General features: G+C 43.0%; 2 protein-coding genes, 2 long non-coding RNA genes and 1 pseudogene across 9 annotated transcripts; 2 read left to right on the top strand and 3 right to left on the bottom strand.

Moving 5' to 3' along the window:
* Positions 1-64004: 64004 nt before the first annotated feature.
* CTNNA2 (catenin alpha 2) lies at positions 64005-600836 on the top strand. Of its 4 annotated transcripts, none has more exons than XM_081876762.1 (19): positions 64005-64076; positions 120229-120335; positions 165068-165263; positions 187281-187447; positions 200193-200312; positions 202607-202873; positions 223899-224102; positions 443562-443642; positions 464103-464255; positions 506602-506694; positions 507046-507202; positions 513024-513224; positions 539042-539193; positions 547652-547765; positions 557136-557317; positions 560449-560554; positions 566815-566949; positions 580371-580514; positions 599596-600836. In XM_081876762.1, the coding sequence occupies exons 2-19, from the start codon at positions 120234-120236 to the stop codon at positions 599881-599883; spliced, it is 2862 nt and encodes a 953-aa protein (XP_081732888.1). In that variant the 5' UTR covers positions 64005-64076; positions 120229-120233; the 3' UTR covers positions 599884-600836. The 4 variants fall into 4 exon arrangements, with proteins under 4 accessions (XP_081732888.1, XP_081732886.1, XP_081732887.1 ...); XM_081876760.1 differs by lacking the exon at positions 64005-64076 and adding an exon at positions 64235-64500; XM_081876761.1 differs by lacking the exons at positions 64005-64076; positions 580371-580514 and adding an exon at positions 64237-64500.
* On the bottom strand, positions 141112-190002 carry LOC309350438. Of its 2 annotated transcripts, none has more exons than XR_014160371.1 (3): positions 189800-190002; positions 141693-141816; positions 141112-141233 (listed from the first exon to the last, which is right to left on the bottom strand). It is a non-coding gene; the product is annotated as an uncharacterized lncRNA (long non-coding RNA). The 2 variants fall into 2 exon arrangements; XR_014160372.1 differs by lacking the exon at positions 189800-190002 and adding an exon at positions 181008-181312.
* LOC309350279 (1-acylglycerol-3-phosphate O-acyltransferase ABHD5 pseudogene) lies at positions 166003-167333 on the top strand (annotated as a pseudogene). Its single transcript has one exon. The product of its transcript is annotated as a 1-acylglycerol-3-phosphate O-acyltransferase ABHD5 pseudogene (transcript).
* LRRTM1 (leucine rich repeat transmembrane neuronal 1) lies at positions 386577-389230 on the bottom strand. The gene has a single exon (XM_081876985.1). It carries the CDS (start codon positions 388517-388519, stop codon positions 386951-386953), a length of 1569 nt encoding a protein of 522 aa, XP_081733111.1. The 5' UTR covers positions 388520-389230; the 3' UTR covers positions 386577-386950.
* Positions 600837-754617: 153781 nt separating the features above from the next.
* On the bottom strand, positions 754618-760271 carry LOC309350502. The gene is made up of 3 exons (XR_014160443.1): positions 759960-760271; positions 756606-756755; positions 754618-754688 (listed from the first exon to the last, which is right to left on the bottom strand). It is a non-coding gene; the product is annotated as an uncharacterized lncRNA (long non-coding RNA).
* Between the last annotated feature and the right edge of the window lie 278211 nt (positions 760272-1038482).

Genomic DNA, 1038482 nt, shown 5'->3' with positions numbered 1-1038482 from the left:
GGCCCAAGATACTTTGCTGTTTGAGACCCAAGTAGGAGCATCTCCACCCCCATCGTTCTGCCCGGACACTGAGGTCCAGCTCCGAGGGCCTTCTGGTGGTTCCCTCCCTGCGAGAAGCCAAGTTACAGGGAATCAGGCAGAGGGCCTTCTTCATAGTGGCACCTGCCCTGTGGAACTCCCTCCCACCAGATAAATTATTATTATTATTATTATTATTATTATTATGAAGTAAGAAGGCAAAGTTTTCTGTCCCGCCTTGTATTTGACAGTTGCAGCATTGTTTTCATCCTGCTGCAATTCATTACCCACCGAAAAACTACATTAATCATCTCACTGTCTGCCATGGTGGCATTATGTAACTTATGTAATTTATGTAATCAGTAATGATGGTGGCAGTGGTAGCAGTTGTTGTTGTTGTTGTTGTTGTTGTTGTTGTTGTTGTTGCTATTTACTTGTACCCCTTCTATCTGACTGGATTGCCCCAGCAACTCTGAGCAGCTTCCAATACAATATAACAGAATACAGAGAAACATCAGACATTAAAAACTTCCCTAAACAGGGCTGTCTTCAGGTGTCTTCTAGAAGTCATTTAGTTGTTTATTTCCTTGACATCTGATGCGAGGGCGTTCCACAGGGCGGGCGCCACTACTGAGAAGGCCCTCTGCCTGGTTCCCTGTAACTTTACTTCTTGCAGTGAGGGAACAGCCAGAAGGCCCTTGGGGCTGGATCTCAGTGTCCGGGCTGAACAATGGGGGTGGAGACACTCCTTTGGGTATTCAGGGCTGAAGCCTTTTAGGGCATTAAAGGTCAGGACCAACATTTTGAATTATGCTCATAAATGTACTAAGTATGGAGTGGGGGGAGATATTTCAGCAGCCATGTATTTTGTGGGGGAGGGATGAAATTGAAAGGTTTTGTAATAACCCATGCTTGAAGGTTTTTTCCACATAGCAGTCATGAATTCCTGTTTAAATATATGTAAACAAGCACAACAAAGTTTGCACAAAAGATTGTGCACTAGCCAGTTGTATAATTTCATACATGTGTCCCCTAATTGCACATCCAAGCCAATACTCTTAGAGTATTAAGTCACTTGTTACATTGGAGTTCAGATGTTTGCTTTATGCTGGCTAGTACTACATTTTTTAAACCAAAATTACCAAAAGCCGGTGAAGGAAACCAGAACAAATACTTTCCCCCCAAAATGAAATACGTTAATTGCTGCTAAAAACTCATCAGCACTGGAAATGGGCTTCAGAACAACTGCCTCCAGATTCTCTGCTTCATACTTCAGAAACCCACCGATCACTGACATGGCATAGGGAATTTTCTTGTTCTTCTAAGTCCCTTTGTTGTGCTTGTTTCCATATTCATGACAATTCAAATAATTTGACATTGTGCGCTTCCAGATTAAATTGCTTTATTTCCGCCGAGACATTAAAAGCATGCCGTTTCCTTCACAATCATTTGTGTAGCGCTGGGAATCATTTTCCCTACGTGAGTGCATTGTGCCTGTACATTTCCTGTACCTGAAAGTTCGAAGTAACTGCCTAAAATTAATGCCGAATTGCTCAGCATCGCTCTCAATGGAGCGCTCGTCTCTGAAAGCATCCCGTCAAAATCCAAAACAGCACATGCTAAGAAAAGAGAGGCAGGGGCGAAAAAGCAGGAGCATGACATGAATGAGAAACCAGACTGAGATGCGTTCCTCACAACATGGGCCACTATAAACAAAATGTTTACTAAGAGAAAAGAAAGGCTTGCTGCACAATCCTCTTGAGCAGGGGTCAGCAAACTTTTTCAGCAGGGGGCCGGTCCACTGTCCCTCAGACCTTAATGGAGGCTGGACTATTTTTTGGGGGGGGGGGGAATGAACGAATTCCCATGCCCCACAAATAACCCAGAGATGCATTTTAAATAAAAGCACACATTCTACTCATGTAAAAACACCAGGCAGGCCCCACAAACAACCCAGAGGTGCATTTTAAATAAAAGGGCACATTCTACTCATGTAAAAACATGCTAATTCCCGGACCGTCCGTGGGCCAGATTGAGAAGGCGATTGGGCCGGATCCGGCCACCGGACCTTAGTTTGCCTACCCATGCTCTTGAGTCTTCTTGGTGCTAGGACTTATTGTTGTTGCCCAGGAGGGCTGCCTTTCTTAGAAACCAACTCCAGATAAACTCAGCTTTATTTTTATATATAAAAAAAGGTAAAGGACCCCTGATAGTTAAGTCCAGTCACAGACGACACTGAGGTTGCGGCGCTCATATCGCTTTACAGGCCAAGGGAGCTGGCATTTGTCCACAGACAGTTTTTTGGGGTCATGTGGCCAGCGTGACTAAGCCGCTTCTGGCGAAACCAGAGCAGCACACGGAAATGCCATTTACCTTCCCAACGGAGCGGTACCTATTTATCCACTTGCACTTTTTGGTGTGCTTTCGAACTGCTAGGTTGGCATGAGCAGGGACCGAGCAACAGGAGCTCACCCCGCTGTGGGGATTCAAACCGCTGACCTTCTGATTGGCAAGCCCAAGAGGCTCAGTCGTTTAGACCACTGCGCCACCCGCATCCCTTTATTTTTATATAGTAGACAGCAAATCTCCAAGTTCACACTGGCTTGCTCCTACCCATCACCTCTACAGGAAGTTTCTCTTTCAAGTACTTCCTCTTGACTCTGGGACTATCTATATGCACACTCAGATGGCCTCAGGGAGCCAGTGCCATGCCACAGCCGCACATGTTTAATGTGGGCAGCATTGCTGAGGATCTGCCCAGTTTCCAGCTTCCTGCTTGTCTGCCTGATAACTGGATTTCCTGATGCTTTACTCAGGGTGTTTTGCCTGCCACCAGAGCAATTTGCATGTCATACCAAGCAAAAGTTGCCAAATAGCTTTTCAAATATCAGGACCTTTTTGTTTGCAGTGAAAAAGGCAGAGAGAGGTAGGAAGGAGAAGAGAAAACAGAGACACAATGTAAACACACACACTTGGGCATTAAGATGTGTCCTGTTTTGCTAATAGGTTTAAACTGTGGGAGGCATTGGAAGACAGGAGTGCCTGGCGTGCTCTGGTCCATGGGGTCACGAAGAGTCGGACACGACTAAACGACTAAACAACAGCATAAGGTGGGTGCTTGATCTAAAAATGGTAAAGCCTATTCTTTAGCCCATTGGCCTTCAAGTCGTAGGTCACAAGCCACAAATGGGTCATAGAATCATAGAACTGTAGAGTTGGAAGAGACCTCAAGGGTTGTCGTCTAGTCCAACTCCCTGCAATGCAGGAATCTCAGCTGACAAATGGCCATCTAACCTCTGCTTAAAAACCTCCAAGGAAGGAGAGGGTCTTATGGGAGAATATTCCCTTTGGGCATTCAACAGAGGCTCACACCAAATTCTCAGTTTGCCAGACTTTATTCAGCAGTGCATTACAGTGCAGAGTCCAAAAGTGTCATGCAAGAGCATTTCATTAATACACACCCTATATAGGAAATTTAGGTCAGCTTAGCTGTTTATACTCTAGCCAATCACCTTCTGCCATCCCAGCATCTGACTATCTCTTCGTCCAACCAATGTCCTTGAAAATACTTCTGTGAGCCAAGTTTTTTTGCTGTATGTGAAGACCTCCTTGCACGTTATCCAGAGTTGTTTTTCACTTCTAACAGTCAGTGTTGGACACTTCCTAAACAGATTCTTACCAGTTTTGTGGTCAGTCCACACAGTCTTAGGTGACATGGGTTTTGCAGAATTTCTACCTCAGTCACAGTCTGATCTAAATTAGCTTGCAAGAGCAATGATATCACCAAACAAACATATAGTAAAATAAGGAGGAGGGGGTAGATCCACAAATTTACATTTGGGATAAAGGTGGGTATTGGATCTAATGGTGGTGGAAAACCTATGTTTTTGCCAACCCCAGAATAAGACAATCCCCTCTTCTTCAGCCAAGACTCTTCCAGCACAATCAGAAAACCTTCCTCTATCATCCATCAATCACAGACAACACAGACTCTATATCTGGCCACCAAGTCCTCCCCTACATAACCCCCCCCCCAGACAGCAATCAGCCATATGCATGTATAAGCTCCCCACCCCCAAAGCCAGCTACCCCACACAGCCTTGTATATGCCACTCAACCTACCACAACAGGTAATTTCACCATTTCCCATCTTGATCAGATCAGACCATTTATCAAGAGAATCCTCACATTCTTTGGGAAACGGATCACCACGTTGGGGCATTAATGGCTAGCTAACAAAAGGTTCATTTAAATTTTATTGCAGTACTCCATGTCCCCGGTCTGTGCTGCACACTGGTGCTATCCAGATGTTGTTCTCAGCAAGCTGAGAGATCCTTTTGATGAAACGTCCTCTCCAGGAATGCTCGGAATTGGCAGGAGCACAGCATAATCCAAAGGGCATGCCTTTTACATTGTCACAGTCCTTGTCTTGCTTTAAAAGCCTGGCTCTCTATGGATCCTGCCAGCGAGCAATCGTTAGATTCTGGAGAGAGAGAGCCAAATTGACCCTCCTGGAGCATCCAACAAATCATTTATTCATGTCAGATCGTCTTAAACCAGCGAAACCTGGAAGGTTGCCCACACACTCAACTCAACTCATAGACATATAAAAAGATAATGGATAAAATTTGACCTACATAAATAATCAATAAAACACTGTGAGCTTCACCATTTTGGCAGTGCATGGTGTGTGGATGTGGATGTACTGGGGGCGGGGGTGTAGCTCAGGTTTTTTTAATTCCCTAAATTCCTGGATGAAGCAGCAGCCTGGACTCTGACTCAAGCAAGGAGGGACAGGCCAGATTCATCAGCTTTATGAGACAAGAAGCATATTGCTGTGGGTTGGGCTGGGTCAGTCTAGATGATGCCCCGAGTCCCTTCCAATTCTCGGGGTCCTGGAGGCTTAGCGTCTAATAGAGGATTCTATTGCTGAAGTAGTCAGACAAGTTTCTTTGTAAGACACTGACCTTAGCTGGCCACTTAAGTGTCCTCTTCAGCATCCCTAAAGAATGAGCTAGGTTGCAAGAGCTAAAACTATGGGATGTTGTTGCCCTTTAGGACAATGTGTGGGCCTTTCCTCCACCCCACTCACCTAGCTGCTAGGTATGAGAAAAATAGCCAGAGTGGTGTATAGGAGCTGAGCTGGAAACAGGCTGGAAGCTGAAGACAAAGAGACATGCTTGCTCTGTGCTGTATCCAAAGTTGTCACTAATGGAGAAGCAAGATATTTGGGGGCCTTAATGCTGTAAGCACCTCCATCTCCTGTTCAGCTTGTGTATGTGTGTAAATAAGACCATATATCCTAAAGACAGCACAGTCTGATCTGACCTTCATTCCCAGGAACCCAAACTTGGGTAGGACTCAAACCAATGGATTCAAGTTACAAGATTCCAACTAAACATCAGGAAGAACCTTCCGACTTGACAATGAAATGAACTCTATTGGAAGATTGTGGACTCTCCTTCACTGGAGGTTTTTAAGCAGAGGTTGGATGGTCATCTCTCATGGATGTTTTAGTTGAGATACCTGCATTGCAAGAGGTTGGACAACATGGCCCTTGGGGTCCCTTCCAACTCTACAATTTTATGATTCTATGAAGAGCTGGAACCCATGAAGTGTCTCCTCAGTAGAAGTTCGGAGTGGTGTGTAGTGGCCTGGTGCCCCATCCTGTCTCTAGCTCAGAAGATCCACTCCATCTATCAGCATCAGGTCAACTCAGGAGCCAGCACCATAGCCATGTCTGATCCACAGTTGAACCAGGTCATTTTGAGTCTGCACCATCTGAGCCGAGAAATGTTGGAGGGTATGCATTTATACCCCACCTTATTCTCCAAGGAGCTCAAGGTGGTGTACATGGTTCACCTCTTTCTAATTTAATCCCCACAGAAACCCTGTGAGGTAGGCTAGGCTGAAAGTGACTGACCCAAGATCACCAAGTGGCTGAGTGGGGATTTGAACCCTCATCTCCCAGGTCCTAGTCTGGCACTCAGACCACTACACCACACTGATGCTCAAATAGCCAAACATCTGAAATAGCTCTGAGAAATCCAGAAGGAGAACACCAATTAGGATCAGGCACTGGAAGGAAAGAGGCCTGCACCTGGCATTTGCTCTATTTCCAGACAGAAATAACTCAGGAACTGACTGGTGTAAAAACATGCCCTCAGAGAACCGGGCACTCATCTCCCATCAGCACATTTTCATGACCCATTAATAGTCAATTTGTTGACTGCATGTTCTTTCCTAAGGCATGAAAAAACAAACAAACAAACTCACTTTATGCTTACTGAGTAGTTACCAAAAAGCCTTGGAGGGCATCTTGTGTCTAATTTTTCTTTTATGTCATCCTCATTATTTGCCCATTCAGTTTGTTCAATGGAATCACAGCATCATAGAACTGTAAAGTTGGAAGGGATGCTGAGAGCCGTCCAGTCCAATCCTAGCAATTTATCCCATTTGCTGCTTGTGCGCAAACACTTGGGATAGTTCCGACTTTGAATTGTGCATCTATTTGTCATTTGTCATAAAGGAAACTAGCATGACAAAAGACACAGGTCTCTTAGATCGAAGGGGAAACGTTAGCACCCAAAATGCTAAAATCTATTTTTGCTATAGGTCCCAAAGGGTTTCTAGGATTACAATGCCCCTCCACCTCCACTTATTCTGACCTTTAGAGGCTCCATACTTGTCAATGTATGCTTAATAGACTGTGCAGCAAAATATATTAGTTCCCAGGCAACAGAATTTAAAATCTTATTGCCCTTGCAAACCAAGACAGAATCCATCAGAAATGTACAGAGTTAATTGGCAAAGCCAAAACAGTTCAGAATTTTAAACCTTTAGTTTAAAAATAACTTATTGGATTAGTTCCACAACTGGTAAGCTCAGAGTTGGTGTTGTCTATGAGGACCAGATCTGCTGAATATTTATCTGTTTATTATATTTTAATGTACTCTTCCTCTGAAGAGCACAGGGAGGCATTCATTCCCTCTTTTTTAATCTCTGTAACAACCCGGAGAGGTGACTTAGGACAAGACAGAATGTGACTGTCTCAAGATCACTGTATTAGCTACAGAGCTGAGTAGAATTTTGAATGTCTGCAATATACATGTTAAAGAGCATCATACCACCTTAAACAGCCATGGCTTCTCCCTAAACAATCCTTTGAACTTTAGTTTGTTCAGGGTGCTGAGAATTGTTAGATTAGGTTAGGTTGCCATATGTTCGGGATTTCCTGGACTTTTTGGGGAATTGGCTGTCATCAACAGTGCTCAGGTGGAATGTATGGCAAGGAGCAAAACACTCTTTGTGTTCATTCTGGTGCTTTCTTTTTTAGCGTTGGGTGTCTGGTGGGGAATATGTACAGTTGGTAAATCTGCTTGACACCCACCCATCCACCTTTGCATAGTGGGTATGGCCTGTGAAGACTCTCAAGGGCCTGACAGAGGCATCTGAAGGCCACATTCAGAAAGTAGACTCGAGGCTTTCCACCCGAGCTAGAACATTCCATCACAGTGCCACAGATCAAAACTGCTCTGACTGAAAGGAGTACACCCTGGTTATATTATTTGCATTTGAGGAAATTAGGCATTCTCACGCCAAGGAAAGCAGGCAGTTCAGATTACGCTGTGTGTTTTGTGTGGAAACAATGGCTTTCTGCTGGAATTAATCAAAGGTTCCGTACATATGTTAGACGCTGCTGTTTTCCAAGCAGACAGAACAGCAAAGCAGAAAAATTACCAGCGTTAGCGACTAATTAATTGCATGTGCCAATGGTAATTATGAAAGGATAATGCTTGGTATCAATAGTATGTGAAATATTAGGAAGCATTCTCTATTGTGGGGATAGAAGATGAAAACAATATGCAGATTTTTTTTTCCACAACTGAAAATGGTTCCTTGAACACTGCTGAAAACACATTGCTTCTTCTTTTTTAAGTGAACGAAAAACTAAAAAGATACAAGTCGTATTGTGCCCATAGTAGCATCAGGGAAGGAGATGATGAAAGAGCATTACTGGATTTTGTCATCTCCTAGACTTAATACTTTATTTAGAGTATAATTTCCCACAAGGTCTTTGTATTTAGATATACTCTCCAAAATGTTGAGTCCCTAAACGGGGATGCTGTCTTCCAGTCCATGCTCCTGTGCAAGTCATTTGACCCATGCAAGATAATGGAGCCCAAAAGATGCACTGATTGGGGGGCCATGCTCTCATGGTGCCCCCAAAAATGCATGTGTCAATTGACAGGCCCTCTGCTGGTTTTACAAAGTGCTCTCATGCTCTTAATAATGTATGGGTTGCCCATACATTGCATGAATTCAATCTATAACACTCATCCGTGTCAAGCTGTGAAAACACTTAAATCTTCCTAGTTTATTCTTGGATGGAGGAGCCGCCAGTTCAACAAAAGCGTGGCAGATGTTAGTTGCAGCCGCCATAATATTCAGAACAATATTTCAAAACCTTTGGAGCCACGGGATTCAGCTTGAATTTTGCTTTGGACTAATTTCAGTGGTAGCTCTGGAAACAGCCGCTTAATGTGGGCATGTCTAGGCTTATTAATTCCACCAGCAAAGCCAAGGATGTAGCGAGAAGGCTTCTATTTAAAGCACTGGAGTAAACAGGCACATTTAGCAGCAGCCCAGGAAGCATTGTAATAAATTCGCATGGAAGCTCTTTGGGCTTCAAAGTAAACAACAGAAACATCTGCCAACTCCAGGGAGGGCAGCCGTCATCTAATCCGAAAGGACAGATTCCAGAAGAGGCGCCCAGCTAGTCTGTAGCAACAAAAAGGCAAAAGGAACTGTGGCACCAAAGAAACTTAAGAGCCGCTTCGCACATGCATAATCATTGCTCAGAATCACCCATTGTTGCTCATGGCTTGCCACCACTGAAAAATGTATGAGACAATGTCAGGTGCCATGAAAACTCTGCCTGTGGTGTTTGCCCCACGCTGTCCATTTCACACATACAAGTTGCCACACAATAAATAGGTAGGTGAGAACTCAGCCTAACTGGAAGAGGTTAATAACAAGGCCGGCTCTACCCTTAGGCAGTGCGAGAGAAGCACCTCAGGTTGCAGAACCTGAGGGCATTGGAGTGAACACAGCTGTGTGTACTATGCATTTTGCCCTGCACCCCCTAAATTAGACTACTGCCCTCAAGTGCAGGTGAGGATGCTGTCCCATTGCCAGTGCTGAAATGTGATTCATGTGCCAGTCCAATTGTGCTAAGAATGGGGAGAAGGCACCGTCTTTGTCTCAGGCAGCAAAATGTCTTGGGCTGGTGGTGAACAGGGGTTCTGGGTTTATAGACGAGAGCCTGCAGGATCTGGGGGATTAGGAGTAGGATTCATAAGAACGTAAAAAGAGCCTGCAGGACCAGGCTAATGGCTCAACTACTCCAGCATCTTGTTCTTACAGTGGTCAACTACCCAAAAGCAGGACCAGAGCACAGGAGCACTGTCATCTCTGTGGCTTCTAGCAACTGGTTTATGGAAGCGTTATTGCCTCTGAAATTCAGGAACTGCGGGGGCCCAGGATGCAGGCAAATATGCTCCCAATGAAGAATGCTAACTGGTAAAAGTGACCATTGGGAAGAATGGTCGACCCCACACATGCCCTCTTGGCAGCAGAGTCACCGCTGCCTCCCAGGAGAGAGAAGGCAAGGGTGGGGGTTCAAACCCTGGTCTCCCAGGTCATAGTCCAACACTCTAACCATTACATCACACTGGTTGTCCAGGGAGAACTGGATACAAGCCAACATTCATATTTCAACTTCTGCTTCCCGTTAGAAGACCACCTCAAGACACCTCTGTACATGAAGTCTTTTCTACCACTGCCTGTGTTGAGTTCTATCCTTAGTTCCTTGCAAATTTATCACTCTCCAAGATCGAGAGTGTTGGAATTAAAAGGGCAAATAAATTCGCAGCGCCCAATTAAACCACCATTTAATGATTCCAGAGCTGAAGCACACTTATATTCTGAGAAGTAGCTCTTCTGGAAAACAGAGGGAGAGTTGACAGCTGGGCCCATTATTAAACATTAGAGGTTTAACGGGCCAAAGGCCTGTGATTCCACACACAGTGCAAGTGGAGTTGAGGCAGAGAATAGGCCTGAGCTTGTTGAAAGATGCAAGTTCCACACAAGCATTTTCAATGTGTTTATGACAGAAATTCTATTTTAAAGGCATGAAGCAAAAAAGAGGTCACACCCTTATCTTCATGCATAAACTGGAGGTGTTGTAGGTGACTTCTAGCTGAATCACTTCAACCTTCAAATAGGCTTCTCAGTGGCTTCTCCCACACTTTGGAAATCCCGCCCTAGAGAAGTTAGGCTGGCTCCCTCCTTGATGCCCTTCTGCTGGTAGGTGAAGACTGTCTTATGCCAACAGGCATTTGGGAACTGACTAGGTTTTTTTTTAAAAAAAAGTAAAGGGCTTTAATCCTGCAGTACTGTGTTTATTATCTGTATTTTAATTGGTTTGTTTTATATATTGTTTTAATTATATTAATTACTTTTTCATGATGATCTTTTGTATGTTTTTAGCTTTTTGTATTTTAGCTACATTGTTTTAAGTTGTGTAGCCTAACTTGTGTCCCAGTCTGTGGAAAATGCAGGATATTATTATTATTATTATTATTATTATTATTATTATCAGCCAGCTTTCTGATCAATCATTGCTAACCTACCTCACAGGATTATTGTGAGGATAAGAAGTGGAGGGGGAGAAGCATGCATGCCACTTTGAGTTTACTGGAGGAAAGATGGGATTTAAATATAATGATCAATTAATTTAATTAATTGATTAATACCTGGTACTAAATATTGTGCGCTATCGGTACAGATTCTGTCAGCACAAGTATTTATAATTGCACAATGGAACTTCCTCCCTCCTTTCTCTGTGCTTGCCCCATGGCCACCACCAACCCACTCCAGAAAGTTGAGGGGAACCCCAGAACAAATTTAGGGGGTGCACAAATGGCGGGAAGTTCAATTGCACAAGAAGAAATGGTTGCACAGACAGAAAAAGTTAGTTGCTCTTTTCATTAAACTCTGTCCCCTAATTTTAGTCCTCAGCAGAACAAAGTTTTGTTGTCACCAAGGGCATAGCAAATCTGCATATTTCCCCATAAATCCACCGGGAGCAGCTCACTCACATTTGATGCAACAATAATAAATAGAACAAAATACCCAAAATAGTAATAATAACTTTGCAAAGGCTCCCTCATCTCCCACAGTGACAATCAAAGCCAAATCGAGAGGCATGATTTTGTCCAAAGAACCTCCAGAGTTCCTGCTGACTTTGCTCCTTGAAGATCCTCAAGTTGTTTATTTCACTTTCTTGCCTTTCATCCCTCCGCTGGTGTTGTTGCTGGGCTCTGCAAGGACTTCTCTGCGTTCCAAAAGAGCAGAGATTTGTTGTCTCATTTCTCCTGTCTCGAGTTCCCTGTTCCAGCTCTCATCCCAAGTGAGCCTTCAGCCACACTGAAAAACCTACAACGCTTACCAACAGTCCTGGCAGCTACAGTCTTCCTTACCTCCATGCCTTCTGCCACAATGGCATGCTGCTGAAACGCGATTTCTGAACAGCATTTGGAATGCTGCTTCTGAGTCTGAATCCCTATGTCTGATTCAAATCCTTCCCTGCACCTCATGTACGTCAGGGCTCATAACTACAGCTGCCTCCACAGGTTCCCCACACTGAGAAGTAGAAGAATCTTCCAGTTCTGGGACCGCAGTTTAAGGAGGATATATCGGTGCAAGCTCCCTGGGGCCTTGGGTGCCCAAGCACCCACACAATTCCCCATGAAGGGCCCAGGAACCCACAAATTATGGCGCCAGGGCTGGCACTCTTGAAGGAAGATATTGGCAAGCTGGAAGGTGTGCAGAGGAGGGTGATCAAAACTATCAAGCTTCTGGAAACCAAGCCTTAGGAGGAACTGTTGAGGGAGTTGAGTACAATTCTATGATTATTTGAGAGAAGTAACATTCAGTTGGCAGGGGATCTGACTATTATGGGCTAGTCAAGCTTGTACAGTGGTACCTCGGGTTAAGAACTTAATTCGTTCCGGAGGTCCGTTCTTAACCTGAAACTGGTCTTAACCTGAGGTACCACTTTAGCCAATGGGGCCTCCCGCTGCCGCCGCCACCTGATTTCTGTTCTCATCCTGAAGCAAAGTTCTTAACCCGAGGTACTATTTCTGGGTTAGTGGAGTCTGTAACCTGAAGCGTCTGTAACCTGAGGTACCACTGTATTCTAATCAGAGATGGGCAAATAAGTATTTCAAGCCAGTGTGTGCATCCCATTTCTTCATTAACCTGCGTTTAAAAAATGTATTTAAATAGTGTTTCCAAACACTTTCTCTCAAAGTACACATTCTAAACACACATTGATACGCGTTTCGACGACATTGTGGGGAAATTTGAAATCTGGTGGGTAGTTATTAATGTCCAATCCATATGTTACCCCACTAGGTGTGAAACGTGTCTGCCCATATTGGAATTAAAAAAGAAACCCAATGCCTCAGTCAACCTGAATTCCGAGGAGAGGGGAGTTATTTGGTTCAGCGGCAGCACTTTGTCCATTCGCCAGCTGAACTGCATGCCAGAGAGGGGGCTTACTGCCGACACATTGAGTCCTGCTCTGAATTTGTCAAGGGCCTATTTCTAACGAGTTGGTAGCAAAGCCTTGCAAATCCCAGGTGTCGTCATCAGTCTTTTCCAATCCTTCCTGTAGAGCCACAGGGCTCTGCTTTCAAAGGGATAACAGTATTCATGAGGCCATCTCCACTCATTCAAGCATAGCAGGGTCATATTTTCCAATCTTGCAGTAGCTGTAGGTTTCCTCTTGCCTCCAGTTTCACAGTGTCCCACGTGATTATTGAATTTACAGTAGCTGCATGGTGAGTAGCGATCCATTTCCTTGTTTACTTTGGGCTCAGCCGGCCAAAGCCATCTCCTCCATATTCTTCTGCATGGCGGAGGAAGGAATATAGCTAAACAATCCATTATAGCAAATCAATTCTTCTTTGCTTCTTGGGTGCATTTAATTGCCTTTGTAAACTAATTACATGTTATTTGAACAAAGATGGGCTGAAAAGGAGACTTAGAGCACTGTTGCCAAACACAGCTGGGATTCCACCACATTGATCAGAGCGTTAGATGAGAATCTGAACACCAGCTTGTCTAAATTGATACATGGCAGTTTATTTGACAACCTAGCACCCTCTAGATGCTTTGAACTACAACTCCCATCAGCTGGAACCAGTACAGCCATCAGTCACAAACCGTATGGCTGCTTTAGACTGCAACCCACATCAATCACAGTCACCACAGCTGTTTTGGATAAAAACTCACATCACTCATATAACAAAAACACTGGGGACTTCCAGACTGCCTGTATTTTGTGAGAGCACTGAGAGATTTGGGCTTGCACCATTAAAGTGGTTTAAAGTCCTCTGTCACCCTATTGCAATAAATCAGCTTTAAAAAAGAAATGGACTATTTGCAGATAAGAAAGTGATGGGGAAATGCATTGACCAATATGGAATGAACAGGTGATTAATGGGAAGATGTATTAAACACCTTACAAGCAAATCAGGATGACTGCAGGGTGGCTGCTGATTGTCATATAACCTCCCTGCAAACCAATCAGGACAAATGTTCAATCTCCACATAAGCTTTGTACAAGCAAATAATCAATGCAACGAATATGTGTGAAGAGGAGCCTCCTCTATTGCAAAGATATAAGAACATAGGAATCTACCTTTTAGTGAGTCAGACCATTGGTCCTTTTAGCTCAGTAATTTCTACACTGACTGGCAGCAGTCTCCTTGGACCTTCTGCGTGCAAAGCAGATGTTCTATCAAGACCAAAAATGTGATGGAAACCATGGTTGAAGACTGAGCAGTCAAGAAATGTCCATGTGTCATGAGGCATATTTTGGCTCTGTCTGAAACATCAAAAGACTGACTGATGTTGTTCATAGATCAAGACTGTTCTAATATGACAATTATTAGTCTAACTTTCTACATCACATCTTGCTTTCTCTGTATTTTTGAAGATACCCTTGTGAGGCAAGAAAAGGTGTGGTAGCTCTCTGTTAGGGACCTAACAGGGAAACAAGCAGCAGATTCTACCTGCTGTTTTTATCCCAATTAATTTCGCTACAGGACTGAGGAATCCGCTTCCAAACATACGACAATTGTATTTTAGGAACATATACTAGGAAGCCTCTCCAGTTTTAAAAGGACAGGTCAATCCAGGGGGCTTATGAAAAGCATAGTGCTTTGAGAAAGTTGACTACAGCTTCCAGTAAAGTGGAATACTTTGAAAGCTCTATCATTATTTCCATATGCTATTGTGGTTGCATGATGTTTGTTGACAATTATGTGCAATTTTTCAATTTTCTGAAAATGCATTTTTTAAGGATGCAGGGTTGCCAAGAAGAACTGGCATAAGGGGGAACAAATATAAAAGTGGATTTGGGAATAATAAATGGCCACAGCTAAATGGATAGCTGAAAATTTGCCAGCTGAAGCCTTGGCTCCTTGCAAGACCTATCAATGGGGCTGTAAAGACCAAGTGCTGAATGGCAAGGAAAGCTTTTGAACACATGAAACTGCTTCATATGTGATTCAGACCATCTATCCCAATATATCAACAATAGCTCTCTCTCCAGTTTTGGGTAGCCAGGGGGTCTTATTCAGCCCTTCTACTCCCAAACCTGTTTACACAGGGAGGTGATGATGGCTGCGTTCTAGCTCCACTGATACAGAGGCTGTTATTATATACTGCAAAGTTACTGACTCACACTTGTGTGCATGGAAGGGTTAACCTGAGCCCTGAGCAAAAGTTGCCAGTGGGTGAAGTATAGCTGGCTTCCAGCAGCCTTTGCTCTCCCCTCTTTCTGTCTCTGCCTGCTTCCTCAAGGAAGAAATAAATCAATCAGAATGGCTCCCACATAAATGCAATCTCTCTAAAGGGGTTTTTACAGCCTGCATCTTTGCTAATCCAAATACTGCATGATTCCTTTTGTAAGGAAACCAAGTTCTTTTTAAAAAAGTTTTTTGGAACCTTTTTCTTCTTCTTTTTACTGCCAACAGATGGAGACTTGCTTGCTGTAACTCCTGAAACACTGAGTAAAATCTTCAATTACTTACAAAGCTAAATGTCTGTGATTTATTCTAGCCTAGGTACTTTCATGGGGAACATCTATTTAAAAGTGGATGAGGGCAGATGTAATTCTAACCAAGTTTAATGTGCTTGGAGCAATCACCATTGTGCTCACTCTGCTATGAGAGAGTAAGGAATCTCTTCCAAACCTTTCATCTCCAACAAAGACAGCATACCTTTGAATACCTGGTGCTGGAAATCACAAGTGGGGAGAATGCTGTTGTCCTCAGGTCCTGTTTGGAGGTTCCCATAATGGGCATCTGGTTGGCCACTGTAAGAACAGGATGCTGGACTAGATAGGTCACTTGCGTGATCCAGCAGGCTCTTCCTGTGTTCTTAAGACACTTCGTTGAGAGCCCTCAACCCTGGAACTGACCCCACTACAGGTGGAAACCATTTTGCACAGGGGTTCTGTTCCTGGTCCCCATGCACATTGGCAGACATGCATAAGCCTGCCCTACCCTACTTCATCCCATTCCTCCCTCTTCTGGGTCCAAAAAGACCCACATATTGGCAGTCATGTGTCAATTGAATATGCCTAAAACCCTACCACCTGTGGTTCTACAAACACAATCACACACTATATTGTAGATCAGCCTTCCCCAACCTGTTGCCCTCCAGCACCCATTAACAGTCCATCATCCCATGAATGGCCAATGGTCAGGGATGTTGGGATCCAATAGCACTAGGGCATTGGGAAGACAGCCCTACTTTGCCACCCCATGTAACTCTATGTGTCATTGTAATAATGGAAAGGGCACTTGGTCTTTTTCCTCCCTCTTGTCCTTTGGAGAGTCCCCATTGGATTGAAGAAGGGCAAATGAGGGCACTAATTAAGGCAAGCCTGGAAGAAAAGAGAAGCATGAAATAGGTCATAGCTGGGTTCTGAGTGAGTAAGGACAAGGACACTTGCATTTGGCTCTTTTGTGGGAGTGGGAGTCAATTAATTTAAAGCAAGCCTCTTAATAGCAGCCCACCTTTTTATCTTGTTGACCAGCATTAGTGGCCTTGGACAGACAAAGGGAACTCTTCCCTCATGCAAAACCATCATTCTGTTGTGGTGAAGGCTAAGATGGCTTTAAAAAGACTCTGAGACAAAGAAAGCAGATCTGTTATTTCATGAGATTTTATGCTGTTCACCTCTGATATATTTTCTTTTGATTTAGCTGGATACATAGTCGTATAATAAATAAACATCCATGGCTATGAGTCAAGATGGCTATATGCAACCTCCTTGTTTAGAGGCAATATACCATGTTTTTTTGGGGGGGGGGCATAGACTGGAAAAGGGCCATTGTCTTCAAGCCTTTCTTCTACTTAGGATAGCTATCTCCAGGATCAGAGCCACCAGGTCTCTGAATACTAGTTGTGGAGAACTGTGAGTTGGAGAATATTGTTGTGTTCATGCCCTGCTTTTGAGCTTCCTGCAGTGGCAGACTTTGGTACTATGGCACTCTGAGCTAGACCAAAATTTTGCACACACCACCTCCAGCCTTCACACTGTGCCGGGCTTTGGGAAGAAGGCACAAGGGCTCCAGCAGGTCCTAGGACCCTCCCACTTCCTTCCGAAAGCAGGGCAAGCCCTAATTAGGATTTGGGGAGGAGGTGGGAGGACTCTAGGACCCTATCAGAGCTCTCACTTGTAGCTGGACAAATGCTTACTGGGTGCACTCTGTTAGGATATTTGATGTTCCATTCCACCCTAAGAGGAACAGATATGTGGATTGTTGTAAGTCACATGTCTGTTTACATTCCAGCACAGCCTCCTCGGAACTTCCATTTGTGTATAGCTTTTGCCTTATGCTTCTTTCTCTTCGACATGAAGAAGCAGACATGTTTTTCTTTGTCCTGATCTATGCTTAATAAACTGCTTGTAAATATGCTTTGGGACGCGGGTGGCGCTGTGGGTAAAACCTCAGTGCCTAGGACTTTCCGATCGCATGGTCAGCGGTTCGAATCCCCGCAGCGGGGTGAGCTCCCGTCGTTCGGTCCCAGCTCCTGCCCACCTAGCAGTTCGAAAGCACCCTTAAGTGCAAGTAGATAAATAGGGACCGCTTTATAGCGGGAAGGTAAACGGCGTTTCCGTGTGTGCTGCGCTGGTGCTGGCTCGCCAGAGCAGCTTTGTCACGCTGGCCACGTGACCCGGAAGTGTCTGCGGACAGCGCTGGCTCCCGGCCTCTAGAGTGAAATGAGCGCACAACCCTAGAGTCTGTCAAGACTGGCCCGTACGGGCAGGGGTACCTTTACCCTTTACCTTTTTAAATATGCTTTACATATGCCTCTGTCTGCCCTTCCGTCGTGAAGAGTTTGTTATCTCTGCTGGCTTGCATGCTCAGCTTCTGAAAGCCTTCTGAAGCTCTGAGTCGCATTTTTGATGCTGAGCCGAGGATTGGGGTTCGACCGGCTGCTGGCTGGTGGGCTGGACCAGCTGGGGGCCTGCCAATTGCCCCTGGTTGCCTTGCATGCATCACAACACACTCCACCTGGAGCCCAGTGTAGAGGAATTGGTCACACAGCCCTAAAACCATCTCTGCTTCCTGTAGGCATCTGCTGTAGTTGTCTACTGTTAAAAATAGAGTGTTGGACTAAACGGACCTTTGGTCTGATCCAGCAGGGCTCTCATTATGTTTGTAAGATCTGAAGTGGTTCCTCTGTGCCATGGTGGGGAAACACTAGACAAATAACTATCCTTGGCAGCCTCCTGGAACAACTTTTGCCTAGACTCCTGCTTAGAAAGCCATGCTGGTTTCGCAACTGGTACATGTACTGGTACATCTAGCCCAGAATTAACTCCTTTGTCAGGGGATCTCAGGCAAAAGAGGTCTTTCCCATCATCTGCTACCTGACTTATTTGGCTGGAGATGCTTGGGACTGAACTGCTTGTCTGATTGTCAAACTGTTCTTGTCTGTTGGTTTGGTTGTAAGTCACTGTGAGTTGCCCTAAGCAACGTAAAGTGACTGACAAATTGAATGAATAGAAATCTGGGTCTTTCTGCATGTAAGACAGCCACTGAGCTATAACCCTGGCCCAGTTAAACTAGCTTAAAGACAGTCTTGGACTTTGTTGGGTCCAAAGCAGGTGTCAACCTCCAGGTGTTGCTCCCATCATCCCTGGCTATTGGCTATGCTGATTGGAGTTGTAGTCCAGCAACAACTGGAATCTTGTTTAGCTTAGTTGGCAGAGCAGGAGACTCTTAATCTCAGGGTCATGGGTTTGAGCCCCACATTGGAGAAAATATTACTTCATTGCAGGGTGTTGGACTAGATGATCATTGTGGTCCCTTCCAACTCTAAGATGAATTTCAATGAGCCCAAGGTTCCCCAGATCTGTATTATGAATAAGGATGCAATTTCATATACAGTTATTGGACTGGGAGTAAGTCTGACTGAGCTCAGTAAGATTTACTTCTGAAGAGAGGCATGTAGCTCTGCACTGCACAGAACTACCATTGCTTTGTAAGTGCAGGTGAATGTTCAGAATGAAAAGAATGGCAGCACAATAATTAATTGGGCAAACGAGGCATTTGGCGCCAATTGGGTAGCTGCAGCTGAGTCTTCTGAAATGTTGGTTCGAAAAGTGTAATCGCATCATGAAAATCAGCTGCTCTGCATTCTGATCATCAGGCGCTGATGATATAATTGTGTTATAATGAAAAGTGTTCTGTTGATTATTCCACAGAGACCTTCTTTACAGATAATATTCAAATTTACTTTAATTTGGCATCATTTCAAAGAAAATGCAAATACAATGAGAACAGCTGGGCTGTGAGATTCAAAGCATATGAAGTGCATCCCTTATTTTCACCCGCTGTCTCTGCAAAGTCCTCTTTGAAAAGTTTCTTCACATAAATAATACTAACCCCAGTGTGTGCTAAATGCCAGCTTTTTATGCAATTTGGAATTTATGGCCAAAATATGAAGATGCAGCTTCATTCAGCCAGAATACAGAAATAGAATACTACTAAACATTCCAATTCTGCAGCAGAAGCTCCAATACAATATTCTTTCATGGAGTCACTCTTGGAAGGGAAACATCTTCATCTGATGTCTTAACCATCAAAGATAGGAAAACCATTCCACAGGGAGTGAGTTGCACCAATGGAGGCCACCACAAAGAAGGCACTGTCTCACATCCTCATATGGTTAGCCCTCAAGAGGGTCCACGAGGTTAGCCATTAGGCCACTGGGTTCAGCCTGGCTGAGAGCGGCACTCCATCAAGTAGCTGAATCCTAAGTCATTTAGGGTTTTGTTGCTCATCAGATATCATTGTAATCTATTAGGATGTTTCACAATTGTTAAAATTGGGGAGAATCAAGAGAACCCTTGTTGTCATTTTACATACTGGTGTCCATAGGCCTTTTGCTATTTAAGCAATCTATGGCCTTTAAAACTGCGTTTGTGGTGGTGGAGTCTATTGTTTTTGTTACTACGTTACGTATTTTTGTGTTTTATATTGTAAACTGCCCTTTTCTCCTTGGATGAAGGGCAGTATAGAAATTAAATAGATAAATTAATAAATATAAACAGTAGCCATTTGAGTCATTTCTGTTCAGATGGGATTGCAATGCAAGCAATCGTTGTCTGCGAAAGCTAGGAATCTGTTCTGGTGCTTTGTTTTCTTTACTCCATACAATGACAAGCCCAGTAGGGTTTGCTGAAAAACAGCAGTATGCACCCACATTTTAGGAAGTACATTTGGTGATTATGTTTTAACCATCAGCACATCATTTATTGCTCTTAACGGGGCACAGGTGAAGCCATCTGGAGGTCTTTACCCACCATGTAATCACACATTAGGAGCGACCACTTAGAGGGATAGCTATTTTCTCAAAGAAAATTGTCCGCACTTTGTATGCTGTGCATTACAGATTGACCCATTCCCCAGTTCTCTGCCCTCTGTGTCTGCACGGTTTATTTTTGTCCAGTGTATTTTAAGGTTCTCTCAGACCTTTCTCAAAGTCCTCTAAGGCTTACTTTCCCCTGATGCTCAAGTTCTCTACTGTTTCGTTCAATCTGTTATGGAAAGGGTGGTGAATGAACCATTTTCAGCCTGAGGGCCATGTTCCTCTCTGGGCAACCTTCCAAGGGCCACGTTCCAATGATGGGTGGCTAAAAAGAGGGAAAAATGGGCAGTGGACCTCATGCAAATTTTAACTTTGTACAGTAAGCTACTTCTGCAACTGCACAACGTGAATTCGGCAGTATGTGACAGAACTTCACCAAAATAATGGCAGCCTTGATTCACCCTTATTCCAGTATCATATTGGAATGGCCACAGTGGACACTCAGATACCTACGGGAAGTCCACAAACAGGGCATGAGTACAGCAGCCCTCTTCCTTCCTAGAGTTTTCAGCAACTGGTATTGATAAACATGCCACTTCTGACAGTGCCTAACCCAATACTGTAGCCACAATGGCCACATGAAAAGCTATCACCCTGTCTTTTTCCTGCATTTTAATTTCCCCCTTATTGGGTCTCATATTTGCAACTCTATCAGTATCAGTATTTTCATGGAGTGCTTATCCTATTCCCAATGGCGAAGGAGGCAAGTGGGCACTTACAATATATCTCTGCTGAACTCCCAGCATAGCCACATGCGGTTATGCACAAGTTCTGTTGCACCCATCTATTTGGCATTCATTACTTGGGAATCTCTCAGGGTACAGGTGGCGCTGTGGTCTAAACCACTGCCAATCAGAAGGTCAGTGGCTCGAATCCCTGTGATGGGGTGAGCTCCCGTTGTTCGGTCCCAGCTCCTGCCCACCTAGCAGTTCGAAAGCACGTCAAAGTGCAAGTAGATAAATAGGTACCGCTCCGGCAGGAAGGTAAATGGCGCTGCTCTGTTTCACCAGAAGCGGCTTAGTCATGCTGGCCACATGACCTGGAAGCTGTCTGCAGACAAACACCGGCTCCCTCGGCCTATACAGCGAGATGAGCACCAAATCCCCAGAGTCGTCCGTGACTGGACCTAACAGTCAGGGGGTACCTTTACCTTTATTTGGGAATCTAGGGTGGAAGATACAGAACCCAGTGACCTTGAATTGACCTTGCCCTGTAAGTCTAGATCCCACGACAGAGGAGAAGGTCCTCTCTGCCCAATGGAGGATTCCCCCCCCCCTTTTAAGTTCTGCAGGAACCCTGAAGCAGGACCAACTCAAGAGCAGGCAGACTTTGCATCCTAATGTGGACTCCCTGAAACAGCAGCCAAATTTCATCTCTCCCAATGCCCCTTATATTTCGCTTGCACAGGATCATGGCACATAACGTGCGTTAGCCCCAATGCTCCCTAAATCCACCCCCACCCCACCCCTGATTCACACACTCCAGCGCCAAGATGCCTTAGCTCATTCCACAGTCTGTTGAAGCTAATTGGAAAAGATGCTTCAACTCATCTATATTCAAAGGCACAGCAGGTGTCTGCCATTTGGCTGGCCCTCGCAATATTCTGTACCCTTCAGAAGATAGAGGCGTTTCGATTGCCTTAATTGAAAGCCAAACTGTGACATGAGTTTCTGCTTTTGAAGAAGTTGGACACAATCTGGATAACATGAGGCATGCCATGGATCTCATTGGATTGCCTTTTTTTTTTTTTTAAGGGTGGGGGCTTGAGGAACACACTTAACTTCTGACATGCTGATTGCAGGGAGGAAACGTCGAATCAAGGTTGCCCATCCATTGCTGTTCCTTTCTTTCCCAGATCCAGTCTGGGGTCTGTGAATGGAGCTGTAATGGTAGGTTGATGTAATGACAGAGAAAAGTTAGCGAGCGCTGGTTTGACAGCTCTGACTTGCCAGCTATTACGATTTCATAGAAAGTTGGCTTTTTCGCACTGGTGTAATGTGAGTAGGTCATTCTTCGATGACAACCGGGACCCAATTCTTCTCTGCAGAAACCAAGCAGATCCACAATTTTTGTGCTTTTATACTTCACAGGGTAGAGCAGGGGTGGGGAATGTGTGGCTCTCCAAATGTGGTTGGACTCCAATTCCTGGGCTGCCCAGAGTGGGGCGGGGGGGGGGTTAATGAGGATGCAAATTTCACTGCTGTTGGTAGCACTTTGGGAATGCTGTGGAAACAAGAGGGCATATTTTCTATCTGGGTTTCTGTGCATATATTAGAGAGGACAAGTTCTAGTATCACTGAGGTCAATAGCATATGTTGCACATATTAAGAAGGTAAAGGTTATGGCCTAGAGGACAGAAAAATTATTTCCACTTCATACTGCATGCATATTTCAAGTATTAAAATGAATGTCTTATTGGAAAGTTTGCAATGGGGGAAATCAAGGAAGTGGTTTATTAATTGTCACTTCTCCAGGCCACACTGTTCAGAGCCAACATCCTGTCCCTGCTGTATGGAGACGTAAAGAATTCATAGAAGCTGGACTTAAATTCCCAAAGGCAATAAGGAAGTTACTGCAAACACAGAAGACAAGGACAATCTCATTATAAGAACAATTAGTGTGAAATTACAAAAAGCTTTGTTCATCTCACTATAATTAAAGACCTTTCTGTGCTTCCAATTTAAGCACCTCCATTGAATTAGCTGCAAAAGTTCACTTTGGGCTAAGTTGCAAGGTTTCAGTCTTAGAAACCATTACAACCAGGAGGGTTTTTTTTCCCTTTCCCAATTTGACTTACGAGTGTGATTTGCTAATTAAAATTGACTGCATGTTTAAACGGAAGCGAGGTGGAAAGTTATTCTATTATATAAAATAATTGCTTCGTTATTTCTCTCCTTGTTTAAACTGCCAATTTGTACAGCCAGTTCTCAACAGTGATCATTCATAAGGGGTTGTAATTACATGGACATTATGCTGATATGTATAACGAAAGCTTCATAGAAGCTACACGTGTCATTTATTGGAAAAGGCATCTTTAAGCTTCTAAAAAGGCCGCAATTGGTTGTTCTGGGATCAGAATCCTTGCACTTGAGGATTGATTTGATTGGTATGCTAGATTCTCAAGGACTGAATCAGAGGCTGAAGTCTTGCAAACATGACTCAGCATTCACTTGTCAAGATCAGGGATAGCTGACTCATTTTCCTCCCCACCCAGGTTGTGATCAAGTAAACAACTGCAGGATTCCCTTCAGTAAATCAAGTCCATAGATATATGGGGCAGGTTAGATGTTTGGTGGTTGGCATGGCGTTGCCATGGAAGAAAGGTAATCTCTTTTTTGTATGCTGCCTGGATAAGTTAGAGCCAACTGGCGGAGTCGATCCCAAAGCAAATATTTTAAAATTACTCTGTTTGAATATCAATGTAAGTAACAATTACAAGAATGCAGTTGGCTTCCAGGGTCTCCTTTAAACATTCAGAAACAGCAATGCAAGGTACAGTTTTATCTGCACTATTTAAAGTTCAACACTTGAATCAATCTTCCCTTAAAGTCAAATTAGACACGTGTGAACACAATCAATGTGTACATAGAAAAAAAAGAATTGTCAGTCCAGCAATTACACTTTTCCACTCAAAAGTTCTTCCTGGTGATGGAAAAGACTCCTTTATTGCTGAAATGATATTCCCAGTAGTGATGTATGGAAGTGAGAGCTGGACCATAAAGAAGGCTGATCGCCAAAGAATGGTTGCTTTTGAATTATGGTGCTGGAGGAGACTCTCGAGAGTCCCATGGACTGCAAGAAGATCAAACCTATCCATTCTGAAGGAAATCAGCCCTGAGTGCTCACTGGAAGGACAGATTGTGAAGCTGAGGCTCCAAGACTTTGGCCACCTCATGAGAAGCGAAGACTCCCTGGAAAAGACCTGATGTTGGGAAAGATGGAGGGCACAAGGAGAAGGGGACGACAGAGGACGAGATGGTTGCACAGTGTTCTTGAAGCTACCAGCATGAGTTTGACCAAACTGTGGGAGGCAGCGGAAGACAGGAGTGTCTGGTGTGCTCTGGTCTATGGGGTCATGAAGAGTCGGACACGACTAAACAACTAAACAACAACAACAACAAATTGCTGAAATGATTATGCCATTACAGTTTAACTTGTTCAACTAGTGCTGAGTAGGGCTGGGTGATATGCCGGTGTTATGTACTGAGTCGAATAGGATCCAAAAGGCAGCAGTCTGATTGGTCCTAGAACAATAGGATTCAGAATGCAGCAGTCAGATTGGTCCTAGAACAATGCAGCAGTATGATTGGTTGGCAGGAACCACCCAATCATGCTCCAGATTGAAGTGAATCCACAACCTGATTGGCTTACAGTAGAATTCCGGAATTAGCCAATCATGTGCAGCCCATTGTGTAAATAATGTATATAAAGCAGATACCTTGAGGGGTCTTTCATTCATTCCTCCTCACCACTATGAGCTGAATAAAGAGCATGAAATCACTTTGCGACTCTGAGTATATTTCACCGTCCAAAACGGTTTCATAATTTTTGGCCTGGCAATATTTCACGAATATCTCTCTCTCTCTCTCTCTGTGTGTGTGTGTGTGTGTGTGTGTGTGTTGCATTAATCCTTTGGGCCAGCTATGAGTCTGTTTCCTAATATCAGTAAAAAATGGACACCATTATTTTGTTCCTTTCTTAAAATCTCTGCTGACACCTATCAGGACCTCAGATTGTACCAGGCTGCTATGATGGGGGTGGGGCTTATTGGGTTCTTTTTGTTTTTGTTTCAGTTATGTATTTTGTGGTTTTATATTCTGATTTTATCCTGCCCTGAGACCTGCGGATGGAGGGCGGTATACAAGTGTAATAAATAAAATGACCCAGTCGAAGTCCTTTAACTGGGAGGAAGATTCAGCTACTCTTACTGAGCTGAAGTTTCACTGTGGGAGTCTTTCTCTTTCCTGATGGCTTTTTTTTTTTCTAGGCCACAAACGTTTTGCTTTAACACAGCAGGCCTTGGGGGGATGAGAACATCGCAGCTAAGCTATTTTAAAAAAAGAAAGAAAGAGAAACAAAAGTGATAACCTAATAGCATTGCTGCACATTGATCAGCAGTAGCTGGTGGAGCTGAACCGTGATATCATAATCCTGTTATCCAAGCATAGTGTGTTGAGTTTTTGCTGTTGCAAGGCAAGGACATATACTGGAAAGCTATAATTACAACAACAATTCTTGTTCCTCTGTCTATTGAGTTTATAAGCGAATGCAGTTATGGGACTGGTGTGGGTAACTGGAAGTTTGCAGAATCCCCCATTATGTTTTGCTCGATAGATCTGTAACTGAAAGAATAAGTGCCCTCTTTTGCAAATGGACTGGATCCTTCAGCGGTGTGTAATATCGGAGGCGGAGATTTGCTCGGCAATTCACGGGACAAAAATAGAGCTGTTTATATGGTTATTCAAATGGGCCCTTTTCACTGACATGCATAGGGTCACTTTCTTACATTTATATCCCATCTTTCCTCCAAGGAGCTCAAGGACATAGAATAGAATAGAATTGTAGAGTTGGAAGGGACTACAAGAATCATCTAGTCCAACACCCCTCAATATTTCATTCACTGTGGGGTTCAAACCCATGACCCTGGGATTAAGAGTCTAACGCTCTGTTGACTGACCTATTCCTCTTAAGACATGTCATGTGCTCCAGGTGTTTCTCACCCACTTTCCATTGTATCACAACAGCTGTCTTGATGGACTTTCAGTGGCCCAAGGTCACCCAATGAGCTTCATGGCAGAGTGGGGATTTGAATCTTGGTCTCACAGATCCTCAACTGATACTTTAACCACTGTACCACGTTGCTTGAAGACATTCCAGGAGAACTTCATATTTCTATAACCTCTGCTGCAGTTTCTTTTAAATAAATAAAAAATAAATATTGAAATGAATGTTACAATGAATTTACAAATGGCTCATCTTTAATAAATCTCTCCAGTCCTCCATTATTACACCATCATCATAAATAGCCATAACTGTCTAAAGGTTGCACCAAGAGCATTTTTTGTAATAATTCATTCTGAGTCATGGGCCTATTTATGGAAACATGTAGCAACCCCAAGCTTTTTGTCAGCAAGGTTAACAGTAGCCTTCATTGTCCATTCTTCTTTTGGTCCCACAGGTAAGACCAGAACCATCCTTCCCCAACCTGGTGCCCTCCAAATACTTTGGACTATAATTCCCATTATCCCCAGCTAGCATGGTCAATGGTCAGACATGATGGGGCCAATAATTTTAAATGTCTGGAGGGAACCAGTTTACATTCCCCAGCAATTTTCAGATCTGTCTGTCAGACCATTTCCCCATCTAACTCACCGAGGGCCCATCTTCATTATATATGTAAATATATATATTTTGAATCCCCGTGCAGGGTGAGCTCCCGTTGCTCTATCCCAGCTCCTGCCAACCTAGCAGTTCGAAAGCACACCAGTGCAAGTAGATAAATAGGTACCGTTGCGGCTGGAAGGTAATGGCGTTTCCATGCACTCTGGTTCTGTCACAATGTTCCTTTACACCAGAAGCTGTTTAGTTATGCTGGCCACACGACCCAGAAAGCTGTCTGTGGACAAATGTCCTGAAAGTGAGGACTTCCGGGTTAGCGCGAACGGCTAATGGCGGATTCCCTCCGAGCTCCGGAGGGAATCGGCTCTACTGAAGATGGGTCTTGCCGTGCCGGCGACACGGGGACCCTCAGAAACCGCAGGCGCGGAAGCCTGCGGACTTGGTGACTCGGTGGGCACCTTAAGCGCCCTCCCCGACCCACGAAGAGCCTTTTTAAAGGCTACGGAGAGGGTACGGAGAGTGGCGTGGTGCTGAGAGTAGACCGCTACTTCAGTGGAGCGAAGCCGCAAGCCATGGCCGGAGAGCGCTGACTTTCTTCCCAAAATTTGGACTGGATAACAAAGGACCCGTGAGTAGTGGAATTTGGACTTTAAAAATTTTATCCTGTGAATTCGGCACGATCGGGGGATGTGTTAAAGGGAAGTCCGCACCCCCTCTACTTATAGACGATTTAAAGCAAGGAACGGAGAATTAAGGCGGAACGAATACTGTTTTGATGATTTAAAAGTTTTTCACAAATTTGATAGAAGAAGATTTTGTGCTGGAAAGAAAGGGAGGAACTTTGGAACTTTGTGTGTAATCCCCCCCAAAAACCTGGGAGTGTCCTATTTGGGTGCCGGAGGAAGAAATGAAAGGAGTTTGACAGCTGTCAAAGAAGCTGTCAAACGGGCGGACAAAGTAAAGAATTTTGTTATTTAACAACTCTTTGAATTAAAGGTGATACATTTGAACTGAGGCTATTGGAAACAAAGTATTGATAATAACAAAGTAACAGATTATTGGAAAAGGACTACTAAATAACTGAAAGCCCCCTAGGGGGAATTAGTGACATTACAATGGCTGCAGAGGGAAAATTACTGGCGGAGATAGAAAAAATGTTCTTTCTCGTGGGAATCCTGCAAGAGCAGAGTATGGCTCTGAGTAAAGTTTTTATTACCTTGAACTCTGAAACAAACAACTCTGCTGAATGCACAAAGGAGACGTATGACAAAAACTCTGCAGCTGAGCAGGAAGAGATGCCTTTGGAATTGACAGAGAAGAAAGAAGGAGTTCAGACACTACAAGTGGAAAATATCAACCAGGAATCTGCATTGTTAGAGTATGAGCAAGAAGACCTTTGGATTACAAACCTGCGAAAGATGAGAAAGAAGAAGAGGGAAGTCCCTGGAGTACTTGGAATATTAAAATTAAAAAGAATAAAGCAACATGATTGGGACTTTCCTCTTGAGTATGGAAAACTAGATGGTCCTTCGCAGCAAACACTTTTTAACATTCTGGATGAAAGAAAATATGATGTGACTCTGACTGAACTCCTTCGGGGTCTTAGGACCAACAAAGAGGATTACCAATATAGTTGGCAGAGAGGGACTGACAGAGAATCAGACGCCTCGGACGTGAGGAATCCGGGCTAAGAACTATTTTTTGTTTGTTTTTTGGACATTTGTCTGGGAAGGGACAGAAACCGGGGCAGGGGGGGGAGAGAGAATAGAATTATAAAATGTTATGATTTGTTTTACTTGGTCAATGTGACCTATAATTAATATAATAAAGGGTAAATTTGTGGAAGGGAAGTTAGATCGACCTTAAAAAAAAAAGAAATTAATGATTATAAGAGAATTGGATAAGTTGAATATAGATAAACAAAAAGAATTTAATTTTTAAAAGCAATATGAATATGTTTAAGAGGTTAGGTAAGAACTTGCTGAATTAATTATTGGAACTGGGATGTAAGAGGAGGGGGTGGGGGGAAGTCAAAGAAAGTGGGTAAAGAAAATTAGGGTATGTAATTGTATTTGTGTGTTTTTGTCTTTGTGTGTGTGTTTGTTGTTATAAAATGTAAAAACCCAATAAAAATTATTTTAAAAAAAACAAACAAAAAAAAACAAATGTCCTGAAAGTGAGATGAGCGCTGCAACCCCATAGTCACCATTGACTGGACATAACTGTCCAGGGGTCCTTTACCTTTTTTTTTTTTAAAAAAATAATTTTTATTGGGTTTTTACATTTTATAACAACAAACACACACACAAAGACAAAAACACACAAACACACAAATACAATTACATACCCTAATTTTCTTTACCCACTTTCATTGACTTCCCCCCACCCCCTCCTCTTACATCCCAGTTCCAAAATTAATTCAGCAAGTTCTTACCTAACCTCTTAAACATATTCATATTGTTTTTAAAAATTAAATTCTTTTTGTTTATCTATATTCAACTTATCCAATTCTCTTATAATCATTAATTTCTTTTTTTTTAAGGTCGATCTAACTTCCCCTCCACAAATTTTCCCTTTATTATATTAATTATAGGTCACATTGACCAAGTAAAACAAAACATAACATTTTATAGTTCTATTCTCTCTCCCCCCCCTGCCCCGGTTTCTGTCCCTTCCCAGACAAATGTCCAAAAAACAAACAAAAAATAGTTCTTAGCCCGGATTCCTCACGTCCGAGGCGTCTGATTCTCTGTCAGTCCCTCTCTGCCCCTTTACCTTTTTTTTTTTTTTTTTTTTAACCTTATATGTAAAGCTGCATCTTACCTCTTTAAACTGATACGGCTTCCCCCAAAAAACCCTGGGAACTGTAGTTTGGTACAAATCCTCAAAGTTGTTAGGAGACTCCTAATCCACTTACAGAACTCCCGTTTCCAGTGTGGTTTAACAATCAATCCATCTGCTTTGGGAACTGAGGGGTGTTCTGCTGCCTTCAGCAGGGAAAATCGTTGTATTTTTCATTTCATTTTTATTTATTACATTTATACAGTGGTACTTCGGGTTACATACGCTTCAGGTTACAGACGCTTCAGGTTACAGACTCCACTAAGCCAGAAATAGTACCTCGGGTTAAGAACTTTGCTTCAGGATGAGAACAGAAATCATGCTCTGGCGGTGCGGCGGCAGCAAGAGGCCTCATTAGCTAAAAGGGTGCTTCATATTAAGAACAGTTTCAGGTTAAGAACAGACCTCCGGAACAAATTAAGTACTTAACCCAAGGTACCACTGTATACCACCTTTATCTTCCAAAGATCTCAAGGTGGTGTGTATGGTTTTCCTCCTTCTCATTTAATACTTACAACAACCCTGTGAGGTAGGTTAGGCTAAGAGGTGGTTACACTCTGGTGAAACCAGAGGAAATCATATTATATATGCTGGTCCAGGGGGGAGGTTACCGTGGGGCGAGGTCCAGGACCTGAGTTGAGGGTCGGCAGACAGTCCTCCTCGGGCGAAGCGGGGTCCACAGCGGGAAGCCGGGCAAGGACAGGAACTCTGGGGGAACAGGACTGGATGCTGGCCGAAACAGCTCATCAACAACGTTGCTCCCGCAACCTGGCACCGGGCTGATTGGCCTTTATCTTCTCTGAGGCCAGGGGCAGTCCCGGCCCCAAGGAGATGTCAGCATCGCCCTTGAGCCAGTGTACCAACTGGACTCATGCACTACAGCCCCGACTGGGCTAGGCGAGCTGGGTAGCACTGCCAGAGACCTCCTTTCCCACAGGAACAGGCCACAGTGCTGTGGACTCACAGCTTGGAGCTGAGAGCACCGGATTCACTGTCTCAATAATACAGTCGTTGCGCAGCAGCGTTTTGCAGAGTCTTGCAGAGTATAAACCACTCGGAGTGCAGCTCTGTAGAATACCTTCCTTTTATTCTATTGCTACAGCTATAATACAAAACTATATACAGAGCTACAAATTCTAAGCATAAATCAATGCTATGCTCTGAGTGCCTGCAGCTGCTCTTAGCAGCAATCTTATCACTAAACACGATCTCTTGCACTCACTCTCCGATACACTGACTGACTCTCTCTCTCACACACAGATTCACTCACTTGACTAATTAAGTAGAGAGCAGTACATTGCTCCTCCTCTCTGTAGAGTCAGCAGAGACCTCAGGAGATTCTCAGGAGATTCTTGGGTATGGGAGGGGTGAAATCTCCTCATCCTCCCCCATTTCATCCGACCATTCAAGAATCTTTAACATAACTGCAATTTGCACACACACTCCAAAAGTTGTTCTCTGCTTACAACCTTCGTTAACATATCTGCAGGTATCTCTCTCCCCCTTTATCTAAGACACTTTATCACATCATTAAACAGTTACTTCAACCACTTTAAACACATGCTTGCTCCTTCAATCCTGATCCTTCAAATGTCAGGTAAGGAAATAAATGAAGCGTTTTGTGCTACTACTCTCAGCACACTTCATGCTAGGTTTAAAAATCCCACCAGAGTTGCATGTGACCGCAGCCTTTGCAAACTCTTCAGAAAACCTTTTCGGTGGTACACCCTTGGTGGTTCTCTCAGATCTGCGTGAAACTCTTTGATCCTCTTGTTCTGGTGCTTCCTCCTCTTTGGGAGAATGGGGAGCTAAAGTATATGAAGCTGCTAAGTCTGAATCAGCGTCAGACTCACCTGAGGCTTTTGGGCTCTGATAATCTGTGCCATCATCTGGAACTACATTGGCATCAGGATTATCACCAACTACAACAGAACTTGCCTCCCTCTTAACTTACTTTGCCCCTTTTGCACCATCATCACAAATGGGATGGCACTGAAAAATGCCAACTCTGTCCCATTGTGGGTTGTCGTCAATACTCCTGGTCAGCCTTATGGTTTTCGTGTCTGTGATCAGGACACGATAAGACCCTTTCTCATATCCTAGGAAAACACCATGTTCTCCACGCTTGCTCAGTTTGTCACCCTGTGAGGTGTGCACCCAAACCTCCGAACCAAAAATTTTAAAGTGCTTCACACATGGCTTCCTTCCGTGAAGCATCTCATATGGGGTGCAATTTACTGCGGACTGGTACCTCCTGTTATACACATAACAGAAAAATGAAAGAGCTTCAGCCCAAAAGGGATTGGGCAGCCCCGAATCATGTAACAGTCTTCTGATTCCTTGCTGCAGGGTCTGGTTCATTCTCTCACATAAACCATTCTGCCAGGGCGATCTGGGCGTGGCGGTCCTATGCTCAATGCCCTGTTCAGAAAGAAAAGCCTCAAACTCTTCTGAACAAAACTCTCCACCCCTGTCAGTGAAAAAACAATGTACATTCTCATTATGTACATTCCTGAGCCATTTACAAAACTGACGAAACTTAGTAAAGGCTTCAGACTTTTTCTGCAGCAAATAGACCCATGCATATTTAGAGTAGGAGTCTATCAAAACCACGAAAAACCTTGAATTGCCTCTAGAGAGCGCTAGAGGCCCCACTGAGTCTGCATGAATGACTTCATATGGTTTCTTGGCCTCTCTCCCAGACTCTGTACCTTTGGGAGCTTGCTTTGCCTTACTCTCAGCACAAGAAACACATTTCATGTGGTAGGGACATTCTTTCAGCTTCATACCCTGAACCATATCAGGCATTTTTGCCACAGCCTGGAAATTCAAATGACCATAAACACGGTGGTAATAATGAATACATTGGTCATGCAACTTCTCATTCTTATCAACAGACAAATTGCAACACTCTTTCTCAGTTGCTTCTGCAGTACCTGTACCTGTAACAAAAGGCAATTGGTACAAACCATTTACACATTTTGCATATAGAATGAGCTTGCCATCTTGACGAATTTCACAGCGAGATTTAGCAAACTCCACCTTAAAACCCTGATGATCAAGCTGGGAAACACTCAACAAATTGTCCTGAATATCAGGCGCATACAGGACATTCTTAATAGTTGCATTCAGGCTCTTTAAGAACACAGTTCCCTTAGCCTCACTCGTGAGAACTGTCCCATCTGCTTGATGAATTTCTTTCTCTTGCTTCTCAAGCTGAACAAAGAGATCCTTATCTTTGGCTACGTGGTTGGTACAGCCAGAGTCGATCACGAAGAAACTCCGCCCACGTTGATTGCAGCAGCGAGAGATCAAGGCCTTTGAAGTAGCAGGTGCTTGGGGATTTCGTCCTCCTCCCCCTCTGCCTCTGAAGTTTCCCTTTTTCTTTGAAGATTTCTTGCAGCACTGGAAACTCAAATGGCCTTGTGCTCCACATGAAAAGCACCTCTCCTGGCCTTAAGGCGAGCACTCCTCCTGGGAGAAACCAGTTCCCTTCGCCTCTCTGTCCTGAGCCTCTGCAGTTCAGGAGAGGCTGAAGGGTTACTGGGCCCAGGGGGAGACTCACCTGTAGGCACTGAGTCCTCAACCACCTCTGGAGCCAGAGTGGATTCACCTGGTTCCTGCTCCTGAGGGTCCGGCAAAGGTGCAGGCGCTTCAGAATCAAGGCCCTGCCCCAGTTCAGCCGGCCCTGGAGGCGGGGACTCCTGTGCAGGCTGGGATTCCTCCGGTTCAGCCTCTGAATCGGATTCCCAGGCCATCACATTATAACAGGGAAAGTCGCATCCAAAGCTCCACCTACTTTTGCCTCTGGGTCTGCCCGCCTCTGGCATCTTGTCATTGGTCCTCAAAAAGGAATGTGCTTCTTGGCTGAGAAAACATCCTCCAATTCCTTCTTCATTTCCTGCTTCTGGACTTTCCAGATGTACCTTGCTGACTAGGGTTATTTTTTTATAACAAACCATCTTTTCTATCCATAGAAACCCTGCATAGGAAGATACTGTGTGGTGTAGTGGTTAAGAGTGGTGGACTCGTAATCTGGTGAACTGCATTTGCTTCCGCGCTCCTCCACATGCAGCTGCAGGGTGACCTTCGGCTAGTCACACTTCTTTGAAGTCTCTCAGCCTCACTTACCTCACAGAGTGTTTGTTGTGGGGGAGGAAGGGAAAGGAGTATGTTAGCCGCTTTGAGACTCCTTAGGGTAGTGATAAAGCGGGATATCAGATCCAAACTCTTCTCTTCTTCTTCTACTGTCCTTTTGTGTTTGAGTTTCATATAGTGCTTTGCAACTAGGGAGACACCACATCTACCTGTTTCAAATTCACGGTACTGTGAAGAGCTCAACATCAAGCCTCCTCTCATATCTTTCCAAACCGACACAAATTGCTTGTGAGAGCCAAACTCAAAGCACTTACCATCAATCCTGGGTCATATCATTGTATCACTTGTACTTATCTTAGGGAAAGTGTCACCTTCAAACGCGGACAGATTGTGAAGACCAATTACATTAAACATCAGGATTGTCCACCAAGTCTGAGAATGTAATACATTTTATAGACTACAAATGTCCTGAACACCACATAGAGCAGGTTGGGAAGATGACAACAGACCAATGTAATCATTTTAGAAATCACACATCTACAATCACAATAAAGAAAGCTTGAGCCAATTGCAAGTCATTTTGATGTAGACGAACACAAAACGTGGAAATATTCCCAATAGCAAATAGATTCAATCCAGGGGTGTTAGAAGGAAATGAGTCTGTATCTGTATTGGATTTGAAATTGTTTGAAATTGGTTTTTTTACATATGAAAATATTTTAATTGTTTACATATGACAATAGTTTGTGTGTGAAGCTTTGTAACTGATTTATATTTCTGATGTTTTTGTTGTGATATCTCTTTGAGATGTTTTATGGGAAGTGATTCATAAATGGAAATAAATAAGAGAGAACTTTTGAATATCAAGAGTGAACATACCCTAATACCCCATGGACTCAATTTGGATTTAAACCCATAAACCTTTATCTATGCCTTTAAATCTTTGGAGAGCAGTTCCCACAAATCTGCCCACAACTTGGGTTTGTGGATGAAAAACTTTTCCCTTATTGAATTATCCATGGAACAGGAAAATCATATTAAATTGGAAAACAGGACAGGCTGGCCTTTGGATAAGACAAGATGCTATCCATGCATGCATGGTTTTCCTCAGATCCACATTAAATTGCCTTGTGTACAAGCTCTCAGTCTCTTTCCCAACCCATCGCCCTTCAAATGTTTTGAACTACAACTCCCATGATTTCTGACTGCTGACCACACTAGCTGGGGGTCAGTGGGAGTTGTGGTACAAAAACTCTGGAGGGCACAAGGTTGGGAGAGGCTGTGCTATAGCATCTTTCCTGTGTATTTGGGGTTCCTGAATCCTAAAGAAAGCTATAAAAGAAACTAGCAGTAGAATCTTCCTGGTGCTGTTCCCAAAAAATGACCTTGCAACTGTTCTCCATCAATTAATAAGAAAAAAAAATTGTATTTGAAAATTATCAAATAGAGGATTTAGGTGAAAGTTTCATGAGTGGTTTTGTTGCTGTTGCTGTTGCTGCTGCTGCTGCTGCTGTGCTTACTTTGATTTTGAGACAAAATTTAAAAATTCCTTCCAGTTGCACCTTAGAGACCAACTGAGTTTGTTATTGGTATGAGCTTTCATGTGCATGCACACTTCTTCAGATCCAGGTTCTTGCATTTTAGTCGGAAAGAAGATGTCAGTCTGTACCTGTGCAAGTTTCTTGGTGAGGTTGATGGACTTCCATTTCATGCAGGTCAATGTGGTGTAGTTCGTAGTTCTAGTTACAGGTAGGTAGCCGTGTTGGTCTGCCGTAGTCGAACCCAAATTAAAAAAATTCCTTCCAGTAGCACCTTAGAGACCAGCTAAGTTTGTTATTGAGGAATTTCATCAATTGAGGAATTCAGATTCTGCAAATCTCTCTGGTAGGCTGCACTGTGCATCTTTCTCAGGTGCTCATGCTTACAGGAAAGTTGTGAGAAAGCATGACAGGTGAGAAGGCTGCAGAACTCCAAGAGATCGTTATGCTATTCAATAGGGCACTCATTCCCACACATACCTCAGCCACCTTATAAGTAAGTTCAAGCTTTGCTGCAATGAAAATATAAAATCATTTCTCTACATTTTTTCACCTCTGGTGGACATGCCCAAGGATTAAGGCTTTCTGGGAAATGATATATAATGAAATGAAAAAGGTATTTAAATATACCTTCCTGAAGAAACCAGAGGCCTTCCTCCTGGGTATGGTAAGCCATGTGGTGTTAAAAAAGGACAGAACTTTCTTTATGTATGCTACTACAGCAGCAAGGATTCTTATCGCAAAGCATTGGAAGACACCCGATCTACCCACTCGGGAAGAATGGCAGATGAAGATGACAGAATACATGGGACTGGCAGAGATGACTGGCAGAATCCGAGACCAGGACAAAGAGACAGTGGAAGAAGATTGGAAGAAGTTTAAAGACTATCTTAATAAACATTACAAAATTAATGAAGGCTAAAAAGATATGGGTTTAAAAATTAGTGGTTTGCAGGGGCGTTGATTAAGAAAAAAGAATAGAATTAATAAAAACTATGGGAAATATGGGAATGGATTTGCTGATAAGATAAATGAGATTAGAATACAGAAGGGGGAGGTGTGAGGAGGTCGGTGAAATTAGGCTTAGAAAATAAGGTTTGAATTTATACTTGTTTTTGTTTTGTTTGTTGGTTGGTTTATGTTTTTATTGTCTTTTGTGTTTATATGTGTTTATTTAAAACTCTAATAAATATCATTTTTTTAAAAAAAGAAAATATAAAATCATTTCTCAAGCATCCTGAGACGTTGGTGGGATGGGGGGGGGAATCAGCTACTTTTGCAGGGGGCAACGATTAACTATAATAAAAATATAATAATCTATTATTTATACCCTGCCCATCTGACTAGAAATTGGAGAGAGCAGAATACAGCACAGGAAGGCAGGAAGCTGCCTTATACTGCCTCAGATTATAGGTCCATCTAGCTGAATATTGTCAACACTGGCAGGCAGCAGCTCTCCATCATTTCAGACTGGGAATCTTTCCCAGCCCCAGCAGGGATCGAACTTGGGACCTTCTGCATGCAAACCAGATGCTGTACTGCTAAGCTACAGCCCTTCCCCAATCTCCCATAGTAAACAAATAAGCAGAACATCCCACTGGCGGGGATTTTATTTGAAGCCAGTGAAGCTAAAATGCCATATTGAGAGCATTTGCTGATTGCTTAACTCAGACACCATCCACGCTCCTACCAGAATGGGAAAGAGCACTGAGCATAAACATTGGCCAAGAATAGCAGAGTGATAGAGATTACTTCCTCTTTAAAGGATTCATCTGTCTCTATTAGGCAGTTCCAACCACAGTTTAAGCCATTAGCAAGAATGCACCCGGCAAATGAGCTGAAGGTTTCAGTCCAAAACTCAAATAGGCTGCAGAAGCTGCAGGCAGAAATACACATCTCTTCCAGGACTCAGAGAAATGAGTGTTCTCTCCTAGTCAGTTCTATGCTGAGCAGACATAACAATATCAAGGATGTTCAGCTTTATTCGCAGCTGTGAAGTATGGCCAAGAGAGGTGGGGGCACCTTCTCCTCCTGCAAGAATGCTGTCCAGTGGCTTCAGTTTAACAGCCCCTAAATTTTCAGAGCAGAAGCTCCCCTGTCCTAAGTGTTGGTCCCATGAGTGGCTCCGCAAGAATCCAAACTAGTTGTGATGATAAATATAGAGCTCTTCATGGAGGAGAGGGCTTTTGATAGCTACTAGCCACAATGGCTCGACTCTGCTTCCATAGTTGGTCCTCCTTGTGGATTTCCCAAGGGCATCTGATCAGCCATGGTGAGAACAGGGTGATGAACTCGCAGGCTCTTCTTAAGTTCAGTTGTTCCTCCCTCACACTAGTTGCCTCACCTTGCCTCATGAGTGGGCCGGTCCTGGATGGGGTGGACCTCCTGGCCACACCTCCTGTGTCACATGAGTATCACCAGCCTTCTCCTCCTCCACACATTGAGGTTTGAAATTCTGCAGTGGGGAGCCAATTCTGGTCATAAAGGCTCCTAGCACAATGCTGGTCTGGAAACCAAGCCTTATGAGGAATGGTTGAAGGAGTTGAGTATGTTTAGCCTGGAAAAGACAAGGCTAAGAGGAGCTATGATAGCCACCTTAGAATATCTGAAGATGGAGCAAGCTTGTTTTCTCCTGCTCCAGAGGGTAGGACTCGAACCAATGGATTTAAGTTACAATAAAGGAGATTCCGGCTAAACATCAGGAAAAACTTTCTGACAGCAGGAGTTGTTAGACAGTGGAGCGGATTCCCTTTTAATAATAATAATAATAATAATTTATTATTTGTACCCCGCCCATCTGGCTGGGTTTCCCCAGCCACTCTGGGCGGCTTCCAACAGAGATAAAAAATACACTAAAATGTCACATATTAAAAACTTCCCTGAACTTCCCTTTGGAGGTTGTGGACTCTCCTTCTTTGGGGGTTTTTAACCAGAGGTAAGATGGCCCTCTGTCATGGATGCTATAGCATAAAAAAATGTGGGGTGGGGAGGATGAGCATATCCTTTTTTAAAATTTTGTTTATAATAGATTTTATTAAAGTTTTGAAAGTTACAGAAAGAAAAATAGAAAAAGTTAAACAAACAAAGCACAAAAACAAAACAAAAAAACACAAATCCAACCTTTACATAACTTTCTTTCCTTTGCTTATTTCCTTGACCTCCTCACACCTCCCTTTTTTGTATTCTAGTTCAATTAGATATTTCAGCAAATCCTTTCCATCTTTGTTATTATCCTAAAAATTTATCTTGATATACTATAATTTTACATTCTCCTCTTTCACTAATTACCAATCCATTTTTACTTAATCCTTTATAACATTTCTGCTAAAACCACATAGCTTCATTCCAACATCCTTCTAACATGTTAGGAGGATGAGCATATCCATAGACCCATAGAATCGTGGAGTTGGAAGGAACCATGAAAGTCACCTAGTCCTGAAATGCAGGAATCTTTTTCCCAATATGGGGCTCAAACCCACAACCCTGAGATTGAGTCACATGCCATATCACAATGCTTTTGGATCTCAGCCCACACTGGTATTTCTTTTTTTCTTTGCTTTTTCAATTTTAAGTAGGTTCCTGTTGCTATGTTCTTTGGTGCTTATGCAAAAAAACTGAGGGGGGGGGGAGGAATTGTCATTTTGCTTTAGGCCCTTTTCAGACCATTGTTTGATTGTTGCATAATTTTGTAGACACCAACTTTAAAGCAGTTAACTTTTGTTTTTTAAACATTGTTTTCCCCCATCATCACCGCCCACCAGGTAATTGCAGAACACATATTTTTATTTTATATGTGGCTTTTTTGTGTGGCTTTTTACATTTTCTCACTATGTACTCTCTCACTTTTGTGGTGTGGGGAAACACTGCTTCCAAGATCTATAAAACGAAGATCTGCTTGGAAGCAATGCTTCTTTTCTTGGACTTTTCAGCTTTGAACACCATAAACCTCAAGCCCTGCCGCTGCCACTACCAAATGGTAGTACGGGAATAAAAAATATAGCAGCATAGGAAGCCACCTTATATCTTCACCAGTGTCTTTGTCCTCCGAATGTTTCGGACCACAGTTCCCAGCATCCCCATGATGCTGGAGCTGCTGGGAGTTGTAGTCCGAGTTATCTGTGATTAACTAAGAGAGATCCTACACAACCTTACATTTTAGTATGATTATATCATTGCCATTGTGATGGGACATTTCTGTATCCAATGCTAAAAGATCTTCTGGATTAACTAAAGCAGACTACATAAGTTTTCATATTGCATTTGTCACCATTATCCTTTGACACATCTTAAGATAAATTTTGGATGCATAGCATACCTTGAGGCTAATTTCAGGGCTTTAAGTACTACTACTGTCTTATTCGCGAGCCAGTTCTCCTAGTCTGTGTCATTATCATTGCTGATGCTAGGGATCAAGTTTATCTCATTAAACTGATGTTCTTTCTTCTTTAGAGATAAGCCATTTTTAATGGTCATGTTATGTAATGCACAGCCAGGAAGGAAGGTCTTAGTTCATGCTCTTCAAAGACAGTCCAGCTGACATTATTGGATGTGTCTGATCTACACAACTCACTTAAAGCACATCCAATGCACATGACTTCCCCCAAAGAATCCTGGGAGCTGCAGTTTGTTATGGGCACTGTTATTTGTAGCTCTTAAAATCACCCGCAAGGAGGAGGTGAGGTAACTGCCAGTGTGATGTAACAATCAGAGCAGGGGCTCCCAAATTGTGGGCCACGAGCTTCATTCAGTTGCCCCATGGTGTGCCTGTCAAAATGAAATTAAAATTCTTACAGCACGTGACAATTGCTACAACGGGCGGAAAAAAATATTCAAGTGGTCTGCCAAGACCCTCAACAATTTTCAAGCGGTCCAGGGGGTGGTCAGCTTTTTGGAATGGCAAAAACACAAAACCAGGACTGGAGAGCTGCAGTTTCAAATTTCCATCTATCCATGAAGCTCACTAGATGACCCTGGGCCAGTCACCGTTTCTCAGCCTGGCCTACCTCACAGTAGGATAAAATGCAAGGATAAAATAGAGAAGGGGGCTGAACCATGGGCCCTGCCCTGAGCTCCCTTGTGGGAGGGCTGGATAGGAATGTCTTAGATGAATTAGATCAAAACAGATCCCGGGGAAAGATGCTTTAACTCATACTCCCATGACGCCTTCTTCAATCAAAATTGGACCTTAGGTCTGGGGAGAGGCAGAGGTACAATGGTTTTCCGCCTTTCTTCTCCAACAGGAGCAAAAATGGCTTTAGGTGGGAGGTTTTTGATCAGGGAAGTAAAATCTTCACTTGTATGCTCCCCACCCCTCCCCGAGCAGCCACTTTTAAGTCTTGTTTTAAAATGTCGGTCTGATCAAAGGGCTTTCACCATTGTGTATTCGCTTGGCCCTTCCTTCTGAACAAACATGCACAGATTCAGGCTGCGTATCACACTTTTAGGACACCAACTGTTCTTTCAATTATCATTCTGGTCACTCCTGGAATCTCATTATAATTTATAATGATTCAGATTTCAGAGGGTGTCTAGAGATAAAAGAGTGGAGAAATTAGACTTTTTCCCTTCATTTTGTTGTTTTTCAAAGGCTATCAGCGGCGGCTGAAGTCTCTTTTTTCTTCCTTTTTTATACGAATATATACAATGCTGGAATAAATTTCTAATATCCTGGGATGGGATGTTTAAGGGGTCGACTGTTCTCAATCTGGCTTCCCAGAGAATTGCTACTTGCAAACAAAACGAATGAAAATACACAGAAGTGTGGATGTGTTAGCAATTAGCATGCAAAATGCTTTCGACCCTGCTTTCAGTCATCTTAACAAGAAACCTGTGAGGTTAAACTCTGCTGGGGGATTGTGTGTGGAAGACTGAATTAGAGGGGATTCTCTCAAGGTCGTCAAGGCAGAGAGGGATTCCACAGAGGGAAGAAGTGAATCCAGACTGCCTAGCTGTCCTCTGAAGCCTGCATGCTCTTAGATTTTCTACAGTAGTAGCCAACATGGTGCCATCGAGATGTTGTGGACCACAACTCCCATCAGTGATGGTGGAAACTGTAGTCCACAACACCTGGACCACATCATACTGGCGACTGAATGGGCCCCTCTGGTTTATGAATATGTCTTTCCAAAGCCTTTGGGAAGCCTCACAGGGACAGGCCTAATAATGTCCAGAGTGTTCAGCGCCTCTGCGAACTTCGATGCAATAGTAATGAGTGTGATTTGTCCAGTACTTGTATTAACAGACCTTCCAACACAACGAGGAATAGGATAGAATACTTAGCTCCAGCTAAGTATTGGTAATGGTTTTCCTGGGTAAAAAGGTAAATGAATAATCCACTCGAAATTGCTCAGTTTTCTAACTGGTACCATTTCATTAGTAGTCAAAATTGGTGAATTTAGCAGCTGCCTATCAAAAGTGGTCATTTTGGACATGGAGGAGGCAAGATGCAGCGGGGTGCTGAGAACGAAAGGTGTGGGGTTTCTTTGCCTGTATTTAATGGGGGGGTGGAGGTGTCTTGCGTGTTGTTCAGGAATGTTCTGACACTTGTAGGGTATGGTATTAACCATTTGCTGTTCTGCCTCAGGCAGCAAAATACCTTGGGTGGTTTTGACTGCAAGGAGAGGCTGCATACAGGGGAAAGGCATAAATCAGATAGTAGGCTGGTTTTTCTTTGTATCTTTTTTAATCCCTCTCCTAAGCATAGACAACGATGAGAGATTGGGGTCGCTACTAATCCTGAGACTCAGCAGCTCAAGAAAATCCACCTATGGCCATATGAGTGGACAGGGAGGCAGCTGGCCCTATACCCAAAGACCATGGTCACTTTTTTTTTTTTTTTGCCTAAATCACATTCCTCACAATGCAGGATGATTACAACAATTTTGCAGGGTTCAAATACTCTCAGAGTGAAGGCAAATGCTCTGTCCATCCAATGAGGGGATAATATTATATTTCACCACACACACACACATGCACCTCTCTCCCATCTGGAGCCTGGAAGACGGAGATCTCTGGGGAAAGGCTGGGAAGGACTTGGCAGGCTAAATGGGGCCGAATGGGCTGCCACGATGATATCAGGTTTGCAGATGTACATGGGATGGAAGGAGGGCATATGATGCACTTCAGTCAAACGGCTGTCCTGCAGCATATTTCGCCATTTAATCTCCAGATCAGCATGTTGACAAGAACGACCTTGATAACAGTGCAATTCACCATCTGTCGGAGCTGGCACGTTGCTTGCTGCTGGGTACGGGCAAGGTGGCTTCAGAAGGGCTAAGCCAGCACAGAATTTGTAAAACAAGAGGTTGCGGGGAGGGGGGGGAGCAAGGCCTGACTGCCCTAGAAGTCCCTTAGCCCTAAAACTAAGGGATGGTCCCAGTTACTCAATGGAAAGGAAAAGTGTGTGCAGAGAATGGCTACCAATGGCTCCTAGCCATGATGATTTTGTTCTCCCTACACAGGCAGAGGGCACTAAATGCCTCTGAATACCAGTTGCTAGATGGGCCTTTGCCCGGATCCAGCAGAGCTCTTCTTATGTTCTTAACACACATGTTCCTTACAGGACTCGGTGCTGTTTCTGACTCCTGGACTAAACCAAGTAAGTAACTAAGTAAGTAAGTAAGGTAAAGGTACCCCTGACCATTAGGTGCAGTCGCAGACGACTCTGGGGTTGCGCGCTCATCTCGCTCTATAGGCCGAGGGAGCTGGCATTTGTCCGCAGACAGCTTTCTTTTTTTATATATAGAATATTTATTAAAGTTTTCAAAAATAATGCAATGTAGAACAAAAAGAAAAAACAACAAAAATACAAAAATAAAAACAACTAAAAACACATAGAATTTCCATTACTTATTTTCTTTTAACTTATTTTCCAGACCTCCTCATACCTCCCTTTCTTGTATTCCAATTCAAATTGTTAGTTCAGCAAATCCTCACCATTAGTTTTTACTTATTTCTAAACCTTTTTTTCATATTCTCTTAAGCATTACAGCTGGAAACCACTTAATTTCTGTCCAACATCATTCTAACATTCATTAATTTTATAATATTTCTGTAAGTAGTCTTTAAATTTCTTCCAGTCTTCTTCCGCCGACTCTTTTCCCTGGTCTCGGATTCTGCCAGTCATTTCTGCCAGTCCCATATAGTCCATCACCTTCATCTGCCATTCTTCCAGAGTGGGTAGATCTTGTGTCTTCCAGTATTTTGCAATAAGTATTCTTGCTGCTGTTGTGGCATACATAAAAAAGTTCTGTCCTTCTTTGGCACCAATTGGCCGACCATGCCCAGGAGAAAGGCCTCTGGTTTCTTCAGGAAGGTATATTTAAATACAGTTTTCATTTCATTATAGATCATTTCCCAGAAAGCCTTGATCCTTGGGCACGTCCACCAAAGGTGAAAGAATGTTCCTTCAGTCTCTTTACATTTCCAACATTTGTTATCAGGCAAATGATAAATTTTTGCAAGCTTGACTGGTGTCATGTACCACCTGTATATCATTTTCATAATATTCTTGTCCACAGACAGCTTTCGGGTCATGTGGCCAGCATGACCAAGCCACTTCTGGTGAACCTGAGCAGCGCACGGAAACACCGTTTACCTTTCTGCCGGAGCGGTACCTATTTATCTACTTGCACTTTGACGCGCTTTCGAACTGATAGGTTGGCAGGAGCTGGGACCAAGCAACAGGAGCTCACCCCGTCGTGGGGATTCGAACCGCCGACCTTCTGATCAGCAAGCCCTAGGCTCTGTGGTTTAGACCATAGTGCCCCCCACGTCTCTAGTAAGTAAATAGGATTAAACCTTGTCACAGTCTATCTTTTCAAATGCAATCGTATACCACGCCCATCTTGCTGGGTTTCCCCAGGCACTCTGGGCAGCTTCCAACCGAATATTAAAAACAATACATCATCAAACACTAAAAACTTCCCTAAAGAGGGCCATCTTCAGTTGTCTTTTAAAAGTAAAATAGTTGCTTATTGCCTTGACATCTGATGGGAGGGTATTCCACAGGGTAGGCGCCACCACCGAGAAGGCACTCTGCCTGGTTCCCTGTAGCTTTGCTTCTCACAGTGAGGAAACCGCCAGAAGGACCTCGGCGCTGGACCTCAGTGTCGAGACTGGACGATAGGGGTAGAGATGCTCCTTCACACATTATATTGGCTTGCTTAATATAGACATTACTAGGGGCTGCCATCCCTGTTCACTCTGGTTGCTAGTCCCACAATCCACTTCGCCAACTGCACTTCCCCACATTTGACCAACCCCCTTTCTGTCACATCTCACCTCACCTCTCATAATTCACCCAAACCCATTTTAAAGGAAGAGGAGGCACTTCACACAGTGGTGGAACAAACTGCTCCACCCCCATTAAAGAGCTCACCTGGGCAACCTGCTACCTGCATCCTTGCTCATTTGCTTGCCTGCTGCTTCTATGCTGGAGTTGGTGTGGCCACCTATTGGGAGCCATACAAATTGCAGAGCGACGACAGTCTTACATTTTTATGGATAGTACATAGGGGCCACTAGGGGGCCCACTAGGGGGCGCATAGGAAGATGGCTGACAATAACATCTCTCCAACCCACGGGAGGTATTTGGAGGCTATGTTGGGAGTAATTAGCCTCCCTAAACCCACTCAAGACAGTGAGTGGGGCCGTATGCCTGCTGTGCCCGATACCACCCCCGAATTTTTGAGGGGGAGGGGGGCATTAGGCACAAAACCCTCCCATGGGTCGGCACTCCTGGACGCCATCTCTGACCTGTGCCACTAGCTGCGAGAACTTCAAAAGAAACGATTTGGCATGAAGGAAACGCACATACTTCAGGAAATGAGGAGGAGTGAATACTGCAACAAAGAGGTCTCTGGAAAAACAAGATTTAATTTATGAGAAGATACGTCAAGATACGGTATGGCAAAGACTGATGGGGGAGGGGGGAAACGTTTTATTTTACTTATGTGATTAACCCCAAGAATCCCCTCCCTTCAAGAGTCAAAAGCCAGAAATGAGGTTTTAAGGACTTAAGCTGTGAATCTAAGGCTGTGTGGAGATAAACTTTCAAATCAAAGTATGTTTTTAGAAGACTGTGGAATGTATAAGAGCTTTGTTCTGATGCAGTTAAAAATGTCGCCGTCGCCATCTTGGGAAGCTCTGTCGGAGGAATAAGCCTGGGAGGACAGTGAATATCGTGGGAGAGACTCATCAAAGAGGCTTTAAGTACGACAGAGCTATGAATTTACGAGGGAAAAAGTGATCTTATCTCCGAAGGTGATGATTTATGGGAACCATCTGGATGGAGGTTCACGACGGGAAATCTACGCAGGAGCATTACCAGTGTATATCGGCTTAAGGAGACCATCAGGAGAGACCATAAAGGACAAAGAGAAAATATTTGATTAAGAAGTGATGTGGAAACAGCAAGATAAGACTGGAAAGAACTATGAATATGTGTTTGGACTGTTTGAACATCTATTTGGACTTATTTGGACTGATTTGGACATTAATGCAGAAGTAATGATTAGATCAGAATCCCTCCTCGGATCTGGAAGTATGGGACCCCCCAACAAAATTTAAAAATTCGGCACTGTAATTTGGAATTTATGTGATGTGGTTTGAGTCGATGTGATTGGCCGGTTTTTTTTTTTTTTTTTTTTTTTTAAGGAAGTTATGCGTATATAAGGGATGGAGAATCTGTGGCCCTCCAAGTCTGAATTCACACTATGGGTGACATTCAACTATGTTTTGCTCAAAGGAGACCTATTGAAATTAACAAACGTGACTAAGGTAAGACCATTAATTTCAAGGGGCCTACTCTGATGAAATACCACCCCGTGACTTTAAAACACCTCACCAGAATGCTGGGAACTGTTGCTTACACCTTTCAGATCTCTGATTTTCAGCACCATTAACAAACTAAAATTCCCAGGATTTGGGAGTGTGCTTTAAATGTTTGGTGTGTACACAGCCTAAAGGTCATGAGAATCCAATTCCAATAATCTTTGATTATTGGCTGTGCTGGCTGTGACTGATAGGTGTTGGAGGTCGACAGGTACTCCCTGTTCCTTGTGTGCACCTTTAAAATAGAAAATGTGGGGGCAAATGAAATGTTACAGGCAAATGTGTGTAATGAAGTTCCAGGGGCTATGGTTTAAAAATAAACTCAAATGAAAGCAGCCTCAGAAGACTGACTATTGCTAAAATGCTTCCCTACTGGCTCTTTTTCCACTTAAAAGCCCACCCAAGTGGATTCCTCCCTCTCCCCCCCCCCCCGACTTGAGGTTCCAGATGGATATATAGAAAGGGAAATGCTTGCAAGTCATTTGGGGGCTGTACTGTTTAGCTTTCAGCACGTTGTGGCTGAACAACTAACTGCACAGGCTTGCCATTATGCAGGCCGTGTCCTGTCAATTGCCTTTGTGACATTTCGAGTTAGCCTTGTTTGCTTTTCCTTGTACCAGTGGCTGCAAATACATTTATGTGAAGCATCCGAATTGCTTGAATGGCACAATGAGACATTTCGAGTCCTCAGGAATGCCAGTCAGAATGGTTAGCTCTGGGACCTCCTCACTCCTCTCTGGGGGCTAGTTCAAATGTAGATGATGTTCTCATGGCACTGGGTAGCACCTCACCATTCAGGCAGGGGAACTCTCGCTTGAATACACCCTGTTGAAAGCCCCACACACATGAAAAAGTAATACATCAGGGAGTTTCTGTAGTACAGACCTGTGTTCATATAACATGGTATTGGGCTTTGAAGACAAGATAAGTTGTCTATATCTATATCTGGCTGTTCCTACATAAGCAAATGCACAAATCATAGGAATATAGGAAACTGCCTTACAGGTGTTTTGTCCAACCTATCCAGTTTTGTGTGCTCTGATGGGGGCTGTGCACCAGACTGGATGCTGCCCATAGTTCTCCAATTTGGGCTCTGAAATCTCAGGGACCGGGATGCTCCTGACCTGTCAACCCTTGACGGCAATGAAATGTATTTCTGGCAATAGGCCAAGTGCTTTCCTCTTATCACTGAATGTCAGCTCTTACACATTAGCGGATAGAGTTTACAGGTTAAAAACATGATTCTAGGGTGGGACGGACCCCCCAGCACGTTTTATAAATCAAGGGCAGCAATCATGCACACCTTGCAATAAACTAAGTGTCATACAGTTATATGGCAGTTGTCTCCCAAAGTATCTCATTAAAGCACCTTGTATGTGACTTAACTTTGAGTCCTGTATTTACTGTTCCATGTCTTGTTTATCACCAGTATGATCTTTGGCGATATATTCAAAGGGCTGAAGTGGACGCTGTATCCAGGCAATTGAAGCAGCCTTTCTGTTGAGATGTCTGTGGAAAAAGGACTGACAGAGAACACCTGTGCCCTTTACGTGGCACATACTGCCCTTGAATAAGCAATAACTAAGTGGCAAAATTAATATTTTCCTCCTTTCGTTTGGCTGGCTGTTTGTTCTTTGGACTTGTATAATGCATTGTGCAAGGCGCCTCTGAACTCTGCCGCTGTCTCCCGGGACAGACGGATGCCAACAACAACAGCATGTGATGTTCTATTAAAGGGATGTCCAACCAGTAGATCATGATCTACTGGTAGATCCCCAGCTGATCCTGGTAGATCATGGGATCTTTATCATGTACAAAAAGTTACGGGGTGGTGGTGGGATGAATCCAAACTTCAGTGTCTAAAATCCCTGGTAGAGGACAAGGATCCTGAGACCACATTAAAGGTAAAGGGACCCCTGACCATTAGGTCCAGTCGTGACCGACTCTGGGTTTGCAGCGCTCATCTCGCTTTATTGGCCAAGGGAGCCGGCGTACACCTTCTGAGTCATGTGGCCAGCATGACTAAGAAGCTTCTGGCGAACCAGAGGAGCGCACGGAAACGCCGTTTACCTTCCCGCCAGAGGATTTCCCTTTTACCTATTTATCTACTTGCATTTTGACGTGCTTTTGAATTGCTAGGTTGGCAGGAGCTGGGATCGAGCAACGGGAGCTCACCCCATCGCGGGGATTCGAACCACCGACCTTCTGATCGGCAAGTCCTAGGCTCTGTGGTTTAGACCACAGAGCCACCCGCGTCCCCAAATTTCATGCGATTGCCATAAAACTTAGGGAACAAGCTGTGCTATCATAATGATTAAGGTTTTAAATGATAATTTTAGGTTATATGTTAGTGACTAAATTTTAATTTATATATTTTTAACTGTTGCTATATCTGTATTGCCCGTTATACCTATTTGCAAATTCAAATGTATCCCTATTGTGTTTTATGACTTCCTTGGTATTGTATGTGGGCTGGAACTGGTCTGTGACCGAAATAAAAAAATTCATTCATTCGTTACGGGGAAAAGGCTAAAAACCTCTGTGCAATCCTCCCCCCATAAAGCTCAACAACTCTGGGCAGTCCACCCACCCCACGCACGCTCCTCCTCCCTCCAATGACAATGGGTAGATCACTGCCAGTTTTTTTATACTGGGAATAGATCACAGTCTCTTGGGAGTTGGATATGCCTGTTCTATTATGTTCTAGTTATTTATTGTTTTGAGATGAATGAATGAATGATTTGGATGATTTGAATGAATGAATGAATGAATGATTTGAATGAAAAGCGGCATGGAAATGCAAGAAATCACTTGAGCTGCGGACAAGTTGGTAAAAATTAAACAGGAAAACAAACACTTGCATTTTAACACTGAAGAGGGGGGGGTGCAAAGAAGTCAGGACAACTACATTAAATTGGTCCAGAGATGATAGAACACTCCTTTAGGGGAGCAGCAAGCTTTGCAAGCACTCTTTTGGGGGGTGGCTGCGTGAATGAGAGGAAGACACAGGTTCTGTTTATTTGTAAATTACATACAGCAGACATACAGCTTACAAAGTTCATGGATGAGAATGTTTTGTGCTTACTATATTGGGCACTAGCCAATAGGTGCAAGTGTGACGCATTCCATATCACACACAATGCAGTGTATTAGACACAGTCGTGGTAAGAAAATTGTATTTTCCCAGTGGTGGGAAAAAATATTATGATTTTTCTGCAATGAAGGTGCTACCTTGGAGAAAGGAATCTGAGTTCCTCTCTAAAGATTCAGTAATCGCTGCACAACATGATTGCCTGGATAGACTCAGTGAGTCACTGCAGCCAAAGGTATGAATCCACCTGGAAATGATCACAGCTGTGAGACTAAAACCTATTCAATGAATATGTGAATGCTTAGCCAGTTACCTGAAATGGAAAATAATAATAATAATAATAAAAGGGCTCTCTCAGAAATAATAACAACAATTTTAAAAGGTAGTGTAAAAGAAATCAACTTGTAAACACTTTACTGCATAACTTTGCAAGCTGATATTTTGTTTTCTCCTTTGGATAGATTGCAACCAGATTTCTTCTGGGTGGAAAAAGGGTATTTCAGTTGCACATTATCAAAAAGCTGCTACGGATGATCTGTTTGTTTATTCACCATTCACCCTGATTTGCATGTACGTAGTGGTTAGCCTATGTCTTGTCTTTACTGAGCATTCAATCTCATTTGCATATGGGGCTGTTATATGACAATGTGCATTCATCTTCATTAGCTAGCAGGATGTTTACATGTCTTTCCTTTAATTGTTCATTCATCTTTTCAGTGTGCTTCCCCATCACTTTCCTAACTGCAAAAGGACCATTTAAAAAGAAGAAGAAGAAGTTGAATTCTTGTGCTAGGGTGCTTTAATCAACTTCAGCTGAGCAAACCCAAAATTTCAGTATGCACTTGAATCCCTATTGCAAAATAATGACAGTCTGGATGCACTCAAGATTCGTGCCACAGGATCCTAAGCATGTTTAATTAGAAGTATCAGTAAATGCCATGGGACTTGTGCTTATCCATGCAGCTGCTGCTATATGTGCTTACTCAGAAGCCAAACATGGTTGGTGGTTCGAGCCCACCCGGGGACGGCTGTGGGCAGGATTCCTGCAAACGAAAGTAAACTATTTCATATGAAACAAAACACGCCTCACTTGTTCCCTGAAATGTAAGACACAGAGGATGGTGGCAATCTCCACCCATTGCCACATGAGCTGATTACTCCCTGTTAACATCCAAGAGGCATCTGCAATCATTTCTTGAAAAGAATGGGCAATACTAGCACATTTTTATTGCTGCATTACAGGGAGTATTCCTGCATTGCAGGGGGTTGTACCGGATGATCCTTAGGTTCCCTTCCAACTCTGCAATTCTATGATTCTATATTTTAACTATGCTTAATGTGAAAATATTGTGTTGTTTTATGAACATTAGACAAGGCCTGCTATATCAAAGGACCATGCAGTCCAGCATCCTGTTCTTACAGTGGCCAAACATATAGCTATGGGAGGCCCATGGGCTGGACCAGAGTTCAACAATGGTCTCCTAAGTTGTGATTCCCAACAACTGGTATTTGGAGGCCGATGGTCAGTTGTAGTGGAAGCACAACTTATCCATATTGGCTATGGAAAAGGGTTATGGAGAGAAGACCAATTGAACTCAGTGGTGATTTATTTTCAAATAAATATTATTATTTATTGAATTTATATACTACATGTCAGGGGTTCAGGGAGAGAGGCGCAGATGAGGGAGGAGACAGAGAGCGAGGGGGAAGGATTCCAGGGGGACGAGGAAGAGGACGACAATGACCCAAGATTGTCCATGAGTCCGTCCAGTGAATCGGAGGACTCCCAAAAGGGAGCCCCTCTGGTCAAGCCAAGGGGAGCTAGAGGGGGAAGCAGTCAGGAGCAGGGGAACGAAGGGGGAACCCCCAGTGGGAGTTGGAGATCGGGACCGGCTGCTCCGCCGGAGCGGAGTGAAGGGGGTGGAGTGACCAGTGTGTCAGAAGGAACAGAACAGGAAGCAGAGAGGGGAAGGAGATCAGGGCAAGACGTCCTGCCGGAAGGGGCGGAAAGTAGTATCGAGAGCAGTGTAACTGTCGAAGGGAAGGTCAGGAGGAACGTACGCGCGCCAAGTTCAAAATGGGAGGCGCGCGGAAGTGAAGAGAGTCCTGGGGAGGAGCCTGGTCCCAAAGCGCGAAGGAGGGGGGAGGAGGCGCCAGAGGATTCAGCCTCTGGGGAGTCCCGGAGGGAGAGAACACAGGGGGGCAGAAAGACCCTGCGGAAAAGGAAAGAGAGGAAGAGGTGGACCAGTACAAGCCTCTTAAACTGGTGTAGAGGCGGGACTGACTCAGAGGGGACTTCAGCGGTCTAAGCGTAACAGACGTAGAGTCACGGGGCTCAGATGCGAAGCTAAGAATGTTCTTCAATAAAAGCTTTTGTACATAAGCCGGACTGGACTTTGGTCTCTTGTGAGCTGGGACCACGGGTGACTCTGACACTACACTATAGCCGGTGTTTCTTCCAAAAGCACCTGGATCTGGTCTGCGACCACTCGCTCCAGAACCTTGCTCAGGAAAGAGAGATTAGCAACTGGCTGGTAGTTAGTTAGGTTTTCCGAATCCAGGGGAGGTTTCTTAAGGAGTGGTTTTACCACTGTCTCCTTCAAACAGGCAGGGACCACCCCCTCTCGTAAAGAGGCATTAATCACCTCCCTGGCCCAGTCAGCTGTTCCCTCTGTTAGAATTCCTGCTCCATGATTGCAGTCATGGGATAGTTGTCCTTCACATGACAGTATATGTTTTGACTCCACACAGTGGGAAGTGACGGAGTCAGGATGTTTGTGTTACTGTGTTCCATGAAGTGGGACTATTGTCCTTTGTTTTTTCTCTTTGCTGTCTGATGCTAGGAGAGGGAGCCATATTGCAGTGCTCCGTGTGTGTTTATATGTAAATAAAGTAGATTAGCCAAAATGCTGAGTTGCTGAGGTCTGTCAAATCAAATTTTATTAAACGGTCACAGACCAGATTAACTCGTACAGCTAGTCAGCGAAACATAACAGCGGAAAAAACAAAGGACAATTTCAATACAGATTAGGCCATAACAACAATTTAAAATTAGACAGCATGAATACGTTTTTCCAACAATTTGGACCTGACCGTATTAAATGGTCATGTCGACAGAGAACCCAGTGGGGAATTCACATTTATATCCAACATGGGAGCCTCCACTGTCGATTACGTCCTAGTGTCATCTAACCTTTTGAGCAGAGCACGGGAATACAAAGTGGTGGAGAGGGTTGACAGCGACCATCTACCGCTCTGTTTAATACTGGACGTAAGAAAAGATTTATTTTGCTCTGATAAACTTGAAGCCCCATGTTTCGAAAACTCGCTAAGATACTCGCGTATTAAATGGTCCAGCAAATTGAGTGATGAAATATCAGAAAGACTTCACTCAGATACTTTTCTTGCTAGAAAGGAGAACCTCGTTAATTCCCCAACTCCTGAGGCTAGATTAGACATGTTCCGGGAACTGATTTCGTCCCTACAACCTTATCTGACCAACAAAAAATCGCCACGGCAATCTCTACACTCTAATAAATCCAAACCCTGGTTTGACCAAGAATGCATGGCTATGAAACGCCTCCTGCTGGATAAGTACAGGAACTATAGAGCAGCGAACCTACCTTCGCTTCCATTAGACTGGTTTGAGTTAAAACGCAGTTATAAAGCTTTGATTAACAAGAAAAAGCTCCAGGCACAAAGGGAGGAATGGCAGTGCCTAGTGGAGGCCTCCCGAAGGAAAGATTCTGCCATGTTTTGGAAAACAATTGCAAAAAGCTGGAGAGACTCCCCGATTGAAATCGAATACTCTATACCTGCTGGAGCATGGGAGGCCTTTTTCCTCTCATTATACTCATCAAATCAACTGGTCCCAGTTCTGCTTCCCGCTTCAAGTGAATTTGGCAAGGAATGGCCCCCTGTAACCACAGAAGAAATTACTGGCCTTATTCAATCTCTTAAATCAGGGAAAGCCCCGGGTGCTGACAATATCCCACCAGAAATTCTTAAGGCAAATGTTGATTGGTGGGCCCCTGTGCTAGCCGCCTTGTTCACTAGTATAAATCAAACAGCTATTATCCCCGAGGACTGGGGTTTAGCCATCATCATTCCAATATTCAAGAAAGGAAACAGATCTGAGCCAGCTAACTATAGACCAATCAGTCTACTAAGTATTATCAGCAAACTATACGCTGCTCATTTATGTGACAAATTAGTGGAGTGGAGTGGATGGAAAGAGAGCATATTCTATCAGAAGCTCAAGCTGGTTTTAGAGCAAAGCGTTCAACTATAGACCAGGCCCTTATCCTTCAACACCTGGCAGACAAATACTCTAGAAAAGGGGGTCTTTATATGCAGCTTTTGTGGATTTCAAATCGGCCTTTGATCTAATACCAAGGGATAGACTCTGGGAAAAGCTTGGCGCTACAAACATAGATAAACGCTTATTACGCCTTATCCATGGTCTATACGAAAACACCAGGGTGAGGGTAAGATGCGATCGGTCAGGCCATCTAACTAAAGAAATTCGAACGCACTATGGGGTTAAACAAGGATGTGTCCTCGCGCCAACGCTATTTAATTTTTATATCAACTCTCTAGCAGTAAATATGGTGAAAGAAAATGCCCACCCTCCCAAACTGGCAGGTATGCCCCTCCGGTGCTTCTGTATGCGGACGACGCAGTCCTACTCTCCTTTTCCCGCTGAGGTCTGTTACGCAACTGCGAAGACTCTGCGGATCCCTAAGTGTGCCGATGTCTGTTGGCATTGGTCGCTGTGATGTTCGGGCTGAAGAAAGCTTCTGAAGCTCCCAAACGATCGACCAGGAGGGAGAGAACATGCCAGTTGGGCATGTGTCTCTGCCAGGGTCCTACTCGAGTGTAGGACGAGCTCCTGACACCCTCCCTGCTGGTTTTTCTCAGCCAAGGGTCTAGAGCACAAGTGGTCGCCCTGACTGATCCAAGCACCTTGTCCACATCCTTGAGCCTTACCAACTGAAACTCATCCAACACAACAGGACTAGACTGTGTTCTGGACACCCCATGAGATTCATCTGCCTTAACAGCAGAGTCAAGGTCTTGGTGGATGCAAGCAATTTTATCATCAAAATTCTACCCACAGATTTGGGCTGTGCAGTTGTGATCTTAAACACGATCCCTTGAAATCCACACGGTATATGTTACAGTAAGACCAGGATTTCAAAAATGTTCACAATTGCCACCAAGTGTGTTTCTAAAAGCTGGATCTGCTATAGAGCAAGACTTTTGAATATATTCCAGGTTTCCAAACCGCATTCCTAATAGCAAACAAAGGGTGGATCTTTCATGTGCTGCTCACGTCTGAAAACTACAGGAAGGACCACACAGCAAAGGGGGAAGCTAAGAAAGAAAGAAAGAAAGAAAGAAAGAAAGAAAGAAAGAAAGAAAGAAAGAAAGAAAATATTCCTAGGACTCTGAAGGAAAAGCATTAATAAAAGGATGGTTTTTAATAAATTTAACAACAGAAGAGTTTTTACTTTGCAGGGTCCTTTGTAGAGAATTGATGATATGCACATGTGAGGCTCTATCCTATGCATGTTTACTTGGAAGCAAGACCCACTATGTTCAATGAGTCTTACGCTCAGGTGAGCATGAAGAGGACTCTAGTCCCGGCGGTTCTAAATCCAGCTTTAATAAAAAGGGAGATGCAGGGAGATGTTACCCCATCGTCTTTGAAATGTAAACGAGGGTAGAGGGCTCCACTGGGGTTTTTCCAAAATAAACTACATCTGCTGCTTCCCCTTCTAGCTATTGCATACACAAGCTAGGATAAGTCCTTGGCTGCTTTGAGTGACAGGTTGTTCCGAGCCAGATGAGGAGGAACAGAATGACTGAGGGCATGGCGAGTGACCAAGAGTGCCAGACCTCAGCTTGTTGATGACTTTGCATACAATGCCTACTTTAAACGACTTGAGATTTGATAGCCTTACTGCCACACACTGGGCTGCTAATACTAATACTTGTCAGTCTGAGGCCTTTAGACATCAGGAGTGGCAAATGGAATGAGAAAGGACTTGATTAGGTATCTGGCATCAAGGGCCTAGTACTCTGAGGAAGTAAACTTGCATCTGTGCGCTACTATTTCGGAATGCAGACAGGATCACAGGATTGAACACTCCTCCATACAAATATATTCCTAGCAAGTTCATAAAAATAGAAGGCACAGAGAGAAGCTAGCTTTATGTACGCAAGGATTATTATTATTTGCACAGAGCAGCGTTCAGCCATGAAAGCCAGCAGCACGCAACTGAGACTTTAGTTTTCCACCTCAGAAAGGGCAGGGACTTTCAAAGATAGGATGCACTGGCAGGGCCGGCCCACACATGAGGCAGGTGGTAGGGACAACCATCTGTTGGTTCCCTGATGGCATACAATTCTTCCTTTGCAGTCTTGCTTGAATTCAAGTCACAGCTGCAAAGGTCCCTGCTAAGACCAAGGTGGCAGGAATTGTCTCCATTCAGTAGTTCTTGAGTGAAGCCAATTCCGGCAGGCTTTGCACTCAGCGCTGATCTGGCCTATAGGAACAGAGGTTCCGCATCTGTGGTGTATACTTTGCAGGAAACGCTGACACTGCCCCAGTTCTGTGATGTGACTTGGCCCAAAATGAAAAGGAGCAGTGTGCTGCTTTCTCTTCTGCCTCCTCTTCAGTATCCAGTGGTATAAAGATGAAACAAGAAAGAACAAAGCGAAAGCAGAACAGGTCAGCCTGTACGCAAGAGAATGGACACAAATGTGACATTAAAAATTGCAGTGTTCGGAAATTAGTGGGAGAACATTTCACTTTCCCAGGACACACTGCTGCTGACCTCAGTCACCAGACTTCAAGAAAAATAAACTTCAAAAGGACTCTTCAATATGAAACTGAAGTAGAATTTATTAGCAAATGCAGTTCTGTAGAATAGAATTCAGGCTCAGGTGAGGTTGGGGGTTTCTGCCCCACTAGACAAACTATTCTGCTTATGGTGTTCCTTTAGTATAGAAAGCAGGAGCTTATTTCAACCCCAGACTGCAGTTGTGAAAGGTCATTTTGTTCTTAACTTGTATATATTTGGATCTTTATGGCCATTTCTACACGCAAACATGCTTGTTGCTGGCATCCATCTATCTCGAAAGACAGTGGATTGCGTCTCTGGATGAAATCAAACCACTGCGTTAACATCACCAAAGTGACCTCCCTGGGCAGTTTGTATGAAGGTCCTGGGCTGCCCATGTGACAAGATCCCCCTCTCAGCCACACTGATGTTCAAAGGAAAGCAGAGCAATACGATTTGCACCTGCTTGGCTGCAGGAGTTGCCGGAAAGAGGCGTACAAGTTGCCATCCAACTGCCTTAGGGACTTCTCTCTGGATTTGTGTAGGGTTTACTCCTGTGCCTTTCCTTCTTCTGAAGATACCCCACAAGGCAGTGGAGGTGTAGGATCCTAGATAAGCTACCTTCCCAGCCCCATCTGCCCCTCACTTCCCTCTACAGCACATGCAGAAACCGCCTTCTTGACCGTTGGACCCACTGTTAGTCCTGTCTGCCCAATCCGCCAGAGCCTGTCTTTGCATGCAGAGGAAGTTCTATCTCAGTGAGGGTTTGAGGCCCATCGGCTACCCTCACCCAGTTTAGATGGCCAGTTGTAGCTGTTCCCGAGATGTGGTCACTTTTGCATGCTGACAGCTTCTAGGAGCCGCAGGTGATAGCTGACTGCAGCATCAGGACCAAAGGTGGACCAACTACCCCAGAAGGAACATGATGTGTCTGCACCAGAGGTACTACTCCTCCCCTAACACCCCATACAACAAACATCCTTAAGCCACAATAAATGCGTTAGTCTTTAAAGGTGCCAAAAATTTAGTGATTCTAGCCACCGTGTGTAACTAGTTCACATTACATAACAGCACATAATATAACTATGGCTGTTTTCTTTTAATCACCGCATCATGCAAGCATGGAATTTGACATCAAATGCTCAATTCAGCATACTGAGCATCTCAGCTTTCGTCAACTTTTTATCTAAAAAACAACAAGTTTCTAGCCCACATAACTGCAAAGTTTGAAAGAGTGTAGGGCCATTTAGTTATGACACGTGCTGTTGATAATCTGAAAATATCAAAGTGCGGTTCAATGGGTAAAATTATACAGCAAATAATAATCATGAAACACTGAAGTACAGTACAGCATTATAGTTCTAATCTGTAAATGATTGATAAATGCATTCTTGTTGGAGAGAAAGTCTCCCACTGAGATCAGTGAAATTTGCTTTCAAGTAAACATGCTGAAGACCGCACTGCAAGATGAATTGCTATTTGTCAGGGCATGTAAGTGCATTACTAGTCTGCACAGAATCTCTTTATCACAGACAGAAGCAGAATTGTTCATGCAAATAAGCAAATATGTGCACATTCAACTTCTCTGCATAACCAGGATGTAGAAAATTGTGGTTTTAAGAACAAAATTCAGGATACCTTGAAAAAGATTTTCAATATTTTTATTCTATTCAGCATAACATAGCATTTGCAGTCCTGCGGCAACCCATTAATGACTACATAAAAAACTCTCTTTTGCATTCCATATAGCATCTAGACTAAAGTTACCAGATTTTTTTCAATGAATCCAGGGACACTTTTCAACTTCATTGGATTTTGTATGGGGACTGATGTGTAAATCTGGGGACTGTCCCCGGGAAACGGGGACGTCTGCTAACCTTAATCTAGACCACCAGCAGCTTTGTCATGAAATGTTGAGTCCCACCTTTTGGACTAAAGCAATTACGGATGCATATCTAACGCATGTGTGATCACGAAATCAAAAGGCTATTGTGAGATTTCGTGAAAATTAACATTTTTTGTATTGCAATTCTTTTGTGGCTCTAGCTAATGTCTAGGACGTCTTTCTGATGGCTGCAAAGCTTTACTGCATCCCAAAGTCAACTCAGGGATGTCACAGGAGCGCACATCCCTCTACACACCCAATGAATTCTCACCCACCTGGCAGTGCAAACTTGAGTGCCACAACTTGTGTTTTGCTCAACAAAGGCACAATTTGCTAATTTGTGGTCTAACAGCATTTCTGGAAATTTCCTGGAAGCCTTGTTTCAGCTTTATTGATGAGAGTTATTGATGAGACTGGGTTTCAAAATCTAGAAATACTTCCCTGTATTGAAGGGTGTTTTTTCCTCCCTAAATAACCAGACAAAATTAACATCACAGGCAGAATACTTTCTACAGAAAATGGTAATGTAATTGCCTCATCATGTTTTGTGAGAATTGGAAAAGACTGTCCTTTGGTTTCTCCAACCTGATAAATGTTGCCTTCTCAAGCTAAGAGGAACAAGCATTTTGCTTCAGTTTCACTTGAGGCAGTTAACAGTAATCAAAGAACATCAAGGCTTGTTTCTAACTAGCTGTTACCATAACATAGATAAACACAATTTTGTACCGCATATTCCTCCCCTCGCTTCATCTTCCAGAGCGCATGACTGCCTGGGAACCAGGGGGGGGGGGGAATACATTTTAAAAACTGCTTCTGGTATTCAGCTGTACAGATCATTAGACTGAAGCTTCTCAAATCCTGACATCATGCCTTCAGAAAGGGGGCGGGGGGAAGTAATCAGCCATAAATAACTAGGGAGAATGACACAGTGTAAAGGTATATAAGCATGACCCATAAAAGTCACCTGCGGCTGAAATTACAGTAAATGTTTCCAGGAAAGAAAAATACTGTACAGTACCATAATCTTCCTCTTCATAGCTTCATCTGCTGATTGTGATTCCTTTATTAACGCTGTGGGGTGAAAGGGGTGTTAGGGGAGGGGTAGTACCTCTGGTGGGGGACACACTGTGCACCTTCTGGGGTACTTTGTCCACCTGTCTCTCGAGACAGATGGATGCTAACAACACAAAGTCCTTGAGACATTATTATTATTATTATTATTATTATTAAAACTGAGATTTTCATTATGGTGATTTCTAATCCTATTTTACAGTAGCATGGTTGACTCATCCTCATTTCATTTTCTTGCCCACTTTTCACCATAAGGTCCCAAAGCAGGTTACAGTAATTTAAAATTACAATATTAAAATCTGTTTTGTTTTGTTTTGTAAAAAATTAGTCAAGGAAATGCCTTTGGAGTTACCCATCAGTGATGAGCAAGTAAGATGTATCTCCCATGGGCCTCTTATCTCACAGTCCACACATCTCCCTTCTTCAATAAATCATCCACAAACTTCCTGTGAATTTTATTAGCCGCCATCCCTTCCTGCTCTACACTAGAGTTAAATTTTTATTTTATTATTTGGCCTCCAATGATGCAACTCATGATCGGGGACTGGCTTTGCATTTTTATTTATTTAAGATTTATACACAACTCAATAAAAAAATAAAACCAAGCTGTTTATATATATAAAAAATACCAAAAATCAACAGACTTTAAAAACATGTATAAAATTATAAAAATCTTTATAAAATCAGCCTGAGTAGGCTTGCTATACAGTGGTACCTCGGGTTAAGTACTTAATTCATTCCGGAGGTCCGTTCTTAACCTGAAACTGTTCTTAAACTGAAGCATCACTTTAGCTAATGGGGCCTTTTGCTGCTCCCGCGCTGCCGGAGCACAATTTCTGTTCTCATCCTGAAGCAAAGTTCTTAACCCGAGGTATTATTTCTGGGTTATCCTGAAGTCTGTATCCTGAAGCGTATGTAACCCGAGGTACCACTGTACATTTATAGTTTTCCTCTCTTGATGAAAGTTAATAGTCGGACTATGACATTAGAATGCTAAAAGAAAGTTCAGAAAAAAGTCAATTTCATATATAATAATAAAAATAAATTTTTATTTATATCCCGCCCTCCCCAGCCAAAGCCGGGCTCAGGGCGGCTAACAACAATAAAGAACAACAATATGTTACTTATGTGTTAATATAGTTGATTGTGAAATTAGCAAGAATTGGATTATTTCAATTCATTATAGTAATACAATATGTATACACTGGTGCCTTGGTTGTTTAAGATAATCTGTTCAGGAGTCTGTTCGACTACCGGAACGGTTTGAGAATCAAGGCACAGCTTCCGATTGGCTGCAGGAGCTTCCTGCACTCAATCGGAAAACGCATCGGATGTTCAGCTTCCCATTCACAAACCGGAACACTCGCTTCCAGGCGTTCGGGAGCTGATCTGTTTGACAACAAAGGTGTTCGACTACCAAGGTACCACAGGTATTTAGTGATGGTACATTTTTGCAATGATGCGAATGATTGGTTGAAACTGAGGTGTATTTATTGATGAGCAGCGTATGGTGTTAAGCATTGGTGTATATTAACAACTTTTATTAAGCATTAGTAAACATTGGTGAGCATGCTTCTTTTTCTGTACTGATTTACCTTTGACCATTTAATTTTTTTAAAAAAATGACAACAAATTGTAGAGACTTTCCCCCATAGAGTAGGAGACTACAGACTGCAAGAGATGATGGATACAAAGAAAGGAACAGAGATGGTCAGAAATAAAGGCAAAGGACACAAGATAGGAAATGAAGCAAAAGAAGGAATGAAGGATGAAAAGGAAGGCATATATATATGTGTGTGTGTGTTTGTGTGTGTGTGTATATATACAGTATATATATATGTATGCATGTATATATTGTCAGGAGCCTGTTAGGTTAGATAAACATATATAACATAAACAATAACATCCAAATAGTCAGAAATTATGCCTTTGTTGTAGCTTTTGCTACACTAAATACCTTTTTTTGTCTTTACACTTTTAACATGTCATTTTATTTTCAGCTTATGCAGGTTTTGCATATATATATATATATGCTTTTACAGTTTGATTTTTATTTTAAAAATGGGCATTTTAAAATTTTCTATACAAACAGCTGGTGGCAGAGGAAAGCAGGATATAAATCCTATGAAGTAAATATACATAACTACAAGTAGGGGAAAGGATTGGATGCAGACAAATTTGTGGAAACTTGGTATTGTTCTATTGATTACACATCTAACAAAGGCAATAATTTTATGCCACTTCAAACGCATGTAAATCTTTGGAGTATCCACTTTGGATAAAAATGTGAAAGACTGTGCAGTATTGATGATGTATCTCTGAAAGATAACTTATTCTCTTGTATTGTTTCCACCCCTTCAAAGACGTAAGCATACAGTAACAGTTCTGCTATGTTCAGAGGTTTGCCTGCCCGTAAAAATAAGTATTTTCCTAAAACCAGCAGGCATAGGAAGAAGGGGACAAAGGGAACATACGGAAGGAGAATGTGCAGGGATATAGATTGGTAGGCCCTTGGCACAGATATGTAGGCTCCTAGCTTTTGCGCACATGCGCGCGCGCACACCTGCCTCTGCCGGAAGACAAAGTATACACCTGCCTAGGGCACCAGCAAAGGGTCAGCACCCCCTCCCCAAAATATGTTTTGAGAAAGAAAAGAATTTAACACTTTCCGTTTGATATTTAAAACAATAGTATTATTTAGTATGGTTTTTATTTTGAAATGCACATTGGGAGGGTGGGGTGCCCAACATAGTCTTTTCAGTGCTTGGGGTCTCTGGCCAGTCCCCCCACCCCGACCCTACTTGCCCTCCCTCATACCCCTAACCCTCCCCTCCCCGCTTAAACCTCTAACCCTTCCCCGCACTACTTGCCCTCCCTCATACCCTTAACCCTCCCCCAGCCACCTGCTCTCCCTCACACCCCTCCCCTTCGCATCTCTAACATTTTCCCTCCCCGCTTACACCCCTAACCCTCCCCATCCACTTGCTCTTCCTCACACTCCTCCCCCTCTAACCCTCCCACCCCCCTTAAAACCCTAACCCTCCCCCACCCACTTGCCCTCCCTCACACCCTCCCCCTCTGCCTTTACACCCCCCTCCCCCTCCAACCCTACCCCTTTACACCCCACCCTCCCCACCCACTTGCTCTCCTTCACACCCCTCCCCCTTTACACCCCACCCTCCCCACCCACTTGCTCTCCTTCACACCCCTCCCCCTTTACACCCCACCCTCCCCACCCACTTGCTCTCCTTCACACCCCTCCCCCTTTACACCCCACCCTCCCCACCCACTTGCTCTCCTTCACACCCCTCCCCCTTTACACCCCACCCTCCCCACCCACTTGCTCTCCTTCTCACCCCTCCCCCCTTTACACCCCACCCTCCCCACCCACTTGCTCTCCTTCACACCCCTCCCCCCTTCACACCCCACCCTCCCCACCCACTTGCTCTCCTTCACACCCCTCCCCCCTTCACACCCCACCCTCCCCACCCACTTGCTCTCCTTCACACCCCTCCCCCCTTCACACCCCACCCTCCCACCCACTTGCTCTCCTTCACACCCCTCCCCCCTTCACACCCCACCCTCCCCACCCACTTGCTCTCCTTCACACCCCTCCCCCCTTTACACCCCACCCTCCCCACCCACTTGCTCTCCTTCACACCCCTCCCCCCTTTACACCACTAACCCTCCCCCACCCACTTGCCCTCCCTCACACCCTCCCCCTCTGCCTTTACACCCCCCTCCCCCTCCCCCTGTAACCCTACCCCTTTACACCCCACCCTCCCCACCCACTTGCTCTCCTTCACACCCCTCCCCCTTTACACCCCACCCTCCCCACCCACTTGCTCTCCTTCACACCCCTCCCCCTTTACACCCCACCCTCCCCACCCACTTGCTCTCCTTCTCACCCCTCCCCCCTTTACACCCCACCCTCCCCACCCACTTGCTCTCCTTCACACCCCTCCCCCCTTTACACCCCACCCTCCCCACCCACTTGCTCTCCTTCACACCCCTCCCCCCTTCACACCCCACCCTCCCCACCCACTTGCTCTCCTTCACACCCCTCCCCCCTTCACACCCCACCCTCCCCACCCACTTGCTCTCCTTCACACCCCTCCCCCCTTCACACCCCACCCTCCCCACCCACTTGCTCTCCTTCACACCCCTCCCCCCTTCACACCCCACCCTCCCCACCCACTTGCTCTCCCTCACACCCCTCCCCCCTTCACACCCCACCCTCCCCACCCACTTGCTCTCCTTCACACCCCTCCCCCCTTCACACCCCACCCTCCCCACCCACTTGCTCTCCTTCACACCCCTCCCCCCTTCACACCCCACCCTCCCACCCACTTGCTCTCCTTCACACCCCTCCCCCCTTCACACCCCACCCTCCCCACCCACTTGCTCTCCTTCACACCCCTCCCCCCTTCACACCCCACCCTCCCCACCCACTTGCTCTCCTTCACACCCCTCCCCCCTTCACACCCCACCCTCCCCACCCACTTGCTCTCCTTCACACCCCTCCCCCCTTCACACCCCACCCTCCCCACCCACTTGCTCTCCTTCACACCCCTCCCCCTTCACACCCCACCCTCCCCACCCACTTGCTCTCCTTCACACCCCTCCCCCCTTCACACCCCACCCTCCCCACCCACTTGCTCTCCTTCACACCCCTCCCCCCTTTACACCCCACCCTCCCCACCCACTTGCTCTCCTTCACACCCCTCCCCCCTTTACACCACTAACCCTCCCCCACCCACTTGCCCTCCCTCACACCCTCCCCCTCTGCCTTTACACCCCCTCCCCCCTGTAACCCTACCCCTTTACACCCCACCCTCCCCACCCACTTGCTCTCCTTCACACCCCTCCCCCTTTACACCCCACCCTCCCCACCCACTTGCTCTCCCTCACACCCCTCCCCCTTTACACCCCACCCTCCCCACCCACTTGCTCTCCTTCACACACACCCCCTTTACACCATTAACCCTCCCCCCACTTGCTCTCCTTCACACCCCTCCCCCCTTTACACCACTAACCCTCCCCCACCCACTTGCTCTCCTTCACACCCCTCCCCCCTTCACACCCCACCCTCCCCACCCACTTGCTCTCCTTCACACCCCTCCCCCCTTCACACCCCACCCTCCCCACCCACTTGCTCTCCTTCACACCCCTCCCCCCTTCACACCCCACCCTCCCCACCCACTTGCTCTCCTTCACACCCCACCCTCCCCACCCACTTGCTCTCCCTCACACCCCTCCCCCTTTACACCCACTTGCCCTCCCTCACACCCTTATCCCTCTCTCTCTCTCTTCCCGAGGCCCCACAGGCCGGTCCTCCGCCTCACGCCCCCCCCCCCCGCGCGCTTTGTAACGGGCGGCGCGTGGCCGCCGCGAGCGCTTAGCAACGCCGTTGCCATCCCCACAGGCGGCGGCGGCGGCGGCACCTGCGCACTGGCCTCTGGCCGGGCCCCGCTCGCCCGTTCCCTCAGGTAACAAGCACGAACCCCGCCCCCCCCCAACGCTCGCGAGCCGGCAGTGCGAGTGCCCCCCCCCTGCACACGTCTCCTCAGCGGGCGCCACCTGCCGTTATTCCCCCGGCGGCGCAGGCGCGCTGGCGGAACCTTCGGCTGCTGCGCGTCGCCGGCCCTTCCCTCACCGCCGCCGGAGGAGGGAGGCGGAGGCGGGCCCGAGCGGGAGAGAAAGGCCGGGCGGAGGACGGGGAGGGAGGAGGAGGAGGAGGAGGGAGGCGGGGACCGCCTTGGCCGCCGCCGCCAGTCGCGCTCTCTGGCGTGCGTGAGGGGAGCCCGGGGAGCCCTCGCGAGGCAGCGCAGCCCGCTCGCTCGCTCGTTGGGCGCCACAAGCCCGGCGCGAGGAGGCGAACGAGGCGGCTCTCCCACCACGCACCGAGCGGAGGTGAGGCCGGGGCTCAGCAGCCTCCCCTGCATCCCTCCCTCCTCCTCTCCTGCTGCTGCTGCTGCCTTTCATCCTCCCGTCTGTCTCCTTTCATCCTCCCATCCCTCCTTCTCCCGTCTCTCTCTCTCTCTCTCTCTCCCTCTTTTCCTTCCCGCCCCCCCCACCTCGACTCCCTCCTTACCCCCCCCTCGCCTCCCATCTGCCACCTTTCACCCCCTCCCCATCCTTACCTTAGCATCCCTTCCTTCATCCCTTCCTGCATCCCTCCCTTCCTCCCTCCATCCTTCCTCCTTTGTGTTCACGCTCTTTCTCTCTTGCCAGCCTGGCTGTCACAGCGCTCACTTACCAAACCCAACCCCCCCCCACCTCCATCAAAATGCATGTCTATGTGCAGGATTTAAAATTCCTGCCTCTGAGAGAGGGAACCACATACATGCACATTGTGTGTGTGTGTATATGTGTGTGTGTGTGTGTGTGTTTATTCCCCCCCCCCTTCCACCGCCTTTTCCCCTCTTTCCTTCCTTTCCCTTTCTTCTTCTTCTTTCTCACATGCGTCTCTCTGTGTGCGCGCTTGGGAGAGAATCAGGCAGAGAATCCATCCCTCCTGCCCCCCTCCCCCTGTTCTGAATAAGTGGTCATTTTTCTGCAGTGTGTGTACTGTATATGTGTGGGTATAAAAGGAGAGGGGGGGAGAGGACCAGAGGAGCTTTTTTGGGTTTGTGTGTGTGTGTCTGAATTAGAGAGAGAGAGAAATATCTTCTTTCCTCCTATTCCTAGGGAAGGGATGCTTCCTTGTGCCCCTTTCATATTAGCCGGTCCTTTATACCACATTTTCTTTTCTCTGGGCATCGGTTTTATGGTTCAGTGTATGCGTTTAAACTCGTCACTGGGCGGCCTCTAAATTACAAAGTCTCCTCCTGCTTTTAATTGTCTCAGTAAGATGCCACTGGGAAAAAGGAAATAGAGAGAGTATAGTTGAAAAAGATAAGCCAGCGGTTTGCTGCCTTTAGGCCTCTTTAAGCTTCTGAGCAACTTCAGGCAACCTGCTTTGTATCTGAGCCTGAGAAGGTCTCTGGTCCCGCCAAGGCATTTGTTGAAAATGATGAAATGACATGAATTTATAACTTAGTATAGTTATTACGGTATAGAGTTATATATACCCAATTGGTTTGAGTATCTTCCTCTCCAATCAATCTAATAAACAGAGGTTTTGGGATGGGAAGTAATTGTGTTTACTTGTGAGCATTATGTTGGCAGAGTATTATCTGAACTGTGTTAGACTTTGCGTGTTGAGTTTGTGTTGACTTCTGTGTGAAATGACAGTGTTGAGGAGTGGGCAGAAAAAAGATGCTTGATTTTAAAACCTCTACAATTAGTAGGCAGCTGTTTCTCGGATGGTTCAGTGTACCTTTGACTTATCACAGCTGGAAAAGGGTGATGGCATTAAACTTGCAGTTCATATTTTAGCTGCTGGGTTATGTGTCTTCTAATATGTATCATGGGAGTGTTGCCATTTCGCCCTTCCCGTAGCAAATATATTGTCAGCAGTACTGTGACATTTTCAACTGTGTTGTTAGATAATATATTACACGTAAATTTTCATTTTGAGTTTGCCTATTGAATGAAGAAGTTTATTATGTACTTTGTCAACCTGAGCCTGTACTCTGGAACTTTGACATTTCCAAAATACTACAATCAGCATTGTGCGGGTTTGTGTGTAACTGCTGGCACATATTTCCTTAGAGATGTTATATTCTGTTAACTTGTCAAAATTATTGGCAGGGTTCTTAATTGTGTATTCTGAATAGGTCGTATTCATTACACTATTTTTTAAAACTGCTTTATAAAAATCATGTTTATTTCCTTAGTTGGAAGAGCATAAAATGGGCATTTCGTCATTGATAAAAACAAAATTCTATAAATAATATCATAATTAAAAACTAAATAAGTATATAATCATGGCTACTTGTCCAAGTGTTTAATTTAAAATGGTTTGTCTAATGTTGCAATTATATTTAAAATATATTTAAACAGAGCAAGTTTTATCTTTGTAAAACATGGTGAGCAACTGTTAGTGAAGGCATCTCAAGATGTACAAATTAAAACCCTAAATTAAAACTTAACTGACATGTTCAGTTTGGTAAGAACCTATTATGCATGTGAGTGGTTTTAGAATTGAGACTTTTTCATCTGTTGGTGGCCATGTGAATGAAATTTCAATGTTCTTTCAGGGCCAGAACTCTTAAGGCAGAGTTATGACTCTTATTTTGAGTGTCCTTGCAGAGGGGGAATATTGTTAAATGAGAAATATGACATCAGTAGTGTCACTGATGTGGTTGAGTCAAGTTTGTTACAAATCCCTGAAATATATATGCAATTTTGTGAGAAACTGTAGGACAAAGTGGATTGATGTCAATATACTCTGGATAGCTAAGTTGATAGAGCATGATGAGGCTCTTAATCTCAGGGTTGTGGGTTCAAGCCTCATGTTGGGCAAAAGAGTCCTGCATTGCAGGGGGTTGGACTAGATGACCCCCACGGTACCTTCCAACTCTACAAGCTTATGATTCTATGATCTTACAAGGTTGAAATAGGAAGACTATTAGCTGTACACATGCATGTCCTTAAACTAGTAAGGCAATATTGATGTATAGTGTATTCAAACATAATGTGGAACTTGTAATGTGAAACTCACTGTGGCAGTGTACAACCAATACATTGGTTTTCATTGCATTCACTTAAAAGATATGTCTCTGTGTTGGTGTGACTACTCTATAAAATACTATCTATAGCACTGCTATGCAGTAGGTCAGTTTAGAAAATATGTGATTAATGGGGTACAATGAGTTGCATCTGGGGCAGGGCTAGATTTGATGGGATCCTCAGTGGTAGCAGAACCCTCCCCTTATCTTGGTAGTGTCAGGTGGGTATAGCAGCAGGGGTTTTTTTGTTTGTTTTTTTAAAACTCATCTAGCTGGCCAGCACTGCTTCTGTTCCTGCCAATTAAATTCCCCCAAAAGGTTTCTGTACACCTGGTAGTGTGTCCTAGAGCGACACTGTCAGGGACCCAGCTGCATTGTGGGGAGATTAATATGACAGGTGATTGCCTCCAAGGAGTGCTGAACCTGGATAACTACAGCTGGTGTTCTGGGTGATGACTAGGTAGGCAGCTGTCCTTCTTGCGGATTTGGGCTGTTGACCACTGTACAGTGGCCTGATCTGTAGCCCAAGCCTGCCCCCAATGATGTTGAAATTCCCATAAGTCCCCTGTTTTGGTTAGAATGGCTGTGTTAATAGTGTAATCATACACATCTTTACTCGTATGTTCATCTCACCAAGATGTGTTGAGGATGTGGGATTTAATTTTCTAATCTTGATGGTGCCTTGATAATCACATTAAATGTACATTTCAGACACTTAGAATTCTGCTGGAGTTGATTAGCCAGAATCATAAGCACAGACACAGCTTCCTTTGTGCCCAAACAGAAACAAGCTGGGGATGAATTTTGTCCTGTTTTTGTTTCTCGCTTTGTAGAAGAATTGCATGTGTGTCCTGCTCCACTGCAAACAAGCTGTTATTTTCTCCACTGATTCAGAAGGGTTTGCTAGCTGGTTGTGCATCACCCATTTGAACTTGCTGTCTGCTACCATTAGCATGCTTTTTCAGCTGTTCCTAGGAAGTTTTCACAGTTTCAAATAGAAATATTTGAATCTTAATGTTAACTGTGTACATCTCCCAATGAAAGTGCCTTGTATATAATGTGAATATGAAGTTAGGTTAATCACTGCAACCCCAAATTAAATCCTTATTCCTCCCATTGGTTGTATGAAATGTTCAAGAGGTCCACATCTAGGCAAATTGTTGGAATGAGGTCCACTGGCTCTAGCTGGGGAATCCTTGAGCCAAAAAAAAAGAAAAGAAAAAGAAAAAAAGAAACGAAAGAAAGAGAAATTAATTAATTAATTAATTAATTAATTAATTAAAAGGAAAAATAGAGGAGAAAGAGCTAAAGAAAAATCTACTCCCTGTGAACCTTGTCTTGAAAGAGGTCTCCTCTTAGCAAGAAGACAAACTTGGCCAAGAAAATGGGCTAAAAGCAAAATGCAAAAAGCTTACACTCCATCTCCTCAAAACCCCATGCCAGTATACCTTGAGCATTTAGGAAAGATTCTGTTGGGCAAGGGCGGAGGGACAGTGCACAGAGTAAAGGAAGAGAAATAAGGCTTGAAAGCTAAGCAAGGTCAGGGGTAGGTAACTCTTCTTTGTATGTTTCTCAGTATAAAGACCTCTCTCATTTAAAATCTTTCCCCAAACTCTGATTACTTCTGTCTCTTGTTATACTCTTGAATAACTCATTAAAAACTACTCAATTAATTTATGACTTTCACCAAGATCCTGTGCCTTCTTTGTTTCTCTTCCCTCCCTTTCATCCTTTAATCTTTCAGCTTTCCTTATCAAAAGTAAGTTGCAAAGTCTGTCCAGGCCTGGACAAAAAAGCCTTCAAACCACCTGGTTTCTAACTGTCTCAAACTAATTGCTCCAAACAAAGGTTTTTATTTCTAAACTGCAATGAAAATGTTGGGTAAAATAAAAACAATATACTATAAAGGCAAACACCTGGGCAATTACCAGATGACAGGGGAAGATGTCTCTCACCACAATACTGAGTGCCCAGTTCATATCTTGATCCCCCTCTTCACCCCAGAGCTTATAATAGGAGATTCCCACCCCCTTGAATAGCTGCTTCCTAGATTAATCAAACAGACACAGATAATTCCTAAACTCTGATGAGGAAACATGTAAAATCAAAAGGTACCCAAATATAAAATTGAATAAAAGTAATATTTCATTCCCAATTAAACAAAAAAACTGTGTTGTTCCAGCATAAGCTCCAGTTGGTCACAGAGATAATTTTTCTCCCTTTTCTTGTTGTTAATTAGAACAGGGAATACCCAGAATGTCCTCGTCTAGGGGTCCCTTGGGTGCTGCGGTCAGAGAACTGTCAACCATCCAGACACCCATCTTCAAAGGATGATATAGGGCCCATTGCTGTGCTTGTCTCAAAGTTTGCATGGTAGGAAAAAATGATACAGTACATGCATTCAAGAATGATTCAACGGTATCTTTTCTGCTTCTCCAGGCTTCAGCTTAGGCATAATGATCATCACTGCTTTCTGAAACTAAACTTTAGCTCATACAATATGTGGATCTGATCCTTCCATTTAGTTCCCCAGAGCCCAGAAAATAACTTCAGAGAGGACATAACCAACAAAGGGATACCCTATTGGCTACCCAAATGGGTTCAAACACCCACTGTCCCTTACTAATGGCTGATGGGTTGAGAGAGAGCAACATCATAGAAGCATAGCTGTCAACTTTCAGATTTGAAAATAAGGGATCAGCGGCCTCGAAAATAAGGGATCAGCAGCCTCACCTGTCCCGGGGACAGTCTACAGGATATCTAACAATCCGGGATAGCAGCGGGAAACGGTGCTGGAATAAGGGAATTTCCCGTAAAAAAAGGGAAGGTTGACCGCTATGCATAGAAGTGGTGTTTCCAGCTACCCATTCCTTGCTCTTGAAAGCCTTGCAAGTGTTTGCAGGAGAGAGATTGTGAGCAACATTATGGGAGTTGTGTTTCTAGGACTAAGTTGAAACAGTGAAACACTCTTGTTACTTTTGCTGTTGGATGCTGCATGGTGTTTAAGTAAACTTGTTACATTTATAGTATTGAAATGTTGCTTTTTGTATATTATTATACTTGCTTTTGTTTTGCTATGTTATTATGAAATTGTTTCCATAGCGTTTGTTTGAAACGTATTCCTGTTTTCTTTGTTGTAAGCATGATTTTGTGTGTGGAAAAGTGGAATACAAATAAAATGAATGAAGGAATCCAGGAGCAGGTGCAAACCATGCTCTGGAGCTATAGTCCTAAATAGCTTCGGCTCTGTCTACCTGAAGGTTCTTTTCCACCCATCGTTCAGCCCGGACACTGAGCTCCTGCTCTGAGGGCCTTCTTGGCGGTTCCCTCATTGTGGGAAGTGAAGTTACAGGGAACCAGGCAGAGGACCTTCTGGGTAGTGGTGTCCACCCTGTGGAATGCCCTCCCGTCAGATGTCAAGGAAATAAACAACTACCTCACTTTTAGGCAGTCCTGTATTGGGAAGCTTTTAATTTCTGATGTATTGTGTGTTCTTTATATTCTTTTGGAAGCTGTCCAGAGTGGCTGGGGCAACCCAGTCAGATAGGTGGGGTACAAGTAATAAATTATTATTATTATCCACAACATCTGAAGTGTACCATATTGGCTACCTCTGATCTATAGTGTGTGTGTGTGTGTGTGTGTGTTTGTGTTTGTGTTTGTGTTTGTGTTTGTGTAATATTAGATATAGCTATTCTCTCTCCTTTTTAAAGGTGAAAAGATTTTGATGAATTATATACTGTGTCAAATCAGTGTGGTGTTGTGTTTAGAATGTGGGTCTAGACATTAGAGGGGTCAGCTCATTAAGCACTTATTTATTCTTTGGGCTACAATCTTGTATACACTTACCTGAGAGTGAGTTCCATTGAACTTAGTGGGGTTAAGACATGCAAAGGATTGCACTTATTAAGGACTAATTGAAGAGGGAAGGAGGATTTGCTGACTGAGCTCCACGTTGGCCACACCAGGCCAACTTGATTCCTAAAGTTTTCTGAACAGGCTCTTCCTTTTGACCTTACCTGTCCCTAAGGGCTTCTTAACTTGTAGAGAACAATTGGGCTTGTGATAATTAGTTACTGCTTGTAGCTGGAGGGAATTATTTAACCCAGTGATGTTCCATATTAAAGTACCACAAATTTGAGAATGGGTGGAGTTAGTAGTTTATTTAGGCTCCGTACACACTATACATTTAAAGCACATTTGAAGCACATTTTATCCCCTCAAAGAATTATGGATGCTGTAGTTTGTTAAAGGTTGCTGGGCATTGTAACTCTGTGAAGGTTAAACTACATTGCCCAGAATTCTTTGAGAGGGGAAAGTGCGCTTTGAATGAGTTTAAAAGCTATAAAGTGTACATAGCCTTAGATTCATTACCCTGCTCAGGCCTGCAGAACATTAAGAACCGCCGTCTCCCCATATGAACCGACCCAGACTCTGTGCTTGCCATCTGAGGCCCTTCTCTATGTCCCCTCCCTGAGCGGTTTGGAGGGTGATAGCATGAGAACAGGCCTTTTGTCATGGCTCCTCATCTGTGGAATGCTTTCCTCAGAGAGTCTTGTCTGGTACCATCACTACATGCCTTTAGGCACCAAGCAAAAACATTTATATTTACTCAGGCCTTTGGCCATTAAATAATCTATGGCTTGTTAAATGTGTTTTTTGGGGGGAACAGTTATTATTATTTTATCATTATGCTGTGTAGTATTAAGCTTTGTATTATTTTTTATTATTATACTGTGTTAATTATGTTCTTAATGTTGTACACCGCCCTGGGATCTTTGGATAAAGGGTGGTATATAAATCAAATAAATAAGAATAATAAGTGAAATAAAGGTTCTCTGCTGTAAACTAAAGTACATTTATGCTTTGTTATACCCACGTTTCCCTATTTTTTGTGAACATTAAAACCTGTGTTTAATAGTGTGTGTGTATATGTTATGGGGGTTGCATTCTCGCGTTTTGGTGCTCTAGAAACAGTCTGGGCTCATTTGCATTGTCTACTACGTTCAGTCAATTCCAGCCTGAATTTTTCCATACCCCAAGTATTCATGCAAGAATACAGGCTACCTCCAGCCTAATAATTCTCCTCAGTCCACCAAATCACAAAATGACATTGAAGTGTAATGGTGGTGGAAGCATGCCCAGGTATTCTCCTGACAGCTTAAATGCACAAAGCTTGTTCTTTGGTTGGCTGACAATCAGTCAGCTAGGCAAGAAATTGTTAAAGGATTACATGTCCCAAAGAAATTTTCCTCACTGAGATCTTCTAAGTACTTAATCTGTAGTTGAGGTGGAAGAAATCAATTGGGCAGCGATTTTTTTAAATTCCAGTTTTTCTAATCTTAAACTGTGAGTAATTAAGGATAGTGTTTGCAGTTTTTATTATAAGCTTTACTGTTGCTAAAGCCACATTGAAAGAGGAAAAGGTTGCCAGGTTCTATGTGGGCCAGAAAAACACTATTGTGGAAGAAGATTCATCTTACTACTTCCTTCAGTGTACAGAAGTTGCAAGGACATTGCCCTGTACTAAATCTCTAAACTCTAAAAGAGATTTGAGATACATTGGTGGCAAAATTTCCTTAGATTTTGTAACACATCTGTTTTCTGCTTTTTTTGTGTGGCTGGGATTGAAAACAGCAGTGGGTGAGGCCAGAGCCACTATCTTCCAGCTCTCTGTTTCACATCATTGTGACCATACTACTACTTTCTTGAGAAAGAAAACCAGAGGGAGGCATGATCTAGTGAGAGATCATCACATGCTCTCTCATATCACATTTCCTTGGCCATCCTGCTTGTTGTCTCTCTCCCTGTCACCCTGTTCTCTGCTAACTGTCCATCACTTTTCCCTTGTCTATCTCCGTTGTCTCATTTTGTTCAGCTTTTGGCTCCACAATTTCCATATTTTGCTGCCATTTCCTTTCCTGACAGAAGAATGAAGGGCAAGGGAAGCTTTAGGAGCGATTGATTTAAGGTACATGGGGTGCCTTGAAGAAGTAGCTCCTGACAAAGCACACTCCTGACAAAGCACACTTTGTCAGGAATGGCAAGGGATGGGAAAGCAGTGGCTCTTGAAAGGGAAGTGTGGTACTGCCATGGAGGAGAGACTGTGGGCTGTGGTGTACACAGCAGACTGCATTTGTCCATGAGGCCAACATTTCCTCCCTCCTGCTTTTGTTCTTAGTCTCCTTTTTCAGAACCTGTCAAATTGGTACATAGCCAGTTTTGGAGGCACAGAGTACCAAGTGCTAAGAATCACAAGTGGGGATAGTGCTGTTGCAGTCATGTTCTTCTTGTGGACCTTCCATAGGCATCTGGTACAATGTTGTACTAGGGGGCCTTTGGCCTGATTTAGGAGAGCTCTTGTATGCTAAAAATTGCAAGTCTGGTAATGTACATTTGAGGTGCTCTGCTCAAAATTCGTTTGAATGTGCTTTTTTTTAACCTCCTGCTGAGTTTTTTTTAGTTCTTTGACTTGAGCTTATAGACTTTTCCACAATAATTGTACAGTTTAACAAAACAGTAGTCTGAAAAACTGGTTCGTCTGAAATATTATGTATATAAAGATGGCTTGAGTGTGTAACTAAATACATCAATACTTGCTGATGTGCACAACAAATTAATGTGACTCTTAAAAATGGATGAAACTAACTGTTTCCACAACTGTGTTACTCTGGTTTCTGCAGGAAAAAAGGCATGCCTTTGGGTTGGGATGATTTGCCATACATTTTCAGTCCATGGGGCAGGAATCTTTTCTGGATTATCCAGTGTGTCTGTGAATTGATACAATGTTGTACATTGCTTCCAAGCATTGTACATGTTATTCTAACTTTGAAATTTAAGTTTTAACATTTCAGTTTCATAGGATTCCAAACTTAGTTGCCTAGCATTAAAATGTTAATAAGTATGGACAAGTATAATGAAGATGCTTTGAAGCCTGGCATTATGACATGGCCCCCAAATTGCTCCAGCATTCACATTTGTGTATGGGGAAGGGTATTTCCACCAGCTTCTATTGATTGTTATGAATCATCTTACCATTTCTATTTCTGTTTCTTATACCTATATAATCTGATTTATGTCTGCTGTTTTTGATAGGTTCTGTATGACTAGGAGGACTCTGACACAAATGTGGTATATCCAGAAATACTTTTATTATTTTATACTAATCAATACTCTACTCCAGAGAAAGATAATGTATTGGAAGAACTACTTTTCAGAACTGTATAGTGTTTTGAAAACCCAATATATTTGGTATGCAGTGATTAAAACATCTGCTGTTATGAAGATATGATAGCATTTTAAAAACAAAAATCAAATATAAGTGATATATTCCTTTTTTTTCTACTGACATTTTTTATTTAACCGTGAAGCAAAAATAACCCGTTGGTTATAGGAACAAAATGTCAGCACTGTTGCCAGTGCTATATTTCTTGTACAGTGCAAAGTGTGAGATATTTAAGTAAAACAGCAGTTAAATTTATCTTTTGAATATGCCGTAAATCTTTTCACAATCAGTTTCTTCAACACTTGTTTTACTGAATGTTGTTTGCCTCCTTTCTACACATAAGAGAGGCAGGTGGGTTTCCCCCCCACCCCCAGCTTATAGGTATCCTCCAATCCACTGCATTGCCTTTATTGCTGCTGTCCTCTTGTCCTTTCCTTACCAGGTGGTGGAACAGAAAGGGGTTCTTCCCCTGTCCCATATTTTGCATTTCAGGGGAGTGGCTTCCAGTCGACTGTAGCCATTTCTGCCACCATTTGACCAAAGTGGCTCTGGGCCCACCTAAAGCTATTCTTGACAAATATAATGCGCATGGCTGGAGTCAGGCCTGGTGGCAGTTGCACAGATCAGGCTGGTGAAGTGGACATAGAGCACTCTGCTTCACCAGCCCTGGCAGCTTCTGTACTGATTGTGGAGAAAGTGAAGCCACTTTTTGTAACCACTGAGGAAACCAATTGGGACAATGAAGCAGAGTGTTCTATTCCATGCTTTGCCCACGATTTAAAGCTCCATGTCTGAGCACCCCCTTTCACCCCCTCCAGAGTGTTCTCCGCGAAAACCCTCTCTTTAAATCTCAATTGGGGCATATATCAAACTGCGGAAAACCTGAATTTACATTTGCTCCAATTGAGCACTAAAAAGCGGATTTTTTGAGGGGGAAGCTTGGCGGGGAGGGAGAAAACCGCTTGAAGAACAAGCGTTAAAGTGCAAACCTGTGCATGGAAAGAGCAGGGCTAAAGGTTAAGTGTGGATAAGCCTTAACTTACATGGAATACCTGGTTACCAGTGGTGGCCAGGTGAGTGCTTAAAATGTAAGAGTGTAGTAGAGAATAATCACTACAGTGGAACCTATAGTTACGGACTTAATGCGTTCCGGAGGTCTGTCCGCTGGTCGAAACAGGATGCTAGAAGAGGCGTCTTGTGAGTGTGTGCATTCGGCAGTAGCGCGCTTCTGCATATGCGCATTCCGTGGCCGTCGTTCCTGTGCACATGCAGATTGCAGAAGCTGCTTCCGCGCATGTTTACTTCTGGGTTTGCTGTGGACGCAACTTGGAACATCTGTGAGACGAGGCGTACATAGGTCGAGGTTCCACTGTATTTCTTTTTCTTTCCAAATGCTGCATACATAGTGATGGAAATAATATTTTCCATATCAGAGTCCTGACATTTCGATTTTATAAGCTTGAGAATGGAAGCCAAATTAAAACTACTAGTGTAAATAGTTAAAACTTACCCTAATGTGGCAGTTTCTATCAATAGCACACTTTGGAAGTGAAACCTGAATTGTGTTGCCAGCTAAATATACTGGAGTTATTGCTATCATTCCTGGTTATGGTACTTTTGGATTGTGATGGTGATTGAAAAGGCTATCTTAGTTTTTTCTGCTTCTTATTCAACAGTGGAGAGTGCCTTTTGTAACATCTTGGTGAAGTTGCTGACTGTTTTCTTTCTGGGGAAAGCATGTATCACAGATTGTGGAAGTAGATTTTGTTCTGTGCAGATAGTTCCTCACTTTCAACTCAGTTCTATTCTGCGTGAGAATTTATTACTGTTAATAGCAAAAACACATTGTGTTTATATCTCATCTTTCCTTCAAGGAGTTCAAGGCAGTATTTCTGATTCTTTCCCACCCTTCTTTATTCTCATAACAATTCTCTGAAGTAGATTAGGCAGAGAGATAAGTGACTGAATGAAAATCACCCAGTAAACCTCATTCCTGGCGCTGTTTTCATGAGCTTCTATTTTCCATATTAATGCTGCATTCATTAATATTTGTTTGTGAGAAAAAAAGTATACTGTTCTTTTGTAAGTGAAGAAGATAACATCATGTAAGGGCATTAATAAATGTAAGGGAAGAACTTGCTGTTGCTGAAGAAAACATAAAAATAACAATTAAAGATAAATTAAGTTCCTAAGCCAACAGATATAAAATAGATGTAAAATTTTGTTTTCTTTTAAACACACAGGATAGCTATCAGTCAAATTGAAATCAGCATGGGGTAGACTTACTACTTGTCACAACAATATGCAAATCATTATAGAGCAGATGCATCATTATTGGTGGACATAAGTAGAAAGAATGTGAACATGTACTTTTAAGCCTTTTCACACACTGAACTAAATTGTGGGAGGGGTGTGAATCCTAGAAAACATAATTTAAATCTGTAGCATCTTACTGGCTGAAGGTGTTGATCCTCTCTGTGCACATAGAGCACTCATGAGCGAGCACATATTAATGTGCACACGGGCAAATATTAACATGGGAGAGGGCAGATTCCTATTAAACTTATGCCTGCAGCATGGCTAATAAGTGCTTATTAGCACTACTATATCTGGTGAAGGGAGGAGCTGCAGGGTAATATATTTGGATGATGGTATAGAAATTTAATAAATAATAATGATAATATAACCCATTTTGTAAAGATGCTCTTTAGTGCTTTATGAGGAAAGCCAAGCAGCTGTGGTGTGGAATTGCAGTTGCTTTGTAAGTATTGATTTTGGAGTGTGTAAAGTACTGAAGGCAGGTGTGGGGAATGTTCGGCCCTCCGCGTGTTGCTAGACTACAGCTCCTATCACCTCCGACCACTGACTATGCTGGCGTTGATATTTTTAAAGAAAAAAAGCACTGATTAGCATCATAGTTCATGTAGCCTCTATTGAGCAGTATTTTATGGACAGCAGATTTTAAAAGACACCTATTTTATTTTGTTAACACACGCCAACACGTTCTGTCAGGTTACACAAAGAAAGGGATATTATTATTGTGACAATGCACTTCACTCCCTCACCCAAGTTGTCCTGAAGGAGCATTGTAAAATATCAGTAGAAAGAGAAGAAAGATACCATCAAAATTGCCAGGAAACAAACAAACAAACAAACAAACAAACAAACAAACAAACAGGTGAACTTAAACTTGTGCTTGGACCAAAATGTATTCAAATACATTATTGTCAGCAAAATGTCTTCTTTCGGGGGCAATAGTCACATATTCTTCTGCTTCGAAAAGGTCCTTTTGGTGTTCTCATTCACACAGGATATTTATCATAATGCAGTTTCTCTTACCGTACATTCTCTAACAAACATCCAGAATAAACTAGAACTTTGGAAAAGTGAATTTGTGAACATAATAGCATGTAACAATTACTCTTGAGGAAGACATATTGTTGTCATGTTGGGTAGAGGAAATAAATGATCCTTCACCTTTTTGAGACTCACTTCTTTCTTTGTTTTTCTGTTTTGGGAAAATAAGCATCTAAAAACTTCCTATAAAGGGGCTGGGGGTGGCAGAAACTTTCTCTTGATTTTTTTGTGGTATCTGTTACTGGCGAGTATTAACTGCTTTCAATTTTAACCTGAGGATTGTCATTTGTCCAGTTTTAACTTTAATTTTAATTGATTTGAATTAATTTTGGGATGCATTTTAATCAATTGATTGCTTGTTTTTACGCATATTGTATTATTTATATGATGTTAGCTGCTCTGAGCCCAAATCTGGCTGGGTAGGGTGGGGTACAAATAAAAATTTATTATTATTATTAATCCATTGGGAGGGAATGTATATAGTTATTTTGATGATTTACCATGCAGCATATAAAGACCTATTCAGAAGTCTTACATTGTGGCATCAATGATTTTTAGTAAGCCTATGCTGACTTTTGGCTGCATTGCCTTGGACAGCTATGTAAATGCTCACCAGCATATGCAGAACACCATTGCAACTGCTGGGTTTTTTTGGCAACTGCCATAGGTTTTGGGCAACTACGGGCATGTTAGACCATGTAGGTGGCTTGTGGCAGTGAGGTTGGCTAGGTGTCCTCTTGATTCCTGCCCATTATGGTTGATAAAATTTAGTAGGAAGGGATTAACAGGATGAGTGGTCACTGCCTTGTTATGGGGGGTAGTTATTCCCAGTGCATTGAACGTGGAAGTGGTGCACCCCTGTATTATGAGGTTTTTGGAAAATACTGCCCGGTATCTAATATTCCCTTTTTGGGCAAGAGTGGAGGCTGGCTGGGTGCAGGTATGGCTGGAGGAAGCAATTTTTCTAGACCCAAATCATTCCGGAATCTTAGCACTGACACAGCTTTGCTTGCCCTGACTAATGGCCTGTATTTGGTGAGAGACATGGGAGGGCATGGTTCCCCTTGACCTCTCTGTGGCTGTTGACACCATTGACCAAGGTTTCTCAGAGTGCATTATATTACAGTGGTTCTGTTCCTAGCTGCAGGGATGTCACCGGAAAGTAGAACTAGGAGATTGTTGTTTGGCCCTGTGTCTTTTGAGTTGTAAGGTCCCGAAAAAGAGTCTCTTCTGTCTCTTATTCTATTTAATATATTTATGAAACCATTGGGAGCTGTCATTGGGCATTTGGAGCATAGTTCCACCAGTATGGTGATGAAATGCAGCTCTATCCATTTCATCTCAGTTGGGATGGGGAGAGATTGCACTTCCCCTGAAATCACAATCATAGTTTGACAGTATCCCTAGATTCTAATTTGTCACTGAAGTTTCATGTAGCATCTATGGCTGCAAGTTACATTGCCTATCTTAGGCTGATTTGCCAGGTGCGGTCATTCCTGGACTGGGGTAGCCTTGCCTCAGTTGTCCATGCTGTAGTAACTCCACCTTAGACTACTATAATGTGCTTTATGAGGGGCTGCCCTTGAAAACATTCTGAAGGCTGCAGCTACTGCAGAATGCAGCTGATAGATTGGTAGGATAGGGAGAACCTTGGAATAGTGGCATTTTACAGGAAAATTTCTGAACCCTTTCAACTGAAGGATCAGCTCTAAAAATAAAATAAAATGCTCCCCAAAAGCACATACACATAGTAGGTTACCAAGTTCAGGCAATGGAGTAGATTTGGGACAGCAGTGAGGAGACTTTTCAGGCACCATGTGACTGGTTCTCTAGATGCTTGAACTAAAGGTGTTAATTATCCTCAAGTTGCAAACATTTGGTCAAGCTCTAGTGCTGACTGAGCTACTTCTTACCCTCCAAGGATTTTATGGCGTTGATGTGAAAAGTGGGAACTTTTAAAAACCTTAGCAGTTTTTAATGTGTTAACTAAAGGTAAAGGTAAAGGTACCCCTGCCCGTACGGGCCAGTCATGACCGACTATATGGTTGCGCGCTCATCTCGCTCAAGAGGCCGGGAGCCGGCGCCGTCCGAAGACACTTCCGGGTCACGTGGCCAGTGTGACGAAGCTGCACTGGTGAGCCAGCACCAGTGCCACACACGGAAACGCCATTTACCTTCCCGCTATAAAGCGGTACCTATTTATCTACTTGCACTTAGGGGTGCTTTCGAACTGCTAGGTGGGCAGGAGCTGGGACCGAACGACGGGAGCTCACCCCGCCACGGGGATTCGAACCGCTGACCTTACGATCAGCAAGTCCTGGGCACTGAGGTTTTACCCACAGCGCCACTCGCACTGCTAATTTTACCTCCCCTCACACTCTAGCAATTCTAATAAAAGTACCATTGACTATTGTTGTGCATTTATCTATTATCCATTGCTGCTTTCCTATTCATGCTTTCATAGATGTTACCTGAACAGAGTGGACATTGAAACCTTTGAAAAGTTTACCCCACACTGGACCGTTTGTGAAACAAAGCTGAGAGCAGCTTAGTTTTGGAAGCAGCTTAGTTGCTTTAACAACGGGGGGGGGGGGAATAAAGTGAAGATGCCTTAGAAGTTGAATCTTGTACCAAATATCTGATTATACAAGGTGTGCAGGGCTGTTGATTCCATAGCTTTACTTAGGTTCAAAGTTCTTACATGTGTATATACTGTTACATGCCACCCCAATCTCTGAGCCGTGCAAGATTCCAGGGGTTCTGGTGTGCTTTACCCAGAGACCATGTTTCCATTTGGAAAATGAGGCACAGCAGAGCCTGTGGCGTCTTGATGATATATGGTTTTTTTACACATATATACAACCTAAGCCTGCAGTGGAGGGATTCCCAGCATTATAGTCCAAGAGGAACTTGCCTTTTTGATAGGTGCAGCTAGTAATGTGAGGTGAGAATATTCTCTGGAGAATATTGTTGAGATTGAGAATATTCTCGTGAAAATTCTTTGCTAGAAAATTCTCCGGAGAATATTCTCCACAAACTGTAAATTCTAATGTAAGAACCAGTTTTACAACCCACATTTAAAAAATCTAGTAAATAATAAGTCAAGCTGTGATATTGCCAGTGTAAGTAATGAATAATTTTTTTTTTTTTGATACAGTTACATTACTGGGCTTTGTGTCATTCACCATTGGCAGTTCTGAAATGTGAGCTACAGAAAACATATCTTATTATTTTTTTAGTTTTAAAAATGCTATTCATTTAATTTGATGAACATTTGAATTCGTATGTATTTCAACTACAGTGGCACCTCAGGGATGATGGGAATTGTAGGCCAAAAACATCTGGAGGGCTGAGTTTGCCTATGCCTGGTCTAAAGGCTCGCCCACCCTTTCCTTTACAGTGGTACCTCGGGTTAAGTACTTAATTCATTCCGGAGGTCCGTACTTAACCTGAAACTGTTCTTAACCTGAAGCACCACTTTAGCTAATGGGGCCTCCTGCTGCTGCCGTGCCGCTGGAGCCCGATTTCTGTTCTCATCCTGAAGCAAAGTCCTTAACCTGAAGCACTATTTCTGGGTTAGTGGAGTCTTTAAACTGAAGCGTATGTAACCTGAGGTACCACTATATATGTAATAGCCTCCCCCCACCTATTTTGGTGTGACCTTATTCTTAGCAGTTCTGTACCCTTGGCCATATAGTGAATGTGAAGCAAAGAATGTGAATTCGCTGCATTGCGCTATTGAATAAAAGTATCTGTACAGTTTTTGGTTGCCATCTGAACATGTTTACCCATGAATAAACATGTGTATTAACTAATTATATCATTTTCAATGCATTAAAATGAATACTCTATTTTAAATGAAAATTCTCTAATATTCTCATTAATCAAGAATATTCTCGAGAATATTCTCCAAAAGATTATTCTTGAGAATTTCACATCACTAGGTGCAGCTCTGGATCCTAACAGACAACAGCCACCATCTTCTCTCTCCAGCCTGCTACTTACTTCTACATTGTACCACTCCAAACTGATCTATTCAACATTCAGCCTAACTTAATTAGCTCTTAACACATGCCTGTTCTAGGAGATTAACATTGTCTAGCACACAGTTTGATATACATGGCTCTGGTTTAATACACATTGGGTCTGCATACCCAGTTTTAACACTCCAAGCACTGACTAACACCTTTTAGACCCAGGAATTTAGGGTGTCTGGCACCCACAAACTCATTCATTTATAGCTTTCAAACTTGGAAGTATAGTAGTGTATATCACATAGACAAGTAAGAAAGGAGAGTTTGGGTTTATTTCCAACCACAGTGATCAAGTAAAGAAAGTACATAAGCGTTATTATTTTGTTCTTTCTCTTTCAAACTCCTTTAACATAAACACCAAATAAATATGTGTTGAAAACATGTACAGCTTCTCTTTGGGGCTGATACTTGCAGGCCAAGTTTCTGCCCGAAGCAAATTTTTACAACTCTGCTTCAGACTTGAGTTTATAGCAGAATTGCTGACATATTATTACTGTGGCAGCCCTAATATTTCCCCATAGAGGTTGTGGGGGAGGGGGGCCTATTGTGAGTGGCCTGAGGTATAGAAATCATGATGAGACACTTTGGAGTTTCTAGAATATGATTCAAGCAGTGCAGAATATAATCTTTTTCAGGACAAGGAAATATTGCTATGCGGTGCATTTTAGGAGTGAATCATTGACACTACTGGGATCTGTGTTTGACCTGGGCAAAACGTGATTGGTGTCTAAATGATCATAGTCAATGTGATAACTAATCATTTGTACGATTTTTGACAGCTTAGTGTATGAGAAATGTAGTCTAAAAGGGTCTACAACTGTGGCTCCAAAGCTAGAGGAATCACCCTCTGCATTAGTCTTTGTGCTTTCTCTATATATGCATGAAGTTTCTAATCTTTATACTCACAGATCTTTCCTCACCAGTGACAGCTTAGCTTCTTATTGCTCTTACCACAGTCGTCTTCTTGCTGTCCTTTACTTCTCTCTTCTTTTCCTATTTTATATTCTGCTGTGTGACTCCTTTGCCAGGAATAGCCTTTTCATCAAGTCAACTTTCTCCCCTTTAATTACTCTAAAATCTGACAAAATTGACCTTAGTTACTATTGTTTCTTTCTCCTCTGCTGTCTGCTGCCACATAAACGTCCTCTACTATAAATTTAAGATCTTACAACTTTGATCAGTCTCTAATAGACTGTAAGACACCCACCTCCAACCCCAGAAAGAAGCATAATACAGAATCTAGCACACTGGGGAGAACTGTTATGTTGTGGCAGGTAGTTGCGAAATGTGCCTGTACAAATAATAATAATAAAAGAGATATACACAGGAAATAAGAACCAATCAGCTAGTATAAAATCCCAACAAAATATGACAATGGATTGCCTTTAAGAAAATAAGCCGTAAATAGACCCCCGTGTTGCAATATAGACATGCTGAACAAAATAACACAACACGATGGCCAATAACAATGGCACTAAACACTATTTATAGATGAACAAAAATGATCAGAAATTATAACTAAATCTTTAAATCTTTAAATCTTTAAATCTCTAAATCTTTTTCACCAGTTGTGGTAGAATAATTCAAAAGTTCAATATCGCCAGAACAGAGTTTCCGGATAACCAATCTGTTTCGTTCAATGCTTCATCAGCCAATCTTGATCAATTTTTCATCAGCCAGACTTGTAAGAATTAATATGAGAGGGATGCGGTTCAATTTCTTAACCAGCTGAAATTACAATATACATGCGATGAAACCTGCGTCTGTATAAAATAAAATGCATAATACAATATATACAACTAAAATACATAACCAATCTTACATGTAAGTAAATATATATAAACACTGTAGAAAATGTGCTCTGGATCAGTGCTCATATGATACTGTAGTCACTGATGCTGTTAACTGTTGCTATCAAAGGGTTAAAAGGTAGCAGAAACGCTCTAATCACTGAGCAGCTGGAGGTCATTAGGCTTCCAGGAACATGAGTTTGTATAAATAGTCAGTCTCCCATGTGTTTGTTCCCTTTTTCCCCTTCTCCCCTTTTGGGTGTGTTTGCTGATATGTGTGGTTCGTCGCCGGGGTTTTTTTGTTTTTGTAAATAAACCTTTCTTTGAGTTCCAAACCGCTTGCTCCAAGACTCCTCTTTGAAAAGAAATACTGCCTCTCCTGCCCTTCTTAAACTGCTGCGCGAAATGCTCTGCTGTAATGGGACTTGTGACGATGGAAGCGCACTGGACATTTACTTAGCATTAAACTAATTAAAGTTTAATGGGACAGGTTATGGATGTTTGTACGTCAAGAAGGAGCTAAGGAGTGCAGTTCAGAGTGATTTATGCAAGGACTGGAGCGAAGTCAGAAGCGGTTGCCGACAACGAAAGCCTTCAAAGCAGCTTGAGTCCTGCAACGTGCCTAGAAAAGTTTTAAACAGGCACTGAGCAGTTTGTACTCGCTGGAAGACGTCTTATTCCACAAGGAGCCACCTCAGCAGCTGGGAGACGGTCTACAGGTGTGTGAGTATCGTTCCTAAGCCCCAGGGAGGATGGCAGAGTCCCAGGAAAGTTTTTCTGTCCCGTTTACGCGACTCAATGGGAAAAATTGGCAAGATAAAAGGCAAAGAGAAAGAGGTTTGTCTTCAAAGGGGAGTTATGCTGTGCCTAAGAGTGTTGATGCTGAGTTTGAGCACACAGTAAATGCTTTTGCAGCTAGACACTGTTTTCGCTGTGGTTCCCCTTCCCATCTAATCAGGAATTGCACACGTGAACCTGGTCAAGACAGCACCAAGGCCGTTACCCCTAGTTACCAGACAAGGAGTTCCAGGGGACGTCGAAGAAGAGGAGGAGGTCGTGGCTACTCCCACAGCACACAGCAAATGGCTTCAGCAATGGCGTTGATGCAAGGGCGTGGCCAAGGCAGCAATCTACGCTGGTTGATCGACAGTGGTGCATCTCACCACCTGGTGGCGCCATCTAGTGTCCGTTTGCAGAATTGCAGACATTTGCAAACCCCTAAAGTTGTGACAATGGCAGATTCAACTAAACGTTCCTTAGAGACCGTAGGCACAGTGTTCTTGAATTGTTTGCAAACAGAAATTGATGCCTACGTGCTAAAGGGAATGAAGGGGTGTATTTTGTCTGTGTCAGAACTTGATAGAGTTGGTTTTAAAACTGTGTTTGAAAATGGGGTTTGCACTATTTCAAAGAATAACGTATCTCTTTTGCAGGTGGAATGCAGAAATGGGTTATATTATTTTGAGACAAGTCCAGATGAAGTTGAACAGGTTCATGCTGGTTGTGTGAACACGCCTACCCATAATTCTTGTGTTCATTTATGGCACCGCCGTCTGGGACATATTAATTTTCAGTATGTTAAAAGGCAACCTGAACTATCAGAAGGGTGCAAAATGAACAAATGTACTAAGTATTTGGATTGTACTGCATGCAAAAGGGCGAAGGTTCATAGATGCAGCTATCCCAGTTCAGATAGGAAATCTGACAAAGTATTCCAACTTGTGCATATGGACCTATGTGGCCCAATGCCTGTTGCTAGCATGGGAGGTTCGAGGTATGCACTGTGTCTCTCGGATGACAAAACAAAGGTTACATGGTTTTTTCCTCTCAAAACAAAAGCAGATACTGCAGAAACAGTTAAAAATTGGGTTCATGCAGTAGAACTTGAATTCGGTACTAAAGTACTTGCTTTTCAGACAGACAGAGGGTCAGAATTTACCGGGTCTGTGTTGCAGAATTTCTTTATGAAAAAGGGAATTAAGCATCGTCTGTCTACACCTTATTCCCCCCAAGAAGGAGGCATGGCCGAACGTAAAAACAGGGTTCTGCAAGAGTTGGCAAACTCTATGTTGTTTGATGCTAAACTCCCTCAAAGTTACTGGGCGGAAGCCTGGCAGGCAGCTACTCATATTCTGAACCGAGTATATAATTCTGTAATTGGCACTACCCCTTATTTTGCTTTATATGGGAAGAAGCCCAAAATTAATTACTTTCGGGTGTTTGGATGTCCAGCCTATGTACTTATCCCAAAAGCGTTAAGGAAAAAGGGAGGTCCAAGGGCTAGGAAACTCATCTTTTGTGGGTACGAACCACACGCCAAATCTTGGAGATTCGTGAACCCAAATGGGGATACTACAAGAGTGGTCCTCAGTAGGAGCGCTGAATTTTGTGAGCAATCCGGATGGACTCACTTACACGGTAACCCTGACATTTTGAGAGATGATTTAGGCATTCATGCTGAGAATGAAAGTCCAGAGAGTAGTGAGCCAGAAGGGGATGGTGCACATGGTTCAGATGCAGATTCTGACCAGGCACAAGGTTCTTCTCCTAAGGTAGAAAAGCCAGAATCTAGGAGTGTTCCAACATCGCCAGTCAGTAGGCCTAGCAGACAGCAAAAGCGAAGCAGGTCGCCTGCAACACCAAGCCCAAGGGAGGTATCTAAACGGAGGTCTTTATCCCTAGGGGCGCATCCAGACGTAAAGTCTGAGACAGATTCTGACAGCCAACGGTCAGAGGGGGCACAAGAGGAACAATTGCGCAGGTCAAACCGTGCCACAAAGGGCAAGCCGCCAGAGCGGTTTAAGGTGACAAGTGTATACGTAAATATGGCACAGTGTGAGCCAGATAGCTATATGGAAGTACAACAGCTTCCAAGCTCAGAAGCCGCAAAGTGGCAGGAAGCAATGGAAAAAGAGATGGCTTCAATGAAGTCTCTCGGTGTGTTTACAAGTACAGAGCTTCCGAAAGGGCAACAAGCTGTAGGTTGTCGATGGGTATATCGTTTAAAGCCCACAACTACTGAAGAGTTGCAGTATAAAGCCCGACTAGTTGCAAAAGGGTTTTCGCAGCGCAAAGGTGTTCACTATTCTCAAATCTATGCCCCTACTTCAAGATCGGAGTCACTAAGAATGCTTTTAGCCTCTTCAGCTAAGAAGGGAAATAAGCTGTTTCATTTTGATGTCAATGTGGCTTATTTAAACGCAGACTTACAGGAGGAAGTCTATATGACACCACCACCGGGTTTTGAAGGAGACAAGCCAAACCAGGTCTGGCGCCTACACAAATCCATTTATGGGTTGAAACAGTCCGCCCGTAATTGGAATTCCTGCTTAAATGATGCTCTAGAGAGCATGGGGTTCAGAAAGAGCGCAGCAGATGCGTGTCTTTATCTAAAAGGCTCGGGATGTGAACAAGAAGCAGTCTTGATATTTGTTGACGATTTATTATACAGTGGAAAGGATGATAAACTTGCACAACAATTTGCCACAAAGCTTGGAGAAAGGTTTCAGATAAAATCACTAGGCAATGTATCTGTTTATCTAGGAGTTAAAATTCAGCAAGATGAAAATGGGAACTATTGGCTCAGCCAAGAAGCTAAGATCCAGCAGTTGCTGGAAAGGTTTAAAATGGACAACTGTGCTGGTGTTAAAACCCCAATGGAGTTAAGTTACATAAAGGATGCTCAAGCCGAGCAACAGGCAGAGTTCTCTAATCCCGGGGTTTACCAGTCAGCGATAGGCAGTCTACTCCACATTGCACAGTGGACTCGGCCCGATATAACATATGCTGTCAACATGCTGTGTAGACAAGCTGAAAAACCATCAATGCATGCTTGGCAAGGAGTAAAAAGAGTTTTAAGGTATCTCCAAACTACCAAAAGGTTTCGCTTAAAACTATCAGCAGAGGGCAGCACACAACTTGAATGTTGGGCCGACAGTAGTTGGGCAGATGCTGGACCAGATAGAAAATCAGTGTCAGGAATGGCGATAAAATTTGGAAATGCACTAATTGGTTGGAGATCAAGAAAGCAATCACTTATAGCTTTAAGTTCAACTGAATCTGAGTTTAATGCATTATCAGATGTATGTAGAGAACTGGAATTTTATAAGCAACTGGTACAAGAATTGTTTGGAGAATGTTCCCTACCTATCAGAGTGTGGGAAGACAATCAACCTTGTATTAAACTAGCTAAATCAGGTCAATTCAAGGCACACACAAAACACTTGGATATCCGTTATCAAAATGTATGCCAAAGTGTAAAACAAGGTTTAATTGAACTAAAGTATTGTCCAAGCCAAGAAAATCTCGCAGACGGTTTTACGAAAGCTTTGAGTCCGCAATCTCATAAATGTTTCTGTTCAGGTTTAGATTTGAATTAAGGTTGGTACAGCTCAGTGTTACGAGCGAGAGGGGGTGTTGCTATCAAAGGGTTAAAAGGTAGCAGAAACGCTCTAATCACTGAGCAGCTGGAGGTCATTAGGCTTCCAGGAACATGAGTTTGTATAAATAGTCAGTCTCCCATGTGTTTGTTCCCTTTTTCCCCTTCTCCCCTTTTGGGTGTGTTTGCTGATATGTGTGGTTCGTCGCCGGGGTTTTTTTGTTTTTGTAAATAAACCTTTCTTTGAGTTCCAAACCGCTTGCTCCAAGACTCCTCTTTGAAAAGAAATACTGCCTCTCCTGCCCTTCTTAAACTGCTGCGCGAAATGCTCTGCTGTAATGGGACTTGTGACGATGGAAGCGCACTGGACATTTACTTAGCATTAAACTAATTAAAGTTTAATGGGACAAATTGTAAAGTACATAATATACTTAGCCACAGATGAAACTAATACGGTATACTGTAAGGGAAATTACCGTGACTGGTGAAGAAGATTTAGAGACTTTGGTTGTAATTTCTGATCATTTGTATTAGTCTATAAATAGTGTTTAGTGCCATTGTTATTGGCCATCGTGTTGTGTTATTTTGTTGAGCTTTAAGAAAATAAGAACATAAGAAGAGCCCTGCTGGATCAGACCAAAGGCCTATGTAGTCCAGCATTCTGTTCTCACACTGACCACCCAGATTCCTCTGGGACGCCTGCAAGCAAGACCAGAGTGCAACAGCCTCCCCACTTGTATGCAGAGGCATCATGCCTCTGACGCTGCACTGGAAGTACCAGTTTATGAGCCTTGCAGGCTTGGTTTGAGTGGTATCCCAGACAGTACTAAAGATCTGACTAGATAAACTTTGGGATCCTACCCATATTTGTATGAAAGTGAAGATGAGTGTTTAATGAAGCATATTTCCAGTTACAGATAGGTAGCCGTGTTGGTCTGCCATAGTCAAAACAAATTAAAAAAATTCCTTCCAGTAGCACCTTAAAGACCAACTAAGTTAGTTCTTGGTATGAGCTTTCGTGTGCATGCACACTTCTTCAGATACACTGAAACAGAAGTCACCAGACCCTTCTATATAGTGAGAAGGTGGGGAGGGGTATTACTCAGGAGGGTGGTGGGAATGGGTGATTGGCAGATAGCTGTGATGAGCCTGTTGACGACTCTTAACGACTGCAATAGGTCTTACAGGAAAAAGCAAGGGGTGAGAAGGTGAAAAATGGCTTTGTCATGTATAATGAGATAAGAATCCAATGTCTTTGTTCAGACCAGGTCTCTCCATGGTTTTAAGTTTGGTAATAAGTTGCAATTCAGCAGCTTCTCTTTCCAGTCTATTTCTGAAATAATGAAGCATATGCCATCTCTAGTATGATGTATGTTGCAAATTTGAATCAAATAATTGTCTATCCGGGAGCTATTTTTACACAGATAGGACACAGTTTTGTTTGGCATTTGCTTTCCAAACAAGCCCTGAAACCATTAAAATTGTTCTTTGTCTGATATAAAATGTGTGATTTGGTGTTGGCTTTGCATGTTCGTGTAGGGAGCATGTTCAGTCTACATAAACTCTGAATGTACCTAATGGGAAAGCTAACCTAGTCTTTTATTGCATAATTGAAAGAGTGATACAGTATTGAGGTTGTTTGCATTTAATGGCTGCCCTCAGGTAAACCATCAAAATCCTCACTATATAGTGATTTTTATTAAATATATTTACATCTAACATTTCCCACTCTGCCCCCTCAAGTCTTGATGACACATATTGTTAGGAGTCCATTTTAAAGCAGGAAGGGACTGTTTGGTTTTTCAGATCTAGGAGTATGTACATTTCTTTATAGTCTTTTTGTGCTCTCCTTTTATACATCAATGATTTCCTACTGGGCAAAAAGGTAAAGGACCCCTGGACGGTTAAGTCCAGTCAAAGGTGACTGTGGGGTTGTGGAGCTCATCTCGCTTTTAGGCCAAGGGAGCTTGCATTTGTCCACAGCAAACTTTCCAGATCATGTGGCCAGCATGACTAAACCGCTTCTGGCACAACGAAACACCATGATGGAAACCAGAATGCATAGAAATGCTGTTTACCTTCCTGCCGCAGTGGTACCTATTTATCTACTTGCACTTGCTTGATTTCAAACTGCTAGGTTGGCAGGAGCTGGGAGAGAGCAGGTATATACAGTACTTCGTATATACCAGCATCCAAACATCCTTTTTCTGTACCCAATACAAACTTGTAACATGTCCACTCCACATTATATAATTTACTCATTAGTATGGTGATTGATTACCTTGATAGAATCTTCTGTCTGAGCAAAGGAACCACCAGCAGGAGTGAAGAAATTCAAACAGGGTGTCATACTGTCTCTTATATTATACTCTAGTGCAGTGTTTCCCAATCTTGGGTCTTCAACTGTTTTCAGACTCCAATTCCTATCATCCCTGACCACTAGTCTTGCTAGTTAGTCCAGAAACAGCTGGAAGTACAAAGCTGGGAAACACTGCATAGTTTCTTAGTTTTAGAGATGGGCTTAGGTCAGCAACTCTTAGTTTTTTTGTTTGACTCCAGCAATTTTCACAAGTTCTCAGATCCTATATAGATGCATGACAATAAGATTGCATAAATCTCCTCAACTGTAATACAGTGGTACCTTGGTTCTCAAACTTAATCCGTTCTAGAAGTTCATTCCAAAACCAAAGTGTTCCAAAGCCAAGGTGCACTTTCCCATAGAAAGTAATGCAAAATGGATAAATCTGTGCCAGGCTTTTAAAAACAACCCCTAAAACAGCAAATTAACATGAATTTTACTATCTAACAAGAGCATTGATCCATAAAATGAAAGTAATAAACAATGTACTGCAATCACACAATCAAACAATCAGTAGCTGAACTGGGTTCCACACAATCACAAAAAAGAGCCACAAAAACGCAAATAAATAGCAAAAACAGACCAACCTCAGCATAACACTCAAAACGGAAGTGTGGCACTCAAATTGGAAGTGTAACACTCAAAATGGAGTACGTTCAGCTTCCGGAAAAGGTTCACAAAGCGGAACACTTACTTCCGGGTTTGTAGTGTTTCGGTTCCAAGTTGTTTGAGTACCAAGATGTTTGAGAACCAAGGTACCACTGCATATGAATAATTTTGTCCTCAGTTCCTCCCCTCGCCCATTGTAATGGATGTTTAGCTCAGATTTGAGAATCTGTTAATCTGAATAGTGCCATAGACACATTTGAGCCTCACAGTAGACAGCTATGCATGTGGCCTGAAAAAAAGATAATGGTTGGTAGTGGGTGACAGTGGAACTCTCTTAGTGCTAATGCCTGGCTTGCTGAGTATTAGCTGAGTTTGGTTTTTTGACAGTCTTTGAACAATGACTTACACTTACACTACACCATAGTCATGTCTTTTTACAGTAAAAAATTAACTAAAATGATCTACTCAACTTCACTGCCATAAAACATGAAGGCTTAACTGGTGACCCTAACTGCTGCTTGGTTATTCAGTGGCATGCCATTAGAGCCATATTACACCTATTTGGTCACTTACACTTACCAACAGTTCATTTCAGAGTCCAATTCAAGGTGCTGATGTTGGTTTGTTGCCCAAATACTTAATGGAGTGCCTCTCCGGGTTATGTGCCAACCTGGCTGTTAAGATCCTTGGAGGAAGCCAGTGGACAATTCCAAATTTCTTATCCAAGAAGAAAGTTAGAGTTAAATGCAACAAATAATAGAATTACCTGCTTGTCTACTGATGCAGACTATCACAGTTTGTTTCTTTGCTGCTTAAAAATACCACAGCAGCACTGCTAACTCCTCTTTATCAGGAAGGGCAAACGTTTTGGGGAGAAGTGTGCAGTTACAGTTGTTAGTTTGTTCCTGTTAATATTTCTCCAGTTAAATAGTTAAAATACAAAATATAATGAATACATTTTAAGTTTTACTTATTATTTGAATTTTTAAAATCTGCTCATTTGATTAAGCTCCTCTGGTTAAGCAAATCAGTGGTCAGTCCACTCTGTATATGTCTTTGTGTATTTTTTTCCTTTGTATTTACAGTGGTACCTCGGGTTAAGTACTTAATTCATTCCGGAGGTCCATTCTTAACCTGAAACTGTTCTTAACCTGAAGCACCACTTTAGCTAATGGGGCCTCCTGATGCTGCTGCGCCACCAGAGCACGATTTCTGTTCTCATCCTGAAGCAAAGTTCTTAACCTGAGGTACTATTTCTGGGTTAACAGAGTCTGTAACCTGAAGCGTATGTAACCTGAAGCATCTGTAACCCGAGGTACCACTGTAGTAGGTTTTTTTACCCACTGCCTTGTGGGACATCTTCAAGAGAAGAAAAGGCTAAGGAGTAAGCCCTACACAGATCTTTAGTGGAGTCCCTAAGGCAGTTGGATGGTGTCTTGCATGCCTCCTTCCAGCAACTCCTGCAGCCAAACTGGTGCCAAACATACTGCTCTGCTTTCATTTGGATCACATTAGCCCAGGACCTCCATACATACTGCCCAGGCTTGTGCCCTGGAGAGGTCACTTCAAAGATTCGGGGAGTTGTAATCCAAAACACTTAGATAATGGAGAAAAATTGCTCATCTCAATTGGTTTTAGTACTTCCCTGCTGCTTGTTGAGTTTATTGTTTCCCTGTTTGCAAATGTTGGAGACAGAAGCGATGGAAACCTTCACCTTCCCTATCCAGCCATTATAATAATAAGACATATGATGATTTGAACCTCCTGTGGTGTTTACGTCTGTTACAGTACTTGAAAAATGTGATGTTCTTTACATTTTGTTATGCACCCTCTCTTACATAAAATGTTTTGTGGGTAGGTGTTTGTTGCAAGTTGCACTTCTACACAGCGTTTTTTATGTCCAGGAAGCAAGCACTTTGTATATAATACTGTTGGTTTATTTATATAGCACCATCTTTACATGGCACTTTGTTAGTCCCTAGTGAAAGGGACCTGCAACCTTAAAAATAGGCACAAGGGAAGCGACAGAGGCAGTGGTAAAATATGCAATTACTTCAATTACATATACTTGTTACAGTAAGGCATTGAGACTAGAGAGTTGTTCCAAAGTATTCAGGGAACCAGTATGTGCAGGAAGTAAGGGGATGAGGTATCACATTGGTGTTCTGGGTGCAAAGATAAGAGGCAGCAAGGGTGGAATAATTTGAAGGAGTAGGAAGCTTTCAGCTACCATGAGGATGGTAGGGCTGTATGAGCAAAGATCTCTGGTGGGAATGTATCAGGATATAAAAGCAGAGATAGGGGAGGCAAGGCTTCGGGGTTTTAAAGGAGGTAATGTGATCAGAGTGATGAAATAAATTATCATGGCAGCAAAATCAGACAAACGCAAACATGATGAGGGCATGGATCAAAAAAAGGTGGGGTTACGAGGAAATGCTGTATTTTTCTTCTAATGTTAAAGAAGCAGCAATATGATTTTGTGATGGATTGAATATGAGGAAGAAATATGAGAGAGGAGTCAAAACAGAAATTGCTAGACAACAGTGTGAAGAGCAAGGTTGTCAATACATAAGCGTGAAAAAGGAGAAGAGGGCTTGGGAAGAACAGTAAGATTAGTGCTGTATCAAACTTCATCCCCTTCGGATGAATCTGTGTATGTAGTAAACTCACACAGGCATTTAAACCTCTGCACCCACCCCCCAACACCACACTGGTGATGGAATCATGCCATTCCTGGTTGACACTTTCCCAGTGGCAGCAGTGCTCCCGCTGAAACCTTGGATCAGTGGCTGTCAGGCAACTTAGGTCAGGAAAGCTTGGTGGACTGCATCAGGTTCTCTGCCTTAGGTGTTTCCTCTTGTATCCATTTTAGAGACAGATAAAGTCTATGAAAACTGTTTCAAGGTAAATTTAGTATGTAAGGTGCTACAAAAACCAAGGCTTTTCTTTTTAAATAAATAATAACAAGCTCCCACTGCTCTGCACTTGAATTTTACCAACAAATATAGCGTACTTTGCTAATTGACATTTCATGTTCAAGACCCAGATGAACATACATACATACATACACAAACAAATAAATAAATAAATAATGACCATTGGCTGGCTAATGCTTTAAATGATTTCATTCTGTTATACGTGACGTTTCCACCTAGCTTAGCTGCATACCAATTCCCACTCCAGTTCTGAGCAGTTTTAAAATCACGATTATGCTCTTTACTGTCCCCAGCTGGCTCTGCTCACAGCTGATGGGGATTCAAAAGACTCTTTCTTCTTCTACTTGCCAATGCAGAAGGTCTCTCCCATCACCCTTGTTGCCACCACCTTGCTTGTGCTTGTCAGAGTTAATAGAGCCTTCTATAAATAGGTAGCAAGCTTTGCAGATTGGCCATTTCTATTCATCTTAGAAATGTTAGTAGTTTATGAAAGGTGTTTTTAGAACTTTGGCTCATTTAAATAAATAGTAAGATCTTTAATTCCTCAGGCACTTAAAATGTAAGAGGCCTCAACAGATTTGTTTGTATTTGGGTGCTGAATTACTGTAAGGATTGTTGTTGTATAGCCTGCTTTCAATTAAGTTCATTGGCTTTTGCCTCCCATATCAATAGCGAAAAAATAGCAGATACATTCATGCACGCACACATACATACATAGATGTGTGTGCTTTAAATGGGAGGGGGTTTGAAGATTGAATGTAACAAGGTTTGTGATTGAAAAGTTGAATCAACTGTAAGAAAGGAGCAGAGAATATAGGCACAATAAACTTCTTGATATCTGTAATTTTGCCTATGATTCACTTCATTGACGATATTAGTTCATTGTTTTGTATCTGTTCTCTAGAACAAAGATATGACGGTGTACCACGTCTAAGGCACTCTTTTCCCTTCCCATTATTCTTAAGTGTTTCTCTCATGATTTTAACAGCTTAAAAAGATATAACAATTTCTCATCATGTCCTTGTGAAAGTCAGTTGTTGAACATCTGCTGACTGAATGGAACTTTTGTTGTAAATTTACTAACTTGAGATTTTTAGCCCACTCTCCCTTTGTGAGTAGCAATAATTTGTACTATAAGTTTCATTGTATATTAAAATTTGGCAAGTGGCATGACTGCTATCTACCACTCTCTTTTTGTTCAAGGATTAATCATATCTGTTGCAGTGCTGGCTGTTGAAATGGAAAGAAAGTTTGCCAGGTTCATCCTTGCCAAGTAGTATGCACATGTAGGCATTTGCGTATTGGCGGAAAGTTGTTTCTTCCTTGGTGTTAATCCTTTCCCAAAGTATGTGTTTGCTGAAAAAGTTAAGATAGAATTTCTACATGCCTTCAGATGCAGCTTGGTATGGATGAGACTTCACAGTACACAAGTATAGTTGATGAGCATAGTAGTCTGCCAACAGGTTATCCACACCATCAAAAAAAGAGTATTTGAGAATTTTAGGGGAGGGGAGGTGGGATACATTTAAGAAAACCTTATGTGGTGTTTTTCTGAACCAGTTGTAGGTATTATCATTTCTGCTTTATATTTGCATATGTAGTCGGAGATGGGAGTGACAAATGAGTGAGGGCGTGTCCTTACAATGTAAGCCACGTCTTGTTTTCTGTCTGTACTTTTTCTTAGTGACAACTTTGTCCATGAACATGCTACTTTATTACTCCATGATCTGTGGGTGCCATCATTCCAAGCATATTGGACAGACTATTATTTCTTGATACTGTACAACCTTTCAGATATAGGGAGGGTTGGGGGACGCAGCAGTACCTAAACATGACTTTGGACAAACTATACTGGAAATGCTAGAAACCAGCCAACAAAAGTAATACTTCTCTACCCAGTTCCTGTGCCAAAGCCCCACTGGGCAAGGCCTTGGAAGTGCTGGCTTGTTGACAAAGTTACCATGCTGCCAAATCAGTCTGGACTAATATAGAGTATAATGCTGGCACTGCAGTTGGCAATCTGGCACCGTTCCTAGATTTGAGAAGATATTGCCAACATTTAAAATCATCTTGGCCCCTTTATCATTGTCTCATTCAGTTTTGTTCATGCATCCTCATTGAGTTGCTTCCACCAAATCTGGCAATTTGTTGAAGCAGGCTGCAGTGCTGAAAATGTGATAAGAGTATATATCCCAGTCAATAATATTACTAAGTGGTTCCTTTGAGGTTTTAGAGTACAATGTGTTAGGACTACCAGACTTAATTCTACAGTAGAATAAGTCATTCACATAGTTTCTGGAGTTCTTGTGCTCACTTCTCTGTCAGGTAGGTTCAAGTTAACTTTTGGTAGTGCCAGAGAGACATACCGGTAATAGTATTCTGCAGCAAGAATTTTCCCTACTTCATGGATTCTGATTGTTTCGGACTTTAGCATTGTAACAGAATCTCATTATATATTTGCACATTTGCTTACCACATGTTCAGATGTATTTGGGTGGTACTTAGATTTCCCCCCTCTAAAGGTAAACGGTAAAGGGACCCCTGACCATTAGGTCCAGTCGCGGACGACTCTGGGGTTGCAGTGCTCATTTTGCTTTACTGGCCGAGGGAGCCAGCGTACAGCCTCCGGGTCATGTGGCCAGCATGACTAAGCTGCTTCTGGCAAACAAGAGCAGTGCACGGAAATGCCGTTTACCTTCCCGTTGGAGTGGTACCTATTTATCTACTTGCACTTTGACGTGCTTTCAGACTGCTAGGTTGGCAGGAGCTGGGACCGAACAACAGGAGCTCACCCTGTCACGGGGATTTGAACCGCTAACCTTCTGATCGGCAAGTCCTAGGCTCTGTGGTTTAACCCACAGCACCACCTGCGTTTCCCCTTTTCCCCCTCTATAACTCTGTAAATATAATTCATGTGCAAATTGCTAAAGTTAAATAATAGATAATATAGTAATTCCCATGTTGTAGGATTTTGTTTTTAACAGCTTTTTTATAAGTCTGAAAATTATATGTAATAAAATATAATTACATTTAATTTTTCATATTGTTTTCTATTCAGTAATATTTCTCAGCAATGCTGGGATTTATTACCTTCCTCCACCCCATAGATTAGTTTATTTTGGTTTCTCTGTGAATGTTTCAGTCCTCAATCACTCTGCTATTGTACTACCAGCTTTACTGTGAAACGTGGGCCACTTATAAACACCATCTCCAACTCCTTGAAAGATTCCATCAATGGTATCTCTGAAAAAAATCTGCACATCAATTGGGAAAACAGGTCAGTGTACTGGAAGAAGCGGGGGGGGGGGAGTGTCAAAGCAATGATTCTTCAACATCAACTTTGTTGTTCAGATGCCTGATTATCGTCTTCCAAAGCAACTACTCTATTCCAAACTTTAAAATGGAAAGCATAATGCTGGTGGTCAACAAAAGAGGTTTAAAGACTCTCTCAGGGCAAATATAAAAAAAATGTAGTATAAACACCAACAATTGGGAACACTGGCCTACGAGTGCTCCAAATGGAGAACAGCCTTTACCAAAGGTGTCATGGACTATGAAAAAGCACAAACTCAGGATGAAAAGGAGAAACACACTAAGATGAAGGGACGTTTGGCAAACCCCCATCAACTTCCTCCTGGAAACCTATGTCCCCACTGTGGAAGGGTGTGTGGATCCAGAATTGGCCTCCCTAGTCACTAACGGACACACCATTAAGATTGTTTTCATGGAAGACACTCTTACTCGGCTTCAAGTGATCACCAAAGAAGAAGAAGATTAGTGCATAGAAACTCAGTATGTGAGGACTGTTACAGTATCTGTCTTCCTGCACTAATCCTTATGAGGCTTTTTCTTTATTAATAACATGGATGGTTGTGAATCTGAAAAAGTCATAGAATATTATTAGAGTTATTAACATGTATTCGTATTTGACAACCACACCAAACATTTTTCTGCCTTGCATCAGGCAAACATAGGATCAAACTTCAAATTAAAGAAAGAAGCAAATTAATTCCTTGCTAATAACTTTTGCTTGACATGTGATCTGCTTATCTTGTGTTAAATCAGCCAGTTGTAATTAGATCACATTTCAGAGCAGCAGCATGAACTGGAACAGTGCATGTCAGCCTAATTACCAAGGAGTGAAACTTGTAGAACTGTATATGTATACCAGTGTATCTGTTTGAATTTGACTTGAAGTTATTCCTTCTCCATGGTGCATTTAGAACAACAAATCATTGAAGCGTACACCAAGGATTATTGTCTCATCTGCTGTTAGTTTATTTAGTAATTTGTAATGGAGATAATAGAAAAGAGCAAATGGATAATAGAAAAGAGCAGAATCAAATCCTTGAAGATTAGTTGTTGTTCAAAAAATAAGTGTATGTTTGTTGTTATAATTTGCCATTTTGTGTTTTTTGATATAAATATCAAATAAACAGTGGGCAAAATGCTCAGGCAACCCTTGTAAGGTCCAGGTCTGCTTCCTGCCATATAATAATGGTAGTAGTGCCTTGGAGGAAAAATTCCTGAATTGGTCTCCCCACCTAGATCCCTTGATGAGTACTGAGGTGTTCCAGATAGGGACTCCCCACTCCACAGTCACAACTGCATTTGAGTATGATGATACTACATACCCTTCAACCCTCAGATGAATATAAGGACATTTTTCTCACCCCCCCCCAAAAAAAACCCCTGACTCTCTTTGACTCCACAATTCCCCCGCCCCGTCAAGCATTTCCTATCATAAGAAGGGCATGTGCCACCACTACTACTTCAATGAGACACAGCACACATGCACTTCACCATCTTGCATAAATCCCTTAATGCCAGTTTTATTTCATTCCTTGGTAGATTTACAAAAAGAAAACCCACACCAATAATTAGGCGTGGACATATAAAGCATTTTGTTTAAAAATTGAGATTCCTTGCGGTCTACTCTGCTCCCTCATTCTTTCTGCCCAGGGTAGCCCTGTCCTCTGCCAGCCCCTCCAAGCCAGCACACCACATGGGTTGCAGCAGCAACCATAGAGAGGCCCTGGAATGCTCCCTTGTCGCCACTCAAGACAGGCACCGGCTCATCCTCCTTCCCAAGCTCGGCAGCAGTAGCACCGGCAAGGAAAATAGGGATATTTCAGGATCATATCAGAAGCCAGGATGGCTTTTGTAATTCCAGGACTATGCCTGGAAAACTGGGACATTTGGAGGGTATGGTACTAGCAGCTTCTATGAGAAACCAACTCTTGTCAAGTTTCAATTGATTTGGGCTTGCAGAATGCATATGAATTAAATCTGACTTCATAAAGAAAGAACTCTTCTCCCTACCCCTCTTCCATTCATATTTTATTTCCTTTAAGTTTTAGATTAAAAAAATGGAGTCAGAAATGCTTTGAAATACTTTCCTATGCAAAATGCCAGTCTTTTATGTTAATCTTTGAATGAAATCTTTTGTACTAAAGAAGAGGCGAAAAGTTATGGAAATCTTCAAAGCTGATGCACATAGAACCCAATAGGTAGAATAAGTTATAGTTCTCATTTGATATCATTGTTTGAATAAAACATCCTTTTGAGCATTATAATACTAAACATCCTTTAGTATTATAATTTCTCTTTTAATTGGAGTAATACCATTCTTGCAAATGTGTGAGAGGGACCTGACTGATATTTAACATAAATGTAACAAAAATCTAAGTAATTGCTTCAGAAGGAATATAGGTGATATACAGGTGATGAGTTTTTTTTATCTACTTTAGTGCCTAATAACACAATCACGTACATTCTACTCAGAAGTTGGTCCCACTAAATTCAATGAGACTTATTTACAGGTAACCTAGTATAGGATTGTAAAATTACTGATTTTGCTGGGAATGGGGCTTAAAGTTAAAAAAGTATAAAAGATACACCAATAATATTTAAACATTCAAGGATATAACCTGCTTTGTCTGTTCTGTGCCTATGTTCTTTAGACTTTAGAGTTTTCTGTCTGTATGAACATGTTTGTAGATGCTCTAGCTAGTCATTGAATAATCCTGATCACTTGGAATAATGTTTTAACCCCTATCCCCTTCTTCAGTATTATTGGTGGCCTGTTACCAATAGTAGTGGAAGTGTTCCTCACATACATTTCCACTGATATATAATTTTATGGTATTACTCCCAAAAAAGTGGTTTTATGAGCTATTAAACCTCGGAAATACACTTTCCCCAAAAGGTTTCCACAATTTTGGCCACTGGTATAAATGCACATTGCTATCTTTTAATATCCTCTTTTTATTACTTTTGTGTGCAGAATCCTAATGCTTGAGTTCTGAACTAAAAGATGCTGAGAACCTGTCTAATCCATTAAAGCACTTCAGAAGGTGCTTATGCTTGAGAAATTCCACTGGAGTCAAGACTAATCATGTGCAAAGAGATGTTTATGCCTTGCTGCTCCATCAGATGAAACTACCGTATTTAGCAGTTTGTTTCAGGAAAGAGACTTTGATTCCTGCTTCTTCACTTTTTATATTGTATATTTAATTCACCCATATTTATCCTCTGATTACCAATACTGTAAAGGCAGGTATTCACAAGCAATGAGTGGTGGGGTTGATGTTTCTCTCATAGAGCTATAGACAAAAGCAGTCATATTTTTGGCCTGCTAGTGGTAACACTCTTGATTTAGAACTCTCTTCTCAGTGAGGTATACTTAGCTGGTTCCCAGATTAGTTTCCTCAGACTAAGAAATACCTTCTTTAAAAAAGAGGTCTTCCATCACTCATTTGGGATGGTTTGTTTTAAAATCTTAATGTTGATATATAGCTCTCACATCATAGATCTGTGGGAGGAGAGTAAAGGAGGGGTATTTTAATTAGTATTTTATTAGTATTTTTTATTAATACTGTTTTTAGGATTTTTTTAAATGTATGAATGCTTTAAATTTTGTAAGACACTGTAGGTATCCTTTATGGACTGAGTGTCGCATGGCAAAAGCAAATAACAGAAAAGTCAATGGAGGTGGATCTACTAGGAGTTTGCAGATAGTGGGAGCAGTTCAGGAGATTTTGAAGCTGGGTTCCTAGAAAGTTTATCAGAGATTCAGTGATGGCAATCAGCTTTCCTGAAAGGGAGTTTGGCCAGTGTCCACTGTTGTTGATTTCCTCTACATTGCACAGCCTCAGGTGTGTTTTGGCTGCATTCTAGGCTGTTTTAATTTGCCTGCTGTAAACCCTTCACAAAGCCTAGCAGGATGGCCCAGTGCCCAGGACAAACTGTTTGCCTTAGAATGCATTTTAGGGGGCTTGGCAGCACAAAGGGAATTGTTTCTTTGGAAAATGGTTAGCCTTAGGGGAGTCCTTGGAAGACAAATCATTGCCAAAAATAGGAAGTGAGCATCTCTGAAAAGGAGATAGATTGGCTAACAATACAGCAGTGGGGGAAAACAGGTAAAACAGTCAAAAACAACTTTTTAAATCTAATGCATAGAAGCGTGAAATGTAATACAATTGGAATAAAATCCCTACCTCCCAGCTAGTCCCCCTCCCCATTTTTTTCTTACTAAGACAAGACTTAGTTGCTATGGTAGCCTATGGCAATTTTGCAGCTATAGAGAGGAATTGCGTGTGATTAGCCTAGCTACAGAAAATCCACATAATCCACAATATGGCTTCCTATATGAAAGAAAGCAACACAAGCTGTAAATTTATAGGTTTGCAAATTGAACTTGTTGACAGAATAAACTTTCCTTTTCTTTAATGCTTTATTGAAGTTAATGAAAAACAACGAACAGAAATTTATCCAGAAAGAAAACAGTAATAAATGTTACATCAAATCACAACAAATTATTACAACTATAACAACTTCCCCTCAATCCATCATGCATCTACCACATATTTTTTCTAACACACTATCCATTTTCCTTTATTAATTTCCATTAAAGACTTATTCTCCTATAAGCATCCACATCACATAAGTCATTCAAGGCCTGCCATTGACATCATGTTCCTTAAGGTATTTTTTGTACATGTCCCATTTTTTAATAAATGTCTGTACATTATGACCTCTTAGTTTCCCTGTCATTTTTGCCAGCTTGGCGTATTCTAACAGTTTGCCACTCCAGTTTAGTCAGGGGTTTTCCCCCATTCCAATTTGTGGTGATTAATATTCTTGCAGCTACCATGGCATACAAGAATATTCCCTTCACTTTTTTATGTACGTATATCTGTGCCTAGTATCCCCAGGAGGAAGGATTCCAGTTTTTTTTAATATAAAGGAGATCTTGAACATCCTTTTGAGCTCATTATAAATTAAACCCCAAAATTCCTTTATTCTCTTACAGGTCCACCACATATGTAGCACTGAACCTTCCACTTCCCCACATCTCCAACGTTTACTTGAATTGTTTTTATACATTTTAGATAATTTTAATGGTGTTAGGTACCAGCGGAATCACATCTTCATAAAATTTTCTTTCAAGGCATAACATGCGGTGAACTTCATATCTACCTTCCATTGCTTTTCACAAGCATCCATAGGGGGGATGTAACCAAAATCTTGAACTCATTTAACCATTACTGATTTTACCGTAACGGTTGTCATGCCCTTCCAGATCGAAGAGGTCTGTATTTTGTAATATACACCACTCCCTGATCTAGGATAGGCAGGCCGCCTCGTAGTAGAGTTTCAGATCTGGCAGGGGAAATCCCCCTCTTTCTTTGAGATCAATTAATAATTTATGCTTAATCCTAGGCTTTCCCCCCTGCCAGATATATTTTGTTGCCAATCTTTGAGGCAGTTGTCTGAAATAGGAAAAGTATTTATGGTAAAACATTCATTTTGATGGTGGATATCCCCCCCCCCAAAAAAAACATAGTTTTAATCTGCTCCAGATTTTTTTAATCTCCATCCAGGTTTTAAGGTAATTATCTTGAAATAGGTTGACATTTTTTACCGAGATCCATATTCCCAAATATTTTGCCTTTTTACAAATCATCAAGTTTGAAGCTCTTTCTGAATCAGCTCTCTCCTGTGCTGTTAGAATCTTAACCAGGAGCTTTGTTTTAGAACTGTTTAGTTTAAACCCCACCACCTGCCCAAAATCCTTAATTAGAATCATAGAATCATAGAGTTGGAAGAGACCACAAGGGCCATCAAGTCCAACCCCCTGCCAAGCAGGAAACACCATCAGAGCACTCCTGACATATGGTTGTCAAGCCTCTGCTTAAAGACCTCCAAAGAAGGAGACTCCACCACACTCCTTGGCAGCAAATTCCACTGTCGAACAGCTCTTACTGTCAGGAAGTTCTTCCTAATGTTTAGGTGGAATCTTTTTTCTTGTAGTTTGGAACCATTGTTTCTAATACCTTTAATAAACTTTTGGGTTCCCTGTCGTAATGATGAGATCATCGGCAAATGCCTTTAGTTTGAATGCTTTCTCTCCTAATGTTATTCATTTTATATTTTTGTCCTCTCTTATTCTCTCCCCCCCCCCCCCAGCACTTACATTACCAGAATGAATATTAGCAGGGATAGCGGTCACCCTCGCCTTGTCCCTTTTCTTATTACACAGTCTTCTGTAATGTTACCATTAATAATGATCTTAGCCCGTTGGCTGCCTCTTCAATGTTCCACTTGAGAATGTTAAGTTGGAATCTTGCATTCACCCTAGATATAGTGCATCCACTTCACATTCTCTTTCAGAATGGTAAACTTTATTTATTGATTTTAGCCATGCTCATAAATTCTTACACCTTTCATGAATTTAAGAACACTTAGGAGCTGGGGCATTACCTAAACCCTCCTTTTTCATAACTTGGTTACTTCCTTCTCCCTCTCTTGATATGTAAAATAGTTGAGTAGTTCTTGCACACTGGATTATACACACTTACTTTTGTGAGACCAGTTAGGCTTTGTCTAGTTATTTTATGTTTTAGTGCAGAGATTTATTGTGTGTTTCTGTGAGCTTTCCTTGTATCTGTAGAATGTTGTCAGAACTTTTGAGTGTCCACTCAAACGGGCTTGTGCAAGTATGGGTTTTCTGTTCGTTTGCATTAAATGTCTGGAAATAGATGAATATGAAATTGTCAATACTTCTTGGAATGACTTAATGAAAGGTATACAACATATAGATCTTTAAAAGAATGTTTTACATTCTTGGGTTGTGTAAATCCCTCTTGGTTTTAATTTGCTTTTTCCTATGAAACAAAACAGAAGATAAGTAATTTAGGGTTGCCATACGCCTGGAATTTCCCGGATATTGCTGGGATTCAGCCATTGTAAACAGTGTCCGGGTGGAAATCTGGATGTGTGGCAACCCATTTTGGTGAATTTCCTTTAAAAAAGCTCAACAACTCCGGATTTTCACTTCTCGAAATATGGCAACCCTAAGTAATTAAAACCATTTTCTGGTTTCTTTCTACTAAGACAAGTGTGTTTGTGTCTAGGATGGAATTGTTGCTCAGAAAGCTAAAATCAGGGATTAACTTAATCTTCGTTTTAACTACTCCTACATTTTGTGATCTAGTACTTAATCTTGTTTTAGTCATTTGGGACATTGAGCTAATGTTACAAAGGGGAATGTAGCTGTATCTTTAACCTGAGCAAAGATAAAATGCAATAGCAACATACAGGTCCTTTCAAAACAGCAGAGTCTGCTAACCAATGAGATTATTTAGAAAACCATGCATGACGGTGTTCTTAGAGTCATAACTTTCTGTTGGGTTCCAGGATTGTGTAAGCAACTGAAACTAACACATCTGATAGGTCCAGCTTTTCCTGTTCAAGTTGTGCAGTACTGGTAGCTGCCTCAGTCTCTTCAGTTGGGATAATCTCATGCCCTGCCTGTACAGTGTCTGATGAAGTATCTGCAGTATCTGTCTGGGGCTCAATATCTGTCTTCTGCTTTTTGAAGTAGTTGCAGATATCCATAGCTAGACAAATAAAACCAGCTTTGTTGATTTGCTCTCTCTCTCTAGCAACCTATATGGAAAACCTCCATGCCTTTCTGTCAACCTTCAAACCAATCAAAATGATAAGTTTCTGTTTCCTAAGAAAATGATTTTTGCTATGATTTCCTGAGAACCTTGCAAGCACTTTCAGTTTTTACTCTTCTGGGCTAGTTTTATTCCTGGCTAAAGCCTTTCCCTGCTCCTCAGAAAGCACGATCGGGTCCAGCTGCAGCTCCAAGTGCCTCATGTGATCACAAGAAGGCATAACTCATTTGCTTATATTATCATTGCTAAGGGTTTTCAAATCTTTCAACATTTGCAGAAGCATCATCATTAGAGTAGAACAAGCAGCATTCATCTGAACTGCCTACTGGCCCCCAGAAAATTTCAGTGTCTGGCAACCAGCCTCAACAAGAGTTGTCTCGGAGATCATTCTAAACCTCTTGTTGACTGGCTGGATGTGTGTGTATCCGTGTACATTAAAACAAATGCATTTAGGACTCCTGGGACATGGGGTAAGACTAGCTGATTATTTCTGTGATGGTCCACTGATTGTTTCACTTGGCATTTATTTTTTTGTGGTTTATGGATTGTATATTTGTGGGAGATTTTCTGTTGTCTAGTTGTTTTGCTCTTATGTTTGTGAGCAGTTCCCCTGCACGGGGCACCAAGCGGAAGGGATGCAAAATCAAGAAGCTATATAATCGAGAAGATTCATTTGGGGGTGCCAATATTTGGCCTTTGTCAGGGCGCCATATTACCAAAAATTACCAAAGTCTCCACCCCTGGCATAGGTGTAGATATTCAGAGTTCTTAATGTTTCTTTGCTTATTTTTCTTTGGTAGGGAAAAAAAAAACTATCTATCTATTAGTGCATAAACTTGTAATGTCTCTAATCTCAATTTTTGTGTGTCCTATAACTTCTGTTTGCCAGTGATATGTGTATTGCTGATCTGTTCATCTGCCTGTATTAATTTGGCTGTGAGTATAGGATTAGCCTCACTGTAGTGAAATCTGCTGCTGTTGTCCTGCAAATTCTGCCAACTGGACCCTCATCATACTAAACTTGTCCCGTATTTATTGCGGTCAGCACATTTTCCATAGCGCTTGAAGCCGAGAGCTTAGCAACTATTTGTTTACTTATTTCAAAGAACATTGTTACAGTCTAGACAGCATTACTGGAATGAAGTAATGCTGCCTTGATTATGCCATGTGAATGACAAGCAGAAAACAAAATATGAGGGCGGAAATTGAAAATTAGTTTCTGTGCATTTAGTGCAATTTACTTGCAGGAAAAAATGGCTAGCTTCTTATTAATACTCCTAATTAATACTCCTAAAAATAAATAATAAATTCCAGAAGAGTAGTTCGGTAGTGTGCAGTTGAGTGGACTGCTTCCTTGGAAACTAACATACTGTTCTGACTTTTGGCTGTAAAATCTCAGGCCATAGAGTATCAGTGGCCAACTTTTTTTTGGACAAGTGTGGCATAAGTAATTTTTTAAAAAAATATTAAGACTAATGTGTGCTGTGCTACACATGGCGCTCACACTGTATATGTGCTCTATGCTTTGGAGGGTTCTGCATTTTGTCTACTGAGTTAGGATTTAGGGAAAAGTGCAGTCCTGACTATATCATACCTGCATCTATGGGTCCTCGTGTTCCTGCTCCAGCAAACACCTACTGCCTGTAGCATCTGTGCCATGATGGTCCATGCCGAAGTATATTTCATCAGATACATACAGTGGGCCTGTGCATTTAATAATGTTGGCTGATTCTTCCTGCAAAAGCATGTGTCTAGGATTTAAATTAATCCTGGGCTTGGTGCCAGGACTTTCACAATGATGCAATAGTTGGGACATTTTTTCCTGTACTTCCATACTGTTTTGAGAGGACAGTCTGGGCATGTGCTGATTTGTTCCCACATAATGAATAATCATGGTTGGTTGTCACATATATGAGTTTAGGAGCAGGGTTTTCAGGTCAGTTTTCAAAATAATGCTTGGTGCCAAAGAATGCTTCTATGTTACGGAAAATAGTAGTATTGTCCTAGGCTTTTATGTTAGTTTTAGAACTTGCAAACCAGCACAGAATGGAAATCTACTATAAGCAAGTTAAAGAATGGATTAAAGAACATAATGTGAAGATACATGAACTACAGAGTATAGCTCTGCTTTAACTGTTGCTATGGAAATGATTGTTGCAGGTTTTTGGGATACGTGCAAGGAATTGGAGGCTGAGGAAAGGAAGGGAGGAGAAGAATTTCAAATGTATAGAAGGGAGTGAGGCCACTGTGCAATTTGGCTGATCCTTATTCAATTGGATTTGGAGCAGGGGGAGGCAGTGGGGGGAAGCTTGGGGTAATTAATGTGTCAATTTCTATAAGTGAAACCACTGCAGCAAACAATATTTCCTCCTTGGCACTTACATGGAAACTTATTTAGTGAAGGAGTACTTTTGTAGTATGGTTGCCAGTTAAGATATCCAGAAAATAACCAGGATGGGAACCTCAGGGTAGGGAACCTCAGGTCTGAGGATGAAATGTGGCTGTCTAGGCTTCTCTTTCTAACCATAATGATTGCCCTGAGAACTCTGGACCTTAATGCTGGGAACAAAAACAAGCAGCTTTTTTGAGGAGCGGGGGGTGGGTGCGGGATGTCAATTTAGTAAGCATTTAAATTCAGGTACTTTTATCTCCTCATTCTTTTCTACACATGTCTCCCTTGTAAGGCAGTTATCTTTGTAATATCACATTGGACATGGTAGTTCAATATTTACAGTAGTTTACAGATGTGAAAGTCAAGTGCAGTGATCAAGTGTCTTATCAGATGATACACAGGGAAATGACAAGATGGCAGGGAACTGAACAGAAACACGTAAGTTCTTGTAATAGGGCTAGACTGCCTTGACTGACAGAAGAAGGGAATATTTGCTTTGCTTTTGTTAATTTCATTGAACTTTAACAAAATGCAAAACTAGACTGCAGTATTGAATTGAAAAGGCTCAGATATGAAAATGAAACATTGAGATTGCCCCAGGCAAGAGAACCACACAGCAGACTGTATTCCAGCACTTCACAGAACTCTTAATTCATATATGGGTATGTTTACAAAACTCCACATACATAAGCTTGGCTGTCACAAAGGTAACTGGGAATGCAAAAGTTCAGATTCTCAGGGACTTTTGGGCTAGCAGACCTTCATCACCTTGGATGTGTTTTGGCACAATGTTGCATAGCCTGGGCTTGTAGCAGTGATTCTTGTAGCCTGAAATTATGAGTGCAGTAAATGTACAAGGACACCAAAATCAATCTGAAGTTCAGTTCCTATTAAAAAGAGGAAGAGTTGCTATGTTGACATTTCTGGCATCTACACTGGAGTAAATAATATGTGGGAATGATAAAACACTGTAATGCAAGGCTGATTTAGTTGTAAACAGAGTGTGAGACGTTTCAGCAATAGCAGCTCACTGTTGGTGTAAATTTGCTTTTTCAACTCTTTTGTGTAACTAAGGAGGGGAGACAACTTATTTAGAATATTTTTTGTTGGTGTAACAGGGTTTAAGTCTTAAGAATATATTGCTGTTTTCTCTCTGCATATTTCCAGTAAAACTCATCTGTTGCTCTGGTCAAGTTTTTTTGCGTTTTTAAAAATCTCTGGTTAGTTTTTTAGAAGAAAAGTTTTTGGCTTGCACTATAAGAAAGCTGCTTTTACTCTATCTCATAATGTCTTTGATGGTTCTGTTAACATGCATATGTCTCCTCCAGAAGTTTTAGAATTTGCAGAACATTGTTTGAAGCTTGTAGTCACAGTGGGAGTCTATATAGTCAAGCACTAATTAAATCTGGGAAACATTTGCCTAAGCAAGCTGACTTTATACCATTAACATTTTTGCTGTCATTCACAACTCTGAATCTGCCAGTTTTGACACGAAATGGTTGCTTTACAGTCTGACAGTCTAATCTTCTGAATTGGCTTCCAATAGTGCTCTGCACTAGCCTTGCAGGTGGTAGAGAGTTAAGAGAGCTGAACCAGATCAGTGACAGTTTTTAAAATGTTACGTCCAAGAGGCTTATGTAGAATAGGCAAGAAGCTACAACCAATAACATTTTCTGTTTTGGTTACTTTGCTTGCCATTTGGCAAGCCAGTTTGCTGAATATTTTGCCAAAAGGGCCAGAGGTCTTGGCAAAGTGCAAGTTCATCCTTATACTCTAGCCTCATAAAGGACGGCTGGACTCTGCTGCCCGGGAGGACTCTCCTGTATGTGAGTGTCTGAGGGCCCTGCTCCTTCCTGCCACTCACCATCTGGCCTGGGTCGGGGCCTGAAGCCTCATAAAGGACTGCTGGACTCTGCTGCCCGGGAGAACTCTCCTGTGTGAGTGTATGGGGTCCTGCTCCTTCCTGCCACTCACCATCTGGCTTGGGGCAGGGCCTGACGGGCCTCACTAGAACAGTTGCTGTTACTGCCGGAGGGGTGCAGAGTGCTTTTAAAATGTTTTAAAATTTTTATTTTGATTTTTTTGTATGTGGGGGGGGTGCGGTGGATGTTTATTGGGCCTGGGAATTTGTTTGATTTTATGTTTTTGTAATTTTTGTAATTTTTATTGTTTTTTGTTTATATTGTCTTATTTGTGTTTTTTTTTGTGTTTTTTTTTGTTTTGTTTCTTAAAGGGGTTATTTTGTTCTTAAGGAGAGGGGTCAGGGCTGCCGGGGAATGGGCCCCAGCCCACAAAATGGCTGGGATATGCTTCACAGGGGGGAATGCACTGGGACAACCGATCTCAGTGATCACGGGTAGGAGGAGGAGTTACGCTAAGACCAGACCATGTCATTACAGAGGAGGCAGGTTTAGTCGTTGTCTGAGGACTATCCCTGCCTCTGGGTCTGGTCCTGACCGGATGAATACTAGAATCAGCAAGGGATACCCACATGACCTGAAAGTGTTGCTGTGCAATGCCAGGTCAATGATTCATAAGACCACTGCCATCCATGACTTGATCATGGATGGAGGACTTGACCTGGCATGTGTAACAGAGACTTGGTTGGATGAAGCAGATGGGCCTGTCCTTGCCGCTGCTTGTCCACCAGGTTTCTCTTACGCACAGCAACCCAGGTCATGTGGGCGGGGAGGGGGGGTTGCAGTGATTTTTAGGAAGTCATTAGTTTGCACCAGGCGTCCTATTGGGAAGACCCAGTTTTCTGAGTGCATGTTCTGGAAGTTGGGCAATAGGGGCAGTACAGGATTCCTTTTCGTGTACCGACCTCCCCGCTGCACCAAGGATTCCCTGCCCGAGCTGCTTCAGGTCGTGGCGGATGTTCTCCTGGAGACACCTAGCTTGGTCATCCTAGGGGATTTTAACATCCATGCCGACACGACCTTACAAGGGGCCGCTCGGGACTTCGTGGAAAGCATGGCCTCCATGGGGCTGTCCCTGAATAAGTCTGGCCCAACCCATAGCCGCGGACATGCCTTGGACCTGGTGTTTACCTCTACGGATGTTGGTGATCTGACACTAAGTAAAAGCGAAACGAAAGAAGTGCCATGGTCAGATCACTTCCTGGTGCAACTGGACTTCTCTGCGACCCATCCCCTCTGCAGGGAGGTGGGACCGATTCGGATGGTCCACCCCCGCCACTTAATGGATCCGAATGGTTTCCAGAGAGTGGTTGGGGATGCTTTATCCCATGTTGATGGCCTTTCAGCCGATTCCCTGGTGGCCCGCTGGAATGTGGAGTTAACCAGGGCTATTGACTGTTTGGCTCCGAAGCGCCCTCTCCGATTGCATGAAGCCCGGAGAGCCCCGTGGTTTTCCACGGATCTGAGGGCAATGAAACAATCGTTGAGACGGCTAGAGCGCCGGTGGCGGATAACTCATTCTGAATCTGACCGGACACGGGTTAGAGCTCAACGTCGAGCCTACCAAGTGGCGATAGCGACGGCGAAGAAGACTTTCTTCACCACCTCTATTGCATCTGCAGAAAACAGCAGCAGGAGACTCTTTCAGGTGGTTCGCAATTTAGCGGAACCACCTGTAACATCGGGGCCCAGTACGGGCCACATGTTCTCCTGCAATGATTTTGCAAATTTTTTTGCAGATAAAATCGCTCAGATTCGGGAAGAAGTAGACTCCACCGTGGGAGCAGGGCCGGGGCGGGAGAGTGCTAGAGTCCTGTCTGGTCAAGTTGTGTGGGATCAATTTCAATCTGTTACCTCTGAGGATGTGGACAGGCTGCTTGGACGAGTGAAGCCAACCACCTGTCTCCTGGATCCTTGCCCATCCTGGCTTATAAAAGCTAGCCGGGAAGGACTGGGCAATGGGCTTCGTGGGGTGGTGAATGCTTCCCTCCGTGAGGGAGCCTTCCCAGACCCGCTGAAAGAGGCGGTTATTAAACCGCTTCTTAAAAAACCATCTTTAGATGCGGCCACGATGGCCAATTATCGCCCAGTCTCAAACCTCCCATTCTTGGGCAAGGTGATTGAGCGAGTGGTTGCTGAACAACTCCAGGCACGCCTGGAAGAAGCGGACCATTTGGATCCCTTCCAGTCGGGATTCAGGCCTCATCATGGGACTGAAACTGCCTTGGTCGCACTGGTTGATGATCTCCGGCGGGCTAGGGACAAAGGTGAGAGCTGTTTCCTAGTTCTGCTGGATCTCTCAGCGGCGTTTGATACCATCGACCATGACATCCTGCTGGACCGTCTTGAGGGGCTGGGAGCTGGGGGCACTGTCATACAGTGGTTCCGCTCCTTCCTCCTGGGCCGTGTTCAGAAAGTGGTGGTGGGGGATGAGTGTTCAGACCCCTGGCCGCTCACTTGTGGGGTGCCTCAGGGTTCTGTCCTCTCCCCCATGCTTTTCAACATCTACATGCAGCCGCTGGGAGGGATCATCAGGAGGTTTGGGCTGGGTGTTCATCAGTATGCAGATGATACCCAGCTCTACCTCTCTTTTAAATCGGAACCAGTGAAGGCGGTAAAGGTCCTGTGTGAGTGTCTGGAAGCGGTTGGAGGATGGATGGCGGCTAACAGATTGAGGTTGAATCCTGACAAGACAGAAGTACTGTTTTTGGGGGACAGGAGGCGGGCAGGTGTGGAGGATTCCCTGGTCCTGAATGGGGTAACTGTGCCCCTGAAGGACCAGGTGCGCAGCCTGGGAGTCATTTTGGACTCACAGCTGTCCATGGAGGCACAGGTCAAATCTGTATCCAGGGCAGCTGTTTACCAGCTCCATCTGGTACGTAGGCTGAGACCCTATCTGCCTGCGGACTGTCTCGCCAGAGTGGTACATGCTCAGGTTATCTCCCGCTTGGACTACTGCAATGCGCTCTACGTGGGGCTACCTTTGAAGGTGACCTGGAAACTACAACTAATCCAGAATGCGGCAGCTAGACTGGTGACTGGGAGCGGCCGCCGAGACCATATAACACCGGTCTTGAAAGACCTACATTGGCTCCCAGTACGTTTCCGAGCACAATTCAAAGTGTTGGTGCTGACCTTTAAAGCCCTAAATGGCCTCGGTCCAGTATATCTGAAGGAGCGTCTCCTCCCCCATCGTTCTGCCCGGACACTGAGGTCCAGCTCCGAGGGCCTTCTGGCGGTTCCCTCACTGCGAGAGGCCAAGTTGCAGGGAACCAGGCAGAGGGCCTTCTCGGTGGTGGCGCCCGCCCTGTGGAATGCCCTCCCATCGGATGTCAAGGCGATGGACAACTACCTGACATTCAGAAGACATCTGAAGGCAGCCCTGTTCAGGGAAGTTTTTAATATGTGACATTTTAGTGTATTTTTTTATCTCTGTTGGAAGCCGCCCAGAGTGGCTGGGGAAACCCAGCCAGATGGGCGGGGTACAAATAATAAATTATTATTATTATTATTATTACATTCTTTCCTAGCACTGGGACTGAGATAATTGACATGCTGTGGGATAGATGATATGGCACTGACTCTAATTCCCTGTCATTGCCAAACCTCTGAGCCTTAAAAAGTTGTGCTGGCCTAGGTCCCATTTAAGAAGGGCATGACCTTCAGCTTGTGGAGTTTGTTATCGCCTGGGTTGTAAATTGGTTTATAGATAATTATTGCACTGTGAAATTAAGTCCTCAATTTGCTCCATAAAACAAGAATTGCAGGAAAGTAGCAGTAAACTTCCTCATTCTCTCCTGCCAGTTCCTCCTACCAAGCTTAGTAGACCAACTGTGCAGTGACAGTGATTGTCTCCCCATGGCCACTTTAAAGACATTAAGTGAATGGCTCTAGGTTTTTTGGTTGGATGTTAACCATTAGCATGCAATGCCTGCTCCGCTCAGCAAGTGCTCTGGTTTCTAGCTGCAGCAATTTCAAAATGCTAGTGACACTCCGGTCTTCTCTGTCTCCCTACCCTCTCCAAAAACATGAACTGTGATTTATGGCCAAAGTTAGAGATAGGGAATTAAGTCCACACTTAATTTTGAAAGTGGGAATGTGGTGTGTATTCAACTAAGTTTTACTCAGAGTAGTCCCATTGAAAGTTATGAACATGACTAAGTTAGGTCCATTCATTTCAATGGGTCTGAGTGAAGCTGTTGAATACCACCCATTTTTATTTTTTTTTAGAAGCTCAGTGGCAAAGGAAAAGTATTATTAGAGTGAGACAGGTTTTTCCCTCTATCCTACCTGCCTGTGAGGCAAAAAAGAACAAACTTCAGTGCATCCACCTCCAGGCCACTCACAACTCGTAACAGCACAGGTTCGTTATTACTCTTGAGATATTTGGTTACCTTCGGATTTTACTTTTGCAGGCCTCTTGACAAGATCGATATGAAAAATCGACTGAAAACACTGGTTCTCTTGTAAACAGAGTTTGAAAGAGCGAGATCCTCAAAAATTTCACTGCTAACAGTATACAGTGGAGAGGTAGTGTCCTGTGTGGAGTAGCATGCCTAGGATAACATTCACCTAAGTGGAAGCGTTAACATGTATGTGCAATATAGAAAATCGGAAGCTACAACTGATGATAGGATTTGCTAAATTGTTAGAAATTCAGGCCAAATGCTGTGCATCTGTTTTCTAACCTGTGAATGTAGCTCCTCTGATAGACCTGAGTCCCATTTTGTTTTTTCATCTGTCACTGTTTCTCACTTCTCCCATATACTATTAAGCTGGTTGTCATTGCCTTCTAATAATAGAAAACACTCCTGGTGACCATTCACAGGGATCAGGTTTTGATCTTGGAATTTCTTTAAAAGGATTGGGGTTTTGTTTGTTTGTTTGTTTTTGGTTCAAGGGTGGTAGTGAGGGAGATATAAAAAACTCAACTATCATGGAAAAGTTGGGGAAGGTAGCTTTTAAACATGTTTTCACATTAAGCAGCCAGTCCATTAAGACATTTCTGCATCAGTTGAGTGCCCCCCATTGTGATTGGATCATATTTTCACTTCTACATTTCTTTCAGGGGATGAAGGACATTCATTAGTTTATCCCATTTTATTCTCACAAGAACCCTCTGAAATAAGTTAGACTGAGAGTGAGTGACTGGTCCAACATTACCTAATAAGCTAACTGATGAGGAAAAAATTGAATACAGTGGTACCTTGGGTTACAAGCACCTCAGGTTACAAACACTTCGGGTTACAGAAGTAGTACCCAGAAGTAGTACCTTGGGTTAAGAACTTTACTTCAGGATGAGAACAGAAATTGCATGGCGGTGGTGCGGCGGAAGCGGGAGGCCCCATTAGCTAAAGTGGTACCTCAGGTGAAGAATGGTTTCAGGTTAAGGATGGACCTCCGGAATGAATTAAGTACATAACCAGAGGTACCACTGTATAGGTTTTCTCAGTCTGACTCCACCATTCTGAACACTGGTTTAAAAGAAACAAGGCTGTTTCTGTTTAAGATATTTGTTTGCTGCTTTCTCATCAATAGCATGGCTGCCTATGCAGCGAAGTGTTCATTAAATCATGAGTACCTGTTTACTCATAAATTTTGTAAAATTCTAATTAATGTCAAGTTATCTTGTTCTTTGAGGAAATTAAAGGATTAATTGCAATCTAAATGGGAAGGTTAGCTGCAGTCAAAGGAGATTATTTTTTTCAATTTAGTAGTAATGACTGTCCAGAATTGTTTAGCGTGATCTAACAGAGGTGGGTAACACACCCCATGCATTCTTGATTTCATGTTTTGAACTCCAAAGTCCTCTGAGAGAATCAGATGAGGCATCGCTCCCTTTTCCTCTAGGGCTCATACTTGCCATTAGCTCTTCCCTTCGATAACAGTATTTCCCATCTTCAGGTAGGTAGCCGTGTTGGTCTACCACTGTCAAAATAAATTTAAAAAACCCAAACGTCAAGTAGCACCTTAGAGACCAACTAAGTTTGTTCTGGGTATAAGCTTTCATGTGCATGCACACTTCTTCAGATACCAGATACTTCTTCAGATGCGTCAGAGCATTTTATTTATTTAACCAACATGGTTTGCTCATTAGGTCATGTATGTCATTATAATTGTCTGTACCTGGAAATCTTGAGGGTTCAAGATCATTTGTGGGACGAGGGCAATTGCTGTAAAAGTAATGAATCTCTTCATGATTTTCTTCTCCCTGTATTCATCACATATATTATTCTGTTAATTCACAAAACTAAAAAATTATTACTTCATCCTGCAGCTGCTCAGTTAAATATTGTATTGGGATTATAAATTCTTTACAGTGACAGTGACTATATTAGCACTGGGATAGAGTCCAGCAGAGGAAGGTAAGGTGGATCTACACCATTTTCTGCATTTGAATGAAGATTAGATGCCTTTCTGAATGAGAGGCAGTGGCCAAATTCAAGTTAATGGGGCCTGATACTGTAATTACTGGAGGAAATTCAATCTTCTATTGGAATCCATTCTGCTAGCTATGCTTGAATTGCAGAGCCAATATTGCTGGTTGTGATATGCATTCCTTTTACTCTCAGGGATTATGGAGAGCGTATTTGGAGAAGTGTAATAGACCCCTTCTATATCAAATGGATTGCATGAAGAACTTCACAGGCGATTTCTTCAAAAGCATTTGAGTACTTTTCTGACACCACTAGGGAGAAAGCTCTAGGCATTTATTCAAAAGTGTTGTCCTCTGAATTGTGAAGTAGTTCAGTTGGTTGAACAGTATTATGAAAATGACTGAATGAAGAATAAGCTATTAGAAAATCAGGGATATAATATTCCCCCCCCCCTTTGTGGTAAGTAAATGCACAATTACAGTACTCAAGTTCCTTTTCCATCTCTTGCCAGATTTCCCAATATTGAGTCTCCCCCTATTTATTTATTTATCTATCTATTTTACATATCTTAATACATCAATTATACAGTCCAATATTGTGTGTGTGTGTGTGTGTTTGTGTGTGTGTATTTTGTTTGTTTTCTCTACAGGCAAAGGGCTTTGTTATATATTTTAGGACCCCTGATGCAGCTAGCTAACATGATTGTTGCAGTCTCTCATTAGTTTTTCCTACTGAAAACATATGACATACATGCATACATATGTAAGCAGTTTTCAGTGTGTTTTGGGCTGCCTAGCCCAAGCAAGATAGGTAAACATTGCTTCCTCCACCATGTTGTATGAATCCTTCTTGATAAAAGAGAAGAAATGCTGGATTTCCATTTTTTCAGGACAAATGTTTCCAGTCCATATGCTTAATCTGTAGTTTAGAGTTCCCCCTCTTTGTTCCGGGTAGTGGAATAAACACAACTACAAATCTTAACTATGACTGCACAGGCATTGATTTAATAATTTTTAGATTTAAGAATAGTTTGTAGTCCAAGCTGTAGAAGTAAAATGCTAGCAAAGTCAGTGTGAGTTATGTGTGACACATATGCCATTTGTAGACGTCATTCCTGCCCAGGGCTAGTGTACTGCAGCTTTGCACACTTGCCCTTTTTTTATTTTATTCCTAAACTGTGATTATGTTGCTAGGTTTTATCTCTTGTGCAATCTCAAATTATCTATTTTCTACATAACCTTTATGGTAACATCTGAAAAACACTATTGTTAAGTCCGTCTGTTTTCAGGTTGACCAAAACTGGTCCTTGGTTGCCAGTGATCCCGCCCCCCGCCCCCCGCCCCCGTGTATGTGTGTCATGTGTGTTTATTATTTAAAGCTAAAGTGTGGCAGTCACTTGTTTCTTGGCATGTGCCTGCACCAAAGTAAGTCTGCAGGTCAGTAATAATAATAATAATAATAATAATAATAATAATAATAATAATAATAATTTATTATTTATACCCCGCCCATCTGGCTGGGCCTCCCCAGCCACAGTGTTATTTCTGTTCTTCTATTAACATTACAGTGGTACCTTGGGTTACAGACGCTTCAGGTTACAGACGCTTCAGGTTACAGACTCCGCTAACCCAGAAATAGTACCTTGGGTTAAGAACTTTGCTTCAGGATGAGAACAGAAATCACATGGCGGCGGGGCGGCGGCAGCGGCGGCAGCGGGAGGCCCCATTAGCTAAAGTGATACCTCAGGTTAAGAACAGTTTCAGGTTAAGAACAGACCTCCAGAACGAATTAAATTCTTAACCCGAGGTACTACTGTATAGAAATCATTTGAAAGGTTATAAAACTTAAAAGGATGTAACAAAAGTATGTCAAAACCATGAAGTTTAGTGGTGCAAAACATCCATTGGAAATATCTGCCAGAGTTGCACCAATTTTTTTCTGTGGCTAAAAGACAGCTTGGGCCCCCTCTGTCATCTCTTGGGGGGTTGCACTGCTTGTCAGTGAATAATGAGAGGTGCTTACAAGCAATGTGTGTTTTCTTGATATGTTTCTTGATGCTTGCTGCCTTTCTTTTCTCTAAATTTCTACCTTCATTTCTGTTACCCCTGCTTGTCTCTTCAACAATCCCACAATCCTCCCCACATATTTTTGTTTCCTTTTTTCCCTATCTTTCTCTCTGCCCCCCAATCTCCTTCATATTTGTAACTAAGTTCTAGTTGTATCTGTTTCCATACATTACTGTGATATCCGTAATAGGATTCATTATTTGGTTGAATACAAATTGATTAACCTCTTTAGTTGTTTGTCTTTAGGTTAGACAGCACACCCCTAGGGTATGCAAAGTTGTTTTCTAATATTTATAATCCTTTATATGAGGTAGCTATGTAGCATTTTATAGTACTTAGAAAGGATTTTATGCTAGGTAAAAGACTGCAGAGAACTGGCAGAATTTTTTGGTCCTATCTATTATTATTATTTATGGGACGCAAGTGGCGCTATGGGTTAAACTACAGAGCTTGCTGACTGGAAGGTCGGCAGTTTGAATCCCCGCGACAGGGTGAGCTCCCATTGCTTGGTCCCTGCTCCTACCAACCTAGCAATTTGAAAACACGCAGTGCAAGTAGATAAATAGGTACCGCTCCAGTGGGAAGGTAAACAGCGTTTCCATGCGCTGCTCTGGTTCGCCAGAAGCAGCTTAGTCATACTGGCCACATGACCTGGAAGCTGTCTGCGGACAAACGCCGGCTCCCTCGGCCTATAGAGCGAGATGAGCGCCGCAACCCCAGAGTCATCCACGACTGGACCTAACAGTCAGGGGTCCCTCTAACTTTATTATTATTATTTATTAAATTTATATACCAACCTTCATCTGAGGATCACAAAGCGGTTTACAGGATATGTCTGTTCAGACATAAGACACCATGATTGTTGTTACAAAAATGAAGCTGCATAAGCCTTCGTCTTGCTCTCCTCCCCTCCCCTTCTGTGTATATGAGTAGAAGGTCAAAAGCAGCCAGCCTACAGCTCTGTTGGTAGAGCATGAGACTCTTAATCGCAGGCTCATGGGTTTGACCACCACACTGGGCAAAGGATTCCTGCACTGCAAGGAGTTGGACTAGATGACCCTTGTGGTCCCTTCCAGCCCTGAAATTCTATGATCTATTTTTGAACTAACTGCAGTTTCCCATTATGTCTTAATTCAGGGAACTGTGCTTGCTTTTAAAAGCGGATAGTTAGAAAACCTAAGTATCAAACCACGGCACTTGTGTAGACTTATTTTCATAATAACAAATCATGGATTATTGTTAAACATCTGAACAGGACCTTTTCTTTGGATGGGTTTATCTGAACCAGTGTGGTCTAGATGGGTCAAATTGTACAGTGGTGTCTCGCAAGACGAAAAGAATCCGTTCCGCGAGTCTCTTCGTCTAGCGGTTTTTTCGTCTTGCGAAGCAAGCCCATTGACGGCTTAGCGGATTAGCGCTATTAGCGGTTTAGCGGCTTTTAGCAGCTTTTAGCGGCTTATCGGCTTAGCGGATAAGCGGATAAGCGGCTTAGCGGCTTAGAAAAAGGGGGGGAAAGGGAAAAAACCCCGCAGGAACTCGCAAGACATTTTCATCTTGCGAAGCAAGCCCATAGGAAATTCGTTTTGCGAAGCACCTCCAAAACGGAAAACTCTTTTGTCTAGCGAGTTTTCCGTCTTGCGAGGCATTCATCTTGTGGGGCACCACTGTACTTAAGAGATGAATTTAATGGTAAAACTAAGCTACATACTTCTGGCTATGTCTATCATCCTCACTGATACAAATGGAAAAAGTGGCCTACATAAAAAGGCTTGCCAAGGGACTCTGGATATTAAATTATGAACTTTGTGGCCTAGATAGGAGACCAAGCCTGATGAAGTTGCCATAGATCTTCTATGCTGAATCTTCTTCATACACAGATAGAAACAGGCATATGCAATAGCATGATGCTTCTGGACTGGTTAAACTTTGTATAGGGACTTGACCTTCAGCTGGATGCATACTTCACTTAGCGCCAGATTTCTGTTTCTATTTGGACACCCTCTGGCCTCTAGGCTAGATTTGGATACAGCCACTCAAGACTCCAACAGAGTACAGTAATCAGAATGGCTGCAAAGATGACCCAAAGAAAGATAGTAGAATATATTGTAAACTGAAAGAGCAGTTGAAATTGCTAATTTTTTTATTCAACACATATTTACTATGCTACACATCAACTTCAAAAATGCTTCCATAAATGTAAATTTTTGATGTATTTTTTCACAAAAAGTTTGTTAATTATAGCTACGGAATGGAAAATGAGTTTGTATTCACTGGAACCAGCCCTAAGTCAACAATAATTTAAGTTGCTAACATTGTCATCAGACTTTTAGGAAACTAGGAGATAGCATCTTCTCAGTGTCTTACGGGATTTTTATTTTATTTTTAAATAAGAATCTTTGGCTAAAAAGACCCCAATGTAGAAATGTTGTCTTACTGATTCAAATCAGAAATAACTCTTATGGGGAATGTAAACCATCTCTGTTGTTGTTGTTCCTATACATAATTAGTAAATGTAACCCCTTTCTAGTTTGAGTCTTGATTTAAGTTCTTAGTGATATGCAACTATATACACAGGTTTAGAATCATAATTGACTGATTTATTATTTTCTTGCTCTAGGGAGCATGACTTCTGCAACTTCACCTATCATATTAAAATGGGATCCCAAAAGTTTGGAAATCAGGACCCTTACTGTGGAGAGACTGTTGGAGCCACTAGTTACACAGGTAAGCACAGCATTAGCTGCTATTCTGTTTGTTTAGTCATACTTTACATAATTTTCAGTATTTATAGTATGGCGGGAGCATTGTTAACTCATGAATGCAAGACAGAAAGACAAGGTAGGTTAAATATCTTTAGCTGAAATAGTTGTACAGTATTGCACATTTTTCAGGCTTCACCAACATTTTGATTCTGAGGGAGAGGGCGAGCAAAATTTCAAGTTGGATAGAATAATGTTCTGAATTATGATGGGCGGCCTTGAGTTGTCAGGTTTTCTTTGTCACAACTAATCATATACTACAATGTGGATAGTAATTTAGCATTAAGAAGATGAAGAAAACCTTCAGTACATGATATGAATGTTAATGATGGTTGCATGTCTAAATAGTTCAATATCATCCATAGTTGTTTGCTTGCTGCCATAGTTATCAGAAGTGTTCAGTTAACAAAAACCTTTTGTTTAAACATGTTGTGATAAGGCTTTTCCATGTTCATTCAAGTTACAAAATGGTGGGAGATTGCCTCTGTCAATGGCCACACTTTTAACAGACGTCTGCTGAAAACCTTTATATTCTGACAGGCTTATTCAGGCAATTAAAAATACATTTTTCTATAATAGTTAAACAATTTTTTTATTGAATGCTTTTATGTATAACTATTGCAATCTACTCTGATATTTTTTATGACTAGCGATATATATTTTTTTATAAAAAAATAGAATGAATTATAAATGAGTATTATATAGTAGCCTAACTTGTGGTTTAACTTTGCCAGTACTTAGGCACTAGCTTGCTGTCAGAAGCAGAGCAGTCCCAGATCTGTATGTTCACTGGAAGCTACCATTCCACATTACAAGTACCCACCTGGCAACCAGGGCAATCCCTGTGAAAGGATACAGTTTGGATGGCCCTTGAGAGACTGCTGCCTCTTGAGGACTTTGTCCCCTTGCCTCCACATCTGTGAAAACTTAAGCTGCAAGCTCTTTGAGGTTCAAGCCTATGTTTTGTGCATTGTTCGCATGTGAAGTCCCATGTATATTGTAGTTCTATATAAATAATAATATTGCTATTAATTTTCCTAGGTATTTTGTGGCTTACTAACATATGGATGCTGGTGGTGCTGTGGGTAAAACCTCAGTGTCTAGGGCTTGCCGATCGCATGGTCGGCAGTTCGAATCCCCGCGGCCGGGGTGAGCTCCTGTCTTCCGGTCCCAGCTCCTGCCCACCTAGCATTCGAAAGCACCCCTAAGTGCAAATAGATAAATAGGTACCGCTTTATAGCAGGAAGGTAACAGCGTTTCCGTGTGCTGCGCTGGTGCTGGCTCGCCAGAGCAGCTTCGTCTTGCTGGCCACGTGACCCGGAAGTGTCTTCGGACAGCGCTGGCGCACGACCCTAGAGTCGGACACGACTGGCCCATACGGGCAGGGGTACCTTTACCTTACTTAACATATGGCTACCAGATTTTTTTCAATGAATCTGGGGACACTTTTAAAAAAAAAGTTACATGCTTTATTATCCCTAATTACATCTATACTTCAGCTATTTTGCTGTCTTGAGAAGTCCGGAGAAGAGAGAAACCTGGGGGGTGGAGTTGGAAGCAGAGTTTGAGAATACGACTGTGGGATGTTCACAAAATCACAGATTTGGAAAGGACCTCTGAGGGGCATCTAGGCCAACCCCCTGCAATGGAGGTACCTCAACTCAAGCAGCCTCAACTTAAAAGAACGTAAGGCTTCCCTGCTCCAATTTGACTTCTGCAGTTCCTGGCCATCGGGGAAACACTCTCATTCACGCTCTCTCACGCTCAGCTGCTCAGCATTGCGTCAGCTCCACCGCCGCTCCAGTTGGCTGAAGGGATCAAAGTCATCTCACCCCTCTGCACCTTGCCCAGCAGAGAAACCACACCTCTTGCGCTCCTCCTGGGCAACTGCGAACCACCCACCCATGACTCTCGAGCCTCCCCTGATCTCCTGCCCCCTTACCCCTTCGTTTTGAGAGTTTCACAGCGTTCGAAAGAAGAGCTTTGCACATTGCCCAGCAGAGAAACTGTACCCCTTGAGACTCTCCTGGGCAACGGCCGCCCATCTGCAATCTCTCAAAACGAAGGGGGCAGGAAATCGGGGGAGGCTCAGGAGTCACAGGTGGGCGGTGCGCCATTGCCCAGGAGGGGCGCAGGGCACACGGTTTCTCTGCCGGGCAAGGTTCCCCACCCACCTCTGCCTCTGCCTGCCTTCCCACCCCAGCTGCATATTACTCCAGGAGAGCAGGGTGTCACGTTTCCCGGGGACATTTAATGAAATCCGGGGACATTCCAGGGACTGAATTTGTCTGGGGACAGATTTGCAAATCCGGAGACTGTCCCTGGGAAACGGGGACATTTGGTAACCCTATACTAACACTATTGCAGCAAAATATTAAGGAAAAAACTTTCCCTTTTTGATATCATTAGAATAAATGCCTGCTACCAATTTGTTTCACAGTTGCTTATACCAAAAATAATATGTCCCCACCCCCCTTCTTCACAGTCATTCTCTTGGCTGGGGAGGGTGGGGTATAAATAAAAATTATTATTATTATTATTATTATTATTATTAAACACTTTGATTAGTAGTTGTAGAAGCACTAGTGCTGCCTGTTGTGTAATTTTGAAATAAATGAGTGCTCTAGTAACTATTGCTCCTATGTGAAGAGACACTTATTTTTTATCTCTCATGCATTTGTGTTTTGTAGACCATTTTGTCATTTGTACAAGATAGATATGGAAATATAATCATAATCCAAATTATAGAAGCACAAAGTATTTGCTGCAGAAGAGACTAAGGCATGCCCAGAATATGAAAGGGTGAGAAATAAGGTCAAATGCAATTTTGTAGGATATAATACTTTAAATATTTATCTGTAGCAATTGATAAATACTGTGTGGACTCCATTCAGATATAATTGCAAGGAAACATTTCTGCAAATAATCATGAACCAGGGAATTATTAAAAAAAAAATAATGATAGTAATAGGAGCAATATCAATGAACATTAAAATATATGCTCTTCACCAGATAAAGATGAGAAATTGTAGCCAGTTTTCCTGAAATCTTGCACAGTACAGTGGTACCTTGGTTTAAGAACAGCTTAGTTTATGAACAACTTGGATTAAGAACGCTGCAAACCCAGAAGTAGGTGTTTTGGTTTGTGAACTTTGCCTTGGAAGCAGAACATGTTCCGCTTCCTGTTGAGTGTGTTTCATTGGTAAATTGAATCCCCCACTATGGGAAAGCATGCCTTGGTTTAAGAACGCTTTGGTTTAAAAACAGACTTATGGAACGGATTAAGTTCATAAACCAAGGTACCACTGTACAAATAAAAAAAACAAGATGCATAAAAAGGTTAGAAAACTACTTTCCAGTATGAAATAACTCTCTTTATTAATTTGATTTGATTTATATACTGCCCTTCATCACAAGATCTTAGGGCAGTTCACAAAATAAAATACAAAGTAAAAGCACAAATAAATTGTTAGAACACAAACAGCAAACCAATATCCCCCACAAACATATTTTAAAGTCTGTGGACTATTAATCAACCAAAGCCTGCCTGAAGAGGAATGTTTTCTCCTGGCACCTAAAGGTATATAATGAAGGAGCCAGGACTTCCGGGTTAGCGCGATCGGTTAATGGCGGATTCCCTCCGAGCTCCGGAGGGAATCGGCTCTGCTGAAGACGGGTCTTACCGCGCCGGCGACGCGGGGACCCTTAGAAACCACAGGCGCGGAAGCCTGCGGACTTGGTGACTCGGCGGGCACCTTTAAGCGCCTTCCCCGACCCACGAAGAGCCTTTTTAAAGGCTACGGAGAGGGTACGGAGAGCGGCGTGGTGCTGTGAGTAGACCGCTACTTCAGTGGAGCGAAGCCGCAAGCCATGGCCGGAGAACGCTGACTTTTCCCCCAAAATTTGGACTGGAAAACAAACAACCCGTGAGTAGAATGGAATTTGGACTTTAAAATTTTTACCTTTGAATTCGGCACGACCGGGGGATGTGCTAAAGGGAAGTCCGCACCCCCCTACCTACAAACGATCTAAAGCAAGGATTGGAGAACTAAGGTGGAGAGATTATTGTCTTTTTGGTGCTAGATAAAAGATATTTCCATGAATTTGACAGAAGAAGTCTTTGTGCTGGAGAGAAAGGGAGGAATTTTGGAAGTTTTTGTGTAACCCCTCCCCCCAAACCCGGGAGCGTCCTGTGTGTGTGCCGGAGGAAAAAGAATAAGGAGTTTGACAGCTGTCAAAGGAGCTGTCAAACGGGCGGTTAAAGTCAAGAACTTTGCTATTTAATAACTCTCTGAACTAAAGGTGTTACATTTGAATTGAGGTGGTTGGAAACAAAGTAGTAATAAACAACAAAGTAACGGATTGTTGGAAAAGGACTATTAAGCAATTGGAATCCCCCTAGGGGGAACTAGAGACATTACAATGGCTGCAGAGGGAAAATTACTGGCAGAGATAGAAAAAATGTTTTTTCTCGTGGGAATCTTGCAAGAGCAGAGTACGGCTATGAACAAAGAACTTATGACCTTGAATTCTAAAACAAACAACTCTGCTGAATGCATAAAGGATTCGACTGATAAAAAATCTGCAGCTGAACCAGAAGAGACATCTTTGGAATTGGAGGAGAGGAAAGAAGGAGTGGAGAAAGTACAGGTGGAAAATACCAACCAGAAGCCTATATCGTCAGAAAATAAAGAAGAAGATCTTTGGATTACAAATCTGCGAAAGATGAGAAAGATGAGGAAGGAAGTCCCTGGAGTACTTGGAATACTGGAATTTAAAGAATAAAGAAACATGATCGGGACTTCCTCTTTGAGTATGGGAGAGCAGCTGACCTTTTGCAGCAATTGCTTTTAAACATTTTGGATGGAAGAAAATTTGATGTGACTGTGACAGAACTCCTTCGAGACCTGAGGACCAACAAAAAGGATTACCAACAAAATCGGCAGAGAGAGACTGACAGAGAATTGAAGGCCTCGGATGTGAGGAATCCGGGCTAGGAACTGTTTTTGTGGACATTTGCTTGGGAAGGGATGGAAACCGGGATAGGGAGGGAGGGGAGAATAGAATTTCAAAATTTTATGATTTTTGTATTTGGCCATTGTGACCTATAATTAATATAATAAAGGGAGAAATTCGTGGAAGGGAAGTTAGGTCGACCTTAGAAAAAGGATTTAATGTTTATAAGAGAACTGGATAAATTAAATGTGGACAAGTAAAAAGAGCTAAGTTTTAAAAATAATAATAATATGTTTAAGATTATAGATAAGAACTTGCTGAACTAATTATCGGAATTGGGATGTATGAAGAGGGGGTGGGGGGAAGTCAGGGAAAGAGGGTAAAGAAAGTAAGGGTATGAAATTGTATATGTGTTGTCTTTGTCTTTTTGTGTGTGTGTGTCTTTATAAAATGTAAAAACCCAATAAAAATTTTATATAAAATATATATATAATGAAGGCGCCAGACAAACTTCCCTGGGGAGAATATTCCACAAATGGGGAGCCACTGCAGAAAAGACCCACTCTCCTGTTGCCGCCCTCTGGACGTCATGAGGAGGAGGCATGTGAAGAAAGTCCTCAGAGGATGAACGCATGAGTCTGGGTTAGTTTATATGGAGAGAGGTGATCCTTGAGCTATTTCGGTCCTGAGCCATTTAAAGATTTGTTGGTCAAAACCACACTTTGAATTGGGCCCGGAAGCTAATTGGCAGCCAGTGCAGTCAGGGCAGGGTGGATGTAAGATGCTCAAACCGTCTTGCCCCAGTGAGCAACTTGGCTGCAGAATTCTGACCAGCTGAAGCTTTTAAACCATCTTCAGAGGTAGCCTTGCATATAACGTATTACAATAATCCAGCCTAGAGGTTCCCAGAGCATAAACAACAAAAGTTAGGCTCCTTCTTCTTTTCTTCTTTGGTGATCACTCATAGCCAAGTAAGATTGTCTTCCATGAACAAGGTCTTAGTGGTGTCTTTGTGGGTAACTGTGGAGGCCAATTCTGGATCCACACACCCTTCCACAGTGGGGACATAGGTTTCTGGGTGGGAGTTGATCACGGTGAGGGTTTGCCAAATGTGCCTTCCTCTTAGAACGTTTCTCCCTTTTGTCCTGAGTTTGTGTGTCTTCAGTCCATGACACCTTTGGTAAAGGCTGTTCTCCAACTGGAAGCCTTGCAGGCCAGTGTTTACCAGTTGTCGGTGTTTACACTACATTTTTTAATATTTGCCTTAAGAGAGTCTTTAAACCTCTTTTGTTGACCACGCAATATGCTTTCCATTTTTAAGTTCGGAATAGAGTAGTTGCTTTGGAAGATGATGATCAGGCATTCGCACATGACCAGTCCAACAAAGTTGACGTTGAAGAATCATTGCTTTGACACTGGTGATCTTTGCTTCTTCTAGTACAGACATTAGTTCGCTTGTCTTCCCAAGTGATATGTAAAATTTTTCAGAGACACTGTTGATGGAATCTTTCGGGGCGTTGGAGATGGTGTTTATAAGTGGTCCACGTTTCGCAAGTAAAGTTGGTAGTACAGTGGCTTTGTAAACAAGCATTTTGGTTTCCCTGTGAATGTTCCTATCCTCAAACACTCTGTACTTCAGTTGGGAGAAAGCTTCACTTGCAGAGCTCAGGTGATGCTGGATTTCAGCATCAGTGTTGTCCCTTGTGGAAAGATGACTGCCCAGGTAGGAAAAGTGATCAACATTTTCCAGTGTTACACCATTAAATTGGATTTGTGGCTCTGCAGAGGGTTTGTTTTGTGCTTATTGGTACAGCACTTTGGTTTTTTGGATGTTGAGCTTTTTGTAAGCTTCTGCAAAGATATTTAGGATGGTTTGAAGGATATCCTCTGAGTGCTCAGACACTATGTCATCAGCATATTAAAGCTCTATGATGGAGGTTATGGTCACCTTACTCTTTGCTTTCAGCCTACTCAAGTTAAAGAGCTTTTCATCTGTTCGATATATGATTTCTCGGATATAGTTAGGAGACAGTTTGCTAAAATCCTTGCAAGGATTTTGCTGGCTGCAGCTAATAAAGAAATGCCTTGATAGTTGTTGCAATTTGTTCTATCACCTTTTTTAAAGAGATTGATAATTTACCTTTAGGGACGCAGGTGGTGCTGTGGTCTAAACCACTGAGCCTCTTGGGCTTTCCGATCAGAAGGTTGGCGGTTTGAATCCCCGTGACCGAGTGAGCTCCTGTTGCTTGGTCCTAGCTCCTGCCAACCAAGCAGTTTGAAAGCACGCCAAAAGTGCAAGTAGAAAAATAAGTATCGCTCTGGCAGGAAGGTAAATGGCGTTTCCATGCGCTGCTCTGGTTTCACCAGAAGCGGCTTAGTCATGCTGGCCACATGACCCGGAAAAACTGTCTGCGGACAAATGCCGGCACCCTTGGCCTGTAAAGCGAGATGAGCGCCGCAACCCCAGAGTCGTCTGCGACTGGACTTAACTGTGACCTTTACCTTTTAACGTCTGCTGGGATCTCATCTCCCAGATTTTTTTGATGAGCTTGTGAAGTTGTGTAAGTTCAATTCCGTCCACTTTGAAGACTTCGGCAGGTATCCCATTAGGTCCACTGGCTTTGTTGTTTTTCATTTGGTTAATAGCTGTACACAACTCTCCCAGATTTGGAGAGACTGCAAGCTCATCTCTAATTTGTTTTTGCGGAATTTATGAGAGAACCTCAGCAGCTATGAGGGAGTTGCGGTTACGAAGATGCTGGTAAAGTTAGGCTATCCTTGTCCAGATAGGGCATAGCTGGGCCACCAGCCGAAGCTGATGGAAGGCACTCCAAGCCACCAATGCCACCTGAGCCTCAAGTGACAGCAGCGGATCCAGGAGTATCCCCAAACTATGTACCTGCTCCTTCAAAGGGAGTGTAACCCTATACAGAGCAGGCAACCTCCCAGCCATCCGGTCTGAGGAACTGACCGTTAGCAGTGCCTCAGTCTTAGCTGAATTGAGCTTCAGTTTGTTGGCTCTTATCCAGTCCATTACCGAGGCAAGACATTGGTCCAGCACATCCATTGCCTCACTTGCAGATGTAAAGGAGAAATAAAGTTGCGTGTCATCAGCATATTGCTAACAGTATACTCCAAAACTCTGGATGACCCCACCCAGTGGTTTCATGTAGATTTTAAATAGCACAGGGGATAAAATAGAGCCCTGGAGAACTCTACATTGAAGGCTTCACAGGACTTAAAACCACTCCCCAAGCATCACCCTCTGGGAACTAAGTGCTCCCCCAAAAATACATTTTATGGAATTGAATTATCCTTCTTGATGGGACCAGTGCAGATTGCAGCTGTGGATTGGAATTCGAATGTCTTCTTGAAATGGAGGGGTTGTTATTTTGAACTTCAATTATTTAATTTCGTCTAATAGTTATGAATGTTTGCTCACTGACAGTGCCTTTCTGCAACTCTTGAATTAGATTTATATTCATCTTAAGAAAGCCATTAGGAAAGAATAACAAAATAGGATTGGTAAATGTTCATTAAGAAGATGGAAATGCAAAGTCTTTCTCTGCCCTTGGCAGGGTGGGGGATGAAAATTTCCAATCTAAATAAATACGGTTGGCAGCTCATTTTGCTTCCTTGCTGGCAGCAAGGTCAAGGACAGAAATAATCTTCCACCTCTCAATCATACCTCACCTGTACTGCCCAGATGTCATGATTCAGCTTGTTGCAATGGTTACTCATACAGGAAAATGGTTATGTAGAAAAATGTCCAAAATTGTCCAGTGATTAGGGTGCTTTTTAGCCCACAGATCAAGATGTTGGTGACAGGTTTATTGGAGTAAGTGGACCTTTTTTTTGGACAGAATCACTGTCTTCCTCAAGAATCAGGTCAGCTAGTTGGCAGTACTTCTAGAAGCGCAGTTGGCATATATGGATGAGAATCCTTTTTCCTAGCTTTGGCTGGAAAACTTCCTGCAATTCTCCTAGGAAATGCTGGACACTAGTCACTGTTTTCTGTGCTCTGTTCATTTCAGATTGGATCACTGTAGTGTTCTTTGCTGTGTTGCCACTGAAGAGCAGAGATTTCAAGGTGTTTTAGAATTTGGTTGCCCAGTTATTTACTGGTGCAGGTCACAGAGCCTGTATTTATACTTGCTTTAAAGGAGTTTCATTAACTCCCAGTCAGTTTCTAGGTGAAATTTATGGTATCATTTACCTTTTTTAAAAAATCTAAAGTGACTGGGGCACAATCTGACATTGTTTAAAATTTATGCAGAACTCTATAGAGTATGCAAAGCTTGTTGAATATTTATATTAGCTTGTTATATATTAGTTTGTTGAAATCTTAATGAATTTGCAAAGCAGGTCAGTATTATCACCCCTATATTGCAGATGGTGAGACAGTATGAGAGAAAGAGTGGTATTTTCTAAGGTTAACTGCTGAATTTATGATGGTGGACTGGTTAGTATGGCAGTCTCTGTGGTCCTTTCCTCATTGTAGAGTGTCTTTCTTGTGATGTTTAAACTCTGGAAGCTTTTGGGAAGACCTTAAAAGTGTTTCTGTTCCACTGAGCCTTTTGTCTGCTCTCTGAGTCTTTTATTATGATCCTGGCAACTGGTTTCAAATCTGGTTAGCTTTTGAAATTGTGTTTATTCATTTACTTCTTTGATTTAAATTTGATTTGTTGTGCAGTTTTGCATTGTATTTTACTTCGTGAGCTGCTTTGTGGCCAAAATATATAAAAGGGGTGTGTGTGTGTGTGTGTGTGTGTGTGTGTGTGTGTGTGTGTGTTTGTATGTGTGTGTATTCCACATCACTGTGTAGTGCTTTGATTAAATATTCTAGTTTTAGATTAAGGAAAATAACACTTAATCTATAGATGGGACAATTTGCGAGTGATTGTGAGTACAGGTGAAATTGTACAATTATTTTGTAAAGTTAATCCTCTAAAACCGACTTCCACTAGGCTTATAGTGGAAGTCAGTTAAAAATTATCTCAATAGCCTTGCAAATATATCTACAAAAGTTACTGGAATTTGTCTCAAACCATAACTTAGTGTTATGCTGATTACATTTCGGACACCTTTGTTTGTATTACTAAGTACATAATTTAGCCCTCATAAACTGTGTTTGGCATAGGCATTAAAGAGAACCTCAAGCATCATCTTCATTACCTTTCTTGGCATATGTTTTCATTATGCATAGAAGGCCAACTGACCAAAGAGCCAAACAGTCTGGCTTAGTCTTTTCTTGCCAGCTCCCTGGGAGAATTGACAAGATTCCCAGTTGCCCCTTCAGCAAGGCTCATATGTGCAGAGTTTTGAAAACCCCATAGGAATGAGGACTGGTGCCAAAGCACAGTGAACAGTTGTGGCATCGAAGAAGCCAAAATGCCCCCAGCTGAAAATCAGTGTAGTATAGTTTAGTGTATTGGGTTCAGTCTTGCAGATTTAAACATGCCTCTACCAAAGGCTCAGTGTTTGGGTTTCAGCTGAAACAGGATGACTTGCATATATTGCAATAAATAACTAATTTGTTGCTGATGTACATGTAATTAAGACTGGCACATTCTGTGAAAGTTGAAAATACGTGTGCAACAAAAGGAATTATGATGCTGGGCAAATCAAATTAGAAGCAGAAAAACCAGAGCAATTTTGGAAGTTGCTAGTCAGAATGCCTTTTGACAGCTAAGCTGGCAAGGAAAGAGTATCGTACTCCTTGGACCCTAATCAGAAATGACTTCTAGATTTGGAAGCTTTGGACAGTATGAGTTGCTAGCTTAGCGCCAAAGCCGGCTCTTTGGACAGCGCCCTGGTGCTGAATCATATAGGGCTCTAGCTGCAGGCCTTAGCAATTAAGAGGCTGAAGCAGCAGGAGGGCCATAAAACGAACACTGGAATCAGAAGTATATTTAAGTAGGTTTGGTGCAGAGAAGATATCAAGAGCACAGTAAGTTGAGCAAACACTTAAGGCTTTTCCTTCCACACCCAGTTATTTTTTAAATTAACCTATAGATTCCTATTAGAATCTTTAAATCTTATTGTTTTTAGCATAGTGTACATGAGTAGTTTTGTTTTGAATTTTTGCTGCCCTTTTGCAGATGAGCAGAAATCGGGAAGGAAGAACTCCAAGTTACTAAATGGTTTGGGAATGTAAAGAAGCAAGTAGATACTAAATTCACGCCCCGCCGCCCTACTCAAGATTTCTAAGATCATCTATCTCACTGGCTCTCTCACACTTAACCTTTGAAAGTATCAGTTACATAATAAGAAAGTGGCAGAGCTAGTGGTATCTGTCAACTCATTTTAATTTCTTACAGGTTCATGAAAATGCTGTCCATAATATGTTAATAACATGCAATTAAAATATGCAAATTTAGTGTGGCTCATGATCTACTTCCTACTTAGCCTTTGGTACTGAACAAATTGTCCATTCCTAATTTAGCACAGGAGTCTGCATCTTCACTTCTATGATTCACCAAGATTCATGGAGTAATAGGATTTGACCCTGAAAGGGAATTTAATTTGTATCATTCAGACCCTGACACCTTAATTATGCTTCTGAGCCAAGGGGAACAAGCAGTAAATGGAATGTAGGACAGATACAATATTTGGCAGGGCAATTCTATAATCAATATATAGGTTTGGTAGGAAGTGAGCTGGCTACATATTTGCCTCTTTCAGTGTTCAGGTCATGAATAGCATCACTTTTACAATAACTTTTGTGTATATTTGCCTGCACTTCTTTAAGTGAAACAATATATACACATTTTCCTCAACTAATTCTATAATATTCCAGTTGCAGAATATTCCACTACAGTGGTACCTCAGGTTACATACGCTTCAGGTTACTTACTCCGCTAACCCAGAAATAGTACTTCAGGTTAAGAACTTTGCTTCAGATTGAGAACAGAAATCGTGCTCCGGCGGTGTGGCAGCAGCAGGAGGCCCCATTAGGTAAGTGGTGCTTCAGGTTAAGAACAGTTTCAGGTTAAGTACGGACCTCCGGAACGAATTAAATACTTAACCCGAGGTACCACTGTATTCATGTTACAGTTAAGCATGTTAATTTTTACATTCTGTGATGGTGCCATACTGGAACAACAGTTCCTTAGTTATTCAGATGTGTTTTCACCTTAATAGTCTGAAATTTGATACTGGGTGATAGAGCTTGATTATACTGAGAAATAACAAAATTTGAAAATGTGTAGTCCAAACTGTGGGACCCTTGGATCTCTTATCCAACTGTAGCGGATCTTGGTACTACTGTAGAAGTGTTCTTGGGATCCCTGATACATGATGCTTGGTCAAATTGTGCTTGAAAATAAGGGCTATTTGAGTCTATAATATGCTTATGAGACCCTCCCTACAGGAGGTATCCTGCAGAAGGTAAAAGAAGCCTCACAAAAATATTAACCACCGAGCACACTTCTGAAACAGGGAAGTCACTTAGGTTATGTATAAATTTGGGGGACATTTGCATTCTTTCTCTTGGAACAATACAGTCACACACACCCAGTCACCAGAAATCATATAGGCAGTCTCTGATTACAGTTTCATAGGCAGGTCCCCCCTGCACCTTGAGAACCCAGCCTATGTATTATATTCTTACTTCATTTGCTGATGGATTATATTTGGTTTACACTTTTCCTCCAAGGTTGACAGATAGGCACAGTTGCTGCACAATTCTGTGATACTTACTTGGTGTTCGATGAGACTTACTCCCAGTCTCAGGTAAACTCAGGGTGAGTACCTGACAGATTGATGGATGCAAAGCACAGAAATGTGGGAGATCCTGGGATTGGTGTGTGTGTGTGAGTGTGAGTGGGAGAGAATCTGACCCCTGAAATCCTACCTGGAAAAGATCCAAGTACACAGAACAGGAGTCAAAGTGACCCCCCAAACTGTTGCCACCCCACCCCATCCCTCCCATGCAGTTCGGACTATCTCTCTACCTGGAGGGGGTGTGGGGAAGAGGCAGATAACAGCTCTCCTTTCCTTATTGATGTGTGTGTGTGTGTGTGTGTGTGTGTGTGTGTGTGTGTGTTGGATGAGGTGGGGATTTTTAAAATCTCCCCCTCACCAATCTAAAATCAGGAGCCCGAATTTCCTCTTGCTTGGCAGGGTTTTTTTTGCACTGCCAAGATCCACTACTCTGTTGCTCCTCCCCATCCCACCGATTCCCCTTCTCCAGGCCCCAGCCAGGCCCTTGATCTGCATGCACAGGAGAGAATGAGGATTTCCCCTAACTGAGCAGCAGCAGCATTGCCATGTCTCTGCCGATTTGGGGACTTTGGTGCGGCTATCATCTAGACCCCCTCCACTCCCTCCTTCCTGGCATTTTTTCTCAGTCTGGCAAGCACTTTCCTGGCTTTGGGGAAGGAGGTGTGAGAGCTCTGACAGGGTCCTAGAGTCCTCCCGCCTCCTTTCCAAAGCTGGGGAAGAACTAACAAGGCTTTGGGAAGGAGATGAGAGGGCTCTAGGACCCCATTAGAGTCCTCATGCCTCCTTCCCAATGCTGCCATCACTACTACCCAAGAGCTGCTTCCTGCTCCCTGCCTTGGGGCTTCCAAATGTGCCCCATGTGCCATGTGTTGGATCACCCTGGATTGGTCTGAGAGATTGAGACATGCCCAAAGTCAACCAGCTTAGAATAAATATGCAACTTGTGTTTCTCACATCAAAGCCCAATATACTAAAACCTGGTTGTGGTTTGCCTCTGTATCTGTCTTTTGTATGTTTCTGCTATGGATGTAGCCTGTATAAGTAGTTTTGTTTGACTCCAACATTGAAGCCTTGTATTCTGACACTGTCTTCTATTTTATTTTTTGTAAGAGGGATAATACAGCTCTCCCAAGCCTTCTAAATATATTACTCCCTAGAGGCAAACTAATAAGATAGTAGTACAAGGACCTGATAATGTAAACAGAAGTAACACATATTAAATAGTTATGCATTTCACACTACATAAAGAGTTCCTAGAATATCATTTAGAATATGGATTAGTTTGAAAGCTACACCAAGCAATAAATAACCATGTATTTTAATAGCAAATACGCTAATACATAAGTGCATGCACCTCCCACCAATTTGGATCCTTAAGTCCCCTTATTTGAAAAACTTCCATAGAAAAATTGGTACAGATTGTGGTTTCAAGATAAGGTCATATGAAGAAAGAAATCAGATAGCTGTTTAGTAAGTTTCTAGAAGTGTAAACTTAAAAAAAAAAATAGTCTCTTAAGCGACCAGTTGCAACAATGATTTGCTCTAGTCATCTCAATGCAATTATTTCATCAAAAGATTATTTGTATCTATGTCTGCTTTATTTCTCTCAACCCCCTACTCCCCTCGCCCCAACACAGCTTACAGAGTTTGAGGATAGCTTTATCATGCCTTCTTGGCTGGATGACTTTCCATATGACAAATTTCCCCTAGCTCACCTCCGATGGTTTCCAGGAGCAGAACACAAAGTGAGGATCATTAATAATTAATAGAAAGGTTTTAGCTGAGAAAAATAGAAAAAGGGTATGAAAGCTCTTCCTAAAAACAATATTTATCTCTAATGTAGAATCATAGAATTGTAGAGTTGGAAGGGACCCTGAAGGTCATTACTCCAAACTCCTGCAATGCAGGAATTGCAACTAGATCATACATGATAGATGACCATCCAGTCTCTGCTTAAAAACCTCCAATGGAGGACAATCCACTACCTTCCAAGGGAGTCTGTTCCATTGTCAAATAGCTCTTACCACCTGAAAATTCTTCCTAATGTTTAATCAGAATTGCTTTTCTGGTAACTTGAATCCATTGATTCAGGCCCTTTTTCAACAAGCCTTTTAAGCTGAGATATTTCCTTGTCTGCACCTGTATTGGAAATGTTTTTATGATAATTTTACTGTTTTAAAATTTGTTGTTTGCCACTGTGAATGGAATATAAATATAATAGATGGGTAGATGCTGTCTAGTATCTTAGGAAGAGATTACAAAACATCCTTAGCATGTTAGTTATTTGCTGAAATATTCCGTTTTATTTCTGTTCATTTGCTTAATGACATACATTGTTTAGCATTAGAGCTAGAAAAGCTACCCAGTCATCTCTGCTATTGAAGAGATAAGCCAATTATGAGCTCTTGCTTCCCAGCTTTATTGTATAAATATGCTTCTGTGTGGCCATTTGGAAGGAAATGCTGTTATTTTTCTACTCCAACATCTGAGAGCAGAGTTTCTCCCAATATTCTAAAATAATCTGAACTCCCTTTTATCTAATCAATGCTTCACACTTTAAGAACTTAAAGTGGATCTTAAGAATGTGAGGAGAGCCTGCTGGATCAGGCCAATGACCCATCTAATAATTCTAAAATAATAATCCAGTTTTCACAGTGGCCAACCAGATGCTTGTGGAAACCCACAAGCAGGATTGGAGCACAAAGGCACTCTCTGCTCCTGATATCAAACAGAAATTCTTATGGTCATTTTCTGTTTCAAGGGTTTCCTGGAGGCCATTATCATAGGGTCATGATGTTTGGTAGTTGCTTCTGCCAGCGCCATATATATGGGGTCGTAGACAGAGTCTGGGATTATTCTCTCCCTCTGAATTTCTGTATGTTCATGTGTTCTCATTCAGTTATAGTTAGCCAGTGAAGCTCTTAGAATTGCTCATAGGCACTTCTCTAGCATATTGATTGAGTTGATTATAACCACAAGGGATTTCATTCCTCCATAGTCACTGTCCTGTACAATTTGTTTGCCATTGGAATACTGGAAGGTGTTATGCTATGGTATGTTTGTGGCATTTTTTATTCCTTACTAGACTTCTTTAAGGACTTTTGTATCTGTTTCTGCATTTAAAACTCTGACTATACTTTGCCTTCTATTGCTATTTTAATCCGCTCATGTGGAATCATAATCAGTCAAGCATTCTGAACCATTGCTGAATATTGAGCTATTTCTAGAGGACATATATTCATCTATTGAAGTTTTCACAGCAAATTAAGCATATGTGTGCATTGCAGAACAGAGTGATTAAGCTTTAATTCATGGTTTGAAATGCTTTAATTAACGACACATTGCTACAAAAGTTTATACCGAGCGAAGTGCAAAATAGTAAAAGTTAAGGCATTTAAGACATGTATTTAATGTTTAAAAAAGTTAGACCTGAAACAAATACTGCTTTTGCAGTAAATTGCACACTTTGTAGATTTCATGACTTACACAATTTTGAATTCAAAGGAAATTTTCAGTGTTGAGCATTCCATCAGTAGTTGAATGATACATTGATCACTATTGATCAAATTTTGAACAACCATGGGCCCAGGATAGAACTCTGTGGCACCCCTGCTGTCACTTTTTACCATGATGATGAGGAACCTGCCAGGAAGCTAGAGTAGCAGCTCTACACCACCTGGCAATCCACTTCTGATAAGTAGCCTTTTTTCTTTCCTGGCTAGAATGGTGAATGGTGTTTTTTACATGGTGTTGTCAATCTGTGATGTTTATGTTTGGGTGTTAATATTTTCTCTTTGCCAAAATACATGCCAAACATAACAACATGATTTTTACAACATTCGTAATAAACAGATTTTATATATTTGTATACATTGCCTTCTTTACACCACATATAGCAGTCTATTAGTAACTGTAACAAGTAATTTAAGAACAGTTGTATGCATAGCAGCATTTGGGTGCAGTTTCTATATGAAACAGATATTCTTAGAGGCATGTGAAATACCAGTGAAAACATGGGCAGCCTACTCCTATTCTCATGTGCATTGAGCTATCAACCATGACTTCAAGATTTCTCTCCTGGTCAGTCACTGTCACTTCAGATCCCATTAATGTATATATGAAGTTTGGCTTTCTTGCCCCAATGTGCATCAGTTTACACTTGCTTACGCTGAGTAACATTTGCCATTTCAATACCCATTCATGCAGGGATGTTTTTGGAGCACAAATCCTTTTTGTTTTTATCACCCTGAATGCTTTGGTGCTATCAGCAAGTTTAGAGCCTCACTGGTTACTGCTAACTCCAGAAAAGTTATGGACTTGCTTAAAAACTTATGGACTTACTTAAAAATTATGAACAAGTTCAAAAGCACCAACCCAGAGGCGCCAGCTTGCAAGGGTAATGGGGGGGGGGCACCAGTGTTGCACATAATATCCTAACGTTGCATGCTTGATGTCAGGACGTTGAGAGGAGCTGGGGTGGAGCCAAACGCTGTGGTCGCATGGCTTCAGTGGCCAGCGACTCAACCCTCTCCGCCTCCTGGCACTGCCACTGGCGGGAGGCTGCTTCCGCCCTCCTTCCCCTCCAGAAAAAGAGGAGAAGGAGCTGCTTACTGTAGCTGTGCCACACTCCACTCTGCACTGCTCCATCCCCTCAACACTGGATATTGAGGGGGTTCAAAACAGCTCAGGCCTTCAGGAGCTGGTGCTCCTCCTATTCCCAGACTTGATGATCACACACACATATGTAACACGCAGTGGAGTTCCAAGAGTTAGCAAACACCTCATTGGTCAAAAATTGTGATTGGCGTGCAGAAGGCATTGCCACCACTATCTTTTTAAAGTTACACCACAGTTCTGAAATGGTGAAGCTTTGTTTGATTTGTGTATTACCTATTTTAACCAGGAGATGCTTTAAGTAGAAGAGCTTGCTCTTAGGCTTCTATTTGCAGATGTCTATCAAGATAGAGATGTCAAACACTTTGAACCTTTTTTCCTCGCTGTTTGAAATGTTAGTAAAAAATCTTTAAACAAAAACTAAAGATTGATTCCATTTTCTTAGTGCTTTTTTTGTCTTGCAAAAAGAATTGCAAAATGTCAATAGCTGTGTGAATCAAATTCTGAGGAAGCAAGTTCCCCCATATAACGGAAAAATCAATTACATTATAATGCCTGCAAAACTGGCAGTTCAGAAAGTACTATTATGGTTGAGGAAAGTGGGCTGCAGACCAGGTGTTCTCTTCACCTGTTTACTTTGGTTCTCTGCACAAATGCTGCTGCTGTTAGGGCTGAGGGGGATATTGTATTAGGCAGGATTGTGGGATCCAAAATTCAAGCTGAGGCTGAATGGCACATAAGTTTGGAAATAAATTCAGCTTAAAGTTATGGGCTCCAAATAAATGCGTTCAGAATTTTAGTATTAGGTTCTCAAATCAGAAATCATAGTTGAGACCAGGTTGGGACCATTGTTGATCTGTTGTCAAACATAATATATATGAGAAAATGGGCAGCATATAAATAATAAAAAATGTTATTATTATAAGGTAAGATATTTTGGTATCATCGGCTGGCTGAGTCATAGAATTATAGAATTGGAAGGGACTCCAAGGATCATCAAGTCCAAACCACTGCAATGCAGAAATCTCAACCAAAACATCCATGTCACATGGCCATCCAATCTCTGCCTAAAGTCCTTAAATGAAGGACAGTCAGCCACCTTCTGAGGGAATCTGTTCCACTGACAAACAGTTCTTACCATCAGAAAGTTCTTTCTGATGTTTAGTTGGAATGGCCTTTGTTGTAGCTTGAAGCCGTTGGTTTGGGTCCTACCCTCCGGAGCAGGAGAAAACAAGCTTACTCCATCTTCCATGGGACAGCCCTTTATATATCGGAAGATGGCTGTCATATCTCCTCTTAGTCTCCTCTTGTTTGTGCTAACTGCCTCAACCATTCCTCATAAGGCTTGGTTTCCAGGCCCTGCATCATCTTGGTCACTCCCCTCTACACACTTTCCAGCTTGTCAGTATCCTTCTTAAATTGTGGTGTGCAGTGGACATTATTCCAGGTTGGGTCTGACCAAGGCAGAATAGAGTGGTACTATTACTTCTCTTGATCTGGACACTATACTTCTGTTGATTCAGCCTAAAATAATTTGAGTCCCTTGGGCTTCAGCTACTGGGAGCTAGGGCATGCCGCAACTCCATACACAATGGACTACACATCCCTGAACACTGGTCTTGCTAGCTAGGGATAATGGGAATTGTAATTCAAAAACAGCTGGACACCTAAGTTTGAGAAACTCTGTGTTAGAGGATAATAGAGCTTATGAGGGTCCCTCATTGCTGCAATGGAGTAGTACTTGAGCAAGTTTCCATATTTTTACCTCAGGGAACTCAAGTTCAAGGCCAGGTTTGTAAGTGGGCAGACATCAACAAGTAAGCATATTAAGTTGGCACTCCAAATTGATTTTGTTTTTAGCCTGTAATATTGTCTTTTAAAAATAAATTTTGGCTACATTAGTCACAAATACTGGCAATAAAATGAATCTGTTAGCATTGCTGAGGCTGCTATTAGGAATAGGACTGTGCATTTTGGGTTTCTGGGTGTTACTGTATCTCATCAGTCATTTCCTATTCTATGCAGAAATCTTAAAACAATTCTCTTTTTTTGGCCTAGAGTTCCTAGACCATTGCCAGGCTTGGCTTAACACACTTAGAGAGATAGCAACAGCCTGCTGGACTGTCCAGCTTACCAGCTTATTTTCATCTGTCTCAATAAACCCTTTTCCTGACAGGGTTATTACTATAGTATTACTATGCCCACCAACCAGTGCCATCATGTTTTGTGCCCAGAAGACCCATTGTTGCTACTAGGAATCTTTTTTGCTTATTGCGTGCCATTTCCTTCCATATAGAGAAGCAAAAGTTTTGTTCTCCCACTCTTTTCCTCCCCCTGCCCTTGAATAGCTGGAATATGGGAAGAGAAAAAGCTTTGTTGCCTTACTGTCAACAAAGTGCTGCCTTGTACATGGAAAGGGCTACATAAGCAATGTCTGTTCTGTGGCGTTCCTATGTGGGAATCTGTAATGTATTTAAATAAAGGTAAAGGACCCCTGATAGTTAAGTCCAGTCACAGACGACTCTGGGGTTGCGGTGCTCATCTCACTTTACTGGCTGAGGGAGCCGACGTTTGTCCGCAGACAGTTTTTCCGGGTCATGTGGCCAGCGTGACTAAGCCGCTTCTGACGAAACCAGAGCAGTGCACAGAAACACCGTTTACCTTCCCACTGGAGTGGTACCTATTTATCTACTTGTGGTTTTTGGCGTGCTTTCGAACTGCTAGGTTGGCAGGAGCTGGTACTGAACAACGGGAGTTCACTCCATCGCGAGGATTTGAACTGCCAACCTTCTGATCGGCAAGCTCAAGGCTCAGTGGTTTACACCACAGCGCCACCCATGTCCCTCTGTAATGTATTAAGAGGTCCTTAATGAGTATTTTGGGGTTAGTCATTGCCTCTCTGCTTCATTTTCTTCTCTTTAAGCATGTTGAATCATGTGGAAAGCAGTGTTCATCATTTATATAACACTACTTAAAGCATTAGGGACGCGGATGGTGCTGTGGGTTAAACTACAGAGCCTAGGGCTTGCCGATCAGAAGGTCGGCGGTTCAAATCCCCGCGACCGGGTGAGCTCCCGTTGCTCGGTCCCTGCTCCTGCCAACCTAGCAGTTCGAAAGCACGTCAAAGTGCAAGTAGATAAATAGGTACCGCTCCGGTGGGAAGGTAAACGGCGTTTCTGTGCGCTGCTCTGGTTTTGTCAGAAGCGGCTTAGTCATGCTGGCCACATGACCCAGAAGCTGTACACCGGCTCCCTCAGCCTGTAAAGCAACCCCAGAGTCGTCCGCGACTGGACCTAATGGTCAGGGATCCCTTTACCTTTACTCAAAGCATTATCTCAGTAACAGTAGGTAGCCGAATGTTATTACCCCAATATTGCCATGTGGGGTGAGCTTAGGGAGAGGCTGTGCCTTATTTGGGAGATGAATGAATTAAGGATTCTATATGAGAATGTGTAGTAGTTTTATTAATTAACAATGATTAACAATAGTAAATGATTAAGTAAATTGTATATTACATCTTTTTCCTCTTCTGCAGCTGTACAATCATAGATAGGTCTGAAAATTCTGTCTGAAATGAAAATGAAATAACAGTGAGGCAAGAAGGAATAAAGCCAAAGACTCGAGGTTTTTTATTTTATGATTTCCTCTGGTATCTCTAAGGACTCTTTGAAATGAAGTAAACGAACTGTTCTGTGGATGGTAGATGTGAAAAAAGGAAAAGAAAAGAAGCATTACAAAAAGGAAATACATTTAAGTGCCAACTCATTTTAAGGAAGTTTTATTGCTTAAAGAATGCATTGAAATGCCTTTTAAATTAGGATATGTGTTCATTTGAACAGATGCTGTCTTTTTTATATATATTTTTAAAAACGAGCTTATTTGGTGGGTAAAAGAAAAATGCTCTCACTGTATGAGTAAATGTAAAGCCGAGATTACCCAAAAGTTTTATTTAAATCTGTTGCCAGATTTATTTTTTGTTTTTGCTGATGCACTCTTAACACTAAAACATTCAAGCTAAATGCCTTACATTATTCATTCAGTTACCTCAATGAATCTTGGGCAGCCTCAATAATGCAGACCAATACATGTAGCGAGGCTTTGGCAGTTTGACAACATCTCAGTGGATCTGAACAACCCAGCTGGTTTGCATCCTACAATACAGATTTTTTGAAAGGGTCTCAGATATAGTTGTTGTTGTTGTTTTTTATTAAATTTCTATACTGCCCTTCATACTAAGATCAATTTTTACAATAAAAAAATAAAAAAATACATATCATAATTAGGCACACATGTACAAGAGACATATTTAGTCAGAATCAGGTGTGTGTGTTACAAAACAGACACCCACACCTGCAACATACTGTTAGTCATGCAAATGTGTTATAAAATGCATTGGGCCACATTTTAGCTGCTGCTACATTGTGAAGGAACCTTTGATCTTGGGATTCTTATACAGTATGTGTGCAGCAAGAGTGCAGTGCTTCACGAGCCTTTCTCCAGATCTATGAAAGCTAGTTCTGCCATGAGTCAGAGAGGGCACTGAGTCTAGCAAGCCAGAAATACCCCAAGGGGCAGACTCCTCCATGAAATTGTTGTCAGTGGTGATACCGGATTAAGAATGAAATCAAGGAACCATCCAGAAGAGGAAATGTTATAGTAATGCATGACTTCAATTATCTTCACATAATCTGGCTACATATGGACATTTCTCTAGTAACTCATAGTATTTATCACATTTCCTTAAAGGCAGAACCCTGAAATTCACTTCAAATTTTGCTTTAGTGGAGATTTGGGTAGCAACTTTAGGTGAGATAGTGAGCCTGTCAACTACCACCTGTCAATTACTTTGCCAGCCTGCAAATACTGAAAATAAGGAGCTGTAGTTGATTAACTTTCTCAGTGTGCATTGAGTCAATCTCAACATATACCAGAGCATTTAACTGACAAAATAAATAGCATATGATGATTACTTTTAACATCTTGCTACCCTATCCAAATGGGCCAGTCGTTATTTGGAATGGCGAGGCTGCTTTTGATTAGGCATTTTCCTTGTATAGTCCAGCTTAAAACAAGGCCCATTTTTAAAACAAATAAATGGTAGCATATCCACATCTTATACTTTTTAATAAGACACAGGAATTGCTATGTGCTGCTAATTTCTTCAACATTTCTGGTCTTCTGAATATTGTAATAGGTTAAAAGGAAAGTGATAAGAAAACTTTTTTCCTGGGGCTTAATTAGAATAAAGGATGATAAATAAAATGAATTTATACTGTTATGACAAGTAACTCAATATAGCCTTTCCCCATCTCAATAGAGTTCTACTGCTTCTGACAACAGTGACTAGATATTTCAGAATGCGCAACTTGCACACTTTTATAATTGACCCTATGTCCCGTGCAGTGTTTTTGCCTTGTAACTTGTAGTATCTCTGCTAAATATCTTGTCATGCAGATACTGACTCTGTATTGTTCCATTTCTGTTATTCAAAACCCTTGCCAATTATTCTTACCATCTGTTCACTAATAGATTTTCAGTGATAGATTTTCTCAGCTCAATTAACATAGTACTAAATATATTCTGCTAGTTCCTTGATTATGTAATGAAATTGACTGATCAATATATTATACTTTTATTTGCATGTTTCAGTTCCCTAGGGATGTATTGGCTGGGGCTGTAGGGGGTGGTGGTTCAAAACATTTGGAAGGTACCAGGTTGGTGGAGACTGACCTGTATAATATCACCTCCATATCTATTTTGCTATTCCTATAACCTGTAGTATAGAAATGCTCCTAGTAATCAAATCAAATAACATAAATTGAACATTTTTCTTGATGCAATACGGAACCTTTTATTCTTGGGACTCCTTGTGTCTCTTGTTTATTTCAGCTATAGGTTTTTTGTTTCTGCATCTGTTTCTTATTATTCTTATTTGATTGATTTATATATCAGCCTTTATCCAAAGATCCCAGCTCTCTACTCTCTTTTCTTACAATGGTACTCTGCACTTACCTGTCTGCGTCTTATCGCAAATATTCAGATAACCAGCTTTATCATTTCTCCTTGTGAATGTAACATCCCATGCCAACCTTGGTTTGGTTTGGTTTTTCGGTGTTTGTCTCATGAAGTTCTGTTTCATTGTTTGTTTTACATGGAAAAAATTCAATAAAAATACTTTTTTAAAAGTCTTGGGTTTTATATATTTATTAATTAAAAGATTTCAACACCACTTTCCATTTACAGAAAGAAATGCCAAAGTGATTTACAGTAATAAAACAGAACAAATTAAACAAAAATAATTGGCTTTTGGAGTACATTCATTGTGGAATGAAGGAAGAGAATATTAAATAGTGGGAAAGGACATTAATTAAAAAGGAGGGATGTTGTAACATGTTTGTATTGTATGTTACATATGGGATGGTTGTGTTTTTCATGTGCCAATTCAGAACAACTTTTTGAAAGCTATGGATAATTCATTTTCTGAAATATCAACTGGTGGACATTGTCTTCTATAATAATAAGCAGCTGTTTTTTAATGAAACATTTTGTGTGTGCCTCTTCCCACTCCATATTCAACCCCAAACTGACATATTAATCAGCATAGACAATATGGACCTATCTTATATATTCTGCCTTCACGATACATCCACATCTTCTAAATTTGATTTGCAAAAGCTTGCATAACTATGCTTCTAGAATGAAATATTATCATTTTGTTTACTTGAAGGGCTGCGGAAATAATTACATGTGATAAACCTTTTTGATTGAAAGAAGCAACCAGTGAAGATTTGTTGATGCAGTGCAAATGTTACTTCTGGTTTTAGGAAAGTTAGCATATTAAATCCCTATGTGTAGAGAGCCTTGTTTTCCTCACCTGATGTTGATTTAAAGTCTGAATGGCTCTTTACCAATTTAGAATGATGCACAAGAGGATTTTGTGAATTGACTTTTTAGGCTGATCTGAATGCTGCCTTGAATTTTAGTTCTGCCTTTCCACTTGAGAATTAATTAAATCTCCTTATTGTTTTAACTGTGAAAATAAGTCTTCATTATTGGAACAAATCTCACAGTTAATAATATTTAAGCTTATATTTTAGGTGCAATACCCAAGTGCCCAGTAAATGTAAATTTTACTTTTGCTGTTTTACTGAGCTATGTTGACCTTTTGCTGTTCTTGCTTATTGAAAAAAGAGAGTCTCTAAACACTGTATCAGAAAGTTTCACATAGCAATGGCTCAAACTGAGTTGGAAAGTCAATCTTGCATTGTTATCCATTGAGTACAAACCATTTCCCTTATTCAGAATTGTTGGTTAGAGACAACAACAACAACAACAAGAACAACAATGTTATTTATGCCCCACCCTAACCTGGGGAGAAAACAGTAAAGACCTGATGAGGAGAGCACAGCAGAGGTTATATTTTCTGAGAATCCTCTGGAAAAATAATCTCTCAAAGGACCTGTTGATGGCATTTTACCATTGTACTGTTGAGAGTGTATTAACTTATGGTCTGTGTGTGTGGTTTGGGAGCTGCAGGGTCAGGGAAAAAACTGATGTTGTCCAGGGTTGTAAAGACTGCGGAGAGAATAATTGGGTGCACTCTTCCCACCTTGGATCAAATCTATGTTTCCAGGTGTCATAAGAAAGCTGCAGGATAGTGTGCACCCCAGAAATGATCTCTTTCAGCTTCTGCCTTCTGGAAGAAGGTACAGGGTTATAAAGACTGGGACTAGCCGCCTGAGAAACAGTTTCTATCCAAATGCGATTTTGGTTTTAAACACAGTGTAAGGTAGTCTCTATGGGAGTATATTGTATTTAATTATGGAGTATCAGCGTTTTTAGGAGGTTAACCAGTCTGGGATAGCTGGGATAGCAGGCTTGTTGGTTTTTGAATGTCTGGTGTAGATTTTTTCAATTTCGTTGTTCTGTATGGGACAATGACAATAAAGATTATCATATCGTATCGCACCCATCTGGCTGGGTTTCCCCAGCCTCTCTAGAATTTGGCCCTACTCCTTTCCCACTGGGTGCTCCACCACCCTCTCCCCTGCCACCCTAATCCCTCTGCTCTCCTCCCTTAGCTTAGTGTCCAGCAGCAGGAAGGGGCTGTTTTCCCCTTTTATTCACCTTTAGTTGGGTGTATGTGTTGTGTGGTGCCATCACTATCTGATTCTCAGCACTCTTGGAAGATGAGGATGGCAGGCCCAGATAGAATCTCAACACTGGGTTCTTTGCTATGCAGTGCTCCTACTTAAATAAATCTGAAAGGGAAAGAAAGAATGGGACCCCATCAACCCTAGTCACTCTCCTAGTCAACATCAAGTGGTGGAAATAGAAGGAGGGGGTCCTTTAGCACCATTTAGTCTTCCAAATGGGACGCGGGTGGCGCTGTGGGTAAAACCTCAGTGCCTAGGGCTTGCCGAACGTGTGGTTGGCGTTTCGAATCCCCGCGGCGGGGTGAGCTCCCGTCTTTCGGTCCCAGCTCCTGCCCACCTAGCAGTTCGAAAGCACCTCTAAGTGCAAGTAGATAGATAGGTATTGCTTTATAGCGGGAAGCTGCGCTGGTGCCAGCTTGCCAGAGCAGCTTCGTCACGCTGGCCACGTGACCCGGAAGTGTCTCCGGACAGCGCTGGCCCTCGGCCTCTTAAGTGAGATGGGCGCACAACCCTAGAGTCGGACACGACTGACCCGTATGGGCAGGGGTACCTTTACCTTTACCTTTACCTTTACCTTAGTCTTCCAAATGCATCTTGGAAAGGTGGTGTTCATGGCCAGGGCTTCATCAGGCACTTTGCTGTGCAGTCTGCCTGCCTAACTAAAGGTTAAAGGGGGGGAAGAAGGTGCAGAAAAACATGCACTGACTGGCGGGAGCCCTGGGATATAGCAGTTGCTAATGTTGTGCCTGTTTCTTCCTGTGCCGCCTGCAGTTTCTGCTTTTGTCAATCTGCTATTGCTTTCTGTTCCGCAGCTTCATCTTTTGTAGCTGGAGTCAGTTAGGGACCTGCCCTCTCAAGCCAGGTGGAAAAGGCATGCTAGGCAGGTCTCCAAGAACTCACAGCCAAGATTTAAATTTAAATGGCAAATTTGAGAAGGCTTAAGTATGTGGTGAACTGAGAATAGGAATTATTCTATAAGTAGGTCAGAGCTGGCAACAGAATCCAGAAGCAGAGCAGGGTCTCCTGAATTAGCACCCCCCCCCCAAAAAAAAAATGGACCTTTCTTTCCGATGAAGGTAGAAGAAATAACTTTAGAGATGTTAGTGTGAGGGAGGGAAGCTTCTTTTGAGAATCTAAAGTTATGTGCTAATCTGAGGGCTGCCTTTTAAAAAATGTCTTTTTTTCTTTTGATGGTAAGAGCCACTCTGTGTGGCTAGAAAGCCTTGCTGTCACCATGCATGCTCAAAATCTGCAAGCAAATGCCCTCGGGAGCAACAGTGCTGCCCTATCCTGGAAGGAAAGAGAGTAACCAATTAGAGATCAGATTACATTTAATCAAAAATTGCTATGCAGAAGCTGAAGCATTGTGAGTTCAGTATTACAATCCCCATATGGCAGCTGGGGCATAGGAAATAGTGGTTTTTCTATAGTAACCTAGCAGAGGACAAATTTGAGCCAGGAACTCTTTCATCAGGTAAATGTACCTGTTTTATCTTGGCTTTTGCCTGGCCATTAATACCAGTTCCTGGACTTCCTGGTTACTGTGATTTATATTTTAATTTTATTTTATTGTGATATTTTGCTGTGGTTTTATTTGTTTGTGAACTGTCTTGGTGTTTGAAATAGAAGGCAGTATATTAATTGTTCGTATAAAACAATAAATAAATAATAGCTCTACCAACTGTTGGCAGCCATTTTTAGGTCGCATCCAAACATTTGTGAAAATAGTGCAGCATTCTAAACTCCTGCAGAAGTCTAATGCTCCCCCCCCCCCGCTTCTCCCTGTGAATTTGATTGGTGAAAATGTAACAGGACAGGGATGAAAAGGTTACACGTGTTTCATTTCCCCCTTCTGAAATCGTACTTTACAAAAATGAAGTAGGTTTTATAAAGGTGATTAATTTGAGAAAGTTGACCAAATGTGAAAAAATAAACTGCATTTCTTCTCAGCTATAATTACTTACAATGAAATGTTGAACAGATAACTTAAAAAGGACAGTTAAGTATTCGGCTTTATTGATAATCTGTCTTCACAGAGAGCAAATGGCAAACAGGAAAAAAGAGACATTATGTTTAATTAGCTAAATTAAATACCTGTCCAATTATTTCTCGTTTGGCAGAAAACATATTGTAATATGATACACAAGACACTAAAATAAGACACTTTAAAAAGAACTGTAATGATCTGACGTAAAAGGGTATCATAATTTTATCTTTTTAAAGATATTTGAAACTAAACTTAAGGGTTAGTTTAGCATTGCTGTTAGACTTTGCACACTTTATCAGCTAAGAATGTGAACTTCAGATGCAAAATGATTCAGCTAATTTACACTATTGCTATCAAGCATCATAGGAAATCTGAATCAGTATGGAACAGTAGTCTGTTTCCAAAGGATGGGTTTTTAGCCACCAGAGTAAGAAGATGCACAGGTGCTGTCACAGCCATCCCACCTGGCGTGCCCTCCTCTGAGAAAGCAACAGAGGAGATGGAGATCCAACTGCAGAGGCAATGGGTGAACTTAGTGGGTGGGGAGGAGATTCTACCCAAGCGGGATGGAACTCTGTGACCATCAGCTGCTACATGGGGAAATTCAATACAGTGGTACCTCTGGTTACGAACTCAATGCATTCCGGAGGTCCGTTTTTAACCCGAAACCGTTTTTAACATGAGGCACGCTTTTGCTAATGGGGCCTCCTGCTGCTGCCACACCGCTGGCGCACGACTTCCACTCGCATCCCAGGGCAAAGTTCGCTACTAGGAGCATCTTCTTCCAGGTTAGCAGTGCTTGTTACCCGAATTGTTCGTAAGGAGGACGGTACATAACCTGAGGTTCCACTATACTGCAACCCAGTTTCCATGGAAAACACACTGGTGTGCCCGAACCAGGTAGGATTGAACTCTGTGGGTAAAGTCTGAGGGAGTTAAGAGGACACTTAATGACAAGTAAGGAGAGGGAAAGGCTACAGATAGACATCCATGTGGATAAACTGGTTTCAGAAGAGAAAGTAGACTATACATTGCTCTGGCCAGGAGCAGTGTAGTTAACTTCCTTGAGGAATTAGAGATGTGGAAAGACAGAAGAGGAGGCAGGGAAAAAGAACCAATGAACAACAGATGATTTCCTGTCCTAGATTGAAGGTCAGAAACTTTATCAGCTTCATTATTGGTGTTCAGTTCCTTTGTCCTATGGAGATAATGCAGTATTATTAAACAGGGTGGTTAGGGTCACTTTAATATTTAAAGTGTTGCTTTAAAATATTAGGCCATTGCATATGTAGTTAAATAACACTATGCTATCTAATTGGAGTACAATGAAGTAAAGACACAGCAACAAGGCCCCAAGTTGACAGCTTTACTGTCTAATAGGCTGATGTTGGAAACAAAGAGGCCCTTTGGGGCCAAGTGATAGAAAATGAGTGTGCTGCTTTCAGCTCTGGAAAATGTTGAGAATGTTTTGCATGTGAGCATTTGTACTGGGTAATAGATAGACTTCATTAATTTCATAGCCAGTATCCTGTACTCACATTAATTAAAAATGAAGTATCATTTGGAAAAACTGTAGCATGAACTGTATGGATTGTAGTGGTGGCATTCTGATTATGAGAAGCTTCTGTAGAAGCTTCATGCTGGGCCTACTGAAGGATTCTTGCCCCATCCAAACTTGTCTGTGCATTTGTGTGTATGAGAACATTGTGCATGTATCTATGGGCATGCAGTTCCTCCCTGCAACTCATCTGGATTTGACACTCCTGTTTTAAAAGCATATTGTTATAGATAAAGTAAAGGTAAAGGGACCCCTGACAGTTAAGTCCAGTCGCGGACGACTCTGGGGTTGCTGCGCTCATCTCGCTTTACTGGACGAGGGAGCCGGTGTTTATCCGCAGACAGCTTCTGGGTCATGTGGCCAGCATGACTAAGCCACTTCTGGCAAACCAGAGTAGCACACGGAAACACCGTTTACCTTTTCACCGGAGCGGTACCTATTTATCTACTTGCACTTTGACGTGCTTTTGAACTGCTAGGTTGGCAGGAGCTGTGACTGAGCAATGGGAGCTCACCCCGTAGTGGGAATTTGAACCGCCAGCCTACTGATCAGCAAGCCCAAGGCTCAGTGGTTAGACCACAGCGCCACCCGCATTCCTTATTATTTTATTATTTTTTAATGAATGCATTTGAAGAGGATTTGATCCTTTTCTGTAATACCTCATAGTTACAGCATTGTTATCAGGCAGATTTTTGTAAGCAAAAGCATTTGTGCCTTTTGCATGCACTTTTGTGGGTTATGACATTTAATTGCATGTAAAAGTGCACATAAATTTCATAACATTGTATAGAATCCATCACTTGGCCAAGACAACTTTGCTTCCTTTCCTATCAACTTCTTCCCCAGTGCTTCCTTTAATTTTAGTTTTATACTTGAGTTGAGAAGAAGTGCAAAGCTCACATATTTGATTGTTATCCAAGGGCCAGGGTGTCTGATCCTCAATAATTTTTAAGGAGCCACTTGAGTGAGCTCCCATGTCCTGATCCTTAGGACAGCCTCCTGATTTATTGCAACCCACTGAAGAAGAGCTTCTTCCAACTTCCTTCCACCATGGAATAAGCAATATTTACTCTGACAGGGAAGGTGTCCCATCCCCCGTCCCCCCGTGGCATAGAACTCCACAACTCACTGGTCTCTTCCCTGTGGTTATCCTCCTCCTTATCCCATCTCACCACTGGCAGAGCCTTAGTTTCACTCTCTATCCCATCTCTCTCCAGGGCACCTTCATCACCCTGCTAGTCCCTGGCATTTACTTTGAAATATATCTTTTGAGATAGTGTAATTGAAATGTCATTGAAATGTTAGTAGTATTTGTTGATTTATGAAAGTACAGTGGTACCTCGGGTTACAGACGCTTCAGGTTACAGACACTTCAGGTTACAGACTCCGCTAACCCAGAAATAGTACCTCGGGTTAAGAACTTTGCTTCAGGATGAGAACAGAAATCGTGTTCTGGCGGTGCGGCGGCAGCAGGAGGCCCCATTAGCTAAAGTGGTACCTCAGGTTAAGAATAGTTTCAGGTTAAGAACAGACCTCCAAAATGAATTAAGTTCTTAACCCGAGGTACCACTGTATGGATATGGGTAATGTTTATAGCTAAAATACTACTCAGTATAGTAGTGACAAAAAAATGGATTCAGCCAGAACAGCTCACACAGTTTCCTATAGGGAGCATGAGATAAAGAAGGGTGCTAGAAAAATGAGGCAAAGAAGCTAATTCAGAGTTCTGGTTTGTTTGCTTTGAAGGTGACCAGGTGCTTTTCAGTGACCAGGTGCAATTGGCCACTGATGCTGTCTGGGATGAAATATCATCCCAGGCCAATGGAGTTGCCTGTCTATCCTCCTGACAGCTACCAGACGGAATCAATGAAAAATCCAGTACTTGGAAAATAAACCATTTGAAGAATGGACTCAGAAGTCCTAAATACAACTTGCATGCTTTTCCATATTTTATCCCTGCCCCTCACCAAAATATGAGGGTTCTGAAAAGCTGTGCTTTGAGGGATGCTACTAGTAAAATCAGTCAGGCAACAAGATAGTGCATTCAAGTGGAATGCTAGCATTACATCTAAAAGGGATAAAGTCTTTGTACTAAAATGTCAAGGCTGCCTTTTATTCAGGTCATTGACTGTTTCCAGCAGCTCAATGATATATAAGAATTTTAAGAAGAGTGAGAAGAATACACAGTCATTTATGGTTTGTTGTAAATGGCACTATGTCTCTGTGTGGTGGTGGGGATATTTGTATCAATGCTGAGTAGTATTGCTGCATACTAAAACTATTGCAGAAATTGTATTTTTATGTAATAGCTGATTTCCTTTTAGTTATCTCTCTCTCTCTCTTACTTATAACTGTGGGCTGATTCATACAACCAGGTGTACTAGTTATAAGCTCCCTTTCCATTCCTGCAACTTATGGCAACGTAATGTGCATTGTGTCTCTGTGTGGGAGGAAGCATTTGCATAACTGCACCGGAGATTCAGAAATGAGTATGGAAGTTCCAGTTTTATGTTAAATTAGAAGCAAACTATAAAACAGTTTCTTTCATTTTTCAATGTTGAGTGTTCTTTCATTTTGTTTTTTGTTTTGCTTCAGTGCTCTTTTCAAAAATATTTTAGTCAGTTGACTGAATCCTGTGATTCTTCAATGTGTCATGAAATAATAACATTTGATGTACTAAAGGGTAACAATTTTGTTCCACTTGCTATTTTGTTATACAGTTCTGCTTTGCTTCCACTTGTTATTTTTAACAAAAACCAGGATATCTGTTTTTGTTGCTTAAAACTGTTTCAAAACACCCCCCCCCCCGCCCCATACCAATGGAAGCCCAATATACGGTAAGTTATCTTTCAGGGTTTTTGAAAACAGTTTGAAGAGAGGTCTGATAAAACTGACTTTCTGAATTGGCTTCTGTGGGATAGTGTGGTCACTGCTTAGAAAATGCCTTGGCTTATCTCAGTTATTTTTGATATGATATTATTTGCTATTGATTTTGGTCAGGATACAATCCTCTTATGTACAGGGTAGAATGAGAAGGACAATTTTCCCTTCTGGATGCATCTTCCCCACCCAACTGAATTTCCTACAGAGGTTCCCTGAAGGTCAGGGGTAGCTTTTCAGGTTGCATTAGGGAATGAATATGGAAAACCCTGGGTGCCTGCACTGTGTAGGCTTTTCAGGCTTGGCCTTTTGAAAGAAGAGGGATCATGCCATGAAAGAGCAAGTTGCTGAATGTCGGTTTATTATTGCATTTTATAATGTGAATTATAACCTTTGCAAACCATCTCTGTGTTTTAACTTGTATTTATAATAATTTATAATATAATATGTACCATCTTGTACATGTTCAGTGTGACCTTTTTGGAAATTCCTATTAATGAATATATTTACTACAAAACTATTTCACCATTTACTACAAAAGTCATGGTAATTTCTGGATTTCTCCATTGAACTATGCTCCCATGTATGTGTGGTGACAGCCATACATTGTTATCAAGTATATACAATAATATGGCTGCGATCCTGTACATACTTGTCATACATAGCAGGAAGTAAACCCAATTGCACACATGCATATTTCAGTGCCCAGAATCCCAAAGAGATACTTGAAGCCAGCCCAAGCCATCAGGTTATGACTTTTTTCTTTTGAAAAACAAATGCGTGCCATCTATGCATATTACATCTTGTTTCAGAAAATCCTATTAAGTTCAGAAAAAGTTTGACATGTGGCTTTATGTGTTGCTATCCCAGAAGTACCAATTTTAAAACTCTCTGGGACATAGTCCCATTTTTTGTCTTTTTTTAAATTTAGTCAAGGCTAATGCCTGTAGGTCAATGATTTCATATATGACATATTGAATTCTATAATTTTCCAACAGCAGAACATTGTAGCACATTGTTGAAGAAAATGTAATTAAAATAACTGTTTTCTTTAAAAGGTCAGATTCAAATGGCATGACCAGGCATTCAACATAGAAGCTAATATTGTAAAGTGCATATGCAGCAGAAGGCATGTGTGAGTGTGTGCGCATGCCTGTGTTTGTGTGTAGGTTTGACACATCTGTGCCAGAATAATAATAATAATAATAATAATAATAATAATAATAATAATAGTTTATTTATAACCCACCCATCTGGCTAGGTTTCCCCAGCTATTCTGGCTGGCTCCCAACAGAATTAAAAGCACAATAAAAGATCAAACATTAAAAACTTCCCTAAACAGGGCTGCCTTCAGATGTCTTCTAAAAGTCAGATAGTTGTTTATTTCTTTGACATCTGATGGGAAGGTGTTCCACAGGGTGGGCGCCACTACCGAGAAGGTCCTCTGTCTTGTTCCCTGTAACCTCACTTCTCGCAGGGAAGGAACTGCTAGAAGGCTCAGTGTCTGGGCTGAACGACGGGGGTGGCGATGCTCCTTCAGGTACACTGAGCCGAGGCTGTTTAGGGCTTTAAAGGTCAGCACCAACACTCTGAATTACGCTTAGAAACGTATTGGGAGCCAATGTAGGTCTTTCAGGACCGGTGTTATATGGTCATAGAAGTAATGTTGTTGCTGGAGAAGAATTCCTCACCCCAGATTGTGGATGTCTATAGGACTGAGCAATACCTGGTTTTCAATATCACGATATATCACCAACTAAACACCACAATATCTTGATATATCATGATATGTATCTGTGGCGGCCGAGGGCCTTGCTAGGGCCTTGCCATGGAAACAGAGGGTTTTGCTGGGTATCCCTGCAGCAGAGGAGGGCCTCACCACACCTATCCACAGTGGCAGAGGGCTTCCCGGGAATCCTTGCAGCGGCAGAGGTCTCGCTACACCTATCCATAGTGGCAGCAGGCCTTGTTGTGCCTCCCCACAGCTGCTGAGGGCCTCACAGTGCCTCCCTGCAGCTGTGGAGGGCCTCCCCAAGCATCCCCACAGAGGTGGAGGGCCCTGTCGCACCTTTCTGCAGTGGTGGATGGCCTTGCCATGCCTCCCCATGGCGGTGGAGGGCTTTAAAATGTAAGGAAGTAGTAGATTTAATAAAAACATTAAATAAACTTCCCTATAATATATTTAACATACAGTGGTACCTCAGGTTACATACGCTTCAGGTTACATATGCTTCAGGTTACAGACTCCGCTAACCAAGATATAGTGCTTCAGGTTAAGAACTTTGCTTCAGGATGAGAAAAGAAATCGTGCTCTGGCGGCGCGGCAGCAGCAGGAGGCCCCATTAGCTGAAGTGGTGCTTCAGGTTAAGTGCAGACCTCTGGAATGAATTAAGTAAACTACAAATTCCAAACTACAAGAAAGAAGATTCCACCTAAACATTAGGAAGAACTTCCTGACAGTAAGAGCTGTTTGACAGTGGAATTTGCTGCCAAGGAGTGTGGTGGAGTCTCCTTCTTTGGAGGTCTTTAAGCAGAGGCTTGACAACCATATGTCAGGAGTGCTCTGATGGTGTTTCCTGCTTGGCAGGGGGTTAGACTCGATGGCCCTTGTGGTCTCTTCCAACTCTATGATTCTATGATTCTAAGTACTTAACCCAAGGTACCACTGTATTTTCAGCTAATTTAAGTATAGTTCAGGTGATTTCCTAGTCAAATTGCATCTGCCTCCCCACTCAGAGGTCTAAGTGGAATCTGTGCATGCATAGGCCCCACTGAGTTCAACTAAACTTCTACTTTCCTGGGAGTAAGCCCCATTTAATTCAGTAGGGCTTGCTTGTGAGTAGACATGTATTTGCTTGCGCTGCTTACAGACAAACATCTTCTGCACCATTCTCACACAGTACCCAACCTCCCATTTCAGCAGAAGGCAGCCAGTTAAATCTTCTCCCCTCCATTTCCCCCTGACACAGAAGCCCCCTCCCAAAATCCCCCCATCCCACCAATTTATCCTTTTTTATCAAAGGGAGGGAGGGCAAGCAAACAAAGACTTAGTCTCCAATCAACAAACAACCAACCTTCCTTTTTAGTATGGAGGAAAGCTATTTAGGGGGATAACAAAAATAAAAACACTTCCTCTCTTTTTTTCACTGAGGGAAGAAAGAAAGAAAAGTGCTTTCCACTTCTTTGTTTACATTCCCTGTTTACTTTGCTGCTGGATCCTTGATTGTCTAGTCATGGGAGATCTCTCATGGATTGTTAGCAGGTTCTTCATAATTAGCTGAGCTCTGAGAGTTTTTGAGAGCAGGAAGTTCTACTGAAGGAGTTGGTTTGTGTGCTTCTGAGGGGTTAAAATTGGCTGCACCCTAGGGCTTCTACAGTGGAACCTCGAGTTATGGCGGGGATCCATTCCTGAAGCCCCCACAAGCTGAAAAAGATGCAACCCAAAGTGTCGCTTCTGAGCATGTGCAGACGCGATTTAGCACTTTCTGCAAGCTGAGGGTGACGTTAGCCGGAGGCAACATAACCTGAGACTCCACTGTGTTCTTATTTTTCAGTGAGGGGAATGACAACAAAGCAGGGACAGAGGTGACTGTCTTCTTGCTGAAGAAAGTAGCAATAAACATACCAGTAAAGCTGAAAGCCTTTTCATGTTTGTGTGAGGGCTTATCCTCATTTCTTATCAGTTAGGAGGGAGGAGGGAGAGAGCAAACAAAGCCTGCAAACTATCTGCAAACTATGTGTAAGGTACAGTGGCGTAGCGTGGGGGGTGCAGGGGGGGCCGGCCGCACCGGGCGCAACATCTGGGGTTAGGGCAAATCCACGGGTTAGGGGGCGCAAATCCACGGGTTAGGGGGCGCAAATTACTTGCCTTGCCCCGGGTGCTGACAACCCACGCTACGCCACTGGTAAGGTATCCATTCAGCTGAGCTATCCCCCCCCCCAAGCTGTCAAATCTCAACCTTTTGTTCATTGATATATTGCCTTGTTTAAGTACTTATCCACAATGTTACAGTGGTACCTCGGGTTACATATGCTTCAGGTTACAGACACTTCAGGTTACAGACTCCGCTAACCCAGAAATAGTACCTCGTACTTAATTCGGGTTAAGAACTTTGCTTCAGGATGAGAACAGAAATCGTGCTCCGACGGCGCGGCAGCAGCAGGAGGCCCCATTAGCTAAAGTGGTGCCTCAGGTTAAGAACGGACCTCTGGAATGAATTAAGTACTTAGGTACCACTGTATTTCAATACAATCCTACCTTGGTTCTCAAACAGAATCCCTTCCAAAAGTCCGTTGACTTCCAAAAACGTTCAAAAACCAAGGCACAACTTCTGATTGGCTGCAGGAGCTTCCTGCACTCAATCAGAAGTCATGAAAGCAGTGTTGGATGTTCGGATTCCAAAAAAAGTCTGCAAACTGGAACACTCACTTTTGGGTTTGCAGCGTTCGGAAGTCAAAACTTTAGAGTTACAGGGCGTTCGAAAACCAAGGTTTTCAATGGTTTGACGATTTATTGCACAGCCCTAGATGTCTAGTTGAGAAACATTCTTTCCAGTTAGCTATGGTGGTCTTATACTTGACTATATCTTTTAGTACTAATGTGGACTAGTAAAACGGAGGTTCCGGAGACTGCATGTAAAACTGAAATCAAGGAATAGCCAGAACAATCCTGTTCTGGTGTGACCAGTTCTACCTTTCCAGAGCTGGTGCACCAAGCAGACCTTGTCCTCCATGTAAAGCAGAGAGCTTTTAAGCCTAGCTTCCCAGGCCCTGGGAATGTCTCACATGGGCTCTTCAGCCCTTCATGAGATCTCACATAGCCCTGTAAGATCTTGAAAGACCTTCCCAGAACTCTGAAGGTAAGTATGTGAGAGCTTAAAAGCTAGGATGCATAAAGTGCACTTTATGCATCATATCTTTTAAGCTCTCTGCCTTGCATGTGTTTAATTTGTGCAATTGCGTGAGGCTGGCTGCCAAGCGCGCCAATTGCAAGGTGACTGTATACAAATGAATAAGGATTTTGCAGGGACAGTTACTTGGACTTGTAGCAAAGTCACAGATGCAAGAAATAAATTAGTTGAGGGCTCAGCAAGTAGCTGAGAGAATCAATCTCTTCCTTGAGAAAATTCTGAGCTGTATATAGAACTTCCAGGAAAGTAGTCTCTTCAGCAGAATGGATTTGAGCTGTTGACAGTTATTTGCACTAACCTGTCTCCACTCTCACTTTACGTACCCTTCCTGCCCTTTATGTCTCTCCAGACTCCCCCAGGTGCACTGGAATTGTACTTCAAACTGCAGGTCTTAGCACTTGAGCTGTGTCAATCTGAGGTTGCTTACACAGGTCTTTCAGTGTTGTGAATCTACAAAGCTACCCATATTTAAAATTACAGTGGTGCCTCAGGTTACATACGCTTCAGGTTACATACGCTTCAGGTTACAGACTCTGCTAACCCAGAAATAGTGCTTCAGGTTAAGAACTTTGCTTCAGGATGAGAACAGAAATCATGCTCCGGCGGCGCGGCAGCAGCAGGAGGCCTCACTAGCTAAATTGGTGCTTCAGGTTAAGAACAGTTTCAGTTGACACACTTTACTGTTAAGAGGCCCCATTAGCTAAAGTAGTGCTTCAGGTTAAGAACAGTTTCAGGTTAAGTACGGACCTCTGGAACGAATTAAGTACTTAACCCTAGGTACCACTGTAGTGCAGTTATGTCTCTGGCTGCTTCTCTTGTTAACATTAATATGTCTGTTCATCCAAGACTGGAACTTGTATCATTATCCATTCATCACATAGCTTTAAACATTATCCTTTGTTCAAGGTAATGTCATGAAATATATTATTCAAGACTAAAAAACAGCTGAAGATTTCCCTTTTCCTTCTTGAGACATATTTTTCACTGCCCAACAGGGTTTAGCAGCAGTTAAGGAAGGTCAGCCCTCCTCAAAAGTGGCTGATTAATTCCAGAGTACTTTCTAATTACTGCTTCTTTTGAACAACCATTGTCTTGTTAGCATGCTTATTGTCATGCTTAGAGGTCTTGGGAGAGAAGGAAGGAAGGAAGGAAGGAAGGAAGGAAGGAAGGAAGGAAGGAAGGAAATGACCATTATCCAACAAGCTAGGCATGTCTAAAGTTTTGCACAGTGTAAGTCAGTGTAAGTGTCCCTTTAACATTCAGAACTATCTATACGTTTCTTTTTTTAAAAAAGTGTCATATCTGTTTAAACTCAGATTCACAGCTCAGAGTGTGATATACTGGTGCCTTCAAGTGTTCCACTGAATTTCAGCATGCTGACTTTTTTGTTTAAAACAAGCTGGCCTAGATAATGATATTTTTTAATCCCCTTACAGAACTGCTTAAGCCTTGTTAGCTCGACATCTTTTAGCACTTTTCAGATTTGGAAAGCAGCCTGAATTAACAACATTTCTTTTTAGGTTTAAATTGAAAAGGAGGGGTGGACTTTGAGATGTTTTGCATGTTGAGATGTTTTGCATGTTTTGTACCAATGAACCCACATGCTACTGCAAGAGAGGGGTTTCCCTTTTGGACTGCTTGTGTATGATTTATGAGTCATTTGTGCTTGTGTATGATTTATGACATACTCTAGTAGTATGCTCACATAGTAAAATAAAATTAATTTTCTTTATTTTAAGTAAAGTACAAATTAATATGTGGTAAAATATGTTTATATGTTTCAACCTAAATACATTTTGGGGTGGAAAGAACTGTATGATGCAGCTTTATCTTCTCTTTTAAATCTATTTATTGAATATAAATTTTTAAAAAGCAACCACAAAACCCTCTCAAATGGATCTAGCGGCACAAGCAATGCATGTTTACCTGAAAGTAAGTCCCATTATAAGAAGTAGGGCTCACTGCTTAATAAGTGTGCCCAGTATTGCTCGAAATCATCATGTTCAGAATAAGAAATTGAGCGCTTTGCAGAAACAAAGTAACTTGCCCTTCAGAACTCTATTACAGAGTGGTATTCTGTATAGATGACTTCTGATAAATTATTTATTTAGGCTTAGAGTCTGGGAAAATGTTTACCCCTCTTAAGTTTGCTCCATTCTTGTTTAACATTTGGCAAATGTCAGTATGGCTGCTGTCAACACATATATATGAGAAGCTTGACAGTTAATGGGTGAAAACACATTTTCATAGGCCAGGATCCAAAGAAAGGTGATTTGTCATGCTGTATAGTATAAGGGGACACTTCATATAAAATGAAAGTCCAAGCTTCCATTAGGTACATGGAAAAGAAGTTGTCTGGTTCCATAGATCCATACCTTATTTAAGAAAACTTATTAGAGGATCTATCCAACATTAACTGTATCTTCAGAATCTCTTGAAAAATAGTCATAACCATAATTAAATACTCTCTCCAGCTCCTTTTGCATAACTACCACATCACATAACTACATTTCACTATCATCTGCTTAATATCAGCATCAGTTATTATTTGCTCTTGACCAAATCCAAAGTGGCAGATGGCAGACCACTATCTCATACCACTTTAGAAAATCAAATTTGCCAAACCTCCTTTGTGTTTAATTTTCACCCCATTTTATATTTAATATTTATATTTACTCTAATTCATCTTCCAAGAAGATGCAACAACTTTTTGATCATTGTATTCGTTCTGTCAGTATTAATTTATTCTAATACTTAGGGCCATGGTGGGTATGTTTTACTTTATGATTTATGTAGTGATAGAGATTCAGTAGATACCACATTCCAATATAATCAAATATTTTTGTCAAAAGAAAGAGTCTTATAAAGAAAGTTTAATATCAGTCAAAATTCATCTAGGTATATACTAAAACTGTGAAATATCACTAAATCAGCAGTAAGAGATGATGCACTGAGATTTTTATTCACTTTGTAGACCAGGAGATGGAGTGTTTCAACTTGTATTTAGCTTCTCTCAAACCATGATATGTGCAAAGAAAGAATGACTGGAGAAGGCAACTTGGGTATATGAATTCCCAGTTCAACACCACAGGACTCAGGCATGACTGCCTTATTAGAAGAGCTTCTGAGGATTAAGCAAAATCCAGCTGGATACTGTACACAAGGTTCCAATTAGCCCTCTCAAGCTTTATTTATTCATTCATTTTTTAAAGACACATCTATACCACCTTTCAGACTAAAATTCTTCTCCAGGTGGTTCACATAAAATATAACAATAAAATACAATAGACATTGAAAAAAATATCAACAAAGCAATGCCATATTATTTAAACTAGCAGTCTAATATCAAAAGTATACCATAATAGAATCACCATGATCAGACCACAAAGTCAGATCACTCGCAGCAATTAGTTTCTGTGAGTCAAATTAAAAGGTATCGTCTTACCCTTATTGATGATTTAGTGATTTTACTCTTTCCTAAATGGTCCATGGGACTGCTTTAATCCCATGACACTGGTTTTGAACTACTTGAATATGAGTTTGTTATACACAACTGAATGTTGCCAATATTGAATCTTGTATATCTATTCTAATGGGGAAAATATGGAGAAAGGAATTGTTTGGTAGTCCATAACTAGAATGATTTTTTATACTTCTACATATTTGGTAATTTCTTTTGCATTGCTTCCATTAATTCACCAACATTGAATCATGCTGCTCCAAGGTAGGAGGCAGCAGAAAGAGAGGATCTGAAGTTCCTTATGCTGTTCTGGGTCTAATGCAGACATTAGTGACATAGATAGGTAGCCGTGTTGGTCTGCCATAGTCAAAACAAAATAAAAAAATTCCTTCCAGTAGCACCTTAAAGACCAACTAAAGCTCATACCTAGAACTAACTTAGTTGGTCTTTAAGGTGCTATTGGAAGGAATTTTTTTATTTTATTTTTATTAGTGACATAGTTGCACTATCCATCAGTCTCATGTGGTATATATATTTCTCTGCTCCACTTCGTGTTGGCTTTGAATCAGTACATAATCTGATGCAGGTCACATGGTGTCTTCAAATACTGAGGCATGGTTGATGTTCAACATCATCTTTGGATTTGTGTAGAACTCATCACAGCCTTGGGTATATCTTCCAAACTAGCACATAAACAGTAAATCTAATTTACTTGCCTTGCCTTTAGTGTCTTAATTTTTTTTTTTGTCCAGAAGTTCACTATATGTAGAACACTCAAATTGCACTTATGATTTATAACACGGCGTAATAGAACTACAGTTTAGTGTCTTTGGAGATAATCTTTTTGCAGAATCTCAGTTGTCATTTCAGTAACTGATCCAAGCTTGCATGTGTCTGTCTGTATATATGTCATCTATACAGCTGAGTTGAATAAAACATTCCTGAAGCTGGAAATTACTCGGTTCATCTTTCTTTCCATGATCTTTTGCTCTCAGTATAGTATGGTAGGCTGTTTTCAGTTCATTGTGTGAAAGCTGCCAAAAAACCACTTTTCTTTGTTTCAGATGCTACTAGTTTGTGCTAAGCAAGCTGTCTATTGTAAAAAAAAAAAACAAAACAGCAAGCCATTTGTAACTTTCAATCACTGAGTATCTATTATTGGTGACATTATACCTTTAGCACTGTTTAGTGCCCATTCCCCTGCGTCCTTTAGCTCTAACTGTGTGTGGCATGTTGTCACTGTGGGAATAACATTTTAGCACTGTGCCAAATACCTACAAGATCGGCTGTAGTTTTATTTTGTATGGTAATAGAGGCAGCACATAAGCAATGAGAGTTTAGTACAGAAGCAAGGATTTGTAGAATTATTCCATAGGCTGTATTGAGGCATTGCACTTATAAGGGATAATACTTTATACTACAGGATTCTACTTCTTTCATTTAAAAATACACTTCTGTAAAATATCTATAAACAACTTTGCTGAACATACCTAATTTTCAGCGCACCTTCTCTCATCTGGTTACTTGTGATAATAAATAACCATATTGGGATATAAGGCAGGGAAGTTCGTTTGGTTTTCGACCACAAATTAATTTAATTGGTCTGTGTGATCCACGTAGGTTAGGAAAAAAATATGTGTGAACTAGTAACTTCTGTGAACTCACATTCAGGAGTGCAGATATATAGTCCAGGATCCATCCAAAATCCAGGGGCCAATGTAAACCCTCTGGAAGCGGCTGGAGGGAGAAGACATGTCCTTCATTCATTGGATCTCTGCAGCAACCGTCACCAGAGAGTTTATGGCCAAACTGCATGGTGCTCAAGAAGGACAGCTTTCCCATTACCTTAATGATAGGGCTAATGCTGTGCTTGGGACGCGGGTGGCGCTGTGGGTTAAACCACGGAGCCTAGGACTTGCCGATCAGAAGGTCGGCAGTTCAAATCCCCGCAACGGGGTGAGCTTCTGTGGCTCGGTCCCTGCTCCTGCCAACCTAGCAGTTCAAAAGCACATCAGAGTGCAAGTAGATAAATAGGTATCGCTCCAGCGGGAAGGTAAACGGTGTTTCCGTGCGCTGCTCTGGTTTGCCAGAAGCGGCTTAGTCCTGCTGGCCACATGACCCGGAAGCTGTAAGCCGGCTCCCTCGGCCAATAAAGCGAGATGAGCGCCTCAACCCCAGAGTCAGCCACGACTGGACCTAATAATGGTCAGGGGTCCTTTACCTTTAATGCTGTGCTTGCAATGGGGAACCTGGATGTCCTTTGAGTGGACAGGCTGGTCAGGGTTGCTTGCATGGCATGCCACATTGGGTTTAAAAGGGTAAGGGGCAGGTTGAGAAGTAGAGAAACTCAGTGTTTTGTGGTAGAAAAGCAATTCTAGACAGAAGGAGCTAGACAGTCAGAAGCAACTCTTACCCTTTTGTGTCTGAGGCTTTGGGGGAGCTCTATCGTACATTCTGCAAGTGTTGCTGGTGTCAGCAGCGAGTTGAATGCTGTGGCACAGCTTTAGCCAGTAGTCATTGGCATATTGTCTGGCAATCCACTGGGCATCACTCCTTGTCTTTCTCAGTGTAGCAAGTGTCTTTTCACAGGGCACACCCTTGTAGTTCACAAGAACCTTGTGCTTTGCAGTGATAACAGGCTTCATTTCCTTTATGCCAGATTCAAACCAGTCGGGGATCTGTTGCTCTCTTTTGCCAAAGCAGGACATGGCTGTGTTGTAGATTGTCTCTTTGATGTGGTTCCACCTTGCTCTGGCGCTATCTCTAGGGCAGTTCAGTAGAGCTTGTTCAGTGGAATCAGAGAAGCGTTCACAAAGCTCAGATATGACTGATAAAAGTAGTGTGGAAGTTTTCCTCACCTCAGGTCAAAATGCTCACACAAGGTTGGCTGCATTATTTCCAGATAAATGAGCTGTTTAAAACAGAGGTGAAGGAAAGAGGATACGTAGAAAAAGAATCAACATTCCAAAAAGAGATAATAAATAGTGATTACAAAAACCTTTCCAAAATGTATAAATTACTGCTGGAGTGGAATACGAAGGATGAGGAAGTGAAGTCAGTGATGGTACAATGGGCAAGGGATTTAAGGTATAACATTCAAATGGAAGATTGGGAAAAGCTGTGGAGAGTGAATATAAAGTTTACAGCCTGTACATTACTAAAAGAAAATGTAATGAAGATGCAATACAGGTGGTATATGACTCCTGTAAAATTAGCTAAGATGTATAAGATAGACAATAAGTGTTGGAAGTGTAAACTTATGGAGGGGACGTTTTATCATCAATGGTGGGAGTGCAAGAAAGTTAAAAGCTTCTGGGAGGATGTATATAATGAATTGAAAAAGATGCTAGGTTACACTTTTGTTAAAAAGCCAGAAGCTTTTCTACTATGTATTATGGGAAAGGACATCAGGAGAAAGGATTGTAAACTATTCCAGTACGCGGTTACAGCAGCCAGAATTGTGATAGCTCAGAGGTGGAAGCAGGAAGAAATGCCAACAGTTGCAGAGTGGAGAGCAAAATTGACAGAGTATGCTGAGTTGGATAAATTGACAGGGAAATTAAGATACCTAAAAGATCAAAAGTTTATTGAAGATTGGGGGAAATTTGTGGGTTATCTGGAGAATAAATGTTTTCTAAACACAACGCTAGTGGGTTTTAAAGAGGCACTGTAAAGAATTAACAAGTATTGTTCAAATCGAAATAATGTATAAAGGGAGATATGTATGGCAATATGTAAGGATGGAATGTGTTTCAAAGACTCAAATTCGAAGGAATGTCAACGTCGCTGAAGGAAGTCAAAAATGAATGGAAAGTTCTGTATTTCGGATATATTGTATTTAGAATGAAATTAATAAAAAATTTTAAAATGCAAAAAAAAAAAAAAAAAAAGAAGTTTTCCTCACCTCCTGATTTCAAATGCTCTGACAACATTGGTTCTCTGTTTGCTCTCAGGAAGAAGGGTAGATGAATAAAGTTGGTGACATCTCTAATCAAATTAGCATGAGTTTTAGACTATCACTCTGTATGTTGAGTGTCATTTTCAATTTTGATTTAAAAATAATAATAATAAATCACTAACTGTGCATGACCATTAGTGTGCATGTTGTCTTGGAATTATATGGACAAAGACTAAGCTGTCTAATATAGATAACAGAGAAAACAGAGAAGGAAAGAAGGAAGAGGTGAGAGTAGAATCCTGTTTTTTTATGTTTCCTGCTGTCCTTGAAGTCAGTACAATGGTATCCTTGAAGGTGGATTGTAGTTGGAGCTGTTTTGGTGTATTTATTAATATTATAATAAATGTGTTTAAGGTGCCACAAGACTTTGCTGCTTTAAAAAAAATAAATTATAAAATGTTGAGTCATGTATCTTATGTCTGCTGAGAACAATTGTAAAACAAATTAAAGCTGTGCTCATTAAACTTTTTTTTTTAAAAAAATTTCTTTAAAGGTGACAACCCTTGTAAATACAAGTAACAAAGGACCATCTGGTAAAAAGAAAGGTCGATCTAAGAAGGCTCATGTGCTGGCTGCTTCCGTTGAACAAGCTACTCAAAACTTTTTGGAAAAAGGAGAACAGATTGCAAAGGAGAGCCAGGACCTAAAAGATGAACTGGTGGCTGCTGTGGAGGATGTGCGGAAGCAAGGTATGTATCTCTCTCTCTCTCTCCATCTCTCTCCCTGTCTCCCACACCTCCCACCTCTTTGTTAACATCAGATTACAGATGTTTCCTTGATCATGACAATTTCATTAAAACTGCTTATATTGAATGCTGGGTTTATGTATTGTGGAGGTACCATTTAATTTTCACATATATGTGCAAGTACAATTTGATTCAAAATGGCTTTAAGATGGCACTACCTCTTCATGCAAGGTTGTACATTGAAAAATGAACAATTTGAAATGCTCTTGGTAAGAGTGCCTCTTGAAATCATTATTGCAGAAATGTGTTTCATGTGATTCCTCTTCAAAAATTCAACTTTATCATGGGGAAAACCAAAACACTCATTGTACAAGGTGAATTTTCCCCTTGAGTCCATCCTCACAGTTATTTCATGTGACTAATAAGCGAAACAATGCTTGTATGGTGTGATCAGACTTTTTAACTGTTTGGCTTAAATGCAGTTGAAGTACCACGTTTAATGGCAAAATTTGATTGCAAACTTTAAAATAATACAACTATTTTGCTGCATTTTTTGGGTAGACTCTTTGTAATAAAAACAAATTTTTAAAAGTGCCTAACATTGTGTAGGGTACAATGATATCTGTTATATTCTATATGCTGTTGGGTGGGTCCCATGATGGCTGGTGGGGGTGCTGCTGCCATGGTCGCCCTTTCACTCAGCTCCCAGCTGCTGCCCCCGGAATGGCTCCCAGATGCTGACACTGCCTCTGCACTGCCATGGCCAAGGATGAGAGTGAGAGCCTGGAGTCTCCCAGCAAAGGGTTAGGATGGCTCTCCAGTTGGCTGCTGCTTGGTGTCCTATATCACTGGTATGTCTTAAGGATGCTGAAGAGCAAATACTGAAATGTATCACAAGTACATACAGTAAACAATATGTCTTCCTATCCAATGAGAATAAAATATGGACACTAATGTTCTCTCACAGCCTCTTGCAGAAAACTCCACTTGTTCTTCTCCATGGGTTTGGAGGAGGTGTTGGACTTTGGGCACTGAACTGTGAAGATCATTGCGAAAACAGGACTGTGTATGCATTTGATCTCTTGGGATTTGGACGCAGTAGTAGGTCACACTTTGACACAGATGCAGAAGTAACAGAAAATCAATTTGTAGAAGAATGGAGGAGGGAAATGGGATTGGACAGAATGATTTTACTTGGACACAACCTGAGTGGATTCCTGGCAGCTGCTTACTCACAGTAAAACATCTTATGTTAGTGGAGCCACGGGGTTTCCTGGGGAGGCCCTCCTGTGCTGAACATGAGAGGCGCATTCCAATTTGGAGCAGTTTTGAGTCTATTTAATCCATTGTCTGGTCTCAGAATAGTGGTGCCCTTTGGACAGAGCCTTGTACAGTGCATTAGGCCTGACTTCAAGAGAAAGTACTCGTCCATGTTTGATGATGACATGGTCACTGAATATATCTACCACTGTAATGAGCAATAATCAAGTTTTGAAATGGCTTTCAAAAACGTGGCAGTTATATATGGATGGGCAAAAAGACCAGTGCTTCAGCAGATTGTCCATATGCACCAATGCATTCCTAGCACTGTGATTACGGAGCATGATCATACATAGATGACAATTCTGGGACCACCGTCCAGCCTCTGTGACCAAATTTGTATGTGAAAACAATAGCTATCCTTGGTGCAGGTTATTATGTGTATGCTAATCAACCTTCAACTAGACTTCAACCAGAAAATAAAAGAGACCTGAAGTTCTGTGGACTGACATGAGTTCTGTTCTTTGGACAAACCAGTCACAAATGCAATTCAAAGCAAGACTTTGCTGTATATGATAAAAAAAATTAAGGGAAACAGAAGTTTAACAAGCAAACACAAATTTGTTTGCACCACTTATTTCAAAATGTTTGCACACTTTCAACCTTGCTATGTCTTTTTCTGGAATTTTTCAGGGTTGGGGAGAGAAAACTTCGTACATTTTAGCTGGATGCTGTTCTTTATATATTTAGATAAGGTGTTTGTCTCTCTCTATACTATATTAAACACAACATTTAAAACTGGATTTTAAAATTTTGCTTTGGAGAATCTAGAGCTTTTAAAATTGTGCTCTACACACCTCAAGTTTCAACATTCTTAATAAAATACACTATACAGTATACTATATCTAGCTGTCTGTCTCTGTGTTAGTTGTTAAATATATTACATAGAATAGTCAAAGCGGCACCTTTTAGAGAACTACTTCTCCATTGTCATAAATATATGCAAATTATGCAGACCTGTTTTTCAGGCAGAATATAAAATTATTTTTATCAGACAACTAATTGTGTGGAATTTCAGTCTAAAGTGAGATGCACAAAGGTTTTTCATGAATCTTTTTCAATTTGTCAAAAGCACCTCCAGTGGAGATAGTGAAAGTGTGTGCCCATTAAGTTTGTGTGGGTTGTATAAGGAAATGTTTGTTCTTCATCTATAGCAATTTTGATTAGGTTGGTGGAATCGTTAATATTTGGGGGAGTAATTCCTTTGTTGTCAGTTTCTGGAGAGAGTTGTGAGAAAAGAGATAAATAATGGCAGCTTGGTACATAAGGTTGCTAGTGACTTTCCATGGGAAACATTTTGCATTCATTGACTTTGATTATGGGTATCTTGTCTGGTGGCAGCATCATTAACCACTTGTCAGTTTCCACTATTGCAAATCCCATTAACTAAAGATACTGTCTCCTAGGCTTGAGTTGGGAGGGGGATATGATGCTCTGGCAGCATGATACTCCTGCTAAAAACAGCACCTCCTTTCTTCCCTAGTATCATGTAATGCCCTTTATGGCGTGGCCATGTTTTCAGTCAACATTATGTAGCCTTTTGGTCACCACAACTTGGAAATGAAAGATGTGTAATAATTAAGAGGTTGGAGGAGCATCTAGCCAACAAGCAAAAGCTAGGAAACATACATAAATTTTGTAAACTTCTCCTTTCTAGTTGTCTTTTTCTATAAACAAAAAGTTTATATGTTTGCAAAATTTATGTATGATGGGAAAAGAGAACTCTCTCCCTCCCCATATTACTAGAACTGAATTTCAGCCAACAGAAAGTATATGCGGTAGCCAGCGAAGTAGTACCATGAGTGCAATGATTTCTGTTTGTGCAGTGGAACTTCCTTCTCCTCTCCCCATGCACCTCACATCCTCCTCACATCTGCTCTGGGTGGTTGGTGGGGGGGGACCACAAATTGCAGATCTGGGGCATGGGTGCAATAAGGAGAGAGCGGGGAAGTTGGGTTGCACAGCTTGAAATCATTGTGTTTATGGAACTACTTTGTTGGATTCCAACCTGTGTCTTCATAAAATGCATAATTCAATGAAATTTGCTACCAAAATGTGCTTGCCAGAGTGGCACCCATAGGTGCCATTGTGCTTGCTGCTACCTCTACGGCACCCAAATATCTCTTCCTGACTAGCCTGCTTTAAGTTGGTTCATTTGGACCAGTATAAAATCCTAAATAAGACGCCTTATTAAACTTGGCTGCATCATCATTAAGACCAGTGTTGATGTATCCATAACCATTCATCATATTTTATTGTGGGAAATATTCATAACCTGTTCTAAGTATTTGCCATAAGTTCCAATTGTTATTCAGGTTTGCCAGTTCTCGTTCTGTGAAATATTGTGCACTAAATGTCACTCTATGCAAATATTCTATTGTTAGTCCTCTCAGACTCTCTCTAAATCCATTAATTATCTTTCAGCTCTCAGAAAGTGGAGATTGTGAAAGGCATTACATTACCTGTTCCAGGATGATACAAAGCACTTGTGATAAATGAATAGACATTGTGTGGGATCTTAGAGGTGAGGGAGATATGTTCAATTTACCTTTCTCAAGAACACAGAACTGTTTTCCATTTGATAAACAGACTTTAAAAGCCAAAGCTGCCTTTTCTCAATTCATCATCTACTGCTTTAAATTAAAGTAATCAGTCTGTTTGAGTGCAAATTTTTGTGCTAACTAAATTCTGAAACATTTCCACAGTGATTTACTTCCTTGTGTGATTCACTGTAGTTCAAGGTACTTCTTGCCTTTTTGCTGAATTTCTTCATGGGCACATGCCATAAAAGGTAAAGGTAAAGGGACCCCTGACCATTAGGTCCAGTCATGACCGACTCTGGGGTTGCGGCGCTCATCTCGCTTTATTGGCTGAGGGAGCCAACGTACAGCTTCCGGGTCATGTAGCCAGCATGACTAAGTCACTTCTGGTGAACCAGAGCAGTGCACGGAAACGCCATTTACCTTCCCGCCGGAGCGGTACCTATTTATCTACTTGCACTTTGACGTGCTTTTGAACTGCTAGGTTGGTAGGAGAAGGGACCGAGCAATGGGACCTCACCCCGTCGCGGGGATTCGAACCGCCGACCTTCTGATCGGCAAGTCCTAGGCTCTGTGGTTTAACTCACGGTGCCACCCAGTAATTTCTAATCTAATGGGTGGAATATCTCCTTCCCAAGAACTGCATTCCTGTGGGGAGCAGGGCTTTTTCCAGCCAGAGCTCAGCTCCAGCACCTCCCAGGTGGATGCCATTGTCGTTCTAAGAGAACAAGGAAGAGGTTCATGATGAGTTCCAGCACCTTTTTCTAGAAAAATAGCACTGATGGGGGCAATGAGTTTTGGGGGCACATCAGTCTGCAACCCCTATGCGTCCTCACCCACATAAGAACATTCTCTAGTCTCATAGCTGTCCATGGAGCTGCAGGTTAATTCTGTGTCCAGGGCATCTGTCTACCAGCTCCATCTGGTATTCAGGCTGAGACCCTACCTGCCCGCATACTGTCTGGCCAGAGTGGTGCATGCTCTGGTTATCTCCTGCTTGGACTACTGCAATGTGCTCTACGTAGGGCTACCTTTGAAGGTGACCCGGAAACTACAACTAATCCAGAATACAGCAATGAGACTGGTGACTGGGAGTGGTCTCCAAGACCATATAATACCAGTCCTGAAAGACCTACATTGTCTCCCAGGACGTTTCCGAGCACAGTTCAAAGTGTTGGTGCTGACTTTTAAAGCCCAAAATGGCCTCGGCCCTGTATACCTGAAGGAGTGTCTCTACCCGCATCGTTCAGCCTGGACACTGAGGTCCAGCACCGAGGGCCTTCTGGCAGTTCCCACCTGAGAGAAGTGAGGTTACAGGCAACCAGGAAAAGGGCCTTCTCAGTAGTGGCACCCGCCCTGTGGAACGCCCTCCCATCAGATGTCAAGGAAATAAACAACTATCTGACTTTTAGAAGACATCTGAAGGCAGCCCTGTTTAGGGAAGTTTTAAATGTTTGATTCTATTTTTAATATTTTGGGGGGGAGCTGCCCAGAGTGGCTGGGGAAACCCAGCCAGATAGGCAGGGTATAAATAATAAATTGTTGTTGTTGTTGTTGTTATCTGTCTCCATTCATTTTCTTTCTCACTCACTGTCACTTTCATCCAGCCTAGGGTGGCTCTCACCTTCAGCCCTTCCCTTCCTCTCCAAATTGCAGGTGCAGGTGGCCTGAACTTGATCAGGACCCTGGTGTGGGGGCAGAGAAGCTTTGATTCTTTGCCTTAGTCAGGTGAACCATTTTCTGCCCAGTGCTGCACAAGTCCCATTGATCAGTTGATTGTTGGGACTTGCAAAGTCCTGTGAAGGAGGCTATGGGGCTTTCAAACACCCCTTTGGCCCATCAACATCTTTACCTGCTTCATGCCCGATGTCAGTTATAGGGCAGTTGGCTGTGGCTTGACCAAAATGACCTCATGGGCCAATGGGGAGGTCTGGTGGATCTAATTAGGCACACAGGCTGGTGATTCTAAACCTTGACCCACACAATTTACATGCTTAAATGCTAGAAATGAGATGTATTCCAAACATTGTCAAGTTTGTTAAGCTATTAAGTATTTATGATATACATTAGCACTTGATTATGTCTGAGTGCCTAAGTGTTAATGCTTATATAATTAACATTGGCTGGGTCTGTATCAGGCAGTGCTGAGGAGCTCGTACTAATGACTCACTGATTATGGGATGGTATTTATATTGAAATGTACTGTGTCAAGAATTCCTGGCCTTTAGAGAGGGGATGGTAAGATGTATGGACAACTTTGCCTCTAGTGCACTGGCGTTTTATATTTGTTCACATGAATTGTTTAAATCAGGGGTAGGAAAATGTTGATATACTCCAATTTCCATCTGTCCCAGCCAGTATAGGATGATGGGACTTGTAGTCCAACAACATCTGAAGGACACCAGCTGACCTACCCCTGGTTTAAGCCTTAGCCATTCATTGAATATCTCATTTATTTCACTAGCACTACTTTGGAGTTTTCTCTCTTTCTCATAAAAAAATTTTGGCACGTGGGAAGAAAATATTGAATAACAGGAAATTTGTTGTTTAATTATAATTGGAATTCTAATTAGACAGCACAGAGTGGAATAAGGATTGGGGCGAGCAATGTAAGATTTGTATACCCAAATCATGTGTTTTCCATATCATTTTCCTACTGGTATTAGTGGGATTTGCAGTGTACAATCCTAAACTAAGCATATTAATTCAAAAAGAAAATCATTCAGATTTAAATGGATTTTGTTCCGTATTAATTATGTATTTGATTGCTGCCTTAAACACAACTGTGCATTTGTCCTTTGGATTAAAATAGGGCTGGTAGATTTGTTTTTGTCTTTCTCTTTATACTGCCTTTTTCCCCTTCATCTAAAAAAACCCCTACATTGCTCTCCTCACAATGTTAACTTTACTTTGAGGAAGCAGAAGGGACATAACTCTATTAGTTTACACAGTATTATTCCCTTTATGCCTCTGGACCATCTTAGATTGCGTTAAAAGTGACATTGATTTATTGATTGTGGACTACATGTGCTGGGTTTTCCCACCAGAATAACTGACCTATGTGCTCTATCCAACCTTGTTCTCTAGGGACACTTTGCTTTCATTCATATTCTGCAAGGAAATACCATGGGTTGTTTCCGTCTCTTTCAAGTGAGAACATGTCGAACATTATCGCTTTATGATCCCATAAGTTCTTCCTCATTTTCAGATGTGCTTTCTTTCTAAAGCTTTCAAACATAGCACAAATAGAACAGACAGGACCCCCTGCCTGCCTTTAGGAGGTGATAACATTTTTATAGCTATTGCGCTAGGAAGCTATCAAATCTCCACACTATTAAAAAAAATGTTTTGTCATTGAGAGCAAATAATGAGCTTGGGCTGGAAAGTTTGTTTTTTAGTTTAATATAACATCTATGGATTTTCTTCTTGTCTAGTAGGGGTATTATCCTTTATCTTAGTTTTTCCACTGTGCTACAGAATTAGGTAGACAGTTTAAGGTATCTTCCCTGCCAACCTTTGTTTGGAAGCCACCTTCTTCCTCCCAGTTTCTTCAAGGAGTAATGGCATATGTAAAAATAATAATGAGTATAAAGTGTTCCGTTATCACTATTTTGGTAGCGTTCTATTCTTCAAGCATTTATGCATTATGCATCTCTTGATAAGAGAAGGTTATCCATTTTGCATTAACATAAACTGCCACAGAATTCTGATTTTTATCAGTAGCAAAATGTCAAATATTAAAATTTTACCAGAAATCAAGACTAGGTCAGTGCTTGTTACAGCTCATTGTGTTTTCTTTTAATCTAACACCCCCTGTTTTTTGCCTTGATAAACAAGAAAATGGATGTACCTTTCTTACAAGCTGACAGGTTTGCTTGTTTATTTTTTAAACAAATGATTATTTCTTTGTAGCGAGACTCCAAAACGTGGACCTTGTCTTTCTTGAAGTTTCCATCTCCTTTTGTCTCAACAACCCCATTTGTTTCTTTTCCTTTGAAAATTTTATTTCTTGAAGTACGCCATGCTTGCTGCTGCCACACTAATTATGCCACCTTCTGATTTATTTAGAAGTAGGCTCTACCTAGGGACGCGGGTGGCGCTGTGGTCTAAACCACAGAGCCTAGGGCTTGCCGATAAGAAGGTCAGCGGTTTGAATCCCCGCGACGGGGTGAGCGCCCGTTGTTTGGTCCCAGCTCCTGCCCACCTAGCAGTTCGAAAGCACATCAAGTGCAAGTAGATAAATAGGTACCACTCTGGCAGGAAGGTAAACGGCATTTCTGTGCACTGCTCTGGTTTGCCAGAAGCAGCTTAGTCATGCTGGCCACATGAACCGAAAGCTGTCTGTAGACAAATGCCGGTTCCCTTGGCCTATAGAGCAAGATGAGCGTGCAACCCCCGAGTCGTCTGCGACTGGACCTAACGGTCAGGGGTACCTTTACCTTTACCTTTAGGCTCTACCTACACATGCTACCTCCCAAACTGCAGATGCATGAAACTTTCAATCCCCCCCCCTACGAGGGTATCTGCACCTCACTGAACACTTGCTCCACACTGGGGACAATTTTGAGGTCTATCCAACTTTTGGCATTATTGTTCTCCTTTCAGAGCATGGGTTGGATATGATGCACAGTGAGCCCGCCACTTATGCAACAATTCGGTTCTAGGGATCCATGCACAAGGGCAAACTTGCTTAAGGCCAGGAACTCCGAAACTGCCCCCATCCCATGACTAGCCCCACCTGTCTGTAGCAGACTTTGCCCTCTGCTTCACTTACTGGACTCTGGGAAAGTCATGTGAGGGCCTTGGAGTACATCCTTTCCAAAGGCTGGTAAGCAAGGCAGAGGGCTCAAAAAGCTATTTCCATGGCGGGCAACTTGGTGGGGAGCTAAAAAGGGTAAATGGGACCTTAGAAAAAAGCTTTATTCAAAAGTAAAGGCAATGCCTTCCTTACCAGCCTCTGGGAAGGAGGTGTGAAAGCTTTGTGAGCTTCCCAGAGCTGGGTAAGTCAGGCAGAGGCCTTAAATAGCTCTTTCTGTGGCTCTTTCCATTGACCCACCAGGCCATATTGGGTGAATCTTAATTTGCAGTCACAGCTTAAAGTTTCAATCACCTGATGCCATATGACATCATGTCACATGACATCAGGTGACTGACAGGTAGACAACCCCATCGGCCTAACCAAGCGGCCTTCAGAGAGTTGGCCACTTCGGGTCTAGGTAGTTGTGCATTATGGGGTAGCGGCGGCTGCTGGCCTTGTGAAAAGTATGTAATTGAGATTTTGGCACATGACTACTGTTGCCCAATAGCCAAAGAAGTGCTGCACCGAGACAGGAACACAATCTGTTGTTCTGACCTAGGAAGTGATTACTGCTCCTCTGTAGAGGTTGCCAACAGGTGTTCTGGCAAATCTAGATAGCGAAACTGCATATTGAACTGCAGCCAGGATGAAAGAGCAATTGCTATTGTGCCTAGGATACAGTTGTGGCATATTATATTCCTCTACAAAATGGGATCTATAATCTGCCTTAAGTAGCAGTGTAAAAGCAATACTCTAAGCAGTATAATAAGAATCTGCCTTGTACAGGATGTTCAAGTGTGTGTACATTTTGCTATTGTGAAAAAGCTCCCATTATATTCATGTCACATTTAAGGTTAGCACATTTATGTATCTATTTCAATCTTAGTACATGAAGTCAATACACTTGATTCAACTTCATTACGCTGCAGTTCGTCTCTCTCTCTCTCTCTCTCTCTCTCTCTCCCCCCCCCCCCCAAATTTTGCTGACACCCTTACAGGATTGCATGCCATTAGTGCCTCAAGCTATTTTATTATAAGATTTGCCAATAAACAACCTATTTTTTAAATTGAATTTCCTTTCCAGACATTGGATTTTGGTGTGAGAATTGTTCTAATGCTGCTTCTTTATTTAATAAGAAAAAAATACAGTTTGTGGAAGGACTGGTAAAGATTGTATTGGAAGTGCATGCCTGACTAATGAAAGATAATAAAATGCCACACCTCATGCCTATATTCTTCTTAAAAAATAAATAAATAAAATAAATCAGATAAGTTTGTTTGTCTCAGGCCAAGCTTCCAGCATTTTTTTTTTATACTGTTACTGTTGACAATCTATGGAATATTGTACCACACCAGGGGTTTTATCATCCACACCAGGGGTTTTATCTGCAGTACTAAGATTCCTTTGAAGGGCATGTGGGGGAGGATGAGAACATCTGTTCAGATAACTGGTATTAGACTTTTGTCCCTCTTTTACCCTTTTGATTCAATAGGGTCAAAAGGTCTTCCTCTGCCAGTCTGTTCCTGAGAGGGCAGGGCTCCTCCTTCTCACGGAGAAGCACACAAGTTTGGCCCTGTCTGCAGACGCCAGGAGATAGATGGCAAAAGGCCTGCAGGAGACTTGGAGAACAGAAATTCATGCTAAATAATTCCATTTTGTCATACTTGGGAGATGGGAAGTCTTTACTTGAGTGGTTCCTCCCATTGTTCCCAGAGTGGAGTATAAATAATAAATGAAAAATCTTCTTCTTCTTCTTCTTCTTCTTCTTCTTCTTCTTCTTCTTCTTCTTCTTCTTCTTCTTCTGGCTGGCCCTTGTCAGGTGACGATATTCTTCTGTGCTGATGTGTTAATATTTCAGACACGGCCATGCACCGTGTCCATGATAAGGCGTGTCTTCTTGTACAATAACTTGTATGTAGCGATTTCAAATAACTTACATGTAGCAATGAATTATCTAATAGTGAGCCACTTGCCTGAAGTTGCCTGTTTTTTGCAATCATAAATAATCCTTCAAGGCTCACACTGTCAGAGGTTATGCAGCTGTCCCGAGTAAGGACTTTTTCTATATGGTGACAATTCCCCAGAGAGCCATCAAGTAATACGGGGGGTGACCATTTTGTGCAAAGGTTCCATTCCTGGCCCCCATCACACATCAGCAGAGCGCACATAAGCCCGTCCCACCCTGCCCCTCATTCTGTCCTCTTCCAGGTCCAAAAGGACCCACACAATGGTGGTCACACATCAGTTGGACATGTACAAAATGCCTGTACCCTAGTCTAGCCTTTCAGACAGCAGGGTCAATATGGTTCAATTTTTAGCCTGGGTTTTTAATAAGCAATAATTTGGATGGTTTTAACTGCTTTGAATGTTTTATTGTATTCATTCATTTGTAATGATACAGCTGTGTTTTAATGTTATTTTACCTGGCTCTTTTTTATTCTTGGAAACAGTAATTTTGGATTCAAAAGTTGCATACAGATCTCAATAATAATTGAAGATCCATTGCTAATGCTTTGTGAGTTGCATCCGTTATTGAAATGCTACTTCTAGGTAGGGCTTTTCCCTCCCAGAGGGTACTTAAGGGTGTGCAGTTCCAGCACCTCTTTTGTTGTTAAAAAGTGTGGGACTTACTTTAACAACTTCATGGTGAGTAACAGCACCTCTTTTTTGTTGTAAGCATTACATTTTTTAACTGTAACAACTTCATGATGAGTACCGGCACCTATTTTTCTAGAGAAAAAAGCACCGCTTCTAAGAATAGTGGGAGTTATGAAATGCAGAAAATGATTATACTTCTTGCTATACTTTGCCTCTTGTTGCTTAAAGTTTGCAAGTTTTCAGTCACAAGGGACCATTCATATGAAGAGGATTAAAGGTCATTGGAATGAATTTCTGGTTTACATAAACTTATTTACAGCTCGGAGGAACGCGTGTGGCGCTGTGGTCTAAACCACTGAGCCTAGGGCTTGCCGATCAGAAGGTCAGCGGTTCGAATCCCCATGATGGGGTGAGCACCCGTTGCTCGGTCCCAGCTCCTGCCAACCTAGCAGTTCGAAAGTGCCCCCCAAAGTGCAAGTAGATAAATAGGTACCGCTCTGGCAGGAAGGTAAACGGCGTTTCTGTGGAGCTGCTCTGGTTTCTCCAGAAGCGGCTTAGTCATGCTGGCCACATGACCCAGAAAAACTGTCTGTGGACAAACGTCGGTTCCCTTGGCCAGTAAAGCGAGATGAGCTCTGCAACCCCAGAGTCGTTCGTGACTGGACTTAACTGTCAGGGGTCCTTTACCTTTTTTTGTTCACAGCTCAGTCTGATGTGCTGAAGTTTAGAGCTACGGTCTGCTGGTATATGTATTTTAGAATTTATACTTTGTGTGAGCTGGAGAGGTGTGCCGACAGCTAGAATGTTTTAACTTGGAACTGGGACAGGATGGCTTTGAGTACTGACCCTCAGTTCTCATATAAACAGAATCTAAGTGAAATAATGTGTTTGTCCTAGGATGCAGTCTTTGAATAAATGTTGGTGTTTGTACATTTATTAAGTTTAAAACTCTTCCTGTCATCTGGACACTGTCTTCTAGCAATTGGTTGTGATCAGATGATAAACTGATTTATTATGATTTATTATGAGGAGGAAGAAGTGAGAAAACAAACAAAGCAGAAGATGGGATGATAAAGGAGACAGACCAAAAATATATATATAGTCATGATTTTTTTCTTGTAACTATGTCTGCTGTTTCAGGCTGAGGCTAATCCTGTTTATTTTGTTCAATATATGGTTTTTAAAATAAAATAAAGGGAGCAGTACATACCAGTATCATGTAAATTGTAACATAGCTAAATATAGGCATGGTACATAGGCATAATGAAGAATGGGATTAATGTAATGGCTAAGGCTTAACCGAACAAAATTGTGCTGTTAACGGCAAGGTGACATTTGTGAGGTGCTGTACATCAGGTTGATAGTTTTGTGGCCTGAAAGATCGTCAAGTTCTGCATTCTCCTCCAGCTTCCCCTGGGGAAGACTGTAGTTACGATAATTAAAATCTATACATTTAATGGCCTGTGCATTATGTGAAGCTGTGGGTGATTGGATCTAAAAATGTTTCACAGCCTTAGGAAAATCCAATATGCTATATAATCTTTAACTGACATTGATGTTGATTTTGTGGTCCTGACGCAACTCAGTCATTACTAGCTTTTTAATACATAATGGTACATCAGCCATTGTGAAAAGGAAAAGCAAAAAAAATTGATATGGCTCTAAAGTGTTGCCTGGGACAAATAGATGGAAGCTATTTAAAGTAAGTTAATGATGCAGCTTAGCATTTAGAAAGTTAGAGTGGGAGTGTGAATCATTGTCAGAAGAATTGCTAATCACTGTTATTTAAAGTAGTGGTGCACCTTGAGCTTCATTAAATATAAAGTGTTGGTAACGTTTGGAGCTATTATACCTGACAATCGTGGGTGGATGTCTTTTCTCTCTCCCCTGTCCCCAATCCTGCAGTCTTTTCTGTTGTAAGGCAGGAATATTGCCAGCATACGGGCATCCTTCAGTATAGGAAACAAATTATTGTGCTCCCTAAGGCTACCAGCATGAGTTTGACCAAACTGCGGGAGGCAGTGGAGGACAGGAGTGCCTAGCGTGCTCTGATCCATGGGGTCACGAAGAGTCGGACACGACTAAACGACTAAACAACAAAAAAGGCATCCTGGCAGCAAATATTTATGTCCTTAGCAGAAAGGCATGGGGTTGGGGGGGGGGGAGGGTGTGAACAAGTAAAGAGAACAGAAAAATACCACATTGGAACCCAGCTTGCATTGGACTCCATGGGAAAGCAAAGTGATGTAGAGAATAGAGAAGACTGTCCCTTTCCTGTTCAAACTGAGTGACTAACTTGGAGTACCTAGGATCCAGTTTGTGTTGCTTTAGACATGGTGAGAGGTAATTGTTTCTTGACCGGTCAGCCTGCACAGCTGGGAAGACATATGGTAAAATTGCCCTGCCTTCAGAATAGAGAATAAGGAGGCTCACATCACTCTTGGAGATGCGGGAAGAGAGAGAAAAAAATAAGGATGACTAAACTCGTCCAGTAGCTACTGCATACGGCTCATAATTAATCAAGCTCTCCTGTGTCCTTTAGGGGTTTTCTTGCATATCCCTGCAGATTTTTCATTGATTGGTTCTATAGCATAAAATATGGGATGCTGAGTGGTCTAAAGTTGCAGACTCAAGCCTAAGCCAACCCTTATGCCACCATGTGTTCCCCTTAAAATGCAAATGAGGTAGTGGGTTTTGCTCCCCGTCAGTCACTTAGAGTTCTGCTACTCAGAGTAGAATCATAGTTTTGTAGTAATCTCAGCTAAAGCATTCATGACAGATGGCCATCCAATCTCTACTTAAAAACCTTCAAGGAAGTAGAATCTACAACCTCCTAAGGAAGACCTTTCCACTGCCAAAGTTTCTCAGAAGAAGCTTTGCTGTTGCCAGTGATAAGCCCCACCCTGAGAAAGTGTTGAATTTTTTTTCCTTTTCCTGGATAAATCAAGTGAAATAGCCTTCTAGTTTCCCCCTACAAACAGGGTGGAGAATTTAAAGAGGCTATATACAGTATATCTAGCTCTAGAAAACACAGTTTTCCTAGCAGCTCACAAAATACTCATTAGTTTAGATTAATTTTTAAATCACTGTATACATGTCGGCTCTTGCGTGCTGTGGATTTTCCAGTAAAAAAATAGTTTTTGTTTTTCTAACCAGACCCTTCAACCTCTTCTGCAACATTAGATGTTTTCTAATGTCTCATACGACCAATGTGCCAAGAGATAATGTGGAAAGATGGCTGAGAACTGCAGATTTCTTTTTCAAAAATATATATCTCCTCCACTTGTGCTAAGCTTTGCCCTATTTTTTCTTAAGTAGGTTTATTTCTGTTTATTTCCAAAGGCAGAATTGCTGAGGTGTGGAGCTTGTACCATTTTATTGATGTTTTTCCCCTCTCTCACTAGATTTTCAAAATGCTCTAGGACTACTTGTTATGCATCCTGCCTCTATAATAAAGGCACATCACCTAGTTTATTTTAAAATCTACAAGAAAATCAGTTGACTCATTTCTCCCCTACTTGAATGTCATTCATTTTTTAAATTACATATGTGTTAAATTAAATTTTCTGTTGAGCTTGGCTGAGTGCTTTGCTTAAAACGAAGTGTTTGGCATGTGTCACAAATTACTTTTATTATGCACATACACCTCTGTGTTACAGGTTTAGTCTTCAAAATAAAATTAGAAAGAATGCAATTTATTGATTGATTGCTTTTCTAGCGCATTCATCATGATTCACACAATCCCAGAGTGTAGAACACTAAAGTCCATACATACATACATTCATACATAATTTGTACGCTGGCTTTACACAGTTAAAACCATGCTGAAGGCAGCTTTCAACATAAAAAAAATATTTAATTACAAACATAAAAAAGTTATAAACAATAAAAACATCAAAAAGTACACAACCAAATTGAAACAATTTTCACATAAACCATGATATCTAAAATAAAGCTACAAAAATATTAATATCAATAACAGCAACAACTCCCATCTAACAAGCCCCCCTTAAAAATACCCCCGTTTCTGCATCTGGAGTCAATGAGGGCCTGCCCTCCGAGGCAGGTGGAAAAGGCCTGCAAGGCAGGGAGCAGTTCTTCCAGGAGCCACAGCCAATATGGTCCCTGGCCTCTTCAGCATACAGAAAAACAACATTTCATTTAAATGCAACAAATATACTAATAGCTGAACAAGTGCCAGTTTTACTTATAAGCTAAACAAGCTATGGCTTAGGGTCCCACTCTCTTGGAAGCCCCCCAAAAAATTAAAGGGGAAGAAAACCTGGATGTACATTTCCAAAACATAAGATAAAAAACAAATAAAATAAAACCTACATACAGCAACAGTGTTTTGTGTTCTGTAGGTTCCTATGGTGTAAGTAATGGGCCCCACCTGCTATATAAAGTGCCCCATCAAACCTAAATCCGCCCTGAGCTCAACCACACCAGCCACTTTAGTAAGATGCTTGGCTAAATCGCCACATTTTTACCTGGCATCGAAACTTCATTAGAGTCGCAGCTGAGAAAGGAGGGCATTCCAGAGTTGTGGGGCCACATACTGTATCTCAGAGACCTGTGGCATCGTGAGAAGCACACCCCACTACGACCCCAAAATCCAGGCAGCTGTAAAGGGGAGCAGGTGATCTTTCAGATACCTGAGTCCCGAGCCATCGAGGGCTGTAGTCAAAACAAGCACTTTAAATCCAGCTTGGCAGCCTGGCAGCAGTCAGTGCTGAGCTTTCTGCACCAGTGTCATATGTTAGTGGTAAGCTGCCCATGCAAGCAGTCTTGCTGCAGCATTTCTGCACTAACTGCAGGCAAGATAATTTTGCAGGCCTGCTTAGATCTAGTTGAGGCCAAGACAGAAGCACTATCATTGGATCAAAGCAAAGCCAATCCAGGGCAGAGACTCTGGCCTCTTGCTTCTATTATTTTGACTTAGCTTCACATTTGTTTCTCAGCCTTCCTCTAATGAGCTTGGGCTGGCAATTACTGGCCCAAGGTCACCACCTGTTCTCCATGGCTGCATTTCGATTCCAGTATGCATCATACAATTTCTTGTTAATATTATTAATGGAGTGGGTGGTCCTAATTTGCCTCATCCTTAAAATGACAATAGCTTTCCTCTACTGCTGGCATTCACTATGCCAAAACTCCTGATTAAGTTATCAGACAATTCTGTGTAGAGCAAGTTAGTATCATGTTTATTTTCATTTTCTGTACAGCTATATTGAAACTATATTAAATCTCCCCAGGATTTTGACAAGAGAGCTTATATAATTTCTAATATATAGTTTTGTTAGGGTAGAAGGGGGTAAAGGTGAAGCATATCCAAGCAACATGTTTCTTGGAATAGGCTTGAGAGAGAGTAGCCCAACCTTTGCCATCCAGGTGCCGTCTAGAGGTTTTGAGCTACAACCACCAATAGCCCTAGCCAGCATGGGAGCTGGTGCAGTCTCACAAATGTACCATGCAATCCCACCCAGTACAGCCCTGGTTCCAAGAATGTAGAACATTTTGATTGTATTTGATTAAGTATTCTCAGCAACTCCTGGTTGTATAATTCAATTTTGGTGCTCATTATTTCACATAAATTTAAGTTGTTTCAGTCTGTAGAGATCTGCACCAATTTGACAGCTTCCAAAAGTATAAAATCAATCGTACATATTTAAATTATGATGTCAGCTCTTCAACAAGAATAAACTTCTGCAGTTCATAATTTGCTTTCAATCTTTACAGCTTCAAAGAATGTATTAGCGAGTGCAGTTCAGGAACTGGAGGCCCTGCCCTTTAGCTTTTTCTACTATAACATATTAACTACTGGAACTTTGGGCACTATTTATAATAGAGTGTATTCTGGCAAAGTTCCTGCTAAACAGGATCAACAGTAGGCACCAGAAAGAGCACCAAAAGGGCAAGAATCTTTGTTCATTTGTTCCAGTGATTGTAGACTTTTAGTTACACAAACAAGGAATTGGTGTTTGTGGCAGCCAAGCACTCCAAAAATAATAATAATAATAAATGATGGAAACCCTACGATCACCTCACCTTCTAGATATGATTCCCTTTATTTTCAAGTGTGGGTGCTGATGTATATGTAGCCAAAACATCACCATCAGTGCACAAGAGATGAGTTATCAGCTGCCCCAGACATGTTTTGTAGAAGTACCCCCCAAAATGGGAGGGGATCAAAGGAGGGACACCTTCCTGAAAAAAGAACTGAGCATGCACAGTGGCAAAGAAATGCGGACTGATTGATGAATGGGTGGGACAGAAAACTGGGTGGGAGATTGCATGGAACAGAATGCAGTATTCTGGAGGAGAGCATGGCTGGCTGCAACACTAAACAGGAGCCCTGCTACACTTCCTCATTTTGTTACAGGCCCTACCCGTCTATATTTTTCTCACCTTTTCTCACCTTTTGTCAGAGAAATGACTGTACAGTGGTACCTCGGGTTACATACGCTTCAGGTTACATACGCTTCAGGTTGCAGACTCCGCTAACCCAGAAATAGTACCTCGGGTTAAGAACTTTGCTTCAGGATGAGAACAGAAATCGTGCTCCAGCGGCACGGCAGCAGCAGGAGGCTCCATTAGCTACAGTGGTGCTTCAGGTTAAGAACAGTTTCAGGTTAAGAACGGACCTCCGGAACAAATTAAGTACTTAACCCGAGGTACCACTGTATTGTATTGTTTCATCCCTAGCTGCTTATTGTATTCACAATAGTATTTCAACCCTCTTCCTACGGGACCGCCTCTCCTGGTATGCCCCGCGGAGGACCTTAAGGTCCACAAATGACAACACTTTGGAGGTCCCAAGCCGCAAGGTGGTTAGATTGGTCTCAACTAGGGCCAGGGACTTTTCAGTACTGGCCCCGACTTGGTGGAACACTCCGTCACAAGAGACTAGGGCCCTGTGGGACTTGACATCTTTCCGCAGGGCCTGCAAGACAGAGCTGTTCCACCTAGCCTTTGGTTTGGTCTCAGTCTGACCCTTATGTTTCCCTCATGGTTTTGATCTGTGGCCTACTTTTTTAATGAGGCTGCATTTTAAATTGGTCCCCCCATTATGTTTTTATTGCAATTTTACTGGTGTTAGCTGCCCAGAACCTGACTCTGGCCGGGGAGGGCAGGGTATAAATAAAATTTATTATTATTATTATTCCTCTTCAAAACTGGCTGGCTGGGGGAACAAAATATGAAGTTTGTTAGATATAATTCTGATGCTGAGGAAGGTGAAAGCCTCTTCTTTGTGAGAGATTAGATGGCCACGTATCAGGGATGCTATCATAGTGGATTTCCTGAATTGGCAGGGGATGGACACTGTGATCCACATCCTGTTTGGAAAATGAGCACTGAAATTAAGACACAAGTTGGACATCAAAGGCAGCAGTCTTTTTTATATTAATATTTGTGTTTGTTTCATTTGTTCCTCTCTAGATGCAGTGTGCATTGTCAGTTCTGCCATGACATTGCCACATACTGTGTGTCACAATGTTGTCCAGTATTGTTTCACTAACTGCGAGACCATGTGGATCGGAGCGGGTGATCCTTGGTATATGGGAGGCTACAGTAATGGCGATGACAACTATAGCAGCCATGGACTGAGCAGCAGAAAATAATTGGCATGGGATAGTGACAAAAGTACCAGGGGAATTGTAGGTTCTTAAAAAAAAAAAAAGAACTGCCTCTGAGGGAAATGTCAGCATGTCTGTTTCAAGAAAGGTGTCAAAAGCCTGGGTAACTCTGCAGTTCTTCTGTGAGAAAATTCTTCAAATATCCCTAGTTTTTAGGCAAAAGAAAAATGATTTACTTATTTTTAGGACAGACCTAGCCTGGTCCATTTTCTCTTGTTTCTAGAGTTCTATCAGCTTTTCTTTAGAGACAAGGACAGATTGTGTGTGTGCTTCCACAATGACAGTAATTTTCTTTATTCAGAAAATTTCCCACTTCTTAACTGCAAATTAATGTTTATTAATATTTTATAATGTTTAATATTTAATCAAGAATTTTATTCCCTCCTACCCTGAAAGATATGTTGAGACAACACACATTTTTATCAAGCTGATTTGTACATATAGGTGCTGAAAATATAATGGATTCAGTTTATTTCATTTGAAGCGCAGTTTCAAGAATGAAGAGTGAGAAAAGTAACATATTGGTACCCTTATGTATTGATTCAAATTGTACTCAGGGCTACACAAAATATAGCAATAATTAAACTTAAAATTGAGTACCAAGGGAAAGAATCATTTATTGGATGTAGTTCTCAGTTTCAAATGCCTGTGTCTGTCCTAAGGGCTATTTGTACTGCTTTCTGTGTAATATTTTATTTAAATGCACTTTTAATGCCTGTATAAACTACCAAGATAAAATTGGATTGTAGAGAAAAGAATGCTGTTCTACTAAACCTCTGTGTGATGCAGAGAAATAAATTTACAATTTTACGAAAGACCACTTCCATCCCTAATGACACTCTTGGGTGTTAAGATGAGCAGAGTCTTGGTAGAAGTTCAGGATAGAGATCAGGAGAGGACATTATCTGTGATAGCCCCTAAGATGTAGAATTCCCTTGCCAAAGAGGTGTGCCTGTCACTTTCATTATATAATTTGTGTCCTATACTCTGGGTTTTGACACTTGAGAATTTTTTTTTTTTTTAAGGAACCAGACTATTCTTGTGACTGTAATTTGTTTTAAACTGTATTAGATACTGTATTTTTTGCATTTCTGTAACCCACCCTGAGACCCTGTGGTGAAGGGTGGGTATGAAATTGAAGTAGTAGTCGTAATAATAATGTCTGCTATTAGATTCTACTAATTAAGGGGTACATAGGGAAATGTTGGTTTTCCTGGGATTTGTGCTATTTGGTACTAATTTGCAAACTTACAGTATACAAATAATCTTCTCATTGGATCAACACTTTTGGTTCACAGTTTATGCAATAACAGAGCGAAATGTAACATAGTATCTACCAGATATTAATTCGAGATTTTGGCAAGAGTTCTTCTGAGCTCGGCTGAAAAGATGAACTTCAGAGACTCATTAAAAACTGTGTCAGAGAAGAGGCATACTTTACAAACCAGCTTGGGGGACACACAATTTCGACTGGAGAAACGAATTGAGGAGAAAGAAAATCATCCCTCCTTCACTGCTCTGGTTAGGTTCACCATCCCCTGTGGCTGATTTTTTTTAATTTTTTATTTTTTAAAGGCATTGAGAAACTGATCTTAACCCTCTATTTGGGCCCTAAAACAACACTTTGTAAGGAAAGAAAACAGTTGAAAGTTTCTGTGTCATCAGAGTCGGACTAACATCATGCGAAGAAGAAGGAACCTTGTTTGTCTTCTGAAGAAAAGCTCTTCTTCTGTTCAGTCCTAAGACTCCCTGCCCCCAACCCCCAGTTGCTTTGGAAAGGATGCGTCACCTACCTTTCTAGTGCAGCATCTGAAACCAGGGTGTTGGGCAGGCTTTAGAGTGGTGTGTAAATGTTTTAAGGTTGTGATTTAAGAATTACACATGCATTAATTCTGGGGTGCAACTGATAAAACTGGTTGCATGGCTCCCAGAGGCAGCGAAGGAACCAGCCTTCAAACTGAGACTAGGATAAGTGTATTCCAAAGTCTGCCAAGTGTTGCCATACTTTTCGCTGCCCTTGTGGCATCTCGTAGATGTTTACCAGTCCAAGAGCAAATAACAGTCACCCAATCCTGTCTGTCTTTATTTGCAAAGATTAAGCGGCTTTTATGACAGAGTGGCACAGCAGAACAAACCATTACCATCAGCAAAATGTAGGATTTTGTTTGAACTGCCTCCTTGCAAATAATTCAGAGTGCAGCCGCTGTGGCTAGTTCTTGAGAGCAGGGATGCTATTGTTATACTGGCGCTTTTTCACTATACACCTTTAGGCGCCAGGCAGAAACATTCCTTTTTAACTAGGCCTTTGCGTGACTTAATCAACAACCTACACCCTTTTTAAAATGCTGGCTCTTTGGGGTTTTTTTTAATTGGGTTGTTGTTTTTATTTTTATTTTATGTATTTGATATTTTATGTGAACTGCCCTGAGACCTTTGGGTATAGGGCGGCATATAAAACAAACAAACAAACAAACAAACAAACAAACAAACAAACAAACAAACTGTCAGGGAACTGCCATCGGAGCCAAAGGAGGAGAGAGGGCTCCAGAGGGATGCCGGAGAGGGTCCCAGTTGGGAGAGAGGCAGCCCATCCGCTGGGGAAGGAAATCAGCGTAGCACCAGTGGAGAAGGGGGGCAGATGGGGGAATCGGAGAAAATGCTCCTGGACTCCTCACTGGAGACCAGCGGGGAGAGCACGGGTCCTCCGCTGCCCACACCCTCCCTGCGCAGAAGACTTCCGCGCAGGGAGAGTAGGAGGCGACTGGGCGTCAAAGAACTTCTTTGCTGGAAGAAGTTCAAGAAACGCCCACTGACGGATTCTGCCAGCGACTGAGACAGCCACGAGTGCAAGGCTGTCCAGAGAGAAAGGGTTCAACCAGGTAACCAAGCCAAGAGTGGCGGCAACTTACGCACGAGCAACCCCCTTAGAACCATTACACAAACAAATAAAATAGAAATAATAAAACAACTTGAAATTATGATTAATTATTTAGTATTGGATACTATAGTGCTTCTGGGAGAATTTCATTTTTCGTTATTGTCTTGTACATTTTTCAAGAAGCAAGGAGTAAGAAGTGGCTTTTGCAATCAGATTTTAAAACATGCTTGTTTCTAATTGCCCTCCAGGTGAAACGATGAGAATTGCTTCGTCAGAGTTTGCCGATGATCCCTGTTCCTCTGTCAAGCGAGGCACCATGGTCCGGGCAGCACGGGCTCTGCTCTCAGCTGTCACTCGCCTGCTCATCCTGGCTGACATGGCAGATGTCATGAGGCTTTTGTCCCACTTGAAAATCGTAAGACTTCTTCAATATGTTATGCTCTTGTATGCGCTGTGTTGAGCAAGTGGTGGAAGGGATATATGGTATGCTACATACAAAGGAAGGACAACCAAGTTTATATGGGGCTCGTATTTTGTAGTTGCAAATATTTTGGGGAAGTATCAAATATCCCACCAGTATTACTTCCTAGGCATAACTCTGGCTTACTTCTGTTTGGTAGTGGGGGAAATTCTGGATGGCCACTGCTGGATCTATTACTTGGGGTTCGGCTTGGCAGCTGAGTACTGTATTTACTTGTTTGAATGCAGAAGTGCATCACAGATAGGAATTGGTAGTAAGAGTTGTGGGGAGTGGGAATTTAGATGTGAGCCCATAGGGATGTATTCAGATGCTCCATCAGACACACCTATTCAACATTGCTATGCATTCTCTGAAAAGCCATTGCTTTTTCACCATGCTTGGTTACAGTTTCAAACTGAGAATGGATTTTGTTATGCACATTTAATGCCTACGTAAAACAATAACGACAGCTATTTTTTTGCTTTGTTACACTGGCCATATCATGAATTAATACAGACATCCACACATATTATTGCATGACTAATCCATGTGTACTATGTGTAATGCATCACTGGGCTATGCAGGCTCTTTTCCAGTAGTGTGTTGTCATTGCCTTGTGGACATTATCACAATAAAAAAAAATGGCCTCATGTGCACAATAAATCTCAGACAAATTAATGTAGATTCACAATAGCTTTATGCTACCCCTAGAATTGAAGGCAGCATCCTTGAATACCAGTTGCTGAGGTTGATGAACAGGAGAGAGGACTGTCCTCACTTCTTGCTTTGTGGGCTGTTCAGAGGCAGGTTGTTGGCCCTGTGGAAAAACAAGATGCTGGACTAGACAGGGTTTTGCTCTGACCCAGCAGGACTCATCTTCATTTTCTTATTGGGACGTGAGGAAAGTGGTTTAGCTGTAACAGGTGCACACTGTGTGTGCTTCTTTGAGAGCTGCTTTTCAGACTGTCCTGTAACATAAGGAAGCTGTAGACTTACCACCCTCTTGTGGTAAAATTAAAGCATAGCAGTGTGCTTTTGCCTGTGAGCCGCAGTATGAAATTAATTACATCCAAATGTCAGAACTCTTTTGATTGGAGATGGAAACAGTGAGTGCTTAATGAATCATCAAAGATGGGGGGAAAATATGAAAACCGCAGAGGAATTGCAGAGCGGCAAATGATTTACTGTGGGTTTGTATTTGGTTTGCCACTGTCTGCCTTCCTGCCTACAGAGGCATGTAACAAAATGCTTTGTAATTGGAGCTAACCAGTGTAATGAATGATTTTCCCATTCCTCTCTTCATATCTGAGCATTGCTAATTGTGCTGCTGGTGGAAGATCTGTTGTGTAAACTGGACTGAGCAGAATGTTTAGAATCTTTTATTTTCTTGATCAGATCCCCCCCTTCTCTGCCCCCTTCCTTTTCCCCTTCAAATGGCAGTAGAATGTTGTTTCCGAGGCAATGATGCGTTGCAACCTTTAGCTTGGAATGAGAGCTAGGCAGACTCTTCTTGAATTCCCCAGAACTAGGGTTTGCAATGGAAAATGCCAAATCCCCTCCTGCAGGAAGGTGACAGTCCATGCTTTAATGAAGACGGTGCTTTTTTACTCAAAAATCAACCACATTACCCTATAAATATTTGCACAGCTAGCAATGCGTGTGTGACCATATTTTTCATTTCCTAATGAAGACTGGTCCAACTCACACAATCTCTCGACGCTGCAGACTTTCAAAGACACGGTTGTTTTTATAGCTTATCTACAGCCCTCATATTGCTAGACTTGATTGATTAATTTGTGGGCATCATGACACATTAATATTTGGGAACACTTACTGGGAGGGTAGGAAAGGAAAATATGTAATCACTTTTTTTTCCCCTTTCAAGAATCTTTGTAAATCATCATCATCCACTTAATTATATTTTGTTTACACTATTTAAAATTTGGATTACTTTAACTAACTTTTAAACATTAATTTGTTATTACAGCTGTTTCAAGTTAGTTTTGGATATTTCAGTAATAGTCATTTATTTAATACATTTATAATACCAACCTTTACATACTCATATATGTTGTATATGTACAATGGAGCTTCCACTCTCACTCCTGCCCCCTCCAGCTCCCACCCCCTAGAATTGGGGGACCTTCTACATTAGATTTGGTTGGTATGCAGGGCTAAGAGAGGAAACACAAGTTTCACTGCAGTAGTAGATCTAAGCTTATGGAAAACTGAAGACAGCCCAATATTAAGATACAACTTTTTATACAGATCACCCAGCTGAGACACTAACATAATTTTGGATCCTACCTTGACTAGATTCCTTCCACATCTTTTGTGCCGCAGGCCTCTGCCTTGCTGGAGTAAGAACTGTGAGAAGATGTGAACTACCATAAAGTAGACCAGGTTTAGACTTCACATCTCAAGAACCTCAAGCAAGTACAATCTGCTTCAACAACAAATAGCTACTTTCATTACTTTGCAATATTTATTCATATCTTCTAATATAGAAAGAGTTGTTCACCTCACCCCTTACCTGGTAGATCACTACACTCTGCAGGCGAGGGTCTCAAGCAGAGATCATCTTAATCAGGTGGTTCCTTCTGCAGAATATAGGAATTGGGCTCCAGTTTGGAATTCCCCCCAGTTAAATATTAGACAGGCACTGTTTCTATTCTCTTTTCTGCTGAAGACCTTCCTCTTCCAAAAAAGCCTTTTAAGCTGAGATCTTTTCAGTCTGCATCTACAATGGAATTATTTTTAAGTGGCTTAATTTTTTTTAATTGTTTTATCTCTTTTGTTTGCACCCTAGGCTCCTTTGGGAGGAAGGTAGGGATATAAATTTAAACTAATATAGCAGCTCTACTACAGCCTCTAGAGGTTCCATACTTAGTGAAAAGCAGCAAAATTGTGAGAAACTCTTTAAAGTTATTTATAATATAGAGTGGAAGGTTCTTTCACTTTCTTCACACTTGGATGTGCAATGCCCCCACTGACCATAGGGAGGTCCCATTATACAATTAAAATAAGTGAATGCATCTGTATATGAGAGAGAAAGATGTGTGAGTTAAGTTCAGTGTGCTGTGGCTTCTAGATATTAGATGTGCTGAGAACCTTTAGTCTCCTGACCCCACTAGAAGCCTTCTACCAATGTGTGTATATTACAGTGGTACCTCGGTTTTCAAACGTAATCCATTCTGGAAGACCATTCAAGTTCTGAAACCTTTGAAAACTGAAAACTCATTAGCTGACAGCTAGGCCTCAGGCTCTTGCACTCAGTAGAAGCTGCGTGGCATGTTCAACTTCCGAGGTGTGTTTGAAAACCGAAGCATTTACCGTACTTCCGGGTTTATGGCATTCACAAACCGAAACCTTCGAAAACGGAGGTACCACTGTAGTTCTAAGCTACTTTAAGAGTTCTCTTCAGCTCTGCTAATCCCACATCACATAATCTAGTAATAATAATCAAATTCTTTGAGCGAAACTTGGGATGGATAAAATTGGCTGGTGCACTTCAAGAACTTTCTGCATCAATATGACAGCCAGGTAGACATATCACCACCTTTAAGTTAGAGAACATCAACCGAGTACAGTAGAACTGTTCATTGTGCCAAAGGAGATGTTCATAAACTATTATACATAAAAAGGGGATAGCATGGGATAGTCATAGCTAACTTTAAAAGAATATTACATGCAAAAATATTAAAAAGTATGATATGAAGAGTTAAAACATATTCTGGGCAGGCATTTTTCCTCTTGTTTAGTTTCAGAATAAGTCTGCCTTCCTGAATAATTTGTCCTTCCAAAAGAGCCAGAATCATCTTGCCACCCATTCCACAATCTCTATTCCCACCCACCCTCCATCTCATCTCACTCTTGTGCTATTATCCAAGTTTTGGTGCTGAAGCAAGGCCACTTAGCTCCTGTTTTGCTTCCTATCAATCATGTCTCCTCCTGGCTTCCTGCAAAACCCTTAGGAAACGGATGGCCCAGTTTGAGGAGAAACGGCTTTAAAAAGCTTGTGATGCATTCCCCTGCAGGTGTTCCACGCTGCCATCTCCCACTGGAGCAGATGGGACCTAGGTAATTCTGTTCACCTTTGGAAATCAGGCTGCTCCAGAGAAATTTCTAATTAATTATGTAGAAGTGTCGCTTGGTAGCAAGCTGGCTGAGCTAACAAAAGACTTTGTCCCTAAAAATAAGTCACTTTTTTCCCTGGCACTCATGTCCGGAACAAGCCACTGTTTCAGACATTCTGATGAAATATTTACACCTACACAAATCAAGCAGTGTTACAGAAATGACACTTTGTCCCTTAAATATAGTTTGCTGACATGAACGTAAATTTGCAGTGTTTTGCTGCAAGCAGACTTTCTATTTGTACCTCTACATATATTTCCCTGAAAGTTTCAGAAGTCATGAGGCAGTTACTCTAAGGCAATTGCCTAATTCAACTGACATTTTCACAAATATGCAATAGAAACATCTAATGGCCTCATAACCTGTTGTTCTATGCTCTTTTTTCTCTTACAACAACCCACCCACCCCTGGCTGAAGACACTGACATTAATTGAAAAAGGAGGGAAGCTGGTCTGTAATAGAATTTGTCAGCAACTTCATTTGCATAAGAATGGAAGTGATAGTGGTCTTCTTTATCCCAGGATTGTAGCAGTTTTCCATGTCACAAAATTAGTATTTTTAGTGGTGGTGAAAAAGCAACTGGAACAAATTGCATGATGATGAGATTCTGGTTTTCACAGTAATTTTCTTAACTGTCATAGCAATCAGGAAGGTTTTGTACCTGCACTTCTTTTAACAGGAATGGAATGAGTTGATGCTATGATTGCTCAGTTATAAGCTGAATACTGTTTACCCGAATACTGAATATTATCTACAGGCACCTACTCAGTTATGCATGTTTTACTGTAGAGCTTACAGTAGTAGTGGCTTTCCTGTCTCCATCCAGGTAAAATCTCAAGTGGTGAAGCTGATAAATGGCACTTTGAGGTGCAGAAGCTGCCTGGCCTCTACTGAGAGTGCTGGATGAATAAACTCCCCCAGACTGTAATCCTGATACCCATTTAGAACAGGAGTGTAACATCCTCTAAAACAGGTTGACCTGCAGCTACCTATCTGGATGAACTACCGTAGCAAAGAGTACCACCTTATCTTGGTAGAATCTTTTGTTCTCCCTCTTCCAGTCCATTGCCATACCCAAATACTGGTTCAGGACAGCTACAGCCTCACCTCTATCTAATTAATCAGATTTTCACCATTTTTTCTTCATCTATGTGCCAATCATCTGTGCCTTGTTCTAATTCTTTCAGATCAGGCCAAAGGTCCATCCTGTTCTCACAATGGCCAACCAGATACCTCTTGCCAGAACTGGTAACTGGTATTGCGTGTCCATGAGTTAGGAGAGAAAAAGAAAGCTTTTCTTTATCCACTCTATCAACTCTATGCATATTTTTATACACTTCTATCATGTTGCCTTTACTCATCCTTTCTCTAAAGTAAAAAGCCCCATATGCTTTAACCTTTCATCATAGGGCTTTTGCTTGCCCTTTTCTGAACATTTTCTAGCTGTAGAAAACTGTACATAAGTGTTCCAAAAGTGGTCACACCATAAATTTGTATATTGACATTATGATATCAGCAGTTTTATTTTCAAGTTCTTTCCAGATGATCCTTAGCCTTTTACACAGCTGCCATGTCATGCTAGCTGTACTTCAGCAAAGATTATTCTTCTATATGCTTGTTTATTTTATCTTTAAAAATACTTCCCACCAGTTTTCAAGGGACAGACATTAAGCTATCTGGCCTGTAATTTCCAATATCTCCCTTTGATCTCTCTCTCTTTCTCCCTCTCCCTCATTACAATGGTTATTTTCCCATTGTCAGGTATTGAGGGTGATCTGAGGGACAAGTTGCATGTTTTTGTTAGAAGGTCAGCAATTTCACATTTGAGTTATCTGACAGCTCTTGGGTGGGTGCCATCTGGACCTTGTGATTTGCCAGTTTTTATTTTGTCCAGGAGGCCTCAGACTTCATCTCTTATCACCACTATCTACCTCATCTCCTCAGACTCCTTTCCAACAGAAGTTAGTTCAGCCACTGGCATCTGTCATATACCTTCGGCTGTGGAGACAGATACCAAGTACAGTGGTGCCTCGCAAGACGAAAAGAATCCGTTCCGCGATTCTCTTCGTCTAGCGGTTTTTTCGTCTTGCGAAGCAAGCCCATTGACAGCTTAGCGGATTAGTGCTATTAGCGGTCTAGCGGCTTTTAGCGATCAGCTGAGAAGCGGCTTATCAGCGGATCAGCTGTTAAGCGGCTTAGCGGCTTAGGAAAAGGACGAAAAAACCGAAAAAACCCCGCGGGAACTCGCAAGATTTTTTCGTCTTGCGAAGCAACCCCATAGAGAAATTCGTTTAGCGAAGCGCCTCCAAAACGGAAAACCCTTTCGCCTAGCGGGTTTTCCGTCTTGCGAGGCGTTCGTCTTGCGGGGCACCACTGTATTCATTCAGCATCTCTGCAGTCTCCTCACTCTCCTTCAGCATACTTCAACTCCCTTGTAATCCAACAGTCCAACAGTCTCCCTAGCCAGTCTTCTGCTATGAACGTATTTTGCTATTGCTGGTCATTATGGGATTATTATTTTTTTGCAATGTGCTCCTTTCTTTCTTTCTTTCTTTCTTTCTTTCTTTCTTTCTTTCTTTCTGCATCTCTCACTGTCTGATCATATTTGTTTGGTCAAAGTTTGGGTTCCTTTTTGTTTCCCTCATTTGAAAGACGCCTTCTTGCCTCTAACAGCTTCTTTTACTTGTCTTGTTAACCAAACTGGTGGTGTACACCAATATTTCTCAACATTTTTCCGACCATGGCTCCCTTCCGACCTTGTTTCCTTCCTGTGTCCCCCTCCCGTCATACTGGTAGAAAGGTAGCTATTTAAATGTTTTGTTTGTAACAGCAACCCCCCCCCCAACACTTCACAATTCTTTGATATTTGCTCGCTGTTCCAAAAAACACTGCTTTTTGCATCTTTCAGCTGCTACGACAGGAGTAATGCTACAGGACTAATGACCAGGAACACTAGCCAGTCTTGGCTTTTAGCATTGCTATTAGGAAGTCTCAGAAAAGAATGTTGCTTTTTTCTATCATAATTAAATAAGTCATGCCCGTAGTTCTGCTGATTAGATCATGTACTCAAAATTTCCTAGCAAAGCTACCGGTATTTGATGCTGGAATTCCTAGATCACACGCCCCCTTCCACTTTACCCTGTACAAAATTTGTAACTGCTTGAATTAATTAAAATACCTCTAGCTGCTTCGTTGCTGAGTGACCAACCCAGTAACTTCCTTCTAACTGAATCCATAAATATTAAAATTATTCAGTTGCTCAATATTAACCCCATTGGTTTTCCATTTGTAAACCGCTAGTCGTTTTTCAAATACTACAGTTTTCATTTTAGTGTAATTTAAAAAATTTTCCTTTAACAAAACTCTCACAAATATCCAAGTAGTCCCTTATTTGTATTATATAAATGAGGGCTACTGATGCAGAATAAGTCTGAAAGCTTAGAATCATCTCTGCTAGCTGGGAAATATTGATGGCCTTTGCAATCTTCTATATTGTTGACATAAAAAATTGAGAGAGCCCCAAAAGGCATCCCTGTGGGGAATATACTCTGAGAAACTCACTCTAAATGTCTGTTCTGTTCCTGTATAGAGTTTTCTTCAGGACTGATGCTTATCTATGTTGGTATTTAAAAGTTTAAACTAGAGCTGTTCTTTATTGACCTAGTCAAAGGCCAACGCTAAATCAATAAAAGCTACATATAGCTCTTGTCTTGTTCTTTCAACGTATTCCTAAATCAAATGATTTAAAACAAAGCATTGATTGATGGTACTTTTCCATGTACAGAAACCTTCTTGCTTTCTGCTATAATTTGTCCAATTTTCAAAATGAGGTGGTTGATTACCAATGATTATGTTCACATGGCATGGTAAGCCAGACTATGACTTACCTTGACCAATTTTAGGAGCAATCCCAGTCAAAAAATAAGTAGGCAGATTTTGAAATAGTTTTAACTTCCTTTTTAAAGGAATGACATAGCAATGCTAGATTCCAATCCCTTTGAGACTGTACTTGTGTTGTTAATAAATATAACTGGGTTGGATTTTGGTTCAAAGATTTCTGCAGGAATCATGACTTCTTGCTTTTTTGGGGGGCAGCGGCAGAGATAAAAGGGTTGGTATTGATCTAGTGAAATTTTCCTGTTATCGAACCTCTGGCACTGCCTTTTGTATAGAGGAAGCTGCAGACCTCCTGTTAGTCTCAGGCTGTCATCAGTGCCACCTGCTAAAGAAAATTCTGAGTTGAGAGACTGCTCAACAGCCCAGTTCGTTGGGGTACAAGTCCCCCACAGGTCCATGCGGTCAGTAAAAGAAGGAAATCCCAGCCAAGCAATTTGGAGCAAAACAGAAGTCAGTAGATCCTTTATTGTTGTGCAACAGGTTCAACAGCAGCGAGTGAACCCAGAGCATGGGGCAACATTGACTTTTAAAACTTCCCCACCATATCCCAGAATACAGTTCACACAGCATCATCAGTACGTCATTGTTATATTACTAGCATGTCACAAAAGGGGAGGGTTACACAAGATTACAATAGACAGATATGTCAGGGCAACACCCAAGTATAAGATTAGCATAGGCAAACATGTCTTAAGTACCTACCACCCAAAAGTACAATAGAACTTCCACAGGCAGTTTTTCTAGGTCATGTGGCCAGCATGACTAAGCCGCTTCTGTAGAAACCAGAGCAGCTCACAGAAACACCATTTACCTTCCCGCTGGAGCGGTACCTAAAGGTCGGCTCAAGAAGATGGGTGGCACCCACCCAGGTGAGCCCCGCTCGGTGCCGCAAACCCTGCCCACCTGTGGGGAAGGGGGTGGTGGTGGATATTATCTACTTGCACTTTTTGGCGTGCTTTCAAACTGCTAGGTTGGCAGGAGCTGGGACCAAGCAACGGGAGCTCACCCCGTCATTGCAGGAATTCAAACCGCTGACGACCTGGTCGGCAAGCCCAAGAGGCTCAATGGTTTAGACCACAGTGCCACCCGCATCCCTTCTTTCGGATGTAGCTAACTCTAAATATAGGAATAGTTTTTTATTATATAGATTTCATAATTTAATAAATAAATATTTTCATAATTCTATAGAAACTGGACTGGGGTACTGTTTGGGTTTTTTGTTGTGGGTCATTGCATATGCAATTTTATTATGATTTATGTGGAAATTGTTCAATTTGGTTGTGTATTTTTTTGAGGTTTTATTTCTTGTTTATGACTACTTTTGTTACTTTTGTAGGTTTTTTTCATGTTGTAAGCTGCCTTGATCATGGTTTGAACTACGGAAAGGCAACATACAAATATTAATTTCATTTCATTTATTAAATTTCTAGACGGTGCAGTAATCTAACCTAGAGGTTGCCAGAGCATAGACAATAGAGGTTAGGCTATCCCTGTTCGGATAGGGGCATAGCTGGGCCACTAGCCAAAGCTGATGAAAGGCAGTCTGTGCCACTGAGCCAACCTGAGCCTCAAGTGACAGCAAAGGATCCAGGAGTACCCTCAAGCTATGTGCCCACTCTTTCAAGAGCAGGCAGTCTCCCATCCATCTGGTCTAGGGAACTACTAAAAGTGCTTTAGTCTTATCTGGAATTAGTTTCAGTTTGTTGGCTCTCATCCAGTCCTTCACCAAAGCAAGACACTGGTCTACCACTTCCACTGCCATACCTGCATATGTAAAGGAGAAATAGAGCTGTGTGTCGTCAGCATATTGCTGACAATGCACTTCAAAACTCCGGATAACCCTACGCAGCAATTTCATGTAGATATTAAATAGCATAGGAGACTAAATTGAACCCTGAGATACCCTACACTAAAGGCTCCATGGGACCGAAGAATACTCCCTAAGCATCACTCTTTGGAAACAACCAAATAGGACTGGAACCACTGCAATCAGTGCCACCTACCCCTAACTTGGACAGCTTGTTATTCTGTCCTTTGACCTGAAGACACTAAATAAATCAGAAATTCTGAGAAACCTGCAGCAATCAGTCTTTCACATTGGCCTAATCTATTAGCATGCCTCTGCTGCTCATTTAAGGCACAAGATGGCAGGTAACAAGGCAGACAGTCCTTGGACCCTAGGACTTCTAGTGCCTTCTAGTGCTTTATATAAGGCAGTGCCTTAAATTTGGCTGTGCAGATCCTTAAAAACAAATCTCATTTTTCAGCACAGATCCATGACCCGGCTTCCACATTCTGCACCACAGTGTGAAAATATATTTTTATATAAGCACAAATCACACTCTCTCCTTGCACATAAATGAAAGCAAAATTCCCCAGTGAATCATCACTTCCTCCACTATTACAGATATTCATTTGGTGTTTATATGCCAGTTTGAGTTGAAAGTGGCTAAACCCTGTTAAAAAGGCTGTACCTGGATGTACTTTGTGACTTCTCAATTACATCTTCTACTACGATGCTTGCATTTTCACAAATGGCTTAATTCCAGGTTACCTAAATAATGTAGGTTACTAGCCAATAAGTTAGAAAATCTGATCTAATGCCATTTGTTTTCCTTAACACATTTTCCAGTTCTTCCCATGTCTCCCTCTTCCTACTATTATTATTTCAATTACGGTATATCCCATCCTTTGGCTCAAATGAACCCAGGGCAGGAAACACATGAATAACAATATCATTAAAAATATTCTGAAACCAAAAACATTATAAAAACAGTTAAGAAACACATTCTTTCAGCAAATGATTTCAGGATTGCCAGGAGCAGCCATCAAATGTAGTAGATGGTCTCTCCAATATATCCACCTTTCTCTATCCAAAACCTTGAGATTTTCTGCTTGATAGATAGATACTTCAATTGAGTAGACTCATGGAATCATAGAATCATAGAATTGGAAACAAGCAAAATATGGCTAAGGACTGATAGGAATTGGTTGGTTTCCCCAATCCTCTAACCATTGTGCTTTTTGAAAATTCTTGGAAGAAAGGTTTAAGCACCACAGGTCATATTCCAATATTCTTTTCTCCTGATGCTGCTTTTGTATGGCAGAGTATATTTTCTAAATCCCATCTCACCATTCTAGCTATTCTGGGGGTAATATTAACTTAACATAAATGATATTTTACAGAGGGAATTGAAAATTATTATCCTGACCTTATTTGCGTGTATATGTGCTCATGCTGTTACATGCCACTGTTTAGGCGTATAACCTCCCAAAGCAGTTTTCTAATTGTTTAAAACAAGGAAGCATTAATAAAAGTCATGGCAATACAACAGAAGAAGACAGAGGCAGAAAACTCCTTAAAAAGCCAGAATAACACACACACACACACACACACACACACACACACACACACCATTCTGAAAAGTTAGGGCAAGAAATAAAAATAAAGTTCTGCTGGCACAAAAAAGATATCAAATGAGACTTCCTGGGGAGTGAATTTCAAAGGCAGGGTATTCACATTCAGGGCTCTCACTTTTATTACTCATATCCCAAAGGTGACATGTTTGGTGTGGTCTTCCCTTTTTACCAATGGTACGTTATTCTGTGTATGGAACCTCAGACCAGTAATGCTATTTTACAGCCATTTTGTATCTATACATACGGTCCAAATAGGCACTTTGACCCTAGAATGGATATATATGGTGTTTTTCAGCTCTTAAAGGTGAAACGTTCACCTTTTGATTTGACCAAATTATCATTTGTAATCACTCTGTAGTCATCCATGGGCAGAACCATTTTTTCAAGCAGACTGAATACATATTTTGATATGCTTTTTCATAATCACCACAATGACTAACTTTTACATGAACCACCCTGAAGTAGTAATTTAATATGGCAATTTAGGGTTCTTTTTGAGGGGTTGGGGATTGGGGATTGGCAATGTGATGAAAACTTCAGAGTTGCTCTTTTCGTATAGCAATGAAGAACAACTATGGGTGTATGTTCTTTTCTGCTAATAGTTTTGCAACAGATTGAGTGGAAGCACACATGTTAAAAATGGAAGGTTCAAAATCATCCTGATGGCACTGCTGCCATTCTTTATTTTCAGCTGTTCTTTTGTTACTGCAAATGGGTGGATTATACAGCATATGGCATATCATAAATAGTTTCAGTACTGCATGTTTCCCCGTAGTCTGCTTTCCCAACTGTTTGAAGTGTACATGCGAAACACACAGAGATATCTGCTTCATACATTATGACAGACACCTGCAACCTGGTCCCTGGCTGTTGATTTGAAGTCCCACTCCCATCAGCCCCAGGTAGCATGACCAATAGCCCGGGATGAGAGGAGTTGTATTCCCAAAAGCCTAAAGGCTACCTGCTTGTGGATGTCTCTGTCATGGGTTACAAACAGGTGCATGCTAATGCATAAATCCAAAGAACCATGCAATATTTTTCACATGAAATCCACACTGTATCTATGTTTGCAGGTATTTAACCTTTAATCAAATTTTACGGGAAAATCTATTTGCTTCTTGTGATACAGGATATAGGCAGATACGTGCCAATTCTGTAATGTGTGAAACAGCTATTAGGCTGTAAATAATATCTGAAAATCAGCTGGCAGGAATTTAACCCTCTCACATATTTTTCTCCCTTATAGGTAGAAGAAGCATTAGAAGCTGTGAAGAATGCCACAAATGAGCAAGACCTTGCAAACCGTTTCAAAGAATTTGGGAAAGAGATGGTGAAGCTTAACTATGTAGCTGCTAGAAGACAACAGGTGGATATAATTAAAAACAGTAAATGAAGAAAACAAAACATTACTATTTCAACATAGTATGCAAAGATTCTAGATCTTTTATCAGTTTCAGAGACTGGGAAAGGGGGTGAGGCTCCAAAGAACCCTTGCATTCTGGGGTTCCTGATGTTATCCTTTCCCATTGCAGCCTCTTCAGCCCCCTGAAAAGCAACTCCAAAAATAACCATATATGCCACCTTGAGCTCCTGGGAGGAAAAGTGGGATATACATGCAACAGTAAATAGAATAAATCTTGTAGAACGGCATAGCATGAGGAGCTGTACTCATGGGAAACTTCCTTGTATCATATGAGCCTAATTCCAGATTCAGAAATCTCATTGCATTTCCAGTTAGGTCACTGGAGGGATGGTGGGGTCACCAATCCTAAGGCACCTTTGGGGAAGTGCTACTGGTGCATGCAAGAACTCCCCTGTTCAATCCTCAACATCTGCAGATAGGACTCAGGAGAGGCCCTTGCCTGAAACCCTGGAGTTCTACTGCCATTGTAGACAGTGCTGAGCTAAATGGGCCACAGGTCTGATTCAGTAGAAGGCAGCATCCTTATATGCCGTCACACACGAATCAAACACCCGTAAGTGGGGAGATGCCTGTACTACTTCTGAGCCTGGGAATTATGAACTTCAGTCGCAACTTTAGTTAAAAATCTTGCTGTGACTGTGGATATGCTTCTGTGCCTTCTCTCTTCACCTTCTATTTGGAATCATCTTTATCCTAATTTCTGAAACAGGTCAGGGTACCAGTGACCCCCTATAGATAACCAAACTACCTTGAGATGAGTCATAACTTCCTGTGCAGTAGTAATGAGGATTTTATTATGCTTTACATGCAGATGTGTGATAAACCCCTAATTGGTTATCTTGTTATACTGGTTTTCAGCTGAAAATTTTCAGCCGAAGCGGATTCACGCCAGACTGAATGAATCAGGCTGCTACCGGAGGGGGGGGGGGGAGTCCGTGTATTTTTTTAAATGCAATGCAGCACTTTGAATGTCCTCCTTTTAAGAACCCTAATCATGATGTGCTTCCTTTCCAAATGGGCCATGCAGTGCTTCAATGGGAACAGAGGGCTTGCACTTCTGAAAATTAGGCCAGAGGATTATATAAGTTTAACCCATATTTTCAAGGCTTGGGTACAGAAAATCTTTTTTTTTTTTTTTTTTTTTTGTACAAAAGGCACTATGTAGGAGGCAAGACAACTAAAGATACTTCCTTTTAATGAGAACTGTAATGCCTTGTGTGAGCCAAAACATTGTTAATCTTGGGGTGGTTTAAAAATATGACTCTTTGGCTCATTCTTCCCATTAATGAAGGCAAAAGAGAGAGTGGTTCAAAAGTAATAATATAATATGATTAATATGAACAATTCCCATTGTTCCTAAAGAGCCTCTGGGTATAAAAATAAGTAGCCTATCTAGTCAATTTTGCTTGTCATGTAGCCCAAGATTTTAGATGTGCATGCAATTAATTCTGAAGCCTTGCTTCAACCTCCACATCACTCGCCTTTTCGATTCCACCGAAAGTCTATTATATCTTTCATAGAGCACACACTTGGGACACATTTATCCAAATCAGAGCCCTGGATCATATGTTCAAAAGTCCCTAATGATGACCTGTTGGAGCTTGCAGGATAGGAATTTTGTGGAGGACCCCCCCCCCCGCTCTTTTGCTGCTGCCATCTGCATGATCAAGACTGTCCTTTGTTGAGTAGCTGCAATTGCGTGGACCTTGTCAGCAGTCCTGTTATGGAGGTGTTGGCTCATACAGTTGATGCAGCTACAGTTCCTGTTAGGATGTAAGACTGCCAGGAGCCCTTCATATGTCCATAGAAGATGGTTTTAGGGCCCTTGAAGAAAAGAAACGAGGTGTTATATTCTGGGTTCTGAATTAATTTGGTTCCCCCCTTGAAGATCCATAGATGTATTTTTTCCCTATGAAGGTGCTATTCCCCTTATCCATATCTCTTGACTATCAAGCAGCAGAGAGCCAGTTTGGGCAAACAGTCTGACTTGGACAACTGAGGTTCGTAACAGCTATTTACCCATTTTGCTGAGTGATCATGGGTAAATCAGTCTCTCAGCCAAGCACATCTCATGGGATAGTTCCAAAAATAAAATGAGAGCATCACCAATGTCTGCTCCCTGAGCTCCTTGGAGAAAGCAGAGGGTCCAAACCAGACTTTTAACATTTCCTCCTAGCCATTGGTTGGGGGGGGGGAATCCAATGCTTATATATGTTTGTCTGTATATTTTGCAACAGGAACTCAAGGATCCCCACTGTCGGGATGAAATGGCTGCTGCTCGTGGTGCCCTGAAGAAGAATGCCACCATGCTGTATACTGCTTCTCAAGCTTTCCTCCGTCACCCTGATGTAGCAGCAACCAGAGCTAACCGGGATTACGTCTTTAAGCAAGTCCAAGAAGCTATTGCTGGCATCTCAAATGCTGCTCAGGCCACCTCACCAACTGATGAAAACAAGGGGCACACTGGCATTGGGGAACTCGCTGCAGCGCTGAATGAGTTTGATGTAAGTGTGTGTGTCTCCCCCCCCCCCAGCTTGCATGAAAAGAAAGAGGGGGTGCTTACTTTCACATGATTGCAATGATTTCCGGGTGTCTAGGAATGAAGGCTAAATTTGGAATTAATACTATACAGTGAAAAACAGTATGTAGGGCTGGCCTCAAACATTCTGCGTCTTATGGCGCAGAATAACAAGATGTCTTCTCTTCTTTCCATATACCTAATCAACTGGACCAGTGGTTGAATCTTCCTTTAGTGCTGATGATGGCGCTGCATTTTATCACATCTAAGTGTAGCACATTAGCTGAGGAGGGGCAGAACGGACCACTTGGTATATACAGCTGTGTCCTCGAGTAACTTGCTGCCACTTCCTGCCTCCAGCATCTACCACCTGAGGCAGGTGCCTCACTCAGCCTAATATTAGGTCTGACCCTGATACAATGCACTAAACTATTGGGATCATGTTATCTAAAAGATCTCCTACAAGCCTACCTGGCACTAAGATTTTCCTTGTAGGCACACACCTTTACAATTAATTCAGTTGCTGTGCATGAGAGATACAGTTTTTCCTTTAGTAGTCCCCAGATTGTGGAACACCCTCCCTATGGAAGTGCAGACGGTTTTAAAAACGTATTTAGTTTGTCCTGCTTTTTTGTTAATTTAGGCCTTACTGTATGATTTTAATTTGTAGAGGTGTTTTAGTGTGTATTACTTTTTATATGCGAGGATTTATTTTCATTACAATTAAATTTGTAATTACGTAAATAAATCGTTAGCTTTTTGGTTTGGTTTGGTATTGCATTGCAATGAATTGTGTCTTTTACTTTTACTTACGTTGCCTCTTGTGGACTATTCTCCAAAAAGCAGCCTATAAATTAGTGTACTGTATAGCTAGATAAGTAGTATGAAACTCTTTCTGGCTTTTCCTGCCAGTGTATAATAATCCTTGACCAATTGAGGGTTCCATTGAGGGTTCCTGCAGCAAATGTGTGAGGAATTTACTTGGCATCAATGATGGCTTTACATAAAATAATTAGAAACCAGAGCAGGTAGAGACTGTAACACAATTCTATAGTCTTGTATGTTAAAATGCCTACAACGATGAGAGGAATTTCCCAAATTTATGCTACTTTAGTCTGATCATGTTCTGGAACTGGCAGAAAATCCCCTCCCTCCCCATTTCCCACATGGTAATATGCACTGCACATTTTAAGCTCACTAAAATCACCTGATGCTTGGCAGCTTCAAGCTAATGCTAGTCAATGCCATCCAGAAAGGACTGCACTGAACACCAACAGGGGACATTGTGTTGCATCATAATAAACACAATAACAAACAGGATGGAGGACACTATGCAGAGCTTCCAGCAGATACTCTACATTGCTGTACTTTACTTGCATCCTTTTAACTACAGGTAATTTTTTTACACTTTTTGATGGGCTTGAGAAATGTCATTTTATCTCTCTAGTATAATTTGTAAGTTGTTTAAAAAGGGGAAGTAATTGTGCATTATTAATATGACAGTATTCCCAATTTATGTATGAGTGACTTGCTTCGTTTGGACTTTTTTGTTCTTCAGGTACATGAGATATTCCGTGAGCTTACTATGTATGGCCTTCAAAAATAAGCTTTGTATTTCCCTTGAAACATAAACACCATCCTTTTATTGCTTCAGCTGCTGCCTACATTTCTAAAATTGCTCTTGGTTCTTGCATGTATGTGTTAAAGCTATCAAACAGACCCGTACAATGTGAACTTTGCATTACAAAGATTTCAGATGAAGGTCAAAATAAATCTTCTAGAATAAAGAAATGAGAACAACTTTCTCTTTAGATAAGACAGGGCTGGAACTTCTGATGACAGGGAAAATATTAGAAAGCAGCAGGCCATCCTGGAAAGTAGGCTTTTAAAGAACTGAATCGTCAATTACAGTTTACAAAATGAGGTCTGGCAAGTATTTTAACTTTGGTTGTTTGCATCTCAGAAGCCCCAAAACTCCTATCTGGATATATCTGCAGAGTAACTGTTGTTTTGTGTAGCAGCCAGAAATGTAATTTATTGGTCTGGAAGGATCATTTGTGCAGATTCCAAAACTTAGAAATCCATTATGTAAAATTTTTTATTTTCAATCTTTTTTAAAACTTATATACCTCTTTCTTTTTATCCTGCATTCAATATTTAACATATCACTACTTAAAGTGCACCTTAAAAGTTGAGATTAGATTATGGCAGTTACTGTACTTCATCTAGAGTAATGCATCTTCTGCTAGCTACTTTATTCTAGGACACCAAAATGTAGAAGATGCATTTAATGATTTGTGTATATAGGTACTATGGGAACAAGTTCCATGCTACCTAAAAAAAGAAACACTTTAATGAGATACAGTGGGTTTAGCAGCTAGCCAATTTATTTTTATTTCACATAATTTGCATACTGCTTCAGTGTAAACCTCTAAGCAGTTTACAGAAAATATAAAATATACCTTGCAATTGTCATAAGAAGTTTTTTTAAAAGGGCAAAGTTAAAAATCACTTTTAAAAAATCAGAATATAAATAAAACCAGCAGTTCTCTCAAGCCCTTAGAACAATCCAACTCCCCTTCCCTTAAAATTATGACTTTGATTGCACTTGAAAACAAAGTGAGTTTTGACACATGTGTGCTGTTTTGCACCTGTGCTTTTTAGTATTCCTCTGACTAGGTGGCTGGTTTTGGCACAAGCTCAAAAGCTGATTACTTTAAATCCCTTATTTGGTCTCAGTGGAACCGTCCTAATTACTGTAATTGATTGAGTAGTTTGTGAGTTAGACAAGAAGCAGAAAGCAAGGATCACACATTTCCACTTGCTCTCCCCAGCTGGGCCAGGGGGTGGTGAAATGGATGCATCCCATCATCCATGAAACGCTTTGTCAATCACTTGAGGTCAGGTCAAGGAAATTCAGAAGCACACTCTGCATGCTCCGTTATTCTTTTCTTCCTTGAAGCACAGTTGTTGTTGTTGTTGTTGTTGTTGTTGTTTAGTCATTTAGTCGTGTCCACCTCTTCGTGACCCCATGAACCAGAGCACGCCAGGCACTCCTGTCTTCCACTGCCTCCCTCAGTTTGGTCAGGCTCATGCTGGTAGCTTCGAGAACACTGTCCAACCATCTCTTCCTCTGTCGTCCCCTTCTCCTTGTGCCCTCCATCTTTTCCAACATCAAGGTCTTTTCCAGGGAGTCTTCTCATGAGGTGGCCAAAGTATTGGAGCCTCAGCTTCAGGATCTGTCCTACCAGTGAGCACTCAGGGCTGATTTCTTTCAGAATGGAGAAGTTTGATCTTCTTGCAGTCCATGGGACTCTCAAGAGTCTCCTCCAGCACCATAATTCAAAAGCATCAATTCTTCAGCGATCAGCCTTCTTTATGGTCCAGCTCTCACTTCCATACATCACTCCTGGGAAAACCATAGCTTTAACTATATGGGCCTTTAAGCACAGTGCCAACTTGCAAACACTGCTTTGGGCAGATATTGGTTTCACGCAGGAGCTCTGATCAGGAGGCCCTGAGTGGACCTGATTTGAGTGGGCCTTGCACTCAGCGCTTAACTTGAATTTAGTGTCAACCTGCAATCTGCTTTCAGCAGAGATGAGGTCCACTCAGGAGTTGCTGAGTCGAAGCAGTCCTAGCAGGGCTTGCATTTGGCACCAAATTTTAAAGGGAGCCAAATACAAGCTCTGCTTGCCAAGGAACAATTAGGAACATACTTTAAATATTCCAGTTCTCTTGCAGCTACACCTTTATCTGCTCCACACCTGATATCATAGGTGGCTTGGGGGAACTGTCTCCCAGGCCAAATTTTGAGGCAGGGGTGGGTTAAGCTGTGATCATCTAAAGGTTATTGTGACTACAAGTCCTATCATCCCTGACCATTGGCCAAGTTGTTCAGGGCTGATGGGAGACGAAGTTCAACAGCATACAAAGAGGCACAGGTTCTCCAACCCTACTGAAAGGCCAACAACTCTGATTGCCTTTTAGTCACTTCCAGGAGGGTTGGGTTATCATGTTTCCTCCCACTTCAGGGGTTACCAAGACCTGTTTGTTTTTAAATTGTGAACAGTCCATTTCCAGACAAGCTAGTCATATGTAAGAACCTCGGAAGGTTAAGGGAAACATTAAGAATTTGGTGCCTGAGTTTGCTTCCCTTCTCTCCTCTACCCTCACCCCATATTTCATTTTCTGCCATGTATTTTTAGATTGCAAGCCTGAGGGTAGGAACTGACTTGGTTTTTATTGATTCATAAGCCGCTGTGGGAGTTTTCCTGCTCAAGAGTAGGGTGTAAATGCCTTTAATGACTGAGTGAATAAAGTTGCAGTGCAAATTACAGAAGATAATAGAATATCCTGACTCTTGAAACTAGGAGAGTGAAGTATACCTAAAGGGTATGCACATTGATCATGTAAATGTGACCTTTACATAATGTAAATGTAACCTTTTTTTTTTGTTGTTGTTCTGTAGGAGAAGAAAAAAATCAAGTGGCATTTCAAGAATGCACATTCACAAAAACAAAGCCATGAATGCTTGAAACAAAGGAAGCTGATCATTTTTGATCAATTGATGGTGCCTCTCATAACAGGCAATGCAGGAAGCTTTCTGTTCACTAGTAAACCACATAACCTTCCTCTTCCTTAACCCCATAAAACTCTTCTTTTATATATATATTTGTAAACTTAATCCAGAATCCCGATTCTAACAGGAGACCAGCCAGATGCCTGCAGGAAATCAGCCAAGCTGCCTTTGGTCCTGGGTGGCGCTGTGGGTTAAACCACAGAGCCTAGGACTTGCCGATCAGAAGGTTGGCGGTTTGAATCCGCGCGAGGGGTGAGCTCCCGTTGCCCCGTCCCTGCTCCTGCCAACCTAGCAGTTCAAAAGCATGTCAAAATGCAGGTAGATAAATAGGTATACCGCTCTGGCAGAAAGGTAAATGGTGTTTCTGTGCGTTGCTCTGGTTCGCCAGAAACGGATTAGTTATGCTGGCCACATGATCCGGAAGCTGTATGCCAGCTCCCTCGGCCAATAAAGTAAGATGAGCACCGCAATCCCAGAGTCGTCCATGACTGGACCTAATGGTCAAGGGTCCCTTTACCTTTTCCCTGGCATTCAGAGATCAACTATCAACTACCTCTATAGCTGGAAGTTCCATTTATCCTAACTTACTTAGTTTGACAGGACGTAGAAAGGAGACTATTGCAATATGAACGCTTAGCATCATGATTAAAATAGGTCAGCTGGATGGCAACTCTGAGCATGGAGGTGTCACATGGACGGCTGGATATCAAATGACTTCTGGCATAACTGATAAACAGATCTTTTGTGTTTGCATTTTAAAATGCAAACTGAGGCATGAAAGTTAAAATAGTAAACACAGGGAAAAATCTAGTAAAGAAGCAACAACAACGGAAAATCATGGGCACCTCTTTGCTAATGTGATTCTAGAATTACTCAGTAACAGAGGAAGCAACAGAATAAAAGCAACTGTTTTCAACAATGCTGTGTTGACAGTGCCAATGGCAAAGAAATGGATACAGGAACAAAGAGCAGGCGTAAGCCTGGAGGCAAAGCTGTGGTGATGCAGAAAAAGAACCCTTTTTGTTGCGTCCTTTTGCAAAGCACACTCGTGCCATATACTTTGGATATGAAAAATGCTCCCTGTGTTGAAATTGATGCCCAAGTGCACTATAATTGCCACTATAATTACAGCAGCAGCAGCAGCAGCAGCAGCAGCAGCAGCAGCAGGAAAACTGTCAGTCAACCGTTCTTGGAAAATACAGCTGGAAACAGGAGAGAACTCCTCAATAATTTAGGCCTCTTTGTGACCTGTGCTCACATTGACTTTCCTCCTCTTTTTTTTTTTTTTAACCTTTTGTATCCCCCCACCCAATATCAGCCTGACTGAACTGCTGTGCTTCTGTTGTTAGATGGTGAAGATATAGATATTGATAAATACAGTCAATGAAGGGTCAGCAAAGTCAAAATGCTTAAGCATTTTGCTTCCAGCTCCTTTTATTGTCAAAATCCCCCCAGTCTTTTGCTAGGAGGGACTCACTTTCTCCATAGCACAGAGAGGGGAGGGGAGGGGAGATGCAGACAGAAAAGGGGTAAATAGCCTTTGCCCCTCTATTCCTCCAGTGAAATTCTCAACTTCTGTTTTCTTTAAAAATAAAACAAATCAAAAATCTGATAATAGCTACTATGTTTTAATTTATCGCTTGTGTGTGTGTAACACTGCATGCCCTGTCTCTTTCACCGATTTAGCAATGGGAATTTGCTACCTGTTATATTTTTGTTGTTGTGTGATAGAGACATCTAGTGGGCATTGCATGGAACATTCCCCCAAGTTAAAAGTAAAAATTCATGAAATGCTCCGTGCAGTAAGTTTATTGTGGTAATTGTACTTCACATTTGAAGACGAATGCTTTCATGTATAGTTCATGATATGGCTAAGCTTTGTCTAAGGAATCAGTCCCTTTCTGGCAAATGACTCAGGCCATTCACTCAATAGGCTTAGTTAACATTCTGGCTAACTCCTTTAAAGCAAGACAGTGATAACTGAATATAAACAATTCTTAGGATACAGAGGAATGGAAAGAGTTCACAGCCCTATTACTTTGGTAGAACTTTGAAACAGAGATAGGGGTGGGTGGTGTGTTATAATTATTATTTTCCTGGATTCATTTCCAGCCAGATCTTTCTCTGGAGGCGGAATAACCATTTTGGTTGCTTCTTTTTTTTTTTGCACTACAGTTCCCATCAGACCCAGCCTGTGTTGGCGGCAGTCAGGGCTGTTTGGAGTTGTAGTCCACAACTTCTGGAGGGCATCCAAATGGATACCCCCAATCTAGGGAACCTTGCCCAACCCGGATGTGTAAGTTGCCCCAGTTGCTGCTGTGGCATTGCTGGGACTCCCAAATGCTGCGACCTCTCCCACCCTCAGTTTTTGACACTTACAGCAGAAAGGGGAAGATGGCTGTAGAAACTCGATGGCAGGAGCAGAGAGGTCTTGGATACAGTTGCATTCCAGTAATCAATCTTGCCACATACCCAGCTTTTTAAACTGTGGAACCCACTCCCCCAGGAGGCAGTGATGGTCACTAACTTGTGTGGCTTTAAAAGAGGACTGGACAAATTCATGGAGGAAAAGGCTATCAATGTATCGGGATTACAGATGTCTCTCTTACATCAAGAACACAGCAAGCTGGCGGTTTAATTTTGCTTAGATTTATTAGTATTTACACAGTAGTTTCAGTCCGAGCTCACAGCTCAATCAACTGCCGAGGATGACGTTGAGCTCACTAAAGGGCGGGTCCTCCGCCAACAGGATATCCTCCATCGGCCGCCCCTCCTCCTGTTGGACTTACGCCAAGCATGGACCCTTCTACTTCGTCAAGTCCATGGGGACTCGGGGACAGTTTGCCAATCCCCCTCTGGAGCTGTCTCTAAAGGCTACATTTCCTCTGAACCTGCCTCTGTCTAACCTACACTATCTTGGGATTTACAGCCGGCACTTCAGGATAGGAGGCGTTTGCATCACTTTCAATATGGAAAGGAAAGAAGCCTCTGTTTTTCCCCAGCCTGCCACCCCTCCTCTTCGGATTCCTCGCAGTGGCTCTGGGAAGCGGCGTTTCTTTCTTTTTCTTTTTTTAAGAATATTTTTTTTATTAACCGACCGATCACATCAAATCAAACCAAATTACATAAATTCCAAATTACACAGCCAAATTTTAAATTTTTGTTGGGGGTACCCATATTTCAAGTTCCAAAGGGGATCCAATCAACTTCTTGCTTCTTACTGCTGTTTTAATGTCCGCAAATCTAACCTTATGATGTTCACAGTACTATCCAGTCCTTATTGTTTTTCCACATCTCTTGTTGTTATTTTCATATATTTTTCCTTTCTCTTTGTGACCTCTGATAGTCTCCACAAGCTGGTTAGAACAGTTTGTAATCCTGCGTGGATATATTTTTTTTTATCCAGTAGCCATATCCAGATGTTTTCCATATAACATCACTTCCATACATCAAAACAGTCATTAATCTTCACCAATCTGCCTCCTTTCTCAAAACCTCTGAGGAGATTCACTAGGAATGCAGTCTGAAAACAAGTCCGTTCTTCCTCCCGGCTATAAATCCTTTGGCAAGATGGCGACTCCAAATTAATTGCTGCGCCATTCCCAAAAGCTCTTATTGCTTCTTGATCTCCATAAAGCATACTTTTGGTTAAAGTTTATCTCCACACAGACCTTAATCATCCGGCTTGGGTCAGTTCAACCGACGGTTCTAATGAGGAGGGGTTCTTGTAAATCACATAGAAGGAAAGTAAAAAAGGTCCCCCCCCCCCATTCAGTCCTGTTGTCAACATACCCAGCCTTTGGTGTATCTTCACCGTAAAATATTCCTGTTTCTCCAACCCATCGTCTTCTTTCGCAGAGGTCACTTAAATTAGCACACTTCACTCCCCTTCTTCACTTGAAATATGTGCATTTGCTTCTTGTGCATTTGCTTCTTGTGCATATGTGCATTTGCTGCTCTTGTGTTTTTGGGTTGCTCAATCCCTTCCCCCCAGTTTCTGGGTTTTTGGGGTTTTTTTAATGGTCATTGATCTGAGATATATGGAAAGGGTACAGAGCCATCAGCGAGCCTTGTTTTTTCACTCTCTGACAGCTTCCTAATCTACACTAGCTTTTTGTGACAGCTGAATTAAAACCACAAATTGTTATTATTGGATCTCAGTGTTGCGACTCCAGTCATTACAGCGCCTTTCATTATCACAGAGAAATTGTCATCTTCAGAAATATTATGATCAGGAAAAGACTTCATCAAACAGTATATTACCTGCAGATCTGTCAGTGTTACAGCATGCAGCTACCCGAGATGGTATGTTGGGGGAAAATGGAACAAAACTATAGATATTTATACCAGCTTCAAGAACTACAATTGCCTATTACCAAACAAACAGTGTGTTGTCAGACTTGTCAATGTGAGGTGATTTAAAGGTCCATTTTTTCCTACATATTTAAGGAACACTGTCTATTTCAAAATTTAACATCTGCAAATCAATGCCAAAGACACTGCATTTAAGTAAAAATGATTTAATTTCATGTTTATATGTCTTTTTCTATTGCTCATTCACTTAGGCATTTTTTTGACTGACTGCATCCGCACATGGATGCAGCATTTCATGAAATCCTAAGTGCTGAGGCCAACTCAGCTTTTGGATCAATATTTTTTTCCCCTACAGGCCTTGCTTACTACATTCTGTCTGTGCACATTCTATAAAGAATATTGTAATCTCCTCTGCCTTGTTATTGTTGCTATTTCAATTTATTAGTCCCTTTCTAAGCAACTTAGAGAGCTTTAAAAACCTAAAGTAAACCTTAGAACAAGAAGAAGAAAATTACAATGAAAACCATACCCAAAATACCCAGAGATCAGACCCCGTAAAACAGCATAGGTTAAAACAAACAAACAACACCCTGCTGGCAGCAAAACATTTCAGTAAAGTTAACTACGGACCAAAGTTAATCAAGGCATGGCCTGTTGAATGCTTTTGGTAATTAAAGTAAAACTGGAAAGCCAAGGGAGCTGAAATTGCAAGGCTTTAGATACAGTTGTAATCAAAATTATTCAACACCCCATTGCAAGTCAGACTTATTATCTAAATTTATAGACTTTCAGCTATTTGCAATGAACAAATCAACAAAAACAATTGAAATAGCTCAGCACAACAATGCTTCAAGTGGTCTTCCCAAATTCAGCTGAATTGCAGCCTATGCAGGTTTTTCCAGTCTTATTATTATTCAACCCTCTAATAGAATAATAATAATAATAATAATAATAATAATAATAATAATAATAATAATAATTTATTTATACCCTTCCCATCTGGCTCAGTTTCCCCAGCCACCCTGGGCAGCTTCCAACAAAACACTAAAATACAATAACCTATTAAACATTAGAATCCTTCACAACAGCAGAAATACAACAGGTGTTGTCTCAAGCCCACCATATGCAACTAATCAAGGGCTTCTTTAGTTGCACCAGGTGTGCTTGAGCTGGAACACATGAAATACCTGAACTGGCTAGGGGTTTGCTGAATGTCAGATTTGGCTGCATGTTAGAAATACAGTGGACGCTCGAGTTGCGAACGTGATCCGTGCGGGATGCACATTTGCAACCCGCAGCGTTCGCAACCCGTGTCTGCACACGCACAGGTTGCGATTTGGTGCTTCTCCGCATGCACAAAGCACGGTTTAGCACTTATGCACATGCGTGACCGCCAAAACCCGGGGTTTTGGCGGTCCGCAACCTGAAAAAACGCAAGCTGAAGCAGCTGTAACCTGAGGTATGACTGTATGGCTAAATCAAGAGAATGATCCAAGAAGGTAAAAGAAGAGATTATCAGCCTTCACAAACAAGGAGCAGGATACAAGAAAATAGTGAAGGCACTGAGTGTTCCCAGAGACACCGTTGGAAGCATAGTTCACAAGTTCCAAGTGAAAGGAACAGCAGCTACACTACCTGGACAGGGCAGAAAAAGCCAGCTATCTGAGGCAGCAACCAGATGGGGAAAACCCTTGAGTGACTGCAAAGGAGCTGCAGCAAGACTTGGTGGCAGCAGGCACTGAGATTTCAGTGAAGACAGTAAAGCACACTAAACGCAGAAGGTTTCCATGCCAGAACTCCAAGACGTACACCACTACTGACTGACAAGCACAATAAAAGTTGGCGCCAGTATGCTCAAAATCATATAAAAAGCCGCAGAAGTTTTGGGATTCTGTTCCGTGGAGAGATGAAACCAAATGGGAGCTTTTCAACCCCATGGATCAGCGCTATGTCTGAAGGAAGCAGAATGCAGCATATGCTGAAAAGAACACTCTGCCTACAGTGAAGCATGGTGGTGGCTCAATGATGCTCTGGGGCTGCTTTGCATCCTCTGGCACTGGAAACTTGCAGCGTGTGGAAGGCAGGATGGATCCATTGAAGTATCGGGAAATCCTGGGAGGAAACGTCATGCCAAGGATACCTCTAATTCAACTAACGCTTGGTTGCAGAAGAAGGTTCTGCAGTGGTTACTCCAGTCACCTGACTTGAACCCAATAGAAAATCTCTAGTGGGAGGAATGGGCTCAGATTCCCAAGGAATGCTGCCAGAAGCTGCTGTCTGGCTATGCATCCTGTTTGCAGCAGGTCATAGCAGCAAAAGGCTGTTCTACTAAAGATGCCATTACTATTTGACATTCTTATGCTTCCACACAGACAGCATAACATGTGGAAGCTGCTTGTTTTGTGGATCAGTCTGAGAGTCACTACAGTGGTACCCTGGTTTTCAAACGCCTTGGTATGCAAACAGCTTGGAACCCAAACACTGCAAACCTGGAAGTCAGTGTTCTGGTTTGCAAACGTTTTTCGGAAGCCAAACATGCTCCGTTTTGAGTGTTACACTTCTGATTTGAGTGCCACGCTTCCATTTTGAGTATTACACCGAGGTCTGTCTGTTTATGCTATTTATTTTGCGTTTTCACAGCTCTTTCTTGTGTGTGTGACTGTGTGGATCCCAGTTCAGCTACTGATTGATTGTGTGACTGTAGTACATTGTTTATTGCTTTCATTTTATAGATCAACGGTCTCGTTAGATAGTAAAATTCATGTTAAATTGCTATTTAAGGGGTTGTTTTTAAAAGTCTGGAATGGCTTAATCCGTTTTGCATTACTTTCTATGGGAAAGCACGCTTTGGTTTTGGAACACTTTGGTTTTGGAACGGACTTCCGGAACAGATTAAGTTTGAGAACCAAGGTATCACTGTATTTTTATGTATTTATATTAAATACGTACACCACCCTTCATTTCAAGATCAGTTCATAAAAATACAAAGTAACACAAAATACATAAAAAAACCCCTCTTCCACAAATTGTGGATGCTGCATATTTAAGCAGGTTTCAGGCGACTCCTCTCCCTCCACATGTGTGTAATGTTTCCATACCCTATTTTACTTTTAGATGCATGTGTGCCCATCTGGAATCTGGAATGGGGTAGCAGCTCATGGCTGTGAGTTTCCATCAAGGGCCTCAGAGACAAATTGTGATGTGTTACTTTGCATGTTTTGTTGGCATCTGTTTGCCCTGGCGTCCAGTAAAGACAGTTTTGGAAAGACCCCCAAATTTTTATAATTGGTACCTGAATTAGGACTTTGAGCCACTTAAAAACTCAGCTCTTGTGGAATCTCATTGTTGAACCCTGAGGGGAAATGGAACACGCGTTTATCTTTGATCATGGAAATAAAATCATGTTGTTGTTTTGTTTTTTTAAAAAATAATTTATGGTTTCCAATTATATACATTTCAATAGTTTTATAATCATTCTAACATTTCAAAACTCGACTTCCTTCCTCCTCTTTCTGTGGTTCTTTAGTTTTTTGTTTTTGTTTTTACATTTCCTGCATATTATAACTTATCCATTTATCCATCTACTTTAGATATATGCTCCTATTAAACTGAAGGTTATTACAATAATCCTGCCAATGTCCTTATCTGCTTACAGTTTGTTTATAAATATTCAATACATAATTTCCATTGTTTTATAAAAAGTTTTTTATCTTGATTTCTTATTTCTGGTAAGTTTCGCCATTTCTGCATGTTCCATAACTTTTGTCTCTACAGTGGTACCTCGGGTTACATACGCTTCCGGTTACAGACTCCGCTAACCCAGAAATAGTACCTCGGGTTAAAAACTTTGCTTCAGGATGAGAACAGTAATAGTGCTCCGGCGGCGCAGCAGCAGTGGGAGGCCCCATTAGCTAACGTGATGCTTTAGGTTAAGAACAGTTTCAGGTTAAGAACGGACCTCCGGAACAAATTAAGTATTTAACCCGAAGGTACCACTGTATTCTTCTTTCATTGGAACTTCTTCTTTCCACTTTTGGACAAATAGCATTCTTGCCACTGTAGTTGAATGCATGAATAAATTTCTATAGGTAGTTTTACCCCTATGATTCCCAAAAGGAAAGCTTCTGGGTTTTCTACAAATGTTATTTTAAACATCTTTTTCAATTCATTGTATATCATTTCCGAGTAAGCTTTAACCTTACTATAAGACCACCACATATGATAAAAAATACATTCTTTCTCTTTTCATTTCCAACAATTGGCAATACATTTTTGCCAATTTACTCTGTGTTAGATACCATCTAGATAACATTTTCATATAGTTTTCTCTTAAACCTTACTTAGCATGCTGTAAATTTTATATCCATATTCCACAATCGTTCTCATGCTTCCATATCTGTCTTTTAACCAATCTATTGCCCAATGTATCATTGAAGATTTTACTTGCTCATCCTTTGTCTCCCATTCCAATAATATCCTATACATTTTAGACAGCACTTTAACATTACATTCCAACAGATCTCTCTCCAATTGTGATATTTGTTCCCCAAACCCTCATATCCTATCTTTCTTAAATACTTCATTCAAATGATGATATTGTATCCATGTTGTTAGCTTTCCTGATAAATCCTTAAATTCTTTTAATTTATACTCTCCTCCCTCATGTTTTAATAAATTTCTATAAGTTGTCCAACTTTTGATCATTTTTTTTTTCTTTACCACTATAGCTTCCAGTGGTGAGAGCCAAAGTGGTGTTTTGTCTCCAATAATTTTTTGTATTTATTCCATACTTTATGCAGGTTTTCCCCCCTAATTATGGGATTTGTTAATCCTTTATGTACTTTCACTTTTTCATGCCACAAATAGGCGTGCCAACCAAAAATATTATCATGACCTTCTAAATCTAAAATATGTGGATTATTCAATGTCATCCATCCTTCAGCCAACAAAGACAAGATACTTCATAATATAATTTCATATCCGGCAGGGAGAAACCTCTCTCTTTTGCATCTATCAATATTTGATATTTTATTATCAGTTTATTCCTTGCCACCAGATATATTTAGCAATATCTTTTTGCCATACATTGAAACAATCTGTCTTGCTGATAACCGAAATTGATTGAAACAAAAATACCATTCTTGGTAATACAGTCATACCTCGGGATAAATACGCTTCAGGTTGAGCGCTTTCGGGTTGCGCTCCGCAGTGACCCAGAAGTAACAAAGCGCGTTACTTCCGGGTTTCGCTGCTTGCACAATCGCAGATGGTCAAAATGTCACACGCATGCGCGGAAGCTGCAAAACGCAACCTGCACACGTGCAGACGTGCTGTCACGTCTTACGTTCTGTTCGGGATGTGAACGGGGCTACGGAACGGATCCTGTTCGCATCCCGAGGTACCAGTGTACATTCATTTTTATAGCTGACATTCTACCTAACAGTGAAAGTTTTATTCTGTTCCAAATTTGCAAATTTCTTTTAATGTTTTAAAATAATTATCTTTATACAGATTTGTATTATTTACTGTTAGCCATACACCTAGATCAGTGGTAGCGAACCTATGGCATGCATGCCAGAGGCAGCACTCAGAGCCGTCTCTGTGGGCACGCGTGCTGTCGCCCCAGCACTGAGTGAAATGGTGATCCCAGCCCCTGCGCTATCTTGAAATGGAGCTGTAGGAGGCTGCTGGAGGAGCGCTTGTGCCTGTGCACACTGCAAGTGTGTGTGTGTGTGGAGGGGGGCACTGTCTGGAAGACAAGTGGCCGTGGCCAAGCAGAAGCCTAACCTTCCCGCCCTCTTGGCAGCCTGACAAGGACGGGTAGTTGAGATTTTGCACCATGCGTAACGTGAGGGGGTGTGAGAGGGTGGCTCGGTATGTGTGCATGTGAGAGGGAGGAAGGGAGTGTGCGAGTCCATGTCTTCGAAGTGGAGAGTTTGTAAGTCCCTTTCTTAAAATGATTGTGTTGTTGCCGCTGCTGCGTGCCTGCCTGTCAGCCACTCTCTGTGTGTGTGCGTGGTGGAGTGTATGTGAGATCCAGGCCAGGCGGGCATTGGCACCCAAAAAAAGCTCAATAACTCAGGGCAATCCTCCCCACATTATCTTAATTAGTAGTCCCCACAAACAGGGAGTGTGTTATGCCCGGAAAAATATGGTAAATTGTGGTGTTGGCACTTTGCGATAAGTAAGTGGGTTTTGCATTGCAGTTTGGCACCCTGTCTCTAACGGTTCAGCACCACTGACCTAGATACTTGACCTTCCTTTGAATCTTTGTCCTGACACATCTTGTAATTTATTTTTGCTTTCATCATTCTTTTTTTTTTTTAACCAAGAGTTTGGTTTTGTTTTTATTAATCTTAAGACCTGGTACACTCCCCTCCCCCTTTTTATCTCTTGTAATACTTTCAGAATTGACTCTACAGTGGTACCTTGGTTTGCGAACAGGCTGGTTTGCATACGTTTTGGATTACGTACAAACACATCAAACCCGGAAGTACGTGTCCCGGTTTGTGAACTTTTTTTGGATGATAACCCATTTTTTCTTGGAATTACGAACAAATTATTTTTTGTTTTTTTGTTTTTTATAAATATTTATTAAAGTTTTTAAATATAAATGCACAAATAATAAACAATCTTACTTCTATCACAGACATAGTTTCATCACTTCTTTGGACTCCCTCACGTCTCCCGCTCCCATTTACATCGTTAAAGGTTTTTTCCAGACAAATTATCAACTTGTTTACAATCTCATGTCCACTCATTCAAATATTATCTAACACTTCTTCCAAAAAATTTTATATTTTCTTTAGTCTCACTTATCATCAAATTTCAAATCTAATTTAGTGGTGGCCAGTTTTTTATAATCTAGCATCCTTCTTAACATTCAACCAAATTACAATGTTTTTGTAGATACTTCTTGAATTTCTCCCAGTCTTCCTCCATCTTCTCTTCTCCCAGGTCACGGATTCTGCCAGTCATCTCGGCCAGTTGCATATAGTCCATCAGTTGCATCTGCCACTCTTCCAGTGTGGGTAGATCTTGAGTTTTCCAGTTTTTTGCGATAAGAATCCTTGCTGCCGTTGTTGCATACATAAAGAATGTTCGGTCCTTCTTTAACACCTTCTGGCCGACAATACCCAGAAGAAAGGCCTCTGGTTTCTTAGTGAAGGTATACTTAAATACCTTTTTCAGCTCATTATATATCATTTCCCAGAAGACCTTCACCTTAGGGCATGTCCACCAGAGGTGAAAGAATGTTCCTTCATTTTCTTTACATTTCCAACATTTATTATCAGACGAATGGTATATTTTGGCAAGTTTAACTGGGGTCATGTACCATCTATATATCATTTTCATTACATTTTCCTTCAGAGCATTACATGCGGTGAAGTTCAGCCCAGTGGTCCACAACCTTTCCCAGTCCTCAAACATAATATTATGCCCAATGTCCTGTGCCCATTTTATCATAGCCGATTTAACCATTTCGTCTTGTGTATTCCATTTTAACAGCAAGTTATACATTCTAGATAATACCTTAGTCTTTGGTTCTAACAATTCTGTTTCCAACTTCGATTTCTCCACCTGGAACCCTAACTTTTTATCATTTTTAAAAACTTCTTTAATCTGAGCATAATGTAACCAGTCTCGCACCTTATCCTTCATTTTCTCTAAACTCTGCAATTTCCAATTGTCTCCATCTTTTTCTAATATTTCCCAATATTTTGGCCATTTGGCCTCCATATTGGGTCTTTTTAGGGCCTTAGCCTCCAGAGGTGAGAGCCACCTTGGAGTTTTATTTTCCAGTAAGTCTTTGTATTTTGTCCAGACATTAAACACTGCTTTCCTGACAATATGGTTCTTAAAGGCCTTATTGATCTTAACTTTATCATACCATAAGTATGCATGCCAACCAAAAGCATTGTTAAAACCTTCCAAGTCCAACACGTCAGTGTCTTCGAGAAGTAGCCAGTCTTTTAGCCAGCAAAAAGCTGCGGCTTCATAGTACAACTTTAAGTCTGGCAGGGCAAAGCCCCCTCTTTCTTTCGCATCTGTTAATATCTTAAACTTAATTCTGGGCTTTTTGCCCTGCCAGACAAATCTGGATATATCTTTCTGCCACTTCCGGAAGCACTCCGTTTTGTCCACAATCTGTAATGTTTGAAACAAAAACAACATTTTTGGCAATACATTCATCTTGATAGCAGCAATTCGGCCTAACAAAGAAAGCTTCAATTTTGTCCAACTATCCAAGTCTCTCTTAATTTCAGACCAACATTTTTCATAATTATCCTTAAATAGACTCAGGTTTTTTGCTGTTATGTTTACCCCTAGGTATTTTACTTTTTTAACCATAGTTAGTTCTGTTTCTCTCTGAAACCTTTCCGACTCTATATCTGTCAAATTTTTTCCCAACACTTTAGTTTTCTGTTTATTTAATTTAAATCCTGCCACCCGACCAAAATCCTGTATCAGTTGTAATACTCTTTTCGTACTAAATTCTGGCTCCTGCAGAGTCAAAACTAGGTCATCTGCAAAAGCTTTCAGTTTGTATTGTTTCGCTCCGACCGAACAAATTATTTTTTGAGGCCCCATTGGCGAATGCGTGCCTTGGGTTACAACCTGTTTTGGTTTATGAACGGACCTCCGAAACAGATTATGGTTGTAAACCAAGGTACCACTGTATTGGTTCTTCTAGAGATATCACCATGTTGTCTGTGAATGCTTTTAGTTTATATTGTCTCTGTCTCACTCTCATACCTTTAATTTCTTGATTACATCTTATTATTTGTGCCAATACTTCTAAAACTAATATGAACAACAATGGACAATCTTGTCTTGTTCCTTAGATATTATTTACTATCAATTTGACCGACTTTTCAGTATATATTGCCCTGACTACTTTTATAAGTGTCTCCACTTTTACAAAAGTGTGTAAAATCATGTGTTGACCATCCCACTACAGACACATTTTCTATTACTTTGTCGTTGGCAGCTAGGAAGCTCAGAACAATTAATCATAATCTGAATTACGTTGTCAAGCTTTGATTTATGACTTCAATGATTTTGATTAATTACAAATGTAAATGAACTGGAACACTTTACATTAGTCATTCACTAACTGATTGTCAGTAGCTATGGGAAGTTTAAGGCTGCCATTTTTATAACTTTTGAGTTACCAAAAGTAAGACCTTCATTTATTTATTTATTTATGTTTGTATCCAAACTTATTTTTCCTGTTAAAAATGTAAGTATTGAAACAAGGCTTTTTTGTTTTTGTAAAGTGTTAGAAATGATTCTCACATGGGTCAAACTTGAATTCTGGAGTTTCATTTATAGGTCATTTTATCAGAATCAATTCAAATTGTCAAACAGGGAAATACTTTTTATTGAAGTGTGTGTGCGAGAGGGAAAGAAGGAGAAAGGGAGAGAGAGAACGAACGTGGTCAGCTCTAGTCAGAACTTCAGCTTAGCATGTCATGGAACAGAACTGCAAATAAAAAAACCATTTCCCCTCTACCCCTTTCATACTATATGATTTTGAACAACTGAATAGGGCTCATTGGGTGCAAAAAAATAAAAAATAAATCCATGTGCATTTTTATTCTTCTAATTGACTGGGAGTTCTGGACGTGCACTAATTTCCCTTTTACGTTGCTTTCCAAATTCTGTGTAGGCAGTGCCAAGGTGGGGAGGGACTCGTCCTTTGTTATCAGGGGAAGCCATTATGCAGTTTTATTAGTCTATCTCTTCGTAGCACAATAGTTAAATATTTATATTAATGTAGAGGATTTTGCCAGCCTGTTCTGTTTCATGGCTTTCTTGGTCTTCCTACTTGGTTTTATTTCCTTCTTTTTTTGAAGTGCCTTTAGCTTAATGTTTGTGCTCTGGCTGCAGAGAAGAAGGCAACTTTCTGCTTCCTCTTATGCCAGTTCTTTTGCAGCCTGTTTTATTGAGCAGCTGGCAGTGTGGGTAAAGTGCCGCAAGACAGGAGCACAAAATGACACTATTTTTTTTGCAGCTGCCATCTTGAACCATAAAGAGACTACTATGAGTTTGAAAACAACCCAAGGGTGACCTAAAGCCCCTTATCATTGGGATAAAGGATTCTTCAAAGGGGGGAAGGGATGTGCCACCTGTGGTCTTGCTGCCTGCACTGGAAATCAAATTGCAGGTGGCTGCAGAAAGCATTAGTGTGGAGATAAAATGTCCTTAACGTAGTAATACCAGAAAATCAAGGAAATTGTATCCACCAAAATAAATATAGCTTTGAATTGGTGTAAAATGGATCACTTTGTGGCTTTACACTCCAAAAATGGAAGAACAAGTGTGATTAGGAGCTCACCGCTCAGGGTATAATCTATTTGTAAGAACCATTCAATTCAGTAATCTGCTTTTGTGAGCATTTTTTTCCCCTGGCTCAAAATCGTTCAGGTTAATCCAATCTCTGCTTTGCTAGATGGTTTGAATGGAAATTTTCAATTCACCTCTTTCTCCTCCAGAATCTGAGTAATTGCTCCCTGCAGTTGCCTTACCTTTGTTTGCATGGGAGGTGCAAAGGTCATGGGGTTGGTACATTAGAGGAAATAAGGGTAGAAAGATCACGTGGGACAGTGACTGCTTCATGTTACTTTATAGGTAAGGAAAACAGTCTAAGGATATGAAGAGGGGTGGCATGAAATACTGGAGATGTGAATTGTTTTTACAGTGGGGTTTTGAGATGCAAGAACAGAGAAGGATAGAATTAGGAGGGAGAAAGGTTGTTTTCTGCTGCTCCAGAGAAGCGGACACGGAGCAATGGTTCCAAACTACAAGAAAAAAGATTCCACCTAAACATTAGGAAGAACTTTCTGACAGTAAGAGCTGTTCGACAGTGGAATTTGCTGCCAAGGAGTGTGGTGGGGTCTCCTTCTTTGGAGGTCTTTAAGCAGAGGCTTGACAACCATATGTCAGGAGTGCTCTGATGGTGTTTCCTGCTTGGCAGGGGGTTGGACTCGATGGCCCTTGTGGTCTCTTCCAACTCTATGATTCTATGATTCTATGATTCTATAGAGTTGGAAGGGACCCTAAGGGTCATCTTGTTCAACCCTCTGCAATGCAGGGAAGTCAACTAAAGAATCCATGACAGATGACCATCCAACTTCTGCTTGAAAACCTCCAATGAAGGTTGCAGTAATCAGGAGATTACCATAGCACGAAACTTTCTTTCTTTCTTTCTTTCTTTCTTTCTTTCTTTCTTTCTTTCTTTCTTTCTTTCTTTCTTTCTTTTTCTTGACACCGAACTGGGAGATCTGAGAGGAAAGGGTGGACATTTGCAATTTTGTGTAGACAAAAGTGATTTGGTGACAGATTGAATAAAGGGCAGAACATAAAAAGGACCTGAAGAACGAAGGCAAAGTTTCATATCTGATCAGTAGTGTGGGTGGGGATGTGAATGTAATGTGATCTGTTACTGTCACATAACTTAATAGTGGCATCATTTGCATGCAATATTGTCAGGAATCCTATGTCATAAACCTATTTTTGGTGCACAACTGCAGCCAGGCATCTCTACTGCTTTGCTCCCTGCTTCAATGAAGTGGCAACAAGTCAGGATTTAGTATTTAACCATGGCTTCCTCTTATGTGCAAACCCCAAAACGATGCCAAATGTGTTCCAAACAAACCACAATATGAAGGCAACTTTAAACTATGTCATTATATTGTGGCTTATTTTGAAGCAATTAACCATGGTTTCCTGATTGGCATGTAACGGGAAACAGTGCTTAAGGAATGAACCCTGCCTTGTTTTGGTGTTTCAGCAAAGAGGAACAAAGCAGCCGCACAGGGTCGGTATATATGTTTGACCTGCATATGCATATCCTGACTTACCAAATGCAGATGCAGCCAATGTTTGCTACATTTCAAAAAGGACGATTTACGGGAAAATACACTTCTAATCACTTGTTTTCCTTTGAAGGTTACATTTTTATGCTTTAAGCATTTGCAATGCTTTCCTTCACCAGATATATGTTGAACTTTAATTCTGAAATTTGAAACAATTATATACATCCTTTCAGGACCAGCTGTTTTGGCATGAGTTCCTCAATTAATTGCTGATGGTTTTTTTTTATTTTCAGAACAAGATCATTTTAGACCCCATGACGTTCAGTGAAGCCCGATTTCGACCATCTCTTGAAGAGAGGTTGGAGAGCATTATCAGCGGTGCAGCGCTCATGGCAGACTCCTCCTGTACTCGTGATGACCGCCGGGAGAGAATTGTAGCTGAGTGCAATGCTGTACGACAAGCCCTCCAGGACTTGCTTAGTGAATACATGAATAATGTAAGTGACATTCTGCTTTTTGATTTCTTGTTCCTCTCTGATTGTTAAATGGTTCCATAGACATGGTTAAAGGTGTATATGCTGTGCTAGATCCTAAGAGTCCTGACCACTCGCAACCAAGGCAGTCAGTTTAAGTAACGGAAAGAATTCCGCATTTTGAAGTCTTGCGAGACCATCCTTCGAGGAATGATGTAAAGGCACACAAGGTTCATCTGTGGTGGTTCTACCCTAAATAATGCTTGCATTACTGCAGTATTAGAGGTTACCTTCAACACACTTCCGCTGCGCTACTCTGCATGTGTGGTGGCACTTCGGTAAAACCACTTCTTATTGTGTGTAGTAGAGTTTTCCCCAGAGGCAGAGGACAAAAACAGGAGTCATACTCAAATTCACAGTCAAGAGCTTCTTTATTGCTTGAATGGTTGCACAAGCATTTCTGTTACTATTATATATAAACTATTTACATTCCTTCTTTATCTCTCCAGCACGGTATAATCTCAGTCCAGTCATTAACAATTCTGACAGCAAAACTCACAGTATCAGCAGCACACATTGTCTTACCTCCAACCTTGTTGTCAGTGTTTGTGCTGATAGTGTGTGTGTGTGTGTGTGTGTGTGTGCGCGCGTGTGTGTGTGCTTTCCTCGTGCAGAAATTGCAGCCTGCAACTTCCTCCCTTTATTTGCACCTCCAGTTGACGCCAATCAAGCCTAGGGTCCCACTCCTACACACTAAAGAAAATTCTGGAACCCTCTTTAAAGCTTTCAGGAACTTTTATCTGTTTCTTAAATAATGTTTTCCTAACATGCAAATCATAGGGACGCGGGTGGCGCTGTGGGTTAAACCACAGAGCCTAGGACTTGCCGATCAGAAGGTCGGTGGTTCGAATCCCCGCGACGGGGTGAGCTCCCGTAGCTCGGTCCCAGCTCCTGCCCACCTAGCAGTTCGAAAGCACGTCAAAGTGCAAGTAGATAAATAGGTACTGCTCCAGTGGGAAGGTAAACAGCATTTCCGTGTGCTGCTCTGGTTCGCCAGAAGCGGCTTAGTCATGCTGGCCACATGTATGCCGGCTCCCTCGGCCAATAAAGTGGGATGAGAGCCGCAACCCCAGAGTTGGTCACGACTGGACCTAATGGTCAGGGGCCCCTTTACCTTTACCTTTTAACATGCAAATCATGTATAAAGCTCTGAGAACTTCAGAATAAGAGTTGGTTAAGAGCTTAAGAAGGATTTTCTTTTTCTTTTTCTTTTAAATAGCCTATGTTTTGGCCTGTTATTAAATATCTTCTGTGGCTGAAAAGAAGACAATGCATTAGGTAATTATTCAGCAAACAAATTGAACTGCTTATATACAAATTGCATATGGACTTATGCATACTTACTCAAAATGGGGGGGGGGGAGCCTGCACCGATCTCTGTTAATTGTTTTACTTATCCACATTAACAGATGACTGAAATTACCATCTCAAAGCACCTGCTTATGTATGATGTATTATCTTTTAAACAGCCCCCAAGGAACACCTCTAGTCACAGCAGGCCAAAACATGTTCAGCTGTTTCTAAAGAATAAAACCCACATTTCATAAGCATCTTAAGTTATCTCCTTTGTTTTGGATGCTCACCGTCTTTTTGCATTTTTAAAAATAAGTTTAAGAACAAATTTACCATAGCAATACATTTGTTTTCTAACATTTTATCATCTCGTGAAAGGGGACTGGGTATATTCTCCTGACAACACACAATTCTGACAAAATATCTGCAAATGCTTTTGAACTTGCACTTTTTATATTTCTAAAAAGCTCAAATTCTGCCACAAAATGGGTAAATTCTGCTAGATATGTACTCAGCAGGAAAATGTGCAAGTCAGGTGGAGCCTTAAACAGTTACCTTATGTTTCTTACACACACACACACACACACACACACACACACACACACACACACACCAGTTCCATTTATTAGTTAGAAGCATAATTTCCTCCATTATTAACTGTTATGACAAATGTGGGAATGTGTGTGGGAGGAAGTGAAACTGTAAAGGAAGGATAGCTGTTTGCTAACAGTCTAATTGGAGCTATTAAATGAGTGTGACTTGCGTGAGTTCCCTGGAGGTGCAGAGTAATCTCTATCATTATGGCAAGTGCACTCAGTGAAATATTTGAAATCTATTAAATGCAGGGATTTGAATTTCCAGGCATATGAACCACAATCTTTCCTAGCAAAATATACAATACTTTATATTATTCAGGGAATGTTACACTTTGCAATATTGGGGGTAGTCTTTCCGTTAAATGGCACATCACAGCAAGATATTTCTGGATTTGAACCATTAATGGCTGTTTGGCAAATGATTTGCTCTACTATTTCTGTTTCTGAAATGTACAACATAAAAAACCACCACCAGTCACTTAGCATTTGGTATGTTGCAGAATAACTTCTTTGTTGTCAAGAGTTGTATATTTCTGAATAACAGAGCATTTTATACTTTAAGTAAATCATGGATAATACTATAGAATATCTTTTCAGAAGGCTGCATGGGCATCTATCAATGTTCCAAAGCCATTTTTTCTTGACAATTTCATGTACCGGTATTGTGCCATTGCATGTCCTAAACTGGGGTGTCGGTGTGGGTGAGAACCTATGCTTTTCAGTTGTGGACTGTGCTTATCAAAATGAATTGTTTAGTCCAGCAGTAATAAAGCGCACCACAAATTGAGCATTATCTATTCTTCACCCTACCTCCTTTGAGATGTAAAGGTTCAAGAAATATTGAGTTATTTATTGTATCCCTCTTAAGAAAATCCATAAATGTGCAGCATAAAAACAAAATCCCCATTGCTTTATTTTATGTGTAGCAAAGGCAACTTTGTTTTAATGCATCAGATCACTTTTACCATTCAGTCAAATGGCACTGACTTCAAAGAATCTCTCCTTCCCAGATAGAAATGGCTTGCTGTATGTTATCAGGTGACAGTTAAGATGTTTGAGTACAATTGACAATAAAAGGTGGATGCAGGTTTATCACGAGGTGAGAGCTATAAAGTGAGAGAGTTAAAGAACAGGTGATTATGATGATGTGAAATATACTGCTTTGGCATTGCTGAATATAAAGTCTTGTCTTATGGAATTACTGCTTTTTTGGTGGAAGCTCTAAAAGGTCTTTCCCTTAGATGGTTCATGGCTGATGGATGGTTGTATTCCCTTACTAGCAGTGCCTGGTGTTTTTTTTTTTTTTAATGTGAAAACTTCTTTGTGATAGCAGAAGCTTTGCTTTTATTTTCTGAAGCTGCGCTTGGAGAAATTCTTAAAGCTGATTCCCCCCCCCCCCCGTATATATCTACTTGTGCATGTTCTATAGCCATATTTAAACTGTGCCTTAAAGATGTAAAGTGATTTGGAGAGGGGCTGTGGGTTTTGCCCCACAGTTGTGATATTATCCACACTGAGTTGAACTAGCAACGATGAGCCACAAAGCAACTGACCCTTTGGTCTGTCATGAGAAGTTGTAGTTCGCACAGCTGGACCTTTTATTTGTGAAGACCAGTAAACCATGTCCAATAGTTAGAAATGCTCTGTAATATGTTGTTTCATGAGGCACAGAGGCTGGTGTGCTTGACTGTCAATATAATCATGTCAGTCTTTTTAATCAATATTTTGGATTGCTTTTTAAAAACCACTTAGAGGTCTTTTGTTCAGGTACGCGGCATATACATTTTATTAAATAAACAAATAAATGTTATGGTCAAGAACCTTTTGGTTCAGTTTTGCTACAAAGAATGTAGAACAGGCAACCATAGTGGTTGAATTAATATTTCTGCTCACCAGTGAAAACAGAATATTCTGTGGGATGAACAAAAAATGTGACCCAGTCAGCACTTGTGCTTGTGCTATATTTGTAGACTGAACATTTATAAAAACAGTGGGGCCAATCCTCCACCACTTTGCCATCACAGATACATTGTGATTCTTTGAATCACATAGGTTTCTAAAATGTGCTCAACACTGAAGGAGAATGAAAATATATATCAGGCATAGGCAAACTCAGCCCTCCAGATGTTTTGGGACTACAACTCCCATCATCCCTAGCTAACAGGACCAGTGGTCAGGGATGATGTGAGTTGTAGTTCCAAAACATCTGGAGGGCCAAGTTTGCCTATGCCTGATATATATCTTTCAGATTATATTCCAAGAATTGAAAGATAGTATTTGTACCCGTCTTTTTAAACCAAGGAGCCATTTTTAGGATTGCTAGCAGTGTAAAATCCTGCTATGCAGAAACACCTGTTATCTTCAACTCAGTGTCTAAATTAGCAACTGCTATCCTGTCATTCCCAGTACCTCCTGCTGGAAACTTTCTGAGATGATTCATGAGCGCTCTTCTCAGTTATACTGTCAGCTGACCAAACCTGCTAATCTGCCCAGTGAATTGCCAGAGAGAAAGAAGTTCTTAACAGAACTCCCAGAAGCAGTGGAATGGGGAGTCAGACCCTTAAGCGATGTTGAAATGGGGCTAAACAGATTTGGGATTATTTAAAGTCAGTTGGTTCAATCCAATCACATAGCACATCAATGGTTATTTATTTTCTTGGTTTAAACGAGTGGTTGGTTCAAGCATTAGCCTCAAGGAATCCTTGGGATAGGGTGACATCATTCTCAATGTGTTTTAAAAAGTGAACAAGATAGCTGGCAGCTGTTGTAAGCAGTTAGCATAATTACAAGCTGTACTTAGTGCAGTGAAAGGCTGTGGAGAATGATAACCAAACCAGAAAGACTGAAATTGAAAACCCAAAGAGATCCCTATACAGTGGAAAAGAAACAGCAGAAATGTCCCATATGGATTTTCTATGATAGGAAGCATCAGGGCAGGAGAGAAAGTTGGATTCAGACAAGGAAGAGTCCACTTCAACAAGATGCTCTATCCATCTGATTCTGTTTGAAAGATCTTATATTTCTAAGATAAAGAAATCATAAAGCATTGAGTGGTTTTGCTCCATGAAGTACAATAAATAGTTTTCATGGACCCCAAAATAAGAGTATGTCAAATAGGCTTGACGGTAAATGAAAGATGAAATATTTTATTGAACACTTAGAGGCAGCTGTTCTAGAAAGCAGAACGAAACTATAATGAAAAAGGTCGCAGGGAAATGAAAATCTATGAACTCACAAGATACTACCCAAGCCCATATTTAACATCTCTGGCTGAGCCTCATGCTTGAAAGGAAAGGAGAATAATTTTTGTACTCCTTCAAATGGTGACTTGGAACTGTACAAGGTTAATCTGGGAGATAGTGAGCAGTAAATTACATTCATGAGACAGCAAAATATCCATAGCCGTCTCCAACTCACTCATCAGTGATTGGTGCTAGCTGAGTCATCAGGATTGCCTAATTTAGTTATGGTAGCCTAGAAAGGGCTATATATCAATTGATCACAGTTTTGTATTTCTGACTTTTCAGGGAATACTGAGAAAATGCAAGCTATTAAATGTACATGCTAGCAATCTGAACATTATTAACTCAGCTAGTTTTGATAAGTCCAAGGAAGTTTTGTCCCTGAGTTTGGATCAGAGATGTGAATTGCAAGCACCATTTTCTTAACACAGTAGACTTTATTGCTTGGAAGAAAAGGATTTGGTGATAAAATCTCATCTTCATCTCAAATGTCAAAGCAACTGAATCCTTAGAAGAAGTGTGTCAAACTAAATTTTGTTTGAAGAGGTAATTGAAATTCTGAAATGGATTGTTTCAAAGCCATTGATCACACTTTCTAGTTTGTCCTCCCTGTTCATTGAGGGCATTCATATCCTGGCTGCAGAAAGAATTAACCTTGCCTCCTGATTGCTTGTGATCAAACTCATTTATATTTATTTAGCAAAAAATGTCTACTGCTTAATTGTAAATAAAACCTGTAAGTGATTAGCAAAGATTATAAAAAATATAAAATACACAATAAACTACATCAATAAAAATCAGAGTTAAAAACAAGTTTTGTAAAAAAAATCAAAATATTAGAAACTTCAAATACATATTAAAAGACAACTTTGCATGTCAGTTTAGGCTTGCCTGAACAGAAATTTGTTAGCACTAAAAGAATGCATAAAAAACCCCCTGCTTAATGTGAATGAGTAGGATGTTCTGGAGTATAGGAGTCACCATATTAAAAAATTGATTCCTTGTGGGTGCAGAACAAATGTTATAAAAAGTGAAAGTTGTAAAAGTGCCAGTTTCACAGATTGAAGTGGTCAAGTGGGCATATATAGGGCAAACCATCTTAAACTAGTCCCAAGCCTTTAAGGGCAATATATATACTATGTATACTAATGGTAACACCTTGAGCTTGGCCCAGTAACAAATCGGGCCAATACACATCAGAGTTGTTACATGCAGACAGGGTCTCAGTCCTATCAGCAATCACAGTGCAATATTCAGCACTAACTGCAGTTTCTGGACCAGGCACAAGGAGAGCCATACATAGAGTGCATGGCCGTCATTCAGTCTTGAAGTTATGACTGCACTACTGTGGTCAAGCTGCCCCTGTCCAGGAATGGAAACAGCTGCCGTTGTTCAGCCCCGACACTGAGGTCCAGCTCCGAGGGCCTTCTGGTGGTTCCCTCCCTGCAAGAAGTGAGGTTACAGGGAACCAGGCAGAGGGCCTTCTCAGTAGTGGCACCCACACTGTGGAATGGCCTATGTGAAAGAAATAAACAACTATCTGACTTTTAGAAGACATCTGAAGGCAGCCCTGTTCCGGGAAGTTTTTAATGTTTGATGTTTTATAGTGTTTTTAATATTCTGTTGGGAGCCTCCTAGAGTGGCTGGGGAAACCCAGCTAGATGGGCAGCGTATGTATGTATGTATGTATAAATAAATAAATAAATAAATAAATAAGTCATACCAGCTGGAGCTTCTAGAAGGCACTTCTAGCCACTGAAGCTACCTAGGCAGTCAGTGATAAAACTGGATCCAGAAGCAGCTCCAAACTAGATACCTGCTCCTTCAGGGGAGAAGTAAAACCACATGCAGGGCAGGTAACTGGCCAGCTTCTTGGACGCAGGAACTGCAGTACCTCCATCTTGCCAGAATTCAAATTCAGCATATCCTCCCTTATCCATCCCAGCACTGTGCCCAGGCCCCACACAGCCTCTCGTGATTTAGATGTTACAGAGAAATGTCATCTTTTGTAAACTGCTTTGAGGTTTCTCAATCAAGCAGTGTATAATTTTTATGAGATAAATAAAACAAATCCGTTTACTAAAAGCACCTTACCTCAAACCTCCTAATGACTACAGTGGTGCCCCGCAAGACGAATGCCTCGCAAGACGAAAAACCCGCTAGACGAAAGGGTTTTCCGTTTTTCGAGGCGCTTCGCAAGACGAATTTCCCTATGGGCTTGCTTCGCAAGACGAAAAAGTCTTGCGAGTCTTGCGAGTTTTTCCCCTCCCCCCCTTTTTCTAAGCCGCTAATAGCCGCTTAGCCGCTAAGCCACTAATAGCCGCTAAGCCGCTAATAGCTCTAATCCGCTAAGCCGCTAATAGGGATGCTTCACAAGATGAAAAAACCGCTAGACGAAGAGACTCGCGGAACGGATTATTTTCGTCTTGCGAGGCACCACTGTATTTGTCTGTTACTGAGGATGAGAAACTGCTATTGTTAGGGTTGCCATTGGTCCGGAATTTCCCGGACATACTGAGGATTCGGTCCTTGGGAACTGTGTCTGGGCAGAAATCCCTGAGATTTCAGGGTAAATCCGGATGTATGGCAACCCATATCGGAAGTGGTGATTTTGGCAATTTCTCGGGGGGAAATAGCTGTAAAACCTCATTTCTTTCCAATTTTTCAAAGAAAAGCTTACCTTCTGAAATATGGCAACCCTAGCTATTGTGGATAGTACACACACACACACACACACACACACACACACACACACACTACAAAAGTAGTTTTTCAAACACAAACTACAAAAGTAGTTCAAGACTTGTTTTGCTTCACTTTTCCTTGGTAATCAGATCTTGGCATTACAAGCCATTGCTCTGACTGCTCAAAAACTCGTACAGGCGGAAGCCTCCAAGCAATCTCCGGATTCCATTATTTAATGGGAATTGCTTGCACTCTGACTATCCTGCTCTTGGCATGTCTTCATTTTTCAGGTCCAGAATACTAGGTTGCAGTCGTCCAATAAGCACAAGTCAAAACAGAGTAGCAGTGTGGAACCCCTAGGATTGCCAATAAGGCATCTAAACAATTTGTTGCAATTTTTTGCTTCAATGGTCTCATTCCCTCTAGCATGCTGTTGAAATGCTCAACTAGATCTTCCATTCACAGAGGATAGACTGATGCTTTCTCTAAGTTAATATTCGAACAGGCAGCATATTTCTTTCAACAGAGAGACATTCTGTGCTTTGGTCGTGGTGCAGCAGCAGCAGCAGCAGCAGCAGCAGCAGCAACAACAACAACAACAACAACAACAACAACAACAACAACAACAACAGCCGTTCTTCCTAAAGGTGCCCATCTTGGGCTTCAGTTCTCAGCTTTTTGAGAACTGTGTATTTCCAGGACTGGAACTTTTCAAATCTCAGAATAATACACTTAAGCTAGACCAAGGTCCCAGCCTTCTTTAGCTGACCATAACTTCAGCAGCAGATAATTTACTGACCAATCACAATATTGTGTGGGGAAGGAGATTATTGAAGGATAAAAGTTTGATACAACATTGATCTTAGATTTAGGCAGTAACTGGACTAGATTAAAATAATAATAATGTAGGTAACAACATAAAATTCTTTGACTACCAGTTATCCTGAGTTACAATTTGTTCATGCATAATCTTACCCTGCTTCGTTGCCATTGTTTCTTCTGTATGTACATTTCAGCCCAGTACAAATACTGTGGGAAAGCCAATCAGCTTTTGTCCTTCCAAATCCCTCTCTACAGGCCAGTCAGTGAAACAGATTTATAAGCTGAAAACCATTGGCCATCACAAGACTGCGAGCGATTGATACATTTTTAAGTAGATGATCCTCAGCACAGGGGCGGAGGAAAGGGTGTGTGGTAGGTGTGGGCCACCCCGGGTGTCACCACTAAGGAGGGTGACTAAATGTTGGGCGGCACTCACTGTGGGGTCTGCAGTGCACCTGAGCTTGGGCATGTGCAGGGTCCACACTGCCCAAACAATCTGCCCGCTGCCTCCCCCCAGCTGTAGGGCAGCTGAATGGGAGGAGGCAAGCAGACTCCGGAGGCCCCACAGTGTGCCCACGCCCCTATGGGTGGCTCGCCTCACCCTTGCCCCACCCCTGGGCACACTGCCCCAGGCACCCGAGCGACTTCCTCTGCTGCTGCCTCAGCAGATTGTACCTTTTTGTGCGTGGTTACAAATGCTTTAAACCACAGTTTACAGGTATCTCCCCTCTAACCATACTGTGGGCATATTTTGGAATCTCATAGTAATACATGCTTTTCTCATTGCACCAACGGACAATGCCAAAAAGTAACCTGGAGGACCACAACCAGTTTTAACAAAATGGTAAAACGATTACAGCCACACAGTGTAAGGATGACATTGTTTTACAGCTCTTTCACTAGTTACTTTAAGGATGTTGGGAATTCGCCCATACTTAATCATACAAGGATTTCATATTTATTGGCTCAGCTATTACAAATTCACCCTGGATAACATTTTTTTTTGGGGGGGAAGGGGCTTGTATGTGGCTCAGGCTGTGATTTCTACAAGAAATTGTTACCTCTCCAGGGGCAGGCAGTCTACTTTTAATAATATAAGTCAGGTATAATTGGCATGTTTCCCCCCCCCCAGTGAATTCAAAGGAAAACCTTGCAAATGTAGTATCATAGAATCATAGAATCATAGAGTTGGAAGAGACCACAAGGGCCATCGAGTCCAACCCCCTGCCAAGCAGGAAACGCCATCAGAGTACTCCTGACATATGGTCGTCAAGCCTCTGCTTAAAGACCTCCAAAGAAGGAGACTCCACCACACTAGTAGAAACCACTTGCTTGAACTTCCTATAGTGGCTTATCCTAAGTCAAGTTTTCTTTTAAACAAAACCTAAGGGTAAATTTAACATTATAATAATTTATTAGAAATGATGTTCTTACTGTATTTTAAAAAATGAGTTTTTATGGTCTGTCTTTGTGAGCAGTCTTGAACTTGTATAAAGCTGAAATAGAAATATTACACTCTATAGAGTTGTTTTTGTTTTTGTGTCAGGCATAAAGTACCAATGCAAAGGAAATGCAGTTTTTCTGAGCTGCTGAGATAATCTCTGCATCCTGATGAAAAACAGATACTTAATATTGCAAAGTGTGTCTGTGTGTGCTCATGTAGAGACCCCTGAGAGTGCTTGTGCAAACTACATTATTGTCAGAGCTTGGGAAAGTGTGCTTTGAGTGTGCATCATATTGCAATAAAACAGCTGAAGCCAATACATAAAATGGCTATAGTACGCATCTTCTTATTGCAAATGCAGAACAGTAAGATAATTTGTGGCTTCCAGTTTCTGATACCTCCACTAGGTGCCACTGCAACCTGTACAGTATATAATATAATGCAGTTAGAATTCAATGCCCTCTATTCTCTGCAGGTAGCAAACACTGTGTAACATCCTGAACGTCTCATATGGCTTTCTGTTTTACTCTTGAGACCTTCTCTTTTCATTTTGGGGCCAGATTAACAACATTTGGATAGTGTACTCAATATTTAAATAATACTCTAGTTTGCCCCGTTTGGTTATGTGAGATGAATACAGTTGATTTTTTTGTACCACTCAGGATCTTACATTTCAGCTCTTGGGTACTTTAGATTATGGCTTGTCTGTCATACTGTGAAACTGACTTACCCTCCATGTTATGCATCCTGCTGGATGGGTCCTCTTATGAATTAGTAACTAGTTAAACAACAGGATGCATAATGGAAACATATATGCAGAGTTTTCATAATGTGGTGAGAAACAGACAATGGGATCCTCTATTTAAGGTCTGGTGCTAGTGTTATCCCTAAATTATCTGGATAGGTGACAGTGAGATACAAAGTTGGCTAAATAATTAATCAACATTAACAACATCAGAACTGACTATGACTAATTAGGGAGGAGACATTGGTGTCACTGTAGTTTGCTCCATGAAAATGTAAATGCCATGTTACAGATTATTGGGGGTTGGGGGTGGGAATGAAAATAAGACAAGGTCTTAGGGCATCTTCCATATAAGGGAACATCTACAGTGTTTGAGGCTTTTTAGTTCAGGAAAAAAGACACTGGACATGATAGAGGTAAAAAAAAAAAAAGGTTGGAAAAAAAAATCCAAGTGATATCTGCAGCAAAATGTAACAGTATATCCCCCTGCCCCTTGGAATACTGCTGTTCATTGTACCAGATGGTTATGCCCTCCAGGATACTCTGGGGTGAAATCAGGTAAATTCACTCCACATTCTTTAGCTCCTAAGAGACCCTGAACATACTGTGGTGCGAGATTCTTGAGGTTCTAGGAAATAAGGCACAGGGGAAACTGTTGTGTCTTTAGGATATATGGTTTCTTTGCACATACAGTGGTACCTTGGGTTACAGACGCTTCAGGTTACATATGCTTCAGGTTACAGACTCCGCTAACCCAGAAATAGTACCTCGGGTTAAGAACTTTGCTTCAGGATGAGAACAGAAATCGTGCTCCGACGGTGCAGCAGCAGCAGGAGACCCCATTAGCTAAAGTGGTGCTTCAGGTTAAGAACAGTTTCAGGTTAAGAACGGACCTCCGGAACGAATTAAGTACTTAACCCAAGGTACCACTGTATATATAACCTGAGCCTACAATGGAGGGGTTCACAGCATCAAATCCATAGCCACAGCCTTGGGTTCAAGCAGAGATCCTGCCTGGCTCTCTCTCTTTGCTTGCTGCATTGCTTCTGGCTCACATCCCTGCCCAAAACTCACAGCTCTCAACTCTGGCTTGCCATCTCCCACAGAGCGTCTTTCTTGGTTCTCCTTACGGTTCTCCAGGAGGCTAGCCTGGCTATTCCAAGAATTAGAAGCCTTGATTAGATTTTAACACTTGCTGGATCCAGGGATTAAAAGGGTCTCTGCATACAGTCTACTTCAACACCCTTCCCCACAAACTCATTACAACATGACTCCAGTCAGCATGGAGCAGAAGTCTTATGCTGCAGTTCAGGCCTCTTTTTGGGGTGTGGGGCAGAATTTAAACAGCACTAGGGAGCTGCTAGTTGAAACTCAAGTATACATATTGTGGTTGAAGGCACACAGTTCTGCAAAATGGAAAGTCCACCCCCTAATCTAAAGTTTATACTCTAGCTACTTACTTTCAGATATCAGCAGCTTGAGCACGCCCTTTCCTCTCATTATCTACCTTCCATTTTCTTCTCCTCTTTCAACTCACAAACTCACAAACAAACAAACAACTCACAAACAGTCTCTCAAACTGCTCTTGGACATTGACTTTATTAGTAAGACTCACACAAACTTCTGGTCCCCTTGTACATTTCCACTGGAAAGAACATCCTTTAGAATTCTTCCTAAATGTCTTGCCTTCTCTTTTGACTCTGCTCTTGGGAGAGCTTACTCCTTGCCACTTTTCAGACTTCAGTTCAGCAAAGTTCTTGAACATTAACTTAAAATTCAGTAGATGCTTGGCTTCTTTGCTGGTTTGGGGTCACTGTAAATCATCCTTGGCTTTCTGCTTTTGACTGCAGGCACTGTTTTAGAAGAGACCTGTAAAAGTAGAGTAAAATAAGATAGATGTGTCCCTGTTGATAATTTTTGGCTGTGTAATTTCTGTAAGAAGATGTTACTTATATATACACATACAATTATATTATCAACTTTGCAAAGTGAGCCTTTTTATGTTATAGTGTTAGGCTGAAGAAATGAAAGGATCAGTTATACTGAATGACTGAACAGATTTACCCCCCCCCCATGACTTAACCAGGGAAAGGGGGATCAATGAATGATTGTACTCTAGAGCTGTGTGGGGTTTGAGAATATGCCTTAGGAATTTGCTTTAACTCCTCTATTTTCTGGGTATAACAGGATCTAGGAGGGACCCTATTAAGCTGAAACCTATTTCTTGAGGAAATCTTCCTGGCTTAATTACATAACCCACAAATTTCCTGGAAAAATCAGGACATCTCATTTTCCCTTGTGAGAGCATGGCAGCCATGATCTCGCACAATTTCACATCAACATTTCACCCTGAAAAGTGCTTATTTGGGGCCATGATCTCATTTGGCAGCTCAAAACGCATGTTTTTGGGGCACCGTAAGAGCACAGCCCTGAAGAAAGTGCATATTTTGGGCTCCATGATCTTGCGCAGGAGCACTGATGGGAAGATGAGCATTCCAGTTATGGGACTCAACTTGTTGGAAGGTATGCAATCATCAACTCTGATTTCTTGGAAGTCCTACTGGGCCCCACAATGTGCAAAGGCTTCCACAACCTTCTCTTCCTGCTCAAAAACTTGGCTAAAATGTGCCAAGATCTAGCAGCCTTACACAACATGTTGCTTGCTTTTCTTCTTTTTTTTTTAAAATAATTTTTATTAATTTTCATAAAACCAAAAAACACACAAATAAACAACACATGACTTCCCCACGCCTCCCCTTCACTGCACCCCTGTTTCAGAAATTTTTAGCAATCCTTCATTCCTTTTCAATATTTCGTTTCCCTCAAAATTTTCTTAACTTAACTATTTACAGCTATAGTTCTTTATTTCTTGACCCTTAACATTTTATCAGTCCGAAATTTTGCAACAGTTCTTAAGATATAGTTTAAATTTTTTCCAGTCTTCTTCCACCGTCTCTCTCCTTTGATCACGGATTCTGCCGGTCATCTCTGCCAGTCCCATAAATTCAGTCACCTTCGTCTGCCATTCTTCCAGAGTAGGTAATTCTTGCATCTTCCAATACTTTGCCAGGAGAATTCTTGCTGCTGTGGTTGCGTACATAAAAAAGGTTTTATCTTTCTTTGGTACCAATTGGCCGACCATGCCCAAGAGAAAAGCCTCCGGTTTCTTTGCAAATGTCCACTTAAGGACTTTCTTAATTTCATTATAGATCATTTCCCAGTAGGCTTTAACCTTTGGGCAGGTCCACCAAAGATGATAGAAAGTTCCTTCGCATTCATTACATTTCCAGCATTTATTATTGGGCAAATGATATATCTTTGCAAGCTTGACTGGAGTCATGTACCACCTATAGATCATTTTCATTATGTTTTCTTTCAAGGCACTACATGCCGTAAATTTAAGGCCTGTGGTCCATAACTGCTCCCAGTCAGCAAACATAATATCATGACCAACATCTTGTGCCCACTTAATCATAGCTGATTTAACTGTTTCATCCTGTGTATTCCATTTCAGCAACAAGTTAAAGCTCCATGTTAAAGCTTGCAACAAGCTTGCTTTTCTTCATTCTAAAGTCCAGCTACATTTTCCATTTCTGGGTTGTCAGGTTTCCAAGGAAGTGCCTTGTACCCAAGCTTACCCTGAGATATCCTCTGATGGAAGGGAGTTGACAGTCCTGTGCTTTGCAGAAATATTTATTTCCCAATGGAAACTCAAGGCAGCTTGTTCCCTGTATGTTGTTTCTTTCCCTGGTGATGTCTGTGAATGAGCCTGAGGCATGTAAAGGCCAAACTAGAGCTTTAATAAATATCCTGACTCTCTGTCTCTCTTTCTCTCTGTGTTTTTAGAGTGGAAAGTCTGTGTGAAAGAACTTTGGGGGTGAGGGGCAGTTTATACATTTCAAGTATTTGACAAAGTCAGCCCTGATATTTCAGTTAGCAGCTAAGCACAGGCTAGGTGTTAATACCATCTGGTGGGGAATTTTACTCAGAGGGGTGGAGAGAATTCCTATGAAATTTGTGGATGCTGCAATTGTGAGAGGGATAAGCTAACATCCAAAGATAGGAATCAACTCAAAACAATTTTGATAGAATGGGAAACTGGGCAAGAATGAACAAAGCATGATATTAGGGTACATGAAGGAGACCCTAGTTTCTAATCACAAGAAATCATAGTGTCACTATTTTCTTCACTAATCTGCTGTTACCTGTAGCACTGTGTCTGGCTCTGACTGCCACACTTTAGGAAGGATATGGACTAAATGGAACATGTTCAGAGGAGGGCAACAAAGATGGTAAGAGAACTGTTAAACAAGCGCCACGAGGAAAAGTTGTAGGAACTGAATACATTTAGTCTAGGGAAGAGAAGACCCTGCTGCCCCAGAGGGCAGGGCAAGAATAAATGGGCTTAAGCGACAGGAGGGTAGATTTAGGTTGAGCATTGAGAGAAACGTCTTAACAAGCAGTTCAACAATGGAAGCAGATACTTAGAGGGCTTCAAGCTGAAGCTGGGTTGATTTCCTGTGTCAAGCAAGGGATTGCACTAAATGGCCTACAAGGCATCCTCCAACCCTATAGTTGCTTTGAGAGCACGGGCAGTAAAGGACTTGTCCTCTATCTCTTTGTTGCTTTTGACATGCAAAAGCTTAATATTCCTGAATTTCATTGCTTTGCGAATCTAGGCGCAGCAGGATTGTTAAGCTGCAGAGATTCTGGACAGGTCTGCACATTATAACAGCTGCAGTTAAACACCTTTTTCCCAAAACAGATGTTGACATTTGGATATCATACAGGCATGCCTGTGCACAAATATATTGCACAGGTTGGTGTTGCCAATGCATTGCAACGATGGTGAATTGCAGCATGAAGGGTTCCTTCCACCTCCCACCCCCCATCAGTCTTCACTATGGAATATAAACATTCCCTTATATACATACATTTTTGAATGTATAAGTTTTCTATCTTTTGGGTGGTCTTGAGTGTGTGATCCCTGCCCCATCTGCAATTGATGCCTTGCTTTTGTGAACCTATCACCTTTCTTACATGAATGTAAAGATGAAGTCATATATGTATGTTTGATATACATATGTCTTTGCTGTAATCAGTATTATAATTGTGAGTTGTTCGGTTTTTTTGCAGTGGTTGTAATGTGAGAGCTTTACAACCCTTATAGCAGATTGTAAAAACACTATATAAAGTGCTTTCTTGGCCAGCCAGAAGATGGCATACTTGCACACTCCAATACTTTTCTGCATAATTGAAAGATCTGTATTCTGCTGTGGTACAGCTATAATAAAAATGGAATTTAATAATAATAAACAAAATGCAGAGCTTATTTTTATGAGGTACAGGTTCTTTAACAAGGCACTGTATTCCGACGGTTTCTCCAGCATATAATAACGATGTAAATGGTCCTACAAAAGGTCAGAAGGAAGCCCCACTTCTGGTATTTTAACATAAAAGTATTAAAAGATTTGGGGACTTACTGGTGGTTGAGGCAGGGCATCTGTTGGCAGCAAGCTGCTTCTTTCGGAAGGTGATGGGTATATATGAGCAGGAGTTGAGGTAAAATGCTCATCACTGTGTACTGCATGCAGTTCTTAACCAATATATAAATTTTACAGGGGCAAAGCTTCCTGTTGCCTTTGTTTAGAGTATAAAAACAGAATCACTTTGTGAATGAACTCCAGTTCTGTATTACTTGCTCCCAGTTAACACCTATCGTCATCACATTCTGAATCCCAGTATATTAAATCCCACAGCTGGATATCCTAAAATTAGGGGTGCAGAGAGGATCGCATTTCATTTACTTTGAATGTGCTTTTACCATGTAGGTAAAAAAAGCAGACATCACAGGAGAGACACCTAGTTAGCTGACAATATAGGCACAACATGATTGCAGTGTGAAATGTGGTTCGTTATAATAGTTCCATGTAATCAGTAAATTATAAAATAAGTCGGCAAGCCAGTCATTAAGTGCTGACTTGAATATGGTGGTGTGCTTGGGCGTTTCATTTTTTTGTCCACAGAGTTTATTGACTAGCAATGCTTGTAAGCTAGTTTGTATTATTGCTGGGGAAAACGTCTCCCCCTATGAAATAGAACAGAAAAAGAAGATAAGAATAGCTGTCCTTAAGTATGTTACACCAATAGGTCTTGAGATGAAATCAGTCCCAGATAGGTTTTACCCAGATGTTACTGTATATTTTCTCACTTGAAAAGGCTAGCGCCTCGCACATTCATGCTGTAGCCTTTTCTAAACTTTCTAACCTGAGGCCGTTAATCAACGTCAGCATCATCCACAGAGACAGAGATCAAGGAACCAAGCCATGTACTATTAACGGTACATAACGTCATACGTATTATCTCATTCGCTGGCACGTTAGGTAATAAAGTGTTTCTGCTTAGAGCTTTCATTACAATCAAGCAGTTTATAAAAGTTGTGAAATAAATAAAAATATGCATTTCTTCCACTTTCATGCTATATTTGGTTCCTCCCTAAGATTACTTACCAGGGACAATGAGTGTCCCTTGCTGGAGATACATGACTGCATTGTAAGATGGCCTCACAAGGGAGTCATCGCAGTAGCCAATCTATTCAAAATCCAAGCACAGCTGAGATGTAGAGAGCTAAGGACTTTATCTTTTAATAGCATTAATTTTATTACAGTGGTACCTCGGGTTGCATACACTTCAGGTTACATACGCTTCAGGTTACAGACTCCGCTAACCCAGAAATAGTACCTCGGGTTAAGAACTTTGCTTCAGCATGAGAACAGTTTCAGGTTAAGAACGGACCTCCGGAACGAATTAAGTACTTAACCTGAGATACCACTGTATTGTTATTATTTTGGTACAATGATCAGGCAAATTATTCTGCAATGTGAAAACAAAGAGCCTTAGCTATATATTTCTTGGTCTTTTAAAATGGACACTGATTGGATATTTTAAACACAATCCAGAATGCCTTAGGGTACAGTGTGGAGTAATGCAGTTACTGCAAGGCTGTCAGATACACTGTCAAATAGTATTCTGAATCCAGGGATCAGATAAATTAGGTTTTAATTGGGTTTTAAGGCTAAGCGGAATAAGTAGATAAGGTGGAATTAGAGAGACATTAATGCAAAGAAACCCCTGGTTACTTTTAGTCTATTGTATTAAAGACCATGCCATATATCATTGATAGGAGATGTCATGCGAGGGCTGAGAGAGATTGGCATTGATAGGTAGAAACAAACAGTGGTTCTAATGTAATCATGTTACCTTGAACACTGGAAATCCCAGGAAATGGGCAAGCCCATGTTGGTTACTCTATAGTATTTCAAAACCAAAACCAAATTAAGTTTCACAATGCCGGTAGGGGACCATTTGAGCAGAGAATTAAGCTTTTCTTTTCTTTCTTGAAAGAAGGCAAAATAAATTACTGCTTACTCTGAGAGGATAGTAACATTAGCCTATTTATCTCACTTATTAACAAGCTTATGATTTTTTTTAACAGTGCCAAATGTAATTTTCATTGCAGACATGACCTTTTTCCTAATAACCTCATTTTGTCTTTCATTTAGCTTTTACGTAGACATGTTCAAATGACTGAAATTTAAATAAGGCTGTAAAACTCAAAGCACTGAATTAACTCCGTATTCCATTAGTCAAGTTAAAATATCTATCTGTTAAGAATTGCAACTAAGCAGTGCTTTACATGCAGAAGGGGTTGGTGCTGGCCAGCATTTGTATCTGTAAATCATCTCTTTAAATGGATTATTTGGCAAAATGTCTGTCTGGGTAGTAAACATTTGTTGTTTTCCACTTGGAAAAAAAGAAAGGGGGGGGGAATACATATATTCGGAAGAATCCAGTTAGCAAATGAGTGTTCATAGAGCACATGTACAGAAAGGTGCTGCATAGGATGCCTCTCTGCAACCTCCACACTCACATCACGGTACTAGAGCTGGCTGTATGTTTGGTGATCCACACTTAATAAGGGTTGTATGTACCCTTGTCTAGCAGATGGTCTGTGTCCTCAACTTTGATAGTACCCATCAGCTGTTGTGAAAGGGCTGAATCTACGCCCTTCACCCGACTGGTGATCAGTGCACCTGACTTGACTGCACCAAGTCAAGTGATATGCAGTATAATAAGGACACAGGCTGCTGCTTTAAAATTTGCCCATGTCTTGATATCATTAGTATCTGATGTGCTGGGAAAGCTGACGGGGCCAGGAACATAGGAAGCTGTGTTATGCTGAATCAGACCACTGGACCCTCTAGCTTGGTATCATCTACACCAGCTGGTAGCAACTCTTTAGTTGAGATTCCTGCATTGCAGTGGGTGGGACTAGATGACTCTTGGGGTCCCTTCCAACTCAACAATTCTATGATTCTCTCGGAAATGGGGCACTCCCAGTCCTAACTGGAGGTGCTAGGGATTCAGCCTGCGACTTTCTGCATGCCAAGCGAATGCTCTGCCACTGAGCTGTAGCCATCCACTGTTCATCTTGCCATTTTCATGGCTTAAACAAGAAGCGACTTCCATGTTCATTCATGCTGTGCTCAAAAGGAAGGGAACTTCCTGTTCCCTTAAGACAGTGGTTCTCAAAGGGTGTGGCAGGAGAGAATGGCAAGTGTGGTGGAAAGATTTAAGGAAGATCAAAGAAACATTTGAACATTCCAGCATAGCATAGCACCATTGTTTTATACTTTCTGGATGTCCCATGATCATCTTATGAAGTAGTTGTGTTAAAGGTAAAGGGACCCCTGACCATTAGGTCCAGTCGTGGCCGACTCTGGGGTTGCGGCGCTCATCTCGCTTTACTGGCCAAGGGAGCCAGCGTACAGCTTCCGGGTCATGTGGCCAACATGGCTAAGCCGCTTCTGGTGAACCAGAGCAGTGCACAGAAACACCGTTTACCTTCCCGCTGGAGCAGTACCTATTTATCTACTTGCACTTTGACGTGCTTTCGAACTGCTAGGTTGGCAGGAGCAGGGACCAAGCAATGGGAGCTCACCCCGTCACGGGGATTCGAACCGCCGACCTTCTGATCGGCAAGTCCTAGGCTCTGTGCTTTAACCCACAGCACCACCCGTTGTGTTACATGTTATAAATAAAGCACTGCTATGAGTTATTTCTTTTTGTTTTCCAATGTATTTCTTATCGAGAGAAAAAATCAGTGTGGCACAATAAAATTTTTATTCTGAAAATGAGGTCCAGAGAGAAAAGTTTGAGAACCACTGCTTTAGGAGTAGTGATGATGAGAACCACCAGCCTCAAACCTTGATTAAGCAACCAGTGAAGTATCATACAGTGGAGTTAGCCATTAACTGAACAAATAGGATCTGCAACAAAAGTTCACAATGTATAATCATATGCTCCTATTCAAGTATCAGAACTGGTCAGTCACATGTTGTCTGCTAGGATGCAATAAGCATGACTTCACCTTCTCCCCCAAAAGAAAGTTTTCCAGCTTATTTTTCTGACATTCAGTGTTCTGGGGTTCCTGAACAAGCTCAGTCCTCATTCTCCTGTTTTGAAGTGTTTCTGTTTTGATACTTTGGATTTTAAAGTAATAATCATGCAACACCCCCCCCCGATGAACCTCTATAGTTTCTCAGTGGCACTGTTTTGCCTCCATTTTTAATTTCTGTTTGCTATTACAGGAAGCAATGCATACCTGTAATGAAGAGACTGAGAATAATTAAGGATGGGGGAAAGTATTTATTGAGGAGAGTTCAGATTGCATGCAAAACGACCTTCAAAATACTGCTTTGATATTATGGCATAAAGAGGAATTAGTGTGTATGTGTGTGGAAAGTGTCATCTAATCCAGTTTTTCATTTTGTATCTCCAAGGCACCCCAAGCAGATGGTTGCTTGATCTCTTCTTGGAAATCTCTGAATCATGGAGACTCTGTAGCCTTCTTATGTATTCTGCGAGTAATGCTAAATAGCCTTGGCATAACTTGGATCAAATTCTGATCCAAGAAAATCTCAAGCGTGCTTCCCCTTCTTAAACCTTGAGTGTATACCATGGAATTGTTTGTACTTAATAATTTAAGAGATAAGGCTGCCATATTACTAGGGCTCAAGGTGAGTGGTTAAGCTGTGTTAAAGTTATGCAAGTGAAAATGCTAATTGTCCACTATTCTTAATATTCAGTCAGTAAAATCCATGACCCGCTATAGGTATGTGATAACAGTAGACTTTATCTGAGCGATCCACACACATCCATTGTAGAGGTAGCAGACAATAAAACTTGAAGGCTCATTAGCTTGGAATGACCCAGCTGTGTTTTATGCATAGGGGTCATTTCTTTACTAATGAGCCACTAAACCAGATGGCTAACCCCACAGTAGTCTAACTGCATTAGTTTGATTTAGCTCTTTAGGCAAATTACTTCGGGGAACAAAAGTACTCAGCCTTTGAAAGCCTTGTAGGTAGATGTGAGATGGCTGTTACCTTATTTATACAAACCATCCTCTCATTTGGGTAGAAATACATAGCATAATGATGATAGTACCTTGTAGCTATAATGGTCCATGGGCTGCCTGTGAGTTGCTTTTTGAATGATGCCATTCTACAGCTGGTTCCTGGGTGCTAAGATGGAAAGTTTATTTACACATTATGCTTATCACATGGCCTGTGTTACTGCTTCTTATGTCTCACATAGTGATTTGGTGGTGGTAATCGTAATGTGCTAATATTGGCCGACTAGGGCCCTTTCAGATTTGTATAGAATTGTGCGGAATATAGGATATTGGCTCTATCAAAGCTAGGCAAGAGAAATTTTGGTGTTTTTTTGAAGTTTTATTACCTCAGTATGCAGTGTGAATGAGTGATGCATACTTCCTCTTACTCAGTTGTTCAGACACGTTCCTTCAGGACACTGTTGCCTTGGCGGTTCAGATAACCATTTTCACCTTCTTGTGGTTGATTGGTTTGATTATGACTTTGCCACATCATTGTCATCAGGATCGGCCATTGCCATCATCAGATTTATGTGAATATTACACTCTGTTGGCCAGCAGGATTCATTATTATGCTTCTTATTCATACATGCACACGCACACACACACACACACACCCTTCCAGATGAGTTGTGTACAACTGGAAGGAGAGTAATATGTGTAGATATGCTTGTTTTTCACCAGTGTCTATTTAGGGTTCTTTTCTGAATACACTTGAAAAGATTGTGCATATTGGCCAGAGAATGTACTCTAATATGTACATGTTCCCCAAGTCCTCTTGAATATTATCTATATTGACTGGGAAATGTGCACAGTTCCTTCTTTGTAGACAGATATGTACACATCTATCATGAAGTATGGTGAATATCCACAATGGCTGGTTGTTAATGTACATTTATCTAGCATATGTATAGTGAAAAAGTTGGTATTTTACTGCTGCCTTAAATGGAATTGCACTATCCAGCCTTATGATGTGCTAAGCATTGGCATGTCTGTCTGTCTGTCTGCTATCTAGCTTAACAAATATCAAACTGGAAATAGATTTCTGTTTCTGAAAACCATATGGTACCAAGAACTAACTTAGTTGGTCTTTAAGGTGCTACTGGAAGGAATTTTTTTATTTTGTTTTGATTATGGCAGACCAACACGGCTACCTATCTGTAACTGGAACATATGGTACTCAGTAAAGGCAGATTATAATTTTGATCTAAAGAGGGTAAATTCAAGGCAGAGTTCTTCTCCTTTGATTTCCAGATCTGAACTGTTTTAAAAATTTCAGATTAATATTAGATATGATGGCAATGAAAATGTTCAAGGCCATTTCTGTTTATAAACAACACATATCTGATTTTATAGCTTGGCTTATCTAAGGAACAACAAATGCAGAATTTTGTTCAGCTTCACTGATTGCTTAACCAAGTGCTGCTTCTTATAGGATATTTTGTGTTCAGGTAGAGATATACACAAATAGTGCTGGTTATGAAGAGTGCCCTCACATATAAACTATTTTCCTACCAATTAAAATTCATTAAGTCTCCACTCCCCCAATGATTGATTAGTTCAAGATTTAGTTGATTGATTGGCTGGTTAAACAGATGAAAGCTTGCAGCTATGAATAATACATATTTATGGGGAGGCTAATACTTTGCTAAAGAAGAATCAAAATGTTTACTTACCAAACAAAAGATGTGTTCAAGCCACTGAATTTATTTTCCTGACAAATGGATTAATATTGCAGGAAGAGGAGTGAGGACTGCATCCATATGGTTAAATAGGTGCATTTCAAGAAGAATTGATTCATAAGTTGATACTCCTACCAGTTCTGTGGCAATAAAGCAATATGCTTTGCCCATAATAATAGGATTGACGATGAGTGAACCCTGCAGTTGATTGTTGATCATATGAATAGTTGTGTGATTCAGCATAGACAAGGAAAATTGCACAGTCTCTTTCCTCAAAAGAATTATGAATGGGTTTTGAAATGGAGCAGTGGTGGTGGTGGTGGTGGTGGTGGTGGTGGTGGTGTGTGTGTGGGTGTGTGTAATGCAGGGCTAGGTAATGTAGATAATGTTGGACTCTGGAAGTCATTAGCCCTATCCAACCTGGACCAGTAATCAAGAAGGGTGGATGTTTTAGTCCAGCAACTTCTGGAAGAGGGCACCACATCGGCTACCCCTGGTGTAAAGGATGTAATTTTGCTGTCTACTTCCTCTCACTTTTTTTAAAAAAAATATAACACCAAGCTGAGAAAGAAGTTCTAGTACCAGTATTGCACAATGGGGAAATGCATTGATTCCCACTAACGGGCCTCATCAACTGTATACAGTAGGTGCTCTAGGTGGTTGGTGTCACGGTCCGGTTCACGGGCGATCAAAGTCCTGGCTGGGGACGTCGGGACCGGGGGGCAAGATGGTGTGGTGGTAGCAGGAATGGGAGTCCAGAAGTCAGGAGTCAAGAAGCCAAGAGTCTGAGGGTCAGAGAGCCGGGAGTCAAGAAGCTAAGGGTCCGAGGATCAGGAAGCAAGGAGTCACAAAGTCAAGGGTCTGAGGATCAAGAAGCAAGGAGTCAAGGAGTCAAATGCAGCAAGGCAGGGAACGTGTTGCTGTGGCAAAAAGCAGAAGGGAAAATGCTGACCTTATACCCCTCCCGGCTCTTGCCACCAGGTGCTGTGAGTTACCAATCGGCCTCACCTGTGTGGCCGTGCCTTGCCTCTTCAGAATGAATTTAGGAAGGCCTGCAGAGTCCTATTGGTCACAGGGCCTGGCTCCTGCACACACACCTGACAGTTGGGGAAGCTGCATCCATGTGCTGTTGCCCTAGAATAGACAAGGCTACACTATCTGGGGACTGGAGGAGGAAATGCTGAGATGAGGGTGAGAGTGCCCATCTTTTTAGGTGAATCTGGAGTTTGAAGGAGGTGTACAGAGATCCAGATGGGATTTGAGGAAGAAACCAACACTCAGAAACAGAACACATACTTTGCATGCAAAAAGCCCTAGATTTAGTTCCCATGCCTATCCCATTAAAATAATACAGTTACAGGTGATTGAAAAAACTTCTGCCTGAGATGCTGAAGATCTGCTGCTAGGCAAGAGTAGATAATATTGGGCTTGTTGGGCAAATAATCTGAACTGCTCTATGGTAGCTTCCTGCATTCCTGAGAGATGAAGAGAATGGTCCAGATGAGAGTTGGATGGTGGCCTTCTATGAGTGAGAGATGTGGCTTCCATTCAAGGTAGGTCTGTGATTTGTGACTCACCTTGTTGCCTTCAAATCTGCTAACTCTCCATGCAATACACTTGGTATGTTTCAGAGTTTCCTTCCTGCTGGCTGGTATGATTGCACTTTTTGGAAATTTATATTTGTTGATTTAATAAACTGTTTCTGAAATTATTTTTGCGTTTTGTCAGGGAACTGCCATCGGAGAGACAGGTGGTGGACAGGCTCCAGGAGAATAGGAGAGAATCTGCAGCAGAAGAGGGAACCAGCAGGGGGAGTGCAGGAGTCACAGCGGAGGGGAGGCTCTGGGATGCTTCCAGTGAGAGTAGTGGAGAGGTAACGGGACCCCCGTTGGGAACGCCCACCCTTCGCCGGAAACTGTCACGCAGAGAGTCTCGAAAGCGCATGTCTGTCAAAGAGCTTTTATGTTGGCGTAAATTCCGTAGACGCCCACTGTCAGATTCTACCAGCGACTGACGGAGTCATGCTTTGGGGGCTCCGTTAGTGCATCGGTTTGGATGACCAGCCAAACCCCAGAGGGATCAAGCTTTTACGCACAAGCAGCTCACTATCCCATCACACGTTTCTTGATAAGCAGTTCTTCATTACTTGCTATACTGATATTGTCATGTTGGTTGAAATATTATTTCATGTTCACAATTTTAGATGGAATTGTTACTGTTGTTGAGATTATGAGGTGCAGCATAGCTGTTGAAAAAACAACGTGCTAATATCAAATCAAAATCCTGTGAGTCTCAGAATGGAGCATATTGAAGTGATGGGGATATATGAAACAAAATGCTCACACAATATTGTGATGCTCACAAAATATTGCTCACAAAATATAATGCTCACCAAATATTGAGGGCAGGAGCCCCAGATCTGTTTAATATAATCTCTCCATCCAAACAAATACGACTGTAATAGTTGTTTTTCTCCCTCAAAGTTCTAATGCTCTGCATCCACAATATATTTAAAATTAGGTGGGCCGAGTGCCTTAGCTCTTCCATTAGAAAATGGCCACAAGAACATATATCTTACCACAAGTATAGTGTTATAAATTCTTTTAAGAGACTATAATGTAATTGACTTCAAATGAAGAAGGGCAGAACTGCTGATGTTTGCATGTAATTTTTAATTTCCGGGTTTTTTTATTATTATGTGAGAGAAGCTAAAGTTGGGCTTTCTAGTGACCTGTGGAAAGAACTATTAACAATTCAAAACGGTTCCCAACTGTTCTTGCTTTGACGACGTCTCTATTTTTCTTTATGGGGTCATTTTCATTTCTCTGACTCCTTTCAAGACTTCATGACACTCAACTGACAAAGCCCACCTGGAACATAATGCATGAAGGCTCCAGTGAAGGTGTTGGCAGAAGCAAGATGACACTTGGATATTAAATGCAACCTTTCCCTGTCACTTTGTTCTATATTAGACTCATGAATGGCAGCACCAAGCAACATACCTTTTTTCATCTGCCACAAAAAGAGATATTGGTCAACTAAAGTGAGGAGAATCTCTAGAAATCTTTCTCCCATCTTTTGTTTTATGATACTTGGAGATTTATTGCATTCTGTTCCTTCATTTTCTTTTAATTTTCTTTAAGAGCATAGGAAGAGTCTGCTGGATCAGGCCAATGGTCTGTCTAGTTTAGCATCCTGTTCTCACAGCAGCCAATCAGTTGCCTGTAGAAGATAGGCAAATAGAACATGCTCCCCTCTTGTGGCTTCCAGCAATGGGTATTCCAGCTGTGAAGGTAGAGCCATTATGGCAAGTAGCCCTCTCCTCCATGAATTTGCCTAATCCTCTTTTAAAGCCATCAAGGCTGGCGACCATCAATGCCTCCAATGGGAATGAGTTGCATCATAGATTAATATGTTGCATGAATAAATGCTTTTATCTGTCCTGAATCTTCCAGCATTCAGCTTCATTGGATGTCTACAAGATCTAGTGTTACAAAGAGAGGAAGGAAAACTTCATGTTTCCTTTAGTTTCAGCCCTACGTTATTCATCTACAATTTCTTCATCTTTATCTTCACAGCATAGTTATAAAGATTTCTGAGAAAATATGCTTGCCTAATAAATGGCTAATGCTACTGCTACTACTACTAGTACTAGTACTACTACTAAGCTGCTTGAAGTCCAGCTTGCTTAATAGCTGATGCTAGTGAATACTATCCCCTGGTCTTAAAAGCAGCAAGTAACTTTGATGCTCTTTGTCACTTCTTACCTAGTTCTGCAAAACAGGAAGATACCTACCACCAATGCTATTTTATTTTATTGAGGTTCAGTTTTCAACATGAAAAGTGGACTTCTGAGATACAGAAATAAACCACCTTAGAAGTCTCTCACCGTTTGTGTGCTCTTGCTTGCAGTCCAGATATAATACTGCTTCAGTGTCGCTATCCTTTTCCACTGCATGGTCCCCGTCCAGTTGGGAATCACTTAGTTGACATTCTGATGCTACAAAGATAGATATAAGGGCAAACAAAGTCTTCCTATTATGCTTACTCTGAATGAGATCATGGAGAGGATATATGTCTCACAGTCTCTCAGCTGGTGTTACCATGTGTCCTTGTCCTCACATGCAGGTTGCATATGCACAGAACATTTGTTTTCAGGCCTTTAGCTCAGAGTCAGAGTGCATCATGGGGAGGGTATACTTAGTGGGGTTTTTTTAAAAAAAAATGTTTAGGGGTACTCTCATTTTCCTACTCATATTGAAATACTTCCCTTCAGTGAGGCCAAACTTAGATTCACAAAATGTTTAGGGGTATGCGTACCCCCCAGAAAAAAGCACTGCTTATACTAGTAGTATCAAAGGGAATTAACAACCACACAACAAAGTTTAGAATTAACTGGCAACTTTGGAGTTAACTCTAAGAGACTGTATTGACAGAAGGGATCTAGTGCCAATTACTGAGAGAAGAGGCAAGCAGGTGCCAGACTGGCATGTTTAAAGGTTAGACAGAGAAGTTAGGATGTGAATACACATTGTGCTTGAGTGACAGCTAGGATGTGAAAGAAAGACTCATCCCCAGGAATTGCACTGAATCAGAAGGTTGTCCTCATCACTTGGAGACCATGGATTACCTGGGCTCTTCCTTGCAAATTCTTAAGACAATAAAATACCCTGTATAACCTAGGACTATCTTCCATGAGAAAAGCAGTGATGGGATACTTAGACCTGTATTGTCTGGAACTACTTTTTCAGTGAAGGGAGATACAGTGGGCTCATTCAGACTTCCTTTTGTGCCGCATTTCTAGGCAGAGGTCTGTGTTCTATTGCTCTGTGTCCAAACACTTTTTTTTTTGTCCTGGAGCTTTCAGAAAACCCAAATTGCTGTTTGTTCCAGAGCAGCAGTAAAGAACAGGTTTTCCAGGGGGAAACTGTGTGTGTGTGGGGGGGGTGTTGCTTGGACACAGAGCTTTAAAGCATGGACCTGTGCCTAGAAAGTGTGGGGCAAAATGTAAGTGTGGATGAGTCCATAGTTGTGCATCTAGGCACTAGGTACACTATCATATATTTGAATAAAGTGATCCAATGCTGATGTCAAGGCAGTTTCAATGAGAAGCAATACAATTTCTCTTTCCTTCAATCAATTTTAACGACATATAGCACCCCCCTCCAAAAAACCCCACAAACCTTCCACAACTATTTGTCTAGCATCTGACTACCAAGAAAAAACTAGCAAATCAGCAAATTTCATTATATTCTGCTTAAAAATTAGAGTGGTTTGTTGTTGTTGTTGTTGCTGCTGCTGTTGATTTGCCCATTAGCAACAATTTTAGAAGTCACCCAAGACTTTTGAAAACAACCAAAATCGAACGCTGTTTCAGGCCTGAATCAAGGTGACTCACTATCTGAAGCAATGAAGTGGGTTCCAGTTTGAGTGTTACTGATCTTTTTTTGCACAGACCGCATAAGGATACAACAGAGAGTCTTTAAATCTTGTCGACAATCCTACCACACTGAAATCTCACTCTTTGGAGTGAAATTTTGCAATGGTACTCCTGGGAGCAGATGATAGGTGGAAGTCATAATGTTTTCATGAGCCAGTTTTGTAACATTTCATGTGGAGGCATAGTCATGGTGGTATCTATTCATAACATTTTTAGAAAAGTATTAATACCAATTAGGTGTATAATGAGTTCAGTCTACTGAACTTCCACTGTGTATAGGAAGCTGGCAGGAGCTGCTAATGGTGTAAGAGGACAACTTATCAAAAATAATAATGCCAGCTATAACTGTGCCTGCCCTGTGCAATTAATTCTTAGGGTGCAAGGTTGTGTTCTTTCTGTGGTTTGTTGTGAGATGTTTTTTTGAGCTTATCTCCTAAAGATTTTAGCTTGTTTGCACTGGGCTTTAACTTGATAGCAGTATCTGGGGGCTGATATGACTCATTTATCAGCCAAGCATGGAGAGATTCAGAGTGATACTTCTGTCATTTACTACTGTCAAAATGATCTATTTTCTTACATCCTAGGTACTGCAAAATAGCTCAAGTTTCACATATTGTGCAGGGCAAACTTGTAGGTAGAAATGCCATGAGGAAAACAAACACGGATGGCAGATGTGGTACACCTTAGGGCACAAAAAGGTGGGAAACTTCTTCTTCGCTCAAAACATTGGATTTGTGGATAAATAGTGAGGTAGAATGACAGGAGTTGTTTTAGTTTGTTGTTCTGAAGCATAGAGTAGGGAGGTGGAGGAGGATAAGAACATAAGATGAGCCTTCGGGATCAGGCCAGTGGTTCATCTTGTCCACTGTCTTGTCTCTCAGATACCTGTGGAAAACCTGCAAGCGGAACCTGTGCACAAAAGCACTCTCCCCTCCTGTGTTTTCCAGCAACTGCTGTTTAGAAGCATTACTGCCTCCGACTGACAGTCCCTACTTTACAGAGGCAGAAAATACACCAGGTGGGTCCCATGTTTGCCAGTAATCTGCCACGGACGGACCTAGTTTACCTTGATTTCAGCAAAGCATTTGACAAGGTCTTCCATGATATTCTTGTTGACTAGATTATAAAATAGGAACTGGACAGCACTGCTGTGGATCCACAGCTGCTTCAACAATTGTACCCAACAAATTCTTGTTAAGGGCCCTGGAGCTCTGTTAAACTAAGCTCAAGGGACTGTGTCAAACTGGAGAGAAGTCTTGAGCGGAGTGGCTCAGGGCCCTGTTCCAAGCTCTGTGCTCTTCAGCGTTTTTTATTAATCACTTAGATGCAGGCATACAGAGGATGCTTATCATATTTGCCGATGACACAAAGCTGGGATAGATAGCCAATGCTATAGAAAGTATCAAGGTTCCAAACAATGTTGACAGGCTGAAACACTGGGCTGAAACCAAAAGATGAAATTCAGTGGAAATATATGTAAAGGTCTGCATTGAAGTACAACAACAACAAAATCAAATCAAAGGGACAAGTAGATGGGGTAGACCTGGCTTGGCAGAAGTACATGTGAAAATGATCCTAGCATCCTAACAGTTCACAAGCTGAACATGACCCAGCAGTGTAATGCACTCACTAAACAAGATAATGCAACCTTAGACTGAATATGCAAAGTATCCAAATTACAGGAAGTTATAGTTCTACTAATGCTGCACTAGTCAGATCACATTTAGAGGAGGGTAATTGAAATGATTTAGTGTCTGAAAACCATATGTTATGAGGATTGGTGGAAAGAGCTGGAGAAGAGAAGAGGAAGGGGAGACATGGTAGTTAATACAGTTAACACAGAAGATGGAGCAGACTTGTTCTCTGTTGTTCCAGAAAACAGGAGAAGAATAGACTCATAGAATTGTAAAGTTGGACGGAATCCCAAGGGTTATCTAGTTCAACCCCCTGCAGTGTAATAATCTCAACTAAAGCATCTATGACAGATGGCCATCCAACCTATGCTTTAAAACCTCAAGTGAAGGAGAGTCCACCTCCTTCCAAGGAAACCCGTTCCACAGTCAAACAGGTCACACCATCAGAAAATTATTCTTGATGTTTAGTCAACTTCAGTTTACAAGAAAGGAGATTCCATTGGTTCGAGTCCTACCCTCCGAAACAGGAGAAAACAAGCTTGACCCATCTTCCATGTATCAGCCCTTTAGATATTTGAAGATGGCTAGCATATCTCCTCTCAGTCTCCTTCAACTGTTCCTCATAATACCTGGCTTACAGACCCTTGGTCATCTTGGTTGCTCTCCTCTGCACATGTTCAAGTTTGTCAACATCCTTCTTAATTTGTGGTGCCCAGAACTGACTAATAGGTGGAAATTGCAGGGAAGCAGATTTCACCTTAACAGTTGGAGGAGCTGTTCGGCAGTGGAACAGATTGCCTTGCACGGGGCGGGGGGGGGGTTCCTTCACTGGAGGTATTTGAGCAGATGCTGGAGTGGCATCTGTCAGGGATGCTGAAATTGCATCCTGCATTGTAGATCCTGCATTGACCAAGCAGTTGGATTAGATGCCATGGAAGGTTACTTCACTTTCTTTTGTCCAAAACTCCATGTGTAGCATGGTTGAACTCTCATGAGATCACATATTGGAACATGCTTGGCATATTGACTTGGTTATATAGCACTTGAAATTAATGAAATACAGGGAGGGAGGGAAAATAATTGCTGTGGGCATACCTTGGTTCATGTGTATCTAATATCATTTTGTACAATATACCATGATCATGTTACCTCTCTCCTTTTGTTGTGGTCATGACGTTCTGAGTGAGGGCTGCTGAAGGTCAAGCAACTTTAAATAGCTTTGTTAGGCTAATCCAGGCATAGGCTAACTCGGCCCTCTAGTGTTTTGGGACTACAACTACCATCATCCTTAGCTAACAGGACCAGTGGTCAGGGGTGATGGGAGTTGTAGTCCCAAAACATCTGGAGGGAAGAGTTTGCCTATGCCTGGGCTAATCAAACTGTTACATTATAGAATTCAAGATCTCCAGAATTTTTCATCAGAGTAGTTGTTAACCAAAGCAGTGTGGGGTTGGGGTGAAGCCATGGAGTCATCATCTGGCCACAGTCTTAAGGGAGGAGCAGCTAGCAGACATTCAGATTAGGGTATTTTAATTTTTATGCAGGATCGAGCCCTGCACCAAGATATTCTGGGAACAAGAAGTATAGAAAACAAAACAACACAAAAGGCTGTCATTCACATCTGATACCCAGATTGAGGCACACTTGAATAACAGACAGTTCCTCGTCTCTCTCTCTCTCTCTCTCTCTCTCTCTCTCTCTCTCACACACACACACACACACACACACACACACGGAGAGAGAGGGAGAGATGGACTATGGAGACCTACTCCTCTGTCTCTCTCTTTCTCACACAGATCACATATCTACTTGCCTCCTGTTTCTGTCGCTCTCTAACCCCAACCTGCCTGCTTGCCTCCCTCCCTCCCTCTCTCACATACACTTCCTACTCTTCAGTGGCAGATTTATGGTTTGTTGGACTTGCATGCAGCCAGGAATGGGGGGTTGGCTTTATTAATTCATGTAAATAAACATGAACAGCTTTTTTGTGTGTGACAGAACTAGATAGAACTGATGGCTGCTCTGCTCCCGCTCATTTGGGCTTTTCAAGTGGATGAAGAGGGAGGGGGCCGTCACTCTCAGGCTTCAGAAGAAGGTGTGCAAGGTAGGGAGGGCAGCTCAGAGGCCTTTTTGAAAATGCCCTTGGTGTTTTGCTTCTTGATTCCCACAGCGGTGATGAGGAAGCCTGTCACTGTAAATGAGACTGGGGTGGGGGGTAGGGATTCTGACTCTAGGCAGAGGGCTGACAACAGTCAGTGGCAGTGGTCGATTTATAGGTATGCAGTAACGGTGTGCTGAGGGACCCCCCTCAGTCACTTGTGGTCCTTCTTCTTTGCATATTGCATGTGCCTATAAATCTGTTGCTGCCTCTCTGTCACACACTCAAACAATGAATCTCTTCCTTCTCTCTCTCTCTCTCTCTCTCTCTCTCTCTCTCTGACATTAGGGATCTCTTTTGTGTGTGTCCACACAGAGAGAACACAGAGTGACACATCTTCCCAGGGCCATCTTTAGCATATGCAGTGCTGGGGTGCAAAGATTTTGGGGGAGGAGCGATCATGTGAAAATGAAAGACACCATCCAGGGGGCCGCTGGATACATTGATTCTGTAGCTCTTATGCAAAAGAGAACGGAAATGACCCATCGGCCACAATCATCCAGGGGTCGCAGTTAAGAGCTTAGGCGGCTTCAGCGGCGGGCACTCCCCAGAATTCGGCACCCTGGTACACCACACCCCGTGCACCCCTGGGTAAAGACGGCCCTGCCTTCTCCCAACAGGAAAGCTCCTTTACGGACAACAAACAGCCAAGAACAGAGCCCATTGTGGTTTATTCCTCCTTTAAGAATTAACAATGCCCCTTCAGAGGGCAGAGGATGTGGCTGGCATCAAACATCCCAGTTGCTTCTCGTCTTCATGCTCCTCTTTGGATGAAGCAAGCAAACAGGTGCCAGCAGCACATTGATCCTTCCTTCCACCCCTCACATTCAGGAAAACCCTTTCATGGGGAAAAGCAAGCAAGTTGCTCCCCCCCTCCCCCCAAAAAACCACCCTGCTCTCCCCACAGCTCATGTCTGTGTGTCCTGCTGGGGAGGAGGGCATCTGGTGAGTGCTGATGGACCTAGAGGTCATGGGCCCTCATCCAGACCCCTGCCAGGCTGCACTGCTGCTGCCAGCCATGTATTTTTACTATCCCTACTTCTTTCCTGTTTGCTGCTTTTGTTAATGCTGAGCTTTGAAATTTCGATCCACTTTCACCTTTTCTTCAGCTGTGCTGAAATGCCACCCACACCTCACACTTTCCTTTCTCATGATATTTAACTTTGTCTTCTGCCATCTGTGTTTTTGAATTGGCAGTTGCAGTGTAATATTTGGAATCAAACTGAGTTGAGAGCTATAAAATATTTTGTTTTGATTTAATCCTGTGCTTCAGAGCTAAGCTGGTTTTAGAGTATGCACCTTTTAATACCCATTAATGTTTACTAAAGCTGTAAAACATTTCCATCTGCATTTGCTAAGCAATGTGCTATATCTCTTTATCTGCAGAAAGACTACTTTTAGGGGTGGTGGAGATGCAAGGCTGGTTGCTTCTTAACCATGATTAGGTCATTGAGAGCAGCCCTCAGGGTTGTTTGTGCTATTTCCCCAGCACTGTCCTTCCATGTGCAAATTTCTAAGGTTGTCTCTTCTGCTGCCCTCAATCATCCATCAACATTATATCTCCACTGTCAGGTGCTGTTAGCCCTGTCTGGGGTTTTCCTCAACCAAGCACCTGAAAGCTTCTGCTCAGAGTAATCTGAATAATATTAAATATTACTTATAGAAAAACTCAACAATAACTCCTCCCTCCCCACCCATCCCAGGATGAAGCAGAACTTCAGCTGATGCAAAAAATGGCAGCTAGGGACGTGTCCTAGGCTCATAAGGGATGCAGGTGGCACTGTGGTCTAAAGCACTGAACCTCTTCGGCTTGCTGATCAGAAGGTCGGCAGTTCGAATCCCTGCAATGGGGTGAGCTCCTGTTGCTTTGTCCCGGCTTCTGCCAACTTAGCGATTCGAAAGCACGCCAGTGCAAGGAGATAAATAGGTATCCCTGTGGCAGGAAGGTAAATGGCATTTCCGTGCGCTCTGGTTTATGTCAGGGTGTCCTGTTGCCCCAGAAGCAGTTTAGTCATGCTGGCCACATGACCCAGAAAGCTGTCTGTGAACAAACGCTGGCTCCCTCTGCCTGAAGTGAGATGAGCACCACACCCCATAGTTGCCTTTGACTGGTCTTAACTGTCCAGGGGTCCTTTACCTTTTTTTAAAAAAAAAAAAAAACAACCCCCCCCCACACACTACAAAATGCAATCTCAGCAGGCCCATGGAAGGGAAATTGTAAAATACATCACAAGGGGCACAACAAGGAAGGGTATTGGAATTCTCTACTACCATCTTTGGTCTACAACTGTCCTCTAATATAAAAAGTAGGGGTAGCCTGTTTTGCATCTGACCATATCCCACAGAGGACAATGTCTCACAACCATTGTGTGTTGCCCTTTCTTTAGTACCGCAGCTGTGAACTATGTCAAGCAACACATCCATATATAAAGAAACCTTCAATGGAAGAAGACTGTTTTATCTACCTGTTTTACTTGGATCAACACCTCACCCTTTCCTTTGATTTTCGGACAATTTATCTCTTCTCAAAACCAAGCTCAAACCATGCTACCTTGCAGCCTTGACCCTTCCCTCTAGAGTTTGAACTGAACCAAGAGAGAGAGAGAGAGAGAGAGAGAAGAGGAACTGTCTGTTATTCAAGTGTGCCTCCATCTGGGTATCAGATGCTCATGGGAAGCCTAGAAGTGGTGCTGGTTAGGAGGAAAACTTGCTGCTTCCCTTCCACTCTCCTGTGTGGGAGGCAAGGAACAGTATCCTAAACCCATTTCAATGATCAGTTGGTAGAGAGACTAGCTGTATTGTAAGCAGGCCAGGTGATTAATGGTCCAGAGGCTTTCTAAGGATACCTTCCACCTATTTGAAAGCACCCTGCTGATGTTGTCAGCTTCTACCAGTCAAGAAGTATAGAAAATGAAATGTTCCATTTGGCATTCATAGACTTGTTTTCTTCTTTTAGAGAAACTTTCCATGACAGAGTTGGAGAATCTCAGCAGTAAACAAAATTTAGTAATTAATCTCTGAACTGAAGGAGAATTTCAGATCCATAAATCCAAACCGACCCGCCTTCCTTTTCAATGTGTTAAGTTCAATAGATAAGAAATAGGAAATGGATCATTCTGAATTATGGCTCACCTCCCCCACCTAATAATTTTCCCTTGTGAGATTACAGAAATATCAATATATCCAGGATAGTTTATTTTACATATTCATCTTTCTAAGATATTTGTCAGAGGAATGACATGTGAAAATCTCATAAATCTTTTGTGGTGTGTCATTCTTGCAATAAGCTGCTATGGTAATAGCTACTGCATCTACAGGTTCATAGTTGATATAATTCTTTGTTACAGTGCTGCTCATTGGCCTGATGGATGCTCAGTTGCAGGTGAGGACCTCTTTCAGAAGAAACATTTTCACTTGGGTCAACTGGACTTCTCCGCGACCCTTCCCCTCTGCAGGGAGGTGGGACCAATTTGGATGGTCCGCCCTGCCACTTAATGGATCCAAATGGTTTCCAGAGAGTGGTAGGGGATGCTTTATCCCATGTTGATGGCCTTTCAGCTGATTCCCTGGTGGCCCGCTGGAATGCGGAGTTAACCAGGGCTATCGACTGTCTGGCTCCGAAGCGCCCTCTCCGATTGCATGGAGCCCAGACAGCCCCGTGGTTTTCTTCGGAGCTGAGGGCAATGAAACAATCGCTGAGACGGCTAGAGCGTCGGTGGCAAAAAAACTCACTCTGAATCTGACTGGACACAGGTTAGAGCTCAAGGTCGAGCCTACCAAGTGGCGATAGCGACGGCGAAGAAGACTTTCTTCACCGCCTCTATTGCATCTGCAGAAAATAGTAGCAGGAGACTCTTTCAGGTGGTTCGTAATTTAACAGAACCACCTTTACCACCTTGCCTTGTAAAGACCCCAAGATCTCCTGCAACGATTTTGCAAAGTTTTTTGCAGATAAAATCACTCATATTCGGAAGGAGCTAGACACCACCGTGGGAGCAGGGCTGGGGCGGGAGAGTGCTGGAGCTCTGTCTGGACAAGTTGCATGGAATCAATTTCAATCCGTTACCCCCGAGGATGTGGACAGGCTGCTTGGACGCGTGAAACCAACCACCTGTCTCCTGGACCCTTGCCCATCCTGGCTAATAAAAGCAAGCCGGGAAGGGCTGGGCGATGGGCTCTGTGGGGTGGTGAATGCTTCCCTCTGTGAGGGAACATTCCCAGATCCGCTGAAAGAGGCAGTCATTAAACCGCTTCTTAAAAAACCATATTTAGACCCGGCCAGTATGGCCAACTATCGCCCAGTCTCAAATCTTCCATTCTTGGGCAAGGTGATTGAGCGCGTGGTTGCTGAACAACTCCAGGCACGCCTGGAGGATGAGGACCATTTGGATCCCTTCAAATCGGGATTCAGGCCTCATCATGGGACTGAAACTGCCTTGGTCGCGCTGGTTGATGATCTCCGGCGAGCTAGGGACAAAGGTGAGAGTTGTTTCCTGGTTCTGCTGGATCTCTCAGCGGCCTTTGATACAATCGACCATAACATCCTTCTGGACCGTCTAGAGGGGCTGGGAGCTGGGGGCACTGTTATACAGTGGTTTCGCTCCTTCCTCCTGGGCCGTGTTCAGAAAGTGGTGGTGGGGGATGAGTGTTCAGACCCCTGGGCCCTCACTTGTGAGGTGCCTCAGGGTTCCGTCCTCTCCCCCATGCTTTTTAACATCTATATGAAGCCACTGGGAGAGATCATCAGGGGGTTTGGACTGGGTGTCCATCAATATGCAGATGATACCCAGCTCTACCTCTCAAATCAGAACCAGTGAAGGCGGTGAAGGTCCTGTGTGAGTGCCTGGAGGCGGTTGGAGGATGGATGGCAGCTAATGGATTGAGGTTGAATCCTGACAAGATAAAAGTACTGTTTTTGGGGGACAGGGGGCAGGCTGGTGTGGAGGACTCCCTGGTCCTGAATAGGGTAACTGTGCCCTTGAAGGACCAGGTGCGCAGCCTGGGAGTCATTTTGGACTCACAGCTGTCCATGGAGGCGCAGGTCAATTCTGTATCCAGGGCAGCTGTCTACCAACTCCACCTGGTACGCAGGCTGAGACCCTACCTGCCCACAGACTGTCTCGCCAGAGCGGTGCATGCTCTAGTTATCTCCTGCTTGGACTACTGCAATGCGCTCTACGTGGGGCTACCTTTGAAGGTGACTCGGAAACTACAACTAATCCAGAATGTAGCAGCTAGACTGGTGACTGGGGGCAGCCGCCGAGACCACATAACACCGGTCTTGAAAGACCTACATTGGCTCCCAGTACGTTTCCGAGCACAATTCAAAGTGCTGGTGTTGACCTTTAAAGCCCTAAACGGCCTCGGCCCAGTATACCTGAAGGAGCGTCTCCACTGCCATCGTTCTGCCCGGACGCTGAGGTCCAGCACCGAGGGCCTTCTGGCGGTTCCCTCATTGTGAGAAGCAAAGCTACAGGGAACCAGGCAGAAGGCCTTCTCGGTAGTGGCACCTGCCCTGTGGAACGCCCTCCCATCAGATGTCAAAGAGATAAATAACTACCTGACATTCAGAAGACATCTTAAGGCAGCCCTGTTCAGGGAAGTTTTTAATCTGTGATATTTTAGTGTATTTTTGGTTTTTATGGAAGCCGCCCAGAGTGGCTGGGGAAACCCAGCCAGATGGGCGGGGTACAAATAATAAATTATTATTATTATTATTATAAGATCACCCTAAAGGCTCTGGCACTAGGTGTCCAGCTATCTATGCCTTAAGCACAACTTTATGTCACCATCTGCTGCATTCTAGCCCTTCATCTTCTAGGCTTTCTTCAGCCTGTGAGCTACCTTCTCAGGCACTGTTTCTGCCACTTTTCCTGACTTCTCTAGCCTTCTGTCTTCCCCTCTTCCTTAGGCTCTTCTCTGCCCAACTCCAGATTCATCTGAACTCCCAATAGGGCTTTGTCAGGTCTTTTATTCTCTGTTGGTCACAGCCAGTGACATGAACTGCTCACAGAAACAAAGACTAATAGAGTTTTTTAGATTGACTCTGTCAACAGCAATTGGATCAGACCTTTCTGATGCTCCTGATCATCAGTATACATACTAGGGACATTCACTTTCTGCACTGCTAAGTGTCAAAAGTGCTTCTCTCCTTTGGCATCTGTTGGCAGGCCCTCCATACACTGTAACCTTCACAGAGATATAAGGCCTTATCACATGCAGATTTGCCTCTTGTTTAAAGTGCAGGTATTTTAAGTATTGCAAGCAACCTAGTTATTTCATAGCATGATCATATATCTAAGCACTTTTCATTTTACTTTAAATAATACTAATTGGTTTCTTCACAGGCTTGTGCTGGTCAGGGATGTGGATTGATGGGTGCAAAGGCTGGTACCCAACTGTTAGTCAGAGCATCTGCCTGCAGGCCTATTCCCAGAAACACACCAAACATGGGGTCTGAAAGAAATGGCATTTTTTAAGAGAGAAAAACACAAGCTTGCCTACCGAAAATGAACATTTATGGGGAAAACAAAAGGGCAAACATGCCAGGGCTGTTTTATGAAATAGGGACACTTGATGGGTGTATTCGGTCGTAGGTAGAAGATTGCAAATGTACACTTGGGTTTCTCAGTCAATAAGGGGTAGCATATTGATTCAACTGTTTTTGCATGAAGGAGGTATGGGCTTAGCCTATCCCACATCCAATAACTCTGCAGCTGAAGCCATTAGCACACTCTCCTCTGCATTTCAGAGTGGAGGCTACTCCTGATAGCTAAGAATTTTGCCATTAGTTACTAGACTTTTCCAGCCTAGCACTGAGAAACAAAAAAAAGAAAAAAAAGAAAAAAAAGAATTAAGAGCACAAAATAGAACCAACCTGGCAACATAGATTATTTCAAGAAGACCAAACAGAACTCATGGAGTGATGGTTTTCTGAAACCATTTGTGATTGGCATTTAAAATGTGCATTCATTTTTTTCAGAATTGAACTCACATGGGGCAGTGTTTTTACAGTTATAGTAATAATGGCTCTGCAAATATTATTCTTGCCTTTTACTATAATAAAAATATGCCTATGTATCTAACATTCACTGTTGATGTGTTATAGGTGTCTGCTTTATTCTGCCTTGAGCATCGTTGTTATTGAATAACAACACTTTAATGAATTTCAGGACCTTGTTCTTGATTGACTGATGATTGTGGCTTTGTTTACAGAGCACCACAAATACTCTTGCCATCTTGGTTAAAGGGGATTGCCCCACCACTAACCTTCCATGAATTACAAAGAATGCAGAGTAGGGATCAAACTTTTTGTTCACTCTCTATTCATTGTGCTCAGCTGCCAGGTGTCACTAGCAAAAACTAACATAAAAGGTAAGCTGCTATGGTGTGAGTGGGTAGGGTTGCTCTAGTAAAATAATCAGTCTAAAATCTAGCATAATAGTATTGCCCAATATTTTTTCCAATATTGTGATGTGTGTGTGTGTGTGTGTGTGTGTAGAGAGAGAGAGAAAGAGAAAGAGAAAGAGAAAGAGAGAGAGAGTTTTGAGGTCATACTTCCTGTTGCTGATTAAGTTCCCAGTGACCAAGGCAAATATCCCATTGCTTGCAAATATTACATGCACAGAGTATGTGAGTGAGTAGGAGGGGACTCTGCTGCGCTTTGCACTGAGTTGTGAGAAAGGGTGCATTTTCTTTTGCAAAAGCCCCCCGCCCCATACCTCTCCATATATGTAGTGTTCTCAGGGTCACTACAAACAGGGACTGGTCAATGCTAAGCCAGCAATTGTGGACCCCTGATTAAAGCAAATGCAGATGCAGACTTTGGCTATGTACTTTTGACAGCTCTTATTATATTGGGATGTTTTACTTTAAATGAATGTCACGGTTAAATCTTCCTTGTTTCTTTTGTTCTATAAATGGCTTTGTCTTCAATCTCTATGGCACTGACAGGTATTGATGTACTTTGTCAAAGAAGAAATATCTACTGCAACTAGGACTAAAAATTCAATGATTTTCAGCAGACTTTCTGAAGATAATAAAGTAATTTGTCTTCACGTGGGGATTACAGTCAAACCTTGAAGATGGGGAGAAAAGAGAAAGAAAATAACTCCAAATTAAAGGGAACATCTCTGAAAAGACAGCTTTTATAGAAACTTGCATTAATTCTTCCCTTGAGTCCTTTCTAGCCATAATAATTCTTTAATAAGGTGGTCTTTAAATTAGGAATGTTTACATGTCTGCACGTGTATTGCTTTTGTGATATTGGGCTTGGTTTGTAAGGCAGTTACACCTTTTCAGGGTGTGAAGTGAAGGTGCACTCCACAGCTCTGTAGCCACTCCCCCAAGACACACATGTCATAGCAGCCGTTCAATGAAACTTGCAGTTACAGTATCCCCAGCCAATAGTGACAAGCCTATGGCTTCTGTCTTCTCCAGCAGCTTATAAAGCTCCATGGATTTGCAGTGGTGGTGCATTAAAATTCGCTGCACAGAAACTAAACTGTGAAGTTTTGCTGGAGTTCAGCTCCCTCCAGCGGATGCTGTGCAGCGGGGGGGGGGGGGGTGTGGGGAGAGGGGACACACCAGCACAGTGGGGCACTTTTGTGGACAGCTTCCTTTCTTGTTCCCATTGACAGCTTTCAGACAGAACACCTTAGCTGCAGTGTATAGTATCTTAACAAGAGATCGGTTTAACATTCATTCATTCTTTCTTTCTTTACTTATGCCGTGCTATGTTGTAGTTCAATTTCCCTCCTTTTAATCAGGCAATGAATTATTTAATGAATAATACAGATACAGTAAGGAAGAGGCATTAATGCATGTTCTGGGATTAATCTACAAAGCACCCCCCCCCTTTCTCTCTGTCTCTCTCAAACAAAAACACACAAACAATGCTGAGGATACAACAGGTTCCAATTTTGTGATCCCAGTTTATCTACGCTTTCTAGGGGCATTTCCTGACTCACTATTTTCAAGTGGGATTTAATCACATCCCGGTGAATTCAGGTTGCATAATTAAAGCTGATTTGGAAGGCTGGCAAAACAAACCTGTTCCCCAAAATGATTAGACTTTTTACAATAAGGAAAGTCAAAGCAAAATGCACTATAAATTCTGGGATAATATTTGTTTGACACAATGTTGTCCACAAACAAATCAGGATGAATACTCATTAAATAGCTGATGTTGTCTAATCTCTTGACAAACAAATCAAGCAAAATCTTCATTAAACAGGTTGTTTGGAAGCAACCTAGTGAACATGGGTGTGGCATGCAGAAACATACTTGAACTCAAAGTTATACATTGAAAATCATCAAGAGATTCATGTAAGCTATACTACCTGGGTATATTTTACGTGACCAACAGTATATAAGATAACAATATATGTTCTATTAAATATATACAAATCTGCAATATTCACAATATGAAGGGGATTATCTGTTAGGTGAGAGATATCTGAAGCAGAGGAGGAAAATGTAGTATTTATCTTGCTACCATTTTTCTTTTTAATCATGCCATTTTGATAGTTATGTCATATGATAGTTAAAGAAGCAAATGGGCCAAAGGTCTGGAGTCCCATTGGATGCCAAACAACCTGACTTAGCTGATTTACTATAATAGAGGTGTGCATAGTTTTGATACAGTAAGACTAGAAACATTTTAGAAATTCATGCAGTCCTTGAAAGTCATCTTCATTGTTCTGGTTGCTCAAGTCCCTGCTCTCTATGAAAGGAAAATCAAAATCCAACTCAAGTGAGTCTTCTTAACTATTTGTATTAGAAGACAACCTATATGGGTAGTGCAGTGGTAGCCAAAATTTTTGCTTCCCCAACTCCACATTCCCAGCCTGTTTGCACTCCTGTTGCAGTGACATCTACACTGGCTTGGTCATGTCCACAGACTGGAAGATAGTAACATCAAGAACTTGCAGATGACTGCAGTGTCTGCAGATAGACAGTCAGGTTGTGGTGGCTCTGTGGTCTAAACCACTGAGCCACTTGGGCTTGCTGATTGGAAGGACAGTGGTTCAAATCTGTACAACAAGGTGAGCTCTCTCCCAGCTCCTGCCAACCTAGCAGTTCAAAAGCATACCAGTGTGAGTAGATAAATAGGTACCGCTGTGACGGGAAGGTAAATGGCGTTTCTGTGCGCTCTGGCACTCATCACGGTGTCCCATTGTACCAGAAGTGGTTTAGTCATACTGATCACATGAACCAGAAAAGCTGTCTGTGGACAAACACTGGCTCCCTTGGCCTGAAGTGAGATGAGTGCTGTGCCCCATAGTCACCTTTGATTGGATTTAACTGTCCAGGGGTCCTGTACCTTTACCTTTTTACCATAGGATTGGCCAGAGAAAGAATGACCGCTTGGAGGAGCACATAGAGAAGCAACACCATAGTGCATCTGCAGTAGCAGAACTGGACCCTTCATTTGCTCCCACTGCAACAAAACATGTTTCTCTCACATTGATCTCCACAGCTACAGCAGATGTTACAACCTTCTTACAGTTTGACTTCATCCTCAAAGGCACACTCCTCCATTGTCTCCAGAGACTGACAAATGCCAACAAAAATGATAGCCTATGGGGTATTGATCCATTAGCCCAACAAAGGGTCAAAGGAATGGTGCTTCTCCTTCAGTTAGAAAAAGCCAGAGTTCAGGGATTGCAGTTAGATGTTATGCAAGGGAGCTAGTAAGCAGTGGGCTAGAGAATCAGAGAGCAACATTTGCAAGCAAATGGTTGGGGTCTGTTTAAGCCCAAGACTGCTGAGGCTATGGAAGAAGCCAGAGCCTCTTGGGGTGTGAAAGTTGTGTACCCCTCCATCATAGGCTTAGATTGTATATACTGTATGTGGAAATAGACCATATATCATAATGGCACCAAAGTCTTCACTGTGCTGCAACAGTATAAAACGAATAACAGTTAACTTCCTTCTGTGGTGTTGATAGTGGGGAGAAAATGTTCCCCTAAAACAGGATGATCTGAATAAGCTAACTAAAGTCTTTTGTTAATGCTGAATCTTAAGTGAAAGATTATTGTGCTTACAGTGGCAGAAAGAGTTCTTGCAGTTCTTTTGTCTGATTACATCATTTGCTACATTAAGTTCATTAGGAATATTAAGTAGAAAATAAAGGGCAAGGGAAATGAACCATTTTTTATTATTATTATAAATGAGTGATGGATATTGCTGAGACCATTTATTGAGTCAGGATGAATAGCTAATAAAACCACAACTTAGTTTCCTTGACAATCTATTAACATGTGGGGTGCTAAGTGTTTTCATTCAAGCACATGAATACATTTATGAAGAATCAGGCTGTAAGATAAATGCCAAAAGCATTTGGAACCCTAATATTTTTTATTTTATTTTATATGCTTCAGTTTTCTTGCAGTAAAAACTTTTGCAAAATATCCTGGTAGAACTGCCTTATTTGGTTCGAGGTGATGAACTGTATAAATAATTATTTCACATGTACCAGTTATTGTTTTGCAGTCATTTAAAATGTAGCCTCTTCCCATCTCAGAGAAAGTTTAGCCAGTACTTCAGGTCAGAATTACTACCCTCATCCTCTAGTGTCTGATGGAAGAAAGTTGGGATAGAACGTAAGAAAATTAATAAATCAGTTGGTATATAAACTAGCTAAAATGTTAAAAAAAAGCAAACCAGAGCTGCTAGCCATGATGAATGTGTTCTGTGAATACTAGTTGCTGAGATTCACAATGTGTGTCTAACCAGAGATATACCCTTCCCTTAACATCCCATACAACCTGTGTGTGCCGTTTATTAATATACAAAATGATTCACTATATTTTCTGTTTTCCTAACAATAGGATTATATTTTGCTGTCACCCATCCATGTTGTGTTATTGGATGAATAATATTGCCTCTGTAGTTTCATTCAACAGGCAGCAGACATGTTATATACATATTTTAGTCCTTTTTAAAGTATGGTTGCGGGGGGGGGGCGGAGAGGGAATTGAAATAATCTCAGCTGAGAATGAGTAGGAAGGCAATCTTAACACACTAGTAGCTATATATAGATTCAACTTTGTGTCTGCACTACCAATTACCTTCCTTTGTTTTGGTGTGATGATGCTTTGCATTGCTCAGAGCAAAATTGTGTCTACATATCTAATACTATGATTTGAAGTAATCCAAAGGTCATCTAGATCAGCACTTATAATCAACATGCCAGCTCTCCTTCATACCATCCCATTAAATTTTCAGCGCAGTATGTCAAATGCAGAACATGCAGAGCTTTGAGCAACTCACAATCTTCTTGATCTAGCCAGGAAAACATTGGTATTGGCATCAGTCAAATTGCTGATGAATGTGTATGTGGTTTTCAGTTTCTGTCTATCTACCTGTCTGTCTGTCTATCTATCACCATGGTTAGGGGAGATGCAAAATAGCAAGGGGGAAAGCAGAACCTTTGTGACATCAGCAATCATAGCACCAATCTCTATCCTCAATTCAGCCTGTATTCATTCATTTTTTTTAATGCATAAGCCACATTTCAAAATATAAAGGTTTCCAAATCAGTACACATGCTATTTAAAAAAAAAAAAAAAAAAACAACTTCACAATTAATGTTTAAAATAATAAAATGGGAAGAGCATTTCAGGCTAACTATTCCATCACATAGAGAGTGAGTGAGCGAGCGAGCGAGCGAGTAAGTAAAAAGAACTCAAATCCTGATTCAGAATCATTAGAAACAATGTATAGCAACAAAAACATTAGCCTGTATTCTCTAAAAGACCCGTGTTCTCAGGGCTCTCTTAAAAGGAAAGGAGGGGGAAGTAATTGTACCTCTAGACCAGGGATGTTAAACAGGTTGATCGCAATCTACTGGTCGATCCCTGCAAGGTTTTGGCTCCGCCCCCTCACCCTGCCTGTTGGAGAATGGAAGACGGAGTTTACAAACTGAGGCTGTTTTTTGGTGAGTTGCTGTTTCTCTTTGACTCTTTGAAATAAAATAATGTAAAAAACTGAAAAAAGCTCAACAACTTTGACATGAAGCCCAATATAATGGGGGTAGATCACTGCCAGTTTTTAATTCTGTAGATCGCAGTTTCTACCATCATTGAGAAAGTGTGGTCCTCTGTGCCCACCATCCTAGCTCACCCCACTGGTGGGCTTGTGAAGAGGAAGTGTGTAGCTGATTTCAGTGCACATACAGACTCATATGGGTGTGGGTGATCCTTTAAGCAATTTGGTTACAGTCTGTGCTAGCTAGAGCTTCCTGTCTTCAAATGCATCCTCATGCAAATAACATTAGTAGCCTGGAAACAACTAACTGTGGAAAGATCTTTGCTGCTTCTGTTGAGTCTGAACAGAGGATGAAGATTGCACATTCATTGCACATGTCACAAAGCTGCTTCATCCCAACTCCAGGCAAATCAAATGTGTGCTATTCCCCCATAATATTTCTTAGGGAGTGAGTGTTCAGGGGGAGAGGCCTTTTCTTGGGTGAAAATCTGCAGATAACGGTTTAGCATCTTTCCCTCCTCTTAGTAAAAGGAAGCAATTACTTTCAAGCATTTATCCCCCACCTGCATTTTCTTGATAATATTGCTGGGAAAATATATGTGAAGTGCTTTGAACACTTAATATGCTATATTAATGCTAAGTTGTTGCTAATTATCATCGCCCTGAGATGGTGAAATTTAGGAAGGTTGTTGCTGGCATCGGTCTATCTTGAGAGCCAATGGAGTACTTCTTCGGAGGTGAGGTCAAATTGGTGGAGAACCACAGTACCAGCTGTGGCTGCAGATAGTGGTAACTCGTTACAGCTGCCTCACACATTATTTTTGCTGCATTAGCAGGACTGAAGTGAGTGACCTCCCTGCGGTACAAGCCTGGGCAGTGTGTATGGAGGTCCTGGGCTGCCCAGATGATGACCCCTCTCTCAGCCTCACTAATGTGGTCCAAAGCAACACATTTGGCACCAGCTGGGTTGCAGGAGTTGCTGCAAGGAGGCACACAAGACACCATCCAACCACCTTAGGGACTCCACTCCGGATTTGTGTAGGGTTTACTGCTTAGCAATTTCTTCTCCAGAAGATATCCTGCAAGTCAGCAGAGGTTTAAGACCAGAGTTTTCCTTCTCCTAGATGGGATACTTCCCCAAGTTCATGAGTGCCATCTGCCCCTCATTTCCCACTACACCACATGCAGTAACCACCTTCTTGATTGTTGGACCCACTGTTGCTCTTGTCTGCTCAATCCGCCGAAGCCTGTCTTTGTATGCGGGGGAAGTCCCTAACTCACTGAAGGTAGGAGACCCTTTGCTACCCTCACCTGGTTTAGCCAGCCAGTCAAAGCCATTCCTGGGGTGTGGCGACTGTTTCATGCTGACAGCTTATAGGAGCCACAGGTGAGAGTTTAAGTGCAGGATGGGGAACCAAAGGTGGGCAAACTATGCCAGAAGGTGGACAAACTATGCCAGAAGAAACATGGAACATCCTCCACCAGATGTACTACCCCGTCCCTAACACCTTCCCTCTGGGAAGGTAGGCTCTAAGTGAATTGATAGCAAAAAGGAAAGAAGCCAAAGTTGTATTGGATCCCATTTGCTTCTTCCTCAAATGTAACTGAATTTCTGTAGGGGTTCAAGCACTTAATCATCCCGAAGCATCCTGGGGCATTTGTTCCTTATTCTTAAGAGAAAAGGAGGTGAGTGCTGAAATGAAACATCAGCTGTCGCATACCAGTGGCTTGGCATAGTTTAAGAAGTTAATGCAGCCCTGACAAGGAATTTGATTTTCTGCTGTTCCTTTCATTTCAAGGTGAAGAAACCTCTCTGAAAGGCAGTGTTATTTAATCTAAGCCTAAGGAATGATGCAGCAAACGAGGAAAACAGGCGGAAGGAGACACTATGTTTAGGGGGCAAGATCACTGGGATGACTAAATTAGAAATTGGCAGTTCACCCAGCTCAGACGAAGATATGTCAGGGTAACTTGCTTAACGTGGCTCAGATGGCTGAGCGGAAACTGGTATAAGCACCCCCAAATGGCTGTGGCAGGCGTGGGACCAGGTAGGGGTGACTAGCTGGACTTTAAGAGTCCCCTGAAAAGAGGATTTGCTTGTCAAACCACTATGGGAATTGTAGAGGGGCATTGGGGTCTCCCTAGAACTCTTGGCAAGCTTGACAAACTACAGGTCTCAGGATTGTTTTTAAAGGGGCAGCTGTGACTTGTTAAAAGTGATATGATATTGCTTTAAATGTACAATAAAGATGGAGCCTTGGAACCAGGTCACTTGAGTAAGATCCTTGTTCAGTTCAAGCAGAGTGCTTTATATGCTCCATGCTACTCCCACGAGTGTTTTTTTCTTTGTTTTCAACAATTGGATCATCAAAACAGACTTTTCCTTCCCCTTGCTCTCGGGCCTCTCCTCCTCTCTCCTGCTGCTTTATTGTTGATAGGGCCAAATGAAGTGCTTCACTGTGACCATTGAGTGAAAGCAAGGACTTCCATTCTGCAGCAGCTAACCATGGACAAGTTACATTGATTTCACTGGGAATTTACTTGTGCTTATCTGTCACATTGTCGCCAAAAGCTACAAATGAGTAGGTTCAAGCATGCTAAGAGCCAGATTTTAAATTATTTCCCATTAGGAGACAAGTCAGTGGTATTTTGTGGCAGCTTAATTGGCCTATTTAGAATAAACATCATCTGTTTCCTATTTCCCCTGAATGTTATACTCCTACTCTTGGACATTAAATGCTCATTGGATGGGCAATCAGAACAATTCCAGCATCAGATAGCCAAAATGAAGAGGTGCATTGCTTTCAAATGTACTCTTATACATTTTCCCCAAACATTCCTCAAAATTTTGGGGAGGGGGAATCTTGATTCATGCAATGTTCCTAAACAAACTACTCCCCTAATATCTTCATGTGGTTGTGCATTTCCCCAGGTAACATTAGCTGTTTTCATTCATTGCTTAGTGATTAATTTAACTTACTTCAGCAAAGAGTTTTGAGAGGGGATCATTCAAGTTGATTTAGAAGTGTTTGGATTGCAACCTAACTCTCTTGTTTCTAGTGTGAGACGTTGTAAGATTATGTCATGTCCTTTAACTATAAATTCCTCTATGGCCTGCTCCCAATGACTTCTTCTAAAAGACACTTACTTTCTTAGTGATCTTACATGTGTTGAGGGTTAGGTAATGAAGCCCCTGTAAGTATTTTTGATCTAGATTTATACACTGCCTTTGGGCAGAGCTTCCAGGATGGTTTACAGAAACAAGATAAAATCCATAAATATAAACAACTTGTTAAAAATGGAAAATGCACTTTAAAAGCAATTTTTACCACTTAGGCATTTTAGTTATTGTGGCTTGAAGGCTTTCATTTGGAAACCAAATAAAAATTAAGTCTTAACAGTGTAAATAAGATGTAATTCCTCATATTCAGTTTTGTTATACTCCCCACCTCTCCCAAATGGTGAAATGACATTATTGAAAGCTGTCAAGATAAAAAATATAATTAAACAAACAAAAATGCTAAGGCACTCTATTATCTTCTCTCCTCCTGTAGCATCACCTCATTTTTACTTGGCATATTTAATACATGTGCATGTGGAGGTGGGAGAGAGATTCCTACCCCCCTCCCTTAATTATATTTTAGGAACTGTGAACTTGTTTGCAGAAATAGCCACGGTAGAAGCTGAAATCACTGGGCTTATTGGGAGTGTTGACAGCTACTCACAAATTCTGAACCAGTTTATTTGAAAGTCACTCTGATTCTAGTGGAACTTATTTCTCAGCAAGTGCTAACCCACATTACCCTCCTATTTTGATGAAATTGTGTGAACCAGTCCCCTGTTCTAGTTCAATCTAGTCAAGTCCCGTTTGTTTGTTTGTTTGTTTGTTTTTCTTGTCTGGGGTGGGTACAGATGTTACACCATTATTTCTTTAAACATGTTTCAGAGATTGGAAAGGGGCTATAGGAATATGCTATTTCTTTTTCTCACACACAAACTCCTTGCCTCCTCCTCTCAGTGGCATTAATCATAGCTCAAGTCTTCAACAATCTGGCTAATGCTAACCAGCTAGATTTGAAAACATGCTTAAGTTCATGGTTAGCATTAACCACTGTTCAGGCCATCAAGGAAGGATGTGGGAAAGGACATGGCATGCAAGATAAATCTTCTAAAACAGGATATAGTTTGCAATGAATTGTTTATTGTATCCAGACAATTGGAAGATCAACTTACAAATGTTTTTCGTATTGGTTAAACATATTGGGTGATATCCAACTAACTCACACTCTAAATAGTCCCACTGAGATAAATGGACAAAAGTAACATAATCCCATTTATTTCAGTGGATCTAATCTGATTATGGCTGACACTGGATATCATCTATTGCTCATAACTCACTCAGATAATCATAGAAAGCTGCCATGTACACTGAGTTGAACCACTGTTGCATCTATCTCAACACTGACTGGCAAGTGGTCATCCAGGATTTCTAGCCCTATCAAGAGATTCTAGGAAATGAACTTGGGACCTATGCAAAGCAGAAGCTGAGCAACTATATCTCTTTGGTATATGTAATGACTACTTCAAGGTCCAACTAAGTGACATGCTAAATATGTGGCTCGCTGTATTTTGAATAATTGCTGACCATCAGTAGCGATAGAGCCAACCCACCACTTACCAACTCAAAAAGTAGACTGAAGAGTCTTTTCATGTACTATTTAGGACTGCAACCTCCATGATGTGTTTAGGAATTGGCAGAAGTCATAAAACATATAAGCTACATCTCAGAGCCTGCAGTCTATTTTACTTCATTGCTTTATGCTTTACACTATCAAATACTTTGTTTTTGAGCTCTTTAAGTTTTTCTTTGAAATATAGATAGAAGCACTTGTTCCAAAATTGCTATCCTGCACTCTATAATCAAGACCTTGTCTGTCATGCTTGCTCACTACAAAGTTTTATTAACCCTGGAGTGAATTTAGTGTTCAGCTCTGACTGTGAGCTACCTGACATGCTGTATATAACAGAAATGAAAACCACTTGATATATGGTTGGAGGGTAATAGACTTCTCTCACCCAGACTGATAAGTCATTACTAGCACTTGCATTCAATAAATCAGAATTTGTTCCTAGACTGCAGTCTTGGGTGGGTGTTGGAGGGAGAGTTCATCTTGTTCCTTTTAATACTTGTCAGTCTTGCATTATCATATGTGAGAGATGGGTCGTGGCGGGGAGAGATTAAGAATAACTGTGAACTTGGTAGCAAAGTGGGCAATGGAGCCAGAATATGTTGAATCTGTATTCTGGCCAGTCGAACTCTCACATTTCCTCATGCTTACATTCATCTATGGTGCATTCTTGTTTACATAGGGTGAAATGGCATTCTTTGAAACAAAGATGGCCCTGCAGATATGAAGTACAGCTCAGTAGCTCAGTGACTATTTGTCATGCTTTCTGGGACTGATGGGTGTTGGAGTCCAACAACATCTGTTGAGCCACAGTATAGCTATACCCACTTTAAAATTTAAAGAAATAAAATGAATTCATATTCTAGTGACCGTGGATGCTGAGAAGGAATGAAAATGTGATTAGAAGCACGCAACAGTGTCATAAACCAATGTACCTGTTATTGGTAGTAAGCTGTTGGAATTGGATTATCTGGCCCATTTGGTTCATACAGGATCCTGCTATGGCAGCAGACAGTATGACAAGGCAATATCTCTTTTGAGTTTTTCCAGCTCACAACTGGTGGGGTGAAGCTTGGATAGTAACTCAGGTACTTAAGGACTTAAGGCAGATCTGATACACATTTAAAGCACATGACACCCCCCCCAAATAATCCTGGGAACCCTAGTTTGTTAAGGGTGATAGAAATAGTAGCTATGTGAGGGGGAAACTCCACTTCCCAGGATTCCTTGGGGAAAGCCTTATTCTTTGAATGTGTGTTGCATATGCTTTAAATGTACAATACATATCTAATTTCTGTTAATTCCTGATCCTTGTGGAAGCAACCAGTGTCTGTTCTCCCTGGAAGTTTCCCCACATTCTTACTTTGGTCTCCTGCTATCACCCTTTACTTCCAGCTTACTGCTTGCTGTTACTATCTCCACCCCATTCCAGGGTGTTTTGTAATTCTTCCATCGTTAATCATCACAGAAATGCACTGCCACCGCATAAAACTATATCAGAGGGGTTTTTGGGTTTTTTTAGGGGGAGGACTGATTGAATAAGGTGTTTATAGCCCTATTTTGCCACAGGACCATGCAGTTATATATATATAACCAAAATAAGCATTACAGAGCCCTCAAATCTCACACAGCTCCGGCGGTGGGGGCAGGTGGAGTGTAAAGTTGCCTTGTCAGGCTTCTACAGCTTTATTATTCTAAGTCAGACAGGGACAATTGCTCCGTTATCTTCGCAGAATGGAGGAGAGCAAGGTCAACGCCAAATCTATACCCAGCTGGTACTTGGCCAATTGTTTCTGCAAAGTTTTGCTTGGATTGATTCTGCTGTTCATGATAAAATAGTGTTCCACCAATAGACAAGCAAGTAGCCAGAAAGAGAGAAAAGTTTTTAAATATTCACCTAGGTTAACTGCAGCACTAGACATATGATATGACAAGTTAATGCTGATTCTACAGACAGTGTTATCTATGGGCGACCTTTAGATGACAGTTAGCTACAGTTGAATGCAATTGACAAATCAGGGCGGATCAACTTAATTTGTTTTGAATACATTTCACTAATTGTTCTTTAAATTAGATTGTAAGAGAGTTCAGCTATAAGCACTTGGAAGAGCATATCAGAGAAGAAACTGAAAACTTGCTGTTGTAAGAGAAAAGACTTAATTTTAGGGCCATTTGTACATAAAGTTTCACCCTAACTGATAGTGTTTGAAACATATGGCTGTGCAAGCAGCAGCAATGAGGGCAAGCTTAGATATTTAAGTGGTTGTGATGTAGACAACCAGAATCCAGTCTACACTTTGAGATGTACTAGGTCTATAGGTTATAGAGTGTTTAACATTGCGTTAGAAATGCTTTTTAAAATAAGTATTTTGCATTTTTAAAAAAATGGTTGAAAATAGACAGAAAATATCACTGAATGTGGATTATGTGAAATTTCACCCAGTGCATCATTGTGTCTTACTTTGTTAGTTGATAACTAAACCAGTGCACTGACTTCCTATCGTCTTCTATATTTATCACACACAGTTCTTTTAAAGCTCCCAATGTCTTGCCCCGCCCTATCTTTCAGCTCTTATTTCTTAAAGCATCGGTTCTTGCTACCTTTCTTTCTTCAGTGCTACGTTCTCAGTCACCAAATAGTCCCTTGCACCCTTAAAATGTTTTCCCATTTCTCTTCCTTCCCCAGTTTGAAAACCCTAGTACTCCCTATTGTCCAAATGCAAAGCACAAACTTATAGGGTGCAGATCTGAGGTTTATGTTAGTTAATGAGGCATGTGCAGTAATGGTGCTAAAAGAAAGAATGATTGAATAACATTATCTGTTAAGCGGATAGGAACCAACCTGTCATTTAATGATGTATTGACTTCCACCCTTTCCTTTTCCAAAGGTAGCAAGGAAACTATAGCAATGAATTCAGTTGTTTAACCATTAAAAATACTTTTCATGCACATACACAAATCTGTATAAAGATATCGGCCTGGAGCAAAATAGAATAGGCTGCAATATGCTGAAATGAACATTGTGATAAAATCACCAGTATGTTTCAAAGAAGCAGAGAGCATCTGAGAGTAGCAATAGCAATGCAAGTGAAATGAAAAGACTCAAATAATAATCTATGTAAGAATCAACATTAAATATGCAGGTATTCATCATCACAGAAGCTGAAGTTACTGTTGTATTTTCATTGTTCTTATTGATAGGAAATCTTCCACTTATTTTGTTCAAAGTATGCAACTGCAGTTGGTCTAGGATGTAACAACCAGATTATTACTTAAAATTTGACTGTAAGGTCCATATAACACTGCTCAGAGAAGAGGTTGTGTTCACCTTTGGGTCAAGTTTAAAGTATTGATAGTCAATCTTCTACATCCCGAAAAAGTCTGGGTCTGGGATGCTCAAAGGATAACTTCATCCAAAATGTGCCCCTACTCCCCAACTGTGAATTAGTCACGGTTTCTGATCCTGCCTGCCTTAATGGAGGCAGCCCACACAACAGCGGGGGCTCATCAGTGAATGAAAAACAAGGATGACAGAGGGTAAATCATCCTTGCAAATTCCCCCCAGGGACGGAGGGAATGGGCTTCACCGCAGTTCGTCTCAGTACCTGGCCCTCACTCAATTCTTCGGCGATCAGCCTTCTTTATGGTGCAGCTCTCAGCTCTCACTTCCATACATATTGCCTGCATAGGCCTGGACAAACAGATATCTTTACCTACTGATGTGAATGCCTGCTGAAAACCTGTCTGTTCTGCCAGGCCTATGTAGGCAATTAAAGAGTACATCCTGCACAATATTCTATTGATGTCTGTTTTTATTTTTAACTTGTTTTTAACTTTTTTATTTTATTGTCTGATTCTATGTTTTTATATTGTTGTGAACTGCTGTGATATTTCCCCCCCCCCAATAAATATCTTCATAAAATAAATAAATAAATAAATAAATAAATAAATAAATAAAAGGATGGAATGTTGGTGTAAGGACATTCCACAGACCAGGGGCCACCACCGAGAAGGTCCTCTCAAGCAACACTGCTCCCAGACCACTGCATCCATGGCAACTGGTTTATTATAATAAACTAGCAACCTGCTTTATAGCAACGATCAGATGAAGAGTATTTCTTGCCACATGTATTTGTACCAGTGATGTATTGACGCAGCCCTATGGCTGTCATGGAGGTGTTGAAGTCCCAAGCAGGCATTCTGGGTGCTGCCTCGACATGTATGCTGAAGTCTCCCAACTCCACCTCTGAGGCAACCTCTGCCGCTCTAACAAGGGAGGCAGTGGGTGGCCCACTGGCAGCATTCTCACTCTGTCTCTCAAGCCCAAGGCTAAGAAGAAGCCATCAAGGCTGGTCCCAGAGTGGATCAGCCTCCTGGAGACAACAGCTTAAGACTTGCTGCTTTTAAAAAAACACCTTAGCTTCTGTACATTTGCTTCTGTACATTTGTCAAATCATTAAGAGGTTTGACAATACTCTCAGGGTACAAGTAGTTTTACACGTCTTACCTCATTTACCTTGACAACAAGCTTTCAAGTCACATTAGGATGAGGATACTAACTTTTCCTGTAAGATGACTATGTTACTGAGATAATTAATGGACCAGAAGATTATTCTGAAGGCTATTCAGCCCGACCATCTGCATCTAGGGAAGTTTTGCCATGGGGATTAGACTCACTCAAGTAACAGCCTTTAAGAAGTGGGGGCGAGGAAAGGTATCAGCTTGCCATATGATGTTACCAGTTCAGCTCTGTGCATTTTCCTGGCTCTTTTCAGGATCTCGCACAGAGGGATCCTGAATTCTTTCACAGGAAACAGATGTAGGATCTCTTGCCTGGATTTTCTGGGACCCAGGTTCATGAAAGCCATGTTGATTATTACTGAGCTAATAGACCTTTCCCATTTGCTTAGCAAAGTAATACCCTGGTACAAACTACTAATTGTGATTTTAAAATAAATGCTTTCACTGTGCATCGCGTCACTTGTTACAGCAGGGATAAAGCTGAAATGCTGCTGCAATTTGCGTGCCAAAAGAAAAGTCCACTTTTCTTTGTCTCTGCCTCTTTAGCTGATGAGTTTCTGCAGGCACTGCTTCCCCGGGGTGTGCACACCAGACAGCCACAGTTGAATGGCAGGACAAATCTAATCTAATCTAAGCAGAAGGCAAAAGCAATGTTGAAAGTAACTTCAAAGATGTGATTAAACATATTTATAACAATTAGTTTCAAAGGATCCACATTTTAGTAGTGTTTGAGGAACACAGCCTTTAATGAAGCAAAATAAATTACACGCCGGCTCCATTCAGCAAATGAGCACTTTTCTTTCTCTAACTACCATTTATCTTCAGCTCCATTCAGTGTAAAACATCTCAGCATTTCTTTAAATATAGGTATTCACTCCAAATTTACTTTTCATCTTCGCTTCCCACACAGCCACATAATGAAATTGATTATAACATTTCCATTAGATTATCCTACAGAAGAATAAAAAAAGAATTACTTATTCCTTAATTAGATTTTCATCAAGAAAAAGTGATGCAAGACGAGTGTTCCATATCTGAAGTGAGCTCTCGCTACTATTATATTTTTACTTTTTTTTAAAGGAACACACATTTGCCAGTGTTACACTGTTTAAAAAGGTCTAGATAGATACATGTTCTTAATTAAATTTCAATATTAAAAAAACCAACAAAAACCTTCGGACTGAAGTACCTGGTGGTATTCAGCTGCTGTTTCTCCACTGATGGAAGTACCCATCAACAGAACAGGAGAGCCTCTGTCTTCTCCAGCCCCAGAGAAGCAGGAAAAGACCTGTATTTGCCACAAAAACCAAGTTAATAATAATAATAATAATAATAATAATAATAATAATAATAATAATTTATTTATACCCCGCCCTCCTCAGCCAAGGCCAGGCTCAGAGCGGCTTACAAACAATAATAAAAACAAGACGAATGATTACAACTTAAAAACAAAAATAAAATACAACATTAAAATAATGTTGTACAAACAAGTTTGTACAAGTTGTAGAAACGTTCCAAGGACTTCCATTCTCCTTACATTTACCTCAAGGATGAACACTTGTTTAAATAAATAAATACAAATAGCTGACTGTTTCGATTAGTGTTTTCCTTTCCCTCTTAGGAGAGAAAGGAAAACACTAATCGAAACAGTCAGCTAATTGTATTTATTTATTTATGTATAATACTTATGTACTCCCGTTAACTCAAAGTTCTCAGGGTTGTTAACAATAAAATGCAACAAAATAGACATATATAATAACACCAGAACATAAACTCACACCGTATATCAAACCCTTTTAGCTGTACAACAGTGATGCCTCAGTGTTGGGTTCTGAAGGCATGGGTCAACAAGCACATTTTAATCTGGCATCCAAATATCATCAGAGAAGGCGTCAGGTGGATTTAAGTTGGTAGGGAATTTCAAAGCTGAGGTGCTGCAGCTGAGAAGGCCCACCTTCAAGACTCCAGTGTATGGAACAGGTGACACATAATACCCATTTCATATTGGTAAGAACTCCTTGCCTACTGAGATCAAGCAGGCACCTTCACTGTACTCTTTCTGGGTCCTGCCAAAAACATTCTTGTTTAGACAAGCCTACCCAGATACTTAAAAAGTTGAGGTAATTTTAGTGTTTTAATTTCTATGGGTTTTAAACGAAGGTGGCAACTTTTTATTGATTTTTGATGGATCCTGAATGAAGGTGACAGTTTCTCTTAAAAAATAACACAATTAACATCAGAAAATCAGCCTGCTTAAACCAACAGCCAAATCAAATTTGTGAATCAAACAAATGCTATTTTATAAAGGTAACAGGTGAGATTTGTCTTTCTAAGATGTCTCAGTAAAGTGACTTTTATTAGTGAAGCCCTGGATATTACTGGAATCAACTGACACTGGGTCTCTCCCCCATCTCCTCTTAGGGCTGCATTTATAATGTTCACAGTTCACAAGGCCAGTAGAAATCATGCAGCTATAGACATGTAGGCAATAAACAACTAAGGGAAGGCCAGAGAATTATGTCAAGGGAGATTTGATTCCACCTTCGGTGTGCCTGGGTAAGCTGAAACATTTGGAAACAAGCCGATAAGGGGAAGGTTAAAGGAATGATACTTCACTTTGCTGTTAATAAATGGATATTTTTATTAGTGAACATCTTTATGCATTAATAAACATCCCATGTGTGCTGACTTGGTTGATGTGAAGGGAGAAGGCAAATGATAAAATGAGATCTTGATAATGTGACCAAAATAAAAATAAAAATCAATCTATGGTTATACAAATTGCACTGTCCTTTTATTCCAGGCTTGCTACATGGGTTTAATCCCTTCTAATAACCAAATCAGATTGTTAAGTAGGAATTTGAAAGTTTAAAGCAGCCTTTACTGTTAAGTTGTGGGTGAACATATCAGACGACACAGCGATTATTCAAATAGCTCTTGTTTATTCACAGGCCAGAACAGCACTGAACTGAAGGGTTCAGTCAGCCTGCTTATATAGAGCTCCAGTACAACATAACTGTAACAATTTTCTAAAACTATCCAATCACTGAACGTCACTTTCGATCCCTTATTTGCATAGCTATCTACAGTATCCCCCTGCTGGCCCAGGGTGAGAACTTCAGTACATGACATTTACAATTTACTTAGCCTCTGAAGGGGGGGGGGAGAGATTTTAAAGTACTAATTAAGAAATAAAATACTCTGACCCCTTACTGATCCCTTACTGAGCAGTGGAGGGGGGAAGGAAGGGGGCTGGTTTGCAGAGCCCCACTGGCAGGAAAAGTGCCTCCCTCACCAAAGCAGCTGCCAGCAGGTAAGCGATGGTGACTGGCATGGAAGGCCTCTTCAAATGGGGGAAAGTGCCCCAGTAGGTGGGTGGGCAAGGGAGCATCAAACTGCTAACCCACCCACACACCCCAGTTTTGGGGGCAGGCCACGCCCTTCCCCCCTGACACTGTAAACAATATATAAATAGATTTTAAAATGAAATGAAATGAAAACACTGCAGCTGTGTTGTGGCCTATTAAAAAGAAACTGGTGCAGTTCAGGTTCATCAGTATACGTGTCAGTTTTGGTTTTATTTCAGACATTAATTGGTTTGAAGTAAACAATTTCCTCAACTTTATAGGGATGACCGAGTTGTTCTTCTCCTTGTCTCAAAAGGGGTCAAGGCTTTTGTGCAGGCATTAGAAGTGAATGTGCACTTTACAGGTGTTGAAAAAATCCTGCTGCCACAAACCACCTCCCCTGCAGTAAGATAACGGAATTTCCTTTGGGATGACAGGATGCAGAGCGCTCACAGGCCCCAGCCGAGCATCTTTCCTTTCTGGGATTATAAAGTTCAGTATCACTGGTAGGAAACTGACACTCTGCATGTCATTCCCACAAAAAAATGGAAAAGGCATTCCCCTATCGGGCTCATGTTTGCTTAGACTAGATCCACATTGATAAATGAAGGCAGAAGGGTTAGATTCATTAATGGAGGTTGCTTTGATTAAGCATTTTTACCTTGGAGGAGTAGTTCAAAATAATAATTTGAAGTTTTTTAAATAATAATAATAATAATAATCAGCCACATTCAGTGGCAAAGCTGCATGGTCCGGCACTGGGGGCAGATAGCAGGCAGGGGCGTGACTGGCGTGCACCCCAGGGGGCGTTACGTGCATCCTGAGGGTGTGGCACGTCACCCGCAGAGGCATGGCACGTCACCCACAGGGGCGTGGCACGCGTCCCAGGGACGGTGAGCCGCCTGTGGGGGTGTGGCTCCCGACGCGGTGCTGTGTGTGGCACGTGTTCCGGGGGGGCGTGATGGTACCCCCCCTCCTCGATGGTGCCGGGGTTGGTGTGCTCCCCCTTCCCCCCCTTCCTCTGCCAGTGGCCACATTCACTTAATTATTTGGAATATTCATCTTTAGAAACTTTAGAAAGTTTAGATTTGTGTTTTTCTTTCTCAGTGATGCTCATGTCACTTCTGAGAAAAACTGTATTTGGAGTTCAAGGTAAATGTAGGTAAAATTTGAGTCACTAAAACTGTGCCTCCAACTCTTTTCCTTTGGTTTCCTAGGGAAAAAAATCACTTCATCTCTCTACGGTTGGTGGCTCTTATTAGTCCCCAAATAAGTTCCTGCCTATTGAACCTCTTTCTTTGCAAAAAAAAAAAAAAAAAGGATCCCAGTTCTAGTGTTTAGATGCTCATTCCTGGTTTCAACTGACTCAGAAATGTTGTGTTCAATTTTGTTTCAGTTCCCTGGCTGTATCACTACAGTTTTGAATTTTGAGCTCCATATCAATTTGCTCAATATATATATATATATATATTTTATTCTCATTATTTAGAAAACTCTTAACTGTCCAAGGGGGTTAATGCCTGTCCTGATTAATTGGAAATCTGAAAAGCTGTGCCAATTAAAACTTTAATTGAATAATCAGTATAATTAAAGCTTGCTGCTCTATATTTTTCAAAACACTCCAGAATAGTACAATAGTAACTGGTTGATACTTTAACATAATAAATTTTGGACTTAATTAAAGTTTCGTTTGTGTGTCTTGTGTGATAAATCATACTGTGTGTCATTTTGAGTGTCTTTGGGGAACATAGCTAATAAATGTCATAAATGATAACTTGAAAAATTTCTGGTTGGAGTCACCTTGGTGCCCATGACTTTATGGAAAAAATACCACACAAACCTCATCACTAATGATATCTCTCACAATTCCCTTTTGCTGAAGCATCAATGACTGCCATATGTGGTCTGGGATGTTGCCAGGAGGGATGTTTACCAGAAAAAATAAAATGAATTTTCATAGAGGTTAAAAGGGGGTGGGGGAGGGAGGAAAGAAGGAAAGTTCCCCCCTTCAATGTAGTGTAGGGTAGTTCTCAGTTGTTTGATCCATCTTGTAGGTGAAGTGTATTTCAGAAGAAAAGAAAACTTCAAGTACCTTTGGTATAAGTCCCCTTATCAGCACTGCCTATGACTTATGGTCACGATGAGATTTAATCTAAATGGCTTGGGCCCAGGATACCGAAGGGACTGTCTTTTCCTATACCAGCTGCCCCAGTCCTTAAGATTTGTTGGGGGAGGCTTTCTCTGCATCCTGATGGCAGCACATGTGAGAGGGATTTTTCTGTGGCTGAGTTTAGACTGTGGACCCCCCACCCTGCATTTCCTAAACCTGCTTTCCCCTCCTCTCCTTACCATCTGTCATCTAGCTAAGAACATTTCTACTCCAGGCCTAGGAGCTTTAATGATGACCTATTCTTAAACTAGTTTGCCTATCAAAGCTGTTTCTTTTTTGCTCTATTACACTTTTATATTGTAGTATTAAACCTAAGCACAAATCTTAACCAATTACACAATCTGTCCCATTTCCCCATGCCCCCATTTCATTCCTCTCTGATTTTCTGTGTGCTGTAAGAGCAGAGACCTGTTGTCTTTTCCTTTGCGAAGCACCATGGAGAGAAAGGAGAAGATTTGTACTGTTGCAAGCTTCCCTGAGTGCTGTAAATATTGTAGAATGAATGGGATATGTGCTTTGTGAAATAAATTACCAAAAAGGATCCTACTGGTAGGTAGGTTTATTTTTTTCTGGGGTGGGGTAGGAGAAGTCTAGAATGAATGGTCTTTGAAACTTCGCTGTGTGAAACTCCACCTCACAAATTCAGTCATTATTTGTGGGCACAGAGGGTCAGGTGAACATTCAGAGAGACAATCATTCATTTCAGTAAAGGTGGTAGGCACAGGTGCTCAATGAGACGTACGCATATGCAATAGTTCGCCTACATTGAAATGGACAGAGAAGCCTGTTTTTGTAGGAGTTGTGCATGTTCAGAGAAGCCCATGAGAAGCTGAGGATCAGACCATTCCTCCCTTTCCCTTCCCTCCTTCCCTGCTACAGAATCTGTTTTTTTTATATATATATAATTTTTTATTAATTTTCCAATTTTTAACACTAAACAGCAACAACACACAAACATCAACAAATACAAACACACCCAAAAAAAAATATCATTTCTTAACCTCATTTTCATACGCCTCGTTTCTCGGACTTCCCCGTACCTCACCCTTTTTGCATCCTTATTTTGCAGTTTTTCAGCAACCCTTTTTGCCAATTAAATTTTAAATTTAAACTCATTGTCATTCTCAATTTCACCTTAAATCATCAAACAGTTTTAACTGCAATTCTGCATCTTCCTTCCCCTTGACATTTTATCACTCCTCTATTTTACAACAGTTCTTAAGATATACTTTAAACTTCTTCCAATCTTCCTGCACTGTCTCTTTCTCTTGGTCGCGGATTCTGCCGGTCATTTCTGCCAGTCCCATAAAGTCAATCACTTTCGTCTGCCATTCTTCCAGTGTGGGTAATTCTTGTGTCTTCCAATACTTTGCTAGAAGGATCCTTGCTGCTGTAGTGGCGTACATAAAGAACCTGCTACAGAATCTGGAATTTATGTGCTGCCACTCACTCATGGAGAATATCTTTAGCAAGTCACAGTTCATTTGCTTTGAATCCTAAGTTTCTGTAAGTTGCATCCTGCCTAGGGAAATATAATTTAAATGACTGTGTTACACTGCATAAGGCAGTATGCTGAGATGCTATAATAACATCCCTAATGATAAAAACATTGAAAAATGAATTTAGTAGTGATCATTCTGAGAAACAAAATGTATTATTTATCACTAGGAACTGCTGCATTTAAAAATGAGTTCTACGTTCACCTTTTTAAAAAGAAACCTTGGAGTCAATTTTTAAACAAGTTTCCTCATTAATTTTCAATTTGTAATGTACATTGTGAAGAGGCATTTTAAATCATCTAGGGATGGTTCATAATAGATTTATCTCTTGAGCCCTAATATTCCTTTCATTATGATAAAACGAATAGACAAAGAAGTAGGGGAAAACTATACACATAAATAAATAGTTAATTATAAGATTTTTAAGCTGCTGGCTTTAAACAGGAGTGAGTGGGAGAGAGAAAATGTATTGTAGTCAACACATAGGATGTGACGGGAAGTAACCCAAGATATATATATGTGACAATATGTTATATTTTCTGTTAAAGACATTTCAGTTTATTGAGTTGATTGTCTGTAAGGAAAGCACAATTAGTTGCAACTTGATATTCAGTTTAGGCTTATTAAAATGGAAAGCAATTGAAAGTAGGAAAATGAAGGAAATCAAAATCATTCATTAAATTGCTATACCACCCTTCATTCAAGGATCACAGGGTGGTTAACAATATAAAAATGAAATAAATAAAGAAATACATAGCATAGTAAATCAGAAAACAACACACACACACGGAGAGAGAGAGAGAGAGAGAGAGAGAGAGTGAGAGAGAGTTTAAAAGGCCATAGATTGTTAGCCAAAGGCCTAGTATATGAAATCCATTTTTCCTGGTTCCTAATGATATGTAATGAAGATGCCAGGCGAGCCTTCCTAGGGAGAGCATTCCACAAAGGGGAAGCCACCACAGAAAAGCCCCATTCTGGTGTTGCTCCCCTGCAGACTTATTGCAGAGGAGACACATGAAGAAGGGCCTCATATGATGATCTCAGGCTCTGGGTTGGTTCAATGGTCAAAGGCCTGGAAACGATGCCTTATGAAGAACAGCTAAGGGAGCTGGGCATGTTTAGCCTGGAGAAGAGGAGGTTAAGGGGTGATATGATAGCCATGTACAAATATATAAAAGGATGTCACATAGAGGAGGGAGAAAGGTTGTTTTCTGCTGCTCCAGAGAAGCGGACACGGAGCAATGGTTCCAAACTACAAGAAAAAAAGATTCCACCTAAACATTAGGAAGAACTTCCTGACAGTAAGAGCTGTTCGACAGTGGAATTTGCTGCCAAGGAGTGTGGTGGAGTCTCCTTCTTTGGAGGTCTTTAAGCAGAGGCTTGACAACCATATGTCAGGAGTGCTCTGATGGTGTTTCCTGCTTGGCAGGGGCTTGGACTCGATGGCCCTTGTGGTCTCTTCCAACTCTATGATTCTATGATTCTAAATGTAGAGAGGTGGTCCTGAGCCATTTAAGACTTTATAGGTCAAAAACCAGCACTTTGTATTGTGCCTGGAAACTAATTGGCAGCCAGTGCAGTCATGCCAGGATTGGCATTGTATTCTCAAACCGTCTTACCCCTGTGAGTAACCTGGCTGCTGAATTCTACAACAGGTGTAGTTTCTGAACCACCTTCAGAGGCAGCACTACATATAACACGTTGCAGTAATCTTACTTAGAGTTTACCAGAGCATAGACAACAGAGGGTAAGGCTATCCCTGTCCAGAAAGGGGTTCAGCTGGGCCACCAGCTGATGCTGATGGAAGGCACTCTGTGCTACCGAGACTGCCTGAGCCTCACACCACAGGATGGATCCAGCAGGAATCCCAATCTGCAGACCTGTTCCTTCAGAGGGAGAGTAACCCCATCAAGAGCAGGCAATCTCCCAGCCATCCAGTCTAGAGAACCACCCACTCAGGCTTATCTGGACTGTGTTTCAGTTTGTTGGCTCTCATCCAGTCCATTACTGAGGAAAGATGAAGGTCCAGAACATCCACTGCCTCATGTGCAGATGTAAAAGAACTGTGTATCATTAGCATATTGGTGACAACTTAGTCCAGAACTCTGGAGAACCTCACTCAGCAGTTCCATGTAGATGTTAAATAGCACAGATGATAAAATTGAGGCCTGAGGAACTTCACATTGAAGGCTCCACAGGGCTGAAGAGCACTCCCTAAGCACCACCCTCTTGATGCTGAGTTAGGGCATCCACCCCTAACTCAGACAGCCACTCCAGAAGGATACCAGGCTTGATGGTATCAAAAGCTACCCAGAAGAGAAATAACAAGCACAAATTTTCAGTCTTTCTCCTGTGCCCATTAATCATGGGAAATAATTCCCCTACTTGTAATTTTATGTACACCAAACTAATTTTACACTGTATGCACCAGATGGATCAATATCTAGTTGATAAGCTCTTCATTTGGGGTTTGCACGTTTCCCCTAATGCACAGATTCACACACTTGAGAACGCCAATCCACTTATTTTATTTATTTTATTTTTACTGAAGTGGGCTGTAAAAGCCATGCAGGAGCTACAGATCTGCAGTTGAAGTGTTTGACTAGCTGCGTGTAAGGTTAGTCTGAAGGAGGGGGAACCATATGCAAGAGTCCTGCTTGGTTAAGAGCCTGAATGAGAGGCAGAAAGGGGTGGAGTTTCCAGCTCTCTCTCTCTCTCTCTCTCTCTCTCTCTCACACACACACACACACACTCCCTGTCTGTGGTGCTTCATTGCTGAAAGTATCAGACATCATCTAAGCTCCAGTTTTATTCATGTGGGGAAGTGATTTTGTGCAGATATTGCAATTTTTAATTTTATTTTAAAAATTAAGAGAGGGAGGTATGGAGAAGGGTAAGGGCAGTTTCACTGTTTCTCTTCTAGCTGTTGATGCATAAATAGAAATGAAACGAAAGAGCAAAGCAACATGTAGGGCATCTCCACCCCCCTCGTTCATCCCAGACACTGAGATCCAGCGCCGAGGGCCTTCTGGCGGTTCCCTCATTGCGAGAAGTGAGGTTACAGGGAACCAGGCAGAGGGCCTTCTCAGTAGTGGCACCCACCCTGTGGAACGCCCTCCCATCAGATGTCAAGGAAATAAGCAGCTATCTTATTTTTAAAAAACATCTAAAGGCAGCCCTGTTTGGGGAAGTTTTTAATATTTAATGCTGTATTGTTTTTAACACTTGATAGGGAGCCGCCCAGAGTGGCTGAGGAAACTCAGCTCCTCATTTTCTCTCCCCATTACTGCTTTCTCATCAGCCCACAGAAGGTTGAAAACCAGCAGCTTGAAAATCTGACAAGCTGTGTTTAACAAATGCATTAAGTTGTCTTCCCCTCTTCTTCTCCCAACATTATCTCTTGATTGCTTAATCATTCTTGTTTTATATATCAAAAAAGCTAAAATGGCACTGAAGGAAGGAAATGCCACTGTGAAGATGAAGGTACAGCCACGGGAGGTGAAGTGAAGAAGCAAAATACCTTAATTTGGCTCAGCTTCCATAACCATCACCATGCTCATGGTGAAAGAGCTCAACCTCCACATCAACATCATGTAGGGTGAACGTGTGAGGCTCCCCCCACCCCAATAATTCTGTTGAGCGAATGCCTTGTAAAAAAGTGAGTGAACAAAGTGTGACAGTTTGAGACTAAACAACTGGTATGGAAGCAGACATCATTATTCAACTGCTCTTTAATAATGTCCCTGCTTAACCACTACAGCCAGTGTGGTGTAGTGGTTAAGAGCGGTAGTCTTGCAATCTGGGGAACCGGGTTTGCGTCTCCGCTCCTCCACATGCAGCTGCTGGGTGACCTTGGGCCAGTCACACTTCCTTGAAGTCTCTCAGCCCCACTCACCTCATAGAGTGTTTGTTGTGGGGGAGGAAGGGAAAGGAGAATGTTAGCCGCTTTGAGACTCCTTAAAGGGAGTGAAAGCGGGATACCAAATCCAAACTCCTCCTCTTCTTCTGCTTTTCACAGCGATCACCTACTATGATAATAAACTCATCTCTCTTTTTTCTTCCAGTTGTTGATTATTTTCTTCTTTCCCAAAATTGTGTATCTGTGAGTGGGAAAATAATCAACCCCAATCATACGGATTTTTGAACTGCTAGGCTAGATTTTATTGTGAAATAACTAAGACAGGTAGCACATGAAATCAGTGTCCTTGATTCATTAACATGTCCTTGGTTAAGTTATCACCAGCTCTGGAGCGCCCTGTTTTGCTTTTTCTAGCTTGTTCACCCAGCTTGAGTCTTCAGTTCCTTTGAATACAAATAGTGTAAAAATTTGGAATTCTTCAGCAACAATGGCCCATAATTGGTATGGGAACAATACTTTTGGCAGCAATCTGATGCCAATATATAGGCGTTTAAACCCACTGACTTTCTTAGGACTACATGTGCAGCATTTGGCATTGGTTTACAGTCTGAAATTGTTTGCCTAAAACAGCAGTCAGGGGTAGAGATTATCCAGTACAGCAATCCTTAATGACATATTCCATGGACCATAGGAACCAATGAATTTCCACATTCCACCATTTATGCTAAAGATGGTTAAAATGGCCACAATACTATATTTTAATGTGGTATCAAGAAATTAAACCCTCAAGCTCTACATAAAACATAATTCCTTAACTCCTGAATGTCGTGCCCATTAATGCTGAAGGTTTTATTTAATCATAGAGCAATAGCGAAATATGTGTGCCTGTAATTGCTCAGAGCAGAGGTTTCATGGAGGTTGTAACTATTTGTAATTCTGCAGCTGCGTCTTCCTGTAGCAAAGAGACAAAGTTTCTTCATGCTTTGAAATAGTTTGTATAATCTACTCCATTATTATCACTTCATTTATTTAATTGGCTGCTAAATATACTAATTAGGGTTGTGAGCGGTGCCTGGTGTGCAGTGCAGTAAAAGGGGGGGGGGACAGAGTTAGTATATTTGCTTCCTTAAACATTTGCAAATAATTAGCTATATAGTGTGTTGACTCTTATATCCTTTGTTCTAGTACTGAGTTCTGTTAATCCAACTGGTGCTTAGGATTTTGCTGACACCAAGTAGAATGTGTTTAGGTTTTGCTGAAGTGTCTTCACACTGTGGGTTGGTGGGAGGTTACAGCATATAAATCATTTTAGGAATACTCCGAATTGTGTAAAATTCCTTATCAAGCAAAATAAAGCATGATTATTGGTAAAAGAAACCCAGCAGCCATAAAAATCTCCTAATAAGGTGACATATTCAGATATGTTTATTCATAGCTTTCATGGTACCCTAAAAACAGACATTGCATTCAGGCAAGCAAGCATGCTACATTGTTGTTACAAGACTGTGTTTACTAATAATCCCGCGAACCTGCAGGATATCTTTAAACTAAATTATGATGGGGACAGAACCAATATTACAGATGACGGGAACACTGAGTCCTGGGGAAAATAGCTTAATTCATGCACAGGAAACTGAGGTGGTGCTTCAGAAACCTGTTAAAGGGCAGGAACCTACAAGAAGGAAGCAGCTAGAGGGAATAACCTGTGGATTCAACTTCCTCTATACTGATGCACAGACTATGGGAAACAAGCAAGATGAATTTTAGGTCTTAATAAAGGATGGCAAATACTACCTAATAAGCATTACTGAAATCTAGATGGTTGTTCCTATATTGACCAGCTGGCATAGTTTAGAGGCAGGAAATGCCTGATGGCCCTCTACCAAAGTGGATGCAATGAGGCCTGCTTCCTATTTCTCCCACTGAGCCAGCCTGATGAAATTCCTGCCCCCAGATGACAGTTGAGGGGAGAGAAGGCCTGATAGAGCTGGCCTGTCACAGCAAAGCCGATGATGGAGTGAGCTCTGTAGGTTATGTAAGGGTTTTGTGTGTGTGTGTGTGTGTGTGTGTGTGTGTGTGTTTAGCAGTTGTGCCATAACTTTCACTAGAATTAGTCACCACAGCACACTTGCCAACCCTTGGGTTCTCTGTTGTTGCTAGACTACAAACCCATGAACCCCAGCCATAATGGCCAATGGCCAGGGATATGGCTAGTTGCAGCCCAACAGATTCTGTGGATTCAGAGTTGAGGAAGGCTGTTATAGAGGTGGTCTGCCTCCTGACTGACCACCTTGGCAGTTTTCAAAACAGGCAGATCTGTAGAAAAAGTGCTGATTAGGTTCCTGGAAAAGGACACACACATTACTGTGTCTAAATCTTGCTATGGGAATTCAGTGAGTGTTTTCAGAGAGGGGTCCATAATTATATACCTTTTAAAAGGTATATAATTATATTTCTGCTTCTAATCACACATTTTGTTTAGGGCTTTTAAAAATAAATTAATCAGGAATTCTCCTTGAATGCCAAAAAGCTATCCCCCCCCCCAAAGGCTTAGTGCATAATTGGCTGCTTCTCATAAAAGTGGATGTCAAGGATCATAAACAAGAGGGCAGGACCATATTGCCTGGTGCCACAGGTAGGTTTGAATCCAATTGTGGAGCTGTCTTTCTTAATAACAGCTTGCCTTGTTATGGCCACCAGAGAATGTGCACAAGTAGTGACTTAGTACATTTCCTGTGGAAAACCATGAAATTTGTGACGAGAATGCAACACATAATTTCAGGTGTGAGTCAAAAGAAATTGAACTGCCTGGTGCAGTGGCAGCTAAGATGATGGGCTGCGGTCCGCTATTGGTTGGGAGGTGAATTAATTCTTGCCTGTCCTTCCTTTTCACTTCTGCATATTGTAGACAGTCCATATCGTTTCAGTGAAATTTATGCTACAAGCACACTTTTCTTTAAAATGATAAACATTTAAGAAAGCCACACAAAATCTTTGTGCACACCTTTATTGGGAGAATAATTCCTCCCAATTATTCTGGACTCTTGCAGTTATGCTTGGCTGTATTGCATAGAAAAGAATTTTAGTGGAAGCAGGGTACATTTAGAAAGACAGAGCAGTGTGTGGTGTGTTCCTTTTTTCTTCCCCTTCAACCCCAGAAAGGATGAAGTGCAAGTGGATAAGAAGACGTTTTAAGAGGTAGTGTATAGTAAGAGCTGGAAACCATATTCTGTCCCATGAAAATAAATATGCTACTCAGTTACTTTATGGAAATTAATACTAAGCTATGCATTTTTAACCCCCCTCCCATTCTGCATTGAGTGAACATCGTTTAGCTGTTTCTACAAAGCTAAAGTTATAGCTTTTAAAATCATGTTTAAAACATTGTGCTTAAATATACAGACCATTAAGATGAAGGCTGGATACATTTTAATTTATTTTGTGGGAGAAGGCACATGCTTAAAATATTTTCCCCCCCCCCTTTCTTTTCCTTTACAGAAATCACCTGCATGGTTTTCTAACAGCTTTATACAAACTATTGTTTATCTCTGTTCATCATTGGTAGGCAAGTCAACTTTTCCTTCGCCACAGCCCAGAAGTAATCTGTCCTTCCTTTCTGAAGGATTGCTCCAACTTGCTGGCACACAAATACCTCAATTTGCTCCACTTCTACTGTCCATCTAGTCACCCTGTTACCACCTAACAACCTTTTTTTTTGGGGGGGGGTGAAGACGGCTGCCATGGCCTGCTGTGCCATAGTCTTAATCTGTTGCTGCTCCCTTCCAGGGCCTCCTCTTCTTATTCACCCAAAATTTCCAATAGGTATCTATGTGAAAACTGCTTTGAGACCCCTCAGTAATTGCATATATTTATGCAGTCATGACTGGGGTGGCTGGCTGTTTGATACCAGTAATCAGTTGGGACAAACACAGTTAACAGGAGTGGGGAGGAGAGGCATGGTGACCCTTCTGGACACAGAGACCCAGAGCTGCTGTCCTCAGACTAGATGCTCCCACTCCTGAATAAGTCAGACCTCATCCTATTGAGGCATTAAGGACTTGTAGAGGGACTGCCTATGGTGCCAAGGGAGCATGTCACCCACCCTACAACAACCCTTCCTCCTTCCCCTAACCAAACCTCTGGCCCTGGGAGGGCCCTTTCCTCCTATTCCTTTTGTGTTGCCTCATGGCCAAACATCTTGCCTTCCTTCTTTTTTGAGTCACAGCTCTTCTGTTTAGCTTTCTGTCCAATTGTGAGACCGCTTCACACAATGTATCCACCGTGAATCCCACATTAGGGCCAAAATATGGGACCCCACAAGACTTTTTGGCTTCACTTAGTTTCTTTTTTTTTAATAATAATTTTTATTAACCGGCCAATCAAATCAAATCAAATCACATCACATCACATAAATTCCAAATTACAAAGCTGAATTTTAAATTTTGTTGAGGGGACCCATATTTCAAGATCCGAAGGGGGATTCTGATCATCTTCTTGCTACTGCGTTAATGTCCAAATCAGTCCAAACAAAGTTCATAATTCTATCCAGTCTTATCTTGCTGTTTCCACATCACCTCTTGTTCATATATTTTCTCTTTTTTCTTTATGATCTCTTCTGATAGTCTCCTTAAGCTGATAAACACCAATAATAAGGCTTCACTTAGTTTCACGATGACCATAAGTCATGGTCTTTGGGAGGCTACAGGAGGAAGAAGGGGTGATGTGCCCCTCAATAGCCACAATCACCCACCTTTCCCGATGGCGACCTCAATGGAAGGATGAGGGATATGTGATTAGGTCCATATTCTTTTACCCAGTACAGTAGACGCCATAAGATCTCTCTCCCCACCTGGCCGCTTCACCAAATAAAAGTTGCCAGTTGTGTTTTTATTTAGGAATTGCTATGAGGTTTTTCCCATCCTTTCAAGTTTTTGATGGCTTCTTCCTCTCACTTTCCACTGCCATGACATTCACCTAGAAAGCTCTTGATGTTTCACTCTTGCAAACATTTTTGAAGCTAACCAATTAAAAACTGACTTGGGAAAATAATTATGTGGGGTGGTTGGAGCTGAGAGATAAAATGGGATTTGAAACCCACATTAGCTAATGCTTATTTTGTTACTACTATCAGCTACTTTCTGAGTGTTGTGTTTGCAGCTTCAGCTCCTCTACTTGTCATCCTAATTAAACCCAGCAGCATAAATAAAAAAAGATGTAAAAATGCAATGTGAACACACATCCAGAACGTTTGTAACATTTCATTGCTGTAATTTAATTGTTACTGAGGGTGCCCTGCCTATAAACAAAGGGACCTTGATCTCCTTGAATATAGAAGTCTTCAACCATTAAAACTGTTGGAATCTCATGCATGTGCAGAGAAAGAAAAAGAGACAGACAGACAGAGATATATATTTTTAAACACATACAAGGTGTGTCAATGATACCTCCCATTATAGTGCTGAAAATAGAAATATGCTGCTTTTTTAAAAAAGATGCTTATGTCTAATTGACTGACCCATGCACTAAAAATTGTGTCAGAATCCAACTACTTGTACACTATAGGAAACTGAAATTAGTTGTTGTGGTCTAACAGATGATAAATGCAAGCAAATCTTCGAAACAAGATTTTATTATTTTTTTAAAAAAATCTCTGTCATTTAAAACATGGGATACACCTCTTAAAAGCACCCAGCAGCATTCATGCGTGAAACGAGGCAAGGCATAGATGAGATTGGGCTGTTCAAATCTCCCTTTGCACACTCGAAGCAGTATCTGATTGAGGGGAGGAGGGAGAATTTGCTGTAGACCTACCCCATTTGAGAGTCCGTTGCATTCTCTTTTGTGTGTGTTGGGAGAGCAGTTCTGTGGTAGTGATTTATCATTATTGGGAAAGAAAACAGTGCAGGCACTGGATGTGAGTGAGTTTTAATGCCACTACTTGCTTATGACAGAGGTGTTGAAAAGGAACCCATCACTTTGGCTGGGTGAACATTACCATTTATTCTGGCTCCGATGTGCTCCCACCAGTGTTGTTTGAAGAGGAGCGCACATAACATTAGCCACAATCCATATCTTTCTTGAGAAATGCTGCTGTTTGATGCATTTCCTCTTAAATACAACATTTCCTTGCTGTATTTGAAGAGTGTGTACATGCCCTTGGTCTCTTGCTTGGGTCTGTCAGACTTGCCATTTCCAGTTTCTGCATATTATTAACATTCATTTGTACTGTACTGGGTTTTGTGTATTTCTGAGAGGTGTGGGTGGTAATATCTCAGCGGCCTCTTGTGTGTTTGTGGTGGTTTTATGCGTGCTTCATCAATGAGAATTCAAAGGTATTGTATGATCACATTAGCTAGTTTCAAGTCACACCTTTTCTGCTTAACACAAAGCAAAGTGTCCTTGTGGGTCAAGCGAAAAAATCAGTCCCTTCTTTGGCCCCAGAACTCTTCAGCTTGTGGCTTTGGCTAAATGAACAACCAATGCAATATTTTATTGACACTTTCCTAGCTAGTTAGAGATAGGGATATGTCTCTCTCTTTCTTTCGTAAAACCTTATAATGCTGTGAAAGCGAGAGTGCAGTACCCTGATTTTCAAGTGCATTTTTAAGGATTAGGCAGGGATTCAACCAAAAACCCTCAGCTCTGTTTGCAAATGCCCCTGCTCAGATGGTTCCGAGAGGAACTGAGGGGCGACAGCCTGCTTTGAGCAGCCCTTTCAACTCATGATCACAACTCCTCCTCAGAGTGAGGGATTTTCCATTTCTTGGACAAGAGGCTGATAGGGAGGAAATGAAGGAGGGTGAGCAGCTCCACCCTCTCAACATTAAGATGAATGTCTGGAAAGATTCATTGATGCCCTGGGGCAAGAAAAAACACAAAGGAGTTACCAATATATGGTGAGGGAAGCCCTTCCCTTTTTTGAACACTAAGATCTTCATATTTTTTATTTTTTTTTAATTATAAAATTGTCCAGTAGCACCTTAGAGACCAACTAAGTTTGTTCTGGGTGTAAGCTTTTGTGTGCATGCACACTTCTTCAGAATGCACATGAAAGCTTATACCCAGAACAAACTTAGTTGGTCTCTAAGGTGCTATTGGACAATTTTATATTTTTAAAATTTATTTTGACTGTGTCAGACCAACACAGCAACCTACCTGAAACTAAGATCTTTGGTTAGCCAGCCATGTTTCTTGGTGTTAATATCCAGAGAAAGATTCCCTCCATGCCTACCCTGGACTTATATACACCAGTGTCCTGTGCTGCCAACATTTCTAGCAGCTATCAATTCTGAAACTAATGGAGTGACCAATGCCATCTGCCATATGGAACTACAGCATCCAAAGATTTCATTTTTGATGAAGAAAGCCGGTGATGAACTGCTGTGAAACATTTTAGAGTTAAGATGTTTAAATTTTCCCTTTTTACTATGAAGACTTCATGTTGGCAGGCTCTGTATAAATACTGTAAGTAAGCAAGTATCTCCAGAGTCTAAAAGCTGCCTAAGCTTGACATTGCACATCTAGTTTCTGCAGCTCCTGGCAAGGTGGTGAAATTCAACAGACACGCTTCTGGGCTTATCCACACCTCCCCACTGTTCTCTTTCCAGGCAAAGGTCTACACTTTAAAGCTCTGTGTCCAAGAAGTTTTTCCCCTGTACTGGAGCTTTTCCCACAAAACCCCGCTCTTTAGTGCTCAGTCGGAACAAATGTCAGTTCAGTTTTTCCGCAAATTGCTGTTTCCTCTCATTCAACTTTACAGAGCGGGTTTTCACAGGAAAAGGAAAGAACGGAGGAAAGGTAGGTGTAGATATGCCCCGTGCTGGCTTTCTACCAGATTTTTCCTCTGCTGGTACTTTCCTGTCCTCTTTACCTTGACTTTAGATGCTGTGGCCATGGCTATGGTGTTTAACATTATGAGGCTTTATTACTTTTCCATTTCCAAAAGTGAATTGTTTCATCAAATTAATCAGTGCCACTAATGAAGAGATGCAATACCAGTAAAATTGGGCAATTTCTAAATTGCAATTAACTTTCCCTGGTGACTGTCCATCTCAGAGATAAGTAACCTGTCACCCACAAACCTATATACGTAATTAAAGCACAGTTCGTTGATCCTGCTTCATTAGTAGTTTTCAGTGGTTTTATTTAATTAACCACGTCAGGAGTGCATGCTAATTGAGCCGTCACATTTTAAAATATTTAGAAGTATTCTAATAAAAAATAATTTGAAAATCCGATAGTTCCAAGGACCAGGCTCCGTTCTCCTACTACATCAGCCAGCCTCTTTCTCTGCCCAGTGCAGTCGAGCATAAGGTGACTCAAAGCCCTGATCTGCCTTCGCTCTTCTTCCCCTGCAGCCCTGATATTTCTCTAAGCCCTGCTCAGTTGTAACTGAATATAATGTCTGTTTGAGGGACAGAGCAGTGATTGCACTGAATGGAGGCTGGAGAGTTAGGGAAACAGCACTGAGAAGCAGGTGCCACTGGCAGAATTTGACAGTTCCATCAATTTGGTTCAGTACAGGTAAAACAGGTTACATGGAGAAAATCCAGCCTATGGTGCAGAGAACATTTTATTTAAATTTCAACTTGTACTTTCCTTATTCCAGAGGTGCTATGGAAATGTAAAAGGAGCTCCACCTCAGGGACCTTCTCTTTATTCTTTAAGCTACAACATGCAAAAACATATCAGGGAAATCTTCTAAAGGTTCACACCTTTATGACAGCTTTGAAACAGTTGCAACAATATTTCTTTACTCCTCGAGCACCAGCAAGCCAAACAGGATCTCTTATTGAACAATACAAATGGATTTAAAATCCTTCTACAAAGTGCATTTTGAAGCAACACTATTAACAATTAATATACTACATTTTAATATGCATCAATATAAAATTCCATATAAAATTCCATTGGTCTTTCACCAACAGCGGCTTCCAAAGCAGGATTGGATTTACTGGTCAGTGGGTGTGGGGAAGTCATATGCCTTAAAAAGTTGTGGGGAAGTAGCAAACTGGAACAGATTTCACGAGGCAGAATTACAGTACAGTCCATACCATGTATTAGCTAACTCCCAGGTAAGTGAGGTTCGGATCACATCCTTAGCCCCATTTCTGTTCAGTAGAAAGAATTCAATTCTAACCCCACGAAAGCCGAATCAGCAGAACATAATTTCCCAGGTGAAGGCTGGTTTTTTATGTGACAGACTGTGTAACACAACCCAATTTGCTATTTTTATGTGACAGAACAAACTGTGAAATATGTTGCTGTTTTATGGATTTGTACAACTTCAGTAGCGGCGTAGAAGGAATGTCAAACTTAAAATAAAAGCAGCAGTAATGGTCTTGCGTTCTGTAACACTCCCACCTTTTTCTTCTTGTTTTGCAGAGTAACAGAGCGCAGCATTCTTTAAAATAACTTGTAATGTATAGCATGGAGGAGAGTATCTGCCCTAGCTTCTCATAGCTAGTTATCTACTGCTTGTGGCATCATTTTCTTCCCACATACAACATCTGAGTATATTTTCTGTGCAAGCTTTTTTACTTAACACTTATCATGTATGCACCTCCCTTAAAACACCTATTAAAAATCAAGTTAAGTGGGCCTAATTCTTTCAGATAGTGGCATTATTTCTTTGCTTTGGGAGGGTTGTTAATGTGATGCAGAACCAGATTGTTGCATTCTACATAGCTTGTATCATAGCAACCTTGCACAGAAGCTACATGACAGGATCATGTTAAAAGATTTACAAGGAACTTTTCTTTTTTCATTATGAACCGGGGGGAACCATCCATCTTTTGACAGTTAGGCTTAAAGGAGAAGTGACTCTGCTTCTATTAATAATACACCTCATTATTTCCAGTAGACCCGGGGGAATTTGCCATTGGGAATGATCCTGATAGCATCTTTCCATGTCTTGAGAAGCAGCCTTCCTTTTCAGATGGGGTTCCTTCAATTTTGTAATGTCGCCTTTGCCGGTGTGGTGTAGTGGTTAGAGTGAGGTGGCTGAGGTTATATTGGGCATGTTGTGTTGGAGGAACCCAGAATTGTGGTTATGGGTGACTTCAACATCCACATTGAAGATGCTTTAGGTCCAGCTTGGGAGTTAATGGTCTCCATCGCAACCATGAGCCTGTCTCAAATAGTCAACAGTCCAACCCACAGACCAGGACATACCCTTCATTTACCCCTTGATCTAACAACTACCTTGGCTTGAATGGCAGTCTACCATTGCCATTTTAAAGATCTTTCACACTGTCCTCTCGCTCAGAAAGGTTACGGTTCCAGGAGCATTTCGGGGGCTGCAGTTCTGAGTGCAGCAGGACTTCCTTCTATGTAAATATTGCTAGAATTGGGCACTGTGGCTTATATTGCTTTTCTTTGCGGGTCTGCTACTAGAAGTATTTCTAACCTGCATGTAATATATCAACGCAATACTATGCCTCAAACCATTTCTAATGTATGTTTAGGCAGTACCGCTATGCTGTAGCTGTGAGGTACAATGCAAGCAGTAGGGAGGTAAGAGAATTATCTACCAGAAACACAGAGCTGAAGAGAGTTACTTTTAGCCTGCTGGAAGGTCCATGGGGGAATCCTGTCTAATGTACAAAAGGCAAGAATTCAATATGAAAAGTGAGGTGAGGAAAATGCAGCTGCAAATTGCTGTGGTAGCATTTGTCCTTTCCCTTTCCCTCTTTCCCCTGTTATCTTGCATATGGCAGCTGTGTAAAATATGCAAGGAGAGGTAATGTGTTATTGATTCAGTGCACACACACACACACACACACACACACACACATTAATGACATGCATCCTTTGCTATAAAGCAAGCAGTGGGAGAATTCACATGGAAGAAGCACCGTATTCTAACCTCCCCTCCAAAAATGCGCTTCAAATGTGGGTTTATTCGGTAAAGTCAAAATTAGTTAAGTGATCATGCATAAAAACAAAAATTTTGTGTTTTTGTTCAGCTCTTTCCTGTAAAGGGGTGGAGCAGCTTAGGAAAATTGTTTGCTCTATATTTATTGCAGAAGTTATGAACAGTAATGGAATCCTCAAAGGCCCCTGCCTTGCGAGGGAGACAACTAGCTGAAGCATCTCAAACAGATAACGCTCAGCTTTTCTTTTTTTTTGAAAACTTCAAAGAAAGAAGCTCCATAAACATCATGGGCAAAGGTTCCTGTTACCAAATTTTATGAAGAATTTGACTCACATTTGCACGCCTGTAGTTAAACACAGGGGTCCCTTTACCTTTACCTTAGTTAAACACATGAACTGTCACTATTTTGTAGGTGAGAATCAGACATGTACCAGAACTTCAGGTTTGTGGAATTAAAATGAATTAAAGCGCTCTGTAGCCCTAGTACAACAAATATGCTTCTTTCTTTCTTTCTTTCTTTCTTTCTTTCTTTCTTTCTTTTTTAAAAAGATGACTCTTTGTTGTTCCAATTAGCAGAGAAACTGCCTGGAAAATAGCTAGAAAAGTGTGGGATAAACTAATGATTCATGGGAGCTGTATAAATACCCTGCAAAAAAATCAGGATGAATGCTGGTTGTCACATAACCACCCCATAACAAAATCAGAATGAATGCTCAATAGCAATTGGATATAGTCTTTGTGACTTAACATGGACACTGGTACCAGAGCCTGTAATAAACCCAGATGCCAACTTTGATGCCACATACACCCAGACAACACCAGCAACATCAAACATACCATCTCAGGACTATTTAATTGCTCATATTCTAACATTGTGTTTGCTATCAAATGCCAACAGTGCCCTTCAGCTCTCTATATTGGACAAACAGGCCAAACCCTATGCCAAAGGATAAATGGACATAAATCTGACATCAGGAATCACAAGACAGAGAAACCAGTAGGAGAACACTTCAGTCTCCCAGGACATTCTATACAAGATCTCTATACAAGACCTATACAAGGTCATATTATAAAAGAATTTCAGAAATAGACTGGAAAGAGAAGTTGCTGAATTACAGTTTATTACCAAACTTTAACCCATGGAGAGACCTGGTCTGAATAGAGACATTCGATTCTTATCTCATTATACAGGATAAAGCTATTTTTGGCCATCTCATCCATTGCTTTTTCCTGTAAGACCAATTGCAGTCGTTAACAGGTCTACCACACCTATCAGCCAATCACCCATTCCCACCACCCTTCTGAGTAATACCCCTCCCCACCCTCTTACTATATATAAGGGTCTGATGACTTCTGTTTCAGTGTCTCTGAAGAAGTGTGCATGCACATGAAAGCTCATACCAAGAACAAACTTAGTTGGTCTCTAAGGTGCTACTGTACAATTTTTTTATTTATATATATATATTTCTACTGGAGGAGTTGGCTGGTGCTTTGCCACTGTGAGAACAGGTTGGAATAGTTGTGGCCTGTTGCAGAGTAGGTTTTGTCTCAGCATGTTGAAGGCGGGCATGGCTATAAACTTAAAACTGGATTTAGTAACAGTACAGGTAACTCACAACTCACACACTTGTTACTTCTACAGTTTCAACTTTACATCCTAATTGTGTCCAACAGTTAGTTTTCCATCTCAAGGCCAGAATGTTATGCTGGCAGTGCTATTAATTTTTTGTCAAACTCATCCAGAACTTCCACATTGATCAACGTGTTCAAGTGGCAACAATCATCCACATCCAGGTGTTCTTGTAATTGAATGAAATGCTAATGAACAAAATTAGTCTCCCGGCATACACATTTACTTGTAATATTTTCCCAAATGTAGGGTCCCCCCTCCACAATCCATGTGGTGATCACCTATAATAAGTCCTGCAGGATGAAAGGGAATACAATTGATATGCCATCAAATTGTTCCTGACAGAGAGATTTTAAAAGCTTTTAGAGTGGCTATAAAAAAGGAAGTTTTTTCTTCATAGAGTCCACTTAGGTCATCTATCTGCATTAAATATCAAACAGTTACACTGAGCAGATATGACATTTTAAATAAGAGTAAGTGCTGCTTAACTTTATAATTCCATGAACATCTTCTTGTTTCATCATTCTGAGCTATTTTTTTTTGAAAAAGAAGTTTGGTGATTGGTTTGATTTTCTTTTTTCCTTCTTTCACTTTTTTGTGAGTTGCCATATTGGCAAATCTGAGCCATCTCTTTTCACTTGATTCTTTTGATATAATATTTATCAAGGACAAAGACTCCTTCGTGCAAACTCAACCTTTAGTATTGCATGGATTTCAGTTTTAGGGATGGGTCAACCCAGTACTATTTTTCTAGAAAAAGTGGTGCAAGAACTCACTATGAACACCTCCCTTGGTCTCTTAGAATGACAATGGTGCCCACCAGAGAGTTGCCAGAACTAAGTTCTGGCCAAGTTCTAGCTGAAAAGAAGCCCTGGATCAACCAGTAAATAAATTGAGGAGACTTCAGATGGATCAAATGAACATCAACATCATTTCAAGAGAGGCTAGTGCTTGAATGGGATGCTTTAAAGGGGACTTAGTTGCCACCCATCCAGCTACAGGGTTCCGCCAGTCCCTGGTGGTGGTGAGGAGAGAAGAAGCTTACCTTGGGGGCCATGGAGGCTAGCAAGGAGAAGCAGCCCTGGTGGCTCATCCAAGCCCCATTTGTTGTGTTCCGAGCTAAAGGAGATGATTGGAGTTTCCTGATACTAAAGGAGATGATTGGAGTTTTTCCTTCCACCTGGGATTATGGGGGTTGAACTAGAACTCCATTCATAGCTGAAAATTCCTGTGGCTGGTGAAGATAGGTGTTGTATTCCAGATCCCATGTGGAATGTGACACCTGAAATATCAAAACATAGAAAGTACCTTCTCTTGGTTTAAAACAGCAACAACTCACTAAAGAACTGCAGATGTCCAAATGGCTTTTAACCATTAAAAGAAGAGCCATCGTGCTGATAGAGTTGCCACTTTCTACTCTGTATTCATCTCTCTTTTGGGAACTATATCATCATCATCATCATCATCATCATCATTATTTATTAACTTCTGCAAATCTCAGAGCAGTTCATAACATTTAAATGACAGCTGGAGGATGCACAAGCAAATTAAAGTGGGTGGCCTGCCAATTCAAGATGAGCTGTGCTGTCTGGTCTGATTCTGTTCCCATAAATCTAGCAGGAATGCACTGCTTTGATGTGGATGTGCTTACACATAAGTAGGTACCTACACTTCTCTTGAAAGACTCTTCTGCTCTGAAGATCTTCAATGGCAGAAACCACAGCAAACTTTTCTTGTCTTCCAAAGGATGGTGTCCCCAGGCAGTTGCTAATTGTTGGTATAATTCACACTGAACACTTTTCAAAATGCACAAGCTGCTTGAAGGCACACATGCCACATTTACATGATGGAGCAATTCAATTCAATCGTCCGGTCAAATGTCCCTGCGTAAACCAGCTAGCTGTAAGTCTGCAATGGTACACGCATATTTATGGAGAAGCAAGGAACACTATCGCAGCACAGTTTTTGCACCTGCTAACCTTAATAATTGTTTAATGGATAACATTGTTCAGATGGTCTTTATAATCCATCTGAGAAGCCATTCTGTGACCTCCCTCAGACAGAGTAAGGGGTGAAAGGTAGCCCATATACGTAAGACAACAACAGCAACTTAGAGGTAGGGCCACGTATGGCTGAGCACTATCCTGAGCCCTTTGGGATGGGTCGGCTATAAATATAATCAGAATGCATTTGCTTAGCTTACTGGGTAGATTTCCCAAACACGTTCAGATGTTTCCAGTAATGCTTCCTTTTGTTTTCTTAGCAACTGAGGTTGGACAGAGGAATTAGGGAGATATTCTCGAGCTTAAAGTTCTAATCAAGCAGAAAACCTCTTTATCCTCTACTCCTCTTTCCCCTTTTATCTTTGCAATCATTGAGAAAACACAGTCCTGAATAATAATTTATATTGATTTGTCTTATGTTTCTCTTTTCAACATTTCCCAGAAATTGAACATGATATTCCTTTGTGTACCAGAAGATGAAAAGATACTCTCTTTGCATTTATCCATTTAAAGGTTAACAGGCTAATCCATTAAACCATTGAAAATAACACCCTTGCGTGTATTATTTTACAAAATAAAATAAAATAAAATGAGACTCAAGGTATTGTGGGAAATGGCTCTTCCACTTCCTCCAACTAGAGAATAAGTTACAGAGACAAAAAAATAATAATCTTCTAATGAATAGAGTTTCTGTGGACATGTTTTAATACACTTAAACACTGCTGGGGTGAGATTAGTGAGTCTGTTGTCATCTTTTTCCTACCATTCAGAATCTAGTTGATCTAGTTGTATGAAGGAAAGTCATGTTTAAGTGCAAAACTAGTTTCAAAAGTTGCAAGGAAGAGGTCATTTCAGTGACCCGTTGCACTTAGAAAGGGGTATGTGTGTGAAAAATGATCATTGACCACTCAAAGCATGAGGTTTGTTCTCCTGTGCAATGCCTCAGCTGGAAATATTCCTTTAAGGGAAGAAAAGAAGTAGTGGTAAACATTTTGTTCTCTTTTGATTTGCCAGACACCCTGGTGATTCTCTCACTTTCTGCGAAACCACACATACTTTTCAGCTTCACCCAATGTAGCACTTATCAGAATGTTTCATTTTCTTCATCCAAGGTAATGCAAAGTATAAATGTGTGACTTGCATATGCTAAAATTCTTACAGGTCACCTGCCAGCCTTCCTTAATATCTTCCTGAAACCCAGGTACCTCTCTCATTTGGGTTATGCTGGGCCCTTTGATAAATATATCAAAACAAAGAGATGGACCTTTATTTCTTTCCTGCTGTGCTGAATGTCTTTTGAAGAAATCAGGATTCTCCACTACATTTAAAGAAGCCCACATATCTATAAAATAGTGTTCTTTGCTTTGTTCCCTTTGAGGAACATCGCTGGCACAGGTCTTGGGTGAAAGGGATTCACATAACCCTTGGTTCTTTGATGTGGCTTGGAGATGTTATAAAAACCCTAGTTTTTATTATTAAGTTTTAGTCTACAGTCTGTAAACATCACACATGGTCAGAATAGATTCTAACAACTGGGAACACAGCTTGAGCTATCAAGGCAAAAAAAGACACTTTCCCAAAACCACAAGAGCAGAATAATGTGTGATAAAGCAAACAATGGAACTCATTGGAAGAACGACAGACAGACTTGTTTCAGCTCTGTACCCCCAACCTGAAGAAGCCTGGGTTGCTCCTTAAACCATTTTCTTCCTTGTATCCAATTGCAATGGCAGCTACCAGCTGCAAAAATCTCTCACTTATCATTTTTATGATTTATTGAATTTGTTAGTTGCTTTAACTTGCCCAGAGCAACCCAAAGTGACCAACCAAACAGATGGATACCCCCCCATGAATACCTTAAACCAAGAGGGGAAATGTGTGTGTTGAGAGAGAGACACATCACTTTTCTAAGGCCACACATAGTTAAATGCCAAAGGCTTAGTTATCAAGGCATGTTTTTTCCTGACACCTTAAGATATATAATGATGGTGCAAGGCGAGCCACCACAGAAAAGGCCCTTTCTTAGTTTGGTACCCTCCAGACCTCTTGTAGAGGGTGGCACACAAAGAAGGGCCTCAGGTGATGACTACAGGGTCTGGGTTGGTTCCTATGGCTCTATGTCAGGGGTAGGCAACCTAAGGCCCGGGGGCCAGATGCGGCCCAATCGCCTTCTCAATCCAGCCCATGGACAGTCCGGGAATCAGCATGTTTTTACATGAGTAGAATGTGTCCTTTTATTTAAAATGCATCTCTGGGTTATTTGTGGGGCCTGCCTGGTGTTTTTTACATGAGTAGAATGTGTGCTTTTATTTAAAATGTATCTCTGGGTTATTTGTGGGGCATAGGAATTCGTTCATATTGTCTTCCCAAAATATAGTCTGGCCCCCCACATGGTCTGAGGGACAGTGGACTGGCCCACAGCTGAAAAAGATTGCTGACCCCTGCTCTATGTGGCCAGTTTATGCAACAGAAGAAAAGAGTTTATAGTGCCCATGCTATATGTTTGACTGGTCTCTAATCAGAGGAAAGCTGGCAGGAATTTGTATGATGAGTTAAGTGTGATGTGAGTGAATATTTAAAATTTAATCTTTCCCACACCCCCACTTGAACAACCCAGAATGTACTAAATGAATGAATGCTCGAGCAACTGTGTTGCTAATGAATGATCACAGGGAGTTGCTGCATGAGGATTGACTGCTTTCTGCACCGCTCCTTGCATAATACTTTATGTGAATGAGGCTAAACGACAGCCGTGGTTCAGCACCACCAGCAGCCACTGTGGTTCTTTTATGTGAGGCTAGGAAAGCTCAACTCAGGCTGTGGTCAGGTCTATTTTTGGATGAAATTTCCAGAGCAACTAGACAGCTCTGTTGAATTTAATTAGCAATCGCAGGATTTTAGATGTCAGCATGCTCCGCTATCTTTAAACTAAGTGCACGCTCTATCAGTCTCTCTCCTTGTTCATTATAAATGGGCCGCTCATCCTTTTAAAAAGCATACATGATCTTCCTCTTAATTTTTAAACAGTGAAAGATTGCAGGGGGCAGGGGAGAGACCCAGAGGGGACAACATTTTCTGTAAGTGACAAGCCTTTACCAAGCTTCTTGGCTCATCCTCTTTCTCCACTAAAACTGCAGTTTTCCTGATGCAGGCTGGCAGTTTCAGTGGGCTCTCTGCATCCTTTCTTAAGTATAGCCTGAGATTTGGGGATTGCAGAAGTGTGGAAGTGACTTGCATTCCTGATTCTCCGCTTCTCTTTAACATCAGAAGCAGGGCTCAACAGAGCTCACCAACAGGGAGATCCCTGAACTGCAGCAAACATCAATTTCACACATCTCCCTGCTTCTGCTTCTTTCCTTTCCTCCCCCTAGTAAGGTGGCTTGTGTATGTCCCTGAGAAAGGAGCCTTTCATGTATGCTGATGGTGTGTGAGGGAAGAGACTTTAAAGATCACAGTTTCCCAGGTTTTCTTAGGCAAGCTTCCAAGCTACCTGTCTGAGCCATTGGCTGTGTTCACATCATACATTTAAAGCACATCCACTACAATTCCCAGCAACCTTATCCCAGGGGATGCACTGCATTGGACTAGATGACCCTGGTTGTTCCTTCCAACTCTACAGTTCCATGATTCTAAATGTGTGATGTGTTGGCAGCCTAAGACTTAGTGACTGTTTTCTGGGAAATCCTTAAGCCAAGTTAGTTGAGTGAAGAAGAAGAAGAAGAGGAGGAGGAGGAGGAGTTTGGACTTGATATCCTGCCTTTCACTCCCCTCACAGAGTCTCAAAGTGGTTAACATTCTTCTTTCCTTTCCTCCCCCACAACAAACGCTCTGTGAGGTGAGTGAGGCTGAGAGACTTCAGAGAAGTGTGACTGGCCCAAGGTCACCCAGCAGCTGCATGTGGAGGAGCGGGGAAGCAAACCCGGTTCACCAGATTATGAGTCTACTGCTCTTAAGCACTACACCATGCTGGCTCTCTGTGAACACATGCAAACCAGCCGCCTTCTTTGTATTTGCAGTTCTTGAGGAGAAAACAAGCATCTTCTGTTCCACAGACAGCAAAGGGGATGGATGTCCATACATTATTAGCTTGTTAGGCTGAGATGTTCCCGAACCTTCTGTTCATCCGTAATGCCATTTCTTATGGCTCCCTTGAAATATTGGCTGGAAAGGAGGAACTGAACATCTCTCCATACTATCAATATTGTTTTAGAATTTTACGAGAACAAAAGTTGAACCAATTGAAGCAATTCGGATTCTAATTTTTAACTTTTTTAAAACAAACAACATAAGAGCAAACTGTGTCCTAGTGTAGGATCTGTAGTAGGCACTAATTTGGAGTGAAAGATAAAAAAAATAAAATTGAAGTGGAAAATCCACATCATGCCCACCCCACAACCCATACTTTTATGGAAAAAATGATTTGTGTTTTATCTCTGGAAGTAATTATATGCTGGAAATTCAGAACACTGCAGGGCAGAGGAGGGTTGGGCTCCTTACGGGGGGGGGGGGCGGATACCATGGGGAAATTTATCGCTAAATTTCTGCTCATTGCAAGGTTTTAAAAAGCTGTTACTGTTTGCATGTGTGTGAAATATGGAGGGGGATTGAGAGAGAGAAGATAATTGCTATGTTATTTGACTTGCTTTTAATGTTTATGGAATTCACTCAAATTACTTCAGCCAACATAACCAAATATCTGAATCACTTATCCACTTGGGAAAGTTTTTTCAAACAAACAAACAAACAAACAAACAAACAAACAAACAAACAGACAAACGTGTAAATTGCCAGACCTGAGAACTGTTTTCATGAGAACTACAACTGAATTGTAAATGCTATGAGGGATTAAATTTCTGCTAGATTGAACAATGAGTTGAAAGAGAAAGGGGTTTGTTTAAGTTACAGATAGGTAGCCGTGTTGGTCTGCCATAGTCAAAACAAAACAAATTCCTTCCAGTAGCACCTTAAAGACCAACTAAGTCAGTTCTTGGTATGAGCTTTCGTGTGCATGCACACTTCTTCAGACACACAGTGTATCTGAAGAAGTGTGCATGCACACGAAAGCTCATACCAAGAACTGACTTAGTTGGTCTTTAAGGTGCTACTGGAAGGAATTTGTTTTGTTTTGGGTTTGTTTAAGGTTAGTGTGAAAAAAGTATATGTGCTGGTGGGGAGAACTGATGTGATGTTTTCGGGGGGAAGATCAATTTCCCTAAATTGCTAACTAGCACTTATCACATTTAGTTTATTGGCATTTTTTAAAGCATATCATATTAGTGTTACATGCTTTTAATAAAAATCTGTTGTTTTTCCACCCCTTCTAATAGCCAAAAGTAGTTGAACTTAACTATTTGATTGGGGGGGGGGGTTCAATAAAGGGCACTTAAGTTTGATTTGCCTTATTCAAACAAATCCAAAGCATTAGCTGGACATTCAGTTTTTATTGGAATACTTAGAAATACTTTAAGAAGTGCCGACTCAGTAGCATATTGTCACCCACCACCCCTATCTCCAAGGAGTGTGAAATGCTTATGCAGGGTTTGTGTTTCCTTTGAAAATTAGGCACAGCAGAGATTGTTGTATCTTTAAGATATATGGTTTCATATACACATATATACAACATGAGCCTACAGTGGAAGGATTTCCAGCATTCACATCTCAATATGAACCCCGCCCCCCACTCTCTTAGGAGTGGTAAGCTTAGATCTACAAACAGAGGGACCAAACATGCTGCCTGTCTCTTTCTTACAACCTGCTCCAGCAAGTCCATATGGCTTCTGCCCCCCTTGTTCTTCTTCCCAGAAAACCTTTGCCAAACAGTACTTCCCCTTCCGCTTACATCATCGCCCACTGTAACCCTGGCAACCTCTCCCTCTGTGCCTGGCAGAGTCTGCTGACTTGTGGACGGATTCTAATGATGGGTTACTGATAGGTCATTCCTGCCTTTCTTTCTTAATGGCTTATCCTGAACCAGCTGTCAAGCTGGGCTGACTTGTTATCCTAAACTCAACCCAGCAGTGTTTGGCATAGTTTTAATCAAACCTTGATTCATCTTAACTTTTACTAATTCCAGGAATTGTCGGTGCACCCACAACTCTGGGGCCCAAACACATAACAACATTCTTCCCATTTAGATTTTAACAGCCTGATCATTAATATTAACTCACCGAATCCACTGAGCTGAATTTTGCTTATTTCCAGTAAGTGGGTTTGGGTTTGCAGGGCAAGGAGTGACTCTGATCTTCTGTTGCTCCCTCTTTCACTTGTGCATAATGACTTGCTAGCATAGCTTCCGGTTTTTGTTTTTGTTTTGTTTTTGGGCAAACCATGGTTTCCATGCGAATATTACAAACCAGTTTGGCAAGAGACTAGAAGTCATTTAGGAGAGGGAACACATGAGCCTGCGACTTCCTTCGCCCTGTTCACGTAGCATTAAATTATAATTTGGCAATACATGTGAATACAGCCTAAGCCTCATAAGAATGGGCCATGGCAAATATTTCACCCAAAGAAATATAACACAAACAACTCTGGGATAACAAGTAGTGACAATGTAACGTCCCAAATACAATGAAAAAAATCTAATACTGCTTTAAGGCTGCTGTTTAATACTTTAAAAATTAAGGTTAGCTTCTGCTATGTCTAAAAGCAGATGATTAATGGACTAGTTTATTTATTTTATTTTTGTTTGAAGTTAAGGTGACATAACTGTCAGCATGAGTAGACAAGCAAATGCTTGTCTCATGCAGTGATACATCATGTCAATCAATAGCATTATATTTAGCAGAGCTGCTGTTACTCTTTCTTCCCTTCAGCCAACATTTTGGTTGAAAGTTGAGAGCTTTAACTTTTTTTAAAACTAGACTATATCAGAAACCATTTTATGGTAAATTGGGCAACGTATTTCACAAGAACATGAGAAGGGTCCTGTTGGATCAGGCCAATGACCCATTTGGTCCAGCATCCTGTCCTCACAGGGACAACCATATCCCCACCGGAAGCCCACAAGAAGGACATTAGCACAACAGTACTTGATGCACTTGTGGTTTCCAGCAAGTCATACTGAGAGGCATATGTCAGTGGAGGGAGAACATAGTTGTTGTGGTTAGTCTTCATTGATAGCCATATTCTTTGTGAAGTTCTATAATTCTCCCTTAAAATTAACTGAGTTAGTGGCCTTTAATAATTCTTGTGGGAGTGATTTCTCATCTCTACCTCTTATAAGAATAGCCCCGCTATAGGTCAAAGACCTATCGGTTCCAGGATTGTGTTCTCATGGTGGCCAACCTATGGGAATCCCACAGGCAGGACCTGAGGGCAACAGCACTCCTTTTCTATTAATTTAGTCTCATGGTTTTTCATTTTCTCTTCTGTGAATCAAACAACAGTCCCTTGAGTTTGTACAGCTCATGGAAACTATGTGAGGTGCTGTGATGTGAGGTGTAGGCTTGCCTGCAAGCACTGAATTTTGCCCAGTTTGCCAGCTTTTACTCAGATTCCATTTTTCATCTAAATTTTAAGGAATATATAAAGCTAACAGAGGTAACAATGGGTGTATAAACAACCAAAAGTAACAAAAATGTTCTCATTCTTATTTCAAACTATGACATGAAAATGCTGACCCGCTAATGCTGTGCCCATGGATTATAACTCCTCTGAGATATCACTGATTCTTGCTAAGGGTGCTGTGCAGAGAAGCTCTCTAATATCCAGCAGATGTATGGCACTAGTATGTGCTTTGGTGTATGTAATAAAGTTCTCCTTAGAAGGACTCCAGTGATGTTTGCCTCGTACAAACTGTAGTTGGTGTCTCAGTTTTTCAACTGCTGCAGTATACCATAGATTCCTATACTAGTTATTCACATTTAAGCTTAGAAGAATTTCCCAAATTTTGTGCAATAGCCAGATGGGTTGCTGCAGCCATGATTAATGCCAGATCTTTTAAGCACTATACCAGTATTTTCCTTTTAAGCATTATGGGACGTTTGCATATATTCTGCTTCTTAATGTCCATCATTTCTGCTAATGCACCATCTCAAAAAGATGTTACCACTGGACAGTTCCACCAAAGGTGGAGATAAGATCCCTTTTGTTTACAGCCCCTCTGGCATTTCTGTCACTTACTACTTGCTGTGTGCACAAGTTTAATTGGTGTGTAGTACCATCTATCAACTATCTTAAAAGAATTTTATCTTGTGTGTGAAGAGATGGATTTATGCTGACATATAACATTCCATCGCATGTCACCTTGTTGACTTAAGTCTCATTTGTTTTCTTGTAGATTTTGTGATTAATAATATATACCTACAGAGGGACACACGTATTTCAAACCAGGTCTTTTAAGTTCCCCCTTTGCTTCCAACATTACCAAATCAAATATTGTAACAGGTGCCTAGCATGGCTTCTCAGCTAGCATGGATGATGATGATGATTTCAAAAGCTACTCTATAGAGTTTGTAGAACCAGATATGAGATAAATGTGAGAAATGAGCCCATTCCTGCCTTTCATGTTTTTAGGCAATGAAGGACATAACTACAACTGAAAATAAGAGTGGTAGCCATAGAGGCAAAAAGAGTCATATTCTTTCTTCTACTTGAAAATTGTTGATCTCTATACCACTACCCTATGAACCCCACCCCCACTTCCACCACCCAAATAAATCTCTGAGATACATTTTCTTTTACTGAGCAATTTACATGGATATCAAATTAATACGCTCTGGTAGGCAACATGTGAGTTTTTTGCAGCTTTAAGAAGTGATATTTCTCATGTAATTTCGTTGTTCCTCATCCCACCAATTCTCATCTGGAGGAAAAGCACTAGATGAGTCCCAGACCCATTACTCTGTTTGATTTGTTCAGCCAAGTACTCGTTCTATGCTTTCAGCTTGAAAATAAGGACCGAAGAACAAATTTCACACTTAAAATGAATGTATTAATGATGATGAAAGTGAAGAGCATGAGAGGTTCTTAGACTAACATGGGGAGGGGGGGAGTGTACTGAGATAATATAAAATGTAAATTGCTGAATATTGCAATTATCAGGGTCAAAGTAGCTATAGATTAGCATTTAAATAATATTCTGAATTAATGTTTACTTAGCATTTTGCTGACTTAAATAAGTGAGTGGGTGGCTCTTAATACTGGAAGGCATGGAACTTGCTGAAGAACAAGATATGCTCAGCTTCTAATGCTTTCCCACATTATCAGAAAGGCTGATAGCATCATGTTTCTCTCTCCTGAAAAGCTCCAGAAAATTCCTCTAATTTATAACTTAAATGTAGGGACTCTGAAAATAAAAGAAATATGATGCTGAAAAATTGTTCTTAGATTGTGATAGGACTGACCAAATAACAATTTATTATATTAACCTCCCTCTATAACAAACTGCTGTGCCTGTGTTCAAAATGTGGTTCACAAATCAACTTCCTTCTGCACATGTCCATATTTTATACAAGAAATTGATTGGGGGGAAAATGATTTTCTTTTTAAAATTAACTGATGCAAGATTACAGCTATGTGCTGTGTAAAAATCAAATGCCTCTCATTTATGCAATCAATACAGGCACTTGTGTCCCACCTTGATAGCTGGGAACCCTGCAGGCACCCTGTGGAGAGAGAGCAATGCAGAGCATTTGAAGTCCACCCATATTCCTTCTGGAGCCTCTGAGTCTCTGCCTCCCGAAAAAAGAAAAAAAAAAGATTAGTGAGGAAATGTAGAACATAATACATGGATATATGGAACATGGCAAGCACAGATGTGTTTAAATATTTTTAAGTGAATTTCGATATACCTCCCCTGCCCCTCAGAAAATAAGCAGGGAGTCAATGTCACCAGTGATTTAACACAGCTGAGTTTTTAACGTTTAGAATTGTTTAAAAAATTATGCCTCTTAGTTTTGCAGGTCTTTCTCAGTTGTCTGGAATTGTATTTGCTTTTCTAAACTTAGCATAATTGCAGCTGTTCTATGCCCCTCTCCTGTGTAAAACACAACTGCATATATGAACCTCATTTTTGCTCTAATCCAGTGACTCCCTCTCCCGCCCCAGACCACTTGAAAATTGTTGAGGGTCTTGACAGACCCCATAACGATCCCCCCACTTGCCTGTTTTAGCAACTGCAATGTGTTGTGATAGATGCTGAATGATTTTTAATTGCATTTTTATTGTCAAATAAAAAAATATCCAAATTGTTTTAAAGAAAACAAACAAAAATACAATTAAAGCACAATCTTATTGTGCTGTATCCTGTTCGTGGTGGCTGCTCTTGCTGTTCTTCATGGAAACACCTCAGATCACCTGACTGAAGTGCGTGGACCACTAGTGGCCCACAGACCACAGGTTGGGAACCCCTGCTTATTTCTCATCTACCAGATTTGAAGACCTACCACCATCACCCCAAGCAGCGTCACCACCCAGAAACATTTCCTGAAGAAAAATATTCAGCACAAATTGGCTGGGACTTGAGGGCTCAGTGCATGTGTAAAATCACTTGCTCTTTTCCATTTTTTACTCCATTGCTGCCCAGAGATAGTGGCAACAATTATCTTGGTGGCTGTATGCTGGTAGACATATACCCTACTCCCCTATCTGTGCAATGTTAGCAGGATGGGGTCAGGGATGTGTGCTTTTGGAAGGCAAGGGAGGATCCTGAGAAGATAGATCACACACATACACATTCCCAAAAAATTACTGGATGATGGCGAGCATTTTAGTTCTGCAATAGTTCCAATACCGGAAATGAGATAAAAGTACTCTGAGAGAGCAGCTGAAGAGAGGGTTCAACTTACTTGCCGATGGGCTTCTTAAGCTTTTAAATTTGACCTCCCCTGTCCCCTCACTGGGAAGCGAGCTGTTCCACCACCATGCCCTATTGGTAATGGTAGGATTAGGAAATGAGAGACTAAAACTGATCCATTCGAGTAATCTAGAATGATTTTTATTATTATTATTATTTGAAACTGTTGTGCTCCTTGGCTCCAGTACAGCTAAAATTAGCTTTTGGGAGTGATCACTGGGTTTGCACAACACAGGAAGAAAGATCCCAATGGCATACCCACAAAGGAAATGGCTTATTTTGTGCTGTCAAAAGGGTGCCATTAGAATGCTGAAATTAATAAGGCAACTTTGACTAGTTTATTATTTTTGTATTTTTGACACCGTGTTCCTAAAGCTCAAGGCAGCTGGGAATAGTCTCATATCCAAAAAAGTACTGCTAGAACAATCTCCTTGATTATCTTCTGGCCAGCAAATGTCTGCTTGAATGATGCTCAAACCTTGGTTTAGCTCAGTGTGGTAAGGCAGTAAAAAGAAAAGGACTGGGGAGGAGCAAGGTGGCTGCGAGCTTGAGCTTCTCTCCGGGAGTCAACATGTTCTTGTGGCGCCAGTAAGCGTGACCAGCAGCAACATCCTTCCAGATCAAAAGGAAGTTGGCAGACGTCTCTGCTAGAGACTAGCTGCAACGCTGCCCCCTTCCCACCATTCTCAAGAGGGGGGAAGTTGATAACATTCCTCTGCTTTCTTTGCCATAGCAACTTTGCCCTGACAATAACCCTTATCCAGTGCCAGATTTATGTATAAGCTATAGCTTAGGGCCCCACTCTCTTGGGGCCCCCAAAAAAAGTTAAAGGAGAAAAAAAACTAGGTGTACATTTCCAAAATAAAAGATAAAAAAACAAATAAAATAATACCTTCATACAGCAACAGTGTCTTGTGTTGTGTAGGCTCCTATGATGTTAGTGATGGACCACGCCTGCAGCCTGCTCCCTAAAATATCACTGGTTTGCTCATTTCTGTATATAGGGTGCCTACATTCTGCATGTGAAAATGGCTTTAGATACCTATTAGGTCCACAAATTACGATATATCAAATATTCAACACAAAAAAATAGCGACAATTTCTTGTTGACAAAGGACAGCTGGACATATAAAGAGCCCCATTACCTTCAGTAGCTTAGGGCCTCATCAAACCTAAATCCGGCCCTGCCCTTATCCACAGTGGGATATTTACCCAGGATATTATTCCGCAGAAAACCTGAATTGTCATTTGTTCTGATTCAGTGGGTTTTCATGGGGAAAGGACTGGGTCAAACAAACAAAGAAACAAACCATGGACATGACTCTTTAAAGCACAGACCACTGCCCAGAAAGCACAAGTTTTTCCCATGATTTCTAGCCACAAATTCCAGACATTTTTATTTCCAACCACCACCACTTTCCCTGAGAAAACCTACGGTTTACTGCTGAATTGGAACAAACCTTTTCTGTAGATTGACATTTGCACTACTGAGGCTACATTAGATCTCAGCCTAACCTTGTGTGTGAGAGAGAGATAGAAAGAAAGAGAGAGAGAGGAGAGGTAGATGGGTCTGCATGTGTGGGAGAGGAAGATAGTCACATGTAGGTAGTTAGATGTGCATGAGGGAGAGGAAGATAGTCACATGTAGGTAGTTAGATGTGCATGAGAGACAGAGGAGTGACAGGTAAGTAGATATCTAGGTAGGTCTGTGCTTCTTCTGACTAGATACCAACCTCATCAATGTGTAGGGGAGGTAATAAGGATCATAGATAACTTGGGATTGTATGGGGTTATGGGGGAGTTGCATTGCCAGACATACAGTTCTCTGGACATGTTGAAGCCTTGAAGGGGTTTATGTGTTAATTCAATCTGATAGTCTTCAAGGTTCAGCAGGTAATTTTTCTTCCTTGCCGAAACATCAGAATACCAAATGTCAAGGGGTGGGGGTTAAATTTCCTATGTTGTTTCAATTTGGGGATGTGCTTTTTCTGTGCATGTATCTCTTACGTTCTACACGGCAATTGTATGTAAGCCCTGATGAGTTCAATGGGACTCACTGCCAGGCAGGTGTGTTGAAGTTACCTTTAACTGATACTGGTGACAGCAGTTCAACTAGTGAAATAGTGAAGTTTGAGTTTTTCCTTTGACAATATAGCATCTCACTATTGGTAAAATTTGTTTTTGCTTAAATGGGTGGTGTCAAGAGGGGAGGGTTATGGTTTGAGGAGATAAGGAAGGGGCCCAGGGGCCCCTGTGGCCAGGATCCTGGCAATAATCCATAGTTTGGACTACCATGTTGTGCGAAGGAGGCCACCCTGAGTGGACTTCTTCTACTGGTTTCAGAGGAATGTATTCATGATGAACTTAAGCTGGATAGACGGACCCCATCACTATCAGTGCAGTGTGCCCAAAGCAGCCTTTGCAGGACATCCCCTGGGTATGTCTGAACCAAACTGAACCAAGCACATCGTCCATCTCCGTTTGGAACAGCAATTAATATATATTCCATTAAGAGCTTTCCGCTGGAGGCATTTTCTTGAACATCATTCAGGCAGACATTTGCTGGCCAGAAGATAATCAAGGGGATTGTTCTAGCAGTAGGGTCTGCAGATATGAGACTATTCTAAGCTGCCTTGAGCCTCCAGAGAAGGTTGCTGAATAAATGTAAAATAATAAACTAGTCAAAATTGCCTTATTAATTTCAGCATTCTAATGACACCCCTTTGACAGCACAAATAAGTCATTTCCTTTGTGGGCATGCTAGTGGGATCTTTCTGTTAGAGCTGGAGAAGGTGCTGCAGAGATGAGTTACTGAATTAGAATTCGACTGAACTGCAAGCTCCAAGATATTCCTTTTTATCTTTGGTAAACACACATTCTCAGGCACAACCTCATGAGTGTTTTCTTCCAGCCAGAGCTTTCTAAGGGCTACCCAAATAGTAAATGTGTTGATATAAATTAAAGTGGGTGTTATTCTCCTTCCTCCTGCTTCTCCCCACCCCCCTTTTACTGGTCTTTCTTTTGTAAGTCAAGCAATGTGACGTGATATGAGCCATTGCTCTACTTAGTCTCCCATGAGATTTGATATGCTAACTTCAGAAGAACTTTGATGCTGCAGGTGTCTTGGTCATGTGTGGGATTGAGAAAACTGAGGAGTCTCCCCTCCCCATTCTCCTGAACACCCCGGCTACATAATATACTTGTAAAGTGTTAGAATCGGCCCTGATTGTGAGTACTTTATTGCTTGTATAGCCTAAGGAAGAGAGAATAGCGTGGGCTTGGAGAGGACATTTTTATTTTCATTTTAAAAAAACTACCAACTTTTTGGCAGGTGTTCCCCTGATCCTAGTGCTCATATACTTGCAAGACTGTGTACGCTAGTCAACACTGTATACATAAATATTATATTACGAGAAAATCTACACTAAAATGCTGATGGATTTTCAAGAAGGGTTTTTTAAAAAAATGAAAATTACTGCAGAAATGTGAGGGCTCATCCACACTTCTTCTTGTTCTATGCCTAGAAAGCACGAGTCTAATCAGTTTTCCACTTGTCTTGTGCTTTCTGTGCATGGGTTCAAGTGGTTTTTCCTTTGTCCTGCCAATTTCCCTGGGAAAAGCTACTGTTCACCACTGAATCAGAAAGAAATGTCAATCCACAGAAGTCAGTGGTAAACAGCAGGTTTTCGCAGGGGAAAGCGGTGGACATGCCCTTAATCTATGATCAGAAAAATGTGAAACTGAGAGAAAACAGTATTTACTGATTTGTCTATCCCCACCTAAATTATACTATGTGCTGTTTGGGACGCCAAACTCCCTCGTCCTTTTCAGCCAGCACTTTCAAAATTCCACAGTTCAAATTGGTCTCAATTGCTAGACTACCACAAATTCAGACTTTTGTCTGATGTCAGGGGGGCACCAATTCATGTGGAGGTTCCCAAATGTGTTCAGCTGAATGTGCTTAGGATTTCAATGCAGACATTAACGGGCCCTACCTTTTGACCAATCTCAAAATACACACCCAAACATTTGGTTTCATAGGAGAATGGAGAGCAGGTAAAACTCCAATAAATGTTTAAAGGAAACAAAAAGTTTCAGGAATTTGTGTAGCGTGCCCATTCAGTTTCACGTATAGGTCCTCCTATCTCCTCTTACAAAATGATTCCAATCAGATGAGCTACCACTGGCTTTTCCTTTAATTATGAAGTCTTTATTCCTATCAAATAATTGGATTTTTATGATACAGATATGCAGTTCCTGTGACTTGCAGTGGTTTTTTGTGGGTTTTTTAAAAAGTTTTCCTCCATACAAGGAAACCGCAAAACAAAAGAAAGAGTGAAGGGGAGATCATTGAGATATTCAGTTTTCATTTTCCACTTTAAGAGAAAATGAAAGACTCATGGGTGTATTCATTAACCTGTGTCTCCCTCTGAGCAAAGCACTCCCACACTCTTGTGTCTGCTGCCAAAGGAACAATAAAGGCACTGGGTTGAATAAATGACAGCAAAACCAAATCAGTTTGCCATCCCAGACAAGTGTGAGTGACACTCTGCATACTATCAATCAGCATTTAAGCTGTCCAAGAAGGTTCAAGGGGGGAACTTGAGTTCCTTTTAAGGATTGCTTTCAGCAGTCATGCTGACACAGTCAGGGACAGTTGCCAGATCTTGGGGTGGGAGGCTTGAATGCCAAACAAATGGACTTTGTTTAATGAGTATCTGGGAGGTGTTCTTTGTGTGTGTGAACTTGACTCTCCACTTCTCAGATTGATGGGTTCAGGTTCTCTTTAGAAGCTGATGATGTGTCTTTTGCACTTTGATTTGAAGATGTTTGTCTGTAGGAGGCTGCCGGAAGCTTCTGTTTCCTTCCTCACTTAGCGGGTAGGGCATGCAGTTGGGCTGTGTGATGCCGTGGCTACTTCCATGAAATCCTGGCGTTTATTAATTGCAGTGCTGACTTTTTTGAATTGCTGCCCTGTTCTCCAGTTGCCTCACACCTCCCAGTTCTCAGGTATTTGAACACTTCCATGTGACTATGATGCAACACTACATTATCAATGGGGTGGTCCTTGTAACCCACCCTGGGACCTTTGGGTGAAAGGTGAGTAAATAATAATAATAATAATAATAATAATAATAATAATAATAATATGCTTCGAGAGACATAGCTGACTCACTGTCAAACGTATCTCATGGGGAGGCTCTTCCATGACAGGGGACGACACCAGAGCCTCCCACAATTGTTGGCATACTTCTTGGGGTGTCTGATATCAAAGAAGTAAGCTGCTGCCCTGAAATGCTACTACGTCATTTCCCTGAATCCAGATCTCAAGTTTTCATCCCACAATCTGCTAGGACCTTTCCTTAACTTGGCCTCCTATAGTTCCCAAATGCCTCCTATGGCGGGGAGGAGGGTTATTGGTTTTTGTTTGTTTGCTTGTTTTGTTCTTGCTTATGTTACATATTTTGTGTTTTTGTCTTGTACAGTGGTACCTCGGGTTAAGAACTTAATTCATTCTGGAGGTCCGTTCTTAACCTGAAACTGTTCTTAACCTGAGGTACCACTTTAGCTAATGGGGCCTCCCGCTGCCACCGCACCATCGCTGCGCAATTTCTGTTCTCATCCTGAAGTAAAGTTCTTCACCTGAGGTATTATTTCTGGGTTAGCGGAGTCTGTAACCTGAAGTGTCTGTAATCTGAAGCCTCTGTAACCTGAGGTACCACTGTATTTTATTCTGTGGGCCACCCTGAGGTCTATGCATGAAGGGCAGTATACAAATTTAATAAATAATAATATTAAAAATAATGTATCTTCTGGTCATCTGACCATCCTCCACAGAACTCATAACACATCCCAGTCTACTAAAGCATTTGCTAATTTATCTGGGAAAGGGCTGTATGTCAATGGTAGTGCATGTGTTTTGAATGCAGAAGGATCCATGTTCAATCCTCAGCATCTGGGCTGGGAGACACACTTGTCTGAAACCCTTTAGACTTGTGATCTGTTAGTGTAGACAATACAGCTCTGACTCAATACAAGGCAGCTTCCTTTGCTCCTAGTCCCAAATCATGCAGTCTTAATAAAGATTTTTTTGAAGTGTCTAGCAGGGGAAAGAAATCCAGTATAGGACTGAATGTGATGTATGTTTGCTTGATTCATTTTGATTTATTGACTTCTTTAATGGATAATTATAATCAAGCATTCCCCACTGAAAAGAGCAGCTGCTACCTTGACAAAAAAAATGAAAACAGAAAAACTCTGAGATGCAAACTTACAAGAAGCTACCAGGCAATTTGTGTTTTATTTTGGGGGTGACACTTTAGGAGAATGACTCTGCCCTCCTAATCTGGATGGGCAAGTCACTAGAAGCAAGAAGTACCCAAAGGCCATTAGAGAGGCTCTCTTGGATGCCGCAAGACAAAGGCTTAGCAAGCCTTATTAGCATCAAGCTACCTGGCTTCTCTCTAGATGTGGCTGCTTGGAAAGAGAGAGGCTGAAAGTAAATAGCATTGATTCCCCCTTGCATCTCTCTCTACCAACAAAACAAAAACCCATTCTGAGTGGACAGGCATGAATAAGTCACTTATTGTAGCCCTCTTCTGACTTGGTGTTCTGTAAAAAGGTGAGAACTTATTACTGTATTTTTTGCTCTATAGGACGCACCCGACCATAGGACACACCTTGTTTTAGAGGGGGAGAACAACAAGAAGAAAAAAATCTCCCCCTCTCTGCTCAGCGCCCCTTCAGCAAAGCTGCAGGAGAAACGGAGCCCCTTCCATTTCTCCTCCCGCTTTGCTGAAGGGGCGCTGCGCAGCTCTCCCTCTCTGCTGAAGCCAGGAGAGTCTTGCTCTCTTGGCTTCAGCAATAGGAACCCAAAGCCTCCGGAGCGCACCGGGACCTCCCGCTGCACTCCAGAGGCTTCAGGCGGTTATTCCTGAAGCCTTCGGAGCGCAGTGCGAGTTCCCGCTGCGCTCCGGAGGCTTCAGGTTTCTTTAGCTGAAGCCAGGAGAGTCTTGCTCTCCTGGCTTCAGCGATAGCAATGTGAAGCCTCCGGAGGGCAGTGAGAGCCCCCTCTGGAGGCTTTGCGTTGCTTTCACTGAAGCCTGGAGAGCGAGAGGGGTTGATGCGCACTGACCCCTCTCGCTCTCCAGGCTTCAGCGAAAGCAACGCAAAGCCTCCGGAGCGCAGAGGGAGCTCTCCCTCTGCACTTCGGATGCTTCACGTTGCTATCGCTGAAGCCAAGGAGCCTGCATTCGCTCCATAGGACGCACACACATTTCCCCTTAATTTTTGGAGGGGAAAAAGTGCGTCCTATAGAGCGAAAAATACGGTAGATTCTAGACTGCTCTGGTGAGTGTCCTCATCACACTTCAGCAGGGTGACTGTCTTGAGCAGGGAATCTTCTTACATATCTGGAGGTCCTTTGTGTGTTTTAGAGGGCTTTGTGCCTTTTTCTGTGGGTTTAAGGAAGCAGGGCCAACCCAGGGCAGTTTGCTGCATGAGGCTAGACACTCCCCTCCATTCCACATACAGAACTGGCTGGATTGGAGGCTGGCCTAGATTGGAAGTTACTTCAGCCTGGCAATGAGACAGTTTCTGCCACCGCACCTAAGGGGAGAACATGCTAGCTTACGGTGTGCAGAGAAAACTGTGTGGCACACAACAGCTTTGTCCTCCAATAGAAGGTCTGGGGAGCTCAGGAGGAATGGCAGGGGGCCTGATGATTCTCCTCCTCTCCAGAATCTACTGCCTGAAATGGTCACCTCACTATCCCTAATGGTAGAGCCATCCCTGCTAGAGTGGTGGCACAGGAGTCAGCTGGTGCGGAGGTTGTCATAAAGTGGTGTGTGCCTTTTATTTCAGGTTTGCCAATGCTGAGTTTGTGCCGAAGGCACCAAATTAATGAGGCAAACCAGAGTCAAATATAACAAACAAGCATAGGGCAACTTAATGCATGAAAGGTTAAGAGTGCTTCATTGCATTCCTAGACTCAGCTAGGTCACACCCCTCACTTGGAAGGAAGGAAGTTTAGTTTCCTTCTTTGTTCATTCTCTTTCACCATGTGAATTCACTGAGGTAGGAGATGCTGGAGCTTGTCTGCTACAAGCTCAGACTGTGTGCTTAGAGTTGTTTCTGTATTTTGTAAACCCAGTACTTTCTACCTGTTTTCGTCGTGCTGCTGCATGGAATAAACATGAACCTGACCTTTGGAGTTTGTAAGTAAAGCATTTAAAATTACTAATGGAGTGGTCTGTTCTTTGCAAGAGGGATAGAATTGGAGAGCAGCATAAGCAACTCAGGATGAGATATTTAAAAGGTGTAACAGCCTATATTCCTCACGCTTAATACACTTCATGTACTGCATGATTGTGTGTTTTAAAACTCTGCTGGAGGCTCTCTCTTGCTGGAGAGTGTGTTTAGCCCTGCACTTTGGGTCTAGGGATCCAGCCAATTCTTTTGTTAATTACCCCACATGGGTGATCTATATGTATTTCCCCCCACGATTAAATTGCCAGCCAAAGGTTTTCATTGTAACAATGACACTTCAGGAGTTGCATAAGGGGAAGGTCCAGTTTTCTTTCTGACAGATGAACTGACAGCATCATGCCCTCGTTTCTCCTCCATTTCGTCCCTGCAGTCACTCATTCCTCAGATGGACGTTTATGAGCTCTGGAATGATGAGTGCCCAAATGGCAGCTGCAAATGCCAGTATTTTACATCCCAGCCTTTGCATAGAACATCTGATGTGCTGCTGAAAAGCAGGATTTGGGCCTCAGATTTGATAGTGGCTTTGGGTTCTGCTGTTGTAAAGCTATGTTTAGGGAATTGTGTTTTGTAGGATGATAGTGATTTGGAAGAGATTGTGTTGTACACACACATACACAAACACACTTGCCTGTGAATTTTTAAATCATGAAATCTTTAAGAATTGTTGAAGTAACACATAATGGAAATAATCTATCTGGAAACACAGGGTGCAGGGCAAGGAGAGGAAAGGGAAATAGCCCTGTAATTTACTTACCCACACACATAAGCATACACTTAGATTTGTACCCTATAGTAATATTTGAAACTTGTGGGTCTCCCTATGTTGTGGAATTGTTGTTATGTGTCCTGGGATCTTAAGATGAAGGGCAGGTTGAATAATGATAATGATGCTGCTTCTGATAATAATAATAATAATAAACTCCATTTCCAGCACAATCAGTATGGATTTTAGTTCAATAAAACATGAGTGTTTTGTGGAGCTCCTGTTTGTTTCTGCGGGGCTTGTTAAAGCAAACTTCCCCGCAAGTTTTCTTTAAAAAGAACTTGTTATTGCTAAAGAGAAGAGAAGTTGGCCCATGCAGAAGGCCCCAAGTTTCAATTTCCAGCAAATCCAGAAAGGGCTGGGAGAGACTTCTGTGCAAGATGCTGCCAGTCAGTCTTTGCAAAGCTAAGCTAGATGGATCAATTCTCTGAATTGGTATAAGGCTTTTCCCTATGTTTCTGTTTTCCTAATTTTATCTGTGCCTCATATATCACAGCTCATTGCCTCCCATAGTGTTAATGTGCCCCAAGTTTGCCATTTGCTGCAGCTGCTTCACATTGTCCCACTGCAGAGCCAGCACAAAATATGATAACCATTTTTAAAATAATGAATTATTCCATACAGTTTAAGACCAAAGGAAACAGGGTTCCGAAGCTTGAAAAGTAACTGCTGTGGGATTTATTTATGTGCATGTAATATGTGTGCTTTTTTATCGAAAAATATATATATGGTTGTAATCATATCCCCATGCATCTCCTTGGGAAAAGGCTGGTTTTGTTTGTCATGAAAATATTGCCATCTTTTCAAGCAGATCTTTTAAAACTCAGATATAAATCTGTGCTTATAAAGCCTCCCCCATCCCTTAGCGAAGAACATTTTATGAGAATTTCCATTTGCATTGCTTCTACATACAAGTCACAAAATCATATCCTGTACACAAATAAACTATTTTGATAGATGAGAGAACGACAGACATTTTACATAGCCTCCCTTCTCATACACCATTAATAATTTTTATTTGTGATTCTGTGTGTATGTACCTTTTATTTAGAATGTCCATTAAAAAAAAATGTCAGTTGCTTTGAGACAGCCTAAATTATGGGGGGTTTATGGCACAAGTTGAAGGAACAGGTTCGTAGCTTTATGTTCCCTGTAAATGTCATTCAGCATTTATCAGTGCCATTTGGGCCATTAGTAGATCACATTTCAAAGTTTTGTTTTTAAAGCTCAATGGTGTTGCTTATGGTAATCCATTGCCAACTTGGGAATTTAATTCTAGTCAGGCTAACATATCTGAACACTTGTTTTCAGTCCCTTTATGATATCTGAACACTGGTTTTCTGTCCCTTTCTGATATAAAGAATCACCATTGACAAGGTTAACTGATCAGGTATGTGACCTGGTCTAAAGTAACTTGATCAGGACAGTCACAGTTTTCTTTAAAAATTATGAATGCATATTTTAAGGCTGGAGGCAAATGGTAGTTTATTTGTAAGTCATTTGTAGGCAGTTTGCAAGAGGGATTGCAGCTTTCATTTTATAGACACACTTTTGTTTCTGATTAGCAGGTTTTGTATCATTTCAAAAACATTCAAAACTTGTTTGATCAGGGGCAACAGTCCTCCTCTAGAGCTGGCCCTGTGATGAGGCAGAGTGAGTCAACTGCCTCAGGTGGCAGATACTAAGGGGCAGGGAGAGGACAGAGCTGTCTTGTGGTCTGCCCTGTAACCCCACCCCAATTAGCCTACTGTCCTCAACTGCTGTGGAAGATACTGTCCATTCATCAGGATTGCAGTAAGATTCAACTACCAATCAAATTGTCTTCTGTATGTGCCATTGGGGAGAGTGCCATCTTGTCTTTCGCTTCGGGCAGCAAAATGTGTTGTGCTGACCCTGTCTCCCTCCACCTGAAAACCACTCACACCATGTGTTATTATACCCTGGCAAATGAATCCTCAACACCTTCAGCTCTCTCAAGAACCATCGTCTGTCTTCATCCTAAGTGGAAACACGTAGCTGGGGTCAGCTTATGGAAATAAGGATAAGAGATGTGCTTGGCACCATAAAGACTTTGCTGTAGAGACTTTCAGAAAGTGCTGGCATGTCTTTCCTGGCTGCCCCTCCTCACCCCGCTCTCCATTTGACACTGTTTTGAGTTAAGAGATAACTGAGTCACTACTGTGGTCTGATCTTTTGGCCTGATCCAGCTGGGAGCACAAGTCCTTCTTGCTTCAGTTGCCTGTTTTGCATGAACATACTATCAATCTGGGCATGCTTTTATTGCAATTATTGGATAGATGAGCAAGAGACCAATGGATCATGGATATAATTGCAGCCAAATAGCTGTACTGCTTTGAATCCTAGCACATTTCCCCCCAAATCCCCACACTGAGTTTCTCTCTGTGCAAGGCAAAATGCTGTGTGTGAATTAGCCCTTTAATAGTAGGGGTGGGAGGTTGTATTTCTAATAGCTCAAAGGTGTGCTGATAACATCTCCCTCAGTCCATTATCTGATGAGTTTTAATTCATTTCCAAAGCAGCTACCTAACTGAAACATGCCTCCTGTATACCAGGAGCCAGAAATGTTTCTAGATCTAGTTTGATCACAGACTTGAATGAAGGGCTCTTGACCAGGTTTGCCTTGCAGGCTAACTCACTTTTGCTTTGCCACTCAGTGGGCTTCCCAGATGAAAGAGGAATTGACCTTGGGTTTCCATCTAACAATCTCGGGGTTGTAACCATCACACCACAGCATCTTTTGTAACCTACTATGGACATTTACATTGATAACAACAGAAATGCTGAGGCTCTACCTGTCTCCACACCTGATGTGATGTGATGTGAGGCATGAGGCAGGTGGGTGTTGGTTGAGAAAACAGCCTTTGCAAATCCTGGCGGGCCTAAATTGGCCTAAGCCTTTGAGGAAGAAGAATCTGGATTTTTCCAAGGTAGTGTGATGGATAGTGTAGCTGGACAAGGTGAGCCTGTGTTTTTCAATTTCTGCCCCACCAAGAAGTTGTCTGGATGACCCTGGGGAAGTTACAATCTCTCAACCTCAATTACCTCATAGGATTGTTTGGAGGATAAAATCAGACAACGCCTTGTCCAGTTCCCTGAGCTCCTTGAGAGACGTACGTTCACGGTCACTTGGACAGTTCATGAAGCACAACATTGGACATTGCGATCTGAGCTCCTGTATTCCAATTTTGCAGCCTTAAGAGGTACCTACTGGATGGATTGATGCAGAGCCTGAACATTAAATGTGTGCCTGCACTTGGGGTCAGAGAGAGTGCTTGAGCTGCTCTTGGTAAATTAGAGAAGCAATGAGAAGAAACCAACTGAAGCAGGAAAGAGGGGCTGGCTATATTATCAAGTCAGGAGAAAGGAGAGGTCATTTGAGCCGGACTGCAAGCACCTACTCATATATGATGCTGAATGTCAAGGGTTTTGTTTATTTAATACAGTTTTTCTCAAAAGAGCGGGCTGGGATTCACCAATGGGCCTTGGGCCACTTTTGGTTGGACCCCAGTACTGTCCTGTAATTTCTCACTTGCCTTCCTGTCTTCAAGCCAAGCCTTAGACTTTTGGTGGGACCAATGCCAACACCAGCAACTCTTTGCATGCTGAGTAAAGGTGGCCAGGAGACAGCAAAAATCAAGGTGGGGCTGGGGTGAGGGTGGAGAAGGGACAGTCTACCCCCTCTGAGGGGAAAATGGAAAGAGGAGGTATCGAGGGAAATTAGAAAGTGAAATAAAGGGTTTAAATATCTGTTAATATTAACTATAGCACTATATAAAAACAAATGTCACTGGAATGGAAAGGAAGCAGATGAGAACAGAAGGCTGTCACAGGAGGAAGAAGTAAAAAATGTAAAAGGACCAGGGAGGAGGGATGAAAGAATCTGGTAGTTTGGGGTGCGGTGAGGGTAAGATACAAGTCAAATGTGAAAGGAGATTGGGAGAAGAGATTACAGAAGATTGGTAAAATTACTTTGAGATACATGTGGACTTGAGCTCCTGGATCATCACCATCTGCCTAAAATGGGAAGGGTGAGTCACTATACCTCTAGAACAAATTCTTTGCTTGTGGAAATTTGAGCTATGGAACTCCTTGACACAAGGAAAATGTAGCAAAGAATTTAGGAATTTCTAAAGGTAGGTTAGATATCAGTAGAATTATGCCAAAATCCACCTCCCTCTGCCACCATTTTGCGACTGTGTGTGTGTGTGCTGTAATTATCAGTCATCTCTAGTGGACCCTGGAAATAAAACATTTGAGAAGCCACAATTAAACATAGAGGTAGTCAAGATAGTACTCTCCAGATGTTAGACTTCCAATGTCTCTCAGCCCCAGCCTGCATGGTGAATGGTCATAGATGCTGGGAGTTGTAGTCCAGAAAAAACCAGATAGCACCATTTTGACTTTAAATAAGTGCAAGAGGGTGGTTGTTATTTTGACACTGCATCACATAGGGGAAAGTGGCTTTCTTCCCTCCCGCCCCCCCCCACCTGTGCTTTCTGAAAAAAATAAAAAAAGCTTTCATTGTTGCCAACATTTCCCATTCAGAATGACATTTAGCAGCGTTAGGTAGGATCTGTAGATAGGGTGTCCAGTTATGCATTGTCAAAAAGGAGGAACCACATTACCAGGAAAGAGCACTTATCTGCATAACATTTGCACATGCTAAACTGTAGATGCCAAATTATTTAGATTATTATTATAATGTAAAATAGGCATGGAAACATCTCATAATTGTTCCATTTGGACAACATCATTGCAATGAAATTTAATTTTGGTCAAAATAAATATCTTAAAAAAAATAAAAACAAAGGTGGTTATTGAATGTTATTTCCTGGAGTCCAATGTAAAACGTTTTGCTTTGGGTCTTCTAATGGTATAACCTTTTTCCTGAGTTGTCTTACCTACAATTGAATGCAGGAAATTGGAGGGTGAAAAAAATCAATATTTTGGCCTTCTTAAATCTTGTGTGTATTAAAGGGTCTTTGCATGTACATATTTTGGGGTGGGTGGGTGTGGGGACACATGCAGGAAATTGAGTTTATTATTGTTTCCATCTTCTTTATTTTGTTAGTCGATAGTGCAGGCGCAGCCTCTTTGGAGAAAGTGAGGTTGGGGGTGGAAATACTTTTGCAAATAACCTCTGACATCTTTTGTACTAATGGAAGTAGGAAAGGCAGCATTACAAGCTCTGTCTTTCTGACCACCAGCCATTATACATTGTGGGTGTCTGCCTGTGACCAGAGCCTGAACATTAGAAATGGTGATAAATCTTTCCAGACTGCCATCAAAGCATCCCATTCTTAATATGATTAGGGCCTTGTTCTGACCCCTCATCCCACACAGGTTGTCGCCCACCCTTCCAGTTTGATCATATGAACTTGGCATTGGGTCTTTGTGGGTCTATCTCATTAGCGAGACAGCGTGACTCTGGATTCACTTATTGCTGCTTTCCCAGCCTTAGGGGGTTCTCGTTAAAGTGCTGCTGCCTCTGTTTAGGAATTGTAAGCAGCGCTTACAATGGATGGTGTTTGGTTCAGGATCAGAGGTCTACTGTGAAAACAATGTCTGCAAATGAACACCCATCTTTTCTTTTTTAAAAAAGAGAAGAAATAAAGTCAAAAAATTTTGTGTGTGTAGGTATAACCTTGAAATACATTATAGCACCATGCTATGTGTTGCATAGAGTTCAGAGGAACTGCATGAACCCTGCCAACTTTTAGGATATTGCAGACCCTTGGAAATGCATGCTTCCCCACTTCCCAGCCAGTGATGCCAAAAGTGGGAAAGCAAAGTCAATATAAGAAAAGACTTGCTGGGTCAGACCAATAGACCACCTAGTTTACCTCCCTGGCTCCAGTAGCTGCCACCCAGATGTTTCTGTATAAGACCACAAACAAGGCATGAAATCAACACTTACTCCCCATTGTTTGTCCCCCAGCAATTGCTTTTCAGAGGTACACTGCTTCTGAACATGGAGGCATTATTTAGCTTCATTGTATCTGTTAGGTGGGGTAGTGCCACGGATTGGCTGGACACATAGGAATGGTGGGAGGTATCAGCTGGGGAACCCCCAAGAGAAGAAGGCTCAGAGACAGGGGATTGCTGGGGGGATGACAATGAGTGGTAAGAGGGAGTAGACTGGGAGGAGGAGGTGTTGGAAGCTGGAGAAGTAACAGGGTTACATGAGCAGGAGGAGGCTGTGGCAGAGAGCAGTGCAGAATCAGAATCAGAGTCAGAAGCAGAGGCTGGAAAGGAGGGGGGCCAAGAGGCAGAGATGAGACAGGCTGGCGAAGAAGCCAGAGCGTCTCTTCCTCCTGCTGCGACCAGCTCTTCTTTCTCTTGGTCTCCCAAAATCTGGAGCGGAATGAAGAGGGTGAAGCAAAGACATACACTGCAATGGAGTCTCAGATTGCTTGGGAAGGATGCAGTGGAGGAGACTTGAGGAATTGTGGCTAGGCAGGGACCTTCAGTCCCCCTAACTGCCTGAAAGGGACAAGATCTACTGGGACGAGCGCTCACTAGGCCTGGCCTCCTGAGCAGACCTTGCTTCCTTGAATAAAGAGTTAACTTCACTGATACTGTGTGATTTATTGCTTACCTGCTCCTGACTTTTGCTCCTGACAGATGATTATTTTGATGCTGTCAGTCTTTTTCCCTCTTGATGGATACTTTTAGTATATATGTATTATTCTAATGAATTTTAATTGTGTACATCTTGAAGATGAGGTGTGGGGACCTTTTTTCAGCCTGAGGGCCACATTCCTTAATGGACAAACTTATGGGGGTCATATGTCAATGGTGGGAGGAGGCAGTGGGTGGAGCAACAAATCTCCACGTTACCCTTGTGTAGTAGGCTAGTTTCTACCCACACCCTCTCTAGCCTGCATCCATGGAAGCAAAATGTATCATCGGAGTTTAAGGACACATTTCAGCCAAGCAAGAAACACTCACAGAGGTGCAAAACAGGGCCAGAGAGAGCTGTGGCTTAGGGAGAGTCTCAAGGTCTGGAAAGAGAGCCCTAGGGGGCTGCATTTGGCTCCCAAGACTGAGGTTACCAGTGCTTTTTAAAGGTATGCATACGCAGAGGTATGCATACCCCTAAACATTTTGTGAATCTAAGTTTGGCCTCATTGAGGGACCAAATATGAGGGGCCAAATATGAGTAGGAAAATGAGAGTACCCCTAAACGTTTTTTAAAAAGAAAAAAAGCACTGGTGGTTACCTACTGTATGTCTGTTGAAGGTTGCTGTAAATCTCTTCAGGACTTTTTCTGTGTGAAACAATTTAGGAATTGAATTGGATTAAAGTTTTTTATTATTATCATTATCTAAATTTGGAATGCAATTCAGTTTATTCCATCTGAGAAAGAGTTTTTGTAGGGCTGGAAAGATGCAAAAAAAGAGGGCAGCTCAAACAAACAAGGGCAGTTCAAATACCCTCCCTGGAAGCAAAAGCTACGATGACTGGAAGTTATTGCTTTAGGGCCGGGGGAATACTGTGGGGGTAATGACAGAGGTTTGTAAAATGGTTGATTGTGTGGAGAAATTAGATAGTTTCTATGGGATTTTTTTTCTATATCTGGATCAAGGGAAATAAAATCCATTCAACAAGATGTCACTTATAATGGGGTGGAGAACCTTTAGCCCTTCAGATGTTGTTTGAGTCCCAGCAGCCATCATGGCCTACGGTCAGGGATGATGGGAGGTGGGGTCTAGCAATTTCTGGAGGACCAGAGGTTCTCCATCCATGACTTAAGGAGTCCATTTGAAAAGTTGCTTCTGCATGATATCTTCAATGTCCCCCCACTCCCCACACATATTTATTGGCTAAGGAAATAGAAAAATCTGCATAGGGTGGTCATGCTAAGTGTAAATTTAAAACACCAAACAAACAAATGCATGCAGTAAACTAAAAGCTTGTTGACGCGTGGTCCTCAAGGGGAGCTGAAAAGTCAGCTTGGCATAGCAGTGGGCAGAGTGTGTGGGCAGAAGAGGTTCCTCTTAGCTGGGTATGAATGAGCAAACCAGCATAGTTTCCCAGTGCAGCGTTGCTGTAATTTATTCCAGTGGTCAAGCCCTGAATGCCTCTTCTTCAGTCACCCTCTTTTGGACAGGCTGCATCAGATGGCTGAATCTCATCACAGCAGGATTGACGGCAAAGTTCAACGTTACTTAACCACCCTTTTCATTCCTCGGCCGTCTCCCTCTCAGGCTTCCCATAGAGATCCTTTTTCATACTGACAGTCTGCTTTCCAGGGACAGGAGAGACAGTGAATCCTTCTCTTCAGCCTGGCTGGCATCAGTTGCCATTTGCCTCCTCTCCTTCCACAGCTCTGTCATGAGGTGGTCCTGGATTTTCTGGTTCCCCTCCTCTTCTGCTGTCCCTCTGCTCTTTAGAATTGCCTGTATACTAAATTGCCCTTTTAGAAACCTGAATTGCCTGGAGTGCATTGGCAGAAATGCAACAGCTTGCTTGTTGAGCTGGGACATCCCACCAACGGCTTCAGCCACCTCTTCTGAAGGAGATGTGCTGACTGCCAATAGGGTACCAGATGAAGATCAAGGTATTGCTTTTAGAGTTTAGAGCCCTGAACAGCTTGGGGCCAGGTTAGCTAAGGTTACCTAATCAAGCCATCCCATACATTGCAATCAGCCAAGAGGAAAAAAACAAAACCCTCTTACCTGCAGGCAAGCAGCAATCACACCCAGAAAGGCAAACTCTCAGGCTGATGCAGGCAAAACAGACACACTCCTGCTGGCTGGGAGAGAAAATTGGGCAGGGGCCAGGATGATGCCAACCAGCCTCTCCCTGCTTTGTTCTCCTGTACACCTGTTCCCTTGTATACCCCCGGTGCACCTCAGTAGATTTCCTGCAGGAGAACTTTCTTTTCCCAGTGACCCCCCCACCAGTGTAACTTTTATATATTTATTGCATTTATATCCTGGTGGTACACTTCATTGTCTCACAAGACAGATGGATGCCAGCACTATCCCACATTTTCACCCCCAGGAGCTCAAGGTGGCATACATGGTTTTCCCCTTCTTCTTTAATCCCCACAACAACCCCGTGAGGTACGTTTGGCTGAGATGAAGCAAGTAGTGGCCCCAGGTCACACACAGTGAGCTTCAGGGGGATCAAAGCCTGGTCTCCCAAGTCCTGGTCTGACACTCTAGCCCGGCCTTTCTCAATCACGGGTTTACATACGTTGTTGGACTATGACTCCGATCATCCATCGCCAGCAGAAGCAGCAGTCAGGGATGAAGGGAATGGTAGTCCAACAACATCAGGGAACCCCAGGTTGAGAAAGGCTGCTTTGACCACTGCATGACACTGCCTCGAGCGCCAACCTACCTGACAAACATAGTAAATAAAATAAAGCATTTATTTTCACCAAGTTGCTTAACGTTTTCCACCCTGCACAACAACAACAATTTGAACATGGTGCATTTTTCTTTTCTAGCATTCTGTCAATGTAAGTATTTGAAAGGGTGTGCGTATATTTCTGTGACTGTAAACTGTAAAAACACTGATAAGCAAAAGTGGGAGTTCTTAAAGTAACTGGAGGGGAACGCAATGAAAAGTTGGCCAGGAGACTCTGAAAGGAAAGGCCTTTGCCACAATTCATGTAATAAGAAATAAATAAATGTAGCTGTAGGTGCCACCTAGTGGCTTCAAGTCTAAACTACAAGCCAGAGAGTCACTGAAGAAAACTGAAGGTTTCGGAGATCAACATCAGTTTCCCCTGCTGCCTGCCTGGTACTTTAACTGGGGCTGCAGAGTAATATTCAAGCCCATTTTCAATCCATCCCATTCTAGTTGTTTTGTTTGTAATAGGAATATCCTCGATATCCCATATCCTCGTTGATGAGGAGGGAACATGCAACCTCTGTTCTGCATAACGTCTTTTCTCTGCAAGCCCTCCTATTAACCTGTTTCAGAATATGTGAAACCTTGCTCAGTGGCACAGTTATCTAATGCTGAAGCACCGCTTGCATTGGGACTTGTTGGGGATAGGGGTGAAGATCAGAGTTTTCTCTTCACAGTTGGGACATGTAGCTGGTAAACTTGCTGTTTTCTAAAAGGCTAGGTAAGGCTGAAGGGAGGTCGAATTAGATAACACCACCACAGCTAATTAAGCGAATGAATGCTTGCAGAAGATGGGGTAGCACCAGTAAATATTCCACTTTAGGGACAGAAACACTCATATGGCTTTTGCTCTGGGCACACGCCTTGCAGAGACAATTAAGCAGTTTAATTTGAATGTGTAGGAAAAAGTATCCCCCAGAAGATGGCAGAATTTAATGTGCTTGCACCACTTCTTTGTAATCCCAAAGTCCAGCCCCACAGTCTCCTATCATGCAAGAGAACGCTGAGGAAATCATTAAGGTATCCTATAATGCAGAGAAACAAACGAGATAAAAAGATTGCTGAGTTGGTGTAACTTCCAAGTTGAAGCCTGAGGCCACACATTTGTTCCCTAGGGGAAGGAGATGAGGGCAGGTCTTTGAGAACCATCTCCTCCTATTCTGTTGTTACACCCGTAATGATCAAAGTTGAATTTAGATTATAGCATTAAGCACTGATGCCTTTTTCCTTCCTCCTTTTTCAAGTTCCATCACCGAGAGACATGAGGGTTTAGCCCGCTGTGAATATTTATAAGACTTGCTGCAATGGTTGAGTGTTTTGTCTTGTACAACCACATCTAAAAGCCTTGTTTTGAGAATAATACCCTCAGCAATAGTATTCAGGCAGGACACAGTCTGATGCCTGGAGTTAAAATAAAATTAAAGACCTTGTTACTCTATGAAAGACTTTCAAAAATTAATCTGCAACACCCCACACAGCACCAGGGGGCTTAAATACTTTATTGACCAAATGAGCATTTGCAGTCTCTGTTGCTGGAGTTAGGAGGACCCAGCAGCCATTTATATTCCCCCACACAATCTTCTCGCAGCCATAAATCTTTTGCCTGACTCTCTGAGCATTAAGAGTAGGCTGTCATGACTGACTTTACTTGTGTTCTCTACAAACCAAACCAGAGGTTTCAGTGTTTCGTGAAAAATCATACACAGTTGGAAATGTAATCTCTCCAGGTGCATGCATTGGATTCATTTTCTGTGCCCCATATTTAACAGCTTGTAAGATAAAATAAATGGGACGAGGGTGGCACTGTGATCTAAACCACTGAGCCTTGGGCTTGCCGATCAAAAGGTTGGCGGTTCGAATCTCGCGACAGGGTGAGCTCCCGTTGCTCGGTCCCAGCTCCTGCCAACCTAGCAGTTCAAAAGCACACCCAAAAGTGCAAGTAGATAAATAGGTACCGCTCTGGTGGGAAGGTAAACACGTTTCCATGCGCTGTTCTGGTGTTGGTGTTCTGTTGTGCCAGAAGCAGCTTAGTCATGCTGGCCACATGACCCAGAAAAACTGTCTGCGGACAAACGTCGGCTCCCTCAGCCTGTAAAGAGATGAGCGTCGCAACCCCAGAGTCGTCTGCGACTGAACTTAACTGTCAGGAGTCCTTTACCTTTTTTTAAAAAAGAGAAATTTAGGAATATTTTGCCTGGAACCAACAGTCATGAGATGATCTCTGGAGTTTGGCTATTTAATATCAGTCGTTGACTTTACTTCCGTCCTGTTCTGCTGCTTCTTTCTTGTTCCAGTAACATTATTTTTCTGTTTGAAGTACTGTATATTCTACAGGAATCCCACTAGATGGAGCTGGGCAGCAGATTTGTAATATAGAGTGGTGTGTGACGGTCAATGCAGTTGTTTAGTTGGAAAGGAGGGTGTCTGGGAAGAGAGGGGTGAGGATCATGTGAAGGCATACAAACCCCACTGCGGGAGATGTGTTTTAGACTTCTGCCGTAGAAGGAAGGAAAGAGAAAAGCTCAGATAAGGTGTAAAAAAACACATTGAAAGAACATGTCGGAAAGGGGGTTTACTTGTTAAAATACATAGCATTATAGAATGGTAGAGTTGGAAGGGAACCCAAGTGTAATCTAGTCCAACCCCCTGCAATTCAGGAAACTCATCAAAGCATCCATGGAAGATGGCCATCCAACCTTGGCTTGTGTGCACAATGTCTACATTTGGCCATGTTTACCAGAATGGGAATGATCTTGAGTGGTCCTCAAGTTCACGTGTCTCTTCTAACCCAGCTTCAAGGAGATCAAAAGTTTTCATGTCTATTTTGGATTAACCAATATTGAGTATTACATCTGAACCATAAACTATGGTTAATCTTAACTATGATTTGTTGGAGACAAGCCAGATTCGTAACCTGGGGTTGGAAGCTGATGTTTGAAACAAACCATGGTTAAAATTAACCACACTTTGTCAGATTTGGATGACATAAGGGACCATGGTTAGTTAAGAAGAACAAAAGCAAATGCTTCCAATACTTTTTGGTCATTTAGGGGCGAAGAGGCCATGGGAAGTATGTGAGAGGTGAAAGCTTGTACATGTTTATTTGTTTCCTAATAAATCATGACTTATTATGATACCTGAATGCAGGCATTGTGTCAATATGCTCGTGATTTGATGCCTATTAATGTTATTAATATATAAAGCCTTTATTTTGTTCTTTGTGCTTATGCAGAGACAACACGGTCCCTGCCAGCAGACTTGTGGTCCAATAGACAGAATACTATAGGCAGAGTTCAAAGGGGGGAAAGGAACAGGGAAAACAACAAAAAATGGGAAAAATCAAGGTGCCAATTCTTAGAGCATTATACATGGTTCCCACCAACCATGTTTAACTGAAAGTGGGGCAACTTAGATGGCCTGTGCTTTGCATGGAAATCTACTCATGAGGAGCTTCATCCCACATTTATCCATCCTTATAAATGCCCTCTCATGTGCTGAAAATGCTTGTGTGGTGGTGGGAAATTCAGCTACTGAACATGAATATTAGATTTTCAGGGGCTGTATTTAAAAGTTGCCATTTTGTGATGAATGAATGAGTGGAACTGAGTGGCCTTCAGAAGAAAGTCCTCCCTGCTAACACCACAGGGATGGATTCAACAACCCTGCTCTGCTAGCAGAAGCTAGTGCAAGGACTCCCACTAGTGAAATGGGGCTCCTCTCTCTCCTCTCCTGGCATCTCCCTGAAATCTACTATGGGGTGGTTGGGAGAATCCCCCAGAACAGCCCAGGGGGGCAGAGACGTGTTTCATTGGGCAGCAGAAATGCTTGCACTGGTGGAACAACCTCCTTTCTATAAAGCTGAATTCCTGCTAAAGTATGCCTTGCGGGGGGGGGGGGGGTTGGACTATATGACTCTAGGGGTCCCTTCCAACTCTACAATTCTATGATTCTATGCAGCTAACATTTACTTATCTTCTTGCTTGCTTGTTTATTTATTTAGTGGTTTATAGGCCACCCATCACTGTGACTGTTTCCAAGGAGATTCACAATATAGTAATTTGAAGTATATAATTCAAAAAGAAAACAGCATGTAAAGAGACACTCTCTCCTGACAAGTCTTATTATTTTATTATTTATTTATTTATACATACATACATACATACATACATACATACCCTGCCCATCTGACTGGGTTCCCCCAGCCACTCTGGGCGGCTTCCAACACAATATTAAAAATACAATAAAACATCAAACATTAAAATCTTCCCTAAACAGGGCTGGCTTCAGATGTCTTCTAAAAGTCAGGTAGTTGTTTGTTTCCTTGACATCTGATATGATGGCGTTCCACAGGGCGGGTGCCACTACCGAGAAGGCCCTCTGCCTGGTTCCCTGTAACCTCACTTCTCTCAGAGAGGGAACTGCCAGAAGGCCCTCGGAGCTGGACCTCAATGTCCGGGGTGAACGATGGGGGGGGGGAGACACTCCTTCAGGTATACTGGGCTGAGGCCGTTTAGGGCTTTAAAGGTCAAAACCAACACTTTGAATTGTGCTTGGAAACATACTGGGACAATGGAAAAGACTTTCTTTGCCTGACCACCAGAAGACATCAGACAAGTTGGGGCTGACAAGAATCATTGGGAAGACCTCTTCCAGTCAATAACATTGTCAGCTTGGAGGGGGAATTCCTTTTTTCTGTCCAAATCATGGTCACTTTTTGCACCCAAACATCTATATTCAATTAGAAGAAGTCAAATAAGACCTCATTTTTTCTACACAATTAGAACTGTCTGACTAATTATTTAGTTCAACTAAAAATAGGAATTACTTGAAGCTAAATGAATCACATCAATTGTAATTAGGTTCCATAGCAAAAACCAGACTCAAGTCAAGATTATTATTGAGCTGCTAATATGTCAGAAGAGGTAATGGGGCATAGACCAAATTAGGGGTGTATGTGTGTCAGGCAACACATCTGAGGCCCAGGCTCAGAATCCCTCTAGGATCTATGATGTTATAAAATAGATTTTTGGCCCCCACCAACAAGCTTTCTCCTCTTTCTCACATGTACCAAGGTGGAAGGAAGGTGAACTAAATATTTCATGTTTTTTAGTAGCCCTGACACTTGCTGCGTGTGCTTACAGAAATATTCAGTGCCTGAAGCATGAGCCACGATAGGAAATGGATGCCTTAGTGGGAAAGGATGTGTGTGTCTTGGGGATGTAACCCTTCAACGCAGAATTGACCGTGCTTGAAATGTGATTACTTTTTAACATCTTGCAGCCAGTATTCTCCAACTGAGACTCATTCTGAATCACATGTGGGTTGTGGTGTTTGGAAGGGATGTGGGTTGTGCTGTGGTCTAAACCACTGAGCCTCTTGAGATTACAGATCAGAAGGTGGGAAGTTCGAATCCCTGCAACGGGGTGAGCTCCTGTTGCTCTGTCCAAGCTCCTGCCAACCTAGTAGTTCAAAAGCAGGGCAGTACAGTGGTACCTCGGGACGCGAACGGGATCCGTTCCAGAGTCCCGTTCGCATCCCGAATGGAACATAAGACGTGACAGCTCGTCTGCGGGTCACGTTTTGCCACTTCTGCGCATGCACGTGACATCATTTTGACCGTCTGCGCATGCGTGAGCGGCGAAACCAGGAAGTAACGCGCTCCATTACTTCCAGGTCGCCATGGAGCGCGACCCGAAAGCGCTCTACCTGAAGCGTATTTATCCCGAGGTATGACTGTACAAGTAGATAAATAGGTACCATTGTGACAGGAAGGTAAACAGTGTTTCTGTGTGCTCTGGCTTCTATTACAGTGTTCCATTGCACCAGAAGTGGTTTAGTTATGCTGCCCACATGACCTGGAAATGCTGTCTGTCGGCAAACACCAGCTCCCTCGGTTTGAAGGTGAGATGAGCATCACAACCCCATAGTCGCCTTTGACTGGATGTAACCGTCCAGGGGTCCTTTACCTTTTTACCTTTTTGTGGTGTTTGCCATCAGTGGTCATAAAATGGGAGCTCCCAAGGTGAGCTTATGTAGGTTTACATTCAATAGCAGATGTTGTAGAAGCACACAAATTTCCCCTGTCATGAAAGCAGGTTTCCCAGTAATAAGCATGCCAGTTGCACAGTGGAGGGTGGTCATAGGCCTAGAGGGTTCTCTCTTGCATCAATGGTTTGCAGATCTGGAAGTGTGGGACAGACTGTTGACTTTGCCACACCTTCATATTCGCAAGGGGCAAAATGTGGTGGTGACAGTTTGGTATGAAGATCACAAGTGACCACCTGAACCTGATTATGTGGCTGCCTTTGTTAATGTGGAGCAGCTCCTTTACTGCCTGATCGTAAACAAATTCTCTTCCTAGTAAGGATGCTCTACCCTGCCAATTAGGATGCATAAATTCAATTGACTTTGTCAATAAGATTTAAGACGTCTGTCTGCAGCATTGCAGCATTGTTGCTCAAAAGAACTGGCCCGTCTGGACCCTCCTTCTCATTTTGTACCTAAAATATGCAAAACAAAAACAGCTCTCAGCAACTCCCTCTCCTTGCTCTTCTGCACTGTAGGAGCAGATGAGCAGCATCTAGCAGCAAAGGAAGTCGCCTGGAACTGCCTGACAAATAGAATATACAGCAGATGTATTGCAACTGTCCGCTTTTCCATCTGGGAAACCTGGACACATGACATTCTCCTCCAGACTCTGCACTGACCTAAAACAAACAGAAAATTAAAGGAGGAACAGAAAATATTTTCCACACTGCTGAACCTTGAAAAATACATTGAATACTTAACTTCCTGTTGTGAATGCATTACCTAAGGAAATAGGTTTTGGTTTGGGAGAATGCTTGGGGGGATTGGCCCTCCCCCCACATCCATTTTGTTAGATGTGCTGGGCAGGTTTTGCAAAATGATGCTTTGCTCTGAGTTAACTGCATTGCTGGCAACATTTAACTTCCTTCACTTAATTTATATTTGATAGGTATCACTGCAGACAATGGCTTGTCTCCAGCTAAGCTATACTTAAGAGTAGATCCATTGAAATTGATGGACCTAAGTCAGTTATAGACCTATGTCAGGGTCTACTCTGAGTAAGAGTAATTGTGTGTGTGTGTGTGTCCACATTACACACTAGCGGAGCTGAGTTGTTCTACTGCCTTAGTATTATTATTGTTATGAAAGTTATATCCTTCCTCCCAAAGAAGCCCAGGGTGGCAAACAGCAAACAATAAAAAAATTAAAACATCTAAAAGCAGGTCCAATACAAATGTGAACTGGGAAAGATCTGTACTTAAAAGGCTTGTTAGATGTGGAAGGCACTGAAAAGACCACAGATATAGTGCCCATCTAACAGTGAATGGAAGGAAATTCCAAAGAGTAGATGCCAAAACACTAAATGCCTGACTCTTCTATGGTGCAGAATGGAGCTCCTGTTAAGGTGGTACTTGGAGGAGTCTCACACTTTCAGACCTCATTGATTAACTAGGTATAAAAGAGGTGAGTATCTTGGTCCCAAGCTGTACAGGACCATACTCACCAAGACCAGCACCTGGAACTTGTCCTGGGAGCCAGTTGGCAGCCACTGCAATTATTTCAGCAGCAGCATAACATGGTGGTGATATCCTGCCCCAGGGAGCAGTTGAGTTGTCACATTTTGCACCAGTTCCAGTTTTTGGAGGAACTTCTCGGGCAGCCCCACGTGGAGGACTTGGTCTGAAATTACATGCATTCTCTAATGATGGGAAGGGGAAGGGCTCCCAGAATGTTTGGCTGGCTCAGATCACTTATGTTCTGCAGTACTAAGTAATTACTAGCATGGATTGAATTCACCTCAGGTGTAACTTACCACCCAACAGACGTTGGGCTGAGAGTCATCAGTTAATGATCTATTGAGTAAAGTTACTTCCATGGCTGGATCAGTCTGTAGAGCAGAGCTAGAGGACTTTTTCAGCCCAAGGGCGACATCGCCCTCTGAGTAATCTCCCAGGGGCCACATGCCAGTGGTGGGTGGGGCCAGAGGCAAAAGTGAGCAGAGCATGTAAATTTGACCCTTATACAGTAGGCTAATTTCTACACAAATTCACACACCCATTCAGACAAGCATGAGGCTTTATCAAAGTTCAAGGACACATTCCAGCCAAGCAAAAAACCCTTAGGGGGCGAAGCAGGACTAGTGAGGCATGTGGCCTAAAAAGAGTTCCCAGGGCCAGATAGAGAAGTATGGAGGGCCACATTTAAGCCCCATGCCTGTGGTTTCACACTCCTGCTATAGAAGGACTAAGGAGCACCACTTCTTTTCTTGCACTGATTATGCAACACGGTTGCGCAAATTCCTCTAGAGCCATTTTGGTGCCCTTCTTTCTGGCAACACCAAGGCACTTGCTTAGGGCACAGGTCAAATAGCCTGTTTTGCCTGACTCCTGCCCATTGCTCTCTGGAAGTAAAACAAGAAAACAAAGCTGCCATTGAGAACTCTGGGCCTTACATATGCATTGGGAAAAAGGAAAGAAAATAAAAATATGCATTTGGAGTATGACATTGTCTGAAGGAAAGGGCCCTGCAAGAAATGTGGCAGGCATGACTGGGGAAGAAGAGACAACCAGAATTATTCCCCACCCACTCCTTTGAAATTCTGCCCAAATGATTTACTAGAAATAAAAATGATGTGTTAAACCACAGAGCCCATCTTTGATTTCAAGCCCTGATGCACCAGTTCCCCAGTGGGAAATGATCCTGATGGTGGTGTGCACTTTTCCAGTCTATCCTGCCATGGCAAGATGGTTGTAAATACCCATAGCTGATGCTTATTGCCATTTGTGACTGGATTTCTAAGGTGTGTTTTAAATGTGCATTTGTATTATATCGATTGGGATACTGTCTGAAGGTCACTGGAGAGATAGAAACTGAGTTCACCATAGAGATTCAGAAGAGATTCTAGTTTTGTGAAAAGTGAAACCTTTCTATCCAGTCTCTTAACATTTGTCTTATATGAATTAGTAATGTAAGGCAGTGTTTTCCCATCCCCCTTCATTCTTTTAAAGGCATTTTTCCCCCAGTAAGAAAATTATGTATTGACTGAAGTTAATGGTATGTAGCTTGTGGACATTTCTCCCCTTGTGCCTCGTTGGACTTTAAACTCCTAACAGTTTATGAGAAGTTAAGGTCACACCATCAGTCTTTCAACAGGCATTTTCCCTTCTTTCTAGTGAGAGTTTCAGATTTGATATGAGATTACTGCACACCATCAGGCTTCAGTTATCTCTCATTTGTGAAATCCATGAGCTGAGACAAGTTGATCTGCCTTGGCTTTCTGTCTAAAGCTGTGTTTGTAGGGGCCAAGGCAGAGTCTGCTGAAACTAATCTAAGGCAGAAAATTCTGGACTGATGTTGATGCTTGTCACATAATAAGTTGTGTTATGCTGCTCTGAGAACAAGTGCAGTTAAAGTGCATGGACAGTGGGACCAGCCCAATACATTTTGGCAAACCACAAAATAGCACCTCCGTCCCTGCCAGGCAGTGGCGTCGCAAGGTCAGGTGGTACCCGGTGTGGAAAATTTCTTGTCCCCCCCCCCCCGCCACATTGAAATCTAGTTGGACTCCCAAGAGACTGTGATCTACTCACACTATAAAAAAGACTGGCTGTGATCTACCCATTGTCATTGCCAGGAGTTATACAGCTTTTTTAAGGGAAGGATTGACCAAAGTTGTTGAGCTTTTTGGGGGGTTACAGGATTTGGGTCTGGAGTTGAGGGAGCTTCTGCTCACGGTAGGTGGGAGTCATGGTCGGCCAGTGCACAGAATGTCACCCCCAGGTGATGACACCTGGGGCTGTCTGCCCCCACCTTGTACTGCACCTGCTGCCAGTGAATAAAGGGTGAGTGAAGACCTGCTTCAGGATCTGCTGCCCTGTGGATCCTGCCACCTAAGGTGGTCACCTTCCCTTGCCCCGTGGATGGGCCAGCCCTGATGGACAGGTGTTTGGATGTAAGAGACCTGACTTCAAGTTTTGTTTAGATACAATCATGGGAGACTCTCCTAGCTTCAGCTTCCTGTATTTAAAATGGGAACATCAGAAAAACCCCACATGTTGCTCCTGCCAGATAGCGACAGATAGTTAAATGAGACTGGCAAGGAGCACAGTGGCACATATTTCAAGATGAGGTATGAATGAGCTGTGGATCATTGTGAATTTCCTAGTACAAAGGTGGACCTTGGACCAGGGAAGAGGTAGTGTGGTCCTCCAGGCCTCTCTACCTGACCCTCAATATTCTTTCTATTGACTGGCTCTGCTCTGAGCTCTCCCCAAGCCTGAGCAGTGTGTCTGGAGGTCCTGAGCTGCCCAGGTGACAAGACACCCCCCTTGACCTTTCTGATGTGGTCCAAAGGAAAGCAGAGCGATAGATTTGGCAGCAGCTTGGCTGCAGGAGTTGTTGGAAGGAGGCATACAAGACACTATCCATCCAACCATCTTATGAATGGCACTCCATATTTGTTTAGTGCTTACTCCTTAGCGTTTTCATCTCCTGAAGTTTAAGTATGCTTAAATCATTCAGCGAGGCTACTCCCAGGTAGGGGTGAATGAATGTGTCTCAGTTTTTCAGCTTCCCAAATTCCCTCCCACATTTCCACATCAGTATTTCAGTGTAAATTTATCCCAATATACATGTATTTTTTTTATTTTTTTTTTTATTTTTTTTTGCAAAGCAATTTTCACTATTGTAATCCATTTCTGTATACAGTGGTACCTCGGTTTATGGACTTAATCCATTCCGGAAGTCCGTTCTTAAACCGAAGCTGTTCTTAAACCGAGGTGTGCTGTCCCTAATAAGACCTCCCACTGCCGGTGCCCTTCCACCGTTCGGCTTCCATTCTTAGACCAAGGTAAAGTTTGCTAACCGGAACACTACTTCCGGTTTTGCGGAGTTTGTATACTGAATAGTTTGTAAACAGGGCTGTTCTTAAACCGAGGTACCACTGTATTATTTCCATAATATATGCATTTATAGGCACATTTTACCAAAGTATATGCATTTTTGTATGTGTTGCAAGGGTAGTGATCTTACAGTTCACCCAGCCCTCTCTTTTCTTCTTAAAAAAATTGAGGCTGTTTTGAAATAATGGAGATTTGGTGGTAGAGTAAGGCTCAACTGGAACAGAATGGGCACGTAATATCTGGCCCACCCATTCATTTTCCCTGTTAGAAATAATCATTAACAGGTTTTCTACTTAATTTCTGGCTTCATAACTCTTTTTGAGAAAGCAATAATGTTTCCAGATTAATTATTCCCTAAATAATTGCTTAAAATTCCTTTTAAGCAATGGACCTCTGAGCCACCTAAAACTAGCTACCTCTCCTTATGTTAAATACTTACCTTTTTTCTAGTATATGTAGACATTTAATTATTATTTTTAATGCACATCCTTCATGTTGGTAGGTCCAGGGATTGTGTAAGCTTCACAAGGAGTCATCATGAGTTGAAGTCTGCTTGGAAGATTTTAGATTGATTGAATCAATTACCTTTTTGGCTGATGTGCAAGAAACACATTTAATGTGAAGTGTTTATTTCCAGAGATGAAAAGTCGGCTCCCTCCGCCCCAATGAATCGTGTGCCCTTTGAGTATTCCACTGAAAGGCTCTGGGGGTGTTTGAGTGTTCCATAAAAGAATTATGGAAGAGTCCTGTTTCCCTTTGCCTGCCTGTCTTGATCCCCAAGGGAAGGGGGAACCGTTCACTGAGGGCAGAGAGAGATTGTGGGAGCAGGTGACCAAAGTGTCTTCCTCATAGATGGGAGAAGCTAACCTGGCTTCTCCTTCCCTCCTAACAATTTATATAGATGCAGCCAGTATAGTGATGATGTTTGCATCTTTTTCTGCCAAGGAAGGTGAACTGCAACCTCCCATTATCCCAGTGCAAAACCCACCTGCTTAGGGCAGATTGCACCCATTTTAAACCAAGGATGGCAGATCATAGAATCATAGAATCATAGAATCATAGAGTTGGAAGAGACCACAAGGGCCATCGAGTCCAACCCCCTGCCAAGCAGGAAACACCATCAGAGCACTCCTGACATATGGTTGTCAAGCCTCTGCTTAAAGACCTCCAAAGAAGGAGACTCCACCACACTCCTTGGCAGCAAATTCCACTGTCGAACAGCTCTTACTGTCAGGAAGTTCTTCCTAATGTTTAGGTGGAATCTTTTTTCTTGTAGTTTGGAACCATTGCTCTGTGTCTGCTTCTCTGGAGCAGCAGAAAACAACCTTTCTCCCTCCTCTATGTGACATCCTTTTATATATTTGAACATGGCTATCATATCACCCCTTAACCTCCTCTTCTCCAGGCTAAACATGCCCAGCTCCCTTAGCCGTTCCTCATAAGGCATCGTTTCCAGGCCTTTGACCATTTTGGTTGCCCTCCTCTGGACACATTCCAGTTTGTCAGTATCCTTCTTGAACTGTGGTGCCCATAACTAGGCACAGTACTCCAGGTGAGGTCTGACCAGAGATGACTCATTTACTCTGAAAAACACACTTTCTCTCTTTTTTAATGAATTGAAAAGTTTTTGAGTAGCCTGGGAACACAGGCTAAGACAATACTAAGTCTTAGATTTACAAGTATAGAATTGTGATGCTTTATATTTGTATGTTTTCATAGAATTGTAGAGTTGGAATGGGTCCCAAGGGTAATCTAGTCCAACCCCTGCAATGCAGGTATCATGGCTAAAGAATCCCTGGCAGATTGCCATCTGACATCAGTTCAAAACCTCTGGTGAATAAACGGCTACCACCTTCTGATATAGCCTGATCATTTATTCAATAGTCCTTTAAAAGCCAAAAATATATGAACAACACAAATCTCAGAAACCCACAAAATGTATCCTGTGAATTGTCTCTTTCTTAAATGACTCATCACAGGCAAGATGTAGGGAAATGTTTCTTCAGCTTACAAAAAGTGGCCCACAGTAGGCAACATGAGCACATGAAATTGCCATGTCTTTTTAAAATCAAAGGAAGTAGTTTGTACCTCTCAAAGTAGGAAATACTTTTTCTGATGAAAGGTGTAGGTAACAGATGTGATGTTGATATTCAGAAACAGGTAATGAAATATTAGAAGGACAAACCCATATCCCTGCAGACTTGCTCAGTGCTGCTCAAGTCAGAGGAGCTTTCCTTTACATGAGATTAACATCCAAAAAGTTCTAAATGGACCCTCAGCTGTTTTTATAGGAGCACAGAATGACACAGATTTTAGTGGAGCTTCGTTTACTGCTGCTCTCCAAGGTTCTGACCTTCCATGCCTGATTTCATTTATACCTGTTTGGTGTTAATTCAGTGGCAGCACTGTCAATAGAGTTGCTGGATTTCTCCTCTTTAGGGTTTTGAAATTGCATTTTCATTCTCTGGAGCTGCCTTGCATTTTATAGATGTTCTAAATTTGATGACCATCAAGGGTTGTTAAACAATATTCAGTGGTTTTAAAAACCCCACAATAGTTCCCTTTGCTGATACTAGGTGTTTTCTAAAACTGTCTCAATAAATCTGATGAGCAAAAGCCATTTACACTTTTAAGATTCATGCCTTTCAGGCAACCATGCTAATGCATGTCCCTTGAGTCATGAGGAGAGAACACAAGGATGTCATAGAAGGCATCCTTCTGGATCCAGCCAAGCATTTATGTGGTCCAATATGCTGCTCACCCCTTTGATCACCAGACAGATGCTTGCGAGAAACGTGGAGCTATCTGGATCTGATTATCCCCAGTATGCCAGCGATGGGCAACCTCCAGATGCTGTTGGACTCCTACTTCCATCAGCTCCAGCCAGGATGATGGACAATGATGGGAGTTGTTGTGCAGCAACATCTGGTGGGGCAAAGGCTCCTTGTACCTGGCAAAAAATATGCAATATTTGGCACCTTCATTTTCTAATAGCCAAGTAAGGAAAGTCAAGTGCTCTGAAAAAGTGCATCTGATCCCTAATAAAATCCCAGTAATTATACACCCTGGGTTCACCTAGAGGGAGAAAGGTTGTTTTCTGCTGCTCCAGAGAAGCAGACACGGAGCAATGGATCCAAACTACAAGAAAGAAGATTCCACCTAAACATTAGGAAGAACTTCCTGACAGTAAGAGCTGTTCGACAGTGGAATTTGCTGCCAAGGAGTGTGGTGGAGTCTCCTTCTTTGGAGGCCTTTAAGCAGAGGCTTGACAACCATATGTCAGGAGTGCTCTGATGGTGTTTCCTGCTTGGCAGGGGGTTGGACTCGATGGCCCTTGTGGTCTCTTCCAACTCTATGATTCTATGATTCTATGATTCTATGGTGCATTCTTAGCTGGAGCTGTTATTTGCAACCTGCTTCTTTTAGAAGTTCACAGCCTCACAGGAAATAATCAAGAAGTCACAGGTTCAGATGTCCCACCCTCATGATTTTAAGATGTAATAAGAAAAACTTGTTTTTCACCAGGTGGTCTGTGCCAACCATCTACTTAACACCCCCCCCCCAATGTTATATTCAATGTACTGACTCCTGTCTTAATGGCTTAGTATTTTTTTCTCCTGTCCACATATTTTTATTTTATTTTATTGGGTGTGTACTTTTAAGGGGCAAAGGTTTGGGAATGCTTGTGTTTGTGTGTGTGCAGAGACAAATGTCTGTGTGTTACAGAGACAAATGGCTACAAAATTCAGAGGTGGGTTGTTGTTGTTTTCTTTAGTATATTAAGTAGGAGGTGTCTTGCTATTTCCCAAGTTCAGTTAGCTTTGGAAGGACATTATCCATCTGTTGATGGCAGAAGGAGATCCAGAAATTCAGCATCAGGCCGCCAGACTTATTGGGGGGAGGGGGGAAAGAGAGACACAGAGGCAGAAAGAAGTACCTTGGCTATGTTGTGTGAATAGGAATTTTGCATTTCATTACCTTGACCAAATAGTTCAAGGAGCAAGATAAGAATGAGTCCTTTGGGTGATGCTGAAAAGTTTCAGTTGGGTGGAAAAGAAGAGAAAGGAAATCCTCTAGAGCCAGGGAAGCCAGTACAATGGAGTTACTAACAAGGGCAGCATGGGAGAAAACTAACAATTATGGCAAGAAAGGTCACCCAGAGGAACAATGACTTGATTATACAGCTAATCAAAGAAATCAGAAAGACATTCCCTTTTTTCGGCAGCTTTATCTGCTATTGTTTCCTCCAAACCCCACTGAAGAATGCAGCCTTGAGAGGATGATAATTACATGAAGGTGTGAAAAGCCTCCCTCCCTTATCTTGGAATTTGTCTGTATTTGTCAGGTTAAAGGACAGTTCATTTTTTACATGTCCACACTTCACAAGAGATGAAAGCTGTGAATTCTAAGAGGTAATGAGTTGTTTCTAGTGATGTATAAAAGAGTGGAGGACTATTAAGGATCTTAAATGTAGCAAATCACATTTGCAACAAGATTATGTGGGCTCTTTAATGAAGCCTAAGAAAATGAGGTATTCATATTCCATTGAATAGGCAACAAATAGCTGAAGACCTTGAAAATTGCTACTTGTTGAGGTGGCCCACAATGACAAAATTTAAGGCCTTTCTTTCTTTAGTACCTACAACATGTTACACAATGAAAAGGGGCTATCAGTCTTGATTATGATCTAAAGCAACAGCGGTGGCTGGCACTCACTGATACTGGTAGGGTGGAAATCAGGGAGTTCAGGACTTCCGGGTTGGCGCCATCGCCGAATGGCGGACTCCCTCCGAGCTCCGGAGGGAGCCTGCTCGGCAGGGGCTGGGTTCTACTGCGCCGGCGATGCGGGGACCCTCAAAAACCATGGGCGCTGAAACCCATGGGCATGGTGACTCGGCGGGCACCGTTTGTGCCCCCCCCCGACCACGCGAAGGAGCCTTTTTAAAGGCTATGGAGCGGGTGACAGGGGGTGGTGATGCTGTGAGTCCTCCGCTTCCCCTGCCGAGTGAAGCCGCATGCCATTTGGCGGAGAGCGCTGACTTCTTCCATTGAAAATCTGGACTTAAAAGAATAACCCGTGAGTAATTGGAACTTGGATTAAAAAGGGGAACAAATTTTTTCTTAAATTCAGAGCGAGCGGGTGAGGTGCAAAAAGGAAGTCAGCCTCCCCCCTGTTGTAGAGGAGCTAAAGCAAAAGACCTGACAACTAAGATCGAGTGCAACCTTTCTTTGATAAAGTTATCAATTTCGCGATGGAAAATTATAAGCTGGGCTGGAGGAGAAAAGTGGAATGTGAATTAAAATACAACCCCCCCCCCCGCCGAAAAACCCCGGGAGCGATCCGGGAGAGCGCCGGGAGAGGAGAAATAGAGGTTTTGACAGCTGTCAAAGGAGCTGCCAGAACTGAAGAACAAAAAGAGAACTTTGTTACGAGGACTTTGCTGGTTACATTTGTTATAAATTGGATATAAACTGTTTAAAACAAGGAATAATAAGTTACTTTGACTGGTGGGTGTGATCGGGAAGGAAACTGAGTTATTATAATCCCTCTAGAGGAGCGGTGGGTCATTACAAGTATTGCTGGCATGGAATTTGAATCGGACTCTTTATCTCCTGGGAAACTGCAGAAATGGAACACTATTTTGTCTACAGAGGTCTACACACTAAAGGAGACAATAGATTTATCTATTGAAGAATGGAAGGGACTTGACGTAATGTTTTGTTCCTGAATAACAAAGCCTCTGTAGAGGAATTACAAGCTTTTTGGAATTAGAACATTTGTGCAGGAGAGCAGGGGGAAAAAAAAAAAAGAGGAGAAGAGAGAACAACAAGAACAACAAGAATAACAAGAACTGGACAAAGTTGGAAGATAGACCCCTTCCAAGATTGGACATTCGAAATCAAAGATGACCAAAAGATGGCAAAGACTATTAAAAAGACGGCAAAGCGGACTGGTGAAGGATTATGGCTTAGATGTGGGAGCTCCAGGACGACAGTAGACATTGACGGACATTGGGAACGCAACCAGGAAAGGGGGGAGGGAAATTTGGAATCCAAAGGGTGTTAAACTCCATTTTATTCTTTTTTCTATTTTTTTTATGTCAATCTGTATTGTATACTAAAGAGGGGAACTCGTGGAAGGGAACAGGTCGATTTTAGGGGATGGGAAAATATTTTTTTAAATTGGGTTAATGATAATAACTTTAAAACTTGGGGTAAGAATTTGCTGAATCTATTTGAAAGAATTGGAATACAAGAGGGGGAGGGGAGGGGAAGTCCTGGAAAGATGACATTGAAAATAAGGCCTTAAATTTGGATGTTTTTCTTTTCTGTTATATTTGAAAATTTTTAATAAATATTATTAAAAAAAGAAAAAAGAAATCAGGGAGTTCAACAGTAGGTGGAGCCAGAGCCAGTGACAGGCAGAGTCAACCATTTGTAGGTGTGCCCCCATCCTCCTCCCTGTTGAGTTATAGAATAGTAACACCTGAGACTAAGGAAGAGGAAACAGTCACCCAAGGGCTATGCCCTAGACTGGTTGTAATTAAGAAGATGGAGCAGTTGAGGGTAGACTGAGGTCAGTGGGACAAAGTCACATTTGCTGTAATGGGCCACGCTCCACAAATGGGCAGTCTTCAGCTCTAGTCCCATGCAGCCTGCTGGTTGCCTCATCCCATTGCTGCATTAGGAATTTGGTTCTAAAAGCACAGAAATGGAAGGAAGGAAGGAAGGAAGGGGAAATAAGTATGAAATATTAGTGTGTTGGACTTGAAGAAAATCTTCAAAATGCCGTATCTGAAGTACAATATGGACATCTTTCTCTGAAAGAAGCTCTGCGTGTTGCATGTCTGTGCTCAGAAATAGTTGGGATATTGCCATTCAGTCATATTTCTTTGGCATGGGCTTGACCAGTGTAAGAGTGCATCTGCACCATTCAAAGAAAAAGTTGGCCAACATCTTAATATATAGATAATATACTGGACTTATATCTGGAAGCTTGGAACAAGTTATTTTGGGTGGGGGGAGAGAGATGGAGACTATAATTTGCCTAGGATCATGCTGCGAGGGCAGACATAATTTGTATCATTTTTTGATAATTTATCTGCAGCAGGTGGTTCAGAGAGAAAGGTGGGGGTGGGGAGTGCCTCTTGAAGGTGCTATGTGGTGTTGTCACTGGAAATTAGTGTAATCCACCATAATGGCTTCATTACAAATCTGTTTGTGTGCTGTCAAGTGCTACAGGAGGTACACTTTAAATTATAGCTCATAACAGGTTGTGACTGCTCATAGGTAGCAGTAGATCTTTGGGCTAATGCAAACTGGTTAATCCAAACTGGCAGGATGAAACATAATTGAAATGAATCTAAATCTTTCTCTTGAGTGTACACTGTGACCACGAGGAGTATAAGTAAGTCTATGATTGTGCATGCTCATTAGAAAACTTCAAAATCCAGCATATTTATAGTTCAATAGTGGTCTTTTTAAATGGTTCTTTGTATATTAATTGGAAACTTTAATTGTGCATGTTATTTTATTTTGCACAAAGGGCCAGCAAAGTGGCCAACCAGATGCTTGCAGAGGTTTGCCAAGCAGATCCTGAAAGCCACAGCACTCTGCTCAACTGTGATTCCTAGCAATTGGTACTGCCTCTGACAATGGATATTAGCTAATAAGCTGATGATCTGGGCAACAGCTGAAACAACAGTTGAACAAGATTACTTGTGTGAGCAGTAGCAACCCTGTTTCGTACCACGACTTCAAGAAATATCAGACTTGTCTTTGCGTGTAGAGATGCTAGCCCACCTTGCAGACTCAGGCTGCTGTATGATCTCTGAAGGTTATGAATGCTGGTCTCATTGCAAGCCCCATAATTCTTCTGGCTGGCTGGAACTGGAGAGACACACAGGGATGGTGCTTAATACGCCTCTGAATCCAGTGCTGCACTGCTGGGAAGGACAAGCCCCACTTGAGATATAAATGCTGTGAACTCTCTCTCCATAAAACTCAGGTGTAAATATGTGTGAATAAAACATATTTCATAAAGACACTTGTCTCTGCTGTGCCTCATTCCAAAAGAACATCAGCCCTGGTTAAGTGCCAAGACCTCTGGAATCCTGCTACTGCCTGGCAAAGATTGGGGTGGCTTGTCGCATTATTTACTCTCTCTGGCATTATTAATGTCCATTACATGACTGTCAATGCCACAACAATAGCAGCAATACCTGCCTGTTGTTACAGCTGTGCCTTAAGCCTTGTGGAGTTTTTGATGCAAGGAGAGCATCATAATCCCATCATAGCAGATCATGCTCTTATTTTTCAGAGCAAGCTGTAGACCTGACCTCTCAAGTTACGATGCAGTCTAGATAATGGGAATGGGGGTGCTTTGTAGCTGACTTCGCTGGGAATCAGCATTTGCCAATTCTCTCTTGCTTCTTTCTCTTTGTGTGAGTGGATGTGCATGCCTGGTTGCCTCATTTGGGGGGAGGCATTTAAAATGAAACGTTTGAGGAATAACTCACAAAGCCATTGTTATGGGTTTATTGTCGTCTTTGAAGCTGAGCAAAACTACTGCAGAAGGTAGAAGCATGCAACTATTCTTTCGAGAATTTGTAAACATACCATTTTCATTAGTGTTCTGATAACTCTGCAGATGTGGAAATTAGGAGATAAAAATTAAATTAACTCAGATGATTGCTTTAAACCTTTGTCTGGCGTTTTGCAGGCTAGCAGATGTATGAATACCACCTCTTCATTTGTGTTCTATTAAGATTTAGAAAACCCTCTAAGCAACCCTTTTGTTTGAACAATGAAATTTAGAGGCTAATGGATGCTTATTGTTCCATGAAGATGGGCTAATTTCTTTTTTAATCAAAGGAATAAGACATAGCTAGCCACCATTACCACTCATTCACCTCCTTCAGTTATTTCACGCTGAATCTGGACTTACAAGCACACAAGAGATGAAGCTATCCATATTCATACCATTTCTATATCTGGGGGTGGATTTTCCTGTCTTGGGTATAGTTAGTATGTGGGTCATTTTAGGAATCTCCCCGTGACACAGATTTTGATTGAAGTCAGTTTGCATATCGGCTTTTTTGAAACTGCAGTATATCCGCTTTCCTGAGTCTGCAAATATGGAGCAACTTATAACACACAGGTGGACTGACATACAAACTGATGGGTGCAGGATTTCCTGTGTGCTACACATTCACACACTCCATGTATTAATAACGGTAGGCATGGAAGGCTGCTCAAATGTTGCATTTCCTCCCCAAATGCAATAATAGCATTAGCTCTCATGAGCCCCATCGGGATGGTCCAATCCTGAGGAGGAGAGTGGGAGGAGCTGGATAAGGGAGTTAGAGCTAGAGTACCTAGGCCCTAGCAAAATGGGGAAGGTGAAACCAAGGACCCAAGAAATGCCTGAACCAGAGGAGGGGGCCAATGATCAAGGGAGTCAGGAGCTGGATCCGAGGGAGGCTGTGAGCTGGTTTACAGAGAGGTACCCCACACTTGTGTTCTTAGAACAGGTGGAAGTCTAAGTGTAAAGGCCACAAAGAAAACAACACACAGGCAGCTGTTTAGCTTAGTAGTAAATTATGTGCCTCCCACAGAGCCTGTGTGATGTCATGGTTAAAGAGTTGTAATAGGGTCTTGGAGACCTGGGTTCAAATCCCCCTACTCAGCCATGATGATCCCTGGGTGACCTTGAGCCAGGGACTGTCTCTCATCCTAACCTACCTTACAGGGTTGCTGTGAGGATAAAATGGGGAGGAGGCATCTTGTACTACCTTGAGCTCCTTAGAGGAAGGGTGGAATATAAATGTAACAATAACTGTCGGCAAAAGCTGTAATCTCGTCCTCCTTTCCAACCACTACACTGTTGCTTTTGCCTTTTCCTATTCCCTTGCCCTCTTGCACTGGGCCTCATTGTTGCTGATTTTGTCCAAAATTCTACTACTATGCTGTTTGCCTGACTGAAGACAGATTTTGCTTCTTCTCAACCCCTTCACTGCACCCCCAAAGCTCCTCTTCTTGGCATGGCTTCCTTCCAAACCATGGCTGACTCACTCATCGGATAGTTTCTGTGAAATGTGTTCTCTAGCTCCTCCTTTCCTGCTTTGACTTCCAAGGTTGGCTGTAATATCCATCTCTCTCTCTCTCTCTGTCTCTATATATCCAACTCTCTCTCTCTCTCTCTCTCTCTCTCTCTCTCTCTCTCTCTCTGTATATAACGTGAGAAAAGGAAGGTCTTTTTTCTATCAAGATATCCATTAATGTTTCCGTATTGGCGTAATAAAGCGAATAAAGGAACTTCATTCCACTGCAGATCAAGATAGTTTCCTAAGAATTGTAAATTATACACTGCCTGGAGATATGCAGAGGCTATCTGTTGGCCTTTTAAGGCAGTCTAAATTCAAAGGACTGAAGTAATTCACATAGGGCTGGTTAATATTCCCGTGGCAGAACATCTGATAAACAGAGCAATATCACACAGAACCCATTCTCTCTCTTTTTTGTAATCTTAGGTGCAGTCATTTCTCCCTCCATAAGGTAGTGAGTTAATTAGCAAATCCAAACGTGTTCTCTGGTAGAAGCCATTCTTCTCCTTTCTTTCCTCTTCTTTTTGCAAGGAGAGCTGCAAAACTCACATGGCTATTCAGGCAAAAACCAGACAAAAAAGATTGCTGCCTGAGTCCTGTGAGCAAAGTTGGACTTAGTGGCTCTGGAGCTGGGGTGGGGAACCTCTGGCCTTCCAGGTGCTGCTGCGCTACAACTCCCACTATCCCTGACATGCTGGCTAGGATGGATGGGAGCCGGGGCCCAACAGCATCTGATGGGCCACAGCTTCCTCGTTGCTGAAAACACAGCACCTGATGCTCACAGATCATTTTACCTAGCAAGTAATTTGATCTGTTTATCAAATGTCTATCCTGCTCTTCCTTCAGAAATCCCATATGGTTGATACCTGCTTAGAAGTTGCTGCTCTAGTTGCCTTGGACCGTTTGCATAATAACTAGTGCATTTCACCCCACTCTGTGCATTAAAACTAGAATTGAGCTGAAATAGAAGATAAAGGCGAGAGAGATTCCTGCATTACAGGGGGTGGGACCAGATAACCCTTGGGATCCCTTCCAAATTTGCAATTCTATGATCCAGAGTGAAAGACAGGGAGAGAGAAAGAGAGAGGGGGTTTTTTTGAGGGGGGGGGGACTTATTCCTAATTCAAAAGTACCTCCAATCTGTCTGCAGACTTGGGCTGTGTACACACTGTCACTTGTTCTGTATTCAGTGTGCTCCCGCTGCTGGTTTGGGAAACATTATACACTCAACATTATCCCCAATCCTTTTCTCTCCAGTGGTCTCTTATGAAATACCATGTTTTGATGTGTTCCCCTCTAAACTAATGTGAATCTGAGTTGAGAAAAAGAACAACTTGTGTTTTATCCAGAACAGTTATACCTTGGATCTCAAATGCCTGGGCTCCCGAACAAATTGGCTCCCAAAGGATCAAAAATCGGAAGTGAGTGTTCCAGTTTTCGAACGATTTTCAGAAGCCGAACGTCCGCCGCAGCTTCCACAGCTTCCGATTGGCTGCATCCTGCAGCCAATCAGAAGCTGCGCCTTGCTTTTTGAATGGTTCCAGGAGTCGAATGGACTCCCGGAACACATTCTGTTTGAGAACCAAGGTATGACTGTAATGTGTACACAGCTCCAATCGGCTGCTGTTTCCACACCATTTCTATATCCAAATGGGCCATTGTCTTCCTAGGAACCATTAACCTAAATCTGACAATTTTACTGTTCCGGGGGGTGGGGGGATACAAATTTTAAATGGGACAGTTAACAGGCATTAATAAGCTACTGTAAACAGGGTTTCTTATGCGCAGGAATGGGGATAACTTTTCACTTTCATACTGAAAGTGTACAGCGAACATTCAGCGTAATGAAAACTGCTGCTAAAATGGAAAGAAGAAAAGTTTTACCACTATTAATATTTTTGCATCACAGAAACATGGTGAGGCCTTTGTCAGAAAAACAAAAGAAAGCATTACATTTTACACACAATTCCAGGGTAGAGGAAATTAAAAATAGCATTGCAAAGTTGGAAAGGAGCTGAATATTTAATGTAAGGTTTTATGAGAAATGCAAAGATCACATTTTGAATGTGACTCAGCAGAAAATGTCTTCTATCTATATTTTTAATCCCTCACATGAAAAACGCTGTAAGACTACTGCCTTTAAATCAGATGTGTTGATAGCACTGCCTGTTTTGTATCAGGGATAATTAATAAGAAGCTCTTCCAGATAAATATTTTTTCCTTGGTGTTACTCCCCCCTCCACCATCCCCGGTTAAATCAAGGAGAAATAATTACTGTGATCATTAAATTGACCAGGAATGAACTGTTAGGTTGAGAATGTAGGTACATCAGGGCACTAATAAGGGCAACAAGGAATCAGGAGAAGAGATAATGGGCATCCAGAGTGGCTGGGGAAACCCAGCCAGATGGGTGTGGTATAAATTGTTGTTGTTGTTGTTGTTGTTGTGCTGGAATAGGAGCTGCTGAAACAGTGACAGACAATTAAAACCCCATAGTTCCTGGCACTGTGAGTCGACCTGATCCAGAGCATTTATGGAACCATTTTGATGAATGAGGGCTAAGCCTAATGCCAGGCAATACTCAACAAGCCATCTGGTTTTGGGGATAAACTCTCAACAAAGAAAAAGAGTTGCATATTTAGGGAGGAGACTAAAAGTATGAAACAATTCTGACCAGTGATGTAGAGAAATAGCAAAAGAAGCTGAAAACCAAGACCAAATAAACCAAATGAAGACAACCTAAGAGATATATGACCCTTTCCCTCAAGTTTGCCTATTTCCTTTCTGTCAAATAAAGTATTTTTCTTTCTTCCCTGCACTGCCCATTACCCTTTTCCTGATTTTACCCTATCTCTATTTTTTATAATTGTATCCAAGTTTTATTATATATATATATATATATATATATATATATATATATATAATCCAAATATTTCCATGTAATTGTATCCAGGTAATTTTAAATTGTATCCAGGTATCCAGGTATTTTTCTTGTAATTGTGTCTTTACTACATGTAAATGTGAATTCCTAAGGTGACCCTTATGCAATTGGTACATATGGCAACTTTGCAATGGAAATGACCCCCTTGTATCCTTGTTTGTTTAACTTCTCAATGATTGTAACTACTTTCAGGAAAATAAGAATTGGAACCCATGTATTCTAATTGCATCACTGTATTATAACCATGAAAGTATAAATGTTATTTTTAGTCTCAACCTAATCACTTCCACTCAGCTCCCCTTCCTTCTTCTATAAAGTGCCAGACTACCAGATCCATTTCCTTTGACCCTGTGGAGAGGTATTCAGCTGTTAGATAAAATTCTCATCCCTATTATTATTCTAGAAAAACAACAACCCAATTACCATATCATACCTTTTGTCACCATTGCATAGGGAACTCAGCTGCAACCAAATAAAGGATCTTTGCTTTTAAAAAGCTGCTTGATTCTTTCTCTTCTTGGTTGGACATCACCTGTCTTTCCTACCGTAGAGGACCTCTTTGGGGCCCCAAACCAAATTCTCTGTGTTTTACATCTCCAACATAATAAATATTCTTAATACTGCTTGGTTTGTTGGTTTGCTTGATACCCCACTCTTCCTCTCAAAGGAACCCCAGGTGGCAAAAAGTGATAAACCAATAAAAAATTTTAAATGTTTGTTACATCTGAGAAGAAGCCAGGAGGGTTCTCTGTAATCCACTAGCTACAGTGGTACCTCTGGTTATGAACTGAATCTGTTCCGGAGGTCTGTTCATAACTGGAAACCATTCTTATCCTGAGGTACGCTTTCACTAATGGCGCCTCCTGTGCACAATTGCCACTTGCATCCCAGGGCAAAACTGGGAGCAGCTACTTCCAGGTTAGCGGAGCTTGTAATGCAAAGCATGTGTAACCAGAAACGTTTGTAACCAGAGGTACCACTGTATTCCCCCCCCCCCGCATTGAAACTGCTCAATATAATAGTTCTATAGCACCTCTTCATTGGCCATCTAATATGACTTACATGCCTGAAACATGTATGCTTCTCTTCAGCCTGAGCGTTGACACTTGTCCTGCTTTCCATTTGATGTCATTGCTCCATTTCAGGAAATTATGTGCTTCGCTTCAGTGACAAGATGGCCTCCTAGATAGACACGTATTCAGAGTAGATCTGGGAAACCTTCTCCATATGCTGTTGGACTACCTAGTTGTTGCTACCTTGTCATTTAGTCTCTTGTTTGCCCTTTGGCTGCTTCTGTCTTGCATTCTTACACTTTATCCGGACCTCACCGCTCTTCCTGCTTTGTCATCACTGACCCCTGCTCTGGCTGCAGCTTGGATTCCCAATTATTTGTTTGCACCTAGTTCTGTCTCCGCTGTGCTTTGCAATTTAGTTCTTGAGCTTGCCCTCTTTTTCTTCTTGTTTGCCCATTATACCATGACTCCACAAAGCAAAGTATATATCTCTTCTCTTATATCTGAACATGAGATATTTGAACCTATCGTGCTTGTTGATGCTTCTGGCAACTAGAAACCATATTTTGAATGTGGTCATTTCCCAGGGACTTTCAATGCAACCTTGCACTGCCCTTGTGTTGTGATAAAATTCTTTTGGCTTTGTATTAGTACTGTTATGGTGGTGGTGTCTTAATTAAGTTTGCTTCTTCCATGCATTGCTGTGCACTTATCTGTAATAATTTATTATCAATGAGAAAGTGCTGAAGAAATGAGAGATCGTCTCCTGTAATAACAACAAGCTTTTTGGAGAAGTTCAAATCCCTTGACAGATGTAGGCAAGGAATTATTTTCTTCAAAGTTTTAACTAAAATAGTGTCAGGCTTATTTTTACTACTTAAAGATACTGAAGGCAAAGGTTAGAGCAAAATGATTTATGAATGATCATTCAATAATCACATTTCATAGCTTATCTGTTTCTGTAAATGATATCAACCTGTTGTTAAGCACAACAGCACTGGATGTGTATTATAACAGGTGAGGCAAAATATGACTTTCCGTTCTTCTGTTCCAATCTACTTCCTCCTCCTCCTGTGATCACTCGTACTGAGTAAGATTGTCTTCCATGAACATGGTCTTAACAGTGAGTCCGTAAGTGACTGTGGAGGCCGATTCTGGATCCACACGTCATTCCACAGTGGGGACATAGGTTTCCTGGCGGGAGTTGATCATGATGAGGATTTGCCAAGCGTGCCTTCCTCTTAGCACATTTCTCCCTTTCATCCTGAGTTCAAGCGTCTTCAAAGCCCATGACACCTTTGGTAAAGGTTGTTCTCCAACTGGAGCGCTCACAGGCCAGTGTTTCCCAGTTGTCGGTGTTTATACTACTTTTTTTAAAAAAATGCCCTGAGAGAGAGTTTAAACCTCTTTTGTTGACCACTAGCATTACACTTTCCATTTTTAAGTTTGGAATACAGTTGTAAGAGGCCACAGGAAATAATGAAGCACTAGCCAATTGCTGCTTCACTAGGACACTGTCACAGCCTGCCTCCCTTCAATACACTAAATGGTTGTGTGAAATGGGTGCAATTAGGTTTCACAAGTTTAATCCTATAGTATAAAGGTCCATAGCTCAGTTTGCACCTTGCAATGGAGAGCTGGAAATGGTGCATTTGTCTCAAATGCCTGATACTCTAATATACTCTGGTATTGTTTTAATGTGTACATTGAAGTCTCTGGCACAGATTCTCCCAGTGCTGGCAACTAATGGGCCCTCTGACATTTGCCAAGTTGGAAAACAATCTCCATCTATCTGTTGCATTTTCACCATAGTGGGTTATGAAGCTTGTATTCATAGACTGTTAAATTGTCAACCAAAACTGATGTGATGCCCATGCATAATGCAAAGATATTTTCTTCATCGTGCTTTAGCTTAAGGGCTTGGATGTGCTTTCCATTTTTCTGATATTTATCCTAGGGCAATTTTTATGCACCCCACACCATCTTTTATGCCAGAAGCCAGGACTGCTGAGCTGCCAGGGCTGGACTTTGGTGGGGCATTTGCCAAGAGAGTGTCAGCAAGCAGTGTTGATGACCAGGGGGAAAAACAACAACCCTAAGCTTGGCTTATAACACTTTTTGTTGCTTCCAAGTCAAAAGGAGGCAATTGCTGATATGGGTGGGTGGTGGGTGGGTGCAGTCCTTCTGAAGCCTAGAAGTATATCACAGCTCAGGGAAGCCTTCAACACATAGGGAGAAGTTCCACATGGATCCATAGGTTTCCACTGTAGCCCTAGCAGTTCCTGTTGTATACAATGGATGTGTATGTTCAGTTTGCTTGGTTTCATTTTCAACAGCTACATTTTCCTTTGGCAGAGTCAGCCCTATAGTGTAGAAGTGGCTTAACACAAAAGATAGTGTGCTCTGTATTGGGCAGGTGCCAGCTATTAGGCCAAGACAGACTGTCTGCATGATGCCATCTTTAATCATGCTGTAAATGTCCTGACATTTGTTGTAAGGTGGCAGTGCCAAAGACACCTGTCTTGCCAGGAGGCTAAGGAAAATTAATCTGGAGGTAGACTGGAAGGAAATTCTTTTGAGCCACTGCAACTATTTGTTGTTTTTTTAAAATAATATTTATTAACATTTTAAAGACTACAAAAAAAGAGTACAAAAGAAAGAAAGAAATTAAACAAAACAATACAATTCAATACAAAAACAAAGACAACACCAACCCCAAACATTAAATTAACAAAACCAAACAAACACAATTTAAAACACATCTAATAAGTTCAGTGCTTTAACTTTCATTTACTTGTTTCAACGACTTCCTCACACCTCCCTTTTTGTATTCCACTTTAATTAACTGTTTCAGCAATTCCTTTCCATCTTCCTCTGTTTTCTGTCCTGTAATTTATCTTAACATATTCTAACCTTATTTTTCCCTTTAATATATAATTGTCTTAACTTATTTTAACCTTATTTTCCCTTTAATACTCTAATAATCTATTTGTACTTAATTCCTTATAACATTTCTACTAAAGCCATATAACTCCTTTCCAACATTTTTCTAACACTCATTAATTTTACAATATTTTTATAAATAGTCTTTAAACTTTTTCCAATCTTCTTCCACCGACTCTTCTCCCTGGTCCCGGATTCTGCCAGTCATATCCGCCAATTCGCTATAGTCCATCAACCTGGTAATCTTCTGTCCGATGCTCTTAACTCTTTTCCAAGTCCCTTCTGCGAGTCTTCTTCATATTTATACATGAGCTTTACTTTGTCTTCCACTGATCTTATTTTCATTTTCCTTCCTTTGAGGCTAAAGAGTAGATCTCGGGGAAACTCCCACCTAAAGATGATTTTATTCCTTCTCGACAGGGCAACCAAATCTCCGTAGTTAAATCTAAGATCCAAAAGGTATTTCAGGACGTCTTTCAAAATTTCCACTCTTGACTGTTGTTCTTCTAAGTTCTTCTGGTAGTTCCAACAGTCTCTTATTTTGTTCTTCTCTTTTTTCCCTCCTCTTCCAAGTCCGAAGGCCCTCACAGTTTTAATCTCTTCTTGACCCAAGTCCCGGTACCAAAAATCATCAAATTCCTGTGTGAGGAAATCTATCAAACTTTCCTTCTCCAGTTCAGGTAGGGCTCTGATCCTCGAAATCTGATTTTCTTTAAATTCAGTCATAGCAGGCATCAACTTATGGTCATCAAATTGCATCTGTAAGGCTGGGACTCTCTCTCTCTCTCCAATTGTGTTACTTTAGGTTCAACGGCAATAACTTTCTCCCTAGCCTTCTCCATAGTTTGCCATGTCAAAGTAGATTCCTGTGTCAGTTTCTGAATAGTTTCTGTATTGGTGTTCACTTTTTGTCCCAAATTGCCGATTTTGGTAATTACCACATCCACCTTTTTGTGAAGCTATTCCAATGAGTCACTTATCTTACATAATACATCCACTAAGGCCTCTTCTGTCAACATTCTTAACCGATTCAAGGTCCCCAGAATCTCACAGGTTTTTATCTTGCAGCTGGAAATTCCCCCAGCTCAACTCTTGTGACAGTTTCAAAGGCTTCCTCTAGAGGGAAACAGTTCCTCTAGAGGGAAACAGTTTCTATTTGTATTAGTCCTTTTAAACTCAATTCAAACAATAAAGTTAGTTTCAATTTTCTGTTACTTTTACTCCTTTTTAAACGCAGACGGAGACAGTGGAAACAATGTATTCCTTATTTAACTAACTGTCAGTGAACGTTCTAATCACGATCAATAAGCATTCCAGAACACGTCAGTCCTGTTGGCAGCCCGTTTCCAGGATCGGAGCGGTGGTATTTTAACTCTGTTTGCTCTCTCCTGCAGGTATACTCAGTCCAAAACTTTCCCCCCTCTTCTCCTGCCATCAAGGGGGGGTTAGTATTTTTTACTGATGGAAATTTAGTCCTTTACAATAGGCTTTCCAAGGCTTCTGCTTGCATCCTCATTGCTTCAATCTATTTACAAAAGGGGAAGGTGGACTTCCTGTTTTAGACCTCCCCGTTTCGAGACCAAATTAAGACGTTTAAAAATCCAATTCTCCGCTCTACTCACGGGTAGTTGCTTTAAGATCAAATTGTCCACAGGAAAAAATCAGCGCTCTCCGGCAACAGCTATGCAGCTTCGCTCCGTGGAAGAAGCAGTCAATTCGAAGCACTGCGCCGCTCACCCCACGTCGCTCCGGATCCCCGAAACCGGGTTTCCCCGCGAGTAGGGGAGGCGCAAAAGGTGCCAGCCGAATCCCACGTTCACAGGCTTCACCCACCTGTGATTTTTAGTGGGTCTCCGCCTTCGCCGTGCCGGCCAGACCCAGATTTCCACGAGGCAAATTCCTCCCGATCAGAGGAATTCAGCCATTGCCGGAGGCGCCAACCCAGAAGTCTGGCCACTGCAACTATTTGATTCATTTTTCCTTTCCTTTTTTTAACCTTGTATGAGAAACATGGGATGGAAAGTCCAAATAGCTTATGCAGTTATTGAATACATGATTAGGTTTCCTGTGCTTGTTGCAATGAAAATGCAGATGATAGATGAGCTTTCTTTAATTTTAATAGGATCCCAAAGGTATTCCTGGATGCACTCTGAAATATCAAACATATACAAATACTTAGTAACTCTTTACTGTGAATTTAGATGTCTACTGAGTTGCTAATAAGTTTTTAAGAGCTCTTGGAATATTGCACATATGAAAAGTGAATAGTGTTGAGATAGCATCAAGATGTAACAATATTTCCCCCCATTTTTAAGCAAACGAATTATTCACGTTTTCCAAATGTTATAGTCATAGACAGTTAAATTGTGACCAGGTGTAATTCAAACATTTTGTATATTAGTTTTTGGTCATGGTTTGAATGATTTCTTTAACATGACTACTCAGGCTAATCAAATTACACAACTAATGAGTTGTTGATTGGTCTTACTAATTTAGAAAGTCACTCATTCATGTCCACAAACATCTGGAGGCAGTCCACTTCCTCTTGATCCAGGTTGCAACTCAGCAGCATGGACCCGAAGAGAAGCAATTATATAGCTGACCCCAATGTCATCTTCCATGGTCATGGTTGATGTGAGAGAGACTTTTTTGGCCGTTGGCCCAGCACTCCACAACTCTAGACTGAACTGCTGCCCCAATCTAGATGAGCCAATGTGTTATCTTTGAAAGTGTACTAAGCTCCTCATGACCTACCATCAATGCTAATATTATCATTACTAATGATAAGAAACAAAATAATAAAAATAATGGCTATGAACCCTGTTCCAATATCCAACTTAGACCACAGCAGGAGTAGCTAGTGTGGTGCCTCTAATTTTCTTATTGGACTCCCAACTTGCACCATCCCTGACCATTGGTTGGTTTGGGATGGGGTCATTGTGAGTGGGAGTCCAACAGCATCTTGGGCACCATGTTAGCCACCTGGATCACAGCACAGAAGGCAAACATAGAAGTAAATGGGAGCACCCAACCAATGTGTTCTGTCAATGTAAGGATTCCCATTTCCCCTCTGAACACTCCTAAAGCTCTTCTATGAGTCTCCCCAGTCCCCCTCCCAAGTTGATTTATGGGGGAGGGTGCAGGGTGAGGAGGGAGGGAAAGTCCCGTTGCACAAATGGAAATCCTTGCACTGACATAATGTATTAGTTGGATACTTTCCAACATTTTTAAAGCATAGTTCAACTTCCCGCTCAGCCATGTATGCAATCTTGGGCTTCTTGGAGGGAGGGATATAAATGTCATGACTAATAACAGCAGCAAGAACAAACTCTAAAACCTTGTGGTGAAATATGACAAAATCAGTGCAAAGCCATCTTCTTTTAACAGAACTTGTTCTTGTCCTCACAACGCCAGCTTTGTCTCATGCCAAGGGTGGGATCAAATTCTCAATAGCAAAATTAGAGCTCTTCAAATAATAAAATCAAATACCCTCCGCTCCTCCCTTCTGATCCCAGATGATACATTTGGTTTCCTCTTACAGATACTGATTCTTCAAAGTATACACACCTTAATATATCTGGCCTAGAATCTCTTGCATGACTGCTTCAATCCTATTCGGTTGTTTGTATTTTCAATCGTTGTTGTGTCCTTCTAATGACTGATATAAGAGATTTAGGAATGGAGGAGAGTTCACCAGCAGTTCAAGATAGCTACTGCTCAGCAGGTTTTCTTAGAATGCAGGTATTTTGGAAATGAAGAATCAACCTGGCATTGACTGGAAGCACTCATGTCCTGTGTACAGACTTCCTATAGGCATTTGGTTGGCCACTGTGAAACCAACAAGCTGTACTGGATGGGTCATTGACCTGATCCGGGAGGCTGTTCTTATGTTCAAAGACTGCAGGATAGTGGGAACCAAATTGAAACTTCCCAGCAAATCCACAAATACACTTTGTAATACAAAATCATCATCAACAACAACATCATCATCTATTTTTAGTTCCATCACTACAGGGCTGAGGGACTTTTGGCCCATGATTCCAGTTAATGTATCGCAGGTACAAGAGAGGTTTGAGTGGGTAGGAGTTTAGGAAACGTTCTAAATCTGCCATGAAGATGTTGGCATACTGTGGGGCCATGCGGGTGCCCATTGCTGTGCCGCTGATCTGAAGGAACAGGTCATCACCAAATTTGAAGTTGTTGTGGGTAAGGACAAATTGGCAGTTTGGTAGCAAAGAGAAGCTGCTGAATTGCAACTTATTACCAAACTTAAAACCATGGAGAGACCTGGTCTGAACAAAGACATTGGATTCTTATCTCGTTATACATGACAAAGCCATTTTTCACCTTTTCACCCCTTGCTTTTTCCTGTAAGACCTATTGCAGTCGTTAAGAGTCGTCAACAGGCTCATCACAGCTATCTGCCTATCACCCATTCCCACCACCCTTCTGAGTAATACCCCTCCCCACCTTCTCACTATATAGAAGGGTCTGGTGACTTCTGTTTCAGTGTATCTGAAGAAGTGTGCATGCACACGAAAGCTCATACCAAGAACTAACTTAGTTGGTCTTTAAGGTGCTACTGGAAGGAATTTTTTTATTTTGTTTTGATTTTGGCCCATGAGTTGTTGCTGGTTCCAGCTCCTGTCTGCCCCAACTAGAAAGGCAAATGGTGAGGTTTGATGGGAGCTGGAGTCCTACAACATTTGGAGGGCCACTGGTTTCCCACCCCTGATTTAATAGATGTAGTTTTTGGTGGACAAATGGGTCAAAGGCAGGTAGCAATGTGCCTCTTTATTCAGAAGTGTGTAGCAGCTGTACACATCTGAAAGTTTAAACAAATATCTATGCATGTTTGAGGTCAGGGACAGATAACCTGTCAGTTTTGCGTTTGCTTTTGAATGCACAATACAGTGGTGCCTTGCAAGATGAAATTAATCCGTTCCGTGAGGCTCTTCGTATAGCGGTTTTTTCGTCTTGCGAAGCAAGCCCATTGACAGCTTAGCGGATTAGCGCTATTAGCGGCTTTTAGCGGATCAGCTGATAAGCGGCTTATCAGCGGATCAGCTGATAAGCGGCTTAGGGCTTAGGAAAAGGGGGGGAGGGGAAAAAACCCCGCAGGAACTCGCAAGAGATTTTCGTCTTGCGAAGCAAGCCCATAGGGAAATTCGTTTTGCGAAGCGCCTTCAAAACGGAAAACCCTTTCATCTAGCGGGTTTTCCGTCTTGCGAGGCGTTCGTCTTGCGGGGCACCACTGTATTGTTCATAGGTGGAAGTGGCACAGTGCATATTACCATCCCCAGCTCTGTGGGACAGGCTGTTTTCCACCTGCAATGGGATATCACATTGGGTTAAATATGAAAACTAATAATAATAGGTAAATGGTACCACCGTTTCCCCAAGCACATGGCATGGACCAGATGAGCTTGTGTGCACAGATCAGTTGTTCCAGGCATGGAATGGGAGTGTCTCAGGATCTCTTGCGTGTGCCATGGTGTATTTCTGCAAGTGGGAGAAGGTGCACATTTTAGATTTTGTTTCTATTAACATTGTGAAAGATCTTAGGAACGTATGGATCAAGAAGCTGCTGAGCTTTCTAATAGGTATTTATTCATGTGCAAGAAATATCTGCCTAGTGTAGGCTGTTTTGTAAGAGCTTTTTTCCCCCATCTGGCAATGCCAAGATGTTAAACGTTGTAGGTTTTAGGGGGAAGAACATCTTTCATTTTCATTCTTTGTATGACTAAAGTCATTCAATTATCATTCCATTTAATTAAAGAGCTTTTTTATGATTTTATTCTAGTGAAGGGAAAAATGATCAGCCATTAAAATTGTGATTAAATAGTGGGTTTTTTATTTTATTTTTTTTTTAAATGGGGTAGATTACAGGAAAGAACCTTGGGATAAAGTTAGCAGGGTGGGGCAAGGAGTCCTTCTGATAGTGTGGGAAATGTACTATCAGCAATAAAAATGGAATTGGCGTTATTTACTAATGAATGCAGGACGTGGGTGGTGCTGTGGGTTAAACCACAGAGCCTAGGACTTGCCAATCAGGAGGTCGGCGGTTCGAATCCCCACAACGGGGTGAGGTCCCATTGCTTGGTCCCTGCTCCTGGCAACCTAGCAGTTCGAAAGCACATCAAAGTGCAAGTAGATAAATAGGTACCGCTCCGGCGGGAAGGTAAACGGCGTTTCCGTGCGCTGCTCTGGTTCCCCAGAAGCAGCTTAGTCATGCTGGCCACATGACCCGGAAGCTATATGCCGGCTCCCTCAGCCAATAAAGTGAGATGAGCGCCACAACCCCAGAGTTGGTCATGACTGGACCTAATGGTCAGGGGTCCCTTTACCTTTACCTTTACTAATGAATGATTAACTTACCTGCCTCTTATTTTACTCCAGTAATTTTTTTCCACCTACTTATTTTACTCCTTTGAAATAAATCAGTTGATCATAATGGAATGGGGAAGGGGGGGAAGGAGAGGGCTGCATCACACAATCAGATGTGTGTGTGTGTCTGTGGAATAACAATTCAAAAGTGGTCAAGTTATTACACCTTTTCTCAAAACTTCAGTAAACCGCTTTTTGTTTTGCATCATTGAGTTCTTCCCTTTCAATTTGAATAATAAGCCACGTTTAAAAAAACTCAACAATGACATCTAAAATATATGTGGTTCTGAGATGACATCAGGACATCTGTAGGAGGTGATGACAAATTGGCCAATTTGGTATTTGCCTGAGTTGCACTAACAGTGCAATTCTAAGCTTACTCAGAAATAAGAACTCATGAGTTCAGCATGGGTCAGCAAACTAAGGGCCGCGGGCCAAATCAGGCCCAATTGCCTTTTAGATTCAGCCCGCGGATGGTCCGGGAATCCAGACAGCCGGCATAGCGCATGTGCGCCATGGTTTTTGTGACTTAGCCAAGCTTGGGGCTTAAAAGTGAGGTGGGCAGCTGCTTGAGACAAGCCCCTCCTCCATCCATAGCTCATGCATGCAGCATTTTTTTTCCCAGGGTGGGGGGTAGGGAAGAGGGAAAAGGAGCCACAGTTCAGATTTCCACCATGGAGCAGGGCAGTTGTGGCGGCAGGGGCTCGGAGGTGCCTCGGGAGCGATGCCCGCCGGTGTCTGTGGCGGTGATGCTCCCTGCCGGAGGAAGCAGTTCTGTGCTTTGCTGGGGAGGCCGCTCATTAGCTACACGGTGCGAGCCATGGAAAGGTAAATAGCCACTGCCTCATCTTCCCTCACTCAGGGAAAAGAATGTTTTTGCTTGAGCGGCGCCGGCCTGACTTAGCGTGGCCAACAGCTTTTCCCTTCACCACGCATGCACACATGCTCTCCAGGACTGACAAGAATGGCACACTTACCTCAGCCTCCCACTCCGCCTTACGAGAGAAATAATAACTGTCAATGCGTAAAATGCAAAGGAAGCAGCGTGGGTGTATGAGGGAACACCCCCCCCAAAAAAAATCATATTTGGGCAATGTTGGGGTTGATCCCAATAAGGGTTTTTGCCAAAAATGCAGGTCATAATCATGGCAACATATAGTCCAGCCCCCCACAAGGTCTGAGGGGCAGTGGACCAGCCACCTGCTGAAAAAGTTTGCTGACCTCTGGTTTAGTAGATCTTGCTTCCAGGTATCTGGGGCTGCAGTCTAGACCACTTGATACCAAGAAACACCAAATCAGTTTTTTTTTTCCACCCTTTCCCCCCCTCCATTACTTTTAATGTTATGGTCCATCCTGCTGCCTTCAATATCTGTATCCATTGACTGAGTCGTTATAGCTCATACATTTCCATTTGTGTGGAAAGGAACAGAAATTCATTTTTATTGCAAAGGAAGGGTTATTTTTTGTTTTGTTTTTGTGGGGTTTTTTTGGTTTTTTTATTTTTTTGCAATGCAGAGAGGAAAGTAAGATGTGCACAGCTTGTTGCAGTACTGGCCAAAATACTTGCAGTAACTGCTATTGCTCAGTCCAAGGGCTACTGGGAAACAGAGCATATTACAGTAGTGTATGTCTGGAGTGGAAGATAAGTACAATATAAATACATTTCTAGCCTGGGACAGGCACTGCAAATGGGCTTTAGGACTTTGGCACTTCCTTCTATGCTGGAGTGGTCTGCTGGCCACATTATGAGGTGGTGAAAATTCAGCTGTCTTGGATTTATTTGTGTGCTGTTTGTGATGCCAATTGGTTCTCTCAGGCTTGGGCTGTGACCTGGTGTACCGACACATGACATTTTCGATGGAGATCTTCACTCACCCCTTCATCCCTGGTAAGGGGGAGGCACAATTTTGTGTTTCACCTCAGGTGCCTAAATGTCTTGGTCTGGCCCTATGCTTTACATAATTGTTTCTACTTGATTTTTTGGGGGGGGTGGGGTGGGGGTTAGTCCAGAATGTGGCGCCTTGGCTGTGGTCCTGGGGCTTACTGCTTGGCATGCATTATATCAATTTTAAAAGAATTTCTAGTGATTTTCCAAGATAAATTCAAGGTGCTGTTAACTTTTCAAGTTCCTGTAATCTCTATTAATAGAATTGCAGTTTTATTCCCCTTATCCCATCTCACTCAGGATCAGAGGGGTTATTATGTGTGAACTTTATGCCACTTATTGGTGGATTAAATAATTTCCTTTCTGATTTTCCAAAATTTACTATGAGGCAGTTCTGATAGTAATACTGCAAGTAAGATCCTTCATGTAACATGTTGATTTTCCTGCTTTCTATAGATTCCTTCTTGGCCCTACCTTAATGTTGTGTGGGCGCGGGTGTTATTTATAGCTGTAATGTTTTATTTTTCTTCTTCCTTTCTTCCTTTTCTCTGCATTTTTCTTTTCTTCTGAGATCTGCCACTAGAGGGAGAGTAGTTACACATTTTGCAACAGCATAGTTTAGTGCCGGTCTTTCTTCATAGGGACGTTTTTCCTATATCCATAAAATAACACACCATATAATCAAATGAACAAACCCCAACTGTCTCATTCTGCTGCCATATCCCTCTTTTCTTAATAGGGTGACCCAAATAAATGCCTTTCATGGATGCAATTGGAAGGGCTATATTATTTACAGCATGGCTATCAATCCCTGTATGTCTTGTATTGCTTTGTATCTTCACTATTGTTGTCCATTGACTAGTGGTCATCAAAAGTCTTTGAGTAGTGGTTAGGGAGCCATAACTGTGTTGCATCCCTATCTAAAGTTGGTTGAAGTAGTGACAACACCATAATTTTATTGCTTGATGTAGTAACTCCTATGGTCATATTGAGATGCTTTTTCACTGTTTTACTAGTGGTCAGGACCATGTGTGCACCTAAGTGAAACTCCATCTAAAAATGATCAGTTGGATCAGATCAAGATTGCTCTTTCTTATTATTGTTTGATCTGTGCACATGTCACAGAAGTTTATGCTTCCCGTTTTAGAATTCTCCTAGTTAAAATGGGCTTTAGAAGAAGTGAGATGCAGGGCAGAGGGAACCCTTAAAGAATAAAGAACTGCAGTGGGGAAACCCGCTCATGTCATAAAAAAGGAATAAAAGTGCTTGAATCCATTCATGCTTGGACTCAATATTAAGGACACAGTCCGTAGCAGAAGTGTGCAGAATCGTGTCAACTGGCATTGTCATATGAGTTTGTTGCTAACATACCAGCTTGATCATCTTTCATCTTGGCTCTTGAGGGAAGCTGTTGAATTCAACCCTACTCATCATTGAAATGTCATTGCAGGGAGGAGGGATATTGTCTGTTCTCAAAGAAGTGATTATAAGGCCTTTACTGAAGAAAACATCTCTCTCCTCCCTTTATTGTGGAAATGGAAGACCAGTTTTGCACCTGCTATTCCTGGCCAAGGTAAACAAGTGGGGGCAGGAATACCCTCCAGGAGCTTATAGATGAAATCTGTTTTCTGGACTTGTTTTAGGCTGGCTTCAGGGTAGTCCTCAGGAGGGAACTGTTCACTCTGACAGAAAAATTGCATAGGGGAACACATTGTGGAGGTTTATCCATTTGATCATTGTAGATCTCTCAGTAGCTCTGGATATTACTGATCATTGTCAGTGGTAGTAGAGCTACTGTCCACTAAAATAAGGTTGTTATTGTTCTTTGCTACTTTCTGGAACTCCCTCTGTTGCATTGAACTGAGCCACCTATTGCACCAGTCTTTAAACAACCTTCCAATAGCTTTTAAAAATTTCTATTTGACTTTTACTATTTTGTGGGCGTTGTTTCAATTTAGGTTTTTCAATGAAGGCACTTTCACTGAATATTTTAATGTGTAGTATTTTTTAAAACAAACAAACAAACAAACAAACAAACATGTTAACGGTTTTATTCTAAGACACTTCAAGGGTTTAATGGCAGAAAACCATTAAACCATTTTTATATCTAAATATCTTTTAAAAGTCTTTTAAAATAGTTTATTTCGGCCCTATATCTGGGTCCCAGGACTGAAAAGACTGAAAATTGTAGATTGTCATTCTTGTACCTTTACTTAATTTATAATTAGTTCAGTGATTGAATTAAAACCAGTAAATAATTCAACTTATTGGACGGGATTCACCTAATTTGCCCCTTCAGCAGAAATCCTATGCAAGGACTTCTGCTTGTACAGTGGATCTTCCCTTTTCCCTCCCCGTGTGCCCTGCCCCCATAAAATTAGCTCTGTGGGGTTTGAGAGAATGCCCAGAACAGCACATGGAGGGAGGAAAGGGGTGATTGTTCCATCTGGCAAGCTGCAATGCTTGCACAGAGGGAACATTTGTAATAAGGTAATGTTGAATTCCACCCATTATGTGCTAAATGCACTGATAGATTCCTTAGCACTCTTATTTTGCCACCAGTTTGGACCTATCTTTATCACTTCTCAGAGATGTATCTTTGGCCTCTCTCTTCTGACTTGTTGGAGGTCAGGAAGAAGGTCCCACTTTAAAAGTCAGCTGTTCTGTCATTAAAATGCAGAATTGACTTTTCGGCCTTCCACACTTAACCTTATAGGCTGCCTTCTCACAGACATTTTGCCTCTCTGTCATCACCGCTCATCATTACTGTGACTCTTTCTACTGTTTCAAAAGCTCATTTTGAGGGATTCCTTCATGGGAACCCCAAATATATAGGTCCTTTATATATTCTCCTCATTCATCCACAGTCTCCAAAGCAGAACAATGCTGTCATGGGCACTGCAAACAAAACTGAAATAAAACAAAGGGAACAGTGACCATCTGATGCGTGGTGATGAAAGGACTGCTATCCTCATGCTGCTAAGGAGCACAGGGAGAGCAACTGAGGCAGCATCAGGATTGCTGAGGGGTGGGTGCACCAAGTCCCCCTGCTTCCCAGTGGTTCTGATTCAGCTGAGATATGTGCTGCTAACATGTGCTGCTAAGAGCATTGTGTTTTGAACATCAGGATTGCTGGGGAGTGGAGGCCAATGCAACCTAAATGTGTGCAAGTGTGTGCATGTATTAGTGTGTGCCCACATGCCAGTGGTCATGCCCATCACCATCATTGCATGCACTCAGCATGGGCATGTTGCCCATGAGCAACAACACACAACTGCATGCAACCTCTGGAGGCGAAAAGGTTGCTGATCCAACTTATAGTCTTAGGATACTTAATTGAGATGCTAGGGATAGTATAAAGTCATCAGGAGGTTCATACTATGAAGGCTTAGGTAGTTATTTACCCCCCTATTTTTGTGTTACTAGAATAGCATGATTCCTTTTACCTTTACAAACACATGGCATAAACATCCAAAATAAAAATAAAATAAACTATATTGATTAAGGTCTAGTTTTATGGGTTTCCCCCCTTTCTTCTGTTGTAGTGATGAAGTTTATTAGACGGCAGGATTGCTCCGTGGGAGAGTAGTTTATTTTTAAAAGAAGAAGAAAAGCTCTGCAGTTTCATCCATGTCGTTCAGAATTTCTATATTTCATCTGATAACTTGTTGACACTTAATATATCTCCCCGCACCGCTCTCCTGGATGACTGTGTCCCTGACAACACTAGGCGTTATGATTCTATATAAAAGAAAACTACCCACCCACATTCAGAACTTAATCGTCACGGTTAATTCTCTGGGAGAGAATTTAGCCGGCCTGTTGTAACAGGGAAACTCATAAAACGAAACCTGTGGCTTTCCAGATGTTGCTGCAGTGCCTCTCCCATCAGCACCGAGAGCCTTCTGGCGGTTCCTTCATTGCGAGAAGTGAGGTTACAGGGAACCAGACAGAGAGCCTTCTCGGTAGTGGCGCCCGCACTGTGGAACGCCCTCCCTTCAGATGTCAAGGAAATAAGCAGCTATCTTCTCTTTAAAAGACATCTGAAGGCAGCCCTGTTTAGGGAAGTTTTTAATATTTAATGCTGTATTGTTTTTAACACTTGATTGGAAGCCAGGAAACTCAGCCAGATGGGCGGGGTATACATAATAAATTATTATTATTATTATTATTATTATTATTATTATTATTATTATTATCTTTGACTATTGGCATGCTGGCTGGGGTTGATGGGAGTTGTTGGAGACTGACAACATCTGGAGGTCTACCCCTAGAGCAGACCCACAGGATGGTTAGGGTCCCTGCTGTAGTGTATTTATCCAAAATGCCTTGATAGAAGATGGAGTATCATCTTATACCAGGCTTCCTTATCACTCCCCACAGCTGCAAGAATGGAGCGATACTTCTGATCTGAATTACAGAAAGTCCAACATGATTTTGGCCTGTCCATTGTGAGGAGAAGAATGGTGTGCCTGCTATTAATGTGATCAAACTCATTATGGGAGCAGATGAAAGGCTGTGGAAAACAATGCAACTTGCTTCATGGAAATGGTGGCCAGGGTCAGGATGAGACATGACAAACATTTTAGAATTCAGATCCTGTTGGAAAAGGTTGAGACAGGAGGGCAGCATGTTGACACTTTACAGTAAGAGTGACCAATGTGGTGCCCTCCAGATGTTGTGGAACTCTAACTCACTTCTGGGTCAGAGATTATGAAAGTTGTAGTTCAGTAACATCTGGAGGGGGCACCACACTGACTGGCCCAGATTTACACATATTTGCAAAGATTTAAGAGTATTTTCCCTGTCCACAGGGAAAACAGGGGAAAATATTGGCCATAGCTCAGTGACTGAGTACATGATTTGAATGTCAAAGGTTCCAGCACCTCTGATCCTTGTATCTCCAGGTAGGGATGGAAAAGACCCACCTGAGATTCTGGAGAGCCCTGCAAGACAGTATAAGAGGCTGATTTCTATATAATGTCAGCTTCCTACATTTCTATTTTCCTCTGAACTGCATTTGGTTTACATGATAGAAAGACCTTTTTATTATTATTTTAAGAGGAGTTCAGCTACTTGTGGAGTCCGAGAGAATGTATTTCCCTGGAGGTTCTCAAGAAATAATTGGACAAGAGTTTTAGAATGTTCCAGGTGCAGGATATCCTGCTTCAGGGCAAGGGGTTGGTTGGGATTTTCCATTGGGTCCTTTTAAATCATACAGTTCTGTCTATACATAAATCTCTAGATATGTCTATGTTAGAAACTTAAAAGTACACCTTATTACCATCTCCACATACACATTCATTCACCAAGGAATCATACTTCTGTGAGGAAGTGTTCACAAAACTACCATTCCCAGTATCATTTTGGTTTATATTTATTGCCTATTTATGGCCAGTTTTCCTTCAAGCAAAGAACCATGTGCCGTGCAGAAAGAAAGATGAAAAAAATTATCTCTCTGCATGTGTGTGTTTACACACACATGCAGACACTCCTCATTCTTTGCTTATACAAATTAATGACAGATTGGGCTAAACATATACAAAGCATTAAAAGGGAAAGTGTTCATATAACCTGCAATGGGAGTTCATTGCGTGTGTGTGTGCCTTGCATAGTATGTGAGGTGTATTTTGAGAGGAATGTCGAAGCAAAACATCAGCAGGGATTGCAAAGGAAGCAGAAATAATTTTCAGAGGATTAGGAACATTACTCTTGTGTTTATGTGCATACACACACATCTCCAGACCATCTCTGAGTTTTACCTAAACTAAAATTGATGGTGAACATACTTGGAGGATCTTGCTCATACACCTGTGTTGATTGGACTCTAGAAGACATTCCCTTTTTATTTTTGCAATCCAATTCCTAATTGGCATTCTGGTTGAGACCTGCCAGTCAGCCAGAATTTACTCTTTTAAATGTTTACTTTAGTGATTGTGTTTGTATGCTTTGTATGTCATGGCATGAGTTAAATCCTTTATATACTTGCTTCTGTCACAGGAAGACACTGGATAAATGTTGGTGTTTATAATAACTCCCCGAAGATTCAATATAGGAACCTTGGATGGTAAAATAGTGAAGCTAATCAACATGATAATGCAAATGTTTAGCTAAGTGGAAGGTCCATATAGAAGCAGTATACATCTGAATACCAGGTGTTGGGGTTCAATAACTCACAGTAGCTATCACCACCATGCTCTGCAGGCAGGTCCCCCAAAGGCATTTAGCAGGTGGTCATTTGAAATGGAATACGTGATTAGGTGAGTCATCGGTCTGATCTATCAAAGCAGCCCTTATGGTATTTTTAAATAGGAATCAGATATTATTCAGGTTACTCCAGACAACCTGCTTATTGAACTTTCAAACTTAATTTGTTTGCACAAATCTTACACAGATTATGCCTGGTCTTTATTGAGCATAGAATGTTCAATCAGCCAAACGGCTGGTTATAGTGATTTATTTATTATTTATTTTTTGCCTGGCACCTAAAGATATGCAAGGAAGACACCAGGTGAGCCTTCCTTCATCCCTAGCGGAAACAGAACTTCATAATCTTGACCTGGAGATGTCAAGATAATCTACCAGAGATTTAGACTTGTAGCTGGTCTTTTGAGAAGTGGGCACACATTTGGAATAACAGCTAGTTTGCGCTTGTGGCTTCCATACATGTCAAGTGCCTGCCAAAATCCTCTGTAGTTAATTGGGTTATCACCACTTGTTAATGAGAGCACTGTTGGCAACATAACATTGTAGAATTTGAACTGGTGAAATCTCCCTTTTGGTTGTAACTGTTGATTTAAAGGCTGGAGTTAAAAAGGCTTCCGCCTTGTAGCTTAAGACTTTGCAAAGAGACAACTGAGGCAGAAAAGCCAAGGGAAATGGCATCCAAAGCTGTTATAACATTTACATGAAAGTGGAGCAAACATTCAGTATTCAGTGACCTCTTTAGCACAGGGGACTGAAACCCCCTTGGCAGTGGCCACAAATGTATGTTTGCTGTTGGAAAATTGCTTTGGGAAATGGTCTGGACTGGGGAAGCACATTTTCCATCAGGATAAACTTTCGTAGTAAGCTGAGTTTAGTCTTTAAAAAATAATAATCTCCAAGTGTAAAAACATTGTTATTAAATTCTTTTTAAAATGCTGCTTTCTTAGCAAGCCAGACTGTCAGTTAAAGTGCTGAAGCACAGACACAATCAGGTTTCCTCCAGAGAGGACAATTTAGCTCTGGTTCTGCACAAACACGAGCTGTTGATGTGAATCATAGAAATGACAGTGACTGAAATGATTTTTTTATGCACACACACACACACACATAGAACATTTCGTAGAGCATTTCTTGAGGCTCTGTGTTCTAATCTATGTTCCGGTGAGGTCTCAGCAGGCAGCCTTCTGTAAATAATTATCTCTTAACCTCAGGTAGCTGGTGGAGAAATGCATTTAAATTCCTGCTTGGCCATGAAACAAATTTTGTGATCTAAAGAGAATGCCCTTATTGATCAGACCAAAGATTGATGTCATAGAGAAGTGAGCAGCCTTTCTTGAGGCCAAGGGGGTGCTTTTTTATGCAGCTCTAGACTACTTTCCCCCATATCAGTAGTTGCCCCTTCCTTCTCTCTCTTTTCTCTTCTCTGTCTCTGTCCTCCTCTTCTCTCCATTCGTATTTCATTTAGCCTTCAATTGCTACCAGATTTTTGTTCTCCTTCCATCTTCTCCTTCTTAGATGACACAGGCAGGCAGCTTGCAAAGATGTCCCCTCATTTATTTCCAGCTTTCTCAATATGGACCTGATCCTCAGCCTAGGAAAAAGTCCATAGAGGTGAGGGAAGAAGTTGGGAACCGTGAAAGTTGGGTGTAGCCTGTCATGACTCCCTCAGTGTCTTCAGGCTCAGCTCTCGGGTGGCAGATTCTGAAGGAGGATCGGAAGGCTGGAATACAGAGAAGGTTTTCCTTCTATATGTTCCCATCAAGTTCTAGTGTGGAAGCATGACTTCTGTCTCCCTCCCTTCCTGATAGTAACAGAGAGTTGCCGGAATCTAGGAAGGGCTCTGATGGGATGGCCAAGCAGGTCCTGAGCAGTAGGGAAGCAGGTTTGACACTCTCTCCCAAAATCAGGTGCCACCTCCAGAGAAGGAAGGAGAAGTGTCCATGCAGACACAGTGCCCCTTTTTTTCAGGCCAGCCACTCATGCAGAAATAGAGATTCTCATTTGGAGAATCTGCACCTACCTTTACTTCAAAGCTTGATGGATGTGGGCCTGTTGCTGGAGAGACTTCTCTGCTCTTGTGCCATCTTGAATATCTTGTTCTCGGATCCCCAACTCATGAACCTTGGCTTCACCACTAGACTAGCCTCCCTTCCCCCTCCCAATCATTTGTGGGAGTTCTGGCACTGTAATAACTGCTGCTGAGGCTGACCTGTTATTCTGCCTTAATAGAGACTTTGCTCTTACTTGGACATAAGAGCAGCTACTGTCTTGTTTGGGGAAGCAAGTCAAGATACTATCCCACAGGCTATGGGTTGCCAAATGTTTTCCAACTGTAACATTTAGATAATTAAAATGTTCTAACTATAACTTTTAGATAATTGTAGCTATAACTCCTCTCATCACTGTATTTGGGAGGAACCACATTCCTTCTGACCAGTGTGACATGACTGTTTTATGTAGGAGAGATGATTAGACATCAATTCTACTTGAGTTTCATGGGTGATGCATCTTTTAAAAGTATTAAACCTTGGTCTCCCAGTTGCTACACAACTATTGGTTGATCAGTGTAAAAAAATGGGTAGACTGTTAGAAACACTAATTTGAAGATTGTGGAGAGGATGGGAAAACTATATAAATGGATAAAGCTCAACACCAATTTTCCCCATTGCCTCTTTTTAAAAAAATATGCCCAATCAAAGCTCTATATCTACTAAGAAGCTTCTTTCTTAGACTCCTTCCCCCCTCCACTGCCTCCCTTAGTAACCATTAGAGCAGAAGGAGCGCAGAATTGCTCCAATGAGGCTGAAGAGCTTAATTGGATAAGCCCTTTCTCTACCAGCTTAATACACACATGTATATTTCTTGTCAGGGACTTTATTGAGAAAACAATTTGAGGTCTTCTGTCATTAAACTCTGCAGTTACACAGCTTGCCTGTTTGCAGGAGGGGGATGAGAAAGAACAGAACAGCACGTCTTGAAAATGAGCACAGAAGGGCAAAATATGTAAACAAGGGGGACTGTGTGCTTACCCAGTAATGACATCAGTCAAGCATAATTTAATACTGTGCCATCTTCATTAAGAGGAGAAGGGGGAAGGTTAGATAACACACTCAGCTGGTTACCAACCTGTTGCACCTGACATTGTATTTTGCTACAGATCTTTGTAATGTTCCCCACTTTCATTGGGGAGAAGTTAGCATGGCTGGAGGGGTGGGACTTTGCACAACCCTGTATGCAACATATATGCTGGAAGAATGCAGACTCCGAGGCAGTCCCTTCTGCAATACATGAAATCTGTGGAAAAAATAATTGATTAGTTGATTGACTAAAACTCTTAGGACTCAGCTAGACTGGTAAAGAAAAAGGGATTTATATGTGTTGCATGTGCGATATAATGTTGTGCCACCAGATGGCGACGTGGAGTCTCATTTTTCTCTACCTGTTTTTTCTGTTTAAATTTACAATGCTTTAAACTGAAACACTTCTCTGATGGGTCTAGATCCAGCCTTAATTAGCCAAGAAGTGTGGCAGCAGTCCTGCATTTGACTGTATGCCAGCATTACTATCCCCATTCTGCAGACATAGGAGAGGTGCTGAGGCAGAGAGAGATGTTTATGATGGAGATGTAATTTGAATTAAAAACTCCCTGTGTCACAACTTACTGTCTTAACTGTGGCAGTGCTGATTTTTTTTTTTTTTTAGGAAAAGAAGGGAAGGTCTGGAGCAGTACAAAATATCATCGGGGGGGGCACTTTTTCACACACCCTTTTGAAGATTTTAATTAATTAATTAATTAATTAATTAATAGACAAATGTGCCACTTCTCTGTGCCTCACCTGATTCCCTTTTGTCTTGACCCGCACTGTATAGTCAGGGCTCACGTAATGAGATGATGTCACACCACCGTCCAGCCAGCCATGTATGTGCTGCGCTGTGAGGGCAAGCACTGCCATTGCCGCAGAACAGGAAGGGTAAGCGTGGAACCAGGTGCGAGTTTCCCCACTTCCAGTGCAGTTCCATTGCCACCTCCAGAGGGCAGCGTGGCGAGAGGGAAGCAGCACCGCTCAGTTCCCTGGGCAAGACAGTGGTGCCCTCCTTTTCCTCTACAGAATGGCAAATGCTTGGGCCCCTGTTTGGAAGTTCCCTGAAGCAGCACTGAAAGGGGGGGGGGGGGAGAGAAAGAGGGACCTTGTTGAAAGCTCCCAAAATAGAACTGTGAATTCAGTGGCCAATCTTGCTTCAGCCCAAGTTCCTGGAATACTCTGGCTCTCTTAAGACGTTAATTATGCTATTATAGTACTATTAATAGCACATTTCGGGGGGGGGGGGTCATTTTCCTACCCACCTTAGCTAATGACCATGCACACATCGTAAGGGGTGTAATCTACCCCATCTCAAGCTCTTATATTCCTTTTTGGTTTTGTAGAGAGGGAATTTAAGGACATAGCCCTTCTCATTAGGATCAGTGGTTCTTAAGGGCACTAGGGCGGGCTGGAGTTCTTTCTTTCTTTCTTTCTTTCTTTCTTTCTTTCTTTCTTTCTTTCTTTCTTTCGTCCTTCTGCATCGGATCACACTAAGCTAATTCATACCCTACCTCTCGTTTCTCTTTTTGATACTTCGCCTTTCATTATTTATCAAAAAGAAATTAAAGGGAGAGAAAAGAAAATCACATCTCCTCTTTCCTTTTCCCTCCCCTTGAAAATTGGAGTGTTATGGATGATCAATACTAGAGAACAAGAGCGGGGAGGTGGGGGAAGTGGCTTAACTGCGAGGAAAGGGAGCGTGTGTGTTCTTGAATACCAAAAATGGCATGATGTTCTTAATAAAGGAGAGGGGAAGAAATTGCATGCAGCTTGGAGATGCTCACCAGGTTTCACAACAAATGCATTCATTATAAAGCCAGACACAGTCCCATTTAAAAATAAAATAAAATCACAGTGTTCTTCTGCGTTCATGTGGGTTTCTCTCACCCACCCACCAAATTGCATCCCCCCCCCCTTTTGCCTTGCCAGAATATTGTATAGTTTAATTTACCCCTTTTCCAGGCTCTTTTTCTGACCACGAGGCATTGTCTCCTCTCCTTCCCACCACCAGGTGCCTATGCTGCAGCAAATGTACCTTTGGGCAGATTTTGATTTATTTTCTATTTTATTTTATTAGTATTATTTTTTATTAAAAAAAAAACAAAACAACCAAACCAGTCACTCCAAATACTTGTCTGGAATAAGGAGATGCCCCAGCTACACACTGGCTACACACAGGGGAATTATCTGAAATATTAACCTTTAGATTGCTGGCTTTCTCCAAAACACCAGCAAAAGAGAACTGACAAAATGAAGCAATGAATTAATGCAGGCTCAAGAAAAATGAGTGTGTATATATAGCTCTTTCGGGCTGGAGCCTTGGGTGTCTTCGCATGAGACTGGTATATGCATATGGTCAGGACGATAATGTGTAATAAGCAATCTTGTGGCTTGCTGACCAATCATCTGTGAGAGGGAAGTGAAAAAGAACCCCAATGGGTATGTGGCTGCCATTGCATTGGCTTAAGAAAGCTGGTCCTAAGCCATGGGTAGGCAAACTAAGGCCCGGGGGCCAGATCCAGCCCAATCGCCTTCTAAATCCAGCCCGCGGATGGTCCGGGAATCCGTGTGTTTTTACATGAGTAGAATGTGTGCTTTTATTTAAAATGAATCTCTGGGTTATTTGTGGGGCATAGGAATTCATTCATTCCCCCCCCCCAAGAAAATATATATAGTGTGGTCCCCCACAAGATCTGAGGGACAGTGGACTGGCCCCCTGCTGAAAAAGTTTGCTAACCCCTGTCCTAAGCAGTGGCGTGCCGTGAAATTTTCCATAGGGGAACAGTTAAGTCCAGAGACTCCAGCTTGTGAGGGCGATTTTTTTGGAGGAGGGGGGCAATCTGAACATTACGTGCCTCCCTCCCTAAGCCAAGCAGAAGCTTCCTGGACTTTGGGAAGGAGACGCCAGACCTCTGACAGGATGCTGGGGTTGGGGCAGGGTTTGGGGAGGTGGTGGGAGGGCTTTCGGACTACCTAATCCCCCTAGTCCACTGACCACACGCCACTGGTGCTTAGAGTGTGCCTGAGTCCAGGGCCTGATGATACAATGGGAGATCTGTTATTCTGCAGCCTGGGTTTCAATATATTTTGAGTGATTCCCTCCACCATCCATAGAAATAGCTGGTTTTCAACAACAACTAAATAATAAATAACAAGCCTGGTACTCTACAGAGAGAAGGGATAGAGGTTAGAGATAGGAAAAAAAAAATCCTATTATGGCTGGTAACAACAACAACAAGCCATGCCTGTCACAATAATTTCTTTAATGTGCTGATATTTTTATGGTTTCCATTTGCTCCTTGGTTCTTTTTTTTAAGCGTCCCTAATTTAGAGCCGTCATATTTTAGAAGTATTAGGAACACTCCTCTGTTATCTGTACCGAGCTCTCTAGAAACTCATTGTGGGGCGGGACCCTGCAGCTGGCTCAAACTAAGTGCACCATGGCTGGTTTTGCTGGCAAGAGCAGGGAGGGAATGTGCTCTGGGAAGTAAGTCTGCAGACACCTTGAGGAGGAAGAGAGTTTTGTCTCTTCCCCTCCTTGCAGGAAATGGGGGGGGGGCAGGCAACATAACCATTTTTTTTTATGCCAGAGTTTCCCCTTGGTGATCCCCTGATAATTGCTGCTTCGCGTGATGGTCTGGTAGTGGTGATATTCCACAGGAGAAACTCCAGTGACCACAGTTGCTGGAGTTCCGCGGAAGAAGCTGAGACAGTTTGATTGATTTATTTTTGTAGTGTTACATTAGCTGTGTACCTATGACTCTCCCTACTCCTTTTCTACTACACTTCCATACCTCCAAGAACAAACATACTCTGTAAAAGATAACAAAATACCATTTCAAAGCATCCCCATTCTCATTACATCCTAATGCCTTCTAATCTTTCTTGCAAAAGACATGTGCAATTTTTGTATTGTGTTGCCCTTTCATCTTTACTTACACTTTCTGCAAACCCTTTCTCCTCTGCCTCCTCTCCTCCCCCCCAAAACACCACACACCCCTGTCAAGAAGGTGTCAACCCATACTCTTCAGATTCAGCACCTCAGTGTTGTTTCCTATGTACCTCTATACTTTGGGGGGGGGGGACAGGAGAGAGAGAGAGAGAGAGAGAGAGAGAGAGAGAGAGAGAGAGACGTACTCATACTCACTCAGCTTCACTGATTTCTTTCTTCCTTTTCTCCCATTGAATACATTTCTGTCCCAGCTATGCACCCTCTAAGTCATGTTGCTCCCACTTCTGACAATCTAGGCATTTGATATAAGTGGGGCTTTGTTCAGCATCCCTTTCCTCTCAGGGGCAGGCAGGCAGTGAAGGAGCACGTTCTATGTGTCCCTCTCCGAAGCAACCTCTGTTTCCCTCTCTGAGCTGGCGGGATTGCTTGCCCTCCTTCCCTGAGCAGGATCTCACAACCTGGGGAATATATTTATAGGTTTCTGCCTTTCATCTGGCAATTGAGCTCCCCTCCTTCGTCCACAATGGGGAAGGCAGAGATTGCTGCACATACAATGCACAGCAGGCTTCCCACCGAGACCCCTGCAAGCACTCAGGTCAGTGGCTCACAGGTCCTCCACATTTTCTAGATGCAAAACATATATGGAAAGTGGCACCTTGGCACTGATTTTGCAAATTCTTCCCCTTTCATACTACAGAAGAGGGAGACCTGGAGGAAGATAAATCATTCCGAATGTGCATTCAAAACTCTGCACTGTCAGGGTGCCCAAAATCATGACTGTATGCGCTTGTGTAGGTGTGTATGTGTGTAGAAAAGACACATGCCAACAGGATTGATGCTTGTACCAGAAAACCTCCTGTGAGGCAGGGTTTAAATCTGGGGGGGGGGGGTGCCTGCTTGTCTGCCTGTCTCATCGCCAGTTTAATTGGTGAAAGCAAACAGATGCTTTTGATACGGTGGTCAGTTAGTTCAGTGTGGGAATTAGAAAGAGCTCCGGTCAGAGCTCTCTCTCCTGTTGCTGCTGTTACACATGCACTTTAAATGCAGTGGTGTTTAATCAGATCTCTGACAGCTGCCTGGAAAGGTGGGAATGACTGCAATCTGATTTGGATTGCAGGAAATCAATGTTTGTCCTTTGGGCCTGCAATTCTTAATTCATTTCTTGTGATAACTTTTCATTGTCTTGAAAGTAGCCCATGGAGTACTAGGGTGTGGAATGGTTGTTGTTGTTTTTTGGTGGGGGTTTGCTACTGGGTTACTTCTTCATTTGCCCCATGTGTTGGGATTTCCCATGTGTCCTGTTCTGCTTATTCTCCTTCTTTTACTTTACCCATTTCCCACCACTTTTGGTGAAACATCTAAAAGCAATTGACACTGCAATGGTTTTTTTATGCAAAATTTTGACAACAGCATGCACTTTGCCTTTCAGAACTAGATTGCTAATACATTATGGTATTGGCTCGTGCTGGTAAAGTAGCAGCAAAGGGAATGGACTTCCAAAGCATGACTCTGAACTCAAATAAAATCTTGCAGCACCTGGTTTAAAATTGCAACCATAGGAAGTGGCCAGACATCTTTGCTCATTTCTGCCCATTGGTGCTGCTAACTAGTTCTTCTCCCCTGCCTGTCTGCCAGCTTTTCTGTCTGCCCATCCTCTACACACCTGGAAACACAGCCAATCCCTGATCAAGTTCTTTCAGAGTCTCTAAGTGCCATCTTGCACACCCTGTAACCTTAAAGCAAAGTCATGCAATTCTAAACAACCATACACATCCATGAAAATTCATGCATATGTCTTGCCACCCCCAACAATCTATCCATGTAGCAACAGGAGTCAAGGAGAGCTGCCCATTATTGGCAAGGATTGTATTGCTATCACTTATATATAGCAGTTCCACTTGAGTATTTCTCGTCATACCTCTTTGAATAAAGCATCTAAATATATATTTACACAAAAAGGCACTGCTGATAGCTTTGTACAGATTTATGGAGTTTTTGAAAGCTACATTCTCCAGATATTCACCAAGCAAAGTGCCCGAAAAGGTTATCATGATTGAGAGGAATCTGCATGATTTCCTCTTAACTCAGCATTGCACAAAATATGTGTTGTTCTTAACTATGCCACCTTTGCTCCAGTAGGAGGCTGCCTCTAGCCATTCTGCAAATGCCAGAACCTTTAACTGAAGTCTACCAGAGTTTGGGACATGTACATTCAGTGTGGCATTGGGCTTTGCAGGGAAGAATGTGCCCTCTCCTAACTTAAAGCAGCCCTATTTATCGCTTGGGGCTCTGTAATTCAATTTAGGTTGTGCTTTATCAGTGGTTCAGGAGTTGGCCAGATAGAGTAAACATTGTCTATTTCTCAGCCAGGAGAAGGAACTGCTATGTTGGGAGGGGTTTGGGGGGTTGGGAGGGGGAGTCTAGCTGAACTCACACCTTGTATGCATTTTATGGACCTCTAGCCCCCCCTCCACCCCACACTTTTATTTATTTATTGCATTTTCAAGCAGGTGTTAGCTATCTCCTTCCTACATCTATTTGCTTCAAAGCAGTGACATTTTGAGATAATTAAATGTAAGATACCACTGTGGCATTTGCTTCTGTCTCTGCCACTCATGAAAAATAGGCAAAGCATGTGTTGTTTGTGGGGGTGGGGGGAACCCACTCATCCTTTCTTCGTTTCAACGATAAACTATCTGATTATGATGAGAGAAATATGCACTTGCCTGATTTTGCATTTTACAGAGGGGGAAATTCCACAGGTCTGGTGTGTAGGCCTGCATACTGTTCTGAAAGTGCACTTGGTAGGTTTGGTCATAGCCTAGGGGGTGGCAGGTTTTTAAAAAACATGAGGGAGGGGGCTAACATAATGCAGCCATTTTCTAAGAGGGGCACTGAAAGAAAACCAGCAAGTGGCTTTGATGGCAAGTTTTGCTGATTGTACTTAATGACATCCACTCAAGCAATGAGCCAGAGATGCAAAATGTGTGAGATCTCTCTCTCTCTCTCTCTCTCTCTCTCTCTCTCTCTCTCTCTCACACACACACACACACACACATACACACACACATACACACACACATTGACTAATGGGATGGGCTACCTCCCCCTGCCCCCACTTTTTCTTCTTCTATGGTCTCGCTGTTGCAACCAGAGGCATTTTCTAACCATTCTGTATGCAAAGATACCTTTGGTGTGTTATTCTGAGGATTTTACTCCTGAGCCACATGCACAGAGCTTTTGCCACTACAAATGAATCTCTCTCTCTCTCACACACACACACACCTTGCTCTGTGGAGCATGGATGGAATACTTCCCCTTACTTTTTTTGGGGGGGGGGGCTACCACATAAAACAGTTAATTTTGGGGGAGATAGTGGGAGACCTGATATAAGTCTTTGAGTCCTCAGAGGAAGAGGTCAAAATGGCAAGTTGGAGCAGGCTTTCTGTTGCTGTTTTGCCCAACCCTATCCCACCAATTGGAATATTGTGATGGGGTCCATTTTGATCCCCAATGAGAGAGACAGACAGGCAGAAAGACAGAGAAGGACAGAGAGGCTGCATTTTTTTTGTGTGAGGCTCTTAAAGCCACTTACAGGGAAGGTGTGTTTTTAAGCCCTCTGCAGTGTTGACAGAGTGACACAGCAGCTACTGGAACATCCACTTTTCCATTCAGACCAGCCCCTTGGAGACTATATATAGGTTTTACAGGTAGCATAATAAGGAGGAGAAAATAATTTTCAGTGCCCTGTATTCAAATTCACAAACCACATCATGGTACAACCAGCCACAAGTACCCAATAATTTTCGCACCATGAACCCATCAAATTAATTCAAATGTGTGTTTCTTTTTGGCTTACTTTAAACAGCTACATGGGCAAGAGAGATAAAATCCATGCTCCCTCCCTCACTCCTCTCTCTCTTTCTCTCTCTTTCTGCCCCCCCCCCATATATTTCCATATACACAATCCAGGTAATGTACACCAGTCTGTAAAAACTGTAAATGCTATTTTGCTTTTATTTTAAACATATTTTTGTTGTAGTTTTACAAAAAAAAAAATCAATAATTGGTACTTTTTTACACTCTGATTTTTTTTTCTGAATATTGACAGATCTGTAAAGAGAGCTGTTAATGTGAAATATCTTATTTCATTTTGAAAGTTGAATGTCTTGAAGGTTTTAAGCCACAATAAAGCTAAAATATCAAGTCTCTCTTTTTTTGGGACAGCTCCTCTTTTTATTTTTTTAAACAATTTCAGCAAAGAAGGGCATTGGTAAGCAAACGTCAACCCTCCAACTGTCCTTTAATTTGCCCACTGCTATTTGGTTGCACACACCGTGTTAAATCCCCCACTGGAAAAGAATTAAATCACACCTCACATTCCCTTGCTGGCTGCTGGTGGCAAGTACAGGATCCATACTCATTAATGATCACCAGAGCACCTTCAATATGGTTGGGTTTGTAATCAACGTAATACTCCTGGGCTGACATAGCAGCCATTTGATGCATGGTTTGTTTTTGTTTTTGCTTCCTGCGCTGTGTCACAAAACACTGTCTCAGTTGCCTAAGGCTGGCAGGGAAACACTTCCATGAAACGTACAACACCAAAACTACTATGAGGAACGAGAAGATGAGGGCCATGGTCCCTGTGACCACCTTGTGGATCTGAACAGCATTCTCGGTGTTCTCGTTGGGCATAGTTACCGTGATGGCATTTGTCGTTCTATCCCCTTCGATATCCTGCACATCGTAGTTCATTGTGGCAGGGCTGTAGCTGAATGTTTGGTCACTGTTGTTTGCTACAGCAGACAGGAGGTTAATGTCCATCGTTGGGTCCGTTGCATCTTCGCATAAGTGAAAAGCATATACTGCATCTAAGACATCCTCACCCTGTGTGTATTCAGGGGTGGCACAGAGGAGGTTGCTGTCGTAGCGGCCTTTGAAGTTGCTCAGCCAAGAGGCCAAGGCGCAGATGTTACGTCCACAATCCCAGACATTTGCAGAAAGGCTGATGCTCACGAGGGACTTCCAGGAGTTTAGGATCCTCGGGTGGATGTAGGTGAGCCGGTTGGAATCCAGCTGCAGGGACTGGAGTTGAGGTACACTTTCAAAAACATGAGGCTCCATGTATTCAATCTCGTTGCCCGAGAGGTCCAGTTTCTCTAATTTCCATGTCCAGTCCAAGGAATTCACCACGATAGTGACTTTATTCCTGCGTAAGCAGAGTGAGTGCAAGGAGATGAGCCTGGGGAAATGGGCCAAGTTCACTTTCACCAAGTCATTGTGCTCCAGGTGCAACTCGGTGAGTTTGAACAAGCCTGCAAAAGAGTTTCGAGCCAGGCTTTTCAACTGATTGTATCCTATGTCCAGAAACTTCAGGCTGCGGCAGTCTTGGAATATTCGGACAGGCACAAACTTGATGGCGTTGGACCGCATGTGCAACGTCGTCAGCTTCCGCAAGCCGTGAAACAGGTTCGGCTCCAGAGCCTGCAGGTTGTTGTAGGATAAATCCACACTGCGCAAGTTGGGCATGGGCCGGAAGGTGGTGTTGGGCAGTTGTGTGATTTTGTTGGAACTCAGGGTGAGCTCCTTAACTCGCCGCAGCTTTTCAAAGGCATTTTCCTCCACTGAGCAAATGTGATTGTGATCCAGATATAGCCACGTGAGTTGCATTAACCCTGTGAACTGTCCATCAGGCAGCTCGGAAAGGCTGTTGTACCGCAACGACAAGCCCATCACGCCCGACAGGTTGTGCGGCATCTCTGTGAGATTCAGGGACTCGCAGTAGAAGAGCCTCCCCTCGCACCGGCAGAGCTGCGGACACCCACTATTCACGGCTGGAAGCATTTTGAAAAAGAGACCCAGTGTGCACAGGATCAACCCTGGGGGCTTCCTCAGCAGCCAGTTTAAACAGACACCAATAAGAAGGAAATCCATTAGCGAGAATATCCCCAAATGCGCTTGAGAATGTCCATTGAATCTTTTGTCCGACAGTTCCCTTTACGAATTCTGCATCATATTGTATGTAAAACAGGGGGCGAGGGGGTGGGGGCGAGGCAAAAACAAGAGAACCATGGGGGCCAAAGATTTCACTTACGGGGCTTTTGCCCTGTTTTTAAAAAAGAACAAAACAAAACAGCATGCAAAAATCTGTACAGCATTAAAGTTCAGAGAGGCATTCAAAAGGTACAAGAGGTCTTGTCCATTTTAGCTGCCGCGGCATAGAAAAGAACAATTCTTTTAGAAAGAAAAAAAGAGAAAAAAAGATCTCTCTCTTCACGAAAGAATGAAATTAAAAAGTGCCTTACCCACCCTTTTCCAGAGAGTGACAACCTCCATTCAGCGGCTTCCTTTGTGTTTGGACTTAATTATATGCAAGGCTCCAAAAGAGCTCTCTGTTGCTACAAATTCTGTCTCTTTCAGCGTTCTGTGAGGCTGGCAGGCTCACAATGTCTCACTTTGCTCCGTCTCAAAGGGCGAGAGGCAAGTCCAGCTAGCTTCTCTCCCCTCCTCTCCACTCTCCTCCCTGATTTTTAAGCTGACTCCCAGGACCTTCAAGTTTCAGAAGTATGGGCATAAGGCTTGATCTTCCTTCCTTCCTTCCTTGCCTTTTCCCCCCCTCTCCCTTCTCTCCCCCTCTGTTCTTTTTTTTTTCTTTTCTTCCCTCCCTTCCTCTGCGGTTAATACTGTGACGTGGGGAGGGAGAGAGAGGAGGGGGAGGGCAAGGAGAAAAAAATGAAAGGGGGGAAAAAGAGAGAGAAACCCCTTCCAAAAAAAAAAAAACCCCAAAAAACAAAACCTCTTTACTTAACGGCTTCCCAGGATTTGACATTCCCTTTCATGTCCATCCTTGCAGACGCGGGCGGCGGCAAGCACCAAATTTTTTTGTTTTTGTTTTGTTTTTTATTGACTCCTCTGATGCAGCTTTACCATTCCTTCCCTGACCGGACCGGCGGCATAAAGATGGCTTTATTCCCCATTGCTGGTTCGCCTTGCTGGTTCGGAGATGCTTAAGATCAGAGAGCGAGAGCGGCAGCCCAGGATCCCTTCCTTCCAGCAGAAGCAGTATGTAGCTACAGCACGCAGAGGCACCGAGCGCTCACTGAGCGTCGCGAGCTCTCGGCGATTGTATGCCTGCGCCGCGCTTCGCAGCAGACAGGGGCGAATGGGAAAAGGGGTGGGCATTAAAAAAAAAAAAAAAGCCAACATTTTAGTGAACCAGTAAAGGGATATATGTTCTCTGATGAAATGGAAAATACTTTAAGCTCCGCTCGCCTTTGCTCAAACACACACACACGTATGCACACACGCGCGCGCGCGCAATCGACAGCTGCAGCGGCGAGGCATTTCTTAAGGAGGCGACCAAAACAGGGACCCCTTTCCCTCTCCCCACCAGCCGCTCCTCTTTGTTTAAAGGGTCCCAGCGCATACGAGTCAGGCGGGGGGGGAGGGGGGCTTTCAGGAGAGATGTATCCAAATTACGACATTTGGATGATATTTGGTTGCTCGAGATGAGGCACTGACTTTCCCCCCTTTTCCTTTTCTCGTTTTGTTCCTGCGGGCGAGAAACGTGCGTGGCGCACACCCCGTTCCTTTTTTGCCTTCTTCTTTCATTTTGACGCCTGTTTTGGAGCAACGTTTCTTTCTTTTTGCGAAAGGGGGGTGGGGTAGGGGTAGGAGGCTCATGCAACCATCACTGGGTTCATGTGGGAACGGAATACTATTCGGGCTTCGTACCCTACTGCATCTAGGTGTTTAGCATATGCTCTTGCTAATGACATCTTTGTGACAAAACAAAATTGCAGCGCTATACGCTACAGCATTCGGAAACGTGATGCGTGCGTTTTGGATGCAAGCATTTGGGAATCTAACTACCATGCAGTTTACTTCGTGTGTGTGTGTGTGTGTGTGTGTGTGTGTGTGTGTGTGAAGGGGGTAAAGCTGGAAGGATTAGACTCCCAGCCCTCAATGACTCTGCTGTTGTTTTGTTCGATAGACTAAGAATTGCCTGCCTGCTAATTTTCGACCTTCATTGGATTTGGAAAAGGCCATTGTTGACAGGCGTTTTCTGCATCCTTTAGTGACTTGGGGAACAAGTACTGCTCTGTTGCCAGGGAAATACTCGCCAATCTTTCCCCTATTTCCCCCTCTTTTCAACATACCCCAAAGTCTGCTGGTTGCCAGTACTTTCAGAGCAGGTGGTTCACGCCTCAATATTTTGATACTTGATTTCTCGATCCTGGCACAGTTGACGTGTTTATTGAGGTGTTGCATAAAATAGGCATGCCAGGTAATAAAAGGGGTGCTCGTTTGAAAGCTGCTCCGTTGAGGAGGGTTTTGAGATGGTGGGCTTCTTCTTGTCCTTTGGCTAATATTGACTGAAATCTTGATTTCTCCTGAATTTGCATTTGCTGTGATGCATCATTGAACAGAAAAGAAAGAAAGAAGATGAGTTAGAATTGCCATTTCGGGAAAATCCTCCCAAACATCACCTATGAAAAATAATGTTAAAAATGTAGAGAGAAGAAGCATTCAGGCACAGTGTATTCAAAGCTTGCCTTTATTATTTGCAAAGTTCGGTCTGCACTTTTCAACATTTCTCATTTATTTTAATATGCATACCTGGGCACTTAAGCAAATTCAAAGCCTGACTCCCAGGTGTATCTCTTTTTGGGGAGGTGAGGAAGACTCAGACTCCTCCTCCTGTTTCTTTATTCCCTGCTCAGGTGGACCATTGCTGCCGATCCTGCCCAGTGGAAGCAATGTATACAAAACCAGCATGGAAGTTGGTAGAGAGCAAGGCAGGCAGGCAGACAAAAGGATGTAAAATTGATTGCCAAAGGCTGCACAGATGCACTGGGTGGCAACTTTCTAAATCCTAGGAGTGAGTCATGGTAAACATGGAAGGTTGCTTAAGTCACAGTGGATGTGAAAGGCATTGGCAATGCATATCTTCAATGGGTCAAGTGGTCAACCTGAGTTCCTGCTCAAAGATTTTGACTGTCCTCTGCAAATGGAGACGCTGCAAATCTGTCAGAACTGGTGGTAGCAGTGTGTGGTGGTGATCAGTAATACTATTTCAAAAAGCTCTTTAGTGCATTTCAGTACCTGATTGCTTTAAAGATATGGAATGCTCAGATGAGCTGAAAAAGACACAGCCTCTCTAAGGCTAAAATCTTAGGAGTATAAAAAGATGCCTTATACTGAAGCACATGTGCTGCCCTAAACCACTGGAGTCCATGTGGTGGTAAACAGCAGAAAGATGTTAAAACATCTGATGGGAGGGTGTTCCACAGGGAGGGCGCCACTACCGAGAAGGCCCTCTGCCTGGTTCCCTGTAACTTTGCTTCTCACAGTGAGGGAACCACCAGAAGGCCCTCGGCACTGGACCTCAGTGTCCGGGCTGAACGATGGGGGTGGAGATGCTCCTTCAGGTATTCTGGGCCAGTGTTGCCCTTCAAAAATGTAACAGGGAAGGATGGGGGCAAAACTAGAATTAGTTGCCTCTGCCTGTCAGTGGCTCTGGCTCCCCTACTTTTGGCCTCCCTACCTTCCACCCTGCTAGTCCTAACATTCAACAGGCACCATTGCTTCCAAGGGAGCCAACAGTCTCAGGTTTCCATGTTAATATTTTTATTTTATTTTTTAATAGCAAATTTAACTAACAAGAAATAATAAGTGGAAGAGGAAAAACAACAACAATCTTTGTGTGTATTCTCTAAACCATGTTTATGCATCATTAAAATGCTGGAAATCTGCAATGCCTAGAGTGTTGGGTTCCCTAGAATCCTAGAGTTGGAAAGGACCCCAAGGAACATCTAGTCCAACCTCCTGCAGTGCATCACAACTAAAGCATCCATGACAAAGAGACCTGGTTTCCAAATTCCTGTTAAACCATGAATTCATGGGATATTTTTAACAGATCATTACTCCCTGGTCTTAGTTTCCTAACTGCACAAGAATACTCATGGGTGACCTGGATTTTTGCTTCCCTTGGGATGACTTGTGAACAAGAGAAGAACCATGCAAAGGACTCTTTGTAGAAGTGGTCTCTAAAAAGTATAATTCACTTGTGCTAGTTGTGGGACATAGAAGAAATCAGTCATTTAACAGACATGGAAGAAATGTATCTCGGGACCTGCACAGAACAGGATGTGCTGTAGAACAACCCCCTCCCGATTTTGGTGTTTTTTTTTGGGGGGGGGGAGAAGCAACCACTGGAAACTGTAACTAGGAACTGATGGAAGGGAGACGGGAGGCCATGTGTTAGATACAGTCATACCTTGGGTTACAGAAGCTTCAGGTTGCATTTTTTTGGGGGGGGTTATGGACCGCTGAAACCCGGAAGTACTGGAACGGGTTACTTCCAGGTTTCGGCAATCGTGCATGTGCAGAAGTGCTAAATCGTGCTTTGAGCATGCGCGGAAGTGCCAAATCACAACCCGTGCATGTGCAGACGTGCAGCTGTGGGTTGAGAACATGCATCCCGCACAGATCATATTCGCAACCCGAGCATCTAGACCTGCATCTTTTCTAGAAAAAGTTGCTGAGAACTAGAATAGAAAAAAGCAGTGGTATTTGAGAAGGCAGTAGAGGAAGAGTTTGCATCCCTTCCTTTTTTTTTATAAATATTTATTAAAGTTTTTAAATATCAATGCACAAATAATAAACAGTCTTACTTCTGTCACAAACATAATTTCATCACTTCTTTGGACTCCCTCACGTCTCCCGCTCCCATTTACATCGTTAAAAGTTTTTTCCAGACAAATTATCAACTTGTTTACAATCTCATGTCCACTCATTCAAATATAATCTAGCACTTCTTCCAAAAAAATTTATATTTTCTTTAGTCTCACTTATCATCAAATTTAAATCTAATTTAGTGGTGGCCAATTTTTTATAATCTAGCATCCTTCTTAACATTCAACCAAATTACAATGTTTTTGTAGATACATCTTGAATTTCTTCCAGTCTTCCTCCATCTTCTCTTCTCCCAGATCACGGATTCTGCCAGTCATCTCGGCCAATTGCATATAGTCCATCAGCTGCATCTGCCACTCTTCCAGTGTGGGTAGATCTTGAGTTTTCCATTTTTTTGCGATGAGTATCCTTGCTGCCGTTGTTGCATACATAAAGAATGTTCGGTCCTTCTTTAACACCTTCTGGCCGACAATACCCAGAAGGAAGGCCTCTGGTTTCTTAGTGAAGGTATATTTAAATACCTTTTTCAGCTCATTATATATCATTTCCCAGAAGACCTTCACCCTAGGGCATGTCCACCAGAGGTGAAAGAATGTTCCTTCATTTTCTTTACATTTCCAGCATTTATTATCAGACGAATGGTATATTTTGGCGAGTTTAACTGGGGTCATGTACCATCTATATATCATTTTCATTACATTTTCCTTCAGAGCATTACATGCGGTGAAGTTCAGCCCAGTGGTCCACAACCTTTCCCAGTCCTCAAACATAATGTTATGCCCAATGTCCTGTGCCCACTTTATCATAGCTGATTTAACCATTTCGTCTTGTGTATTCCATTCTAACAGCAAGTTATACATTCTAGATAGTACCTTAGTCTTTGGTTCTAACAATTCTGTTTCTAACTTCGATTTCTCCACCTGGAACCCTAACTTTTTGGAGTTTGCATCCCTTCCTTATTCTGCTTTGCTGGTTCTAGTTAAAAGCCTCCAGCACCCACTATTTTAGAAAGCAGCAGCATGTAACTTTGGGAGAAATTTTACAGAATTCTATGGATTTCTATCTAGACAGGCTGTTCTCTCCCCAGCATTCCAAGTAGTAACAAATCAGCAAACTTCTGTGTCATCTTTCCTCCAGAAACCATTCCTGGGCTGCAGTCCTTTGCATACCTGGTAGCAAGCCCGATGGGATTCAGTAGAGCTTAGTTCTTAACAAAGGGGGATGGGATCACACCACACTGCTACTTTATGGTAGCACTTACAGTAAACCGATTCTGCTACAAGTGGTTTGCAGCAGTTGCATCCTACCTCCTAGGTGTTGGACCCAGCTTGATGACAGAATCGAGACACTGGTGGTGTATAGCAAGTAAGACCAGTGAGATGACTTCATGACCTGAGCACACCTAGCCCAAGAGGACAAAGAGACTGTGGTTTAATTCTCTATTGAGAAAGCACACACTTGCAGGTGCACTGAACACACACACCGTTTTGGTGACTAAGTAGCTGGTATCTCCTCCCCAGGCTTCTGCCTGAGTTGGACTACTGGAGCAATAGTGGGACCATGCCTCCATCCAAACTTAAGTACCCTCGCCTGATGGGGCTTTCATAAACAACCTGTGATTTCTTCTACATGGAAGTTGCTGCTCTGCCTGCCTCTTGAAGCCCCTCCTGATCCTTGGAGACAGTGGGGAAGGGGGCGGAGGGGAGTCTTATCATCCTGTTCCTCTCCAGAACAGTCTCTTCCTCCATTCCTGCCATGTTCTGCACCTCCTTCTTCCATCACTGACTGCTTAGATTTCCCCCCTTCTATTAGCCCCTTCCCTTAGATTAGCTTCAGGGGGCCCTGACTCTGCCACACACTCCTCAGAGACCTGCCAGTCCCTGACATCTGACCCAGAAGCTTTTCAGGAGGATTCTGGGAGTTCCAGCTTATTACTGCGAGGAAGACGTTTGCTCCCTACAATACCTTCCTTTGCCCATCTGATTCCACACCTGATGTCCTATTGCAGTCTTGAGGATGGCACAAGTAATTGCACAACTCAGAGGAAGATGAAATCAATTAAATCCAATCCTATCTCATAGCAAGGTCCTTCAGTGACTAAACACACATTAATTCCATCAGTACCACACATTAATCCCATGTGGATAAATTTATTAAATTGCTATGTTATTGTTTGCCTTCCTGCAACATTGAACGGGGTGTGCCACACAGGAATTCTTTAGGCGAGGAATATTCACAGGTCACCCAAGTTGGCTAAACTTTTCTTGTGCAGAAAAAAGGCCATACCCTCCCTTAATTAGGAATTCTTATTAAACCAACCAATCAAAACATTACTTCCTCAGTCTCTCTTTGCTATATCAATACCAATATCAATATTTACCTATATCTATATGCAGTGAAACATGTTTCTGATCAAATTATTCTGGAAGTGTCCTCATTCTTTCCCTCACTTTAGGCTTTCATCAGTGCTAAAACACTAAACTCCCACATTCTTCCCAAAAAATTTAAATCTACCCAGTGGCAGATTTGTATAAATTAACAGATTTAAATGAGCTTTTATTAAAACCTAGCTGTTAGATGGTAAGCAGCACACATGTATTTAGAGGAAAGTGACTAAATATATGCAAAATTAGGCAGCAAAAGACCCATTTAAGTAAACTTGTGGGAAAGGAATAAGCCAAAAATATTCATAGCGGTAACACTGGTGTAACTGATATTTTTTTTTAAAAAAACACTATTCTCTGCATTATCTTATACTAATATATTGCTCCCTCCATCATATTTGTGATGTCCTGTTTTGCTGGCACAATGTTACCTTCACATTCATGTTCTCTAGCTTCAAGCCAACAATGGGAGGTACTTACAACATGGGACCCACTGTTGATTAGAAAAAGGTGTTTGCCTGTTTCCCCTCTTTGCAGTATGACCGGATGCAAAATAGGACAGGGCTTATCCAGTTCTAATGATCATGTAAAAGAGGAGAGTGTTGTTGTTTTTTCACAGGTGTGGCTTGTTCCGTGGGAGTTTTATCTGTGTGTTTGTTTTAGAACCAACTCAACAGTTTTTTAGCAGAAAGATGCATTGCTGCCGATGAAACTCAGACGTTCTATATTTATTTATTTTAACAAGATTTATGTACCAGAGTAAAAAAAAAAAAAAAAAAGCTAAGTGGTTTGCATAAAATGGTGTAAAAAATTCATTAAAAATAGCAATAAGGACACTTTAAAACAGCCACCCTAATAAAATGATCAAGATATAGATAAATATCAACAGAATTTAATAAATGTATATAATTAAGCTAGATGCTAAAGTCGAGATATATATGGTCAAAAACAATGCAAAAAAGGTGCCTGCCTAATATCAATCTCTTTAAAACTCCCCTCCTTTATTCTTAAGGGTACAATCATAGCTCAATGCTAGAACACTCATTTTCCATGGAGAAGGTATATCATTCAGACTGTGGTGTCTCCAAAGGGTATATCATATATTAAGGATGGGAGGGATCTGTGGCCCTCCTAGACATTGCTGAACCCCAAAGCACATCAGTTCCAGCCCAAGATTATGATATGATGGGAATTGTAGTTAAGCAGCATTTGGAGGGCCACAGGTTTCATACTCCTGCCACAGAGCAAGGCTGGGTAAGCCACCTGCCGAGGACCCAGGGACCATTGCTGGGCAAGGTATGCTACACTTGGCTTGACAGATCAATGCACTGATTCAATATGGCAGGTATTTCTTCTCCTTTTTCATTTAAAACCGTGTTTCAGCTACCCTTCAGTTAAATTTTCACGGCAATATAGAATACGGATGATAAAGGACTGGAATAAAAACAAGCTACAGAGAGCAGAGCAATGGTTAAAACAATCAGAATGAATCTTTACCAAAGCAGTAAATTCATAGTGATAGTTCAAACCGTGGGCAGTAAATAATGTATTTTCTAGACACTGGGGCGACATCAAGGATGCTGTTGGGTGAGCTTCCCTGGGGAGGACATTCCATAAATGGGGTGCAACAAACCAAAAAAGACCTTGCCTCCTCTCACCACCAGCTAACCAGGTGGTGGTGGAATATGGAGGAGAGCCTCAGTTGCTGAACACAGTAGACTTATGTGATATAAAAAGGCAGCTTTTAGACACCTTTGTCCCAAGCTGTGTAGTGCTTCATAGGCACTATTGAATTGTGCCCAGAAACATACCTGTAGCTGATTAAGAACTGATAAAATCTGTTACATGTAACCAACTACAGTTAGGAACCCTTGTTGACATGAAGTTGTAGAATCCCAACAAAGGCTGCCCTGGCAACCCATGTGCATTCCTTGTGTGAAAATTAAATAGAATGCATAGCCTGATCGCAGTTTTAAAAACATGTAGGCATATGGATAAAATGGGCCTGTGTGCAGTTGTTTCATGTGTTGGCTTACACACATTTAGCACATTGCTTCCTTCTGCAAAATACTTCCAAGGTGGAGTTCTGTAATGTGCAAAAAGGCCTTGAGATCACCCAAGAGTGCCTTCTTAGCAATATAAATCAGTTTGCCACATTTAAACAGCAAAGCACATGGAGATATGTTTGCTGGCGGTGTGCCAAAGCTCCAGCATCTTCGAGGAATGAAGGCGTGTGTATACATGCATATATCTAGGCAGCCTACCAGGCTTTAAGAAACTATAAAATATGTGCTATTTTTACACTGGTGGATGAAGTTATTTTCCTTTCCTGTATACTTAATATTTATATATTACTCATGTCTTTATCCACCCTCAGGCTTAGGGATGCAATATGATATAAAGATAAATTAATAATATGTCTCACCCTATTAGGGAAACAAAACTGTGTTTAGGCCAGGCAAACAAGCACCTATAACCTGTCACAATCCACAGATCGGTTGCCCTGTAGATGTTTCAATGATGTTGCATTAATCCGAGCGATTGCTCCAGAGTAAATGGATGATAGATTGTGTGGCACTTTGAGATGTTCTGTTTACTGTGGTGGGGAGTGGGGAGTGTGGGAATGTTGTGGATAGCAGGAGAGGATATATTGATTAAATATTATCCTTCTTCACTCATACTAGTGAGCTAGTAGCAGAGCACATTCCCTTGCACATTGCTGGAAGCAAGTTGATGGTTTGTTAGAATCATTTGAGTTGAGCAATCCAGTCTGGCTTGTCCAGATTGGATTGATCCTGGCAAATTTCCCCTTTAGTTCCCTCTTAAAAACAATAATGACATGACAGTCTTCTTTTAAAAGAAATGGTAAAGTTTATTTACATTCAGTTCACAGTATTGTCCTGAAGGCAACCTTTATCTTGTAGTTACAGGTACATGTGTAGAGAAGAGAAGTCTGAGCTAGGCCCCAGACTTTCTACCTTGTGGCTTCCATCCTCTGTAAGGATGAGCCATGTGCTGCTGGCTAAGAGCCAGCAGAAGGAAGATGGCAAAAGAGCAGGTGCAAGAGCCAAAGGGCCAAAAGAGCAAGAGAGGGAGATGGTTCCATGACTAGTGCCTTTATAGGGTCTGCTAGGGTCACGCCCTTCTACTTGGTCACACACAGGGGTAGGATGCGCCAGAGCAGGTATGACAGGAAGTCCTCCCCGTCTGGAGCTACATTCTCCTTTGTGTGTCCACTCTAGGAAACAGAAAATGTTGTATTTGACTGCTTCAGTGAATGATACATCGCACAGGGAGTGTATCCTTTAAGTGCTGCAGTGGTTGAATTCATTTAAGGAAGGGATGTGAAAACTTTGCCTGCCCTCCCAGGCCATATTCAGCCCATCTCTCTTAGGAGTCTCTCCTACCTGACCCATCTCCCTGAGTTCCATGGTGGCTGTAGGAGGGAGGGGAAATGCAGCAAATGACAGGCTGGTGCAACCTAGACTTGGGTGGGGCCTAGGAGGTCCCTGACCTCCCACCCCCTTGAAAAAGAAACAATGGACCCTTTAGCAGTACAACAGCACAAATACTTGGCATCTATAGTGTTGTGCCTTGGTTCAGAAGAGGTCTCTGTTGTCATCCTTTTCTCCTGGGAGAAAAGTTGTGTGGGCCCCACCTGCTCTGGTTCTCTTATTTGGAAGGTTATGAACTACACGTACACACAGCTTTGGAAAGAGCAACACCCATATGAAGAATGCCTGGCTTTGATTGGCTTAAAGTGGGTGGTCATAGGCTTGTCCTTCCCCCCGCTTATTTTTTGTGTGCTTTCGAGCCTTGCCCTGCTTTAGCTATTGAGAGAGAGAGAAAGGATAGGGAAGGGGTCATCACCACTCTTGCCCTACCCAAACCCTTTTCTATGTGAGATAGTTTCATATTTATTTATCAGACTAAATGTTTTCCCTCTCTGGAGATTGATCTGAAGATGAAAACAGGTCTGGCACTGCCTCCTTAAATAGAACCATTTTACCACCCCTTGAACAGTGGCACTGTCGCAACGGGGTGAGCTCCCGTTGCTCAGTCCCTGCTCCTGCCCATCTAGCAGTTCGAAAGCACGTCAAAGTGCAAGTAGATAAATAGGTACCGCTCCGGCGGGAAGGTAAATGGCATTTCCGTGCACTGCTCTGGTTCACCAGAAGCGGCTTAGTCATGCTGGCCACAAGACCCGGAAGCTGTCTGTGGACAAATACCAGCTCCCTCGGCCTATAGAATGAGATCAGCACGCAACCCCAGAGTCATCCGCGACTGGACCTAATGGTCAGGGATACCTTTACCTTGAGCAGATATGTGCCCCCATGTGAGGATGGAAGTGTTTCAATCTCACATGGCCTTAATGCTGGTCAGGCTGGGATGGTGATGGATCTAGTCCCCGCCCCTGTAAAAAACCAATCCATCATAACAGCATTGGACTAATCATCCTGAAAATGATTATGTTTGATGTTATCCTTATATTTGAATAATTGTTGTTCTGAAATCTGCCACAAACGGGGGGTACCCAGTGGCGGAGCTTCATGCCGGAGGGGGCCGGAGAGCAAGTGGGGGCGGGGCTGGTGTGCGTCCTGGGGTGGGGCAAGCTGCCCGCAGGGGTGGGGCGTGCGTCCTGGGGGCAAGGACAGTCACGATGGCACCCTGCCAGGATCGTGCTGTTGGGGGCAGGACGCTCCCTCCTCTTCCTCCGCCACTGGGGGTACCACTTAGTTATCTTCTTAAATGACCATGTTTTCCTTGCTCATCTTAATGATCAGCAACAGTCAAAAGTTTAGAGCTTACTCTTCAGGGTACAAGAGTGGGCTTTCTGATGCTTATATTTTTCTAAGCTTATATCCATCAGCAAGCTGTAAAAATGGAATTTGAGTAGTGATTTTAATTTCCCTTTGTGGCTGGCAGTGGGCAAACTCAAACTTTGATCTTTACTCTGTCGTCTTTAATTTCCAAGTGCAGTGAACCATGGTGCTTCTTATAAAGGGAACATTTAAAGAGAAAATCAGGGAGGGAAAGATGACTTCAAGAGTAGTAAGTTAAATGAGTTATTTCTCTGATATTTACATCCGGAGTGCTGCTGACATTTGGTACACGGACCCTGCTAAATGGGTTTTTAAAAAGAATTTCAGTTGAATAAGGAGCCAATAAGTTAGATCAATGTGGCATTTGACCTGCTTCTCCACCCTCACTAAAATGTCACTAATTTTCAGCCCAAGAAAACTTCAAGGTGCTGAGGTAAGTGTTGTTAATTTTCAAGCTGTTGCTTCATTAGCACATGGAATGTGTTATCATCTGTGAGGCTTGGATCTGCTTATTCAGATCACCCTATTTATTTTGACAATGTGCTAAATGCACATCCATTCACTGTAGATGCACTTGCTGTTATCACCAGTAGCTCCCCAGATAGCAGGTACAAGTGTGTAACTATAAAGTCTGTTAATGAGGTGACCTACATGCATATTTATTATTATTAGTAGTAGCAATTCTAGAATACTTAGATGCAATAGCTTCATGGGTCTTTTCGCAGGACTATTCACATGTATTGTCTCCCAAAACCCAGACCAAATGTGTACTATTATTATTTGGATTTCTTACCTGCCCTTCACCATTAGGTTCCACATGGGTTACAACAATTTAAAGAAAGAGTATTAAAATCAGGTAAAACAGATTACAATCATATTGCAATGGATTCTGCAATTTGAAATTTCAAAGCAAGCATATGATGTATGTAGTTTGAAATAAATGGATGAGGACAGCCTGGCCTCAGCTGTCCGTGCTTTGGACCTCCTGTATGGGCTATTGCAATGTGGGGCTTCCCTTGAAAGATGACCCAGAATCTGCAGCTAGTACTGTACATAATGCAGCTGCTAGGATTGTAAGTGGAGCAGTCCAATGGGACCATGTGTTGCTGGTCCTGAAAGTGCTGCACAGGCTGCCAGGGAGCTACTTGGTGCAAGTCAAGGTGGCTTGGGACCCAAGTACCTAAAAGTGCACCTTCCCTAAATCGGGCACCTCAGACCATACAGTAGGCATGTGAGGACAGGTTATGTGGCCATCGGCAGGGCTGCCTGACTGGCATAACAGGGCCTTTACAGTGATTGCTCCCCACTTGTGGAATGCCCTCTCTGGTGAGGTATATCTACATCCCTCATTATTGACTTTCAAGAGGAATTTCAAAACATTCCTGTTTACCCAGGCCTTTGATAGCTGAAAAACACTGTTCCAGAGATCCCTGAGATCCCTGGGGTTTTTTTGGAATTAACTGCTTTTAGGGTTGTTGTTGTTTTAATTTAAGTCTTAGTATCTGTTTGTTTGTTTGTTTATTCATTCATTCCCCACCTTTTCCTCTGATGGGACTCACCGTAGTTTAAAGATAACAACAAGAGCCTCAAAAACAGCAACAACAATAAATAAAAAACAATTTAACATTGATAAAATTATGATAGAGTGAGTGAATACTAAAACTATTAAAAGCATACAAATTATTACAATAAAAGCAGTATGGCACTGGCCTTTTCATTAAAAGCAGTCAGTTCCCCAAAGCCTGTCAAAGCAAGAAGGTTGTCACCTGCCAGCAGAAGGACAACAAAGAGGGAGCCAGCCTGTGCAGAAACCCCCTTCCACAGTAAAATCAGACAGGACAGGTTCTATAGCTAACCCCAAAGTATAGCTGTGGATCTGGAAGTTCATCTGCACTCTTATGAGATGGTCACAGTGTATGCCAAAATTACCAAAATGCCAAATGTGTCCAACACTCCATTGAGTTGGGTGGGTGGAATGCAGGGCCCTGTGAATTGACCCTGCTTTTGAGGCTTAACTCAATTTCAGGACATTGCATCATGCATTTCATAGTGTGCAAAGCAGGCAATATTAATGCCCCTTTTCTTTCCATCCAGTTCGGAGATGTAAACCGTTTCCTGTTTTGCTGCCTGCTTGGTGCCTGCTACTTAATGGCTCTGTGTAATGTTGTATTCAGAATTGAATTAAATACCTTTATGGTTTACTTGTTGCTGGAAAAGGTTATGCGTGTAAATAAATGAACCAGGCAGCACGGTATCTAGAAGGATGGTCACCAGATACTTCTGCATCAGCCTTCTCTAGCCTGGTGCCCTCCAGATGTTTTCGACTACAACTCCCATCCATTGTGGATCAGGGGAGTTATATTCCAACACATTGGGGGGGGGGCATCATGATGGGAAAGGCTATTCTATGTATGTCATAATGTTTTGAAATATTCAGAGGAATGGACCCTGGGACCCTCACAATCTAAAAACAAGAATTGTTCAAGCTATAGTTAGGCTAAACCTAAGCTGCTTTCTTTTCTTCTATTAAAACAGCCACCTCTTTGCAATACCGACACACCTGTTTATTTTTCTAGCTATGGCCTATTTAGCTGGCTATTTATTAATTTAGCTGTGGCCCATTTATTTATCTTTCCCTTCAATCATTCTGCAATAAAGGCAGAACTTGTAATTAGGAAGTAGAGCACACAGGGCCTAAACTGGATCCAAAACGGGGACTGCTTGCTTCAAAATCTTTCAGGGATAAATTCTTTTAAGGTCAACAATCCAGGAAAGAGATGGAATAGGCAGTGCCTCTGCAACATGAAAACTTACGTTTATCCAACAGGTTTTATTCTGCTGTTGCATATAACTCTGATGTAAGTGTCATGACAACCAAACTGAGCAACTTGAGAATAAGAAAATCATCAGGCTGCTTATGTCAACAGTCACTTTGAAACACAGCCCCAAATGTGCATCCAGACTTCCCTGTGAGATGGGTTCCTCTCCATGTGCACCAAGCCTGCATGGAGAACTCTCTGGTTCAACATGGATGGAGGGGGCCCCTCTCTAGAGGAAAGCAATGGATGCACTTGGAAACCCTATTTCCACAGCAGATTGCTGGCTCTGAGTGAATCACTTCAGAACAAAAAGACTTTGCATCACAAATATGTTCCACTTCACAATTTGTAGCATAAGATTAGTCCAACATGGGAAACAGAGAGAATGAAACAGTAATCTGCACTTGTCTTTTCATCCTGTCTCACTGCCCATCCCAGTCATTGAGGATCACTTCCTACTTTGTAAAATATTTTCCAGCCATTATCTTACCTGTTCTCACAATAACCATGTGAAAGTGACGCAGTTCAGTGTTACCTTCTTTCACAATTTTGGAATATAAGTTGGAAGGAGATAGCAACTTCTCCAAGGGATTTTATTTGGACTGACTCTCTCTCTCTCTCTCTCTCTCTCTCTCTCTCGCTCTCTCTCTCTCTCTCTCTCTCCTAGATGCCAGTGCATGACAAAAGATATCCAAACATGCAGTAGAATATGCTGTGCCTTCCTTTCTTTATTATGTTTCCCGCCCCCATTCCATCCCAGTATTCATGTTCATTTGAGATGCACTGATCAAAAACTTAGATGTAGTGAAAGTGTCAGGTAATAATTGATCCCCCCCCCCCCTCCTAGGCGTTTCTGGGCCGTGCTGGGGAGACTTGCTTTAGTCTCATCAGAATTGTATGCACCAGAAGAGTGCAGCTGTTGGTGTTTATAAAAAAACAAAAAGCAAAAGAAACCCCCAAGCTGTTAATTGCATTTCCTCACCTGTTACAAGGGGTGCTTCCATTTCATTCCCTGTGTTTTGCCCTCCCAGCAGATGTCAAATAGTTAAACAACTATATAATTTTTCATAGACATAGGCAGCCCAGTTTCAGGAAGCTTTTAATGTTTTTTTGCTGCTGCTGTTGTTGTTTCTGTATTTTTGTTGGAAGCCCCCCGGAGTGGCTGGGGCAACCCAATCAGATGGATAGGGTATAAGAAATTATTATTATTATTATTATTATTATTATTATTATTATTATTATTATTATTATGTTCCTTGAGCATCCATGCTGATTTGCCTGCATTCATTCTCATTTGTTTGCGAGGGAGGTTAGATGATGTTGTGCCCAAGCAAATGCTGTCCCACACTTTCCAGTGACTTTTCCCCATCCATCATATCAAACAGGCTGATCTTTTGGGAGAGTACAGAAGAGCTCCCAGCAGGCCCAGCCCACCCATGAGGTGAGGTGAGGTGATTGCCTCAGGCAGCAGGATTCACATGGTCAGCAGAAGCCAATGTACGGTAGATCTTCATTCCACCCCGTGTTCTACATCTGGATCTTTGCTCACTCCTTCATTTCTGGTGGCAAAGAGGGTGCCATTTTGTGGCTCCGCTCCGCTCCCAGTCAAGCATAAATGGGCAACCTGAATTTTCCCGTATGTGAATGAAGCTCACCTGAAAATGGTGAGTCTCGAAGCACTCAAGGACGGGGTGGAAAACATATTATAAACAGCAGTTCATGTTTGAGCAGAAATACATGTGCAGTTCTTTCCAGTGAAAAGCTTAGACAGGAAGGAAATTGACACTAAATACCCGTGTTTGTTCTATGCTTTGATATTCATTGGAATTTAGTACTATTCAATAAAACTTCCATATTCGTGTAGAAACAAATTTTACATCTAGTAGGGAACTTTCCTTATTTATATTGCACCTTTCTGGACGAACCAAATGGCTCAGTTCTGGCAGTCACAATCCTGCTTTTCAAATAGTGAACCTTAGGAACGTATTGCCTTCTACTGAGTCTGACATCTGGTCCATTCTAGGTCACTACTGTCTGCCACATTGCCTGGCAGTGGCGCTCCAAGGTTTCAGACAGCGGTCTCTTCCAGCCCTGCTGGATCATGCCAGGGGTTGAACCTGAAACCCTTTGCATGAAAAGCATGTGTTCCACCCCGGAACTTTATCATTTCCCCCTAGAACTATGGTCCTTCTGGTTCTTCTTTACAGCATTTGGCATAAGGAGGAGGAAAAGAAAACTCAAAATTTAATGGAGCTCAGTTATTTCCTGTGCCCCCAACCCCCTTCAATCAAAACAGCTTATAATAAAAGTATAAAATACACCAGACAGAGTAAAAGCAATTGGAAAAAGTCCATCCATCACAACCATAAAAACGGTGGCAGCCAAAACATCAAAAAGCAGTGCAGAAAAATCTTAGAAACTCCAACAACTGGCAGAATTAAAAGTGTAAGCAGCAAATCTCATATGTCAAATGTCAGCTGAAATATATACATACTTAAAAAGGCTTTGCTAGCCATCTGAAAGATGGGGGAAGTGAAATAGATAAGGTGTGCTCACGAGGAATTAAGGTCTACTGTTGCAAAAGATCCTGGACAAAGACGTGTAAGGGAAGGCTGATGTAACTTTCAAAGATTTCCCTGGGAAATTGTATTTCTCTCCAAAGGTTTGGTAGTCTTTGCAAATGCTCTAGGCATGCCGCCCACCGGCTTGCAGGATTTTAAGCTATTATGCCAGTTGTCATTCTTTGCACATTCCAGCAGATGGCAACTCCAGTCTTCTTGACATCAGATGACTACAGAAAGTAGAAATATTTCTCTCCCCCCACCCCCACCACTGCCTCAATCTTTCATCTATATACACAGATAAGGCATAGATAGACACATGACTCAGTTCTATTTTTACTGGAATCACCCAGTAGAATCTGATTTTAGACCAACCAGAGAGAAATGGCTTGCCACCTCAAAAGCAATAGAATTGCATGCATATATATATATATATATATATATATATATATATATATATATATATGAATGAATGATTTAGAGATTGTGTTAAAGGATTAGTGATTAGATGTTCTGTAAGTTGAAACAAGGTTGAAAACATGGCAAGGCCAAACTGTTCTTTACAACATGTGAGCCTTTTGCTTATGCTCTTGAAACCAATGGTGCATCGATGTTCAAGTCAGATTGTTCTGTGCACAAGAATTCCTTGATCAGACCTATGTAAAAAATCTGAAGAATGATTGACTTGCCTTCAGAGAGGAAGAAAATACGTCAACTGGATGTGTTTGGAATGAAAGGAATTCAATCATTTGAACTGAAACAATTACAGTGGTTTGGGTGATGTAGCTGCACATTTGAAATGATGTAAGCAAGCTCGAATTCTCTGTTCCTCTCCTCTTGAGACCACTGCTAAGCACTGCCTTTTTTGTTTTGTGCTTTATTTATTCCACCCTATTTTTCCTTCAGCTCTTGTCTTCTTAACCTTTCCACACAGAATCTGTGTCTGGTGGATACTTGCCTGCAGAACTTCTAGCAGCAAAGGTCAACATCTTCCCTTGAACAAACACCAGCCATAGGCTACAAATAGGTATCAAATATGCAAGTTCCTTGTCTGCTCATTGTAGAAACTAATGCTCTATATTAGGCAGACTGCCCCTGTCTCTATACAGACTATAGCCTATTTTTCAAAAGGTTTTCCTTTTTCTGGAAGGGCCTTAATTTGTAAACATCTCAGTGGTGAATAGGGGCTAGAGAGGAGCACGGATTTTTGTCACCGTGTGTGAAATATACTGCTAAGTTCTTGGGGATGCAGTATGCTCTTTTTTTATTCATTTGGTCCATTTGGCATCTGCCTAAGATAATTTCACACCACCAGCCCAATCATAGGGTGGGCTGAATAATAATGGTCACGATGGTGACTATATTAACAACACTTAACATTTATGCAGATATTTGAGTATTTTAAGTTCTTCACATAAGTCCTATCAGTGATCCCTGGGATAAGGCTGAGGCTGTGAGAATAGTGCCTCTCCTAAAGCCCACCTATTGTGTCCATTTCAAAGGTGAGAGCTGAACCTACCTGGGATTTCCTCCTTGACTTCTCAGTCTTTGACCTTCTACACTGGTCCTTGGATTGTCATTGAGGGATCCCAAAATTTGGATTGTCATTGAGGGATTGTCATTGGATTGTCATTGAGGGATCCCAAACTTGGATTGTCATTGAGGGATCCCAAAATTTGGACAAATTTAGAATAACCCTTGGACAAATTTGAAATTGTCATTGTCATTGAGGGATCCCAAAATTTGGACAAATTTAGAATAACCCTTGGACAAATTTGAAATAACTCCCTATCTCAGCGGTGGATTGGGGAAGGCCCTCCAAAATGGTGCTACCCCAGAGCAGTTGACATTAAAATATAATGCCTATCTTGGAGGTACTCCCTAGCTAACACACCAAAGGAGGAGGCAACCCCAACCACATGGTCATTACTTATGCTTGGCAGACTTAGATCTTTCATTTCAGGTAGCCATTGTGGTAAGGTTGCTTCTGAATATTTCAAATTTAGAAGCCCAGGCATGAGGAGGCGGCACATTACAGTCAGAAAGGGTCCATGTGGTTTAGGATGCATTGCAGCAAGTTACTACTTAGCCACTAAATGGTCACCCACAGGGTTTAGCATTTTCTTTTGTTCTGGAAATGGTCTCTGAATATGTCAGCACAGTGAGCTTGACTGAGTTATATGTAACAAATTAGTGAGCAAGGTAATTAAAACTTTTTGGATGTTAGCTTCATCTCTGGAAGGAATCCCCAAGAAACTGACTTTTCAGGTTATATACAGGTCCTGGGTCTATCGCTGCTAAGTGGTTTGTTTCTCATTATCGCATTTAGTGCTACAGCAACGACTGCACCAGAGTCTTCATTAAAACTTGCTTAAGGCTAGCATTTTCCCCCGGGTCAATAATGAGTTTAGAGGAATGGATGTTGAAGTGCCATCTCTTCTAGCTAGTGGAGTGAATTATGTCTCATTGGGGGCCCCAGGCCAGCATTTCAAATTTGCCACAAGGTGCTTCATCAAAAATTCTATTTCTGTGTTGAAAATACACCATGCATCTATTAGCAAATGCAGTGCACACAGGAAGGTTTTATGGGCGAGCGCTTAAGATCTTGATCTCTCCTCTTTTTTGGGGTGCAGTACGCACTAATGCATGGTGTTTCCGCACACACTTGTGCAGAATGCATTTCCGAATTAAGCCACCTGTATTGCTGAGGAGGCTGGCAGCTCTTTTATTTGAAAGGAAGAAAGTGCATTACAAACAGATTATTAGTCTGAGCATCCTCCTTTGGGTCATAAAAGAAACTATACATTAGGGAGGGATGAATCTATCTACTTCCAGAATATATATATTCTTTCTTTCAAAATATTTATTCCTAAAATACACATTAAGAAATGTACATTGAGAAGCATTTTTAGAGCCAGGCACTGTACTTGGCAAATGCAATAGCCAGTGAATGACCGTATTCAGATTCACATATTGATCTGAAAAGTATGAATCAGGTCATGAACTGAATCGGAATTTTTGAAGACTGAATTCATCAAGCATCCCTATGTCACAACATTCAGGAGTGGGCCAGGATTTGAATGCAGCATTTGGTGCAGAGTCCCATGAGAAGTAGGTGGATCATCTCAGAAACTGCTACTCACAACTCGTCCAGTGTGACTTGTTTGTGTTAGTATTTCATCAGACAAGCTGTTCCTAAAGGTGCTATATCATGTTGGTTAATTAGGGTTAAAAATATCAATCTCGTTTCTTTCCGTGGTTTTTGTAGAAGACCATGGACTTCTACAAAATGAGCCTATAGACAGAACCAGAATGAGCCTATAGACAGAAACTATCTGCATCATAGTCATCCTAATCTTAGTATAATCAATCCTTGGCTGCAGTCACTAGAAGTGGGAGAGTGTCCTATTGTGTCCATCAGCGTACAGAATGGACACAAGGATCCTAGGATTTATACTTTGTCCAGTCAATCCAGAACCAACAGACTGCTTACGAGTCTTTAGGGAGCCCTATTCTATGCCTGAGCAGGATTCTGAACAGTGGTGTGTGGCCAGTGGAGTAGGGAGACTAGGCTAGTCCCCTAAATATTCCCCTGGCGCCTCCTTCGCCAAACCAAGGAAGCTTCTGCCCAGCTTTGCGAGGGAGGTGTGATGCTCACGTGCATGACATCACATGCATGTCATATGCACGCCCCCCACCAATCGCTTATGCAAGCTGGCGCTTCTGACATCTACCACTAGTGCATGATTATTGCATCAAGTGATACGTTGCAGAGTATACCCATGCACAAAGACACAGAACACCACTCTGGAGAGCCCATAGATTAGATCCAATGCAAAAAAAAAAAAAAAAAAAAAGCAAGCATATATTTCAAGTCCTGTGCTGTCTTGGCTAGGTAGGGTATATACTGGTTTGTAAGGCTAGTGAACGGTGGCTCTGTAGTGGTTAAAAATATGGCTGGCAGAGATGGCAGCTTGCAAGGGCAATTGGTGGGTCAGCATTGTGCACATGATGTCACAATGTCAGGCGGAGCCAAAAGTGGCAGCCGTGTGATTTCAATAGCTGGTGGCTCCATCTCTCCCTCCTCCTGGCACTGCCACTGGTGGGTGGTTGTTTTATTATTATTATTATTATTATTATTATTATTATTATTATTATTAAAGTTTTCCTTTTTTATCTTTTTTGTTAAATAATTTTTATTGATTTTACAAATACAAAGTGTAACTAAACACAAACTAATGATAGCATATCTATATAAAAAGGTTATCTGAATCTCAGGACTTCCTCCCATCCCCTACTTTTGAGCATCTACAATTGCATATTCATCCATACTCCAGATTTTACATCAAACCATATTGTCCCATAATAATTTTTACACTTCAAGTGAATCAAAATCCTGCTCTTGTTTCCATCTGCTTACAGTGGTCCCCTAAGTACCGTAACTTATATCCCCCCCATTCTTTAATAAAGTTTTTGTGCTCATCTCAGCATAGTCCCATCAGCTTGGTTTGCCATTCTACTCTGGTAGAGACTTTATCTTCTTCCCAGTTCTGGGCTAGTAGCAGAATGTGGCCGTTGTTCCATACATGAAGAGTCTCTTCTGCTTCTGTCGGTGCCTGTAATTCCTAGTAAAAAAAGCTTCTGGTTTCTTAACAAAAGTTATTTTAAGCATTTTCTTCATTTCATTATATATCATCTCTCAGAAAGCTTTTATTATCTTGCAAGACCACCACATATGATAAAAGGTACCTTCTTTTTCTTTACATTTCCAGCAGGTACATCATTTTCCTGTTGTTTTCTTTCAATGTATAACTTGCCGTAAATTTCAAATCTGTTTTCTATAACCTTTCCCAATCTGCTATCTGAATATTATGTCCCAAATCCTATACCCCATATATATTAGTTTTCTAATATACCCCCAATGATGGCCAAATTATAAAAAATAACAATTATTTCTCAAATTATACATTTATCAAAATGCCAATCAACTTCTGATTAATACATTTTAGTTAAAGTGGCTTCCCGCATGATGGTTTGGGTGTTGTCGCTGGTGGTTGTTTCAACCCTTCTTCCCCTCCATGGCAGGAGGATGAAGAGAAGGAGACAGCCACTGGAACCACAATGTGCTCAGCCTCTGCACTTTTTGGAAATTGAGGACCCTGGCCCCCTCCCCCAAAATATTGGGGCCCCAAAAAAGGCTTGGCCCCCAGGAGCTAGCCCCCCTGATGGCTGACAAGCAGCCATTCCAGATTTCAGATCAGGAGCTGCCCTCAGGCATGCTAATATCCATCAGCACCCTAACTTTAATGTCACACCACCAAACTACCTTACAGGATAGTTGTAAAGACCATTAAAATACTGTGTATGTGTGAAATACTCACTAAAAAGATCTGTATGCATCACTTGTATTGAGCAAAATCAATAAAAGCTTCGCTAACAAATACGGTTGAGGCATTATGAATATATGGAGGAACCAGTTATTACCCCTCCCATACACACATACACACATACAATCAATACTTATTACATTGGGTTTGCATGCATTTTCTTGTCATTTCTCCCCAGCTCTTCAGATTTGGCAGTCTAATGGAGAAAAGCAATATAATAAAGTGGTTAATATACTTCAGACTTGTCAGTTGCCAAGACACAAACAGGAAGGTGGGGAGATGTGAGCTTGCGTCAATTGAGCAAAAGACAATAAAGCCCAGCCGCCATTTTCTCATGCAGTTTCTTCAGAACTGAGGATCTTGGCTGACTGTAGCAAATCAAGGGGGCTTAGGTCTGAAGAAACAGGCTTGGGGTTGAGACACCCTTCTCTGAGGTTGTGCAACAAAAGCAGCAAGCCCATGGGACACATTAGTCTCACAAAACCAGAAATCAATGGCAACATTGGTGGTGTCTTTTCCTCTTGTGAAAGTGCCTCTCCTTATTCCTGCACACAATCATTCCTATGAGGTTTTATTACTCAGAAAACATTAAAGACAATTCAGCAACTTTTTGAGGTACAGGCAGTGCTTTTCCCTAGGGAAAAAAAAGGTGCCGGTATTCACCATGAAGTTGTTACAGCAAGTGCCACACTTTTTAACAACTAAAAGAGGTGCTGGTACTATGTGCCCTTGTGTTCTTCATGAAAAAAACACTGGGTATAGGGGTGAGTCAGTTCATTGGTCCATCTAGCTCAGTATTGTTTACACTGACTGTCAGGCGTGCTCCTCATTCTCCTCGTTCAGAAGAGGCCTGCCAGGGAGCAATCCTGGGACCTTCTGTACTCAAAGAAAATATGTTAGGTGGGTATGGCTTGAGGAAACTGCTTCACAGGCCAAATTACACCAGACCCCTCAAGTGTCCCGAATTATTCAGGACATCCTGAAATGGCAGAAGATGTTCCTGCTTCTTCCAACCTGAATGTCCCAATTTTGCTCCCCAGAGCTGGTCACACCAGAGGGAGGGAGCAAAAGACGGGTGTTTTTTAGTTCAGCTGTGGTGCCAGTCCAGAAACAGGACCAAAAAATAGAAGAAAAACTTACCTTGATGTCCTCTTCTGGAAGTTTGTCTGTGGTGACAGACGCAAGTCCAGTCTGTGCCGCACCAGGAGGTCTCATGTGGCAGATATTCCTGACCACTGATGTAACTAACGTCTGTTCCCAAAGAGAGTCTGCTCCCTCAGACCAGTGTTCATAGAAGCCTCTGCACCTGAATCAGTCCTTTCTAGATCCTTGGCATCTCATGGTTGTGAGGGATTCAGTCTGGCCATTTCTCTGACCTTGACCCATCTCAGCCTGCCCCAACCTCTGGCTCTTTCGTCTCCTTCAGCTACTGGATCACTCTGCATGGAGTTATGTCTGTGGCTGCTCCTTCCTGTTCATGTGCATTTGGTCTTACGCAGCCTGTGAGGTATCAGTACTTTCAGCACTTAGATATGCCCTGAAATTCTTCATTCCCAAATATGGAATAGCAGAGTTATCCATATTTGCAGATACTGCCTTTGGTTTTCTACTGTGCTATACAAATTTAATAAATTTAATAAATAATAGCACAAATAAAATGATTAAGGTGGACAGAGATTTTTAGGCAAGGCTTTGTTTTAGAATGGATTAAAATGTTACTGGGAATTTGGGGGACTTAGAAGTGCTACGTAGTGGAATGACAAGATAAAACACCTCTTATAAAGCCTGCGGACTGAAAATGGCAGCTTGACGTCAACATAAACGGGGGTTAACTCTGGGTTGTGATGCACAAAATAATTGATCTTTGACATTTCCCTTCCCAAAGAGGTAAAACTGCTGTGGGGGAAAATGTACCCACCATAAATGAGCACATTTACCGCTCTTGAGTCAGCATTTTGCCAAAACTGCTGCATCATCCCTAATGTCTAATAAAGATGAGAGGCTCTGAATGGGTTAGGCCACTCCCCATCTTATGGTGGCACTTAAGGGAAGGAGGTTGGTTATTTAATGTGCAAAATGTGGACACCGGTTATTTAATATGCAGAAAATTACAAAGGTTAGCACTGCAGACTTGGCATGTCGCCTAATGATTTGAGAGAAGAGTGAGTGAGATTAAAAATTAGAAACTCTGGGCAAAACCCCCCACCTGATTCAGTGGCTGTTGGACAAGAGAAATGGAAAATAGTACAAAAAAAAATAATAATCCAACAACAACAAGCGAGGAAAGTAAAAGAATGAAATTGCAATTGTATTTAAATTAATACTTTCTATTCTGTTGCTGCCAGGAGGGGTTTAAAACCACTGTGATTCATGAGCTGCCTTTTCATGAGGAGAGACTGGATTCTAACTAGTGATAGACAACTGTCTCTTTCCATTCCTTGACAGTTTTACATATGTTCGTCAGTCCCATAAAACAAATTAATCTGTATTCTTAAAAAATAAAAACCTGCATGAAAATTTGTGTTAAATATGTATTTATGTATGTTGCACACTGCTTTGATGTTATTTTAACAATACCATTTGCTTCATATACACATAGACAGAAAGGCAGGAATGTATGAAAATGGTTTATTGTAGGACATGCATAGCTTAGCAATAAAAGTTTCTAGTTCTAGTCTAACAACCTATTCCACAGGAGAACAAAGCAATAATGCTCTCTTCCTCCTGTTCCCAGAGAATATTAAAGATGGCCTTTCATCCTGAGTATGAGAGATAAGTGTGGGAAAGAGGAAGGAGTTGTAAGCAGGATGCAACCTGAGAATATCAGTCTAACACCAACGAGATAGTGTCAGCTAAAGAGGTTAAAGAAACAGGACTAGTCAGAGAATTTGGAGGTCCCTAACTGTATTTGTCTTAACTCATACAAAAGCACTCTTCCACAAGTTGAGTTGCACCCAAACATCCAACACCAAAACCGCATCAGAACCATTGGGATTTCCGATTTGCACATTAGTCCAGGAGCCACAGATCAAGTCAGTTCATATCCAGATTAGCAAATACTGAACTCCTTAAGCACCCTAATTTCAACCAATTAGGTCTATCCAATTAGGTTCCTGCAGTGTATAGAAGCAAACAAATAAGTGTCTCAGAAATAAATATCGCTCTTTTGCTTATAAAATAAGATGATAAAAGCTGGGTTTTATTTGGTTATTGGTGGTGAAATTATGTTGAACCCACTTCCCACCATTGCATATTCATTGCGATTCCAGAACTCAAGAGAATTTAATAGAGAAAAGATCACTCTGTATCCCCAGGATAATGTTGCAATTATAGGGGTGGGGTAACGAACAGAAACTCTTTTATTTTCCCTTCCTATTATACACACACACACACACACACACACACACACACACACTCACACACACATACCTTTTCATCTGAAAGCAAAAATTAGCTGGAATAAGGACAGCATTTCTAGCAAAGGTTTCACTGCTCTGATCTGCATTGTAATTTCAGATTAAAACAAAATATGTTACCAGCATATAATATTGTTTTCCGCTACAACGCATTGCCAAGCTATATTATTGACTCAAAACAACCCTGTTTTTAAAGGCATGCCAAAAAACCTTAATATTAAGCTCTCCATCTTTCGTCAAACTAGTTATTAATCATTGTTTCATATTTCATCTTTCTCAAGCTGTGCTGGATTTCTTTGTGACTTATTTGAAACAAGGCCAGGCTTTAGACATTCCTGAATTACAGAGGAAAACTTGGATTGGGGCCCTGATATTGCATCATAATACTGTACTGAGTAACATGCAAGGGATAGACATCTTTTACAACTATATTCTCAATTTCTGTGTAGTATGTGAACAACACATTAGGCTCTAAATTATTTTCCTTCATCTAAACCGGGAAACTACAAGATGTTCAAAGAATGCATGCCTATTGCTATCTGTTGGTTTGCTTGTGTTGCCCGTGAGGCTATTCATTAATTGGCTGGACTGCTATGGTGTCACTGACTGTTCACATTCCAAGTGCTGAAAGGGAAGAAGTCAGACACAAGATACTGACAACTAGTGCTAGACTTAAGCTGGTCTGATCATTGCATTTATTTATTTTTATGCACAACTCCCTCTTGAGTTTCGTTGTGCTTATTCTCAGGGTAAGTGTGCACAGCTGACTGATTCCTGCGAGGGGCTGTCTTAGGCCTGTAGCCACATAGGATGGAGAATTGTGGAAAGCAGAGTAATCTCCTTCAATTTTAAATAGATTATTGCTATTGGTATTTTAGTTTTCCTGTTACAGAAGGTGAAACAGTCTAACTCTTGCAGAAAATGCTTAGAAGGTTTCCTGTCCATTATGTGTCATAACTTCCTTTCTATAATAGCTAGAGGCTTAAAGAGAGAGAGAGAGAGAGAGAGAGAGAGAGAGAGAGAGAGGAAAAGCTCAGAGTCTACCCTTTCTGGCAAGCATGGTCCTTGGTGCAATTATTCCAATTGCACCATCATAAATCTGGCCCTGATGGGGTGGGGTGGGAACCTGTTCCATGATCACCAGCTCTATCAGATTCTTTCCTTCTTCCTGTAGTACCAAGCTCTCTCTATGTGTGTGGTGTGCATTTAAATCACTGATACTGCACTGTTGGTGAATGCTTTGTTCATGGGCACCCCCACCTAGTGAACTACAACATTCCATTGTTGGCAGCTCCCCCTGAACAGTTTAAGTGTTTGTGGACATTATATGGCATTATAATTCACAAGAAAGGAGGGCTTTTTCACTGGCTAGGTTCAATCTAATCCTTCTAACCTCCTTTGGGGTAGGTTTGCGGGTTTGGCAGAAGGAGATAGGATCTGTCCATGTGATGCCCACCTGCTGGAAACTCCAGCTCACATGGCCCTTAAATGCAAAATGTATGATGATCTCCACCAACAGTTTCTAGACCATGCATGTATTCCAACATCGAAACCAGGGACGGAGGTCATGCGCTTCTTATTACCAGGAGCTCACCAAGACAGTAGCTAAGTTCCTCTATCTGTTTTTTGTGTCGCCGAAATATGCTACAGGATCCTGCCCTTGCTGGAAACCAACAGAGATGAGGTGGAGTTCTCGCCTCTTCTGCCCTTTGGCGGGCAACTGTGCCGTTGGGGTGGCAACGAGATCGCACTGGCCTATCTATTCTGAATGTATTCTGAATGTTCTTATGTGATGGCAATAAAGGTTACTTGACATTATATGGCATCAAAGACAGGAGAAAAACAGTCTCCGTCTCCCCCCCCAGTTTTTGTCCTCCCCCCCTTTTTTTCCTTTTGGTCTCATATGGTTAAATGAAAATAGTGTAATACAGGTGAAGGAAGAAGGGTCTAAACTTTTCTTTGTCAATGTTTTCCTTCCCCAGAAGTAAAATAAAATAACCACTTAAAAGTGCCTTATCGCAAAATAGATCCCATCCTTCGCAGTGGCATTGTTCTTTCTGTTTGACAAAACCCAGGACTATATAAAATGATAAATAGCTCTCTGTGGCAGTTTCTCCCTTTTGCATGTCATTGCAATTTGTTTCTGATGTCAAAAGTGTACATTTCTGAGAACAGAATGGTATTTGGCGAAGAGGACTTTGCTCTGGGAAGCATTTGTCACATTATCCTGCCCCGGGTCTCATCTTTCACTGGGGATGCCACCCTCGTCAGTCATTCTGCCGTCCATATTTTCAGAAATGGGGGGGAGTAAAGTCACAGATACCCACCTGCAATTTGCACTTCTTAACTAAATCACTGCATGAAAAGTGCTTACAATTCCCCTTGATTTACTGGGTTACCCTGAAAGTGACATTTTTATCCTTGAATATTTAAGCATGTGCCATAGCGGGAAGTCACAAGTAGCTCTGTTTTTCCTTGTCCCCCTCCCCCAAGAAAAAAAACTTTTCTATGCTAAACTTTTTAAAAGATAAGGAGAAACACCTAAAAGTTTGCTTCATACCTAGCCAACATGGAAAACGCTTGAAAACAGGCTTCATTGCTCACTAGTTCAGATGATTAACATTCATCTTGTAATTCTGAAAATTCCTCTCTTAGCCCTTCTCATCCACTTTTACTCTCGCTTATCTTCTTGATTTGGTAAAAATGACTATTAAGCACTATAATATTTGCTGTGTATTTAAGTATATAGCATACTGGGGAAAGGTTGTAGCTGGAGTACATGTTTTGCAAGAAGGAAGTTCAAACACTAGTCATTTAAAGGAACTCAAGTAGCAGGACTGTAGAAGTCTTGGGGTGAGGAACCTGTGACCCTATTGGATGTTGATGGACTACAACTCCCATCATTTCTCACTCACTATTGATCATGCTGGATGGGGCTGATGGGAATTCATTCATCTGTTTATTTGTAAGCCATCTTTGCACAATAAGATTGTGCCCAAAGGGGCTCACAAGAAATGAACAGCAATACCAGTTCAACAGTTGATATCCAATAGTACCTGTAATGGTTATAAGGGGTTGCTCGTGCGTAAGTTACCGCCACTCCTGGCTAGGTAGCCTGGTTAAACCTTTTCTGGCTGGACAGCCCTTCACTTTGTGGCTGTTCAGTCGCTAGCAGAATCCGTCAGTGGGCGTTTCTTGAACTTCTTCCAGCAAAGAAGTTCTTTGACGCCAAGTCTACGCCTACTTTCCCTGCGCGGAAGTCTTCTGCGCAGGGTGGGTGTGGGTAGCGGAGGACCCGTGCTCTCCCCGCTGGTCTCCAGTGAAGAGTCTTGGAGCCCCCTCGCCGATTCTCCCATCTGCCCTCCCCTATCCCTGGTGTTACGCTGATTTCCTTCCCCAGCCGATGAGCTCCCTCTCTCCCTGGTGGGCCCCTCTCCAGTATCGCTTGAGAGCCTTGCCTCCACCTCTGGCTCCGATGTCAGTTCCCTGACAGTACCCGTCTCCTAATGGCACATAATTGTGTTTGCTCAATGAGATTTCCCCTTTTCCCCACAAACATATTTCCCAAATCTGCCTCAGAGGGTTAGGGGACTAATCTCTTATCATAAACACCAGGCTCTTCCATACTGTCGTTTAATATGAATAGTAAGCTTCCTGTACCTCTGTCAATTCTTGCTTATTCTCCTCCAAATCACTACCTTACCATACTTCCCCTGCCTCAATCTGGATTTTCTCATACTAGGGGCACTAAAAAACAAAAGGTGCATGAGAAAATCTGCCTTCAGCAAGAGAAAAGTGATTTGGCAAAGAATTTAAGGCAGTACAGGAAGCTTGCTATTCACATTAAAGGGCAGTATAGATGTGCCCTGTATACCATTTTACAAGCCTGGAATTGAAGAGTAGAAGCTGGGGGTGGGGGGAGGCACACTTAGCTCAGATTTTAGTCCCCAGATTTAATCCAATGGTCTGATCTTTTATCATTAAAAATACCAAAAAATAATAATCAAACCTTTTCTAGTTGATTTGGAGGCCTAAACCCTCAACATATTGCCACGTTAAATGTGTCTCAGAGAAAATGTAGGGAAGACAGATCCTTTGCTTGTTAGCCTTTTTGTTGCCCCTCCCCACAAGGTAGAGAAGCATGACCTCAATTACCTCGAAGCTCTTTCAAGATCAAACCATAAAACCACTTTTCCCTTCATCTCTAGGATAGCAGATCAAACCATAAAGCCACTTTTCCCTTCATCTCTAGGATAGCAGCCGTGTGTTTATTTAGATGAATGCCAGCATTGCTTCATAGGTAGTTTGTTGTCAATTCTAAAGGCGCCTTTTGATTTCTTCTTCTTCTCTGCACCCCCTCCTGCAACTGAATAGACCAAGCAGAATCTTGCTTGGAGTTAGTTCTCATTTGTCATCTCAGCGGGGATTATCTGTTACCACTTTGATTTTTAATTTGAGAAAATAGCTCTCCTTTATCTCTTTGGAATGAGCATCCCATGTAACAACTTAGAAGACCTGCAGTTTGTGTTGGTCATTTACACAGATGAACAGGGCCATTAGCCTAAAACTGTGTGTGTTTCAAGTTGTGGCTTAGACTGGCACTGTATTAGCACATTTTCTAAAGCCTAATTTTGGATAAATATTTAAAATGTGGGCATCTAAATGGCTTCAGAACCTTTTTTATAAGGTTTTTACCTGCAGCTATATTATTTTAATCCTTGCTTTGTAGCACTTGTACTCTGCCCCGTAACATGAAGTCATCTGGGCAGTTTACAATACATAATGCACATCAAGTTATCCTCAGGAAACCTATGGGTTGTGGCCAACATGATGTGTACCAGTGGTAGTGCTCTGGAGAATAGATGTTCTTTTTGCAAATGATGAGAGGTTCCTGTGTCCGTTTGTAGTCAGCCTGTAGGATCAGGGTTTGATTTCCCAAAGCCATTCCACCTTCTGTCCTGTACACATTGTGGTAGCAGGTGCAAATGCCTGCTCCTTGCATTTCTCCATGAAGTGTCTTGCTCCTTTTTGAGCAGCTACATGACACAAGCAACACTGAAAGGGGCGGATGAGGTTTTTTAAGGGCCCCTGGTGAAATGAAGGAGGCCTGTTTGGTCATCAGGATAAATCAGCTGCACTGTTTTGCCGCAAGGCAAAGGAAAACAGAAGCCACGCAAATCAGTCAGTTCAGGACAGGACATTGTGCTGAGATATATATCTCGGCACATCCCTGCCAACTTTTGTTACTATAATTGAAAATCAAGGTAGAAACCAATACGCCTGCTAGTCTCGGTGGAGCAGGAGAGAGATGAATAGGCAAATGACAGTCAACCTAATGCTCTATGCTTGGAATAACAGTAATAATAACAGCCAAGTGGGCACCTGCCCCAAATGAATGCCTGGTGTGTATGTGTTACCTGAGCCACTGAGGGAGGTAGGTAGTAAATTTAGCAGCAAATATAGGAACCCCTTCTCTAATTTGAGTCTTACTTACTTAATTTTAATTTAATTATTTTGAAGATTTGAAGTGCAAGCTGTCTATGTCAGTGGAAGTCAGCCCGTTGGGTTAAATGGGGCATTGTCCCACTTGGCTTCCAAGTCCACCTGCCTTCTTAGTCCAGAGGGTGGCCCTGGCTGTCTGCTTCCTCTTGTTGGTCTCAGTGTTGCCCCTTGTAGACCTCAACAGGGAGGTGGGTGGAGACAAAACTAGAATTCATTGACTCTACTTCTAATTGGCTCTGGCTCCTCCTACTGGGGGGCTCCTTGCCTTCTACCCTACCATTGCCAAAGAGCAGCAGCCATCCCTGGTCTACATGCAGGCCAGTGGAGCATGCAGGTCCCAGGTTCACTTCGGATCATCTCCGTTTAGGGCTGATAACCTGATGGTTACTGGTAGTCGGGATAGACAGTGAGCCTCCTCCGCATGAATTTGCCTCATCCTCTTTTAAAGCCATCTAAATGGGAGGTCATCACCATATCTTGTAGTAGCAAATTCCACAGTGTAACTATATACTGTGTGAAACACTTTAAAAAACAACATTTATTTACCTCTCTTCATCTGAGGATCGCAGGGCCGTTAACAAAATAAAAATACAAAAATACATACCATAGTAACAAACAATAATTCCCCCACTCATGGTTTAAAAGGCCACAGATTGTTTAATTAGCCTGAGATAAGAGGAATGTTTTCTTCGAAGCCTAAAGATGTGTAACGAAGTTGCCAGGCGAGCCTCCCTGCGGACAGCATTTCACAAGCAGGAAGCCACTGCAGAAAAGGCCTGCTCTCATATAGCCTCTCACAGAGGATGCACACAAAGAAGGTTCTCAAGTGATGGGCCCAGCATCCAGATGGAGCTACAGAACTTGCTTCCACAGTAGCAGAGATGGCCACCTCATTGGATGGCTTTAAAAGAGGACTAGTCAAATTCATGGAAGAGAAGGCTCTCTGTGGCTACCAACCATGATGATTATGTTCTGCCTCCATGGTCAGAGACAGTATGCTGCTAACCCTCTCTCTATCTCTCCTTTCCCTCTCCCTTTCCCACTGAGCAGGGTGGTACAGGAGGAGTACATTTGTCCTACCAGAGCTCTCAAATGATTGCTTGCAGAGAGGGGTGTTGACACTAGCCCAGCAGGTGCCTAGGGGTGCAGGTTCCTTATCTGTGTTCTCTGTGTTGGATAACTTTATCTTTAAATAAAACTTTCATCAATATACCCAGGACAGATGTTAAGCTAACTGCCCTATAATTTCCTGGATCCCATTTTTTGAAAAATGTTGCTACATTGGCCACTTTCCAGAATTCAGGTATGGAGTCTGATCATATCAACTGACAAGTGGCATATTTTCCGTTAGAAGATTAGCAATTTCACATGTGAATTCTTTAAGAACTGTTGGGTGGATACCAGCTGAACCTGTTGAGTTATGTTTTTAAATTGTCAGTTGGGCCTTGAACTTCATATTTTGTCATCAGTTTTACCACAGTTCAGTCACAGGTGTCTGCCCTTCATCTTCAGCTATTAAGACGGACATTAAGAATTCAAAATGCAGGTTTCCCCCCGCTGCAATTGCCTTATCCAGCTTAAGCATACCTATGTGTCCTTGTCGCCCAACAGCCGGCTTCCTGCTTTTGATGTATGTTTTAGTAAATATTGGGCTTTAATTTGTGTTTAATGTTCTTTTTCTGCCAGCACAAGAGACTTCTTCTCATAGAATGGAACTTCTCCCTCCTCTCCCCTGCAGCCCCAACCCCACACACCTTCAAAATGAGAAGAAAATGTGGCAGGGTGCACCAGGCAGGGAGAATACAAAGGGGAATAATAAATGCAATGAGAAATATATTACTAAAAACCTTGTAATGTCGGTCTATAGTTCCAATATGCTCATGGAATCATAGAATTTTAGAGTTGGAAGGGACCACGAGGGTCATCTAGTCCAAACCCCTGCAATGCAGAAATGCAGAAATATTTTCCCCAATATAGGGCTCAAACTCATGACCCTGAGATTAAGAGTGCTATGGTTGTATCTACTGTTCCATGTGCAGAACTCTACCTGTACAATGGCACTTATCTGCATGGATTTTGAGGGGCATGGCTGTGTTCCTTTCATTCTTCTCAACTGGGTAATACTTCCATTTGTAAAAAGGATTAACCTTCATGCTCCCAATAACTCTCTTGACCCTGCTCACTGACCACCTGGCATCCTCTTGGACTTTAAGGGACCTCTCCTGTTCTAAGTTAAATATTCCAGCCAAGCTTATCTTATTGCGGTTTTGAATTACCCCACCAAGCATTCTGGAGACATCTGACTCCCCTTTTCAACTTCCTTTTTTACCAACTCAATTATGAGGAACTTCTTCAATTGAAGCCATATGGGACTGTGTTAGACTTCCTTGACAGCTGTCCACTTGTGTATAGTTTGAATTTGATTAGCACTGTGGTCACTGATCCCAATTGGTTCAACTACATTTAGTCCCCCACCAGTTCTTGGATGCCAGTTAAGATTAAGCCCAAGGCTGCCTCCCCTCTGGTCTATTCCAGGGCACAGTCGTTTAGGGTATCTAGAAATGTTACCCTCTGTGTCGTGAGAGCATTCCCTCTTCTGGTTCCCTCTTGATTTTATTCCCCATCTCAAGATCTCCCTGAACTTTTTTGCACATTCCCTGTTACCCAATACTAAATTATGACAATTCTATGGAGGAGTCTGTCCCTTTTAGGATTTCTAGCTTGTTGGAATTTTTGCCTTCCTTGGCATACAGAGAAGCATCACTCCCAGGGCTCTCATCCCTGCTCCAGGGGTAGCAGTATCCTGCTGGTTCTTGTCATTTTACTGGGTTTCCTTTATTCCAACTAAGTTCTGCCTTTGAGCCAAATGCCCCAACTCCCCCATCTTGGCTGGGAGGCTTCTAGCATTGGCATTTGCTCTCCAAATGTCTCCAGCCATGTGGATCTTTCCTTACTGTCCTCTGCTGTTGCTTTATTTTCCAGCTCCCCCCCCCCTGCAATGTGAAGCCTTCAAGGTGCCTTAGCCTGAAGGGAGGATTATGGGAACAGAAAGATTCCCCTTTAAAATGTGGCTGGTTTATTTCATGCTCCTTGTGCCAAGCGACAGCTAAGGAAATGCCAAAAAACCTCCTCCAAAATAAATATATGAGCTTTAATTAGTGCATAGATGAAAACAGTGTTCATTATTAGTGGCACTTGCTATATTCCCCCCCTCGGGTAATGCTTTTAATTAAGATTTTTGATGGAAAATGTCATGTCAGTTGGTTTCTCCAGCTGCAAGTATCCCAAATGGACCTTTTGCACTGGCTTTGCACTAATGCCCTGTAATTGTGTTTCACTTTCCCTAATTAAACTGACAAGCAAACTTGAATTGCTATCACTTAGAACATTGATCTGAAGAGGTGGCAGGAATATATGGCCGGGTATTCCTGGCCGGTGTGTCATATGCAAGATTTGTTGCGGAGGTGCCTGGAATGGTAAGGAACCAAGGATAATTCCTTCCCAGCTGTCACCCTTTGCGTTTCTCTTCCCAGGTCCACTTAATTTAGAATATATATTATGTGTTTCCGACTCTGTCAAGCTTCATGACGGGGTCCTAGAGGGAAATTCTTAAGACTCAAAGAGCAGAGCTAATGCTCAGCAGTGCTTCATTATTTACACTAATGAGAATCTCGTCATCTTCTTAGCCAGCCAGCCATTAATTCAGAGTGATAGGGGGAAGTTATGCTACATGATCAAATTAATCATGCCCTCCATCTTTCCCAACATCAGGGTCTTTTCCAGGGAGTCTTCTCTTCTCATGAGGTGGCCAAAGTCTTGGAGCCTCAGCTTCAAGATCTGTCCTTCCAGTGAGCACTCAGGGCTGATTTCCTTCAGAATGGATTGGTTTGATCTTCTTGCAGTCCATGGGACTCTCAAGAGTCTCCTCCAGCACCATAATTCAAAAGCATCAATTCTTCGGCGATCAGCCTTCTTTATGGTCCAGCTCATTTAACCATCTTAGGGACTCCACTTCAAATTTGTGTAGGGTTTACTCCTTAGCCTTTTCTTCTCCTGAATATGACCCTCAAGGCAGCAGATGTTTAGGATCAGAGATTTCCTTCTTCTAGATAAGCTTCCTTCCCAGGCATCTGCCCCTCACTTCCCTCTACAGCACATGCAGAAACCGCCTTCTTGACCGTTGGACGCACTATTGGTCTTGTCTGCTCAATCCACCAGAGCCTGTCTTTACATGGAGAGGAAATCCCTAACTCACTGAAGGTTTAAGACCCATTGGCTACCGTCACCTGGTTTAGCTGGGCAGTCAAAGCCATTTCCTGGGGTGTGGCCGCTCTTGCATACTGACAGCTTCTAGGAGCCACAGGTGAGAGCTGAGTGCAGGGTGGGGACCAAAGGTGGACAAACTACCTTAGAAAGAGCATAATGTGTCCTCTACCAGGGGTACTACCCCTCCTCATATACCCCATACACCCCAAAGGAGGCAAAAGCCTATGACACTCGGTATTCCCATTCAGTATTATGGCTACATACATTTTGTATATCAGGTGTGGGGCAGATAAAGATGTGGTTCAGCCAAAAGAAGGTTTTCTATGTCCTCTGTAAAGCCCCTCACAAAGCACTTTGCAAATACCAATGATCATCACTCCTTGCAAGTACTGTACAGAACTGTGCCTTTGCCTGCACAGTTTGCTTTCAAACCCTGTGGGCAAAAATGAATAACCTGACTTAGTTGTGACATCAGATGTGCAGCCTTATTCACTGACATCATTGACAGATGTGTAGCCTCATTCACTGCCAAACTTGGCCCTTAGGTGGGTGAGATAAGAATCTAGCCCACTGGTGTGATCTAGTTCCCCACCCCTGAATTGGGCCTTTAAAAACAAGCAAGGACATATCCAAGTGTCCACTGTAGTGTAAGGCCAACAGTGGAGATTATCAGTTCCAGTGGGAAGTTGCCTATGCCTACATGGCATATGGGGGGTGGATATCTTTTCATAGTCAGCAAGACCTGAAAACCTAGATCATCATGAAGGCTGGTGCAGAGAATGGTGTAAATGTTAAGTATAATTGTTCAATTGCATACTGAAATGGAGAATGCCTATATTGCTGGAAGGGTTTAAGATTGGAAAATTCAATTGAAGCATACTGAAGCTCTCTGAGCTCTAACAGGTTGCTGAATAACTGTTTATGTTCTCTGCTCTTACACGTGAGTGTTTAACCTTAGGTAATTAATTGCAAATCTCCAGTATGAGAGGGAGTTGCCTCTTGAGTCTTTTGTTCCCAGGCACAGTCAGAGAACGATGTGATAATGAACCCTCTCCAGGAGCTGCAGAGGTTTAGGCTGGATGCAGGCTAATGCAGGCTATGGGAGAAACAAAGCTTTGATTTTTGCTCTGATCATAATTATGTTATATATTTAAGAAGAAAAACCTATCCTTGGATAAACATATGCTTTATACAAGTATTTAGATGTTTTGTTGATTGTTTCTGTGCCTGTTTTGAATAAGTTCTGATTAGTAAAGCTTTTAATCATAATTGTGGGTCCGGACAATTTTTTATTCTTTTTTATTCTAAACGGGTTCAGTTTGTATGCATCCAATTGCTTCAAGCTGTGCAACATTAATCTCTGAAATAATAAATTTATGTCTCCCTTATCTATAAGAAATAGATAGCATGATGTGTTACATTAATATTCCACCTTATATGGGCATCCAGCTAGATCCATAAAGCTAACAGGACGGAGCCATGAATGGGAGATTTCCCACAAACTGTTATGCTTTGGAAGGATTATTATAGATAATTAAGTAGGTGGTTCTCCTACCTTGGAGCTATCTCTCTGCCAGAGAGTTAATATTCTCCCATCAATGTACTAGGAGCCCCCCTAACAAGTGACTACACTTGAAATCCTGTTATCTGAATGACAGTTACCTGGAACTCCTCATTATTCATATTCACAATCTTCCCCCTTGTGAGTATAACTCTATAAATAGTACTCACTTCTAATTATTAGATTGGATAGAGATGGCAGACATCTAACGTTGCAAATTAGTATAATGGACACTACATTGATAGAAGCTGATAAGGTTCTAGAGGAGGGCAGGCCTACGGTGCCTGTAGTGGATATCAAAATGCCAGTAGGCAAGATTTGGGACCCATTGCCATGTTTAATATGCCTTGAAGGAGTTGGGTTGGTTCCCAGGAATATTAAGGCAATGGTTATATGTACTTATTCCCCCATCCCCACCAGTATGTAAGCTATCTTACATACTGTCGGGGTAGCCAATGTGGTACCCTCCAAATGTTGTTATATTGCAGCTCTCACCATCCCTGACCATTGGCCATGCTGGCTGGGGTTGATGGAACAGCAACTGGGAAGGTACCACATTGGTTTGGACCAGGCACAGGGAAGGTTTTTCCCCAGCCCAAGGGCCACATTCCTTTGTGGCTAATGTTATGGAGGCTGCATGAGAAAGCAGGCTACATTCCAGCCGTGGAAAATCCAGAGTTTCTCTCAGACAAAAGCACCCAAGGTGGGCACAGGTTAATGAGGGGTATAGTTCAGGGAGAGGCTTGGGAATCATACAGAGAAGCCTATAGAGTAACATCTATTTCTGCCCTGCACAACGTTCCTCACTCATGCCCTGATCCTCTGTGGTTCATCCGTCCAGTACTTCTCTTGCTTTTTGCAGTACCATACCTAAAGAGGGATGCTGATGGCTTTTAGGAGTGATTAGTGAAAGGAGTAGGTTGGAGGACTATAAAATAACACTTTGAGGAGGTCCATAGTTTTCCTGTTGAGGACTAGAAGTGTATGGGATTCGAGGAGTAACTGTAAGAACAGTTGGAGGAAAGTGTGTTTTGGTATTGATGTCTTTGGTAATGATGATCCTCTGTGAAACTGAGGCTGCAGTAACAATGATAATCATTGATAATGATTTATAATCAATCAAATGAAAGGACTTTTCTTACTTTGCTTGTGATTTGATTGTTCCAATTTAGGCCAGTGCCCTTTCCTCCTCTGTTGCAGATTACTGAGTATACAGTATTAAGAACATGTGCTTCCTGTGCATTACCTTTGCACAAGCATCATTTGCGACTGGGAAGCAGAGCAAATGAAGTGAAAATGGAATCAATACAGATTGCAGTTTGCAGCTGGCAAACTGTGGGTCCTTAAATTATGAGTTTGTTGTGGGTGCTATGGTGGATGGTAATTAGAAGATTAGCTCTTTCAATGAAATGTTGGCTGCCATCTAAGCAAAGACATTTGCAGGCTTCCCTCTCAAAGGCTAGTTGCATGCATATATATATATATATAGAGAGAGAGAGAGAGAGAGAGAGAGAGACTTAAATGGACAGTTAACTAATTAAGAAAAGCATGTTTTTACCTGATCAAAAGGCTGTGCCTTTAAAAAGAAAAAGAAAAAAAGATGAAAGGAAAGGCAGGGAAACTGCTCAGATCACTAGTTTTCAGCTTCTTGTTGATGATCAGGCCTATGATGGAGGGGTTGACAACATCAACACCCCAAGGTGGCCTTGCTTCTCCCATAGCCTTGGATTCAAACAGACATCAAGCATGGCTCTCTAGCATTGCTCCCCACCTCTCCTAACCCCTCTACTCTAAACTCTGGATTTATCTGTTGAGGGAGGGGAGGAGTTTGGATTTGATATCCCGCTTTATCGCTACCCAAAGGAGACTCAAAGCGGCTAAAATTCTCCTTTTCCTTCCTCCCCCACAACAAACTGCTGCATGTGGAGGAGCGGAGACGCGAACCCGGTTCCCCAGATTACAAGTCTATTGCTCTTAACCACTACACTACACTGGGGGGCTCCACACAGTTGTGTAGCATCAAGCCCTTTGATCCTTTGTTTTCTGAATGGCCCTTCACCCAGGCCTGGCTTGATTAGCTTTTGGCACTTACTGGATCCAGGGATTAGAGAGGTCTGGCACCCACAAACTGATAACGCTTGAATAATATTAATTATGTTGCATATTTGATTTGGTTTTAGTGATTGTAGTTTATTGTTATTTGTTTTGAAACGGATCATATGGCTGCAAAGGCAGGATATGAATTATGCACACAAACAAATAAAATATACCTGCACTATGGCCCTTCTCCACTGCAACTCTCCAAGCACTTAAGGGGAGACCTTTCCTCCCCAAGATCCTAGTTGGTACACCAATATGATAACCTGAAACCTTGTGTAAGCCAAGCATATAGTTCTGCCACCCCATAGCATCTCCTGTGGAAAGACTGCTGAGAAGTTGCTGATCTATGGGGGTTCTTGTTAGTCTTCTGAATTTTTGCAAAGTCTGTGGAGTAACTGAAATAATCTGTCTGCCATTCCTAGCATCATATAGACAGCCCTTGCTTTTACAGCCCTCTAATTTTAATATATAGATGTGTTGGATGGTGGTGTTTCTTTTAGAAACATGACTTTATTTCAAGTTGTTGTTGTTGTTTAGTCATTTAGTCATGTCTGACTCTTCGTGACCCCCTGGACCAGAGCACGGCAGGCACTCCTGTCTTCCACTGCCTCCCACAGTTTGGTCAGACTCATGTTTGTAGCTTCGAATACCCTGTCCAACCATCTTCTTACAGTCCATGGGACTCTCAAGAGTCTCCTCCAGCACCATAATTCAAAAGCATCAATTCTTCAGTGATCAGCCTTCTTTATTTCAAATTTCAGTATGCAATTCCCCAACTCCCCCCCAACCAGCCACATTGATCACAATTCTTTTATTATGTGATAAAGTAACTCTGTTTTCCTACCAGTGTTGCTCGCATATTCGATCTGTTATTATTATTAGTCACTTTCCTCACAAGTGACCCAAAGCAACTTACAAGCAGTATAAACCCTACAACTATATACATCCAATATAAACATCGAACCCAGCTATACAACTGAAAATTTTAGGTCTTACAGATCCTGCCCCACTAAAGGAGAACTCAAGTACTTAAAGACATTGAAATGAAGCCCAGGTAAAAAGGAACATTTTTGTCTGGCATCTAAAACTAGGCAAAGATTGCGCCAGGTGAGTGTCCCTTGGGATAGCATTCCACAAGTAGGGAGCCACCACTGAAAAGGTCTGCTCTCATGTTGCCACCCTCCAGATCTCCCCTGAAATGTTGATTGCAGGGACTGGGTTGGTTCACATGGGGAGAGGCAGTCCTTGAGATATTGGGTTCCTGAGCCACACAAGGCTTTACAGGTCAAAACCATCACTTTGAATCGAGACCTTTCACAGGTTGATTTTGCCAACATCAGAATCCCCAACGTCCTAATTACACTACTTGTTCTTTAATTGTTTTGGAGTTTGCTTTCTCACTGTCTTTTTAAAATGGCCAAATAATATAGACTTCTCAGAGGAAAACTGCAAAGCCAAACTTTAAATTATCCTTAAGATGATGTGCAAATGGCCTAGGTAAGAGAACACCACCTTCATTAACATACCAGGTAGCTTCAACCCAGGATGCAGTGCAGGTGTGCTAATGCAGAAGAGACACCAGTGGGCATTCCCAGTTTCTTCATGTTGGACCCCTTCACAGAGAAGGAGATTGGTACCCAGCCACGTCTGCCACAAGCAAATAAATGTGTTTTTACCAGCCAAGTCTGTCAGGAGCAAATTTAAATGGTCCCCAGTAATAATTTGAAGCGTTTGTAGAAAATATGTGGTTTTTCTTTGGCACGCTTGTCCATAGAAGGGAGCAGAAAGCCCAACTAGAAAAATTTCCTTCTGCTATTGAAAGTTTTTTTTTCTTGTAGTCAGGAAGGAGTGGGAGGACAAGCTGTGTGCGATTGGGAAAACAGAAGTTTGAGGGTAGTTAGTTCTGATGCATTTGAAATAATTCTGAAAGCATTAGAAATCATTACCAAAATTGGGTTTGAGTCTTATCTTATTTCACCAGTATGGGAATACTTTCAGATGTCTCATCTATCCATCAGTACATGTGTGCCCATTTCCAAACTTGTCCCATTCTCTTGATGTCATCATTGGCTCCAAGATCATTTCTATTTATTTAAATCTCCCCCTCTCTATCTGTATTTCTCTTGCTCGTGTGTGTGTGTGTGTGTGTGTGTGTGTTCATCTGTGCTCTCATGTTAATTTTCAAGTGCACTGTAGGAGGATGAGTCTACTACCTCCTGATAAAATCTCCTCCTTGCACAAAAACATATGCCTGTGTTAAATTGGAGGCACCTGTTTTCTTTGGATGTAATAAAGTGGGTGTATTTTTTACTCATTTAGAATTGAAATAGTGCATCATTTCCTGAAGTAAAAGTGAAAATCACTGATAGATCTTTGGAATGTGGGTTATTCTAAGAGTTTTGCTGCAAATTTACATAGCCCTTTGGCTACAATCTAAAGTGTCATTGAGATTTCTCTTGTTTCCTCCCTCTCCCGCACCCCAAAACATGATGATTCATGGCATCTAAGCCACCTGTTTGAGCTGCACTGTGAATGCACTCTAGTGTATGAAATCAAAGGATATGTATATTTATTAAATCTAACTATTGTTGCCATCACAAGTTAATGAGTGGTAAAATATTACTTTAATTGATGGGATTTTCTTCATCCCCCCCCTTTCCTGTTTTGTTCTGCAAACATGACTGTACCTGACTATAGTATATTGACAGAGGATATGCTGTGAATGAGATGAGCCTATGTCCAGTCCCTATCCTCTCCAGATTGCAAGGCTGAGAAAGAGCTTCAGTTGAGATCTTGGAGAGTAATTAATACTTCAAGTATCTAATCCTGTAGTAGATTGACCAAACTCCATATGCTTCTATGTCACCCACCCAGTTGTTATTTGCATACATACTTTCCAGACAGCTCAAAAAGTATCAGAGAATGTGGACATGAATATCCCATATTTTGACCTGTGTCAAGCTCAGTGCTCTGTAGACCCAACTGACCTTGAATCAGTTGTTGTGTTGCATGGTGGTTCTTCTGCTTTTGGTTGGATGGTCAGCTCCAGAAGGTGGTGTTTGGAGGATAGAGGATACAGTGTTCAGCAGTGTGTTGTTGTCAGTATGATGATGACACACAGCTTTCAGATTCCTTTTCACCTTCTGCAAGTGAGGTGGTGGTTGTGCCCATCAGGCACCTGGTCACAATGATGGATGGGATTGATGGATGGGATAAGGGCTAGTATACTGAGGCTTAATCCAGACCAAACTGACATGCTGTTAATGTGTGGCTCTTCTGACCAGATGAATGGAGTGCAGTCTGCTCCAGATGGGTCCCTCTGAAAGGGCAGATCCCTAGTTTGGGGGTTCTCCTGGATCCATTGCTGTCACTTGAAGCAGGGATAGTGTCAATGGCATGGAGTGCCTTCTACCAACTTTAGGTGGTGCCTCAGTTACAACCCTATATGGACCGGGATAACCTGGCTGCAGTAACCTATATTCTGGTAATATTAGATTACTGCAATGCGTTTTATGTGAAGGCAGTTCAGATACTACCACTAGTGCAGAATGCAGCCACCTGAGTGTTGACAGTCGAGGAGACTCAATCATATAGCAAATATCTTGGCACTGCTGTACTGGCTGTACATTTCTGGGCCCAATTCAAAATGCTGATTTAAATAGTTAAACTGCTTTATGGCTCAGGTCCTCAATACCTACTGGGCACTCCTCCCAATATGAACCTGCCCAGACCTTTTTCTGGGTACCCCCTCTGAGGGAGGCTCATGATAAGGGAGGGAGCCATTTAAAGTTAATGTTTTCCCCAGTTAGATCTGCCTGGCTCTACCATTGATATCCATTTGGTGCTAGGCTAAATCTCTTTTCTCAAGCATTTGATGGATTGTGACAAATTGGCTGATGGCCTTTAGGATGAAATATCCTTTTTATTGATTTTGTTTGTTTTGTTTTCAGCCGGGTTTTCTTTATGGGCTATTGGAATGATGTCACTGAAATGTATTCTAGATTCAGATAGGTAGCCGTGCTGGTCTGATGCAGTCGAAATAAATTTAAAAATTGTCCAGTAGCTCCTTGGAGACCATTTTAAAAAATAAACTTATTTTGATTGAAATGTATTTTTATATATGTTATGCTGTCTTGGCTTTTAACCTTTCTGCAAGTTTCTTAGAAACTTCTTTGTAGTCAGCAACTGAAAAGTCAAATGAATCATCACCTTCTAGTTATGTTATATGTGTGTGGCTTGCTACTGAAAATAAGTGTGCTGGCATAGTTTTGTATCAGGGATGCTTTATAGCCACAGTTGAAGTGAGTCATCCCTTAGGAACGCTTCTCACAACCCAGTCAGCATGTGACATTCAGTGCTTTAGATCAGCCAAAGACCTGCTCCAGCCATGCATGTATGCCTCTTGATGTCACTGCATTTCATTTCATTATTTAGAATCATAGAATTATTGAGTTGGAAGGGACAATGAGGGTCATCTAGTCCAACCCCCTGCAGTGCAGGAATCTTTTGCCCAATGTGGGGCTTGAACTCACCACCCTGAGATTAAGAGCATCATGCTGTATCAACTGAGCAATTTTGACCATCTATACACTGCATAATTGCAATTACCTGTGTATGGTGTACAATAAACTTGATATAATGCAAATAAAGATCAGTTAAAGATAAAAAATCATAATTCAGTTATAATGCTAGTTGGGATAATAAAAAGGCTTCAGTAGCTGCTGGAAGTTGATCTGAGCTCAACTGGAAGGGAATTCCATAAAATTGAGTCCACATTACTGAATGCATGGCCCCTGGTAGATACAAGCCATGCATCTGTTGAAGACCACTGGCTGTGACTCCACAGAAGAACTAAGTGAATGAGCAAGGATATAAGGGATCAGGTGGTCCCTGAGGTATCCCAGGCCCAAGTTGTTAAGGGCCTCGTTAATTGATACAACAACCTAAACCTGATCCAGTAGCATATGAGAAGTCAGTATAAGTTTTTGAGCACTGGAATTATGTGCTGGTGATAGTGTGTCCCCATCAGCAGTCTAGCTGCAGAATTTTAGTTATATCTCAATGATCAGCAGTTGTTTGTGTGAATTGACTTCATTGAATGTTATTTCCGGAGAGACAGGGTAAGAAGGTGTGAAAGTATGACATGTGGAGCTCTATTTGTGATCACTCATTCTCTCTCTCTCTCTCTCACACACACACACATCATTACTGGATGCTGAAAGTGGATATGGATCGCATGAACCAGTCTTGACTTACAGTGAGTGTGTTAGCCCAGCAAAACCAATTACAGGTCTCTTAATTTGTGGACAAGGTTGTCCCATCGCATATTCTCTACCAAAAGACACATTCACCCCAAGAGCTCTCTCTGGTAATCCTTGTTGATGTGGCTGCCTGTTACCATATGGCTGCTAGAACACAGAGTGCCCATCCATCCTTGGGTCATTTGGGAGGGAGGGAGGAAGCAGATGGGGTAAGAGAAGTCAAAAGGAGGAGGAATGTGGTGGCACATGTAATTAATGGTCCTTCCTGGAGAAATAAAATCGCCATGTCTACCAAATGTTCCTGTGACTGGGTTTTACTTCCTCTTACTATTACATTCCTGCCTACCAGTTCTGAGATATTAAGGAGAATTTCTTTAAAAGAATAATGATGTTTTCTAGTAGGACAGAAATACTGGGAATCATTTGAGGGTCATCATCCCTGAATAGTAATGCATGCCTTAATAAAAGAGTGTGATAGTGAAGTTCTGAATGAGCTGTGAATAACGGTGTCATCTTCCTTGCTGATGATCTGACCATGGGTGGGAGGGAGTGAAGAGAGAAAGAGAGAGATGGAAGAAATGTACATTAAGGCACTATAGCTGTTAGATCGATAGATAATCTGTCTGGCTGTCTCTTCCTGGATAAATTACTGGGTAAATGGCACCGGGATGTTTTGGACATACAATGGATATGTTAGTAGGTGAGCTGCCGGAGTGGTTTTAGCTTTCACTTGTGTATCAGTTGCACAGACTCCATAAGGGAGCATTTCATTGTTGGAAAACAATGGCCCTTGTTTTCTAACTTTTTTTTTGCAGAACTATTTGAAAAGCAGGAATATGTCTGTGTTATGAATTGATGCATTGTGAAATGCCTTACATTTGCAGCTGGTGCTTCTTGTACAGGAAAAGGAGGGCCTTGTTTCTTTAAAACCCCTTAATTCTAAGGCTCCCTTTATCTTGCTTTCGTGTACTTTTCCTGCACAGCTTTTGTTGCCACCATTCTTTTAGCTAGCAAATGGTCTCTTGCAAAAGTTGCGTTTCTGAATGCAATTGTTGCAGATTCCAATAAAATCAGGACTGGATTCATGTCTGACTGATGCCCCGTGTGTGTGTGTGTGTGTGTGTGTGTGTGTGCGCGCGTGCCACACATACACAGAGAGAATGACTAGCATTTGTTCTCTAGTTTATGGAGCCAAATAATTTATGTGAGTTTCTTAGGTCAGTGTATGCTTTTGACTGCTGCTCTGGGGAGTGTAATACATGTGTGTTTGTAATGGCCTCTAGGAATTTCATTCCAAATTCACAGTTTTGATACATAGGAATTTCTCAGACATAGATGGGATTTGGTTGTTGGAAACAGTGTCCAGGTGGAAATTGTTAAATGTCTGGGAAAATCCGGACATACAGAAGTGTAGATTTTCGCTAATGACCTTAAAAATAGCTCAAAAGCTTTGCTCTCTTTGTTTTTAGATTTTGAAAAAAAAAAAGGTCAATAACTTTGGGCATAACTAAGAAACAACATCAACAACCTTGGCCAAAAAGGAAAAAGAAAAGAAGCTCAACAACTTCCCCCAAAAAGCTCAGGATTGTCATTTTTTGAAATATGGCAACCCTATGATAATGAAATGTTAAAGACACTAAGTATACTTTAATAAACACATATATTTCCAGCATACAACAGATGGCATACAAAAAAATGCTGCCAGCAGCTATGATCCATCACCTGTCCTTTTTTTTTCTTTCTTATAAACTATTTAAACTATATGTATTCTAGTTCTCTGGATGTCTTCCTTTTCGGATACCTGGATCATAGGTTCAAGTAGAGGGGTTTATTTCCCACACCAAACTGTCTCACACATTTAATTTCCCTACATATTAAGAAAGAGTACAACTGAGTGCCAGATTATACACTGGGGGCAAGTTGATCTATTAGTTATACAATATGGCTGCCCTTCTGTGATTCTGTGTGTCTGTGTGTGTGTGGATTGTACCCATTACCAGATGAAAGAGAACATCATGTTAGTGTTAAAAGACCTTTAATGATATGATGAACATATCATTACAATAAACATTGTACAATAAAAAAGCAAAAAAACCAAACCAGCTTATAATGCTGTTTGTTCACATTATATCAATACCCTTTGCATTATATCTTAAGGGAATATGGCTTTCCAATCTCTCAAGCCAACCTGTCATAACACCCTCATTTTTGGGTGTGGAGAAGATCCTGCTGAGAGTTTCTGGAATGTGCAGTTGTTTTGCTCTGGTTATCTCCCACTTGGACTAGTGTGCAATATGCTCTATGTGGGGCTACAACTAATCCAAAATGCTGCTGCCAGACTGGTGACTGGGAGTATCCACCAGGGCCATGTAACACCAGTTCTGAAAGATCTGCATTGGTTCCCAGTACATTTCTGAGTACAATTCAAAGTGTGGGTGCTGACTTTTCAAGACCTACATGGCTTCAGCCCTGTATACCTGAAGGAAAGTCTCCACCTACATTGTTCAGTCTGGACACTGAGACCCAGCTCCTAGGACCTTCTGGCAGTTCCCCCATTGAGAGAAGTGAGGTTACAGGGAACCTGGCAGAGGGTCTTTTTGGTAGTGGTGCCCACCCTGTGGAGCACCCTCCCATCAGATGTCAAGGAAATAAACAACTATCTGACTTTTAGAGGACAGGCATCCCCATATAGAGAAGTTTTAAATGGTTCATGTTTTACTGTGTTTGATATTTTAATTTGTTGTGAGCAGGGCTATTTTTCATGAAAAAAGGGTGCTGGAACTCTCCATCCTCTCCTCCTCCCTGCTGTGGGGCTCGCAATGGTGCCCACCTGAAAGGTGTGTTCCAGTGTGTTCCTGCTGAAAAAAAGCTCTGGTTGTGAAATATACTCAGAGTCGCAAAGTGATTTCATGCTCTTTATTCAGCTCATAGTGGTGAGGAGGAATGAATGAATGTCCCCTCAAAGTATCTGCTTTATATACATTATTTACACAATGGGATGCACATGATTGGCTAATTCCAGGATTCTACTGTAGGCCAATCAGGTTGTGGATTCACTTCTATCTGGAGCATGATTGGGTGGTTCCTGCTAACCAATCATACTGCTGCATTGTTCTAGGACCAATCAGACTGCTGCATTCTGAATCCTATTGTTCTAGGACCAATCAGACTGCTGCCTTTTGGAGCCTATTGTTCTAGGACCAATCAGACTGCTGCAGTTTGGATCCTATTCAACTCAGTACATAACACCCCTCCCCTCTAAGTTCCAGTCCTGCCCGGAAGGTCGCATTCATAGTCCTCAAGGTACGCCGGTGGCCTACGTGTGCGTTGCGGCCTGGGGTGTTCCCTGGTCCGGGGTTCAGGTTCTGGCTCGTGTTCCAAGGATGGGGCTGTTTGGTCTGGCGCAACCGGCTCGCTCAGTCGTGGTTCTGGTTCCGGTGTCCTTTCGGCCTCGCGGGTCCTCTCTGTATTTACTGATTCTGCCTCTCCTGCTTGCCCCTGCTGCTCTATGGGCCTCACTGCCCCACTGTTCCCTTGGGACTCCTCTGACCTGTCCTCCTCCTCCTGGTTTTCTCCCGGGAATCGTCGCCGTATCTGGTCGCAGTGGCGGCGCCAGCATTGCCCCCCATCTGTTAGCACCTCGTACGACACGGGGCCCGTGACCCTGGTGACTGTGGCAGGTACCCATGCAGGGCCTGCCCCAAAATTCTTTGCGTACACTGGGTCCTGGGCCTCGAAGGTCCGGGGGTTCCTGCCTTCCCCCACCACTACCTCATCCTGAGCTCTATCGGGGTGAAGGCGGTCCAATCTGATTGCAAGGCGCCGACCCATTAGTAGTTCAGCGGGGCTCCGGCCAGTCGTTGAGCTGGGGGTGCTGTGCTGTGCTAGAAGGAATGTGGCAAGGCGGTACTCCCAATCCCCTTGCGTCATGCGGCGAAGGGTGTCCTTGGTGGTCCGCACCATGCGTTCTGCTTGGCCATTGGTGGCAGGGTGGAATGGCGCCGAACGGATGTGGCGGATGGCGTTCTGCACTGTGAAGGTTTGAAATTCTCCTGATGTAAATGCAGTCCCGTTGTCTGAGACGAGAGTGTCAGGGAGCCCGTGGGTTGCAAACAGCCTGCGTAGTACCCGGATGGCTGCGGACGTAGAAGTGGACGGTACCAGTGCGACTTCCAGCCATTTGGTGTAGGAGTCCACCACTATGAAGAATGTTTTCCCCTGAAAGGGGCCAGCGAAGTCCACATGCAGGCGTGACCATGGTGCTCGGGCGGACTCCCAGGACTGGACTGGGGCCCTTGGGGGATCTGGGCGGGATTCCTGGCAGGCCTGGCAGTGTTTGACCCAGGCCTCTATCTCTCCGTCGATCCCCGGCCACCACACATAACTCCTGGCAAGGGCCTTCATTCTTACTACCCCTGGGTGTGTCTCGTGTAGGGCTGTGAGGACCCTTTTGCGGAGGGGCTGGGGAACAACGACCCTGCTTCCCCATAACAGGCACCCCTTGTGGGCTGACAGTTCATGTTTGCGGGTTGTGTAGCCGGCGAATTCTGGCCCGGGGCTGCGGCTGGGCCATCCCCTCCACACCCAGTCCAGGACCCGGGAGATGACCCTATCTTTCTTGGAATGGTGTGCAACTTCTTGTGCCTGAATGGGGCGGTCAGGAAGCAGCTCCAGGCTCATAACCTCTTGTGCAGGTGCTGGGTCGGGGCCTGTTTCCGGTAGTGGTAGCCTGCTGAGGGCGTCTGCATGGCCCATCGCCTTTCCAGGGCGGTGAATCAGTGCATACTGGTAGCTGGCAAGGAAAATTGACCACCTGAGGACGCGAGGAGACAGCACTTGGGGGGTCTGCTTTTCGGGGGCAAACAAGCCAAGCAACGGCTTGTGGTCAGTCACCACGGTGAAGGGCCGCCCGTACAAGAAATCATGGAATTTTTTTACTCCCTTCACGATTGCCAGACCCTCCTTGTCGATTTGCGAGTAGTTCCGCTCGGTTTCGTTGAGTGTCTGGGAAAAGTATGCTACCGGTACCTCTCTTCCATCCGGGAGTTGGTGTCCCAGGACAGCGCCGATGCCATAGGGCGAGGCGTCGCATGCTAGCACCACCGGCAGCCTCTCGTCGAAGTGTGCCAAGACCGAGTTTGAGACAAGCAAGTCCTTGACTGCCTGGAATGCGGCCTCCTGGCGCTGGCCCCACACCCAAGGGGCCCGCTTGTCCAGGAGTCTGTGTAGGGGCTCCGCTACCGCCGCCTTGTGGGGAAGGAAGGAATGGTAAAAGTTCAATAATCCCAAGAAGGCCTGAAGTTCAGTCTTGTTCTTGGGCGCTGGGGCATCACAAATGGCCCGTACCTTGTCCCCAGTTGGGTGAACCCCTTCTGCATCCACCATAAATCCCAGAAAGTCCACTTGAGGCACTCCTAGTAGACATTTTTCCCGCTTCACCTTGAGACCCGCCATCTGGAAACGGTGCAGAACAGTGCGGAGGCGGTCCTCAAACTCCTCTGGTGTGGGCCCGGCAATCAACACATCATCAAAGAAGGGGGTGACACCAGGAATCCCTTTAAGGAGAGAGTCCATTAGATTCTGGAATATGCCTGGTGCCACGCTGACCCCGAATTGCAGCCGCTTTACCCTGAACGCTCCTCTGTGCGTCACAATCGTCTGTGCCTCTGCTGTGGCCTCATCTACTGGCAGCTGTTGATATGCTTGGGCCAAGTCCAGCTTGCCAAAAATTTTCGACCCAGCCAGGGTGGCAAGGACATGGCTGACCACTGGCACTGGGTATGCATGGGCCATGAGGGCCTTGTTTATGGTACATTTGTAGTCTGCGCAGATGCGGACCGAACCATTAGGCTTGACGGGTGTGACGATTGGGGTTTCCCAGGGGGCATTAGGCACCGGCTCCAGCACTCCTTGCTCCACGAGTCGGTCCAATTCCTCGTCTATACGGGGTTTCAGGGCGAATGGGACCCGGCGGGCCTTGAGCCTGACTGGTCGTACTGCGGGGTCAAGCTGTAGAGCAATGGGGGGGCCCGTATACTGTCCCAATTTCCCATCGAAAACCCCCGGAAACTCCTTGCATATGGCGTCCACGTCCACTTGTAAGCTCATGTGGTTCACCCCGGTGATGGCTAGTCCCAGTGGTCCAAACCATGCCAACCCCAGTAAGCTAATGTAGGGGCCCTTGACCACAAGCAAGTCCAGTTGCCGCGTCCGCCCTCGGTATTGTACCCTGAAGGTCCCCACCCCCATTGTGGGGACCTTACGTTTCTGGAAGTCCCGGAGGGTGAATGGGGCCGGCCTGAGTTTGGGACCCCCAGTAGGACACAGTTTCCTTAAGGTCCTTGCCGAGATTATGGATAGAGTTGAACCCGTGTCAAGCTCCATGCGGCATGGGGCCCCCTCTATCTGTACCTCTACATAAATTTTCTCTACGTTGGGGTGGGGCAACTGGTATACCTGGAAGTCTGTGAGCTCCGTCGAGTTGCCTTGGTGCGTTGGGCCCCGGGACCTGGGGCTCTTGGATTGGTCATCTGATGCCTGGCTTCGGGTGGGCCGAGCCCGACACACCCGGGCGATGTGTCCCAATTTTCTGCACTGCCTGCACTCTGCGTTGCGGAAACGGCAGGTCCTCCTCTCGTGACTTTCTCCACAGCTTGCGCAGTTCCCTCCTTCTCGTCGAGGCAGCTGTGGTATGTGGGCTGCTTGAGTGCGCTGCTGTACTCGGTGCACCTCCTCCCTGTCGGATCCCGAGTCGTTGGTGAGGTCTTCGTGGTGGACCCTCGGTTGGGACGGCTGGCTCAGCCGTGCCTCTTGCGTCGACCTCTCAGCAGCTTCCGTTGCCAGGGCCTCCTCCAGAGCGACCTGGAACGTTAGGTTCTTCTTAGCGTAGAGGCGTCGTTGCAGCTTCTCATCCTTCAGGCCACCGACGAGGCGGTCACGAAGCATGTTCTCCAGCTCTGAGAAGTTGCAGAACCGGGCAGCTTGGCGGAGAGAGGTCACAAACCCAGTTATGGTTTCCCCAGGGGCTTGCCGCTTTGCGTAGAAGGCATTTCGACGAGCCACCACTGAGGGCTGTGGCGAAAAGTGCCCCTTCAGCTGTTCCATTATTGTTTTGTATGGAACAGTAGCGACGTCTTCAGGCGCAAGGAGAGCCCGGGCGATTTCAAATGTCTCCTCTCCGCAGACGCTGAAGAATATTGCCCTCTTCTTGGCGTCTTCTTCATCGGTGACCCCTTTGGCTTCTAGGAGGAAGGTGAAACGGGAGGCGTACGCTTCCCAGTCTCCAGATGCTGGGTTGAATGGCGAGAAGCTGCTGTCAGTTGCCATTCTGAGTTCCTTGTGTCCCGGAGCTGAAGCCTGGATACACGGTGCGAGGCAGCGGTGCGGCAGGTGGCGGTGCTGCGGTGCTGTGTGTGGCAGTCAGCTCAGCGGGATCCCACCTTCGTCGCCAGTGAAATATACTCAGAGTCGCAAAGTGATTTCATGCTCTTTATTCAGCTCATAGTGGTGAGGAGGAATGAATGAATGTCCCCTCAAAGTATCTGCTTTATATACATTATTTACACAATGGGCTGCACATGATTGGCTAATTCCAGGATTCTACTGTAGGCCAATCAGGTTGTGGATTCACTTCTATCTGGAGCATGATTGGGTGGTTCCTGCTAACCAATCATACTGCTGCATTGTTCTAGGACCAATCAGACTGCTGCATTCTGAATCCTATTGTTCTAGGACCAATCAGACTGCTGCCTTTTGGAGCCTATTGTTCTAGGACCAATCAGACTGCTGCAGTTTGGATCCTATTCAACTCAGTACATAACAGGTTGTGAGCCATCAAGAATGACTGGGGCAGCCCAAGCAGATGGGCAGAATAATGATGATGATGATGATGATGATGATGATGATAGATTGGATTATACTAGCAGTATATGTGAGCACATGGTAATTCTGAAAAGAGGGGAGGTGTTGTAGCTCAGTTTTCTACTGCGAATGCAGAAGTTACTCAGTTCAGTCCCTGGCATCTCCGGAAGAGGACTGGGGAAAGGCCCATGTCTGAAACCCTAAAAAGCCATTGATGCAACAATAGTCTTCATATATTCACATGCTCTTCTGTTGTCTGAAGTGTTGCACAATACCAGCTGCTATAGTGTATCCATTGTTTTATTTTCAAACACTTCTGCAAGTATATGTGTTGTTAACGAGGTCTGGGTGTTGGAGTTGTCTGCAACAGTTTGCTCAGATCTTCTGATGTCGCCTTGTGCTCATTGCACAAAGTCAGACTTTGTCTCTTGCAATTTCCAAGTGCTGCCAGCCACTCATGGCTGTTTCCTGCACTATTAGAAAATACAGGTAACTGATTTATTTTTTGTGGAGTTCATAGTAACCTCTGACTATTCTAGTTTTCAGAGAATAGAAGGCAGCACTAAGATTCAAACTGTGGTGTTCTTGGTTTTTGTTTTTTTTAAAAAAAGTGATAAGAGATTAACTAATCTTTAAAGAGACAACCTTCTTCTAAAAAGCAAGATAGTACATACCCTGAAGTCATTTAAAGCTTTCCCTCCCTTAGACCTTTAAAGCTATCCTCTTTGCTGTTTGTTTGTTTTTTGACCATGAACTATAAAATACAGTTTCCACCCTTCCAACTTCCTTAAAAAAACCAAAAAAACCAAACTTGAATTGGGGATCTTTTTGTGTTGATACTTCCTCCAAGGGGGGGAAATGTTTTAAGTGGAAGTTGCCTTTATCCTGCACCTAATGTCTGCCAATGTGAGCCTTGTTACCGTCGTAAGGAACATTTTCCTTCTGTCCTCAAGCTGTTTTGCTGCTTATTATCATGTTTTAACATCCCTGCTGCCTGGCAGGATGGAGATTAGAAGCTCTTAATATTCGTTTTATAGTGAGGAGTATTGCCAGATTTTTTTTTTCCTAGAGCAAAGGCTACAGTACAGGGATATAATGCATTAGCACAAAACTTCGGTGCGATCTACTGAGTCACCTTAATCTCCCCTCTTCATCCTTTTATGATTTGTTTTAAAGTAATCTGCTGCACTCAGCAGTTATCCCCTTAATATTGGAGTTGAAAAACTTAACATAGGAAATAACTCCCGATTGGCGATGAGACAGAAGCAAGCAGTATAAAGAGGGAGGGCACAATCCTACAGGCCAGGATGTTTTCCCGGGAAGCAAAATGGGGGCTATGCAAGGCACAGCAAGAAGACATCCAAGCAGACTTATCAGCCAGGTAGCTGGAGGTTGGATGGAGGGTGGGAAGGTCTGAGATCGGGTGATGTGCTATCTGCTGTAGGTGATATCAGAAAAATTTGATTAGGTCACCCATGTAGAGTGCAAGAGAGAGAGAGAGAGAAGAATGGAGGTGAAATGAAGGAGCTGAAAAGGGAAAGGGTGTTATATATGTACAAATGGTCTGATGTGTAGGAGAAGAACCAGCTGACAGTGGAGTCATGAGCATCTACAGAATGAAGGATCTGGCAAGAAAGTATGGCCAGAGTTTGATCAAATGTCAGGGAGGATGCATTGGAGACCTTTGGGTTTTGCAGTTGGAAGGTCACTCTTGATTTTATCAAGGGCTGTCTCAAAGGAGTGCAGGCAGCTAAGATAGGTGTTGGAATAAAGTCCCCCAACAGATCACACCTCTATAGTCCCAAACTTGTTTTGCTGCTAAATACATGGCATTTGTTCATATATCTGATACTAATGAGAACCACTCAAAAAGCGGAACACTCCCATTCCTGGACTGTGTTTCCTACGATCTAGGACACCACATTCATTCTGATGCATTTGTGTGCTCCTGGGTAGACAGATTTCCACTTCAGTGGAGGGCAGAGATGGCTCCTAGCTGTGATGGCAATGTTCTCCCACCAACCATCAAAGTAGTCTGAATACGTGTAGCTGGGAAATACAGTTGGGGAGAGTGCTGGTTCACTTGAATGCTGCCTGCAGACTTCCAATGGGCATCTTGTTGACCACTGTGGGAGCAGGAGGCTAGACTCGATGGATCTTTAGCCTGATCCAGGTGGGCTCCCACATGTGATTAAATATTTTTGTGTATAGTGGAGTGGCTGCAGCTGGAAGGGAGTGATGTTGTACATATTTTATGCAAGCTGAAGTTCCTAATGTATTTTTTTTTCATTGTGTTTTACCTAATTAATTTTTTAATTGTACTTTATCTTTTGAACAGACTGGAAGGAAGGAGAAAGGAGACCCACTTAACATAGCAATTGACAAGATGACCAAGAAAACAAGAGATCTACGAAGACAGGTACTTCTTGTTGACTGAGCTTTTTTATTATTTAATTTAAGGAAAGCTTCCATGCTGGATAGCCAGCTGCTGAGCCAATAATAGACCTAGAGAGATGCGTCCTATTTTGGCAAGCATCTTCTCGCATGTCTCAGTGTGGACTCTTTGCTTCTGAAACTGCAGGCTTCCAAAGTAGGCGCTAAGGAGTCTGGCAGAAGCATGGATTTACAAAGGTCTCTTGCTTATTATCTGATTCCCGTCCCCCATTTATTTTAATTTTAAAAATATTACTATTGTCCCCTTCGGCTTATCAATTTTTGATGCGGATCACAAAGCCACGCAAGCAACCAACAACAATAAAATAAAATAAGCAATGGTGATATGAAGCTGAAAAAGTCAAAATGCTGTTTAGAGCAGAGACATTGCGGTCATCCTTGGGTGAAATTACATTTCTCAGGGGCTAGCAGAGCCTTTTGCCTGGGTGCCAGAGAGGGAAAGAAGAGACCTCATTCCCTTCCTTATGGTGACTTAGCTCTGCCAGCCAGGTAAGCAAAGATTATGGAAAGTAAGGTTTGTTTGTTTTTAGAATGGAAAGGATTGGGTAGCAGGTGGATACCCACTGAGAGAGGCAGGGACTTGTGCTCATAGAGGTAAAGTTAGCTCAAATTTGCATTGATCCAAATTTCATTATTTCTTTCCTTTTTTTTAAAAAAAAAAAATAACAACTCTGTTCCAAAGCAGTCTGATATGAACCAGAGAAGGGAGGATCACCCACTTTTAACAGAGTAACAGCATCAGATTAGCTGTAATGTTAACAGATCTAAACTTTAGGGAGCCTAGAGCTAGGCTGGATATATTCTGAGCCATCCTCCCCCTCCCCCTATTAATTTTATTTTTAAAATGTATATCCTGTAACATTGCCATTTCAAAAGACAGCAGCTGAAGGCAGCAGCTGAAGTTGAACACAAGTGATAGGAACCAGCAGATCAGCCCATTACTTGAAAAACCCTCAGAAATAAAACACTTGGAAAATGAGACCCACTGACTCTAATTTGAATAAATTATAAAACAATGAACATGTTGGCTTCTTCTGCATAATTTATTCTACTTTGTTTGAAGAATTTGAACTGGGGGGGGGACTGGATTTTGCATAATTTGAGGCATTGCAACGATAACTGAAAGTGGCTTGACTTTTGTCTCCCATCTTAGTACTGATTTTTTTTTTTGCCGATGAAGCTGTGTGACTCAAAAGCTCACTTCTAACCTTTAGCAAACTGTCTCATCCAAATGGTGGAATCCCCCCCCCACTTGCTCTGTGTTTCTAAATATTATACAAATATTATTGGTTGGGTGCTAAAAGTGATTTGTCAACTAAGCACGATAAATGCACCATGGCCTTTTGCCTGCTCCTTTTAGTTCAGGAGGGGGAACCTTCAGGTTTAGGGGCCAAATATTGCCCCCCAGACTTTCTATTGGACCCTCAAGACTTTTCCCACAACATATACTCTCCCCAGATACCCCCCGCGCCCGCTTCTCAGGCCATATCCATCATTGGCCCTGGTTCAAACCTTCCTTGAGTGGTTTTGCCTGGCTAGAATGTGGCCTCAAATTCTAATAATGCCCTTTGCCTGCCCAGATAAAGGATAAAAAGGTGTGTGTCAATTTGTGTAGAAACTAGTTTACTATACAAAGGCCAAATTTGCATTTGTTGCTCTGACCCCTTTTCCCTCTGACCCCACCCATCACTGTCATGTGGCCCTTGGAAGATTTCCCAGAATGGAATGTGGCCCTCGCGGTGAAAAGGGGACTCATCTCTGCTTTAGCTAATACTACCCATTTTGCTCTTGTAGAGAGTTTCATAGCTGAGCCAACAGCAGGTATGAAATTATATTCCAATGACATAAATGCAGGGGAGCTAGTAGCAGTGTTGCTGCTAGGTGCTGTTTTTCAGTATTAAGGCACCCGGCTTGATTTGGCGGAGCTGCTTGCGGCCCAAATGTGTGATCTTGCTAGGAGATGTGATGGTGATTGGTTTGAGGTGCCGGATTAGCTCAAAAAGCTTCTGCATTCAAGATCCCTGGCAAAGTTTATCTGCAATTTGTCATGCAGCTATCTAATACTCTTTCCAGTTTGAGAGGAGTAAACACTGGGCTGTTCTCACTTAACATTCTTCCTTGGTTATGCTAAACATATACACCTCCACGCATTCCTTTCAAACATCACTCAACCAGAAAAGCAAGGAACAAAACCCGGCTGCGAACAAAGTGCTTAGGAGCGAGCAGTCATGTCAGAGGCAGCAGCACACAGCTCTGGCTGCCTCTCCTTCTGCTGCATGGAAAAGATGGGGAGTTTGAAGTCTGAACGGAAGTTGTGCCAACTGGCAGGGCTCTTTGCTCTTCTCCTGCAGAGAAGCTTGTCAGACAGAACAAAACAAGCCTCTTTCATTGCAGGCTAGGGCAGACAGACACATTCACAGCAGCAGGGTGATTCCCTCCTGCCGGTTATTTTGGGTTCTTTAATGTTTTATATCTTCTGGGGGAGAGGGGGAGTAGAGACAAAAGGAAATCACTAAGTTGATAATTTCTTAATGCTACAAGTTGTCCTACAACAGCAGAGAGCACATGGTTCCTCAGAGAGTCTACTTCTGCAGTGGCGTTGCATTGAGTGAGGAGGGCAGACTGAGGGAGACCGTAAGCCTGCCAAGGCCCAGCATTGTTTTGTATACATCTCACTGCCTTCTGATTGCCTGACTGTCACTACCCCAGCATCCCATGTGTTCCAACTTTCCCCTCCAGCCATTGCAACCTCACCCCGTTTTGGATGGTTTCTGAGCTGACTGGGCAACTGGTCCTCTTCTTCTCTAGCTTTTTAGGCTTTATTCCCATTTGTTGTCCTAGCTGGGCAAAGTACCTTCAGAGAGCCAGATCTCCAGCGTCATAAAGGACAATGAGGTCAGCTGCCCTTCATCTTGAGAAGGCACTTCTACCATCCTTGTGTTCTACCTCCACTTCTGTCACGTTGCAGCAATCACGAGTTGCTGCAGTCAAAGGCTGCTTAAGTAAGGGTGGATATGTTGTTTTCAGTCTGGGGGCCACATTCCCTTCTAAGCAACCTTCCGGGGTCCACATGCTGGTGGTGGGTTGGGCCAGAGGGGAAAGGAAACAAAGCAATAAATATGAATTTTGCTTTTGTACAGTAGACTAGCTTCTACTCACATATTCCATCCAGGCTAGCAAGAGTCATTATAAGAATCCAAGGGACCATTCCAGGCAATAAAATGTACTCAATGAAGGGTGTGGCCTCAGGATAGGGGGTCTGGGGGGTCCCAAAGGCCATATAGAGAGGCCTGGGGCCCACATACTGCCACCCCTGTATTGAAGCAAGCAGGGTCTCCTTTAAGGGTTACCTGAAGGACGTCGAACCCCCATTTTAGGTTGGCTGTTGAAGGAACATTCAAGTACCACTAGGAGCTCTCCATGATACTACTTTCCCACTCTGTTTATTGGAGACCTGACCCTGCTTTTTTAAAACACATGCATAGGAATAAGGGGGGATAATGGGCAATGGAGCTCACATATCTATTAAGCACAGTTTGCTGTGATGATCCTATCATTGTCAATTAACAGTGGATGGATTTTCCAACTAACAGTAATTCACATTCTATCCAGCGAGTGCTGCCTCTGTGCTCAGTCCCTGGAGTTAGCTCAATTGGTTAGAGCATAGTGCTGATAATGCCAAGGTTGCGGGTTCAGTCCCCATACAGGCTACCTGCAGAGTCCTGCATTGTAGGGGGTTAGATGACCATCAGGGTCTCTTCCAACTCTACAATTCTATGTTGCTGAGGTTTGGGGGGGGGGCAGGATCATGCAATCAACCAGGATTGACCAAGAACGCCCAGCAATCAATTGGTAGTTTGCGATAGACCTGTTGGACATCCCTGGTTTAGGAAATAGAAAAGGACTCATTCACAGCATTAAATTCAGTGTATGTTGTACTATAGAATTCACCATCCAATTTCTTTGGGAATTTAGCTATATAAGAACCACAAATTCATTATGCTATATGCTAGCAGTGGGGAACCTCTGGACCATGTGCCTAGGAAGAGTCCAGATGAGGGAGAGTCCAAACTGCACCAACCTGCCCACCTGTAATTTCAGGTGTAGGGCACATAAATATGTGGCTGGGATCAGCTGCAAGCAGACTCCAAAGGGTCCATGTCCATCAGCTGATCGGCATCGAAAGTGAACTCATTGGAAGAACCACTGTCAGTGCCAGTCACCTGAGTGGGGACCCCCTTTGAAGTCAAACAGGTCATTGGCACTGACAGTGGACTTTCTTCTCAGTGGCTATGAACTGAAGAGTGCTGAGATAAGTTCCCCTGAAGATGATGCAACACCTGATTTGTGCTGATGGCACAGGAACACAGTACAGGACAACTTGCACTGAGAGGAAGCCCCCTGTGGTTGACAGATGGAGGGCCCAATCCACTTGCCTGTGGGGTTGGGGGATGTAAGGTTCCAGCCAGATCCAGTTCCCTACCCCCTTCTATAAGCAAATGATCATCTGAGACTCTACCTACATCAAGCATTTAGAGCTAACATTTTGATACAATGGGAGGCATTGGGTGGCACCCCAGTCATTGTGCAGCTGCAAAATCATGCTTATTGGATTTATCTCTACATAACAAAGATTTGTTATTGGAGTCAACAAGGTCTCTGTCCTTGAAATCTGGTTTCATGGAAGCAGTAACAGCAAGCTATTTTTCCATCTGCCAATCTCCCCAGTGACCTTTAAGAAATTAATTATTTGTTATCCTGTTCCTCACAAAGAGATATTATTAAACAAGCAGCAAATTGCCATCAGAAAGATGGGATCTCTGTTCTGTTTAGCAGTTTCAGTGCTGAAGTCAAGGATCAGAAACACATACAGTAATGAGGACTTGGGGCTGTATTGTCAATATCTATTTTTTTCATCTGACAGTGTAAACACATATGGCAGCAAATGCCTCTTCTTCCTGGGTAGCATTGCCTGAAAAGAATAGGGATATTTGTTCATAATCCTTCAGAAAATACCCTCTGATAATTCTACCACAAAGTACTGTACCCAAAGATACTATGTTAACTTTTTCTAGAACCTGAGAGCACGGTGACAAAGGCAACCCTCTAGGCTTCTCTCAGTGGCCCCAGGTACTCTCCCAAGCCATGTCCCCTCTCCAGCAATACCTCTTCTCCTCTTATCATCCTTTGTTGAGTGATTTTGCCTGGCAGGAATGTGTCCTTGAGCACTGATACTGCCATTGGCTGGTCTGGGTGGAGGGCATGTGCATGTGTGCAAGCAATAAGTCAAAAGTAGTTTACTGTTCAAAGACAATTTTACAATGGTTGCATTTGCTCCTGTCCACCCCTGACCTGTGGCCTTCAGAAGGGAATGTGGCCATTGACCTTAACAGGGTTTCCCCTCCCCTGATCTATCGCCTGCTTCAAACATGAGACTTAAAATGCTCTACAGGGTAAGGTTGTAGCAGCTGTTGGTTCTTTCAGGTACTAACTAAAAGACTGCTACTTAGGCTATTTTCTGCACCAATGATGGAGCCGTTACAATGCTAGAAGGGTAGGAAGGACCTGCTACCTTCTTTCTCTCTGATGCTGCATTCATGAAGGATCTGTGTGGTGATGGAGAAGGAGCAGCAGTGTAGAAAGAGACTCTCCAGCTGACTTTGGCTCCTGCCAGATTCAACAATACTTCCATTCGGAGACACTTGTTGGACACCTATGCAATCTGGGCCCTTTGACGTACATTATGCAATCTGGGCCCTTTGACATGAGCCAACAGCTAAAAAAGCCAATGCAATTCTGGGCTGCATCAATAGGAGTATAGCATCTAGATCAAGGGAAGTAATAGTGCCACTGTATTCTGCTCTGGTCAGACCTCACCTGGAGTACTGTGTCCAGTTCTGGGCACCACAGTTCAAGAAGGACACTGACAAACTGGAACGTGTCCAGAGGAGGGCAACCAAAATGGTCAAAGGCCTGGAAACGATGCCTTATGAGGAACGGCTAAGGGAGCTGGGCATGTTTAGCCTGGAGAAGAGGAGGTTAAGGGGTGATATGATAGGCATGTTCAAATATATAAAAGGATGTCACATAGAGGAGGGAGAAAGGTTGTTTTCTGCTGCTCCAGAGAAGCGGACATGGAGCAATGGTTCCAAGCTACAAGAAAGAAGATTCCACCTAAACATTAGGAAGAACTTCCTGACAGTAAGAGCTGTTCGACAGTGGAATTTGCTGCCAAGGAGTGTGGTGGAGTCTCCTTCTTTGGAGGTCTTTAAGCAGAGGCTTGACAACCATATGTCAGGAGTGCTCTGATGGTGTTTCCTGCTTGGCAGGGGGTTGGACTCGATGGCCCTTGTGGTCTCTTCCAACTCTATGATTCTATGATTCTATGATTCTATTCTAATGCAAAACCTGATATCAAAGTATCTAGTGCAAAGGTGGGCTGTCTATTTAATTTTCCCTACTCCCACCTAAAAAATAATTTGAAATTGTAGAGTTGGAAGGGAACCCAAGGGTCATCTAGTCCAATCCCTTGCTCTGCAGGAATGTTTTCACCTGGGATATGCACTGTTCTTCAGATAATGATACAGCTTAATAAGAGAACATTCCACTGGCAGAAACTGCTCTTTGCCATTGCAGAATGTCTCTGCTTAAGAGAATACACCTTCCATGGAAAAAGGCAGTAGTGTGACTCTTTCCACATTCTGTGTACAATATGTCTGGCACTGGCGAGACAATGTTGTTAGTTTCTCCCCCTTCCCACTGTGCTGGCATCCTGGTTGAGTTCATTATTCAGTCTATTTCATTTCCTTGGTGTGTTTTTGTTAAGACCCTGACCCAATTTCAGCCTCATGAGAAGCATGCTTTGGGGTTGTGTACACATACACACACACTAAAAAAAAACAAAAAACTGAATTTTAAATTTAGATTGGGCTGAGCTTATTCCTAGGGATGATTTGTTTTGTGGATGGGGATGTTGTGTTATTGCAATATTGAGCTGCACTCATCTTGCACATGAACACATTAGCCATTGTGGCCATCTCTTCCTAAGGCTGCATGGCGTGCCAAGAGATGAGAGATCTGTTGTCCTCCAAGAAAATATGCTGCGTATGATTGGTCATGTAGCTTCATCTCAGTGTTCTCGCACTTTTGAGAGGGAAGCTGCATGGAATCAATATCCAGCGCAGCTTTGAGCCCCAAAGCACAGATGGAAATTGCACCAGTCTTTGCTCATCTCTGAAATCCCTCCATGCCAAGTCTTAAAAGTCCAAGAGGTAGGACTTGGTGAACATTTTCATGACTGCAGGAAGGGGCCCCTTTTAAAATACTTTCCAACAGTGTCCTGGAAATGATATTACAATGTTCATGTGAGGCAGAGAATGCATAGCAAAATATGGAATTAATTTAAAATATTCTAAAAACAAACACATACCCTCTCAGTTAATAGTTTCAAGGTTGCCAGGAGCAGCACCTTCCAAACATCAAATGTCTGGGAAAGTTTCAAAGCCCTCCTGAATATTTATAGTGAGGGAGATGGATGAAATTCACCAGGAAAAGATTTCCATACATGAGGAGCTGCCACCGAGAAGGCCCTGTTGCAGGTCTGTGATCTGGGCAGGGGCAGTTGTTTCAAACATGCCTCTTCCTTCTTTATTGAAGCAGCAGCAATGGGAGGAGCATATTCCACAAATCATTGCATCATAGATGTGTAGGTTAGCAGAGTCCCAATGTCTTCCCCTGAGTTTGTGGAAGTCCCACAGTTTCCCAGCACTGGTTGTGTTATATTTTGTAGCTGGGGAAATGTAACTACCCCTTCCTCTTCAGTTAGCTTATTTTAATGGATAGGCGGAATATAGTTTTGCAGTTGACATTAGTGCTATTTATTGGACATTATCTGTGACATGATGTAATGAGTAGTGATGAATTCATACAACGCTAAGTTTAGGGGCTGACTATATTTAAGGTTTAAACTTTACCTGGTCATTGCAGGAACTTTGATTTGTATATGTTTCTTTGGGGTTGTTGTTGTTGCTTAATTGTTGTTGCCACTGTGCTCCCCTCCTGTGCAAAGCCATTACTAGAGTGGGTGTTCAGCCCCCATTATTTTAAAATTAATATTGCAAACAACCATTTGGTTATTGCTGCACAACAAGTATGCCTACATAGATTACATTGGGGGGTAGGGGGTAGGGAAGTGGATATTTCACTACCAGATCCAGATGGAGCTTGAGACCATTATGTGCATAAAACAAACTATAAAACATGGCTGATTCTCGCTGTGTGGAGGGGCTCCAGATTTCAGCACCATGGAGAATGGTGGTTTGGTTAGTTCCTTGCTTTCCCTTCAAATTACTCATTCTGCTACCCCCCTCGCCCAACCGAATGTCTTTCCTGAGATGTTTATCACTGTGACATGGTGTGTGTGTGTGTGTGTGTGTGTGTGTGTGTGTGTGTGTTTTATGGCACTCTAAATCACTTCAGAGCAAATGGAGAGTGTGTTAATGTTGCTGAATTATTTTGCCAGGTCTGCCGTAATTTCCTTGCTACCTAATTATAGGGTTCAGATTCATTTACTCTACACATAATGTTTACTGAAGCCATATGTTCCCATGTTATGGAAGACTATATGCCACTTCCTTGAGCATTAACCATGGATGGCTTTCACAAAGGGTTGTTAGTTAGTTTGTTTGTCTACCACAGGTCGTGTCTCTTGTTCCTATGTACACCTTGAGACAGCACTCTGGGTCTCCCCATCAAATCAAGCTCCCAAATGCCTCTGCTCACAAGTTCTGCTCATGAGCTCCCAGAGGCTGGAATCAGCTGAATAGAACTGCTGCTGGCTGCTAACTCCTCCTGCAACCCACTTCTTTACTCAGCCATATATTTGTATGGAAGTAGTGCTGCTGTTGTGGCCCACTTTACATCAGGCCATGGCCCAGAAGCAAGTACCAACACACCAGTTGAAGATCATTGGCTTAGACCACTCAGAGCACTGTGGGATCCATTGCTAGAAGCAGCCAGATTCACTTTTGTGGAGGATGAGCTTGGCCGAGATGGAACCTTGTCTGGGTTGTTCTACCTCCTTGCTACTGCTAATCCTGCCCAGTCACTAACCCTCATCCTCTGGGCTTCTTCTGCCAGAAGGAGAAAGCAAGGCAAACAGAAGCCTCTGCTCCCTCTTCTTACCCTCTGCCGTCAGCAGCAACAAGGAGGAGGAGGAGGAGGAGCAAGGCCACGGGTCCCTGGGAGTCAGCAGTTTATCCTGACTAGGAAGCAGGCGTGTCAAATGCCCGACAATGCCATGCTGATGGCAGCAGGATGAAAGATCCATTGTTTGAAGTGAATGCTGATCCCCCACAATAAAATAAATGGGTAAATTTAGCGCTCCCTGAAACTGACACTTTCCCCTTCAAAAGCTGAAATTTCAGTTTAGCAAAGCCCAAGTCATTTGTTTGGAGATTCCAAGGGTCTCTTGCATGTGTGCCACTGCACGATTCTAGATTCAGGTAGGTAGCCGTGTTGGTCTGACACAGTCAAAATAAATAAATAAATTTAAAAAATTGTCCAGTAGCACTTTAGAGACCAACTAAGTTTGGCCTGGATATAAGCTTCCATGTGCATGCACACTTCTTCAGATACTACATGGGCATTCTACAGTAAATGGGTAGTGTCCACATGGGGATCTGGGGCCAAAATCATGCCTGCTAACGCTGTCCATTCCTAAGGTCCATCCGTACAGGAGCCTTTGTGAGTATCCCTAGCATGCAAGCTATATCCATGGACATCCACAGAAAAGTTTGGTAAAGGTTCACCCCTCCCACCAGATGATTATTTTTTTCTTCTGGTTCTCAAGAATTTTGTTTCCTTTTAATGAAACTTCCTGACATTGATAAAATGTACAAACACTATTTTTTCTCAATTTTGGGGCGGTGGGTGTGCAGAAATTAATTTGCCCCCTCTTTCAGTGTATTCTCCCCCCACCAGAAATATTCCAGTGGGTGTACCTCCTTGCCATTGTCACCACCGCTCATTCTTCTGGGTCTAATCTGCCTACAAGGGGAAAAGCGAGATGAGAAGGTTCTGTGGCTCCCTCATCTTTAGAACATTTGTTGTGGCTGCCAGTGTCTGTGTCCTGCAAAAACTGAGGGCACCAAGCCTATGCCTGTTGGGCTGCACATCCATAGGCAGGGCTTTAGAATGTGTAAAGGTTGGGTGGTATTGGGGACTAGGGTCAACAAATATGATGAGGATGATTTTATTATTTGTATGCCACCCATCTGATTTGGTTGCCTTAGCCACCCGACAAAGTATTTTAAACACAGTAGAACATCAGCCATTCAGGGCCTTCAGATGTCTTCTAAAAGTCAGATAGTTGTTTATTTCCTTGACATCTGATGGAAGGGCATTCCACATGGGGGGCACCACTCTTGAGAAGGCCCTCTACCTGGTTCCCTGTAACCTCACTTCTCACAGGGAGGGAACCACCAGAAGGCCCTCGGAGGAGGACCTCAGTGTCCGGGCTGAACGATGGGGGTGGAGACGCTCCTTCAGGTATACAGGACCGAGGCCATTTACGGCTTTCAAGGTCAGCACCAACACTTTGAACTGTGCTTAGAAACGTACCCTGTAACCTCACATCTCGCAAGGAGTGAACCACCAGAAGACCCTTGGAGGAGGACCTCAGTCCACCTCAACACACACAATTGTCCATTCTATCAGTATAGGGAAGGTTCAAGTGCTCTGCCACTGAAGCTATTTCCTCTCCCCAAAGACATCAGTCAGTTCTCATAATGAGAAACGTTCGTTCCCATAGAATAAAAAAGTGAGACAGTGAAAGTGGAAATTTCCCGTTTGTCTCCTAGGGGCTGGCAAGTGTTTTTTGGAACCTTTTGATGTATGGTGCTCCCTTAACCTTCCCAGCGCTTACCACAGTCAATACCTTGATTAACGCTAATGCTTAGCTTGGCTAACTGCAGGCGCTGGCTGCCATTTGGAGCAATTAGTAAATATTTAATAAATTCCCTTAGTTTCAATATCTTTTTATGGGGCTGCATCAGCCATAAAGCACACCCAGAGCTGTTTGGTGCTGGATCCCTGGCCGTGTTGCATCATTTTGTGGTGACAGTTATAGCAGTACTCAGCTTGTGGACTCTGCTGAACAGTGGTGGCCGGGGCAGGGGGTGGTTTCAAGAATGAAATCTGTGTGTGCCACTTAAACATGGAAAGTTCTGCAACCCCAGTTCTTTGTGACAATATGCCCAGCTACTCTCCTTAAAATAATTTGTTATAGATTAGTCATTTTTGAAGAAGCGTACATGTTTGGAAACCAGCTGCCTGTGTAGCAAGAGGAACAAGCACAAAAATGAAGTTTCGACCAAGAAGTCCTGCTTGTGTAGAAACCCTAAATCATTTCAGGTAGGATTCAGGCAGCTAGATTATCTGCCCACCCCTCCATTGTGAGTTAATTTGTCGGTCACAAAACCATGAAATTCCAAATTCTGAAACAATTGGAATTAGGTTATCTGAAGGAGTCTATCAGTAATGGACATTGCAACCAATGCTCCCGGCATTTAACCAGTGCTGGATTTACGTATAAGCTAAACAAGCTATAGCTTAGGGTCCCAAGTGGGGCCCGCCAAAAAATGTAAAGGGGGAAAATATGGGATGTACATTTTCAAAATATAATATAAAAAACAAATAAAATAAAACCTACATACAGCAACAGTGTTTTGTTTTGTATTGTGTAGGCTCCTATGATGTATATAATGGGCCCCACCTGCTAGCCTGCTCTCTAAAATATCACTGGTTTGCTCATTTCTATATCAATTACTTTGATAAAATACATATTTTGTTGTGCAAATGGCATTAGATACCTATTAGGTCCCTAAATTACCATATAGCATATATTCAACACAAGAAAAAACAGTGACAATTTGTTGTTGACAAAGGACAGCTGGACATATAAAGGGTCCCATTACCTTCAGTAGCTTAGGGCGTCATCAAACCTAAATCCGGCCCTGCATTTAACCTTAAAAGTAAAGGTAAAGGGACCCCTGACTGTTAAGTCCAGATGCAAACAACTCTGGGGTTGCGGCGCTCGTCTGGCTTTACTGGCCAATGGAGCTGGCGTTTGTCCGCAGAGAGCTTCCAGGTCATGTGGCCAGCATGACTAAGCCGCTTCTGGCGAAACTAGAGCAGTGCACGGAAACGCTGTTTGCCGTTTACCTTCCCGCTGGAGCGGTACCTATTTATCTACTTGCACTTTGACGTGCTTTCAAACTCCTAGGTTGGCAGGAGCGAGGGACTGAGCAACGGGAACTCACCCCATCACAGGGATTCGAACCACCTACCTTCTGATCAGCAAGCCCTAGGCTCAGTGGTTTAGACCACCGCGCCACCTGCATCCCTTGCATTTAACCTTAGGAACATAGAAAGCTGCCCTGACACTGACTCAGACTATTGGTCCATGTAGCTTGGTATTGCCTACGCTGACTGGCAGTGACTCTCCAGGGTTTCAGGCAGGAGACTTCACCAGCCCTAGCTGGAGATGCTAGGGATTGAAACTGGGACCTTCTGCATGCAAAGAGGCTGCCCTACCACTGAGCCTTAGCCCTTCCCGATGGATAATTGTGGGAACCCACCATTTCCTTGATGGTTAACTTCTAGCAGCCCAATATGTGCTTTGGCTCAAAGTCCCACTTCTTGCATACCCTCCAACATTTCTCCAATAAAAATAGGGACGTCCCATTGCACCATGATAATTTTACTATTTATACCCCACACATCTGACTGGGTTGCCCCAGCCACTCTGTGCTGCTTCCAACATATATAAAAGCATAATAAAACTTTAAACATTTAAAAAAACACTTCCCTATACCAGATTGCCTTCAGACGCCTTGGGGATCAGATAACTCCATACCCTCCAACATTTATCCAATGAAAATGGGGGCATCCTAAGTAAAAGTGGGACATTCTGGGATTAGACAGAAACCAGGATGGCTTCTCTAAATCAGGGACATCCCTGGAAAATAGGGACACTTGGAGGGTCTTGGTCAATGTTGGGGGTGGAGCCAGTGATCTATATGTCCTTTTTGTGCTGTGTTTCAATTAAAATCCACCTTTGCATTGATTAAATCGCAGCACAAAAGAAATCCTGGTGTAATAGTGTGACCGCACCAACGCCGGTGCTTTTTTATGAGTTTCAACCAATTTTAGGGAAGGTCTGTAACACAGTGGCAGAGCATTTGCATTCAGAAGGTCCCAGGTTCAAGTCCTGGCATCTCCAGGTAGGGCTAGGAATGCCCTCCCTGCAGTCACAACCAGTCAGTGAAAACATTATTGAGCTCGATTGTATATGCTGGCATAGTATATGATTGCTGGAAAATGCAGGAGGGGAAAGACCTATTATGCCTGGGTCCTGCTGGTGGGTTTCCCACAGATATCTAGTTGGCCACTTTGGGAACAGGATGTTCAATGTGATGAGTCAGTGGCATCTTGGACTGATTATAAGACAATGTATAAATCTATAAAATAAGATTTTACTGTAAGTCAAGAGGAAATTATTCCTATTAATTAAATTTCTTTAGCTATCCTTGAAATGCTTGTAAATGTCCCACTGAATCTGGGATCTTCCAAATTTGCCTATCAGTATTACCCACCTCATCCTGTCAGTAAGGACCCGGACTTGACTTACGGCATGTCCGTTTTGTGCCTCTTCATGATCCACAGCTTTCTTTTTTAGTTCCTCTGCAAAAAAAATTAAATAAATATTTGTGTTATTTTATGAGCACAATTCCCATATCTCCCCCGCACCTTCCAGCAATACAGCCTTTGACTTGAAGGTACGGTTTCTGTCTCCAGATGTGATTAAGTTGCAGTGGAAAAGCTTGCTTCTGTTTGTGCCAATCAATATTTGATTGCGCCCACACAATAGCCAACACAAGTCATAGGGTTGTCAGTGGGTTCTCGAGACACCGCACACTAAACGGGTAAACATTGAAAGCAAAGCTGTTTGCAGCAGTTGCAAAGAAAGGTTTTGCAGACTTTTGTTAGTGGTGATCTCTGCAGCCCTGGGCACTTGATGGAATATGACAATCAGTGAGAGCCATAAGCCTTCTATTATGTTATTAACTCTCTATAACAGAAATTGACAATTTAATTCCCTTCGTGACAGTAAGCAGCAAACAGGTAATTTGCATGTCATAGTAATAATAATAATAATAATAATAATAATAATAATAATAATAATAATAATAATTTATTTATACATACATACATACATACATACATACATACCCCACCCATCTGGCTGCATTTCCCCAGCCACTCTGGGTGGCTCCCAACAAAATTTTAAAAATGGAATCAAACATTAAAAACTTCCCTAAACAGGGCTGCCTTCAGATGTCTTCTAAAAGTCAGATAGTTGTTTATTTCCTTGACATCTGATGCGAGGGAGTTCCACAGGGCGGGCACCACCACCAAGAAGGCCCCATGCCTGGTTCCCTGAAACCTCAATTCTCACAGGGAGGGAACCACCAGAAGGCCCTCGGAGGAGGACCTCAGTGTCCGGGCTGAACGATGGGGGTGGAGATGATCCTTCAGCTATACAAGACTGAGGCCATTTAGGGCTTTCAAGGTCAGCACCAACACTTTGAATTGTGCTTAGAAATGTACTGTTTGTGTGTATTTGTGCAGGGTAAAATCATTATAGAACAATATAAAGTGGCATTCTGAAGGTCAGTTTAACTTCTGAATGCAGTTAGAAGTGGGGCTGGTAAGAACTGTTGCTCAGTGGCGGAGCACCTGATTTTCATAGCCTCAGGTTCAGTCTCTGGCATCTCCAGGTAGGGATGAGAGTTACCACACGTGCAGCTTTCTATGTTCTTGCAACTGGAAATCCTACTATATAAAATTCCCAGTGCACCTCATCTTGTGTATTGCGGCCAATGGGCAAAATCACTTTATAACAGGTTCGGTTGCACTGGGTGTGGAGCCTTAGGGGTGCTGCAGAGGGTGCCACAACTATGATTTAGAATGGAACATGAGAGGCAGTGGGTGCCAAACTTTGGTGTCACACAGGGCTCAGCTGAAATTTGAGGTCCTAAGGTCCGCCATGGAGCGAGCTAGATGGACCAATGGTCTGATTCAGTATAAGACAGCTTCCTGTATTTCTGATGACAAAGTAGCCCAGAATGGGGCAGAGGGAGAAAGAGAAGATTTCCCTGCCAGCTCCCCACTGCCTAAACAGGACAGAGAAACCTGCCCTCGTGATATACCATTAATTGCTTTAGGTTAAAAGTATGGATATGTTATGTTGTTGTACAATGTGATACAGTGTTTGGGGAAATCCTGAGCACCTTCCTAGTCACTTGGACACCTGGAAAAAAATACTAAAGTTGGTTGCTCAAGTTTATGTAATGCAGAGTGTTTCTGCCCATCCACCACCACAACTGCTGCAGGCAAACTCCAGCAAATGTTTTCCAGGGGGGAAGCTGAATAATGAATTGGAATACACCTGACTTGAATCAGTATTGCATGTCATTTGTACTTAATAGTAGACGTGGTAATAATATTTAGCATTTATATAAGGGATTTCAAGGGTTTTCTGTCATACATCAGCTGAGTAATCCTTTCAAAGCTCTTGCAAGGCAGGTCAATATTGATTATCCTCATATTACAAATGGTGGGGGGGAGAGGTGGGGCTCAGGCTGTGCAAATAGCTGCTTGCTTACACCCCCCTCAAAAGTCCACGGCTGCCGCACAATTTGATTATGTATTTTTCCGTGAGATTTCTTGCCTATACCATGAGGTCCCAGGGCAGGTTACAACAATACCATCAGGCGCTGATAGAATCAAGGGAAGGGGTTTGTAAAATTGTTAAAACAAGTAAGGACTTCCCAGGTCATACTCTTAGCCACTATGAACACAGCATGGTGTTTTGTATACAGCCCACTCCTTTATGGAGCTGGTGATAGCACCTGCTGGTCGTGGTTTCAGCAGGAGATGTGAGTGGACCATTACCACCAGATAGATGCCTTTGTGCTTCCTGGCAGATGACACTGGGGACACAATAGCAGAGGTGGTAAGGAGAGCTAGTGGTCTAGAGATGGACATTGTTCCTGTGTGGAGTTCTCTGTGGAACTCTGTATTTCCCCTCAAAACAACTGTGCTCCTCCAAACACATTCCCCATGCTCACTTGTTGGAGTGGACCTGTGGATGCTGATGCCAAAATGAATTAGTAAGCCTCCAAGGTGTCACAAGTCTCCTTGGCTTTTCTTTCTTTCTTTCTTTCTTTCTTTCTTTCTTTCTTTCTTTCTTTCTTTCTTTCTTTCTTCTTTCTCTGCCAGTGAAAAGCTTTGCTGGCCTCAAGGAAGAATTGCAAGAGGAACCTGGTCTTTGTTGCAATGCATGGGTGGGTGGGTGAATAAGATTAGCTTTCGAACAGTTATTTACATTGATGAATGGCCCTAATTGGATAGAATAGACTGGTTCTGCTGAGCTAATACCTTTGAATATCTTGTCTGGGGCAATTAATATTCCCTTGTCATGCATCCGTTCAAGCTATTAGAAGAACGCCTTATGTTCACACTCCTGTCACATTTAACAAATGATTTTGTCAAGACATTCCTTATAGGCTATTGTTGATAGATTGCTAAATCTTTGGTATCCCATTACATATGTAAAAGCTGTTAACTGTACCTTTCAACATGCATACAAGGGCACTTCAAAAGCTCAATTCACAAAGACATGACACTTGTTTGCATGAGAGTGCAAATCAAATTTTCTTCTGATAGAAATTGGGTTAATCTAGTGTAGAGAAGTGAAAAGAAGATGTGCTGATGTATATTTTTTGGTAAAGAAATTGTACAGAGTAGCCTCTCTCTTTCTCTTTAGAACAAAACCTATGGGTGATATGTGACTATGTTTTATTTAGAGTAGATCCATTAAAATTAATGGACTTCATTTAGTCATGTTCCAGAATTTCCATGGGTCTATTCTAAGTAGGCAAAGCTCAAGAACCCCTGGATGGTTAAGTACACTCAAAGGTAACAATGGGGTTGCGGTGCTCATTTCACTTTCAGGCCGAGGGAGCCGGTGTTTGCCCACAGACAGCTTTCCAGGTCATGTGGCCAGCATGGTGCAACGGGACACTGTGATGAGTGCCAGAGCACATGGAAACACTGTTTACCTTCCCACCACAGCAGTACCTATTTATCTACTTGTACTTTGTGCTTTCGAACTGCTAGATTGGCAGGAGCTGGGACAGAACAACAGGAGCTCATCCCATCATGCAGATTTGAACTGCCTACCTTCTGATCAGCAAGCCCAAGAGGCTCAGTGGTCTAGACCACAGCATCACCTGTTCACTTTATCTCTACTCTAAGTAAAACATAGTAGACTGAAGTTGAGTGATTCCAACTGCATGTTGGAAATGTGACCCAATGGTCATCCTAACTTGCGTATTATAGTGTCACCTGCATAATGAACCACAGTTTGTTTTTTGCTGCTGTGTCACACTGCTGACTCACATCAAGCTTGTGGTCTAGTAAGACTCCTAGATTCTTTTCACATTCCAGGTGTCCCTTGTTCCTGCCTAAGTGCAGAACTTTCCATTTGTCCCTATTGAAAATCATTTTGCTACTTTTGACCCAGTTCTTCAATCTACTTAGGTCATCACGAATCCTGATTCTTATCTTCTGTGGCATTGGCTACTCCTCCCAGTTTGGTGTCATCTGAAAATCTGACGAACACCAAATCTTCATCCAAATCATTTATAAAAATGTTGAACAACAGTGGGCCAAACTAAAAATGTTGACATCAAACTTCTTATCCAGCAAATCATCACTATCTGCCAAATGCCTGAGAATATAAGCGTTTTCTTGGTGTAGAAAAGATATTAATGATGGTGGCAGGTGGACCTCACTGAGGACAGTATTCCACAAATGGGGAGCCACAAATAAAAATGTCCCCCCCTTTGTTTCCATCCTCTAAACCTGCCTCAGAGAAGACAACCAGACAATTGCCTCAGATGAAGATCTAAGGGTCCAGCTAAGTTCATACCAAAAGAGGTGGTGTTTTATTCTGTTTTTGAATAAACACTTTTTATCACTTTGATGTGATAATGGTCCTTGATAGAGGATCAGATTAGTAAGTGTAGACTAGCATGTTGATTTCATTTGAAATCAAATTATTTTTAAAAAGAAACAATTAGCATTGAATTTAACATGTTGGTGTTTTTTTAATCATCTGGTTTTATTGATGGAACTTCTGAAGAGGGGAAAGGAAGTACTGTATTTGTAGCAAAAAAATCTGCATGTCTTTGAAAGCAAACTAAGAGGTTAAATGTGCGTGCATGCGTGCGCGCGCGCACACACACACACACTGCAGCCGCAATATCACTTAAAAATAACAGCACCATTTTCTCTTGTGTCACTCTAGAAACTACACATTAGTTATACTTTGTCCCATTTTTTGTAAGGTAAGGAAAGATGATTGAATCCTTGGGACTGCTATAGTTCGGTGATCATGTAACACTCATTGCTTAGTGCATTTCCTTAAGGTTTGGGGGTATAATTCTTATTAAACATGAAAAGCTGTGCACTCAAAGCCAACAGGCTTGGAGCCATGTAGCCTGAGGGTCTAACAAGAAATTCATCTCATTTAATCATATATCTCTTGGGTAGACTGGAGGTCAATTAAGGCAATTGCTCTGGTTTGTAATCCACCACAGAATGTTTTAGCTAGGCAAGGTACACAGATTGCATTGGCGATTCCTATGGGGTTAACCACAATATATACCTAGTGAGATTCAGCTGGGTAGAAATCTGGCTGATGTTGTTCTCATTTAAACCTTCTAGTCCTCAACACAGAAGGCCTCTCTGCCATTGACTGATCCTCCTCCCTTATTCCTCTTCTCATGCTTTCCACTTTGTGCAACCTAATCTGCTTCCTCCCAGCGTTTTCTTCTATTCTGACTCACATAGAATAGTTGAAGTAGAAGGTAACTCAATGGATCATCTACCTCCATTAGCTGACCTCCATCCCCTGTTATCCTTTCCTCTCACTGTATCTCACTGTGGTTCTTGGGACAGAGACACACATGCTTTCTATTAATTCTGTCTTGCTGCAAAGCAGAGCATACACTGATAGTTCTGTAAAACAAACATCCCCACAATCGTTTAGTTCAATGGCTTCCAAACTTTCTTCTTGAGAGTTTTGGTGGACCACTTAAACATTCCCCCCCCGCCCATTGTAACTATTGTAATGTTCTGTGCTAGATGCTTTGTGGTTTTTAATTTTACTTTTATTGCTTCTTCTATTTCTTATACACTGTGTGTTATTGCACTGGAATTCAAATTGTAATGCAACAAAATGCAATGTAAGAAATTAAAGAAGCAATAAAATACAATTAAAAATCGATATAGATGTTTCATGCAATGGGTGTTCCATCACCCATCTTCAACTACGAATCCACAGACTTGTTGTGGACCACCTGAGCAAACCTCAGACCACTGGTGGCCCACAGACCATGGATGGGGAACCCTTAATTTATTCAACTCACCTGTACAAACCCTGGGTCTCCTTATACAGTCATACCTTGGATCACGAACACCCTGGAACTTGGACGTTTTGGCCCCCTAACGCCGCAAACCCAGAAGTGATTGTTCCAGTTTGCAGATGTTCTTTTGGAACCTGCACATCCGACGGGGCTTCTGTGGCTTCTGATTGGCTACAGGAGCTTCCCGCAGCCAATCAGGAGCCGTGATTTGGTTTTCAAATGTTTTGGAAGTCGAACAGACTTCCGGAACAGATTCGTTTGACTTCCAAGGTACGACTGTACATGTCAAATAGGGTCTCTAATTAAGGGGATTCCAGCCCCCTTTCCAGCCCCCTCTCTACAAGCTGTGTGCAAGAGCTTGTGTTACATAATACCATCATAAGATTTCCTTTCTCAGACACCAAAATATCTTCAGTTGTATTTAAGGTCTGTAGCAGTGAGGATCGACCTTCCCTACAGGTTCTGTGTTAAGAATTTCCTTTATTTTATCTTGACATCTTATACATTACACTCTCTTGATAACTACCCTGAACATTTTCGGACTGAGTGCCCAAAACTGAATGAATTTAATGAATAAGGCTTCAAGGGGAATTTTTTTTCTTAGCTGAAAGAAATCTGTGACCTGCCCTGGCCAGTGCTATCTACTTAATCAGCAACTTGGATTTTTTATGTTGTTTTTTTTACATTCAAGTTGGTTCCATTTGTTCTTAATGCAAAAAATGAAGGGAAAGGCTAAAAACCCATTCTTACAATACCTTGGTAAGGGATGGAGAATGTATTTATAATGGCAAATGGCAGATCGATGTCGTCGGCACCATGTACGGATAAATGTTCAGCCGCTTACTGCTCTCTGCTTTCTTTTATCACAGCTCCGGAAAGCAGTGATGGATCATATATCTGATTCTTTCCTCGAGACCAACGTTCCATTACTGGTTCTCATCGAAGCAGCCAAGAGTGGTAATGAGAAGGAAGTGAAGGAATATGCTCAAGTGTTCCGCGAACACGCCAACAAGTTAGTAGAGGTAAGACGACAGTGCTCTAGCAACTTGCCTTGGCAGGAATGTGGCAAAACAGCAAAATGGTGTGTAAAAAAAGTGACTTGTGTAGCAAACATATATATAATACACTTACCCTGGAGCACTGCACTCAGTGGGACTTGCATCAAAATAGTCGCATACACATTGCAGCTGCAAACTTTTAGGGTTTATCCTGAGCTACTACATACTGTGAAGATAATGGGGTTGTCATCTATAGTGGCAATGCTTGCACCTAACAGTTAGGGTGTGATTTGTTTCAGTCATGGTTTGTTCAACAAACCACGTGCATCCCATAGATGAAGAAACAAGCCACAGTTCTTGCTTCATTTCCCTGTAAACAGCAAGACTGCTTTGACTGGACATAATGCCAAAACAGAGTTTAAATGCTATGGTTTGTAAGGCAACCACAAACCACAGCTTCACATCATGATTTGTTGCTAGAAAACAAGCCATATTTAGTCTACTGGATGTTCCAACAAGCCACACTTTGCTGAAACAAAACATGATTTAGCATTATATAGAAACCAGGACACAGTGTGTGTGTGTTTGATTTTTTTTTTTTTACTTCAGGAGAGATGTCTTAGGTTTTGCTTAGTTGAAATCTATTTACTTCCTCAGCTTAGCCCTATGGGGCCTTATATTTCACCACAAGCTTAAACTGCACCCAGTCGATTGAGGGCTAGCTCATATTTCCTGTGTCTTGTCAATAAATGCCTCCAATATCCACCAGTAGATTTCACTTAAATCTTTGCCAGCCAAGCAGTACAGCAGGGAGGCTGTCTGTACCAGGCACAGGGCCAAATAGATGTTCCAGTGCACTGTAGCTGACACAAATGGATTAGAAAGCACATTGGGTAATTATTAGATTGTCTCTCCAAAATAGTTAATGCAGTATTAAAAAGAGGATGCAGGGTGGCTTTCTAGTGAACGGTCCTTATATGGCTAAACTCAACATAAGATAATCAGAAATGCAGTTGTTTTCTTTTAGACTTAAAGGTTTCCATCGCTCCTGTAGAGGAGTTCACTGCCCTTTTGCTCCACCTAGTTAGCTAGGAGAGAGCTTAACCACAAACCCATGTTCAGGTGTCATGCTGAGACAAATCTTGGAATAGCTCAGGGTTTCTTCACACTTCCGCTGCTTCCCCCTCCCCCCCCCCCCCGGGGAAAACCGGTCTTCAGTGCTCAATTGGAGTAAACAGCAATTGGGGTTTTGCCTGGATTGCCATTTGTTCTGATCCATCACTAAAGAGTGGGTTTTTCCCATGGAAAGGAGCAGGGCGAGGGGGAAAGTGCTGTGAGTTGGACCCATCCTTTCTAGGCATGGCCAGTGTAGCAGGCTTTTTTCCCCAGGGAGTACTCAAGGGTACGCAGTCCTGGCACCGCTTTTGTTGTTGTTAAAAAGTCTGGCACTTACTGTAACAGCTTCATGGTGAATACTGGCATCTGTTTTTCTAGGAAAAAGGCACTGGACACAACACAAGTGGAAGTGTGGACAAACCCTCAGTCAAAAACCTTGGGAGGAGCAAAAAGACTGCCAGCTCCTTTCCAGGAGTCCCCATCTTTGCATGGTCCCAGTAAGCCATAATGTGGCTTGCCATGATTTGTCAATGAGGTTGCTGTGGCATGGGAAACCCTCTCAATGATATCTTCACTGGGGTTGTGTGGCCACTGCAGATAGCACCAATCTCACTGTCATATTTTCTGCCATGTTGGAGGAACACTGTAAACGTCAAGGGCTTGGGGGTGGGCCAGGGTTGAATACAAACCGACAGGGGGGAATGGACAGGTCCAGCTCCCACTCCCAAGGCTCTGGGTGGGTACTTTATGACTATGGAAACTATACATGGCTCTCAGTCATGTAGGCTTTTCTCTCCTGCTTTCTGAAAGTGGCAGCCAAGTGCTCCAAGTGGTCATCCACAAGAATGAGAAGGCTGATAGAGCCTGAGCCTATAGAGGAAACAAGTAATCAAACATAGGGAGCTTTTTTCCCCCTGTGAATGATCTTCACATAGCAGGGTGGAGATTTTTTCCCTTTCCTTTTTGCTTTCAAGCATCTAGCAAGGCTCAGAAAAAAGAAAAGCGAAGCTCTCCAGGATTATATGGTTGCTGGGCTACTGAATGGGTTGCTAGTTCCATGGGGAGTTCAGGACTGAGATGACTGGTTTGTGGCAGGAGAGACTTGCTCACTCTCTTCGATTAACAGCAATTGAAAGTATATTTGTTTCTCAAGAGCACAACTATAGTTCCGTTTTTGTTTTTATGTTCGCTATTGTTGCATGGAGTTACTGACCATCTGTTATTGACCTCCTTTCTCAGTTGAGTTGGCAGATCCTCAGTTGTATTGCGTTGCTTCTCATGCTACATTTATTTCAACTGAAATTAAAACATAAATGGGATCTCCCCAAAAATGTAGTTAAGACCCACCCTTTCTGTAGTCTCTATACTTTCTGATGCTATTAAGATAATGGAGGCCTGTGGTCCATCTTGACCGGAACTCCCTCAGGTAGAACTGTTGCTTCAGCAGCCCGTGGAAGCTTTATGAAGGGTGCCCAGCCACAACCTTCATATATTCCTCACCCCCCCTCAAAGAAGTGTCTGTTCTTTTAAAGGGCAATTGCCCTACTTCGTAACCACAGTCTCCTAAGATGTGGAGGCACAGAGGGCTCTTGCAGTTGGCAGCTTTTAAACTGATTGTTTTCCCCCAAAGGCAGGAAGGGGAAATAAAATGGCAGCCCCCGCAGTCAGTGTCCTCCTCCCCTGAAAGCAGCAGCCACTGTTTGCCACCTGCAAATGGGGGGGGGGTGGAGGTTGAACTGGGACAGCTGCTTTGGTTTGGCCCTAAAAGGTTCCAGGGTCTCGCTTACAAACCTGTATAGGAGGAAGCAGTTCCTAAGTGCTGCTATTACTCTTAAAATAATTACTTTGCCCTCCCCCCACTGCAAATTTGCCAGTCTCAGCAGAGCAAGGAAGTTCTTGCCTCCCTTTGGTCCCCGCCTGTTTGGGCTTGCTCTCCTTCAGAGCCTTGTTCCCAAAGACAGTCACTTTGCATTAATAAACTGCAAAGGAGGATGTTGTGAAGCCTAACTCTGTACCAATCACTTTTCCCTCTTACAGGTTTCTAGGGATGTCCAAAATAATCAGCTGTCTGCAAAGAGCACTTGTTGGTGGCAAAGCTGTATAAGCCTATATTTTATGGTGATTAAAATTTGATATAGTGCAGGCAAATCAATAGACTCGCAGGGCAGGATAGTCATTTGCAACAGATGGAACTAAAGAACAGCGCTTCTATTTCTGCTTTATAGTCTCTTTGTCTATTAGGCTCACAGGAGCTGTTCATTAATATCCCCTTGACCATACGGATGTCATTTGGGAAAAGATTTCTTTTGGTTTTGCAAAGTCAGGAAACGGCGTCTTCCCTTCGGTCTCTCCCTTGTGGAATTGTGGCATCTTGTTCTAGATGAGACTTTGTTCTATTTTCCCTGCTATGCCCTCACTGGATTCCCCAGCTTGCACTGAACCCCTTTCTCTGCATGTACTTACTGTAAGGTCCAACTATGTCACCCATTTTGCTGGGTGCATTGTGCTTCCCTTTTCTTTTTGATTGCGTTCCATAAACCAGGGGTGGGGAACCTCAAGCCCAGGGCCCAAATGTGCCCAGCTAAGACTCTTTCTCTGGCCCTTGAGACTCTCTCCCATGGCCTCACTCCTCACTGCTCCATTCCCTCCTAAACTGATTTTGTCCAGCCGGAACGTGTCTTTGAGCTTATATACTTTATCTTGTTTGCTTGGATGGAGAAGCCTGTGGGTGTGTAGAAACCTCAGATGTTTTTGTGGACGAAATGTAAAGAGACACATCTACTGCTTCCCTGCCCACCACTGCCATATGGCCCTCTGAAGGCTACACATGGAGAAATGTTGCCCTTGGGCTGAAAATGTTTCTCCACCCTTGCTGTTGTGTGAGAAGAGAAGGAATGAACAGGACTTGAGTGTCTCCTGTGGTATGAAAGAGAGTGAACCTCCTTTTGCAAACTGAGTGTCTGAGCAGGGCATCCAAGCAGCCATGTGTGTTGGGCTGGAACCACCCTCCCAACACTGCAGCTCACCTGGAGTGCACAGGGCAGTGGTGAGGTCAGGCAGGGGTGCTGAGGTGAGTGCCAGGTTGGGCGTGTCGCTCCCCCTGGTGATCCTGCATATCACAGACCTCATAGCACCAGCCAAGTGTTTGGAGAACACTCTCCACTACTGGAAGGGGCCAGACCTTAAAACTTACATATCACATAAAATCAGGTTGTGAATAGTTTCCTAGTGTTAGGCTTTTCAAAGCAATCTACATTGTTTTGTCATGATCCTTACAGCTGGTAGAATTGTACTTTTGAGTGGGGATTGCAGAGACTAAGTGATGGCTTGCCTATGGCCACCTAGAAGGTGCATGGCAAAGGTAGGATTCAGGTAGGTGATTCCTGGCTCAATGGTTATGCCACTGTGCCACATGCTGCAGGTGGCACTAGGCTCCTTATGAGCATTAAAAGCATCCCAGCACACCAAACCAGCAAAACCAAACTGCTATTTATTGTGCATCTGCTTCAAGAAGTAGTACAATTCACCCACATTTTAGTGGAACTTTATTTCTGAACTGGCATCATTGTGAGAATGGAATGCATCCATGGAATTTGTCTCCAAGTGTGGCAGGAGGTGCTTGATATGTCGGCTGCTTATCTATTTAAGCCTTTCTTATTCCCACCTCTCAATAAACACACACTGACTGCCAGACAGGTGGAATGACAGGAATGGGCACATATGTTGATCCTCCCATTCCCTAACCACCACCCCCAAATGAGCAAGGTAATAGTCTGATGTTCTTCTAAAATGGTTTGTGCTGTTTCGCCCCCACGTGCCTGAGGAGCAAGCATGGCTTGTGCCAGCCTTAGGTCTTGGCGTAAGACCCCAGGAGCTGGGGATTCTGGCAAGGAGACGATGCAATTGCAGATCCTGGCTGCAAAGCTCCCCCTGTGGCAAGCTGGCTTTGCAGAAATGGGTCGAACGGGCTGCAGATGGAACGAGGGGACAGCCCAGACAGCTGGTGTTTTGCCGGTTTCAATGCATCCCTTAACAACCTTTACTGGCAGAGTTTGTATTCAGCAAGGGAGTCCAGGGAGGTGACATGATCAGGACTAATTTGGGTGATAATAGCCCTATGAATTTTTTAAGCAGTGCCTTGGAAGCCATAGATTACCCACTGCCATTGTAACATCTCCCCGGGGGTTGGAGGAGGGTATGTGTGGCTTGATCAGGTGTAGTTATGGGCTTCAAAACTTGAATTCACCCTGCATGAAGCTGCCTTTTAGTAGCTGTCTAGGAAGTTTATACCAGTGGAGGCTGCAATAGACAACAAAAGCCAGCCTTATTAAGAGGATGCATATCTGAAACCCCATTCATAAGGAGGAACTGTATGTAAAGGAGGGCAGGCCTATGAGGGTGTTTTGGGAGGTGTGACCTTTCTCTCCCTCCCATGATGAGCAATGTCTGCCAAAATACCCCTCCCCCAATGCACCCATTGTGCCCAAGATCAGATGCTTAATATTTGTTCAGTACCCTGCACACCTAGTGGTACCACGTGATTTATTCCTTGAAAGCATTTTCACCCCACTTTTCAGCTTACAAAAAACCAGTAGTCAAAACAAAACAAATTCCTTCCAGTAGCACCTTAAAGACCAACTAAGTCAGTTCTTGGTATGAGCTTTCGTGTGCATGCACACTTCTTCAGATACACTGAAACAGAAGTTTCCAGACCCTTCTATATAGTGAGAAGGTGGGGAGGGGTATTACTCAGAAGGGTGGTGGGAATGGGTGATTGGCAGATAGCTGTGATGAGCCTGTTGACGACTCTTAACGACTGCAATAGGTCTTACAGGAAAAAGCAAGGGGTGAAAAGGTGAAAAATGGCTTTGTCATGTATAATGAGATAAGAATCCAAGGTCTTTGTTCAGACCAGGTTTCTCCATGGTTTTAAGTTTGGTGATAAGTTGTAATTCAGCAGCTTCTCTTTCCAGTCTATTTCTGAAATTCCTTTGTAGTAAAACAGCTACTTTGAGATCTTGTATAGAATGTCCTGGGAGATTGAAGTGTTCTCCTACTGGTTTCTCTGTCTTGTGATTCCTGATGTCCGATTTATGTCCGTTTATTCTTTGGCGTAAGGTCTGGCCTGTTTGTCCAATATAGAGAGCTGAAGGACACTGTTGGCATTTTATGGCATACACAATGTTAGACGATGAGCAATTAAATAGTCCCGAGATGGTATGTGTGATGTTGTTGGGGCCAGTAATGGTGTTGTCCGGGTGTATGTAGTACACCAAAAAACCAGTAGTAAAACAATCCCTGTCCTCAAGCTTACAGTCTAAAAAGACATGTGCAGCAAGGAAAAGGGATGGGTTTGGAGGAGGGGGAGAAGCAAGCACAAAAACCAGATCCCTAAAATTAACGGTTTAAGGCTCATGCAGGAGGGAGGTTCTGTATAAATGTTTCACTGTGAGACAACCCCCTGCACATATAGAAAACTATATGCACTTCTAACACTAGATCTTCCCCATGACATTGTAGTTTATATTAATCGGATGCAGGAAGCTTGGCAAGTTTAAAAACATCCCTCTGAAAGAGGATGCAGAGAAAGACTTTCATTCTCTTGTCTTCCTTTGTGGCTCATACATTCTTACATGCCAGTCCTAACTATTTTTATTTGAGATAAATGGGAATTATTTTTCTCTCTGTGTGTGCATCTGCGTGTTTTGGATTGTGGTCTGAGTTGTTTATCTGATGCAGTTGAACCTTATCCATCCTCTGCATCCTCCATCCTTGAAAATCCTGTGGCCCTACAGATGTTGTTGGATTTCAATGGGAGCATTTTGGAGAGCCGTGATCCCCCCATCCTTTGCTCTTAAGGACAGTGTTTTGGAAAGTTCCACAGTACAGTAATTTTATCTTCTCAGTATAGGTTAGGCTGATGGACTCATTTATCTGAAGCCATCCAATGAGATTTATAATTGAGCATTTGAACCCTGGTCTCCTTTCCAAAACACACACACACACTCCACAGCATCACTTCTAGTGCTGGCCTTTAGCCATGTAGTTATTTATTCAAAACCCTTCAGCTCTTTCCTTGCCTTTTCCCTGTTAGTCACTGAATTTTGTGTCCCGTTATATACTCACAATATTGTGTTAGCACAAACACCTCCCCTCCTCATTTGATAAGTCTCATGCTGCAAATAGCTGAAAGGGGGTGTGATATGTCTGAAGACAAGGAAAGTTGCTTCCTGCCCACTGGCCTCCTTTGGAAGAAAGCCAGATGTCCTTGTTTGTCTAACTAAAATGCCTGGCAAGTTCCAAAGGACATGGCAGAGATGGATGTTGGGATATGTGGGCAGGAGTGCGGGGAGAGGGGTGGGCAGAAAGACATTGAATCCAGAGAGGGTAGCCCTGCTAGCCCATTGATAATAAGGACATCAGAAGAGCCCTACTGGATCAGGTGAAGGGCCCCTCTGGTCCAGCATCCTGTTTTCACAGCAGTCAGCCAGATGCCTATGAAAAGCCCAAAAGCCTATTGTCATAACTCATGTTCAGTCTTATTGTGTTGGGTCCCCTGTACACCTCATAGAGAGGGCTGTGGTTAAGTGGTATGCAAATAGTTGAAAAAAATAAAACAAGCATTGAGTGCAACATTTGTGCTCATCAGCAACTGGGATTCAGAGATATATCACCTCCTATTGTGGAAGTAGAACAAAGACATTGTGGCTCATAGCCATTGATAACCTTATTCTCCATAAATCTGCATAGTCTTCCAAAGCGATCTGGATTGGTGGCCATCACTGCATCCTGTGGCAGTGAATAATAATAATAATAATAATAATAATAATAATAATAATAATAATAGCTATTGTTATTTGTTGAAGTACAACTGTGTTTTAAAAAATAAAAATAAATCATAGCTTGTTTCCTGTAGCAAAACCAAACAAGAGCCCTGTGGCACTTGATGTTAAGCATGAACTAGGCCTCCTTTGGATCAGGTGTGAGCTCCCTTCTGCACCAGAGATGCAGGTCAGTCATAAAAGAAACCATTACCTTTCTGGCCTAGGAAGTCAGGTGGCACCAAAGGGCCAGCATGGTGCCAGCAGCTGCTATAATGCTCTTTGTGATACTGCCTCCTCTCAGCCTGGTAATATATTTCAGAGAAAGTCCTCAACCTGAGCACTGGATAGCCATAAGAATTTTGTTAACCATGAAGCAACACAAGGCTCTTGGTTGTTCATGTGTGTGTGTGTGTGTGTGTAAGTGTAAGCAAGAGAGAGAAAGAGGGGGGGGGGGAGAGAGAGAGAATCTAACTGTGGTAGTTTGGTTTCTGTTCCTGGAACAGGTACCATTATCTGAAATTTGCTATGAGTGCTTAATTAGACATAACATGGACACATTTGAAGCATGGATTCACAAAGCATTTTTGCTTATTTTTATTGGAGGGAGGGTTTTTTGTTTTTAAGCTCTATCTGTCTATTTACAGATCTCAGTGTTCTGTTTGTCTACTTCTGAATGACCAAGGTTGCAACCATGTGCTCATTTGCTTGGGAATAAGCCCTGTAAAACACAATAGGGCTTCCATCTGAATCAACATGCATAGGTTTGGGCTATAAGAAATGGAAATCCAGCCATTGCCTTCCTGCCATTTTCAGCAAATAGTTATTTGTTTCTTAATAAAACTGCTTGCCCCTTGATTTGGAACATCCACTGCTTCTGATACTGTGTTCTGTGATCTTCTCTCAGTAAACTCACTTACTAATACCTGCCTAGGATTATCTCTAACCTTCTTTCTAAATGGCTAATCCCTTTTTGTACCAAAGTTTGGAATGGAGAAAAGAGGAACAAACATATTCCATTGGATTGAACAAATGGAGAGGGCTGGATTAAAGACTCCTGCCAGTGGAGACTTAGGGCTCTTTCACTTTTAGGTACATTAGCTTTGCAAACGGATGCACAGGCTCCTGTGCTGTCCAAGCTCATTTTGCTGTCTGTCCCTCTCCCCCCTCATTTTGCAGGACATTAACATGGTGTCGCTGCACTGTATTTTCATGCTGGAAGTTGGAAATGTGGGGCTATTCCTTCCATCAGTCCCAGTTCTGAATAGTCTGTGTTGGATTGGACACCCTGCAGAAATGCACATGTGTCACAAAAATAACACACACAACCCCATATCCCACTGTGCAATGGGCAGTCCTCTGGCTGCAGGGCTGTCTGGTCCAAGCCCAATGGAAAAATGGGAAGGGGGAACCAAGGGAATTTTAGCCCATCAATGGTGAGCACCTGGAGAGAAGATTGAGCCTGGTCACAGTCTTTCTCATTCTTCTATTTAAATTGCAACTGTTTGACTTTTTATGGCAAATCAACAACCTCTTTTGTCCTCTCTTCTTGGAGGCATTCCTAACTGGCTACCCCAACACTCATGGGCCACATTCACACCATTCATTTAAACCACTATGGTCTCTAAAATTCTCCTCTCCTTCCTCTTGCAGTCTGTTGGACTTCAGATGTGAGGTGGAAGCACAAACTTACTTGCTTTTACTTTTTACTTGCTATAATTTTGTGGCTTTGTGATTTAAAGAGGCTCGTGAGAACAAGTTTTGAGCCTCCACACTTCAGAATGAAGGATGATCCATGTTTTATTAGACTTTTCCAAATACACAATTAGTGCTCCTCCGATAGCTACATTGTATCCTGTCCAGGATACACTTAAATGTCTTGCTTGGTCATTTTTAAAGTTATCAATGGCAGCAGCAGCTGACATGTGGGGAAAGTTAAGGTTCCTATTGCTGCAAAAGACTGAGAAATGTGCTCTTGGGTTTATGCAGGGAGGCGGCAAAGACCTCTTGGCTTGAAAGATTGCCTTTTTCCAATCCACCTGGCTGCTCTCATCCATTATAGTGGTGCAAAATATATTTGCCTAGACTTTCTGATGGACAATTAAGTTAGTAAAAAGCAAAAAGGGAAAGTTAGCAAGAAACTCAGTGGTGCTTGAACTTGCAGTGTGAAGACCAACTGGACTGCGATGTTCAGTGAATATTGGGGTTATGGGAGAATCCAGAGCATAGGGAGAAACAAACAGAAGTCAACATAGCATGAAATGTCTGCTCAGGAGGTGGCTTCTACAGGTTCATTAAGGGTAGTATAGCAGATGCCAGATAAAGCCATCTTACTGGGAATATCTTTTTTAGTTCTTGTGGAGGAGCCCATGGAGCAAAGCAGAGTAGTTTTCACAGGACCATGGACAGCTCATAGTGACCAACCTGCTCTGGAAATGATGGAAGCAAATGAGGCCTTTGGAGCAGCTGCCTCCCGTCCCTCTCCTATGTTGCATCCTTCTCTGGCAATGTAGAGTCTCATAGAAAGTCCAACCATCTAGCTTGAATATGAGAACATCTCCTGCACTACGATCCTCTTTGCACTGGCAAGGTAGTGTAGGAGGCACTTTGTGGCTCAGGAAAAGGTATCCACGAAGGTCCTGGTGGTCCAGGTCATAGGAGCTGGTTCAGCGGGCATCCACCTTGCCAGCCTTAGGTTCAATGGGCCACTGATCACCAGCATCAGGCTCAGAGCCAGGAATTTAGCTGGCTTTTCAGCCAGTGTTGCTATAGTGTGTGGCTTGATCACTGCTGGAGCCTGGAGTCAGGACAGGAAAGCTCTCCTGCCGAAGCCCAAATGAAATGGAATGGAGTTGTTCAACTCCCGTTCATTTCAACCAGGCTTGAGTGGGAGAACTGCCTGATGTTTTTTACAGCCCTGTAATTATATTGTGTGTGTTTGGAGGGTCCCCATTTTGATTTTCAATTAGGCTTGGTCCACCTTTGGAAACCCTGGAGAATAGGCAGATGACAAGCGTCCCATTTCTTGGCACTGTAATGTACACGTCGAGTCCTGGATCTCAGAAAGCTCCTTTGTGACCATATCAGGCATTGTAGTATGGAGGAGGAGGAGAAGGAAGTCTCAGTTTCTCTGTGTGAATAATTACTATTTTCTCATGCTCAAACACCTTAAAGAAATGGTTGAATGGATTTTCTTCAAAGCCCCAGCAAGATTTCACCCACGGGCTCAGAAGCAAGCATGAGAAATTTTCAGCCTCAGGGCAACGGCTCGAGAAAGTTTATACGAGATGGAGAATAAGGGCTTAAGTATGAGTGTGCCATTTCAACCTTAAGAGCCGTGTCATGGTGGATCGGCTGCAGCGTGCTTAAGAAAAAATATGTGTTTTTTCTGATCCAGTGTTGACTTTAAAGACTTCTGAAGTTCAGAGGACTGCAGTGGTAGAAGAAATCCTGAAAGCAAGTGTGCCTTCACAGTAGTTTATTGTAGAATTATTATTATTTTTAAAAGAGATAATACAAGGAGAGATCATAGGAATCAAGTGATGCTTCTCAAAAGAAGCAAGCACTCTGCATCTCAGGTAAATTGTGTAGAGTTAGAAACATAGGGGTACTGCCTCATTCTGAATTGGACCCTTGTTCCATCTAGCTCAGTATTAGCTACACTGACTGGCAGGGACTCTCCAGGGTTTGCGGAGATGTTGGGAACTGAACTCTGATGCTCTACTGCTGAGCTATGGCCTTCTCAGTGTATCATATCAGCCCTCCCCCTTTATATATGCACCTGGTAGTGCAGAGCCCAAATGCTCTGTCATTTTTGTCTCGAAATTGTTGTGGGGGTGGTATCCCCTGGAAAATCTACTTTCCAGTGACTAGTTTCCCCCTCTCTCTGTTTCAGAGAACGTGTGTGTGTGTGTGTGTGTGTGTGTGTGTGTGTGTGTGTGTTTCCCTGCTCTGTGGGGTTTTGTGCTACTAACCTATCAGGCTTACCTATTTGATGATGTCACAAAGAACAAGTGAAAGCCCATTAGAGTATCAACAGTGCTGCCTGTGCTGGTCACATGGGTGATCTCAGAGAAGACTAAGAGGTTATATGATAGCAATCTTCAAATATCTATAAAGGGCTATCACGAAAGACAGCACAAGCTTGTTTTCTCCTATTCCAGAGAGCAGGGCCCAAATCAATGAATTCAAATTGCAATTCATTAGATTCTGACTAAACGTTAGGAAGAACTTTCTGGCACCAAGAGCTGTTTGACAGTGGAATAGACTCCCTCAGAAGGTGGTGGACTGGAGAGGTTGGGTGGCCAGCTGTCAAGGATGCTTTAGCTGTGATTCCTACATTGCAGGGAACTGGAAGGAACTATTGGCCCTTTCAGTGCCACAATTATATTATCATCGGCTTGACATCATCGGCTTGCCGATCAGAAGGTCGGCGGTTCAAATCCCTGTGATGGGATGAGCTCCCGTTGCTCGGTCCCAGCTCCTGCCAACCTTGCAGTTCGGAAGCACATCAAAACAGGACAAAAAAAAACAGGACAAAAAGGGTGGGTTGCCTTCCACGTTCTCTGTCAACCCTGCTCAATTTCCCAAGTCTGTTGACCCTTACAAACCTCTCACTTATTGCCCTGTGCTCTGGGACAGGTCTAACTCTGTCCCTTTTCACATCCAGTGCCTGAATCACCAACCCAATGTCTGCTAATGGTTGCCTTACTCATTTCATTTACTTCTCTGGTGGGTCCCAGGTTTTTATGCCTTTGGATCTGAGGCAAATATGCATCCACACTGTGCTGTCCATTGCAAGTGTCTACGCAGGCATACCCTGCTGGAACAGCCCACCCCACAACATTCCTCTTTCCACCCCGAGTTTTAGCTGCTTCTCTTTCAGCTTAGGAACACAGGAAGTTGCAGGATACTGGAGAGCACCATGTTGGCTGCCTCTAACCTGCACTGACTGGCAGCAGCTCTTCATTCTTTTAAGAAAGAAATGCTTCCCTGCCTTAACTGAAGATGCCGGGGGATTCAACCAGATCCCTTTTGCATGCAGAGCATGTGCTCTTCCGGCGTCTCCACAATACAGAATTTAATTTCTTGTTTCCTTCCTTAAATTTTTAATATCAATTGCTGCTTTGATTTAATACCCGGCTTCCTCCTTTTAACTACGAGTACTTTTTGTTCATAAATGGGAGGAAATACCAAGCACTGCTGCATTACTGTTTATGTGGTTTCTCCTTTTATGATTCAAAGCAGGCATTGCTGTTATTTCTGTTAAAAACAAGGCAGACCTGCCATGCATGCAGACACATTTCATCAGGTTGCACTTTCATCTAAAAGAGCCAGGTGCCCATTTCTCTCTGTAGCCAAGACAATAAGCTAGGCAGCCTCCCAGTTCAGAGTGTAGGCATTTTAAGCCCTGGGAAGGTGTATTTTGAGAAGAGGAGTTGCGGGACAAAAGAGGGAGCTTAGCCATTTCTGCTCTTTCCACATTCAGAATCTTCCAAGGTGCCCCCAACCACCCTCTGCACAGTTAGGGTTCCAGATTTATGTTTGTTGTTGTTTAGTCATTTAGTTGTGTCCAACTCTTCGTGACCCCATGGACCAGAGCACGCCAGACACTTCTGTCTTCCACTGTCTCCCGCAGTTTGGTCAGACTTATGTTTGTAGCTTCGAGAACATCGTCCAACCATCTCGTCCTCTGTCGTCCCCTTCTCCTTGGGCCCTCAATCTTTCCCAGCATCAGGGTCTTTTCCAGGGAGTCTTCTCTTCTCATGAGGTAGCCAAAGTATTGGAGCCTCAGCTTCACGATCGGTCCTTCCAGTGAGCACTCAGGATTCAAAAGCATCAATTCTTCAGCGATCAGCCTTCTTTATGGTCCAGCTCTCACTTCCATACATCATTACTGGGGAAACCATGGCTTTAACTATACGGACCTTTGTTGGCAAGGTGATGTCTCTGCTTTTTAAGATGCTGTCTAGGTTTGCCATCGCCTTTCTCCCAAGGAGCAGGCGTCTTTTAATTTCGTGACTGCTGTCACCATCTGCAGTGATCATGGAACCCAAGAAAGTAAAATCTCTCACTGCCTCCATTTCTTCCCCTTCTATTTGCCAGGAGTTGATGGGCCCAGTGGCCATGATCTTCGTTTTTTTGATGTTGAGCTTCAGACCATATTTTGCGCTCTCCTCTTCCACCCTCATTAAAAGGTTCTTTAATTCCTCCTCACTTTCTGCCATCAAGGTTGTGTAATCTGCATATCTGAGGTTGTTGATATTTCTTCCGGCAATCTTAATTCCGGTTTGGGATTCATCCAGCCCAGCCTTTCACATGATGAATTCTGCATATAAGTTAAATAAGCAGGGAGACAATATATAGTCTTGCCGTACTCCTTTCCCAATTTTGAACCAATCAGTTGTTCCAAATCCAGTTCTAACTGTAGCTTCTTGTCCCACATAGAGATTTCTCAGGAGACAGATGAGGTGATCAGGCACTCCCATTTCTTTAAGAACTTGCCATAGTTTGCTGTGGTCGACACAGTCAAAGGCTTTTGCATAGTCAATGAAGCAGAAGTAGATGTCTTTCTGGAACTCTCTAGCTTTCTCTATAATCCAGCACATGTTTGCAATTTGGTCTCTGGTTCCTCTGCCTCTTCTAAAGCCAGCTTGCACTTCTGGGAGTTCTCAGTCCATATACTGCTTGAGCCTTCCTTGTAGAATTTTAAGCATAACCTTGCTAGCGTGTGAAATGAATGCAATTGTGCGGTAGTTGGAGCATTCTTTGGCACTGCCCTTCTTTGGGATTGGGATGTAGACTGATCTTCTCCAATCCTCTGGCCACTGCTGAGTTTTCCAAACTTGCTGGCATATTGAGTGTAGCACCTTCACAGCATCATCTTTTAAAATTTTAAGTAGTTCAGCTGGAATACCATCACTTCCACTGGCCTTGTTATTTGCAGTGCTTTCTAAAGCCCATTTGACTTCACTCTCCAGGATGTCTGGCTCAAGGTCAGCAACCACACTACCTGGGGTGTACGAGCCATCCATATCTTTCTGGTATAATTCCTCTGTGTATTCTTGCCACCTCTTCTTGATGTCTTCTGCTTCTGTTAGGTCCTTACCACTTTTGTCTTTTATTATGGTAATCTTTGTACGAAATGTCCCTTTCATATCTCCAATTTTCTTGAACAGATCTCTGGTTCTTCCCATTCTGTTGTTTTCCTCTATTTCTTTGCATTGCTCGTTTAAGAAGGCACTCCACCTGGGATGTTACCAAGAAGCTCAGTTCATCTGGATCTCTGAACGTGGTCCGAAACATTGAGCTTGTTTTGGCTTCACTCTGAGGAAGAGTCTGATGCTAGCACAAGTAATTACAGGGAGCTCAAGCCAAATATAAATTAAGCTTAATCCCAGTATCATTTATTCAGAGGAAACCCCAGTGGCTCCTGCCAAAGATTTTCCCCAGAGTCACTGCTGAATGGGGCAATTTCTCCTACAATATGCAATCTATGCAGTGGAATCCCTTAAGTATAAGGCCTAAACAGTCACCAGAACCTAAGCCATGTTGAATGCAGGTATAGTCCCTTGTTTAGCACCAATCAAGTATAGCATAGTAGTTGAAAAACATATGCATTCCAGCGAGCATTTCCCCCAAGTAATCTGATTGCATACATTTACATTTCCTGGGATAGTGATTACCTCTTTTAAAATAAACAAAAAAAGATATATATATATTTAAAAAAATGATTTTCAACAAGTTAAACACACAACACAGAAATTTCTCCATTTCCACCCTGCTCCCTCCCAGAAGAGATGGTCAGTTTATTGAGTCCTGCCATAGTGTTGCTTGTGAACGCAGTGGGTGCCTTTGCTAGTTAGAAAATTTTGCAAAAGGGTACCATCTTTGAATAAAGTCATCCACATCACATGTGCTGTTCAAAACATGCACACTCTCTGTCATTTTGGTAGGCAGAAACAAACACTGAACACAGGATTTCATCACCAGATCATAACCCAAGATCAGCAGATCAGAGTAAGAATGTATATACACCTACCATCTCAGCCCTTCCCATGAGACAGTCGGTTTCAGTCTTCAAGTACAGAGCTTAACATTAGGAACAGCAGTCACTCTAAATCCAAAAGGAATCATTTTAGTAAGGAAGAATTAATTCTGTTTGCTATGCTTCAAGCAAGAACTCCCCAGTTCTTGGGGGTCAGGGAATGTGACATTTGCAATGTGTTCTGGGTGCTTTCCTGCTTGCCCTTTTCCTTCCAAATGCAATTAATAAGAGGCAAGTCCACACGTGTCCTATATTGTAATTATGACATTTTGTGTTATGTGCTAGTTGCATTGATTTGAAAACTCTTGGTCTGGGGAGTTATTTAGAATTGATGGGAATTGTTTAAGGGGGGGCGGGACAGAAATGAATGGGAAATCAGAAGCATTACCTTTCTTAACAATGGTGAAAAAGTATTGGTGTTTGAACTTGAACATTTCAGTATCACAGTCTTCAAGCAAGATAGAGCATTATGGTCTATTTTACATTGTTACTCCTTTGCTGAATAAATGCATGTGAGAGAGAGGGGGTTGACACAGGGCTTGGCATTATGTTGGAGAATTACATCATCATAAATGCATATTACCAAGTTTCTGTGTGGTATCTCAGCACTAAAAGGTATTTGTGTGTTATATCTTTACTTACCATCTTGATCGCTAGTGCAGGTGAAGCTGGCAATGGAACCTGAATTGCAGAATTGTGTCTTGAACATGCGCACCAAATTTATTTCCAGTGTTTCAAGGAAGAAGAAGGCAAAGTATCCCTCCATGTTCATCATTAGTATAATAGATGCTGCACTGCATGCCATCTGTCATGCATTTCATAAGAGCCAAGCGGTCTCCTTTAGCATTTCTGTCATGCTAGACTCTGTGGCTCCTTCTGCTAAGTATTACTAAGCAGTGCATCAGTGCTATATTTTATGATAGCAGCAACATGCAGAATTGGGGTGTGTGTGCTTTAATATGTCTGGAAATGCTCAAACTGTCATGGAGCTGATGATGATTGTGTGATAAATACACTTGTATCTAGCAGTGAGAGACTGACATAAAACTGGGGAAAGTGGCAGTGCAGCCGACAAGTGTCAGCTAAATGAGAGATAGGTAGACATTTTTGATAAAAAGGGCCCTCTGTTCAGATATTAGACAGTTTGTTGAATTCTGTTGGCAACAGCGAGACACTAATCTAAGCACGAAGGCAATATTCCCGCAAGTAAAGGATGAAGACGATGGGTGACAGTTAAAAGCAACCACGCTATCCCTGCCGCGCTGTCAAGATGCAGGACTTGTTATGAAGTAAATGAGCAGGAACTTGGCTTGAGGTTCAAAGGCTTGTAAGTTTCAGAAGAGGCCTCAGCTGCCATCAAGCCCAACCCAGTTCTCTGCATTACAGCAGGATTCCCACCTACACTTAAATTATTCATTATGAGCCTCTATCCCAAAATTCCCTGAAACTGTATGCTGTTCAGAAACACGTATATCAGTATAATGCATTTGTCAGCAGGATGGTGCAGTTTTATCAACAACCTAGGGAGATCAAGGAGGCAGGATGAGTAACTTTCTTTTTGGTTAAAATCAGCTGTCCACTTTGGTTAGTAGTTTCTGGAAGAGAAAACAAGAGTCTTCAATATTGGAGGCTAAAACTTGAATGTCACTTCTATAACTCACCAGAAGAGTAGGCTGAACAGCTGTCATGTTTTGGAAGGTTTCTGGACATTCTAACAGTGAAGGGGAAGCATTAGTCTTAGCGTTAAGAGCTTGTGCTGCTACTGCAGGAAAAATGGGCAGGTGATTTCAGCTGAGAGACTGAACAGAGTAAAATGGTTATTATTCGTTCTTTTAGAGAGTAAGTGTATACAGTCTTAAAATACTACAGCTCAGGACTGTCCAATTTATCAGTTATTAGCCAATCAAACTGATGGGCCACAGGTGTAAGAACAGGAAGTGCTTGTGCAGGAAAAATATAAAATTAATTGTCACAATATGTGCTGGATGGCTTTTACGATAAATGACACAAATTGACGGAGGACAGCTTAGTCAGTGATTACTAGCAGTTGTACTTCTGATTACAAAATTCAGGGGCAAATGGAAGACTTTGTTCCCATCATGCCTTGCTTATGAGCTTTCCAGGTTGCCCAGCTGGCCCCTGTTAGCAGGTTGAGCTAGATGGAATCTTGGTGTGTTCCGCTTTGAGTTAATGCTATTCTTATGAAAGAACATCCTTATACATTATATAAGGCAAGATATAGGGTTTCTCTGGGTTGCAATGGGGAGAGAGGCAAGGAGGTTAAGAGGCAGGGGGGCTTTTGGTCAGGAAGTTGGGAAAACCAAGCAAACATGGGGAAGGGGATGTCTGAATTGATCCTGTTGGTTGTAATTAATCAGCAGTAGATCTATGCAGAAACAAAATAGAACAGGTGTCCATCTAATTATGCACTTAGAGGTCAGCAATGCATAAAGTAATAGAATTTCCCGAGACACTCCTTGAGATAACCTGAAAACCTCATTGTTGAGATATGTTGAGATTTACTCAAAGCAAGAGGGCTATTCATGGGAGCTGTTTCTTTGGCTTCCTTTGTTTTGAATTTTGGATGTTGCTGAAAGACAAAGGGAATAGCAAAACATTTTAACAAAAGGGAGTCATCAACTGTTAAGAATCTCATGGGACTCCTGAAGAATGGGATGTGGGGTTGTTTTTTTTATCTGTCTAGAAAGCAAATGAGTTCCTTTTAACATGCAGAAGTAAGATTAAAAACGTCTCTGTTGGAAAAGAAATTATTTGCCACCTTTTTCATTCAGGCAAATCCACTCTTTTCACCCCTACTGCGTCCTAAGCCTGCATTTGTGATGTTGTGTTCTAGGCTTCTGAGGCTGAATTTAAAACGTCCCCTTACTTAGAGAGTTTGGTGTTGGTTATGATTTTCAGGGTGTTTCCTGAGCTAAGGAGAAACTTATGAGAAGATCTCTGCCCCTGTTCTTATTGTTTGCATGTGGTACAGGAGTGGTCTGTTGAAAAAGGTTAGCTGATCTTAGAAATTGCAGTAGGTGAAGGCCAGGTGAAGTTCATGGTGTAGGCCAGGAGTTGCAGTACCACGGAAAGCTCCAAGTGAGCCTCTTGCTCTGACAAAAGTTGAAAGCAAAACAAGACTTTTTAAAGGCTGTGTCTCCAGACTATCTCTCCCAGACTCTGCCTCCTTGTGGATAACTTAGCTTCTTAAAGGGACATCCCTCTGGCCTGAAGATGAGCACTTCTCCGGCTTTTCATAGCCTTTTCCCTGGTGTGTTCCTAGCACTGCTGGACTACTAAGGTATTGTAGATGGTATCTGAGGGAAAGATGCCTGTGAAGTACTTGAGTCTACAGCCCTTGGTGCTAGGGAGATTGTTCTGTGGACTCCCGTCTGTCAGCCAGGGAAATACGCTTTTCTCACAGTGCGTGAATGTCAGGTCACCTGGGAAAATAACATTTCCCAGAGCTCCTGGTGCCAGGAAGACTACAGGTGTAGGAGGAGGAGGACATGAGAAGAGACAGAAAGTCTCCTGCTTCCTGGGATGTGACCTGTGGACTAGATAGATTTAAGTCTATTTTGTATCTATGATTCTAGCATGTTATTTTTGTCTGTCAGCAGCTTCATTATTGCTAGTTATTAATATTTTTGACCTAAAGTACAAATCCCTCCATGGTAGAGATTTGAAACAGCATTGTTGCATCAACTTAGCCTCCCCCACCTCCCCTGGAGAGAAAAAATTAGACCGTTTAATTATATGACATCCTCCTTGTTAGGATGGGCTTGGGATGGGGCTCATTAAAGAACAAAATTGCTTGATAACAGCAGACGTGGTGCCCGTGCTTATTACAGAGAGATGATTATCTTAGTTAATTTGAAAATGGCCTCGGTGCCAGCAGGTGAACACGAAGGGAAGGGAAGCCTGTAGCCCTCTCAAATCTCTACAAATTGTTCTCGGCTTTGATAGAATAATTATGAGTTAGGCTGTGCCAAAGTGGGGCTTCAAAACTGAGCTGTCTGTGGGATAGCGTGTAAATGAATAAGTCCCTCGTATACGGAACTGAAGAACCAGAAAATTGTATTATGGATTTCAGTCTCCACTGTTCATATTTCCCCCCAACCATCCCTGCTCTGTGGTGATGGACGGTGCCACTTCTCTCTTCCTGTCCTCTACTGTTGGAGGCAGTTGCCAGGGATCAGAAGCTTGTGGGCTTCCCATGAGCATCTTGTTGGCCACTGTAAGTACAGGATGCTGAACTAAATGGGTCCTTGGCCCCATCCACAGGGATCTTCTTCTGCTCTTATTTTGATGTTCTCCCTTTTGCTGAAAAAGCACACAGCCTGGATGAGGGTCCGGATCTCAAATTCAGGTTCACGCCACATCTCTGTGCTGTGTCACCTTGCTGCCACTCCTTCCTCCTCCATTTACCTAGCCACAGAAGTCTTTTCTTGAGGAAAGTGGTAACAGGCTATGGAAGGCTGCCTCAGGACAGGAAATGGGCCTTTCCCCAGGGGCAGTTGACTTCTTGGGTTTTTTTTCCTGCCAGAGATCATGAGGCTTAGCTATCAGCACCATATTCCTGGCATAAAACACTTCATATGTAAATTGCTACCAATGTGAATGCCCCATGGTGCCTGCTGACTTGAATGAGATCTCACTGCTTGCTGGCCCCTCACCCAAGGAAAGACCTTCTAGGCTTTGGGAGGGACAGCTGGGATGGTGGTACAGTGGCAACAATTTGAAATGTTCTGGTGCATGTCAAATCAGTCACTTGAAAGAGCCCTTCAAGGCTTTTTGAGGGATCAACATACACATACTAAAAATACTGGTGATGGATTAATCAATTCATTGAAATGCAGTGATAGGATTCAAGCAACATAAGAGCATAAGAATAGCCTGCTGATCAGGCCCATCTAGTCCAGTATCCTGTTTACACACTGGCCATTGATAGTCATCTCTTCCATGAATTTGTCTAACCTTTTAGAGCCATCTGTACTAGGGAAGAGATAGTTATATATCACAAAACTCACAGAGACCTTGTATAAGGAAAAGCGAAGGGGAAATCCCAGTGGGTGGACCTTAAGCTCAAGCTCATCTACCCACATGTGGATGCTCCAGAATTTGCAGAGAGAGCACAAATCCATTCACATCAAGACCTAATATGGTGCTCCATCCGCTATCCACTTTGAGCATAGAATTCCCCTTGGAATAGAAGTAAATGGAGAATGCTGTCCCCTGAAGCCATTAGAGCTACAGAATGTTGGCTGAGAAATGTCCAGATAAAACCATTCCAAATTACAAGAAAATCAGCTTCAAAAAGTGCAGAACTTGAGTTCTGGGCTGCCACAATTGTGGCTGGCTTCTGTACCACCACCCCCCTCACTGTTTTTTCCCTTTTTTTCTTTTTTAAAGAATTCAGAATATGAGCATCTCTGAGCCTGCAGGTTCATTTGTAAATTATGCATGTTTGTAAGGATTTATACATTCATTTAGTTTAATTTATATTCCGCCCCATCCTCATGGCTCAAGATAGGTAATGATGCTGTTAAAAACCACATAAAATACACTAAGTTGAAAATTAAACACAGACTTGCTTGCTTAACCTCCATCACCAAATGCTGAACCAGCAGAGAAAAGTCTCACATACATGTTCACTTGGAGCAAAGCCTTAGCTTGCTCAGTTGGACTTATGTCTTGAAAAGAGGACGTTGGGTTGCAGTTCATGATTACTTCTGAAAGCTGCTCAGGTATAGTTCAGGTGAATCATCCAAAGGGGAAGGAAGTACTGCAGATAACAAACCTGCCTACCTGTGAACACGTAACCACTGTAGTTCATTCATTGGTAACCTCAGACTGGATTTCTGGAAGGCATTCAATGTGGGGCTCACCTTGAGTCTGGTCCAGAAACTTCCTTCTAGTTCAGAATGCTGTGGCTAGACTGGTGATGAGACCAGATTACCATGGACACATGACAGCAGTGTTAAAAGAGTTGCTCTGGCTTCCTATCTGCTACTGGGTCAGGGTCATGGTTCTTCTGTTAGTATACAAAGCCCTGGACACCTTAAGGACCCTCTTATCCTATACAGTCATACCTTGGGTTACAGACGCTTCAAGGTGCGTTTTTTGGGTTATGGACACGCCTAAACCCAGAAGTACCAGAACGGGTTACTTCCGGGTTTTGGCGGTCACGCATGCGCAGGATCCCCAAATCACAACCACTGCTGGTTGTGAACGTGCCTCCCGAACGGATCACGTTCGCAACCCGAGGATCCACTGTATGTCCCAATTGTATCTCAGAAATAAAACTAAGCATTGTACAAAACAGGTCATGAAAAATATGCTAAAGGCCTAGGTCAGGTGTAGAAAGCATGCCCCTGCCCCAAGGTTTGAACTATCCTTGCACCTGGTCCAGAAGTTCCAGCTGGTGCATAATGCTGCGGCCAGACTGTTGATGGGGATATTTGCCAGTGCATAACTTCACTGCTTAATATGGCTACCCATATACTACAGGGTCAGGTTCAAGGTTCTTGTATTCATTTACAGGGCTCTTCACAACATGGGACCAAGATACCTCAGGGACCACCTGATCCCATGCATCATGGCCCGATGATTGTGTTTTTTGGTGGAGTTGGCAGTCCTCCATAAAGCACAATATTACAAACAGTGTAGAACAACTTATTAGGCTAGCCCTTTTCTTGCTAAACCTCAGGCACAAGGCTGAGACTTTCTTGTTCAAGCAGGCTTTTAAAGGCAGTATTTGGTTTTATGATTATGATTATGTATTGCCCCATTTTCTGTGCTTTGTTCTTATATACACTACTGAGAAATGTGAATTGGCAAATAAATGCCATTAAATAATACAAATAAAAAGCCACTCTAGCCATCCCATTGCAATGGCTCTGCCCCTCACAGCATCATGTTTATTTGAAAGATGAGTGTTAGAGGGGACAAGATGGAAAACAAGAGTCTGAATATCCCAAAAGGCCAACAGACCCATTTTTGTTTTGTTTGCAGCTGATTGCACTGACTTGGGAATACTCCTCTGTGGGGCAAAACCCCGTCATCAGCCTAGTTCAGCCATGCCAGCTAATTGTCCTCCAAATGGCTTCCATTGGGAGGCTGGAGAGTGGTTTTAAAAAAAAAATCTAGAGAAGGAAAAAAAGAAAGGCAAACAAATGAGCTTCGCTTCTTGCACACAACAAAACTCCGGCATGTCGAACCCAGAAATAAAGCCAAACCTTCTCTTGTCACTGACTGCTTATTATTCAGGTATCATTCGAATGCAGTTTTCTCCCTGTTCAATATCACTTTATAAACCACGTTGCATGTGCATTGACCCTCGATAACTAAATAAATCCCGGTTGTAGCTAGACAAATAAGCAACAGTGCAAATATACGAGGAGGAGAGAGACCAGGAATTAAAATCAATCAATCGTTAAATCCATGCTCCTCAGAGGAAATGAGGAGGATGAAGGAAGAGTGGATACACAGCACATTTGTTGGGCAAAGGGCTTTAGTCTTTATCTTCTGAGTTGGTGTCCCCCACCCCCCAACCTTGCAGATGAGGAGCTGTACTTTGGAGGGGAGGAAGGGAGAAAGGAGAAGCAGAATTGTCCATCTCTGACCCATTTTCTTCACAGATTGGCTTGGTATACCTTATTACATTTCTTTTTTCCTGTTCTAGGGGTTCAGAACCAACTTCACTATGGAGGCTGCTGCAGTTAGGTGGCAAACCACATGTCTTGCATTTATAACCTCCCAGTTTCAGGCTCCAACAACTCCAGTTGGTAGGAATGGGGGGGGGGGACCCTGCATGAGATCCTGGAAGGCTGTTTGCTCGTCAGAATAAACCATTGTGGGTTAGCTGGAGTAATGAGCAGACTTGGATGAGGCATCTTCATATGGCAGACCCGCCCTGAGATACTGGCTCAAGATCTCAGTCTTTGGCCTAGGGAAGGGGTTACTTCCATACCTAAACAATGAGGACTTTACCAGCTCATGGATGAAAATTATGGTTAGAAAAGCCACTTCGATTGGTGTGCCACCTTCTCTCCTGTACCATCTGGGCTATGATACCAGCCTTGAATCTCTGAGACAAAGGCTCTGGGACATATCACATAGTGATCTCTAATCTCAATCTCATGTTATCTGTGGCCCATTAGCAGTAGGAATTCACTATGGGTTCGGGTTTTCAGACACCTGCATATCTTAGAAATTTGTCTGTACCAACATATCGGCGTCTTTTCACCAAAGCCAGATTAAATGTATTTCCACCAGAAGTGTTAAATGGCAGACTGAGAGGTAAAGGTAAAGGGACCCCTGACCATTAGGTCCAGTTGTGACCGACTCTGGGGTTGCGGCGCTCATCTTGCTTTATTGGCTGAGGGAGCCGGCGTATAGCTTCTGGGTCATGTGGCCAGCATGACTAAGCTGCTTCTGGCGAACCAGAGTAGCACACGGAAACACCTTCCTGTCAGAGCGGTACCTATTTATCTACTTGCACTTTGATGTGCTTTCGAACTGAGAGGTATCCCTTATCAAAATAGGATCTGTGTATGCTCTCAGGATGTCGACTGCATAAGACATATTTTATTGCATTGTGGACAATATGATCAAACTAGGGAACTGTTGATTAAACCACTATTGGCAAATTGGCCGGGTCAATCTGAAGCCTACTAGATCAAATATCTTCTGGACGACAAGTCCAATGATATCACAGTGGCCGTGGCAAAGTTTCCTTCAGTAGTCATACGAATCAAAGATCAGCATACCCATGACTAAACAAATAACACTTTGGTCTCCCTTCCCTGGGGGGTTGTCTGTATGAATCTGTATTTTATTCTGAATCCATGTTATGGGTCGTTGGACAGCAATAAAGATTATTATTATTATATGGCAGACCCAGCAGTGGAACTGTTGCTCCCATAACTGACAGCAGCAGCCTAAGACCAGATCTCATGCTCTGCTGTCTGTCAACAAAGCAGAACCTGCACAAAAATCAGAGTATTATTTACTAAGTAATTACTAAGTGTGATATATAACAACCACTGACTATGGAACAAATGTTTGTTTATTTGATCTTTTTTTCCTGTTGATTACATATGTTACATAATTTTTAAAAGCCAATAAAGCATTTTTTAAAAAATAAATCAGAGTAGGAAGGGATTTCTTCCCATCCCATCTCAGTCATGTTGTTTGCATCAATGTTCAAAGCTTCTTTTCATTCATTGGCTCTTTCTTCTTCTTCTAATGTTGTAACGCTCGCTGAGAACACTATAAATCGTTTTTTAAAAGATGGTCCTGGAGGATGCATATATACAGCATTAACGGCCTTCACAGTTCATTTTGTTTGCTGCATACAGTCACTAAGATATTTCAACTTGCTGGCCTTTTTAAAATAGTAAAACAAAATAAAAATACAGAGGGAGGTGTTGCTGTTACATATTTCCTCTTGTGCTGTTCTTAGCGCCGCCAAGATTTGAATTTTAAAATAACCCCTGGGAAATGGAGCTCCAAAGCAGCCTCAAAACTGGCACAAAAACTGGATTTTGAATGTTGCACACTCTTGGGGGGTATGAAAAAGTGCTTGGTGGGATGAAGCATGCCAAGTTCAGGGATGTACTCAACAACAAAACCAAAGACTTTGTTGGGAGAGCTCTGAAGTTTACTGGCTTTCCATACCTTGATCATGACTACCAACTAAAATATTTCCTCCAGAAGAGCTGTAGAGTAGTGTAAGTGTATTGGAGAGGGGCTGCTAAGATCTGATTACTCTGGGCTCCTAAAGGATACTTGGGATTCATTTGTTAGGCTACAGTTAATCTATCTGCTGGTAAACCTCAAGGTTGGATTATTGCAATGGGCTTTCTATGGAGCTCCCTTCGAAAATGGTTCGGAAATTTCGACCAGTGTAGAACGTAGCTGCTCAACTGTTCACAGATTCAAGGTGAACGGATCACATAACACCAATTCTGTGAAGGCAATACAGGCTTGCTGTTTGCTTCTGAACCCAATTCAAAGTGGTGGCTTTGAGCGTTAAAGATCTTTGTGGCTCAGAACCCCAGTAGCTGCTGGGATGCCTCTTCTAACATGAGCCAACCGAGACCCCTAGTTCTTCATCTAGGCCCTTCTCCAGGTTCCCCTCTGGGGTAGTCACTAAAAGGGAGAAAGCCTTTTCAGTTGTGACTCCACCATCTGGGGATATTTTTTCCTAAGTATGCTGTCAAAGCTTCCTGTGGATGTTATGTGAGTGGTTTGGAGAGCAGCATAGTCAGGGCCAGCCCGCCTATGAGGCAAGGTGAAGCGACTTCCTTTGGTGGCAGGATCCTCAGCGACAACAAATTCAGCCTCTAAAGAACACATCATGTGTAGATCTTCACTCTTCCCCCTTGTTGCTGTTGTAGATCCCCAGCTCACTTCTTCCCTGGTTTTTTGGGGGGAGCATTTTTTTATTTGTCTCAGGCACCAAAATGACTTGGGCCAGCCCTGGACACAATATTGCTTGACTTGCAGTGATAAATGTATGTGTGCATAAGAAGAGTCCTGTTGCTCCATTTATTCAATGGATTGAAGACCTGATTACGCTTGCCACCTGTGAGCCAATTGCTTATTGATGTAGACTGCATGAACAAGTATAATGAAATTTTGATATTAAGGGCTGTTCAATATTGGAACGGTCTCCTTTGGGAGGTTGTGGACTCTCCTTCATTGGAAGTTTTTAAGCAGAGGGTGGACAGCCATCTGTCATAGATGCTTTAGTTGAGATTCCTGCATTGCATGGGGTTGGACTAGATGACCCTTGGGGTCCCTTCCAGCTCCACAGTTCTATGATTCTGTGAAATTTGGAATTTGTTTAAACAAATACAGTAGGTTAAAAATTCTAATTGTTAGCTTAGCAATTGTTTCTATTGATATACTTTCCTTTTTTTTACTCGGTTTCCTCTTCACCTTTTAAAAAAAGCACTTTTATGTGTTGTATTTAAATTGAAAATGAAGAAATGAACAAATAAAAGAAGAGTCCTGTTGCATCAGGCCAAAGGCCCATCTAGTCCATCATCCTGCTCTCATTGTGGCCAAACAGATCCCCCAATGATGAGATAAAGAAGTATAGGGAGAGAACAAGAACTATAACAATATGATAACATAGTATTATATACAAACAGCAGAATGTGTCATTTGATGTAATAAACCAGAAATGGAAGCTGAGGGAAGTCAACAGGGAGGGGGGAAATTGGAAAATGAATGTTTCGTAATGATATTGGATATTTGTTACAAGAAAAGAAAATCAATAAAAAATATATTTTTAAAAAAAACAACAACAGATCCCCCTTCTGCCCTCCCGAGAAGAGGAGGACAGTATAGATTTACAACGGTGGCTTGCAGAGGGTCACAGCTCAGAGACAGAAGAGGCTCAAAGCTGGGAAATAATGGGGAAAGCAGAGCAGGAACAGCTGGCTGACATGTTATCACTAGAGAGCATCTAGAACCCAGCGAGCAATGAAAGTAGGAGAACAGAGAACCCAGAGACAATTGTCTCTAAGCAGACACCATAAGGGAGGTGGGGCTGTTGATGACTGAGAAAGTAAGGGGGGAGGAGATTACTCGGAGCAACGCCATTATCCTAGAGACAGCATGCAGTGTCTCTCTCTATGGATATTGAATAAAATACCTTGGTAAGAGCTTCTTGTTTTTACAATTACTAGTAGCCCGCTGTGAGGGAGGGGGATCAGATTCCTTGAAGCCTGACAGTACTAGAGGTAAAACCACATCATAATGGCTGGTAGCCATTGACAGCCCTTGATAGTGCGCATACACACACCCAAGCAACATGTATGCACACAAGTGTGCACACACCCAAAAAGCTATAAAAAGTTATGTTAGTTAGAAAGCAGGTTCTTAGTTAAATTTCTTTTGCTATTTAATGCCAAGGCTTTCCGAATACATCATTAGTTGTCACCGGAATAAATGCTTAGGTTTGTTTAACCATTCACATTTTAAGGTTCAAATTACAGCCCTTTCTTGTTTTCCTCAGCAGAAGGAAAATATCACCACTTAGTCTTAATCATTCAGTGTTATATTAACACAAGAACCATTGTGTCTAAAAATAAAGATATTAACATTTTGTTTAAATATATGTTGCTCTTAGATATCACACTGCATTTAACAATCTGCTTAGAGGAAAAGTCAAGATAAATTAGAAATGCAACTTGCAGAAATATATAGGTGGGAGAGGATTGTATGTGGCTTTTAACAGAGAGGGAACCAAGGAAGGCTGTGGATATCAATTACTTTGGTTTTTGAAAGTGAAAGTTGCATATTTATAGGTGCTGGCGAAGTGTCTGTAGCAACAAGATTCTAAACATTTTTGCAGTGAGGGACATTTCTGTTCAAAGTTCCATCCAGATAGCCACGGCCTTCTCCAGGATAAATCCATTGCATTCTTCCTTCCCTCGTTTTCCATCTCTATCTCACCAACAGACTGTCAGCATTTAATGACCACTGAACATGCTCAGTTAACATTGAGCTGGCTTTTTATTTTGCCGGTGGGCGGGGAGAGTTCCTCCTTAGTTTTCCCACCTGGATGACCCTGCCTTCTTTGCAACGTATTGTCCCTCCTGGCTTGCTATACTAGAAAGTCCTCTGAGGCAATGTGCCTTCAATTTCAGTTCAGTGTTGCAAGCAGCAATCTGCTGTATGGCCTTTTCTCTCTAGGCCTCTTGTTGTTAAAAGTTCTTGTTGACCGTGTGTCCTCTGTGTGCCCTCTTCTCTTTTATTTTGACTGGCAAGAAAGGTGGGAAACTTCTGAGTCACACAAATTGTTTCCTTTTGGATCACACACACACGAGAGAGAGAGAGGGGGGGGGGACAGTGCTATCAGAGGTCATAACCACCTACTTGGCTCCAGAACCTATTAGGTCAGATGCCTTCAAATATCAGAGGCTATGAAAAGCTCTCTTTTCAAGTAAACACACTCTGTACAGTGCATTTGTTCAGACAATTTGAGGGCAGGGTATATCCTCCTTATTCTAGCCACAAAGTTTCCGATACATTAATAAAGCACATTAAATCATTGCTAAGTCCCAATGCCTACTTTTCATAGACATAAGGCCTTTTCCCCCTTCCAGTCTGTTATTTTTCTCTTTCTCCTCTAGATCCAGAACCTTAGTGTTACCATTGTCTAAGGATTCAAGCGTTCTAATATGCTTAAATTTTGCCAGATGTGGCTCCAAGGTAACACCACCAGACTGAGAAATCTCTAAGACACCATTTCCCTGAAATTCATGCACTACTCACAAATGGGTACTAAAATGGAAACTTTGGTTCTGTGTTAAATGACTAAGTATGGTTTAGCCAGGACTCAATAATCTGGAATCTGCCATAGTCCTCCTTAAAACTGTGTTTGAGCAATCGCCTTGAGCATTGTGAAAGTCACCAAAAAGTCCCCCAAGAGATGCTTTTCTTGTGGGAAATGGCTACCCGAGAGCTTACACTCCACAAAGACTCTTGTGTATTGGGGTTGCCATTTTGGTTGCAATAAGAAAACCACCCACTTCCCCCATCACAGATAAAACGATGGCCTCCTTACCATGAAGAAAATTGCACATCAAAAGGGGATGAGAAAGTTTGAGTTTGCTGTGTCACTTTTCTTTGCAAGGAAGCAAATACAAGATACAGAGTAATGGAAAACAGGGAAAGGATATTTTTGAATTCCTCATTAAAATCGCAGCTGTTGTGTTAGGAATGCAAGAGCAAATAGTTATGTGTAAGCTTCAGTCCAAGGTGTTCCATCCCTGCTGGAATTAAAATTGAGGATTAGACTGAAGAGTTGGGCCTTCGTTCCCCAGCGGTTTGGCAAGAAAATGCAAGCCAGAGCCCGCTCTTGCACTCACAAACAGCAAACCTTCAGCTAGCCAAAACGGAATGGAAATCTTCCATCTGCTCTTGCCTGCTATAGAGGGCAGCAAGTGCCATTTTTTCAGATTTAAATAGAATGCAGCCGCAGTGTAGTTCTCATTTAATGTAATGAAGAAATGACCTGGTATCATTCCACAAATAGGAACTTAGTGAGCTGCCTTATACAGAGTCAGACAATTGATCCATTTAGCTTAGTATTGTCTCCACCAGGGGCAGAGAACATTTGGCCCTAGCAAGCATGGTCAATGACCAGGGATGATGGGAGCTGCAATTCAACAACATCTGGAGGACCACAGGTGCTACATACTTGGTCTACATTGAATGGCAGCAACTCTCCAGGGTTTCAGGCAGGGGACATTTCCAGCTGTTCCTGGGATAATAGGTATTGAACCATAGACCTTCTGCACTCAAGACAGATGCTAAACCACTGAGCTTTGGCACTTCAGAGATATTCTTCTCTGAAGGAGAAATGCTAGGTTGGGATTAGCTCTTGTAGTAAAATTATCAAGAGCATTCAGACATCAACAGCTAAATTCATGTTTTAGCAGATCATCTTTTTCTTTAATCTAGAGCCCCATTTGGAAACTTATGCATTTTTTAATAATAATAAAAAACCAATTAGTGTTTTCTTTCCTGTTTTGTGCTGCACAAGAGTGGGTTGCTGAAAATATTTCTTTTAAGTTATGCTTATTAGAAAGTCATTACGAAAATTGCGTTTAGTTGGCCTGAAATATTTTTAATTTTTTGTTTGCTTGTTTAAGCACTGCAAGAGAAGCCATCTAATCAGAGGGCTTTGAAATGGAGAGAAAGGCAGCACAATTATGCGCAAACGGTCTTATGTATTTACGAGCTAATAATGCTTCTTTGGAAAAGGTAATCTGCTTTCATGAGTTAAACTGCAAATCTCTGAGGACTGGGATAATATGTGAGGCCTAATCAGGGATATTATCCCCGTAGCAGTCCTTAATCAGATAGGCCATATGGTTTGGTTTACTGCTCAGCTGAAAATTTGTACAGTTCCGTTAGCTCTCTAATAAAGATTAAACTGTAGCCAAAACTCAGAAAAATGCAGACTTTAATTTAGACATCCCATAATTTAGAGATATGTATTCAGTGCATTCAGGGATTAATGTTGCAATAGCCAAAGTCTACAACAAATTGTTCTATCCCCCCCCCCCCCGTGTTGTAGATTTGTCTGTCTCCCCTCCCCTGCCTGCACCTTTAAAAAAATAAAAAAGCAACATTTTTTCATGGTGGTGGTGTTGCTGAAGTATTAGAGGAATAAATAAATAAAAACTCTTATTTCCAGCTTACATGGTGAGTCTTAACTCTAAGAAGAATCTTTAAGAGGGAAGCTGAATCTGTTGGCTGTGTGCTCCAGAATCTTCCTATACCACTATCAGATCTCAGCTGGATAGCTGGGATTCCCCCCCCCCCCCCGTTTCTGTATTCAATGATGCAGAACTTCTGAAGTTACAGCAATAATTCTGTTTGCATCACGCCATTTGGAAAAATAAACAAGCAAAGGTTGGTCTGAGCAACACTCACTTTGTCGTTCCTTATCCACAAGAGGGAAAACAAATAATCCTTCATTGGACCCTGGGGTATACCTTTCATCCTGTGGTTTGGAAGGTCAAATAGCAAACCCAAAGTAGCTCTTAGGCCTGGATCAGAAATGTGGAGCCATGTGTGTGCCGGTTGGTGGGGCTTGCATCGTGATGAAGACCGCATGGGCTATGTGGACCTTCACAAAGGCAGCCATTCTCATTTCTGCAATCTTGTTTGTTCAGTTGTTTAGTCGTGTCCAACTCTTTGTGACCCCATGGACCAGAGCACGCCAGGCACTCCTGTCTTCCACTGCCTCCCGCATTGGTCAAACTCATGCTGATAGCTTCGAGAACACTGTCCAACCATCTCGTCCTCTGTCGTCCCCTTCTCCTTGTGCCCTCAATCTTCCCCAACATCAGGGTCTTTTCCAGGGAGTCTTCTCTTCTCATGAGGTGGCCAAAGTATTGGAGCCTCAGCTTCAGGATCTGTCCTTCCAGTGAGCACTCAGGGCTGATTTCCTTAAGAATGGATAGGTTTGATCTTCTTGCAGTCCATGGGACTCTCAAGAGTCTCCTCCAGCACCATAATTCAAAAGCATCAATTCTTCGGCGATCAGCCTTCTTTATGGCAGCACCCAAAATGGCTCTGCAGCTGGGCTCCTCATTTTAAGTGCATTTATGGACCTCATGTAAGTTGCATCTATTCAAGTCAATGGTGTGTGTGTTCAATTCCCGGTTATGGTGGTGGTGCTTCTTCATCATCATCCCACCGGCAATCATGTAGGGCAGGGCTCACCAATGTTCTACTTTTGAGATGTGGTGGACTCCCATCATGTCTGACCATACTTGATGGGGCTTACTGGAACCAAAGCACTAATGTTGTCTTCCCCTCATGCAAAAGGGTCAATCAAGCCTGCCCAGTGACTCCGTAGCACTGGATCCAGTAACTCTGAATATCTTCCTGCAGTGTAGGGTGCATATCCTGTACACCAGGGATATAGAAACCTCAGACCTGGGGGCTAAATGCACCCCTCCAGATCTCTCTGTCTGGCCCTTGGGATTCCCCATAGGTCAGACACACCACTAGCCCTGTTCATCGCTAAAACAAGTGATTTTACCTGACCGTAGTATGCCCTTGAACCAGGGTCAACCCAGTATGCTTTGCTACCTGAGGCAAAATGGAAAATGATGACCGCTGCCACCGCCTGAGGCAACTGGAGATTGCCCAGGGAAGCCCTGGCATGCTGAAGGCAGTGGCAGACCATCCAACTGTCCCTATTTTTCAGGGACAGTCCTGGATTTACAAAAATCATTCCAGTTTTTTATTTGATCCCAGATTGTCCCACTTTCCCTTAGGATATCCCTATTTTCATTGGAGAAATGTTGGCAGGTATGGAGTTATGTGACTTCTAAGTCAAGTTGACAAGTAACTATACAACCTTTAATATATATATATATATATATATATAATTGTCCAGTGGCACCTTAGAGACCAAGTAAGTTTGTTCTGGGTATAAGTTTTTGTGTGCATTCTAAAGAAGTGTGCATGCACATGAAAGCTTATACCCAGAACAAACTTACTTGGTCTCTAAGGTGCCACTGGACAATTTTTTTATTTATTTTGACTGTGTCAAACCAACACGGCTACCTGCCCAAATATACAACCTTTAGAAGGCAGCCCATATAGGGAAGTTTTTAATGTCTAATGTTTTATTATGTTTTTATATATGTTGGAAGCCACCCATATTGGCTGTGGCAGCCCAGTCAGATGGGCTGGGTATAAATAATAATTAAATTATTATTATTATTATTATTATTATTATTATTATTATTATTATTATTAAATAAGGTGTCTCTATTTTCATCAAAGAAATGAGCAACAAGTGCAGGAGGCAGTGAGCAGGTCATTTCTCAGGGCCTAGATGTCCCCAGCTTGCCGCCTGAGGCGATTGCCTCACTCTGCCTCATAGGTGGGCCAACCCTGCCTTGAACTGTGATAGTATCTCTTGCTTGCCTGGAGGTATGTGAGTATGTAAATGTCTAGTAGTAGGACAGTCGGTAAAAATGCCGATATGTGCTTTATATTTAGGCATTCAATTACCTCCCTCTGTGCCTAGTGTGCATTCCTGTCTACTCACTGGGAAGCATGCAGACATATCTCAGGCCATGGACCCTCCAATCCAGTCCAAGAGAACCCACAGGTTGCCCTAGCCCCAGCACTCTATCTAGTATATCGCAGTGGCTGTAAATGGAAATAAACAGATTGATTAAATAATGCCAACCATGCAATGATTCAAATCATCTCCCATCCATTGAAAAGAACACCAACACAGAAGCTGTGTTATTAAAATCTTGCCTCTGTTTGGCACGGAGTTAATCTTTGCTTTGTCCTGTCACAGTGTGTGCTGCAGATAATTGGTCATGACTTCATAGGAAAGTTGAAGGCACATCAACATATCTGGGAAGATTTTGTGCCCATTCGCAAGCACTGTGTTCTTTGCGTGGGAGGTGGGTTTGCAGATTTGCCCCCTTCAACATCGGGGACAGTTAAACATCTCTTGTTCCTTGCTTATTTCTCATTGCACTGTTTGTTCAGTGCTTTCTTTCCAATATGGAAAATAAATAAACAGGTAGAACTGGTGGTGGAGTGGAGGTAAAAAACAAAACAAAACCAGCACCCCCCTTTACTCCACTCTCAGATTGAACATTGAAAAAGAACCCTCAATTTGGGGGAAGACAGGTAAAAGGAGATGGATGTGCCCATTTATCTCTGACCTTCGCAGAAGGAATTCTGTCAGATAGGCGTAATAAATTTTTCTTCTGCGAATGGAAGGAGCATAAATGTGCACCATCAGGAAGTAAAAAGTGTTTATCCATGTGCCTTAGAAAATAAATCAATCACCTTAATTTCTCCCTGTCGCTTCCAACACTATTTCCCCATCTGTCCCTGTTGGCAGGGGCAGGGTCTGTGTATAATGTTGGGGTGGCATTTGGCAGGGAAGAGAGGGGTGTTTCTTAGTCCACCCAAAACCCTTAATATGTTTGTAGGAGGAAAGATGCCACTGGAACTTTCTGGCCTTTGGCTCAGTTAAAAGCTTTGGGATCTCATAATGCACACCTCAAATAAGATCCAAAGATCATAAGGCTTGCAGGCTGGTGGGTAGTTAACACTCACCTTTCCACTGAGGATTCTGGGGGCAAGAGAGTCCTTTGCATTGGGATGGATTCCGCCACAACAGGGTTTTTTGCTCATACAGAGTCATCAAAGTTATTCCACCTACAGCACAATCCTATCCTATTAAATTCAACGAGACATTTTGCCAGATAAATGCGTACTTGTGCATGTAACCTGAATTTGATGGAGTGATCTTCTTCTTTGGTGATCACTCATAGCTGAGTAAGATTGTCTTTCATGAACACAGTCTTAACAGTGAGTCCGTAAGTGACTTTGGAGGCTAATTCTGGATCCACACGTCCTTCCACAGTTGGGACATAGGTTTCCAGGTGGGAGTTGATCACAGTGAGAGTTTGCCAAATGTGCCTTCCTCTTAGCTTGTTTCTCCTTTTCACCCTGAGTTCATGCTTCTTCTAAGTCCTCAACACCTTTGGTAAAGGCTGTTCTCCAAACACTCGCAGGCCAGTGTTTCCCAGTTATCAGCGCTTATACTACTATACTATATTTGTTTAGATTTGCCTTTAGAACACCTTTAAACCTCTTTTGTTGTCCCCTGGTATTTCAATGGAGTGATAAGTGATCCCTGACTCTCAAATGGTGCCTAGTGGCATCTATTTCAGACTGTTTCAGAAATAAAACAGGGCCATGTTCCATTTTGGGGGGAAATGGTTTGACTTATTTATGAGTCATTCCGAAATGAGCTATGGTTAACTCGTCCATCTGTTGCTTTCATATGAAATGGAATCTCCAATTATAGGTGCTACAGATCACCATGTGGAGAAGTGGAGCAGGATACAGTGGTACCTCGGGTTAAGTACTTAATTCGTTCTGGAGGTCCGTTCTTAACCTGAAACTGTTCTTAACCTGAAGCACCACTTTAGCTAATGGGCCCTCCCACTGCCGCCATGCCGTTGGAGCACAATTTCTGTTCTCATCCTGAAGGAAAGTTCTTAACCCGAGGTACTATTTCTGGGTTAGCAGAGTCTGTAACCTGAAGCATATGTAACCTGAAGCGTACGTAACCCGAGCTACCACTGTATTGAATTTCTAAAATGAGATAAGCAAATCCCAAACCTGCTGGAAATCTGTACCTAAGTGGCTATCAACTAGTTGTGTATTCAACTGCACTCATCTAGAATGAGGACAGCAGACACAGTGAATGGGTTGCACTATGGGACATGCTTTCCTATAATAGTAATGTTTAAGGGTGCATGCCCACCCTGAAGCAGTCCAAATGGAACACCAAGATTAGCAAAAGGAAGGGAGGGAGGAAGGAAGGAAGGAAGGAATAGCAAAGAGGGCAGATTCTCTCCAAACTCTTAAAAAGCACTATGCATGCATCACTTGTATAAATAACCCAGGTCTCTTGTCACATGAATCCACAGCAGACTGCACAAAGCCACTCTCTGCATTTGATCAGAGGAGGAAGCAGGAAGTACCAGAAAATATAAGGGAAATAGGGGAAGGGAAGAGATGGAGGGGATGGAGCACAGGCAGCTTAGAGGAGGAAGGAGGTGGGATGAAGACAGGATAAAACAGAGTAGGTGGTGAGGGGGCAGGGAAGGGGTGAACGAGAGCGATGAGGGCAGAACCAGATGCAGCTGGTAGGAGGAACTGATAAGTCAGAGCGAGGGAGGTGGGGTCGACAGAGACAGGGATGACAATAGACAAGGGGGAAGAGGTGAACCAGCACATGAGTGTGGGAGGGCTGTAAAGGAGCAGAGCGATAGAAAGCAGGAAATGTCAGGAGAAGCATGCAAGCAAAGAGGAAGAGAAAGCAGCAAAATGAGGAAAACAGCAGAGAAGTGGCATGGAAGATGGACCAGTATGGGGAAGGGGAGCAAGAGAGTAAAAGGCTTGTGTGACACACTCAGTCCTTTTACAATTCCACCAGAGGCAGATTTAAGTGAGAGTGAATGGTTCACCTGCACTGTACTGGGTGCAGAGCTGAGAGGGTGCCACAGGGGGCACCAAAATAAGGATTTAGAACAGAGTGTGGAAGGCAGGGTGTGTGTCAAATTTTTGCATCGCACAAGGGGCCACTGAAATTTAAAAGCCCAAAGTCCGCCTCTAATCACCACCCCACCCCTTTTGTTGTGGGCCCAACATTTTAAAAGTAGAATGAACCGGTCTCCCCAAACTCAATGCAGAATTACTTGCTGCCAAATTGAGAGGTAGGAGATGGTGTGTCCAGCTGTGCTCACCTGGAGAATCATCGAAGGCTAAACTTCTCCAAAATGCGGCAAGTCCCTGTTCTCACCAGACAGAGGACACCATTTACATGTTCAACACTCTTGCTCGCTGGGCTGAGCAAGAAGGAGAATTTATTCTGGATTGTTCCCTCCCAGTTTTGCCTTGCCCTCCACTCAAGATGAAACCCAAGATAAGCCTGGTTTAGCCTGCACCCTGCCTCCCCGATTCACTTTTTGCTTTTGATGAATTTGGCTTGAAAGTTCACAGTGCAAGAAACCAACTTACCTGCATAGTGCTAAATGGCTTATTTTTCTTTTATACCTGTTTGTGGAATTAACCATCATTGGTAGTAATAGTAATAGTAATAGTAATAGTAATAGTAATAGTAATATTACTATTAATAGTAATAGTAATAGTAATAGTAATAGTAATAGTAATAGTAATAGTAATGCCCTCCATGGACTTTGTTTTCCTAGCTGAGTCAGCTGTCCAGTTGCAGAGCTAATCTCTGTGACCTTCTAATAAAAAGGCCTTTCTTCTACTTCTGTTGAATCAGCCTTACAAAAAGCACACATTTAGCAGCTTGAGCCACTTAATGAATACTAATTTAGAAACCAATTTAGCCAGGTACTTTGGCATGCATATATATTTTATGGGCCACTTGTGTTGGCAAGAACCTGGTTCTCCTTAAATGTATGGATGCTCCCACAGTGACAAATGGACTTAGATCAGTTCCTGAAGGCCGAAGTAGATATGATGAAGATGCACACATGCTGTGTGGATGCGTGTAGAGTCTGGATCAATAGTGTGAGTGTGCGTTCAACTTCTAAAACAACGTACCCCATACAACACTATCCTCCATCCAGGCAAACATGGGGTATTATTACAGTTCATAGAATCATAGAATTGTAGATTTGGAAGGGAACCTGAGGTTCATCTATTCCAACCCACTGTATTACAGGAATCTCAGCTACATCATCCATGGCAGATCTAACCTTTGCTTAAGCATGGGGTTTTCCAGAGTTTTGGAGTACATTGACAGCCATATGCTAAGGACACACAGTTCTACCTCTCCTTTACATCTGCAGGCAAGGCAGTGGATGTGCAGGACTGATGTCTTGCCTCTGTAAAGGACTGGATGAGAGACAACAAAGTGAAACTTGGGTTACACTGCCTCTGAAGGAGCGAGTACATAGCTTGGGAGTACTTCTGGATCGGGACATGGGTGGCGCTGTGGTCTGAGCCTCTTGAGCTTGCTGATCGGAAGGTCAGAGGTTCAAATCCATGTGACGGGTTGAGCTCCTGCTGCTCTGTCCCAGCTCCTGCCAACCTAGCAGTTCGAAAGCACGCCAGTGCATGTAGATAAATAAGTACCTCTGTGGTGGGAAGGTAAATGGCATTTCTGTGCACTCTGGCTTCAGTCACGGTGTTCCGTTGCACCAGAAGTGGTTTATTCATGCTGGCCACATGACCCGGAAAGCTGTCTGTGGACAAACGCCGGCTCCCTCCTCCACAAATGTGAGATGAATGCCACACCCCATAGTCATCTTTGACTGGATTTAACTGTCCAGGGGTCCTTTACGTTACCTTTACCCTACCTTTACTTTTGGATCCTTTGCTTTCACTTGAGGCTCAGGTGGCCTCAGTGGCACACAGTGCCTTCCATCAGTTTCGGCTGGTGGCCCAGCTGCACCCCTGTCTGGACAAGGATAGCCTAACTTCTGCCACCTATGCTCTGGTAATCTCTAGGTTAGATTACTGCAATGTATTATACATAGGGCTGCCTCTGAAGATGGTTTGGAAACTTCAGCTAGTGCAGAATTCAGCAAAATGGGGCAAAATGGTTTGACCACAGCACAATGATCCTGGCCAGACTCCACTTGCTGCTGATTAGTTTCTATGCCCAACTCAAAGTGCTGGTTTTGAACTACAAAAGCTTAAATGGCTCAGGACCACCATACCTCAAGGACCACCTCTTTCCATATGAACCAGCCTAGACCCTGAGATCATCATCTAAGGCTCTTCTTTGTGTGCCTCCTCCATGAGAGATCTGGAAAGTAGTAACACAAGAATGTGCCTTTTCCGAGGTGACTACCCCTAAGTGCAGAACCTGACATTTGTCCCTATTGAAATCATTTCTCTTAGTTTGGAGCCAGTTCTCCAATCTGTTAAAGTAATCTTGAATCAAATTCTGTCTTTTGAGGCGTTAGCTAGCCCTCCCAGTTTGGTGTCATCTACTTTTTTGATGATGATGAGCATCCCCTCAATTCCTTCATCTGAGTTTCATCCGTTTCTTTTATTGCAAGCTCTTTCAAAGCATTGTGACACTCACTTGATAGAATGAAGTATATTTGTGGGACTCTCATTAAGAAGCGGTAAACACCCTCCAAGCAGGATTCTCCACCATTACACCCCATAATGATGACGTTGAAGAAGAAGAGTATGGATTTGATATCCTGCTTTATCACTACCCTAAGGAGTCTCAAAGCGGCTAACAATCTCCTTTCCCTTCCTCCCCCACAACAAACACTTTGTGAGGTGAGTGGGGCTGAGAAACTTCAGAGAAGTGTGACTAGCCCAAGGTCACCCAGCAGCTGCATGTGGAGGAGCGGGGAATCGAACCCGGTTCACCAGATTACAAGTCCACTGCTATTAACCATTACACCACACTGGCGTATCATGAGTGTGATAAACAGTTATCTGTGTGCCTTGCCTCACAGCCATCCTCCCCGCCGCCTGCATTTTAATATCTTAAAACAGCTTTACCCAACCTGGTGCCCTCCAGCTGTTTTGGACTATAGCTCCCAACAGGCTGGGGCCAACTGTAGCTGCAGTCGAAAACAACTAGAGAATACAAGGTTGGGGAAGGCTCTCTTGACTCAATCTGCAGCCTAGCTTGGTGAAAATTGATGAATTCTTGCTTCTAAAAAGCAGGACAGCACTTAAAGTCAGTCCTAAGCATTACTGTATTCAGCATGTGATTTCCCCCCCATACAAAGAAAGAGTCCAAGATGGCCCACTAGTGATGCATTGAAAAGGCTTCTCTTTTCTTAGCCTGCCACCAGCTTGATGGTTCTGTTGCCATTTCAAGGTACCCTATTATGGTGCCATTAAAGTGGCTTTCAGGTGATATTCAGTGGACTCGAGAACAGGTTAGATATATAGTGCTTTTGGAGCCTTAGGACAGTGCTTTCATCTTGATGATCATAAAAGGGGAAAGGAAGCTTGAAAGATGGCTTATTTTGTAATAGGAGAAGCACATGTCTCTGTCTCGCCCGCCCATCTGAACTTTAATGTTCCTTGCTAGTGTTTAAGGCCCCTAATCCTGCACTATGTCTTTTAAGTCGAAGGATCTGAATCCCTAGCCCTGCCTTTGCATCCTAATTACTGTTTGCTGTAGCTTTTGGGGGCTTTTTAATGAAGATTAGGGGTATCGTTTGATGTATGCAAAGCAGCAGCTGACGAGCAAACACAGCAAATCAGCTGGAGCCTGTCATCTTAACGGAGCATTTCTGACATGGGCGCTGCAGGGCTGTTAGTGAAAAGGCCAATTCATTTGTCTCCCTTTGAAATAAAAACAAGATCCCTCACGTTTCAATCAAGAGCTGGGCCGGGATGTGTCTGGAAGGCTTTTCTTGGTGCCTAGAATGGCTATTGCTTCCATAGGTCTTGACATGGCAATGCATGTAAGTTGCGTCCTTGATAACAGTGGAGTGAAATTGGGAGAGCTGGAGGGGGGGGGAGGGATGCTACTTGAACAGATGGATCCAGGCTTATATGGTGCTGTGCGTTGGAAACGGGAACAGATTAATGCCACGAGGGGAGACCAAAGGAATGGCAAAAGAGGAACAGAGGCATTTGAACTCATTCATGAATCATTTCCAACTGGTAGCTTTGCCTCTGGGCACAATAAATAATACCCAAGCAGAATATTTATTAAACACATTTTTGGGTTTTAATAGAGAATTAGAATTTGGAGTCGATAAGCTTTTCAGATACTCAAGCCAGATCTAGCTTCATTTTTCACATCTGCCACTCAACTTGCTTTGCTTATTTGTTTGATTAACATTAAAAAGTTTTCAGGCCAGGAGTTCCTCTTCTAAACTTCTTAAAGCTTAAGTGTTGTACATATTTTATTTTACTTTATTGTGTGTGTGGGGGGGTGCTATCTGGAGGGAGAGAAGTTCTTGCTTCTGTAGATGTTGACAGAGTGTTTCTTGAAAACCACAGCCTTAATAACAGTGGATAACAAAATCATGAAGGATAAGGCTGCCAGTGGCTACTAGCCATGATGGCTGTGCTCTACCTCATCGGTCAGAGACAATACCTTCTGAAAACCAGTTTCTAAGAACCTGCTGTTGTGATTGGGTGCTGCTTGCAAGTTTTCCACAGGTCTGCCACTGTGAGAACAGGATACTGGATTGAATGGACCATTGGCTTGATCCACATCATTTGCCATGATTCTGTGTGACACAGTTCTCTATCCAAAATTAGCATTAGAGATTAGCAACATGGGATTTATGGGATTTGAACCAGGGCCAGATAACATGTTTGCATTTATTGTTAATAAAAGCGTAGGAGAGGCAGAGGGAGTTCAGGCATGAAAAATTCTTCTGATAAATAGACAATCTCCTGAGAATTTTTTTCAGAGAGCTATTCACAAGCTACAGGTCAAGAGGCAGTCTATATAGCAGCTTCAGAGGTCTTAACATTGGAAATAGCCAGAGTTTAGTTTGCCGAAGAGGAAAGTGATTCGTGGATGTCTTTTCTTGACAGTACAAAAACACCAAGTAACCATTTCCAGTGCACCAGAACTTGCCATTCTTTTTCAGTGCAAAGCTCCCTGTGCTTAGGACAGGGATGGGGGAGAAAATTGATTCAGTTCACATTTAAAGTTGAATCTACCTAATTCACCCTTTTGGGAACAATATGTTAGTCGAAACACAGCCATCCTTCAAAATGCACACTTCTCCAACTTTTGCAGAGCAGTTCTCCAGCCACGCAATGTGTACGGAAATGTTCATGCTAGTGTAGAGTGGATTTTTAAAAAAAGAAAATAGCATGCAAAGATGAATTATATCAGGGGAACATGCTTTGCAAAAATGTCTCTAGGGGGATGAATTTGCACTTACGGAGGAAATTTCATGAGAACTTTTTTTAAAAAGTCAAAAGTGATACATAAATGTGGAGAACTAAAGATAAGGTTGAGAAAATGAGAAACCTGAAATTGACAGATTCAGCCGTTCCTACCTACCTAAGGGACCTCAAGGCATAGGGGATCTTTCTGGTTATATGTCCATTCAGCAGTTTGTCCTTTCAGCCAGGAACAAAGATAGATTTGGTAAGGTGAACTTTCTGCCCCCCTTTAGGCCTTACTTTCACTTTGGGAGGTTTCTGACCAAGATTGATGAAGGCTCACAAGAAGCTAATACCCTTAACATGCAATTTCTTTGTTCCTGGGCATTTTTCCGTACAAATAAAAAAGAGAGAGGGGAGAATTCTCCATATTGCCAGCAAACCCATTTTTTATTTTTATTTTTGCTGGCTTTTATTGCAGGTTGCCAATTTGGCCTGTTCAATTTCCAATAACGAAGAAGGTGTAAAATTAGTCCGCATGGCAGCAACCCAGATTGATAGTCTGTGTCCACAGGTAAGCCATATTTGTGCATGAGAAATATGTCTGTGCGTGTGTATACTTGGAAGCCTTCTGCAGTATTAAAGAGCATAAGGTGCTTGACATAGAAAAACACCCGGTACGAAGATTAGAGTCTTGTGCCTTCCATTATATTGTTGATTGCCTTGCCCAAATAGCGAAAAATGCATTTGTATACTGAGCCTCGCTTAATGAACGCAGCGATCAAAGCACACAGCTGGGCTTTTAATGTAGTCTTTAATCAAATTGTTCTTTTTTTTCCCCCTTGAGAAGGGTCTCTCTCTCTCTCTCTCTCTCTCTCTCTCTCTCTCTCTGTCATTGCTCACAAGAACCAATTTTGACTCATAGGTGATAAACGCAGCCCTGACATTGGCTGCCAGGCCCCAGAGCAAAGTGGCCCAGGACAACATGGATGTCTTCAAAGACCAGTGGGAGAAGCAAGTGCGGGTTCTCACCGAGGCCGTTGACGACATCACTTCTGTGGATGATTTCCTCTCCGTCTCAGGTAACACCATCCAAACAACATCCATTAAATGAACAGGTGGAATTGTTCCAGGATGAGTCTTCATAAGCCAAGCCAAGCTTTATCAAAGCATGAATCACTTCCCTTAGGGCATCTCTAAGTGATTTTTCAATACAATGAAACTATGAAAAACCTAAAAAGGAACAATTGCATATATAAGAACAATACAACACACACAAAGAGAAAGCGATTTGAAACAGCAGCATGTGTATAAAATCAATTCAAATCCAATACAGATACAGATACCAACATGGATATAAATCTCAACTTATAGGCTTGTTTAAAAAGGATTATATTCAACAGGGCAATAGAGACTGCATTTTCTTGATATATAATGGGAGGCAGTTCCAAAGGGCAGGTGCTGCCATCTAAGTATGTGAGCCAGCCCATCAAGAACGAGGCCATATTTTATAATGGTGATGCAAAGCATGAGCCATTAAAATGAAAATGGGCTTTCATAAGTATATAATATAAGAAAAGCCCTGATGGAATCCAGCCCAAGGCCCATCTGGTCTCATAGTGGCCGACAAGATGCCCGAATGAGAAGTGCACAAGCAGGATCTGGGTGCGAAATCACTTTCCCATCCTGTGGTTTCTAGTGACTGGTATTCAGAAGCGAGCTGCCTCTGACAGTGGAGGTAAAGCATAGCCATTGCAGCTAGTACACATGGATCCATTGATGGATCCTACACATGTCCAACCTAGTGCTTTTTATATGAAGAATTATTATTATTATTATTATTATTATTATTATTATTATTATTATTATTATCATAAGTTTTATACTCCACTTGATTGTCAAAAGCATCAAAGTGGTTTACAAAAAGATAAAACAAGAACCAGAAAAATGGTACTTTAAAATTCGCAAAAGCTAAAATACCAAAACAGATTAAGAGCACCTCAACTTTCTAAGCATCTGGGGTAGGCTTGTCTGAACAGGAATGGTTTTTAGCAGGTGGCAAAAGGAGTACAGTGAAAGTGCCTGCTTGATCTCAATAAGCAAGGAGTTCCAAAGTGTAGCCACCACCACACTAAACAATCAAGTTCTTACAGATGTGTTGTGGGTATTGTGCCAATTGTGCTGGTCGAAGTTGTCAAGTGGGCACATGTGGAGTAAGGCAGTTTTGTAGGTAAACTGATCCCAAGTTAAAACAAAACAAATTCCTTCCAGTAGCACCTTAAAGACCAACTAAGTCAGTTCTTGGTATGAGCTTTCGTGTGCATGCACACTTCTTCAGATACACTGAAACAGAAGTTTCCAGACCCTTCTATATAGTGAGAAGGTGGGGAGGGGTATTACTCAGAAGGGTGGTGGGAATGGGTGATTGGCAGATAGCTGTGATGAGCCTGTTGACGACTCTTAACGACTGCAATAGGTCTTACAGGAAAAAGCAAGGGGTGAAAAGGTGAAAAATGGCTTTGTCTTTTCACCCCTTGCTTTTTCCTGTAAGACCTATTGCAGTCGTTAAGAGTCGTCAACAGGCTCATCACAGCTATCTGCCAATCACCCATTCCCACCACCCTTCTGAGTAATACCCCTCCCCACCTTCTCACTATATAGAAGGGTCTGGAAACTTCTGTTTCAGTGTATCTGAAGAAGTGTGCATGCACACGAAAGCTCATACCAAGAACTGACTTAGTTGGTCTTTAAGGTGCTACTGGAAGGAATTTGTTTTGTTTTGACTATGGCAGACCAACACGGCTACCTATCTGTAACTGATCCCAAGTTGTTATGGACTTGATAAGCTAATAGTTACACCTTGAACCTGGCCTGGTAGCAAATCAGCAACCTGTGCCGATCTCTGAGTACAGGAGTTAGTTCCCATCATCCCTGACCACTGGTCCTGTTAGCTAGGTATGATGGGAGCTGTAGTCCCAAAACATCTGGAGGGCCAAGTTTGGGGGTGCCTGAGTTAGATGCTGACAAAGCCTCACTCCTGGCAGTAGTCATGCCACAGCATTCTGCACTAACTGCAGCTTCCATATCCAGAATGAGGGATGCCCCACGTAGAGCGCATTGTGGTAATCCAGCCTTGAAGTAACCAGCGCACAAACTGCAACACATAATATTACATGGGATAAGTACTTGTACCTACGGGACCGCCTCTCCTGGTATGCCCCACGGAGGACCTTAAGGTCCATAAATAGCAACACTCAAGAGGTCCCAGACCCTAAGAAAGTCAGATTAGCCTCAACCAGAGCCAGGGCCATTTCAACACCGGCTCCAGCCTGGTGGAACACTCTGTCTCATGAGACCAGGGCCCTGTGGGATCTGATTTCTTTCTGCAGGGCCTGTAAGACAGAGTTGTTCCGCCTGGCCTTTGGCTTGGAATCAGCCTGATCCCCTCCCCCTCTTTCCTTTTCCTTCCCTGGCTTTTCTGGCCCACATAGGATCAGTCTGGATAGCTGGCCTTGGTGAAGATTTGACGTTTTCTCCCCTCAGTTTTTGATCTGGGCTTCCACTGAAATGAGGCTGCATTTTAAGTTGTATTTCAATCCTGTTTTTAAGTTGTATTTTAATCGATTGTTTTTATACCTGACGTTAGCCACCCTGAGCCCGGTCTTGGCCGGGGAGGGTGGGGTATAAAGAATTTATTATTATTATTATTTAATTTTTTTTATTATTATTACCCTTTTTGCCATCCCTAATCTTTATTCAGACCAAGAGAGAGGGAGCCTGTCAGTGTTGCAATGAGCTCCAGCAGCCACATGTTCAAACCTCGCCTTAAACATTTCTAATTTTCCCCCATAACTCTTTTGGCTGTGCATTGCTATGGAAAGCACAAGAAGCACATTGAAAACTATCAGAATGGTTTGCAAAGGAAGTTGCCCAGCAACTAACACTGTAAGACAAATGGTAAATTCTGTGCACAAATGACAACTGTGGGCCAAGCAGGCATTTTGGAATTGCTTCAGTTGTTGGCACACACCTCCCAAAATCAGCAAGGTCAGGGACAGAGACTCACCTTCTCTGGGACCATCTGTTCTTCTTGAACCTTGTTTTTTACTCCAGTGGTTCCAAGCATATAGCTGCCATTTGGCAGTCTCAAGCACTCTTTGCTGATAGGAACTATGCCAGTTACTGCACTATCTAGCCAGTTCATCTCCTATGGAATTTTGGGTGCATTCTGCTAAAAAGAAAATGAGAAACTTCTAAGCTTACCAGTGGTTTATAGTGGAAGGGTACGATCTGCAAATAGTCAAGCACCTCAACTTCTGTGCCCTGTTTGGTTTCTTGCCTCTCTGTCCTTGTGGTTGCCTAAGTCAGAGGCTGTGGGGGCTGGAGGAGCTTCCATCAGCTGTTCAGCAAGGTTTGGTTTATAGAGGAAAGAGCTTTGTGGTTATGCAAAATGAACAATTGCCACTTCTTCCTCTGGGACATGTGCTGCAAGAAGATCAAAGGAAAGGAGGAAATGTCTTAGTAGGTTTTGTTCCTTGAAAATACGTAAAAAGTAGTCCATGTACTTTGCAACTGCGTGCCTGCAATCTCCAGGATGTAGATGCATTTTGTCAATTGAGGTTTCAAATAGCTGTAAAACAGGGCTTGCAGCAGCAGCAGAAGAAGAAGAGTTTGGATTTGATATCCCGCCTTTCACTCCCTTTAAGGAGTCTCAAAGCGGCTAACATTCTCCTTTCCCTTCCTCCCCCACAACAAACACTCTGTGGGGTGAGTGGGGCTGAGAGACTTCAAGGAAGTGTAACTGGCCCAAGGTCACCCAGCAGCTGCATGTGGAGGAGCGGAGACGCGAACCCAGTTCCCCAGATTACGAGTCTACTGCTCTTAACCACTACACCACACTGGCTCTCAGCATAGCTGTGCATCTACTTCATTTGCATTCTTCCACTAGAATTACAAAGTTTTGGTTTTTCTTGCCTTTTTCACAATTAGGCCAGATGCAGAGAAAGCATGGTGGAGAGCTCCCCACCCCCAGTTAGTTTTTTTTTTAATGTCTTTTTTTACAAAGTCTATGGGGGGGGGGGAACTTGAGTGGAGTTAAAAAGTGTGTGTGTGTGTGTGTGTGTGTGTGTGTGTGTGTGTGTGAACACATACATAACTTTGTTTCAATGGGAAATAGCTTTGTGTCTGCATCTTTATTTATATTTTTTTATTAAATTTATATACCGCCCTTTATCTGCAGATCTCAGGTCCGTAAAGATACAAGATAAAAACACCAAATGCATAAAAAGAACAAGAACAAGAACAAGAACAAAGCAATAACCCCCTCCTCCCCGCACCCCCTCCTGCAAACACATTTAAAAGAATATAGGGTGTTAGTCTGAGGGTTTGTGGTAGTCCACCCACAACTGGAATCTAGCCACCGACAGCTATTTGTTTGTTTTTATATACTGCCCTATACCTAGAGGTCTCAGGGTGGTTTACAGAAAAAAATCACAATATATAAAATCAAAATCAAAATCAAAATAAGAACCATAACCCAATAGCATCCTCCAAAACAGAACCACATTTTAAAAGCGTATAGGATGTCAATCAGGTCAACCAACGACCTGGTTAAAAAGGAATGTTTTTGCCTGGCACCTAAAGGTGTATAATGAAGGCGCCAGGCAAACTTCCCTGGGGAGCCATTGCAGATAAGGCCCTGTTCTTGTATTGCCAGCCTCCGGACCTCTCAAGGAGGAGACACACGAAGGAGGGCCTCAGAAGATGATCTCAGGGTCTGGGTAGGTTCCTATGCAAAGAGGTGGTCCTTGAGGTATTGCGGTCCTGAACAGTTTAAAGCTTTATAGGTCAAAACCAGCACTATCTACTGGGGTTATGCAGAACTCATATGTTGTCCTAGGTAAATAAATCTTAAGAGTGGGATAAAATGTGTCAAGTAAATAAGGCATGCTGTTGGCCAGCCTGCTTAGTTTCAACACTCAGCCGAAATGACTCCTACATGCATGACACTACCTTGACTCTCATTGTTCAGCCTGTCAATGAAAAAGGTGTGGAATGAATGAATGAATGAATGAATGAAAAATACCTCTCCCTCCTCTCTGAGGAAAGCTTCCTTTCCTCTATTGTCTTGGTTACTGCTGACATTTATATTGTATGCTCTTTGGGGGCAGGGATCTGGCAACATTATTATTGTTGCTGTTGTTAATATTCTTATTTCTATCCTACAAGTTTGCCATTCTTTGCCAACAATGGAAAGGGAAAAACACCCTGAAATTTTATGAAAGCTCAAATATCCAGTTGAGTATTCAAACTGAACAAGCTTATGCAAAATAAGTAAATTGAAATGCATAATTTCCCCTGAGAACAGGATTTGGTTTTCTTTAAGGAGGATTTGCAGGGGTTTTTTTTCTTCCTCCCATTTATCTCTCCTGGTATGAACAGTGCTGATTATAATAATGAAGTCTAGGCCAGTGCTTAGGGAGGGAGTCATGGTGACCAGCACTGCTAGTGTGACTCCTAGCAGATTTCCTTTACACTAGCTATGAACCAGTGGATTGAGGCATCTGCCTTGTGGAGAGATCCACATTTGTCTCATATGACAGAAGTCTGTCATATGTCATTCTTTTATTTTAATTTTGGCTCTGCTAGCCCAGCTCCGAGCTTCTTAGCGAAATATTGAGCTTTAGGCTACCTGGACTTTAACCTTGTTCACCCAAGGATTCACTGGGTGGCACTGGGCCCATCTCAGTCATCTCATTCCATCTCCACCTACCCTAGATGCTTCCACAAATTAGGATTTTGTTTGTGATCCATCTCTCAGCCTTGCTGCACAGACAGATCAAACCGTTCCTTGAAAGGAGCCACACAGCAAACCTTCTGTCTTGTGTATCTGTGTGCGTGCAGAAAACCACATTCTGGAGGACGTCAACAAATGTGTGATTGCACTGCAAGAGGGAGATGTTGACACCCTGGACAGGACCGCAGGGGCAATCCGAGGCCGTGCAGCCAGGGTCATCCATATCATTAACGCCGAGATGGAAAACTACGAAGCTGGGGTTTACACGGAGAAGGTGCTAGAAGCGACAAAGCTGCTTTCCGAAACAGGTGAGTGCGGACAGCAAATGGCTCTTTTCTTTTTCTTTCCATTTAAGGACAATCAACAATCGGTTCTGTGACTTGTGGCAAACCTTGCATAGTGCTGCTTCCGACCCAGTCAACGCCACTACATGTTGAAGCATGTTTGATAGGTCTGAACCATGGGCAATCGGGCCTGGTCCCAGTGTTCAACCAAGTTGGGCACTCGCCATGACCCCAGGGTCTCAGAAAGGCCCATTACCAGCCAAACCTGGCTGTGCAAAGTTTCCTCACCAGGCCCCAGATGGCCATTTGGACAGTGGGTAGGTGCTGCTGCTTTTGAAGGGGAGCCAAGCTCAGCACCCATCACCTTAATTTACCCAGAATGCAGTGCCTTAGGGGCCTTTAGATTTATGAAGTTTATAAAATCGTAGAGCTTATAGGCTAGGACAATACATTTTGGGTAAATTAAGCTGGTGAACAGTCACCGTTGATGGAACTCCATCTTAAATCATATTAAAAAGCTTCACCCCCCTGCCTCCTCACCTCAAAGATGTTTCTCTGGGGACCCTGTAGGGAGGACAGTGAGTGGTATTGCTGTCATTGCTGTGGCGGCAGCAGCAGAAAAAAAGAATTGTGTGGGGTAGGATTGTGTATTGTGGGCCCCAGCAGCATCAATAAGCCCCCAGAAGTCTGGTACTGATCCTGTGTGCTATGTTCTCCATGGGTTTGGTATCTTGTTATGGAAATGGTTTGGGAAAGGTTAATACCACCCTTATTGATGAAGCCATACCTTTCTTCCTTGAACACAGCCTGAAAGCACCCACTTCCTGTACAATTCATGTTTCTTTCAGAGCAGCACGTGTGAAGTCAATATTTAGTGGATTCTTAGTTGAGTTGTGAGTTGCTGCTCTCAGGAAACTAGAGTTTCATGCACCTCATACATTTAGAGCATATGTCCCTACTGGTGGAGGAAGAGGGGGTGGGGGAGCGCACCACCCCCGGCACTACGATCCTGGTGGGGTGCCATCGCGGCTGCCCCCCATGCTGGGCGCCACGCCCCCGCAGGCGGCGTGCCATGCCCCCAGGATGTGTGCCACACTCCTGCGGGTGGCACGGCACACCCCCAGGACGTGTGTCACGCCCTTGTGGAGCGGCGCACCACACCCCTGGGATGCACGCCAGCCATGCCCCCGCCTGCTCTCCGCCACTGTATGTCCCCCCCCCCAAAAAAAAATACCCAGGAAACTGTAGTTTATCTCCCACAGAGCAACAGTACCAAGTACCCTTAACAAACTCTGGCTCCCCTGGTTCTCTGAGGAAAGCTGTGTGTTTTATAAATATAGTTGAAAACCACTGCTGTAAGATATCCTGACTGCACCTCTTTAATTGGCTGGTGCAGCTATGGGGAGTAGAGAACTATCCAACAGAGTCCCTTTCCGGGGTTGTGGACTACAACTCCCAGCACTCCTGACCAGTGCCAGATTTATGTATAAGCTAAACAAGCTATATCTTAGGGCCCCACTCTCTCCCCCAAAAAATTAAAGGGGGAAAAAAACTAGGTGTACATTTCCAAAATATAAGATAAAAAACAAATAAAATAAAACCTACATACAGCAACAGCGTTTTGTGTTGTGTAGGCTTCTATGATGTAAGTAAGCCTGCTAGTCTGCTCCCTAAAATATCACAGGTTTGCTCATTTCTATATATAGGGTGCCTACATTCTGTATGGACTAGTTGTAACAATTACTTTGATAAAATACATATTTTGTTATGTGCAAATGGCTTTAGATACTTATTAGGTCCTTAAATTACCATATAGCATATATTCAACACAAAAAAGTGACAATTTGTTGTTGACAAAGAACAGTTGGACATATAAAGGGCCCCATTACCTTCAGTAGCTTAGGGCCTCATCAAAACTAAATCTGGCCCTGCCCCTGAACATTGACCATGCTGGCTGGTATTGATGGGAGTTGTAGTCCAATAGCATCAGGAGGGCTTCATATTGTCCAGCTGTATCAATATCTCTCTCATTCATGTCAGGGGAAGGAGGCAGTCCCATAAGCCCACAGAGGTGTGAGCATGGAATCTCCTTTTCCATTGCAGGGTGCATATGCACCAGGATGTTCATAAAGCTGTGGATTAGGGCCTTTTAATTGCCTGTTAATAGCCAGTTAGCCCAGACAATGAAACCACCTAGAGGTGTGGACTGGTTTAAATTTATTTATTTATTTATTTAAAAGAACCACACAAACTGATGAAATGTGCAGCAGGTGTGGGTCTAAAATTTGCCAATGCAAATCCATTTGGGGATCACCAGCTAAGTATTCTCTCCATTTCCATTAGACCCTTCATTAATAAAAGGTGAGTGTTTGCTTAAAAAAATAAAAAATCATTTTGTATTCTGGCATGCTCAGTGTTCAGTAAAAAAAAAAGACATCTATAATTGCTAAAATTTCAGGTCCAGCATTATGCAAAATTTTGCCTATTTGCTTTTCATAAAACTAATTCACAATGATAAAAACACAATAAACCAAATCTGCAGCAGACACATTAAATGGTTCCATGGCATATTTAATGTGCTCTTTAATAAAGCGTGAATTATAATAAAGTACTAACAGCCCTGTAGTAAATGTGTATTTGGCCAAGCCCCCCTTTCAGGGTTTTTATGCAAAAAGAAAAAGGAAAAAGTTTAAAAGATCTAATTGCTGTGCTGTGCTGACATAGAGTGCCTAATTGCAGATGCCTGGTTTTTCCCCCAAAAAGTGCACGCTGTATTACATTGTTCATTTGCAAGATGACACAAGAGGGCTCTTTCCAGTATAGTTTGAGAAGTTCTTTTCATACAATTGCATCAAGATCCCTTTGGCATGATAATTTTCCCTGCGTGCGGAAGCGAGTGTGCACAGAAAGAATCCTGATAGAGCCACATACATGGTTGTAATCAGTGATGTTCTCGTTGTTTTGTAGTGTAGGTGGGACGAGGGAAGAGGCCAAAGGAGTGGAAGCTTCCTAGAATTTTGGCCAAATCTGCATACTCTAGATTCTGGGAATGATTTTAGCAGTTCTCCTGTTTAAACTGGAATTTGGGAGCAGGGGAATGCAAAGCAGAGGAACCATAAAGAGGGGAATTATCTCATTCCCAGTACAGAGGGGAGCAAGTAGCACAGTGAATGTAGAAGGTCCCAGAGTCAATCCCTTGCATCTCCATGTAGGACAGGCCATTCTACAATGCTGGACACCTGCTGTCAGTCAGTGTAGCCAATACTGAGATTGATGGAGCAATGGGTTGACCCACTGGAAGGCAGATTCTTATGCTCCATACTAAATCAGTTGAAGTGAGTCTAAGTATATATTTATATTTGTATCTATATATCATCTATATCTGTATCATCTAAATCCATACCTATATCTATTCCAACACCTCCTGTATTGAGAAGTTTTAAACATTTGACTTTCGATGATGTTTTTATATTTTGTTGGGAGCTGCTCAGAGTGGCTGGGGAAACCCATCTAGGGTATAAATAATAAAATTATTATTATTATTATTATTATTATTATTATTATTATTATTATTATTATTATCCCCTGCTCTCCTTTCTCTCTTTGCAACACTACAGCTGTGTCTGAGCCTTTCGCAATTTGTAACCTCTCTATTTGTTCCATAATTACTTTCTTCTCTGGCCTAGCTCTCATGAACAGCATATTAGGAGGCAAAAATGGTTATAGGTGCACTCTGTTAGGTGGGAACTCCTATGCTGGATTTCATTGTTAATTGTCTTCCTGTGGAGGAGCACTCAACTGTGTGAATCCCCACTTGCAACCTGAAATGGTACAGTCTGGAAGCAAATTCACTTCCTCATCCGCTGTCCGTGAGGATGATCCCAGGTCTCTCTCACTGCACCACTGCCTCACAAGTACCCACTCCTTATTCACTCTGTGTGTTTCCTTTCCTTTATTTGTCAGCCTCCCCTCCTTGGTCTCTGTACTCCATTACTGAGCATTATGAGCAATTGACTATTCATTTGCTACAGTCTTCCATTATGGGACTCCTAAGAACATAGGAAAAGCCTGCTAATTCAGACCAATGACCCATCATGTCCCACATCCTTTTCTCACAGTGGCCAACCAGGTCCCTGAGGAGAACCTGTGGGCAAGATTCGAGCACAAGAGTACTCTCCCCTCCTGTAGTTTCCAGCAACTGGTATTCAGAAGCATTGCTGCCTCCAACCATGGAGGCAGTGCTTAGCCATAGTGGCTAGTAGCCAGCAAGAGCCTTCACAGCAGAGTGCATGGGGTTCCCAGGCAGTGCCCCATCCAGGCATTGACCGGATCCCAGAGCTCCTTAGTTTCAGCAAGGTTGGTACATCTGTCTCCATACCACATCCTTGAGACCACACCACTGAAGGACCCTGAGAGGTAAGACGGTCATCCACCATGGCTGATTGGAAGGCTGGCTGCAAGGGGCTGGAAAACCAGGAAGGTATATTACTCTGCCTAATGGTAGGGCCAGCTGTCTTCTCCACCCCATTTGCTCCTCGGCAAGCAAGCTATCCCTGTCAACTTCCCGGTCACGTAGTAAGACATGTCTGTAGTTAAATAACTCTGATATAACTCTAGCTTTCTATGAAGGTAATTTACCATAAATCAAATCACATTTCCGTAATTTGTGCATTCTTATCGCTAATATTCACTTTGCCACATATATATATTCATGGTAAACTAATGACTCTTGATGCTGGGAGAATGCAGATAAATAAGTTGTTGCTGTTGCACAAGGCCAGATTCGGCTCTAGATGCTTAAACATCCTATTGTATTTGACCCGCATGTGGGTGAGACCATTTTGTACTCCATTTGCTTCCCCACTTTTTCTTTAATTGAACATTTATTCATTTTCAAATGAGGAGCTTTGCAAGATCTAGAGGGGAACAAATTTGAATGATAATAGAAAAGGGGAAACTGGGCACAGCCCTCTCTCATAATTATTATTTACACTTTCGCAGATCTCTTCAAGGAAAGCATCTGGGTGCTGAGCTGGAAAAATCCGCACAGCCTTGCAAAGTGCTATTTTTCCCCAGCTGTTTTTCTGGGGTTAGGCTAGGGTGTATTTTTTTCTCCTTCTCATTTGTGGAGGCATCCATGCTAAGGATATATATGGAGGAAAATAAATTCCTACCGCAGGGCAGGATAGCCTGAGTTCAAAGAACTCCAGATTTAACTAAAACCCTGAAATGAGAGCTGGGTTACATGTTACCGGTACATTGATCACATCAAAAGCCGCCCCAAGTAAACAGGCTGTCATTTCACAAGAGGAGATTGACAGCCAGTAAACTGGGGCCAATGGTCCCCTTTCCCTGCCCAGTGTTTATCTCGGCTTATCCCAGGTCTCCTTTAGCAACTAATTTTCCCTGCTCCTCCCCTCCACCCCACCCCACCTAGGGACACTTAGCAGCTAAAGGAGAGATGAGATCACTGAAGATAACAGAATGGGCAAGAAGCCAAACAGTTCTGTGATCCCTGCCATCCTGGTATTGTCAGAATTTCCAGTAGCCTGAGTCTGGCTTACTCACCACCGTTATTTTATTATTTGTACCCGCCCATCTGACTGGGTTGCCTCAGCCCCTCTGGGGGGCTTCCAACATATACAAAAACAACTCCTGAACTGCCTCTCCTGATTCAAATGGAACAGAGAGGCAGACCTACCATATTTTTCGCCCTATAGGACACACTTTTCCCCCTCCAAAAATGAAGGGGAAATCTGTGTGCGTCCTATGGGGCCAATGCAGGCTTTCGCTGAAGCTTGGCCACAAGCTCGGGGGACAGCGGGGAGGCAGAGCGCCACCATCCTGCTGTTTCCCGAACTGGTTTGGATTCCCCGACCTGTTTTTTTTTGGGGGGGAATAAAGGGGGGAAATCCTTTATCCCCCCCCCCAAAAAAACCTAGATGCGTCCTATGGGCTGGTGCATCCTATGGGACGAAAAATACAGTAGGTGTCATCAGCATGCAGACCCTCGCGCCAAACCCTGATGACCTCTTCTCACAATTTCATATAGTTGTTGAAGAGCATAGGGAACAAGAATGATCCTGCAGCACACCACACATCAGTTCCCATAGTTTTGAGCAGAAGTCCCCCATTGCTACCTTCTGGAAACAACCTCGGAGGAAGAAGCAGAACCAGGGCATGGCAATGACTCTCATTCTTACCCTCAGTGCCACTCAGTGCCACGGTCAGTGATGCTGAATGCCACAGAGATGTCAAGGAGACTCAATGGAGCTGCAGTCCCTCCATCCCTTTCCTAACAAAAATAATCAACCAGGGCATCTAAGGATCTTAAACTGGATTGAAATAGCACCAGGAGAGTTCTTATCTGAATTCGCAAAGATTGATTTCCCTAGTCAAGAGAGACATATCAAGGAAAAGCCAGGGTTACTCAAGACGTTCCAGACAAGTGGAGAAACGGGAAGCATGATTGACTTATGCTCAAGATTGCACCAGCAGGGTAGGGCCACAGGAATATGCTCCTGGCAGCAGTGGTGATGTCAGTTACCAGGAGGAGCAAAGTTGGGGCTTCACAAGAACACTAGTAGTAGCAATGGATTGACTCTGCTAGTGCATCTCCACCCCCTCCAGCCTCCCCGCTGCCTTGTTCTTCTTGTAAATGACAATGACTTTGCAGCTGAGAGGCTATTGCTGTAGCTGCTGCTTACCAGGAAAGCCATTCCTGACTGTATCAGCCAAAATCTCAAAAAAGATTAAAATTTATCTATCACCAATTGTCAAAAGGCCACAGGGCAGTTAAAGTAACATAACTGCATAACATGAGATCAACTCAATGCAAACAAGCAATACGGTTATATAAAGCATAATACTTCCTTCTGAATAATAAGGGAGGGGGGAGCCAAAAGGGTGTCTCTCTTCTCGCCTCTCTGCTTGCTTGAAATGTCTGAAGCACCTCTGGGGTTCCCTTTATGGGGCAGGGGAGGGCCATGCTATAGCTCCTCCCCTCAAGACCTCACCCCCTCTGATGAAGAAAGAGAAAGTTGTGTGACTGCTAGGCAGAAAGGGGGTTGCATAGGAATGGAACTGTAAGATGAAAAGGATGCAAATGTGTAACTGAATACTATTTAGGAGGCTTTTTTGTTTTTAAGATTAGGAAAACATCACTAGATTGGGGAGATGTGTAGTCGGAGGAAGAAAGCAGAGGTAAATAGAATCAAGACAGTTAAAACATGCCTCTTGAAAAGTGCCTTTTCTTTTCATCTTCAAAATTTGTGGGTTCCCTCCCTCCCCATAATTTGTTTATATCCTTTCTGTGTTTAGTGGAATATTTGGGATTTCTCCCTCTCCGATCCCTGCCCAATAACATAATGGAAGCCACTGCATGTGTTCTTGGACTGTCTATAGCCTCAGCTGATCCATCCCTGTTCCCCAGTGTCTCTGGCATCAACATTAGTGACTGTTCACACGCTGCAGATAAAACTTCCTTAAAGTGCTCTTGTCTCATTACAGTCCCCCTTTAAAAAAATAATGCACGGCACTTGATTACCGCTTTATGCCAGCCATAAAACCGCAAAGATGCATAAACTCAAATATTTGTGCATTTCAGTGAGACTAAATTGCATCCTCTTAATGAGACAGAATAGAACTCTTAAGATATTCTGACATCTCTTGAATTTCCCCTCCTATAATTATACACAATGCCAGTTTTCTTTCAACCCCAGCTTAAATGATTAGAATTGCAGGCTACATGTTAGGTGGACCTGGCTTTGTGCTCTTAAATTTCCATTTATTCAGATGTATGCCACTCATATTAATAGTGAATGGTTCCGCCTGTCAATTTTTGTCATGGTCTGCTGGGCAATAAAGCAGCTAATTTGCTACTGTGTTCCCCCTTCCCCAAAAGTCAGCCACTTCTATTTAACATACAGCAACGTGTAGCATCACTGTTATAATTTCTATAGCTGTAAAACAGAGTTGATATATCTTGGACTTTACAAATCCTAAATGTGCTTCTCTAGCCAACATTCAGAGAGGCTCGTGAAACTAAGGCCCAATGTCTTTATGCTACTGCTGTAGCAGAAGAGGAAGGGAAAACTGGGGAAATTAGCCTCATAAGAGATAGCAATGAAGGTTGGGGTGAACCAGGCAACATCTTCAACTTCCTGTATAACTCACCTGAGAGGGAAAGTGCAAGGAATGATTCAAACCCCTTAAACTTTCCTTTCTTGTTGGGGCTGCCTGTGGGATGGAGTCTTAAGGATTCTGATCCAGTTGAGTCAGGCTACAAATATGATCAGGCTAATGGATAGCTGGGCTCCAAGATCTCAACTGATCGGATGTGACACAATCAAAAGGGATGGAAAGGTTGTCAAAAAATCATCTGTGCAAATCGTCAGTGCCCACCGCATCAGTTTTGCAACACATCGAACATACGCTGACAAGCAAGTGGAACATTTTTTGAGATGCAGCTGCAAAAAAAAAAAAAAAGCTAGTGCTGTTTTAGTCTTCATCAACAGAAGTCTAGTGTCCAGGTCAAGGAAAGTAATAGTCCCATTCTATTCTGCCTTGGTCAGACCACACCTGGAATACCGTGTCCATTTTGGGCCCCACAATTTAAGAAGGATGTTGACAAGCTGGAATGTGTGCAGAGGAGGGCAACCAAGATGATCAAGGGTCTGGAAACCAAGCCTGATGAGGAACGGTTGAGGGAAATGAAGAGAAGCTGCAGCAGGGAGATCACACAGGGCTCTGCAAGCTCTTGTGAGAGATCTCTGTAACACTTGTGTTCCCGCTTCTCCTCGCTTCTCCAGTATTGGCAGTGGCAGTAGACAGGCAAATTAGTGGGATCTGCCACCTTAGGATCCCAGCAGGATGCCACTGCCAGAGGCAAATGCCTCAGTTGGCCTAGTGTTAAGGCTGGCTCTGCTTATCTTTTTTTTTTTTTCATATGTGATTTATTAATTTGATGAATTCCAACCTAAAAAATCACCCAGCCTAGCAACTTCCTACGTCATTTAATGCCTCATTGTGGAAGACCATTGTGTTAGTGAATGTAGTTATTCAGTAGGCCCCTAGTGCAATCCAAAGACACACGTAGCTGAGAGACTTAATTCTGTGCAAGGTGGAATGACAATGGCAAAATCCCCATTCAAAATGGCGTTGATTATCTTAAGAGAGGGATAAATCAGCATGCATTCTGAAAGGTTAAATCATGCTTCTCTTAACAGCCAGAATTGTTGTAATGAAAGTGTGCTTTGCAAAGGAAGAAGAAAAAAATAACAGTACAGTGCCATACAAAGTAGGAATGTGTGGGCATAATTGAATATGTTTCAAAAGATTTTCCACATAGTCTGTCACGAGTTTATTTTTGGAAAACCTCTGATGAAAGGTAAAATATATAAATACAAAAACACCTTTGATGGATTAAGTCCTGGTTAAAGAGATAGGGAACCAAATATAAATCAAGCAGGAGAGGATTTATCCTGCAAGAGCCTAGAGATTGGTAATACGGCTAGCATTGTGTGCTGCAATTAATTAACAGGCACAGAGCAAAGAAGACGAATTCATCAAAAGACAATACATCCTGGGATACAATTAACAGAAATGGCTTTTAGAATGGCTGCAATACAAGGTCAAAGAGCAGTTACTAGCCTACCCTGTTTTAATAGCAGTGCTTTGTATCTGCTTTGTCTCATATGCCAGCTTCAGCCATATCCAGATAATCACCAGTTGGCCAATGTATTATTATTATTAATTTTTTATTGGTTTTACATATATTCGCATTACGTAACACCATATCCTCTTATTTTATCTCTTTGGCTCAACTGAGCCTAACGGCTTCCCTCCCTCCCATCTAATGGTTTACAAAATTAAACTTTGCATCTTTACATTTTGCTTCGTTTCCTTTCCTTGTTATATCATTACCTAAAATATTACATTACGCAACCCGAATAGGTAGCAATTTCACCTTACAAATCTTCAGATAACCCTGCTAATGAAGTTAATTGCTTACAGTTGTCTTTCAAATATAATATAAATTTGTTCCAGTCCTTTTGGAATGCTTGGTCTCGCTGGTTCTGGATTTTTCCCGTCAGTTTCGCCAGTTCTGCAAAGTCCAACAGCTTCATCTGCCACTCTTCTTCTGTTGGGAACCCCTGTTGTTTCAATCTTTGGGCTAACAAAATTCTTGCTGCTGTTGTTGCATATAAGAACAATTTTTTATCTTGTCTCGGTATCTCTCTACCCACTATCCCCAATAAAAAAAGCTTCTGGTTTTTTAACAAAAGTGTTTTAAAACATTTTCTTTAGCTCATTATATATCATTTCCCAGAAAGCTTTCCTCAGCATGGGTCCTTCGTTTCTTTGTTAACTGCATATTGTATGACATTTAACTCATCATTATCTATAATCTTTGTAGCATATGGCATTGCAGAAGTTAATCAAAGTGTGTCAAAGATTTTGTATGGGAACAGTGTTCTTTTAAATATAATATGTATATATCCCATTCTTTGTTAAACTTTTGGTTTGTCTGGTCCCTAATTTTTCCTGTCAATTGTACATGGTCAAATAATTTCACCTTGCCATTCCATTTTAGTTGGTATTTTATCTCCCTTCCACCATTTGGCTATCAGCATTCTCGAGGCAGTTGGCCAATGTAGACCATGCAGCGCTAACATTGAGACCAGTTGCTGCAATACACTTTATTTGGTCCTGCCTTTGAGCCTGGTCCTAAAGTGCCAGCTGTTTCAGGATGCAGGGGCTAGACTGCTGATGGGAGCAGACAGAAAACAGCATATGACAACATTGTCTTCACTGGCCGCCCATGCAGCATACCTTAGGGGCAGCCTGACTCCTTGTATCCCAGATTAAGCATCATGAGTTGTCTCATGTTTCCGAGGTCCAAATCCATTCAGTTATAAGTTGAGCATTTTTTGTCTCTGGCCCCATTCTGTGGAACCCTCTTCCAGCAGAAATTCAGTAGACATTCTCACTTTTGACTTTTAGGCATCTTTTGAAGACCCTTTTACTGTGGCAGGCCTTATCCACTGCTTATTTTTGATTAGCCATTCAAGTTTATCTGCATTTTTTGGACTATATAATAGGATTTTAAGATTGCTGTTATGCTGCAGCTGGCTTATCACTACGTAAGGAAACGCTGCATGCATTTACAACTCAAATTACAATATTTATTTATTTATAGTGATTTATCTATCAGAGTATTTAGAAAGCACCAGTTCGTATCATCTATCTATCTATCTATCATCTATCTATCTATCTATCATCTATCTATCTATCTATCTATCTATCTATCTATCTATCTATCTATCTATCATCTATCTATCTATCTATATCTGTTGTATAATAAAATCATTAAAACACCATAAAATCATAAAATACAAATGACCCACATCAAATCAAATTAATTCTCTAAAAAACCAAAGATGTTTTCAGCAGGCGGCATATCAGAATTTGTAGGTTCCTGTCTGATTTCAGTAGGAACAGTGTTCCATATTACTGGTGCCACCATGCTAAAAGCTTTGGTGCATTATTTTATTTATAAGAATATGTATAAATAATATAGTTAAAGAATGAATAGTTGTTCAGCTCAAAATAAAGCACATAAAACAGAGACGGGGGAGGGGGAGATATAATGAGGGAGAGGAAAAGGGCACAGGAAAGTTAGATCTCTCAGGCTCATTCCTGCAGGATCAGGCCAGATGTACATTTTGCAGAGTCAAGATTAAGAGTGAAGAGCCAGTGACAAAGTGCGAGCAGGAAAAAGACTCGCTTTTAAGGCTTATGCTCCAGTGTAAGAGCCGTCAGGTCTGACAAGCTGTATCTAGTGCAAGACGAAAACTTGGTCTGTGGCCAAAGTGCTTGCTCTGTCAGCCAGTGAGTCAAGGAAGAAGCATGGATACTGGCACAATACATGAACCACATCAGATCTGGAGGAGGGGACTGTCTTACAAGGTGTTTCTGTTGACAAATCACTCCGTTTCTGCCCTTGTCCCTATACAGTGCTACCTTGGTTCTCAAACAATTTGGGACCCAAACACTGCAAACCCAGATGTAAGTGTTCCAGGTTTGCGAACTCTTTTCGGAAGCTGAACGTGCTCCGTTTTGAGTGTTATGCTTCCGATTTGAGTGCCACACTTCCATTTTGAGTGTTACACTGAGGTCTGTCTGTTTTTGCTATTTATTTTGTATTTTTGTCTTTGCGACTCTCGTTTTTTGTTTTTGTGACTGTGTGGAAGAACCCAGATCAGCTACTGATTGATTGATTGATTGATTGATTGTGTGACTGCAGTACACTCTTTATAGCTTTCATTTTATGGATCAGTGGTCTTGTTAGATAGTAAAATTCATGTTAAATTGCTGTTTTAGGGTTTTTTAAAAAAAATCCATTTTGCATTACTTTCTGTGGGAAACTGCGCCTTGGTTTTGGAACGCTTTGGTTTTGGAATGGACTTCCGGAATGGATTAAGTTTGAGAACCAAGGTACCTCTGTACAGTATAACTCAGGGATGGGGAATGTCAGACTTCTGGGTCAAATGTGGCCTTCAGGCTTCTCCATTCAGCCTTGGCACTCTCCCCATACCATACCTCCTCCCTAGCTACACATCTTCCCAGGCCACACCCATTTCTGGCTCTGCTTTGCATCCTCTTTGAGTGCTTGTGCCTGGCTGGAATGTGTACTTGAACTTTGATAATGCTTCTCATTGGCCATAATGGAGGAAAACATATGCACGTGTTTGCAACTGGCAACAAAAATAACATTCAGGTTTGTTGCTCTGCCCCCATCTGTCTCTGGCCCTACTGACCATGGAGGGTTATCCAGAATGAAATGTGGCCTTTGTGGAACCTCAAAATTATTATTATTATTATTATTATTATTATTATTATTATTATTACCCCACTCATCTGGCTTGGTTTCCCTATCCCTGGTGCTACATTTTTACACCGTTTTGAAAACTCATGCAAATTATTATCAAAATGGGGAGCATCTTTTACATGGCATAATTGTTTTTTGTGAAGTGCACCCTCTTCCCTGTTTCAGCTCAGCCCTGATATGGTTGATAATTCCATAGCTAATAAAATATAAGCTGGGAACAAAAATTTGCTCTGAGATCCCTTATGAGCTTCATTGTGGATCAAGGATTTGAACCTGGACCTTGCAGTGTGAGGCTTAGCAGGAGTTTCCAGCATGGTTTGACTTTAGGATGCTTTCAGGACTTATTTTGAAGTGAGATTTGATATTTGCAAAGATTGCTTTTTGAAATAATCCTGCAGGCACATATCCTTGGAGGAAATATGAACTTGTAGGCTTGTATGTAAGATTTCTGGTGATATTCCCATGAGCCGGAGAGTGGAGGAGTAAGGATTATAAATGGAGTGGATGGGGAAGAGATTCTAAACAAGGAGAGGTGCAACAAACTGAGGCTATTTATTCTGGGAAAAGGCGAATAAGAAGAAAACCCGGGAGAGGGACACAGGGGCACAACATGTGTGAACATTTGCATATGCCTTTGTTATTGTTCAGATTCTCCCTGAAAACTCTGAAGGTCTAAACTGACTCTTCAAAACAAGGAGCAAACAAGGAATTTGTCTCCAGATGCTTCAGCGCTAAGTTTGAAAAGTGCACTGAAAGTTGATGACATTCACAACACATCTCTCAATCACTGCCTTTTAAGTGTCTGTGCAATTTATATACTACACACACAAACAAAATCTTTTTACAGAAGCATGCAAACACAGAGAAACAATTTGCCTTGCAGATCGGTGAGACTCCATTTTGAAGGCCAAGCTAGGAATGTAAAGCTCTTGGATGCCACACAGAAGTATATCAATTGCTAGTTTGCCAGTCTCCTACTAAGGCATTTCCACAGGAGTTCAAGCAGATGATTCAAAATATACCTGGTTTAGAGTATAATTCTATGTTTCTAGGCTAATCTGTGCCCCCGCCCAGATGATGATGGATTCCAGTGTCCATCAGTCCCAGCCAGCTGGACCAGTGCTCAAGGATGACAGGACTTGTATACAGTCCAACGAAATCTGGAGAGCACTAGGTTGAGCCTGGATAGCTCAGTCGGTTAGACCATGGTGCTGATAACACCAAGGTTGCAGGTTCGATCCCTGTATGGACCAGCTGCATATTCCTGCATTGCAGGCGGTTGGACTAGATGATCCTCAGGGTCCCTTCCAACTCTACAGTTCTATGATTCTATGATTCTATGATCCATCCCAGTTCTAGGCATTCTTAATCTAAACCCTGCATATTGTCAAACTAGTCAAAAGTGCACACTTGATTCTTCCTTTGCATCCCCGACTTGAATTCAAGTAAGGGATATTTTCCCTTTGCAAAGTGTGTTCTCCCTCATGGAGAGCACAGGTTGCAGGCGGGGCTGACAAGACACCTCACTGTTACTAGGCAAATGGTTTGGCCATCCTTTAAGCAGGGGCGGGCTGTTACTGGGGAAATCTAGATGTTGCCATTTGTTGATTGACAGCCCTATTTGTTAAATACAATGCTCGCAGTGAGGAACTTCCTCTTTTCGCTGTTTACTTTGGATCACCCGCCCTCCCTTCCCTAATTTTAGGCTGTTTGCTTGACCTTGCTATGCCTGTCATGGGGTCGTCTGCTTTGGGGCAGGGGCCTGCTAGGAATTTTGTCCATTTGGCTGATTAGTGTGTGCCACTTGGTTTTTGCCTACTGCGTAGCAAATCGTCACAACTTGTAAGGTTTGCGGTTAGGCATTGGTCTTGGAATTGGTTGGTGGAGGGGTATGGATTCGGCTGTGCCTGCCCCTCCAAAATGCTGGTGGTGGTGGAGGGGTATGGATTTGGCTGTGCCTGCCCCTCCAAAATCCTCCTCCTGCTGCTGCTTCAAGAGTTTTCTGTTAAAGGAACCCAGGGGCTCCCCATGCTTTTGTCCGAAACCCCCTGGCAAGGGGCTAGGGCCACACAAGCCCCTGGGAGTATTCTGGGGAGAGGTGAGGCATGGTTCCCAGTCCCGTCTCTCTCCCCAGGTGACTTACCCTTGCTGACTTCGCAGGGGGTGCGAATGTCAGAGCTGTCCCCGTGCGGGGGCAGTTAGTGCTACCAATGCCTAAGCAACCACTCACATTGCTGTGATTTGAATAAAGTTGTTGCCAAAATTATGCCAAAAACCTTAAACAAAAATTAAGTGTCAATTGTGTTTTTCTTTGGGGCGGGGGTGTCTTGGGGACCTCGACGCGCAACCCCAATGCAAAGGACAAAATGTTCCTTTGCAGCCATGGCTTGAATTCAATCTGAATTGCAAAGGAAGGATTCGGTGTGCATTTAAGAATGTTCTCCTAGCCCTTTCCTTTGAGGCTGGCTCACTTGATGTCAGGTGATTGACAGATGAGCAGCCCCAACCTCACTGCTCCTACACCCGTCCCCCCCTCCCCTCCATCTCCCGGTAAGCAGCAATGAGACAACCCACCAGAGATCAGATTAGCGCCACCGCCCCATCATGCCCCCTCTAGTGGCTGCTAACTATCCTCCATTAATTTCTATAATCCTCTTTCAAAGCCATCTAGGATAATGAACAACACCATATCCTACAGCAGTAAATTCTGCAATTCACAGTTAATTGCAGTTAATTATGCCTTGTGCGCCGAAGTGTTTTATTTTCTTTATCCTGAATCAATTGACGGTGAATGTTTCCAGGTGATCCTCAGTTAACTGACGAGAGAGGCAGAAAAATGAAACATAAACATAATATCTGGTCCAACGTACCTGTTGGAGGATTACAGAAACCACTGGAATTTCTGGCAAAGCACTGTTGCCCAAATCGAACCAGGACATATCTACCAAATTGCTAATGTGAAAACTGCTGAAATAGCTAACTCTCATGGGACTGTATTTATAGTGAAATTTGTTGAATCCCAGAAGGACTTGTATTTCAATTTCCAATTGGCAACCTTTGGAATATTTGTGATATATATGTGGATATTGAATACATACTAGATTAATTGCCAGTGCCAAATCATGTAATACTGTTATGGCACTACTGTTAAAAGCATGCTTTCTTTTAATTATGCCCATAACAATCAGGTTCAAAATGTTGGAAATTAGCCACACAAAGCCTTTTATATCAGATTTAAATGTAATAAAACTTGCATGAAATATTTAGAATCCTCTGGCATGGAATTTACCGTCCTCATAGAATGAGACTTTGCCAAACACTCCAAGCTAAATAAAATGTCGTGTTTAATTCTTCATTTTCCCCATTATAATTCAGAAACGAAGGCAAACCCCCCCCCCCCATAAAAGAACTCTGTGGTCTTGATAACCAGTTGGGTCATTTTCAGTTTCAAATAATTACATTTCCATGTGGGCAGTGTTGTGTTGCCAGAGATGAATTTTTTCCTCTTTGGAAAGTGCCAGTTGGAGCAGAAAAAAATTCATTCTGAATTAATACAAATAGCTCTGAAATCTGTTGTTGCTTGTGTGCTAGTTTCCCTTCAACATGATTTGTATTGTCTTGGATTTGGGTTTTTCCATTTACCTTTGGGCGTTTCTTTTGATCATATCTATATTATTGCCATTAATAAATATATTTATCAATTGCCTCATGCTGTAAGCAAGCCTCTGGATGATGTACAATGACATAAAAAGCAAAAGCAAACAATTTAAAAACACAGCAAAATACAAACTGTTCAGAATAAAACTAACCTGCCTTTGCAGAAAGGACAAGTAGAATGATTAACTCAATCATCACAGTCATATAAAATCCATGGTTGAATCCGACTAAGGCCTGCTACAGTCCATAGAATATTGCAATGGGTCTCCTTTGCGTAGAGCTTAAGCCAAATGCAACTCTAAAAACTCCACTGTGAAGGCTCAAACTCACCCAACTGGTGAAACAGACTAAAATTAGATGTTATTAAAATATCATTAAAGTGTTCTAAGAGGTGTTAAAAATCTTGGCAGAAAAAGGAGGTTTTTCTTTCAGCACCCAAAAAACACTGTGGTAGGCAAGCCTCTTTTTAGGGTCCTCATTCCACTGGCTAGTAGTTAAGAGGGGGTGTGATATAAATAGCAATATGATGGAGCACTTTCCTCGGGGTTGTAGCCCATAATAGTCCTACTCAGAGTGGACCCATTGCAAGGACTGACTGTTGCTGACTGTTGTTTGGTTTCAATGAGTCTTCTCTGCATTTAGTTGGCTACAGCCCCATATCTTTCATGGACACTTTTAATTTGTGGTGTAAAAAGTTCCAAATTATGTATATTGTCTCTTTTAAACATTGTGTACTTAAATGTCAGTTAGATCAATTTATGCATATATATATATATATATATATATATGGTGCCAAACAGAATAAATTGGCCACATCACTGTGATCACCTGTGAGCTCCTGTTGTTCGGTCCCAGCTCCTGCCCACCTAGCAGTTCAAAAGCACATCAGGTGCAAGCAGAGAAATAGGTACCACTCCGGTGAGAAGGTTAACTGCTCTGGTTCGCCAGAAGCAGCTTAGTCATGCTGGCCACATGACCCGGAAGTGTCTGTGGACAAACGCTGGCTCCCTCAGCCTATAGAGCGAGATGAGCACGCCTGAGACGTCCACGACTGGACCTAATGGTCAGGGGAACCTTTACCTTTTAAGGCTTGTAGGGTAGTGGCACTAGTGACTCAAGTCTCGGTCATTTTCCTATTTGTTTTTTTCTTTTCTTTAAATGAATTGGTAGAACACTCAGTGGCAAAGCACCCTTCTATATTATCATAAAATCAAATATACAATTTGTTCTGTGTTTTATGGCTTTAATGATTTCATTGTACATGACCGTTGCATGTTGATGAAACTGCCATTTGTAAATACTCAAATAAAGAAATGAAGGAGGGGAATATATTCAGATTAAACCCTTTTTGGAGGGGGCGGGCGGGTGTTTCAAATGCTGGTTTTCAGGCCCTGCATCGTTTCAAGTTGTTGCACTGCATAGAACGTAGAAGCATTTAAAGTGCACATTTTCCCATGCATATTTCCAGGGTGCCGGCAGAGCTCTCACGCTGCATCAAGTAAATAATCCCTTTAAAATATTCAGTGCTTTAGTCTCTTATTGCTGTGCCTTGGGCTGCAATTTCCTTGGTCTTCTGCATATGGCCGAACTAGAAGGCCATAAAGCACATGGGGCCATAAAACATGTGGAACTTGCCCCTCCCCAAACGGTTTCTGCTCTGCTCTTTGATTTCAATGAATCTTCAGTGCTTGGATCAAAGCTAATGTTAGACCAAAAGTGCCTGTTGTGGCTGGTTGCTGTATCTGGAGAACAGAAGGTTAATGGGGCCACGAGGGAAGAGAAATGATACGTGGTCCACGGTTACTATACATATTAAAATAAAACAAAAATGGAAGGGGGTATAACCCAGAATGTGAAGTTACAAGATAGTTAGTTGCCTTGCTGTTTAGTGGTTGTACGCCAGTCTGATACATGCATTGAAAAACAAAGTAGGCTAAGTCTAGAATGGCCCCACCCCACACTGAGAAAGGCAGTCCCCCACTTTTGGGGGTGTAAAAAATGTGGGTGGGTGAGTTCAGGACCATATGGTTGAAAACAGCACAACTCTCGCATTAACCTGGAACTCCGGTTACATGTATCCCTTGATGTGCTTTCTGCAAATCTCTTGCCAAAGTTTTGTGCCAGTGTGAAGTGAATTGGACGACGTTGGGTGTTGGGGTGACCCTTTGATCCCTGGTTTTGAGGGTGTATTGCCCAGTTTGTGGAGCACTGCAAAATGTGGGGTTTCCGCTGCAAAACTTTTGCCACAGTTTTGTGCCAGCTTGGATGGAACCAGACAGTGTTGGGTTTGGGGGTCATATCCATGACCCCCGTTTTGAGTGTAAATCGCTCCATTTGCAGGGGTTTTGCTACAAAAACGGTTGCAAAACTTTGGCAGTAGTTCCAAGGAGATCAGACAACGTTGGGTGTTAACTACGAACCCCGGGTTGAATGTTCAATTACTCTGTTTGTGGGGTGCTACAGAATGCGGGGGTTTTGCTACAAAATGATACAAAACTTTGGCACCAGTTTCAAGGGGATTCCAGATACTGTATTGGGGTTTGTAGTTAATAAAGCTTATAGACCCTATGGATTTAGGCTGTCGAGCAAAAGCATGTCATTTAAACTAGGCAGCTGCTGTCCACCCCTTCTGCCCCATTAACCAGTTTGGCCTCATCTCTCATCCCTCCATCTCTGTGTCACAGTGCTGGCCCCGTTCCCCCATGCTGCACTCAGCAAGCATTCCCCATTCTTCCTCCACCGCTTTAGTGCAGCAATTTAAAACCAACAAGAAAATTGGGAGGCATCTAAGGAAACAGGTGTGGATGCATAAGGAGCTTACAGATGAGCTGAGATTTAAGAAGGCCGTGTATAAGAGATGGAAGAAAGGGGAAATCGCAAAGGGGGAGTAGACACAAGCAGTCAACATTTTAGGGGGTTGGACTATATCAACATGGTCTGTGTGTGTGGTTTGGGAGTTGCACGGTCAAGGGAAAAACAATGCTCTCCAAGGTTGTAAAGACTGCAGAGAGAATAATTTGGTGCACTCTTCCCACTTTGGATTAAATCTATGCTTCCAGCTGCCATAAGAAAGCTGCAGAGATATAGTACAGGATAGTGCACACCCCGGAAATGATCTCTTTCAGCTTCAGCCTTCTGGAAGAAGGTAGAGGGTTATAAAGACTAGGATTAGCCGCCTGAGAAACAGTTTTTATCCAAATGTGATTTTGGTTTTAAATGCAGTGTAAGGAGTCTCTATGGGAGTATATTGTTGTCAGGGGCTCAGGAGCAGAGGCACAGGAGAGGGAGGAAATGGAGAGCGAGGGGGAGGAATCCGAGGGAAGCACAGGAGATGAAAGTGGTCCGAGGGATTCCATGAGCCTCTCCAGCGAATCGGAAGATTCACAGAAGGGAGCGCCGATGGCCAGGGCAAGGGTGGTGCCAAGGGGGAAACCCCAGAAGGAAGGGGCCAGCGGGGACTCCCAGAGCAGCAGTTGGAAATCAGGACCAGCTTCCCCACCAGAGTGCAGTGGGGGGGAGGAGTCCCAGGCATCGGGACCAGTGTTCTCACCACCAGCGAGAGGAGATGAGTCAGGATTGACCACGCCTCCATCGGAGAGCGGGGAAACGGTCAAGAGGAAAGTTACCGGCTGGGCGCGCGCACCAAGTTCAAATGTACAGGCGAGCGGCACAGCAGGCAGCCTGGATAGGGAGCCAGGTCCTAAAGCCCGCCGGAAGGAGGGGCAAGACTCAGGGGGGTCAGCGTCAGAAGAGTCCAGAAAGGAGGAAACCCCAGGGGGCAGAAGGACCCAGAGGAGGAAAGAACAACGGAAGAGGTGGAGTAAAGCTAGAGTCTTAAACTGGTGTCTAGGAGGCGGAGACTCAGATGGAGCTTCGCCGGTCTAGCTTCTAAGACGTAGAGTTGCACGCTGCGGTTTGGAAATGGAAACTAACCTTCAATAAAGACTTTTATACGTTATTACTGGCTAGCGTTGGTCCTCTGTGAGCTGGGACCTAGAGGCAGCTCTGACAATTGTATTTTAAAAATGGGCTATCAGAGTTTTTAGGGGGCTAACCAGGTTGGAATAGCTGGAATAGCAGGCGTGTTGGTTTTGTTTTTTTGTTTTTTAATATATTTTTATTAAGTTTTGCATAAATATATTTCGCAGACATACACAAGACAAAAATAAATAAAACAAACATAAAAAAGAAAAAAAAGAAAGAGAAAAACATACAATACATACAACATAAACAACACAACTTAACATTAATTTTACAACAACATTGATCGACTTCCCTTTATCTCGATTTCGGATAATGTTATCTTAGTTATCTATCTGCTGTATCTATTCCAAAATGAAATTTATAACGTAGTAAGCGTTATCTCATGCCTACTGTGATTTTTTTTTTTGATACATATATATTTCTGATTAACATTTTGATTTTCCCCTTGTCTCTATTTCCATGTATGTTCTAAATTTATCCCATTCATTACTAAATTTTGTACGTTTTTGATTTCTTATTTTCTGTGTCAATTTTGCCAATTCTAAATAGTCCAATAATTTAAATTGCCACTCCTTTAATGTTGGGATTTTTGGTGTTTTCCAGTACTGTGCTATGAGGGTTCTAGTGGCCGCTGTTGCATATTGAAGAAAGGTCCTATCTTCTTCTTTAATATCCTTGCCAATTATCCCCAGCAGGAAGGCTTCAGGCTTTTTGACGAACGTATATTTAAGAATTTTTTTTAATTCATTATAAATAGATTCCCAGAATTTCTTGAGAATCTCGCACGTCCACCACATGTGGAAGAATTCGCCCTCCTTGTTCTTACATTTCCAACACAATTTATCACCTGTTCTATAAATTTTATGCAATTTTATCGGCGTTATGTACCATCTGTACATCATCTTGTACATATTTTCCTTGAGTGTCGTGCATGCTGAATAATTCATATCTTTACACCATAAAGCCTTCCATTTATCAAACTCTATATTGTACCCTAGATCTACCGCCCACTTCACCATCACCTCCTTTACTTCCTCGTCCTTGGTGTCCCACTCAAGCAACTGGTTGTACATTTTTGATAGTAATTTTGTTTTACTTTCTATTATTTCAATCTGGAATCTGGATTTTTTCTCACTTATTCCAATCTTTTTATCTTCCGTCCACATTGAATTTATTTGATGATATTGAATCCAACCAGTCAACTTATTTTTTATTTCTTCATATGGTCTAATCCTCCACCCGGATTCTGTTTTAGTTAGTAGGTCCTCATATGTTCATCATTCCCCCTCAAGGTTTGATTTTTTAATTGTTAAAATATCAATTGGTGATAGCCACCAGGGTGTTTTCTGCTCCAGCAATTTTTTATTCCTTTCCCAGACTTCCAGTAGTGGCCCTCTGAAGATATGGTTAGAAAAGCCTTTATGGACCCTTCCCTTGTCTCGCCATAGATAGGCGTGCCAACCAAATCTTAAGTTAAACCCCTCTAGGTCTAACATCTCTTTATTTTTAATGACGATCCAATCTTTTACCCAACAAAGGCATGCGGCCTCATAATATAGCCTCAGATTTGGAACCGCAAGACCCCCCCTATCTCTTTGGTCTGTAAGCAATTTAAATTTGATTCTGGGTCTTTTTCCCCGCCAAATAAATTTGGAAAGTAATCTCTGCCATTCTTTAAATATTGCAATTCCCCTAATTATTGGAATGTTCTGGAATAAGAAGAGTAATTTGGATAATAAACTCATTTTAATCGCCGCCATTCTACCCATCCACGAGAGATGTAATCTGTTCCATGTATCCAAGTCCTTCATTATTTCTTTCCATGTTTTCTTATAATTATTTTCCATCAAATTTATATTTTTCATAGTTATCCAAATTCCAAGGTATTTTACTTTTTTAGCTATTTTAATTCCAGTTTGTCTTTCAAGCTCATTTTTGGTATCTTCTTTCATATTTGTAGTCATTATTTTTGTTTTTTCCCTGTTCAATTTAAATCCCGATAGTTTTCCAAATTCTTCCAGTAATTTTATAGCTTTGCCGATGCTCTCCTTTGGTTCTTCCAATGACAACATAAGGTCGTCTGCATATGTTTTCAATTTGTATTCTTGCACGCCGATTTTTATGCCACGGATCTCTGGGGTTTTCCTTATCTTATTTGTAATTGTCTCTAAAACCGTGATAAACAACAGCGGTGATAGAGGGCACCCCTGTCGAGTACCTTTTGCTATTTCAAACTGTTCTGTCAGGTTGTTATTTATTATTAATCTGGCTCTTTGTTGTGTGTATATTGCTCTAACTCCTTCTAGGAATGTGCCCTCTATCCCTGTTTTTTCCAGGCATTTTATTAGGAAACCCCAAGAAACATTATTGAAAGCCTTCTCGGCATCAACGAACAGTAAAGCGGCAGGAATTTCATTATGACATTCTAGATATTCAATAATGTCTATTGTGTGTCTGATGTTGTCTTTTATTTGTCTATTAGGAAGAAAGCCGGCCTGATCACTGTGAATAAGGTTAATTAAAAACTTTTTAAGTCTATGGGCCATTATGTCTGCAAAAATTTTATAATCATTATTCAGTAGAGAAATCGGTCTGTAATTCTTAATGTTAAGTTTATCTGAATCTGGTTTCGGGATCAGCGTGATGTAGGCTTCTTTCCAAGATGTTGGCATTTTTCCTCCTCTTAATATCTCATTCATAACATCACATAGTACTGGTGTTATATATTCCTCTAGGACCTTGTAATATAGGCGTGTTGGTTTTGAATGTCTTATGTAGTGGTTTTTTTTTTCAAGTTAGTTGTTCTGTATGGGACAATGGGACAATCACAATAAAGATTATCGTATCATATTGAATCGTATTGTATCGTATCGTAGATGACCCTTGGGGTTTCTTCCACCTCTACATTTCCTTGATTCTGTTAAAACTGTGCCAGTTGCAGGTAAGTACAGGAATTTGTAAAAGTGTGCCAGCCTCTCCCCGCCTCTCTTTTAGGTAGCCCCTTTCCAAAATAGCAGGTGTCGACACGCTGAGCACACAGACTAAGAAGGCAGCGCTGGGAAAGATGTGCCCACTGAGGCATTATAAAGTATGTCAGCAGAGAGAGGAAGGCTGGCAAAATTAATTTCATTTTGGATAGATTAAGTCCTGTAGCAGGCTTTACTCCAGTGAGTCATGTTCGGAGCATAACATTTAATGTAAGAGCTGCTCCTGCCAAACTGTGCACAAAGCAAGTGTCTTGAATCATGCAAAGAGCTCAGTAATGTGAAAGGAGGGGGTTCAAAGTTGCTGCCACTTCATTCTTCCAAACATAAAGGAACAGCACCCTGCCCCCCAAACAACCATATTGTCTTTTAAAGAATGCAAAGTGTGCTTTGGGGATATTTTTTCACTCCAAAAAACAATAATTGAATACACATTATCGTCACTTCTAAATATGTTTCACCATAACCTGATCATTAAGATAATGCGACTTTTGAAAAGCATTTATTAAAGAGCATATCAGGGCATATCAGCCTCTCAGCTGCCAGCTCGGCCTGTAAAGTCTTTATACCAGCATCATTCTCATCACGGTTTTCGGGATTTTTAAAATCCCCTTTTATTGTATCCTGCACAACTTAAGTTTCCGGGGGGAAGGGGAAGTGGGCAAAAGAAGTTGGATGAATTAAGAAACGGGAGAATGTAGAGGGAACCTGGGTGCATCTCAGAAAAAGAAGGGACGTGGTTCCGTGGTAGAGCATCTGTTTTGCATGCAGAAAGATTCAGGTTCAATCCCCAATGGATTCAGATTCAGGTTCAGTCCCCAATGGGAGAGGATCTGCCTGGAGCCCCAGAGAGTCTCTGCACAGTCAGTGTAGACAACACTGGACTGCACTGGTTCCCCCACACAGAGTATACTAATGCTGGACATCAGCCCTGTGTGCAAACAAGTTCCTGTCCTTACGATCCCCGTTTTCAAAGGATTGTTCATTGCTATTAGCATTTCTGTGCAAGTCAGCAGAGAAGTCTTCTAAGATTTGTGTGTGTGTGTTTTCCAGCTATGAAAAAGCCAGAGCAAGGGTATATATTGCTGAAATAAATATTGAATGTGACCATTATGCATATATTCATAAACTATGTATGCACGCCCCAACCATTAATATTGGGAACTGCTCACGGATAACCATTAGCATCTTTCATGCTCTACACACTGCTGGAAATAAGAAACTGGTGGGTCTTCCATGTGCTTCTCGTGCATCGTTGTAAGGAACAACCATCGTCCTTGTTCATGGCGAGCTACGCTGTGGTTTGTTAGTTAAAATGACAGTGGGCAGAAGGTTTCTTGGCTCATTTTTTTCACAAATTAAAACTACTGTGTTCTGTAAGTTCAAATTGTCATTTTACAGACATGATATGGAGTAGCCAAGATGACTATTGTTCAGTTCAATAAAAACAGCCTCTGGCCTGCCTACCTGCAGTTTTCGCTTGACATGGTTTGTGACGGTGTACAGTAAATTGCTTTTCTTTTTTTACATGGCATGGACGTTGACAAACAGAAAACTAGCAGAGGTAGCAATATTACTATTACTATTATCCACCACCACATTATGTACATTTTAATTTAACTTATTTAATTTTAGATAATAAAATTATGAACTACAGGCTGTACTGATCCAATCTAAACTAAAACAGCCACTCCCCACAACAGCCCTGTGTTTAGGCTGAGAGGCAGTAACTGACCCAAGGTCACCCAGGGAACTTCAGGACCGAGTAGAGATTTGAACCTTGGTCTGCCAGGTCCTAGTCTGACACTCTAACCACTACACTTCATTGTCTCCCTGAGTCAAGCCCTTCTACTTACTTGGCATCTCTATGTCATTTTAAGGTTCTCAAAACATTTTGCATACATTATGTCAACACCCATGACAACACCCTTGACAGGGATATCAGGATTAGCACCCCCATATTACAGATTGGAGTAGTGAGGCTGAGAGAACAGTCTCACTTGACATAGGAGTTGTAGCTGTTTGGGACCATTTTTTTTTTTCTCTGACTTGAAGCTATGCCATCATAAGTTTGCAAGTTCTTTGTCACGTAGACTCTGTGTTGGTAGAACAAGAGGTTGTTTCATTCCCCTCAGAGAACTGCACACCTCTCCCCTGTTGGTGTGAAACTCTTCGGCAAAGTTCCCTGTTTCCTGATTTCTGCGGCAGCCGCTAATTCCGGGCCTGCTGGAAAGTATTGAAGCCCAAGGGCAAGGAAGGGAGGGAGTGCGGAATACATGAAAGGCAGCCTGTGTTCTCACAGCTTTTCATTTGGTTTAATCTAGTTATGCCACGTTTTGCCGAACAAGTTGAAGTCGCCATTGAAGCCCTGAGTGCGAACGTCCCACAGCCGTTTGAAGAGAACGAGTTCATAGACGCCTCCCGCTTGGTTTATGATGGAGTTCGCGACATAAGGAAAGCTGTTCTGATGATAAGGGTACGTAAAGCGCCGGGGGAAATGAAGTGGCTTGGACCTAGAGGGGACGTATCATGGCAGGCGGAAGGGATATGAGAACAATTTGGCATTTGCATGGTGCTGTCATCCGCAAGGTTTGTTGGACGCCAGAATAAACGTGGAGCAGAGACGGCAGATTAAGTTTGTTTGTGAAATCTCTCTCACTAAGTAAAGAAAGAAAAAGATTTAATTCGTTTGATTCTTGCATTTGTGTTTCTTCTTCCATCACAGCTGTGTTTTGTCTTACAACAACCCTGTGAGGAAGATCAAGATGAGAGGGAATATCTTAAACCAGGCGCCTCATGACGAGATGCTCTCTTTTGTGGACTATTTGGCTCATCCAGTCTTCCCTTTGCACTGTGCTTTCCAGACCTAGGTCTTTACTTTAAAGCTCCATGTCCAAGAATTGGGGTATTTTTTGTCCCAGAGCTTTCCCTGGGAAAGCCCATGTTTTATCGCTGAATCGGAGCAAACAGTAATCCATGGTAAACCTAATTGCTATTTGCTCTGATTCAACGGTGAATGGCAGGTTTTCCCGGGGGAAACGACAGGACAAAAACAATAAGGCTTAGACACAGAGCTTTAAAGTCCAGGCCTGTGCTGGGTTATGGGAGCTGACAATAATAGATTATTACTCGGTGAATGTACAGTGGTGCCTCGCAAGACGAAATTAATCCGTTCCGCGAGTCTCTTCGTCTAGCGGTTTTTTTGTCTTGCGAAGCAAGCCCATTGACGGCTTAGCGGATTAGCGCTATTAGCGGCTTAGCGGCTTTTAGCGGCTTAGCGGCTTAGCGGATCAGCTGATAAGCGGCTTAGTGGCTTAGAAAAAGGGGGGGGAGGAAAAAAACCCCGCAGGAACTCGCAAGACATTTTCGTCTTGCGAAGCAAGCCCATAGGGAAATTCGTTTTGCGAAGCGCCTCCAAAACGGAAAACCCTTTCGTCTAGCGGGTTTTCCGTCATGCGAGGCGTTCGTCTTGCGGGGCACCACTGTAGCTGGACAGCTTTCTGGGTTCTTTCTAACCATACTGTCTTACAAATGATACTCACAGCCATGCAATTGTATTTTACCAGATTTGCTCAAACACATCAGGCCCATTCTAAATGTTGGTCGTGATTGGGACCCTCTTATTTACCCGTGGACAAAATTATACCAGAAAAGTAGATAAGAGGAGAGAGATTTAAGGGAGGCCTGGAAATGGTGAATCTACAGTTTAGCCATGATCAGATTTATTATTTATTTGCTTGTTTGCTTGATCATTTATATCCTGTCTTTCCCCCTGACTGGGACTCAAGGTGGCTTACACAAATTAAAACAACACAAATAAAATACAAAAAGCTAAAAGCATATCATAGAATCAGGGGGGGGGGAGCCAGTCTAGTCTAAATACTGATCAGCATTTGAAAGCCAAACATGTGCAACACCCCCCCCCCTTTTATGCACACCCCCTTCTTTGGCGTAGAAATTGCACATTTCAATATCTGGTTTTACTATAGTTCAATTGTGTAATGAAGATTAGAACCAATTGTGTCTGTCTGATGTACGTATGCAGCTCAGGGTATGAGATAGGTGTTCTTAATATCTAAATGAATAAATAAATTAACTTGCTGCTCCACTGAACCCCACAGGGATGGTTTTCAGCGCCTATTCAAGTAAGGAAACTGTCATTTCAACGTTGACTAGCCAGTTGATTTGATTTTATCAGGCATTCCTTTCCCCTCTCCTTAATAAATGATAAACAGCGTAATAAGTGAGGGAAGGGTTTTGCATGTGGCTTTCTAATGTTGGCCTTACCAGCTTGATAAAAATCCTGAACATTCCTTCGAAGCCAAAGCAAGTTGTGTCATCTTCTCTTAGAGCAGTAGTGAGGAACTGGGCCCAGTGGGTGGGATCCTTTTCCCTGCAGGTCACATTTGAAGGTGGGTAGGGTTGCTGTCAATCCCCTGATGTCACAATGTCAGGAGCCCCATTTTCACCCTTCCGGTGCTTTGAGACCCTGACTATGAGCTCAGAGCAGGGGGAGACAATCTGCTGCTCTCCAGACGTTGTCAGACTTAACAACTTCCATCATTCCTGACCACTGGCCAGGCTGCCTGGGGCTAATGGGAGTTACAGTCCAACAACCTCTGGATGGCCCTGTGTTGACTATCCCTCACAGGTGATATGGTTGTGTGTGCCTCTTATACTTCTAAATCCCATGGTCCAACGTTTCAGAGAATGGGGCATACACAATTTGGAGTCACTAAACTGGTGCTCAGATCTAATATGAAGATATAGAGACATAAAGATCTAGATTGGAAACAAGGGTGGGAGAAGACCAGCAGTGCCACTATTAGCCAAGAGGCCACTATTAGATCCAGTCGTGGCCGACTGGGGTTGCGGCGCTCATCTCGCTTTATTGGCCGAGGGAGCCGGCGTACAGCTTTCAGGTCATGTGACCAGCATGACTAAGCTGCTTCTGGCGAACCAGAGCAGCGCATGGAAACTCCGTTTACCTTCCCGCCGGAGCGGTACCTATTTATCTACTTGTACTTTGACGTGCTTTCAAACTGCTAGGTTAGCAGGAGCAGGGACCGAGCAACAGGAGCTCACCCCATCGCAGGGATTCGAACTGCTGACCTTCTGATCGGCAAGTCCTAGGCTCTGTGGTTTAACCCACAGTGCCACCCACGTCCCTTATATAGAGACATAGATATAGATAAAGACACAGGAATACATGAGGAAGATGAGGTGACCGCTTCGGGCAGCAGGCTCCACAAGGGCAGCAGATGAATGAATCGCATCGCCCGCTGCTGCTGCAGTGGCACCAACAGCTGTGGCTCACTCCTTGTGGCTCACCTCCTTGGCAGCCCCTGGCCGCCTGCTACTGGTACAGTGGCCTCTTGGCTAATAGTGGCACTGCTGGTCTTCTCCCACCCTTGTTTCCAATCTAGATCTTTATTCCCCCTTTGTTCCTGATGAAGATCTTCACTCGCCCCTTCTTCCCAGGTGGGGAGAGCACCATTTTGCAATTTGCCTCAAGTGCCAAAATGTCTTGGGCAGCTCTTTACATACATATAGATACTTAAATAGACTCAAATTCTTAGATAGGAACATAGATATATTCTGAGCTATTCGTTCAGGCACTGTAAGTCTCATGTTTCCCTCTCGTTGTGCCTCTTTAGACTTTTTCTGAAAACCTGCACATTGAAATGATTTGTAATCTCATCAGGCTGTCTGTCAGAGGCATTCATTGTCCCACAGTAATTGTTCAGGGTACACATCATGGAACAAAGAAAATTATCTGAGATATTTGTCTCATGGCACGTAGGAAATAAAGCCTCTTTTAAAAAAACTACATGAATGGTTCTCCCTCCCCACAACTTTAATAAATGGGGGGGGGGGGGAGAGAGCCTTGCCTCCGTTTTGCTACATTTCAGTGATCTGTGGAAGAGAATCGGAAGAGTAAAGAAATAATAATATTCTCTTACGGGGCTTGGGAATCCATTCCCTACTGAACATTGCAGGGCGGAATACTTCCAATGTCATACATTTAGTTGGTAGATTTCAGCTGTTGAATTTGAAATGGAAAGTAATAGGCTAACTGCAAGGCTTCTTCCATCACTCCATAGGCATCCTGGTACATATTCTTTTGTCACACTAACTTGTGGTGTTTCCCCTGGATGTTGTTATAATGAAACCCGCTGGAAAAAAAGCTCAAGACTACACACACACACACACACAGAGAGATAATTTTCTCCACTCCTTTGTCTCATTTTTCAATTGTCCGAAAGTCAAGCGATTGTGCTGGATGACTCTCCTGCTGTCCCCTGGCAATGCTTTTCTGTTCCTTAGATTTGATCACTGAAACTCAGGGAGCGCAATCCATTTGAACAGTGACATGGACTCCGAACGATGTGTGTGTCCTTTCTTGAGCAGAATCCTGCACCGTTTTTTTATAGCATGCAGTGAAGATAGCTGGAGACTTTTCACCTTAGTCCACTGGAGCAGGCTGCTTTCTACTGAGTCCGATCTCTGCTCCTTCCAGCTCAGTATTCTATGCACAGATTGGCAGCGGCTCCCTGGGGTTCCAGGAAGGGGTATCTCACAGCCTTACATGAAGGTGCTGGAGGTTGAACTTGAGAGCTTCTGCATGGAAGGCAGAGGCGCTACTACTGAGCTATGGCTCTTCTCTACTGCTTCCCACTCCAGTAAAGCCAGAATGGACGAATCATGTGGGAGAACCAAGAACATGCAGAAGGAGCTACTCTAGCATCAGCCTCACGTTGCTTTTTCGATATCACATGATGCTGCTCATGTAAATTGGTCTCTCCTAAATTCTTCCTTCATTCCTAATGAGACCACAACTGGTTCACTTATAGTTCCACTAGAGCACCATTAAAGATCACATTGTAGCATCAGATGCTGCAGCCCAAGGCTGCAGATGGGCTGCTGGCAGTAGTGCGAGTGACAACATGCCCACTTGATCCCTGCCCATCCCAGCTGAAAAAAATCTATTAGGAGATGACTGACTGGGTGGGTCCAGGAGGTGGTTAATGCCCCAATAGGGGATGGAGTTATGCTCACCACCATGTAAGAGGCGATGGTGTGATTCCTCTTGAAGAAGCCCTCCCTTGATCCAGAGGTTTTAGAAAACTCTTGTCCAGTCTCTCATATTCCATCCCAAGGTGATTAAGAGAATGGAGCGAGCGAGCTGCAGGTAAGCTTGGAGGAAGCAGACTATCGAAGTCCATTCTAGTCTAGTTACAGGACTGGATTTTGCACCAAAACAGTCTTGGCTGCCTTGATGGATGTCTTTTATTGGGAGAGAGACAGTGGGAGTCCGACCCTGTTGGTTCTCCTGGACCTCTCAATGTATGTCAACCATAGTCTCCTACTAGGAACTACTTATTGAGATGGGAGTTGGGGGTACAGTATTACAGTGGTTCTCTTCCTGTCTGCAGGAGCACTATCAGTAAGCAATGCTAGGATACAGGCGCTTGCCCCTTCATTTTTTTAGTTGTGGGGTCCCACAACTGTCCATTCTGTCTCCTAAACTATTCAACATTATATGGGACCATTGGGAGCTGTTGCTCAAGGATTTGGAGAACAGCACCATCACTATGCTAATGACAACCACTTCAGTATCTCCATTCCATCTCAATCAGAAGATGAGATGCAAGTGGAAGGAATTATGGGTTAGATGTGGGCGAAAAAACTGAGCTGAATCCTGATAAGACAGAGATGCTGTGGGTTAGTTCTCTGCGGGTCTAGGAATTAGGTGTACAACCTGTTCTTGGAGGGGTTACACTTCCCCTGAAGGAACAGGTTCGTCGTCTGGGAGTGCTCCTGGCTTCCAACTTGTCTCTGGAGTCTCAGGTGGCTTCTGCAGCCAGGAGTGAATTATGGCATTCATCTCAAAGCAGCACCAGGCCAGGCTTTCCCAGTCCAAATAGGCCTGAACCCAGGCAAGCAACAGTTTTGAAGAAAGCAACTCTTGTAGTAGCTTTCAGTAGGCAAATTGTGTTTTACTCATAGTCTGAACCAAGAACTTGTTGATGCCTGTGAAAAGGAAAGTAGGAAGTACAAAAAGATCAGCCAGATGTATAAAAAGATTAAGTCCTTAATAGGCCAGGGAAAGGCCTAATCCTTACAGTAGCTTCCATGTCAGACTTGCCTCCTAATATAAATATCACTGCTAATGACCAGATGCTCTGTTGCTAGTTAACATTCCACATCTCTCCATTATGAAATGCTCTCCATCTTAGTAAACTCTGCAGAAACGGTTGGTGCAAATTAAACACTCAAATCAACATGGTATTTCAGCGGAGGATCATTTTTTGATATTCAACCCCCCCCCCATAAATGAATCCACATAATGCCAATGAAAATGTGCCATAAGCAGAACATAGGAGTCTGTTAAGGCGTACTGTTCCAGGATTGCACCAGATGACTGTAGCAAGAGAGCCTATCCATATTCACACTGGCATTATCAGGGTGCAAAATAGAAAGTTTATCCCCTCCTGCAAAAAAAATAAATTACCCAATCACCCCAATATTTCTTGTTTCATTCCTGTTCGTGGTCCTTCTGAGTATCAGATTTGGCTACAAGACAAAAGGTAGCCCCATCAGAGTGAGGGCAACCCTTCCTTCCCTCACTCTGAATGGGATAACATTTTTTGTTGAAGTCATCACTGAGACAGGGTGTATATTAGGCCTATCCAGCAGATTTGGCTGAACCCCAAAGTGATTCAGGCAGATCTAGGCTCTGGCTGACTTGGGTGGAGACAGCCCTGGATAACCACAAGCCAGGTTGGGCCTCCCAGAGTCATCAGGTGGGAAAAAGGAGACTTAGCTATGCACAGTTGTCCCAAGCAGAGGAACACACACGCACACAGTAAAAGTGAGCAGGATCAAACCTTCTGCTCACCAGCCGGGTGCAATCCTGTGGGTTTCAGGAGTCTGCTTCACCAGCATGTTTCTCATGCTGAACATGTTGGGAAAGCAGACCCCATCAGGGCTGGATCCTTCTCTCACCAGCTGGTGGGCAGAAAATTCAATCTTGCTGGCTGTGGGGGTCCCTTAGTCCCTTAGTCACTAGACGACACAAGTTCATTCCATGAATTTCCAACAAGACAGAATCCTATGAATTTGTGACCTGGCAGAGGCCTGAGGGAGGGTGCCTGTCATTGTTAATTGTTGTTTGGTTGCAACAGGGGTGACAAACAGAGGCTTCTCTCCGGCTGTCCCTGTACTACAGGCAATCGATGTTGCTTGTACCTGCAGAAGACAACCATGGAAAAGTGCAGGAGCATTGCAGCAGTGTCAGGGTTTCACTATTTGTTTGAATCATGCAGGCCTTTGGTCTCCAGCAGTCACTGTTGGACCCCCTCAGGTACTGGGGCGCAGCCTGCCTCCATAGGGGGAGGGATCAATGAGTATGTTTCAGATAAGAGAGAATGACTCTCCTCTCCCCTTCTTGCTAGGATAAGGTTACCTTGACTGTTTTCTTCTTATGTGTGCAGAACTCCTGCTGATTTCATGTGGGAGTTAAAGGGAGAACGGCAAGAATAGCAGAGCACAGTCTTGCATTGGGGGAAAGGGGTGTTTGTCATCTCATGCACTTTGAAAACAGCATAAACCTATCTTAGCAATCGAGAGAGCTTCCTGGCTTTTATTTTTGGCCCCGATATCCTGCGGCTTGACATGCCTTGACACAGCATACACACACCCCATGCACCATGAAAAAAATGTCATTGCCTTATTCCATCTTGCTGGGGCCCTTTTTAAGGCAGAGGGCATCTGCAGCCCTGAAACCCTAAAAATGTTCTAGGATGTGTGGAGGAGGGAAAATTTGACAAGAACATCGACTTGACATCGTTCAACCTGGACACTGAGGTCCAGCTCCGAGGGCCTTCTGGCAGTTCCCTCACTGCAAGAAGTGAGGTTACAGGGAACCAGGCAGAGGGTCTTCTCGGTGGTGGCGCCCACCCTGTGAAATGCCCTCCCATCAGATGTCAAGGAAATAAACAACTACCTGACTTTTAGAAGACATCTGAAAGCAGCCCTGTTTAGGGAAGTTTTTAATGACTGGTGTTTTAATGTATTTTTAATCTTTTGTTGAAAGCTGCCTAGAGTGGCTGGTGAAACCCAGCCAGAAGGGCAAGGGAAGAATGAATAAATAAATAATCCAAGGAGGATTCCCATTTCCTTCACCTGAACTGACCTGGGGGTGTTGAACATCTTGTCTGCCACCTCCTGCTGCAAAGTCCCTTGCATCACCATAGAATAATAGAATTGCAGAGTTGGAAGGGACATCTAGTTCAACCTCTGCTTAAAAACCTCCAATGAAGTCCACAATCTCCCGGGGGAGTCTATTCCACTGTCGAACAGCTCTTGATCTGCCTAGTAAAATAAATGAACAAATTACACTTCAGAATGTGTCCAGTTTAAATTTCTCCTTTCTATTCAAGTTCCTAGCTCAAGGTGCCCCCCTAATCTCTTGAAAGATTTTTGCAATCAGTTTGGTGTGATAATATTATTGGGTCTTCCTTTACCAGAGACCAAAAACAATTATTTTGAAATATTATGTTCCGGGGAGGGGGGGCAATGGGACACAGGTCCAGTGGGTGTTAGTTTGCAAAATGTATGTTCACCCCGTTAAGAGAAAATCACAGCAAGGTGATGAGGAATGCCAGTTGTAAAAGAACAGGGTTGGAACAGCTTCATTTTCTTTCTTTCTTTCTTTCTTTCTTTCTTTCTTTCTTTCTTTCTTTCTTTCTTTGACAATTCAATTTGGGGTTCTGCCTTCCTTTGCAGACAAGTTAATTTAAAATGGGGGGGGCAGTGTTCTTTGGGCAGGTAGTTGATGAGATAGTGTTTTCGTTGGTTGGGGTTTGTTGGTATCCTTTGTAAGCCAGCCACCTCTTCTCGTCTCTTTCTTGCTCTATTTTTAAATCCAGACTCCCGAAGAGCTAGAGGATGATTCTGACTTTGAGCAGGAAGATTATGATGTTCGCAGCCGGACGAGTGTTCAGACTGAAGACGATCAGCTTATCGCCGGCCAGAGTGCAAGGGTGAGTGTAAAATCTGTGCAACACATTAACACAGCTTCAGATTCCTCAGGGAACATGTGCTCTCTCGCAAGCTGAAAAGTCTGAACGTGACTGCAGACAGCAGAGTATCAGTTTGGGTCCCCTAGCATCTGAAATTATTTATGACACAGGTGTTCAGTTGACTTGAGAAGTTTATTGGAAAAGAAAAGTTTCACAGAGATGCGATGCTTGCTTCCCCCATGATGAAGGTTTACACCAGGAACGAAGGAATCTCGCTTCCAGCACTGAATGAAGTGCAACTGTTCAGAGGGCCAAGATTTCCTATAGCCTTAGAGCAAGATTCTAGATCTCATGGAGCAAAAAGTCACAGAGCTGTCATATGTTTGCTCTCTATCGTGACCATCCTAGATTTGGGCTTCTTGGGCTATATTTGGCACATTTCAATGTTTTATTTGTTTTCAGGGGCAAATGGGGTGTGGTAGGGGGAGAGCTTTACAGTGATAGTGTGTCACTACTTCACATCCTTTATACTGCTGGAAGGTTGCAGTTGATCACAGGTTCCCATTGCATGTTGCATATATAAGATGAGAAGAAAAACCCTGCTACCCGGGTGAGTCAAAAGCTCCATCTAGTCCTGTTCTCATAGCAGCCAATCAGATGCCTGTAGGAAAGCCCACAAACAGGAAGAAAGCACAAAATCTCTCTCCCCAGTCATGATCCCCAGGGCATACTGCCTCCAACACTTGCAAACATGTCAGAGGCGGATGACTTTGGAAGGGGGGGATGCCAGAGGCTGGGCTGAGGGGGAGGGATGGTGGAGACCACCTCCCCATCCTGACCCTTCCAGGGAGGAGGAAGAGGAAGACAGGATAGATTTACAACAGTGGTTTGTGAGAGGTCACAGCTCAGAGGGGGAAAGTTGGGAAATTAGGGAGAGGAGGAGCAGGCAGAGTCAGAGCAGCAGCTGGCTGACACGTTGTCACTAGAAAGTATTCCAGACCCTCCATCTCCCAGAATCCGGCGGGCCTTGAAAGTAGGAGAGCAAAGAGCTCAAAGACAGAGGGCATGTCGCAGCATCCATAGAGGAGGTGATGGTGATGATGAATGAGGAAGTGGGAGAAACCGGTGTGTGGGTGGGTGTGGAGTTTCACTCAGGACAACACCATTATCCAAGAGGGTGGGTTCTATGGCTTCTCTCTGTAAAATCTGAAATGAAAAAGGCCTGTAAGAAACTTTTACTTGTCTTTATACTTTCCTGGGCAACCAACCAGGAGTCGCTGACAGCATCCTGACACATGTGCACATGTCCTACACAGTGAAGTATGTGTGGTTTTTCTTACCTAGAGGTAGAAGATCAACAGTTGAAATGAGATGCCCTGATTATTCTGCCCTTCACTGTGTTTCTTCGGAATGCGCTCCAGCTGTGAGCAGGCAGAAAATGAAAAAAAATTAAACCACTGAGGACACACAGTGTGTGCCACACTCCACGAAGTTGTCCATTAGTCATGGTTTCCAGTCTGTTAATTTGTCTTGGAGAACTGTTGCACGTTGCTGAGTCGTCTCTGCAAATCTAATTGCAGCGGAAGACGCTCGTTACTGAATCAGGGCAATTCTACCAGGGTAATTGTTTCATGATAAAGTGAAGATGCTGTCCCAGGTGACCTTAACTTATGCAAGGAGACTGCCGATTAAGTTGACAAGTGACCCCGGCAGACGGAGATGCTTGAAAAGTGAGGCTTGTTGAACCCTCGGGGTATTTCCACTCTTGGATTAATGGTTTACCTTTTGCTAAGTAGCCTGCAACAGCTGAGATAAGAAACTGTGTTATTCTAGGCCAGAATCCAGAGGCAGACACTATCCAGAAGTATGAAAATGCAGCTCTGTTGATGAGTTTTTCCATCGTTAGTTCTGCTTACTGCTTCCAGAAGAGAAAATTAGGAGAGATATAATATCAAGACGAAGGGTTAATGCCAGGCAAGATATTTGATTGTGTCTGTTGTGCTAATCCCCTTGCTTGCCAACCAAAAAACCACTTGCTGATTATTTGAATCGCTGAAGATTTCTTAAAAAGCAGAATCTGGCTCCACATTTTGATTTTTGGTTGGTCACTAAGGCTGCGCGCACACACACAGCATTTAAAGTATGCTTCTTCCACAAAGGATGCTGGGAGCTGCAACTGCCCTCCCACAGAGCTACAGTTCCCAGCACCCTTAACAACTTCAGCTCCCAGGATTCTTTGGGGGAAGACATGTGCTTTAAATGTGCTTCAAATGTGAAACCAATGTGTTCTAAAGGACTTCCCTCGATGCACCAAGCACCAGGACTTTCAGCTGAGCTGATGAGTCTAATCTCTGTGGATCAGGCTCTGGTCTGTATGGCCTTAGGCTAGCCTTTGCCAACCTAGGGCCTTCCAGATGTTTTGGACTACAGCTCCTATCAGTTGTCTTGGCTGGGGCTAATAGGAGTTGTAGTCCAAAACATCTGGAGCATTCCAGATCAGTGAAGACTGCCTTAAAGTAAAGGCAAAAGACCCCTGACAGTTAAGTCCAGTAGCGAATGAATCTGGGGTTGCAGTGCTCATCTCGCTTCACTGGCCGAGGGAGCCGATGTTTGTCCGCAGACAGTTTTTCCATGTCATGTGGCCAGTATGACTGAGCCGCTTCTGGCAAAACCAGAGCAGCGCACGGAAATGCCATTTATCTTCCCACCGGAGCGGTACCTATTTATCTGCTTGAACTTTGATGTGCTTTCGAACTGCTAGGTTGGCAGGAGCAGGGACCGAACAACAGGAGCTCACCCCGTTGAGGGGATTCGAACCGCTGCCCTTCCGATTGGCAAGCCCAAGGCTCAGTGGTTTACACCACAGTGCCACCGGTGTGCATTCCAGATCAGTGAAGACTGCCTCAGACACTCCTGAATATGCCAGTGCATTTTGCATTGCCGTAGCACCCAACAACTGCTAACATAAAAGGGTTGCACATGAGGGGGCCTAGTATTGTCAAAAGCCAGTAGACACATGAATGGCTAAAAAGATGGTCCAGACGTGATTGCTTCTCCCCCGCTCTTCTCCCTCCAGAGTCTAGTACTGAAATGATGGAAGGAGAATCCTAATTCATCTTATTTATTTTTTTTAAATGTCTCTATTTCACCCTGGGTCTAATCTCTGGTGGGCAGCACAATCTCAGGAATCCTCAACAGCCCTACTATCGGTCCAACATTACAGATGGGGAACTGAATTATGAACGCCAGAGCCAGTGTAAGGGCTCTTGCAATATTTGCGCCATTGAAAAATTTACATTGCAGAAACTCCCTTTCCAGCATATGTGCTTTGGAAAATGGGTGGTAGCATTCAGCTGGTGCACAAAGGGGATACAGTGGTGCCCCGCAAGACGAACGCCTCGCAAGACGGAAAACCCGCTAGACGAAAGGGTTTTCCGTTTTGGAGGCGCTTCGCAAGACAAATTTCCCTATGGGCTTGCTTCGCAAGACGACAGCCCATAGGGAAATCTCCGGGACAGTGGGGAAGCGCAGCGCGTCTTCCCCGCTGTCCTCGGACCTCCTCCGAAGCCTGGCGGCGGGGCGGGGACACCTCCTCCCGCCGCGGGCTTCGGAACGATGCCCCGATGCCCGGCGGCGAGGCGGGAAAGTCTCCCCCCGCCGCCCGGCATCGGAACGATGCCCCGATGCCCGGCGGCGAGGCGGGAAAGTCTCCCCCCGCCGCCCGGCATCGGAACGATGCCCCGATGCCCGGCGGCGAGGCGGGAACGCCTCCCCCCGCCGCCCGGCATCGGAACGATGCCCCGATGCCCGGCGGCGAGGCGGGAACGCCTCCCCCCGCCGCCCGGCATCGGAACGATGCCCCGATGCCCGGCGGCGAGGCGGGAACGCCTCCCCCCGCCGCCCGGCATCGGAACGATGCCCCGATGCCCGGCGGCGAGGCGGGAAAGTCTCCCCCAGCCGCCCGGCATCGGAACGATGCCCCGATGCCCGGCGGCGAGGCGGGAAAGTCTCCCCCAGCCGCCCGGCATCGGAACGATGCCCCGATGCCCGGCGGCGAGGCGGGAACGCCTCCCCCCGCCGCCCGGCATCGGAACGATCCCCCGATGCCCGGCGGCGAGGCGGGAAAGTCTCCCCCCGCCGCCCGGCATCGGAACGATGCCCCGATGCCCGGCGGCGAGGCGGGAAAGTCTCCCCCCGCCGCCGGGCTTCGGAAGGATGCCCTGATGCCGGGCGGCGAGGCGGGAAAGTCTCCCCCCGCCGCCGGGCTTCGGAAGGATGCCCCGATGCCGGGCGGCGAGGCGGGAAAGTCTCCCCCCGCCGCCGGGCTTCGGAAGGATGCCCCGATGCCGGGCGGCGAGGCGGGAACGCCTCCCCCCGCCGCCCGGCATCGGAACGATGCCCCGATGCCCGGCGGCGAGGCGGGAACGCCTCCCCCCGCCGCCCGGCTTGGGGCGGGAAAGCCTCCCCCCGCCGCCCGGCATCGGAACGATGTCCCGAAGCCGGGCGGCGGGCCGCGAAGCCTGGGCGCGCTGGCAACTCTCCGCAAGGAGCGCTCCCGCTGCTTGCGGAGAGGTCCGCGAAGCCTGTCCTGGACCTCTTCTGAAGGCAGGCGGGGGGGCAAAAGTCTTTGTCCCCCCTGCTTGCCTTCCCAGGGGCTTTTAAATCGCCCCGGACAGCGGAGAAGTCCTCCGCTGTCCCGGGCGATTTTAAAATGCCCGCCAGAAGAGGTCGGGGGAAGGCGGTTTCCATAGGAACGCATTAATTGATTTTCAATGCATTCCTATGGAAAACCGTGCATCGCAAGACGAAAAAACCGCTAGACGAAGAAAATCACGGAACGGATTAATTTCGTCTTGCGAGGCACCACTGTATTGAACTATTTGTAGTTAGTAATTTGTCCTTGACACCTATAGGATGGAGGGGCTAAGTCTGTCTTCTGACTCTCATCACCCTAGACATCTCAACCATTGAGAATCAAGCCTGATCCTATTTAGAGTTCTCTCAGTTTGAGCTCACTTTTGTGGGTTACGGTAGAGTATGACAGAAAGTATTGAAATGACGGTTGCATTTCGCTGTGAGAGCATCAGAAATTGACACAAAGGCTTTTGCAGCATCCCCATATATAGAGTTTGTTCATAATCCCAGTCCCATTTGCCATTAGCAAAGTAATTGCATCAGATAACATATTCCGTGTTAATAGAATTGCTAACCATGACCTCCAAGTAACTGCCAATAATGCTGCCTTCACAATGCTATGCAGGTGCTGCTGCAAACAGACTCAACTTCTGTGCCAAAAAGCTAGATTTTGATAAAACTACATGTTAGGCAGTATTTCTTCATTTTCTCCCCCCCCCCATGCTTTATTTTCCATAATTGCATCTACACAGCAAGAACGTATCATTACTGTTATCTGTAAATACCACTCATCAAAACGAAAATCCAATTACAGGATACAAGTCTTCTAACAATAAATTTTGTACATAAACTTTTACTTCCCGTCCTTACCAAAAAAAGTCCAATAGATCAGAATGGTTATTGAAGATGATAGAATATGCTGAATTAGACAATCTTTCAGAAAAGATCAAAGATAGGCCCAAGCAGGAGTTCATTTAAAGTTGGGAATCTCTTAAGAGATATTTAAAGGAAAATTGTTGCAATTTTAACTCCGTTGCAGCTTTTGAGTAGTCTGTAAACAACCCTAGTTAAAGGGAAAATATATATACATATATGAGTATTAACTTTTATTATCAAATATGTTGATAAGTTGTGCAATAGGTTTATTTAAGTATTTCTTCATTTTCAATAATCTACTTTTACTATTCAAGGGGGGAGACAAAAAAACCCCCCTAAACTATCAAAACTTCCTTCCCAGCCTCATGTTCCTTTTCTTATTTATTTGTTTTAAAAAATAAAAATAAAAGAAGTGAAATGGGAGACTCCCGAGCTGTAGGACTCTTCACCCCAAACTAATACCTTCATGTTTGTGCAGAGCTGTTGTAGAGCGCATGTAAAAGTGTCCTTTGCTATGTAAAGCTGGAGGCTACTTGTGGCTATAATACCACTCCACTGAAGCTGTTAGCCTTTTAATAGCTCAGTATTTTATCTTTGATTAGAAATATATAAAACAGAATATGCATGCCTTGCTGCAGCTCCTACAGAAAAAAAGGCACTTTTCTTTTTCCTTCTAAGGAAAAAGTGCTTTAATAAAAGGCACAGGGGTGTCAAGGTTAGTGTGTCAGCTAAGTTGGGAACAAGGCCACATATCAGTAACAGAGAAGGGGTTCTGCAAGTCTCTATATGTATACACATCCAGGTATTTATCATCTTGCAATACGGAACAGCATCACACACATAAAAGAAGCTCATTTTTTTCCCTTTCAAATATAGAGTGGGGGCTCAATTTCTTTACCGTTTTTTCTTTTAATGGTAGAAGCTTTTGCACGCTAACATTTCAGACTGCTGAGTTACATTGATAAGGCCTAATTAAAACTCAGGCATTGAATTCTAATTTGATTAACTTGCCAATTTTCTCCATATTTTTTTTTTAATCTCCTGCTTCTAGATAACCTTTTTTAATCCTGGTTTCGGAAAAGGTCAATTATGAATTTTTTAAAAGCCAAGAGCACTTTAAGAATACGTAGAGGGAGACTACAGCTGATTGGAAGTGACATAAACAAGAAAAACTGTAATGACACTTAAATATATGTCACACCCCATTAAATGTGCAACGCAACTTGGTAGAACCCCTGGAGCCAAACAGTATCTCAGCCTGGAAATCATTGCTGAAAGTGCCTATTTGATCTTCAAAAGCAATTATTATAATTCTACTGTTCTGTGTTGCAACTTAGTTGCTGGTTTCTTTGGGAACTTGGAGTAAGCTAGAATCCACCAGTCCAGGACCAGCATCATCCCAGAGGCGATATATTTATTTATTCGTTTCATAAAAATTATACACCACTTGATTGTTTTTTAAAAAATAAAAAACCCTTAAAGCTGTTTACAAATGATAAAAAGTAAAATCAAGAAGAAGACAAAATACATACAAATGTTAAAATACAGATTAAAATCAACTTAGGTTTCTAAGCATCTGGGTAGGCTTGTCTAAACAGGAATGTTTTTAGAGAAAGGTAAAGGGGCCTCTGACAGTTAGGTCCAGTCACGGACAACTCTGGGGTTGCGGCGCTCATCTCGCTTTGCTTGTCGAGGGAGCCAGAGTACAGCTTCAAGAGCAGCGCACGGAAACGCCATTTACCTTCCCACCAGAGCGGTACCTATTTATCTACTTGCACTTCATGCTTTCAAACTGCTAGGTTGACAGGAGCAGAGACCGAGCAACAGGAGCTCACCCCATTGCGGGGATTCAAACCACTGACCTTCTGATCACCAAGCCCTGGGCTCTGTGGTTTAACCCACAGCGCCACCTGCGTCCCATAAGTTTTTAGCAGACACCAAAAAGAGTACAGTTGTACCTTGGTTTAAGAACAGCTTAGTTTATGAACAAATTGGATTAAGAACGCCTCAAACCTGGAAGTAGGTGTTTTGGTTTGTGAACTTTGCCTTGGATGCAGAACATGTTTCACTTCCTGTTGAGTGTGTTCCATTTGGAAATTGAGTCCCCCGCTGCTATGGGAAGCACACCTTGGTTTAAGAATGCTTTGGTTTAAGAACAGACTTCTGGGACGGATTAAGATCGTAAACCAAGGTACTGCTGTACAATGAAGGCACTTGCTTGATTTCAAAAGGCTTTTCAAAGGGTAGACACTACTACACTAAATGACCGAGTTCTTACAAATGTGGAACAGGTATTATGTGGCACCTGTCACAGTGCCAGTTCTGCTGATCAAAGCAGTTGAGTGGGAACATGCAGAGTTAGACGATCTCGTAGGTAAACTGGTCCCAAACTGCTTGCCAAAGCCTGTTGCCTCTTCAGCATCTAACCATTCCTCCTCTCCTCTCCTCTCCTGACCTGTCCTCAGTGCCCCACCACCACTCCCCTGGCTCTGAGCCTTCCTCCTCCAGGGATTCCCTTGGGGCTTCTATTGAAGGTTGGAGAACAATTCAAAGTGTTTGTGCTGACTTTTAAAGCCCTAAACGGCCTCGGTCCAGTATATCTGAAGGAGCGTCTCCACCCCAATTGTTCTGCCCAGACACTGAGGTCCAGCGCCAAAGGCCTTCTGGCGGTTCCCTCACTGCGAGAAGCCAAGTTACAGGGAACCAGGCAGAGGGCCTTCTCAGTGGTGGCACCCGCCCTGTGGAACGCCCTCCCACCAAATGTCAAAGAGAACAACAACTACCAGACTTTTAGAAGACATCTGAAGCCAGCCCTGTTTAGGGAAGCTTTTAATGTTTAACAGACCACTGTATTTTAATACTTCATTGGAAGCCGCCCAGAGTGGCTGGGGAAACCCAGCCAGATGGGCGGGATATAAATAAATTATTATTATTATTATTATTATTATTATTATTATTATTATTAATAATAATAATTTATTTTTATTAATCCCACCACTCTTCTTCATCCAGCCAGTCCCTGACAATGGCTGGCAAGCAGAAAATGAAATAGCTTCCTCCCGCCCTTGAATCTTCTGCTCCCTTCACAGCTGCTTTCCATAACTGAAGGAAACTCTCAGTTGGAAACGCACATGCAACTGCACACACAGTGTATATGCATTGCTCGGGCGCACATACGAAGGAGCATCTCACGGGGTGGAGTAGAGCCATGTTGGGGAAATATCAGGGTTCAAGCCCAATGCCCTGAGCTGGCTGGAATGGAATCTAGAATCAGTAAAACTGGGCATTTGTTTAAGCATTGCAACATAACCTCAACCAGGAAGTAGTCGAGGGTTGGCACACCAAATATGAAAACAGCAGAAAGATTTATATACTTAAAAGGAGCTAGGTTTATGCTACTTACAGAGAAGGGAGGAGGCCATGGGGAGCACTGGATTGGCTCTGCCACTGAATTAGTGCCACCGTATCGTCCCCTTCGCTAAGCAGTGGTGATCCAGGAAGTTAGCACAGTGACCTCACCTGACAAGCCACCTCTGCACAGGCACATGTTAACAAACTGTCTGTTTATCTCAGTATGAAACAACATCCGGCAATTTTGGGGCCAACCATATTTACTACTCTGCTGAGGTTTCTGGAGCCAATGTTTTAAGCCCAGAAGGTGAAACGCACAACCTGTAGGGTGTCTGAAACCATTGATTTACTCCAGGAAATAATACGAATTGCAGAAGCAGACTATCCCAGCCAGTCCTATGAAATTTACAAAATAGAGCTCTTATGAACTGGTTCCTCCAGTTATGTGCAAGTGACTGGAAGCATTTGTTCTTATGACGACTTCAGCTGTTCTTCTTCTTTTAATTGTTCTGTTTTTGTTTCAACCCAGGCGATCATGGCCCAGCTTCCCCAGGAGGAGAAGGCTAAAATAGCAGAGCAAGTAGAGATATTCCACCAAGAAAAGAGCAAACTGGATGCCGAAGTGGCCAAGTGGGACGACAGCGGCAACGATATCATTGTGCTGGCCAAGCAGATGTGTATGATCATGATGGAGATGACAGACTTCACTAGGTATGTATCATGACTCAAACATGATGTCCTCCTTGTCTGCAGAAGGCATCAGGTTCGATCCCCGACAGCTGGGAAAGTCTCCTGGCCTGAAAGCCTGAAGAGCTGCTGTTAGTCAGCGTAGACAACAATGGATCAGATGGACCAATGACCTGACTCTGTATAAGGCAGCTTCCTATGTGGGTAATTGACGAGGAGTTTTGGGGAGCAGGATTGGTTCACCTGCACCTCATTTCTAGCCAAGCTGGTGCCGCAGGAGGCACTGCAACAAAGGCTTAAAATGGAAAACGTGTGGTGGGACGGGCACTCAATTTTGGCACTGAACAAAAGCCCAAGTCCTCCACTGATTTCAGATGAGGGATTTCTCTCACTTGAATACAGTGGTACCTCAGTGTCAGGGAACTGCCATCGGAGCCAGAGGAGGAGGGAGGGCTCCAGAGGGATGCCAGAGAGCATCCCAGGAGGGAGAGAGGCAGCCCATCTGCGGGGGAAGGAAATCAGCATAGCACCAGTGGAGAAGGGGGGCAGATGGGGGAATCGGTGAGGAGGCTCCATGACTCCTCGCTGGAGACCAGCGGGGAGAGCACGGGTCCTCCACTGCCCACACCCTCCCTGCGCAGAAGACTTCCGCGCAGGGAGAGTAGGCGGAGACTTGGCGTCAAAGAACTTCTTTGCTGGAAGAAGTTCAAGAAACGTCCACTGACGGATTCTGCCAGCGATTGAGACAGCCATGGATGAGTGGCTGTCTGGACAGAAAGGGTTCACCCAGGTGACTCAGCCAGGTGTGGCGACGACTTAAGCACGAGCAACCCCTAGAACCATTACACTCAGTTTAAGAACAGTCCTGTTTAAGAATGATTTGGTTTACAAACTCCGCAAAACCGGAAATAGTGTCCCGGTTTGAGAACTTTACCTCGGTCTAAGAACGGAATCCAAATGGTGGAAGGGCACCGGCGACGGAAGGCCTCATTTGGGAAAGTGCTCCTTGGTTTAAGAATGGTTTTGGTTTAAGAACGGACTTCCAGACGGATTGAGTTCATAAACTGAGGTACCACTGTACTTCTTTGAAACAAAAAAAATTAAAACCCCATCCACACAGAAAACATCACTGTGAAAACAGGAAGCTGAATTAGATAGGCTTTTGTTCTGATTCAGCAGGGCCTTTCTTGTCATGGAGAAACAATATATCCTTGCCTTCTCCCTTTAAAACTAGTTGTTCATTGTTCAGGAAATATTATTTGCATGGGTGAGTGTTCAGTCATGTGGGGCCTCAGCTTTTGCTTGAAGTAGTACAGGCCATACAGAGATTTGTCACCTTAGAGAGTCTACCGCCCAGACCACCTTGTGATGCCTTGAATGCTTCAAATAGAAAATGCCCAGGCAAAGGCGCACAGAGGAGATTGTCTTATACTGAATCAGACCATTTGGTCCATCTAGTTCAGCGTTGTCAACTTCAATGGGCAGCAGCTCTTCAAGGTTTCATGCAGGGGGACATTCCCAGCCCTAGATGGAAGATGGAACCTGGAGCCGCCTGTATTCAGGAGCGTGGGAAGGGGGTGCAGTCCGCCCTGGGTGCCACCCCTGAGGGGGTGACAAAATGGCACACTGTGGGGGGTGACACTTATCGCAGGGCCTGGCCTGCAGCATGCCTGAGCCATGCATCTCTCCTGGGAGTGACACGGTGGCTCAGGGCCCTGCGCTGCCCAAAATGGCATTGTGGTGCTTGCATCTGCCAGGCAGACTCCATGGGCAGCTCGTGGCAGTGCCCTCAAGAAGTGCCCCCCGGGTGGATCACCACGGCGCCCCCGTGCATGGATCGCCCCATCCACATGCGTGACTCCCCCCCCCCCGCCACTCCAGGTGCCAGAGCAGCTAGCCAGGGGTCAGCAAACTTTTTCGGCAGGGGGCCGGTCCACTGTCCCTCAGACCTTGTGGGGGGGGGCGTACTATATATTTAATGAATTCCTATGCCCCATAAATAACCCAGAGATGCATTTTAAATAAAAGCACACATTCTACTCATGTAAAAACACCAGGCAAGCCCCACAAATAACTCAGAGATGCATTTTAAATAAAAGGACACATTCTACTCATATAAAAACACCAGGCAGGCCCCACTAATAACTCAGAGATGCATTTTAAATAAAAGGACACATTCTACTCATGTAAAAACACACTGATTCCCGGACCGTCCACGGGCCGGATTGAGAAGGCGATTGGGCCGGATCCGGCCCCCGGGCCTTAGTTTGCCTACCCATGAGCTAGCTGCTCTCCTGCCTGTATTCAAAGCAGATAGTCCACTACTGAGCTAGGCCACCCTTCCCCCAAGTGCATGGAGCTGCATGGGCAAGGCACAGCTTGTGCATGAAAGGAGAGCTTTTCTTGTTGTTCAGGCGTGTGTCTTAAGGAGGCTGATTTTTCCTACCAATGTCCTGACACTTCAGGAACACCTGGATTTTTGCACTCATTACTGTGATGAAGAATTCAGTGAGCCCCAAGGCGGTGGGGTTATTCTCCGACCTCTAATTGCTACAAAGCAATTCCAGATGTTGTGAAGTAGAAGGAGGAACTGCAAAAAAAGAAAAGTGACTCTAAAAACAAAGCTGCTTTCCCCCCACTGCTTATTCTTAATTATATGCATTAGTGGGTCATTCATGCTTGCTGCAAATGTTGCTTCCCACCCCACGGAAACCCGTGTGCCCCATTTCTGCATTTTGAGTTTGCATTAAGCATAGCTCGGGGAATAACAGAGGGGTCTATTTCCCCCCCCCCTCATGAAAAAGCTTTGCATTCCACCAGGGACCCTGTCTTAATGAGCACTTAAAAATGCACATGCTATTAAACATAGTTCATGAGCTTAGAGGCGAAATCAAAGAAAAGTGCTGCCAAAGCATTTTGGAGCATATGAGGGAATCTAGAAGGCTTTTCCTCTATTTATTCCTGCTTCTTTTCCTAATCAAGCTATGCTATAATAAGTAGTTGAAAGGTGATGTCGTACTAAATTGGGAAGATGTTCATACTACAACTTTCCCCCTTTTTTTGAAGGTTTTTTTTAAACCTCTTATCCAGAATATTAACTCTATTTATTTCCATAATTTAATTAGATGGCACTGTAATTACCTTGTATTTTCCAGGGGTAAGGGACCATTAAAGAATACATCTGATGTCATTAATGCTGCCAAGAAGATTGCAGAAGCTGGCTCAAGAATGGACAAATTGGCCCGTGCTGTGGCTGATCAGGTAATTTCAATGGGAACAAATCCTCTTACAAAGAAGTTTTTGAAAATATATGAGGAGAGCTCTCATGCTCAGGTGCTGCAGGCATCTGGTTGGCAACTGTGAGAACAGGATGCTGGACCACTGGCCTGATCCTGCAGGCTCCTTATTAGACTGTTACCGTGATGCCCATGCTAGCGTGCCCCTGGTGTCGGCACAACCAAAGGATTGTATTGGAGTATTAAAGAATCATAGAATTGTAGAGTTGGAAGGGACCATGAGGATCATCTAGTCCAATGCAGGAATATGCTTCTGTCCCATACGGGCTTCGAACCTGCAACCTTGGTGTTATCAGCACCTCGCTCTAACCAACTGAGCTATCCAGGCTCTCCGTGATTTTCTCTTCTCTGACCTTCTGCCTTACCTGTTGGGCAGGCAGGACAGGAATCACTGTGAAAACTGGATTGTAATAATGATAATAATGAAACTAAGCAACTGCTTGAGGATTTCCCAAAGTCATCTGGTTGGTCACTGTGAGAACAGAATGCTGGACTAGATGGGCAACTGGCCTGATCCAGCCAAGCTCTTGTTTAACATTCTTTGATCAACAGAGCCAACCCCACCAAACATTTTGCCTTGCCTTCATTGTATGCACCTGGAGTTGTGATAAATGTGTTAAGCTTCACACAGAGCTACTTCCTCCTGCCTTATACCTTCCAGATGCTGTAGTCCAACACCCATGATCCCTGGCCATTGGTGCTGTTGGCTAAGACTTGTGAGAGTTGCAGTCCAGAAACATCTGGCAGGCTACAGGTTCCCCATCCCCAAAATGCCTATTAACTGGCATTCTTCAACCCTGCTGCCCTCCAGATGTTCTTGGTCCTTGCAATCCCCATTCTCCTGGAAACTGGCCATGTGAACAGGAATATCTGGAGGGCATCACATTGGGAAAGGCTGATGTATATATAATGGGCTGTTTTATTCAGGGCTCCTGCCATCAGCTCTTTCCATGTCTCCTTCTCCCATTCCCGTAGCCATGGCAATGTTTTATATTTATTTTTAACCATGTTTTGTGAGACAGGGGTTTCTTTTAATAATAATAAAAAATATAGCCTGGTTGTCTGGAAGAAGCTACTTCAATTTACATCTGACCACTTAAGCACACTTTCATAAAGAGCCTTCACCTGGGGAGAACAACTGTGCCAACAAGAGCCTCAGAAGAAGAGTCCCTCATGTACTCAGAAGGAAAGTGCTCTGCGTGTTTCAAGGACAGCTTTTTATGGGGTGGTCAAAGTCCATAGAATACTATTCAACAGTGAACAACAGAGCGTTATGTAATTACAATTTGTTGTGTTGTGCAATGTACTGTGTTCTATATACACATGATGTGTTTAGATCTTGGCCTTGATGAAGAGCTGCTCTTGTAATTGGTTGGGGCAAATAAATATTTTACAGCTACAGTGGTGCCTCACAAGACGAAATTAATCCGTTCCGTGAGGCTCTTCGTATAGCGGTTTTTTTGTCTTGCGAAGCAAGTCCATTGACAGCTTAGCGGATTAGCGCTATTAGCGGTTTAGCGGCTTTTAGCGGATCAGCTGATAAGCGGCTTAGCAGCTTAGGAAAAGGGGGGGAGGGGGGAAAACCCGCAGGAACTCGCAAGACATTTCGTCTTGCGAAGCAAGCCCATAGGGAAATTTGTTTTGCGAAGTGCCTCCAAAACGGAAAACCCTTTCGTCTAGCGGGTTTTCCATCTTGCGAGGCATTTGTCTTGCGGGGCACCACTGTATCTGTTTCTGATATGGGGACAACCCTTCTTTGTTTTCTCAGAGCGATCACTGACTCTATCTCCTCTGCTCACACAGAAAGGCATTTTGTTTGCTTACTTCCAGAATGACTTAAAACAGCCTTTCTCAATCTGTGGGCCCCCAGATGTTGTTGAACTACAACTCCCATCAGCCCTAGCTAGCAAGGCCAGAGCTCAGGGATGATGGGAGTTGTAGTCCAATAACATCTGGGGACCCACAGTTTGAGAAACACTGACTTAAAATAATGTGATACAACCCAGTCTGTTATCTAGGTAATGCCGGTTTCCCCCATTCCTTCTGCAAGAGAGCATCACCCATTTCTGAAAATGCCAAGCCATTAAGTGCTGAACTCAAACCATTCCCAGAGTTTGAACCTGGCTGCTGCTGCTGCAGATGATGATGATGATGATTAACCAAGAATGGGGAAGTATTAAAAGGACAGGTTAACTACTTAAAAACAACTCTGAGTTTTTTTAAAAGACCAAATTATATATAACGTGAATTTCCCACCATCAAAACTTTAGATGATCAAACTGTATTGTACAAGTTGGTGTACTTTTAAAAAATTGTGTGTGATGGCCAATATGCCAAAAAATGGGATTTACCAGAATTTCTAACATCCAAGTAATAGATTTTGAACAGGCACATTTATTATTTTCTTAACAACCCTTCACCAAAATGTCCCAGGGTCACAGCATATGCAAAGGCAATTATAATGGTAAAAAAATATCCCCACCCATTACCCCAAAGTCAGAATACAAGGAGGGCACCAAAATCACTTCCTCAATTTTCAAAGAACATGGTAAAGAGATACATCTTTAGCAACTAATGGAAGCGGTCAAGAAATGGTGCCAGATGCAACTCTGTGGGGAGAGAGTTCCACATCCCTGGGGCCATCACTGAGAAGGTCCTCTCAGAAGCTGCAGCCACCATACTTTCAAGATTGATGGAACCATCAGGAGGGCCTGGCAAGATATTTGGGGCCCAAATCTGGGCTCACCCTAGTGCCAGCACTTGGTGCTACTATTGTGAAGTAAGTGAGCTGGGAGAGCGTGCAACAGCAATGGAGGTCTCATCATCAATGCCAGGATGCTCCTATAGGGCATCTATAGCCATCCAGAGCTTCTTGCTGCAATCAGACCTGGCCTCCAAGATGATGCCTCTGCCTCCTGATCTGCAATTGCAATTGTAAGTTTTAGGATATAGGGAATCTCCAGGCAAGACTTAGAGAGAGTTCTCCTTGGTGCCCCAACATAAAGTACTCTAAAAACTTGGTATCTGGGGCTTGCATGGTTCTACGCATCAGCTGATCATCTGGACTTGCAGAGTGCTATGCAAAAATGGGTCGTCTGATGTCACTGTGATGTCAGGTGATAGACAGGTGGGCAGTCCCTCCCACCCACCCGGGCGGCTTGGTCTGCAGGGGCTAGAGAGATAAGAATTTAGCCTGCTAGATGAACCCATTTCCCTTCCCCAAGAGTTCTCTGAGAAAGCTCAGAGAAACTGACCTAATTATATAGAATCATGGAATTATACAGTTGGAAGGGACCAAAAGGATCATCTAGTCCAACCCCCTATAATGCAGGAATAACAGGCAAAGAATCTCTGACAGATGGCCATCTAGACCTCTGAACTCTCCCACTCCTAATTGTGAGTGATTTACAAAGATTTACAAAGAAATTAGAGCAGCTATTGGGCAGGAACAGGGGCATCAGAAAAGACTATTGGAGGCATAACTCCTATTTAAAACCATCCAGGGTTGCTTGTCCTTCTTTAGAGTCTGAAATATGTAGACGTTTTATGGAAGTTTTGAGACCTCTGTGCAATGTAAACTTTTTATGGACTGTTGCATTTTTAATTACTGTTCTAAAGAGGGAGAGAGATCGAGATATCGTAAGTTTTAATTTGCCGCAATGTGCTTCTGTTGAAACCCTTTCTCAGCTCTCCAGAGAGTTTGTTTTAAAGTTTCTTTCAGATACAAGGGCCTCCAGAGTGGAATAAATATGAGTGTGTTAAATTGTTACTAAGTGGGAAAAGGCTCTCTTTGGGATTCACACTTGAAAGTTATGTTAAGTGCGTGTGTGAAAAAGAGAGAGGGTTGCGTCCAGCTAAATCACGGCACGCACACACAATGAGAGAAATGTTTCATGGCATTATCATATACCGAATTCATAAGAGATTAGGCTTCATTACCCCAGAGAATTTTCACAGCATTGTTTTTTATTTATTCATTTGGGAGATGGAAAAATAAAACAGTGCCGCTGCTGTTAGATTGCTCCTCTATATTCTCTTTTCCTGCCAAGTCTTTATCTTGATGGGAGACCTGCTTCCTCCTCCGCCTTGCCAAGTTCCAGATTGCAATTCAGCTCTCCAGGACTTTCCTGATGCTTCAGTGCTGCTCAGTGGCAGCACATCTGCTTTGCATGCAGAAAACCTCAGGTTCAATCCCTGACAGCGCCAGGTGAAGCCCCCCTGGCCAAAGCCCTGAAGAGCTGTGGCCTTTCATGCCACAGTTGACAGAACCAGTGATGGATGGCAGGAACAAATCCTCTCCTGTGCAAGGATTAGGAAACCTGAGGCCCAGGGGCCAAATGCAGCCCCAAGTCTCTCTATCCGGCCCTCGGCTCTCTCCTCAGGCCACACCCCTCTCCCAGACTACATCTGTAGCCAAATCAGACATCTCCAGGAATTATCTGTATGTTTTTAATAGATCTCTTATATTTATATATAGGTTTAATTCTACAGTGGTACCTCTGGATGTGAACGAGATCCGTTCCAGAGCCCCGTTCGCATCCTGAAGTGAACGTAATACGCGACTGCGCATCTGTGCGTGTGCGGGTCGCGTTTTTCCACTTCCGCGCATGCGCGTGAGGTCATTTTGAGTGTCTACGCATGCGTGAGCGGCAAAACCCGGCAAAACACATTCTGTTACTTCTGTGGAGCATATGCCTGCACTGCCCAGGGCGGGTGCACTCCCAAGGGGGGCATGGCATGGAGGATGCCCTCCCAGGCGCGGGATAGCCGCTCGGATGCCTGGAGTGGCATGCGCACCTTGCAGTGGGGGGGGTGGAGAGAGCCGCCCACCTGTGACTCCCAAGCCTCCCCCAAGCTGTCAAAATGAAGGAGGAGGGGGGGGGAATGCAAAGCAGCACAGGTCCCCACCTTACCCCAGCGACTCGAGGTAGGCTTGGGAGTCACAGGCGTGCGGCGTGCCGAATGTCACCCCCCTCAGTGAGGGCACCCGGGGTGCACTGCCCCCTTCCTACGTCCCTGTTTTTAATGACCCCATATTTTTAGCTGTTCCTATTTTACCTGTAAGGTGCCTTGAGTCCCTGCCAAGGGAGAAGGTGGGGAATAAATAAATATAACAAGAACTCCATTCTCCACATGGGTGCTAATATCCTGTTGTCCCTCTTGCCTCTCTACTTTAACCACAGATCTGCCAGTCCAGTTTGAATTTTGGGTGTTTAATCAGTATTTCAGTTCTTGTAATCATCTGCATATTACTCTCCTGTAATAAAGTGTGTTGTGTTTTGTTTTGTTTTGTTTTGTTTTGTTTTGTTTGTTCTAAGCCTTGTTTAATAGTTAATTCCCACTTGGATAAGTGCCATTTGTCCTGTGGTGCTCTATGGCTGTCAGCTCAAGTCCCAAACTTACCTTCTTCATGGACAGGTTCTTAGGTTGCTCTTGCACTTCGGATCATAACCCCTCCCCATACCCCACCATTGGAAGCGAGACATAGAAAGGTATCATTTCACTAATTTATAGAAAATTTGTTGGGACCCAGATAAGTGCATGTTGTTCTTACTGTTGCAGCTGCCGCATCTTCTGTTGCTATGAAATAGTCCCTTGTGGAGCTGCCACATAAATTGTCTCAAGTTTTTGAACTGATTTTAAAACCTTCCCAGCACTGGCTTGGTTTGACCAACTTTCATTGTGCCTGGTCCGGTTTTGATTTGTATGGTATGTCGCAAACAGCGCCACAGGTGGCATTCCACCATTGGAGCAAAATGACCCGTTGCCAGTTGTGATGTGACAAAATGGCTTCGCTTCTGTCCTTATGAAAGGTTTGTGGGCCCGAAAGCACCTCTTTTCAACGTAGTCCTTACTGCACCATTTTTTTTTAAAAAAAAGTGCATTATGCATCAGTAAAACCTTATGTTCAGTGCAAATGGAGCCATGTCCTCAGGAAAAGGCTACAGAAATTACTCTACTTTACAGCTCATCAGGTAACTGACAAACAGTTCTGGTTGTGTTTCTTTCCCTCCCCTCTGCTGCTTGTGGGTCCCTTTGTACTTTAAATCACTGTCTTGAACTATGCGAGAGAACCATCCCTTGTTAAATATGTAGCCAAGGGGTTAAGCAGAACAAATGCCTCTAATACGGTGTTAGCAAACCTGCCCATTCTTCCCTGTATATTAGGCGTATAAACCAAAGCCAATCAAATACATGCTGTTTATCTCTTTTCTTTATCTACAGTGTCCCGATTCAGCCTGTAAGCAAGATCTCTTAGCGTACCTGCAACGCATCGCCCTGTACTGTCACCAGCTTAATATCTGTAGCAAGGTGAAGGCGGAAGTTCAGAACCTGGGAGGAGAACTGATCGTCTCGGGGGTAAGCCGGTTTCTGAATCTTGTCATTGGCATGACCTGCTTGCAAGTGAATTTCCAACCCTTCCCCTTGCCACCTCCCCAGTTTGGGGGTGGGGCATGCTTTGAAGAAGCAAAATACGTCAGCTGATCATATGCAAGTTTCTTGCTATTCTTTTTATTTTTAAAAAAGTTATCACCCTTTTATTTAGTTTTTTGATTTATTTAGAGCATTTGTACCCTGTTCTTCAGCCAAAAAGGCTCCCGGAGCAGCTTGCATGAAATCAAAGCTAGACGCTCCCCACCCGCAGGCTGACATTCTAATAAATGAATGAAAAGACAACACACAAGGAAAAAGGAAGGAAGAGGAAAATAAAACTCAGGCGCCAATTTCTAGATAATTGATCCTATATTGACCAGCCGGCATAGTTCAGAGGCAGGAAGTATCTGATGGAGCTGGCCCTTCAGCTTAGCATATGCAATGAACCCTGCATCCCATCCCTCCCACTGAGGCAGCCTGATGAAATTTCTGCCCCCAGATGACAGCCGAGGGAAGGGTGGTGTTGGTGGAACTGGCCTGTTGCAGCAAAGCTGGTGGAGCAAGTTCTGCTTCTCAGCTCTCCCAGTGCTGGAATTAGTTGTCCCCAAATGATAACCATTGTTATTCAAGACTTTATAGCTTTGGTCTGCTATCAATAACGCCCCCCTCCTTTTTGTATTTGGCAAAGGCAGGTGGCCCAAGAGAGGGAGAGTCCTGTTCTTGTTATGCACCCTTAGATCTGAGATGGGGGTGGGCACAGGTGCCTTTAACCCTATGCATGCCAGTCTGAACTTCAGCAAAGGCCTTGTGAGTCATTTAATGCTCCACAGTTACTCATCATTGACCTGTGCTCAGTGTGCAGGAGTGAGCAACCGAGGCGCATAAGCAATGGCCATGTACACTGTTCTGGAGGCCAAAGGAGCTTGAAGACTGGCTCTATGGTTCCTTGCAGAACTGCTTGACCCCCTCCCTTCTACTTCACCTGTTAAAAATTAGCCACCTTTCCAGAAGAAACGTAATTTAGGAAGCCCTCGCCAAGCCATGAATATTATAATTAATTGGATCTTTTTTATATTGGCTCCTTGGAAATCCATTTCCTTTTGTGAGTCATAGTAATTTCCCTCCTCTGTGTCAAGGGCAAATATATTGTTAAAGTAGGGAGAGGGTGGGTCATAGGTTTGCACTCACTCAGGCCCCAGTGCATAACTGGGCTGAGCAAATAAAAGCCACCCATACAAAATATGCTTTTAAATTTAAAAACCAGCTTTAGAACATTCACAAAAGATATTCTTTTGGCACCCCTGTGTAGCTTCATACAAGAGTTTCTTGGCAAGAAAAACCCTCTCCCCTCCAAGGAAAGCCACAAACTTTAAATCCTTTGGGTGACCTGAAAAGTGCGTAGAAACCCCTTTTCTTAAAATAAAATAAAATAAAATAAAATAAAATAAAATAATAAAATAAAATAAAATAAAATAAAATAAAATAAAATAAAATAAAATAAAATAAAATAAAGTTCCCATGTGACCAGAATAGTGTTTAACTAATTCAGCCATATAGGCAGGCCCAGTCATGTTAGGACAAAGCACTAATATGTGCTTGATTCGTATTTTTAATTTATTTCTTAAAGTACTTATATACTGCCAGTGCATACGATATCACATGATAGCATGCAGCAACATATACAATAAAAACAGCATAAGATGCTGAAAATGACTGGCTGATCAAAACCCCCAACCTTTGCATAGGCCTGTCTACATAAATAGGTCTTCAAGAGATGCCTGAAAAGTCAAAAGTGGGGATGTCTGCCCCATCACTTTTGGAAGAGTGTTCCACAGCATAGGAGCCATGATACCAAATGCCCCAGGCCTCCGTGATGCAGGGAAAACTAGCAGCAGCCCTCCAGATGGTCTCAGGGATCGAGCTGAGATATAAGAACTTAGGTGGTCCTTTAGATATTCTGGACCGCAGCTGTTTAGTGCTTTTGTGTATTAATGCCAGCCTTTCCCCATAACAGAAAATCCTCTCCCCAGCTTAGTCAACAAAGATGAATTCATTACTGAGCTGTAAGAAGACAGGGACTCATTAGCTACTGGGATCACAAGGGGGCAGAGATCACATTTAGCCCCTACAGGCCCCCTGAAATGTTTGCAATGCTATTGCACAGAGTGCTCATAACACTCTCACTCAGCTCCCTGCAATATAAAAGCCCTCTGTTCACACGTGTGTGTACACTCACACGTATGAAACAAGATATATTTTGCTAGTATGCACTGCGTGTTGGGTTTGCAAAGGCAGAGTAAGGATTTTATTGTTTGGTTTCTTTATTTTTTCTGGGTGCCCCCACCCCTGCCAGAGTAATTGTGGCGAAAACTCCTGCAGCAGGGGCTACTGGAAATGTCCTGCTTTTCTTCCTCTCCTCCAAATTGGCGCTGTCTCTTGATACACATGCAGCGTGTTGTAATTTTTTTTAAGTCTTGATGTTCTTAACAGCTGTGGGAACACCCCCCCCTCCCTTCCTCCTTTCTATCTCTCTCATTGCAACAGGCTTAGATCTTCCTCCTTTCTACCCGCTGGCATAACAGGATCTGCTTCCCATCCTCATTAATTATTATCACTTCCACCCGCCTCTTACCAGGCTCCCAACTCAGCACGTGCATCAGCTTGGCTGTTGTGCTTTTTTTCGTTTCTGTCTTCTTCGCTCTCGTTATCTCCGGCGGAAGCTGGCGTTGGGCCGCAGCTCAGATAGTAGCCTTCGCGTTCGTTGTTGTTGGCATACCATCACATGCTGTGAAACCAAAGCAGCCAAACTGCTTGACTTCTCCATTCCCAGTTTGGTAGTCTTTAGTATCTGTTGCTTCTGAACTTTCATCACCACTGTCTTTATATATTTTATTTTCTCTTTCTCTCTCTTCCATTCAGCCATAATCCTTGGCAATGCTAGCACCATTATCCTTGTGAATAGTTTGCCTTTGGCATTGCCATTTAACAATTTGTGTTGGAAGCCAAACGCCAAACCCAGAGATCACTGGTATTGACTTCACTTGATCTTTCCACTGTGAAATTTGTACAGGAAGATTTGCCTGCTTTTTTGTCCCCTTTTTTTTTTTTTTTTTTTAGGTGGGAGGTATCATTATGTATCTATCTCCATTTATGTTTGAAAAACATGAGCACGATACCTTTCTGGCAGATGCTTCAAAGTGCTGGGTACTGTATGCTAAAAGACTATCCAGAGATCTGGATTCCAGCTTCACTTCATCTGTAGTCTCCTTGCCCACTTCCTGCTTCCTGCTTCCATCTTGTTCTTCATTCTCTCTTGGATAGCCAATTGCAAATAAACTGCATTTTATTTGCATAACATGGAAACAAAAAATTGCTCTGGAATCTGCATACAGTACAGTGCTCATGACACCTCACGAATGATGGTTGAAAAAACCCATTTTATGTTTTGACATGTGTGACCCAGTCCCTTATGGCCTTGGGTTGGAAAAACAGTTACCCAGAAGAAGACTAATATGCATGTATTGTTGTCAGATGGTGTTCATGCTGAGATATGGGTTGCTTGGTGTTTGCTGTGCCCTTGAGGCCAGAGAACTGTAGAAATACTTAACATGGTTTGTGCAAAGTCAGTTTCCCCCCCTAGCGTTTTCTTTATCCTTTAGGATCTTCGTTAAGGATCCAGTACGAGTGAGATGGGAATATGACCTCTCCAGGAATTTTCATTAAGCAACAAATAATAGAAATGAAACGTGACTTAATATTGTTATTGGGAAATCGTTATAGTAATAAATGAGAGCTTAAATGGAGTCGTCCCCCGCAATTGGAGCCCTTTTCATACATTTGGTTGGGTACAAACAAATGCATGGAAAGGCGCTATTGGAATCATGCCTTGCCTCCAAGCTCCACATATTCAAAGGTAGAAACTGCACATTAGACTATATGTACCCATATCCTGGAAAGTAAGCATCTTCAATATTACAAAGACATTCAGGCATATGCACCCAGACTTCATGTAAATGGTTCACTCAAACATCCCCTTTGTGCTTTCATTTTTATAACAAAATGAACATTTGAGAAAGAGCTGCAGATGAGCAGACGTACTTGGGTCTAGCATTGCTAATGATGTCACTCAATGTAGGAAATCTCATTATATTAATTTTGTGAGTTTTTCCTAATTGATAGGATAGCTAAATTTGTGTCTGTTTTCATAGCAATAATGCAATAGTTCTTGAGGGGTGGGGGGAGTAAACTTTTGTTGTTTTTCAATGATGCACACATACACAGCAGCAGACATCAACTTTAAAAGAGATTTTCTCCTCTGCTTGTTCTAAGAGAGTGCCTGTCAACCACCATTGTTTTGTAAGTTCTGATTAATTGAGCAAACTTGCAACCTTATTTGCGATGGGAGGGGAAATCAACTTTTTGGGTGGTTTGTGATGACAAGCTGTTAATGAACTACTTGTGGGAAACAGTTTGGGTCTCTAAAAGTTGACCTTGCTCCAGTGAGTAGGAGGAGGAGGAGTGGAAGCCTGATTACAAAATGCTGGGGACAAAGGAAAGGGCCAGGTCACATTGATACCTGGATTGTGAGCTTCCACAGGCATTTGGCCAGACACTTTGAGACATGGGATACTGGACTGGATGAACTTTGTTCCAGCAAGACAATTACCATATTTTTTGCTCTATAAGACTCACTTTTTCCCTCCTAAAAAGTAAGGGGAAATGTGTGTGCGTCTTATGGGGCGAATGCAGGCTGCACAGCTATCCCAGAAGCCAGAACAGCAAGAGGGATTGCTGCTTTCGCTGCGCAGCAATCCCTCTTGCTGTTCTGGCTTCTGAGATTCAGAATTTTTTTTTCTTGTTTTCCTCCTCCAAAAACTATGTAAGTCTCATGGTCTGGTGCGTCTTATAGAGTGAAAAATACGGTATTTTGCTTTTAGGCAAAACTGTGTTCTGGTATCTGAACTCATGAAGGGTTAAAACAAGGATGCTGGCAGATGTGCACATGCAAAGCCCAACCTCAACATCCATGACCAGGGGTCGGCAAGGTTTTCCTTGCCTGGGCTGGTTCACTCTAGCGGACATCCCTGCATGGGCTGGAATGCGCCAATTTCCAGCACCTGCGTCTGTGCAGATGTGATTTACGGTGCCACGGAAGCAAGTCCCTGCACTGTGCTGTGCCGGTTTAGCACAGCGCGTGGAGACTCGGCAAACAGGTGGCTTCATTGGGGGGTGGCTCGTGGGCCGGTTAAATGACCCCCATGGGCTGCTTTTGGCCCATGAGCTTTAGGTTGCCAACCTCTGTCCATGACATTCCAGAAATTCAGTTTTTTTGTGAAATTTGTGCACCACTCTCAAAATAAAAAAATGTTCTACTGAATGCATGTTATATAGCAAATAAGAACTCTGACTAAACAGGGTTTCTGGTTATGGTGCCGGTTTCTAAACACATTGAATCACACATCCTTTGAAAGCCCCTTTAGACCTTTGTGCAATTGCATTAGGAACTGCTATAGATTGTATACAGAGCATGATCATATCTTGCACGCATTTAAGTTGCATGATTTCTACCACCCACAATTGAAGGCTCCTGGTTGAAATCCTGCATGTTAACTGCAAGTAAGGAAGAGAGCTTAAAAACTATTTCCCCCCAGCACAGAAGAGCTTTTAAACTCTGCTCTGCTTGGGAACAAGGCGCCCTCCCTGCGCCAGCTGCAGAAACCCTGGGATGCTTGTGGGAGGATGGTTCCAGGGGTTTGAGTACACATGCTTTTGAGTATATGCGGAACTCTTGGAACCGACCTCTGTGTAAGATGTGATCATAGTGTATATAGTGTGATTTATTAAAATGTAAATAAATGGGGGTTGACCCAGTTGTACTCACCTACAGTCAAGACTGAGATAAAAATGATGAACTGACAAGAGTATCACAGCATTATAAATCAGATTGTCAACAAGCTCAGCCTTCTTTTATTGTTTGTTTGTTTATATATTTATTTCAGGATTTATAAATCGTTTGTACGCTCAGAGACTATCTGAGTGCTGTACAAACTGGAATATAAACATAATACAGATCATTAAACAGTATTAAACAAATACAGTGGTGCCTCGCAAGATGAAAAGAATCCGTTCCGCGAGTCTTTTTGTCTAGCGGTTTTTTCATCTTGCGAAGCAACCCTATTAGCGGCTTAGAGGCTTAGCGCTATTAGCGGCTTAGCGGCTATTAAAGGCTTAGCGTCTTAGCGGCTAAAAGGCTATTAGCGGCTTAGCGGCTTAGAAAAAGGGGGGGGGAAGCAGAAAAAAAATCGCAAGACTCGCAAGACGTTTTCGTCTTGTGAAGCAAGCCCATAGGGAAATTCGTCTTGCGAAGTGCCTCCAAAACGGAAAACCCTTTCGTCTAGCGGGTTTTTCATCTTGCGAGGCATTCGTCTTGCGGGGCACCACTGTAAATACCTGCAAGAATTAAGGACCTACAAAAATTGCTGAATTTGGGGGATAAGATTCAAAATATAGGCATGGATGAAAAGAATTTGGTTTTATTGACCTCTTAGGGGCTGGACTGGACCAGCAAGAGTATTGCATATAAGTTATTGAAGAAAATCTGCCTTGGAGAACATTATGGTTTCTCTTTTAAAAACAATATATCAGTATTTATCCTCCTCCCTGCTATGTTTGACAGAAGCAACACTGAGACTAAGGAGGAGGAAGCTGGCAGCCAAGACTCCCTTGTAGATGGGTTGTAGGTAAGAAGGCAAGCAGCTGAGAATCAAGACAGTGGTTAGTTGGGTCTTAGTGGACCATCTTCCACTGGCAAACCCTCTCTAGCACATGTCAACATGGCTCCTTGAAAGTGGGCTTCCACTTTGCTTATCTTCAAGGTTGGAGAAGGACAAAAGTGGTTGGACCAGGTGCTCAGTATGAGCATCTTTTGAACCTTTTGCAAGTGTTGCAGACTTGATCCTTTTCAAGCTGAACTACAGGATCCTTAGTTCATTGGGCCTGTGGTCTACCGAGTGAGAGCTACATTGCACTGACTTTTTTAATATTAGGCAATCTACAAAGGTGAAGAGAAAAGGCAATGAAGAGGGTAGAGAAGGGGGTCACATCACACCAACATGCACTTTTCAAGTCAGTTCAGGCACATTTCATCAGTCAGACGGGGGATTGTTTCTTCACGCAGTTCCATCTCCGTGTTCAGGATCATGAGGAGTAGGTACGGATGGAAGGACCTGTCAATTTCAGTTGCTCATTTTCTCATTTTTCCAATCTTAGATTCAGTTCTCCACATTTCTGCATCATTTTTTCCTCAAATCATCCTGAATATTCATCAGCATTTTCATGTGAATTTCTCCCAGTAAGCCAATTTATGTATGCAGGTTTAACTGATGTACACAATTTGGAAGCAGTTTATCCTAGCATAATTCATATATTTTGTTGTTATTTTTACCAGTGCATTTCTTTTTATGCAACTTTCCCCTAATGTAATGCATTTTTATAAACACTGGTTGGAGAACTGCACTGCAAAATTCAGAGAAGTTCAGATTTCAAAGGATGGCTGTGTTTCTGTTCCCATGTTGTTTCAGAAAGTGTGGATTTGATGGGCTCCCCCTTAAATGCAAACCGAATCCAAAATCTCCCCATCCCTAATGAGGAGAAACATACTGAGCAAACTGGCAGAATGATCCATTCTGTAGCAATTCCTGTGATTGGAAACATCCCCAAAGCATTGTTGCGTTTTGCAGAAATTGCCATGGAACAAACGACATATGGGAAATGAGCACTAAGTATCCACGTTGGTCGCTTAAGCCCTTGGATAAAAAGGCCTCTGCAGTTTAGGTGGTGTCTTGTGTTATCAGTTTATGGCAGATGTGAAAGTAATCTCGCTGAAATGAGCACAGAAGGACCTGGGGGATACTACTGCTGCACATGAGATGGTGTTGAATGTTGTTAAAAGAGGAACTAATTATTACCACCCTGTATGCTATGCAAATATGCTGATCTGTCATTGGAAGTGATGGGAGACAGTGGTGTATTTAAGCTACCTGCTCAGAGCCCACCAAAATCCAGAGGTATGGTGCGAATTCCCAGCCCAGATCTTTGCATTATGAAAAAGAGGAACAACAAAGCCTAATCTTCTGGAAAGAGAAAGGGGAAAAGAAACCCTTTTCAGTGGAAAGGAAACCATCTGTGTCCTGAATTTTGTCACTTGTCTTCCGTAGGTTATGATGCTTATTCACTTTCCTTAAGTGGGACACACCATCTTTTTCCTTTGCTTAAATGCAACTGTACAATAGTTACTCTTTTCATGTCAATGGTATCTGCCTATTTCTTACGTTCTTCGAAGAATTGTCATAAATTCTATATGCCTTACATTCTGTGAGTCCTTATTCACTGGCCTGTCTACTTCCATCCCTCCAAAACCTGCCCATTCTTATGTTATGGTAAAAAGTTATTTCGTGTGCAATCAGCACAGAACAAATTGATTACCTGTTACTCATTTAGATTCAATGCACCAAAATACACATGGATCTAAGATTACCTCAGCCTTCCTATGAAGTGCATCTCTTCATCCGTTTCCCTTAATAGTTTTCCATTTAAAATTGCGTGCACACAGAGGGATGTATCTATTTCCATCCTATGTCTCCTTACTATCTGATAAAACTTTCCTGTCGCTTGTAAATTTGATTACTCATTGATATAACCCTGTGCGCTGTTCCCTATCTTTCGAAATTTATGATGTCTTCCAAATATTCTAGTTATTTTGTTTCACATTTGACTTGTCAGGCAGCCAAACATTCCCTTTCTCTTTCTCTCTCTTCATTAAATCCTACCCTCTAGCCTTCCTACGATGTTTAAAATCTATCTTGTGTCTCAACAAATCATGTTTCCAGTATTGAGGAACCCAAGGCAGATTGTCAACTCTAGCCTTATCAGTACTAACCGGTAGTGAAGCATCTTCAGATCGTCTCCAATCAGTTTACAGTACTGTATCAAACTCTTATTCATTATAATCTAAGAAGGATCCTGTTGCCAGAGTTAGTCAAATTGTCTTTAACATCAATAGAATGCCAGCCATCAAAGCAAAGAAGCGAGCAAAGCAGAGGTAGAAGCAGAGGCAAGGCTTGATAAAAGTTCTATTTTTGGTGAGGGGAGGGGTGGGCCAAATTAGTGGTGCCACCAAAATTGCTATTTCCCAGCTCAGAAATATGAATCTCAGCACTCATAATGCAAGGTGAGCATTACATTAGTACAACTCTAGTATAAATGTTTTGTGCATGCCCAAACGCGTCCGCATCTAATTTTAGCCTAAGTTTGGGACACTAGTTAGTGCTAACTTAGAGCTAAGGAGATGCTCCTAAGAGGGATTTTTTAAAACTAGTGTGCAGCTGCAGAATTTGTCTGACCAAATTCTAGGAAACTTCCTAAGTAAAGACTAAGTAAAGGCTTTTAGTATAGTTTCTGCTAGATATCCCTCTAGTCCAGGCATAGGCAAACTCCGGCCCTTCAGATGTTTGAGATACAATTCCCATCATCCCTGACCACTGGTCCTGTTGGCTAGGGATGATGGGAATTGTAGTCCCAAACTTCTGGAGGGCCAGAGTTTGCCTATGCCTGCTCTAGCCAATCTGGTGCCCTTCAGGGGTGGTGGGAGTCCAGCTCCCATTGCCAGAACCAGGCTGTCCGGTAGTTTGAGATGATGTGAACTGCAGACCAACAATATCTGGACGTTCCCACATTGTCTGCTCCTGCAGAGGCCTATGTTTTAATGGCCTCTTCAGTACGTAGCATTAAGACAGTAGACCACAAAGGTCTTGCTTCTCAGGTGCCTTGATGTTCAGTGCAAAGTACAATGCTGAACATGAATGTTCCAAGAATGGAAATCACACCACTGAAGTGGGAGGAAGACCAAATTGTTTCAGTAAGAGCAAAACTAGCATTTGACCCCTTTTAATTTAAGATGGCATCACTATACCCCATAGTATACAGTGACTTTCCCCCTCCCCCTCCCTACCTTTTAGGACTAGGCAATTTATATTAATTATGCAAATGTCGAAGTTCAACCTCTCCCCTCCCTGTGCCTCCATTCTCCCCTTAATATTAGATACAGTTTGTAAACACCGTTTACTGATTAATAATCAATTGCACAAATCTGAATATATGGCCTATCCTTTGTTTGGTACTGAGTCTTTGCAGCCTCAGTTCCCTTCCAAGACTCAATAGGACTGTTTCAGTAATCCTGCAGAACCTGCAGGGATTGATGCCTGGTCAAGGCTCCAGTCCAGGTACTTTTGCAATGCATATATGATCTATGCAGCCCATTATATTTCTGTGTTTTGGTATTTGAAGATCTATTACTATGCAAGCTAAGTCAAATAGGTTTTTTAAAACAACAACAACACAGCCCTAGGCAATAAGAATACCAAATTTAGTTTGGATGAAGATAACAAAATAATTAAACTACTGGGAAAATATAAATAGGGATGTATTAACAGGATGCATTAAAAAGAAAAATCAATCCAACAGTCACTCTCGGAGGTTGGCTAATTTTCTGAAAATTCTACATTCACTTATTGGCCTTCCCTGGATAGGAACAGGTTGCAAGCACCAAGATTGAATGCTTGTTTATTTAGTTAAGTTAATAATAATAATAATAATAATAATAATAATAATAATAATAATAATACCGCCCTTCATGAAATACATCCCAGACCAGTTCACAATGTAGTCCTAAAGCCAGCCAAGGTCAAGCTAAGGGGCTATTAGATGCAGCGGAAATGCTGCACCATTGGAGAAGAGGGTGAATTGCCAGCAGAAATGCATTTACATTGCCAAAAGCCCCCTAGTACATTTCTTGGAGGTAAAGGCAATCAGTGCCTGCTTCCCACAATGGTTATGTTCCTCCTCCGCTGTCGGAGGCGTTATGCCTTTGAATAATACCTGTTGCTGGTAACCACAAATAGGAAGAACGTTCTTGCACTCAGACCCTGTTTGCAGGGTCATCTGATTGGCCACTGCGAGAACATGGCACCGGGGTAGATGGGCTCTTGGCAGAGCATTGTGGTGATAACCAAGGAACCAGAAAACCCTTAGCCCCTCATTTCCCCAACTAGTTCCCTAAGGAGTCATCAACTGCCATTCAACTGGCATCATCAATCCCCTCCCATTGACAGCGAGGGGAGAGGGGAGAAAGAACTGTGAAGGAAAAGACCAGGAAAAGCCACTCCCACATCCCACCCTGGGACAGTGAGCTGGCAGGGCTTTGGAAGTGGCAGTAGCTGCCACGGAAGTCCTTCTCCCTCTACAATGGGCTTGTCCTACCCTTGATACAAATTAAACATAATGAAATGCATGGCATTGCAACTGAAACAAAGCATTCACCAGCACAGCAGGCAAATCAGTGATACCATTATAGTTTTAAACACCATTCATTCCTAACCCAGTGCCTGATCTCTTAAGTGCAGGGGCAGCGAGTGTGGTGCCCTCTGCGTTTTGCTTAGCTCCCATCTGTCCCAGTCAAGCATGGCCAGTGCTCAGGGATGATGGGACCTGCAGTCCAGCAATATCTGAAAGGCACCATGTTGGCTGCCCCTGCCTTAGTGGAGATTTGATCATTGGTGCTGTGCTGGGCAAGTCAAAGAAAGCATAAAAATGTGGTAGGGACCAGGATTCAAGTGATATTGCCAAATTAAATACCATGGATAGCATAAATAAATAAATAAATAAATAAATAAATAAATAATTAAAAAGCTGACATAATAGGAGGCTGCAGGGCTCCAGGAATTTAGCAGAACTGGCTATTTTTATTTTTTGAAATGAAACTCGGTGCTGGCCATGTTCTGCTGTCATGATAAACAGTGTTTTATTGTGATGTGTACTTGCTGAAGCAAACCTTAAGCCTGCATGCACCCCCATCGCCTCCTTCTGTGCAGTCAGGAGGAGGACTTTGGAAGCTGTTATTTATTTATTTTAACCAACCGCAGCTTCCTGTTTCATCCACATTAGTTGCGAAACAGCGTCTTGCGACAGTCGGCCCAAACCCCTCCCTACACTGGTAATGTCACAGTTATTTAGACACTGCGCTTGGATGCTACTCATAGCATAGATGGAGAAACTCGCTTCACGCATGTGTTCTAGTTTCTCTTGAAGGCCGTCAAAAACAAAATGTTTTCAAATCTCCCTTCTGTCTATCAGGAACTGCATATTTCTTGGGGGAGATGCGTTTTCCTTTTAGTAAGGTGTCACTGGGCCTGCTAGACTGAAAAGAGTGATCACCTTTGTATCATTTTGCTGACACCTCCTGGACATTTCAAGTGTGCTTTGTAAATTCAGTGTCTACCATTCACTTACTCCCTCAGCACAGACTATCAGCATTCACACCTCAGTTTTAGAAAAACGCCAGGCAACTATGTTAGGGGAGGTTGTAAATAGCACAGAGAATAAAAATCTTCTGTCACTTGCAATTAAAGTTCTGCAATGGAAGATATGGCTCCTTTGGACTGATCCTGCAGGTCTCTTCTTACCTTCCCAGGTAGCAGAGAAGGCCACTTCATGCCCCTTATCCCTCACCTACAGAATGTATTCTGCTCTGATACACAGACATATAAGGCTCAGGAAAACCAGTCCATTCCTTATTTAAGTTCAGGATAGAAACCATGCCAATAAAATACTTTTTTAAAAACAACAACACCACCTTTTTAGTACAAGGTTAGCAACCTTGAGATCATTATGCCACAAGTGGTCTAGAAACCGTTCACATATCGCATTCCTAAATTGTAGGAAAACCTGGCTCATGCCTGCCTCTTCAATGTTATGCTGGTTTAACTTTCTCTTTGTTAAACAGACCAAACCCAAGGCATGAAGGGATTGCATAAAGTCCAGCATTCTTCAACCTTGCTCCCCCTGATGCTGTTGGACTACAACTGCCATCATTTACAGGTGGTTGGGGTCAATGGGATTTGTAGTCCAATGACATTTAGGGACCCAGGATGTTGGGGAATCCTGCTACAGTATCTGCCAGAGGGACACCATCTCCTATGCCCTGAACACTTGACTTCTGCTGTTCTGGGATGTTCTCTTGGCCAGCCACAACAGAACTCAGCAGCCGGTTCATCCCCAAATGGTTTTAGGCAAGGCCCTAGATTTCTCCCTGTCTGCAAACCTATACTGTTGTTTGGCTTTACCTGTGCTGAGGGAGCAAGTGAGAGGGATAACAAATCAGGGTTCCTCGTCGCCGAAGAGTCCTTGGCTACTTTGTCGAGCCTAGCTCTTTCAGCATACATCCCCCTCTCCCTCTCACATCCCCAGCCCCAGCCCCACTTCTCCCCCTCACCCCCCTACTCTGCAATAGGGCACAATATTTCTCTTGCTCTCTCTCTCACTCTCTCTTTTCTGTATCTCTCGGAAATCAGACTGGAGTTCAAAGCACTTTCACTACCTTTTATGAGGTAGAGTGTGATGTCATAGATGGGGGCAGGGCTAGTCAACTTTCTACCCACCTACCCACCTGTGCTGAGGGAGCTACGCTTGCAAACGGAGGCGGTGACTCTTCCATGGTGAGTAACCTCGTTTCTAATCTCTATGCTTTTCCATGTGAGCTTAAGTGGTTTTGATTGTGGGAGACTCTGCCCCTTTAAGTGGGATTGGTATAGTCACGTCACTTTTTGCGCTCAACAGGAATAGGAAGGAAGCTCATTTCCCAGTGTTCCCAACCTAAAAACAGCAAGAGGAAATAATCCAAAACTTGGCTAGGGGTGGCAGGATCAGTCAATTTCGGTTTTCTCTGTTTCTCATTTTTCCCATCTTAAATTCTCCATTTTTCTGCAGCAATTTGAGTTATTTTTTAAAAAATGCTCATGAAAATTCTTCAACATTTTAGTGCAAAGTTCTCCTGAAAAGAAATGCATATTTGTATGCAGTCTCGACTACTGTACACATTTCTGCAAGCAATTTCCCTTAATTGAATGCACTTTTCCATGTTATGTTCACTAATACTGTCATTTGTATGCGCATTTCCCCTTAATATCCACATTATTTGGTTATAGAACTGTGTAAGTGCAGTTGCATTTCGGTTTGTATGACGTGTGAATTTCATAAATTCCCCTTGAAACCGGAACTGAATTGAATTCCTCTCCCATCTCTCATCTTGGCTATAGAAAAGCAAAGATTCTCTGCAAGTTTAATTCTTTGCCTTTCTGTGGGAGAACACCAGAATTCTGTGCGCTTGTTTTTGCTGTTATTCACAGCCAATGGCAGAAGTACTGCTTATATCTGTTTGGTTGCCCTATGGCTAGATCCAGAAAGCAGCTTGCCCCAGAAACTATATGGAGAGGTGAGAAATTGTGAGGGACAGGAACAGATACATTGAACATACCTTTGCTGCCACAGCTGACCAGCTGACTGTACCTGATTGCAAGCCATTTCTAGACATATAGTTGCCAGCAAATTTTATTAAAGCAAAAATTTGGCACCGGTGTGGAGGGTGCTGCTTTAGCAGTTTTTAACAGATGTTTTGCTAAGACCTGAAATGTGTCATGGGTCTGATTGGGTCTGTCATCCTTAGGCCACAGGCAAGTTTCACCTAAAGATTCTTGCTCAGCCAAAACATTGGAAGAATTTTGAGGGAAGCAAAACATTTCAATAAGGGCTGCAAACTTTCTCTATTTGTGTGTGTGTGCATCTGCAGATTCCTAGTATCCATGGTGATGATAGTGGACTGGGGTGGGCAAGGGGGTGAGACAACACCGCAGTCAATGAATTGGACTGCGCCACCTCTGCCAGCACATTTGGGTTGGCAGCAAGATGCGTAAAGCTGGCATTTGGTGGGTGTGCTGTGCACTGATTGAGAACCTTTGACGCGACATTTGAAACCCAACATATCCAGAAGCACCTTGTTCAATTTGTAGTGGCATGCTCCTGTTGAAATTTATGGTTAATCACAATGCTCAAATGTGTTTTTATTAATAGGTATGATTAATTACCACAATTATGATGAAGATAACCAAAGATGTATTTACCTTTCCAGGAAAGAATGTATTTCTATTGCATTTAGATTGCACATGTAAGGACGTTGTGTGACCCCTTCACAGGGGTGCCGACCTCACACAATTCTTGCATGTGCTGAAATGTCCCTCCCATACTATTCCACAGAAGGCAGCTATGTCAGGCAACTGAGGGGTAAGATGCTCCCATACTGAGTCAAGCTGTTGATCCATCTGGCTCAGTATTGTCTATAGGCAGCAGCTCTCCAGATATCAGACAGGAGTCTCTGTGAGGGGATCATGGGTGTCCTCGCAACTCTCAGCACCCTTAAAAGAATGCAGTTCCCAAAATTCTTTGGGGGAACCATAACTGCTTATAGTGGCACTATTCTGCTTTAAATATATGGTGCAGCTGAGACTAGAGATTGGATAAGGCACCCACCCATCCCTAAATCTCCATAAATATTCATTTATTTAGAAGCATTTACACCCCCCACACTAGGCAGGATTTTGGAGGCGGCTTAAAATATATGTGGAAAACAGTAACATAGACAGTGATACAAGAGACCCTGCAGCGGGGCAAAGGGATAGAGTTCTCCAGTGTTCCAACAAAATCAGCCTTCCAGCTTCCCATATGGAGAAAAAACAGCTGTTCCATCTCTAGAAGTTAGCTCAATATTTGGCCACTTTGGGGGATCAGTGGGGCTGAAAATGAAAATCAGGGATGGGATGTCCTTAAAAGAAAAGAATAAAAATCCAGAATCAATACATTATAAAGGTAATTGTGGTTTTGATATATAACTGGTTTGGATCAGTGAGTCTAAGCCTCCATCCTGCACTCTGTTAAGGCTGCCATTGTGGTTCTGGTTATCTAACCTTTTCAGCTTTTTGCTGCAGGCAAAAATCTTATTTCAAAATCTTGTTTTTGAACAACATGTGGTTTTTCTTCTTCTTTACGGGTCCTCCAGCTGCCACTTGACTCTTCTTTTTAACCCTCAGCATTTGAATAAAGAGAAGGGAAAAGAGATTTCTCTCTCTCCTTCTCTCGCCCCCCCCCCCCCTGTACTCTTGTTCTGCCTCTTGGGTACCTATTAAAGCTGTCAAGATGTCAAAGCTCATGCGTGGAAAGGCCAGGAGATGTGTCATGTGAGAATGTCTGCCTGCAGGGTCTGTAAAGTCCCCCCCCCCCTCTTGGTTATTTAATTCTTTGTTGCCAGCTCTGCTTGGGGTCCAGTCTTAGGTTATCTGGGGAGGTGCTAAACAGCAGCTGTGCCTATTCTTCATATCGAAGCAAGGGAGGTCAGTCTATCATCATGGGCTTTTTACTATCGTGACTGATGAAAAATTAAGAAAATTAAAAGAAGCAATAAAAAGAGTCACATGGGACTGCTATCCTTTGAGTACCATCCTCAGAACCTCCTGCAGGCACCAGTCCTAACTAGGTTATCACTCTTTTATTCTACTTTATATTCAGTATCAATGGTTAGTAGGAATGCTCAAATCTTTCAATTTTGGTTTCTCTCAGTTACCTCTTTTCAGTTCCAAGTTCAGTTCTCCACTAAATTCAACGTTTTATTCCAAATTTCTCCTAACACACATATTTTGGTGCACAGTCTTCCCTAACAGATACATTTTTGCAAATCCATTTCTCCCAGCATAATATATTAATATAGTGTAATCTTAATATAATACACACTGTGATGTATGTTATTTTCATTAACACACTTTATCCATGTTTGTGCATTTTTGTACACATTGCTTGGCAAGAAAGCTGCATTGCAAAATTCAGAGAAGTGCAAATTTCAAAGGATGGGTGTGTTTCAGTTTGCATGTTGTTGCATGTGGTTTCTGAAAGTGCAAATGAAATAGATCAGCCTTTAAGTGTGAACTGAGTCTAACTTCTCTGCCCTCTCTAATGGTCAGACACTTATACTTCTCTAATGAGCTGTCTCAGTACAAAAAGCCAAGAAAACTGTCATTGACGGCACTGCTTCCAGAGAGCTTCTGATGGCTATTAGTGACCATGGATACCAGATATTACCCATAGCCATTAATTTTATCATTAGTTTTTCTAGAAAGTGGATTGTATTCGGGGTGTGTGTGTGTGATCATTCCATTGGACCTTCTGAAAGGCAAATTTTAAAACCCAGCCAGATGGGCAGGGTATAAATAATAAAATTATTATTATCATTATGGAAGTGGCAGATTCACAAGTGTTTGGTTAGCAAAAAGGAAGAACCTCTGGGTTCTCAGGGGTTCATAAGAACCTACAAAGTAGAGCTACTTACACTTTCTCCTATTTAAGATGGATTAGACCAGGTGTGGCTAACCTTAACTCTCCAGTTGCTGCTGCATGGCAGCTCCCATTAGTCCCAGCCAGTATGGTCATTAGTCAATGATGACAGGAACTGGCCACTGTTTAGCCACCCAGCTGGAGATAGTCTGTAGTTGCCCCTTCTCCCCAGTTTTGCTTCTACCTGATGTATTCTCAGAAACATTTAGGATTCCAGTGTAGTCTGAAGCTTTCAAAGGGTGAGCTAGCCTGGGGTAGGTGTTTAAGCAATTATATTCTTTGTTTGTTTGTTTGTTTGTTTGTTTGTTTGCTTGTTTATGAGGTTTCTCGTCTGCCCTTCACCGTAAAATCCCAGGGAGGTTTACAACAGTACAGTATAAAATTATAAAAGCAGATAAAACCTTTACACATACAAATCAAGTAAAACCATCCAGAATGGAACAGAACAGAAAATCAACAAAAGAGCTGCAGACTCATAAAATATGTTAACGGTCAAAGGCCAGGGTAAAACATATGGCAGGGACTATACAATGAAGGTGCCAGATACTCTATGGGTAGGGGATTCCACAACATAGGGGCTGCTACAAGGAAAGTCCTGTCCTGGGCTGCTGTTCCTCACATGCCTGAGGCTAGTGGAACTGCCAAGAGAGTACTTTCTGCAGATTTTGACACCCAAAGTCAGTGGGGATGGAGACAGTATTTCATATAGGCTGCCTAAGCCATATAGGGCTTTCAGCACCAACAGGAGGACCTTGGAATGCTGGTGCTGAGTGCACATAGACCTGAAAATAATCCACCAAATGCTTACTCGGCTGGACTATATTTATACCATTGGGGACCACTCTGAGCAAAGATTTTGGGTACCACAGCTTATGGAACCCAATGATAGAACCAGCTGGCATTGAGCGGATCAAATGATAACAACCTGGTTTTTTTGTGGGGGAGTGGGTGGGATTACCACTTAGACTTCAATATGTTTGGTAGCAAGTCAGTAGTTGAAATTCATCCCCAGTCTACTTATTTTGTTGATCTCGTTTAATGTATAGTACAAGCACTATAAACACATTGAGCTGAACAGTTTGTTCCAAAGAGGTGCTTTGAACTCCTTAATCCCTACTCCAAGCATCTTGGTTTTCAGAAGCAAAAGTTACATTGCAACATATTTTGATACGTCAAAGTGGGAAGTGCAGCTGTTGTCTTACATTAGAATACATTGTTGTGTGTGTTCTGCCACTTTTCATAACAAAAGAATGTCGATTGGAGGAAGTAATGGAAAAAGTGGAAGTACTGGGAACCTTGGGAGGAAATGATCTTGGGTTTCATGATACAAAGGCAAGGGAAGACTGAGTGTAGTCAAACATGCCCTTTGGGCTTTAAGAAGGCCAACATCAAAAAGCTGAAGGAACTGCTGGATCAAGTCCCATGGTCGAAAATACTAAAAGAGGAGTCTAAGATGGATGGGAGCTTCTTAAAGATGAAACATTGCAGGCACAGATGCAGACAATTCCAACGAGAAAGAAAAGTGGGAGGCATCAAATGAAACCACTGTGGTTGCATAAGAAGCTTACAGATAATTTGAGATTTAAGAAATATAAGAAATGAAAGAAAGGAGAAATATAAAAAGTATATACAAGTAGCCAACAGTTGTGGGGTGAATGTGAGGGGGCTAAAGCTCAGAATGAGCCCAGACTTGCAAGAGAGGCTTTAAAAAGTGCTCATGGATGGTTCTTCATCATCCTGGAAAAAAGTGATAAGTGGGACACCATTGGTGTTGTCCTGTGCCCATTGTTGTGTCCAGTTTTAAGCATCACAATATAAGAAGAGCATTGACAAGCTGAAGTGTGTGCAGAAGCGGGCAATCCAAACAATCAAGGGTCTGGAAGCCAAGCCCTACGAGGAGTAGTTGAGGGAGTTGGGTATGTTTAGCCTGGAAAAGCAGAGATTGAGAGAAGATATGAGAGCCATCTTCAAATATCTCAATGGATATCACATGGAAGATGGAGCAAGCTTGTTTTCCCTGCTCTGGAAGGTAGGACTTGAACCAACGACTTCATGTTACAAGAAAGGAGATTCTGACAGTAAGAACTGTTTGTGACAGTGGAACAGACTCCCTTGGGAGATGGTGGACTCGCCTTCCTTGGAGGTTTTTAAGCAAAGGTTGGATGCCTACCTGCCATGTGTGATTCAGTTGAGATACCTGCATTGCAGGGGTTTGGAGATCCCACCCAACTCTGCAATTCTATGATTCTGTGAGTAAATCCATACATCTCCATACAAAGTGAAAGTAACCACAGAATCCCTTATGCTTCCTCCTTTCCAGGACCCTTCATTTCAATGCTTCAGCTTGAGTAGATTGCATTATGCACAACGGCTATGATTAGACATGGATTTAGCATTTCCTTTCCTCTTACTTCTACTTGGAAAGAAGGAGACTCTAGATGTTCAATCTTTGGAATATCTGGCCATTGTGCAGTGTGGTCTCTTGTCAGGATGATAACATGCAATAATGAAACTTTCAGGGAACTCATCTTGTAAACATCCCCTTTAAAAGCATTTCCTTGTACCAGCTCCAAATTTCCTCTGCTGAGGCTTGAACCCATTGCTCTTGACATTTCCATCATAGGCTTTGGCCAGTCATCAATCACTCTAAAACAACATTTAAAAAGTGCACATTACATTCTCCCTTTGTTAGTCTGTAGACGTCATCAGGCTTGCACCTGGAGCAGGAATTGTAAATGCCTTGGGCTTCATATTTCTTCATCTCTTCTAAAATGCAACTTCTGCAGCTGCCCCCCCCCCCCATGGTAGAGCATACGCTCTGAGAAATGTGTATCTCCTTGCTTTGGGCACAGGTTTTGTGGAATATTTTTTGTGGCAGATTTTGGGGAGTGGGTGGCGCTGTGGTCTAAACCACAGAGCCTCTTGGCTTGCTGATCGGAAGGTCGGCGGTTCGAATCTGTGCAATGGAGTGAACGCCTGTTGTTCTGTCCAAGCTCCTGCCAACCTAGCAGTTCAAAAGCACGCCAGTACAAGTAGATAAAGAGGTATCGCTGTGGTGGGAAGGTAAAAGGTGCTTCCATGCGCTCTGGCACTCGTCACGGTGTTGCATTGCGCCAGAAGCAGTTTAGTCATGCTGGCCACATGACCCAGAAAGCTGTCTGTGGACAAATGCTGGCTCCCTTGGCATGAAAAGCAAGATGAGCGTCGCAACCCCATAGTCGCCTTTGACTGGACTTAACAGTCCAGTGGTCCTTTACCTTTTGTGGAATTTGTGTATCAGATGAGATGGAAATGCAGGGGAGCAGTTTTTGCTGTTTTGACAAAGAGAAAATGTCACTCACTTCCTCAATCCCTGAAAACGAGTCACAAGCTAGGGAAAGGAATTTTTAAGTTATGTCTCTCATGTACCATAGATAACACTGGCTAAAATAATATTGCCTTCCTTCTTCCACACTTGCAGTTTTCTTGCTGGCTTTCAAAAGCAGGAGCTATTTTATTTTTGACAACTCGCCATCTTCTGGAATCCTTCCCGCTGAATACAAAGCAAAGGGACCAGCAATTGTCAGGATCCTTTCCCCTTGCAGAGTTTGTGACAGATGCAGGGAGGAAAAGGCAGGATTTAAGTGTTTCTACCAGGCTGGGAGGCGGCCAGTCGTAGCAGAAATACTTGCCATAGGAATAGTTCGGCAGCATTGCTGCATCTTTGCTCACATTGCACATTTCCTCTCAAAGTGTTAGGGTGTTTGCTCTTACTGCAGCATATTCAGGGAACAAAAGCCGACCTGGGATATAGGCCAGTTATGTATTAGTGACATTATGAGGTTGCCAGTTACACCTGGAGTCTGATTACTACAAATGGATTACTTCTAATGCACATGTATCCATTTTTTTTTTTTAACCCAGAATGGTGGCACGTTCCATCTCTATGCCCTTTGGCACAACAAAACCGCAGAATGCAGCACCCAGGAAGGACACAGGAAGACTCATCAACCTGTGTCACAGACAGCTGATGAAAACTGGTTGAGCTTCATGGAGAGCCATGTGACTGATAGGGGTGGGAGGTATATCAATAAATCGCCTGGAAGCGATGTGAAGTTCAGATTGCTATAGTGGTTTCAGATTGGCAATATATCGCCAGAGGGAGCTTTAAAACAGAGCATTCATGCCCAGCCACCAGGAAGGGCAATCGCTGGGAAGGACATGCCGGAGCGTTCACTGGGAACTGGTGCAAGGGGCTATTGCTGCTATTGCTGCTCCTGCCCACTCCCTCCCTCGCTGGGAAGGACATGACAGAGCGATAGCTGAGTGCGCCAGGGCAGACAGCTCAGACAGGAGATCACTCCTCCTGCCTACTCCCTCCCTCCACAGCCCAGGACATCGACATCATGATATTGTATATCGGTATATTGTGATGGTTGGCTTGTGATATATTGTGATATCGCCCAGCGATATATTGTGATATCGCCCAACAAGTTGTAAGAGAACAACCAACAAAAGGGCTCAGCTTTAAGTGAGGTAGTTAATTTAGATGCAGAGGCTGCAAGCCGTGGCTAGATTATTAGATAAAACAGTGCCCTTGTTTGGTTTCAAGTAACCCAAATGTTTACAAACTCAAGAGAAGGAAATGTATTTGCTTTTCTCCAACATTGGGTCCTTATTCCTGGTCACCTTGGCCACCCTTTATAGCAGGGCTTGCCACTGTGCATCTGCAAATAAAAATATTCTCTTCTAAAACTCAAGTGGGTGCCATATGCTGCAGTGAATATCCTTGAAAGAGGCATGCAACACTTTGTTGCAGGCCCTATTTGTACACTGTATATTTCTTTGTTTGAGATCCACTTGCCTCTCCCAATCTGATACACTCCAGAAATCTTGCACTACAACTGGCACTGATGAGAGTTTTAATACAAAATATCTGGAAGACACCAGCTTGGGAAAGGCAGATGGACACATTCATTTTACTTTACTGGTAGCTGCTCCCATCTTCCAGGATGAGGTGGAATGGGATTTTTAAAATGTAAGTTCCCAAAGGAGAGGTCACATCTGATTCAAGTTCAAGTTCTTCCCCCACCACAATGGCAGCTACCCCCAATCTATATTCCCCAAGCTCTAAGGCTGCATTCTTTCATTTCAGCCTAGTTTGGAAAGTAAGGATATTTTAATGCCATTATTTAGGGTAGTTCACACCGCCTTGTTTTAAGTGAGCAGATTTATGTATCAACCAGTCTGATTTAAAATTAATATAATTAGAATTAGCTGTTAGGAGCAATTATTATATATTGCAAACTTAGGTGGAACAATATCTATTACTTCTTCAAGGACTCTTTCTTCAGTTAGATCATTCACGGGACTGAACAGGAATTTTAAGGCATATTTAATTATCTTTTATGATTGCATTTGTGCCTCGTTTCCCCCCTCCCCAGTTATCATAAATTAAATATCTACTTATATTAAAAAGAGAGTTTCATGCATGCAAAATGAGATGCAATTTCATTTTTTAATTTTATTGTTTAAAAATTACGTTGGCTAAAGCAATTAAATCATTCTGTTGAAGAAATGTATCTTTTTGAATGCAAATGCGCGTACGATATGTGCTTGCTCAGGAACACCCTGTATATTTTGGGATTGTCTCTGATATTTGTCATTTATTTAGTTCCCTTGCACAGTGAAGCTGACAGCCAAGCCGTTTTAAGACATCAGTCTATGCTTTCAGAGTCACAAGTATTTCTGGTGCACAGCTGTCTACAGCTTTTGCAATGTCTGTTGGATGTTATCTGGAGAAAGATAGCATTTGTAGGCCACATTAAAATTCAGAATTTGTTAAATATACAAGTAATTTTGTTTGGGGGTCCCAGTGGTTTTCTTACTAATAATTGAAAAAATGCAAATGAGTGCAACTAATCAGTGGATTGGCCAGCAGTACTACCCAGCTATCTGCTGTAATGAATTAAAAATGCATCACGTCCAGATAAGTAAATTACTTTAAATGGGATGAGGTGGAAAAATGAAGGAATGGAGAAAATAGATTCTTCCTCCCCGCCCTTTCTAAACTTAAAACATGCCTTTGAGTCATGGCTACATACCAAGAGGAGTGATTTTATTATGCTTCCTTGCAAAACGCTCTAGTAATTTGATTTTACCAATATAAGTTTCTCTTCTAGTACACTGTTAATGACTCTAACTTGGTTTAAACATACATTGAGATGAGATAAGAATTAACTGGTAGAACCCTTAAGTGCCAGAAAAGCCTGTAGCACATTTTTGTGTTTTTATTTTTTCTGCTTGGAGGAATTTTTAAAAATCGCAGTAAGGAATAGGCTGAATATCACCCTGACGGGCTAGTTTTCATACTTGCAGGGGGTTTGGGGGGGGGGCGGTGGGGGTTAAATGTAGAGCACTTAAATGAGACACTCCCTGCCAGGTGGTGGCATAGTTCAGTCAACTATTTCAGGATCAATTCATTCTACAGCATGGGTGGATTCAGTCAGAAAGAGGGATGGATGCAAATGAATCCCCCAGTTTGAATTTCACCTCTGACAATGAATTCTGGAGGGGGCCTTAGGTAAGCCATTGTTAACTCTGCCTGAGCACCTGAACTGCAGCATGGGAAGAATAAATACCAGCCTGTCTTATATAAGGCACTTTAGGTTGTTCAAAATGCTGCATTTCATTTGCTGTAAGCTGTGATTCTCAATCCTAGACATGGCTGCAGGTTTGATTGTTGCAGGGAACTCTTATGTGGCCTACGGACGGTGTCTGTAGTCCGCTTCAGGAATTGCGTATAACGGACTGGACAGCCATGCCTTTGATTCCATTTCATGACTCCTTTCAGATTTCCCTTCCTCTGGTATAGAACATCTTTGGGATAGTGGGGATGTTTGGAATTTCAAGAAGGTTCCGTGGGCGCCCATCACAAAATGGGTGCCACGCAGGGCACTACGGAGCACACCATGGCTTCTGCATCTAGAAAAGACAGGACCCCAAAATACTTTTTAGAATTATCAGGAGAGAGTAGGAGTGGTGTTCAGCTATCTTTCCCCATGAACACAAGGGTTAGTACTAGCTCCAGAGCCTTTCCCCTCTCTCTTACCCCTGGGTAACCTGTGTGCCATCCACAAATCTGCTTCTGTTTTTTTTTTTTTTTTTTTTTATAATAATTTTTATTGATTTTACAACATAAAGAAAAAACAAAACAAACATAATGCGACTTCCCCAAACCTCCCCTTCACTGCATCCAAATTTCAAAATTTTTAGCAATTCTTCATCCCATTTTTATATTTAATTCTCTTTAAAAAGAGTTTCTGCTTTATAAATTTCGATTTATAGCTGTAATTCTTAGTGTCCAATCCCCTGACATCTTAACATTCCGAAATTTTACAACAATTTTTAAGATAGATTTTAAATTTTTTCCAGTCCTCCTCCACTGTCTCTTTCTTCTGGTCACGGATTCTGCCGGTCATCTCTGCCAGTCCCATAAATTCAGTCACCTTGGTCTGCCATTCTTCCAGAGTAGGTAATTCTTTAGTCTTCCAATACTTCGCCAAAAGGATTCTTGCTGCTGTTGTTGCGTACATAAAAAAGGTCCTATCTTTCTTTGGTACCAATTGGCCGACCATGCCCAAGAGAAAAGCCTCCGGTTTCTTTACAAATGTCCACTTAAGGATTTTCTTAATTTCATTATAGATCATTTCCCAGTAGGCCTTAATCTTTGGGCAGGTCCACCAAAGGTGATAAAAAGTTCCTTCACATTCATTACACTTCCAACAGTTGTTATTGGGCAAATGATATATCTTTGCAAGCTTGACTGGGGTCATGTACCACCTATAGATCATTTTCATTATGTTCTCTTTCAGGGCACTACATGCCGTAAATTTAATACCTGTGGTCCATAACTGCTCCCAGTCAGCAAACATAATATCATGACCAATATCTTGTGCCCACTTAATCATGGCTGATTTAACCGTTTCATCTTGTGTGTTCCATTTTAGCAGCAGATTATACATTCTAGACAAATTCTTAGTATTGGGTTCTAGCAATTCTGTTTCTAACTTTGACCTCTCCTTCTGAAATCCTAGTTTTCTGTCCTGCTTAAAAGTTTCATTAATCTGGTAATAATGTAACCAGTCTCGGACTTTAGGTTTCAATTTCTCAAAACTCTGTAGTTTCAACTTTTCACCATCATATTCTATAATTTCACAATATTTTGGCCAGTCTGTATCCATGTTCAATCTTTTTACCGCCTTAGCTTCCATTGGTGACAACCACCTGGGGGTTTTACTTTCAAACAAATCTTTATATCGATTCCATACATTATACAATGCTTTCCTAATAATATGATTTTTAAAATTTCTGTGTACCTTTACCTTGTCATACCATAAATATGCATGCCAACCAAAACTATTATCATAACCTTCCAAGTCCAGAATATCTGTATTCTCAAGAAGTAGCCATGGTTTCAGCCAGCAAAAAGCTGCTGCTTCATAATAAAGTTTTAAGTCCGGCAGGGCAAAGCCCCCTCTATCCTTTGCATCAGTCAAAATCTTGAATTTAATTCTGGGTTTTTTGCCCTGCCAGACAAATTTAGATATATCTTTCTGCCACTTCTTGAAACAGTCCATCTTATCTAAAATTTGCAATGTCTGGAACAAAAACAACAATCTCGGCAATACATTCATCTTAATTACAGCAATTCGGCCTAACAAGGAAAGTCTCAATCTTGACCATATATCGAAATCTTTCTTCACTTCAGCCCAGCATTTCTCATAATTATCTTTAAATAGATTCACATTCTTAGATGTTAAGTTCACCCCCAGATATTTTACCTTTTTAGTAATTTCCAAACCCGTTTCTCTTTGAAAACTATCTTTTTCCCCCACCGTGAGATTTTTTTCCAACACCTTTGTCTTGTGTTTATTCAATTTAAAACCTGCTACCTGACCAAATATTTCAATAAGTTCCAAAACTCTTTTTGTGCTAGTTTCTGGCTGTTGTAGTGTCAAAACTAGGTCATCTGCAAATGCTCTTAGCTTATAATGTTTAGTTCCGACCTGTATACCTTTAACCAGCTGGTCTCTTCTAATCATGTTAAGGAAAACCTCCAGTACCGATATAAACAATAGAGGGGAAATTGGGCATCCCTGTCGTGTCCCTTTCTCTATTGGAATTTCATCCATAACCATACCATTTACAATAAGTTTGGCCTTTTGCTCAGAATAAATTGCACTTATACCATTTTCAAAGTTCTTGCCTACCCCCATTCCTTGGAGATTCCTCTTCATAAAACTCCAACAAATATTGTCAAAGGCTTTCTCTGCATCCACAAAAATCAAAACAGCTTTTCTATTTATGTCAGTTTCCAAAAGTTCTAGAATATCTATAATATTCCTCACATTGTCTGACAAATGCCTGCCTGGTAGAAAGCCTGTTTGGTCCCTGTGAATCTCCTCTAACAGCACTTTTTTGAATCTTTTTGCTAGAATGTCTGCAAAAATTTTATAATCCACATTCAAAAGTGATATAGGGCGGTAATTCTTGACTTGATGTTTCTCAGTTTCTGTCTTTGGTATAAGTGAGATGAATGCTTCCTTCCACGATTCGGGAGCCTTTTTCCCCTCCAAAATTTGATTGCAGACTTCTTTCAGTGGTTGTATTAACCAATCCTTCAATACTTTATAATATCTCGCAGTTAATCCATCTGGTCCTGGTGATTTTCCCAACTTCATATCCTGGATGGCACTCTCTATTTCTTGGTCTGTAATTTTCTCGTTTAAACTCCTTCTGTTGTTTTCAGAGATTTTTGATAGTCCGTATTTTCCAATAAATTCTTCTATCTCCTGTTCATTTTTTGGCCCTTGTTTGTATAATTTCTTAAAGAAACTTTGAAAACAATTACTTATCTCATTTGGTTTATTAATAGACTTCCCATCTACTTCGAGTGATGTCACTGTGTTCAATTTTTGTCTCTTTTTCAGTTGCCAAGACAGTAGCTTCCCACATTTATCTGCAGATTCAAAAGTCTTTTGTCTCATTTGTTTAATTTTCCATTCTATTTCCTGGTTCATCAATTCCATATATTGTGTCTGATAGAATTTTATTTCTCTTAATATCTCCTGGGATTTAGGCTTAGATCTCAATTTCTTCTCCCCTTCTTTTATTAGATTCCAAATTTTCTCTTTCTTCTCATTCTGCTTTTTCCTCTTTATTGAATTCTGTTGTATTAGGAAGCCACGCATCACGGCTTTACTTGCGTCCCAAATGATTCTTTTTTCTTTTTTTTTTTTTGCTTCTGAGGGCTGCAGAGGGGAACCCAAAATAGATGTGGATGGAGGAGATATGGTGCTCATTCCATTGTGCAAGGAGAAACCTTTGTGCTGATAAACGTTCACCTTCACACCGTGTTGAATACAACCTAAGATCTCCCACTTGAGAGACTCTCTGTTCCTTCCCGGGTCTGATGGTAGCTGTTTGCATATAACATAATCTCCTTTTCAAATGCAAGCCATTGTTTCTTTGCTATTATAGCTGTCATAACAATGTAACAAAACTCTTTATTCCTTGTTGCCGTCTACAGCTTCCCCTACCTGCACTTGCCCAGGAGTTGTGACGCTCGCTCATGTAAATGCAGGGCCTCTTCCTCTGCTGCAAGCTCCAGTCACGTTCACACTCCCAGTAGTCAGTGCAGTGCATAAAATAAAATCCCTTAAAAGGTCTAAAGAGCAATACACGTGCACAACAAAAAGGGGTGTGCTACTGGGGCTAATTCAGAAGTTTCAGGCTTGTTGGCCCCACACCAGCGTTGCAATGTTGCACAAAACCTGCTGAAATTTTGCGAGTCTCATCCGAATATTTTAGAAACTTTTTTAAAAATCATATTGGAAGCCTTTCCCCAAGTCTAGCTCAGTACTGTTCACACTGACTGGTAGCAGCTCTCCAACATTTCGTGCAGGGGATAAGTGAAGCGGCTATTAGCCCCAAGTTGTGGGGCCACCCCTTACTGGAGCTAAGCAGTTCTGGGTCTGTTTGGCAGCTGGATGTAAGGTTACTGCCTGGGAACCACATGTACTTTGCCTTTGGTTCCATGATGAAGGAAAGGCAGGATAGAAAATGTAAGTCCGGGGAATAGTAATGATGGCTGCCCAACTCCATTTGGTACACCAGCTGAGACCCTAGCTGCCCATGCGCTGTCTTGCCATGCGCTGTCTTGCATGCCCTGGTTATCTCCCGCTTGGACTACTGCAATGCGCTCTATGTGGGGCTACCTTTGAAGGTGACTCAAAAACTACAACTATTCCAGAATGAGGCAGCCAGACTGGTGACTGGGAGTGCGTGTCGGGACCCCTAAAGGATCTGCACTGGCTCCCATTATGGTACCAAGCACAATTCAAATGTTGGTGCTGACCTTTAAAGCCCTAAACCATCTCAGCCCTGTATACCTGAAGGAGTGTCTTAAGCCCCATCATCCAGCTCCGAGGTCCAGCTCCGAGGGCCTTCTGGTGGTTCCCTCACTGCAAGAAATGAGTTTATAGGGAACCAGGCACAGGGCCTTCTTGGCAGCGGCTCCTGCCTTGTAGAATGCCCTCCCATCAGATGTCAAGGAAATAAACAACTATCTGACTTTTAGAAGACATTTGAAGGCAGCCCTGTTCAGGGAAGTCTTAAAAGTTTAATGTTTCACTGTGTTTGATGTTTCAGTTTGTTCGAAGCTGCCCAGAGTGGCTGGGGCAACACAGCCAGATGGGTGGGATATAAAAAAATAATTATTATTATCCTCATCATAATCAGAGCACCTGTATCAGCCATAGGGGAACAACATCAGGAAATGTCCTGCTTGTAGTCTTCACAGAAGCATGTGGTTGGGCATTGTGGGAAACAGGACACGAAATCAAATATGCCATTAGCCTGACCCAGCAAGGCTGTGTGAAGCGGAATCACAGCCTGTGCATTCCATGTGGGTCCTTATCTCACATTGCCCAAACACATCAATTACTATACTATATGGTAGTCGTGCTGGCCACATGACCCAGAAAGCTATCTGCGGACAAATGCTGGCTCCCTCGGCCTGAAGTGAGATGAGCACCACACCCCATAGTTAAGTTTGACTGGACTTAACCATCCAGGGGTCCTTTACCCTTTTTTACCTTCATACAGATTCCCATTTCATGGCGAAATGTTTTCATGGAAGATCCTTAGCACATGCATATTGCCTTTGTTCAGTCTAGGCCTTCCATGGCCCACACTTACAGGGTTTCTTCTGCATCAGCCCTCTTTGGCCCCTGTTATCCCCTCCCCAATACAAAATTTCTTTAGCAGGAGGGCTAGGTAGAGTCAGGGATGGGGCGAGGGCTCCCAGTTTGACGCTTGAAGCCCCATTTAAGGCCTCCTATCATGTCTGTTTCTTTCTTTTTCTTTTTCAATTAATACACCATCATTTTGGGACCACTCCTTGCTTGGCTGTCAAGGCAAGCCAGTTGCCTTCAGCAAATGTATCAGGCCTCAGAAGAATGTTTAAAGGTACAAGTCTTGCTGCCCGTCCGCTCTCTCTCTGCTCTGACACCCAGCGCTTGTTGCAAACGAGCCATTCAACAGCCTGCAATGTCTGATGGCAGATCTCAGTGGTAATTTCAAATATCCTAATTTAATAGCGTATGATCGGCTATTTGCCAACAAACACGCAAGTTGCGTCATAAATCACACTGCGGAATGGTACAAGACCATTATACCGGGCGATATATCACGGCTCTCTGTTGAGTTGGCATGCTGTTGCCATTATAATGTTACTATCTATCTTAAAACTTGCTTTTCTTTCCGAAAGGGAAAGATGGAAAATAAGCGTCTGTTTGTGTGGGAAGGGGGGGAAATGTTCTTGAATCTGGAGATTAAAAATTAATTACCAATCTGAGGGATGCATGACGATGAATCATTTTAACCAATTAATTTAAAGTCCTCATAATTGTTGGTACTGTAGGTAGGTTAGTTTTTCCTCTCTTTCTCTGCCCCCCTCAATATATCTATATAGCTGTGAGGAGCTCTGGAACTATATGGACTTTTATTATACCTTTTCAGCAGGACTTTACAGCAGGAATGTGGGAACCCAAAGTCCAGGGGCCACATGAAAACCTCCAGACCTATGTAAATGGCCTTCAGGACTCTGCCCAGGCACTGAGCCATTCCTTGAGCCAACCCAACTTTACACCCTCCCTGAAGTTTTTTGACTGCCTGGCAGTGGCATATCATGTGTTGCCAGTGCCTGGGGCGACGTGGAGGGGATAGGATGGGAGGGAGGGAAATGAACAGAGTGCACATGCGTGTTCAACTGCCTAATGGCATCTGTGTCACCCAGGAGATCGCAGCTGCAGAGATAAGAAAAGAAGAGTTGTTCCACTGTCTGGTGAGGTCACTTCTTGGAGAAGCCATTTTCAGTAGTGCCCAGCAACAAAAATGTGCAGTTGTACTGAGGCAGCACCAGGTGTTGAAATTTTGCACCCCTAGCAAGCACCCCTGTTGTACCCCCCCCCCACTACAGCACTGCTGCCTGAGATGTGTCCTTCAACTCTGAGAATGCCTCTTGCTTCCCTGTTTGTTAAGAATGCTGAGACTTGTTTGGAGATCCCTGTTCTCCTCACACAGCTACAGGTTTTCAGAGTGGTTAAACAATTTGTCATCCCAGGGAACTCTAGGAATTGTAGCTTTGTGGGGGAAATAGGGGCCTCCCCACTGCTCTCAGCAGCCTTAACATAACTACAATGCCCAAGAGTCTTTGGGGGAAGAGGCCATGACCGCTCAGAGTAAAATGATACTGTATTCAGTGCATGGGGCCTTTGGTAGTTCTGCTCACCCTCGTGATGTGCAGGAGGTAGCAGCAAATTATTTGGTCTGTGAACAGAACTGACGATCATGTGGCAAAGTCAAGAATCTAAAAATATGGGGAAGCAGAGCTAACTGGTATTGCCACCTCTAGTTTGGGCAGAGGTACCTCAAGACCTTCCATGTGCATATTTGCTAAGTTTGCATCCTGCATAAGTGTGCACAGTTATGTTGTGACTTGAACCTCCTGTTTCAATTGCTGTTTTAACTGCTGCAAGTGCTTTAACTGCATATTTTTAATGTGGGTGTTTATTTTTTTGATAAATTGCATACTGCATATTTTAATTATGTGTGATTATATTTTTTCACAACTGGTTTTCACAACTTAGAAGCTTTCTTGGCAATTCAGTGGTATATAAATGTAATCCTCATAATCTCAACTGGGTGGGATATTTTCTGGGTTTAATGCAAATATATGCAGGGGGATGTCAATAAGTCATTTTGTAAATTGCTTTGAATTGCCCCCACCCCCAAAAAGAGCGACTAATAAATTTAGTAAAATAAAATTTCCATCAACTTGGGGGGGGGCAGCCCCTTCAAACATTTGGGGGGGGGCAAAAGAACCTCGTCACCCAGGAGTTGACGCCTATGCTGCTTACTGCTGAATCCAAACAAATGTCAATTAGGTTTTCTGTAGATTGACATTTGTTCCGATTCAGCAGTAGAATCATAAAATCACAGTGTTGGAAGGGAGCCTGAAGATCACCTAGTCCAGCAATATGCAGCTGTTCCTTATGGGGGTCGAACCAACTGAGCTGTGGGTTTTCCTGGGGAAAGTAGCAGGTCAAAATTAAAACCTCTCGGAACGATGACTACAAATAATGGGGCAAATCACAACTACATCCTTTCAACCAGTGATTTCAGGGTTGCTGGGAACAATACGTTTCAACCATCAAACATTTGAGTAGACAGGAGTGTTTTTAAATTTCTCCTGAAAGTCCATAATGAGGGAGACAGACACATCTCACTAGTGGGCCATCTTCTGAGAAATGTTGTTACGTGCATTTGCCAGAATTGTGTCTGACTGTTCTAATATTACACATTTTAGCCATAAATGTTGTGAGTCAGGAACAGCGTCTTAATATTCCAGGTTAATAGCAGTCTGGGCATTGCATCGATGCGTGGTTTACTTTTTGCTTTAGAGCAAGCAAGATCAGGTTTTTGGTGGGCACATGCAATACTCTTCTTTACTGATCCAATTAACCTGGGAGAACGTCTACTCCCTTGCTCTGCATTGAAAATCACTAATATATAATGAAATCATCAATCCATTGGCAATGGTGCATAAAAACGTTGGGAAACATCCATTATTCACGCTGTGCGAAGGCAGCTCCATGTGTATGGCAGAATGGCATATATCAGTCTGTATGTCTTTTATACAGAGGTTGTTTATGCGCAATACCCTCTTCAGCAAGACAACCATCTCCGCTTGGTGAGCATTACGTTCCTCCAACCCAGGCTGGCAATAACCCTCCTGTTGCTTCCTTTCCTTTTCCCTAGCTCGACAGTGCCACCTCCCTCATCCAAGCAGCTAAAAACCTGATGAATGCCGTGGTCCTTACTGTGAAAGCTTCCTACGTAGCTTCGACCAAATATCAGAAGGTCTACGGCACGGCTGCCGTCAACTCGCCTGTCGTGTCTTGGAAGATGAAGGCGCCGGAAAAGAAACCTCTAGTCAAAAGAGAGAAGCCGGAGGAATATCAGACGAGAGTGAGGAGAGGTTCTCAGAAGAAACACATTTCTCCGGTACAGGCTCTAAGTGAATTTAAAGCGATGGATTCCTTCTAATTCACTAGGCTTCAACCTTCGAGGGGTTTTCTATTTCCTTCCTTGTTTCTTTTTGTATGCGTACCTGCCGACTTGTATTCATCTGGCATGGGGGAGAAAAGAATAATGAAGCAGTTTCAATGTGCATGCAGCCCAAGACTCTATTAAAGTCATTAAACAGTCCGCAGTTTCCCTTTCCAAAAGACACATGGCAATTCTTAAGTTAAATGGAGGTCCATCATGCTGACCTTTGTATTTCCCCCAAGAGCATAAAATAATGATAATGTTAATCGGCTCCCCTCCCAAAAAAATTGTATTGTAAGAACTGTGGTGGGGGAATGGGAGACAGTCAACTCTGAAGGGTGGAAAGCAAATCCTTAATGCATGCAAGAAACATTAGGTTGGCAGGTATATTTATAGGTGGGATTCCTGGAAATGGTAGACCATAAAACCTGTATTGCTTTTGTTACAGTGTAATCATGTAACTAGCCAATATGCTTGGATGTGTGGCCCGGGTAATAAGACAATTTTAACTTTGAGTCATCTTCATTATGATATGTGGATTTTTAACCAAGATGATTAAAAAAAAATAACAATTCCTTTAACTCGCATTTTCTTTCCTTTTTTGTTTCTAGTAGTGTTAATGATGATTCTGTTTCAACGATGATGACTTGAACAAAGTTTTTCTCTTTTTTAATTGTTTTCTTTTTGCCAACTGGATTCTTCTTTTCTGGTGGAGTATGAAGCACAACTTGGTGGTTGACATTGCCTTTTGTATTATTATAATTATATTATTATTATTATTAATATTATTATTATTAGAAATAGAAGAACCGGTGATGGAATGTGTAGAGACATGGAAACTGACACATGTGAGAATTTAGAGGCAAATGTGTAGGTGTAGCTTTGGATTACAAGGTATCTGATATACCGTCGTAACCGCTAACTCTCAATAAACTTATTTAACCTTGGAATTTGAAGTACGGCTCATAATGTTCAACTTTTCTGTTGTTTAACTTTAAAATATCCTCTCATCCCAACCCTGTTCTCTGATATTGCACTTAAATTTGGCAGCTGGGCTGTCAAATTATTTTATATTGACATGTTATTTGGAGTCTTGGAAGACAAGAAGGAAATTGCTCCCTCTCCTCCTCCTCACGCTCTTGCCTAACCCTTGGCTCTCCCATCTGAGTGTTAAAATCTGTGCCAATACAGTGAACAAGATCTCAGTTCTGTGCAAATGTGCTTGTGCAATGCCCATGCAGAACTAGGAGTCACAGAAGTGGGCATTTATAGTTTTCAAGGCTAAGGAATCAACTGCTAAGATCCCTATGTTAAGGGATGGTAGAATCTGGGGTTCCTTAGAAGAAGAGGAAGAGTTTGGATTCGATATCCCACTTTATCACTACCCAAAGGAGTCTCAAAGTGGCTAATAACCTCCTTTCCCTTCCTCCCCCACAACAAACACTCTGTAAGGTGAGTGGGGCTGAGAGACTTCAAAGAAGTGTGACTAGCCCAAGATCACCCAGCAGCTGCATGTGGAGGAGCGGGGAAGCGAACCCGGTTCACCAAATTATGAGTCTACTGCTCTTAACCACTACACCACACTGGCTTACTATGTAGGTTGAAGAAACACAACACAGTTCTACAACTGAATCTGAGTCTGACTACCTACATGGGAGATGATGTAGGAACCCTACATAAGGCGTTCTGAGCTTGTTGGTGAACATGTGGGGTATCAATGCATCATTGCATATCAGTATGTTTTTGATTGAGGCAGTGTGCCTCTGAGAACCAATTGCACTCAGGTCTTCCCTATGGGCAGCCCATAGATAACCACTTAACCACTGTGAGAATAGGATGCTGAACTAGATGGGCCTTTGATCCTATTCCATTCTTAAATGTAGATTGCTCTAAAATGTCTCCGTCTATATTGCACCTACAATGCAAATAACAAAAAAGTAAGGCTCAAAATGCTATTGATGCTCAGCCAGGCCTGACAGTGCCCCAAGAACATCTTTCACTGCTTATGACAAAGTCTGTCTTCTTGGCAGCTGACATGCCTAATATTCCATTTCAGTGTGTGCTTTAAATTATCGCTGAGTTTCTGTAGGAAAGAAATAGACACCCATCACAAATACATGTCCCAGTGACAAAATTCATTATCAGATGTGATAACTTCAGCAGGTCCACAATAGGATTCTGGGTCTGCCTCTATTACAAACATAGATACATAGACACCCAAACGGTGCCTTGTGCTGGCTAAGCACATTTGCATTGGGTTTTCCTTCTCTGTTGATATTTTTGGATGTTTCCTTGGATATCTTTTAATGTTGCGGCAATTGTTTTCCAAATTGCTTTCATGATTGTGATTCATTTGGTTGTTTCTTATGCTGTTCATCACTTTGAGTGCCACTGTGGCAGAGAATGGGGGACAGAAATTTAAAAATAAATGGGAGGAAAACTTCAGACGAAGACTAAAGCTGAACTACTTCCACCTTAGAGAGTCACACAGTCCAAATAGTTAGATTTGATGCACTGGGTGACTTCTGCACCTACTGAAGTTGATGACTAAAGTAGACCCCAAAACTAATGGTGGAGCAACATTGTGCTCCATACATATGACATGTAAAGTGACACAGTGGGTAGGATCTAGACTAAAGTGAGTTGAGTTTAGGTCCCATTGAAATGAATGAGGCAAATTAATCATGACTTATGTCCGACTGATTTCAGTGGGAACTACAGTCAGCTAATTTAGTCTGGACCCACTCCTAGCATTTATAAGCATTTTGCCAGTCACAAAGGTAAGGGGCATATTAGCATTCATGCAACCCAGTACGTACCCCCTAATACCCCCCAAAAAAGTTCCCAAATGTGAAGAACCTTCCTCCAAGAGGCACACAATTAGCATGGCTTCATTGGGGGGCAGCAACCTTCATTTTCATCAAAACGTTTGAAGAACCCTGCAGCCCAGCATCTTGTTTCTGACAGAGGCTTGTAAGATGCTTCTGAGAAGCACCCAAGCAGGGGCATGAATACAAAAACAGTCCCCCTTTTTGTATACCACTTTGGAGCAAAATTACTTTTGTTTGTGGAAGCTCACATCAAATTGCCAGTTAGGCAGACTTTATTCAGCAATGCACTACCAGCCAGAGTCCAAAAGGGATTCTATATATAGCACATATAGGGATTATATATCATCTTAGTTTTTTCATCCTCTAGTCAACCATCCCAGCATCTCACCATCTCTTCTTCTAACCACAGTCCTTGGAAACACTTATTCAACCAGTTTTTCTGCTAAATGTGCAGATCCCTCCTTGTACCTTATCAAGAGTTACTTTTCATTCTAGCATTCAGCTTTGAGCTCCTCCTAAATTGGCCCTTAGAAGCTTTGTGGTCACGTCATGCTCTTATGTAGTGACGCTGGCCTCAGTGATAATTTCTACCTCACCACCTGGGAACAGGAACACAGAGTTATAACTGCCTCTGCTATGCATTTGGCATGGTTAATGGCCAGCCCTCCACAAATTCATTTGACCTTTTAAAGCAGGGTATAGGGCAGTGATGGCCAAACTTGGCTCTCCAACTCCCATCATCCCTAGCTAACAGGACCAGTGGTCAGAGATGATGGGAACTGTAGTCCCAAAACAGCTGGAGGGCCAAGTTTGGCCATCACTGCTACAGGGGAAGTGCTGTCCTATGGGTTAAATGTGGTTTCCGGGGTCACAGCCAATGGTCCTTAGCAATTCCCACGACAGCTAGACTTATCACAAAACCAATCCCCATTTTCATGAATGAGACCACCACCAACTTTCAGGAGGGGGACAACTGTGGAGGGAAGGATTGACCTCCCCTCCACCCCAGTGCATTGCCACCACCAGAAAGTTGTCCCCATGTGACAAGTAGACTTTGGAGGCGGGGAGGTCATATTAATGTAAGTGGGATCTTTTTGTATCTGCTTCAGCTGTTATATGCCAGGGGGAAGTAGTGGAGGGGGCAAATGAGTGGCCCACCACCAATGCTAGTTCCACCTACTTTTCACTCACTGTGGTATACGGCCCCCAAATGTTTCCCCCGAAGGGCATGTGGCCCTCCACCATCACATGTGTCAGTGAATTTGATTCCCCATTGCTTGAAGCCAGGGTTGGCAACCTAAGGCCCATGGACCAGAAGCAGCCCATGGAGGCCGTTTCACTGGCCCACAAGCCGCCCCTGAACCAAGCTGCCCGCTCAGCGAGTTCCTGCACCGTGCTGCGCTAAACCAGCACAGCACGGAGCAGGGACTCTCTTCCGTGGCTCCGGAAATCATGTCTCTGCATGCCCAGATGCTGAAAATTGCTTCTTCACAGGCACAGTTTTCAACGTCTGGGCATGCGCAGAAGTGATTTCCTGCGCCACGGACATGCACAGATGTGATTTCCGGTGTCGTGCTGTGCCAGTCTGGCCCATAGAGGATATCTGTGGAAGTGATCTGACCCATGCCCGGTAAGCCTTGCCGACCCCTGCTTTAAGCAGTCAGGGATGGGCAGTTATCTGGTATGTCCAGCAGGAGATGGGATCAAGGCAGGATATTCCCAGAAAGGACTGCTGTGCTGAAAAAGCAACTGACCAGATATCTTCTTCAAAGACTCCTTTGTCTCTCCTGGCTGTTGCATCATGGAGCAGATCAATGCCTCAAGGCCATAACCTGAGCACTCTGGCAGCCAATCACACTGGCAAAAGATGCAGCATCGTTTCTCAGCTCCCATAACTGCTAAGGCCACCCTCTACGCACTGCTAGGATTCAGGAAAAGCTGCGCCTCCTCCAGTCTTTGCAGACTTTCTCCCTGGTAAGTGGCTGAGATGATGTCGCTCTTATGCCAAAACCATGCAGCTTGGTTGGGAAATATTTAAAGGTCAGTCTACTCTCAGTCATCCCTGCTCTGTGCAATCTTCCCATACTACTATAGATCTTGTCTCCCCTGAGAATTTATTTTTTAAAGAAAACTTGGCTAGGGGGTAAACAAAATCGGCACGTCTGAATAAATGATTGCCGCAGAAGTGACAGTAAGTCGGCAATCCAGCAAGTTTGCAAACTGAAGGCAATGAAGAACTACACACAGTAAATTATTCAGTTCATCAAGAAAATTGTCTTTTCCGAGTGAGTTCTGCTTTAATGGGAAAATCTCTGTTCAGGAGCGGGGGGGCGGGATCTTTGCAATATATAACAGGCCATCCAATTAATGTAATGAAGGAATATGCACTGTAGAATTATACAAAAATAAGTCTCTGTAATCAAATACAGAGATATATAAAAACATGCTATAATCCACTTTTTTTTAGTCCTCAGAAGATGCAAATGAGCCAGACTCCAGATCTGCTTTCAGTGCTTCATATTTCCCTACAGTTCATTAATTCTCAAAACCATATCAGGCCATTAATAAGCTGCATATCAACTCTGTTTCTTGCAATCCTACTTCCTTCGCAAGTATGTCAATGGGGTGCTACTGGTTTTGGCATAGGCATGTTTCTCTTAATCACGAAGTCATTGTAATGTTCCTAAATTGCCCCCAAATGTGATTTGCCTAAGAACTTCTGTCCTTTTCCCTTGGAGATTCAGCCACTGAAAGACAATCTTGTCATGTCATGAATGCAGACAACAGGCAAAAGGGTAAACTGCTTCCTTGGCCCCCAGCTCCAAAGATGCTGTTTGTGCCACTTCCCTTTTGGCAGGTTATTACATATTACAGAGTTTTGGATTGAAGAACAGTGTTTCTTTTTGGCTGCCTTCCCTACACGAGATCCTGTTTCCAACAGGCTTTAAAAGTCCTGGCATGCATTCTCCATGATGTGGCTGTTTCTTTCAGTGGGCTGGACATGTGGCAGAATGCATTGGTCAAGTCTTATTGACAGCCTGTCAGATGTGGCCATTCCTTCTGATCTCGGTGAGCTGATAATCTCTCAAAAGATCATCCCTGATCTTTTGCCTTTATAAATTGAAAATGATCTCTTTTATTGCAACAGTCATACGTTGGCACAGGCAAGTTTATATATGTATGAATTTGCAATATACACCACCAACATTTAGAAGAAAGCATCGTGGCATAAAATCAACAATAACATTAGGTCAATCAAACAGATGCAAAAGGGGGGGAAAAACCATCACAAATCCATAGATCAGGTTAATGCATCAATATAGCAGAATCCTCTCTGAAGAAAAAACTTGGTGTACCGGTAGTTTTTCAAGTCTACAGTTCTCTGGTTTGACATTATCTCTGATAAGAGGCGAAAAACAGACATTGGTTTTGAAACTCCTTTGATGCAGATTTTTTCAGGGCTGCCCCCCACTTTCTGCAGATTTCGCTCTAATATAAACAGTAAATATGTAGGGTGAATGAATGCATTGGGGCAGTGGTGTAAGAGCCCCTTTTCCCAAGTCTCCACAATTAAAAATACTATCACCATCATTTTATGTGTATGCCGTTTCCCCATGGTCAAAACCATGCTCAAAGGGGCTTACAACATGAAAAGAGTTACGCAATTAGAAACACAACAAAAAGTGAAACTCATCAGAAAGTACACAGCCAAACTGAACAATTTCCACATAAATCGTGAGATCTAAAAATAAAGATACCCAAGATTAATAACAACAACAAACACCCAAAAATCCCCCTTAAAACAGTACCCCGGCCCCATCTAGGTATTCTATGATTCTCCTTCAGCTAATCATTCACTGCAATTCAGTTTGTTCGTGTTTGTCTTAGCCTGCTGAGTGCCACCTTGATGCGACTGGCGAAAAGAATTGCAGATGTTTAAGGCTAAAGATTGTGCTTGAGTGCTTGGCTTAATTAGCGGCAATTTAAAACCAAAGGAAAGAGCAATGCTGTAGTGGTTCAGAGGTGAGCAATTTAGCAGTAGCGTGGGAAGTGTGCTGGGTAATTCACTGCAAAACGCACCAACTCACAGGTTCCTTACTGTGCCCTTACTGAAAGGCTGGTCTGGGCCAGGAATGGAGAAATCCCCACCAACCCAACCTGCTCACAAGATGGTCCGTTAACCTCTTCAGACCTAGAAGTTATCTTATTTGCGAGGATATCCTAATTGCTAAGCTATCCTTTAGTGCTGACTTTGCCCTGAGAAGTTAATTCACTGCAATGAACCTCAGTTTAAAGACAACAGTGCTTTTTCTTTTTTAAGGAAATCATTGTTATGTTAAAGCAAGGAGTGGGGGACCCTTTTCAGCTTCAGGGCCACATTCCTTCCTAAGCAGGCTTCGGGGGGGGGGGGGCACATGCCAGGGAGGGGTGGGGCAAGAAGCAAGAGTGAGCAGAGGAGCAAATGTCAAGTCTACTCCATGAGTGTACAAATATTTGCACATGCAATCAAATATACCTTCCTTCCTGCCATCCAAGCAAGCAAGGAGTGTTCTAACTAGGCAAAAGCGCTCAAGGAGGGTGCAAAGCAGGGCAAGTGAGATGGTGACCTGGGGGAAAGGGGTGTGCCTGGGGAAACTGAGGCAACTGTGCGAGCCTTTAACACAGCCATTAGAAGGTCTGACCAACCCAGAGACTGAAAAGTGCCTGAAAAATAACATGGCCAGATCACCGGTCGCTAAGCAAGACTGGGGTAGCCAACCCGGGGTCCTCTGAAGTACAGCTCATGTGTTCCTTCTCTTGGACTTGCTTCGCCAACCGAGTTTATGCAGTGACTGGGACGATGGAATAAAAACTTCCCCACAATATCTTTGCTTCCTTTTTATTTTTAAATGATAATCAACCAGCTGCAACCAGTACAATACAAAGCATTTGGTCAACTTAAATACAGTTTTCAAAATAATCAATTATCCTATCACATCACTGCATTCGGTGCAGCAGGTAAACGCCCCTCTGCTAATTAGTTAAATTGTTGAAATATTACAGGTGTGTTGAATTGTCAAGAGCTCACAGATGTGCTGCCATAATTATAAACACACACCTCTGAGCATTTTTATTTTATTTTATTTTATTTTATTTTATTTTATTTTATTTTATTTTATTTTATTTTATTTTATTTTATTTTATTTTTTTATTTTTATACCCCTCCCAAGACTGGGCTCAGGGCGGCTAACAGGTATAAAAACAACTGATTAAAATACAACTTAAAAACAGGATTAAAGTAAACTTAAAATGCAGCCTCATTTCAGTGGAAGCCCAGACTGTTTGGGGGGAGAAAACATCAAATCTTCACCAAGGCCAACTATTCAGACTGGTCCTACGTGGGCCAGAAAAAAGCCAGGAAGTCCCCAAATAGGAGTTCCATCACAGAAGGAAAAGGAAAGAGGGGGAGGGGATCGGGCTGGTTCCAAGCCAAAGGCCAGGCGGAACAACTCTGTCTTACAGGCCCTGCGGAAAGAAATCAGATCCTGCAGGGCCCTGGCCTCATGAGACAGAGTAGCACCACTGACCACATCAATATTAAGAAAACTCAACACCCTCACCACTGGGTATGCAGGCTGGGCTCAGATGGACTCTGTCAGGGTTACTGGGGTATCACACCTTCACAGGAGGGTCACCTGGTGCTTTCATTACATAGCTTTAGACACCAGGCGAAAACAGTTCTCTTCAACCAGGAGTTTGGCTGATTAACATTCTATGACCTTTTAAATGTGTTGGAGGCAACATATGCCCACGCTGCCCAGGATGGGCACGCTCCTGAAGGAGGTGTGGTGCGGAGGGTTCTCTCCCAGGTGAGGGATAGCTGCTCGGGTGCCCGGAGCAGCACGCACAGCCTGCAGCCAGGGCCGAGCGAGCTGCACACGGGAGCGGAGCGAGCCGCCCATGGCAGACATTCGGTACACCACCTGCCCACAACTCCCAAGCCTCCCCCAAGCTGTCAAAACGATGAGGGAAGGGGCGAATGCCCTCGGCAAAGCGGCAGAGCTCACCCCCCTACCCCAACAGCTCAGGGTAGGCTTGCGAGTCACAGGTGGGTGGCGCACCGAATGTCACCCCCCTCTGGGTGGGCCGTCGGGCGGACCGCCCCCACTGCCCCCCTTCCTACGCCCCTGGTTAGAGGGATTACTGGTTTGTTTTAATTTTAGTTTTATTATCTATTTTATGTCTTCATTTCGCATTTTTAAGTTGTGAACCAGCTTGCGATATTCGGACGGAGGGTGGCGTACCAATTTTAAGAATGATCACCTTCTTCTTCTTTATCATCATCATTACAGGCTGAGGCATCTGCGCTTCTTTAATTTCCTGTTGTCACCAATTCACCCAGAATGCTTCCAAACCGTGTTGTGTAGTAAGCTTAGATTTGAGACAGACACCAACGCCACAGACAGATGAATTTGAAACTAAGATGGTTGATTTACTAAACAGATAGCATGTATGTCAGGGAATACTGATACTTATGTTGGGGCCGTCCCCCTCACAAATATTTTATTGATTTCAATCAAGAGTCAACAATCCCACCTGCCCACTGCAGAAGCACCAAATGTCTATTTAATTACATTTAACTTTTGAGTCGCTTCAGTTTTAAACAAAAGTATCAAAAGCTGCTATGTGTCCCCAGAGGCCTATAACTATGTCCTATTAATATTACATATATAATAAAACAATGGCAGGTTAGAATCGCAGAATTGTGGAGTTGGAAGGGCCCACAAGAATCCTCTAGTCTAACTCCCTGCAATGCAGAAATCTTTTGCCCTGAGATTAAGAGTCTCATTCTCTCCTAATAACCGCAAAACACTTCCAAAAGATTTTGCCTCGGTTTGGAGAAGCACCCGAATCTATCCAAAGTGGCAACTTCAGGATTTTCCCAAATCTGAGTACCGGTAACACCTTTGTAAGAATCCTAAGCAAAAGACACCACCCCAGTGCTGCAAAGGTTGCAGGACTCTTCCCAGAATTGGCTTCGGTTCCCTTAAGCCTTTTTGACATGTTGTGTGTAATTGCTGCTGTCTTGGTGTGTCTTGTTTCGAAAAAGGAAAAGAAAAAGGAACTGATCATTAAAAGAAAATTCAAACAACCACTCTTCTCCCCGCAACCTCCCCGATGACAGGACAAATAATTAAACTGAAGAAATAACAATCTGTATCCTAGCAGTGCTGGCCTTGGAAGCCTCCAATAAAGGAAACAATTATTAGAAGATCACACATCATAGTTATTTTACTGAGATGACAAAACTAATGGTGTAAGCAGAGACCCTTTGCTCACGGCCACATCTTTCATTATCTTCTTTTTTTAGTTTTCCTTTGTCTCCTTAGATACATCCATCTCGGTCTTCCCCAAACCTCTTTCCCCCCTCTTTCTTTTTCAGATGCCTCCTAACCCTTTATTGGGTTTGAAATGACAGCGCTGCAAATGTAATCACCAAGAGGAAAGGATTTCTGGAGAAGCAGGGAGAGAGGCTCCAGCTCAAGTTGGGTGGCCAGACCTCCACATTTGCCAGGTGGAGGGCTTGACTCCCCAGGTGTGTGAGAGTGCGTTCAACTAAATAGACGGACAGACAGACAGACAGACAGACAGACAGATGATAGATGTTAAGACTAGGTATGCAGCTGCAAACTTCAGGCTGGCTCGAGCTGGCTGCAAATGATAGCATCTGGGAATCTGCCCTCCTTCACTCCCCTCTCCCAATTAACCTCCATCTCCAGGCTTCAGCCCTTTGACATCACCAGGGACCTCCCCCAGTGACATCACCGGGGCCACCCATAGGTCTCAGATTTGGACCCTGAAACCTGGCAACCCTACGCTCAAGAGCTGGAAGAATAGTTAGCAGTAGTTACCGATAGTTACTGCACAGACTCCAAAGATGTTCTCAGACACAACACCAGGGCTGGTGGCTCCGATGCACCAGTTAGCTACACTGCAGTCCTCTGCCCTTGGTAGTTCCAAGTTGTCAGCGAAAGAGCCTCTTGCCTTCACCTCCCCTTGGCGTCCGGTTTCACAGCAGATTCCCAGCGTGATCCATATGCTCCTCCACTGTTCAAGGGATGCTCTCCTTGCTCCCCTCCATCATTATTGCCTCTGCCAGTCTCCAGTGTCCACTGCCATGTGACTCTCACCTTAAGCATCATGGAAAGTTGTGGTGGCCCTGAGTGACTGCAGCCTCTCCTCTTATATAGTCCTTAGCTGCTGAGCAGAGACTCACTGCCTAGGTCTTGGCTTCAGTGGTTCTAGGTGCTGGTCTGGCTCTTCATTGACTGTTGTGGTAAGTCATAGAATCATAGAGTTGGAAGGGAGCACAAGAGTCATCTAGTCCAACCCCCTGCAATGCAGGAATCTGTTTTCCCAATGTGGGGCTCAATGACCCTTAGAGTAAGAGCCAGTGTGTTGTAGTGGTTAAGAGCGGTAGACTCGTAATCTGGTGAACTGGGTTCGCGTCTCCGCTCCTCCACATGCAGCTGCTGAGTGACCTTGGGCTAGTTACACTTCTTTGAAGTCTCTCAGCTTCACTCACCTCACAGAGTGTTTGTTGTGGAGGAGGAAGGGAAAGGAGATTGTTAGCCGCTTTTAGACTCCTTAGGGTAGTGATAAAGCGGGATATCAAATCCAAACTCCTCCTCTTCTTTTTCTCCTCCTCCTCCTCCTCCTTCTTCATGTTCTACTGACTGATGAATCCCAGCAGATCATGTGCTTTCAATCATGCACTTTTTCTTCCTGGCCACCCCAGCTCTTCTGCCCCCTAATTCTCCTCCTGGCCCTTGGAAACCATGGAGGCTGGGAGTCATGTTCTTCCAGGGTCCTAGCCCCCTCTGTGCTGCAGGGCTGTGTGATCTCTTCTTCCCTGTGTTCCTTGTGTTCCCTGCTGTCTTCCTGCTCTCCCATTGGCTCCTTGTCTACCAGGTCCTCTGATGCCTCCCTGTGCTGCTGGGGTGCTGAGGTCTCCTGTCCCAAGTCCTGAGGACGCCAAGCAGCTGCTGACATCCTCCTCTGGGTTCTCCCCACCCTGCCATTCTTGCCCCATCACCACCACCACCACCACTCCATGACACATGGCAAGGTCTAGTACCAAGACTATAGCATTGAAAATCTTGCTATTTTCCCTTTCCACACAGCTAATACCCCAAGTACCAGCTGTACTTCCAAGAACGTTTTGCAAATTCGCCTCACCTGCACATAGAATATGCTTTTTAAGTTTGTCTTCGGGGATGTTAACTAAAATGGTGATGCTCTGAGCAGGCTCGTTCCATCCTGCTCCTTTGTGAACTTTTGAGGCTTTGTTAGAAGATAATTAGAAAACGGAGGGCATGGAAGCAACATTCTCGAGAAAGCAGTTGAACCAACGTGGAAATGCTGTCGAGCCTGTCTGGTCCCTCTTCGGTGGAATAAGAAGGGATCCTTCCTCTGTCTCACTCTATCTGCCTTCCTTTGTGGGGAAAAAGAAAGGAAGAAATGTCTTTGTTTAAGAGACGAGCCTCATTAAATTTAATTGCTTCCCTTGTGGATTAGATGGTGAAGGTGTGATTTCTAGATGAAAGGTGGTTGTGTCTTGAAGATGCCGCAGCAAAAAGGGCAGGTGCTGGAAAGGGGCCTTTGTTACCTCCCCCCCCCCCAAGAGCAGAGGGAGGAATCAAATGTTTGCAAAATGGCGTATGGGAGGCCACAAAATTATGCAACACAATCTACCCCTTTAAATGCACGAAGGTTGCATATGGCGGGTAACCTTTGGTTGATGGAAAGGGTGACATAGACAGAGTCTAAGAAGCCACAGAAGATTAGGGTTGCTGGTCACACATCAACAGTGGCTTCTGAATCCAGAAGCATTTGAAGCTGGGTCAGGAGGAGCCAATGAGCAACCGGCAGCAGAACCATGCTTGGAAAACGTTGCTGCCTCCTCTTCCTCCACTCTTCAGCCTTGAGGAGCACCAACAGGACACCAATGCACAGACTTGCAGGCAGCTGTTATGAATGTCAACTGGTATAATGATGTAGCTTCTAGATATTTTTTAATGGTTTCTCTCTCTCTCTCTCTCTTTCAAATTAAGGGCTGTTCCCTGCCCATTCATATCAACTGGATACCAGGTTTCCTGCCTTCGATTGCCACTAGGATTCTCTGTTGCTAATTACATTTGATTGGCCTTTTGTTAGAAAAACCATTCATGCATCGTTTGGCATTCCTGAAGCAGCCTTTACAAATTGCAGGCCCTCATTGGACGAGCTGGCGCAGAAACGTAACTTAAGTCCCACTTTTTCTATACAACTGGAATGGGTGAGCATTTAAAAGTGCTCTTTCTTGGGCCTAAATGGCGTATAATTATATTGTCACATTGGCCTTGGAGCTATAAATTAAATTAGATGATAATGTGCTGACATCATGTTTGTGCACATTTATTCTGCTACCGGGTGAGAACTTGACCCAGCTTGGGAACACGTTGCTGTGAATAACTCCATGTTAGTCCATGTGCTGTCAAATAGTTTCTTTTCACTGAGACAAAGAAACTCATCATCATGTTTAACATTCCACTGTTGTCCAACGACATTTTGCTTTCCATTCTTAAGTTCAGAATAGAGTAGTTGCTTTGGAAGATGATAATGAGGCATCCGGATAACAGGACCAGTCCAACAAAGTTGATGTTGAAGAATCATTGCTTCAACACTGGTGATCTTTGCTTCTTCCAGTACACTGGCATTAGTTCACCCATCTTCCCAAGTGAGGTGTAAAATTTTTCAGAGACACCATTGATGGAATCTTTCAGGAAGTTGGAGATAGCTTTTATAAGTTGTCCACGTTTCACAAGCATACAGTAAGATTGGTAGTACAAAGCTTTGTAAACAAGTATTTTGGTTTCCCTGGGGATGTCCCTTGTAAACTGTAGTAACACGTGAATCTGGTTGGCATTACCATGGAGAGCATCCATTTGTGCCAAATACTGAACCATGTTTAACACAAACAAGGAAAGGGAGGAAAGATGGATGCATGCCTGTCACAGGGCTGCCAGGGAATGCCCTGGAGCTGAGGGAGGGGGAGGAACAGGAGCCTTTAGACAAGACAGGAGAGGGAGGGGAGGACAAGCCCGCAGAAGGAACTCAAGTGGTGAGAACGCTCCCGGATTCTGGAGAGCAGCAACACCACTCAACTTGCTCAGGAACAGAGGGAGAGTCAGTGCCCATTCCTTCAGCACAGGACAGGAGGTAGGTTAAAACGCAGGGAACAAAGGAGGTGTCTGGGGCTTCCCAAGCTCCTCTGCTGGAGGAGGAGCAGAAAGTCCCCACTTCCTGGATCTGTTACTGAGGACTTGGATGCATTAAGCTATGTTCTATACCTTGTACATAATATGTAAATAAAGACTGTAAATATATCTCTGAGTGAGCAGGGGTATTTCTTGCGAAAGGCTTCCAAACCCATCACAATGCCAGAAAGAAGAAGGTGTGCAGGCTCCCAGAAATGTACCAGTTTGGAAATGGTGGTGTGTAAGAGGCTGGAGGATTACATCTGTGCCAGAATATGAAGGCTAAGCTACAGCAGCCATTCTATACAGTCAAGTTATAGTCCTTTCAGCCAAGAAACAATGTAATGCAGCTCCCTATGGCTGCTAACCCTGATGACTATGCTCTGCAGCGATGCTTCTGAATACCAGTTGCTGGAAGCCACAGGAGGAGAAAGGGTTCTTGTGCTCGAATCCTACTTGCAGGCTTCCCACAGGCATCTAGTTAGCCACTGTGAGAACAGGATGCTGGACTAGATGGGCCCTGGCCTAACCCAGCAGGAATGTTCTTACGGTTCTACAGGTTACATGTAAGAACTGGTTAAAAAAATAATTCTGAGTTTCACGCATGTCTTGCAAGCAAATTGTGCCTGAAGGCCAATTTCAAATCAAAGGGGTTTGTGAGAGGGGGGTGGAATACTGCTGGCAAACCATTCAGTCTTTCCAAGGGCTTGAAACCCCCAGGAACAGTGTTTACTTGATGGGGCCTACCCATGACTCCTAAATAATAGGGTCTTTTTGAGCAAAGCTCCTGGAAGCCGGAGTGTAGGTGTTGTTGTGCTGTGTCAATAATTGAGAGCTCAGAGAGTTATGTGCGAGGGGAAAGAGCAGCAGGACGAGGGTCCGTTCTTTCAGTCATTGCTGTGGCAGGGGAGGCTGCTATTCTTCAGCCGCTCCAAGCATTTTATGTTATTTCTTTCCCCCCTTTTAAAGAGGCCACCTCTATCGCTGGAAGCCTGGATGTGTTTTTGCAGCTCCTGATTGCACAGGCAAAAAGCAAGTAAATGGCTGGCTCGAGACAAGTATCCTCTCTCCAAAGCTCCACATGGCAATAGCCTGGTTGCCTGCTCCCAGGGGTCATTTTGTTTGCAGCTCTCTAGGGTGGGCACAGTGGTCTCATCTTTGAGTTAAGTTTGCCTTAGGATGAGAGTCACCAACCTGGTGCTCGTGGTGAAATGGGTCAAGGTAACTGTCACAAAATTAAAAGACGCCTGCTTCTTGGGAGAAAAGCAATGACAAACCTAGACAGCATCTTAAAAAGCAGAGACATCACCTTGCCGACAAAGGTCCGTATAGTTAAAGCTTTGGTTTTCCCAGTAGTGATGTATGGAAGTGAGAGTTGGACCATAAAGAAGGCTGATCGCTGAAGAATTGATGCTTTTGAGTTATGGTGCTGGAGGAAATCAGCCCTGAGTGCTCACTGGAAGGACAGATCCTGAAGCTGAGGCTCCAATACTTTGGCCACCTCATAAAAAGAGAAGATTCCCTAGAAAAGACCCTGATGTTGGGAAAGATGGAGGGCACAAGGAGAAGGGGACGACAGAGGACGAGATGGTTGGACAGTGTTCTCGAAGCTACCAACATGAGTTTGACCAAACTGCGGGAGGCAGTGGAAGACAGGAGTACCTGGCGTACTCTGGTGCATGGGGTCATGAAGAATCATAGAATCATAGAATCATAGAATCATAGAGTTGGAAGAGACCACAAGGGCCATCGAGTCCAACCCCCTGCCAAGCAGGAAACACCATCAGAGCACTCCTGACATATGGTTGTCAAGCCTCTGCTTAAAGACCTCCAAAGAAGAAGACTCCACCACACTCCTTGGCAGCAAATTCCACTGTCAAACAGCTCTTACTGTCAGGAAGTTCTTCCTAATGTTTAGGTGGAATCTTCTTTCTTGTAGTTTGGAACCATTGCTCCGTGTCTGCTTCTCTGGAGCAGCAGAAAACAACCTTTCTCCCTCCTCTATGTGACATCCTTTTATATATTTGAACATGGCTATCATATCACCCCTTAACCTCCTCTTCTCCAGGCTAAACATGCCCAGCTCCCTTAGCCGTTCCTCATAAGGCATCGTTTCCAGGCCTTTGACCATTTTGGTTGCCCTCCTCTGGACACGTTCCAGTTTGTCAGTGTCCTTCTTGAACTGTGGTGCCCAGAACTGGACACAGAACTCCAGGTGAGGTCTGACCAGAGCAGAATACAGTGGCACTATTACTTCCCTTGATCTAGATGCAATACTCCTATTGATGCAGCCCAGAATTGCATTGGCTTTTTTAGCTGCCGCGTCACACTGTTGGCTCATGTCAAGTTTGTGGTCAACCAAGACTCCTAGATCCTTTTCACATGTACTGCTCTCAAGCCAGGTGTCACCCATCTTGTATTTGTGCCTCTCATTTTTTTTGCCCAAGTGCAATACTTTACATTTCTCCCTGTTAAAATTTATCTTGTTTGTTTTGGCCCAGTTCTATAATTTGTCAAGGTCGTTTTGAAGTGTGATCCTGTCCTCTGGGGTGTTAGCCACCCCTCCCAGTTTGGAGTCATCTGCAAATTTGATCAGGATGCCCTTGAGTCCATCATCCAAGTCGTTGATAAAGATGTTGAATAAGACCGGGCCCAAGACAGAACCCTGTGGCACCCCACTATTCACTCTTCTCCAGGATGAAGAGGAACCATTGATGAGCACCCTTTGGGTTCGGTCAGTCAGCCAGTTACAAATCCACTGAGTGGTAGCATAGTCAAGTCCGCATTTTACCAGCTTCTTTACAAGAATATCATGGGGCACCTTGTCAAATGCCTTGCTGAAATCAAGGTAGACTACATCCACTGCGTTCCCTTCATCTACCAGGCTTGTAATTCTGTCAAAAAACGAGATCAGGTTAGTCTGACATGACTTATTTTTCAGAAATCCATGCTGACTATTGGTGATCACAGCATTCCTTTCTAGGTGCTCACAGACTGTTTGCTTAATGATCTGCTCCAGAATCTTCCCTGGTATTGATGTCAGACTGACTGGGCGGTAATTATTTGGGTCCTCTCTTTTCCCCTTTTTGAAAATAGGGACAACATTTGCCCTCCTCCAGTCTGCCGGGACTTCGCCTGTTCTCCAGGAATTCTCAAAGATGACTGCCAGTGGTTCTGAGATCACATCTGCCAGTTCTTTTAATACTCTTGGATGCAGTTCATCTGGCCCTGGAGACTTGAATACATCTAAATTAGCCAAGTATTCTTGTACTATCTCCTTAGTTATTCTGGGCCGTGTTACCTCTGCTGAATCATTTGCTCCAAATTCTTCAGGTCGGGCATTGTTTTCTTTATCGGAGAAGACTGAGGCAAAGAAGGCATTGAGGAGTTCAGCCCTTTCTGTATCCCCTGTTTGCATTTCACCATCTTCTCCTCTGAGTGACCCCACTGTTTCTTTGTTCTTCCTTTTGCTACGAACATACCCATAAAAGCCTTTTTTGTTGCTTTTAACCTCTCTAGCAAGCCTGAGTTCATTCTGTGCTTTAGCTTTTCTGACTTTGTGTCTACACGTGCTGGCTATTTGTTTGAATTCCTCTTTGGTGGTTTCCCCCCTTTTCCATTTTTTGTACACATCCTTTTTTAATCTTAACTCAGTTAAAAGTTCTTTAGATAGCCACCCTGGCTTCTTTAGGCACCTTCCATGTTTCCGTCTCATTGGTATTGCCTGAAGTTGTGCTTTTACTATCTCCCTCTTAACAAACTCCCAGCCATCATGAACTCCCTTTCCTTTTAGTATTACTGTCCATGGGATCTCACCCAGCACTTCCCTAAGTTTTATGAAGTCGGCTTTCTTAAAGTCAAGAAATTGAGTCCTAGTATGCTTGGCTGTTCCTTTCCGCTGTATAGTAAACTTCAGAAGAGCATGATCACTCGCGCCTAATGATCCTTCCACTTGTACTCCGCTAACCAGGTCATCAACATTGGTTAGGACCAGATCTAAAATGGCTTTTCCTCTTGTTGCTTCTCCCACTTTCTGGACAATGAAGTTGTCTGCAAGGCCAGTGAGGAATCTGTTTGACCTTATGCTCTTTGCTGAGTTTGACATCCAGCAAATATCCGGGTAATTGAAGTCCCCCATTACTACTATTTCCCTTCCTTTTGCATGCTTGGCCATCTGTTCCAGAAAGGCATCATCTATGTCCTCCGTTTGGCTTGGGGATCTATAGTAAACAGATGAGTAAAAGATGAGTAAAAGGTGATGTGATAGAGGCTTCTAAAACAATACATGACATGGGGAAAGTGCATAGAAAAATGATCCCCCCCCCTCATGTATTTGAACTTGTGGACATCCAAAGAAGCTGAAGGAAGGAAGATTCAGGACAAATAAAAGGAAGTCCTTCGTACAGCACATAGTTAACATATGGAACTCACTCCCACAGGAGGCAATGACGCCCATCAATCTAGATGGCTGTAAAAGCGAATTAAACAAATTCAGAGAGGAGAGGCTACTAGCCACGATAGCTGTGCTTTGCCTCCACAGTTTGAGGCAGCGATGCTTCTGAATACCAGTTGTTAGAAACCACACGGAAGGTGAGAGTGGTTGTGTTCAAGTCCTGCTTGCAGGTTTCTCCACAGGCATCTGCTTGGCCACTGTGAGAACAGGATGCTGGACTAGATGGATCATTGGCCGGATCCAGCAGGCTTTTGGCAAGAGGAGGACTCCCTTGCTCAGCACCTGAGGGCCCCAGTCCTGCCACTCACCACCTGGCCCAGGGCGTGTGGTGTAAAGGACTGCTGCCACTGCCGCTGCTGCTGCTGGGCAGAAAGGGCTCCATTTTGTTTTGTTTTCGTTTGTTTAAATTGTTGTTATTTTTTACCTATGTCATTTTAAACTGTGATGTTAATGCTGTAGTCTTAGTTTTAGATGTTGATTTCTGTGAAAATTGTTTCCCATTTGGTTGTGTATTTTTTTTTATGTGCTTTATTTATTGTTTATGACTTTTGTAATTATGTAGATCTTGTCATGCTGTAAGCTGTCCTGAGCATTGTTTTTTAACTGTGGAAAGTGGCATACAAATAAAAAAGGATGATGATGAAGTTCTTACTATTCACGCACAAAAAATATCTAGTAACATGGTTGATAGCCATGCTGTTTCTGAGAGTCTCTACAAATGTAACGTTTGAACCAGCAACGCCTCTCCTGCCTCCTTCTTTTTACTACCCTTAGAAAACAAATTGAACACCAGCCCACTTGTTTTTCATTTTATTGATGTTCTTGAAATAACTGTAATATGAAGGAGGTTAGCCACAGGGGTATTTTTCTTTCTTGGTCTGTGTGTGTTTAAGCTAGTGAGTTGATGTCGCTGAACTGCAGTTTAAGATGAATGACTTATAATCCCCAACAGCCTCTCTCTCTCTGCCCCCCCTTAAATAGACGCTAGGGTGTTGCTTACCTCATCAATAAATCAACTGGAGATAAGCTGATAAGAATCAAGAGTCCATATTACAGACATGGATGGAAACAGTCGAAAAGTATTATTCTGGTTGTAACAAACCAAGCCATGTGTGGAATGGACAAAGGAGTTGGGTCTGTTTAGCCTGAAGGGGAGAAGAACAATAGCTGTCTCCAAACAGTAAGGCTGCATATACACCATACATTTTAAGCACATTTTAAGCACATGGACCCCCCCCCAAAAAAAAGATTTCTGGAAATTGGACTTCATCCCTCAAAGAGCTACAATTCCCAGCGCACTTAAAAATACTTTAGTTCCCAGGAAGTGCGTATAGGCTAGGAATATGTAGAAAGCACAATAAGGTGAATTGGAAGTCAAAGTGTGTGTGAAGTCAGAAGATGTGTTGTTAGTGTGTGTGTAGTTGTTAGAGGCGTACTGTTCTTTCTTTCTCTTTTTGTCTGTGCTGTTTTAAGTAAACTGTTTTGCAATATATATTTTTTAATAATAAAAATAAAAATACTTTAGTTCCTTGGGTTCTTTGTCGGAAGTAAGGTAAAGGTAAAGGGACCCTTGACCATTAGGTCCAGTCGTGGCCGACTCTAGGGTTGCGGCGCTCATCTCGCTTTCTTGGCTGAGGGAGCCGGCGTACAGCTTCTGGGTCATGTGGCCAGCATGACTATGCCACTTCTGGCGAACCAGAGCAGCGCAGTTCCTTGGGTTCTTTGTCAGAAGTAGTGTGCTTTAAATATGCCTTAAATGTATGTGTGTGAAAGCAATGGATCACAGCCACATCCAAGGATCACAAGATGCCCCCCCTTCTCTCTGACAGATTTTATTAACAAACAAAAATACTACCCACCCACCCAGCTCAAAAGGCCTGGGAGGAATGTTTTCGCCTTGAGCTTAAAGATATGTAACGAAGGCACCAGGTGGGCCTCCCTGGGGAGAGCATTCCACAAGTGGGGAGCCACCACAGAAAAGGTCCTGTTCTTGTGTTGCTGTCCCCCCCCCGACCTCTCGTGAAGGAGGCACATGAAGAAGGGCCTCAGGTGATGTTTGCAGGATCCAGGTCAGTTCATATGCGGAGAGGTGGCCCTTGAGGTATTGCAGTCCTGAGCCATTTAAGGCTTTATAGGTCCAAGCCAGCACTTTGAATTGGGCCTAGAAACTACCGTATTTACTCAAGTCTAATGTGCCATCGAATCTAATGCACACCTCAGTTTCCAGAACCTTGAAACCAATTTTTTTTTTTGCTGGCGAATGTAAATGTGAGATTGAATCTAAAGCACACCTTGATTTTTGCAATGTAATTTGGCCAAGAAGGTGAGCATTAGATTTGAGTAAATATGGTAATCGGCATCATTTGCAGTCAGGCCAGGATTGACATTATATGCTCAACCATCTTGCCCTGTGGAGAACCTGGCCACTGTATTCTGCACTAGCTGAAGTTTTCTAAAATGTCCTGAGAGCCAGCCCCACGTACAATGCTCTGTGGTCATCTAACCTAGAGGTAAGTACATCCACTGGGCATTTAAAGTACATAGCTTCCCCCAAGGAAACCTGGGTACTGTAACTGGGAATTCTGTTGGGAACTGTAGCTGTGTGAGAGAGAATCTACAGTTCCCCGGATAATTGTTTGTGGGTGGATGGGGATCACATGCTTTTATATGTGATCTGGGGGTGCTTTAAATATATGGTGCAGATGTGAGCATAAAGAGAAGAGGAATTAGTGTATGTTCGTCTGATCACCTGCAAACACTCAATGGATTTGGCTTGGCTCTGGAGGTGCTGCCCTCCCGCTGCGAAGTGCAGTGTAAGAGCTACTAAGGTGTAATTAATGAACAGTCGCTGCTGGTTTCTGTAGGTGGCTGAGCCACCTTGTCTGCCGTGTCGAATGAGGAGCAGAAATATGAAGGAGAAGGTGAGCGCCCCCAGGTCATGTGCAGAGCTCTGAACTTTTGATCAGTTCCACGTTTGGATGATGAAAGATGACACAAGCATGCTTCGAGAGCAGATGCATTTTGCACCGGACTAGTAAGCATATGTTCCTCACACTGCACAATTGGGTTGCATTAAATTGGGAACAATCACCTTCCATGACAAAACAAGAGGTGGCAAGGTGGGGGGAACCCCTCCTGTTGTATTTTCCAGTGCTTCTCCAAACCGTCACCAGTCAAAAGAGATTAAGGAGGAAATTAGAGAGAACTGTGATTTCAAACGGGTCTTAGGAGAAAGCACATCTGGTTTGGATGAATCATTTGCAATGGTGCCTAGCCTCTTGGGGGGCAGCTTCTGACTTGCTCAGAGGGCGCAGTCAAAATTGTTGGGCGCCCAACTAAGTTTGGCTGCATGATGGCATCACCCATGGAAAGCAAAGGCAAGAGAGAGCTACTGGGGAGAAAGGAAGCACATGGGTGACAGTTTTCATTATAACTGCAAAACTCACAACCCCCTCCCCCTCAAGTGAAGTATGGAGACATTTTTCGAAAGTGCTCTCTCCTGGTTTTTCCCCCATCCACTGGTTAATGAAGGCTTCAATAAACATGGTAGGCATTGAACTTGTCTGAGTTGCTTTTAGTAGGAAACTGTGTTTCCTCTCCTTTTCTAGCCCATGTCGAGTTTGCTAGTTCTGTTGTTCTATTAGTATTTTGTGATTGTTATAGTGTGACTTTACGGTTCATTGTTATATTGTGATTTTAAATGATGTAAGCCATGTTGACCGGTATGAGTATATTAGAACATGATAGGTATAGGGGTTCCCCTCCTCTCCGCCCCATAAAATCAAAATAAATTGAGAGCTGCCTTTGCATATCATTGAAAACTCGCACAACTGACATTCATCTACTTGTGATTTATTATTCCATTTAGATGAGCAGTATTGAACTGTGCACAGGGCAGGCTTTAAAATATAATCACAAGGGAGGAGAAGGTGGATATATGCTTGGGAGTGGGGGTAGTGCTGGGCTATTATATTGGATTACTTCTGGATCAGTGAAGCAAAGAAAAATAAGACGGCTAAGCGATGAGAGGGGGGGATGTAAGCTATTTGACACTACCAGATGGAATTAATTGGACAAAATATTCATGGAAAACATAGAGAGAAAATCCTTCCACCAGTGACTGACATCCCGTAATAGTCATTAGTTTCATACACGGGCTTAGGAACCAGCCAAAAATGAAGAAGTAGATTAAATAAAATGTAAAATGGGCCCCAGTGTTGGAGAAAATTGCTCAAGACACTCCAAGAATGAGTGTGCTAAATAATGGAAGTAGTAATATATTGAAGTCTACAGGCTAAATTAGAAGCCAATAGATGATATCTCCCAATATTTATGCACAGCCTTTTATCGTAATAGATCCCTGAGTACTGGGCAAAGTATGCAAAGATATGTTTCGTATACCTGCTGTTGAAATGGATCCGTGGCATTGGGACGTTTTATCTCTCCGTGGCATTTTATAAGTCTTCCATTACATAGATAGCGAGAAGCCTTGGGATGCCTGTTGAATTTATTGCATGGTATGGGAAGATATTTCTCCCAGTGTCACACATGTGAAAAACAGAAGGGGGAAGAAAGCCATTAGATCCACAGCCCAGTTAATGTAAAAGCTCTTAGATGTATAGCCCAAGAGTAACCATGTTTAACTAAAAGTAAGTCACGCTGACTTCAATGGGGCAGGCTTCCATTGTTGTTGCTCTTCCACACGAGGCTCGCTCATGTGATATACCTGTGGATATGGATGCTTGCCCCTTATGGCCCCACCCAGGACACACACACATGCATTGGAATTCATGGATAGGGCCTATGAACATTGCATAGGCTTGGTTCACAGCTTGAGATGACCCTGGTCTTGGGTGGATGTGGGTGTGTTCGTGCTTGTCCCTTCCACACATGGAAGTGAAGATATGCCTTGTGGACGGTGTTGCAGCTCTACAACATCCTCACTCAGCCATGAAACTCAGTGGGTGACCATGGGCCTGTCACCATCTCTTAGCCCAGCCCAGGCTTCCTCAACCTTGGCCCTCCAGGTGTTTTGAGACTACAGTTCCCATCATCCCTGACCACTGGTCCTGCTAGCTAGGGATCATAGGAGTTGTAGGCCAAAAACACCTGGAGGGCCAAGGTTGAGGAAGCCTGGCCTAGCCCTACCTCACAGGGTTGTTGTGAAGATGAAATGGAGGAAGAGAACCATGTACACCACCTTGATCGCTTTGGAGGAAAAGGTGGCATATAAATGTAATTGTAAATAAACAGTTTAACAGCATTTGGAGAAGACCACATTGGCTATCCTTGGTACTGAGTTACGTAGACCAATGGTCTGATTTGGTTTAAGGCAGGTTCTTCTTATGACTGAATTCTTCTGACAGAGAGAAGTATGAAAGAAAAACATCTTAAGGGTGTGTGTGGGGGGGAATCCATTCTTTTAATTATGGGACCCAAAAGCAAGACTTTAATTCTCATCTGCAGCAGGTTTGTCAGCCCAAAAAAGAACAGATATTTCAGAGTGGGCTTCATTAGGGACATAATGGCAGTTATTAACTCAACCAGAGAATTAGTAAAAGGACACAAAGGTCAGTGAAGAACACTCTTCAGCATGTCCTTGAAGCTGTCATAAAAATAAGAAATGAAGTGGTCATCAAAGGCTATCAAAGCATGTGATACCACTTCAACCAGTTATGGCTTCGCCAAAGGATTCTGGGACTTGAGGTTTGTTAAGGATACTGAGAGTTGTTAGGAGAGTCTTATTCCTGTTCAACAATTCCCAGAGTTCCCTGGGAAGAGAGATTCACTATTAAACCACTCTGGGAATTGTAGCTCTGGGAAAGGCAACAGAATGGAACTTGGGACCTTCTGAATGCAAAGCACCTGCTCTACTATCAAGCAATATCCTCTCCCCATAATGTTCCCCACCCCATAATGCCTGCAGCATGCACACAATGCAGCTGTCTCTGCAACACATAGTTCCCCACCCCATAATGCCTGCAGCATGCACACAATGCAGCTGTCTCTGCAACACCTGAAACACACTCAAAGTACCAGCCCCTTTCCCTCTCTCTCTCCTGCTCTCTGCACGAGGTTGGTATAGGGAGAACCACATACAATCATAGAAGCAATCTCAGATATAATCTAGGCCACCTTCCCCAACATGGTACCCTGAAACTCCCATCAGCTCCCATCAGCATAGCCAATGGTCAGAAAGGAAATGGCGTCCAAAACATATGGAGGAAACTGGGGAAAAACTAATCTCTCTCTCTCTCTCTCTCTCTCTCTCTCTCTCTCTCTCTCTGACACACACACACACACACACACACACACACACACGAACACACCCTGCCAATGCGGGAAACCCTCTACATAGAATAGTAGAAATTTGGTTTGTTCCGTTGTTGTGTTTGTTCAGTAATTAATGTTCAGCTTTAGGGGAAATAATTCCTTGTAAAGAAAAGGATAGGAAGAAATTACCCCACACAAGTATTAGTTTAACATTTCTTCAGACAATTGGCAAAGAATAAATTGATCGCCTTCTGCAGGGGATTTCTGCTCTCCCAGGGGAGGCGTTAGATGTCATCTCTCTAATTTGCTAGTTAAAATTTGTGCATGCAGCTTGTGAGGGAGAATTGATTGGAACTCATTTAACTGTTACATGAGCTACACATCGGTAAATATAGAGACTGTGCTGGTATTAGCTGAACCTCTGAGCCACAAAATACATTCTCCCCACTTCTCGTTTGAGGGAAGAACGGCAGCATTTATTTTGTGAATAATTAACTCCCAAATTTAGTCAGCATTCTGCATCCTGTTATAATAATTAGAATCACACCCTATTATTTAGATGATTTCTTTTTAAGGAGAAGAATAATGCTCCTTCCTAGCAAAGATTGGATTTAATTAGACAAACGTCTTCTGCCAAATATTGAAAGGAAGATAACAATTGATGACCATAAGAACATAAGAAGGGCCCGCTGGATCAGACCAATGGTCCATTTACCCAGCCTCTTGTTCTCACAGTGGCCAGACAGATGCTGTGGGAAACCAGGAGGCAGGATCTTAGCACAAGAGCCTTGTCGCCTCCTGTGGCTTCCAGCAACTGGTATTCATAAGCATTGCTGCCTCCAACTGTGGCCACCAATAGCCCTCTCAATGAATTTGTCTAATTCTCTTTTAAATCCAGCTTGGTTGGTGGTAATTTCTGCCTCTTGTGGAAGTGAGTTCCATAGTCTAATGATGTGCTGCATAACGAAGTACCTTCAGGTGCTGGTTTTAAAGCTCCAGAAGGTCTGCAGGATCTCTCTTTTCTGGCCATGGCTGGGTCAAAGCTTGTAGAACACAATAAAGCCTTTAGGAACTGAGGGGAACCATATAGGGGCTGCAGAATAAGGTTTCTTGGGAGTAGAGGTTTGTATTAGAGTTGGTGGAGGTTGACAGAGAGCTAGTGACTACAAGAGTCTGGATCAAATCGGCCAGGTACAAGAGCTGCAGCACTATGGACAGCTCCCAGTGGGGGGACGGGGACCTTTTTTCTCCATTAATGTCTCTTCTTCTTCTTCTTTGGTGATCCCTCATAGCTGAATAAGATTGTCTTCCATAAACACAGTCTTAACAGTGAGTCCAAAAGTGATTGTGGAGGCCAATTCTGGATCCACACATCTTTTCACAGTGGAGACATAGGTTGCCGGGCAGGAGTTGATCACAGTGAGGGTTTGCCAAGTGTGCCTTACTCTTAGCAGATTTCTCCCTTGTGTCCTGAGTTCGAGTGTCTTCAAAGCCCATGACACCTTTGGTAAAGGCTGTTCTCCAACTGGAGTGCTCGCAGGCCAGTTTTCCCAGTTGTCAGTGTTTATACTACATTTTGTTTAGATTTGCCTTGAGAGAATCTTTAAACCTCTTTTGTTGACCACCAGCATTACACTTTCCATTTTTAAGTTGGGAATAGAGTAGTTGCTTTGGAAGATGATCATCAGTCATCCAAACAACATGACCGGTCCAATGAAGTCGATGTTGAAGAATCATTGCTTCGACACTAGCAATATTTGCTTCTTCCAGTACACTGGCATTAGTTCGCCTGTCTTCCCAATGTCTGGACCCCAACTGACTCACAGAGGGCAAGTGAGCCTATGGGAAGCCTGCCAGCAGGACCTGAGTGTGCTAACACTCTCCCTTCTTGTGATACCCAACAACCAATATTCAAATCCATACTGCCTCCACCAGCAGAGGTGGAACATGTCTACCACGGCTTGTAGCCACTGAGAGTCTTTACCTCCATGGATTAGTCTAATCCTTTCTGCAGAGGAGGTCCTTCTCTCAATCTCCCATTTAAGGGAGATGCCTATTTGTGGGGCTTAGGAATGGAGGTGCTATAATTCTTTCCCTACCTTAGGGAATTGCATTCTTATCCAGTAGCAATGACAGGTATGTAAACATGCTATATTTTAGGAGAACAGTTAATACCTTCCTACTTTGTTATCCCCATGCAAAAGTCTAAAACAACTGCATGAATGCAAGTGAACAGGGCTTTCGACTAATTCAGTTCAGCTCAAACCCATATCCCCCCCATATTTTTTATTAAATTTTCTGTTTTACATTTTAGAATATTCATTTAAACAACCTTAACATATCAATGACTTCCCTTAGTCTCTTTCCATGGTTCATTTTGCATATCATAAATCCCTGCATATTTTACATAAGCTAAACCATTCAGTATTCCATTATTACATCCATCCAAACTTATTTACACTGTTGAATTTATCTTAATGCTGCCAAAGTTTTCAAATGTACACAATCCCCCCCCCATATATTCAATAAACATTTTCCTATCTTCTTTAAAAGTATGTTCTTCTTGTTCTCTTATTCTATATGTTAGGTCCGCAAGCACACATATTCCATCAGTTTAAGTTGCCATTCTTCTTTAGTTGAGACCTCACACATTTTCCACCTTTGAGCTAACAAAACACGGGCCGCAGTAGTGGCATACACATAAATAACCTTTTTTGACAGCTGGGAATTTTCACCTGAATTATCCCCAACAAAAAAGGACTGGGGTTTTTTTTTGGGGGGGGGAGTTCTTTTAAACATTTTCTCTCTCTTTCAAACCCATATCCTTATGCAGAATTCAAGTTAATGGTTCTTGTAGGAATTTATGGCTGACCCCATTCAGTAAATCTGTTCCTTTATCAGAAAGCATGCATTATTGCACACCTCCATCTTGCTGCCACTTCCTCGTGGCACGCTAGGCTCCCCGTACACTTCTGCATGAGAGCAGAGATTGCTTAATGAGGTCCATCAGCAGAACACTTTGATCTCTTCCTCAGGCTTGCTGCAGCGCAGGAGAGGCTAAAGCCGATTGCTTGAGCAGAACTACACAGATCAAGCACTGTATAAATAAATTTGCTATCAAACTCAATATCTCAGAGTTGCACAATGTTAGACATCCTGTGCTGCTCTCTGGGCTATATTCCAATATGGATTTGTAACCCTTTGTTGTTGTTGTTGTTGTTGTTGAGTGCCTCTGCATACTTAGCAGGCAAATGGATGCATTCTTTCCCTGGAAAAGTGGTTTGCTATGCAAGGAGGGTGTGCATTACTCAGTTGAATCAATAAACACTCAATTCATTAAGTCTTGTATGAAGAATATGAATCTCGGAGAACGTTTCCAACTCCACGCATACTTAGCTTTTTCTGTGTCGTAACAGCATAGGGAGCCCATGGATCATAATTCCTATCCCAGGAGTCAGCAAACTTTTTCATCAGGGGGCCGGTCCACTGTCCCTCAGACCTTGTGGGGGGGGGCAGACTACATTTTGGGCAGGAAATTACCGTAATTCCTATGCCCCACAAATAACCCAGAGATGCTTTTTAAATAAAAGCACACATTCTACTCATGTAAAAACATGTTGATTCTTGGACCGTCCTCAGGCCGGATTTAGAAGGTGATTGGGCCGGATCTGGCCCCCGGGCCTTAGTTTGCCTACCCATGTCCTATCCAGTAATGTAGTGGCAAATTCCGAAGTGGCATGTGCCTTCATGATAGTCACAGCCCCCTTCTAAGACGATGATGATGATGATGATGATGACAGATGCATTGCAATGATCAATGGAAATCTCCCTGTGATGCCTTTCAGCTAGAGGCACTATTTTACTATTTTCTGTGCATTTACTATTTTACCTTTGGAATCCCTTCCAACTTTACAATTCTATGACTCTGTGTACATGGACAAACCATTTTGAGTGCTCCAGTATCTTCTTTCGGAGCGATTTCCTTTAAGTTCCATTGTACATAACAGAACTTGCACACCATTCTCTAGAAACTGAAGCATGTGTTGCATTTTCAGTGTTCCAAAATGCTTAGCTAAGGTAGTTAGCCTGACAGTTCATAACTGGCCTGAAGTCACCCAAGGAGTTTTCATGTCTGAGTGGGGATTTGAATCTGGGTTTTCCTGGTCCAGTGCAGCACTTTAGCCACTACACCACACTGGTTCTCTTACTAGGTGAAAGGGTTCTTGTTGGAACAAGTCTCTCCATTTGAAAAGTACTTTGTGCCTACTTTGTGTTCTTATACTGGGGCCCTTCTTTCCATGGAGAGAACCATTCATCTACACAAGCAGGTTCTGTCCTTTCTTAAAGCCAGCATTAGTTGTTTTTTGTTATACCACAAAGCAGCATGTTTCTCCCTGCACTTTTATAATTATCCCTGACTACAGGAGAATGCATGGTCTATTTAACCTTCCACTGCACATTTAGCAAACTCTGTTGGTCTTGTCAGCAGGGCTGGCTCAAGCTTGTGCACAATATTGGACAAAGTGAATCAGACGTGGCTGTCTTCCCCTTCTGTATCTGCAACCAACTTTCTTCCATTCTCTACTTTTTCAGTAGTCAGTGCTACCTTATGCCTGTGGAATGCAAAAAGTTGCCTTATATCAAGTCTGAGCAGTGGTCCAGCTAGTGCTGCCTTGTTTACACTGCTTGGCAGTGGTTCTGCAAAATTTCAGGCAGGGTCCTCTCCCAGCCCTACGTGGAGATGCTCTTCCACTGGGCTATGGCCCTTTCCCAAGAAGCTGAATCACATGCAAGGGAGTTAAGTCAATCAGGTTCTGAATTTCATAATAATTGCTGCCAGTGAAGGATGCTTGAAACTGGCTCTTTTGTGGGAACTGCACTACACACCTTATGAAGTTGATAACTTGCTCCAGTTGCATCCCCATTAGGGGTGGACAAATCTGTCAATTAAATTAATAATGATGATGATGATGATGATGATGATTTATTTATACCCCGCCCATTTGGCTGGGTTTCCCAGCCACTCTGGGCGGCTTCCAACAGAATATTAAAATACAATAGTCTATTAAACATTAAAAGCTTCCCTAAACAGTACTGCCTTCAGATGTCTTCTAAAAGTCTAGTAGTTGTTGTTCTCTTTGACATCTGGTGGGAGGGTGTTCCACAGGGTGGGTGCCACTACCGAAAAGGCCCTCTCTCTGGTTCCCTGTAACTTGGCTTCTCACAGTGAGGGAACCACCAGAAGGCCCTCGGCACTGGACCTCAGTGTCCGGGCAGAATGATGGGGGTGGAGAAGCCTCTTCAGATATACTGGACCAAGGCCATTTAGGTTCCTCTCAGCTCTCTGTTTTTCTAGTTCTAAAATTAGTTATGCACATATACACATTTCCACATCAGTTTGCAAGTTGTTGTTAAATCCCCCAGAAAATCCATTTTAGTGTGACTTTCTCTTCATATGCACATCTTTCTATGCAGTTTTATCTAATACACATTTTTTGCAAAGTAAAATCCTGTTGTATAACCTATTGGTGTATGTTATTTTCACCAATATAGAGACAATTTGCACTGGTATATCCATTTTTGTACATGTTACTAGTCTGGAAAACTGCACTGCCAAAATTGGAAAACTGCAACATTTGAAGGATGGCCATGTTGCAGTTCACATTTTCCGCCTGCATACAGAAAGTGAGAATTGGGTAGGCCCACCTATAAATGTGAACTGGACTGAATTTCTCCCACTTCCTAATGCACACATCACACAAGACACATGCAGCTGCCACCATTCATTCATTTCCTGTGGCTCCTGTGGTCCCTGATCCCAGATGGTGTGCACGGTGTAGGTTTTCCTCTCCTGCAACTTCACTTTCTCAGCCGTGGAACCTTTACTTTCTCCATTAGAAGTCAATTCAGCCCCAAAATGTCAATTCAGCCCATTGCATTGATGAGCCCTCTGCTCACAGCTATAATATTCAGCAGCGTCTAGAGCAGACGAAGGCTCAAAAACATGGTGGTGCATAATTTGTCCTATTAATTTGGTAAGCCGTGCCGCTTTGCTCTCGTTTTTATTTTGTAAAGTGGTATTTAGCAGTTCTACATCATTCTAATCTCTTCTTGATTATTTCCCATTATTTGGACACCTTCATAAATTACTCACCAATTTATGATGATGGTTTTACAACTTTTTCAGAGATTAGGCAGTCAGATCGCTATCTTTCTTGGAGGAGATGGAGACGGTAATTATGCTTGTACCTTGGGTATCTTTCGTAGGCCGGTGATTAAATTGTGCGTTTAACAAGCTGCAGCAGCTGGACTTTATTTAAGCCAGCTCTGGAAGAACTAATTGCTGACTGCCAGTGCTCATCCTCTGAACTTGTGGGGAGCAGTAATGATGATTAGAGTATCTCTTGGTAAGTGCAGAGTGCCCAAATATTCTCGCATGTATTGCGGCAAAAGTTGTTTGTGGCAAAGTATAGCTCCTTTTTAATAAGTATTTTATTGCTTTACACTTACATAATAAACATAACTTAATATACCATCAACAGCAACAATAGCAGCTAGTCTGTCATTTCTTGGAGAAAGGTGTTAACACCAGCTTAAAGTCAGAACCACTACTTAGAACTGGGGTAGTATGGTGCCTTGTGTGAGCCCAAAATTTGGTGCCACCACCTCCACTCCTTGAGCTGCCTTCCCAAATGCAGGTAAGAGAGTGTCCTGCTTTGGGAAGGAAGTGTGAGGGCTCTGGCAGTATACCTGAAGGAGCGTCTCCACCCCCATCGTTCAGCCCGGACACTGAGGGCCAGCTCCGAGGGCCTTCTGGTGGTTCCCTCACTGCGAGAAGTCAGGTTACAGGGAACCAGGCAGAGGACCTTCTCGGTAGTAGTGCCCGCACTGTGGAACGACCTCCCATCAAATGTCAAGGAAATAAGCTGCTATCCTATTTTTTAAAAGACATCTGAAGGCAGCCCTGTTTAGGAAAGTTTTTAATATTTAATGCTGTATTGTTTTTAACACTCGATTGGGAGCCGCCCAGAGTAGCTGGGGAAACTCAGCCAGATGGGTGGGGTATCAATAAATTATTATTATTATTATTATTATTATTATTATTATTATTATTATTATTGCCATGGGAACTTATTTTCCCAGATTAGGAAGTGCAGACAGTTGGGGAGGCTGCATAGTTCTGAAAAAAACATTTAGTAGGGAACCCCCCCCCCCAAAAAAAACAAACCCATACCCACCACCTTCTGCCACCTCACAACAATTAGGAAATCTCAAAACCCTTCACTCACTGAAATTGTTAAGTGCCCAGAGAATGAGGGCAGGAAAGTGGAAGGAAACTTTTAAGAAATTGGAGGATAGATTTCAGTGCTGTGCTAGTACTTCATGCTGCAGTGGGTAAAATGAGTGCAGCAAAGTCAGTGTCACTGAGGTTAGCAATTACCTATCCTTGTGAATGAGTTAGATTATCCTGTTACCCAGGAAGCAGGAACAAAAATAGATGTCAATAATAGAAGCACAGTAGCCCCCTCCCCTGCATATAATGCGACCATGATTGCTCTTCATGGCTAGAAGCGACAAGCAAGCTTGTTTTCTCCAACTAAACATCAGGAAGAACTTTCTGAGAGTAAGAGCTGTTTGACAGTGGAACGGTCTCCCTCGGGAGTGGTGGACTCGCCTTCCTTGGAGGTTTTTAAGCAGAGGTTGGGTGGCCATCTGTCATGATTGCTTTAGCTGAGATTCCTGCATTGCAGGGGCTTCGACCAGAGAATCCTGGGGACCCCTGCTAACTCTACAGTTCTATGATGCTATAATTCTAATTGAAATCCTATTATGGAAAGCAGTTTAAAACAATTTACAATTGCAGAAATGAGATGGAGCCTAAAAAAGCAGACCCCCTCCAGTGTCAAAAGCCAAGCGCCAAAAGGAAATGGCTTATTTGGTTGAGATCCCAGAAGACAAGTAGTCTAAGATCCAAAGACCCCAAATAGAGGGTTATTTGAAGAAAATGTCAAGAGCAGGCAGTGGAGAGAAATGCAGGAACCCATGGGAAGGGAAGGTTGAAGAAGCAGACTTGAGGACAGAGACTTCCAAGAACTCTGGTTGTGGAAGCAAAGCAGACATAGAATTACTAGCAGCTCTGGGACCTTGAAAAGGCACCTACATCTTTAAAGAGCTGCATAGAAGGGGAGGTTTTCACTGCTATGGCATGTACCATGATTTTACCCTTGTTATCCAGCAATTCTAAGGCAGAGAATTAACCAGCCCCTGCTATTTTGAATGAATGAATGAATGAATTTTTATTTGTGTCAGCCATTGGCTATAGCAATAAAACAACAGTACAATATACAAAGAATAGAAATTAAAAGTCAATTATATAAAGTACATTTTAGGTGTTTGAATCAATAGTCAAATAGTGGATCCTATTCTGATTGCCCCACCTAGAAACCTTGCAAACTTTGCTGTCACCTGCTCATCTTGATCTGCCAAGAGAAAGGACACTGTGGCAGTGGTTGGGCGACACAGAATGGACAATAAAAGAGGGGTGATAATCTCATTCCTCAAGTCTTTATAAGTACTGATTCGGTATTGCCATCTCCACAGGGACATAAGTGTTTTTCATGTGGAATCTGCTGGAATCGTCACTCTAGTACAGCCGAGGGCAATGCATTCAATCTTGCCATTTTCTTTATTGACTATGTTTGTAGAATTACTACAAACATAGAATGACTGCAAAAGGCACACTGATGTCACAGAGGAAATGAAGTCAATTGAGAGTGAGGGCAATGCTTTCCAAATATGCAAATGATTTTGGAGCAATCAAACCCGCCCCCTTGATTGCCAAACCTTTTCGACAGTGCGGCAAATGTTCCCTAAAATCCATAACTTTCCGCTCAGGCTTAACTGCTTACTTTCTAAACCCGAGAAAATAAGTTGAGGAAGAACATGCAAAGCTGGCAAAATTGTTCTCTGAAGGCTCATATCAATTTGCTGAATTAAGTATTGGAAGTGAAAGACAGGAGCTATTGACATTGATATAGGAAACCAAAGCACTGGGGTGAATTTCTGAAGACCTGTGGATAGGAAGAAAGTTGAGCCCAGGGAGATGGAAGGAAGGGAAATAACTGAAGATTAATATGCCTTGGTGTAAAGTTTAATTACAGGAGCAAAGTTGGGTTGATAGCCTGGTGGTAACAAGGCCAAGGCTGTAAAAGGAAACGCAATGAAGCAATATTACATTCTTGATATAAAAAATCCCCTTATTCAAACCTAATAGTGGTAAGAGTTCCTAAGGGAAAGTGGGGAGTGGTGATAATACAGGAATTTCTCCCAAACCCTTCAAAAACCCAGCCCCAGCAGCAACACAAACTAGCACGTCTGCATATTATTTCCGGTGTTCTTATTTCAAGAAGGTACAAAAAATAAATTTTTATCAAGACACTGTAAGTGGTGAGCTTACCACATGCCAGAATTTTCAGAAGACAAGGGGTGAAACTGCACCCATGTTGAAAAAGTTCTTTGGAATTCTTTGTGAATGTGTGGAATGGCCCAATGTAGAAGGTTCCAGGTTCAGTCCCTCACATCTTCTGGTAGGACAGAGTGAGCTCCTTGTCTGAAATCCTGGTCAGTTGCTGCCAGACAGTATAGACCACTCTTTCTCAAACTTAGGTCTGCAGATGTTCTTGAACTACAACTCCCATCATCCATGGCCACTGGCCATGCTGCCTAGGAATGATGGGAGTTGTAGTCTGGCAACATCTAGAGACCCAAGTTTGGAAAAGGCTGTCGTAGACAATACTGGTGTAGACAATGCTAAGATCAAGGTCTTAACAGGCTTGCGTGTTGAGCACTCTGCTTTACAGAAGTGAGTGCTGGGCAACTTACAACCGCCAGGAGCAATGTCTCAATGTTTTCCACGTGTGTTGTGTCAGGAAGATTTTGGGCGTCACACTGCAGGACAGAGTCTCAAACAAAGATGTGCTTTCCCAAGTCCACAGTCCCAGCATGGCCATACTCTTGTCTCAGCAACGTCTACATTGGTTTGGTCATGTACACAGAATGGAAGATGGCAAGATCTTCAAGGATGTGCTCTACAGGGACCAACTCTGTATTACAAAGACGTCTGCAAGCAGTGCAGTCTTTAGCATATGCACCGCTGGGGTACAAAGATCCACCCAGCGCCCCCAAATTTAGTTTAGCCCCCAAATTAACTTTTATCATGCTTATGTCAGACACCACACTTACGCTTTATCTCTTGTTTACGAAAGAAGGGAGGACAAAGAAGCAAACTTTTTTATTTGCTCATTTATTTACAATACACTTATACTTAAGTATACAACACCACCACACTTAAACTTATAAGTATTGTTTAGACACCTACTTAGGAGAAACATCAGTCATGTCAAAGGTGCTACAATACACAACATAATATTTTGATGTAAGAGTTAATTGCGGGTACATGGCGCCATTGAGAATGACAAGCACTGTCGTTGAGTCAAGTGCTGCCTTTGTGAATGACAAGCAGCACCGCTGGCATGGCACGTCTTTGGTAAATGAGCACACAAAGTCGAAAGTCCCTTAGTGAAACAGTAGGTATACATTTCGGTAATGCCTAGGTATATATGTATTTTGTTGTTCTAGCTTGATCACAAGTATTTACTATTTCATAACAGTTAAGAGCTTGGTGGCTTCAGCAGCATGCGCCTGGCGCCCACCAGAATTCGGAGCCCAGATGCCCCACATCCCTTGCACCCCTGGGTAAAAACGGCCCTGTCTGCAAATATGACATGAAGGCTGGCAACATCACGCTGCCATGTGGGTGTTAGGATCATCCTACTCTCGTGTAGGACCCTGGTAGAGACACATGCCTGACTGGCATGCTCTCTCCCTCCTAGTCATCGTTTGGGAGCTTCAAAAACTTTCTCCAGCCTGAACATCACAGCGACTGATACCAAGAGGCATCAGCACACTTACGATCCTGCAGAGTATTTGCAGTTTGCGTAACAGAACTCCGTAGCTCAGCATTTTGGCTAATCTACTTTATTTACACTCGGAGCATTCTGCTTTAGCTCCTTCCTCTTTCTCATCAGACAGCAAAGAGAAAAAACAAAGGACAATAGTCCCACATCGCGGAACACAGTAACACCAAATCATCCTGTCTCTGTCACGTCCCACACTGTGGAATGAAAACGTACACTGTCACGTGATAGAAAACAATCTCATTGCCTGCAAACATGGAGCAAGAATACTAACAGTGGGGTCATGCATCTATAGCAGTGACCAGAAGAGGAATGACCGCTGGATAGAGCACAAGGGAAGAAGGGACACCATTGTGCATCTGCAGAAGCACAACCGGATGCCTACATCGGCTTCAGCTGCAACAAAACAGGTCTTTCCCATATCAGTTTCTACAGCCACAGAAGACTCTGTAACTTTCCACCAGTTTGACTTCACCTGCAAAGGCGCACTCCTCCATTGTCACCCAAGACAGATAGATGCCCACCATGGATGTGAGAAGAGTGCTTTCTATATTTCTATAGCTGCATTCACATGGCAGTTTATTCAGTTTTGATGTTTCTTTAACTGTTAATTCCCACATTTTATTTGAGCTTTCATATGATGTAAAAGCCCCTTTGAAAAGTATAGTGGAGTACAGCAGAACTCTAGTGGAACATTGCATAAGTGTAGCACTCGTTTCCTTTATATTTGCAAACAGATTTTTTTTCTGGAAGCAAATAACATGGATACGAGCATTAAACTTGCACTACATTCCGCTATGCTTCCAGAAGTGGCTTTTATGTTGTGTGAAAGCTCAGATATAATGTGAAAATTAACAAATAGGGAAAAGTCATGGAAACAGAATAAACAGCCATGTTAATGCAGGCTGTCTTGGTGCAGCTCTTATGAACCCGATACAGGATTGTAGAATAGATATTGCCAAGTTTCTAGTGTTTGAAGCATGTTGGCAATAATAAATGCATTCTAAATTCTTCCCTTCCACTGGAGAGGATCAAGGCAGCTGTATTTTGGGAGGTCCCTGCATGCTTCAAAATGCACATGAGGCTCTGGAGTAAAGGGTTTTCCTTGGAGAGACTAGACTGCTCCGTAGAGAAATTTTGCTTGTTAGATACATTTTTTTCAGCCCTTCCTGGCACAACCCCCCCCCCCCCCGTTTCCAAGGCTTTAAGGAAAGCCTTGCATCTCCAGCAGACACTTGGTTTTTATTCTGCATCTCCCATGCATGACCTCCAGAATTGCTGACTCACGTTCTCCTGGACCATTGCTTTCTCCCGAGTCACCCTGTTTCCTCATTGGCCATTTAAAAGTTGGCAAATGGTTCAGATTTTTTTTTTTTTAAGAAATCCATACTTTTAGTTCAGACATGGACATATTAGAAGCTGAAGTTAATAGAATTGAGGTCTATGCTTGCTGACCTCTGTCATGAAGGGTGAAATATTTTGGCTTGGGAGCAGGGACTGAGGGTGGCAAATAAAAGGAAATGGAGCCTGATCTAGTGGATAAATGAACTCTCCTTCCTCTCTAGGGATTTCTGTTCAGAATGAACTTATAAAGTTACTCAAGTTCTTGCACATTTGCACATCTGGGTGCTTCTGTGTTTAAAAGGCAATATCTAAAGCAAATTATGATAACTCAGTTTAAGTCTTTCTGTACGTTGTTTCTGACGGAAACGATTGTTAGGAATGAAACTGGAAGAATGGAGGGGATTTATTCTGATATAATGTATAACCCTCAACTGTCCCACTTTGAGCAGGGCATCCCAGAATTACAGAAGCCGCCCTGGCTTCTGATTGGATCCCGGGATGTCCTGTTTTGGCTCAGGTAGGAGCACAACCCATTGTAAGACAATGACTTTAACGTCCTGATCACCATCTCAAAAGAATAAACTAGGTTGCAATAGTTACAGCTAAGGAATGGTGCCCTGCAGGCTTTCAGCCTCCTAGGTAGGAGAACAATTGCTAGACAGAGTGAGTGGAGCTGGAAGCAGGATGGAAGCTGGAGACACAGTGACATGTTTTCTCTGTGCTAGATTCAAAGCTGTGACTAATAAGAGAAGCAAGATCTGTTGGGGTGCTAATGGCACAAGCTCCCCATCTTATTCACAGGATGTATAGACCCCTACTTTTTTGAACACAAAATAAATTGGGCCAGAGCCAGAGCCCAAACTCAAACCCAAGCCCAGGCCACCCACATCAGAGCCTGAGCCTGAGCCCGAGCTGCCCACACCAAAACCCAAATCCAAACCCAAAGCCCTGTGCATTCACTATCCGTGTAAAAGATGACCCCAGATTTTTGACTATTTTTTAAAAGCAAAAAACAATGTCTTATACATGGGAAAATATGGCATATGTAAAGAAAACCATGTATCTTAAAGCTACCACAGTCTCTGCTGACCTTCTTTCCATGGAAACCAAACCCATGGGAACCACCTGGAACCCTGAAGTCTCTCACCGCTTGGAGGTTGGGGTGACAGGTAATAATCCAATCAGCCAATTCTTTGTTGTGGGCTAATTTTATTATATGATTACCTGAATGCAGAGCAGCTTGCCCCAAGGTAGCTCATTGTGCTGGAATAATTTGTGGCTGCTAGCATTCCACTTCAATTGTCCAGGTGATTATTGTAATTTTCTTTCTAATGTGCAGTTGGAAGTCACTTCTCTTCATTTTTTATAATTTATTTTTATTTTATTTTTTTGCTTTTCAGCATGCACGAAGAAAGATAAATTCAGCCTATGGAACCGCAGGAGATTGCGACCTTGCAGAAAGCAAAGATCTGAAACTAACTCCACTGCCTCTTGAGAATGGAGAGGCTGAAAGCTGTTCATGAAGCCAGCAGTGCGGCAGAGGAATAATCAGATATCCCTGTAGACTGCAAGAGAAGGCAACAATAGCACAGGGAGGAATTTGGGAAATGAGGTCAATGGCACCGTCCCCATGAAGCCAGTGGGGCATCAGAAATTTGTTTCCAAAACTACATCCCTCCGCCTTCATGCTCACAAAACATTTCTGAGATTCAAGAGTTCTGGAAGCAGTTTGCAATGCAATATGGCCCTCTGCCAGTCAGGGTGGAAATGCCTGTTGGACGCTGAATTGGTGCGCAGTAAATGAGTTCGCTGCTGGATAGGATCAATGGCCCTTGTAATTCAACTACCTGTTATCTGCAGTGCCTAAACTGTCATGGATGCTCCATGTAGAGTCCTATATTGTAAGGGGTTGGACTAGATAAGCCCTTGGGGAGCTTTCAACTCTACAATTCTATGATGCTAATCGAAATCCTAAATGAAAAACAGTTTGTATGTGTATATATATATGTGTGTGTGTGTGTGTGTAGCAATCACAGAAATAAGCTGGATCCTAAAAACAGACACCTCAAGTGTCAAATGCCAGGATAAGCAGCATTCCCAAAAGGAAATGGCTTATTTGGTAGTGTGTCAGGTGGATGCCAGCAACTCCCACAGCCAGTCCCAGGAAAGTACCAAGACAAGGAATGTTTCTTACCATCTGTTTTTTATTTTGTATTTACAGAGAGAGGTTGTGGAACCCAGCCTCTTGGCTAATGGCGTTGTCCCAAGTGAATCTCCACCCTCTCCGTCTCTCCCACTTCCTCATGTGCCAACCCTATGGGTGCTGACAAGTGCCCTCTGAGTTCTTTGCTCTCCTACTTTCAAGGCTCACTGGGTTCTGGGAAAGTTGGGGTCTGGAATGCTTTCTAAAGACACTGCGTCCATCAGCTGTCATCCCCTTCCCCCCTGGTGCTCCCTCTTCTTCCTCCTCCTCTCTCATTATTTCCCAACTTTCCCCCTCATCTGCCTATGAGCTGTGACCTCCCTCAAACTCCTGTTGTAATTCTGAACTGTCTCCTTCTTCGCTGGAAGGGTCAGGCTGGGGAGGCGGTCTCCACCATTCCTCCTCTGTTCAGTCCCTGACAGGTAGAGATCCTAGGTGCCTCCAAGAAGCTCAGAAACAGGGCAGGAAGGTAACTGTCCTCCCCATTGACTTGACCATATTGTTTAGTAATTAGCACTGCGGGAGGCAGTGGAAGACAGGAGTGCCTGGCGTGCTCTGGTCCATGGGGTCACGAAGAGTCGGACACGACTAAATGACTAAACAACAACATTTATCCTAGGATCCCCAATGTGGTTGACATGGGCCTTACGGTGCCCCTAGGTGTTCTCCTTGGTGCCCAACAAGACCCTCCCAATTTTTAATTTTAGAGAACTTATTTTGGGGACGTTTTTCTCATTGTTTGGTTGGGGTGCATGTGTGCTTGTTTTTTGGTGGGAACCGCTGATTTTTCTGTGTTTTAACGTGTGTGTGTGTGGGTGTGGGTGGGTGTGTTTGGTTGGGGTGCATGTGTGCTTGTTTTTTGGTGGGAACCGCTGATTTTTCTGTGTTTTAACGTGTGTGTGTGTGGGTGGGTGGGTGTGTAGAGGTTTTGTATGTTCTGGAAATCATGTGTGTCCTGAGCATTGCTAGTTTTCCTTTTGTGAAACAGAGATGGCATGGTGGCCACAACACTTTCTTGGAGCTCCAAACATGCCTCCAGGCTCAAAAAGACTGAGCGCCGCCACTTGGCTCTCCTGGCTAATAGCCATTGATATGCAGACAGTGCAAACTTACACATGAGTACTGGGAAATAAGCCCCCTGGAATTCAGTGGGGCTTCTTGCTTGGTATGGCACTATAGCCTTATGCTCCCTGTATTAATCTAATCCCTTTAAAACCCATTTAAGGCAGTAGCCAACATTGTATTTATTTAAAAAGATGTATCTGTTCCATAAAATAATCCAAGGTGACACACAATTCCCCCCCCCCAAAAAAAGGATACAAACCCCATGAGACAATAAGCATAGTAAAAATACAGAGCAGCTGGACTTCCGGGTTAGCGCGAACGGCTAATGGCGGATTCCCTCCGAGCTCCGGAGGGAATCGGCTCTGCTGAGGACGGGTCTTGCCGTGCCGGCGACACGGGGACCCTCAGAAACCGCAGGCGCGGAAGCCTGCGGACTTGGTGACTCGGTGGGCACCTTAAGCGCCCTCCCCGACCCACGAAGAGCCTTTTTAAAGGCTGCGGAGAGGGTACGGAGAGTGGCGTGGTGCTGAGAGTAGACCGCTACCTCAGTAGAGCGAAGCCGCAAGCCATGGCCGGAGAGCGCTGACTTTCTTCCCAAAATTTGGACTGGATAACAAAGGACCCGTGAGTAGTGGAATTTGGACTTTAAAAATTTTATCCTATGAATTCGGCACGATCGGGGGATGTGTTAAAGGGAAGTCCGCACCCCCTCTACTTATAGACGTTTCAAAGCAAGGAACGGAGAATTAAGGTGGAATGAATACTGTTTTGATGATTTAAAAGTTTCTCACAAATTTGATAGAACAAGATTTTTGTGCTGGAGAGAAAGGGAATTTGGAACTTTGTGTGTATCCCCCCCAAAGAACCCGGGAGTGTCCTATTTGGGTCCCGGAGGAAGAACTGAAAGGAGTTTGACAGCTGTCAAAGAAGCTGTCAAACGGGCGGACAAAGTAAAGAATTTTGCTATTTAATGACTCTTGGAATTAAAGCTGATACATTTGGACTGAGGCGATTGGAAACAAAGTATTGATAATAACAAAGTAACAGATTATTGGAAAAGGACTACTAAATAACTGAAAGCCCCCTAGGGGGAATTAGTGACATTACAATGGCTGCAGAGGGAAAATTACTGGCAGAGATAGAAAAAATGTTTTTTCTCGTGGGAATCCTGCAGGAGCAGAGTATGGCTCTGAGTAAAGTTTTTATGACCTTGAATCTTGAAACAAACAACTCTGCTGAATGCACAAAGGAGATGTACGATAAAAATTCTGCAGCTGAGCAGGAAGAGATGCCTTTGGAATTGACAGGGAAAAAAGAAGGAGTTCAGACACTACAAGTGGAAAATATCAACCAGAAATCTGCAGCGTTAGAGTATGAGCAAGAAGACCTCTGGATTACAGACCTGCGAAAGATGAGAAAGAAGAAGAGAGAAGCCCCTGGAGTACTTGGAATATTAAAACTAGAAAGAACAAAGCAATATGATTGGGACTCTTCTCTTGAGTATGGAAAACTAGATGGTCTTTCGCAGCAAACACTCTTTAACATTCTGAATGAAAGAAAATATGATCTGACTCTGACTGAACTCCTTCGGGGTCTTAGGACCATCAAAGAGGACTACCAATATAGCTGGCAGAGAGGGACTGACAGAGAATCAGACGCCTCGGACGTGAGGAATCCGGGCTAGAAATATTTTTTGTTTGTTTTCTGGACATTGGTCTAGGAAGGGACAGAAACCGGGGCAGGGGGGGGAGAGAATAGAATTATAAAATGTTATGTTTTGTTTTACTTGGTCAATGTGACCTATAATTAATATAATAAAGGGAAAATTTGTGAAGGGGAAGTTAGATCGACCTTAAAAAAAAAGAAATTAATGATTATAAGAGAATTGGATAGTTGAATATAGATAAACAAAAGATTTTAATTTTTAAAAGCAATGTGAATATCTTTAAGAGGTTAGGTAAGAACTTGCTGAATTAATTTTGGAATTGGGATGTAAGAGGAGGGGGTGGGGGGAAGTCAATGAAAGTGGGTAAAGAAACTTAGGGTATGTAATTGTATTTGTGTGTTTGTTTGTCTTTGTCTTTGTGTGTGTGTCTGTTGTTATAAAATGTAAAAACCCAATAAAAATTATTTAAAAAAAAATAAATAAATAAAAATACAGAGCAGCTGTAAAACCATCCTAGACAACAGGGGATCTCAACCTAAAAGGCCTTTGAGAATAAAACAACCTTTATGCCCAGTGGCAATGGGTAAAGAGAACTGTGGTGTGATAAGCTTCCCTGGGGAGAGAGGATGTATGAGGTCTCAGGTTCAGCTGGTGATATTTTCCACTGAAAGCCCTCGGTAGTGATGGGGCAAAGTCCTTAGCTTCTGCTTGGGACCTGGAGGAATACCCTACACGGCAATGAGCTTTCTTTAAAATGATATTAAAAATGTAAAATGCACAGAGCACAAAACCAGTTTGGCTTGTTTGAGAGATTCCTATCATGCCCTTTCAGCAACTCCCCAGAGGCATCTTGCCAAATACACGCAGGCAAACATATGAAAACAGAATAAAAGAAGTTAAGATGTCGAAATGATATATATTAAAGCACAGGAATTCTAAAACAGTATCATAAAACCATGGATGGTGAAAGTAATTTAATGAAAAAATCACAAAGCCTGGGGGGAAATAATGGCCGCATCCTGCCTCCATGGTCAGAGGCAGTAGTGTTTATGAATGCTTCCAGTTGCTGGAAACTGCCCTTGTGCTTGGATTCTGTTGTGGGTTTCCCACAGGCATCTGGTTGGCTGCTATGAGAGCAGGAGACTGGAGTAGATGGATCACTAGCCTGATCCCCCAGGATCTTCTGATTAAAGGCATTTGTCTTTCACCACTATGACATCAGAGCAGACACCTGCAAGACTCCCTGGTGAGAATATTTCATCATCTGGTGGTGCCACTGGTGAGGTCCGTTCCTCAGTAGCTACCTGCTGCTCTTCTGATGGTGTGAGGACACCTTGGAGAAGTTCTTTTGCTGAAGATGTTAGGATACAGCAGAACCAGCAATGTGGTGCATGTAGGCACCATTGCACTCACCAGTACCTCCTGTGGTGCCAGCGAAAGGTCTCCACAAACATCCTCTGGAAAATATGCAGTACGTAAGACCAGGCCAGTGCAGAGCTAGTCTGAGGCTTGGGGTGGAAGTCTTGTTCTTGGCATGGCAGTGTAAGTCCATCAGGCATCCAACAGGGGCCAAGACAAATGTACCCAGTTGACCCCCCTCTGCATGGTGGGCATGAGTGTCACACAGTGTGCTGGTCAGTAGATCACACAGTTCAAAGTTGGAATTAATTCTTTATTAGCAAAAACATGATCTCCACAGAGTTGGCTGAGTGTCAGGCCTAATGAGCACATCAAGTCTTACACCATGAAATCAGTTGCCAAGACTGAAGGTCCCTGCCTCCCCACAGCTGTCCATGTCTCCTCCTCTCCAGGGCTTTCCCCAAGCAATCGAAGACTATGCCTGTGTGCAGCTGATCTCTCTTCCATCCTTTTCATGCCTCTCCTGGTTCTGCGAGACAGTGGGGAGGCAAGCTTGTCACAGCAGCAGGGGGAGACACCTAAGACTCTTCACCAGACTGACTCATCTCTGCCTCTTGACCTCCCACTAGCCAGCTTCAGCTTCTGATTCTTGACTTCTCTCTGCCATTGACTCTCCCAGCTTACTAAGCCCTGTTACCCCTTCCACCTCTGACACCTCTTCCCAGTCTTCTCCCTCTGACCACTCATTATTGTCCCACCACCAATCCCTGGGTTCTGAGCCTTCTTCCCTTGGTGGTTCCCCAGCCGGTTCCTCCTACTGTTCCTCTGTATCCAGCCAGTCCAGGACAATAAGACACTGTTTGTTCTTCCTGCTCAGTTCTAATTTACACTTGCTCAGACTCTTCTACACTGAAGCCATTATGCCATACCCCTACAGCAGCTATTTGTGTTATGCCTTGCTCCCAGAATAGCCATTTTGTGACTGGTGCCCATGGCAATTTCTTAAAATTCCAAGTGTTCCCACTAGCCATAAAAGTTTGGCAACCCCTTGTTTACAGGCAGACACATGTTGGAAACATAGATCCTTCAGATACTCTAGTAGTGTTGTGTGTGTTGACACTGACTCATGCAGGGCAAGAGAACAAAGAATCCACTTTTTTTACTTTTGTTGTCATGATGTGAAAAAACAGGGCATTATTTACATACTTGGTTTCATGGAATACTTCCCCAAGATCAAATATTGCCAAACATGAAGGTTGAACCTCTGAAGCAGGGGCTCTAAGTTAAGGCTTCAGGGATGGGGTAAAAAAATTCATGAAACAGCCCCCATAGCTCCTTTCCCCCGCTTCTTTTCCTGCTACTGCCTATTTCATTGTTATAATGGCAGGGGGCAAAGACAGTCATGGAGAGCTCCAGCTGCTGGCTGACATAATTTTTGCTTATTCACTAGGCTCCAGATTGAGGGCAGAAAGCACTACCTTCACTCTGATTAGGCTTCATTCTGTAGCATTGTCATGAAGCCTAATCAGAGTGAGGGCATGTTGTCTGCCTTTTTGTGGCTCCTAGTTGGTAAACAGGCCAACCCAACGGGAAATTTACCCTAAAACCGTGTACTGTTTGCGCTCCATGCCCTGAAGTCATCAATATGTCAAATCTGTAGCAGGGAGCAGACTCCTTTTGGACTCATCTCTAATCAAATCAACATGCACATTGGAATCTTGATGCAATCACATCAAGATTCTTCTTTGCTTGTTGTTTAAGCAGTGCACATAGGTCCTGAATGCACATCAGAAACGTTAATGCAAAAAAGAAGAAGAGGCAGACTTGAAAACTGCTGCAAATTATAAATGAAGCAATTCTGAAATCAGTTTTAGCAACTCTCCAGGTTAAAGCAGAAGACAGGTAGAGCAAAATACAAAGTATAACCATCCGCTGGGAATATAACAGATTAGAATAGCTGAGTTTGCTTTGCATCCAGCTCAGCCAAAATACCAGCCTAAAAAGCTCTCTGCTCTCAGTCATTTTGTAAGGCTTCTTGAAGTCTTGGTGGCTGGCCTTCTATTTGTTTCCCATCATATATATATATATATATATATTTCTGTCAGAAAGTGTAAATTGTTTCCTGCCACTCTGCGAGAGCTCTCTCCCTTAATGATACGGAAAAAGATAAAGTGCTTATAATGCCATCGGAGGTAAAGGTGCTAGAATAAGTAGTACTTCAGGCACTAGAGTGATATACTGCTACTGGGAGTAAATTCAACAGAGATTCATATACTGTGTTGCTGCATAGTCTATCAGCCACCCTTGGTCATTATCTCCTGGGCCACAAATCTCAAAGGAAGCTTCAAGGTCAGTTTGTCGTCTGTGGATCAGATAACGGTGTAATTGATTGGCAACCTTCTTCGTTCTTCCAGCATGTATTAAAGTTTGAACTAGAGATGGGGGAGAGAATTTAGATTTAGTTTGCATTTATAGGCCAACCTATGTAATTTGCACTTTCTGGAGCAATATGTAAACCGAAACACAGGTGTCCCTTGAAATTCACATTTCTCTGAGTTTTGCAATGAAGTCCCTCAGCCTAGTGATATGTAATGAAATGCATACACTAAAGCAAAGTGTGCTTAGATTTGCATTATATTAGGGGAAATCTCTTGGCAAAGATTAGTGAAAATTGCATGCAAAAATATGAGCATTAGGAGAAATTCACACAGAGTTGAAGAGTTTTCATAAGGACTTATCAAAAGTGCAAACAGGAGTGGAAGTGTAGAGAGCTGAATCTGAAAATGGAAAAAAACAAGATGCCAAGAGACATAATTATTGTCAGAATTGCCCATCCCTAGCTGGGACATCTTCCATTTAGGATTTTGTATGGTGCAAGGTAGCTAAATACAGAGAAGTTGGTGTCAGAACTGATGTAAGCCCTGTTCACACACTTTCTAACCATGCAGATGGCAGTTGGCCTCTGCTAGTCTGAATTTCTGTGGGAATTCAAACACCTAGGGGTATCTCCAGCCTGCAGACCTAATTAGGGCCCATCTGCAACACACATGTAAAGCATTACCATACCATTTTAAACAGCCATGGCTTCCCCCAAAGATTCTTGGGGTCTGTAGTTTAAGGGTACTGAGAGCTGTTAAGAGACCCTGTTTCCCTACACAGAGATACAGGTCTCAGAGTGGTTTGACAAGACAATTGCTGTACTAGCCTGCAGCTGGTGTGGTAATCAGGGGCGAATGAAGGCTAACTGACACCTGGGGCAGGGCAAAGCGCCAGCTGTGCACCCATTGTGCCGCTACATACAACGCATGTGTGGCGTCGCTACATAGGACACACGTGCGACATCGCCATGTACAGCGCATGCATGCAACAGTGCGCATGCGTTGTACATAGCGGTTTGCCACCGGCACTGCTTGAATGCCGTATGGGCATGGCCAGATCCTCTGCTCACGGCTGCAGCCGTGAATGGATTCTCCATATGCAGCTGCGGCAGCGCAATGGCTGCTTGCACCACCGCGCCTGGGGGCGACGGGACGAGCACTCCTTGTGTGCATTCTTGTCACCCACCCCCGACATAGCACCTGGGACGTGATCCGCCCCCCTTGCGATGCCACTGGTGGTAATTGGGCCCAGATGAGTCCTGATGTTGTCGCAGGATGGCAATGGGACTGGCTCAGAATCCAATGGATACTGGGTCAATACAGTATACCCTCCAACATCCCAGTTGGGAAAATTGGGACATGACCTTGACAGAAGCTGTTCCCTCTCTCACTCAGGCCCCACCCCTCTCACTGAGGCCACACCCCTTGGGTCTCGGCTCTCAATTCCCTCCCTTGGGATTCATCACTCCCCCCCCCAAACCCACTGATGTGCCCTTCACCCATCTCTGCTGCCTCTGCCGCCTCCTCCAGCTATAACCCACAGTGGAAGAATAGCAGTTCTGTCTTTTGGTCCCACGTTCTGGTGTGAGCCAACTGACTTGGGCCACAGCACAGAACCAAAAAACACGATCAAAATGAGGTATCTGGGATCGGGATCAGAACCAGGGTGGCTTCTGTAACATCCAGGAGGTCCCACTTAAAACGGGACAGCTGTGTGGTATGACACAGCCCTTCTTCTCCCTAACCTCTGGAACACCCAGTTTGGGGACCTTCGGTGGGTTGCTGCCAGCAGGGATCCCACCCATGCCTCTTCCCACCTGCCTGTTCAGCAGGTAGAAGGGGAAGCTTTGAACTGCATCACTGTACAGTGATGGGAAGGAGTCCAGTTTCTGAAGCAGAGTTGGGCTGACATACATCTCTGGCCACCAACCCTCCAGCAGAATGGTATAAGTGGGGTTGGATATTTGGAAACTTATTTTTTTATTTTTTATTTATTTATTTGTTCTGTTTTGCAGACAATCATTGCCTTTCCCAAAGCAGCTCATATCACCCAAAAAGGAAAGACAGATCATCTGCTCTTTCTCCAGACTCCACCATTAATCTGTCTCCCTAACCAGACTGCAGTACTTGAAAGGAATGGGTCCTCTTAACTCCACTTCAGGCCTGTTTTTCAGAAGCCAAGTAAATGGTGTGGAAGGAGAGAAAAAATATTCATGGGGCTGAACTTTCCATCTTGTTCTAAACCTTGATCAATGTCACTACGGGGACATCAAATTCAGCAGCACAATGTTAATCAAGGGCAGTGACTTTTTATTTGAAGCGAATAAGGGTCATGTCAGGGAAGATGTATCTCTTGGACTGTTTATGGCCGCCTTTGCCTGACAGTGATTAAAATCACTGCTCATCTGTTAAAGGTGCCTCGAGAAGAAGAGACAAAGGAGGAGCCCTGCCTGTAATGGTTAATCTATTAGTCAACTTTCTGAGGTGTGACACTGAGAAGTGGTACTGACCACAGAGGATGTGAAGACAAGCTGAGGGATCTACTGACAAAAAGAATCAAGGACTGTTCATTAAGATAATATCAGGCAAAGGGTCATGACTCATTGATAGAGCAAATGCTTTGTAAGGTTCAGTCTCGGCCATTTCTAGGAAAGGCTCCAGAAACCTGGAGAGGCATTGCCAAACAGTGAAGACTAGCCTTCCTCAACCTGATGACCTCTTGACATCACTTGACTACAACTCTGCCCAGCCCTAGCCAGGCATGACCAATGGTGAGGGATGATGGGAGTTATAGTCCAAAATATCTGGAAAGGCTGGTGTTCACAGTAGAAGGTGTGACTCAGTAGAAGGAACCTTCCTACCTGAGTGAAGGAAGTGGAGGAGGGCACAGAAAGTATAATTCTGACGGGAATTAGGATTCAAAGTGACCTTAACAGATTGGAGAACTGGGCCCAAACTAACAAAACGATTAAAATGAATTTCAGTAGGGACATGTGTGGCATTCCAGGATGTTAGACAGAGAGTCATTCACAACCCTACATGTAGACACCAGGGATTGAACGTGTTGCCTTCTGCATGTGAGATAGAAGCTCTACTACTGAGCTACAGCCCTTTACCCAATGATGATGATACTGCCTGTTTCCTTTTCAATCTTTTCCCTAGCAATCCCTATTATGAAATTTGCTTTCTACATCATTGCTGCACTGAGATGACTTCAGTCTTGAAATTGGTTGAGAAGTCCCTCCTCCGCCAAGCTTCAGAGGCAGGGAGCAAAATTGTTCAAGCAATTTTGGGGGTTGTTCTTTCAGGGGTGCTTGAGTATTCTGAAACAAAATACACATGGAAATGGGTAATTTTGTGAGGAAGTGCAATATACATTTAAAGGCAGATTTTTAATGTGGATTAGGAAGTAGCTGATTAATTCAGAAATGGGATGGAACATGTGTCAATGTGGTGGGAATGGTAAACTGGTGGATGCATCCTTTCTTACGTGCTTAACAGCAACTGCTCCATGTGAATTATGGTTCAAGTGGAAGCTTATGGGAAAGGCGGGATAAGATCATGTTTATAGTTTTCAAAAGTTGCCAGGTGAGTTATAAGTGCTTTCTGATCTTCAATGCAAATTCCAAGTCATTCATTGGTGGCTGTTTTTGGAGACAGGGGAAGAGTTCAAATTGGACCATTTTGTCTTATGGACACATACAGTTTTCTTAGTATTCCAGGAGCCTCCATTTGTCCACAGAAGAAAACTTGTAATGCATGTTGTCCTGGTTGAGGAAATCTTTTCTGTTTCGTACTATGAATATCAAAGATTGCAATTCAAAAGTAGTTTACGCAGACACTCACAATTCTTTCTTTTGTATTGCCAAGGTCAGTAAGCTGCAGAGTTATTTTGATGCATACGTCCCAGTTATGGAAAATTGTATCCATGCCTCAGAAAATTGCCAATTTTCTCCTGCAAGCAAAGGCAGTTTCCTCCCCCCCCCCATGTGACGATTTGACTCCATATCTCTTTTCCAATCTCATCTCACAGTCACTTGTCTCTTCAACTCATAACTCACTCTCTAGTAATGCAGTCATATCTCGCCTCGTTGCATTCTTATTTATGTATTTTTAATGTTCCTATCATTACATTTTTGGAGTACAAACAATTTCAAGGAAGCCTCCATGTCCAGCCGCTCGCTAGTAAGATTTTGCAATATGTGTGGGATGTACGTGGCCGATCTTCTGAACTGACCGAGGAGCAAAGCTTTTTCGGAGGCGACGCAAACTCTAAGTGGGCTCGGAATGCAGCTATGAAGATAATAGGTGAAATACATTTACAATTATATAGCTTCTAATATAGATATAACCAGAGATTATTTTATGCTGAGACGAGCCCTTTGCAGTCATTTATGATTAGTGGTGCTTGGGGGACTTAGATTTTGCAAATTCTGATGTGATCCATGTCTTCTGGACTAAAGTTTGTCTCTTACCCAATTGTTTTTTTTAGAAAAAGAAGGAAAGATTGAAAAGGTTTCTTCTCCATTAATAAGAATAGGGGTAAATTTTAAAATACACAAATAAATGAAATTAGGTGCAAGACAGGTTGCAGGATGCCTCTGGGGCTATGTCAACAAGGAAGCAAGACTAGCTGTCTCTGTCTATTCTTTTTTTTTTTTTTTGTAAATATGAAATATGGTAGTTACTTGGGTTGTGTCTCCAACTCTATTCAAAACACAGTCAGTCATTTGTGGTCAGTGTGGTACAGGAGAGCTGTGGAGCCAACTTCTTGACACCAGCTTCACTATGGTTTACCTGAATGGCACTGGGGTGAGGCCAGTTGGGGCTGCACATGTCATGAGCCCCACAATGCTGTCAAGTTGAGTTTTGGATTGGTGGGCTCTGATGCAGGAGGAGAAAGAGAAAGAAGAACTGGGCGAGAGATGAATGGTGGGAACCAGGGTTGAAGCTTCAGCCACTTCAGAAGACAGGAGCAGAGACACTAGGTCTCCCCCATCCTTCCTGCTCAGTGGAGAGCCTCAGTGGGGCTGGAGAGGGCTTTGGGGCAGCTAAGTGGGGAGGCAAAACCAGAGGCATCAGTAACTAAACAAGAGGTTTCAGTCTTGCCACCTAGAACCAGGAGCCACCTTTACAGATGGGAACAGAGCAATCCACTCTGGACAGACTTTTGCAGTCTTGACATTCCCACAAGGCGAATGAGTCTCGCAAGTGAGTGTGCCGGGCCTTGTCATTAAAAGCTTGGTGGACAGGGTGTGTAAACTTGTTGGGACATCTTCCATTCTTCCATTCAGTTCTGAATTTCTTGCCTTGCCATTGAACTCCTGAACTGTGACCCCTGAGCCTTTACCCAGCTACTGAGCCTGCATAGCTATTTACCTAAAGGAAGATCCCTCTGCTGGCATGTTTTATGGTGGGAGCCTGGACAGCACAGACACGCCAGTGGAGCCAATGCAGCACTCCTACTGATGTACCTGTGCAATCTTGACCTCACCATTGCCCTACTTTCCCCCTACGGTAGACCATCCAGCGGCAGCAGGTGTCAGGAGGACACTTCTGGAGCACTACCCAAATCTTTACTACTACTCTTTAGCAGCAAAACTAGATATTTATTTACTGAGTACACTCAGAGACATTTCAGAAGAAGAAGAAGAGGACGAGTTTGGATTTGATATCCCGCCTTTCACTCCCTTTAAGGAGTCTCAAAGCGGCTATCATTCTCCTTTCCCTTCCTCCTCCACAACAAACACTCTGTGAGGTGAGTGGGGCTGAGAGACTTCAAAGAAGTGTGACTGGCCCAAGGTCACCCAGCAGCTGCATGTGGAGGAGTGGAGACGCGAACCCGGTTCCCCAGATTACGAGTCTATTGCTCTTAACCACTACACCACACTGGCTCTTCAGATGGCTTTAAAAGAGAATTAGACAAATTCACGGCAGATAACGTTATCAGTGGCTACTTCTGATTTGCAGTTGCTGGAAACCACAGGAGGGGAGAATGTTGTTGCACTTAGATTCTGCTTGGTGGCATCTCATAGGCCTTTGGTTGGTCACTGTGAGAGCTGGATGTTGAGCTAGATGGCCCATTGGCCTAATCCAGCAGCGTCTTCTTGTGTTCTTATGTGCAGAATTGCCTAATCTTTGAAAGGCAGGTAAGACCTCCTCTCCGGTTAAGTCCCATCTTCAGTTAGTAGAATATAATTTCCCTCCAGTTCATAGATCCCCATGTTGTTGTTTAGTTGTTTAGTCATGTCCGACTCTTTGTGACCCCATGGACCAGAGCACGCCAAGCACTCCTGTCTTTCACTGCCTCCCGCAGTTTGGACAGACTCATGTTTGTAGCTTCGAGAACACTGTCCAACCATCTCGTCCGCTGTCGTCCCCTTCTCCTTGTGCCCTCCATCTTTCCCAATATCAGGGTCTTTTCCAGGGAGTCTTCTCTTCTCATGAGGTGGCCAAAGTATTGGAGCCTCAGCTTCACGATCTGTCCTTTCAGTGCACACTCAGGGCTGATTTCCTTAAGAATGGATAGGTTTGATCTTCTTGCAGTCCATGGGACTCTCAAGAGTCTCCTCCAGCACCGTAATTCAAAAGCATCAATTCTTCGGCGATCAGCCTTCTTTATGGTCCAGCTCTCACTTCCATACATCACTACTGGGAAAACCATGGCTTTAACTATACGGACCTTTGTTGGTAAGGTGATGTCTCTGCTTTTTAAAATGCTGTCTAGGTCTGCCATCGCCTTTCTCCCAAGGAGCAGGCGTCTTTTAATTTCGTGACTGCTGTCACCATCTGCAGTGATCATGGAGCCCAAGAAAGTAAAATCTCTCACTGCCTCCATTTCCATTCCCCATACTGGACCGATAAATGCAACATTCCCCGAATCACACAATAATTTCAGGGAGCTGTGTTGTGTTGGTGCATCAGAATATATATATATATATAGAGAGAGAGAGAGAGAGAGAGGGAGAGATATTTTAAAATGCATTTTCTTTGTTAGGGTCAACCAAAGTATCACAAAGTTGTGAGCAAGCCTTCCTGTCTCCCGAAAAACTTTGGTAGGCTGTGTGCGAAAAACAGGGGAAGGGCTTATCTTGATGTTCTGGAAATACAGAACTATATGATGAAATGAGTCATGAAGACATGACTCAGTAGCGCTGAAGCAGAAGACCATCTCACTGCAAGATATTCAGTTATAGAAACATGTTGGGCATGTTTTCATACTCATCAAACCACAACAGCAAACGAGCTGGTATTAATGACATGCACAGCAACTGAAGTCATAATTACATTTGAAGACCTTTGCAAAGGATGCCAGATATCACTAAATAATACCCATATTTGTAAATGTTCTGGTTATCTCAATGTGAATCACCACTGTGCCTGTTCATTAGGCTGTCACCATGCAATCCCAGCAGACGCTACCTGCAGCTTCCAGGCGGAGGGTGTGTTTGCTGCCCCCATGCATGATAAGGTATGCAGCAGAAGGAACGGTGGTGAAGCAGGGCTGCTTGGCCAGCTGGGAGGGAGCAGGAAGCCCACCTTTAAGTGGTCATATTGGAAGCGTTTGGGCATGCTGGAAGGCTCCTTCTTACCCACCAGGTATGTTGCAGCACGTGCAAGTGGAAGTCCGTTTGTGGGTGGTCACAGTTGGATATCAACCTAAATAAATAGAAAATCCCCATTCAGCCTATTGAAACCACCAGCAGCGAAATATGTTACTCTAAAGCACTAAATAAATAAACCAAATAAATGTACTTTTTAATTAAGTCAGGTGGACCTAACTCAATACAGCAATTTAAATTTGTATAGGATCTTCTCTCTGTCTCTCTTCACCCTACCTTGGACACCATAACAAGTTTAACAGGCACTTAAAATACATTTAACAAATTATTGTAAACCTGTTGAAATCCTCTGCTCTTGATGGAAGGCCAGCAGAATGCAACATAGAAATGAAAGGATTGCTTAAAATAGTTTTGTGGAATACGCTCATCCCTAGTATACACAGGGTTGACAAGCTGCCACAGACATTTTGCTTGTTTCCTTGTTCTGCTATAGTGACTCTGGGGATGCCAGAGGAAATTCGGTTTCCTTCACATTTTCATGCCCGCTCGGTGAATTCAGACTTCCCAAAATAATCATAGAATCACAAGAGTTGGAAGGGACCCTGAGGATCATCAGGTCCAACTCCCTGCAATACAGGAATATGCAACCATCCCTTATGGGGATTGAACCTGCAACCTTGGCAATAGCAGCATCATGCTCTAACCAACTGAGCTGTCCAGCTGCACTAAATAGGATGCAGTTAACCTGTGAGATTTTGTGATCCAGTTCTCCAACAAAAAAACTATACAAAGCTTAATATACATGGGGAAATTGTACACCAAGATCCTTATATTAATTAAAAGAACATACACAATTTTTCTTAATGCAATGAATTCTTGCATGCAACTTTCACTAATGTAAAGATCTTTTGGTACACTTTCCCCTAGTATACACATTTCTTGCACAGATGTTGAATGTATTTTCTTTAAAATAAAGTCCTCACCTGGTGTCCAGATGCATTAAGTTTAGCTGAAGAATGTTGGGATTACACTGCCCATCAGCATAGGCTATGGGTGTATAACCTGGGGACTTCTAAATGTTGTTGTTGGGCTCCAACACCCATCAACACCACCCATCTTGGCCAGTGTCTGAATGATGGGACTTAAAGCTCAATGACATCTGAAGGGCTACAGATTCCCCAACTCCAGTGCAGACAATATTGAGCTAGGTCTCATGGTCCGATTTCATATAAAGCAGATTCCTACATTCCTCCCTACAGAGCTCTGTCTTTAGCTAGTAGGTGAGTTACAGTAACTAGTTTGGAAGAAAGGGTGATGGGAATCATTTTATGTAGGCTACGTCTGTTTTCAGAGATGCTACTGAGATCTTCCTTTCGTCTCCCCACCCCCCAAAAAAACCTTAAACTGAGGAGAAATTAATGAGGAAGAAGCAAGAAAGGCTTGAGTGGTTATGCCACAGAGTGTTCCTAAGATCTTTAATTTCTTGCATTACCATTGACAAGGAGAAGGGGGGAGCCCCCCATGTAAATTCCACCAAGCTCTCATAGTTTTCAAACCAGACATCTCTGCTTTCCTTATTTAACCAATATGTTTAATCAGCAGTGACTAAAATTTCTGTCCAAAGTGCATACAGATTAAAGAAAGTGTAGCCTAATTGAATCACTCCAATTCAAACACGGTTTATTAAATGCCTCCACTCCTTTGGCGTTATTAGACAAGCACGAAAGGAGAGAAGGATGTGGATTAAAAACTGAAACTGCCCAGCAGCTCTGTGCAGAGGCTTAGGTCCGGAAAAGCTTGACAAAGCTCATTTAGCCCAGGTCTTAAAATCCATATGCTTGTTAACGAGAAACGGGCTACTTCCCAACATGAAAAATGGAGTTTACATTCCATGCCCTGTATTTGTAAACTGGTAATTTACATTGATCCACATCTAATTTGCTGGCTCCATTAAGTTCCATAAGGTAAGCATATGTTACGTTGAGCCAGAACTGGAAGGAAGGACTTTACGGGCATCTGTAAGGGGTATACAAGTCTTTTCAGGGGACTGCACTGAATGCCACAAACAGAAGCTTCAGATTGTCATGAATGCAATTGCAATGCTTGTCAATGCTGCATGTACTAGGTGCATCCATCGGTTGTGTGCCAGATTGCAAGGCAAATGGGGGTGATTTAGGTGAGGTTTTCGTATTCCTGAGTTGGACCTTGCCATTTACAAAGGGTCTCAAGTCAGGCCAGGTGCTCCCTAAAGTTCTGAATCATTTTGTGAACTCAGGTGGCCCAAAATGCTGCATTTTAAAAATGTATTTTGTTTTTTGTTTTGTTTTTGTAAAGAAATTGACTAGAGGAGTGCCCTGAGCTTGAGTGGAGAGGAGGGGAAATATTTTGTTTTTACTTACATGTGTGGGTTTTAATCCCAGGGAACATAAGCACAAAAGAATAGCCTGCTGGATCATAGCAATGGCTCATTTTGTCCAGCATCTTCTTCTCACACTGGCCAACCATAGATGCCCATGGCAAACCCACAAGCAGGATTTTCGCACAAGACCATTTCCGCCTTCTGTGCTCTCTAGCAACTGGTGTTCAGAAGCATTTCTGCCTCCAGGCAGAGCACAGCCACCATGGCTAACAGCCATTGATAGCCTTGTCCTGAGTTTGTTTGGTGGCCGTAACTGCCTCATGTGGCAGTTAGTTCCATAGTTTAACTGTGCACTGAGTGAAATTACTTCCCCCAAGTATGTAACTCACACTGATTTGGGGGTGGGGGTGGATTAAAACACTGTGTTTGTTCTTCACATAGATTAATGCTGCTTTTGCCACCACCAGCCCTTACTCTATGCAAATCAATTGCTCACTTTTCATAGTAGACCAGCCTGATCCAGTGAGCTTGAGCACGATTGCAAACTGGAACAAAGCTCCCAGGTGAATTATGCGCATCTCTGGATTTTGCAGTGTAGCTTCAGTGCAGAAAAAGTACACACAAATATGTATTTACCATGAAAGATGCATACAAAATTTGCATGTTATGGATGGGTGAATGCATGCAAAAGCATCCCAGTGTGTGTATTTCCAGTTTAAGAAGTGTGTGTTTTACATTAAAAGTGTCTATAAAATGTGCAGAATTTAAATGCAGACTTTTCATGCAGTCTTTCAAAACCTCTGCATGAAAGGCAGCAGACAGACAATCAAGTTTCAGTGAGATTCAAATGGGATGGAAGGCTAAAGCCTTTCCTGTTACAGAGAGCCATTGACCCTCTTTGGTGAGTAGAATCTTTTCATATCAAGGCACAGAAGCAGCTCATGGGTCTCCGTTCCCTCCGAGTAAGCAAGTGCAAGTCACCTGCTAGGAAGATTGTATAATGGCTTTGCCCCACCTGGCAATACACTTCTGTTGAGGAAGATGTTCCAAACCACAGCTGTGCTGACTGGAGTCATTGTAGAGATCACCGCAAGTCCTCCAGTTTTAACCCTGTAGGCTTCTGACCCAGTCATTATGTGGTGAGCATAGATGAGAGCCAGTCTTCTGTGTTTGCTGTTACAAATATTCCAGCAGCTCTTGCCTTTGATGTGTCTGCATTTCCAGTCAGTATATCTTAATAGCATGGTAAAATCATAGGTTGCCAACACGGTACCTCAGAGGCTTTCCTTTATGCCTGTAGGTCCTCTCCCTCCATTGCAGTTAGGCTTGACAGTGGAATAAGTTGCTGTGTGTACTTGATTGTGGCTTGCGTGTGGTGGTGGTGGTGTGTGTGTGACACACACACACACACACACACACACACACACACACACACACAAATAAATTATGTTTTGGAAATGCTGCCATGGGCCCCAAAAGTTTGGCAACTGCTGGGTTCAGCTATCTGGTTTTCTATACATGCCTCCTTCTTCAGCAAGTCAAAGTTCCAGGCTCTATTGAAGTTCCTGTTGCCTTCCATTCTCTTCCACTTGACACACCACAACTCTGGTGTGCATTTGCTGAAGTGTGATGCTAAGCTGGTGATTCATTTGTATGGCCGGAAGAAACAGAGAGTTAATCAGCCATAAACTCACAGGTAACTTCACTTCGCTTTTGTACATCCCAGCTTTCACACCTGCATGGGTAATCCTTCCGTCTGGGTAATCACCATTCTGAATTTGAATGCTTTAATTTATTTTATAGCACTTTAAAATAATGGGGCGGGGGGGGAGGCTTACGTAAAGTAATGGAAATATGGCAGACCTCTGTATTTCGAGGAGTTAATGGTGCACAGCAGTGGCTTCTCTCATGACCAAACCCTTCTCTTTAACATACCAACTCTCTTTCACCTGCCCATTCCTGTTGCTAGCAATGATTCTTCACTGCCCAGTCGGCGCCTGGGCCATTTATCCCCTTTGTAAAACATGACTACTTGATTTGATCTTTGGAACTATGTGAACTAGGGCACTGCTGGAGTTTAGGGTATTGTGGAGACTGGGGATAAAAGAGATACATTGGGGGCATTTGAAAAACAACAACTAGATGAAGCCTTAAGATAAAGGTAAAAGACGCCTTCTCTGGGTCCCATTTCAGAATGCTGACCTGATCCTCACACCTTCCAACATTTATTGCAGGTAATTGCTCTGAGAACTTCAAGAGCAGGAGATTCAGTGGAATGCAAGGCACTAACAGGCCCACCAGCCATTCAAAGGAGATTATCAATGTGCTCTCCCATTCTGACAAATTTGCCAGATTGCATTGTTGAAGGGCTGTTTGTAGTTTAGAGAAGAGATTGTGTGTTGGCTTCAGTGACGAAAGGATAATAACATAAGTACTAAATAGTAGTTTCTCAAATGTCTTAGAACTTGAGTATATTTGGATCAAGCATTTCAATCATCAAATGTAGAGGTGGGCCCCCAAAAAAGAAGAGGACAGAGACCTCTTAGCAATCAATAACAATTTTTTCCCAAGAAACTGAAGGACCACAGAGTAAATGCCCATCAACGGCAGCTGAAATTATCAACAATTTCCATCAGTGAGAAGATTGTAGGGTTGAATTGGGCCATGGAACTCATTGGCCTCAGCTTCCTGATTTGAGGCTGCATCTTCCATCTGTCAGACCTCCCACAGGGTCCACATAATTCCTCAGTAATTCCTGCGAGCAGGAACAAAACCAGCGAGCAGCAACAAAAGAGATTTCACAATACTAAAATCTTGATGAGAAGATACATCGCAAATGAATGGATCAAGTCACATGCTACTCATGAAGAGGGGAAACCAAGCCTTTTTAGATATTGCTAGCTAATCTAGGCAATTGCATATATAATCTAGATTAGTATTTATCAGTACTTTTGTAAATAAATAAACAAACAAATAGGTGGTATCCAATGCAGTGCTAAGTTAAAGTTACCTAATGGTATACAGTACTTGTTGCACTGACAGAACTTTGGGGACACTGAAATACATTACCAAAGATTTTTGTGTGTGCAACAGATTGCACAAGCATCAGCTGCTGTGCAAGGGATAACACAAATACAAAGATTGTTGTGCATCGGATTGCACAAAATCCAGCTGTTCGACAAAAAGCAGCAGCTACTGTGCAAGAGATGACACAGTTACAATAATGAAGATTGTTGGGCAAGCAGATTGCACAACAAGAACCAGCAATTTTACAAGCAGCTTCGGCCAGTGCAACAGTTGCACTGGAATCCTTCATTGTACATCTTTTACACTGCTGTCTGCTGCAGCAGGACTCCTTCGCTTGTGAACAGAGGTGGACACCAGTGCTGCTCCTATATATGGCCTGAAGACAGATGTTGCCGCAAAAATTATTTATTTGCAAGACTTGTTATCCGCTCTTTACTATAAGGCCCCAGGGCACATTGCAACAATGGAATATACAGTTATAAAAGATATAAAAGTTAAAGTTTGCTGAAGCTAAGTAGGTCTGGCTTTGGCTAATTCCTGGATTAGAGACTACCTGGGAGCTCTCTGCATGCCATCCTGAACTCTACAAAAAAAGAGGCAGAACTGAAATGAAATAAACACAGAAACTGATAGGTTGGGTCCTTCTAGTGGGCTTTAAGCTGCCTCCCCCAGCATCGATGACTCAGTCCTATTAAACAGTTTCAAGAGTCTGCATCCAGTCAAAGCAATTTATTGTTACCTCTTGGCTATTACGAACCAATTCCAGACATCATAAAATATGTTCATTGCGCAATGTTAAAATATACACATTGAAAAACCCAACAATAAAACCATAAGATTTAAAATATGCTACATAATACTTTCAAGAGAGATCTGATCTTATTTGCCAAGATAGCCAGTACAAAAATTATTTTGTTATTTTTTATGACCTCATAAAAATGCCAGCTTACTAGTGGAGACATATAGGAAAAATACAAATTTGGAAGTGCCAATGCTCTAGCGGGCTCTTTGAAGGGGAAAAATCATAATAATGCAACAGACAGTTTAAGAGAGGACTTGGCAGAAATTCTACAATTTGAGAATTGTGCGGTTATTAAAATCAGATGCCTCTGTGCATCACCAAGGAAAGGAAGCTTTTATTTTGAAATAAAAGAGAGGAAGAAACAACCTGATGAGCAGCTCATACTGTATATGCCTTGATTCCACAAATCTTTTGGTGTGGCAGATCCTGCCCTGTGGAACTCCCCGACTCTAGAAGTTCAACAAGAACTGACCTTGCCTCCTTTCAGACATCTTCTGAAAAGTGTAAGCAGGTATTCACAATACGGTTTATTTTTCTTTTTAACCAACTAGTATTTACTGGCATTTCACTGATATTTTAATTATATTTTATACATATTTATAAACTGACTCTCTCTCTCTCTCCCTCTCTCTCTCTCTCTCTGTGTGTCTCTCCATATAAAACAGCCTTGAAATATTTTATGGGAGTGTGGATTATACCTAGTTGAAAGAAAGAAAGAAAGAAAGAAAGAAAGAAAGAAAGAAAGAAAGAAAGAAAGAAAGAAAAGAAAGAAAATAATGAAAAGCAGAACGTCATCGAACCAAAGATAGAGAATACCTTTTTCAGCCCAAAGGCCACTTTCCTTCTGGGGTCCTCATATGATTGCTGGGTGGAGTCATAAGCAAAAGTGGGTGGAGCAATGGAAGTGATCTCTTTCTTTGTACAGTAATATGCAGAATATGTCACTTATTAAGGACACATTTGAGGCAGGGTACAAAGCACGTCTGGTGAGCAGTGGTGTAGCATGGGTTGCCAGCTCCCGGGGTCGCAGGGAAGGAGGGCAACAGCTGTACACATGTGCATTCAACTGCCTGGGAGATTGCAACCTGGAGAGGTCACCTCCTGGTTCACATGGACAAGCTGTTTTCAATGGGGCCCTATGACAGAAGCGTGCAGCTGTATTGAGGCAGCATCAGGTGTTGAAATTTTGTGCCCCTAACAATTTCGCACTGGGAGCAACTGCCCCTGTGGTCCTTCCCCTGCGCTATGCCACTGCTGGTGAGGTGCATGAATCATGGAGACAAGGTATGGTGTCTGCATTCCCCACCAGCACTGCTTGGTGGTGTATTTTTTCCTTTACAACACTATGTGATCATTCAAATTTAGCTATGTGTCAATATCCCTGAGTGCAAATCATGCCCATTAGAATGAGGGCAAGGCTTGGGTGTTACCAGGGGGTCTGCCTATTCAGGAACCATCTAGAGTCAAACAAGTGCACCCCCCCCACACACACACTTCACAGTGATCTCTGAAAAAGAAAACCTGCCATGATGGGGGCAACCCTTTCAATTCTCATGAAGCTTTTCATGAAACTGCCCCCATCCATTTTGGCTGAGCACTAGTGTGGCCGTCACCACGTCAGAAGGCATTGTGGATCATACCTGTAGCATTCTTCAGCTGCAGTACAGTGGTAACTCGGGTTAAGAACTTAATTCATTCTGGAGGTCCGTTCTTAACTTGAAACTGTTCTTAACCTGTGGTACCACTTTAGCTAATGGGGCCTCCCGGTGCCGCACCGCCATGCGATTTCTGTTCTCATCCTGAAGCAAAGTTCTTAACCTGAGGTACTATTTCTGGGTTAGTGGAGTCTGTAACCTGAAGCGTCTGTAACCTGAGGTACCACTGTAGAGGAAAAGCTAGCTTATGCCACTGTGTAATCTACCGTATTTTTCGCCCCATAGGGCGCACCGCCCCATAGGACACACCTCACCTAGGTTTTTTTGGGGGGGAAATAAAGGGAAAAAATTATTCCCCCCCCCGGAGCGGGGCTAGCGCAGGGGAAGCCCGAGCTTCCCCCGACCCCAACCCCGAGAACAGCCTGCTATCTGCAAGCCTAGGGAGCCCGGTGGGAAGTCGTGCCGGGCTCCCTGGGGCTGTGCAGAGCTGCGCGTAGCCCGGGACTGCAGGCAGCTCTGCGCAGCCCCAGGGAGCCCGGTGCGAAGTCGTGCCGGTCTCCCGAGGGTTGCGCAGAGCTTCCTGAAGAGCTTCCTGAAGCCTGGAGAGCGAGAGGGGTCGGTGCGAAAGCCTGCATTTGCCCCATAGGACGCACACACATTTCCCCTTCATTTTTGGAGAGGGAAAAGTGCGTCCTATAGGGCGAAAAATACGGTACTTGTTCCACTGCTGAACCTTAAGCCAATCAATACATCAGGGAGTTACACCTCAGCAGCAGACCATAACAATGAATGGGAACTTACTAAGCATGAGCACAACTCATTAGGCGTATTCACTGCTTGATGACTGCAACATCAAGAAATGGCTTTCCTGTTCGAATGGGCCATCAACAATTTAATAGCACAGATATAACTTCAATACTACCTAAGATGCAATTATTTTCAGTGGAGTCAGTTCATGCCCTCAACAGCCAGGCAACGTGAAAACAAAACCAAGTTGGCCTATGTATGTGTGAACAGGCCTCAGAGATACAAATTATATTTTGGGTGCCCCCCTCAAAAAGAAAAGAGAAAAGAGAAACCCTTTAAAGTCCATTTGTTATTTGCTCCTCCAAATCAACAGTCTCTTCGATGCTATTTTTTCTGATTGTTTAAACCCAAGACTCCTTCCTGGGGAGTGATCTGAGTCAATAGGACATTATGTAGAGAATGTGGTGAAATCACAATGCCATATTGCCAATCAGATCTGGCTTTGTGACAAATATACGAAGCCAATTCCAACTGAGAGCAATGTTTCATGGGTAGAATTGCCATCACTCTTAACTGGCAAACAATGCCCCCTTCCCCTGTCGCAGCAACCACTTCCCCCAATTACCGAAAGAAAATGAGCTTTTTGCAGCTTCTAAAACAATTCATGAAAAATGCTTCCATTTGGCTCACCTCTGCTATAAACATGAATTTGACATCATAAATGTGTAATATGGGAAGGTGTGGATTCACTGTAGATCAGTTTAATGGTAACACCTGCAGCTTGAATTTTTCCCTGTCTTCAATGAAATTTGCTTCCACATTATAATTTGTCTTCTAGACTAACTATGCAATGGCAGCAAATTCTTAATGTGAAATAAACATCCCATTGCCATTCAGGTTTCTGCCGACCTTTCCATTAACGCTGCCAACAAATCCCACTTGGTCCCTGAAGCTTGTTAATTTGGAGTTGCTTCAGCTTGCTTAATAACTCAGCGCCATTGATCCTATAGTCTTCTGGGACAGCCAAGTCACCGACGGCATCAACACATGACGTCTTTTGGGTAAGCTTTATATACTGTTCAGTACAAGAATTTCTCTGAAAAGAGGCTTACTAGTAATCTCATACTGTGATTATACATTTACCAGCCAATCTTCTTCTGTCCTGTATCAGAAACTGAGATGTCCATCTTGATCTCTGTCTGCATGCTGTATTATTGATTGATTAGTTATAAATATCTCCAGTTGTTCAAACTGGTAATGTCGTATACATATATTTCAATTCAACACCTAGTAAGCTTTCTAACAATCTACTGGCTGAAAAGTATGTTATTGCTTTCTGCTCTGCTCCCACTGATTTGCATACTGCTCTTGACAAAGTTGATAAATTGCTTCTTGCATTTCTTAGAATCATAGAATCATAGAATCATAGAGTTGGAAGAGACCACAAGGGCCATCGAGTCCAACCCCCTGCCAAGCAGGAAACACCATCAGAGCACTCCTGACATATGGTTGTCAAGCCTCTGCTTAAAGACCTCCAAAGAAGGAGACTCCACCACACTCCTTGGCAGCAAATTCCACTGTCGAACAGCTCTCACTGTCAGGAAGTTCCTCCTAATGTTTAGGTGGAATCTTTTTTCTTGTAGTTTGGAACCATTGCTCCGTGTCCGCTTCTCTGGAGCAGCAGAAAACAACCTTTCTCCCTCCTCTATGTGACATCCTTTTATATATTTGAACATGGCTATCATATCACCCCTTAACCTCCTCTTCTCCAGGCTAAACATGCCCAGCTCCCTTAGCCGTTCCTCATAAGGCATCGTTTCCAGGCCTTTGACCATTTTGGTTGCCCTCCTCTGGACACGTTCCAGTTTGTCAGTGTCCTTCTTGAACTGTGGTGCCCAGAACTGGACACAGTACTCCAGGTGAGGTCTGACCAGAGCCGAATACAGTGGCACTATTACTTCCCTTGATCTAGATGCTATGCTCCTATTGATGCAGCCCAGAATTGCATTGGCTTTTTTAGCTGCCGCGTCACACTGTTGGCTCATGTCAAGTTTGTGGTCAACCAAGACTCCTAGATCCTTTTCACATGTACTGCTCTCAAGCCAGGTGTCACCCATCTTGTATTTGTGCCTCTCATTTTTTTTGCCCAAGTGCAGTACTTTACATTTCTCCCTATTAAAATTCATCTTGTTTGTTTTGGCCCAGTTCTCTAATCTGTCAAGGTCGTTTTGAAGTGTGATCCTGTCCTCTGGGGTGTTAGCCACCCCTCCCAGTTTGGTGTCATCTGCAAATTTGATCAGGATGCCCTTGAGTCCATCATCCAAGTCGTTGATAAAGATGTTGAATAAGACCGGGCCCAAGACAGAACCCTGTGGCACCCCACTAGTCACTCTTCTCCAGGATGAAGAGGAACCATTGATGAGCACCCTTTGGGTTCGGTCAGTCAGCCAGTTACAAATCCACTGAGTGGTAGCATAGTCAAGTCCGCATTTTACCAGCTTCTTTACAAGAATATCATGGGGCACCTTGTCAAATGCCTTGCTGAAATCAAGGTAGACTACATCCACTGCGTTCCCTTCATCTACCAGGCTTGTAATTCTGTCAAAAAACGAGATCAGGTTAGTCTGACATGACTTATTTTTCAGAAATCCATGCTGACTATTGGTGATCACAGTATTCCTTTCTAGGTGCTCACAAACTGTTTGCTTAATGATCTGCTCCAGAATCTTCCCTGGTATTGATGTCAGACTGACTGGGCGGTAATTATTTGGGTCCTCTCTTTTCCCCTTTTTGAAAATAGGGACAACATTTGCCCTCCTCCAGTCTGCCGGGACTTCGCCTGTTCTCCAGGAATTCTCAAAGATGACTGCCAGTGGTTCTGAGATCACATCTGCCAGTTCTTTTAATACTCTTGGATGCAGTTCATCTGGCCCTGGAGACTTGAATACATCTAAATTAGCCAAGTATTCTTGTACTATCTCCTTAGTTATTCTGGGCCGTGTTACCTCTGCTGAATCATTTGCTCCAAATTCTTCAGGTCGGGCATTGTTTTCTTTATCAGAGAAGACTGAGGCAAAGAAGGCATTGAGGAGTTCAGCCCTTTCTGTATCCCCTGTTTGCATTTCACCATCTTCTCCTCTGAGTGACCCCACTGTTTCTTTGTTCTTCCTTTTGCTACGAACATACCCATAAAAGCCTTTTTTGTTGCTTTTAACCTCTCTAGCAAGCCTGAGTTCATTCTGTGCTTTAGCTTTTCTGACTTTGTGTCTACACGTGCTGGCTATTTGTTTGAATTCCTCTTTGGTGGTTTCCCCCCTTTTCCATTTTTTGTACACATCCTTTTTTAATCTTAACTCAGTTAAAAGTTCTTTAGATAGCCACCCTGGCTTCTTTAGGCACCTTCCATGTTTCCGTCTCATTGGTATTGCCTGAAGTTGTGCTTTTACTATCTCCCTCTTAACAAACTCCCAGCCATCATGAACTCCCTTTCCTTTTAGTATTACTGTCCATGGGATCTCACCCAGCACTTCCCTAAGTTTTATGAAGTTGGCTTTCTTAAAGTCAAGAAATTGAGTCCTAGTATGCTTGGCTGCTCCTTTCCGCTGTATAGTAAACTTCAGAAGAGCATGATCACTCGCGCCTAATGATCCTTCCACTTGTACTCCGCTAACCAGGTCATCAACACTGGTTAGGACCAGATCTAAAATGGCTTTTCCTCTTGTTGCTTCTCCCACTTTCTGGACAATGAAGTTGTCTGCAAGGCCAGTGAGGAATCTGTTTGACCTTATGCTCTTTGCTGAGTTTGACATCCAGCAAATATCCGGGTAATTGAAGTCCCCCATTACTACTATTTCCCTTCCTTTTGCATGCTTGGCCATCTGTTCCAGGAAGGCATCATCTATGTCCTCCGTTTGGCTTGGGGATCTATAGTAAACTCCCACAATGAGGTCCCTGTTATTCTTCTCTCCCTTAATTTTGACCCAAATGCTCTCACTTTGGCTTTGAGGTTCTAAATCTTGGATCTCTTCACAGGTATACACATCCCTGACATATAACGCCACTCCTCCTCCTTTCTTGTCTGGTCTGTTTCTCTGAAATAGATTGTATCCCTCCATTATTACATTCCAGTCGTGGGACTTATCCCACCAGGTTTCAGTGATGCCTATTATGTCATATTTAGTTTGCTGTACCAAGAGCTCAAGCTCATCTTGTTTATTACCCATGCTTTGCGCATTAGTGTACAGACATTGAAGTCCATTAATCATTCCCCCGTGTCTCTTATTTAAGGATTTTTTCCTCCCATCACTAGGTCTGCGTGCTGTTTGCTCCATTTGGTCTATGACATTTGGATGATCATCTTCATCAATTGATAGACTCCTACCTTCAGGAGCACTGTCTTCCTCCCCCACATTAGTCAGTTTAAAGCCCTCCTGATGAGGTTTCTGAGATTTTTGGCAAAATCATTCCTCCCAACCGTTGTGAGGTGCAGCCCATCTCTTGACAAAAGTCCATCTTTAAGAAACTGCAGTCCGTGATCTAAGAATCCAAACCGTTCCTGTTTACACCATTTGCGAAGCCAGCTGTTCACTTCCACTATTTTTCTCTTTTTTTTTTTTTTGAATAATATTTATTAAAGTTTTCCAATTAATTACAAATTAATAAAACATCCAATTTCAAATCTTTTTCCAATTACATCCTTTCAGGACTTCCCCTTCCCTCCCCCCCTTGTATTCCAAATCTCTCAAATGATCTCAACAAGTTCTTCTCCTCAATTCAGACTTGTTATCCTTAACCCAATTTTTTTTTTTTAAAAAAAAACATTATTTTCCATTCCCCTAAAATCGGCTTATTCCCACCACGAGTTCCCCACTTTAGAATACCATGTAGATGTACATAGCCTAAATAAAACATAGTTTACGCCCTTTGGATTCCACATTTCCCACCCCCCCTTTTCCCGGTTGCGTTCCCAATGTTCCTCAATGTCCGATATTTCCACGTCTCTCTAAGTCATAGTCCTTTGCCAGTCCTCTTTAGTTTCGAATGTCCAATCATGGAAGGATTCTGTCTCAAAGAAAGGCCCATTTTTTCCATCCAGATTTTTATATCCGGGAGTGAAAAACTCCAAATTATAATCCTTAAGCTTGTCAAATCTGGATGTCCCAAATGTCCCCACTTTTGACTTGGTCCAATTCTTGTTATTTTGTTGTTCTTATTGATCACACTCCTCTTTCTATTTCTTTCTGTCCCTGTTTTCCTGCACAAATGTCCTAATTCCAAAAGTTAGTTCCTTTACAGAGGCTTGTTATTCAGAAACAAAACATTACGTCAAGTTCCTTTCATTCCACAACAGATGATTCCATTGTCTTCTTCGGTGTAGTGGCCTCTGTAGTCATAATAATGTTCCATTTCTGCAGTTTCCCAGGAGATAAACAGTTCAGTTCCAATTTCCAGCTAAAACCACTTGTAATATCCCTCGGCTCCTCTAGGTGGATTGCAAAAACTGAGTTCTCTTCCAGATCGCGTCCATTAGCCCTAGTAACTTTATAATCCTTATTTAAAACAATTTGTATCCGATTTATAACAAATATAACCAGCAAAGTCCTTGTAACATAGTCTCTATCTTATTTTCCGCTTTGACAGCTCTTTGACAGCTGTCAAAACTTGCCTTTCTCCTCTCCAAACTCCGTCATCGATCGCTCCCGGGGTTCCAGGGGGGGTTGTTTTTAAGTCCGAATTCTACTTTCCTCCTCCAGCTCAATCTCATATTCTTCACTCGTGAGGTTAAAAACTTGCCAAAATGATGTTACTCCGATCTTAGTTATCAGATCCTTTGCTTTGACCCTTCTACAATGGAGGGGGTGGTTGACTTCCTTTTTTGCGCCTCCCCCGCTCGCTCCGAAATTTTTAAAATTTTTGTCCCTCTTTTTAGTCCAAGTTCCAATTACTTACGGGTTGTTCTTTTAGGTCCGAATTTTCAAAGGAAAAAGCCAGCGCTCTCCGCCGAATGGCATGCGGCTTCGCACGGCAGGGATAGCAGAGGACTCAAAACACCACGCTTCTCCCCGGCACCCGATCCGTAGCCTTTAAAAAGGCTCCTTCACGAGTCGGGAGGGTGCTAACGGTGTCAGCCGAGTCTCCATGTCCACGGCCCCCGTGGCCGTGGTTTTTAAGGGTCCCCGCATCGCCGGTGCGGTAGGACCCAGCCCCTGCCGTGCAGGCTCCCTCCGGAGCTCGGAGGGAGTCCGCCATTCGGCGATGGCGCCGACCCGGAAGTCTCCACTGTTTCCACTTCCACTATTTTTCTCTCTCTCCCTGGGCCACATCGTTCAACTGGGAGGACAGATGAGATGACAATTTGTGCATTTAATTGCTTCAATTTCCTGCCCAGAGCCTCATAGTCTCTTTTGATCTTCTGGAGGCTATTGCTTGCAGTGTCATTGGTTCCCACATGAACCAAGAGGAAGGGGTATTTGTCAGTGGGTTTTATGATTCCTTGCAGTCGTTCAGTTACATCTTGGATCTTAGCCCCAGGGAGACAGCACACTTCCCGAGACATCTTGTCAGGCCCACAGATCACTGCTTCTGTTCCCCTCAGTAGGGAATCCCCTATCACCACTACACGCCTCCTCTTAGGTTTGGTCAGGGTTCTTCCATGAGCTGTCCGTTCCAAGGTCGCCTGCACGTTCCCTGAGGACTGACTTTGCTGTTCGTCTTCATATACCTGATCAACTGTAATGAGGGAGAGATCCTCAAATGGAGTCTGCTCTTCGTCTTCCATGCTAGGGGAGAGGACCTCAAAGCGATTGTGTATTTCTAAACAATCAGAGCGAACCCTGGGCTTCCTACTTCTTTGAGTCACGTTTCTCCATATATCTGGCTCCTGTGTCGGTGAACTAGCCTCCTTCTCAGGGGAGTCCCCTGTCTCCTCCTTGGTGGAGACGGTGTGCTCTGTTGTTTCTTTCTGTTCCATGTTTGCGAGGTTGCATTTGTCTGGGTTCCACTCCTGTCTTCCTGATCACTCTTTCTGTGCCTGTGTACACATAACCATTTACCCTGGCTCCAGAGTATTCCCACCGCTGGTGTGTGAAGCTGCATGTACACATGATGTTAGCCACAATCCATATCTATCCTGTAGTTTCTTGAGAAATTCAGCTTTCCTGCAAACCAGCTTCCATCCTTTATGAAAGCATAGGCTGCATTCACACCACAGTTAAGCTGAGCTTTGTAGACTTCCAGGCTGTACAAGTGAGTAGATGACCGTTTCATGAATAAGAATTTGCAGTTGGGGGGCGGTTGCAGTGGGGGACCCCAACAAGTAATGCACAACAGGGATGCTGCTAGCCCAGAGACAGAAGGAAGATCAGGTCCCAACCAAAGAAGAATGGTAGATAAAATTAACGGACTATGCCGAAATGGCAAAATTAACAGGAAGACTTTAAAGGCAAAGGTACCCCCCCCCCGACCATTAGGTCCAGTTGCGAATGGCTCTGGGGTTGCACATTCATCTCATTTTGTAGGCCGAGGGAGACGGTGTTTGTTCACAGACAGCTTCCGGGTCATGTGGCCAGCATGACTAAGCCGCTTCTGGTGAACCAGTGCAGCGCATGGAAACGCCGTGGGACTGAACAACGGGAGCTCACCCCATCACGGGGATTTGAACCGCTGACCTTCTGATCAGCAAGCCCTAGGCTCTGTGGTTTAGACCACAGTGCTACCCATGTCCCTAACAGGAAGACTTAGAAACCAGGAGGAATCAACTTTTAATTAAGAACGGGGAAAGTGTATAACTTATTGGAAAAATTATTGCAAAGAATTAAGTTCATTAGCAAGATTGATTTAAAACTTGTAGTTAAAAATTAGAACTAAGGAATATTTAAGGATTTATTAAAAGTTGGAATTATAAAGGAGATGAGAGAGGCAGTGGCGGAGCAAGCTGATGCCCTGTGCCCTACAGCTGAAGGGGATGCAGTGGGCAGACCATTTGGGGCAGCGCAGACCCTGTGGGCGCCCAAGCCACCATGTCACTCCCAGGAGAGATGCGTGGCTTGGGTGTGCTACAGGGCCCGCGGTGAATGCTGCCTGGCATTTTGTCACCCCCCTCAGTGATGACACCAGGGCGACCCACCCCCACCGCACCCCACTTCCTCCGCCCCTGGTGGGGGGGATATAACATAAGGATCCACAAAAGAGGGGGAGAGAAGTCAAAGGGGATATATGCATTGTTTTCTGTTTTTATTTGATGTTTGTAAAATTGAAAGATAAATCAATTTTTTTAAAAAGGTAACGTCCTCTCTCTAGTATGTACAGCGATGTCCAAAGGCAAGGTGAAATGCAGTGGGCAAGAGGAACTAAGCTTAATGTGTTTTAAACCACCAATGTGTACATTGCCATAGTTTCTTGATAGGAGTTTATAAATTTATGCATGGCATAGGGAAAGTGGATAGATCTTAAAAAGCATTTCATAATCAAGAGATGGGTGCTCATGCCAGTGAACATAGATTCCCACAAGTATGAGGACTTCATAACCCATACTTCTCTGCCTCAATGTTGCTGCACATACCTGCTTGCCCTACAATTTTTTACATTTTTATTTTATTTTTTGCATTTGGATTTCCACACATTTAAAAGCAGCCTCAATTAATCACTCCTGAAAGTAATTTCATTCTTATTATGCAATTTTTTTATTTGATGCTTGCAGTTAAAAACATGTAATGCACTTCAATTATGGTTTGTAGGAAAAATGAAGTCAATGACTGCTTGACTTAAATATTCATTTATGAATTAATCTGTCACTTGACATTTAGAGACCAAGCTATTTGTACATCGCTCGTAGCATTGTTATTTTGAACCAAATGAACACATTTGTCTTTGCCCGAGATTTCTCTGTACTATAAATCTGGTCTAATTTATTGTCTCTGACTTGCTATTATCATGTTAGATTGATATGATGAGTGGATTATAATAAACTTAGATTTTCAAATATAATGACCCTATATAAATGGGATAAATGTAGCTCAGTACTGGTTACACTGACCGACAGCAGCTCTACAGGGTTTCAGATAAGGGGTGTTTCCTACTCCTACCTGAAGATGCGGGGAACTGAATCTAGAACCTTCTGCATGCAAAGTTGAAGTTTTAGAACTGAGCTACGGTCCTTCCCTAGTATGTATGCAGAAACAAACTACACCAAACTGACTCAATGACAGAATGTGTTGCAGGATATAGTTCAAGTTTAACACTCATATTTGTATTATTTGCTTCTAGGGAAAAAAATCTGATTGCAAAGGGCAGTGGCACAAAAAACCTTTATGTTTTCTGGTTTAACTGATAGCTTCTGATAATATAGGAGTGATGTCCAGTGTTGTGTTCTGTGGACTAAATCTCCCACTCTAAATTGTATACTTCCCTTAAAAGTTTAACTAAGTTTTGGTAAAATGTAGATCTATAACAGGATTTGCCAACCTTTTTGGGCCACACTTGGAATCTTGAGGAAGTGCTGTGGGAAAAGACCACATGTTAAGAATTGTTTACTTATGAAATCTCCAAAGATCAGGTTCGTATGCTTCCCCATACATCAGTCAGAAAACTCTGGCTTAGTTATGTTGGTGAAAAATAGGATAGCTTCTTATTTCCTTAACATCTGATGGGAGGGCGAGTGCCACTACTGAGAAGGCCCTCTGTTTGGTTCCCTGTAACCTCACTTCTAGCAATGAGGGAACCCCCTCATTCTAGCAATGAGGGAACCGCCAGAAGGCCCTTGGCACTGGATCTCAGTGTCCAGGCTGAACGATGGGGGTGGAGACGCTCCTTCAGGTATACAGGACCGAGGCCATTTGGGGCTTTAAAGGTCAGCACCAGCACTTTGAATTGTGCTCAGAAACATACTGGGAGCCAATGCAGATCTCTCAAGACCAGTGTTATGTGGTCCCGGTGGCCACTCCCAGTCACCAGTCTAGCTGCTGCATTTTGGATTAATTGCAGTTTCCAGGTCACCTTCAAAGGTGTAGAGCGCTTATTCCAGAAACTTATTCCAGAGATTTTTTTCTTACCTGAGAGTATTAACACACCAGTTTTGAAGAGTTAGTGTGGTTTCATGAGGCTCACAGCCCTGTCTGATGTTCACACACACGTCATAAAAAATTGGGGGATCCGGTTTTCAGGATATAATTAAGATCGGTGGCAGGAAGGGAAGACAAATCGGAAAGCAATGAAGTGAGATCCAATTAATGTGTCAGGCAGATTTATGCTCTGTTGCAAAGTAGACACTGGTACGCATTGCAAAATTAACAAGGTACCCATTTATTAATCAAAGCTTGATTGCTTTGATTTAACCAAATTCATCCTCTGTACTATTATGATTATGTATCTTTTGGGGGACAATGATAGTTGAAGGATCACGACTCTGGGGAAGTGAAGAATGAGTTAGGTTCCCATTCACAGATTACCCTTTCGCTTGAGTAATTTCATCAGCTTTGGTTTGCTGAGACAGGTTGTCCATCTGCTGCCAGGCTGCATCATCCTGATCTGATGAAGTAGACTGTAGTTTTGACATGTATGCCATAGTAAATTTGTTAGTCTTTAAGAAAGCAGTATCTGTTTTAAGTTATTCTAGTTTTTTCAGGTATAAAAATAGATTTGCTGTGTTCTGTGCAGATTTCCCGATTCAGCATCTGGGTAAACAGATGCACTGAAAAACTGTAGGGGAAGGTTCCTAATTTGGTGACAGAACATCTGTTTTACATGCAGAAGGTGCCAGGTTCAAAACTCCAGCATCTCCAGTTGAAACTGTTACCCATGTCCTATTTTATTTCCATTACTATAGGGACATACGTTTGATATTTGTCACTCCAATCATGCAATGAACCCCAAGCAGATCTGACGACCACTGCTTAAAATATCTAACAGAGAACCAGAAATTACCTTAAAAAGTGGCCAAATTTTGTTCTGCGGCTATAAAACTGAGACAAACTCTGAACAAATCTAATACTCAATGTCTTAACATGCATATTTTAAATGAGTGGTTAAGGACTTAACCTCCATATTTTAACTGTTTTATATCTGTATTATTTACTGTGCTCTAGCTTACAGAGTTTACATGTTCTCTATCGCTGTATATGTCTGTATTTCTGGTCTGTGGCCATAATAAATCAATTCATTCATTCAGCATCTCCCGGTGGGTCTTGGAGAGACGCCATTCTGAAACTCTGGAGAACAGCAGCCAGCCAGTGCTGGCAAAGGTGAGCTAGCCAGACCAGTGGTCTGACTCAGTGTAATACAGCTTCTTGCCTTCCTAGATGTAAGTGTGCACAAATATCCTGCGGATTACAGTCCTGAATTATTGGTTTCATACTGAAATATACCTTATATGCATTCAGAGTGCTTGAGGATGAAGATGCATACATATTTTATGAAGCCCTAGGTTCCCCCCACTCCCAATGTATTCCTCCTTGCTGGCTGGGTCCAGATGTTGTTGTTATCCAAATGGAGCATTTCAAAACTCCCCTGTTTCACCAGAGCCGCATTTAGCTCAAGCGTTCAGATTAAAACCAGGGAAGATTAATGACCAATGGAAAGGATAGGGAGTATGGAACCTGGTTGAGAACACAAATATTTGGAAGCTCTTTGAATACTGGTTCTGTCAAAACTGCATAAAACTTAATGGATGCAATAACGAGACGATAACGAGAATGCCTTAAGCAGCAGCCCTGTTGAGGCATCCTTTCTCCCACATGATTAATGAGACATGGAGGAAAAGTGGGGGGATGCTTGCTCAACCACTGGCATCTTCTACCCCTTGTCTCCAGCTCCACAAGGTCTACACTTTGGGGAAGGTCTTCAGGGGAAGCCTGCTTAATCGTAGTATCAGAGAACTGTAGAGTTGGAAGGGACCCTGAGGATTATCTAGTGCAACCCCCTGCAATGCAGGAATCATAGCTAAAGTAAGGTTACCAGATTTTTTCCAAAGAATCCGGGGACACTTTTTTTTTTTTTTGAAAAGAGAAAAAAAAGTCATTTAAAAATGTTTTTTTTTTTTTTTAAAAAAGTAATATCTTTTCTTCTGTAGTCTCCTCTGTCGCGTGGCCTTCCTCTGGGCCCTGGCCTGCTCTCTTGGAGCACTAGCCACCATGGAGTAGGCTCAGGTTGGGCCTGGGCTTGGCCACGTGTCCTTGCCCTCCAGGTGCTCTTACTTTTCCTCAGCAGCGGCAGCAGCGGCGCGGATAGGTCGGGGCTCCCCTCTTTCTTCTCCTTCCTCTTCCTATTTTTCTTTTCCTTCTCCTCTCCTCCTTCTCCCTGTGTTGGCTCCAGGGTTTTTACTGGCCCTGGAGTGCCACTGGGCAGTCGGCTGGGTGGCCAGGAGCTCTCACTCCCGGCTCAATTTGGGTCATGGGGGTGGGGTTCAGTGGTTTCCCCAATTGACGTGCTGGGGGTCCCCAGTTCCCCCTCGGCATTGGCAGCAGCAGTGGCAGCAGCCTGGAGCCAGTCTGGTAGCGCAGTTGGCTCTGGCTAGCTTCAGGAGCTGCTCGCTGCCGTGGCACCTGCCATTTTGCCTCGCTGGAAGTCCCCATATGATGTGTATTGTGCCGTTTAACCAATCATGTAACATTCATTCCCTACTAATAAATCTACAACACTTAAAATATAAATCTGGATACATTAAATGGAATCCAGGGACAGATTTTGTCTGGGGACAGATTTGTAAATCCAGGGACTGTCCCCAGGAAACAGGGACGTCTGATAACCATAAGCTAAAGGATCCATGACAAGTGGACCTTCAACCTCTCTTTTAAATTTCCAGTGAAGTAGAGTCCACCACCTTTCTGAGCGAGTCTCTTCCACTGTCATACACTAAATGCTGATGCTGCCCCTCCACTCTGAGATATTATTCCCCCCCCCCATGACATCAAAGAAGGAGGTTAAAAACTTGAAACTTCATGTCAAACCCTGAGAGCTGGTATTTTGATAACCCTAGATGAGTAACGATATTTAATCCCTCTGTTGATCTTTATGGTCCTTATGCTGGAATACTTGGAGGGGCTATGCAGATCTATTAAAAAGGGTAGACCTCATTTCAAAGGTGTTTACTTATCAGGGTGGAAATGATTGTTTGCATCCTCATATTTCCAGAGATGAGCTCCTGGGTAAAAGCCACGGCACAGCGATGTAATTTACAGCTGCCCTTGGCCTCTTGAGTTATGTGGTGCTCTTGCTGTGCTAACACACCCACATCATCACAAGGGAACTCAATCTGCTAAAGCAGGATAATTCATTGATTTTCTGTGGTGACACATGGGCATTTGCAACCCAGAAGTCATCCTGGCCATACTGAGCTGGCTGAGAGTATCTTTTGATCAGCATCTCCATCCACACCATGTGACTGTAGCATGTGACTAGAGCTGGATTGGGCTGATATGTTTTCATAGGATCATAGACGTGCAGAGGAAGGGACCCAGTGGGTCATCTCATCCAACCTTCTGCAATGCAGGAATCACAGATTAAAAAATAAAATAAAAATCTCTGACAGCTGACCATCTGGGATTCTTTAGCTGGGATTCCTGCATTACGGGGGGTTGTTTTTTGTGATTCCCTGTTTTAAATTGCATTCAAAGCCAAGGAAGAAGAGCCATAGCTTAGTGGAAGAGCACTAAGCTTTGCATGTGGAAGCTCCCGGATTCAATTCATGGCATCTCCAGGTTGGGCTGAGAATGTTCCCTAGATGGAAAGGAGATAAAGTCCCTATCAGAGAAGAATGGCAGATCAAATTGATGAATTATGCCAAAATGGCTAAAATGACTGGAAGAATCAGAAATTAGGAAGAATGAAATTTTAATAAGGAATGGAAAAATTTATAACTTATCTTAAAGACCATTGTAAACAGTAAAAACATTAGTAGGATTGGAATATCGCTTGTAGTTTAATGGTGAATTTTGGACACAATGGAGAGGTAAAAGATTTGGATTATTATAAAGGATGCGGGAGGAAATAATTAACAATAGGACCCACAAAGGGGGGGAGGGAAGTCCAAGAGATTCCTTGGAATCTTGTTTTCCTGTTGTATGTTGGATATGTGACTGTAAAATTTTAATCAGAAGAAACATTACACACACACACACACACACACACACACACACAAATGTTTTTGGGAGATGGATTGAGGATTAAATATGTAGATTTAGGTCTAAACCTATTCCACATGTGAGAAAGAAATACAAAAGTAATCTGTCTGTGAAACCTTTTTAACAGAGTAATGTTATATGTCTTGAAGCTTATTAAAGCCTGGGAATTAGGCAGTTATACCTTTGTGGTCTGCTGACCATCCCCTCTTCATTCCTATCGCGGATAATGAACCACATGTTTTTAGTAAGATAAACGAAGAAAGGTTTACTTACATTTCAATGCAGGCAGCAAATACAGCAAAAGTAGTATGCATAAAAATACTACTAAGTTACAGTAGGTAGTCTTAACTAACATGGCTAATATCAGGAGCTTTAGCCATGCACGTCTGGTCAGCTTGGAGGCATGCTGGAAATATGTCTCGGAGGCTCTGCTGTCCTCAGAGACAGCAGGAAATATAAAAGATTGTCTCCTTGGTTATAGAGTTCCCAGCCAGAGGAGGCAAAGGAAGTGACCACACAAAAAGGGTCTTCTCTAGGAAGTTCAAGAACTCTTTGTGCACTAGCCCCGTACTTGTCTAGCAGAACATGAATTTGTGATTTTGGCTGCAAACCCCAAAATGCCTCCTGTCTGAAACCTGTCGGTCAGTGTGGACAGTACTGGACTAGATGGTCCAATGGTCTGACTTGGTACAAGGCAACTCCCTATGTTCCTAAGCGGAAAGATGTTAAGCAAAAGCAGATTGATGACCCAGACTATCGTTTCAAGCAAAACTTTGAATAGCAAATCCTTTTTCAATTGCAATATACCCAAGTCAAGCTTTATTCCCTCAAGTAAGCCAAAGTTATCAAAACATAGCTTTGCCATGAAATCCATAATTCTTATCCTTTATCTGTACACATAATATCCAATGTCTACAGATTTGCTGGCAAGCAGGCATAATGTATAAACTATATATATTACTTAAATATAAACAAAGGTATATAAACAATAAAGCAGTACTTCAAACGACTGAAGAGGGAGTAAGAGATTGAGAGGTGATGAAATGGCCCTTCAGAAATTTACAGTGGAGCAAAGCCACTTTTACAGCATCGTTTTGCACTCATAAATGTTTGGACTTTGAACCTGTTTGGTAGATGCTAGAACCTTAACTATCAAAGAATTGCAAGTCCTTCAAAGCTACTAAGAGCAAGTCCAGCAAACGTTCATCCCTTGATCAATGGGATTCCCTGTCCAATACTATAAATGCTTACTTGGAATCCCCTTATTCATCACTTAATTTATATATTGTATTTATTGTGTTTATACCAAACCTTTCCTGAAAGAAGCTCAGTACATGGTTCTTCCTCCATCGTTTTATCCATACAAAGCCCTCTGAGGTAAGGTCAGGCTGAGAGGTTGTGACTTGTGCAAAGCCACCAACTGAGCTTCATGGCTATGCAGGGATCTGAGCGGGGGTCTCTATGTTCCTGGTCCAACAATCTAATCACTATACCATAAATATAGCCTTACACTGTATATTCCCACTCAACCACTTCAATCTGTAAAATGGGCACCGTTATAGGTGTCATATAATACTCATTCCGCACTTGTATGAAATCAGTATTTTAGTTCCAAACTTTGGAACTCCCTGCCTATTGATATCAGATATGCCCTTTCACTGTTCTCTTCTTGGCATTTTTGTTTACACAAGCCCATCCAAACAGAGGGCTGACGGGTTTATTTTAATTAATTTTTGTAAGTTTTATATCTAGGACCCACGTACCTATGGGACCACGTCTCCTGGTATGCCCCGCGGAGGACCTTAAGGTCCACAAATGACAACACTTTGGAGGTCCCAAGTCATAAGGTGGTTAGATTGGTCTCAACTAGGGCCAGGGCCTTTTCAGTACTGGCCCCGACTTGGTGGAACACTCTGTCACAAGAGACTAGGGCCCTGTGGGACTTGACATCTTTCCGCAGGGCCTGCAAGACAGAGCTATTCCGCCTGGCCTTTAGTTTGGCCTCAGTCTGACCCTTATGTTTCCCTCCCCTTATAGTTTTGATCTATGGGCTACTATTAAAATAAGGCTGCATTTTAAATTGTATTTTTAACCTGTATTTTAAATTGGTCCCCCCCCATTATGTTTTTATTGTAATTTTACTGGTGTTAGCTGCCCTGAGCCTGGATATAAATAAAATATTATTATTATTATCATCATCATCATCATCATCATCCTTGGTTTCTACCTGTAAATTTTATTGTTTTATTCTTTTTGCAAACCACTTGGAGGTTTTATTACAATCAAGTGGTATATAAACATTGTAAGAGATAAATATTATGGGATATACCAAATAGTGCAGATGGTCTCAGGTTTGACCAAACTTCTGGAGAGCTGAGTCTGATTGGTCTGTTTCTCCACAAGAGCTAGAATATCACCGCAAGTCTTGTGGCTGACATGAATCAGGCACCTTCAAAGCTTGGTGTGATCTCCTTTGTCGAAACCAGCAAAGAGCATGAACATGCACAATGTGATGTTGCTCAGTCATGTGATACACATCCCTAAATATTATGGGGGAGAATTCAGTACTGGGATATAGCTTAGAGCAGCTGGTCATTGTTCCATTGGGAAAAGAGATTATCTTTTGCTTTCTCCATTCATGATTTTCTGAAGGTCCACCTTTTGCCTTCCCAAATTTATCTCATTGACATTTTGAACTTTCGGGGGGGGGGGGGAGAGACTTTAGAAGTTCTGCCAAAGTTCCTGCAAGATGCAAATGGTGTGATATTTCAAGCACTTTGATCGACAAGCCTGAGGACGGTTGCTGGAAGCGGATCTGTCAGTGAAAATGAAACCACAAGCAAGAAGATACTCTTCACACATAAAGGTGAGCTATATGCCCAGTGACATTTGAGCCTGAAGTGTGACTGTGGAATGATAATTAGAATGTCTGTTTTGTTTCAGATAAGGGTCATCCAAATGACATTTCAAATCAAAGTCATTCTCCTGGTGACAATGGAAAATTCCCAGCATGGAAAGAGGCTTAGGACTCAAAAGAGCTTGAATTACAATGCAATGCAAACAACCTAATCATTCTTTATATCTGTCCCACCACAGAATAAGTAGGTATATCAATTGCTATCCAAAATCCAAAACTCCTCCTCTGGGGTGTGAATTCAGCTGTTTCTTAAGGGAATGACTAGCTCAGTTGTAGAGCAGCTGTTTTGCCTACAGAAGATCCCAGGTTCCACCCCCAGCATCTTCAGGTAGAGAACCCTTGTCTGAAATCTTGGACAGCTGCTGCCCATCAGTGAAGTGATGGACATGAGGCAGGAGTTGATAAAGCAGGTGAGCTGCACACCGTTGGGCTGCATGCAAGCTGCTGGCCAGCCCTGTGGAGCCTCCTTTTATTGAGACAAATATGCAAACCAGGCGGATACATTTTTGGCTGTGACCTTTATTTATCTTCCGGTCCCGAGATCGTGGGGTGGTACAAAGTTATTTTGGCACCTGTTTCCACCACGTCATTTTCCCCTTGCACAGTGTATGATGAAGGAGACAAAAGGTCTCAGAGACAAAGGTTAAAGACAGGACACCGCAGACTACTGAGACTGCAAAAGGTTAGACAGAGGCAACGATGTTCAGACAGCCGTGGCTTTATCTGTGAGGGGTATGTGTGCTCCACACCCCAAGGTCACGTGTGCAGGCAGGCTGAGGCTGCCTGCGGGTGGGGAGTGTGCTCCCTCTGGACCCCACTCCCCACTCCGCGATCATCCCTACACATCAGTGTAGACAGTATCGAGGTAGATGGACCAATGGTCTCACACAATATAAGACAGCTTCCTGGCTTTCTATGCAGACTCCTCAGAGCAAAAGTGGAAGAGAGAAAAGCTAGTGCAGCTGAAGCTTCTTAGTATATCATAGTTTCAAGTTCTCTATCCCACCCACATCCCCAAATTCTCTGGCTTCTATGAAAAGTAGTGTTATTAATTTGTGGGTGCCAGATCCCTGTAATCCTATGAAGTGTTAAAAGCCAATCAAGCCAGTCTAGCTGCCGGATGATGTAATTGCATGGGCGATGAGCCATTAAGAGAACAAAGGAGAAGTGGTGGGCAATTAAGATAGCAAAGGAAAGGGGAGATTGTGCCAGATGACAAACCTCCTTCAGTTCTCAGATAGTGAGAAAGACAAAGCTTGAGTTTCAAGGCCAGTTTTGCTGTTATATGACCTAGAGGGAAAAAGCTGCAGGATGGAATGGCAGAGAGAGAGAGAGAGAGAGAGAGAGAGAGAGAGAGAGAGTGTCATGGCTGATTTCTGCTTGAATCTAAGGCTGTGGCTATGGGAGAAGCAAGACCCTCTTGGGGTGTTGATAATGTGAACCCCTCCATCATAGGCTGAGGTTGTATATATCTGTAAAGAAACCATATATCATAAGGACACCACAGTGTCTACTGTGCCTCATTTCTGAAAGGAAACATAAACCCTGGGTAAATGTCTCAAACCCCTGGAATCTCACACTGCTCAGAGACTGGAGTGGTATGCAACATGCGGTTAAATACATGGGGTGTGGAAATGTGAAGAATTTGAATCTAAGATTGGAAAAATGAGAAACAGAGAGAAACTAAAATAACTTGCCTAAGAATGGGCAAATCTGTCGATTTCAGTATTTCTCCATTTCTCATTTTTCCAGTCCTATGCTCAAGTCTCCACATTTCCACATCAGTCTGCATTAAGAAAGAGAAAAAATGCTCATGAAAATTCATCAGCATTACAGAGCAGTTGTCTTCTAATACGCCCATTTTGGGTATGCAATTTTGCCTAATACGCACATTTTTGCAAAGCAATTCATCCTAATATGCACTTTTTATGTTATTTATAATTATATATGCACACTTTATCCTAATAGACACAATTTTGTACACAGTGCTTGATGGGAGAATTGCATTGTAAAATTTGGAGGTGTGTGGAATCCAGATGATGGCTGCCTTTAGTTCACCATTAAATGTGAACTAAACTGAATTCTTCCCCATCCCTAACCACGCCCCAGATTTTTTTTTACCAGATGTGGGTGAGGGTAATATACTTCCTACACCGAGGTTGAGTTGCCACTTGCTGAATTATTTTCTAATAATTTCACAGCAGACAGCTAAACTTACACATAATGCAGTAAGCAACTTTTTACTTTTAAACTCTTTCCTGCTCAAAGTTCCCCCTTCGATCAAAACTCTAGGATACTAGCAGCAATCTCTAAGTTGGAGATATATTTGGAATGCAATTTAACCTTTAAACACTCTGTTTTCTACAGTTCAAACCAGGAGAAGTTGTGTTTAATACTCTATGGGAAAAGGATTCATAATCTTCAATAAAGATGTACGTGGGTCTTTTTTTTTTTTTTTTTAGCAGCTCTGCTGAACAGCCATCTGCACTGGTGGCGTTCAGCATCTGTACTTAAAAGCAGCCACCTGTTAACTTCCTGGTGATCCTCACAGCGAGTGTCTCTAGGGATTTTAAACATTTGCGCTTCTTATCATTGGCTTGGATCCAGACGAAGTTGGGTGAAGTCAACGGGATTCAAGGCAAGTCATGACTACTTTATTCTATTGTCTGGGTCCAACTCACTGGGGTTTTGCTTCCATCATTCTAAAAGTTGAGTGATACATCAAACAACACCTTGATGCAATTCATAGCAGGGCTTCAGAAACGTTTTCTGTGGTGGGACCTCAGCTCAACACTAGGGAATATGATTTCATAGAACTGTAGAGTTGGAAGAGACCGCAAGGGCAATCTAGTTCAATTCCCTGCAATGCAGGTGTCAGGGATTGGATTCAAGGGGATGAGATGGAGGAGGAGAAGGAGGAATGGTGGAGATGCACCCCCCCTTCTCCTGATGCTGTAGGAGAAGAGGAATGCAGCCTTGATTTACAACAGGGGTTTGAGAAAAGTCACAGCTCAGAGTTAGACAAACAGAAACGGGGGGGGGAGCAGGAACAGCTGGTAAACGGCAAAGAGGGAGATCCCCAGCCACATCCTGCTTTAAATAAGGCAGGCCACACCCCCAGAGCCAGCCGATTGGCTGGCCAGGAGGTGATGCAGCTGGGAATCCCCCCAGTCACCAGCCACCGCGCACGTGGTGGGGCCATGAAGCCTGCAACTCCACCTCCTCCAAAGGGCGGAAGTGGCTTTAGACAAACAGAAGAGTTGGGAAGTGTTAGAAGAAGGGAACAGGGAGACAGAGGCAGGGCAGCCAGGTGACACATTGTCACTGGAAATTATTCCTGACCCCCCCCCCTTCTCCTAGAACTCAGCATTCGTTAAGAGTGTAGGAACAAAGGTCTTAGAGACACTTGGCCCTGAGCGGCCACCGTAAAGGGAAATGCTCTTGCTAGGAAGAAGGGAAGGGGCTCAGTTGGAGCAACGCCAGTGTCAGGGCTTGCTGCAACCTTTTGTCTCTTGCTGTTATGAATGAATAAACTCATTAAAAAAGGACTCAGCTTTGTTTTCTCTGCTTCTTGCTGCCATGAGGGAGGAATAGAATTCCTGAAGCCTTGACAGAAGCCTTGACAGCAGGAATCTTTTGCCCAACATGGGGCTCGAACCCACAGCCCTGAAATTAAGAGTCTCATTCTCTACCGAGTTATTTACATGCATGATATCCCAGATTCAATCCTGAGCCTCTCCGGTTAAAGCAGGAATGGGAGAATCTCAGATTTGGATGGCCGTCTATCATACCCTCAACGCTTTCCTCAGGTCACCTCTCTCACAAGCCCTGCTCCTCTCCCTCCTCAGGTGTTTTGTCCCTGAGCTGTGATGATGCCTCATAATGCTTTCCATCCTACACAGAGGATGGAAAGAGGTGTGTTTGTGCATATAGAAACCTCCGGCTTTTGGGTAGGATGCAGACTATTGCCACAGCCTTTGCTCTTCTGGCTCCACTCCCCACTGGTATATGGCTTCTGGAAGGTTGCTTAAGGAAGAATGTGGCCCGCTATCTATAAGTGGTCCCCTATGCCAATGTTGAAGCAATAAAATGGCTTGGAAAGTAATACTGCCTTCCCTGACTTTGTGCCTTCCAAATATAGTTGGGACCACGATGCCCATCAGGTCTGCTGTGCACGGTCAGGGGTGATGGGACTTGTAGTCACAGAACTGTAGAGTTGGGAGGGACCACGACCCAATAATTTAGCCCAGCCCCCTGCAATGCAGGAATCATTTTGGCCAAATGACAACCCTGACATTAGGAGTTTCATGCTCTACCAACTGTGCTATCCCGAGTGTCCAACAACATTTCGGAGGGACCAGGTTGGGGGAAGCTGGCCTGATAAATAGGTGCCACAGGCTTTTTGCTGTTTTTGGCTGAAGAGGACAGGGCATTTAAGTTTTATAATGCAGCAAAAGATATAAAGTTCAAAAGCAGACTCCCCAAATGATCTTTAAAATCTCCATTTACTGGAAAAATTAAGATCAGCCATGTACCACAAAATGGATCTTTGGGGCTTCTATTTAAAAGAGGGAAAATGTACAGATCAAAATGAGTGAATCATTATTTTCAGACTCTGTCTCATTTCTTCGCACAAGTAGCATCTTGTGGGTCTTAATTCAAGCATTTAATTAACTTCAAAGCAAAAGGTTTCCTAAGATGGCGTACATCAGCTATAAAACACAGGAGTTGAGATTTGGACAGAGTCAGCTATCCAATTACTTCTTACCTTTCACTGATGGGTCAGAAACTCCACATGTCTGTTTTTATACTACCTGGCAAATTCAGGGCTGGCAAAATCCAGTTCTGCCATCCCTTCAGACATGGACAAAGCACTAATTTGACTGCAGCAATTACTACAGGAACCCAGTGTTTCAAATAACATTGACGGGGGGAACTGACTTTTTGAACTGACTTTTACCAAACACCCATATTTGTCTTATGCCTTTGCTCATAGAGGCAATGTTAAAAGTTTGAAGTGAGGTCCTTTCTTTCCCCAAACTGCAGAGCAGTGGTGAGCAAAACCCACCCCACCATAATTGCATCTGTGGCCATTAAGTGAAGAAAAGCTTAGACATTTTTGAGGAAATGCCAATGGAGTTGAAAGCAGGGCTTTTTTCCCTGCTGGAACATGTCAGAATGCAGTTCTGGTACCCCTCAGGTAGGCACCATTGCAGGCTGGGTTCCCGATGATGATATTGCTGCTTGTTAAGTGCAGAATGTTTGAGGACTGGGACATTTGCAGGGAAACCCCAATGCTTGTTTACAAAGCTACTGTACTACCAACCTTACTGTATGCTTGTGAAATGTGGACCACTTATAAAAAGCCATCTCCAAATCCTCGAAAGATTCCATCAACGGTGTCTTCAAAAATTTTTACACATCACTTGGGAAGACAGGCGAACTAATGCCAGTGTACTGGAAGAAGCAAAGATCACCAGTGTCGAAATGATGATTTTTCAGCATCACCTTCGTTGGACTGGTCCTGTTGTTTGGATGCCTGATTATCTTCTTCCAAAGCAACTACCAGTACTCTATTCCAAACTTTAAAATGGAAAGCATAACGCTGGTGGTCAACAAAAGAGGTTTAAAGACTCTCTCAAGGCAATTCAATAAAAAGGTTGTATAAACACCGAGAATTGGGAAACACTGGCCTGTGAGTGCTCCAAATGGAGAACAGCCTTTACCAAAGGTGTCATGGGCTTTGAAGACACTCAAACTCGGGACGAAACGGAGAAACATGCTAAGAGGAAGGCATGGTTGACAAACTCTAACCATGATCAACTCCCGCCCCACTGTGGAAGGACGTATGGATCCAGAATTGGCCTCCACAGTGACTTACAGACACACCGTTAAAACCGTGTTTATGGAAGACAATCTTACTTGACTATGAGTGATCACCAAAGAAGAAGAAGAAAAAGAAGCTTGTTTACAAAAAATGCAGCCTCCAAGCGGTCAATGAGAGCAAAGGAGCGGCAAATGCACAGCAGCAGTGGGGCAGGGAGGAGCACTCCAGCTGCTTCACGATGCAGAGAAGCAATGGTCTCCTCTGAGGGTGCCTGCACAGCACAGGCCAGACTGACACTGGAGCACATGGTAAGAGGTCAGAAGATGGAGTTGGTTGTGACCTGCTGCTGCCATGGCCAGGCACATCACAAGGGATCCGCGCTGCATGGTGGTGCTCCTCAAGTATTGCTGCTTGGGAGGCTTTACACGGTGAGTCGACCACAAAGCAATGAGGGTATAAAAAAGCAGGCTTTCAAATTGCAGCCTGGAAAGGAATGTGAGTGCCTTGCTCCCCGTCATTCCAGTTACAGATAGGTAGTCGTGTTGGTCTGCCATAGTCAAAACAAAATAAAAAAATTCCTTCCAGTAGCACCTTAAAGACCAACTAAGTTAGTTCTTGGTATGAGCTTATACATGACAAAGCCATTTTTCACCTTTTCACCCCTTGCTTTTTCCTGTAAGACCTATTGCAGTCGTTAAGAGTCGTCAACAGGCTCATCACAGCTTTCTGCCTATCACCCATTCCCACCACCCTTCTGAGTAATACCCCTCCCCACCTTCTCACTATATAGAAGGGTCTGGTGACTTCTGTTTCAGTGTATCTGAAGAAGCTCATACCAAGAACTAACTTAGTTGGTCTTTAAGGTGCTACTGGAAGGAATTTTTTTATTTTGTTTTGCTCCCCGTCAGTGAGCCAAGGCACAGGGGTGGGGGGCCAATTCACATCTCCCTTTAAGATGATGTGGCCCAGCATTTTGCCCTGTGATTCAGTGGCAACAAATTGCAGTGTAACTTGACACAAAAACTTAAGACGACTATCCCAATGTTAATAAATAAAGACCCTGCAGCTTAATGGTGCTCCCTGTCCCCATTAACTTAGAATAAACTACTTGTCGTTTCTGTGTTTGTTTACTTGCAAGTGAGATGATCCTGTTCAATAAGACTTACTCCCAGGTAAGTGTGCAACTGACTGATCTAAACCACTTTGCACTTAGCTTTCCTTTCCTTACGTCAACATCATTCTGCTGATACATTAGGAAAGAAGGAAGCTTGCTATAAAGGAAAGCATTTGTCATATAAATCCCCACTTTCACCCCAGTCTTCCAAGAGAGATACTTAATACCTCCTGGATGTGGCAAGCAATTATTGAAGTATATGAATTTTAAGCCAGAAATAGACACTTGGTATATAGAACTGACCCAATGCCATTGTTAAGCACCTCCAATTCTCCGAGTTATTTCTGAAGCTCCACAAGGACTGCAGAGCATGCAGCAGCTGTGTGAGGTCACCGCCAAAGCAAATACTATGCCACATTGTCAATATATTAAGCCAACGAGAAATGCAAGCTTAGAAAAAGAAGTAGACGGAGGGATAGAAAAAGATAGTGGATATTCTTGAGGAAGCATTTAATTTTGAGAGCCAGAACAGAGGAGTATGCAGCTAGGCAGAGAAGAGGGAGACATTTTGGATTCTGTAATGCCAGTAGAATGACAACTAGGCAATGAGACTGCTGAAAAGTATCCAGCAGGCATTGCCCTACTATGAGGCCGAATGAGGCAGCTGCCTCAGGAGGCAAATTCTGAGGGGTGGGAAGTGGCTAGAAAGGTGTGTCATGTGGTCTGCCCTGCAGTCCCTAAGCTAGCTGGCTGCCCTAGCATGGCTGGCACACCAGTGAGGCAACCTGAGCTGGCCAGCCTTTGGCAGCATGCCCCTCAGCAGGTGGGAGAGCCACGGAGGTGAGGACAGGCCCCATTTCAACCAATATCAAGGGGGCTGAAGACGCTTTGGCCCCATAGAGTTGGTGTGCCTGGTATTTGCAAAGAATATAGAATAGCAAGGCTACTGGCACTTTCTGCAGCATGAATATTGAAACCCACCAAAGAGGTGACCCCAAATGATCCTGTATGAGCACCTGATGTTTTCTTTCTGTTCAAGAAGCCACCTGCTTGTCAGCTGGGGTTTTGTTTTTTTGAAACTGTGTGGCAAAGCCTTCCCATAATATTAGCATATATCATGTGGGTTTGGATTTTGCTATTAACATATGTCGGGGAGAGATGTAATTAATTAGTTTAGAGTGAGATCAGAGTGGCTGGTTTGCACAGCTGCTACCAACATATGCTACGATCCTTTGACATGGATCATGAATCGACTGGAAATGTGATGCGTCTCTCAGGTAGGCCTCATGCGTCACGTGGGAAATGGCTCACGTCCCACAGTGCACTTGCCACGGCACAGAGCAGTTCTTAGTTTAAATAATGGTAACTTTATAAAGTTGTGTTTGAATGTGGTCAGCTTTGATGTAAGAAGCAATTCTGTTTGCTATAAAAGGGAAGTAAGTAAATAAGCAAGCAAGCAAATAGAAGTACAGTAAAAGATAAAGATAAGGAGACACACATCTGCTCCTCCTCCTCCTCCTCCTTCCCCTCCTCCTTCTCTTTCTCTTTCATGGGTCATGGGATAAAATGGTAGAGAACCCTGGTCTGTGTTTTTCTAAAGCACAACCCAGTGATGGAGATGCTCTAGCTCACAGCCCTAATTAGACCTGAGAAAATTGCTGATTTGTCTGGTGTGCCCATTTCCCCCAAGTCATGCCCACCTGTGCTACACCGATGTCACAAACATATGAATTCAGTTGTGAGGCTGCTACCACTTTGAAATCAGCTGCAAGTGGATTGGACTAAAACTGCTTGCAAACGGGCTTCAGAGGTGCAGCGGAATGCAGTGAAATTTTTCAAAGGGGAACAGTTAGCTCCAGAGGTGGCAGCTCGTGAGGGCAATTGTGGTGGGTGGGGGGTGAAACATGTGTGACATCATGACGTCCTGATGTTGTGCTATTGAGCACACTGTGACTCCCTTCCTAAGCCAAGCCAAAGCTTCTTGGGTTTTGGGAACAAGGAGTCAGGTCTTTGACTGGATGCTGCAACCTTCCTGCCTCCTTCCCAAAGCTGGGCAGGGTTTGGGAAGGTGGTTGGAGAGCTCTTGGACCTGTCGGAGCATCGCTCCTCCCTCCCTAAGCCAGGCAGAAGCTTCTTAGGCTTTGGGAAGGAGGTGCCAAGGGAACATTTGGGGAGACTAGCCTAGTCTCCCATGTCCACTGACCACACACTACTGCAGAGATGGTGTCCCATCACTGGATGGGCATGAGAGACATCGCTGCTGAAATCCATTTGCAAGTAGTTGCTTGCCACAAGACTTCAAAGGCAAGCTCTTTTCAAGTTGTCACCTGGCATAATGACACCAAGATAGAGCTATCCTGCAGGAGGTGGTTCAAGGAAGGATCTGGGCTGCTGGCTATATGCAGTTCCTGACTCCTGGCGTAAACCTCTGTAGGAGGAAAAGAATAGGCATATAGATTTCCTTAGCCCCTAGAATCCTAATGGTCCAGTATCCCAGGACCTTAGGAAGCACACACAGGCGTTCCCACTGCAGGCATCCATGTCAATGCCAAGAAATCAAGAGGCATTATTAGAGTTCAAGGGCATATTCTTTGTCTGGAAAAAGCACCCCAGGAGAATGTGAAGCAGGGCTAGTACACGCTATGTCTGGGGAGGGGCTGCAGTTTGGGGGCAGTGCCAGAGGTCAAGCAGAGAGGCTTGGGGGCCTGCATTCAGCCCCCAGGCTTAACGCATCCCATTCCTGCTACATAAATAGAGAATCAGTGGTTCAGTAGGGGAAGTTGCATTATAGTTTCTTTTCTTTCTTTTTTACCTTTTAAAAAATCTTTCCTTTTGGAAATTAAATTCTCCAGAGATAAGTAGATTATAATAGATCCAGGTTCTTTGCCCTGTACAACAGCCTGCCAGCGGGACTGCATAAAAAAACCACCTCCCACCTTCAGAGCTTAAGAATAACATGCCGTTTCTCTCTTTTAGTTAATGAGATTAAGAAACTCATCAGCGCTTATCTTCAGCATACAGTTTCGAAAACATTTGGTACACCATAATTTAGGTATATTCAGTAGCCCAGCCCTGATTCAGGTGTCCTTAATTTCGCTCTCTGAAGGGGGTGCAGACTACGAGCACCAGTCCTGCCTACTGTCTTCCCATGTTGACTAGGAAGAGGGATTGTATTCAGGACAGATAAAAGATGTCATCAAAATAGGATTAGGCAAATTTATGGAGGAGAGGTCTAGCCATGATGGCTATGCTCTGACTCCACAACTGGAGACAGAAGTTTCTCAATACCAGTTGCTGGAAACTGCAGGAAGGGATTGTACTCAATAGCATTGGGATGAGGGATGGCTCAGCAGTAGAGCACAAAACTCTTACTCTTAGGGTCGTGAATTTGAGCCCCACATTGGGCAAAAGATCCCTGCATTGCAAAGGGTTGGACTAGATTATCCTGATGGTCCTGTCCAACTCTATGATTCTATGAAGACTACTTATGAGTTTCCAACAGGCTGGCCACCATGAGAACAGGAAGCTGGACTAGAAGGACCATTGGCCTGATCTAGAAGACTCTTCCTGTGTTGTTATGTAAGAAGGTTTAGCTGAATACATTTAAATCCTTCCTGTGTTCAGGAATTCATCAAATTGGGTCCTCCTTTAAAGAGGGCACATATTGCAGTGAGACCTGGACAACCCACACCCTGTGTTGTGGGTGGGTGCATTTGGACAGCCAAAACACCCGATTGGGAGGTCCCTTGAAGCTGGGTACAATCTGGCCAATGGGACACAGTCTAAACGGTTCGAGGGACCTATTTATGTCCATGCATGTGACCCAGAGCTTCCTCTTTCGGTGCGTGCATTCGGAGCACCCGCCCGCCTCTCCCTACTTTTAGGGCTTGTTGTGCTTGACATTGCTATGCCATCGTGTGTCGTCTGTCATTGGGACAGGGGCATGGCAGGAATTTTCCCCACTTGGCTGATTGGCTGTTGCCATTTGGGTTTCGCCTGCCTTGTAGCAAATCGTCACAACTTGTAAGGTTGCAGATAGGCTCTGGTTCAGGTGATAGGGATGGGAGAACGCTCTTGCCATCCCTATGTGAAGGGTATTCCGTTAAAGGAATCCAGGGACTTGATGGTTTGATCAACCCCTGTGAGGAGGTTGTGCCCGTGCCTGAGTCCAGGGGGACATTTGGGTGGCAGAGATAGCCCATGCCTGACTTTCCGCTTATCCAGGTGTTCACCCTTGGCTGACCAATGCTGGTGTCCTGGGTCAGCACTACCTGCATGGCAGGGAGCTAGTCGAGCCAGAGCCTATGCAACCAGCCACTTTCTGTAATCAATGAAGTTGTGGCCTAAATTCTGCCAAACACCAAACCAAAATTTTGAGTCAAGTGTGAATTTATTTAGGGGGGAGGTTTCTGGGTCTGAACAAGTAAATACGCTTAACTACAACCCCCTTCAGATCTTACTGCTCATTATGGGAAAGTTCTCAAACAGAATTTAAGAACACCTCAGCTGAGCTACTCTGTTTCTAATGTGTGGCAGTGGCGGTGGGGCAATTGTTACTTGATGTTTGACATTCCTCCTGCTTACTCAGGAGTAGCTCCCCATAGTGGTTAATGGAGTCTGTTTCTATGTAAGTATTCCTGGGAATGCTGCATAAATTGGCAATTCAGAAGTGTCATGGTCCTGCTGAAGGAAATGGTAAGTGGCAAGGGTTTCCCCACTGTATCGACTACACCACTCCGGCTCTCAGAGCAGGGGCTGTGCAACTGAGCTATGGCTCTTCCCCATGGCTACTGGCAGGTTGGGGATGCGGGCAGCAAATGTTAACATTCCCTTGCTCTTAGAAAAGCGATGCCCACCATTTTCGAAGTTGGATGGAGGTGATGCCCTCCAGAAGGAAGCCAACATTATTTCTGTATGGTTGGAAAGAAAAGAGTGATTGGGAACCAGAAGGGCACACCATTTAAAGCACGATTGTTCATTACACCCATCAGATAATTTGGTCTAAATAGCTTCATTTCTGTGGACTATTCAACTCTGAAACGGCTGATTCTCACATAACATGCCACATTAACTGCAATCAAAAGTTTTTCCCCTCCTTTAAAATAAGGGGGGGGGAGCATTCTAGAGTGATGGAAAACAAGACTGTGTCGGTGTCCTTTAAGTAAGAACTCCAAGATTTGAACCTTAGATTTGAACTGGCCTAGCTGATACGTTTTTGGACCTCATGTGGGAAGTCTTAGGAGTGAGTAGTAGTTCCCAACCCAACCCTCCCAGAATTGCACAGAGCTATTAGTTGTAGGTTCCATGTTTCTCACAGACCTGCAGATTCCGCAATCTGCACAGTTGTGTGGGTTGTTTTCTGAGCTGTGCTATTGTGCAAATCGTGGCAGCTGCCCATCCCTCTCGCACACAGAGGCCTCGGCTCATACAACTGCACACTGCTTGCAGCTGTTCTCAACCTGTGGGTACCCAGATGTTGCTGGACTACAACTCCCATCATCCCTTAGCTCTGGCCTTGCTAGCTAGGGGTGATAGGAGTTGTAGTTCAACAACAGCTGGGGACCCACAGGTTGAGAAAGGCTGGGCTTTAGAGGCTATTGTAATTAAGAAGTATATAAATTGTCAAGCTAAGACACTTGAAGTTCTGTCTGTTGGTCACAAAAACTGTCAGTGGCTTTGCAATGTCCTATGGGTAAAAAGGAGGGCATATTTGAATGAAGGGATGGAGCAACCCCCCCCCCCCCCGAGAGGAAAGATCGCAAGACATGAGCCATTTTAGTTTGGAAAAGAAGGGCAAGACAAGGACAGGCAAAACAATAGAGCAGCACCTTGAGTCCCCAAACAGGGGTGCATGTCTTCCCACCCCTCTCCCTCACGAGTCATGTGACCCGCACAAGTTCACGGAACCCAAAAGAGACACTTGCACAATGCCCAAAAAACGTGTTTATGGGGTACAACATGAGATCACGGCCCTGAAAAAAGGTGTGTGTTTTTTGGGGGGGGAGGGAAAGCACTTTTTCAGGGGCAAGATCTCGGCGCGAAATTGTGCGAGGTCTCGGCACCCAAAATGACTGCTGTGCTCTAATGCAAAGAAATAGGAAGTGCCCTTTTTACTGGGACACACTTGCAGGGTATGATAGAGGTGTGTAAAGTTAGGCATGGTGCAGGAAGAATGGATAGGGAGAAGTTATCTCTCCTAATACTAGAACCCAGAATCATATGATGAAGCTGAACACTGGAAGATTCGGGACAGACAAACAAAGAGTATCCCCCCCCCCCCCGAGCACATAGTTAAACTCTGGAATTTGCCCCCCTGAGCTGTAGCAATGAGCATGAACCTGGGTGGTTTAAAAGACAATTATACATATCACCGGAGGATTAGGCTATCAAGGGTTACTAGCTACAATGGGTATGTTCCCCCTGCAATGCCAGAGGTAGAATGCCCCTGAATACCAGTCTCTGGAAGCCACTGGAGGGCAGAGGGCATTGGCGCTTAGATCCTGATTGCAGCCTTCCCATAGTCATCTGCTTAGGCAATGTGAGGACAGGATACTGGACTAGAATAATAGAATTGGAAGGGACCGCGAGGATCGTCCTCCTGCAATGCAGGAATCTTTTGCCCAACATGGGGCTCAAACTCATAACCCTGAGATTAGGAGTCTCATGCTCTGCCGACTGAGCTGTCATTTTGCCTTACTCGGTGGGCCTTTGGCCTTATGCAGCAGGGCTCTATTTACTTATGCTAAATACTACCGCCTGCTACACCACATTGTAATCAAACTAGTAATCAAAGCACTGGCCCACACAGAGGGCTGTGTGTGTTTATGTGGGGAATCAAGCATAGTGCTGATACAAGCATAATATGCAACAATGGTGGCATTTTTTTGTTCAATATATGCTGTTATGGAACTGACTGGTAATTAAATTAGATCTTTGCAGTCTTCAAGCATCGTTTTTAATCTCCCAACTTCATTAAATCGACACGAAGCAGCAGAATTGAGGTTCATTTGATTTATAAGCAAATTTGTTGCTTCCTTCAAATTAGAGCACCTGTGGCTATTTGCTTGTTTACCATTAACAGAACATCAAAATATAGACATATATTTCCCCTTTAAAAAGGGAAACAATTGACACAAATGCTGGTGTGAAGAAAGCAGAATCTGTGAATAAGCAGTTTGAAGAGCATGTCTGCAGTAGCACATGCCAGTATCCACGTATGGTTGCAGGTGGGGATGTCGTTTCTGCATTGCAGGGGGTTGGACTAGATGACCCTTGAGTTCCCTTCCAGTTTTACAATTCCATGATGGAAAAAGACTTCATTTTCTCTTTCGCCTTCAGCACTGTTTCCGTTCTGCTGCAGTTGGTCTTCCACCAGAAACTATTATTCGTCCTGCTGTGCGCCATAGTGAAATTACACAATTTACCTAATCAATTACACAAATTTATTACCATATTTTTTGCTCTAGAAGACTCACTTTTTCCCTCCTAAAAAGTAAGGGGAAATGTGTGTGCATCTTATGGAGCAAATGCAGGCTGCACAGCTATCACAGAAGCCAGAACAGCAAGAGGGATTGCTGCTTTCACTGTGCAGCAATCCCTCTTGCTGCTCTGGCTTCTGAGGTTCAAAACATTTTTTTTCTTGTTTTCCTCTTCCAAAAACCAGGTGCGTCTCGTGGTCTGGTGCGTCTTATAGAGCAAAAAATACAGTAAGTTATGTTTTCATTATGTTATAATGAAAAGGAAATGCAATACAGATGTGGGGGGGTAGTTAATTAAGTAACATTTGCACACTGAAAGGAATAAGAGCAGCAAATGCTGATTGCATTCACTGGATTGATTTCGATTGCATGGCAAGTTCCCGACCCACCCACCCACCCCCCAGGTGGAAATAATGACACATGACACAATTATTAAGGTTAATGGGCTAAAAAAGGCCACAACTTTATTGGTTACAGGTGATGAGCAGTATTGGCTTAGGCATTGGTCCTAACCGACTATATCTGACTCCAGCCCATCTGCTTGAAGTCTGGGAAGGGTTGACCACCAGTAGGGGGAGTCCTGCTGATGCACATTAACTAGGAGCTCCTCCGGGGTCACCGATAGAGGGCATACCTTAGGCCCTAACTTCCCCAGGCTTTGGACAGGGCCACGCCCCCCAGAATCCTTTAACGGACTACCCTTCAATATATGGGGCAGGTGATGGTGCTACCTCCCCTCTTCCATCTATAGAACTATACCAATGCCTAACCGCCAATACCCAGAAAGTTGTGTCGATTTGCTACGAGGTAGGCAAAAACCAAGTGGCTGGTGACAATTTGCCAAGTGGAAAAAATTCCTACCAGGCCCCTCAATGGCAACCAACCGAGGTCCATAGCAAGGTCAAGGAACGAAAACCTTAAAGGGTAGGAAGGCGGGAAAAGCAGGAAAGCTGATGGGCGGACAAAGAGGGAGATCCTCAGCCGTGTCCTGCCTTAAATAGGGCAGGCCACGCCCCCAGAGCCAGCCAATTGGCTGGCCAGGGGATGACACGGCTGGGAATCCCCCAATTGCACTGGGCTGGCTTCTCACCCCGCCCCCCCCTGCCTGCGTGCGTGGAGGGGCCATGAAGCCTGCAATCCCACCTCCTCCTTAAGGCGGAAGTGGCTTTCCAGAAGAATAGGATGAATAAGCAAACACCTGCAATGTTCACTTCTGTTTTCAGAATGCTCTGACACCCATAGCTCTAGGTGCATGGATTTAAAATGGATCAATGTTATTGTTCTGTACTATTTCATAAACAAATGCATCATAGGAGGTGAGGAAAAAATATGAGGGGACAAAACCTGAACTCCTTTGAGGGAGACCAGTATCAACCATCTCAGGTCCTATAATCAGCAGAAGAAAACCTGTTGATGATGCCACCACTGTGGGTTGTCCATTTGGCAGTGACCAGTGACAGGGCCTTCTCAGTGATGGGTCCCCATTTGTGGAATCCACCCCACCCCCAGTGGATCACTCTCCCTTACTATTAACTATTAGAGTTTAAAAATAAAAATAAAAAATTCATGTTTACCCAGACATTTCATGGTTGAAAGTTCTATCCCTGGCTGCCCTGAAAATATTGGTTTGAGAGTGGGTGATTGCTTTCAGGAGTTTTTAATTATTTTAAAGGCTGTTTTTAGAAGTTTTAGTATTGACATGTTTGGTGCTCTGGGCCCGTTTGGAGTAAAGGTATATAAATCTAAATAACAAGAATGAGCCAACAAAAAAAGCAAATAATTTATTACATTCCCTTCCTGTTTAGGAACCTTGTAATTACCCTCAAAAATGTCACCTGAATTCATTGGAAACTAAAGTTAATTTGAAATGGCTGACTAGGGTCTCAGTGATACATGGCTTAATGCAGCAATGGGCACAACTATTTAGCTGCTCAAATGCAGCAGGATTTTTCTGAAGTTAAGCATTTTTGTGTGTGTTTGGAACTGAGATCTGTCATATATTTTGAAAGCTCCCATTGGAAAGTGCTCCTGAAAGCCTTGAATTATTGCTTTTAAGCAAGAGTTCTTATTTATCTTTGCTTTTGCTTCTGTTGCTTTCCATAATGGTGACATTTTTTCATTTTTTTCCTGACAGTTCTAGTCCCATCCTGTAAGATTTAATATTTACCTAACCAAGATAAGAATTTATATCTCTCATTAGGAGCATGCATCCCACCAGTAATTTGGGCATAAATACTGGCACAGAAATACAGATGCAGAATAATATCATTTTCTTGTTTAAACCCAGATATATAGGATCAGCAGATCCACAAAGATGAAGCCCATTATTTAAAAATCACCTTACTGATTTACATAGCTTGGCCTTTAGTTTCTTTCTCCTCCCTCCCACCTTTTTCTCCCCTCCTTTATTGTCTTGACTGTATTTTTCTGTGTATTTATTGACTGCCTGTATTGTGACTTTTGCTCAAGTTGCAATACCCCATCCTTTACTAATAAACAGAGCAATCCTAACAACAAGAATCTGCCCAGTGTAACCTAGGCCAGCATAATTTAGTCCAGTCTAATTTACTCCAATTCCAAACTCCATTCAGGAGTTTCTGGGAGGTGCTAAAGATGGACGAATCAACAGGTGAGTGGGGGCCCAGGTTTTAAGGATGGGGCCCTAGGTCACATGACATAGCTTAGCAGGGCTTGGAACAGGTGTAAGTCTCTCCTTCCTCATCCTGCTCCACCTTTAGAACACCCTTTCGGGGGACTTACAGTAGGGTAAATTACTTCAGACTAAAATATGTTGTCAGGGTCTCAGGTGAGTTGGGGTGAGGGTAAGGTAAGGATGCAGTTGGCACTGTGGCTTAACCACTGAGCCTCTTGGGCTTGCTGATCAGAAGATTTTTGGTTCAAATCCCTGCGATGGGGTGAGCTCCTGTTGCTCTGTCCCAGCTCCTGCCAACCTAGCAGTTTGAAAGCATACCAACACAAGTAGATAAATAGGTACCGCTGTGGTGGGAAGGCAAATGACATTTCCATGTGCTCTGGTTTCTGTCACGGTGTCCCATTGTGCCAGAAGTGGTTTAGTCATGCTGGCCACATGACCCAGAAAGCTGTCTGTGGACAAATAGCCCGAAAGTGAGATGAGCGCTGCAACCCCATAGATACTCTTTGACTGGACTTCACCGTCCAGGGGTCCTTGACCTTTTTTGGCATGAGGGACTTACACCAGTGTATCTTGGGCTGAGCCCTGAGTCGGATGGGAAAGCCCCCAATCCAGTGAATCCAAACTCTCTTGAATTTTTGGTTTGGATTGTGCTGGAAGCCTAAATGTGTGTAGCTGTAGTAGCTCCATATATTCTGTCTACTTTTGCCTCCACTTCCCTTGCCTTCCCCTCCTATCTCACTCACATTGCTCTCTAGCTCTCTCTCTAATCCAGACCAAAATATCTAGAGCTGAAGCTCTGGGGCCAACCAGAAGCTGGAGGATGTGTGGAGAAGTGGCTGCAGCTGCTGTACTACCACACACATCAGCTGCTAGGCGGGGAGACTGAGCAGCCTAAACAAAGTCCCACTGGGCCCCTGGTCTCTCTGGGGCTTCCTTCACCCTCACTGACATCCTCTTCAGGCTCTGGAGGACTCTTCAGCTCTCTCCCGCCATTTCCTGGTATGATTCTATTTATTTACTTCCCGGCGCTGCACGTAAACGTGGTCACACACAAGTCGATTATGCATAAGTAGGCAGAAACCTGTATACATAATTGCCTGGTTTGCATGACACAAGACTGCCTAGGCTCCTGGAGGACGGTCACAACAGCTTTGCTTCACGCTAAGCTTAGGGTGGGCTTAGCACATTGTCTGAACCTGATCCCATGTTTAAATTCTCACCTTGCTAGCAACAAACTGTAGCTGAGTTTGGTTAGCGAGGACACAACCATGAGTCTAGGTTTGGCTGAGATCAGAGAATCATTGAATTGTTGAGCTGGAAGGGACCCTGAGGATCATCTAGTCTAACCCCCTGCAATGCAGGATTATGCAGCTGTCCCATATGGGGATCGAACCTGCAACCTTGGCATAATCAACACCACGCTCTAGACAACTGACCTATCCAGATGATATGGGAAGATAGGATATGTCCTTACCCCTGAACAAAAGACCTCTGTATTTCAGTACAGTGGTACCTCTAGTTATGAACTTAATTTGTTCCGGAGGTCTGTTCTTAACCTGAAACTGTTCATAACTAAAGGTGTGCTTTTGCTAATGGAGCCTCTTGCTGCTGCTGCGCCTCTGGCACACGATTTCCATTCTCATCCTGGGGCAAAGCTCTCAACTCGAGGTAACTCTTCCAGGTTAGCAGAGTTTGTAACCTGAAGCGTTTGTAACCTGAGGCGTTTGTAACTTGATGTACTACCGTAATGGTTTGAGGCAGTGGCTATGAAAAAAGAGCAGCAATGTTATCCCTTTCAGAGTGAGCATTGCCCTCCCTCCTATTTGGCTTTGTGATGCGATCACATAACCCAATCTGCTCAAATGTCATTACACAGCCTGCGCTGTCCTCAGATAAGGTATTTTCAGGAAGAAGACATTGTTTTCATTCTTAAAAGTAGGGTTAAAGCAGCAGGCTGGATAAAGAACTAACTGTGTCAAGGAAGTGAACAGTATTCGAAACTTTTACAGGCACAGCCTTAAAGGATTCTCCACCCCATCTTTGAAGAAATGGATGGAGCTCATTTTGTTGTATGCACTTGTATTGAGAATGACATCCATTTTCAAGGGAACTCTCTCAGTTTCCCCCTTGCTTTACCTTTCAGAATGCCTCATGGGACCCTCAACTAATGGTGTGGAGGCTTTGTATTTCAGAAAGTGCAGTGTCTTCAAAATATTCAACACATTTCAGTTTCAGTTGCATGGGGACCTTACTTGTGGCGGGGGAAATTCTGCTGAACTGCAGATGGAGTCCCCAAAGGGAAATGGGAGGATATTGTATGGCAATAATGCAAATCCTAAATGGCAAAGTGAGTGTCCACACTGTTGGGTGAATAAAGTGGTTTTCCGTGTCACATTTGATGGGTGTGATGTTCAAAATGATGCATGAAGCACAAGCTACAACATGAACTAAGACCTGGGCATGTATTAAACTGAGAAAACGTCTCTTTCTAGGCTGAAAGCATTCCAGAATAGGTTTCCAGCTCAGAAATTGCTCTATGACTACATTTTAAAGCCAATTCAGATTACAATAACTGCTTTTTAAAGCCAATTCAGAGTACGATACCATGTGCCCTTTCTCGATTAAGTATTCACACAGGCTCAGAAAACTCCCCTCCGCTTCAGAACTCAGAAAACAACTCAGTTTATTTTGCATGCAATCTTGACTTGAGGGCAGGGGTGCCAACTTGAATAAAGTATTGGGGCTTACCTGCCTTCCCCATAACTGATCACAAGATGAAACAAGCACACACCATTTGAATGGCAATGCCTATCCATTTTGAGCGGGGGGCGATCTCCTCAAATATTTTGAAGGTCCCTAGAAAGTTGGCTCCTATTCCTGAGTGGGACCCTGCTGCGGCCCACTGATGATGTCATCAGAAGGGTAATGAGGCTGGATCCCTTTAAGAAAAAAAAGGGGGCTGCTGCAGTTTTGGAGCAAACACCTTAAGTGGTGAAGTTTATAAGGTGCTCAAGAAAATAGTTCAGTATGTTTACAAATGCATTCCAATTCTGTATGATTGCACCTAATGCATTTAGAATGTGACAACTCTTCATCAGAAACAACTTTTTAAAAATCTAGAAGGTATAATTCAAATGAGAAAACCATGACATCGAGATTATATTGCTCAAACACAAATGTCATTTAAAAGCATTTTTAAAGATTTCTTTTTTGGAACAGCACTGTTCTCTCTAGCACAGGCATAGGTAACCTTTGGCCCTCCAGATTTTTGGCCTACAACTCCCATGATCCCTAGCTAACAGGACCAGTGGTCAGGGATGATGGGAATTGTAGTCCAAAACATCTGGAGGGCCAAAGGTTGCCTATGCTTGCTCTAGCATCTCTTAAGTTTCACACCTGTGACTTTTTGACCAATTAGATCCTTTCCCCTCACAAGCTCCTCCCACTTGTGCATCCTACAAGCCTTCTTGCCTCTCTCATGCACCTGAATGCATGCAAAATACCTCTTCATTTGCTCTGACGTAACAGTGCCCTGCTCAGTCATCCTACAACTGGCTCTGACAGTGGTAATGGCAGTGGAAGGTCATCTCTGGTGCCTGACGTGCTGCCAGACATAACTTCACCTGGGAAAGCTAGTTTGCCAAAGTCTACTAGGGATGTCAGCAGTGTTTTTCTTCTAGAAGAAAAGGTGCTGGTACTGCATACCTTTGTGTAGCCTTGGGGGGGGGGGAAGCACTGGGTGTCAGTAGTCCTTGATAGAATTAAATAATTAAGTATAATAATTACATTTCTGTGGTCTATTTGCACCTGACATGCTATGTCACTGAACACCAGACACCAAAGTGGGAGAGAGGAGATTTACTGCTTCATTTGGGACGTTTTGGTGAAAAGCCAGGTGAGATGTTGTTGTTGTTTAGTCGTTCAGTCGTGTCCGACTCTTCGTGACCCCCTGGACCTGAGCATGCCAGGCACTCCTGTCTTCCACTGCCTCCCGCAGTTTGGTCAAACTCATGTTAGTAGCTTCGAGAACACTGTCCAACCATCTCGTCCTCTGTCATCCCCTTCTCCTTGTGCCCTCCATCTTTCCCAACATCAGGGTCCTTTCCATCTTCTCATGAGGTAGCCAAAGTATTGGAGCATCAGCTTCAGGATCTGTCCTTCCAGTGAGCACCCAGGGTTGATTTCCTTAAGAATGGATAAGTTTGATCTTCTTGCAGTCCTTGGGACTCTCAAGAGTCTCCTCCAGCATCATAATTCAAAAGCATCAATTCTTAGGTGATCAGCCTTCTTTATGGTCCAGCTCTCACTTCCATACATCACTACTGGGAAAACCATAGCTTTAACTATATGGACCTTTGTTGGCAAGGTGATGTCTCTGCTTTTTAAGATGCTGTCTAGGTTTGTCATTGCTTTTCTGCCAAGAAGCAGGCATCTTTTAATTTTGTGACTGCTGTCACCATCTGCAGTGATCATGGAGCCCAAGAAAGTAAAATCTCTCACTGTGAGATGTAGTGCAGATATGTAGTACAGGTGATGATGTAGTATCACCTACGAGATATAGTATAGATGTAGTACAGATGTAGTACTATGAGATGTAGTACGAGATGTAGTACAGGCGAGATGTAGTGCAGATATTAATATTGCACAGTTTGTAGCGACTGGAAGCATAACAACTTATTCCTTTTGGAAGCAAACATTACCCAGATGCATAACAATTATTATTCAAAGTTTACTTGCAGAACTTTCTTCATAACAGAATTAAAACATCAATTGACACATCCAAACAGTTTCATAAGTCGTATGGCAGTCCAAAGCATAGGCTCATCATATTAGACAATATGAAATTAATCCGAACAGACCTATAAGCAAAAGTCTCTCTTACTCAGCATCCATTTTGCCTAGAGCTGTTTTCCTGGAGATCTTCATTTACATTCTTACTCCACACAGCCTGGGAACAAAAGAAACCAGCTACAGTGGTGCCTCACAAGGCGAAATTAATTCATTCCATGAGTTTTTTTGTCTTGCAATTTTTTTGTCTTGCTAAGCACGGACTTTGGAAAAGCTTCAAAAATACCAAAGTCTTCAAAAACCTCAAAAAAGGCTACCACACCACGTGCTATGAGTTGCTCTTCGAAGTGAATGCACGGTTTTAAGACAAAGGAAACAAACTTGCAAGACATTTTTGTCTTGCGAAGCAAGCCCATAGGGAAATCCGTCTTGCGAAGCAACTCAAAAAACGAAAAACTCTTTCGTTTTGCGAGTTTTTAATCTTACGAGGCATTCGTCTTGCGAGGTACCACTGTACAACCCTTCCAAGATGGCAAATTTGCAATCCAATACCTTCAATTCAGTACCTTCACCACCTGACCAAAGGTTACATTCATTTTAGAGCTAGCAGAAAACAAGTTAGTTAATTATCAACTCAGCAAGAGCTCACACTACTTAGGAAACTACTGTGGGGAAAACCCCAATGTTAGCAATATGCATCGAGCCATTCTCCATTTTAAAACTTTCTTAATACGCAGATATTTTCATTTCAGTGTGGATTAAACCAATTATGCTTAAGAGGTGACGTGATGGTTTATAAAATTACTCATGGCATGGAGAAAGCAGATAAGTTTTCTTTTTCTCTCATAATGCTAGAAGCAAAGTCAGATGTTAGAGAAGATTCAGGACAAATAAAATAAAGTGGTTCTTGATGTAGCACATAGTTAAACATGGCCATGTGTAAGGAAAATTGAGTGTGTAAGTGCCTGTTTCTGTGCAGGGCTTCCATGCTGGGACTCTTTTTAGGGGAAAGCACCAGATGCAATCCACTGAACCTCCAGTGAGGGCTGTGAGAGAACCTTCTCTGAAATCCTGGTGGTCCTCTGCCCGTCACTGTTGACAAACCTGAATTTGACAGACCAATGGTCTGACTCAATACAGTCATACAGTGGTACCTCGGGTTAAGGACTTAATTCGTTCTGGAGGTCCGTTCTTAACCTGAAACTGTTCTCATCCTGAAGCAAAGTTCTTAACCCGAGGTACTATTTCTGGGTTAGCGGAGTCTGTAACCTGAAGCGTATGTAACCCAAGGTACCACTGTACCTTGGTTCTTGCATGCCTTGTGACTCAGACGTTTTGGCTCCCAAATGCTGCAAACCTGGAAGTAAGTGTTAGGGTTTGCGAACGTTTTTTGGAAGCTGAACATCCAACATGGCTTCCGCAGCTTCCAGTTGAGTGCAGGAAGCTTCTACAGCCAATTAAAGAAGAAGAATTTGGATCTGATACCCTTCTTTATCACTACCTGAAGGAGTCTCAAAGCGGCTAACATTCTCCTTTCCCTTCCTCCCCCACAACAAACACTCTTTGAGGTGAGTGGGGCTGAGAGACTTCAGAGAAGTGTGACCAGCCCAAGGTCACCCAGCAGCTGCATGTGGAGGAGCGGGGAAGCGAATCCGGTTCACCAGATTACGTGTCTACACTCTTAACTACTACACCACATTGGCAATTGGAAGCTGTGCCTTGGTTTTCGAACGTTTTCAGAAGTCTAACGGACTTCCGGAACCAATTCTGTTCTAGAACCAAGATACGACTGTATAACATACCCTCCAACATCCTGCTGATCAAAATCAGGGTGCTCGGTTTTTTGGTCCCAAGCTCTCCCAAGAACCAGCTGATTCGTGTAAGAGCATGAGACCAAAAAAGTACATTTGTGTGCATCCTGAGGTCTGGTGTTAGCCTGCTGACTCGTGCCAGAGCATCAGACCAAAACATGGGACACTCTGGGATCCAATCAGAAGTCGGAATGGCTCCTGTAATTCCAGGATGTCCTACCTTAAATTGGGACAGTTGAGGAGTATGATATATATAAGGCCGTTCCCCATATTACTACATTCCTAGCAGACAGGCAGTTATTCCAGGAAGCAGACTTCACATTGAGGGGTGGAGTGGGCCTCAAAACATGGCCTTGCTTCCCTGTCGGCACACAATTCCCCAACACACGGGAAATGGATGAATAGGGCTGCAATTAAGCTGTGCACCCTTGAGAAGAATCTGCAATTTCCTTTTACCTAAGCGTGGGGAAGCTAAGCTGATGAATTTGAATAATTTCCATGCCAAAATAGCCTCATCCAGGGGGCTCCAAGTCAATAAAGAGGCTAACTCTTTTATAGCAGTACATTTAGGATGAAGGTTGAGTACATTAATTTGGAGCTCTCGGAAGCTAGGGAGATGTAGGCCTCTTAAATTTTCGAGGTGCAAATGTGAGATAGCTCCCATTGCGCTAAGCCCTGAAATGGGATGGACACAGAATAACCCTGTTATGCAGAGAACTTCATTCATATATATATATATATATATATATATATATATATATATATATGGAAGCATACTGTTCTCGCTATATAAATAATGTCCTCTATACTCTGTATTTCATGAGCCTTCGTTTTGGATGTGAGCAATTTAGGAGAGGAAAACGTGAGATAACACTGGGGCTGTGTGGGAAGGGAGATAAATTTAGGTTCATAATGAGGGACAGCACAGTTACGTGCCAATGAATACCGGTTGTTAAAACACTTTTCCCGCTACTAAAAAATGACATATCTTGCAAAATGCTTAGCTACCCACATCGTTCATTGCCCTCATTTTTTTTTAAAGAAACCCTTTAGTACATTAAAGAAAAAAATGAGAAAGAAACCCTGTGAAAGTAACTTTTTTTAAAAAGAGCAAAAGATATAATATGCTAATGGGATACAGGAGGCTTTCGGTAGTTTCTGAAACTGTGTTTCTGTGGATTATAATTCAGGATAATGAAAGTCAGCTCTGCTGCTCTCAATTCAGGGCTCTTTCCCTACAAATAAACTTTTTCGTCAAGAACAAAATGGGTATGATAGAGGTTTACTAAGGTTTGATTGGCTTAATTACAAATAGCCCAATCTTATGCCTCAGTGTTGTAGCGTGGGTTGCCAGTGCCCTGGGCTGCACAGAGGGTGGGTGGGAGGGAAACGGACAGAGTACGCATGTACATTAATCTGCCTAACAGTGATGGTGTCACCCAGGAGATTGCAGCCACAGAGATAAGAAAAGAAGAGTTGTTCTATTGTCAGGAGAGGTCACTTCCTGGTTTGCATGGAGATGCCATTTTCAGTGGAGCCCAGCGATTGAATTGTGCAGCTGTATTGAGGCACCGCCAAGTGTTGAAATTTTGCACCCCTAACAATTTTGCCCCTGTGGCCCTTGCATGCTGCGCCATGGCTACACATGTTTACCCAGTGGTAAACCTTACTCAGTTATCATCATTCCCCCCAGTGGTGGCTATTGCCCTTTAGGATGGGTACAGCCAGAAGTTGTGACATGCAGCACAACCCTCTATCTGGTTGCACATAAGAAGAGAACCAGTGCAGTGTAGTGGTTAGAGCGCTGGACTAAATTGCATTTAAGCTCTGAAAAATGAGAAACGGAGAGAAATTGAAATTGACAGACTCAAGGGCATCCTGATCAAATTTGCAGATGACACCAAACTGGGAGGGGTGGCTGACACCCCAGAGGACAGGATCACACTTCAAAACGACCTTGACAGATTAGAGAACTGGGCCAAAACAAACAAGATGAATTTTAACAGGGAGAAATGTAAAGTATTGCACTTGGGCAAAAAAAAATGAGAGGCACAAATACAAGATGGGTGACACCTGGCTTGAGAGCAGTACATGTGAAAAAGATCTAGGAGTCTTGGTTGACCACAAACTTGACATGAGCCAACAGTGTGACGCGGCAGCTAAAAAAGCCAATGCAATTCTGGGCTGCATCAATAGGAGTATAGCATCTAGATCAAGGGAAGTAATAGTGCCACTGTATTCTGCTCTGGTCAGACCTCACCTGGAGTACTGTGTCCAGTTCTGGGCACCACAGTTCAAGAAGGACACTGACAAACTGGAACGTGTCCAGAGGAGGGCAACCAAAATGGTCAAAGGCCTGGAAACGATGCCTTATGAGGAACGGCTAAGGGAGCTGGGCATGTTTAGCCTGGAGAAGAGGAGGTTAAGGGGTGATATGATAGCCATGTTCAAATATATAAAAGGATGTCACATAGAGGAGGGAGAAAGGTTGTTTTCTGCTGCTCCAGAGAAGCGGACACGGAGCAATGGTTCCAAACTACAAGAAAGAAGATTGCACCTAAACATTAGGAAGAACTTCCTAACAGTAAGAGCTGTTCGACAGTGGAATTTGCTGCCAAGGAGTGTGGTGGAGTCTCCTTCTTTGGAGGTCTTTAAGCAGAGGCTTGACAACTATATGTCAGGAGTGCTCTGATGGTGTTTCCTGCTTGGCAGGGGGTTGGACTCGATGGCCCTTGTGGTCTCTTCCAACTCTATGATTCTATGACTCTATGATTCTATGATCTATCTCTAATAGGATTTAATGGTTGATGGTTAGTCTTAGAGTGGATTTCCTGGCTATTGATAACAAATCCATAGAACATTAATTTTTAGTCTGCTTAGACTTACCATGTGACTTTTCACATTTCCTCCTTAAATAGCTCCTCTTGTCCTTTAAGATAGGTGATTATAATATACGATGTGCTTTTACCCTCTAAATTAAACAATGACGGATTTCTGGTATTCTAAATCCTTCCCTCAATCTCTTCAAGCTACTATGTTTTCATTTGAAAGGTTTATTCCAGTTCATTGGCAAAGTTGCTCCTTACAATATCTTTGGGTTGAAGTGTTGCCATATGGCCTGTTCACATTTTCTCGCCACCCTCAAATGTGATTTTATCTCAATTCAGATTTCAGTGGGATATTTTTTTTTAGGAAAGTGAACAAAGTTATATCTTATTAGGAGAGCTGGATGAGCTTGACCTTGCTATCATTCATAAATTTCAGGTGCAGCCAGTATGGAACTATCAAATCCATCCACCTCCTTGCTGAGTTAAGCCCATACTGAGATCCAGAAATGGACAAGATCAAACTATTACTGGCACCAGCATGTGTGGGAACCAAGGTGAGTTGTTGACAAAAGCTGCTTTCCGATGGCACTTTATTCCATTTCCTCCATGTCTCCTTACCAGATAATTTTCACATTTTATGTGATATTTCACCTCACGGAAAAGCCACTTCAGGAAATCTAGAGGAACGTTAGTACTCATTTGCATGCTAATTGCTTCCAGAAAGAATCCATTTGCTACCCCATTAACCTGGAAGATCATGGGAGTTCTGCTTTCTAATTTCCCACCATTTTCCTGGACAATGCCATGTGATGATATTTGGGCCAGAATTCCAGCATAAAATTCTTTCCTGCCATTTTCATGAGGCATGAAAATGAAAAATGAAAATGAAGCATGTGTGCTCATAATATTTTTGGCAACATGTCCAGCCATGTCCACTGTTGTGCCACACCATGCCTACTGGTGTAAATGAAACTTATTGTGTCATGGAAGTATCTCAGTCAAAAAACCACGGTTACATAATGCAATAGGTAAAAGGTAAAGGGACCCCTGACCATTAGGTCCAGTTGTGGACGACTCTGGGGTTGCGGCGCTCATTTCGTTTTATTGGCCGAGGGAGCCGACGTACAGCTTCCGGGTCATGTGGCCAGAATGACTAAGCTGCAAACCAGAGCAGAGCATGGAAACGCCATTTACCTTCCCGCAGGAGCGGTACCTATTTATCTACTTGGACTTTGACATGCTTTCAAACTTCTAGGTTGGCAGGAGCAGGGACTGAGCAACGGGAGTTCACCCCATCATAGGGATTCGAACCGCCAACCTTCTGATAGGCAAGCCCTAGGCTCTGTGGTTTAACCCACAGCACTACCTGCGTCCCAATAATAATAATAATAATAATAATAATAATTTATTATTTGTACCCCGCCCATCTGGCTGGGTTTCCCCAGCCACTCTGGGCGGCTTCCATAAAAACCAGAAATACATTAAAATATCACAGATTAAAAGCTTCCCTGAACAGGGCTGCCTTAAGATGTCTTCTGAATGTCAGGTAGTTATTTATCGCTTTGACATCTGATGGGAGGGCGTTCCACAAGGCGGGTGCCACTACCGAGAAGGCCCTCTGCCTGGTTCCCTGTAGCTTTGCTTCTCGTAATGAGGGAACCGCCAGAAGGCCCTCGGCGCTGGACCTCAGCGTCCGGGCAGAACGATGGGGGTGGAGACGCTCCTTCAGGTATACTGGGCCGAGGCCGTTTAGGGCTTTAAAGGTCAACACCAGCACTTTGAATTGTGCTCGGAAACGTACTGGGAGCCAATGTAGGTCTTTCAAGACCGGTGTTATGTGGTCTCGGCGGCTGCCCCCAGTCACCAGTCTAGCTGCCGCATTCTGGATTAGTTGTAGTTTCCGAGTCACCTTCAAAGGTAGCCCCACGTAGAGCGCATTGCAGTAGTCCAAGCGGGAGATAACTAGAGCATGCACCACTCTGGCGAGACAGTCCGCGGGCAGGTAGGGTCTCAGCCTGCGTACCAGGTGGAGTTGGTAGACAGCTGCCCTGGATACAGAATTGACCTGCGCCTCCATGGACAGCTGTGAGTCCAAAATGACTCCCAGGCTGCGCACCTGGTCCTTCAGGGGCACAGTTACCCCATTCAGGACCAGGGAGTCCTCCACACCAGCCCGCCCCCTGTCCCCCAAAAACAGTACTTCTGTCTTGTCAGGATTCAACCTCAATCCATTAGCCGCCATCCATCCTCCAACCGCCTCCAGGCACTCACACAGGACCTTCACCGCCTTCACTGGTTCTGATTTGAAAGAGAGGTAGAGCTGGGTATCATCTGCATATTGATGGACACCCAGTCCAAACCCCCTGATGATCTCTCCCAGCGCCTTCATATAGATGTTAAAAAGCATGGGGGAGAGGACGGAACCCTGAGGCACCCCACAAGTGAGGGCCCAGGGGTCTGAACACTCATCCCCCACCACCACTTTCTGAACACGGCCCAGGAGGAAGGAGCGAAACCACTGTATAACAGTGCCCCCAGCTCCCAGCCCCTCTAGACGGTCCAGAAGGATGTTATGGTCGATTGTATCAAAGGCCGCTGAGAGATCCAGCAGAACTAGGAAACAGCTCTCACCTTTGTCCCTAGCTCGCCGGAGATCATCAACCAGCGCGACCAAGGCAGTTTCAGTCCCATGATGAGGCCTGAATCCCGATTGGAAGGGATCCAAATGGTCCCAATGCAACAGGTAACACAGTGTAAAAGGAACATTAGAAACCAGGACAGAAGTGCTGGCATTTTAAGCAGGAAAACTAATGCAAAAGTCCTCACATCTGACTGCACCTACCTGGAAGGTTCTCCATCCTGGAAGTCTGCAGAATTACGATACATGATATTCCCTGGCTGGCCACGCACCTCTGCTTCAGGACCTCAATAATCACCCCTGGGCCCCAGGAACAGAGACAGAGCAGAAGGTCAGATCAGAACAAGCAGTGCACATTTCAGGAAAAAAAACATTCTCCAAAGGCTCTTCCATCCTTCCAGACCCCTGTATCAAGAAATGCCAATAACATATGGACATGTGAAGTTGCATTTTACTGAGTCAGACCATACAGCCATGTAGCCTGTACAGTCTCCTTTTACTGGTAGTCAGTTGATCTTCTTATTCATGGGCAAAGGTCCTTCTAATAACCTGCTACCTTTAACCAGAAGCAGCAGATACTGAACCTGGGACCTTCTAGAAACAAAGCATATGTTCTTCTACTGAGCAGTGGCAAACCTTCATTTTGGGGTCCCCAAAGCTTGAACTGATATGGGGACCCCTTCACAACCTGCAAGGAGGTCTAGGTAACCACTGTTACCTTTTTCAATGGGCTTGTTCCACGACAGATCACCACACCTTTGCAACATCTGTGCTACTGACTCTCAAACAATGGGATTGTTGAAAGATACACAAAAAATAATAATAAGTCAATTTGAGTTGTGCTGCTCAAATTGCATCTACTAGACCCGTTGCTTTTTAAGTAATGAGCTCTAAAGTTTCTTCTGGGGCCCCTCTGGAATTAGGGGCCCTGATGCTTAAGCTTCATTAGTTTTATTAGTATCCCCTGCTGCTGAATAATGTCTCCCCTTGACAAATCATCCCCAGTCCATTTGGCTTGTTTTCCAAAAGTCACAAAGGAAAAAAAGGGCATCCTGTATACTTTCTGATTTTTCTTTATGAATACTTTCTACCCTCTCCCCTGTCTCCTTCTTCTTCTTTCTAAGAGGTGCTGGTACTCATAACATGGTAAAAGTGCTGTGGGTGCCAGCACAAAACGGCAGCAAAAAATTCGAAGACGGTGACCACCTTCACACACAAAAAGCATTCTATCCATTGTTAGTTTTTGCAGACTTATTACAGCCATTGAATGATGATTATGCACATTTGAAGCAGCTCTGCATTATAGGATATGTGATTTTGGATTACCTCTTAGATTACCCCATAGAAATCCCCAACCTGGTGCCCTTCAGATGTTTTGGACTACCACTTCCATCAGCAGCTCAGAAAAGACATGAGAAGCAGGACAGAAGAATGTAAGGGGCATGTTCAAATCACTGCTCAGTCCTGAAAGTTTGCGTGGGCAGATAAATTGCCTCCATTTTCTATGTGAAGTGGCAGAGGAAAGAGGGGGGAAATAAATAAATGTGATGCTCCCTACCCTGTTTAAAAGCCTTCATTGTATGAAAATTCAAAAAGGGCTGGAAAACACCGCCCCCCCCCCCCACACCTTGGCTCACTTTGAAAAGAGAAATTAAACTGATGGTCACAAATGAAACTGGAGAAGCTCGGTGAGCTTTCAATATTTATAGATTTGGGTAAAAGCCTTTTGAATGGCAGGTGATCTTGACACACATTCCTTGCTAATGGATATCGGTGCTTCATACTCGGCTTTCCCCTCGAGGCGACCAGCTGTTGTCTGTTATTGATTTCAACCAACCTGCTATTTCGAGAGAATTAGGAAAATAATTTCACAACAACCTGCCTCGGCTGCCAGGTATTAATTACCAAATGGAACAATGCGCGAATGCAGGGATGTGGAACCTGTGGTCTTCTAGATGTCATCAGCCTCCAACTCTCATCAAGCCCAGAGAACATGATCAATGGTCAGGGATCGGGGGCAGGGGGTTGTAATCAAGCAACACACCTCTGTTCAAGGTCCTGTGTCCAGTCACAGACATGGGATTTTGCTGTTCTGGCTGATAGGGAAGGTAGAAAAATAGAATTATAGGGATTGCTCACAAATGTCCAACCCTCCCAGTGAGAGCCACTGTGGTGTAGTGGCTAAGAGTGGTAGACTCGTAATCTGGTGAACCGGGTTCACGTCTCTGCTCCTCCGCATGCAGCTGCTGGGTGACTTTGGGCTAGTCAAACTTCTTTGAAGTCGCTCAGCCCCACTCACCTCACAGAGTGTTTGTTGTGGGGGAGGAAGGAAAGGAGAATGTTAGCCGCTTTGAGACTCCTTTGGGTAGTGATAAAGAGGGATATCAAATCCAAACTACTCCTCCTCCTCCTCCTCCTCCTCCTCCTCCTCCTCCTTCTCCTCCTCCTCCCCAATGCAGGAATAAAGATGTGCACAGCACTGATATAGCTCCTTAAGACATTACAACTTCTAGACAGAGAGATACACAAGATTTTGGGTTGGAGGTGATTGACATCACAGTTGACTCAAGGGAGGGGGGACTCCTAAATCATTTCAAATTGCCTCCTTCAGCCCTCACACAGAGCTGACACACACTCCTTCTAGCAGCTGTATGCATGTACTTCTGGACTGATATATTAATACAGTATAGGAGTACTCTGACAGTATAGTCGCTGGAAGAAATGAATTTTTCCACTTTGTGCTGTTTTGTGCTTTGTGACTAAATTATAGTCGTCTCACTTATGAAATATATTCATGATTAGAAGAGAGGAAATTATTGCTTTGTGAAGATTTATGGTTCTGATTTATAACTTACAAATTCTTTATTGGAATTTTATGAAGACTTTATAAGGATTGCGTTAGAGGGGATTTAGCAGAGGGTGCATGTACAAAATGGTCAGTTGTGGGGATATTTGGGCATCATATGAAGTTTTGTATCTATAAAAGAATTTAATGAAATAAAAAAAGCAAGTCATGAATTTAACTCTGATCCAAGTCAAACACACAGGTACCACCTGTTTCAGCAGAAGTAGGAAATACTGGGTTAGCTATTCTGAAAAGAGCATTGTTGGAGATCATTGTTGAGGAACAGCCATTTTAGATCTGGTCCTAACCAATGTTGATGACCTGGTTAGTGGGGTAGAAGTGGAAGGATCATTAGGCGCGAGTGATCATGCTCTTCTGAAGTTTACTATACAGCGGAAAGGAGCAGCCAAGCATACTAGGACTCAATTTCTTGACTTTAAGAAAGCCGACTTCATAAAACTTAGGGAAGTGCTAGGCGAGATCCCATGGACAGTAATACTAAAAGGAAAGGGAGTTCATGATGGCTGGGAGTTTGTTAAGAGGGAGATAGTAAAAGCACAACTTCAGGCAATACCAATGAGATGGAAACATGGAAGGTGCCTAAAGAAGCCAGGGTGCCTATCTAAAGAACTTTTAACTGAGTTAAGATTAAAAAAGGATGTGTACAAAAAATGGAAAAGGGGGGAAACCACCAAAGAGGAATTCAAACAAATAGCCAGCACGTGTAGACACAAAGTCAGAAAAGCTAAAGCACAGAATGAACTCAGGCTTGCTAGAGAGTTTAAAAGCAACAAAAAAAGCTTTTATGGGTATGTTCGTAGCAAAAGGAAGAACAAAGAAACAGTGGGGTCACTCAGAGGAGAAGATGGTGAAATGCAAACAGGACACAGAAAGGGCTGAACTCCTCAATGCCTTCTTTACCTCAGTCTTCTCCAATAAAGAAAACAATGCCCGACCTGAAGAATTTGGAGCAAATGATTCAGCAGAGGAAACACAGCCCAGAATAACTAAGGAGATAGTACAAGAATACTTGGCTAGTTTAGATGTATTCAAGTCTCCAGGGCCAGATGAACTGCATCCAAGAGTATTAAAAGAACTGGCAGATGTGATCTCAGAACCACTGGCAGTCATCTTTGAGAATTCCTGGAGAACAGGCGAAGTCCCGGCAGACTGGAGGAGGGCAAATGTTGTCCCTATTTTCAAAAAGGGGAAAAGAGAGGACCCAAATAATTACCGCCAAGTCAGTCTAACATCAATACCAGGGAAGATGATATTCTTGTAAAGAAGCTGGTAAAATGCGGACTTGACTATGCTACCACTCAGTGGATTTGTAACTGGCTGACTGACCGAACCCAAAGGGTGCTCATCAATGGTTCCTCTTCATCCTGGAGAAGAGTGACTAGTGGGGTGCCACAGGGTTCTGTCTTGGGCCCGGTGTTATTCAACATCTTTATCAACGACTTGGATGATGGACTCAAGGGCATCCTGATCAAATTTGCAGATGACACCAAACTGGGAGGGGTGGCTAACAGCCCAGAGGACAGGATCACAATTCAAAACGACCTTGACAGATTAGAGAACTGGGCCCAAACAAACAAGATGAATTTTAATAGGGAGAAATGTAAAGTATTGCACTTGGGCAAAATAAAAATAAAAATGAGAGGCACAAATACAAGATGGGTGACACCTGGCTTGAGAGCAGTACGTGTGAAAAGGATCTAGGAGTCTTGGTTGACCACAAACTTGACATGAGCCAACAGTGTGACGTGGCAGCTTAAAAAGCCAATGCAATTCTGGGCTGCATCAATAGGAGTATTGCATCTAGATCAAGGGAAGTAATAGTGCCACTGTATTCTGCTCTGGTCAGACCTCACCTGGAGTACTGTGTCCAGTTCTGGGCACCACAGTTCAAGAAGGACACTGACAAACTGGAACGTGTCCAGAGGAGGGCAACCAAAATGGTCAAAGGCCTGGAAACGATGCCTTATGAGGAACGGCTAAGGGAGCTGGGCATGTTTAGCCTGGAGAAGAGGAGGTTAAGGGGTGATATGATAGCCATGTTCAAATATATAAAAGGATGTCACATAGAGGAGGGAGAAAGGTTGTTTTCTGCTGCTCCAGAGAAGCGGACACGGAGCAATGGTTCCAAACTACAAGAAAGAAGATTCCACCTAAACATTAGGAAGAACTTCCTGACAGTAAGAGCTGTTCGACAGTGGAATTTGCTGCCAAGGAGTGTGGTGGAGTCTCCTTCTTTGGAGGTCTTTAAGCAGAGGCTTGACAACTATATGTCAGGAGTGCTCTGATGGTGTTTCCTGCTTGGCAGGGGGTTGGACTCGATGGCCCTTGTGGTCTCTTCCAACTCTATGATTCTATGATATCCATGTAAAGTTGGAATTTTACATCCTATTTATTTCACTGGAAGAAAGCTCAGCGTATGCTTGAAGTCAATGGGACAAAACTCTTTTAACTCAGGTGGATCGTATCTTAAATACCACTCTCACATACACACTGAAATCAAGTTAATTAATAAATCCAATATTCTGGGTAAGAGCCAATTAAATCATACTCAGAATAGACCCACCGAAATTCATTAATTTCCAAAATTTTCTGTACTACAACAACATTAGAAGAGCCTGCAGGATCAGGCCAACATCCCATCTAGCCCAGCACCCTGTTCTCACAGTAGCCAACCAGATACCTGTGGGAAGTATACGGTCAGGACTTGAGCTTCTTCTTCTTTGGTGATCACTCGTAGCTGAGTAAGAGTGTCTTCCACAGACACTGTTTTAACAGTGAGTCTGTAAGTGACTGTGGAGGCCATTTCTGGATCCACATGTCCTTCCACAATGGGAAGTTGCTCATGGTGAGGGTTTGCCAAATGTGCCTTCCTCTTAGCACGTATCTCCGTTTTGTCCTGAGTTTGAGTCTCTTCAAAGCCCATGACACCTTTGGCAAAGGCTGTTCTCCATTTGGAGCGCTTGCAGGCCAGTGTTTCCCAGTTGTCAATGCTTATACTACATTTTTTAAAGATTTTCCTTGAGAGAGTCTTTAAACCTCTTTTGCTGACCACCATTTTTAAGTTAAGAATAGAGTAGTTGCTTTGGAAGATGATAATCAGGCATCTGCACAACATGACCAGTCCAACCAAGTTGATGTTGAAGAATCATCGCTTTGACACTGATGATCTTTGCTTCTTCCAGTACACTGGCATTAGTTCACCTGTCTTCCCAAGTGAAGTGAAATTTTTCAGGAGACACCATTGATGGAATCTCTCGAGGAGTTGGAGATGAACACAGGACTTGAGTAGAGCAGTGCTCTCCATTTCCCATTGCTGTGTGGGCACAGAGCAGCTTCCAATAACAGTCAACAAAACAAAATATATTGTCAAAGTAATACAAGATATTTAAAAAATTGTGCAACACAAGGTATTGTTGTTGTTGTTGTTGTTTAGTCATTTAGTCGTGTCCGACTCTTCATGACCCCATGGACCAGAGCAGACCAGGCACTCCTGTCTTCCACTGCCTCCCGCAGTTTGGTCAAACTCATAACAACAACAACAACAACAACAACAACAACAACAACAACAACAATTTTTTATTTATACCCCAGCCAAGGCCGGGCTCAGGGCAGCTTACAAGCAATAATAAAAACAAGTTGAATGATTACAACTTAAAAACAAAATTAAAATACAACATTAAAATATTGAAACATTAAAATATTAAAATGTGTCCTCATCGCAGGAGGAGAAGGAAAAGAAAAAAGAAAGAGAGGGAGGGAATCAAATTGGCTCCAAGCCAAAGGCCAGGCAGAACAACTCTGTCTTACAGGCCCTGCGGAAAGAAATCATGTTGCTATTTATGGACCTTGAGGCTCTCCGTGGGGCATACCGGGAGAGGCGGTCCCGTAGGTACGAGGGTACAAGGTATATATAAAATCAAAACATAAAAAGGCAAAGATGCAAAGATGAGATATTAAACAATACTAAAGGCTCAATGCCATTTATACTATACTGGATCTATGCATTCTACAATAACCAAGTAATTTTTGATGTACATCCCAATTGGCTGGGTGTGGGCCTGAGGCCTGTGTGTGTATATAACATTAAATTTGTCAGTTGCTTTATCTTGCGCAGGGCAATCCAAAGCAACTTAGAACCAAACAAATTAAATGAACACTCTCTCTCTCTCTCTCTCTCTCTCTCTCTCTCTCTCTCTCTCTCACACACACACACACACAAATGCACTACCTTTGCAAATCTGAAAAATGATACATTCCACGCAACTAGCAAAACATTAGCCACTAGGATTGATCAGCTAGTAGTGCAGGCGCTTATTCACTTAATAAACAAAAACCAAATATGGATAATGTCCTGTCTACTTTGACCCTTTGACCACAAAAACTCAGTGGTGAAATCATGTAGCTTCCTTCAAACTGAGAACATAAGAAGAGCCTAGCTGGGTGAGGACACTGTCCCATCTAGTCCAGCAGAAGTCTAACCAGAAGTCAAATGGTTATACCCAATGCCTATGCCAAACATCTTACATCTGCAGTCAATAAAGTTGTGGCCTGATTTGACCCACAAAGTATTGTGTCTGGATGGGGTGATAGGAGGTGCAACATCTTGGCGTGCTAGTACCTCCCTTTCCAAGCTGCTGAGGAGCTGAAGCAGGCTATTGGAGATATATAACAGGGGGTATGGCTGGCTCTGTCACAGGCACCTAACACCCAGGTTCAAGAATTTCAGGTAAGAGACTAATAGCTGGCTTCATATTCTGACAGTCCCAGCCTCTGACTGGCAGTTGATTTCCAGGGCTTCCATTTTGAACCCTGGTCTTCTACATTTACATTTCCTGGGCCCATTCCTGGATTGACTGACCTGGAGCAGGGTCTGATCCTGCAGGGCTTTGAACTCACATCTTTCGTTTCTGATGGCTTTATGCGTAAACCTAATTTCTCCCTCGCTTGCGTCGAATGTCTGGCTGGCTGCTGCCTCAGCTTTGGTTATCATAACTCTGCTTCCTGACATTCGGTTTCTGCCTTTGATGCTTTGCCCGCTATTTCTATTTTTGCAGCTTTCCTCTCATGCTCATTGTACAACCCTCTTCGGTTACCCTGTCAGCCTCTGATAATGCTAATGCAAGACAACGGTGCAAACTGCTTTTACTTTGAGTGCATGTCCCTCTCCTAACGCCACAATTTAATTAGTTTGTCTGTCTCTTCCCCAACCTCTCTTTTTTTTCTTCTTTTAAGGCATCCAAAAACCAGAGACAGGAAAGTCCCAAGCAAGACTAAGCTTGTCTGAACAGTGTGTGGTGCTTTCTGATATAATGATTTGCTACAACCTCCTGGCAGTAGGTTTGCCTGGTTTCAGAGGTTTAGCCTTCTCCTCAGGGAAGGCATTACATCTCAGCATGAGAAGCCAGAAGCAACAGATGCAAGTATTTCCCGTGGAAGTCATGCTCACCCTTCTCTTCCTATCGGAAAATTCAATCTATTCCTTTTTCTTAGCCTGTTCTTCCAGTCTTATTAGCCTTGTGGGGGAGAGCACCTTGGAGGTGGGCGCCATAATCAATCTGTTGAAGGAGGCTAATAATTCAGCACCCAAGGTCAACTAGGAGAGGTGCAGTCATATTGGAAACACACACAAGTGTCACCAGACAACTCTGCCATAGGCTCAGAAAGCTTCCATGGGAAAGAGTAACAAGTTGTCTTACATATATGTTGCAGCCTGACCACCTCCCAAGAGTTCCCAATGTCTGAATGAGTGGACTAATCAGCTTTTAGTAAGCAGTAGTGCCTTCTGGGCCATTACTCATAGACTCTAAAGTCACATATGTATTATACATATAAAGCAGAATCACACCACTGTAAATAGTCATGTCCTCCCATAAAGAATCCTGGAAACTGTAGTTTGTTAAGGGTGCTGACAGTTGCTAGGAGACTCCTAAAGATTACAGTGATCATGATTCCATGTATTTATGAGACTCCAGATAACTGTATCAGTTAACGGTTTCAACAGCTGCAACAGTTGTCTGTGGAGAACTCTCTTCCAACCCTCTCTCAATGCAGTCTACCCGCCATTTTGCACATCTTCCATCTGGCAGTGCCTGGGGCTGAGACCTCCACTCACAGAGCTATACAGTGGGTCACACTGCAAAACATCTCATTAAGAAGACAAGAATCTCCAGCTGATGCTTGGTCAATCTTTTATTGGGAAGCTCCAAGTGAAAGTTGCACACAACCTCTTGGCAGAACCATGCATTGGTGAATTCTGTGTCACAGTAGGGCCAGGGTGAGGAACGTGTGGTCCTCCAGATATTGTTGGACTTCAACTCCCATCAGCCCGAGCCAGCAAGATCAATGATCAGGGATGACTGGAGCTGGAGTTCAACGACATCTGTAGAGCCACATGTTCCTCGCCCCTATAGTAGGGAGACAGATGTGGGAATCTGATATACCTTACATGTATTCTCTCTCTCTTTCTCTTGGAGATCACTTGTGGCTGAGTAAGATTGTCTTCCATGAATGCAGTCTTACCAGTGTATCTGTAGCAGACTGTGGAGGCCAATTCTGTATCTGCACATCCTTCCATAGCGGTGACATAGGTTTTCAGGCAGGAGTTGATCACGATGAGGATTTGTCAAACGTGTCTTCCCCTTAGTATATTAAAGATGAGGAATGAAGACTGAGAGGTACAGGCATGCCCAAGGCCAACTGGTGGGTCCATGCCTAAGCTGGAATTTGAACCTAGAAGTCCAGGTCCCTAGGCATGTACAGTACTTCATCTCCTTGATAAAACTCCCAAGAAACTCCTAGCTCATTCAGGATTCCAATTAATTATGAGCTTAACTGAGAAACTGTGATGATCAGAACCAAACATTACTTTTTATTGGCACACATACAGCTTTCCAAAATTATTATTAGGGGCAGCAGTAATTTGTTATTAATCAATCCATAAAACGTAATGGTGTGTTGTACCCATAAGTTTAATAATGGTCCTAAGTCTGCCTGTGCTGCCTCTTTTATGTCTTGGAAGCCACGTTGTCTGGAAATGCATTCCTTAGCAAGAGGCTGAGCTCTGCATGAGATATTACCACATTAAACCCTGATTTATTTGAATAAATACAAGGAGCAATTGCTGAGAATTAACTGCTGCTTGTTGCTGCTACAACAAGAATTAAATTACTGGGCTGAGCTAGTCGTTACGAAGAATACTAGTTCACTTTTTATGTGATTTTATGTATTTATTTGGAAGCATTAGTCCCAAACGCTCAAAGCTTACGCAACTACTAGATAAGTGCTGTGGCACCTTAAAAATGAATTCTGCAGTCTTACATACTTACCTGGAAATCATTTCTTTTGAATTCAGTGGGATTAACAAGGAGCTTGGCCTACAGTATACTTATGTAGTCACTTCAGCATGGGTTAATGTATATTTCACTCATGTCACACTGGATCATGGTTTTTGTAGTTTTAAGTTTATCATGAAGGTGTGTTCCACTTGCTGCCAGTGTCAAATTTCACCATTGTGTGTAGGGGACTTGTTAGGTTGGGTTCACACCCAAAACTGTATTTCAAGCTGTGTTTATAATGGTCTGTACTGAGGCTGTATTCACATGGCAGCTTGTTCCATCTCCACAACTGTTATTTTCCAGATTATAATTGAGCATTCTCATGAAATATAAGCCACTTCTGGAAAAGTAAGGGAACATAGCAAAGGCTTAGTGCTCATTTCCATGTTATTTGATTCCAGGAACGGGGGGGGGGGACCAAACAGTTCGAAGCCAGAAAATAATAGGAATAAAGCAACAAAATTCAAAGTAGTATGGGGGCATACAGTTCTCTGCTGAAGTTTGCATGGACAAATCATGGGGGAACAGAAGCACACATGTGAGGAAAGGGTGGGGACGGCACCCAATGATATTCATTGTTGTGTCGCATTTACACCAACTGGTATGAATGAAATTAAAGGTGGCATGCGAAGAAGCACTGAGCCCAAGCTCCCTTATGTTCTTTCCAGATGGAGTCAAGTAAGTGGACCCCTCTCTTTCATTCATCGAGGGAGCAGGGGACCAGCACCTTCTGCATTCTCAAAGTATTGTCAAGTTGTTGAAGGCACGAACTCACACGCGATGTGACTCATTTGCAATTTATGATCAACGATAAAAGTGGTGTTATTTTGCTTAATCACTTCTATCAGTGCTGTGGGAGTAATTGGGCAAGTGTTTGATCAGTGTGGGAGGCAGCACATCTTCCATATGATATTTGACAAGCGTTTGCTCCTGGTAATATATCTGTCTGTATTTGGGAAGATCAATGTTAAGCAGATGAGGGTTTGAGCATGAAATCTAGGCTTTCTTCATGTTGGGTTGATATATATATATATATATATATGTTTCATTCTGCCATCTGATATTTGCTATATATAGGTAAAGAAGGATCACTCTAAATACGGTTCATGACGCTTTTGAAACTTTTCAAGTTTCAACTGGTTCACTCCTATATCTGCAGTAATATGGCTTAAAAAAATCCTCACATGGATCCTGCCACATGCAGTGAAACTGAGGGTGACAAATGCCACATTGTTATGTCTTATCACTCCCAGGGCCTTTGGAGCTGATTCTTACTGTGGCAGCCATGCCTTTTTTAGTCATTCTAAGTGGCTATGAGCTCTTTGGGAAATATTAATTGTTTTAAAGGCAGCCCTTGGACCACCTTGAGGAATTGATTAGAATCAGAATTCCAAAGGAGGACTACATTCCATTCTGCACATTTGTCCTGGAAACATAGGTCAGGCAAATCTACAGTACTTTCTTTCATTTTTCTCCTACTTTTCCTCCAAAGAGCTCAAGCTGGAAGACAGAATTCTCCCTCTCTCCATTTGATCCTCACATCAACCCCAGGAGGTAGCTCCAGCTGAGAGACAGACCCATGACTGAGCAGATATTTTTTGAACCCTGGTCCCCTAGACCAGGCATAGGCAAACTCCAGCTCTCCAGATGTTTGGGACTACAATCCCTATCATCCCTGACCACTGGTCCTGTTAGCTAGGGATGATGGGAATTGTAGCCCCAAACATCTGGAGGGCCGGAGTTTGCCTATGCCTGTGGCCTAGATGCTAGTCCAACTCTTTAACCATTATACCACACTGGAAATTGGATTCACCAACCTCGAGCAGAGTAAATTGAACAATGCGATTTCTGTTTCCTGGGTCTTTGGATTTCCTGTCTCTGTGTACATTCGGAACACACACATTGGAAGAGCTGTCCTGCTTGGGCTGCAAAAAAATGTGCAGTCACTTCCAGTTGTAAGAAATACTTGCATTCATCTGTGTAAATCTACTACCACTTTAAGTGGGTGACAATGAATTATAAAGCAAGGAGGACATTTCTCCCCATCTACTACTACTGCTACTACTACTACTACTACTACTAATTTATATGCCACCCACCTGATTGAGTTGCCCCAGTCACTCTGGGTGGCTTCCAACAAAATGTAAAGGGACACAACAAAACACCAAACATTAAAAGCTCCCCGAAACAGGGCTGTCTTCAGAAGTCTTCTAAAAGCCATATAGTTGTTTGTGTGTTTGATATCTGATGGGAGGATGTTCCCCAGAGCGGGCGCCACTACTGAGAAGGCCCTCTGCCTGGTTCCCTGTAACCTCACTTCCCGCAGCCCTCGGTGCTGAATCTCAGTGTCTGGGCTGAATGATGGGGATGGAGATGCTCCTTCAGGTATGCAACACCAGGCATAGTTGTGCAAACTTTGTTCCCGTCAGCATCCCCCAGCTTTTCATCTTTTTATTTTAAAGGCAAATGCCAAGAAAGGCATCACCCAAAAAAGCTTTGAATTTCTTTCACACTTCATCTTTCTGCAAACAAAGTTGGAGTCCGCAGCTTCCTTTTTCAACCCTGACAATGGAACTCCCGCCTCCTTTTTGGATAAGGTGATTGTAATCTTTCAGTTAAGAAAAAGGGAGAGAGAGCTGCGACTTCATAGAAACAACCTTCTTAAAAACGTGTGCTTGAGAGTCCTCTTATACATTTCCCATCAATAATTACAGCCATTGCTGAAAATTGCTCGGCATTGTTCGTCTGGCTCTCAAAGCGTCTAAAGCCCACATTCCACCCGACAGGCCCCTACAGAGAAAATTAAGCGCAGAAGGAGGGAGGGAATGGTAATTGCTTGAGATTCTGCTGATATCAAAATTGTCCTACTTTAAGAGCAAAGGTGCATGAATGGAGATGGGACTGTAGCATTTAAAGAGGATGTGAGAGATGGCACGACTGGATGCTTCCGTTATGTCAAGAGCTCTCACAGGAGGAGTGCAACATTTAGGAGGTGTAATGTGGTGCATTCGCAGGAATGCCCCAACCATGGATTTCTGCGTTCTCAAACCATTTCCCATCTATTGATCTGATTCTAGCATTGTTAAGGTTTGTGGGAAGGAAGGTGTCTAAGAAGAGAAGAAGAAGAAGAGTTTGGATTTGATATCCCGCCTTTCACTCCCTTTAAGGAGTCTCAAAGCGGCTAACATTCTCCTTTCCCTTCCTCCCCCACAACAAACACTCTGTGAGGTGAGTGGGGCTGAGAGACTTCACAGAAGTGTGACTGGCCCAAGGTCACCCAGCAGCTGCATGTGGAGGAGCGGAGACGCGAACCCGGTTCCCCAGATTAGGAGACTACCGCTCTTAACCACTACACCACACTGGCTCTAACCATAACAAAAAGCCTGGGTGATATTTAACTAAATAAATACATGAGTGGAACTTGCTCAATGGGACTTTGCCTGGTACTCCTCCTCTATGGCATCCCCAAATCACCCCAGAAGCTTGGGAAAACACACAGAACATATTTTGGGACACTGAGGGGCTTTCAACAGCACAAGCAGAAGTCATTCCACTTATGTGAAGCACTATTTACATCTACATTCAATACAACAAATCAGGACAGGACAGGACAAATCAGTTAATTTTGGTTTCTCCCGGTCTCTCATCCCCCCCTTCCCCACATTTCCACATCACTTTCCTAAAAAAAATGCCCTGATAAAACTTAGACAGCATTTTAGGAGGCATTTCTCTCAAGGTACATATTTTTGAATGGAATGTCCCCTAACAGAATGCAGTTTTGTGTGTTATATTCAATAATAAATGCATGTTTATGTACACTTTCCCCTAATACAGATTTTTAGTGTGAATTTCTCTTAATATACAATTTTTGCAAGTACCAGTAATTTCCCCCCAATTCAATTGTTTTAAATAATAAAAAATGAAAGAGATTACTAGACACAACACACAACTAAATGCACAGGTTGCCCTATAAAATTGTAATTTACACGTGCTAGATTAGCTTTTAGCTAGTTTTAAGCTGAACTGAGTGCTGAAACTTTCAGCTGTCTTTTTCCCTCACTGACAAATGCCTAACCCCTTTTATCTAGGAAACTGAGCTTCTTTTCTAAAGGGGACACTAAGCTGTCTCTTCTACTGGCTAGATCTGCATTGTGTGAAACTCTCTCTATCGGGAGTTTTCTTTTTACCCTTTCTCCAAAATTGGTGGTCAGCCTAGTTTCCTATGGCCACTCAAGCTTCAGCTAGGAGGAGACAGAAAACTAGGCTTCTACAGGGTTCCTACCTGTAGGACTTAGCTCCTAATAAGCTATTGCAGGGGGGCTGCATTAGAAGACCCTCAAGGTCCCTGCCAACTCTGCATTTCTATGAGTCACAATTTATCAGGTATTCTTTTCATAGATAAATTTCCACTGCAGGATTTGGCTCCCAGGCCAAAGCGGCCTTTTACTGCACCCTTATTAGTCTGAGCTCTTGCTTGAATCAAATAATTAAATAAACCTGTATTACGTACCCTCTCATTGCCTGGCTGCTTAACTCGTCTTGATGCTACGTCAACTGGGGTTCCCTCTAGCTTATGGAGCATCCATTATGAGCATGCATTTAGATTAACTGTACAATTGTAAGAAATGGTTTCTTTTTAAGTGTACGTATCTTCCATATCTTATCTCATTTTATCTGATTGCACACTGCTTTGATAGCATTTGACTGTGAAGCATTTTAAAAATCTGTAAAGCAAATAAATGTGCATTTTTGCGGAGACGCGTTGTTCAGTTAGTGATTAGTGCGAAAGCCCTAGGGATCTAGATGTGAACAAATGCAGAAGTGGCATGGACCAGAAAGGAGCTGGTTCTCCCATCACTATCCTGAGGTCCCTTTGTTTGAAAACTCTCAGTACGTCCTTCCTTAATCGCCTTTCTCCTACAGTGTGCGTATCCGGATCTTTGTAAGATTTGTCTTGTAGATGCTTCATCATCTTGGCAGCTTCTCCCCGAAGTCATTCCAACCTGTCAACTTCCTTCTTGAACTGGGGCTCCCCAGAGCTGATCTCAGAACTACAGATAAGGGCTGTGTCCTTTGTCTCTCGCATCATATACAGCCGCTAACCCTAGCAATCCTGCCGTTTGCTGTCAGTCAAACACTGCATCCAGACTCTAGTGCCAAGGAGGCTCTGAAATGGATGCACTTAGCAGAAAAGCACTCACGTTATTTTAAGCCAGGTTTGCAGTTCCTCTGGATAAATCATTGTATCACTCCAGTCTTTCGCAATATCTAGTGCAGTATGGTTTTGGGGGGGTTTAAAACTCCCCGGCCATTGGCTATGCTGGCTGGAGCTGATGTAATCCAGGCATAGGCAAACTCAGCCCTCCAGATGTTTTGGGACTACAACTCCCATCACCCCTGACCACAGGTCCTGTTAGCTAGGGATGATGGGAGTTGTAGTCCCAAAACATCTGGAGGGCTGAGTTTGCGTATGCCTGATGTAATCCAAAAACATCTGGAAGGCGCATCATTGGGGAAAGACTGCTGTGTTATCTATGCTGCTTCATCCACCCACCCTGTTTTTAGCAGGCTTTCATTTCCAGATTTGATAATCTCATCTTCACCTGATATCAATGACTTGGTTATATTCACTTTCCCTTATCTTGCCTGGGTCATTTCTGAAGATGAAATGCAGGGATATGTAATTAGCGGCACCTGAGCATTTAACACACAGTTTCAAAGCAAACCCGCTGTTAGATCAATCATTTCTGCTTCTACATTACTATATGATTATAAAGGCAGCCAATTAATATTTCTAGGGTGGGTGTGTCACACCTGCAGTGTGAAAATTATCCTCTAAATATATAATACAGCCTTTCCAGAAGGGCTGATAAAAACTTAATCATTAACCACTCAAATAGATTTTTAAAAAAGATTTTAGGAACACTCTTGTCTATCTATCTTGCTAAAGATATTAATTTGCTACTAACTGATCCTTAAATGCTAGGTACTTATTTAAAACACATGAACAATTAAAATTTATTTTGGGCACACACTGTTATTTAGGATCTGGTGAGTCTTAAGAGGCAGGAAGTTCCACAGTCCACAACAGTTACAACAAGTATACTCGGAGGTTCCCCAGTCCTTGTGCTATATACCACTGAGCTATGGTTACTCTCTTTGGCAGGTCCAGATTTAGGTTTGATGAGGCCCTAAGCTACTGAAGGTAATGCAGCCCTTTATATGTCCAGCTGTCCTTTGTCAACAACAAATTGTCGCTTTTGTGTGTGTTGAATATATGCTATATGGACCTAATAGATATTTAAAGCTATTTGCATATGTTGCCATTCAACCAGTCCATACAGAATGTAGGCACCCTATATATAGAAATGAGCAAACCTGTGATATTTTAGGGAGCAGGCGAGGCCCATTACTTACATCAATGGAGCCTACACAACACAAAACACTGTTGCTGTATGTAGATTTAATTTTATTTGTTTTTTATCTTATATTTTGGAAATGTACACCCAGGTTTTTTTCCTTTAATTTTTTTGGGGCCCCCAAGAGATTGGGGCCCTAAGCTATAGATTGTTTAGCTTATACGTAAATCCGGCACTGCAAAGTGGCAGTGGGAAGTCTTTGGGAAGTTTTATGTGGGTCTTTTAGTTCCTTGTTTCCTTGGAACAACATCCTTATTTCACAAAGTGCTGTGTAACCTCACCAAAGCCAAGCATAAGGCTTCCCATGAAAATTTGTCCGTATTGTAAGGCTGAACTGTGGGAAAGAATGAAAAAAGAAGGAAACCAACAGAGCTTATAGTTACAACACTGGCTGTTTTCCCAACACACATACACACCTGTGTGAAATCTATTGGCAGCTTATTGATTAAGTCATGCTTTGTGCTGCTTTCCCATCCAGAGCACATCATTTTTCACATTCATTATGCTTAAAACAAACCTTTGCCAGAGATCTATTCTTTTCTTTCGAAGTAAGGTCTTCAGAAGAAAATCCAGATATCACATAAGAAATAGTATTTTTTTAAACCCTTCAGTTGTTGCAACTGCCTCATAATAATAATAATAATAATAATAATAATAATTTTTTATTTATACCCCGCCCTCCCCAGCCAAGGCCGGGCTCAGAGCAGCTTACAAGCAATAATAAAAACAAGTTGAATGATTACAACTTAAAAACAAAATTAAAATACAGCATTAAAATATTGAAACATTAAAATATTAAAATGTAGCCTCATTGCAGGAGGAGAAGGAAAAGAAAAAAGAAAGAGAGGGAGGGAATCAAACTGGCTCCAAGCCAAAGGCCAGGCGGAACAACTCTGTCTTACAGGCCCTGTGGAAAGAAATCAGATCCTGCAGGGCCCTGGTCTCATGAGGCAGAGCGTTCCACCAGGCTGGAGCCAGAGTTGAAAAGGCCCTGGCTCTGGTTGAAGCCAATCTAACTTCCTTAGGGCCCGGGACCACTAGGGTGTTGCTATTTATGGACCTTGAGGCTCTCTGTGGGGTATACTGGGAGAGGCGGTCCCGTAGGTACAAGGGTCCTAGGCCGTGAAGGGCTTTAAAGGTCAAAAGCAGCACCTTAAATCTGACCCTGTACTTCACCGGGAGCCAGTGCAGTTTGAAAAGCACTGGGTGAATATGCTCCCATGGCAGAGACCCCGTGAGGAGCCTCGCTGCAGCATTCTGCACCCGCTGGAGTTTCTGGGACAGCTTCAAGGGCAGCCCCGCATAGAGCGAATTACAGTAGTCAAGCCTGGAGATGACCGTCGCATGGATCACTGTGGCCAGGTTGGGGCGGGAAAGGTAAGGGACCAACTGCTTGATGCGGCGAAGGTGGAAAAATGTCGCCTTGGCTGTTGCTGTAACTTGCGCCTCTATGGAAAGGGAGGCGTCAAGGATTACACCCAAACTCTTAACAGAAGGCAATGGCACTAATTGGGCCCCCGCAAGAGAAGGGAGTTGGTCCCTCATCCCCATGCCATCCCGACCCAGTCATAGGACCTCTGTCTTTGAATGATTTAGTTTCAATTGGCTCCCACGAAACCATCCAGCCACAGCTTCCAAGCATCTGGTCAGTGTGTTTGGGGCCGAGTCGGTGTGGCCATCCATCAACAGATAGAGCTGAATGTCATCAGCATATTGGTGACAGCCCAGCCCAAAGCTCCGGATAATCTGGGCAAGGGGGTGCATAAAGATGTTAAAAAGCATCGGGGAGAGAATTGCGCCCTGCGGCACTCCACACAACAAGGAGTGGCGCGGCGACATTTCCCTCCCTAGTGCCACCCTCTGTCCCCGACCAGAGATAAAAGAGCACAGCCAGTTACGGGCTAAGCCCTGTATCCCCACGTCTGCGAGGCAGTGGTCCAGGAGATCATGATCGACCATTTCAAAGGCTGCTGACAAATCTATAAGGATCACCAGTCCTGACCCGCCTCGATCCAGTTGTCTACGGAGATCATCTGTTAGGGCAACCGGAGCCGTCTCCGTCCCAAAACCAGGACGGAAACCGGACTGAAATGGATCTAAAGCCGATGTTTCCTCCAGAAACCTACCAAGCTGTTCAGCAACCGCTCTCTCAATTACCTTACCCAGATATGGAAGATTTGAAACTGGGCGGTAATTGGATAGGTTAGGACAAGATCTACTGGGAAGAGTTGCTGTGACGACTAGGCCTGAGCTGCTTTGTTTCCTTGAATAAAGAGTTAACTTCACCGACACCTTGTGAGCTGTTGCGGACTTGCTCCTGACTCCCGCCTTGGCAGAGGGTAGGGAGCTTTAGACATTCTAGATCTTTAGATAGTTCTAGATGTTCTCCAAGACCTTCTACAAGTCTGCACCAATGATATAACCACAGGGAGGTGCCTTATAGAGAGTCAGACCACTAGTCCATCTAGATTGCTGTTGTCTATGTCATTGAAATTCTACTCAATATTTATCCAGAGTAGATTCCAATGTATAGTTAGCAGAGTAAAAACTTAAACACACTTCAGGATTCCCCAAAACATAGACCAGAGGCAATTGTATTTTATCCAGCAGACCTTTACTGCTACTGAAGGCAAATGAGCATAATGGTCATAAATCCAATGCATTCAGGATTGGCCCTGTCCATAAGGAATCCAGTTGCAGCAGACTTAATTTAAACTTACAATAACTTATAATGAATCTAAACCTTAACACTAAGCATACTGTGTACAAAACACCACAACAGAAGGAAAAGAGATAGAAAGTGAAAGTGAAACCCAGAACCAGTTTATTATTTTTTTTTATAAATATTTATTAAAGTTTTTAAATATAAATGCACAAATAATAAACAGTCTTACTTCTATCACAGACATAATTTCATCACTTCTTTGGACTTCCTCACGTCTCCTGCTCCCATTTACATCGTTAAAAGTTTTTTCCAAACAAATTATCAACTTGTTTACAATCTCATGTCCACTCATTCAAATATAATCTAGCACTTCTTCCAAAAAATTTTATATTTTCTTTAGTCTCACTTATCTTCAAATTTCAAATCTAATTTAGTGGTGGCCAGTTTTTTATAATCTAGCATCCTTCTTAGCATTCAACCAAATTACAATGTTTTTGTAGATACTTCTTGAATTTCTCCCAGTCTTCCTCCATCTTCTCTTCTCCCAGGTTACGGATTCTGCCTGTCATCTCGGCCAGTTGCATATAGTCCATCAGTTGCATCTGCCACTCTTCCAGTGTGGGTAGATCTTGAGTTTTCCAGTTTTTTGCGATGAGTATCCTTGCTGCCGTTGTTGCATACATAAAGAATGTTCGGTCCTTCTTTAACACCTTCTGGCCGACAATACCCAGAAGGAAGGCCTCTGGTTTCTTAGTGAAGGTATACTTAAATACCTTTTTCAGCTCATTATATATCATTTCCCAGAAGACCTTCACCTTAGGGCATGTCCACCAGAGGTGAAAGAATGTTCCTTCGTTTTCTTTACATTTCCAACATTTATTATCAGACGAATGGTATATTTTGGCAAGTTTAACTGGGGTCATGTACCATCTATATATCATTTTCATTACATTTTCCTTCAGAGCATTACATGCGGTGAAGTTCAGCCCAGTGGTCCACAACCTTTCCCAGTCCTCAAACATAATGTTATGCCCAATGTCCTGTGCCCATTTTATCATAACCGATTTAACCATTTCGTCTTGTGTATTCCATTTTAACAGCAAGTTATACATTCTAGATAATACCTTAGTCTTTGGTTCTAACAATTCAGTTTCTAACTTCGATTTCTCCACCTGGAACCCTAACTTTTTATCATTTTTAAAAACTTCTTTAATCTGAGCATAATGTAACCAGTCTCGCACCTTATCCTTCATTTTCTCTAAACTCTGCAATTTCCAATTGTCTCCATCTTTTTCTAATATTTCCCAATATTTTGGCCATTTAGCCTCCATATTGGGTCTTTTTAGGGCCTTAGCCTCCAGAGGTGAGAGCCACCTTGGAGTTTTATTTTCCAGTAAGTCTTTGTATTTTGTCCAGACATTAAACACTGCTTTCCTGACAATATGGTTCTTAAAGGCCTTATTGATCTTAACTTTGTCATACCATAGGTATGCATGCCAACCAAAAGCATTGTTAAAACCTTCCAAGTCCAACACGTCAGTGTCTTCGAGAAGTAGCCAGTCTTTTAGCCAGCAAAAAGCTGCGGCTTCATAGTACAACTTTAAGTCTGGCAGGGCAAAGCCCCCTCTTTCTTTCGCATCTGTTAATATCTTAAACTTAATTCTGGGCTTTTTGCCCTGCCAGACAAATCTGGATATATCTTTCTGCCACTTCCGGAAGCACTCCGTTTTGTCCACGATCTGTAATGTTTGAAACAAAAACAACATTTTTGGCAATACATTCATCTTGATGGCAGCAATTCGGCCTAACAAAGAAAGCTTCAATTTTGTCCAACTATCCAAGTCTCTCTTAATTTCAGACCAACATTTTTCATAATTATCCTTAAATAGACTCAGGTTTTTTGCTGTTATGTTTACCCCTAGGTATTTTACTTTTTTAACCATAGTTAGTTCTGTTTCTCTCTGAAACCTTTCCGACTCTGTATCTGTCAAATTTTTTCCCAACACTTTAGTTTTCTGTTTATTTAATTTAAATCCTGCCACCCGACCAAAATCCTGTATCAGTTGTAATACTCTTTTCGTACTAGATTCTGGCTCCTGCAGAGTCAAAACTAGGTCATCTGCAAAAGCTTTCAATTTGTATTGTTTCGCTCCGACCTGAATCCCTTCCACCAACCGGTCCCCTCTGATCAAGTTCAAGAGCACCTCCAGAACCGAAATAAATAACAAAGGGGAAATCGGGCAGCCTTGTCGTGTTCCTTTTTCAATTTTGAACTCTTCTGTGACCACATTGTTAACTATTAGTTTAGCCTTTTGTTCTGAATATATTGCGTCAATCCCATTCTCAAACCCCCGTCCCACTCCCATTTCATTCAAATTTCCCTTCATAAATTTCCAAGAAATATTGTCAAAGGCCTTCTCCGCATCTATAAAAATTAACACTGCTTTTGTGTTTATATCTGTTTGCAAAAGTTCCAAAACGTCAATAATGTTCCTAGTATTTGCAAACATATGTCTGCCTGGGAGAAAGCCTGCCTGGTCTTTATGAATTACTTCATTAAGAACTCTTTTAAATCTACTTGCCAAAATGTCTGCAAATATTTTGTAATCCACATTCAGAAGGGAGATGGGACGATAGTTTTTAAGTTGTGTCTTTTCAGCTTCAGATTTTGGTATCAATGTGATAAAAGCTTCCTTCCACGATTCCGGCGCCTTCTTCCCTTCCATAATTTCATTACAGACCTCCATCAATGGTTGGATCAGATAGTCTTTTAGTGTCTTATAATACTTGGAGGTCAGACCGTCTGGCCCTGGAGATTTGCCCAATTGCATGTTCTGGATAGCTTGTTCAATCTCTTGCTGTGTTATTTTGTTGTTCAGGATTAATCTGTTTTCTTGCGGCCCTTGAGTGTATAATTTTTTAAAGTATCTCTGGAAGCACTTTCTAATTTCCATGGGGTTCTGGATATTTCTTCCTTCAATTTCTAGGTTTGTAACTGTATTTAGTTTCTGTCTCTTCTTCAACTGCCAGGCTAGCAGTTTCCCACATTTGTTTGCCGATTCAAAAGTTTTTTGTTTCATTAATTTAATCTTCCATTCTATTTCTTGGTTTATCAATTTGGAATATTGAGCTTGATACAGTTTAATTTCTCTCAGAATCGGCTGTGACTTCGGATTTGATCTTAATTTCTTCTCCAATTCTTTGATTTTCTGCAAAATCTTATCCTTCCTTTCATTTTGTGTTCTTTTCTTTACAGTGTTCTGTTGTATCAAGAACCCCCTCATCACAGCTTTGCTTGCGTCCCAGATAGTTCTTTTTTCCACCGTAGTGTTCATATTTATTTCAAAATAATCCTTTAGAGTTTTTTGGGCCTTCTTGACAATCTCCTGATCTCTAAACAAGCTATCATTCATCTTCCATCTAAAGGAGCCGGTTGGCAAAAATGTCATATCCATCTTCAGCGCATTATGGTCGGAGCAGGTCTTTGGGCAGATTTCCACTTTTCTGACCTTGGGTGCCAGACCTCTAGATATCCAGAAACCCAGAACCAGTTTAAGCCAGCTGCACTCAGGAGTAACCCAAACACCATGAAGTTTCTTCTTTTTTCTTTCACACAGAGAAGTTTCCCGAAGCTTCCAGAACCCTCTTGAATTAAGTAGACTAGGAAAGATCTCTAGACATCAGATCAATACTTTCGGCACTAAGAAATGCAAACTGACAGTCTACACCAATGGGAAGCAACTTTCCAGCATTTTAGACAGGAGACATTTCCAGTCCTACTTGGAAACGACAGTAGGATTTGAATCTGGGACTTCCTGTGTGCAAAGCAGATGCTCAGCCAATGAGCTGCACTCCTTCTTTTTCACAGCTTTGTCCAAGGTATGGCATGAAAACCAAAAACACATTCCCTCTCGTGATAATTTCAGATGTCCTACCACAACCCAGATTGCTTGCCAAGGACTAGCATCCCAAGGTCTGCTGTCTGTAGTACCAGCATGAGGATAAGGGTGGTGGGGTCTTCATTCCTTGTCAGTGCAGTCTGCGGGGAGCCCAGCTTTTGAATTGCTGACTGCTGTTTTAAAAATGCAATGAAAGTTTATTGAGAGAAGAAAAGAAACTCTCTTTCCTTTGTCACAAGTCAATACAGGTGTCTGATGAATAGGAGAAAGCACATTCCAGGGACACATACTACCTTCTCATGGGGTGATTGAGTACCCTATTGGAATGATGGATAGATGGATCCCTCCTCATTAGCATTCATACACTTTCTCTCCTGGCACTTGCAATCAGATTGAGTAATAACTTTGACAAAGTGCCCCACCGGTCTTTGAATATCCAAATGTAGCCCTAGCCTGTTCTTCCTAGTAGGTCCACCTTGGGCATCTCTCTCTCTCTCTCTCTCTCTCTCTCTCTCTCTCTCTCTCTGTGCCATTTACAGTTAATGAACAAATGGCTCTGAGAATAACAACATTACAAGGAAATGCACATTTCATATTTTACTGCCTCATCCCTCCAGCTGATGGAATAATAAATAAAATAGCTTAGGAACTGGGGAGGAACATTGAGCAAGCAGATATGGCTGTTTCATGGACTGATCCTATCCAGAAGCTTTAGCTGAGGACGTCTGCTGCTTTGACCCACCATCCCTCTGGGGTGGGAGGAGAAGAAGGAGCCAGCCACTGAAGCCACACAGCACTTGACTCTGTACTTGGCCTCCTCTGCCCCCTGATTTTTTTGGACATGGGGAAGGGGAAATATTGGGGGAGCCAAAAAGGCTCATTCCTCAGGAGTCAGCACTCCTGTGGTGAAGGCAGGGTAAGAATAAATAACTAAACCAGATTCCTGTACATGTACAGATAGGTAGCAAAGGGATGGAGATTCGGTTTGTGTGATTTTGGTATTCTTTAGTAGAATTGTGATTGCAGGACTATATCCTGCAAAAACAGCAGATTATAACACTGTCATTTGCTGTGGTTTTCCTGCCACTCGGGGACTAAAGCAGTTCGCAATGAAGTAACTCTGAAGTATCTGGCACCATGGGGGTATTCAAGAAAAAGTTTGGACTGGCTACAAAGTTTGCAAGTATAGAATTTTCTATTTGTCTCTTTGGACACAGGGAGACGATTGCATTGTTCATATGTAAAATCGATTACTGATGTGCTTAGTTCTATTTGGGCAATTGCTCTTATCGTTTAGTATAATTGTGGTTCCAATTAAAGAACGTTTGTTCACTTTAACTATTTGCATGATTTGTTCTATTTGACCCTGATAGGACATACACAACTTGAGGTTACGTGTGTGTGTGTGTGTGTGAGAGAGAGAGAGAGAGAGAGAGAGAGAGAGAGAGGGGGGGGGCTGGATTTCAACTGATGACATTTTAAGAAACAAAAACTACTAAACTTACAAAGAAAGTTGTGTTATACTGTTTCAGACCACCGGTCCATCTTGTCCCCATTGACTAGCAGTGTCTCTCAATAAAATTAGAAAACGACAATACCGATACAGCTGTATTTATTTTTTAAAGGAGATTTCTGAAGGGCCTGAATACGTAAAAGATAGTTAATTAGGGCCATGGGCCATGAATGGATTAAATGAGGTATTTATTAGATTAGTCTAGGGTGCACACATAAGAATCTAAAAGGCTTGATAATAGTTGGATATTTTCAGCTAGCATCAATTAATTTGTAGATGATATGAAGGACAGGAGTGGGGTGGAATCCCTGCTGGACTTGCTGGCAAAATAACTGAAGTACTTTAAAGTTTGGATTTGTCTTTTCTGCAGAACTTTGAGGGGTAGACCAAAAAAGACTTTGGTCACATTCACAGCAGTATGGTACTACTTGTGACAAAGAATTCTGGGAGCTGTAGTTTGTTAAGGGTGCTGGGCGTTGTTAGCAAACACCTTTCCCTCTTCCAAGAGCTACAGTTACCAGCATTCCAACTCCCTCTCCGCCAATCTAGATCATTTAGGAGCAAGTTAAAACATCATTGCTTCCAATTCAGATTCTTAAAGGACTCTGCTGCAAACCTTGGTCGAATCAGAGAGTTGGTTAGTAGTTAACCCTTTTCCAGCACAAAGACCCAGACTTGAGAAAAAGAATCACTGGTTGAAATTCTGCAAGCTGCATAGCTACTGAAGACATTTCAGTTCCCAGCGATGTGGTTACCATACTGTAGTGGAGGCAAGCTTTCACAGCTTACTGCAGGTTGCAAAATGCAGAAAAGAGCCTGTAGCTCAGTGGCAAAAGATCCCAGGTTCAATCTTTGATGTTTCTGGTTTGGCCAAGGTGTGTCCCCTATCTGAAACCCAGAGAGCTGCAACTAGTGTTTGGATTGACAATACTGAGCTAGATGAGCCAGTGGCCTGACAGCTCCCTATGTTCCTAAATAATGGCCGCCATATGCATTCATTATTTATCCATTTAGCTCTTTTGCTACACACGCACACTGAGTGTGTTTTCATTAATGGACAGAACTTAGAATTTGGGAAAGAAAGAAATGAGCTGAGGTTTCCAGGGAAGCCTTCTAGGAACATCAATTAACTAGGAGGCCTCAGTTATAAGAATGAATATAAAACGCAATGTGAAACAGAAAGTTTCAGTGGAAGAACCAATCAATGCGATCAGTAGAAAACATTGAATTGTGAATGACGGTGATGGCTTCTCTGCAGAAAAATCTGCCTCCATATCCTTGAATCCCTAGACACTGTTCATCTGCATTTTCTCTTTACGTATGTATCGGGAACTCCGGGTGAGGTGGAAGCAGCTGGAAGTAGCTTGCAGGTAGGAAATGGGGTGGGATCGATGCACCAAGCCAGCATTTTATCCCTGCAAATAGCAAGTGTCCTACCATCTGACCCAGCTAGAAAGTTCTGCTCTTGCAACACTTGTCAAAAACTGTTGACTAAAAGGCCTCTAGAAGCAGGAGTATGTTACAGAATCATAGAACTGGAAGGTACCCAAGGGTCATCTAGACCAGCGGTTCTCAACCTGCAGGTCCCCAGATGTCATTGGACTACAACTCCCATCATCCCTGAGCTCTGGCTAGGGGTGATGGGAGTTGTAGTTCAACTACATCTGGGAACCACAGGTTGAGAAAGGCTGATCTAGACCAACCCCCTGCAATGCAGAAATCTCAACTAAAGCATCCTTTTCTGAAAAATCACCTGTGTAACCAGTGGTTTACTTCAAGTATATTCCTCTCACTTCAAAGCCATGACCTTCAACAGGAAGGAATGATGAAAAGACCACCTGTGTCCCAAGGTGCTTCAACTTCCTACACAGTCTTATAGTCCCTTGCCATACATCAGAAGGCTGCTTCTGGCAGTATCATTTGTACACACATGAATCAGGAGGGAGGTGTTGGGGGGTCAGTAGGCATTATAAGACTCAACAACTTCTCTGTCATATTGCGAATCTTTGCATCTGGATGACAACACACCATCCTGTTACCTCAACACACTGCTGCCTCTGTCCTTCTCAGTAGGGAGTCACTTACCACCGCCAAACATCTCTTCCTCTGGGGAATGGCAGGAATTGTTCTGCACGCTGCATCTTCCACAGCCACCTCAGTGTGTTCTGAAGTCTACAACTGCTGTTCTTGCTCCTCTGGCCCAGAATCGGTGTCTGAGGGAAGGGCATGGAATCGATTTTGCAGCTCCAGTTACATTATGACATGCAACCCTTGCTAATTTTATGGAGGAAAGAATGAGTAGGTACAGCCGTCTCTCCACCCCCCCAATACATTTGAAGCACATGATTCCCCCCCCCCGATTCCTGGGAATTGTAGTTTACTCTTCACAGAGCTGCAATTCTGAGCAGCTGTAACTAATCACAGTTCCCAAGATTCCTTGGAGGATGTAATGTGCTTTAAATTTACAGGGTGTGTGCAGCTAATATCTTGGTAGCTTAAGGCTACAGCCTTAACCTTCATGCCCTTTGATCACTAATTCCATTTTGCAATGTTACAAACTGCTTCCTTACAAATTATCTCCCATGCAGGTACATTGTTCTTTGGTCTTTCAGTTGTCTGCCATCAGTGTGCTATCCTTCAGTTCCTCAAGTCTGTTATCCAGACCTCAGCAATGGTGTTGACACATTGACTTCCCATCCAAGTTCCTTCTTACCTCAAGAGTTCTGCAAGGGGCGCAGTGACGTGTGGGTCAAGGACAAGCTGTTTTTACCTCAAAGCATGGGTCAATATTACCCATCTCTTTCTTCCCCTCTTAAACCCCCAGCCCATTTTTAGCAAACTGCTTGCAGGCAGGTGATTAAAGTACCACTGTGAGAGGAACAGCAGGTTTATTCAATTCCACCTTTTCATGGCTTTTCACGCTGATCCTCAACAATGTGAAAACCGTCATCAACAGATTCTGTTTGGTGAAGAGAAATGATTAGCATAAAACTACATGAAAAGCTCCCAATTCATCAACGAGGTCGATTTAGATGAATTTCTACTGCGCCGTGGGGATCCTTCATCTCTAAAATTGACAAATGAGATGATAAAAAAATGGGCTATTGTTGGAGATTATATATCTCTGCCTTTACTTGGTGATAACAGGTTTCATAGGCCAACTGTGTAAGCTGAAGAGAGCTAGAAGTTGTATTTAATTTTCTAAAGGAAGCACTGCTTTCAATAATGATTTAATTTGCACTGATGCACCCCCTTTTTTCTTACAGACCTTGATCATTGCAGGCCAAAATCTCAACAAGCACAGCTCCTGTTTCTCAACCCACAGCTTACCAACTGTCTTTAGAGTGGACATTACATAATATGTTTTCCCCACCCCTGCCGGGCGAAAGTTTAACTTTCTTGGTACTTGAACCCACCATATCTTTGGGAACCATACAGTATTATTTATCATGTACGATTTAACTATGCCAAGCATGTGTTTCTATGATTATAATTTGGGGGGCTGAGTTCAAGGTACGTATCCACTTTTGGTGCTTTCAGCCACATACAACTCACAAAATCAAGAGCTATTTCATATACCACCCTCCTTTTTTTCTCTTTTGCAATATCTAAAGTTGAAATTACTTGGGAAACCATCAGCATAGAAAAGGAGGAAATTGCCTTCTACCATGTCAGATTCTTCATCCGTCTAGGTGGGGAGGCTGAGCAGCCTAAACAAAGCCACACTGTGCGTCTGGTCTCTTTGGGGCTTCATCCGCCCTCACAGACATTGTCTTTGGGCTCTGGGGGAGGTCTCCTTGCAAGTCACGAGGGCTTTCCAGCTCCCTCCCACCATTTTCAGGTTTGAATCAAATTATTTATTTACCTCCCAGCACCGTAAGTGAGGTGACCACGCATAAGTGGTTGGGACACCTGTACTTCATCCCATTTTCAATCATGGCCATGTTTCCTGCTCTTTATGTCGTTTGCTCCAGAACTTTCAAAACTTAGATTCTTTCTTTGAGCACCCAAACTACAATTCTTCCCATTTCATGGAGAACTCATAAAGGTAAGAGAAAGTGTGAAAGAAATCTCAGTTTGAACAATCTGCTTCTTCCAAATCTAGAGGGCCCACTGCTTAACCTCTCTCCCATCCTGCAATATGGTGGTGACACTATCTGTCAAAGCTGAGACTGGCCATGATGCCTTATGGACACAGTGTGCCTGTGAGTACAAGCTGCTGGGGAACAACAGGAAGAGAAGGCTTTTGTCCTCAAGTATTGCTTGTGGGCTTCTCAGGGGCTTCTAATTGGCTTCTAACTGGCCACTGTGGAAAACGGGATGCTTGTACGAAGAGGTTCTAATTCAGCAGGGCTCTTGCAGAGCACCAAATACATATTTGTCCCTAAGGCAAATTTTCTTGCTCCTTGCACGTGCCAGCTGAATCAGTATGTGCCAATGTGCCGCATTTCACTTGCATATTTCTATAACAAGATAGCATGCAATTTGCTTGTCAAATGGAATGCTATCTATCAATCCTTTGATTGGATGTAAGAATCCCTTCATTTTTGGAGCATCCTTCCAGTTTGTATTACCTTCCCGTCCTCTAAAAACAAATATGAAATTTCTTGATTTCTCATCTACAGGAGGTACTGATTGAGCACTTATGCACTTGTTTGCACGCACAACATTTAATTCCCGTTGCCTTGTGTTCTTTTCAGCTTTACACCTTACTTGCACAGCTATTGCGACATCTGCCTGACAATGCCCTTGCACATATTTCTGTTGTGATTATTCCACCCCACTCCCTAAAACAAACACTTTTCTTTGCCGTTTCATTTAGAAACCCTTTATTTCACTTGGAAATCTGTATTTGCACATAGGGATGCAGTCAGTGGAAGCCTCTGGGATCACATACCAAAACCAGGGACTTGTTGGGTGGCATTTTAATAGAAGTCAAATTTGTTTAGAGGGATTTATTGGCTAAAGAAACCCTAATTCATCTTACGTACAGTAGTAGCTTCTGAAAGTACAATATGCTGCAATGCCAGCTTTGCAAATGTTTGGTGAATTTGGGGAAATATGGACATATCTATATTTGGGGTGGCACATTAAAATGCAAAGTGAACCATTTTTCTCCCCAATCCCTAATCACAGTCCACGAGAGGCACAAGGGGCTTAATGTTAGAATAAACACAGGGACAGAGTAACCCCTTATATGCCCACTTGACCACTTTAATCTGCAGAACAAATGCCACATACTGTAATACCCATTCCACATTTGTAAGAAATTGATCTCTTAGTGTGGCATCACCTGCACTTTGGAACTCCCTGCCTATTGATATCAGGAAAGCACCTTCACTGTACTCTTCTTAGCACATGTTGAAAACATTTTTTTTTTTTTTTTTGTCTAGACAGGCCTACCCAGGTATCTAGAATGCTGATGTGTTTTTAACTTACTATCAACATTAATTTTTCTGAATGTTTTAATTGTGGGAATTTTTGTAAATTGCTTTGAGGTTGTTGTTTTTTTTACAATCAAGCAGTATATAAATTTTATGAAATAAAATGGGGGGGGAGAGAGAGAATGAAAGGAGGGAAGATGTCATCTGAGTCTATACCAGTGTCTGGTCCTGTGTCTATGCCTGCATTCACATGTGGGGTTTATTGTGTGGTGGTGGTGACGATGACAACAACACCAACAACAATTTATTTATACCCCACCCATCTGGCTGGGTTTCCCCAGCCACTCTGTGCAGCTTCCAACAGAATATTAAAACCACGATAAAACATCAAATATTAAAAACTTCCCTAAACAGGGCTGCCTTCAGACGTGTTCTGAAAGCCATATAGTTGTTTATTTCCTTGACATCTGATGGGAGGGCCTTTCACAGGGTGGGCACCACAACCAAGAAGGCCCTCTGCCTGGTTTCCTGTAGTTTCATTTCTCGCAGGGAGGGAACTGGTTACAGTGGTACCTCGGGTTACAGACACTTCAGGTTACAGACTCTGATAACCCAGAAATAGTAACTCGGGTTAAGAACTTTGCTTCAGGATGAGAACAGAAATCACACGGCAGTGGCATGGCGGCAGCGGGAGGCCCCATTAGCTAAAGTGGTACCTCAGGTTAAGAACAGTTTCAGGTTAAGAACGGACCTCCAGAACGAATTAAGTTCTTAACCTGAAATACCACTGTATAAGGTTATAAGGGAACTGATTATAAGGTTAGTGCTTCTGTCTCACTTTCTAATGTTCCCTTCATGATGCACACACCCGTTCCATCAAATCTCAAGCACGATACCACCAGGTTGCAGCAAATGTTATCCACACATGTCATTCCTCCATGTCATCCCTCCTTGTCTTTTAACATTCTGCCGTTGTTCTAGGCTTTACCTTTTGGCATGACTTTCTATGCTGAAATCCCACCATGACTTCTCATCAGGAAGAAGAAGAAGAAGAAGAAGAAGAAGAAGAAGAAGAAGAAGAAGAAGAAGAAGAAGAAGAGCCTTGAAGTGGGAAGGGAAGATAGTGCACACTGTTAGGACTTGTCATGTGAGCTGCTGTGGCACAAAGCTCTGAAAAAGTCAGGAAAATTGCCACACAAAACTCCCATGCTTTTCCAGGCTGAGAGGGTGCCAAATGGATTTGTTTTTCCAGAATCAAATAACATAGAAATGAGTGTTAAACATGCACTATATTCAGTTGGTTTTCCAGAAGTGGCTTTTACATTGTGTAAAAGCTCAAATATAATGTGCAAAATAACAGCTAAGGAAACATCAGGAAAACAGAATAAGCTGCCGCATGAGTGCAGCCCATATCTCTGTCATGGTACTGGTGAGTAGCTTCTGACCCCTGATTTAGGCAACGGCATTTCTGGTCATTGGTGATAAGCAGAGCCTGTTGGTGGTGGGAGGAAGCTCCTACTAATCTGAGAGACATGATGCAAAATGTCTCAGATCAGTGAGTCAGCAGGAATGGGTGGGCACAATGTAGGATTAAATGCTGGAAGCAGAAAAAGATCGCCAGCATCTATTCATTCATCAGTCTATCTCTGCACCACTCATTCAAAAAGTCCATGTAACAGCAAAGCAAGTTAAGACATATAATGCTAAACAAAACTGCAGACATTGAAATTACAGAAACAAACAAACTCAGTAGTATACGTAATCAGAGCAGCAGCCACAGCAAAATCAGCCAAATGAGTCCCTTGAAACAAGGACTTTAAGAGCCTTTCTGCAGGCTGGCTAAATATGCCTCTTTGGCTTCCTTAATAAGAGAACTACACAAAAATAGCTATAAGCGTCGCTGTCATAAATGTCATCTTGGAAGGTTGTGGTACAGAGAGCAGTGCTGCACCACAAGAACTGAAAAAAAAAACAAGGTTAAGAGACATATAGGGACGTGGGTGGCACTGTGGTCTAAACCACTGAGCCTAGGGCTTGCCGATCGGAAGGTCGGCAGTTCGAATCCCTGCCACGGGGTGAGCTCCTGTTGCTCAGTCCCAACTCCTGCCAACCTAGCAGTTCAAAAGCATGCCAAAAAGTGCAAGTAGGTAAATAGGTACCGCTCTGGCAGGAAGGTAAACGGCGTTTCCGTGCGCTGATCTGGTTTTGTCAGAAGCGGCTTAGTCATGCTGGCCACATGACCCAGAAAGACTTTCTGCGGACAAATGCCGGCTCCCTTGGCCAGTAAAGCAAGATGAGCACCACAACCCCCGAATTGTTCGCGACTGGACTTAACTGTCAGGGGTCTTTTACCATTAAGAGACATATGGAATAAGGAGTTCCTTCAGATGCCCTGCAGCCAAACATTGCATTTATTTATTTCTAAAAGCCAGGGTGAATAGCAGGGCTTGGCAGTGACTCTTTGTGCATCCTCTACTAAATGGCAAAACAGATTATTTAGAGAACGTTCCCATGTTTCTGAGTTAAATTACACCATTAGGATAATACAGGTGGATTGCAGGCATCTTAAGCTTCTGAATGACTTTGTGGCTTTGTTTGTCCAAGAAGCGCCTTCCCTCCCACCAACCAAGAAATGGAACCAAGGTAACTGGGAAAAACACCCAGGGCTCGAGATGCAAGTGGGTGAAGTGGGGACTGTTACTTTTTGACTGAGAGGTCTAGCTTTTAGTTGACAGTAAACTATTCTTCCAGGGCACTTCAACCATTGTGATTTAGAGGGAGTAAAAACTGTGTTTGTTTTCCATGTAGATCTGTGGTTTCTGCTATGTATGTCAGTAGACTGAGCACCACTATAACCCTCAAAACCAATGGGGAGCCAGAATCTCACCCCCACCAATGACCCTTGGAGTAACAGGGTCTTTTTCTGCACCATAATTTTCCCTCCACAAAACAAAACAAATATTTATCTCTCCCAGTGAGGCTGTATTCCCCCCCCCCAAACCCACGGAGGGGCAGCTGCTAACCTCTCCATAAATGATTCCTGTTGGATACAGGTCCTTGCTAGGGGTGACAGTTTCTTTACCCCAGTCTTTCTTGTGGCTCCATGCTCTTCTCCCACCACCTATAATCTTTATTTCTCACATCCCAATGGTAAATTCTTCTATTTTGGAAATAGCACTGTAGATATTTAAAATTAAAAAAAAATATGGGGGGGGGGCTTCATCTCCTCGGAAGGGGTCACCATGCCTAAAAATTGCACCCAATTCTGGTAGAAAATGAAAAATTTATTGGGGTGTGTGTGTGTGTGTGTGTGTGTGTGTGTTTGTTTGTTTTAAATCAAATGTTAAAGGAACTCTCCACAAACTTCCTCAATGTATCTGCCTACAAATTCCATCCGCTTTGGCCAAAGGGGAGTGTGTGTGTGTAACTGTTTTTTATATTCCCTATTATAGTGAATGGGAAACTTAAAAATAAAGTAAAATGCACAAACACAAACACTGATAGAAGGTGAATATTTGGGCCTGTGTCTACCTCTATTCAAAAGCTGTCAAAAGACTGCAAGAATATTTCTCTTCAGTGGTGGAACATCTGCTTTGCATGCAGAAGAATCTAGGTTCAGCCCCTGGTATCTCCAGGGAGAATTGCAAGACAGCCCTGTCTGAAAACCTGAAGATCAGCTGCCAGTCAGTGCAGACAGTACTGAGCTAGATGGACCTATTGTTTGACTTAGTATAAGACAGTTTTCTATGTTCCTAATTTCAGCTTGTGCTGCTGAAATTAGCCAAGATGGCCCTTCCATTCCTCCACCTGGTTAGTAAAATGGGAGGATTCGTAGTTTGGCTTTCCCTTATCTTGGATCTTTAAATAGCTCTCCCCACATGATGCATGCTTGTTTTGGGGTGACCAGTGCAACCACAAGACCCTGCCTGAGGGCAACTGTGATTTTACAAAGAGGGGAAGAGGTTCATCCCCCAGTAGGGTTCAAATTTGTCATCTTTTTTCAGCTGGTGATGCTGGTGATTGTACCCAACACATAAACCCTCCTATTTGTACATCCTTTCAAAGGCTGCAGAGCTGAGGTGAAGAAACAAATGGCTGCTGGTAGTCTATTTATAGCAAAATAACAGGGTCCTGGATTTAAATTATAGTGGGAGTAAATGTGATTGATTAAGGTGTGTTGTCCTTTCAAAATGAAAGCCCAGGCAGACGGGAACTTCAACAGCAAAGTGGAACTGGTTGTCATTAGGATTAATGCTAAATGATCATTCACAACGGCCTTATCTTGCGCTATGCTTTTTATTTTTAAGTAGAATTTTAATAATGAAGGCTTTATTGTGTATTACAGTGATAAGATCCTGTCAGCATTTACTTGGGCTGGTTAATTTACAAGAGTTCATTTTCAATGCAGCTCCAGTGTTCGAAAACTTGCTGGAATGGATTGATAATCTTGTTTCTGGGATTCTTCCCCTTCTTTCGTAAATTGATCTACACTTCCTTCCATCCCTGCTCCTGATTTACTGTTTGTAATTAGGCAATTGCAGAGGGAAAGAAGGCTGGGGAAGGTTTTGGCTGAGTTGCATTTGTCAGAGTGGGGTGGATCCTTTGGGTTGGGTTTTTTTGTTGCTATTGGGTGATATACTTTTATAGATCTGCTGCTCTATGAAACAAAATTTTTTGTACGCATAATTTGAGCACTTTTGTACGCATAATTTGGCCAGAGAATGGCATTGCAAAATTAAGAGAAGTATGAGTTTTGAAAGATGTCTTCATTTCAGTTTGCACATCATTTTGGAAAGTGTGAATTAGAGAGGTTTGCTTTTAATGAGAACTCAGTTTAATGCCTTTCCCATCCGTGCTTCCAAGTAGATATTTTTGGATTGTACTATGCATTATGTTGGGCAGCCCAATTCAATCTGGTACCCTCCAGATGTTGTTGGACTTCTTCTCCCATCACTTCACCCAGCATTGATGGAGGCACATCTTGAGGGTACTGTACCTGGTTAGAGAAGGTTGGCTTGTGCTGACCTATGCTCATATGTGGGGCAGTCATACACAAACCCAAGGACACCTCGTATCTTTGACATACAATTAGCTTCAAAATCAAGTAGGGATATGAACTCTTGACTCCCTAGTCCTTGTCCGTCCCTCTAATCCAGGTGTAAGGAACTTATGACCTTCCTGGTCTTGGTGGACTCCAGTTCCCCTTGACTATAGGACATGATAGTCAGTGAGTTGACGAGAGTTGGAGTCCATCAGCATCTTGAAGGTCACAGGTTCCCCATCCTGCTCTAACCACTCCCTGCTATTTTATACCCCTTCAAAACTTGCTTACCTTTGCGGTGGGCTCTTTTAATGCTTCAGTTTCAGGGGAGGTTAGCTGCCAACAACAGCAGAAGGGTTAAAGCTTTCTTAATGTTTCTGTGAATGCTCCCAATTTTCCAAGTCTCTTCCTCTCTCCATGTTGTAGGTGTTTGAATTGACTGTACAAATTAACTTTGGCCCAAAACATGTTGCTAGCAGAGGGCGAGAAGGTGGCTTGTCCCATTCCATGGACGGAAACTGACCATTTGCTGGTGGATCTAATTTCAGCACTTATTTATGGGTTTCCCCACAGGTATCTGGTTGGTTACTGCAAGAGCAGGAAGCTGGACAAGATGGGTCATCAGCCTAATCCAGCAGGGCTCTTCTTGTGTTCTTACTGTCAATGGGACAGCTCTACGTGGAGCTACCTTTGAAGGTGACTCGGAAACTACAACTAATCCAGAATGCGGCAGCTAGACTGGTGACTGGGGGCGGCCGCCGAGATCACATAACACCGGTCTTGAAAGACCTACATTGGCTCCCAGTACATTTCCAAGCACAATTTAAAGTGTTGGTGCTGACCTTTAAAGCCCTAAACGGCCTCGGTCCAGTATAACTGAAGGAGCGTCTCCACCCCCATCGTTCTGCCCGGACACTGAGGTCCAGCGCCGAGGGCCTTCTGGCAGTTCCCTCATTGCGAGAAGCAAAGCTACAGGGAACCAGGCAGAGGGCCTTCTCGGTAGTGGTGCCTGCCCTGTGGAACGCCCTCCCATCAGATGTCAAAGCGATAAATAACTACCTGACATTCAGAAGACATCTTAAGGCAGCCCTGTTCAGGGAAGTTTTTAATCTGTGATATTTTAGTGTATTTTTGGTTTCTATGGAAGCCGCCCAGAGTGGCTGGGGAAACCCAGCCAGATGGGCGGGGTACAAATAATAAATTATTATTATTATTATTATTATTATTATTATTATTATTATTATTATTATTCTCTATTACACCTGAGCATGGTAGGCTAGCTTAGGGGTGTAGCGTAGACTGCATGGTCCTGTGGGCCAATGCCTTGCTACTTTCCCCACCCCTTACCTTCTATTGCATGAGGAAGCCATATCACTCAGACCACTCAGGATGATGCTGTCCTTCAGAATGATGCTGAAGGACAACATTTGTAAAAAAAAAGTGTGTATGTGTGTTGTTACTTAACTAAAGAAATATTTTGCCAGATTGCAAGAGACTGTAGTGATGATGTGTGGTATTTTCCATGTGACAAATAAACATTTTTCATGCACCCAATATAAAAAATATTTATTGTTTTTCATGAGATAGGGCAGATTAAGGGGTTATTCATTATGTTGACTGGGCTACAAAACATTGGCTTGTTCTCTGGCTTCTTTTCTTTGTAAATTTAAAGTGACTTTTTTAAAGGGTTCCCAGGCTGTTATCGATCTCTGTTCAGCCAACTCCTTCCCACTGAGATTCCTCAGAATTTGCAGTGGCATCGATGACAGCAGAAATTGGGCTTACGAGAAACCAATTGTGGCTGAGCACCACATTATAAGCTAGGTACAAGGTACCAACTCTTGACTCAAGCACTGCGTATGTGTGTATCTGGGACATGTTAACCTACTTTTCAGCCCAGAAGGCTCCCAGAGTGGCTTGGACGAAATGAATTGGTTTACAGAGTTTGAGCGTGCTCTTCAGTCCAGCTCTGTCACTGGAGGCAAAGGTGCACTTGGTGGCTTGGGTGCCTTTTACCAGCATCAGTTGGTAAGACAGTGGCAGCTATTCCTAGATTGTGCCCCACTGAGCTTACTCATCTCGGAATTCTAGTTCCCAGGAATGCTGGTAACATGGCCAATCTTATACATGTTTTCAAGAAACTACAGTCTGACTTGCAACAGTGGATACATTTACCTCCGAGTCTGAAGAGCAAGGTGAATGTGATGAAAACAAATATGGTACCCATATTTGACCTGTGTCCTGAGGGGTGTCCTATTCTGCATCTCCCACTGCTACTTCAAACAAATTATTTTACTGTCAGTGGGGCACACTGTGAGTTCTGCTCAACATTGTCCGCACTGGGTTTTTACTTTATTTTATGAAGAGCGGTACAAAAACAAAATAATAAATAAATGAACCACTCCACCTTCTGTGAGGAGCCAATCCTAAATTATTAGGTGCTGTAAATTGAATGGAATTAATGTGTAGTCTGATGAAATCTGAATTTAATCTGCTCCCAACATTCTCACACCAGCCCATTCCAAAATCCAATTAACTCACGGGGCTGATTAGCGTGACTAGTCTCCGATTTTACAGATGGCAAACTTCCTTAACCACGGCAATCTTTTTAATTTCCCCGACTTTAATCCAAATATTACCAAGAGACTTGACAAAGTGCTCGAGCGGGATCGGCAGTTTATTCTCTGAGATTACACAGGCAGCCATTGCTAAATGTAGAAGCCAGGCAGGGTGTGTGTGTGTGTGTGTGTGTTGCGTGAAAGCAACATCTTTAAACTTAACAAGAATGATTAGAGATAAGATGCCGAGCTGCAATACACCCGGCAGAATCACACTTTCTTTTATTTTCTTTCGGTATGGGAAATGCTTAACACTTCCATCTGCTAGGCTCCCCCCACCTCTCTTCACCTTGACATCTGCTTTCTCCATCTGGAATTGAATGAGGAGTTTTTCTGACCTTGCAGTCAGTGCTGAAGCATGGAGCATGTCCACTGGAGCAATCCAGTTTTGTGTGCATTTTTACCGGCTGAACAATGTAACTAGAAGACAAATGGCTTTTCATTTTAACGACTGCACTTTGGGAGAGCCAGTGAGGGCTTGCAATTGTGCATGGTAGCCTAGGTGGAGCTTGAAAACCTGCAGTGGGAAAGTAAGATGAGCAATGCCTCCCCAATATTTTCCTTCTTTCTTTCTTTCTTTCTTTCTTTCTTTCTTTCTTTCTTTCCAGATGCTATTCAGCTGCAATTTCCATCATCCCTGGTCACTAGCCATGCCAGCTGGGACTCATGGCAGTTGTAGTTCAGCAACATCTGTAAGGTGCAGACGAGACTGATACCTATGTGTTGGGATGGGAGAGAAACTTGGTTCAATTTGCATTTTAATATGAACCCACCTGATCTGCATTCTGTGAAATAACATGTGAACTGAAACGCAGCTATCCTTTGAAATGGCTGTGTTCTACCTCCACTATTGGAGGCAGCCTCTGAATACCAGCTACTGGAAGCCACATGAGGATTGCAGAGTGGTACAATGCTCTGGCTTTCTCCTGTTTCCGACTACCGCAATGCACTCCATGTGGGACTACCTTTGAAGGTGACTCAGAAACTACAATTAATCCAGAATGTGGCTGCTATACTGGTGACTGAGAACAACCACGAGGACCATATAACATTGGTCCTAAAAGATCTACATTGGCTCCCAGTACATTTCCAAGCACAATTCTAAGTGTTGGTGTTGACCTTTAAAACCCTAAATGGCTTCAGCCCTGTATACCTGTAGGAGCACGTCTGCCCCCATCGTTTAGGCCAGACACTGAACTTCTGCTCTGAGGGCCTTCTGGTGGTTTCCTCATCACAAGGTTGCAGGAAACAAAGCAGAGGACCTTCTCAGTAGTGGAGGGCCTTATGGAACACCCTCCCATCAGGGAAGGGGCTAGGGACCTCCTAACAACTCTTGGCACCCTTAGCAAGCCTCATCTCCCAGAACTCTTTGGGGGAAGCCATGATTGTTTCAAGTAGTACCATATAGCCTTGGATGTTTTGGTGTGAGTGTGGCCTAAGAATTCTGCCTCCTGGACATATTTATGAGCTCTGCCACCCTTCTTATGCCAAATAGCAAACTGGGAGTTGGGGAAACCTTCTAAAATGTTTTATGATTTTCAAGAGAAATGAGTCCAAAATGAAACTGGGCCTTCCCAGAGATCTTTGCATTGGGTTGTCAAATCATTACAAACATTGAGACATACAGAGTTCCTCCTCCCTCCCTCTCTCTCTCTGTCTCTCTCTAAGAAACCAAACAGTGACATTTTATTGGCCCATATGTCACTCCTTCTTCCATGAATCCTCTTCTCATTTTTATGTTTTAATGAATCGGCTTATTTTCTAATGGATCATTCAGCTAGAAATCTGGAGCAAGTGCATCATGGACATATGCTCAATTCAATTGACTGATGGAGGTGACAAAGTGAAGCAAAGCATGAGAAGCTTCATCTGTCTGGTCCACTGAGCCACTCCTGGTTATTTGGTCTCCTGCATTTGGCCATGATTAAGAAAACACATTGCTCTGGGATACACAAATCCATTTCTGGCTATTTTTAAGTTTTGGATATGTATCCGAATGTAGAATTAATTTACATTGATAAAACTGTTTTCTGAAGCACCAAAGCAGATAGGGGAGGTAGTCTTTCTTTTTTTCTTTTTAAGAGGAGCAAAGAACAATATTAATGGTGAAAAAAGGGATTATATTTCTACAGGATAAATCTTTAGTAATGTTTTGAACTAGCCTGCTTCAAAGAAGGAAATAATATTCTTTGTGATTCAATTATTGTGCAGTTAGAAGCAGGGTCAGTGATTACTATTTTTCCAACAGCACTAGGAAAGGATATTTGCTCAGGATCTGGGTTTTGCATATGCATAGTTATTTCTTTCTTGCTTTTGTGTTTTTGTAACTGAAGAGTCATTACAGTTTGCTGCAAGGTGGTGCCCTTCATTGTAGCCCTTCATTGTAGCAGTGTCACAACTCAGCATCAGGAGAAAGAGGGAGGGAGGGGGAGAGAGAGAGAGAGAGAGAGAGAGAGAGTCATGAGCCAGGTGTGGTTACAGGTGGGTTGTGATGCATTTTGGCACAAGAAAATTCAGAGGTTGCAGATGCATGATCTAGTGATCACAAGGGCCAAAGACAAGTGGTGTATATCAATCCAGAGGCTGCCAAGAAGGGTAGCTATCATGACCCTGGGGTTGGTTTCTCTTTGAACTCAGCAAGATTGGTAAAGAAAAAGCATTTCATATGCATTGTATATGCAATATAACATGGTGGCACCAGATGGCACTGTGGAGTCTCGTCTTTCCCTACTGGATTTCCCTGTATGAGTTTGCAGCGCATTTAACTGAATTGCTTCTTTGACGCGTCTAGATCTAGATTTAGGGGAGGAGATCAAGGAACATAAGTCAGACGGAACATGAATCAAAAGGAACAGGGCTTGTCATGGTGCCTAAAGTGGGGTTGTGTTTTTCCCCCAGCTAGCATAGTTCAGTCTGCAACCCATTTAAAAGACTTGGTGATGCAGACAGCAAAGCAATGGAATATGAGAAACTTCAGAAGCAGGTCCATATATTAGATATTGCAGTAATCTAACCTAGAGAATACCGGAGCATAGATGACAGAGGTTAAGCTGTCTCTGTCCAGATACGGGTACAACTGAGCCACTTGCCAAAGCTGATAGGAGGCTCTCTGCACTATTGAGGCCACCTGGGCCTCAAGTGACAGCAATGGATGCAGAAGTACCCTCAAGCTGTGTATCCAACTTCTTCAGGGTGTCTCAGTATTACCTGGCTGGTGCTGATGGGAGTTGGCTTTCAACAACATAAAGTGGGCCAGAAGTGAGGAAAATAAAGTCCCTAACCAAACAAAAATCAGTTCTAAGGCCATCCCGGTCCAGGGGCAGAGGAAGGGGTGTGTGGTGGAGGTAGGTCGCCCCGGGTGTCTCCACTGAGGAGGGTGACAAAATGTCGGGCAGCACTCACCGGGGGGCCTGCAGAGTGGTTTGGGCGCCCACAGGCTCTGCTCAGCTCCAAACGGTCTGCCCGCTGCCTCCTCCCCCTCAGCTGTAGGGCGGCTGAGGGGGAGAAGGCAGGCAGACACCTTGGAGGCCCTGTGGAACGTCCTGCCCTGGCTCACCCCGCCCCACAGGCGGCTTGCCCCGCCCCATGGCGCAGGGCACGTGTGCTGCCCCAGGCGCCTGATCAGCTTGCTCCGCCGCTGTCCCAGTCCTCAGATTCAGAATCTAAACAGACATGACATAGGAGGGAGAAGGTTTGGGAGGGAGAAGGAAAACCTTGCAGCAATACTAGTTAGCATTACTAGGCTTGTGATAGCTCCAAAAAATATAGGATTGCACTGATTCCCCTCCCGCTTGAGGTTCAGCTCTGCACCTGATAAGGAGGTGTTATGTGAGACGCCTTCAACACAAATGGATATGCTTTTAAATGTGATTACACTCTAGAGTAGCAAGAGAATGGCAGTATATTTCTGTTCCAACAATGAAAGTGTGTGCTTTATACATAAAGAGATTTTTTTAAAAAAAAACAAAAACAAAACCAACAACACACACTTACCCAAAATGACAGGGCAGGCTAGGCAGGGGGAAAACTATTAAAGAAGTAATCCTATCATGCGAAGCAAACATAATTGTAGTTTATAACAGATGAAAGCCTCTGTCAACAGTGTGTGGTGTAAAGGAGAAAACCAAGCGATTGCTTGCAGTCTGATCTTTTTCTTCCCATCGTGTTTATCTTGCTGTTCAAATATTTGTCCTCCCCCACCCCCACCCCAAAAGAGCTCAGAGAAGCAAATATTATTACAACACCACTGTGAAGTAGGCTACCTATTGGATATAGTGGGCTTAATGGATGAATGGGAATTTGAATCCGGGTCTCAGAATTCCAACTCTTTCTCCATGTGATCAAGAATGGGGAACCTGTAGCTCTCCAGATGTTTCACTCAGCACCAGCCAGGCTGGCCAATGGCCAGGGATGCTAGAGGCTGCAGCCTTGCAACAAGATTTCCTATCTTTCTTCTACCCTGTAGTAGCTAACCTTCATGGGTCTTTAAGGATAGACATCCATGGAGTGTTTGGAACAAGGTACCCGCAATCTGCCATCTCCTGAGGACCCCACAGCTACATCTGCTGTGGCCTATTAATTGAAATAAAGGTGATTTTTAGATTTCAGTGTGGCATGCCTAGCCAATCTTAGGGACATTTTAAGACATGTCAGTAGCCTTCCTATTGAAAAGATGCCTATTTCAAGCATGGTGTTCAGATGGGTAATAGTCCTACAGATCCAGACTCTCCTGAATGATACCAATTACCCGAATCCATTTCAATCTGGAGTCCAGGTTTCACAATAAAATAGCTTTAGGCCACATTCACACCATACATTATGAGGACCAGTTGAGGGAGTTGGGTATGTTTAGTGTGGAAAAGAGAAAACTGAGATATGATAGCCATCTTCAAATATCTCAGGGGCTTTCACATGGAAGATGGAGCATGCTTATTTTCTCCTGCTCTGGAGGGTAGGACCCAAACCAAGGGGTTCAAGTTACAAGAAAGATGATTCCAACTAAACATCAGGAAGAACTTTCTGATGGTAAGATACTGTTTGATAGTGGAACAGTCTCTCACAAGAGGTGACGGACTCTCATTACATGGAGATTTTAAAGCAGAGGTTGGATGGCCATCTGTCATGGATGCTTCAGTTGATATTCCTGCCTTGCAGAGGGTTGAACTACTGTAGATGACCCTTGGAGTCCTTTCCATACTGTTGTATGAATTCTCTGAGTTTAAAAGACTATGATACCACTTTAAGCAGTCATAGCTTTTCCCAAAGTATTTTAGGAGCTCCAGTGTGTTACGGTTGCCGGGATTTCCTAGGAGACTCCTATTGTGTTCTTAGAGCTACAAATCTCAGAGTGGTTTAACAACCAATCCCTTTTCACAGAGAACTCTGGGAATTGTAGCACCCAGAGCAGAATTCCCAGAATTCTTTGGGGGAAGCTATGGCTGTTTAAAGCCACGTATAATGGATATGTATTTCTGATTTAATTGAATATTTTGAAGTGCATTAAGTTATTTTTAATAACATTTGGTTTGAATTATTATTAGTGAATGGGGATGCGGGTGGCGCTGTGGGTAAAACCTCAGTGCCTAGGACTTGCCGATCGTATGGTCGGCGGTTCGAATCCCCACGGTGGGGTGAGCTCCCGTCTTTCGGTCCCAGCTCCTGCCCACCTAGCAGTTTGAAAGCACCCCTAAGTGCAAGTAGATAAATAGGTACCGCTGTGGTATGACAAGGTTAAAATTCATAAGACTTTCAAGAACCATATTGTTAGGAAAGCAGTGTTTAATGTCTGGACAAAATACAAAGACTTACTAGAAAACAAGACCCCAAGGTGGTTGTCACCTATGGAAGCTAAGGCTCTGAAAAGACCCAATATGGAGGTCAAATGGCCAAAATATTGGGAAATACTAGAAAAAGATGGAGATAATTTGAGGCTGCAGAGTTTGGAGAAACTAAAAGATAAAGTGCGAGATTGGCTACATTATGCTCAGATTAAAGAGGTTTTTAAATTGGATAAAAAGTTAGGTTTCCAGGTGGAAAAATCGAAGTTGGAAACAGAACTGTTAGAACCTAAGACTAAGGTACTCTCAAGAATGTACAACTTGCTGTTAAAATGGAACACACAGGATGAAACGGTTAAATCAGCTATGATAAAATGGGCACAGGATATTGGGTATAATATCATGTTTGCTGACTGGGAAAGGTTATGGACCACCGGTATGAAGTTCACGGCATGTAATGCCTTGAAAGAAAATATTATGAAAATGATATATAGGTGGTACATGACCCCAGTCAAGCTTGCAAAAATATATCACCTGTCTGATAATAAGTGTTGGAAATGTAAGGAAACTGAAGGAACGTTCTTTCACCTCTGGTGGACTTGCCCCAGGGTTAAGGCTTTCTGGGAAATGATATATAATGAGCTGAAAAAGGTATTTAAGTATACCTTCCCTAAGAAACCAGAGGCCTTCCTTTTGGGCATTGTTGGCCAGAGGGTGTTAAAGAAGGACCAAACATTTTTTATGTATGCAACAACAGCAGCAAGGATACTTGTTGCCAAATACTGGAAAACCCAAGATTTGCCCACGCTGGAAGAATGGCAGATGCAACTGATGGACTATATGGAACTAGCAGAAATGACTGGCAGAATCTGAGACCTGGGAGAGGAAGCAGTGGAAGAGGATTGGAAGAAATTTAAGGACTATTTACAAAAACATTGTAAATTATATGAGTGCTAAGAAGGATGAGAGATTGAAAATAACATGGCACCATCAAGTTAGTTGAAAAGAATATGAGAATGAGTGAATTTTAAGAGAAAAATAAACTTTGAATAAATATTATGTCTAAATTAGATATTTAAGACTTAGATAAAAATATTCAAAGTTAGGGACATAATACTGGAAATTTATAGAATAAGAATGGAAACAAGGTGATAAATTGCTGGTTAAAGTTGTATAAATTTGGAACGCAGGAGCGAGAGATGTGAGGAAGTCCAAAAAGCGAAGAAAATATGGCTACTATAAGATGTTAATTCTATTTTTGTTTCTTTTTTTGCTTTGCTTTCTGTTTACTCTGTTCTCTCTTTTATTGTACTAATAAAATCTTTAATAAAAAATCTTTTTAAAAAAATAAAAATAGGTACCGCTTTATAGCGGGAAGGTAAACGGCGTTTCCGTGTCCTGCGCTGGTGCTGGCTCGCCAGAGCAGCTTCGTCACGCTGGCCACGTGACCCGGAAGTGTCTCCGGACAGCACTGGCCCCTGGCCTCTTAAGTGAGATGGGCTCACAACCCTAGAGTCGAACACGACTGGCCCGTACGGGCAGGGGTACCTTTACCTTTATTATTAGTGAATATCAATATATGTATCAAGGCTTTGAGATTAGACCACTGAAGAAGCCTGGAAAACCACCTTGGGAGTGTGCTACCTGCAAGCCCCAGTAAAAGGGCCCCATCGGGGGCGAACAGTGGTCTCTTGATTACTTGGACTGCCAGGGCGCAACAGGTGCAAAACGGCGGCACCCTGTCTACAACTTCATTAACATCCATCTACAACTTCACTAGCATCTCTCAGTATTGTGAACAACACCGAACTTACCTTTTGTTGGTATCTTCATGAACTTACCTAAAAAGATAAAGAAAACAAAAGACTGAATTAAGCATTTGAAAAATCATTTGAAATCAGACATTATAAGTTCATCTTAGGTTGGGTAGTTACGATATGGATGCAATGCAGCTGCAAAGTGCTAGCTTGAAAAGTAAACATGTTGGGACTGCCCGTGGGAATCAGAGGGACAGTCTATTCACAGTGCGAAGCACCGGAATTAGCTCAGAGTGTAATATGAGCTCTTCCGTTTATTCCTACCCAGGAAGTGTTTGTCTCTACACTGCTGGAGCTTGAAGAGAGCAGTCATGTTTTTTGTAACGCTGCAAAGACAGAAATAAAGGCATGTAAATACGTTTCTGTCTATCTCTTTCCCCTGCCCGGGGGGGCAGGAAAGAGGGGTGTGTTCTTCTCACGTTTGAGAAGAATCGCCGATCGAGACCTTGCCTGCGCCTGCTGGGGAATGCAGCCAGGGAGGTCAACAGGGAATCAAGCCGGGTGCCTGGGAGAGTTGCCAGTTTCTCCTGATAAAGGGCTTGATATCCCGACAGTTAGCAAGTCTCTGTGGCTTTGCATAAGGTTTTGTATTTTTCTCAGAAGATTGATAAAAAATGTATAATTATTTTGGTAGTTATTGTGTATATATTAGTCGCTGATGTGTTGCGTGAGTCGTACTACTACTATGGCTGTTTAAAGCAGCATCACAATGCTTTCAATGCATGGGTTGGATGTAGCCTTGGTCTCCTTGATGGAAAACTTCTGCTGCCTTCCCCTTCAAGGACGCCACTTCGTGATCTGTCATTATGATGCTGCCTGCATCCAGTGGCTTATCAGCTGTTCCTTCATGTTTAGACATTGGCAGGGTTTCCTCTACCCAACTTCTAAAGACTCGAGACAAGTTTGCTTTCCTTGCCATCAAGGCAAATTAAAACAACGTCAATGAATGAGGGCAGATGGCACAGATGCAAATTAATCAAATCCATCAGAGTCTTTTAAGCTGCCCCGAGTGTAGTTTTTACTCTGTGTGTAATTTTTTTCTTCATGTATTACAATACTTTGCAGGAGGAATCGGCTTTTGTTCATGCGGACAGGCTGTCTCGCAGATGGGAAGCTAGCCAGGTGCCACATTAGTGCTTTCTTTGAGAGGATTGTGAAGATCTATTTTCATGGCTGCGGCCGCAAGTGCATGAGCTCCCCCTTGGCAATTTTCACTGCACAAATGTTTACCAATATGCCATCGCGTTAGGAGGATCTGAGGCAGGGTTCTCAAAGGATGCAGATCAAAACACCTTGTTGGGTAATTCTGTATGAAAGGCCTGCAGGCAAAGATGATAGATATGTTCTAAAATGTAAATGATACCAAATGCTAAGGCAGAAATAGGGCACCTCAGACCCAGGGGGTGCACATGTGGCCCTCCAGGCCTCTCTTTCTGGCCCTTGGGATTCTCACCAAGCCATATTCCTTGGTCCCATCCTTAGCTGTTTTTGCCCTGCTGGAATAGGGCAGTCCACCCTAATAGTGCCTCTTGCTTGACCAGGTGCTTCCCAGCCAAAGGAATGCACATGGCAGAGAATTAATGTTTTATTGTCAAAGATAACACAGTTGCTTCTACAGCTCTGGATACTTAAGCACCCCGATCTAGTGTCTAGGTGGCTATTCCCAGGTCTGCGCTCTATGGTGCAGTTGCAGCAATTGGTGAGCCCTCCACCAGTTTATGTACCTTCCCCTAATGGGCTGCATACACATAGCTGGAGACTACGCGTGCGTGGAAACTGCCTCTGCTCTTCCCACTTCAGTTCTCTCCTAGTGCTGGGAGACAGTGCTGTGGGAGATGGTGGGGAAGCACTGGCCTGCCTCTTCCTCCTCTTCTTCCGACCCATCCTGTACTCCACTCTCTAGCTCTGAAGCTTCTCCTGCCTCTTGCCTCCTGCCTGATACATGTCCCCACAAATCACTGGCCCCCTCTCCTGAGTCAGCTCTAGTCCCACTTCCCCTTTCACATCCTCGTCATGGTCCTGCCAGTCCCTGACACCTGGCTGGCTAAAGGATAGAAATGGGCGTGTGTAGAACCTAGTACCCCATCTGCTTCGTCTGCTTCTTCTTTGGTGATTACTCGTAGCTGAGTAAGATTGTCTTCCATAAATACAGTTTTAACAATAAGTCCATAAGTGACTGTGGAGGCCAATTCTGGATTCACACGTCCTTCCACAGTGGGGACATTGGTTTCCAGGCAGGAGCTGATCATGGTGTGGATTTACCAAGTGTGTAGCAGCCCTTTTTAGGATCCACTCTGCTCACCCTGAAAAGGGGGAGGTGCTAGAAAAGGTGCCCTAAACATAGTCTGCCTCCTTTTCCCCCTGACTGGGTCACCACCTAGCAGTTGTAAAAGACAAATGAACTTTGGAACATGGAATATACAGACTTTGTCAGATAACTCAGAAAGCAAGCATCCTGAACACAGAACTGCCATCATTGCAAGAGAGCTGCGACGTTTTAACATCGATATTGCAGCGCTTCAAGAGACTCGAAGAGCAGGCGAGGGACAACTGAACAAAGAAAAAGGAGGCTACACATTCTTCTGGAAAGGTCTATCTGAACAAGAACATTGAATACATGGGGTAGGCTTTGCTATAAAAAAATGACCTTGTGAAGCTACTGTCGGAAATCCCTACTGGCATTAATGAGCGACTCTCAACCCTTCGAATAAAGCTCACCAAAAACCAACAGGCTACTATTATAAGCGCTTATGCACCAACACTGGATGCCGAGGAAGACATTAAAGAATTTTTTTTACTCTCAGCTGGATACTGTCCTATCAGAGACACTACACATTTAAATCAGGATCATACAACTTTAGACAGTCATGTCTTTGCCCTACAATAACAACATTGGGAACTGAAGTTTGTTATGGGTGCTAAGAGTTGTTATGAGATCCCTGCTCCCCTGGCAGAGCTAAAATTCCCTGGATGCTTGACAGTCAATTGCACTTCCCAGGGAAAGAGCAAAGGGGTATTCACACAGTTACATTCAACAAGTGTGCAGTCTGTGTACATGTTAGTTGAGCTGTGCAAATCAACAACTCTTTCACACAAACAACTAGCACCTGTGTTCACTGTCATGTGTGAGGAAGCCTCAAGATCTGCACCTTGTTTGTGGACAGAGAAATTGAGCAGGGATTGGGGGGGGGGGGGACAATCACAAGCCTGAAATCTTTCCTGGGAGGAATAATAACCTGTGAACGAGTCTCTGCTTGTTGGAGCATCCAGGGCTGAGCTCACGTTCCAGGGAGGAGGAGGACTCAAACCGAACTGAAGCCAGCATTGCATTTACAGGCCTCATTCCTGCTGTTTTCATTTTGTTTAACGAGAACTTAACAGGTGAACTGTGAAGAATGGAACAAAGCTAAATGAGAGAAAATTATCAATACAGCACTAACAGTATTAGCATTAATTGAATTATAAACGACATTAGCAGATAGTCTACTTAGCAAGCACTGTCTGGGAGCTATTAGCCCATAAGAAAATCCTTGGGATGTGCTTCTCCATCTAAGGGCTTGCCAACACGGACTGCTGGGATACACCAATTGCTCCTGAAAAGGCAGATTTATCTCTTGACACACAGCTGATCCATCAAAGTTTTTCACTCATTCGAGTAGGTAACCATGGTTGGGAGATCCCATCAGTGTCTGAAGTATGAGGCTACTTTAATGTGCACTGATCAGTGAAAAAATCAGTATTTCTTACTTGCTTCCTTGGGATTTTTTAATTTTTTGCTCCCCTCCCCCTTTTTGCTATGGTGCATCTCTAGCTCTTTGACCCACCTGAAGCCCTTTAGTGAAAGCGCCATCAAAAGCATATTTTGTACAATGCTTTCCAAAAGAGCAAAGCCTGAGAACTGAAAAGTACAAGCCTAGGCTAAACAAATTTATGAGTTTCATTCAGGCAATCCCTTGGGGCACAGACTGACATTGGGAATGTGCAACATGGGTTTTCACAATTGTCAGGCAGCATGGGGGCCCGAGATTTGTTAGGACTAGAAAACACCAGGGCTGTGTGCGCAATAGTCTCTAAATCAGGGATGGGCATACTTGAAGTTTATCAGATCTCCTCCTCTAACTCCCAAGATCTGTTGCCTACAGACAGGGGAAAGTGGCTTCTTATTATTCTTATTCTTATTATATTTATTTATACTCCGCCCATCTGGCGGGGTTTCCCCAGCCACTCTAGGCAGCTTCCAACAAAAGATTAAAAATACATTAAAATGTCACGCATTAAAAACTTCCCTAAACAGGGCTGCCTTCAGATGTCTTCTAAACATCAGGTAGTTGTTTATTTCCTTGACATCTGATGGGAGGGTGTTTCACAGGGCGGGCGCCACTACCAAGAAGGCCCTCTGCCTGATTCCCTGTAACTTCACATCTCACAGGGAGGGAACTGCCAGAAGGCCCTCGGAGCTGGACCTCAGGTTGAATGATGGAGGTAGAGACACTCCTTCAGAACAATGTGCTTCTGAAAAAAAAAGCAGTACTAGAAGTGAACTCACCCCAGATCTCTTTCACAGAAGAGCCCACTGCCAACTGGCTTTCTTATTTTCAATAGCCTAACTGAGATGGGAAAAGTCATCTTCTTGTTGTTGTGAAACAACTGGGATTCAAGAACCTTTGCTGATCAACTGCAAATTATGCTGTGAGCTATCAGCAGATCTGTATCACCCCTGGTGGCTGGTTCCCATTGGAACTGGAGAGGTAGAAGGCAGGGGGTCGAACAGTAGGTGGCACCATAGCCAGCTAATTATACTTTTGTCCCCATTCTCCTCCCTGCTGAGTTCTAGAAGGGCTACCAGTCATTGCAGCCAGGAGAATGGTGCAACCGCAACACCCCTCTTCATGTGTTGTGAATGATGAGGAGTCCAGATTTTTGTACCAGCTGCTTGACAGAGGAGAAATTCCTGTTTTCTTGCTGCTCTGGAGGCCCTTGGTCTGGCCTGGTCCAGTTTCCTGGATTGGGAAATGTGGCATCTATATCTTGCTCCTTAAAGTGACATCTGGTTCCTGAGGGTTCTGTCCTCTCCCCCATGCTTTTCAACATGCACATGAAGCCGCTGGGAGAGATCATCAGGGGGTTTGGGCTGGGTGTTCATCAATACGTGGATGAGACCCAGCTCTACCTCTCTTTCAAATTGGAACCAGTGAAGGCAGTGAAGGTCCTTTGTGAGTGCCTGGAGGCAGTTGGAGGATGGATGGTGGATAACAGATTGAGGTTGAATCCTAACAAGACAGAAGTACTGTTTTGGGGGGACAGGAGGCGGGCGGGTGTAGAGGACTCCGTGGTCCTGAATGGGGCAACTGTGCCCCTGAAGGACCAGGTGCACAGCCTGGGAGTCATTTTGGACTCACAGCTGTCCATGGAGGTTCAGGTCAATTCTGTGTCCAGGGCAGCTGTCCACCAGCTCCATCTGGTGCAGGCTGAGACCCTACCTGCCCACAGACTGTCTCCCAAGACTGGTGCATGCTCTGGTTATCTCTCGTTTGGATTACTGCAACGAGCTCTACGTGGGGCTACCTTTGAAGGTGACCCGGAAACTACAACTAATCCAGAATGCGGCAGCTAGACTGGTGACTGGGAGCAGCCGCCGAGACCACATAACACCCCTCTTGAAAGACCAACATTGGCTCCCAGTACGTTTCCGAACACTATTCAAAGTGTTGGTGCTAACCTTTAAAGCCCTAAATGGCCTTGGCACAGTATAGCTGAAGGAGCGTCTCCCATCATTCTGCCTGGACACTGAGGTCCAGCACCGAGGGCCTTCTGGCGGTTCCCTCACTATGAGAAGCAAAGTTACAGGGAATCAGGCAGAGGGCCTTCTTGGTATTGGTGCCCACCCTGTGGAATGCCCTCCCACCAGATGTCAAACAAATAAACAACTGTCTAAAATTTAGAAGACTTCTGAAGGCAGCCCTGTTTAGGGAAGTTTTTAATGACTGACGTTTTAATGTATTTTTAATCTTCTGTAAGAAGCCACCCATATGGGCTGGGTATAAAGTAATTATTATTATTATTATTATTATTATTATTATTATTATTATTATTATTCCCTGTCTGTTATTGCAAAATGAGCCTATGAGCAAAGAGAAAGTGATAGAATGAACAAGTTATTCCAGATGACCCCAACGCAGATGATGTCAGAACGCAAACACCCACCTGCTCCTTCAGAGGCGACACAGCAATCTGCACACATGCCGTGGCAACTAACTCTTCTCCTACTCTGCAATGGAAGAGAAATCTTGTCCAGAGCAGTAAACCACGCTTCGTTCAGGCAAAACGTTTTCCCCACTCACAGAGATTGACTGAAATGGGCAGAGATTGCACGATCTCTGAAACATGCTTGCCACTCACAAATTGACTCCGTTTGCCGTCTATCACCCCAAATGCTTCCGCTGCATTTACTGGATGGCTTTAAGACTTGCAGTATTTCAAAAGCTGAGTTTCTTTCGGGGGGGGGGGGAGAGAAAGAAGTCCTTGTAATCCCATCATTCCACAGGGTAGCGTTACAGGACTCACCCGGGACACATTGACTCAATGCTTACTAGTGCCAGAGTCTATTTTCATTCACATCCTCGATGACTGATAAGGGAGCAAGAAACTCAGAGAGATGAGGGGTACAATCCTGCTCTCTATTTGAAGTTGTGGGGTGCAGAGGCTCAGTTATTCACTAGCTTAAAAGATGGCCAATCTTGTCAAAATGTCAGTAGTGGTTTTTTCCTCCACAGGCTAGCTGGCTGGTTGTGGATTTGAAAGCAATTTCTAGAGGGTGAGGAAAGCCAAGCAAATACCCGCCCCAAGCTGGGTATTGTTAACAGGGACACATGCCTTTTATGGCCCGAGATCCTGCCTCTCAGCTTTTCCCTGTGACATTTCCCTGTGACATTCCTTTTCAAATGAGGCATCCAAATACAGTGGCGTAGCGTGGGGGGTGCAGGGGGGGCCGGCCTCACCAGGCGCAACATCTGGGGGTTAGGGTTAGGGGGCGCAAATCCACAGGTTAGGGGGTGCAAATTACTTGCCTTGCCCCAGGTGCTGACAACCCATGCTACGCCACTGTCCAAATACGCTCGCTCTCTGTGATTTCGTGACGCAGCTGTGGAAATGATCCAATTTGACACACAGTTCCAATTCAGTAGATACCCGCTTCAGGATGATTTCGGTGGAGTCACTGTTCTATAGGAAAGAAAAGAGGTGGGATAAATCTGTGAGGGTGAACACACCACCAAGTGTGCAAGTGGTGATATTTCGGTCACAATGATAATATTGTCTGGTGCAGCTTTTCATTACAGGGATGGGTGACCTTTCCAAAACTCATATTTATTGGCTAGAAACCTTATTTTAGCTTGAAGGCCACAGTCCCTTGTAGCAAGCCTTATGGGGGCCACATGTCAGTAGCCAGGGCAAAAGGGGGTATAGTATCAGGTATGATAATTTTCTGTGTAGCCACCTACGTTTCAGCCATGCAAAGCCAGCAATTTCTACACACGTACACATACCTACATTGCAGGGGGTTGGACTAGAGCAGTGTTCCCCAAACTTAGGTCTCCAGCTGTTTTTGGAATACAACTCCCATCATCCCTAGCTAGCAGGACCAGTGGTCAGGGGTGATGGGAACTGTAGTCCAAAAACAGCTGGAGTCCCACGTTTGGGAAACACGGGACTAGTAGACTCTTGGGGTGGGTCCTTTCTAACTCTACAACTCTATGATTCGATGATCTCTCACCATCCTCCATGCAGGCGGGGAAAGAAGCACTATCACACTTCAAGTATGTATTTTAGCCAGCTAAATGCACTTGGGGGTGTTGCTGGTGAACTCTGTGGCCCAGGAGTGTGGTTCTTCAACCTTGAGTCCCTAGATGTTACTGGGCTATAACTCCTCCTACAGCCCACGTTAGCCAATGTTCAGCGATGATGCAAGTTGTGATCTAACAACATGTGGGACCCAAGGCTGAAAAAGACTAGTTTAGAGAGTGTCCTGAGGGACAGATTAAGAGGCCTGGGCATCCATGTTCAGCTCCTGGGCTTCCGGTTTCTCCATTCCTTGTCTAGGTACTTTTCAGAGGGAAAGACTCAGAAAAACCTGGCAACATTTCCCAAAACAGGCCAAGGTCTCAAAAGAGTAGTGGCCCTACCAATGTCTGTTGTCCTCCCCAAACCCCGAAACCCTCTCTGTGGGGGACAAGGCTACCAATGGCTACTAGTCACAATGTTGTACCTTCACTAGCAGAGGCTTTAAGCTTCTAAATACCAGCTGGTGGAAATTGCAGGTGGACAGTGTGGTGTAGTGGTTAAGAGCAGTAGTCTCGTAATCTGGGGAACCGGGTTCACTTCCCTGCTCCTCCACATGCAGCTGCTGGGTGACCTTGGGCCAGTCACACTTCTCTGAAGTCTCTCAGCCCCACTCACCTCACAGTGTTTGTTATGGGGGAGGAAGGGAAAGGAGAATGTTAGCCACTTTGAGACTCCTGAAGGGGAGTGAAAGGCAGGATATCAAATCCAAACTCTTCTTCTCTTCTTCTTCTTCTTCTGTTGCCCTCTGGTCCTGCTTGAAATGCAAGAATGCAAAAAATGTCTGTACAGTGGTACCTCGGGTTAAGTACTTAATTCGTTCCGGAGGTCCGTACTTAACCTGAAACTGTTCTTAACCTGAAGCACCACTTTAGCTAATGGGGCCTCCTGCTGCCGCCACGCTGCTGGAGCACAATTTCTGTTCTCATCCTGAAGCAAAGTTCTTAACCTGAAGCACTATTTCTGGGTTAGCGGAGTCTGTAACCTGAAGTGTATGTAATCTGAAGCATATGTAACCCAAACCGTTTTAACCTGAGGTACCACTGTATTAGATGTAAGTTAACATAAATTCACAGTCTGAGATGCATCCTTGGAAATTCCTCTTTGGATAATGGTTCAAAGAAATAGCTTAAACATCACCAGATAGGACACATCAGGTCAGATAATAATTTCACCAGAGAACAGAACTAACTGCTAGGATGATATGGATTACCCTTAGCAGGGGGAAAGTATCCAAGATTATTGTTCATCTATATTAATCCTCTGTTGCTTGCAAACACTTTGACTCTTTGATAACAGTGCAAATCTGCAAAGGCTAAATCAGTTTGTCGGGTACATATGTATTTGTTGCAAACCACTGAATGCACAGATTACTCTCACCGTCACTGGCCCATGGAAAGTGTCGTTGCTGAGCATGATTTACACTCAGGACTCCAATCATAAAACATCTTAAAAGGAAGAGATGCGAGGCTGCCAGCAACTGCAGAAAGAGTGTGTTGTAAATCAACAGTTGGAGAAGTACCAGTTCCTAAAATTAGATTTTTCGCCTCAGAGACATTTATATATATATTTTTGGAGAGGAGAGAAAGAAATATTGTTTTCAGACTTCACATATGCATGCAGTTGGATGGGCTGAACTGCAAGATGTGAGACTGAAATTGTGTAATTTTTAAACTGAGCCTGGTTGACCTGGTGACTGAGGATAAAGTGGTCCGGCCTGTGCATTGCCATCAGGATTGCTTCTGCTTCTTGCTTGTAAGAACCATAGAGGAATCCAGGCCAGAGTGGATGGATTTCAATAAAGTCTTAAACAAGGGTGGAACAATTTAAACCCACAAGAAAAAAGAGAGGCTGATTTAAACCTGAATGAAGACATGGGGTTATATCTGGATGGAAGGCCCACGATCTTATTCACGAGCAAGGATCAGTAGTGAGCACCAAATTCAACTTAACATGCTTAATTAAGGTACAGACACCCTATTCAATTAAAATTCACCTCTCATCCCTATTTGAGTAACACCACCCTGGTATCAACTCAGCCAGCTGCAAATTTTGTTAAATAATTTTTATTAATTTTTCATTAATAACAATCCAATGTATGCCACATTAATGCAATACCAAATCATAATACAATTAAAAAAGCCAACTATCCAATTCCAAATTAAACATTTTTGGATGACTTTCCGTGTTCTGGTTTTCAGGGAGTGATGTTATTCTTTCGTCCTGCTCCAATCCTCTTAATTAAGCCAAATACAGCAGTTCTGATCTTAATCCTTTATTTTAACAGCCACTGATGTTATGTAACATATCAATGTGAGATGTTTTGTTCGTATTTAACTATTCCATATCCATTAATTTGCAAGAGGAGTTTGCAGCCAGCTGCAAATCAGTGCCTGTTCACCTTAAAGGTGAGCCAGAAAGGACCCTCTCAGCCCCCCCCCCATCCCACCTGGTCAGTGCCTGAGGGGTTAAAGTAGCCTAGGGAGCAAGAAACACACCCTTACACATTCCTTCAAGAGGGCCCGCAATGAGAGGAAGGTTGGAACAGAGTCCTTTCACCCACCATTTGCGCATGTATCTGCTGTTGCTCATGATATAGTGGACATTTTCAGTTGGGTTGACATGCTTAAATTTGAATTCATATTAATCAATTTACTCTTAAAGGGAAATGAAGTATTTGCATTTTTAAAAAATAAGTAAATAAATAAAAACTCTCCAATTTCAGAAATTAAAAATCAGATTTTATTTTATTTTATTTTTTAAAAACTTGTTTCTTTTATATTTATGTGGTTTGGTTTTTTAAAAAATCATTTTCTGTCCCCTCCATACTCTGGGGTTTGATGGAGAGTTGCCTCCCATATTCCCTTGTGAGTTGAGTAGTAATGTTTTGGTTACCTAAGGACACACATTCAGAAAATAAGTCTGCAGTTATTATATGATACCCTTATATGGACTGGAAGATAGTCCAAACTAATATCAGTGTACTGGAAGAAGCAAAGATCACCAGTGTTGAAGCAATGATTCTTCAACATCAACTTCGTTGGACTGGTCATGTTGTGCAGATGTCTGATGATCATCTTCCAAAGCAACTACTCTATTCCGAACTTAAAAATGGAAAGCATAATGCTGGTGGTCAACAAAAGAGGTTTAAAGACTGTCTCAAGGCAAATCTAAAAAAATGTACTATAAACACTGATAATTGGAAAACACTGGCCTACAGGCGCTCCAGTTGGAGAACAGCCTTTACCAAAGGTGTCATGGGCTTTGAAGACACTCGAACTCAGGACGCAAGGGAGACACGTCCTAAGAGGAAGGCACACTTGGCAAATCCACACCGGATCAACTCCTGCCCAGAAACCAATGTCCCCACTGTGGAAGGACGTGTGGATCCAGAATTGGCCTCCACAGTCACTTATGAACTCATTGTTAATACCATGTTTATGGAAGACAATTTTACTTGGCTATGAGTGATCGCCAAAGAAGAAGAAGAAGAAGACTGGAAGCATGTAGGCAAGATTGTGCATGCAGAAGCTTTTCAGGAGTCACAAAACATTCATGAACATTATATTCTATTGCAGCTTAGTTGTCACGTCCAGGGGAAAGCGCAATATCTCTCTCTGTGTGTGTGTGTGTGTGTGTTTCTCTCTCATTATACACTTTTTTTTAGTGGCACCCTACCTCTCTTAGAATGAATACTGGTTGCAAATTCCAACTCCTAATCCCCTCCTCTTCCATCCCTCCCTTCTGCAGAAACCGTCTGCACTCTTTAATCAACTAATGCTCTTTTCCCGAAAGCATCCAAAAGATAAAGTCTCTCTTAATCTTCCATCCTAGATCTAATCAAGTCAATTCAAATCAATTCATTCCTGTGACCTACTTTTAAAATGCAACCAATTTCTCCGTTCCTGCCAGCACTTCAAATAACCAAGAGGGGGCTTGGTTTTTGTTTTGTTTTTAGTTAGACAACTTGTTGCCTTCCTCTTCAATTCAGATATATATATATCACATATGTAAATACTTAGGGCTGGAGGCTGTGGAAAAGAAAACTAGACATTTGATGGGAGGGATTCTGGGGTTTGGGGGGGGGTTGCTTTTGCTTTAGCAAATAAATACCTGTATAATAGACAATGGCCAGAATGGCTTTGCTCTGCCTCCATGGTCAGAGGCAGTGATATCTGTTGCTGGGAAGGAGAGTGCACTTGTGCCCAAATCTTGTTAGCGGACGTTAAACCATAATTGAACGTTAGGATTGGACATGGAGGAAGGCATTAATTTCTTCATGGGTGCCAATCACCCTGTGTATGAGATAAGACAACAGGTGCATGGTCAGTCAAGCTAGTGGCCATGGCAATGGCTCAGTTGACATCTATATAAGTGATTAAGACATGTTAGCTCGTTAGTCAGCCAGTGAGTCTTGTGCAGTGAGCCGGAGTCTATGCTGCATCTTGAATTTCTGGGCGGAAATCACTGAAATGTCCGGGAAAATCCAGATGTATGGCAGCCCATGTCGGCAGTGTAGATTTTTGTGAATTTCATTAAAAATAGCTCAATGTTTGTTTAGATTTTGCAAAAAAATAAAATAAAATGTGTCCTGGTGTTCACTTTTCGAAATATGGCAACCCTATGCTAAGCTATCTCAGGTTCCCAACATGCAGGGCTCAGGTTGGGCCTTGACTGGTCCAGGACAACTCAGGGCCTGATCAGGATTGTCAAACTGGGTTCTGAATCAATTCTCGGGTGTTTTGCACAACTCTTGTATTGAGTTGGTGGCAGCAGTGAAGTTCACAAGGGGGTGGGGCTGGTACCTTTGCCTCCTCCCCACCCCAAGAGAAGCCAAGAGAGTTTCAGTGAGGATTGGCATTCCTGAGGCTGGAGGAAGAATTTGGAGGGGAACCCCAAAAGGGTTTTAATGAAAGTAAAGATTTCTCAGAGGGGATTTTGCACAGTCCTAGGAGAAACTGTAGCTCAGTGGTTAAACACATGAATTGCAATTCCTGGCATCTCTAGTCAGAAGCAGTGGGCAGTCCCAAAATGCACCCCAGAAATCCACACCCAATTGCTGTGGATGAGTTGTGGATTTGCCACAACCCTAGTCAGATTTCATCAAATGCCCACTATAGTGAAATGTCATGTCTGTCTTCATCCATGCTGGATCAGATGTGATTTCCACCTGCACCTTTTGCATTCCAACCCAGTACTCTCTGCACTACTGTAGACCCTGACATATTTTATGTTTATTGACACTTCATCCCCCCAACCCTGCCCTACATGGTTCTTGTTCTTCTAGTATTTGTCTGAATATCTTTATGCATCAGGAAATTCATGCAGTTGTGAATTTATTTATTTTGGGGACATCTGCGTACCTGATAGCAAATGGATTCCAGAGATGGATATTTATCTCACCAAACGATTGCACGATATCCATCTCTCCTTTCTCCTCTGCTAATCTACGCCCATTTTCATTTAGATTTCCCCTTTGCTGGCACATGGATTTTATATCGGTGACAGTCTCTTTTAATCTTTCATCTCTCCCGCCACATGGCAATGCACTGATTTTTAATGGTTAGTTGTCAAGGATGACATGTTGAATTGATGTGTAACCTTGGCAACGTAGTCGGTTTCAACTCCGTTTTGGCTTCTGTGACATGTAGGCGTACGGCTATTGGACTGTCTCATTAGAACTGTCGATTGCTTGCCGTGCTGTGGACTACAGGGGTCTGAATTCTTCAGATGAAGTCAGAAAGAGCTGCAACAGCTGACACTTAGGGGCAGTCAGCTAGAGTAACACTCAAATGGGGGGAAATAGCTTCCATTGACTTAACAGCCATACATTATTAACTAGAGAACCACCATAAGTTCTTCTAGGATGCTAAAAATCTGCAAACTCCAACATCAACTAAGAAATGTTGCTATGGTTTCCTTCCGTCCTTCCTTCCTTTTTTTAAAAAAACCCTGTTTACTTCCCTCAGGCATTCTGAGTGAGGACATTTTTGGCTTTTTGCAAATGTCACAGAAGTTTCAATCCTGCAATGTGCATCCAGATCTCATTCAGCAGTGCATATGTTTTGCAGGACATACACCTGCATGTGCAGAAATTATTCTGCATGGACTGATCTCCCTTTCTAGATCAGATCAGACGTCTGGAGAGTGGAACAGAGAACATAACAGATTAAGAACCCTGCTGGATTTTTTATTATTATTATTATTATTATTATTATTATTATTATTATTATTATTATTATTAAAAATGGAATTGAAAAACATGCCTGCTTTTAAAGATAATCAGATACCAATGGTATCTTTAAAAGCAGACATGTTTTTCAATTCCATTTTTTAATAATAATAATAATAATAATAATAATAATAATAATAATAATAAAGTTTTCTTTGGTTATGTCCAAAGCAAGAGGAAGAACAAGCAAGTGGTAGGTCCTCTGCATGGGGAACACGGAGAAATGCTATTGGGTGACAGAGAGAAGGCGGAACTACTCAACACCTACTTTGCCTCTGTCTTCACCCAAAAGGAAAGGGATGCCCAACAGAATAAATGATGTAAGGAGGGAGCTGCAGCCCAAGATAGGAAAAGAGGTAGTAAGGGAACACCCAGCTACTTTAAATGAATTCAAATCTCCAGGGCCTGATGAGCTGCATCCAAGGGTGCTAAAGGAGCTTGTGGATGTAATTTCAGAGCTTTTGTCTCTTATCTGTGAGACTTCTTAGAGAACAGGTGAGGTCCCTACAGACTGGAGGCAGGCAAATGTTGCCCCCATCTTCAAAAGGGGGGGGGGGAGGAAGATCCAGGTGAGCTTGACATCGATAACAAGGAAGGTCCTAGAACAGATAATTCAACAGTCAGTCTGTGAGCATTTAGAAAAGGGTGCTGTGATTACTAAGAGCCAGCATGGGTTTCTCAAAAGTAAATCATGCCAGACCAATCTGATTTCTTTTTTTGATGGAATTACAAACTTGGTGGATCATAGAAATGCTGTGGGCATAGTGTATCTTGATTTCAGTAATGCTTTTGACAAAATCCCCCATGATATTTTCACAAGGAAGCTAGTAAAAAGTGGGTTGAACGAGGTAACTGTTAGGTGGATTTGTAGCTGGTTGACTGACTGAACCCAAAGAATATTCATTAATGGTTCCTCATTATCCTGGGGAAAAGTGACAAGTGGGTTGCCGCAGGGTTCTGTCCTGGGTTTGTTTTTGTTCAACGTCTTTGTAAATGACTTGGATGAATGAATTGAGGGGACGCTCATCAAATTTGCAGATGACACCAAACTGGGAGGGGTTGCCAATGCCGCAGAAGACAGAATCAGAATTCAAAATGACCTTAACAGATTGGAGAAGCTAACAAAATGAATTTCAATAGGTACAAATGTAAGGTTCTGCATTTAGGCAGAAAGAACCAGATGCACAAATATAGGATGGGGGACTCCTGGATTACTAGCAGTACATGTGAAAAAGATCTAGGGGTCTTGGTGGACCACAAGCTTAACAAGGGTGATGCAGCAGCAGAAAAAGCTCATGCTATTCTAGGCTGCATCAACAGAAGTATAGTGTCCAGATCAAGGAAAATAATAGTACCACTCTATTCTACCTTAGTCAGATCACACCTGGAATACTGTGTCCAATTCTGGGCCCCACCATTTAAGAAGGATGTTGACAAGCTGGAACATGTGCAGAGGAGGGCAACTAAGATGATCAAGGGTCTGAAACTAAGCCTTATGAGGAGCGCTTGAATGAGCTGGGTATGTTTAGCCTGGGAAAGAGGAGACGGAGAGGAGATATCATAGCCATCTTCAAATATCTTAAGGGCTACCACATGGAGGAGGGAGCATGCTTGTTTTCTCCTGCTCTGGGGGGTAGGACTCGAACCAGTGGCTTCAAGTTGCAAGAAAGAAGATTCTGACTAAATGTTCAGAAAACCTTTTGACAGGAAGAGCTGTTCAGCAGAGGAACAGACTCCCACAAGAGGTGGTGGACTCTCCTTCCTTGGAGGTTTTTAAACAGAGGTTGCATGGCTGTCTGTCATGAATGCTTTAGTTGAGATTCCTGCATTGCAGGGGGTTGGACTAGATGACCCTCAGGGTCCCTTCCAACTCTAAGATAAAGCTACAGTTGCCATATTTTGAGTTTTTCTGCTTTTTTTTTTTTAAGGACGAAAAGCTATTTTGTGGAACAAACACAAAATAGTGATTTTAATCTTTTTGAGCTGTTTCTGCTGCTTTTTTTCCCCATTGTGTTGCCATTCATCCAGGTTTTCCCAGACATTTTGGTGATTTGGCAAAATTCCCCCGTGACGCCATTTTTACACGCAAAAAGCAGGACTTGTCATGAATTTTCTGGGCGTATGGCAGGCCTACATAAAGCACTCAAGATCAGTTCGCATCATCTAATACAATAAGGAACATGCATATCAAAAGGGCAAGCAATTGAAGATACAGTTTGAGAATGAAGATCAGCAATCTCAAATATAATGCAAATTAAGGCAGCAGTGAAATGAAACATTAAATAGCTGTTGAAAATAATGTTTTGTGGTTTGGGAAATAGTAATACTAATAATAAGAATAAGAATAATAACCACCCTATACCAGTAGATCTCAGGGTTGTTTACAAAAAAAGAGATCAAAGAAGGAGTCTGATGTATCTCTACTGAAGGGACAGAAAATCACAGCCCTTTAGATGTTTCTAGATTCCAACCCTGCCATCTGCGAAGAGCATGGTCAATAGGAATGATTGGAATTTTAATCCAGTAGCATCAGAAGGGCTAAATGTTCCTTACTAACCTCTACTGAAAGGATATTCCAGAGCAGTTGTGCCATCACCAAGAAGATCCTGTTTCTTATGTTTATTAGCTGCATAGCCCAAGATGATGGAATTCATTCTGAAACATTTTTTTACTGTGCACATTTCATAATACACTAGTCCATAATGTCTGACACCTACGGTCTAAGGTGGAGAGGCAGATGACTAGAGGTGGAGCTTCATGCTCTGGGACCGGGGGCAGAGAGCAGGCGGGGGCGTGGCGCACCGCCATAGGGGCATGATACACGTCCTGGGGGTATGACGCACCACCCGCAGGGGCGTGGCACGCTGCCTGCAGGGGTGGGGCACCCAGCGCAGGGGAGGACCAGCTGCAATGTCACTCCACCAGGATCGTGGTGCTGGGGGCAGTGCACTCCCGCCATCCCCCTCTTCCTCCGCCAGTGGGTGGGATCCTCTTGAACTACAGGTGTTAGATTTACACTCCAGACTCAGCAGGCCTCTTTCTCTCTCTGAACGCCCATGATCATTCAGAGTCTTGCAAAATATATTGGAGAACAAAAGCAAGCACCACTAAGGAACTTTCAGGGGGTGGGGAGTTAGGCAGGAAGGAGCTTGGGCTATGTGCATCCGATCCCAGCCAGGAAACACACACATGCAATCAAACTGAGCAGGATTAAACCCTCTGGGTTAGTGAACGATACAATCCTGCCTGAGGTTCTGCTTTGTCAATGTGTCCCCTGTATTAAACACATTGTAGAAGCAAACCCCAGCAAAATGGCATCCTCCGCTCACCAGATTTGGGTCTGGAGCTGGGTTGAGTGTCCCCCAGGTCATCTTGTATTGGGTGGGGTGATGCAAATAACCCTGACCCATAGCAACGTTGATAGAATGGAAGATGTTCAAATCTGGTGAGCGGAGGATGCAACAGAAATATAGGAAAATGCAGTACTATAACGTACAGAAAACAAAGAAACCAGAAGGTTCATGGGGACCCTGAACGAACTCAATTGGTTGGCTATTGACTTTCTGCTTCATCTCAGAGAGAAAGGAAAGCACCACTTTGCCTTATTATCTAGCTGACACACAGAGCCCTGCTTACCATTTGTTTATCCTGGTCTATTGTTGGTGAGCTAGAACAACAATCTTATGCAAATGCACATGTTAACAGGCCATAGGTTAAATTTTGATCCTTTAACTACATCATTGAATTAACCAGATGAATAATGACATGTTATTTGTTCAACTTCAATTGCCAACAACAAAAATTGGCCTGGGTTGGCACTGGAGATGAGTGAGTATTTCCTCCATGTCTGAACAATTGTACTGAAGAACATCGGAATGGACAAATTAACTGATAAGGTGGACAAAATGAGCCGGAGGGAAAAAGTGACTCAATTTTTAAAGTACTGGAGTACATAATGTTTGCTTATCAGATTGCAGAGACACATCTTCTTGGAACCGGCTTTCTCTGAAATGTTTAAAGAATCTTTTAAAAGGGAAGGAAGTGACTTGCTCACTATAATGTCAAAAGAAGCTAAACAGCCATGAAGTGCTACCTTCAGCTCCATAGGAAAGAAAAGGTGCAGAGAGTCTTGTATTCCATACCCCCCAATATTTCTCTGATGAAAATAGGGACATCCCATTCCATAAGGATAATTTTACTATTTATACCCCACACATCTTATTGGGTTGCCCCAGCCACTCTGGGCAGCTTCCAACATATATAAAAATGTAACTAAACATTTTTTAAAAACCTCCCCTGTACAGGATTGTCTTTAGACAGCTGGGGGGGGGGGTCAGATAACTCCATATCCACCAACAGTTCTCCATTGAAAATAGGGACATCTTAATGAAAAGTGGGACATTAATGAAAATCAGGGACATCCCTGAAAAAATAGGGACACTTGGAGGGTTTGATATTCCACATTCAGCAAGAGTATGGACGGGGGAGAAATTTGATTCAGTCCATACTGAAAGGTGCACCTCACTAATTCACACTTCCCCAAACAATGAACACAGGCATCCTTCCAAATCCAAAAAGAAAGAAAGAAAGAAAGAAAGAAAGAAAGAAAGGCAGGCAAGAGAAGTTTTCAGCATAGCAAATTTCACCCTTTGATTGGGGTTGGAGGATAGTGATACTGCACAGCTTGAATCCTTCCCTAACACTCCTCAGATCACCAGTTCAAGGCCTCCTGTTGTCTCAAGCCTTGATAGCAAATTAGCTGGAACAGGGACAGCCAACATGGTTCCATCAAAAAAAGTTGGAGCACAACTCTCATCATTCCTACTTATTGGCCATAGTGGCTGGCTACCATGTGGGTTAGCCCTATGCCAGAGGATGATTCATTATCTTGACTAACTTCTGTGTAGAAAGTCATCAAAGTTAAGCATGCATTCCTTTAAGGCAAGAGTGGGGGACATCAGGTCAGGGAGATGAATGAAGCCTTCTAGATCTCACTTTTTGCCCACAGGGCCTCTCCTCATGCCACCCCTCTACACATGCCACACACTTCACTAGCCCTGTGTGGCCCCTGTTTTTGCCTGGCTGGACCGTGCTCTTGGTGTCTGATAATGCTCCTTGCTTAGAGGAGAAGGAGGGTTAGAGAGGTGTGTGTGCATCTGCAGAAGCGAGCCTACCATACCAAGGTGAAACTTAACTTACTTCTGTCTCCAGCCATACCCACCACGGGCATATGGCACCCAGAAAATTGCCCAAGAAGGGAATGTGGCCACTGGGCTGAAAAAAAGATCCCCACCTCGGCCTTAAGGCTTTGCGGGCAGCTGAATCTTAATCCAGTGTTGTGAAATGTGCAATATATTTTGTTTTGTAGAAGCGCTTCTAACTGGGGCAGAGTGGGCTACGCTCTGTAATATTTCTGTCACATCACAAATAATTCATCTGAAGTGGCCATCCAGGCGTCCCCATGATCTCATGACTATATCAATTATGAAAGCAACAATTAAAGAGCTAAGAAGAAACAAACTGACATCAACGTGCGTTTACAGGGACTAACACTTCCAAAAGCAGCAAAAGGGACCGGTTATATGATGCCAAGGTGAAAATGAAATTTAGACAGCAAAGGCATGCAGGGACCTTTCACAAATGTCCTTAATCCTCAGAAATGCCTGGGCACATCATTTTTCAATGCAAATTTAATGCAGCTGTTTCCTTTATGAACCATTTAGCTGAAGAATTTGCCAGTCACTTTATTCATAGGTCTGTACCCAATGTTAGCCTTACTTGGAGAAGACCTACCGAAATTAAGACATTAGGAAATGTAAGAAGGCACACAATTCCATCCCATCCTGTCTTTGTCACAATCAACACTGTTTCCATTCTACCACTGTTCGGTTTCCACCAAATACTTTGTTATTTGTTTCACTATGTGCTAGTTGGTGCAATTATTTACATAAGTTTCTAATACAGTGGTACTTTGGTTTTAGAACAGCCCTGTTTACGAACTATTTGGTTTATGAACTCCACAAAACTGGAAGTAGTGTCCCGGTTTGCAAACTTTACCTCGGTCTAAGAATGGAATCCAAATGGTGGAAGGGCACTGGTGACAGGAAGCCTCATTAGGGAAAGCGTGCCTCAGTTTTAGAACAGTTTCGGTTTAAGAACAGACTTCCAGAATGGATTAAGTTCGTAAAACAAGGTACCACTGTATATTAACAATGTACCGTAATTATTTCTCTACCACACATTTCTATGTAAAGGAAACACCATTGAAATGGAGCTGCTCCATCAATTGTGGATCATCTGCAAATTCAAAACAACAACAGCAAATACTGATAAGAATTGTTTGGCTTGATTTTTGTTCTGGGCATGAGATAGCTAAGCCAAAATTAGCAATTTCCACTTTCATCAGAATTTTTTGACATTACTGTTTTCTGACTTCTGCACGTTAACTTCAGTGGGTTTCCTCTTCTTAAGGTGCCTTTCTAGGATATCATCCTGTCCCGTCCCCGTCCCCCCTGCTTGATCTGTGAATTAATGTTATGCTTGGACATTTTAAAAGAATCATCTAGGGTAGTCTCACAAGACAAATGAGCCAGCCTCAGAATTTGTGGGCCATCTCCCTGCATCTAGCCTGGTAGCACATGGAAGGCCTGTCCAAGTCTCCCCCCCCCCCCAAAAAAAAAATATTATATGCCAGCTACACGAATCTGGAGGTTTTTACAAATGCATGGAATCATGCAATCAAAGAATTGGAAGATTTGGAAGGGACCCTGAGGTTCATATAGTCCAACCCACATTTTTTCCATTCAGGCAAGCAGGAGGCACTATCAGAGATCAAGGATATTTCCAGGCAGGAAAAAGCACAGAGTGTGTGTGGATCAGGACCAGAAAGGGGCATGACTGGGGAAGACCCCCAAGGATAAAATGGAATGCTGCAACTGGGCTTTGGGGCTGTGGTTCCCCATCCCTCCACTAGATGATCCCTCCAGGTCTATGAAGCATATGAAAAATTTGCTTACCTCTCCATCTCCTTCAGTTCATAGTGCCTGCCCCCTTTGAGTTACTGCACTCATACTTAAATGGAATATTTCATTTTGATTTGAAAGTGTCATTATGATTCTCTCTGTTTTCTTTTTTTGGATGCTACTTCTCAACAGTTCTCTCCTATTGCTCGCAACATGGTGATGGATATACTATTGAGTTGGAAGCTGAGGGCTGAGGTCAAAATAATGGCTTTGACATTGTGGACAAAGAGATGTCCCAGTTCACCATGAATCGGCAGACATTGTTCACTGAAATACTCTCATATTGCCAGCAGCGCCTTCCTTTATTTGCATTGAAAGTGGTGCAGAGGAGAGAGAGAAAGAGCTTGATGAAAATGAAATTGGGTTAATTTGTGCAGATCAAGTTGCCTTGGATGGGAGGACGTATTTTGTAGAATTCAAGCGAAAGCCTTTTGTGCTGGTCATTTCACATTTCCTTTAAAAATGAGTGCCATTTTCTCAAAGAAAAAGAGAGAGAGAGAGTGAGAGAGCGCAGAATCTCTCCCTCATTTAACGATGCTGAATCATTGTGATGGCTGGCGAGAGAGCATCTAATTGCTTCTGCATGTGAATAAAATCAAAATGAATGAGATTTTATTCACTAGAGCTAGGAGGAAAAGGGGTGGAAAGAAGACTCCATCAATCCTGACTTCTTGCAGGCTTCCCAGAGCCATCTGGCTGGCCACTGTAAGAACATGATGCTGGACTATATAAGCCTTTGGTCAGATCCGGCAGGGATCAAAGGATGCTGCCTTATTCCAAGTCAGACCATGAGTCCATCTAGCTCCATATGCCCTACACTGACTGGCTGCAGCTCTCCAGGATTTCAGACAGGGTCCCAACACTAACTGGAGATGTCAAGGGTTGAACCTGGGACTTCCTGCAAGCCAAGCAGGTGTAGAACATCAGGGGCTGGTGCCTAATGGCAAGGAGCCACAGAGACATCTACCTCCACCCCAGATATAGTGGGCAACACTAAAGATTAACTGAATTTAAGGAAAGAACATGCCCCCCTTTTTAAGGACACAGTTCTCATGAGGGGCCTGATTAGAAGTGGAATCACATGCAGAGGGGTGAGATTAATACTTTCTGCTTGACAAGATCCCAAGGAAAATTGCCCACTACCAAGAAGCTTTGATTAGTACTGGAAGCAAAGTGTCTCTTGACACCAATGGGAATTTCTCTCTGGGAGCTAATGGCAGCTTGGGAGCAGTGAGGCAATTTCCATCAGGACTGTGGCAGGAAAATATATAATCTGTGCACTGTGGTTCCACTCCTGCTTTCTGTCTCTGCTGGTTATACATATCAGTCTTTCATGAAGTTTCCACCATGCCTTGACTCAGTTTTATGTCATTCTCTCGTACTATAATTTGCTGCTAGAGATGGAGAACAATACAGGTACGTTTGACTAAATCTTCTAAGGCCAAAGACACAACCTCATGTCCAGTGTCCAGGGCAGTTCTTCCCTACAGAATTGTAGAGTTGGAAAAAGAAGAGTTTGGATTTGATATCCCGCCTTTCACTCCCCTTCAGGAGTCTCAAAGCAGTTAACATTCTCCTTTCCCTTCCTCCCCCACAACAAACACTCTGTGAGGTGAGTGGGGCTGAGAGACTTCAAAGAAGTGTGACTGGCCCAAGGTCACCCAGCAGCTGCATGTGGAGGAGCGGAGACGTGAACCCACACTGGCTCTCACTGGAAGGGACCATGGGGAACATCTAGTCTGATCCGCTGCATGGCAGAATCTTTTTGTCCAACAAGGGGCTCAAACCGACAACCCAGAGATTAAGGGTCTCATCCTCTACCAACTGAGTTACCAACAGGAAGAACCAGCTTCACAAATATAAGATGGGGGACACCTGGATTGCCAGTAGTGCATGTGAAAAAGATCTAGGGGTCTTGATGGACCACAAGCTCAAATGAGCCAGCAGTGTGATGCAGCAGCAAAAAAAGCTAATGCTATTCTAGGCTGTATCAATGGAAGCCTAGTGGGCAGATCAAGGGAAGAGTCCCATTCTATTCTGCCTTGGTCAGAGCATACCTGGAGTACTGTGTCCAGTTCTGGCCACCACAATATAAGGATATTGACAAGCTGGAATGTGTGCAGAGGAGGGCAACCGAGATAATTAAGGGTCTAGAAGTCAAGTCTTATGATGAATGGTTGAGGGAGTTGGATATGTTTAGCCTGGAGAACAGAAGACTGAGAGGTGATACTGAATTTCTGTTCCTTTGCTTACATTCTGTGCCTGAAGAGAATTTTCCAAACTCACCTCTAAAATATGTACAGAAGATGATTTGTCATAGTTTGGGGAAACTTTTGCAAAGAACCGCTCTTTTATACAGTAAACTCTTGGTGTCAAAACACCTTCTTTAAAGGAAAACAGTTCGTTGTCAAAAACACCACAGCAGTGTGAAAAACAGTGTCAAAACAGCTTTATCTTCAGAATAATTCAACATCCACCATTACAGATTGTTAATTAGTTTGGAAACTTGCAAGATGCTCTAAATTTAAATGCACAGCTGCAGAGGTAACCCGTGTGCGTTCTTTCAATGGGCCAATAGTATCTACCATGTTTAATGCAATTATAAAGTGTTCCCAGCAGCGGCTAATTAGAGATAGGTAGATCTGTCAATTTTGGTTTCTCTTAGTTGCTGCTTTTTCCATCTTGAGATCAGTTCTTCACATCAGGTTGCAATTTATTTATTTTTTCTAAAAAAAAAACAAAAAAAACACCCCACCCCACTTAATATAATTTTTTTTTTTGCAAAGCCATTCTTGCTGATATAAAACAATTTTTACTAATACAGACATTTATATGCATGCACAATTTATGCTAGTATATTCATTTTTGTACATGTAGAACTGTAGAACAGCATTGCAAAATTCAGAAAAGGGTGACTTTTGAAGGACAGCTGTGTTTTAGTCTGCATATTGTTTGGGAAAGTATGAATTAGGTAGGTTCACCTTCAAATGTGAACAGCATCAAATTTCTCTTGTAGCCTTAGCACTAATGAAGTAAGATGATATTCCTACTGTCCTTTGGGTTTGGATGGAAATAATGAGGACAGAATCCTTGCAGGATTCAAGGCCCATTAGCATTTTTTGTTCTTTATAGGCTACATATAGTCCTTGATGTGAAAAGGACTTGGGAAACCCATATGGGCAAAGCCATATTCAGAATACCTTGTAACTTTGGGCTGTCTTCCATTCATGAATCTTAAAATGGCATAACTATAAATTTAAACAACAAAGGTGAGAATATTTGCATATGGCTGCAATTCCTGAATAACTGAAAGTTTCCAGTCTCCCTTACTGTAGATCAGTAACTATTTTGATGTACAGTGGTACCTCGGGTTACATACGCTTCAAGTTACATACGCTTCAGGTTACAGACTCTGCTAACTCAGAAATAGTACCTCGGGTTAAGAACTTTGCTTCCGGATGAGAACAGAAATCGTGCTCCGGCAGCACGGCAGCAGCAGGAGGCCCCATTAGCTAAAGTGGTGCTTCAGGTTAAGAACAGTTTCAGGTTAAGAACAGACCTCCGGAATGAATTAAGTACTTAACCCGAGGTACCACTATACACTTGAAGGCTCTTGAGTAACTGAGTTCAGTTTGAACCAATCATTTTTACTGAAGTTGATTAGTGCATAGTGTAAATTTTAACAGATAAAGTAGAGTATTATAATATATAAAGATTATAGCTCCAGTTCATGAAGAATATAATGGAAGTAGAAATTAAAATGATCAAGAAGTTAGCTACTGTACTTTAAGACTAGCAAAGCAACAGGGACTTTTTAACCCCAGGGGGTGGGAGGGAAATGACAACTCAGGGAGTATAAGATTTACAAATCTCGGTCACAAAGTTATGAATGAAGTGGGGAGTGAGGGAGGAATACAATAACTGATTGAATTTGCATAAATTTGCAATAATCCAGAAACCAAAAAATATGCTCTCATTTCTTTCAGGTGATTCCTTATGTTTGTGAGAACAAGTGGAAAGTCCTCTTACAATGGTGCTTGTCATGTGGTATATTTGTAATTCATTCAAAATTATGCATCATATTTTATCTTCGCCCAAACAATTGAGTCAATGAAATATATATATTTTTAAAAAAATCAATGAACTCCTTTGATCAATAGATTTTGACATTGCAGCACATGTATGTATCAGGCCAGGGCACCTGTCTCTACCTGCACCACTTAATCGTTTTCTTCCAAGCAGGCAAAAAGTTATCATTATAGGGATTCAGAGGTTTCTTTTTTAAATAAAAAATAAAATAAACAAGGAATGGGTAGAAGCCATGATGACTGCTGCTTTATTTTCATGCATTTTCACATCTGCTTACTTAATATGCAAATAATAAAGCAATACATTACTTGATTACATTCAAAATGGCTGAAGCGGGTTTATGACAACCATACGTATACGTACACCTGAATGGAAAACAAGAGAAAATGGAATCCAGTAACTAGTAATAATTATCTCTGGGAGTCTCAGCCCACCTGACCATTTGGGGGAGACAGGAGGCTCTTGCCCTCTCTGCCCGGTGCTCCTGGGGTCCTTGCATAATTTGCCCATATAAGGCTTTGGGGAATCGGCTTCCTCCCCCGTGGCAGTAAATAAGAAGCGATCAAACGAAAGAAACATATTATCAGTTAGATTCTTTCATAATCACAGTGAGGGACAAAAGAAGCCGTCTACCTAGAATGTCGGTGCTCCCAAGTAAGGCTCACACCCCCTCCGTCCCTATTAATCAACGTCACTCCTGCGTATTGTAATCTGAGTTTGTACCTTCTGTGTTTTCTGTTCTGAGACTTTCTGAGCTCTTCTCGACCTTGGGGAAGGTGCTGGAGGAAAACTGTGAAACTGTTAACCCTCTCTATTCCAATGTTTCTTCTCCTAGCTGTTTCCCATCCAGTATTTTCCAGCTTCTGCCTTCTGAACTATGCCCCTCTGCAAGCCGCTGTTCCAAATCTATACTGTCCGCCTGCTCCTGGGAAGATTCAGGATCAGAATCAGGATGAGGGGGTGGCTTCCGTTATTCTTCCTCAGTGCAGCCCTCCTCAGCACGGTCCCTGATATCCCATATGGAGGGGGGGGGGGCAAAAAAACAAAAACAAACAAACCTTCATTTGTAATAAGGGCAAAACCTGCATCTTATCTCTTGGCCTGGGTGTTCCTGTCTCTATAAAATGAAATTTCCCAACTCCAATGTATTGCAACGAATGGCATACACATAGCCTACAATCCAATTAAGGTCTCCACCCCACCCTTTGTGCAACATAGAAACACATATAGACACACATACCTTTCATCACAGAACTGGCTATATTGATTGTAAATTAGTATTTGCTATGGGAATACTGGACGGAAGGAACATTGCTCTGCATTAACCAAGAACTGCATTAGAGACAAAGGCGCAGGGAATCATTCCTTGGTTGCATGAGATACACACAGGAAAGCAGGGGGAGATCTCAAGGGTATACTTCTTAAATTTATTGTAAATCAAGCCATTCCCATCCTGAATTTACAGCAAAGATTCAGGGCCAGCTGTAGACCAATTAAACTCAAAAGTTCACAGGTGTTTAGACGACTGATTATAACATAAAAGAATGCACCTGTTTACTACTGTTCAAGACCCTCCTTCCCTACCAGCGTGCTTTTAATTCAGCACATTAAGAACTTTCACCAAACCAACCAGCTTGCAGGTTGAGACTAAATTTTGAAGCACAATTTAATTGAGATTTTTTTTTTAAAAAAAAAAAGGTAAAGAGCAGACCATAAAGTGATATGCATGCACACCAACAGAGGTTGCTATCCTGATTGCGCTGAGAATCATGGGAAAGGTGCTTGCTCAGCTTTGTATGTTGAGGGTCCCAGGTTCAATTCTTACTGTTGCCTCTTAGAATCATAGAATTGTAGAGCTGGGACTCCAAGGGTCATCTAGTCCAACTTCATGAAATTTTGGAATCCCAGCTAAAGAATCACTGAAAGATGGCCATCCAACCTTAATATGAAAACCTCCAAGTGAGGACAGTCCAACACCTTCCGAGGCAGTCCATTCCACTATGAAACGACTCTTACCATCAGAAAGTTCCTTCCAATATTTAGTTGGAATCTCCTTTCTTAAACAATAGGAAGTAAGTGCACAGAAACTGCCCCACCCCCAGAATGTGGACAGTTGCTTCTATGTGTAGCAGACACCAGGACTGTGCACCAGAGACTGACACCCAAATCACAACGTGAATCGGTGCCATTTTGGGTGATTTCTACTGGCAACAGGGCAGGGTATCTGTCAGGAGTCCAGGTTCCCAGCTTGATAACACAGTAAGCATAGGTAATGAAAAAGGAGGATTTATTGCAAAAACTCGATAGATTTGGACAACTTGAACAATGCCTCCGGCATCATTACTCAAGATGACTCTTCTGAAGAGTCTTTCTGGCATCTGCAGAAGATATTGAACTTACGACCTTTACGTCTCTTGTTTTGCTTCCTATCTAGCAGCCCTCCCATTCACCGACTCTTAGGACTTAGTGGATCAGCTGCAACCTCTTCCCGTTCTGAGAGGCTGTCTCTGAGTCTGTTTGCTTCCTGCAAACTTTGGCTGTGTTCTTGCCTGCTCTCAGCTACTGCCTTATCAGCCTGCATGTCAAGGTCAGGAAGAGCTGAAGTCTGCAGCTGCCAGCTCTCCCCTGCCTGACTAACTTCTAAGCTTCTCTGTTTCTGGCTGCTTTCTGCAAACCTTCACTTGGAGCTGGCTCATTCCTGACACTATCTCTGGATCATTTTTTTGGGGGGGGAGGGAGACGCCTTGTCCTCAGTCACCTGGGAGCAACAGGGTGACAGCAGGGTGAATTCAGGGAGCACCACTAGGATGGTTTCATCTGATGAGCATTATGGGGGAAAGGCAATCTTCTAGAAATCCTAGTATTGAGTTGGATGCTTATAAACATGTATTAGGATATGCTGCATCAACTTCACCTTCCTAGGAATTGCTGTAAATCTGATCAGATCTTTTCCTAGTTTCCCATGAAATCCATCAAATGTCTTCTACCCATCAGGAATCTCCAACTACCTTGTGTTAGAAACTGAGGTATGAAAGCTAGGAGCTAAATGGCCCCTTAAACCTAGGTTATGGGCACAACAACAGAAGTCTAGGCACACTTTTTTATAACAAGAATAAAAAGCTGCAGATGAATGAACTGCAACTAAAATACAGTGGTACCTTGGGTTAAGAACTTAATTCATTCTGCAGGTCCGTTCTTAACCCGAAACTGTTCTTAACCTGAGGTACCACTTTAGCTAATGGGGTCTCCTGCTGCTGCCACACCACCACGAGAATTTCTGTTCTCATCCTGAAGTAAAGTTCTTAACCTGAGGTACTATTTCTGGGTTAGCAGAGTCTGTAACCTGAAGCGTCTGTAACCCGAGGTACCACTGTGTTATGTTCATTTTTCACATGGTCTAGTCTTTCCGCTGCCCACCCCCCTAATATTCTTAAGAGGGTCTCTTCTCCAGTCTTCAGAGAGCAGCTGGAAGTGGGGAGGCAGAAAAGGGTCTTCCTTTCCTTACACTCTGCAGTTTTAATCTGAAATTTTAGGTGTGGTATTGCATCCAGAGCTCAGAAACTGCTCGCGCTAATGAAATTCCCTGTCGCAAAATGCGCCTAAGAGCAATGGGATTTTTGAACACTGCTTGCGAATCTTACCTGGGGAGAAGTGGTCCAGAAATTCTGGGTATGTTGACCTAAATGAGAACAGCGCAGGCAGACTTGTCTTGCCTCCACCTTTTCATTAACATGTCTACAGTGCTCTGGTTGTATCCAAACTGTTTCACTCATTAAACCATCTCTTTCCTACTCCTAACCAGATGTTTTTAATGTGCCCCCTGTCTCTTCCTCAAAGCCTCCCTAAGTCACAAGTTCGTTCCATGTTTTGCTTAGTAGCCACAGGCAAGACTGGAAGGCATCCCTGAGCTGAACTTGACAACAGCTAAGTATTTGTCATTCCCTTTTGTTTTGTTTTCTGTACATTTAGAGCATGTTGGACTCTGGCTTCCAGAACTCTAAGCCCAAAGTGGTCCATTTATCAATGCACATTCTCAGTGGTCACTGAGGGCAGAAGTTAAAAGAATTCATACCTGTTTTAAAGGCTGGTGTGGGCCTTCTAAGTGACTCAAAGGTTCTGTTTATGCCAAAGAGAATGTTCTCCATGGGTGGTTAATCTGTTTGTCAGCATCCAAGGAGCCTTATTTTGACCACTGCTACAGACAGAATGCTACACCTAGAGATGGTTCCTTGATCTGGATGACGCCAGACTGTTCTTGTGTAATTCTTGACTTTGTGGCTTTCACTCTATGACTGTAGTCAAAACAAAATAAAAAAATTCCTTCCAGTAGCACCTTAAAGACCAACTAAGTTAGTTCTTGGTATGAGCTTTCGTGTGCATGCACACTTCTTCAGATACTAAAATACAGTGGTACCTCGGGTTAAGAACTTAATTCATTCTGCAGGTCCGTTCTTAACCCGAAACTGTTCTTAACCTGAGGTACCACTTTAGCTAATGGGGTCTCCTGCTGCTGCCACACCACCACGAGAATTTCTGTTCTCATCCTGAAGTAAAGTTCTTAACCTGAGGTACTATTTCTGGGTTAGCAGAGTCTGTAACCTGAAGCGTCTGTAACCCGAGGTACCACTGTGTTATGTTCATTTTTCACATGGTCTAGTCTTTCTGCTGCCCACCCCCCTAATATTCTTAAGAGGGCCTCTTCTCCAGTCTTCAGAGAGCAGCTGGAAGTGGGGAGGAAGAAACAGGTCCTCCTTTCCTTCCACTCTGCAGTTTTAATCTGAAATTTTAGGTGTGGTACTGCATCCAGAGCTCAGAAACTGCTCGCGCTAATGAAATTCCCTGTCGCAAAATGCGCCTAAGAGCAATGGTATCTGAAGAAGTGTGCATGCACACGAAAGCTCATACCAAGAACTAACTTAGTTGGTCTTTAAGGTGCTACTGGAAGGAATTTTTTTATTTTGTTTTGACTATGGCAGACCAACACGGCTACCTATCTGTAACTGGATCTATGACTGTAAATACTGTATTCAGAAAAACATATTGCGCAGGACCATAGCTCAGTGGTAAATTCTTGCATGAAGAATGTCCTGGGTTCAATCCTAAGCATCTCCAAGTAGGACTGGGAGAGATCCCTTCCTGGAGCTCTGGAGAGATGCTGCCAATCAGTGTACACAATACTGAATTAAATGGGCCAATGATCTGATTTGGTATGAGGCAGCTTCCCATGAAGCTGCCAAGGCCACGATCCCATCAGTAGATAGCATCTAATTCAGCCCTCCAAAGCAAGTAAAAATAAAATAAGACTTGTACAGTCGACATTTTAAAATAGCAAAAATAGCCTCAGAGGGGAAGTGTGCTCTCATTGCTCCACATCATATGGTTCCAGATTAATGCCTGAACTTTAAAGTTGCACTTGAAAGGATAACACACATGCCTATCCTCTAGTTATATTTTTTCTCCTTTTTGTATATGCGTTTTCACTTCAAGTTTTCAGCCTTCAAGCTTCTTCTAGCATATCGAAACACAGTGAAAAAGATACCCCTCCCACTGTTAACGTTCAGTATGATCCCAGGGAACAGCAATTTTTGCCCTTACCTGCCCACGTGAATGAAGTCACACATATCAAGTGGGTTTTTTCTTTCTCCCTCTTTTCCTTATCTAAAGGTTCTCCAACAGATTCCGGCTATAAAAAGCAAGGAGAAGCTGCCTCATTAACAGCTTTCCTCTCCCTCGCTCTCTCTTTTTTGTTAACAATAGCTTGACGGGAAAGAGTAGTTTTAACACTCAACCCGTTCTTCTTCTGCAAGTAATAACCGCAGACTCCTAATCCCTTGATTGGAGTTCTTACTAGTCTAAAATGAGAAACATTAAATTATTATTTAATTTCAAGGAGGAGCAGCCTGAGAAATAAGGGGGATAATCTTAAGAGAAGGGAGAAAAGACACGATGAAAGATACTTTAATAAGAGAAGGACTTTGAAATAGCTTTCTGAATTGTTTCACCTGAAAAGTTGTAAAGTCTCTATAGCATTTCGGCCTTCTCTTCCAACAAAAGCGCCCTCAGAATACATGGCCTTTTAAGGCCCTTTGACATCAGCAGGTCTCATTCAAGCATCAAGTGAGCTGCTCTAGGCTGCAGCTGCTATGGTCCGGCTGTTCTGATGTCACAGAGAGCCTTGCAAGTCTCAGGCCAGCCAGTTAACTGTTGCTTCAGAACATAAAAACATAGACTCATTGAATCATAGAATTGTAGAGTTGGAAGGGACCCCATGGGTCATCTATTCCAACTGCCTGCAATGCAGGAATCTCAGCTAAAGCATCCATGACATGTGGCCATCTAACCTCTGCTTAAAAACCTCCAAAGAAGGAGAGTCCACAACATTCCGAGAGAGACCATTCCACAGTTGAACAGCTCTTACTGTCAGAAAGTTCTTCCTGATGTTTAGTCAGAATTGTGCTGGGCCCGGGGGTTAACCCGAGCAATGCAGTCCAGGTCCGGTTCCAAATCCAAGGATTCCACGAGGAGACAATCCAACAGGGCCAAGGCAGGACACAAGGCAGGAAACCAGGTGAGGTCTGGCACAGGGTCTGAGGCAGGTTCTAGCATACAGCAATGTTGCTCCTGCAACCTGGGGCGGGGTCCAACAGCCTTTGATCTTTGTCGGGGTAACAGCTGGTCCTGATCCCCCGGCGACTCACCTCCCTGTCTCGCCCAAAGGTGAGCACTCCTGTGAGTACTCAGGTCTCTCCTTCTCTCAGACCTCAGTCTCTGCAGCTCGGGAGACGTCGGTGGGTGTACTACACCCAGAGGCCGCCTCAGCCTCTACTGACCTAACTGGTAGTGGAGCAGCTGTAAGTGATTGCCCAGCAGAGGGCAACGAGGTAATTCCCACATCTGGAGCCAGAGCAGGCTCAGGCCCCTGACTCGGCCCAGCTGGTGTTTGTTGCAGGGGAACCTGTGCAGACTGAGGCTCTTCAGGACCAGGCCCCAGACTTGGTTCAGATGCCGCCTGAGGCAAAGGATCCGATGCGGACTGAGACTCCTCTGGTTCCGAGTCCAAGCCCAAGTCCCAGGCCATCACAGGAATCTCCTTTCTTGTAACTTGAAGCCATTGGTTCTGTTTCTACCCTCTGGAGCAGGAGAACATAAGCTTGTTCCCTCTTCCATGTGACAGCATAAGAAGAGCCTGCTGGATCAGGTCAGTGTCTCATAGAATCATAGAATCATAGAGTTGGAAGAGACCACAAGGGCCATCGAGTCCAACCCCCTGCCAAGCAGGAAACACCATCAGAGCACTCCTGACATATGGTTGTCAAGCCTCTGCTTAAAGACCTCCAAAGAAGGAGACTCCACCACACTCCTTGGCAGCAAATTCCACTGTCGAACAGCTCTCACTGTCAGGAAGTTCCTCCTAATGTTTAGGTGGAATCTTTTTTCTTGTAGTTTGGAACCATTGCGCCGTGTCCGCTTCTCTGGAGCAGCAGAAAACAACCTTTCTCCCTCCTCTATGTGACATCCTTTTATATATTTGAACATGGCTATCATATCACCCCTTAACCTCCTCTTCTCCAGGCTAAATATGCCCAGCTCCCTTAGCCGTTCCTCATAAGGCATCGTTTACAGGCCTTTGACCATTTTGGTTGCCCTCCTCTGGTTTCATCTAGTCCAGCATCCTGTTCTCACAGTGGCCAACCAGATGTTTATGTGAAACCCCAAAGTAAGATTTGAGTACGAGAGGACTCTCCCTCTCCTGTTATTTCCAGCAACTGGTATTCAAACACATACGTTAATAGTGTGCATCTGTAGGCTAATAACATTGTACCTGTTGGAACCCTTCCCATCACAAGTGTTTTCAAAGGGACAAGAAGTTTCTCAGATAAAAGTGGGCCACTCTAGCCAAAGTTATAAGCTATGCAACACCTCTTCATTCCTCTTCCCTTGGCAATGAGTTCCATTTTAGACTGCCTCCAGAGGAAGGAAACTTATTCAAGCTGCCAAATGAATAGACTGGCTGCTCTTCTGCCTGTTAACAGCAGCTTGGTCATCAGGAAAAAGCACAGCTTGGATTTCAACATTGTCACCAGCTAATGCCTGCACACCAAGTGACTAATAAAGTCAGGAGAGCTAGAGCCAGCAAAAAAAGGTTGGCAACCCAGAAACTGAATTGCTTGAATGGATCTCAGATTATACACTCAGAGGGAATGCTTTTTTTAAACTCCCAAATGAAACACAGGCTTTCAAGGAGAAATGGTTGGAGTTGATAAAAAAAAAGAGAGAAGAGGCAACCAAACCCATACAGTGAAAATAAAATCTATGTTGTTGGCAATAGGAACAACACAAACAGAACTGAAATACATTTTCTTCCCTTGAGATCTGTTTCTCTCTCACTTACCTTGCATTGCATTGCCTGAGTGCTGAAAAAAAAATGTAAACAACTATAGCATTAAACTATTGGGCAACTAACATTTCCTTTGTAACAGTTTGGAAAAATAAATAGCTATAAAACTAAATTAATGTCTGAGACGGAATGAAGCTGTAAAGGGAATAAGTTACATATTTGCAGCTTTGCCACTTTTGATGCAATAGTTAATGAGGAGAGACCAAACTCATGGGAGGGTGTCTATGTGTCTCTTTCTAAGCCCCTCAGCCTCAGATATGCATTATGTGATTTAAAGTTGTGGTTAAAGAAAGAGGTAATAATTGAGAACTGTACTGACGTTAAATAAACGATCTTTGATGGGAACCACTCAGGCAATACACATAAAAAATGCAAGTGGAATGCTGTGAGTGTTTTAATATATACAGTTATATATATTACCTTGGGTTACAGATGCTTCAGGTTGCGTGTTTTCGGGATATGGACGCCCCAAACCCGGAAGTACCAGAACGGGTTACTTCCGGGTTTTGGCGCTCGCGCATGTGCAGAAACACCAAATTGCAACCCATGCGTGCACAGACGTGGCGCTGCAGGTTGCGGACGCTGCGGGTTGCGAACGTGCCTCCCACATGGATCATGTTCGCAACCTGAGCATCCACTGTATTGTTTTAACAAGGAAGCAGAAAACTACTTAATACCCCCACGACATTCTTTTCCCATCAAGATACGAGCCAATCATTGTCCAAGAAAGGTCTGAAGGAAAAGAAGCCTAGAACTGTAGAGCTGGAAGGAATTTCAAGGGTCATCCAGTCCAACTCCTTGCAGAGCATCAATGACAGATGGTCATCCAAAGTTTGTTTAAAAACCTCCAAGAAAGGAGAGTCCACAACCTCCTGAGATTAATATGGTGATGGAACACAATGTATTTATGAATGAACACATGAAAAATGGATGCAGACCGGAAATCATCTAATTTGTCCATCAGTACATTTTGTTTCAATGATGACAGATCACTCTCTGCATAAGGTGAGCATCATTGTTAGGCTACAAAGGGGGGGGGGGAGCTTCTGTAACCAGTCTGACTAAGCGGGTCCTGTAATTTCCTTTGACTAGTTGTTGTGTCTCGTAGCTGGAATCCATTAAGGACTCTCTCCTTTGTCATACAGGACAGTTCAATCTCAAAAACGTCTGCTTTCCTAATGCAACATCGAAGCCAAATTGAAAACACCAGAAAAGAACATTTGTTAAAGACATAACATTCAGTTCTTCCCTTGGTTGCATTGAACTGACTTCAGATCAATAATGGGAGGGAGGTATATTTGGGGAGGCAATCATGGTCTTCAAAAGCAGGACCAGATCCTTTGTTAGGCTAAACGCATCCCAGAATAATGACAGCCACTGGAGGTAGGCCATAGTCTCTAGATATAGCTAGCTGAACTTGGCTTCCCTGGTTACATTGCACAGAAAAGTGATGATTTCAGAGGTGATGATCTTTTAGGCTCAATGGTAGAACATGCAAAATATCCCCATGTTCAGATATCCCCAGACACTCCAGTTCCAAGGGATGTATGTATGCTTGACACATGGCTTGTGGGAAAGCATCTGTGTGAAATCTAGGAAAGGAACTGCTGGTTAGACTATTTAGATCACTCAGTGGTCTGATCCAATATATTGTGGCTTGCACCCCAGCCTGTGTTAAGTATAATTGTTTTAATTGCACAGTGAAATGGAAAGTGCTTATATGAATGTTGCTAAGGGTTTAACATTGGAAAGTCTCATTGGAGTATACTAAGCTAGAAAGAACTCTCTCCAAGCTTCTAGCTGAGTTGATAATTAACTGTTGATGTTCTCTGCTAGCCTTTTCGTGTGTGTTTAACCTTAGATTATGTGAGTAAGGCATCCACTTGCAAATTCACCATTTTGAAGGGAGTTGACTTTGCCTTTTATTCCCAAGCACAGTGAGAGAAGATGTGATCTCCAGGAGCTGTGTAGCCTCAGGCTAGACACAGGTTAATGCAGGCTATAGGAGAGATAGAAACTTAATGGGGAAGCAAGATCTGACCATTAAGTTTCCAGGGAGGTTTCCTAAAATCATAGCTTTGGATTCAGCATAGAGCCTCTGTCTGTCTGTCTGTCTGTCTCCCTGTGTCTCTCTCGTTCATGCATGCACAGACACTCTCACACAAGGTGCAAAGTGAAGTTATTCCCAGAGAGGCAGTCTGGAAATATAAAGTGGGCTTGCAGCATCTAGAAAAATTACTGACACTGAGGGACATGTGAAATTGGGTGCTCTGTTAGCTGGTTATCACAAGCAAACTCTTCATGGAAAAGTGTTGAGATTCTCTATAATATAGATTTGGGTGGTTGTTTTTTGTGTGTGTTTTTTTCACAGAGAGAGACATGTTCCTGAGCTCTCTAAGAAATGTGGCAGCTGGAAATCAGGCTTTAATAAAACCCCACACTGCAGTAAACAACCATCAGTGAAAGGAAGATAGGAAGGAAAGTTCATCCAGCTCTTGAGGAAGATTATTCTGTAAAGAATACCTGCAGAGAGACAGCCTCATAAATCAGGAGGGCTCAGACAGGGGTTTGCTGCAGCGCACATAACTCAGCTAGATACTCATTAGACACTTCGGGTTTCATTAAGAAAAATACATCAGCCCATGCATAAGCTCTCCCAACCTAAATACATTTCCACCCTGCTTCCAAAATACGAAATGTGGTTGGAAAGTCATCATTTCAAACCTGCATTTTCCTGTTTACCAAAGCATCAAGCTATATCATAGAACATGACAAGCTTACAGATGGAGGTACCATGGAGAGTAAGGATTAAGGTGAAAAATCAGGAGTCACCTGAGACCTTCACAGGTTTGACAGATGGAAGGATCTGTCAATTTTTGTTCTCTCAGTTCCTCATTCCCCCCCCCATCTTAAATTCGGTTCTTCACATTTTGCAGCCATTTGCATTTTTTAAAAAAAGCTTCTTGAAAATATATCAGCATTTTAATGTGAATTTCTCCTCATAAACTTTTCTGTTTGCTATCTTGACCAGTGAACCTGTTTTTGCAAGCAACTTTCACAAATACAATGCAATTTGGTATGCTATTTTCATGAATACCATCATTTTTATACATTCTTTCCCTTAACATGTGCATTTTTGCAAACATTATTTGATGGGAGAAGTGCATTGCAAACTTTGGAAATGAGCAAATTTAAAAGATAGCATTGTTTTGGTTCACACATTTTTTTTCAGAAATTGCAAGTTTTAATCCCTCCATGCCTTTGATAATTTGGACAGTATTTTATCCATACAGCCATACATTTTCTAAAAAAAAATGTTTAGAGGTACTCTCATTTTCCTACTCATATTGAAATACTGCCCCTCAATGAGGCCAAACTTAGATTCACAAAATGTTTAGGAGTATGAGTACCCCTGTGTCCCCCCAGGAAAAAGCACTGCCTGCAATCATACAACATACATAATTGTTTGTATGCGGCCTGTCCACAGTTCAAACTATGCTCAAGGTGATTTACAACATGAAAAAAAATACATAACTACAACATAGAAAGTGGTCATAAACAATAAACTGAACATTAAACAATACAAAACCAAACGGAACATTTCCCACATAAATCACAACAAAAAACCAATGGCAACGCCAGCCCAGTCAGGGCTTTTTTTTCCCAACTCAGTTCTGGCACCTCTCAGATGGGCACCATGGCCATTGTAAGAGAACAAGGGAGCAGGGGTGGAGAAAGGGGTGTGTGGGGGGGGTGGTTCACCCCGGGTGTCACCACTGAGGGGGGGGGTGACAAAATGCCGGGCGGCACTCACCACGGCGCCTGCAGTGTGCTCGAGCCACGCATCTATCCTGGGACAAACGCAATGGTTTGTATGTGCGCAGACTGCGCTGCCGAAACGGCCCACCCGCTGCCTCCCCCCCAGCTGTAGGGCAGCTGAGTGGGAGGAGGCAGGCAGACTCCAGAGGCCCCACGGTGCGCCCCACCCCTATGGGAGGCTCGCCACACCCCAGGCGCTTGAGCGGCTTCGTCCTCCACTGAGCATAACACTAGGAGTATCTACTCAGAAATAAGCCTCACTGAGTCCAATCCATTCCCCCCCCCCATTTCCCCCGCTGCAAGGGAGGCCTTCATGGTGACTTGCGGCACCTCTTTTCCCTAGAAAAATAGCACTGTGCCCAACAAACTCCCCCAAACAATACTGTGACCCATAGTCTAATCAGCAGCCTTGGTTTCTGTAACTGGAGTCAGTTAGGGTCCTGTCCTCCCAGAATAGCAGTTTGCACACCCCACTAAGAAAGATAATAACACAATGACATTCAAAAGGGTAACAATTGATAGCACATTTGTTCAAAATCCCATTTAAAGCTGTTTAGTCCAATTCATTGGGACGCGAGTGGTGCTGTGGGTAAAACCTCAGCGCCTAGGACTTGCCGATCGCATGGTCGGCGGTTCGAATCCCCGCGGCGGGGTGAGCTCCCGTCTTTCGGTCCCAGCTCCTGCCCACCTAGCAGTTCGAAAGCACCCCTAAGTGCAAGTAGATAAATAGGTACCGCTTTATAGCGGGAAGGTAAACGGCATTTCCGTGTACTGCGCTGGTGCTAGCTCGCCAGAGCAGCTTCGTCACGCTGGCCACGTGACCCGAAAGTGTCTCCAGACAGTGCTGGCCCCCGGCCTCTTAAGTGAGATGGGCGCACAACCCCAGAGGCGGACACGACTGGCCCGTATGGGCAGGGGTACCTTTACCTTTAGTCCAATTCATTCAACTACAGCAGATTAACTTGATACAGTGATACGAGTTTTTTTTTCAAATTCTGAGTGTCATTTAGACTTCCAGTACTTCCCATTTCCACCCCCTTGCCTCTTAGTGCCCCCCCCAAGTAATCCTACCATCCCCTGGCAGATGGTACTGTCCAATTGGCTCTAAAGGATTGTGGAAATGTGAAGGATTGCCAAGTGGCCAAACATCTCTCTCTCAGTACTAATATGCATTCATTAGAGTCCCAATCTCTGGCTATCTTTCCACTCGTAATACCTATATAAGGAGCTTCCCTGGGGTTAAGCTAATATGCTTCCTGATTCCTTAATTGCTTTGACACTGAGAATCAAAGATCATGGAGATGGTTATAATAAAAATAATAAACCAATCTCCAACCTATTACGAAAGGTGTGAGCCTCGAATCTTAAGTGTTTTGTTGCTTTGCTGTTCTCCGCTCTCTCTCTTTTTTCTTTCGTTGAGGTAGCAGCAGCAGGAATTATCTCTCGATTCAGATGAGCTGAAACTTTGAGTCATAAACTGCATCCGTGTTATCTTTTCAGCTGCCGTTCAAATTGAATAATTTCACACTTCCCTCGTAAACACAAGTCAGGGGTGAATCTCTGCGCAGAGCTAATCTAAACCAAATGAGGTAATTACTCCGAAAGACAATTCAGTGTTGCAGGGCTGTTTTTAATCTTAAAGAGCTAATATGGAAGTTTATGAAGCTGCAGGTGGAAACAAAGGATTTTTTTTAAAAGGGACTGAGAAGAACAACAGGACTGGATCAGCTATGATGCTAAATATGCAATAATGCAAACTGTGTAGCAATGCACTATCACAGTATGCAGGAATCACAGCTGTTGTGCTCAAATCCTGCTTGTGCGCTTCCCTTGGGTCATCTGGTTGGCCACTGACAGAAGAGGACACTCGACCAGATCAGCTACTGGCCTGATCCAGCAGGATCTTCTTATGTTCTTCTGAGAAATGCTGCATGTACCTGATCACAGCAGATTATCTTTGTGTGTCTCTCAGCTTTCCTTTAGTAATTCCACTGACCATATTGGTATTCGGTAGGGGAGGATAGGTTCACGGAGATGTGGACCATTGTTATAAAACAGGGGTGGAGTTTCTGTGGTCCTCCAGATGTTAGACAATTCACCATGTGAATTGGAACTTCGAGTTCAACAAGATCAAGAGGGCTACAAGTTCCACATCCCAGTTGTAAAAGATGAATCCATGTAATTTTCCAATTTGATGCTGAGTGGCAGGGAGAGAGGGAATGAGATTTTCCAAATCTTGCAAAAATAAGATTTAGAAAGAGAAGAAACCAGAATAGCAATGCAGATGGTAATAGTAGTTTGGGTTTTCTGCAAACCCATGTATTGTTCTTTTTTAACAGTCTGCACAAACTATTGGGTTGAGACTCTTTGAATTAAATCTGGATATTTAGCCTTTCTGTTGTCCCTAACGTGCATCTAAAAACTGCACTGAGCACGACGTGCAAATCCCAGTGGCTTCCAGCAAGACTCTGTTTTATAGGTTTCTCACACGCAGGCCAGGCACTCAGAAAGACAAGATCTGACTGGCTAAGTTATGATGAGCAAAGGAAAGCCAACTGACTTCTTGAAGAGGGAGGTCAGGATCACGCTACTTTCCATCCATTGCTCTGCTCTCTGCAGGTCTGTCTCCATAGGTGACTGCTTAAACTCTCTGATTAAGAACTTGGGTTTAGCAGGTGCTCTGCTGTTCCTTGCTAGACACAGCAAGAGTAAGGACTATTTTCAGCTACAGCTACAACAATAGCAATAGCAGGAGGACAGGCGATAGAGAGATCAGAGAAGTCAAAAAGGGGTGTTTGTGTGTGTGTGTGTGTGTGTGTGTGTGTGTGTGTGCAGGGATGTGAGGGGAGAGAACAGAAGACATAAAGAAATGGGGGAAATGGGTTGAACTCAGTGAGGCTTATTTCTGAGTAGTTATTCCTAGTACAGTGGTACCTCGGTTTAAGAACAGTCTGGTTTAAGAATGATTTGGTTTACAAACTCTGCAAAACCGGAAATAGTGTCCCGGTTTGAGAACTTTACCTTGGTCTATGAACAGAATCTGAACGGTGGAAGGGCACCGGCGGCAGGAGGCCTCATTCAGGAAAGCACACCTCTGTTTAAGAACGGTTTTGGTTTAAGAACAGACTCCCGGAACGGATTAAGTTCATAAACCGAGGTACCACTGTATTGTGCTGCAGCTGACAAGGCAAGGTAAGTTCATTCACAGAAAATGCAAGATAGATTTACTGTTGCTGTTCTAAAGTTACTTATTTTGGAATAGTGCTAGTGCTAACGAGGTGCAAATTTGTCAATGTAAGTTTTCCCCCAGTCTTAAATTCAGTTCTACACATTTGCATCAGTGTTTTAGTGGGATTTCCCCCCTAATATACACATTTTTTATGCTTAAGATACAGATTTCCCACAAATAGTGCATATGTATATATAAACATATGTGCTGTACTTTAGGCTTTTCTGTTCTTGTTTTTGCACCTGTTTGTAAATGCTTTTTGTAACTCACTTTGAGGGTTGTTTTTTTCCTGAAAAAGTGAATAATTAACAACAAACAAAACACCACCTACCTCTTTAAACTCCTGGCTTAGCACAGATATCTTATAAGAATGTAAGAGCATAAGAAGTGATCTGCTGCATCAGGTCAATAGCCCATCTAGTCCAGCACCCTGTTCTCACAGTGGCCAGCCAGAAACCTGTGGGAAGCCCACAATGAGGACCTGAACACAACAGCACTCTCCCCTCCTATGGCTTGCAGGAACTGGTATTCAGAAGCTTTACTGCAGAGTCTAGCCACCTCTCCAAAGTGAACACAGTTTTTCACATAGCTGCTACTCCCAGAAGGCAGCACTGGTCACTTGCAAGAATAACAGAGACAAGATGAATATCTAAATTATTTGAAAAGCAATGGTAAACAACAGATTACGCTAGTAGGATTGCAAGAAGTTTTGTAAGGAGGACTATGCGAAATATTGCAGAGAAGATTATGAAGAGAGTTATTAGTTAAGGACAATTAAAAGTAATAGAGAAATTAAGAAATGTAGATTAAGTGATAAAGATTGAAAAATCTTCAGATGCGGTTGGTGGAAGTCCAAAACATTGTATAAGACAAGAAAATGTTATATGATTGTTGGAAATGATATGTTAAAAATTAATAAATATATATATATATGGGGGGGGGGGATATTGACTTTGGTGATGCATTCTACTGCAGAATGGCATTCTTCTAGTTCCTGGTTCTTCCCTCCGTGGTACCCTTCCCCTGAAGGAATCTACATTAATATTTGCCTCCTTGCCTCCCCTTCTGTTTCCCTATGACATTTTTTTTTTTGGGGGGGGGGTCACTTTACCATTCCTCTGTGCATTGGCCCTCAAATTTAATGAGCTCAGTTGGTAGAGCATGAGGCTTTTAATCTCTGGGCCGTGGGTTCGAACCCCACATTGAGCAAAAGATTCCTGCATTGCTGGGTGTTGGAGTAGATAACCCCCACAGTCCCTTCCAGTTCTACAATTTTGTGTTTTAGCAAACAAGTGCTTGAGTTGTTGGCACGCTAGAGAAATGCCCTGGGAAAGAAAAAATATATGGGAGTAGCACAGAGGATACAACCTCCTACTTGGTTGCTTGAATTTCCAGTGCTGATATATAAGCTATGGCAAACATGGAGATATTTCTCCAGCCTTTCCAGTAAGGAGGCAATATTTCTGCTTCTACAATTCAAAGGATCTCAAGGGTCAGGAAGAGACTAACATAAATTGGGGAGGGCAGTTCTCAAGCAAATTCTCCTTGCTCAGTGTTCAAATATTCGGCTCTCCTAATGCAATGTTTTTGAACATTACTAATGATGAGGGATGGCATGAATATATATAATTTCCCTCAGGCAGAATGAACTTTCTGAAAAGATCATGGGGGAGTGGGAGGGGAGAGTCAGAAGTTTCTCAGAAATTTCCAGGGGAGGGTTGCCAATTACTTCACATCACAAGTTGGCCAAGGGTCTTCTAAGTTTCCTGTCTTGCTTTCATAATCACTTATTTTTTTTAAAGGATGCTGCTGCTAAAGGATCTTCTCCATAGTCTCCCTCTGATGGCACTTCCTTGGGAACAAGGCCATGTCACCTCATATTGTGACACTTCCACGGCTCTCCAGAAAGTGCAGTCAGTGAAACAGCAAGAGGCTCTCTGCACTGTTTCTCACCAGACCATGCTTCCAGGTGAGATCCAGTAGGAAAAGTGGCAGCTCCTTAAAGAAAACATTGAGATATATCTCCTCTCACCAAGCAAGCAGCAGGAAATTAATCCCTGTTTTCTCTGGAATATATGCATGGCAGTTTGGCCCTCAAATATTATTGATGGATCTGCAAAACAAAGGATGCTTCTGGATGTGCAAGTTGATTAAGAAATAATCCAATCAAGCGTGTGATGTGCAAACATGATCTACATCTGTATTATACTGCTTAAAGAGAAGCTATGCTTTTCAGTAGGGAATACGATACACAATTATGTAGGTAGCAAGATAATTAAGCCAACTGTGGGTAATAACATGCATGCAATGCACACAAAGGATGCTCATCTGCATTGCAAAAATTGCCCACCTGCTCCTGCATGTCTTGATCATGCAACCCCAATAGACAAGAAAGGGCAAGTTTCACATGAAGTATGCATGCTGATGAATTTAGGATTATTATTATTTTTGCAAAAACAAAACATCACCATGGTTGTTGTTTTTAATGTCGGCAATAATATTCAACGTGATTGTCTTAAGACTTAAACTATACCTTTCAAGGTCCAACATCAAAAGCAAAAGGTGTTGTTGTTGTTGTTGTTGTTAATACTTCACCCATCTGGCTGGGTTGCCCCAGCCACTCTGGGTGGCTTTCAACAAATTAAAACATCAAACACTGGTATGCATTTGCATTATTTTTCTTCAAATTTGGTCAAAATGGCATTTCAGCTCTAATCTTGGTTGTCTGAATGTGGCTAACAGTGGGCGACTTCCCCTCTGCCTAGGACAATCTGAACGTGGTTTGCAGGAGCTGGGAACGTAGGTGAGGAGAGAGTAAATAAGTGAGCAATGAGAAAAGAGATTCATTCATTTGTGCTTTGGATTAGAGATATGCACTTCTTTAAGATGCAGCCAGGGCTGGCTTGGCATGTTTGGGCATCTGCTGAAGGCTCACAATACAGCAGATGACCCACTAACAAGAGACCGCTGGACCTGCTTCTCCTCTTCATCATGGTAACTTGCTTGTCCACTCTCATCATCAGACCACAGTGGAGATGAGGAAGAGAAGCCATTACTTGTTTGACCTTAGCCTCTCTCCTAGGGGAAAGAGAGTGTATGTCCTGAGGATAGTCCCAAGGACTGAACAAAGAGATCTGGAGGGCCAGATTTCCCCCATTCCTGATTTATATCCAGGCCAGGTGAAGAGAGGCCAATTCACTTCCTTAGGGTGGAAACAGAAGGGACATTCTGAAGATGCCCTCTATGCATTTATCCAGTGTTTGGAGGGAGAAGTGGAACAGCTGTTCCACATCTGTGTGGCTAACTGTATGAAAGGGGAAGCTTGTGCTTGTAAGCCAGGAGTGCAGAGTCTCCCCTTTTCAGACACTCTGCTTTAGAGATGCCAGGAATGGAGATGAGAGACAGAGTCCCAGTCCACTGTTTGCACATTGATAGGTACATGGGAGTTCTCTAATGAACAACCCTATGCTGGGACCCAGGAGGACAGCACCACCCACTCCACCCTCAATTCTGTAGTCTCAAGAAACTTGCCACCCGAACAGGAAGTCCCAGATTTGAGTTCCACCTGGATCCTGAAATGCAGTGGTGCGTGTGAACCCAGTCTTTTGAGTAGGACTAGAAGAAGGGATGAATTCCTCATAAAATAACAATACATGAACCATGGAGGACCTATGATATCCATCACCGGTTCTTTAAACCTATGCAGAATGGCAAACAAAAATGTGGAAATGCAGCCCAGGTCTTTCCTGTTGTCCTGGTGGGTTTTTTAAAGCGTAGCCTTCTCTTGCTCTGCATTTATAGCTGTAGTACCTGCACACACACACAGCCCACTCCATGAGTATCCATCCTTTTATAGCAATAGGCTCTCCAGGTTGTAAATATTGCACTAGTATATGTTTTATTTTACATACCTGGATTCCTCTTCCTTGCCTACTTTATGCTTCTTCCTTTTGCTAGTAAATCCACAGAAGCCAATTGCTTGATGCAGGCTGTAAAATACATTTGTCTTCCATACAGTTCAGGAAAGCTACCTCGGGAATACCACGTGAAAACATGCATTATATAATCTTGTGCTTTATCAACAAATAGTGCATTACTGGTTGTATTCACTGAGAGATAGATTACAACTTTGCAACGATGGGCCCTTGAAAACATTTAAGGGGCCTAAGGGAGGCACCTATCCTGAAGAGCTCTGTTTCCTCTTCTCCTGAGGAGAAGGGTAGGATCAGGGTAGGATCTTCTCAAAGGAAGCCCAAGGCATGGCAGATGCAAGTGATAGACTATATGGAATTGGCAGAAATGACTGGCAGAATTCGAGACCTGGGAGAAGAGTCGGTGGAAGAGGATTGGAAGAAGTTCAAAGAATATCTCCAAAAACATTGCAAAATGTTTGAATGTTAAAATGATGTTGGATATAAAGATAATATGGCATCAGTGACATTGTAAAAAGGAACATGTAAAAATGTTTTAAGGAAAAAAAAGGGTAAGACCAGAGTAAAATTATGTCGAAACTAAACAAAGGATATAAGGGATTAAGTTACAAAGAATATGCAAGATTGTATTTAAAAAGAAAGGGGAAATAGAAGACATAATAGGTTGGAATGTATAATATTGATTAAGATTTGAAAAAGAGTACGGAGCTGCTAAATTTGATTGAGTAAAGGGGAACGCAGGAAAGGGAGATGTGAGGAAGTCAGGAAAGAGGGTTATAAAGATAAGAATTAAAAAACTAATTTTTCTTTAATTTTTGTTCTTTTTTACTTTTTCTGCTATATGTTTTTCTGCTGTGTTTGTTATGTTGTTTTTTACTGTAATTTTTGTTGTTGTTTTGTTTGATTGTAATATTTGTTTTACTACATAAAACCAAAATAAATATTTATTTTAAAAAAAAGGAAGCCCAAGGCATTTTGGTACCTAAAGAAGACAATCGCAATAATGCCACCTCCACCAGAGGCACTGACTTGGGCCCCAAACTATGGGTGCCCAGCAGGGTGCTCACAATGAGATGTCATGATGCCATGCCACATTGCGCATGTGTATCGCTGCCCTCTGGCATGGTGGCAGCGACTGGACTGGGGACTCCACCTCCATTGCAGGGCCTCTGTTGTGGCCCACCACAGTTACAAATGCACCCAGAAGCATTTATGTGGCCACAGTGGGTCCCAACAGAGGCCCCACAGAGCAGGAGGCCCTGGCCTAGTCACTGCTGCAGTGCCAGAGACTTGGAGGTAAGGTGGCAGCAGCTGTGGCCGAGCTCCCACAGTGAAAATTTTGTGAGTGCCTAGTCACCCAGGGCATCCTGCAGATGGCACCAGTGCTGTCCCCTAGTTGGTTGACAATGGAAGAGGGTGCCTTCTGAGGTGAAGTCAAACTGTTGGAGAGTAAGAGCACCTGCGGTGGCTGTAGAGACCGAAACAGGAGAGACATGTTTTGTTGCAGCTGAGGCATATGAAGGCATCTGGTTGTGCTGATGCAAATGCACCATGGTTTTTCTTCTTTTCCCCCTTGGTGGTGGCAATAATAATAATAATAATAGAAAATAAATGGAAATAATTGGCATTTCCCTGTCCTCTAAAGTTCTCCAGATTCTGCTGATTGAGATGTACCTGCCTAGTGCTAGGGCTGGCCTGTTCCTATATTCACCAGAAATGAACAAAGCACACCTGAAATGATCAAAGTTATTGTTGCCCAGAAGGTTGGGGAACTAATGACCTCCAATGAAGATCCATAAAGTTGGCTTTGATGGCACAAATGGCTTGGGCTCAACACTTTTGTTGGACAAAGGAAATAGGCTCCAGAATGGAGGTTTGTACGTGTGTCTGTGTCCATGTATTCCTTGAGGTTGATTCACATTCACTTTGCATCCTTGGCATTTCCATGAGGGAAGCAAACTCTACCGAAGAGCATGAATTTTGGATGATGCCGTGTCCATCAAAGCTTTGCAGAACCGCCATAACATGAAATTTTAAATTGGCCAGGGACTTTGAAAATGTGTTTAACAAACCTTGCTGAATGTTTTGGCATGCCTGGCCTGATTCTTGAAATTGTAACAGTCCATAGAATCAGGCAGGTCTCATTATTTTTGGGCAACTCATCTAATGCAAAGCATGAACCAGAAGGTGTATCTGCACCGCTTAAGTCACAGAACAAGACTTCCCCATGCTTAGCAACAGAAACACACAGAACCAAATGATGCCCTCCACCCCAAAGCCTGCAGCCGACGTGTTGGAAGATGGTGGTGCAGAAAGCAATAATGGAACAGTATAACCCCAAGGGAAAGCTTCACATAGATGTAAAGCCATAGCCAACTTTGGAATAGTTATTCTTTGCTGTTACTTTCTGAGAAGACTTATAGCCATGTGAGACTTTTGTGTGTCCTGAATCTGAGGGTGGCTTCAGAAGATAACAGAAAATGTTTGATGACGTACAAGTTATGGGAACTTTGGATTGTATCCCTTGTTAGTCTTGTTGAAGTTAATGGGCATGACTAACTTCTTCTTTTTGTTGTTTAGTCATTTAGTCATGTCCGACTCTTCATGACCGCATGGACCAGAGCATGCCAGGCACTCCTGTTTTCATGACTAAATTAGGTCTGTTAATTTCTATGTGTCTCCTTGAGTATAACGTAGCTGGGTATGACCCATAGTCCGTCCTCTAAGGCCATTTGTGGGCATTTGTGTCCAATTAACCATTTGTGGTTGTTTTCCATCTGCCTCTTCACCAATTATCCAAATGCCACATTTATTTCTGTGCTATGTTTTATGGTCAGTGTTTGTAATCCTTGATGTTTTATTGAGGTTGGGGACAGGCCCATCCCAGAATGCAGGCCAAACTAATGAGTTGAGGTAGCAGTATTCACTGCTTAGAGATCTTTGAAACATTAAGCAGTATATGCATGCTTTTTTAAACATAACTAAATGCATAAATCCTGCCAACCTAACAGTTCGAAAGCATGTCAAACTGCAAGTAGATAAATAGGTACCGCTCTGGCGGGAAGGTAAACAGCATTTCCGTGCGCTGCTCTGGTTTGCCAGAAGCGGCTTAGTCATGCTGGCCACATGACCCGGAAGCTGTACACCGGCTCCCTCGGCCAATAAAGCGAGATGAGCGCTGCAACCCCAGAGTCGGTCACAACTGGATCTAATGGTCAGGAGTCCCTTTACCTTAAATGCATTTAAGAGATGGGTACATGAGCCAACAGTGTGACGCGGCAGCTAAAAAAGCCAATGCAATTCTGGGCTGCATCAATAGGAGTATAGCATCTAGCTCAAGGGAAGTAATAGTGCCACTGTATTCTGCTCTGGTCAGACCTCACCTGGAGTACTGTGTCCAGTTCTGGGCACCACAGTTCAAGAAGGACACTGACAAACTGGAACGTGTCCAGAGGAGGGCAACCAAAATGGTCAAAGGCCTGGAACGATGCCTTATGAGGAACGGCTAAGGGAGCTGGGCATGTTTAGCCTGGAGAAGAGGAGGTTAAGGGGTGATATGATAGCCATGTTCAAATATATAAAAGGATGTCACATAGAGGAGGGAGAAAGGTTGTTTTCTGCTGCTCCAGAGAAGCGGACACGGAGCAATGGTTCCAAACTACAAGAAAGAAGATTCCACCTAAACATTAGGAAGAACTTCCTGACAGTAAGAGCTGTTTGACAGTGGAATTTGCTGCCAAGGAGTGTGGTGGAGTCTCCTTCTTTGGAGGTCTTTAAGCAGAGGCTTGACAACCATATGTCAGGAGTGCTCTGATGGTGTTTCCTGCTTGGCAGGGGGTTGGACTCGATGGCCCTTGTGGTCTCTTCCAACTCTATGATTCTATGATTCTATGATTCTATGATTCTGTGATTCTACAGGACCTGCCATTTCCTGGAGATTTCTAGGCCTGCTTTGGGAGTAACAAGTGAGATGGCAAGGCATATCCTAGGCCAAATTTGCCAAACTGGTGCCATCTGGATATTGTTGGAAGCAACATCTGTTTTTTTTTTTTTTTTAAAATATTTTTATTAATTTTACAGAATAGAAAAGAACAAAAAATAAAGTACAAAAGTTTCATAAATCATATTTCTTTTACAAAATCTTTTGGACTTCCCCACATCTTCCCGAATCTGCGTTATTTATAATACCAATTTCAGCATTTTGTTATCTTATTTCATCACTTATTGTATCTTTCATTTTGTCACATTACCCTTTTCAATATATTTATAACCCAATGTTCATAATACAAAATCTTCAGCTATTTATTATCTTATTTCATTACTTATTGTATCTTTCAATTCATTATTGTATCTTTCAATTTCATGTTACCAAAATCAAAGTTATTGTGACCATAATCTTATATATTGTGATTAAAACGTAATGCAATAAAGATTTTTCTTAATTTCACCTCTCTTTTCTTGTGCCTTAATTTTAATTACACCTAATTACCATTGCTGGGGCTAATATTTCCTAAAAAGTGCATTTTCTTAACATTCATACAGCTTATAATATTTTTGTAAATAGTCCTTAAATTTTTTCCAGTCCTCTTCCATTTTTTCTTCTCCCAAGTCTCGGATTCTGTCAGTCATTTCCGCCAGTTCCATATAGTCCATCAACTGCGTCTGCCATTCCTCCAGTGTGGGTAAATCTTGTGTCTTCCAACACTTTGCGATGAGAATTCTTGCTGCTGTTGTAGCATACATAAAAAAAGTTCTATCCTTCTTTAACACATTCTGGTCTACAATGCCCAGAAGGAAGGCCTCCGGTTTCTTAGGCAAGGTATATCTAAATACCTTTTTTAACTCATTATAAATCATTTCCCAAAAGGCCTTCACTTTCGGACATGTCCACCAGAGATGAAAGAACGTCCCTTCCGCCTCTTTACACTTCCAACATTTATTATCAGACAGGTGATATATCTTAGCAAGCTTGACTGGGGTCATGTACCACCGGTATATCATTTTCATAATATTTTCTTTCAAGGCACTACATGCCGTGAACTTCAATCCGGTGGTCCATAACCTTTCCCAGTCCTCAAACATAATGTCATGTCCAATATCCTGTGCCCACTTTATCATGGCGGATTTGACTGTCTCATCCTGTGTATTCCATTTAAGCAGCAAGTTATACATTCTTGAAAGTAGTTTGTCTTTAGGTTCTAACAATTCTGTCTCTAATTTCGATTTTTCCACCTGGAACCCAACCTTTTTGTCTGTTTTGAAAATTTCCCGAATTTGGGCATAGTGCAACCAGTCTCGCACCTTACTTTTTACATTTTCAAAACTCTGCAGCTTCCAATTGTCACCATCTTTTTCTATTAATTCCCAATATTTTGGCCAGTAGGCCTCCATGTTAAGTCTCTTGCGTGCCTTGGCCTCTGCCGGTGAAAGCCACCTTGGTGTTTTACTCTCCAATAAGTCTTTATATTTTGTCCAGACCATAAAGATTGCTCTTCTAACAATATGGTTTTTGAACATTTTATGAACTTTAACCTTGTCATACCACAAATACGCATGCCACCCAAAAGCGTTATCAAACCCTTCCAGATCTAGGACATCGGTGTTCTCTAACAAAAACCAATCTTTCAACCAGCAGAAGGCTGCAGATTCATAATATAACCTCAAGTCTGGCAGGGCAAATCCCCCCCTTTCTTTCGCATCTGTTAGTATTTTAAACTTAATTCGGGGCTTTTTGCCCTGCCAAACAAACTTAGAAATATCCCTCTGCCACTTTTCGAAACATACCACTTTGTCCACAATCTGCAGGGTCTGAAACAAGAATAACATTTTCGGCAAAACATTCATCTTTATAGCTGCTATTCGGCCTAACAAGGAAAGTTTTAGTCTTGTCCAAGTTTCCAAGTCCCTTTTGATTTCTGACCAACATTTCTCATAGTTGTCCTTAAACAAATTCAAGTTTTTAGAAGTCAAGAACACCCCTAAATATTTTACCTTTTTAACCACATTTAATCCTGTCTCTTTCAAAAACTCATCTGTTTCTGTAGACGTTAGGTTCTTAGCTAAGACCTTGGTCTTTTGCTTGTTCAACTTAAATCCCGCCACCCGACCATAATCAGATATTAAATCCAAAACTCTTTTTGTGCTAGAAACTGGCTCCTGTAATGTTAGTACCAAGTCATCTGCAAATGCTTTCAGTTTATATTGTTTCACTCCGACCTCAATGCCCCGAACTGACCGGTCCCTTCTAATCATATTCAAAAGCACCTCCAGGACCGAGATAAACAGTAATGGGGATAGAGGGCACCCTTGCCGTGTCCCTTTTTCAATATTGAATTCCTCCGTCACCACATTGTTTACTATCAATTTAGCTTTTTGGTCTGAATATATTGCTTCTATACCATTTTCAAACCCCCGTCCCACTCCCATCCCTTCCAAATTTTTCTTCATGAACATCCAAGAAATGTTGTCAAAGGCTTTCTCCGCATCAATAAAAATTAACACCGCTCTAGTGTTAATATTTGTTTGTAAGAGTTCCAAGATGTCAATAATGTTTCTCGTGTTGTCAAACAAATGCCTACCCGGGAGAAAGCCTGCTTGGTCCTTATGAATCACTTCATTCAATACCTTTTTAAATCTATTTGCCAAAATGTCTGCAAAAATTTTGTAATCCACGTTTAGGAGTGAGATGGGTCGGTAGTTCTTAAGTTGAGTCTTTTCAGTTTCTGTTTTAGGAATCAATGTGATGAAAGCTTCTTTCCACGTTTCTGGTGCCTTCTTGCCCTCCATAATCTGGTTACATACCTCCATCAAGGGTTGTATCAAATAGTCCTTCAAAACCTTATAATATTTGGAGGTAAGTCCATCAGGGCCTGGAGATTTGCCTAATTGGAGGTTCTGTATGGCACTCTCGATTTCCTGCTGTGTAACTTTAACATTCAGGGTTGTTCTCATTTCCTGAGGAATTTTTTGTAATCCGTTAGTTTTAATAAATTGATCTATCTCAGATTCTTTCTGCGGCCCTTGTGCATAGAGATCTTTGAAATATCTCTGGAAACATTTCCTAATTTCTTCAGGCTTCTGAACCATTCTTCCTTCAATCTCTAGATTTGTAACTGTATTTAATTTTTGTCTTTTTTTCAACTGCCATGCTAGCAGTTTCCCACATTTATTTGCTGAATCGAAAGATCTTTGTCTCATTTGTTTAATTTTCCACTCCACTTCTTGGTTTATCAGTTTCATATATTGGGCCTGGAAAAATTTCACTTCTCTCAGCACTTCCTTAGACTTGGGCCTAGATCTTAATTTCCTTTCACCCTCACTTATTCTCTCCAATATCTTCTGCTTCTTTTCATTCCAGAGTCTTTTCTTTACAGTGTTTTGTTGTATTAGAAACCCTCTCATCACCGCTTTACTTGCGTCCCAGATTGTTCTTTTTTCCACCGTAGTGTTCAGATTTATCTCAAAGTAATCTTTCAAAGTTTTTTGGGCTTTCTTCACAATCTCCTGATCTCTGAATAAAATGTCATTCATTTTCCATCTGAAGGATCCGGTTATATTTAGTCTCAATTCCATTTTCAAAGCATTATGGTCGGAGCAAGTTTTTGGGCAGATTTCCACTTTTCTAGTTTTAGGTGCCAGTCCTTTAGTTATCCATATTTGGTCGATTCGTGTCCATGACAAATGAGCTTCAGAAAAGAAAGTTCCTTCTTTTCCTAGGGGGTTCTTGACTCTCCATATATCAATCAAATCCATATTGTCTGTCATTTCAAAAAAAGTTTTAGGTAGTCTGCCTTCTTTTGTTATATTTACACTCTGCGACTTATCCATATTTACAGAGACAACCCCATTCATATCTCCCAGCATAATAATGTTGTTATAATCCAGATAGTCCAGTAAAGTCTCATGCAGCTTCTTAAAAAATTCCGATTTTCCATCATTTGGCGCATAAATTCCTAAAATCAGAAATTTTTCACCATGTGTGTAAATTTCAATAGCCAAAATTCTGCCTTGTTCATCTTTAAATAGAAATTTCGGTGACAGGCTCTCCTTTGCATAGATCACTACTCCTCTTTTCTTAACTCTGTCCGAAGAAATAAATTCTTGGCCTAGCCTTTTATTGATTAACACTTTCCGATGAAGCCTTGTCACATGTGTTTCTTGCAGGCAAATAATGTCCAATTGCTCTTTCTTCAATATATGAAATACTTTCCTTCTTTTTTCTGGGGAATTTCCGCCATTTATATTCCAACTAAGAAGTTGCAGAGACATCCTGAGTCAATTTATAGGCCTTACAATGGGGTGTCTAGATCTCCCGTTCCCGGCGGTGGCAGTGATGGTCCAGCTCCAGGCTGTTTAGTTCCTGGTGGTAAAGGTGGCCAAGACGCAACTGCTCCTTTCTGGAGGTCTTCCCCGTTGTCGTGAAGAAACTTCTGCTGGTCCTCTAGTGTTCTGATTCTAGTTTTCCTTCCTTTATAGCTAAATGATAGTCCTTGCGGGAACTCCCACCTATAAGGGATTGTGTTGTTTCTCAACAACTTTGCCAGTTCTAAGTATGAGGCTCTAAGATCCAATAAGAATTTAGGTATATCTCTGTAAATTTCAGCCTTTTTACCTTCTATCTCTAGAGATTTTTTGAAATGTAGGCCTAGTATCTTGTCTCTTTCCTCTCTTGATTTCAAAATAACCAAACAATCTCTGGACTTGTCTTTCTTCACCGATCTGCCCAGTCTAAATGCAGTCACAATTTTAAAGTCTTTATCCTCTTCTATTCCCCAAAATTTGGAGAATAAAAGTGTCAAAAATCCCTCCAAGTTGCCTTCCTCCAATTCTGGGACAGCTCTCAACCTAAGGTTATTCTCCTTGTTTCTCAATTCCACCATCGACAGGTAGGCCTGTTGTTCCCCTACCTGTCTTTGCAGAGGCTTGATTTCGCCTTTAATCTCATCAACTTTTTTACTTGCTTGCTCCGCTTTTTGGTAGGCTTCCACAGCTAATTTATGATTTTCAGCTGTAGCTCCTTGTAAATTCTCAATTGCCTGTGTGTTCTGAGAGACCTTTTCAGAAAGTACGCCAATAGTAGTTGTGGCTTGGTCTATTTTTAATGATTGACTGTCCACTTTTTGATTTAAAATTGCTAGTTGTTCTAGAATTTGTTTCAGAACTGTGTCAGATCCTCCTGTTGCCATGTCCTCTTCAGCAGGCTGTTCGGCCTCCACCTCCTGTGCTATCAGGACGGTTGGAACAGATGATCTGCGATGATGAGCTAAAGTTGTTTGGACAAGTTGCACAGGCTTCCTTTCTTTTTCTTTTTCTTTTTCTCTTTCTTTAGCTTTGGCTGCTCTTGTTTTCCCTGTGCCACTCATTCCACACCTGCCTCTTGTTCAAGGTCAAGTTATCCTTTATTCCATGAGAAAGCAAGTCCAGAGTACACACAATTAAACCACAGAAATTCCAAACAAAAAATATTTCCCAGGCCTCTATAGCTCCACAGTCCTCTAGGGGGAGTATCTTAAAATTTCAGGGAAGGAAAAGGTTTTTCCGCCATTTAAAGTTTCTATAGTCTCTTTTTTAGTTTGTAATTCCAAGACAAAAGGAAGATTCGCAGAGTCCTTTACTTTTTAAGCTAAAGCCACTAGGAGCCAGACTGGTATTTGCAACAGTGTTTCAAACGTTTAAAGTTTCAATATATGTAGCAACTTAAAATCTTATTACTATAGTCCGCAGTTTGACAGCTCAGTTACATACTGACAGCCCGACGACTTGCGTTCTTGAAACAAAGTCCCAAATATAAATCCCATAGGCAAAAATAAAGTCTCTCTTGGTTTTTTAAATAAGAAGACTGCAAATTCTGTAAATGCACGATAGTTCCACTTTACAAAGTTCCCATTAAGCGCCTCAGCGCTCCTCTGTACTTTTGCTTTTGATCTTGTAAGCAGTATCGGGAGACGGACTTCCTTTTACTCGTCACCCGTTTTCAAACCCGGAGAAAGGATATTTAAAGTCCAAATTGTAGTTCACTTTACTCACGGGTATGTTGCTTGCCGAATTGATGTTCACAGGAAGAAAGGTCGACGCTCATCAGCAGCAGCTGCGCGGCTTCGCCTCCCGCAGAAAGAGCGATGAACTCACAGCGCCGCTCCCCCTTTCGCGCTCCGGAGCCCCTTACGGGGTCCCTTCCGCACTTCTGGGGAAGTTCCTGGCGCCCGCCGAGTCCCACGGCCACGGGCTCCCTCTGCCCGTGGTTTTTTCAAGCGGGTCGTCGCTATGCCGAAGCAAACTCTACCGAAGAGCATGAATTTTGGATGATGCCGTGTCCATCAAAGCTTTGCAGAACCGCCATAACATGAAATTTTAAATTGGCCAGGGACTTTGAAAATGTGTTTAACAAACCTTGCTGAATGTTTTGGCATGCCTGGCCTGATTCTTGAAATTGTAACAGTCCATAGAATCAGGCAGGTCTCATTATTTTTGGGCAACTCATCTAATGCAAAGCATGAACCAGAAGGTGTATCTGCACCGCTTAAGTCACAGAACAAGACTTCCCCATGCTTAGCAACAGAAACACACAGAACCAAATGATGCCCTCCACCCCAAAGCCTGCAGCCGACGTGTTGGAAGATGGTGGTGCAGAAAGCAATAATGGAACAGTATAACCCCAAGGGAAAGCTTCACATAGATGTAAAGCCATAGCCAACTTTGGAATAGTTATTCTTTGCTGTTACTTTCTGAGAAGACTTATAGCCATGTGAGACTTTTGTGTGTCCTGAATCTGAGGGTGGCTTCAGAAGATAACAGAAAATGTTTGATGACGTACAAGTTATGGGAACTTTGGATTGTATCCCTTGTTAGTCTTGTTGAAGTTAATGGGCATGACTAACTTCTTCTTTTTGTTGTTTAGTCATTTAGTCATGTCCGACTCTTCATGACCGCATGGACCAGAGCATGCCAGGCACTCCTGTTTTCATGACTAAATTAGGTCTGTTAATTTCTATGTGTCTCCTTGAGTATAACGTAGCTGGGTATGACCCATAGTCCGTCCTCTAAGGCCATTTGTGGGCATTTGTGTCCAATTAACCATTTGTGGTTGTTTTCCATCTGCCTCTTCACCAATTATCCAAATGCCACATTTATTTCTGTGCTATGTTTTATGGTCAGTGTTTGTAATCCTTGATGTTTTATTGAGGTTGGGGACAGGCCCATCCCAGAATGCAGGCCAAACTAATGAGTTGAGGTAGCAGTATTCACTGCTTAGAGATCTTTGAAACATTAAGCAGTATATGCATGCTTTTTTAAACATAACTAAATGCATAAATCCTGCCAACCTAACAGTTCGAAAGCATGTCAAACTGCAAGTAGATAAATAGGTACCGCTCTGGCGGGAAGGTAAACAGCATTTCCGTGCGCTGCTCTGGTTTGCCAGAAGCGGCTTAGTCATGCTGGCCACATGACCCGGAAGCTGTACACCGGCTCCCTCGGCCAATAAAGCGAGATGAGCGCTGCAACCCCAGAGTCGGTCACAACTGGATCTAATGGTCAGGAGTCCCTTTACCTTAAATGCATTTAAGAGATGGGTACATGAGCCAACAGTGTGACGCGGCAGCTAAAAAAGCCAATGCAATTCTGGGCTGCATCAATAGGAGTATAGCATCTAGCTCAAGGGAAGTAATAGTGCCACTGTATTCTGCTCTGGTCAGACCTCACCTGGAGTACTGTGTCCAGTTCTGGGCACCACAGTTCAAGAAGGACACTGACAAACTGGAACGTGTCCAGAGGAGGGCAACCAAAATGGTCAAAGGCCTGGAACGATGCCTTATGAGGAACGGCTAAGGGAGCTGGGCATGTTTAGCCTGGAGAAGAGGAGGTTAAGGGGTGATATGATAGCCATGTTCAAATATATAAAAGGATGTCACATAGAGGAGGGAGAAAGGTTGTTTTCTGCTGCTCCAGAGAAGCGGACACGGAGCAATGGTTCCAAACTACAAGAAAGAAGATTCCACCTAAACATTAGGAAGAACTTCCTGACAGTAAGAGCTGTTTGACAGTGGAATTTGCTGCCAAGGAGTGTGGTGGAGTCTCCTTCTTTGGAGGTCTTTAAGCAGAGGCTTGACAACCATATGTCAGGAGTGCTCTGATGGTGTTTCCTGCTTGGCAGGGGGTTGGACTCGATGGCCCTTGTGGTCTCTTCCAACTCTATGATTCTATGATTCTATGATTCTATGATTCTGTGATTCTACAGGACCTGCCATTTCCTGGAGATTTCTAGGCCTGCTTTGGGAGTAACAAGTGAGATGGCAAGGCATATCCTAGGCCAAATTTGCCAAACTGGTGCCATCTGGATATTGTTGGAAGCAACATCTGGAAGACACCAAGTTGGCAAATACTGGCCTAGGATTTTTCTGAGTAATACTATGGTTAGATCCCCTACCCAGAAGCTTTTGGGTATGCGGAAAGGTGGTTCATTTCAAACCCACACATCACAACAATGTAAGCAGGCAATTGACTCAGCAAATTCTAACCAGCAGTGTATTTCAGGATTCTTCTTTATGCAAGGTGATAATTTTATTTTTTCTGCCTTCCAAGCTTAAAAAGTAAAGTCCTTGACCCAAGTTAGTTATAGCATTTCCATTTGGAACTTACCTAGAATCACAGCTATTTACCTGGAAGTAGGTCAGTTGACTGTAAAGCTTGGACTGATGCACTCAAGTGGTGCCTATGCTTACATTTCTTAGCCGATCCTGATACCCATCTCTTCTTATTGTTCTCAGACTCTTTTGTTAGTCATTGGGTGAGAGAGATGGAGAGAAGACATTATTTTGGTTAGGCTTTTCTCCTGACGTTTCGGGCAATTATAATTAAAAAAACAATGCCCAACTTCTTATTGTTCAAAGACTAGTAGACCTAGATCTACAGGATCTGAAAAATACTGCCAATAAATATTGACCTCTGTTGCTCTATACTATAATAACCCTGCAAATTATGGAATCACCACAGCTCTGTGTCTGTATACATTTACAAGTATAGGAGAGCATTTACTCTTGCTTGCTTCAATGTGCTGCCATTAGCATTGCTAGATGGATGAGTTAATAAGACTCTGGTTAATGAATAGATGTGGAGCAGTAGAATTTGTTGAACATGTTCCCCAACATTGTACCCTGTGCAGTGAATGTAGAAGGAGGTTGATTCTCTATCTACTGACAGCTTTTCCAGGAAGATCTCCTGCAAGATTGGTACTGATTTGCTTAAGGGACGCATCCTCTTGTGTCATGAATAGGGTTGCTGGGGGGTTTTCTGACCTCGATGCAGGTTTAAAAAAATCTTGGAGGCTTATTGAGAGAAGAAAAAAATGTATAATTATTTGTGTTTGCTTTTAAGTGTAGTGTCTCTTACCTTTGTATGGAATTTTATTGGTCTGTAATAAATCATTTGCCCTGCTAAGGATACCCAGCCGCCCACCAAATACTTGAAAAAGAGGTGGGTGGAAATTTGGGCTCAGATCTAAAACAGACATGGACATTTCTTTTCTGTGTTTTTTCTCTCCATAGTGACACCCTGTTAATTAACCCAATCTAATCCCTTGATTTGGTTTACCTATCATTCTTGAGTCCATGCCCTAATTTAAAATGGAGGTTAAATTATTCCCTTTGACAATTCACCCTTTGGCCATCACCCTTTTTGATGGTCAAGGCTGCATTGCGCTACCTTTGCCTGCATTACTTTTTAATTGGCCCTTTTTTTTTTACTTATTCATCACCACTATTAATTTTACAATACTTTCTGGCTCTTAAATAATTTCTGGGTTTTATCCTTCGGTCCAGAGTATAAAAAAACCATTTTAGCCTGAGGCAATGAAACTTAAAAAAAAAATCCAAAACATTCAATCCATTTGTAAAGCCTTCACTGTCTAACCTAAAGTTTAAAAAGAACACCCAACCTCATTTGATTGGAAAAGAGTGGATAATGAAGGGTCCCCTGCCCTGTATTTCTTTTGCCCCCTCATGTAGGGCTAAAACTTGAAGTCAACCAATGAAATTGACTGGAAATAGGTTCAGAGCTGACAGAAAGAAGTAATCCTTCGCACAACGAATAACTACTTTAACACAGAGGTGGAGAAGCTCAGGTGTGGGGCTGCATGTGGCCCTCTGACCCTCTTTATACGGCCCTTTACTCTGTGCCCAGACCACAAGCCCCATTCCAGACCACACGCCCTCAGTGCAACTGATCTCAATGGGGCTCACTGCCAGTGTTGATCAGCTGATTGATGCTGTCAATGAGCCCTGCTTGCAAAAGAACATTGGGGAGTCTACTTAAACTTCTTATAGTTCCACCACAAACAGTAGTGGCGGCGAGATGGTGGCTGAGGGAAAAGAGGTGGCGGTAGAACGTACCGTTGTGCAAACCTCAACAAAAGCACTGTTGGCTGTTGGAACCTGCATTCGACCAAACTCCTCTGAGCTCCTCCAAAATCACCCTCCAAAGATAATTAATGACCTGAGCCTTTGATGAGGCCTCCAGGCACGTTCCCATTACGTAGAGAATCAAAGCAGCAGATGTGGAAGAAAGGGGTTAAGTTCACCGCATGTACTTTGTTAAAGGAAAATATTATGAAGATGATGTATAGATGGTACTTGACTCCTGTAAAATTAGCAAAGATGTATCATAATTGTGATAATACATGTTGGAAATGTAAAGAAAAAGAAGGAACATTCTTTCATATGTGGTGGACCTGCCCCAAGGTGAAAGACTTCTGGGAAAAGATTTATAATGAACTGAAAATAATGTTGAAATATACATTTATAAAGAAACCAGAGGCCTTTCTTCTTGGAATAACAGGTTCGGAATTGCCCAAGAAAGATGTTAATTTATTTTTGTATGCCACAACTGCGGCTCGTATTTTGTTAGCTAAAAAGTGGAAAACTCAAGAATTACCAACAGTAGAAGAATGGCAGATGAAGATGATGGATTTTATGGAGCTAGCCGATCTAACCGGAAGAGTCCGCGACCAGGAGGAGGAGGAACACCATGAAGAATGGAAGAAATTTAATGATTATTTAGCTAAATTTGTTAAGCTAAAATAATTGGAAATAGCTTCCAGATACTTAATGGGTTTAGGATTGTATTTATGTTAACTGATAAAATAATATGTCTAATACAAGAAGGAGAAGATTTAAATATGTTAATGTTTAATTTAAAGGGTATTAAAATTGGGATTTGGAAAACCGTTATAAGGATATGCAATGAAATTCAACTAAGGGGAAACGAGAAAGTCGTTTTACGAAGTAAATAACTGTTATTTTCAATAAGGTTATGATTTATGTTGGTTATGTTTTGTTTGTTTTGTGTTTTTGTTTGTTGTTGATATTATAAAAACTAATAAAACTTTTGCAAAAAAAAAAGAGAGAATCAAAGCAGCAGAAGTGATGAGATTTATGGCTACATCGCTATGCTTTATTTTCTAGCTACGCAGACAGAAAAGAAGTACATCCTCTCTCTGTGAGAGCAGAGAGCAACTGAACAAACAAAGGAACAGGAAACCAGTAACGTCACATCTGTCTCCTGTCTTCCATGAGACTTCCAACAGCCTGGAATGTGTGGAATGCAAAACAGAGTCTTGTGACTCCAAAGCACTGCACAGTGGCAAACAGAAACTAACATCCTCCCCCTTTCTGTGAACACCACTGGGCAGTGTGTCAGTACAATCTCAGTACAGACCCAGTTTCTGTACATAGGTACAGTGTTGATCCTTCAGAACAACCTTGGACAATAAATCAGCAGGAATTCCTAAGAATTCCTAAGAAAGAAGAGGAGACTGCTGAAGACTTACGTCTAATTCGCAGGTCTGAAAGAGCCACAAAAGGTAGACCTCCAAAGAGATTTGCTGATGAATTTGCTAAAGCAGCCAAAGCTGTAACTGCTGTTAATAGCTCCAAGAAGGTATTTGAACCTTCAAACTTCAAAGAGATCCAGGCTTTGGACTCGAAGGATGCTGAGCCATGGTTAACTGTGAATGGAGTGCATCAGGCCCCTTCCATGGGCCCAATCAGCAGGTCCTAGAGGGAGTGCAGGGGGGACTTGCTGAAGGACCTGAGCCGGCGGGGCAAGGAGGAAGAGGAGGAGGCGGCTTCTTTGGCTGGGGACGCTGGGCCTCCTCCGCTAATTGACTATGTTTATTGATTCATTCCAGAATTTATAAACTGTTCTACGCTCATGGACTATTGAAGTAGTATACAGATTTTTCTTTTTTAAGATGGCTATTGTATCATCTCTTCATTGTCCCTTCTATAAGCTGACCAGCTTCACACTCATTTACAAGTGCTGGAAGATCCGCACTGTCTGCCTATTTTCTACCAAGCCAAGTTCAAGGTTTTGGTGTTAACATGTGAAGCCCCTAAGTAACTTGGGACCAGGGTGCCATGCATACGCCCTGCCACCCAGTAGAGACCGATCTGATCTTTTAAGATCTTCCAGGAAGACCCTGCTGGTCACTCCACAGGAGGTGAATGGTAACTTGAAGAAAGGGATGGGGGAGTAATTTGCTGCAGTTCACATTTAAAGGAAAACCTACCTAATCCACACTTTCTAAAACAATGTGAGAATCAAAAGACAGCCATCCTTCAGACTTTGCACTTCTCTGAATTCTGTGGTGCAGTTCTTTGACCAATTAGGCATATATTAGGGGTACATACATACAGTAGAGAAGATGAAATGTATTAATGAAAACAGCATACTGGATATTTTGTATGAGAGCCAGTGTGATATAGTGGTTGAGAGGTAGCGTTGTGTAGTGGTTAGAGTGCAAGGCTAGGACCTGGGAGGCCTGGGTTCAAATCCCCATTTGGCCGTGAAGCTCACCTTCAGCCAGTCACCACCTCTTAGCCTAATCTACCTCACAGGGTTGATGCGGGGATGAAATGAGGAAGGGGAGAACCATGTATGTACCTTCAGTTCCTTGGAGAAAAAAGGTGTGATGGAAATGCAATAGATAAACAGTAAATGCACACCCTGCCCAATTTTTATTTGTGAGATGATTGATTTGTGAGTTATAGGTTGCATATGGTCCAGTGCATTTTTAGACAATTGTATTGAATGTTGGTGGGGGGTTTTTATCATGTTTGTGTAAAGCATTTGACTATTTTTATATTATATTATTATATTAAGTAGTATGTTCATAGAATCATAGAATCATAGAGTTGGAAGAGACCACAAGGGCCATCGAGTCCAACCCCCTGCCAAGCAGGAAACACCATCAGAGCACTCCTGACATATGGTTGTCAAGCCTCTGCTTAAAGACCTCCAACGAAGGAGACTCCACCACAATCCTTGGCAGCAAATTCCACTGTCGAACAGCTCTTACTGTCAGGAAGTTCTTCCTAATGTTTAGGTGGAATCTTCTTTCTTGTAGTTTGGAACCATTGCTCCGTGTCCGCTTCTCTGGAGCAGCAGAAAACAACCTTTCTCCCTCCTCTATGTGACATCCTTTTATATATTTGAACATGGCTATCATATCACCCCTTAACCTCCTCTTCTCCAGGCTAAACATGCCCAGCTCCCTTAGCCGTTCCTCATAAGGCATCGTTTCCAGGCCTTTGACCATTTTGGTTGCCCTCCTCTGGACACGTTCCAGTTTGTCAGTGTCCTTCTTGAACTGTGGTGCCCAGAACTGGACACAGTACTCCAGGTGAGGTCTGACCAGAGCAGAATACAGTGGCACTATTACTTCCCTTGATCTAGATGCTATGCTCCTATTGATGCAGCCCAGAATTGCATTGGCTTTTTTAGCTGCCGCGTCACACTGTTGGCTCATGTCAAGTTTGTGGTCAACCAAGACTCCTAGATCCTTTTCACATGTACTGCTCTCAAGCCAGGTGTCACCCATCTTGTATTTGTGCCTCTCATTTTTTTTGCCCAAGTGCAGTACTTTACATTTCTCCCTATTAAAATTCATCTTGTTTGTTGTGGCCCAGTTCTCTAATCTGTCAAGGTCGTTTTGAAATGTGATCCTGTCCTCTGGGGTGTTAGCCACCCCTCCCAGTTTGGTGTCATCTGCAAATTTGATCAGGATGCCCTTGAGTCCATCATCCAAGTCGTTGATAAAGATGTTGAATAAGACCGGGCCCAAGACAGAACCCTGTGGCACCCCACTAGTTGTTGTTTAGTCATGTCCAACTCTTCGTGACCCCATGGACCATAGCACGCCAGGCACTCCTGTCTTCCACTGTATAGAATTATTAAATAAATAAGGCTCTTTTTTTATGATGTCTCCCTAAACTCAGAGACATTCTCAGCTCTGCTTCTCCTTGTCCATCTCTTCTCAGAAGGACGCCTGGGAGTATGACAGATTCTCCTCTGAGGAAGCTGACTAGGTGCCACTGCAATACAATGCCAGCACTCCACAAACATTCCTTGCAGAGAGCAAGACGATGAGCTGCTGCAGTTAATGGGATGCAGCTAAGAGAAATGATGGCAGTAATCACATCCCAGCTGTGAGGCTGCTGTTAAGATCTCCCAAGGAACTAGAAGCCCTGTTGCTTGAAATATTTACACCGTAGTACTGAGTATACTCCAGGGATCACTGCAAGGGGCTGAGGATATATGCTGCTACCTAGCTGCCATTTCTTTTCCACCACTAATTGATATGATTTGAGGTGAAGTACCTTAGTGCCTAGGGAATCGTAGCAATGGAAGTGAGAAGAGACCAAGAACTGGTATAAGCAAGGATTTCAGCATCTTTCTATAGAAGAAGAAGAAGAAGAAGAAGAAGAAGAAGAAGAAGAAGAAGGGAAGAAGAAGAGGAGGAGGAGGAGGAGGAGAAGAATGTATTATTTATACCCCTCCCATCTGGCTGGGTTTCCCCAGCCACTCCCAACAAAATATTAAAATACAGTAGTCCATCAAACATTAAAAGCTTCCCTAAACAAGGTTGCATTCAGATGTCTTCTAAAAGTCTTGTTGTTCTCTTTGACATCTGGTGGGAGGGCGTTCCACTGGGGGGGGGGGTGCCACTATTGAGAAGGCCCTCTGCCTAGTTTCCCTTAACTTGGCTTCTCACAGTGAGGGAACCACCAGAAGGCCCTCAGCACTGGACCTCAGCGTCTGGGTACAACTATGAGGGTGGAGACGCTCCTTCAGGTATACTGGACTGAGGCCATTTAGGGCTTTAAAGGTCAGCACCAACACTTTGAATTGTGCTTGGAAACGTACTGGGAACAAATGTAGGTCTTTCAGGACCAGTGTTATGTGGTCTTGGTGGCCACTCCCAGTCACCAGTCTAGCTGCAGCATTCTGGATTAATTGCAGCTCCTAGGTCACCTTCAAAGGTAGCCCCCCATAGAGCGCATTGCAGTAGTCCAAGCGAGAGATAACCAGAGCATGCACCACTCTGGTGAGACAGTCCGCAGGCAGGTAGAGTCTCAGCCTGCGTACCAGATGGAGCTGGTAGACAGCTGCCCTGGACACAGAATTGACCTGCGCCTCCATGGACAGCTGTGAGTCCAAAATGACTCCCGGGCTACACAAGATGACTCCCAGGCTGGTCCTTCAGGGGCACAGTTACCCCATTTAGGACCAGGGAGTCCTCCACACCTGCCTGCATCCTGTCCCCCCAAAACAGTACTTCTGTCTTGTCAGGATTCAACCTCAATCTGTTAGCTGCCATCCATCCTCCAACCATCTCCAGACACAATGCCCATGACACATGCACCCTACAGAGGCCCTACCTGGTGCCTATGGGGTCCTGCTTTTTCTACGCCCCCCCCCATTACTGAAATGTGGTTTGAAAGAAGTCTTCTATTGTAGCCATTCAAAGACTTTTTTCCAGACATAATTCTTGCAATTCCTAGGGCTGGGCAATAGCTGGGGAAAGAATAAAACTCAGCCTTGCTTGTTGTGGTCAGCAAAAGACTGGTTAGGATGCATTTTTCATATTTCTCAGAAAGTGTTATCTATTTCCCTCCTCCAATGCCCTACAGGTTTGAAATTTTCCACCTTTGGTTTAGCTTTAGCTTATGGTTACCAGACGTCCCCGTTTCCCGGGGACAGTCCCCAGATTTACAAATCTGTCTCCAGACAAAATCCGTCCCCGGAATGTCCCCAGATTTCATTTAATGTCCTCGGATTTTTATTTTAAGTGTTGTCGATTTATTAGTAGGGAATGAATGTTGCGTGATTGGTTCAACGGCACAAGACACATCATATGGGGACTTCCGGCAAGGCAAAATGGTGGGCGCCATGGCAGCAAGCAGCTCCTGAAGCCAGACAGAGCCAACTGCGCTACCAGGCTGGCTCTGGGCTGCTGAGACTGCTGCTGCCACACCACTGCTGAGGGGGAAACGGGGATGTCTGGCGCGTCAACTGGGGGAACCACTGACACCCCCCCCCGTGACCCAAATCGAGCCAGGAGTGAGAGTGCCCGGCCACCTGGCCGACTGCCCAGTGGCGCTCCGAGGCCAGTAAAAACCCTGGAGACGATGCAGGGAGAAGGAGGAGAGGCGAAGGAGAAGGAAGAGAGAGGAAGAGGAAGGAGAAAAAAGAGGGGAGCCCCAACATTGCTGCACCACTGAGGAGAGGTAGGAGAGCACCGGGAGGGCAAGGACACATGGCCAAGCCCAGGCCCGACCCGAGCCTACTCTATGGTAGCTAGTGCTCCAAGAGGGCAGGATGGGGCCCAGAGGAAGGCCGTGCGGCAGAGGAGACCACAGAAGAGAAGATATAACTTTTTTAAAAAAATAGTAATTTTTTAAATAACGTCTTTTCCTCTTAAAAAAAAGTGTCCCTGGATTCTTTGGAAAAAATCTGGTAACCTTACTTTAGCTACGATGGGAAATGAATGTTGACAAACCTATCTGTGTTGTTGTTTCCAAGGTAGGGGAAAAAATCAGCCTTGATCTACCTCTCTCTGATGTGCTGCATATGTACTGAAACATCCGCTTGACTCATAGCCTTCAGAGGCCTCAAGAGCATCATTGCGATGGTGGGTTTTCACCAAACAAGAAGACAGCATCCCAGAGTTTTTTCCCCCAGTGAACTCTGCTGCCAGAGCTGGAGCGCTAAGAACTGTCATGGTAACCAAATGATGTGATCAGTGGGCCGTGCCAAAGAAAGCAAGTGGAAGAAAGGTGCTGGTGTCTTTGGGGCTGGTGGCAGGGGGAGAGGAGAAGATGCTATCTTGAAAAGCCGAGACCTGCACGCTTCCTTCGTGGCTGAAAAAGCATCTCTACAGTAATCGAAAATGTCATAGAATCCCCTGATGGAGCTAGGAAATATAGAATAGCGCAGCCCTGGGTTGTCTCTTGAAGAAACTCAGAGGAAAAGGGGACAAAAAAAAAAACCCCTCGAAATGACTCATATTGTATGAGCAATAAGCTTGCATACAGTTCAAACAAACAGAATAGCTGGATCTCTTTTGCTCTTTTTCATCATCAGGACATCAAGGGCAACGTCTCCAACTTCAGTCGCTTTTCAGTCTCAGCAGCAAGCTGAGAGCGGACTTGGGTCACATTCAGACACTACACTTAAATCACTGTGATACCATGTTGTCATGACTTCCCCCAAAGGATTCTGGGAGGCAGTTTGTTAAGGGTGTTGAGAGTTCTTAGGAGACCCCTATTCCCCACACAGAGCTACAATTCCCAGAATTCCCTGGGAAGAGGAATTGATTGTTAAACCACTCTGAGAATTGTAGCTCTGGGAAGAAAATCTTGACATTGTTCCCATGGGTGGGAGAATCCCATGGGCATACAAATACTTAGGGGACACTTTTACTGGTGTGGGGTGAGTTTTCACAATTCCCCAGTGCTTTTTTTCTAGAAGAATATATTCACCATGAAGTTGTTACAGTAAGTGTCACACTTTTTAACCAAAAAAGGAGAGAGGTGTCGGTACTGCGTGTGGGATATAAAGCTGTCAGTCAAGTCCAACATTCCGAGAGAGGACTAACTGCCTCTATGTGGCAGGCAGTTTTGTCAGTTGGTCAGTTGGTCAGTTGCTGAAGGGAGTGTTAACTGGTAACTGCTCAGATGCAGTCTTCTCATGACTCACTACGATCTAGTATATAGTTTATCTGTTATGTAACCTAAGCCTGCCTTCAGGAACAACTCTGTAAACCTGAATGAATCTGATAGTAAAGTAAAGGTAAAGGGACCCCTGACCATTAGGTCCAGTTGTGACCGACTCTGGGGTTGCGGCACTCATCTCGCTTTATTGGCCAAGGGAGCTGGCGTACAGCTTCCGGGTCATCATCATCATCATCATCATCATCATCATCATCATAATTTATTATTTATACCCCGCCCATCTGGCTGGGCCTCCCCAGCCACTCTGGGCGGCTTCCATAGAAAGCAAAAATACAATAAAATATCACACGTTAAAAACTTCCCTGAACAGGGCTGCCTTAAGATGTCTTCTGAATGTCAGGTAATTGTTTATCGCTTTGACATCTGCTGGAAGGGCGTTCCACAGGGCGGGCGCCACTACCGAGAAGGCCCTCTGCCTGGTTCCCTGTAGCTTTACTTCTCGCAATGAGGGAACCGCCAGAAGGCCCTCGGCGCTGGACCTCAGCATCCGGGCAGAATGATGGGGGTGGAGAAGCTCCTTCAGGTATACTGGACCGAGGCTGTTTAGGGCTTTAAAGGTCAGCACCAACACTTTGAATTGTGCTCGGAAACGTACTGGGAGCCAATGTAGGTCTTTCAAGACCGGTGTTATATGGTCTCGGTGGCTGCCCCCAGTCACCAGTCTAGCTGCCGCATTCTGGATTAGTTGTAGTTTCCGAGTCACCTTCAAAGGTAGCCCCACGTAGAGTGCATTGCAGTAGTCATGTGGCCAGCATGACTAAGCAGCTTCTGGCGAACCAGAGCAGCGCAAAGAAACGCCGTTTACCTTCCCGCCGGAGCGGTACCTATTTATCTACTTTCACTTTGACGTGCTTTCAAACTGCTAGGTTGGCAGGAGCAGGGACCGAGCAATGGGAGCTCACCCCGTCACGCGGATTCGAACCGCCGACCTTCTGATCGGCAAGTCCTAAACTCTGTGGTTTAACCCACAGCGCCACCCAGTTTGTGTTAATATGATTCAGATTCATGTGTGTTTTCTTAAAGAGAGACAGAAAGGGATTATCAACCAGGAAGGTATAATTATTGATAGGACTCAAACGAGTTAGCAACCCGCTTGTCACTGCATAAACTCAAACAGGGGATCGTTTAAACTCTGCTAAATTATATAAACGTTCCCACACTGTGTACCCTTGAATACCCCCTAAAAAAAAGCACTGCCCCTTTCCCTGGCAGCCCCTAGCACCACTTCAGCACTTTTGTGGGGGAATTCAGGGAAGGAGAACCTGGAAAATGTCACACACTTCAAAACTGGTTATTTCCTCTTGAAATCCTGTTTAGAGGTGCAGCATGCACACACTCACTCACTCACTCACTCATGGTTTTGCCATTTGCAGAAAGTAAGCTTACTAGCAAGCATAAATTAGAAAATAATTAAAATGCATGGATGTGAAAGGAAGGAGAATTCCCATACAGGTGCCACACTTAGAAAAGGAGCTGATTGACATTCAGGAGGTGGTAGGGTTTGTTCTAAGGCATGCTGGCATAAGACACTCAGAGCTGTGATGAAAGAAATGTGGCCAGGATGCTCATGTTTTCCGAAGGGACAGAGATAGGGCAATGGAAAAGAGGAAGTGAGGAAGGAAAGCTTGCAGTAATAATCCGGCAGCATGGACGCTCCAAGTCTGGAGATTAATAATGTTCCACTCACTCAGCTTAACCTGCACAGACCTCCTTTGATTGCCAATGAAAGAGCCATGGGGGAGAATGACTACAACACTGATGAAATAGATTTATGGATGAGCAATACATTATTTTCTTTGATTTGCCATTGCTAAATTTGTGGGTTTTTCAGATCCTCGGTGCTAACCGTTTAATATCTTATGCATCAAGTTTCACAAGACTCCTGATGGGCTTTACAATTACTAATCCATCATAACAGCACCCGGAGGATTTGCATTCTGCAGTTATTTCTCAGAAAGGAGTTTGCTCACTGAGAAACCCATACCTTGCCATCATGGCTCCTTATCCCTTCCTATACTCAGAAGTGCTGTGTATGTTTTCAATGTTGGTGTGGTACAACACTGCGGAGATTATACCATTTCAGACTCCAGGTTGAGGACTGGATGATTGAATGCTGTCCCACATAAAGAATAATAATCTCCCTGCATATGGAAAGTTAGCCTGGGAGAGGCTAGCTTTTGATGTGCATGATGTTGTTTACATGAGAGCACACTTTCAGCCCAAAGGCACCTGAAAGGATGTACAAATATTTAGAAAGCTGATACAAATTTTAATCTGTTTTTAGCTTATTGGGTTTTTTAAAAAAAAAATCTTCCAAAACTCTTAAATTATTGTTGTTAATTCCTCTTATTGATAATTTCATTGCTTTATCTTTTTTAAAACACACACAAACACATATATCTCACACCAAATGGGTGTTTTTTTTACATTTTATTTCAAAAAATAAAAATAAAATACGGTAACTATGCACTTTGCCAGACACTCCCATGAGTGTGAAGCCCCAGGAGCCAACATTGTCTTCAACTATTCAGCCTGAGAAGGTAGCCCCCCTCCTCTCCTTTAGCTCCAAGGTTCCTTCAGAATCAGCTACTGAGCAGGAAGCCACCAGGAGTGACCCCTCTAATTTCCAACCCTTTTGATCCTTAGAGGGGCTGGATTTTGAGGCCTCACTCTGGCTTTAGAGCTACTTGCTCCCAGGCTCCATCAGACTTTTGCTAGAGCAACACTCCCAACTTGCTGTGCTATGTTGCATCATAGTCTGCCCAACCTCATAACTGCAGCCTCGGTGAGCTGCCCATGGTCCTGATATCCCAGGCCAATACCCCTGCAATCCCCCCCCCCCCCAACACTCAACTCCTGAGTCAGGGAGACTCAGGCTTGTCATTTGAGCCTCAAGCCCATGAGCTATTCTGTAGCATATTACCAAGCAGCCAGGTACCAGATTCAGGGCCAAATGTAACAAGCCATGCAAGGGGATAAATGCATATGTTTTATTATGGAGGTTACAAAACAAAATAAAAACACATTTACCATACAAAGACAGTTAAGAAGAGACTAACAGTATAAACACATCTCTGGGGATTCAGCTGCAGATCAAAACAATCAAAGCTAGCTTGTTTCACTCTAATCCCAAGCCATGAACTCTTTTGCAAGCTGCGTCCAGGCATAAATGGTTAAAGCATCATTTGATCTTTCCTTTGAATGGGGGGCATTAGAGCTAGATTTTTAAATTATTTTTTAATGCTCATATGAAAAGGCCTGGATACAGATGCATAGATTTCCATTCAGCCAATCAGGGGTAGGAACACATTTCCCTAGCACTACAGGGTGTGCATGCTGGGAGACCATGCGGCTACTGGATGGATTTCTGCACGGTCCCTGTCACCTTGACAGAATCTTGCCAGATACTTCACATAAGAATCACAGGAATCCTAGGAGCATAAGCTGTCTAATACACTGCTCCACCTAGTTCAGTGTTTTCACTGATCAGCAGCAGCTCTTCAGGGTTTCAGATTGGCATGTGTGCGTGCGCACGCACCTTCCAGCCCTGCTTGGAGATGATGACGATTGAACCTGAGGAAGTCGATGCTCTATTCGACTCCTGAAATGGTTCAAAAAACCAACGTGTGGCTTCCGATTGGCTGCAGGAGCTTCCTGCACTCAAGGGAAAGCTGCTGAAGCCACGTCGGATGTTCGGTTTCTGAAAAACGTTTGCAAACCGGAGCACTCACTTCCAGGTTTGCAGCGTTCAGGAGCTGATTTGTTTGGGAGCCAAGCCTTTTGAGTACCAAGGTACCACTGTATATTGTTATTCCTACCATGGTAGGCACTCTTTTAAACTTCGTCAGTGCAATTGTTATTGCAAATGTGAAACTGCCTTATGCTGTGAGTCAGTGTGGCAAAGGGGTAAGAGTGCCAGACTAGGACCTGGGAGACCAGGTTCAATATCACCTTGGCTATGGAGCTCACCTCTCAGCTTAACCTACTTCACAGGGTTGTTGTGGGAAAATCTCTCTCTCTCTCTCTCTCTGAACACAATGTTCTCTCTCTCTATGAACACCTTGAATTCACTGAAGGGAAAGGTGGGGGTATAAACTCAGTAACTAAACAAATAAGCCATGGTTCTTTGTGAACTTAATCTGGGCTCTTCCTCTGCCTAAGATCCTTCCAACTGAAGACAACAGAGGTGTTAAAGCTCATCCTCTACTATGCATATCTGGTCCCCGCTTATACTGGCTAGCAACTCAATCTTGCCAGTCTATTTGGATGGCAGTTGAGGCTCAGGGATGATGGGACCATTCTTCCTGGGAATGAAGGTCTGAGTCAAGGATTTTCCCCACAGGAGTTGTGTCAGGGACTAATTGCACCTGATAAAGTGGGTTTTTTTACACTGAACTTGATGACAGGGATGGAGGGTATTCACATTGCCTCCCGGCTTAATCAGTTAAGTAGAGAGGCACTTGGAACACCTTCTCCCAGGCTCCCCAGCAGCAATCAAAGAGTACTTAGAAGAAACCTGCACTGATTAAGCCTTAAAGATGAAACCTCGACACTGTTACAAGGGCTGGTCTTCCTTATGCTTGCTCATTCTGAGCTCTCTTCAACAGCTCCATGAAGACTTAGAAATAATGAATGAGTTACAAGGCAAGCCAGAGATTTACCACTAGAACAGATGGAGGATAAGGATATAAATAACTACTAGCCACAATGGTTATGCTCCGCCTCCATGGTCAGAGGCAGCAACGCTTCTGAATACGAGTTTCTGAAAGCCACAGAAGGGGAGAGTGCTCTTGTGCTCAGCTTCTGCTTGTGGGTTTCCCACCGACATCTAGAAGACCCCCATGAGAACAGGATGCTGCACTAAATGGGGCATTGCCCTCATGCAGCAGGCTCTTCGTATGTTCTCAAATGGGGGTCCAAATCTTCTGGATGATACTATGGTAAATTTCTTCAATAAACACACCATTGTGATGTTTGAGATAGCTTTGCCCTGCTCAAAACTCCAGTGACCACCAAGGCACCTACAAATGTAAAGTCCTCAGGCTACAGGTTCAGGTTACAGATGCTTCATGTTACAGACTCTGCTAACCCAGAAATAGTACCTTGGGTTAAGAACTTTGCTTCAGGATGAGAACAGAAATTGTGCTCTGGCGGTGCGGCGGCAGCAGAAGACCCCTTTAGCTAAAGTGGTGCTTCAGGTTAAGAACAGTTTCAGGTTAAGAACGGACCTCCAGAATGAATTAAGTTCTTAACCCAAGGTACCACTGTACACAGGCATTATCTCACTTTAACACATGCATAGAAATTAAGTCATGTTGACAGAGGAAAAGCATGTCTGCATGGTGAGAGCTGAACAGCAGGGTGCCTACTCTCTATTAAACTTGTTTGATGCCTACTCTCTGAGTAACTTCTGAGTAACCAGATCATCCTAACAATATCTCTCCCTCCCTCTCTCTCTCTCTCTCGCTAGAATATCTATCTGAACATAAACTATAATCCCAACTACAATACCACTGTCCATATGCTGGCAAACTGAGAGAGGACCATTGCTTCATGCAGCCTTCTGCTTAGGGTGGTAGGTGCATACAAGACTGTGGTCTACTAGCCACAATGGTTATGCTCCGCCTCCATGGTCAGAGGCAGCAACGCTTCTGAATACGAGTTTCTGAAAGCCACAGAAGGGGAGAGTGCTCTTGTGCTCAGCTTCTGCTTGTGGGTTTCCCACCGACATCTAGATGACCCCCATGAGAACAGGATGCTGCACTAAATGGGGCATTGCCCTCATGCAGCAGGCTCTTCGTATGTTCTCAAATGGGGGTCCAAATCTTCTGGATGATACTATGGTAAATTTCTTCAATAAACACACCATTGTGATGTTTGAGATAGCTTTGCCCTGCTCAAAACTCCAGTGACCACCAAGGCACCTACAAATGTAAAGTCCTCAGGCTACAGGTTCAGGTTACAGATGCTTCATGTTACAGACTCTGCTAACCCAGAAATAGTACCTTGGGTTAAGAACTTTGCTTCAGGATGAGAACAGAAATTGTGCTCTGGCGGTGCGGCGGCAGCAGAAGACCCCTTTAGCTAAAGTGGTGCTTCAGGTTAAGAACAGTTTCAGGTTAAGAACGGACCTCCAGAATGAATTAAGTTCTTAACCCAAGGTACCACTGTACACAGGCATTATCTCACTTTAACACATGCATAGAAATTAAGTCATGTTGACAGAGGAAAAGCATGTCTGCATGGTGAGAGCTGAACAGCAGGGTGCCTACTCTCTATTAAACTTGTTTGATGCCTACTCTCTGAGTAACTTCTGAGTAACCAGATCATCCTAACAATATCTCTCCCTCCCTCTCTCTCTCTCTCTCGCTAGAATATCTATCTGAACATAAACTATAATCCCAACTACAATACCACTGTCCATATGCTGGCAAACTGAGAGAGGACCATTGCTTCATGCAGCCTTCTGCTTAGGGTGGTAGGTGCATACAAGACTGTGGTTTAATTTGTTGAGGCATAATCCATTTCTTCTTGTATTATATGGTCTGGGAAACTTAACTTTCTTATACAGCCTAAGTGCAATGTCCATAAAACTACCACAACTCAATGGCTAATCCTTCTGGGTTTCTTCTAAAAGAGTATAGCTGTTGTTGGCTGGCATCCCACACTGCAAATGTTCAACCAGCTAAAACAGGGGTCAGCAAACTTTTTCAGTAAAAACATACTGATTTCTGGATGGTCCGTGGGCCGGATTTAGAAGGCAATTGGGCCAGACCCGGCCCCCAGGCCTTAGTTTGCCTGCCCATGAGCTAAAAGGACACACAGTGATCCCTGATTAGTATTTAGCAAGGCTAGACATGGGGGAAGTAGCTGCAAAGCCAGCCCATCCTCCTGTGCCCAGGATTACTCATCCAGCCAGTGTGATCTCAAGATCATAATAATCAGAATGGAAAACCTGCCAGCTGCATTGATGCATCAAAGACCTCAGCAGTGTGTTCAGTGGGTTTCTAATTAAAACATAAAGCAGGTGACACATGTTTTGCTTCCTTTATTGGAATGCCTGCATTGACAAGGCAGAAATCTATTTCCATTTTACTCATTGCAATGCCCCACCTTTAAAAATGCTGTGGATTTGGCACTGGATGGAAAGACTGGATGGAAAGATCTAGTATACAACTGCCCCCCGCATTGCATGGTCCCTCCTGCAATGCCTATGCTCTAGTCTCTTCCCAGATAGGCATGGAGGTTACTCTTAATTGATTGCAACTATTCATGGAGCAGTATATTTTATCCAAAGCCATGGCTTTCAAAATGTATACCAAGAAATACTCAGGTTCCTTGGAAGTAGGCCTGGTTAAAGAAAATGTAGTTGATTAATTGCACAATTTGTGATTGATTAATCTATTGATTACATTTGTATGTGGTAAAACAATAGTTCTGAAACAAGGAACATACACCCTGTAGTTGTTAGATTATGTATCCATATACAGGTAAGACGTAACCACAGAAGTGGCATTTCTTACCATGAGAGAAGAGGGAAACCGCTGTATGTTCTTATGTTAATTTCCACATTATATTTGAACTTTCACATTATGTAAAAGCCACTTCTGGAAAGTTAATGGATACAAAATTCATGTTTAGCATTCCCATGCTGTTGGATTCCAGAAAAGAAATGTTTACAGCTCCTGGAAAATTATGAGCGTAATGTGAGGAAATTTGGGGCAGTATTCTGGCACACAGTTTATTCCTGTTCTTTTTCATGGAGGAATTGGGGGGCAGGGGTGGAACAGAAGCACACATGTGAAGAAAGGGTGAGGGAATACTGAATTGTTAGATGATGTTCATTGTTATGTCACTGAATACTGAATTGTTAGATGATGTTCATTGTTATGTCACCACATGTGAATGAAAATTAGTGTGACATGGTCATATATCGGTTAAAAAGCCAGAGTTCCATAACACAATTGCAGTGTTAAAAGGAGCACTGGAAAACAGGGCTGAAGCTCTAAAATTATAATCAGGAAAACCAGCACAATATCCCCCATATGTGATTACACCCCTAGTCTTACATCACTGATCTGACTCTAAAATTCGTAACCATGGGGAAACCTTTGATGTACTGCAGGAAGGGATGGAGAAGGGCTCTGCTGAGCAGAAGTCAGATTTCAAAACAGACTCGCCTGACTCATTCTGTGCAGATCATGAACCAGATCAGATCAAGAGTCCCCTTCAGCATCCGTAGCCCTGAGGATCACTTTATGAAGTGTCTGAGGGCTGTGGTGCTGCCTCTGTCGTAACATTTTACTTCCCTTTTCAAAAGCTCCAAAACGGGTCACCCAGCTGTGCACAGCCTGAAGTGGCTGATGAATGGGACTCCTTGCTGTTCCACACTCTGAGAACTGAGGAGCAAGTCTCCCTGGGAGCAATAGGGACCTGAGGACCTCCCATCACTCTCAGAGGGAACCAGTGGCGTAGCGTGGGGGGTGCAGGGGGGGCCGGCCGCACCGGGCGCAACTTCTGGGGTTAGGGCAAATCCACGGGTTAGGGGGCGCAAATCCACGGGTTAGGGGGCGCAAATCACTTGCCTTGCCCCGGGTGCTGACAACCCACGCTACGCCACTGGAGGGAACTGCACAGATAAGAGCATGGGTGCCTCCATCAGGGATGGACTTTGGTCTTTTAAATCTCATTGGCACCCTGTGTGAGGCCAAAATTCAGCACCCCCTGCCTCTTGCCTTCTGTTCGGCTCAATTCACTACAGCACAGCCAGGGGCAGAGGAAGGGGGTGCGGTGGGGGCATTCCGCCCCTGGTGTCACCCCTGAAGGGGGTGACAAAATGGCGGGTGGCACTCACCACAGGGCCTGCAGCGCGCCCAAGCCACACGTCTCTCCTGGGAGTGATGCAGTGGCTTGGGCACCCACAGGCTCCGCACTGCCCCAAAGGTCCACCTGCCGCCTCCCCATTAGCTGTAGGGCAGCTGAGTGGTAGGAGGCAGGCAGACTCCTCAGAAGCCCCGTGGAGCATCCTGCCCCACCTGGCCCCGCCCCTGGGTGCAGGGCATGCATGCCGCCCCAGGCGCCCGATCGGCTTCCTCCATCGCTGAGCACAGCTATGACACCCTGTGACCCACACACACACACACACCAGGCTCGGTGGCTAATGCACCCTGGAATATGCTCTAGAATCCTCTCTTTGGGATGAAAATCTTTCCTGTCCTTGTTATTTTCAAATCCTTCCTGGTCCCTACACCATATTCTTTATTTTTCAAACAGCAGGTGCCAATACCCCTGTTGTTGTGTTGAACACTTCAGTTTAGCCACTCTCATTTCCCCCAAATAAAATGGTCCCTTTAAATCCATCACAGGCCTGGGATCTGAGTCAGGAAAGAGAAATGAAGAATCGGCCTCTTCCACCTCAGAGAGCTTCAAGCATCTGGAACTAATCAATTACACATGAATTTATGAGCTCAATATTGCTTTGTCGTCCTCCTGCATAGATCATTATCTGTATTTACATTTCTGTTAAAATGCATTAAGGGGGAAAGTCGCCATCCCATATATTGGCAATTATTTACTGAATAGGTATTTCGGAGCTGTTCAGAACTGTCAGAACTGGGATAACACCCAGTGCTCCAACATCTGAGAAATAGGCTCAAATCAATATGTGGCTCAAATCAAATGCTGAGCAGCACATACAATGGCCCAGCTTCCCACCCTCTTTTATGGGAAAAAGCTGTAGCTCAGTGTAAGTGAAGGTGCTTTGCATGCAGAAGATCCTGGGTTCAGTCACCAGCATCTCAAGGCGGGGCTGGATTAAGACTTAGAGCTGCCACCAGTTCTGAGCTAGATATCCACACTTGCTAGAGAACAGTGTCCTAAGGTCCTCTCTAGTAACATCTAGTAAAATTAAAAGGTACCACTACCAGCACACCATGGAAGAAGACTTGAGAGACAGGGTAATGGCAGAAGGGTTATGCAGTTAAATCTAACAATGCATATGCTTGTTGGTTAGCATGTGAAGGAGTTAAGACCATAGAGCTGTATTGCTAATAGGCAGGCTCAGACCATAAACACTTAATTGTGTTTATGTGTAATGTCAGGTCCCCATCTCTCCTGGGAGGGGGAAAGCAAAGAAATGTTTCCCATTCCTTGTTTCTCTCTCTCTCTTTCTCTGACCGGCCATGATAGTGGATATCTATCTGCTTCCTCCAGCTGTTTTTGCTGTAAATACAAGTATTTTATCTGCATTTATTTTTACTGCTGTTGCTGCTTAGAATGAATGCTCGACTGTGAGTAAACTACATGTTTTAAACTGTCTTTTCAGTCTTTCATAGACCCACACATAGAGAAAGAGATGGGAGGGAGAGAGAATCCTTAGGTCCATTCAGGGGCTCCTCCCACCAAGATGCTACTCAACCCCTGAAAAGGGCAACTAAAAAAAACCCCACACTGTCAAAGGAAGGCACTGCAAAAGAGGAGGAGGAGGAGGAGAAGAAGGGTTCGGATTTGACATCCCACTTTGTCACTACCCAAAGGGGTCTCATAGCGGCTAACATTCTTCTTTCCCTTCCTCCCCCACAACAAACACTCTGTGAGGTGAGTGGGGCTGAGAGACATCTAAGAAGTGTGACTGGCCCAAGGTCACCCAGCAGTGGAGGAGAAAAGGGCAAAACAGACTTTAACTGCAGCCTGATTGCTTCTCTCCTATTAGGCACCACTGCCTATGTTGTTGTTTAGTCGTTTAGTCGTGTCCGACTCTTCGTGACCCCATGGACCAGAGCACGCCAGGCACTCCTGTCTTCCCCTGCCTCCCGCAGTTTGGTCAAACTCATGTTAGTCGCTTCGAACACACTGTCCAACCATCTCGTCCTCTGTCGTCCCCTTCTCCTTGTGCCCTCAATCTCTCCCAACATCAGGGTCTTTTCCAGGGAGTCTTCTCTTCTCATGAGGTGGCCAAAGTATTGGAGCCTCAGCTTCACGATCTGTCCTTCCAGTGAGCACTCAGGGCTGATTTCCTTAAGAATGGATAGATTTGATCATCTTGCAGTCCATGGGACTCTCAAGAGTCTCCTCCAGCCTGATTGCTTCTTTCCTATTAGGCACCCCTGCCTATATGATCCCCAATACCGCCTTGTAGTGGAAGAGACCAACTTGTGCCTTCTCCCATGAAAACTCACCCCTAGTTCAGAGTTTCCACTGATCCTTTGTTACAAAACATCAGGGAAGCCCTGAAGTTTCAATATTCAAATGACAAACCATCTAAACCACTCTCAGCAGCCATAACAAACTACAGCTCCCAGGATTCTTGGAGGGAAGCCATGACTGTTCTAAGTGGAATACTAGTGCTTTAAATGGATGGTGAGAATGTGGCCTATTCCTTTCTTGGCCTAACTGTGCACTAGCTCTCTCAGCAAAACCCTTCACACTGCATTGAGAACCAAATAAAGCATTCATATGTTCATCTTTGTGAAATGTTCTTCTAACTATTACCTCAGGCATTCATTTACCTGAATCTGCTAGTGAGAACACATTGACATTGTTAAGGTTAATGGCCCAGTGATTAACAATAATCATTTGCAGAGGAATGGTTTCTTAAAGCCTCATTGTTTTACCATAGTCTTCATTCTTTCCAGTGGAGTAATATGTACAAAAATGCATATAGTAAATTAAAATGTACATAAAGATTCATATATTAGTGAAATATATTATTATGGGGAATTGCACACCTAAATGTGTGCATAAAGAGAAATTTGCATGAAAATACTGGTGAATTTTAATGAAGCCTTAAAAAAAATATTACAAACGGATGTAGGAATGTGGAGAACTGAACTTAATTTGGGAAAAATTAGAAACTGAAATTGATAGATTTGCCCCTCCTCAGTCACATCATACTTGAGCTGTCATATTTATGAAGGACAAAGATGAGGATGGATGTGAGCCTATCAAAGGTTTGCAAAAAGTTGATTTTCCTTACAAGGCTGTATAAATCTTTTTTGGGGTGTTAGCCTTTAGAAAACACCTCTTACACCCAAGTTCAGGGAACTTATTCTGGGAAGTGCCTATCCTAGATGTTGGATATTGAATCATATATGCATAAGATAATAGCTGTGGCTACAGGCCTGTAAGAGGGATCCTGTCTTTTCAATAAGACACAGCATAACTTAAACAAAAATTAAATTAGGGGAGGCACCCAGATTAGCTCCCTCCAAATTTTATGCACCTTTCTGGAGCGGGGGCAGGGCAGAGTAAGCAATGGCCATTTTGTGTTCTCAATGCAAGTCAACTGGATTTCAAAAGATCTGTTTCCCTTTCCCAATTCCAATTTGGGGGTCTGGTCCAATTCTGGTTGGGTCTGATGTGGACTGCCGAACCGGGCCCCTAAATTGAATTGGAAGGGGAGCATCTGCAGTCCTAGTTATTAGCAGGTAAACACTTCAACCATCTCCACAAAAGGAAAGCAAGTCATCAAAAGGCACTTAGTTCATGCTGCTTTGTAGCTCCTGTTCTTTGTAGTCAGAGGTTACTTTGCTTCCTTTATCTCAACTGCACCTGCTATTGCTGGTGGGCTCAGATGAGATCTTCTCCTTTGATGTTCCTTCCCCTCCTAGGCAGGCTTTATTCTCTATTTTTGGTTCATCTCCTCGGAGGCATCCCAGCCTCCTTTCAGTCTTCTGCTGCGATGTAAGGGGACCACAACAGTTCCCTCTGTGCCATTTCTTTCTCTCCCTTTCTCTCGCAAACATGTGCCTTGATGTGTGACGGCTGTACTTTTCTGCTCAAACAATTATAATTCTGCTGTGATGTTGCAGGGTTTTTCTGTGGCTTTGCTTCTGATCTCTGTGCTGTATTTGTTGGAGCTGGAGGCAGTGATGCCTCTGAGTGCCAGTGGCTGGAAACGACAGGAGAGGAGAGGGCTCTTGTGCTCAGGTCCTCATTGTGGGCTCCCCGTTGGGGGCCTCTGGTCGACCACTGCAGAAACAGGATACTGATCAATCTCTGGTATCTCCAGGAAGAAACCCATGCCTGAAATTCCTGAGAGCTGCTGCCAGTACTGAGCTGGTCACATTGCTGGCTGATCCTGATAAAGGTAAAGGACCCCTAGAGGGACACGGGTGGCACTGTGGGTTAAACCACAGAGCCTAGGGCTTGCCGATCAGAAGATCGGCAGTTTAAACGGGGTGAGCTCCCGTTGCTCGGTCCCTGCTCCTGCCAACCTAGCAGTTCAAAAGCACAAAGTGCAAGTAGATAAATAGGTACTGCTCCGGCAGGAAGATAAGCGGTGTTTCTGTGCGCTGCTCTGGTTCGCCAGAAGCGGCTTAGTCATGCTGGCCACATGACCCGGAAGCTGTACGCCGGCTCCCTCAGCCAATAAAACGAGATGAGCGCCGCAACTCCAGAGTCGTCCACGACTGGACCTAATGGTCAGGGGTCCCTTTACCTTTTTAAAGGACCCCTGACAGTTAAGTCCAGTTGCAAATGACTCTGGGATTGAGGGTCTCATCTCACTTTACCGGCCGAGGGAGCTGATGTTTGTCCGCAGACAGTTTTTCCGGGTCATGTGGCCAGTATGACTAAGCCGCTTCTGGCGAAACCACAGCAGTGCATGGAAATGCCGTTTACCTTCCCGCCGGAGCGGTACCTATGTATCCACTTGCACTTTTTTGCATGCTTTCGAACTGCTAGGTTGGCAGGAGTTGGGACTGAGCAATGGGAGCTCACCCTGTCACGGGGATTCGAACCGCTGACCTTCTGATTGGCAAGCCCTAGGCTCAGTGGTTTAGACCACAGTGCCACCCGTGTCCCTGATCCTGAAAAGGCAGCATCCTAAGCTGCTAATGGTTTCTTCTCTCATGATTTCATGTGCGTGGGGAGCATTCCATCTCCCACCTGAATGCACCTGTAACAGCTGACATTCCAATCCTGGATCGGTACTCCTGCAGCCCAGCCTGCTGTCATAGGCTGTCTGTCTGGCAGCCATGTTTGATATGACCCATTCAATCTTTGCAGATGTGATTTCCTTTGAGCAATTATTGGAACAGGCACTTTCGCAAGGGTACAAGGTAATGAAACCAAAGAGTCATTTCCATTTCAATGAACTGTCAAAATCCTATTTACCACTGAGACTTGAACAGCTCTGAAGCAGCTGTTATGTTCTTTTGGGTAAATAACCTGTGTTAAAAAATGTATAAACGTTTATACATGTTTTCCTCAGAGACTCGAGCTGCTGTGATGCTGGCATTTCTCTTCCCCCACCCCACCCCATGCCAAGCATACATAATACATGGTTTATTTGAAAAGCTGCCTGCATTTATCATGTGAGAAATAGGGGGTATTTGGGGGGCATTGCTTAGGAGGAGGGGATGCTTGACATTCCCAAATAATGAAATCATGCTGTTCTGTGTTCTGTCTCTTAAGGAAAGTATAGGGATAATGGGTTCTGGTTTCCATGTTGTCATAGAACTAGTCTTTACGACCCCCCCCCCCAAGCCTGACATTAATGATTACACCAGATATCTTTGCATCTGAGGAAATGACCATTTAAGCATATTTAAATAATAATTGGCTGAATGGAAAGGAAGGGAAGGGGGAAAATTCCAAATTGATGTTCTGGTCTTCACTAATTTTCAGTTGTCTGCTCTGCAAGAAATCATGTTTAGTGGGATAGGAGAGTTGAAAATAATGTCAATATATTTCACATCTGGCAACCAATGTGCCCCTTTGGTTTCAGATAATACATGGGTAGATGAGTCTAAAAAGCCCGGGACACAAATTTCCATGGCCCTCTAGAGGTTATGGTGGCTCATTTACTAGAAGTAATGTATTTACCAATAATTCTGGGAGGGCAATACTAGAGTCTGTTTGGTCTGAAGGATTTGTTCCAGAGGAAAGCAGAAACAATGCATTTGGCACCAGCTTCACTGCAGAAGTCTAGGGACACGGGTGGTGCTGTGGGTAAAACCTCAGTGCCTAGGACTTGCCGATCGTATGGTTGGTGGTTCGAATCCCCGCGGCGGGGTGAGCTCCCGTCGTTCGGTCCCAGCTCCTGCCCACCTAGCAGTTCGAAAGCACTCTTAAGTGCAAGTAGATAAATAGGGACCGCTTTAAGGCGGGAAGGTAAACGCCGTTTCCGTGTGTTGCGCTGGTGCTGGCTCGCCAGCTGCAGCTTCGTCACACTGGCCACGTGACCCAGAAGTGTCTTCGGACGGCGCCGGCTCACGGCCTCTAGAGCGAGATGAGCACGCAACCCTAGAGTCGGACACGACTGGCCCGTACGGGCAGGGGTACCTTTACCTTTTACCTTCACTGCAGAAGTTGCCAGAAGGAGGTGTACAAGGCACCAAATAATAATAATAATAATAATAATAATAATAATAATAATAATAATAATAGACTGATGGACCACTGTTGGTCTCATCCGCTCAATTTGCCAGAGCCTTTCTTCGCATACAGGGGAAGTCCCTAATTCACTGAAGCTTTGAGACCTATTGGCTACCCTCACCTGGTTTAGCCAGTCAGTTGAGCCACAGGTAAGAGCTTAGTGCAGGGACAAGGTGCACAAACTACCCCAAAAGGATCATGACAGAGGTACTACCCCTCCTGTAACACTCCATACACCCCATGTATGCACAAAAAGTTCTTTAATAATATTTTAATATTTTTTTTAATGAAAGACAGAAGAAGGAAGTGGAAGAGGAACATCTAAGCTAGTAATGGATTATATTCATTGGGACTGGGAGGGCAGAAGGCTAGGAGACTAACAGGAGCCAGAGCCAATTATAAGCAAGAAAGCAGAAGGGATCTGGCGGAGGACAGGCTCAGTTTGGTGGGTCAGTACCTCATCTGCCCTAAGCACCCCTCCACCCCAGCCCTGACTTTTCCCTCTTGAGGAGGTATCACCTATACACTGGGTCCTTCTTCTTCTTTTATTGTCAATACCTCATTGCACTAGAGCTAAGGAGACAATCCTCTGATTATCTTCCATCTGTTTTGCTCATTCCATTAATCCTGTTTCACAGGGTTAGCAATCTGATGCTGCTTTTTTTATTTAAAAGAAATCCCTTCCCCGGGATTCGGCTCATGACTACCAACATTATCATCACACCCAATGGGAGGTGTCTAATTGAACTGCTGGTTAATGGTCTCTTAAATATTAATTGTTTCATTATTGATAGACGTATTGGAAGAGGGTGCGGACACCCAGCAACATAAACAGAGCAAATCTAACTATCTTGGTGTGTGCTAATGTTGCTGCTGTGTGGGTTAGGCTCTCTGGCTTGTTGCGAGAAGCTGAATGTGATCTTTGGATTACAGGTGGGTAGCCATGTTGGCCTGCCGTAGTCGAAACAAAATAAAAAAATTCCTTCCAGTAGCACCTTAGAGATCAACTAAGTTTGCTATTGGTATGAGCTTTCGCGTGCATGCACACTTCTTCAGATACACTGAAACAGAAGTCACTAGACCCTTACATATAGTGGACAAACAGGCCCCAAACCCTACGCCAAAGGATAAATGGACATAAATCTGACATCAGGAATCACAAGACAGAGAAACCAGTAGGAGAACACGTCAATCTCCCAGGACATTCTATACAAGATCTCAAAGCAGCTATCTTATTACAAAAGAATTTCAGAAATAGACTGGAAAAAGAAGTTGCTTAATTGCAACTTATTACCAAACTTAAAACCATGGCGAGACCTGGTCTGAATAGAGACATTGGATTCTTATCTCATTATACATGATAAAGCTATTTTTAGCCATCTCACCCCTTGCTTTTCCCTGTAAGACCAATTGCAGTCGTTAACAGTCGTCAACAGGTCTACCACACCTACCAGCCAATAAACCATTCCCACCACCCTTCTGAGTAATACCCCTCCCCACCCTCTCACTATATATAAAGGTCTGGTGACTCTTCAGTGTATCTGAAGAAGTGTGCATGCACACAAAAGCTCATACCTATAACAAACTTAGTTGGTCTCTAAGGTGCTACTGGAAGAATTTTTTTTTTATTTTGTGATCTTTGGAGTAATCCACAAATGCAGTATCACCACTGTGTTAAATCCTTCGAAGACAGAGGTCCTCTGGCTGGGACGGGGCGATATGGGATTAAGGGGGCAACTCCCATCTCTTGCGGGGGTGCAAGTAGTGCCAGCATCGTCCGTTAAGAGTTTGGGTGTAATCTTCCATACCTCCCTCTCTATGGAGGCGCAGATTACAGCTATAACAAAGGCAGCAGTTGGCTCCTGATCACTCTCGCCCTGACCTAGCCACTGTGATCCATGCGACGGTCACCTCCAGACTGGATTATTGTAACTCACTCTACGTGGGGCTACCCTTGAGACTGACCCAGAAACTCCAGCGGGTGCAGAATGCCGCGGTGAGACTCCTTATGGGGTCTTCGCTGCGAGATCACATTCACCCGGTGCTATACCAGTTGCACTAGCTCCCGGTGGAGTACAGGATCGGGTTTAAGGTTCTGGTTTAAACCTTTAAAGCCCTATATGGCCTAGGACCCTCATACCTACGGGACCGCCTCTCCTGGTATGTCCCACAGAGGAACTTACGGTCTGCAAATAAAAACATCTTGAAGATCCCAGGCCACAGAGAGGTTAGGCTGGCCTCAACTAGAGCCAGGGCCTTCTCAGCCGCGGCTCCAATCTGGTGGAATGCTCTGTCACAAAAGACTAGGGCCCTGCGGGACTAGACATCTTTCCGCAGGGCCTGCAAGACAGAGCTGTTCCACCAGGCCTTTGGTCAGGGCGCAGCCTGACCCCCCTCCTCTGGCAATCTGCACAGAATTTTGCTTAATGGTTGCCATCAATTTGATTTTAATTAATTTTTATAATGAAATGTTTTTAGAATCATTGGATTATTTTGATTGTTGTTAGCCGCCCTGAGCCCAGCTTCGGCTGGGGAGGGCGGGATATAAATAAAAATTATTATTATTATTATTATTATTATTATTATTATGCTTTTGGAGGGAGGTTGTGGACTCTCCTTCCTTGGAGATTTTTAAGTTGAGGTTGGATGGCCATCTGTCATGGATGCTTTAGCTGAGTTTTCTGCATTGCAGGGGGTTGGATTAGAGAACCCTTGGGGTCCCTTCCAACTCTACAATTCTATGATTACATGATTCTCCCCACTCCTGTTGTCAGCTAGTGATGGGGCATACCGTAAATTTGGTTGACTTCACATTGAAGGTGTACCTACCTAATTGAAAACAGTATGTGGACCAAAATGCAGGCATCCTCCAAAATCCACACTTTTCCAGATTTTGCAATGCAATTCTCCACCCATGTTATTTATACAAAAGCACAGATAGCTGGGGAAAGTGTAAATGTAGAGGACCTCTGGACAGTTAAGTACAGTCAAAGGTGGCTATGGGGTTGAGGCGCTCATCTCACTTTTCAGGCTGAGGGAGCCAGCATTTGTCCACAGACAGCTTTGTGGGTCATGGGGCCAGCATGACTAAACTGCTTCTGGCACAATGGAACATCATAACAGAAACCAGAGCACACATAAACACAGTTTACCTTCCCACCACAGCAGTACCTATTTATCTACTTGCAGTAGTGTGCTTTTGAATTGCTAGGTTGGTGGGTGTTGCGACAGAGCAAGGGGAGCTCACCCCGTGGTGGGGATTTGAACCGCCGACCTTCCAATCAGCAAGCCCAAGAGGCTCAGTGGTTTAGACCACAGCGTTAACATGCACAGATTAGTGGACGTAACATATAAAAATGAATTGTATTGGGGGGGGAATCACTTTGCAGAAACCTTGCATATTGTCCGGAGCCTCATGGAGCTGTCATGGAAGGAATGGAAGGATCTGCAAGGTGTGGGGGGTGGAGAGGAGGGAATAGCAGCTAGATGACCCAGAGAGAACCTGAGTAGGCAAGCTCAAGACAGGTTGGAGCTGGCAGAGGGGGCCAGTGATCAGGAGGGTGAGGAACTGGATCCTGAGGAAGGTTCAAGCTGGTTGTCAGAGAGGTACCCCATCCCTATGGTATCAGACACCTCTAGTCAGGCACCTCCACAATTGCTGCCACGGCCAGGGGAAAAACAATGCTGTCCAGGGTTGTAAAGACTGCGGAGAGAATAATTGGGTGCACTCTTCCCACCTTGGATCAAATCTATGCTTCCAGGTGCCATAAGAAAGCTGCAGAGATAGCGCAGGATAGTGCACACCCCGGAAATGATCTATTTCAGCTTCTGCCTTCTGGAAGAAGGTACAGAGTTATAAAGACTAGGACTAGCCGCCTGAGAAACAGTTTTTATCCAAATGTGATTTTGGTTTTAAACGCAGTGTAAGGAGTCTCTATGGGAGTATATTGTATTTAAAAATGGGGTATCAGAGTTTTTAGGGGGCTAACAAACTTGCAAGACAAAGGAAACAAACTTGCAAGACGTTTTCGTCTTGCGAAGCAAGCCCACAGGGAAATTTGTCTTGCGAAACAACTCAAAAAATGAAAAACTCTTTCGTCTTGCGAGTTTTTCGTCTTACAAGGCATTCGTCTTGCGAGGTACCACTGTATATATTGTTATATACTAAAGTTTCAATTTTAGATTTTTGGCAGTATATGGCAGTTGGCATGCAATGGGGTGTGTGTGTGTGTGTGTGTGTGTGTGTGTATACATATATATATATCCAGAGAATATTTGACATCAATATTCAGAGAAGAGCTGGGGGAGGGGGTCATTTTGCTTCTACATTTCTGTTCTTGCACCCCCCACCCCCGTTCTAGCCTCAGATTGTAACTCTATTGGACATAAATACTATCTTTAAAAAATGGGATTATAGTGTCTATATCTCTCCCCACGCCTTATAGGCACCATAGCAATGAAAAAAGGCCTAATAGAGGAACTGACACTATCTGGGTAAGCTGTAAAGGAGTGTATTATTTGCCTAGAAAATTGTACGTTAAGGAAATTATATGGCACATACTGGATGGAGGTGAGAAAGAACAATATTTGTACATAAGGAGGCTGTGGGGTGTAAAAAGAGGAAAAAATACAGGCTGGAGGAACTATTTTGAGATATAGCAGAGAAATGTCAGGCAGGTGGAAAATGCATATTTATTTGTGTGTTGGTTGATATTGTTCAGTATTCATCACATGGAGATCCCAGCATGGTTTACAATATGGTATATGAAATTAAATTTGCAGTTCCACACACACACACACACACACACACACACACACACACACACAACCACTTATAAAAGTGTTTGGTTATGCTGAGAGTGAGCAAGTGGCCCAAGGTCACCCTGTGAGCTATATGGTTGAGTGGAGGATTTGAACCCTAATCCCCTGGGTCCTGGCCTTACACTCTAATGACTACGCCACACTGGATCTTCAGTTATGCCTGCGTTCAGACAGCATTTTATTTCATTTTCTTGATGTTTCCTTACCTGATCATTTCCATTATCTATGGGATCTTTCACGTGTCATAAAAGCTACTTTTTCTCCCCACAGTTTCACAAGACATGCGAATGCAGCTATAGAGCACAACAGCTCGTAATAACACAAAGTCCTTGAACAATCTAATCCAGTTCTTCTGAAACTTTAGGTGAACAAATGGATCTTACTCTGGTGCTGAAGCCCAATAATGTAGGCGCTATCTGTGCATCAATTTGGGAGATTGAGGAGGAACTACAGTGGTACCTCGGGTTAAGAACTTAATTTGTTCTGGAGGTCCATTCTTAACCTGAAACTGTTCTTAACCTGAAGCACCACTTTAGCTAATGGGGCCTCCTGCTGCCGCTGTGCCACTGCTGCACAATTTCTGTTCTTATCCTGAAGCAAAGTTCTTAACCGAAGGTACTATTTCCTGGGTTAGTGGAGTCTGTAACCTGAAGCATCTGTAACCTGAAGCATCTGTAACCCGAGGTACCACTGTACAGAGAAACTCTATCTATGTCCCCACAAAGGAGGCTACAGTTTGAGCTGCAGACCCACAATTAGGGATAGAGGAGAAATTAAGTTCTGTTCACATTTTTATTCCTGGTCCAATACACAAACCAATACATTGCTATCTTTTAAATTCACACTTCTCTGAATGTTGTGGTGCTGCTTGCCAGCTGAAAAATGAAGCATTTCATTTGGGGAGAACATTCACAGAAACCTGTATATTAGTAAAATTAAAAAAAGAAAGCAAAAAGCAAAAAAGCATTATATTAAGATGGAAAGGGCTTGCAAAGGTGGGTGAAAGTGTGTGTATAAAGCAGTACAAAATTATGTGCGTTTTCACACTTCTTTTAAAAAGTCAGAAACTGATACAGTTGGGACAAATGAAAGTTGAGAGCTGAGAAATGAGAAATCAAAACTTAGAGCCAGCTGAAATGTTACTCACTGAAATAAATAAAAGAAAAACACTCCACATCCAACTGGGAAAACATAAGGATTCCCCAGCAAACTACGTAGGGAAAGAGTAACATTTCAGCTGTCTCTAAGTTTTGATTTCTCAGTGATATTCTTGCTAGCTAGCAATACATGCCCCTGGCAGAACTGCCTTTCATGCTGCTATTATTGTAGACGTGGTCCATGTGAGTTTTTAACTCTTTACATCCCACCATGCAGCATCTGCAAAAGTCTGGGCATTCTCATTAACCTACATGTGGTAAGAGCCACATTTAAATGGGCTCTTAAGAGCTAGAAGGAAAGGAAGAAAGAAAAAAAATTAGCCAAAGGGCACATATGGGTCAGTTCCAACCCCGTACCCACCCCATGATCAGTCCCCCAGTGGCCCTACCACATTTTAGAAGAGCTGCGATGTCTGCCATGCATATACTGTCCATGCATGTTTTAGAAAGGAAAGGCTAATCTGCTCTGAAATACACAAATGACTTTCCAGCAGTGGGTGGGACACACTGTGATGGAAAAGTTTGTTTTGCTGGGCAGGTTGGGTCCCCAAGTGTTTTCTTTTTCTTTTTCCCTGCCAGCAAATGGTTAACGAACAGCAGCTTATGATTGACTGGGGTTCCAGGAGAGGGAGTTGAAAAGGAGAGGATTTGGAGAGACAGTTGGGGTAAGGAGAGGAGAAAGAGTTGGTTCTGGGTAGAAACATCCACTCTGAGGAATACCGTATTTTTTGCTCTATAGGGCGCACCGGACCATAGGGCGCACCTAGGTGTGTTTTTTTTTGGGGGGGGGGAATAAAGAAAAAAATATATTGTCTTCACCTGTGATTCCCAGTGACTAGTATTCAGAGGATTTTATTGCCTCCAACATTGGCTTGACAGTCTTATCCTCCATGAATTTCTCTTCTTTTGAAGCACCCGTGTTGATGGTCAATGCATCTTAAAAATGCCTATTGTGACTAGAGCCAGGTTCAGAATAATGCTTTCTGGAGATCATTGATCTTTATGAGTTCATAAAATTTGGGAACCTCCAGTTTATGTCTTGTGCCTTCATTCCAAGCTGTGGAATGCCAAAGCCCAGTGATCCATCATAAATCAGTGTTGTCCAGAACATAAATGTGAACTTTCCGATGATATCTCCATGGCTGGTAGACAATCAGAACAATTGTTGGCTGTGTAAGAATGAAGGAGGTACATTGCAATGAAGGAAACTTCACCACCTAAAAAAGAGAATGTTGCCTAAGCTGCTAGGTTAATTTTGGTCAAAACTTTTATTTTGTCTTGGTGGATGGGGAATGAATGTGTGAGGTGTCTCCTCTTCTGTTAATATTACCCTACATCAAAAATGTATACACCACATCTTCTGAAACTCTGTTTTCTTGTGCTGATCGAAAATTTAAAAAATTAGAGCAGGGTGACTTCAGGGTCTGGAATAAATCATATTTCTAGTTCCTAGAGTTTATTTTTCTCTCTCTTTTGCCTATCAGTGAATCTACCCTCAGTTCTGTAGTTGATTTTCTGGTCTAGAGCAGTTAACTCCATATTTTGTCAACGTCCTTTATTCTCTCTTTCCAAATGACAAAAAACACTCACAAAAAACCTTCTTCCTCCAATTACTTGTATGCTAATCTCCTCCTCAGCCTCTCTTGCTGACCTCTTGTTTTCCAATTAGCTGCATTCTTCAACAACAGTTTTCAGGGCATAAATCTATTTCCACCCTTTCAACATTTTATGTCCCTCTATAAAATATCCCGAGAGGGCTCCTGTTCAGCAGGAACTCCACAAGTGCAGCTTAAGGTCAAGTTTTCATGTAAGTTACAAGCGGGGGGAAACTTCTCCATGGGGGCATGACTCACCTAGCAATACGACACGGAGACAGCATGCTGAGTGGATTAGGAGATGAACAGAGACTGACTCCCCTGACATTTAGCCGAGGAATGGAAGGAAGGGGTCAGTTCTACATGGCAGATATCTGTGTCGTATATTTGGTGCCATTTTGGTTCATGCTGTTTTCTGCATGGTATCTTTATAGTACAGCGGTACCTCGGGTTAAGAACTTAATTCGTTCCGGAGTTCTGTTCTTAACCTGAAACTGTTCTTAACCTGAGGTACCACTTTAGCTAATGGGGCCTCCTGCCACCGCCACATGATTTCTGTTCTCATCCTGAAGCCATGGTCTTAACCCGAGGTACTATTTCTGGGTTAGCGGAGTCTGTAACCTGAAGCGTCTGTAACACGAGGTACCACTGTACCAATTATTTATATTGTTTCTATGTACTCTACCTTGAGTAGACATACCCGTCATGGGAACTGGCATCCTTGTGGACAGTTACCCACTCCAAGGGGTATGAATTTTCCCACTAAACCCCCAAGCTCTGCTTCCCTCTCCTGCATGAGGCAGCTATAAAATGACCCTCTGTCATGCATGCTTTGGCTGAGATTGGTGCATTGCAGGGGGTTGACCCTCGGTGTACCTACCAACTCTACAATTCTGTGGTTGTATGAAAACATGCTTCAACCATGTAGGCTTGAGAGTCATTCTTATTTACTCTTTTAAAGATATGCTAGTGATGTGTAAATCACTAGCATTTCTACCTAAACATTAGGAAGAACCTCCTGACAGTAATAATAATAATAATAATAATTTATTATTTATACCCCGCCCATCTGGCTGAGTTTCCCCAGCCACTCTGGGCGGCTCCCAATCAGTATTAAAAACAATACAGCATTACATATTAAAAACATCCCTGAACAGGGCTGCCTTAAGATGTCTTCTGAACGTCAGGTAATTCTTTACAGTAAGAGCTGTTCGACAGTGGAATTTGCTGCCAAGGAGTGTGGTGAAGTCTCCTTCTTTGGAGGTATTTAAGCAGAGGCTTGACAAACATATGTCAGGAGTGCTCTGATGGTGTTTCCTGCTTGGCAGGGGGTTGGACTCGATGGCCCTTGTGGTCTCTTCCAACTCTATGATTCTATGATTCTATGATTCTATGAAATGAGACAAAATAGGTGCTGTAGGGCAGGGCTTTCTTAAGCATATGCAGCACTGGGGTGCAAAGATCTACCTGGTGCCTCTCCCCCTCCCCCAAGTTGCCCAGCCCCAGGCGCACAGGAGGGTGGAGCCAGCCAGCCGCCTCAGTGTCTTGCTGGCTTGGTCACCCCTGAACTCACGGCACAGAGCCACCCACAGCAGAAGAACCCACCGTGGCACTTCCACTGACAGGTGGGCTCTTTACTGAGCTCAACTCTCGGGCCCCAGGCTCTCGGCCTGGCACCCCTGAGAGCCCGGCGCCCGGGTGCCCCGCACCCCTATCATCTATGGGTAAGACGGCCCTGCTGAAGGGACTGGGCACATCCAGCTACCAAGCCATCAACTCTACTATAAACCAACCAATTTTATTTTTAAAAACCCAAGAGTTTCAGCTGCACATTGGTGGCAGTGGTTTTTTTTTTTTTTAAATTAAATATATACCAGTACCAACAAAGCGTGTTCTCCTTCATGGAGAGCACGTGTTGTGGTGGGGGCCGCCAGGACACTCCAAAGTTGGGGGGCGGGCTAATTGATCGTTGGCCACAGATGCGATTGGGGCTTCCCTTGTTGTTGGTAAGAAGTTAATGCTGCCATTTGTTGATTGACAGCCAGAAATGCTAAAACTCCTTGCACGAGGCTAGGGCTTCCTCTTTTCGACCATGCATTGGATTGCCCGTCCCCCCCCCCCCCGTCCCTAGAATAGGGTTGTTCGCTTTGACCTTGCTATGCCTGTCATGGGGTCGTCTGCTTTGGAGAGCGGGGGCCTGGTAGGAATTTTGTCCATCTGGCTGATTGGCTGGGGCCATTTGGTTTTTGCCTACTGCGTAGCAAATCGTCACAACTTGTAAGGTTCGCGGTTAGGCATTGGTTTATGGTTTGGTTGGTTGAGGGGCATGAATTGGCTGTGCCTGCACCTCTAATGCTGCTGCTGCAAGGGATTCCGTTAAAGGAATTGGGAGCTAACTATTGCTTGTCCACTCTGTCAAGGGGGCTCGGGCCATAGCAATGAGCTCCTGGTTGCATTTGGGGTGAGGGCAGGTTCCCTGCTCCGCGTAACCCCCAAGTGTATTCCCCCATTCTGACTTTCGCATCGTGCGGAATGTCAGTCTGTCCCCCATGGTGGGGGCAGATAGTCGCAACCAATGCCTACGCAACCACTCACAAATTTGTATTTTAATAAAGTTGTGGCCAAAATTATGCCAAAAATCTTAAACAAAAATTTCTGTGTGATGTGTGAGTTATTGGGGTGGACCTGGGGACCTCGACACGCAACTACAACTCTAAATCGCAAATGCTAAGTCCCAATCTTTTCTCTTAGGAAGATTGCTGCATCCTGGCAATCATTTCAGTTTCCTTTTTCTGAATCTTACAATATCCTTTCTGAGGTGAGGCAGCCAGAACTGTGTACAAGTGTGTTCACACCACAGATTTGTACAGGGTGAGTCTTTTAAAAGAGGTCCTGTGGAACATGTGTACAGTGGTACCTCGGGTTAAGAACTTAATTCGTTCTGGAGGTCTGTTCTTAACCTGAAACTGTTCTTAACCTGAAGCACCACTTTAGCTAATGGGGTATCCTGCTGCCGCTGCTGCATGATTTCTGTTCTCATCCTGAAGCAAAGTTCTTAACCCAAGGTAATATTTCTGGGTTAGCGGAGTCTGAAACCTGAAGCGTATGTAACCTGAAGTGTATGTAACCCGAGGTACCACTGTACTCTGTATCCACAGGGCCTCTTTTAAAGAACTCACCCTGTATAACGGCATTGTGATAGCCATCTCTAACTGGCTGCCCCTGACCAGCCTGCTGGTACTAATTGACTGGCCCCAGTTGAGAGTGGGGAACCTACTATCATGAAGTTATCAGTCACCGTCAGCTGTCAACCATCAGATGAGAAAGGGAGGGAGGGAGGGAGGGAGGGAGGGAGGGAGGGAGAGATGGGATAGAGTGAAGATTCTCAGGTGTTTCTCCTTAGGCATTCCTTACCTCACCTCCTCTCAAGGAAGCAGAAAGCGATTTGTTGCTCCAAACCCTCTTAAAATTGATTGCCACTATGCATTTAAGAAACAGATCTCCCAAAACGAAGTTCAGCATTGGGCAAGATCATGCAGATATTATATTGCTGTGGGCAGGAAAACAACAACAGAGGGAAAAAAGTAAGCACTAAGTTATACCAGAGCTGAAGAAATAAGATACAATTTCAAAGACATGAATAAATTCCAGTTGTGAATGATTCCATTTTAGATGCCTCGTGAGAGGAATGGTTATTAGACTTCTCCTTCATCAGATTGGTTTTGGTTCTCCTCCCACAAAAAACAAACAAAAAACGGGGGGTGGGGGTGGCACACCTCACTGACACTTGCATTTTCATCCAAACAATACCTGCAATTGTTTAGGCTCCATGTTTTTAATTGAACAATACTCCAATTAAGCTGTGATTGAATTGCCTCAGGTTTGCCAATGAAGGGTTGCGAGATGTAATTAATGGAGGAAGGCACAATGGCAGAAACCCCCCTCCACCCCCACCCCCACAAAATGTGTGGGGAATTGCTAATTAGATCACCTGTTTTATCTAGTTTGGTTCTTGGACCATGGCAAACATCAGAAAATCTTGTTTTGCCTTCCCACACCGCAAGAAAACTCTTTGCTATTCAAGATTAATATTCCTTCTGTGATGCTTCAGGTGTCAGCAGAAACATACGTATGCAAATTTTTTTGGGGGGGGTTGGACGGATGCATTTGAACTGTTTCATGACAGAATTAGTGATGGGGGAGGAAATTCTAAGTTCTGTTCCCCCCTCCCAGTGGACCAACCAGATATGATGCTTTTGCTTGCAAACCTGAATGTAACTTTTATTTAGATTATTCGCTACTCCGGATTTTGCAATACAGTTTGGGCATGTTTGAAAGCTGCATCGGAAAAGACCTATTTTACGTAAAGGATGCAGACAACACGTGTATCTTATGGAGGAATGCAGGGCATGTTTTACACAAACAAAATGCACATAATTTAAATGTGACTTTTTGTGTTTTCTTTGTTTGTCCCAAATAGAGCTATAACTGGTCACAGTCACACTATACACTTAAAGCACTATCAAAGCACTGTTAACAGCCATGGAGACTATTGGAAACAGTGGTTTGTTTTTCCTTTCTTATTTATTTATTTGTTTCCTGCCTTTACCCCAACAAGGACTAAAGGCAGCTTACAGATAAAAATAAAAATAATAGTAAGATAAGTGATAGTTAGATGGATAGATGAGAGAGAGAGAGAGAGAGAGAGAATAGATATATCTAAATATCCAACAAAAACACAGAGTATATGAATATCATATATAAATATGCTTATTTAGTTAGTGCAATCTCTTATTATCTAATTTAATAAGTTACCACTTAGTATCTCTTATTGAGGGCACAAGGAGAAGAGGACAACAGAGGATGAGATGGTTGGACAGTGTTCTCGAAGCTACTAACATGAATTTGACCAAACTGCAGGAGGCAGTGGAAGACAAGGGTGTCTGGTATGCTCTGGCCCATGGGGTCACGAAGAGTCGGACACGACTAAACGACTAAACAACAACATCTCTTATAACACTTATCTAATTCCATTAGGAGAGAAAGAAGAAATCTCTCTCTTCTTCTATCTCTCACCACACTTTTCATAGTTGTATTAATTCCCCCCACCCTTCTTTTTTGCCACATAGGCTGCAATATTATATACTCTTACTTTGGAGTAAGTCTCATTGAACTCAATGGGACTTACTTTTCACTACACAAATATAGGATTAAACTTAACACAAACACCCAAACCCACCCAAATGCTTTCTCCTTCATCCTCGTAAGTTGCTTGAACGTTTGTCTGTTAAACATTTAAGTCCACAAGAATGTTTGGAACCAAACCTCAGTCCTTGTTTTGTTGAAAGCAATTTAGAAGGAAGCTGGTAGGATCTCATTTCCAGTGCGTAATTAGAAAGGAGGTAAAATAAACTAACATTCTTTCTCTCTCGATTAGCCTTGGAGTGAGAGAGAGAGAGAGAGAGAGAGAGAGAGAGAGAGAGAGAGAGAGAGTTATGCTGATGCAGCCTCAGTAATTCAGATGCTCCTTTGATGCTTATAAAAGCCTACCTTGCAACGCTTGTTAATTTTTTTTATTTTGCAAATGCACTATAAAATTATGCCTTCCTCAATATTTTATGCCTGTTATTTATGTTTTATGATAACAAATAAATGCTTGTAAAATGTCACAGGAAACCGGGTTTTATGTATCTGGGAAAGGAGCCCCCTGCTGTACCAACACCTGTTAAGCAACGAGCCCTAAAGGACTGGCATATAAAGATTCGGTGATTAGAGAGTCAGACAGGACCACAACTTCAGGAAATCAATAAGTCTATATCTGAGCCAGGTTTTTATACACAGCTGCTCTTCACTGCTCCACCCACCAGGGATGGTTCTCAAAATCCATTTTGATTTTGAGGTTTTGAACGACTCTAGTGCCATTTCAGTTATCTACGATGGTTCCAATTGTGTGTGTAGATGTGTGTCTTTCTGCATTTTGTGCAAAGGCTGCTTTCAGATCCCATGAATCCTTTGTGTTCTTTCACTCTTCTGCATTAGCTATATCCAAATATGTGCTGAGAGGAATGTGTCTCAGCCTGAGACCTTGAGCAGCCAGCCTATTGTGCCTTGCCTCCTAAGCATCCTGATCATTGACTACAAACTACAAGGGCTCCGTTCTATCTCATATTGCTGGGGATCACATGTGTTGCCAGATCAGTCCAGTGATGCACTTTATACATTGCTTTCAATAACATATACATGTGATGCACACTTTCCCATAAGATACCCATTTTGCTGCAGATTATTTGGTTGGAGAACTGCACTGCAAAATTCAATGTGCAAATTTGAAAGGATAGCTATGTCTTGGTTCGTGTATTGTGTCAGGTAGTGTGAACCAGGTATATTTGTTTTAAAATGTAATTTGAGACATCCTCCCCTATCCCCAGTGTACATGAATGCTTATATACTTGATGCTATCATTTTATTTATTACACTATTCATTTATTATAATATATTATATAAATTATACATTATTTATTTTATTCCTTACATGGCTTTTCCTCCAAAGTGGTGCACATAAATACAGGGCGCATGGAGATGTTCAGCAACCAGTTTGCCCCATTTTACAGGTGAGGAACTGAGCCTAAGAAGGTGACAAGTCCAAGACCAGGGAGCCTGCAGATGTCCTGGAATTGGAGCTACATGAATTCTTTGGGGATGGTTGAGACTGTAAAAGACTTTAAATAAATACACTTTTTTAAAGAGCAACCACTCCTTCCTCTGATATTTTTGAAGGAACATTAGTCATACCCTGCTAAACATGCCTGTGATTGACAGGCTGGCAAGGGGCAGCACTTTTAAGTGTAAATGTGATCACAAGAGCACTTCAGGACAAATACATTATGGATAGAGAGAATGCAGGTCCTTTCTCTTCACCTGCTTACTGTGTTGTATGCATTAAGTGCATATTCAATGCCTCTTTCTCCTTATATGCCATCCACGCAGGTGGTAGGATGCAGGAGAAAGTACAGTGCTTGTACCTGGTGACAAAAAAATAAAAATGCACAATGTATTCTCCTGCCTGCTTCCTAGCTGTCAGTCAACAAAGTGCTTTTGATTGAAACATTAATGTCAGTTGCACTAGAAGTCTAAACAAAAACTGCCCCCACTAAAATGCTTCAAGGCTGGGGGCAGATCCATACCTCTGTGTCTACTTTATAAAAAGCATGACTTGTCTGACTGATTGATTGATTCATTTATTGCATTTCTTTCCATTTTTTTCTCCAAGGACCTCAAGGTGGCATATATGGTTCTCGTCCTCATCGTTTAATCCCTGCAACAACCATATGAGAGATAGTGACTGGCCCAAGGTCACCCTATGAGCTTCATGGCTGAGTGGGGATTTGAGCCCTGAACGACACAGGTCTGAGTTTGGCACTCCACCACACTTCACCACACTGGTTCTCAACCTCAGTGTACTTAATGACATGTCATTTCCACACATAGGTACATTTTACAGCCCAAGGACCACATTTGCTTCTAGTCAGCTTTCCAGGGCCTCAGTTGCAGAGATGGGCAGGGCCAGAGGGAAAAGAGGGTGGAGCAAGATATGTTAATTTTATGTTGCACAGGAGGCTAGTATCAGCAAACACTCTCACCTCCCTGTCAAGCCAGGCATACAAGAGACATCAACAGAATTCAAGGGCACATTATGGCCAAGCAAAAATCTTCAGTGACAGTGGAAAGAAGGGCAGATGAGAGGTGTGGCTTGGGGAGAGGCCTTGTGGAAATTGCCATGAGCCAGAGGTACCCTACCCTTGCTTATGTCCACCCCAACATACCATGGACTTGAGGTGTTTGTTTCCTTGACAGTGAAAAGATACGGAAATGATCGTGAATACCTGGATTCCAGGTGAGACCTTGCTTCCGTCCAGAAATTTATAAGCAATGAGGAAAGATGCTTGCCTGTTATTTCCCTGCTGTGAAGATTTCTCCTAGCAGAATTCAGCAGGTTTTCTGGGCTGATTCCCATTGTGCTTCTTCTGCCAGGTTTCTTCATATTGAAAAGAAAAGGAAGGAGTGGGAAATAGATTGTGCAATTGCCCTGCTGGAACCACCAGCTTAAAAGCATCTCCCAGTGTCATTGTCCAGGAGTGTTTCTTTAATAATGGAAGAGTTGGCATAAAAGTCTGTCAAAAGTGCCATGCCATGAAATGTACCCTTTCTGCAATCCCTGTGAATTGTGTGCACTTAATTATTGACACCAAATCAGTTTCAATTCACAGGAAGCTAGGGGTGGGATAGAGGAGGAATACCTCCCAATATGCCTACTGTATTTATCTTTGCCTAATAAATGAAGAAGATTCAAGGGTGCAATAGGATTTAGGTTAGGGTTGGTGCAAAGCAGAATGTCAGACAAAGAACCATCAAGACACTACGGCAATGTAGCTCCAATTCTACAGCGAGAAAAGCAGGATTCTGCAAGCCCTACGCAGTATGCCATATGATATAATCTTGATACCTTCTAGACTGGATTACTGCAATACAGTCTATGTGGGGCTTTCCTTGTACTTGGTCTGGAAACTGCATTTAGTATAGGAGTGAGGACCCCTGCTCAGCATATTACCCTCCTGCTCAGAGATCTGTACTGGCTGATGACTCGTTACCAGGCCAAATTCAATGTGCTACTATTAGTATATAACGTCTTAAACAGCTCGCGACCAGCTTACACCTTACACCCCATAGGTGCCAACTCAACTGCTTCAATCTGCAGAACTGGCACTTTTACAAGTGCCACATAAAGTTCACTCAGCACTTCTAAGGAATTGATGCATTAGTGTTTTAGCACCTGCTCTCTGGAAATCCCTCCTTGTTTCCCTGCTGTCTTCAATAACTCCTAAAAATGTTGTTGTTATTATTGCTTAGGCAAGTCTACCCAGCCATGCAATTTTATTATGCATAGTAGCTTACAAACTCTTGATTCTCCCTATATACGTAAAATGTAAGGTTGTTGTCACACTACGGTTCGCATGGCCTCTGATACATCTTGGTCCAAATTTCTGTTAAGCGAAGAGGTTCACTGCATAAACTTGGACCAATCACCAACCTTCAGCCTAACCTAACTCACAGGATCATTGTGAGGATAAAATGTGTGTATGTGCATCACTATGTACTCTGCTTTGAGCTCCTTGGGGGAAATATGAGCAAGACGTGAAATGAAGAAGTACCTCTTTCATTGAGTGTATGATGGCTGGCAGAAAACCCCCCCAATAAGATCCATTTGCTTGTTTGTGGTAGCACCTGGACTGTGGACCATCCTCCATAGGCACCACTGATAGTCACCTAGGCATCTCCTAGTCCTTCCCATATCCTAGTGACTTCTGCAACTGTAGGTATGTGCAAGTATTTCCCTGGCTTCAAGGCATAACTGCATAATTGCAACAGAGCCTTCTCTGTCATGGCCCCCAAACTGGAAAGTCCCTTTTTATGAAGGCACATTAGGTGTTATCTCTTTTCTGTATTAGGTGGTCACTGAAGTCACACCTCTTCTTATTGACTCTAACAAATATTGTTGCTGATGTCCCCAATCTGGTTTTGTTCACACACATTGGATGGTAAACAGGGGAAAGGTTGTAGCTCAGTGTTGGAGCATCTTCTCTGCATGAAGAAGGTCTCAGGATCAATCCCTGGCATCTCCAACTAGGGCTGGCAGAGAACCTTATCCAAAACCCTGAAGAGCTGTCGCCAGTCAGTGTAAACAGTATTGAGCTAGAGGAACCAATAGTTCAGGCTCAGTAGAAGGCAGCTTCCTATATTCCTATTTTGGGGGATAGGTAGTCTTATTTGTCAAATTATCTTTCTTAGATGTAACCCTGAGATGTGAGGGCAGGTAACAGGGATGATGATAGTAGCGATGACACTGATGATGATTTCAATGGCTCACATTGAATCTAACTGTATTTATACTATGCACGATAAGGGGCCAATATTCTAAAGGATGCTTTCAAAAACAGTGAAATTTGCCACCCGATCTAGCCTCTATAGTCATTTCCAAAATATGTTTTCGTTTAGCTTGTTGGTCACTGGCACATTTATTTATTTGCTGCTTTCCTTTTTCTTCTTTCATTGTTGCCCAGGTAGATAAACCAGAATAGAGAGGAGCCTCTGCACATCTTAGGGACACCTTTAACAGAAATACACAAACACTTGACTGTTGCTAAGAGCTCTCCAGTAATCATAATAAAAGAAAAGTGTCACATTATCTTTAAAAAGGAAGCCATACGGGATGTTGCATTTCTCCTGATGGAATTCCTTGCTTCTTTCAGGGACTATTTTCAACAAAGTCTGATAAAGGGGGGGGGGTGTGTGTGTGTGATGCATTTATCTTATCTCCAAGGAGGAAAAGAAAAAGAAAGAAAGAGGAAGAGAAATATTATCTCTGTCTTGGGTGTAATGACACAGCTGAAGCTTAACAGAGTGTGGGTAGCAAGTGGGGAGAGAGTGAAATAGTTGCCGCAGTGATTTTCAACAATGTTCAATGAATCCCAGGGGGAGGGCCTTACTGCAAACTTAACTGGGGTCTCTCAATGAGATTGATAATGACAAATGGATTTCCATGAAAGATGGCTTGTTCTCCATAGCTGGTTATCCCTGGCAATGCTTAGCTGCGCACAGTTCCAAGGCAATGCAAACTCTGGGTTTGTGGAAGATGCTCAATCAAGGTGACTTGCATTTCATTTTAATTTCACTTTTAATTGCATAGTGCCTTTCTATCTTACCACACACAAGCTGAAGAAACAACACAACAGACAACAAAGGTCACACAACTTGTAACAATCCGATCCGATAAAAAAAGTCGCAATAAACACCATCATTTTAAAATAAATAACACATATCAGATAAAGCAATATTCACTAACTCATTAGAATATAATAGTACACAATAAAATTAACTCTCAAAATATCGGCAAATAATAATTGAACGGAAATTCACTCTTAACAATTGCAATAGATAATTACTAAACTTTAATCAATAAAAATGACAGAAAGTCACAATGCATGAAATAGCAAAACCATGTAAAAGGATCAAACTGAGGAACAAAGATACACAACTTATAAAATTATTTAAAAAAAAAAATCCCTCTCCATTCCCAGCTGCTTCTGCTGTTTTAAAAGTCATGGCCTAGGAAAGGCTGTTGTTCAGCTGGACTTCATTTAGGATGGGGAGGCAAAGCTCTCTTGCCCTTCTTTGCCCTTCATCACTGGCATGATGCTGAGTCAGTGGTAGCTGTTAATGGGGTCTTTCCCTTGAGTAGCCCTTTCTGCTCATCCTCCCTGTTTCCGATGCCTCATCGTGTCAGTTTGGTTGAAGCCTCACTTTTACCCAGAAAGCTCCATATTGTCTCTGAATTGGAAGATTCCATGTAGCCGTTGTGGGTAGCCTAATTGTGTCATTCCTTACACTTCTAGGGAAATTAAAATTGGTCTAAACTTAATAATAATAATAATAATAATAATAATAATAATAATAATAATAATAATAAATTTTATTTATATCCCCCCCCCCTCAGCCGAAGCCGGGCTCAGGGCGGCTAACAACACTAAAACAGTACATTATAAAAACATTATAAAAATTAATTAAAATCAAAATTGATGGCAACCATAAACTAAAGTTTTGTAAAGATTGCCAAAGGAGGGAGTCAGGCTGCGCCCTGACCAAAGGCCAGGTGGAACAGCTCTGTCTTGCAGGCCCTGCGGAAAGATGTCAAGTCCTGCAGGGCCCTTGTCTCTTGTGACAGAGCGTTCCACCAGGTTGGAGCCGCAACCAAAAAAGCCCTGGCTCTAGTTGAGGCCAGCCTAACCTCTCTGTGGCCTGGGACCTTCAAGTTGTTTTTATTTGAAGACCGTAAGTTCCTCTGTGGGGCATACCAGGAGAGGCGGTCCCATAGGTACGAGGGCCCTAGGCCGTATAGGGCTTTGAAGGTTAAAACCAGCACCTTAAACCTGATCCTGTACTCCACTGGGAGCCAGTGCAGTTAATGTCTTCTACTTCTTAACTTAATGTCTTCTACTTCTTTGGCAACCGCTCGTAGCCGAGTAAGATTGTCTTCCATAAACACGGTTTTAACAATGAGTCCATAAGTGACTGTGGAAGCCAATTCTGGATCCACACATCCTTCTACAGTGGGGACATTGGTTTCTGGGCAGGAGTTGATCACGGTGTGAATTTGCCAAGCATGCCTTCCTCCTAGCACATTTCTCCCTTGCGTCCTGAGTTCAAGTGCCCATGACACCTTTGGTAAAGGCTGTTCTCCAATTGGAGCACTCGCAGGCCAGTGTTTCCCAGTTGTCAGTGTTTATACTACTTTTTTTTTAGATTTGTCTTGAGACCGTCTTTAAACCTCTTTTGTTTATCACCAGCATTACGCTTTCCATTTTTAAGTTCAGAATAGAGTAGTTGCTTTGGAAGACGATCATCAGGCATCCGCACAACATGACCAGTCCAACGAAGTTGATCTTTTTTACCTAAACATAATGTATCTAGTCCTTGACAGATTGTGTTGCCTGCATAGATCTGAAGCACTAACCACATTTTTCAGTGAGTAAAGGACAGTTGTTTGGGACATAAATTCTTTATTCTGCTGTTTATAATGCAGTGTGTTTTGATAGAATACTTGTACAGAGTATACATCCCTGAGACGTTTCGGCTCATCCGTATTCAACTTTCTGTGCTCTGACAGCCCTCCATTGAGGAAGTATCATGTAAAACTGAAGTGAACCCAAACAGTGCACAGTATAATCGCTCCACTGCAACACTCTAGAGGATTAATATGGTTCTTGTTTCAGTTCATAAAAATCCAACCCTTCTGACATCTAGAATTCAGTGTATAATAGCTTGGCCAAAAAAGGGGGTATATTCTCAAGTATGCATATGATTTACTTCCCATAAAACTGACTAAGGAACATGCTGACCTCTAAGAGCAGGAAGGAGCGTCAATCATTCCTGTGGAAGAATTCTAGCCTTTCATAATCCCAATGCAAAATATGTTATGTGGCAGAAAGACCAATACAAATCACCCTTCGTTTCACATCATGCATGCATGGTGCTTCATTCATGAGCATGCTTTAATGATGGTATAAGATATGTGGTATGGAGGGCTGGTTTTTTTGTTTTGTTTTTACATTTTAGTCAAAGAGCAGTTAACTGAGAAAAATTACTGTATGTCGAAGTCTTTGGCCAACCCTACTGTCAGAAAAGAAAGAAAAATTATAGAGGTGGAAGGAATCACCTGCTCTGACATGCTGATCTGTAGTAGAATTCCCTATAACTAAGAAACAAACCCATCAACAACTTTTTGCATTTTGTGCTAGTAGACATAAGTGCTGCTTTAAAATTTGAATTTGGGGTAAAATTCTGTGTTGAGTGAGGAAGTTGGTTGTGACCCTGAAGTTCTTCCACTGCAATGCTATCACCCGATAGTTCAGGGGCAAAATTCTTTCCTGAGTGCACTTTTCATTCTAGAATTCACACAGAAGTAAATCTACAGTGTAGTCCTTCTAGGAGGAATACATTGGACTGAGAGCCAGTCTGGTGTAGTGATTAGAGCAGGGGCAGGCAACCTAAGGCCCGTGGGCCAAATGCAGCCCAACTGCTTTCTCAATCCATCCCACGGACAGTTTGGGAATCAGCATGTTTTTATATGAGTAGAATGTGTCCTTTTATGTAAAATGCATCTCTGAGTTATTTGTGGGGCATAGGATTCCCCCCCCCCAAAAAAAAATATAGTCCAGCCCACCACAAGGTCTTAGAGATGGTGGACCAGCCCATGGCTGAAAAAGGTTGCTGACCACTGGATTAGAGCAATGGTTTTCAACCAGTGTGCCGTGGCACCCTGGGGTGCCTTGAATGATAGTCAGGGGTGCCACAGGCAACACTGGCCTCTGTCCCTTTCTTCCTTTCCCTCCCTCCACTGATGCCCTCTCGTGTCTCCACCTCCCAAAGGCTCATGCAGCTGTTTATTGCAGTGGCCCTGACTACAAGCTCCCCAGATTAATGCTGCCTCTGGGGCAGTGGGTGGTCTTGGAGTAAGCAAGCAAGTGGGTGAGGGAGCCCAGCCATCTAGTCTATCAGCCCTTGCTTTGGGGACTGGACCAACAAGTGGGAGCACATGCAGGTATGGAGGTGCCACACTGGCCTTAATTGCTCTTGCTGTGGGCAATGCCTGCCTGGGAGCTGAGTGTCCAGCGCCGAAGGGGAGACTTTCCTCCATGCAGACCCAGCAATGCCCACTGCTGCCTCCCAAGGTGAGTAAGATTGTGGGGTGACATAACTGGGTTTCCGAGCCTCAGAGCATGTTTTCCCACAGGGGAGCTACAGAAAGAATGTAGTTGGTCAAGGGAGCCATGGACTCAAAAAGGTCGAAAACCTCTGGATTAGAGTGTCAAACTAGGACCCAGGGGACTAGGGTTCAAATCCCTACTCAGACACAAAGCCCACTGGGTGACCTTGGCATACCCTCCAACATTTTTCCAATGAAAATAGTGATGTCCCATCCCATAATAATTTTACTATGTATACCCCCAACATCCTACTGGGTTGCCCCAGCCACTCTCGGCAGCGTTCAACATTTATAAAAAAACAAACAAATAAATAAATATTTTTTAAAAACTTCCCTTTAGAAGGCTATGGGGTTGGATAACTCCATACCCTCCAACATTTCTCCTATGAAAATAGGGATGTCCTGAGGAAAAGCGGGACATATCAGAAACTGGGACCACTTTTTAAAATCAGGGATGACCCTGGAAAATAGGGACACTTGGAGGGTCTGCCTTGGGCCCCAATCACTGCCTCTCAGCCTAACCTACCTCAGAGTTGCTGTGGGGATTAAATGAGGAGGGGGGCAATTTATATCTCACATTTTTTCCCTGGAGAAAAAAGGTGGAATGTAAATACATGTATCAACAGGACATTGTCACCTGTGCAGCAAGTAGTAATACACACACACACACACACACACACACACACACTACTGTTTACTTTCTGCTAACAAAATGAGGCAGGAACATAAAACATTCCAAGAAATATTTGAAGCTGCCGTGGCTCAGCCCCTGGACATCTGATGGGCCAGGAGTAGCATTTACAGGTTTAAAACATATATAGAAATGTATCTAATTGAAGTACATTTCGATCTTGTTCTCACAAAGATATTTCATCTTTCCTTTTTTGGTCCCTGAGTTCATCTTCTTCCTGGTGGGCTTTCTACGTTATCAGGCATAGCCTTGAGGAGTTTAATCAGTTAAGGGCTTAATCAGTTCATGACATGGCATTTGACCATAGCAATACACGTCTAAGCCCGAGGGATTTAATTTTTTTTGCATTAAGCCTTCTTGCTCCAAATCACATAGAAAGTGAAGTTAGCATCATAGAGGAAGAAATCAGAAACCTTTTAAGAGAATGATAGGCTTTCATTTTGGGGTGGGGGATGACGATACATTTTAAATTATAGCAGTGTTGAGGAGGGAGAGAGAGAGAGGCGAAGAAAGACCTAGATAATGACCAGCCTGTGAGCATTTCTCAGAGGACTTTGGTAGAAATGGCGCTCTGTAAAATAGTTATGGAATAGCTCTGAAAAGGAGAAAAGGGGCTTTTTAAAAAAATGATATTTATTATAGTTTCAAATAGTACACAAAAGCAAATAACAACAAAACAATTTGGCAGGGGGTTGGACTCGATGGCCCTTGTGGTCTCTTCCAACTCTATGATTCTATGATTCTATGATTCTATGATTCTAATTTTCCAGAAAAGATAAAAAAAGAAAAAAAAGAAAAAAAGAAAAAGCAGAATTAAAAGACATTCAACATTTACAGTCCTTATTTTCAATAACTTTTTCCCCCGACTTCCCCTCGCCTCCCCTTCTTGTATTCCATATCCAGATATTTGTTCAACAAGTTCTTGTCCCTAATTTTTAACCTTAATTTATTATTATATTTAATTCAATTTATATATCAAATTTTAACTTATATACATCGATCATTATACTTAAAGACTTTTTCTAAGATCGACCCAATTTCCCTTCCATGAATTCCCCATTTTTATACTAATAAAAAAGCAAAAAAAAAAAAAGAAAAAGAAAAAATAGAAAGAATCAGAATATATCTGTATATATTTGTACACCCTTTGGATTCCCAAACCCCACCCTCCCTTTCCCGGTTTCGATCCCCGAACCATTGTCCATTAGTCCATCTGCTATCAGCCTGGAGACCTCACGTCTGAGGCTCTTAAATCTCTCTCAGTTCCTCTCTGCCGGTTTTTTTGATAGTCCTTTGTATTAACCACCAAGTCTTGGAGGAGCTCTGTCCCGATAATGTCCATGTTCCTTCCAGCCAGACCTCCATATTTAAAGGTGGAGCTCAAATCTTGTTTCTTAATACTTTTAAGTCCAAATGTCCCAAAAGCTCCAACTTCCACCTTAATCAGATTTATAGTCCATAGATCTTCAGATCTCCCCAGAAGGAGATCATTCCATTCCTCATTCTTCAATTCAAACCAAATTTTCATCATCCAGTCCTTATTTTCTTTTATATCCATCTTGACAGGCCTCCGGCTCTCCTTTGCCTTCTGCAGCATTACAGCCCCTCCTTCCTGCTCCTCCTGTTCAGCATATATCTCTTTCTCCACTTCCTCAAATTTCTCAAATTTCTTTTCTTGTTCAGCTGCCTGGACTTTGTACATCAAGTCCTTATCCAACTCAGTAGATTTATTTACTGTTGACTTCAAAGTTGTGGCACTTGTAGACAAAACATGACTTTGCTCTTGCAACTTTCCCAAGAGAAAAAAAAACCTCGTCCAGATCAGCTAGTATTTTTCGACCTATATCCATTCTTGTAATGTCCCTGAACCCCCTCTAGAGGGATTCTGGTTATTCAGTATTCCTTCCACTTCCAGCCCAAAAGTCAAGTTAACTTGTTTCAGTTCTTCTTTATTTTCAACAATTTATAACTATATTGTAACTAAGCTGTCAAAATCTTCTATGTCTCCTCAACAGGCTCCTCTCGCGGATCACTCCCGGGTCCCGGGGGGGGGGGTGTGACACTTTAGCTCTCAAAGTTAGCTCTTATCCTCCAGCACAATTACTTATACTATCAATCTGTGCAATTAATAGCTTTATCCAATAAAAAGGAGATGTTCTCTCGACCTTAGTTATTTAGTCCTTGCTTCAAATTGTTTACAAGGCGGGGAGACGGACTTCCTCTTTGCGCCTTCCCTGATCGTGCCGAATTCAGACAAAAAAAATAAATATTTCTTTTATAGATCCAATTTCCGTATTACTCACGGGCTTTTACCTTGGGTCCAAATGTTCAAAGGAAGAAGTCAGCGCTCTCCGACCATGGCATGCGGCTTCCCTCAGTAGGAGTAGCAGTCGACTCTCAGCACTGCGCCTCTCCCCGTCCCCCGTTCCGAAGCCTTTAAAAAGGCTCCTTCTCGGGTCGGGGAGGGCGCAGATGGTGCCCGCCGAGTCACCAGGTCCACAGGCTTCAGCACCTGTGGTTTCTGAGGGTCCCCGCGCCGCCGCCGCGGCAGGACCCGTCTCCTACTGAGCCGATTCCCTCAGGAGCTTGGAGGGAATCCGCCATTAGGCGATGGCGCTAACCCGGAAGTCCAGGAGAAAAGGGGCTTTATAGTGGGATGTCTCACTTTTGTCCGATTGCCAAGAAACTTCACTCCTGCAGTCCACATCTTGAGCTGTAGTAGCTCTGCCACCATTCATGGATCTCTGCTCAAGTCAATTCATGCTAAGGGAGGTTTGCAGACACAGCGTAGCTCTAGATATTTCATGTCTTGAGCTGTAGTAGCCTACTGGTGAGGCACTGCCTCCATGCACAGACTTTTGTCCATGCTGATCCATGCTCAGTGGTACAGTCGTACCTTGGTTGATGAACACCTTGTGAGTCAAACGTTTTGGCTCCTGAATGCCGCAAACCCGGAAGTGAGTGTTCCGGTTTGTGAGCATTCCTTGGAACCTGAACGTCCAGCGTGGCTTCTGCGGCTTCCAAAAGTTTTGGAAATCAAATGGACTTCCGGAACGGATTCTGTTCAACTTCTGAGGTACAACTGTAGCTGCTTTGCATTCGGAAGTCCTAAATTCAATCCCCTGCATCTCCAGTTAGAGCTGGGATAAACATTGACCACATCTACACCACACATTTAAAGCACCATGACACCACTTTAAACAGTTATGGCTTTCCCCAAAGAATTCTGGGAGTTGTGGTTTGTTAGGAGTGGTGAGAGTTGTTAAAGGTAAAGGGACCCCTGACAGTTAAGTCCAGTTGCGAATGACTCTGGGGTTGTGGCACTCATCTCGCTTTACAGGCCGAGGGAGCCGACGTTTGTCTGCTTCTGCAGACAGTTTTTCTGGTTCATGTGGCCAGCATGGCTAAGCCACTTCTGGCAAAGCCAGAGCAGCGCATGGAAGTGCTGTTTACCTTCCCACTGGAGCGGTACCTATTTATCTACTTTGACATGCTTTCAAACTGCTAGGTGGGCAGGAGCTGGGACTGAACAATGGGAGATCACCCCTTTGCAGGGCCTTGATCCGCTGACCTTCTGAAAGGCAAGTCCAAGAGGCACAGTGGTTTAAACCACAGCGCCACCCATGTCCCAGCTGAGAGTTGTTAGGTGGCCCCTATTTTTCATCCCTCAGAGCAACCATTCCCAGAGTGGTTTGACAATCAACTCTTCTTCCCAGGGAACTCTGGGAATTGTAGCTCTGTGAGGGGAATGAGTGGTTTCCTGAAAACTCTCAGCACCCTTCACAAACTACAGCTCCCAGAATTCATTGCGGGAAGCCATGGCTGCTTAACACAGTATCATGGTGCTTTAAATGTACAGTGTGGAAGTGGCCTTCCTGTCAGAAACGCCTGACAGCCACTACCAATCAGTCTAGACCATACTGAACTAGATGAACCATTGGTCTGACTTGTTATAAGGTAGCTTCCTATGTTCTTTCCTAAGGGAAGCTTTCAGGCACTACAAAACACCAGCTAATGAACTGGCAAGCCAAACATCTTCCTCTTGCCTTGCCAGTGTAGCGTGGAGCCCTTCAAACACTTAAAAATGCTATATAAATGCTAATAAGACCACCAGCACAAGAATATCTGAGAGAAGGAACTCCACGGTCTTAACAACCGCAGGAAATGTGTGTACCCAGTATCTGTCTCCCCACACTTCCATTTCATTTAATGTATTTATTTAACATTTATATTCTGACTTTAAATTTTATTTCTCCTGTGAGGCTTCTTCCAAGAAAAACCTTTTGAAGAGACAGTGAAATAAATAGCTAATTGCAAGCTCAATTATAGCACAAATGATTTATTTAAAAAACCCACACACATTTTATTATATTTTATTTATTAAGTACATTTATACCCCACCATTCAAAAAACTTCCCCAAGCTCACTGGAGAAAATAACCAAAGAGCATTAACAACCCACACTTGCTTAAAATCTTGGACAAATAAAATGGGCTTGGCATGAGATTTAAAACTATAAAGAGTAGGCACCAAATGAAGATCTTGGTGGTGTTGGTGGTATGGTTCATGGTTGTGGGGCCACCACTGAAAAGGCCCTCTCTTTAGTCATCGACTGCCTAAAGAGGTGATGGGTCCTATACATTGTTTGAGGGTACATAGGCACCTTGCTGAAGCAGATAGGGTCTGGTCAGTACCTATGGGACTGCCTCTCCTGGTATGCCCCGCAGAGGACCTTAAGGTCCACAAATGGCAGCATTTTGGAGGTCCCTGGTTAGGTTGGTCTCAACTAGGGCCAGGGCCTTTTCAGTACTGGCCCCAACTTGGTGGAACTCTATGTCACAAGAGACTAGGGCCCTACGGTGCTTGACATCTTTCCGCAGCGCCTGCAAGACAGAGCTGTTCCACCTGGCCTTTGGTTTGGACTCAGTCTGACCCTTATGTTTTCCCTCCCCTTACAGTTTTGACTTTTAAAATGAGGCTGCATTTTAAATTTCATTTTAACCTGTATTTTAATTTCTTTTTTCTTTTTTCTTTTTCTTATTATGTTTTTCTTATTATGTTTTATTATGTTAGCCACCCTGAGCCCGGCTCTGGCTAGGGAGGGCGGGGTAAAAATAAAATTTATTATTATTATTACCTAGGTGAGAGACAGCTCCATGCATTCTACCCTGAGCATAGGAGCATAACTAGCTTCCTTATATTGAGAGAGAGAATTGGTTCATCTTACTCAGTATTGTCTACATCAACTGGTAGTGGCAGTCTAGGGGTTCATGCAAGAGTCTCTCCGTCGTAGAAGCATAGAATTGTAGAGTTGGAAGGGACGCCAAGGGTTGTCTATTCCAACCCCCTGCAATGCACAAATTTCAGCTAAAGCATCCAGGACAGATGGCCACCCAACCTCTGCTTAAAAACATCCAAGGAAGGAAAGTTCACAGTAAAGTCCTACCCAGAGATGGCGGGGTTTGCACCTAGGACCTGCATGTAAAGCAGATGGAAGAAAGGTGGATTGATTTGGCAGAAACACCAGCGTGTGAGGAGAGGCTGCAAACTTATAGAGGGGAATCATAGACATAAAATCCACACAGAAACACATCATTGCTTGTTTCAACTCGCTTGTGGGAACAACTCAGAGGCCGTGAAAGAAGGAAGGTTAACAACACGAAGAATTAGAGGAACCATTGGAAATGACTATGAAAAGCGGTAATGATATGAGATGATCAGAACCCTCTGAACTTGAAGCATGGGAAGTCCTATTAAAAAATTTATAATTTGGCAGAATATTTGGATTATTTGATATGCATATGTATAATCTGGAATATTTAATGTGATTTTATTAGATTGTTAAAATGGAAAACTTAATAAAAATGAATTTTTAAAAAGAAAAAGAAGAAAGGTGAAATTTAAATGCACATTCTAGGCTCTTGCCCCAGAATATCTTAAGTTTTGCTAGCGTTAGAAGGCTAGACCAGCCCTTCCTCATGTGGTGCATTCCAAACACTGTGGGACTCTTAACTCCCAGCAGCACCAGTCAGCGCAACCAAGGCTTAGTGATAAAAATATAAGGAAATCTCTGCTGGATCAGGTCAAATGACCATTTAGTTCAGCATTCTGTTCTTACAGAAGCCAACCAGATGCCAGTGGGAAGCTGGCAATGAAGACATGAGCTCAACCACAACCTCCCCATTTCTGATTCCTACCAATTGGTATTTGGAGACAGTGGAGGTGGAACATAGCCATCAGGGCTATTGGGCTTTGTAGTCCAAAGCCTATGGCAGGCACCACATTGGTAAATGTTGCAGAGACTGAACCCTTAAATAATGTTACGTATTAGGAGTTTCCAGCTGAATATAGGAGAAATGAGAATGTCAGTTCATGGGGCTCATGCTTGGTTAGGCAGGAGGATTTTCCATGGAAACTGCTAGATGGAAAAGGGGAAATGAAATTTCATCTGCAAGGTTTGCACATCTCTTTTTCCTACATTATTAGATGGTTCTTTATATCAACTTACTTTCCCCCACAGTATCCCACACAGTACTTTATGGTTACCATAAAGCCATTTCTTTTTCAATCAAAACTGTAAAAAAGTATATTAAAATATATCATCATTGGACCTCATTTCTGAATATTCAGTTCTATGCTTCTAGAAATAAAAAAATACATATACTTCATTTGAATATGCTCTTATTTCTTCAACAGACTACTTACAAGAATAAAAGTACACATTTCCATGAAAATTCCAAGGGCATTCTTTGGCAGTTTTGATTAAGTCTGAGACCTGGGGAACTTTGAGAGTCTTTATTTTTATAATACATTTGCTGTCTGAAGACTTTTTTTCTATATGAAAAAACCCTCTATCAGATTAAATAGCTTATATCATTACCTTAGGGTGTCTCTCAGTATCTCATTATAACCATCATATTACACACCTATTCTGTCTTTTCTTTAACCATCATCATCATTATAACATTTACCAAAACTTTGATTCCTAGAGCAGTTCCTTTTGTGTTTTACCTAGTTCATTCCATAAGTCCATATTATAGCTAATAATAATAATAATAATAATAATAATAATAATAATAATAATAAGCCATCTGGCTGGCTTGCCTCAGCCATTCTGAGCAGCTTCCAACACATATAAAAACATAATATGGCATCAAGCATTAAAAACCTCCCGACAAAGGGCTGCCTTCAGATGTCTTCTAAAAGTTGTGTAGTTCTTTATCTCACTGACATCGCACTTCTCGCAGTGAAGGAACTACCAGAAGGCTCTCAGAGCTGGACCTCAATGTCTGGGCTGAACAATGGGGGTGGAGATGATCCTTCAGGTATACAGGACCGAGGCTGTTTAGGGATTTAAAGGTCAGCACCAACCCTTTGAATTGCACTGGGAGCACCAAGACTAGCTATCATTTCAACACTGGCCACCACAAGCTCTGTAAATGATGTGCAATGGAGTTTGGAATGTGAAATAAGCCCATAGTCACTTTGTGCCTTTGTGTGGTGGCAGAACAGCCAAAGAGTTTACATAATGAAGACCAGATAAAGAACTGCTCAACCCTCCATGGGCCATTGTTGACCACTGGACGGGACTGCACACCTGAGAATCAACCTACGTCTTAATGGCAATGGGGGAGAACCTCAAAGAGGGTTGCTGACAGTGCCAATCAGCTCCTTTTGAAGTTGTCCACTGGCAGACATGATTTAGATTCAAGCCACATCTTATGAAAAGCCCTAAGCAACTTGGGACGAGTTTACCTATGAGATTACTTGACCCACATGTGCCCACTCAACCACTTTGATCGGAGGAATTGGCACGTGCCACGTAATCCCAGTTCTACCTTTGCAAGAACTCAATCACTTAGTGTGGTAGCACCTGCACTTTGGAACTCCCTGCCTATTGAGATCAAGCAGGGGCCTTCACTGTACTCTTTTCGGCGGCTGCTAAAAACATTCTTGTTTAGACAAGCCCACCCAGATGCTTAGAATGTTAAGACAATTTTAATCTGTTTTAATATCTTTATGTTTGTGTATTTTAAAGTATGGTTGTGATTTTTTATTTTGCAAATCATCTTTATTGGTTTCTTTTAATTTACATTCATAGATTCATATTATAACATCTAAGTTCTCCTATGGCTGAACATGTATTTCTAAATAATAATAATAAAGAAAACAAAAACAAAAACTTGTGTTTAATCGCTTGATTCAGTTGTATTCCTTTTATACTTGACTTCCCTACCCTTCTTACTTGGGTCCTCAGTTTTACTTATTTGAATGCCTCTCTTAACACGTCTATGAGTTTGTTTTCCTGTTTTTCCACTATATTTTAGGTGTTGTTTTTTCTTACAGAAGTTATTCTAATCTAAACCAGTCAAAATTTCATTTTCCCCATAATAGTCTTTCAAATATTGTTTGAATATGTTCCAATCTTTTTAAATTTTTTGTTTTGTTTGATCTTGTCCATCTCTGTGTACTCCATTAATTTGGTCAACCAATCTTTTTTAGTCGGTGAACATTCCCTTTTCCAGTTCTGTGCAACCACAACTCTTGTGCAACCACAATACTTTCTTTAAATCTTTTGGAGTTTCATTTCCCACAATCCTCAACAGGAATGCTTCTGGTTTGGGGGGGATGAGATTTTAAACATCCTTTTTAATTTGTTATAAATTAGATCCCTCGTCTTTCTGCATATCCACCAAATGTGATATGTTGTACCCACCACTTCATTGCATTTCCAACATTTATCTGAGTTTTTTATATATATACATTAAGACAAGTCTGCTTGGTGTTAGATACCATCTATAGAAAACCTTCATATAGTTTTCCTTAATTGTATAACAGGCTATGAACTTAAGGTCTTCCTTCCATAAATTTGCCCATTCTGACAGATGTATATTGTGTCCTAGGTCCACTGCCCACTTCACCATAACTGCCTTCACCTCCTCACCCTATACTGACCACTCTAATAAGATTTTATACATTTTAGATAGGGTTTTCAAAGCCTGTTAGTGATTGAACCCTTCTGAGCTCACGCCATGTTCCTTCCTGTGGCAAACGGAAGTTAAATTTCCTCTCCTATGGTTGTGATTTAGATATGGTTGTGATTTTAATCAGTTTTATTGTTTTGTATTTTTGTTAAATGTTTAGAATTTTTTTTTTATTTTTTTTACAATCAAGCAGAATATAAATAAATTAGATGAATATTTTATCTCTGCAGACCAAGCTCCAAGCGGGCATACTGAGTGAGCCTAGATTGTGCCTGAAGCCATCACCCTTTGGCTGTGAGGCCAGGCCAGGATTCATCCCAGGCCAGTTCAGTCCTTCCCCTTCCTTGCTCTTTGAACACCCAATTTCAGATCTTTCTGCTGGGCCCTACTGGAAGGACACTGGTGGTGGGCAGAAGGGCAGGTTGGCAGCAATGGCAAGAAGCCACCTGAGGCAGGAGAGTTTTGCATGCGGAAGGCCCCAGATTCAACTCCTCAGCATCTCTAGGTAGGACTAGGAGAGAGCCCTGCTTGAATCCCTAGAGAGCCACTGCCAGTCATTATAGACGATATACTGAGCTAGACAGACCAGTGGTATGACTCTGTATAAGGAGCTTTCTAGGTTCCTATGTGAAGCATTGGGAGTATTGTGCTAAGTATGCTACAACTCTGGAGCTTAGGCACTCATTCAGTAGTGGTGCTTGTTGTAGCTGGAGTCTAGAGGCACTTGGGTAGCATTGAAAAGAAATCCCCTGGAAACTCCTTGAGATGAGACTCAGTGCATGATTATTTTCCATGAGACTCACTCACTCTTTCTTTCTTTCTTTCTTTCTTTCTTTCTTTCTTTCTTTCTTCACTATGTGGAGACATTTTAATCATGAGTTCCATTTGCTTTGCATATTCCTGAATATTCGGGGAGGCCAGAAGGGCTCGGCCCCCAGGAGCTGACACCCTGATTTTTCATTATATTAAATGGGAGTTGTTAACTGAGAGATGGGATTATTAGGTCTAACAATTGAGAAGGTAAAGGTAAAGGTAAAGGACCCCTGGATGGTTAAGTCCAGTCAAAGGCAACTATGGGGTTGTAGCGCTCATCTCGCTTTCAGGCCGAGGGAGCCGGTGTTTGTCCAAAAACAGCTTTTCAGGCCGTGTGGCCATCATGACTAAACCACTTCTGGTGCAATGGAACACTGTTACAGAAACCAGAGCACACGGAATCACTGTTTACCTTCCTGCCACAGCAGTACCTATTTATCTACTTGCACTGGTGTGCTTTCGAACTGCTAGATTGGCATGAGCTGGGACAGAGCAACAGTAGCTCACTGTTGCGGAGACTCGAATTGCCAACCTTCTGATCAGGAAGCCCAAGAGGCTCAGTGGGAGTTGTAAACTGAGAGATTGGATTATTAAGTCTTAGACTTAAGGAGCATAGTATGATCGATGGCTACTCAACAATGCCTATATGGTACTTCCAGGATCAGAGGCTCAAGGACTGGAGGAATCTAAACATGTCTCTGGAGAACAGCTGCAGAAGAGGGCTATTCCCCATGAGTTGTCTATGGGTTTCCCACAAGTATCTGGTTGTCTGACGTAGACTAGATGAGTCTTTGGTCTGATCCAGCAGGAATCTCTGTGTGTTCTTTGGTATATTAAGTAGATGGGGGTATGAATGAACAGAAAAGTCTGATCAGAACAGGAAAGGTTGCAAATGGTTGGGCTTTTCTTTTGCAATAACAATCATCAAGTCCTGTCACATAGGCCTCATTGAAATTTGGATCTTAGCGTGTTTATGTGGGATGGTTTCAAATCTGGGGAAATGTGCACAGCTTCTTATATCAGGAAATGTTAGTTTTAGAACTAACTTCTGTCAGCACTACAGGTATCTGTGGAATGAAAACCATTGCTGGGTTGCACAGAGGTTGTTTCCATTAAGGATGCCGAGAAAAAGGTAAAGAGGGGGAGAGACAGACAGAGGCGATGCAAGCTGTACAAAGCAGCAACACCTCGGCTTTTTCCACTGAGGTGGGCCGTGGTGCAGATGAGCCCTACGTGAAGCTATTACAAAACATTTTGGATTCATCTGTTTTGCACAATAATATAATAACCATGGCAGATGCAAGAGAGAAATTGAACCAGGCTCTTTTATCAGATCGCTTGCAGCGGCATGCAACGCGCCAGGCATTCCAGCCACGCAGCTTTCGACGACTGTATTCAGCCCATTCTACTAAAAGATATATATTCATTAACCTAAGGGGGAAATGCTGATTTGGAGTTATTAGGTGTCTAATGCCTATGTATAACTCAGACAATGAACGACTTTTCTATGGGTTTATCTATCTGCTGGCAAAATTACCCTGGAAGGCTGGTGTTTCATATTAAACATCTTGTGTAGTGAAAGAAGATGAAAAAAAAAGGAGAGAACCCTACAAGCCTGCAATATTAAATGAGGCTCGTTGAAGGAGTAACTTGAAAACATCTATTGATAAGCAAAAGCTGGCTATATACATCAATCACCACCAACCATCATCAACTGCGATGTCCTAGAACATGGGTAGGCAAATTAAGGCCCGGGGGCTGGGGCCGGCCCAGTTGCCTTCTGGATCCGGCCCGCGGACAGTCCAGGAATCACCATGTGGATCGGCATGGATCTGATCGTCCAGGCTGTGCCAGCGTGCACGTTTGGTGGCGCCTCCTCCCTCCCTCCTCCTGGCTTCTCCCTGCCCTGCCTAGAGCCGAGAGGAAGGGGGCTGGGCTTTGTTGGTGCCAGCAGCAGCAGCAGCAGCAGCAGTGTTAGCGCTCAAGTGGCCGCCATTGTAAGCAGGCTCGATTCAGGCTTTGTTGCTGCCAGCCCAGCTCTGGAGTCCTTTCGCGCGCTGCTCATCACCTTGCTGCCACCAGCCCCTGCCGCTTGCAAGACACAGGTAAGCAGCCACAGGGGCTCATCCAGTGCTGTGGAGAAGGGAAGGGAGAGTTGGGGGTGGCTTGCCTGAGTAGAATGTGTCCTTTTATTTAAAATGCATCTTTGTGGGAATTTGTTCATTCCCCCCCCCAAAAAAAAATAGTCTGGCCCCCCACAAGATCTGAGGGACAGTGGACTGGCCCCCTGCTGAAAATGTTTGCTGACCCCTGTCCTAGAATGTGTACATTTTGTTGGTTATGCAGCAAAGTACACAATAGCATCCTGTGGTGGGAACACGGGTTCAAATAATTCTGAGTAACATACTCTCAGTCTAACTAACTAATGAATAGGCTCATTGCACATCTGCCAATTGTCCCGATTTAGTTGGGACATCGTGGATTGACAGAACCTGCCCTGGCTTCTTACGTCAATCCATGGTGTTCCGTTTCTGCCACCACTGCCTCTCCTCTTCAAGGCCTCCGCTGAGGCCCTGAGGCCTGCTGCACCCACTGAAGTGCTTCAGAAAGCTGGGCTGCACTTCTGGAAGTGCACTTCTGGTGCACCACTGGCTTTTGGAAGTACGTCAGTGGCCCCAGTGAGCCTTGGCAGAGGCCTTGTGGAGATTGCGGTAGCAGCCTCATCATGGAGGCGGCAGTAGCGGCCTCCTGGTGGCAGTGGTGGAAAAGGAGGTGGAGAGAAAGCCCAGCCAGTGAAGTTAAGGCAGCAGGGGCTGGTGTGGCAATGGCGGGCTTGAGCAGGGTGGTGGCGACATGGTGGGTGTCCAAGATTTAGGTGAGAAGAAGTTGGAGGGTATGTCATTAGAGGCATAGGACAAAGGAATGCAGGAAGCTGCCTTATCCCACATCAGACCATTGGACTATATAGCTCAGTATTGTCTACACTGACTGGCAGTGGCTCTCTGGGCTTTTACATAAGCATCTCTCTAAGCCTTTCCTGAAGTTGCCAGGGATTGAATCAGCAAAGCAGGTGCTCTAACACTGAGCTACAGCCTTTCTCCATTGTGGAGATAAGAGGGGAAGTTCATATAGGGCCATGAGCTCTACACCAAAAACCTTTGAGGAAAGGCGTCTTAGTGGATTGCAAGCTGAACACGAGCCTGCAGTGTGATGCAGCTGCAAAAATGTTGCCTTTAGTGAAGCATAGTGTCCAGACCATGTGAATTATTCTTCCACTCTGTTCTTCTGTGTTCATTGGGGCACATCTGGAGTCCACTGTGTCAATGTATTTTCTGGGTGCTATTTTCTGGGTGCCATGTTTTAAGAAGGATGTTAGTAAACTGGCATGTGTGCAGGAAAGGGCAACCAGGATGGTGAAACCAAGTCCTATGAGGGGTGACTGAAAGAGCTGTCTCCTTTTAGCCTTGAGAAGGGAAGATTAAGGGGAGGCATGGTAGTGGTCTTCATATATCTGAAGGGCTGCTCTATAGAAGACAGTAACTTGTTGAACCTTGTTGTAAGGAGGCACTGACCACTCCCTTCACCCATCCAACAAGTCCCACTTCTGTAGAGGTCGAAAAATGAATGAGTTTTTAGAGAGGTCTAAAAATGAATGAAATTGCAGTTTAGCAGATTTCAGCTACCATTCAGGAGAAATTTCCTAATGATAAGAACAATTGGCCAAAGGGACAGATTGCCTAAGGAAGCAGTGTGCTCTCTTCCACCAGGGGATTTAAGTTTGAAGTCACAGATAAGGTACCTGTGGCCCTTCAGATGTTGATTGCAACTCCAACCACTCCAACCGTTGGCTATGCTGACATAGGCTGATGGGAATTAGAGTCATCAACATATGGAGAACCACAGATTTTATTCATACTTAGGACTCAAATTGAGACATGCTTGTGAAAAAGATTGACTACCACTGATCACATAGGTCCATCAACTAAGAGGACCTATCAACTAAGAGGACCATCCAATGACTAGGATGGCTGCCATTTATAAGCTCCTAAGATTTGTGTGTGGTATTCCTTATTTCTCACACAATGTCAATCAAGGGTACTGAGTTACTCTTGAACACAGTTCTGCAATAGCATGCTGGCAAATTAATCAGGATAATGTTCCATATTTATAGCTCCATCAAGGAATGTTCTTAATCAACAGCAGGGGTTCCCGACCCTTGTGAAGCTAAGGGCTGTGCCAATTTGCATATTATGTCTTTCATCACATGCAAGTCTAGCGTTTACACTCTTTTCATAGATTAAGAATTACCTTCCTGGATGTAACCAAGGTCTATCTTATTCAACTTAAGGTTTGGACTACAATTCCTATCCCTCTTGATCATTGGTTGTCCTGGTTGGGGCTGATGAGAGTTGTAGTCTGAAGCACCTGAGGGGCACCAGGTTGAGGAAGGCTGGTTTATGACCTGCCGAATTGTTGTGGAGTTTGGTAGGACTGGATCTGTGATTTATTTTATTTTACAGAGAGGTGTAGTATAAAAACATTATTGTGAGCTGTAATTCAATGGTGTATTTACATCCATTCCTTGCCCAAACATGTATGTTCATTATGATCACTACCTCAGATCCACCATGGGGATATGAAGTGCTGGATCCAAGATTTTTATAGTGCAGCTCATGGTTGTGAAAACTCAGGATGAGTCCAACTGGACACAAGATACATCCTATCTGAAGACATACTCTGTGGGAATGCAGGCAACCAGAATTTCTCTCTCTCTCTGCCTCCATTGTATCAGAGAGGAGCCATTTAGTGGAGAAGTCTAGAGTGGTCAGGGGTCTTTTGCACTCTGGCCCACTTGAGGAGAATTTAGACCACTCAGCAACCCACTGTGAACAATTTGCTCAGCACTTCACTGACAAAATCACTCTGATCCATTAGGACTTGGACAATACAGTTGATACAGGTCTGGTAGATGTAAATTTGGCCTCTGCTTGTCCAGTTTTAATGGATACGTTTCAATTTGTACCCAAAGATGTGGACAAGATCCTTGGAGTTGTGAGAGCTACATGGAACGTCTCCACCCCCATCATTCTGCCGAGACACTGAGGTCCAGCGCTGAGGGCCTTCTGGCAGTTCCCTCACTGCGAGAAGCCAAGTTACAGGGAACCAGGCAGAGGGCCTTCTCGGTAGTGGCACCCGCCCTGTGGAACACCCTCCCACCAGATGTCAAAGAGAAAAACAACTACCAGACCTTTAGAAGACACCTGAAGGCAGCAGGTTTAACAGATTATTGTATTTTAATCTTTTGTTGGAAGCTGCCCAGAGTGGTTGGGGAAACCCAGCCAGATGGGCGGGGTATAAATTATTATTATTATTATTATTATTATTATTATTATTATTATTATTATTATTATTATCATCCTTGCCCTTCCTGGCTCATCAAACAGAGCAGTGCTCATCAAACTTGCTGGGTGGATGAAGGGAGTGATCAATACCTCCTTAAAACAAGGCAGGGGTTCCTGCATACTTAAAGGTGACATGCTTAAAGACCTCAATTGAAAAAGCCTCCCTGAATCCTACTGCACTGGATAATTATTGATCAGTATCCAATATCCCATTTTGGGGCAACATACTGGAACAGATAGTGGCACCGCAGGTCTGGGATGTTACTGAAGAGATTAACTACCTACCTGGGCTCCACAACCAGCAACATTTTCATTGACCCGACAAGCATATTGGCAAGGCAGCTATAGCAATGACTCTCAAGCTCTGCTGACTGAACTACCCCGAGCATGAAGAGCACTAAAAGGTAGAGGTAAAGGTACCCCCTGACCATTAGGTCCAGTCGCGGACGACTCTGGGGTTGCGTGCTCATCTCGCTCTATAGGCTGATGGAGTCGGTGTTTGTGTGCAGACAGCTTCTGGGTCATGTGGCCAGCATGACTAAGCTGCTTCTGGCAAACGAGAGCAGTGCACAGAAACGCCGTTTACCTTCCCACCAGAGCGGTACCTATTTATCTACTTGCACTTGATGTGCTTTTGAACTGCTAGGTTGGCAGGAGCTGGGACCGAACAATGGGAGCTCACCCCGTCGTGGAGATTCATACTGCCAACCTTCTGATTAGCAAGGCCTAGTCTCTATGGTTTAGACCACAGCGCCACCTGCGTCCCTATGAAGAGCACTGAAAGCTATAAAAGTTGGGGGACCACTACTTCTTGTGGGAGCAACTTCCATCATTTAGGCAGTTTATAAAGAAAGGCTTTCCATTGTCTGCCTTGATCTTTTCAGCATCCAGTATCATTGGATGTCTCCAAGTTCTAGTGTTATGAGAGAGGGATAAAAACTTTTCTCCCGTAATAATTCAGCCACCTAGAATTAGGTGGCTCTGCATGTCATTAATTCTGGCTCCACCTACTTTTGACCTCCCTTCCTTTCTGCCCTATCAGTCCCAATGGGCAGCACCCACAATTGCATTGCACCTTGCAAGGTCTTGGGTCAGGACACTCATTACAATTGTACGGTTAGCACTGTGCTCTCCTAATTTGCACTTTTGCTAATTTGAGCTGAACTTTGCCAGCTCCTTGCAGCTGCCACTGCACACGAAATGCCTTTCTTTTAAAAAGAAGTATTTGGAGCACAATCGTCCTGCTGTTTCTCTCATTTGTGGAAATATTATAGCTCACAAATTATAGTCGTAGACAAAGATGAGACAAGTTTTCTAACTATTAATATTTCCCCAGCAGCCGCAAAGCAGGACAGCAGCATCCATACTCATCATAATAACTCTGTGGCCATAAATATCTCAATGTATGCTACTGCGAGTTCTGTATTAGGGAGTTTCTACATCACAAAGCATGATTACTCTTATTTCAGGGTTTCTTCTGTGAAAAAGGCAATATATATTCAGTTCTTTTGGCATCCTGCCATGTTCCTGATTCACTCCTGAGGGAAATGAACTATAATGGGTTTGAGTACTTTTTTTTTATTTCTGTAAAAAAGGGGAAGAAAAAAAAGCAATATCCCCCTATTATGATTTATTATGAGCATTGCTAGTTTGCATATCCATAGCATTGGAACCGGTGGCAAACAATGAATACAGCAGCAATGTGCGGCTGAAATGAGGGCGGGGGAGAGAGATAATTTATAGTTGGGATCTTATTGAGATTTTTGATTTGTTTGAGCCTTGAGGTCCCATGTCAGACAGTCCAAGAGAACTTCAGGATCCAGGAAGCAAGGCCTGCCTAAGATCAGACCCCTTGGAAGTTAGCAGGGCTCAATATTTCATTTTGGAATGAATGGAAAATTGAGTTATCATAGAACTGTAGAATAGGAAGGGACCCCAAAAACCTCCAATAAAGGAAAGTCTACAACCTCCCAAGGGAGTCTGTTCCTCTGTTTGACTGTCCTTCCTGTTGTGGAAAAGAGGAAGCTAGACTAGGTAGGTTTTTGGTCTGATCCAGTAGAGATCTTATGATGTTCTTATTACAGAGATGAACGACTGGACATAGATGGGATTTCCATTTGCATGGTGCTAAGCAGCCTTCACTTAAGACTAGGGAATGGAAGGATATGTTAATTTCAGTTCTCGGAGTTTCTCATTTTTCCAGTCTTAAATTCAGTTTGCCACATTACCGCATCAGTTCACAAATTCTTCTTTTAAACCCTCATGAAAATTCTCCAGCACTTTCTCCTAATAAAGACATTTTTGTTTGCAGTTTTGAGTAACAAACACATTCTTGCAAGCAATTTCTCCTAACAAAATGGTTTTTTGTTACATTTTTGCAAAAAATAATAATAATCATTTTCATGCACAGTGTCCTCTAATATATGCATTTTTGGAAAACCCTGGTTGGAGATCTGCATTGCAAAATTCAGAGACGTTTGAACCTCAAACGGTGGCTGTGTTGCAGTTCTCATTCTGTTCTGAAAAGTGCAAATTTGATAGTCTCCTTTACATGACAACTGAATTGAATTATTCCCCGCTCCCTACCTGAGACAAATGCTATTGTCTGAAGATGAACCAAGATTCTCTGTGCTTCTCTTGTTCCATGTTCTCATTTGTGTTACGTAGCCAAGCTCACGGTGAGATGTTTAGATACTTAGCATTACCGATGCTGAAAAATGGATATGGCCACCGTTTGCTTGTTTTGATCATTTTGTCATAGCTGTGGTGCAGTTCAAGCACTTCCCTTCCTGCCTTTCCTTTGCAGCTCCTTAAAGTTCTGAAGCTGCAACAGTTCAAGAAGATGACAACCTCCTATCAGCCTTCAATTCTGATTTAGTTCTTTTGTTACCAGCTGGAATCCAATTGTACTTGCGAATATAATCCTTTTGGGCTCTTGTAAAGCTGGAAAGAGTTTGAAGGAAGTTTTATCAAATTTAAACTTTCCAAGAAGCTGGCCAACAAGGATCTATCAAACTGTGTCATCTATTCAGCCATCTATCAAATGCTGCATTCTCCCATTTATATTAAGGCAATAGCAAATTGTTGTGGAACCTGGGGAAATATACTGTAAACATTCCACTTTTACAAAACTCTTGCTGTATAGAATTTTATTTTCAGATGCATGAAATTCAACTGGATAAAAATACCCCACTGGGAAGATTAAAGAAAGAAAGAAAATTCCAATTGGTTTATGTCTCTGTCAATCAAAACAACATGATGAGACATTTATATTCTCTTTGACTTTTACCACCAGAAAGCTAGTGGTTCAATATTTCATCTTCTGCCCCAATCAATGAACAGAATACATTCTCCTGGGAGGGGCTAAAATGGAGGTAATGCCTTGATTGGTAACTGTCCCTCCTTATGGAGTTTTAAACCACCATTGAAAACACATATAAGAAGTGTTCACCCATTACATTTAAGAACATACAGTATGTGTATCTCTGTACACAATAGTTGAGTTGTACACATGTACAGTAATACACATGCAATGTTTAGTGAGCATATAGGCTGTGTATTTGTGTGCACAATGTAAATGAACAAGTGCACACTTTTTCACATGAGCTCTTGTACATGTGTAGAGGCAGCTTGTACCTGAGTTCACTGTAATGCGTGAACACTGAACTCTGGTGTCGATTTGGGGAGGGCACTGAGTACATGTGGGGATAGATATGGGAGGTTGCGGCGCTCATCTTGCTTTATTGGCCGAGGCAGCTAGCGTACAGCTTCCAGGTCATGTGGCCAGCATTACTAAGTCGCTTCTGGTGAACCAGAGCAGTGCACGGAAATGCCGTTTACCTTCCTGCCAGAGTGGTACCTATTTATCTACTTGCACTTTGATGTGCTTTCAAACTGCTAGGTTGGCAGGAGCAGGGACTGAGCAACGGGAGCTCATCCCATCGCAGGGATTCGACCATACTGTATGTTAAATTACTGCATACTTTTAACATGGATTTTTTCCTTTGGCAGCAGCTCCCATGTGATTGGCTGACTGTGAGTCATATAAGAAGCATTCCATTCTGTTGTGGCTGTTATTCCAGTAATTGTTGTTTTTTAACTGTTTTCTGGTTCTCTCTCTGCATGTGAGGGAGAATAGCTGCTTTCTTGGGATATCCCTGAGGACAGTGTTATGTCAGTGCAATCAGTTTGAAGTGAAAAAGAGGAAGATCCCTAAACATAAAAGGGGAGAAACCTGTGCAGGAGCTCTCTATATGGAACAGAGAGAATACTGCTGAGGTCAAAGTAAAAAAGACATTTCATAATAAACTGTAAGGCCCGAGCAAGGTAAAACTATGATGCAAGTCTCAACACAGTTTTGTTTCTATGTCTATGTAAGAAGACTTCAATGTACAATTCAAGTGAGAACGTACCCTAGTTTGAATAAGCATGAGATTGTAAATGTATTCTTCTCAGTTATATGTTTATGAAACTAAAGTTCTTTTGAATATAAAGAGTCTTGAAATGGTATAGTCTTCACAAAGAAACTATCAATCACCTAGAAGAAGTTACTCTGTTATTTTGCATAACATCAAAATTATATATATATATATACACACACCAGTGCCAGATTTATGTATAAGCTAAACAAGGTATAGCTTAGGGCCCCACTCCCCCCCCCAAAAAAAAACCCAAAAGAAAAAAACTGGATGTACCTTTCCAAAATATAAGAGAAAAAATAAAATGAAATGAAACCTACATACAGCAACAGTGTGTTGTGTTGTGTAGGCTCCTATGATGTAAGTAATGGGCCCCGCCTGCTATATAAAGGGCCTCATTACCTTCAAAAGCTTAGGGCCTCATCAAACCTAAATATGGCCTTGACACACACACGCACACACACACACACACACACACACACACAAACACACACACACACACACACACACACACACACACAAACACACACACAAACACACACCCCATGGTAGTGATGCCCCCTTTACACTTGTAACAAATCAGTGCTCATGGCTTCTGGTGATTTTAGACTTCCGTCCTCTCCTCTCTATAGGCTGAACTGTCATCAACATTCTGTGAGTCCTGGGACCTCAGAATGACTTACTAGGCTATTTTTGGAGTTGGAAGTAGAGGTGGCGAGTGGTTAAATCTTATTCTATTTGCTTTTAGTTACTAACATAGATGCTCCTGAATACCATTGGCGTCCCCTAAGTAAGCAGAAATCTGCCATTTCACTTCCAAAATGATAGGCACTTGATCGCCTAAGTTCAATATTATATATAATTCTGAGGAAGGATCGGTACGGCTTTGGCAAAGGAAAGGCTTTTCTCACCAATTCTTCGAGACATTATAGACTTGGGCTTCCAGGACGTTTCTGTCAAAGTGTGCCAGAAATGGATCCAGAGATAATTTAGCAGCTATGGGACTAGGGAAGAGTCCTCTTATGGATTGGAAATCAGTTAATTAAGGAAGAGGAAGCAGGGGGTAAGAATAAACTGACAGTTCTCAGAATGAATGAAATCTAGACAAGGGTTCATCCTGGGACTCATGGAATTCAGTTTATTATAAATGAACTGGATTCTGCATTAATTTGATGCATTATAAGAAAGTGCAGTGAAACAGACAAGTTTGCATGTGTCAGATGGCATCAAATTATGCAAGATGGTGAAATTCCAAGCAGACTGTGAAGAATTCCACAAAGATCTCTTCAAAATGGATGAATGGGAAACAAAAGCAAGAAAAACAAATGGAATTCAGTGTAAGATGAAAAGTCACTGAAAAGTATTTTGTAGCCTGTGGCTTCAGCAGGGCTGGGGAGACAGAAGTAATGCATGGAGCTTATCTTTTGGGTCAGAAGATGGTAGGATGAGGGGTGGGGAGAAATTTGATTCAAATTTGCTTATAACAGCAAACATACCTAATTCTCCATTTCTGAAACAATGTAAGGACTGAGACACACCTATCCTTTGAAATTTGTAAATTGTACTACTCCGAATTTTGCAGTTCCATTCTCAAGCCAAGTAATGTATACAAAAATGCACACACTACGGTAAATGTGTATCAATATGGATATATTAGTGAAAACTCCATACAAAAATGCATTGTGTTAGGGAAAATGGTTTTGCAGACATGTGAATCTTAGGGGAAATTGTGTTTAAATATGTGTACATTAGGAGAAATGTGCAAGTAAATTCCCATGATGTTTTTTTTTTTTTTAAAAAATGAAAATGGATGTGGAAATGTGGAAAACAGAACTTGAGAGTAGAAAAACAAGCTGAGAGAAAAGCAAAGTGACAGATTTGCATATACCTAAGCAAGATTTTGTCCTCTGGCTGGGAGGGCCTAATGTCCTAGTGTTCTTCCTCTGAAATGCCTTGCAATGAGTTGGACTAGACCTGCCTTTCTCAACCTGTGGGTCCCCAGATGTTGTTGAACTACAACTCCCATCACCCCTAGCTAGCAATGCCAGAGCTCAGGGATGATGGGATTTGTAGTCCAACAACATCTGGGGACCCACAGGTTGAGAACCACTGGTCTAGACAAACCATGGGGACCCTTCCAAGTACAAATCTATTACTCTATTATTCTGAACCTTGTCCTCATCCAAGTCCTCAGCTGCATACTACCCAGGTCATGTGCCACCAGGAAGCTAGGTTAAGCTCCCTATGTTCGTTCAGACATTTTTACCATTAGCTAATTGTTGTCAGTTTTGCCTGCTCTCAGGTTTTAGCACCTCCTCTTGATTACTTTTTTTTTAATGGTTTGGTCATTGTGGATTATATGATTGTGTTTATTTGTTGTGCTGTACCCTGGTACGTGGCATCAGATTATGGGTGGACTATAATGGTTAATTAATTAATAAAATGGATGAACATGGATTTAATCTCAAAGGATGTGTTTTCAATGCATTCTGGTACGTTTCCTTTGGAGATGAGAAGCATTTCACAACATTTGGAGTAGTAGAAAATTAAATGAAAATTAACATTCTGATCTGCAGGTCAGTTGATGAGATGCTCATCAGGTCAAGTTTGCATTGGGATTCATAGAAACTGAAACTGTCAAGCATTCCCAGCAAGAGCATTCTAGCATCACTTGTCCCTCACCTTCTGTTATTCTATTAAGAATGTCTGGGTAAACTGACACAGTTGTCCCCATGGGGTGGGGTTAAATGGCTTTCAGATCCTTCTCAACCTCCCTGTTCAGCACTTTGCTGTTATCCTGCAAGGAAGTCATTGTGGATGGTTGAAAGGATTATAAATCCATGAATCAAGTAGTACAACAATTGTGTCTTTAAAAATAATAACAGCAACAATTCTTCATGAAGTGATTTTCCATGTGGTTATTTTGATCCTAGAGCATTGTGTCAAGAGCTACCTTGTAGCCATTATTTCCTAGTGAAGAAATGGTATTTGAGAATGAGGGCGAACCTGGGATGGCAGGCATTATAGTGTTATACATACATACAGAGCCAGTGTGGTGTAGTGGTTAAGAGCGGTAGACTCGTAATCTGGTGAACCAGGTTCGCGTCTCTGCTCCTCCACATGCAGCTACTGGGTGACCTTGGGCTAGTCACACTTCTCTGAAGTCTCTCAGCCTCACTCACTTCACAGAGTGTTTGTTGTGGGGGAGGAAGGGAAAGGAGAATGTTAGCGCTTTGAGACTCCTTCGGGTAGTGATAAAGCGGGATATCAAATCCAAACTCTTCTTATACATGCTTTGGAGTTTATAGCTTGGATATCATTATTCATACAGTGGTACCTTGTTTTGCATACGTCTTGGTTTGCATATGTTTTGGATTACAAACACGTCAAACCCGGAAGTGCATGTCCCAGTTTGCAACCTTTTTTGGATTAGAACCCTCCCCTTTTTTTTTGGATTACGAACAATTTTTTGGGGGGAGGCCCCATTGGCGAAAGTGTGCCTTGGGTTACAACCTGTTTTGGTTTACAAATGGACCTCCGAAACGGATTATGGTTGTAAACCAAGGTACCACTGTATAACTAAAGCATATGCCTTCAGAACACAAGTGCATCATAGCCCCCGAAAGTCACACAATACATGCCACGCTGACTGATGTTGTTACACAGTCATGAAACCTCCTCTCCAAAACATTCATCGGTTTTATCTTTACATAAGAGGAACTTCTGGAGTTTTGGAAAAAGGCACCTCCAACCTCCTCTTAATTTCAATATAGAAAGCTTTCCCAAAGTCCCTTCACTTCTGCTCACGTCTATCTACTGTTTTGCAGGTCATTGCCAGTAGACGCAACATTTCTTTGTCCATTACCGAGCCAGGTTTTCACACACAGCTTTCTGCCATCGGCAGAGCTGGCCAGGTTCACACACCAAAGGTTCTCATAGCAAGGAGAAATACTCTTGTGCGGTCACAGGTGGTGCCAATAAAAGTGGGAAGGGACCTAATACCTCCTGCCTCAGGAAACTTTGCTTCCCAGACTATATTTTGCTTTGACTAATTATGCTTATTTGTTGATATGCAGCTCTTCTATGTTGTTCTATTTGAATAAATATATTTGAACAAATCTAACTTTTCTTTCTACCAAAGTATGGTCTCCCGAGTCGTCCTCTGGGTGTGGTGTCGATGGTAAGGCACAAGAGGCAAAGAAAACACCTTACCCCTCATGAAGGAGCACATCAACTTTTCTGAATTGTTTGTTGCTAATTGTCTACACTGTGTTTGATCTGACTTCTGTTCTTTATCAGCAGGAAGTAGCTCAGTGTAATTGTATTTATTTTGCTAATCCCCCTGTGGTTCAATCTATACAACAAAAGGCCTTCCGTGAGGGAACAAAAGAAGGTTGTCACCGGCAATGTGGAGACAAATTAATTAGTGCTCCACCATGTCATGTACGCTGATCCACCCAATATTGGGATTTTCTCTTTTCTAAGGCTGTTTTGTTGTAGGAAAGCGGTTTGTTCACACAGTCAAATGTGGCTTGTGGCATGACTCCTGGGGAGGCTTTTAAATAATTGGGGGACTCCAAAGAGTCTTTGGAGCCCCAGGAAAAGTCAGACAAAGGGTTCAAGACAAGGCAAAGCTGAATTTAAAAGAATTTTAGTAAATACAGCTGTACAGAAGGAGGACTACCGGAATCCTTCATGGGTGCCTCAACAGGTCTAGACTTTAGCATGGAAAAAATAATATTAATAGTAACAATATTTTATTATTTATAGGCCACCCATCTGACTGGGGTGCTCCAGGCACTCTGGGGCTATCTGATCCTTTTGGCGATAAACAGAGAGATTGAATCCTAAGTAAAACTGATCTGCTCCAGTTTCTGATATGTTTGGGCCCCGGCTTCTGTTCAGTGGTAGAGTATCTGCTTTTCTGAAGGAAGATTCAGGTTCAAATCCCTGCTGTCTCCAAATCCTCATAGCTTGGAGGTGCAGCAGTTATAGCACCAGAAAAAGTTATAGCACCTGGGAAATTGGTGAGTGTGAGAGAGAAACCCACTTCTTTATTGATGAGGTGTATTGGCCCAGCCTGTCCACATGAGGGGTGAAATTTTTCTCCACAGCATGAGTCTGAAGAAAAACAAATGTGATTGGTCACAGTGGAGGATAGGGCAGTAATAAACTTTACATTCCCCTTTAATATTCAGAGGAGAATATTGTTCCCAATGGAGGGCTTTGGGAACTGACGAGTTTTAAAGCAAATACTGTAACTTTTAAAAGAGTTGTGCTGTTTTTTAACTAGTTTTTATTATATGCATTTAAAAATATTTGTTTTTATATTCTTTGAATTCTATTACAATTTAATTATTTTTTAATGCTTATATTTTTATCTGTCTTGTCTTAATTTGTGTAAGCCACACAGCGCCCTGCTCCAGAAAACAGCATAATATAAAGATATAGTTAACAATAAGAAAATGTATATTGCTATCATTAGAGTTACATACATTTTTTTGCCAAAAATATATTCTAAGTGGCTTACAAGTATACCAATCTTAAAATTATATCCACACATTTTTTAAATACACAGTGAAACCATTTGATTTAAGCATTTTTTAAAAAATCCATAATTAAGATGCACAATACACATGACATTGAAATAGGTTAACAATTAAATAGCAATTAAAACAATTAAATATAGCTCATGACCTCAGAGTTCCCACAAATGGTTTGTTTTTGTTTTAAATCTTTATTTTCAATATTCATACACTGCTTTTCACCATAGGTAAAGGGACCCCTGACCATTACGTCCAGTCGCGGACGACTCTGGGGTTGGGGCACTCATTTCACTTTACTGGCCGAGGGAGCCAGCATACAGCTTCCGGGTCATGTGGCCAGCATGGCTAAACCGCTTCTGGCGAACTAGAGCAGCGCACGGAAACGCCGTTTACCTTCCCGCCAGAGCGATACCTATTTATCTACTTGCACTGTGTGCTTTCGAACTGCTAGGTTGGCAGGAGCTGGGACCGAGCAAAGGGAACTCACTCCATCACAGGGATTCGAACCACCGACCTTCTATAGTCATTAAATAAGCATAGCACAACTTATTTAAAATTCCTGTGAAATCATCATCATCATCATAAGTAGTTACAGCAAGCTCTTTTGACAGGTGGGTGGGACCTGGCATTCTTATGACAACATGTGATGGATAGGTGTGTGACTCCACCCACCTGTCAAAATCAGTGTGTGGTCGCAGTGGGCAATTAAGGATCCAGACCCCTGCCTGGATCCAGTCCCCCCTCCCCTGCTGTAAAAATTGAATTCACATTTTTAATTGGGGAGAACACATTATTTCATGGAATTTAAATGCCTGGAAAATACCAAGAAACCCATTTTTAAAAAATGCATTTCAATTTATTCCGCAAGTGCAGCTTTCCTCGGCGTCTGTCCCCATCAAACGCTTCTTTAAAATGTGCAGAGAGATAATAGACTTTCTCTGGTAAGCTCCACTGGAGTTGTTGACAAAGATTTCTGCTGCTGCTTTCCTCCATTATACGAGATGGCAAGCAGAGGAATAGAAATTCCACTTCTGTCCTCCCCAATCCCACAAAGGAAGAAAGAAAAAGAGAGAGAGAGAAACTCCTGACAATAGTTAAGTTAATGAGGATGTGATTAATGGATGCGCAGATGAAATGCATTCTCTACTTCAATGGAAAAAGCCTTAATTGAGACAGATTTAAGTGCTAGACATTAGTTAGCAGCAATTGGAAACAGGAACAACAAAGCACTCAGAAGGGGAAATGCAGCTTCCATGCTGCTCAGCGAAGAATGGTTTGATTTACTCCCTGACAATCACAGGTGTGAGCTAAAGGATGCACCAATTCAAAACAGGAAGCCCCACAGCTTGTGCTCATCAGCATCCATTAGGAAACACTAAGTGCCCTTGTTCTCTTCACTCTCTGCGCAGGCCGAGTGACACATGGGGGCAGCCATGTTTGTTTAACCAATCCTACTTCAGCCTGGTTCACCTGCAAAGCAGAGGTGGAAAAGATTTCCTTTTTCCATCAAAAGGAGTGATGGGAATTGAACCCTCCTCCACAAAGGGATCAGCAAATCACCCAGTATCTCAGTATTTTCTGAGCTTAAGTTCTCAATGTGTCTGCATCAGTTTGCATTTTTAAAGAAAAGGAAAAAAAACCTCTCCCCAAATTTCAAAGCACATTTTCCATAATATATATACAGTGGTACTTTGGGTTAAGAACTTAACTCATTCTGGAGGTCCGTTCTTAACCTGAAACTGTTCTTAACCTGAGGTGCCACTTTACCTAATGGGACATTCCGCTGCCGCCGCGCGATTTCTGTTCTCATCCTGAAGCAAGCCGAGGTAATATTTCTGGGTTAGCCGAGTCTGTAACCTGAAGCACCTGTAACCTGAGGTACCACTGTAGTTGGGAAGGTAGCCCATCTAGGAGAAGGAAAATGACAAGGTTGCAGGTTTGATTCCCGTATGTGACAGTTGCATAATCCTGCACTGCAGGGGGCTGGACTAAATGATCCTCAGGATCCATTCTAACTCTACAATTCTATTAAATACCTGAGTGCAACAGCCCTCTCCTCCCGGCATGTTCCCCAGCAACTTTCATTCAGAGGCACATTAATGCTCACCTCCTAAAACATGCTTTCTCTGAAGTACCTTTGATTTTGAAGAGGTTAGCTTTCAAATTAAGCTTCTTAAAATAAGAAGCACTTAATATAGTTTGGAATAAACTAAATCTTATAAAAATGCAGTCCCTCCCCCTTTCAATATAGATAATATGTATTTATACAAAATCCTAATCTTAAACTACGTGGTCGGCGACAACTTCAGCTTGGTAAACATCATGTGGTCATATGGCATTTCAAGGTTTTGCATCTTTGAATTGCTTTTGTGGTTTTGAGAACTTTTGCTTTGTTTATTTTGTACGAAGATAGTTTATACAGCTGCCACAGAATTTTAATGTCTGCGTGGTTTTGTTCTAGTGTTTGTAAAGGTTTTTTTTTTTGAAGCAATTATTATTATAAGTTTAAATTGTATGATTAAAGCTATTTATACGAATTCTATATTAATTGCAATTACTTAAGCAATTTAGTTTAGTTTAGTTTTTCATTGTTGGGGGAGAAAAACATGCTTACAATGACAGTCTTTTTTAAATTTCCAGATTATGATTCAGTTTTAATTTCCAGGTGCTGACAGAAGGGTTCCCCCCTCCCTGACTATCTTATTTCACAAAGGGATCCATAAATGGGGAAGGGGATGAGATACTTGTCTTGCTCCCCCTTGCCCACCCTACAGCACTTCAAATATACCTCAGTATGAAGTAAGAAAAGAAAGATTGTGGGCTGGAAGCTTTCATTAGCTGCAGAACAGGTTTCGGGCATCAGAAGCTGATGAAGTGTGGCAGAGAGCATATTGTGAGTCAGTGCAGAAGTCGGGTTGCCAACTTTTTTTGTACCAGCTCTGCCTCTGTGCCTTTAGTAACAGCTCGCTCTGAAGACAGCGGCAGGCGATGGTGTTTATCTCCATGGAAAGGCTTCACAATCGGCTAATTTCTGCATGTCAAGTTGCTACCAAAAGCAGCAGTAGGATAGAAACTAGGGAGCCAGGGCCGTCTTAAGCATATCTGGCGCCATGGTGCAAAGCTGCCTCTAGCGCCACCCCCCCCCCCCCCGTTTCCCAGAGTTTTATAGGGAGGACAGTACTGCCAGTGGGGCTGGAGGAGGCAGGCAGCAGCTGGAGGGTGGCTCCTCTGGCGGAGAAGAGGCAGAGGCTGTATGGGGCGCTTCCCGGCTCAGCTGGCCACTTTGTGTCGTGGTGGCCATGGCAGACAGAGGCTCTGGGCGTGGCGCTGCTTCAGTGTGAAACGGCGGAGGCGGGTGAGCTGATGCTGGGAGACGCTGCATCCAGCCTCCGCCTCTTCCCTGGCGCCCTCCAGAACCTGGCGCCCTGGCGCCCTGAGCCGTTAGCCTCTATGGGTAAGACGCCTCTGCAGGGAGCCCAACAGTAGGGGGAGCCATAGCCAGTTAATTCTAGATCCCTCCCTATCCTTGCTGCACTCTGTGAATGATGGGGAAGCTGGTATGAAGTTCCAGAAACCAGGACCAACTTTAAGTAAGAAAGAAGGCAGGTGAGCACAGTCTGAGGCTGTCTGAGATTAGAGGGTCTGTGCCCCATTTGCCTTAATGTGCCATGGATGGTGAATTGGTAGTGGGGGTAAACTTTAATACATTCCTCCTATTCTTCTTGCTGACATGCAAGCTTTACTTGCAGAGCTGATAGTATGCAGGGTGCTTTTCTGTTCTTTTTTAGGCAAGCAGCCTATTTTTCCACAGGAAGTATCCCCTTTGCCCTTTCCTTCCACTTCCTGTTCCTCTTGGGAAGTAGAACTTGGCTTGGTGCTGAGCTGAAGGCAGCAATCTGCAGAGACCGTGGTGCAATGAACAATAATTCTCCAGCTACACTAATATAGCGCAAAATGAGGGATATTACACCAGAGGAAAGGAAGGGCAGTAATGCCACCATGTCAGCTCTGCAGCGCTTTGCTCTTGCTTGGCACAGATATATAGATGTATATATAGGACATAGATATAAATGGCAGCATGAGCTGCAAGTCAATTGCAGCTTGAGGATTTCAGGGACTTAATGGCTAAAAAATTTAAAATAATAAGCATCATCGTGCACTGCAAAAAATTCAGGAGCAGTCTTGCCTGGTTGCTGCATCCCCAAGGAAATGTTTTGTCAAAACAAAAAGCCAGACGAGTATAGCTAGAGGTCTATATTCTATTAACAATAAATATATTCCTTCTCCAGAGTTTGCATATTAAATGCAGATGCACTTCCCCGGTTCGGCATGATGGGTGTTGGTGAGGAGTTCAAATATTCATTTGGCTTCAGCTCTCTTGCAGTTGTGACTCGAATAGTCAATAACAAAATCAGCAATGCATTTTCCCCCTCTTCTCCCCCCAACCCCAAGCCGCTCACCTATCTAGCAAGTGTTCCAGATGTCTCGCACCAGAGTGCGAGAAAAAAAATATTGTATGTCTTTTGGTCCGGTGTTCTGATGTGAGCCAACTGATTTTGTACCAGAGCACGGGAGCAAAAAAACCCCAGACAACCCAGATGCTTTTTGGTCCGACACTCTGACACAAGCCAGCTGACTTGAGCCAGAGTGCTGGACCAAGGAACCGGACATTCCGAGACCCAATCAGAAGCCAGGAATGGCTTCACTATTTCTGGAATGTCCCGCTTAGATAGAAACAGTTGAGCGGTATGCAGCAATGCTTCTGAATACCACTTGCTGGAAACCACAGGAAGAGGGAATGGTCCTGCTTGTGGGTTGCCCACATGCATCTGTTTGGCCCCTGTAAAGGATGCAGAGCTAGATGGGCCATTGGCCTGATGCAGCTGGATCTTCTTATGAGGTCTCCACTACTTCACCCCTTTCCCTCCTTGTAAGCCAGAACAACACCGCAAGCAGGAGGCCAGGTAAGTGCTGCCACCTCGCTGACCACTCATGCACACAAATAGGCACACAATCATACAGTGGTATCTTGGTTCTCAAACTTAATCCGTTCCAGAAGTCCATTCCAAAACCAAAGCGTTCCAAAACCAAGGCGCACTTTCCCATAGAAAGTAATGCAAAATGGATTAATCCGTTCCAGACTTCTAAAAACACCCCCTAAAACAGCAATTTAACATGAATTTTACTAAAGAGACCATTGATCCATAAAATGAAAGCAATAAAAAATGTGCTGCAGTCACACAATCAATCAGTCAGTAGCTGAACTGTGTTGCACACAGTCACAAAAACAAAACAAAAAGAGCTGCAAAAACAAAAAGCATGAAATAAATAGCAAAAACAGACCTCAGTGTAACACTCAAAATGAAAGTGTGGCACTCAAAGCAGAGCACGTTTGGCTTCCGAAAATAGTTTGCAAACCAGAACACTTACTTCCGGGTTTGCAGTGTTTGGGTTCCAAGTTTTTTGAGTTCTAAGGCGTTTGAGAACCAAGGTACCACTGTCTGTTCCGCTCTTTGAAAAGGAGCCAGAATGGCTCACAGCCCAAGCTAAGCCAAGATTAAAGGAGAGAAATCAAACTAAGAATATTAACAAGATGTAATCGTGACAGAGAATTACCACGCATAAGAATAATTCAATAGCACATCGTAAGAGGAAAGAATCCCCAACATAATGCATGTCAGGCCAGAGATTCCAGGGTTTCTCATCTGTTTCCCTCCATGTATTGAAAGAACAGGAAGGGGGTTAGCAGGGGTGCTTGGGCCGGTTCTGCCTGCCATGGGCCTGGTGGCCACCCCCAGCCCCCAATTATGCATCCACCAGCCACACTCTCTCTGCAACTGGAGCCAATAGCCAGCTAAGGTTTTGAGGAATTTCAGGACACTGCAGACACTGGTTGCTTGCCCACCCCTTTGAAAGCAGGCTGGGAAGTGTATAATTGAAAGTCTAATTTACATAGATAAATAAAAGCCATTGGGAAGAGGCCAGCAGGTCAAATGCATTTGGTGAGTGTTATTGTACAGCATAGGGGATAATAATCTGTGATTAGTAAACCAAATCTGGGCTATATGAGTATGCTAAGAGCAAATCAAGCCGGGGACATTTTTATGATGGATAAATCATCTTACGTATTAGTGGCAACACATTTGTGACTCGTATTAATTTGGGGAACATGGTGCTGGGGACAGTTTTTTACCGTTGGCTCTGGCCACCTGTTTGCTATATTAGGCTTGCTATTGCATCAAAGTAACTCAGGTGTGCGGGTCCCGAGATCTGCCAAACTGAACATAATCCATCAAATGGTGTATCACAATCCCAGGGACAGCAGGAATGCTGGAAAATCGCACTGGATTTTGCAAGCCCAGACAAAACCAGGAATCTATCTCCTAATGGGATATCTTGCATGGTTGGTGAGCTGTGGTCAACCTGGGACTGAGCCACATTAAAGGGAAAAAATGTTTTGAATGTGTTATAATTATGCAACACCAGATAGAGCAAAAAATTATGCTTTTGTCCGAAAATGCTTTTGTCCGAACCCCCTGGCAAGGGGCTAGGGCCACGCAAGAGCCCCTGGGAACATTCTGGGGAGAGGTGAGGCATGATTCACAGTCCCATCTCTCTCCCCAGGTGACTTACCCTTTCTGACTTTGCGGGGGGTGCGAATGTGAGACTGTCCCCAGGTGGGGTCAGTTAGTCACTACCAATACCTAAATTACATTGCTGTAATTTAATAAAGTGGTGGCCAAAATTATGCCCAAAACCTTAAACAAAAATCAAGTGTCAATTGTGTTTTTATTTGGGTGTCTTGGGGACCTCGATGTGCAACAGCATGTGGAGGAGCGGAGATGCAAACCCGGTTCACCAGATTACGAGTCTACCACTCTTAGCCACTACACCACACTGGCTCTCGCCATCACTGTTTAAATTGGTACCATAGCACTTTAAAGGTAGGGTATGAATCTGGCCATACTCAGAGTAAACCCATTGAAATTAAAGGTCAGGTCTTCCTTAATTTCACAGGGTCTACTATGAATAGAATTATCTTGGATTCAACCCTTAGCAAAAGTAAGGCAATAAAACCATTTCCACAATTGCACAATTATTATGTCATTAAATGACCTGGGTGACTTTTGACGGAAGCCTTCTAAAACAATGTCTTTGATAGCTGTCCCTGCCTCTCTCATACTTTCCAACATAAAACTTCCCTATATAAGGGACACTGGAAGGGTCTGCTCTCTCTCTAACTACCTCAGAGGGTCGTCGTGAGGAGAAATGGGTGAGACGTGGCAACTATGTACAGTGCCTTGAGCTTTGTGGAAGAATATTAAAATGTACAAAATAAATAATAATGACTGGTAATAAAACCTGGAGTGGGGCTTTCAGCAAATCACTCTGTGGCTATTTTCTTTTGGTTGGGGAAAAATGAAAATGTCTAGTTGCTATGTTTTTATGTTGTTTTTGTAAAAGCAATGACGGACAGTATCATTTCATGACCTAATGAATGGGTGACTAAATAAAATGGCCCTCCAGAAGTGTGTCTTCAATAGACTTTATGACAGTAGCAGCAGCAGATTTGCCAAGTAAATAAACACACACTTTAGTATGAGGGACATTTAGCAGGAAAAAGAAGATTCAATAATAAGTCCTCCCCCAGCCCCTGCCTGCCACCAATCCTGCTCCATATCACTTTATTGCTACTCTGGAATATATTAATAAACTGGAGCATGTTCCATTGATCAGTTTCAGGTTATTATGGGCTACACAAATGAAAATAAAAATCCAGTAGTGGTAGGCAGGATGACCTTGGAGAAAGGTGAGAAATAAAAACATTATTCCCCTTCCTGCTGTTGTTCAGTCCAATGAAGCAGCTGTAAAAAATTTAATGACAGTCATTTTCAGAAATACAGGAAGAAGAAAAGACTTCTGAATAGATTGCTGTAAAAAAACTGTAAAAAAAAGGCCTTCAGTGCTATAGAAAGATCTGGTGAGAAAGAATATAAATAAAAAGAGCCCATTTTTGCCATGAAGGATATCCTGGAAAATGCATATATATTTTGCATTTTCATGCAGATTTTTCTTAATAGCCTCAATTTTGTCTTAATATACACAATTCTGAAAGCAATTTTCCCAATAGAATTCATTTCTGAACGTTATTTCTCCCAATATTTGCATAACTGTGTGCACTTTCCCCTAAGATATATAATTGTTGTATGAATTATTATAGAGGCAGTGTGATGCAATGGTTAGAGTGTCAGACTAGGCAACAGGGTTGAAATCCTCTCTTGGCCACTAGTCATTTTCAGCCCAACCTTTCTCAGAGGCTTGTTGTGGGGATTAAATGAGGAAGGGAAGAACCGTACATGCCACTTTGAGCTCTTTGGAGAACTAACTAAATCAAATTAAGCTGGAGAACTGCACTGCAAAATATGGAGAAGTGCCACTTTTGAAGAATAGCTGCGTTTTTCATGTATTGGTTTGAGGAATGCGAATTAGGTAGATTCACATTAAAAGCTGAACCAAATGAACTTCTCCCTCTAGTAGTGGACATTATGAAAACTGCAAGTCAACTTCATAACCCTAAATCTCCTTCCTTGTCTCTCTGGTAGCACCCACTAATTCCAAATCAAACATGCAGGAGCCAGAATCTAGTACGAAAAGAGTATTACAACTGATACAGGATTTTGGTCGGGTGGCAGGATTTAAATTAAATAAACAGAAAACTAAAGTGTTGGGAAAAAATTTGACAGATATAGAGTCGGAACGGTTTCAGAGAGAAACAGAACTAACTATGGTTAAAAAAGTAAAATACCTAGGGGTAAACATAACAGCAAAAAACCTGAGTCTATTTAAGGATAATTATGAAAAATGTTGGTCTGAAATTAAGAGAGACTTGGATAGTTGGACAAAATTGAAGCTTTCTTTGTTAGGCCGAATTGCTGCTATCAAGATGAATGTATTGCCAAAAATGTTGTTTTTGTTTCAAACATTACAGATTGTGGACAAAACGGAGTGCTTCCGGAAGTGGCAGAAAGATATATCCAGATTTGTCTGGCAGGGCAAAAAGCCCAGAATTAAGTTTAAGATATTAACAGATGCGAAAGAAAGAGGGGGCTTTGCCCTGCCAGACTTAAAGTTGTACTATGAAGCCGCAGCTTTTTGCTGGCTAAAAGACTGGCTACTTCTCGAAGACACTGACGTGTTGGACTTGGAAGGTTTTAACAATGCTTTTGGTTGGCATGCATACTTATGGTATGATAAAGTTAAGATCAATAAGGCCTTTAAGAACCATATTGTCAGGAAAGCAGTGTTTAATGTCTGGACAAAATACAAAGACTTACTGGAAAATAAAACTCCAAGGTGGCTCTCACCTCTGGAGGCTAAGGCCCTAAAAAGACCCAATATGGAGGCCAAATGGCCAAAATATTGGGAAATATTAGAAAAAGATGGAGACAATTGGAAATTGCAGAGTCTAGAGAAAATGAAGGATAAGGTGCGAGACTGGTTACATTATGCTCAGATTAAAGAAGTTTTTAAAAATGATAAAAAGTTAGGGTTCCAGGTGGAGAAATCGAAGTTAGAAACTGAATTGTTAGAACCAAAGACTAAGGTATTATCTAGAATGTATAACTTGCTGTTAAAATGGAATACACAAGACGAAATGGTTAAATCGGCTATGATAAAATGGGCACAGGACATTGGGCATAACATCATGTTTGAGGACTGGGAAAGGTTGTGGACCACTGGGCTGAACTTCACCGCATGTAATGCTCTGAAGGAAAATGTAATGAAAATGATATATAGATGGTACATGACCCCAGTTAAACTTGCCAAAATATACCATTCGTCTGATAATAAATGTTGGAAATGTAAAGAAAATGAAGGAACATTCTTTCACCTCTGGTGGACATGCCCTAAGGTGAAGGTCTTCTGGGAAATGATATATAATGAGCTGAAAAAGGTATTTAAGTATACCTTCACTAAGAAACCAGAGGCCTTCCTTCTGGGTATTGTCGGCCAGAAGGTGTTAAAGAAGGACCGAACATTCTTTATGTATGCAACAACGGCAGCAAGGATACTCATCGCAAAAAAATGGAAAACTCAAGATCTACCCACACTGGAAGAGTGGCAGATGCAGCTGATGGACTATATGCAACTGGCCGAGATGACTGGCAGAATCCGTGACCTGGGAGAAGAGAAGATGGAGGAAGACTGGGAGAAATTCAAGAAGTATCTACAAAAACATTGTAATTTGGTTGAATGTTAAGAAGGATGCTAGATTATAAAAAATTGGCCACCACTAAATTAGATTTGAAATTTGATGATAAGTGAGACTAAAGAAAATATAAAATTTTTTGGAAGAAGTGCTAGATTATATTTGAATGTGTGGACATGAGATTGTAAACAAGTTGATAATTTGTTTGGAAAAATCTTTTAACGATGTAAATGGGAGCGGGAGACGCGAGGGAGTCCAAAGAAGTGATGAAATTATGTCTGTGATAGAAGTAAGATTGTTTATTATTTGTGCATTTATATTTAAAAACTTTAATAAATATTTATAAAAAAAAAAAAAAATTCCAAATCAAACAATAGTTTGCCAACCTATTTCATTTGCTATCACTTAGCTAGATGTGGAAACCTACAATGTTTGTTAACATTTCTCGGAACAAGCAATCTTTGCACAAGTTTGTGGGGAAGAGGGTACAGTTGTTGATCTGTACAGCTGAATTCTTGTGCCCACCAACTGTATACAGTCATACCTTGGACGTCAAATGGAATCCGTTCCGGAAGTCCATTCGACTTCCAAAATGTTTGGAAACCAAATCATGGCTTCTGATTGGCTGCAGGAAGCTCCTGCAGCCAATCAGAAGCCACGGAAGCCCTGTCGGACATTTGGGTTCCAAAAGAATGTTTGCAAACCTGAACAATCACTTCTGGGTTTGTGGCCTTCGGGAGCCAAAACGTCTGAGTTCCGGGGTGTTCAGGATCCAAGGTACGACTATACTCATTGAAAATTGCATGTGAGTAGCTATTTGAGTGCAGAGGCACACATATTTTACATTTGTTAAACGTAATGTGTGAATATCAGTGATGTCACCTCATGGATTTTGTATTACTAGACAAGATTGGAGAAGAAGCAAATGAGCTCCTGATTTAAGTGACAGTTGTGAGTCTCCCCTCATATGTAGCCTCACTCTTCTTGATAAATGCAACGCATATCTATGAAACTTCAGACCAAGATTCATTCTTTTGCTCTCTCTTTTTCCCTGAAAGAGAGAGAATTGAATTGACCTGCTTTGGTAAATTCCTAATGTAGTGTGGAAATAGGTTTACTACCCAGAGATGGTGTCATCTGGTTACCTGCCAAGGAATGTTAAGACTCTCTGGAAATCCTATTCAGTGTCAATTTGGAAATCCCAGTGAAGCTAAATGGCTGTTAAATTAAAGGGTCAAAGAAGTGAGGATCATCGGCTGAAATTTCAGCTATTTTCATTGCTATCTTTGTGTGCCATTCATCCAACTTTTGTCCACTAATCCCAACCGATTCTATTGAAACTATTTCTTATTAATGAAATGGACTGTTACTCGAATGCAAAGGATTTCATCATTGCGATGCATAGCCACACCAGACCACAAGATGGGCTGCTGGAATTCCAGCCACATGTGTATGAGGGCACTGGGTTTCTCCTGTTTGGGGGGTTGGGAGGCAAACAACACCAACAACATGGAGTCAATATGGTGTGGATGGGGAACCTTAGTTCCAGAGGCCAAAATCAACCCTCCAATATCTGGGACCCCCAGATCCTCATCAGGCCACAGTCCTTCCTAGCGCACCCCCTCCTTGCTCTGCTTTGCACTCGCCTCAATGTTTTTGCCTGGCTGGAATGTGTCCTTGAACTCTGCAAAGCTTTTGACTTTATTCGAAGGAGAGGGATATGTGTTTGAGTGTGTGTCCAGGGACTGGACATCGGAGGAGGAATGGTGGAGACCGCCTCCCCCTTCTCCTGAACCTTTCTGAGGAGAGGACAGTATAGATTTACAACAGAATGTTGCTAGGCAATCAGCAGATAGGTAGAGGTCTGAGTCAGTGGGGAGGAGATGGGATGTCAGCTTCTCAGTCCCTGATTGAGACATTGGGATAAAATCAAATGGCAACGGGAGGGCAAGAGGAGAAAGACGGGAGTTTGGCATCCTTCCTGCTGTGGGAGGGACCAAACTTCAAACTGACCAACATACATACAGTGGTACCTCGGGTTATAGATGCTTCAGGTTACAGATGCTTTAGGTTACAAACCTGGAAGTAGTACCTCGGGTTAAGAACTTTGATTCAGGATGAGAACAGAAATCGTGTGGCGGCGGCGCGGTGACAGATGGAGGCCCCATTAGCTAAAGTGGTGCTTCAGGTTAAGAACAGTTTCAGGTTAAGAATGGACCTCTGGAACAAATTAAGTTCTTCACCCGAGGTACTACTGTAAATGTGAGCTCTGGGTGTGTCTTTTTGTAAATAAACATACATAAACTTGTCGGCGGTCATTACTTCTTGAGGCACTGAGGTCTCGCTCCTGGTGGGAGTAATTCACCCATTTCTCACTACCATAAAGCAGCATGCAAGCCTGGTAGACCTTCATCTTGGTATTGGTTGTTAGCATCACATTCTCCCGTACCTTTGGGAGAGGCAAGCCATTGCTTTGGCTGCTTTGCCAATATGCTTGTCCAGCTCAGCATTGATAGAGAGGTTTGCCGGTTGTGGAGGAACCCAGGTAGACAAAGTTGCCTATCACCTCAAGCATGTGGTCAGGAGAATAAAAAGCTAAGGAGTTAACACTACCCAAATCTGGAGTGGAGCCCCTACGGCAGTTGGATGGCATCTGGTATGCCTCCTTCCGGCAACTCCTGCAGCCAATCTGGTGCCAAATGTATTGCTTTCCTTTACTTTGCCCACATCAGCGAGGTTAAGAAGGGAAATGTGTTGCCATTTTCGATGAGGCATTTCAGTTAATTGCCCTAGTTGCTAGGATCTGTGCACCTATGCACCAGTTCACATATGGCTGCTTGAAAATAATAAAGCTTATTTAAAGCAAGCAAGTCAGGGAAACAAAAAACAGCCTGGCAGTCTATCAAATGCCTTATTAAAAGATTACAGTGTAATAAGTAATTATCACATTTACATCAATAGCATTAGTGGAATTAATTACGTCTATCAACTAGGAAGTGACTGAAATAATGCTGCTCTCCCAGTGGAGGAAAAGTTAAGTGTAAGATTGTGTGAAGAAGCCTGCCAAGTGTGAGGAATCCTTTGCTCAGAGGTGCCCCATCTGCAATCACATTTGGTCTTTTGATAGCATTCACTTTCTCTGCACCTGAAGGTAGCACAATTCCTTTCACAAGGCTCATATAAACCACGTCCTGAATTCCCTGCACACTGAATTACCGGCACGTCACCTTGCATCATGCATGATCAGATATTAGCTGTAAATGTTCCTACTCCTGCTCTATATAAATAGCTGCCCTATTGGGAGGGTGAGGAAACCTAAATCATAATGACATCACAGCACATGGCCAGTTTCTCTGGTTTTAATTGCAGAGATGTGCAACTAAAAAGTTAATTTCCTTATTGTTCTTGTCGTCTAGCTAAGGGGGGAACAGATGAAGGCACTGCTTAGCAACAAAGCAGAGCAGCAGGATGTTCACAGTGGTAACACGTGCTCTGATTGGCTGTGTAGATTTGAGCATGTTTTCCTCTGTACATTTGGTTGTATGTCACTCTGTTGTGATCAAGGCCTGAAGTAAGAAAGACAAAACACCATTTTTAAAGTATTGCCACCTCCCTTCCAAGGAAGAATACATGGCTCTCCCTCTCTCCATGTCATCCTCACAAAACTCTGTGGGGTAGGTTGGGCCAAGAGCTTGTGACAAGTCCAAAGTCACACAGTAAATTTCAGAGCAAAGTGAGGATTTGATCCCTCATTTCCTGAGTCATCATCCTGACCCTAGATCCACTGCACTACATTGGTAGCAATCCCATTTCACACTTAATATGTCTTATGCCCTGACACGTGTAGTTATCTTATCATGCTCCCATATGGACTTACCAGCCACTTAAGAACAGAGATGACAGAAATTGAGCTCGGTTAGCATTTTAGTGCAAACCTATGTAATTCACACATCTCTGAATTTTGCAATGCAAATCTTCGACCACATACCATGTCTCTCCCATATTGGTTTCTTCACCCACATCCATCACTCCTAACAACTCTCAGCACTCTGAACAAGCTACAACTCCCAGAATTCTTCGGGGGAAAACCATGGTTGTTCAAAATTGTATCATAGTGCTTTAAAGGCATGGGTCTGGGACTGGGCAGAGGAGGAATAGTGGAGACCGCTTCCCTCAAATCCTGACCCTTCCAGGGAGGAAGAAGAGGAGGACAGTATAGATTTACAACAGTGGTTTGTGGGAGACCACAGCTCAGAGGCAGATGAGGGGAAAAGTTGAGAAATAATGGGGGAGGAGCAGCTGGCTGACATGTTGTCACTAGAAAGCATTCCAGACCCACCATCTCCCAGAACCCGGCAAGCCTTAAAAGTAGGAGAGCAAAGAGCTCAAAGGCAGAGGGCACTTAGCGGCACCTGTAGAGGAGGTGATGACAATGACGAATGAGGAAGCGGGAGAGACAAGGGGGTTGAGATTCACTCAGGACAACACCATTATCCAAGAGGCTGGGTTCTATAGCCTCTTTCTGTAAAGTTTGAAATAAAAAAAGGACTGTAAGAAACTTTTCTTTGTCTTTATACTTTCCTGGGCAACCAACTGGGAGCCACCGACAGCATTCTGACAGTATGGTGCAAATGCAGCCCTGGATTCTTTTAATGACTTGAGCATTTTCAGTGGAGTATACATTTTCTAAAAATAAATAAACAGCTTCATTCCTTGTGTATGTGTGTGTGTGTTGTATGATATCTTGATAGGTTCAGCAAATGCACATTTTAAACATCCATCTCACAAAAGCTTTGTGACATTTCCCCAGAACCTCTCCATCTGAAAGTCCCTTTCCTTCTGATGTAGCTGATTCCCCCCCACCCCCTTGCATGTAAACGCATACCATTCAAACATCTCCTAAACTCTAATTTTATGACTAACATTTCTTCTGCTGGGTGACTCGAGGAAAATGTCATTTTCATGAGACTTCAGAATCTAACCAGAGCTATAATTCGACTGTCAAGGGACTAGGCGAGTTCGTGCTACATCAGGAATAAAATATAAGGTTAAAGATGGTTTATCCTGAGGCTGTTAAAAAAACATAGAAAATGAATTAGTTACCTCTGCCAGTCCCAGGAGCCAGGGGAAACCTCATGACCAATTCATCATCTTCTTGCTTTACTGCTACTGCCGAAACAGCTATCCTCTCACTCCATATTATGGACTCGCTCCCCCCCCCCCGTTTGGGAATGCCTCCAATTCTGCTCTAATGTGTGTGTCCCCCCCCCATTTTTACCCTAATTTCACAACATAATGTGAATGCAAAAGTCAATCCTCTTATAGCTCGAGGGTTCAATAATCTTTTTGCAGGAAAAATGCCAAAATGTAGTTTTGGACTACAACTCCCAGAAAGTCCAGCCAGCTTCTCCCAATAGGGCGTGTTGAATTTTTCATTTTTTTTATTTTTTTTAATGAGGGGTGCTAAGAAGTTGTAACATGACTTGGGAATTAAAACATATTTTGGTTAAAATAATATAATTTAGTTTTGCTTGGTAAACAACTACCTAAAAATATTGACTTTTATGTTTTTGTGGAATCACCAATAATTTTAGACTTGCCTTATTTTTAAAAAATGTGGAAAAATTGAGTGTAAAATTGCATAAAATCATTAATAATAATTTCCAAGTACTTGCAGTTATATTATATATGCCTAACCATAAAAGACAAAGCAAGTAAAAAAAAAAAAAAAACAGGTGGCAAGAAAACAAGAGAAAAAAAGATTGGTGAATATATGCAGAAAAGTAAGCAAGCAGGATGCTTCAATATCATCAAATGAAATAATTATCTCTGCTGATGAAAATGAAGAATGAAGAGCTGATGCTCAAGATGGAAATTACTGAAGTTGTGCATTGACATTAGAAAAACCAAGTACGCCTTCTACTTCTAGTAATAAAACAGAGTACAACACATTAGAAATACAAAATATTGCTATGCAGAGCATCAGATATGTGTTGACCTGTGTGCCACCTTTATGAATGCTGCCTTGATCACTGAAGAATACAAGAGTACAATAGACTTATAGTTGAGCGCAATAAAGTCAAGAAGGAACAAGGACAAGTTATGAAATCCTTGGATCAGGAATTTGATCTTTGTCAGAAGGGTGAAATGACCTGAATCTTCTTTCATGGTTGTGAAGATACAGCTAAAGTTGTGCTGAAAGCAGACAATTCAGACCAGCAGTTCCCCAGCATTATTAAAGAACAGCATTATTCTGTGTGCAGTGAACCAGGTGGAAACTATCTCTACCACCTCACTCCAGAGAAATGCTAAAGGGGAGAAAAACCAGCTGAAGTTATCGCTAAATCATCTTGTCGATTTCACGAAGAAGCACATTGAGAAGACTCAGCAGGCTATTGGAGGTGATTCTACAATGTTTACACTGGCTGGGAGGGTGGTGCCAAGCTTGGTCATAAGCTGATCTGGTCAGTTTGTGCACTCCACGCAGAGCTACCCCTGCAACACTTGATCACAGCACTCGTTGGGAAGACCTTGTCTAATAGCAAGTGGACAGGTAGCATTGGCAAGCTGCTAGACACTGTTACCAAACTTGAAATTGATCCTTCATTCACCAAACTCTCAACTGGAGAGCCTCTTACTTCACTGAGCGACAATGTCATAAACAATCTGTCTACTAATCAAGTATACAGGGATTGAATTACACCAGGCATGTCCAAAGTCCATTTTGGGGGCCTAATCTGGCCCGCCGGTCAGTTTAATCCGGCCCCTGTGGCAGTTTATTTCCTGGGGTAAAATCCTTAAAAAACCTCAACAACTTCAACCCTAAAAAAAAAGCTCAACATCTTCAGTCCTAAGAAAAGGTTAACAACTTTGGTCAGACCTTTGGTCGGCCCTCATGGCCCTTCACTTTATCAAATCTGGCCCTCTTTGAAAAAAGTTTGGACACCACTGATATTACACAGACTGTAAGGACAGAAAAACTTCCCACAGATCTGGTCCTTCTTGAAATTGGTCCAGTGAGCCATTCAAGGTGGTTAACAACAGCAAACAGGCTTTGTCGCATATGGGTTTCAAAACATGGCCCTAAAGTCAAAACCTTCAACAACTAAAGGCTGAGAGTGAAATACATCATTTGCATGTGCTACCCCTGCTGTTTCAGCATCAAAATAAAACACTCCTGGATGGAAGCCTCGTGCCACATCTTGTTTCAGCTGCAGGGAGTTGGGCTGCAAAAGAAGACTGTAGGGTTTTGCTAACCATCCAGCACTCAGCATGGCACTCATTCAGTAAAATGATAATTCAGACACTCTTGTGCTCAAATGGCAGGTAGGAGAGGAGAGCTGGTGTGCAAATGTTCGTTGACTTGACAAGTGAATATGTTGGCATACTTTCTGTATGTCTGAAGACAACACCTTCCATCATCCCCAGTGCTTTGTCCCTGTTGGAGCTGATAGGCTGGTCTGATGGGGTATTCAAACCTCCTTTGACATAGAAAACTTACTACAGTGGAAGTAAAGAAGTTCATTAATGAGCCCATGCAAGTTCCACAGTGGCCCTGCTATGCTCAGTTTATAGAGAGGTGTGTGAAGCAAGTTGCAGAGGCTGCAGGCAGGGTATATACACATGAGAAATATGAGGGCTACATCAGAGCTCAAGAAGCAAGTTGGCAGCTGATGCCCAATAATGGATCAAAGCAAGACTTGATGAAACTTGTTGTTTAAATTTCTTATTAACTGAAGTCATTACTTTCTAATGTTGTTTGATGATTACAAAGTAATGTTGTATGCTTTGCAGGATGTTCTTTATGCAGAGAAACTAAAATAGTATCATGTGACATTTCCGGAAGATAAAATGAAAATTCTTTGTTTTTTTCAGGGGAGCAGTTTATGTGCTTTTAAATCAAACATAGATTCACCAAGCTAAATGTTGTCCAATCACAAAAATAATAGCAGATTTGAATTCCTCACACCCCAAAACATATTTGTGAATCCCTCACTGAAAAAGCTTGCTAAAATCAAGTTTCACCCCCTAAAATGAATCACCCTACTGTCTCAACCACTTTCCAGAAGGGACTACAATGAAGCCAACAGTTGTGAGGGCAAAAGGTGCCCTTTGTTTCATTCCAAGTGGTGGGGGAGCAGATTGGAGCTTAGACACCCAAACAGTACCCCCAAAACAAAGGGGTGTGGATGCAGAGGAATGTTATTGGGATGATTAGTTTATTATTAGGCTGTCAGTATGCTTTTTAGCTATGGTTTTCCCAGTAGTGATATATGAAAGTGAGAGCTGGACCATAAAGAAGGCTGATCACCGAAGAATTGATGCTTTTGAATTATTGTACTGGAGGAGACTCTTGAGAGTCCCATTGACTGCAAGAAGATCAAGCCTACCCATTCTGAAGGAAATCAGCCCTGAGTGCTCACTGGAAGGACAGATCCTGAAGCTGAGGCTCCAATATTTTGGCCACATCAAGAGAAGAGAAGACTCCCTGGAAAAGACCCTGATGTTGGGAAAGATGGAGGGCACAAGGAGAAGGGGACGACCAAGGACGAGATTGTTGGACAGTGTTCTCGAAGCTACCAATATGAGTTTAACCAAACTGCGGGAGGCAATGGAAGACAGGAGGGCCTGGTGTGCTCTGGTCCACGGGGTCACAAAGAGTCAGACATGACTAAATGACTAAACAACAACAAATGCTTTTTACTATGTTTTCATTTTTTAATCATTGATGTTCCATATATTTTATTTAATGTTGTACACTCTCCTGGGATCTTTTGATAAAGGGTGGTATATAAACTGAGTTACTACTACTAATAGTAGTACCTCCGCACAACAAAAATCACAAAGGAATGTTCAAAGACTCTGATGCCAACATTATCTGATGAGAAGTTCTGGAGAATACAAAAGCTCGCAGACATTTTGGACACTCCCAACAACAGTGGCTACTAACTCTGATGGCTATGCTCTATCCCCTCTGCCAGAAGCAAATTTGTCCCCAATAAAACAGCATTATTAATACTACCCAAATCATGTTTTCCTCTTTCTCCTTCATATACTTCAGTTTTCTTGCCTACCAAACAAGGTGATGAAGAATTACTATCCTCTTGCCTCAATTAGAATTAACTTTAAAACCTCCCTGTTTAAACCTGTCATTATGCTACAAATTACCTCTGTAACTTAGATTAACAAGGACGTAAAATGCATTTGAATTAAGATGAGGAGCTTTAGAATGCATTTGATTTTAAATATGGGACCCGGTGTTTATAGTACGGGTGTGTTTACCGAGAATGTCAGTCTGGAATCCCTGCCAGTAATTGAATGCTTGTCTCTGATTGTAACTATTGAAATCTGGTGACTGAAGTAATTAGGAGGCCATTAATAATGGTAGCGAGTGCAACGTCAAAGTGGAAAGTGATTGGAAGTGGATTATGTGTTTCTAGAACTTATGTAATGTTATACTTGTTGGTGCTTGGCATGTGCAGGTTTGTGGCAGTGCAGTTTTGTGGTTGAAGAAATTCAGTCAGACTCCATTTTGTTCAGTCCTTTACTGACAGGTCCAAAGCATTAAGGCAGTTTCACTATATACACAATATACAGGCTTCCCCTATATCCTTAGTAGAAGGTGCAGGCTTCAAATGCAAATCAAGTACAACTCACAGCATACATACAGCACAGAGTTCAGTATCAATCTGGCAGAGCTTTACTGTAACGAAGCAAAGGGGCAATGGACAGTCCCCACTTTTTTTCCTTCTACTACATTTTTTTAAATAAAAAAAATATTTATTGAAAGTTCAAAAAGTACATAATTATATGTGCACTAAACATGGTGAGACATAAATAAAAGAGAGAAAAAAATAAAGAGAAACAGAACCCACGTAGAAGGAAAAATAAAGGAGAAAAACCCAAAACTGTATATTTTACAAGGTTGTTATTGTACTTCACCAGATCTTAAACTATTATAGTATATTATAGTATTTGTAAGGTTCCATGTTCTGGGTATATAATTCAAGAGGATATTTTGCTCTTAATATACCCAAGAATGACCACATCCTTGGCTGGTTGCCAGATCACAGTGACCTACTTGGTCTGTTGTCAGGTCAGGTGACCTTCAAATACTAATCATAAGACCTGCAGGTGCAAGATAAGGGAAGCATGTGCACCAAATTTTCCTTAACAGCACTTAAAGAAACCTCAACAACACTGGCACTCCAAATATTGGCTTAGAATATTCTAGCTGAAATGTAAAGGTCTACACTTAAGCAGGAATTATCACATGCACAAATATAGGGCAGGGAGCACCTGGCTTGACAGCAGTACATGTGAAAAGGATCTAGGGATCTTAGTAGACCAAAAACTAACAACTCTAGGCTGTATCAACAGACATATAATGTCCATATCAAAAGAAGTAATAGTACTACTCTGTATTCTACCTTGGTCAAACCCCAGCTGGAGTCCTGTGATCAGTTCTGGAACCACAGCATAAGAAGGAATTGAGAATTTGGAACGTGGGCAGAGGAAGGAGACCGAGATGAGGGTCTGGAAAATATATCTTATGAGGAACAGTTGAGGGAGTTGGGTATGTTCAGCCCAAGGAAGAGAAGACTGCGAGGTAATATCATATGATAGCTATTTTCAAATATCTGAAGGGCTGCCACATGGAAGATGGAGCAAGCTTGTTTTCTGCTGCTCCAGTGGACTACTTCAGAAGGTGGTGGACTCTTCTTCATTGGATCAAGCAGAGGTTGGATGGTCATCTGTCAGGGATTCTTTAGTTGTGATTGCTGCAGGGGGTTGGACTAGACAAACCTAGGGGTCACATCCAACCCTACAGTTCTATGATTCTATAACCCCACATTGATGCAGAGAATCCACTTTACAACATACCTGGATAGGAGGCCATCCAACCACTGCCTAAAAGCTGGCTGAGCCAACACTGGTGTAAGTGGGGGGGAACCATTCTGTGGATGTGGCATGGCTGGATCAGAGGAAGGAGGTGACTTAGGCTTGATCCTAAGCATGGAACACTATTTCAAGGACTTTCTTTCTTTCTGCCTAGGACCCACGTACCTATGGGACCGCCTCTCCTGGTATGCCCCGTGGAGGACCTTAAGGTCCACAAATGACAACATTTTGGAGGTCCCAGGCCACAGAGAGGTTAGGCTGGCCTCAACTAGAGCCAGGGCTTTTTCGGCTGCGGCTCCAATCTGGTGGAACGTTCTGTCACAAGAGACTAGGGCCCTGCGGGACTTGACATCTTTCCGCAGGGCCTGCAAGACAGGGCTGTTCCACCTGGCCTTTGGTTTGGACTCAGTCTGACCCTTATGTTTCCCTCCCCTAATGGTTTTGATCTATGGGCTACTTTTAAAATGAGGCTGCATTTTAAATAGCATTTTAACCTTTATTTTAAATTGCCCCCCCTATTATATTTTTACTGTAATGTTACTAGTGTCCTGAGCCCGGCTCTGGCCGGGGAGGGCGGGGTATAAATAAAATTATTATTCTTATTAGCAAGACATTAGGAGCTGCCCCACTGCTGGAAGGGGTTGGATCTGGTCTAAGTATGCCAGATTAATTTACACCAGCTTGCTTTACCCCACCTTCATGCACATAGGCTTGCCCTCTACATTGCTAAATATCAAAAACAAGCACCTCCTGTGTCCTCCTCCCTCATTTTAATACAACTATATTGTCAGTTTGGCATTTGTTTTTTAAAACTAATTCCTGAGAAGTGTTGTTACTTTCATATAAACAGAACAAAAGTGTTTTCTGGAAGCTGTTGGGTTTTGGGAGATTTGAAATGACTACCTTTCACCCCATTGTCCATTCCTCAGAGCAATTTCACATCCTAGAGGAGACTGTTCAAATACCATCTTTACTGTTAGCCATGTGGACAATATCCAGAAGGTTTTTTATATATGTAAAAGGAAGATTTCCCATCTGGAATGATCAAAGTAGCTGCCTGGCTCTAGTTAGCTAATGTTGTTGGTAAATGCTGTAATGGGTGAAGTTTTGCATGCACAAAAATGCCACCATGGAGAGAGAATTGATGCTTAAGAGTTTGATTTCACCTGCAGCATCAGTGATAAAGGAAAATTATGCACTGAACAATTCAATGAGCCAACAGGATGGATATCTCCAGACAGTGCTATTTTTCTAGAAAAAGTGGTGCCAGAACTCACCACGAACACCTCCCTTGCTCCCTTAGAATGGAAATGGCACCCACCTGAGAGGTGCTGGAACTGAGTTTTAAAGAATCAAGTAACACTCCAGACAAGTTTATTCTGGATCCCAAATGCAGTTAATTACCAGAACTGTCTAATTCTTACAGAAGCTATGATAACAGAAAAAAGAAAGTCTAATAGCAAAGTGTTTTGACTTCCATCTTATTCAGCTTTTTCACAGTAAGAGTAGGTGTAAGAAGGCAGAAGTCAAAATAATTTGTTTAAGACTTTAATATATTCATGGCAGTAACAGAGATACGGAGATAAATAAAGACCAACACACTTGCCTGTATTTGCATACTCCCCAACATTTCTGCAATGAAAACAGGGACGTCCTAAGGAAAAGCAGGACAAATCAGAAACCGGGATGGCTGCTGTAAATTGGGGACTGTCCCTGGAAAACAGGGACATTTGAAGGGTCTGTCATAGGTGACTGCAGATTGGACCCAGTCAGAGTGGGGAAGCAAGAGGGTAGTCATGGTCAGGGAAAGGGGAAAGGGAGCTTTTTTGATTGACACAATTCAATCAGCACTGGGGAAATCCAGCTTTTGCTGCAAACTGAAACACCGTATGTCCCTGTTGGGATACTGCCAGGGAGACAAAAATCACTGCCTCCACGTCGACTCCGGACGTCCATCGATCTCCCGTAGATACAGTATCAGCAATTAGTGACACGAGCTCCAGAAAATAGCTTTCCACATTCCAGAACTGATGCACGCTATATCAGCAGATAATGCACAGCAAAAGTTGCACGCAGGAGAGTATTATTTAGAAGTTTATTCAGCGTTGGTCAGAACAAAGAAAAAACATGACTGCCTGCTTCGGTTTGCTCAGGCAGAGAGAGAGAGAGAGACAACAGCTCTATCAAAACAGAAACATCCTGTGAACAGGAAATATGCAGGCTGTGACACAAACATCCTGCTCCCTTTTAAGGTGGAACGGAAATATCCTAACATCCTCCCCCTTTCCGTGTAACCTGTAGTACTGCTCATGTAGTCATGTTTTTTCTTTGTTCTGTGCATTATCTGCTGATAGAGCGTGCATCAGTTCTGGAATGTGGAAAGCTATTTTCTGGAGCTCGTGTCACTAATTGCTGATACTGTATCTACGGGAGATCGATGGACGTCCGGAGTTGACGTGGAGGCAGTGATGGCCTTTGTCTCCCTGGCAGTATCCCAACAGTCCCATGAGCTCAATTCAGGCTGTACCTTTCTCCAAAATGCAGTAAGTGTGTTTCCTCAGTAGCCTCACCACTAACTTTCTGTCTATAAGAACCAATAATGTATTAGGGGCAGATTGTTCTGGGCAATAATACATAACTTAACTTGCATAAGCACGTCTGCCACATCTAGACTGGGTGCGCATTGCAGAATCTTGTTGTGAACCGCAATATATGATTTGTCATTCTGCATGTCATAAATATATGAGCCACATTTATTTGTCTCTATGCATTTTGCTTATGATCCATTCTCATAACAGAGGGAATCAATCTGTCAAACAAAGAATGGACTTTCTCACTTCCTTAGAGTGGTGAATTGACTAAGCACAGTATAAGGGGAGGAAAACCCTAGCATTTTTTGTCATCTTACAAGATAGTTTATTAGATCCATGAAATGCTGCGGAGCAAAAGCATTTATTCAATGAATTATTGCTTGTTAAATAACCAGCTAATCATGCTACCTAACCCCTTCCTTCATCTGTATAGTTCCAACACACACATCCATTTAGACTCTTACTTTCATGAAAGCTTCATAAATTCATAGGTATTTATTGGAATTTGGTCATAAGATACATTGCTATGACTTTCCCAGAAAGTTCACCAAGGCCACTGATTTGAGTTTAAAACTGTGCTACATTTCTTGGTGAAAGATATCCAGACTAGATTTAGGAGCTCCATATGGCGGCAAATTTAGTGCATCTATTGGTAATCTGTTCCAATGACTTACTGCTACAACCTGCCTCAATGTGGTGCCCTCCAGATATTTTAAAACCTTAACTCCCATCAGCCCCAGCCAGTGTGGCCATACTAGCTGGGGCTGATGAGAGATGTAGCCTTAAAATATCTACATGACCTTGTTGGGGAAGGCTGCCCTGCAGTCATGCTTCAGAACTTCTCTCTTAATTTTGGCCTTCAGGCCCTTAACGAGGGCAGCCTGTGATAAAGTGCTGTTCCTCCATTGTCTCTCGAGACAGACAAATGCATCATGGATTGCTCCTATTGAGGATCTCAGCTGACAAGCTATGCCTTCTGATTGGGTCTATCAATGGCTATTAAGTAAGACCAGTGGGGCCTGCAACAAAATGTTACAAGGTTGTGTCTTTTTGTTCAGTTTTCTAACCAGGCAAGCAGGCAGGCAGGCAGCCAATCCTTGTTGAATTATTCCATTTCATTCTCCCCCAACTCTTTTTACCCCTCATTTTCTCCTCACAACATTCAAAAGCCAATGAGCATGCTCAGTGCTCATTGGACTGTTCTTATCATAGGAACCAACTCCTACAGGCCAAGGGGTATTTGCCCCCCCAAAATATTTGAGGGGTCTGTCCCCCCCCCCAAGTTGATGGGGATTGCCATTCAAATGGTATGTGTGTGTACTACTTCGTGTGATCAATTATGCAGGGCAGGTCTTACTTTGCCCTCCCCAATATATTTTTTTCCCAAGTCGGCACCCCTGGTTCTTGTGTTTTCCGTCTTTTACTGTGCCCCTCTACATGTGTTGGGCGTTCTTATTTTTTGATAATTTGATAGTTCAGAATTCTTCTGGGGCCAGTCTGACTCACACAGTCAAAGACTAATAGGCCCAGGAGGGGTGAGTAGGGATGGTCTCAATAGCTAATTCCACCCTTTTGCATATCAGGGTCACTCTGAAAATGAGTCCACTGTTAGGATGTAGGACAGCTAAGAAGAACATCCAAGTCCAAAGAAAGAAAACCAGATGAGGGTTAATGATCACTGAGGATGGCTGTCACAGCCGTGTTCACCATGGGAGAACTTGGTAGTGCCTAGACAATCACTATTGGAAAAGGAAAGCTAAGTTGGATGGGTCCTTGCTCTAGTCTTGACAATACTGTTCTTCCAGAAAATCTGTGTTCTTAAATAAAAACACAGATTATTTCATAAGAACATATGGAGAGACATTATGCATCAGGCTGTAGACCTACCTAGTCCACATCCTGTTCTCACATTGGTCGACCAGGTGCAGATGGGAACCCACAAGCAGCATCTGTGCGCAACAGTGCTCTCCTCATTTGTATTCAGGGGCATTCGGCCTCCCGCAGTGGAGGTGGAACACATCCACTGTAACTAGTAGCCACTCATAGGCTTATCCACCATGAATTTGTCTAATCCTCTTCTCAAGTCATCCAAGCCAGAGGCTATCACTTCCTCTAGAGGGAACAAGCTCCATAGCTTCACCATTCATTTTGTGAATGAATTATTTTTGTCTTCATTGGATGGTCCTGAGTTCTGGATTTATGAGAGGCTTCATATACTATGGGGACCTAATATACCTTAAGGCCAGCCTCATGAAGCAAAACAAGTTGTAGCAAGCAGTTACTGTCATTCCACTGACTCTCAAATTACTGAATGAACCCTCTTTTTTGCATTTATTTCATGTGCAAGATGAGCAATAAAATGCTTATTTTCAAATGCGCAAACATTATTTTTTAATCTTCCAGGGATATTAACATTCAAAGCAAAGAGCAATTTCAAACACATAGAACCAAGAACCTCCAGAAGAAAAGTGTCTGGCCGACAGTCATCTAAAACAAGCTGCTTTAATGCACAAGACTGCATATTTGTGTGTACTTAATTGTCGATTCTGCTGCCATCCTTCTCTTTTGCATCTGCTGGCTTACTACTACTGGCTGGCCCAATTGGAATTTAAATACAGGCAGAAATGATTTCTTTGGGGGAAAGGGGGAGAAAATACTTAACTGTATAACTTTTTAAATATTTAATACACATTTGCATTTCTGCTCCAGTCTTGCTTCCCGATTCATGTGCCAACATCTTAAGGCCTATGCTATTTAAGTAAAAAGCAGAAGGAATGTGAACTAAAGAGTCGGATAAACATGCAAGAAGACTAATAATGGACGCTAGGGGAAAGTTTCTCAGCAGATGCCATTGCTCATATCACTGGTTTTGGTGGACAAATCTAGGGAAAAGAAGTTTAGAACATAAGAAAAAGCCCTGCTGGGTGGGGCCAAAGGCCCAGATAGTCCAAGACAGTGTCCTTAAATTGGCCAACCAGATGTGTATAGGCAGTTCACAATCAGGACCTGACCACAACAGCACTCTCACCACCAGTGAATCAAAACAACTGCTATTCAGAGGCATACCACTTGGATACTATTGGTAGTAAATATTGCACATATTAATATTGTGCAGTTTGAAGCAGCCGGATGAATGAAAACTGATTCCTTTTTGGAAATAAAACATTGCCAAGGCCCATAAGTTATTATTCAAAACTTTACTTGCAGAACTTTCTTGAAAACAAAACAAAAACATCAATGATGCATCCCAATAGTTTCATAAGACATATACCAGTCCAAGGCATAGGCTCAGTATCTTACAAGATGCATTCTGCCTAAGTTTGTTTACCTTGAGAGGCTCATTTATATCTCTACTCTCACAGAGTCTGGGAACAAAGACTCAAGGTAACTCACTTCAAAATGGGGATCTGCAAATCATTAACACTCATTTGATCTAAGGTTAAACACTCACATGTTAGCTACCAGACAACAACCACAGTTAATTATCAATCTGTTAAAGCTCAGAGTCCCTTAGAATACTGCAGTTGAATTTTCCAATGTTAAACCTTTTCATCAATGCACACAGGCATTTTCCATTCCAGTGTCAATTAAACAATTATACTTAATAGTACATAGTCATTGTGGCTGATAGACATATGTAGCCCTATCCTCCATGAATTTGTCTAATCCACTTTAAAGCCATCCACATTGATGGCCATCACTACATCCTGTGAGAGCAAATCCCACATTTTAACTGTGCTGTTCTTTCCTTTGTTTGCCCTAATTTTTCCAACATTTAGCTTCATTGGTTGGACTCATAGTATGATGAGAGAGGAAGAAAAATATATTGCTTTTCTCACACCAGGGATAATCTTATATGGCTCTGTCATGTCTGCCCTTAAGTTATTCAGGTCCTCAGTTTTATTGATTGTTGAAAGATTAACAAGCTTAACTCACCCACATTTCAACATATCTACCAGCACTCTCCTGAAATCTCCTTTTGGGTAATGACCCCACCCTCAAGTAGAGCAGTACAATCCTCAGCAAAAAGCAATTGGATAGAACAGGATGAAATTGATGTCTAAATGAATGCCACTGAGATGCAAAAGGGTGGAATTAGCTTTTGAGACCATCTCTACTCACCACCACCTGGGTTTATTAGTTTTTGAGCCTATGAGTCAGAATAGCCCCAGCAGAATTCTGAATTATGTATCCAATTATCAAAAATGAAGAACCCCCGCCCACCCAAAGGTTTAGCAATGCTCAAATGTAAAACTTCACTCAGTTGTTTCATCGCTTGCTGCATATCCCTTCCCAGGACCCATGCACTTTAACCTGGGAGAAACAATAATTTTTTTAAGAGTGCTGGGGGTGGCACACCTGTCCTGGGTCTACTAATTTATCTCTCTTAACCCACTATCACCTCTGATTTTGCAGAATGAGGAAGCTGCCAAAAATTAACAATCACTTCTCCTTGCAGTACATATGTAGTACCTTGCATGACGCAGAAAAGGATGTTATCACTGGCTAGTTAAAAAGAAATAATGAGCTAAATAAAAATGTTTAACGTTTGTCACATTACTCAGTCCCTTAGCCTGCAAAATGAGGCCCCAGCTGACATGATAATAAGTAAATATCAATGTAATACTTTCCAGATCACATAATTCAAACTCGAAAGATCAGTGAACATCTAAGTGAAGGCTCGTTTTTATATCAATCATTTCCTGATTAAATGAAAGCACAATTATTCAGCAAGAAAGGAGACAGATCTAAACCCTTCATTGATGGAATGGTTAGAGAATGCAGGGGATGACCATTTTCTTCAAAGTTTTTAGCATGCGAGAATTGGAGTATGCTGCCCTTGGCAATAAACACTACCTAAATAACACATTTTTGATATGTAGGAAAGCATCATCATACACCATTATGGGCTAGTATATGCAATTAGCAGAATCAAGTCATAAAGCAAATATTTGATTGCACCACTTCAGAATGTGAGAGCTTTTACAGCTGGGCCAGGTTGCCCATTGTCCACCAGATGACGTTAGACTCCAACTCCAATCATCCCCAGCCAATGGTCAGGGATGATGGGAGTTGGAGTCCATAAGTTCCCCATCCCTCTTCTACAAGCTATAATGCTCCCCCATGAAGAAGAAAAACCTGTTAAAAAGAAAAAAAGACTAGCACAGAAAGCTATATGTAGATCTAGAAATTCCTGCCTCAAGTAAGTACCAGTTGAGGCTGGCATGCCTCTCTCAACTGATGGAGTGTGTCTCAGAGGGCAGAGATGACAAAATTCAGAGTCCGGTGTGTCAGGACTCCACTGTGTGGATTTAGTGGCTCAGAAAAAGGGCCATTGTCATCACAGTGGTAATGTGTGAAGAGCACTTAGAAATTAATGAGCAGGTGAAGAATAGAATCAAACTTTTGCTTTTCGCTAAACACAGTGTTTCCTCCAGTATGAGCCAAACGTTCTGTCTAATCAGCTGGCCCTCTTCCTATTTGCTTTAATTAAGAGAATGTCAATGTGCTTCTCCATGATTAATGCACTTGATTCCCTCTCATGAACTGACATGGTGTTGTGTTGCTGACAAGTACCTGACGTTTTGAACAAACAGGAACAACTGCAGCTGAAGTGACGGAAAGTGATGGATTCTGCTGCTGGAGCAGGGTGTAACATGGGAGAAGCTCTATCTTTCCAGTTTCTTCCCTCTGGGTCATGATCTAGTTCCTTAGTAATACCATGTATACATAGAACACCAATGCATTGATTGGTTATTGTATTAGTTTAAATGTAGTTTCTCAGTGTTGTCTGCACAACAACCTCATGAGATAGTTTATGCTGAGGGAGAGAACAACTGGTCCAAGGTCTTCCTGTAGGCTTCACAGATGCATGAAGATTTGAAACAGTTGTCTGCTATGTTACAATTTAGTTGTCTGCTATGTTACAATTTAGTTGTCTGCTATGTTACAGAGGTTCAGCTGGTCTCTACTAGAAGTCTGTCATTTAAGGTCACCTGTCCCATGCAATGAAACAGTCTTCCAGTAGAAATTCAGCAGGCATCCACACTTTTGACTTTCAGGCGCCTTTCATGAGACCTTTCTTTGAAAACAGAACTTGGGGGATATTATTATTTAGGATGTTCAATGTCTGCACATCATTGCCATCTGTTGCCCATAATTTCACACAGTGCAAAAACTTCTGGTAGCAGTTGCAGTGCTCTCACCACCACACTCAATGCAAACTGAAAGAACTGTGTTCCTGCATTATATTTTAGTGGGTAACACATGGACAAGTAAGCCAATGCAGACAGTTAATGCATGGCTAAGTGTAGCTCTGGATGTGATTGGTATAGCCCATGGGTAGCCAACTCCCAAAAGACCGCGATCTACTTGCAGACTTAAAAACTGGCAGTGATCTACCCCCTTTGGGGGGTTCAGGTCATCATTGTTGAGCTTTCCTTAGGAAGTAAAGCCCTGTTTCTTTGGGGTTCAGGTCAAACTTGTTGAGCTTTAGGGAAAAGGGGGAACAGCCACTCACCAACAGATTGCTGGGGAAACAAACAGCCTCACTGAGTAAACACCGTCTTCTGTTCTGCGGATCGTGCAACAATGGAGGACAGGGCGAGTGAGCAGGGCTGGATTCTATTTTACCAATGCTAAGGAATGGGACCCAGTGATCGACTGTGATCTATGAAAAACTCCTGGGGATCTACCAGTAGATGGCGATCAACCTGTTGGACACCCCTAGTATAGCCTGTTATGATCCTTGACTGTTGTTATTCACTTTCTTTCAGCCAAAAACAGGAGATGTCAGATAGTTCCAGAGATTTATGAGGAGTTGAATTTTGTAAAAACAAATTCTGCTGCATCCCTACCTCCTTGTGGGTTTCCTGGAGGCATGTGTTTGGAAAACAGGATGCAGTTGAGATGGACCTGTTGTCTAATCCAGCAGGACTTTTCTGGCATATCTTGCAAAGATCCCATTCCACTGGATCAACATTTCCCACCATGACCCAAAGTTCTCTTTCCTGGTCTGTTGCCAGCTTTTGAGAAGCTTTGAGCATATATCTGAAGTTAGATTTTGTTTTGTTTTGCTCCAGTGTGCATCACATTACACTTGCCTATGTTGATTTTCATTTGCCCTTTTCATCCCCATTCACCCAGTCTGGATAGACCTTTTTGGATCTCCCCATAGTTCCTTGCTGTTCTTACCACCCTGAAGTGGAAGAAGAGTGGTCCCTAGTGAAACCTCTGGAACAAAAGGGAAATCTAGATATCCATATGGCACAGGGAAAACACTGAGCTCAATAACTCTTTGAAGGTAAAGATAATGGGCCTAATGGGTACAATTAACAATGATATCCCTGTAGTTTTAGTGCTATATATTTCAGTTTGCATCACTTATATGGGCATTTTAGAGATCCGCAGGGAAACAACTGGATGTGGGTTTAATGGAAGTGATTAGATATATGGGATGATTGGAATCATCAGAGGTAAAGTTCTGTTTTGGGTGGTTTTCTCATCTCTGTACAGTAGAAGCTGAGTGAATGAGGCTCTGCCCCCAGACATCCCCCACCTGCCTGCCTTCTTACTTACAACCAATCAACTTCTTTCCCCTTAAATCTCAATGTTGCCCTTGTACAACTCAGCAGATAGGAGGATGGGGACCAAACTAGATCTGGCTGGCTCTGGCTCCAGCTGCTGTTGGCCTCCCTGCCTTATGACCTACCAGTCCCAAAGGGCCTCAGCCACCACCGTCTCTGCATATGTTCAGCACAGGGAGAAACATCTTTGCCTAATGAGTCACACTGCTGTGGAAAGGAAAGCATTTGATCGCAAGGCATTGCCTCACTTTCCTCTGTCAAAAGGGTCCACGTTTAGGGACCAATAGAAAATGAAAAGGAATCACGATATCCATCACCAGCAGAAGCGTATTAACAACTCCAAATAGTTTGGTGCCAACATAAAATCAATTTCATCTTGCTGAGAGGGATCCATAAAGGAGCAGGGAGGGAGAGATGAGCTTTTTGTGCTGCTTTAAAGATGTTTGTTAGGATAGCAGAAAGATGAAGCCATTGGTATTATTATTATTATTATTATTATTATTATTATTATTACTCAATATGACCCTATTCTCTCTAACTTGAAGCCATGATTTTCTTGGCAAGTGTACCCTGAACCTAAACAGCCGCAAGTAGTTGTAAGTGTTGCTATGGCAACAGGAGAGCTTGGGGGATTCTGCATCCCCCCTCCCTGTCCCTTCTTGGGTAAAGTTTAATGAGTCTGAAATTATAAAGAAAACACAGGCAAAAGGCTGCCAAATGAAGGGACGCGACCTGGGGAAGCAGGTAGAAAGAGAAGGTGCACAAAGTAATTGGCATATTCAACGGCACACAGAGGGAGAAAGATGAGAGGCAGATAATGAAATATTATACACCTGGCTGCTCATTTTCATTCCACAGCTATTGTTATTTGCTTAATGGATGGGGGAACATGTCACCTATAAACAAGGAGATCTGACATATGCAGAGATATAAATAGCGAAAAACCATTTGCTCATTAACTATGCCTCAACCGACTAAAGGCACTCAGAGACTGTGGTGGGAATCTTCCTTGTCCTTCTTTAGAGATATGCCTGCCGGGGGGGGGGGTGGGCGGGGTGGAGAGCTGGGTCCCCCCTTTTGTCTTTCTGAAAAATCTTATACTTTTAAGGTCCTTTGATTTTTTTTCCTCCAAAGTTGTCAGCAATCACAAAAATGCAATAGAATTTCCTAAGTTTGATTGTGCAAAAAATAATAATAATAAAATAAACAGCTAGCGTTGGTCCATATGCCCAAATTTCCAGTACAGTAGGAGGGACTAACTCAGCAATACTACACATGATTTACATTTTTTTTAAAAAATGGGTTCAATCCCTGATACCTGCAGTTTCAAAAGGGGGCAGGTGTAGCTAAGAGAAGTTGTTGTTGTTTAGTCGTGTCCGACTCTTCGTGGCCCCATGGACCAGAGCACGCCAGGCACTCCTTAGCCAAGAAAAGTACACTGCCCCAAAGAGATGAAATGTGTCACCCCCCCAAAAAAGGAGGGCACAAATATGCATAAAGATATGTGTATCCTAATTTATATGTGCAGATGCAAATTTATTAATAATTACTATAATTTAAACAGAATGCAAGATATCTCAACACAGCAGGGAAGGGTGTGACCATGTGTGCCACTGCAGTCTGCTGCTCAGGTGCTGCTAACTGTTAATGGACTACTTCAAGGTCATTCTTCTTAGGGTTATTTATCTTTAAAGCAAACTTGAACAAACAGAGGACCCCTTTAAAGTGGGAACCATCCTCTGATAGCCCTTCAAACAGTCACCTGTAAAATAGGACACCTGGCCAACCTAGTAGGAGCCACTAATGGGGTAAGCAATGTGTCTTAGCAACAGAGCTCCTGCTTTGCTTGCAGAAGGTCTCGGGTTCAATCCCAAGAGCCACTGCTATTCAGTATAGACAATACTGAAGGAGAGGACCGATGGTCTGAATCAGTATAAAACAGATTCCTACAAACAGCACACACACAAATGTGAACATGAGGGGAATTCCAGGCAAAAATGCTGAAGAACTTTCATGGGGACTTTTTTTCAAAACAAATAGCTAATGTGGCAAATGTGGAGAACTGAATTTAAGATTGGAAAAATGAGAGAGAGACAGACAGACAGAGAGAGAGAGAGAGAGAGAGAGAGAGAGAGAGAGAGAGAGAGAGAGAACCAAACTGGACAAATCCTTCCACCCCTAGCACCGATTATGAACATGTTTTGTTGGGATGCATGTTCATTGACCATATGCATACATGTATACATGCCCAGGATTGGCTGGACACTGTGGACTAGTTTCTGGATATTGATGAGTAAGCAGCAGGAGAAGCGGGGTCGGAGACTGACTTGGAAGAAGGGATTGCTGATGGAGCCATACACAGATGGAGTCTTAGACTGATTTTGTGGGGAGGATACATAAGCTGAGGTGGGGGACGTGGACTATCTGTTGCTGCTAGGGTGCACACCTTGAGGTAGCTGAGAGATGTCGGACTGGTGAACATGCCTTTTCCTAACTTGTACTTTTGACAATAAAGAGTTAATTCTTAAATCTGGATATTCCCCACCTAACAATACCATGGTAATACAGGATCTCAGAACTATGAAGGCCAGATATACTGAGGGAATGGGATCTCTCTCTCTCTCTCTCTCTCTCTCTCTCTCTCTCACACACACACACACACACACACACTCACACACACACACACACACACACACACACACTTGCCCTTTTGTAATATTTGCACAGAGCTTTGATGAAGCTGTGTAAATTGAATCCACTGAAATATCATTGTTCCTCACTTGTGATACAAATAACCTCTCTGTAGTCTTCAATCTGTGAACCTGTCAATATACCAATCCTCCATGACTTTCCCTCAAGACAATTGTCCCAGAAGAACCTCTGGGATAGAAATAAGGAGTTTTGAATTGAAAAGGCTATCAAAATAATTTTCATTCTTACTCAAGGGAAAAGATTATTGAAAATGCCTGGAAGTGATCTTAAAGAGACCACCTGAATTAATTTAGCTAAATCCTTGTCTAATTAGGATGCCAAAGACCTCCAGTGCTAAAGGTGCCGCCATACTTTATGCTAAAGATGCTCTCTAGATGTTGTTGGACTCTGATGCCCATCAGCCCCAGCCAGCATGGTCAATGGTCAGAGATGATGGCACCAGTGATTTGACAGCATATGGAATGTCACAAGGGAAAGGTCACCTACTACAGCGGATGAACATTAGGTCAACCTAAATCTTCCTTAGGATGAATTCTGTCTTGTCCGCTGTAAAGAAGAAGCTCGTGGCTTGTTTCTTTCTTAGATCAATTTTTGTTTGGACATTTGAAGATTCTTATCAAGTCACCACTCTGTTTTCATAACTAAACAACATAGCAACAGACGCCAAGCTCCATCACGATGCCTCTGGAACTTCACAAGCAGAATATGAAGGTAATGGTCACCTTCTATTATTTCTTGCTTTTATCAGGTATGCAGAAGTATACTGATTCCTAACATGGAAATTCCATTTAGCTATCAAAGCTAATAGTGGTCCTCCATGAATATGTATGATCTCTAAGCTCACACACTTTTCTGCATCCACAACACTACAAGGACCATTGCAAGGCAATGAGCCTGGATGTCTTGTTTGTTTAAGGAGCATCCTAATGTAACAAAGGATTTGTGATGTTTTAACGGGCAGAAAAACAGCATATTTTGCTTTCGAATTATTTGGACAATGTTGCTTTTCCTTGATAGGAATCAAGCTAGTGATCTGGTACATGCAAAACATTTTCTGAGACAAGCTAACATGGTCTCCTGGTGCCATTCATTAATTAAATCAGAGGATTTGTTTACTCACTAATAATGCATTAAGACAAAGAGTTCTTCTGAGCTGCTCTTATTGAGAATGACGGGTAGTGTCTTGTTTGAGCCTATTCATAAGTGCCTGCCTTCCAATTTGCAGAGTATACCTCCATGAGTTCAAATCCTTCCTGAATAAATCAAATGGAAACATGATTTGAAGCTAAATTTAGCCAGCATACAAACATTTATTTTGGATTCCTAGCAGCATGACAATGAGTTTGGATTCATTATTTAAGTTCCTTTTTCAAGCCGGCTTTCAGGGATACCTATAGGGAAAGTAATTCCAACTTCAGAGTCATTTTTTGGGACAGCACATAATTTCCCAGTTTCTAAGGGGGCTGTATCATTAAAATGGGGGGTGGGTGGATTAAGAAGAAGAATAAAATCATAGAATTGGAAGGGACCCCAAGGGTCATCCAGTATAACCCTCTGCAATGCAGAAATCTCAACTAAATCAGCCATGACAGATGACCATCCAACCACTGCTTAAAAACTTCCAGTGAAGGAGAGTACACCACCTTCCATGGGAGTCCATTCCACTGCCAAACAGCTCTTACTGTCAGAAAGTTTTTCCATATGTTTAGTCAGAATCTCCTTTCTTGGAGCTTGAAGCCATTGTTTCAAGGATTAGTATTGGCCACAATGTTCTGCAGTGCAAATAGAATCTTGTGTAGATAAATCTGCAGGTAAATCAGCTTCATGTAGAAAGCAGGTGGGACATAACAGGGAAGATTCTGATTCTGCTTTATACCTGTGGCCCTCCAGATGTTGCTGAACTTCAGCTTCCACCAACCATAACTATTGACCATGATTATTTGGGCTGATGGGAGTTGGAGTCCAGCAACGTCAGTCCACAGGATATCCATTCCTAATTTATAACTATGTCTAGGGAAGTGTTCTGAGCTAAATTATGCATAGGGATGGGACAGATATTTAGTTCACTTCACATTGTTATTGCAAGCTCTAGCTACCCACACTTCCTGAAACAACATGGAATCAAAATCCCATGGTCATTTGAAATGTGGAATTCTGCAATGTAGTCCTCCAACTCAAAAATGTGTGTATTTGGGAAACGTGTTCATAACAATTCATATATTCATGAAAATAGCATGCAAAAATGCATTATATTATGGAAAATTGCCTGCAAAATATATGGGGGAATTGCACACAGAAATGTGCATATTTGGAGAAATTCACATGAAAAAGTTGAAAATATTTGTGAGGACTTTTTCTTAGAAATGCAAAGTGGAAATGTGAAAACTGAACTTAATATCAGAAAAATGAAGAAACGGAAACAGAAAGGGACAGATCTGTCCATCCCTAACTGGTCCATGGGGTCACAAAGAGTTGGACACGACTAAACAACTAAACAACAACAACAGAATCTCTGGGGCATTCCTTCTGAGAAGAAATGTTTATTTTGAAGTGAAGAGCATTCAAGCTGGAATGGTTTCCATCTGCTTTGGCAGGTAGGAGTATAAAATTATAATTTATGCATTAGCATATGTTTTATTGCTTCAGCATTTTGTTTATGGAAAAGAAATTATGGAGGGGAAATTAATGTAGCATGCACCTTCCACTTTTTTTTTAACACCATTATTGACTGGCTTGTATAAAATGTATTTCTCCACTAAAATGCAGGTGCTGATTTTATTAATAACGTTAAGAAAATACATCCTCTGGTGCTAAGCATTTCTAAACTTTGGATCGATTCCATACACGTCAGGATTATGAGAAAAATGATATGCTAGTATAGTCACCACTACAATTTTGTTTAAAGGGGGGGGGGAGAGATCACAAGGAAATGAGCACTCCTTCTGAGGTGAAACAGCTAGGGAATTTTGAGAAAAGCTCCGCTCTCCAAATGTGGGGATATATAGATATAGATATTTGTTGTTGTTGTTAAGTCGTTTAGTCGTGTCTGACTCTTCATGACCCCATGGACCAGGGCATGCCAGGCAGTCCTGTCTTCTACTGCCTCCCACAGTTTGGTCAGACTCATGCTGGTAGCTTCGAGAACACTGTCAAACCATCTCGTCCTCTGTTGTCCCCTTCTCCTTGTGCCCTTTAAGCCATTGCCTGATGGACAACAGAAAGCCTCTTTCCTCATCAAAGAGCCACATTATGTGAGATTCTTTAACTCAGGGGCAGCCAACATGGTGTTTCTCAGACATTGTATGCCTACATCTCCCACCACCCTGACCATTTTCCATGCTGGCTGGGGCTGATGGGAGTTGGAGTCTAAGGGAATGTCTAGGATCTGCTATGGTGACAGATGACATATGCCCAACAGATCACAGCCAGTGTACTGCAAGAAGCAAAGATCACCAGTGTCGAAGTAATGATTCTTCAACATCAACTTTGTTGGACTGGTCATCAACATCATCATAATTTAATAATAATTTATTATTTATACCCCGCCCATCTGGCTGGGTTTCCCCAGCCACTCTGGTCACGTTGTGCAGGTGCCTGGTTATCGTCTTCCAAAGCAACTACTCTATTCCGAACTTAAAAATGGAAAGCGTAAAGGTGGTGGTTGACAAAAGAGGTTTAAAGACTCTCTCAAGGCAAAAAAAAAAAAAAAAAAAGTAGCATAAACACCAACAACTGGGAAGCACTGGCCTGCGAGCACTCCAGTTGGAGAACAGCCTTTACCAAAGGTGTCATGGGCTGTGAAGACACTCAAACTCAGGATGAAAGGGAGAAACGTGCTAAGAGGAAGGCACACTTGGCAAACCGTCACTGTGATCAACTCCCACCCGGGAAACTATGTCCCCACTGTGGAAGGATGCGTGGATCCAGAAGTGGCTTCCACAGTTACTTATAGACTCACTGTTAAGACCGTGTTCATGGAAGACAATCTCACATGGCTACGAGTGATCGCCAAAGAAGAAAGACATCTCCCATCACCCTGACTATTGGCCATGCTGGCTGGGGCTGATGGGAGTTGAAGTTTAGGGGAATGTCTAGGATCTTCTATGGTGACAGATGACATATGCCCAACAGATCATGGTGCTCTGCAGGTGAGGACTTCCTGCAGATGACACCTTACTGGGAGGTCTGGTTCACACCATGTACTGTAGCGTTTTGGCTACCATCATTTGGCATTGTCTCCTCTTGAATGTTAGACAGTGGCCACCTCTGTGGTCTTTTCAATTCCTGCTGGAGACCTCCCTCTTCCAAATAAGCCTTTTAAGTTTAGATCTTTTCTGAATCTGCATCTGCATTTGACTTGACTTTAAGATGTTTCATTGCTTTGTCACTTGTTTGTCACCCTGGGCTCCTTCAGGAGGAAGGGCTTAGGATATAAATTTAATAAATAAACAGCGTACAATTCCCCTTGTTTCAGTTCACTGGCAACAGCAGCCTGTTCCAGTTAAATATAGCTTGTGCTTTAGATCTGTGCTGGAGTCGCTAATTGGTTAATCTCAATTGCTTCTCTCTTTTTATCGCTGTCTTTATCCCCCCCTCCCACAAATGCTGTCCTTTCTCTAATGCTTAATGTCACACCTGCTGTTGTCACCTCATAAAAATTCAAACACCTGGGGAAAATATGTCCGTGCAGTGTTTTATCTTTTGGCCTTAAGGTTCCCAGGTGGAGCTGTTCAACAAACATTTAAGGCGTCTGTTAAATAACTCCACAGACTGCTGAGCTTTACTGATCATGAGGATAAGGCCTGTGGGGACCTTGGACAAAGTTATATGTCCATTAAAGTTGGTTTAGGACATTAAGTTGTGGCCTGCGCAGAGAATTTACAGCCAGTGTCTGGAACAGGGTTGCAAGGCTCTAATATGCATTGCGTATCTAGTATTTGTGTTGTTGTTGTTGTTTAGTCGTGTCCGACTCTTCGTGACCCCATGGACCAGAGAACGCCAGGCACTCCTGTATTTGTGTACTTATATTCAATTGACAGAGCTCTTGGGAACGCAAACCAAATTTGCAAGATTAGCTGCTAAGCCCCAAGATTTGCCATGTATCTACCTATGTTTTTAAAAAGTACGGCTTTCTGATTCTAAATTGCTCTGCACATGCTCCACTTTGATCTGTAATTCGGCTCCTATATAAAATGAAGCTCAGGTTCACCTATTCAGTATAATGGGGAATCTAAATACAGTGGTACCTTGGGTTACATACGCTTCAGGTTACATACGCTTCAGGTTACAGACTCCGCTAACCCAGAAATAGTACCTCGGATTAAGAACTTTACTTCAGGATAAGAACAGAAATCGTGCTCTGGCAGTGCGGCGGCAGCAGGAGGCCCCATTAGCTAAAGTGGTACTTCAGGTTAAGAACAGTTTCAGGTTAAGAACGGACCTCCAGAACGAATTAAGTACTTAACCCGAGGTACCACTGTATGGCTGTAACTATTGCCCCTCTTAGCCAAAATGGATAAAATTTAGTCACAGGGGTTTTACCAGAGTGCATTAAGTTTGTCAAACTGCAGAAAATTATTTGGCAGGTGGGTTGGATTTTTGTAGAAGTAACATAGATTCACTTTCTTCCATAATCCCTTATGATGGGGGTTCACATTCTCTTACATTAACATTATAAAAGGTGGCTGAGCAGTGTATCTCTCTGCTTGCACGTTTTTTGAAACCACGCAGCGCCACACTATCCTTTATATCTGACAATTGCTTGTGCCCTTGCTCCCATAAGAGGTAGTGATGGTCACCATCTTAAAAGGGTTTTAAAGAGGAGTAGGTAAATTACTGGAGGAGAGGGCTAGCAACATCTGCTAGCCACAATAGCCGCGAACTGCTTCCATTGTTGAAGGCAGCAATGCTTCTGAATATCAGTTGCCAGAAACCACAGGAGGAGAGAGTGAGCTTGTGCTTGAATCCTGCTTGCAGGTTTCTCATAGGCATCTGGTTGGCCATTGTGAGAGCAAGATGTTGGTGTAGATGGGCCATTGGCCTGGTTCTTATATTCTTGTGTCCTCTGACAGGTTTCACAGACCACCCATTAGGCCTTTACACATCTTCAATAGGACTTACAATCTGAGACTGTCTAGAAAGTTGCCTGTAGAGTTCTGAAGAGCTTTGGTGTTCTGTTGCTGTTGTTAAACCAGAGCCACATGGAATGTTTAAAAGCTTAAATGAAGCTTTTAACTGCTGTGCTTCAACGAAAAACAATTCAGAGCTCTTCAGTGCTCCGCAGACAAAATTTGGGACATTGCCACTTCTTGCAAAGCTCTTGGACAAAGAGAAACAGAGATGTGTTATATACGAAAACAGCTGTACTCGCACAGAAAGACACAGAAACAGAGCGTTCTCTAGCTTTGTTCTGTAGCTGATCTGATTTAGGATGTATTGAGATTGTGTTTTGACATGGGAGAGAGAGGAGATTCCTGAATCATCCTGATTAATTTCATTATTCAGCCCACACACAGAGCCAATGCACACCTCTATTAAATGTTCACTTTTAGATGTTCAGGTCAAATACACTCGTTTTCTTCTTTTAATATGTGGAGCCAATTCCAAAGAACATGAAGTGGGCAACAATACATTAATCCAAAATATTTTATGATTTAATCATAGCCCAACTAAACAGCCGAAACCTAACACATAAAGCAGAACATTACCAATTTATAATCTTAGGCTGCAATCCACAATTTGGGGCAGGTGAACAGAAGATATCACCCATAGTCCTGGAAAAGCAGTGTATGGCTTTTGATGGCAGCAGAGATGAGAGAGAACAGAGGAGCAGACTTATGCTCCACTGGCTTTTTCTGTTTTCTAAATCACCCCCCCCCAATTTTCCTCTCATTGAGAAACATGAAAAAGAAATAAACTATGCCTGCTCCAGGGCTGGCATAGTTTTCTCCCCAGTTTGAGGGTCTTCTGTGGGTGCAGAAGTCCTTGGATCCTTAAAATCCTTGTCTTGTTCTGCACCACCCAAAGCATGCCCCAACCTACCCTGGCATGTCCCATTGCAGGAAGGGGTGAGGTTCACCATTAGAGCATTTGCTTTCCATGTTAAAGGCTGAAGGTTCAACCCCCAGCATCACCAGATAGGGCTGGGATAAAGTTACCAGATGTCCCCGTTTCCCGGGGACAGTCCCTGGATTTACAAATTAGTCCCCATACAAAATCCATTGAAGCTGAAAAGTGTCCCTGGATTCATTGAAAAAAATCTGGTAACCTTAGGCTGGGAAAGACCTCTGACTGAAACCCTGGAGAGGAGCATCCAGGCATTGTAGACAATACAGAGCTGGATATAACAATGGTCTGATTGTGTATAAGATGGATTCTTGTGCTCTTTTTCAGCCTACAGACCACAGAGCTCCAACGTTGGCACAGCCAGTGCTGAACAAGGGGTCTGGGCATTTTACATCAGTTGTCCCACTTCGATGTCTGTGCACTCATTCTGCACCCCTACCCCCTGAGGTGTGAGACTCAGTGCATCACCCACTTCCTGGCATCATAGGGTTGCAGGGTTGAAGCATTATATATGAAGGCAATAATAGCTAATATGCAGCTCCTTATTTCATTCCCTAAAAATCTCCTCCTTTAAAGGAGAATTTCCAATTAAGAGATATTTGTGGCCTCCAGACTAGTATGAATTTCCTCAAAGGGAGTGAATGTTTTCTTGATTGAAAACTGTTCAGTGTTTTGATTTCAACTTTTATTCATTTTATTACTGATGTTTCAATGTGAGATGAATGTGCCTTTTTACTTTTAACAGTAACAAATTACAACATTTTCCCCACATTTTATAAACTATGAAATGATTTAATGTAACTTCAGGCTTGTTTATCTGTTAATTATAGATTCCCCTGATGAAGGGACACCTGGGACCTGAAAGACAGTGGGCTTTTTGAATGTGTCTGCTTTGAATAAATCTGTTTCTGTACACAGTTACGGATTGTGCTGCTGTTTGTTTCCCTCTTTCCTAGACACATTTTTCACTTTCCATGAAACTGTGAATGGACAGATCAGTTTATAGCTGTTCCTTCTTTTTTTGCATGTATTTTCACTTATAGGTCTGTTCTCTCCCATTTGCACATTAAACTGTGCATTAAAATACCCATGCAAAAAGAATAACATTTAAAATGTGTTTAAAAAACATTTAAAAGCCTATTTTCACTCCAAGTAAACTGCAGTCCCATGCCCCATGAGTGGGCATCTCAAAGATACAGCTCACTCCCTGATGTCAGAAAGGTAGACCTGTTGTTGGATTCCACACATAACATAAAATAAGCACTGGCGGATTAAAGGCCAATCTAGTCCAGCATTCTCATAGTCGTCAACTAGGTGCCTCTGGGAATCTCACAAGCAAAACTTGAGTGCAACAGCAGTTGCACCATAGATTTGTACAATGGCATAATGATATTGGCTATTTAATTAAAAACCCCTTCCTAATAGTTCCTTGCATGCACTCTGTCTTTTGCACAGCACACTGGGTTGACATCTTCATCAAGCTATTCACTATGACCCCAAGGTCTCATTCCTGATCAGTCCCTCTCAGTTCTGACTCCATTAGTGTACATCACACTTACAAATGCATGCCCATTCACCAAACTTTGAGAGATCCTCTTGGAGCTCCTCACAGTCTTTTTCTTTCAACCACTTGGTATCATCAGCAAATTTGGCCATGTCACTGTTCATGCCCTGAGTCCAGATCATTTATGAACAAGTTAAAAAACAGAGATCTCAGTACAGATCCTTCAGGAAACTCTCTCTATCTCTCCATTGGGAGAATGGTCCATTTAGTCTTACTCTCTGCTCCCTGTTACTTAACCAGTCGCTGATAAACACAGAGCCAGGAATCACAGGAAATAACATCTTAACACTCTAGCAATGGAAATCCTATAAGCATCTCAGTGCCTGAATAATTATGTGCTGTGTTTGCACTGAAACTGTATAGGGCCCTAGAGGGTAAGCACATCACTTGATTTCCATTTAAGAGGCTGTGCTTGGAAGACAGCTGGCCCACTTGGAGGAATCAATCCTTTTATGTTCTGTCAAAGGAATTGGCCGATAAAATAGGAGATGTCTGATTGTTTGTGATTGGGTATCAAAAAAGACACTCTGCAGGAGAACACCAGGCCTCCCAAATTACATCTCATTTCCCAGGGTTTCTTCAGGTCTCTTGGGAAGTGGCTGTTGCTCTCTGAATCCTCGCAGAAGCAAACGTAGCATCACATGTGTGGGTAGAAGTGGTGAACAGCAGCAGAGCCTGCAGTGGTTTTTTTGCAGTGGTCCCAAAGTAGGGGGTAGAATTGGAAGTAGCCAAGAAGGGAGAAAGGTCCAGTCATTTGGTGCAGGCCTGGAACTTGTGCCTAGGCTACGGTAGGACTTGATGTTTGCAACGAAATATTTCGGTCCACAAAGTGAGGGTAGTCTGAGCAGGTCTGGTTATTGGTTATTCTATTAAAAAGTGTTGAAACACAGCCATTTTTAGCTTTCCTGTTGCAGTGAAACCTCAGTTTCTGAGTGTCTTGGAAGCCAAACAATTTGGAACTTGAATGCTGAAAACCCGGAAGTAATTGTTTCCATTTTCGAACGTGCCTCGGAAGTTGAACGACTTCTGAGGTGCATTTTTCATTTTCCCCCCATTGACTTTGCAGCCAGCCCATTGATCCTCAGTTTTCAAATGTTTTGGAAGTCAAAAGGTCTTCCGGAATGGATTACGTTCAAAAACCAAGGTTCCACTGTATAGCAAATGGGGTGAAATCAGAACTTGGTTATTTATGGATTGATTTCTATATTGCCAATTACATTCCGTCTCAAGGTGGTGCGCATGTTTAAACAAGTATAGTGCACAAGTTTCAATGATAAAATAAGAAAACTGTAAAACCATAATACAATAAATAACATGCAAATAACCTCAATGACACCAGTAATTAATTCGTAACATTAAACATTGTATGAACGTAAAATTCACATTTATTGCTTTATTCACTTATGAGTCATACTGGTTCCAGTGGAACACAAAACACAAAACAATACATGCCAGGGTGGGTGGGAGGTGAATCTTTATTCTGAACTGGTAAACTATGATTGATTGATTGCAGGTTCAGGTTCAATAGACACTTTCAGATAATGATTCACGTTCTGTTCAAGATCAAGAGGGGGGGGGAATAGAGGTTTGCTCAGTTGTTGTTTAGTTCAGGTTCTGTTTGACTCCCCGCTTATAAATACAAATTACTTTGGTGTGGCTGAAGCAGTTTCTTTGTATTTAAATCTATAAAGTGCCTCTATTTCACACCATGCTGAATATCAGAAAATATTGCCACCAATTTGTTCAATTTACAACACCTAGATAGCTCTCCTGTTTTCCTTGCCTGGCCCATAAAAAGAGTAATCTGCAAGTAATAGCACCTATGAAAACACCAGAGTTTAGTACCCGTACCCCATATACAGAGGTGCTAGAGTTTAATAACACAGAACAGACTGAAATTACGTGAAGCTTAAATGTTGTCTCTCCTGGCATTAAATGGAGTTTCTCTAATGCACAGAACGAGCTGCCAAGAGGATTAACACAGCAGCCCCAACAGAGTGAGGAACATCAGCTTCCAGGAGATACCTCAATTTAGGTCAAACCCAAGATGCCTGAGAAGACAGCAATACATACCTAATTTGTGCTCACCATGTTGTTGTATGCACCCCAATCTCTTAGTGAAGGGAGACTCTAGGGCAGACATGGCCAAACTTGGCCCTCCAGCTGTTTTGGGACTACAACTCCCAAGTCCCTAGCTAACAGGACCAGTGGTCAGGGATGATGGGAATTGTAGTCCCAAAACAGCTGGAGGGCCAAGTTTGGCCATGCCTGCTCTAGGGGTTCCTTCGCTTATGCAGCATTTGGTTTCCTTGGAGTGAAGGTCACTGGAGACTGTGGTGTCTTTAGGATGCACATATATAGAACCTGAATGCAGCATGGATGAAGGACTCAAGGATCAACACTCCAGCAGATCCAACCTCTCAATTAGATTCCCAGGGAGAGACCCAAGTCAGAGCTATGAGTCTGAGGCAGAGCTGGCTGAGGTATTGCTGGCTTTCAGCAACAGCCTAAAAAGACCCTCTCACATACATTGTTATCTCTCCTGGGGTGATGTAGCATCTGTGGGGTAACCAGTCTCATTTAACAAACATGTTTAAGTCTAATTAATGCATGAAGGGGTTAATACCGCAGAGTAAGCTGTCCTGCCAGGCTTAGTTGTGTCACTTTCCTTACTTTGGAAGGAAATATGTAATCAAGCTTTCCTCCATTCTACCTGAGAAACTCAGTGTGTGAAGAGGTTTGAGCTGGTTGCTCCAGCTCAGCCACGTGGCTTTCACTCCTGTGTTCCTATACCAATAATTTAGGAACTTTCGCCACTTTGTAACTAAACTAAGTTTTTATTGCCTGTGCAACTTTTCTGACAGATGTCTAGAAAAGCATATGACTCTGACCTTTGAAGAGTTTGTAAGTAAACCTATTTTTAACTCACCAAATGTGTGGTATTTTCATATGCTGGGGGAAGAGAGAAATTTTGGAACTCACTTGGAATGGCATATTTTAAAGGTCTAACAGCAAATATTATCATGCTTCACTTTGCTGCAGATTTTGTGACTTTAACATTCTGCTGGAGTTCTCTCACCACCCATCTCTTTGCAGGGCAACAGGGCAGCCTCTTTGGACATGTAAATGATTCTACTTAACTGGCCAGCTTAAGCCATTAACTTACAAAGAATCTGGTCTTTCACAAATGCAGGATCACAGACCTGGAAGGGACCCACATATATCATCCAGAGCAACCCACAGACCTATAACAGGCAGGAAAAAACCAGAAGCCTCTTCTGTAGGGGAAGACAACTTCCAAGACCTTAGAGGATGGTTTCAGTATAGCACCAGAATCTGGCAAAAGTATGAATAGGGCTATTACTGCAGACCTATTGGTGGTTATTATCTATGATAATCAAATGCAGTAACTGTTTACAAGGACAAGATATTTCAGAATTCCATATGCTGGGAACAGGGGAAAAGAGCTGGATGGCTATTTTCATTCTACTTATTTATTCAGGGGAGGAAATTACACCCCATTTGATCAAGAAATTCCTAAGCAGGGTACATCAGTGCATTTTTAAAATTGTTTTATATGCAATTTCTTTAACTGGTTCTTTAAATAAATACAATTGTTTTATATACTCTTTTATTGCATTGTGAAATTGCTTTGAGATGCTTCAGAAGAAGCAATTTGTAGATGAAATAAGTCAAAACAAAACAAGACAAAACAATTGGGTGGTATCCGACTAACTTGTTCCATCCACTAAATCCCTCCATGCTCTGCAGCAGATGTGGGGAAGATATGGAACATGCACAGGAAGAGGGGAGGGAAGCTCTGTTTTGCAAGTGTAAATCCTTGCACTGATGGAATGACTTAATTGGATACTGCCCAGAGTGGCTAGAACAGGCTTCCTCAACCTCGGCCCTCCAGATGTTTTGAGACTACAATTCCCATCATCCCTGGCCACTGGTCCTGCTAGCTAGGGATCATGGGAGTTGTAGGCCAAAAACATCTGGAGGGCCGAGGTTGAGGAAGCCTGGGCTGGAGCAACCCAGTCTGATATTAGTATTATTTTTTATTGAATTTATATACTGCCCTATACCCGGAGGTCTCAGGGTATGATGATGATTGATGATGATGATGATGTCATATCCAACTAAATTTCCCCCAGCTTCTGCTTCTGCTTCTCAGGTTCCAAATGCAGCATGATGAACCAAACTGGAAACAGGATGTTGGGCTACATTGGCCTTGATCGACTGATCCAATAAAGAGATCTTGGAGTTCTTATGCTCCTTGCCATGTTTAGTGCATCAGAATATAGGGAAGGGTGATAAGTGTTTTGTTAAAACGTATTTCAAACTTTTGACATCAAAGGATTGCATTTGGCAGATTCAAATCCCCGGGCAGAAGCAAAATTCCTTTGGCATTTCATTAGCCTGTTCAGCCATTTTCCTTTTCACTCTGTTCCTTGCTGGGTAATGTCAGATCATTAACAAACACATATTTTTGACAGGTTTCAATGATTTCACTGCCTTTGTGCTTATGAACTCTGACAAGCTAGCAGACCACACTCCACATTGTTAGGAAAATGAAGATAAGCACAGACGCAGTGCAGTAGGGGGTCCACGCCAATAAGGAAAGAGAGAAAAAGTCTCCAACGAAACCCAGAAATTAGTTTGTTGTTGCGTAGATACCAGCTCTCCTAAGATTCTCAAGACATATTCACTCCTGTTCATAAAAACATAGGAGTTGCTTAACTAGAAGCTAAAGAGCAACTGGCCATTTCAACAGCTCTAAGAAAAGACTACGAAACGGTGGCATTAAAAATAAATATACACCCTAAGGAAAAGGGAAAGAATGGAACCATGACATATGACACAATAAAACTTCTACGGAATATAACGTCTGAAGCTTTGTAATGCAGAATAAAGGAGAGTGGGCAGTGGGGACATGATGCAGCTGTAGAAGATTGTGCCTGTTGTAGAAAAAGTGATAAGATGTAACTTTTCTCCCTTGCCTAGAGTTTAGAACCTCACTTAGAACCCAGGACCTTCCGATGAAGCTGAACAGTGGGATACCTCACCTGCACTGCTGGTCCAACACAGTCCACTCTGTTCTGTTGAGAAATTTCTCATCTTGCCCAGTGTGGATAGTGGGCCTCGACTTGCTGTACCTTCTCTTCCAGTAAGCAACCAGCTTGCAACTCAAAATGGTTTCTAAATAACAGCAACATTCTGTGACCCATAAGAATGGATCCTGTTTTATGTGCATTTCTATTTTATCTACTTTTATGTGTTTTTGTACAGCTACCTTACTTGATTTGAGTTTGCTTTTTTCTTTTTGAAATAATGTTGTTTTAATGAATATATTGCCGACTTTTTTGAGACTATGCACTGCTTACAGATTTTCTGAAATATTAAGCTGCTTAGTTCTGCTTTTAAATAAATAAAATAAACAGTAACAATATAATCAAACCTGTTTAAAGACACTAAAAGCATCAAATTACATGCAGCTATCAAAGATCAATAACCCAGAAAGAGGGAGGCATGCAAACGTCTGGTTAGCATTATCAGTAAAATGCCTGCCTTCTATCATTTCACAGATGAAAATAAAGACAAGCTTCTAACACACAATTTCTGTTGCAAAGGATCAATGCCTCAGCACCCCTACATCTCATTTCTGAAGGCTCTATTCAGCCATATGCTTGATTTGTTTACAATAGTTTCTCCCCCTGCCAACCTGCCACCCTGATTGAAAAAGCCAAGGGAACATTTGTTCTTTTTGACTAATGGTATACTTGAAAATTGTAATCAGATGCAAGAAGTTCTTGCAGGTTCAGAATTTCTTTCCCTGGACGTGCTGTTGGCAAATGTCAGGCTGCGCAATGCATGATGTTTTAATGACCATGTGCTTGAACTGCCATGTGTGCCCATTCCCTACCCAGAGATTAAATTTCTAGGGACCTCAGAGTGAGATCTGGTGACTGACAAATGACAACTGGCAACTGGCAACTCACACTAACACAACAATAGCAAGGCATTCCCCAACAGAAGTACAGTGGTACCTCGGGTTACAGACACTTCAGGTTACAGACTCCGCTAACCCAGAAATAGTACCTCGGGTTAAGAACTTTGCTTCAGGATGAGAACAGAAATTGTGCTCCAGTGGCACGGTGGCAGCAGGAGGCCCCATTAGAAGAGAAGAAGAAGAAGAAGAAGAAGAAGAAGAAGAAGAAGAAGAAGAAGAGGAGGAGGAGTTTGGATTTGATATCCCGCTTTATCACTATCCTAGGGAGTCTCAAAGCGGCTAACATTCTCCTTTCCTTTCCTCCCCCACAACAAACACTCTGTGAGGTGAGTGGGGCTGAGAGACTTAAGAGAAGTGTGACTAGCCCAAGGTCACCCAGCAGCTGCATGTGGAGGAGCGGAGTTCACCAGATGATGAGTCCACTGCTCTTAACCACTACACCACACTGGCTCTCCAGCTAATTTGGTACCTCAGGTTAAGAACAGTTTCAGGTTAAGAACTGACCTCCAGAACGAATTAAGTTCTTAACCTGAGGTATAGTGTCCAGATAAAGGAAAATAACAGTACCACTCTCTTCTGCCTTGGTCAGACCTGGAATACTGTTCCTAGTTCTGGGTAATTTAAGGAGGATATTGGCAAGCTGGAATGTGGTCAGATGAGGACCACCAAGATGATAAGGGGTCTGAAAACAAAGTCTTACGAAGAACAATTGAGGAAGTTGGGTATGTTTAGCTGGGAGAAGAGAAAACTGAAAGGAGATATGATAGACATCTTCAAATATCTTAATAGCTGTCACATGGAAGATGGAGTAAGCTTGTTTTCTGCTGCTCCAGAGGTCAAATTGCAAGAAAGGATATTAGGAGTAACTTTCTGACAGTAAGAGATGTTTGGCAGTGTAACGAACTACTTCAGAGCATGGTACACATGACTTCATTGGAGGTTTTTAAGCAGAGGTTGGATGGCCATCTGCCAGGGACCCTTTGGCTGTGATTTCTGCATTGTAGGGGGTTGGACTAGATGACCCTTGGCACCCCTTGAAACTCTACAGTTGTAGGAGTCTATGATAGGGATGTTGAGTGACCAGTGAACAGGGACCACAAAATATTGGGAGGAAATGCAGCTGGATCCCCAGGCACATTTCCCTCCTCTCATTGGATTTGAAACTTCAGCATTATCTTGTGATATGTTTCACACTGCAGGCCATTGCTTCCCTCGCCTTCTCTCAACATGGTTTAGCTGTCACAGAATCATCTATTTTAAAGAAACACATATTTCTATTAAGGCTACTAGCAGCAAATTGAGACTTTGGGCCAAGTTACTCTTAAGGGAACACGCTGTATTAACGCTAATCCTTTGAAACACATTGCTTCCCATAATCCATTTTCAGCAGATGCCCTATTCTCAAAGGGAAACCTCCATTGCACAAATCATTATGCCCAGGAACTCAGCGTACACTATTTTTAAAAGGGTTGCCTGTCCCTGGGGCTTGAATAAAAGAACACAAAGTCCCCTTCTCTGCTGCAATCGATGCTTGCCGATTTGCCTCGTTCTCTAATAGCCATGCTGGGATACGGACAAACAGATGGCACTTACCAGGAGGTCAATATAGAATCAGGACTACTCTACAAGCCATTCGAATTTGGCTCAATGGTTTGCTATGCCAAAAAGTGCTCCACTGTGAACACTGATATCTATGAAACCACATCAGGGGAAGCAAACATAATAATTTTGGAAGAAAATAATTTGTGTCAATGCAAATTCTGAACCACAAACCTTTGCAAAAGAAACAAACCAAGCTCCTGTTCGGTGCATTTTAGGGTGGCTGAAAATGACCTATTACTATTGCCTAAGCTCACTGAACTAATAGGAGCCATAGCCGTAGAAGCTGCCTTTTAGTGTGCCAGCTCAGTATTTTCCACATGGACTGACAGTGGCTGTTTGTGTTTCAGGCAGGTAGCGTCCACCAGCTCTTCCTGAGGGAGTAGATGGACCATTGGCAGACACTTAGCATGTTCTTGCTTGGAGATGTTGGGGATTAAACTTGGGACCTTCTGCATGAAAAAGCAGGTGCTCTCCTACTGAGCTATGGCCCTTCCCCATTGTGCTGTGCTAAAAAGTACTGAAAATCCCCCAGGGTGGAGATTGAGTGGGGTGATGCAGTGGCAAGGTTGAGGAAGCTCTAACTGATACTACCTAATTGTAGAAGGGCTCAGTGGTAGGTTCCATCGTTCACAAATCTAGGTAGGGTTGGGAGAGGGCCCTGCCTGAAAGCCTGGAGAGCCACTGCCAGCCAAGGTAGACAATAATGAGATAAACGGATCTAGGCTCTGACTTGGTATATGGCCCTTCCTCTTTCTCACCACATTTATTTACTGATAGAAGAAGAACAGGCTTCAATCCCAGTTTCTCATTAAAGATTTTCTTAGGCATGATCAGATCCTCCCAGCTGATTGTTTGATGGTTTCCATCTACTCCCAAATTCCATTTTAACTTCTGAAGGGTTTAATACTTCAAATCTGTCAGTGCCGAGCAGATTCTGACAATATGGCTAGGGCATGGTCTGCTCACATAGGTGTCATAGTTTGCAACTTGGAGAAAGTGAATAGTGAAAGGTTTTTCTCCCTCATAATACTAGAACTCATGGGCATCAATGAAACTGAAGGTTGGAAGATTCTGGACAGATAAAAGGAGACCTCTGGGTATAGGGCGATAAATGAATGAATGAATGAATGAATGAATGAATGAATGAATGAATCTATGATTCTAAGTCTTTCTTCATGCAATGCATAGTCAAATGATGGAACTCTCTCCAACAGGAGGCAGTGATGGCCATCAACTTGGATGGATCTAAATGAGGATTGGACAAATAGTATGATGGCAATGCTCCACCCCCACAGTCAGACACAATACTTATTGCTGACTACTAGTTGCTGGAAGCCACAGGAGGGGAGAGTGCTCATATGCTTGGGTCCTGCTTGTGGGTTTCCCACAGGAATTTGCGTGGCCACTGTGAGAACAGGATGCTGGACTAGATAAGCCATTGGTATGTTCTGGCAGGTTCTTCTGTTCTTAAGTTGTAAACTTATGTAAGACAGCGCGTCTCCCATGGAAATGAAAGCACAAGGCTTTTTACAATACTTGGCCTCTGACTTGTCATCACAACTGACTCAGAGATAATAGTAGGATAGTTCTATGCACACTGTGAGCCACGTTCTTTCTGTCATGCTACTTCCAAGCCTCTGAAAAGCCTTTTATTTGTCTCCTGCTTGATAGTAAAACTCTTTTTGCTGGTGAGTTTCTGTCTCCTCTGGAAAAGAAAAAAGAAAAGAAGTGAGTCCTTTAGGTTGTGCAAAAAACAAACCCCCAAATTGGCTGTGTTTTGCTATACCTGTAATTGTAGCCATCCCTGTTCTATTGCTTTTCAAATTTTCTGCATCAATATCCAAAGGTTGGCTGCAAAACATAGATTTTCTTCTCTGCCTCCATTAGTCAGCTTGTCTTCTGGCTCTACAAGTTGTTTATAGGAAGTAGGGACAAACTATGCTCCCCGCATCCCGCTTCCTCCTTCTTTGTCTGGGTACACCATTGATTATGTGAGAATGTTAAGAGAAGAAACAGATCTGCTCTAGTAGCAGAGCTGAGATCACTCAAGCATTTTGGTATGTGTGTGTGTGTATACCCACCCACAATAAAACAGTGCGATCATTAATGATGTCCCCACCAAGCAAGACTGCATCCTAGGCCAGGAAGCAGAATGTCAGCTATAAATAGGCATACAGAACAATCCAAGAAGGAGGGGATGGAGAAGTAACCGTGGACAAGTTGCTAACTACACAGGCGGCATTTATTTCCCCCCTAATTCAGAGACATGTTGCAGGATTGCACTGAAGGCCCCTAGCCCAGCGACAGAGCATCTGCTTTGAATGCAGGCAGTCTAAGGTTCATTCCCCAGCATCTCCAGGTAGGGATGGGAGAGGAAATCCTCGAGAGACAACTGCACCAGTCAATGTAGACAATATTGAGTTAGATGCACCAGTGGTCTGTCTTTAAGGTGGCTTCCTATGTCCCTAATGAGAAGGCTATGGATACATGACTTCCCCTGATGTGTCTTGGCATGCCCAGCTCATCCATTTCCCCTCCTCTGCTGACACTGGAGCTCTTTGCAAGATCAAACTTCCCTCTCTGAGGTCATCCCTCTCTCTGTACCCTCAGATGGGAGACCTGAAAAATATTATAAGGCTCCCAGTGGCTACAGGGCTGTGGCCTCAGGACAAAGAGACACACTCAACCTATTTATTGACTCTGCTAATTTATCTTACTTTTTCCTTGACCCAAAAGGACATCAGAAGGGTCCTCAGTATCCTGGGGCTGATGGTTATGAACCAGCAGCAGTTTGCCACCACAACCCACCCACCCACATCTTCCACCCCACTCGCAGATATGTGAAGTGAGAAGAAGTTGTGTGGGGGGGATTGCAGGTCAGGCGTTGGTTTAGGGTTGCCACTGGGGGAAAGTGGGGTCCTTGTTCCTTTAACAACTGAGTGGCAGGATGAAATTCATCGTGCTAAACCTTTGTGAATATGGAAATACAATTATGGGGGAAACTTCACATGTTCACACTACTTGTGTGGCCCCCGATTGATTTATGGGCCCCCTGCCCTACCCGCAAAAGGAGACACAAGTTTTCATAGGACACAAAACAAATATGCAAATGTTATGCAAATTGAAGATCATAGGGCCCAATCTTCACGCACTGCATAGTTATACCATGGAACTGGCTTCCACAAGATCAAGGGATGGCCACCATCTTGGTGTCAAACGTCTCTGCGCTTTCATCATTGCAAAAAGTGGAAGCATCACAGAGGATTCATCACCTGCATTGAAACTGCAGCTTCCTGACTGCTCCATACTTTATGTGGCAGTCATACGTACATTCTATCCAGTCGAATGCTGCTGGGTCAGCCACTAGCCCTGACTCCCTTGTCACATTTTAGGTAGGCTGCCTGCCTTTATTTAATTTTTTCAATGTGCCACATGTACATTTGTTCTTCATTCCCACAGATTTAGTCAAACTAGTATTTAAACTTCAGGTTGATTTTGTACGTTTGCTTCCCACCCTCTGCTCGACCCAACCTGACAATTAAGCATGGTTTAGAATAGGCATTCAGTGTGTTCCGTCCTAAATGGGAGAGTTTTGGTTCATTACAGTCATTTGCTGCAGTAGTTGTAAATTAGATAATTATTCTCTATGCTTTTCAAACGGGGAAAAAGTGTGTATGTGTATGAAAAGGGGTTTTGTGTTTTGTTTTGTTTTTGCTCAGTAATGTGTGCATTTTTGAGTAATTTAACAGCATCACAAAATAATCTTTTTGAGTGCTGCACCAATGTAATGGTTGCTAAAAGCAGCAAACTGAAATAGGAAAATGGTGGCTGAGATACAGAGAAGCAGAGATAAGGCTTTCTACACCTAAGCAGCTTGAAATGCAGCAAGGATACCCCCTCCTTCTGTGTGTGAAGTCCATTTTTAAAAACGTTGCTGTTCTCATTTCCCCTCAATGCCAAACTCCAATTCATAGATTCTATCATCTGTGCATGCACTCTCATCTGCTCATGTGCAGTGGCTGCCTGAAATGTACACACCTCAACTTAACTGCAGCTTCTATTGTCTCATCTGATGGAAGCTGATTTGAGGGAATGTGCATGAAGCAAGAATATGTCTTGAAGCTACAGGATACCTATGGTTTGTGGTTAGTATCGTGTGTACTCAGCCTCAAACACCAGAGAATCCAAGTAAGCAGTAATGTGTACACAGCCTAGATTTCCCCTGAAATTACCACACAGGGAGAGCAAAATGTTCCTTGGGTGAAGCAATGATGGAACCCTTCCTTCTGTGGGCTCCATGTTCATGGAGCATTATTCCTCACAAAAACAAACCCTGGACCTATTTGTCTGCAGTTTGGCAGACGTAATCCACTCTGAAGAGGTTCATGCACCCATAATTTTAATTTCCTCAAAGGGAAAAAAAAGTTGTAGCCTTTTCTAGGTTCCCTGTTCTGGGAAATGGGGAGCACAGAGCAATCTGAAAGCCTAAACACATGTTAAAGCAGATAGAGCTCAGAACAACTCAGAGACAGATGAGAATTTTTTTTTAAAAAAAACATTGATACAGATACATGGTGAATCTCTGGTGTCATGCACACCCTTAATAAATAGTAACATAGCATAACAAGGGTGGGAGATAAAATAAATTAATTGCATTTAAAGAACATGAGGCAGTTCCAACCGTGCTTGGTCTTCTGCAAAGAGTTTAGTGGCACATTCATTGTGACAGAAGCCTAAATGGGTCAGAGAAAGGTTGCATTCAGACAAAGCACAACAATACATTTTCCCAACTTTTCCTTTCCTGATATTTTCCACATTTTATGTGCTGTTTCACATGACATAAAACCCACTTCTAGAAATCTAGCAGAATCTAGTGGAAGTCTAGCAATCATTTCCATGTCAACTCCTTCCAGAAAAATATTTTTCAACCCTGTTAACCCAGAAAATTGCTGGGTTTACCCTGTCATTTCCTCACTGCTATCTTGGCTCACACCATTTGATGGAATTTAGGTCAGTGTTCTAGCATACTGTTCTTTTCTGATGTTTTCATGGGTGAATCATGGGGCAACAGAAGCACACATGCACATGAAGGTGGTGCTACGTCCAACGACATCTACAGTTGTGTCCCCCATGCCCACCAACGTGAATGAAATTTAGCATGACGTGGGGTGCTCAAAAAGTTCCACAATGCAACTGGAAATGCAGTGTAAAAGAAACATTAGAAACCAGGACAGGAGCACTTGCATTATAATCAGGTAAACTGCTGCAATAAACCCCACACTGGGATGCATGAGAAAGGAGGTAAAATAGAAGGAAAAAACCAAAAACCATCTATACACTGGCTACGGCAAAGAAGTAGCTTTATACAGACACAAGAAGTTTGTGGAGGAAAGGGGGCACTATTGTTTCAGTGGGACAGGTCCTGACTCTGTGCAGCCAGCAAGGTCAATTTGTTTCTGCAAATAGATTTCGCTCTCCTACAACAGGCCAATCATTCCATGAAGTCCCAGAGGTTCTATCCTTCACGGTCTCCCTCCATTCCGACACGATTCCAATTGGGGATGTTATTAAGCATTATCCACAGTTAACCTTCCTGCCAGCCCAGTAAACCACTGCTAGGCTTGATCTCTCTTTTCCAGTTACATGAAGCTGTTGCTTTCCTTTGAGCCAATCTGATTTCATCTCCCAAGTGAGTCGCACTCTGTTTTACCCCCTTCTTCCAAACAAACTTGCCATTACAGTAAGATCATCATCCTGGGTCCTGCTCTGGGTACTCAAACCTTTGGATGTTAGGTGTGTGGTTGACTGGCGACTGGGTCTTTTTGAAGTGGCATCCCACTTATGGAGGGGAAAATTTGTTTGGTCCACTTCTCACAGCAGACCGACCTTAACTGAAGCTCAAGAAGTTGATTAGGGATCTGAACTCTGGATTTTCCCATGCATTTTGGGTGCATAAAAAGCATACACAAAAACATTATTTTGAGGAACAAATGCATACAGAACGTACATTTTACTACTGGAGGCACTGAAAGCATTTTCCTTGGTTGTTGTTTTTTTTTACATAGAAAGTACAAAATGTGTATAATAGGACAGAATGGCAGACAACAAGTTAGAATGGGATGTAATAGCACACAATAGGGTGAACTGAGAGCCAGCAAGACCAAAATGGGACAGAATTAGCTGCTCAGCCTATCTCTAGTGGCAACATTACTAACTTTTTTTAATGAAAAACCATGACTGAGTGGTAGAGCACATGTTTTGCATGCAAAACTAAATAAATCTGAGTTCTAACCTCAGCATTTCTTGAGTAGCTATATGCGCTTCATCTGCTGAATTACCTCTTTTTCCATTGAAACGTGAAAAGAATAGGCTTGCCAACTGACCTGCAAACTCCCAGCTGGGCCTGCTCCTGTGTCTTTCTGTGCAGAATAGTAACCCACACTGGCTTAACCACGTGCTCTACCACTGAGCTCCTGTTTATATATTGGTGCTCCAGAAGAATAAATACACACGGGTTGAATCGCTGGTGAAATGTATGCTTCCCTACCTCACCACACCCCAAAAAGATGGTGCCTCTATTGTCTTTGGGTCCAAAGAACTCACTTCTGCCTTTTCAAGTTTGCTCTTGCCATTTCTGAAACCTTTCACAGCATGAAAGAGCAAGTACCAAAATAAGCACACGAATGCAGCTGCGTTTCTGGCTATAGCATAGATGATTAAAGCCACGTTGGGCGGGGGTGGGGGAAAGAAAAATCAATGCTGCTTTTCAGTTTACCGTGTACCCAGGTAATAAATGCACAGCCACTGTAGGAAATCCAATCAATGCTGTTTTGGTTCAAAAATGTTATTAGCTCAACATCAGTGAATTAGTTTAAGATGGGGTATGGCATACAAGGCTCTAAGGGAAAATGATGTGTGCGCTTTGTACTAAGGGGGGTGGGATTTGTACGGAGAATTTGTTTGTGTGTGTAATTCATAGCATGAAAATGGGGAAAGGGTCAAGCAGTCCCACGTGCCTCCCCAAACTGGCTTTTCAAAGTAGAAAATGACTGCTTGATATAGTCCAATGGGTGGAGAACCTTTTTCAGCCACATTCCTGTGTGGGAAACCATATCAGTGGTGAGTGGGTCCAGATGCAAAAGTGGGTAGATGTAACTGTAAATTTGTAGGTTGCACAGGTTACATTCCAACCATGGAAAAGTCAAAGGTTTCTATGCACACACACACACACACACACACACACACACACACACTGTCACGAGGCTGACAAGAAAATTCTGGGTTTCCGCAGGTCAGGAAAAAACTGGAGGCTTGGAATGCAATTGACTTTTGTTCACAGAAAGTAACACAGCAGGGTCTCCCTGACTTGACTCTTTCTGCTTGAGATGTTGCTGGAAGCGCCTTCTTCTTCTGAACCCCACCCCCACCCCATCACTTCAACCTCCTGCTTTCAGCACCTCCCAGCTCATCCGTTCCCCAGCCTCCCTGTTATCACACCACCAGGACCCGGGGTCTAAGGATGTGGGCTGAGAGAGTCCCAGAGATGCCAAACAGAGATGTCAGGAGAGAGATGTATTTGGCTCCTAGGCCTAAGGTTTCCCACTGCTGCTCAAGTCACAAGTGTTTGCGTATAATGTATAGATTGGCCCTTCTGAAACTAGAGGTTCCATTTAGCTATTGTGGCTACTAGCTCAAGCTCAGGGACGGGGAGTCATCATGGTCTCCCAGAGGTTGGTGGTTTGCATGCAGAGGGTCCCAAGTTCAACCCCCAGCACCTCCAGGTTGGGCTGGGAAGAGATTCCTGCCCAAAGCCCTAGAGAACTGCTGCCAGTCCATGTAGACAATACCAGGTGGACCAATGGTTTGACCAACAGAAAGCAGGTTCCTGTGTTCCTAAGGGTTAGGGATGCTGCTGTGGTGAATTCAAGAAGAGCTCTGCTGGATCAGGCCAAAGGCCAACTAGTCCAGCAGTCTGTTCTCACAGAGGCCAACCAGATGCCCAAAGCAGGGCCTGAGAGCAACTGCCCTCTCCCCATTTATCATTCCCCAGCAGCATGCATTCAGAGCCATAATGTCCCTGGCAATGTCTATTTTTTCTTCTTCTTCACAAAGCCATTTAAGTTTTACAACATCTTGCAATAGTAAACGGCTTCGTTTAATTACAGGTTGTGTGAAAACCTTGACAATCACAAGCAACATTTGAAAGTGTTCCGTTTCTTTCTGTTCCCACCTTGACGCCCCTGCTCCCATGGTAGAAAATGCCTTTTGTGAAAAACGACATTGTGTCATTTACATCTATTATTTCCAAGTTCTCTCTATCATATTCCGTTCTAGTTCCAAATGAGACATTTGGAGCGTGCTGACAGTCCTCCCTCCACATTCAGTGAAAACATGTGGAGGGAACAGAACTGTGTTCATGAGCTACATCCCCTTACACACCTGCAGACCTCATCCACATGCAACATTAGTGTGAATGGGGTCTGTGTGCATGGAAGGGTTGCTCCATGCATGTGGTAATTGCAATGGACCAGGCTTCCCATTCCGAAGGTTTATAATGTCAAAATGGATGGATTCATTTATTTCCAGTCTGGGTTCATTCATGGATTTCTTTCATCTCGTTTTCTCATTAATCTGTATTTTTATTTTATTTTTTTTAAAAAAAGGTCTACATTAAAACTTGCATTTAAATACATAATTTTATCACAAAATATGGATTTAAATAGTATTTTATCTCACATGAATTTCTTAATGTACTTTATCCCCAAACACAAATTTTTAACATATTTGTTTCATGGCTTTTTCTGTTGGTCTCCATCTTGAGTCCAAGAATGGGACTCAAGATGAGTTATAGATGAGCATTGGAGATGACCCTCTTGCCTTGACCTTGTGTACCATCTTGCAGTGGATTTCTCTATGCTTGATCTTTTTGCTGGTGAGGTCATGAGGATCCAGAAAGTTCATTCTTCCTTTGGAAGCCAGGTTGCAATAATGGCAATGAGATAATTGATCAGTAAATAAAAGGCACCAGCTGCAGGTTTCAACCCTGAATCTTCTGCGTTAGACTCCAAACGCAGGCTCCTTTAACCAAATGGGAATCATATGGAATGGAAAATAAAAACAAGATAGAACAATTATGCTTCTAGGCTGAGTCAGACAATCTCAAACCATAGCTGTCATTATCAAAAGACAAATCCTCTTAGGAAGACCATCTCTTCAGGCCAACCTTCCAGATTATAAATTTCTTCCTTTTCTATAATTTCCCCTAGGGGCACATATTTGCAGTTTGGGAGAGTTCAGATACAAACTAAGCAGGAATATTCTTGGTTTGACTCCAGCTAAAAATCTCGTTTTTTGGAGGGGGGGATTGTTTCCAGAACAACATGGGTGGCAGTTTTACATGGTGCTCTCTCTCCCCCCCCCCCCAATTCGCACATTCATCAGCCTCCATGTGAACACATTTTGGTACATTTCTTGAGACAATAGGTGTATCACAAATGTCAGAGAAGTGTGAAATCTGAAGGATGACTAGTAAGGATGTGCATCAGATTTGGATGAATCCCAAATTCCAATGCAAAGTGGGGAAGCTTGGAGGGATTGGGGGTTTACCAGAGGAAAACATGGGATCTCTATGAAATAGCAGAAGTCAAAGAGGTGGCTCAGAAGTGCATCCAGACATTAAAAGGCATCTGTTGAAAGCAAAACTAATGTCTCTAAGCTTACCATGGTATCTTAACACTTGTCTGAGATGATGGAAAGTAGGAGACATCAAACAACAAGGTGGGGAGAGGACAGGTGGAATGGCTGTTGTGATCAAGTTTGTAATCAGAGGAGATGATTTCACCCAGAAAGCAAACCTTTTTTAGTTTTTCCTATCACAAGATCTACATTATAGGTGTAGATCTATGCATGTTGAAACTATTATATGTGGTGGAATTGTAAAATAATTAGAAATTATTGGGAGATGATTTATAATGAAATGAAAAAAACATAAAAGAGTTAAAATGTTTAATTTAAAAGACCAGAAGCATTTATATTAGGTATTTTAGGACAGGATTTACCAAAAGATAAGAATAAATTACTTATGTATGCAACGACAGCGGCCAGAATTTTATTAGGCCAAAGATGGAAAAGCGATGAAATACCAACGAACGAACATTGAAAAGAAAAGTTGATGACACAACCTTAATTTTAGTATATAAGATATATAACATTATAAGCAGACGAAATAGATATGTTATAAACTAGGAAGAGAAGTTGCGGGAAGTCATGGAAGGAGGGTTAATTAAAATTGTAAAATGTAATTTGAATGTTTGATTATGCTAAAATTTATTCAATAAAACGAAAAAGGAAAATAAAAAAGAAAGAAATTATGTATTACTGGAGGAGAGATGAAAAGACATACATCTGATATTTGGGGGGATAGCTGTGTGTCTCCAGAAACATCTCTAATTCCTGCCTCAGTCATGGTGTAGATGAGACCATCAATGCAGTTCCTTGAAAGTCAACTACGCTATTCAGTTAATTGGACCCTCTTCTTCTTGCTCATTTTAGGATGCAAACAGCAGAATCATAGTATCACAGAATTGTAGAGCTGGAAGGGACCTCAAAGGCCATCCACTCCAGCTCCCTGCAATGCAGGAAACAGAACACAACTTTGGCATAGTCAGGAATGAACAGTTTATTGCATCTGAAGCATTTAGATGCTGCCTTTCCATCCAAATCATGATTACGCTGCTCCTGTAAAATAAGCGTCCAATAAAGCCGCCACAAGCACAAAGCAGGAGTGCTCAGACACCACTGTTGCGTGGGAACATGGTGAAGGAGAGCTCCTGTTTGGCCTTCCCCAAATGCTCAACAGAAGAGTAACACCTTAAGAATCTCATCTTCCTTGTTATGTACACTTTATAGTCCAGAGAAGACTCATAATAAAACTCAGGGAGCCTTTGGACAGTCATCCTCTATCCCATTTCAGATACAATGTCCAGCAGCTTTCCCAGAGTCCAAGAAAGAACTAGAGATTTTTAATCCTTATTTTAGAAATTGCCTTGGGGGGGGGGACGGAACAGGTGGAAGCTTCCAAATGTAGCAGCTTGTTGTTCCTTCTTGAGGGCCTCGTGATGGCTGCCAGATTTAATAGCACAGGCTGGCATCCAAACTCTGGTGAGACACATCACATCACGTTGAGTTAAGATACTTGTTGGCTCTGTGCAATCATTTCTCTCTAACCCCCCCAAAAAAGAGAGAGAGAAAAGAAAAGCTCTCCATGTTGTGGATCATTGGACAGAGAAAAGAAAACCTTAACACATTAATTGCCTGCCTTTTGTATAGATTGCCTCCAAGTACTTGTGATGAGGCTAGGCCAATGGATGATCTATTTTCATTTCCATGGAACTTGATGCTTCACAGAATCAGGGAGCCTTGTCTTATAAGATTAAGGGAGGGCTACAGCCACTGGAGAGCGTGTGCTCTGAATCCAAAAAGTCACAGGTTCATGGTAAAGTTGGGAAATGGCTCTTGTTGGAAACCTTGAAGACCAAACCTGATGTTGTTGGGCTCCAACCCCCATAATCCCCAGCTAGCATGGCAAATCATGGATGGTGGGAGTTGTAGTCAAACAATATCTACTGACCCATGGCTAGAAGAGGAAACTATACTCGTTCCTGTCCAGAAAACTGCAATGGTCAGCCAGAGTGAATGGATTCTTGACCATGAAGGCTGCAACCTGCAGTTCAGTGGTTCATCACATGGGGCAGCTACACAAAGATTCCTCCAGCTCCTGACACCATAGCTACATGGCAATGAGTGATACTTGAGTGGCAAATGTATTTGTTAGAAACAACAGGCCACCACAAGAGCGGCTTCCACATTGCCCATGTAGTATTTCCTGCTCATTCTTAGAAGGGAGGATCAAAAACATCTATGAGCCACAACGGAGTCCATATCCATTTCCCCAGGTACACCACCATTTTAAGTTCTGTGTCACAAAACCTCTTACCAAATTTGATCAAATTGTGGCCCATGGTCTAGGTAGGAAGGAAACAATAAACCTTTGCTTGTTTCCTGTATACCTACATTTAGGAATATAGAATGCTGTCTTATGCTGAGTCAGATCATTGGTCCATATGCATTTGTGCTTATTGGCAGCGACTCTCTAGAACATCTCTTGCCAACTCAGTGTCTGATGGGGATTGTTGTCCAAAGCATCTAGAAGACACCAGGTGGATGAAGGGTGCTTTAGGATTCATTGCAGTCTTTCCTAGTCCCACCAGGAGATGCCCAAGATTGAACCTGAGACCTGTGTGCAGAGACTGAGCTGTAGCATTGAAGAACAGCTCCACACCCCACCCACTCAACAGCGTAGGCAAACGTTGCTTAACATTTGGTAGGGTCATTAACATTCATAATGTGACAATTTTTCAGGGGGCTCAATGCTAAGTTTACAGGCTCTAATGCTGAATAAATCATAGTATCTGAATATCCTGCAGTAGTGGTTGAGGTGGCTCTTAAATTCAGGACTCCTCACACAAACCTAGCTCCTCTATGTGGGCCAATGATTATTTCTGGTCCCCTTAAATTAAATCATATATATACACTCTCACAGATCTCAATGACTCCTAGCCATGAGGACTCCACAACTTTGCCTCCATAGCCAGATGCAGCAATTCTTCTAAGTATGAGGTGTTGGAAGCTACAGGAGGGAAGAGTTCCCTTGTGGTTGGGTCCTACTTGAGGGTTTCTGACAGGCATCCTGGTGGCCGCTGTGAGAACAAGATGCTGGATTAGATAGGCCATTGGCCTGATTCAGCAAGTTCTTATTGCGTTTTTATGCTTCTATGTTATTTGAGCTGGAATCAAACTCATTCATCACCACAAACAAACAAACAAACAAATAAATATGAGGGGGGGGGGAGTAGGACAAAGTAGATTTAGCCATAGTTCCATACAATGTGCACATGCTTTGTAAAGATGGGAATTTATAAATAATGAATATAAGAAGATTCTGGCCAGCTGACCTGTGTGCCAGCTCAGTCTACTGTCCAGGGTCCTCACTGAATGGCACCCTCCCCCAATCAGCTTTTCTTTCTCCATTTTGAGATGTTTTGTGCTTAAACTTGGGCACTGACTAGGCTTGGAGCCTTTCAAACAGAGCACCCTTTGTGTAAAGGACTGTCCTCTGACAGTCCTTCAAAGAGGGGAAACACATCCGTAAAGCTGCACAGGGCCAACTTAAATCCAATGTGGGAACTGTGCTTCAATCTGTTCCAATTTTGAGCATATGACCTCCTCGCCCAACACCCTGATTGTCTCGTGGATCATTGGCAGTTTGATGCACTGGAGGAGTCTTATGATAATCTCCATGCAGGCTAAGGGGAAATTAAAAATGTATTCCTTTCTGATGGGCTGAAATTTGTATCAGTGCCTTATTTCCCCTCCCCCCCACCTTGCACTTATCAGTCAAAACCCTCTGGTACAACATGCTGCAGTTACTGTTTATGCATCTGTAAAAATAATAGGATTCTGTTGCAATACCTCTGCAGGGAATCTGTTCAAATTTTTGCCTCTTCTCCTTACCCTGAATAGCATTTTTAAAACATCTGTTCCCATTGTATCTTATCACCCCCTCTCTTTTATGTGTTGCTGCATTCTTGGGAGTTAGTTCCTTTCTTGTTGCTGCAGCTCAATCAAGCACCACACAGGACACCATGAAATTTTCCCACTCAGTGGGCGATCCCAGAGAATACCAGATGTGTCGAGTTCTTCCCAGACAGATGCCATGAGACTGCTCTCGTGGCTCACACCACCCTATTAAGCAAAATGGCCATTTTGGATTTAGTGCGGCTTAGTTGTTGATGGGACACAATGGGCACCAACAGGCTGTTTGCTGATCCAAGCATTTGGAATGAGAAGATTCACATTCCCTGCTAGGGCAGCAGTTGAGACCAGGTGTGCCTGAAAGTGGGTATGCAAGCAAGGAAAAGGGAACCACACTGGTATGGATTTCGGCTGGATGAGAGTTTTCAGAGATATGTAAACTGGTCCGCCTATTCTTACAGCTGACCTTGCCGGGCAAGATCACATAGGGTTGCTTTTGTTGGATTGCACCACTTGAAGCTGCACTAGCTGCCTTTCATATAACCAAAGAATCACAGAATTGTAAAGTTGGAAGGGACCCCAAGGATCACCTAGCAATGCAGGAATGAAACTTATTTCCCCCACAAAAAAATGTTTGCATATTCGTGGGGCAGTTAGGCTAGAAGAGGAGGACCCTCATGTCCTCCTCTTCTAAATGCAGTGCTATATCAAGCACAAAGGAAACACACATACAACCGCATTGTTCCCTTCTTTGCTGTGGGGTTTAGAGAAAAAATCCTCCTCTAAAGTATGGGTGGGGAGCAGGTTGATTTAGTTTGCATACAGAGGCGCTTCTACCTCATGCGAACCTTCTGAAACACAGCCGCCCATTGAAATTCTCACTTTCCAAATTTTGCAATGCAGTTCTCCATCGAAGTTATGTGTTAAAGGCTCTGCTAGGCTAAAAGGTGCATGAAAATAACACAAAAAAGCATTATATTGGGGAAGGTTGGTGTGCAAAAAACTTTGTGCATATCAAGGAAAATTGCATACAAGTATGTGCATATTAGAGGACAAGATGGTTGGACAGTGTTCTTGAAGCTACCAGCATGAGTTTGACCAAACTGTGGGAGGCAGTGGAAGACAGGAGTGCCTAGCATGCTCTGGTCCATGGGGTCATGAAGAGTCAGACACAACTAAACGACTAAACAACAACAACATGTGTATATTGGGATATAGGGGCACCAAGATGGTGATGAAAGTTCATGAGGACTTTCTTTTCAATGGGGACTGGTGTGGACATGTGCAGGAATGGAGATTGGAACAACGATAAACTTAGATAAACCAAAAACCCAGCTTGGAAACCAATATGTGCATGGGGTGGGGGGATCCCCCACTGGCAGTAATTGGAGTTTTGTACCCCCCCCCCAAAAAAAATATACCAACTCTGGAAGTTTGTCTCTTAGAGATGAAGGAATGGGGACCAACAAAGAATCAGAAGAGATTATCCATATCAACAACAGAAATCTTGACATGTCTGAAACTTCAGAAAACCATTCGCGGTTTATGCATTTCAGGGGATCATTTATTTCTATTTACAGCATTTTCTTTGCTCCAAATACACTGTCTAGCTTTCTAAACCCATCTGATGCGTGGCAAAGTCCCTCACACTTTCATTGCCCTGAAATCCAGATGAGATGTGCCCCATGTTTTCACCTTTAGCATACCCAATAGACTCAATCCCAGACAGAAATGCACTTCTGCACAGCAATGTCTGTGTTTCAATGAAATGAGCTGACTGCACAGAGCCTGTGGCATGTGCTGCAATAACCCTCCCCATTTATAATAATTCTATTTATTATTACACCGACATGTCATAAGAATATGGAAGCTCAGATCCTTCTTAGACAGTGCTGCATATAAAAAGGAACAGGCTTTATTAAACTGAATGAGAAATCAGTGCCCCATGTCTAGATCACATGGTTTTCTGGGAACTGCTTTCCTGAAACTCCTGATTGAAATTAAAATACTAAGAATATTACTAATGCATTACTAAATACTAAGAACACTAAGCTTGGAGATCTTAGAGGAGGGGTAGCCAACATGGTAGTATCTACCCCAACTCCAAGCAGTCCCCCACTCCCATCAGACCCAGACATAATCAGACATGATGACAGTGGTAGCCCAACTGTTAGAATTCCTGCTCCATGATTGCAGTCATGGGATTTTTGTCTATCACATAACGGTATATGTTTTGACTCCACAGAGTGGGAAGTGACGGAGACAGGATGTTTGTGTTACTGTGTTCCGTGAAGTAGGACTATTGTCCTTTGTTCTTTTTCTCTTTGCTGTCTGATGCTAGAGAGAGAGGGAGCCATGTTGCAGTGCTCCATGTGTGTTTATATGTAAATAAAGTACATAAGCCAAAATGTTGAGTTGCTGAGGTCTGTCACGCAAGTTGCGAAGACTCTGCGGATCCCTAAGTGTGCCGGTGTCGGTTGGCATCAGTTGCTGTGATGTTTGTGCTGAAGAAAGTTTTTGAAGCTCCCGAACGATTGACCAGGAGGGAGAGAACATGCCAGTTGGGCATGTGTCTTTGCCAGGGTCCTACTCAAGTCCTGAGCAACCTTAATGTAGATGGACTTCTGTGCTATAAAGATGCCTGCATGAAGGTATGTGACATGAAGGCTGTAAACATCATCCCCACTGTGTGGGTACCCATTGCGGAATACTACAGTGCCTGGAGACTAGCAGTCGGGTCATGCATCCATAGCAGTGACCAGAGGAGGAATGACAGCTGGGAGGAGCGTAGAGAGAAGGGATGCCATGGTACATCTGCAGGAGCACAACCAGAAACCTTCATCTGCCCCAGATTGGTCTCTACAGCCACAGCAAGCACTGTAATCGCCCAACTATCCCCAAAGGAACACTCCTCCACTGTCTCCCAATGCAGACAAATGCCAACTGATTTAGTTACAGATAGGTAGCCGTGTTGGTCTGCCATAGTCAAAACAAAACAAATTCCTTCCAGTAGCACCTTAAAGACCAACTAAGTCAGTTCTTGGTATGAGCTTTTGTGTGCATGCACACTTCTTCAGATACACTGCTCCACTCCAGTGTATCTGAAGAAGTGTGCATGCACACGAAAGCTCATACCAAGAACTGACTTAGTTGGTCTTTAAGGTGCTACTGGAAGGAATTTGTTTTGTTTCAACTGATTTAGATACAACATTTCCCCCAATGTCCCACTGTGTCTTCTGTTAGCGAAGGATGCTAGATACATACACCATTCAATCCATTAGCACTTGATAACTCAACCAGTAACCAGGCTGGTTTGCATCATGTTTGCATCGTATTACTTCTGAATACTTGATTAGTCTGTATTTGAACCCTATGCAAATGTGTGAAATGGATACAGTAGTAGAGCCTTGCTGCCTTATTACACCTGATCTCCATACATGGGAAGGGCTAAATAAATTATTTCTCAGCTGTCAGTGATCCAGTAACCCTACTTGGGAGCAAAGAAACAGCAGGAAATACTGACTCTTTATCCCGTGATCAATTAAACAGTAGAAGTTAGGATTTCAGAAGCTTTATCAGCAGAGCTTCTGGTCTTTACTCAGTAATCTTATTTGATCCTGGGTTTTTATTCACCATTTTGCATGGACTAAAATGACATCCTTGGTTTTTAAAGGGTAAGCTGAAGAGAACTTGCTTTTGATATACATTTTCAATCAGTTCATCCTTCTATCCTACTTTAACTTTCCATGGGCAAGGAGTTTTTTTTTTTGGTCTTACTTAAGACCCTGTGAACTGACTTGAAATTCACCAAGCTTGTCTTTCCTTGTGAGGATTGTTTCCACCAGTATAAAATAAATGAGGGCCTCTAATTAAGTAGCTTCAAATTATACAGTCTTCAGAGAGTCCCTTCTGTGTTGACTTTAGGGGTATCAGCTCCTTATGTTCAACAAGTGGAGAATCTATGTACATAAGCAGCTGAGTTGCATTTTTTTTTTACTTAATCAAAATTATATAGGGCTTGATTGTAAGAAAACCTCTAAGCTGTTTTTAAAAGATAAAACATTAACATTATCAATTAATGTTGATTAATTAATGTAGGCATCCTCAAGAGAGGCAGGCGTGGATTGGCAGATGTTCTGCAACACAGTCTATGAGTATCTTTTATGTAAATATATATAAATTTCATCCTAGGTTGTCCAAGATTTTCTTATTCTGCCTGAGTGGCACAAACTTATCTCCTTGCAGCACTAAGACATCAGATAAGTCTTTCAAACCCTCTGGCTTCAGGTTCTTTTTGTTAGGCAGATGCAAAAAGCAAGCCAATGCCAGTGGTCTGGCCAGGTTCTTTGCCATCATGGAAGGCAGTTTGTGACACAGATCCTTGATGACACTGAAGACCCTCTGACCAACTGAAGAGGTGGCACATTCCTCCATGACTCCATTCTCTTGCTCAGTTTGATTTCTTTGACTTTAAGCATTCATTGCTTCACCCAAAGAATTTTGGGAGCTGTAGTTTGACATCACCTTGCCAACAAAGGTCCGTATAGTTAAAGCCATGGTTTACCCAGTAGTGATGTATGGAAGTGAGAGCTGGACCATAAAGAAGGCTGATCGCCGAAGAATTGATGCTTTTGAATTATGGTGCTGGAGGAGACTCTTGAGAGTCCCATGGACTGCAAGAAGATCAAACCTATCCATTCTTAAGGAAATCAGCCCTGAGTGCTCACTGGAAGGACAGATCATGAAGCTGAGGCTCCAATACTTTGGCCACCTCATGAGAAGAGAAGACTCCCTGGAAAAGACCCTGATGTTGGGAAAGATTGAGGGCACAAGAAGAAGGGGACGACAGAGGACGAGATGGTTGGACAGTGTTCTCGAAGCTACCAGCATGAGTCTGACCAAACTGCGGGAGGCAGTGGAAGACAGGAGTGCCTGACATGCTCTGGTCCATGGGGTCATGAAGAGTCGGACACGATTAAACGACTAAACAACAAACAACAACAACAGTTTGCTGAAAGCTGACAGGAGACATCTATTCCCCTCATGACTTCTAGAGTTTCCTGGTGGTTGAACTGTAGCTCTGTGAGAAGCATAGGGTTTTTCGAACAACTCTCAGCACCCTTACTAAACAACAGCTCCTGCATTTCAAGAGTTGCCAAAAGAGAAGAAGAAACTTTTTATGTATGCTGCAACTGTGGCTAGGATACTCCTAACCCAAAGATGGAAAAGTGATGAAATACCAAGAAAGAAGAATGGCAAGAAAAAAATGACGGAATATGCTGAAATGGCAAAGCTAACAGAAAGACTTAGAGACAAAGACAATAGAGATTTTAAAAAAGATTGGGAACCATTTATGTTGTATCTACAGAAACAGTGTAAAGAAATGGACTCACTAGCACGGTTGAGTAAACATTTACAATTAACAAAACAATATAGAAAACTATAAAGGTGATGTTAAAATGATAAGAGCATGACAATATTTAATACAAAGAACTCAATTTTAAGATACAATAAAGCAAGCAGGAGAAGTTAATATGTAAAAAACCAAAATAGGAAGTTGAGGGAAGATGGGAGGGGGGGGGATTTGGGAATTTTTATGATTGATATGTTGTTATGATAAAAATGTAAAACTCATTAAAAATTATTAAAAAAATAAAAAATAAACAACAGCTTCCAAAATTCTTTGGGGGAAGCAATGACTTTATAGTGCTGTCATAGTGTCTTAAATATATGGTATGAATATCACTCTGGTCTGCATAATTCTGGGCTAAATAATCCAATGGTTTGACTTGAAAAAAATGCACCTTCCTGTATTTCAGAAAACCCTGCCTCCCACCAATAAGAGTTTCACTTAAGAAAAGAAAGATCCCCTTTAATATTTTTTGGATGCAATTTCTTTTCTCATTGATTGATGACGAATGGTAAAAAAGAAAAGAAAAAGTGGGATAAATTTTTGGTGCAGAACAGACTGACATCCTGATTGAGAGGTCATATAAATGAAATATACGTATTGATTTGAAGAAACAGCTGACCAATAAGGAGTCTATGCTTAGGGAGAGAATACCCTGCATGAAGCCTCACAAAAAATCTGGGTGGGTGAATAATATTGCTTTGAAATTAAATGCACATGGGGAAGAATTGTTCTTAAAAATATAGGGAGGGAAATTCTGCAGCATTATTAGAGTTTTATGAGAGGAAGCAGAGGGACGATAAAAATGGTATTGAAAGTGCAAATGGGAATAATGAAGCGGCACTATCTAGGAATATTAAGGCTGCAACCCTATGCTCAGTGCTCATTTGCATCTTACCCTCCCCCCACCCACGTTATTTATTCATGCATCTGCATAACACACAGCAATTAAGCAATCTTTATCTGATTGTGCATATGATTGATTCTGCCCTCCACTACCTCTGGAATGAAGGCAAAGCACAAATAACTTGGTTTAAGGGATTCTAGCACTGAAGAAAGCCATGCAATGACTATGGGTCAGTGCGGGTCCCATTGCAAGAGGAGATCAATGCATTTTCTACCTGCCTCAGCTTCCTCCTGGGAGGCCTCCTTCTGGCTCAAGGGACCCATGCAGCCTGCCATGAAAGCAGCCCAAGCAGACAGAGCCTTTGTGGGGTGTGATACATAAGTAACAGTCAAGTACAACATTCCTTGTTTTCCTAGAGTGGACATGCAGGGGAATGTTTGGTCCAGCCAGTCGAAAACTTCCTGTTTCCTCTTGGCTGGGACATACTTCTTTTGCATGTGACTAGAGGTGGGTGTGACCTTACCTGACCAGGTAACAAAAGGACAAGGCATTCTGCCACACTCTCTCTCTCTTTGACTTCCTCCGTCACTGGAGCAGCTTTCTAGCTAGAAATGCTCTGCTGGCTTTCCGCCAACAGAGGACACTGGAATTATCCCCAAATGGGACAGATTCACGTGGATATACTTTGTAACTAAGTCTGCCTTCAGGGATCCAACTGTGAACTGATGATGTGAGTAAACTTCCTTTATTGACTTTAAATAAGATTGTCTTGTGTTTATTCTTTTAAAAGGGATATAAGGGAACTTACTAGGAAACTAATAGTGAGAGGCTTACACAAGCCTGCAACCAGCTACCTGCTGTGCATTTAAAAGGGGAATGTAAAACTCTGCTAAGTAAAGGAACTTGCTAGCACAAGTTAGGAAGGATATTAATAAACAATATATCCTCTCCTGCCTCCCTGAACATTCCCACAGTCTTCACTCCTCTCAAATATGGTTTGCATTCAGCAAGAAGAGGCCAAGGTCTGCCTCCTCCTAGGACCTCTTAAGCTGTCTGACAACAAGCTACTGAATTGATACTGATTGATTTGATCTGTTCGACTTGCATATAACTTTATACTCTAAGGTCTGAGAGCTATTTACATTGTATATAACATTAAATGCTGAGCTAAGTTCAAATCCCTTAGCAGTGTACTAGTTATGCTAATGGGATGGCTTTCCTTCCAACTCTATGATTCTGTGATTCTAAGAGAAGGGCAGGAAGCCAGCATGGTTCTTGTGGCCAGTAGTGCAACGTAGAATCATAGACTTGTGGAGTTGGAAGGGACCCCGAGGGTCATCTAGTCCAACCCTCTGCAATGCAGGAATCTCAGCTAAAGCAGCCCGGACAGATGGCCATCCAACATCTGTTTATAAACCTCCAGTGAAGGAGAGTCCACCACCCTGTGAGGTACCCCATTCCACTGTTGAACAGCTCTTACTGTCGGAAAGTTCTTATTGTTTGGAATCTCCTCTCTTGCAATTTGAAGCCATGGGTTCCAGTCGTGCCAACTGGAGCAACATAAAACAAGCTTGCTCCATCTTAAATGTGATAGACCTTCTCAGATTTCCCTTGGAAGAGGGATTGATTGTTAAACCACTCTGGGAATTGTACCTCCATGAGGGAAATGGGGTCTACTAGCTTCCAGAATTCTTTGACTGTCTGCCATGATATCATAGTGCTTTACATACATGGTTTGAGTGTTGCCTGGGTAATTTATAGCTCTGAACTTAGGGAAGAAATTGAGAGAATTTCTGGGGGCACTTGCCCATAATTCTGTTTGGATACTAGTCCCAGAAGCAGCAGTTGTAAGTTGGCGATGTTGGGAATCACACAGCACAGTACGTGTTTTTTCACTCTCCCTGCTGCTTAAAATATATTAACGACATGCAACATTTTCAGTTCCACATTATTGAGCCCTTTCCACTCTTCATAATCACAAACATTTTTTTTAAAAAAATCGAAGCATAGTGTTTCTTCTTACTGGATGGAATGCCCGTGTATTATGTGATAATCAGTGCATCTTCCGTTCCATTAGAATATATGCAGCCAAGGGAGGCAGGAGTTGCCACCTTCCATTATAATGAATTTATAGCTTGGCGGAATCCTCAGAGTATAGCAAAGCTTGGGCCACCAGTGCACTTTATGGAAATATATTGCGCAGTGAAACGTTAGATGTGCTGACTCCTGAGAAAGCGACTGAAGTGGATTTTAAAGAAGCAAATGCCATCCTATAAAACAGCACTAAAATAACTCTCAGGCCTTTGCTAAGGAGGCACAGAAGCCAAGAGACTAAAAATAATCTATTTAATGCAGGCAGCATCTTTTACATTCAGCTCAGGAGCAGCTCAAGGAGAGGTGAGAAGGTAGATTGGAAATTACCGCCAATGTTTCCTGGGCACATTTCACAGATGCAGAATCAGCATACCTTTGCTCGGCAACACTTAAAACAGCCCTGTGAGGTAGATCAGTAGCCTTACAAGTGGGACTTGCAGCCAAATGGTCCATCACATCCCTGACATCTAAGAGGAGCGTTTTTACTTAGGTCTGCAGCCATTCCAGAGCAGGAGCCTAATAAAGCTCCCCAGGCTTTTTTTGGGGGGGGGGGTGGAGGGGACTGTTTAGGAAGGAAGAGGGGCCTCAAAGCTTCCCCTTTAGACCTTTATACCCAGGTCTTCTCTTTTCTCTCTCTTCTCTGCATTAGGGAACGAGATTGTGTGTGCTCCCCTCCTCACCCCACTGGGCAGTTTGGCACTCATGTGTTCAGGTGAATGTCTGAACACACATAAAGTCTGTTCTGTCTTGGGGAACCATATGGGCAAAACAGACATATTCAGTAGGCTGTGCACCCTACTCTGAAAGTTGTGGATTTATTGCCCCATTGCTTTTGACTGGGTCCTATTTCTGGGTGCTCCTTCCAATTCACAGCTGAATGCACCATCCATAATGATTATGCATTTCTTGTTGTTGTTTAGTCATTTAGTTGTGTCCGACTCTTCTTGACCCCATGGACCAGCGCACACCAGGCACTCCTGTCATGATTATGCATACTTCGCACAATATTTTCCGGGACCAAATATCATGCCTTTCCACATAGATTCCTCATGAATTTCAATACCTAGCTGTGAATATTCCCATCCTCCCCCCCCAAAAAAATGTAAGAACTCAATGAACTGTGATGCTAAACTTACAGATGACTCTTAAATACTTGGGGGTGAGGTTCTCAGTATTTGTGGGAAAGTGGGAAGGAGATGCAAGCAGACCCCACCACATTTCACCCTTCACCTGGCTATTTGTTTTCTTAGGTTAAAAAAAATCCCAATTAAATATTATAATGCCCAGAAATTTATTTAGAAATGAATCCAGAGCGGGGGGGGGGGGGTGGCTCACATGTTGACCTAAGGTGCATCATCCTGATGCCCCTCATATTGGAGCCATGGGAAAAATAAGGGGTACCATGCATAGTCCTAGTCAATGCCAATTTTGTTTGCTGAATTGATTTCCATTGAGGACATGAGACAAATAACTGAACAGTGGCAATTTCTGTTTGCATTTCTGTTGGAATCCTCCCACATCCCTAGAGACCCAGCATGGTGTAGTGGTTAGCATGTTTAAATAGGACCTTGAAGACCAGAGCTCAAATCCCTGGAGCTCACTGGGTGACCTTGGGCCAGTCACTCACTCCCAGACTAACCTACATTGCAGGGTTTATGTCAGGAATAAATGAGAACCATGTGTGCCCTTTGAGCTCCTTGGAGAAAAGGTGGGACAGCATGCCTTCAGGGGTGAAGTCAAACTGTTGGAGAGTTATAGCAGCTGCCAATACAAGACCAATACGAGAGAGACATGCTTCATTGTACGCTAGTGGCCAAAACTGTGGAAACCTTCTGGGAAAAGTGTATTTCCCATAACATCTGATTGGCTCTCTAAACACTCATGCTCATTGGCTACATTCAAATGAAGGAAAGCTACTGCATATCAACCTAAGCAAGTTGTGCTTCCTTTTTCTGGTTATTTTGCTACAACTTTTGATAGAATACAGATAATTGAACAAACTTCATTGCATTACATTCCTCATTAAATTATATTTCCACTGATATATACTTTTATGGTATTACTCCAGAAAAAAATATGGTGTTATGAGCCATCAAACCTCAGAAATACACTTTTTCCAAAAGGTTTCCACAATTTTGGCCACTAGTGTAGCTGGGACAGATGAAGGCATCCGGTCTGGGGGCAAACACAGGCATGCACTTGGATAGGTTATTTGGAGAGCCTCCGCACAACATCTGGAGGGGCATGTGAAATTGGATACCACTTCTGGGCTGCTGGCTCTGTGTTACAAAGAGCTGTCCCAGGCAGATTCCTGTTGCAACTTAGTGAAGGAGCTATTCCTACCTACTGTGTGAACATGGAACAGAGAAGAAAATGCTGGCCATCCTCACTGCTGCCTCACTGCCTCGCCAGACACATTTAAGAGCTTGTTTGCTGCCTTTGCCTCATTCCACGGCTGGCTTTGCCTAATAAAAGCTTGGACAGTTTCAGTCTGTAATGCCACAAATGTTCCTCTCATCTCCTTCACTTTCTGGAACGGCTACCTTTGTTTACAGGGAAAACAGACACAATGATCCCCCCCCACACACACTTTCAGCCATTATTTTAGCAAATCTGATAGGGAGAGACGGGGGGAATGGATGCAATGTCATTTAATAAATTGGAAAGAGGGATGGGTGAAGATGGTAAGATAATACGCTGTGCACTGCTCCCCACCTTCCTTAAAAAATAAGAGAAAAACAACAGCACAATGGCCTGAGCATTTCTGCTTTGTTGCTTATCAAATGAACAACTACACTTAGTTAAAATATTTCTTAATTTTTATTAAGATCTCACTTGTATGCGATGCTGGGTAGTGCTCCAGTTGTTTCTCCTTCTCAGGGACAACAATTCTTTCCTAGTACCTGCTGCTTAAGTTGCTGCCACTATCTTTATCCCTATTTTGCTGGGAGGGGGGAGGAAGAAGGGAGGGAGGGGAAAAGGCTGAAAGAGAAGAAGGGAAAGAGGAAACTCAGAGGATGTCTTTAAAAACTATAGTTAACATAATTCAGCAGAGGTGAAATCCTATAACTTTTTATAAGCACGATTGTTCGGGGATTTTATTGTGTGTGTGTGTCCTGCCTTATTTGCTTTATAGTGGAAGATGGCAACAATGAGTTAATATTGGAGAGGCACTGGAGAAAAACTAACAAACTGGAATGATGGATGGATGGTCCAGTATAAATCCACCATGAATGCATTATTATTGCATCAGTGACATGTTGCAGAAAAACACCCACCACCAGTCTGTAGTGGCCCCATGAAAGACTGTACAATGCCTTTATTATTTTCATGGTGTGGAAGCTAAAGCAGATACCCTAAATTATATGTTCCTTGTGGTTTGGAAGCATGTGTGGATGTGTAAATGCACAAATGCCCGAGCTTTTCTTTGTTTTTTCTTCATTTTAAATAGAATACAGCAAGTCAGACCTGAAACAAACAAACAAAAAAATGCAGTTCTGAGTTTTTCTCTTCAGAGTTCCTGTCAGCCAGATTCTTCCAGAATACACAGCTCCATTTCCCTAACGTCCCCCCTGCCCAGTTCCATGCTCAGTCATCACAGACCCTCCAAGTGTCCCTATTTTCCAGGGGTAGTCTCAGATTTACAAAAGCCACCCCACTTTCTGATTTGATCCCAGAATGTCTCACTTTTCCTTAGGATGTCCCTATTTCCATCAGAGAAATGTTGGAGAGCATGGAGTTACACCAACCCCAAGCCAAGGAGACAAGTATTCAACCTTTAGAAGACATCTGAGGGCAGCCTTCTATAGGGAAGTTTTATGTTTTATTAGGTTGTTATACATGTTGGATGCCACCCAGAGTGGCTGGGGTAACTCAGTCAGATGGGCAGGGTATAACTGTTACGGAATAGGACACCCCTATTTTCATCGAAGAAATGTTGGAGGGTATATCATCATCATCATCATTCTGTTTGAGGGTTCTCTTCTCCCCTTCCTATTTTGTGCTTCTACAAACTTGGAAGGTCCTCTCAAAGCCACTGATAACTTCCTTCTGTCTCTACAAGGTGCCATTTTGACAACGTAAGGCTCCACATTCAAATCATGAGCATGCTATTACTACATAAGAATGTACTGCAGAAGGGAAAGAGCTTGCAGTAATATGTGACAGTGGAAGGGTTTGCATCTGTGTGCACATGAACACACCATCATCCCAAGTGCCAGAGTAGGGTCTTGCTAATCAGGAATGCATGAATCTGTCAGAATCTCACCATTTCTCTTTGTTTCCCATCCCTAAGCTTAGTTCTCCACATTTCCACAACAGTTTGCAAAATTTAAAGAAAAAAAAATTAAAAGTTCTCATGAAAATTCACTAGCATTTTTATGACAAATTTCTCCCAGTGCAATTTTAATCTACTCTTTATTTTATTTTTGCAAAGCAAATTCCCTTAATATAATTGCTTTGTGTATGCTGTTTCCACTAATATATGCATGTTCATGTACACTTAACCCTAGCATGTGCATTTTTGTAAGCATTACTTTTCAGAAGAACTGCACTGAAACATTTGCAAATAGTGTCTCAAAGTAGGTAGGTTCACCTTAAAATGCAAACTGAATCAAATTTCTTTCCAGTTCCTAATACCAGCACATGAGAAGGTGCCCACTTCCATCTGTGATATATATTCATGTGATAAAATTCATGTCAGACTTCCAGGTAATCATGCAGTCATTAACATCCTTTGAGGATGTTGCTATTTTCATATGCCTGTGGCCTATCAGACATGCAGAAATGATCAAAGGGTTTCAGAAGGCCTTTAAAAAATGCTGGGTTTGAATCACTATGGTAGCCATGTCTTCTTGCTCAAGAGAATATATCACCCGATCTCTGCTTCCACCCTTTAATTGAAAGGCAATTAAATCCCCTGCAGTCTGCAGTTTCTCTGTCCAAAATGAGTCATCTCGCTCTATCACCTTTCTTCCCACCTTGGCTGTGGGCTTCACAAATTATAGTTTAAAATATATATTATTTGTCGGTTTCAGAAGCTGTTATTTTTTCTAAGCTTTCTCTCTTAGTTCGGCTTTTTCTTTTTTTTCTTTTTTGTCTTCCACTTGTGCTAAAAAATTCATCTCCGTCTGACTCAAGCCCATCCAGCTTTTCCGACGCATCTTGCAAAGTTCTCAAGAATGCCCCAAAAGGACGCCTCATATCTCTATTTTTGAGCTCCAGTTAAAAAGATATCATAGCAAAGCAATAGCTGTGTCTCAGGAACAATGGGTGGCAAAGGAACATTAACTCCCCATTGCTGTGGATCTGAAGAGTGGTGGATTCATCGCTGCATCTGTGGCAGGAAGTAGAAAGGGCTGCCCCAACCCTGAATCTTCCCTGCACCCAGAACAGCTTGTTTTACAGATTTCCACCAGACTTCATTGAGGAGACACCATCACATTTGCTGGGCAGAGGGGGAGCAATGGGCAATGGGAGGCTGGCTGAGGTGGCACAAGCAAGCAGAGGATTGCCCCTACCTTTTCCAATCCAACCCACACACGCACAGCCCAGCTTGGCTGAAACCCTATACCCAGGGAATTCAAAATGTGGAAGATAGAGATAAATAAAAATTGACAGATTCATCTGTCGCTACCTGGGAATAAGCTGAACTCAGGTGGAATTACAAATGCAGGGTCGCGGTGTGAATTCCTAGCAGTACAGCAGATGTTCAAAACAGTCCTATTACATGTCAATATGGAAATTGATCTGCGATTGCAGGCTGATGGGCATACGCGTCATCTGAGAGCAATGCCATGGAAAGCAACTCAATATCTCCAGATGATTCACCCCCAAGCCCAGGTTGCCAAGGAGATAAATCCAATTCTCAGTGGCTGGCTTCAATGACCTCCTCATCCAAAAAAAAAAAATATTGATTGTCGTGTCATGACAGTTCAGTGGTCTACCTAATAATCTGTATGGGCTGACTTTTTGGATCAGAGTTGAGGTGGAATGATGATGGTAATATAGAGCCACTCAGCCCCTGGAAATGCCTTGTACAAGAGCGAAAGAGATACATCTAAAAATGATCCCTGGAGTTGCTGAGAAAGGATTGGCATTGCTTCTGCAAAGGGAAATCCATTCTCAGTATCAAGAAGCATGTACATAGTTGTCATAGACATAATGGGTTGTTAGGATAACCCTCTTGGGAATATTGGGGGCATGCTGGGGTAGAAGGAGTTGAGATTCCATTGCCCAAGCTGTATCCATTGACATTGTTGGATGATTCCCTTTATACTTAAACTCCAAAAACGAGTTGCATGAAGCCCTTTGTCAAAGGTTCCTGGGTGAACCTAGTGGTCATGGAACAAGAATGTATCTTAGATTGTAGGGGATGGACTACATAACACTTGGAGAACTTTCCAGCTCTATGGTTGTATGATTCTATGTGTTCAGGTGGCAAACTGGATACGTGAGTGTCAAACTGTGAAAGGGTAGTGCACATGCAAGACCCACCACAGCGTAATTATGTACCCTCCCTGCTCCTGCTAACTCCCTGATCTTCCCCACATTGCTCAGAGCAAGCATGCATAAGGAAACAACAGCAACAATAGAATAGCAATGGAGGTTAAGTGTAAACAAGCATGAAGTATTGCAAATGGAAGCAAAAGAATCCCATCTTCAGACAAACCCAGACGAGATCTGAACTGGCAGTGACTCACCCACACTTCCACTTGCATAGAAATCAAGGGTCTGAGCATTTTACCACTTGCCCCATTCTTTCTAGACATGGGTCTGAATGGTTTTGCCTTTACCCCACTACTTTCCCCCAGAAAACCTGCTCTTTAGTGCTAAATTGGAACAAACAGCAATCTGAAGAAAACCGGGTTGCTGTTTGTTCTGATTCAATGCTAAACCATGGCTTTTCCCATTAGAATGAGTCAGGGTTAAAGGAGGTGTGTATAAGCCCTTAATGAAGAGAGAGAACTTCAGGTCATGGTGAACTGCTCAATGTGAACTTCAACTGTGTACAGTTGGGCTGGGGAACCTGTGGTCCTCCTGACTGCTATTGGACTACAACTCCCCACATCTCAACCCATTGTTCATGTTGACTGGGGCTGATGGGAGCTGTATTCCAATAACCTCTGGATGAGCACAAGGTCTCCATCCTTGGTGTACAGTTTTGGCTATGCCATCCCTAAATGGATATAATAGAGCTGGGGAAAGTACAGAGAAGGGCAGCCAAAATGATCAAGACGCTCAAACCCAACACTTTGCAAGGAAAAGCTATAGCGTTTGGAAAGCTGGCTTCTTGGGAAGGATTAGCCTCTGCCTCCATACACAAAGTGTCTTTGGTTACAGAAAGAGAAAGGAGATTATTTTACCTTCTCAAAGATAAATGGAGAAAAGCAGTGCATAGAGAAAGTGACTCAAGTTAAGTGCCACCCTGGATAATCTGAAAGCAACTCGGAGTGCCTGATATTGTTATTATATGACAGGGATGAGATATAAATCCTTTCCTCCCTTTTGAGCATGTTACGAAGAAGGAGCTGAAAAGCCATCCAGAGTTATAAAGGGTATCTACTTTCCTGAAATATGAAAAGATGAAGGGCAGCATAAAAAGGGTATAAATAAAATAAAACAAACCTGCTAGCAAAATCTGAAAACTAAGTGGTTAAACAACTTCATGGATGACGGTGAAGATGGGAATGATAATCCAAAACATATTTTTGCTACTGAATATGAACTCCATAAAAGGGACGTGGGTGGCTCTGTGGTCTAAACCACTGAGCCTAGGGCTTGCCGATCAGAAGGTTGGCAGTTCGAATCCCCATGATGGGGTGAGCTCCCATTGCTTGGTCCCAGCTCCTGCCAACCTAGCAGTTCTAAAGCATATCCAAATGCAAGTAGATAAATAGGTACCGGTGGGAAGGTAAACGGTGTTTCTGTGTGCTGCTCTGGTTTACCAGAAGCAGCTTAGTCATGCTGGCCACATGACCTGGAAGCTGTCTGCGGACAAACGCCAGCTCCCTTGGCCATTAAAGCGAGATGAGCGCCACAACCCCAAAGTCATCCACGACTGGACTTAATGGTCAGGGGTCCCTCTGCCTTTTCCTTTATGAACTCCATAAAGGGACTTCACCAAATCTCATCAGATCAATCGCCCATTTAGTTTAGCATCCTATTCTTCATGGTGACAAAAAAAAAAAAATGTTTATGGGAAGTCCAGAATCCCATCTTCCCCTACATCTCTACTTTCCCCCACCACACATAGGAGGAGGAGGAGGAGATTGAAAAGAATGAGAGGAGGAGGCAGCAGTGACAGTGGTGGTTGGCTATCACTGCTTGATGTTGTTGTTACTGCACAGCTCAAATAACTTAGGCAGCCAGATTCCCGCTGTCCCATTAACCCATTCCTCTCCAGTGTGGTGTAGTGGTTAAGAGCAGTGGACTTGTAATCAGGTGAACCGGGTTCTATTCCCTGCTCCTCCACATGCAGCTGCTGGGTGACCTTGGGCTAGTCACACTTCCCTCAGCCTTACTCACCTCACAGAGTGTTTTTGTGGGGGAGGAAGGGAAAATAATAATAATAATAATAAATTTTATTTATATCCCGCCCTCCCCAGCCGAAGCCGGGCTCAGGGCGGCTAACAACACTAAAACAATACAACATTATAAAACATTATAAAAATGAGTTAAAAACAAAATTAATGGCAACCATAAGCTAAAGTCTTGAAAAGATTGCCAAAGGAGGGAGTCAGGCTGCGCCCTAACAAAAGGCCAGGTGGAACAGCTCTGTCTTGCAGGCCCTGCGGAAAGATGTCAAGTCCTGCAGGGCCCTTGTCTCTTGTGACAGAGCGTTCCACCAGGTTGGAGCCGCAGCCGAAAAAGCCCTGGCTCTGGTTGAGGCCAGCCTAACCTCTCTGTGGCTTGGGACCTTCAAGGTGTTTTTATTTGAAGACCGTAAGTTCCTCTGTGGGGCATACCAGGAGAGGCGGTCCCGTAGGTACGAGGGCCCTAGGCCGTATAGGGCTTTGAAGGTTAAAACCAGCACCTTAAACCTGATCCTGTACTCCACCGGGAGCCAGTGCAGCTTGTATAGCACCGGATGAATGTGATCTCTAAGCGAAGACCCCGTAAGGAGTCTCGCTGCGGCATTCTGCACCCGTTGGAGTTTCTGGGTCAGTCTCAAGGGCAGCCCCACGTAGAGCGAGTTACAATAATCCAGTCTGGAGGTGACCGTCGCGTGGATCACAGTGGCTAGGTCAGGGCGAGAGAGGTAAGGAGCCAACTGCTTAGCTTGGCGGAGATGAAAAAATGCCGCCTTTGTTATAGCTGCAATCTGCGCCTCCATAGAGAGGGAGGTATCGAAGATTACACCCAAACTCTTAACGGATGGTGCTGGCACTAATTGCACCCCCGCAAGAGATGGGAGTTGCCCCCTCAGTCCCAAGTCGTCCCGTCCCAGCCAGAGGACCTCTGTCTTCGAAGGATTTAACTTCAACCGGCTCCCACGAAACCATCCAGCCACAGCCTCCAAGCATCTGATCAGTGTGTCTGGGGCCGAGTCCGGGTGGCCGTCCATCAACAGATAGAGTTGGGTGTCATCAGCATACTGATGGCAGCCCAGCCCAAAACTCCGGACAAGCTGGGCGAGGGGGCGCATAAAGATGTTAAAAAGCATCGGGGAGAGTATTGCACCCTGGGGCACACCACACACCAAGGAGTGGCGGGATGACAATTCCCCCCCAAGCGCCACCCTCTGTCCCCGACCAGAGAGAAACGAGCGCAGCCATTGAAGGACTGTGCCCTGGATCCCCACGTCGGCAAGGCGGTGGTCTAGGAGTTCGTGATCGACCATGTCGAAGGCTGCTGACAGGTCTAGAAGAATCAGCAGCCCCGACCCGCCTCGATCCAGCTGCCTGCGGAGATCATCTGTTAGGGCGACCAGAGCCGTCTCGGTCCCATGACCAGCGCGGAAGCCGGACTGGAATGGATCCAGAGCTGATGTTTCATCCAGAAACCTACCAAGCTGTTCAGCAACCGCTCTCTCAATCACCTTACCCAGGAATGGAAGATTCGAAACCGGGCGGTAATTGGATAGATCTAAAGGATCTAATGATGTTTTCTTTAAGAGCGGGCGCACCACTGCCTCCTTCAGTTCCCCTGGGAATGTCCCAGCGCCAAGAGACAGATTGATGATATCCCCCAGGGGGCCCCGCACCTCGTCTGGACACGCTCTAATCAGCCAGGACGGGCACGGGTCGAGAGGACAGGTGGTGGGCTTTCCAGCTCGGAGGAGTCTGTCCACATCAGCTGGGGATATCCAGTCAAAGTGGTCTAATACTGAACCCGAGGACAGTCGAGGGGCCTCCAGTTCCTTTATTGTATCCAAATTGGCAGGGAGGTCATGGCGGAGCAACAAGACCTTCTCCGCAAAAAAGCTCGCGAATGCCTCACAGCTGTGTGTCGAATTGTTATTTAAATTTGGCTGTCCTTCAAGGGACGTTAAAGACCGAATTATACTAAATAATTGCGCCGGGCGAGAGCTAGCGGATGCAATGGAGGCCGAGAAGTAGGACTTCTTAGCGGCCTTCACTGCCATCTCATAGGTTTTCATAAAAACCCTATAAGATGTTCTTGAAGCTCCGTCACGGGCACCCTGCCATACTCACTCTAGCCGTCTGAGGTCCCGCTTCATTTTCCGGAGCTCCTCGGTAAACCAGGGAGCCCGGTTTCTGCGGGGTCGCAGAGGGCGCTTAGGTGCGATCTCATCGATGGCTGCCAGGAGCTGGGTATTCCAGGCCTCAACAAGCTCAGTCAATGAGTCGCCAGGGGGAGAAAGGTCCCGCAAGGCTTGACGGAATCTGTCAGGGTCCATCAGCCTCTGCGGGCGAGCCCAAATTGGCTCGCCACCCAAGCAGGGTGGGGGTGGAACGTCAATCCTGGCTTTCAGAGCATAGTGATCAGACCATGGCACCTTCATTGAAGGAAACATGATCACATCTATACCGATGCCAAAGATCAAATCCAGCGTGTGGCCTGCTTGATGTGTGGGGCCCGAAACAAACTGGGAGAGCCCTAGTGTCGCCATGGAAGACACCAGGTCCAGAGCCTGTGAGGAGGGAGTGGCATCAGCATGGATGTTGAAGTCCCCCAATACCAATAGGTTAGGGAACTCCAAGGCCCAGCCAGCCACCGCCTCCAGCAGGCCTGACAGGGTGGCTGCTGGTGTGCTAGGTGGCCGGTACACCAGCCAGACAGCCAAGCTCACCTCGGAGCCCCACACTAGGCCAACACATTCAATGCCGGGGATCGATGGCGATGGTAGAGCCCTGAAAGAACAATCTTCCCGGATTAATAACGCCACCCCTCCCCCCCGGCCCACAGTCCGCGACTGGTGAAGGACGGAGAAACCCGGGGGCGCCATCTCTCGTAAGGGAACAGTATCCCCTTCACGCACCCAGGTCTCAGTCACACATGCCAGGTCAACCCCCTGCGAGGTGAAGAAATCTCGCAGGGTGGCGGTTTTGTTGCCTATAGACCTGGCATTGCACAACACCAGTGACGGAGGTGAGTAATCCTTGCTCACCCTACCCTCGTCTCTCGGGATGGGGCGCAGATTGGAAGGGGTACGAGCATATCCGTATCTCGATCCCCTTCGCCTATGACATCTGCCCCCACCGCCATACCTCCCTCGCCCCTGCACAGTAGGAATCCCAAGCCTAATATTCGCCTCCATTTACAGAATATAAAAACAAACAAATAAAAAACAATTACATGAAAACAAAACCAATCCCCACCCCACTCCACAACCACCCAACCCTGACCCAAAATAAACCAAAACAAAAAAACCCTGACCCAAAATAAACCAAAACAAAATAAAAATACATAGATAAAAACCACCGCTTATGGTGGTACAACTAAGCAAAAAATAAAAACCGTTTAAAACATATAAAAACACTTCAAACAACCACTGCAGCAGCACTAGTGTCCCCCAAAGCTGCGGCAGTGGTAAGCGTGGGCCCCGCCCCCTGGCCTGATGGAAAGTGGGCCTGCAGGGGGAAGAGCCCTCCCCACAGATGCACGGCAAAGCGGCAGCAGCAATGATTCCAAGGGCTCCAATGCTGAGATGGAGTCTGGGGCCCGCCCCCAGGCCCAAGGTGGAGAATGGGCCTGCAGGGGGAGCGGTCCTCCCCAAGACTCACCGGCAAAGCGGCAGCAGCAGTGTTCCGGGCCTCCTTGGAGTCTTTTATGCTGGGGTGGAGTCTGGGGCCCGTCCCCAGGCCCAAGATGGAAAATGGGCCTGCAGGGGAAAGAGCCCTCCCCACAAACGCACGGCAAAGCGGCAGCAGCGATGTTCCAAGGCCTCCTTGGGGCCTTATATGCTGAGGTGGAGTCTGGGGCCCGCCCCCAGGCCCAAGGTGGAGAATGGGCCTGCAGGGGGAGCGGTCCTCCCCAAGACTCACCGGCAAAGCGGCAGCAGCAGTGTTCCGGGCCTCCTTGGAGTCTTTTATGCTGGGGTGGAGTCTGGGGCCCGTCCCCAGGCCCAAGATGGAAAATGGGCCTGCAGGGGAAAGAGCCCTCCCCACAAACGCACGGCAAAGCGGCAGCAGCGATGTTCCAAGGCCTCCTTGGGGCCTTATATGCTGAGGTGGAGTCTGGGGCCCGCCCCCAGGCCCAAGGTGGAGAATGGGCCTGCAGGGGGAGCGGTCCTCCCCAAGACTCACCGGCAAAGCGGCAGCAGCAGTGTTCCGGGCCTCCTTGGAGTCTTTTATGCTGGGGTGGAGTCTGGGGCCCGTCCCCAGGCCCAAGATGGAAAATGGGCCTGCAGGGGAAAGAGCCCTCCCCACAAACGCACGGCAAAGCGGCAGCAGCGATGTTCCAAGGCCTCCTTGGGGCCTTATATGCTGAGGTGGAGTCTGGGGCCCGCCCCCAGGCCCAAGGTGGAGAATGGGCCTGCAGGGGGAGCGGTCCTCCCCAAGACTCACCGGCAAAGCGGCAGCAGCAGTGTTCCGGGCCTCCTTGGAGTCTTTTATGCTGGGGTGGAGTCTGGGGCCCGTCCCCAGGCCCAAGATGGAAAATGGGCCTGCAGGGGAAAGAGCCCTCCCCACAAACGCACGGCAAAGCGGCAGCAGCGATGTTCCAAGGCCTCCTTGGGGCCTTATATGCTGAGGTGGAGTCTGGGGCCCGCCCCCAGGCCCAAGGTGGAGAATGGGCCTGCAGGGGGAGCGGTCCTCCCCAAGACTCACCGGCAAAGCGGCAGCAGCAGTGTTCCGGGCCTCCTTGGAGTCTTTTATGCTGGGGTGGAGTCTGGGGCCCGTCCCCAGGCCCAAGATGGAAAATGGGCCTGCAGGGGAAAGAGCCCTCAAAGTTAGCCACTTTGAGACTCCTTCGGGTAGTGATAAAGCGGGATATCAAATCCAAACTCTTCTTCTCCATCTCCCCTCCACTCTTGCCATCTTCCTGATGGTCCCAAACCACATCCACAAATAGTTATCCTCATTTTAGGAGAAGTGGAGAGGGGAGGAGAAGAAGCTGCATCAGACTGAGTCAGACCATTGGTCCATTTATCTCAGTATTGCATACACTGACTGGCAGCTCCTCTCCAAGGTGTCAACCAGGCACCTGTCCCAGTCCTACTTGGAGGTGTCAGGGATTGAACCTGGGGTTTTCTGCAGTCAAAGCAGCTGCTCTACCACTGAAAAATAGTTCCTTGTAACATGCCTTACACTGAGCCAGATCGTCGGTCCATCTAGCTGGTATTGTTTACACTGACTGGCAGCTCTGCTCTAAGATCTCACACAGGCATCTTTTCCAAACGTACTTGGAAATGCCAGGGATTGAAACTGGGACTTTCTTCAGATGTTTTACGTTTGCACTACAGCTCAAGGAATGTGGGGACAATTGCTTGTGCAGTTTTACATGCAGATACACAAGTCCCTCTTGCAAGCTGTGCACAGGATTAGCTGTGCACAAATCAGGCTTCCTTGCACACATCCAGCAGCTCATTTCTGGATGTAGCTTCTTTTTGCTGGTCCGTGCTTTTGACGTGAGCTGTGTGCATAAGGAGAGATGCGGCTTTGCATATGCAGCCATGGCCCTGCATGCAGAAGAGGGCCAAGGCTGATGACGGCGATGCTGAGAATGGTAGTTGCCTGTTCCTTGAACAATAATACCAACCCTTGCTTTGCTCTCTAGAAAATTGCTGCAATCCTGGATTACACCGTGTCTCTTTCTCAGCTCCACGCACAACAGGTTTCCTGAACTCCCTTGCCCCGTGATGGACGATCAATTCCCCTTTTTAATTCTCAGCATGGTTCTGCTGCATTTATGGAATAATAGGGGCTCCCCCTGGTGACTAATTGAATACCTGCAAATTCCCATAGCTCATCGCCAAGTCTGCTAGATAAAGCTTCTGCCTCCTGCTCAGACAGGCACTGTGCATTTCTCGATTCTGCCTTTGTCTTCTATGATGGCTGCACTAAGAAGCATTCCCAGTAGGAAACACCCTCCCCCCCCCCGCAACTTGTTCAGTATTTGTTTCCAGTATCTCCACAAAGTTCTGATAAATTATGCTGCATCCTTTGAAGGGCACCTTGCTTATATGGCCAATTGATTGGCAGTCTCTTTTGGGGGAGCAGCTATGGGGAGATGACTGGTGAATTGCTTGACCCCTCCTCATATGAAAAGAGAAGGTTTCTGTTATCATGGCCTTCTTGAAACTCAAGCTTCAGATGATGAGGATATTTCAGGAACATGAAATGGGGGAGCTTCCCTCTAGTACAGAAAGCAAGTGTGACGATCCGATCCGTGGCTCAGTCCCCAAGCCACAGCCCAGTACCCAAAGCATCCTTTATAATTAATTAATTTATTGCACACGTATTTATAGCACCCTTATGTTATATTCCCAGGGAGGCCTATGCAAAGTGTAAGACAAAATGCAAAAAAAGCTCAAAGCTACAACATCATAAAAGCAGCATAAAGCAGCCAGTAAAATTTCCTCTAAAAATTCAGGAAGGAGGAAAGGTCTTTGACTGGTTTCAAAAAGACAATGGTAGGCCTCGTGCTTCTCTGGCTAGAGTGTTGAAAAACTGGGGAGCCACCACTGAGAAGGCCTCCTTTCTGATATCCTCATCTCATCTCACCCTGGAAGGGGAGTTTCTGGGACCAAGATGGAACTATCAGGCTCCCTTGTTGTTGTTTTTTTGCTGTTGGATGGTATGGATGTATTATTATTATTATTATTATTATTATTATTATTATTATTATTATTTTGTATTTTCATACAATTTATTAAAAAAGAGAAATAATACAAAACAGAAAAACATTAAATCATTATGCAATATCCAAAAACGAAAAAGAAAAAACATGAACAAAATAAAATAAACTCACCACCTTGTTTAACTTCCCTCCACTGCTACTCATCTTCTCTAGAATCAATTTTACCCTTATCATAGCATTCTGATTGTTTTTATTTTCTCTATATACATACATATGTCATATGATAATTTATTGTTTGGATGCATTTACATTCTTAATCTAAGCATATTAGCATGTCTTTTTTAGAGCAATATTTTGTCATATATGGATGTATTTGTGTGTCTGTGTGTAACTGAAATGTTTTTGTATGTTGATTTATTTGCTTTCACATTGTTTTATTGCGCTATTTCAAAAATTGTTCTTGTGGTGATTGATCTTGAGTTGTATTACTCTTTTCTTTGTTGTAAGTCTCTTTGGGAATGATTCCTTTTGTGGAAAAGCAGCACATGAATACGATTATGAATGAATGACTATAGAGAAGAGGTTAATAGCCCACCCTTAATGTACTTGGACATGGCAGTATAAGCTGTTCAGCAGTGGAACGGACTCCCTGATAAGGTGGTGGATTCTCTCTCTCTCCACCCCCATCATTCTGCCTGGACACTGAGGTCCAGCACCGAGGGTCTTCTGGCTGTTCCCTCGCTGTGAGAAGCCAAGTTACAGGGAACCAGGCAGAGGGCCTTCTCGGTAGTGGCGCCCGCCCTGTGGAACGCCCTTCCAGCGGATGTCAAGGAAATAAACAACTACAGGACTTTTAGAAGACATCTGAAGGCAGCCCTGTTTAGGGAAGCTTTAACTTCCCTCATTAACGGAGGACATAGATGATGCCTTCCTGGAACAGATGGCCAAGCATGCAAAAGGAAGGGAGATAGTAGTAATGGGGGACTTCAATTACCCAGATATTTGCTGGATGTCAAACTCAGCCAAGAGCATAAGGTCAAACAGATTCCTCACTGGCCTTGCAGACAACTTCATTGTCCAGAAAGTGGGAGAAGCAACAAGAGGAACAGCCATTTTAGATCTGGTCCTAACCAATGTTGATGACCTGGTTAGTGGGGTAGAAGTGGAAGGATCATTAGGCGCGAGTGATCATGCTCTTCTGAAGTTTACTATACAGCGGAAAGGAGCAGCCAAGCATACTAGGACTCAATTTCTTGACTTTAAGAAAGCCGACTTCATAAAACTTAGGGAAGTGCTGGGTGAGATCCCATGGACAGTAATACTAAAAGGAAAGGGAGTTCATGATGGCTGGGAGTTTGTTAAGAGGGAGATAGTAAAAGCACAACTTCAGGCAATACCAATGAGACGGAAACATGGAAGGTGCCTAAAGAAGCCAGGGTGGCTATCTAAAGAACTTTTAACTGAGTTAAGATTAAAAAAGGATGTGTACAAAAAATGGAAAAGGGGGGAAACCACCAAAGAGGAATTCAAACAAATAGCCAGCACATGTAGACACAAAGTCAGAAAAGTTAAAGCACAGAATGAACTCAGGCTTGCTAGAGAGGTTAAAAGCAACAAAAAAGGCTTTTATGGGTATGTTCGTAGCAAAAGGAAGAACAAAGAAACAGTGGGGTCACTCAGAGGAGAAGATGGTGAAATGCAAACAGGGGACACAGAAAGGGCTGAACTCCTCAAGGCCTTCTTTGCCTCAGTCTTCTCCAATAAAGAAAACAATGCCCGACCTGAAGAATTTGGAGCAAATGATTCAGCAGAGGAAACACAGCCCAGAATAACTAAGGAGATAGTACAAGAATACTTGGCTAGTTTAGATGTATTCAAGTCTCCAGGGCCAGATGAACTGCATCCAAGAGTATTAAAAGAACTGGCAGATGTGATCTCAGAACCACTGGCAGTCATCTTTGAGAATTCCTGGAGAACAGGCGAAGTCCCGGCAGACTGGAGGAGGGCAAATGTTGTCCCTATTTTCAAAAAGGGGAAAAGAGAGGACCCAAATAATTACCGCCCAGTCAGTCTGACATCAATACCAGGGAAGATTCTGGAGCAGATCATTAAGCAAACAGTTTGTGAGCACCTAGAAAGGAATACTGTGATCACCAATAGTCAGCATGGATTTCTGAAAAATAAGTCGTGTCAGACTAACCTGATCTTGTTTTTTGACAGAATTACAAGCCTGGTAGATGAAGGGAACGCAGTGGATGTAGCCTACCTTGATTTCAGCAAGGCATTTGACAAGGTGCCCCATGATATTCTTGTAAAGAAGCTGGTAAAATGCGGACTTGACTATGCTACCACTCAGTGGATTTGTAACTGGCTGACTGACCGAACCCAAAGGGTGCTCATCAATGGTTCCTCTTCATCCTGGAGAAGAGTGACTAGTGGGGTGCCACAGGGTTCTGTCTTGGGCCCCGTCTTATTCAACATCTTTATCAACGACTTGGATGATGGACTCAAGGGCATCCTGATCAAATTTGCAGATGACACCAAACTGGGAGGGGTGGCTGACACCCCAGAGGACAGGATCACACTTCAAAACGACCTTGACAGATTAGAGAACTGGGCCAAAACAAACAAGATGAATTTTAATAGGGAGAAATGTAAAGTATTGCACTTGGGCAAAAAAAATGAGAGGCAGAAATACAAGATGGGTGACACCTGGCTTGAGAGCAGTACATGTGAAAAGGATCTAGGAGTCTTGGTTGACCACAAACTTGACATGAGCCAACAGTGTGACGCGGCAGCTAAAAAAGCCAATGCAATTCTGGGCTGCATCAATAGGAGTATTGCATCTAGATCAAGGGAAGTAATAGTGCCACTGTATTCTGCTCTGGTCAGACCTCACCTGGAGTACTGTGTCCAGTTCTGGGCACCACAGTTCAAGAAGGACACTGACAAACTGGAACGTGTCCAGAGGAGGGCAACCAAAATGGTCAAAGGCCTGGAAACGATGCCTTATGAAGAACGGCTAAGGGAGCTGGGCATGTTTAGCCTGGAGAAGAGGAGGTTAAGGGGTGATATGATAGCCATGTTCAAATATATAAAAGGATGTCACATAGAGGAGGGAGAAAGGTTGTTTTCTGCTGCTCCAGAGAAGCAGACACGGAGCAATGGTTCCAAACTACAAGAAAAAAGATTCCACCTAAACATTAGGAAGAACTTCCTGACAGTAAGAGCTGTTTGACAGTGGAATTTGCTGCCAAGGTGTGTGGTGGAGTCTCCTTCTTTGGAGGTCTTTAAGCAGAGGCTTGACAACCATATGTCAGGAGTGCTCTGATGGTGTTTCCTGCTTGGCAGGGGGTTGGACTCCATGGCCCTTGTGGTCTCTTCCAACTCTATGATTCTATGATTCTATGATTCTAATGTTTAACAGACTATTGTATTTTAATATTTTGTTGGAAGCTGCCCAGAGGGGTGGGGAAACCCAGCCAGATGGGCGAGGTATAAATATATCATCATCATCATCATCATCATCATCATTATCTCTCTTCACTGGCGGTTTTTAAGCAGAGCTTGGATGGACATCTGCCATGGGTGCTTTAGTTGATATTCCGACTTGGTTACCTACAGGGACCCTTTCAACTCAGAGTCCCTTCCAACATAGAATTCTATGATTCTATCACAACCATAGCTGGGTACCCTCTTATTTTTTCTGTATCAGCCAGGTGCTAGGTAGATGAGGCAGGCTGGGAGCTGATGAGTACAGGACAAAATGGGAAGTGAGAAAACTCACCTCTCTCAAGGCATCCAGATTTATTTCCTGGTCTAGCCAGCTCTGCTAGGATACACTATGATTCTGCCCTTCACAAAAGAGCTCACACTAAGTCTATATTGAGCAGCCCTGCATCCACCTGCTTTCAAATGAGGAACTGGAGAAGCAATACACCAGACATCCAACCCTAGCTTCATGCTCACAAGAGGTTGCCAATAAATTGGTCATATAAGCAAGGGATGTGCATGGCGCTGTGATCTAAACCACTGAGCCTCTTGGGCTTGAGATTGGAAGGTCGGTGGTTTGATTCCGTGCAATGGGGTGAACTCCCATTGCTCTACCCCAGCTTCTGCCAACCTAGCAGTTTGAAAGGACACCAGTCCAAGTAGATAAATAGATACGGCTGTGGCAGGAAGGTAAACAGCATTTCCGTGCACTCTGTTTTCCATCATGGTGTTCCATTGCACCAGAAGAAGTTTAGCCATGCTGACCACATGACCTGGAAAGCTGTCTGTGGACAAACACTGGCTCGCTTGGCCTGAAACGTGATGAGCGCCACACCCCGTAGTCGCCTTTGACTGGACTAAATCGTCCAGGGGTCCTTTACCTTATCAGCAAGATGCTCTTAATATGATGCGGCATAGAATCATAGAATAGAATCATAGAATCATAGAGTTGGAAGAGACCACAAGGGCCATCGAGTCCAACCCCCTGCCAAGCAGGAAACACCATCAGAGCACTCCTGACATATGGTTGTCAAGCCTCTGCTTAAAGACCTCCAAAGAAGGAGACTCCACCACACTCCTTGGCAGCAAATTCCACTGTCGAACAGCTCTTACTGTCAGGAAGTTCTTCCTAATGTTTAGGTGGAATCTTCTTTCTTGTAGTTTGGATCCATTGTTCCGTGTCCGCTTCTCTGGAGCAGCAGAAAACAACCTTTCTCCTTCATAATTGAATGGAACTTCATGGGAATACATGAAATAAATACTGAGGTGAGTTATTTCATTCTAGGGATACACTTTAGTGCAGCTATCATAGAAAAGAAAGATATGAGATCATTTGCACTCTTATTAAATAGACAGTTGGAAGAGCGGAGACAATGCATCTGCTTCTCCCCTCCTGACAGGAGATAGTGGTTGGTGGGGCAATGACCCTTTCACCCTAGCAGACCAGCCTCCACTAGCATAAGGTCATAAGAACATAAGATCAGACTGGACCAGGCTAATGGCCCATCTAGTCCAAAACCCTGCTCTCACAATGGCCAGCCAGATGCCTGTGGGAAACCAACAAGCAGGATCAAAGCACAAGACCACTCTCCACTCCTGTGGTTTCCAGTAACTGGTATTTGGAAGCAATACTGCCTCCAGTCATGGAGAAAGAGTGTAGCCACCATGACTAATAGCCATCAACAGCCCTCTTCTCCATGATTTCATCCAATCTTCTTTTAAAGCCAACTAAGTTGGTGGCCAGGGACGCAGGTGGTGCTGTGGGTTGAACCACAGAGCCTAGGACTCTGAAGGTCGGCGGTTCAAATCCCTGCTCCTGCCAACCTAGCAGTTCGACAGCATGTGAAAGAGCAAGTACAGTGGTACCTCAGGTTAAGTACTTAATTCATTCCGGAGGTCCGTTCTTAACCTGAAACTGTTCTTAACCTGAAGCACCACTTTAGCTAATGGGGCCTCCTGCTGCCACCGTGCCACCGGAGCATAATTTCTGTTCTTATCCCGAAGCAAAGTTCTTAACCCGAAGCACTATTTCTGGGTTAGCGGAGTCTGTAACCTGAAGCATATGTAACCTGAAGCGTATGTAACCTGAGGTACCACTGTAGATAAAGAGGTACTGCTCTGGCAGGAAGGTAAACGGCGTTTCCATGCACTGCTCTGGTTTGCCAGAAGGTTTGCTTAGTCATGCTGGCCACATGACCCGGAAGCTGTACACCGGCTCCCTCTGCCAATAAAATGAGATGAGCGCCGCAACCCCAGAGTCGGCCATGACTGGACCTAAGGTCTGTCATGGTCAGGGGTCCCTTTACCTTTACTACGTTGGTGGCCAACACTGCCTTCCAGTGGAGCAAGCTCCATAGTTTGACTATGCATTACATCACAGGCACTGAGTTCTGCGCATGTATGTGATGTCATGCCCATGACAGACGTGTGATGTCATGTGCACGATGTACACATGTGGCAGGAGGAGGCCGTGAGGCCTGCCACAGTTGTGGGTAGGCCTGGTGAGGCCCGTTGCAGCTGTGGTAAGGCCCAACAAGACCCACTACAGCTGTGGGTAGAACCAATGGGGCTCATGGGGCCCACCGCAGCTGTGGGGAGGCCCACAAAGACCTGCCACTGGCTGCAGAATATTGAGGGGACCCAACCCCCTCCTTGAATTTTTGAGGGCCCTCAGCCCCTCAGCCCTCCTAGATGATATCCCTGCATTGCATGAAGAAGTAGTTCCTTTTATCTGTCCCCAATCTTCCAATATTCAACTTTATTGGATGCCCCTCAATTCTAGTGTTATGGGGGGGGAAGGGAGGGGGGGAGAACCTTTCTTTATCCACTTTCTTCATGCCATGTATAATCTTATAAACTTCTATCACGCTGCTATTTCTTTGATGGTTCACAGCAGAAGAATTATATTTTTAAACACACACACACACACACACACACACACACACATTGTTGTTCCAGAAGCGGTCAACAGATCATAACTTGGAATGATATTAATTAAATCTCTTATCAAGTGCACAATATTCAAGAAGCACATCAATGGCGACTACACGCTCGCAAACAAGGTCTTTCAAAATCTGAGCCTCACAATGCACTTTAAACAAACAAGCGTCAGCAGGCTCGGCTGTCTAAAGAGGCTTTTGTATTAAGAAAAGTCTTTGATGTGGAAATTATTTTTTATTTCAAATTGGTTGGCTCAGCATCCTTGCCTTGCCTGTTCTAAATTATATTTTGGTGTGTGTGTGTGTGTGTGTGTGTGTGTTCTCCCCTGATTGAAATGCTGGCATTTACTGAAATGGTGTACTGAAGTTTTCAAAGCATATCTGGAGGAGGTAGTACAATGTTCACATGTTTGTCTGAAAGGAAAAGGGAATTCCAATCATTTATGCTTGTTGGTGTACAAAAGGGCTTTGCAGTTTTAATCTTAATTCTAATATAGTATCGTGTCTCAGAACATAAGCTGGAAAGTTCCTAGCTTGACAATCTGACTTCTCTGCCATGAACTCACAACAGTGCAATCCTACATTTGTGAATGATCAGAATGAAATCCCATTGAGTTCAATGAGATTTAAACCAAGGCAAGTGAGCACAGGATTGCACCCTCACTCTGCAATCCTATCCCATTTTACCTGAGAGTCAGTGGGGAACAGGGGGGAAATAGCTTGGGGCCCCCTCATCAGGCCCTGTTTGGGGTTGGTGGGAGTTATTGTCTGAGCCTGGATATATCTGTTGGTTAGAACATGGTACTGATCAGGCCCATCTCTAACCAGTGGTGCAGCTGGCACGCTGAATCAGGGCACTCCCCGCTGCCGAGGGCGCTGCGGAGAGTCCAGAGTTGTCCGGAAAGAGCCGAGAGAGCCTAGCAGCAGGCAGGCACCTCTTTTGCGGACAGCTCCCTCTCTGCTTATTCAGCGGTGCAGGCGCTGAGGCGGCTGCCCGGCTGCGCACCATTGGTGTAGGGCCAGCCCAGCAGCGTGCTACTCACGGGGCTCCATTGGCCGGCTTCAACAGTCGCCTCGGCTTGGTTTTTTGGGCGCCCAGCCTTGCAGCCTCCGCCGCCCGCCGCTGCCTCGGGACTTGGGCTCCGGCTGCTGCTTAGGAGCACCAAGCAGGAGGCGTTGAGGCACGGCCAGCCTGCGCGCACCTCAGTCCGCCCAGAGGCTGAGCCGGCCTGCGCACCTCAAGCTGCCTAGAGGCTGCGCGCTTCAAAGTAGGCGCACAGCCCGGCCTTGCCTCCATCGCCCTCAGCCACCTTGGGCTCCTGCCCAGAGTCCGAGACTGAGCAAGGGAGGCATTGAGGTGGCCGGCCTGCATGCACCTCAACCTCCCTAAATCCCTCAGGCACCTACTCAAGCTCTACCGGGCAGCCTCATTGCACTGCGGAGCGCTCCTTCGGCTCACCAGGTCTCGCCTGGTGAATGGGGCTTGGGCTACAGGGCACATACCAAACTTTCTGTGGCATGGCCGCCCGTGGAGCCCTTTCCAGTGACTGCCACAGAGAAGCCCGTTTATTTATTTCTTGGAGTATTTTAATCATAGTACACTGGTACCTCAGGTTACATACGCTTCAGGTTACACACGCTTCAGGTTACAGACTTCGCTAACCCAGAAATAGTGCTTCAGGTTAAGAACTTTGCTTCAGGATGAGAACAGAAATCGTGCCCTGGTGGCGCGGCGGCAGCAGGAGGCCCCATTAGCTAAAGTGGTGCTTCAGGTTAAGAACAGTCTCAGGTTAAGAACAGACCTCTGGAATGAATTAAGTACTTAACCTGAGGTACCACTGTATCACAGAACTGGACGGTTGGAAGGGACCAGTTCTTTTAGACCAACCCCCTCCAGTGCAGGAATCACAGCACAAGCACCTCTCACAAAACAAGATAGCTCCATCTTCCCTGTGAACAGCCCTTCAGATACAACAGAATAACATAACCATTCACAGAATTGGAAGGGAACCACCAGGGTCATCTAGTCCAACCCGCTGCAATGCAGGAATCTTTTGCCCAACATGGGGCATGAACCATAACCCTGAGATTAAGAGTCTCATGCTTTACTGACTGAGATATATCTCAGTTCAGCATTTCCCTACCTCATTTTGGTGCCAGGTTAAGCTAAGCCAATTTGCTTGGACAATTTAAGACCAGGAGTGACTTGTCAGATTTTGGCTGGCCCACATGCATCTGAGACTATCTAAGTGTGTATATAGGTGCATTGTTAATAAATGAGCAACTAAAAAAAGTTTGTTTATACTTTGGGGAACATTTCCTTAAAAAAGGTCAGCAACTCTGGGAAACGGGGTGGGGCGCCGCCGAAGGTATCTTTGCTTAAGATGGCCCTGGTACTACTAACACCAAGGTTGCAAGTTTGATCCCTGTATGGGACAGCTGCCTATTCCTGCATTGCCGAGGGTTAGAAGAAGAGTTTGGATTTGATATCCCACTTTATCACTACCCAAAGGAGTCTCAAAGCGGCTGGCATTCTCCTTTCCCTTCCTCCCCCACAACAAACACTTTATGAGTTGAGCGAGGCTGAGAGACTTCAGAGAAGTGTGACTAGCCCAAGGTCACCCAGCAGCTGCATGTGGAGGAGCGGGGGCGCGAACACGGTTCACCAGATTACAAATCTACCGCTCTTAACCACTACACCACACCGGTGTGGATGATTCTCAGGGTTCCTTCCAACTCTACGATTCTATGATTCTATAACATCTGGAAGGTACTTCGTTGGCTAACCCCTTTGCCTCTGAAAGCTCATTACACTATAAAGCATCCAAGGCTGCAATCCTGGACCACTTACTTGGGAGTAAGCCTCACTGAATTCAACGGGGCTAATTTCTAAGGAGACATGTTTAGGACGGCACCATAATTTTCTCCCTTGGGCGGGTGTGTGTGTGTGTGTGCGCTGGTATCTAACAATGCTCTTTTTGAGTAGCATCAGACTACTGCTGGCTCCCACAACAGAAGCCACAATTTGTGACTCTTGGCACAACAAACTGTCATCTCTGGCTATAAACATACTTAGCATCTGACATTCTCATAAAAGGGGGAAAGTCACATGAAAGGAGGGGGAGGAGGAGAGAGAAAGCCATTCCCTTTATGCATAGTACCTGGATATTGTCGCTAATAGAATAATTAGTTCCTTATGCATTGCTGATTAGGCTAAGAAGTTATAAATATTTATGTCTTTCCTTTGAATAATATTCTGAGCTAAGAAAAAAAGGGGAAATTAATAGTGAACTCCCTTTTTATAAGTTCATCTGATTTACATGCTCCAAGTAGTAATGGTTTCTATAGTAACGAGGCAACCTAACTGATCAAACGCAGCAACTGTATTATTGTAATGGAGCAATTATCATAGCCTTTTGGTTTTTTTTTAAAAAAATATTTATTTATTTATTTATTTACATCTGCCTTGTGTGCCTGAAAGCTTTAAGGTGACTCCTCTGATCTCATTGTTCTGACCACAGATATCTCTTATGAGTACACTTACCATTGGTGCTAACATCCTTCTTCAAAGTTCACCCTTTTGGGAGAAAAAGCATCTTCTGCCTTTGATGTTCTGTAGCTCTAGCAGCCACATACATCTTTTTCTTATACCCTTTCCTGCTATTAGAATATCTCTTGTCCGTTCTAGGAAGTTTCCTCATTTCCCCTCATTTCCTCCCCTTTCCTCTTCCTCCCCCTCCTAACTATGTTTCCTCTTTATCTTCTTGTTTTATTCCCTGGCCTGCCCCATGAGCACGATGTTCCAAATGCATTGCATTTTCCAATATCCAGGTAAACGAATCCAGTTCGCCCTGCTTTCAAAGTATCCACCTGAAAATTCATACAGATTCCAAACTGATTCGCATAAACATACAACTAGGAGGGGGGTGGGGAAGGTAGATGGAGATGTTGGGTCTCCCCCCTACCTGTGATTGACAGCAATGGGGTCAATTCTGCAGGGTGCACCTTCGCAAATGGGTTCCATGCAAGAAAACTGTGAGGGAGCACTCTGCATCCCACAGGATGGATGCCTCTGTGAAACAGCTTCTCAGCAGAGGCATCCATCCTGTTGGGTATTGCTCCATAAGTGGCTTTCCTTCAGGGAAGTCACTGGCAAAAGAGCAGCTTGCACCCTGCAGGATTGATGGCTTCACTCAACAGCTGTTGCATGTAGGCGTTGGTCCTGTGGGGTGTTTCTTCAGAGAGAAGGCATCAGGCAGGAAAGAGAGCCAGGCAGCATCTGGGAAGACATCTGAGAAGATACAGCTGAGGTCAGGTAGGCAGTGGTGTTGCGTGGGTTGCCAGTGCAGGGGGCAAGGCAGGTATCCTTGGCACCACCTGCCAATAGGCTGGAAGAAGGAGCAATCGCTCGGCAACTTACCCAAGTAGCAGTCGTGGCTCCCTGTGAATGTCAAGCACAACAGAGAGCAGGACGGGGGATTGGTTGGGAGCAGGTATTTTTCTAAAGCCCATACAGAGGGTGCCCTAGCAAGCCCAAATCCGCTCTTTAGTCTGCGCATGTGAACATTGAGAGATTTTTGGTATGAAGGGGAGGGTGCACTATTTTTCATTTATTATTACTACTTTTCTTCTTTTTCTTTTGAAATTTTGCACCCACAGACTGTGTCTCCAGAGGGGTGCATGCTCTAGTCATCTCCTGTTTGGACTACTGCAATGCTCTCTACGTGGGGCTACCTTTGAAGGTAATATGGAAACTACAACTAATCCAGAATGCAGCAGCTAGACTGGTGACTGGGAGTGGCCGCCAAGACCATATAACACCGGTCCTGAAAGACCTACATTGGCTCCCAGTACGTTTTCAAGCACAATTCAAAGTGTTGGTGCTCACCTTGAAAGCCCTAAACGGTCTCGGCTTGGCCCAGTATACCTGAAGGAGCATCTCCACCCCCATTGTTCAGCCCGGACACTAAGATCCACTTCTGAGGGCCTTCTGGCGGTTCCCTCACTACGAGAAGTAAGGTTACAGAGAACCAGGCAGAGGGGTGGTTCTCTGTAACCTCTGTAACCACCTTGGTGGTGGCGTCCACCCTGTGGAATACCCTCAACGAAATAAACAACTATCTGACATCTGAAGACAGCCCTGTTTAGGAAAGTTTTTAATGTTTGATGTTTTGTTCTGTTTTGAATCTGTTGGGAGCCGCGTAGAGTGGCTGAGGAAACCCACCTGGATGGGTGGGGTATAAATAAATAAATTAATGTTATTGTTGTTGTTTGCCCAGAACAACTGCCCCTGTGAAAAACTGACCCTAAGAATTTTGCACTCAGGGCTACTGCCCAAGAAATGCACTTGTTTGAGATAGGTTTCAGTCTTTTCACGTATTATCCTCTCCGATGCCTGCCTCTCCTTCCTACATAAAACCATGCCCTTTCACAGGCCTGGATCACCATACCCACAGAAATCCACGACTGTCTCCTCCTGATTTGATTGATGCCCCAGTCCCTCTGAGTAGATCAAGGGAAGTAATAGTGCCACTGTATTCTGCTCTGGTCAGACCTCACCTGGAGTACTGTGTCCAGTTCTGGGCACCACAGTTCAAGAAGGACACGGACAAACTGGAACGTGTCCAGAGGAGGGCAACCAAAATGGTCAAAGGCCTGGAAACGATGCCTTATGAGGAACGGCTAAGGGAGCTAGGCATGTTTAGCCTGGAGAAGAGGAGGTTAAGGGGTGATATGATAGCCATGTTCAAATATATAAAAGGATGTCACATAGAGGAGGGAGAAAGGTTGTTTTCTGCTGCTCCAGAGAAGCGGACACGGAGCAATGGCTCCAAACTACAAGAAAAAAGATTCCACCTAAACATTAGGAAGAACTTCCTGACAGTAAGAGCTGTTTGACAGTGGAATTTGCTGCCAAGGAGTGTGGTGGAGTCTCCTTCTTTGGAGGTCTTTAAGCAGAGGCTTGACAACCATATGTCAGGAGTGCTCTGATGGTGTTTCCTGCTTGGCAGGGGGTTGGACTCGATGGCCCTTGTGGTCTCTTCCAACTCTATGATTCTATGATTCTATGATTCTAGGCCCAATGTTGCTCAGGAACTTAGCTGAATCTGGTGCACAGATTCTGCCAAACTAAAAAAAGCCCTCTCCCCCGCCCCTTGCTTTAGCCATCTCCTCTGAGGTGACCCCAAAGGCAGCCCACACGACGGGAGGAAACCTTCCTCAGCTTCAAGGCAAATCAGTGTGCCCTGTTAGCACCGCCAAGAGCAATTTCAATTTGCTTTAGACTGTGAAACATAAAAGTTCCATCCCTGAGGGACAGAAGAAGAATGGATGAATGTTGAAAAGGAATCCAAACGCTTTAATACTTGACAACAGCGTTAAAACTCCTACGGGGGAGGGAGATGTATTATTTTGCTGTGCTTATTATGTACAACAAAGCATCTAGAGGAACTTGTGTGTGATCACTGTCACCAATCACCAATCTGTAAGCCATTTATTCTTTGCTACGGGACATTTTCTGGCAGGGTACATGGATCTTTTCTTAATAAAAGCAATGGAATGTCCATGAGGGATGGCTAGAACTTTATTCTTTTCTTTTTTAAAAAAAACTTCACAGATTTTTCCAGGAACAGAAAACTTCAGTGATACAACAACAAGCTGCCTCGGATAATATGAGGTGGCATAATTGCATGCGTTGTGCGCTAGGGATGCTGCAAATATTCAAGTTTTTCTGCTTCTGTTTGGGGAAGCCACACAGCACTGTGGATAAGCGTACTAAAAGGGGAACAGGTTTGATATTATTAACATTGAATAAGCTGCAGACAAAAGATAGCAACAACTGTTGGAGGCAGTATGCCAGTTTCTGGGCAAGACTGCTGCTGTGCTCAGGTCCTGCTTTGGTGATTCCCACAAGCATCTGCTCAGCTGCTGCAAGAACAAGATGCTGGACTAAATGGGCTGGTGCCCTGATCCAGGAACTAGGCTCTTCTGATGTTCTTATGTAGCAGTTGGATGTGCAAGCTGATCCCAGTATGTTTCTGAGCACAATTCAAAGTGTTGGTGCTGACCTTTAAAGCCCTAAACGGCCTCGGTCCTGTATACCTGAAGGAGCGTCTCCACCTCCATCATTCTGCCTGGACACTGAGGTCCAGCACCGAGGGCCTTCTGGCAGTTCCCTCACTGTGAGAAGCCAAGGGAACCAGGCAGAGGGCCTTCTCGGTAGTGGCACCCGCCCTGTGGAACGCCCTCCCACCAGATGTCAAAGAGAAAAATAGCTACCAAACTTTTAGAAGACATCTGAAGGCAGCCCTGTTTAGGGAAGCTTTTAATCTTTAATAGGTTATTGTATTTTAGTGTTCTGTTGGAAGCCGCCCAGAGTGGCTGGGGAAACCCAGCCAGATGGGCAGGGTATAAATTGTGGGAATGTTCAGGGGTGCAGGAGAGGATATATTGTGAGATTATATCCTAATCCAACTTGTGCTAACAAGTTCCCAAAATATCAGCAGAGTTTATAACATTCCCCTTTAATTTCGCAATGGTAACGTTTGCACAGGTTCGCTAGAACCTCTATAATAAGTACTCTGGTAATTTCCCCTTTTGTTCCCTCTTAAAATACAAGACACGACACAGTCTTTATAAAAGTATAAAAGAGTTTACTCACGTTCTGTTCACAATTTGATCCCAGAAGGCAGACAGCTTAAAAAAGGTTACATACATTCAGAATCTATTTGATAGCAAGATAGTCCTTATCTCCTCTCTTGGCTGGGAGCCAAGAGAGCATCCTTAGATGTTTCCTCATCAAAGGAAGATGGCAGAGAGAGAGAGTGGCTGCCTGCCCTGTGCTTTTATCATTTACCTGCACAGGTGAGGCCACACCCACCTCTGGTCACATGCGGAGGAAATCCGTCCCCAGGAAGTTTACTTGCTTGCTGGACAGACATCCCTCCCCATGTTCTAACATGTACATTCTATGAATGTTGTCATTGACTGCTCCTGTGTTTACATCCCACATAAATAAATTATTATTATTATTATTATTATTATTATTATTATTATTATTTTAAAAATTGCAGTCCTATGCATACTTCGGGAAGTAGCTGCCCAGGCTTCTACCCCAATGCTTCAACAGAGGCTCTTATGGGTGCATGAGAAATAAAGTAAGCTTTATTCAAGGCTTGCAGGGGTACAGGCGAACACTGTCTAGGGCACAGCTATAGAGTTCAGGAACAACATTAGGGATTTGAGACTGGGCAAAACCTAAGATGATGTCTCAATGACTGGTTATGGTCCTCCAGCTAGCTTTTAAAGGTTACATTCACTCATGAAACAGTGTCTCCCTACAAGACTGGTCTCCTTGGAGGCACACACTTCTCCAAGGGGTGTGGTTCTGCTGCTCACTTCAACAAGGATTTTTAAGACTGGAAAAGGTTTATAAAAGGGCAAAGAAAATGATCAATGGAATGGAGCAACTTCACCTTAAGGAAAGGTTGAAGCACTTGGGACTTTTTAGTTTAGCAACCAGGCAGAAGGCCTTCTCGATAGTGGCACCCACCCTGTGGAATGCCCTCCCATCAGCTGGTAAGGGAATAAACAATTATCTGACTTTTAGAAGACATCCGAAGCTCCCTGTTTAGGGAAGTTTTTAATGTTTGATGTTTTATTGTGTTTTTAATATTCTGTTGGGAGTCGCCCAGAATGGACGGGGTATAAGTAAATTACTACTACTACTACAGGAAGGTTGAGTAAGAGGTGATATGTCAGAAGTTTATAAAATTATGCATGGCACACGGAAAGTGGATAGAGAAAAGGTTTTCTCCCTCTCTCCTCACACTCAACTCACGGGCATTCAGTGATGTTGAATGTTGGAAGATCCAGGACTGATAAAAGAAAGGACGTCTCTTTGTGCAGCCCATAGTTAAAATGATGGAACTCACTTCCATGGTGATAGATACCAACATGGATGGCTTTCAAAGAGAATTAGACAAATTCATGGAGGAGAAAGCTCTCAGCTGTTGCTAAGCATGGTGGCTATGTATGTATGTCTTTATGTTCAGTGGTGGAAGTTGCATCAAGTTCCCAGTGATGGGTGGCAGAGGGCACTTCATCTGGTGCCTTCTCCAGTTGTCCAGCCTCACCTCCTGGGTGGGTGATGCTCATCCCTGTTGCTAGGGAATCTCTCAGTTCTATGGATGGTGCAGAACAGGGAGACAGCAAAATTGTTGCCCTGTTTCTGACCTCTAAAGGTGGAGTCCCTGTCCTCGCTCTCAGCTTCTCCCCATCCTCCTCTTCTTCCTCAAACAGAAACTGCCACTCCAGCTCCAAGACAGTGGGGTGCACAGAGCTCACAATGACCTCCTTTATCCATCACTCGTGACAGGGAGCATAGTTTCACCAAGCTGATAGGTGAGCAATGCAGGTGAAGATTGGCCATGGGATACATGAAATGCAATAGGAACATGCATGGCATGGGCAGACGACTATTATGTAGAGGCAGTGTGGTGTAATGGCTGGAGTGATCAGAGCTCAAATAATCACTCAGACATGACACTCACTGGGTTCCTTTGGACCAGTCACTGTATCTCAGCCTAACCTACCTCACAGGGTTGTTGTAAGGATGACAGGAGGAGGAGGAGACCCATGTACACCATCTCAAGCTCCTCAGAGGAAGTCTGGAATATAAATGAACAAAATGAAATATTAGCCGACATTTCCCCTCCCGCCCCCAGTGCGGCAGTTAAAAGAAAGGTTCTGTAGAGAGGGGATTTTGAGCAGGAAAATAGCTGTGGGAAACAGCTACCTTCTGACCACACACAAAACCTAGCACCATTGCACCAGTTCAATTTGGGCTGCACGCAGCTGATTTTAAATCTTAAAAAATAAATCCCAGAGAAGCCACTGGCATATTTGGTTACTAATCTTGGACCTCCAAAACTTGTTGTTGCAGAAATCGAGATTTATGGAAATAAGGGGCACGGGTAAAAGCTCCCTCCCATCTGCTCATCAGATAATGAGAAAACAAGGCTAGCTAACTGGCATTTTTACACCAGATAATCTTCGCCATCCACTCTTCTCAGCAAGCTGTAAGCTTCCCTAAATCCTGATTGTGCTATAATTAGCTCATTAGACCAAATTGTTCCACCATATGATCATCCTTAATACTTTCAAATACCTCAGGTAAGTTTTCCTACCTTAGACACTGGCTCGTTAACCTGCTGCTTATGCGCAAACTGAAAGCGCCCGGACAGATTTTTGTCTGGGCCCACTCAGAATGCCTCTCTTCCAAAGGCGCTCAAGCTAGGCCACTATAGACATCGCAGAGGGAACAGTTCCAGTAATTGCATCTCGCTGTTATAGTTTTACCCTTCAGATGTACTTACATCCTTCTCAGGCCTAGAGGTTCGCCTCTTTTGTTGCTGTGTAACTTTTTGTTTCTTACAGAGACTCGTCGCTGAGTAGATCTCAAGCCTACAGGGACCCTTTGCAAAAGAAGTACACGGTCAAAGCAGGAGGCAAACAACAATGTACCTCATTTCAGCAAGACACATTTGCAAACGTACAACTAACAGACCTGATTTGCCAGGATCTGTAGTAGGAGAAAAGCGTGGGGTAGGGTGGGGTTTCCACACAGCGTGTCATTATTTACACATTGCCATCAATGTACATGAACAACAAAGAGTCATCTGGCACCCTGAAGACTAAGAAAACTCAAGTGCACTCCCTGTTTTGCTGCCTCAGAGCTTTCCCCACAAAAACTCGCTCTTTAAAACTCAGTAAGAGCAAAAGACCATGAGAAGAGAAGACTCCCTGGAAAAGACCCTTATGCAGTGGCGTAGCGTGGGTTGTCAGCACCCGGGGCAAGGCAAGTAATTTGCGCCCCCTAACCCCTGGATTTTAGCACTCAAGTGCGAGCGTGCCCCCCCCGATGTTGCGGCCGCCCCCCTGCACCCCCCCACACTACGCCACTGGGGCTGCGGGCGAGCGAAGGAGCCAAGGACCCCCCCCTTAAGGCTCAGCAGGAATTTATTAAATTTATTATTTGCGGAGCCCCTGCGGGCCGAGGCAGCCGAAGCCCCCTCCCCTCGGGCGCCTCCCCGCCCCCTCCTCTCCTTGGGCTGTAGGTGGAGCCCGCGCTCCGAGGCGCTCCAGATCCGGGCTTGGCGAGCGCCTCTCCTCCCCCCGGCCTGGTCCGGGGGCTTCCAGCCGCGCTCCGTCCTCGCCCGACCCCCCCCCCCCGCGGCTGAGACTTGCGCTGAGAGCCGGAGCCAGCGGTGCCCCCTTCCGCCGGGAGACCCTCGCCCGCCCGCCGGCTTCCTCTCGGAGGGTTTTGGGGAGCGCAGGGCGCGGCGAGGCCCCTCGGAGCTCTCCTCCCTCCCAGTCGGCAGAAGCAGCCGCCGCCTGTGGCTGGGCCGAGGGGATGGCAGCGGCGGCGGGGTGCGGAGGCTGCCCGTGCCCGGCCAGGCATTGGTGGCGGCGTTGGCGCTGCTGCAGCGGCTGCTCCTCCTGCGAGCAGTGAGTGGAGCGCAGCCGCAGCGGCGGTGGCGGGGGGCGCGCGCGCTAGGGCGCAAGGCTGGCGGTGGCGGCGGGGAGCCCGGCGGAGGAAGGAACTTGTCCCTTCCCTCTGGACTTGCGCCCCCCAGATGTTGTGCCCGGTGCGGCCGGCACCCCTGGCACCCCCCCACGCTACGCCACTGCCCTTATGTTGGGAAAGACTGAGGGCACAAGGAGAAGAGGACGACAGAGGACGAGATGGTTGGACAGTGTTCTCGAAGCTACCAGCATGAGTATGACCAAACTGTGGGAGGCAGTGGAAGACAGGAGTGCCTGGTGTGCTCTGGTCCATGGGGTCATGAAGAATCGGAAATGACTAAACAACAACAACAAGAGCAAAAGACAACCCACAGGGAAATCAAATTGTCATTCTCAGACCCTCCAAGTGTCCCTATGTTCCAGGGACAGCCCCAGTTTTACAGAAACCATCCTGATTTGATCCCAGAATGTCCCACTTTCCCTTAGGACGTCCCTATTTTCATTGGATAAATTTTGGAGGGTATGGAGTTATACCACTCCCGAGCCAAGGAGATAAGTAACTATACAACCTTTAGAAGACATCTGAAGGCAGCCCTGTATAGGGAAGTTTTTAGATGTTTAATGTTTTATGGTGTTTTTATATACATTGGAAGCCACCCAGGGTGACTGGGACAAATCAACCAGATGGGTGGGGTACAAATAATAAATTAATGGAAGGTATGCATTTGGTCTGACAGAGTGCGAAAGGTCTGGTGTTTGTGGTGTTTGTGGGGTGTATATACATATATATATGTATATATATATATATATATATATATATATATATATATATATAGCTGAGGCTGATGGGGAAATGCCCCATTTGTCATAACAAACCAGCCTCCACTGGTGCATTTTCTTTAATGGCTCACAAGAGGAGAAGAAATTAAAACAACAGCGTGTTCTGTTCTAGAAGCGGTCGTCGTTGGATCATGACTTGGAATTATATTAATTAAGTCTCTTATCAAGTACACAATTTTCAAGTAGCATATCAGCGATGAATACACGCTCGCAAACAAGCCGCAGGATGCACTTTAAACAAACAAGCCCCAACAAGTTCAGCTGTCTAAATGAATAAAGAAAAAGAGTTGTTATGTTTAAGAAAAGAACAATGCTGGAACTTAAGAAGGAGGAAGCTGATAGGCTGTGCCACCTCCCGGCTTGGTGCTAAGCAAGGTGGCAGACAAGTGGGGACTGAGGTTTGTAGGTAGGGGATTTCCGGGAAAATTCTCTGCACCCTCTGAAGAAGGCAGCAGAAAACTTACCCATGTTCTGAATAGCAAAAGAACTGGCTTGTCGGAGTCCTGCCGTCATAGATGGTGCTTAGCATAGCATAGAAAGAAGACACAATGAGGCAGCGAGTATTTTCATAATGGCCGGGCAGCTCCTTCCAACCTCTCTCTTCCCCGGTCACTTTTATTATCCTTTGTCCTCACCAACAGCATGGTCATCTGGCAATGTCTCAGTTACATGCCTGGTCAAGGTTTGACACTCCCCTCACCATATAAGGAAACACTGCTCAGAGGAAACACAGCTCCATTTAAGATCAATACATCCTAATACATTGCAAGGCACAGAGTGCTGGTCAGCCGAGGTCAGGGGGCACCCTGCAGTATTTACAAGCCTCTGCCTTGGCTTTATGACTCCCACACTGGCTCCTGGAATTGGGCAATGGTCCATCCTGCCCTTGCAGTGGTCAGTCAGTGGTCAGCCTCCAAGCAAGACCCAAGCACAAGCTCAGTCCCCTTGCCACACTTTCCAGCCACTGGTATTCAGAAGCATTAGTGGAGGAAAGTTTTTTCAGGAAATTGGAGGGAAGATCTCCACCCACAGCCTTAATGCGCACAGCAGGCCATTTCTGTTGCAGGTGACAGGTGATTCATCCAGCAACTTAGCAGCCATTGTCTAAACTGCACCCAAGAGGAGGTGAGGAAAGAAGGAAAAATGTTGGGGCAGTGGTGGAGGGGAGGAGGGGAGAACACCCACAAGATTAAGAGTGAAGGAAAAGACCTCAGGCTGCCTCCGTTCGTGCCATCGATACATAAAGGTTGCCTGAGATTTCCCAAACCTCGTCCAGGAACATGAAAACGAGAAGTAAAAAATGAGTTCCTTTGGTCCTGCTCCAGAAAGGCATTCAATTAAACTGCAATTACAGAGAAGTACAAGGCAAATATGTCTGGCTGAAATTCGAAACAGCTAGTGGGGGAAAGGGAGAGAGAGAGAAGAAACGCCTGAAGGTGATCCTAGCTTGGATAGTGGGTGGCAGGCAGTAGAGTGTCAGGCTAAGCAGCTACGATAGGGACTTTTGGCTGGAAAGTATATTCATTGCAGGCTCACTTGCAGATTCCAAAGATGTCCTATGAATGGTGGGATTACTGGAAACTGACGGGTCTGTTTGCAAAACAAAAAAGCAAAAAACAAAAACAAAGCATGATTTCCGAGCAGGAACCCATGCTTTTACCAGAAGAAGAGGAGATGTATTCCATTCCAATGAGTGCATATGCCTAAGTGATTCTACTCCAGGATTCATATTGGAGAAGGAAATTAATTAACATTAGCTTGCTGGCACAGACCAAGGCCAGTCTAGCCTAGCATTCAGTTTTATACAATGGGCCGTCACATTCTCCTGGGCCAGTAGAATCTGTTACTCAGAAGCTCTCTGCTCCTGACAATGGATGTTCCATTTAACGAGCATAGTTGATAGATCTAGTTTCCATTAACCCTTTAAAAAAGAAGTGCTGGCCATCGACACAACCTGTGTTACCTGAACATGCAACTGCATTTGAAAAACTCTGCACACTTATGATTGCCTCATCTCAAAAAGGATATTGGAAAATGCCCCAAAAAGGGCATCCAAAATAATCTAGGTGATGGATTGACTCCCCTTTGTCACTGAGAAGGTGGACAGAGAGAAAATTTCTCCCTGTCTCAGAACGCTAGATCTCATGGTCATCCAATGAAGCCGAATGTTGAAGAACAGGATGCTGGACTAGATGAGCAGTTTGGCCTGATCCTGCAGGCTCGGTTTATGTTTTTATGTCTTCTTGTTTATGTTCTTGTGTCCTCTTATCCACCTTTAATTGACTATAGGACAGTGCATACCCTCCAATACAATTTGGCACTTGATCCAGTGCTTCCAAGAAGCCTCAACCCAATTTGGGATGATCCAGGGCTGACCTAAACTGGATCAGAGCCTGAAACCAAATTGTGGACCTTTGGCAATTTTGGATTTAAATCCCTAATTAAGCATGAGTTTTGGAGGGGGGACACAGAGACACAGACAGAAAGTCCCTTCCTTGACACCCAAATGCTCTCCCTTTTGACAGTCCTGAATCACTCTGGGTTGACTTGATCTTACCTGGGGTGATCCAGGGCTTCCTGAATCCCTGGTCAACCTGAATAGTCTCCATTCAGTTTGAGATTAGGCCAGAGCTAGTGCACTGCACTACTTCATTGCACTGAAACACTTTTTGACAGGGCTTTTGCCAAAACAGAATTTTCCAAATATACTCTGAATTTTGCTTTAGGCACTCGCAGTTTTAGTAACTGTGAATCCCATGTGAGAAAGCACATTTGTAGTATGTGTGTGTGTGTGTGTGTGAGAGAGAGAGAGAGAGAGAGAGAGAGAGAGAGAGAGTATATCAAATTTTTTGCTCCCATCATTCCGTCTTCTGAATTCAGCGGCTACTTTGCAAACATCAGATGAGCAGAGGTACGTGTTACATGTTAAAAATGCAATGCTGCGATGCAGAGCTCTGATATCTGCTTAGCATTCTTGTGTGATGGGCTGTGATGTGGAATTTCTGTTAGGCCCATTATCAGTGAAAGCAGTGCCACATACACAAGAATATGATCTGACCACAAAACTAGTAAGAACCAGTTAAGGATGAACCTAATGGCTGACTATTAAATTGAAAAATAACTCCATACAAGGTACAAGGAGGGTTCTAACACATAAAGTAAAAAAAAAGGAAAAGAAAGGTTGAGCAATTGTTTGCAGGGATTTTGGTTGGATGAAAGATAGTGAAGTGATGTAGTGGCAGAAAGTGGTTAGGTAGAGGGTGAATCATAGAATCATAAAATTTTAGAGTTGGAAGGGACCCAAAATGCCATCAAGGTCAACCCCTGTGATTTGGGAATTATAACTATCTCGTTATGTCATTCCCTGAGCTTTAAGTGAAGTGTGGACTCCCTGGAAGGCTGGCTAGTGCAACTCACTGCAGAGGTGATTTATAGAAGGGAAAAAAATGGAAACTGACACCCTTCAGCCACATTGGGATGGACTATAGCCCAGTGGCAGAGCATTTGCTGTTCATGCAGAATGTCCTGGGCTCAATACTCACCTGGGCTCAATCCCTAGCATCTCCAGGGAGGGCTGGGGGAGACTCTTGAAATCCTGGAGAGCCACTTCCAGTCAGTGTAGATTAATGCTGAACTAGATGGATGGATCTGACTCTTCATAAGGGATGTTTCTAAAAGAAAGTAAAGGAGGGGGACCTGAACTTCACCCAGGAAAATTTTTATGTTGGAGAAGAATTGGGTGGAAGGAGATATATTTGGCTCAGCACTACTTTGAAGACTCAAAAATACTGTGCAGATGGGAAGTATTATTTTCTCTGGAATGAGAAGGTAAGCTGCAAATTGGCCCTTCGTTTATTTAGCTATATTCAGTGGGCACAAAGGCACATATATGCCAGGATGTGAAAGGGAACAGAAAGGATCCACATCTCCCTTGTAATATGAGATTTTGTCTAGTGATGCACTCCCAATTGCTCTCATGCTGTGAGCTGGATGGATCACACTGCAATTTGAAATCCATCTTTTCTTCTTTCTCACCAACACTCCTCCTTTCCCCTCCACTCCTGTCACTAACCTTCCCGAGGGAGGGCTCCTCCTCTGGTGTGTTTTGCACCGCCACCCTCCCCCAACGGTATGTTTATTCTCCCACTTCTGCATGATTGCTACCTGCTGAACTTGTTGACATATTGTCCAATGTCAGGAGGACACAGACCCCTTAGGAATAAGAGAGCTTAGGAAGAAGAAGAGTTTGGATTTGATATCCCAAAGGAGTCTCAAAGCAGCTAACATTCTCCTTTCCATTCCTTCCCCACAACAAACACTCTATGAGGTGAGTGGGGCTGAGAGACTTCAGTGAAGTGTGACTAGCCCAAGGTCACCCAGCAGCTGCATGTGGAGGAGCGGGGAATCGAACCCAGTTCCCCAGATTACGAGTGTGCCGCTCTTAACCACTACACCACACTGGCTCTCCATGCTGTTTCTCTGGCACTGCGCCCCACAGAGAGGATGATGCAAAATGCTTCCTTGGCATTCCTGCCGCACAAAAATCTGCCCTATTCGCTTATTGCTATGCCCCCCCCCCGCAACATTTCTGAATGTAGGAGATGCTTTTCTGTGCCCAGCTTGACTCACATGGTGAAAGAAAGGTGACAAAGTCCTGCTGAAGTCACACAAGGAATTTGTGATCAGAGATCGTGTCAAAGGCCCTGCCAGGCCTCCGAAGCACCGCTACAGCACATTGGTGTAACGCGACATCACGGCTGCCATTGGACATCCATAACCTCGGGTCCAAGTCCGTGCCCCTACTCAGGCAGAATTCTTTCCCAGCTCAGCATTATTTGAAGTCTGTTGCTCTGGAGATGCTGGGCATTGAAATTGGCAGCTTATTGAAACAAAACATGTGCTTTATCACTAGGATGGGGATAAATTTAATTAAGGTCACATTTAAAGGCGAATCTATCAATTTTTTTGCCTTCTGTAACAACTGAGGCATCCTTCAAAATTTGTACTTAGCCAAATTTTGTGATGAAGTTCTCCAACCAATGTTTACAAAAATGCCCATATTTGGGAAATATGTGCATAAAATTCATTTATGAGTGAAAATAACAAATATTAGAGGAAACTGTTTGCAAAAAATGCACACATTAGTCAAACTTGCAAGCAAGCAAGCCAAGAAACACCCACCCAGTGCTACTCTCTGAACCTAAAAATATAGTAAGAGCCTGCTGGATCAGGCCAATGGCCCATCTAGTCCAGTATCCTGTTCTCACAAGGCTGACCAGATACTTGTGGGAAACCCACAAGCAAGATTCAAGCACAAAAGCACTCTCATCTCCTGTGGTTTCCAGAAGCTGGTATTCAAAAGCATTACTGCCTCCAACTACAGCTGTTCTGACTAGTAGCCATCAATAGTCCTCATCTCCATGAATTTGTGTATTCTTATTTTAATCTTAGATTGGTGACCATCAATGCTTCCTGTGGGAGCAAGTTCCATAATTTTAGTGTTTTCTGCTTGAAGAACATTACCCTAAATAAATGACTGGAGCTACCATAATACCTTAGATGGGTCTGTGGGTTGACTAGGGAGCTGAATAGCAACAGCCTAGCATGATGCACAAGGCCATTGTTCAATGGAGAAGTGCTGAGCAATTGTATTCAGTGGGGGAGAAATGAGTAATACCTTTGCACCATATGAAATACCTATGTTGCTTTCTGCTTTTCATGGAGAACTGATTGGAATAAGCAGGTCCAATGTATCATAGCTGACTGGTGCTTAGATGGAGAACAATGAACACTATTACTTATTGGCAGACATTGTTGCAAATGTGCAATGCCAACATTCGCAAATATGGAAATATCCATAGGAAAAGGAACAGGAAGGTTTTCTGCATTCCACTCTGAAAGAACTGCCTAGCTCCTTTCGACGTTCTCTTAATAAATGTACCATTCTCATAGCACTGTTGCAGTAATTACAATGTATTTTATACTACATGATAATAACCCGTCTACTATCTGATGCTATTAAGCTGAATAGTCTATTACATCTCCTGCTGAGCCACTGTTTACTAACATTCTCACATTAAACACCATTTGTACAGTCAAGCTGACATACAGTTACATTTACAGTAACCCAAGATTACAGCTTTGACCATACCTGGGAGAGTAAAATGAAGATCTGTGAACTGGGCTTCAGAATCACCTCCGCTGTGCTTGAGAAGCAAATCATCCTTTTACCCAGTCATATTTATTTTACTGTTTACAGTATCTGTTTGATTTGATTCCATTTAGGATAAATATCATATCTCGATGCCATTTCACAGTTTAAAACAACATTAACAACAACAACAATTAAAAACAATTCAACATTTAGAAACTATTTTATTTGTTTCTTTTTTAAAATATAATTTCACATCCAATGCAGAGACAGACTGAGATAAAGATCTCCACTTAAAGGAGATCTACTCTGAGAACTTTGGTTGGTTGGCGAACTGCATAGTGAAAATTGGATACCTGCGAATTCTGAAGAAAAGCTGCGTTTCGGTCCACATATTGTTTTAAAAATGGGAATTTGATAGATTCACCTTTAGATGTGGACTGAATTGAATTTATTCTAGTCCCTATGAATTTGCAGCAAAATGTGTATGTATTATTTTCAAATATATACATGGGTTTACATGATACTTTGTACATTCATTACTTTCTGTGTACAATTTTGACAGTACATTTGTAGCTTTTATGTGGCATCAGAGCAAGGTGTGCATAGAACCTTTACCATATGAGTGAGAATTGGAGCTGCTATCCTTTACCTACTTACCTGGGAGGAATTCCCATTGAATTTGATGGGACTTGTTTCTGAGTAGACATTATAAGAGTGTGACATAGGCTTGTGTGGTTTGAGTAGACCACACCCTACTTGCAATGATGACATGCTCCTAAATATGTTTTTGTTTTTTTTTTATAAATATTTATTAAAGTTTTTAAATATAAATGCACAAATAATAAACAGTCTTACTTCTATCACAGACCCTAAATATGTTTTTGTAATCCATTTAGCTTTCCCTACTGCTACGAATGAGCTGATCCTCCATTTTAGTCAAATGTAGGCTGTTTGCAACATTGGCCATGTTTCATTGCCAATGGGTGCCAACAGAGAAATGTAGAATGCATGTGCCATCTTCTCAGGCCAAAGCCATCCCAAGACAGTATACAAGCATAATTAAAATCAGGGGTCCTCAATTTTTTTCAGCAGGGCGCTGGTCCACTGTCCCTCAGACCTTGTGGGGGACCAGACTATATTTTTTTTGGGGGGGGGGGATGAACGAAAGACGATGAGCGGTGCACGAGAGGGCTCCGGAGAGGGGCTGCTTTAAATGGTGGCCACTCGAGAGGGGCGCTCAGCCAACCACGGCTCTTGTGTCTTGCGAGCAGCAGGGGCTGGCAGTGGCAGAGGGATTATGAGAGGCACATGAAAGGGCTACAGAGAGGGTCTGGCACCAACAAAGCCCAGCCCCCTTCCTCCTCCAGGCAGGGCAGGGAGAAGCCAGGAGGAGGGAGGGAGGAGGTGCCGCTGGCGCCGTGTGAGGGAGAGGGAGGGAGAGGGAGGGAGAGGGAGGGAGAGGGAAAGAATGCGTTAACTGGTGATCCATGCGTTGGAGATTCCTGGTCCATCCGCGGGCCAGATTTAGAAGACAATTGGGTCTGATCTGGCCCACGGGCCTTAGTTTGCCGACCCATGATTAAAATGATACATGACAACTGAAATATACGTATGAAAAGTAATCCAATAACCAACTGAAAAGAGCAGCGGTTTACAGGTCCAGTTTCATAAAATGCATTGAAACAACATTAATAAAAGGATAATTTAAAAGATGGGATATTTCCAACTGGCGAGAGTTCCAGGAAGGTCGGGCCACGACTTTACAGCCCTCTCCTATGTTGCCAGTTCAGCATCTTTCAGAGTAAATTAAACAAAATTAAGTAGCATCAGTCACAGAAGAGATCAGCCACACAGGGTGGAAAAGTCGTTCCTGCATGGGCTGAAGCACAATAATTTGAGCTTCTCTAAGGCAGCAATTACCCAGTGACCAGAACTGTAGTGTGTTTTCTTTATTTCATGTGAACATAAAGCAATGCATGATGGGTTGTGACTGGCATTGGCTTAAGGCAAGCATTTGAACTTGAAATGTGTGTGTGTGTGCACGCGCGCATGCTTTGCACTAGTCAGAAATGCAACCGTTACTATTAAATTGGTTGGTGTCATTAAAAAATGAAGGTTCTTTGCAGAGGGTTTCACCCCCTTATTAAGAATTGGTGCTAATAATAAGGCCTGCAGCTTGGTTGTGTGCTGTCATGACCTCTGAGTCCAGAAGCAATCAGCACTTAAAATCAGGGGCAGTGGACTTTCCAGGTAAGGATCAGGTGCAGGGTGGAGATCAGGAGATCGCTAAGCCTGAGGCTGATGGACATGAATCCCAGAAGAAGCTGCTGTACTTATAGGGCCAGAGCCCAATCCCTCATGGGCACCTTTCCCTGAGCCAGAGGAACCAAATGCCTCCCCCAGGACCTCAACATTCATGTTCACAGACAGCACAGCAGGGACAAAGCCATAGAATGGAGGAGGACTGCCCATCTTAAGGCCAGAGCATTTGCAGACCCTCCATGTGTCCCTATTTCGCAGCGACAGTCCTGAATTTTCAGAAGCCATCCCAGTTTCTGATTTGATCCCTGAATGTCCCACTTTTCCTTAGGATGTCCCTATTTTCATCAGAGAAATGGGAGAGTGTGGAGTTATGTGACCCCCGAGCCACAGATACAACCTTTAGAAGACATCTGATGGCAGCCCTGTATAGGGAAGGTTTTTTTTTTAATGTTTAATGTTTTATTATGTTTTATATATGTTGGAAGCTGCCCAGAGTGGCTGGGACAAACCATGTTAGATGGGCAGGCAGGTATGTAAATTTCTATGGAATAGGATTTTTCTATTTTCATCAGAGAAATGTTGGAGGGTATGTGTCTGCCCTTTAAGAATATAAAGTTAGCAAATCCTGGGAGAGGTTGTCTGGAGGGAGAGGCTTAGAGTTTCATTGTGCTCCACACCTCAGTTGTAGCAAGCTGCTGCTTTGCTACTTGGATAACTCCTGATCATGGCATTGGCATGGGCAAATAACCTTTGATTTTCCACCTTGGGCAGTTGGTTTCGGGACTTCAGCTCCATCAGATTACCCCTGTTTCCCACCTGGAAATGTCTGTGCTGTTTTGGTGCAGGCCTAACTTCAGTCAGCTTGTGGGGACCCCAAATATAGATTCATTTCAGTAAATCTGAACTTCATTTGGATGGCTTTACATTTCCAGCTTTAAGCGGAGAGCATACAGCACTTGTAAGCAAATGCCCTAACGATGCTGAGCACCAAAATCAATGCTGTAGTCAAAATTAAATTGTGAGTCTTCTGGGGGCAGAGATTGTGGCTCTCTTTATGACTCTACAGCTCCTGACCGATAGCCCCTACTTTGTAAATTAATAAAGGAAATAATGGTAACCGTAAATCCCTCTCTGAATGTGCCACAGCTGAATTTGAGGGAAGAAATCCAAAACATGACTGTGAGACAAACCATAGGAGGTTAGACGACAGCTCTCTGCCATTGTCTAAATGCTATCTGATAACAAATAGTAAAGAGAAATAAATAACAATAATGTATTGCAGAGAACCTAGGGGCATTCTTCAAAAGAATGCTTGGATTTTTGCAAACCTTTCATGCTATAACTTTTTTAATTCCCTAAAGGTGTAACCCAGAGCAGGTCTGGAGACAGAAACAGGGTAATTGTTTCATGGCAGCAGCATTGCTGTCACTATCTGGAAGGGTCAAGATGGTGGTAGAGGTGGGCCTGTGTTGTGCGCTGGTGGGAGTGCAAGACTGGCTTTGCCATTGCATTATACAACCCTGAGCTCACCACTGCCTCACGCCTCTTGGTTAGTAGTATTGACACTGCTGCCAGAAGGCTGCTTCCCACCAGTTGCTGTCTATGCCTATTTTCAAAATTCATCAAAGCTTGTATGCCAATATGATGTCCTAGTGGTTAGGTTGTCAGACTAGGACTTGGAGATCCAGGTTCAGATCCCCACACAGCCCATCAAGTTCATTGGGTGATATCAGACCAGTCATGACATCACAGTCTAATCTACATTAAACGGTAGTTTTGAGACCTGTTGGGTTGCACCTAGGCCTGGGTAATCTATCAATCGCTGAAGATTTGATGCTTTAAAATTATGGTGCTGGAGGAGACTCTTGAGAGTTCCATGGACTGCAAGAAGATCAAACCTATCCATTCTTAAGGAAATCAGCCCTAAGTGCTCACTGGAAGGACAGATCGTGAAGCTAAGGCTCCAATACTTTGGCCACCTCATGAGAAGAGAAGACTCTCTGGAAAAGACCCTGATGCTGGGAAAGATGGAGGGCACAAGGAGAAGGGGATGACAGAGGACGAGATGGTTGGACAGTGTTCGCGAAGCTACCAGCATGAGTTTGACCAAACTGCGGGAGGCAGTGGAAGACAGGAGTGCCTGGCGTGCTCTGGTCCATGGGGTCACGAAGAGTTGGACACGACTAAACAACTAAACAACAACAACAGTCTATCAATACATTGCCTGAAACCAGTTTTAAGCGACAAGAGAGGTTTCACAATTTCCAATCAGGCCATGTGTCATAAATCCCTGTTCGCCCCATTCACAGCCAGCATCACAAACTTCAATCAGTCTGCCTGATGCTCGCTGACTTCCTCTGCAGCCCAGCCACTGACCTCAGAAGTGGGGCTCGCCTGCCAGCCACCCAGCACCTTCGTTTCATTCTATGGCTGTGTGAGTGCAGACAGGCTGCCTCCTCCCTTTATTCCTCCTCATGCTGAGTGGAATGATGGCTTGTGAGGCAAGAGACTAGTGTCAGGGCAAGCTGCGGCTGGTGGTTCTGGGGAGGTCAGCTGCTCCACGGTGCCATGCCATCTGACACCCCAGCTAATGTGCTCTGCCTGGGGCAGCGCTGGCTGCCAAAACTCACCAGGTAGAGGCAGAAGTTGTGTCCGGTGTTGCTAACCATATTTGTGGTCAGCAACTGCCAACATCACAACGTACCACCATATTGTGCAATTTAGCTGGCGATATATATTACGATGTTGGAAAGCAGATGCCGCCAACCCTAGTCACACCAAAGGCCTATCTAGTCCATCTCTCTGTTCCCTACAATGATGAACCAGATGCCTATGGGACAACCACATGCAGCGCCTGTGTACAACATCATTCTCCCACTCACGATTTCCCCTGCAGCTGATATTCAGAAGCAACCTGCAGGTGATGTGCAGTCACACTGATTTGTACCCACCGATAGCCTTCATATCCAGAATAAAAATGGGGGTGGGTGGGTGTTTTGAGCTCCTTGGAGGAAATACATGTGGCACATAAATATTAGTCGCTATCACATATCCTGATAGTGTATTTTATGAATTAGCAAATTTGAAAGTGAACCCTTTTTCCTTAAGGGGGAAAACATACATGCTAGAAGAATATCTAATCCTCCAAGAACATAAGAATAACTTAACCTCCTGAAGTTTTAATTAAAAGCCATTTCTGTGTCATTTGTCTCCCAATTTTGCCCCCGTCACCTCGGCACAGCTACTGAAATGCCATCTAACCTTGCTCACCAGTACACCCATCCATCACCCTGAGACTCAGCGACGGGTTACCTGAGTGATGTGCACTGTCAACTCACCAATCATCTTCATTGACAGTGACTCACAGCAGAAGGTAGGTTTCAGCAATGCACGCTCCCACCTGATTGCTTTTCCCCCTCCCCAAACCCTGCATATACCCCCCCCCACCTTACTGCTCCCGCTTTTCTAAATGATATTTTGTAGATTATTCTCCGCTGCCGCCGCCCCACCCCAGAATGAGGAAGATCTATTTTGGATTCAGGTAATGCGGCTTCAAAGCTAACTCTGCCATTGCTCATTCAGCAGCATGCTCATTTATCCTCAACTCTGAGGCATTTAACATATACAAGTAGGAAGAATGAATTTGGACCTCTGTGGATTCTGATACAATCTGACCTGATCTGAACCTCCCAGGCTAATGTTCAGATCAGAACATATAATGCATTCTGACTCAATCCTATGCATGTCTACTCTGTGGTCAGTCTGCAATTTTGGCTCAGGTCCCTGTTCAGCCTTGAAGCTCACTTCAAGGTGTGATTTTGGGCCAGGCACCATCTCTCAGTCTAGCCTACCCTACCTCACAGGATTAAAATGAGGATAAAATGGGTAAAACCCATGATACTGTGCATATATATCATGTGTTTCCTTCTCTGTTTTCTTAGACATGAAACCAAGCTGGCTAGGGAAATGGCATGAGCTGTAGAGAGGAGGTGATGGATGATGGAGAGGAGGTCAAAGGCCTGCATGTGTGAGGGCAAAGTGTTTATTCCAACAGAGAGGTCAAGCTTTGATCCCAGGAATTTGTATCCCATGCAGTGCAATCACAGAATAAACAGAGTTGTTCTCCAAGAGGGTCCTCATTCTCCTTTGGGTTTTGGCTGTGACTCCTTTGGAGTTTCTGGGTGTAAGAAGTGGAGTTGGACTATTGGGGTGGCCTGCTTCTTTCCCAATGGTCTTTTCCCCTAACAAACAATTACAAAGCATAGCTTTCATCCTTTTTTCTTCTTCTTCATGGAGGGTTGGAAACTTCTAGGAAGTCTGGGGGCAGCAATAAAAACTGTGAACAAAGGTAAGATCACCTCACTTGATAGCCACTGGATCTGTAACTCTGTACTTTGGCACGCCCATCATGTCTACATATCAGTGTGTGCCAGAATTGGATGCCCACCATGTTTTTCATTTGGAACAGGCACAAAAAGTTCCTCTTGGTCAGCAAGTGTTTTCATGGCTGACATAGGTGTCTTTTTCTCCCATTGATAGAGAAGCTGTTGGGGAGAATGCCTGCAGTTTCTGTGGTTCCCCCCTCTCTTTTGCCATTTCAGAAGTGTTATGAGAATTATAAGGTCTAAGATATAAAATAAATGTTCATAAACGTACTAGGCAAACACATACATAAATTTGGCGTATGTCCACAGACAGCTTTCCAGATCATGTGGCCAGCATGACTAAACTGCTTCTGGTGCAATGGAACACCATGACAGAAATCAGAGCACATGGAAATGCCATTTGCCTTCCTGCCATATTTATCTACTTACACTGGTGTGCTTCCAACTACTAGGTTGGCAGGAGCTGGGACAGAGCAATGGGAGCTCACCCTGTTGCGGGGATTCAAACCACCAACCTTCTGAGCGGCAAGCACAAGAGACTTGGTGGTTTAGACCACTGTGCCACCTGCATCCCTGCAATTTAGAGAACCAGTTTGTTGACATGCAAGGCTTTTTGGGAGGTGACAGCTCACACTATTTTCATATTTGAAGCCTGCTGAAATAGTCCCGCAGATCTAGCCCCCACTCCGCCCGATATTGAGTTTAAGATTTTAGGTTTCTTTGAGCTTGGATTTCAAAGTGAGAAATCTGCACACACAGTTTGTGTGGGATATTTGTGAATCTCCATTTTAGCTTTACTTTCTGATGCTGGCTCAAATCAAACCACGCTTCATAGATTTTCCTTTTTTTATTTTAAAAAAGCATTTAATCTCTTCATCCATCCTGTCGTAGTACGTCTGTCAAACAAATTAATGTTTCATCTGACACAGGGTGATGCCTTGCCTTCCCATTCTCCTAATTGGAGCAGGCCGCCGTTGCTTTGATTGTGTTATTGTCATGCTGTTTGCTGAGTTTGAGGAGTTGAGGAGCAGGGGAGATCACACAGGGATAGACTGAAATGCCTTTGTTATCCGGAAAGAGTTGTTGCCATTGCATACCAAAGCAGCATGCAGCAGTCAAGGCATCACACTAAGCTGGACACAGCATTTACCTCAGGGAAGTGATGAAGCCCTAGATAGTTAATCTGGTGCTTGGCAAGAAGGTTATGTTGCATACTGTGTGTGAGTGGGTGGGTGGGGGACAACAACAGAAAACCACTGGTAGGAAGACAGGCTTCGCTAGCCAATGCTATAGGCCTCTTTTATCGCTAATGACCATGAGATTTCTCACGGCAGTGTGGAAATGGCTCTCTGTTCAAGCTTCTGTGATGTGATTCTCCTTCTGCTCCTCTGATTAGTGCTGGTGTGGCTGCCCACAGCCAAAGAAAGGATTTGGGCATTTTTGCCTGTAATCATTTTCAGCAGGCTTCGGCAAGGGCAATAGGCTATTTCCACAGCACAATGGGTCATTCCCCCAGATATTTTCCATTCCACATTAATATCTTGATTCTGAGTTAGCTCAAAATAGAAATGAGTGGACCATTTCAGAGTCTCCTTTCCTCCAATTCAGTGCTCTACATTTCCACATCTGACTGTCCTTTTTATGGGGGTGGGGGGGCCCTCATGGAAATTCATCAGCATTTTAGTGCAAATGTCACCTCTTGATATTTGTATGCATCTTTCTTGCCTGGCATGCACATTTTTTGCAAAGCGATTTCCCCTAATAATGCATTTTTCTATGCAGTTTTCATAAAACGTTCATTTCTATGCACATTTTACTTCAGAATATGTGTTTCTGCGTCTGTTACTTGGATGGATATCTTCATCACAAAATTCAGAGGAGTGCAGATTTCGATGGATGCCCCAGTTTCCATTCATGCATTGCTTTGGAAAGTGTAAACTAGGTAGAAGTGCCTTTAAATGAAAACTGTATTTGATTTCTCAGCCACCCTGATCTGAAACCTATAGCAGGTCAGCCAACTGTAGAACCAGTTGAAAGACAATCAAAGTCACCCAATATTTATTAGGAGCCAATCAACATATTATGTAATGCATGCAGACTGGATGTGGTGGGATTCCTGCTTCAGGGTGTGAGTGTCATATCCTGAATGAATAATATAATTGTAGATTTGGAAGGGACCTCTGAGGGTCTTCTAGTCCAAGCCTTCCAATGCAGGGATCTCAACTAAAGCTTCCATGACAGATGGCCACCTAACCTCTACTTTTATTTTCCCACCCATCTGCCTACCACCACCAAACTTGCTGAGATCATGGAGGGGGAGATGATGTTCCTTAGGAAGCCAGGTGAGATCCCTAGGATGAGGGCTTGAATATCCCTGCTGTATAGGCAAAGCTCTTCATATGGGTATCTGCTTTCCTGGTGTATATTTTGCTCTAGCAGACTTAGTTGGTCAGAATCGAGCATACACTTCCAGAGTTAATGCTAAATACATTTGTTGTTTAGTCATGTCCGATTCTTCGTGACCCCCTGGACCAGAGCATGCCAGGCACTCCTGTCTTCCACTGCCTCCCACAGTTTGGTCAAATTCATGTTGGTAGCTTCCAGAACACTGTCCAACCATCTTGTCCTCTGTCATCCCCTTCTCCTTGTGCCCTCAATCTTTCCCAACATCAGGGTCTTTTCCAGGGAGTCTTCTCTTCTCATGAGGTGGCCAAAGTATTGGAGCCTCAGCTTCAGGATCTGTCCTTCCAGTGAGCACTCAGGGCTGATTTCCTTCAGAATGGATAGGTTTGATCTTCTTGCAGTCCATGGGACTCTCAATAGTCTCCTCCAGCACCATCATTTCTTCGACAATCAGCCTTCTTTATGGTCCAGCTTTCACTTCCATACATCACTGTAATGGGATAAGGGGTTGCTTGTGCGTAAGCGCTAAAACGCTCCCAGTTTTGTGGTCAGTTTTAAACTCTCCCTAACCGGACAGCCATGAGTGCGTGGCTGCCTTAATCACTGGCAGAATCCGTCAGTGGGCGTTTCCTGAATTTCTTCCAACATAAAAGTTCTTTGACAGAAAGTCTCCGCCTTGATTCTCTGCGCGACAGCTTTCTGCGCAGAGTGGGCGTCCCAAGGGGAGGTCCCGAGCTCTCACCACTGGTCTCGCTTGAAGCGTCTCTGCGCCTCACCTCCAACACTGTCTCCTCCTTCCCTCCTTCTTCAGCGGAAACTCTCCCTCTCCCCCTGCTGGTTCCCTCCTCAGCATCCGAGGGTCTCCCAGCATCCGAGAGCCTCTCCACCACCCTGAGCTCCGATGGCAGTTCCCTGACAATCACTAATGGGAAAACCATAGCTTTAACTATACGGACCTTTGTTGGCAAGGTGATGTATCTGCTTTTTAAGATGCTGTCTAGGTTTGTCATTGCTTTTCTCCCAAGAAGCAGGCATCTTTTAATTTCATGACTGCTGTCACCATCTGCAGTGATCATGGAAGCTAAATACATTACTTCTGGTAAATGAGTTACCATAGCTGCTAGAGAGCCATGGAAATTTGTGTCCCAGGCTTTTTAGGCTCATCTGCCCATGTACTATCTGAAACCAAAGAGGAGCATTGATTGCCAGATGTGAAATATATTGGCATTATTTTCAGCTCTCCTACCCCCTATAGGAAGCTACCTGAGTTAAAAAATGAGATTTTTTTCTTCTTCATATTTTAGATAATCTCTCAAGGACAAAATTGAGAACCCCTGCGTCTGTTGTGTAATTTTGCATCTCAAAAGAAAAGTGAAGTTGTTCATTCTTTGAGGCAGAAATAAGGTGAGTAGGAGATGGCAACACCACTTGAGAAAATGCATTTTCCAAAGAATAATCTCAGAGTTTAAACTTCACTTTCCGTGGTTTAACTAAATGGTGGAAAGAATAGGCACAGAACACAAATACCCAAAAAACAAGGAAGCCTGCTGAGCTGAGATATTGTAAAATATAATGTTGTGCATTGTTCTGGGTGAACATAATAGTCTTTACTTCAAGAGTGTTGTGGAGTTAAAGAACCAAAATTTTAAAGCTAAATTTAAATGGAAATAAGCAAGGGTGAGGAAAATCAGGACACAAAGGGTGAAGGATAAAAGATGCATTTCTCAGATGAAATCTGAAAACAGATGGGAATTCAGTGAAGCCAAAAGATAAATGTGTGGCTACCACAGAAGAAAGCTGTGCTAAGTATTGGATTCAATCCTGATATTACTCTATGTATTTGTTGTTGTTGCAAATTTGCAAACCACTTCACATCCCAAAGGTATCAAAGAGCTGTACAATGAAATTAATTTAAATGCAAAAGTCTCCAGACTCAGTTAATTAATTGCAATGAAACCATTTCTACAACTGTGCAATTATTATTCCATAAAGTGACTGGGTCACACTTCAATTTTAAACAAAAAAAAAAAGTCTTCAGTAGGTACCTAAACATTTTGATGTCTAATTTTGCACGGTAGATGATTTCAGAGGATTGGAGCCACAACACCAAAAACCCAGCTTCTAGTTCAAACTAAGCAGCTTATGGAGCATTAGTACCCTTAGCAGTGAGCCATCAGAGGAATGCACAGGATTGCTCCTTAACCAGGATGTTACTCCCACACAAGTTTGAGTTCAACTAAACTTGCCCGGGTGGCGCTGTGGGTTAAACCACAGAGCCTAGGGCTTGCCAATCAGAAGGTCAGTGGTTTGAATCCCCATGACAGGGTGAGCTCCCATTGTTTGGTCCCTGCTCCTGCCAACCTAGCAGTTCAAAAGCATATCAAAGTGCAAGTAGATAAATAGGTACTGCACCAGTGGAAAGCTAAATGACGTTTCTGTGCACTGCTCTGGTTTGCCAGAAGTGGATTAGTCATGCTGGCCACATGACCCGGAAGCTGTACGCCGGCTCCCTCGGCCAGTAAAGCAAGATGAGTGCTGCAACCCCAGAGTCGTCCGTGAGTGGACCTAATGGTAAGGGGTCCCTTTACCTTTAAACGTGCTCCTGGAAAATGTGTGTAGCATTGCAACACAGGTGCTGGTGGGAAGAAATTTGGTTCAGTTCAAATTTTTATGCAAATTTACCTAATTTGCACTTCCTGAAACCATGTGCAAATTTAAAGAGAGTAATCCTTCAATTCTTTGAATTTGCAATGCAATTGTCCTCCCCCCCCCCCATAAAATGTCTGGGGAAATGCATATATTAAGTTAAAGGGTGAATAGTGAAAATGACATGCAGAGATGCATTGGGAGAAAATGCATGCAAGAATGTGTGGTTTATGCTACATTGCATTGAAATATATCTCTAATAGGATAACTGCACCATAAAATACTCATGAATTATCAGGGGGACTTAGAAAAAAAAAATCAAGCTGCTATCGAAATGTGACCAACTTAAGATTGGAAAAATGAGAAACTAATATGGACAGATTTTTCAATTTCTAAACCCAAGGACCATAAAGGTTTGGAGAAGAGGTCTCTGCAGATTTTCTTGGCTAGTGCAAAGGGTGTGGGGAAGGATGTCCCAGTGTGTTTATGTACTGACAAGAGACAGATTCTCTGCAGGGTTGCAGAGGTTGGCTGTCACGTATGTGGAAACAAATGGCAACTATTTGAACTTATCAGTGCAAGTATCTCCAAGCGTTAATGGAGAGTATATAAAGTTGATGCATAACCTCTGTGCAGCCTTGTCACATCCAGAATTCACTTCCTGCAGTAGTGATGATTGCTGTCTAGACCCCTTATCACTCATGGAAGGAACACAGTCCCTTCTACTGCACACATTTGGTTTGAGGTGACAAAGACGGTGAGAGCTCCAGTATGTTACAGCTAAGAAAAGTTAGCATTCCTGAAAACAGCAGCAGCAACAAAATAATGAAATGACAAGGCTTCAGGATTTGCGATGAATAATAGGGTTATGAGTTTGGGGGAAGTAGCCTGTATGCCAAGACCTTTCTAATTCCTGGATCCAGCAAGATCCACCTGGCTTGAGAGCAGTACATGTGAAAAGGATCTAGGAGTCTTGGTTGACCACAAACTTGACATGAGCCAACAGTGTGACGCGGCAGCTAAAAAAGCCAATGCAATTCTGGGCTGCATCAATAGGAGTATTGCATCTAGATCAAGGGAAGTAATAGTGCCACTGTATTCTGCTCTGGTCAGACCTCACCTGGAGTACTGTGTCCAGTTCTGGGCACCACAGTTCAAGAAGGACACTGACAAACTGGAACGTGTCCAGAGGAGGGCAACCAAAGTGGTCAAAGGCCTGGAAACGATGCCTTATGAAGAACGGCTAAGGGAGCTGGGCATGTTTAGCCTGGAGAAGAGGAGGTTAAGGGGTGATATGATAGCCATGTTCAAATATATAAAAGGATGTCACATAGAGGAGGGAGAAAGGTTGTTTTCTGCTGCTCCAGAGAAGCGGACACGGAGCAATGGTTCCAAACTACAAGAAAGAAGATTCCACCTAAACATTAGGAAGAACTTCCTGACAGTAAGAGCTGTTTGACAGTGGAATTTGCTGCCAAGGAGTGTGGTGGAGTCTCCTTCTTTGGAGGTCTTTAAGCAGAGGTTTGACAACCATATGTCAGGAGTGCTCTGGTGGTGTTTCCTGCTTGGCAGGGGGTTGGACTCGATGGCCCTTGTGGTCTCTTCCAACTCCATGATTCTATGATTCTATGATTCTAAGAGTTATCTTCCTGATGAGGCGATTGTTTGGGTGATGGGCCATTAAGGGGAACAAAGGAAGCGGATCTCTGTGAGATGGCAAATGGGTGTTTCCGCCCTCCCTCGACTTGCTACTAGTTAGGAAAATACAAAGGAGAGAGTTGAGAGTCAGTGATGTGAGCTAGAAGTAAAGAGGCAAGCTGGAGAGAGCCGGGGCAATTTTTGAAAGCGATGTTTGATTTCTCTTTGCATCTAAGACAGCAGCTATGGGAGAAACAATGCCCATTTGAGGTGTTGATAGTGTGAACACCTGCATCATATACTCAGCTTGTATATATGTGTAAATAAACCATATATCATAAAGACACCACAGTCTCCACTGTGCCCCATTTCCAATGAAAAAATGAACCATGGATAGGCACCTGGAACCCCTGAAAACTTGCTCCACTTGGAGATTGGGGTGATGTGTAACAACATAATCATAGTATAGTACAATTGGAAGGGACCTCGAGGGCCATCTACCCCAACCCCCTGAAATGCAAGAATCTCAACTAAAGCGTCCATGACTGATGGGCATCCAACCTCTGCTTAAAAAGCTCTGATGAAGTAGAGTCTACCACCTTCAGAGGGAGACCGTTGCACTGTCAAACAGCTCTTACCTCCAGGAAGTTCTACCTAATGTTAAATCTTAACCTCCTTTACTGTAATTTAAATCCAATAGTTAGGATCCTACCCTCTGGAGCAGCGGAAAACAAGCTTGCTCTATCTTCCATGTGACAGCCCTTCAGATTTTTGAAGATAGCTATCATATGACCTCTTAGTCTTCTCTTCTTCAGGTTAAATGTGCTCGATTTCTCCAACCATTCTTCATAACTCATCCAGAGAACTGACCCTGGTCTGATACTCTATTCAGTTTAGTATCATCTGGAAATCCAAAGAACAGCCCCTCTATTACTTCATCCAAGTCATTTATAAAGATCTGAAACCACTTTGGGTCCAGGACAGAACCATGCAGTGCCCCACATATCACTTCATCCTGGTCAACCACAGATGAACACTCTTCCGTTATAGCCCATCAGTCACCTGCAACACTATCACTGTCTTGCCCATATTTTACCACTTTCCCAACAAGAATATCATGGGAGAGGATGCACAAAAAACCTCCCTCAAATCAAGATATACCATGTCCACATGTCACTGCATTCAGTGTCCTTGCCCAGAGATGAACTCCTAATTTCATTTCAATTTTTTTAGAGCGTTTCCATTCTACTTAATGTACTTTGATTCATCTCATCAAACAGCGGTGGCGGCTTTTTTAAAAGAAAAAACTCAGTGTGGAAATGTCATAAAATATAGAATTCCTGTTTTGTGCCATAATTTTGTATGCATTCTTGGTGTCCATTTACACAACAACATCTTTTTTCATGATAGTTTATCCTATGGTTGTGAGAAAGCCCCTGGAGATATTTATGTCTTCTCTTCTGAGGATCACTCTGTGGATAGATGTCAGTTCCTTTCATTGTCAAATGTCCCTTTGGGGGATGAGGTTGGAGCACTCTTCTTCTTCACTCCATCCTTTCCCCAATTTAAGCAAACTTCCTTTCAACCTTCACTGCCTCCAGTACCAAAGTCAACAAGGACATGATTGCATTGCCTTAAGGCCAATAGCAAACAAACCCAGATCGGTGATGCTGTTGATGGACAATCTGAGAGGTGGGAGGCATAGATGGATCAGGAGAAAGCTAGCACGAGGATTCAGGGGGTATCAGAACAGAACAAGGCAAAGGCAGCCAGAGTCAGCTCTATCATTAGACAGAGTGAGGTAACCACCTCAGGCAGCTGATATTGCGGTGGTGATGGGCAAAAGTGGACCCCTGGTTTCTCATTCTGAAACCCCCAGCTGTTTTTCTCTGTTGCAATACATAGCTGTGTATGCCATGCAGCCCCATCCTTGTGCCTCCAGAACTAGCCTGCTGTCCTCAGGTGTGGTAGAAGACACAATCCTTTTGCCGTGTGTTGAAGTGCAATTCTGCTGCCAGCCCATGAGGCTTCTGTTTGTGAAATCTTACCCTTTTGTCTCTCATGCATGTGAGTATGTACACACATAAAAACGTCTGACTTTTGCATGCCTACTGTACTGTGACTCTGTGAGAAGAGACAGATATATTACCCCACTCACTTTCCCCCTCTGATCACAGCTTCTCTGTGTTGCTTCTGGTCCTACCCTCCACTGACACACAACCTCACAAGGTTGCTCATGAGCAAATGAGCTGACCTTGGGCTGCAATCATTCCAGAGGGAGAGAGAGAGGATATAATGCAGGTGAACATCAGGAAATAGAACACATAAAAGGTCCATCAGTTCCACCATCTACCTTCCCACAGTTACCAGATGCCCCTGGGAAAGTCATAAGTGACTTTTGAAGGCAATAGAGTTCTTCCTCTACCTTCTCCAATCAAGTGGTATCCAGAACTACCTCTGAACCTGGATATCATAGAAGCAGCCAGCAGCTTTCCCCCCATGAATTTGTCTAATCCCCTACATGGTGCCATAAAGTATAGCTACATTAGATAGCCTGTCTAATCCCCATTTTAAGACAACTAAGCCTTTCAACATCACAACGTTTTGCTGCAGTGGTTTCTTACAAAGGCTGAATTGGCAGGACCCAGGCCAGGCTTACGCCAGGCCCACATTGAGCTAACAGCATCTCCCCCACAAAAAACAACAACAATGTATTATGGCTGCTATGTGTTTGCAGACTCCCTGTATTGGGGTTGTTGTTTTTTTGCTGCACCAGGTAGCAAAATACAAAAACAGGGGCTTCACTGAGCACTTGGTCGGTGGCCATAAATGGATAGTGGGATGAGTTTGGCTTGGTGGATCATATGTCACGCAGTCCTGAGCTAGACTGAAGCTGCTTCCTTAAGGGTGTAAAGCAGTACCCATAACAAATGAGCATCTGAACAGCAGGTATATTCAGCCTGTGTCGGCAGTGTCTGAAAATCATTACCGACAGATGGCTGTTCAGTGGCCTGTGTGGAAAGTGCTCTTTTGGTCTCGGTCCAGGGGCTGGTGAACAGGTATCTGCATTGCACTTGGCACTTCCTAGCACTTCTATTGACAGCCTCTGTGGAGAAGCCAAAGAATAAATGGCTTGCCGAGTAGAAACTGTCCTCTTAATGCACTAGGAAAGGGTTGAGGCATCTTGGCAGGTTGGAATGAGAATGTCTGTTCAGCTGCTTGCCTGAACTGTGTATTAATGAAACCTCAACAGCTTGGTCCTAATACCCACCAAACTATCAAGCGCAAAGACGTCTTTCGTTCTTGCTGGAGTGGTAAACCTGCACAAGTAGCACACTGCTCCGTATGACAGATACAGGTTCATATGATGGAATCGCCCGAGAGAATACTGGAGACTGCTGCATTAGGGTGAATGGCACACTTCCCCCAGACCCTTCCAGTGTCCCTATTTCTTAGGGACAGTCCCAGATTTACAAAAGCTATCCTGGTTTCTGATTTGATCCTGGAATGCCCTGCTTTTCCTTAGGATGTCCCTATTTCCACTGGAGAAATGTTGGAAGGTATGGAGTTATGCAACCCCCCAAGCCAATGAGACAAGTAACTATGCAATCTTTAGAATACATCTGAAGGCAGCCCTGCATAGGGAAGTTTTTTTTAATGTTTAATGTTTTTAATGTTTTACTGTGTTTTTATATATGTTGGAAGCCACCCAGAGTGGCTGGGGCAATCATCCCCTTAAATACTAAGATGATGATGATGGTGGGGGGGGGGAGGAGGGGAGGAGATGGATGGAATAGGACATCTCTATTTTCATCGGAGAAATGTGGGAGGGTATGTTCCCCACCAACCTCAGCTTGCCTTCAGCCAGGCACTACCTGCTTTTCTTACTTACATGCAGTCCAGAGAATGCCACTGGCTGCCAACTTCCTCCTTAGTCTAAGTGTTGTCCTTGTAGAACTCAGCAGGGAGAAGGATGGGGACAAAACTAGAATTAGTGGGCTCCCGCTGTCATTGGCTGTTGTGCCATCTACTATTGGTCCCACCAGTCCCAATGGGCACCAGCCACCACTGAAAGAGAAGGCTAGGTTACAGCTCTTTCTGCAGGCATATGGTGTGACATCCAATTGCTCCAGCCCCTAGCGCAAGAGCCACTGTGACAAGCTCTCTTCTTAATGGAACGGCTAAGGGAGCTGGGCATGTTTAGCCTGGAGAAGAGGAGGTTAAGGGGTGATATGATAGCCATGTTCAAATATATAAAAGGATGTCACATAGAGGAGGGAGAAAGGTTGTTTTCTGCTGCTCCAGAGAAGCGGACATGGAGCAATGGTTCCAAACTACAAGAAAGAAGATTCCACCTAAACATTAGGAAGAACTTCCTGACAGTAAGAGCTGTTTGACAGTGGAATTTGCTGCCAAGGAGTGTGGTGGAGTCTTCTTCTTTGGAGGTCTTTAAGCAGAGGCTTGACAACCATATGTCAGGAGTGCTCTGATGGTGTTCCTGCTTGGCAGGGCGTTGGACTCGATGGCCCTTGTGGTCCCTTCCAACTCTATGATTCTATGATTAATGTCATGCAACAGCTAAACCGAGTAGCTGGCTTCGGTGAGCAGAAGCATTGCTCAGTGTTAACCTAACACCCACTGTTTTGCATTGTTAAGCTACATGTTATGTATACTGCATGTGGACGGTGATTAATGAATAACAGCAGTGATAATGTGATAAATCATGAAGCTTATATGTAATCATTCTAACCAAAAATCATTTAAAATTAATTAACATGGTACCAGAATGGAAGGGAAGGTTGGGGACTTGGTGGGTGTACTGTCTCTCATGGAAGTTGCCTAATATTTGTGATCTGCCTATTGAGAAAGAACGCCCCCCCCCCCAAGTCTGAAGAAAATGTGTTGAAAACTACTTGCATGGAATAACGCAGATCTGCTAGAATTTAAGAGAGCTATCAATACCACACACTACATGCAAAGATTACTGTCGGTTGAACTGTGAATGAGAGTCAAGTTGTAAATGTTTCTTCCGTGAAGCTAAATCACATTCCGGACCCTGTTGCCCTAAATACTGCTTTCCACATAGAACATTGTGCTAAAACCTGCCTCCAGGAAATGCAGTGTTTCTTTCTTAAATGAGCCATCCTCTCACCAACAGCGGGGTCGCAGGTCAGAGGAGTATCAATGCAGAAGTACTATCCATAACGCTTCTCTCTCCCGTCTTTTCCTTCTGACATGAAGGGCACAAAATCAATGCGTCTGAGAATTGCACTAAGCCCACATTACATTCACGGCGCAAGCCTGCACCTTCTAGATTAAGAAAATAATGTCTGGAGGTGGGGGTGGGGTTGAGAGAAAATTGGGAGGCTTATTACTATTTTTCACCCTCCTCCTAAGCACTTTGATGACTTGGGAAGGACCGGCTCTCCCTCCGCACAAAAGTATCTTTTGTTGGAGAAAGAGAAAGGAGATTGATTTTCTTTCTCAAAGCGAAATGGAGAAAAACACAAAGAAAGTGACTCTAATAAGTGCCTTCCTGGGTAATCTGAAGGCAATCAGGAGTGCCTGTTATTGTAACTATATGTTCAGGGTGAGATGCATTCTCCTGTTCCTTTGAGCATGTTTAAAATCATCTGAAGTTGCATAGTGCACCTACTAACCACTTCACAAGAATAAGCATTTGAGCTTCTTCATCTGGGGTCCAGGGGAATTACACATCACACAATTAAAAATATGAGGTCCCCCCCCCCTCTATTCTGCCCCCACCCCAAAGGATGACTAGCAAAGCTTAAGCTGTTTTTTGTATTGTTCCATACAAAGTTGTATGGATTGATTTTTTTTTGTATTCATTGATAGATATTATGATTATTTCTAATTGATTATCTATTGACCACCATTGTTGTTTTGTCAGGGGAATGGCATACAAATAAACAGACGGTGATGTTGATTTTTATTTAAATTAAAAAAGGTAAAAGGTAAAGGACCCCTGGATGGTTAAGTCCAGTCAAAGGTGACTATGGGGTTGTGGCGCTCATCTCATTTTCAGGCTGAGGGAACCAGCGTTTCTCCACAGACAGCTTTCTGGGTCATGTGGCCAGCTTGATTTAACCACTTCTGGCACAACAGGACACTGTGATAAAAACCAGAGCGCACGGAAACACCATTTACCTTCCTGCCTCAGCAGTACCTATTTATCTATTTGCCTTGGCGTATTTTTGAACTGCTAGGTTAGCAGGAGCTGGGGCAGAGCGATGGGAGCTCACCCCATCATGGGAATTCGAACCGTCGACCTTCTGAGCAGCAAGCCCAAGAGCCTCAGTAGTATGGACCACAGCACCACCTGCGTCCCCTTTACCTTTTATTTAAATATAAGCTGCCAACACATAAAATAAATCATGGCACTGTACAAGTAAATCATTAAATATCATAAAATGTGGACCAAATGACCAAACGATGATGAACCTTACAAGGACTGGGTGCCTAAGTTCCATACGCAGTTGCTAGGGGCCAAATCCCACCGACCTCAATGTCTTGCAAGAAAATGCTTTCTGTCAGTCTGTTGTATTTAATTCCTATAACTATGCATGGCCTAATGAGAAATACTGTTGCTACCAGCTCAACAGCAATCAGGTGATTCAGGTGACCAGTAGAGGTCCACCTCACCTGGCACCATAAAGGCATAGACTTTGGCTCAGTTCCTTAGTGTGATCATTGTGGAGGCTCCTACTGACAACTTCTTCCTGTTACCTACCTCCATGCTTCCCAGTTGTTTCCAGGCAGATACCCCCGACACCCACTGGGAATGTCTCAGCGCATTAATGCCACCAGATTAAATGAGCCCAGATTTTCCACAGCAACACATTCCATCAGGAGCCCCTGCTATGATGAAAATAGCTTTTCATGCACTGCTGAATGAACAGCAAGGCATCAGCCAGTGTTTGAAACCAAGCTGGAGTGATTCCCCACCCCCACCACCTTGGCTGCAGCTAAGATGCCTGTCTGGATGTTTGCTATCAATGTACTTTTCATAGAATCATAGAATCATAGAATCATAGAGTTGAAAGAGACCACAAGGGCCATCGAGTCCAACCCCCTGCCAAGCAGGAAACACCATCAGAGCACTTTTTTGTTCCCTGAATCTCTAGTTTTTGGAATGAAGGGGGTGGGAAGGTTCTCAACCCCATTCCAAGAAAAGAACCCTACCCATTGAAGAATATCTCAATTTCAGTGCCCTGAAGGTCAAAAGAAGGGGGGCACACCTGATTTTTTGATTAAAACTCTCCAAATCTCCACATTGGTTGCCAACTTGTGCTTGAAGCACACACAGATTCCAATTTCTCCAAATTGCCTCCAAAATGCAACAGTACAGTGGAACCTCGGTTGTCGAACATAATCCATTCCAGCAGACCATTCGACTTCCGAAACGTTCAACAACCAAGGTGCAATGGGTGCTCAGCAATTTCAATTGAGAAAATGGAGAAACGCTCCTTGGAAGCCGTTTGACTTCCGAGGCGCGTTCAAAAATGGAAGCATTTTCAGCATTTGGGTTCAGAATAGTTCGGCCTCCAAGGCACTCGAAAACTGAGGTTCCACTGAATTTTTCATTAGGCCATCAATAGTTATAGGAATGAAACACATTTGCGTAGTTTTTGAACATTTTGAATTCATCTTCTGGCAGCTGCACTGATACATGCTTTATTTCTGTGGATCGTGGTAAGAAGTCCAGACTGGCACCCATCATTACACAAGTACCATCACCTGTCACTTCTAGATAAGTGTGAACAACCCTCCCTTGAACATGCTTAATTCCTAATTGCTGGCTGGAGCCTTCAAAGCTTTATGACGGGGTGAGGTGGGGATCCTAGGACCACTTAAACAGGAAATGACACTTCTGCTTTTTAATTAAAGTTTCCACTTAAACCTTAGGGTATATACACATGGGTTGGTCATTCCTTAGGCAACTGAAAACCTCCAGTCCAATTATTACATTTCGCTAATAAGGTGGATTTGAGAAATAAAAATCTTTGTGCTGTCTTGTCACTTCCTATTACTGCTAACAAACGTTTACGTTCAAGTGCCAAATTCATGAACTGCATTAAAAGTGCCTCGTCAGATGTTTTCAAATGAGGAGACAAAGATGAAGGAAATGAGTGGCTTGTTTGGCACACATGGACCAGTGCAAATTGGATTGTGCTTTTGTGTACATCACTGCTGTGCTCACAAGCATATATTGGTCTTTCTACAGTTGGTGGTGAGGTGATATACTTGCCAGACCGCTTTGATTGGGAAAGAACCAACCACAAACCCATATATCAGAAACAAAAAAAAAGTACTACAAATATCTGCTATGATCTTCCACCCACCATGAAAGAAGGATTCACTGGAAACAAAAGTGACCCCGTTCAAATAGCGAGTAAATACTGAAGGCTACAAGTTATCATGGGGGACACAGGTGGCACTGTGGGTTAAACCACAGAGCCTAGGACTTGCCGATCAGAAGGTCGGCGGTTCGAATCCCTGTGACAGGGTGAGCTCCCATTGCTCAGTCCCTGCTCCTGCCAACCTAGCAGTTCGAAAGCACGTCAAAGTGCAAGTAGATAAAAAGGTACCGCTCCGGCAGGAAGATAAACACCAGAAGTGGCTTAGTCATGCTGGCCACATGACCCGGAAGCTGTATGCCAGCTCCCTCGGCCAGTAAAGCAAGATAAGCGCCGCAACCCCAGAGTTGGCCACGACTGGACCTAATGGTCAGGGGTCCCTTTATCTTTACCTTTACATGTCATCATGGTTATGCTCTATCTGTTGTATCAAAGGTGGCATGCCTCTGAATACCAATTGCCAGGGGGTAAAAGTTGGGAAAGTCCCAACTTTCACTCAGGTCTGGCTGGTGGGCTTTCATATGCATCTTGCTTGGCATTGTGAGAGCAGGATGCTGGACTAAATGGGCCTTTGGCCTTTTCCAGCGGATATCTTCTTATGTTCTTATTCACAAAGCATCCTCAAGATGATGACAAAAATAATCAGATGGAGTGATTAGCAGCAAATCACTCATTTGACTTCAGTGTTTTAGATGGAGCTGCAAGGCACTTTCTGTCCCATAGATCACACAAACAGCTCCAAATTGACTTGAGATCTCTTTTCAGCTGGAGAGATTGATTTAATAGTACTGTTGTCATGGAAGATAACACTAGAAGTATTAAATTACATTTCTATCCAATCACTTTTATTTGGTTTAGAAGTACACACAGATTTGTTACTTCATTTCGTCTTTCCAAATGGGAACATCATGTGTTCATCTTCACCTCTGTTCCCCCTTGCTCCCAACTGACACAATAAATAAATAAATAATAAATAAATAAATAAATAAAAAAGTAAATAAATAAGTGTGCATTTGTACAAACCACTGAGCTTGGGCTTGCCAATTGGAAGGTCGGCAGTTTAGATCCGCACAACAGTGGTGAGCTCCTATTGCTCTGTCCCAGCTTCTGCCAGCCTAGCAGTTTGAAAGCACACCAATGCAAATTAATAAACAGGTATTGCTGTGTTGGGAAAGTAAATGGCATTTCTGTGTGCTTTGGCTTTTGTTATGGTGCCCCATTGTGTCAGAAGCCACATGACCTGGAAGGCTTTCTGTGGGGGGGGGGGCACAGGGTTCTGTCTTGGGTCCATTGTTGTTCAACGTCTTTATATATGACTTGGATGAGGGAATTGAGGAGATGCTCATCCAATTTGCAGATGACACCAAACTGGGAGGGTTAGTTAATTCTGCAGAAGACAGAATCAAAATTCAAATTGATTGGAGAACTGGACCCCCAAACACATGTAAGAGGGGATGTGAGAATGGTAGCTAGAGTGATTACAGTTGGTAAAAAAAGTTGATAAAATCCCAATACCTTAGATGGAGCACTCTGAATGCCATCCATTATACAGTGGTACCTCTGGTTACGGATTTAATTCATTTCGAGGTGCTGTGCGCATCCCCAAAAATCTGCAACTAGAGGCGCTGCTTCTGCACACACACACGGCGTGATAGAGAGCTTCTGCGCATGCGTGAGTGGCAAAACCCAGAAGTATACACTTCCGGTTTTGCCACCTCCATAACTCGAAGATTCCATAACCTGGAGGTTACGCAACACGAGGTACCACTGTATGTAGAACAGGAAATATAGGAAGATGCCTTAATCCTAAATCAGACCATTAGCACATCTAGTTTAATATTGTCTACACTGCCTGACAGTGGCTCTTCAGGGTTTCAGATGGGGGGTGCTCCCAAGTCTACAAGGTGATGTCAGGGATGAAACCTGGGACCTTCTACATGCAAAGAAAGCACTCTGTCGCTGACCTCCGTCCTTTCCTCAAAGAATACAGAATACAAGGGATAGATACAGCTACATTACAGATTGTATACTGGTTATTAATTTGTTTATTTATTTTGTGCACAGCCTTTTCTTCTGTGAGTTTCATCAGAGCACATGCCTGAAGGTGTTTATGCATCTGGTGCCCCCCCTTCCACTCATCATTTGTATATTAATCCGTGTGAAGTCTGAATATCAGATGACTCCTTGCTGTGAGCACTTTGCATAAATCAGAGTATCAAAACACAAGGAGCCAGGGAAGGGGGAGAGACGTGCAAGCAGAAAGAATCAGAAGTGGGAGAAGGAACAGACAGTCTGGTCCCTGATGCCTGCAAGTCTGTATCAAGAGACGCCCCCAGTTCTGAGTATGGAATGTGCTATACACATTGATAGATGGTATCTGTATCTCTAGGCTGCTTTTCCACTCAGAAGCTTTCCAAGTGACTTATAGATTAAGAACAAACCATTCTTCCAACCATTTTGGAAGAACGATGTTGATGAAAGAAGCCTGATCATGAAACAAAATGCAATTTGCACACAAATGTTAGTAATGTTAACAATCTTTAAAAATGAAAACGCCAATTTGAGATACTTTTCTTTAAGTAGCAGTTTGACAACTTGTTGCCCCAAACTGGAAATCTTTAGAACATTTGCAAATGTCACAACACAAATAAGAATTTGGACCATAGCACTTTCGGGGGGGGGGGGGGACTGACCAAGGAATGGATAAGACAAGAAAAAGTGTTTGATAAGGGGAGTCACTTTCTTATGTTCCATTTGAAAAACAAATGAAAACAATTTACTGTATATAAAAAGAACAAATAATGCAAAATACAACAAATTATATCTCCAAAAACAAGTATGGACCTTTGGTGTAGTGGTGGCTCCCTGTTTGTGGAGCCTCTCTCTGGGGCGACTTGGCTAGTACCATCATTACTTAGCTTTAGGTGCCACTCAAAAAAATTCCTTTTTGGCCAACCCATCTTTTCTTCATAATCTGAGACCTCAAGTGGGTGGAATGTTTTAATCCTGCCTTTCAAAAAATAGGGTTGCCTTTTAGATTGTGTTTTTTTAAATGCCAGTTTCAATGTATGTGCATGTTGTAAATCACTATGAGTTACCTTGGCAAAGAAAGTGAGTAATAAATTAATAAGTATTGTGAGTTGAGGATCTGCTACCCACATGGAGTTAAATAAGACACAAGGACACATGTGTTTTAGGTTAATGGGCAAAATAAGGCCACAGCTTTATTGGTTATAGCATGTGAGTGGTATTAGCTTAGGCATTGGATAAAACAACCTACCCCACTCAGCGGGGAGTCGTTCAAGGGTTAACATTCAGTGAGAGGAGCTTGTTGATGCAAATACAACTGGAAGCTTCCTCTGACGTCACCACGGGTCGTGCCATGGCCCTAGCCACCAGCAGGACATCAGACAGGATTCATGACCGCCGGATCCCTTTAACGGAATACCCCAAAAGGGGGAGGGGGAGGTGATGGCCACAACCTGCCCTCCAACACACGAAACATATTCCAGTGCCTAACCACTAATACCAGAAAGTTGTGACGATTTGCTACAAGGTAGGCGAAAAACCAAGAAGCTGGTGCCAATTTGCCAAATTGATAAAAACTCCTACCAGCCCCCCTGGGCAACCAAGGCAACCGACCAATGTCCATAGCAAGGTCAAGAGCATAGAAATGACCTAAAGGGAGGGTGGGCGGGAGATCCGATGTAAGCAGGAAGCAGAATGGAGACCCGGTGCTGTGGTGGCCACATAAATGCAGCTAAACCCTGCCCACCAGCCAGCCCTATTGGCTTGCTGAAAGGCTTGGTGCGGCAGCTGAGAAAAGCTGATGCAGGGGGCTGAATATGCCCCCCTGCCGATGGGGGAAGCGGCTCCCGCTCACAACCCCTCCCCTCTGTAGGAGGAGAGGTCTTGTAGGAAATTGTGGGCAGGTGATCTGTGGGATTGTTTTGCTCTCCAGGATTGAACATCTGATGGACAACTTTAAGGCCCTTATGATCTCCCTTCTTAAGGTTCTTTATTTTTAGATCAGACCCTTCTAAGTAGAGCCTCTCCTCTGGAAAGTAGGACACATGGGAACCCTACTCCTCAGTTACCCTACAGGTATTGGGTGGGTAGGAAGGAGATGAAAGAAAAGCCATTATGCATACAAACAAATTAAATAAAACACAGGCTGAGCTGCTAGAATATCTTCCAACCCCCCCAACCCCCCCCCAACACACATAACCAAGTTAAAACAGCAACACTTAAAAGACAAAGGATTTGTAACTGGCTGACTGACCGAACCCAAAGGGTGCTCATCAATGGTTCCTCTTCATCCTGGAGAAGAGTGACTAGTGGGGTGCCACAGGGTTCTGTCTTGGGCCCGGTCTTATTCAACATCTTTATCAACGACTTGGATGATGGACTCAAGGGCATCCTGATCAAATTTGCAGATGACACCAAACTGGGAGGGGTGGCTAACACCCCAGAGGACAGGATCACACTTCAAAACGACCTTGACAGATTAGAGAACTGGGCCAAAACAAACAAGATGAATTTTAATAGGGAGAAATGTAAAGTATTGCACTTGGGCAAAAAAAATGAGAGGCACAAATACAAGATGGGTGACATCTGGCTTGAGAGCAGTACATGTGAAAAGGATCTAGGAGTCTTGGTTGACCACAAACTTGACATGAGCCAACAGTGTGACGCGGCAGCTAAAAAAGCCAATGCAATTCTGGGCTGCATCAATAGGAGTATTGCATCTAGATCAAGGGAAGTAATAGTGCCACTGTATTCTGCTCTGGTCAGACCTCACCTGGAGTACTGTGTCCAGTTCTGGGCACCACAGTTCAAGAAGGACACTGACAAACTGGAACGTGTCCAGAGTAGGGCAACCAAAATGGTCAAAGGCCTGGAAATGATGCCTTATGAGGAACGGCTAAGGGAGCTGGGTATGTTTAGCCTGGAGAAGAGGAGGTTAAGGGGTGATATGATAGCCATGTTGAAATATATAAAAGGATGTCACATAGAGGAGGGAGAAAGGTTGTTTTCTGCTGCTCCAGAGAAGCGGACATGGAGCAATGGTTCCAAACTACAAGAAAGAAGATTCCACCTAAACATTAGGAAGAACTTCCTGACAGTAAGAGCTGTTCGACAGTGGAATTTGCTGCCAAGGAGTGTGGTGGAGTCTCCTTCTTTGGAGGTCTTTAAGCAGAGGCTTGACAACCATATGTCAGGAGTGCTCTGATGGTGTTTCCTGCTTGGCAGGGGGTTGGACTCGATGGCCCTTGTGGTCTCTTCCAACTCTATGATTCTATGATTCTATGACATCCACTTAGCCACCTGGAGTTATTATTAGAATAGGTTCCCATTTGGAACTGAAAACGTCAATTAAAAAATCAGAAGATTCCCAGGGTAATTCCATACTGTTTCTATTCTGGGTGGGATTTAATCACAAATTAAGGTCGCACAACTAAAGTGGATCTGGTGCTCTTGCACAATACCCCCCCCCCAATTGACTATTTTGATTAAAGTAATAGGAAACTGCATTGGAAAGTGTCGGATAACAACTGCAACACCGTATTGGGAAAGGAGTACGACAAGGCTGTATATTGTCTCCCTGCTTATTTAACTTATATGCAGAACTCATCATGCAAAAGGCTGGGCTGGATGAATCCCTAGCCGGAATTAAGATTGCCAGAAGAAATATCAACAACCTCAGATATGCAGATGACACAACCTTGATGGCAGAAAGTGAGGAGAAATTAAAGAACCTTTTATTGAGGGTGAAAGAGGAGAGCGCAAAATATGGTCTGAAGCTCAACATCAAAAAAATGAAGATCATGGCTACTGGTCCCACCACCTCCTGGCAAATAGAAAGGGAAGAAATGGAGGCCATGAGAGATTTTACTTTCTTGGGCTCCATGATCACTGCAGATGGTGACAGCAGCCACGAAATTAAAATATGTCTGCTTCTTGGGAGAAAAGCAATGACAAACCTAGACAGCATCTTAAAAAGTAGAGACATCACCTTGCCAACAAAGGTCCGTATAGTAAAAGCTATGGTTTTCCCAGTAGTGATGTATGGAAGTGAGAGCTGGACCATAAAGAAGGCTGATCGCTGAAGAACTGATGCTTTTGACTGCAAGAAGATCAAACCTATCCATTCTGAAGGAAATCAGCCCTGAGTGCTCACTGGAAGGACAGATCGGGAAGCTGAGGCTCATGAGAAGAGAAGACTCCCTGGAAAAGACCCTGATGCTGGGAAGGATGGAGGGCACAAGGAGAAGGGGACGACAGAGGACGAGATGGTTGGATAGTGTTCTTGAAGCTACCAGCATGAGTTTGACCAAACCGCGGGAGGCAGTGCAAGACAGGAGTGCCTGGCGTGCTTTGGTCCAGGGGGTCACGAAGAGTCGGACACGACTAAACGACTAAACAACAACAACAACATAACCTTCCTAGAAGCAAATCAAAAGGAATGTTCATTAAATAGTCTACATTCCTCAACCTCCCTGCAACTTGGAGCAAACAAACTATGATGCTCAAAAAACAGGTCATTTGGAACTGACCCCGGATGAGGTTGTGTTCCAGAGAGCAAGTTCCACCACAGAGACCTCATTCTTGACTTTGTTGCACTGCCTACTGGTTTCTTCCAAGTCAAATAAAGCTACCGCCTCTTCCAGCTCCACAAACAGCTCTAGCCTGGGCAAGGGTAGAAGATGAAAACAAGCCCTAAAAATCTTCATGATATCAAACAAGGATCAGGAATGGGGCATTGTCATGCCGACTGCACATCTTCCCCTGCAATTCACAAATGCACAAAACAAGAATATCTGGGAATGTTGTTTGAAATGTATGTCAGAACTAATATTAGGCCACATTCATTAATGGGTTTGGCTTCATTTGTCATCACTCTATTCTTCTCATGGCAGTGATTTATAATGGACTGTCATGGTTCCAAATTGTGGATGTATTAATTCAAACTTGTTACAATGTATTGCATGCAGTTATAAGGACAGTGGATGGGTATGAAGGCTAAATGGAATCAAGCCAATTTAAAACAAAACCATCCCACTTACTTTCCTCCCTGCCTCTGACCCTCCCCTCTATAGTGGGACTGAAACTATCTTCTAGAGTTTTTAACTAAGGATCCTTTCCTCTAAATTAGCGGTTCTCAACCTGTGGGTCCCCAGATGTTGTTGGACTACAACTCCCATCACCTGGCCTTGCTAGCTAGGGGTGATGGGAGTTGTAGTTCAACAACATCTGGGGACCCACAGGTTAAGAAAGGCTGCTCTAGAGAGAGGTAGTCTATGGGCAGAGTCTTAAAAGCCACAGCTCAGTGGTAGAGCATCTGCCTTTCATTCAGAGCATCCCAAGTTCAAATCTCCAGATAGGACTTGGAGAGACTCGTGCCTGAAATCCCGGAGAACTGCTGCCAGTCAGCCTAGACAATACTGAGAAAGATGGACCAATGGTCTGACTCTGGTCACATTCACACCATACACTTAAATCACTATGATACCAATTTAAATAGTCTTGGCTCCCAACCAAAGAATTCTGGGAGCTGTACTTTGGTAAGGGCTCTGAGGTTTGTTAGGAGGCCCCTATTCCCCGCCAAGAGCTGTAATTCCCAGAGCTCGCTGTGAAAAGGGATTGGTTGTTAAACCACTGTTGGAACTGCCACTCTGTGAAAGGAATAGGAACTTCCTAACAACTCTCAGCATCATCAACAAACCACGGCACCAAGAATTCTTTGGGGGGCAGCACGACTGTTCAGAGTGTTAACATAGTGCTTTAAATGCAAGGTGTGAATGTGGCTTCAGTCTAAGGCCGCTAAGGTCTCAGTGATCTGCTCTCAATCCTTGTTGGAGCAAGTTGTGTATTTCAGCTATCCGTGGTGCTGAAACGTCTGACCTGCCTTGCCCTGTGGGTTCCAGCATCAGACCTGAATGTGACATTATTAGTTTGTGTTGCAGTGCAGAGTTATGGCTTAATGTGCTGATCTCCAGCTGTAGGAATTGCTCAGTTTCTTGACTTTTCCTCTGGGGGATTTTAAACTTCCCATTACTCATTGACTTTCACTGCATTTAATGGTGTTTTCCCCATTGAATAAATAACAATACAGCTCACCTGTGGAATGTCATAAGGACTTCCTTGCTGCTTTCGCCACAGAAAAGAAAATAATGGCTGATGAGAACCTCTGAATGTCAATTACTTTTGCTTAGTAGGTAGGAGTCATGTTTAAAAAAATTGCAACCCATGAGGTTTCCTATTCTTCTTTAACCAAAACCTTGCTTATTGCATTCTAACAATGTTGCCTCAAGTCCCCTAATCAGACCTGTTCTAGGATGGCAACCTGTCTCTAGGCAAGATAAGCAATTTAATTTTGGTGGAAGGGGGAAAAATTGACAATTCATAATGAAAAAAAAGCTGCCTCAGCTTGATTTTCTTCCACTACACTTAATGTAATACTCTTTTGGAATCATCTGTGCAATTGGTTTATTTTCTTTTCCACCTGAGAAATGAATAATATTGGTAATATTTTCCCCCTTATTACCATGATTTTCCCTAAAGTAACTATACTATTCTGTGGCATAGGCAGGGACTGCTTGCAGTCATTCATTTACTTGCTTGGGGAGTAAGGAAGAACATCTACAAGCAATAGGAGTTTGAGTTTCCCTGGATTTGTCTTTATTTTACTTTATTTATTCTCTTCCATTTCCACCCTGCTGCTTCCAAAGAGCTAAAGGCAGGAGGGTGATTTAGCAGGACATGAGAATTAGGCAAAGCAAACAAGGTTGGAGACTTCTTCTTCTTCTTTTGCGATCACTCATAGACAAGTAACATTGTCTTCCATAAACACAGTTTTAACAATGAGTCCGTAAGTGGCTGTGGAGGCCAGTTCTGGATCCACACATCCTTCCACAGTGGGGACATTGGTTTCCGGGTGGGAGTTGATCACGGTGTGGATTTGCCAAGTGTGCCTTCCTCTTAGCACATTTCTCCCTTGCATTCTGAGTTTGAGTGTCTTCAACTCCCATGACACCTTTGGTAAAGGCTGTTCTCCAACTGGAGCACTCACAGGCCAGTGTGAGACAATATGCCTCTGAATGGAAACCACAGGAGGGAAGAATGCTCTTGCCCTCTGGTCCTGCTTGTGGGCATCTGTTTAGTCACTGTGAGAACAGGATGCTGGACTCGACAGGTCTTTGGCCTGATCTAGCAACTAGGCTCTTCTGGTGCTCTTCTGTAGCAACTGGATGTGCAAGCTGGTGGACAGTCAAACCAGTTAGGGTTGCAATCCTTAGCATAATTAAGCAACAGTAGCTGTCCAGAATCCTATTCCAATGCTTCAATGGAAGTTCTAAATGGACCATTATCCTGATCAAGAGGCTCCTCTTACATTATTATGTTACAAATGTGTGTCTGTGTAATATCTCTCTCTCTCTCTCTCTCTCTCTCTCTCTCTCTCTCTCTCTCTCTCTCTCTCTCTGTCTCATACACACACACACAGAGAGAGAGAGAGAGAGAGAACTTAATATCTTTAGATTAGTAAATCACATTGCTCAGGAACCTGGCTTGATATATCTTTTCCATTTTTTATGGTGCTTTCTCCCCACTATAGCCCTCTACACCTCCTGCAAAAAAGCTGCAAAACTCCATGAGAATTTGGATTGCTCCACCCAGGCCCCAACAGTGCTTGCACCTGCAGGTTTTGCTCACAGCAATAGTGCACCATGGTTTCTGTCTTTTTAAAAGCCAGGTAAATAAGTCATTCCCGCTCCTATGTCTTTCACCAGTGGTCACACTACACACCTTAATATCCTGAACCCCAGTGTGCTCTGTGGTAAGTCCCAATAGTACGTGCAGTGAGCAGCATAGTCTAAACAGAAAGTTCTGTTGACCAATGTCCCAAGGACAAGGCTAGAGAGGAGTCAGATGGTCCAATGGTCAAATGCAAGTTCTGACCCAATGCAATGAGAAAGGTTCAAAGTCAAACTGTGAGGCCAGTTTCTCATCTCTGAAGAATAGCCAGGGTTGGAATCCTTGGGTCAGTCCCAAAATAACAGTCCAGTGGAGTCCCCAAAACAGTTCCATCAATGGTGAAAGTTGAGCAGATGCTTTTTCTCCCAATCTTATTTGATGCACCTGAGTTTACTCCAGATGTTTACTCCAGATGAGTTTACTCCAGATGTTTCTCTCCACTTAATGAAATCACCTGCCTTGAGCTTAATCAAGTGGAGTGACCACAAACCTCCTCCCAGACCTAACAAGTCCCATGATCTTCACCTGATCAACTAATAAGTTGGGCTATGTTCTCTCACCTGCCTCAGTCTCCTAAAGTGTACTTCCCACTGTTCCCAATGAATCAGAGCCTATCCTGTTCATGGAGAAGGAGGCACCTCTGGTTTTGATGATGTGTCCCTTTCCCCTTGCTCCTGTTAGAATTCAGGCTCGGTCAGAGGTATGTGCCTATCTCTCCAGGCACCGGCTGAATTCTTTTGACCTCCCTCCGGCGACTCCCGGCAGGAAAAACACACGAGGTCCGTTCCGGCGATTTTCCTCAGGCTGTGAGAAAAACACACCAACTGCTTCTCCTCCTTCTCCTCCTCCCTGCATATCCCCAGGGAGGGGAATGAGACTCAGACAGAAATTTAACTACATGCTTTTATTCCTGTCTTTAGCAGTCATACAGTCAAAGATGTCTGCTCTCTTCAACAAACAGAGAGAAACTCCAAACTCCACCCATGTACATCCTGTACAGATCATATGACACACACACTGAGCTAACAACCGGTGCTCAGTACAGAATGGACTGCCCCTTTGTATCCATGGCAACAGTCACATACATCCTGTCTGGCTTTGCAGCCACAAGCAGCTGACTGAGCTGCTAGAGCCTTTGCTTGCTGCAGCATTGCTGCTTTAGAATAACATACTCCCCCTAAAGTATCAGTGCGTGCTGCGAGCAAAGCGTCATCCAGAGAAGAAAACAAACAGTTGTTATATGTATAACACTCCCCTGTTGTTTCAGTTCCACCCTTGGAACTACCCGCCACTGGTTTTACCAATGTACCTCTCTGGTTGTGTGACTTCCAAGGAATGAGTGCATCTGCATTACCTTGGTTAACAACACTCTGTTGTGCCTTTGTCTCTGACTCAGACACAGCTTCAATTTGACCTTGGTCGTTTACAATAGCAACAGCTAGGTTAGCAAACTCCTTTGAATACCTCTTGGGTGGTACACCCTTCGTTGCTCTCTCAGACCTACGTAAGAGGTGCTGCTCTTCTCTGCTTTCTGGTTCAGCCTTTGGACTCTCTGGTGAACCAGTACCAATCGTAAACAGTGGTTCATCCTCCTCTTCTGAGGGTCTAGTCATCGTGTGATATTTCCTCTCAATGACTGTGACAACTGAGCTGTTTGAGCTATCGCTGTCATCATCAGTACTACTGAATTCAATAAAATCAACATCATCATCAGAATCATCAGAATCATCATAATCACCTGTGGGAAATGTGTGAACAATCACTCTCTCCTGTTCAGGAGCACTCTCTAGAAATTTTGTGAGAATCACCTTACCAGATTCAGACAAAATTACTCTGTAGAGACCCTTTTCATAACCCACAAAAATGCCTCTGGCATTCTTTACTCCACCTGGAGCTTCTGTCCTCACATGAGACCCAAAAACCTTGAAATGGGCAACAGAAGGTTTTCTGTGGAACAGTTTCTCAAAAGGAGAACTTCCCAATTCTTTTGAAAACTTTCTCAACCACGTATAACAAAATGACGTTAGCGACTCAGCCCAGTACTCATGTGGCAGATGTGAACTAAGCAATTGCACTTCCATTCCTTTTTGCAATTCTTTGTTCACCCCAACACAGACACATCTGTTCCAAGCTTCTTCGGAAGCTGCAATTTTGTGTCTTATCCCTTTCTTCTTCAGGAACCTCTGGAAATCCTGTAAGAGAAAAATTGGCTTCTCATCTGTGCAAAGACAATTTATGTCAGCATCATGCATATTTTTAACCTTGTCACAAAACTCTTTAAACCTTTCTAAGGCGTCTTTCGGTCTCTCCAAAAGATAAATCCAGACAAAACCTGTGAAAGAATCAACACATATTAGGTAATACTTTGCATTGCCTCTAGATGGTGCTAAAGGACCAATCACATCAGCATACACCCGCTGAAATGCCTTGTCGACCCTCGAGGTGACCTGCTTGGCGTTCTTCTTGGCTACACCTGCAAAAGAGATCATGTTAGAATTACAATTCATGTAATCACTTTGATCAAAAGTCAACAAATACAGTCCATCTTTCTCCTTGGCAGAAAGATACAACTCTCCATCTTTGTAGATCTTGCAGTGTTGATCATCATAGGACAGTTTTAGTCCCTTCTTGGCAATCTGCGAAACGCTGAGCAGATTGTACTTCAACTCTGGAACCAAATAAACATTGTTTATAGTCAAGTTCAGACTTTTAAAATACACAGTCCCAATTCGGGTGGCTTCCAGCTCTTGACCGTTGGCTTGTTGTACAACGAAGCTTTGCTTCTTAAACGACAAAAACAAATCCCTACGATGGGTCATGTAAAATGTGCACCCAGTGTCTATGACAAAAGCGTTCTCCACTTCTGGCTTGGTTCCTTTCGACATCAAAGCCTTTGCAGGCTTCGTCTGTGACTTGGTATGACTTCTGCCTGACGCCTCAGACTTCGTGGAGCTCCCTTGGCTCCCTTGTTCTGACGTGGCTTCTTGCAGTACCGCTGAAGATGCCCAGTCTGTCCACAATTGAAACATCGGACAACGTTCAAAGCTACGGCGTCTTCTCCAGTAGCAACAGCAGTGGGGGTGTCAGAATTCCGTTCTTGTCTCCCCCTGTCCTTGACATCCAGGGCGGCGAGTCTGTCATGTTCACAAAGAACCACGGCAAAGACCCTCTCCGACGTTAGATCTTGCGCTGAGAGGGACCCCAGCTGACTGGCAACTGTTTTGTAAGTCCGATTCAGACTGTTGATCACCATGAAGCAAAACACTTCCTCCTGCAGACGGAAATTGCGTTCCACCATCTGTTGACGCAGATATTTCATTTCCGTCAGGTGCGCTTGAACATCTCCATCAGGCGCAAGCCTCAGGTTGGTCAGCTTCTCAAAATACAGCAACGCTGAAGAACCTGCATCTCTCTGATATGTCCTTCTCAGCGTGTCCCAAACATCTTTCGCGTGCTGTAAATCTTGTATGTGGATAAGCTGAGAGTCTGACACACACAGAATTATAGCCGTTCTGGCCTTCACATCCTGTGACTCCCAAGCACGCGTTGGTGCTGCAGGGATGGGGTTCTCAATCACCCCAAACAGTCTCTGATTCTGCAGCAAGGCCTTCATCTTAATAGACCAAGATGCATAATTGTCACTGGTCAAGAGGGGTGGAGAAGGCAGGCCTCCCCCCTTCTTAGCATCCATTTTGAGTCCTTGCAATAACTCTCAAACACAAGCCTCTAAAATCCAATAGCTGGCTTGTTTACACTCTTGTGCACCTGGCAGCTATAACACTTGCTGCTTGCAAAGTCCCTTTCAAGAGTTCCTTTGTAAGGGCCTAGTCAAAACACGAGCTGTTTTTGCCTCTCTGAGGCTCAGCCTGACTTCCAGCCCTTATCTTGAAACTGGCCTGCGTTGCTAAGCAACAGCATTCCTTTCCTTGGACAGGAAAAACCACAGGAATGTCTGGAATGCAGAGCTCTCCTCTCTCGGAGCTGTTTTTCCCAAACGTTGCTCCCTTGAAGCAGAGAATGAATCAATCTGCATTCACACTTCTAAGCCCGAAAATCTCATACCTGGGCTCCGTAGCTTGGCTTTCAGCTTCTTCTGGTCAGCTTCTGGCTGCAGAGAAATAGCCTCCTTCAGGCTTCCATGGAGAGAGATGAAAATAGCAGCTCTGCTACTATTTCTGCAGACTTCCATGGATCGTAGAAACCATCCTCTGCTACCACTGTTAGAATTCAGGCTCGGTCAGAGGTATGTGCCTATCTCTCCAGGCACCGGCTGAATTCTTTTGACCTCCCTCCGGCGACTCCCGGCAGGAAAAACACACGAGATCCGTTCCGGCGATTTTCCTCAGGCTGTGAGAAAAACACACCAACTGCTTCTCCTCCTTCTCCTCCTCCCTGCATATCCCCAGGGAGGGGAATGAGACTCAGACAGAAATTTAACTACATGCTTTTATTCCTGTCTTTAGCAGTCATACAGTCAAAGATGTCTGCTCTCTTCAACAAACAGAGAGAAACTCCAAACTCCACCCATGTACATCCTGTACAGGTCATATGACACACACACTGAGCTAACATCCGGTGCTCAGTACAGAATGGACTGCCCCTTTGTATCCATGGCAACAGTCACATACATCCTGTCTGGCTTTGCAGCCACAAGCAGCTGACTGAGCTGCTAGAGCCTTTGCTTGCTGCAGCATTGCTGCTTTAGAATAACACTGTTGGCTGCCCCTTCGATGTCCTCTGGTGTCCACTGAGCACCTCCTAAGTCCCCAACATCCCCTTCTCCTTCTTCAGCTTGTCATAGTGTATACCAGTTGTGGCTACACCCCTTGCCAGGATCTTCTTTCTCAGTGTCCTGCCAGTTCATGAAAAGAATGCTGAAACTATCACAAGACAATGATCTTATGTGAAAGGGTTGAAATATGGCACAAATGCGGGTGAATGTTGATGATCTGATATGAACACATTGTAAGATGACCAGTATCATGAAATCGCAGTATACCTGAAGGAGCATCTCCACCCCCATCATTCAGCCCGGACACTAGGGTCCAGCGCTGAGGGCCTTCTGGTGGTTCCCTCACTGAGAGAAGTGAGAGAACAACGCAGAGGGCCTTTTCAGTAGTTGCTCTTGCCCTGTAGAATGCCTTCCCATCAGATGTCAAGGAAATAAACAACTATCTGACTTTTAGAAGACATTTGAAGGCAGCCCTGTTTAGGGAAGTTTTAAATGTTTGAAGTTTTATTCTGCTTTTAGTGTTCTGTTGGGAGCTGCCCAGAGTGGCTGGGGAAACCCAGCCAGATGGGCGGGGTATAAAAATTATTATTATTATTATTATTACATTATACTTGTCCATAGAATCAAAGCACACCAGAAGCAGATTCCATTAAAAAAATAGCATTTCCAAATGGCCACCACAACATTAAATTAATATTCAGAAGTGTTGAAGCCATAATACCCCTCCCCCATAAAATCATTTTTCCCCGGCCAAATTTTGTAAAGACTAAACAAAACCACCCTACACAGATAGCCTAATAGTGATGAAACCAAATAGAAATCTTTCTCTTTCTCTGTTTCTTTTGCCAGTGCGAAAGGTTAGCCATTATTTATGTATATATTCCTCTGAAACTTGTGGGCTTATTTTTTATTTACTTGCCCAAGGATTTCTAACCCAAGTCAAGCTTTAATCAGCACATGTCATGGCATCAGCACGAAAGGCGAGATTAAGGTGTGTTGCTTGTTAGTATCACTCTTCACAGTGTTGCTGTGCTCTGTAGCCCCCAGGCATGATACCTTGAGCTGTGATTTCACAAGATAAGTCTGATGGGCCTTGCAGCAGACTTTGAAGGGGGAAACTCAGAAGTGTAAGCCCAGGTTGCAGAGGGGGTGGTGGGAGAAACCATCCTGGGAAATTATGATGTGGTCGTCTGAGGCAAAGTCACCGTTGAGTACAGTTTTGTGAATCACAGGATTGTGAATTAAAGGATGGGTGGGGTGGAATACAAAGCAGTATAAAAGTAGTGGATGCCTTGAGTTGATACAGAGTGTGAGCTATTCCCTCTTCCACCCCTACATTTTGGTGTCTACCTTCCCACCTCCCTTGCTAGCACTAAGCTATGTCTACATTTATTTTGGGCACAGGATGGAATGCCCAGTTAATATTATTGATTGCAATTCTGTGCCCCTTCCTGTTCAAATGAATCCCAAAGCGATTTACATACAATGAAGGACAACACTGGCAGAATGATAGAACATCATAACTACCGTGCAGGTTCAATAAATTAGCAAATCATCAATTAAAAAAAACACAACAGTTAAGAAAACTTGCTGAACATTGTTACATTCCCCTACACACTCATACTAGCTCAGTAATCATTCACTCTACTCCAGGGTTTCCGCAACATGGGTCTCCAGCTGTTTTGGGACTACAGTTCCCATCATCCCTGACCACTCGTTCTGCTAGCAAGGGATGCTGGGAGTTGCAGTCCACAAACAGCTGGAGACCCAAGTTGGAGAAATCCAGTTCAACTCCATTCAACTCAAATCCCATCTTTTATCTGGATATGTCTTTTTATGGCTAGTATCTAATGGTTTTAATGTAAGTCATCTTTGGTGGCTTTTGTGAAGAAAGTAACTAATAATGAGAATAAGAATAATTCATAAAAAGTAACATCCAGCACAAAAGAGGACCCTGATTCATTAATACGATCAATGAGACGTCCATTTGTTCATCCCATTTGGGATGGTAGCATCCACCTACGTTTTTCTGTTCCACATTATTTTTGCACATGTTCATTCATGAGCCTGTTCCATCTAGTTTCTGTATTAAACTCTTTGTTCTTGATGCTTTTCAAAAAAATATACACTCAAATCCACATGCATCTATTTAAACATACATTTTTCAAAATAGTTCTCTCTCAGAATTACATATTTCTAAACATATTGGGTGGAATTCCACACTGTGCTCTTCTAATTGTTCCATCTGCACAACCATTGTTATTTGTTTGCCAGATGGAATCATCCACCCTCTCCTCCCTCTGTTTGCTATTCTGGCAGTTCTCCTACCCCCCCCCAATCATTTTTGGGGCAGCATGGAAGGAGGAGAGGCGGGGGGAAAGCCCAACTGCAGAAGCAGAAGTCTTAGCGTAATGCTTCCACTGATGGGATTGGTTCAGTGAGTCCCACTCATACAAATGTGTTCAACTATAGTTTACTTAGAGTAGACCTTTTGAAATTAATGAACTGAGTCATGTTTATTAATTTCAGTGGGACTCCTATGAGAGCCAGTGTGGTGTAGTGGTTAAGAGTGGTAGTCACGTAATCTGGAGAACCGGGTTCACGTCTCCGCTCCTCCACATGCAGCTGCTGGGTGACCTTGGGCTAGTCACACTTCTTTGAAGTCTCTCAGCCCCACTCACCTCACAGAGTGTTTGTTGTGGGGGAGGAAGGGAAAGGAGATTGTTAGCCGCTTTGAGACTCCTGAAGGGGAGTGAAAGGTGGGATATCAAATCCAAACTCCTCCTCTTCTTCTTCTTCTTCTTCTTCTTCTTCTTCTTCTTCTTCTTCTTCTTCTTCTTCTAAAGCCTAGTTGAATACCTCTCAAAATACACATTTTAAATGCATTTTTGATATGTAATTTTGAGCCCTGAACTACAACCTCAGTTCTGATCCTCACAGTCATCTAAGTGGTGCAGATAGGGTCAGTTCATGCTAGAAATTGCAATGATCAAATTTTTCAAGCAGCCCTTCCTAACGGAGTCACATCACCGGAGTGGCAAGTCAGAACTTCCTTGACGTAATATTGTCTGTTGCATTCTTCTGCCTCCATTTGTCTTTGATTGCCCCTGCTGGTTTCTCTCCTACTGTATTAGTCTTGGACTCCTTGTCAAAGTGTGCTCCTTCGCAGGGAGTTGGAGTTGACAAATAAGGAAGCCCTCTCTTGGCTGCCTTGGCAATGGAATGAAGAGCAGCGAAGTTGTGAGAGACATGTGGTCACTAAGCAATTAGGCAGAGAACATGGCCCAGTTGCCTTGGCAATGGCAACATGCTTCTGCAGCACCACATGGTCTTATGAGGAGGTGTGTATCCTGGAGATATAATAAATCCTTGTGTAAAAAAAATTCCCAAGGTCCCTATGAGTGTCCCAGGTTGTCTCTTTACTTCAGATACCATCTGGTGGGTCCTTGGATCCGAGATATTGAGTACTCCTTTAGCCACAGAATCCTCTCTTTATTTTCTATAGTACAGTTGCCCCCACTGAATCCAGCTGCCTTCTCTCCTACCTCTCCTGGCTCACCAATGGGGTTAAGAGTCCCAGATCCTTCTCTAGCCTTTTCTTATATCTGCAGTCTTCACCTCCTTTGAGGTATGAACATTTTTCTCATCTTCTCCATTTCCTTCTCTTAGCCTGCTTGGTGTGCCTTTTCTCTGCTTCCCTTGGCACATCCAAGTTCCCACTCACTCCACCTACAACTGCACCCACAACTCCAATATTGTTGTTCTTCATTACCTGACCTTCACCCTAAGGTCCCAGGGTGGGTTTAAACATTGAAACCCAATATCAAAAACAGGTTAAAACAACTTGCATCACAAAAATAAGGTGAGTCCTAAAAATATATGCCCCAAGTGTCAGAAGTCAGGGCAAAGAGTTGAGTCTTCAGCATCCTCCAGAAGTTGTATAATGAGATTGCCAATGCACTTCTGTGAGGAGGGAGCTCCACAACATACGGGCAACCCAGAGAATGCTCTTCTTCCCCGAGCTTCTGAAGGTGAAGGAACTACCAAGAGGCCCCCTTTGCCAATATGAGCACCCAAGAGGGTCAGTGGGGAAGGAGACGGTCTTTCAGATATTTGGGGGCTGAGCTGTTTAGGGCTTTAAACCCTAACACGAGTACTTTTGATTGGTCCCAGAAATTAACTATCAACCAGTGCAGCTGTTTTAAAGCAGGGTTTTACAGTGGTACCTCAGGTTAAGTACTTAATTCATTCCGGAGGTCTGTTCTTAACCTGAAACTGTTCTTAACCTGAAGCACCACTTTAGCTAATGGGGCCTCCTGCTGCTGCTGCACTGCTGCTGCACAATTTCTGTTCTCATCCTGAAGCAAAATTCTTAACCCGAGGTAATATTTCTGGGTTAGCAGAGTCTGTAACCTGAAGCGTATGTGACCCGAGGTACCACTGCATATGAGTTTGAACTGGAATCCCAGACAGCAATCTGGTTGCTGCATTTTGGACCAACTGAAGTTTCTGAGTTGTCTTCAAGGGCAGCTCCACATAGAGTGCATTACAATAATCCAGTCTGGATAGAGTGTCGTGGCCAAGGCATCTCTGTCCAAAAGGAGTTGCAGCTGGTGAACCAGCCGGAGCTCAAAGAAGACACTCCTAGCCACAAAGACTCCTAGGAGCTTCTGGGAACACACTGAGGGATCTGTCTTTGCACCACTGCTCCACTTCCAGCCTGCCCACCCCACCTTCTGCACCCACAAAACCTTCTGCACCCTCATGATAATCCTCTTGGGCAGGAATCCTGATGACAATTTAAGAATAAATCAAATCCCTTTTTGGCAAGTCACTGTGAATTCAAAGCCCTTTCAGGATCCCAGGCCCTCCACAAGGTACCGTTGAGACAGTTTCCCATTATCTCTTACTAAGAACCCACTTATCACAAAACTGGCAGTCCCGTGTGACTCATTGGTGAATTTGGCCCACGGTTTTCCTCTACCGATGCCTTCCTCCTCTTCATCAAATCCCACTTTATTTGATCCCTGCCAGGAAATTGCCTTTGTGCGTTGCAACGGAGCACAATGCACTTTACATCATTAGCTTTTCTATTTGTTCATGTTCAATTGCTTTAGCCGTGGCTTCGGCAGGATTAATGTAAAGATGATGAAAAAAGGAGGGGAAAAATACATACCAACCTGAGGAATGCAGAGTTAGTCTGTTAGCTCTGCCTCGTTGGAACTTCCTGGGCTGGAACTTGCTGATCCGGAGGCAGGCAGGCAGCAAAAACATTTCCTTTTAATGACATGACTAGGCTGCTAACAGCTATGCAAACCCCCCTCCCTCATTTTTTGCCTCTGCCCCCTCCAATTGCATTGCCTGCTTTAACTTCCACAACACATATGGACATAGGAAGCTGCCTTGTACTGAGACAGACCATAGAGCCATCTCATTCAATATAGCCTACTCCAACTGGTAGGGGCTCTCCAGCGTTTCAGATAGGGGGAATTCTCAGTCCTACCTGAGGATTAAACCTGGGGCCTCCTGTGTACAAGGTGGATCCTCCACCTATCCATGCCCCTTCTCTCCCTCTACTTCCTGCAATTTCATGTGCTCTCCTCACTATTTCTCTTTTCTTCCTGCTCTTTCAAATTCAAATTGAGGTTGAATCCTGACAAGACAGAAGTACTGTTTTTGGGGGGGGACAGGGGGCAGGCGGGTGTGGGGGATTCTCTGGTCCTGAATGGGGTAACTGTGCCCCTGAAGGACCAGGTGCACAGCCTGGGAGTCATTTTGGACTCACAGCTGTCCATGGAGGCACAGGTCAATTCCGGGTCCAGGGCAGCTATTTACCAGCTCCATCTGGTACGCAGGCTGAGACTCTACCTGCCCGCAGACTATCTCACCAGAGTGGTGCATGCTCTAGTTATCTCCCGCTTGGACTACTGCAATGCGCTCTACGTGGGGCTACCTTTGAAGGTGACCTGGAAACTACAACTAATCCAGAATGTGGCAGCTAGACTGGTAACTGGGAGTGGCCGCCGGGACCACTTAACACATAACACCGGGACCTGAGAGATCTGCATTGGCTCCCTGTATGTTTCCGAGCACAATTCAAAGTGTTGGTGCTGACCTTTAAAGCCCTAAACGGCCTCGGTCCTGTATACCTGATGGAGTGTCTCCACCCCCATCGTTCAGCCCGGACACTGAGATCCAGCGCCGAGGGCCTTCTGGCGGTTTCCTCATTGCGAGAAGTGAGGTTACAGGGAACCAGACAAGGGGCCTTCTCGGTAGTGGCGCCTGCCCTGTGGAACGCCCTCCCTTCAGATGTGAAGGAAATAAGCAGCTATCCTATCTTTAAAAGACATCTGAAGGCAGCCCTGTTTAGGGAAGTTTTAAATATTTAATGCTGTGTTGTTTTTAACACTTGATTGGGAGCCGCCCAGAGTGGCTGGGGAAACTCAGCCAGATCGGGCGGGGTATAAATAAATTATTATTATTATTACTATTATTATTATTATTATTATCTGGCACCAAGCCAGGAGACCCCTGGTCAGTGCACCTGTACCCCTTTGTGGCAATTCATCTGAGGCTGCAGAAGGGGCAGTGCTGCTACCACATGAAGTGTTTGCAAAACTTTCAATGACATCACAGAAATTCAGCCAATGGCCAGGGAGTGTACTCACACACAAAAGCAGAAATACGGCTGATGTAATTTTGCTCCTCTTTTAATGCAGATGACTTTTTTCGAGCATAAAAAGAGCTTCTGAGAATAAGCACGAGCTGTCCTTCTCTCTTTTCTGTGAAGATGTGGTGGCTGCATTTGTTTACTCCCCCAC

Source organism: Podarcis erhardii (assembly GCF_964252035.2).
Source record: "Podarcis erhardii genome assembly, chromosome: 9".
In the NCBI taxonomy this organism is placed as follows: Eukaryota; Metazoa; Chordata; class Lepidosauria; order Squamata; family Lacertidae; genus Podarcis; species Podarcis erhardii.
This window is presented reverse-complemented; position numbering and strand designations above follow the sequence as displayed.

Bases quoted from the DNA above. Each gene is read 5' to 3' on its own strand.
- CTNNA2 (XM_081876762.1), top strand. From the start codon at position 120,234: ATGACTTCTGCAACTTCACCTATCATATTAAAATGGGATCCCAAAAGT. The intron at 120,336-165,067 runs GTAAGCACAGCA...ATTTCTTTAAAG, and splicing joins TGGAGCCACTAGTTACACAG to GTGACAACCCTTGTAAATAC. The intron at 187,448-200,192 runs GTAAGACTTCTT...TCTCCCTTATAG, and splicing joins TTTTGTCCCACTTGAAAATC to GTAGAAGAAGCATTAGAAGC.
- LRRTM1 (XM_081876985.1), bottom strand. From the start codon at position 388,519: ATGGATTTCCTTCTTATTGGTGTCTGTTTAAACTGGCTGCTGAGGAAG.